The sequence below is a fragment of the Ursus arctos genome, unplaced genomic scaffold (genome assembly GCF_023065955.2).
Source record: "Ursus arctos isolate Adak ecotype North America unplaced genomic scaffold, UrsArc2.0 scaffold_21, whole genome shotgun sequence".
In the NCBI taxonomy this organism is placed as follows: domain Eukaryota; kingdom Metazoa; phylum Chordata; class Mammalia; order Carnivora; family Ursidae; genus Ursus; species Ursus arctos.
This window is the reverse complement of record NW_026622886.1, coordinates 38,721,659-39,813,516: the sequence shown is the minus strand read 5'-3', so window position 1 is coordinate 39,813,516 and position 1,091,858 is coordinate 38,721,659. Positions and strand designations below refer to the sequence as shown.

The window sequence follows — 1,091,858 nt, the reverse complement described above, 5'->3', positions numbered from 1 at the left end:
ATCTTGGGGCACCTGGGTGGCTCAGTTGGTTAAGCATCTGCCTTTGGCTCTGGTCATGATCCAGGAGTCCTGGGTTTGAGTAGTACATCCGGGCTCTCTGCTCAGCGGGGAGTCTGCTTCTCCCTCTCCCTCTGCTGCTTCCTTCTCCACCTTGTGCTCTCTCTCTCATTCTCTCTCTCTCTCAAATAAATAAATAAAATCCTAAAAAAAAAAATCTTAATCTTGGTCCATGCATCTATTTACCAATCAAAATGCCAGTTAAAGCTCACCTCGACTTAGTTTTGTCTGAACTCCCTAAAATAGAGGGAAGCACTCATTTCACACATCCCTCCACACCCCCACCTTTCTGAATGATATTGCAGTGCAGTTGGTGGTTGGCTGTGAACAACCATCACAGACCACAGAACAGACCACGGAACAATCCTTACACTTGGCCATGATTTTCCAGCTTTTACCAAGAATCACCACTGCAAAAAGCCACTTAGTGATATGCATTCTGGGCAGTCCTGCTTGAAAGGCCTGTTGGAGTAGGCGATCAAGACTAAAATCTAAGTTTTCTTTAGTGAGACTTTCCAACACAGCGTAGGCCCTGAGAACCTTAATCCATTTATTTAATCATTTAGCATTGATTATGGGCTATGTGCATTCCTAGGCAGTGAGAATCTAAGGTTGATTAAGATAGGGCACTTGCCTTCAGGTTGCTAAAGAAGACAGACAAGAGAACCAATAATTACAATGCAATATGAATGAAAAGGGCAGTGGGTAAGTGAATACCAGGAGTCTACGAGAAAAGCTGTGCCCCAGATCACTACCCTGAAGCTTCTTTTTTTTTTTTTAAGATTTTATTTATTTATTCGACAGAGATAGAGACAGCCAGCGAGAGAGGGAACACAAGCAGCGGGAGTGGGAGAGGAAGAAGCAGGCTCCCAGCAGAGGAGCCTGATGTGGGGCTCGATCCCATAACACCAGGGTCACGCTCTGAGCCGAAGGCAGGCGCTTAACCGCTGTGCCACCCAGGCACCCCTACCACCCAGGCGCCCCAAAGCTTCTTGTTTACTTATCTCTCCTAAGAGACTATGAAGGCAGCCGCTTCTTTTTGCTATTACACTCCATATATTCCAGATACTTAGCAGTGTCTGCACATAGTAGATACTTCACATTGTACTTCATTGAAACTAAGACACCATTAATTAAGATCATATCACTATTTTATATCCCACCAGAAAGAAAAAAAGATATGCTGCTAATTAAACTACAACAGGCCAAAGATCATTAACAGATTCTGATTTCAGAGATGTTAAAATATGAGGAAAGAGAGAAGAGGGGGAGGGGGGAAGAGGGCTAGGCAAAATGGGTGAAGGGGACGGAGAGATACAGCCCCCAGTTATGGGATGAATAAGTCACAGGAATAAAAGGCACAGCACGAGGAATACAGTCAGTGATACTGTAGTAGTGATGTCATGGGACCGGTGGTCGCTACACTTGCGGGGAGCATAGCATGATGTAGAAACTGGTCAAATAACTAAGCGGTACACCTGAAACCAATGTAACATTGTGTGTCAACTCTACTCAGTGGTTTTTTTTTAATTTGAGGAAGAATGCTCATTTTAGAATGGATTAATAGCAAGTCATCACTGAACTGTTTTTGTTGAATTTCTAGAGGGATTATAGGAGTAACAGAATAAAGGTTTCAGAGTGGATTTTCAAAGATGTAATGTACATTTACAGCATGTTTTTCAGCATTATGCACTGTTGACTCAAACCAGCTTGTCAGAAGAATGACCTCTTGAGTTCTTGGCTACAAGACAGACAAAGCTGTGGGAAAGATCTTTAAAGATCTCTAAGAGTTGTAAGGTCCTAATACTATGAAAGAATGCAAGATCCCATAAAGTTTAAAATATTTAATTATCACACAGAAAAGACATTTACTTGCGTTAGGATCCCATCTAGTTCAAAGGCGTTTAGAGTTAGACACCATCACACACACACACACACACACACACACACACACACAAATCCACTATTGGATTGGACTATGTCCTTCCTCCAATTCATATGTTGAAGTCTTAACCCCCAGTACCTCAGAATTTGAACTTGGAAATAGAGTCATTGCAGATGTAATTAGTTAAGATGAAGTCATAGTGGATGGGGTAGGGAGGGCTCTTACTTCAATACGCCTGGTGTCCTTACTAAAAGGAGAAATTTGGACATAGACAAATACTCAGAGAGAATACAATGTGAACATTGAAGGCAGAGATCAGGATGGTGTTCCACAGGCCAAGGAATGTCACGGATTGCAGCAAGAAGGATTCTCCCTTGGGAGGAACCAACCCTGCCGACATCTTGGTTTTAGACTTTTAGCCTCCAGACCCGGAGACAAGGAGTTTCTGTTGTTTCAGTGACCCAGTGTGTGGTACTTTGTCATGGCAGCTCTAGCCAACTAATAGTCTACGTGTCCTAAGAGCAAAAGAAATGCCACATCCAATCACATGACCAGCCTGGGTGGAAATTGCAGACTTTGTGAGGAGGCAGAATTACACAGTGTGAGTCAGGAGACAAGAAGCCTTTCAACATTTTGAAATCCATGACACAATATCTATAAAAAGACAGTCTGATAGTGAGAAGAATTGGTTGGGATGCCTGCAGCTCCAAGTCTCACATCTGACCCAAATCTCCAATCATTAGAATCGTCTAACAATGAAGGTGGTAATTGCCATTCTTAGGAGCTGGGCAACTATAGTTGGGATGACCACATGCTTGCCAGTCTTTCCATCCCAGGAAGATGAAGAATCTCACATAGAAAGATTAAAGAGAATTAGTATGTTTTATGTTAAGAAAGAATCTGTGTGTATTTGATATTTGCCAGGTATCCTTCCTTCTCTCATAGAACTTACTATCATCCAAGCTGGACAGGTACAGAGTGGATTGTTATATTTTTAGGAATTTTGCAAGCTATTAATAAACAATGTTCCAATCTTTGCAGCTACACAAAAATCTGAAGATGGCTAGTGCTGTTGCAATCATTAGTGCTGAAGCTAAAAGGGGCGTCAGTTTAGCAAATCTAATTGGTGTGAGGGTGAGAAATCACTTAATAGTGGATGACATCTCAGATTTAATGACAATACTTTTATTGGGAAAAACCAGATTGGGATGCAACTCTTTCGGTCAAATCATGGTGCAACTACAACCATAGTTCGGCTACAGATACAAGAGTTTGGCAAAACTGCTGAAAGGCTTTCTGTGAGAATTGATTGACTATATGGAATTTACAATAAAAAGTATTGCATTTTTTTTAAATTTGGAAGTTGTGTGTTATATGTATTTACTATCATTTCCTTTCCCCCACCGCCAGTTGTTACACATTCACCACCGCTGGGGAGAAACCATTAACAAATACTCAAATAATAAGATAAATTCAGGTGGTGGACAAAGCCATGAGTGCATTAAAGCCTAGTGATATGGTGAGAGTGACCGGTGGTTGGGGAAGCTCATGGAGGGTGAATGACTAGAAGTAGCCAGCCCTGTGAAAGCGGGCATATTTAGGATAGAAGGAAGAGCAAGTTCAAAGGCCACATGGGAGGAAAGAATTTGTGTGTTGCTATTACTGCTGTTGTTAACAGCATCTGCACCTGTGACCCCGAATCTGAGGTCTCCACTCATTCCTTTCTTCCCCAAACTATCTGGGAACCACTCAGTGTCACTGTCCATTTGGCCCCATGGAAACACCTGTGATTCCTGGCTTCCTCCATAAACTCTCAGAATTCTGTAGGGTTTAGATAATAATTATACCATACATTCTGTTTTTGTTTCTTTTCTTTGGTGGAATTCTAAGCCATGGAATCTATATTTTTCCATTTTCCCTGCTCCTAAATTAACTTTCTTTTTTTTTAATTTAATTTAATTTATTTATGAGAGAGAAAGAGAGAGAACATAAGCAGGGTGGAGAATCAGAGGAAGAGGGAGAAGCAGGCTTCCCGCTGAGCAGGGTGCCTAATGCGGAACTCGATCCCACGACCCTGGGATTATGACCTAAGCCAAAGGCAGGCGCTTAACTGAGCCACCCAGGCACCCCTAAATTGACTTTCTTATGCAAGTCTAAACTAGACTCCATTTGAAGGCTCAGGTCCATCTCCCCACTTTCTTCAAGTGCCTCATGGCTGGTGGGCTAGTTTAATGATGGGGTTAAGGGCAAACGATTCCTTTTCCCCTCCATCCCAGATTAGCTTTGGAAATTGACAGCTTCTAAAGTAAAAGGAGACAGTTTGGGGCACGTTTTGATTTCCATACCTTTAGTAATCCCCCTGATCTTTTTTTTAATAATAATTTTTTAAATTATATGTTAGTCACCATACAGTACATCCCTGGTTTCCGATGTAATGCTCGATGATTCATTAGTTGCGTATAACACCAAGTGCACCATGCAATACGTGCCCTCCTTACTACCCATCACCAGCCTATCCCATTCCCCCACACCCCTCCCCTCCGAAGCCCTCAGTTTGTTTCTCAGAGTCCATAGTCTCTCATGCTTCATTCCCCCTTCTAGTAATCCCCCTGATCTAGTCATTCCTGGTGCCCCAAATCCAGGGCCTGCCTGGGCTCTGGGGGAAATGTTCAAAGGATGTTCCTTTCTGGGTGTAACAGCACCCGTTTGACTCTGAAATGCCAGGACTCTCATTCATTTCTTAAGGATGGTGCAAATGAGTTGAATGTTTCACACTGTAGACTTTTAACTGGAAAGTTTAAAAAAAAAAGTTTGGAAAAACAGCATTAAACCAAACCATTACAGTGATACATTCCATCAACAGATAAGTGCTTTGGCTGCAGCATGAAATAGCTAATTAGTAATTTAAAAGGTGATGCCTTGCCTTTTTCTGTTTTAGTTGACAAAAAGAGACACTTTCTCCTCCGCAGGCTGAGGGGCTGGCTCTTCTCACTGGCTGTCCTCGGGAGCACTTCCTTTCTCGCCAGGGCATATGTGCAAGCCCCGAGTGTTTAACTTCACGTGTGAAATTATCAACGTCAAGTTGATTGCTGACATTAGAGCCAGCTGCTTCACGCGTCAGCGCAGCTGCCTTATGGCTGAGAACAAAATCTTACCCCTGCTTTTTGTTCCACAAGAAAATGCTGATTGCGAACCAAGGGGCTCAACACATTCATTTTTGCTCCTTTTGCCACCAGCTCAGATTTCTAGAAAATGAAACCTATATTCAGGAATCTGGAAACAAAAGCAAAAATGTACCCCTGTTTCTGAAAAAATGCTCTCTTACTCATGGATCTCAGGATCTGTTTTCTCAATTTTTGGTTGTATGACTCACGGAGTTTTAAGGAACCACCCATGAGGGCCCCATTCACTCGGATAATTAGGTTCCTCCTGTGTTAAAAACAACAGTCCCCACTTCCGAATGGCTGAGGAGTTAATAGCTCGGCACAATCTGAGCAATCCCGTCCTGCTGTGAGGCTTTGCTTTCACCTTCTTCTGGCCTAAAGGAGCCAGAGACTGGGTTATAAAGATGCTTAAAGTGGAACAAAAGAAAAAATGGAGCAGGCCTGGACAAGGCCACCTCAGGGAGGCTGGAGCAGCATGAGACCAAGCCAAGGCACTCCCGCAAGCCCGAAGATGCTTTCATCCTTTTTAGCCAGAGCTCCGACCATCCATTGTTTCTGTAACGTCCTGCATTAAAGCATTTTTGATGCAAACAATATATCTGCCAAATGTGTAATTAAAAAAAAAAAAAAGCTATGTATGTGAGCTGAGCAACAATTTCTTCTTTCTCTTCTCATTGTCCTTCTCTCTCTTCCTTGGTTTTTAAAGACTAAAAAAAAAAAAAGAAAGAAAGAAAAAAAAAAAGAAAAGAAACCCACAAAACCCCTGCATTTTGCCCTGGGAGTGTGGTTTCACCAGTTCTCCCGCTGTTCGAGTCGGTCCCAGCTGTCATTCAAAACCAAGCAACAGGAGTTGGCCATGATTCAAAAGGGAAAAAAAAATGTTTTTTAGGTTATACTTTGACATGTGTTGGATGATTTAGGAAGATCATGGTTCCTTGTCTCGTTTTCTAAGACTTCCTGAGTTCATTTTTTATCCTTTTTTCATCATTTTCTTCTAACAGCCAAAATATCACAGGCTTTTTGCTCTTTTCACAGAGTGTACTCTACCAGTCGGGTAACTGGCCAGTTAAGTTCAAATAAGAAAACAGGAAAACCATTTTTTTTTTAAAGAGAAAACAGAGCTGTTAATATAACGGGATGAAGAGGCTACTAAGGCTGTGGTTCTCAAGCTGGGTGCCAAGGCACCCCCGGCTGCCGCCGCAAACTCATGGCCCCTCACAGGATAGTCGCAAACCTTCAGAGAAGCTCAGCTCTCCTGGGCATCCGTCAGAGGCCACACCGACTGTAGGCTTGAGGTAGCTCACAGCAGCAGCATTCGATGGTGTAGGCTTCCTTCCCATAACGACACATGCTTGTGAGGCCGGGTTCACCGAGCCACTGTGCACCACAGTGCGGAACAGGGAAGGCGGGCCCTGCTGTCCAGTCTGTTCAGATGAATTACTAGGCCCAAGATGGAGCTGCTCCTGCCCAGGTGTCACATCAGCAGACTGAGACCCAGATAACTTTTGTGCCCCTGTGAATTCTCTGCTTGACCAGAAACCCAGTACAGAAGTCCACCCCCACCCCGCCCCCCACCATTCATGGTTTCGCTTTTCAGTTTCAGTTACCCACAGTCAACCTGGGTCCTGAACTAGGAGATCGCTCTTCCTCTGACGTGAGGTCAGAAGGTCAATAGTAGCCTAACGCTCAGTCGCAGTGCTTTTGTCATTCACCTCACCTCCTCTCATCATGTGCGCATCTCATCATCTCATGTCGGCACAAGAAGAGTGAGTACGGTGCAGTCCGATATTTTGAGAGAGACCACATTCACATAACCTTTATTACAGTATATGATTATAATTGTTCTATTTTATTAATACTTATTCTCTCACTGTGCCTGATTTATAAATTAAACTTTATCATAGGCATGGATGTAAAGGGAAAAATGGTATATAGAAGGTTTGGTACTATCCATAGTCTCAGGCATCCACGGGTCTTGGAACGTATCCCCCACGGACAAGGGGGAGACTACTGTATATCCAGTCAGCCAATCCCCAAACGCTAAGCCAACACTGAGATTTACACATGTATTTTTGTTCCTTATTTATTTTCTATTTTTCTGTTCCTTGTTTCTTATTCTTTATCCTGTTTTTTAAAAAATGCATCTTCCTAATCTTTCTCAACACAGGACTCCCATAGCCAATGACCCATCAGAGGTGACACATAAGACCTTGTTTGTCCTGTTCTAAGTCTAATCTCCAGCTTTATGGTCTCAAAGACTCAAAATGTCTCATTCTGTCAAAACAATGACAGCACCTGCGATGAACCCTGTCCTGTGCACACAGACTCATGCTTCCATAATAAGGAGGAGCCACTATGGGAGCTCAACTCCATCTCCAGAACCCCTCACCTACCCCCTAGCTGCCTTGATGGATATACTCCTTGCCCTCCCCTCCCCCCCAACCCCTTCCTCGAAACGTCGTTCCCTGGGAGTTACTGTTTAACTTCCCTTTGCCCAGCACGTCTGATCGCCGCAGGACTCCCTTGACTGGTTTTGGTCTCAGCAACCCTCCATGACGTGGCTCATGGCGTCTGTGCCCTGATTTCTCTGGGGTTTTGGATAGAAGCCCACCCCTACCCCCTTAAGCCACCTCAGGGCCCACCCATCCTGTGATGTTTAATTTTATGTGCCAATTTGGTGGGGCGGAAGGGATATCCAGAGGGCTGGTAAAACACTCTTTCTGGGAGTATCTGTGAGGGTGTTTTCAGAAGAGACTAGCATTTGAAGAGGTAAACTTAGTAAAAGCAGATGACTCTTCCCAATGTGGGCATCATCCAGTCCGTGGAGGGCCCCAAACAGAACAAAAAAAGGTGGAGAAAGGATAAATTAGCTTTTTCTGCTTGAACTGAGACATCCGTCTGCCTTCTGCCCTTGGACATGGGTGCTCCTGGTTCTTGGCTTTTGGACTCAGATGGGAACTTACGCCATTAACTCTCCAATTTGCAGGGCTTTGGACTTAGCCTGAATTATGCTGCCAGCTGTCCTAGTCCTCCAGTTTGCAGACACTCAGGAAAGGACACAATGCTTCTAGGCCCTGCATTGGTCAGGTTCTGTCTGTGTTACATTGTTCAGTTTCAAGAGCCACATTTTAAAACAGGCAACATTATGATAAAGAGTCTCTCCTTGACCAAAATTAGTGAGGCTTCTCTGAGCCTTTTTTTTTTTTTTTTTTTTTTTTTTTTTTTTAAGTAGGCTCCAGGCCCAGCATGGAACCCAGAGTAGAGTCCAGGGCAGGGCTTAAACTCACAACCCTGAGATTAAGACCTGAGCTGAGACCAAGAGTCAGATGCTTAACTGATTAAGCCACCCAGGCACCCTTTTCCTGAGACTTTTTAATGAGGCCTCCACCTTGGCCCCGGTCCTGTCTTTGGCCTACCAGCCACCCAGCCCAGTTGGAGCAAGAACTCTGCTAAGTTCCACTCTTGATGTCTCCTCTCAGCAATTTTCCATCCACTGACTCCTCACTGGGCTAATGGCTCTAAGTCCTGAGACGTCTCTGCTGTTTTTGGAGTTGAGCTGAATCTCTCACTTATTATAATACCTCTATTGCAATGGTCTTGAATAAAGCCTTCCTTACCACTGCAACAAGTGTCAGAAAAATGTTTTCTTTTTTTAAAAAAGATTGTTTATTTATTTGCAAGAGAGAGAGCACACGCATGAGCATGAGCACAAGCAGGGGGAGCAGCAGGCAGAGGGAGAAGCAGACTCCCCTGCTGAGCAGGGAGCCCGATGCGGGACTCGATCCCAAGACCCTAGGGTCATGACCTGAGCAGAAGGCAGACACTTAACCAACTGAGCCACCCAAGCGCCCCTGTACCTTTGACTCTTTTTTTTTTTTTTTTTTAAGATTTCACTTATTTATTTGACAGAGAGAGACAGCCAGCGAGAGAGGGAACACAAGCAGGGGGAGTGGGAGAGGAAGAAGCAGGCTCCCAGCGGAGGAGCCTGATGTGGGGCTCGATCCCAGGACCCTGGGATCACGCCCTGAGCCGAAGGCAGACGCTTAACGACTGAGCCACCCAGGTGCCCCTGTACCTTTGACTCTTTATCCCGAGGCTGATGTTGCCAAGGAGAACATGATTACTTTTGTAAAGCGACAGGCGATGATTTCCTTTTTTTTTTTTTAAGATTTTATTTATTTATTTGACAGAGATAGAGACAGCCAGCGAGAGAGGGAACACAAGCAGGGGGAGTGGGAGAGGAAGAAGCAGGCTCATAGTGGAAGAGCCTGATGCGGGGCTCGATCCCAGAACGCCGGGATCACGCCCTGAGCCGAAGGCAGATGCTTAACGACTGAGCCACCCAGGCGCCCCAACAGGCGATGATTTCTAAGAGCACAGTAACAAATGTGTACCTCCCTTCCTCATCCTGAACGTCCCTCCCTACTGCAGAGCCTGGGATAAACAGGGACTCAGACAGTGTTTGTTGATTTCAATTAGATCTCAGAAAACATTATAGGGTAGTCATTTGTCTTTAAATTCAACAGCAATAAGAATAAAAATAGCTGTTTGCCAACCATCCAGGCATTTTCTGTGCACTGTTTAATGCTCTGAGCAACCCTGCCTGGTAATTACCAGCTCCATTTGACAGAGGAGAAAACAGAACCCCTGAGAGGTACACAGCTGGGCGGTAAGCTCCTCTGTTCCTGGTGCCTTTGTACGTAGATGTGTGCAGAATTTCCCTAAAGAGCAGACTTCAGTTGTACGCAGGAGACTGAAGTTTGGTGCCAGGTCTAGCTGACCATAAAATATATACAGTTTGCACCACTTTTTTCAAGAATGAGGCATTCGTCTGTGTTAATTCCCGCATGGTAAACAGGGAGGGAGGTTTCCTTCTTTAGAAGCTGACTGAATTGGACCCAAAAGAGCAGCATCCGTGCACGGCGTAATAGAGGACAGCTTCTGGGAACAGGGGCTGCTGAATGCTATGTTCACGTACTCAGCACCGTCCGCAGATCGGGCGCTGTTCAGTGTCCTGGGAATACAGCTGCGGGGTCTGTACTTGGGTCCAGATCCTTGGAGCTATAGGCTTTCATTTTTGCGGCTCTGATAAATGTTTTAAAGATTATTTGATGTGCTGCTGGACCCCAGACAAGTCAGTTTGACCTAAACACAGTGAGAAACTCATGATTTCCTTACACTTTGATGGATCATTGAGGTAACATGAAAAAATAAGGAATATGACGATGTTATGCATGATGTATCTGGCTTCAATAATTTTTGTAAAAAGTTGGAAAATGATGAGAAGGCAAGTAAACTACATTAAAATTACTTATAATCCTATTGCCAGCCATGACCACCAGTGTCTTACACACACACACACACACACACACGCACCTTTCTTTCTTACAAAACTAGGATCATTGTCTCAACTTTTTTTGTTTTGCTTTTTAAAATAAAATCAGCTCCCCCCTCCCTGACATAGACAAAATCTATGCACATTGTATGGAAACCAGAAAACACAGAAATGCATAATAAGAAAGTACTGCTATTTTGTCAGGGAGTCTAAAAGGACTGTTCTGGAGGACTACCCCTATTTTGTAGGGTTGAGAGGGGAAAGGAGGAATGAAACTCCATTTCTCTCTCTCCTCACAGTACTTAAGACAGGAAATTGTGGGTTTTCACACCCATCTATTCTCCAATTCTCCGCCGACACCAACTGGGTAGCCTATAATTCAAATCAATTCGGCCACTATCTGCCTGGAGATAGTGTCAGACCCCACAGATTAAGGGCTCAGTCCCACAAGACTGCCATCCCTTCATTTTTAAAATATCTTATTTATTTGCCAGAATGAGAGAGAGAGAGAGAGAGAGAGAGAGCACAAGCAGTGAGAGCAGAGGCTCCCGGCTGAGCAGGGAACCCAGTGTGGGACTCGATCCCAGGACCCCGGGATCATGACCTGAGCTGAAGGCAGATGCTTAATGGACTGAGCCACCCAGGCATCCCAAGACTGCCCTCCCTTCAGATGCCAATCCCAAGTAGTGGGTCCCCAGGTTCCCCACAACTCTGTCTGACTTGTCTACAAATCAGAGGTCCCTGTGACTCTCCTGAAGTTCGATAATTTGCTAGTATGGCTCGTAGAACTCAGGGAAACATTTACATATACCAGTTTATTATAAAGGATACAACTTAGGAACAGCCAGACAGAAGAGATTCATAGGATGAGGTGTGCGCGGAGCTCCCAAGCCCTCTCCAGACATGCCACGCTCCCAGCTTGTGGATGCGTTCCCCAACCCACCCGAAGCCCTTCAGTTAGGACTGTTTGGAGGTTTCCTTAGGTAGGCATTATTGATTAAATCATTGGCCATAGTCCCTTCTCCTCTTCTCCCCTCCTTGGAGGTGGCTGTAGGAAGGTAGGACTAAAAGTTCCAACCCTCTAATCACATAGCCAGTTCCTCTGGCGACCAGCCCCCATCCTTTTCAAAAGTCGCCTCATTAACATAAATTCATTTGTGGTTGGAAGGGGCTTGTTAGGAATCACAAAAGATGCTCCTTTCACATTTCCTAACCCAGGGCTATTTCAGGAACTGGGGACAAAAACTAAATATTTTAACAAAAGCTGTTCCTTTCTCCTTTTAGGACTTAGGAAATTACAAGGGTTTGGGGAGTACTGTGCCAGGAACTAGGGAGGAAGACCAAATATACGTTTCTTATTATATGACAATATCACAAGGGCCACTGTTGGGACAGGATGTCTTTCGGGACGTGCAGAGCCGGAGCACCGGGTCAGGGATGACTTCCTTCTGCTCAGGGTGTGTGCAGCTCTGCTCGCTGTGCCAAAGTTGAGATCATCCTCACGCCAGAATGAGGAACCTAGTGGGTGGTACAGACAGGACAAGGCTTATCAACAGAAAAAAGTGGAAAAGCTGGCCTGGAGAAGGAGAGGAGGGATCGACAGTCTTCATAGTGTGGCTTCTGACAAGTGGCCAGACTCCCAAGACACCAGCCCTGGAGTGGACCATGGAGCGGAATCAGACCTCTGCCTCCTGGTAAAGATGCTGTCGGCGGGTGGTTCTCGTACTTGAACTTGCGTTAGAATCACCTGGAGGGATTGTTAAAACACAGGTTGCTGGGCTTCACCCCCAGAGTTTCTAATGCAGTAGGTTGGGGGTGGGCTTGAGAATTTCGATTTCCAAGAAGCTTCCAGGTGATGTCAATGCTGCTGGTCCGGAGACCACACTTTGAAAAGCGCTGTCATAGACCAGAGAAAGAACCCGAAAATTCTAGGTAAGCCCAAGGAGGTGACTATTCAGGATAGCTTGAAACTCACAGAATGCATTTGAAGGTAGGGGCTAAGAAATAAGAAATAACTTCTTCTCCTGGGGTGCTCCATATTTGGAGGCAGATCCTGGCAAAACAAAGCCTGCCTGCCTGCCTTCCTTCCTTTCAGATTTATTTATTTATTTATTTATTTATTTAAGAGAGAGAGAGAGAAAGAGAGAGTGTATGGCAAACGGAGGAGAGAGAGAATCTCAAGCAGACTCCATGCTAAGCTCAGAGGCTGTCGGAGTCTAAATCTCACGACCCTGAGATCATGACCTGAGCTGAAATCAAGAGTCAATGCTTAACCAACTGAGCCACCCAGGTGCCCCTTGACTTGTAGTTCTAATCTGTCCTGAACTTTGCTGTTTTATCATTGTCCCTGTAGAGGCTAGAACTCTTGCAAGAGTGTGGGAATGAGTGTGTGCATATACATATGTTGTTGGGGAAGGGTGGTATAGAAAGCTTTTTCTTAATTCTGCAGTCTTTCTGGCAGAAAAATTTCTTTTTGAATGACAAGAGGGATGGCAACCAGAAAGAAGCAAATGACTTAAATGACTTGGTCAGGAGGGGCGCCTGGGTGGCTCAGTCGTTAAGCGTCTGCCTTCGGCTCAGGGCGTGATCCCGGCGTTATGGGATCGAGCCCCACATCAGGCTTCTCCACTAGGAGCCTGCTTCTTCCTCTCCCACTCCCCCTGCTTGTGTTCCCTCTCTCTCTGGCTGTCTCTCTCTGTCTAATAAATAAATAAATAAATCTTAAAAAAAAATGACTTGGTCAGGAAAGAAAGGACAGGGGAATGAGAAAGTCTGGGGCGAGAAATAGGCCTCAGAGCCCAGATGGACACATATTTAGAATCTTTAAATATTCTAAAAAGATAGATCTGGGTGCCTGGGTGGCTCAGTCGGTTAAGCATCTGCCTGCAGTTCAGGTCATGATCCCAGGGTCCCTGGATCGAGTCCTGCGTCAGGCTCCCTGCTCCGTGGGGAGTTTGCTTCTCCCTGTGCCTCTGTGGCTCTCCTTGCTCATTCTCTCTCTCAAATAAATAAATAAAATCTTTTTTAAAAAAGAGATAAAATTATGACTTTCAGATATGGAGTGAATATATGTTAAAGATTCTATTTAACTCATTCACTGAAGGAATCGGATGTTACAAGTGATTCAAAGAAGAATCCAACAAGCAGACATATTCCTAGATCAGGAATACTGAAATGAATTTGCAAAGAGACGCAGCCCTGGATTTTGTCGTTTCATCACTGGATAGAATTTCTTTGCGTGTCTCTGGACAAAAAGTATTTGTATTACTCTCAATTTTCTAGATCTTACAGAGTTGTAAAATAGCTTAGTCAAAACAAAGTGCACATCCCTATAGAGCCAGAGAGTTTCTGACGGTTCCAGCGTTTTGTTGAAAGAATAGCCAGTGGTGTCTTTTCTTATTTCAAAGTCTTAAATTTTTCCTTCTTGTCTTTCCTTTTCCTTAAAAATGCTTGCAATACCCCATTAAATGAGCATTGTTCTCAAAAATGACTTTGCAGGCCTCAGTTGTAATAGAATTCCCCAATTATATGCTGACAAAGAAGGACAGATTCTTAAGGAATCTGTATCAATGTCCTATTGTTGCTGTAACAAATTATCACACATTTTGTGGCTTAAAATAACATAGATTTACGGGGCGCCTGGGTGGCACAGCGGTTAAGCGTCTGCCTTCGGCTCAGGGCATGATCCCGGCGTTGTGGGATCGAGCCCCACATCAGGCTCCTCCACTATGACCCTGCTTCTTCCTCTCCCACTCCCCCTGCTTGTGTTCCCTCTCGCTGGCTGTCTCTATCTCTGTCGAATAAATAAATAAAATCTTTAAAAAAATAATAATAATAAAAAAAATAACATAGATTTATGATCTTATGGTTCAGAAGTTGAGAAGTCTGAAGCGGATCCTATGAGCAAAATCCAGAGGCTGCATTCCTTCTGGAAGCTCTAGGAGAGGGTGCATTTCGTTGCCTTCTCCAGTGTCTAGAGGCCACCTGCACTCTGCGGCTTGCGGTCCCTTGCTTATCTTCACAACCAGCAGCCTGGCATCTTCAAATCTCTCTCTTTCTGCTTCTGATTTGGCAGAAAGTAGTTAAATAGACAAACATAAAAAAGACTAACAAGCCACCTAACAGAGACTAGATCTCTCTAATCCAATAATCCCTTTACAAAACCACTACATGGTCAGACCATAAACTAAATTCCCAGTCATGCTGTCACCCCTGGGGAAAAACTTATTGGCTGTAAACAATTCAAAACACAAAATGAGCAGAGATCAAATTAAAATGAGAAAACCATGAAGCATGCAGAGTTCTATTGCCGCTTTAAGTTTACCTCTAGAACTCAAGAGAAGATGTGCCTGGATTTACGCTGCAGGTGAGACGCGCCATTTCTGTTGGTGGAGCTAAGCTGGCTGTCAGCTGAGTCTATTGGGCACCTCGTGGAAGGCCTCCAAAACTGCTAAAGGATAATTTTCAAACAAGGTAAAACCTTGATTCTCATTCAGATAGCAAATAAATATGGGTTAAAGATTCCATTTTAACTCATGATTTACTGAGGGAAGCAGGCAGATGTTACAAGCAGCTCAAAGGAGAATCCAAAGAACAGACACATTTAGATGAGAGATATTGAAAAGAATTTCCAAGTGGCTACAAAAGTGACTTTTCCACAGCGGGGAGAGGGTTGTTCCTCCACCAGATAGAATTTACCTACACATCTGTAGTCGAGAATTATTCACCATGCTATCAGCTCACTCGGAGAGAGAGAGAGAGAGAGTATGAAATGGCCGAGCCACATCGTTGGAGGTTCCTTCATTCCACTGAGAGCCTGGCCAGTCATCTCCTCCGCTTATTTCAAAGTCTTAAGCACTTCCTTCCAGTCTCATTGACTCAATTCTTCAACAATAATAGATTTTTACACAATGAGAGGCTGATGTGGTTACGTGTGTAGACTCCAGACTCACGCTGCCTGGACCGGAGCCTGGGGCCCACCATTTTTAGCTGTGTGGCTTTGGGCGAGTGACTCAACTGTCAGCAAACGACAGCCCAAGGGCCAAATCCAGGCTGCTGCCTATTTTCGTACAGCCCTTGAGCTCAGAATGGTTTTCATATTTTTAAATGATTGGGAAAAGAAACCGAAAGAAGAATAGTATTTCCTGACACATGAATATTATAAAATTCGAATTTTGATGAAAAGTTTTATTTGAATACAACCATGTTCGTTTGTTTACATACCGTCTGCTGCTGCTTTCACGCCTCGACAGTCGAGTAGCTGTGATGGAGACCAGATGGCCCACTGAGCCTGAACTATTTACTATCCAGTTCTTTACAGAAAAGGTGGCCCATCTCTGCACGCTCTCCACTAAACGTCTGGAAGTCTTGGTTGGCTTGTCTGCAAAATGAGGATAAAAATGGCACCTATATCGTGGTGAAAATTAATGGAGATATTGCACAGAATGACCTATGATGATGCCTGCGATCCTGTAAACCCTCGAGAGGACTTGGTTAATCAGAGCCCCTCCCCCAGATCGTTTCTATAGATGCGGAGAAGGAACCGTTCCCGCTTTCTTTTGGGCTCACTAAGGTAGGGTGTTTAATAAGCCTAGAGTTGTCCGTAGTCATGCCTATCGCCCTGCCTCCTCCATTAAAGACAACAAGAAACACTAACAGAGGGACAAGAAACACTAACAGAGGGCGCCTGGGTGGCACAGCGGTTAAGCGCCTGCCTTCGGCTCAGGGCGTGATCCCGTTGTTACGGGATCAAGCCCCACATCAGGCTCCTCCGCTATGAGCCTGCTTCTTCCTCTCCCACTCCCCCTGCTTGTGTTCCCTCTCTCGCTGGCTGTCTCTCTCTGTCGAATAAATAAATAAAATTAAAAAAAAAGAAAAAGAAAGAAACACTAACAGAGTTCACAGGTACCGAGCACATTCTGTGCGTCAGGCACTGCCGTGACCCCTTCCACCTCTCGCTCACTCCATCTTTCCGATACCCTACTGCAGGAGGTATGGCTGCCATTTTCCCCAGAGAAGCTGAGACTGACAGCAGTCAAGGAACCTTTTGGGTAGACGGTAGGCCGGGGTTCCAGCCTCTGCAGGCTGACTGAAGAGCCAGTAGCTCGTACAGGGAGGACAGCTACCTGCAACAGAGCGGGGAGGCCAGTTTACTGGAAGAGGCTGGAAGAAAGAAACAGAGCCCTGCCAAGAGCCCTGCCTCCCTTGGCGGCTCATTTTGTTTCCTCTTGTTGGAGCGACGCTAGTGTGAGTTTGCTTTCTGCGGCCAGGGACAGAAATAAGCTGAGGAAACTGCAAGATGAAAATAGCACGGGCCTGTCCCCACCGTAGCTCGCAAGACGCCGAGGGAGAGGGACACGCACGAAGCCCAAAGGGCTAAAGTAAGGGCAGGCTCTCAGCGCTGTGGGGGCCCGGAGGGAGCCTCAAGTCAGGAAACTCTCGCTGCGTACGTTCCGTGTGCCCGGCCCCGCGCGGGGCGCCCTTTGGTCGATGTCTTTACATTTCCAGCAAGATGCAGTAACTCGCATCCTTCGACGTTTGGGCCTTTTCTTTGGGCCGTTTGTGCGTCGGCGGTCAAGTACCCCTGTGGTCGGGTGGGGTCCACGGTCGGGCTGGCTGTGATGTGGCGTTTCTTACGAAGGGTTCCATTGTGATTGCACCATACCACTGAGGCTGCGGTGAGGCCCACAGACGGGCTAGGGAAAGCACTTGTTAAAACATAAAAATGTAATTTTAAAGAAGCCAGGGGTGTCTTTCCACTAATCAAATGACACAGGTGCTTGGATTTTAAACACTAACTTATTAAAAGAGGGCCCCACTTAGAGCTACTGCTTTTCACAAGGCAGGCAGTTCTCAGCCACAATGATCTGTCGTTACACACAAGTAGTTGCACCAACAATTGTCTAACCGTCGGCTGAAAATGAAGGGCAAGCAGCTAATTATTTCTCAGATGTCTGAGGTGGCCTGTCACGAGCTGGCTGGGGCCTAAGCGACTGCAAAACACGAGGGCCCAAGTGACACGGTCTCCTGGGTATGGACTTCAACAGTAACCCCCTTCTCACCTCCGCAAGAACGTGCTTTTCCTCAGACAGGCCCCTTATTTCCCCTGCCAACCTGTCACTTAGGACTAGTCACCGACTTTCTGGGTCTTGTTTCATCCATTCTGACTTCAAGAGTCCTCTTGTCAGCTGTTAGGAAGTGTGTGCTGTTTTTCACTTTATTCTATTTTGAATTCGTTTCTTCCTTTCTCTATCATTTCCCTAGTCCAACTTCTCTCACATGGAGTGAGACTGGGAAAATGTCCTTTTTATGGGAGAGGGGGCCATGGGAGAGAAACCGTATTCTCTGGGTAGGACCAGTCTGTTCAAATCAGGAAGAAAATCCTAATAACAGAGAGATTAATCCTGTAGGGGAAAAAGCAGCGGTCTGAACATCATGTGCGTTCCTGTAGCAGAGTTCACAGAAGGAGAGAGAGAGAGAGCGAGCTGTGTGGGGAAATAGAGTGCACGCACAGTAACGATAAAGCAAGCATTCTAATTTGAGCACTTTGCATTTTCAAGAGCGTCATGTTGGCTGGAAGAAATGGGAGCAGCTCTCAATGAAGTGACTCACTCAGCATATACGCGGAATTCACAGAGATTAGAATTCTGAATTATTACCTCCCCGTCTAGAGCAACCCCCTCCTTTTCTCCTGCCCATCGGCACCACCTCCAAGACAAGGCAACGTCCATGATAAATATCACACGGTGGCACTTTGTGAATGTACTTAACACCACTGAATTGTGTACTTTAAAATGGTAAATGTTATGTTTGGTATAATTTACCACACACACACACACACACACACACACACACCCCAAAAACCACCAAACCATGAAAACCATTCCTGGTTCTTGGCTAAATGTGGCCTGGGGGCTCTGTAGCCTGCCAGCCCTGGGGTGTAACACAGGGAGGTCGGCCAGCTGGGGGCTAGAGTGTGTGAGTCACGTGACGCATGGCCACACCACATAGGGTACTGTGCTTCCCACCACGGGACTGTGCGTATTTGCTTGTCTGGAAATTAAAGTTCCCCTGCACAAACTTCAAGAACTTCAGTTTATCATCCTTCGAGATGTCTCTATATTCTTATCGCTTATCCCCGCATCCTTTCCCCTCAGGCAGAATGTTCTTTTGTAAGACTGACCCCTATGTCTTTTTCTCCTGATTTCTTCTCCTCTCATCCTTCTTCTAGATTCTTGCTCCATTAATCATCCCTTCCTCTCCACTGCTCTTTCTCTCAGCCACACAAAAGAACTTTCTTTCAACCTCGCATGCCCCTCAAGCTACTATTTTATCTCTTTCATTGTCTACACTAAAAATTTCTAGAGAGGAGTTTCCACTAGAGTTACTAAACTAAACTAAACTAAAAAGAGAAATGTCTACCCACTTGTTCCTTAATCTGTTGCAATCTCACTTCCTGTGGGATGAAACATCCTTTTAAAGGTATTTCCTGACTGTGAATTTGATCGGCTCTCATCGGTACCTCCCTTCCCCATCTGACCTTTCTGCTGCATTCAGTGTGTGAAGGGCTCCTTCTCAGTCTCCTTCCTGGGATAGTTTTCCAATCCATCCACATTTACTGAGCCCTTACTTACCACCTGCCAGGCCCCGCGGGGGAGTTGGACATTCTCTCCTCCCTTTCTATATCTCTGAACTTTCTTTCCAAGGTTCCCCTGAGAGTCTGCTGTTCTTGCTCGGTATCCCTTCCCCACGTAATTTAGCTGCTTCCTTGGGATTGAAAGCTGACTCTAGGCTAAGCCCATTCTAAGTGCTTTACATGGATGAACTCATTTCATCCTCAAAACCATCCCATGAAGTAGGTGCTATTAACATCCTATTTTACAGATGGAAAAACTGAGGTACAGAAACATGGTCCAAAGTTCTACAGCTAGGAGGTTGCTGGTAAGGGTTTCAAAGCAAGAAGGCTGAATGTAGGACTTCACCTGTTCCCACGTTACTGCCTCTCCCTCAGCTTCAAATATCCCCTCTACGCTGACTGCCAAATGTAGGGCTCCAGTTTTGATGGAGTTAAATCGAAAAATTTAACAAAAATTGAACATTCATTATTTCCTGGATGGGTCCTCTCTCAGTGTTTGTGGGGACCAGACAAAAGAACGAAATGGAGGCCCACATTCCAAATGTCCAAAATATTTAAAGTTATAAAATGAAGCTAGCAACTGTTACATAAATACATTAGATCATTTTGCTGTGACAGAAAGACCTTTTTAAAAATATTTGAGTATAGTTGGCACAATGTTACATTAGTTTCAGGTGTACAACGTAGTGATTCCCCAACTCTCTGCTACGCTGTGCTCACTCCAAATGCAGCTCCCATCCGTCACCACACAACACCATCGCGATGCCATTGACTCTGTTCCCCACGCTGTACCTTTATTCCCGTGACGTATCCATTCCATTCCTGGAAACCTGCATCTCCCACTTCCCCTTACCCATTTTGCTCATGCCCCAAACCCTCCCCTCTGGCAACCACCAGTTAGTTCTCTGTCTTTAGAGTTCTGATTCTGCTTTTTGTTTATTCATTTGTTTCGTTTCTTAGATTCCACACAGAAGTGAAATCATATGGTAATTGTCTTTCTCTGACTTATTTCACTTAGCATGATACCTTCTAGATCCATCCATATTGTCGCCAATGGCAAGATCTCATCATTTTTATGGCTGAGTAATATTCCATTGTGGATATATAGTACATCTTTATACATTCATCTACTAATGGACGCTTGGGTTGCTTCTATATCTTGGCATTTGTAAATAACGCTGCAATAAACATAGGGGTGGGTGCATATATCTTTTCAAATTAAGGTTTTCATTTTCCTGAGGTAAATATCCAGTAGTTGAATTACTGGGTCTTATAGTATTTCCATTTTTAAGTTTCTGAGGAACTATTTCCCACAGTGGCTGTACCAATTTACAATCCTACCAAGAGTGCATGAAGGTTCCTTTTTCTCCACATCCTCACCAAACACTTGCTATTTCTTGTCTTTTTAATTCTAGTCGTTCTGACAGGTGTAATGTGATATTTTTATTGTGGTTTTGATTTGCATTTCCCTGATGATTAGTGATGTTGAGCATGTGTTTGTTGGCCATCTGGATGTCTTCTTCGGAAAAATGTCTATTCAGCTCCTCTACCCGTTTTTTAATCAAATTATTTGGTTTTTTGGTGTTGAGTTGTATAAGTTCCTTATATATTTTGAATATTAATCCTTTATCAGATATGTCATTTGCAAATATCTTCTCTTATTCAGTAGGTTGTCTTTTTGTTTTGTTGTTGGTTTCCTTTGCTGTGCAATAAATATATCTTCTTAATCTGGGTCAGATTTGAATTCTATGGAGTTCATAATGGAACATGATGCCACTGGATGAGCTGACTCTTAGCCCCTAGCCTCTCTCCTTCTTTTCCACTTCACACTGTAAGGGGCCTTCAGCATGCACGGCCTGTATATCTTAGCTCTGCCAATACCCTCATAAGCATTCGGGTCTAGGAATTTGCACACTGAAAGCACTGGTCACGCTCAGCAGTATTCTCCCAGAGAAGAAGCTTGCATGGGTCCTGGACATAGCCTCAGGGCCTTTGGGGCTGGAATTCTTTGAGGACAAGGATGGTAGGTTCTGAGTAAGCATACTCTCATGGTCCCATGGATTCCCTGGTGCCATATTGGCCCCCTAAAGCAGCATACTTTATTGTAAAGGATCTGACTCCTGTATTTTTTCATTTTCAGTCTTTTAATACAATAAAAAAAATTAAAAACAAAGACATACAAAGTACAAGTCCGATTTTTTATTATTAGATTCATTTATTACCAGATTGTTAGACATACATTTTAATACAAATAAGCAGAACAAAGAGGGGGGAAATTATAAAAATTGAACATATTGTTCTTGAAAGTGTATGTACAGACAATTTAACCCAGTCAGTCCCTACTACCTTCATAACTTTTGGTTGTTACAAGGTCATAACTAAACAAAAATTTATGAATGAAACAAGACTCCATATATTAGATGCCTGTCTGCATCCTTTGAACAGCACCATTTATATCATATGTGACATATGAGCTTGTTTACTAACTGTCCAAGCTGGGTTGAGTCGATGATAACATGCTACTTGTAGGTAACAATGTACATCTAAGTTTTCCAAATGCTTCTTTTTAATAACACTTATAGTAAGGAAACCAGTATTACTGGGGTATTTTGACAGAATGGAAGAAGATTTTCAGAGTAATTTGAGCAAGCCTGGGTTGTTCATTTAGAATTTTTATACAAAATGGAGCAAAATTTGTCTTCAATCCTTTATCAGTAGCCATGTCCAACAACTTATCTTCTGACATCATAATGAAATTTAAATTATCTATGAAAAAAAGGGATTTCAGATCTATGAATTTCCCATTGAGTTCAGCTGACTTTTGTAGCAAAACTTTCTTGACAAAGGAAGGGGTGTGTTGATTTACATTCTGGCACAAGTTCCCGAAACTGGGTAACTAATCCAGAATGTTTTCCAGGCATTGCAGCTGTGCCATCAGAATATAATCCTACATGAAATCCCAGCTCCAGACACATGTATGGACAGCGTGATCCTTTATAGTTTTATACAGTTCACAGTTGTGTTTATTGGCCATGAAGCCGAGAAAAGAAAAGAACTGTTTCTTCCCATCAAGGTCACGTTTAAATCATACCTATGCTAAACGGAGGGCCATGTGAAGAGTATTTGTGTATTCCTCTAGTTTCAGGGTGAAACACTTTGCTAGTTTAATTTTTTTTCTATGAGTTAACCTTCCATCTCATTTGTTCCCAAACATGTCGAACTATGGTTTCACCGGACAAGGGCATTGGAACCACGTTCTTTACCACAGTATCGATCAACATTTCTAAGTCACCTTTTCTGATACAGCCTTGCAATCATGTCTCAGCAGCTCTATAGATGCCTGGGCTTAGTAACCTCAAGTATGATTTTCTGAGAAGCCTGCAAAGCTGCTTCCATGAGAAATAGTTAACATCTGCTTCTGTCAAGTTTTTAATTCATTACTCTCTTCCAAAGAATTCTTTTGATTTTTTTTTTTTTACTTATTTCTTATATTTGGTATGCAAAAGGCACTTAAGTATTTTTTAAGCCACTTCAGTCTTGGTGGATTCATTGCTTCATTAGTTGATACATTTCTACAGATAAGATGCTGCAAATTGAGCTCAGCACCTGAGGGATCGTACTTCTGAGTAAACTACTATGAACTTTTGTCCTTCGTTTCTTCAGAATCACTTCCATTGTTATCATTTGCCTTACTACTACCACCATATTTTGAAACGTGGCTTTTCTTGAAAAAGACGTTGTTTCTTAATCAGTAAATGAGAGTTAAAAAGTAAATGATATGAGGGGGCATCTGGGTGGCTCAGATGGTTAAGCGTCTGCCTTCGGCTCAGGTCATGATCTCCAGGTCCTGGGATCGAGCCCCACATCGGGCTCCCACCTCAGCAGGGAATCTGCTTCTCTCTCTGCTTCTGTCTCTCCCCCTGCTTGTGCTCTCTCTGTCTCTCTCCCTTTCAAATGAATAAATAAAATCTTAAAAAAAAAAACTGCACAAACTTAGTAACCCATTATTTCATTCAGGGATTATTAAAAAAAAAAAGTAAATGATATGAAATTTACTTCCTTACTTTAGCTATTGGGTTAAACTACATGCACTTAACTCTAAAAAAAAACCACGAAACCAAAAAACCAGCTGGTTTGATTAAAAATGAAAATGATAATAAATAATGTTTTAAAAATAAAGAAATGCTTTCATTTATTTATATTTACTTACTGTGAGGTTATAGATGACTAACCTTAAAATAACATGTTGAAAAGAGGTTCCAACACCCAAGATAGTATGCAATCTACACCACATGTGACCCATCACTCAATTCTAGTGAGGGAAAGGATATGTAATTCTCACATCTCTTTGAAAACTCTATCTCCATTTTACAAGTGAGGAAATTCAAGCTTATAGAGGTTAACTAATATGTTCAAGGTTTCAGAACTACATCAAGGACTCAAAACTTGGTCTCACTGGCCCCAAACCCGTGCTGAGTGAGGCCTACAATGTCACTTGCTTGGACTGTTGCAGTAGACTCCGTGTCTTTGGTATCTCCTCTTCCATGCTTCGCTTGGCTAAAAGTGTTTTATTCCTAAAACAGGAGTCAGAATAAATTATCTCCCTTTTAGTAAACCCATACTTTATAAAGTGGAGCATTATATGAAGGCAAGCTCTTATCAAGTGGTCACTGTGATCTGGTAACATTTTCTATGGAAATCGACCATAACTGTCTTCTTTAAAAACAGTAACAGAAACAGTTCATTTTGACCAGCATCTATTTCACTGGTAGATCATCTCAACTTGTAAATAGTTATGGAAAATGCGGTGCATCTGAAATTCAGGGATACAGGAATATAAACATCATTACTTTCTTGCTGTGGTGTGGTCATCATGCATGATAAAATGATATCAGCTCTGTTTCAGCCACATCAATTTGTGCTCTGATCATAATTTTATCTATTTAATTATTACTGAATAAAACATTAAATATTAAGCTATGATATAATGCAGCAGAAACTGGCCAGTTGTTCACCATGTTATTTCTACTTTCCTGCTGAGTCCAGTAGACTCTCTCTCGGGGAGGTGCGACCATGAGGCTGAGTTCTGGCCAAATGGAGGCAGGCAGCAGGAAGACCACTTCTGGGGAGAGCCCATTAACCCTTTCTCAGAGGCCTCCGTGTTCTCTTCCTGCTCCCATCCGCTGGCTAGACACAGAGTTCAGTAGAAGACTCTGGATTTAAGATATTGGGTCCTTGAATGACAGTGTGAAGGAGAACCCAACCCCTCCCCAGCCTCCATTGAACTAGTTTGTGACATGACTGCAAATTAAACTTATATGGAGTAAGCCATAGATTATTTTGGGTCAGAGTAGTAACTAACATACATCAATGATAAGTAGATGAATACAATGAATGGGCACATTAAATATGCAAAACGTGCACTTCCTAATGAAACCGATCTGTGGCAAACAACAGAAAGTTGTTTTTTTGTTTTTTTTTTTTAAAGATTTTATTTATTTATGTGACAGAGAGACAGCCAGCGAGAGAGGGAACACAAGCAGGGGGAGAGGGAGAGGAAGAAGCAGGCTCCCAGCCGAGGAGCCCGATGTGGGACTCGATTCCAGTACACCAGGATCACGCCCTGAGCCGAAGGCAGACGCTTAACGACTGCGCTACCCAGGCGCCCCAACAGAAAGGTTTTATATTCTAAGTAGTCCTGGATTTTTTTAAAATAACAACCCAAAGGGCTTTCCTGTTTGGATTTAATCAGGATCAGGGCTATAAATTTATGTGGCTAAATATCTAGCAGTGTTGACAAAACCGAGTTTCTGGTAATTGATGGTGCATCTGGAAATAAACATTGTTTTTTTCTTCCCCTTTACTTCCACGATTCAATTCCACTAGATGATATACCCTAGTTTAAGTGGTCTGAAGTTGTTCCATTTAACCAGTGTTTTAGTTATTTCTTTTATCTGTGACTGTGTTGTGTCCCTAAAATTATCTGGGCTCAGGGCATGTCCATAAAATCGTGTTTAATTCTATAGTTTCACTAATAGGCTTTAAGTTTCGTTTTTTTGGTCCTTCAAAACTTTTCTTTGTTTTTTTGTTATTAGCATGATTTTATTTGTGAGCAATTAGACCACCCTCAAGACAAGCAGAATTAAATAAAATCACATTTATGTCTTAGGAGAGCCAAAGAAATGCAAGAGTTATACTTTTAGTATAACTAATAATAATAGTGGGAAGAATTAGGTAATGATAGGATACTCAGTCTTTTTGCAAGTTCTGGAAACCTGTATGACCACTATTAATAAGGCTCAGGCTCCATGTGATCCATTAGGATTAAATAAAAAAATCAAGTCCTGTGACCTGGACAGAAGCTTTCTTGGTGCAAAAGGAAACTTTAGCGTGCTAGGGCTGACGTAGTTATTTCCTCATTGGAAAGACTTATGATTAAATATAGAAATGATGAAGTAAACTCCAAGTTATTTATACTTTTATGTTAAATTTAGGGTAATCTATGTATATTTGGTATTTTGAGTACTTGGAGCAGTTAAGAATTTGGTATGTTAAGGTATCTAGCAAATTGTGATTCCAATTTAAAAAAAGTTAACTGGGTTAGTTGATTTAGACCTCAGAGAAATAAGGTAATTTTTCTTGGATTATAAGCAGTAATTGGATAATTAAAAGAATTTAATTTTAACCATTTTTAGAAATTTAATTTAGTAAATTTAAGAATTACGTAAGTGTCTAATAATGTTTGGTAACCAGACAATTAAAGCACAAAAATTAAGTATATTAATACTACAAATGCAATTTTAAATGCTTAAAAGATTATTTAAGCTGTAAAACTCTGTTAGAAGTGATCACTGAACTCTTCCAGATTTGTAAATGCAGTAAGATTATAAGTTGAAGTCTTTTCTTCCTTCCCTCCCACTTTCCCTCCCTCTCTCTCTCTCTCTCTTTTTTTTTTTTTTTTAAAGATTTTATTTATTTATTTGACAGACAGCCAGTGAGAGAAGGAACACAAGCAGGGGGAGTGGGAGAGGAAGAAGCAGGCTTCCAATGGAGCAGGGAACCTGATGCGGGGCTCCATCCCAGGTCCCTGGGATCATGTCCTGAGCTGAAGGCAGACGCTTAACGACTGAGCCACCCAGGCGCCTCTCTCTCTTTCTTTCTTTCTTTCTTTCTTTCTTTCTTTCTTTCTTTCTTTCTTTCTTTCTTTCTTTCTTTCTCTTCCTTCCTTCCTTCCTTCCTTCCTTCCTTCCTTCCTTCCTTCCTTCCTTCCTTCCTTTTGGGGGGTGGGCAGAAGAAGAGGGAGAGAGAGGATCTTAAGCAGGCTCCATGCCCAGTACAGAGCCTAATGCAGGGCTTGATCCCATAACCCTGAGATCATGACCTGAGCCAAAACCAACTGAGCCACCCACACACCCCTGTAAGTTGAAATCTTAAGAACAAATCTTTTAACATTATAATTTAAAATATAAATAAAAACAGAAAAGACCTTGAATAATCTTTTTAGGACATGAAAGTCACATTTGAGAACATCATAAAAATCCCATGATCATTTTTCTTCTTTTTTTCTAGCGTCGAAGCTGTCCTTAGCACCAATATCAACTTTTTCTTTGCCTAGTACTATGCGTTTAAAAAAATACTATGCATTTTTAGATAAAATGCAAAGGTGATCATCTTTAAGTAATAAGTTGTAAAATGTTTTGTAAATTGAAAATAAGATATTAGTCTTTTCCTAAATCTTCCATGTGGTCATTTACTGGCCTTATGGACATTTGTCTATACACACTCAGAAGCCACTGTCTTATACCATAAAGGTAAAGACAGTAGCGATGACCCATATTAAAGCTGCCTACAATCCACTCTTCTGCACAAGTGGAGAAGAACATACATACATGGATAAAGATTCTTTTTAATCTTGGGATCTGTGAGCATGCTTTGTCGTTGACGTAGTGGTTCCTGATATTCTTTATAAACTTATTTGCACGTGACAGATGATAATCTTCCTAATCTGAGCATCCTTGACATTGAAATGCCTGATATAAGGTTTCCAGTGAGTCCATCTGGACAGTAAAGTCCTAACAGAGCTCTGCAAGCTCTTGTGTTTCCTTAGAGATGAGGTGGGGACAGGCTAGGGCTCCCCTCTTCAACCCCAGCAGCTTCCCTGCTACCTCTTTTATATGCTGGGCTTCTGGTTGGATTTGGAGAGCAGTGTCCACAGCTTTGCAGGTTCCGAAGAGCACTGGGCCACGGTGTGCTTTTTCCAGAAGCGGAGACAGCACTCTGTGAGTGGGCACACATCATCCTAAGGATTGGCAAGGCCCAAGAGGAAAACTGTAAATTGCACAATGAGATGGTTGAGGGACCATTGGGCTGTTTTTCTAAAATGGAAAGAGCTTCACAAACACCAGCATGGGGAGTTTACTAGTCCTTGAACTAAACTGCGGGGCAACCACCTTGCTTGTAACTTTATTTGGAAATGGGATCATTCTTGTTTGCTTGGATGATTTAAGACTCTTCCATGCTTCTATTCAGAAACCACTCTCATTTTATTTGGCACTGAGGATGCAGTCCCCCACCATGAACCTGTGGGTCAGTCAAGGTTACGAATGTGGCAGAACAGGTCTTCTCATGCCTTCTTTCCTAAAGCTCAACTACCCTTGGGGTTAAAGAAACAAAAGGGAGCTTTTTAAAATTTAACTACAGACTGGAAAGGACGCAAACTCTTAGCATAATAAGACACTGGCAAGATGCTAGCAGGAGATTTTGTGTTTACTTGTGTTTTTCTATAGTGCAAAAGTTCTGATTGGTTTTTAGATGCTTTATTCTTCACCATAGGTGAAGCCGGAAATGACTGAGAATGACCAATGGCTCAAGCCGGAAGTTGGAGATTAAAGGAGGCAAGACAAGGAGAGGAATAGAAAGGCTTAAGCTTGAGTAAGGGAATGTGTTGGGGGTTTACAAGACATAAAGGAGGGGGTCACAGGGTACTATGTGGCAGTCTGAATCATGTAATCTACCCAGGCCTCTAGGACCATGCCCTGTTCTTGCGGCTAAGAATCCCCAGAATCTCCTTGTCCTTAACTGAAACATAAGCTTTGACCCTTCAGCAAGGAACTGAGTGAACATTCTTTAGGATTTACTGCTTAACATTAAAATGGTATTTTGAAAGAGATTTGAACCATGATCTTAAGATCTGGCAAAAGGTAGGCAGGAGTTCCCTCTCTGAGCTAGATCATACTTCCTTTTTTAAAAGTCACGATGACATGACAGTTCAGGGACACTAAGAGTCCAGCGGAAAGGATTTTACAGTCTTTTATTTTCCCCTTGAGATTCAAGGCTAAGCAATATTCAGATTTTAGCCCCACTGCTTGCAGCCTGAAAATGGGACTTTTCACTTGTGTGAATGGATCTGGGCCTCAAGCTGACACCAACTTCTAAAGTGGCATACTCCAAAGAACTTTCTGTAATGATGGAAATTTTCTATATTTGCATTATCCAATATAGTAGCCACCAGTGGCTAATGTAGAGAAACTGAATTTTTTCTTTTGTTTAACCAATTTAAATGTGAATGGCCTCATGTGGTTAGTAGCTAACATCTAGATATTGGCAATAGACAAAACCGGGCCTACTCACGCATTGCAGATGAGTCCAGTGGGCCTGCTGGGCTTTAGCTCCCAAGGGGGAGGTAGTTTGGCCCAATTCATTATTTTCTGGCAGGGAGTAAATTACAGACCCTTGGTGACAGTCACCGATAATTTTCCTATCTCATTTGAGACACCGAAGGACAAGTTTCAACATATTTCTAATAGAATTGTAAAATAGCAAGCAGGAATAATCTCTAAGAAGACTTTGCAATAGGGAGCCTCTCTCCGGGAAGGGGCATCCAGGAAACATAATGTTCTTCTTAAGGACCAGGACCAAAAGTCCAGTCTCGTAATTCTACCTGCTCTCTATGAGAAGGAAAAATTGTCACGCAGTGATACCAATGTGGGGGAATTTCCTGAGGTCTTCTATCAAAATTTCCCCTCCCTGTAATGATAAGGTAGCTGGTGCTGGAGAAAATAACGTCCTCTGGCCAGTAGACCACTCCATTAGAATCTGGTTATCAGTACAGGACTATGTTTTTTTTTAAGAGATTTTATTTATTTGTTTGTCAGAGAGAGAGAGCATGCACAAGCAGGGGGAGTGGCAGGCAGAGGGAGAAGGAGGCTCCCTGCTGAGCAAGGAGCCCGATGCAGGACTCAATCCCAGGACCCTGGGATCATGACCTGAGCTGAACATAGATGCTTAGCTGACTAAGTCACCAAGGCGTCCCAAGGACTGTAATTTTGAGCACTAATTTATTGGGTCCCTCTTATGTACTGGGTATAAGGATTATCTTTTATAATCCTTACAACAATGAAATAAGTACCATTATTACCCAGTTATATAACCAAGGAAACTGAGGCCTAGAAAGGTTAACTAACTTACCCAAGGTCCAAGTGAGTGGCAGAGCAGGCAGGTAAACCCACGTACGCCTGAGGCCACAGCCCATGCTCGAATCACCTGGTAATAATCACCTTCACGGACTATAAATAGTTGGAAAGCATGGCTTTCTGCTACACTTTTTTCTTTTTAAAAACTTTTAATTTATTTTTAGAAGAGAGAATGAGCATGCATGTGAGAGCAGGAAGTGGGTGGTCGGGGTAGGGGGAGAGAGAGAAACCCAAACAGGCTCCATGCTCAGCACAGAGACCAACACGGGGCTCGATCCCAGGACACTGAGATCATGACCTGAACCGAAATCAAAGAGTTGATTGCCCAAGCAATGGAGCCACCCAGGTGCCCCATGCTACACTTATTTCTTACCATCAATCTATTCATGAACTATTATTTCCTTCCCTTCCTCCTAAGTAAGAGTATAATTGACTGAGATGAGAGTTTGTCCACTTGGTATGCAACAAGCCAATAAAAACTGACACCACGCTTCTGCAGTGAAGAAAGACAGGCGAGTTATTAGTGTGGCGCTACCCAGGAGAACAGGGAGCTGATGCTCAAAAGTCCTGAACTCTCCGCTGGCTTGCAAGGGAGGGTTTTTAAAGGCAAAACTGGGGGCTGGGGTTTCCTGAAAAGGTGGACACCGTTGACTAGAGGCCCATGAGGTCATGCTAGCAGGGGTCTCCTGAGAGGACGGACACCACTGACGGGAGGTTATAAGGCCACGTTAGCAGACACTACTTAAAAACTTTTAGTGCCACGTAGCCTGTCCCCCTCAGGTCTAGTCTATCTCAAGAGACTTGGAATCTGAAAAAATACCTTTTATTTTTTTTTTTTATGTTAGAGATTTCATTAAGTCTTTAAGATAGTGCTGATTAACCCCTTGTAGGCTAGCGCGGTTACATTGCTACGTGTTCCTTTGAATGATAAGCAAGCATTCCCATTTCTGGATATTCCTTGGCCCGTCCAGCCCTGCCTGGGGGTGATACGACCTCTAATGTTTATTCTCTCATCTGAACTGACAAGATGGACTCCGGCTCCAAGAGTCATGGGAAATGGAGCATAAAGCATCTGAAGAGGAAGAACAAGGCAGTATTGAGGATTCAATTCCAGAACGTCTGCCCCTTCTAGACCCACGCTTCCCGCAGTTGGCCACACTTGCTCAGCTTGCTTGCCCGTGTCATCCAGCTTCCCTGACCCTGAAGAAAGCCTCCATTCACTCCGTGCGCACCTGCACCGAGCCGCCAGTGGGAGGCTGCTGTCTGCACCCAGATCCGTGGCTCAGTGTTCTTCTCCTTGGCATCCTCAGTGGCACCTCACTCTGTCAAAGCCCACGTGGCCTTACCATCCGTCTGGGCGTTTGACAGTAAACACACTTTGGGAAACAAATATGTGATCATCATTGTGCTTTCTTTCATTAGCTGTCTTGTGCTGCAGGCACAGTCAGTTGTATAACGGTTGTGTCTAGTGAAAAAAATACGGCCATTGTTTTTTGTCTTTGAGGCGATTATCTGTCTACCTTGATTGTGCCATGCTAGGGAGGGTGTCGTAGGAAAGCAATGCCTTCAAGTCCGGCAGCCCTGGCTCTGGGTGCCGATTTCATCATTTACTCATTCGGAAAGATCCGTTCAGCCCCCGCGGTGGGGGGGGACTTGCTGTAAGTGCTGGGAGAAAGCAGTGAAGAAAACAAGGATCCCTGCCCTCGCGGAGCTTCCACGCGAGTGGAATGAGACAAACGTTAAATAAGATAGATGAGGAAAGCAAATAGTAGGTTAGGTGGTGAGGAGTGCTAAGGACTAACAGAGCAGGGAAAGGTATAGAACATTACAAGTCGCTCGCCAGCACGGAGCCAGGCCGAGAAAATGTCATTTGAGTCAAGACTGGAAGGAGGTGAGGGAATGGACGTGATATATTAGTTGTGTGATAGCAGGTAAAAGTTACCTATATTTCTACATACTTGATTTAAAAAAATTTTTTTTAAGATTTTATTTATTTATTTGAGAGGGAGCGAGCGGGAGAGATCATGAGCAGGGAGGTAGGGGGAAGAGGGAGAAGCAGACTCCCCACTGAGCAGGGAGCCTGATGCGGGACTCAATCCCAGGACCCCGGGATCATGACCTGAGCTGAAGGCAGATACTTAACCAGCTGAACCACCCAGGCACCCCTACATACTTGATTTATTCAACTCTGAAATGGGAATAGAAGCCACCTTGCTGACTTGTTCTAGAGGCCTGGGCCCAGCTGGGAAGAGTGCCGGGCGCAGGCATCACTCTGGAGCATAAAGGACAAGAACTATTATTACCATGTGTGTCATCACCATCGACACCCCGTCGAGGCCAGTATAAATAGCCGCTCGCTGGACCTGGAGATCCGTTATTTATACATTTATTATACCTAAATGACCCCGCTAAGAAAACGCAGGTATCAGTTTAATTCTGAAGACTGAATGAAGTACTCTAGCATTGGGAGAGGGGCATATGGTTTGAATGTTTCTATCAGTCCGTCTTGGCAGGAAACAGAAGGCCCCCTCAAACTGGGTAATTGAAGGAGAGCTTACTGAGAGGATTATTTAAAAGATGAGCAGTGTGTAGGGAAACCACAGGGGTGCTGCGGTGCCTGGAACTAGTAACAATGGACCACAGGCTTGAAGGGATGAGGAGAGTGACTGATTTCCAGAAGCCAGAGAGAGGGAGAGTCACATGGAGAAGTGTGCTTAGCCGGAGCTGTGGCTTTCCATGGAGCGACGCAGCCAGCCTGCAGTGACCCCACAAGGAGGGAGCCAGGGAGTAAAGACGCAAAGGTCACTCTCCACCCTGCCTCCCATTTCCCATCAGGGCCCCCCATTGGCCAAACCCAACTGGCAGTCAAAGGGTGAGAGAGCTGGGGGAGCAGTACATTGGGCCAGGCTCCCGGGAAACAGAGCAGGTGGAGAAAGGTGAAAGGGAGCAAAGGGGCCACAGAAGATATCAGAATAATACTGAAGGGCAAACTAAACATAATGCCCTGGTTCCCCCTGACAGTCCCATAGTCACCATTCTCCATATTGAGGGAAAGCAACCCTAGTTCGTTCCTTCATCGGATGTCCCCTTAACCACATTTGTTGCTTTCCTCTGGGTTCATCTCTTGCCTCTTCTAAAATCTAAGATTTGGTTAGGAGTTTCAGAAGAAAACCAGATTCATTAAAAATAAGGCCCTGTTGTGTATAAAGCTGGAGGTCGCTAACCCATCCAATCTCTACCCAGGGTAGTGCACTGCTGACAAGGACAAAATGCTCAGCTTGTCACTCGCTAGCAGGAAATAAAGGAAAGGGGGGAGGAGTTCCTGACCAAGAGCATAGCAATGTCACAATTTGATTTTTTTTAATGAAGTGTAAGCTGTGACGTTAAGTAGAAAAGAGCCAGATATGAAACCATATGAACGATACAATCCCAACCATGGAAAAATATGTATATGCATGGAAATAAGACTAAAAGGAATAAACTATTTACAATGATTATGTATGGACTGCAGATTATGATTTTTTTCTTGAACTTTTCTGTATTTTTTTCCATGTTTCATCAATGAATACATATTCCTTTTAAAAATAAAAGTGAAACCACTGAAAGTTATTTTTTTACATAAAGGCTATACTACTTATTTCCTATAACTCACAAATCTGTTTAAAACTAAGAATAGTCATAGCTTTTGTTTATGGAAAACTTTAATCCAGCATCAGTTAAAAGACTCACTAAACTGATTATTTTGTTGCTTTTAAGAAAATGATTTTATAGATAATTTCAAAAAAGAGCATACTAAGCAAATTAAATGGTATTTCCTCCAAACTAGTTAATCTTTTTTAAGTTTATTTTTTTTAGTAATCTCTACATCCAAAGTGGGGTTTGAACTCATGACCCCAAGATCAAGAATTATATCTCTTTCCACTGAGCCAGCCAGGCACCCCATACTAGTTTAACCCTAACTCATGCTTATATATAGTACTAATGGTATGCTTTGAGAGCTTCAATTCATGGATATCTAATTCATTCTCACTAACTACTAAAATTCTCAAACTGGAAATACATAACTGTAAAACATTAAGCCAAATATAGTGAATTAATAATCATTTTCTTATATTGCATCAACCACAAAGTAGATCCAGAGAGACTGCTGTTTCCCTTTTTTTTCACTTCACACTAAGACCAGTTCTGTTCAGCTCAGCAAACCCTCCCCCCTTTTTAAAGATTTTATTTATTTGACAGAGCACAGGCAGGGGGAGGGGTAGAGGAAGAGGGAGAAGTAGGATCCCTGCTGAGCAAGGAGCCAGATTCAAGGCTGGATCCCAGGTCCCTGGGATCATGACCTGAGCCAAAGGCAGATGCTTAACCGACTGAGCCACCCAGGCGCCCCCCGCCTCGAATTTTTAAAATATTTTATCCATTTATTAAAGAGAGAGAGAGAGAATGAGAACGCGAGCAGGGGGAGGGGTAGAGAGAGAGGGAGAAGCAGACCCCCTGCCAAGCAGGGAGCCTGACTCAGGGCACAATCTGCGAGATCATGACCAGAGCCGAAGGCAAACGCATAACCGACTGAGCTACCCAGGCGCCCCTCAGCAAACCCTTTTTGAGACATGGCAGGTATGCCTGGCCCTGGATTAGGGTTGGGTATACACAGGAGAGTGAGACACACCTCTGCCCTTAAAGAGAAACACAGCAGTTGAGACAGACATTAAGAAGACGACTTCAGTCTAGTATGGTAACTGCAAATACAGCTAACTGCAAAGGGGGATATAGTTAATAATATTGTAAGAACGTTGTGTGATGACCGATGGTGACTACACTTGTCATGGTGAGCACAGCGTCATGTATGGTGTGGTCAAATCACTGTGTTGTACACCTGAAACTAATATAACACTGTATGTCAACTATACTTCAATAAAATAAATAAAATAAAATAAAATAAAATAATAAAATAAGTAAAAAAATTTTTAAAAAAGCTAAAACAAACAAACAAACAAACAAACAAACAAACTGCAAAGGGCTAGAAGAGCCTAGTTTAGAAGCTTGAAGGAAGAGCTACTCAATTTAAAGCAAAAAACAAAAACCAGGGGTGCCTGGCAGGCTGAGTCAAAAGAGCGTGGGACTCTTGATCTTGGGGTCATGAGTTTGAGTCTCATGTTCGGTGTAGAGATCACTAAAAAAAAATAAAAGGTAAAAATAAAAACTTGAAAAAACAGGGGTGCCTGGCTGGCTCAGTTGGGGGAATGTGCAACTCTTGATCTCGGGGCTGTAAGTTCAAGCCCCCCATTGGGTATAGAGATTACTTTAAAAAAATAAAATCTTAAAAAAAAAAAACTTAAAAAAAAAACAAAACAAAAACGTACTTGCGGCTGAGCTGGCTGACTCTTTGGTAACTGGAACTCTTTGTTTTTGAATTTTTATTGGGCTGATCAGGATGGAGGCCCATGTGACCAGGCTCGTGCGGGAGAGTGACATCTCAACAGCCTTGACCCTGCTCAGCTGCCCACAACCCCCATCGCCCTCTCAAAGATGGCGACAACCGTCTACATGCCATGGACCATCAGCAATGACTCACGGAGGCCAGCTGCCTCCTTCAAGCCAACGCCTCTTATTTGGAGCTGCACTCTGCTGGATTCACGGGACTGCCTTCTTACGGGTTGTCAAGAACTTGCAAGTTGTCTTTGGTAGTGGAATGCAGGAGGTAGACAGTAAAGAATAAAACAATCCTAAAGAATTTGAGTTTCGTTTCGGAAAATGTGGAATGCTCTGGATGGCGAACTGTTTTGCTGCAGGTGATGAGCAAGGGCTGGTGAGTGGGGTGAAGGTGGAGCCGGTGTTCAGGTGGGACTACTGGTTGAGCCAAAAAGCAGACGATGCTGGGGTCTGTTCTATTTGGGTGGTGCCTCTGTTAGACCAGGTATTAGGAATTCTGGCCATTTTCCCTGCAGAGAAGAGGTATGTGTGTCCTCCATAGCTGTGTCAGGGGACAAGGACCTTTTTCATTGTTCTCTTAAAAGTGTTAATGGTTGGGCACTGAGGTATAAATTCTTATCAGAATAGAATGTCATAATTTTTAGCCCAGATATGACTTGCTTTGGGACTTAAATATGACCCAATTTAGATTTAGGACTTGGATCAGATTAGGATGGTCTATTGTGTAGACCTTCCTTTTTCAAATAGTCTCCTGGAAAATTTTGGTGAATTTTTTCTTGTTCCTGTAACCAAATTTTAATCTTCCCAATCCAAACTAATCTCTCTATACCTGTAAATTCTTTAAAAACTTTAATCTTTCATAATTATATGAAGCTTGCTTTCTTTAAGAGGCCTTTCATTATTGCTTGTAATTAGAGCCCCCTCAATATTTTAAAAGCTTCTTTGTCTGGTAAAATGGCAAGTCAGGATTCCAACCCATTAAATCTCTGCCAGGCCGTCCAGCTGTCTCGGCCACTCTTTCAGCTAAAATCCTAAAAGCTGTCTGAGATCTGGAGGAGGTCTGGAACAACTGGGAGGCAAAGCGCCATGGTAATTGGTAGATTGGCCACACTTTCCTCTGGTTTCATTCTGTCACAATTACTCTACCCTGGCTGTTTCAGCCCAAGGCCAATGTTGCTGTTGACTGTCCGACACAAACCACAGTAATGGCTTTTTCTTCCAATTCTCCACCCTGAGTTAATAAGTGAGAAACTTTAGGACCCCTGGGGTATGTTCTCTATTTAAGAGTGAAAATGACTTTTTAAATGCCACCTCTGCTTTGCCCCTCCTCTCCCCCCGATTCCTCTCTCCCTGGAATGAAGATTTAGACCACCAGGACTGCAGTCCTAGTTAAGATAACAATTTGCTACTGATAAGGAACTTAATTAGCAGAAGGGAGAATGTCATAGTCAAGGTAAACGTAAAGCGTGCCAAGCCTCGGAAATGCTTGTGTCATAGCTCATATTTGTAAAAATCCTCTACGGTTTACTCAGCTGTTTTACATGCATAACCATATTTAACGCTTGCACCAATCCTGAGAGGTGGTCGCTGTTCTCTTTACTGGTGAGGAAGTGAAATTGAGCCCTTAAAGCCGGCCAAGGGCAGTCGTTGTCCTGTGAGACCCCGTTCCCTCATGTAGCACGGGCACCGTTCCTGAGGAAGCCGACCCAGCTTCAGCCAAAGAAGAATCAGATCGGTGGAACACGGGATGTGGAAAGCACTGTGCTGGGAAGAGACGGTAGAGCGGCCTGATGGTCCTGGGAACTCTAACAATCGCACCCAAGCCTGTGTCCTCGCAGCTAACAACTGGCGCACTCCTTAACCAGTACCCTCGCAAAGGTGAAGGATGGATGTGTATTCTGCACCTGGCATCAGTAGGAAGCCAGAGAAGGAGCAGTTATCAGCCCCCAGCTCTGACTGGGGTACCGGCGTTAGGCAGAGAACATAGCTAGAGCTGAATCACAGCCTGGTACAGAAGAAACAGAGGGAATAAGGGACCCGACGCTCTCTCCTTCCATCTGATCTTTTGCTGGTGCCTCTCATTGGCTAAGTCCATCCAGAAGTCAGAGAGCCCAGGAACTCAGGGGACGCCATCTCCAGAGGCCAGCCTCCCAGGGCACAAAACAGAGTGGGGGTGAATGAAACACGGACCTGGGGACAGGCAGGGAAAATGGAGACTATATAAGACAGAGGCAGTTTTAAGACTAAGATCATATCATTCCACCCTTGAGGACTGCATTTCCTGGTGGGGACTTGAAAGAGGCATGCAGGACTTTAGGACTCTTTCCTTTCTGCTTCTCACTAATCCCCCTCCTTATCTCAAACAGATGCGTTTGGGGATGGAACGGAAAGGGAGATCCAAGTGTTTATAGTTCAGGAGAAGAAATAACACATGGTGATAATATTGTAGATTGGCATTCAAATCTACCCCACTTTCCTCCCAGCGTGCTTTTTATACTACAAAGTCTAGAAAGCTGGGGGGGAAAAAGGGCAAAAACCACATTTCCCAGATTCTATTGCCACAAGGTTCTGGGTGTGATTTAGGTTCATCTACTTCTATGTACTTGTGGGGAATTCAGCATCTTCTCCTCTGCCCTTCTGCTCACGACCACAGTCACTGAGGTGTTGGGTGTGGGTGTTCAGAGCCGTGAGGTCCAGGGCCCTCATTCTGTGGGAGCAGATGGCGGCCAAGATGGTTTGGTTCTGGGGTTGAGACAGTCACCAGATCATAGGGACTTCCTGATTGTGGTGGTTTCCCAGTTGTGGCAGTGGTGATGTGATTCATGAGCCAATGGCTTTTGAGCACAGAGGCAGCCACAACAGCGCCCTCAGTGGCTTGGCTGTGCTGTAAGGTTCAATCTAGATTCTGTTTCTTTAATCCCAACAATTTGGCAAGTCATCTAATATCCTGCCAAAAATTTCTTCCTGCTTAAGCTACATTCTGCCTTTGCAATTAAGCTTTGATTACTATAGAAACAAGCCTAACTATCTAAAAATGCAAAGTAGAAAGGAGTAAGTACCTGTAGAGATAGAGATTTTAGGTAGCCTGCAAATCTTGGAGGAACTAGATGTTGGGCTTATGTTCTGGAAGATTTGGGAAAAATCCCCTGCGTGGATTCTGAGACCTCGCGACAGTCTCATGTAATGAGTTTTCCTTTTCCAGGGAGGCAGACGGGACTAACAGACACTGTGACTATTGTCTGTTATATTTAAGTCAGCACACAAGTCTGTGTATCCATTCCCAGAGATGGACTACAAGTCAGTAATGAGGAAAGAAAAATACTACATTTACAAATTCCCTGGCAATAAAATGGTCTCTTTAAGCCTCGGAAATCTTACTTGTTTGCTTTTTAAGTTTCTATTAAAAAATTGAAGAAAATTGTGTTTATCAGCATCCTCAATACTACTACAGAAATTCAAAGTCTTTCCTGAGAAAAAGCAAAGGGATGAGGGCATTTTATTTTCTACCTTTGCTCCTGCTATCTGTGGCTGCATGGACAAATTGTACCCAAACTTAGTGACGTAACAGTCATTTAAAAAAATAACAATCATTTTATTACATATCATGATTATATTGGTCATAAATTTGGACCAGCTTTAGCTAGGTGATTTTTCTGTTCCAAATGACACTGACGGAGGTCACTTGGCAATATTCAGTTGGTGGAATGACTCGTCTAGAGGGTCCAAAATGGTGCCTGGCAGGAATGCCTAGAAGGCTGGACTGTCTACAGGAGCACCTATACTTGGTCCCTGCAACATGGTGGTCTCAGAATAGTCATAATTCTTACACAGTGGCTTATGGCGCCAAGAGCAACCTTCCAGTGAATTAGGAGGAAGTCTTGTGGCCTTTTGTGATACAGCCTCAGAAGTCATGCTTCTTCCATACTCTTGCTCAGAGTGGTCACATGGCCACCTAGATCCAAGGGGTGGGAACCTAGATGCCACTCGTAGAGGGCAGGAACATCAAAGAAGTTGCAGCAATGATTTAGAACCATCACACACACTCCCCTCACTCCCCTTTCTTTACCCATGTCTCTAAGAAAGCCCCCGCTGCTAAGTGAGCCATGCCTAGAATGGTTTAGACCCTTGAAGAATCTCACCCTCAAGGACTTGAAGAATGCTTCAAGTATGGGTGGTCCTAGCATTGTACTTAACAGGGAACGATGGTACATTTTTTGTTAGCTTCTTGATGTCTTACAATTTTCATTACACCGAGAGAGGAAGAAACCTCATTTGTGGTAGTCCTTGGGACAGCATGTTGTGAACACAGAAACTTGGACACACAGGGGGGAGTGTAGATCCAGTGATGAGATGAAAGTATGTTCCCAGGATCAAGACCAAAACCCAGGTTCTGTAACTGGAACATAGGTTCACAGCAGATGGAGCATTGACTCTTACTCTGTCACCTGAGTAGGAATCATCTTCATGTCCTCTGGGGTAACTGTGTGGTTGGGATTAGAGCCCAGCCAGGCTAAGCCTGGTGCTGGGTGCTTTGCTTCTGGGTCAGAAAAAGGGGGTGTTCACAAGTTGTTGATCCTTAATAGCCCACACCAGGGAACATATACTTGTTGAGTAGATAACTTTGTGCCAGGCATTGTTGGACCCAGGGCAAATACAGAGAATGAGATATTGTCTTTGCTTTGAGGAACAAAGAGGAGATGAGTAGACAAATAATCAAATTTATTTTGTAATAGTGTAATAGTGTAATTAATAGTGTAAATTAATTAGTGTAATAATAGTGTGATTAAATTAATGTTATAGGGGCACAGAGGAGGGAGTGATCTGTTTTAAAGCCTTTCTTAAGAGGCGAACTTTGAGCTAAGTTTTTTCAGGTTAAGAAAGTAGGAAGAACCTCTTGGATAGAAGAAACATCTATGAACAGTACAGACTATGGTATATGTTATATACAGGGAATAAGTGGGTAGTCCTATGAGACTGAAGGTTTTAGGGAGGGTGGGGTGAGACATCAAGCTAAAAAGAGGATTCAGGCTAGATTGTCAGGGTCTTTGTATTTCAGGCTAAGGAGTTCTGAATTTTCCCATAGGAAAAAGTGAAGGATACCAAAGGGTAGAAAATGTGGCAAGACATGAATGCTGTATTAGCTGTTTTCCATCAGGGAAGCCAAAATTTGTCCCTCAATTCAGAGCTTTGTCATCTGTGTAATTTTGCAAACTTCTATTGGAGCCAGATTTCAACTGGAAATTTTAGACTTTCTTTTGTATTTCTGACCTTGCGTTTTTGAAAAGTTTAAAATTTTACATTGCTGCCATGTTCCATCCAGTTAAGACAAGATTGCCTACCAAAAATAATCTGAAAGCAAATAGTATATACTTTAGTGTCCCTGTCATATCCTTGACCACCAAGTAAAGAACAGGTAAAAGAGACAGAATTCTTTTTGTTCTAGGCAGAAGAATTAAATGGTCAGCTTTATAGGTGTTGATGGATTTTTTTCCCTACATGTGGTATAAACCATCTCCCAGTCATTTAAATCGGCCTCTGAAGCCACACACACGTTTGTGCAGCCAGCAGTGGGAGGGGTGGGAGGCCCCAGGTGACTCAGTCCATCCAGCATCTGGGTTAGGAACGTCTCTCAACCGATGGCAGAGGTGTTGTTGCCATAACAGTTGCTGCCCATGAACTACGAGCAAAGCCCTGCGTGTGGTGTGCGCTGTATGAGGCAATTACAGATCCGCTCTGGGGCTAGTCAACCCTTAAAATGTTGCAGCTTCTTTTTCAACTCACTCAGCATGGATGGCCTTGAGGATTTGTCTGCTAGCTTCTTAGAGGTCTAACTTCTAGTTAGTAGCAATAAGTCTATCTTGGAGTTTAGATCTTCCCAATATTGACCTGAAGCGCTGCACATTTTGAAATTCTTAAGTGGTTCAACCACATGTGTGGCAAGATGGCCAATGGGGGAGAACATGAATTTTCCTTCCCTCACCCCCTTTAAATGAAACTGCCATGCAAATGTAAACAATGGACACTATTTCAACAAGTATTGTTTCTTGTTCTAGCTGGAGCCAATCCAGTTGCCCGGCATAGACCTTCTTTGCTCTGGGAAGCTCTACCTGCTTGGCCCCTTTTAGTAAGGGAGGCCGGATGTTGCTGGGAAGAAGTGGGCAAACTGGTACAAGGGTTGAGGAGATATGAAGGAGAGGGATATGGGCACCAACCCCCTTCCTTAATGTTAATAAAACATCTCTAATAGATTAAACTGGCCCCAGCTCGAGGGCACCGAGCAGGAGAGCACTCGAGTCTGAGGAGAAGCTTCTCGCTGGAAAGAGCAGTTTGGTCTAGGGTTGTTTCCTTCCAGGATTCTCATGTGATGGTTCACCCTGTGGCTGAGGCTGGGGACACTTCTCTCCTAGCCACTCTGTCACTGTGGGTAGCCTTGAGGAAATGACCGAGTTCATGTAAACTGAGAGAGTATGCACTGAGGAGCCGTGATATGGGAGTCCGTCCCACTTCATGCATTCATCGCCCTGCCCCCTTCAAAGAAACCACTACCTGCTATGTCTCCATCATCAAAGCAGAGGCTCTGAGTGGAGTGCTGGACCGCCTCTTTATCTGGGGAGGGGGGTTATTTATCAGCACTCTTATAGACATCTTTATTACTTGTATTCTTAAACACTTCTCTACATGCATTGCAGAATGTCCATCACTCTGGAGCACCGCCCCCCCTTCTTATTCCAGAAACGTTAGTAACAGCCACAAATAATGTGCTATTTCCAGCGCACCAAGCAGATTTTCTGTGAGGCAACAGGACAAATATTAGATTGAATAACCTCCTGGAGCTTTTGGCTTATAAAGGAACAACTCTGCAGTGATAGAAATCACTCTTGAAATAGGTGAGGCTTTGAGTTATTAATTTGAATAGTAAAAGAGTATATTCTTATTCTGTACTCTGATGGCAACAGCAAGATGCATCTGTTATAATATAAACCTAACATACTTAAAAACAAACCATGACAAACATTATAGGATTCAAATGAAAAGAAATAAGATAATTGGAGTACAGATTATGAAACTCCATGTTCTTGAGGGTGGGGATTTGAACAAGGGGTAAGAATGGATCCTTTCTAAGATGTTGAATCCTTTGACTTCAGGCAGTTGTGCTGATGGTTCTGTTCTCTAAGGGATGTATATTTTTATGCATTATCCTTCACCTCAGACTAATCAGTGTTCTTCGCTCATTGGTGGGCCAAGAGGAGTGAAACAGATTTCAATGGTAATTAGTGAAAAGAATGAGTACTAGGATGATTACCTCATACACTCATCACATTCATGGAGATCAAAGTGTCTAAACGGATCTCAAATATTCATTCAAGCCTTAATCCCAACTGAGATGCTCAAAGCCACTTCTCTTTCTTCATGTAGGTGAAAGGATATCTACTAATAGGAAGAACTAGTGTTTATTTAGCTTATTTAATAAACTAGTGTTTATTGACTATGTGTCAAGCACTATGCTAAGGACTTTTCATTGACTATCTCACTGAGTACTCTGTTAGACTCTATTTTGTAGATTTGAGAAGAAAGGCGCCTAATGGATTGTTGCCAATATTTTTTAAAAGTGAAACAATGATAAAAAATCGACATGTCTCTTGAATTATAGAAAGATCTTTATATAGGCAACAAATTGTTAAAATGGAACTGCTTCAGACTCATTTTTTGGCTAAGGACCCAAGATGACAGGTTTCAAATACTCCTCCATTTTGAAGTGAGACTCCAGACTACCTATGTAGGACTTGCAAAGGAGCTGCCCACAGTTGGGTATAACAGTGTTGAAGTGGTCAGAAACCTGGAGATTAAAAGGAGGATTCTTTAAGAGAGAGGATATAAGTGTCCCACAGCTCCCCCATGTCCCTCATAGGGAGGTATTGAGAGTGATTCTTTGTTATGTCAGGGCTAGAGAGAAGGGCTTCAAGGGGAGATTGATGCTTGGGGTGCATGATGGACCATAGTCTGATTCACACCTGATGACCAGGCTCACCCAAGTAGCTCACCTGGAAGTAGGATGGGGACTGTGGTGTGAAAGTAACTATATTCCCAGGACAGAGGGTCCTAGTGGATAGAGAGGGAGACCCCAGGAGCTGTTATCTTAAATTCTGCCTAAGAAGACCACATGAATTGCTGAGGAGACCTTAGCAGACACATGCTGAAGGTCTACAGCCCCACGGTCTCAGGCTGAGGAAGTCCATGTGGCCAGCTGGCAAGTATAGTGCCCACATCTAGAAAGCATCGGGCAGAGATCCGTGGTGATTGGGGTGGAGGTGGATCTCTGAAGAACCCATAAATGTACCTACAACAGAGCTAGCTTTACATACCATTCAAAGCCAGAGAAAACCAGCATCAGATGGGTGCAAGTCCAATCTTTCCTGACCCCATCCCCTACTCCTGCCCCGGATGGGTCAGAAGCCGCAGTTGATTTATGGGCAGATGGAGTATGAAAGCAGAGAGAAGGGGAGAGGAGGGCCTTTAAACTTAATTGACATGTGAAGGGTTTTGTCCATTGTCTTGTTTTAAGCACACTGAACTAGTGGTAGTAAATTACAGAGACTGTTTTTGATAGAAATGATGGAAGATTTCTATTACCTAAGCACGATCAGAGAAATTATGTATCCTGTCCTAGATTTTATCTAAGGTATAGGGAAGAGATAACCCACAGAAAAGGTTTGCAGGAGCAGTATTACTTTTAAAAGTTGGTTCATTAGAGTGAATAAGTCCTCCCGTTTCACCCGACAGTTACACGTATAATACATATTTACAGCTAAAGTCTATAATAGTTTGTTTCTTGCAGGTTGCCAGCAGGAGACATGCCGAGATCTCCTTAGGTGATATGGACTTACTATAACAATACACGTGAAATTAAGGAAGCCTGTGGAACTATCTGAACAGGCATATAGTCCATTAGATCTCCAACACTAGAATGTAGAACAGACTCAAGGAATCGAAACCATGACTTCCAACTGCTTGAGACACAATGGTAGCTCCCGTTGTCCCAGGCATCTTGCCTCGCTCTAAAATGGACCGTGTTGTCACTCCTCTTTTCCCTGTGGGCATCTTACATCTGATAGGCTCAGCTCGTCACCATTCAACATGGAGCACCCCACTGGTGCATCTTGCCATTTCGTAGGCACCCGACCAAACTCCACCACTCAAAAAAGAATCCCTGGTCCAATCATTTGGGACTAGAGTAGAGAATTCTGTGGCACAGACATGGCTGATATATGAAGACAGAACTGAGTGTGCTCCTCTCATGAGATGAGGTCGGTGAGCACAGCAGGCTTCAGGGTCGGCTGGAGTTTTCCACCAAACACCTTCTCTCCTTTGCCAAATTTCCACAAACGATAGCTGGATGGCCAATCAGTTATCCTTCTGGACACACTGCTTCTTGATTTTTTTTTTTTTTTAAGATTTTATTTATTTATTTGACAGAGACAGAGACAGCCAGCGAGAGAGGGAACACAAGCAGGGGGAGTGGGAGAGGAAGAAGCAGGCCCATAGCGGAGGAGCCTGATGTGGGGCTCGATCTCAGAACGCCAGGATCATGCCCTGAGCAGAAGGCAGACGCTTAACCGCTGTGCCACCCAGGCGCCCCCCCTGCTTCTTGATTTTTATGCTCTTGGGTCAGCACTTCTGAGCATGAAATTTATCAGATATTTACTGGGCATCAACTAGATACAAGCCTTTTTTTTTTTTTTTTTTTTTTTTGAGCCAGGGTTGTTGGTTTTTGTGGGGTTTCTTTTGTTTTTGTTTTTTTGTTTTAGATTTTTTAGATTTTTTATGTTCTCCCCTTTCCTTTTTATAAGGTCCTACAATCAAAATTAACAGTAGATGGCTCCAATATTCCTGGTCACATAACTCCAAAAATCTTTTGCTCTATGCATTCAGGCCTGAAGTGTGACTCTCTTTCCCACAACATTTCCTGGGTCTTTTCTGCTACAGAACTCTTCATGGGCCTTCATCTTTGACTTGCCATGTAAAGTTTTGTTTTGTTTTTGTTTTTAATAGGAGGGCTAGGATTTTGTTCCAATTCTCATTAGTCACCCCTGGACTCCAACCTTATATTTTATTGTTTGACGGTTGAATTCTTTTGAATTACTAAAATATTTCCTTTAGTTTTAGCTCTTTCATTTAGTCTGTTATCTATAGGTTGACAGAATTTACATCTTTAGATTCAGGACAGTTATGAGTCTTTCTTACTGAAAAGATCCTTTAAATCTTTCCAGGATAATAATTTATAAAATTCTAATTTGAGACCATTCCTAGTGAACTATCTTCCTTTTTTACATGTTAGTAAATTACATATAAGGAATTGGGAAAGCTATCCAATTCTTTTCAACAAACATTTATAGAGGGCCTTGCACGTGTCAGGCACTCTTGATACATCCCGGGATTCAGTGATATGTCTGTATCATTTCCTTTCTCAAAAACTTTCAGTGATGAACCCATTATCTTAAGAATTAAACATCCCAGCTGGATATTCAAGACCTAGAGTAGGTCTAAAAATCTGGCTGTAAGTCTTTTCTAGATTGTTTTTTCAGCTTTGAGATACAATTAACATATAACATGTAAGTTTAAAATGTACAACACGGGGTGCCTGGGTGGCACAGTGGTTAAGCGTCTGCCTTCGGCTCAGGGCGTGATCTCAGCATTATGGGATCGAGCCCCACATCAGGCTCCTCCGCTGTGAGCCTGCTTCTTCCTCTCCCACTCCCCCTGCTTGTGTTCCCTCTCTCGCTGGCTGTCTCTATCTCTGTCAAATAAATAAATAAAATCTTTAAAAAAATAAAATAAAATAAAATGTACAACACGATAATATGATACTTATGTATCGTGACATGATTCCCACAGTAGGGTTAGTTAATGCCTCTACCATGAGTTTGAGAGACTTCCTCCTCTTCAATTTTTTGGAGGAGTTTGAGAACGACTGGCATTAGTTCTTTAAATGGTTGTAGAATTTACTGGGGAGACCATCTGGTCCTGAGCTTTTCTTTGTTGAGAGTTTTTAGATAATTGCTTCAATCTTCTTACTGGAAGTTGGTCTGTTCAGATTTCCTATTTCTTCATGGTTCAGCCTTGGTAGGTTGTAGGTTTCTAAGAATTTATTCATTTCTTCTGGGTTATCCAATTTCTTGGTGTACAGTTATTCATAGCAGTCTTCTATGATCCTTTGTATTTATGTGGTGTCATTGTCCTGGCTCCTCTCTCATTCCTGACTTTGAGTTTTCTCAAATAGAGCTGAGACTTCTTTTTCATCTACCTTAAGGTTTGTCAATTTTGTTCATCTTTTCAAAATACCAGCTCTTAGTTGCATTGATTTTTTTTCTGTTGTTTTCCTGGTCTCTGTTTCTGCTCTGATCTTTGTTACTTCCTTCCTTCTGCTAACATTTGGGCTTATTTTTTCTAGTACCTTCAGGTATGGTTGTTGGGTTTACTTTTTCTTTTTTTAATGTAACCATTTATTGGTATAAACTTTCCTCTTAGAACTGCTTTTGCCACATCTGGTAAGTTTGGGTGTCCTTGTTTCCATTTTCATTTGTTTCAATGTATTTGTTTTTTCTCTTTTGATTTCTTCTTTGACCCATTCAGAAGTGTGTTGTTTCAACTCCATGCAACTGTGAATTTTCCAGTTTTATTCCTGTTACTTACTTCTCATTTCAAACACTGTCACCAAAACAGATGCTGGGTATGATTTCAATCTAAAATTTCCTAAGACTTACATGATTCATCCCGAAGAATGTTTTGTGTGCGCTTAAGAAGAATGTGTATTCTGCTCCAGTTGGATGGAATGTTCTATATATGTCTGTTCAGTCCATTTGTTCTAAAGTATAGTCAAGTTCAGCATTTTTTTTTTTTTAGCAATTTTCTCTCTGGTCTATCCACTGTTGAAAGTGGAGTATTAAAGTCCCACAATTATTCTATTGTTATTTCTCCCTTCAGATCTGTATTTGCTTAAAATACTTAGGTCCTAATTTAGGGTTCATATATATTTATGATTATTATATCCACTTGATGAATTGACCTCTTTATCATTATATAATGACCCCGTCTTTTGTCAGATTTTGAATTAACACCTGATTTGTCTGGTATAAGTACAGCTACTCCTGTTCTCTTTTGGTTTCTACTTGCAAGGAAGAGCCTATTTGTGTTTGTAAAGTTGAAGCGAGTCTCTTGTAGGAAACACATAGTTGGGTCTTGTGTTCTATCCATTTATCCCTTCTATGCCTCTTGATGGGAAAATTTAGTTTACTTACATTTAGAACAATTATTGATAGGTAAGAACTTACTAATGACATCTGATTGTTTTCTGCCTGTTTTGTAGTGCTCTTGTTCCTTTTCTCTTTCTGCCTTTCTTTGTGCATTGATGGTTTTCTGTAGTAGTATGCTTCGACTCCCTTCTGTTTGTCTTTTGTGTATCTACTGTTACGACAGACAGGCACTTGTAGCAACTCTATCAATGTTCTGCCCAGATCGTTTTGGATCCTTTCTATAGGTCCTGTATACCTTCTGTTGGACTTCTGTGTGTCCTTACTCCTAAAGAGTCTGCAACTGTCACTCACTTTGAGCCCTGCCTTTGGATACTAAAGCTGTTTACCCCCACACACAAACTGTCCAAGTGCCTAGGAGTTTATGTCTCCTTGGGTGGCCACGGAGAGACTGATACGGGTTTACGAAATGGGTTTGTGGAAGACCAACTCTTTGGCTACCAGCTGGGACAAACTCTGAGGTATAAATTACATTTCTGAGCTGCCCTCCTGCAGGACCAGGTAGAAGCTGGGGCTTTACCTGAAATTGCGCTTTTGTTTGCATTCTTCGCCTCCCTGTCATGCTTCTCTTACCCCCATCCTAGCCTCCTCGCGAGAGCGTTTGCTTACTGCATCCCGTACACATGAATCCTCATCTGCTTCTGGGGAGCCTGAACTCAGACTCTGCTATGTGGAAGGCAATAGAAAACAAAATTTAATCATTGCCCCCAAAGATCAAAAACAAGTGGAAAGTCTTGAATATGGACAGTTTGCTTTCCTGGGAAGCTCTTTTTGACTTGTCATCAGAAACATCCAGAGTTCAAAATGCATGTTCTATGTAACTGTATGCAGAAAGAGTGAGGTCTTTGTAAACGTGACATTAACACAGTATCACATTTGTCTCAGCTCCTGGCTTATCCTCACATCCTCAGAAAGGCATTTGTGAATGCCTGTCACGGTGGAGTGCCTATCACCGGTTTGAGTAACATCTGATTCTATTTTCCCAAAGTAGCCACAAAGGCAGTGTTTGAGGAACAAAATGGAGGTGGAAGACATTGGAGATAATTGGCCATCATTTCCTATTTGCCAGTTCCTTGTGTTTGCAGGCTGGGATACGAATAATGCCTAATCACAAAGAAACAGGGAAAGGGGGTTGGGCTGACTACACTCAGAGTTGCAATGTTCTTTGCGAGTCCTCCCTTTTATGTGGCTCCTTGGCGTCTAATACTTACACAGTTGTTGTTGTAAGCACTTGCTTCCCTCCCTTAGGTTGTGAGAATTCTGAGGGGGAATAACATGCATGTTTTGTTCACGGTTGTATTCTAGAGCCTGCCACTATGTTGGGCACTGAGTAGGTGCTCAATAAATATGTACCAACCACACATGGGAGCCCTGAGACCATGAAGCTAGGTCTCTAGAGGTAGACCATGCTGTGTTCAGGACTTCTCAGGACTAAACATAGGTTAAAAGATTTTGGAGTTTAGGCTGTCCCTGCTGTAGGCACAATGGTCACATACCAGAGAAACTGGCTGTTCCAGTTCACTGTTACATCGTTTTTACCCGTTCTTCCAGCTAAGTGTTGGTAAGAAGCCTCATGGAGAACCTCAGACCTATGCAGTCCTGGGGAAGGCTCATTGAGTTAGTCTTAGAGTTTCCTAGTTTAAAAAAGAAAGAAATTTGGTATGATCTGAATTCACTGTTGTGAAAATGATAAGATTTTGAATGGTAAGCTAGTCTAGTAGTCTTATTTTAATAGAAATTCGCCATTGGTCCAGGAGAAGAGAAAGTTCTAGAAGGTTGTTTTTGCCTTTCGTTCATCTTTGTATTCCAAGTGCCTGTAAATAAATTGCATCAAATGTCACTTGAGTTCGATGCCTCTGAGAGACAGACTGTCTTCTTGCCATCCCCATGTCCATGTCTGTGATTCAGCCACTTTACGGTGGGATGGACCAGTAGGACCTGTTTCTTTCTCCAGTACCCAAGGAGGATTCACAGAACCCTGATGGGGGTTGTCAAAAAATAACAATTTCCCCAGGGTTAGGTATTTGGCAAATGATGCCAAGGGCAAAAGAAAACTAGAACGTTTATTTTCATTTATTTGTCACGCCCAAGATCTGTGAAAGGTTGGTGAAAGCTATTATTTTCCATCTTCTCCCTTGCTCCATCTCATACCTTGAAAGTTTAAGCAATCGTTGGCTGCCACGGGGTAATTAGAAGCAGTCTGGTTCCTCTCTTGCCCAGTTTCTCAGATATTGGAAAAGTGGAATGTTGGCTGAAGGGGCAATTGAGCAATATTTTATATTTTGGGTTTTTTTTTTTTTAAGATTTTATTTATTTATTCGACAGAGATAGAGACAGCCAGCGAGAGAGGGAACACAAGCAGGGGGAGTGGGAGAGGAAGAAGCAGGCTCATAGCGGAGGAGCCTGATGTGGGGCTCGATCCCAGAACGCCGGGATCGCGCCCTGAGCCGAAGGCAGCTGCTTAACCGCTGTGCCACCCAGGCGCCCAATATTTTATATTTTGATTTCTTGCTAAAGAGCTGATACATTGTCGAACAGGTTCTATAAGTGAATTCTCTTCTCGGATATCTCTTCCAAATGCCTTAAATGGCACCTCCGTACTTACATAATTTTGTGCCTTTCGGAACCACTGCCCACATTAAACCTCATCCCTTCCTTCACATGCTCATCATTTGCCCAGTAACCTATAGACTAAGGCCCGTATTCCTAAGTCAAATTTTGGAGACAAATCTGCTTTTAGATTAAGTTTTAGTTTTTCAGTCTGTTTCGATTTGGCACCAAAACCACAAAAAAATTTACATGAGCCAATGCTCTAAAAACACTGCCATAAGCTTGTCACTAGAAGCTGCTTTTGGCTCTAAATTACCAAGGGGAAAGAAGCCAAACATAGGTTTCCTGTTGAGGTCCTTGAGCAACATTAGTTTCTGCCAAATGCACATTTTTGGAATTATTATTTTTTTTTTAAAAAAAGCCATCAGCTGGAGAATATTGGGTGTGAGTATCTCAAAACAACTCTAAAAATAACAAAGTTATAAATGAGGTTGTCAGTTACCACAATTCAGCGCTTGATCCAGTAACTATTTATTGAGCACCTACTATCTGCCAGGAATTACCAGCCGATTAAAGACAAATTTAACTTTCAGATGAATTTGAATTTACTGCTGTTTTCCAAACAGTAGAATATTACAGAAGCATAAACAAACATGAGTTTGCAAGATAATCATTTCTTTATATTTCTATTCTGATCATTTTCAAGTTGACTGGTTCTCTTAAGACAAAAAAAGCTTTTGATAAAGGGTTATGCAAAGCCAAGCCTTTCATTAATATTTATATTCTCACATTTCTTCATCAGTAATCACTGAAGTAGATAAAAGATGAAAATAAGAATGTCAGATGACCCAATAAGATACTGATCTCTGCATCATACACACCTTCTGCAGGAAGCTTTACCCAATAGGATGCTGACAGGGAAAGAGCAAGTGGAAATTCTGTAGAGCAGTAGGGTAGGCTCAAGGGTGGGGGCCATCTACGAACTGCATCAATATCTCATTTCATATTCTCAGAAGTATGCCCATCACACGGGCAGGCAGTGCAGTTTTGGATAAGGGGGAGAACGCACACTGGTTCTTATTCCCTCTATGTTGTGGTTCAGAGTCTGGGGTGAAGTGAATAAGCCCTTTCTCTAAAATATCTAAATAAGCATCACAAATGTGCATTGTTGTCATCTCACTTGGGAATCCCGAGTTAATCCAATCTTGTTTTTCCGGCAAGGTTTTTAGAAGCACTAATCAAGTCATTTAAACTAGGTGTGAAAATTTCATAAAAACACCCAAGTATTGGGGTGCCTGGGTGGCTCAGTCAGTTAAGCGTCTGCCTTTGGCTCAGGTCATGATCCCAGGGCCCTGGGATCGAGCCCCGCTTTGGGCTCCCTGCTCAGTGGGGAGTCTGCTTCTCCTTCTGCCTCTGGCCCCCGCTTGTGCTCTCTCTCTCAAAAAAACAAAACCAAAACCAAAAACACCTAAGTATGTTGTTTGTCCACTAAATATTGAGTAGCCATGTATTAAAGTACCGTGTTCGGTGCTGGATTTAATATAGGTGAATAGGACACTGAGTCTGCCTTCTAGAAGCTTGCAGTCCAGTGGGTTGACAAAGCCAGGCAAGTACAATACAAGGCACTAAATAAGTTGGTACAGGGAGAGAGAATTCTATCTGCCTGGGGTAAATGGAAGAAGATTAGTTAATACACAGGAGGTGACTTCTGAGATTGAGCTGATTCTGGAGAGCTGAGTGTTAGTCAGAAACAGTAGGTGAAAGAGAGAGGTAAAGAGCAAAATCAAGAAGTTATAACAAAAAATAAAGACGTGCTTATATAAAACTTGTATCATAAAAATAGTAACAAACAGAATAGGTAACTTTTATAACTATAATATTTTAATGCAAATGATGTAAAAAATAATGTCAGCAGTATTCTATAAAAAGATTTATTTTATTCAAAGATTTTGTTTATTTATTTATTTGAGACAGCATGAGAGAGCATGAGTGGGGGGGAGGGGCAGAGTGAGAGGGAGAAGCAGACTCCCCACTGAGCAGGGAGCCCAACACAGGGCTCGATCAGGACCTGAGCTGAAGGCAGACACTTAACCAACTGAGCCACCTAGCACCCCTACAAAGATTTATTTTAAATTGACTAAAGAATCTTGAGAGCACAATCAGGTAACACCCACTAAAAATGTCTGTATGCTTTGATCCAGAATCTTCACTGCCTGAAATCTAGCCCCATAAGAGAAAAGGTGCATGGGATTATAAATACAATATTTATCACAGTATTGTTCTTAGTGGCAAAAATCTGGAAACAATGTGAATGTCCATCCATAGGGGAAGAGTCAAGTAAGTTACGCCCACTGCTTACACCATGGAATATTAGAAAGCTATTAAAAAGACTGAATTGCAGCTGTACAGTCGACTTAAAGGGATTTCCACCAGAAAATGCTGGGCGAGGTAAGCGTGATGCAGAAAAATACATGCAATATGATCCCATCTTCAAAAGAAAAGGACTGAACCTGTTTAAGATGCATGAGTATAAACGTGTGTATATGGACATATTTATATAAATAGGGTTATATGAGCACTGATAGAACTATGAAAGGATACAGACATGAAACAGCATGGTTCCTTTTAGCGGGTGGCTCATGTGAGAAGAGGGAGAAAGGGTAATCCAAGAAAAAAAAGGGGAAAAAATACAGTAAAAAAATTACATTTATGTATACACGCATGTATACGTACAGTATATGTGTGTCTACCCAGTGTGTTTATATATTTTATATAAATTATATCTTATGATAAGTCATAGATCACTATCTTATGACACCTACACGGAGAAAGAGAGAGAGAGAGAGAGAGATAAAGACAGAATGTCTTTTAAGAAAAAAGTTGTACAAACTGAGGGGTACCCCAGGCAGACTGGGCACCTTGTGTGAGACCACCAGCATATTGGGGGCATTACAAAGAGTTACAACACAGGGTGCAGTTGAGACCCATCTTTTACTTCTTCAGTCCCTGATACTCCTATCACATATCACTATAAATGGAGGTGGGGTGGGTGATCTTTCTTTTCAAGCTGATTGATCTTTCTTAAGAAGTTTAGGGCCCATATCCTGGCATGGTTATTAGCAGGAGGAAAGGTTTCCTTTCCACAGGAAGAAGTTAATCTTCAGGTGTAGATTGTCTGGTTCATTACATCCTGTGACATCACAAACGAAGGAAGCGGGCTGCAGGGGCGGGGGGTGGGGAGCCAGGGGCTGAACAGGCAGTGAGGAGCACCGGGCTCACCTGCCCCCCCCCCTCCACTGCAGACCTGAACCAGATCACATGACCTCTCAAAGCTCCATCCTGCTTGCAAAAGAGAGCAAATACTTTGTGCCTTGGAGGAAGGGCATGCAAACAGCCCAGAAATTCTTACCAAGAACCTTGATACAAGCACGCCAGTGACATGACATACTATCCCGTCCCCTTGCTCCCATCAGCTTCCTGAGTTAAAGTCTTTTTTTTTTTTTTTTTTTTTTTTGTCTTCTTGAGTAATGGAAATACCTTTCATGGGTGTAGAAGTGTTTGTTAAATCAATTCTATTTATTTTCTCCTGAATGTCACACCTACCACTGTTACAGTCATAATTAAATCTAACCACAATTAAACTGTAGACTAACCATTGTCAGCCTGAAAAGTGGGCTGAGAGGCAGGAGAGATTGAACCACTCTGAGCCACCTTGATTTCACAGGGTGAGAGAACCTAAAACTACACCCAGACGAGGGCATAAGAGAAATGGTCTTCAAGAGATGACATTGGACAAAGAAGAGAATAGGGAGTAAGAAGGAAAGATTTGGACAAAGGTATGAAGATAACCCAGAAGCCACTGGAATAATTGAGGATGACCCTTTCCACTAAGTCTACTTTGCTGTTAATGAAAAATAAACAGCCTATTACCAGAGCTCTCGGCCAAGATGGCGGGAGGAGACCGGAAGCTATAATGCAGTGGTTTGGAACATGGTCTCTAAGGCAGGCTGTGCTCTCAGCTCTGCCATGTTCCAGCCAGAAATTCCTTAACTTCTCTGTCCCTCAGTTTCCTCATCTGTAGAATGGAGATGATGAGGATGATGATGGTATTATCTACCACTGCAAGCTGTTCTGAAGATGGAGCGAATGAACAAGCATAACGCATTTCCTACACTGCCAGCACATAGTAGGTGCTCTACACGTGTTAGCCATTATTATTCCCTTTCTTTTAGAAGAGAGAAGTAAGCACCCTACGCTAGGCTCTCTGAATCCTTTTCCCTGAAGTTAGATAAAATATTTAAATATTTGGAACAAGAAGAGAAGGGGGAAAAAAGCACTTAATGTTTGCAAAATGCCTCTAAGAAGTCCCTTCTTGTCCAGGAAGTTTGCTTTTTAGTTATGTAGTGTTTTTTATTAGAGAATAATGTCCCAAACGAGGAAAGAAAATTGGTGTTGCGCCTGCCTTCGAAAAGGAAAGGGGGTATGTTGGGATGGCCCCGGGGACTACCACTTCTGACCCAGGAGAGGTCATGAAAGGGCTCAGAAAATCACCCCTTGGGCTTGGCTCTGATCTGTGGGCAAAATCCTCTTTGTCCTTCTCTTAGTCCAAGTGAACTGAATGGGCTCAGAAGTCCTGGACTGCTCAGACGTTCCAAGTGGCGTCCCGTTGGCACAGAGCTCAGGGACTATCTGAATGTTGTTTAGCTCTGTCTTGAGCAGAAGATGAAGGGTCAAAAAAGCCCCTTCGCCTGGGCTCTGAAACTTCCACTTGCTGGTATCTGACACTCTGTCTCGTCCTGAGCAAAGTAATCGAGGTGAGGCCTAAGTCAAAGCAGGGGGTGAGCTCTAAATTTTGGCAAACCTAACACAAGGCCGACTCTGATAGGTAGAACTGAACATTAACTTTCTGGAGTTAATTAGGCAATGAGTATCAGATTCCTTTAAAATATTTATACTCTTTCGTCCAGCAATTCTATTCCAAGGATGTATCCTGAAGAAAGCGTAGATATGCACATTCTTAAGTATCACTCAAGGACGTTCCTTGCAGTATTGTTTTAATCACAAAACAATTTATATGTCCAAAACCAGGTTTTAAATAAATTAGGATTCATGTGTTTTATGGGCTTTTATGGAGTGTCTAAAAATCAAGATATAGAAGAATGTTTACTGATACAGGAAAACGTTCACAATCTACTTGTAAGTACATTCTGCAGAAAGCCTCTGTGATAGCTCGAGTACTCAAAGCTAACTAACCCCTCCCTGCCCCATGCATTTTAGCCTATAGGAAGGAGCACTTTTAACGCTGAAAAGCATTAGGTGTGGTAGAGGGGACAGAAAAGGGTCAGTTCTGGGGATGCCCGGGTGGCTCAGTCAGGTAAGCATCTGCCTTTGGCTCAGGTCATGATCCCAGTGTCCTGGGATCAAGTCGAGCATCTGGCTCCTTGCTCAGCAGGGAGTCTGGTTCTCCCTCTGCCTGCCGCTCCCCCTGCTTGTGCTCTGACAAATAAGTAAAATGAATGAATGAATGAATGAATGAATGAATGAGAAAAGAAAAGAAAAGAAAAGAAAAGAAAAGAAAAGAAAAAGGGGGGGGGGGGACAGCTCTGGCCCCAGACTGGGTGCTCTCAAATTTCCAGTATTCTCTCCCAGGGTGGACATGATGTAAACAGCACCAACCCCCTCATAGACCACCTGGGATTGCATTTCCATGAGGGAAACAGAATTTTCCGGCATAGTGATCCTACCTCTGGCCAGAGTTCATCCATGCAGTGTCGCCCACATCTCCGCACATGTATTGTCCATACTCCTGCCCGTGTAAAGTAATGCCTACAGGAGCAGAAATAAGTACATATATAAAATATATATATATATACACACACACACGCATATACAAACACCCACATACACACACACACCATATTAATGGTGTTTATCTCTGGGTGGTGGGATTATGAGTAATTTTTATACTCTCCTTTAAGCATTTGTTATGTTTCATATTTCATATAGCAAGCATATATTACTTTTGTAATGGGGGGCGGAGGGTAACCCATTAATTTAAATCTATCGGCTGATCTTAAAGCAAGGTCATTGCCCCAAGAAAAGAAAAGAGTCCTGCTTTTGCTTCTAATCTACAGTGTGACCTTGGGCAAGCCATTCACTTCACCTTCTGAGCCACAATTTCCTTGTTTGTAAAACGAGCCAGTTGAAACAACTAATCCATAAGGTTCCTTCTACCTTTGGCAGTCTCAATCCAACAAGTTTGCTTGTTTGTTGTTAAGGGTGAAGAACAGGTGGTTATGGAAGACCTTGAGAAGCTCAGAGGCTCCCAGGTGTGTAAGTGGAAAAGTGGAAAATCAAATCAAGCAAAATAAAAGGTAGTTGCAGGGCCTGAAATTTCTGTTGTAATTTTTTCTTTAGAACACGCGTTACATTTCTAGGAAAAATCTCTAATTTGCGAGACGGGAGTGACTTACAAGTACTAGCTTTCTACCAAGCAGGCGTGTGTGTTCACTCAAAAGCCCCGTGACGGCTGGTGATTAAACTAAAGGAGATTTTAAATTCACCTGAACTTTGCTGCAATAGGATTCACTTGTCTATCGGGTGAACGTTATGAAGCACATACTTCTGATTTGTTCTGAGGCCTGAAGGGACCCCAGACTGTTCCCTGTCCTCGGAGTCAGCACAGGGCTTTTACAGACCATCCAACCAGGTTCTCTTCTTTAAAATGGCTTTGGCATTTGGCAAGTCTTGTAGAAACAGAACCTCTCCACATAAAGATTTCTCAAGTATTTGGCTGCCAGCACTGTGCTTGCATTAGCAAAAACAATATATATTTTTAAAGATTTTTATTTATTTATTTGTCAGAGAGAGAGAGCACGCGCGAGCACGCGCACAAGCAGGGAGAGCAGCAGGCAGAGGGAGAAGCAGGCTCCCCGCCGAACAAGGAGCCCCACGTGGGACTCGATCCCAGGACCCTGGATCATGACCTGAGCTGAAGGCAGACACTTAATCGACTGAGCCACCCAGGTGTCCCAGCAAAAACAACATTTAAGGGCTTTATAGAAATGTTAAATCTTAAAAAAAAATCTTGTACCAGGTAAAAGAAATTACCAGCCTGAGACGACGCAAGGGAATCCAATGACCTCTGCTGTGAATTTTCCACAGCTATTTTAAACATGACATTTCCTTTTTTTAGTATTTCTAAATGTACTTCACCCTGTCATCATAATGTTCACTAAAAATTTAAAAATCACTCACTACCCCACTACCTCAACCATTTATTTTTCTACATTACTTTCCAGGCCCTCTGTCGGTGTATATAATTTTTATGTAGTTGGTTCAATAACTGACATAATGTTTGGGGGTCCTGCTTTTCACATATCACGTTAGATCTGGGCCTTTTCCCTGATGTTACCTCATAGTTTGCGTAAATATCCATCTATACGGACTACGCTATCCCACCAAGTACATATATACTGTAATTTCTTTTTAACGTGCTTTCTAATGTTCTCCCAGGAGAGCCCAATCGTTGGTGGCTACCTTTGTGATTTACAGGCTCTACAAAAACCCAAAACCTTCATCTTCCGCTAAAATTCACCTAACAGTGATTCGTAATCCTTTGTGTAGAGCCTTCCTTGCCCTTTCTGTAGGGTGAAGATAGTTTGGGGAAGGTCAATATTTGTAATCCCTAACATCTATAGTGCTAACTGGTTTTTATCAGTTTATGTTTCCCCTCCTGACAGAAAGGCTAGGGAAGGAGAGAATGTTGCAGGAAAGAGAAAACGTACCCTAGTGTTCCTTCTAAACACCATTCCCTTGGGACTTGAGGGGCAGCCAGTTTCATTGTCTGCATTTTCGGATGGAGAAGTGGAAATCACTGAGGTTGAATGACTGGCCAAAGACCAAAATGCCAGCCTGTGGAGGAATCGGCCCCCACATTCCCTCCTGTTGGCTCATTGCACTGAAGTGGTCTCCCGTGAGGGCATTTACAGCCATTCATCCCGAGGCACCTCGACTCCCACAGTTGGGTGACCTCCATAAATCAGGCCAAGGAAACTTCCAAGGGCTCAGGCCATGGGCAGTTTCCAGGACAGTACTTTGCTGCTGCTTTCCATCACTACCCTTCCCGTTAAACCAGAGATCTAGGCCGCTCCAAGAGTGAGAAGGCATCTGCCCACTTCCTTGTAGGGGTAGACCTATCCTTCCTCTCACACCCCCTCCCAAGCCCAGCCACTGAGAATAGAATAGTTTGTGACCCTTGGGGGACCTTTTACGAAAGGAAAGTGTGCTTGGCAAGGTAGCGTACTGTAGTGTGACACACACAGGAGCTGGAGTCGGCTCAGTGAGCTTGACTCCAGGTTACTCTCAGGGCCGTAGCTAGCCTGAGCGGTGCCTGGGATCCTATGAGGAAAGCGTGCCTCCTCTTGGTGGGTGCTGCCCAGATGGTTTGTGGCTTGGCAGTAGATCACAGGCTGGATTGCAGCCTCTCTTCATCCCTGGGCTGGGTGCCTTTGTGTGCAGTGATTGACTTACACAACTATATGTGGGTGTCGTATCCATCCTTTACTGTTGGGTGACTTGAGCAAGTTGCTTAGCCTTTCTGAGCCTTGGTTTCCCCATCTATAGAACAGGCAAGATAACAGCATCTTCCTCCAAGTTCCTTAAGTTAAATGAGATACAGCTTGTAAAGCCCCTCACATGGTAGCTCTCTCCTAGGACACAGGCATTCAATAAAATGGCAGCTCTCCTTATTAGCTGTTTAAGTGGTGGCGTGGCTTTAGAAGACAAGAAAAGCCTACCTTTTGCCGTACTCTCCTGAGAAGCCTGATTTGCCTAGCAATGTATTTTGTAAATGGAGGACAATTATGAAAAGGGGTGGTGAGATTCATTACAGATTATTTGTTACTTTAGTGTAAATGTTATTGTTATCATTCCTTCTGGTGCACTGTCTGAAGTAGGCATGTGTGATATGGAACCTCTCATTACATGTTGAGTTCAAGAAAGGGTAATTTATAGTCCACACCCGACGCACCCACGCCTCTGGGACGTACTTGCAATTTTGTTGGATGTCTCGGCCATTGGGACAGTCAACCTCATTCAAGTTATTAGTCAGTGAATTCTTGTTCTACTCTTGTATGGTTGAGTGAGTGATACAAGTGAGTAATTCAGGAGCAAGCACTGAGGAATGTCTAATTTGCATAGGCACAGAAATGAGCCTTCTAGGCTGGGTTTAGAAAGAAAGAAAGAAAGAAAGAAAGAAAGAAAGAAAGAAAGAAAGAAAGAAAGAAAGGGAGGGAGGAAGGAAGGAAGGAAGGAAGAAAGAAAGAAAGAAAGAAGGAAAGAAAGGAAAAAAAAAAAAAAAAGGAGCCTCTGAGTAGTTCTTACGCCAGGCGAAGTCCCAGCATGCTCGGTGGGCGTCTCTGATGTCCACTCTCTAGGACCGCATAGACCGCCGTCCTTTATATAACCATTTTGGTGGGAAGAGGACAATTATAATTTAGTCCTGGGAGCTTTAAAAAAATTTCCTGGGACCCCTGGGTGGCTCAGATGGTTAAGTGTCTGCCTTCGGCTCAGGTCATGATCTTAGGGTCCTGGGATCGAATCCTGCATCCAGCTCCCAGCTCAGTGAGAGGTAGGAGGAGTCTGCTTCTCCCTCTCCCTCTGCCCCTCCCCCTGCTTGTACTTTCTCTGTCTCTCTCTTTCTCAAATGCATAAATAAAATCTTTTTAAAAAATTTCCTGGGGTGCCTGGGTGGCTCAGTCATTAAGCGTCTGCCTTTGACTCAGGGCATGATCCCAGAGTCCTGGGATCAAGCCCCGCATCGGGCTCCCTGCTCTGCTGGGAGCCTGCTTCTTCCTCTCCTGCTCCCCCTGCTTGTGTTCCCTCTCTCGCTGTCTCTCTCTCTGTCAAATAAATAAATAAAATCTTTAAAAAAAAATTTCCTGACAATAAATAGAATAGTGGTGTGTGTATGTATTTACAATCACTGGAGGGCAAGAATGAATTCTCAGCTTAAAAGTGGAACATTTGCCTTTTCTAGATGAACTCTCATCTCTTCCAGGGAGTACATCTTTCATAATTTTAATGTAACTGCGTCAAAAGGAAGTCTGTAATCTGTAAATAACTGTGGCTCTCTTTGCCTGGAGTCTTTCTTTCAACTTTTATCAAGGAATATTTATAATCAAATAATTCCACTGCATTTTCAAACAAGCGACTATAAAAATATCACTCAAGAGCTCATTTCAGATTTTGGGAGGAGCCCATTTCTCTCACAAAACAAAGCAACAGTAACAATTCCACCACTATAAAACCTTAACAGAAAGAAGGCAATTAAAGACGTGGTGACTCAGCGTTAAAGTGATGGAAAATCAGGTTGTTTCCAGTTATTCTGGCCCCTTACTTCCTGTTTCTCAGAACTGAATGCGCTGGGAACAAGTCAGGGGAGGTCGGTGATAGCCTGTATGCGTATGTGTTTGTGGCAGGATGCCCTACCTGGGCCAGGACTATCCAGACCGAGCTGTTTGCAGGCTGCCAACTCCTATATTTTGCAGAGGTGAATGCTTGAAAGCACTTGTTTTTTGAGAAAAAAATTTTATTTGCTTGGGAGAGGCATGAGGGAGGGATAAAGAGGGAGTCATAAAATCCTTCTGTCTCTTTTGGTGCCCTCCCCCGGCCCCCAACACTCACGCAGGTTCCATTGGCCAGAAAGCCTGGTCTGGAGCCAGAAACCCAAGGATGTGGTTTCCAAGCATGGGGGGCTTTAGGAGCCCAGATGACAAGCACAGCACAGGGTTGGGATAGTCTGCCTTCCCGCCTTCACTTGGCTGCAAAAGTCCACACAGCTTTTTCATTCAGACTCAGGGCAGCCTTATACTAAGTGCATTATGCTGAAGAAGTATATGCATTAAAAAGGCGTTACGCTTTTTAATAAGCGTGAAATAAGTCAGACAGAGAAAGGCACATACTGTACGATCTCACTTCTATGTGGAATCTAAAAAAGCCGAACTCATAGAAATGGTGAGTTGAGTGTTGGTTACCAGAGAGGCTGGAGGGGTGAGGGAGATGGGGAGATACTGGTCAGAGCGCGCAAATGTCCAGTTATAAGATGGCTACGTTCTGGTGTTCTAATGTGCAGCACGGTGATTACAGTTAATGATATCGTGTTATATACTTGAAAGTTGCTGAGAGAGTAGATCTGACACGTCTTCTTAAAGAAGAAATGGTAATTACAGGAGCTGATAGAGTATTAGGTAACCCTATGATGGTAATTGTTTTGTAATACCTAAGTGTATCAAATCAACAGGTTGGACACCTTAAACTTACACAGCGTTCTATGCCACTTATAGCTCAGGAGGGCTGGACAAAAGACAAAATAGGGACCCCCGAAAATCAGAATGTAAGTTATCTCATTAAATTGTTCACCTCTGCTTACCTATCAAAACCACTTGGGAAATACTTTCAAATCACAGAGGCTCAAGCTCCCTCCTACTCAATCCGAATTTTGGGGGCATAGAGCTATGTTTAAAATTGTTCTCTAGTGATTTTGATGTGTACCATGATCTCGCGGTTATGAGTTCAAGACCATATTGAGCGTGGCTCCTACTTAAAAAAAAAAAAAAAAAAGTCCCCCACCCCCAACGATTGTAGTTAAACCTCAAGGAGACAGGGGCCAATGCAGAAAGCAGGAAATGCCCTCTAGTGGCCAAAAGAAGCCATCCTCCATTCCGTTGGCCCTGGGACCCGTTGCGGAGTTAGAGAGCCGGAAAAGTGAATGTCTACCATAACCCACATTAGAGTCTACTAATTGTACCAGTATCCTCATGAAACTTAAAGTATAAGATCCGCAAGGGCAGGAACCACCTATTCTTGTCTAGTCCATGACAGTGCCTAGTATATAGTGCTGGGCCATTGAGGTGTAAGGCCTAAAGATAAGGCTCAATATTATACCTTAACATCTGGTAAAATCCGGAGGACTGGAAAGAGCCAAACAGCACGTTCCTTGCCCATTCTGCTCTCAAGGATAAGGTCTCTCAGCCAAACAAATGCACTGGACACAGCTTCAGCTTTTTCCTAAGGAGCAGGAATTAGTTAAATGAGCCAATCCCATCCTCTGACAGGAACCAGGGGGCCCTCGCCCTCTTCTCTCCCTGGGTGCAATCCCTCTGTGGTGTGTGGTGTCCTCCTTCTGGGGCTGTGACTCTATGTGACTAATAAACTGCTCTCAATCTCATCTGTCCAGTGTAGGCTTTGTGTTTGCCCCGCCCGCCCCCCAATATTACGGTGAAAATCCCTCCCTTACCACTAGGGTAAAAAGACATCATCGGAACGTGCGCAGAGGGCGTTCGGTAAATATGTGTTAACTGAATGAGTGATTAAGACCAAACGGCTCTCGACAAGCTTAGGTGTCTCCATTGTATTTATTGTCCATTTGCACAAACTCCCAAAGTGATCGTAGGTGACATAGCTGTAGAATGTTAGGGCTGGAGGAGATTTTAGAAATCTTCAGGATTAACTCTGTCATTTTATTTCTAAAAGACCTATTGCCCAGACAAGCCCATGAATTCCTCAAGGAAAACGACTGTGTTTTACTTATTCTTATATCCCCTCAATGCAGAGCAGAACCGCTGTAAAGTATATGCTTGATAAATAGATTAATGAATTTGCAGAGACGAAGTGAATTTCCCCTGAACACCTGCTAGTTAATGGCACTGCAAGGACTCCATTCCAGGAGTCAATTCAACAGATATTTATCAAATGTCTTCCATGAGATACGATATCTAGCTAGGTGCCCTAGGTATGAAGGTGGGGCTTGAAGCTTGGCTATTAAGATGAAAAAGGTATAGTCCCTGCCCTCAAAGAGCATACGCTCTATAACCGTGCTGTCCAATCTGGTAAACTGCTAGCCATATGTATTTAAATTAAAAATTAAAATTCAGGGGCACCTGGGTGGCTCAGTCAGTTAAGCGTCTCACTCTTGATTTTGGCTCAGGTCATGATTTCGGGGTCATGAGATCCAGCCCTGTGTTGGGCTCCATGCTGAGCATGAAGCCTGCGTAAGATTTTTCTCTCTTTCTCTCTCTTTCCAAAAAAAACCCTAAAATTCAAAAACATTGGTACTACATCAAAATAAAAAGCTTTTGCACCGTGGAAGAAACCACTGACAAAATGAAAAGGCAACCTTCTGAATGGGAGAAGATATTTGCAAATGTATATCTAATAAGGGTTTAATATCCAAAATACATAAACAACTTATACAACTCAACACCAAAACAAGTAATCTGATTAAAAATGGGCAGAGGACCTGAATACACATGTTTCCAAAGAAGACATACAGATGGCCAACAGACACACGAAAAGATGCCCAACATCACTATTCATCAGAGAAATGCAAATCAAAACCACAACGAGACATCACTTATACCTTTCAGAACGGCTAAAAGCAAAGGACAAGAAATGACAAGTGTTGGCGAGGATGTGGAGAAGAAGGATCCTTGTGCACTGTTGGTGGGAATGCCAGTTGGTACAGCCACTGGGGGAAATAGTATGGAAGATTCTCAAAAATGTAAAAATAGGATTACTATATATACGATCCAGTAATCCCACTATTGGGTATTTACCCAAAGAAAATGAAAACATTAATTCAAAAATATATACACACCCCCATGTTTATTGCAGCATTATTTACAATAGTCAAGATATGGAAGCAACCCAAGTGTCCATCAAGAGGTGAATGGATAAAGAAGATGTGTTATTTATCTACAATGAAATATTCCTCAGCCATCAAAAAGAATGAAATGTCGCCATTTGCGACAACATGGATGGGCCTAGAAGATAGAACGCTAAGTGAAATAGGTTAGAGAAAGACAACTATCATATGATTTCACTCATATGATTTTAAGGAATTTAAGGAACAAAGAGACAAAACACAACAACAACAGCAACAAAAAACCCCACAGACTCTTAAACACAGAGACCCGGCGGTTGCCAGAGGGAAGGCAGGCGGGGGATGGGTGAAACAGATAAAGGGGTAAGTACGCTTCTCTTGATGAGCACTGAGAAGTGTAGAGAGTCGAGGCATAATATTATACACCTGAAACTAATACAACACTGTTAATTATACTTCGATTTTAGAAGTTAAGTTGAAAATTCAGTTACCCAGTCACACTAGCTATGTTTCAGGCATTGAATCGCTACATAGTGGCTAGTGGCTGCGGTAGGGGATTGCACAGATACAGGATATTTTGATCATTGCAGAAGTTCTATTGGACAGCGCTACTACTGAAGGAAAGATGGAATGAAACCCGAAACCATACTATGAAGCAGACAATAACAGAGGGACCAATTAATTGCCATGGGGCCAAAGCAAGTGGTTTCAGGATCAGCCCCCTCTAGATTGTAAGTACTCTGAGGACAGGGACTCTGACTCCTAGCACTTGGCCTAATACCTGACCCTAGAAAATGCTTAACCCCGTTTACTGAATGAAAATAAACTACCCGCAGAGGTAGTGTTTCTTTCGTTTAACATTAGAAAAATAAGAAAGTGTGGGGCGCCTGGGTGGCACAGCAGTTAAGCATCTGCCTTCGGCTCAGGGCGTGATCCCGGCGTTATGGAATCGAGCCCCACATCAGGCTCCTCCACTATGAGCCTGCTTCTTCCTCTCCCACTCCCCCTGCTTGTGTTCCCTCTCTCGCTGGCTGTCTCTATCTCTGTCGAATAAATAAAATCTTAAAAAAAAAAAAAAAGAAAAGAAAAATAAGAAAGTGTAGAGAATATCAATGTATCCGCAGCCCGATGCCGTAAAATGTTTATATTTTCTATACCTAATTCAGGTCTTATATTTGTTTTAGGAAACATGCTGCTCTAATTAGTTCAAGCGCTAAGAAGTATTCTATTGTGTTAAATGTGCCACAATTCGTCTATTCTACTTTTGATGGAAACGTGTCCTGCTTCAAATTTCTACAATTAACAATAAGGCCGTAATGAATACTCCTCTAAGTGCTTTTCTTCTGCAAATGTTCAGAGTTTATTCCTAGAAGTAGTGTTGAAGTAGTATTGCTAGGGATTATTCATATCTCAAAATATTCTAAATATGGACAAGTTGATTTCCAAGGGGATTGACCAATTTATATCCCCATCAGCATTGTATGAATGTTCTCATTGTTCCCCATCCTTGTCAACCCTCGGTACCATAGGCTTTTATTCTTTGCCAATCTGATAAGGTGAAATGATGGCGTGTAGTATTTCCTAAGAAGTTAAAAACCTAAGAACAAGGTAAAAAAAAAAAAAATGCCTACCCTGCTATTATCCTGCCATCGGGGTATGAGGAGAACACAGTTATTGGCTTTTTGTGGTGTGATGAGAAAATTGGCACTAGGACCAAAGCAGTGGCTGATTTTTAAGATAAGCAAAGCTATGCAAGAAGAGTATAAGACAGTCTCACCATCCGGTACCTTCTAGCGACTGCTAGGCATCAGGCCAGGAAAGTTTTCAATAGGATTTGGGAATCGGAACATGTTCAGCCTGTTTGCAGTGTGTTATATATTCTCCTGAATACAAACAGAATTTATTCTCTCATGTGTCTTATTAAAAGCATTCCAGGTTCCCTAGCTTTCCACTTCTTTGTCTCAAGCCAACTTCTGATGGACGAAATTACTGGAAAGTGAGGAGCTGTGTAAATGAGGTATCTATTGGTGGGAAATCGTAGCAATCTGAAGGACTGTCAGCTTAACAAGAGGCAAGGTAATGAGTACAGACCGTATCTTGAAATATTTGCTCACGGCTAATTCATGTAGATACTTTAAATGCTTGAAATATTACTATTTCATCTTGTACAGATTTTCCAGTATGATTCTAGCTAATGCCCAAGAAACGAAGATGAACCTGTCTAGAAGGGCTTGAGAGCCTGGGGCGGTGGGAAACACCCATGGCTCCATTTCCCCAAAGTGGTTCTTTGATGGAAAGAAGTATTTCTTAGCAACCTTTCATTATGGCTGGCATACTCATGGGAAATTTGAGATAATGTGGATTCTACTCCCAGAGTTATAACTTCAATTTTCTAAAGTGATGCAAGATCTGAGAACATTTTTCTTGTTTCTTCATGTGAACTACAGAGCTGTGACAGAGAAAGGAGATCAGTTAGACTCTGAGCAGCCAACTCAGATCAGTGGAAATATTTGAGATGAAAGCTCAGATGAACCGACTGTATTCTATTTACTAATCGGAATCCAACACTTGGTTTTCCTTTTCAGAAAGAAAGATTTAGGTTACCTATGGTGTTCTTTCTCAAAACCTATTTGTGGATGGCAGCACTTAGAAAAATTATATCTTCTTAAAATAATTACCTCTGCTCATTCGAAAAAGCAGGCTGTCGATTTCCTCCATGATTTTTAGAAGTTGCAGTGAAAAGGCAGCTCCCACAGTAGAGCAGATGACTATGACAAGCTAATGGACATCTTTCCTCAGGAGGTGGAGAGAAAAATATATTTAAATTATAGTTCCTCTGGAGATGCATGCCATCTAGTTGTTGCAGGTACAAATTAAAGGCTAAAAATGTGATATTCAAGTTAAGAGTTTAGGTTATAGTTAAACTACATGATTCAATTTTTTTTTTTTTTGGCACCACTGGATGATTTTGTTTATCCATTTCATATCCTTATTTCATCATCTGTATAATAAGGAAAAACTGTTCTGAGAGCTAAAGAATTTCATAACTTAACAATCATTTATTAAATTCCTTCGACTGGCCAGGCATTTATCCTGGGTGCCGAGGGTGGCGTGATCAATAAAGCAACTTTCCTGTTCTCTCGGGCTTACATTCTAGTGGGGGAAATGGCCCACGGTAACAAACAAGATTATTGTAATTGCCTCCAAAGAGTGCAGTTTAAAATGGGTAGTCTGGGAAGCAGGTGATAAATGTCTGAGCAGGTGACCTCTGAGTTGAGGTGTGAACAATAAGGAGCAAGTTCTGGGGGGACGGGGGGGGGTTCAGGTAAAGGAAAGAGCAAGATCAAGCCTGAGGCTGGGTCCAGCAGGCCATGCTCAAAGATCAGAAAGCAGGTCAGCATGGCTGGCGTGATGTAAGATGGAGTGACAGAAGCAAGCCAGACCATGGTGAGGAGTTTGGGTTTATTCTCTGTGCCATGGGAAGCTTACGAGAGTGTTTCTGTTTTGAAAAGACCATTCAGGTTACTGTGAGAAGATACATTTCTGGAAGCAAGGAGAAATACCAGGAGGAGACCACTGCAGTCATTCACCACGGACAATGGTGGTTTGGTCTGGGGGTGGCAGTGTCTGGGATGGAGACACGTGGGCAGACTTAGAATATATTTTGGAGGCAGAACTTTCAGGATGCGGTGACAGATTAAATATGAGAAAAATTTAAAAGGGAAACAATGATCACTTGTAGGCTTCTGGATTGATCAGCCAGGGAGTTGGCTGTGACAGTTATTAGCCTATGTATTGTCTTCAGCTGCAAACACTCCCTTCCGTGCTTTGCGATGCCAAGACTGGACCTCTGTAACCTAGCCTTCTGCTTTGCCAGCTGGCTCTGCATTAGCTCCTGCCAGGCCAGTCGTGGTGCTAGAAGGAAACGGAAGGCTGAGGAGGAAAAAGGGATTTGCTCCTCCCACATGCTTCCGGTTTCTGCGCACCTCGTCCCGGTGAAGCTTCTTCCAGGGGCAGCACCTGTTCCCTCTGGCGGCAGCAATTGAATGCAGGTCGTGGTTTTTTCCTCCCTCAGCAGAACTGACTTCATCATGCCCCACGCGGAGAGATGGCAGCACCAGCCGAGCACAGCCCCCTCCTCAGAGGCCAGAGGTTCAGCTCAGCAAGGCACCCCTCCTTTCCTTTTCTAAATATTAATCATTCCCACCTCCTCCCTCTTTCCCCTCAGCCCTAAGGGAAACTGCTGCTTCCTGCGCGCACCATACTTTAGAGGCCTATTTTCACCCTTTCAGTTAGCAGCTTTATACCTGGTTTCAAGCTAACAACTTTATACCTAGTTAACAATTCTCTATTCAAATATCTACTGTGGTTTTTGTCTTCCAGTGTGACTTTGAGGGGTCCTTGGGGTTTCCACTCACAGACATTGGGAAGCCTGGGAAGGAAGAGCTGGAGAGTGAGGGTGAGTGAGGGTCTGAACACTTGGAGATGCCTGCGAGGTGCCCAGCGGAGCTGCTGACATGGCCCGCTGTAGACAATCTGAAGATGAGAAAGAAAGCTCCCATCTGGAGATGTAAATTTGGGAGGCACCAGAAAATAGAAGGTATATAAAGTCACTTAGGGAGAGACTCTAGTTAGAGAAGATGGCCTAAGACCAGCCGTGGGACGCTGTAACACTCTTCAGTGAAAGGAGAAGGTGTGGCCAGGGAACATGAGAAAACGCACAAGGGTGTGGGATCTTCAGAGCCAAAAGAGTTCAGTGTTTTAAGTTTGACGTTCGTCAAAAAAACTAAAAATAGAACTACCACATGATCCAGTCATTCCACTTCTGGGCAGTTATCCAAAGAAGATAAAAACACTAATTTGAAAAAATATGTGTGCGCCCAGGTGCTTCACAGCAGTATTTACAGTAGCCAAGACATGGAAACAGCCTAAGTGTTCACTGATGGGTGAATGGATGAAGAAGATTGTATATACAAAATTTTATATATATAAAATGTTATTACGGCATATAGTATATATATTTTTATATGTTATATGTATCTACATAGATACATAGGCACACAGACACAATGGAACATAATTCGTCAAGAAAGAATGGATGGATATTGAGGCCATTATGCTAAGTGAAATAACTAAAAAAACAAACAAAAAAAACTATATGATCTCACTTATATGAGAAAGCTAAAAACAAAAAACAAAAACACAAAACCAAAAATCCCAAGGTCATAGATACAGAGAACAAATTATTGATTGCCAGAGGTGGGGGGTGATGGGAGGTGGCTGAGGGAGTTACAAGGTACAAATCTCCAGTTATTATAAGTAATGGAGATATAAGGTACAGCATGGGGACTACAGTTAATAATGCTATATTGCATATTTGAAAGTTGCTAAGAGTAAATCTTAAAAGTTCTCATTACAAAAAAAAACTTTTTTTGTAAATATAGTGATGGATGTTAACTAGACATAATGTGGTGATCATTTCATAATATAAGCATCGAATCATTATGTTGTACACCTGAAACTATTATTATATGTCAATTATACCTCAACTTAAAAAAACAAAAGTAATACTTAAAACTCATCACTTCCTAATTAATTTAGTACATTTTACTATTATCTCTGCTCATGAAGTTATGTCTTTTTTATCTGTGTGCTTCTGTGGACTTCTTTCTAACTCCCTATTCTAGGCTGTCACTGTGGTCGCTTGACATAGTCAAGGTGGGAATATTTATACCAGAAATAGGCAAACACGATAATCAGGGCTTGATTTATTGTTTTGTTGATACTCTACTCATGAAAGTTACAGAGAAAATATTAATGCTGATTGAATTTAAAATTGTCTGTAGCTGTTACATGGTAGATGGCACAAAAAATTAAGGAAATATTGTAGCATTTGAAAATTATGATCTGATTCAACAAAGATTCACTCATGTAGCAATGAATTAGTTAAGTTCAGACGCATCTTCATTGTTTCACTTTCATCTTACTCATTAACAAAAATGAAACTATCAACTAATATTCATGTTGAAATACACGTATTCATCAGTTCATGAGTGACTTCTTTCCTGAATCAGATAGAAATCAAGCATTTATTCATAGTCTGATTGTATCAAATTGGAGTTGAATTGCAACCATAGTTTGGCTAAGGACACAAAAGCTTGGCAAAATCAGTGGAAGTATTCTGTGGAAATTAACTGGCTATATGAAAGTTACAATAAAGAATATTGTATATTTACAGTTATTTGTATCAGTAGGATTTCTAATAGATTTATGAACATATATGTACACTACACACACTTCTTTTCCCGAGTCAGTTGTAAATATTTACCAGCACACTACTGTCAAACACATACACATAAGTAACAAAAATTTCATAAAATACTTATATTCACTATACCTGATCCTCTCTGATATTTTATATTCTATTTCATTTTTAAAAATCCACATTGCCACACTCCAAATTAATTTCACCACCATCTGCCAAAGGTTCAAGAACAGCAGTTTGGAAAACTCTGCTTTAGAAGGCTCCAAGTACAGGTACCAAAGTTATTTTTCTTAAGATTTTATTCTTAAGTAATCCCTACACCCAACATGGGGCTCAAACTCACAACTCTAAGATCAAGAGTCACATGTGCTTCTGCCTGAGCCAGCCAGGTGCCCCCCGAATTTACTTTTTGAAGAGATGTTCTCAAGGATGGTGATCAAGTGTCTGGTTTTTGTGGGGTTTTTTTGTTTGTTTATTTTTAGTAATCTCTGAACCCAACTTGTGGCTTGAACTCGCAACCCTGAGATTAGGAGTCTCGTGCTCTTCTGACTGAGCCAGCCAGGTGCTCCTCAACTATCCTTTTTATGTTCAGAGCTTAACAAGAAAAACTCAAGAAATATGAGACAGAAAATTAGACACACACACACACACACACACACACACACACACAAGGCAGAACTAGAAATCTGAAAGCCTGGGCTTTACAATACCCGCTCTGAAGACAAGCCAGGCAGCTTTGTAATGGCACTAAGAGTATATGCCTATATTTCAGCTTTTCAGATGAAAGTTTTTTTCTCTAATGAAAGCCTATTATTCCTTATTAGGAATTATTTATATCCATGGAGGTGAACACTGTGGATAATTTTTTAAATGCTCTTCATCTGCCCAAGTAGGTCAGGGACATTGCTGGGATACTCACTATGTCTGTATTTGGTAAAAGAGAATTCGAAGTTTATAGAAAATGACAGTTGGTATGAGTCCACTTGACCATATTGCTATAAATATCTAAACATGTTAGACATCCATGGGTTATAAAAGGGATAAAGTGAACCAACTTTTCTGCAGTTCACCTACATCAAGTAGACATTCTGTCATTAATGCACATATCGTGCCTCTGCAAGTGGCCTTACCCCTTTTGGAATTTTTGACAAGCCCTTGGGAGAGAATCCAACTCAGCTTCTCACAGCTGCTATGTGGCTTTTGACAACGTCAACAAGAAGGCCCTTTTAGGATTCGTATTGCTGTAACAACAAATAGAGAGCCTCAACAAATGGAGAGGCTGGGTTTGAACTCGGAGGACTCGCTTCTCAAGTTGTCCAGGGTAATGGAACAATGACGACTGAGTAGTGAAGACCCATCCTGAAGGCAGAGAAGACAGACGTTCCTCCAAGTTTTTCCTAAATTCTGCCTAGAAACCTTGATAGGAAACAATGAATCTTAACTTTTTGGGGTGATGGAAATATTTCAAAATCTAATGGAAAACGTAGCCTCTCCAGAAAAAGTCCTTGCCCGATGAAATGTGCCTACAATTTCAGGGCATCCACAGATCCTCCTGAGGCCCACCCTGAGGTTAAGAAGCCCTTCCTTTTATGTTTTTTTAGGATTTTATTTATTTATTTGGGGGGGGTGAGCAGGGGAAAGGGCAGAGGGAGAAGCAGATGCCCTGCTGAGCAGGGAGCCTGATGTGGGGCTTGATCCCAGGACCCCAGGATGATGACCTGAACCAAAGGCAGATGCTTTACTGACTGAACCACCCAGGCGCCCCCAAGAACCTCTTGCTTTTAGATGATAAACTTCAGGGTTTATCAGAAAGGAAGAATGGAAGGAAGAATGGCAAATAAGATAGATATTTCTGATAACATTAAGGACCGCTGGTCAAAGAAAATCTACCTTGTGAGAGCTGCTGATCCTGGATTAGGTCTATCAATGAGCCCTATGCACAGAGATTACAATTCACAGTCAAAAGCGTTGGCTAGGGACAACTGGATATTCTGTGCTGCCTCAGATTATCAAAACTAAGCAGGCTGTCAGTAAGTTAATAATAATGGTAATAATGATCTCTACTCTGACTGGGTTCATTCATAGGCAAAGTTCATTGAAGACTTATGTGAGAGAATTAGCCAAGAGAAAGTTTGCTTTAGAAAGTTTGAAATGCATAAAAATAAATTTGAAATGGATGAAAGACCTAAGTGTGAGACAGGAAAACTTCAATATCCTAGAAGAGAACACAGACAGCAACCCCTTTGACCTCGGTTGCAGCAACTTCTTATTAGACACATTGCCGGAGGCAAGGGAAACAAAAGCAAAAATGAACTACTGGGACTTCATCAAGATAAAAAGCTTCTGCACAGCAAAGGAAACAAAACTAAAAGGCAGTCTATGGAATGGGAGAAGATATTTGCGAATGACTTATCTGATAAAGGGTTAATATCCAAACTCTATGAGGAGCTTATCAAACTCAACACCCAAAAAACAAATAATCCAGTTAAGACATGGACAGAAGACATGAATAGACATTTTTCCAAGGAAGACATCCAGGTGGCTAACAGACACATGAAAAGATGCTCAACATAACTCATCATCAGGGAACAAATCAAAACCATGGTGAGATACCTCACACCTGGCAGAATGGCTAAAATTAACAACACAGGAAATGACAGTTGTTGGCAAGGATGCAGAGAAAGGGGAACCCTCTTCCACTGTTGGTAGGAATGCAAACTGGTGCAGCCACTCTGGAAAACAGTATGGAGGTCCCTCAAAAAGTTAAAAATAGAGCTACCCTATGACCCTGCAATTGCACTACTAGGTATTTACCCAAAGGATACGAAACTACAGACTCAAAAGAGTACAGGCACCCTGATGTTTATAGCAACATTATCAACAATAGCCAAACCATGGAAAGAGCCCAAGAGTCCATTGACTGACAAATGGATAAAGAAGATGTGGTGTAGGTATACAATGGAATATTACTCAGCCATCAAAAAGAACGAAATCTTGCCATTTGCAACAATGTGGATGGAGCTAGAGTGTAGTATGTTAAGCAAAATAAGTCAGTCAGAGGAAAACAAATACCGTATGATTTCACTCCTATGTGGAATTTAGGAAACAAAACAGATGGACATATGGGAAGGAAAGAAAAGGAGCGAGGGAAGCAAACCATAAGGGACTTAATGACAGAACAAACTGAGGGTTGATGGAGGGAGGTGGGTGGGGGATGGGCAAAATGGGAGTTGGGCATTAAGGAGGGCACTTGTTATGATGAGCCCTGGGTGTTATATGTAAGCGATGAATCACTAAATTCTACTCCTGGAAACAATATTACACTATATGTTAACTAACTTGAATTTAAATAAAAATTTGAGGGGTGGGGAACCTAGGTGAATGCAAGAGGCTATGGAATTCTACCCCACGTGTACACATGAAGCAGCACCGGAGCCTTTGAGCATTCTCTCCCTTCATCCCCTGGGTAACCTATCAGGGCACCCAGTCTTTGATAGGGACATGTCCTACATTTAACATAAAATACTAGACAAATACAATTTTGAGACAAAGCCTCAGATTACTGTCTCATAAGCCCCTCCCATATAGAAATAGTGGGAGCTGCCACTGTCAAAAATTTCAAGCTGAACCCTTGACCCTCCACCACTGGCCAGAGACTTATAATGAAGACCGGCCATTCTCAACTACTCCTAATGCCCTCAAAGGACAAGCTGTTAATATGAGGCAAGCCAAAGGCCAACATCCCAGCTTCCAAACTCATTCCAAGAGGAAAGAATTTGCACAGAGTAAAATATTTCTACAGTAGAAACCGTCGAGACCTATCTGGGTGTCTTTGCAAAACTCATTAGGAGTTTTGCACAGGAATCTAAGTTTAACAAGTTTTTCAATTCTGGGACCCCCAGACCTGCTTAATAATCAGTTCACCTCAATTGGGAAAAAAAATTAAAAAGCACAGAAGAGCTTAGGAACAAGAACGCACCTGACAGAAAAGCTACCATTGTTATTCTTTGGTTCTGACCTACTGATGCATGGTGCCTCCCACGGTCTCTGGTTTGCTTGAATGTTTTAACATCAAATAACCATTTGGCACTGGGTGAGCTTGATGTTTTAGAATTGAAGATATTTTAGACTTCTAAATAAGTTGCCCTACTGGTTGTAAACCACAGAGTACAATGTGTGATGGCCATCCATCTTCCCTCTCACTTATTATTTGAAGTGTCATGTTTTGGTTCCAGTCCATGGGTCTCAAGAAGGGTAGGAGCTGTGTGGTAAGTGGATATATCTGGGAAACACAAATGGTATTTGAAAAATAGAAGTCTTTTATCATGAATTCCTATCTGCAAGGCTCTGGAGTAATAGAAAACCCAACTGGACTTCGTGATCTTATAGATGAATTGGCCTTTTACATTTCCAAGCAAATTTACCAGTGAAAATGGACAGTTTATAAACATTTTTAATGATTACCTTATACCTTCTGTCTTTGTGTTTCTTTGTGAATCTTAAAGATCAGTGAATACATTGAAGTACGGACAATAAAAGGGCATTTGGGATTTGCTTTAACACTCTGAAAAGGGAAAATGTGTGTAGTGGATAAATGAAACAAGATCAACAAATCATTAAAGTTAAGGTACATGGGAATTCATCATACCTTTATATTTGTTTGAAACTTCCAAATTAAGGGGTACCTGGGTGGCTCAGTTGGTTAAGGGTCCAACTCTTGATTTCAGCTCAGGTCATGATCTCAGGGTCGTGAGATTGAGCACCCTGCTAGGCTCTCTGCTGGGTGTGGTGCCTGCTTAAGATTCTCTCTCTCTCTCCCTCTCCTCCACCCCCCTTTCTTAAAAAAAAAAAAATTCCAAATTAAAAGAAAAAAAAACCAGTCAGGCATGGAAATTTTCAAGCGGTAAGAATGGACATTAAAATGCTCCTTAAACTAGAAGGCATAGAAGAAGGTCATCTAACCAATCTTGCTGGTGTATTTGGTTAAAATGAAAAAAAAAGATTTCTTTTTTTTTAAAGATTTTATTTATTTATTTGTCAGAGAGAGAGAGAGAGCGAGCAAGCACACAAGCAGGGGGGGGGGCAGCAGGCAGAGGGAGAAGCAGGTTCCCTGCTGAGCAAGGAGCCCAATGCGGGATTTGATCCCAGGACCCTGAGATCCTGACCTGAGTCGAAGGCAGACGTTTAACCGACTGAGCCACCCAGGCATCCCCAGATTGGTATTTCTAATAACATGTTTTAATAAATGAAAATGTCGACATAAATGGCTCTCAAAATTCTACTTATTTGTCAAGTCAAGTGGTAAAATGGAGGCAGGTTAGAGGATGAAGGAAAGAAAAGTGGACTACATAGCATGAGGTGGTCCAATCTAACTCCCATATCAAAAGTGATGTTACAGGAAAGGATGTTAGGAGGTACAACTGATGGAAGAGAAAGATTAGTGAAACTCAGTGAGAAAGTGGGACGGCATCTCAAAGAAAAGACAAAGGAAATGAGAGAGAAGGTAGGGAAGGATGTAGGGTATGGTGACGACAAACCATCAAAAACAGAGAAGAGAAAACTTTCACGTTCTTGTCAAAGAGGTTTCACACAAGCTTCTGCTTGATCTCACAATGTACTGCTCCCATTTCAGAAATTAAAATGATCCGCCACTCTGTGGTGACATCCATGCCTGGGAATGGAGTTCAGCACCTTGTCAACTCATATAAGGAAGACATTATGGAACTGAGGCAAATCCCTCAGAAAGTAGTTCCCTTTTTCATTCTCATGGAGCTTAGATAGAGGGGCTCAAGAAGCTTAGTTACTTAACCTGTGTTGAGAAACAGGATCCAGATGCTTTAGAGATTAATGAAAAGGGCCCACCCTAGGGTTCACAAAGAAAGGCTCAATCTTGCCAGGGCCTGGAAACTCCTATTAGGTGCCCGTCCAGGACAGGATATGGTGCTGAGGAAGGCCCAGAAGACAGGGAACGTGAGGGGAGATGATGTACTTCTGGTTTACTTAGCTATTGTACCACGAAGGATGCTATACACCTATTTCCTTAATGGAGGGCACCGACAGCGAGGAAGCGCCCTGCTGGCCTCCAGGACCCCCTGGTTACCCCCCGCATGATGCATTCTTTTATCCAAGAAACAGGAAGGGAAATGTGGAGGATGCCGTATCTCCAGCCAGGACAGGCTCTGAGCTAACCAACACACCAGTAGAACTCTGTTTTTCTGTCCATGATTTGTCCCCAAGGCATAGTGGGGAATGTGTGCCAAGTGTGCCTACACTTGTATCCCGCACCATCTGCATCCCACATTGCCACACACCAAAATACTCGTCTGTGCCTAGCCCACCCCTCCAGACAACGCTGAAGGGAGAGTCCTATGATTATCTGTTCATATGGTTTCAGCAAACCAAGACATTTAGAAGCAGTATTCAGAAGAAAGTCATGGTGCTAGATAGTATGTTTGAGTACCAGCAAGGAAAAGAAAGGGTTCCAATAGGACTTTCAACGGTCCTGGAGAAATCCTATCAGCCTTTCTGTATGAAGAGAGAAAGTAGACTTTTTAAAAAATTGAAGTATAGGGGCACCTGGGTGGCACAGCGGTTAAGCGTCTGCCTTCGGCTCAGGGCGTGATCCCGGCGTTCCGGGATCGAGCCCCACATCAGGCTCCTCCGCTATGAGCCTGCTTCTTCCTCTCCCACTCCCCCTGCTTGTGTTCCCTCTCTTGCTGGCTGTCTCTATCTCTGTCAAATAAATAAATAAAATCTTTTTTTAAAAAAATTGAAGTATAACTTACATGCAGTAGAAAACACACATTTTTTAAGTGTACAGTTTGATTCCTTTTTCTAGAAGTCTACACCTGTGTAACAACCATTCAGATCTAGATATAGAATATTTTTGTCACACCGTGAGGCTCCCTCATGTCCCCATCAGTCAACAACCCCCAAAAGTCACTATTAATCTGATGTCTATAATCAGTTCTTGAACTTAATATAAATAGAATGAGTATGCAGTGTATACTTATTGTGTTTACTCTTGTTTTCAGCTTCTTTCAAGACTAAATCTGAGCATCAGTGTTGCAGGTGACAGTTCATCCCTTTTTACTGCTGTGTAATATTCCATTATATGACTACACTGACATTTATTCATTCTACTGTGGTTGAACAGATGGATTGTTTACAGTTTGGGGTTAAGAATAAAGCTTCTATAATTATTCTTGTATATGTCTTTTGGTGGATATAGACACTCATTTCTCTTGGCTATAAATACACCTAGGAGTGAACTTCCTGGATTGTAGATAGACTTATACATAATCAGTTTCTCGAAGTTGTGCCATTCTACACTCCCACCCACAATACACGAGAGCCCAATTTCTCCGCATTCTCACCCTTACTTCAAATTGTCAGTGCTTTTAATTTTAGACATTCTACTGGATGTGAAATGACATTTGGTGTAGTTTTTTCTTTTTCTTTTTTGAGAGAGAGAGAGAAAGAGAGTAGGGGAGGCGCAGCAGGAGATGGAGAGAGAATCCCAACCAAGCTCCATGCCCAGCACAGAACCTGACACTAGGCTCAATCTCAGGACACCGAGATCATGACTTGAGACAAAATCAAGAGTCAGAGGCTCAACCAACTGAGCCACCAGGCACCCCTTCGGTGTGGTTTTCATGTGCATTGCCCTGAAGCCTGATGACGTTGAGTATGGATATATTTCTATGTGGGTACAGCAGTTATGCTGGAATCATTTCCAAAGGAGAATTTTAAAAGACCCTTGCAGGGGCACCTGGGTAGGGCAGTCGTTAAAGCGTCTGCCTTTGGCTCAGGGCGTGATCCTGGCGTTCCGGGATCGAGCCCCATATCGGGCTCCTCCGCTGGGAGCCTGCTTCTTCCTCTCCCACTCCCCCTGATGTGTTCCCTCTCTCACTGGCTGTCTCTCTGTCAAATAAATAAATAAATCTTTAAAAAAAAAAATAAATAAAATAAAAGACCCTTGCAAGAAAATGACCATGAAATCAAATACCATCATCCATGTTTACCACCCTTCAGCTTTACTTCTCCTACACTGCCACCTTTCTGTTTTGTTCACTAAATATTTGTCAGTGTCTGGATATTGTGCCAGAGATTTCAATGGACAAGCCAGGAATTTCTCACCTCCCCACTCCCTTCCATAATTCTCCTCGGAGCTGAAACAATATGCAAAAATTAAGGCATTGATGTAATGGATAGGTTGTGGGGATTCTGCCTCCCCAAATCCCCCTTCTATGCAGTTGTGGGTTCCTAAAGTCGATTTTATACCATGTGACCCTGTGCCTTCCACTGGCTTCAACTGACTGGATCAGAGGGGACACCTGATCCAGAAGGAGGCCATTCATTGGTTGGCATGAAGCTAAAAGCTTTTCTATCCTGAGTATTTGCAGTTTGGGGTGTTGAGGTGCTGGTCAGTTTATGCACTGAGAAGCAGAGAAGGCTAGTCTACAGAGAGAGAGAGAGAGAGAGAGAGAGAAATATAAAACTGAGATGTACGAAGTGGAAAAAACCACATGGACCCAAAATAGAGAGAATGCTGCTAAGAGAGTAAACACCGTGGTCCCTGATTTCTGTTTGCATCCCTGTGGGTGCAGCAGACTTCCTGCCTTAGGATCTGTGAGAGATCTTAACATCCATTCAAATGAATTTCCCATTTTTGGTGAAGCTAGTTGGAACACATTCTTGTTAGTTGCCCACAAAAGTCCTAGAGTTCACAGCCAACTCCGGAAAGGAGGCGAACCCCGTGTGGCCTATATGTGTTTGCTGAAGCTCCCTCCATCCACGCTGACCTTGCAGGTGTTTGGATGTGTAATACTAAGGCCAGCAAGTAATGGGAAGAGATCAAAGCTGGATATCTGTAAAAGGAGGAGACCATAAGATCTGCTAAATTTTAGCCACAGCTACCTGTTTCCTTTCCTTACTTTCTTCTCTCATCCTGACCAGCTTTATTTCCTCCTTTACCACCTGTCTTCTTTTATCCCCTTGCTTCAGTCTCTTGCTTCTTGGAAACATGCTGTTTTCAACGCAAGGACAGTCATGAAACAAAAACATTTTGGTTTGGGGATGATGTTCTCTACACCCTGGGGTGCTGTATTTTTGTTTGCTGAGGTATGGGACTGTGGGGCACACAAAAAAACTATTGACTGAAGAAAAACAGTGGCTGGGATAAGAGCTCATAAATTGTGGGGATCAAGGATAAACTGGGCCCTATGTGAGTCCAGCCCCTTTTTTAGAGCTATGTGCATTGCAGCTTGGTAGAGATTTCGCAGACTTGCCAAGCACAAAGAGACAGGAGGAACAAATATGTTTGCTAAATAAAAGGATCTAGTCATTAAAAGAGCAGGAAATGAAAATAAATAGAACAATAACTTCACATGTTCAGAAAAGTGCCCTTTCAAACTATTTAACTAGTTTAATAATCCAGCTGTGACTCAGACATTTAGAAGACATCACAGCTCTGTATATGAATTTTTTATGCAACTGTCCCTCTTGATGTTATAAAATGTAAAAATACCAGATATGAAATTGCTCTGAGAAACAATATGAAAGATAAATGAAGAGATGTCTTCCGAAAAGGTTTGTGATGTGCTCAGAGATAGAGGAGAAAATTTTTTAACAATGGCAAGATGAAAATACAGGGTGATAAACATAAGCAGTATAGCCTGTTTTTCTCACATGTATCATATTTGCTTCCATAATTCACTTTTTTAGAAAGGGGGACAGACGGAGAGAGAGAGAGTGATCTCACAACCCTGAGATCATGACCTGAGCTAAAATCATGCCTTGGACGCTTAACTGACTGAGCCTCCCAGGTGCCTTCATAATTCATTTTTAAATTTCTGCACAGACATTCTGTTTTATGATTAGAACATTCATTTATGCAAGATGTTAAAGGAGGAGAGGGAAAAAAATACCTGTAGGGAAGAGCCTCACAGTTAGTCTGAAAAAAGACTTGGAAAGTTCTAGCACCCATGAAAAGTAGCCTTTCAAAGTTTGGACAAATGAGTACCTATTAAACTATATTGCCTTTTTCAACAAATGGTGCTGGGAAGACTGGACAGCTACATGCAAAAGAATGAAACTGGACCACTTTCTTACACCATACACAAAAATAAACTCAAAGTGGATTAAGGACTTAAATGTGAGACCTGAAGTCACAAAAATCCTAGAAGAGAGCAATGGTAGTAATTTCTCTGACATTGGCCATAACATCATCTTTCTAGATATGTCTCCTGAGGCACGGGAAACAAAAGCAAAAATGAACGATAGGGACTACATCAAAATAAAAAGCTTCTGCACAGTAAAAGAACCAACCAACAGAACTAAAAGACAACCTACTGAATGGGAGAAGGTATTTGCAAACAACATATCCAATAAAGGGTTAGTATCCAAAATATAAAAAGAACTTGTATAAATCAATACCCCTAAAACAATCCAATTAAAAAATGGGCAGAAGAAAGGAACAGACATTTCTCCGAAGACAACAACCAAATGGTCAACAGTCACATGAAAAGATGCTCAACATCACTCATCATCAGGGATACGAATCAAAACTACCATGAGATATCACCTCACACCTGTCAGAATGGCTAAAATCAACTCAAGAAGCAGTAAGTGTTGGCAAGAATGTGGAGAAACAGGAGCCCTTGCGCACTGTTGGTGAGAATGCAAGCTGGCACAGGCACTGTGGAAAACAGTATGGAGGTTCCTCAAAAAATTAAAAATAGAGCTACGCTACACTACTGGATATTTACCCAAAGAATACAAAAACACTAATCTGAATGGATACCTGAACCCCTATATTTACTACAGCATTATTTATAACGGCCAAATTATGGAAGCCTCCCGAGTATCCATCGACAGATGAGTGGATAAGGAAGACGGTGCACACGCGCACACACACACACACACACACACACACACACACACACACTGGAATGTTACTCAGCTATAGAAGAGAATGAACTCTTGCCATTGGCAACAACATAGATGGATCTAGAGAGTATAATGCTAAGTGAAATAAGCCAGTCAGCGACAAATACCATATGATTTCACTCATCTGTATAATTTAAGAAAGAAAACAAATGAACAAAGGAGAAGGGAGACAAACCAAAAAGCAGACTTTTTTTTCCTTTTCCATAAAAAGCAGACTCTTAACTATCGAGAACTGCTGGTCACCAGAGGGTAGGTGGGCGGAGGGATGGGCGAAACAGTTGAAGGAGATGAAGAGTATACTTACCATAGTGAGAACTGAGTACCGTATAGAATTGTTGAATCTTTATATTGTACATCTGAAGCTAATGTAACACTTTATGTTAACTATATTAGAATTAAAATTAAACGTAAAAAAGAATTAGAACACTAAAATATACAAATAATAAAGTACATTCCCTTCGTTTTCCATGACACTCAGTTACTGCCACCTGATCTCGTGGTTTTTGCTGGGAGATTCTATCCCATCTTCCGAAGCGTTATTTTCTTTAAAAATTACAAAATGAAATAAGAGAAAGGCTTTTCTCACATATTCCCTTTAATCCTTAACCTAGCCATGTGTCCTTAAAGTGGCAAAAAGAATTAATAACACTGTAGGGGGTGAAAACCCAGGAGTTAAAAAAAAAAATGATAGTAAGGGGAGGTTTTAGCTACAGGCTGGGCTCTTGCCTGGTGCCCAACATGGGTGCTCTTATCCCAGACAGGACAGAGCCAGACGCTGGGTTAGACAGGCTCTAAGCACAGTGGTCTCCACTGAGATTGCTCCAAAGATACGCCCAAGTATGTGACTTAGGAGGACAAAGCTGAAATTGTGTATGTGAGGCTTAAGCCTTGCATGAGCTCTTGTGATATTTTTCCAAGTAATTTTCAAACTCGAGTTTTTAATATCACCCCTCTTAAATAATGCAGCTAGGTACCCAGTGGGGAAACAGCCTACACAGGGTGATTTGACAAACCTTACTAGGCTTCGCTGGCAGACAAGAATACTGTTGTCCTGCATCTGAACAGCCCTTGCTTCCTCTCTCCCAGAGATCCCGTGTCAGAGTCTCTTCACGGGGAGAGCTAGCAGAGGCCATCGGTTACTACTGATAAGAATTTATTGGACAGGGGCGCCTGGGTGGCACAGCGGTTAAGCGTCTGCCTTCGGCTCAGGGCGTGATCCTGGCATTCTGGGATCGAGCCCCACATCAGGCTCCTCCACTATGAGCCTGCTTCTTCCTCTCCCACTCCCCCTGCTTGTGTTCCCTCTCTCACTGGCTGTCTCTATCTCTGTCGAATAAATAAATAATAAAAAAAATAATTTATTGGACATCCCACGACTTAGCCAGTCTTTATTAGATCTTAGCTTAAATGTCACGTTCTTAGAAAATACATTCCCTGACCCTCTGGATCATGTTGGTGATTGCATTGTTGAAATGATTTGATCATCGACCGTCTCCACCCTCCCACTCGCTAACTGTAAACTCCCAGGACAGCGTTTATTTTCATCTGTGTATTCTCAATATCCAGCACGTAACCTAATCCTTTCTAGCTATTTAATAAATAGCTATTGAGTGAATGGATCAATGAACAAAACATGTACATACTATTTAATAAAATGCAACTCAAGAAATGTTTACTGAATACCTACTATGTGGTAGGCATTGAGCTAAGTCCTGGGAAATCTAACAAATGATCCAGCCCTGGGCTTTGTCCTCAGCAATCTTCTCACCCTCTCACTCTCTGGGAAAGTTCACTCTTTTCCGTGGCTTTAATTACCATTCTCTGTTTGTAAGGGTTACAAAAATCCTATCTCTGATCCCTAAAATGCCTCTCCATATTATAACCACTTTACTAGCCCAAAATGAGATGATAGGGAATGTAACAATTTAGGAAACTCAGTACCTGGAAATAATTCATGCACTCCAGCTATATCCTGGGAGCCTTGGCCTTGGAACTTTGAAGACCAGGATTTAGGGGAAATCTTCCAGCTGCCTGGAGACCAGTTTACGGGACACCTTAAAACCTATAAAATTGGATTGCTAACTAACTTGCCCGCTTCTAGGGCTAATATGAATCTATGGTGGAGCTCTCATTATAACCCGTCTCAGGATTACCCTTCCTCTGCAACAGCGCATCTGTTGAGACTTGATGCTCTAGGAAAACAATGAGCCCTACGTCTTTTGAGGGGGTGGGTAGCAGAATGAAGAGATATTTAAGAAATTGGGGCGCCTGGGTGGTGCAGTCGTTAAGCATCTGCCTTTGGCTCAGGGCGTGATCCCAGCATTCTGGGATCGAGCCCCACATCAGGCTCCTCTGCTAGGAGCCTGCTTCTCCCTCTTCCACTCCCCCTGCTTGTGTTCCCTCTCTCGCTGGCTGTCTCTGTCAAATAAATAAATAAAATCTTAAAAAAAAAAAAGAAATATTAATGTGGCAGTGGTGTGCAGAATGGATGGAAGGGAAGAACCCTGGTCAGGAGGCTGAATGGAAACCATGGTGTGGGTGGCGATGCTAAATAAAATTAGAGATTAAAGGAGAGGACTGATTGCAAAATGTCTTTAAAGTTTTAAACCTGGGCAGTTAGAAGCAGAGACTCAGGAATGAGAGGTTTGGAGGGAGCTGATGACTTTGAGTTTGGACATTGGGAAGTAAGGGTGTAAGACCTGAATATATCTGAACCTCTTCTCTGCCTGAGAAGGCTGGTAAGAACCCCAACTAGGGGCGCCTAAGTGGCTCAGTCAGCTAAGTGTCTGCCTTCAGCTCAGGTCATGATCCCAGGGTTCTGGGATCGAGCCTCACATCAACTCCTTGCTCAGCCGGGGAGCCTGCTTCTCCCTCTGCCTGCCATTCCCCCCTGCTTTTGTGTGTTCTCTCTGACGAATAAATGAATAACCTCTTTAAAAATAAAAAAAAAATAAAAGGTATGGAAATAAATTGGCTTTTTCTTTGATGTACTGCTCAGTGGTCTCCAAAGATATAGAACCAAAAAGATGGATGGCTAAATAGATGAGGATATATTTATTTTAAGCGATTGACTCATACAATGGTGGGCTCTGACAAGTCCAAGGCTAAATGCTCACAAGCTTTCTATGTTGCAGGCTTGAGGTAGAATTTCTTCAGTAAACCTCGGTCTTCCCTCTTTAGGCTTCCAACTCATTAAATTAGACCCACCCACATTATGGGGGATAATCTGCTTTACTTAACGTCTGATTTTATTATTAATTTTTTTAAAGACTTTATTTATGTATCAGAAAGAGAACGCAAGAAGGGGGAGTGGCAGGCAGAGGGAGACGCAGGCTCCCTGCTGAATAAGGAGCCCTATGCAGGACTCAATCCCAGGACCCTGGGATCATGACCTGAGCCAAAGGCTTAACCGACTGAGCCACCCAGGCGTCCCACTTACTGTCTAATTTTAAGCATTAGTCGCATCTAAAAAAAACAAAAAAAACTCCCCCAAAACCCTTCCAGTAACATCTAGACTAGTGTTTGACTAAACAACTAGGCACATAGTCTCACCAAGTTGACATCTAATTATCTATAATGCGGAGTAAGAGCATTCTCACTAACAATCCCTTCAGAAGCTGTGACTTGCCTTCCTGAGCCAAGAATGAAACATTGCCCTTTCCAGTATGCAGAGAAAAACAAAACAACAACAAAAAACAGCCCTCGACAATGTCTAGCCAGCAAAGAGTCACAAAAGGAGAGAGTGGAGGATCTCGAAGATTATTTCTATGGGCCAGTTCCAGTACATCACTTCCTTCCACATCCCATCAGCCATACCTAACTGCAATGGAGCCTGGGAGTGTAGTTCAGCCGTTCTCCGGAAAAATGGGAAATGACTTTATGACCAGTGTCTGCCCCAGAGAGATAGAATCAAGGTTTCTAGCTTCAGAGACTAATTGGATGGGGGTTCTGTTAACCAAGATAAGGTCCACTCTGAAAAGCAGATGTGGGAAAGACCCTGCGCTCTGTTTTCAGCGTGTAGAGGCTGGAAAGCCTGTGAATACCCAGGCAAAGATGTCCCATAGGCAGCCTGAGCTCAGGTCCGGAGTTTGGGAAAGATGTTGGCGTGGGAGATAAAGATTTGAAGAGTCTTTGGCCTCTGGGTATTAGAAACAATAGAGGGAAAAGAGAAGAATGAGGATGAATCTTTAAAAAGACACCTGGGGGGGGGGGGGGAAGAGCTGGTGAATGAGTTTTGAAGTTGAGAAGACAGCAAAGAAGGCAGGCTCCGAAACACTGAGAAGAGAGTTTCAAAAAAGGGAGTGATCCTCAGTGTCAAATGTTATAGAAAAATGAAGAGAATTCAAAAAACGGGCTTGTACTCGGTGATTATATTGTCTTTCACGTTCAAAAATCCTCTCTCAGATTGTTCTCCTTTAGAAAAGGGGATCAACTAGTTACTGGAAGATACTAATATCTGGGTTCAAGGCGGGAGAGTGGGAGAGAATTCACTTCTACTTGAAGCTCTGGATGGTCTCCTGGGGTGGCACAGGGGCTCCCACACAGGTCCCCCTGAAGTACAAAACTAAGCTTCACTGCTCTCCACAGGGGGCGCTCCCTGCCCAGGGTATTATAATGCAAATGCTGTTTGTAGTTTTTTCCAGCTTCTAAAACCAACCTACAGATCATGGAATATTGATCACGGTGACATAAAATGTAATGATAATCAGTCTTAGCAAGAAAAAAAATGGAGGTCCGCTGTGGAAGAGGGTTCAGGCTAAAGCACCTATCACGGTCTTTCAGAACAGGGGTTGAGGGGCACGATCTATGTTGACAGCGAGGGGCATAGGGGGACCGGCAGGTTGAAGGTACAGAATGACCAGTGGCACTTGAGCTGTGCGGGGAGGCAGCGCGCGTGCACGAGGGAGCGCGCGTGCACAAGGGAGCGCGCGTGCACAAGGGCAGCAGGGGAAAGTTAACTTCCTGTTGTGATGGAGGAGGATTTCACAGATGATACTTCAAGTTGATAGATCATAAATAAATGTCCCAAGAGTTTTTGTTTGTTTTTTAAAGATTAGAGAGTGCGCACGAGTGAGTGAGCAGAGGGAGGGGCAGAGATAGAGGCAGAAGATCTCAAGCAGAGATAGAGGCAGAAGATCTCAAGCTCCTCTGAGCGGGGAGCTCTTCCCAGGGCTCCATCCCAGGACCCCGAGATCATGACCTGACCCAAAACCAAGAGTCGGGTGCGCAACTGACTGAGCCACCCCAGAGGCCCCCGTCAGAAGAATTGATCACAGAAGTTCTTAAAAGTTCTTCCCTCTGAAATGTGGGACCAGGAGAAAAAAGTAGTGAGGGTGGCTGCTTCTAGGTCTGTGTTGATTTTTATAAACCATGTATAAAATGTTCAATGTTTTCGTATGTAAAAATAAATCTACTGATATGGGAAGAACTCCAAGTAATATTGTTAAGTTTAAGAAAGTACATCTCAGAGTAATATATTCAATACGATACCATTTTTATAAAAAGGAACATAACAAAATAGTTCCTTATGTTCTGTGGGTACATATGTCTGTATGCAAATACACCGGAAAAAATCTAGGAGGATTTACAAACCGATAGCAATGTTTCCCTCCTGTGGGAGGGCTGGATTGTGTCTAGAGAAGCAGGTGGTCACAGGCAAGGTCTCCAGGCCGACACTGCCCAACCCACTGTGTGCAAAGTCATTGTGAATTTGTTCAGCACTGTGGTCCTGGTCAAGGGATGTTTAACATTACCTGTAATGCTTAGTTTAGGGTTTTGTTTTTGTTTTTGTGTTTTTTTTTTTTTAAACAACAGAAGCATATTACTTTGCAATAAAATTAAACCAAAAAATGATGGCTAATAATGGCTGAGACTCATTAAATGTGTTATGTCTCCCATGGGCATTTTATTTTTATTAGAGGACAAAACCTTAACTCCAAAGAATGCTTCTCTAATAAAGCTGCTCAGAGATCAAGGCAGATTAAAGGGGAAACCATGTGGATCAAGAAGGTTCCCAGGGTTCTTGAAACTGTCCCACTAGTCAATTCTGCAGTGCTTATGGGGGTCAATAAACTGTCCTCATTTCTGATGCTCTTCGTAAATTAAACTGGACAATTCCTCCAGAGCAGGAACACCAGGTTAGCTCATAAATACTGGACTCCTTTACCATTCAAAATACAATAAAACAAATAAAACGGCAAATCCTACACCAGTTCCCTGCACATACCCAGTTACGCTCTCTGGTTATCTTGTCCTGTGCACCATCTTCCTAAGCAGTTTCCTGGGCAGGCTCTCTTGAAGTAAAGCATATTTTTTGGGTAGGAGATGGGGGGAGGTGTGGGTTGGGGGATCTCTGCTGGGAAGAGGAAAGAGAAAAACGTAGTCAACGATTATATTCTGGGTTAGCTCCTTCCATTGAAGCCATAGTCAAGTCAAATGTTGCCAGTTTTTACCATGAAGAATCCGAAATCTCTGGAGAGTTTGTAGGTTTCTTAGATGAATAAAACATTAAAGAAACAAGTTTGTGAGTTTGGATCCTAAGTCACAGTGGTCACGTCAAGATGTAATTCTTAAAATTCCCATTTCCCATTGTTAGCCCCAGTGCAGATTTGCCACGAGCTAGATTCGAAAGAAATGTGTTCTGCAATTCTGTGAAAAGTATACCACCTATTTTGCTGTATTATAAATTAAGGCAGGTCGCTACAACACGGCCTTAAAGACACGGAGCCTTAGGGCACACACCCACAAAATAGAGTTGTACAGGGCTGCTATTTAACATGAACAGCCTTCATTTTACTAAGAGATTGACAGGATCACAGAATATTAGGGCTAGAGGGTATTTCAAGTCTTTTTTTTTTTTTTAAGATCTTATTTGTTTATTTGACACAGAGAGAGAGAGAGAGCGCAAGCAGGGGGAGTGGCAGGCAGAGGGAGAAGCAGGCTTTCTGCTGAGCAGGGAGCCCGATGCGGAACTCGATCCCGGGACCCTGGGATCACGACCCGAGCCGAAGGCAGACACTTAACGACTGAGCCCCCCAGGCGCCCCTACTTCAAGTCTTTTTACAGCTAAGGAAACTGAAGCTCACACTGAGAAACTTGTTCAAGATTACCTCGTAGGTCCCAGGGCACTGAGAGAAGTGACGGTGTGAGGACGGAAAAACTTCCTTCTGTCCTCTTGGGTTTTAGAGTGGGACATAGGGATTAAACCAACATCAGACAGATTAACAGGAGAAAAGCATACAATTCTATTTAATATTTTTTATGCATACATGGGAACCTTCAGAAGGAAAATAAAGACCTAAAGAAGCCATTTGGCCCAAAAGCTTACCTATCTTCCTGCACAAAGGATTATAAATTTGGGGAAAATGACAAGACAAAGAAGCTTAGTCCAGGAGACAGTAAAGTGTGAGACAGTGACTAGGAAACATAGGAGGGAAAACTAATGGGAGATGCAAGTTGTATTCGTAGGTTTGTTTGCACGGGTCCTTTTAGGCATCGCCCCCCAGTCTCCAGTGATAAGAACGTTCTTCCCTTCCTGCTACAGGGAAAGCATCTTTCTCACGGGAAATCTTAGGACCTGCTTTTAGGTAGAAAGGGGGAGGTCAGAGAGCCCGTCCTGCGTCTGTTTCTCTGGCGCCTTCAAGTGCAGAAATAATCAGCACACGGAGGGGCATATCTGGAGGCGGCGGGTGAACCACCCCTTCAATGGCAAACCCTCGCTGATCTCGTCAGTCACACACGCACACGGAGCATTTACTACGTGGTCTATGTGGCTAGACTCTCAAGCAAGCCCACGTGCCCAGGCAGGCACTACGGATTCTTCACCGCACGCTCCTCAGTCTCAGAACACTCTTCCACACGGTAGTCCAGGCATTCGTTGGAAATGAATCTATTTGTGATCCTCAGATGTTGGTACTTCTTTTAAATACTTCTCCTATTTAAAATGCAGTAAAAATTGTCAGACTGGCACCTGAAATGTTCCGAGGCAAGTACCTTCGCTCTAAGCTACGGCACAGATGTAGTTAGTACTTATGGGGCTGGTATCTACCAGATTCGCGATCCGACTGCCAAGTGTGGGCAGGTGGCACCTCTTTATATAACCATCCGAGCAGTTCTAGCTGTTTGTCCTCTTCTCCAGGACCCTGCGGCTCAGTTCGCCAGGGTGAAGGGGTGCCTAAACCCGGGGTCAAAACGGTCTCTCTGAACCCTGACAACAGCAGGTTGTCTGGGTCAGTACAAGGTTCCCTGCTCAGCTTACGGAATCAGGAATCAGGTGAACAGAGGATCGGTGTGGGCAATCAAGCATTAAAGCAGCTTATGGCTCAGACAGAGAGAAGTGGTTGACGAGGAGGCAGGGTAGGAGTGTCCAGAATTAATGACCCCTTTTATGGTGAACTTGATACCAAATGTGGCACTATCCCAATAGTCTGCTTTGTTACCTTGGCTATGGGAATATCCCTGAGGCCTCTTTCAAGCATTGTCTAGCCATTTATGATAGGTCAGTCACTCTTCTGGGCCCTAGAGAACGGTAAGAAAGCCCATGCCCTTGGGAAACCTGTAATCTGAAAAACTGGATATGAATAAATGCATGCAAAAGAGTTGTGGACTGGGAGAGAAGTAACTCTGAAATTAGAGGGCCCTCCACAAAGAAACCACACTGGAGACCAGGGTAGGCTATATAATTTGCAGGGCCCATCACAGATGATCGTTTTCACAGATGAAAATGCTAAGCCCCTTATTTAAAAGTTATTACAAGTGAAATAAATCAAAATACCACATGGTTTCACTTATAAGCAGAATCTAAAAAACAAAACCAAACCCAGACTTCGAGAGAGCAGAGCAGTGGTTGCCAGAGTAGAAGGGGTTGGGGTCGGGGTGATGACGAAAGGAGTCAAGGAGATCAAGAGGTACAAACTTCAACGTTGGGAAGACAGTCAATAATGTTGTATTAATTTTGTATGGGGACAGATAATAGACTTACTGTAATCAGTTCGCAATATGTGCTAATGTTGAATTACTGTATTGTATACTTGAAACTAATATAACACTGTCAATTGTACTTCAATTAAAAAAAAACAAGAATTTCAGGGGCGCCTGGGTGGCACAGCGGTTAAGCGTCTGCCTTCAGCTCAGGGCGGGATCCCGGCGTTATGGGATCGAGCCCCACATCAGGCTCTTCCGCTATGAGCCTGCTTCTTCCTCTCCCACTCCCCCTGCTTGTGTTCCCTCTCTCGCTGGCTGTCTCTATCTCTGTCAAATAAAATCTTAAAAAAAAAAAAACAAGAATTTCAAAACAGCTGCCAGAGAGCATCAAACCAAGCATGGGGCCCTTCTAGGTGCAAGATCCTGTGTAACTACACAAGTTGTATGCTCACGAAATTGGTCCTGTTGGAGATTCTGGTCTCCAGAAAGACAAGGACCAGTCCTGAAAATAGCCAGCTCCATATTTATGGGGGAAAAAAAAAAAACAAAAAACTGATCAGAATAACCCCTGTGCTTTTCCCATACCAAGGAAAACTACTGAAATGGAGCATCATGGTGCCTTGGCATGGGGACACTGCAGGGATTCTGTGGATCTCAATCCTCTTTGTACAGCCCCTGACCTTGGTCAACACGGTCCTCATCTACAGCTCTCTCTGTACAGTAACTCGGATTCACAGACAAGTGGTTCTAAGACACATAATTTTATGTCTGGCTTTGGAGACTTAGCTGAGCAAGGTCTCCGGCAATCCTGGAGCGCAGCCAGACAGCCTGGGGTCCGACAGGGGCGCCCACTTGCAAGGGAAGACATCGGTGTTTAAAAGGCAGTAAATTCTCTTCCTTACACCTGATAGACTGTATAAACGAACACCACCAGCTGATTTTTGAAAATGCATACCTTGGTCCCCTGGGAGACCAAGAGCTGCAAATGTTCAATATGCTAACAGCCCTAATAAGAGTGCTTAAAGAAGTAACCAGCTCTGTGTGCAGGAAGGAACACACGGTGAATGTATACAATTAACACATGTATCAGTAAGTTTAAGAGCTTGGAGTTTGAAAGAAAACAACTTATTTGCTGTTTTAGAGGGAGAAACTCAATACTCCCCCACCCTCTTACTCCACCCCTGTGAGGGGAGTGTTAGATGTAAATGAAAATCCAGGATACAACTGGGCCTTGGTGTGAAGGGGTGGAACTTTGGGTATGATTAACAAAGAGGTTAAAAGCTCAATGGCTAGTCTCTTGGGTTTCTAGCTCTTTTACTTGTTACCACTCTTGGATTTTTTTTTTTTTTCTTTTTTGTGTTCGCAGCTGGTGTGATAAGAGACTTGGAGTAATCATTGCTTGGAAAGGGCCCCTACCCTGGTGAAGACCAAAGGGTGGGTGGTGAAGGCCAGCTCTGCTCCAGTTCCTCCGGAGAAATGCTCTTTCCTTTGGCTCCCCCCCCCCCCCCCCGCCTTTCTCATGGACTTAACATCTAAAGGTCAGGATTCAGGGAGCAGGCCTAGTGGAGAACTAAGCCTGCTTTTGTTCTAGGTCTTTGCCAAAAGTACACAAGGAGACCCTTGATCCGAGTGTGGTTGAGCCCAGCTAACAGGGCTAAAGGGTGTGAGGTCTTCTAGTCCCAAAACAGACATTTGCACAGAAGGCCCCTGCCATCTAGTTCTCTCATGATTCACAGATTTAGCTCTCGTGTGGGGCTAAATCCAAGATTCCAACACTTTGGGACTTAATTAAGTCCAATGAACACTTAATGAGCCTAATATGGGCAAGACACACTCTAAGCATAAACAAATTTGTATCATAGCTTGTAAAGGAACGAGTTTATTTTGACTGGTTTATGACAATTATTAGTTAGTATTGCATATGATGGGCTGTTTTGTATGAAGTTGGTCTCAGTCCTTTAAAAAAGAGCAAAAGTTTTATTTTGGAATTCGGCCAAGACCAGCAGAAGCAAACAGTATGCACCAAGACGAGCCAGCTAAATTGGAGGGGGAGACAACAGGCATTTGAATAAACCGCTGATCAAGGTTCCATTTCTGGCCTTTGCATCCCCTTCCCCCTCAAGACCCTGCCTCCCTTTTCCCAGTGATCTCAGTGATGGCCCGTGGTATGTGCCCAGCCTGCTACCCCTGGAGGTCACAGATCTGTTAAGCATTCTCCTACCATTTGGTCTTCTCCCAGGACCTGACCTCTAACATTAACATCAGACACTTTGAAAGTGTTGTTCTCTTGCCAACAATTACAATGGTCCCCTACACTCTTAACATTGTTACTCACTACCTCCTCTCCTTCCTGGCTTCAACTGAAACTTGGATTTCCCTGGAGAGCTCTGTGTCCTCCGCAGCCTTCCCCAGTGGAGACAGCTCGTCTTCGAGCACACACGCTCTCTCTGATGGCCAAAGGTAGTTTCTTTTGGCTCTAGGCTTCTGCCCCCAGAGTACTGCTCTTTCACATTCTTTCGAAATCCCTTCCTTTAGGGAGAAAAAAATGCTTATCAACCAGCTTCTCAGCTCTATTACGTTCCCATTGTTGTAACAAATTACCACAAACTAAGTGGCATAGAACCTCTCAAAAGAATTCTCTTCCGGCTCTGAACATCATAAGTCCAAAATGGGCTTCCCTGGGCTGGAGGCAAGGGGTGAGCAGGTCTGCATCCCTTGGAGGCTCTAGGGGAAGAGTCTGTTTCCTTGCCTCGTCCAGCTTCTACCAGCCGCGCAGCTCTCGGCCCTGGACCTCTCCTTCTTCAAACTGGCAATAGTGTTGTCACTCGGACCTCTGCTTCCAGGTCATGCATCTCTTTTGCTCCCACTTTTGCCTCCTTTTTCCTGTTTTAAGGGCCTTTGTGATTACACTGATCCTACCTGGATAATCTAGGATAATCTCCCCATTTAAAAATCCTTTTTGTTATGTAAGGTAACCTATTTGTTGGTTTTGGGGATGGGGTCACAGACATAGTTTTCCATCTCTCTCCATCCCTATAGATTTCATCTCCAGAAAGCCCTGTCGTTCCCCCTTACATTAAGGGTTCTGTGGTGCAGAGATCGGTCTTTAACCCTTCCCTTGTCTTCAGTGAGGTCTAGCCTCCATCTCTTGATTCCTTGATCTCTTTTATGCCATTCACCTCACCCCTCTTGTCTCTTTTTGGCAACCCTCGGCTTTGTCATCACTCATATATGTGCCTTTGCAAGCTCTCCTGCTTAGACCCTGGTCTCTTCTCCCCGTGTTCTTCCCACTAAGTGTGCTCTTCGAGCTAGGACCTGCAGTCCCCAAATTCCAATCTATATAAACAGCCTGATCTCTGGTTAATCCTTAAGTGACATGTGTATCAGCAACTCCCTTTCCTTTGCCTCTTTGGCCTCCTTTCACTCCTTCTTAGCAGACTCAGGTCCAGAAAGAATCAGACTCTGAGGGCTTCAGAGTCACGTGGGAGAGCATCCTCGTGCTGCACGGTCTGGTACCCTAGGAGCTTGCTTTGCTGCCATGGCTCCGTGCTTTCCCCTGCTTCTGGGAGCCCCCTCTTGCAGGCTGCATATTGAAAATTCCAAACAGACTTCTCAAACCTCCCACACAACCTGCATATCCCTCACTCTTGGCATAGGTTTTCTCAGGATCCAACAAGAAATTAGAAGCCGCACGAGCCAGAGACTCCTGCATTTGTTGGTCTACATAAAATATATCTCTTCTTGCCTTTCTGTTAGCTTAGAGGGAGAGAGATCCTTCTTCCTCTCGAAGGCCAAGCGCCTCTCCTGCATGCTAAACCCCCTCTCCAACAATATTCTCCTCTTAGGCATCCTTCGGCTCGTTCTTTCCATTCTTCATGAATATGTTCACGTTTTTCTAGTCTAAACATAATCTCTTCACACTCAACTACCCTCAAAGCTACTCGTCAAATCTTTTTTTCCTGCAAAATGGTATGGGGACAAACTGGGACATCACCAGAGCTGAAAAACAAACTTACTCCTGCTGTAGGAAATGAGGAAAAAGAACTTTCAGTGGTGAACTTAGCCACCCCAAGAATGATCCAGAAGTAGGAGGAAACAGGTTCAGGGACTAAACCTTATACAGGATGGTAGTGGTGGGGTCTCTTTGTAAAAACCCAAAATTAGTTCCGCACATACAAGACTTTGGAAGAGACAGGTCAAAGTAATGGGTCCTGAAGGTTAACCCTTGCGAGCCTCAGGGAGTCTGCCCTGCTCAGGTGATGGCGTGGGGACGTTGCGATAACTGAGAATGTTGCCGAGAAAGTAATTGTATCGTGTTCTTTGAGAAGAATACTTCCTAGAAGATAGTGAACATATCATTGCTAACGCTTAAGAAGATTTGGGGGGACAACTGATAACGAAAAAGTTTTCTAAAGCTTTGTCTTTAGCTTTACAGTTGACTTCTTTGTGGCCAGAGATACCGGATTTCCATTTACGCTCATAACATAAAATTCTCTTTTAAAATACATAGCTTTACTATTTTTATGTTAATTATTAGAAATTAAGCTAATAATAGTACAGACCTGTGGGATATGGATATGGCAAATATGGGAGGGGGCTAGTATGAGAATGATCATACTTGGGATCATTCCAAAAGGAATGGCATGGCTTGTAAAGAAAAATCCAGAGAAATAAAATTTGTCCATGTGACTCCATTGCTGCCCAAGGGAGACGGTGCCACAGCCATAAACATAAGCACCTGAACTGTAAGGCAAGTGTCTCCCACGGTGGAGATGGGCACACGATGCAGCCCAGATGATGACACAGTCATATCACAGGTGAACCCTGTTGCTGAGTTAGGCTTCCTGGCAACATTTTGATCATAATTAGCCTTTGCCTACAAGCTATAATTCTCTCATTAGCAAACCACAAACATCTGGCTTGCTTGGTCGTTTATTACTCAGTACCAATTAATCAATCAGCCTTCTGGTTTTTAAACATAAATCCTCATAGGCTTGGGCCCCGGTGCCGGCAAACTCCACTCCTGAGCCTGCCAGACTGAGGTCTAGAGGGAGGTTTGCCCCTGTGCTGTCGCCTGTAGAGCTGTCCAGGTGGCCAGGCTTCTGCTCCCTCAGACCTGCGGATTCCATGCGATCCGCTGTGTGGCTTGTCCATTAGACACGGCCCCATTCGCTCCTCAGCACTTGCAGTCAGCCTCTGCCCCTGTTATTCATGAAGACTGCCCTCAGGAAGTGGATCCATGATCTTCTTATCCCATTTGTGCTTAAATTGAGAGCTCATCTCCACTGACCCCCTTCGGATACCTTTGAGCATTTGATGCTCTCCATCTGGTTTCTTGGCTCTGTCAAATTTTTAAAGTATTTAAAATACGTTTTTTAAGTATTTCCCACCCAGACCCCACTTTTGCTTGCCCCTTAAACATAGAGCTCTCCATGGCCAAGTGCAGAGAGCAGGGTACTAGGTCAGACCACTTGGGTTCAAAAATCACATATCAACTATGTGAATCTGGGCAGATGACGGTCTCGCTCTAAACCTCAGATTATTCATCTGAAAACACAACCATAGTATCTGCTAAGTGGAACTGTTGCCAGCATTCAAGGACATAACCCACATCAAGTGTAGAGCTTGGGTAGGATGAAGACTCCGTTAAGTGACAGCTGTCTTTTTCCCAACCATGCCCGTGGCTTCAGTTACTGTATGAAAGAATCAAATGCATTTTTCCAGCCTAGAGCTCTCCCCTAAGCACGCAATCAGTATTTTAACTGTCAGCTAAAATCTCCAGGCCCCTCAAACTGAGCAGGTCTAAAACAGAACTCATTAACACCATTCCAACCGCCGGGCCCCATCCCCATGAAAGACTTTCACCTATTATCTTATGATTGTATCATGATACACCCAGTCATCCAAGCCAGAAAATTAGGGATAATTGTTACACCTGCCTCTCCCACACATCTCCCCCTTTAATTGGCCCCTACCTTGAGTTCCCTTTCAAATATTGCTCCCTTATCACTCCTCTGCTTACTGTAAGATCAACTCTAGGCCTTTCACATTCTGGTTACAACCAGCCTCCTCACTCCCTCCTCACCACCACACCCTGTCCCTCCCTCCTGCACTAAGGCCTTGGTAAATGCAGTGCTCCCTCTCTCTCGTGTCCTTTTCTCCTCGGAGCCTTCTGTTCCCTCAGCCTAGAATGCCTCTTCTCTTCTGGCAAGCTCCTTCTCAGCTTCAGTGCTCAGCTCAGCTCAAATGTCACCTTCTCTGTGACATTTTCCCTGGACCAGAATGCGGTCAATTTCTTAGGACAGGACTGAATATGGTATTGACACTATCTGTATCTGTCTCATCCACCTGACTGTGAGCTCCCTGAGGACAAACACCTTACTGCTTCCATGACTGCCCTAACGTGGCACCTGTCCTAGCAGGACCAGACAGCAGGCCACACTTAGAAGGCAGCTAGCAGCAGCTACGGGTGGTTGAGCAATCACCATGTTCCACACAGAAGGCTTAGCATTCTACATTTTCTCATTCAACCCACCTCCATGATCATTCCTTGTTCCATCTTCTGTAGATGCCGGGTAGAACTGCATGTCTAGTTGAATTAGTTTGCTCAGGCTGCCTTACCAAAATTCCAGACTGGGTGGAAATTTGTTTTCCTCCATTCTGAAGGCTAGGAGTCCATGATCAAAGTACAGTCAGGGTTGGCTTCTCGTAAGGGCTGTCTTCCTGGCTTGCAAACAGCCACCATCTCCCTGTGTCCTCGCATGGCCTTTCTTCTGTGCACACACAGAGAACTTTTGGTTGTCCCTTCTTCTTAGGAGGACATCAGTTCTATGGGATGAAGTCCCCACCCTTAACATTTGTTACCTCCTTATAGGCCCTACCTCCAAAGACGGTAACATTAGGAGCTAAGACTTCAGCACATGAATTGGGTGTAGGGGGAGGGGGGAAACCCAATTCAGACCATAGCCCGGGTGAAATCTAAGTCATTCCCTACTCATATGCTTCTACCTAAGTAGCCAGATACAGCTGAAGAAAAAACATACAACCATGGCAACTAGTCTTACTTTAAATTTAGGATCTCAAACCTCAGCGGAGCCCATCAGTCAGAGTCTACACACATTCTGAGTCCATCCACTCACCTACTCCCTAAGAGGACTATTTCACATCTTCCCCAGTCCTCAAACTTCCCAACGTGCCCTCCTCTCTCCTTATCCTCCACTCATCACCTTACTTCCTATTTCACTGAGAAAAGCCAACCGTCCATCTCCCTGCCTTTCTCCATCTATTCTCATAAGCCTGCCTTCTCTCCTATAACACTGGGTGAATCACCCTAAATGTACAAGACCAGGAGGCCACATTAAGACCAACCTTTCAATTGTGCATGGGTTCCGTCTCTCTCACCAGCTGTGCAAGAATCCTGATTCCTACATCAATTTCCCCCTTTCTATTGGATGATTTCCTTCAACATAAAATCAACATAGACTTACTATCTCCCAGCTTTACACAAACAACAGCAGCAAACCTCCCTAGAGCCCACCTCTCTGCTGCTTCATTCTGCCTTGTAGAAAATCCCTGGAAGAATGATGAAAAGATTTTGCTGTCTCCCCTTCACTAACCATTATGTCTGGAATCCAGGCCAATGAGGTGGTCATCTCCCCCACTTTACCAAAACCTGCTTGAGGTCACCAATGGTCTCCCAGTTGCCAAACCAAAGAGCAGTTCAGTCCTCATCTCACTCAGCCCACGAGTCGCCATGGACAGAGTTTATCACTCCTCTTCCCTGAAATGCCGTCCCCCTTGATTTCCTGGACAACTTGCTTCTCCCCTCAGCGCCGCTTACTCTCCACTTACTCTCTGCTGGGTTCTCCCCTCTTTCATTTCTCTGTGGATCCTCAGGGCTCAGGCCTTGGATCTCTTTCTTCTCTACAGTCACTCTTTAGGTGCCAGGATCTTGGCTTTACCTGGCATTTTTATCCTAAAGACTCAGCAATTTACATCTCTATCTCAGACCGCTCTCCTAAATTCTTGTATGTCCAATGGACCCCTCCCAACCAACACGTCCAAAATAGAACTCTCAATTTCCCCCCCTTTAAGTGTCCCTCATCCCAACAAGCATCATGACTCAACGTGGTTTTTCAGGCCAAAAACTTTGATGTCTTCTTTGACTCTAACATCCCATATCCAACCTACCAGTAAATCACGAAGCTTCTAACTATGAAATAGATCCAAGAGTTTCTCCTTCCTGCTGCCAAGTTGCTCCTTGCCACTGGGATTTCTGCCGGATTACTCCAACAGCCTTTGCTATAACTCGTCTCCCTGCTCCTCTTCTTGTGTCCCTCCCATCTATTCTACATTCAGTGGCCAGAGTAAGCCTTTATGAAGTAGTCAGATCCAGGCCCCTGGGAGGCTCAGTTGGTTAGATGTCTGACTCAATTTTGGCTCGTGATCTCAGGGTCCTGGGATCAAGCCCTGCTGAGCGTGGGGCCTGTTTGGGATTCTCTCTTTCCCTCTCCTTCTGCCCCTCCCCCTGCTTGCACACACGCACATGCACTCACATACTCTTTAATAAATAAATCTTAAAAAGAAGTAATCAGATCTTGTTACCCTGTTTAACACCATCGGATGGCTCATCACAGTAACACCCAAAGCCCTTACAGGGCTTGGTCGTATAGCTACTGACACTGGCTTTCATCTTTGACCCCACTGTCTGCCATTCTTCCTCCTCTCTTGCTGTGCTTTAAATGTAGAATATGGTCAGGGAGCAAGAAGGTCAAACATATGTCTGCCTCAGGGCCTTTGGGCTTGCTGTTCCTTCCACGAGGGATCATTTTTCCACAGATAGACACCTAGTTTTCTCTCACTTCATTCAGGTCTCTGCTCAGATATCACCTCAGGAAAATTTTCCTTCAACTGCTTCCCTTCAATCTAAATAACACATCCTATCACCGTCTCCTTAACTTGCCTTCTATTTCCTCAAAGCACAGATCTGGGTTTAACATATTACTTTATATCTATTTATATTCTTGATTGTTCTTCATGTTAGAATGTGAGTTCCAGAAAAGCATATGCTGTTGGTTTTGTTCATTGCCATAGTCTAAGCACCTAGAACAGTGTCTCGCACAAAGTGGGGCTTGTATTAATTTGCAAGGGCTGCCTTAACAAAGGATCACAGACTGGGTGGTTTAAACAACAGAAAATGATTATCTCACAGTTCTGAGGGCTTGAAGTCCAAGGTCAAGGTGTCTACAGGGTTGGTTTCTTCTGCAGGGCATGAGGGAGGGATCTGTTGCAGGTCTCTCTTCTTGGCTTGTAGATGGCCATCTTATGTCTCTTCACATTATCTTCCCTGTATGTGTATCTCTGTGTCCAAATTTCCTTTTTATAAGGATACCAGCTGTATTGGATTAGGGCCTACCTAATGATTTCATTTTAACTTGGTTACCTTGTAAAGAACCTACCTCAAAAATAAAGTCACATTATGAAATGATACTGGAAGGGGATGCCTGGGAGGCTCAGTCGGTTAAGTGTCTGCCTTCGGCTCAGGTCATGATCCCAGGGTCCAGTGATCGAGCCCCACATCGGGCTCCTTGCTCTGCAGGTAGCCTGCTTCTCCCTCTGCCTGCTGTTCCCCCTGCTTGTGCTCTCCCTCCGACAAATAAAAATAAAATCTTTAAAAAAAAAAAAGATACTGGGAGTTTGCATTTCAACATATGAATTTTGGTGGGGGGGAAGGGGTGCAGGGTGGACATAATTCAGCACAGATACACTTAGTGGACTTTTGTTGAATTAATGAATGCATGAAGACTGACCAACTGAATAAATGAATCCTCAAAATAATTCTTTATATAATGATAGTAATCCTTGCCTGCCAGTACAACATATAGTTATTTTCCCCAATTTATTGTTCATCTCTTATGTCCCACTAGCGCATGGTTTATTATATGAATCCAATCACTGTCTCAAAAGCATACCAACTGCACATATTCCAAGGCTGATATAACCCATTTGACTGGAGACGGATGAGGTCAGCTTTATCAAGGGGCTCCATGCCGTGTATTGTTGACAGCCAAGAGTCCTTAGACCCCTGCATGAACCAGAGTGAGAAGTGAGTTTTTATCCCGTAGCAGCACAAATATGCAGATTAAAGCATAGAGATGAATGAGAAACAAGTTGGGAAATGTAAAGCCATCATTTGCTTATTAATCCTTAATGCTAATGGTGAAGTCTACCAGATGTGAGCTAAGTTAGAAAATAATCAATACCTTCAACTTTTCCCTGAATATTCCCTCTTTATTAGATTCTAGAATATACACATAAGAAAAAACAAAATGATACATAGTCAGTTAAGATGCTCCTGGGGAAAAGGCGATAATAAGCATAGGAATTAGATATGTACATTAAAGAAGTATCACTCTGCATTTTATGGGACTTTTGATTACAAAGAGTTAAACTTGTAAGTAGACAAGTAGCTAAATACAGGACTCCTGTTTAATGCTCACAGTCTTGCAAAATATCATCTTGCTATGTGAACAGCCCACTGGGAAGGAGAACTTACATAAATGGAGTTCAGTATTGCAGTAAATTAAAATTTAGAGCCGAGCTAATCTGACACATTTAGTATGCAGCAGTACAGTAGTGTTTGAAAATTAAGAGTAAACGGAAAGCGGTTCACTTAGTGATTTTAATTAGCACCTTACAGCCTAATCAAAAATGTCTAGGTTCAGCTGGGAAGGAAGGGAGGCAAAATGTGGCTGAGCAGGCTCGTGCCGGGATCCTTTTTGAACTTGGAATTCCAGGACCCTGATGTCCTCAGCAAAAGACCACTTCCTTGGTCCCGTAGGGACACCCAGGGCCCTCCAGGCAGTGGACACTGGAGTCCGTTCTTTACCTGATGGTCCCTCTGTCTGGAATGCCTCCATTCCTCCCCCAGGTCTCATGCTTCAGGTTTCATCTCAGGTATCACCTAGATGCATGCATTCATTCAACGATCACGATGGCCCCAGGAAGCAGCATTGACATTCAGAATCAGAACTGAAGGTCTAACATATAACCTACTTTTTGCCCTCTACAACCTCTTTCAGTTCTCAGGTCAGGATGGGAACTTGGGGAACAGCAGAATCAACCGGAACAGGAAGGGCTGAGACACAGGTGCAAGAAGTCCAGAATGTAGAGTGTGTTATCTGCAGATTTCAGGGGCAACGGGTGGCCCAAGATGGCAGTGTTGGCCGAGGGGTCCAGGATAGGAGGAAGTCCTGACAGGTGGGCAGAACAGTGAGAGTCTCGGAAATCTACATCACATGTAAATCTTTCTGGAAGACGGTCAGGACACCAGCCTTCGGGAGGGGATGGGAGCCAGAAGTCAAGGCCCAGTCTTGGAGGAACTGGGGTCTCACATTAGAAACCAAGGGGTTTCAGTAATTGGAAATTGGGGTACAAGGTCACTTAAGGTTCCCAGTAAAGACTGACCTGATACTATAGAGCCTGGTCTGAAAACACAGAGCTCCTTAATTCTCCCCCTGATGAAGAGGACCTTCTGCACTTGAGACAAGGTTAAGGCAGCCCTTGTGATAACTGGAGTACTACAAAAGGAGTCATTGGGACTAGACTGTTTGTCCAACCCCTCGTTCTTGTCATCCTGACGAAGGATAGAAGAGGTTTCCAGCTCACAGAGATGCATTGTGTTTGACCTTCCACTTTACATAACATTCTTTTCTTTTATCTCAGTCCTTGCACAGAGTTTAATAATTTACTATGGGAGAGTCCTTGGGACTCACTCAGAAAATAAGCCACCCCAGGAAAGTTGCCTAGATATAGTGAGTTTATTTGGCGGTATTTGGGCTATTTCTCTAGCCACCCCTTTGACTGATGCCTTCAACCCACCACATTCTCTGTTTTAGAGAACCCCAAATTTATAGGAATCCCCAGGAATACACAAAAATCAGGAGTATTTTCTCTAACCTAAAATGGCCTGGCCCATTTCATCCCTCTTGGGATTTTAAGTTTTGCTATTTTATGAAAGTGGAATATGAAGTGGGGTTGTTCGTAGTAACAAAGCAGAAGCCAAACGTCAGAAAATCAAGGACTAAAAAGGGTCAAAGCGATGACTGTTTCAGACAGCTGTACAACAAAGCTAACGCCCATTTTTTGGTGTGATTAAGCTTCAGCTAAAAAGAATATTAGAATTTACAGAAACAAAAAACAAAGATGAGAAGAGGTTTCCTGGGAATGAACCAAGGGGTGGCGGGGGAGGGGCATTCTTAGTCCTTTTTGACACAGCCTCTGGCCTTCAACATGGTATTAGCAGGTCTCCATAAAGTTGTTCAGTGAATAAGGTGGGAGACGAATCTTCATATTTTGGATTCCTGAAGGAAGGAGCCCCATGTAGCTGGGCTTAGGGGTGTTTAGGGGTATTTAGGGATAGAAATGGATCCTGTGCTTCATGCTGCCCCTCGTTTCTTAAGGAGCAGAGACTCTCCAACTCACAGCCCTCCCCCACTCCACAACACACTGACACCACTATTTTTTTTTAATGCCAACCTCTGAGCGCTAGGACATCGCACTAAGCACCTTACAGTAACACATTTAATCCTTTCCACACCCTGTGAAGTACATACCTTTTATAGATGGGGAAATCAAAGCAGAGAGAAGCGAATAGGCCCAAGGTCACAGAGAAGCAAGCCACTGAGCTAGGGACCGATTCCAGACACTTTGGCTCCAGAGGGAAGTGCATAACTGCATTTACTCTTCTTCCTAGTCTATAGTGGATATAGAAAAGGGCCAGAGGGGCGCCTGGGTGGCTCAGCCGTTTAGCGTCTGCCTTTGGCTCAGGGCGTGATCCCGGGGGTCCTGGGATCGAGCCCCACATCGGGCTCCCTGCTCCGCTGGGAGCCTGCTTCTTCCTCTCCACTCCCCCTGTGTGTGTTCCCTCTCTCACTAGCTGTCTCTCTGTCAGATGACTAAATGGCATCTTTAAAAAAAAAAAAAAAAAAGAAAGAAAAGGGCCAGAGACCGCTAGACAAAGCTTAGAGCAGACACTGGGGGAAGTAAGGGAAAGAAGGGAGTGCTTGGTCCTGAATGTAGCTCCCTGCTGACGAATGGGAAGAAAGGAGAACCCACCGACCACTCCCAGGGTCCCCTCTGCTAGTTTCCCACAGCGCTTCCCACTGCTCACCAGCTACACACTGTGCTTGTATGCTCTGCCTGTGGCTCCCCACCCCATGGAAGCACATACACGCATAGATCTCGGTCTGCTCTGCTCCGGAGTGCCTCGAACAGCACCTGGCCCAGAGTAGGTGCTCAGCATTTGTGAAATACCTGCCACCCACCTAATAAGACATCTGGGAGGGTTAAAATCTTCATTTACAACATAGCTCAAAATGGTCTTATGAAGGAGTCAAATATGAAGAGGCAAGAAGAGTCCTTAGGATGTGAGCAAGTGTGAGGTGATCGTTCTTGCTCTTTTCAAAAACAAAAAACAAAAACATCTAAGGAATTGCTCCGTGCTAAAGCTGCACTGAAATCAAGGTGACACCCTTCTTGCCCGGGGAGGGATTAGCCTATGAGTGAGACAAATAAGACTAGACAAAAAGGCACCACAGAAATGAGACAGCAGGAAGCAGGGAGAGGGAGGTTATTGGTTTCAATTTTCTTTTTCTTCTCAGGCTTATCGTTCACTCTTTCCCTCTGCTATTTTTTTTTTTAAATAGCCCTTTTGATCCACTTTGTTAAATCATACACTCAGACTTCTAGTCAAGACTTTAATTGCATAATTTTAGAAGTTTGTTCCAGGCTTAGTTAGAAGTACACTGTGGTGTAACCGCCAGTCATCCCTTGCGAGCTGAACAAGGGAGCCCTGCTTGAAAGCTGCCCTGCATGACGATGAGCAGACGTGACGTTAGCCCAGGCTCTGCGACCTGCTGCGGGAGGCCCTGCTCCCCACAGACAGCCACCTCCAGGCTCCTTCTGTGTGCCTGATTCGGCCCCTCCCGGCAAGGCCGGGGGCTGTCGCCACCTGTCACCTGGTGCCACCCTTGGACGGCGCGGAGCTGCAAGCAGAAAATTCTCTCTGGAGTGGGAGCTGCTGAAGGAGCTGCTGGGATTCTGAAATCTGCCCAAGGACACTTCGGATGGGCACCCTCCAAACACACCCTTACAGACATCACCTGCTGTAGACAAACAGCTACCCCAAGATGGAGAGTCACGCTGAAGAGGGAAGAGATGGCGCCACACTATCTCTATGAAGAGCAAAAAGTAAAGGGAGCTTGCTTGACCGGGTGCCCAGAAGGCAATAAACCCTTTACATCAGCTCACCTATGTATCAATTCGATGCTCACAAAAGCCTATGAGGCAAAGGCTATTATCCTTATCTGTAGAGGAGGAAAACTGAGAGGTTTAAAGACATGTCCAGGGTCACACAGCTAGAAAGCAGCGGTGGGGGGACTCGGACCCAGGCTGCAGAGGAGCTCTTCCCAGCCACAACTCCGCTGTGCCTTCCTGCGTTAAAAGTGCTCCTCGCTTGGGGCACCTGGGTGGCTCAGTCAGTTAAGCATCAGACTCTTGATCTCGGGGTCATGAGTTCAAGTCCCATGTTGGGCTCCATACTGGCCATGGAGCCTACTTAAAAAGAAAAAAAAAATGCACATGGATAAAGAAAACTTACCCAAAAGGGTTCTGAGTGCTTTTAGATTCTCTCAAAACCCCGTAAAAACCCTATGGGGTAACCCCAGTCGAACCCTGAGAGAAACGACAACCAAGCCTAGACTCTAGGGGTTCATCCTATAGGACGCCGAGCCGTACTCCTCAAAATCGTCAAGGTCATGGGAAAGAAGATCAAGAAATGGTCACAAACCAGAGGACACTGGGGAGACAAGACAAAGGAATGTGGAATGGTTTCCTGGATAGATCCTGGAACCCAAGGAGGCTGATGGAAAAACCAAGGACATCCGAATGGAGTCTGGAGTTTCGTGGTAATGTACTAATGTCAGTTTGATACTTGATGAATGTACCATGATAATGCAAAAATGTAAATAGAGGAAACTGGGAGAGGGGTATTCAGGAAGACTTTGCACTATCTTTGCAACTTTTTTGTAAATCTAAAATTACTCAGTTTATTAGGAAAAAGCCCTATCAGGTAGGTCCTAAGGCTAGATTACAGAGAACAGCCACTTAGGTTACCTTGCTCAGTGAAGCAGCTATAGGAGTCGGCCCAGTTGGCCCCTAGGACAGTTTAAAGAGGATTCCATGTGATTCGCTTAATCTCTTAGAATTTGGTATTCTTTAATCCTCAAAATTTTAGCAGCGTTATTACATTTTATAGACCAGGAACTTAATGCTTGGGTAACCGCCCCACAATCTGCCCAGGAAATTAGTAACTTCATCCTCAAAGCAACTATTCCTAGCATCTCCTCAAGTTCTATTTGCTCACTTCACTGACGGAGCCAAGATTTCATGGGTTTTTCCCTGCAAGGGTGAGTACAGCTCCGTGCGGGAAGCTGGAGGCTAGTCTCTCCCGTGCATCACGAACACCAGTTGTCAAATCAAAGCCTATGTACTGTTTGTATTTGTCGTTGAGACAAACAGAAAGCCTATACCTTCAAGTTCCAGGAGGATTTTGTAAAACATGCAGTTGAAGTTAAAAAAGTTTCGTCAGCCCAGTGTTTAGAGAGGGAAAATTCTTTGTAGTTCTGAAGTTTTTGTTTGTTTTTTCTTTAAGATTCTATTTGAGAGAGAGAGAGCACAAGCAGGGGGAGCAGCAGGCAGAGGGAGAAGCAGGCTCCTCACTGAGCAAGGAGCCCGATGTGGGACTGGATCCCAGGACCCCAGGATCATGACCTGAGCCAAAGGCAGATGCTTAACCAACTGAGCCACCCAGGCAACCCTCTTTGTAATTTTTTAAACTCGAGGTGCTTATCAACTTCAGACTTTTTTTTTTTTTTTAAGATTTTTATTTATTCATTTGACAGAGATAGAGACAGCCAGCGAGAGAGGGAACACAGCAGGGGGAGCGGGAGAGGAAGAAGCAGGCTCATAGCGGAAGAGCCTGATGTGGGGATCGATCCCACAACGCCGGGATCCCACCCTGAGCCAAAGGCAGATGCTTAACGACTGAGCCACCCAGGCGCCCCTCAGACTTTTCTTAAACACATTTGTATTCCCTCTATTAGCTGTACACAGAAGCAGCATTCTCAAGGGTCACTTCTTTTGCTCTTCACATTCTAATTTCTACGGAAACTTCAGAGAACGGTTATTTTTTCCCATAGCAGAAAATTGTTCCGCAGCAGCAGTGAGATTTCTTGGCAGTTCAAGTTAAGAGCTACTGTTTACCTGCTCCCACCACCAAGTGAGAGGAACCACCCTTATGCTCTTGGTCAAGAGACCTGGAAGTTTAAGTGTGACCACATGAGGCCATCAAGAGAACAAAGCAGTAACCTTTGACCTTCTCTCCCTCCGTTCTTTGAGTCTGTCCCAGGGCTGGGCCCATAAAACTCATCTTCCCTGCAGCTGCTTACCTGGGGCCAAGGTGAAAGGAGCTGGTCTACTCTGCCACCAGGTGAGCAGCATAAGTGGAGAAGCAGAAATACATCTTAGAGGCTCACTGGGATACACCGAGCCTTCTACTGAAAGATTAGGGCTTTTTTTTTTCTTTGAAAGAAAGGTTATTTTTCAATAGTTCTGATGGTAACACTAGAAGCAGCTAACATGTATAAGACACCTACAAATGTGCCAAGTGTTCGCTAAATGGTTTTATTCAGATCATCTAATTTAATCCCAAGTACTACTATCTCTATTTTACGGGGGAAGAAATAGACAGGGATCTTGAAACTTCATTCCTTAGGGCTCTCTCACGATGGGAGGTGGGGAGGCCAGAGCTGGGAAAAGCAGGAAGCCCAAGGAAGGAGAGGCCAGGCTCCAGGACCCCGAGCGATAACTTAGCCAGAGCACTTCTCTGCTTTCTCTATTCTGCTTTTTAAGCATAAGTGGAAACTGCCCTTTAAAGAAAGAGTTCCAAGATGTGATGGTTAGTTTTATAGGTCAACTTGGCTGGGCTCTAGCTGTTTAATCAAACACTAATCACACACAGGTGTGGCTGTGAAGGGGGTGTGTGTGTGTGTGTGTGTGTGTGTGTGTGTGTGTGTGTGTGTTTAATGTCTATAATCAGTTGACCTCAGGAGATTACCTTCAATAATGTGGGTGGGCCTCATGTAATCAGTTGGAAGGCCTCGAGTGCAAAAACTAAGGTTTCTTGGCAAAGAAATTCTGCTTCAAGACTGTAGCAGATAACTCCCACCTGAGTTTCCAGCCTGTGTGTCCTACAGACTTCGGACTTGCCCACCCCCACAATCACAGGAACCAGTTCCTTAAAATAAATACCACTTTCTCAACACACACACACACACACACACACACACACACACACACACGTGTGTGTATCTGTATCTACTTGTTTCTGTCTCCAGAAAACCCTGACTGGTCCACCCAGCTGAAGTCCTTACAGCCTCGCTATTCCAAGTGAGCTCGGCGAGCCGGCAGCATCGGCCTCAGCTGGGAGCTTGTCAGAAACGCACAGCCTCAGGCCCCACCAGATTTACTCCGTCAGAAACTGCATTTTAATAAGATCGCCAATGAACCGTATGCATGCCACATTCTAGGGCTTACTACAATATAAAGACAGTAAAACAATGCATTGTCCTGAATAAACTCCTCAAACATTTCAGCCCTGAAGGAGACCCACTCTGAACTTCTGAAAAAGAAGAACGCTGGCTTGTCTATTCTGAGCTAGTTACCCCACTAGCTGCTTTGTGTCGACGTCATCGACCGGATGAACTTGCCAGTAAGCCTTCAGGCTACCAAATGGTCATCAGCCCAGAAACAGACCTATTTGCTTCATTTAAAGATACTGTCCTGGCTCTTAATGTATTCCCATTTCTCATCCTCCCCCAAGGAAACCAAGCATTTCTTGATTCCTTTGAATTACTGGGAAAATAAATCCAAGGCTGAGAAAACCCGTTGATACTCATTTTCTTCTAAAAGAAGATGCAAAACTAAAAGACAAAGACATTTTGCAGGCTCAAACCTCAGACGAAGCCCATAGGATTTAATTTAGTTTAGTTTTTTTTTTTTTTTTTTTTGAAAATTCTGCCTGCCTCTTATCAAGCTTTGCACTCAATTACCATGTGCCAGAGAAAAGGAGGAGGTAATTTAACTGCTGCCGGTTAGCCCATTTTTCAGCCCAGGGATCCAACACACCTGACAAGTCCTTTCTGTCATTCTCTGCAGCTGGGTTTTACATTATCAGCAGGCAAACAAGCCGCCACCTGCACTGCATAATATAACTCAGAATTATTTAAATCATTCCCTGCTTCTGCTAGAACTCTTTTCCTAATTCATTTAGTGTTCTAAATGGGCGTGTGGGATGCCATTTCACATGTTAAGAGCCGAAACAAATGACTTAATCTGGTAAGAGACAGTGAACACCTTCATCCTCGGACAGCTCAGCAGCTCTCCATAGAAATTAGAACATTCTTAAAACTCCCTCTGATGGGCATAGGCCATCCTGCCTGCTCTTCTGAGTCCCGCCACCTCTGCTTCTGTGGGTGCCAGGAGACCAGGAGGAAAACCAAGCCTAACCTACGTTGAATGCTGAGCTCCTGTGGGTAAACCCTCTTCTCCCAATAAGTTGGTGGCTGGATAGAAGCTGGAGAATCCCATTTTACATCGTCCGAAACATTGATGGTTCTCAACTGGGGCATATATAGCAGAATTGTACCCGATACTTTCTGAAATCGCAACCGTACCTGGAAATTTTGATTTAACAGACCTAGTCAGGCACAGAAATGTATGGCGGGAAGCTCCCCACAAGTAGTTCTGGTAAGGTCCTCACCTTGGCTGCGTCCCTGACTTTACGTAAGGATGCCACCTTGGCTCCTAAAGGTTCTACATCTAATTCTGATGTGGGGGTGGGGTGGGGAGGTTCCTCCTCAGCAGCAGAATTCTCTGACACCACCTGGGTGTCCTACAATTCGACTCAATTCTGACACTACTTGGAGAGAGTGTCCTATCCCGCAGGTTAGGAGTTCAGTCCTACAAGGTTGTCCCCCTCCCCCCACTTCAGATGCCAGTCGAAAGTCTCGGTTGTTACTTGTACTTCCGACCAACTCATTCTAAGCCGGATTCCCACACCCCCTCTTCATGTTTAATTCACTTGCTAGAGCAGCTCACAGAACTCAGAGAAACATTTTACTTACCACATTACTGGTTTGTTTTGAAAAAATATAACTGGGAAACAGCTGGTGGAAGAGATGCAGAGGGCAAAGAACAGGGAAAGCGCACAGAGCTTGCACGCTCTCAGGCTCCCGCTCTCCTCGGACTTCCACACACGTTCACCAGCCCAGGAATTCTTCACACCCTCATCTTCTGGATTTTTATGGAGGCTTCACAACATAGGTGTGATTGATTGAATCATTGGCCATTGGTGATTGGGGGGTGAGACTGAAAGTTCCAACCCTCCAATCACATGGTTGGTTCTCCTGGCAACCAGCCCCCATCCTTAGGTGCGGGCCAAGTCACTTCATTAACAAAAACCCAGTTCAGGTGGAAGGGGGTTTGTTAGGAATAACAAGACACAATTTTCCCCTGAGGGCTCTGAATCAATTTCGGGTCAAGGGACCAACTACAACACAAGATGCTCCCATTGCTCTTATTGCTTGAGAAATTGCAAGGGCTTTAGGAGCTGTGAGCCAGGAGCCATAGACAAGACCAAATATATATATGAGAAATATATTTTGATGGTCTGGATAACCAAATATATATTTATTATAAATCACAATATCACAGCTACACATTAGAATCATTTGGGGTGGAGACAGCGGATAGTAAAAAATATTAATGACCACATTGTCATTCAGCTCAACTAAATCTGATGCCCTGGGAGTGAGCCCAGCATGTGTATTTTTAAAGCTTCCAGGTGATTCCAGTGTGCAGCCAAGGTTGACAACCACGAGGTCAGGAATTCTTCATATCTCGGCTTCTCAGACTTTAACATGCGAACACTTCACCTGGGGATCTGCATTTCTAGTAAGTTTCCAGGTGATGTTGGTGTTCCTGTCCCATGGGTCAAACATAGAGTACAAAGGCATTTCTGATGGTTGCTCCATAGCCCCAGCATTAATACATTTGAGTTAACTAAGATGGTGAGATAAAATACAGGATACCTACTTTAATTTTTAAAACTTTTTTAAAGATTTTATTTATTTATTTGACAGAGAGAGCACAAGCAGGGGGAGCAGCAGGCAGAGGGGGAGGGAGAAGCAGGCTCCCCACTGAGCAGGGAGCCCATGTTGGGCTTAATCCCAGGGCCCTGGGATCATGACCTGAGCTGAAGGCAGACACTCAACCGACTGAGCCACCCAGACGCCTCGACACCCAGTTTAATTTTAATTTCAGATAAACAAGAAATAATTTTTTAGTATAAAGATGTCCCAGATATTGCATGGAGTATTCTTAAACTAAAAAATTTTCCACTGTGCATCTGAGAGTCACCTTTAATTGGACAGCCTATTTGCTTCGTTTTGTTTTTGCAAAATATGGCAACAGATTTCTTGATTTTTTTCTGTTTTGAAGGCAAAGTGTTAATTAGCCAAGAGTGACAAATGTCAAGAAGCTGATTTTACTCTATGTCCATGGTCCTTTATCTTTTCAGGATGTGGATGCCTGAGAATCTAATGAGTGTTAGGGACCATCTCCCCCAGGAAGAAAGCACACATATGTACATATACTCGGTATTGTGCAAAGAACTTCTGGGGTTTGTGGCACCTGCCTAAAGCCTACTTGTGGACCCTCTAGGGATCCTCAGACCCTCGGTGAGAAAACCCACGTCATCCTCTTGCTCAAAAAATAAAGTTGTACTCAATTGCCTGTGTTTCCCAAAAAGATATCCTGTGGATTACTAGTTCCACAAAATTGTTACAGATTTTGCATGAAAAACATCTTTTACGAAAAATGTTGGAAAGTGCAGAATTAAACTAAGTGAAGCAGGCTTCTTATTTTGGAGGATCTTGCAAATGTTTAATATACTATTGTGTTTTGGGACTCTCCCAAAAGGAGATAGTGTCTAGTATTTCCCAAATTTATATTGTATCTTATTCCTTGCAGGATATTGCCAAGCATTAATATTATACTCATTGGGTAGTGTTGCCTAAATAAACCTGTTTCCTTGTTTCTCTCTTAGTATGAAAAGAATAAATGCTCATTATGAAAAATTTGGTAAGGACAGAAAAATATAATAAGAAAATGTTACTTATAATTCTGTCACCCACAGGTAACCACTGTTAACATTTTAGCCTATTAGTTCCTAACCTATGAAGATTTGTAGTTCAGAAAAGGAAGTTTTCAGGAAGAAAGCAGGTTTTTTTAAATATAAGAAGGTAATCTTGATGAGCTGGGTGAGAGAGGGTGGAGTAGAAAAAGATTTACCTATTCGAATGTCAATGAATAAGTAGGTGGGATCCGGAGATAATTTTCCAACTTAGTGGCTCTTACTGCAGATAAGAGACCATATAATTAGATTTCTAGATATCTATTCCAGTTGCTAAATTTCTGATAAACACACTGCTGAGATCTGGCCCAGTTAGCACAGAAATGGCTCCATAACTTCAGCTTCTAGTCTATTATTATTTCTTGCACTTACCACTTCATTTGATCTTGAAGGCCAACAGTGTGTCTAGTGCAGGCAGCTGAGTGTTTCACTCTAATCACCGAAATATAATTACACTTCCCATCAGTCACAAAGTCATAATGTAATGGAACCAAATGAGAGTCCATCCACCGGAGGCGCAGCAAGCCAAAACCTGACACCGAATGTCTGCGGTGAAGAGAGAGAGAGGATTTATTGGTGGAACACCACCCAGGAGAACAGAGAGCTAATGCTCAAAAATCCCGAACAAGTCAGGGTTTTTAAGCGCAAAATTTGGGGCAGGGGTCTCTTGAGAAGGTGGAAGCCACTGATTAGAAGCCCATGAGGTCAGCCTAGCAGGTGCTCTGCTGCCACTTTGGTCCCTCAGAGGCCTTTTGCATCTCAAGAGACCCGGATTCTGAAAAATATCTTGATTCTTCATGTGAAACCAGCGAGGTTGCATTCCTCCAGGTTCCTTGGCCGGTCCAGCTGTGTCAGGGTGATGTGACCCTTGGTGTTCATTCCTTCCTCTGAACAAGACAGACACCAGCTTCAATAACATGCTTACATTCTTCCATCGTCTATGTAAAGAATAGGTAATACCCTTACAACCCTCCGCAGTTGACATATTACTAAGCGCTTTCACAGGCGAAATATCCCTGGCGTCTACTAGCTCCCCGGGCCTGGGGCAGGGGCCAAGAATGTCGGTGGGTATTATCGCTTCTTTAATTTTTAACAGATGAAGTAGGACTCGTGATTTACTCAAGTCAGCGAGTGGCAGAATTTGAACCCGAGCTAATATCTGGCATCGGCCTTCTGCAGTGTTGCATAGAACAGCCAAGAGAACAAACCATGTGGCACGTGTGAGTGTATGAAGATGTCAGTATCTTTGTTATTGTGGAAGACAGAAGAAAAAAATGTTTTTGAGGTTAGTAAGTATAGACGTTCCTTAAGCCCGGAATTTGTTTTAATAAAGAACCTCGTTAGTTCATCCTCAAGCTCAATCTCATTCTGCTACAATCTGGGACGCGGTGCATGAGTGTTTTCCAAATAATGTGTTCTCAAAACTGTGGGCACAAACTTGAACTAAATTTTGAAACTCTGACTCACAAGATGGTGAGTGGGTGATTTCTGGGTTCTGCAGGAGACACAGCCGAGCAGTCTGACTTGCCGTCCTGTGCCATCAGCCACCACGCTAAGGACACTCTCCAAGTATTCTTCAGAGACAAATCCCAGAGAGATTTTTGTTGTTGTTGTTGTTTGTTTTTTTGTGTGTTTTTTCTGTTTTACCATCTTGAAAGGAACTATCTCCAATGAGCCCAATATTCATTCTGTCATCTAGTCAACAAATCCTTACCGAGCAGCTGCCTAGGGAGCTGGGGCACAGGAGAAAATAAGACAGGATGCCTACACGTAAGGACGTTCTACAGAAAACAGGATAATTTCAGATAATGTGTGCTGTGGAAAAAGATGAAACAGGACAATATGATGAGGTAGGTGACATGAAACAGTGACCATGAGGCTTCTTTCTTTCTCTCTCTCCCTCCCTCTTTCTCTCCTCTCTTTCTTCTTTCTTTCTTTTCTTTCTTTTCTTTTCTTTCTCCCCCCCCTTCCTCCCTCCCTCCCTCCCTTCCTCCCTCCCTCCCTCCCTCCCTCCCTCCCTCCCTCCCTTCCTTCCTTCCTTCCTTCCTTCCTTCCTTCCTTCCTTCCTTCTCTCCAGGAGGCTGCTTTAAATCAGGGTTCAGGAAAGCCCTCCCAGAGGCGGTATTTGAACTGAAGATCTCAAACTTCCGTAACATTAATGGATGTTCTGGTTTGTTTCCAATTAATGCTTAATCCAAACATTTCTACTTCACGCCATTTCATTGCTTTGGTTTAATATTTCCAAATATTTGAAATTTTCTTCTCTTGGCAAGGTTTCTTTGTGAACAGCTCTATATTATTTGATGTTTGAAAGGCAGGTGGGTAGGACTTATTTTTATGAAATCATTCTCTACTCCCCTTTTTCTTAGTATGTCTCTGTCGGCTGCATCACAAACTGACCTTGAAGACATGTTCATTCCTGGTCGTGAGACTTCGGTTGGACGTGTACAGTTTCCTTGCCCGTTGAGAGGGGAGCAGGCACTCAGAGAAGGGCATATTATGTTCCCTCTCTCTGCTCCGACGTACAGTGGGAAAGAGGCTGTCTCCACTCCTCCCCAAAGCATTGTACCACCCTGCATCTCTCTCTTTTTTTAAGTTTTTATTTTAATTCCAGTTAACTAATATACAGTGTAATATTAGTTTCAAGTCTACAACACAATGATTCGACACTTCCATACGACATTCATCACAACAAGTGCACTCCTTAACCCCCATCACCTATTTCACCCCCCTCCCCCCACGGGCCTCCTCTCTGGTAACCCTCTGTTCTCTACAGTGAAGAGTCTGTTTCTTGGTTTGCCTCTCTCTCTTTTTTCCCTTTGCTCAATAAATTCCACATATGCGTGAAATCATCCGGTATTTGTCTTTCTCTGACTTATTTTACTTAGTATAATACTCTCTAGCTCCATCCACATCGTTGCAAAGAGTTCGTACACACACCACGTCTGCTTTATCCATCCATCAGTCGATGGACACTTGGGCTGCTTCCATAATTTGGCTATAGTGTCTTCCAGCAGCCTAGGAGCCAGAGAGCCCAGAGCCCTCAGTAGGGACACCTGGGAAATGCGCAACTTTTGTGTGTTTCTTTTTCCCTTGGGAAGATGGGAAATGTGCATATTACAATCATCTGGGGCCACCCTTTTTGAAATAGAACCATCCCATTGCCACAGACTGTGTGAATGAGGAGGGACGAGGAGGAGCCCGAGAAGGCTTTCAGGTGAACCTCATGAATCCCATGCCACTCGCCCTTCTTAACAGTGCACGAAGGTAGTGCGCCAAATCCCAGTTGTAACTCCTGGGTTGACCGTGATGAATTAATTATCTTTCATTCAAAAGGTAACTCTTGAGTCAGAAGGCTAAACTCAGCAGGAGGGAATGGAAAAATAAATCAAACACGATTTCTACCTTCAAGGGCGCACCGCTGAGCTGGCAAGGCGGTTTGGAAAACAGGTAAGTTATGATGACGTGAGATGAGTGATCATACAGGGTTAGGTTTCACTCAGTATCATATTTCCTTAAAATGCAGTAAGATCTCAGTGAGGATCCAAGGCGATGAGACTACTTAATAAAGGTTGCATTTGAAAGGAATAAAGTGATCTTGAAGGAATAATCTCAGGAATCCTCCACAAATGTTTCTTTTAAGAACGTAGGTGTAGACTTGTCAAAGCTCAGCTTACAGAATGTAGAAACTTCCTTATTGCTAGGCACCGTGAAAGGAGGTGGGGAAATCTTCCAGGCTGAAACCATCCATTGCAGGCCCATATTTTCCACCACAACCCAATCACTAATCCTTTACCAAGTTACATTTGGGGACACTGAAATACAACATTCGAGGTTTTGAAACTCAGTGTTGGGAGCTGAAGCTCGAACTGCTGTGCACCCAGAAGAGGAATGGGGGCCCAGCAACCCCTCCTCACCCCAGGCCAGGCCCTGCTCCACCTGAGTCCTCCTGGTTCAGATGGGCTCAGCCAAGCATGTCCTAGTCACTCCCGTGTGCCCTCTGCCAGAAAACAAGCTTCTGGCTCGAGTGGTGCACCCCCGTTCACCTGGTGCCAGCATTCTGTGCGCTCCCACCCAGCCGGAGAGCTCTCCACAGCCAAACCAACCAGCCGGGGAGCAGCTGGAGGGTCCTAATTAGGCCCAAGACCCAGATCCCCACTCTCCTACCCTTGGCATTGCAAGGACACCTGTGAAGACCAGCAGCAGAGAGCCCTCAAGCCGACTGGTGAAACCGCTGGGTGAAGTATTTGAGGCCGAAGCCCCCAAGTTGAATCTTCCCCCAGAGCCTGTTCTGTCCCTGCAGGCAACTTCACCTTCTGAACTGAACTTGCCTCTGGGCACCCAGTTTTCCCTTAAGGACCGGATGCCCCCCGGGAGCCAGAGTGAGCTCCCCTCCAAGCAGGTATTCTCCAAGGAGGAAGCAGGACAGCCCTCAGAAACCCCTTGGCCAGCTAGGGCTTGGACTAGCCCTTGAAAGACCCTGAGACTCCCTGATCGTCAGGTTCTAAGCGTAATTGCTAGGGAACGAAAGGAAGGGGCCATTCTGGGAACTGGATGACTTTTGAAAACTGGAGGCTGAGTATGGGAGCAGGGCCAGAGCCAGGACTAGGAAAATCAGTACCTCCCGAACTTGGTGGAGAACTAGACTGTGCGTAGCCTCCGCACTGGGTTCACCAGGGGCCTAGAGATGTTGTGTCCTCTCAATCCCTTCTTTCCCTGGGAGACTAGAAGGCTTGATGTCTTTGCCCACCGCCCCCTCACCCCACCTCAAACCACCAACTCAGGGACTGAGCATTTTCTTGGGCTTTCTTTGTGTCTCATGTGTTTCTGGTATATTAAAGAAAGTGATTTTAAATGAAAAAAAAAACCAAAACACAACATATGAACAGACACAAAAAGCCTTGAATTTTATAGGAAAGTTGGCCCTGTAAATTTTAGCATTGACAAGGACCTTAGAAATCATCTTTTTACCAGTCTATTCCTTTTACTGATAACACATCTGAAGCCCAGAGTTGAAGCCACTTGCTCAAGGTCACAGAGCTCGTTAGTAGCCGAGGCAGAAAGCGGGCAGTCTCCTGACTTGTCTAGTGCTACATTGCCAATGGCATCTCTGAGTTAGCTGGAGACGTTTTTGTAGAAGGAAATAGATAACAAAAAATCCTCCTCAGCCCACCCATGTAGTAAGATCTAATAAGTACAAGACTGTTTAAAAAGAGAAAAGTGACAGGCTCAGAGGTGTCATAGGAAGCATTTGGCACCGTGCCCTGTTCACTCACAACCCCTCCCCTCATACACGTTCCATGACCTTTGGCTGCAAGGATGCCCCTCCAGCCTGGGTATTCTTCCAAGGGATAGATGTGCTATTAGTGACCCTCTTAGGGGGTCACGGATAGAGTCCCTATTCTTGGTTGCTTTTTCTACAATTTCTCGGGAAATTGTAAAGGGTCAAGTCAGACCTTGGTAGATGTCACTGCAGAACACGTGCCTCCAAAGGGGAGAGTCTTTGCTTAGGACTTAGTGCACTAATGCATGCGTGTGCACACACACACACACATGCACACACGCATACCCCGTCCTATCCATATGAGCAGGGCCAGTTTCTCACTAATCCCCCTCCTCTAATTGCTCTTGGCTCAGTAGTCCGCGTGGTCCAATCTTGCTCACCAAGGCCAGATTAGCCCCCCCTCACCCCACCTTCCAAAGGAACATCAAGTGTCTCTTTTACATTCCTTCTACTCAGGGTGACATAATCATAAACAATCCTCTGTAAAATATTCCACAGGCTGACATCTGCTTTCCTTTCCGCATCTCCCAGAAGGAGGTGATCATAAACAGAATTTCAAGAAGTTTCTCCGGCAGCTGTTTACACATACCACTTACTCCTCTAGTTCAGTCCTGAGGGTGTTTTCTACTGTCTGTTTATATTTGTGTTACCTAAGAAATAAATCCTCATAATTTAAGAACAAATGAATCATTTGTTGCGAAGTTCTAGGCAGGACATAAATCTCGCCAAATAGATCTTGTTCACTGAGAACTCCCCAAAATGGCTGCAACCTCAACCATTCTGCTCCTACACTCGAGCTACTAGGTAACTGCTTTTTTTTTTCTTCCAAGAGCCCACATTGAAAACAGAAAGAATTCTCTGCCTTTGCTCAACAAAAGGAGTCTTTCCAAGGAAAGTATCTTACAAAAAAATCCAGACAAAGGAAATCTTTTCTAATTATGAAAGGGATTTGTGATTCTGGAGATGAGCCTGCTAGTCGCAGCTACCGCCTGGTCTCAGGACAACAGGAAATGCTGCCCCGCGGGAGGCGATAATGTGAGCTGTTCAGAGCGCAGGGGGGCTGGTTCCTCTTGTCTTGACTGCTGCCTGGCCTGCAGGGCAAGCTCAGCAAGGTGTGGTAAAAACACGGATTCTGGATTCCCACTGATCGGGATCCCAAACCCTGTTGACCAGTGGAGTCTCTGTGAGGAAGTTATTGTTTTCCTGAAGATCAAATGGGGTTACTTATAGTACATTCTCGCTAGGGTCACAGTTAGGATTCACTGAGATGATTCGGGTGGCAGCACTGAAGACTGGTGAAGCCGGTCAGTGAGTTATCCTTGGAGACAAACAAAAGTCATCCCTACGTTATGGAGAGCGGAGCCAGAATGTATGCCCTAGGTGTGCAGAGTGGCAGGGCAGGCTGCCTCACTCATCCACTGGGGCCAAAAATGTTCCTGGCTAAGTTTAAGAGTTGCTCAATTATAGACTTAAAGGGTAATTGAGCATTCTTTGTTTGTCTTGGCAAAATCATGATTTGCAGAATCCTATTTGGCAAGAGGAATGTTCCAAAGTTCTTTTTTTTTTTTTAAAAATTATTTTAATTGCAAAAGTTGCATTACGTGGACAACCTCTAGAGTTCCTTTCAGGTCACAGCATTCTGTCTGAGCATGGAGTACGTGTAGAAAGAGCGTGCTTGGGCATCGGTGCCAGACAGCCCTAGAGGAAGCCCGGGCGCCACCTCTTGCTGCCTGTAAGTTGGTCAAGGTCCGTCATTGCTCCGGAACTCCATTTTTCCCATCTGTATACGCGGGTATAATAATACCTACCTTACAGTATGGTCGTAAGAACGAGGTGAGAACATTATATGTGCAAGTACCTAACATGGTTCTAAGCACATGGCAGATCATGAATAAATGAGAGCACCTCTACCCTTTCTCTCCAAAATCACCCAGCAGGGTGACCCAAGTCTCCGGGAACCTCCCAGAGAGCTCTTCCTTAGGGGCCAAGAGCTGTGGATGAGGTTTGCCATTGGAGCATATGCCCTATGCAGCCTGTTACTTAAGCAGCCCCTTGAGATTTTGTTAGGAGGAAGAAGGATGAGAGAAGTCAATGACAGAAACCTAGGGGCTGGACTTTCGGCACCGCTTAGCTGGCTGCTTTGAGGACATCACCCTACGCTATACCCAGCCAGCCACCTACCCGTTCAACAAATACTGATTGAGCAGCAATTCTGTTAGCATTGCACCTGGGCCTGGCAGACAGCAGTGAAGAATCAGTGCCCTTAAGAGTTCACAGTCCACTGGGAGAGAGACAGACAAAGAAGTAGACAGACAATTCACATCCTGTCCCGTGTCATCAGAAGTACAAAATGCCACGGGCACGGCAAGAACGAGAAGGGGGCTTCCTGAGAGGCTCTTAGCTTGACATTACTTTACATGTATTCAGTGAGGGATAGGGAAAAGTTGATTTTTAAATTGTTTTTTAAAAGAATAATATAATAATGGGGCGTCTGGGTAGCTCAGTTGGTTGAGCGGCTGACTCTTCATTTCGGCGCAGGTTGAGATCTCAGGGTGCTGGTATGGAGCCCCACCCCTGGCTCCGTGCTCAGCAGGGAGTCTGTTTAAGATTCTCTCTCTCTGGGGCGCCTGGGTGGCTCAGTCGGGTAGGCTAAGCGTCTGCCTTCGGCTCAGGTCATGATCCCAGGGTCCTGGGATTGAATCCCACATCCGCTCCCTGCTCAGCGGGGAGTCTGCTTCTCCCTCTGCCTCTGCCCCTCCCCTCCTGTTGGTGCACTCTCTCGTTCACTCACTCTCTCCCTCTCTCTCTCAAAATAAATAAAATCTTAAAAAATAAAAATTAAAAAAATTAAAAAATTAAAGTGTTCCACTCAAAAGTGTTGTTTACTACAGTAGACCCGAAACCGATTTCCATCTCCCCAGGTATGTAGAAGTTGAGTTTCCAGGGCTGTTTTAGCACCCTCCTAGGTGGGCACCCTGGGAAGCTCTGGTTACTAGAGCACATAAGGGGGGTACTTTACCTGGACATAAGGTTTAGGGACGTTTCTCCACCTTGCTGGATGGAAATGTAAAGGATTGGTAGAAACGACTAGATCAACAGTTAGAGGTTGGAATGAGAACAGGCACTATTTCAGGCACAATGAGAGAAGAATCAGAAGTAGGAAAGAGCACGGCATATTTGACTTGGCATTTGGGATTGCCGAGGCATAGAACTGGAGGGGAACTGATAAGGTTTACACCAGAGAAGTCACATAATGCAGGAGACCCTCTGTCCAGGTTTCCTACACTGCAGAATACATTTATGGAAATTAAATAGAGCATGCAAAAGTGCTCGATGGATAGAACTGACAAATTAATGTAGAAACTGAATGTATTAAAACTCTCAGCTTAATTTTCCCCTAATATTCCTGTACAATGCCCCCAATGCACCATATTCTTCATTTATCTTCTTCCTCATTTATCTTGTTCATCATTACTTAATAAAAGAGCAAAACTATTAAACTAAAGAATAAATTAAGTACATTACATCTCCTAATGATTCTTGGAAGAATGGCACTTTCGTGTCCTGTTTGTGACAGGAAAATGTATTTGAGCTCAACTATAACACTAAGTACGGTGCTGGAGAATTATGCTGCGGGAGGAGGCTGCATCTAAACAGGGATTCTAGGGGCGCCTGGGTGGCTCAGTTGGTTAAGTGTCTGCCTTCAGCTCAGGTCATGGATCCCTGGGTCCTGAGATCCAGTTGCCCTGCCCCCACCCTGCTGTGTGCTTGTGTGTGTTTTCTCTCTCAAATAAATAGAATCTTTAAATAAATAAATAAATAAATACAAATAAATAAATAAATAAATAAATAAATACAAACAGGGATTCTAGGTCAGATTGGCTAGAAGGGCAGTTTTTTTAAGCAAGAGTTTGGGGTCCTCCACTTGGAGCACTGGCCCTACAGCGTACCTGGACAGGGTGGGGGAAGGGGGGAGGGAGCTAGAAAGGAGCAAGCCAGGACACAGAGGAGGTCAGAGCGGGCACCCTTCCTGTGACAGAAGATCAAAGACCAAACACCGGCAAAAAGATTCAGTCCAGTTTAGACCTGCCACTCAAGTTTTGAACAGAAACTGGATCCCCAAGCACGGGCCATATGCAGACCTGCAGCAGGAAGCTAGGCACCTGTTGAAAAATCACGCTGAGGATAAGCCAGGTGATTCAAATATCCAAAAGGAAGCAAAGGAAATAAGAACTGGAAATCTCTCCTAGAGAGAAGCAGGTCTCTGGCAGTCCCTGGAGGTAGCTGGGGGACAGAAGATGGCAGAGCAGAAGCACATGGATTATTCAAGAGACCCGGGAGGAAACGGGCTCCACCGGGTACAGCCTCTAATAGCATCACAAGAGTGCTGGCCGGGCCCCACTCCCTGGACCTTTGTAAGAGCACAAGCCGCATGGTCTATACACAGGGGAGACAGTAAACTGTCCCCCCAAGTGCTTGAAAATAAACTTCCCCTCTGAGATGTAAACACATTACACTAACTGCTCAGAGATATGCAGCTCAGAGAGACAAAATGGTTCTGAGGCCAGCACAACGCAAAGAGCAGAGGCAGTTCTTGCCTCTCCCGTGTATGTCACACCAACTACACTTTCATAGATAACAAAGACCCTCAAGCCATCATCTCCCACCGAACGTGCCCTTTCCAGGCTCCGTGGGCCAGCGAACACCGGGAGCTACCACAAGGTGGCACTGCCCGCCACCCAATAGTTCAGTTCATCCATGTCAACCCGGTTCCTCTGAAGATTCCTGAAATCAAGGCCATATTGGGTTGCCTTTTTCCTTATTACATTATAAAAGTAGTCAAAATTGGAATTTGCCATAAAGGAGAGAATGTGCTGGAAAGAAGGCTCAAGTATCTAGTCCCTTCTATAGTTACATTTCCTCTGTAAAATAATAGATGATCATTCTTATTAATAACTTTCCATCTTTGTAAAGTTTCAGTAGTATAAGGCACCATGTCTAACTATAACCAACTGACAAGATCACATACAGTCACTTGCAAGGTCAGACCCTGGATCAGGGCAAGTTCATCACGTAACCATTCCTCTATCTCTTGGCAGATTTCTGGCTTTTCCTATTTGCAGGACTCTATTTTTTAATCACTGTGTGCTTTTCCATTTGGGGTGTTTTCAAAGAACTTAAAACCACATAGATGTACAGAGTGCAGCATTTTCCGACCCTTTGTGTCAGCCCCCGCCCCCAAGGGAACAGGCAGATAGGAGCGTGGCTGTCAAGTCAGTGGGGATCATGGGACTGACGAGGACGGGTGTGGGCAGTGAATCCAAGGGAGTAGGAGCCAAAAGTCAGCATCTGAAAGATCCAAAGCAAACACCAAAGTCAAGGAAAGCAAGAGGATCACAAGATAAAGGCAACATTCGGGAGTGGGACAGGGATGAGTATGAAGAGGAAGCCGTCCAGGAGCTGATGAAGAGGATCTGAGACGATATTCCATTAAGACAGGAGGATTTTTGCACCTTACCTTGGTGAGCCGGCAGGTGTTCGGAGTATGTATCAAGCTGACTTAAAGCTCTTGGGGCAAGACGGACTGTGAAATTCCTGACTGACCACGTTCTCATTGGTTGACTGGGGGAGGGGGAACACTCCGCCAAAGCTGGGCACTAAGAGTCTCTGTTATGGGGCTAGGTTGTGGTCAGAAACTGGCTGATGACTGATCCTTTACTCCTGGGGGCCGGAGGGGCCAGCTGACTTTAATTCATCTAAGTAGATAGCTGCGTGCCCTTCTCCGGTTTCCAGCTGAGTGGAAGATACGGCTGCCAGTATCATCAGGGGCAGGTCAACGTTGAAAGGCTGAACTGAGAAACGATAAAGGGAAATTTGCAGCAGTTGTTGCTTCAGTCCACACAACGCACTCCCTTCCTCCTCTTGGGGTTACAGCACCACCACCTCTTCTGTTGGGGAAATGCTGTCCCTGATTCTAGGGGGTTTTGCCAACCCCAGTCCTCTGCTGAACACCCAGCTGCCCACAAGGGTGGGCACGACCAAGAATGTGCCCATCACAGTAATCATCCCCTGGCCAAATGATTGGCCCAACGAATAGGCATTTGATTCAAGGTAGACCAGAGTCCTTCTCTAGAATTTGTTGGAGTTCAGGGAAGATCTTTTTCTCTTTCCTTAGATGGAAAGCTGTAAGAATGTCACCCCAGAATGGCTGACAGTCCCATCCCCCACTGGATGCCTGGCCAAGGTTCCCCTTCACTGAAGGACTTGCCCCCACTGTGGGGAGTGTTGTTGGCACACAGCTTTGAATGTCAGCCTTCAGGAATTGTCTCAGCTACAGTGAATCTCCTTGCTCAAGGTCACTCCCTTCCCTGGGCAACCTACCTCCAAAGACTGAGTGACCCAGGAGTCACTGAAGCCCCGAGCTGGTGGTGATCGAAAGAAGCAGGGAGTGGTGGGGACTGTGGCAAAATGGAAAACACAGACTTTGTTTGAAGTAGGCAGCCACTCAAGCATAGATGATTGTTATCACATGCAAATGAGGGCTTGTTACTGCCAGATTTTCTGAGTTTTCAGGGAAGTTTTTTTTAATTGGATTTTCATGCACAATATTACATCTTTGCAATATTGGCCAAAAATACAGTGAAGTTCAAACAAAACACATCTGTCGATCACCACCAGCTCGGGGCTTCAGTCATCTATCTTTAGAGAAGTACATAAGTCATGAAATGTTCTTCCTTAAAATATTTTATTCAAAATAATACATGAGCAGGGGTTTTTCAAAATCGTATAAAGAACTTACAACGAAAAGCCGCAATCCCCTACTCCACCTCTCTCAGGTGCCATCCCAAGGAAAAGTTCTGTTTTCCTATATAATACCACTACCTCTTGATTTATCCATTTTAGACATTTTAGGCATTACGCATTTAATTCATATCATGATACATGAAGATTAAAGTCACTTACACTTCACATATTTTTTAGATTCAACCACGGATATCTTCAACTTTCCCCTAGTCATCCGATTTCTTTTTTTTAACACTCGTGAGAGCTGAGTCAGTCAGGATTCCATTAAAAACCAGGCAATTATTTGGCCAGAAGGAATCGAATATAAAGACTTGTTGCATATAAAATTAACTGAAAAACGAACAGTTTCTGAACGTTGACACTGTTGACACTTCAGATGGAATAAGTCTTGGTAGTGTGGGCTGTCCTGGGCCCTGTGGGACGCTTAGCGGGCCCGCCGGCTCTCTGGCCGCTCTTCCCTGGATGCCGGGAGCGCTGCCCCACTTCTGCTGAATCGTGACAACCTAAAATCTCTGCAGACAGTGCGGAACGTACGTCTGCGGGGCGGACTTCCTCCTGCTTGACAACAACTGCCCTAGGGCATCTACTGCCACTACGGATGGAGGAATGAAGAGGTGAAGCTGGAATCATTCAAACGTAAAAATGCAGGCGCTCCTGCGTGGCCCCGTCGGTGAAGCGTCTGCCTTTGGCTCAGGTCAGGATCCCTGGGTCCTGAAATCGAGTCCCACGTCGGGCTCCTGCTCAGTGTGGAGCCTGCTTCTCCCTCTGCCTGCTGCTCCTCCTGCTTGTGCGCGTTCTCTCTCTCTCTGACAAATAAATAAAATCTTTAAAAAAAAGAAAAAACCTTAAAAATGTAGAAAAGGCCGCATTTAAGCCCTCAGACATCTGCTGGTGCTGGCCTCTCTGAGGCGGCATGATGAAGCTGGGTCTGCAGATGTTGAAAAACCTGCCAAAGGGATTCGACTGCTGCCAGAGGAGGGACCTGCTACTGTGGAACAGCGCTGCGGGAGTGAGGCTCTCGGAGCAGGAGGGACAAGGGGAGGACGGGTCACCTTTGTCTTCCAGCCCAGCCCTCTCCCTCCAGCTCCCCTGTAGGCAGAGCCCAGCGGCAAGCCAGCTGGCAAAGCCCAGAGTCAGCTTCACAAGGCTGATCTAGGCCATTTGGAGCTGAAAGACTCTAACTGGCACAAATGTCAAGCTCTCATGTATGATCCCAGGTGATTCTCAAACTTTGAAGTGCTTATGAATCACTGGGAATCTGAGATGAAATTGGAAAAGCAAGCAGGGATAATGGAGGGTCGTGGTAATAAGTCTGAACTTACTCCAAAGGACAACAGAGAACCAATGAAGAGTTTAAGCACGGGAGACAACATACTGGATAATGTTTCCTGATGGCTAATCTTATCCATTGTAAATTGATTCTCTTTTTTAAAAAGATTTATGTAATTATTTAAAAGAGAGAGTGGAGGGGAGGGACAGACGGACAGGAAGAGAGAGAGTCCCAAGAGGACTGTGTGCTGAGCCCTATGTGGGGCTCCATCCCATGACCCCTGAGATCACAACCTGAGCCAAAACCAAGAATTGGATGCCCAACTGGCTGAGCCACCCAGGCACCCCCGTTGTGAACTGATTCTTACTGGCAACAAAAAGAAAACCACAGGTCCAATATGGAATCACTTACGTTAGGCCACATCACCAAACCAGGGCTTACTACCTAACCTAATGGCCCTTTCCACCTCCCCCAGAAATGTGGTCTTAACTGGCCAGTCAGGAATTTTCTGGTCAGCACCAGTAAGGTCACATGGGCCCTCTCTATCCCCCAAAGGAAGTTGAGGTAATCACCTAATAAGACCCTTTTGTCCCCAGAGGAAGGTGACCTCCCCCAAATAACCTGTGTATGACTTCCTTGTCCTGTCTTTAAAAACCATTCCCTTTCTGTAGGCCTTTGGAGCTCCCCTCTGCTTACTAGATGGGATGATGCCTGATTCACAAATCCCTTCATAAAGCCAATTAGATCTTCGAATTTACGCAGTTGAATTTTGCTTTTTAACACTGGTTTTGCTCTCGGTATTACTTGGTTTCCAATCTTGGACATTGCCCTTAAGCCGCATGCTCTAGGACTGTTACCCCATCAGTTAGTAGCTCCCCTCAATGGGCACTTGGAGCTTGCTATACATGCCTTTTTGTCATTGTTGCTATTGTTTCAGTGTCTGTTTCTCCCACTAGATTATTAATGCCTCGACAGGAATTGTGTTTTATTGATTTTTGTTTGCCTGCTGTTTAACATAATAAGTGTTCCTTAAAGCCTTCATGGAAGGATGAACCGGCAAGAAGGCAAGAAGAAATAAAAATATAAGTGTACTTGGAAACCTACACCTCCTAGAAGCATAATGATTTCTCATGTGACAAAGAAATATTTTTAAACTGCAGACCACAATTATACACTTAATAATGTAGAATTAGCAGTAAATGGTAGAACAGGTAAGTGAACCCTCTTTTTAATTATACATGGACATTTCCTAATATCTGTGTAATAAATTACTTGGATTGATGGCAACTCTAGAGGATAAAAGTGGATTTTCTTAAGTGACAAAAATACATAATAATTATGGGAAACTGCCAAAGTCACACTTAATTTAGCTCCTTGAGAGATATGTCCACCAGCGACACTCCGGGGCTCACACAGAAGTAATTCTGGGTTGCAGATTAAGAAGAAAGTGCTCCACTGTTCACTCCCTCAACTCATTCTTTCTGCCTCTTCCTACCTACAGACTCTCAATGTCAGCCTCCCCACTCTGGCGGAAGAGTTGATTTCTCCAGCCTCCCACCTTGACGCCATTCTTGCTTCCATTACTTCCTCACAGCTCAACCATTCTTTTTTTTCTTTCCTTTTTTAAAGACTTTATTTATTTGAGAGAGAGAGACAGCACAAGCAGGGCCAGGGGCAGAGGCAGAGGGAAAAGCAGGCTCTCCACTGAGCAGGGAGCTGGTCCCGGGGCTCGATCCTAGGACCCTGTGATCAGGACTGAGCCAAAGGCAGACGCTCAACCAACTGAGCCACCCCTGTGCCCCCAGCTCAGCCATTCTTAACACCCTCCTGACTTGACCCTAGCACTTCCCTTTCCCCTGCTTCCCACCAGACTGGCCCAGGCTCTGGGTGTCACCCGAACAGGTAACATGGCCAGTAGATTGAGGTGTCATACTGACAAGAGCATAGCTTTGGAGTTAAGTCTACTCGCGTCACATCCTGCCTCTGCCACTTTCTTAGCTCTGTGACTTTTGGAAATTTATTCAACTGTACTAGTTTGCGGTATTCTTTTCTCTAAAGTGGCAATAATGTCTCCCTTATTAGGCTGTTAGGAAAATTAAAATATATGTTACATGTAAAGTACCAAGCATAATGCCTGCTGTCTTAGGTGGGAAACTGGAAACTGGCTCTGAGATGTGCGTGCAGGAGTTTTACTAAGGAATGCCCTTGGGATCAATATGGGGGAGGGAAGAAATAGGAGTGGGCAGAGAAGAAAATTGAACTAGAATGAACGGTAAGCCCTGAGGCTGGGAAAGTCCTTCCGAGTGGCTCTGCTTTGCACCCCATCGGCCAGTTGACATCCCCCAGGGATGTTATGTGACCTCGGATGAGGTGATTGTCCTCAGCTGAGGGCAATTCCCAGACGCTGAAAGCTGTCAACTGCCAACAGCACTCCCAGCAGTTGAGGGAATGAGGCTCAGATCTGAGTCGGGGATCTGGGCCGCACAGCGGAGAAACTGACAAATGGTGCTGTGGTGGAAGACAAAACGTGTGTGGTCTTTGTCTCTCGTTCCTGGCACGGAGCTCGGAGCAGTACAGTTCTTGACATTCCCTGAGCGATAAGATGTCTTTTGTTATTCATAACAAGCCCTTTCATTGCGCCTGAGTTTATGCTTACAAGGTAACTTAGGGTGGGACCCCAAGGTCAACTAGATCGGGCTGGTCACTGGAAAGACCAAATGATTTGAAAATTGCAATTTTGGGCCCACCCCCTCCCCACCCCGGGGAAGAAGATGGGGGTAGAGATTGAGCTCTGTACAAACTTTTGAACGAAGTTGGTGAATATTTTCAAGTGCTGGGAGAAAGGTGTGTCTGCGGAGGTCGCAGAAGCTCTGTGTCCCCACCCCTCACCCCATATGCATCTTTCGCCCACACATCTCTGCCATTGGCTGTCCCTAAGTTGTGACCTTCATAATAAACTGGTAATCATGGATGAAGTGTGTTCCTGGGTTCTGGGAGCCAGTTTAGCGAATGATGGAACCTGAGGAGGGGATCATGAGAATCTCTGATTTATAGCCTGTTGGTCAGATGTACGGGTGGCCCTCAATTTGCAACTGGCTCCTGAAATGGGAATGATCTTGTGGGACTGAGTCCTTACCCTGGGCGGTCTGCTCTAACTCTGAGTAGTCAGTGTCGGAATTGAATTGAACTGTTAGACACGCAGCTACAGTTGGAGACTTGATTGTCAGAAAAGCACCCCAGGTAAATACTTGATAAATGAAGTAGTTCTATAAGTCGAAAGAAAAATAAAATCAGCACTTACACGTAGGGGACAGTCAGTAAACATTTCCTGAAGGAGAGAAGAAGGGCTTGCCCTTTGCACCAAAATCTTGACTACCGCTGTCAGTGGGGCCGCCCAGCTTCGATCGGCCTTTAACTCTACCGGAGTAGGATTCTTTCATAACTTTATGAAAACAGCAAGAGCAAGAACAACTGAACCCTCAAAATGGAATAAGGGCTATATTCTGGCACAGTTTTATGAATATGAGCTAACTTTAAAGTGTGTGTGTGTGTGTGTGTGTGTGTTGTCCGAACTATAAATAACCCCACTCAGGAAGGCATTGGGAGGGGAGCCTGGGGTGGCTCAGTCAGTTGAGCGTCTGCCTTCAGCTCAGGTCATGATCCCAGAGTCCTGGCCTGCTTGTCCCACTGCCCCGCCTCTCGCCCCTCCTCTCTCTGGCTCTCTGTCAAATAAATAAATAAATATCTTAAAAAAAAAAAAAAAAGGAAGGCATGGGTGGGATGGTTAGGTGGGACTGGGCAGGGAGACATCAAGCAAGCCAAGGAGCATAATTAACTCAACTCGACCCCTGCGGTCCGTGGGCCGTGAAAGGAAAACTTGGTCCCTAAGCAGTGCGGATCGTCTTCTGTCTTCAACCAGGTTGAACACCACCTACTCACCCCCTGGGCCTCACTCTCTCCCTGCCAGCTTCTGAATGGCCAACTACAGCAACAAGGGTCTGTGCACACAGAACAGGATTCTCAGTTTCTGCCGGTGACTTCTCAGAGCTCACCCGTCAAGAGCATTGTCGCCCTGAACAGATCTCTAGAGAGCTTTGCATTGCTCCGCTGCGTCTTCCCGCGAAGGCCAGCTGTTGCTGCTAGTGTGCGAACGGCACACCCCTCTCTTGCTTGCCCGTGAGCTCTGCCTCCGCGTTGGGCTGCAGGGACGCTGCAGGATTGACAACCGTCCTGTCCTCTGGCCAGCAGGGTAGAGTTTCCTGGCGGCACAGGGCCTGCAAATGCAACTGTTTGGCCCAGACTAAAACAGCTCCTAGGATCCATTGAATAGGTAACTAACGAGAGATAAGGGAAACGCAGCCCAGTGCCAAGCGCCTGGCTGGGGCTGGCTGTGATGGGCGAGTGGCAGGTCACGCCTGCATTTTTTTGTCTTCCTTCAGCCTCACTGTGAGACTTGAGACTAGGAACGGAGACTGAGAATATTACGGATACACTCGTGTTGGAGTGACTCCCTGGGCGTATCAGAAAGCCTGGGGGCATTCAGACTCCATGTTGGTGAGAAATTCCAGACTGAAAGACTGCCCATGTTATCCAGGCTGAATAAAACACTCATGTCTTTAGGAAAGGATCAATATTCCAAGACAAAGGCTTAACTATTGGAGGTGCTAGGGATGGGGTCTATAGTGTCCGGAAGATAAATTTCAATATAAAATAATCAGGAATATAAAATAGTAATTTCATATATACATAGTATAAAAACATGCTATATTTTATCCATCTCTTTAAAAATTTTTTTATTTTAGAGATTGAGAGAGAGTGGGAGGGTGTGAGCAGAAGGGGGGGACAGGCAGTTTCCCTGCTGAGCGCGGAGCCTGACGCGGGATTTGGTCTCACCACCCTGAAATCAGGACCTGAACAGAAATCAAGAGTCAGACACCCGACCAAGGAGCCACCCATTCGCCCTGATTTTTTTGTTGTTGTTGTTTTGTTTTTTTTAAAGATTTTATTTATTTATTCGACAGAGAGAGAGACAGCCAGCGAGAGAGGGAACACAAGCAGGGGGAGTGGGAGAGGAAGAAGCAGGCTCATAGCAGAGGAGCCTGATGTGGGGCTCGATCCCACAACACCCGGGATCACGCCCTGAGCCGAAGGCAGACGCTTAACCGCTGTGCCACCCAGGCGCCCCCGCCCTGTTTTTATCTATCTTAAATCTCCTACCTAAAAAGTAAGAATAAAATTAAAATCTTCTCATGAGTGTACTTTCCCTCTAGCTGACATTCCAAAAAAACCAAAAAACAAAACCAACACTCCCCAAAAGAACTGTCTACAGGTTGCCTCTGATTCCTTGCCTGCTGTTCTCTCGTATCCGCTCCAATCAGGCCTCACTTTCATCACTCTGATGAGTCAAGGGCACCAACGACCTCTTCCTGGAAATGCTTTCCTCGTTTGGTTTCTAGGGCCCTGAACTCACTTGGTTTTGCTTTTATCTCTCTGGCTTCCCCCTGGTCTCTTGCTGGTCCCATCTTTTCTTCTCCACATCTTACTGTTACGGTGCCCTAGGGCTCCATTATCTCTTCTCCATGCTTTGGCTGTCTCATCTGATCTTGTGGCTTTATTTGCCCTATGACTCCCAATTGTATACCTCCAGCCAGGCTCTCCCCTCAACTCTGGACTTGTATACCCAACTGCCTTCTCATTCCCTACTTGTATGTCTAAGAGATGTCTTTGTTCTGCCCTCCCACTCCAACCCATCTCCCCCACCAAACCCACTCCATCCACAGTCTTCCCCATTTCAAATGATGGTAATTCCATTATTCCTAGTCGTTTAGGCCTCAAAGCTTGTAGTCATCTTTGACTCTCCTTTCTTTCATGCCCCACATCTAATCCATCAGGAAATCCTATTGTATATACTTTGAAAATATATCCAGAATCTGATTGCTTCTTCCTAGCTTCATTACTAACTCCCTGGTCACCATAATTTCCACCCTTAGTTGTTGCTCTTGGCTCCTAACAGGTCATGTTAGGAGCTCAAAATCTTTTAGTGCTGCCTATTTCTCTCTGAATAAAGGCCAGAATACTTTCAGTGACCTACCAAGCCCTATAGGATCTTGCCCAGTTACTACTGATCTCACCTTTTATTTTTCTCCCTCTCACCACTCTATTCCAATTTTTTTTACTGCTCCTTGAACATAGCAAGCATGCCTCTACCACAGGGCCTTTGCACTGGCATTCCTTCTGCCTGGAATGTTCTTCCCCATATTTCTGCATAGCTCACTCCCTCAGCCTTTTTGAGTCTCTTCAAATGACATCTTCTCCATGAGGCTTTCCTTGAGAACCCAGTTTAAAACTGTCATACCACACCCCTACTCTCCCCAGCATTCCCAATCCCCCTGCCCTGCTTTACTTTGTCCTTGTACTCCTTACCACATTCTAACACACTCAGTACCATAAATTATTTACTGTATATTGTCTCCCCTATTTTGTTCACTGAACACCAGGACCTACAGCAGGGTTGGCAAATATTAGGATTTAATCAATATTATTGAATGAATTAGTTATACTAGTTATACAATTATACTTAATTATTAAATTCCAATGCAATTATTTTTACAGAGCCAGTATCTCCATTATTTTTATGGCATAGTTTAAAATTACACACTGTCATTAACAACTACTAATTATTTTCATTAATTCAGCGTCACTTCGCCGAAAATCATATAATCCTCTTCTGTGGATTCCAATGTATCTGTCCTTCCTAAGCATGCACAGGGAAACTATCTGTGCCCAAACGTTGCCCGTATTCTAAATCATAATAACCAGCCTTTGTGGCTCAAACATTGGAACAATACGGCCACACACAGGGTTGCGGGATCAGGTTGCCACGGTAACCCCTACTCCCATCTTCCCTGAGTTTAATTGTTCAATGCGAAAATTGCACACTCTCCCGTTCAGCATGCATCGACTGTGCCAGGCCTTAGCTGGCAGGAAATTAAGTGACAGTGTTCTTATTCACCATAATTACTTGCTAATGATAATTTATATCTAGAAATAGGAGAAAATATAGAGAAAGGTTATTTAGGAGAGCTTTTCAATCCACGTAGGGCTGTTTGGGACTAGCTTTGCATGTTCTGGGGACGTGATAGTTATGTTCCTGGCCCCCAACAGGCACCATCCTGCCCCATCATGTATCTCTACCTTTCAGTTTATTGTGTTCCTATGTGAGATAACCGAACTTGCTTCCTTGGTCTCCAGTCCTCTGGGAGACTCAAACAAAGAAAAATGTTACTGGAGAATATATGGTTGATATAGTTTAAGTTGTGGATAGTAAAGACCTGGTAATTAAGAGGAAAGTGAGCCAACAAAAAAATTCTTCAATTTCTTGATTATTCGGGAAAAGCAAGATAATCGTCATTTTCAAAAATAACAGATCTGTAGTAGGTCAGGTGGTAAAAATCAGTGGCAACTTTTTTTTATATAACCTTTTCCATTTCCAGAAACATAACTGTAATCTCTATAACTAAGTACATTCCCTTAATAATGGAATGAAGTTATCTCATTTTATGGTTTTATCTGTATTTTTCAAATCATAGAGGGCTCCTGGCTCCACACTTAAGCCGTAACCCTGAGCCTTAACAGATCCAGGGCGCCTGAATCAAGCCATGACAGTGGGCATGGGAAGGGGAGGAGTGAAGTCGTGAAGGCATTGATGACATGGAATCGTGTGGAGAGGAGTGAACAGGTTGCTTGTCAGATCTCTGACATGAGCAAGTAGGTAGAATAATGGCTTGGCACTGCCAATCACTGAGTTAAGGCATCCAACCCAGGAAGGCTTTTGCAAGAAGATGGAGGGAGATCCCATGTGGGGCACATGGCCTGCTGGGTGAATATGGCTGGTAGACAGTGCCATGAGCCTGTCGGATGAGAGGCTTGGACCAGAAAAGTGGATTGAGAATGAGCCAGGCAGGCCACAGACGCCAGTCCAATTCCAGAACTTGTGAGAACGATGACTGGGGACTCAACAAAGACTACTTTGTAGTCTATTTTATTTCCAAACAAACTCTGCAAAGGATATATACGTATCGAGGTTATGTGGACATGTGAGTGCACATGGCCCCCTAGGCGGAGTTCTGGTCCCAGCAGTCCCTAGGTGTGAGGAATCTATGGGTCAAGAGAAGCAAAATCATGGGGCTCAGGCTGCTGTCTTTTATTCTATTTTAGGCAAAGCTTGGGGTAGGGGATGGTGAAGAGAGGGGAAAATAGGTCATCTTTCAAGTGTCCAGCTTGTCTCCATATAAGGAATCTCTTGCCGCACCCTAGCAACAGACTTCTGCATCTTATTTCTTGCCATACCACTGGCCTGTTGGAGGTTTCAGTCTATCAGGCCTCCTCCAGGGAGTTATCAGCACATAAATAGTAGCTGAGGCTTTGGGCTTGGAGGAAATCCCAGGAAGGATAGAAAGAGAAAAGAAGGGGCCAGAGATGGAATCCTGGGGAACCCCAACATCTAGGACCAGAGAGAGGAACCATAAAGGAAACAAAGAAGAGTTTTCAGAGAAACAGGAAGAAAAATGGGGAGGGTGGGAGGGAGGAAATGGTGCTCTACAAGTCAAGGGACAAAGGTTTCAGGTAAGGGAGAGTGTTCCACTCTGCCGAATGCTGCAGAGAGCAGTTAAATAGAGCTGGGACCCTGGGAGCTTTATGCATTTTACTGAGCTCCCAGCACTGGCCTGGCAGAGTGTAGAGTTGCTCAATAAATATCCGTTGAATGAATCAGTATCAAAACATTTACAGGTTAGATGATGGTTAGGTTTCTCCCCGGGAAATAAATTTTGTCTCTTCTATTTCCAAGGTGGGTCAGACTGGCCTGAAGGGAGACATGGAGCCAAAGGGAGCCACAATCTGGCATAAGGCTGAAGCTGGATAAAGCAAAGAGGAATGGAGTACACATTCACAAGAGGCCTGCTAGGAAGCCAAGAAGGACCAAAATAAAGCTTCAAGTCCTAGAGACAAGAATGAGAACAACTAGGGGCGCCTGGGTGGCATAGCGGTTAAGCGTCTGCCTTCGGCTCATGGTGTGATCCCAGCGTTATGGGATCGAGCCCCACATCAGGCTCCTCCGCTATGAGCCTGCTTCTTCCTCTCCCACTCCCCCTGCTTTGTGTTCCCCCTCTCGCTGGCTGTCTCTATCTCTGTCAGATAAATAAATAAAATCTTTAAAAAAAAAAAAAAGAATGAGAACAACTGAAGTCTGGGGTTTGCAAAATGACACATGACACAAGTTCAGAGGGAGACATGAAGAGCTCCCATCCCGAGGGCTGAGAGTCTTTGACGGATTCCCAAGGCCAGGTTCCTGAGAATTAAGGGCACCCATGGTGTCCAGACAAATTCCAAAAGGGCCCTTCGAACCCTGAAATCTTATGACCCTAATTAAACAGTACCTGTCTGATCGGAAAATTGGAACGACTATGAGAAAGTGCAAACTTTCATTTCATGAACTGAAACCCCAAATCAGTGAACTGTTGTTATGTTTGTAAGTTCCCTGCTTCAAGAATGTACGTAGCTAAGGGGAAAGAGGGCTTGAGATTAATAATAAACATAATGCCTTATTTAAAGCATATCTTAAGTTTATAATAGCTTCCAAAAATACAGTGTGGAAATATAAGTGTGTTATGTAACCTTCATTTCTAAAACGACTCGGACATGTGATTGATTTAGTATTTAAAATAGTCAGTGGTTCAACATTTCAAAGGTTGATTCTAAACACGTTCACGTGTGGCTGCAGATACTGCCTATCTAGATATAAAAACAGAACTCACTAGAGATTGCCAAGGACACATGAAGAACATCCCACAGTCTGTAAATTAAGGGACAGTTTGTTTTTATCTTTCTATAGGCATTTACTTTCTCATGAAGATGTCCATTTGACTGCGGTCGTTTGGTAAACCTTGTAAATAAAGGAAGAAATTAGCAAAGATATTTGAAATAAAGCTTTTGCCATTGTTTGAAAGGGGACAAAAGTATCGAAACTCATTTTTGTGTAAACAGCTAGGAGTGAGAATTCTAAGTGAATTTTGAAAAGGTAATAAGTAGTATCATTTCCTGAGACCATCTTTGTATCAACTGTATATCTAATGTCGGGGTTTTACAATTTCCAACGGGCTCCAGAAAATGCGCTTCCGAAAAGAAAGATTTTCTCAGTAAGTGTGAATTCTGTCTTTACCAAATGATTTGAAATCAAGGTCGTGAATGAATGAAGGAAACCAAGAAGGATACCCAGGCCAAGTCCTCTAATCGATAGAAACACAACTGTACAAAGAGCCGGTAGGCAATGTCTTCAGTCCCTTGAAATAGCTTTCGCAGTATGCAGTACACCCAGGCAGGGAAGCTTCCCCCTTCACACCGCAGATCTCCTCTCACAAAAAAGCTTTCATACCGAATAAACAACAAAAATGGAGAGTGTCTTTCTTCTGCGGGAGCTCCCGGTGTGTGTGGAAATGTGGCCACCGTTGCTTTCCACCCAGCATGAGATGTCACTTGAGCCTCTGCTGGGCAGACTGCCTCTGGCACTTCTTTCTGAGCCTGCTGCTTCGCAGCTGCCCGAGCCTTTCCCGAGACAGGAACATCTGTATTCCACGCTGCTTGTTGCCCGCTCTGCCGCTTTGTCGGCCCCTGGTGGCTTCGCAGTGTGACCAAGCTCCCATCCGGCTTCCTGAGCAGCTCCGTCAGCCTCCTGGCCACGCCAGAGCCCACGGGAATCGGCAGAAGACAATCACCAGCAGCAAAGCCTGGGACTCAGATGTTCTACGCAAACCTCTAGGTAATGTCCCTCATCATCCGCTCCCACGCTAGACACGACTGAAGAATGGCTGAGTGATGCAGATGCTGTCGTTACTGAGAACGAGACGGGAGAAGCCAGACAGAAGTCCCAGACAGGCACCTTAGTAATAGGAGCTCGTTGGTGTGAAAGGGGACACCTGAGCTTAAAGCCTGTTGGGAGTCTTGGGTCCCCCCTAGACCAGCTAGGTGATCTTGGAAAGGTGTAATTTATTCATCTAAACCGAAGTGCAGCATTGCTGGGAGAGGTCAATGAGGCCCCTAGAACTGAGACGGGATGTGCTTATGTCCCTTTAGACCACCTCCCAGTGGCGTCGTGTGGAGCTGCCCCAATTCCAACATCCCCAGGACCCTTCACTTGTCAAGCCTCTCCTAGCTCCCATTTTTGTTACTGGACTTAGTACCTAAAATATTCATGAGCTAATTCAACATAAGCTTAGTGTTCCTATTATGTTCTGGACTGAGCAAAATGAGTACATTCCCTGCACTCATGGAATTTACAAGTCAAATTAGAGAAACAGACATTAATCAAAAAATGATACTGATGAATGAGTCACACGCTTGGAAAGCGCTATGAAAAAGAAGCGCCATTGGAGAGAATACCAAGGTTTCAAGGAAGGATTTCTCCAGGAAACGATTGCCAGGCAGAGCGCTGAAGGACAAGAAGGAATTAGGTAGATGAAGGGGTGCCTGGGGAGGAGGTGGCAAAGGGTGTGGCATGAAGAACTGAAAGAAGCCAGGATGGTTGGTTGGCTTGGAGACCATGTTTGGGATTTGAGCTCTATCCTGAGGACAATGGGGAATCACTGAAGGGTTATAAGAAGGCTGAGAGCAAAACCAGATCTGCATTTTGAAATGCAGTGCTGTGTGAAGAATATATTGTTCAGATGCAAGAGTAGAAGTGGAGAGATTAGTCTGGATATTGCCATGATCTGGGTAAGAACTGATAATAGCCTGGCCTGGAGCGGTGAAAACCACACACAGGGCTGGATACCGGGGTAAACCTACACGCTGCATCTCTCCCTTCATGGAGCTTCTGGGGAAGACATTAAAGTAGTATTCACAGGGGAAGTGAGTATAATAGAGGGTAGAGAGTTCTAGAAGTGCACTGAGCAGTGGTTCTAGAATACTCTGCTGGTACTCCATCCCCTCCTGGGCCTGGAGCTTGGCTTGAAGACAGCTCTTCCAAGGATAGAGCCTATCCTTGAAACCCAAGTTGGTGGCTCATTGATAAATTAGCTAGTTGCTGACTCATGCCTGGATTTCTGACTCTTTTTGAATTTTATGTTTTTGAAAATGTGGACACCTGCTGAGCATCAAACTGGCTCCAATCTCTGTACCTTGGTTCTCTCTTTTCCAACCCCAGGTCCGGACTAGAACCGGACTAGCACAGAACACCTAAGGTTGCCAGTTAGGACCTCCACTATCAGGAGATGTGACCAGATCAGTATCTCCAGGGCCTGACCCACACCAGTATGGGATTCTGTGCGGAATGCTAAACCTTCTCCGGGTTAGACCCCTACCGAGTCCCACTGGTTCCCAAAATAAAGGAGCAGCTCTCTTCTAGCTATTCTTGATGAGGCACTTTAAAAGCCCTAAGTTCCATTAAAACACAACAACAACAACAACAATAACAACAACAACCACAACAAAACAAAACCTTACTTCGAGCCATGGAAACTTCTGGAGAATAGGGAAATTATACAGGGTCATCTTGAGAGATTAATGACCAGTTTTGCTGAATTATTTTTATCCTGGTGAGAATGTTGTAAAAATTTTGTTAATGTACAGAAAAGCAGAAAAGAGATATTATATTTGAAAAGCACTCATACAAAAATATTTATTGATATGCTTTTCTGAAATAGGTCACTTTCTGAAATGACTGAAACCATTGTGGCTTTCCTTTTAGATTTCAAAGTGTGAAAGAAAAGGAGATCCAGATAAAAATCCTGAGCTCATGAAGCTGAACTATAAGAAAGGCATGAAAACAGAATTTTAGAATGAGTAGTTAATTGTGACTCTTCTACATATAAAATTCCATGCATAATAAAAACAATTGTGCATGTTTAGCTGTGTACTATAGAATGCTAATTTGCATTGATGGTGCATTAACCAATTCAAGCAAACTTAGTAATGACAAGCTTTAAGAGGAAAATAAGAGTCTGGCTCAGTTAGAATAATGATTAATTCGCAACTGCAATTAACACCCCGGAAGGTCTCAATAGAGAAACTAGCTGGATGTGCAGCAGTGACGTCATCAGACTGTTTATGTCTGGGTTGAACTGCCTCAGTGATGTGGGGCACAGGGTACCAAATCTCTATTATTAAAAGAAGAAAAGACAGGTTTTTTGAAACTAGGATTGATGCAATGATTTGTCTTTATAATGTAACTGAATAGATTTTTTTTGGTACAGAACTAGGGTCCCTGCCTCCCCCCTCAAACATACTACCATCTCTCTTCTGATTTCTTTGGGAAACTAACAAAAGACACATGGGGATCCTAAACTATGGCTTCTACTTCTGGCTCTCCCTCCAATCTTCTGTATGATTATAGAGCATTTCATGTAAATAACTTCAATGTCTGAATTCAAATTTGTTTTTTAATTTGTGCTCAAAGGCCAGGAACGTGCAGGTGTTACTGAAATGACTGGTGCGTGACTAACGACTTTTCCACATGAGGCACAAATAAAGGACTGCCCTTTGGTCCTCACAGGGCCCTCCTCTGCAGTCCTCCCCTGGGTGTCAGTAAGGAGAGCCCTTACCAGTCTGATCGCATTCTCTGCCCTCGGCCACATGGCCAGCCACACACTGGATCATCATCTGTCCTCAAGACAGACCACCACGTGGCTGACTGAGTTAAACATTCATAGCAACTAAGCAAGATCACCGCCAGGCAAGGTAATCAATTGTTGGGTAACTAGCTGCCACAGCGGCAGAACCCACTAGTGATCACATTTGGGTTCATTTGTTGAAACTGGCAGCAGTTTCTGGTTTGGGAAGAGGCAGTGTGGGATGTGCAATAAGGGGTTATTATGGAGTCAGCTCAAACTGGGTTGGAATTTTTACTGAGCCTCCTATCAGCTCGATTGCCTTGGACTGTTTCTTAATCTCTTTGACCTTGAATTTCCTTATCTGTAAAATGAAGAGTTAAGAAAGCCTACTTTGTAGACTGTTGCAAATATTCTGGATAACAAACATTAAATTCTATCACAGAGCCTGGCACATAGTAGACACTCAGTAAAGGTAGCGAGTTTCTGAGAACCCTTCAATCCATCCTCCCATAGCTGTCAGGTGATACCTTCCTCAAATACTATTCTTTTTTTTTTTTTTTTTTTTAGATTTTATTTATTTATTTGACAGAGATAGAGACAGCCAGCGAGAGAGGGAACACAAGCAGGGGGAGTGGGAGAGGAAGAAGCAGGCTCATAGCAGAGGAACCTGATGTGGGGCTCGATCCCAGATCGCCGGGATCACGCCCTGAGCCGAAGGCAGACGCTTAACCGCTGTGCCACCCAGGCGCCCCTCAAATACTATTCTTTTTTTGCCTCTTTCTATCGGCCATCTCCTATCCAAACACGTCTTCCCGGTCCACTCGCTCTCAATCAAATGATCCTTGCTTAGTCTTGCCTGGGTTTTCCCTAGCCTGGAAAGTCCTCCTCTTTTGCCGCTGTTGATCCAAATTGTTCCTGTGTTTTTTATTTGTGTTGTTTTGTTCTTTAAACCCAGCCCAAGCCCTAATTCCTTCTTTAGGGGAAGCCTGACTCATTGACTTCCCGCTTTCTTTGGTAATGGTTCCCGTAGGCTGTACTTCACACTAAGTCATACTGGGATTTCTTCTGTGCCAATCTTTTCGCCAACAGATGGTAAGGTCCTTGGTGCAAGGATGGTATTACAAATTATATCTATACCTACCATGGTATTCAGTCTAAAGGTGACCACATACTGGACTCTCACATTTCTCTGTACAGATACAGCATTATCACCTTCATATGATCACCTTGACGAGTAAGTACCTGTAATATTCATGCGTTTGTTGGACCCAGAAAACAACTTTGAATGAAACAGTAGTCAAATCAGTTTTTAAGACTTTTTTTTTTTAAAGATTTTATTTATTTATTAGACAGAGATAGAGACAGCCAGCGAGAGAGGGAACACAGGCAGGGGGAGTGGGAGATAAATCAGTTTTTAAATCTTAGAATTCAATTATAGAATCACAGAAACACCCTTTTCAAGCTGTAAGTGTCCTACAAAGTCACCTCAATCTGACCCTTGTTATTTTACCGTTGAGAAAACTGAGACTCATAGAGATGAAATGACTTGTCCACCACAGCCAGTTCATGTGAAAGCCAAAAGGGCAAGTTGGGTTTCTGACTTCTGGGCAGTGACACAAGAAGGGGACAGTCCCAGGAATGTCTAGCACTGAGGTGTACACACAATTAAGTGGGTACTCGTGATGGTTAATTGAATGTGTCAACTAGACTGGCCCACAGGCTGCCCAGGTATTTGGCTAACTATTATTCTGGGTATGTCTGTGAGGGTGTTTCTGAACGAGATTAATATTTGAATTGGTAGAATGAACAAAGCAACTTGACCTCCTCAATGTGGGTGGGTCTCGTCCAACCTGTTGAAGGCCTAAATAGAACAGAAGGTGGAGTAAGGGAGAATTTATTCTCTGCTTGACTGTCTTCAGGCTGGGATGTTGGTCTTCTGACTTTGGGCTTGAACATGGAATGAAACTTGTACCATCAGCCTCTTGGTTCTCAGGTCTTTGGATTCAGGCTGGAACTGCACCATTGGCTCTCCTGGGTCTTCAGCTTGCCAACCACAATCTTGGGACTTCTTGGCCTCCATAACCACAGGAGCCAATTCCTTATAGTAAATCATATATATAATCTCCTATTTGTTCTGTTTCTCTCTGGAGAACCCAGACTAATACAGTACTTGTAATGAATGTGGGGGGTTTACATTTTCACAGTTCAATAGTGAGGAGGCACCAGACTTGTGAATTGAGTCCTGATTCTGACTCGTGTGTTTTCCACAGAGCCACGTAAGCCATCTGAATCTCTGTCCTCCGGTTGTAAAGTAGAGAAAAGGAAATGGGGCTTGATGTGGCTGCAGGAGAGGCCACAGTGGGGAAAATGGCGGGAGAGGAGAAGCCTGAGAAGCTGCAGCAAGCTAGAGCCACCAGAGTAATGGAGCGGAAAGTTGCCGTCACAGCACTGAGAAGCAATCCACTGAAGAAGAAGCTGCAGACCTCCCAACGTAGCCAACAAAGATGTCCAGGTTTGGATCTGCCATAGGTAGTCACACAACAAAGGAAGCTTAGCCATCAAACTTGGATCAAGGAAGCCTCAAGAAACTATTCCAACTCTTGCCCCAAAAACCCTGTCAGTAGAAGCAGCTTTTACTGAAGATGAGGATAGCAAACCAGAGGAAACGCCTCCAGAAGCAAGGAGGAGGATGAAGAATATTGGAAGGGATACACGAACATCAGCAGGACCAAACTCCTTCAGTAAAGGGAAGCATGGTTTTTCTGAAATCCAGAAGATATGGGAGCGAAATATAAAATCTCATCTTGGAAACGTCCATGACCAAGACAATTAAAAAATATGTTTTGAAAATGGGGTGTAGGGTGAGTGTAAAGTTAAAAGAAACTGTTTCCTTTTTTAAAGAATGGTAGAAGACTCTATCTGGAGCCGCCTTTTTTTTCTTTCCTTTAAGATTGAGTGGCTGGGGCACCTGGGTGCCTCAGTTGGTTAAGCATCTGACTTCAACTCAGGGCATGATCTCAGGGTCCAGAGATCAAGCCCTGCATCAGGCTCTTCGTTCAGTGGGGAGTCTGCTTGTCCCTCTGTCCCTCCCTTTCCCTCTGCCCCTCCCTCTCTCTCTCTGCCCCTCCCCCTGCTCATGCGCTCTCTCAAATAAATAAATAAATAAATAAATAAAATCTTAAAAAAAAAAGATGAGTGGTACACTAATAAATGAGAGTTTGAAATTAAAAAAGAAAAGAAAAAGAAAAATGAGATGGGATTAGACATATATGCCTTGCCCCTCACCAGGTTGGTATCAGGCTCCAAAGAGATAAAGGATATAAAGATATTTTACACATAAAAATTATTATTAAGATGTTTTCAGCTTTTCTGAGTGACTTTTAAAATATCACAGGAAGGCCACACATAAATGCCTTTGGCTTACGAAGCTAGCATCTTTAGGAGAGAACTTAGAAAGCTGGTAGATGGATACTTCACTGAGGAAGGATTTTGTAAAATAAAGCAGCTGTTCCTAATTAAGCGGCAAATACAGATCAGATTTGTGGGGCTAAAAAGTATTCTGGTAGCTTGCTTGTTCCATCTACTTTCCTTCAGCAGGAGCACCTGGAAGCCATTTAAGGCCTTAAAAGACAGAAAGAGAGAGAAGAGAGAGAGAGGAATTTAGAGCCTTTTGTGTATAGTAGACTTCCCTTGTCCTGGAGAGGAATACCCACAAACGCTTCGGACATTTGCCTAAGTGCATAGATAAGCTTTTAGAAAGGGCTGATGGGGGCGCCAGGGTGGCGCAGTCCTTAAGCGTCTGCCTTCGGTTCAGGGCATGGTCCTGGCGTTAAGGGATCGAGCCCCAAGTCAGGCTCCTCCGCTGGGAGCCTGCTTCTTCCTCTCCCACTCCCCCTGCTTGTGTTCCCTCTCTTGCTGGCTGTCTCTCTCTCTGTCAAATAAATAAACAAAATCTTTAAAAAAGAAGAGAGAAAGAAAGAAAGAAAGAAAGGAAGGAAGGAAGGAAGGAAGAAAGAAAGAAAGAAAGAAAGAAAGAAAGAAAGAAAGAAAGAAAAAGAAAGAGCTGATGGTAAGTCTTCTGCTAGGGTTTTCCTTGTTATTTTAAAGAGATAAGATATTTTTATAGCAATTGGTTTTCATTCTAGTTTATGACATTCTAAGGCACCTCCGAAATCTCTAAACCTACTACTTTTTATTTACTTTATGGTGAAAAAATAAGTAGAGGTCACAGAGCATTTTTAGCAAACAGGTAAGACTGAAGGGTCTCAAGGTCAAACAACTCATTTGTTTGATTCCAAGAATACTGAGGCTTTCAGCTCAATATTGACTGAATAACAGTGTGCAATGGAGTGCATACAAAACAGAAACAGCAAGCAATGGAAAGTACCAGACTGAAGTCAAGAGTTTTGGGAAGGACTGAGCTAAGATCTACGACATCTGTGGCTTAGAGAAGTAAAGAGTAAGTGAGGTTCCCTAACTGTCGGTAATCCAGACTCGGCAGGAGAGCAGTTATCTGTGCTCAGAAACTACCAAGTGAGTTCCCAGGAATCAAGTGGCAATAAAGAATGCCATCACCAGAGAAATGGGTGGTGGGTGAGGAATGTCTAGAGCAGTGATTCTCAAATCTGGCTGTACAATGAACCACCTGGGAAGATTTTTTTTTAAATCATGATATCAGTCTATCACCCCCTTAGACTCTAATTTAATTGAGAGTCCAAGCACTGTGTGTGTGTTTGCGTTGTTCTGTTTTAAAGTTTCTCAGTTAATTTTACTGTGTAGCCAGAATCAAGAACCACTGGCCAACGTTAGTAGCAACCCCTAAGAACCAACATGCTTAACCGTCACGGCTACAAGTGTTTAACTGCTGTAACTAGCGTCATCCCTTCTCTAAGCCAATCCCTTTTCCAGACAGTTACTCTAACTAAATAAGTTAATATACAGGTGCTGTTGACTTCACTCTGACCTAAATTAAGTACCATCCTTGCACCTGGGCAAGCAGAGCCCTGAAGCTGAGCCCCACACTTCCTCTTTCTTTGTAGCACCTTCCTCAAAACTTTATAGTCCCCATCCAGTGCATGGGACCCAAGGCTAGAGCAGGATTTGTGTGGATCTGAGTCCCCATTTCTATAATTTGGGGCACTTTCCAACACCATACCCCAAACAGACCCCCAAACAGAGGGGTTGGCCAGGTGCCCCAAAGAGCTCTGGTATCTGTACCTTTGGAATCACCGTGGAAGCCCATGAATAGTTCCAGTTCCAAGAGGACAGAGAATAACCATATGGCCCCACTGGCCAGCAGGCACCTTTTCCCTTGGAATCACGTGAAATTGGGCCACCGAGTGGCGCTGACACACTGATACCAAATGACTCAAATTGGGCCATACACAGAGGAGTGGTCTTGCCCAAGAGAATCTTAACTCATTCCCTTGAAATAAATCCTTGTATCTTCCTGAGTTCCCCTATAGTTTCTCCTTTCCCCAGCTTCCCCCAAAACAAATTCCTTCTGGTACCTCATTCTCTGCAGCGTCTGGATTTCTTGCCTCTAAATCCCAGTGTCCTCATGACGGAGGCACTAATATCAGCTGATGACTATCTTGAATACTAACTGTATACAAAGACCTTCCAGATATTGGTGAATTAAGTCCCATTGATTGTCTGTCTTGAGTCCTACATACCCAGGATTCTGGATTCAGCAGAAACAATTGGCTAATGATATTTCTATACTTCTCTCTCCCCTCCCATCCCTTTTACCTCCTTCTCCCATGTAAGCTGATGTCCCAAATTCAGTCTTGAACACATGTGTCCTGCCCTGGTTCCTGTGTTCAGATGTGCAGGCTTAACTGTGAATCTGCTTCTTCTGGTCCTGGCCTCCAGTCTATACAGATTGTCCCTACCAAAGACCATAATTATGACAGATGCTGTAAAATTCTTGCTAGAGCAGGAAAAAGCATCAGAATATGGACAGTTCTAGATTTTCCAAAGCAGGTAATAAAGGAAAAAATGAAATAACTTTTTTTTTTTGCTGAAATAACATATTTGCTGAAGTTATGGCCCAAGGTAGTGATGATAGCAGGTAACATTTTTTAGTCATTTACTCAAAAATAATTTCTGACACTAAAACAAAAACAAAAACAACAACCTTGGTATTTACTGAGTGCTTACCATATTCCAAGTACAACCCCATGGGTTGGGCATTTTATCATTATCCCTACTTTTCAGATGAGAAGCTAAAGCAAAGAGAGGCTAAATAATTTACCTGAGAATTCCTGAGAATTCCCATTACTGAATAGTCAGGAGTTTGTTATTTTTCTAATCTAAAAAATTCCAAACGGACAGTCAGTAGTAGAGCTGAAGTAGGAGACCCATCTGTCTAACACAGAGCCCTGTCTGTTACTTCCTGATGAGATTTACTTTAAAGATTTATTTATTTATTTGAGAGAGGGAGAGACGGGGCAGAAGGAGACAAAGTCTTAAGCAGGCTCCTCACTGAGTGTGGAGCCCAACGTCGGGCTCTATCTCACGACCCTGAGATCACAACCCTGAGATCATGACCCTGAGATCACGACCTGAGCCCAAACCAAGAGTCAAACACTTAACCGACTGCGCCAACCAGGCGCCCCCTGATCAGTTTTACTTTAAAAAGGCAACTTTTCTAATACTTACACCAAATAAACTGACTATTTGAAGGATGGTGTTTTTTCTACTTAAATATGCAAACCCATAGGGTCAGTGAAAATTCTCAATCAAGAAAGAGTCTAGAGATACATGCAGAAAAACTGAGAATGAATTGTGCATTTAACTAAGAAAATTTCTGATAAACGCTAGTTTTTTATTATTACACAGAGATTTTTAAATATATATTAATAATTTATTTTTATTTTAATATTAAATTCATTTGTGTGTCAGATGTTTTATTTTTCTGGCAACCGATGCCCACTTAAGATGAGGCTCCCAACTACCGTCCTGGCAGGCTTACTTCTGACGAAGAAATTCAAGAATGATATTGAAGCATATTCCCATCTTCCTTCTTCCCTTACACCTACTCCCCCATATTATCCTCCCACTTGAACTTGGAATTAATCAAAATGTATTTAAATTCTAAGATCAAGTAGCAATGGAAAATGTGACTTATTTTTCCAAGTCCGAAAGCCTGACGTTTATCTTTCTACCCGCGGTAGCACATCCGGCCTAAGGCAGACTCCCTCCATCATTTATTTATGTGATTTAAGGATTCCTGAGAATTCCCATTACTGAATAGTCAGGAGTTTATTATTTTTCCAATCTAAAAAATTCCATAGTGGAACATTTAAACAGACTGAGAGAAGAGTTTCACTAAAGAATACTCTGTGGTAGATTTTAGATAATATCATTTGTCTAGTAACATGAATCAGCACAAGAATCACTTTGGACATAATACAGAGAACAAAAAATGAGCTATTTTCTTGATACAAGAACACGGTAGCAACAGGACCATAATCTTCCTATGGTGGTACCTAATGGTTGAGCAAAATATCTAAATAGGTAGGTTAATTATTTCTGAATGAATATGTAATGTTATTATATTATTTTATTATGATGTTTAATAGTATGTTATTTTATTATTTTTGATGTAAATGTAAATTGATTAGTTGATGTTTCAAGAAATCTGGTGGATGTCTTTTTGAAGTAATTTAGATGGACGTATCATTTGAGAAGGATGATTTTATACACTTCTGGGCTCTGGCCAACATTGATAGGCTGACAACAATTGAAATACTACTATGATGTGATTGCTAGCAAGACTTTTCTTGCGCTGAAGGCAAATGCACTCTATGTCTCTTACTGCCCTCTATCGGCTGGAGCAAGACGTGCCTACTTGGGTGGATTTGTTGATTCAGGGGCCTAAGATGTGTTTCTGGTAATGTACGTGCAAGGCACTTCAGGTTACCTTCCAGAAAGGTTTGGTCTTAAGATTTGACACTAAGATTAACTGGCACCTACCATAGAGCGTGGTGGTGTGTGAAAACCGTGGAAACATTTCTAGGGGTGAATCCACAGCAACACCTGCAGATGCGTTGTTTCCTTCCATCAACTCTGATTCTTGCAAATAAGGAGTAGAAGCTAAACTCCACACAAATCTGAGTTCAGAGTTTGGGTTTGTCCCACATCACCATGCTGCTTCACCTTCGTGTAATTAAAGCAGGTGTGAGGTCCTCCTACCACCGCATAATTTCTTCTGCCTACAGCTCCTTCACCTTCCTAGGTCAGAGAAACAACTTTGGGAACTACTCATCTTTCATAGTGGGATACCATAAATACTTTCAACACTGGTAAAACTACAAGTAGGAGATTATATAGATTGTCAAATCAGAAAAATAAGGGGAGTAATAGTTAAAAATGGTTATCTAAGGCTGGAAATGGGGCGAGAAGGGAGATAAGAGTCTTTTACTTTGATTTTAGACTCTCTTATACTGTTTAATTTTTGTACCTGTGTATGTATCAATTTTATAATTACCTTTCTAAACTTTTAAGTCTTTCATAATTAGTGTAGTTCAGAGACACCGAAGAACAATTTCTGTGCCTAGGGAATGGTAAGGTGTTGTGGTTGGTATGTTAGTAGGGTAAGCTAGCTGCTATAATAAATTAATCCCCAAATGTATAATGGCCCAAACACCATAGAAGCTTCTTCTCTCTCTCAGAGCAAGGCAGTTCCAGGTGGGTGAGGTGGGGCTGGAGGAATGGGAGAAGGAGTAGGGAGAGATGGTGCGTTGCACACAGTCATTTAGGGACCCAGAAGGCAGAGGCTCTTTTATCTTCAACATATGGTTTTGAAGGTCGCCTGAGAATCGACATCAAGCCAACAGAAGGGAAAAGAACATGGAAAAGTATGCATGGGAGGATATTTATGGCCGGGCCTGGCAGTGGTACACATTACTTCTGCTCACATTCCATTGGTTGGAACTCAGTCAGTTGGCCACACCTAACTGCAAGGGAGGCTGGGAAATATGGGCCAGCAGAATGCCCAGGAAGAAAAGAATGTGGATTTTTGGGTGATGGATGGCAGTTCTGTCACAAAAGATAACCATATTTACTTCTAGGGTTCCTGCTTCTGGGGACCCACAGCCAAGTCTAATGATACTTGGATAAAAGCCTCCCCCCAAGGAGAGGATGTTGAAGATGGTCTGGGCACATCTCCTTAGCCCACCTCCGATTTCTGCTGAAGTTGAACAGTTATGCTCACTGCCAGTGTCCCACATTGAGTGTCCTATAATTCTCAGCTCTTCTGCCTCTGGGGTTTTTCTGAAGCCAGAAGAGTTCCTTTCTCCCTTGTGCAGAACAGCCCGAAAGTATAGGGGAATTAACATCCTGGGGACAAACCTCAATCAATGACGGACAGAGTAGGTGGATTCTAAGGCACATACTACATGGATTTTCAGAAAGTTTCCCCTGCAGTTGAGCTCCTGTCACTTGGTGGTAACCAGCCCAATAATGAGCCACTTCCTGCCTTTTTCCTCCTGTCCTGTGGCACTCTCTGCTTGCTCCTCATTCCTGCTTCCTCAAGTCACCATCCAAATAAATTAACCGAACTCAAGTCCTGGTCCAAGGCTTCTGCTTTTGGGGAAGAACAACCCAAATTAAGACCGAAGAGTTAAATGCTTCTCCTGGCTTCTCAAGAAAGGGAACTCTAGGAATTTAAGAACCCACCCTGAGGAAGGACTGGGAAAGGATTTGTTCTCTATTTTAGAGTCCTAGGCTAGAATCTGTAGAAGGCATTGCTGGCACAGCTTGGAAGTGTACATGACAGATACGTGGCTCCCCCCAAACACTTGGAAACATTCTCTCACAGAGGGAATTATACACTTGACAGAATAAGGCCCCCTTTGGGACTGCAAGAGCCATAGTCTAGGTGATTTGTTTGCAAGAAACAGAAACTCTTTCAAGGTGGCTTAAGGAAAGAGTTTCATTATGAGAATTCAAGGAACTTCCAAGGAACTCAGTGTGGGAAATACAGTTAGGCCTATAGTAACCAGAAATCATTGAGCAGCTATTCTCTGTCTTTCTCTGTCTTTCTGGGACAGTGTGTTCTCTCGACTCTGTTGTATGTCCACTTCACTCTCTGAAGTTTGGCTTCTGGGCAAGGCTTTTAGTTTCTACTCCTCCATAGCATCATATTTCTTTTTTTTAAAAAAAGATTTATTTATTTATTTGAGAGAAAGAGCGCACGCGCACAGTGTGCAAGAGCAGGGGGAGGGGCAGAGGGAGAGGAAGCGGGAGAGAGAAGCAGACTCCCCACAGAGCACAGAGGCTGACTCAGGGCTCAGTCCCACAACCCTGAGATATAACCTGAGCCAAAACCAAGAGTCAGATGCTCAACCAACTGAGCCACCCAGGTGCCCCCATAGCATCTTATTCCATGTGGCTTTGCATCAAAAAATGCACCAGCCATAGCTCTAGCACTGCATAACCATAATCGAGCACTGCATAACCATAATTATTTATGGTCATAACCTCTGCAGCTGGGGCTTGGTGTACGGGAGGGTTGGAGAGATGGAATTCAAACTAGAAAAAAAAGTTGGCCGTGGCAGGGAAGTTAAGATGGATATAGTTTTGAGGTGGAAACTTTGGAGCAGAGTGACCTCAGCAGAAGGGATCTATTTGCTTCATTAAAAGCCAAACCGAGTTGGAAAGTAAGCTAGAGAAGTTGTGAGTGTAAGTGTCTAAGGTGGAAGGCAATATTAAGGCTAGAGCTGGATAGTGAAAGGAACCAAGGTGAGTTAATAGCACAAGTGTTAGAGAGCTGTGGGACCATGCCAGGAAATGTGTGTATCTACAGCTACAAGTGATAGTATGCCCAAGTATGGCTTGAACAATAAGAATATTTAATTATGTCACATTAGAAACCTGGAGATGGACTGTTCCAGAACTGGATAATAAAGGAGCTGGAAGGTGTCAGGGCTCTGGGTTGGCTTTTCTGTCATTCTCTGGGTATTACTCTAAGACTGCCTTAATATCAAATATGACATGCTCCCACGTGCAAGGCAGAGTTTTTCTTTGAAAGTCTCCCTTTTATCAAGAAGTAACACCTTTACCAGATGTCTACACCATGTCTCTTCAGGTACCATTGCCTAGAATGGGGTCATGTACCTATTCTCTTATCAGTTACTTGCAAAGGAAAGTTTCACAACAGCAGGGACTTTACCTGTTTTATTCATTGTTGCATCTCAGAACTGAGAATATGTTTGGTACATAGTAAGGACTCAATAAATACTTATTGAATGAATGGATCACCATGACTGGCTTGGATCAATCTGCAATTCATCTCCTGGGGCCGGGGCCATAGCACATCTTCCCTGAGCATATTCTGTCCCGTAACTATTTTGGCTTGGACCCCTGTTTCACACCATGCACAAAAATTACTCTAAGATGGATCGTCCAACTAAATGAAAAGGTAAAGCAGTAAAACTTCTAGAAGAAAACGTAGAAAAATATGTTAATAATGACAATGATCTTTTGATCAACTTGACTAAGCTATAGTCCCCACTCATTCAATCAGACACTAATCTAGATATTGGCATTTTATAGATGTGATTTAAGTTCAAAATCAGTTGACTTTAAGTAAGAGAGATATCCTAGATAATGTGAATGAGCCTGATTCAATCAGTGGAAGGCCTTAACCAGGACTCGAAAAGCACGATTATAAAAGAAAAAACTTGAAAAATCGTACTTCATTAAAAAATAAAAAGACAAGTCACACACTGGGAGAAGATATTCAAAACACATATTTCTGACAAAAGACTTACGTTCAGAATATGTAAATAACTCCTACAAACCAATAAGAAAAGAGGGGTGCCTGCGTGGCTCCGTCGGTTAAGCATCCAACTCTTGATTTTGGCTCAGGTCATGATCTCAGGGATGTGAGATGGAGCCCTGTGTTGGGGTCTGCGCAGGGCATGGAGCCTGCTTAAGATTCTCTCTTTTCCTCTGCTCCTCCTCCCCCCCAAAAAAAAGAAAGAAAAAAGAAAAAAAATGAACAACCTAATCAAAAGTGGACATACAACTCGAACAGGTATTTCACAAAATTAGATAAGCAAACATCCAATATGCATATGAAAAAGTGCTCGGCAACATTACTTGCTAGGAAAATGTAAATTTAAAACCATAATGAAATACTACCAGACACCAACCAGAATGACTGGATTAAGAGAACTTACAGTGCCAAATGATGGCAAATACGTGGAAGAACTGAGATTCTTTACATTGCTGATGGGAGCGTAAAATGTTATAACTACTTCCTAAGCCAACTTGACAGTTTCTGCTAAAGCTAAACACTGCCAACCCTATGATAGCAATTCCAGTTCTAGGAATTTACTCAAGAGAAATGAGTACTTATGCCCACAGAACATGCATAAGAATGCCCATCACAGCTTTATTTGTATTAGCCAAAGTGGAAACAACTCAATGCCAATCAACAGAAGAATAAATAAGTCGTGGTATATGCATGAAATAAAATACCACACAGCGATTTAAAAAAGAGAACAGACTACTGGTACATGCAACAACATGAAGAATCTCATAAATATTAAACTGAGTGAAAGAAGCCAAATTTAAGAGAATGCATACTTGTATGTTTCCACTTTTACAAAGTTTAAAAACAGTCAAAACTAGTCAATAATGATAGAACTGAGAATAATGATTACCTCCCCATGGTTTGGGGTACAAACTGGGAAGAAGTAAGAAGGAATCTTTTGAGGTCCTGGGAATTTTCTACATCTTGATCTGTGTGATGGTGACACAAGTGGACATGTGTACAATAATTCATTGAGCTATGCACTTAGGATTGGTGCTTTTGGTGTATACATATTGTCCCTCCATAAAAGTTACAAAAAAAAAAAAAAAGGAAAAGAAAAACCCACTGGGAGTTCTATTCCCAAATTCCCAAGGAACCATTGGGTAAGCAATGAGTACACCCACTCTAGGCGGTCTAAGAACAGAGGTTCCCGCTCGTCCTACAATACCTCAAGTACATTCCCCACTGAGTCGCCAAAAAAGGGGGGTTTTGGGAGCACTCTCTTAGGACATCTATCTGGGAGGCTGGTGGAGTTAGAGTTCTGGGAGCCCAGAATTCTAGTTAATATTCCTCTGATCGTTACTCGGATTGGTGCAGTGGTTTGTAAAAGGAACGCAGAAGGACCAGATAGGATTTCTTCAAATTTAAACCAGTGCCTAAAATTCAATTTCACGAACATTGGAGGAGGCCTGGGTTGTTACTGTCAGAACCAGTAAAGACGATAGATCTGGAGACATAATTATTTATGGTCAGCACAAATACACACAAATCTCAGCTGATAACTGGGAGGCCTCCCTTTCTTCCTGCCAGTCTCATCCTAAGACTACATTGAAATTTATAGTTTCTAGGGTTGCTACCCAGGAACATCTCCTCATGTATTCCATTTGGCTAGAAGGCTTAATTTAAATAAAGCAGCAGGTAAAGACTTTCTGCTATCAAAATTATGCAAAGCCTGTTCTAAATTACTTCCTCCAAAATATAGAGCCATCTGTTTGTTCAACATTCCATTTAAACTTAATGCCTATTTCTTCCTTAAAATCTGTCAGACTGAGGATTTCTGGATTGATACTTTACACAAGATTCAATAGAGTTACAAGCACAAATACTCTACTATTACTTAACAGAAAAAAATCATCAAAAATAATAGGTGAGGGGTGCCTGGGTGGCTCAGTGATTAAGCATCTGCCTTCAGCTCAGGTCATGATCCCAGGGTGCTGGGATTGAGCCCCATGTCAGGCTCCCTGCTCAGCGGGAGGCCTGCTTCTCCCTCTCCCACTCTCCCTGTTTGTGTTCCGTCTCTCGCTGTCTCTCTCTCTGTGTCAAATTAATATATAATATCTGTAAAAAAAAAAAAGTGAAAGGGATTAAGAGTACACTCATTGTGATGAGCACTGAGTAATGTATAGAACTGTCGAATCATTATATTGTACATCTGAAGCTAATATAACACTGTATGTTAATTATACTCGAATAAAAAGTATATATATAATAGATTATTAGTGACCTCAGGTTCTTGAAATTAAATGGCTATGACGTTAAAACTTAAATAAATGAATTACAGAGTTGGTTTTTCCTGTTTGGTTTTAACTTACCTCTTCTCTGCCTTTACTCCTTTACTCTAGGCAAAGCTTCCTGAACACAGTATTTAATTCCTAGTTATTGGTTCTTATACAAAAGGTGCATTTTAACATCTTAGCAAGAGTCAGTATCTGTGTTCAGATAGATCTAGTTCCTGGAAAACCAAAGAACTATATTGAAGGACTAAAGCAGGACTATATTCTCCCCCCTTCCCACACTTTCCTTTTAACTGCTCTTTGAATGATAGAAAACTATTGGGTGGTCCGGCTGCATTCCCTCCGTACTGGAGACATGAACTAGGAATGGCTTTCATGTGCAAAACTGGGCTTGCCATGGGAGCGTCATGCAGTTTTTTTCTATGTCAGTGGTGAGTGATTGGAAAAAGCTTATTTGAAAATTTTCCATGCTAAAAAAAAAAAAGCAAAAAACAAAAAACTTGAAAGACTTCCCTTTATTCACTTATTGAAGGCTCAGAATGGGGTCCTTAAGAAAAATCCTGTCTTGGTTATAGGTACTCCCTTGGTGGACTTTTGAAAGGAGGAGGGTGTGGCAGACTGTATCTTACAAAAATGGCTGCAACAATATTTCTGGCCCCACATGCTCTTCCAAACACTGCCACTTCCCCATCAATGTCTCCTGGAGTCTATTTCTCCCTCCTCTTGAAACTGGGCAGATTTTTGTGCACGCCTCAATGAATAGAATGTTGTAGAAATGACAGTGCATGACTGACCTCCAAGGCTAGGTCCAAAAAAGATAATATGACTTCCATCTGGTTCTCTCTCTCTCTCTCTCCCTCTTCCTGAGCCCCTGTGTAGGAAGTCCAGCTATCCTGAACCCATGCTGTGGGGAAAACATGTGCAGAGACCACATAGAGTTGCTCAAGGAGCCCCTTGTTCCAGCCCCCAGCTGATCAAGTCTTCTTAATGTGGTGCCACATGTATGACTGAGCAGGCTTCAGATGATCCCAGCCCCAGCCACTGTCTATAACTGCATGAGAAAAGCTGAGCAAGAACTGACTAGTTGAGCCCAGTAAACCCTTATAACCATGAAAGATAATAATAATGGCCATTGTTGTTTTAAGCCACTAAGTTTGAAGATAGTTTGCTAGGCAGCAATAGATAACTGGAACAGAGGGTAGCTAGCCATCCATCCTGAAGGTTTTGGTTAGATGCCTCCATTTTTATAAAACGTTGTAAAAAAAAAAATCTCATCTGAGGATGATAGTATGTGTTGCTACTTTAAATGAATGAATAGAGCAAGGACCTTTCAGGCCTTGAGAGAAGATAGAAACTCCAAAGATCTGAGCCCGACCCTTATGAAATGTCTGGTCCAGGGAAGAGATCTCAATGGGGAAGTGTTGAAGGACTTGCAATCCTCTGGCTTTCCTAGATTTTTTTTTTTTTTAATTTAGCTAAAATTTTAGAAGGTTTCAGTCTTAAACCATATCTCCTTGGTCTCCTATAAAATTACTTCTGTGAGTTGCACTATAGGACAAGCCTCAGGTTTTCATGCTATAAGACACAACTTTAAAAAAAGCCAATAGGATTTGCTGTAAGAATATCATTGAGGGGCGCCTGGGTGGCTCAGTCAGTTGGGCATCTGCCTTCGGCTTGGTCATGATCTTGGGGTCCTGGGATGGAGCCTCATGTCAGGCCCCCTACTCAGTGGGGAGTCTATTTCTCCCTCTGCCCCTCCCCCTGCTCATGCACTCTGTCTCTCTCTCTCTCTCAAATAAATAAATAAAATCTTAAAAAAAAAAAAAGAATATCATTGAGGACACCGTTTACTACATCACTCAATGTCCCAGATATAAAGCTTCACACCAGAAATTTATTTTAGAACTAAGTTCCAGAAAAAGCTTGAGAAACTAGAATGTTTTGCCATTGTAGTCAAGAGAATCATTTCTGGCCTTCATTTTTTTCAGCAGAAAACTCAGACCTGAATCTGTGGCTCAGATAATTATGTGGAGCCCTATTGCTTGCATAACTCATTCTACTCCACTGACTCGTCTTTGCCTGATGCATGTTTCTAATGATCCTAGCTTTATTTATTATTTATATTTTCTCTTTGATAGTATGTATTCTTGGAAGCTTTTTCAAATCCTTTGTGGAACAAGACATAATAGAAATAAAGTGAGAAGTAAATGAATATATAAGTAAATTACCCTCCTGAGACATCACCAAATTATAAACCTCCCACAGGTCTGGCTTAATGATTCACGTATTTACTTCACAAATATGGATTAAGCATCGACTATTAGCCAGGCATTGTATTAGGGAGGGTCAGAGGTGAAAAGATTTTTAATTTTTTAGAAGATTTATTTATTTATTTGAAAGAGAGAGAGAGAGAGAAAGAGGGAACGGCAGGGAGAGGGAGGGGCAGAGGGAAAGCACGGAGCCTGACTCAGGGCTCAATCCCAAGATCCTGAGATTATGACCTGAGCCAAAACCGAGAGTTAGTCACTTAACGAAATATGCCACTCAGGTGCCCCGAAAAGATTTTTAAAAAAACCATAGTCCTTGCCCTCAGGGAAGCAAAATGCCTAAGGCATTCAGAAATTTGGGGCCCAGTAGCAGCAGGCAGCAATTTCAAATAGTGACCTCTTTGAGGTTCCATTAGTCATCATAAGGCCAGAGCTCCTAAGCATTTTGGTAAATAAGTCCAGGGGGCTGGGTGGGGTGGGGAAGGGAGGGCTTTGGGAGGGTAGATAATAATTGCATACTCACCTTTAGGTTCCTGGCCAGGAACTTCAAGACACTACCATCTCAAAAACTCCTTCCGGTTTTGGAGAAATGGTTGGCCACGTTTGCCCCTCAGACCCCAATCACCACTTCTACACTAACCGATTCATTTCTCCCCTGTGAGACCAACACTTGTAACTCTGGTTTGTGACTCGACCGCTGATTCTCTGCCACCTACTCAGGTCATCTATCTTAGTTTGTACCAGTTGGGTAAACTTTTCCACCTGTCTCTCAGGACACACCAAGTTCCTCCAACTCTGCAAATTCTTGGCTTCTCCTGCCAAGGATGGCAATAAATCTGATCTGCCTTGTCAACCTTAAACCTTCACTTTCTGACCCCTCATTATTTCTGACAGCACTACGTGAATGCTTCATTTTGGTCTCTGTCCTTTCTTGCCAGCAGGGGGCTCTGTACTCTTGTGTCCGGGAGTCTTCCCACCCCTTGGGATATTTTGCGATCTTTCTCTAAGAGAGCCACCACCCCTCCCAATCCCAACGGTGGCAAATGCGGTTACTAATCCTATTACCCTAGAATCTAGATTCCAAAGAAGATGCTTGATTTGCTAATGCAAATATTTATAAATATTTTATAATTAAACAATAAATCCCTTCTGGCTTCATGAAGCTCCCAGTTCTGGGTACTTAACAATGAAAATAAGCCTGTTTTTCTACAGGCCCTTCTCTATGGAGTTTGAACAAGCTGTAGTACACTGAGCTAAATTTAAATAGGTTAAAATTTGCTTTTTTGAAATATTCATATGCTGTCTTCCATTTATCTAATAACAGATATGTGACCTCAGCTAATTTCCCAGGCAAATTGCTTGTCAAAAAGTGTGAGTGTGGGGCGCCTGGGTGACTTAGTCGGTTAAGCATCTCCTTCGGCTCAGGTCATGATCCCGGGATCCTGGGATCAAGCCCTGCATAGGCTCCCTGATCAGCGGAGAGTCTACTTCTCCCTCTCCCTCTGCTGCTCCCCTTGCTTGTACTCTCTCTCTCTAATCAATTAATTAATTTTTTAAAAAGTGTGAGTGCTCTTCCTAGCAAAGAATCTTCATGACTGCCACTTTTTTCTCAGTGGAATGGAAAATGGAAAAAAGATTCCCCTTCCACATATAAAAAAATCACTTAGGGGTGACTTAAGTAACTGTCTACATCATCGGCCACTGAGCACTCTTTGTGTAATGATTACTTGAAGAGTCAGCTGCAGAATGAAATCACAGTTAGGCGATGATGGCCCCATGACTTCAACACGGAACCTGAAGATTGAAGTCATCCCTCATCAATATGGTACATTTCATCTTGCCCTAGGCCACCATTAACACCATCTATCTTCCCTCCCTCTAAAATTTTGTCAAAGAAATATCTACCTTTAAGAATCATTCACACCAGTTTGGCCGCTGTTTTGAAGGATATGTTTTGAAAAGACATTATTTTACATCCTCCTGTCTATCTGGTTGTGTGTATAAAGTCTTAGAGCAAGACCTCCATGTTGTGCTTCTGCAGAGAATAACTAGGTCTATCTCATAATCAAAGCATATTTTATCCACAACTCACTGCATTTCTTCACCCAGAACACATTCCTTCACAGATGGTTCCACTTTTGCTATTTACCCACACCTTTAAGCACCACGATCACCCCCACCCCACCTCACCACCACACACTCCCCCCACCACCCTCCACCCCATGGCCAACTGGCCAGTACCTGTAGAAGCTGTGAGAGAAGCTTGCAGAAAATCTACCTATCTGCCAAAAGCAACATTTTACTGCTAGTGAACACCAAAGAAATATATTAAGGGGAGGACAGCATCCAGTTACTTTTCTTAGGCAAATACGTCACCTGCTCAGCTAAAACTGAGATGACCAGCACTGGGCTTCCTCCATGTCTTGAAAAACATTGGACACACGGCCGATTCTTATCAGTCAGAATGCTTTGTATTGCAAGTGATGGAAAATGATTTAAACGATTTTAATGATTTGAACAACAAAGGCAAATTAGCTCATAACTCATGTAACTCAGAGGTCCAGAGTGAGGCTGGCTTGAAGAGGCTTGAAACTGCAATGCAAACCATGTCACTAAGGACTGGGTTTCTCTCCATGTCTCCACTCAGTGTTCGCTTCATTCTCTGTCTCTACATCAGGGCCCTAAGGTAGTTCTAGAATCCTCTCATGATAACGAAATGACTGCAACACTTCCAGCACATTCCATCACACTACGCCTTCCAGGCAGATGTAAATAGTTCCTGAAGAATGAGAAGGCTTTCCTAGAAGTCCCAGCAAACATTCCTTGGGTCTCATCAGCTGTGACTAAAATACGTGACGAAACCTGAACAAACAACGTATCTAGAAAATGAGATGAGAGCTGAGGAAAGAAAATAAGATGAGGACTGGATTTGGGGGTAATGGAAACAATGTCCATGAAAGCTTTCTACACATACACATTTACCTTGTCTTCTGTAACTCCCCATACTACTTCACACCAGTGAAAGAAAACTTTGCTCATCTTAAACTGATGCAATTTTTCTGTTTTCAACTCAGGTGACCACTCTCCCTAGGATATCTCATCCGCTGCCAAGGCCTTAAATATCTTCCACATGAGAGTTGTCTCTCAAAGCAGTACCTTTGGGCCAGGAACTTTCTCCTGAATGTTAAAGAGAGATGTTCAACTCAACTGGATATCTACATATGTTTTGCTCAAAATCATTTCAAACTCTTATTTTTTAAAAAAGAATCCTTATCTTTTAGAGATACATACTGAAATAGTTACAGAAGAGATGATCTGACATTTGGGATTTGCTTCCAGGTCATCCAGGGGAGACAGGAGGAAACTCGGGTTGAGCTGAAATAAGAGGAAACAGTAGTTTTGAAGCCAAAGGTGAGTATGCGTGAAATTATTGTACTATTCTTTCTGCTTTTGTGTGTGTGACACTATTCATAAGACACTTTCTAGAGGTACCTCAAATTCAACCTGTTTCTGAACGTTAAGATATTGATTCAGTCACACAAATAGAGATTGAAAATAGTACTGGCTCTACAGGAGAAAGGATATTTCTCTTTCATGTAGAAGTCTGGTATATCATTCCACAGTGTCTGGGGTCCAAGCTCCTTCCATCTCATTGCTCCATTATCCATCTGCACGGTGTTGTTTTGGTTTCCATGGTTCCATGTGGCTCAATGTCATCACATTTTGAGCAGCAAAAAGGGAAAGAGGGGCGCCTGGGTAGCACAGTCGTTAAGCGTCTGCCTTCGGCTCAGGGCGTGATCCCGGTGTTCTGGATCGAGTCCCACATCGGGCTCCTCCACTGGGAGCCTGCTTCTTCCTCTCCCACTCCCCTGCTGTGTTCCCTCTCTCACTGGCTGTCTCTCTGTCACATGAATAAATAAAATCTTCAAGAAAAAAAAAAAGAGAACGAGAAAGAGAGTATGCCACTCCTTTAAGAGTGCAACCCAGATGGGGCACCTTGGTGGCTCAGTCAGTTAAGCCTCCGACTCTTGGTTTTGGCTCAGGTCATGATCTTAGGGCCATGAGATGGACCCCCTCCTTGGTCAGGCTCCGTGCTCAGCGGGGAGTCGCTTCTCTCCCTCTCACTCTGCCCCTCCTCATGCATATGCGCTCGCTCTCTCTCATAAATAAATAAATAAACAAACAAATCTTAAAAAAAAAAAAAAAAGGAGTGCAACCCAGAAGTCACAAACATTACTCCCACTCAGATCCCATTGCCCAGGACTTAATCATATGAATAATTGAGCTGCAAGCAAGGCTGGGAAATATATTGTCTTTCTGGGTAGCCATGTGCCAAGCTAAAGACTTCTAATACTAAGAAAGAAGAAACAAGATATTGAGGGGCAACTAACAGCTTCTGGCCCATTTTTCCCACTGAGTCATCCAAATATCCATGTGCACCCTTCCTCCCATGCATTTATTTCCTCTTCAGGGAAAGAAACCACCAAAGTCCCATCCAGCTTCTGCAACTGGCTCAAAGTTCACAATCTCTGGGTAATTTTCAGTCCTATTTATAATGTCCATATATAATTCATCATGGTCTGGTAGCCTATAAACTAGAAGACAAGAGATCCGCCCTCCAATCTTCCTGTTATAAATTGTAGAGTAGGAATAGGGTAGCCAATATACACATATACTTTAAATCTGTCTGAAAGAAGGAAGACTGGGAAGAAAACAATAGCCTCTAGTTCATAGCAATCATCAAATCCCACAGAGCAATAATTGCAAAGACTTCCTGCCCTGGTAGTGGAGTTAAGTTCCAAGGTTATCCCATCTGGCAGTTGGTATTCTTGTTGCCTGGGGGGGGAGGGGCAGTGGAGACCTCTCTCCTGAATCCTTGTCCCTTCCTCTCCTTAACCCCAGTTTTTGTCCTATGGGAGTTTTGTCTTGTCCATTTGTCTCCACAGCCACATCTGAAGTAGGCTTTGCAAAACGTGCCCTATTTAGGGCTGCTTAGTTTTCAAAAGGGACTTCTGTGTACAGGCATGGAGGCCTTTGTGCAGTAATCAAACAGCCCATGGTTTCTTCTAGACATTTGTTTTAGTCTGAAGACTGATCTTTTATGGAAAAGTCATGGAAATAGACTCTTTCTTAAAGCCTCCAGAAAAGAACCCTGCCCTGCCAACACCCTGATTTTAGGCCAGGCAGACCCATTTCAGACTTCAGACTTCCAAAACTAGAAGATAATAAATTTGTGCTTTTTAAGCCACTAGGTTTGTGGTCATCTGTTATAGCAGCCGTAGGAACTAATACACGAGCCTTCTACCTGTTAACATAGGGAAGCTGTGATTCTGCTGAACTTAAAGAAGGATATGAGCTGGAGGGGCAAGGATATGAGCTGGAGGGGCATGTTGGTGATACCTGACACTTGGTATCCTAACTCTCTGAACACACCCTCTTGGGCCATATGGAGGTATATGCATAAAGCCAGCAGTAACAGTTTCCAACCAGGTATACAGACAGGCCCAGACTGCAGACTCTTCATCAGATCTGTCTTTTTTCTCCACTCTTCTGTCCCTGGCTTTTCAATTCCTGGCACAATTCTCTGACTTCTAATATCTGTCTCTGACCCTCACCTTCAGTCTGAAGATCCAGAATTCTCTTCTGCAGCTCTCTCAGCTCAGCAATCCATATACGTCTGTGTTTGGCATGCTCCCTTGATTCCTATGACATTTACAATTTCAGGCAACCGACCTCCCCCACCAGCCCAGCTGGTCCTTATGACTTAGGTAAGCAGGGATTCAGGGAAGAACAATGTTCTGGGTTAGGGATTAGGGTATCATGTTATAAAAGACTTTGTATCAAACAAATCACAAATTTGACCCATTAAATATTTTTAAAAAAATAAACAACTAGGAAAGCCTGTAACACCTAGAAATTGTAATAAGCTGCTCAAGTCTCATAAAAGAGAAATAAATGTCCTATCTGCATAGATTTCCTAAGAAGACCAACTATACCATGAAGAATATAACGAGCACATTAAATTCAACATTATTAAATCATACATTTGACTTACCCAGGGCAAATATGCTAATTATATACGCATTAATAACTAATTAGACATTCAATTAATGCCTTGCTGATGACTTCCTTGTATTTATAATAACTTTGATGGAAAATCTAGGGGATCTAAATGTTATTAAAAATTAATCTGGAGAGGCATGGAATTGGTGGCCGTGGCCTTTGGGCTGGGACGAACTGCGCTCTCAGTGGAGACCAGGGAGCCAAGCCAGAGCCGTGGCCAGTACAATGGGAGCAGCTGGACTGATCACTGCTGCCACAGGCTTTGCAAACCATTATATTTTGCAAGGCATGAAACATCTGGAGCCTCAAGTAAAACACATTTTTCGAAGTCTACCAAAATCTGTCTTTAGTGGTGGCTATTACAAAGGTGGGTCTGAACCCAAAATGATGAAACAGAAGCAGCATTAATAGTAGGCATAAACCTTATGCCAATAAAGGGGAAATAAGAGATGCTCTTCAACGACTTATGCTTTTATTTTATTTTTTTTTTAAAGATTTTATTTATTTATTCGACAGAGATAGAGACAGCCAGCGAGAGAGGGAACACAAGCAGGGGGAGTGGGAGAGGAAAAAGCAGGCTCCTAGCGGAGGAGCCTGATGTGGGGCTCGATCCCACAACGCCGGGATCACGCCCTGAGCCAAAGGCAGACGCTTAACCACTGTGCCACCCAGGCACCCCAATGACTTATGCTTTTAAATCACCTAGATAGGGTTGGATCTCCTTATCTAGCAGTCAAAATCAATGAAGCTAAAGATTTCCTAGACGGTCAGGCTAAAAAGTGAAGTAATTGTGTGGTGAATTTTAAATTCTTGTTAGTTTATGTATATAAGTGCCAGCTTTTGTAATAAAATGCCTCAAAGCTACACGCTTTAAAAAATTATTCTGAAATATGATTATTGTTGAAGCATCTCTGAGCGAAACTTAATATCATGAACAACTTAAATATTCAACAAGAGAACAATAGCTAAGCTAGTTATGTACAGCCACAAAATATCATTTGATCATTCAAATTTATCTTTAGAAAAATATCTTAGTAATATGAGAAATTGCTTATTTTATAGTAAATGAATAAAGCAAGACGGGAAATGATACACAGTACCACTTCGACTTTGTAAAAATATGCATTGAGAAATAGGGTAAAGTCACACAAAGATATCATATACCCATTAGAGTGATACAAAAGGATATTTGTTGATATAAAAAGACATTTACATTAAATCCTTGGGTGAAAAGGGGGCGCACATCATGACGCCATTTTTTAAAACAAGTGTGTATTTCTACATGCACATCAAAATACCTGGAAAGATATACATGAAATGGTAATAGGATTGTCTCTAGTTATAATGCTAATTTTTACTTTCCCCTTTCTATTTTCAGCATTGTCTACATTCTTCTATAATTATCATACATCAGTTCCCTACAGCATATAAAAAAATACACAGTTACTTCCAGTTAGGGAAAGAAGCAAAGGAAAATACTCAAAGAAAATACCCAATATGTTAATAGTCGTTGCCTCTACACAGTGACTTTTCTTTTACCTTTTTCTATTTTATTCATTCCAACATTACTTTAAAGAAGATATATCACTAGGTACGAATTTCCAGTTACAAGTAAGGACTAAAGACGTAATGTACACGATGACTGTAGTTAACACTGCTGCATGGTATATTTGAATGCTGTTAAGAGAGTAGATCCTAAGAGTTTTTATCACAAGAAACAAATACTTCTTTTCTTTTTTTAGTATTAAATGAGATGGTGGATGCTACCTAAATTTATTGCGGTAATTATTTCACAATATATGTAAGTCTAAGTATGATGCTGTACACCTTAAACTTATACACTGTTGTATGTCAATTATATCTCAATAAAACTGGGAAAAATTAAAAAGAAGATATATTGCTGTCTTTATTTTTATTAATGATTGAGTTCTCTTAAATTTTCTCTTCTGATATTAACATCACTATGCAGCTTTTTTTCAGCTTCTGTTTGCTTGCCACATCTTTTTGTATCCATTTAGTTTTAACCTATGAGTCTTTGGTCAGGTGTGTCTCCTATGCGATGTCAAGATCATTTTGACTCTGATAACCTAGGTCTCCTAATTGATGAGTTTTTTTGATGTATTGTGTCCTGTTGTATTTGGACATAAACTACTATCTTATTTTGTGTTTTCTATTTATACTTCTGTTTTACTTTCTTTTCTCCTTTTCTGGCTCCTGTTAGATGAGCAAAAAATGTCCATCTCCCCACCACCTTTTTGCTCCCTGATGTAAAGGCTATATATTATGTTTCTCTGGTTTGGGAGGCCACCTTTAATTTTTTAAATAACATATTTAACATTTATAACAATTCAATATATTTTTTCTGACAATGTCTGAAGTTATTCAGTAGTTCCTTTTTTTTTTCTTAAGATTTTATTTATTTATTTGAGAGAGACGGCGTGGGAGAGAGCACAAGCAGGGTGAGGGGTAAAGGGAGAAGCAGACTCCCCACTGAGCAGGGAGCCAATGAAGGGCTCAATCCTGGGACTCCAGCATCATGACCTGAGCCAAAGACAGAAGCTTAACCAACTGAGCCACCCAGGTGCCCCTTCAATAGTTCTATCATACTCCAGCACAGAATCTTAGCACAGGCTATATTCAGCATTCCATCTTTATCATGCTGGGTTTTGCCCACATTTATTGTCTCATGGCTGCAATACAATTGCCCAAACTCCATTAGGTATCAAGTTTATATTCAAAACAGAAAAAAGGAGAGGGGGAGAGAGGTTATGTCTATCCTATTTAAGAAAGCAAAAGTTTTCCCATATTCTACTGTGGAAATTTCAACTAAGTTGCATTGGCCAGAACCAAGTCATAATGCTATCCTAGCTGCAAAGGAAGTTAGGAAAACCAAGGCAACAAAGTGTTTGCCAACAGATCGGGATTCTATTCTCACTTTAGGCAAAACTTGAATATGGCTCTTAAAAAGGGAAGAAAATGCATCTCTTCTACCATGATCTGGAGCAAATCACTTTCCTCCATTGTAAAATTAGCACTTTGGATTAGATTATCTATATTGGATATTTGTAGTGATGAAAGTCTGCATCAGGATAATAATAGAAGAATAGAAAGTATTTGAGAAATATTGAAAGGAAGCAGTACCTGGATGACTCAGTCAGTTGGGCATCCGGCTCTTGATTTCAACTCAGGTCATGATCTCAGGGTTATGAAATCAAGCCCCCCGTTGGCTAGTGCTCAGCTCGGAGTCTGCTTAAGGTTTTCTCTCTCCCTCTGCTCCTCCCCCTGGTTGCACTTCTAAATAAATAAATAAATAAATAAATAAATAATAAATAAAATCTTGAAAAAAAATATTTGCAGGAAAGTTCAACAGATCTGAGATTGAATGAACCTAGGCTTTTCAACAATTTGCACTTTTTTCCTTTCTTTTTTTTCCCACCCTACCTAGCTAACACTTACAGCTCAGTTCATTCACTTGTGTATTCAAAGATTTGTGTAGTGGGACCAGCACTGTTTTACCATCAACCTGTTTAGGATTAGGTTTCTTCTTCTGTAGGAAAGAAAGAAAGAAAGAAAGAAAGAAAGAAAGAAAGAAAGAAAGAAAGAAAGAAAGAAAGAAAGAAAGAAAGAGGAAAAGCGGGGGGGGGGACTTGGATTCATAGGTCCCTCTTAGCTCTGAAATTCGTTGACTCTTTTTAACAATTCAACTCAGCCAACATTCATTAAATACCTTATTCAACTAAGGCATTCTTCCAGATGCTATGGGAATAGAAAGATGAGAAAAATGTGTTCCTTGACCTCAAGGAATTCAGAGTGTAAGAGCTGTGATATAAGGGTTTACCATCATTATCATCACTACTACCATCATCATCACCTATGTTCATTTTCTTCAGGCCTGCTTCTTCCAAGGCCAATCTTAACATTGTTGGAGCCTAGCGCAGACTGTAACTTCACCCTAGGTATTTCTGTTCCTGGATCCATGCAACTGGGGTTGTTTCTTGATGAAGGGAGACCGCATATAGAAAAAGGAGTGGCAGAATTAGCTTCATTTTGGGAGGGTCTATGAAAATGAGATGGAGTTAGGGATACAGTAGCTTGCTAGTCAGAACCCAAGCTCCGCAAAAGCTTACCTAGCTAGTGAGATGAAACATTTCCTCTTGACTCAGTGAAGAGGAGACATTTTTAAAAACTAGTTATGCTCACTATTGAACAATTCAATCACTGAATTGGCCATGTGGAAAGCTTAACCAGAGTTGACTAATACATTTTAAATCTCATCACTTTTGAGCTTAATTTAGAACAAGGCTGGTTCTGAAGTAAGCCTGGCCTAGAAAGATGCCTTCTCCTAAGTCCCCGCTCTTCAAAAAGGTGGATTACAGCTCTTTGATACCACGGGTGAACATACATGGGAGGCAACATTTGCTCATTTCTATACTTTCTGTAGTAGATATTCTCCTTTGCTTCTCCAGATCTACTTCCCACTCTTCCCACCCCGCTCTCTGCTCCAGTGGGTGACCTTTATTGGCCATACGAATGGTACCTGCTCCCCTCTGACTTCCAATTGGGTTCAGCCAGTGGGAGGCCCCACCAGGAGATCTAAGGTCAAGGGAGAAGTAATATCAGGATTTATTTTCCAGGATCTCTCCACTGTATGCCTGAAGGCTCCAGCTGATTCAGGCAGCCTTCTTCAACAGCTAAATCTCTCTCTCTCTCTCTCTCTCTCTTTCTCTCTCTCTCGTTTTAGTAATTGTTTGCTCCCTTTATCCCTTCAGGTTTGCCCTGCAGTGCTTCGTCATCCTCTATTAGTTTCTCTTAACCCTGTCCAAACCCCCATAAACGGTTACTCCATTACATTCTACTCCATTTCCCCATTGAGTGTACTGTCTCTTTCCTGCCAGGTTCTGACTGCCACGTATTCCCAGAGATTCCAATGTAATATCTGTACTTCTAAGGATTACCAGCTCCCCCATCTCTCACACTGTACATATACTTTCTAACTTGAGTTGATGCTCATGAAGTGTGTATCTCAGGGGCTGGCGCATAATATTATGTGCTCAATAATTGTTGGCTTCTCTCCATTCCTCTATTTGAGGTAGACAGTATGATCTCTATTTTTTTCAACAGGTCCCATTGAAGTTCAGTAACTCTTGCCCAAAATGGCACAGTTGAGTCTAAAATGACAGAGCTGGGTCTCAAACCAAGATCTGTCACATTACACCTTGCCATGCCACGTCTCACTACATGATAATGGAATCTTATTCACATTTGTATTATTCATTCCTACCTACTACAGTGGCCCCCATGCAGGAGTTGCATTAAAATATTTGTTGGATAGTAGAATGAATAAATTCTGTCATCACTTATACATTTATTTAGTTGCTGTATAAGTTGTATGGAAAAAAGTGGTAAGATTACTAATTTTGAGTCCCATTAGCTCCATAAAGAGCAGTTTTTGAGGTGCCTGGTTGGCTCAGTTGGCTAAGCATCTGGCTCTTGATCTCAGCTCATGTCTTGATCTCAGGGTCCTGAGTTCAAGCCCCAGGTGGGGCTTCACGCTGGGCATGGAGCCTACTTTAAAAAAAAAAAAAGCAGTTTTCAATATTGAAAAATACTTTCACTCATATTAATGTTATTGTATTTTGCTGAAGTCCAGCTCTTCACATGGATTTTATATTCCAATTTCATCTTCGGTGATTTCCAGAAATAAATCATTCAAAACACAAAGATGAATGCATTTTACATAGCACAAAAAAAGACCACTTGTATCAAACAATACACTTTAAAACCATGGTGAGAAATGTCTGTTTTTTTGTTTTTTGGGTTTTTAAAAAAATTTTTTTTATTATATTGTTAGTCACCATACAGTACATCCCTGGTTTCTGATGTAAAGTTCGATGATTCATTAGTGGCGTATAACACCCAGTGCACCATGCAATACGTGCCCTCCTTACTACCCATCACCGGTCTATCCCATTCCCCCACCCCCTCCCCTCTGAAGCCCTCAGTTTGTTTCTCAGAGTCCATAGTCTCTCATGCTTCATTCCCCCTTCTGATTACCCGCCCTTTCTTTATCCCTTTCTTCCCCTACCGATCTTCCTAGTTCTTTTGTTCCATAGATGAGAGAAACCACATGATAATTGTCTTTCTCTGCTTGACTTAGCATTATCTCCTCCAGTGCCGTCCATGTTGCAGCAAATGTTGAGAAATCCAGTGGAAAAAAGACCGTCTCTTCAATAAATGGTGCTGGGAAAACTGGACAGCTACACGCAAAAGAATGAAACTTGACCACTCTCTCACACCATACACAAAGATAAACTCTAAATGGATGAAAGACCTCGATGTGAGACAGGAATCCATCAAAATCCTAGAGGAGAGCATATGCAGCAACCTCTACGACATCAGCCACAGCAACCTTTTTCATGACACATCTCCAAAGGTAAGAGAAAGAAAAGATAAAATGAACTTGTGGGACTTCATCAAGATAAAAAGCTTCTGCACAGCCAAGGAAACAGTCAAAAAAACTAAGAGGCAACCCATGGAATGGGAGAATATATTTGCAAATGATACTACAGATAAAAGACTGGTATCCAAGATCTACAAAGAAATGTCTGTTTTTTAAACACAGTTCACACAAGTGCTGCAAAAAAAAGTTTATGGCAAACTACAGTGTAGCCTTCACATGTTTTTAGTTTTCAATCAGGTTTGTAACTCATTATTATTACAGGTTTCTAAATGTCAAGCTCCATCTTGAGTCCAAGGTATGGCTATACTGCATTAAAAAATCTTAATTTTATGCTTTCTATTTTTTTAAACATTTTACTTTTAATTTTTATTATTTTATTTTATTAGTAGGCTCGATGCCCAGCATGGAGCCCAACACAGGGTCTAAATTCAGGACCCAAGATCAAGACCTGGGCTGAAATCAAGAGTTGGCCACTCAGGGCGCCTGGGTGGCTCAGACGTTAAGCAGCTGCCTTCAGCTCAGGTCATGATCCCAGGGTCCTGGGATCGACCCTGCATTGGGCTCCCTGCTTGGCGGGAAGCCTGCTTCTCCCTCTCACACTCCCCTTGCTTGTGTTCCCTCTCTTGCTGTCTCTCTCTGTCAAATACATAAATAAAATCTTAATTAAAAAAAAAAGAGCTGGCCACTCAACCAACTGAGCCACCCAAGTGCCCCCCCCTTTTCTAAGTAAGCTCTATGCCCAGCGTGAGACTTGAACTCACAACCCCAAGATCAAGAGTCACATGCTCTACCAATTGAGCCAGCCAGGCACCTCTATGCTTTTCTATTTTTAAAAATAAAGTTGAAATTCTGTCTTGATTATAAAGTTAATAAATACATGCTGTAGCAATATTAAAAACACAGAAGTGTATAAATAAGAAACTAAAAATGCTCATAATCCCACTGTTCAAAAATGATATTAACATTTGAACACGTTTCTATGCAGCATTTTGTCTGTATGTAATTGAGATTAACTTTTTTTTGGCCAATAGCTGATAACCCTGGCAGTATGTGCATGACCACGTGCTATACATTTTTTAAAGATTTTATTTACTTATTTGAGAGAGAGAGAGAGAGAGAGAGAGAGAATGAGCAGGGGAGGGGCAGAGTGCAAAGCAGACTCCCCACTGAGCAGGGAGCCCGATGCAGGGCTTGATCCCAGGACTCTGGGATCATGACCTGAGCCGAAAGCAGACACTTAACCAGCTGAGACACCCAGACGCCCTGGCCATATGCTATAAATTTAATGTTGCAGCTCTGGACTTTGAATCTCAAGGGAATGTACAAAAAAAACAACACTTAGAGTTGGTGCGAAGTGACTGCACTTATTCAAAGGTGTGGCAGTCTAGCAATGAGCTGAGCAACCATCAATGGTGGCTCTCAGTAGAGTGACAGCAATGGTCTAGCGGCACCGATGGCAGCACTAGCTTCCTAAGCAGTTTATCTCTGCAGCATGATCCTGACTCTATTTTACCTCCCCTTTGATTTCTGCCTGTTTTCCAAAAGTGGTTCTCAAGCCTTTAGTCAATTTTATGAGTTCACTGATATCCTCACAATACATTTCCTCATTGTTTAGGTCAGTTTGAGTTTTATTTCTTTTACTTGCCGCCAAATGCATTCCAAATGATATATCAGGGTGAATACCACATATACAATGCCAATGATATGCCAGCATTAGACCATTTATCACCTATAAAGCCTGCACTTTTATATGGTACGGTCTAACAGAATTTAGTAACAGGAAGTGCAGTGTTTGAAATGTGGAACTGAGGGCACCTGGCTGGCTCAGTCACAGAGCATGTGACTCTTGATCTCAGGGTCGTGAGTTCAAGCCCCATGTTGGGCATGGAGTACTTAAACAAAAAAATGTGGAACTGACTGACTCAAGGAGAACAGTCAAGGGTATAATGCCCCACTTTTCTGGTGTTGCAATAAGTCTTTCTTATTTAGCCATAGCAATTGGTTTAACTAATTATTTCTGGAGAATGCATATATATTGACTGGGATATGGAAAGATAATAGAGCATGTATTTTTATATTTTTTATAAAAAAACTGAAAAGTTAAGATTAACTAATATTTAATATAGAAATAGTGTCCTTGCTCAATTCATATGTCAAATGATTTCATGTTACTAAGGTATGTGGCAGGCATAAATCTAGGCTTCCTGGGGGCTGATATATTCATATTTTGGGAGCTTTCTTAAAGAAAATGACAAAAAAATAATACAAAATAAGGTATGAAAGCAAATTGTTATTTAGAAAAAGAAAAGAAACACAGGAATTTCAATTTCATGTGATTTTTTTCACTAAAAAAATATATAGCAAGTTGAGGGCACCTGGGTGTCTCAGTCTGTTAAGTATCTGCCTTCAGCTCAGGTCATGATCCTGGGGTCCAGGGATTGAGCCCCATATTAGACTCCCTGCTCAGCAGGGGGTCTGTTTCTCCCTCTGCCCCTCCCTCCCCGCACATACTCTTTCTCTCTCTCCCATGCTCTCTCTCTCTCTCAAATAAATAAACAAAATCTTAAAAAAAGAATATATAGCAAGTTGATAATTTTATACGCCTCATTATGTAGTATATTCCTGCTAGTAGAGAGTTCCACTTTGACTAAGCATTAATGAGAACCAAATCTTTCACTCGTAATTTTGCATGTCTCTTTATACTAATTTTCTGAAGAATAGTATCTGATTCCATACATTTCAAATTTTGTTTCTCCTCCAGTAGCCACATACTTCTATTGCCTAGCATGGTTGGACACACTCAGATCACCATATGACCTCTGGCTTTGCATTTTCATATCGCAGAAGTTGGATGAGTTGGCATAGTGGCAGTAAAAATATTTCTGGAAAGCATTCCTATGTCAGGATGGTTAACAATAACTTATACATAAATATTTTCCATTAAATCCAAACTAAATGTAACCCCTCATTCAACTTCCGCTTAGATGCAAAAATATGGCCGCTGCCTCACCAACCCCCATCCAACACAAAGGGGACAATGTATGACAAAGAGGGAAGTGGCATGGAAAGGAATAGTGGTTTTAGACAAATTATGGAAGGGGCCAAGGAAAGTGAGGGATTTTGAATCATTAACTTTTTTCACTTCCCACATAATTGCTTTTGTTGGGGTTAGTCCTGAGGAAAGAGGGGGAATTTTCTCCCCAACACAGAGGATTCTAAAGGGATTCTTTCATGCAGGCACTTAATACTCTTCACTTGCTGTGTATTATGATGCATGGCAGTTTATGAGAGCCCAGTTACATGGACTTAGACATTTTATTTTCTTGCTTTAACTAAGTTGACCATCACAAAATGCCCAAGAGTTTTAAAAAGAATCCTAAGAAACCATGGTTCAGAGCTAATACTAATAATGAAAATACAAGTGAAAGACAAAAAAGTGTCAGAGCCAACACCTACTCCTAGTATGAATTCTTGTCAGTCCCATAATGAGATGAAAACAAGGATGATGTAATCAGATTTGACAAGAGCAGGACCAAAATTTTAAGACTATTTGAAATATGGATTTATATCCACTAATGATAATATAAGGCCATTATAATAGCCATGTGTTTAAAACATCTTATTTATTGGAGTTTCTGGGTGGCTCAGTCGGTTAAACAACTGACTCTTGATTTTTGCTCAGGTCATGCCCTCAGGGTTGTGAGATCGAGCTCCACATCAGGCTCCATGCTCAGCACCGAGTCGGATTGAGATTCTCCTTCTCCCTCTCCCTCTGCCCCTCCCCCTGCTCGTGCTCTCTATCTCTCTATAAAATAAATAAATAAAATCTTTTAAGAAATCTTGTTTATTTCATCCTTCAAATTATATATTTGTACAGGTGTTCATGGTATAAAAATGTTAATATAAAATGACTTATAAAATAATATTTACATATACATATATTATGGCTGCATGTTTAAAATGTTAGGGGTATTTTTTAAAGTTTGGGGAGCAGGGGCACCTGGGTGGTGCAGTTGGTTGGGTGTCCAACTCTTGGTTTCAACTCAAATGTGATCTCAGGGTAAAGGAATCAAGCCCCATGTTGGGCTTCACACTCAGCACAGAGTCTGCTTGAGATTCTCTCTCCCTCTCCCTCTGCCCCACCCACTTGTGTTCTCTCTCTCAAATAAATACATAAATAAATCTTTTTTAAAAAATTTAAAAATAAAAGTTTGGGAAGCATAGAGCTTAACTATGACCTACAGTACATTAGAACCAAAATCATATTCCTATGGTGATTATGGAATTGACTGACTTGAAGTAAGTCAGAATGATAATATGTGTTAAATATTGATGGATTTGGATTTTCCTTCTCCAGCCATCAGGCTTTTGTCTATGTGTTGTCATCCAACAGGTGGAATGTGTTAGACAAGCTTTGGGGTATCAGCTTAGCTCAGAGCAACTGTCTTTCACTGACAATTTTCCACCCTTTCCTAACTCGCAGAGCAGATTTTGTAAGCTGTGTTTTTACCCGTGACTCCATCTCCTTAGACAAACTTGATTGGACTAAAAGTAGACTCCTAAAAAATTGAGCTAAACAGTTGCTTTCTCTTTAGATTTTGTGATTGGAAACTAAGACAGATAGCCATTTTCCTGAACAGTGCTTGTTTGAACTCTGGAGCTGAGGTTGCCATTGTTGCATAGACATGTGCATAGAAAAGGAGAGAAAGTTCTTCTATATAGAGAGGAAGGACATGTACAGAGAACCTTAGAACAGTATTTACCTGCTTCCAACCTCCTTGTTACTCTTGAATATTTTGATTTTATATCGTTTATATTGTTGGAGTGATGTGATTGTGGGAAGGAGGGGGTCTCAGACAAAGAATGTGGGCAGCCTCTAGAAGATGGAAAAGGCAAATAAATGTATTCACCTCTAGAGCTTCTAGAAGGAATGCAGACCTGCCAACACCTTGATTTTGGCCCAGGGAGATCCATTCTGGACTTCCCATCACTAGAACTATAACACAATGAATTTGTGTTGTTTCAAGCCACTACATTTCTGGTAATACCTTTTTGTTAAATTCCTCTCAAGGCACTCTGGACTTTGAATTCTGTGTAGATTTGAATAATAGAATTTCAAAACTGAGAGGGACCTTTATGGAGGACTTGAGGTAAAGGACTTGTCTAAGGTTACCTAGCTGGTCAGTTGTAAAGTCAGGATAAAAACCCAAATCTCCAATCTTTCATCTATGTACATTAATGTACATAGATGAGGTCTAACAAAAAGGATGGTGTATAGAAGTACTGAATAAGTGTATAGTTTTCACTTGTTGTTTTTATTATTATGCATTTTCTTTTGTAATCTACAATATTTCATTTCTTGAACATTACTAAGTAAGCAGGTAACAACATCTTATTTGTAACAACAACTTATTGTAACAACATCTTATTTTTTTATTATTATTATTTTTTAGAGAGGGTGAGAGAGAAGGAGGGAAAGAGAGAGAGCAAGAATGAGCGCAGGGGTGGGAGGGGCAGAGGGTGAAAGAGAATCTAAAGCAGGCTCCACGTCCAGCCCAATACGGGACTCAATCTCATGACCCTGACACCACGACCTGAGCTGAAATCAAGAGTCCGACACTTAACGAACCCGAGCCACCCAAGCGCTGCTGTAACATTTTAAAATCATTAAAAAGCCAGCCAGGGAGTGAGGAATTACCTGGTCAAGATGTAGAAAGGATAGGCCTATACATTTAGAGTGCTTTTGCATTTCAGATTCAAAAGAAATGGCTGAGAGGTCACCTGGATTAGGGTGATCCTATTTATTAGTGTCCCGAGATGCCCTGCAGAATATAATGAAAATCCTCTATGGAAAAAAAAATTTATCCTAGGACTCACATTATTTCTTCAAGTATTTCAATTATGATGTCCAACACACAAAGACAGTCAGGTAATAAGACAACATGAGTGAGAAACAGCACAAGGAACACAACAAATAGGGGTGCCTCAGTGGCTCAGTCAGACACTCAGTTAAGTGTCCAACTTTTGATTTCGGCTCAGGTCATGATCTTCTGGGTTGTGAGACAGAGCCCTGTGTTGGGCTGGGCATGGAGCCTGCTTAAGATTCTGCCTCCCCTCTGCCCGCCCCGGCCCCCACCGCCTCTCTTCCTCTTTCCAAAAAACAAAACAAAACAAAACAAAACAAAACAAAACAAAACCACAACAGATAACTAAAACAAAGAACCAACAATATACTCAATGGGACCCCAGATATTGGAATTGGCAGAGACCCAGATTGTATACCAACAATGATTACTACAGTCAAAGAGATGAAAGCCAAGACTCACTGTTTTGTCAAGGAATAGAATGCTATAAAAATGAACATAACAGATTTTAAAAAGAATCAAATAGAAATTCTAAAAATTAAAATTACCATAAAAAACCCACCCAAAACCAAAATTAATAGCTAAATAGATAGTTTGACATCATAGGAGAAAGAATTAGTAATCTATTTCTTTCTTTCTTTCTTTCTTTTTCCTTCTTTCTTTCTTTCTTTCTTTCTTTCTTTCTTTCTTTCACATAAGCTCTATACCCCATGTGGGGCTTGAACTCGTGAACCCAAGATCAAGAGTCGCATGCTCTACCCACTGAGCCAGCCAGGCACCCCCATTATTTTTTATTTATTTATTTTTATTTCTATTTGAGAATTAGTCATCTAGAAAATATATCAGAAAAAAAGCTATTCAAAATGAAGCATGAAGACAAAAAAGAGAAGGTAAGAGAAATAGTTTATAGAAAAGATTTAACATACATTTATTGGAGTTATAGAAGGAGAGAAGAAAGAGTGAGGCAGAAGAAATATTTGAAGAGGTAAAGGCTGAGAATTTTTCAGAACTCATGAAAGGCATCAATCAAATATTCAAGAAGCCCAGTGAATCCCAAGCAGCATAAATAAAAAGAAATACACTTCCTAACATACATAGTAACAGAGCAGAAAACCAAAGTCTAAGAGAAAAAAATCTTAAAAACGGCCAGAGGGGTGGAAAAAAAACCTCAATGACCTTCAAAGAAACAGTCACACTGACTGCAGATTTTTCATAGGCAACAGAAGTCAGAACCCTGGAATGATTTTTAAGTGTACTAAAAGAACATAAACTGCTTCTATCATCAAATCTCCCCACTCCTGCCTCCCTCTTTCACTTATAATGACCCTTGTGATTACTTTGGACCTACCAGGAAATAGAGGATAAGCCAAGATCCTTAATTTAATAATACCTGTGAAATCCCTTTTCCAATGTAAAGTAATATAGTCACAGATTTTGGGGATTGGGATATGGCCATCTATGATGGGCCCATCCTGCCTAGAAAATCGGTATTTCCAAGAAGTAGAAAAGGATAGGGCATTTTGCATATCACCTCATTTAAACTACCACCAACCTTCAACCTTGGTAAGGTAAATATTATTACCTCAAGTTTAAAGATTCTGAAATTGAACATGAGAGAGAGGTTAGGTAACTCGACTGAGGTCATCTAGCTGGTAAGCTGACTGACTAGTAATTGGTATCCTCATCACCACATTATTAAAAGACTCCAACTAAGCTTCTGCCAACATACCAACTATAACTGGAATAGTCTTTGGCTTATCGTTGTGTGAAACATTTCTGTATCTTAGCAAACATACTCTAATTTGGTGGGTTTTTAAATGGGTGAAAAAGAAAGAATGGAGTAAGATTTCCAACCGGAGAGATATCTCTGAATAAAAAGCTGGTGGTAAAAGCTTTCTGTATTGATCACGTGATCCCGGTTAAATCACTTAACCTTCTATTTGGCCTCAGTTCCCTCATTTGAAAAATAGATGTTTGGACCTAATGACACCTTTTCCAGTTCCCTTCTCGCTCAGACATTCGATGGTTCTGAGGGAGAAGCCCCTTGCCTCAAGATGCTTTTACCTTGTTGGGTGGGCTCTAGGATGGCTGCGTTCAAGTTAGAGGCGTTTGAACTATTACAGAGAAAAACCAACGGCGATCTAAGGGGGAAAAAACGAAGGTCAACGAACGGGGAAAGGGGGAGATGAAAGGAGACGGTGACAGGAGATAGAGATGCAAACATTAATAGCATGCAAATAACCTAAGTATCTTGCAAATTACTCAACATAACAATCCACGGGAATCCTGCGTTTACTAGGCAAATGAATCTGCGGGTCTCTGAGGACGCAGGGATAAGAACATTGTTTTCGCTCTCAAGGCGCTCACAGAATGCTGGGTTATACTTCGTATTTAATCATGGACATAAAACTTCCACCTCCCTAGAAGCCTTGGCTGTGAGAATTGTAAGAAAAACTGAGAAATGAAAATATTACAAAACGTTTGAGTGTGTCAGACGCAACGTGAAAACACAGTCTCTGGAAACAGCTGGGACGTCCCCCCAAACCCCAGGCCTAACCTAGACACACAAAAGAAGCCGCCTCTGCCAGTAGAGACGCAAGCTTTTTCTCTGCGCCCGCCGAGCGGCCGGGCTGCAGAGGCGACCGCCGCCCCCGGCCGCCCCCGCCTCGTCCCTCGGGCCTCGGAAGTGACGCAGCGCGCCCCGCCCCCGCCGCTAGATCCGCTGCTGCTGCCGCGGCGGGCAGACCTGCAGGAGGCGGCGGCGGCCTCGGCCGAGAGAAGATGGCGGACGGTGTGGACCACATAGACATTTACGCGGATGTGGGCGAAGAGTTCAATCAGGTACGTGAGGGCCTGGGCCCACGCCGCCGAAGCGGGCGGCGCTGCGGTCCGGACGCTGACCCGGGGCCCGCCGCGGGCTGCGAGCCGGCGCGGCTGCAGACCGTGCGCCCTTGCCGCCTGTGGGCCGCGCCGTCCCACCCCGGCGCGGCGCCCCCCTCGCCCCTCGTTCTACCGCGTCGTTTCGCGGGCCGCGGGCGCTACGGCCCGCCGCGGGGCCCGGTGCGCGGACGCGGGCCACCGTGCAGCCGCCGCCGGCCCCTCCCTCGCCGCCACCACCCTCCCCATTGTTGGCGGCGGCCGGCGGGCGCTTCCCGCCGCGCTAGGCCCGGGCGGTGGGGCCGCGTGTGCGCTGCCGGGAGAACGGGCCGCCGCCGCGCCCCCTCCCCCGCCGCCAGGTCGAGGAAGAAGCCCGGCGGGGCGCGCGCCGGCCGCCGCCTCTTCCCCGGCCCTGCAGCTCGGGCTCCGATTCCTCTCGTCGCTCCATTTTGTCTCCCCGGCCGCGCACGGTCGCCTCATGGAAGGCCGCATTCATGGCCCTTTGTATCCCGCGCGCCCAGTTTCCTGGGCTCCTGCTCACGTTTGCGACAGGTTTCGGCGTGGCGCCTTCTTCCTCCTCGCCTCACGCTTTCTGAAGCCTGCTTCGGTGTGGGCACGTTTGCAACAAGTCGTTCGACTTTTGCACCATCGATTGATTGTGTTTAAAAGTCGGTGCGCGGGCCGTGCCTCGGTGGTCGAGGTCTTGCAGTGCTTTTGAGGCCCAGTTGTCCTTGCTTTTGTGATGAAAATACCTGTGAAGATAGATGGCCTGAGCCGAAAGAAAGACTTGGAAGCGTGTTGGTTGGATGGGGGGGGGGGGGGGGGAAGATGGTAGCTCACCGAGAGATAAGAGGAGTGATTAAAATAAAGAACGTTCACCCGAAATTCTTTCAGTATAGTTTAAAGGGTTGTAAGTAAGACCCGGTTTTCAAAAGCAAATGTAAAGTGCCCTCCGAGGGATCTGCTAATTTACGTTTTGAAAGGTTGGAGAAAGTGAGAATGGAAGGTTTTCCGGTATCTCACAAGCCACAGTTGCCTAGAAGAACTAGCCGCGGAGCTGTGATGTCTCATGTTGGACATCCTTGCAAAAGATCTTGTTTGTTACTAGAGTAGTGACGTGTAAGCTCTAAGCCTGTTGTTCGCATCTTTACTGCCTAAGTAACACATTTTAAAAAATTAAATTGTGCCTAACTGTAGTGCACCTAAAAGCTTTATTTTTTATATTCCAGGTCCGTAAGAGAAGCTCGATACAATTTTAGTGGTTAATGTGTTTTTCTTTTTTCCCCCCACTACATTCAGGACTTTATTTCTGACTAGGGGCTCAAGATTTTTTTAAAAAGAGGGAAAGCTAGAAATCCTTAACTGTGCTCCTGGTTTAAGTATTAGAAAAGAAAAATATTTTTCATTTAGCTTTAAATGGTTGCTACTCCGCTAAAGACTGGATGTTGTCATCAAACGTTAAGTTTTAAAATCTTAGTTCTTTTTATTGTGTTTGTATTTTGGATCTGTGATGCCTGAGTTGTGTCAGTGGCAAATTAGAAAATTTATCTTGGGCACTACAATCAGAGTCTAATGCTTTTCAGATCAGTAGACAAAGAACTCTAGGAAATTTCTTTTTATTTATCAAATGGTTATAACATTCCATCCAAAAGAGGGCCATACCCGAGAGTAAAGGAGCAATTAAATGTTCAAGACTGTCTTCAGTAGTTTTTTTTTTTTTAAAACAAGAAAAGACATTTGCTTTGCCTTTTTCCCTATGATAAAAGAAAAATTTGGGTACAGTTTTAGAATTTGAGCTTTCTTCAGGACCTCTTCATGAAAGATGTTTTTTTAGGCTTCCCCATACTTAATTTGGGATGGCCATTTCTCTAATACATATAGCTGGAAGGAGGGATACTTGCTTATCCTTGTGCAGTAACTAGTGCTGACTGAGCAGGAGGTAAGAAGAGATTAAAATTTTGTGGCCCTGACGAGGAACTATTTTATAGGGTTCTCTTAAAAATGTAGCTTTGTGTTTTATCTCTCACATAGTTGTATAATTTTACCAGTAAAATCTTCATACTTTTGAATACATTGATGGGATTAAATAGAGGCTTTGTTTTTGTTATTATTTTGCATATCGTTGGCCTTTGTAATCTGCTTGCTTTGGTAATTCCTGTACAAAATATGGCCACAAAAGGATAATTGGTCGTTTTCAAGGTCCATCCTCTTTTTTAAAATGTTACTGTCATTGAAATATTTTTTTGAAAACTGATCAGAATTAGAAGCAACTACAGAATTAAAACTGACTTAATTTTCACTTTATTGTGAGCTGGTGACCTTATTTGTACTGGTTGCTATAGTAAACTATAACTTTTAACTGTAGTTGAGTGAAGTGTTTTACTAAGTGTAACCAAAGTTGACTGACTTTGGCTTCTAAACTGGTGTAAACCTTCAAAAAAAAGCCTTGTTCTTCACTGTGAGCTGCAGATTTAATTGCATTTGTGTACTTTGAAATTATCTGTAGTCTGTATTTTCCATTTTCTTCTGTTTTAAGTGATACTTTATGAAGCTTTTTTTTTTCAGGTGTGTATTTTGGTTAAGCACGGTATAAAACTATTTCAAAAAGTATGAGACAGTCAGCTGTCTTAGAAGAAACTTTAATTTCAGAATGGGGTGAGAATAAGTTTAGTGAAATTATAGAGTTCTTTCTTCACCAGATGAATTTAAGAATGGAGAATCAAGTTGGAGGGAGAAGGCACAAGGGACTTGGCTGTTCTTCATTGGTGCTCTTTAATTCTTAAAGGTCTTTGGATGTAACCAAATTGAGAACAGTTAGTTGCTCCAGTGGAAGGAGAATTTGAACTACTTCCAAACCTCTACATTACTTGAATTTGGAGTTGAAAAGAAAGCAGTTCTGTTTTAGCCTCTATAGTATGTGTCCAGTTTGAACTGGAATTTGTACTCTAATGTGGTAGTTACTAACCTAATATTTAATAATTACAGACTTTTTAATTTTGACCAACACTAACTAAAAAATTTTCAGACACAGTTGTTCAAAATACATTTCTTGAGTATCTGTTATATGCCATCAAGGAGGGATACAAATTTCAGATAGTCTTTACAATGCACTGTAGTGGGGGTGAAAGACATCTACATAATTATAACATTATGACAGGTCATGTATTATAAAACTCCTTTATGTGTATCTGTAGAATTTTTATTGATGGGGAAAGTCAGAAATTCTAGGAACCTCAGAGAAGTTTACACTGTATACATTGAAGCATGTTTTGCTTGTTTGGAGATCAAAAGCTCTTAATACCGAATTTAGTCATTGATCGGTCTAATATTCGGTTACTGGTTAACAGTGCTGATTCAGTAATTTGACCACTGAGTTTTAAAATGAAAATGTATATAGGTTGTGGCTGGGGAAAAAATTGGTTTAGAAATTAAGGACCTAGACAGTCTCATAAGTCAGCTTGCCTTTATTTCATGGGTCATTATACTTTATATTTAATCATTATGTATCTACTCTAGCCAGTTATCTAGCCGATTTTGGAAAATAAGTTTCTTTTTTTTTTTTTTTAAAGATTTTTTATTTATATATTTGACAGAGATAGAGACAGCCAGCAAGAGAGGGAATACAAGCAGGGGAAGTGGGAGAGGAAGAAGCAGGCTCATAGCAGAGGAGCCTGATGTGGGGCTCGATCCCATAACGCTGGGATCACTCCCTGAGCCGAAGGCAGACGCTTAACCGCTGTGCCACCCAGGCGCCCCTGGAAAATAAGTTTCTTAGGCAAAAGTCAGTGAAACCTTATTTCTGATAAATTTATGTTTAATAGAAAATCCTCTGAGATAAGGCTGTAAGGTTGAGAATGAGATAGGTAGAGATTGATTCAGAAACTTTGGTAGCAATATTTAGGGGAGCTAGAACTCTATCCGCCCAGTTTTATGATTTATGAATGTAGTTTATTCATTCAACTGCCAGTGAATTGTCCACCATTTGTGGTTCATGTGGCAAATTTTGAGTACCAGGTTGGCTTCTTTACCATTAGTTGACCTTTTTACAGGGATTACAAACTAATTTTCAAATGTACTCAAAACTTAAGTAGATAAAAATCAGAAAATGATGTATTTTCTATAAATATAAATATGAATTAGATTATCTTCTGCTGGATTTTGCATGCTAGTATTTTTCTTCCTTGGTATAGAATACATTTTGGAAATATAAAATGAAAACCTCCCCCCTTTATATTTCTCCACATGGAAATGGCATTTAAGTTCCTTTCTCTTTTTTCTTTTACTTACTTCTCCTCCTCCTCCTCCTTTTTTAAACAGAGGGGCTTTGAAACAAGTGGCCCTTGCTGTACCATTACTGGTGCTCTCATATAATGCAGGGACGCTATTATTACAATTTAGAATCACCGAAAGCCCTGTTGGGCTTGTCAGGGAGAATGAAGAGTGTAGTACAGTTATTCCATGGTCAGCCCAGTGATGGTATACAGAATGTATATACAGGACATTTATGATACTAAAATTTTATGGGAAGTGATTAAGGAAAATGTGTCTAAAAATAAGTCCTTGGAGGGAAGAAGAAACATTGCCTTTAAAAGGGAGCTAATAGAGGGGCACCTGGGTGGTGCAGTCGTTAAGCGTCTGCCTTCGGCTCGATGTGATCCCGGCGACCTGGGATCGAGCCCCACATCAGGCTTCTCTGCTAGGAGCCTGCTTCTTCCTCTCCCACTCCCCCTGCTTGTGTTCCCTCTCTTGCTGGTTGTCTCTCTCTGTCAAATAAATAAATAAATAAAATCTTTAGAAAAAAATAAAAGGGAGCTAATAGAATTTTGGTTATTTTACTCTCCATGTTATTTTAAACTGTTTTTTCTAATGTGGCAGTAGCTACTTGTGTATCATGTAGAGCATAAGCTTGAAGTGTAAAAATCTTAAAAGGATGCCTTGCCTTTAGAATGACTGTAGTGATTAAGAATGTAGGGAACAAAAAATATTACCAGATTTTTTTTTAACAAACCTTGAGAATGGTTATTTTATTGGAAGTTATAGGTAATGTGCTGCTCTGTCAGTAGATTAGTTACTATGAAAAGTAGATAGACTGGGCAGCATTTGGCATTTAAAGTATTTAGATAGGCAGTGTTGATTTTTGTTTTTGTTTTTGAGTGCCATTAAAATTTCCTAAAGATAATAATTGAAAAGATTCTTTCCGTAATAGAACTTGACACTGTTGGCCATTTCTCTTTGACAAAGTAGAAGCTGTTTTTTTGTTCAGTGGATGTTCAGAGCTCACCTTCGTATATGACCTATGATACACATTTTGCATAATTTCAGAATATGTGTTTCCCCCCTTTTTAAAATGGGAACAGAAAGTAGATGTGTTCTGTATATTTTTTTTTCCTAATGTGGAGGATAGATGTGATACGCTGAAGCTGAAAAGGAGGATTACTGATACTTCAAGAGTATGTGCTTTGAGTTGCATTTTTAGTAATGGCAGCAAATGTATTCAGATTCATTAATATTTTTTCACCACGTCCAAATGCATACCGTTGGGGCTAGAAATACAGGCTGTGGCCTTGGAACAGAGCGAAGCTAACTAGTCCACATGGATATCAAACCCCAGGACCCTGGTCTCAATTAGCATCATACTTCAACCAATTGGAAGCAGTCCAACTACCAGACAAAATGGCTGATCCTAAATATTGGTAGAATCATATCAATGTGGAAAATTGGTTGGTGTCAACATAGGAATTCGTGGATGGACAAAAATAGTAAGTGATTGTGATTCACCAGGTTAGTGTAGCTGCGATTATGCTTGTAAATTATTGTCTACTTATGTAAACATTTTCCTAGGTTTACAGCTAATGAAAAATCAAATAATGTGTTAACCTGTTTCATGAAAGTGTAAATTTAAATAATCCTTGCATTCTTTTTTACTCTCCCTCAGACCATATATTGTGATTATAGTCTCTGCTGAGGAGGATGGAAACACAACTCCTTTTGAATAATAATAATAATTCCACTTGATGTACAGAACTGGATTGCAAGAGTCTAAAATGCCCACTAACACTTGTGGGAATCTTTTTAGTATTTTAAGGGTATGGAACCACTGCTGCAACCACGCTACCTGAAGCTTCAGCTACACTGAAACTTCATAACAAAACTCATCCTCCTTTTTTCTAATTTTTACTATCACTGCAATTTGAGCATGTTACTTTGTTTAACAAAAACTCAGTTCTAAAAGATTATTTTGATATTGCTGTACAAACAAAATAAAATCAAGGCATAATTTAGTGACTTGTGGTCTTAGTTTCTGCCCATTGCTAGGATGGCTTTGTTCTGTGGCTTAACCTAGAGGTCTTGGATTCTTTATTAGATTAAGTCTTACAGACATTCTACCTCATAACAAAATGTTATGTAAAGATGCTGTTATATAAGTAGTAAATCGGTTGACTCAGTTATGCAGAAGATTACCTGAAGATGACTTTGTAATTTCAGATTCCTTTGGCTATGTGTATAATTGGTATTTCCCCTTTTAGATTTTTTTCTTCTTAAAAAAAATCTTAACCCTGCCGCTCTTCTGGATAACAAAGCAATAGCTAAATTCTCTTGGGGCCTGTAATAACAATATTTTGTTGATCTGTTTATAGTCCTATTACAAATGCTTTCTCTGGGTCATTTCTCTATTCTTGTAATAGTCCTTAAAACTATTAGAACTTTTATCTCCTCCTTAGATGCCATTTATATAACAGTTCATCCTTAATAAATTGTATTAAGAGGATATAACCCATATTGTAGTCTCAAATATTCTATCTCATAAAAATAAAATAGTTCACATTGATTTAGATACTTAGTAATGGAAAGGAAGATAAAAGTGGATTTTCTTCTGATTCTGGCTAGTCAAGCCTGTAGCCCTTACTAGGGGCAGTTTCAGTGGTGTTGAGTGTTCTGCCAAAGTCTGCATTTCATTTTTCTTGTAATTATTTATGGTAGAACCCTCCTTTTTCATTTTTCTGTATACATTTCTGTTTCTTTTTTGTTTTCCTTTTTTCCTTGCTTACCATTTAGGCATGTAAGTGGCATCCACTAGCATTGTTTTAATTCTGCTGATGACACTCAGTGGCATAGCTTTACTAGATCCTTGTTCATATCACTTTTCTCTTGCTAATCCACTAGATATCTCTTGCTTAATTGACTAGAGATCTAAGAAGTCAGGTAAGCATTAACTCTTTGTTGACTGAGAATAATGAAACTATTGCTATATACTAATTTGGATAGTTTTACGCATATTTTATTTGTTTTTTTCCTTGTTCATTTGTTATGACATTTGGAATAATTTATGTACCCACATTTCTTCATTCCTTCCCTTTGGCTTAGCTCACTGCTTTTGTCTAAAACTAATACCTTTCACAGGGTTGGTAAACAAGATCCTGAATACCATAGAAAATAATAGTTGTATTTTTCTGCAGTTAAATATTAAAGATTTATAATGGCTCTGAGTTTTGTTTGTGATATTTTTGTGTCATTTTTTTGAAGCCCATCTGTTTGCATTCATGTATTGTTACTTCTACTCTAAGAGTATTGTACTTCCAAGGAAAATTGTATGTTATTAGTTTATTTTGTCTCCATATCATTCTTTTCCCTGAGGAACATTATTTCCTATATTATAGAATATGTAAGTGGGAAAATAGGATTTATTGTATAGAAATTCACTTTTTAGGTACCATTCAAGAATACATCTATGGCGTAAAGTAAGAGAAGATTTTTACTGACATCTTTGTGGCTTTATCTTCTATCAGATTTTTAAAACAAAATAGTTGAATGAATTTGTATTCAAATCTGTTTAGTGGTAGTCTAACTGTTGTATAATTTAGAGCATTATTTCTGTGTCTCAGGAAGCTGAATATGGTGGGCATGATCAGATAGATTTGTATGATGATGTCATCTCTCCATCTGCAAATAATGGAGATGCGCCAGAAGACCGTGATTACATGGATACTCTCCCACCAACTGTTGGTGATGATGTGGGTAAAGGAGCAGCACCAAATGTTGTCTATACGTATACTGGAAAGAGAATTGCATTGTATATTGGAAATTTAACATGGGTAAGTAAACTTAACATATGAATTAAACTATTGATTGTTGGTTTTGAACTGTTCAAGTAGTTAATTTCTTCCAGTTTTATAAAATAGAAATTTGAAGATTTGTTGTCCTGTATGCTTGCTTATGCAATGAAGAGAGAAATTCAAGTACGTTTAAATAAATTCCAAATCCAGTTTTGAATTTTGTGGTCATTCAGCTTGGTAGAGATTCCAGTTAAATATAATTCAGTTATTTTGAGTTTAAATCACATATTCTTTTTACTTTACTACTTCTACATTTCTGCTATCCTGGTATTACAAAGAAAAATACTCATAAGGTCTGAAACCAGGATTCAGAACTGTAGGAACAAACAGTTTGACCTAGGGTTTTAAAAAGTTTTCGTTATTAAGGCTCCTGGCAGGGTCACTCGGAAGAGTCTGCGACTCTTGATCTTGGGATTGTGAGTTGGAGCCCAGTGTTAGGTGTGGAGATTACTTAAAAATCTTTTTAAAAAGAAGTTTTCATTATCTAACTTATATTAAAAACTTGTTGAATTTCATTTCTGCTTTTAAATTTGAAATCTCATTTATGGAAACACTGCTATATACATTGTACTTTAATTTGGGTTTTTTAATGAGATTGGGAGTTTCATTAACTGGATGTTCAATGTATATTTATGCTCTTATTAGCGTTAAATCTTAAATATTATTGAAATAGTCCTATAGAATCCTTACATCTCTACTTAGAAACATTTAGTATATACATTTGAAAGTTTAAAAATTGTCTAGAAATAAAAATTTGTCATTCTCTTTTCCTTAGTAGCATTTTATTTTAAAATGTTCACATTTAAAAAAAAATTAACGTTATCTCCAACCACTCAATCTGAGCAGTTTTAAAATGTTGGAGACAGTATCAATGTAGTTGTGAGGAGTGTGATTGCTAAATAAGACTTTGAATATTAGCTTGTCATTCATTTACTTTTTTGATCTTGGACAAGCTTTTTTAAATTTCTCCCTTGCACCATGTGTGAAATGGGAAAAATAATAGGACTTACAGGCTTGTTTTAAGAGTTAAATATTTAATGTAAAGTACATGATAGGTACTTGATACATGTTAGTGCTTTTTTTTTTTTTATCTTGTACTCAAACATAAGGTGGAATTTATTTCCCGAAATAATTTCCTTTAAGGAGAGAAGTGATAAGTGATATTGGTTTTATTAAAAATTTAACATCATAGCAGTTTAAAGTTGGGAGAGACCAGAAACTCCTTAAGAGTTAAAAAAAAACAAACAAAAAAACCACTTATCTCCAAGGATATATACCTTCTAATTTCTGTAACTCTTATCAAGGGATAAAGTTAGGTCCTCAGGTGCTTTTATGCCACTTAAAAATTAAAGACTAACTGGCAGTAACTCTGCTTAGATTTGCACTGAGCATTAACTGTCTCTTGGGTTCTGAGTTTACTCTTAAAAACAAGTTAAAACAAGAAAAATCTTGGATATGTTTTGATGGTTAATGAGGGGGTAATGTCTTGCAGTGGACAACAGATGAAGACTTAACTGAAGCAGTTCATTCTTTGGGAGTAAATGATATTTTGGAGATAAAATTTTTTGAAAATCGAGCAAATGGCCAGTCAAAGGGGTAAGAATTTTAATTTCATTTTTTCCCCTAATATGTTAGTAGCTAGTGATTATAATTTTGGGAGTAACTATTCTTAATGCTAACTATACGCATGCTTTATTATCCACATTGGCGGAAGGTTCTTGGGCAGAGATTCCCTTCATTTCACTTATTTCATTTACCCTGTGATCTAACTTACTAAAGTAGTGAAGATGGAAGTATGGATAGATTAGGTCTATTTAATTTTCCTGAGTTTTCTCCATTTGTGGTTGAAATGATTGTTGATAAGACAGTTTGAAGAAGAATTATTATCTTGTGCTTAAGGGGTGGGGAAAGATGGGCAACTGGAGAATAATGTAACATGAATGTTTTGTTTAATTTAACTATTAAATTATATAAATGAGATAGGTTCATTAGAGCAACATTATAAAATACAGGTACCCAGAAATAGGAAAATAAAAATCCACAAACTCACCATCCATAAATGATCACTCTTAAGATTTTAGTGAATATACTTTCAGGTTTTTCCTTAGTGCCCATTCATATATTTAGTGCAAAAAAATTAAAAGAATAGGATTATAAGTCACATGTTTCATAACATGAGTTAAACATACTTATCCATAAATTCACATCTTCTCTAATGTCTTAATTCTTTCCATCATACCTTGTATGCTACAGTAGTTTATTTTACCATTCTTATTTTTGGTTATTTGGGTTTTCAGTCTCTGTTATAAATAATGTTACAGCAGGCATCATTTTATATAAACCTTTAGGTGCGGGGGCGCCTGGGTGGCTCAGTTGTTAAGCGTCTGCCTTGGGCTCCGGGTGTGATCCTGGCGTTATGGGATCGAGCCCCACATCAGGCTCCTCTGTTGTGAGCCTGCTGCTTCCTCTCCCACTCCCCCTGCTTGTGTTCCCTCTTTCACTGGCTGTCTCTCTCTCTGTCAAATAAATAAATAAAATCTTTAAAAAAAAACAAAAACAAAACAACCTTCAGGTGCGGATTTTGGATTTTTTTTTTTTTTAATATTTTATTTATTTATTTGACAGAGAAACAGCCAGAGACAGAGGGAACACAAGCAGGGGGAGTGGGAGAGGAAGAAGCAGGCTCCCAGCAGAGGAGCCCGATGTGGGACTCGATCCCAGAACGCCGGGATCACGCCCTGAGCCGAAGGCAGACGCCTTAACGACTGCGCCACCCAGGCGCCCCGGATTTTTTTTTTTTTTTAAGATTTTATTTATTTATTTGACAGAGATAGAGACAGCCAGCGAGAGAGGGAACACAAGCAGGGGGAGTGGGAGAGGAAGAAGCAGGCTCATAGCAGAGGAGCCTGATGTGGGGCTCGATCCCATAACGCCAGGATCACGCCCTGAGCCGAAGGCAGACGCTTAACTGCTGTGCCACCCAGGCACCCCGGATTTTGGATTTTTTAAAGATAAATTGCTACATGCAAAATGATAAGGAATATGCCTTAGTTTATTCTTGTTTTATATTCAGTGTATTAGTTTTCATTAAGAATATTTTCTAAATAGGGGTGCCTGGGTGGCTCAGTTAATCGTCTGCCTTCAGCTGGGGTCATGATCCCAGGGTCCTGGGATCGAGCCCTGCATCTGGCTCCCTGCTCAGCAGGGAGTCTACTTCTCCCTCTGCCCCTCCCCCCACTGGTGCTCGTGCTCTCTCTCAAATAAATAAAATTTAAAAAAAAAGGGGGGGCGCCTGGGTAGCGCAGTCGTTAAGCCTCTGCCTTCGGCTCAGGGCGTGATCCCGGCGTTCCGGGATCAGTCCCACATCGGGCTCCTCCGCTGGGAGCCTGCTTCTTCTTTTCCCACTCCCCTGCTGTGTTCCCTCTCTCGCTGGCTGTCTCTCTGTCACATGAATAAATAAAATCTTTAAAAAAAATATTTTCTAAATATATGTGGAATCCGACCACTTCTTACGAACTTCACTTCTATTACCTGGTCCTAAGCCACTATTATCTCTTACTTGAACTTTTGTAATAGCTTCCTACCTGGTGTTCTTGCTTTTACCCTAAATCCCCTACAGCTTATGTTACTGCACAATGTAAACGTTGGAAAAAAGTGACATCAGTATTTGCTCAGATCTTCTTCTAATGGTCCCCTATCACTTAGAGTAAAAGCCAGAATCTTACTGTGGCCTCGAAGGCATTATGTGATCTATTCCCCATCACCTGTCTGCCCTTAGATCCTACCATTCTTCGTCTTATGCTGTTTAAGGCACACTTATTTCTGCTGTTCTTCAAACACCTTCCTACTTAGGATTTTTACACTAGTAGTTTCTTATTCTTGGTTGTTTTTTTTCCTCCACATATCCACATGGATCTCTCTCTCTCACTTCATTCAGGACTTAAGAGTTTTCTTTCCTCATCGTCCTATACAAAATATTACCTTCTGCTCCTTTCACTGTGTTTCTTTATTTTTTCTTTATTAAAGTATATTTTACTTATTGGTTCTGTCTCCATTAGATAGTAAGCTCCACTAGAGGAAGGATTTTGTTGTGTTCACTCTTGTGTCCCCAGCCCTGGATTGTGTCTGGCATGTAGGTGGTGGTGGTCAATAAATATTTATTAAATTAATGAATTCATTAAATTGTTTCTAAGTGTTGTGACCGAAGATAATGTTGAGTCACACAGCAGAATTTGTTGACTAGAATAAGGATCTAGTTAAAGGGCCATTTTGAACATTAGGAAGAGAAGGATTCTAAGCTGCTACGAGCCCTTCTGAGAATAATCTAGAATATCCTATAACTGTGTGAAATTTGGTAGCCATTTGTTTTTTTCTCATTTTTTCTTTCCTTCTCTTTTTCTTTTTTTGTTTTCTTTTTTAAATTTATTTTTCTTAATTGAGATATAATTCACATCCATAAAATTAACCTTGTAAAAATGTCCAGTCTGGGATGCCTGGGTGGCTCAGTCAGCTAAGTGTCTGCTTTCGTCTCAGGTCGTGATCCCAGGGTCCTGGGATTGAGTCCTGCATCGGATTCCTTGCTCAGTGGGGAGCCTGCTTCTCCCTCTCCCTGCTGCTCCCCCTGCCTGTGTGCATGCATGCTTTCCCCCCCCCACACACAAATGAATAAATAAAAATCTTTTTAAAAATAAATAAATAAATAATAAAAATGTTCAGTCTGATAGTTTTTAGTGTATTTATTATCACTGTCTAATTCCAGAACATTTCATCACCCCCAGAAGAAATCCCATACCCATTAACAGTTTATCTCTATGAATTTGCTTATTCTGAACATTTCATATAAATAGAATCATACAATATGTGGTCCTTTGTGACTGACTTCTTTCGTTTAATGTAATGTTTCCAAGATTCAGCCATGTTGTAGCATGTATCAGTATTTAATTCTTTTTATGGCTAAATACCATATGGATATACTACGTCTTTAGTCCATCCATCATTTGGTGGAAATTAGGCTTGTTTCCACTTTTGGTATTGTGAATAATGCCCCTTTGAATATTGTACCAGTTTTGTATGAGCACATACTCAATTCTGTTAGGGGGGTGTGTGTGTGTGTATTTATATATACACTCACGTACATACATACACACATACATACACACTCGGGAAATACTGGGTTATATGTTAACTCTGTATTTAACCTTTGAAGGAATTGCCAGACGATTTGTCAAAGTAACCACACCATTTTACATTCCTATCAGCAGTGTATGAAATTTTAATTTCTCCACGTCCTCATCAACACTTTTTATCTTTTTGATTATAGCTATCCTAGTGGATATGAAACAGCATCTCATTGTGGTTTTGATTTACATTGCCCTGATAGTTAATGATGTTGGGCATCTTTTCACAGTGGCATTATTCATAGTAACCAAGAAATGGAAACAACAACCCAGATGTCCATAAACTGATGGATATTTTTTTAAATGTGCTATATCCATATGAAATCCTATTCAGCCATAAAATGCTACAGCATGTGTAAACCTTGAAAGCATTATGCTAAAGTGAAAGAAGCTAATCACAAAGGACCACATATTGTATAATTTCATATATATGAAATGTCCAGAAGAGGCAAATTCATAGAGACAGAATGTGAATTAGTGCTTCCTAGGGTTGAGCCATGGGAGGAAATGGAATGACAGCTAGTGAGTATGGAGTTTCATTTTGAGATGAAAATGCTCTAAAATTGTTTGTGGTGATGGTTGTAAAACTCTGAATATACTAAAAAAACACTGGATTGTACACTTTAAATGAGTGAAGTGTATGGTATGTTGTTACTTTGAAAAAGTTAAAGATGAAAGTATGAACTTGTATAGTTTTAATTTAAGAAATACTTTCATTTGTCTTAGATAAAGGTAAATTCATACCATTTCCTTTTTAGTAACAGTAGCTTTGTTAATCTCTCCTCACCTACCCTCCTCACTCCTTTAAACGTCTTTTAGGTTTGCCCTTGTTGGTGTTGGATCTGAAGCATCCTCAAAAAAGTTAATGGATCTGTTGCCTAAAAGAGAACTTCATGGTCAGAATCCTGTTGTAACTCCATGCAATAAACAGTTCCTGAGTCAATTTGAAATGCAGTCCAGGAAAAGTAAGCAATCCCTCAGAGGCCTTTATTAAAAGATGTGCATTTTAATGAATGTTGCTAGTATTTGTTAGATATTACACTAGAGAAGTCATCTTAATATTTAATTCATTGGAGAGTCCTTTTTAGAAAGTCTATCCTTTGAATTAAATCTGGTTTATGACTGTGGTCCTGTGTACTGAAAACCCATTCCCATTTTTCTCTACATGTCTCAGACCCAGTATTATACAACAGTGTGCAAGTTCTATAGCCCTGCCATTCTTATCCTGTTGTTCCCATCCTAGAGAAAGGAAGAAACTACATTTTAATCCTTAGATTGAAGGAAAGTTATGTGGATGTGTGTGTGGTGGGGGAGAAACCACTGGTAACCAGAAAATACTCGTTGATTTTCTGCTTGGCACCAAGACCTTCCACCACTTGGTAAAGTGAATATAGAAAAGATTTGCCATTACACACTTAATGAATGCTATCACTTAAAGAGATAAGGTGGATGATCATGCAATTAACAAAAATTCAAGTGGTTGTTTTTCTTTTAATGTTCTAGCACTTAAGACTTAACTGAAAATATGATACAAAATTTAAATTATCCATGCTCACTGAAATTCAGATTTCTGTTGGGGGAATTTCAGTCTTGGCTGCTGTAGAGTACTAGTATTTTGAAAGTAACTCATATTTACTCACTGGAAATACATTTAAGTCTGGATATTTTGAAACTCGAGAAGAACTTAACTACATATGAATGTTTCCTAACCAGTACTTCTTCATGTAGTATGGACAGGCCCAGGGCATCTGCAAGTTAGCAAATAGCATACGTGAACTTTGAAATAGAATTGTTTCTAATAGCAGTGGTTACATTTCAGAGGACTATTTTAATAAATGCTATTTATGAGTATTTGGATATTTGCAGCTACACAATCAGGACAAATGTCTGGGGAAGGTAAAGCTGGTCCTCCAGGAGGCAGTTCACGTGCAGCATTTCCACAAGGTGGTAGAGGACGGGGCCGTTTTCCAGGGGCTGTTCCCGGTGGGGACAGATTTCCTGGACCAGCGGGACCAGGAGGGCCACCCCCACCTTTTCCAGGTAAAATTTTTCTTAAATTACCATGGATAAAATGTGTCTACCTTAATACCTCTTTTCCTTTTCTCTCTTTTTCAAGTAATGCATTATTAATGTGACTTACTCTCCTTGTTATGCTATTTTTGGAATCCAGGAAATTTGATCAAGCATCTTGTTAAAGGAACTCGGCCTTTGTTCCTGGAAACTAGGATTCCATGGCATATGGGGCACAGCATAGAGGAAATACCCATTTTTGGCCTAAAAGGTCTTTATTTTTCTCCAAACTTGCTTGACTTATATATAGAATATTTACATCCGTCTTATTTTCTTACCTCTTAAAAAATCCTTTCAAGACCATTTTTCCTTGTTTCACTTTCTAGCTTGGCATCAGAGTAGAATATAAGGTGGGTGATTTCACTGTAAGAAATGTGTGTACGCTGAAAGATGGAAACTATCTCTAAGCATTGTAATCTTTATTAACATTTTTTGTTTCAATAATTTTTCTTAAGCATAAATTGAACTAGCTAAATTTGTAAAGATATACTTCACTTTTGTAGTTGTTAGTGTAGCATTTACCTTATGGGTTTCATTTAAAGAGAAAGAATCTTGGTCTATGAGTTGTGCTTTAAAAGTATCTTGGCATAAAGGTTACAGTACTTTATTGAAGTGTTTTTTCTCTCTCTCTCTCCTCTCTCCTTTATACTATAGCTGGACAGACTCCACCGCGTCCACCCTTAGGTCCTCCAGGCCCACCTGGTCCACCGGGTCCTCCACCTCCTGGTCAGGTTCTGCCTCCTCCTTTAGCTGGGCCTCCTAATCGAGGAGATCGCCCTCCACCACCAGTTCTTTTTCCTGGACAACCTTTTGGGCAGCCTCCATTGGGTCCGCTTCCTCCTGGCCCTCCACCTCCAGTTCCGGGCTACGGCCCCCCTCCTGGTCCACCACCTCCACAACAGGGACCACCTCCACCTCCAGGCCCCTTTCCACCTCGCCCACCTGGTCCTCTTGGGCCACCCCTTACACTTGCTCCTCCTCCGCATCTTCCTGGACCACCTCCAGGTGCCCCACCACCAGCTCCACATGTGAACCCAGCTTTCTTTCCTCCACCGACTAACAGCGGCATGCCTACATCAGATAGTCGGGGTCCACCACCAACAGATCCATATGGCCGACCCCCACCATATGATAGGGGTGACTATGGTCCTCCTGGAAGGTAAGTTAGTATGTATTGATGACAGTAGAGTTGGTGTATTTGATTGGTAAAAGATATTCCACACTCTCATCACTTAAGTTTTTGTTTGCTTTTTTTAAATTATGGCCTTTTCCCCGATATTTCATTTTCTGTATTGTTTTCTCTTGTTAGAAGAGGCAGTATCGTATGGTGAAAGACATACAAAACAGCATTGGGAATAATCTACCTCTGCCACTTAATAAAGCTGCATGATTTAGAGCAAGTCACTAATCCTGGGGGTTCATTTTCATTATTTTTTAAGGTAAAAGAGGTTAAGAAAGATAATTTAAGTGAGCAGATGGGATTCCCTAAGCTACTTTTAAGATTTTAAAATGGATCTCACTTACCATTGGTGATACTACACAGAGCACCAAAGTTTCTTCATTTTAGGAATTAGATCAGTTTCTTATATGGGTACTATTGATTATCTCATGCTGATCAGGAGTCCTGAGTAGCAAATTACCAACTTTTATTTAAAATGGGAACATTCAATAATTTATAAGTGTATTTAGTTAGACAAAGGCTTATAAAACAGTTTTTGTGGAAATTAAAATAATTAATGGTGATCCTTGGAGAAGAGCTGGGTGGAAACACTATTGAAGGTCATTTGAAAGTCATTTAAAAACTATCCATAACTCAAAACATAATTTAGAGAGCTAGGTTTATAATCTCTAGGAACTATTTGAATTTGCCCCCTTTAATTTCTTCCTGAGTTTATATTTTTAAACTATCACTGTTAAACTGCTTTGTATTTCATTTTGTCTGATAATGTCCTGAAGGAATGGATTTGAGAATCTGCCTAATTCCATGCAATTGCACAGGCACATGGCAATAAATTCGATGTTGTAAGCAAAGTCCATTGACCATTATCTATTCGTAGAGGTTGCATGACTGTCAGAAATGCTGTTTGGGGGCACCTGGGTTGGCTCAGTTGGTTAAGTGTCTGCCTTCGGCTCAGGTCATGATTTCAGGGTCCTGGGTTCGAGCCCGAAGTCAGGCTCCCTGCTTAGTTGAGAGCCTGCTTCTCCCTCTCCATCTGCCCCACCCCCACCCACCCCACTTGTGCTTGCTCTATCTCAAGTAAATAAATAAAATCTTTTTTTAAAAATACTTTTTTTAAAGAAAACTATTAGAACTGCTGAAGTATAACTTCTGTTCACTTTAATTCCAATGAGTGAATTCGTATTAAGTGTTCACCTTTAGTATAGAAGAGTGGGTTATGTGACTTGGTTTGACTCTTTAAAATTTGAGTTTCATATCTTTTTCCTAACATAATAGGATTTTTGCAGTATTACGTTTTCAAGAGTGGGTTGATGGTTATTAATGACTAATTTTTAATTGAAGATTAGAGAAAACTCATACATGGGATTTTTTTTTTTTAAGAGGGATAGGATGGGCACAAGTCACAGCATTTAGTTGAAATTATACTTGTATTTTGAACAACTTGTAATTTGCTTAGGATGTTTATAAAGTTTGGGGAATAACAGTAATACCTTGAAAGCATGCAAAAGATAGATTAACTCTTTTCTCTTTTCATTGGGATGAACTGCTACTGCCTCCCTCAACTCAGTGTCCTACGTAGTAACTAGTAACTCAGATGGCAAAAAGCTTTCTTTTTCCTATACTGTACATTGTACAGCTTTTTCTTTTTTTATTGAAATATAGTTGACACACAATGTACATGTATAATTTTTAAAGTTGTCAAGCAGCTTCCGAAAATTTTGGCACTTATTTTTTTCAACAGTTGTTTATACTTACTATCTTTTATTTGCCAGATACTCTTCTGGGGATTCAGGGGCAAACAAGATGGTCTAAGATCTTGTACCCGCCTGAGGTTCTGTTAGTTAATCAGACATTTGTTATCTTGTTGTGAGTTGGGCCTTGTGCCTAGAGGATCCAAACATAAATGTAACCAAATTCCTTAATCATGTAGGGCTGTATTTTTTGTTGCCATCATTTAAAAATATATATAAGTAAAAGATATAATGATATATCACTATCATATATATTCATCAGAACAGTTTATTATTATATCTGTTTTTGTGTGACTCTGAAAAATATTATATTGTAGATATGTAAATACATTATTTCTGGCCTCCAGAAAGACAGGGATTCTAAGTTGCTACTTTATTTCGCCTGAAAGATAGTGGTATAAGAGAATTTTGCTTAGACTAGTTCTCTTTGTAGGATAAATAGTATGCTTCATTCTGGAAAAATAACTACTAGCTCTGAGACACTTGTCAAAAGCAACTAGTATGAATTGTTTTATACTGTTAGGACTAACTTAGAAAATTTGTTGAGTACAATTTAAGATTTATTTTTATTTTATAGGGAAATGGATACTGCAAGAACGCCATTGAGTGAAGCTGAGTTTGAAGAAATCATGAATAGAAATAGGGCAATCTCAAGCAGTGCTATTTCAAGAGCTGTGTCTGATGCCAGTGCTGGTTTGTATATTTCTTCCTGTATTAATATTTCTTATTTATGTTATTAGGAATGACCTAAAACTATGTGCAATCTTGAAGATTGGTCATTTGCATGTAGTACTTAAAGTCATATTCCCAAATCATACCTGTGTTTATTTAAAAGACATCGAAGGAAACTATGCGTCACACTAATGACAAGAGCCATAATTTAAAATTTTTACGTGTAGATTTAAGTTTTAGTCCTTATATTTAATGGCTTAAATTTGATTCTCATATTTTAAATATGATTCTCATATTACTATAGCTGCTTTACACAGCTGTAATAGTAACAAATTGTGCTAATTTCATACACATAATAAAAGCGTTTTCCAAATGGTGAAACACTAAAAAAATTAAGACATCTTCTGTAGTTTAATTTTAGCGGTCTTTTATAAAATGCTTTATTACTCTTAACCCCAAGTGGTTTGGTGGTATTTTGGAAACAATTTATTTGATTTCAGCCCCCTCTCCTTTCCCTCATTAGGTGATTATGGGAGTGCTATTGAGACATTGGTGACTGCAATTTCTTTAATTAAACAATCCAAAGTATCTGCTGATGATCGTTGCAAAGTTCTCATTAGCTCTTTGCAAGATTGCCTTCATGGAATTGAATCCAAGTCTTATGGTTCTGGATCAAGGTAGAACTTTCCTGTCTCATGTCTATTTAAAACGGTTACTTTACAAATAGAAAAAATACTGTGTTTGGGACTTTAAAATAGGACTTTGATTTTACTTGTTACTGTTTATGAAACAGCTAGAGTAACTTTTTTTTCTTTTTTTACATTCAATCAAATGTCAGGTGTTTGCTTGCTTTTAAAACCCTTCAGATGTTTCCAGTTACTCTTAGAATAAGATTGTAAAAATTGAGGCACTGGGTAATACCCGCCTGTCTTTTCAGCCTCGTTGTGTACCTCACCCCTTTCCCACTATTCTCTAGTCATAGTGGTCTCCCTTCTCTTCCCCTTGATACATCAATACTTAATCACCTCACTGGTTTTATACTTGGTATTCCTTCTGCTGGGAGCCCTTTTCCCTGGCTCTTCACATAGCTGGCTTCTTACTCTTCATGCCTCAACTCAATCTAACTTCTAGGAGAGGTCTTCTCCTAGGTTTTTCTGTCATATTTTTCTTTTTATTTCTTCGATAGTACTTAGAATATTCATAGTACTTTCCATAGTCTTTTTTTTTTTAAGATTTTATTTTTTTGAGGGGGAGGTTAGAGGAGGAGGGAAAGAATCCCAAGCAGACTCTGTGCTGAGCACAGAGCCTGACATGGGGCTCAGTCTTGTAACCCTGAGATCATGACCTGAGCTGAAACCAAGAGACCCTTAACCGACTGAGCCAGCCAGGCATCCCTATTTATTATTATTGCACATTTGTTTTCACTAGAACAGATGTTGGAAGATGGAAGGGGCCTTACCTGTCCTCTTCACTACAGTATTTCTAATGACTAAACAGTGTTCGGTACAGAATAGGTGCTAAATAAATATTTCTTTTTTTTATTTTTTATTTATTTTTTTTTTTAAAGATTTTTATTTATTTATTCGACAGAGACAGAGACAGCCAGCGAGAGAGAGAACACAGGCAGGGGGAGCAGGAGAGGAAGAAGCAGGCTCACAGCAGAGGAGCCTGATGTGGGGCTCGATCCCATAACGCCAGGATCACGCCCTGAGCCGGAGGCAGACGCTTTAACCGCTATGCCACCCAGGCGCCCCTAAATAAATATTTCTTTGAACAAGGGAGTTAATGAGTAAATGATCTGTTCTCAGTTTTCTAATTAGGTAATTCCTTTTTTTAGCATTGCAGCTAACCTTGAAATTTTACGTATTTTATTTTAAAGATTTTATTTATTTATTTGAGAGAGAGTGTGTGCGTGCACAAGCATGGGGAGAGACAGGCAGAGGAAGAGGGAGAAGCAGGTTCCCTGCTGAGCAGGGAACCCAATGTGGGACTTGATCCCAGGGCTCTGGAATCATGACCTAAGCTGAAGGCAGACGCTTAACTGACTGAGCCACCCAGGTGCCCCTGGTTTATTTTTGAAGGCAGCTCATGAAACATTTCTTTTTATTGAATAACAATGTGAATTGTATCCCAATATTTTCTAGTGGTCATAAGTGCTGAGTTTTGAACTCTGCTTCTCACCATGTTCCCCAGGTCCCTGTCACACATCCGTGCAGCAAACATATATAAGAAAATTTCTTAGTGGAGTAGGACTTACGATGAATCATATTTGGGATACTTACAAATGTAAAATTGATACTTAGATATAAGTTTAGGTCACCTGTTAATGGGTGGTAATTTTTATGTATTTAAGTCTCATAATTTCATGAATTTTATGTCTAAAAAACTACCTTCTGTACAGTCTTTAGTTTGAAACAGCTTGTCCTTTGAAAATTTTTCTCCTTTACCTTTCTGTTTTTTGTTCAGTAAATATTACATGTCTGTTTTAGGCTATTAGATGTTATAGCAGATACGATGTATTGCCCCAGTGTGTCTGGTTCCCAGTTTGGGGGTGAATATTTTAAAAAATGGGATTTCTGGGGCGCCTGGGTGGCGCAGTCGTTAAGTGTCTGCCTTCGGCTCAGGGCGTGATCCCAGCATTCTGGGATCGAGCCCCACAGCAGGCTCCTCCACTGGGAGCCTGCTTCTTCCTCTCCCACTCGCCCTGCCTGTGTTCCCTCTCTCTCTGGCTGTCTCTCTTTGTCAAATAAATAAATAAAATCTTCAAAAAAAAAAAGGGGGATTTTTATTCATGCTTGTTGGTGAATTGGTAAATCATTATTGGAATTTCAGGATATGCTAAGTCTAAACTAGATTTGTAAAGAAGTTTTTCCTTGGGTACTTTTAAACACTGCTATCCACTTACAGAGAGCATTAATCCAGTAATTTCTTTTAGAAGACGTGAACGATCAAGAGAGAGGGACCATAGTAGATCACGAGAAAAGAGTCGGCGTCATAAATCCCGTAGTAGAGATCGTCATGATGATTATTATAGAGAGAGAAGCAGAGAGCGAGAGAGACACCGGGACCGGGACCGAGATCGGGACCGAGAACGGGACCGAGAACGCGAGTATCGTCATCGTTAGAAGAAGGTGGGTATTCCTTGTTCCTGTTATATTTAGCATATGTGTTATTAACAGTAATTATAACTCCAAGGCTATCGTTTATACAGTATAAACCTACATTTTAAGTGGTCCAACTACTTGTTCTGAATTTAATCTTCTGGAAACATCTGAGACAAATGACAGGTGAGTAATGACAGGTAAAAAAAAATTTTGACCTTTTATCCTTGAATATTGTATTGCTGAGTTAAAACTTTGAGATTGTTAATGGTCTTAAGAAAGCAAGAAAACAATCAAGAGGACTCATGTCTACTTCTAAAATCTAAAAATTGGAATTGTCTTAATTATATAGATAGTTTGTATGTAATTTGAAATATAAAATACAGGAAGTTAATTCATATATATATACGTATATACATACATACATACATACATATATATATGAAATGTGCTTGGACTTTTAAAAGTAAATCGAAAGTTTCTCTCCTTGAACTAACTCCCTAAAACTTTTAAAGAAAATCTAACACTATAATAGCTTATAATACAGGAAGATGGTTTCTCAGCATTGAAAGAGCTTTTGTACTTTAAAAAAATACTCTTTAGAAAAGACACTTTTACTGGCATCTGGTTTTTGTTTTAAAATAAAAGAAACCATATCCTTTAATTTGCGAAGAAGATATGAAACTTAATTAAAATGGATTCAGGGTACTCCATATCTAAGAATTTTAAATTGTATCAAATCATGCATCCCAGGTTAGAATAACCTTGAAATAATTTTCTTTGATGTTTCATTCATAAACCATAATCATTGTGTCTTTTTTTCTGTATTTTAAAACTATTTCTTGTGTACATTTTTCATAAAGCGGGAAGTTGTCTGTTTATACTTCATTTTCACGTGTAATTTTATTTTTATATTTGTGAACAGCATTTATTCATGTGAAAAGTAGGGGGAGGGCACTATGAGGCTTGTGCATGTGACACGAAGGTTATTCTGTAAACAAATAATTTTTCTTTATATGTTGGTGGCATATCCAAATTAAATTAGGCTAAAACAAACCCCTTATAGGTAACTACTCTACACAATTATTTTCCATAATCATGGGAAACACTGAAAATTTAGTCGTGGTAATTGTTAGTATTTAAATTGTCATGGGCAAAACCAAAGACTATCAAGTGTATGTAATTCTGTGACAGAATAGCAGTTTCTTTAACTATAATAGGTATATTTTAGCAAATGAGATCCTTTTTGAATAATACTATTTATAAAATAAACATGTAAGTCTTATTTTTATGGTACATTAGCTATTACATTATTTACAGTTTTATGGGCTATTTGAAGTGAAAGGCGAGTTTTAATACTTTCCTAGCATTTCGAACATGCATCTTAAATTATTTATCAAAACCTTAATTTTAAAATAGTTTTCCATGTATTGTATTTCAGAAGTTAATGTAAATCTCAAAACACCTAGTATGAAGCATAACATCTCTTACTTTAAAACTGAGCTTATTGAAATTAATACTGTTTTTGGATGTAAGGATTAAATGTTGTGTCATGTAAATCTAAACACTAAATTTTAAAGATGTAGTTTTTTCCCCCCCTTGGGTTGAACAAATCTTAATCCCATTTTATGAAAAAATTCTCAGTGTCCATCAGTTGTTTAAGGTGAATGGCCAACTTATTACTTGAATGCTTAACTATATCAGCCATTTCGTTTATAGTAAGGTCAGGTTCTGCACATTATATTTTTATTTAGACTTTGCCAGTTATCTACAAGCTTTTAATTATTGAAGGCATGATAACAAAACTTTCATACATTTTTAATTAATCTTCAAGATTGGATGTGCCCATCAAGGGGCTTCTGAACCAGATTATACCAAAGTTAATTAATGAGTTTTCTTCCTGGTTTTAGTTAAACTAGCATAGTTAGCCAAGTAAACGCCTTGAAAAGTCCATTGTTAATTTTAAATACTTTGAATTAACTAACATTACATTCCAGTAATGGGTACACCTAACTATATCATGGCTTGAGTTTCATTACATTCAGACATTAACTATGAATTCCTAACTTGCAAACTATTGTTGACATTTTTTCTTAATCACTGATGTGTACCATACCAAAATTCCCATGTTTTGTTTGTACATTAATCAGAATTGAGTTGTAATATTGTTATGTGCCTTCATCCAAGCAAAATTTTAACATAAGCATTTCTAGGGCAAAAAATTCTGTTATCCTGGAATATTGTACCTTTGCTATACCAAACAGTATTTGTTGCGGATGTAGATGTGAATTTACAGGGTTGGGAGCTAGGATTAAATATATTCAAGTGAAAAACTTTTAAACAAACAAAAAAAACTATCTGCACATTAACTATTATCGTAATAGGGTCTGTCGACCTTTTTAGAAGTTTTTAAAATATGAGTCCTTTTGAGCTTTCATGTAAATCTTAAATGGACTAAATGGAATACAAGTAACTTGGAAGTTAACATGAATGTCAGTAAGCGTGTATATAAATAAAACAATAATGTAATTTATTATTTAAGTGATGAATGGCTAAAAGGGCAAGTTCTTAATTTAACTGGAATCTTAATGATGTTGGCAAGCTGTTAATGTCTGTCCCATCTTAATTTTTTTTGTGTTTGAACTGTTGGTAATGTTAATTGCATTCTCTCATTTAAAATATGTATTAATTTTTCTAAAAACATCCAGTATCTAAGTTCAAGTAGGTAATATTTTAATGGGAATATCAGTATTGTAAATTTTCAGTATGTAAATACATTGTATTTCATATTCTGTAATTTCTGCCTCTATTCTCAGACCACTCTGAGCAAAACAAAAGTAGTTCAGTGTTTTAAGATTGTACACTTCTTACAGAAATAATTTTACTTTCACAGTTACTTTCTTTTAGATTGCATTCCTCTTATTACTTGTTTGGAACAATGCCACACAACAGATTTCTGTAAATGATTTAGTTTTTCTTTGTGTACAAAGAGTAATGAGTCCAAAATATTTTTTAATATACTCTTTATTCATGCTTTTTCTCTCCCTGAAATATGAGGTTTTACATATTTTCAAATCATTGTCCATTTCTTCGATTAAATTTTTAAGCATCTTGTGTGGAATATGGATTAAATAACTACACTTTGTTGTAAGACTTACCATAGATACCATAATCTTAGGTTGTGGTGTTATTGCACGAGATTTAGTGTGCTTTGCATTCTTTATTTAGTTTATAGTTTTTCGTTAATTTGAGAAAAACAAAAAAAGCCAAAAGAATAAAAAGTTCTTTTTTTATATGCTAAGATTTAGTGTTACTTTGAGGCCAACGTGAAAATTAAGTTCTCTTAATTATCCAATGAATGATACTGGTGGTAATGGTATTTAAAAATTATTTCTGCAACTCTTAGGTCATCTGAGATCTGCCTAGTATTATCCAGCCTTGTGTTTGTGTTTTCCCATATACCCTAACTGCTGTGCTTCATCCCGATATGCTAGTTCTCACTTCTTTTGCTCCAAGTTTCCTTGCTTTTAATATTTGTGAAACCTGACTACACAGCTATCTTAGTTGAAGTGACAGGAGGATAGGAAGTACTCCCTTGAATGGATGTATAGCGTGTTTTTTGCTCACTGTGGTTTAAGAATGGGTTTTGTTTACAAATGATTAATGTTCCCTGTTAAAAGAAAATTCAGTGCCAATGTGAGTCACCTTGCTCTCACCTTCATCTCAGTGTGAAATTTACTACCATTGTTTCAGTTTGTAAATTAGATCACTTTGAATAACTAATGTTTTGAATGAATATTTAGTTAGCATGGTTTTAAAGAAAACCTAATAACCAAAAAAGGGTAAGTGTGCCATATATGCTATCCAAATTTACTAATTTGCCTTCTGTGGTAGGGTATTCTTAATCCTCACAGGAAATTCTAAATCACTTAAATAGCTTATTTTGAAATGTCCATTTTGTGAAATTTGGGGGACAAAGATGAGTTTTCCTTGACTGTGGTGAAGTTTATAGTGAACTGCCTAGAGCATCCATCTTGTATATACATGTTTTATAGTGTAATGAAAGACTTTAGTTAAAATGAGGTAAGGTAAGTACTATGTCCACAGATAGAAAGAAGGAAATACCAAATGTTGTGGTAGTAAGGGAATTTTTGTAAATATCTGCAATAAACAGAATTTTTATGTACAATGTTTTAGTCAATGCAAGAAGGAATTTTGATTTACAAGAGTTGACTTATATTCAGAATCTTCTATTTCTTTTGCCCACTCCATCCTCATTCCTCTCATTAAGGAGAAATTTTCAGAAAAGTGAAGTTTATTTCACTGAGTTAATAGAAGCACATCTCTAAATGTGTATTAGAGTTCTTTCAATTCAATATTCATTTAATTCTTTTAATTCAATATTAATGTGAAAACCTGTGAAAGAGCCATATCAAAAATATATTTGAACCTTACTAGAAAGGTGAATTGGCCATGAGTTTAGAAATACTGATGCTAACGAATTTACTTAAGTTTCTAACAGAAATGCTCATAATTTGAGTTGTTAGAATTGGCTTGATCTTACATTATCTCAAAATACAGGTGCTTCTCTGTATTGAAATTTTACTTAGTGCTTACTTTGTAGACTTCATTAAAGAGCTGTAGATTCCATTTTTCTTAGTTTTTTAACAAGTGTTTACATAGATCTTTTTATAACTGATAGCTAAAACAAGTTAATTGTGTGACTTTGACATTAACATATTCGACTAAATGGTATTCTGAAAACATGAGCATTGAATGTATGTCACTTTTAAGCTTTTTTGATATCTTTGTTTATGTAGATGTCTACCTAGAAATTTGAGAGTATAATATGGGATTGGATTATTGGAAATGGGTTGTATTGCCTTCAAATTTGCTTCCGTTTGAGTTTGTAAAATTTGTATTTCCAAATGATAAATGTAAAGTGTTTAGAAAGAGAAATAAAAACTGTCAGACAACCCCCCAGATTTTATGTCTGTATGGTGAAAATGAGGGACTTCTTAATAGTAAAGATCTATGAAGTATAATCGAGCAAAAGATGAGTGCATTTGTCCTGCAAAAAGATGTGTGTTATAATTTCACAAACAGGATTCTCTGCAGAAAAAGTAGTAAAATTCTCCTTTGGAGTGATGAATAAGAATAAGTTGCAGTGTATGCCATATGTTTTTTGGAAGGATTGGGTATTTTTTGCTCACTGTGACTTTAAATAATTTTTCCCTCTTTAATGACCAGATCTCTCTTTCTCTCTCACATCACAACAAAAAGGTTAAGGAGATAACATACTTTTGCAGTAATATTTATGACTTTCCTAGTAGTGCGTCTTTTCAGGTTAGAACATATTCCTTATCTTTCTTTAATACCAGTTTTTAAAAATACATTGCAAGGAATAACAATAAAACCTATGAAAGCTACCTTTCTAGATTTTTTTCCCATGAAATAATTCCACCTAAAGCTTCATCAACATAAGATAAAGGTACAATAAAAGGTAACATTTGAAGTGGCTTAAGTATCTCACTGAAAAATATTGGCAAATAGAAACTATTTAAAAGAGAAAGTCCAGGATTAAAACATCTAGTTTTTTGGGGGCTCTTTGGGGGGTTTTTTGTTTGTTTTTTTTTTCTTTTGCAGTTGTAAAATTTAGGTTTTTACTGCTAGGCAATGTGAATGCATATATGTATTGATGCTCTTAAGATGCTTACAGCCTAGTTGGGGAGGAAAGGACAAAATATAACATTTTATAGTTGTGACAGAATATGAATTACTCTTAATTACAAAGCAGAAAGTATTTTCCAATTACTTTTATGGCAAGAATATCACTAAATATTGTGCCCTTTACCTCTTACTACATCATCTTATTAAAATGCTCTCTTGGAATTTATATTTTAAATATCTGGTGTTTCAGTGATCACTTACATGCAAGTTAATTGAATGTTTCTTTTGTGAACCTCTACCTGAAGTTTGCATATTTTTGTATTCTTGAAATTTTAGTTTATCAAATTTACTGTTTTTTTTTTCTTTGTGTGAGTTTTCAATGAAATTTATCATTGTAGATTCTATAGCTTGTTTTTGGTTAGCTTATATATTACATTAGTTATTTCAATATAGGTGGAATAGAGTGAAAGTAAAGTAAATGTTTTAAACTTGTATTATGTCTAAAGATTTGTACGTGGATGTCATATTTATTTAAATGTGCATACTGAGCTATATATAAATTTTATTTATAAATTTTGTAACATGAAAGTTTGATTTATAACATTTGCAGAAGTTCCTGTATGCTGTCAAATAAATACAACTAATTTGTAAAATAATTAATTGCATTTTATATTCAGTTCACATTTGTTAATGGGTTCTTTAGAATTGATATGTGGGTGAATGAAAAATATTTACATTAAAACCATTCAAGCATTTTTCCATTTATTTTTGTAGTATGCATACTTTAGAAAATGAGTTATAAATGTTTCCATCATCACAGAAACAGCAGCTGCTATATTTTCATCTCTGTTCCAGTCATTAAATTAATAAGGCAGTAATAACTAAGAAGAATGAAATCAGAATGTCTCGGTTTTAATCAGCACATAAATTGGGAGCATTTCTCCACCATAAAGGCAGCTACTGTTTCAGTCAATGCTTATTGTGTTAGAATACGTAACAGTGAAGTAGATGCACGACTTGTGTATGTATAGTTAAGCCAGCGTTTTTCTGTGTATTATGGGGAATAGCAAAATCTACATCACAAATTTTGACACATTACAGCTGAAGGAAGAGGAACACCTTCCAAGACAAAACAGTCTTCATGGGGGAAAAATGACGCTTGTCCAGCAGTTTGCTTCTTGTGATTGAACTGAACCTGTAAGGATTCATGGATAAAATGAACAGGAATAGATCTGAATAAAGCAAATCTGCATAAATGGTAACCAGTAGCTCTACTTTTATTTTTTATGTTGCTTAACTGTTTTATTTGAAGGAAACCTGTGTGATTTAAAAAGTTAATAGCTTTTGCAACTTTATTACTGGTTATATACATTTGGCCATTATAATGTGCAAGCAATTGGAAAAAAACGTCAAGTAAATGCTTGTTTTTATAGTAGTTTGTTCTTGTTAAAAATGTTCATATGATAATGTCTGTAAACAGCACCACTTTGATTACAATAGATGTAGTGTTGTAATAAACTGTTTAATGGGGCTGATGTGTAAAGCTGTTCAAGTTATTTGATGTTTACACCTCAGGGAAAGTCTTGTGTTCAGCAATATCTAAAGATAATGTTACTATGACATTTATACTGTCCTTTAAAAAAGCATTGCAATAGCGTTTTTGGATATGCACCAATCTAATCTTGGTTCAGTGAATTAAACATACTAATTAAGTGTCTCTTGCCCTTGATTTTGATATTAGAATAGGCGATTACATGGATATTTAATATTTCTATATTCTGCTTTTCTAGCTGTTTTTACCTAGTTAGCTTGTGATTTTGCTGAATGGTATGTAAACTTGTAAAATTTCACAGACATAGCAATTCAGTCAATGTGTTTAGGGGTCAAAAAAAATTTTGTGGTTTTAACATTTTAGTAAAAACCCATACGTTATTTGCTACAGTAATGCAGCTTAATTACAACACAGATGTACTGAAACGCTTAATTGTAAACTGCTAGCATTGAAGAAATATTTTGACAATTCTGATTTGATGCGGCAGTTATTTGCTGTTTTATACTAATAGTGCTTATGGTTTATTTTTGAAGCCATAGGCAGTGTAAATACAGCCGTGCAGCAGACAAATGTGAGTAAGGAGAGCATTAGTTTTATTTTCTGGTTACTATAGATTTTGGAAGGGCGTGATGCTTACTAATATCGAGTTGTATTCTGTATGTGTAATGGGTGACTATAGGTGTACCCTGTCACCACAGTTTAAGGAGTCTTGTGTGTATTCATGCAACCTTTTGATTCATGCTAGAGTGACTTAATCAAAGATTTTTTTCAAATCTGCCATGCATATAGGCCCACATTAAAAGCACTTGGCTAGCATGTGTTCTTAATTGCAAAATTAGCATAGGCAGAGTGTCAACTAGATTAGATACTTTTATAGGAAGGTCATTCCGAATCACTATTTCAGAAATTTGAGTTGAAATCCTAGGCAAGTTAATTTGTTTTTAAGATCTGATTATCTTGGAGCAATCTGGTATATACACATTGGTTTTTTAAAAATATAGCCAAATTTTAGGGCAATGCTTAAAAGTATTTAGGTACCCTGGATATTATGTCATGTGCAACTTGTAGAAACCCTCCAGAGATTTGCACTGCAGTTCTTCACTTTCATTTTGTCCGCTATCATACTAGTTCTCACAGAATTAGCTGTTTCAAAAAGTTATTCATATTATTGCTAGTTTTATTTTAAAACATTTTGTGATTAGACTGTTTGTGCATGGGATCACTGGCGTTTATCAGAACTGTTTGCTCTCAGAAATTTTTCGAGTGTTCTATCTTGTTGAAAATGCAGTTGCCTTTTTAACATTATTTGAGAGTTGTACCAAAATCAGTTTTCTTGTTTTGTGTATAGGTGTTTTGTCATTCCTTAGCTTTTTTATATTTTAATTACAATGCCCTAATGTGAAGAAGTATGGACATAACTATATTACAAGGGAAATTAGTTAATAGTAAGCTTAAAAGGTAAGTAAATGTCCATGAGAATAAGATACTCTCTGACAGTTTTTAAATGGAGTTCTAAAAATCTAACTGCTTGAACTTGAGATGAAACTGGAAATTTTGTACTAATTAAATCATTTATCTTTTCGTTTTTTATCAGTGGAACCCTTTACTTGCTCATTCTATATCACTCTTCTCCCTACGTGGCTGAATTCATTACGTAACTTTTGTTGCAGACAATGTGAGTGTACTAGAGTTGTTTGCTGCTAGTCCATTATTTTTAAGTGTTGTCAGAAGGAAATAACTTTTTGGTTTGACCCATTAATTTTTACAGTCCTCTACCTGATAACACACGAATGTATAGCAGTAAAGGTGAAAATTGTAAGCCTTGTTTTATTCTTCATCTAATGTTATTTGAAAACTCTTTCTTTCTTTTTTTTTTAACATGTAAAAACAATCCAAAGAGAGAAATCATTATATAAACACCAAAAAAAAAAAAAAAAAAACTGAGAGAGAAAGAGAGTTTCAGAGACCTTTTCATTTCTTTTTACTAATAATTGTAGTGGACAAGAAAACAAATTGAGTTTAACGTTAAACCATAGGCTTTTATTAGTGCTATGCGGTCACATTCCTTTCAGCCAGTAGTTACGAATGAGTGATGCAGCACCTCAGTCGTATTGCTTCTGAAGCAACACTTTGAATCGATTGTGCTGCTTTTAGTTAAAGGACATACGTTTTGGAAGGGATATTCCAGTGTAAATTTGGAAGTGTTTATTTTGTCAGTTTTCATAAGCAAGATTTGGAGTAAGTTGCAATGTCTGTTGATCACAGTTTAGCCCATTTAATGGCCCCTTTACCTAGAATATTCTTAAGCAGTTAACTACAATTTGAAGTTCACAGATAACTTATGGATTGTAGCTTAAGGTATTATTTTCATTTAATTCTCCTGTGGAGAATATTGCTTTGTTTTTTACTAGTTTAAGGTCAGTTCTTAAAACAAACACGGGATTTTAATGAATGTTGTATAACATTTTATAGTGAAAGGGGAAAATTGTTGGAGGGGTAAAGACTTTCTCTTTCCCTTATGTATTTAAATGTGCCAATAACCTAAATACATACTGTTTTATACAATGAAATGCTACTATGAGACTTTCTGTTGGAGTGCTCTCAAAATTTTGGTTTTCATACCTGAATGATCATTGCATTTTCTGTATTTTATAAGATGGCTCCAATTTTGTGTTTTAAGCTTTAGCCTGTTATTTTAAGAGGAAGTTTATGTTCTGATTCTTTACTGAGAATACAGTATTGAGAGTCTTAACTGTTTTACAGATAACTGCCTTTTAAATTTTATTCATTAAGTTCATTTGCATCCCATAGCCGTCTGTAAATGTTTCCTGCAGTTGTATGTACTTAAATGCACGCTTATCCATTGTACATAGTAGACATTTTTGTGCTAAAATATATTAAGTGGGATTTTTGTAGCAAAGCATTCTATTTTTCTGTTCTTACTCTGTGTGTGTGTTGTTTTTTTACATTAACCTTCAGTTTAAACACTGGAGTATTTATTTCATTTTTTTAGCAACTTGACTCTTAGAAGCCTTAGACTAATTTTTTAATAAATATTCAACCAAAAATTATAAATTCCTTAAAATGTGGCCTTACATATAGCATTCCTTGTGTTTGTAATGTGAGATTTTTGATTAGAGAAATCAAAAGATTCTGGATTAAAGTTTCATTGTAAGTTGAAATAGAAAATGTGTTAAAATGTCTAGGCTTCTGGGAGGAAGTTCTTATACTCTTCTTTCTCGGCATTAGAAAGAAGCAATATGAATTTTTACAAATATTCAGGCAATTGTATCCAGTTTAGATTGATTTAGGTTTGTCTTAACCAATGTTTCTTTAAAATTTCAGGTTGTTGGCATTCACTCTGAGTATGCAGCTACTGTGGTTTTTGTATGGGACATATAAACACTTGGTTAGGTGTAGACAGATTTTAATGTTTTAAAGACTTCCTGCTATATTAACATATTGTAATAGGAGTCTTAAAATATTAGGTAGAATTTAATTGAAGTCACACAAATCTTGAAATGGTATCAGCGGATAGTAAATACTACAGAAAGTTTTTCATGTGCGAGCATCCTAAAATTTGCCATGGGTGTAAATGTTTTGCATTAATTTCATAATTGGACAGACCCAGCATTTAGTAAAAACATTTCATTTTGAAGATGTGTTCTTTTTGTCACACTGTTACTGCATAACACTTCTCAGCATTCTGTAAGTTAAATTATTTTAAAATACAATGGTGAATTCATGTTTATTTTTTTACTTTGAAAATTGTAGTACTCAGGTGGTATTTAATGGGAAAGGATCCTTGGGGTAAATCATAATGTATTCTAAGGAATGCATCTATAACATTGATGACTTTAGCCTTAAAAAAAGGTCTATTCTTACTCTTTTTCCTCTTCATCCCATGGTATATTAGCAAAGTAGTTTACAGCCTTGTACAGCCTTACAAAGTTGTTTTACAATTTTTAATGGAAAGCCCTTAACAAAAAAATTGTATCATATTACCAGTATCCATGAATTAACTAAATCACGGTTTGTAAATAATTTGTCTAATACCAGAAGGCCAAAGAAAGTCTTAAAATTTTAGCTATTGACTCTGGTGACTTCACAATAAGATTTCTGTGCAAAAGGTAAGGTGATATTTGATCAAATAGACATCTTTTTGGTGTCCATGAGAACTAGACTTCCATATTAGCTTCTATTAAAAAGCTCATTCCATTTTATTAAAATGTTTGTAATTGCAATTTTGTGTTTAATGTTTACTTTGTCTTTTCTTTCTTCAGCATTTAGGTGACTGTTCAGCAGTTTGCTATATGGCCATTGTTGGCCCTAAACTGCACTAGTAACAAGCATGGTATTTATCTTGTATTGAAAATAAAACACAGTTTTGATAATACTTTACAGTTTGTCCTTTTTATTTGGTTTGTAATTTAACCATTGTGTATGGTATGAATAATTCATATCTATTGGCAGTATACAGTATAACAGAAATTGGACTGTTGTCTGTATTTTTCTTTAAGCCAGCCTCCTAGGCAGAGGTTATTTTCTTCTGGATTGAATTGTAATGGTCTTTAAAGCAGATGATACCTAGCTTAAAATTAGGCTTTAGAAACGTAGAACAGTTCTAGGCTGTTTTATTCTCAAACCTAAGGTTCAGAGCACATTATGTTTAGGTTTAGGGGATTATTAACCCTAGTAGACTTGAATCAAATAAAAATGTTTCTAGATTACAGCAAAAATATTTCACCTGCTAGCTTAGAAACAACATAGAATACTTTTAAAACAGTAACAGATTGTGATTTCAATAAGGATTTGTATGCCGGCTCTTACAATCAGGCCCAAGATTTCTCACCTGTAGGCTTCAAAGTATGGCGAAGGTAACAAGTCTATATACAGTAATAACCATTTGAGAAATAATAGTAAATTACTATTCCTAGGATCCCTTTACATGCCTCACTAAAATTGTGGTTCAGGTTTTGTTAGTTTCACTGTTACTCTGTTACATGTTTACATTTTGAAGAAGATTGCATTCATTGATCCACCTTTTGTTGAGTTAATTGAGACTCTTGCAGAGTATTTGAAAGAAATATTATTAGGAACATTTTTTTTTAACCAGATGCCACACAAGACTCCATAGCAGTCAATCAAGGCCTGATTGCATAAAAGATGGACTTCTTTGTTTTTTTAAAGGACTGGTAGACAGAATTTACCCAGTCTCCTAGTTGTATTACCTAACCACTACTATGAAACAAGAAATGTTACTAGAAGTGGGTTCCAATGCTTCTTGTTTCCATCTTGTCACCCTTTTATTTTTCACTAACAGAGCTGTTGGATTTTTGTATCAGTTCTGTCAGCTGCTGTTGTCCATGCCCAATAAAGGATAAATATACATTATCTTAACTTTCAGAAATCTGTATGCAGCTTTATAGGAAAACTTGAGGAAATAGAGTTTACTTCCTTAATGATAACACTGAGACCTGAAGAAGGAATGAGAATTGAAGAGGGCTTTTGTCTCAGGAGAGAGTGTATTAACAGGAATTGGAAGAATGCCAGTTTGGCTGAAGTGGAAGTGAGAAACATTGGCCTGTATGGGTTTCAAGAAAAAGGCAAAAGCCAAGACTGTGGGGCTTGTAAATCACATTAAAGATTGCCCCACGAATGATGTGGAATTGTCGAAGTGTATGAAGTGTTGATTGCTAGCATTTCAAAAAACTTTATGGCTGTAAGTTTAAGTCAGGAAAAGAATAGATAGGGTAAACCAGTGAAACTGTTACAGAAGTCTTCGACTACAGGGAAATAGGATAATAGATGTAGAGAAAAGTTGATTTAGTGAAAGACTTAGGAAGCTAAATGGCAAATACTTCCTGGATGTTTGGGTATGAGGTGAGAAAGGATGGCTTTTAAAGCTTATGTAATGGTATACCATTGCCTGAGTCAGGAAATTTTGGGAAAAAACGTGGAGATAGTATGAATTTTGTGCCTTTGAGATCCAAGAAATAGCAAGTAGTAATTCGTTACATAGTTTTGGAGTTTTGAAGATGTGGGTTAAAGCCATAACTTTGTAGTAACAGAATAGAGAAGAAACCAGTACATGGGGAGGCAGGGGAGGTGAGGAGTCAGGTACAACTTCCAGGTTTTTCATTTGGGAAATGATGCTCATTTGTAAGCATGAGAAGAGATAGCTTTGGAAACTTGGTTTTTTGTTTTGAAGTAAGCTCTATGCCCATCATGGCGCTTGCAGTCATGACCTGGTCATGAAGAGTTGCATACTCTATTGAATGAGCCAGCCAGGTGCCCAGAGAGCAAGTAGCTTTGGATTAGACGAGAAACACTCCTTCCTCAGGAGGGAAAGTGTAGGTAGATAAAAATATATGGACGTTTGTGGGCTGAAGGTAGGTGGTAGTTTAAAGACATATCTAGTGACTTCAAAACAGTTCAGGGCATTGTGGCTTAAGTTTGGGAGAATGAACTGATGTTGATAGGTGTTTTGGGATTTAGTCTAGCTGAAAGTAGGCTCCATTTTTGTGGTGGCATTCCACTTACTAACACATTCAGTCACCCAGAAGTTAGGTAGATCAAGCTCCTGGATGGGGAAGGCATTAATAATTGTCATCACTTTTCTGTTTAAAGGTTGTCAACCCACCTGCAGAATAGTCACCCATGCCCTCTTGATGGTTGGTTATTTTGATGGTGGGGGAGGGGTGCCATCAGCACTTTTTTAAATTGCTGTAGTGCCTATTCTCTTAGTTTCTTAAATCACCCTATAAGATAGTATTCTCCTTTATCAAGTGAGCCAACAGGCTCTGAAGAGTTAGGGGACTACTAGCAGAATGGTGAGTAGAAGTTAAGAATGTGTTTATGATTCCAAATCCGCGTTTTTCACTTACTTGCTAAATGTCATCAAACTGAACCCTCCTCCCCCCATTATAAGTGCTAACTTAAGCTTTATCGATACCTACCTGAACTGTAAGCATTTAGGAACATGTTTTTAAATGTTACAATTCCACAAACACTGAGCATGCCTACTCTGTACAATATACTATGCTGGATACTTCTGTGTTAGACAGGCCTTAGCAACTTAGTGGTATTTTTTTTTTCTAAATATGTGAATACTTGCATGGGTTCTACCTCCATAATTACTATAACTATCAGGTATAAGAGAGAGGAGTATAACATTTGTGGAAATGTTAACACTGTGGAAGATTTGGACGTTGACTAAAAAGTTGGGTTTCACTCCAGTACAGTATAGAAACTTGGATACATACCACTGTGTACCACTTCAGTTTTTTTTAATCCCCCAAACTGCCTAAATCAGTTTACATTATTGCTTCTTTAGATTTCCCCAGGTAGGGGGTGGGTTAGATGGGGAATCACCTTAAGTGAAAATACAAAATGCAAAAAATGTTCCTAACTTACCCCAAGAACATGTTCAATATATTAGAAGGTGATTTGCAGAATGTGAAGACCAGAGCTAATTGTTACTGAATTTAGTGATGGCTGGCTTTTCAGTTGATGGTATATTCATTGTGAACACTTGCCTGTTCAAGTTATTTTTATACAACTTGGAAATTATTCCAGGATTGCTGGCAGCCATTCTACCCCAAATGTGTAAATTTACAGGGCTCTTGGGTAGCTCAGTTGGTTAAGCATCTGACTTTGGCTCAGGTCATGATCTCAGGGTCCTGAGTGGGCTTCTCCTTCTCCCTCTGCCCCTCGCCCCACTTGTGCATGCATGTGTGTGTGTGTGTGTGTGTGTGTCCCTTTCAAATAAAATCTTTAAAAAGATAAAAATGACAAATTGTAATCATAAAGGTAAAAAATGGTTAATTATAGCTGTAATAAAATTTAGAACTCTAAAAAATGTGTAAACTTAAGCTCTTCCATATTTCACATTACTCGTGAACATGCTGTGTGTCTGTGCACACCGGGAGACTGTCTATCTAAAGCTTATAGCAGTCTGTTTTATGTTGTCCCTGACTTTCTAAATGATCTAACATGAAATGGAGGATGGAGATAAGTGGCACAACTTCTCTCATCTCGAGGATACCCGGGCCATAATCTTCCTAAGGTTATTTTTTACCAGTTGCTACCCCTGTTTATGCAAATACTGAAAATGGAACATGCCCTCTTACCAGTTAACGTAAGTAGGCAGGAGTTAAAAATGAAGATTTTTATTTACATTTTATTATTCCCTACATCCTTCTTGCTCTCCTTTGCTATTTTTTCTTACCTAGATTTTTAATTTTGGGGTACTCCGAGGGGCTTGCCTCCCTGCGTGCACTGGTGCACTTTTCCTGTCTCCTGGCTTTAGGTCTTAATATGCTGTCAATTTCTAAGTTTATATTTCCAATTCAGACCTTTTCCCCAAACTGTCTACTAGGCACTTTAAATAGGCACATCAAACAACATGCTGAACTCTTCATCCTCTCTCACTCCCCCGCCATCTGCTAAGCCCACAGTCTTTCTCAATAGCTAACACTCATTTCAGTTGCTTAGATCCAAACTTTGAAATTGCTCTTGACTTTTCAATACCTCACATCCAATACATCAGGAAGTCTTTTTTTTCTGTCAGAAAATACCTAGAATCTGACCACTTACTACTTCCATTGCTTTCATCATTTGTCTGTTAAATTACTGCAGTAGGGGTGCCTGGGTGGCTTAGTTGGTTGAGCTTCTGCCCTTTGGCTCAGGTCATGATCCCAGGGTCCTGGGATTGAGCGCTGTGTTGGGCTCCCTGATCAGCAGGGAGCCTGCTTCTCCCACTCCCTCTGCCCCTCCCTGCTCTCTCAAACTAAAAAAAAAAAAAAAAAAAAAAAAAATCTTTTAAAAAAAATTTTTAAAAATTACTGCAATAATTCCTATAGGTCTCCCCATTTTCTGCTCTTGCCTCCCTACAGTCTTCCCAGCACAACTGTCAGTTTGTGTTTGGGTTTTTTTTTTTTTTTTAATCATATCTCTTCAAAATCCTGCAGTGCCTCCCTATTTCTATCAGGAAAGCTCCAGTGTTTAAAAGGTTTCTCCATGATATGGCCCCATTACCTCTCTGACCACATCTCCCAATACAACTTCCCCCTCCCCACTGATTACATTCCAGCCACTCTGGCCATGTTTTTTTTCAAACAGGCCAGGCATGCTTCTGCCTCTCAGCCTTTGCAGGGGCCATTTCCCCTGCCTAGAATGCTTTGGATATCTGCATGACTGTCATCTTAATGAGGTTTATTTTCACCTTCTATTGAAGAATGGAACCTGCTAACTCCCTTACTCTTGCTTTTTCCCAAGTGCTTATTAACACAATATAGGTTACCCTAACAATGTATGGTCCGTTTGTTGTCAGAATATGCAGGCCCATTAAAACAAGGATTCTGCTTATTTTCTAAGTCCTAAGTTCCTACATCAGCGTGTGCCACATAGAGGTTTAGTAAATGAGTGAATGAGTGTCTTTTAAATTAGCAGCTCTACCACGTTATCTTGTTAGCTTAAGCTTATACAGGTATCCTGTAGTTTTCAGAAGTTGGCATTTACGCCACTTCACTTTTATGAAAGACCTACATTAGTGCCTTCTTTTTGCTAACCAAAGGAAATTCGCAGAGGATTTTTGCTTTTATGGAAGAAGGTAAAAAGTAAAAATAGTGTTAAGCACTTGTTTTACAGCCAGCTGTTACAGAGGCTGTGTGTACCCTGAGCGGTTGAGTGGCACCATCAAGCTCCTTCCCTGGAAACCACTCAGGATCAAACCACCTTGGCTTCAAACTGTGAGCATCTGTGCTTTATCTTGACTTATTTTGTACATCTCTTAGCAAAATGTGTCCTAACGTATTAGAAAAGCCTGAGGTTATTTTTTCAGTCTGGGAATGTTCAAAAAGTTTTCTATATAAATTAATGGTAATTCCTTCACTTTATGCCTTTTTATTACTTTTGGTTAGCAGGGAAACTTGTAATAGTAGTTGTAAAAGCTAATTCAGCAGCATCTTTTAAATGGTAAAACATTTGTTTAAAATGTCGCTTTAACCATTTTTAAATGTATATTTCAGTGGCAGTAAATACATTCACAATGTACAGCCATCACCACTATCCCTTACCAGAACTGTTGTATCATCCTAAGCAAACACTGTACCCATTAAACAATAAGTCCCCATTCCCACTTCACCCCCAGCCCCTCACAACCTCTACTGTACTTTCTGTCTATGAATTTGCCTATTCTAGGTACCTCATAGAAGTGGAGTCATAATACTGTGTGGTCCTGTGTGACTGGTATATTTCACTTAGCATAATGTTTTCAAGGTTCATCCGTGGTGTAACATGTATCAGAATTTCCTTTTAATGGGTGACTAATCCACTGTATGTGTATAGCACCTTTTATCCATTCATCTGTTGATGGCCATTAGGGTTTTTCCACCTTTTGGCTGTGGTGAATAATGCTGCTGTGCACATTCATGTACAAGTATGAGTCCCTTCTTGCAGTTCTTTTGGGTAGATACCTAGGAGTGTAATTGCTGGATCATATGTGGTAATTCTGTTTAAGTTTTTGAGGAACCCCAAAACTTTTCCACAGCAGGTGCATCATTTTGTATTCCTACTAGCAATGTGTAAGAACTTCAGTTTCTGCACATCCTAACAAACACTTATTTTTCATTTTTCTGATGGTAGCCATCTTAATGGGTATGAAGTAATGTGCCATTATCAACTGATTTTTAACGTGACTCATCTTGATTGAGTCTTTCCAAAATATGAAGCTTAGTTTTCACTGAACCAAGTCTATTTACACTCATTTCACTGGTTTATATGATAGAAAGCCACTAAGTCACAGAAAAAACTACTATTGACGTAGTTGAAGAGCAAACACAACTGAATAGTAAACATGTAATTAGTAAGAGCAGGAGTTCTTGGGCACCTGATTGGCTCAGTCAGGAGAACGTGTGACTTGATCTTGGGGTCATGAGTTCGAGCCCTACATTGGGTGTAGAGATTATTTTTTAAAAAATTAAAAAGTTGCTTTTGGACATGTATGTTATATGAATAAGTCTGTTTATAGAAAAAATGTGTAGTTAGGTTATATGGGAGCCACTTGAGTGCTAACACAGTATCAACATTTTCTTATTAAGTGGTCTATAAGCTTTCTACTAAAAACGTGGTCTGTAGTACCAATGTAAGCATCACCTGAGTGGAGAACTTGTTACAAATGCTAAATTGGGGCCTCCATCCCAGACTTAGGGAATTAGAATTTGGTTTTGGACAAGATGCCCAAGTGACTTATGCACAGTAATGATCAACAAATTGGGTTTTTAAACTTTTAATGGCTACCTGGTATTTCAACTTAGTTTTAATCAGTTCTTGTCATTGGGTATTCAGGTTATTTCACTTGATTTTTGACTAGTATGAAAGATACAGCAGTGAATATCCTTGTAAATAAATCTAAAGATCTGTTTTCCAAAAAGTAGTTTCTTAGAGTGCTTGATTCAATGAATACGAACATTTGAGGTTTTTTGACACGTAACATTGCCCTCTGATTTACCTTCATCCCAACTGTATGTGAAAAATCACATTTCTCTACATACTTTTCAATAATGGTTGCTAAATATATCTCTCTCCCCATTTTTGAGGTGAAAACTGGTATCATATTTTTAAATATCTTGTGATTTTTACAATGACTTAATTTAAATGTTTTCATATTTTAAAATATTTTAAACACTTAAAAATATGTTAAAAGGTTAGTATGCTGCCATCTAGTGATAGCTTTATGTAAGAAAAGGGTAAGTCATGATTTAGTAATTCCATTTTATAATTGAGTTCAGTGTATGCATTCAGGCCCAAACTAATGCAACCAATAAAGGGCAGACACAAGAACTGAAAGATCCAAGCCAAGTTCCAATATCCAAGAAAGATCCGAAAGACACTTTTCTAATCCAATATCTCTGGTAAGTCACAGCAGTATGGTCAAACCAGGATGAGGTAATAAAAATAATACCCTGATTTTTCTGATGGTTAATAAAGCCAGTTAATCAGTTAATAAAATCTTTTTTATTTCCATCCTTATACTGAAAATATTTCTGAATTTGCTCAATGCACACAGTAAGTCATTGGAAGGGAAGGGATTTTGTACCTGCAAATTTTGTACTTCTACAGAGACTGTTACTTTAATTAGAGAATATATTTAATGTTTCTTTGAAGAGGTGTATGTAGTATCCTAATGTCATTCCGAACAGAATTCTCATGGTAGGTGTAACAGTGGGCTTAACTTTATTTAATTATATAATACTGTTTTTGTTTTTAACCCTAGGTGAAAGCCTATCTTTTTTAGCATTTGAGTGCCTACTCTCTGCTAAGTATGGAATTCAGGAATGAGCTATAATCCAAGGAATATTTTTTCTGTTTTGGGGAGCCAGACTAGTTTCTATTCAATGAATACTCAAAATTACTGCAATGTGCAAAATACTTTGAGCATACAAAGAAAGAAAGCAGTGTGCTGTCTGGAAGAAAGAATTGATGAGAGTAATATGTGCTGGCCACTCCATGTGTTATTTCATGTAAGTGTCAAAACAGTATTATTGGGGTTCCTCATTTTATAGATGAGGAAACAAATTTAGAAAGATTCAGTAGCAAAGCACTGATCCCCTCTACCATGGAGTCAGAGGAGCCACCCTGGAGAATGTAATAGTGGGTCTTGTTAGTGGTCGTTATTTACAGATGATAGGAGATGATATGAAAGACTGAAGTTAAACTATTAAAATTAATAAGTTAGCAAGCTCTGTGAACACAAAATACAGAAATCAGAAACAAAGTAGCTAGTATTAAATTTAATAAAAGATGTGAGAGCCCTCTTTTGGAGAGTTTTAAACCTTTATTGGAAGACATTAATGTATATCCAAATTAATGGACATACCATGTTCATGAATAAGGGTATTATAAATATGACAGTTCCCCCAAACTGATCTAGCATTAGTACAAATTCAATTAAAATTCCAAGAGGTTTGTTTCTTTTTGCTATTGAGCTTGATAATCTGTTTCTCAACTTTATGTGGAAGTTAAAGGCAAATGATAAACAAGAATGAGACAGGGGAAGGGGCTCTGTCATTCAAAACTTGTATTAAGATAGTAGAGTGTAATAGGTCTTGGTGTAAGAATAGACAAACAGACTATGAAACAAAATAGAGAGGCCAAAACCACATATATGAAAGCTAGATTTATGCTAGACTGGAGATTACTATGGACTATACTGAGAAAAACTAAGATTTTTACCTAATGCTCTACATAAGTACCAGTTCCAGGTGGATTAGATGTGGACTGAATGTGAGAGGCAGTTAGAAATTACAGGAAAATGTAAGAAAATCTAGAAAATAATTTTATGTCTGTGGATTAGAATTTCGTAAGGGAAAGTACAAATCAAAGGGAAAGATTGATACATGTGAATACATTAAGGACTTCTGTTCATTAGAAGATAACCACAAAGACAGTGCAAAGAGAAGCCGCAATCTGGAAGGACTAATATCAAGAATATAAAACACCAGATCTGTAAGAATGACAGAAACCCAACAGAAAAATGGGCCACAGATATGAACTGACATTTCACAGAACATTCCATAAGTATATGAAATGATTTCTAACTTCATTAGTAATCTAAGAAATGCATATTAAAATCACAGGTGCCATTTCATATTTATGAGGTAGGCAAAAAATGTTTAATTGGTTCTAAGTATTGGCTAGGATGTGATGCAATGAAAAATACTGCTGGAAGGGGTGTAAATTGGTACAACCACTTTGGAAACCAGTTTAGCATTACTTTGTAAATGAGCATATATACACTAGGAAAACTTGTATCTCTGCACTAGAAGGCATTTACAAGAATGTTTATAGCAACATTTTTAATAGCAAAAACTGGAAACAGCTCAGGTGTCCACCGACAATAGATTGTTAGGACATTTGTACAATTAAGTACTCTGGCCTAAAAATACAAGAACTCTGGCTGCATGCAGCAATATTAAATGAATCTTAAAATTATGTTTACTGGAAGAAGCAGTCACAGAAGAGTTCTTACAGTGTTTTTCCGTTTCTATAAAGTTCCCAAACAGGCAAAATTGTGAGTGTGAGTATTAGGGAAATGATAGAAAAGTAATACAAGGAAATCATTAACGATATTCAGCATAGTAAAGGAATACAATCAAGGGAATTGTTCCACAGGGGCTCCTAAGGTATATTTATTTCTCGGAATGGTTGCTTTGATTATGTTTTAAGATTTCAAGTAACATCAAAGGAGAGCATAAGGTTTATATTATCAGAAATGAGACCATGACACTAATTTCTCTTGGAACAGCCTTAAAATTCACATGGTACTTCACACAGTACTGGGTAGAGGAAGCCAAGTGTCTGGTCCAGGGTACTGGAGTGGGTGTTGGGAGAAGTGCAATTGTCAGTGATGGTCAGTAACAAGATAAACATTTTGAAACGTTGAGGTGCATATGAGGCTACACAAAAGTGTCTGTATTCATTGTCTTGGATGGGATGCAATGATAAATAAAAGTAATGTACTTAGGGGCACCTGGGTGGCACAGCGGTTAAGCGTCTGCCTTCGGCTCAGGGCGTGATCCTGGCGATCTGGGATCGAGCCCCACATCAGGCTCTTCTGCCATGAGCCTGCTTCTTCCTCTCCCACTCCCCCTGCTTGTGTTCCCTCTCTCGCTGGCTATCTCTATCTCTGTCAAATAAATAAATAAAATCTTTAAAAAAAAAAAAGTAATGTACTTAGAGGTAATCTGAAGAGCCATCCTTTCTCACTGAGCAAAATGTTTAGAATTTTATGCTTTGTAGAGCCACTCTGGTGAGCCTGTATCTCAGCCCAACATTTGCGCTAACTGCTCCCAGATCTTGGAATGGTAACCTCAGTTGGTGTCTGCTTCCTGAAGAAATTGGCTGAGATGGAAGTCATCAAAACCAGAGGCTTCATGGGACAGAATGGGCCCTAGCACAGTATTGGAAGGAACTACCATTAGGTGGCAGGCCAGGCTGGGTTGGGAAACTAGTATCAGGTGGTAGCGAATAGTGTCTTCCAGTACTTGAAAGGTTTAAATACCAATGGGTTCTATGTATTCATTCTTCCAGCAATTACTGAGTTGCCCACTAGATGCCAGACACTGTTGTAGGGCCAAGCTAAAAAAAAATGCCATCATCTCAAAATTAGCGAAGAGATGAGAAGGTAATTTTTCTATGAAGCAGTGGTATATTTTCGTCAGTTTGGAGAGCTCCCAATCTGCTATGATTGAGTTTTTGTTGAATATGATGGAGATAACTTGGGTGAAGATACAGCTCAGGAACTTCACTTTTTAGGCATTTATATGTGTACTTTTCAAGGTTAGCCCCAGAAGAGGTGGTGCTTCAGTATTCAGGAAGTCTTGGAACAAGAATTTATGTGAGGTCAAATATGGTGTCTGAATCAGCACATTGTATGGTTAGCATCTCTCTCTAGTAGGAGTCCTGTGTTCATATAACAAACATGCTGGCCACCGATATAGGTGCTAGAAATGCAGCACTGAATGTAACAGACAACATTCCTCATCTGGAGCTTATTTTTAGTGAGGAAAGATAGGGGTGAAATACACCAGTTGGTGTTAACGTTATTAAGTGAAATAAAACGGTATTTTTATATGGGCTCATCAGGGAAGGCCCTTGTAAAGTGCAGTTTGGACAGGTCTGAAGGTAGGGTGTCAGTCATGTAGATATCAAGACCATGCTAGCAGAGGAAATAAGTGCGAATGCCCTTAAGGGTCAGTGAAGCAGGCTGGTAAAATGAGGAAAGAGAATGGTAGGAAATGGATTTGGGAATGTATTTGGGGAACATGATTGTGCAGGGCTTTATGGGGAATGGTAAAGATTTTAGTTTTTACTCGTGGTGTGACAGGAAACTTGGAAGGGTATGAGCAAAAAGTAATAATCTTACATTTTATCACTGGTAGCGATCTGAAGAACAGGCAGTTGGGAGGAATTGTGTAAGTAGGCCGACCAATTGGAATGATTTTGCATTAGTGTATGTAATTATAGCGGTTTAGATTGGAGTAATGAAGCAGATTTCGAGTATATTTTTAAGGTAGAGCCAATTTCATTTATTGATGGACAAGAAGTGAATGTGAGAGAAAGAAGTCAAGATCTCTCTAAAGTTTCTGACCTAAGAAACAAGATGGAGTTGTCTTCTACTGAGATGAAGAAGACTGGAGAATGGGGTGGGAACAGATATCAAAAGGTTCATGTTGGTTATATGAAGTTTGAGAAAACTTTGAACACTAAGTGGAGATATCAAGTAGTCATTTGGATATACTTACCTGGAATTCAGGGATAATTTCAGGACTGGAGATACAACTGTGGGAGATACCAGTGTCTAAATAGAATTTAAAGCAGTGGGCTCACAGCAATGTCCACAACAGCCAAACTATGGAAAAAGTCCTTATGTCCATCGACAGATGAATGGATAAAGAAGATGTGGTATATGTATATCACACAGCCATCAAAAAAATGAAATCTTGCATTTACGACCACGGGACAGAACTAGAGGGTATTATGCTAAGTGCAATAAGTCAGTCAGAGAGGCAGTTATCATGTGATCTCACTCATGTGGAATTTAAGACACAAAATAGAGGATCATAGGGGAAGAGAGGAAAAAATGAAACAAGACAAAATCAGAGGGAGACAAACCATAAGAGACTTTTAATCTTAGGAAACAAACTAAGGGTTGCTGGAGGGGAGGGGGGTAGGGGATGGGGTGGCTGGGTGATGGACATTGGGGAGGGTAGGTGTTGTGATGAGTACTGTGTATTGTGTAAGACTGATGAATTAGAGACCTGTACCCCTGAAACAATACATTATATGTTAATTAATTGAATTTAAATTTTAAAAAAACAATGAAAAAAATAAAGCAGAGAGAAAATAAAGAGAAGAGGTCAGCAGACTGAACTATAGGGTGCTTTTATGGCTAGAAATAGGGAAAATGGAATGGTGCAATGAGAATACTGAGAGGGGGCAGCCTGTGAGGTGAGAAAGCCAAAAGAAGAACGGGTGGGAAGCGGGGAGAAAAAGGAGAAGCAGAGGAAAGAAGGAACAAACAGGAGGGTGTCTCAAGCCAAGTTTCACAAAAGAGGATGTGAAATGTGTCACCTGCTACTGAGGGGTTCAGTAAGGTGAAGACTAAATCGACCATTTGATTTGACAATCCAGAATTCACTGGTGTCTTTGAATAGTATGATTTAGTGGAGTGGTGAGCATAAAAAGATGAATGGAATTAATTTGGAAGGGAATGGGAGGAGAGAAAGGAGATAGTCTATTTTTTTTTTAATTTTTTTTTGTTTTTTAAAGGAGATAGTCTTTAAAAGAATACTGTGAAGAGCAAATAAATGGGAAAGTAGTTGGGTAGGGATGTTACTACTCGATAGATGTTTGGAGTGTTGCACAAATCAGGTGTCATGGTGATTCGTTCAGAGTGGCCAAGCCCTCTGCACTTGTTTGAAAAGCCTCTTATATATAAACTTGAAGCCCCCAAGAAGTACACAATTTTGCAAAATAGGTATTTTCCAGTGAGCTAGTACTGGTCAGGGAATAGCAGAAGTATCTAAAGTTCTAGAGTTGTGACCGCATTGAGGCTTCCATAGTCCTAACAGTGGAGCTTCCCATTTCTCTCACACGGTAAGCCTGTGTCTCATATGGGATTTGGAGGGCATAATGGACTTTTACCAGAACTTACTGTGCAGCTACTTATAGAGAGCCTTTGTTCCCAATAATGCAAGCACTTAGCAAGGACACCTGCGCACAGTAACTCAGAAGTTTTCCATATAGTCATCACACTTATACTATGGAGAAGTTTATTTGCCTCCATGTATGAAAATACTCCTTGTATATATTTATTCAGGATCCTTTGTAGGTTAGTATGTGGAATAGGAACCCATTCCTTTTGGAGTAATCATGTAGGGAATTCTAGTGACAGAGTTCTCTTGTAAATGTGGAGAATGGTAGGCAGTGAAATCCGTGACAGCTTAGATCCAAAGTTTCCTCCACCTTCTAGACACTGACCAGAGCAACAAGCAGGCAGGAGGGCCAGCCTGCGTATGATTTTCCTGGCACGGCTGTAACAGTACCAGCACTACGACAAATTTATTGGCTCACGGTTCTGGGGACTAGAAGTGCAGAATCAAGATCTTAGGGTCATGCTCCTTCTGAAAACTGTAGGACATTCCTTTCCTCTTCCTACCTTCTGGTAGTTTGCTGGGAGTCTTTGGCATTCCTTGGCTTGTATTTGCATAATTCCAATCTCTGCCTTCGTTATGACATTCTTCCTGTGTGTCTCTGACTTTTCATGACTGTTTATAAGGACACAAGTCATGTTGGATTGGGGCCCACCCTCTAGTATGACTCGGTCTTAACTAATTCCATCTGCAGTGACCCTATTTCTAAGGTCACATTCTGAGCTACTTGGAGTTAGGACCTCAACATATCCTTTTTTTTGGGGGGGGGAGGCTTTCAGAAGGGAACAGACACAATTTGACCTGTAAAACTGGATTATAGACCAAAATCCACAAATGACAAAAGATGTAAGTGGTATTAAAAACAAGTGCGAATGGATACTATTGGAGCAGTGGGGGAGGAGGGATAGAGAGCAGCTTTTAGAAAGAGCCAGCAAGGATATATGGTGTGAAGTATTTGGCATTGCACCAATACAAACATACGAAAGAAAAAAAATGCAAGGAGAGAAGTAAAACTTGGCATCAGACAAAAAAAAAAGTAGCCAGAAAAAATTTTGTGCAGAAGATGAAAATTATAACCAAATTCCAGTACCACCTGTGGATCTAGACAAAAGGAGTCCCTGTTCTGGGTCCCACACTTCAGAGGGACCCACGTATCACAGGCACACAAACATATTAACACACAGGCAGCACTGTCACTTTGACTCCGATGCTCAGTGCCAGCACAGTGCAATTAGTAACTCTAAACTCCTGCTCTTGTGAATAACTGCATTCAGGCCCTAGGGAAATGCTTCTGCACATCTTTTGCCTAATATCTTCAAAAGACAACTGTGTCCAAATACCATGCAGGTTTGTGGGTTGTGCTGCTACTGATATTGCTTCATTGAGCAAGGAGGCTTTGGGTGTCCGAAGTTTGGGGCACAGAAAAGACTAATTGTCACGTTCTTCCTTAGCACAAATGCAAAAGATTCCTGCATAACAAAGCAGTTTCCCACTAAGTGCCAAGCATTGATTTTCTTCTCTTTATGTTCAAAGTGTACCAGAGTGTATATACCTCTGTACAAATTTGGTATACTTTGAGTAAGATTATGTTTAAATTTGTAGTCTTGAAAATTGTTAGTGGAATGCAAATTATGTGAAAATAGGATAACATTATTAATGATTTGCTGAAATAAAGGCAAACAATAAAATTCATGGGATAAGTAATATAACTTATGAAATAATGTGCTTATTTTATGCTGTATGCCAGCATTGCTGGTCCCAAGAGAACAGCTAGACATGTACAGTAATAATTAAATTTAGTTACCTGATATTTACGTTATATGAGTTTCAGTCATATAAAAACCACAGCTTTACACATCTCTTGTTGTTTTGAAGGTATATTTGTTGAGGTAGAAGGGCTGAATGTATTTTATTTCATCGTTTTAAAGTTTAATAACTTTTAAATTTAGACATATGGTTAGGGGCTCCCATTTATATTCTTGCCCCAGACCCTGCAAATGAAAGGAGTCAACCAGTCAAACATTTGCCATGAATTAAAAGCTGCAAACCATGAAGCAGTTACTGCTATGGCAGAAGAAAACAGTGTCAAATACAAAAATATAGATGGCGGGATAACAGAAGATGAAATATGAAATGACAGACTGAGGAAAGAAAAGAAGAAAAACCGTAATAGAAATGAAAATAAAATTGAAAAGGAGCACAGCAAGGTAAGTGGTTTTTTTTTTTTTAAGGTTTAAAAATCATTGCTATTTTAAAATTATGGGGATAGGAGGAAGGCAGGCAAAAAAAAAAAAAAAAAAAACCCTAACATCATTGAAGTTCTAAATAGAAAATCAACATAATTTTCTGAACTGAAGACTCAAATCTCTACATTGAAAAGGCACACTGTGTCCTAGGTTAGTACAAAGAGAGTTCTGTTTCCATTGATGGCAGAATGAATGGCCTAGGCCTACTTTCTCACCTAAAGCAACTGAGAAAGCTGGAGAAATTATGTATGTTTGAAAGCATCAAAAGCAAGCATGCATGAAGAATTGCAGGATTAAAATGTAGGAAAGGAGATATGAGTCTGGCATGTGAGATTCTGAAAAATATTCTAAAATTTCAATTCTGAAAGTAGAGGCCAAGAGGTCTAGAAGCTAAACACAATTTTTGACATGCATGGGGCTAAAGAGACACAAATTAGAGTCGAGGACTGCAAGGAAAAGGTATACACATCAGATTTTCATTTGGGACCCCAGAGAGCTCATCCAGCTTCAAATTCTCTTAATCCCTGTTTGGATTAAAGATACTGCAAGTGAGTCTACCTGCCTAGCAGAAGCAGAAGTGAGTTATCTGGAGGAAGATTAACATCATCCAGAGTTTCAAACTATCTACAGTCCTTCGAATGCAACTCTGGCACTCAATCAAAAATAACCTGATTTACCTATAGAAGACAAGTTACGGACAGAACTTAAGAGAAATGACCGATAATGGAAACAGACCTATAAGGGATCGAATGACCTAAGCCAGGGCCAGCAATATATGGCCCATAGGTCAAATCCTGCCCCCTGCCTGTTTTTGTAGATAAAGGTTTATTGGAACAAACCTACACTCATTCATATATGTATGTTGTGGCTGCTTTTGTACTCTAACAGCATAGTGATAACTACTCTATGGTTCATAAAGCCTAAAGTATTTACCAGAAATATTTACAGAAGTTTGCTAGCCCCCAATCTAAGCTACCTTGATAAGATACCAAAACAACAGGAAATTTAAAAGAAATAGAAAGCAGTTACAGAGATAAATGCAGAATGTAGTAATACTAAACAGAGAATCAAAATCAAAGTCAACAATTGGTACTTTGAAAAGGTAATTAAAAAGCTAAGCCCCCCTAATAGAGATTGAGAAAGAAAAAGTAACCAACCAGCATCAGGAATGAAAAGGGGAAAATTAGGACAAGTTCCGCCGGGCAAAAACCAACTTACCAAAACCGAAACGAGAAAAGTGAGTAGTCCTTTGTCTATTAAAGAAATTGAGGGGCACCTGTGTGGCTTAGTTGATTAAGCGTCCGACTTTTGATTTCGGCTCAGGTCATGATCTTGCGGTTGTGAGATTGAGCTCTACATCGGGCTCCAGGCTCAGCGCAGAGTCTGTGTGTTTCTCCCTCTGCTCTTCCCCCCTCGCACTCTCTCTTTGTCTCTCTCAAATAAATAAATAACATCTTTTAAGAAAAAAAGAAATTGAATTCCATAATTCCCACAAAGAAACCACCAGATGAATTCTTCCAAACATTTAAGGAAGAAATGACACCAATTACACAAAACCTTCCAGAGAATAGAACAGGGTGTCCTGGTCTCAACTGAGCAGGATGAAAAGGGACTCCATCCATGGTAGCTGGTCTAGTGTGTGGTGCAGAGCCAAGCAGGGTAATGAGGCTGCCCACATGGGGGCAGCCTCACATAGGCTGTTGGAGCCCAGATGCCATTTAGCAGGGTGTCTATACTGAAGGAGTAGCATAGGTGGGGTGTGTGTGTGGTGCAGGGAGGAAGGAAGGCGAGGTTAGAGTCCAAAGTGCCCACATTGTGGAATAGCCTTTTAGAGCATTACAGCCCAAAGTAAATGAGGAAAAAGTTCGTGATGGGCTGCACTTTGGCATGGTGAGTCAGATCCTGAGTAAGGTGAAGAATGCCTATTATGGCCACAGCCTGTACTGTTAGGAAGGCAACCATGTATGGAAGTAACCCAACATGGGGAGTCTGAGGCTAAGCAGGTATGAGGAAGGGCATCTATGCAGGAGTGTGACCTGGTGTAGAGTGGCAGAACCCAAGCAGGGAGAGGAGATATTCTTGTGTATAAGAGGGTAGCAATGAAGATGGGAGATTGGTTACATATGAGGGAACTGAGTAGACAGGAAAAGGGAGATAGAAGACAGGTTTCTCACTGTCTGAGAAGGAAGTTAAAAATATAGAAAGGATGAAAAATAGAATGAACCCTGTGGGGTTTTTTTTGTTTTTGTTGGAGTTTTATGTAAATATATTTCCTACATCTATCCACTCAGAGGGCCTGTAAACAGTGACACTTTAATATCAATGAGGATATCTAGTATCTAGATCTTGACTTCTAAATATCATATCCACCAAAAGGAATTAGGGCTGCTTAGAGAAATGGCTGATTTTGAGGCTGTCAAAGGCAAAGTGAATAATAACAGAGTAGGGGTGCCTGGGTGGCTCAGTTGGTCAAGTGACCAACTTTTGGTTTTAACTCAGGTTATGATCTCAGGGTAGTGAGATCAAGCCCTACGTAGGGCTCTGAACTGAGCGTGGAACCTGCTAAAGATTCTCTCTCTCTCTGCTCCTCCCCACCCCCGCTTGTGCACACATGCATACTCTCTCTTTAAAAAAATAAAATATAATAATAATGTAATACTAATAATAGTAATAACAAAACATCTTGTGCTAGAAAGCAAGGAAGTTCTCAGAAAATGGAAACATACCAAAATGACCCAGAAGCCAGTTAAGATGGGTGCTCCCCTGGCCAAATTGGGAACAATTGGCAACAGAAAAAGTGGTAGGACAGACACATAGACCAATGAAACAGAGTAGAGAGTTTAGAAATAAACCCTCACATATATGGTCAAATGATTTTAGAACACAATGGGGAAAGGACAGTGTATTCAACAAACGGTATTGGGAAAACTGGATATCCACATGCAAAAGAATGAGGTTGGACCCTTACCTTACACCATATACGAAATTTAACTCAAAAAGGGGTTAAAGGCCTAAGGTAAGGCCTAAAACTATAAAATTCCTAGGTGAAAACATAGAAAAATTTGATGGTATTGGATTTGGCAGTGATTTTTTGAATATGAGACCGAAAGCACAGGCAACAAAAGCAGAAATATATTAATGGGACAACATCGAACCTAAAAATATTGGCACATTAAAGAAAACGAGTAAAAGGGCAACCTATAGAATGGGAGACAATTGCAAATCATATATGTAATAAAGGGTTAATATGCAGAATAAATAATTCTAACAAAAGCGCAATTAACCCGATTAAAGCATGGGCAAGGGACCTGAATAGACATTTCTCCAAAGCAGATATGCAAATGGCCAATAAGTAATATGGAAAGATGCTCAACATCACCAGCCATTAGAGAAATGCAAGTCAAAATAACAGTGGGATATCACTTCATACACATTAGGATGGCCACTATCAAAAAATACAAAATACAAATGTTAGTGAAGATGTAGAGAAATTGGAACTCTTGTGCACTGCTGGTGGGAATGTAAAATGGTGCAACCATGATGGAAATCAGCATGGAAGTTCCTCAAAAAACTGAAGATAGAAATACCATACAATCCCTCTTCTGAATATATATCCAAAAGAATTGGAAGAGGAATTTTGAAGAAACATTTGCACACCCATGTTTATTGCAGCAGTATTCACAGTATCAAAGAGGCAGAAGCAGCCCAAAGATCCCTCAACAGATGAATAAAGTGTGGTGCAGATACACGGTGGAGTACTATTCAGCTTTTAAAAAGAAGGAAATCCTGTCACATGATACAACATGGATGAACCTGGAGGACATTGTACTGCATGAAGTAAGTCAGTCACCAAAGGACAAATACTGTATGATTCCACTCACATGAGATATCTAGAGTGATCCCCAGTCACGATCATGATTCCAAATTTCCAGTTACAACTGTGGAAACAGTAGAATTGTGGTTGCCAGGGCTTGGAAGAGAGAAATGGAGAGTTGTTTTTCTGTGGTGTATAGACTTTCAGTTTTTCAGTTTTGCAAGATGAGAAAATTCTAGAGGGGCACCTGGTTGGCTTAGTCAGTAGAGCATGTGAGCCTTGATCTCGGGATCATGAGTTCAAACCCCACATTGGGTGTGGAGCCTACTTTAAAAGGAAGGAAGGAAGGAAGGAAGGAAGGAAGGAAGGAAGGAAGGAAGGAAGGAAGGAAGGAAGGAAGGGAATTCTAGAGATCTGTTACACAACAATGTAAATATAGTTAACTCTACTGAGCTGTACACTTAGTTAATTTTATACTATGTATTTTACTACAATTTTTTAAATTGCAAAAACAGTAAAAGATTTTAACACGTTGTAAAAATAAGAAGAATGAGCCTGTACAGATATAAACAAATAAATTGAAGGGTGAATTGATAAAGAATGGGATATTTGCATAATTTCAAATATCTCCCCACAAATTACTAATTATGAAGGGGAAAATATTATTGTGAAGATGCCTTGTGGGCACCACCATAATCAAATGATCAAGTGGATATTATTAGTAATGGAACAAATGGATACCATGTGCTACCTGATAGGATGCATTGAGAAGAACACAGCCTCGTATCTGTAATATTTCTGCCAAAGACACATAACCTGAATCTAGTCATGAGGAAAAATCAGACAAACCAAAAATGAGAGACATTTCTACAAAATAAGTTACCATTATTCCAAAATTGTCAAGATCATAAAAGTCAAAAAAGGACTAAGGAACTGTTCTAGCCTAAAAGGACTAAAAAAAAAGATGGGACAATAGGAGTCAACATGTGAATGTAAACTGAATTCTTTTGCTCTAAAAGACAGTATTGGGATAATTAGTGAAACTTGAATGAGGACTGAGGATCAGATTAACATATTAGTGTTAATTTTCTGATTTTGGTTGTAGTAATGTAGGAGAATGTCCTTGTTTGTAAGAATACACCAAAGTGATGGACATCAGTTCAGCAATTTATTCTCAAATGATTGAGGGAAAGTTTTTATAATATTCTTTCAACTTTCCTATAGTCTTATAATTATTTAAAAGGAATTTAGTGGTGTATTTGAGCTTTATCAGCTTTTAGAAAAAAACATGTTGCATCTTCTTTATGATTCGGTTTCTCTTTAAATCTTTGAAAATATATTTTGGAGTCCTTAAAATGTTTTTGAGCCCATGTTGCAAAGTTTGAACAGCTTCATCATGGGCAGGTCATCTAGTTGGCAGGTATCTGTAAAATACTTCATCTGTGAGATGAATCTGAAAAGAATACAAATAATAGTTGCGAAATGTTGAATCCAAGTCAGCAAAGACTAGTAGCGAAGAAGCTGTATTTTCTCCAATGAGATTTTAAAAAAATAGCTAGACAGAGCACAATTGTGTGCTTATTCATGTTTTTAAAGAACACTTTGTTCACACCTGTCATTACACCTGTGTTGTTATACAACTGATCACAAATGTCTTTCAACAGTAGGTTCACATCATCCAGAACTTGCTTCACTTTGTTGAATACAGCCACAGCTAGATGGTTAAAAATTAAGCCTGGTCTTCTATCATAACTGTATTATATAACAGTCAGCAGTTGACCAGGGTTGTCATATCTGAAAATCTCCAATAATTGCCTATTAATTCCTGCTAATTTGCTTATTTTTAACCACCTAATTTTATACATACTTTCCCATTGTTAAATTAACTCTTAATAAATTTTTTGGATCCGTGCTAAATTCGCTTTTCTCATTTTAATATTTTCTCAGATGCTCATGGATTAAAAGCAGCAATTATTTTGATGACTTGCATGAAATGTTTGTTATTTAAGAATGCCACTGTTCATTATGAACTCTGAAGGGAAATTCTGTATTTTGCTTTTAAAATCTTAATAGCTGCAACTACTAGCACTTCAGAATAATAATGTTCTTTCTTGTCTGTGTTATAAGGCTTTGGCCTGGTGCATTTTTATTTGATTTATGTGTAAACCAGGGAAACATAAGGAGACATAAGTACAATATAGTGTCCTAGGTTGGATCCTGGAACAGAAAAAGGACATAAGTGGAAAAACTAGAGAGATCTAAATACAGTCTAAATTTAGTTAATAGTAACATACTAATGTTAATGTTAACATCTTACATAACCCCAGTTTGTTTGTCAAAACTAAGATATTAACATTAGGGAAGCCAGGTGATGGACTTCTCTGTTCTATCTTTGCAGCTTTTCTGTAAATATAAAAAATGTTTTAAGGGCACAAAGGCAATGTAGAGAAAGGATAGCTTTTTTATTTTTTAAGATTTTATTTATTTATTTGACAGAGAGAGACAGAGAGGGAACACAAGCAAGGGGAGTTTGAGAGGGAGGAGCAGGCTTCCTGCCATGCAGGGAGCCCAATGCGGGGCTCGATCCCAGGACCATGGGATCACGCCCTGAGCCGAAGGCAGACACTTAACGGCTGAGCCACCCAGGAGCCCTGAAAGGATAGCTTTTTAACAAATGGTGTGTTGGGACAATTAGACATCCATGTGCAAAAAAATTAACTTGAACCCATATATCACACCACATACAAAAAAGAATTCAAAATGGATCACAGACCTAAATGAAAAACCTAAAACCATGAAAGTTTTATTTTTATTATTTTTTAAAGATTTTACTTATTTAAGACCTAGAGAAAGCACAAGCGGGGGAGCCACAGAGGGAGAGGGAGAAGCAGACTCCCTGCTGAGCAAGGAGCCTGATGTCGGGCTGGAACCCAGGACACTGGGATCATGACCTGAGCTGAAGGCAGACGCTTAACTGACTGAGCACCCAGGAACCCCACCGTAAAAGTTTTAGAAAAAAATATAGGAGACACCCTTTGTGACCGGATGTTAGGGAAGGATTTCTTAGAGCACAATCAAGAAAGGAACAAATAGATCAATTGAACTTGAACATAGTTTAAATATTTATGATGCTTTCTAAAATACCCTGCTAAGATAATGAGAAGACTGGGAGAAAATCTTTGCAAAGCATATACATGCTGAAGGGACCCAAGAATCCTTTTGGAGGTGAAGAATATGTTCACTCTCAGCTGTGGTGATGGCCTCATGGGTGTATGCATATGTAAAAACTTACCAAATCATATGCTTTTATTTTTTTATTTTTATTTTTTCAAGATTTTATTTGAGAGAGAGTGAGCACAAGCAGGGGGAAGGGGCAGAGGGAGAGGGAGAAGCAGACTCCCCCCTGAGCAAGGAGTCCAACGCGGAACCTGATCCCAGGACCCTGGTATCATGACCTGACCTGAAGGCAGACACCCAACCGACTGAGGCACCCAGGCGCCCCAAAGAGAGTCTTTTCAACAAATGGTACTGGAGTAACAGGATAGCTCTATGGAAAAAAGTGAACCTCTACTCTCATACCCATAAATCCTGACTCAGAGTACATTCTAAACCTAGATATAAAAGCTAAAACTATAAATCTTCTAGGAGAAAACGTAGAAGAAAATATCTTCAACTTTAGGATAAGCATAGATTTCTTAAATAGGACACAGAAAACACATTAAAAAATTGATCAATTTTTCTTCATAAAAATTAAGAATGTTTGCTATTTGAAAGACACTCTTTTAAAGACAAGGTAAGCTACAGGCTGGGTGAAAGATTCACACACAATACATATATCCGGTAAACGGGTATTATCAAGAATTCTTCAAAAACTAATCAAAAGTAACTACCCCAATTTTAAAGCAGGCAAAAGATTTGAACTTGGCACTTCCCAAAAGAAGATATATGAATGACAATACCTGAAAAGATGTCTATCATTATTTGTTATTAAAGAAATACAAATTAAAACCACAATGTGATACTGTAATATAGACACTAAAAAGGCTAAAATTGTGAAGTCTGACAATGTGAAATGTTACAGAGTTGGAACCGCTGTTGGGTGTGTAAAATGGGACAGCCACTGTGGAAAACAGTTTAGCTCTCTGCTTTAACCATATACACCTATGCACCAGCAGTTCTCCTCCTAGAGGAATGAAAATAATATCTACACAAAGACTTGAACACAATATTTGTAGCAGATTTATTCATAATAACTAAAAAAATTGGGGCGCCTGGGTGGCGCAGTCAAGTGTCTGCCTTCGGCTCAGGGCGTGATCCCAGTGTTTTGGGATCGAGCCCCACATCAGGCTTCTCCACTAGGAGCCTGCTTCTTCCTCTCCCACTCTCCCTGCTTGTGTTCCCTCTCTCACTGGCTGTCTCTCTCTGTCAAATAAACAAAATCTTAAAAAATAATACTAATAATAACTTAAAAATGGAAACTATTCAAGTGTTCATCAATAGGTGAATGGATTAATTATGGTATAGCCATACAATGAATTACTACTTAGCAATAAAAAGCAATGAACTAATACATTCATCAACATGGACAAATCACAAAAGCATCCTGAAATAAACCAAAGAATCCAGATGTAAGAGTATCTGTAGTATGACTCCACTTCTAGGGAATTCTAGGAAAGAAAAAACTATCCATAGTGACAAAGAACAGGTCAGTGTGGACATGGAGTCAGGGTCAGAAGGTACTGACTAGAAGGGGCAGAGAGAACTCTTTTGGATGATGAAAATGTTTTTATTTTCATTGCAATGATAATCAGGTGTTTACATTTGTCAGTACTCATCAAACTGCATTTAAAATGGGTAAATTTTATTGAATGCAAATTATGTCTTAATATGATTTAGAAAAAAAGAATAGAAAAAAACTACTTTCTCACGTTCCTTTCTCTCTAATTCACTTCAGCCTGGCGTATATCACCTCTACTCCTAAAAATTAATCCGACAAAAGATCACCAATTGCTTCCCAATAGCAAATTCAATTTCTCGCTTTCCAGGACACCACATTATTCTCACTTACATACTTTTCTGCTCAGTCTTTCTCAATCTCTTTTAACAGTTCTTGATAATAATCTGACTGGCTATAAATGGTGTTTCCCAGGGTTCTTACTTAGCTTTTCTTTTGATTTTCTCTGGGTGTTCTCATCTACTCTTAAGAGTTTCAACTCTACCTTATAAGGACCTGCGATGTTCACTTCTATCCCAGAGTTCTCTCTTTCCAGATCCTGATAGAAACCTCTTCTCTTTGAAATTCCACACACTACTCAAATCAACATGTCCAAAATTGAACTCATAATATTTATACCTAAATCCATCCCTCTCTCTTGGCGATGATACCCTATAGCATCTTCATTTATCTAAGTTAGAAAACCGAGAGTGACATCTGCCTTTCTTTCATTTCCCAAAGCCAACTGGAGAGCAAATCTCGTTTAGTTTACCTTCTTCAAGTTTCCAGTATCTCTTTTGATCTTATTTCATCTTATTACCACTTGCCTTAGTTACCAAAGTCTATAAATTGCCCTCCCATGATTACATCCCAGCCCTACCTCTTTTCCAAATCATCCTCCACACTTTAGCCAAGGAAGCACCATACCTGACATGTAGTAAACCCACACAAAAGTTCTTGAGTGAATGAATCATGCAACTTCCTCTTCCATGCTTATTCATGGCAGTAAGGATAATAATAACCTTTAGGGGATCCCGGACAATGAGTGAAAATTATGGACTCTCTCCCTAGAAAAATATACATTATGCACATATAATATTTTGCATTGAGTTTCAAAGTGGTTCCTGAAACTCCTGATGCTCATATAAAATTAGGAACATTATAGGATAAAATGGAAACTCCTTAGCCCAACCCTTCATCATCTGACCCTCTTATATTTCAGTATCTTCTCTGGCTGTGCCCCCTTTTTATCCTATATTCTAGCCACGTAAACTACTGGCATTTCACTAAATGAACTGAACTGTTTAAAGTCTTCGTGTATTTACATTGTGCTGCTTACTTTGCCTGGAATAAAGCAAGATGTTGTTACAAATATTTTGACACTCCTGGGGCGCCTGGGTGGCTCAGTCATTAAGCGTCTGCCTTCGGCTCAGGGCCTGATCCCGGGGTCCAGGGATCGAGCCCCACATTGGGCTCCTCCGCTGAGAAGCCTGCTTCTACCTCTCCCACTCCCCCTGCTTGTGTTCCCTCTCTTGCTGGCTGTCTCTCTGTCAAATAAATAAATAAAATCCTTAAAAAAAATATTTTGACACTCCTGTGCCACAATATTAAAACCTTAGTTTTCATTGCCAATCATTTAATATAACAGGTATCTGTGATATGAGCTATTTTGGGGATGGGAGTGATGAAAGATGGTGTAAGGATCAATACCAATGTGAGGCTCAAAAATGGAATTAGAATGGCTTTTTTTGGTATATTTAAAATAAAAAAGATGTAATGAAATGTTTATGAAAGTGATATGAAAATGTTTAGGCAAATGTATCTAAACTTTTACAGGTGAAAGAGCTATAGAGTTTGACACCAGGGCTAGAAATCACTTAAAAAAAATTTTTTTTTAAGATTTTATTTATTTATTTATTCGACAGAGATAGAGACAGCCAGCGAGAGAGGGAACACAAGCAGGGGGAGTGGGAGAGGAAGAAGCAGGCTCATAGCGGAGGAGCCTGACGTGGGGCTTGATCCCATAACGCCGGGATCATGCCCTGAGCCGAAGGCAGACACTTAACCGCTGTGCCACCCAGGCACCCCTAAAAAATTTTTTAAATGACGAATGATATTGGCAGCATTAGGTACATTTCTGACAGGAAAGAACTTCTATTTTGACATGCATTTTACTAATCTTCTGGTTACCATTGTATTCTGAGAACTGGAAAAAAATTTCCCAGATGGTCTTGTGACTATTTCAAACCTCGTTTTTCATACCCAATTGCTTATGGTGCCAAGTATGGTAGGACATGTTCATTGTAAAATATGACTTCCATCCCTGCACCTTCTTACTGCGATGCCATATGAATTGGCACAGCGGATAACAAGAGGATCTCTGAAAGTCACTTCAAACACCAGATCAACTAGCAGTAATTTAACTGCAGGAAGTGATGGCTGTCCACATAACCCAACTACAAGTATCTCTTGAGCCTGCTTTCCCTTAACAACATCCCAAAAATGTTTATATCCAGATTCCCGCTTCTCCCTCCCCCACACATCACATAAAAGAGGAAGTGAATGGAGGGGAATTTGGAGTGGAAAGAACCAGCAGGATTAACTGTTTGAAGTTACCGTATCTTATTTTTGCAAATTTTACAAAAACATATGACCATGTAAACATATTATTAGGGTCCCTCCTAGGGCCTTATGAAGAGCCCAGGTAAATGAGGGGTCCCAAAGCTTAAACTTCATTAACTTTTAGTAAATCAGCCTATTAATACTGTACATGGTACAAAAGTCAAAAGTGCAAAAAGATAATATAATGTAAAGTTCCTTCCAAATGTGTCCATCAGCTACTAGTTCTCTGTTGGAGGCAAAAAATACATTCAGTTTCCTGAGTCTTCCCTGAAATACTAGGCATGGATAAGCATTTTGTGCTGAATATTTGGTCCCCTCCCCCGCATCTTTTCTTACACAAATATCAACCTGCTATACACAATATTTTGCACCTTACTTTTTTTTTTAAAGACAGTTTTATTGGATATAGTTCACATACCATACAATTTACACATTTAAAGTGTATAATTCAGTGGTTTTTAGTATATTCACGGATAGGTATATCCATCACCAAAGTTGATTTCAGGACATTTTTATCACCTCAAAAAGAAACCAGATACCCTTTAGCTATCACCCATCTATCTGTTAACATCTCTCCCTGCCCATTCCAACACAACCACTAATGTACTTTCTATCTCTCAAAATATTTCTCTGGTCTGGACATTTTATATGAATGGAATCATATAATATGCAGTTCTGTGACTTGCTTCTTTCACTTAGGATGTTTTCAAGGTTCATTCTTGTATCAGTACTGATACTAATCAGCATATGTATCAGAATTTAGTAATTTGTGTCTTCTTGCCCTTTTACTTGGTTAGTCTAGTAGAGGTTTATCAATTTTATTGATCCTTTCAAAGAACCATATTTGGTTTTGGTGATTTTCTCTATTGTGTTCTTGTTTTCAATTTCATTGATTTCTGCTCTAATTTATATATTTTCCCCTATGCTTTTTTTTTTAGGCTTTAATTGTTTTTTCTCTAGTTTCCTAAGGTGGGAGCTTAGATATTTTATTTTAGATTTTCCCTACTAATATATGTACTTAATGCCATAAATTTTTCTCTAAGCACTGTTTTCACTACATTCCATAAATTTTGATAAGCTGTATTTTTTCTTTTTTAAAAAAATTTTTAAAAGACTTTATTTGTCAGAAAGCACTAGAGAGAGAGAGAGTAAAAGCAGCAGGAGCAGCAGGCAGAGGAAAAAGCAGGGTCCCCACTGAGCAGGGAGCCCAATGATGGGGCTCAATCCCAGGACCCTGGGACCATGACCTGATCCAAAGGCAGACGCTTAACCAACTGAGGCACCCAGGTGTCCAGGTTACTCATTTTTTTTGGGTTGTTGTTTTTTTCTTATTGATTCATTAGAACGCTATAAATTAGGAAGATAAGTGCTTTATTTGGGGTGTGAGCAGCAAGTATTTTTCCAGTTTGTCTTTTGTCTTTGTCCATAATGTTTTTGCCATGCAGAAAGTGTATGATCAAATTTATCAATCATTTATTTTAAGGCTTTTGAGTTTCCCCTCAGAAATGTTTTTTATTCTCCCATAATTTATTTTAATCTTTCTTTTATATTTAACTATTTGATCTATCCGTAATTCAGTTTTATTATAAAATGTAAAGTATGGATCCAACTTATTTTTCCAGATGGCTCTTCAGTTGTTAAATGCTGTCTTTCCTCCCATTGATTTGAAATGTCACCTTTACCATATACTAAATTTTCACATGGATATATGTATTTATAAACTTTCTATTATAGTTCTTTGATCTGTATGTCCATTCATATGCCAGTAACATACTGTTTTATTTTTTTTTCAAGATTTTATTTATTTATCTATTTGAGAGAGAGAGACAGAGCATGCACAGGGGGGAGGGGCAGAGGGAGAGGGAGAAGCGACTCCCCGCTGAGCAGGGAGCCCAATGCGGGGCTTGATCGCAGGACCCTGAGATCATGACCTGAGATGAAGGCAAACGCTTAATCGACTGAGCCACCAAGCGCCACTAACATACTGTTTTAATTATTGAAGCTTTAGAATATGTTTTACTATATGATCAGGTTAATTCCCCTTTTTTTAAAAAGATTTCATGGCTGTTATTACTTATTCATTAGGTTAGGTACCTATTGCTGTATAATAGTTTACCCCCAAAACTTAGTGACTTAAATGATAATCAGTTACTAATTTCACCATTTTTATGGGTGAGGACCTTCAGAGCAGCTAAGCTGTGTTCTTCTGGTGCAAGATCTCTCATGAGGGTGTAGTCAAGATGTCAGCTGAGGCTGGAGTCATCTGAAGGCTTAGTGGGGGTTGAAGGATATACTTCCAAGTGGGCTTTGGCAAAAGGCTTCAGTTTTTCACTACATGGACCCCTCCATAGACCTTTTTGAGCATACTCAGTGTTGCAGTTGATTTCCTCCTGAGCAAGTGACATAAAAAGAGAAAGCAAGGAGGAGACCACATAACTTTAATGGCAGTCTCAGAGAGGACACACTGTCACTTCATCATAGTCACTAGAAGTAAGTCTAGCCACGCTCAAGGACAGGAGAGTTAAGCTCCACTTCTTAAAGAATTTGTAGACATATTTTAAAAACCACCATTCATTTTCTGTATGAACCTTAGAATTAGTTTATCTGCTTTCCAAAAAAATGATATTAATGGATATAATATATTAATACAGAAATAATATTGATTAATATTAATATTTTTATTAGAATCTATTTTGATTTGCAGGCAGCAGAACTTTCTTTTATAAAAATAATTCTTTCACAATTTTGCAACATCTGTGTTTTTTTCTTGTCATAAAATAAAATAGGGACGCCTAGGTGGCTCAGTCAGTTAAGTGTCTGACTTCGGCTCAGGTCATGATCTCAGGGTCCTGGGATCAAGCCACATGGTGGACTTTGTGGTCAGCAGGGAGTTTGCTTCTCCCTCGGCCCCTCCCCCGCTCCTGCTTGCACGCTCTCTCTCTCTCAAATAAATAAATAAAATCTTAAAAAAATAAAAAAATAAAAATTAAATAAATACGTAAAACAATATTGAGGTCCAAGCAACCTGCAATACATACAGGGAAAACCTTTAAAGATAAATGCTGTATTTTCATGCCCAGCTTGTTGTTTTCTTTTTCCTAAAATGACAGAATGTCTAGCCCACTTATGGACACCTGACAACCATAAAAGTATATTTCTCACTGGCCTGTTTTGTCCATACCAACTTCTATATTGTTAAAATAATTCTGTTGTGAGATTTTCAATGAAAGGGAAGAGAAGGAAGAGAGTTTTAATTTCAGGAAAATTTAACAGATATAAAACTCTTTTCCGTATATCTTGCAAACCTATTTATCATAAATAAATCACATATATTTTAAAGGTTCATAACAGCTTTTAAAAAAACTGTTTATTTTGAGATAATTATAAATGCATAGAGGCTTGCAAAGGAATATACAGAGGAACCCTGTATGCTCTTCCTCTAGCCTCCTCCAGTGTTCACACTTTGCACAACTGTAGTACAACGCCAAAGCCAAAGCTATTGACACGCATATACTCTATAGAGCTTATTTAAATTTCACCAGTTATACATGTACTTGTGTCTGTGTGTGTGACCCGAAGCTATATTTCACATAGGGGCTTTGGACAGTCACCACCACAACCATGATTTCCAACTGTACCCATCACCACAAGACTCCTTCCTGTCACCAAGTTACAACCACTCCCATCTCTTCCCTATCATCTCAAACCCTTGGCAACCACTATTCTATTCTCCATCTCTGTTATTAGGTTATTTCTCCAACCTTCAATAAGTGAAATCATCTAGTATGTATCCTTTTTAGATTGACTCTTTTCATTTGGCATAATTTCCTTGAAGTTCCTTCAAGCTTCTGTTGTGTGTATCCATAATTTGTTCCTTTTCTGTTGCCGAGTAGTATTCCATAGTGTAGACACACCATCATTTGTTTAACCATTCACCCTATAAAAGAAATTTGGATAGTTCACAGATTCTGCTATTAAGAGTGAAGTTGCTATGAACATTCATGTACAAGTTCTTACATGGAAATAAGACATTTCTCTGGGAAATGAGTGGATTGCTGGGTTGTATGGTAAATCCATTTTTAATTTTGATAGGAATTGTTGGGCTATATTCCAGAATGGGTGTTATATTTCACATTCCCACAAGCACTGTATGAGTGATGGAGTTTCTCTATATCCTTTTCAGCATTTACTGTTATTACTATTTTTGAGTTTTGCCATTCTTTTTTTTTTTAAGATTTTATTTATTTATTTATTTGAGAGACAGAGAGAGAGCACAAGCAGGGGTGGGCATGGGAGCAGAGACAGAGGCAGAGAAAGAAGCAGGCTCCCCACTGAGCAGGGAGCCGATGCTGGCTTGATCCCAGGACCCTGGGATCATGCCTGAGCTGAAGGCAGACGCTTAACCGACTGAGCCACCCAGGCGCCCCAAGTTTTGCCATTCTTATATGTATATAATCATATCTCATTGTAGTTTTAATGTGTATTTCTCTAAACAATTAGAGAAAATTGATTGAAAAAAAAGATTGAAAAATCTTTTCATGTGTTTATTTGCCAGCCATACGTATATCCTCCTTGATGAAATGTCTGTGAATGTTTTTTCTGTGTCAATGTCCAGTTTTCTAATTGGATTATTTTTTTTATGTTGAATTTTGAAGGTTTTTTATATATAAGGCTTTTGTGTGATCTGCAAATTAAGCGATCTGCAAATATTTTCTCTCAGTATCTCATTTGTCTTTTCTGCAAATATTTTCTCTCAGTATCTCATTTGTCTTTTCATTCTTTTAATGGGCTCTTTGGGAGAGGAAAAGGTTTTTGATGAGGTCCAGTTTATCTATTTTTCCCCTTATGGATTGTGCTTTTGGTGTCAAGTCTAAGAACTCTCTACCTAGCCCTAGTTCTCAAAGATTTTCTTGTATATTCTTTTCTACGAGTTTCACAGTTTTACATTTAAGTTTGTGATCCAGGGCACCTGGGTGGCACAGCGGTTAAGCGTCTGCCTTCGGCTCAGGGCGTGATCCCGGCGTTGTGGGATTGAGCCCCACATCAGTCTCCTCTGCTATGAGCCTGCTTCTTCCTCTCCCACTCCCCCTGCTTGTGTTCCCTCTCTCGCTGGCTGTCTCTATCTCTGTCAAATAAATAAATAAAATCTTTTAAAAAAAAATGATACTCTTGTTTAAAAAAAAAGTTTGTGATCCATTTTGAGCGTATTTTTGCATAAGGTGTGAGGTTTAGGTTGTGTTCTTTTTAAAATTTATTTATTTATTTATTTAGGCTAATGGACGTCCGTCCGATTACTCCAGCACCATTTACTGAAAAGGCCATGCCTCCTCTGTTGAATTGCTTTTGCTCCTTTGTCAAAAATTAAGTCAGCATATTTGTTTCTGTTTCTGGGTTCTCTGTTCTGTTATTGATCTGTGTGTCTGTCTCTTTTTCAATATCATACCAATCTTGGTAACTATGATCAATTTTTAACAGCTGTGTTTTCAGCTGGCATCTTCTTATTTTTTTTCTCAAAAATTTCTAAAATCACCTAATAAATAGATGCCATGAAGGTAACAACTCTTCTCTGATTTCTCTCATTCTTATTCTAGTATCAGGTTGAATCAACTGTGATAAAAATCTTTTCATCTTATTTGCATCTGTTTGGATTTGTGATTTATTCACATAGTCAGGAGAGTGTTATGTGTAAATGCTATGGCATGTGATATATTCAAAGTCTGGAATTTTTCTCAAAAGGCTATTAAATTCATAGAATCATGAGATCAGACATCTAAGCACTTAGAATAGTCTTTAATGCTGTAAGTGCTCAGTTTATATCAGTTTGATTGTTCTGGTTACTTTATAATAACTTATTTTTATTGTTTATAGAAGAGAGAGAACTGGAGGGGGGAAGAGAAGGAGCTGTCATTTCTTGACTGTTTAAACTTTACTGTAATCTTCCTAGTATGATTTCAACAAAGCTACAAAGTAAACATTAGTACTTTCAGTATATACAGGAGGAGATTGGGCTTCATAGAGGATGAATAACTGACCAGGATCATAGAGATGGGTGCAGCTTCTTAATCTTTCTTTTGGAGAGGTTACTTGGGCAAATATGTATGAGGCACCTGGTGCCAAGGTTATATCACTCACAGAAACTGTGGGCTCTGTTGGTGATAATTCAGCCATGGCTAACCTCTTCATGGTAAGGTGAGGTTGAAAAGAAAGACTATTTATCGAGTACCTGGGTTTCATAATTCGATATCCTGAATGCTGTCCTGTCTTAGCACCTTGGTAAAGCACCTTTGACATTGAGTGGTGCCTTACCAATTAAGGCTTTACTTGGTTACTTTAACAGAAAATTATGTTCTGTCTTCTATAAACATCTTTTTCTTTGATGTTCAAGGAATCCAAGGACACTTATTCACTTTAGAGTATCTATCCTATTTACCCCTACTTCATCCTGAAGTTGGACAACCCAGACAACTCAAGAAAATAACCTGTTCATCATAGCAGTTGCTAAGCCTTAGTCCTTCTGGAGGGGAGGCTAACAGACTGTCCCTTTCATCAGTATGGAGACCAGTTGTTGCTGAAACATGTGAGCAGCTCAGTCAAGGGGAACAGATTTTCTGCTTGTCTTCTCTATTGCTGGGATGCTGATGCATAGTGACCTGTGATTGACATCCTATGGGACTTCAAACTAGGACTCCCTTTCTTCCAGCTCCAGGATAGGGATGTCTGTCCCTCAACAATTTGACCCCTAACAGACTACTCTTATTCCCTGCTCTTGCCCTCCCACCTCCATCATGGTCTAGAAGGGCTTCTTCTTAGTAGGGCTCTAAGCCTTACTCAGGCCAGATGCATCAATTGTGGCTATGACAGAGAGAAACAAAGTCCTGGATCACCCAAAGAAAAAAAGTGAATCATCTTTCAGAAGCTGCTGAGGTGAGAGGGGGGTTGACAAAGGAGGGACTATGAAAGGGAGAGACAAGCACTCATAAAGCCTATACTAATATGCCAAAAACTGGGATGGTGTATTAATCATGTTTTATTTTTTGGATTTTATGATGGTTTGACATCTTGGGGGCCTTGCTGGGTGGGGAAACACTGCCCCTCCCAGAGATAGCTAATTCCTAGTGATAGTAAATTGCTTGCCTGGGAACACTACCTTTCATATGCAGACCTACTAAATCCAACTCCCATACTCTCAATTCCCCCATTTACACGCCAAGCCAGCATTTCTCCTGCCCTAAATCACCCCAGGGCCAAGTACCAAACAACCACAGAATACTGCATAGCCCAGAGCCCACTGAAATTATTCAAACTAGTCAATCCAAGCTGTTTACCTTTCCTCATTCCTTCCTTGCTGTGGAGAGCACAATAAAGACTCTAAGTCATGCTCTCCCCCTCACTCCTTCAGCCTCCTGACCAGGTGCTTAACCACTGTGGCCCTGCATGCTGTCATATGCCCCTCGTCTTGGGAACTGAGTAACAAAATCCTTTCTTCCTTCCTTCCTTCCTTCTTTCCTTCCTTCCTTCCTTCTTCTCGCTCTCTCTCTTTCTTTCTTTTTTAAGATTTTATTTATTTGAGAGAGAGAGTGAGTGAGAGAGAGAGAGCATGAGCAGGAGGAGGGCCAGAGGGAGAGGGAGAAGCAGACTCCCTGCTGAGCAGGGCTCGATTCCCAGGACCCTGAGATCATGACCTGAGCTGAAGGCAGATACTTAACTGACTGAGCCACCCAGGTGCCCCAACAATAAAATCTTTCAATGACATTAGCCTCTCTGTATCATCATTCAGTCACCTCCATAAATTAAAATCCCACAGATACGATCAAGACAGATAGGAACTTTTCATATATGATCCCACTGAACTCTCACATCTCCCAGGAAACTGAGGCTCAGTGAAATGAAGACCCTTCACAAGATTCCACAGTTTTAGTACAGAGCCAGAAGTTAAACTCAGGATTTTCTGACTTCACAGCCCATGCTTTTAAAACTCTAACCTGACCCAGAGTCCCCCTTGACCCCATATATACCTTCTTAGTCTTTACCCTGGAAAGACTGGAAATAAAGTTTCTGGGTTATAATTCAGCTAGGCTCTAGACTGAATTGTGTTTCTCCCAAATTCATATGTTGAAGTCTTACCCCTCAATGTGACTGTAATAGGAGATGGGGCCTTGAAGGAGGTGACTGAGGTTAAATGAGGTCCTAAGGGTACAGTTCTGGTCCGATTAAACTGGTACCTTTACAAGAAGGGGAAGAGACACCAGAACTCTCTCTGCCATGTGAGAATTCATCCATCTGCAAACCAGAAAGAGAGCTCTCACCAGAACCTGACTGCTGGCACACCGATCTTGGACTTCCAGCCTCCAGAACTTTGAGGAAATAAATTCCTTTTGTTTTGGAGCCACCCAATGTACAGTATTTTGTTATGGCAGCTGAACCAAGACAGCCCCAACCTTAGTTTTTTACCTTGGGAAATTTCTTCTCTTAACCTTAGTTACCCATTTAGACATAAAGTATAAATTTATTTGTAAAGCCACAATTCTCAAATTACTAAGAACACATCTCAGTTCTGCTTCTGATTTAGTTGTAAGACAGTCACAAAAGACTGTCAATCTCATGTTAACAAGCCAGACAGTTTTTATAAATGCTTTAGAGAGCTGAAGACACAGGGAACATAGAAAAGAAACACAAAGAAACTCTGAAACTGATGAGTCCTTCCTAGGAGAGAAGAGACCTAGAGCTGCTCTCATCAGTGGAGCAATAGCAGGAAAAAGAACCTGCCATAGGTGGGTGTCAGTAGGAATTGGCTAAGTTTTAGTCACTATATAATGGCCACATATGGGCTACCCTGACTGATCAAAATTCCAGGGACACCCAGCCAAGAGCAAGTCTGCATCCACCCAGTTCACTCTTTCTTATGGGTCTTTATTCAGGGGCAGCAGGCAGAAAGTTGGGAGGAGAGAAGGAAAGCTCAAAGAGGTCCTCCACTGAGGCATACAGAGTCTCCTGCCAGTTCAAAAGTAGCTACTTTCTGAAGTCAAGAGGAACAGCTCATGAGGCTGGCAAGAAGTCCACCAGAGGTACTCCAGTGTCCAGCTATGAAGATCTGAAGATGGGTCAGGAGTCCTTGCAAGCAATCCACACTTCCAACTACCAAAGTCTGAAAACTCAGCAGGCAGGCTGGGACAAACCCCCCTGGGCATTCTGGACCTCTATGGACAGAAGGGCAGCTGCCCTCCAAAGGCCAGAGGATGGGCAGCAAGACTGAAGGAGATGTCTAAGCACAGAAGAAGGAAGCTAGACTGGAGAACAAAGAAATCTCCCGAGCAACCCAGTAACTGGCAAGGAGATAACCCCATAGTTCTAAAAACTGATGATGTGGTTATGAAGCCCAGGTGGTTCTTTGGGATCTTGTTAGCTTTCAGATCCCAGGTTCTGCTGAAAAGAAAGTCCTGATCTCACTCTTACAAATTTGAAGCCAGTGGTGAACTGAATCACACTAAAACCATAACACAGCCAGACACAGTTCAACTACAGATCAGATTAATTTCCAATAGCCTGATGGAGAAGAGGAGACACATCTGGAAATAGTCCTTAGTGGCAAACACCACCCAGAAAGAAATCTATTTTCTTTTGAGATTACAGTTTTATCTCTGGTTATTTAGTAAGGGGTGTGTGTGTTTGGGGGTGTGTGTGCAAATGTAAAAAAGAAAATCAGTTTGGGTTCATACATTGTGCCATATCACCATATATAAAAATCATCCCAAAATGGATCATAGACCTAAATGTGAAACCTAAAACTGTCTAGAAGAAAACATAGAAGAAAATCATTGGACCTTAGATACAAGACCAAAAGCGCAATCCATAAAAGAACAAATTGATAAATTAGACTTCATCAGAATTTAAAATTGCTGTTCTTCAAAAGACCATGTTAGGAGACTAAAGGACATGACACAGTTCTCAGGCGTGGAGATAATATTTACAAAGCAAATCTCTAATAAAGGACTTGTATCTAAAGTATATAAAGAATGCTCAAAACTCAGCAGTAAGAAAACAACCCATTTTTAAAAAGGAGCAAAAGATTTCAGCAGACACTACCAAAGAACATGTACCAAAGATAGCAAATGATCACATGAAAACATGTTCTATATCACTAGTCATTAGGGAGATGCAAATTAAAAGCAAATTGAGATGTCATCACATACCTATTAGAATGGCTACAATTAAGAAGACTGACCATACCCTGTGTTGGCAAGCATGTTGGAATTTAAAGTATTAAAGTAGGAATTTAAAGTGTTAAAATCGCTTTGGAAAACAGTTTGGCAGTATCTTTAAAAGTCAAACATAGGGGCACCTGGGTGGCTCAGTCAGTGAAGTGTTGGACTCTTGATTTCAGCTCAGGTCATAATCTCAGGATCCTAGGATCAAGCCCAGCATCAGCCTCCACACTCAGCAGGAAGTCTGCTTGAAGATTCTCTTTCTCTCCCTCTCCCTCTGCCCCTTCCCCTGCTTTCTCTCTCAAATAAAAATAAATACATCTCTAAAAAAACAAAAAAACAAAAACTTAAACATACACCTACCATGTAATCCAGGAGTTTTAATCCTAGGTATTTACCCAAGAGAAAGAAAATATATGTCCATACAAAGACTTGAACAAGAGTGTTCATAACAGCTTTTTTTTTTTTTGTAATAACCAAAAATTGGGAACAACCCAAAAGTCCATCAACAGATGAATGGAATAGCAAATTGTGAAATAGCCATACAATGGAACAGTGCTCAGCAATCAAAATAATGGACTATCAATACATGCAATGGTAAGGATGAATGTCAAAGTAGCTATGTTGACTTAAAGAACCTAGACAACAAAAAACACATACTGTGTGATTCTATTTACCTAAAACTCCAGAAAATGCAAATTTATAGTGATGACAAATCAGTGGTTGTTTAGAAATAGGAAGGTAAGGATGAGGGGAAAGAGATTACAGAGGGGCACAGAGAAGTTTTGGAGGTGATGGATATGTTCACTGTCTTCATGGTGATTGTTTCATGGGTGTATACATATGTCAGAATTCAATTTGGACATTAAATATATGAAGTTTATGTATGTTATACCTCAAAAAAGCTGTTAAAAAAAAAAAGAAACAATGTGAGGGGTCCCTGGGTGGCTCAGTCGGATGCTGTTGATTTCAGCTCAGGTCATGATCTCAGGGTTGTGGGATCAAGCCCCTGTGGGGCTCCACGCTCAGCAAGGAGTCTGCTGCTCTCCTTCTTCCTCCCCCTCTCCCTCTGCCACTCCCCCCACTCTTGCACGCTCTCTCTCTCTCTCAAATAATCTTAAAACAAAACAGAACAAAGCAAAAAAAAAAAAAAAAGAGAGAGAGAGAGAGAGAGAGAGAGAGATACTACTTCCTACCCAGCAGATAGACTACAATGAAAAGTTCTGTTAATACCAAGAGTGTGGAGAATTGGGAACATTAATTACTGCTGGTGGAAGCCTAGTATGCACAACTATGTTTGGGATATTGGCAGAATTTACTAAAGCTAAACAAACACCTGTGCTAGACCCAACAATTTCATTTCTTGGACGATACTCAAGAGAACCAAGTACATACGCCTACCAAAAACATGTACAAGAATGTGCATAGCAACTTTATTCATATTTACAAAAAAATGAAAAAAAATACTCCACCAATAGTAGAATGGACAAATTGTGGTATATTTTTTCCCCACTTTCCTGAACTTAATGAAAAAACAATGATGGTAAATCTTGAGACTATTGTCAATTTTCTAGAATTCTTCCCTCAAAAATGGAACATTTGATTTCCAAACACATGCTAGAGCATACTTGGTTCCCAATCATACTAAGTAGGAGAGAAGCTGAAATCCTGAAAGGTTCATCTTCCAACTCTCCCCTGTCTGTGGTCTGTCTTTGGATCAGCAATGATTGCCTTAACAGCTACTCTGGCTTCGTGAATTTTTGTCTGTAGCTGTTCTATATGCAGCAACTGCAAGATTTGAGCAACTTCATTAAGAACCGCATCTCCTCTGTCAAAACTAAGAATATGTCTAAAGCAAGAGGCAAGCCCTCTTTTGTTTGATTTGCTTTAGCAACTGCATTCTGTGTCAGGTGCTTCTGGATCAAAATGCAAATTGCCTTAAGCATTACCAGGTAATTCTCATGAAGATTAGCTGAAGCCATTACACCAGCCTTGGAACTGGGATTATTTACATCCAAATTGATCAATGGCTCTGCAGTTTTAGCTGCATTGTCAGAATTTTTTGTATTATCAGTTACCAAGTCCTTGTATTTTTCAGCATTAATCTCCATATTCAAGCCTAACAGCTAAACCAAGAAGCCAGTCAATTGCTTCTTGTTGATCTTGAATCTTGGTTCCGATCCAAGATGGCAGAGGAGTAGGAGACCTTAGTTTTGTCTGGTCCTGGGAATTCAGCTAGATAGCTATCAAATCATTCTGAACGCCTGCGAACTCAACCGGAGATCTAAGAAAAGAATAGCTGCAACTCTACAAATAGAAAAGTGACCACTTTCTGCAAGAATGACAAAATGGAAAAACTCACCTCAAAAAAGAGAACAAGAGGCAATACTGACTACCAGGGACCTACTCAGTGTGGACAAGGAAGATGCTGGAACTAGAGTTCAGAATAATGATTATAAAGATACTAGTTGGGCTTGAAAAAAGCACAGAAGACACTAGAGGATCACTTTCTGGAGGAATAAAAGAACTAAAATCGAATCAAGTCAAAATCAAAAAGGCTATTAATGAGATGCAATAAAAAATGGAGGCTCTAACTGCTAGGATAAATGAGGCAGAAGAGAGAATTAGTGATACAGAATCCAAAATGATGGAGAATAAAGAAGCTGAGAAAAAGATAAACAACTACTGGACCATGAGGGGAGGATTCGAGAGATAAGTGATACCATAAAGTGAAACAATATTGGAATAATTGGGATCCCAGAAGAAGAAGGGGGGCGCAGAAGGTATATTGGAGCAAATTAATAGCAGAGAACTTCCCTGATCTGGGGAAGGAAACAGGCATCCAAGTCCAGGAGGACAGAGAACTCCCCTCAAAATCAATAAAAATAGGTCAACACCCCAGCATATAATAGTGAAACTTGCAAATCTTAGAGACAATGATCTTGAATCTTGAATGGATAGTTACATCTCTGAGATACTTTTCTGAGAAGGAGCTAGTCGCTGCTGTGGGTGTTTCTTAAATCACCTCTATCTTCAGTCTCGTAGTGTCTGATTTTCTGGTTTTCAAGCCAAACAATGAAGTTCCTAAATTCTGTTTCATCTTTGCAGTTGAAGCCAGCAGGGTTGTGATAGCCGAGGGCCGTCAGCTGTGTGGGGACATGGTCCCCATGTCTCAGTCTGGTGCCCCGGGCTTGCACGGGGAGAGGAGAGGTGAAGAGGAGCTGGTGAGTGGCAAAAGGACCAAACTGTGGTATATTTATACAAAGTAATATTACACAGAAAAAATGAACTACTGCAACGAAGTGACAACACATGAATGAATCTCAAAGACTTACTGTGAGGTGGAATGAGGTGAGCCACACATGAAGAAAACATACTCCCTGGGGCGCCTGAATGGCTGTCATTAAGCATCTGCCTTTGGCTCAGGGTGTGATCCCAGAGTCCTGGGATCGAGCCCCACATTGGGCTCCCTGCTCCGCCGGGAGCCTGCTTCTTCCTCTCCCACTCCCCCTGCTTGTGTTCCCTCTCTCGCTGGCTGTCTCTCTCTCTGTTAAATAAATAAATAAATAAATAAATAAATAAATCTCTCTGTTAAATAAATAAATAAATAAACAAACAAACAAATAAATAAATAAATAAAATCTTCAAAAAGAGAAAGAAAACATACTCCCTGATTCCATTTTTATGAAGCCCAGAAAAGGACAAACAGTATTACAGATCAAAATCGTGGCTAGCTTTGTGAAGTGTTGATTGGAAAGAGGCATAAGTGAACCTTCTGGGTTGCTGGCTATAATCCTTTAAATTGGTCTCTGTGCTGGCTACACAGAAATAGGTAAAAATGCCTTCAGCTGTACACTTAAAATTTGTGAACTTTGCTAAATGTAAATTATGTATCAATAAAAAGTAAAAACAGCCCCAATAGCAGCAGAACAAGTAAATGAACATTTAAATTCCATGGTTTAAAGAGGGAGAGATTGGTAAGGAGAAAAAAAGATGCATGGAACATAATTTCAAGAAATTAGGCAGTGGTATCTTCATTCAGTGAGAATTTCAAGTCCTAAGTATGTAGTTGTTCTTGCTGTATCTCAGCGATTCTTAATTGGCTCTGACTTCTCTATTTTATTCCAAGAGGTATCATAAAAAAATTCTTAATTGGAATTCCTATTTATTCTTATAAATGATAGAGAAATCAGACTATAATATGAATGTTTTATTTTCCTAAGTTAGGAACTTATAGCTCCAGCCCAAGACCCCTTTACTGAACTGAAAGATCCCAGAATCCAGCTGCCTGCAAGGCACGTCTACTTGGGATCCCAAACACAGCATATTCAAAATTGGACTCATTATCTCCTACCCACCCTATCCTCCTCCAGGTTTATCTGCCATCCTGCATGCCCCATATTCGGTTCACTGGAAACAAAAATATCAAGCTTTTCTGCTCTGCCTTGTATCTTCCATTGAAGCAATCAAAAAATTCTGCTGATTCTGATCCCCTGATATGTCTTATCTGTCTTCTCCTCTTTGTACCTCCTACCTTCTTCTATCTTGGCCTCTTCTTTCTCTTGTAGATAGTAATAGCGGTCTCTCAAAGAATGATTTGCAGTCCACAGTCCCCCTAAGAGTATTAATTGATCAAAACTGAATGGTTTTTTTTCCTTCGTTTTTATGGAATAACGATGCACGCTCACAACCTGAATGATAAAGTAGAGGTATGTACCATTCCACCAAACTTCGGTTTTTAAAAAAATGGCCTTTCATCCTAAAGACTCAGTTCTTTTTCCTCAGGAGAGTGGCCGTGGTATGGTAAGCTAAGTTATGGGATCATTTCTTCCTGTTGCAAAGTGGACCACGATCAAAAAAGTTTGAAGATCATTGTCTTTATTATCGTCTTGCCGTTATTCCTGCCTTTCTTTTTCAGACATGCACACACTATCACTTTAGTCTGTGCTACCAAAAAGTTATTTTTATGCGAAAAATAAAATTGTGTCATTTTTCTTGCTCAGAATATTTCAGAGTATCTACACTACCTTCAGCAATGATCGTTAACATATTTTAGGTATGTTTCCCTTTAAGAGCAAATAATAAATAAAGCTTTTGACTGTCTTCTGAGAAAAACATGCATACTGCTCCCCCTACTTGTGCTCTCTTGCTCTCTGTCAAATAAATAAATAAAATCTTGAAGAAAAAAAAAAAAGAAATTTTCTACCACGAGTCTCCTAATCCATCTGGCCGCCAAACATAATCCTGTTCTTCCTCCAAATCTTATTCAGCTGAAATGCTGTGAAGCCATCACTGTTTCTTCCTCACAGATTTCAGGTCCACTCCACACTCCATCAGTACTTCGTCCAGACCAACATTAAAACAACTATTATAGGAACTCCTGGGGGCTCAGTGAGTTAAGTGTTCGCCTTGGGCTCAGGTCATGATCCCAGGGTCCTGAGACTGAGTCCTGCATCGGGCTCCTTGCTCAGCAGGGAGCCTGCTTCTCCCTCTGCCTGCCACTCCCTCTGCTTGTGCTTGCTCTCTCTCTCTCTCTGACAAATAAATAAATAAAATCTTTTTTAAAAAGCAACTATTATATTGGATTGTAATTGTTGGTTTGCATGTCCTGTAGAAGAAAACAATCAACCTTCTAGCCTCAGCATTAATACAGTGCCCCTTACATAGAAGATATTCAATCAAACCTTATTAGTTATTGAATTAATGGACAAATTATTAAATTTTATAATCAAATGTTACACAGAAACTTCTTACATAATTCAATTACTCATATATAATTTTTTGGCAAGTGAAGCGGAGACTTCTTCCCTTACTAACTTTAAATGAAGTGTTGAATCATACCTTCAAAAATGGTTTACCTACATTGGCATGAGGAATCCTGTGTCTCAAACATATGGTTGTATTTCTAATTTATTCCGGAAGCCTGAGTTAGCCTTCTATTTTAAAAAGTAATTTCCCTCTTTTTTAAATTCTAGCCTTTCTAATTCTTCTCTAATGTTCGAGAAACACATTCTTTTGTAGTTTGTGATTGGCTTTTATTTGTGAGTTTGTATTACTTGCAGGGTTTGTAATGTCAGAAACCTGTTTTAACATGTGGTCAAGAGAAGAGAGTAACACCTTAATTGCAGGTGGAATGCATTTTTTACACAGTGAATTTATCCATTGTGTTGAATGTCTATATTATACATGTAAGTGTGCTTCCCCAGAGGAGAAGCCTTGTAAGGTGAGTAAGCTCTTGAAGAGCTTGTGATGTTGAATATATGGACGATATGATAGTAAACCACAATAAAGTCATAGAAACATGTGATTGACATATGTATGTTACAAACACCGAGTCCTCTGAGTTCAAGGCTGACACGCTCTGGGTGCAGAGTGGGTTGGAGGGGAGAGAATTTGGAGGAGAAGAGACTACTGAGAAAGCCTTGTCAGTAGTTCTGTCATGAAATTTAGGTTCCTAGATGTTGAAACATTTACTCTTTTTTTTTTTTTTCCAGAGAGAAGGAGCGTGCACGCACACATCAGCAAGCAGGTGGAGGGGCAGAGGGAGAAGGAGAGACAATCTCAGGCAGGCTCCACGCTCAACACAGAGCCTGATGTGGGGCTCAGTCTTACGACCCGGAGATCATGACCTGAGCTGAAATGAAGAGTCAGATGCTTAACCGACTGAGCCACCCAGGCACCCCTTACTCATTTTTTAAAACAGGTTAGAGCTTACCATTCTGTATTTTTATAATATTCCTAAATATACTAAGTTATTCTTTAATTGAAAAGAATTTTGAATCAGCAGTCAAAGGAACTATTTTCCAAAATCAATAAATAAGACACTAATATAGCTCTCATCATCTTTTCATTCGTCAGGTCATTGTGAGACCTGTAATAAATGGCACTTTGTTTGTGAGTTCAGTTCCTACCTGACCGAGTTGGAAATAGAATATTTTCATGTCAGCAACCAGCTACCTCACAGAGGTAGTTGACCTGGGGTTGGTAGTGGAGGGATGAAAAGATAGTATGGCTGCATCCAAAACACCTTGGAGTGATGCCAGAAGGGAGAAAGAATCGCATTATCTTCTATTACGTGTATACACATAAATTATTGTTAATTTGTTAAGCATATTATCTTATTTGCTTGCTAAGGGTAGCAACAAAATGTCTGTCAAGAGGTAAGGAAAATACAACCCAAGTATATGATCTCATTCTCCTACTTGCAACAATTTTTTCTCTCCTTCTCCAACGTTTTGTGATTATACAGAGCTAATCTACAGATTGAAATCACTGGTTTCTAGTTCAGTGAAAGAAAATGTAATGGCATTGCCACAAATGAAAAGATCATACAGAATCTTAAACCCAAAGATCATACTCAATAAAGAAATGAAATCAGAATGCTCTTCTGGAAAGAGGAAATCAAAATGGGAACATGTCCATCTCTTTGCAAGTAAGACTACATTTTATCACACATTGGAAAAGTCAGTTCAGTATTTCACCATAATTTCTCAATGTTGAATGCTCAATTATTGTGTAAATTGAGAAAAGATTTTTGTAACTTGACCAAAGTGGGAAGGAAAATATTTGTTTATAATGTGAAACAGGGAAGTGAGATCCAGCCAAAGTTCTAACTGTATTTACGCTGGCAGCTTAAAGATAGCAGAAATAATAGTGTATTCAGAAAGTATTCACAAAGAATCTAAAGCCATCCAGAATTATTCTATTAGTTGTTCACACACCAAGCATATTGATTTTTAAAATAGCCTCTAATTGTTCAGTGGCATCTAAGAAGTGTGAGACCAACCTCTCAGAGATAACTCGTACTTTAAAAATAAATGTATAAAATGGGTGTGCAAAACCATAAATGGGTTTGCAAAACTATATCAGGAACTAAAATTAGACAAGGAATAGACAAAGAATTTATAGCTTTGTCAAGGGATGAGAATTGGGTCTCAATATTTATTTCTTCTCTCTCCACTTCAATTTTTACAAGGTAGTGTGGTACACTGAAAAGGCCATGGAAATGAACTGAGTCTAACTCGGAGCTTTGTCCTTTACCAGCTCTATTTCTCCGGGCAAGTGACTTTGCTTCTCTGGGGCACATGTTTTTTCATCTGTAGAGCAGAAATATTACCTACCTCTACGATCCCTGTAAAAATTATAGATAATGTGTATTTAAAGTGATTTTTCAAACCTCCTAACTATCTCTTGAGCCCCCAGTTGTCTCCACTCCCCACCATTGTCTGCCATCGGTATGACCTGGCCGTTCTCTACCACAATTCCTGAATCCAATCTGGAGTGATTTTTACAAAAGATTTTGATCCTGTTACTCTCCAGTTAAATACTCAAAAACAGTCTCCCCTTGTCTTTGGGATTACGTGCTAAATCTCACTGTCTTTGGTATTAACCACCTGTCTGACCCTGCTCAACCCTCCAGCCTCATTGCTCTTTGCCATAGTTCACCAGACATCCGGGCCCTTCTTTCGGGGTCTGCATAGACGACTGCAGAAACGGCAGGCATGGAGGCAGAGGAGAGAGCGAGCGCGCAGCAAATCCCAGGGATGGCACAATCGCGTCTGTAACTGCAGGTAGAATATATGGCAGACCTTCCGAGGCCAGGCCTGTTTATTAGACTGAGTGATGATGGTTCCATACTCAGTAACTCATGCCTCCGTGCTAGAGCCCGGGAACTAGAGACTCGTGTAGCACAGTATTGGCACTACCGTAGCAATGATTCCTCCGGTGTATGTTAAATATTATTTTCTCTCAGTATGAATCAGTTACCTCACTCAAAACACAGCAACAGCAAGGCCATAGAGTAAATTAGGGGCAAAAGTTAAATGATGTCTAGAGCTTGGATGGTCAGGAGACACCGAAAGAAATTATCTTTCTTATTTGATCTCCTTGCAAAGAGCAGGAGCTTAAATCACGGGGATATTGAGTACTAAAAGAACAGAAATGATCACCAAGCCGTGGGGGAATAAATACACTGGTCTAGATTAGGCAAACCCAAATTATTTACCATTTGCCAGTGACCCATGGATACAGAGGCCAGCAAAATGCCACTTTTGGATTGGGGTCAAGCCCCGCTCCTGAAGCAGGAAATGTTCCCACAGGAAGCCATGCTGACCCGTGTCCAGGCTACTGGACTTGGAAGGAGCAGCTGCTAGGGATGCTGCGTCTGTTGCCCAGGCTGTTATGAAGCTAGATGAAGCCCCGCTAGTTGAGTGAGAAAATACTTCACCTTAACTTTTCAGCATCTGTCCTTGGAGACCTGAGGTGGTGTTCCCACTGCTTCCCTTCCATCTCTCCCACCCCTGCATATTCTCCCAGGAGCCATGCTGCCACAGGAGAGATGAGACTAGGTCCTCTGCACCCCTGGGCCAGACTCCGCAGAGACAGCATCAGCTGAGTAAGGAGGCGAGTACAGCTACTCTGATCATGGTCTCCCAAGGTCTTTACCAGCTTTACGGAAATCGCAGTGTTTCATTGGCAAGCGATTCCTTAACACCCTCTGACAAAACCCATGCCAATGCCTCCCTCCATTAATACAGACAGGTTTTTTTTTTAAGTTTTAATTAATTTATTTAAGTAATCTCTATCCCAATGTGGGACCCAAACTCAAGACCCAGAGATCAAGAGTTGCACATTCTTCCAGGTGAGCCAGCCAGGCACCCTGACACAGTTTTGATTTACTAGTGTCAGTTGCTTTCTGAGGCTAAATCTTTTATTTTTTAACATCTTATTTATTTTTACTTTTTAAAATTTTATTTATTTATTTGAGAGAGAGAGCGAGAGAGCACAAGCAGGGGGAGCAGCAGAGGGACATGGAGAAGCAGCTCCCCACTGAGCAGGGAGCCTGATGTGGGGCTTGATCCCAGGACCCTGGGGTCATGACCTGAGCCAGAGGCAAATGCTTAACCCACTGAGCCACCCAGGCATCCCCTGTGTGTTTATTTATTACTTTGTTAATTGCAAAAGTAACAATTGCTGAAAGAACACTTAGAATATGCAAAAAAAAAAACAAAAAAAACAAAGTAAATAAAAATTCTGAAAAGTTTTCATAAATAACCACTGTAAAAATTTTGGTGTATGTCTTTTAGTTCTTTTTCTCACACAACATATTTTTTAACTTTCATTTTTTTCATCACAAAATATATGTGTTTATTTTTAGAGTAAAATAAAATGTTATAAATTTAATGAAAACTGAATGAAATTAAATTAATTAATTAAATTTAATGAAAAATTGCCCTAATCTTTGCCATCTAATACCCAACACTAGGGTAATCTCTTTTTAACTTCTTTAGCTATTTATTTTTTCTAGTATTTACTGCCATATATCTCAAGAGCATGTTTATTCTACTATTTCTTGATTTTCATAGACATTTTCTATTTATTTCCACCAAGGAAAATAAAGATTTAGCTCTCTCTCAACTCCCCCTTCCCTTGTTTTGTTTTTTAAGATTTATTTATCTACTTATTTGAGAGAGAGAGAGAGAGAGAGGAAGAACACAGAGGGAGAATGAGAGGGAGAAACAGATTCCACCGCTGAGCAGAGAGCCTGACGTGGGGCTCGATCCCAGGACCCTGAAACCAAAGGCAGATGTTTAACTCACTAAGCCACCCAGGCACCCCTCTCCCTTCCTCTGTTCTTTTTCTTTACAAGCATGCACCAACACTTGCAGGTGACTATAATATGATGCTATAATTTGGTTGTGTTTCCATTCTTAACTTTTTGTTTTTCGTAGTGTTAATAATTGCCTTGTTTTTCTATTTGCTTAGTTTTTCATGTACTTGTTCATGTAATAATTCATTACCCAAAGTCTCAGCCAAAGTTTTTAAACTCCCTTCAATAGGTTCAGACATTCCAAGCCATCTCTAAGTGTGGTTTTCCCGCTGGAGTCCACACTCCTGGAGCCATTCATCCTCTTGCTATAATCTGAATTGGCTTCTCTTTAACCAATTGCAAGGTTATCAATGTTGGACAACACTTCTTTTTTCTTGTAATTTCCTTCACTTCTCTCCTATGATAGATCCGTTTCCTAGATCCCACATCTTTTTTCTTATTAGCTCTTTTTAAAATGGACCATGTCCTTCAGGGGCTTCCTGATAAAGGGTGCAGAGAAGTGAAGTTTTATTGTCCTAACACATCTGAGAATGTTTTTTTTTTTTTTTTTCCTTCTCTCACACTGGATGGTTTGACTGCATATAGGACTGTAGGTTGAAGATCACTGCCCTTAAGTTTTAAAATTTTCTCTTTATCTCTGTTTCCAAAATTTCATGAGGATGTGCATTGGTATAAATTTTATTCCATACCATTGTTTCAGGCACTTGGTTGCCTTTTGATGTGGAAATCTGTGTCCTTCAGTTTTTCACATTTATTTTATATATTTTTTTTTATTCTGTGATTCCTTTTAAGAATTCCTATTAAGAATTCCTATTGTTCTCATTTTCTCATCTTTTCTCTCCTGTTTTTCATCTCAGTCTTTTTATTCTATTTCCAGGAATATTTCTCAAATTTATCTCTTGATTTTTCTATTAAGTGTTTTATTAATGTGGTCATATTTTTTAAAATATTTATCTATTTATTTGAGAGAGAGAGTACACATGCATGGGGGGGAAGGGAAGAGGAAGGGGAAGAGAATCCTCAAGCAGACTCCGCACTGAGCACAGAGCCTGACAACAGACTCTATCTCACAACCCCAAGATCATGATCTGTGCCGATATCAAGAGTCGGATGCTTAATCCAGGCGCCCCTATGTGGTCATATTTTTAAATCTCAAGGGCTCCTTTTTTAAAATTCTCTGATTATTTTGTTATTATAGCATCCTTTCTTGTTACATAGATGTGATATTTTCCTTTTTTTTTTTAAGATTTTATTTATTTATTTGTCAGAAAGAGAGAGAGAGCACAAGCAGGGGAGCAGCAGGCAGAGGGAGAAGCATGTTCTCCACTGAGAAAGGAGCCCAATGCGGGACTCAATCCCAGGGTTCTGGGATCATGACCTGAGCCAAAGGCAGATGCTTAACTGGCTGAGCCACCCAGGTGTCCTTAGATGTGATATTTTCTTTTACTTCTCTGAGATATTCGTTATGATTTAGATTTTGTTTTGTTTTGCTCTGTTTCCTCTGAGGTCCTCTTCTCTAAGTGTTTATTTTGATCTTTCACATCAGTGGCTTTCATCAAGTATCTGGCAATCTTTATTTTTTATTTTTATTTTTTTAATTTTTAAGTAATCTCTATACCCAACATGGGGCTCAAACATACAGCTCTGAGATTAAGAGTTGCACACTCTGCTGTCCCAAGTATCTGGCAACCTTTGCTAGTTGTGTATATTTAAGAGTTGAGCATAAAAAGCTGAGTGGAAAATCTGTGAACTTGAGTGGATTTCACCAATGACCATTGGGGAAGACTGGCCATTTCACTGTGGGCCTCAAATATTAGTGTATGTAGGTCCTTTCTCTTGGTTCAGACATTTATCTAAGAAAGGAACTTACAATGAAATCTTGCCATTTGCAACGACATGGATGGAACTAGAGTGTTTCATGTTAAGTGAAATAAGTCAGTCAGACAAAGACAAATACCATATGACTTCACTCATATGTGGAATTTAAGAAACAAAACAGATGGGGGCGCCTGGGTGGTTCAGTCGTTAAGCGGCTGCCTTCGGCTCAGGGTGTGATCCTGGAGTTCTGGGATCGAGCCCCACATCAGGCTCCTCCACTGGGAGCCTGCTTCTTCCTCTCCCTCTGTTGTTGCCCCTGCTTGTGCTCTCTCTCAATCTCTCTGTCAAATAAATAAATAAAATATTTAAAAAAAATAAAACTCATTTTGTTGATATTTTAATGGGATTTGGGGAGGGAGCAAAGATAAACCTGTGTGTTCACCCTTGACTTTTAACAGAGGTCCTATAGTACATTCTTTAGAATATCTTAAACCCTGGCAAATCTTTTTCTTTTAAGGATAATTTTAGTTTTGGGAAATAGTCAAAAAAGCCTGAGAGATCAAACTGTCAGACACATCATAATTATTTTTTTCTTTATCATGGGAAACAACTAGAAAGAATAAATTATGACTATTGTCCATTAGAATCCAACAAAATAACCTGGTATGCATACCATCTTTCCCAAAATGATAAAATGCATATATTGCATCAAATATAACATGTGATACGTACAGAATTTCTGGGGGGAAAAAATCTCTGCTTCCAAATCATGCTTACTTGCTGTTTTATTTTTAAATAACTTGCTCATTAAACCTACTTGAAATGACATAATAGAATTATGATTAGATATTATCATCGCCCATAATATCTGCTCCAGGGGATATAATTAAGGGGATCAAAACACCTCTTTCCTGTGAAGTGGTCACACAATATCATGCTATCTGTTTGGTTCAGGATGTGGTGTAAGCGAATATTTCCATACGCAATCCAACCAAATTGTAACTGTTCAGATGTGTGAAAAGATAAATTAATCTCATGAATGGCAGGTCAAAACTAGCATGGCTAATAATTAGATGTTCTTTAGCATTGACTTGGGAAGAATATAAAGAGAACCAAAGATTACCTCTTTTAACTGGTTTCTCTCTCTTTGGGTCCTGAGAATTTGTCTATTTATTATTAAAGAATCAAAAATAGGTGTAGCCTAAAGAAAGGAGTTATTCTTGATTGTTGAACAAATAACAAGAATCAAGTAGTCACTCAGAGTCAAACTAGTGAATAACATTAGAGCCCAGCAGAAAGGGACCACCCGTGATGAAAAAATAATGGTAATTACAAAATTATGACATTTCGTGTGGCTCAGAACCAGTCTTCATACGCACATACAGAGAAGAACAACTCCTTCTGAGTTCTGCCAGCATAGTTTTTTCAAATGTGCAGAGCATCCCAAGATAACTATTTTTAAAGGTAGCACGTAGTAGGATATATGTGTTTGGGCAATGTAGGGAAGGAAAAAGTATTTTGGTTTTTTCTTTTTAATTTTTTGTTTTTGTAAAACATTCCAGTAGTGTATTAAACAAAAAGTCATTAGAAAGTTGTAAATAACCTCATCAGTTCATTTAGTCCCATGTAATTAATTCTTGCTCTGCTCAATCTTGGGTTAGCAGTTTCAAATGTTTTCACAGAAGAATCAGAATACAGTAATACGCAACTAATGAATCATCAAAATTTACATCAAAAACCAGGGATGTACTGTATGGTGACTAACATAATATAATAAAAAAACATTAAAAAAAAAAGAATACAGTAATAACTCTGTGGCCGACAAAAGACTTAAAATAGTGTGGTTTGGGGTGTCTGGGTGGCTCAGTCAGTTGAGCATCTCATCTTGGTTTCGGCTCAGGTCATGGTCTCAAGGTTGTGAGATGGAGACTCATGTAGGGCTCAGCAGGGAATCTGCTTGAGATTCTCCCTCTCCCTCTGCCCCTCCCCCTGCTCACACGCGTTCTCTCTCTCTCTAAAAATAAATATATAAATCTTTAAGAAAATTTTTAAAAAGATAGTGTGGCTAAAGATCTGATGAGAACTCATTTAAATGCAATTAACAAGGAAATGTGGGGATTTATGTGACATACAACATTTCAAGATGATTAATTGGAATTCTGACGGATAACATAATACCAGGACATATCAGATTTCTAGGAATTTCTTACAATTCCTGGAACACTTATATTAATAACATATACCCATACAAATATAACCCAAGGAAGGTTAAACATGCCTTTCATTTGACAATATTTCTCATGTAATATAACATAGCAGATAAACCTAATTGGTTTAACATTTCTCTATTTGTAATGACAGAGAACAAATCTTTGAGATTTTCCAAGGATCCTTGGGCAAATCTCAGTTAGCTTAAGGTCAAAAAGACTTTACTTAAAATTTGATTTGGGAACGTTGTAAAAAAATGTCAAAAGGTTTGAACACTGATTAAATAAGATGACAGATTACTTGAAACAGTATTTAGTTACTTATCTAACCAAACTGACAATAAAAGATTCTAGAGGCAAATACATCTGAGGAAAAAAAAAGCCTTTTAATATTGAGAAGACTCAGTCTTTTTAAGTAATCAAAGGCCTGATAAAGAACGTGAAGCACGAGCAGTTATCTTAATGAGACACAGAATCCTTGTTTTCCAGGCAAGTTATTTATCTGGTAAAGAAAAATCTTTTACAATAATCCAAGAAAACTTTGTCCTTTTAACAGAGAGAGAAAATTAAATTCCAGTTTTGCATAGACACCCTGATGCTATTAAAGCTCACTTTTAAAACCCTTATAATAAATTCATTCAATTTTCAGCAGGTGGACCACACGAGATAACAATTCCTCCCTTCTGCCCGCCCCCCCACCCCCGCCACTGCCTCTCTCACTCTCTTTTCTTAACTTCCTATGTCCATTTAGGTTTTGTCCTTTCTTTTCTTTTTTTTTTTTCTAGTCTAAAATAACCTTTAAGTAACCTCTAAATTAGGACAAATTACTACTGTTCCCTTGACAAAAATGCATTGTCATACCTCATACCTTTCCCTATCAAGAACACATTTTACTATCCCTGTGTGCTTTGCTTAAAGTTTTTTTTTTCTTTACCCTTATTATTTCTATATGTAGGTTTCACTTATATTCATTGGAATTCTTAACCTTTAGTAAACTCAGTTTCCAATAAAAGCTAAGAAGTAAGCAGTTGTGAACTGTCTGCTACATCCTGACATTGTGAGTAGGTTAGTATATTTATGAATATGCCACTTTGTAATCTCTACACATGCATTTTTATAGCTCAGTTTTTTGATGTGGTAAAAGGAATATGTTATTAACAGACCCAAATATCTTTAGTCTCTCAAAGAACCTAAAAAGTTACAAAAATTTCACATATAACATGTTCTGCCATATTGACATATATTAAGCAAATTTGTTTTTAAAGATTTTATTTATTTATTTGTCAGAGAGAGAGAGAGAACAAGCAGGGGGAGTGGCAGGCAGAGGGAGAAGCAATCTCCCTGCTGAGCAAGGAGCCCGATGTGGGGCTTGATCCCAGGACCCTGAGATCATGACCTGAACCAAAGGCAGACGCTTAACCAACTGAGCCAACCAGGTGTCCCAGCAAATCATTTTTATTGTACGTTTTGTTCTTAGGTTGAATTTACAATTTTATAATCTCAAATATCTAGTAGAGATGATCGTAAGCTAATTTGACCAGCCTTAATTTATGTAAGTACTTATATTTTCTTTAAGCAATTAATAGAACTCTTCCACAAGTTAGTTTTTAGGACTACCATCCAGAGGGAGAAAAACACCACATATTATGTAACATACACCCATTGCCACACATAAACATCCAGACAGATGCAAGCAGAGATCTCGTAGCTTTCACTGAAAAATTTTAGCCACATATCAAGTACAATAATACAAAACTCACTAGCTTATTAAAGAACAGTTAGATCTAAATGGTGTTTCTGGCCGGTGGAACAAGTTAAGGTTACCCACTTAGATAGCTAAAGATTTTACCAATATTTGTGGAGAAAACTTTTAAGATTTTTGTTTGTCTTTAGTAGATAATCTTATAGAGGCTGTGTACTAAATTTTGGGCAAGGAGCCTATAGAAATATGAAGTAGCAGTTTGTTTTTTTAAAAACCTGTCTTTTTCCAGTCTCAGAAGTTGCTTTAGCCAGTTTTCTCCTTGGATACCTGTATTTCAAAGACATGGTAAGATTAATATTGTCAAGGTACTGAGAAAGTATATAAGGTTTATCTAAGAAGGAACTCAGGGGCATATTTGCCTGCTCTCAAAAACTGAGGGTCATTTTATGAAGTTTTCCGTTTTTCATTAAGGGTAGGACAGTCGGATGATTTTTTTTTTCCTGCAGTGCAGGCCAGAAATATGGGAAGGCCTGGACCTCGTGGGATCTGCTCAAATAAATCAAGCCTTCCTGTGCATTTTCTGTGCTTTTGTCAAAGCTATTTCCTGGCTATCAGTATTTTCATGTTTCATACCTGCTTGAGTGCCATTTGCAGTTTTTAATGTTTGCTCTGAGTCTGATCTTTACTTCTTAATCTAGTTAAGGAAGTATAGGGGTTTTCCCCCCATCATACTAGCCAAAGCTTTCTTCTCTATTTCTTTCTTTCCTTCTCCTTCCTTCCTTCCTCTCTTTCTCTTTTTTCTCTTCTTTCTTTTCTTTTCCTTTCTTTCTTTTCTTTCTTTTTTTCTTTCTTTCTCTTTCTTTCTTTCTCTTTCTTTCTTTCTTTCTTTCTTTCCTTTTCTTTCTTTCTTTCTTTCTTTCTTTCTTTCTTTCTTTCTTTCTTTCTTTCCTTCTTTCTTTCTCTTTCTCTCTCTCTCTCTCTCTTTCTCTTTCTCTTTCTCTTTCTCTTTCTCTTTCTTATCTGATCTTCCTGTAGGTACCAATAGGACATTTGTTTAGGATGAGAGCTCTCTTAAAAATCCTTTTAGATATAAAAGTCCGAATCTTTAAAGGTATATCTACTTCAACTGTGACTCTAAACCAATAAGTCTTTTTATGGCTTAAAATCAGTAAGCCTTTTATGGCTTAACCATGGACACAGAGAGAGTGCAAATGATATGACCCTCTCAAGATGCAGAGCCCCTCCCAAGATAGCTTAAGAAAGCAAAGAGCCTCACTGTCACAGGTGGTAAAGAAAGTTCTATCTCCCACAGAGGAGACACTTTAGTGCTACAGATCCATGAATCTGCGTTTCAGCCCCAGCTGAAACCCTAAAAGAGTAGAAAGAAGGCAAATTTTCTCCTCCTGTAGTTTCTGGTGATGAGGATGGGAGAGTGGCGTCTGGAAAACTCTTCTCTCCCTAGAAACTGCAGTTGACGTATGGGGAACTGATGACAGATCAGCAGAAGGTAAGAGACCTTACCATGTCAGTCTCCCAGCTCTCTGACTATAGTGCCCAGACAGAGAAGAGTATAAAAGTTTCTTCTTGTCTCTTCCTTTCCAGATTCATAATGGCAGAAGAATAACATTTGTAAAAACGGGTCTCGAATCGTGACTCTTGTGAATTTAGTTTTGGGTACCTACAGGTTATTGATTCGTCGCCTCCCAGAAATAGTCATGTTTTCCTTTGTCTGTCTTCTATATTGTTTGTCATAAGGATAAAAATCATAAGATGAGACTCTTCATTTGTCTTGTTTCAGGTACTGAGAACCTGGCTTTGTATCTAGTGAGAACATTCTCTCTGGTCTCTGCCACCTGTGCGGGGGAAGGGGAGGAGTGCGTGTTGTCAGGCTTGCACGGGGCAGCAGGCTAGCAGGCTAGGAGGCTGTTGCTGTCTCTATTATCCTTTCCTCATTTGTGCTAGGAAAATTCCTATTCCAGTATCACATTCTGGTAACACAGATTCATGGATCTGTAGAACTAAAGTGTCTCCTCTGTGGGAGATAGAACTTTCTTTACCACCTGTGACAGTGAGGCTCTTTGCTTTCTTAAGCTATCTTGGGAGGGGCTCTGCATCTTGAGAGGGTCATATCGTTTGCACTCTCTCTGTGTCCATGGTTAAGCCATAAAAGGCTTACTGATTTTAAGCCATAAAAAGGCTTATTGGTTTGGAGTCACAATTGAAGTAGAGATACCTTTAAAGATTTGGACTTTTATATCTAAAACAAGAGAGATTAGCAAGAGAAAAGTAAATTTAGGAATGTGGATATCTTATATATATTTGAGAGAAATACAGGGATGAGTAACTCAAAGAGGTAGCCAGAATTTGGGCTTATATACCATCTTAACCAAAGAACAATACATTTTTAGAAGAATGACAAGACAGAGGAAAAGAGTTTTAGGCTTCTTTTTTTTTTTTTTAAGATTTTATTTATTTATTTGACAGAGATAGAGACAGCCAGCGAGAGAGGGAACACAAGCAGGGGGAGTGGGAGAGGAAGAAGCAGGCTCATAGCAGAGGAGCCTGATGTGGGGCTCGATCCCATAACGCCAAGATCACGCCCTGAGCCGAAGGCAGATGCCCAACCGCTGTGCCACCCAGGCGCCCTGACTTTTAGGCTTCTAAGGGCAGCAAACTCTGGGAAGATAAATATTTAGTGGCCACTGGAAGATAATAGCTAGTCAGTAAAATTTGTTATGTGAAGTCCTGTGATGCTGTCTTGGGAGTGATAAGCATGTAGAGTTGTCAGTGATTAACTCCCCGTACAAACCTAGGTGGTTCTGTTTTCAGGTATATAGGGGGAAGGCAGGGAGATTTTTTGGATCTGCTTTTTCTCAGTTGCCTTCAGTTCAAAATAATCCTTGTGCCAAAGGGAAGATTTTCAGGTGGCATATTTTGCTACTGTTCTTTAGGTTTGATTATAAAATTCCCTTGCTTTAAAATGACCCCTTATGCGCCTGGGTAGCGCAGTCGTTAAAGCGTCTGCCTTCGGCTCAGGGCGTGATCCCGGCGTTCCGGGATCGAGTCCCACATCGGGCTCCTCCGCTAGGAGCCTGCTTCTTCCTCTCTCACTCGCCTGCTGTGTTCCCTCTCTCGCTGGCTGTCTCTCTGTCACATAAATAAATAAAATCTTAAAAAAATAAAATAAAATAAAATAAAATAAAATAAAATGACCCCTTATGTTCTAAGATCAAAATGTGAGATAAGGCATTGTCAAAAAGTTAGAAACATTGTTCACATGAGGCTTATTTATAATAGTAAAACACTGATTTATAAGCAAAAAAATGCATAATAGCAACAAAAAGTTTAGAGTGGGATATGGCTGAGCAATATGGTATCATGCTATATACCCACTAAAATGATAGATAACATGTTATGTGCTTTTGGGGAAAGAGTATAGAAAATAATTTTGAATGAAAAAGATGAAGACAACACAGTGAATGCAAAATCAAAAATTGGAGCTCTTTTTCTGTTGTGTAAAATGTTCACGCAGGGTTTTTTTTCTTCTTCTTCTTCTTTTCTTTGTAGTTGCTCAAATTCATAATAAAACAGGAGATAGTTCCTGGTTTGCAAACAGTCCCACTTCCCAATTCTTCCTGAGCCAGTTCTTTAAACAATGCCATTTCATCATTTTCCTGTAGGTTAATTCTTAGGACATCAGAATAGCTCTTTTCAAAAAAAAAAAAAAAAAGCTTTTAAAGTCAGTGAACCAATAAAGAGTTCCTGTTTTTCACATCTCTCAAAGTGTGGAACCCCCAAACCACTAGGAGAAGAAGGAAGTTAAAAGATGTTAAATACTGAGGACAACCCTCCCTGGTCAGCCCAGAGGTCTGGCTTCCCAGTCAACATGAAGGCTCTTCTTCTTCTGGGGCTTCTCCTCCTTTCCATCACCGTCCAGGGCAAGGTCTTTGAAAGGTGTGAACTGGCCAGAACTCTGAAAAGACTTGGGCTGGCTGGCTTTAAAGGTGTCAGCCTGGCAAACTGTAAGTTAACTCTTCTTCCTACTTCCAAATAGTTAGCCAGGTGTGGGATAGGTTGAGGGTGAATAGTAATAAAGAGGCTTTGAATGAATGGACTTCTTTTGTTTCTTTTGAGGGTCTGTATACTTACAATGGTTAAAAATATCAACTTGTTTCTTTAGAATCGGATATGCCAGATGAAGGAATGAGGGCATGGGAGGGCAAAATTCTCTGCCATTCTAAGGAAACCAGGACCATTGCGCTCTTCTGGTGCCGCTAAATTTGTCGGTTGCCTCAGACTCGGTGGCACATGTAGGCTGACTAAAAGGTCTAGCTGAGCATCTGGGATACCTGTCAAGTCCTTGGTGCTTGACGCCAAGCATTTCCTGTTTGGAACTTGGTTTCAAGGATAATGAACCTAGAGCAATGAGTATTTTCTTCGGCCATGACATGAGATTTTTAACAGCAAAGTTTGAAAACCCTATGTTGAACTCTCAGTGCAGGGGCAGTAGCAGCCTATTTCCCCTCGGTGACTGTTTATATAAGGATCCCTGAAATGCAGCTTGTAATAGTGTTTTATTATTCTTACTCAGTATTGTTTATTAACTGTTTTTCACTTTCTTCCACGTAATTCAAGATATGGCCAAGTAAAAGTTACTTTATATTTTGGTTCTTTTTTGTCAATGTGATCACTGTATTTTTCAGGTTGAATTCAAACATTTCCTCCCGATAACTACTTTTGAATGAACGACTGGATGGATGCATGAACTAGTCTTTCCTATTTATATCTCTTGTTTTTCAGATTCTGATTTGATAACAAAATTCATCTTTAGGTAGCTTAAGAAAATTTATTTCTCCCAGAAAATTATTTTTCCTAATAAAAAGCATTTTTCCATCAGTGTGTGTATGTATCTGCTGTTAATTATAAAATCCACTCAACAACTCTGTTGATTTTTCCATTCTAGGCTAAACCTTGCCTGAGGGATGGGAGCAGGGGAAGGGTAATGGCAATGGAAGAAATAGCTATTTTAATATTTTAAAAGTATGTTATCTAGTTCATTAGTATTACAAAATGATTTGCTAACAAAAGGATTCTCACTAAAATGTTAAAATATATTCGGGGGTTCCTAGCTGGCTCAGTCAGTGGAACATGCAACTCTTGATCTCAGGGTTGTAAGTTCAAGCCCCATGTTGGATGTAAGAGATTACCTAAAAAAATAAAATCTTAAATATATATATATATATATATATATATTTTTTTTACAAGGAAAACATACCTTTATATTTAAAAATAAGTCATTAATAAAATAGAATAGCAAAATGGAACTGATTATGGTATGCAAAATACATCATGTGATGTTGATGTTTCTTACTAAAAATAAGTTTTTTTCAGGGGTGTGTTTGGCCAAATGGGAAAGTAGTTATAACACAAGGGCTACAAACTACAATCCCGGAAGCAGAAGCACCGATTATGGGATATTTCAGATCAATAGCCGCTACTGGTGTAATGATGGCAAAACGCCCCGAGCCGTGAACGCCTGTCGCATACCCTGCAGCGGTAAGACAAGATGATGTTTGAGTGATGACACAGGGCTCCTCTGGTCATACTGACACGAGAACAGAGGCTCAGTACAAATGAAAAAGTCTTGAAAGGTTCATCAGGGACCTAGAAAAACTCTATTTCAGTGCCTAGAAACTATGATCCTCCTCTTAATTCCCTAAGAAGTTAAAGAGCTGGTGATATCATAAAAAGTTCATTTTTTCTAATGTACACAAGTTTCTAAAATGATCTACTAATTTATCATAAATGGATGTATTGACGCTTTGTAGAAAACAATGCCATTTCTCTCGCTGCCTTTGGGATGGTTTAGGGATAATTTGGTTCTGTGGCCCTTTTCTAAAAATTGTTTTTACTTTTTATTTTGTAATGTCCTAAGTATATAGAAATTTAGAGACTTTCGTATAATAAATAGCCATATGCTTATGACATACTTTAACAGTTGTTAACACTTTGTCATGTTTACTTTTTTTTATGTGTATGGGTTTTTTTCTTTTTGCTGCATGATTTTAAAGTGAATTAGAAACATGGTGACTTTTCGTTTCTCAACTCTTCAGTTAGCATCTTGGGAAAATACAGTGCTTATATAATTATTGTTATACCTAACAAGTTAATTTGTGGATTTGTTTAATTGGGGTGAAACAAATATTCTATTGAACTTATAGAAAAAATAGAAACAACATGTGGAATCTTTAGTGTATAAAATACTGGAGAAGCATTGTAAAATTGATATTGCTAAATTTTTTAATGTTAAAATTCTTAATAGACAAGAGTAGTCTTAGAATACATTTTGTGGGGCGCCTGGGTAGTGCAGTCGTTAGGTGTCTGCCTTGGGCTCAGGGCGTGATCCTGGCGTTCCGGGATCGAGTCCCACATCGGTCTCCTCTGCTGGGAGCCTGCTTCCTCCTCTCCCACTCCCCCTGCTTGTGTTCCCTCTCTCGCTGGCTGTCTCTCTGTCAAATAAATGAATAAAATCTTAAAAAAAAAAAAAAAGAATACATTTTGTATCCAGATAGTTTATTTTTAATTTATTTTTTAAAAATCTTGTATTATATAATAATATGTGGCCATTGAATAAAAATCCTTACTATCCAGAGATTTATGACCACTGGTAACTTTCGGTATATATTCTTCCACAATATGTATCAATCATGTATATGAATGTAAAGCTATATCAAGCACAAAAGTACGTACATACAAACATGTAAGCAATGTGCATGAAGAAAAATGAAGCCGTATTATATATACTGCTTTACAGCTTGCTCTTTATCACACAAAATTGTTTTTATGTCAACAAATACAGATATGTATTATTTTTAAAGGATGGAAAGAACTCCACAAATAAATGTTCTGTAACTTATTGGTCCAACTCTTACTGGTAGGCACTTAGGTTGTTCAGCTTCTCCCCCTTTGTTAAATGCTATAAAACGTCCTGTGCGTACATCTTTGGGTACATTTTTTATTATTTCTTTAGGATAAAATTTCCAGTAGTAGAACTGCTGATTTAAAAATTGTTAGTCTGTGTTTGGTTTTTTGTTTGTTTGGGTCTTTTTTGTTTTGTTTTGTTTTAACAGTGCCTAGTAAATAGTAAAAAGAGAACCTTCTGTCACATTAGTTAACAATTCCAGAGTTTCCCATGACTTTGGTAAATGAGAAACAGAATGTTTTATTTCATGCCAAATCAGATGGAATGAAGAAAAATTCCCCCCCCAACATGCACAGATAAATGGACTCTTGGAAAATAATCTTAATGTTCTCTCATCCTCCTAAGAGAATAAAGCTCACTAAACCTAAACTTAACATGAAATTTCTATGGAAGCTGTTTTCATTCCTCACCACCTCTTTTTCAGCTTTGCTGACAGATGACATCACTCAAGCTGTAGCATGTGCAAAGAGGGTTGTCAGTGATCCAAATGGCATTCGTGCATGGTACGTTTAAGCATTAAGGTGGGGCGGGTGACTGGGTGGCTCAGTTGGTTGAGCGTCCGACTCTTGGTTTCTCTCAGGTCATGATCTTGGGGTCCTGGGATCGAGCCCTGTGTTGGGCTCTGCACTGGGCATGGAGCCTGCTTAAGATTCTCTCTCTTCCTCTGCCCTTCCTCTCCCCCCACCCCTCTCTCTCTCTTTCAAAAGATTAAATAAATAAATAAATAAATAGGGACAGCTATTTTGCCCTAGTGTTAAGAAAGAAGTGAGAGATTTTCGAAGACCAAAGTATGCTACTGAGAACTGAACACGGCAGCTTTAGACTTACCCTAAGCAATGAGTTTCGTAGAAACAACCTGGTTCATCTGATTTAGAATCTTACTCTTTTCCCCTTCAATTTATTTTAGAGGATTTCTAGAGTTTTTAAGATTTTCAGCATACTACCAGTTCGTTGTCTTATCTTGAAATTGCTTTTGGAGCTAAGTAAATGTGGAAAGCACTGTGCAGTTGCTATTGTGGAATGCATAGATCAACGTTCATGTTCAGGGTCCTGTGCTCTCGTGTGGGTTCCGGGGGGAAGTGACATACTTGGTGTACATAGCTCCATTTAATAAATAGCAATACTTGAATCTATCTGGAGCGTGTCATCCATTTACCAGTAAAACATTCTGTTCTCCCAGAGGATGTGAAGTGTGTCTATTACAATGAAGATATGTTTTAACCTTATCAACGTTTATTTCACTTTTCTCTACAGGGTGGCATGGAGAGCACACTGTGAAAACCGAGATGTCTCTCAATATGTTCGGAATTGTGGAGTGTAACTGGAGTTTTCTTTCTGCAGCTCATTCTATCTCTTTTTCATATTAAGGGAGCAGTAGTTGAGTGAAAGGTCACACGACCATTCTTTCAAACGATAACACTTTTACAGAAGCAGGAACAAAATATGGTCTTTCTTCTAAAAAGCTTCATGTTTACGAATGTATCTATTATTTGATAGCCTGTAACATTTTTCAGTTTGCTAATAGAAATAATGCTGGTAAAAACGTATCTAAAATCTTGCCTATAGGGGGCGCCTGGGTGGCGCAGTCATTAGGCGTCTGCCTTCGGCTCAGGGCGTGATCCCGGCGTTATGGGATCGAGCCCCACATCAGGCTCCTCCGCTGGAAGCCTGCTTCTTCCTCTCCCACTCCCCCCGCTTGTGTTCCCTATCTGGCTGGCTGTCTCTCTGTCAAATAAATAAATAAAATCTTAAAATAAATAAATAAATAAAATAAAATCTTGCCTATCAAATACATCTCCAGGATATTCAGTTCTTAAAGAAATAACTGCAACTTAATCTTTAGTACTCCCCAATAGTTTATAAAAATGTAACAAAAGATTATCTTAAAAACAAACTGATCTTAGGCAAAATCCTAGCTGAATAGGCATCTGTTCAGTCATCTCCAAAAACAGTAAAAAAAGAAAAAAACCAAAAAACAACAAAAACACAAAACAAACCAAAAAAACCACAAAACAAACCAAAACCACTCTCTGTTGGGCAATACAAATTTTAAAGAGGAGCAGAATGCCAAATGGCTAAAAATGAAGAGAGCCCGAATTAAGAATTTTGCTTTTCTAAAGTGTGACCTTTGTTTAAGTATTTTCTCAGAAATGTTGCTTTCATACTGCTTTAAAAATAAATTGACAGTTTATATGTCAATCTATTTTGGCACTTAAAAGAACCCTTCTATGCATCTTTCTGATCATGAAAGAATATAAAGAAGGATTAGATGAGCTGTTGCTGTTCTGCTGTTCTTTGATTTTATTAACTTGCATTCACGCAGTATGACTAAATCTTGAGGCAAATGACTTTGCAAGTGTTGAAATAATTGCTGATTAACCACAGGTGTGAAATTATGCATGTTATAAAAATAATACAAATATTATCATTAAAGGCTTTGCAACTCATAACTTGTCTTTCTTTGTTTAAATCCAGCTAGTGTCTATGAAGAAAAAAATATGTGTATTTGAAAAAGAATTATTCAGTTTGCTAATAGAAATAATGTGGGTGAAAACTTATCTGAAGACTTACCTATCGAATACATCTCTAGTATAAGATGTATCCTATATCTTTACCTGTACCCAAACAGCTGGATATTGCTGGGAAAAAATCCACAAGCATTCTGACAGATCTCACTTTGATAACCACAGATCTTAATGGGCCCTCAGTCTGCATGGCCATCTGAGTCACTTCTCTGCACTCCTTCTGTGTTGGAGTGCCCACTCCCCAAAATGACTTTACTGTTTTACTTCTCTTCCTCTCTCTTCAAAGCCCCAGCACACACATCGAACCACTCACCTTCCACCGTCTCTGTTCTTAATAGATGACCTGACCTCACATTACACTGAGAAAACAGAAGCAAGCTCATACGCAATTCTCCCTCCTTGCCACTGTAACAGAGGTCACACCTTCCCGTGGGCACATCCTTTCTTCCTCCACTCTGGCCAATGCCAGAGTCTCCACATGCAATCTCTGATGGCATCCCTCTCACCACTCCAAGTTAGCGGAGTGTTTCCTGCATCCTGAGTTTCTCTCTCTTTGCTGGATATCCCCTGCCGTTGTACAAAATGTTCTGGTAACCTTGCATCTTACAAAGACACTCCATTACCCCCACACGAGCGTCTAACCACATCACTCTGACTTCTGGGATGAGAGTTCTATACACACTGACTCCATGACCTCACCTCTTGTTCTCCTTTCAAACCTTCTAAACCTGGCTGCTGTCCTCAGTCAGCTGAAACCTCTCCTTCAGGATCCTCCTGAGACTTCTTGGGGCCAATTCTAGTGATCTCTGTTCATCTCCCTTCATCTTTCAGCGGCACTTGACCAAGTGAACCACTTCATACTTCTAGAAAGCTTTTTCTCCCTCAGCTTCTCCTTGATCACATCCCGCCTCATGGATTGCCCCTTCTTAGTCCTTGCCTGGCCTTTCCTCTGCTGTTTAGTTTCTGATTGAGGGTGTGCCCAGAACTCAAGCCTATAGTTATTTGATAGACTACATATTTTACTAATTTATTTGTCTCTTCTTGCTGAAATATAACTTCTAAAATAACAGATTTTTCCCACTTTTTAAAGACATTGAAATAACTCAATTTCCCCAGAATTTACAAGTACAGTACAAAGGCCTTAATTTTTCTAAACAGTTTGAGAGTAAATTGGTGCCCATGTGGCCATGAATCCTTCAGCGTGTGATTCCTACATAATCTTAAAACATCACCCAAATCTGGAAGTTAACATCGATACATTATTACCACCTAACCTTTACATCCCATTCAATTTCATCAATTGTCCCCATAAATTCTTCACAATAGAAAGATCTAATTCGGAATTATGTGTTGTATTTGGTTGCCTTTTTTTTTTTTTTTTAGTTTTCTTCAGTCTATATCATTTCTTCAGTTTTTTTCCTTGCCTTTCACAACTTTAACAATTTTGAAGGCCACAGACCAGTTATGCTGCAAAATGTCTTAAAATTATTTTGATGTTCTCTCGATTAGGTTAGGTTGTGCATCTTTAGCAGAAGTACACAGAAATGATGCTGTGCTCTTCCCATTGTATCTTCTCAGGTGGCACGCAGTTTTGAAATGTTCTGTTACTGATGATGTTTACTTTGGTAATTCGATTAAGTGACCTCCATTGTGAACTATTTGCGAAGGGGTAAGGTACTTTGAGACTGTTCCTTATCAAATTTTCAATTCATGCCTTTATTTATTATATCAATATGGACCCATGGCTTCCTATTTTATTCAAATTATAGTGAATTGCAATCCGTTACTATCATTTCTTTTGATGTTCACATTGTCCGTAATTTGGCTAGTAGAGCGTCTCTGCAAGCTAGCTTCTGTGTCGTTTTGACATGTCCCCATCTTTCCTGAGCACTTTCTTGTTTTCTGGCACAGATGTGCTAAGACTCACCTTGTTCTTTCCCTGCTCCAGCGCTGGAATCAGCCATTTCTCCAAAAAGTACTGATTCCTCATAGTGGACAATGGTACTTGTTTATTTATTTTTATTTTTTATTTTTTTAAAAGATTTTATTTATTTATTTGACAGAGATAGAGACAGCCAGCGAGAGAGGGAACACAAGCAGGGGGAGTGGGAGAGGAAGAAGCAGGCTCATAGCGGAAGAGCCTGATGGGGGCTCAATCCCACAACACCGGGATCACGCCCTGAGCCGAAGGCAGCTTAACCGCTATGCCACCCAGGCGTCCCTGTTTATTTATTTTTAAAGATTTACTTATTTTAGAGAGAGAGAGCAAGAGCGAGTGTGCATGGAGGGGCAGAGGGAGAGGGAGAGAAATCTCCAGCAGACTCCCCACTGAGTGTGGAGCCCGATGCAGGGCTCAATCTCATGACGCTGATCATGGCCTGAGCTGAAATCAAGAGTCCAGTGCTCAACCCAACAGAGCCACCCAGGTGGCCCTGGCAATGGTATTTGAAAAACAAGATCGAGGCACTAGAGTGTCTTTGTCTCCAGGCCCCGCCAGTGGGCAGAACTAGAGGATATATGTATTTACACAATATTGATCACTATATCTATTTATATTGAATTCATAACAGTATCTCCAATTCCAGTCCCACACCAGAGGGTTCATTCTAGTTTTCTCCTTTTCCATGTTATTAACTCCTTCTCTGATAGTAAGAAACCTGCTATCCATTGTCCTTAATAGCTTTATAATGTATCCTTAGTACATGTATGTATTTGATCAATTTGTCTATATGTAACCAATCTCCCAACACTGCCACACCATGGAGTAGACCCTCTCCACTCAGGCTCTGATATCCTTCATTGGCTACCCCTTCCTCCACATCTGCACACCCTCTTAACTGTGTTACATCTCTGACACGTCATACTGGGTCACTGTTCTGATAGGAAGGAGGGCAGAGTTTTTTTACTCTTGTTTATACCTATATTCCAAACAGTTGAAACAATGCCTGGAACATGACATGTGCTCAGTAAACAGTTGATCAAATGACTCTCTTTCTGATTATTTAGTATATTCCTCCATGTTGACCATTCTAGGATTTTTCTTACTCTTTAGGACCACACGATTGCTGTGTAACAGCTTCTGGGATTCCAAGGGTCAGGTCTCAAGACTATGTGACTGTAATGCATAGACCAGCCATGGGAGGGCAGCAGAGGTCCCCAACACAGGTGCAGCCTCAGGCTTCAAGATTCTGGAACCATTCTAATATGATTAAACCCAGAAAAAATATGGGTTTATTCGTATTAGGTCACCCAAAGGTGTATAAAGAATTGGTCAAGGTAGGGGAGAGAGACTTGATGAGTGATGGCTCAGATGCAGAGATGGCATATATCCAGAAAGCACCAGGATAGCTCAACGACACAGGCTGACTGAAGAAACAACCAGAGATTAGCAAAAGTTGGCTGAAGAGGGAAAGCAATGTTTGTTGGAGATTTTGCTTAATGTTTTTGATAACTGCCATTTCTTATTTCTACCTGTTATTTTCATACAGTCAAGTTCCCAAACTAAATTTCTATTCTTATTTGGGAATGGAATAAAAATCAAACTCAATTTGTATGTTACTTAGTTTTACCCCAGGGTATTATTGAAATGCAAAGTGATATTCCAGATGATAACTTAGCTCTTTATGTGGGATTAATTATAACTAAGCCCTGAACACATTTCTTGCACTTTTATTTAGTGGACTCGTTTATTATTTTTTTAAAGATTTGTTTATTTATTTTAGAGAGAGAGAGAACAAGCAGGAGAGGCAGAGGGAGAGGGAGAGAGATTCTCAAGCAGACTCCCCACCAAATGCGGAGCCTGACTTGGGGCTCGATGTGGTGCTTGATCTCACAACCCTGAGATTCTGACGCCAGCCGAAACCAAAAGTCAGGCTTCCAACTAACTGTGCCACCCAGGCGCCCACAGTGGACTCATTTAAAAAATATTTACTTAGAAGTTGTGAAAGGGAATTAATAAAAATTATAATGAGGAGTGATTAATGTCATTCATAGATACAATGTTTTCCAATTAGATGCATGTCTATTATGCAATTATATTTTTTAATCAATTTTAATTTTAATAAGGTTATAAATTCTCAATGTTTACAGAGTCAGATAGTTCCACAAAATTTATGAAAGATGTACGTCCTCATTTCTCCCCTGTCACATGCAACTGCTTTCTACTCTTTTATTTTTTTTATTTATTTTTTTTTTTAAAGATTTTATTTATTTATTTGACAGAGATAGAGACAGCCAGCGAGAGAGGGAACACAAGCAGGGGGAGTGGGAGAGGAAGAAGCAGGCTCCTAGCAGAGAAGCCTGATGTGGGGCTCGATCCCAGAACGCCGGGATCACGCCCTGAGCCGAAGGCAGACGCTCAACCGCTGTGCCACCCAGGCGCCCCTCTACTCTTTTAGTTTAATGTTTTTCATATTTACCTCCATGCTTTTAAGTATTGGGCAAATATTACATTTCCTTGATTTCTCCATCATCCTGGACTATTAGGATATTGACTTTCCATTATAGAAGTTAAGGATTAGGCTCTATTTCCTCCTCCTCTATCTCCATCACACATGGCACCCTTCCCCAGTGCCCATCCTTCCAATATAATTATATATTTTTTGTTAGACCAATACTCAGTATTTACATAACCATAATTATTTTCTTCTCTAATGGAAGATTGTATTTTCCCTAGAACTAATAAATGCTTGACTCTTAAATTTGCTTAGTTTTCTGTGTATCTCGTTGGTTTACCTCCCAAACTCTAGGTCTAATGTTTAAACATTAAGTATTAAGTACTTAAATCTCTCAAGGCTTCAGATGCAGCTAGGATTTTGTCAATTTCATCCTTTTTTAAAAGCTTATTTATTTATTTATTTATTTAAGCTTATTTATTTATTTAAGCAATCTCTACACCCAATGTGGGGCTTGAACTCATGACCCTGAGATCAAGAGTCACATACTCTTCTGGCTGAGCCAGCCAGGTGCCCCAATTTCATCTTTTTAAAGCAGTAATTCCCAAAGATTTCCCACCAGATCTAATTGGGACGGGTTTCTGTCTGCGCCTAAAACATTCCTATCATCCTGGTCTTGCTCTTTCAGCATCATCTTGGGATTCTCTTATCTCCATATTTGATATTTATTGCGTTTTCTGTATTTCATAATTGCCTCATCCTTGATTTATTCCCTCATTCTGGTGGGTCATATCTCCAGAATCTTCCTGAGAAAGGGTACCTGAGAGGTACTTTTTTTGAGACTTAGCCTGCCTGAAATTGTCTTTGTTCTATTTACACACTTGGTTGGTAGTTGGCTGGGCATGGAATATTAAGCTGGAATCAATTCTTTTCAGAATTTTGAAGGTGGTCTACTGAAATGGGACTACCTAGGGAACTGAATCTAAGGAAATCCATTACTCCCTTGGATTACGGTGTTGCTACTGAGCAATCTGAAGCCATTCTGAATTGATAACCTGGAAGGACATATGATCTCCTCTTTATCTCCAGTGTTGTGGAAGTTCCAAATGATGTGCCTTGATGCGGATCTGTTTTCATCTTTGTTCTGGGTGTTTGGTAGGATCTTTCAGCTTAGAACCTCATAACCTTGAGTACAAGAAAATTTTCTTGAATCATTTATCGACTATTTCCTTCCTTCCATTTTCTTCATTCTCTTTGGAATTCCTAGACTGGTCATCTGATGTAGTTGCAGAATGGATTGTGTCCCTCTAAAATTCGTATGTTGAAACCCTAACCTCCAATGTGACAGTATATGAAGATAAAGCCTTTGAAGAGGTAATTAAGGTAATTAAATGAGGTTATAAGGGTGGGGCCCCAATCCAATAGGACTTTATAAGAAGAGGAGGAGACACCAATGATGTGTATGCACAGATAAAAGGCCGTATGAGGACACAGCGAGAAGGTCATCATCTGCAAGATGAGGAGAAAGGCCTCAGGAGAAACCACATCTGATAACAACCTGATCTTAGATTTCTAGCTTCCACATCTGTGAGAACATAAATTTCTAGTGTTTAAGTCCCCCGGCCTGTGGTACTTTGTTATGGCCGCCCTAGCAAACTAATACAGATGTTCTTATGTTTTCTTTCCTCTTTTCCATTTCTTTGGTTTTTGTTCTATTTTCTGGGAGATTTCTTTGATTTTAACATCTGACCTTTTTAAAAATTTTTTTATTTATTATTTATTTTTGAGAGAGAGAGAGAACACGAGCAGGGGGTAGGGGGAGGGGCAGAAGGAGAAGCAGACTCCCTGCTGAGCAGGGAGCCCAAATCCAGACTCAATCCCAAGACCCTGGGGATCATGACCTGAGCCAAAGGCAGATGCTTAACCTACTGAGCCACCCAGGTGCCCTACCATCTGTCCTTTTAATTGATTTTTTTTTCATTTCTACTATCATATTTTACATTTCCAACAGCTCTCTTTTGTTCTCTAAATGTTTTGTGTCATGTTTACTATTTTTTATTTTATCTGAATATAATAATGATAATAGTTTTGTTTTGTTAGTTTTTACTTTACTTCCCTATGTTTCATCTAATCTACCATTTTGTTTATTTTGAATTGTACCTTTCATATTAGAGGCATTTCTCAGTTATTTGGTAATCCTTGGTTATCTACTTAAATGTAGGAGTGGAAAACTAAAAGTTTAATTTGGAGTTTTAGGGGCCTATGTGGATTCGACCATGTGTACTTTGCTGAAGGATGATCAAGCTGGGTTGAGTCAGTTTCATCGGGGATCCTTAGATCTCTTCTCATCGGACTGGTCAGATTCCCCAGAGAAAGTTCTTCCTATTGCCTACTAGGAAACAAAGGCCTGGGTGCCTGGGTGGCTCAGTCGTTAAGCGTCTGCCTTCAGCTCAGGTCATGATCCCAGGGTCCTGGGACTGAGCCCCACACAGGACTCCCTTCTCAGTGGGAAGCCTGCTTCTCCCTCTCCCACTCCCCCTGCTTGTGTTCCCTCTCTTGCTGTGTCTCTCTCTGTCAAATAAATAAAATCTTAAAAAAAAAAAAAAGAAAAGAAAAGAAAAAGAAAAAAAGAAAACAAAGGCCTTGTTGCCAGCATTTTAAAAGTTAAGTAAGGGACAGAGGTCTTAGCACCTGGCGAGCATATGTTTCGTTAATCTACCTATTTTCTGTATGGTATTCCTCCTTCAACTCTATCTAGTGTTCTCCAAAACAGAGATCATGTTTTTCCTCTTTTATTCCTTGGTGGTAAATAACAGGTAATTGCTTGATTATATTAATATTTCTTTTTTAAAGATTAATTTATTTATTTTAGAGAGAGGGAGAGAGAGAGAGCACGAGTGGGAGGGAGAGAGGGAGAGAGAATCTCCTCTCAAGCAGACTCCATGCTGAGCATGGAGACCCAAGTGGGGCTTGACCTCAAGACCTTGAGATTGTGACCTGAGCCAACACCAAGAGCCTGAGGCTTGACCAACTGTGCCACCCAGGAAACAGACTCTCAACCAGTCTTTGTTAGCTTCTCTCTTCCATCTCCTTCACCTTATGTCCAGAGATTCCCCACAAACACAAATTCTTGAGACTTGGTGGGGGGGCTATTAGCTCTCAGGACTGCTCTATACCACCATTTGTATTCCAGATTTCAAATTTTGTTTTGCCTTCCCTCCCATTCTTCCTACTTTTTTTCTTTTTTACCCCCATTTTCTTTTCCTTAAAGGTGTGTGCCTTTCTGAAAATCTCTTTACTTGCTTTAAAGGAGTTTCAGGAGGAGGCAAAAGATATGTATTCAATCCATTATCTTTCCACAAAAGTTCCCAATATGTTTTATGTATTTGCTTAATTTTATTTTATTAAATGTATCTTACTTCAAAAATACTTAGAGTAATATTTTAAGCAAAGAATAAAAAATCTCTGAGAAACAGGAGAAAAGCAGAAAGAGGAAATCTGTAGAAATAATTATAAAGAGCGAATTTGGGTTCCAGAGATCACATTCTGAAAGCTGTAATGTGAAAAAGGTGAAATTCGGGTGAGGGTACAGGGGACAAAAAAAACCCCGTGTTGTGATGCGAAGGATTTTGTAGGACAGTGTGCTTTAACAGGTCTCGCTGGTTTCAACTACCTTTGGAAAAATAGCCTCAAGTCTTCTTGAGTTCTCCGTTTTTCATTTATTTACTATTCAACAAACATTGATTATTGGGCACAAGAAAAGTTCACTAGGGCCTAAGAATTCTAAGGTGAATAAGATACAGTTATTGCCTTATGGAGTTCACAAATAATTAATATAGAACATGGTAAGTGTTACAATCCCTTAGGCACTGTGGGAATATAAAGAAAAGCGTGACTAACCACCTGGAAATCAGCTGCTGGAAAACAACAGAGAAACCAAGAGAATGGGCATCACAAAAGGAGGCAGTGGATCGCAGCGTCAAATCCTGCCAGGAAGTCAAAGAGTTAGGGGAAAGCGGTTAATGTATTTACTAATAAAGAAGTCAATAACTCTGGTCAGACAGGTTTCAGTGAGGATTAAATTCAGAAGGTGATGGACTGAGGAGCATATGGTAACAAACAGGAAATACTGAGAGCCTTTTCAAGGTCGACTTTTAAGGATAATACAAAAATAGAGATATGCAGGATTAAAAATGGTTGGTTGGTTTTTTAAGAAAGTTTTTTTTCAAGTTTTTATTTAAATTCCAGCTAGTTAACATACAGTGTAACATCAGTTTCAGGTGTAGAATTTAGTGATTCATCATACATACACATATCATACATACATCATACATACAATAACCAGTGCTCACCACAAGTGCTCTCCCTAATACCCATCAACTATTTAACTCAACTGCTGCCCACCACCCCTCCAGTAACCTTCAGTTTGTTCTCTAGTTAAGACTCTGTTTCCTGGTTTGCCTCTTCCCTCCCCCCCCCATGCTCATCTGTTTTGTTTCTTAAATTCTACCTATGAGTGAAATCAAAGTATTTGTCTTTCTCTGACTAACTTATTTCACTTAGCATAATACTCTCTAGCTCCATCCAAGTCATGGCAAACAGCAAGATTTCATTCTTTTTATGGCTGAGTAATATTCCATTGTGTGTGTATGTACATATATGCCTTTTTTTTTTTTTTAAGATTTATTTATTTGAGAGAGAGAGGGAGCAAGAGTGTGTGTGGCCAAGTGAAAGGAAGAGCACAGGGAGAAGGAGAATGAGAATCCTGAAGCAAACTCCCTGCTGAGCATGGAGCCCATAGAGGGGTTTGATCCAAGGACCCTGAGATCATGACCTGGGCTGAAATCAAGAGCTGGAGGCTTAAAAGACTGAGCCACCCAGGCACCCTTATACCACATCTTCTTTATCCATTTATCCAGTTGATGGACATTTGGGCTCTTTCCATAATTTGGCTATTATTGATAACACTGCTATACACATCATGGTGCGTGTATCCCTTCAAAACCATATTTTTGTATCCTTTGGGTAATACCCAGTAGTGCAATTGCTAGATCTAGGGTAGTTCTATTTTTAACTTTTAGAGGAACCTCCATACTGTTTTTGTTTTTGTTTGTAAAGATTTATTTATTTTAGAGGGGGAAGGAGAAGGAGAGAGGGAGAATCTCTGTCAGACTCCCAGCTGAGCATGGAGCCCAAAACAGGGCTGGATCCCACAACCCTGAGATCATGACCCGAGCCAAAACCAAGAGTCGGATGCTTAACTGACTGAGCCACCCAGGCTTCCCCTCCATACTGTTTTTAATGAGAAAGATTTAAAATTAACTCTTACTATGGGAAAAAGCCAAAGTAGAGGAAAAGCTAAAGATACACAGTGGAGTGGGTATGATTGATGGGGCAAAATCCTTGAAGAAGCAAAGAAGACTGAAGAACTGCTTTTAAACTGAAAGATTCTCTCTTAAACAGAAGAAAAGGGATGGAAGGTACTAGGCAAACCAAAGCTTGTGTTTAGGTCTGCTGGCATGGAGGTTTGTTTTCTCTATGAATTACATGCACAGTCACCCGATATGAGTGAGAGGGTTGATATCCGAGTTGGAGGTTTGAGACTGGGGAAAGTTTAACTAGTGGAGAAAAAGGAGCGAGAACTTCTGGTTAGCATCTAAGACTTCAATTGATTTGACTTAATTCTGTGCTGCGAATCTGCGCAGTTATCGGTGCCACTGAACTGGCAATAGAGGGAAGGTTTGCGTCAAGTTATGGACTTTGGACTACAAACTCTGAATGGAAAAGATAGCAAGGAAAGAAGGAAGGGGGTAAATAAGAAATTAGCCGTTCAAGCCCGGAGGTCTAGATGAAAACAAGGAAAAGCTGTGGGCAGGCGAGTAGATTTGATGAATTTGATTTCAAAATCGTAACTCTTTAACGATGAAAAGGTATTGGCTCCAAAAGCCAACTTCTCGGTTATTCCGTACCCAAGTGATGGGGGGGGGGGGGAGGTCGTCAAGATAACTGGACCACCCCAACTCCAGCGGCTTCCCGCCACCTAGACCCGCCCCGCCGTAGGGCCCCGGCCCGGCGCCTGCGCACTCTGCGCGCCAGCTCCTCGCGCCTGCGCACGGCGCCGCCACCGCTCCTCCTTCCGTTGGGCTCCCCACCGCGCGGGACTAAACGCGCTTCCGGGACGCCGCCCGCTCCGAGGAGTTGGTTGTTCCTCAGCGCCGAGAGCCCCGGAGACTCGCCCTTGCTCAGCCCGAAACCATCCACCTGGGCCCGCGCGGGAGGAGCGGGGCCTCTGAGGGGAGCGGCGACCCCGCCGGCCCCGGTCTCTTTCCCTGGCGGCGGCGGCTTCTTCCGTAGGACAATATGTTCAAGAGAATGGCCGAATTTGGGCCTGACTCCGGCGGGAGAGTGAAGGTCAGTGCCCGGCACGCGCCTCCCCTCCGGGAGTGGCTCTCACGTCCTGGCTCCTCCCCGCGCAGCGTGGGGAGGGCGCGGTTGTTTTCCTTTTCGCGCCCTCTGAGCTCGGGTTTGAACAGTGGTTTCTAGAGGGAGAGCGAGTCAAAGCCGCTGCGGGAAAATCAGTGTTTCTTTTGGCGAAGATTTGACCGCCTCTCCACCCCCTACCCTCCCCGCCAAAAAACAACCGGTGGTGGCCTGGGGGAGAGCTGCACGTTGTTGCCGAGGAAAAAATAGCTACTTTGAGGGCTTGGTACTCATCTTCTGCCAGCCCAGGTCACCGGTAAATTGGGGGTGCCCTCCACATGATTGTGAGGATAATAAGAGCTTCAGATACTCAAGTCCGCCTTTACCTTGCCAAGCGCAGTAGCCAAATATTCAGTCCCTATAGCAGCCTCACAAAAGCTTATCCACCCAGCATGTGCAAGTGCGAGAACTGAAGAAGGGCGGGGGGTTGGGGAAAGAAAAGTTCAGAAAACTTGCGCGAGTTCTTAATGTTCACAAAGCCCCAGAGCTTCGGCCAAGATATTAATCAAGGCATGCAGAGAACATAACACTGGCCCGCACATAATTCAATAAATACTAGTTTTGTTTTTAAAGTTGTTAGCGTAGGGCCTAACGTAATGTTTGACACCAACCTATTTCCCTCTCATTTTCATGCATCCCCTGGTACGTTAGTGTTTAAGGCAGGGCTATCTGGTTCTGGATAAAACACCCATTTTTACCCCTTCTGATTTTAGATATATTGTAGAAAGAAAATTTTTCTTCAAAAAGAAATCACACGCGGGGCGCCCGGTGGCTCAGATGGTTAAGTGGCTGCTTTCCGCTGGGGTCATGATCCCAGGGTCCTGGAATCAAGCCCTACATCGGACTCCCTGCTGAGCAGGGAGCCTCCTCCTTCTCCCACTGCAGCTCCCCCTGCTTGTGCTTGCTCTCTCTGTCAAATAAATAAGTAAAATCTTAAAGAAGTCACGCACGTTTGCACCAATCTACTCTAGCTTTTCATCGAGTCCTTATCTGTGTCATACTGTTTTTACATAATTTTGACTATACGTGTGTACAACTATTATGCACAGTTCTTTAATACCACGTGCAAAGTAGGAGTTCTTGTAAAATTTCAGAAACTACCAAGATTTAATGGAAAGATGTTAGGTAAAATTCATAGTATCAGAAACTTCATCATAAGTATACATTTTACCCAAGCTTTGGGCAAGGCTTTGGACTGATAGGAAAGTACTACCAAAGTGTTAAAACATTAGGTTTTGGAGAACTTAAAACTTCTCTTCTTGTAATCATGTAAGGTTCAAAAAGTTTTAAGTCCAAAGTGATTTGAGGAGATTAGGCTTGTAGTTCTCAAATGCTTTTCCACCAAAAATGCCTGTGAGTTAGTCATGTAAAGCTTTAAAAATTAAGGATTTATTTCTCATTTTTGATGATTGTTAGGTGGTTTTGTAGGCATCTTTTTCCAATTCAGATAAATTTCCTTCAGCTAGAAAGTCTATTGACTGATGAACCCCCTTTGCATCACTGAGGAAATCTGCAATTTCTAGCACCACAGTAATAGCTGCAGGATGTATTAGCCATTCGCCAGGCCAATGCTCCTTACGCTTATTTATTCAGGCCTTGAACCTGATGCCCCATCTATATCGTTGCCACAAGTGTCAAATAGCCTTTATTGTGATTATTTAAATTCTCATACAAACTGCTTGCCTTCTTTTGAACTAACTAGAGGCTAATGGGGATTGGATTTGATTTTCCAGCCAAAATGAAAAGTTTTTCACTTTATTCACTGCTTTTCCTTGCTGCTTAATTGTTGAGTTCATTGGCGCAGCACCTTTAATATGTGGTATATCTTGCTCTTTGACCTTCAGATACATTCCTGCTGTTGAACAATTAGTCTCAAATTTCATGTGCAACATTCAGTTTTCTCCTCACTTGAACTTTTTGTCTCCTTTTCATGATAATCTGGCAACAGTCACCACCTCTATGCATACAAGATGTGATGAGAAACATGTACTTACATCTCAGAACTTAATAATAAATTGAAAAATGTTTGCCCTAATTCTACCTAAAAGCCTCTCCCAGACTGCCTTTAGTATTTGTACTGTGCTTTGGAAAACACTGCTGTAAGCTGATAAATCAGAACATTATTACCATCAGGTGATGGCAGTCAAAATTGGCAGTCTTGATTCCCGAGGCTCACTTTAAAGTTTGTAAATAAAGAGCCTTTTGCCTTTCTTCAAAAAAAAAAAAAACCTCTCAAAGTATTTTACATGATTTAAATAGACATTTTCAAAGTGAGAACATTGTAATTAATCTGGATTTTTAGTTACTTGTGTTAATATGAAGATAATTGATACTGATTTGTTGAGAGAAATCCATGTTATAAGCAATCTCTAGGTGTTTAGATTGCCTGCCGTTCCTTAAAACAAGTTTTCAGAGCTGTTGTTCTGTATATTTGGGTAATGACGCAATATTAATTGGTGTTGAAATTCTTTTTCTTTTAGGGGGTTACTATTGTTAAACCAATAGTTTACGGTAATGTTGCTCGTTATTTTGGAAAGAAAAGAGAAGAGGATGGGCACACCCATCAGTGGACAGTGTATGTAAAACCATATAGAAATGAGGTAGGCACTTGTTTCTCCTATAACTTTTTTGAAGCCACAGTTTGTTTTCGATTGAAGATAAATTGTAGTATTATAGTAACTTTCTGATTATAGAATTGGCCCATTGTAGAAATGTTACCCCCCAAAAGTTGAAAGAATAAAGTGAGAGTTGTCATCACGTAACTGTTAGTAGAAATCAGTTTTCCAGTAATGTTTTCTAACTAAAGTTATGATAACAAGAACGATGCTATAAACAGCACATCTGCCAATCATTATGTCTTAAGTTAGCCTCGTATTTAATCAGGTGTTTCAGGAAGAGTAGTTCATACTTTCTAGGAACAATTTGGTAATACCATCAGAGAAGATGAAAGACAAAAAACTCCTCTGTAATCTGGCTGCTGGTAATTTTGTTTTGCTGCTGAATCTTTAATGCCTGGAATACAGTCAATATATAGTAGGTGTTCAGCAGATATTCCTTGAATGAAATTTGTCGATTTAAAACCGTTTAAAGTTCACATAAAAACTTATATGTGAATGTTTGTAGCACCATTATTCATAATAGCCAAAAAAATGGAAACAACCCAAGTATCTTTCAGCTGATGAATGGATAAGTAAAATGTGGTATATCCATACAATAGAACATTATTAGGCAGTAAAAAGAAATAAAGGACTGATACATGCTACTACCACATGGAATAAATTTAGAAATGTTATGGTAAGTGAAAGAAGCCAAACCAAAAGCCACATATTGGATAATTCCATTGGATGATTCCATTTTTATAAAATGTCCAGAATAGGCAAATCCATAGACACAGAAAATAGATTAGTCGTTGCCAGTGGATGGGTGGAAGAGGGATTTAGGAGTGTGTGGCTAATGGGTATGGAGTTTGTGTGTGATAAAAATATTCTAAAATTGATTGTGGGGATGGTTGTACAACTCTGAAAGTACTAAAGACCATTGAATAGTTACTATAAATGGGTGAACTGTGTGGTGTGTGAATATCTTGATAAAACTGTTACTTAGGAAAAACCAAAACAAAACAAAAAATCTTCAATGACTACCTATTGCTCTCAGGATAAAGTTAAAACTGTCATGTTTTAGGGGCGCCTAGGTGGCTCAGTCAGTAGAGCTTGCAACTCTTGATCTGGGGTTCTGGGTTTGAGCCCCACGTTGGGTATAGAAAATACTTAAAAATAAAATATTTTAAAAAACCAAAAAACGGTTTTAGAAGGCCTGCCATGGTCTTTCCCAGTTCTGTCTCTGCAGCCTTATCCCTTGCTGTGTTTGCCTCATCATTTCCTACCTTCCATCAATACTAGATTACTCTGTTTCCCAAAGGGACACTCTTAAATGTCTTCATTCCTTCCTTCCTACCTACTCCATTTTTATTGTTCCCTTAGGTCTTAGTTTAAGTGTATTTTCTTTGAACTACTCTCTCAATTTCCAAAGATTAAATTAGGTGCCATTCCTACGAATTTGTACCTACTGCCCTCCTAACACAGATTACATTGAAATGCTGATTTTCTTGTCTACTCCCTACCATGAAGACAAGAGTCTATTATTTACCATTGTAGCATCTGGTACCCGGTATTGGTCATTTGTAGGAAAAAAATGAATGAAAGTATTCCCAAAGAGTCTTAAATATGCTTATGAAAAGCTGCCTCAGAAAATGTTGACAATACAATGTTAAGTGATGAATGCAGATGCTCGTACATCATTATGACCCCAATTTAAAAAAATGTCGATAATCACATAGAAAAATTACCTGAAAGCAAATAAAAAGATTAAGAACACTATTGTAGAGTGTGACTGATTCGGTTTTGCATTTTCCTATTTTTCTACAATGAATTTTTTTTGAAAAAGCCACTTTCCCTAGGAGAATCCCTTTTATGTGCCAGAACTCATGAATATGCTCCTGTGGTTCAAAGTAAGATTAGGAAAAGGAGTTGTTTTATATCTGATGGTTTTAAGTTGCTTATTTTAGTTGACCTTAGCTTTATATAATATAATTTTGTTCTTTAAAGTTGTGTAGTTCTTAGATGTGCTTTAGTTTATATGCTTATTTCTATAAAATATATTGGAAATGTACTATTATTTTTATAGAAAATCAAAATCGATTTAGAGCATGGTCTGTGGAGATATGTAAAAATAGGATTTGCAAAACAAGTGAATTAGGAACATGTATATTCCTGTATGTTATGAGTTATGAAAGAATTCAGTTCAGGCCTCCTTTGTTTTAAACCAAACCTAGGTATAATTCACGTTTTTTAGAAAATTATAGATTCCAGTAGGGATTAAGGAGTTATACTTGTCAGGATAAGCACCGGGTGATGTGTGGAATTGTTGAATAACTATATTGTACACCTGAAACTAATCTAATACTGTATGTTACCTATACTGGAATTAAAAGAAAAGAAAAAATTAGATTCCATAAAATTTGAGGCAAAGTATATTTTATAAAATTAGGTACAATGCTCAGTGTATTTTCCTCGTAGTTTTTATATGTAGGTGGCAGAACTTATTAATTCCCCTGTATTTTAGGATATGTCCGCATATGTGAAGAAAATCCAATTTAAATTACATGAAAGCTATGGCAATCCTTTAAGAGGTACAGTACAATTTTTTGATTCATAATATAAAATTTATTTAACAAATTTAAAAGGTGTAGGAGACTGTATCAGTAATTTATAATTTATAATTGTTTTATTTTTTTCTCTTCAGTTGTTACTAAGCCTCCATATGAAATTACTGAAACAGGATGGGGTGAATTTGAAATAATCATCAAAATATTTTTCATTGATCCTAATGAGAGACCTGTGAGTAATGATAATCTTTGCAAACATTGAATAGATTTTTGTATTGTGAAAACGTAACATACGTAATAGTTTGTTATATGTTGACGTTTTTATTCAGATACATTTTATGTAAGCTTATGGCATGGTGTATCTTGCCATGAATTAAGGTTTTTCATTTTTATGGGAAGTGCCTTTCAAAACTTATTTTTCAAGTATAGAAAGAAGGGATATAATGTGAATATTTCTCAGAAAGAAACCATGGAATCATGTGATTACTACAGCAAAGAAGTTTAAAATTCGTTAATATTATTTGGTTATTAGTAATAAACGGGGTGAGTCCATCTGCTGTCTAGAATGAGAGTATCTGCTTTTTATAGTTAACAGCCCTAGCAACGGTCTTTTTGCTTTTTCAAATTGCTGCCAGTACTAGCAGCTTTATTTTATTCATGAATTTTTATTTATAACCACTGATTTTTTCATCTTTTGTTCTCTTCTTATCAGATTGTTGCTTGATAATGTAAAAACTTTCACTTTGATCCCTCAGCAGTTTTGTGAGGTATATGATATTGTCATTTTAGAGGTGAGGATACTAAGGTTCAGAGATCAAGTCCTATGGTCAAAAACACAGTTAACTGTGGCAGAGCTAGTTTTTGAACCCAGGTTATTTGCATTCAGGCCTCACATTCTTTCCGTGACCCTTTCTTTTGACTAAAACTACTCAGCTTGTTTTGTTTGTAAATCCATAGGGTCACGACTCAGTTATGGCTCTCTCATTCCACATGTGTGTCGTTGGTGTTTGACTCCAGTATCAGGTCATCACCATTAATTTTCATCTTGATAGATTCAGTGCATTCCTTTAGCACCAAACATTTACACTTTAATAATCAGATTACATTTTTAAAATTGTATGTGCTTCTAAAGGAGCTATGACCTGGGTCTGTAGTTCAGAAAATTAGTTCCTGGGGCTCCTGGGTGGCGCAGTCGTTAAGCGTCTGCCTTTGGCTCAGGGCGTGATCCCGGCGTTCCGGGATCGAGTCCCACATCAGGCTCCTCCGCTGGGAGCCTGCTTCTTCCTCTCCCATTCCCCCTGCTTGTGTTCCCTCTCTCGCTGGCTGTCTGTCTCTGTCAAATAAATAACTAAAATCTATTAAAAAAAAAAAAAAAAAGAAAAAAAGAAAATTAGTTCCTAGTGGACTGCACCAGAGATAACTGAGTTATTTTTTAAAAATTCAAACTCCAAGGCCCCATCCCCTGGAGAGTCTGATTTAGTAGGTTTGGAGAGGGGCCAGCACCCTTCAAAATCACCCAGGTGATTTTGGTGTGCAGTAAGATTTAGGACCCATAGGTGTAGGCCATACTCGTCTATGTAGGAATTCCTTTAGGCAGTCTTTCAAATAACAGTCTTGTTTGGGCTTGCTGTATCCAGTAGAGAGACTATTGACTTCTGTCATTAAGTGAAACATCCTCTTAAGATCTGGGGTAGTTCTAGTGGTAAGAAAGCTCTAGTTCATGTTAAGCTTCCTTGAACTTTTTACTGATGACTATTCATTCGTTCATTTTCTTTTCTCCTGAAAAACATCTATAGCTCATTTCAGTGTTTTCCATGTGATAAGGTTTTCAGATGTCCTATCATTCTTTTGTCCTTCTAGAACACTCTCAACAGACATTATGTTCTATCTGGCAAGAAATTATTAAATATCCGTTATTTCCCAAGATATTGTTCAAGGGGTGGGATACAAAGATGAGCTACTGCTCCTGTCTTCAATGAAAATAGTCTGTTAGGGAGAATAGAACACAGAAATACAGCAGATGTTGAGAGAGAAGGAAGAGAAATCAGTAATGCTACTAGGGCAGAAACTCTTTTTAACTTTGTAAGATTACTTTGAATTCATTTTTACTTTGAGAATATGTTGCCTTACTATCTCTTTTTCATCTGTCCTATACACCGCTCCCAATTGGAAAATACATCTCTGAAAGAAATCATTATATCATATAACATTGTTATGAGACAACTCTCAAAGTCCACTCTTGAAAAGAATGGTTATTGTACTTCTGCAGTGATTAATTTATTGAATAGGTTCCATATAGATCTACAAAGGTCTGAATTTTATTACCCAAAAACTGTTGTTGTATTCTTTTAGTATAATGAAACCATTATCCATTTTTAATTATTGGCACTTTAAGTCATGAAGTTTTATTTAAGATACAAAAGAAAGATACCGGTAATGTGTGTTTTATTCCTGTTACCTGGTTATAGATTAAAAATATATAGATCAAACCATTATAGATTATCGATCAAACCATTATAAAAGGAATGATTGTTCCTAAAAGTAAAATGCTAAAATTGGGCTTTTATTACTAGGAATATCTTCGTGGCTAGTTTAGGCATTTTCATTGCTCTAAGAATCTTTAAACACCCCTCAAAATTAGAGACATCTGTCTTGACATTTTTCATTGTCTATATCTACATGAATGCCTCTAAATGAATAATAAATTCAAGGAAGGACAGTTTTATGACGCAGTTTTAAATTGTTCTTAAATTACAAAAGTACTATATGCACGTGGTTTAAAAAAGATATTAAAAATTAAAAAAGTCTCCTCTGTCAGTTTCTTCGGGCTACCATAACAAAGCACCACAAACTGCGTAGCTAAAAACAACAGATATTTATTCTCATGGTTCCGGAGGCAGGGTATTGGCCGTGCTGTCTCCAAAACCTCTAGGGAAGGATCCTTTCTTGCATTTTCTAGTTCCTGGTAACCCCAGGTGTTTCTTGGCTTTAGTGGCATAACTAAAATCTTTGCCTCCATTGTCACCTGGCTCCTCTCCCTCCTTGTGTCTGTGTCTCTTATGAGGACACCAGTCATATTGGGTTAGGGCCTTCCCTAGTAACTCCTGTCTTTATTACATCTGCAAAGACCCTATTTCCACATAAGGTCACATTTACTAGTACTGAGGGTTAGGACTTTGACATATGTTTTTGGGGGACACCATTCAACCCATAACATAATCTTTCTCCCACCTCTGGCCCCTTCCCTAGGAAAACTATAATGATTGTTTTCTGTTTTCTAGAAATTACTCCCATGCATCTCATATATTTAAATCTCTAAATTTGGATTTTTCAGTTTTCAATAGCACCTGTCACCACCTCATGTGATAACAGATGATCCGTTTTCTTCATTGTTTCCGGCTTCTTTTTTCATTTCTCTGGAGGAATTTTTTCAGAAAGAATGCCTGAGAAATAAACCTTCAGAGCCATTGCTACTGAAAATATCTTTGTTTTTACCGCATACTTGATTTTTTGGGTAAAAACATCTAAATTTCGCAGGGGGATATGCTCTCTCATCTCTGAGTGATGGGAGAAGGAAGGTTAAAAGGCCCAGCCACCACACAGCATTCTTGATTTCCGCGCTTGCCAGCTTTGGGCTTGGAGCCTCCCTGTCTCCACTAGCTCCAACCTCTGATGCTGTTTTCTGCCTTAAGTTTTCATGTTGTGAATTTCTCTGTATGGTTTATCCACTTGTGTAGTCTCACCTCCTTTCTGTCTACTTGAGAAATTTGTCAAATTATCTGCTTTAAATATGGCATATAATGCATGCTCCTTAGAATTTTTTTTTAAAGATTTTATTTATTTGCTAGAGAGAGAGCGCATGCGAGAGAGAGAGAGAGAGAGAGAGGGAGAAAGAGTACAAGTAGGGGGAGTGGCAGGCAGAGGGAAAAGCAGGTTTCCTGCTGAGCAAGGAGCCCAATACAGGACTTGGTCCCAGGACCCTGGGATCATGACCTGAACCAAAGGCAGACGCTTAACCAACTGAGCCACCCAGGCGTCCCTCCTTAAAATTATTTTAACCAACCTTTTGGAAAATTCTTTGAGGGCTCTGAATTGGTTTCTACAACCAACATCAGCTCTGCTGTTTTATTAGCTAGGTTTTATTTTGCTCGAGTAATCACATATTGTGCTCCAAAGCTTTTCCTTTGATGTCTTATTATACCTGTTTTTATGTATTTTGAGGACATATTGCTTCTACCAAAGTGAATTATCATTAACTTTTGTTTATTCATTATGTTATTTGTGTAATAATATTATAGATCACCAAAGAAAATATCTTGCCTTCACTGAGCATTTTAGTTTTGGTTATTTATTTTGAAAGTGTCAAATCTTTCCTCCCCCTGTAAATTTGTTAACTTTAATCTTCGCAGAATAACTGTCAAAATTAATCTAAGTTTACTTGTGTAAGTAAAAAAGTTCGTATCTTAGTGATTTTCCAGTTTAATTTCTATAGCTGTTATTTTATGTTATTTTTCTACATAGTTACTCTGTAGAGATGTTTTCTAACATCTATACCTCCTCTTTTTAAAACATTCATGTTTAGTAGATGTGGATGGATAATAATACCTAATAGAAAAATAAAAGTACAGAATTTGAGTGGTTTGCCACACAGTAACTTGTAGTTGAAATAAGATCCTGAATTTGGCATGTTAACTAATTCTGCTTTCTAATTCAGTTACAGAAATCATGATGTCTCACGATGATGAAAACCATTGCACAGATGTGACATCTATTTTTATTTCACAGGTAACCCTCTATCATTTATTAAAGCTGTTTCAGTCAGACACCAATGCAATGCTGGGGAAAAAGACAGTGGTTTCAGAGTTCTATGATGAAATGGTAAGAAGATTTTATAATGAGAATTTTAAAAGCATTTTAAGTTGTAGAACTTTGAAGTTATTGGGCTTTTTTTCATTCTGTCCCATTAGATATTTCAAGACCCAACAGCAATGATGCAACAATTATTAACAACATCTCGCCAGCTAACATTAGGAGCCTATAAACATGAAACAGAATGTAAGTGCCATGAGTTCATAATTAATCCTGAAAAATAATGTATTCTGTAATGGTGAAAGCATTATGATTAGTGACTATTAAATTTTTTTCTAAGGATATATAAAGGTAAATTTTTTAGGAGTTACAAAATATATGTATTACTATAGAACCTCAAAGAAGGATTTTTAAATTGTTCACAAAGTAGCCTCTCACATTCTCTGAAATACTGTCTTTTATTCCCTAATTACATTTAAGCATAGCTTTTCATTAATCTTGCTTAACCTGTCAGTCAACCTGTTTACTAGTCTTTGCTAATAAAATCTGTGAAAAACCTCACAGAACATAATTACAGTTAACCCTTGAACAACGCAGGGGTTAAAGGTGCAGACCACCCTCCTCTGCCCTACCGCCGACAGTCAAAAATCTGTATAACTCTTCAATTACCAAACACTTAATAACTAATAGCCTACTGTTGACTGGAAGCCTTATTGATAAAACAGTCAATTAACACATATATTGTATATGATATATATTTTAGTCTGTATAATAAAGTAAGCTAGAGAAAAAGTGTTAGTCATAAGGAAGAGAAAATACATTTACAGTACCGTAGTATTTACTGGAAAAAAAAATCCAAGTATAAGTGGACCCACGCAGTTCAAACCCATGTTGTTCAATGGTCAGCTGTATACTTTTGTGTATAGCAGTCCCCTCTTATCCATGATTGCACGTTTCGAGGTTTCAGTTACTTAGGGTCAGTGGTGGTCCAGAAGCAGGTGATCCTCTTTCTGACACATTGTCAGAAGGTTAGTGGTAGCCTAATGCTGTGTCACAGGGCTTGCATCATTCACCACTTCATTTCACCACTTAGGCATTTTATCATCTCATTTCATCACAAGAAGGGTGAGTACAGTACAATCAGATATTTTGAGAGACCACATTTACATAATTTTTATAACAGTATATTATAATTATTTTATTAGTTATTGTTAATTTCTTACTGTGCCTAATTTATAAATTAAATGTTATCATGGGTCTATATGTATAGGAAAAAGCATAGTGTATATAGAGTTCAGTATTATCGTGGTTTCAGGCATCTACTGGGGGTCTTGGAATGTATTCCCCATGGATAAGGGGGGACTACTGTACCGTGAACTAGCTTATCTCTTTTTGGTTAACCTATGTCATTTTACATAGTTTCAGATCAATGCTGGGGTGGTGAATACTAGAATGACACAATGATAATTGGTCATGTTATATTTTCCCTCTAAGCTGACATGGCGTCAGAATCCCTTACACATCACACTCCATGCAGCTACTGCCAATCATTTGCAGTTGGCACTCAAGATGATACCTGTTTGCCATCCTTGTGTTAACATTTATGTCACCATTCACTCAGTGGTTCTTGGATCTTCCATTCGTTTGCTTACAGTGTATATTGAGTGCCGGTTATATAACAGGCATTGTTCTAGGTTCTGAAGGTAGAGCTGTGTCCAGACCAGACAAAAATCTCTCTTTCTGAAGCTTACACTCTATTGAGAGAAAGGCAGGTATTAAATAAGGAGAACAGTTAAGTGTAAGTTAGTAATTAGGTGATATGGAGAAAAACAGCAGGGAAGGGAACACCTTTGGTGGGAGGAGATGGTTGGAGTTTTAAATTTTAAATATCCAGTCAGAGAATACGTTTATGAAGCATATTAAAAGTTCATGAAACTATACTCATAATAAATTCTTGGAGATTTGCTCAAGCACAGTGATCTAGCTGTTAATAATTGCTTCTACAAGGAAAAATTAAAACAATAGTATGCACTTAATGAGAGCTTATTGTGTACTAGATAAGTGCTTTACATTTCTGAATTTACTGAATTATGGATGTGACAACCCTGGGAGGAAGATACTACTATTAGCCCCATTCTGTGGATCAAGGCCCTAGTGTATAGAGAGACTTGATGACTTGTCTCAAATCACCCAGCAGAGCCAGGATTTAACCTGAAACCAAGCTGTTCTGTCTGTTCTATCAATAAGCTGTTTTATCTCTGTGTAAAAGCCTTACATTCTGTGCTTCTAACCAGTAAGTTATATTGGCTATGCAAAAATAATAATTTCTCTTTGGGTTGATTTACTCTAAATTGAGGCTTAATTGAGAAATTTAAAACAAATTTTTCTTTTATAAGCATTTAATAAATAGGAAGGAGAAAACTGAAACAAGCTAAAAAGTTTTAAAATGTTTTTCCTTATGATCTCATTGCTGATTAGGTCTTCTTCCAAATATATCATGCCCTTTGCAGTCTTATGATTGGTCAGAAAATGAAGTGTAATGACTAAACCAAACAACAAGAATCTATACCTACAGTGAATGCTGTCCTTTTGACAAATAAGTTGGATCAGGTCTTCCTGACTAGTTTTAAAACTACCTGTTAACCATTGTACATGACTCCTTGTTGTTTCCCAAATTTATATGTGCTATTTCCAGGGCCTGTGATGTCTGCTTCATCCATCTAATTCCTTCTCATTCTATAAAACTCCACTCAGATTTTACTGCTGTTAAGAAGCGTCCCTTGATACACACACCCTTTCACGCTGGAATGAATCCAGTCTGCTCTCATTGGTCCCTTTGACACTGTACTGCATTTTTCTTTTTGTCTTATCATCTACCTTACCCCAACATCTCACAAAATGCCTTTCATTCAGTATCTATTTTTTAATTGGTGTGGAGAGAGAGCAAGCAAGGGAATAAAAATTGTTGCTTAGTAAAACAAAGCATTCTAGACAAAGTCTAAAGACAGACAAGCCATGAAAAACTATTGTACTCCTATCACAAATGACTAGTTTCTTTAATATATGAAAGGTTCCTGCACATCAGTAAGAAAGGCCAATAACTAAAAAGCTTCTGCACAGCAAAGGAAAGCAAAACCAAAATGAAAAGGCAACATACTGAATGGGAGAAGACATTTACAAATTATATATCCGATAAAGGGATAATATTCAAAACATATAAAGAACTCCTACAGCTCAGCAAAAAAAGCAAACAATCCAGTTTTAAAATGAGCAAGATCTGAATACATATTTTTCCAAAGAAGACGTACAGATGGCCAACACACACATGAAAAGGTGCTCAGTATCACTAATCTTCAGGGAAATGCAACTTAAAATTACAATGAGATATGACCTCACACCTGTTAGAATGGCTATTTTCTAAAGGACAAGAAATGACAAGTGTTGGCAAGGATGTGGAGAAAGGGAACCCTGATGCAGTGATGTAAATTGGTGCAACTGCTTTGGAAAACAGCATGGAGGTTTCTCAAAAAATTAAAAATAGATCTACCATATATGATCCAGCAGTTCCACTTCTGGGTATTTATCTGAAGAAAACAGAAACACTAACTTGAATATTGAAAAGATATATATACCTCTGTGTTCATTACAGCATTATTTACAATAGCCAAGATACAAAAACAACCTAAGTGTCTGTTGATGAATGAATAAAGAAAATGTGGTATAAATACACAATGGAATATTATTCAGCCGTTAAAGAAAAGGAAATCTTGCCATTTGTGACAACATGGATGGACCTTGAGGGCATTATGCTAAGTGAAGTAAGTCAGAGAAAGACAAATGCCAAATGGATCTTACTAAATATGGAATCTTTAAAAAAAAAAACAAAAAACTGGGATGCCTGGGTGGCTCAGTCGGTTAAGCGTCTGACTGGGTTTTGGCTCAGGTCATGATCTTATGAGACTGAGCACCACATCGGGTGCTGCACTCAGCAGGGAGTCTGCTTCTCTCCCTCTCCCTCTACTGCTCTTGCTCACATGTACATACTCTCTCTAAAATCAATAAATCTTAAAAAAAAAAAAAAGCTCATAGATACAGAGAACAGATTGGTGGTTGTCAGAGGTGGGGTGGGAGGTTGGGGAAATGGCTGAAAGGGTCCAAAGGCACAAACTTCCAGTTATAAATAAGTCATGGGAGTGTAATGTACAGCATGGAGACTATAGTTAGCGATACTGTATTGCATATTTGAAAGTCGCTAAGAGATTTAACAGTCCTCATCACAGGAGAAAAAAAATTTGTAACTATAGTGACAGATATTAGACTTATGTGATGATCATTTTGCAGTATATACAAATGTAGAATTGTTATGTTGTACGCCTGAAACTAATATGTCACTTATACTTCAATTTTTTTAAAAGGCCAATAATGTGATAGAAAAATAGCAAAGGTGGGCACCTGGGTGGCTCAATCGGTTAAGCATCTGCCTTCGGCTCAGGTCATGATCTCAGGGGTCCTGGGATCAAGCCCCACATCTGGCTCTCTGCTCAGTGATTGGTCAGCTTCTCCCTCTCCCTCTGCCCCTGCTCGTGTGCTCTCTCTCTCTCACTCGCTCACTCTTTTGCTCATTATCTCAAATAAGTAAATAAAATCTTTTTTAAAAAGTTGGCAAAGGAAAGACAGACAATCCATAAAAAGGAAGGGAGAAATGTCTCTCCTAAACATAAAAAGATTGGTCAGCCTCGGTAGTAAAAAGAGAAAGACAAATTAAATTTATCCTGGAATACCATTTTTAACCGTTGGGGTAACTGAGATCAAGAAGTTGATACAGTGGGCAAACACATACAACGCTAGTAGGATTGTAAAGTAATAGAACCTTTAAGAGTTACCCAGCATTCCTTCAAAGTTACAAGTACATATATCCCAACAATTGTACTTACAGGAATTTATCCTGCAAGTGTACTGATTATCCCATAAATATACTGAAATAATTTCTCACACCATACACATTATAACGTTGTTTATAAAAGAAAAAATGGAAATACTCAATGTATTATCAAAGGGGACAGATTAATGAGTTATGTATGTCTATTGGGTGAAGTCATCTGCAGCCATTAAAAGAATGAGACAGCTATAGGATACAGAATGGACTTTCAGACGTAATATTAAGTGAAGCAGCAAGATGTAGACCATATGTAGATAGTATGATACCACTTGTTTTGGGGGTGTGAAGAAATCACACTTAGATGTGTGCTCGTCTGTGAACAAAATATTTCTGGAAAGATGCCAAAGAAACCTAAAGCTGATTATCTCCAGGAAGAAACACTGGTTGGTTGAGGACCAGAGGTGGAAGGAGACATTTTTTCATTATCTACATTTTTCAGCCTTTTAGTTTTGTATCATATGTAGGTACTCCTGTTTTCAAAAACAATTTTCTTTTTTCTTTCTTTTTTTTTTTTTTTTTAAGATTTTATTTATTTATTTGACAGAGATAGAGACAGCCAGAGAGAGAGGGAACACAAGCAGGGGGAGTGGGAGAGGAAGAAGCAGGCTCACAGCAGAGGAGCCTGATGTGGGGCTCGATCCCATAACGCCAGGATCACGCCCGGAGCTGAAGGCAGCCGCCTAACCGCTCTGCCACCCAGGCGCCCCTCAAAAACAATTTTCATTAAAAGTGGTGAAAGAAATTACAAAGAAAATTAAGGATTGTTTTGGCAATATAAAATTTTACCTGTATTATAAAATGTATCATAAAAAGAAAGCCACCAGCCATAAACAAAATAAATATTATTGCATGTTTTCATGTGCTAGATGCTTTACATTGATTACTTAATCCTCAGATATTCTCTAAGAAATACAGTTTTAACTGTACCAAATAGAAACCACATTGAGGGAGACTTAGGAGATATCAGCATTTAGCTAATAAGGGGCCAAGATTGTATTTGGACTGAAGTCTTTCTGATTTCGAAGCGTTTTACCCCCACCACCAAACCATGCTGCTTCCAAATGTGATTACCTTATCAAAAGTACAGCTGTGCTTTAATAGTCATCAGCAGCAGTTACCTGAAATGACCACAAGATGGAAATGGTGGACGAAAGTAGGCATTTTTCTTTTGTAAAACATATGTAATGTTATAATATAAATGTAAAACATTATCCAAGTGGGGTATTTAAATAGGTGTGTTCTATTTTGCAGTAATGATATTTTCTTTAGTAATTTGTTATATAACCAGCTAAAATGTTTTAAATATCATTTAATGTTCCTCTGTCATAATGGTAATTAGGATGGCTTTTTGTATTTGACAGTATTCTAGATACTTCATGTACATTAATTCATTTAAAATTTTTGAATGAAGATTTACATATGAACTAAAAATAAAAGTTTACAGATCTGCTTACTAAGATGTTAGGTCCTCTTTACTAGCTGGTCATTAATACCAGTAGGTGTCATTCCACAAACACCAAGAAAATAGAAAAGCTCAACTAATAGCACGTTATCTGCCAGAACTTCTCTAAAACCATTAAGACTAGTTTGGGGGAAAGAACTAGGTTGCAAAATATATTAAAGGAGACAATTGAAACTAGAAGTTAAAAAAATTAAAAAAATTTTTCAAGTAATATGAGGTGTTACAGTCTCATACATCATTATAATGAGAAATGAACACAGAAATAATAAATAACTTAGGGTGGCACAGCTAGTAAATGGTACAGCTGGAATTTAGACCTAGGTGGTCAGTGCTATCTTTTTTAAAAAGATAGGGGTTTGTTTTACCAGTGTGAATTTGTTTATGTAAGTTTTACCTGTACATACATATGCTTAAGAACACTGTATTTAGTTAGCTCTTCGTTTTAGCTGGGTGTCTCTTGGATTGTATGCCACCTTATTTCCAGATTAATATGTGTGTGGAGAGAAAAACAAGGACATTACGTGTAAACATCTTAACTGTGAAATAAAATGTGGGTGGCCAGAATTTCATTCTTAGTTGTAGAAAGCGTCTCAGATTCTCTTGTGAGAGTTTAGACTTTCTCCCAACCTCCCTATGTTTAATGTATCTTAAGTTGTTCATATTTCATCTTGGAGACTGACCTAAGAAAATGCCATATTTATTAGTCTCTGACATACCTTAGGCAGGTGAGAGAAATGAAATAGTTCAATAAAAATATGTTTTCCTTAGTTGCAGAACTTGAAGTGAAAACCAGAGAAAAATTAGAAGCTGCGAAAAAAAAAACAAGCTTTGAAATTGCAGAGCTTAAGGAGAGATTAAAGGCAAGTCGTGAAACTATAAATTGTTTAAAAAATGAAATCAGGAAACTTGAAGAAGATGATCAGACCAAAGATATATAAACAGTTCTAAGAGGACTTGCTAGTAAGCTAGCTGGAAATAAGGTGGACTTTTAAGTGAGAAACGGACCGCAAATGCCCTGGTGTTTCTTAGAGAAACGACACATGTAGGTGTTGACCACAGATTTCCCAGCAATGGGGTCAAAGGATTTGTACTTTTCAAGCAATCTTTAAAGTGAAATATATGTGTGTAATAAGAATGAATGCTGTTTAGGCATTTTATCAACCCATTTTGGGGTAATTCTAATGATGTTAAGCACAATTTTAAAAAAAAATTTGCATTGTATGTATAGCTTATCCTTTTGACAGGCATCACAGTTTCATAATAAAGTATAAGTTGTACAAATTTTGTATTTTCCTGGTAGAATTAGATGGTAAATTAACATGTATATTTAATTTTTTAAGTTCTTACCTGTCCCCATCCTCACTCTTTTGTATCTGTTGTGCCAACTGCCCAATAAGTACTCAATAAATGTAGTTTACAGATCTTGTGTCTGCCTCTTGATGTGTGTTTTACTCGATGATGAAGTGCCGGTATCTCTCTCCTTACAATTAGTTACATTATATTATGATCACACATCTCTTATTGGCACTCATTGTCGCTTAGACATGGCAAAGATCATATTTTAAGTGTTGTTCTGCCTCACTACCACAGTGTCATTCATTTTCACACAGAAAAATACTTAATCCCTCATACATTTTCCAAAGATACATCAGCTATGTATCAGCTTCACATATGGCCCCTAATTTCTCCACTTTCTCCTTAGCCTCCTGTTCAGAGCCACATAGTGAACCCTGTACTTTTGGACTCATCTAATTGGAACATGTAGTAGTACTTAAGGCCACATGGGCTGATCTGTCTAGGCAGCCTAGGGACAACAATAGGTAGGAAAGTATTTTGGAAAACATGTAACAATATTAGTTAATGGCAACCATGCCTATACCTAATGTAAGGATTCTGTATCCTCTTATTTAACTATCTACTCTAGCATTTGATTCTTTGTATCTGCCCGATAGGTTACTTTGAGTATTTACTTTGTTGCTTTATTTTTTAAGTTGTGGCACTTATAAGCATTACGAGGTTGTGCAAAGATCTCTGTGGCCTTAAAATTTCTGCCAGGGCCTATGGGATTGGAAATGGCACTTCTCATTGTGCTAGGCATCATTCATCTTTCCCCTACCTCCTATCCAATGCCCACAGTATAGGGTGGGCTTGGGGATTGACCAGGAAAACTAATGGGGGAAAAAGTCCCTTTCTACTTAAGGGATCCAGACATGGGAGACTATCCCTCCATTATTCTAGTCAGATTAGCCCCCAAGAATGTGTTGGTTCATGGAAGTAGATCTGACTTTAGGCGTAGAAGAGTACAAGAGTCCAAAATAGGTCATTATGGCTCAATCTTGTGCTCCATCAGTTCTCACTTTTGTTTTGACTTTTAAGTACGATCTCTCCAGAGTATGCAGAGAGCTCTTATCACTCAAGACCACCCAATTTAAAAATGGACAAAGGATTGAATGGACATTTCTTGAAGGAAATGCAAATAGCCACCAAGCACGTGAGGAGATGCTTAATACCATTCATAATTAGAAAAATGCAAATCAGAACCACTGTGATACCACTTTTATACCAACCAAGCATCTATAATTGTAAACAAAACAAGACAGAAAAGTTGGTGAGGATGTGGAGAAATCGGAACTCTTCATATATTGCTGATAGGAATGTAAAAAAGTGTAGCCACTTAGGAAAATAGTTTGGCAATTCCTCAAAAAGTTAAGCTTGGTTATGCTTATGATCCAGTAATTCTCTGAGGTGTGTACCCAAGAGAAATGAAAACATGTTCATGTAGAAATGTGTATGTGAATGTTCATGGCAGAATTGTGCATAATGGCCAAAAAAGGAAACAACCCAAATATCCATCAACTGATGAATGAATAAATGAAATGTATGTCCACACGATGGAATATTATTCAGCCAAAAGGAAATAAGTACTGATTCTGCTGCATCATGAGTGAACCTTAAAAACATATGCCAAGTGAAAGAAGTCAGACACAAAAGCCACATACTATATGATTCCATTTGTATGAAATTGCCAGAATGCTCAGATCTGTAAAAACAGAAGGTTGATTAGTTGTTGCCAGGGGATGGGGAGAAGGGGATTTCTATTTGGGGTGATAAAATGTTCTGGAATTAGTGGTGGTGATTGCACACTCTTGTGAATATATAAAAACACTGAATTGTACATTCTAAAAATGGTTTAAATGAACACTATAAGTTTGATCTCAAAATATTTTAAACATTTAAGTGGCAAATTTTGTCTAGATTATACAAACTTTAAAAATATTCTACAAGCTCTTGATTTCTATTTCCTCATTCTTCTCCAAGTGAAAGAGAGTATTTACCAAGGATTAATTCGAGCTAAAGACTAAAAACAAACACAGCTAATGAGGCAGCTCACTTTTTAAAAGAAGATGAAAGCGTAAGTTTCAGTTTTCTAAACAGTGTGGTAGATAGTGTTACTATCCAAATTTTATATATAGGAGACAAAGGGACTATAGCTAGATGTTAAGTCAACCAACAATGTGACTCAGATATTAATAGGCCTTTCTGCCTCTATAAGACTTAATTTTTCTGTTCAAAGCATTAGCATTTTTAATTATTGTTCATGCCTAAATACTTCTCAAATCTCCTTTCTTTGAGTAGTTGGAGTAATTTAAGACAATCAAATAGGAACATCAGGTGGCAAGAATGCAAAGCATTGAGATAAGAATCTGCCTAGCTATTAGTAACATTTAAGAAAATATTGGTGTTAAGCTCGATTGGCTGGAATATTAAAGAATAGATATTTGGAATCTCATGTAGAAGACATTTCAGGTACCTGTTCCTTGCATTATCCCTAATATCTGCAGGTTTTTTGTTGTCTTTTTTTTTCCTAAATAGTAATAGACTTTAAATTCTTGAGATTGAAACCAAAGAAAATGAGATCAGGCAGGTATTAGCTAGCGAGAACATGAGTTAATATTTTTTGGAGTTGGAAAGAACTTTCAAAGTACAATGGGAAACTCAAATAATAAAATTCTGGATCTCAAATGTAATGAGTTTGGGAATCTCTTGGGATTTGCTTTAAAATAATCTGGGGAATGGGAGATTGTAGGGGGAATAGGGCATATAGATGAAACAAGATTGACCCTATATAGATAATTTTTGAAGCTGAGCAATAGGAATTATTATTTCTACTTTTGTATATGCTTGAAATTTTCTGTAATAAAATTTTTTTAACATCAGATAGAAGAAACCATTAAAATTCTACTTTTCTTCTCCCCGAAGTCAAGAACTGATAAAGAATGAGTTATTTTATTTTATTTTATTTTATTTTATTTTTTTAAAGATTTTATTTATTTATTTGACAGAGACAGCCAGCGAGAGAGGGAACACAAGCAGGGGGAGTGGGAGAGGAAGAAGCAGGCTCATAGCGGAGCAGGGATCCCAGAACCCCGGGATCACGCCCTGGGCCGAAGGCAGACGCTTAATGACTGAGCCGCCCAGGAGCCCCAGAATAAGTCATTTTAATCAACAGCACACACTGAGAAGATGGCAAGCTTCCATTTGCATAGTTTACATATTAACTTCTGTGTTCTTTATTTTAATAATTCTAGCAAATTCTTCACTCTTGATTGGATATGATGAAAGTCTGGAAGGAAGAGGGTGCCTGGATGGCTCAGTCAGTTAAGTGTCCGATTTTGTTTCAGGTCATGATCTCAGGGTTGTGATCTCAGGGTTCTGAGATCAAGCCTTGAGAGGGGTTCCGCACTGGGGATGGAGCCTGCTTGAGATTCTCTCTCTCCCTTTCCTTCCCCACCCCCCAAAATGTCTGGAAGGATGGATGGGAGGAAGAAAAGGATACAAAAAGAAGAGAAGGATAGGAAAGAAGAAAGGAAGAAAATCCCCTACAGGGATTTTAAGGAGAGAGTTCCAGATTTCACTCTCAGAAATTTGATTAGCTAGGAATTTGCACTTATACAAGTATCCAGGTGATTTGAGAAACTCATATTGGCACAGCTTAATGTTGGACTACATAAAAGTGCAACACTTCTAAATGGGGGGAATAACAAAAAATTGTCAAAAGGAAAACTAGGTCATGTAACAGGGTCTAATTCCTTAATATAAAAAAATTCTTACAAATCATTAAGACAAACCATTGGCAAAAGGAGCAAATGACAAAAAGAGGTAGTTCACTAAAGAGGATATAGAAATGGCCAAAGTATATGCTCGATATCATCAAATCTTAAGAGTAAACAAATTTAAATAGTAGATATTTCGCATCCATTTAGGATAAAATAAATGTTTCAGATAACTTTTGACAGAAGACACCATCGATGATACCAAAGGATAGACTAAAAACAGGCCATTTGGCAGATGGAGTTGGGTAATTTCTATTTTTTTTAATCTGAAATTCAAATTTTACTAGATGTCCTATATTTTCACTTATTATTTGACAATTCTACGTCTACCTGAGATAGGAACGATTAAAAAAACAAAACAGAACAAGACTGCCCAGTGCTAGCAAGAGAGTGGGGAAACAGCTTTTTCTCCTACACTGGTGGGATTGTAAATTGGTTCAACATTTTGGGAGGACAGTTTGGCAATACCTACTAAACTACTCTGAGTCAGTAATTTTACTTCTAAAATTTACATTTGTTTAATTTTTTATTGATGTGATTCGACTTTGAAGAATATATTGATTAGGAACATTTATTCATATATGCAAGGCATATACAGGGATGTTCACTGTAGCATTGTTTGCAGTATCAAAAAATTGTGAACAAGGTAAATGGCATCAATAGGATGTGCATAAATTATGCTATGATGATAAAATGGATTCCTCTGTGGTTGTCAAAATGAATAAAGCAGATCTAGGGGCGCCTGGCTGGTGCAGTCGGAAGAGCATGCGACTCTTGATCTTGGGGTCATGAGTTTGAGCCCCATGTTGGGGGTAAAGATTACTTAAATTAAAATAAAATGAATAAAGCTCTGTATGCTCTGACATGAAAAAATATCTGGATTATACTTGTTAGTGAGAGGGAAAAAAGCAATTTGCAAAACTTCACGATTTTATTTTTGTAAATAATATGTTAGAGTATGGAGAGAAAAATCACTTGGAGGAGTTTTTACCAATTTTAACAGTAGGAAGAGGAATTATAGGGACTGTCACTATTTACATTATGTATGTGTATGTTTGAATTTTTGCAGTGAGTGCATTTCATTTGAGTGGAAAAGAACAACAAAATAGTTTAAAATTCAATGAACAGGAAAAAGAGATATCTTGATTATCAGAACATTGCCTCCTGTGAGCCAGATCATTATGAAGTATCGTGTGACAGTTCAGAGAAATGAAACATGACTTGTGAATGATTTGAGAAGCTGATGAACTTCAGGAACTTTACTGGAGGGACTCAGGTTAAGATCCTTGCTCTTCAGTGCATCATCCAGTGAGAACTGGGATAAATAACATCATGATCCTGATGTAAAAATAAGTGGTTAAAAGTTTGGGGTTTTATCTGTCTTCTGTCCCAGCCTGTATGCTCTGGTCTGGCTTTTTAATTATTTGTAATTATTTTTAGCTATTTTTTAAATTAATTGGCCACCTAGGTTTCTGTAGCTTTGTGTAATATACCCCATGATATTCCTAACTCCGGGTAGCTTCCCCCTCACCTACCCCAGGCTGTTTACTTTCCCACTTTCACTGGCTACCCAGCCTGGCTTAACTGTTCTCTATCCTTCACTAGGCTTCATTGCTCTTCAGTAATTCCTTAGTCTATCCTTAGTGAATTCATCATTGCTATTTGAAAATTTCCGGTGAACTGAATCACCACTTTTATTCGCTAAGAGTCATAAAGCTGGAAGGGAGTTTAGAGAACATCTAATTCAATTCCCCCATTTGATGAGGGAGTACCGTCTTGCAGGAATTAAATGGCTTTCAAAGTCACACAACCTGTTGGGGCCAGAGGTAGAATTTGAATTCAGCATTTTCTGACTGAGCAATCATGGTACTAGAGAGGTGCAGCTCCATCAAGGCTTAGACAAAATTGTATGAATTGGCAGTCACCTTGGAAACTAACTTTCCAAGAATGAAGGAGGGATGTATTGTTACTGATACAGTCAAATCCCTATTATCAAAACTTTGGTTTATTCTCCTTTCAGCTAATCTGGTCAAATCATCTCAAAATTAATGAGAATTGTCATCCCTACTTGGTTTAATTACATGCATGAATTGAAAGCACAAGTCTATTTACTCTTAGTGTGCACATCAGCAGATGACCTCAGTTCTTACATCATTGAGATCACTGATGCCATTCAAATTGACCCTGTTCACTTCCAGCCAGCCAAAGTTTCTCTTTGTTCTTACCAAATCCTGCTTTCTTTCATCCCCCTAATGTTCTTCCCATCTATAGTTTTGATTCCAGTCTATACTATCTACTACTGCAAATTTATAATTGGGGGAAAATTGCTTCACTCTCCTGAGCCTCAGTTTGTTTTAGTGAATATGAATAAACTGCCCACTTCATAGAATTCTGTTTAAGGGAAAATGAAACAGCGTATGTAAAAACACTTTGAATGGTAGGAATAAAGAATAATAATTCTAGCTAGCTGTTTGTAAAAATTTTCAACAAAATACAAGCTGAATCCAGCAACATATAGAAAGGATTAAGTGATCTCATGATCAAGTGGGCTTTATACCAGGAATACAAGGTTGGTTCAACATGTAAAAAACACTCTGTGTTACAGGCTGTTATGGGTTGAATTGTGTCTCCTCAAAATTCATACGTTGAAGTCCTAACCCAGTACTTCAGAATATGACTGTATTTGGAGATAGGGCCTTTAATGGGATAATAAAGTTAAAATTAGTCATTAGGGTAGGTCTTAGTTCAATATGACCGAGTCCTTATAAAAATACTAGGAAGACCGTATGAAGACATAGGTAGAAGATAGCTATCTACAAGTCATGGAGCGAGGCCTCAGAAGAAACCAACCCTACGGACACTTTCCAATCAGACTTCCAGCATCTAGAATTGTGAGAAAAATTTTGGTTGTTTAAGCCACCCAGCCTACGGCGTTTTGTTGTGACAGCCCTAGCAAACTAATACACCATATTAAAAGAATAAAGGACAATAGCTACATGGTCATCTCAACAGATGCAGAAAAAGCATTTGACAAAATCCAACACCCTCTTATGATAGAAATACTCATCAAACTAGGAATATAAGGGAACTTCCTTAACCTGATAAAGGGCACTTACGTAAACCTCATAGTGACCGTTATACATAATGGATGCTTTTCCCCTAACATCAGGAACACGACAAGGATGTTTGCTTTGACCACATCTATTCAACATCATGCTGGAAATTCTAGCCAAGGCAACTAGGCAAGAAAAAAATAAAAGTCATCCAGACTCTATTTGCAGATAACATGATCTTGTACTTAGAAAAATCCTAAGAAACACACACACACGCAAACTACTAGAGCTAATAAATGGGTCTAGTAGGGTTGCAGGATATAGGGTCAAGATACAAAAGTCAGTTACATTTCTATACACTAGCAATGAACTGAAAATAAAGTTAAAACAATTTTATTTATAACACCATCAAAAAGAATAAAATACTTATGAGTATGACACCTAAAGTTCAAGCAACTAAAGAAAAATAGATAAATTGAACTTCATTATTAAAAACTTTCATGCTTCAAAGATCATTATCAAGAAAGTGAAAAGACAATTCACAGGATGGGAGAAAATATTTGCAAATCATACATCTGAAAAGAGGCTACTATCCAGAACATATGAAGAACTCTTTCAACTCAATAATAAAAAGAACCAATTAAAAATTGGGCAAAAGATTTGAGTTTCTCCATTTCTCCAAATAAGGATTATAAGTGGATAATAAGCACATGAAAAGATGCTCAACATCATTTGTTATTAGGGAAATGCAAATCAGAACCATCACGAGACACCACCTCACTAGGATGACTATTTATAATAAAAGAGACAGACAATAAGTATTTACAAGGATGTGGAGAAATCGAAACTCTCATACATTGCTGGTGAGAATGTAAATCAGTACGGCTGCTGATGAGAATAGCTTGGGAGTTCCTTAAAAAGTTAAACACGGGGGTGCCTGGCTACCTAAGTAGGTGGAACATGCAGCTTCTGATTTCAGGGTCATGAGTCTGAGCCCCACAATGGGGGTAAAGATTGCTTAAATAAAAAAAAAAAAAAAGTTAAACGTAGAGTTACTATGTGACCCAGCAATTCTACTTCTAGGTATATACGTAAGAGAATTGAAAACATGTCCACACAAAAACTTATACATGAATATTTGTAGCAACATTATTCATAATAGCCAAAAGTAGAAACATTCCACATGTCCATCAGCTAATGAATGGATAAATCAGATGTGGTGTGTCAGTACAATGGATTACTTGGCAGTAAAAGTGTATGAAGCGCTATAATATGTTATAATATGAATAGACCTTATAAACATGCTAAATGAAAGATGCCAGACACAAAAGGTCATATATTGTATCATTCCACATATATGAAATGACTAGAATAGACAAATCCATTGAGACAGAAAGTGATTAGGGTTTAGGGGCTCCTGGCTGGTTCAGTCAGTAGAGCATGTGACTTCATTTCAGGATCATAATTTCAAGCCCCACATTTGGCATAGAGCTTACTGTAAAAAAAATTTAGGGGTGCCTGGGTGGCTCAGTCAGTTAAGCGTCTGCCTTCGACTCAGATCATGATCCCAGGGTCCTGGGATGGAGCCCTGCATCGGGCTCTCTGCTTAGCAGGGAGCTTGCGGCTCCCTCTGCCTGCCGCTCTGCCTGCTTGTGCTTTCTCTTCTTCTCTCTCTCTCCCTCTGTCAAATAAATAAATAAATAAAATCTAAAAAAAAAAAAAAATCTTACATTAAAAAAGAAGTGATTAGGGTTTGCCAGGGGGTGGGAGTGGGGAATAACTGGGTACAGGATTTCTTTTTGGGGTGATGAAAATGTTCTGGCACTGGATAACAGTGATGGTTGCACAACCTTGTGAATATACTAAAAAGTCACTGACTTATATACTTTATGGTATGTGAATTACACATACCATATGAGTATGACACCTAAAGTTCAAGCAACTAAAGAAAAATAGATAAATTGAACTTCATTATATAAAAAGTGTTACCATTTACTGAATACTTTATGGCCCCAAACTTAGCTAAAGATAACCCAGTGAATGTATATTATTATCCCCATTTAACGAATAAGAAAACTGAGGTTCAAGGAAATTAAGTGCTTTGCCCAAGGACACGTTCTAGGAAGCACTTGAGCTGAGCAGACTCAAGTCTAACTCCAAAGCCCCAGTCTTAATCACTCCCAGCACCAAGCTGTCCTGATCAAAAATCATTAATATCCCCAATACATATCTGACAATACCCAAATACTTAAGTGTGTGTATATAAACAACACTTCTGTATGCCATATATATGTAGTAATATATATGTAGTATGCATATATGCCTAACATAGTACATATATGTAGTATATAATACATATAATATATAGTAATATAGATATAAGGGGCACCTGGTCGGCTACGTTGGTTAAGCGTTGGACTATTGATTTTGGCTCAGGTCATGATCTTAGAGTTGTGAAATCGAGCCCCACATTGGGCTCCTCACTGGGTGTGGAGCCTGTTTGATTCTCTCTCTCCCTCTCCCTTTGCTCCTCCCCACCCTCTTAAAAAAAAAAAAAAGTTACGGGTGTATTTATAGATATATATTACCAACAAATCAATAAAAACATAAACTCAATAGAAAAATGGGCAAAGAATATGACCAAGTAATTCACAAAAGAAAAAATACAAATGGTGGTCAATAAACATTTGAAAAGATCTGTAAACTCACTAGTTATTGGGGAAATGCAAATTAATACAAGACCATGTCTCATTCATTGTACTGACAAAATTTAAAGATTTCTAATAAACAGCGTCACAGATAGTGAAGGGGAATTGGTACTCATACACTGCTGGTGTGCATTAAGATGAACAGCGATTTAATATTATCTATCGGAATTTTATATTTATCATTTAATCAAATAATTTCACTGCTAGGAAACACTGTCATGTACATGAGGATGTTCATTGCTTGTTTGTAATAGTGAAAAACTGAATCTAAATTAAATGCCTACCAATATGTACACAATTTTATGTAAATTCTTAAAGGTAATTAATAGGAGTTACTTTTGGAAGAAAGTACTGAAATTGGAGTGGATGTTGGGGAGGATGAGCAAAGGGTTAACAAAACCTTTTCCCTTCATGCGTGAGGATCTGACCCTTGGTTTCTCAGGCAACTTGATAAAGATAGAGTGTCCTCCCTGCTGCTAGGCAACATTGCACATGGGAAAAATGATCCCTCTCTGGTAAACGACATCGGGAGTGAGAGAACTATCAGTCCCTGGCCGGAAGTCACATCTTTGGACTGCCTGAGTGCTGTGACTCTAGTAATTGCTGTGTCTCTCATAGAAACCCTAGAAGCTTACCTGTGGTTACAAGAGATACCGGCTCCTGTAGGGAGTGAGGCCTGTAAGCCAAGGCAGCTTCTGTGCTTGCCTGATGAGCACCTTGCTTCCTTAGATCTAAGCTGCATGCTCAGTCGACTGCTGCAAGGACTCCTGGGAGTGTTGGTGGCGATCTTTCTGCCTGTGCTTGGCCTTTGGAGTATCCGAGTGTGGTCTACATCAGCGTTGTGAGTCAAGGTGTCATTGAACCTAACAAGATCTTCCCTGTTAGGCAGAGTCAGAAAGGCTTTCGTGGCAAATTGAAAATAAATTTGTAAGTTAAAAAAATTAGTTTACACACACCCTCCATTTCATCCAGCAGAATCTGCACGCTGTTCCTTAAATATACCCTGCATTCTCCTGCTCATACACCTTCCATCTTCTTCCTTTGTTAAAATGCTTCCTTTCTTCCAGGCCCAAATTTCCCTTTCCTTACTCCCAAGTAAGCTCACTTCCTCTGAACTACCATAGTATCTTGCTTCTGCTCTCTTTTGTGTTGTAGTTCGTCCTGCTGGGAAAAAACTATGATACACTTCTATTACCATCCTTCAGATTTTCTTCACTGTTGGCAAAAGAGGGGGAGTTCATTTTGTTTATCTTGACAATTGTATGTAAAGCATTTGGCATGCCTAGCACATAGGAAGTGGTCAATAAACAGTCACTGGCATTTTAGTATTCTCTGTCACTTAGCTTTTAGTATCTGCACTAGGTCTATTCCACACTGAGGCACAGTTCTAGTTGCAGATCTCGGCTTTTGCTTGACTGAGTATAGCCTGTCCCAGGACTGGGCACACAGTCTTGCCCCGCTGTGTCCCAAGATACCACAAGCACAAATGAGTCGAAAGTGAAAACTGAGTTTGGCCTAAAATGTGCAATTCATGTGGGTCTAAATATGATGACATTGTTCATACTTAAGACTTAAGGAAATTTAGGGGCGCCTGGCTGGCCCACTTGGTGAAGCATGTGACTCTTGATCTCGGGATCGTGAGTTTGAGCCCGATGTTGGGTGTAGAGATTACTACAAAAAATAAATAAACTTTAAAAACATAATAAAAAAACAATAAAAGGGGAGCCTGGGTGGTTCAGTCGGTTGAGCATATGACTCTTGATTTCAGCTCAGGTCATGATCTCAGGGTCGTGGGATCCAGCCCCATGTCGGTCTCCACACTCATTGGGGAGTCGGCTTGAGATTCTTTCCCTCTGCCCCACCCCCAGCTCATGCAGGCTCTCTCTCTCTCTCTCAAATAAATGAATAAATCTTTAAAAATAATAATAATAAGAGAGAAAAAAAGACTTAAGGAAATTTGACAAATTTTTTTGTTGAGTTTGGTGACCTGAGCTAAACTTTTTTTATGTCTCAAAGAGCAACCTAAAGTGCCAGGACTGCCCTGTCCAATCTTTTAGGGTAGGGGTCTGCATACGTTTTCCAAAAGGGCCAGAGAGGTTTTCGGCTTCGTGAGGCTACACGTTGTCACTGCTTCTCACTTCTGCTGTTGTAGCATGAGAGCCGCCGTGCCTGCACAAGTGAGCACTGTGCTCTAATGAAAACGTGTTTAATGACACTGAGATTTGAAGGTCCTGTAATTTCCATATCACAAAATGTTTTCCTTCATTTGAATTTTTTTTAACCATTAAGAATGTAAAGAATCATCCTTAATTCATAGGCCATGCAAACATGGGCTGAGGGCCAGATGCCGCCCCAGAGCCCTAGTCTGCTGATTCTTCTGTTTCCAAGACTAGGAATATACAAGAATCACCAACCCCAAGAGGGAGCTCTAGGATTTGCTCTGAATTCAGAGCAGAACCCTCCGTTTGGGCCTTTGTCAGTGTCCCCGAGCTGACTAGGTTAGTCCAAGTTATCCCATACAAAAGAGCTTTGCAAAAGAACCATGAAGCACAAGGACACTAACTTATTTCTTCTGTTTAATCACACGGAGGCTTGTTAACCTCCCTGTTTCATGAGTGGCTGCGAAAGCATTACATCACTAGGAATTAGTTTCCTAACCTCCTAAATGCATTGCAATTTGGTTTCTTCCTTCACTCTGATGCCCACATCATCTGAGACCTTGGGGTCATATCCAACTGGGCATGTTCAGGGTTTATCTTATCTAACTGAATTGATCACTTTCTTTTCCTTGAAACCTCTTCTCTCTTTCTTCTCTGCATTCCACCTCCATGATTTTTTTTGTCTGTTTGTTTTCTCACCAGTCCTTTGGGCCAATTTTTCTCAGGCTCTTTTAGTGTTCCCTCTTTCCCTCTGTTTATTCTGTAAATATATATATTTTTTATTTTCTAGGGTTCTCTCTTGAACCAAGTTTTTTTTTTCTTACCTACCCATGGCTACAAATATTGTTTTTATGCTAATTGTCCTAAGCCTAGATTTCTAGTCCAAATTCCCATGCTGAACTCTGGACCATACATTCATTTACCTCCTAGAGAATATATTTAGATGCTCTGTGGGCATCTCAATTGAACATGCCCCACACCTAAGTTATTGTCATCTGTTCTGATCTTTTCCCCATCATGAATTCCCTACCTTGGTAGATGGCATCAGTACCTCCAGTTTGCCATATTGTCAACAGTATACAGGATCTCTCCAACCGAGGCTCCTCTAGTGAGAACTACAATCTCTATTCACAGAGGTGAATCATGTGGCCCTTCCCCCTGGCCAAAGATGATTGGATTTGGGTGGATACTTAACCCAATCTGGATCAATCGGATTATCTCCTGGGATTATCCTCAGCCATTAACGAGTGCTTGAACTAGAGCTGGTGCCACTGTGTGCGTGGAGAATAGAAAATTGGTCCACACAGAGAAGGGAGAGTTGAAGAAATGGGTGGAGTAATCTTGCCTCTGCCCCCCCAACTTCCCAGCTGCCTGTGCCTTGCCTGCAGGGTTGCCTGTGTCCTTGAATCACCACCCTCTGATATAAAATAGCTTGCCTCCAAACGTATGTCATAATCAATTACTACATTAAATTTTCTCTATTGAGTTATCTAACATGAATTTTGTGTTCCTGGCTGGACCCTGACTAATGTAAATGTCTTTGCAAATGAGCACAGAGGTTGACATCATTTATCTTAAGAGCTGCTTATGTTTCACTGTACAGATTTCCACCATTTGTTTCAACATTTGGCTATTGATGAAAACTTGGTTCCAAGTTTTTTGCTACTACAGTTAGTGCTGTAATGAATATCTTTGCATATATATGTATTTCTATAGGACAAAGTAAAATTGCCAGAAGTAATATTGCTAGGTCATAAAGGGGAATATGTATTTTTAATTTTAATGATATTCCCAAATTTCTGCCAAAAGTTTGTACCAATTTATACTATCAATAGTTGTGCTTTCGAGTGCATGTTTACCCCGCTGGCCAACTCTTAGCTGATCTCATGGGTGAAAAATATTCCATTGTTTCGATTTGCACTTTGCATTCTGAATGAGAATAACTATCTTTTCATACATTTACTGGCCATTTGCATTTCTTTTTCTGTGAACCGCCATGTAACTGTTTTATTTTCTGCTGTTTTTTCACTAAATATATAATAGGAACTTTATCTAGAACAGTAATAAAAAGCAACATCATTAATAAAGACTGCGTATTATTCCATTCTGACTATACCATAATTATTCTTTTATTATGGGATATTTAGGTTGTTTCCAATATTTTTCTTAACACTTATAAATTCTTAGATAAGGAATTATCAGGACGTAAGGGTATGTGTGTATGCGTGTGTTGTGTTTAAGGCTTTTGATACACACTGCCAGGTTGCCCAATGAAAAGTTCATCCCAGTTTGTGTTCCCACCAGTAGACTATGAGGGTGCCATTTCCCCATACAAAAGCATTCAGCCAAGAGGTAACTTCTGGGGGTGCCTGGGTGGCTCAGTCATTAAGCGTCTGCCTTTGGCTCAGGTCATGATCCCAGGGTCCTGGGATTGAGCCCAGTGTCAGGCTCCCTGCTCGGCGGGAAGCCTGCTTCTCCCTCTCCCACTCCCTCTGCTGCTGTTCCCTCTCCTGCTGTGTCTCTCTCTCTCTGTCAAATAAATAAAATCTTAAAAAAAAAAAAAGAGGTAACTTGTGGAGTTTGTATCATGAACTGCACATGCAAGATGATCGATCCCCTGACCTGCGGCCTGAGTAGTCAGTCTCTAGAATTGCACGTTGAGGCTGCTCAGGTCTCCAGCATGAGCAGTTTCCTTTATCCACCACAGTGGAGTTTAAACTACAGACCAGTCCTTTTCAGTATGTTCTTGTTCATTCCACAACTATTTATTGAGCACGTATTGTGCTGAGAGGCTTTTTCTTGTCCAGGAGGTCTCCCATCAAAAAGGTGAGAGCCATAGTCATACATAATCAGAAATACGACATATTTAGAAAATGCTTGGGTTTTTGGAGAAGGCCCAATCCTAGACTTGTGTTGATTTGGGCAGGGTGCTTCATTTCTCTGAGCTTCAGTTTTCTCTTGCATACAATTGTGATTATGAAATTGATATCAGAGGACTGACTTAAAGGGCCTGAGTGCCTGGTACATGTAGGTGTTAGCATCAGAATTAAACGTGTGGGCTCTGAAGTCGGGCTACATGGATTCAATCGTGGCTCCGTGGCTTACTGGCTTTGTGGCCACAGGCAAATTACATAACTGCTCTGTGCTTTCCTCAATTTAAAGTAGGCACAAACATACTTACCTGATACCGTTATTGAGAAGATCAAATGAGATGATATATGTAATGTACTTAGCATAGTACCTACAACCTAGTGAATGCTCAATTACTATAAGTTATTTTATTTTATTTTTATTTATTTATTTATTTATTTATTTATTTTTTAATAATGATTTTTTATTATATTATGTTAGTCACCATACAGTACATCTCCGGTTTTCGATGTAAGGCTCGATGATTCATTAGTTGTGTATAACACCCAGTGCACCATGCAATATGTGCCCTCCTTACTACCCATCACCGGTCTATCCCATTCCCCCACCCCCCTCCCCTCTGTAGACTATGGACTATGAGAAACAAACTGAGGGTTACTATAAGTTATTTTAAAACAGTTTTATTGAAGTACAACTTACACATAGGCATACTTCTATTGTGCTTCAGTTTATCGCACTTCACAGATACCGCCTTCTTCTAAACTGAAAGTTTAAGACTTTAGTGGGAGGAAGTAACTGCAGATGTGGTGGAAATAGCAAGGGAATTCGGATTAGAAGTGGAACTTGAAGGGGCTCCAGGTGGCTTAGTGAGTCAAGCATGCACCCCTTGATTTCAGCTCAGGTCATGATCTCAGGGTCGTGAGACGGAACCCTGCGTCGGGCTCCACACAAAGTAGGGAGTCTGCTTGAGATTCTCTCTTTCCTTCTCCCTCTCTCCCTCCCCCTCAAATAAAGAAAAAAATCTTAAAAAAAAAAAAAAAGAGAAGAGGAGCCTGAAGATGGGACTGAATTGCTGCAACCTCATGATAAAACTGAACAAGTGGGGAGCTGCTTCGTATGGGTGAGCAAAGAAAGTAGCGTCTTGAGGTGGAAGCTACTCCTGGTGAAGATGCCGTGAAGATTGTTGAAATGACAAGGAACGATATGGATTATTAAATAAACTTGTTGATAGAGCAGAAGCAAGTTTTGAAAGGACTGACTTCAATTTGAAAGAACTTCTGTGGGTAAAATGCTGTCAGAGAGCATCACATGCTAGAGAAATCATTTGTGAAAGGAAAAATCGATTGATGCAGAAGACTTGGTTGTGATCTTATTTGAAGAAATCCCCGCAGCCGCCCCAAACTTCAGCAACCACTACCCTGATCAGTCAGCAGCCATCAACATAGAGGCAAAACACTGCTTGAGCAAAAAGATTATAACTCACTGGAAGCTCAGATGATGGGAAGCATTTTTTAGCAATATTTTAAAATTAAGGTAGGTACATGGGTTTTTTTAGACACAATGCTATTGCACACTTAATAGTCTACAGTATATTATAAACACAACTTTTATATGCACTGAAAAACCAGAAACTTCACTTGACTTGCTTTATTGTGATACTTGCTTTGCTGCAGTGGCGTGGAACCAAACCCACCTTATCTCTAAGGTATGCCTGTAGTGTTACGGGCTAAATTGTGTGCCCTCCCAAATTCCTATGTCAAAGTTCTAACCCCTGGTATCTTAGAATAGAACTGCATTTAGATGGATTGCCTGGGTGGCTCAGTTGGTTAAGCATCTGCCTTTGGCTCAGGTCATGATCCCAGGGTCCTGGGATGGAGCGGGGAGCCTGCTTCTCCCTCTCCCTCTGCCTGCCACTCCCCTTGCTTGTGCTCTCTCTTTCTCTGTCAAATGAATAAATAAAAAATCCTAAAAAAAAAAAAAGAACTGCGTTTAGAGATTAGCTCTTTCAAGTTGTAATTAAATTAAAAAGAGGCCATTAGGGTAAACCCTAATCCAGTGTGACCGGTGTGCTTATAAGCAGAGGACATTTGGACACACACATGGATGGAGGGAAGATGATATGAAGATAAAGGGGGAAGATGACCATCTACAGGCCATGGAGAGAGGCCTGGAACAGACCGTCCCTCACAGCCCTTGAAAGGAACCAACCTTGCCCACAGCTTGATCTCCGATATCCAGCCTCCACAGCTGTGAGACAATGCATTTGTGTTGTTTCAGTCACCCAGTCGGTGGTGCTTTGTTACAGCACCCCTAGCAAACTAAAACACATACCATCAAATTCACCCATTTTCATGTAAAATCTAGTGATTTTTAGTAAATTAACAGAGTTCTGCAATCTAATACAAGAATATTTTCTTCACTCCTAGAAGAAACCTTGCCCCCATTTGCATTCATTTCCCATTCCCACCTTCAGCCCCAGATGACCACTCATTTTCTGTCTGTATGATTTGTCTCTTCTCGTCATACGAATCCTCTCCAACGATTAGGAAATCTTACATGTCAAGAGTCAGCACATTCTATATCCTGATTTTCTCTTTGTTCAAACGTCTTCTATTGAGTTTGCATGTATTGCCCTGTAACTTCTACACAGTCACATTTCTATTATAGTTTATTTGTAATATAAGTAAGACAAAAAATATTCCATGGTACTGCAGAATTGTCGGAATGGGATTGAAATACTCAGTCAAAACGACCAGAGTGATCATAAATGCAGAAATTATTGCTTGTTTTTAGTGGTCAGTAAGGAAAAAAAGACTCTGAGGGAGAGTGCTCTCTCGAGGTGCAGAAGGAGAGAGAGCCCAAGAAGGGTTGCAGTAGAACCGCTAATGAGATCCGCTTCCCATGGTGAGACCTGAGCTGACGGGCTACGCCCCAGAGCTGCTGAGGCCCATCTGGTAACTAATCGGGACATCCCAACAAGACCACACATCCAGGGCCACACCCAGACAGCAGAGCACCCCAACTGCCAAAGACAGTGTCCAGGCTGCACAGAGATGGAGCTCTGTGCAACACCCCTTCTGTTGAAAAGATCCGTTTAGATGCAATCTAGCGAGGGCATTATGTCAAAACTACAAATGGCGAAGTCTTGGCTTTTCCTGGAAGAGTTGGGCCCTCTGCTCACGGTACTAACCCAGAATAACTACAAACTGAAACTATGGATCAGGGTACCTTTAAGTGTATGTGTGACCACTTACTCAAGAATATTTACCAAGTGCCTTCTGAGTGCCAGGTACCTCTCTAAGCCCTTGGGAATCTATCTGTGAGTAAACTAAGATCCCTGTATTGGTGGCGCCAGCATTTGAGAGGAGAAAGCCAACAAATAAACACAAAACATAGTCAGAATAAAGAAGCTAACGGAAGTGTGAAGTCGGAAGGTGTGAAGTTAAGGAATTAAAGCGAGGGAAAGGGGTTGGGAGCACTCGTGGTGAGCATGGACAAGGTTGCGACTTTATTCATTTACTTTTTTTTCCAAGCCACTTTACTGATGTGTGGTTGGCATACAAAAAGCTGTACATACTTAATGTATCGACTTGAAGAGTTTGAAGACCATATACAGCAGTGAAACCATCACCACTCTGTATGCTTTAAATGGATCCGTCACCTCCAAAAGTTTCCTCCTGCCCTCTTTATTTATTATTCTCTTCTTGTGTCATGAAGTTGCAATTTTAAATGGAGTGATTTATGTCGGCCTTATTGAGAAGGTGGCATTAGAGCAAGAAGTACAGGAGGGGGTCGAGTTAGCAATTCTCTCTGGAAAATGTGGTGCAGGCGGAAGGAACAGCCACAGTGTACCCTCTAAAGCAAAAGCAAATACTAGCGTGTTCAAGGAGCACCCAAGAGGCCACCGCAGCTGGAACAGAGTGATCAAGGGAAGAGTAGCAGAAGGTGAGGACTTCAGTTGTTATTCCAAGTGAGATGAGGAAACAGAAGAGCAGTGTGATCGGCATTAAGCTTGGAAAGATCCCTGTGGATGAACCAGAGGGGACCCAAGATAGATGCAGGAGTACATTTCAGAATCCAGATAAAACATGGTGGTTGAGGTCAGGAGCAGTGGACATGCTATATTTGTGCAACTGGAGATTCGTTTATTCAGCAAATAATTCATAGGCACTGTATGTGTGCTGGGATGCTGTGGTGACGAGCCTAGTGACAGTCCCTCCTCCATTACTGTAGCCGATGGTAGTAGTTACTATGGATAGAGGGCTTACTGCAAGTCAGGTTGGCTTTAAGAGGTGGAAAGGTGTTTTCTCAGTGAACCTGGATCTACTTCTAAAACTCAGGTGCCACTCTTGTTCCCATTAAAGGGGAGGAAAGTCAATCCCTGAGAGGGTTAGTGAGTAGCACAACAGGCAAAGACGGAATTCAAGTGCAGTGGGTTGTGTTCCAGAATGCCTCCCTTAAAGATGGCATCCATGACGGAGTTATAATAGAATGATATGGGAGGGAGGGGATGCCTTTGAAGCTGAAGTTTTGTTTTGTTTTTTAAGATTTTATTTATTTATTTGAGAGAGAGCAGAGTGAGAGAACACAAGGGGGGGACAGAGGGAGAAGGAGAAGCAGACTCCCCGCTGAGCAGGGAGCCTGATCAGGGACTCTATCCCAGGACCCTGGGATTATGACCTGAGCTAGAAGCAGGTGCTTAACCAACTGAGCCATCCAGGAGCCCTGAGGCTGAGGTTTAACAGTTTGCCGGGGGGGGGGGGGGGGGGGGGGGAAGGGTGGGTGTAGGCAGAAGAGAAAGCAGGGATGAGAAGGGGAGTGTTCCAGGTACAGGGAAGATCATGTACAAAGACAGATCTAGAAGTGAGAAAGCAGGGCCTTGGAAAGACTGAAAAAAACTCCACCATGTTGTTGGATCCCCAAATGTGTGAGGGGTGGTGATATAGAATGAACCAGAAAAGCAGGGAATGCAACTTTGGGTTAATAGATCTATGGGTCAATAATCTACTAATTGCGTATTCATCTTTTAATATTTTCCTGGGATCTCATGTTGCAAATATATCAATTGGAAGAGAATGGATCTTGGAGTCAGAGAAGCAATGGCAGCCCAAGAAGCAGCTTGCAGTGGGAGGGGTAAAGGCCCCAGGTCTCCATCACCCCCTCTATCTAACCCAAATAAATACACTAAGTAAAGCGATGAGCTAGCTATGCAAACACAGTTTCAAGAAAAGTCCTCTGCCCGCATTTCCATCTAACCCTTTACAGACAAGGCCTCCATTACAGACAAGATTAACTGAACCCTGCTCTACCGTTTATTAGCTTTAACATGAATTATTTCACACTGATAAGCTTCATTTACCTATTCCATAAAATTGACATAATATTACCCTTCTCAGGATTATCATCAGTCTAACTGAGCTCATGCACACAAATTGCATGTTTGACACTTTCTATTCATTTGCAAAGTTCAACTATCTAAATAACAATTCCACATTCTGATAAAGAGTGCATTTTGATTACCCCACAAATTGGATAAATGATTTAGTATTAAGTGATACAGGAATAAATGTTTCGGGGCGCCTGGGTGGCACAGCGATTAAGCGTCTGCCTTCGGCTCAGGGTGTGATCCCGGTGTTATGGGATCGAGCCCCACATCAGGCTCCTCCGCTATGAGCCTGCTTCTTCCTCTCCCACTCCCCTTGCTTGTGTTCCCTCTCTCACTGGCTATCTCTCTCTCTGTCAAATAAATAAATAAAATCTTTAAAAAAAAAAAAAGAATAAATGTTTAAGTTCCACAAACTCCATCCACTTTAGTCCAGAACTTTCTATTTATTTCAAAATAAGATGGGAATTTTTTGGCATATGATGTCTGGAAGTAGGGGAATGCATTTACTTGTCAAACAGAGAATCCTCTGGACTTCAAGGGTAAGAGCTGGTCTGGCCCACTGAGAAGTGCCTTTGAAACCAGACTAATTTGGGATTAACTGGGGTGATGTGGTTGATTTCATCAGTGGCATTAGGAATGAATTTGCACTGCCTTGCACTTAAACGGCTTTCTTTCTCAGGAGAGATGTTGCCATAAATTGTTTTGTGAGACATCAACAACTGGGCAAGGAAGAAAGTCCTCCACAAAATATTGTAGTCATTGGGAGGACAAAACTCTGGGAAATTCACCCAAATTCTTGCGGGATGCAGACAGATGTCTGCAAAGAACATAAGCAGAGCAATTCAAAAGTCATACTATCATGCAGAGTGTGAGCCCACGTGCATATGAAGCAGTATTTTGTCCTCAAAGCCAGGGACCCTCAAACTTGTTTCCCCAGTTGGCCTTTGTACCCCTCTATTAATATATTTTTTAAAGATTTACTTATCCATTTGGGGGGGAGGGGCAGAGGGAGAGGAAGAGAACAACTTTAACAGACTCCACACTGGGCTAGTAGCCTGACGCAGGGCTCAACCCCACGGCCCTGAGATCATGACCTGAGCCAAAACCAAGGATTGGACACTCAATCGACTGTGCCACCCAGGGGCCCCTCTAGTATTTCTAACTTAAGTGGGCAAAAGTCCAGTGTACTCAGTGGTTCCAAATCAATATTTAGTCTCACAAATGTATTTGGAGTTGGTTATGGACCCAGTGACAGTGACAGTTTCAAAGCAAGTATGGATCCAAAATGGGAAAGAAATGTCCCTCATGCTTGGTACATCTATAAAAGCCAAGACTGTCTGTGTGTGGGGACAGGTGGGACAAAAGCATGTGTGCAGGGAGATGACCACATGGGAAATGGACTCTGAGGGGAATTGTGTGTGTGAGGGCAATGCAGGAAGGGAGGGGTGGGAGGAGAACAGAGTAGGGGACTGTCCACGGGGTCCTGGGTGTCTGGGTGTCCAGCTGCCCTTCTTTAAATGTCATATGCATCACAGCCTGAAGGTGGCATCTCTCACTCTGAAGGATTCCTATGAAGATTAAGAAGCCTTGAAATACATTTTTGGAAAGTCAGTTCACATCTGTTTTCTATTTGTCATGTTCTGTCAGCACTTCTGTGAGAACAGAGCCATTACACCAGCCTTGGAAGCCAGAGGCAGTTGGATTCTCCAAGCCTGGCATCTCCCGGGCCCATGGTCCCACCTCAGGTGGCAGAAGAGTAGAAAACACCATCGCATCCCATCTCTGTTTCTGCCGCCCCCGCTAACTCTTACATATACGCTGTGCTTCAAAGAGCAAACGGGTACAAAGAATTCACCCTGATGAGTCAGCTGTTCTCTTGCCCATGAAACAACACAGCAACAAACAACTTAGAGGCTTTTCAGTCCTCTGATGTGTTTAATTTGTTATCTAGCAAGCAATAAAAAGAAATTCTCCTGAGTTTTGTCATATTTACAGTCCTCTAGCTAGGGAACTGGAGTTTGCCCAGGAGGCATGTTGCAAAGCGATTGTCTGGCCCCAGGGAAAGACCCAGAATTCAGTAACACTCCTGTTGGCCTAGTGGTGTTTATCAGAACGGTGAAGATTTCCAAATGGCGCTTATCAGTGTGTGAAGGCACTTATCACAAGTAAGGAAAGACTTCCATTGATTTGGTTCAAAGGGCAGTTCAAGACACACAGTGAGTCACATTCCCTGCCCAGCTCCCTGCAACCCTCCCACCACTGCTGGATCACCTAGGCTGGCTTCACCTGGGTCTGGGTTTAAAATTACAAATCATCTGTGACTGTTCACTTTCCTCTCAAGTTGGTGTGTAATGCTTAATTTTGATTGTAAGAATGCCATTGGTGGGAGATGGATGGTCAGTACCCAGTAGTGTCAGGGCCAAATTTTCAAGATCTCAGCTGAATGTCCTCAAAGCTTCTGAGCAGATGAGAAAGGATGGCCACCTCCTAATGCTTAAAGGCTGCATGGGCAGGTAGGCTAAAACTGCTATGACTGTAAATCCTTTGCTTTACAAGTCTAATTATCAGTGTTCTCTACTAGTAATCCTGTGATGTTTTAGGACTAGCTTTCGAATGAAGAAATATTTAATGTTATTGATCACTATCCATGTGCTGTGTTTCTAGGACTGTTTATTTATTGGTGTTTCTCTTAAAAAAAAAACAGCAGCCATTTGTCATTGTGGAAACAGTGTCAGTGGAAATCAGCAGGACTTAGCTTGATGTGGGCATTTTTGTTGCATGCCTCCCCAGAAATGCTTGAGTTAATATTTTTGCAATTGGAAAAAAAAGCAGTAAAAGCTTTTGAAGCCAGATGTCTCTTTAAAAAACCGCTGATGGGGAATCTTTTCTCATGTAGAGATTTCAATTAAGGTGATCAAATAAAATCAGTCATATTTAAAGTTTCTGACTTTTTTTGTTTATCTCAGTCAAATAAAGCTGTGTATTCTAGTGAAGAAACCAGAGGTCAAAGGCCAAAGGCCAAAGACAGATTCTGGTGATTGTCTTGTATTAGGGAAGCCATTTTAGCAGTGACTTCAGCCTTGGCAGGTGGTGATGCTGTTCAAGTCATGTTCAGAGGATGGAAGAGCTCCAAAATCTAAGTCAGTTTTGGACTGCAGATAATGTGCTTGCAATTTGTAGAAGGCACTTTTTATTAGTTTTCTGATCTGTACCAAATCCTGATTGCCAACTATCTTTGTTAAATGTCAATAATAAATAACTGCTAGTCTAAAACATTCACCTGTCAACAAAGCGATGTATGTTTTGGAGAGCGTCAGCAACCAAGAATTAAAGTGACTTTGGTTGATTTCCCCCCACTTATTTCCCCTGGTAGACTCCATCCTTGTGTGGTAGTTAACTCTTGTTTGTTTGTTTCATACTGAATGAAAACCTACATAATCTAAACACATTTGGGCTAAGCCTTCAACCTGGCTACTTGCCCACTGTCATCATTGCCAGTAAATTTTAAATATAGTTGACTTAATTTTCACTTCAGTCGTTTCTCCTGCCCACCTCTCTGACCTTTCTTCCTTTAGTGCCCAATTCAAGTGTCACATCCTCTGAACCCTCGCTTTCCTATTCTCAGTCACTCCTCCATGAATGAAATCCTCCCTTACTTGCATATTCCTCTACTGCTCACCATACTTTATAGTCACATGTTTATGTGGCATTCTCACCTGTTCCAATGTGAACCCCATCAGGGCAGGGTCTGTGCCTCATCCATCTTTGTATGCCAGCACCTGGCTCCATGTCTGCCATTACAGAAGGCTTGTCTAAATACTTGTTGATTGAAAGGATGCCATGTTCTGGGCACCCTGCTGGGATAAAAGATGGAGCAGGAGTCAGTCCCTTTCCTCAAGGAGCATACAACATAGTGGGCCAGAGAAGACCTGGCCATAAATACAATATAAGATTGTGTGTGACAGGTGGCATTATCAGTGAAATATTTGAGATGGGACTCAAAAGGATGTTGGGAGGACCTTCCAAACAAGATCTGCGAGAGAGCATGAGGTATCTAAGTTGTCTGGTGAATTTCATGTTGTCCAGGTGACATTAAGTAGGTGTCAGGAAATGGTGGGAGGGTAGGTTGGAAACCTTCAGATGGCTCATAAGTTTGGGATTTTCTTCTTCAAATGATAGAGAACTACTAAAAGTCTTTGGTGCACCAAGAATGGTGTGGGAGGGTGGACTGTCATTGCTTTGAGGTTTAAATATGGCTGTGTTGCTGAGAAGAATGTGGACAGGAATCTTGACTAATTATATGTCTCATTCTTTTAGCTACTGAATGTAGAGTAGTAGAAAGACATTACCACAGCATTACCACAGCAGTGCTTTGGAAGGATAGTTTTGCCAGGGTACAAAGAATGAGATCTGGATGAGGGGAAGGAGGTCAGGGAGGCCGGTTGGGAGGCCAGGAGTTTTGAAGGCCTAAAGAAATGCCTCAGAAGTCAAAGGAAAGGAATAAAGTGATTTGCAGACAGGTCACTGTGAGAACTCCATCAGCAGTTAACTAGTCAGGAGGGATCTGTTTTGGTCAGGGGGAGGGGGCAAGAGGCAAGATGATGAATTACATTTCAGATGTATTAAGCCTTGGAAATATCCTCCTGGATGTGCTTCCAGCAGATCATTAGAGATATGTGAAAAGAACATGGGGATGAGAGGAAGAGACATTAGAGGCAGAGAAATTTAGAAGCTCTTCACGTGAAGGGATGGGTGGCAAAAGCCACATGATTCAGTAAGTCCATGGAGGTGAGTAGGGTCTTAGAGAATTCCATGACTAAATCTTAGGAAAAGGTTTCATTTAGGGGGCAGGAGAAAAACAGCCAGCAAAATTCCCCAGTCCTAGGGATATAAGAGAACAGGAAATAGGGGGCTAAGGGAGCCAAGCTGGGTGTGGTTTCTAGAGAGGTTATTGATGCTGAGAGTTCAAGAACAATGAGGATGGAGGAAACACCTACGTATTACATAACTGGAAGATCAGCGGCAAATTTCAAAAGGGCACCTCCAGTTGAAAGACAGGAAGAAAACCAAAAGTCTAGCAGGGAATTGCAAACCCAAATGCTTATAAGGACCAGAGAGGTGACAGAAGTGAGCAAGGAGACTGTGATGATCTGGTGATCGATCACATGCCCCACCCAAAGATAGCAGCCATGCCCAGACCATTGTTGCCACATGGAAAGAATGACCCAGGACAGCCAGGTACCTGACCTTTACAGGGAAGACTGAAATTCTTATTTTTTTTAAAAGATTTTATTTATTTATTTATTTATTTATTTATTTATTTATTTGACAGAGAGAGAGAGACAGTTGGAGAGAGAGGGAACACAGACAGGGGGAGTGTGAGAGGAAGCAGCAGGCTCCCAGTGGAGGAGCCTGATGTGGGGCTCGATCCCATAACACCAGGATCACACCCTGAGCTGAAGGCAGACGCTTAATGACTGAGCCACCCAGGCGCCCCTGAAATTCTTATTTTTAAGTGAAATTTTTCAATTTTAAAGATATGTCAGTCAAATGAAACACATCTATACATTGTATCTGGTAACTGAGTCACCGTTACTAACAACCTCTGCAGGGTTTGAAGACTTTGATGGGAGGAGAGGAATCTTCTAAGCTATAACCAGTCTGCTGGGTGTTTTAGAGACTGGAGTGCTAGCAGGTAACAGAGAGAAGATGGAAGATTCTGGAAAGAGAGGTCCAAGGGAGGAGGTAGAAGTCATGAGATCCATAGGAAAAAGAGAGACCTTTTCCTTTCAAATGAAAGGGATGAAGAGAATAAGAGAGAAGGGTTAAATATTGAGAATGAGACTTGAGGAAAATTAGGGAAGATTAAGGACTTTGAACTTAATGTCATCAGTGGACTCTAAGAAGTAGATGTTGAGTTTGCCTGCTGAGGAAGAGGGAGGTGAGGACTTCACTTGGGCCATAGAAGGATGGGGAATGTAGCAGTAGTCCCCAGGGTTAGTGTACAACAAGTGACAAATCAAACAAATAAAGATGTGGTTGAGGTTGGTAGCATGCATCCATAGTGATTTTACGTTTAATCAGCACTTTTTAAGGGGCTTCTGTATTCTGGGCACCTGGGGATTTCCAGTCAAGTTAAGGAGATAGATGAAGAAGTAAATAATTATCACAAGGCTGTAAATGTCACAGAGGCATGCAAATAGGGTGCTTTTGGGACAAGAAGAGAAACATCCTGGAAGGCTTTCTGAGGAGAGAGGATTTAAGTCTATATTTGAAAAATACGTTGTGATAGAGAATAAACTGTTGGTTACCAGAGGGAAAGTGGGTGTGGGAATGGGGGAAATAGGTGATGGGGACTAAGGAGTGCACTTGTGGTGAGCACTGGGTGATGTATGGAAGTGTTGAATCACTATGTTGGACACCTGAAACTACCATAACACTGTATGTTAACTACACAGGAATTAAAATTAAAACTTAATAAAGGGGCGCCTGGGTGGCACAGCGGTTAAGCGTCTGCCTTCGGCTCAGGGCATGATCCTGGCGTTATGGGATCGAGCCCCACATCAGGCTCCTCCGCTATGAGCCTGCTTCTTCCTCTCCCACTCCCCCAGCTTGTGGTCCCTCTCTCGCTGGCTGTCTCTATCTCTGTCGAATAAATAAATAAAATCTTAAAAAAAAAAAAACTTAATAAAGAAAAAGAAAAAGAAGTTGTAGTCACTGTGAAGGCAGTGGTGGAAATCAGAAGAGACAACACATACAAAACATTAGAGGTAACATCAGGCATGGTGCATTCTGAGAATTTCAGCTAATTCCATGTGTCTGAAACGGAGAGCCCTTGGCAGAGCTGGAAAGGATGAAATTGAAGAGTAAACACAGAGAAATATGAATGGTCATGGAATTTAGACTTGCCCTATAGACAAGGAAAACCCACAGAAAGATTTCAAGCATGACAGTGACATCATCAGTTTGTTAGAACACACTGACTAGAATCGAGAAGATCAAGAAGGAGGCCAATTTTGATGTGCAATTACATACTCAACCACAGAGGATATATCTCGACTGATTTAAGTTAATGATGGCAATCTTAATCTCTTTATCCACTTATTGATCTAGAATTGGGACATGCAGTCCACTTTAGGTTAACAGGGTCTAAAAGGATGTCCATAAGTAGCCTCTTGGAAAGTAGGCTTTGATACGTAGGACTTGAGAGGAAGCTTCTGTTGTCCCTGTTCTTTCTCTCTTTCTGGATGTTGTTCTGTGAAGACTATAATGTTTGGAGCTGTAGCAATTATTTTGAGATTGTGAAGCAGTGAGTCTAAGGATGAAAGCAACAAGTTGAAGATGGCAGAACACAAGATAGACCCTGGGCTCTTGGTGCTGGAGGAGGTCATCAAGAGGATTTGACCACTGGTTGACCCACAAACTGGACCCAAGCAATCAGAGGTTCTTCACCTTCTTCCCTGTCCTTGGAGTATACCTTTCTGCCCACCAATTTCTATAGCCAGAGCCATTTCCAGGGCACAACTTGAGGAAGTAATGTGTTGTAGAGACCATCTGAACTGTGTATGTGAACCCCATTTAGGCCTCTCTATATAAACCTTTAAGATTCTGGTGAGTGGACATAGAGATCTCCTCGTCTTGTGGCTGCCCAAGATGAACCTCATATGTAAGTCCCCCTGCTTATTAGAACTGCCACCTACCAATCTGGAGTGGTCCTCCTCTTTCTTTGATGTCTCCTTGCCCCCATGCATAGGGGCCAGTTTCAGATTTCACCTAGAGAACTCTCAAAGTTGCAAACCAACTATGGTGACACTGTTTTGTTTCCAAAACCACTCTGGGATAACCTGCCTGGAACTTAAGTCAGTAATTGGTGCACCCACAGTTTAAGTCATGATTAGTTGGATATTTTGTTAATTGCCACATTGCCTTATATGTGGACATCACAGTAGAAAGTTTAAGAAGCAAGAGATCCCAAACTGCTAGAGGTAGTCACTCATGTATAGTTCTACTTCTGTGCTCAAAAGATACAATGCATACTGTCGGTTAATCTTCTACATCTCTCACCAGTCTTTACCCTTCCCTTCCACATGTCACACCCAAATTAGACAACGCTACCTTATTCATCCATCCGTGTTCTCATCATTGTAGCTTTACTTGCTGTCTCCTAAAGATAATTCATTTCTTTCATTTAAAGCCCCAGTGTCACATGATGTAATGAGCACTGGGTGTTACTTTTTTTCTTTAAAGATTTTATTTATTTATTTGACAGAGAGAGAGACAGCCAGCGAGAGAGGGAACACAAGCAGGGGGAGTGGGAGTGGGAGAGGAAGAAGTAGGCTCCCAGCAGAGCAGGGAGCCCGATGCAGCGCCGGATCCCAGGACCCTGGGATCATGCCCTGAGCTGAAGGCAAACGTTTAACGACTGAGCCACCCAGGCACCCCGAGCACTGGGTGTTATATACAACTGATGAATCACTGAACTCTACCTCTGAAACTAATAATACACTATATGTTAATTAGTTAAATTTAAATTAAAAAAAATAAAGTCCCAGTGTCGGGGCACCTGGGTGGCACAGTTGGTTAAACATCCAACTCTTGCTTTCAGCTCAGATCATATCTCAGGGTCATGGGATCCATCCCTGCCTAGGGCTCCATGCTCAGGGCAGAGTCTGCTTGAGATTCTCTTTCTCTTTCCCTCTGCCCTGCGCGCGCGCTCTCTCTCTAGAATAAATAAGTAAATTAAAAAAAAAAAAAAAAGAAGTCCTGGAGGAGATAATGCTAAGTGAAATAAGTCAAGCAGAGAAAGACAATTATCATATGGTTTCTCTCATCTATGGAACATAAGAACTAGGAAGATCGGTAGGAGAAGAAAGGGATAAAGAAGGGGGGGGTAATCAGAAGGGGGAATAAAGCATGAGAGACTATGGACTCTGAGAAACAAACTGAGGGCTTCAGAGGGGAGGGGGGTGGGGGAATGGATTAGGCTGGTGATGGGTAGTAAGGAGGGCATGTATTGCATGGTGCACTGGGTGTTATACGCAACTAACGAATCATCGTACTTTACATCAAAAACCAGGGATGTACTGTATGGTGACTAACATCATATAATAAAAAAATATTATTATATTAAAAAAAAAAGTCCTAGTGTCTTGGGACACCTGGATGGCTCAGTGGGTAGAACATGTGACTCTTGATCCAGGGTCATGAGTTTGAGCCCCATGTTGAGTGTGGAGAATACTTAAATAAATTAATTAATTAAAAAAAAATAAAGTCCCAGTGTCTTGCTATTATATTAAACTATAGTTAATTATGACACCAGGGGGGGCACCTGGGTGGCTCAGTCATTAAGCGTCTGCCTTCGGCTCAGGTCATGATCCTAGGGTCCTGGGATCGAGCCCCGCATTGGACTCCCTGCTCCGTGGGAAGCCTGCTTCTCCCTCTGCCTCTCCCCCTGCTTGTGTTCCTCTCTCTGTGTGTCTTTCTCTGTAAAATAAATAAAATCTTAAAAAAAAAATTATGACACCAGGGGTCTTGTTTTCTTTATCTATATGCCCTGGGCACAAAGGCTGGCAAATAGTAGAGGCTCAAAAAAATGTGTTTTAAATGGAACTCTGAGATAGGAGGTTTAAAAAACATTTAAGAGAATATTGGACCTATTTTATATGTTTCCCCAGATTTGCCTTACTGACCTTCAAGCTACTCACTGATAGAGAGCCCTGATGATGTTTACCTCCCCTGCTGTGAGGAACATCTCCGGCGTGGCCTCCATCGCACCCACACAGTAAGAGCTGCCCTGGAACCATGAGTGTCAAGCCAGCTCAACCTGACTCATGGAGCCTCTGACTCCACCTACCACTTCCAGACTCAGAGCCTCACTCAGGCTGTGGCTTCCCCAGTGGCTGCCTACAGAGGTCTTGGGTTACACTGCCCAGGAGTGCAAGGGATTTATCATCCTGTGAGGTCTACTTTGACCAAAGAAAGACAGGAGGTGACGAGGAGCTAGTACATTAACTCTTCTCCCTTCCTCCTTGAAGGACCGTGCTGGGCACCATGATTCCATATGGCGTGAACAAGCAACTCACTGTGTTTCTCATGAAGCCATCACCAGTCCCCTAATGCACCACTTTGTATTTACTATTTCTCCATCCCTGATTGACTTGCTTTCTACTCACTGTTGCTGCTCTGGGATTTTATCTCCTTCTTTCTAGTCATATTAGCATATACCCTTGCCTCAACCATTGTTTTTAGGCTAAGAGAAAGATTCTGTTACTCAGTGTCAGTTTTCTTATTGCATCTTTAAAATATATTGTATATTTGTGGATGCCACCTCAGTTTATATTCTTTCAAACATAGGCAGCCAGGGATGCCAAACAGCACAGGGTTTTTAAAAACTCTTTTTAAGTAAACCATTATCTATGAGAGGCATTTCTTAAAAATCAGTCTGCCCATTTTTTAAACATACCTTTTAAAAAAAAACATCTTATTTATTTATTTGAGAGAGGCAGCATGAGCAGGGGAAGGGGCAGAGGCAGAGGAAGAAGCAGGCTCCCCACTGAGCAAAGAGCCCAATGTGGGGCTCTATCCCAGGACCCTGGGATCATGACCTGAGCCGAAGGCAGAACTAAACTGACTGAGCCACCTAGCACCCTGATTTTTTAAACATTCTTAAAGGAGGGGAAACAAGGTCTGAAGGGCATCAAATTAATGCCTATGATAAGCAAATATTTCATTGTCCTTGATTTTAAACACTGAGTTGTCAGTTTGAGCTTGATAATGACTCCTTTAAAGTGGCATTATTTCTCAAGACATCAAGCTTGTGTTGACAAGTTTCTCGAATGAGAGTTGGAAGAATAATTGAAAAATACGCAATTAACTTTTGCTTAATGTTTGGTTATCTTAATGTCATCTTGTATCAATAAAAGCTACAGCAAGTGATCAGAGTATCTGAGTTATTTTGTTTTGATAAATGTGGAATACTAGATTATTTTTTAGTCATTATTCTGTTTATCACAGACGTTTTTTTGATGCAGTTAAATTTGTTTCATACTGAATACATGGAGGAATTATGTATAATTAATGGATATGTCCTCAGGGGAAAAATGAGGCTTCCATCTCAGTTGCAGCATAATCATCTTGAATTTATGGATGACTCTTAACTGTAGGGGTCTGGAATCATTAGCCAAAGTAAATGAAAAACATAATTTACAATAAAGATATTAACCTACATAATTTTATCTGAGATAACAAAGTCTGAAAATTTTAGCATATTGCTAAGCTACCCAGAACAGAAATACATATACAAAGAAAAAAAGAATAAATATTGGGTCTGCTCTGGGAAGAACCAACAGAGGAATTATACAAGTCAAAAGAGACATATCAAGAAAAATAATGGAATACAATAAATCTGGCAAATATTACATTCTTGATAATTTGAATTTCAAATTATCCAAGCACACATTCTTAAGAATAGAAAAGTCTTCAGAACTCCCACAATTGAGATTGGAAAATAATAGCATTAATACTAAAATATGTACATATTAAACACAGTCAACTCTCAACCATCCACTAATGGATGAGGGTACAGAGGACCTAAAATCAATCAGCAAATGTTTGTTAAGTGCTAACTGTGGTGATTTTGTCTAGAGACCACTGCCTAGATACTTGTAACTATGTTCCCTGATCAAACTGGAAATTGCTAGCATCAACTAGGACCTGCTTTATAATCAAGCTTGCCTAATCGTCAGGCGCTCTGGAGGAGAAAAGATAATAACAGATAGGGAAGGAATGGTAAGAGAGGTAGGATGGTCCAAGGAGGAGAATTTTGTGACCCAAATGTTGCCACCAGCACAAGAAGAATAAGGAAAAGCCTTTGGAATTACTTCGAAGCAATCACTGGTATTCTTAAAAGACCAGTTTCAGACACTCCATCTTCTTGCCTTGATTGAATAATTAGAACTGGGATTAACCTTCAACAACTAGGAAACTGGACAAAATATAGGAAACAACTGTTTTCAGACTTTGGACAACAGGTAGCATGGGACTGTGATCGCTCAAAGAGGGTAGCTCTAAGATGGCCATGGCTTTCTACCTGGAGGCACCTGCCTGGCCACAGAATAGGAAGGTAGATTCCACGTAAAACACAATAGTTTTATTAGGTTGAGGTAACAAAGATCAGAATTTAGGAAGGCTGAAGCTGCTGGAAGTTTGTAGGGCAGAGCTGCAGAGAAGAGGAACTACCTAGAAAAAGAGTTCCAGAAGTCTGTATGGGTATATTTGGAATCTTTGCTGAGTACAGTGAAATTCCACAGTTTAGGTAGAGAGAGGCTGGGGAGCTGTGAACTGAACAGTTCCTGAGCTTACACAGGGCTGGAATTGCTCAAGTTCTCACTAGAGAGGAGTGTCCTCATTGATCACTGGGAGTGTTCTGCAGAAACACTTGAAAAGCCATGCTTTAGTAATGTTACTAAACTACTCCTAGAATAAAGGCGACTTTATGTCCATCCTAAAAAGGCTTAAAAACAAGCCCTCAAAGGACCAAGTACCTTTACTGCCTACCATAACAAAACACAATTTTTAAAGGAAGACAACAAAACCCAAGACACTCAACAATGTAAAACTCACGATGTCCAGCACCCAATAAAAATTTACTAAATGTGCCAAGAAGCAGGAACATGTAACCTATAACTAGAAGAAAAATCACCCAAAAAGGACCCAGAAATGATAAAGATGGATAGAATTAGCAGATAAGAATGTTAAAGCAGCTCTTATAATGATGTTTGACTATTTAAGTGAAAACATGAACAAAGTGGGGCACCTGGGCGGCTCAGTCGGTTAAGCATCTGCCTTCAGCTCAGGTCATGATTCTGGGGTCCTGGGATAGACCCCCATGTCAGGCTCCCTGCTCAGCGGGGAGTCTGCTTCTCTCTCTCTCTCACCCTCTGTGTGCTCTCTCTCTGTCTCTCAAATAAATAAATAAATAAATAAATAAATAAATAAATAAATCTTAAAAAGAAAAGAAAAGAAAAGAAAAGAAAACATGAACAAAATGAGAGAGAAATGGAAGACATTTTCAAAAAGTGCGGTTTCAACAGAGTGGTGGAGAAAGACACCAGACCGAAAAAAGGGAAGGAATGGGGAGCACGACATGGGGCAGAGACGATTTTTTCCAGAGGGATGGCTGCAAAGACAGAAAGGGGCAGCAAGGCCTAGCAAAGGTTTGGATTGCTGTTGTTTTTCCCTAGGAAAAAAATGAGAACCTAAAAATGTAAGCTAAAGACAATTGTTAGAAAGAAGGAATTATGTGAGGCTGATGGTGCTAGGCAGCTTTAGGAAAGAAAACTTTTATCTCTAAAGAGAAGAGGAATGATTTTTCCCTGAGATAATGGAAAGAAGCTGAATGTAAAATGGAGACAGAAAGTTCAAGGGAATTAAACAAGGCCTGAGTAATTAATGGAGTTTCAGTAAACAGGAGGCAAAATCATTTACTAAGAGGCCATGGATTGGGAAATCCAATGAGTAAAAAAATGAGAAGGAGCCTGAATCAGAGAAAATGTAAGCAATGAATAAAAGAACCACAGAGGGGTAGCCCCAAACAGCCCCATTTCCCCAAACACTGTGAATTGAGTGGATGCCAGAATTAGTAAGAAGGAAATAACAAAATGCAAAGGAGGGGGGTTTGAGTTCAAATGTGAAAAGGAAAATGATTTCCCTGTTTATTTTAGTATACTAAATCCCAGTGAAAACTTCCTGGGAGAATGTCGAGGGGGGTTAGAATGGTGAAGAAACTGTGCCCCGGGAAAGAAGAAGAAAATGAGAGGTGGAAAAAAACTGGACGAGTTGGACAAGAGTAGAATGGCTGTAATCTTCAGGCTGCGAAATTTTATTGTTGAAAGTATATTTGTAAGCTTGGGTAATGAAACTAGGCGTAAGTGACATTGGGTTGCAATGCAAACTACAAAGCTGTGTTGCGTGTTGAGGTTAAAGCGTCAGGCCGGGAGTCAGAAGACATGATGTTGTGTCTGGCCTCTGACAGTGACCATCTTTATGGGCTAGTTATCTCATCTCTGAGTCTGTTTCTACATCTGTAAAGTAGGCAAAAGGCCAGTTATGCCTACTCTGGATGAATTTGCACAAATCAAATGAGATTATACACAAAAACACTTTGTTCTCTCTTTAGTGCTATAAAACACAAGACATGTGTAGACCTTTTTTGGGTTACCCACCCAGCTCCCAGTGATTCATCTTTCTCTGGGAGTCACTTTCCCATCCCCCAGTTGGATTAACTACATCACTCCACCCACCTACCCACAATGGATTGGACCAGGTTTGAACAACTGATCCTAGATGGGCCAATCAGATTCTCCTGGGAATTTAGAATTGGGACCAAGTCTATCCAGTTTGAACTGATTATTCGAACAGAAATGTAAACTGTGGAGCAATGGGTTGGTCATCTGCTGCCTGCTGAGGGCGGGGAGATGTGGAGAAAGTCAGTCTAGAGAGAGAATGATGCTGATAGGCAAGGGGGAACTGAGATTAGAGTAAGAGAGAGAGAGGATTAATACTTTGGATGATTGCACAGTTCTGGGTTCTTTCTCTTGCCCTGACTACTTTATGGGTCTGTAAAACACTCCTGTGTCCTAGAAATAAAGTCTTCCTTTTTTTTTTTCTCATAATATGGCTCCTGTGTTTTTCTGTACCTTTCAACTAAAGAATCTTAACTAAAGCAATATAGTGGGTTCAATAGTGTCCATCCACCCCACCCAAAATTCATGTCTACCCAGAACTTCAGAACTTGACCTTATTTGAAAATTGGATCTTTGCAGATGTAGTTAAGATGAGGTTATACTGGATTCAAATGGGTTTTAACCCAGTGACTGGTGTTCTTAGAAGAATAGAAGGGGATGCAAGAGATACACACAGAGAAGGCCATACGAAGATGAAGGAGTTACGCTGATACAGCAAAGGGATGCTTGAGGCCATCAGAAGTTTGAAGAGCCAAGAAAGAGGGATGCCTGAGTGGCTCAGTCGGTTGAGCATCTGCCTTCAGCTCAGGTCATGATCCCAGGGTCCAGGGATCGAGTCCTGCATTGGGCTCCTTGCTCAGTGGGGAGCCTGCTTCTCCTTCTGCCTGCCGCTCCCCCTGCTTGTGCTCCCTGTCTCTCTCTCTCACTCTCTCTTTCTCTCTGACAAATACATAAAGTCCTAAAAAAAAAAAAAAAAAAAGGAGGCAAGGAAGAATTCTTCCTTAGATCCTTCAGAGGGAGCATGGCTCTGATGACATCTTGATTTTGGGCTTCTGGCTTCCCGAACAGTGAGAGAATGAATTTATGTTGTTTTAAGCCATCCAGTTTGTCCTACTTTATCACAGCAGCCCTAGAAAATAAACACAAGGAGCATTATAGGACAGTTTACCTCAAAATTGCTGTTTTCAAACTTTGTTGTCGTGGAAAGGGCTAGACTCTATACCGGGGAGAAACCCCTGAAGCTCTCAAGTGTCTTCTAGGCCCACAGCCCTTTTCTGAGAAATAGGTCCCTTGTGGTTTGTTCTGCATAAAGTTGTTATATTTCTTACCATGTGAAACCACGGCTACTAATCCAGCCACACATCCTTAGAACCAAAGTTTCCTGGCAATGAGCTAGTCAGAAGGAGGCAAGAAGAGTTTGGTGTCAAACTGCCTGATAGGGCTCACTCTGTGTTAGATGGTGACAAATCTACTCAACAGGAAATACAGATACTAACTAAACAAAGAGTAGGCAATATCCCAATCCATGTTGAGCTTTTGTTTCATTTCTCCATGAGCCTATAGATATCCCTGTCTGGGAAGCTCTGTGGCCAAGAATGGCTGCCACTTGGGGCGCCTGCGTGGCTGCCTTCAGCTCAGGTCATGATCCCAGTGTCCTGGGATCGAGCCCCACATCAGGCTCTCTGTTAAGCGGGAAGTCTGCTTCTTCCTCTCCCACTCCTTCTGCTTGTGTTCCCTCTCTTGCTGCCTCTCTCTCTGTCAAATAAATAAATAAAATCTTAAAAAAAAAAGAATGGCTGTCACAAAGCAGAGGACATCCCATGGTGGCCCATGAATCCCAGCAACAAACCCCCATTATCAGGGATCATCTGGGCACACATCCTGTTTCAACTTGTTTTAGTCTGCTCAGGATACCATAATAAAATACTGTAGGCTGGATGGCTTAAACAACAAAAATTTATTTCTAACACTTCTGGAGGCTGGGGAACCTAAGGTCAAGGTGCTGGCCAACTCAATTCTTAATGAGATCTCTCTTTCTGTCTTGCAGATGGCTGCCTGCTTGCTGTGTCCTCTTATGGTCTTTCCTCAGTGGGTGCACAGAGAGAGAGAGATCTCTGTCTCTTCCTCTTCTTATAAAGCCATCAATCGTTTGAGATTAGCTGCAACCTTATGACCTTATTTAATCTTATTAACTCCTAAAAGCCCTATCTCCAAATATAATCACATTGGGGTTTAGGCTTCAACCCTTTTCCCTAACATCTTGTTAGACTCTTTTCAGCAAACAGCTGGCTCATTCATGATTCTAATGCAGGGGTTACATTAGACAATCTTAGATAATTTCTGTCACCTCACCAAGATACAAAATGCTTTTAATTACATGAATGAGGACACACACATATACATATACACACATGAATATATATTTATAGTATTTATATTTATAACTTCCTATTGCCAGATGTTTTACTAAGAGTTTTTTATATATAAACATATATTAATTCATTTCATCCTTACAACAATCCCATGAGGCAGGTAGTGTTATTGTGCTCATTTAACAGTCTAGAAAATCAAGGCACAGAAAGGTTAAATAACTCGTCCAAGCTGGTATGTGCTAATGCTGGGACTCAACCCACGCAATCTGGCTTCAGAGTTCATGAATTAATAAGCCACGGTCCCAGTTACGAGAGACTGCTAGTGTAGTTGTTGGAGCAAAGGAGAAGCAAGAGATATAGATAGGAAGATTGAAATCAGAAAATTATGGGCAACATACTCTTGGGAATGAATCGTCTCTTAGCCTACTAGTCTCTATGGATTTTGATGGCCATGTAGTAACTGACAATCCCAGAGGTAAACACAACTTGCCTTGGAATAAGACTGTATCACCGTATGGCTCCATGTGTTTACTTTATCTGTCTCTGGACATTGGGCAAGCCATCCAGTATTTGTGGAAAGAGATGCAAAATCTTTCTCATCACATGCTGTATGTGCGGAGCAAAGAGCTAGTCGCTCTAAAGTTTTGTCCCCAGGGCAGAAAAGGAAGAAGATTGTGTTCCTTCCCATTGCTCTTACTAATCAAGTGCTCCTGTGTGCTCCAACAAGAAGTTCTTCTTAGTTGGATGAATGGATGTGTAGAGAGGCAAGAGGCCAGGACTTATGGGCTCAAGAATGTGTAAGATTTATTGGAGCTGCTGGTTAGAACACTGCTGTTTTCGTGAACTGGACCAAAATGCTCTCACACCAAGCTTTCACCAATAAAATAAATAGCCTCAGGTGTCTATCGACCTAAGAGGACCTGCCTGTAGTTGATATAATTGCCAAACCACTCACTGGGAACTTGACAGATGAGTCCTTTAGCTTTCAATTCAGGATGAGAATTTGTACCAAAAAAATAAGACTAATCCTTTCTAAAGAGAAATATAAATTCCTATTTTCTTAATCTTTCATTCATTCACTCAACAAATATTTGAGTGCCTATACTATGTGATAAGCACTATTCTTGGAGATTGAAATGGATCGATGAGCAAAACAAAAATTCGTGCCCTTATGGGATTTATATTCTAGTGTGGAGAGATAGGTAATTAGCAATAGACCTAATGAATAAGTAAGTTATATAGTGTATGCTAGGAGACTATCAGTGTTTTAGAAAAAGAACAAAGAGCAGAATAAGAGGGATTGAAACTGTTGGGGGCTGGTTGCAATTTTAAATAGAATAGTCAGGGTAGGCCTTATTGAGAAGGTAACATTTGAGCAAAGACTTGAAGGAGTTGAAAGGATTGGCCAAGTGGACATCTGGGGAAAGAGTGCATCAGACAAAGGAGTGTGCTTGGTATTTTTGAAGAGTATCAGGAAGCCAGGGTGGCTGGAGCTGTGGGGTGGAGTAGGGAGGGAATTGTGGAAGATGGGAGAAGGAACAAGGACCTGTAGACCACTGTAGAGACTTCTACTTTTACACCGTCGGATTTTTATTCTGAATGACATGGGACTCTGTTAGAGAGTTTTTTTTTTTAAGATTTTATTTATTCATTTGACAAAGAGAGAGACAGCCAGTGAGAGAGGGAACACAAGCAGGAGGAGTGGGAGAGAAAGAAGCAGGCTCCCAGCGGAAGAGCCTGACATGGGGCTCGATCCCAGAACTCCAGGATCACGCCCTGAGCCAAAGGCAGACGCTTAACGACTGAGCCACCCAGGCGCCCCCCTATTAGAGGGTTTTCTTTTTTAAAGATTTTATTTATTTATTCAACAGAGATAGAGACAGCCAGCGAGAGAGGGAACACAAGCAGGGGGAGTGGGAGAGGAAGAAGCAGGCTCATAGCAGAGGAACATGATGTGGGGCTCGATCCCATAACGCCGGGATCACGCCCTGAGCCGAAGGCAGACGCTTAACCGCTGTGCCACCCAGGTGCCCCCTATTAGAGGGTTTTGAGCAAAGGAGTGACATGTTCGCTCTTATGTTATAACCAGATCATTTTGACTACTCTGTTGCGAGCTGATCATATGAGAGCAAGAGTGGGAAGGAGGAAACCCTATAGAACACAATTTCATTTGTCAAGAAGAGATAATGCTGGCTGTAATAGTGGGAGTGGTGGGAAGTAGTCAGATTTGGGGTAGCATTTGCGGGTAGAACCAATTAGAGTTGCTGTGGATCAGATATGGTGTGTACGAAAGTAAAAAAAAACAAAACAAAAAAAACCCCAGATGAGTTAGATACCTATGATCATCAAGATGGAGAAGGCTGCAAGTTATTGGATATACAAATCTGGAGGTCGGGGGAAAAGTCTGGGCTGGAGTTATAAATGTGGGAGTTGTTGGCATCCAGACGGTATTTAAAGCCAAAGGCTGAATGAGATCACTAAGGAAGTGAGTGTGGGATAGAGAAGAGGTCTGGGGACTGAGCCTTTGAGCATGCCAACAATAATGAGTTGAGAGAAAAAGAGGACTCAGCAAAGGACATCAAGATGGAGTAATCAGGAAAGGGGGGAATGCAGACGTGATGTTCTTGACCGGGTGAGAAGGGACGCGGTCTGGTATGCAAGTGGAGGGGTTGGCTCTGGACGGGAGCACAGGGAGTTCTTCTGTACTAACCACACATTTTGGCTAACTGAAGACACCTACACAATCTGGTGCTGTCTTTACATGGTAAAGATCATTCTTGGTTAAGGAATTCTTTGATGGTCTTCCCAAAGCTGTTCCCCATTGACCACTTGGTGAACAATAAGTTTCACTAACAGTCAGTGCTTCACAGGTGCTGTCATACAGATCTCAAAGTTGAACACAACATATTTTGTGTCTTTCTGATGAGACGGCACAGCTCAGAGGAGTTAGAGTGATAGCCCAAGGTCCCCATGACCCAGCCAGGACTGTAACCAAGTTCTCGGTGTTCATTTGCAAAGGGCTGCCATAATTAAGTACCACAAACTGAACGGCTTGCCAACAGAAATGTATTGTCTTCCAGTTCTGGAAGCTAGAAGAGAGAAATCAAGATGTTGGCAATGTGGGTTCCTCCTAAGGCTGGGAGAGAGAATCTGTTCCATGCTTCTCTTCCGGCCATCTGGTGATTTGTCAGTAGTCTGGGGCATTCTGACCTCATAGATGCATCACCTTAATCTTTACCTTTATGTTCACATGGTCTTCTCCTTGTGTGCTTATCTCTTTGTGTCTGAATTTGCCCTTTTTATAGACACCAGTCGTCTTGCATTAGAGGCTCACCCTACTCCAGTATTACGTCATCTTAACTAATTATATCTGTAAAGACCATATTTCCAAATAAGGTTCACATTCTGAGATACTGGCAGTTAGGGCTTCAGCGTGTGAATTTGGGGTGGGGTATGGGGGAGACACATTTCTACCTATGACAGTCTTCCAATGTCACATTCCATGCCAGCCTTAATGGTATAGATTAGGCAACTGCAGATAGGTAGGATTGGAATCAGTGGGATTGAAAAGGTCTTCTTCCTTGTGCGTCTCTCTGATGCCAGTCCTGTCATTTGAACCTGATGTCTCCGGTGTGACTCTAATGTGACTGTTTGGACCTGTTTTAGAAAGCAGAACCTTGAAGAAGAAGACCCACTGCCTGGGAAGGTAAAGAGTGAAGGGATTTGCAGGGATAGGTGTTCCTTTAAGGCAGTAGCCATGCTGTTGAATACATGTCTGCCTTTGATTAAAACAACAGCTTCCTCAGGCATGACTCCCAAGCTTCTGATTCTGCAACCCTGGAACCAGGAACCTCTACATTTTAGCTTTAAGATGACTCTGATGCTGCACCTTGACAGATTTCCCTGAAGAGCCAGGGGTTCATGGTGTGAGAGTATTGAGGTTGGAGCCAGACCAGGCCTTGCCATCGAGAAAGTGGGCAGCACTACAGAACCCCCCCATCTCAGAGCTACAAGGGCCAGAAGAGACCATCAAGATCAGCTCTTCCAGTAGAAAACAGAACCCAGAGGTGGTGAAGCCAGAGCATTTTGGGTGCTCTTAAGAGCAGAGAGAGAAGCAAAAACAGGACTTAAATATAATAAGAGGATTACAATGGATAAAATGAAAAGAGAGCAGAGAAATGTGAGGAGCTGCCCTTAAGCCAGTGTCTAGACTAGATAATGTCTCCTTTCTCTTTCTCAGGTCACCGAAGTTGTCATGCTGCAGAGGAGGCCACTTTCCTGCTTCTGAGGTTGGTTTGGGTTCCTGAAACAGGTGCTTACCCACGAGACAAAGCACAGGTCTGTTTTTGTAATGGTTATTTGTTGAGGTCCACTGCTTCTCATGGGCTGTGTTGTCCTCAGCATACAAAGATAAAATAAGAACCCAAGAAAAACACTCTGAGTGTGTGATCGTGTGATGCAAGCCACGGATGGTCTGCAGCTAACTATGTTTAGACTCTGTTAGATAGACTTCCTGAGAACATTCTGAGTAGAATGATGGGTGTCTGCATAATTTTTTTACTCTTCTTTCACCGTCTTGGCCTCACTTAGTGTTTGCAAGAACCCTGGAATACATATTGTCCTCCCTGGACAGATATTTTGAAGATGAAAATATGACATGCCCCTTTTTCTGCTTAAAATCCTTCAGTGATTCTTCACTGTTTACGCATTGCCTCCTTCCTTGGGGAAATATGTTCCAAGTCAATAACCTAAGAGAAAAAAGGGCAATTTGTACAAGGATGTACGTAACAGCTTTATTCATAATATTCAAAACTGAGAACAAAACAAAACGCAATAATAAAGGGCAGGGCTAAGCGAATCCCGCCCTCTCAATACACTGGAATACTCTGTACCTACTTTAAATGATAAGAATCTGGTCTACCCTGAAGCACGAGTTATGTCTCCGTGTCTGTGTCTAAAAGGGGCAAATGTGAAACCAGCTTAAGAAACAGGATACCGAACACCCTGATTTCAACGTAAAAATACGCATGCACAGACTGACAAAGACTGGGCAGTAAATAAAAAGTAATGAAATGTTTGACACTGTATGTGAATCAGATCCACTGTGACATGGGGGTTTGCCGCCTGGGTGGCTCGGTGGTTAAGCGGCTGCCTTTGGCTCAGGTCATAATTCCGGGGGTCCTGCGATGGAGCCCCCCCGCATCCGGCTCCCTGCTCAGTGGGGAGTCTGCTTTTCCCACTCCCCCTGCTTGTGTTCCTTCTCTCACTGTCTCTCTCGCTGTCAAATAATGAATAATTTCAGTGGGGGAAAATAATGCCTTTGGAATTTTCTTCTGAGGACCCCCACATAGGATTTTATACTGTGAAGAGAAAAACAAGACGTGGAACTCAAAACCTGAAGACTTCAATACAAGAGGGCGGGCTAAGGACACGGCAACAGTTTTATTTTTTTATTTTATTTTTAATAATTTTTATTTTGTTATATTAGTCACCATACAGTGCATCCCCAGTTTTTGATGCAACGTTCCATGACTCATTACTTGCATATAACACCCAGTGCACCATGCAATATGTGCCCTCCTTAATACCCATCACCGGCCTATCCCATTCCCCCACCCCCCTCTCCTCTGAATGGCGACAGTTTTATGTTGGGATTGTTCGAGAACATTCCAGTCGGAGCGGGGGCAGGGCGCGGCCGCCCAGGGCGGCTTCACTGCGGTTGCTCAGCGATGCACATGCACCTGGGCTTGGGGTTCCATCAGTGCCTGCTGCTACCACAGCAGCTCCAGGCCGGTGGCAAGTCCCAGAGCAGGGAAAGTACTGCCCTATTAACTGAGAGAAAAACTGGTCAGACTTGATCAAGCAGAACATTAGTGTGTGATGTCAAACTGACCTTCTGTACAGTTTCAAAGAAGCTCCAGGAACAGTGCACCAAGCTCTCTTCTCTTTATTGGTCTTTGCTGCCCCCAAAAGCATAAAAGCATGGCACCAAGGGCTCCCCGTTGATGCACGCAAAGGATGGCAGTACCCCCAAATTCTGTATCTATTCAAATGTGTTCATTAGGTCTCTGGCTAGCTTGCTTTCAAGGTTCTTACCCCACGCTAAGTCTTACCGTATTTGCCTATTGTACCTTTCAGTAAACAATGTTAGCATCACCTGAGTCCTCTTTAGGTTTGTCATTCACTGTGTACAGAGGGGGAGTGAGGGGTTGGTCAGAAAAGATGTTGCTCTTCTGGATTGCCCTTGTAGATCTGGGTCACTCAATCTGGGCTTATCCTGGCTTGATCAGGCCCCGAGAAAAACTGGTCTTGCATCCCAAACTCACGTGAGTCTAATTTGTATCAGAAAATCAATTTAATCATTGACAATGAGAAATATAGCAGCCAAGTGGGGCAATATTTATGTTGGACAGTTTGAAAGTTCTCTTCCCACAAATGAAACCAAACAAAAAGTAGAAGTCTGTTGCTGTGTAAGCATCAGCTACTGGTAGAAGGAAGGGTTCTGAGACAGTTTTATTTACAAACTGATCTACCTAGAATTCCCTGACTTCCTTTCAATGTGTACTCCCTCTAAAGGCCCAGTGCACACCTCACCTGTTCTTTGAAACTTCTTCTACCTCTGGGTTCTTGGGAAAAATTAATCACTTACCCGGTCAGGCTACCATAACTTTCATACCTCTACTATAGCGCCAATCACCTTGTATTCTAGCAATTCTTGATGTGTCTAGCTCCCCTCCTGTTTCCATCACCGGGACAGGGCCTCTCTCATCCACCTTGTTGCTCAGTGCCTAGGACATAACAAGTGCTTAGTTCATGGTTGCTAAATAAATGAGTTATTTCTCCATCTACCCTAATGGCCTTTCTAAATTAGTTTTTATTAAATAGAGGTAGGTAGATATTAAGAGAGAAAGAGAGAGACAGAGAGACAGAGAGATTCCTACTCCCCAACCGTGAGAGACCTGTCCAAACATTATACCGTGGAGAACCCATAAAAGCTAGTCTTAGGCAATACTCAGCGCATTACGTTTTCACCCAGACTGATCTCCTTATCTGATCTTTCTATTACTATTCCCTGGCCTCACCGTAGGCCCTGGTTTACGTATGCCTTAATCTGCCTCTTTATTTTAGTGAATGGTTTGACCCCTTTCACAGGCATTTGATTTGGATTCTCCTAACTCCCCTTTACCCACCTCAAGCCCCAGAAATGCCGAATCAGAATCTGAATTCTAACATGACCCACAAGTGAGTTGTATGCACACCAACGTTGGAGAAGCTCTGCTTTAAATCTTCAGGATGCCTGCTGCTCCTGGCTGCGTGGTTTTCCTTTCTGTCTTGTCCCGTCATTCTTCAGACATCAACATCCATTGTGTTAGTTATCTACGGTTGCATATAAGATCACCTCAACTTATCTGCTTAAAACAATACTTATTATCTTACAGTTTCTGTGCATCAGGAATCTGGGCAAGACTTTTCTTTTTTTTTTTTTTTTTAGGAGAGAGAGAGAGAGCAGGGGATGGGGGAGCAGAGGCAGGCGGAGAGAGAATCTCAAGCAGGCTTCATGCCCAGCGTGGAGCCCAACACAGTGCTCAATCTCACAGCCCTGAGATCGTGACCCGTGTGGAAATCTAGAGTGAGATGCTTAACCGGCTGAGCCACCCAGGCGCCCTTGGGCAAAACTTATCTGGATTCTCTGCTCAGGGACTCTCACAGGGTGCAATGAGGTGTCAGCTGGACTTCCGTCATCTAAGGCTTGGCTGGGGAGGAGTCACTCCAAGCTCACTCATGTGGTTGTTGGTGGGACTCATGTCTTCATGGACTGTCGGATAGAGGCCTTCCTGAGTTCCTTGCCTGGTTGGTCTCTCCACTGGGCGTCTCACAACATGGCAGCTGGCTTCGTATAGAACAAACAGATCAAAAAGCGAGAGGGCAAGTGAGATGGAAGCCAGAGTCTTTTTGCAACCTAATCTCAGAAGTCATAACCCATTATTTTCTGCCTTATTTTATTTGTTAAAAGTAAGTCAGTAAAGGGGCTCCTGGGTGGCTCAGTCAGTTAAGCATCTGCCTTCATCTCAGGTCATGATCTCAGGGTCCTGGGATTGAGCCTGGTGTCAGGCTCTCCCTGCTTGGTGGGGAGTCTGCTTCTACCTCTTCCTGTACCCCTCAGCCCTTCTGGTGCTCTCTCTCTTGCTCTGTACACTCTCTCTCTCTCAAACAAATAAATAAAATCTTAAAAAAAAAAAAAGTCAGTAGGTCCAGTCTGTGGTCAAAAGGAGCGAATTAGACAAAGGTGTGAGTAACGGGAGTGGGGATCTTCAGGGGTTGTCTCAGAGGCTGCTTACTACATCCATGTTCATTTTCATCTAATAACTTGGCTGACTAGTTTCTACTTCAGTTACACATCTGGGTGGTCATATATGGGACCTCAACACCACTTGGAATTTTATAATCTCCAGACTCTCACCCTCTGTGCTTCCTGACTTGACTACAATTTTTCATTCCCTCTACTTGTCCCACATCTTCACTCCTCTTCCACCATCCTTGACAGCAAACATGACTTCCTATCCCTTTCAGCCTTTCTCGTCCTAGTGTGTTAATACTCTTCCAGTCTTACTCAAAGCTCCATACAGGGGGCTTCCTATGAGCAGCTAGTTGTGTATGGCTTTACTAAAAACACAGAAACACCCGCACTCACCTATTTGATTTGTGGGATTGTCCCACTTTCCCTTCCTCCACTTTAGGCAAATCTAGTATTCTCTGCTTTTTCTTCCATTCCCAGATTGATGAGCATGCCTGAAGGAAATCATAAAATCATGCTGGTTTGTTTCACTTATGAATGGATGCTATCTAACTTCATCTGGGTAACACCTCTCTTCACAAATGCATCTCTACAGAATTTACTCAACATCATTTCTGGAACTTTCTCATTCTCCTCAAGTCCCCACACCTACCTTCACTATCCTTGGTCTATCCTTAGCCTTCCTCCGGTGGAAGGCTGTTCCCATTTGGTTGACTCCACTTTAGAATGCTCTCATCTCTTCACTCATTACTTTTTGTTCTGGTCTTAGAGGAATAGGTGCTGGTCTTCCTTTCTGGGTTCAAACTCTTCACATGTCCTTACAATCCATTCTGTCCCACTTCTTGACTTCACTCCATCAGTTCCTCCCTGTCTCTCTGTATTTCCTTCTTCCCTTCAACTTACAAATATGTCCACAGTAAAAGCAACCTTGACTCAGTTACTGCCTCAAGCTATGACTTCATTACTTTATTTCTACCACTAAATTTATTTGTAGTTTAATTATAATATTCAAATATAAAGGAAAGTAAAGGGGTGCTTGGCTGGCTCAGTCAGTAAAGCATGTGACTCTTGATCTCGGGGTTGTAAGTTCAAGCCCCATGTTGGGTGTAGGGATTACTTAAAAATAAAATCTTCAAAAAAAAAAAAAAAAGCAAAAGAAAAGTAGAATACCATAGTAGCTACCAATATACTTGCTCCCAGATTGAACAACTGGCCATTTCCTCTTCATCTTTCTTTTCATGAAGCATTTTAAATTCAGTTATAGACATTATGACATTTCACTCCTAAATACTTTAAAATGCATCTCTTAGAAACAATATCATTATCATAATTAACAAAACTAATAATAATGCCTTCATATTATGTAACAGACCATATTCATATTTTCTCAATGGTTTCAAAAAATATGTTTCACAGTTGTTGTTTTTTTTTCCCAAGCCAGGATTCAAATAAAAACCACGTGTTCCTCAGGTTGCTGTGTGGTTTAATTTTCTTTTGATGTCAACGGTGCTCCCCTTCCTCTTTTTTATGTCATTGAATTGTGAATTGGGCCCACTGTTCTTAGCATTGTCCCACCTTCTGGATTGGTTTGATTGTTTCTTTTTCTTTTTTGGTGTCATTTAACATGTTCATCTACCCCTATATTTCCTGTAAACTGGAGATGAAATATAAAGGCTGATTTCAATTCAAGTTAAACATTTTTGTGAGGAATATTTGTAACTGGTTTTATGTACTTTATATCGCATATCATTTTAGGCACATTACTTCTGATTGTCCACTTTTATTGATGCTAACATTTATTACTGGGTTAAGGAGGCAACAGCCAGATCTCCCCACTGTGAAACTACATTTTTTTTTTCACTTGCAATCAGCAAATAATCCATGGAGTGATATTTTAGTACCATTTTTGGTACCTCTCCAGATTGTAAATATCCTTTATTCTGTAAGAATATCAGTCATGGTTCATTAGACGAAACAGAAGCCAATCTAGATTTTTTTTTTATCAGAGAGGGGTTTAATTCAACTAATAAGGAGCTTCCAAATTCATTGGGAGAGCTTGGAAAGAAGGCGAGGCTAAGCCTCCAGGGGTTGAAATAGACTAAATTTAGTACCTGTGTCCCAAGGCTCATGAAGCCACCGTTGCCATGCTGTCGCTGTATCTCCACATTCTCAAATCTGGGACCTAGAATTTAGCAGAAAAACTCATTGTCTCCATATCCGTGCTGGCCGGAAGCAACAGTCAAAGGAACAGGAAGTTTGCCTGCACCTAATTTCTACCTTCCAGATCTAATGTAAGTGCATTTCATTTTTGGAACCTGCTTCATAACCCGAAAACTAGATATAAAACAGTCTGCATTTTTTTTAAACTTTCCAACCAGCCTCTGCACACCAGAAGCATTAGAATAGTTGTTGATCAAGATAATCCATGACATCTACCACAGTAGGGCAAGGGCAGTAAAAGAGAATATACCTGAGACTTCTAAGGGTCTGTGGCAGGAATAAGAATCCTTCCCCCAGGTTTCCCGCTCTGCAGGCACATTGCAGAATGGAGAAGGTAAAACCCCACAGTTACTACTTCTCCATACACTTTTCATCTCTGAAGATTTTGTTGATATCTCTCATCTACCCTTGCCTCATTTTCCATTCCGTTGTACTTAATGATTATAATTTTTAAATTCTCATTTTTTATTAGAGTTTTGGGAGGAAAAGAAATAGCAACCTTTTCAGACCTACTAAATGATTCTCACACTGTTCCACAGACACGTCTGAGTGATAGGATATTCTCCCATGTCCTTGTGTGGAGAATTTGTGAGATATACCAGCACACCAGAGTGCAGGTATTAATAATTTTAAAAATTCCCCTAAGTAATTCTAATAATCCCTACCAATACCACCATTTTTGTATTACTTACTCATTTCTGTATACCACAATACTCTAGAACTTAATGGCAAGGAACGATAAACATTATCTCACAAACAACAAATATGATCTCACAGTTTCTGGGGGTCAGGAATCTAGTCTTCGTGTTCTTGTTTGGCTATGGTTCACTCATTTTGATCGCTATAAAATTCCCCATTGTTTGCATGTACCAAATTTATGTATTTATTCTTCTATTAATGGACATTTGAATGCCTAGTTTAGGGCTATTATTAACAATGCTGAAATGAAGAATCTCTTACACGTCGTTCATAAAAAGACTTGTCAGCACCATACTTCTTGGGCTTATCTCTAGGACTGGAATTGCTGGGTGAAGGGTATGTGTATTTCCAGTATTTACTAGCTATTTCACATCTCCAAAGTTGTACCAGCAGGTGTGTGAGAGTTACTGACACTCCCCATCCTTGCCAATGCTTGGTATTGGAAGACTTCTAAAATTTTTGACAATCTGATGGTTATGAAACGATATCTCACCTTACTTAATTCACTGATCACTTGAAGTTGGGTCCCTTATGTTTACTGATTATGTGTTTCTTCTGTGAGGTCATTATTCATATCCTCAGTTAATGTTTCAGTTGGTTGTGTTTTGTGGGTTTTTTTTTTTTTTTTTTTGAGAGAGAGAGAGAGAGAGCAGGGGGAGGGGCAGAGGGAGAGGGAGAATCCTAAGCAGGCTCCAAACCCAACACGGAACTCCACGGGGGGGCTCAATCTCATGACCCTGAGATAATGACCCAAGCTGAAATCAAGAGTCAGATCCCCAACTGACTGAGCCACCCAGGCACCCCTCAGTTGGTTGCTTTTATGTTTCCTTGGTCATGTAGGAACACTTTATATATTCTGCATATTCCCCTTTGTTAGTTACAATAATTTCCTCAATAAATATTTATTGAGCACTTAGTGCACTTAGAGGATATAGTAGTGAACAAGACAGACATGAAAAAACTCAGTTCTTGAGACATACATTCTAGTATAGAGAGAGAAGCAATAAACACAATAAATAAGGGATGTTTATATGTATTAGATTTTACATACCCTGTGATAAATGCTATAGGCAGAAATAAAGCAGGAAAGGGAAATAGGGAGTTCTGGGGAAGGGCTACAACTTAAAATAGGGTGGTCAAGGAAGGTTTCACCGAGAGACTGACGTTTGAGTCGAACCTGAGGAAGTTGGGGATCCAGGGCACAGAGATATTTGGTGGACGAGCATCTTAGAACAACAAATGCGAGGGCTCTGCAGCTGGAGCATAAATGGTTTGTGCAGAGAACGGCAAGGAGGCCAGTGGGGCCAAAAGTGAGTCACAAGAGATGAGATTTGAGCAGTAAGGTGGGGAAGGTGTGTGTGCAGAATGTAAAAGATGTTGTAGACCATTACAAGGAGTTGACTTTTACTTTCATTGAGGTGATAAGCCATTTGAGGAAAGGAAAGATTTGAGCAAAGAAGTGACACAACCTGACTTACTGTTTGTTTGTTTGTTTGTTTGTATATTTCAAGATTTTATTTCTTTTAAGTGCTCTACACCCAATGTGTGGCTCAAACTCACAACCCTGAGATCAAGAGTTGCATGCTCTACCAACTGAGCCAGACAGGTGCCCTGACTTACTGGCTTAAAAGGCCCACTGTGGGGTACAAGATCAGAAGTAAAGTGAGTGGCTTTCAAAATAATCCAGGTGGAAGATCATGGACTCAGGCGTTACTGAGGTGGTAAAAAGTGATCAGAAAAAATGAAAAGATAACTTATGAGTAACTGTGACCGAGCTGAGGTTGGGAAGCATTTGTTGGGTAGTTATTGATTAATTTTTGTTTTTCTACTCTAGAAGAACTTTCTCTAGTCATGCTTAGGACCCAAGAGTGTGGATGGAGAAAGCAAAGATAACCAACCCTTTGGTGGGGATTGGTATGGCAAAAACAGTAAACAGGCAAAAATGGTAATAGCATGGGCTAAGGTGGTACCTGTAAAGGTAGCAATAAGTTTTCAGAATCTAGAGTTACTTTGAAAGCAGAACTAACAGGATTTGTTGATAAATTGGGCATGGAATATAAGTAAAAGTGAGAAATCAGGGATGACTTTAGCTTTTGTCTTGTTTTTTAATCCTAGGAGGTTAGAGTTTTTATTAGTTAGTAATGAAAAAACTTCAAGAAGATCAGATTTGGTAGAGAAGATTAGGAGCTCATTTTTGGACCTCTTGAATTTGAGTTCCCTTATAGACATTCAAGTGGAGGTGCCCACTTGGCAACTGGACATATGAACGAAGCGTTCAGGAGAATTTAAAGGGAGTTTTACTAGTCAGCATTGTTGAAGTAACAAATAACCCCCAAATCTCAGTGGATTAGAGTAACATTTATTTCTCGCTCTTGTTATATATGGGTGGCAAATTGATTATGGCTCCACTCTAGGCTGTGAGCCAGCTATGTCCGATCCAAACGTATTTTAATTTGAGCCCTAAGCTGAAGAAACAGCCACTATCTGGCACATGGCACACTCGTGGCAAAGGGCAGAAGCAAGAGAGGCCAAACTAAACAATGCAATCCAATTTAAAGCTTCTCTTTGTATGTGGCATACAACACATTGCCTACATTCTATTCCACTCATTGGCCAAAGAAAGTCACATAGTCCAGCCCTGCAATGAGACAAGGATGTATATTGTGCACTGAGGAGGCATTTCAAGACAAATCCAAAAGTGTGGATGTACAATCTTCATAGAAGGGAGGGAGCAAATTGTTGTAAACCATAGTTCAATCTACCGCAAAGTGAGTACAGACATTGAAGAGAAGAAATCCGAAGACTGAGATATTTCAATGTTCAGAGGTCATGGAGATAAGGAAAAACCAACAAAAGAGCCTGAGAAGGAGCAAATAGTAAGGTAGGGAGAAAACCAGGTTGGAAGTCAGGTAAAAAAAGGGTCTCATGAAGAAAGGGGGGGATCATCTGGGTCACACACATTGCTAATAGGTCAAGCAAGATGAGGACTGATATTGACCAATAAATTTAGCCACATGAAAATCTTTGGTGATCTTGACAAGAGAATTGATGACGCAGTGTAGGGACAAAAACCTGACCAGTGTGGATTCAAGAGTGGGAGGAGAGAAGTTAGAGATAGTGGGTACAAGCAGACTATTCTTTCAAAGATTTTTGCTTAAAGGGGAAGGAAGGAAATGAAGGAGTAACTGGTGGGAAAAGTGAGGTCAGTGGTAGTTTTTTTTTTTTTTTTTAAGATGGGATAAATAAAACCATAGTTTCATGATGATAAGAAGGATCCAGTAGAAAGGGAAAAAGTGATAATGCCAAAGAGAAAGTAGACAATTGGTGTACTGAGATCCCTAGATAGGCTGGAGGGGGTGGGTCTAGTATAGAGTAGAGGACTGGTCTTCATTAGAATTATAGACACAGTCTGTTCATAGCAACAGGTGACAAGACAGAGCAAATGGGCACAACAGCAGGTAGGTGAGTAGATGTGGTGGTGGGAGCAGATGGTAATTCTTTTCTGATCACTTCTGTTTCTCAGGTAAATAAGATGTAAATCATTAGCTGAGAGTGAGAATAGGGAGAAGTTATCAGAGGTTTGAAAATGAGAAGAAAGTATAAGTAGTCTAAGAGAATGGGAGACTGAATGCACTGCGGAACAATAATGATTGGTAGGTAGCAGTAAGGGCCTACTTGAGGTTAGTGATAGCTGTGTGGGTTTTTTGTTCTTTTTTCTCCACCCACAGTCAGCAGCAGAGGTGTGGGTGCAGAGTTAAGTGGAGCATTGGATTTATCCAGATAACAAACAGGCAGAAAGTTAGATTTAACTAGAATTTATCATGTTAAAAAAAAGTAAGAGGGAGAAAGTAGTTTAAGATGTATGCAAGGGGAGGTACATAATGGTTGATCGTGGAATTTAAATTGGATAATAATGGAAGTAGAACATGGCACAGGGTAAGGAACAATAAAATAGTGGAAGACTCAATAGATTATAGGTCCAAATATATTTGACAAATTGTTGGAGTCAGAAATAAGCTTAAAAAGTAGAAGGTCTTGGTCAGAGAGTGTGAGGCTTGATATTGACATTAGGGAGGAGTTGTAGCTATGGGCGATAAAAAGATCTAGAGCAGTACTATTCAATAGAACTTCCTGTGATGGTCGGACTCTTTCGTGTCAACTGTCTAATATGGTTGCCACTCATGGCTACTGATCACTGAAAATGGGCCAACTAGGGAAATGGAATTTAAATTGTATTTAAACTTAGTAAGTTTAAAATTAAAAGCAACATGAAACAAGTAGCTACCAGATTGAGGAGTGCAGTTCTAGACATTTGACCATGTTAGTGAGTGGCTAAGTTGGAAGACAACATTACTGGAGAAGAGAAGGCCAAATACTTAGAGACTAGATTGTTGAAAGACCATATCAGGATATGGATTTTTTTTTTTTTAAGATTTTATTTATTTATTTGACAGAGAGAGAGAGACAGCCAGCGAGAGAGGGAACACAGGCAGGGGGAGTGGGAGAGGAAGAAGCAGGCTCCCAGCAGAGGAGCCTGATGCGGGGCTCTATCCCAGGACCCAGGGATCACGCCCTGAGCCGAAGGCAGATGCTTAACGACTGAGCCACCCAGGCGCCCCAGGAAATGGATATTGAAATCACCAAGAATTATAACAAGAATGGTGTTGGGATGACAGTGAACTGCCAGCTAAAATCTTCAAGGAAAGAGAGGTGTCTCAGGAGAGGAGAATGGGTATAATAAGTGAAGTGAGTGGTATAGTCAGATAACATGTTAATCAAAACAGAGGGTCTTAGGAAGGACGGAGGGAAGGAGAAAAGCTTAATTAGCAATTCAAGGAGGACACTTACCCCTTGTCTACCTCCAGTGGTATAATACAGGCTTTGAAAATATGTTCTTTCCTTGCAAAGAGAAGTTTGTGGATTGTCTTATCACTCATTTATGGTGTCTTTGGTTAAATAAAAGTTTTCCTTCTTAAATTTGGAAAATATATTCACTTTTTTAATGATTCTCGTTTTTAAATCCTAATTAAGAAATCCTCCCCTACCCCAAGGCATGAATATATTATCTTAAATTTTCTTTTAAAAGTGTTATAGGTTTGCTTTTCACATTTAAGTTTTTAATTCCTCTTAAGTTTATTTTTATGTATGATATGAGATAGAAAACAAATTTAATTTTCTCCATATAATCTATTTTCTGAAGTACAACCTCACGAAGTTCACTCTTTTTTACAGTGTTACCACCATCATATTAATTCTGTAATAGCTTTTGAAATTGTAGGTGTATGCTGCTTAGTACTCAGTGTGTGTGTGTGTGTGTGTGTGTGTGTGTGTGTGTGTTTTAATTCTATAATTACTTGCCTATTATTTCTTCAAATACTGTTTTTCCAGCATCCCTCCTTCTTCTGAAACTTGAATGCAGGCTGGAGCCTTTTAATCTGTTTTTCATGTCTCCTAATTAACTGCTTTTTCTTCAGCTAGCTAAGTAGCTAGCTAGCTAGCTCTTTGGCTGTCTGTGCTGTGTTCTAGGTAAATCTCTCAGCACTGTCTTCCAATTCAGTAAAGTCACTCTTCAAATGTATCTAGTCTAGAGCTTAGCTCCTCTGTTAAGTTTGTAATGGCTATAAAAATGTGTAAATTCTAATCATCTTTAGTTGCTTCTTTTTTATATCCAGATGTTTATTTTCTGTATACTCACTTTTTATAAATTATTATTAATATTAATAGAAGTTATTCCTTGACTTGTATTTTTTAACATCCTAAAAACATTTATTTAACAATAATTGTTGGGGGTCCCTGGCTGGTTTAGTCTGTTAAGTGTCTGCCTTAGGTCAGGTCATGATCCCAGAGTCCTGGGATCCAGCGCCATATTGGGCTCCCTGCTCAGCGCGGAGTCTGCTTCTCCCTCTGCCCCTCCTCAGGCTCGTGCTCTGTCTCAAATAAATAAATAAATAAATAAATAAATAAATAAATAAAATCTTTAAAAAAATAATTGTCAGACTGTTCTATACAACTGGAGTGAATCCACATGCCTATTGTTTACTATGTATACTTTTCCCCTAAGCGTTAGTGTTGTTTCATGTGTTTGAGGATTTAGGTTTTCGACTCATTCTGAGTAAGAGGTTTTCTTTTGTTTGTGGTTCGCTTATTTTCTTCTCACACCTCCTGTGCTCATTTCTCCTTATCCAGCAGTTTTGTGGCTCCTTCCACTCAGTCTGTTCCCCCCAATCCAAAATCATGTCCTTGGGCGGCATTTCAGAGTTCCTGCAATAACTCTGGGATATCCAGGATGCTGCAGATCCAGCCATCGAGAGAGTGGCCCACATCTTTGAGTCCCTGGCTGCTGTCTTTGTTCTTACACCTTGTCACGTCTGTAGCTCTCTATAATGCCCTAACGGCAGAAAGAAGGTTGTCATCGGCTTTGTTTTTTTTACCTCTTATCATAAGTGGGTGAACTGTAGATTTGGAAGAGATGGGGTGCATTAAAGTGTCATTTTGACTGGAAATCTGACAGTTTTATAATTTCATTATAAAGAAAATGTGAATATTTAATTGACCTGGAGTTTATATTGATGTACTCTTTTTTTTTTTGAAAATTTTATTTATTTGAAAGAGAGAGAGAAAGAGAGAGCATGAGCAGGGGGAGGGGATGAGAGGCAAAAGGAGAGGGAGAAGCAGACTCCCCACTGAGCAGGAAGCCCCACTCAGGACTTGATCCCAGGACCTCAAGACCACGACCTGAGCGCAAGGCAGACACTTAACCGACTAAGCCACCCAGGTGCCCCGATTTTGATAGTTTTGAAGTAGGGCTCTAACCCTTCCTCCAAATATCTAACCATTTGTCCTCACATCATTTAACACATTATTTATTGAATTGCCAGTTTCTGCACTTGCTATTTTTAAAATAGTCCCCAAGTTTGTCTCCTCCTCCTTCTTCTTTTCTTCTCCTTCTCCTTCTCCTTCTTTTTGTCTTAGTCTTTGTATTCCCATTGTTACTCCCCTAGTTTCAGTCACTGTCATCCTGCTTGACTTTTACCTAGATTGCTGCCATTGCCCCCTAACCCTTGTTGGTCTTCCATTCCTTAGACATGCTGTGGTCGAAATGACCTTTGTGTGACACAAAATTGATCAGGTTACTCCCTGCATGAAACCTTCCACTGACCATCCCACTTCCTCAAGATGGGTCAAGATGGATTTTTACTAAAACCGTTTAATGGGGTTTACCCTTATGTCACCTTGTTTCTGTAGCTTCATCTCTTGCCGTTCACTCTCATCACCCTCATCTCTACTCTCCACCCCTGGCATTTAGCCTCCTGACTATGTCACGGTCTGCCTCCTTTCTAGGCACATGCTATTCTTGGCCTCTGCCCTACCTCATTGCATCTTTGATGACTCACTCATCTATCCAGCAGGTTTTACTACGATGTCACTGCCTCCAATAAGCCTTTTGTGTCCAATAAGCCTTGAGCCCAGATTAGGGGCCTCTCCCATATGAGACTTTCCCTATTACAGTACTACCCGCTCAGAGTTGCAACTGCTTCTTTGCTTCCCTTCTAGACTGTAAGCCAGTTGGAGAAATTTTGTGTTCTACTTCGGCATCCTTCGCATCTAATACATAGTAAATTTCTATAAGTTGTTTGAATTTGATAAAAACTTATCAACTACAGGGGCGCCTGGGTGGTGCAGTCAGTTAAGCGTCTGCCTTCAGCTCGGATCATGATTGCAGGGTCCTGGCATTGAGCCCCGCATCAAGCTCCCTGCTCAGCAGGGAGTCTGCTTCTCCTTCTCCTCCCCGCTCGTTCTCTCTCTCCCTATCTCAGTCTCTCTCTCAAATAAGTAAAATAAAATAAAATAAAAATGTATCAACTGCATGGTATATAGCAGATATAGGAATGAAAAAGAAAACTGGACCGACGAGGTCTCTCCCCTCCTACAGCTTATACTCTACTGAGGGAGACAGGCAATAGAACAAAAAAATAAAAAATAAAAAAACAATTACAACAGGTGTTAGGAAGTATATAAACAGTTGGCTGTGATAGGGAATAATAGAGGATCTTACTTAGGTAGGATGGCCAAGAAATTCTGCTTTGAGGAACTGGCATTTAAGCTAAGAACTAAAGACTGAGAGGGAGGCAATCATGTGAAAAGCTGAAAGTAGAGCATGGCAAGCAGAAGGAAGGGCAAGTGCAAACAAAACAAAACAAAACCTTGAAACAGATAAGAGCTTGGTGTTCTAGGAACTTTGACTGCAGACTTGTAACTGTTGGGATAAAGTGCATGGTATGAAGTCGGAGGCCTTAGGCAGGTAGCCAGATCATGCTGGGTCTTTTTGCCGTAGTCAGACACTTGGATTTGTTCTAACAGGCCGGAAAATCATAGCAGGGTTTTAAGGGTTTGAGGAGGAGAAAGGCATGCTTCAATTACATTTTAAGCGTTCACTCTGGCTGTGTTGATAATGGAACGTAAGGAGATCCCCATGGATGTAGAGGGACTAGTTAGACAGCTTTGCAGCAATCTAGGAGAGGGAGAGTGTCAGCTTAAGCTAGCATGGTCACAAGTAGAGATGGAGACAAGTGAATTAATTCAAGGTATATTTTGGAAGTAGAACAATTTGAAATTGCTGATGGAGAGACTGTGAAGGGTGAGAGAAAGGGAGGGGGCTAGGATAACTCCCAGGCTTCTGACTTCAGTGACTGGGTGACCAGTGTTATTATTTATAGAGATAGGGAGGAATGGCTTGGGGAGAACACAAGGAAATTAAACATTCTGTTTTGACTATGTTAAGTTTGAAATGTTTGTGAGACAGCAAAGTAGAGAAGTCATATTAGCAGTTTGAATATGTTGAATACATTGAATATCTGGAGTTTAGGTGAAAGGTCTAATCTTGACATAGGCTTCAGCATGAAGCCTTAGGAAATGGGTGAGCTCCCCAAAGAACAAAGTCCATGTGGAGAAGAGAAGGTACTAGTTAGACACTAGATCAGTTACCAGAGTGTCTCTTCTCCCTGGCCTTGTCATTGGACTGAGCTAGGAAATTAATGTATGCATATACTTATGCACATAAATATGTATTTACATACACTTGTATACATATATAAAAATACGCATTTACATCCATATTTATTTCTGTGTCTATCTACCTATATTGAAAACCGTGAGTTCACGCTTTCATGTTCCATTCCAATCCAGTACTACGGGGCTCATTCTAGCTTTCCCCCATCACTATTTATACCACTCTTCTCTCACAGTGAGAAACTTGCCTCTCATTATCCTCAAGATTCTACTAACTTGCTTGATCTCCCTGTGTGTAGCTAATCTCCTGACACCTTTAGGCTGCCGCCATGCTAGCGTACCCTCCCTGAGCAGGCCCTGTTCCTCATGAGGCTTTTCTGCCCAGGAAGAAAGTTCATTTTTTTAAATTTAGGTTTTGCATATCTTATTATGTATAGCCTTTGGTATTTTATTTGTTTTGTTGGTGTTTTGAAAAAGCATTTTTAAAGAGATGTATTTTCTGATTATTGCTTATATTTGAAAAGGCTACAATATGTAGTTTCATTTTTCATAATTGCCAGTTTGAAGTGAAAACATTGTTTTTATTTCATTGCTCTTATTGGTTATTAGTAACACTGAACATTTTTCAAATGTTTATTGGCCATTTAAATTTATGTTTTTGTGAATTGTATGGATCCTTTTTCATTCTATGGGAATTTTAGCACTTTTTATTTTTTGGTTTAATTTTTCCCAGGTATTTTATTCTTGATGCAAATACAAATGGGATTGTTTTCTTAATTTCTCTATTACTTCATTATTAATGTATAGAAACACAGCAGATTCCAATTAACTAGTTGTATCCTGCAACTTTACTGAATTCATTTATTAGTTCTGATAGTTTTTTGGTGGAGTCTTCGGGATTTTCTGTGTAGTATCATATCATCTCGAAATAGCGGCAGTTTTACTTCTTCCCTACCAATTTGGAAGCCTTTGATTTCTTTTTCTTGTCTGATTGCTCTGGCCAGGACTTCCAGTACTGTGTTGAATAAAAGTGGTAAGAGTGGACATCCTTGTCTTGTCCTAATCTTAGAGAAAAAGCTTTCAGGTTTCCCCCATTGAGTGTGATATTGGCTGTGGGAGAGTTTTTCTTTTTTTAAATCAGCTTTCCTGAGTTCTTTGTAAATTCAGGAGAATATTAATTCTTTACCTATTGTCACCAATATTTTCCCCAGTTTTTTGTCATTTAAATCTATCTTTTGATTCTTGACATGTGAAATTTTTCTTTTTTTGTAGTTAAATTTACTGTTCTTTAGTGACTCCTCCTCCCCTTAAAGTTTAAAAAGAGACCTCCCCTATGCAGGGATTTAATAAACATACTACCCCCCCTTCTTCTCCTTCCTCCTCCCTTTCCCTCTCCTCTTATTTTCCTCTGTCTCTTCATTCTTTTTCATCAAGTTTTGCCTTAAGGCCAGCTTTAAGATAACAAGCCACTAAGCCAGCCCCAATCACTTTGGTCTCTTGGGGGGGGGGGTCTTTTATACCAAGAAAAACGTGGAACTGGGATGGCTTTCTCTACAACACAGCCGTCTCCCTTTCCCTCCTATATAAGCAGTTCAGTGTTGAGCTCCCTAATAAGTATGTGTATATCTGACAATTCATAAACTGCTGAAGTGAAAGGTAGCCTTTAAATATTCTGTGTATAAATTTAGCCATTTATACAGAGAGAATGAAAAAAAATATGGCCTGATTCTGATCAGATGCTGCTTGTTTCTCCTTACACCATGGGGTTCTGTTCTATGTCATTTCCTTTGAAGTCAGTGGGAGCTCTGTGCAGGACGGCACCGCGAACACCGGGCCCTATACATGGAGGTGAGAACTGCCATTACGATAAACTATTCGGCAGTGTGGTGGAGGGAACATGGGTTCAACACACTTGGTGGCTACCCTGCAGATCCCACTGTCTGTGAGAGCTTTGTTCAACTGGAGCAAACAAGAACTTTTTGAATTTTGACATACAAGGGCTCATTCAGCAGAGCATCCCCTGTTATGAGAGGAAGCACAGTGCTGGGCAGACATTGCAGTTTTTAGCCAGCACACTGAGGGCATTTCTCTCACATTCTCTCCATCTGTAAAGAGACTGTTTTCAAGACCCCAGAATGGTTTTCTATAGATTGGAGAGATGTATAAATATTTTTGTATGTTTGTACTCACGTATAATGAGGGGCAGACTACAGTCCTATCAAAGTAGCCAGGCCTTTTCAATGTGGAAAGAAAGAATTCTCTGCAAATTTTAGCTGAGCGTGTTATTGGCTGAAAAGCAGAGCTTACAATAGAGGCGGTGAGAAAAACTTTGATGTGGAGAATCATGCACATTTGCTTGCTGTCTCAGGAGCGTTATTTTGTTGAGTAGCCCACAGAAACTCTCTTTTTACCCCCTTTCACAATGAGCAATGTACCATTTTTTTAGGAAGCCGAATCAAATGATAGTTTCAGGTTATTGTTCTATAGACATCTGAATGAATAGAAGGCAAAGAACAAATTGCCCAAATCCATGGGTGATTTTTTCCACCCACCCCATCCCCTGACTTTGAAATAGTGATATCCCCTTACTGATTCCTTCATCATATCATTCTGCTCCTCTCTCCAGGCCCTTGCTTCGGCTATAGCATAGAAGGCCCCTCACTTCCAAGGACCCCTCCCAGAGCAGGACACCTGCGTTTTGTATTTGTAACATCTCCTATTGGATAGCATCAGAGTGGAGCAGGCCTCTTTTTATGTACAATTTCAAATACTTTTTCGGAAAACTTCTATCCATTCCTGAATTTAGAATAGCCTTTCTTTCCACAGGCCATCAGGTGGTTATCATGTAGACAACATTTAAATCCCTGGGACCAGAGGAGATCACCAAGGGAGGAAATAAATGTAAATGGGGAAGAAGAGAGAACTGAGTTCTGGAACATTCCAAATTCAGGGGACTGGGGAGAAGAGAAAATATGTCTGGGAGACTACTCCAGAATAGTACACGAGGAACAGCATCATTCTTTGAAACAGTAATTATACTGTAATATAATAAACTATTCTGAATATTGCCTTAATTTATATAAGCTGTCCTTTGCCAATAGCTTCTTAAGTGATCTTCCCACTCTCAGCTTATCCTTTACTCCAATCTTCTCTTTATACCGCTTAGGTTAACCTTGGATGAATTTTAGTTTTTTGTGCCCAGATGAAAAAATGGAAAATTGAGTAAGTAAAAATATATTACATTTACATGATGAAATACAGTGCAGCTGTGATTTTTAATAAGAAAATACTTACAAAATCATGTTGAGTTAAGAAAGAATAATCCCAATTTATACACAAACATGCACGTGTACACACACAAATATAAGACCAGAAAAAAGTGCTATATGTGATCCCAGCGGAAGTGTAACATGTTTCTGGGTGGTGGTTTTCCAAGTGACTTTTATTTTATTTCTTAGGCTTTTCTGTGTTTTGCAAATGCCTCTCATTTAAAAAAAAAACAAAAACAAAAACTCGGGGTGTCTGGGTAGCGCAGTCGTTAAGCAGCTGCCTTCGGCTCAGGGCCTGATTCCAGCGTTCTGGGATCGAGCCCCACATCAGGCTCCTCCGCTGGGAGCCTGCTTCTTCCTCTCCCACTCCCCCTGCTTGTGTTCCCTCTCTCTCTGGCTGTCTCTCTGTCAAATAAACAAATAAAATCTCAAAAAAATAAAAACAAAAACAAGCTGTGTTCTTTTCTTTTTTTTTTTTTAAGCGTACCTTAATTATGTTGCTTCATAGTAGGGAAACCAGCTTTGATTCTTTACTGCCTGAAAAGATAATGCCCACATATCTTAATTTAGTTGTCAGCACCCTTCAGACTACAGGCCCAACCTGCTTACCCAAACTCTTTGTTTTAGCTACAGGGACGTGCTCAAGGTCTTCTGAATGCGCTCTGTGCTTTTCTACTACTACGCCTTTTTGAAAGCTGGGATCCTTTTTATTTCCCTCTTTTCCCTGTAATTTCTACAAATCCTTTAAGACACTACGTAAGTTACACCTCTTACTTGGTCCTAAGGCCACGCGTGAAGGAAGAGGTCTCCAAAGGTAAGAGGTTCTATTATTCATTTAGCGTTTACCACAGCATGTTTGGCACTATTGTGGTTCCTCCTCTATGAGTCCATAACTTCTCTCTCCAACTGGCCTTTTGAGTCTTAGAGGGCAGATTCTGTGACTAGAATTCTTAGTGTCCTCAGACCCCATGTGTCTTATTCACAGTATGTGTGTAATAAACATTTCTGGTAGTTTCGAGTCAGTGTCATTTCAAGTGTATCTATATCTATAGATCTCTATCGCTATCTGTTTGATCTCTCTCTTTACATATATGTTTGTATCTTCTAAGTATGTTGAGCTTATTGAAGGAGTAATAAAATTTCAGCAGTTAATTTACTATAAGGGAAATATTTTAAATACATGTAGTTACAAACTACTGCTTAAGCATTCTTTTTCCTTCACAAAAGGTCATCAATCTTCTCTTCAGGGAGTGTTCTCTTCTTACTGTCTTCTGAAGTATAATGTAGCTTTACTTTACTTCTTTCTTCTCCCTGGTCCCAAATACAGTCTCCACATGTGCACTACCTTTGTGGGTGAAATGCTTCCTGCCTCAGTAAAATCCAGCTTCTAAACGAATTTCTGTTAGTTTAGAGAGCAACTTGAGGATTCTGCACTTGGCACCGTTTGATTTCCTTGGCGTCTCTCCATAGTCACCATTTAGAAAGCTCCTGGTCGGCAGGATTTCTCTCCATCATACACTCTGAGGAGATTAAAAAAGGATTGTATTACGTTGGCTTGAAAATGTGATGGAAAATGAAATTTGCTTTACCAAGAAAGAAAGCTTTTGAAACTCAAATTGTTCTAATAAGGCCCTTACACAGGGATAGTTCTTGGTGGAGTAAATGACAGATATGGGAAAAGTTCCTTCTTATTTGGGTTGCCAGTAAGTAAATAGCACAATGTTTGAAATCACTCACACAAATAAAGCAAGCTGCAAAACAATACGATTATATTTATGTTTTGTAAAATACAGGTATTTATATCCTATAAAAAGCGAGCTTGGATTAAGATCTGAAGAAAGGTCCTAAGCTCTAAAGAGCTTATGGTACATATGAAATAATATCCCTATTATTTGCTTTAAGATTAAAACCATGCTAAAATTAAATAAGCATAAGGAAGTCCCAACAAATTCTGATTTTTAAAAATCTATGCGTTTGTAAAAATGTCAGGTTCTTTAGAAAAAAATTTTGGGGGGTCCTGGTTTGTTGGTGCCTTAAGTACATGCTTTATCTGCCTATTGGGTAATTCTGTTTTGTTTACGTGAATGTAAATGCACAGAGAAAGGTCTGGAAAGGAGAACACCAAATCATTAACAGTGGTTCCACCTGCAGACAAGAGTGGGCTGGGGAATGGGGAGCATTGTACTTTTCCATTTTACTCTATTTTTCCCCCTCATCATCTATACCCAAAATGTGGTCGTTTATTCCATGTACAGTTATTAAAATAAACACACGGGGAAAGTAAAATGCCTCACCTTTTCTTTCTTTCTTTCTTTCTTTCTTTCTTTCTTTCTTTCTTTCTTTCTTTTTTTTTGTCTTTAAAATTTGACTGTAGTTGACACATAATGTTACATTAGTTTCAGGCATACAATGTAGTGATTTGATAGGTCTATACATTATGCCATGCTCACCACAAATGTAGCTCCCATCTGTCACCACACAATGCTCTTCAGTCTGATTTATCTCACTTAGCTTAATACCCTCTGGTTCCATCCATGTTGTAAATGACACAATCTCATTCTTTTTATAGCTGTGTGATATTCCACTATATATAAGTAAACATGTATGTATATATTCCACCACATTTTCCTCTCAATCTTTACTTTGCTATCAAATTTTAATATTAAATGCTTATATTTGATGAATGTTCACATCATCTGGAGGGCAGCTCAGATCATCCTCTAAACTGAGTGTCCTGATTTTTCTTTCATTCAGTAACATGGTTTGACAGCTACCCACTCTTAGTCCTTCTCAGATATCGCTGTTAGTCATTAGCACCATTGCCAGTCAGTGAGCTCTTACGGTCTGCCGGGCACTGCGCACAGCTCTGCATGTACTCACTGGTTGAACTGTCACAACAGTCCTGTGAGGTGGGCATTACTATCACTGTCATTGTATAGTGGAAGGAGTAGAGGCTGGAGAGGTTTCGCTCCCTCGTGCAAGCTGGATCATACAGCTAGCGCGTGATGCAACTGGGACAGGTCTCTGGCAGGCCGACTTCACATTCTGCACAGGGAAGAGGATGGAGGTGGAACCCATCTGTAGCTTAAGATTTTTACTTTATTTCATAGGTGGCATATAGACTTTTGCCTAATTGGGAGGTGAATAAGCATCTGGGTCTGGTTGATGTGTTGGTTGAAAATTACTATTATTATGAGGATGATTATTATAGTATTTAGTAATTATGCAGTGCTTTATACTTCAAAGAACTGTGCTTTATAATCATTTATTAGCTGTGTCTCACAACATCTCTATGCTACAAGATGCACTTATTGTGCGTATCTTGCAAAAAGAGAAATTGAGGCAGAGTAAACTGGGCCACAGCTGCATAAGAAACAAGGAGGGTGGAAACGCGACCTCTTAAGGTCTAGAGACTCACTGAACAGCCGAATCTGGACAACAACAGTTTAATTCTTGAAACCTTTTAAAGGGAAGTGTCAGTTCTAATATTTTTTCTCGATGTTTACTTAAAAATTAAATGTAAGGGACACCTGGGTGGCTCAGTTGGTTAAGTGTCTGCCTTCAGCTCAGGTCATGATCCCAGGGTCCTGGGATCGAGCCCCGCGTTGGGCTCCCTGCTCACTGGGGAACCTGCTTCTCCCTCTCCCTCTCCCTCCGTGTGCACTTTCTCTCTCTCAAATACATAAATAAATAAAAATCTTTTAAAAATTAAATGTAAAATATGCTTAAGATTGATGACCATTTGCTTTTAGATCTTCCATTTTTGAAGATTTTATTTCATTTTTGAACTTTCACTGCATCTATGTCAATGTGACATTTTTGCTTGAATTCAACCTTGTTATCTCCCATTTCGCCACACAGGCACAATTTAACCTCAGATCTTGGTTTCCAGTGTCAATATTATATTGCTTCAAATTGCTTCCATTGTTTTTAAAAGATACCCTTTTGTTTGCCGCGCGCACACAGCTGTTCATGATAACTTGCAATGAAAACAAACTGTGTGGAGGAATTATATTGGAGTTAAAGGAAGTCTTGATTTCTGGCACTTAGTTTTAGATTTACACACTTCAAAACTGAAGATTATAAACATATCAACATGACTTGGGAGAGAGAGAGATGAGAAGGTTCTGTGTGAGTTTATTACAATACCTATTAAAAGCCCGGAAGAGATAGCAAGCACTCTTCCATAAATCTGCTAGTCTCAGTTGAGAGGCAGTCATGGCTCTAGCACATGGGAAAGGCTCAAAAAGTATTAATTTAGTGGTTAAGACCATGTCTGTGGAGACAGATTGCCTGGGTTCTAATCCTGGCTCCATTACTTACTAAACTAGTGATGTTTGTGTCTCTCCAGCTGGGGTGGGGGGTGGGGTGGGGGGGAAAGGCTCATTCTCCATTAAATTAGTTATCATGAAATTTATTCAAGTATTTGCTGTTATTTGTCTTTTTTATTTTCAAGGCTGTTGACAAATAACATTAGCTACAATGCCTTTAAAATATTGGTGGTTATATTTATAATCTGGCATGCTGAGAAATGGTACAACATGGTATCCCACAATTGTCTACCCCAGAGAAACAATTTAAAGTTACCCTAAAATATATTGCGATAAGTAGTTATGAGCCCATGTGACATCTACAATCTTCTATACTTGTTTCTTCAAAACATCCATATGACCCCGCACAACAGTCAGAGGCTCTAAACTCAGGGCCCATCATGAAGATTCCGCACGTGAGTGAGGCTGACTTACTGTACTATCCGAATAAGGAGCTGCTTCTGAGCTAAAGACGCTGACGCCCTGGGGGATGCACAGTTAGTGTGCCAGAGTGTCTAAATTTTCAAGGGATGCCAGAAATTGGGATCTTTACGTGATATTTCTCAATTAAAAATTTTTGACTCAATTTATTTCTTTTCTTTTTTAAATTTTTACGTCTCGATTTATTTCTTAGTACAAAAGTCTGTGGGTCAAACAACACATTTGAGGGCCATTGATTGTCAAATATCGGCCAATTATACTAGCACGTACATACAAGTACACTGTGCTGTTAGTCAAATCAGCACATGGTTTCCAAGCACTTGTGCTAAGGCACGAATAAAAGGTGGGGAAGACAAAATATGACAAAGTCTTTACAAAACTCACAAGTCTAATGGGGAGATGGGCAATAATGTCAGAGAAGAGAGTGAAAAATGCTGTAGCAGAGGGTGGAACCCAGGACTTAAGCCTGGTTGAGTTAAGCATTCGATCAGGCCTAGGTTAAAACAGACAAAAAACAAAGAAGCCTATTATTTGAAAGCTTGGCAAACGGTGGACACCCAAGTAGATGGCTCTTTTGTTTCACAAAACACCTTAATGGATTTTTGGGGTGGGAGCTCTGCATGGACAGGGCCAAGCCTTGCACGGTTTCAGGGGGACCATTCCTATTGTGGCTCGTGCAATTGGCACCCCCTCGAGCACCATTCAGATTGTATTCTTTATGAATGGTACCCCCTGGATTTGTGCAACCTGGTAACTCTGTCAACAAAGATAGGCCTGGAGTCTGGCCTGAGAGGAGGATTGAGCTAAATCCTTCTACATAATAAAGAGGAATTTTAAATCTTTGCCTACTGGGTGGAGGCAGGAGGGTGGAGGGGTGCCTGTAATGGGGAAAAGAAAAGGGTTTGGAGGAAAGATCTCTAGGATGAGGGTGGGCCAGCAATTTGGCAACAATCTGGAGCCTATGAACCTGGTGAGAGATTCCCTGTGATGTTTAAAAGAGACACATAAAACCCTCTGTCATCTTCTTTAACTTCTAGGGACACTGACAAATGAAGTCAAACAACTTTTTCTTTGGCATCAAGTATCGCCTTTGAACCCCTTACGTATGAGTCCGCAGATAACCAGGAAAGATTCGACGCTCAGGCTCACATGGCTCACATTGGTTAAATTTACAATATTGTAATAACTTGCCTTTTAACTGTTTTTCTTCAAAAAGCTCAAAGTGCTTATACTTTTATTTCCTCATTTGTTCTAACATTCCAGTGTGGGAGGGGAAGATTTATGATAACATTATTTATAGATGGAGAAATTGAAATAGAGATTAAGTCGCTTACTCAATGTTGCATAGTTTGGGTGGTGGAGCCCACACTGGAATTCGGTTCTTCAAGCTCCTGCCACGAAGTGGAGAGAGCATGAGTTTTGGAATTAGAGAAATCTTTGTTTGAACAATCCAGATTTCTGCCCTTTCAGTAAGAATGTGGCCTTAAGTCAATTATTTCACCTAGGTCTCAGTTTTTCTCTTCTGTAAAATTAAGACCATAAAACCTCATACTAGTGTAGTGAAGATTAATTTAGAAAATGCATGTAAAGCCCTGCCACAGAGTAGTTCCCAAATAAGATTAGTTCCACCCCTAACCCAGTATTATCTGGTTAAATTTCAGTACAGATTTAAAGTAATCAAAAAAGAATCCTCCATGAATACTCATTTTTTTTTTCTAGCCTCATCTCCCACTGAGAGCAAAACATGAATAAAAATGCTTCTATACATCGTTTAATTCAATGGGAGAACTTTTGCTTCAGTGGGGTTATTCCTGTCGGGGGGAATTAGAAAAAAGAGTTATGTGACAGACAAGATAGTACAGTGCAGTGTTTCTAAAACTTGACTATGTATCAGAGTCACTTACAAGGCCTGTGAAAATACAGATTGCTGGGTCCACCCTGGAGTTTCTGATTCAGGAGGTCTGGAGTAGGGCCTAATAATTTGCATTTGTAACAAGTTTACAGACGATGTTGATGTTGCTAGTCCAGGGAGGACACCTCAGAGAAGCACTAGCATGGTTAAGGGAAATTGGGGGGGTGGGGCCCAGCAGTCTGTGTTCTAACAAGCCCTCTGGGTAATTCTGATGCACTTACCAGTTTGAAAACCACTGGCATAGTGATGAAAAGCATCTGAGGAGACAGACTCAACATTCGAATGCTGACTGCGCCATTTACTAGTTAGATAACTAGTTCGGTGAAAGACCTCCAGCATATCTGAGTCCTGCAGGAGCCTGACAAGGTCAGGATTCCTTCTCACTATCCTTCTAAGCCTCTCCGTGGAAAGAGAAGTTAGTGAGTCCTGCCAATCCAAGCTCTGTTTTTCACTTCTTCACACTGTGAGGCATGGAAGGGTGCTTATTTGGGTATTAGGGAAGTATTTACAAACACTTCTGCAAACACAAAAATAAAATAAACAAGACAGTGCTGTAAATAAAGCCAATGGCAAAGGTATTGTTTACATCTTAAATTCATAATAACGGGTTCTGAACCATTTCCATTTTCCTGCCTTTCTTACTAGAAAATTTTAAAAAACCTTCCTCCCCCACAGTTTTAAGAGATGCTTGTAAATATGTTTTGCAGACACTATGCATGTTAAAAGGATCCCCCCCACCCTTCCTCCCATATCTGGCCTCAGATACAGAATCTGCCTCAGATGTTCAGTGCCTTCCTGATTTTGTGGCTGAGGAATTTCTTCTTCTTCTTCTTCTTCTTCTTCTTCTTCTTCTTCTTCTTCTTCTTCTTCTTCTTCTTCTTCTTCTTCCTCTTCTTCTTCTTCTTCTCCTTCTCCTTCTCCTTCTCCTTCTTCTTTTTTTTTTTCTCCTTTCCCTGCTTGGCATCTGAGCCTGTGAGTCCTCAGGCTGTCCCAGCTCCCAGCGTCACAAATATCCAGGCCGGCCCCATGACATTCTTTGGCTTACCTACCTTCATTTTTCCTATTACAAAACTCTCTACTCTTTATTTCCTTAACTAAGCTTTTCTATCGCCTATTGCTAACCCAGTTTTCCAAACTGCCCCCTTCTAGAGTGATCCACAGGAGGAGAAACCGTTCCTGTTGATGGTGACGTAGAATTGTGGACTTTTATCCAGTCCTACTTGGAACTAGGTACACTGAAGTGTTTATCATGCATGTTCATTTTGAATTCCCACACAATCCAGAGGTGATTATACATATACGGATACACACATATGCAAATAAGGAAACCGAGGCTTAAAGAAGTCAAGCAACTTGCTCAAGGTGAAAAAGTGAAAGTGCATAACAGGATGCAGGCAATAAGATTCCAGAGCCTCCTGGCTCTTGGCTTCTGTTCAAATTCCAAGTAATGCTGAAATATAGGAATATAATTTGCCTCCTGCCCTTAAAGAGCTTAAAAATCTTATTAGGGGTAGATGAGATTTATACACACACCACCAGCTAAAGTCGAGAGCCACGGTTTGTGGTATTGGGTTTGGTATCTTTGACCGGCTTCTTCCGATGCAAGATACAGATAATAACAACAACCCCAAGGGGTTGGGGATGATTGACTGAGTGAAGCATCCGAAGCGCGCGTAATACAGCGCCTGTCGCGTAGTAAGCGTTCAATAAATGTTAACTATCACTATTTTTAAAGGAGGCGGTCTGGAGTGGAGAGAATACTGGAGAGTCGGGAGGCCGGCTGTATACGCTGTATACGCCCTGCACCAAAATTCTCCGATCCTCGGTTTCGTGGTCTGTAAAATTAGGTGGCTAGAGTGGAATAACTGGAAGAGCAGTAAGAGACGTAGCCGTCGCTGGGAAATGCGAGGGGCCTCGGGGCAGAAAGGGTTAGTGACGAGTCTGGGGGCGGCTTTACGGAGCTCAGCGGGAGAGGCCCCGCCCCACCCCGCCCCGCCCCGCCTGGGAGGCCCTGGCAGCTCCAGCCCGCGAGCAGTTCCGGTGCCAAAACTCTTCCCTCCCCCGCTTCCCCGGAAGTGCTTTTCCAAGGTTCGGGCCGGAGAGAGGCCTTGTAGGCACAGCTGCTGAGCCTCGATCGGCTCCGAGTAGGGGCTCCTGCCCGGGTTGGAGCTCGGGGGTCCACAGCCGCCGACCCGCGCCTGCCTCCTCCCAGCGCCCGGGCCGACGGTGAGTGGCCGGGGGAGCACACCCGGACGGCCTCGGGCCGCGTCAGGGCTTGTGCTCTCGGGCCCCCGCTGCCCGCTCAACGCTGCGGGCTCGGCTGTCGGGGTTCGGGGAAGGGGCTTGTCGATCGCCGACGTCCTTACCGACTCCGCCGGGCGGGAAGGAGCGGGCGGCGGGGCCTTGGGGTGGGCGGGGCGGAGCCGGGGAGGGGGTTCCTGGAGCTGTTGTAGCCGTTGGGACTTGAGAGTGGGGATGGGCTGGGCCTCGGTCCATCCGATCTCCTCATTTCTGCTCCCCCAAATCTTCGCGTTGCCTCCCGGATTGGGTTTTCTCTCTTCACCTGGGGCTGGGAACCTGGACGCCGGACTTATTCTTGGGCTCCAGTTCCCGACTTTCGCGTCCTCCGGGTCTGTCCTCGGGTCACTAATTAGCCCGGGTCCCAGGGGTGTCGTCTTCTCAGCCCCAGGGCTGGGCGATGAATGTGTAGATGCCGGGGATCTTTTGCAAAGCTTTTCATCCAGACCCGCCTAGGGGTTGCCCGGGATCGATTTGGAATGCGCTTGGGACCGGTTCTGGATACCTAGGTCAGTGTGGCACCAGCGTGCCTCCCATGATCTTTACTCACTGGAAAGCTTGCTCAAGCTGTTGCTGAAGTCATGTAGAAAAACAGCTTGCTTGAGGAAAATCAGTAGTTAAGATAAGTTCCCTTGTTTTCTTGCAGACTTAAAAAAAGGATGCTGTTCTCTAATACGCACTCCTGATTCTGGTGGCTATCTAAAGTCACAGTTGAATGGCGAGTTCAGTCTGCAGTTATAGCACGAATTGATTACAGAGGGTTGGAGAATTAATTGTACCTCCTCTTCCCCTACGTTTGTATACTTTCATTTTTGGACCTGTCATTTTCCTTAACTTTTAAAGAAAAATTTTTCTCAGTAACTCCTTAGAGGCTCCCTATACTTCACAGTTGTGCTGCAATGCAGAGGTTCACACAAGTGGACCGAGGTGTGTGTGTGTGTGTGTGTGTGTGTGTGTGTGTGTGTGTGAACCTATATTTTGAAATGTTCACCTGGGATAAATTAAGAATTTCTGAGAGAAGAAAGTGATGTAGGTAGTTTTTTTAGTGAACAGATTTCAGGTAGTAAACTGCTGGAAGGTTTGTCGGCGATGAAGGTTTTCTACATTTAGTACTGATTTTTAAATTATGATCACAAGAGAATGTGGTTACTGCAGGTTGTGACTGCGTGCGGGTGACCATTGTTTTGCAGTGTAAAGTATACACAAGCCACCTTTGTGAAACCAATGACACTTAACTGCATTTCTCATCTTGTGCTTATATTAGGACTTATACTGTAGTTTTTTGGGTGCTTATCTCATTCTTTCTCCTCCTACTACTGAAAGGGGAGGTAATATCATGCGTTAGGGAAAATAGACTGAAGCGGTAAGTTCAGTGAGCTCTCCTGTGAAAAAGAAATTTTCAGTGTTGTTGATTTTCAGCAGGCAAAGGGTGGATCAATTTTTTTAAAAATTCTGTTTCTTTTATTCCTTTATTGATTGTGGTCAGAGGGTGGTTGGTTTTTAAAGTCCCTGGAAAAAATTGTGGAGGGAAGATTAGTTGCCCAACTTTTAGATTTAGATAGAAACTGTAGATTCTTAGCCGTTTGAAGTACTTAATTGTTCAGAGCTTATGGTTGGAATTTTGGAATTGAGAAAATCTGCAAAAGGAGTCAAGTTAAATATTATGGATCCATAGTGAGAGTATGAAAGCTAATGTGTTTTGAAGGGAAATATTTCAAGAATTGTAAGAGCAGAAAAAGGTAATCGGGGAGTTACTTAGGCACTGTAAATTTTATTATGTTCAAGTCCATTCAGTAGATACTGAGTATTTGCGTTGCAAATTTTATTGTATTATTCAAGTCAATGGGTACAGAATGTTTGCTATGTTAGGCATCAAGCTATGTTGGGCAACCATGTAGGAACACATATACAGCCATAACCATTAAAATTCATGTTTTGGCAATAATTTTCTAAGGTGTGTCAGAAATCATGAAGAGGTAAATTGTATTGCTTAGGCATATTACATTTTTTTTCTAACTGTAGGTGAGCGTTGTGTGTTTCATGAAAAGCACTGTCAGGCATTACAGGGTACAAAGATTAAGTATTTGGTCTTTAGGAATTTGAAATCTAGAAGGGGATGTAAGATATTTACATAAAAATATGTAAATACTTACTGTGTGAGTGGTTGGGCCTAAAGTTTGGAGTTATATGAAGGGAAAATGGGTTCATTTTTAACTGGAGTAATCAGCTAAAAAGTGGAAAGTGGGGAGGTAAAAAATAACTCTGAAGCTCTTGAGCACTTAGCATCATGGTCTATGCTAGTTGCTTTCCATACATTTCCTAAGCTTCACAACAACATATAAACGTCTTCCTTAGCAAATAAGAGGACAGTGCTCAAATATATTAAGTAGCTGAACCTCAGTTTGAATCCAGGTCTGCCTGGTGCCAAAGCCTGTGCATTTCCAGTCTATCATGCTACCTCTCGATAAACTGGTAGCCTGAGTTTCACATTGCAGAGGGTAAGACTTTTCTACAACAAGAATTTAGGGGTTGGGAGTAGGTGGATGAAAGCTTTTCAGATAAAGGGAGTGATGTAAGCACAAGGCTGGAGGTGGGAAAGTTCATTGTATACACAGAAAAGTTAGTGGACGGATTACTTAGAATATAGGGTTCATTTTTGGAAATAAGAGATGAGGTTTGAAATTTTAAGTGGGTCTGGATTGAGGAGCATGTTTAAATGCTGTATTTAGGAGTTCAACATTTAGGAGGTATTGAGAAACTGCTAGGTCTAATAGTGTAGGATGTGAAGGGATTTGTTGTAGAAAGCCAGCTTTCAATGTAGTATCTGTACTGGGCAAGGACAGTGGCATTGAGATGGGGTGGGTGGAGGAGGGGTTGTTGGGGAAGGTTTGGAGAACCTGGAAGTTGAAAGTTATATTCATTTTAAGTGTGGGTGGTGGTGATGGGGGTACTATTACTAGAAATATAGGCAAGGAGGTGCATAATAAGATCAGTTTTGAAGAGGTTGAGTTTTTTATATACTTGCAAAACGCTGGAATTGCCCAGAGGCTTTTGGAAATGTGGGTTTGTAGTTCATGAGAGAGGTCAGTGCTAGGCATATATTAAACATGGGTGTAGAGAGAGTAATACAAATAGATGTACTAGTTGAATCTGTGTAAAGAGATGAAAGAGCTGAGAGGGAGTTTACAAGGAAAGAAAAAAACGAACCTTTATTTTAGATGGCATCTGTTGAAAACAGAAGGAAAAGATAGTCTGTACTGTATTCTGCTCCCTCTCATTGCAAATTCAGATGGAGTACAAAGAATCTGATCATTGAAAATCCATTTGGGAAATAAAATTTTCTTGCCTTTGCTAGCAAGGATATTATGCTATCATTACCCCCTTTCATGGAGGATGAACTATTTCAGACTCACTTGTTACAGAGTGTTAGGCTTTAGTTACTTAAGAGCTGTTTGGTTTTCTTTTGGGCTTTTGTTGGCAAGTGATACGTGAGGATTTGGAAGCCATCTCTGATAGGTATTCTATTTATTCATATTTATGACTTTCAATTTTGGTTTCAATATCAAGAGCCTTTGAATATTCAAAAATAATTTTTGTCCCTCCTATTCCTCCTGGCTGCTAATAGTGCCTTTCATGGAAAATGGTATTTAATTACATACTTTTCTTCCAACTCTCTTTTATAAGTACTTTTGATTAACACAGGTAGTTTTGTCTTTAATGTTCTGATTATCCTAGAGGGATGGAATGATAAGCTGCCTTTATCCATCATGTAATGATACATCTATAAAAACTATGTATTTTTATTTGGAAACTGAGGACTATAGACTTATGGAGTTTCATGTAGTTTTCTGTTTGATATTTAAATATGGGGAACCTGAGTATTAATGTGTAAAAGATTGTAATAGTTTGCAGAATGAGGCTTAGAGTTGTAACTTTTTGAGGGCAAGTTTATTATTTTTAGACCGAGTTACCAGGGAAGTGTTTATTTCTTTCTTGAGAATTAATACATTCCTTTTGTTTTTGAGAAATATGTTTTTTACTATATCACAGGCTCTTGGGAATGTCCTAAGAGTCCTGTGTCAGTCTTGTTGGAGGCAGGGGGTTTTGTGTGTGCTTTGTCTGGGCTGGTTGGCTTAGTTGCAGTGAGCCTGGTATTAATGAGGCAAAGGTCAGGAGTTCCATTTAGCTTCGGTCTGAGTGATGGCCAGGGAAGTACACCTCTAGCCAGCTGTCTTGGAAATTCCTCGGTTGTCATTGGTCACAAAGGTGACTGGATTAGGGTGGATCTTTATACCACTGAAAGAATATTAGAGGAAACTTAGCATAATGGTTAGTAGTTCTGACTCTGGAATTAGACAGACCTGTGTCAAAATTCTTGGTCTGCGATGTTGGGAGAGTCCCTAAACCTCTCCAAGCCTCTACTTCCTCATTATTGAATAGGTTAATATTTGGTTTGGGCATGTCCTACCGTTGTTTTCTTTTTCCAGCTGGGAGTTAGCTGCTTAGACCTGTGGTTCCCTAGTGCTGGACTATGGAGAGGTGTCAGTCCCTGACAGAGTTTTCACTTGTCTGAAATGAGAATGGGTTAGCTTTTCGTAAAGCTAAATCTGTAGAATTTAAAAGATAATATTTTTTCTAAAATTGTCTTTTACCATTTTTGACGTAAGCATATTAGTTGTTTTATGGTGGTGGTAATTGGTAGTTATTTTCTTTTTAAATGTTCTTGGCAAAATAAAAGTTGGCAACTCTATTCTGGTCCCCCAGTTTTGTTTTTAAGATTATGGTTCTGTGAAATCTGAAAATCTTGGCTTAAACAGAACCAGGGAATTGGGGGAGATTACTCATCCAATATATTATACATAGTCAAATTAGGTTTGGGAGTACATTCTGCCGTTGTATTATCCTATAGGAACTGTATTTTGATTCTCACCACGACTGAATTAATGTTGTCAGATTTTACATTAAGACTTTCAGGGAGCAGTTCAGATTATTTTCAGTTCAAACAAGTTGCTTCAAATTATTTAAGGCTGTATTTCTCAACCAGAGTCCCAAGAGGAAACTGGTGAACTGGGGGGGGGGGGGCTGCCTGGGGGTGCTGCTGAAAGTCATTACTCTGTTGATTAGCCAACAAGATAAATAACTAGCCTTTGACATAGTGAAGTAGTAGAAATTGGCTTTCCTTTTCACCTCTTCTGCAGGGAAGATCTTTGACGCTAGAGCAAGAAAAGCTTTTTTATTTAATAAAGCAAGTAAACCTTGTACAAATATCAGTATTCAAAATGCCTTCTAGAGAAAGAATAGTTCAGCACTTTGCATAATGGGTTATGTAAGTGGAGCCACAGAAGTCCTCCTGGGGACACAAACCAATTATTAGCATAAGCGCTATTGAAATTACATTCAGTTGTCTAGATGAGAAGCATTTGACTCCCTCGTTCACTTAGTGTTGAGAGGCAGATGCAGAAAAGTTAAGGTGCAGACCTGGCCTAAATGACTGTTAAATTAAGGCTTAACATTTGTTTCCTTTTAGTGTTTTTGGTTAGGTAATTTTAAAAATTGGGAGTGCTATAGAAATACTGAATATGTGTTAGAATGCCTAAAGCAAAATTTCAGATTAGGCTGAAAAGCTTAGGCCCTCTGTCTTTCAATTTTAAAGGAAACTGGAGGTTTGCTGCTTTAGGTATTAAGGATGTTATTGTTTTATAGAGTTTCGTTGTATATCATTGTTTCTGGTAAATAAAAGAATCATATAGAATTCATTTATTTTAACAATGCTTACATTTTTCCTCCAGAATATTCCTACTGGCAGAAATGAATGGTATGCTTAGAAGTCTGGAGAGGTAGCCCAAAGTGTCCTGCTATAAGTAGAAATTTCATGATTCCTGTAGGGTTTTATTTTTAAAAATTCACATGAATTTCATGTTTTGCTATTTTATGTAGATGTAAACAGTGTTTTAAAGTCGACTAAAATTGGTGCCCCCAAAAAGGGGCGGTATGTTCTTCCTGTGGATTTTCATATCTCTGTGACATGGCTTGTATTACAGTTCAGTGGCTCTGTGCTTCACCTTTTAATTTTGGCTCATTAAAAAAAAATGCTGTGTTCTGATGGGTTTTGGTGGGACACGGGATAGTGGACAATTATTGACGCTTTTATATGTTCTTAACAAACAGCAAACTGTTTTGAATACCACCAAGGAGCTGTAGTTTCATAGAGATAAAATGCCTTTAAAAGGAGATTTAATCAATTTTAAGATGTTCTTTGTATTTAAGATTATTTATGATCACTATATTTCTAGTGTTATAAAAAATATAGAAGCAGTGTCTAATTGAACTTTCTGTAATGATGGAAATGTTCTGTATCTGTGCTATTCAATATAGTGGCCCTCATTTGGCTACTGAGCACTTAAAATGTGTCCGGGGTTACAGAGGAACTAAATTTGAAATTTTATTTGATTTTAATTAATTTAAATGTGAATAGCCCCACTTGCGGCCAGTGACTGTACTGTATTAGAGATAATGCTGCTATCAGGGGTTAGGAAGACATGGAGAAGGGAGGTTAGAAATCTTCATGCTCAGTTATAGGCAAAATTAGGCCCTTGGTAAGTATTTCTTAAATATTTCTCAAATAATATTTTTATTGTTTCAGTTTTTTAAAAAGATTTATTTACTGAGAGAGAGAGAGAGCGCTAGTGTGCACATGTTGGGGGGAGAGGGAGAGAGAAACTTGAAGCGGACTCCATGCTTGTGCAACCCCAGGTGAGGCTCGATCTCACCACCCTGAGCCAAAACCAAGAGTCAGAGGTTTAACTGACCACTCCATCTAGGTTCCCTTGTTGTTTCAATTTTTAAGACCAAAGTTTGCGAAGTATTCTTGATTTTTAGAGAGTGATCACTAGTCTTGATTTTTTTTTTCTTCTGTGTTGATTTTAAAATTTTACTTTTATTACAGAAGCATACAGTATACAGAATGTACAATTTAAACAATTGTAAAATGAATTACATTGCCAGTATCTTTGAAGTCAATTTATAACCCTTACTACTTGTGTTCTCTGACACACTTCCTGAGAGACCACCATCTAAATTTTGTGTTAATTTTGTGTTAATCATTCCCTTTTCCTTTTAATTTTCATGAATTAAAGGAAATTTTATTTCCCTCTCTCTTCCAGTTTGGAAGTTAAACTTTATGTAGTTTTCCTTTATTTTAGTTTTCCCTAACTCCCAGCAAATTAGATATTATTACTGTTTTCAACACTTGCTTTAATTTGCCTCTGCCTTTACAGTATCTTTGCTCATCATTTTCATTTCCATCTCAGACCTCTTGTTTGGGATCTAAGGTCATTTTCTCTCTGCCTGAAATATATCTTTCAGAATTTTCTTCAGTGAGGGTCTGTTGTTGGAAAACTTCTCATTTGTTTGAAAATGTCTTTATCTCATTCCTGAAGATGGGTTTTTCTGAGTATGCATTTTATGTTAGCAGTATTTTGTTGTTGTTGCTCATTATAGATCTTATTCCATTCTCTTCTGGCTTTTATTGCCGTTGAAAACTCTGTAATCCGTCTAATTGTCATTCTTTTATTATAACTGTATTTAGCATCTGTTTTCCACACTTTCATTTTGATGTTTAGAAGTTGATTTCTTTTTATTCCGTGCTTGGAATTCACTAGGCCATTGAATCCGATGACTGGTGCCTTCAACAATTTTGGAGAACTTCTGGCCATTTTCTCCTCAAATTTTATCTTCCATATTTTTTATCTGGAACTTGTATTTGAAGTAGGTCTTCTTACTCTACCCTCCATGCCTCTTAACCTGTTTTTCATATTTTCCATTTCTTTATCTTTCTGTGTTGTGTTCTGGATAATTAGATCTTTTCTTCCGGTTAGCTAATTCTTGCTTCATCTCTGTTCAACTAGTTTATTGAATTTAAACATTTTTTTCACTTTGTTTTAACTATTATATTCATTTTTATAGTAAAATATACATAAGTATAATTTACCACTTTAAACTACTTGAAAGTGCTCAGTTCAGTGATGCTAAGTGCATTCACTGTCACTGCTGTCCCTCCCCAGAACTTTTTTTTATCATCAGGAACTGAAATCTGTGACCATTAAACAGTAATTTCCCATTGTCTCCTCCACCCAGCCCCTGGCAAGAACTATGTTACATTCTTTTTCTATGAATTTGACTATTCTAGGTACTTCACCTAAGTGGATTATACACTATTTGTCCTTCTGTGTCTGGCTTATTTCACTTAGCAAAATGTCTTCAGGGTTCATTCATGCTGTAGCATGTTCACTGAGTTTTTAAAAATTTTATTTACTATACTTTTTTCATTTTTAGAAGTTTCTGGTAGTTCCTTTTTAAGACTGCTTTATCTTTACTATTTTTTGGTTGTCATACTTTTTCTTGGTTGTGTACTCAAGCTGTCTTTTATTTCTTAAAAACCCATTAAATATACTTATTTTATACTTTGTCTCTGATTATTCCAATATCTGAAGTCTTTGCAGATATGATTCTGCTGTTTGTTTTGCTGTATTAATTTTACAGAGTGATTTTTAATAGTACTTTAAAATTGTATAGGTGAGAGCTTATAAATAAACCCCTGGAGGTTCATTTCCTGTTTTCTTAAATTTTGCTCAAGGTATTACCTGGTTTATTTACTGTATAGTTACTTTTTTCCCCCTTACAACTAATAAATAATCTGTAGGGAGGTATCCTAGTGTTTTATTTTTTCTTGATGAAAAACTAAGTATAGTGATATACCTTACATTTCTATGGGGCCTTCTAGTTTGCCAAGCATTTTTATATTTTATGATTTTATTTGAAAGTTCTGGAAAAAAAGACTCAGAGACATAGCTAATAAGAGGTGGCATTGGAATTCAAACGCTGGTTTTCTTAAGATTCTTTTTACTAGCTATGCTTGCCTTTTAGGTTACAAGATAGACTGTAAACTTAGGCATGGTCTGTGTCTTGTTCGCTGTTACACCGTCAGTACCTTGGACTTTTGAATGAATAAATAACATAGGGGCGCCTGGGTGGCTCAGTCGGTTAAGCGCGTCTGCCTTCGGCTCAGTTCATGACCCCAGGATCCTGGGATCAAACCCCACATCAGGCTCCCTAATTCTCTCTCCCTCCCCACCCCGCCACTCCCCCTGTTTGTGCGCGCTCTCTCTCTCTCTGTCAAATAAATAAATAAAATCTTAAACCCAACAACATAGACATGAGTTGCTGTCTGACAGGTGTTCTATTGTAATCTTGTTATTTATGTATTTTATGTTTATATATACATATAGATATCTATAATGTATAATTACATACATATAATCACTGAGAGCTTAGAGCTTGTGTGGAAGGGGTTTTTGATGCTTTGCATAACTCTAGTTAAGATTTTTCAGATCATGGGGCACCTGGGTGGCTCAATCGTTAAGCCTCTGCCTTCGGCTCAGGGCGTGATCCTGGCATTCTGGGATCGAGCCCCACATCAGGCTCCTCCGCTGGAAGCCTGCTTCCTCTCCCACTCCCCCTGACTGTGTTCCCTCTCTCGCTGGCTGTCTCTCTCTCTGTCAAATAAATAAATAAAATCTTTAAAAAAAAAAAGATCTTTCAGATCAAAGATTTGATGTATTTGCCTATAGCAAAGAAAATTTGGTTTCCTTGAAAACATTAGGTGATGAAGATTAGTGAGGTGGATTTTCTGATGCTAGTTCAATTCTTTTTCTAGTTATTAAACAATTCTTTTAAGACTTAGGTGATTCAGAGGAAATGATTCAGGGTTTTCCTAAGGTCACTTTTTGCATTTGACAAAGTAGGATGAAGTGTTGGTTAATGTAATCTTTTGACCTGGTGAATTGGTAGAAGCTGGGCCCTAGCCAAATTCATGCCTTTTTTCTCTTACCTTTTATTTTCTATCTCCCATTCTTGGTTAAAGCTGGAGGGATGTGGGCATTGAGTCTTGGCTGGAACATGAATTCATTCACTGGCTGACTGAGTCAGTAAATAGCTCTTGGGAAGCCCAGTAGGTATCAAGAACCCTGCTAGGCATTGAGGTTAAAATGGAGGATTAGGATGGATGTGGTTGCTGTCATATAGCACAGACTAGAGGTCATGAACTATTATATCCTTTGTCTGTGTTAGTCATTTATATATTTAAATTGAATATATGTAAGAAAATCATATTTATATCTGTTGGAACTTATCTGGCAAGGGAGAGGATTCTGAGGGCTATTGCTTAATGGAATGTGTAAGTATAGGGTTTGAGATTCAGAACTAGACAGTTAAGCATATTCTGAAAATTGACTGATACTTTCATTTAAATTGAAGCCTTTTATTAAAGCCTGACCTAAGTAAGTTATGGTTCAATCTAAAGACTGCTGTTTGCCTCATATGTGGTTTTGTGCACAGTTAGTATGTAGTAGTGTCTTGAAAGTTCTATATTTCACGGCTCATTTTACATTCCTTTATCTCCCACCCCCTCAAAAAAAAAAAAACGTAATTTATTTGCAAGCACATGTATTTTTTTTTAACAAACTTATTTTGAGGTAGAGACTCATAGGAAGTTGCAAAAATAGTAGTGTCCTATATATTTCTCACTCATTTTCCCCAGTAGTGACATCTACATAGCTGTCATACAATATGAAAACCAGAAAATTGGTATTGGTACATTACTGTTAACTAGACCATATACAGGTCTCACCATTTTTTAAGATCCACATTTCTGTGTATGTGTTATAGTTCTGTACAGTTTTATTCCATGTATAGTTTGGTGTAACCACCGTAATCAAGATTCAGAACTGTTCCATCACCACAGAAGAGTTCCCTAGTGCTTCCTCTACGTATTCACAACACTACCCAACGCTAGTTTTGCCGTTATGAGAGTATTGTGTGAATGATATAATACAGTACGTAATCTTTTGAGGTGCGTATCTTAAAAATATAATTTGTTTTAATTCTAAAAGTAAAATAACATTTCAGAAATGTTAGACGATGGAAAAAACATATTTTGAAACCACTCTTCTAATAGTCACCATTTTGGAGTTTTTTTTACAGCCTTTTTCATATGATATTTTAGATCATATTTTTAGTATATGCTCAATTTTATTTGCTTTTTTAAACTTAATGTTATATTAAATATTTTTTGTTACCATCGTACTTAATTTTCACTATGATAAGAAATGTTGCAGAAAACACCTTTGAGCATATTGATTTCTTCATTTTTTTAGTTATTTCCTTAGGGCAGATTCCCAGATGTGTGATATTGAGCCAAAGGATATGAAGGTTTATTAGTCTTGAAACATTTGGTCAAATTGCTTCTCAAGAGGATAGTATTACTAGTACTGTTTCACTGTATCCTTCTTAGAGTGGATATTAGTGTTACTTCCCTGCCCCCCCAACTTAATAAGGTGAAAAATGTACTTCATTGTTCTAATTTTAGAGTGCAATGCTTTATGTAACATTGTTTTCCTTGAAGAGGAAAATTGATTGTAATGTCAGAATGACATGAACTTTTAAAAATATGATTTTGCTTTTAAGTAATTTAGAAAGCATTTTAATATCTCTGTTAGTGTTCAACCGTTCTGAGGAAGAGGTTGAATCACCAGATCCTTCTCTTTACCTTAACTGTAACCTCCTTAGTTGGCGGGTTTGTTACCTCCAAATGATTGCCAGTTTCTGCATTGCTTCTCTTCAGTCTCTGCCATTATCTCTTAGTTACTATCCTCAGTCTGGATCCTTGACCTTTCCCCTGTCTGTTCCCTCATCAGAGAATGGCTGCTCCCTCCAGTGGTACCATACCGGCACCTCATTCATTTTTCCTATGTTCTTGTCAGCTTTAAGTGCACGGTCATGCAGACATGTTAATGCATTACTGTGATGTTATCCTTATGGTTAAGTATAATCCTGGGGACTCTGTACAGTATTCTGGGGCATTCATTAGTATTAAATGTCTTCACTTTTTTGATGGCCACTACAGAAATTTTATATGGCCAATAACGTATGGGGTGTGTATAGTGTTCATGAATACAAAAAATAATACAAGGAGATTGTACACCTTTTACTTTTCTGTATGTTTTAGAAGACAGCAATATTATATTCTTAGAGCAGTAGACCATAAGGGTAGTAGTAACATAACCCTTAAAGTAGAACAGTTTTTAGTTGAATGTTGCTAAGTGCCATGCACTGTGCAAGTACTTTATTTAGTCTTCACAATTTTCCCATAAATTTTTGGGGTAGCTAGATATGAAGATCTCATTTGCAATGTGGAGTAGATAATTGAGAAAGTTGGCTAGCAGGGAATCAAAGAATGATACATTATTTGTAATGTTAACTTGAATATATACTGCATTCCTTTACCAGTTTCTTTTCCCCCTCTACAGCGTCAATGTTTTTCTTTGTGGTTGGGTCCTTTGATTAGAAATCTGGATTGTCTACGAGTGCCTGGGTGACATAGTCTGTTAAGCATCTGACTCTTGGTTTTGACTCAGGTCGTGATCTTGGGGTCCTGAGATCAAGCCCCATGTTGTGCTCTGCACATTTCTCTATCTCTCTGCCCCCACTTGCTCTCTCTCTTTCTCTAAAATAAATGAATAAATCTTAAAAAAAATCTGGATTGTCTTTTTAGCATAATCTGTACCCAGGAGGCATTATCTATTGGATATCATAACAGTATCCCTTTCCTATGGAAGAGAGAATTTAAGGCATCTTCAGTGTGTTCTAGAAAATCTTTCTATGGCTTTATGCTTTTTTCCTTATTCTTTTAAAGCTGTTTTACATACACCTAATTCCATAATAACTTTTTCAAAAATAATTAGCCTTTGAATCTTTTTGAACTTTACAACATAACTTTCGGAGAAAACGACCCCTTTCACACTCATAATCTGTCAGAAACAGCTGGCTCTTGTTAAGCGTCCAGCTCATTTGGTGAGAGCAGAAGGGTGGGGACATAGTAAGAAAGTGGTCTACTTCGAAGACTCTACCAGGTGCAAGTGGTCAGCCTGTGGTGGGCATCAGGGAGTGATTTATGGAGGGATTGGAGAGCTTTATTTCTGTAAGTTAGGATAAAATAGAGGACTGTTAAAAGAGTTTCTACTGAATTATTGTTCTTACTTGCATTTTATAGGTGAGAAAGCTGAGGCCTCAGAGAGTTGAGTAACATTCCCGAGGTCAGACAGCTAATAAGTGATAGAGTCCAGGATTTGTACCTGAAATACGTATAGATTCAAACATAGCATGTCCTCATATCTGCCATGCAGGTGCTCAGTGCCTTTCAGCTCATCAGATTCAGCCAGTTCCATGAGTACGCTTGAGTGGTCTTCAGGTTATGCTTGGGGTAGTGTTTTTGTAGTTAGTCCACGTCTTGGGTCCTAGTTTTATTTTGCGCTTTAGTATTTCTTTTGTTCTAACTCTGTACAAAATGAGAGCGCATACCCAGGTGAAATTTTGGGTTATAATCATTCGTTTTATTTTATATTGGATGTGTATATGTGAGAAATATGGCTAAAATCTTGCAGTGTTGTAACTGCTGAGGAAATTGTGAAATAAAAAACCGAAAGGGGAAAAATGGAGTGGAGAATACAGACATAAACTTTGCTCTTTTCCTGTTAAGTTTCCTTCATAGTTTGGGATCTGACCAGTCATTTTTATCTATGTCAGTACTTGTTGTTTCATGAAACATGGTTTGAGCCATTAGGATTTAAAGAAAAGGATATTTTCTTGTAATTTATAGGTGTCTTTCTGTGCTCAGCCAGAACACATAAACCTTTTCCTGATAAAAGTTTTGTCAATATTTAGAGTCTGGTATGTATTTTTAGTTTTGCATTTTGCTTTTTTAAACCGTAAACACACACACACACACCCCTAAAATACTCTATTTCCATTGATTTCCAGATGTTAGAATCCAAAAAAGTTTTGCCACAAAATAAAATACATGTATTACATAATAATTCATTGGGTTTTCTATTTTTATCACTACAACCAGGGCTTCTGATCACTATGAGATAATTGGTGTTTCCACATTGAGTTTTAATTCCAGCCCTCCAAAAAGAAATTTAATTATTTTAGTTAGCATAGAAAGCTGTATTTCAGATAGTATATGAGACTATTAGGCTATTTTTATTTTTTTATTTTTATTTTTTATTTATTTTTTTTATTATTAGGCTATTTTTAAAGCTTGAAAATAGATTAAGGAACTCTCAGTTTTACCTTAGGTGGTCCTTGACTCAGGACTGGAACCACTGATATGAATTTAAATGTTCATTTGTGTAGTTGTTAATCCCTGACTTTGATTTGATTATAATTAATATTATGATTAGCAGTACTCTTTTTTTTTTTTTAGCAGTACTCTGAGTGTACCAAGTACCTCAGACACTCTTGAGCATAACAAATAGTTTAGTAATAAATATAGAATAAAAGTGAAAATTGTCAGTTGATAACATTCTTGTCCTATTTCTTTGTAAATGTCAAGGTATATAAACCTCACATAATAATGCTGAGGCACTTTTTACCTCCTGTTTTCTTAGGTATATCTTTATTTTATGAGTTTGTTGTTTGCATTAGTCCGAATATTTGAATCTGGCCAGGGAATGTATGAATTTTTTTATATGCCAGCTAGCATCTTTCATTTACTGCATATATTCTAGACCTCATTAGACTAATTGGTTATGACAACAAACCTTTGTGCTATTTAGTTTGATTTTGTTTTGTTTTGTTTTAAACAGATCATTAAGTCTATAAATTTAGAATGGTACATAGCAGTATAGCTGGGTGCTCAGATGCAAGTCAGTGTTGTTAATAAGAGACCCAATAAAAGGATTTCTTACTTTACAAAAAATAAATGTGATCCTCTCCCTACATATTACCATGTTATATACTCCACCTCGCTTCAAGATTTTTTTTAAAGATTTTATTTATTCATTTGACAGAGAGAGAAAGAGAGACAGCCAGCGAGAGAGGGAACACAAGCAGGGGAAGTGGGAGAGGAAGAGGCAAGTTCCCACCGGAGGAGCCTGATGCGGGGCTTGATCCCAGAACGCTGGGATCACGCCCTGAGCCAAAGGCAGACGCTTAATGACTGAGCCACCCCGGTGCCCTGTCGTTTCAAGATTTTTTTCCCTAGTTTTTCTGATTTTATAATTGAACAGTCAGATTGTAATAAACTTTTGAAACGAAGGAGGAAGAGGGCATCAGATTAGTATTAGCAGCTCTATTATTTGTTCTTTTCATCTAGAAGCAAAACCAAAAATCATTTTAAGTAGCAACATTTAAAAATTAGCTTTAGAGTTTGAACTGTTTCTTTTAATTTCTTGAGTTTTAGTTGAGGGACTGCTGTGTTCGATGTTACTTGGAATTTAAGAGATAAAGAGAAAAATTCCATTAGAAAAATGGTATCTTAAAAGTTTTTTATTTTGCCGTTTGAAACTTACTGTCTATGACTTTGTCCTTCCCCTTCCCCCTGCTTTTTAACTGCCTTTTGGATTCAACGATTTTGGCACCTAGATTCTTTACTAAGTATTTTTGGTGCATGTAGCCATTTGAGATCTAGACCCTAACCAGGAATTCCAGCCAGGTGGCTTTTTTTTTTTTTCCTTTTGGTAAAGCACAGTTTTTAAGAGTGCTGACAGAATTACATTGCATCCAGTTTTATTTCTGTAATGAAGGTTGCTTTGAGTGAGATAAATTCTTCACCCATTTCTTCAGCTGTTATGCTTTGTTTTGAGTGATGCGAAGTTGCTGTAGTTGTACATCTTCCCACTAAGGAGGAGATGAGCCCTCTACTCTGGTACGTTGGTTGTTGGGTAACCTCTAGTAGTGCAGATTCTCGGTCCTAGTCCTAGTTAACATTGCCTGCAGAAGAGGAAGTGGAACTATTTATGCATCAGAGGATCAGGGAGAATTGTCTAAATCCCTTAACAAATTTTTAACTTATTCACTTTTTAAAAAGATTTATTTATTTTAGAGAGAGTGCGAGAGAGAGAGAGAGAGAGAGAGAGAGAGAAAGGGAGCAAGAGAGCAGGAAAGGGACAGAGGAAGAGGGAGAGAATCTCCAGTACTCTTCCCACTGAGTGCAGAGCCCATCACAGGGCTCCAGCTCATGACCCTGGGATCATGACCTGAGCTGAAATCAAGAGAACCAACTGAGCCACCCAGGTGCCTGTTAACTTACTCATTTTTAACAAAAAGGGCAGTATGTGTCCATGGTCCAAAATTTAAAGTTACAAAAGGATTTATTGTGAAAAGCAAGTCTCCTACCTCCCTGTCTTGTAGGTTCCCTCCCTTGAGACAGTTGCTGTTTGTAGCAAGTTTTCTACATTTACAATTGTATCCACTATTTTTATTAGCTGTGTTGTATCGGTTGTGTTGACTATACCATAAGTTCCCTTTCTGGTGGACATTAAGCTTGTTTCCTATCTCTTATAAATAATGTGGTAGTGAGTATTGTATGCATATTTCATTCCTGTGCAAATATATCAGTACTTTAAATTTTAGAAGTGCAAATTCTTTGCCAGTACTATACATATGCATTAACATTTTTGATAGATACTGACAAATTGTTCTTGGTGTATTCGTTTCTAAAGTTAGAATATTAGTTTTGTAAGGCAGTGTTTGCAAATGTATGATCGCTAATTGGTTACGTGTTGTTTATAACTAGATTTATTTTCCTTATTTTTATTAATAAGGTGGTTGCAAATGAATTGCCCACATTGCACAAGCTACTGACATTCACTTGTTTACTTCGTCAAAATGTATTGTTTTAATTACTAGCAGTCATTATAATTTTACTCTTTTACATAGGTAGCCGTATCTTGGAAATGAACTGTTTAAAAAGGGTTTTGGCTAAGGGTTGGGTGTAGGGGAAATTGGGAGTTGAAAAAAGGAATTTGGAATTAGGAGCCTATTCTTCTAATTAGTCATGTGAAAATGGTGTTTAGCTTACTAGGTCAGGCCATAAAAAATGATGTAACCCATTATATCACAATGTATTCAAAACACCCTTTATAATACTGGTGGAAATTCATCCTGCTGCATCCCTACCTTAGGGAGCTGGGTTGTGATTTCCATTACCTGGGGCTGGAGACTAGGGGTTAGATAGGGTGATGCCTGAGGAGCAGAATGCCTGGAGGGGGTAGTGAATGAGTTGGAGGTAAAAGAGTGAGAAAGAGCAATAGAGTGAACTGAAGGCGGTTTATTCCTTCCTTTTGTTGTTTCCTGGCTCTGCTGGGACAGGGTAAGGGAGGGAGCAGGGAGGGAGACAGGATTTTCCTTCCTTTTTCTTCTTAGTAACTTACTTCTTTTATTAGTCCCATTCAGGAGATCCTGATACCTGGGCTTCAGGTGAGTTGAGATGAATTAAGCCTTGATGGAGGTGATGAAGAGGGATGAGGAGTGAAAATGTCTATAAATATCAGAAGGTTTATAGAGGCTGAGGATAGGGAAGTGGAATAGAAAAGATTTCTAGTGATAAGACAAAGAACCATCTGTAAAGCATTTATAGCTCTCTCTTTCTCTTTTTTAATCTTTTATATTTTTTTGGAGGCGAGTGGGTGAGCAGTGTTGAGGGCATTTTAAGCATTGTTTTGGGGGAGAGAATAGTGACATCTTGGCTTCATGTGGATTTTTTTAAAGGGTACTCTAACCATTCTTCCTTGAAGAGGAGACATACACAAAGGCTCTGACTTAAAGAGAATGTTCTGTTAAATCCCGGGTGGTTTAAAGGTATCTGGTCTGGTCTCATTTGTAGTGGTAGCAATAATTCTCTTTCTCTTTGGTTCCCTGGTGGAGAAAAACAGAGTTGACTCTACGGCCGTTGTGCTTCAGACGCGTCTGCGTTTCTCAGCCTGTTCATGAGCGTCAACAAACACTTTGTGCACACTTCTGCCATGGGTTGAATGCGTCTGTTTTCCTTTAATTTAGCTTAAAACTGTAATGGAATTCCTGAGGTTTTGAGAGGAATCGTGTTGGCAAGCTTAGTTTTGAAACTAAAGGCAAATTAAGATACCAAGCAAAACAGGAGACTATTACTTTAGAAAGGGATCTTAAAACTCTGCTGACATTTGCAAACCCAATGTCTTATATTTATATAAGCTTTAGATAGGAACTGCTATTTTTCTAAAATTGTCGGTTTAAAAATAATTGTTACATTTGTGCATTTTAAAAGTTGCTTCTAACACACTTTGGGTATGCTGGAGCTCAGCCTTTTCAGCAAAGTACTCAGACATTTGGGCATCAGCCCTTTTGGTCTTACTCTGTGTCAGACCATTTAAGATAATTAAGATGGATTGTGGATGTTAGGAATTTGATAAGCTTCCATTAAAATCTAATGTGGTTTAAAAAATTGCTTAAAGTGGCCTTCGAGTATGTTAAAATATGCTACCATCATATGAATTATGAAATTTAGCTGAGTATTGCTAAAATGACAAATGATAGCACTTGTCATTTTGATGTTTGTTCTTTAAGTGTACTGTTTCATGCCTTTGGAAGAGATTAGCTGCAGGTACCCTGAAGGATTATACTAATTAAAAATAGGCCTTTCCCTGATTAAATTTTTTTAACTGTCAATTTCTTTTATTGTTCTTTCTTGATGGTAATTAACATGACAGTGTATCATACAACTGACTATGTCTTAGATCTAATGAAATACAGTGACTGCTCAAATGCTATAAAATAGTGACCTAAATGTATCCTAAAATGAGCATATTTATAGAAACAGAGTGATTCCTCACTAGTTTAGGTATAGCAGCCAATAGAAATACCATTGTGAATGCAACAAAGTTACAAGTTTTACACTTTTTGACATGATAGCTAGGAGAAAGAACAGATAACACATTAAAAAAAATAGAAGACAATGTAAAGGGACTCATTTCTTTACACTGGGATTTAGATTACTTAGATTACTCATAAAAGAGTAATTGTTTCCCTGATTAAATTTATTTAATTCTTTTGTGTGCATGCCATTAGTTTTTATTTGTGGCCTCAGTATTTATGTAAATTTTGCTCTTCAACCTATGAGCTTTTTTTGAGTGCTTATTCTGTGTTGAATCTATCTGTATATTCTGTTTTGTTAGCTGTCTCTTACTATTTTTAACTTTCTCCAGTACAAGAGTTATGTTATCATATACTCTTTGGTAGTTCCCACAATGCAATGCAATGAATGACTTGTTGTGGGTAAACACTTAGAACTTGTTTACCTGTTTGGCCTTTTTTTTTTTTTTTTTTAAATCTGGAACGCTTCACGAATTTGCGTGTCATCCTTGCACAGGGGCCATGCTGATCTTCTGTTTATCGTTCCAATTTTAGCATATGTGCTGCCGAAGCGAGCCCTGTATAGCTGTTTAACAGATATTACCCAATGCTTACTTTGTTCTAGAGGCTGAGGATACAAAGGTAAGGACTCTGCCTTCAGTTTGCTTAGACTTTGATAAGAAATTGAGAAAATAAATCAGTTATAGTACCACCTGTCATTCATATTTTGAATTTATGTTTGAGGGGGCCAGAGCTCTACATCTGAGAGAAGTTTTTGTACTCTCTTTCTGAAGAATGGAAGCTAACATTTTTAGGTGTCTAAAGGGTTCTGTGTCAGTTTATCCTCCTAAATCCTTTGGCATAAGGATGATATCCATTTTAAACATGAGGAGACTGTCGTGAACAGGTTATATAATTTGCTGAAGGTCACTTAGCTAATAAGTTGTAGAGTTGACATTCTAACGGTGTTTTTTCATTTATATCAGGATTTCTTAACTCTTAACACTGTGGACATTTGGGGCAGTAATTCTTTGGTGTGAAAGATTGTCCCGTGCATTAAAGGATGTCTAGCAGTACCCCTGGCTCTACCCTGGGCCAGGACTAGGGTGAAGCAAGGAGGCACCTAAGGCACAAAATTTAAGGATTTTCAAAGTGCTTACCTAGCATTTAATTCTCACATACGAGAAAGTTCTCCCACACCAGCCTGCGGCTTCTAGGTTTTGTTTCAGTGTTCTCTGGTAATGATAGGAGAAATAAAACCCCTAAGCATTTAGATGTTCCTTGGGAACTGAAGAATAGTATGAGAGGAGCTTTTTGCATCTTTCATCTCCCATCCTAGAACACATGTTCTTGGGCAAAAGTGACTAATAAGAAATGATGAGCACTGGGTACAGAATTCTTAATAGCACGCCAGATTTGGAATCTTAAATAGTTTTAACTTACATTTAACTTTTTGATAAAGCATTAATATTTGACTTGCGATAATACTGTTTTTCTCCTTTATTTTATATTGGTAGGATTGGGGCTAGCTGATAGTAGCTAACCAGCTTTAGTAGAGCAGACAACTCTTGTTATTACAGGCAACAGAGAGCCATTAAAGGTTGTTGAATGAAAGAGTAATTTAGTAAAGATAACTTTTCAGGAATATTATTCTCACAACTGTATGTATAATGTATTGGGCAGCAACCTTCACAAAGGTCAGTTTAGAGGCTAGGCAAGAGGACATAATGAGAGTCCGAACTAGGATGCTTGAATATCAGGAACGGAGAGATGAGTCTGGATGGGAACATTTTGTAGGATATATTTTTTCTTGATTTTAAAAATACAGTAGATGTATAAAATGCAGAAGAATGTGGACAAGATGGTACCTATTTTTATTTCTGTCATTTAGAAATATAACCACTTTTAATATTCTCAGGCATTCCTTTTTAGTTCTTTTTCATCTTATGTCCATCTGAGTGCACCCCCACCCCAGAGAAGGAGTCTACAAAGTCAGATTCTCTTCTCATAGATTAGGAAGTTTTTAAAGAAAATGGTTTTCTAAGATGATGTAATTTTATTCATATGCAACAGGAACCCAACGTGTGTTTGTGGAATGAATGAATTTAGTAACTGCTGGAATTCAGTGAATAGACAAAGATAACGCCTAGGTTTTGAGATTGTGTGAATAGTGGTAAAGGGGAATTTGGCTAGCTTTTGATGGTGAAGTTGGAAGTGGTGTTGGTAGTGATAGAGTGATCCAGAAGAGAATGGGTTTAATTTGAAGGTATTGAATCAGATGTGCTGGCACAATATCTTAAATGGAAATCTGGAGCTTCTCTGAGTGTTTGCGGTGATCACAGTGAGAAAATGTGGAGGAAGGACTGAGTTTAGAAATAGCCACAGTTCTGGTCAGAACAGTACTTATGACGCATCAGTGTTTTGAGGACCACTCCAAAATGCAATTATTTCCTTACTATTGTTCTTTAAGTGACTCTTTTACTTATATACATTTATTTTAGAGGGGAACATTATATTATAAAAATGGCAAACAAGTGTAACTTGCTTTAAGCAGTTGGCAATGGAAAAATGAAAGTGATCACACCAAATATAATGGTATTAAATTTTAGCTAAATACCATTACCTGTTAAATCCTCTGAGTTTAAGTCTACTCAATAAAAAACCAAAAGAAATGAAAAAACAGTAAGACTTTGTAATTAGAAGGCCCAAGGCCTTGACAAGCTAATAACTTTTTCATGAAACGATTCATTATTATATATGTGTCACCTACTGTGGTATATATCCCATGCTTTGGGAAATGCTGAGCTGTGATAGAGGATGAGGAACCTTCTGTGGAGACGGAGGCAGCTAGTGATCAGACAAATGAGAGGCGGGAGAGAACGATGATGTCCTACAAGTCTTAGGGAGTTTCAAAAAGGTATATGTGATGCTGCTGAAAAATCAAGGAAAGGTTTTTGATAACTTGCGTATCAGGATGTGGTGTTGTCTGTTTAATTAACACCAAGAAGTTTCCGCATTCTGGTGATTTCTCATACATTTGGATTCAGCCAATTCCCATTGGCAAACATGTGGAGATTGATAAAATACTTTTTCGGTGTGTTAGCAAGTTTTATCTGGGGTGTATAAATAGTGAAAAGAAATGTGGAGAAGGAACAAGACAATTATGAGGAAAATATATTCATGGCTTTCAAATAAGTAACTGTTAGAACACTATTTTGGTTATGTTATGCTTATGACAGATTTTAGCAGGACTAGTTACTTCAATAGTAATGATTCAGTAAATGAAATTTTAGATTGAGGCATAAACATGAATTAGGCTGCCATATATGTAGACAAATACATAACACACATACCTACGTGCACACGTGTGCGTGCACACAATTACGGTTTCCCTAAAGAGAAAGAAGGAGCCTCCCCCCCTTTGGAGCCTATTCTGAGGCAATTTGATTGTATATCTTCATAGGAATAGGGGGTAATTTTGAGGAATAGTTATTATGCAGAGTTTTTGTCTCTGAGTCATACTCCAGGGAATGAACCGACACTGGTCACAGATGTGAAGTTCTTTTTACTTTTAGTGGGTTGGTGAAATTAGTGTATTAACACTTTACTTTTATTTTTGTTGTCCTTAAAATGAAAATTTGTTCTTGAACTCTGAATAAGTTTTGGAAGTTCTTTGAGTTCATAATGCTAAAATCATTCTGTGAATTACCCATAATAGTACTTTGTTGTTCTCTGCATTATAAAATTTATTTTCAAGAATATCTAAGTAGAATATGTGCTTTCCACACCTTTTTTCAGGCTGACTTTAGGTGGTCCTGATTTAAGATTAACCTTTTTAGATGTAAAAAAAGAGTTATTTAGGAATTGTAATACTTGAGAAAATTAATTAAATTGATACATAAGATGATTCAGCCTTAGTCCCTTGCCCGCTTTTAAAGAATGAGATGAAATATAAGTAGACAAAATACATAGTGGCAGTTGCCAGGCCCCCAGCCATCCCGAAGTATAGTACTGCATCACTGACCCGCCATTTCTAACAGTGATTCTGTGGGGCAGAAAGATGTTCATGACTCCCAAGCAACCAACCAAGAAATCATTTTTTGGAATGTACCATGTTTAAGTTGGGAAGTGCGGTAGAAGTAATTGATTCTGGCAGAAAAGAAATGTGTTAAAAGAGAGTTGGGTATCTCTTTTGCCATTATATGCCCTGGAAAGTGCCCGAGTCTGAAGTCTGTTTCTAGTGGAAGTATGATTATTACGATATTTCTTTTATATTGTATTAGGGCCTTTATACTTATTTTAAACTTATTTTGAGCAACATTCGGTTTGTTACAACAAAGAAACCAGGTGGAAATGTGATCCACGGTGTACAAATACGCTCTACTGCTCATCTGGAGATTTTTCTCGTTCTGAGTTTCTTCAAGCGTATTAGGATTCTTCAACTCTGGCTCTGCGGAGTGTGGGGTAGTTGTGTAGAAAGAGGCAAAGACTTGAACTGACCCCATCTACTGAAAATAAATTCCTCAGTAGTTTTGTGTTGGGATTTCATTATCATATTATTTACTAAAATGCCATTCTATTATTATTGATATGTTTACCAGGCTGCAAGCATTCTTTAATGGATTGCATCGGTTTAGGCATCAGTGAGAGCATCTGTGAAACAACTATGCATGGAGAAACACCTATCTGTTTTGTATTAAAGGGAAATTATTTATTAAGATGGACTTTGCTGGGTGCAGCATGTCCAATTGATAATGTAGTTATTTCAGTTTCTTATGCTAAGAAACCTCAAATATAACACAATTTACTGTGAATTTTGGTTGTGGACTACTCATTCAGGAAATACTTTCTGCCTGCCTGTGTACCAGGCACTTTTTAAGGTGCTGGGTGTGCAGCAGAGAATAAGAGACATGTCCCTGTTCTGATGGAGCTCTCATTCCACTGCCTGAAACAAGCAGCAAACGAATGAATATGTATGGTCTGGTAATGATAAATATGAAGGAAATGAAAGCAGGGCAGTTTCCAGTTTCCAAGCATGTTCTTCATTATGGTGACCCTTCTTTAGTTTGCAGGCAAATTTATGCTCTGTGTCCGGCCTTCCTGTTGTGGTGTTGCTATTGGTAAAAAGAAACCTGCCGCAGTAGCAGCCTACACCCTTTTCCTCCACGGAGTCCCTGTATTCGTTTTCTGTTGCTGTGTAACAAATTGCCACAAACTCAGTGGCTTAAAACAACACTCATTTATTACTTGTGGTTCTGTATGTCAGAAGTCTGGGTGCAGTGTGGCTGGGTTGTCTACTCAGTGCATCACAAAGCTGAAATCAGGTTGTCCTATGGGCTGAGTTCTTGTATAGAGGATCTTCCAAAGCTTACTTCCAAAGCTCAGCTTGTTAGCAGGACTCACTTTTTCGCAGTTGCGGGACTGAGATCCCATTTCTTTGCTGGTTGTTACGTAGGAGCTGCGCTTAGCTCATTGATACTGCCTGTATTGTTTGCCCTATGGCCCTTTGCATCTTCAAAGCCAGCTATGGAGAATATATCCTCATGTCTAGTGTGTCTCACCTTCCAATCTCCCTGGCTTCTGTCTTATTTCTAGACCTAGATTTAAGGGTTTATGTGGTTAGCTCAGGCCCACCTGGATAATCATTTTCTTAAAGTCAACTTTTTTTTTTAAAGATTTTATTTATTTATTTGACAGAGAGAGAGAGAGAGACAGCCAGCGAGAGAGGGAACACAAGCAGGGGGAGTGGGAGAGGAAGAAGCAGGCTCCCAGCGGAGCAGGGAGCCCGACGCGGGGCTCGATCCCAGGACCCCGGGATCACGCCCTGAACCGAAGGCAGACGCTTAACGACTGAGCCACCCAGGCGCCCCTCTTAAAGTCAGCTTCTTAAAAATCAGCATTATCATGGGAGTGAAATCTATCGTATTCACACGGACAATGCAGGGTATGTACACTGGGAAGCACAGATCTTGGATCTTGAAATTCTCATACCACAGATGGTCCCCATTGCACGGCTGCCAGTAAGTATTGCAGTTGCCACTGCTGTGTGTGAAGAGGACCATCAGCAGCTGTCCTCGGTACGTTAATTAGATATCATGAGTTTCTGCAGTGATAGTAATGGATTTCCCTTGGGCTCCTTAGAGGAGTTTCGTCAGAAGTTGTTAGTCAGAGTGGTGGAGCAGTGTTTCTCCATTTTCCTCCTCAGTGCTAGGAATGAGACAGGGAATGGTGGCTCAGGGGAGAAAGCAGAGTAGAAGGGTAGGTTCTCAAGGCCTACTTCACCCCTGGGGCTTAGAGTTTAGCTGTTTCATAGAAATTAGATCACCAAGGGTTTTTTGCCTCCCAAAAAGGAAAATTGGTATTAGTTAAATATTTTTACAGATTTTTAGAAGATTTTATTTATTTATTTGAGAGAGAGAGAGAGAGAGAGAGTGCATGCAGGGTGGGTCGGGGGAGTGGGATAGAGGGAGAGGGAAAGAGAGAGAATCTCAAGCAGCCTCTGCGCTGAGCAGGGAGTCTGGCATAGGGCTTGATCTCATGACGCTGAGATCATGACCTGAGCCGAAATCAAGAGAGACACTTTAACCTACTGAGCTACCCAGGCGCCCCTTTACAGATTTTTTAAAAGACAGAGCTTTTAAAGGAATTTAAAGCATAGATCTGGGAGACTGAAATGAGAGTTTATTTAGGAAAACTAATGAAACAAAGCATAGTTGATAGAGGACAATAACTTGTCTACTATATTAACAATTGCATCCCATTACAAACTATATTTTTTCAGGTAGAGAAATTTTTTTTTTTTTTTTATAAAAAATACAGTGGTTTATTTTTATTTTTTATTTTTTAATGATTTTTTATTATATTATGTTAGTCACCATACAGTACATCCCCGGTTTCCGATGTACGGCTCGATGATTCATTAGTTGTGTATAACACCCAGTGCACCATGCAATACGTGCCCTCCTTACTACCCATCACCGGTCTATCCCATTCCCCCACCCCCCCAGGTAGAGAAATTATTATAATGTAATAATGTCTTTTATGCTTAATGCATATTAATTTAACTTTAAAAACACACACATAACTTTTCCTTCATCATCAAAGTAGAATCATAGAGTCTGACGTGAGTAAATGGACAACAAGTTCTAATTCCACGCTTCCTAAGTTGGTCACCATTGTGCATCTGGTTGTAGAAATCTTCTAATTCTTAACACGTTTCCACTTTCCATTCCTAAGGAGTACTGCATGTCATATGGTATCTGATATTACCTATGAGGAAATGGAAGCAAAGGAAATGTCAGCCTTCCTTTGCAGTAGACGGTTTCTGGCTTATGTGTTGGAAATATATTTCTGTGGGAACATTTTTCTGCTTTTTAGTGGGGGGAAAGTAGGATTCACTATGTACTAACCTTGGAAAACTAATTCCATAAAATGAGGGATACACATACTATGAATTAATCTGTTTAATAGTAGGGTTTAATGATAAGTGCTAACTAAGATTGTATTCTCATATTAGGGAGAAATTCAGATCTATTGAATCAGTGAACAGTATGTCCCATAAGTTTTGATTTATATTTTAAAATACACAGGTGGTCTTAGTTACAAATAAACAAGAATACCACTTAAAAGACTTGTAGTGGAGCATAAAAGTTTTATTAGACATGGAGCTAAGTTTCTGCCAGTAACTCGACATTTTGAGGACAGATAGTATCCCATTTCCAATTTGAGATTGGGTACAAAAATATCCTAGGGCTGAGAATAGGCATAGTAAATTGTACCAACAAAAACCTTTTGTGTATTTGTAGCGGAGGGAAAGTCTTCATTGAGTATGCTTGGAAAAATGTGATATACGCTCTTTATGCTTTGAGACCTCATATTGTCTGATGATTACTCTGTACCATTAATTTTCAGTGCAAATTCCAAAAAATGTTCCTGCATTTGAATTCCTTGTTTGTTTTCTGTTATTTTTGTCTTCGGTTAATTAGAACCTCCCCTTCTTTTTTTTACTAATTTTTCTCTTCTCTTCACATATTCTTCAATTAATGTTTTTATACTACTTTAACCTAAAATTTTCTCCTAGTGTTCAGTAAAGTTGTCTTCAGATGTCTTTTATTTTCACCCTAACACTGTTTGAGTTGGCTTTTAAGACATGCTTATTTTGCATAAATTTCTCCTCACGGAGAAGAGTCACATCTAGCATTAACACTTCTGGGAATTGTTTCAAAATTTAGTTTATTGTCTTAATGTTAATAAGACTTCCAGAAGTCTGGTTTTTGGTCCTATATTCCAAAGAATATATTTGATTTTGTCGTTTTAATTGGGTTGTGTAACATTCGGTTTGATCCCAGATCCTTCATAAAATTAAAATTAACTTTTAGTCCTCTGTCTAGTTTATCCAGTATTCTAGAATGGTAATGCAAATGTAATTATGCTGATAAATTTGGGAAGTGCCAATATGTATTCTTAGGGGAAATTATTTGAATAAGATATACTACTATTAATAACAAATATATTTAATGCAACTGTTTAATAAATGTTAATACTGTGCTCAGCTATTAGTTAAAACTTTGTGGTGGCAGCAATTAAAAATTGTATGATGTAATTTTTAGTAAGATATGGAAGTTTATGTAGCATTTTTTATAGTTATCAGTGAAATTTAACTAAAGTGAAATGGTGTCTAACTCTGTCCATTAGGGTATATTTTGTTGGTCAAATATTTAACTAGTCTAATACAGATCATTGAAACAGACTAATAATTTAATACATAATAGTCCATATTCTGTGTGTTTGTGTGTGTGCATGGCACATGAACTGATATATTTTCAAAAAACTAAAAATAATAAATTCCTGAAAGACTAAATTAGTAGTACTTTAATGATTGTTACTATTCATTACTGAGTTTGTGAATATGAGTGATAAAATACTAATCTCAGTTTCTGGTTTGTTCTTGATACCCACTACAGTTACTTCCTTATAGATAGGATACAGATAATAAAATGTTAATTTTTTTTTTTTTTTTAAGATTTATTTACTGGAATGGCTCAGTCGGTTAAGCGTCTGCCTTTGGCTCGGGTCATGATCCCAGGGTCCTGGGATCCAGCCCCACATCTGGCTCCTTGCTCAGCAGGGAGCCTGCTTCTGCCTCCTGCCTGCCTCTCTCCCTGCTTGTACTCTTTCTTTCTCTGACAAATAAAATCTTTAAAAAAGAAACTAAACCTTCATTAGCTTCCCTTTAAAAAAAATTTATTTATTTGAGAGAGAGAGAGAGAGAGAATGCGCTCATGCGCAGGAGGGGGTGGGGCTGGCTAGGGCAGAGGGAAAGGGAAAGAAAGTCTTAAGCAGACTTCTCGCTGAGCACAGAGCCTGACCTCACGGGCTGATCTCACGACCCTGATATTACAACTGAAGCCCAAACCAAGGGTCAGATGCTTAACTGACGGTGCCACCTGGATGCCACTAAAATGTTAAATGTTTATCTAAGACAGTTGTGGTCAGGAAGATGTGTACTAAAAATCACACAATATATCCAAAGGTAAGTACAAATAATTCATCCACAGCTACATGTCTGCTTAGTGGAGTAAGAGCATGGATTTTAAGGTCAGGGTACCTGAATTTGAATCCTGACTCCACCACTTAGCTGGGTACTTGGGTAAGTGATTTAATATCTCTGTGCTTCAGTTTCTTCATCTGTAAAATGAGGATACTGGTATCTATGTCATAAGGTTATGAAGACTAAATAAATTGTAAAGTGCTTAGAATAGTGATACACATAATAAGCACTATATAAATGTTGGTTAAATGAGATTTTAAATTACAGTTTACAGAACAATTCATGTGTTTTTGTAGTCATTTACCAGAATCGTAGGATCCTTCAGTCTCTTCATATTGCAGCCTTCAAATGTTTACCAATTCCTAAGGCTTACTGCTACTGCCATCAGCTCCACTTCTCTATTTCTGTTTCTGTATTTCTGTTTCTTTTACTTCTGCTGCTGCTGCTTCTGCTTCATCTCCTTTTTCTGCATCTGTATCATTATCATCATCATCATTAAAGACTCTGCTAAGTTAAGGTAGTTTCCAAGATGAGCCATTGGAGGCTAAGCATGGCAAGTTGAAATGCTAGAAGGAGATCACTCAACTAAGATGTAGTAATGGGGCAGATCTGGGATTAAGACTCTGGTCTCCCACTCCAGGTACAATTGCTTTTTGTATTGTGTCACAGCTGCTTTAAAGGGCTGAAGGTTGGGGCGCCTGGGTGGCGCAGTCGTTAAGCGTCTGCCTTCGGCTCAGGGCGTGATCCCAGCATTCTGGGATCGAGCCCCACATCAGGCTTCTCCTCTAGGAGCCTGCTTCTTCCTCTCCCACTCCCCCTGCTTGTGTTCCCTCTCTCGCTGGCTGTCTCTCTCTGTCAAATAAATAAATAAAAATCTTAAAAAAAAAAAATAAAGGGCTGAAGGTTGTGCTTGGTTATTTTGTGCCTCTATTCAAGACTTCTTTTCCCTGCTCCTTCCAGTCATACATAAAACACACATAAAAATATTGGAAGGAAACTTATACTCTTTGTATACTAAGTGAATGGGATCAGTTAATTCAGTTGTGGCTTTCTGTGGAAGGAGGAGGAAGCACCTGGCTATTGCTCAGGGGTGTGTCAGGTGGGAGTGTAATGGGGAAGCATGAGAATCTTCTTCTTTTGCCTATGGGGAAGCAGAAGGAAGTGAGAGAGAATATAAGGGACTATGACTCCTACCTGCTAGACCAATGAGTATTTTTCAGTTTGTGATGAATGTACTTTTTAAAAGATTTTATTTATTTATTTATTTGAGACAGAGAGAGAGAGAGAAAATCAGCACAAGCGGGGGAAGGAACAGAAAAGGAGGGAGAGGGACAAGCAGACTCTCAGCTCAGTGTGGAGCCTGATCTCACAACCCTGAGGGCATGTCCTGAGCCAAACCAAGAGTCGGGATGATCAACTGACTGAGCCACGCAGGTGCCCCTGTGATGAATAGTAATCTAGTCTGGAATACACTAGTAAGAATGGGTACCATTTGTAGATGTGGAAAAACTAATAAGACCTTATTAACTTAAAGAAAGGAAAAATTTAGGTATAAAAAGTAATATAATTTTTGAGAAAGCTTATAATAAGTTTGTGACTGATAACCATATGGCATAATTTGTGTATTTCATGAATGTGATTATTTTACAGTGCTTCATTTAGGCATATTAAGCATTTTTCTTTTTTAGAGTTTGTTTATTTGTTTGTTTGTTTATTTATTTATTTATTTATTTTTAGTAATCTCTATACCCAGTGTGGGGCTGGAACTCATGACCCCAAAATCAAGAGCTGCATGCTTTATGACTGAGCCAGCCATGTGCCCCTTCTTTGATTTTTTTTTTTTAAAGATTTTATTATTTTTATTTATCCGACAGAGATAGAGACAGCCAGCGAGAGAGGGAACACAAGCAGGGGGAGTGGGAGAGGAAGAAGCAGGCTCATAGCAGAGGAGCCTGATGTGGGGCTCGATCCCAGAACGCCGGGATCACGCCCTGAGCCGAAGGCAGACGCTTAACCGCTGTGCCACCCAGGCGCCCCCCTTCTTTGATTTTTAATCCCTATTTATGTTGCTGTCAGCTTACAACCAAAATAATTTAGATAAAACTTTGAAAAAATTCTGTATATGAATTCTTGAAACCATGACTCTAGCTCCGAAATTTGCTGCCCGAGCATCATCCTCCCTTTCTCTGACCCTTAGAATGGCCTGTCACCTAGAGGACACACTGGAATGGTAGCCTATCTCAATTTATTGGAAAGACCATGTTTCTGGTCCTAAAAGTTTGATGGCCTTAAGTAAGACCTGTTTGGCTAGCATGTATTACACCACACTTACTCAAAAATGGGTGTTGTTTCTTTTTTACAGTGGCTGTAGCATTCTAATGGTTTTGGCCGTTACAGGAGATTGAGGTTGATAAATCAATCCAGTGTAAAATACTTAACATGTAAAGTTGTGTGCAGTATAATGGATAGATTATAGGACTGGGAATCAGGAAATCTCAGCTGTCCTTATATAGTTTTGTTGCTAAACAAAACGTTGTTAGTCTCTTTATGGAAGTGTGATTATAACACTTTTATTCTTCCCTAAATAACGGAGTGAGACTAATCAAAATAATGTGAACATTTATTGATACACAAGATATATGGTTATTGGTTAAGTTCTGTTTTTTCTTCGTGGATAATTTTCCCTCTGTTTACTGCTTCATTTTCCTTTTCCTGGGTCAGTTCTCTTTCAGTTTACTTTTTAAAAATTTTGCATACATTTGCCTTCAGTATTTCATTATGAAAAATTTAAGTATACAGCAAAATCTAGAAAGAGAGGCATTGATCTTTCTCTTCAAGTTTCTTCAAATGTTTTTCTACTTGGGACCCAGTTCAAGGCCTCTTTTCATTTTCAAGGCAACTATTATTTTTCTCTTCTCTAAATTTATAATTATCATTTATATTTCATAGTTTAATACTCAGCAGTTTCACTCTTTGATATTGTTCATGAATTGTTTTCATGTCTTAATCTTGGCAAGCCCCACCACACACACTTCACACCTCTTCTGCATTGCTAAATTTCAAACTCCTTGAGTGCAGGAGTCTTGTCTCTTATGCATCTCTCCCTTTCATGGTTCCTAACATGTGGGCACTCATTGTTAAATACTTAAGTTTTCTTTGGTTGCTGTACCTCTCAGTCTGTTTCTTGTTTCAGTACATGGGTGTTCAATGTAAATAATATACAGTGGACCCCCCTCATCTGCAGGGGATATGTCCGAGGATGCCTGACACCGCAGATAGTACCAAACCCTATTATGCACTATATTTTTTTCCTATACATACATACCTATGATAAAGTTTAATTTATAAAATAGACGCAGTAAGAGATTAATAATAACTAATAAAATAGAACAACTACAACAATATATTGTAATAAAAGTTACGTGAATGTGGTTTCTCTCAGAATATCTTATTGTACTGTCCTCACCCTTTTTGTGATGATGTGAGATGATAAAATGACTACGTGGTGAGATGAAGTAAAGTGAATGACGTAGGCATTGTGACATAGCGTTGTGCTACTATCGATCTTCGGACACTGTGTAAGAAGGGGATCATCTCCTTCTGGACTGCAGTTGGCCGTGGGTAACTGAAACCATGGACAAGAGGAGGGGGATTACTGTATATGATTTTAAGGCTCTTAAGCCCTTGTAGTTGTTTGTATTTGGAAATCTGTTACGTAGTCAGTACATGAAATTGAGCAGTTATATGTTGTAAATCGGCAGAGTCCATTAGTACTACTGGAAAGGGAAACCGAGTCTCACGGTTTTTATCTTTATATGAAGAGAACTTCATTAATTTAAAAAATTAATAGATTCTGATGTAGTTGTTCATGGTTTTAATCTTGTGCTTTGAAGCGTTTTCTTTTTCTGGAATGAGGTTCTTGGTTTTGACTGTGTAAGAAGAAATATGTTAATTAGATTATATTTAGTTGGTGAATTTGTACCCACAAGAATGTGACTTTTAAAAAGTTGCAAGTTGCTACAGTTCTTGCAGATAAGATTGTTTCCTGTTTTCTTTTGCATATTTAGTACTTTGTATATTTTTCCATGAGGTAGCCTTTCAGTTTGGTCATGTGTATTGTTTGACATTCAGACTTAAAGGTAAATTAAACACTACCATCCCTGGTGCTTACAAATGCTAGCCATTGAAAATGTCAAAATTTGGATTTGACCCAAGAGTTACAAATAATATAAGCTTTTGTATAAATATATCCAAATATATATTCTTGGGGGAAAGGAATAAATAAAACACTGTGTTTATGGAGTAGTTTTAAACAGTTAGGCTTTAGAATTGCTACATGCCCAAAGTATTCCTCCAGTGAATTGCATACTGTATCAGCTCATGAATTGTGTTATAAGAAAGGTATTTAGTACACTGGACCTCAGTACTACTGAAAAGTCAGTAGAATTGACAGAAATCAACATAATAGTTTGAAAAAGTGATGTATACTCAATTGAGACAGTTTGAGATCTTTTTAACATGACAGAATCTGCTTTACCTCTTCACTTTTTTTTATTTTTTCTATTTTTATTTAAACATTTAAGTGATATTTGTATATATGTAGTTTTAAAAGTCGAGTAATATTTGAAAGCTTATAAAAACAGCAGTTGTCCTCTCTCCTCTTTTTACCTCTAATTCCCAATCTTTAGAGGCAATTAGTTTCAGTTCTTTTAACTATTTGTTCTGATATTCTAAGTCAGTTCTGCTTTGTGTTGGCTTTTCATTTTAGGTAGTAGTTCATTTTAGTAGTAGTTCATTTAGACTTCTTTCTAAGAAAAATGAGGATTAGTCATTGTAATTAATCTACTGCCTGCAAACATTTACATAAAATTCCTTTTCTGTCATGTTCCTTTTATAGGCTATCGGATTTTTTGGGTAAATTCTTTAGTATTTAAATTATTATGACTATGCAAATATTTTTCCCAGCTGAGTCACAAATTCAGTGGGATTGCGTTTCCTTTATTGTCCAACTTAATTGTTTTTTCAAATAATTATCCGAGTTTGAAATTTTATGTGCTTTGTGCCTATTATTAATCCATTTGCAATTCTCTGACAAATCTAAGAAGCTTTCAATATGGCTGGATATATCAGGCAGTCTCTTTGCCTCATTTTCTTCTTGGAGACTGCCTTCTGTATCCTATGTAGAATGCAGACTTTCACATAATTCTTCCTGTTTTTCAGTAAGGAATTTCGTCTTGCTTTCAGTTGTGGCTTGTGTTCCTGAGATCGGGGTCTCTGCTCCATCCTCCCCAGAGATGCATCTCTAGACTTTCGTCAGGGATGAGGAGAAGATTGGTTTTTGGGAGGAGGCCACTTAAATGAAGTTTCAGTCTGTCATCTCATTTCTAGCCCCATGCTGCGTTTTTGTCTTCATCATGCTTCCAATATCTGAATTTCTCCAGCATGCATCAACTTACTTCTCTTTTTTATTGTGATATGTTAATGATAAAATATACATAACCTAAAATTTTCCATCGTAACCACTTTCAAGTGTATGGTTCAGTGGTATTAAGTACATTCACATTGTTGTGTAATGATCACCACTGTCCATCAGTCTTCAGAATTTTTACATCAGCCCAAACTGAAGCTGTGCCTACCCAACTCTAACTCCCCATGTCGTTTCCCACCGCAGCCCCTAGCAACCGTTCTACTTCCTGTCTTCACCAGCTTGCTTCTCGATGGCTGCTTCTTGGGTTTAGGTTTCAGCTTTCTTGTTCTCGTTAATTTAGTTACCACTTTTCTCCCTTTCTGGCTTCCAGAATATTGTTGGCTTCTCTCATTTGCTGTTGTATCGTTCTCATTTTCTTTATTCTTACGGGTTTTATATTCTAAAAATTCTAACCTTTCAAGGTGAGGTTTTAGGAAGGAGTCAAGGTCATCTTGCTTAACTGAAGATCTGCTCTCCCCCCCTAAATTCCTCGTTTATCATTTTTAAAATTCAGTTTTTAAAATATTTATTAGAGAGCTAGTGAGAGAGAGCATGAGTAGGGGCAGGGGAAAGGGAGAAGCAGACTCCCTGAGGAGTCAGGGAGTGTGATGTGGGGCTCCATCCCAGGACCCCGAGATCATGACCTGAGCTGAAGGCACACGCTTAACTGACTGAGCCACCCGGGCACCCAGTTATTTATTTATTTTTTAAAGCCCAACATGGTACTTAAACTCATGACCCTGAGATCAAGACCTGAGCCGAGATCAAGAGTCAGATGCTTAACCAAGTGAGCCACGTAGGTGCCCCAGTTTTTTTTTTTTTTTTAATTAGGAATTTAGATACAGGTGTGCCAGACAGATAAAGACAGCCTTATAGTTGTATTGTCTCTCAAATTAGGATTTATAGATGTGCTCCTTCATTATCCCTGATTCCTTTTGGGTTGGCTGGTTTTGATTCCTCAGACCTATTACAACCTCCTCTTCCCTCCCTCTAGCATACCCAGGATGGGCCCACTGTGCTAAGACATATTCTCTGCTGCTACAGCAGTTTCATAGCAGTGAGAGCCTGGCACAGAAGTGGGGAGTGATTTTGGGTGATAGACTGTTACCTAGAAATTTCTGTAAAAGTCTGTTATTCAAAGTGTAGTTGAGGTATTTCCTCCTCTGTGCAACTTCTCTGAGTGCCCTTGGCAGAATTAATTTCTCCTTCTGGGCCATGACACCTGTCAATCATTCTAACTACATTGGGTCTGTCTATACTAGATAACTACATTATGTGATCTGTCTCCTTTCTTTCTTAGGCCTAGTGTTTCACAAGGTTTGGAGAGCATTCCCACATTCTCATACAGTTTTTGGCCCACAATAAGTAATAAATAATTATTTACTAAATGAAAATTAATCCACCTGGACTGATTGCATTTCCTGCTTTCTAGCAAGTATATTGTCCTCATGCCCTTTATCACCAGTGTCTACTGAAAGTTATGCCAGAAACTGTTAGGTGCTTTTTGCTTGTTACTGGAGGTCGTTCTGTGTGGTGAAAATGCCTGGGTTCAGATAAATAAGCAAGTTTCTTAAACTATCTGTGGTTTAGTTTTTTTTTAACCTATCAAATAGAGGTAATAGCTACCATGTAATGTTGTGAGAATTAAATGACTACTTCTGCCGGCTAGATCAATGCCTGGCACATTGTTTTATGGTGAAGCCTTTTTTCGTCTTTATGGGAAGATTACCTTCTATAATATCATTAGCATCTGATGATAATAGATGATGATTTTTGATAGAAAATCAAAGTAAAATGACAAATCTAGCTACTATTAAAATATTTAGTTCTTTGTCTTTTGTATATGAACATGTTCTGAAATGATCTCCATGGGCTTAGATAACAGATAATGGCATCTAGATAATAATTTAATCTGGGAGAAGTAGTGTCCTCCATGTGTTATATACCTGTTAAAATTCTGTATTCTTTAAATATAATCTAAGATCCCCAGATTCTTTTCAACAGAAATATATTAGATAACACTGTCAATATTCATGCTCTTTTCTTCCTAAGAAGAGTTTCAGGCAGCTCATTGGTGACTTTCGTTTCTGGCATGCTTGTTGTCTTCTAACATCTCACTTCCGAGACCGTGTGTTGAGGGAAGAGAACCCTCCACCATTCGGTCAGCAGTCACAGAAAACTTGCTTATGCACCTAAGCGTTGTGGATGCAAGCAAGAAGAAGGCATAATTGTTTTTCTCGAGGAACCATCATCCCTTCCTCATTTCGGTAATATGAAGATCAGATGTTCTGGCAGAATGTACTCACACTCTTTGACCCAGAATTCCATTTATAAAGTATTATAAATGGAATAAAAATGTGCACAGAAATTTATGCACAAGGTGTTCATGAAAATATTAATTATCGAAACAGTAAAAAAAGACATGACTTTTGGTACATCCACTATGTTTTCCAGGCTTTCAATTAAAAACATGATATTACTTAAATAATTAACATTGTATTTTAAAACATCTGTTCTGGTCCAATTATGTAGGAGGATGACTAGAGGGTTAGGTCAGTTGTTGAATTCCATGATCCGTTAAGAGGAGTGGTAAAGCGCACAGGTCTGTGTTAAAGTTTGTTGTGAGCATTAAATGAAACACTGTATGTAACCTAAAAAAAAAATACCTCAGTAGATATTTGGGGCTCTTCCTGTTACTGGTTTTCCTTATACTCATTCCCTCCTTAATGGTTTTTCTCTATAATCTTCCTCCAGTCAATCTAAACCAGAAATGGCAGTGTTTTGTTTGGTCTGACAACTCCCATTGCTTTGTGATAACCATCTAGAGGTTTCCGAGGCTTTTGCCAAGCTCTATAGAGCTGTCACCTGTTACCTGTTTGGTCAGTTTTGAAGGAGGGGAAGTAGCAGTGCTGTATATCACCTTGGGTTTGCTCTCCTTGCTTTAAACTTTGTCTCTTTGCACACATAGTCACTTCCTTTTCCCTTCGGGTTTTCAAGTATTTTTTGTTCTTGTACCTTATTTTGATAGGAGTTTGTTAGCTCTCATCTGCCTGCTTTTTAAAGCGTTTTGATTGTTACTGTTGTTGTTTGATAGCATAAATTATTCCTCATTATAGAGTAGTAATCCAGAAATAGCCTTAGGTCCTCTTTAGTCCTGTTTCTTCTAGGCCTCTCATGAAACACAAATAGAGCTAGCTTGTAAGGCTGACTTGAACACGCCTCATTTATTTTATTTTTTTTGAACATGTCTCATTTAAAGAAGAGTTAGGTTCTGTGTGAACTTTTTCTTCTTACTCCCTAACTAGAAAGCTATGTTTAGCTTCAATCAAATGCAAGAACTCTTCTGTAAGGGATTATAGTCTTCTTTCAGGGCAGGTGGATTATAACCAGAAAAATTTTGTCGTTGTTAAATGGCATAAGTTTGAATTTATGTTGTTTAGGTATAATTTATGTAGTAAACTACAATCAATAAATTATAACTGGTGATTAATGAAATATCCCTTAGCACATAGGCAAAAATGATTTCGCTTTATAACACATCTTGAAAGTTATATAGAAATGAGGTTATGGACACTATAAAAAGTATTTACTTTTCTTGATGACTTTTTCTACATTGATAAGTCCAGGGTATTTATAAGGTATCATAAATCAGACCTTTATTTATATTAAAAAGAGTATTAACAGTTGGATTTTGAAATCACTTGCCTTGGTTTTAATATTTTTTTTGTTATTTTTAAATCCAGGAATTAAAACCATATGGTGTTCAATGAGCTTTATTTTGACTCAATTTGAAGGACAGGCTGAAGACGTTTTAATGATATTACTCAGCTAGAAATCAGAAGGTAGGTTCCTTGAGTGAGCTGTCTTTAACTTTTATGGCCTCAGCTGCTTTTGTCCTATAACATAATTTAGGACATCTAATGCATGATTGTCATGAACCCTAAAAATCTGTGGCCTTTTTTCTTCCCCCACAAATCCCTGCCAAAATTCAGTTTTTTTCCTACTGAATTTTTAATGCTTTAGGTATTTATTAGATGTCAGTATGCATTTCCAAATGCTTGATTATTTTTTCTAAATTTTAATCTGAAAAGACTATCAGTTTTTTTTAAAGCTATGTTTGATTTTGTTTAGATTGTTCTTCTAGTCATTAAAGTGTAGTTTTAACTCTATATGGTAACTGGCTCCTGAGAGTCAAAACAAAACAAAACACATAGAGTCCCCCAGTTTCACCCTCCCCACAAACCTTGTATCACATTTATATTGACAAGTAATAAAATTAACATATTTGAGCTTTAACATTCTAAACAGTGGGGAAAGCATTAATGAACTGTAAAGTAGCCCTGCAGAGAAATCTGGCAGAGGAAGAGGAGTGTGTTTTATATATTGAAAAGTCAGCCTGTGGCAATCAGGCACTTACTTGCTCTGCACCGTTTTAACAGAGAATTGAATAGTTTTGTCAAATACAGATATTTTACCGAGTTGTTTGTTAAAAACAAAAGAGGACTATTTAAGGCCTTTTGATAATAATTTTTTTTTTTTTAAATTTTGACCTTAAAATGACCCCAAAAAGGCAGAGGTTGCCCCTTGGTTGTAGAACCTCAAGTGAATAACTCCTGCCGGGAAGAAAGCTGTTGAGAATAGATAAAGGTGGTTTTAGGCGTGTTGGGGTAATTTCTGTTACCCTAGTATAGTCACTCCTTGCGTTTAGTTATTTTCTTGTGTCATTGCTTATTATTGATTGTATTCTTTTGAAATAAATCTAAAATTGATGAGTTTTTTCTCATCTTCTAAATTAGGAGCGATTATCTGAAATGTGTAAGAATAAGATTTCTAAGACCTTACATGATAAATCAGTTGGTTGAAAGTGAACAATACTTTTGTGTCTCCAGAGAGATTTAAAATAGAGTCTCTTTTCCCATGTCGGGGTGGGGCAAGTAAAAATGAATGTTACCCTTACCTGATTTGTCAGTAAGAATTCCTGGTGGCAGTAAAAACCAATTCAAGCATATCGCATATTTTAAAAGGATATGAGTGGAGCTCAGGGGCTCATCAAATTGTTGCTCCAGGGTTAGAGAACCAGTATTCAGGGCTAAGCAGCCAGAAACAATGCCCAAAATCACATTGCACAATGATTCCCATGAGGATGCTGGTAGCATCTAGAGACAGACTGACAGACGCCACAGCCTGCCCCAGTGACACGGCTAGCTCTGGATGACTCTGAATGCTGCCACCTCTGCCCTGGACTTGACCTTGCTGCAATTACTCCACCGTTAATGTGGGAGAGAGTTCCTTTTGGTCTCGATTTCGCCTGCTCACTAGTTGTCCATTTGTGTAGTCTGGGCTGGGCATGTGTATTTGGCAGAACCCATGTCCTACATGTATAGGACACGTGGGAAAGTGTTTAATCTTTCGAAGTCATAAAATTGGGGAGGTGGATTCTCAAATTTTAGATGCGGAAAACTATTTGACCTTCTGAAATCGTAAGTTGGGGAAGTTCCCAAACTACAGGCAAGTTCAGATGCTAGGCAGACAAAAAAAAAAAAAAAAAAAAAAAAAAAGATAAACATTGACTGCATCTGATGTTTTATATGTAGTATGTGTTGAGTCCTCACTGTGATGGTCACCATGCTTAAAGTGTCTCACAAGCCCTATCACAGATCGTCCTCACAGCGATCGACATGAAATAACAGGCCAAGAGAGATCCTACAGTTAGTCAGTTCAGAGCCGAGACACAAACTCAGAGCTATGATTCCAAAGCCTGTGCTTATAACCTCTGTATTAAACTGACTCTTTAAAAAAATCCCCCCAATACATTTATCTCAAAATCTTGTAAATAAACCTTTAGATTGACCACTGAGTTTATTAAAATCTTATATGTGGCATTTATATGTATTTAGGTATTTTAAAAGAAGTTGAAAATCTGTGGCTTTAATTTTCTCTATTTTCAAATGACTGAATAATTTCTTTTTTTTTTTTTTAAAGATTTTATTTATTTATTCGACAGAGATAGAGACAGCCAGCGAGAGAGGGAACACAAGCAGGGGGAGTGGGAGAGGAAGAAGCAGGCTCATAGCAGAGGAGCCTGATGTGGGGCTCGATCCCATCACGCCGGGATCATGCCCTGAGCCGAAGGCAGACGCTTAACCGCTGAGCCACCCAGGCGCCCCCATCAAATGACTGAATAATTTCTAATTCTTTTTCTCGTTTTGTGAATTGTCATTTCTCATTTTGTGACTTTGCCACAGGCTATAGCCTGATACAGTGCTTTCTTCTGGAATATCAGTGCTTGGAAGCCAGTTGCTGAGTGTAAGGGAGACAGATGGACAAGAAGGAGAGGTAGAGTGACCAAGACTGTGGCAGGAAGGGAGAAATATCAGACACACACACACATACACACACACACACCAAGGAGACACAAATACATATGGAAGGAATGCTGGGGGGGGGGGGACATGACACACATGTTACCCTACAAGCAGCATCATTCTTTGTGTCCTTTGTTGTTTGTAATGGCAGCTTGAAACATAGTGGAACTCCCCCTTCTCTGCTTTAGGAAAGTCATTGAGGGCTTTTTTTTTTTTTTTTTAAGTTCGATTCAGTGCTTTCTTTAGAGTAAACAGTGAGTTTTAAGCCTCTGTACCAGTTTCCATTTTAAATTGACTTATGTACTTCTATTTTAAAGCTAAAAAAATATGTGATATCTAGGGGTAATAAACAGGAGCTGTTATTTAACTTGGGATATATCCAACTTGGTTTGGGGGGGAAGAATCATAAAGAGAAACTCCCATAGTTACTATGATGTCAGCCAAGTTGGAGTATTTCTTCATAAACCACAACTCTTGTTAATTATTGCTTTAGCACAAGTCTGTCTGTCCTGCAGATTTTTCTATGCTACCAAAATAGAGCTTTATAATAATGTTATTTTATTCACTTGTGCCTTTGGGACTAAATGGGCAGCTATAATTTTTGTGAAAGTGAGTAGATCAAGTGCCCTTCCACATACATACTCTCGTAGGCAGTCTAAATGTGGGGTGGGTGCTAGAGAAATACATGATGTAAAGGCCCATGAAATTAAAAGTGATTTTCGTCATCTTTACATATTACATTTTTAATGTTGAGTATACTATGTTTCTTGTCCTTACCTCCGTCTGTTCTTTCTTAGGATATAAATTTTAATTTGAGAACTCTTATTTTTCTATGAATTTGTTTTGTCCAATGCCGGCTGTATACAAAGGAGTTTTGTATAAATGCAATTATGTTATTTACTCGACTATTCTACTTTACCCTGAGATTTAAGCCTCTTTTATTAACATTTTTAGTGGGCCAGCAATCCTCAAATGGGCAGTAGTCCTTTTATTAAGCTACCAGGTTGAAAATATGATGTTTTCATATAGATAAGTTTCTTATCTTTATGGACATTAGCTAATGGTGAATTTAATTAGTCATCTTTTAAGAGCTGTCCTGCTGGGCCAGAACGGTGATCCATCCAACCCAGACTGTCCTAAAGAGCAGACTGTCCTAAAGAGCTGCAGCAGGGAAACAGGTTACTTATTGGAATTCTGTCATTCCTAAAGGACACGTAGGCCGTTTCTAATTTCCCTTAACTTAACGTACTGTACTCAGAATTCGTGCATTCTTTTAAACTCTTCAGCATGGCACTCCGTTCTGATTGTGTTATGTATGCATTAAGCTAAAATACTTATTATAGATTTGTTGGGATGGGTAGCTCTGGGGAAAAATACCATTTATAATGTGAACTTCAGTTCTTTCTTTGCTCATAAGCTGTTTCAGTTTCTTCACCTGTAAAATATAAAATGATTTCACAGTTTTTTTCCCCTGCTACTCTCAAAATCTGTTCTGTTATTTCTAATATGGCCAATTTATAAGGCTTGTCTTTCTCACCCTCCTTCCTAGCATTTTCCCCCCTACATGCCATTTAAATATAGAATATTAAGCAAGTTCTTTATGTATCATGAAGGAGGCACAAGTTATGTAGGGCAACTGAATCCCTTTGAATTATCTGATGGCTGTAACTAAAAGTTCTGTGGATTTTTAGGAGAAACGGTATTTAATAGCTGTAGTTCAAAGAAAACAGGTATAGCTTGTATTGGGTGTTTTAGGATATGGGTTTATTGAAGGTCTTTTCATGTGATATGAATTCGGCTTTTTAATTTGCTGGAAACTAGTTGAAGACATTGGTCATTCCTTCTTTCTTTTTGTCTCTTCTACAATACCTATCATGAGAAATTATCTTAAAAGACTTTGGTTGTGGAAAAAAAAGTCTCTAATATATTGCTGAAAAATATTTAGAGCCCACCAGAACTACTAAAGAATGAGGATGGTATTTTCTTCCTAACAGATAAAGGAGGAATTTAGAAAAAAATTATTACTCCTTCTTGGTTGATTTCTATTTTTGAAGATATGGGTTACCGCCTAGAAAAGAAAAGGGCTGAAGTGAGCATTATAAACATTGTTTCCACTTTTGAGGACATTAATGGAGTTGGGTGACAGTTCCTGGGACACATCCTTAATGATGACAGCGTCTTCAAGAAGAAGGTATCAAATACTGAGGTCTTTTGGTATTCAAGTAACTCAGCTTCCTGAAAGAAAGGTAAACCTGCTTTAATATCAAGCCACTCTCCATAGTGACTATTTTATTGTGTATAGTGTTAAAATTCATGAAAAACAATAAAGCCACAGACTCTGATACTTAGATTTGTATAGATCTCCTTGTTATGGATAATGTTGAAAACATAGAAGAAAATTAACTCTGGAAATATTTACCTTGATGTTCTACATAGAATCACATGTTAAGATTTTTCTATTGTTTCTTAGTAAGAAATACATTTTATATCATGGCCAACATGTGCCTAGCATTTTTGTATTCAAAACAAAAGTTTTTAAAAATGATAGTTACTCATGCTGTGTGTGTGAGTGCCAGGGGAAGGAAAGGAAGGAGAGAGAGAAAGAGACAAACATTCACGGTAGGGAGAGATTGTGTGTGTGATAAAGTTTTAAGAAAAAATACTCTGTATGCTGTGTACTTCCATTTTCTTAAAATATAAAACAAAAGTAGCAAATGCTGTAGGTGGTGCCCCCGACATTGACTTCAGAACCATACAGGCCATCCCATTATCTTTATTTAGTCTTAATGATAGGTCTGCACATGAAGTATTTTGTCATTGAGAGAGAAACACTAAAATCCTAAGGGTTTGTTTTTTTTAATAAAAATAAGGTTGTATTATTCATAATTGGTGTTCTGGAAGAGAGTGTGTCCTCCCTTTCATCATTCCTAACCATTAGTGCAATGAATTAAAGTTGAGAGAGATTTTTTTTTGTGTTAATTTATGCTGACAATTCCCAGGACACAATCAAGTATTTAGAAGACCAGCATATGTATTTAGGCCTTTGGAAACTTTAAATCATCAATCTGTTGAATCTCTTCTCTGTAAAGGAGTCCACTCATTTAAATGGTGTGTTTTTTAGTCAGTGGGAATAATTAGTTCCAAGGAATTTTCACCTCCTCCACATGACTAGGGACATCAGTGACGCAAGGGTACCTTTCCTCAGTGATGTGTCCTGATTGTAATTGCCTTTTTATTTTACAATAAGTATGTTACTTTTATTTATTTTATTGTGTCATAGGCAGTAGGTACATCTAATAATCAAATTTACATTTCTGAAAAAATATTTCTACAAAATATTTTCTGATTGATGACTCATTAAACATTAGATTCTGTTCAGTATAAAGAACTGAGGCCAATAAGTGTTATCTCATGGAATCAGGAAGTAAGGTGTTCCACATGAGAGAATTTTCTACAAAAGGAAAATTAGGAATCTTTACTCATTTTGTTGTAAATTTTAAGAAACAAATGGGATACTTTAATGTATGTATTTGTATGTATCTATATGTCAAGAGTGAAAGAAATATTTCAGAACATCCGGAAAAGTACAAAAACTGTTTTGATAAATACCTGTGTACCCCGTCTATTAAATCTTAGTATTTTTTCCCTGACTTCTCTGAGTGTATGAAATAGCCATCAGTGACCTAGAGGTGATACAGGTTAATCATTGTGAAAGAATACTAGTTAGTGAGCTCTGGTGTGACTAGTTTAGTTACTTAGTTCCCTTAGATCTCAATGTAGCATATTTTTCTGATTCATTTCTTAATGCCATAGTTTTCTTATTAATATATAACAGTGAATCTTCCCCCTTTGTTCTCTTATCTAAAGCAGCTTTGGAAGAATGGAACACATTTCTTACATGAGCCACCTGGATTTACATGTTACTCTTACAGGGCGTATGTGGTATTTGTGACTAATAATTTCATTCCAGTTTACGGCAGGTTATAATAGTGAAAAGAAAGAGAGATTTTGCATCCTGGAGCTGTTTCTCTCTGGTTTGGACAAGTTATTTAACCACTCTGTGTGCTTTGTTAATACCTTTCGCATAGAGTTCTGAGAATTAAGTGAGCTAATGTCAATAATTGGCACGCAGAAGTTGCTCAGGAAGGGGGCACCTGGGTGCCTCAGTCGGTTGAGCGTCTGACTCGATTTTGGCTCAGGTCATGATCTCAGGGTAATGAGATCAAGCCCTGCTTAGGGGTGGAGCCTGCTTGAGATTCTCTCTCTTTCTCCCTGTCCCTGCCGCCCCCCCCCTTCTGTGCTCACACGCACTCTCCATCTCTCTCTCTCTCTCAAAAAAAGAGTTGCTCAAGAAAGGTTACTTTTAATATCACAAGCCTTCTTTAAGTGGTTGAACTTGCTGAAGTCTGATTTCTAAATGAGTGGGGGTATTTCTGCACAAAAATACTCAAGACTTCTCTTCACCCCCCTCCCCAAACAAAGCAGATTTTAACGTTAAATTTCATCATCCAACTCTTGGAACCCCTGCTGATTGTTTTCTTGTACTCTTGGTTTATTTTTGTACCTAAGGTCTGATAGGCACATAACAAGTGCTTTGTGAACCTTAAACTAAGTGAAAATAGATTGTTCAGATGAAAGATATGTGGATAAGTCAGTTTTAGGGCACTTCTAGAGATCTCTTGCCAGAACTGGTATCTTTGTTTTGGTCTTCAGAGACTATTAAATGTGATCACTGAGTCATACTTGCTGTTTTCTCTGTCCCCTGGCTATCTCTCTTAAGACTCTGAAGCTTGCCAGCCACAGGATGTTTAAAAGGCAGAGTAGGCTTTAGCCCAGGGGAGTTTGTTTATTTAAAGAAAAATAATTAAGTTCAAACATCCCTACCATGTCGTAGCTAGTCTAGTCATGTTAGAGTTAGTGAGTTCTTTTGATTCTTTCTGGTGGTCATGGTGCTTAAAGGTAACAAATTTGAAAGTAATTTAAACTTTTCCTGGGAACTTTACAATGTAATCCCAAAGAGACGTCCCTAAAGGAGTGGGTGGAAAGGGCCATTTATTTTGCTAGTTGTTGTTTTTTAAAGGGATTTATTTATTTATTTATTTTTAAATATTTTATTTATTTAGTTGAGAGAGAGAACATGAGCAGGGGTAGAAACAGACTCCCCGCTGAGCAGGGAGCCCGATGCTGGGCTCAATCCCAGGACCTTGGGATCATGACCTAAGCTGAAGGCGGACGCCTAACCGACTGAGCCACCCAGGTGCCCCTTTAATGGGACTCTTTTAATTCAAATCATTTACCACTCCTCCCTAGAGTTATGATACAGATGATTTAAAAACAAAACAACAAATAAAAGCGCCCTATGGTGGCTATACCTTCATTAATTCTTTGGAGTTGGGCCTGTAAGAATCTTTTAAAAGGGACAGTATAGTTCTCCAGATGTTTAGACACAAAGATATGGTAATTGGTGACTTTCATATTTTGGATGATTATCATCCCCAAAATATTTCTCCTTACATATTCTCTGCCAGATAAGGAAATCTGAGGCAGATATTTTGGGCTTGCCTAGGGTACAGGACCTATCTGTTGATGAGATAACTTGTAAAAACTGAGTCCTAGAGGAAGTGGAGGAGGAATAAGACAGAGAGATACTTGGTATTCCAGGCAGAGGGAAAGACAAGTCCAGAGGCCCTGAAGTGAGAACGTGCTTGAAGTGTTTAAGGAAAGGAAAGAGGCCAGTGTGGCTGGGATGGAGTGAACAAGGGGGAGAGTGGTAGGAGATGATGTTCAAGAGATGTGGAAGGGAAATATCAGATCATGGTCCTTATGGCCTTTGATAGGGGTTTTGGTTTTTAGAGTAGTGAGATGGACTCAGTTCAAGGGTTTGAGCGGAAACATGACATCTGACTTTCTTTTGAAAAGGACGAATCTGACTGACTTACTGAGGTGAGCAAAGGGAGAAGCTGGGAGATCAGATAGGGAACTATTAGAGTAATGCAGATGAGAACTAAGGTGGCGTGGACCATGGTGGTCAGAGTGGAAGTGTTAAAAGTGGTAACATTATGAATGTCTTTTGAAACTGGAGCTCCCAGGATGAACACTTAATGGGTAGCAGTGGATATTTCTGCACATAGTGTTTGATTGACCCATTTTTAAATGATGTTAAGATTAATTCTTGGGTTCAAATTTTGTCTACTTAATTTATCCATTATAAAGTTTCCCATTAGTCTTTTACCTAATGGTTTTAGCAACCATTGATCATTTTTTAGATCCGTTATTTCATTACATGTTACAAAATGATGATTTTCTAGTTTTATCATTCCTTCTACATTTATAATTTGGAATCCTATAAAAAAGAGCTTTCACTTATTGACTGATTGGTTACTCTAAGGTATTTTTCATATAAGAAAGCCAGGATAAGTGCTTGATTCTTTCCCTTTATCAACTTTTAGAATAATAAGTTAGTGCTATAGCAACCTCTAGAGATGACCATGATTTTTAAAAATATATTTAATGTTTCGGAGCACCTGGGTGGCTCAGTCAGTTTAGCATCTGCCTCTTGGTGTTCTGTTCAGGTCCCGATCTCATGGGTCATGGGATGGAGCCCCACGTTGGGCTCCACGCTCAGTGGAAGTCTGCTTGGATATTCTCTGCCTCTGCCCCTTCCTCTGCTTGCGTGTGCTCTCTTTCTCTCTCTCTCTCTCTCTGAAATAAATAAATTAAATAAATAAATAAATCTTTAAAAGAAAAAAAATTAATGTTTCAATCAGTGGTAGTCGTTACCATTTTTATGTTCAAAATGTCACTATGATTTGATGTTCATTTGACCTTAAAACACGTCTCCAACGTAAAAATTGTAAAACAAGTTCTGAGAAGTCTGACTTCCATCCCTGTCCCTCCCATCCTGCTTTCTCTTTTTTCTATAGCTAACCATTTAAAAATGATTCTGGTTTATCCTTCCAATGCTTTTTTCCTTTTGAAAGAAAAAAACCACCAGTCTATGTTAATATTTGTCGTCCTATCCCCCCCCACTTTTTTTTTTTACAAAAAGAATAGCATTGTGTGGAATAGCATTGTGTGGAAGCTAACTCAGGTATAGCATGGGAAGTAGGGAACTACTGGTCTCCTTGAGGGTTATTCTTGAGACTTGTGAATTTTTTATTCCATGTAAAAGAGTTTCTTATATTCCTAGCATCTCCACAACAAGCAGCTAAAGAACATACATGTTTAAAAAAAACAGCCTACTTGCAACATTTAGCAGTATTTAGCAAAATTATATATGTAGCAATTCCTCTTTCAGAAGTCCCCCCCCCCCAAAAAAAAGAAGTTTTCCCCAAAGATTGCAGTAACAAAATCACAAAGTGATCTATGCCCTTTGTTCTGTTCCTTGAAGGCTGGTACCGTATCTTGTCTTTTAATTATAGGCTTTGTTTACTGGGGAAGAAACAATAACGATGTTGTAATTGGCATTGATATCAATGGTGTATGTGTGGAAGAAATGGCATTTTGAGAATTTGCCATTTTGAAATAGTACCAGGTTAAATATTTCATCAGTTACATCACTCATCAGTTTATTCATTCTTTCGATAAATATTTACTGAGCACTTACTGTGTGGCAGTCACTGTCCTAAGTGCTCAAAAGGTATTAGTAAATAAAGCCAATAAAAATCTCCTCTGGAGCTTCCTTTCTTACAGGTGTTGGGTGGGGGGAGAGACAAACACGCATAATCAGTTAATTTATTGTTTTCGAATGTGGAGTTTTAGGGTTCCTCTCCTACATCTTCCTTTTTTCTTTTTCCAGTCTGTAAATGGCATTCTTAGGAATTGCAAGACCCTGGTGGGTGGAAAGCATTGAGGACTGAAGAATTTATAGCTCTTTATACTCAGTATGTGTAACATAACTGTGTAATTCGGGACCTGTGGGATGATGGCATATATTCCAGCTCTCTCACCTCATCCTCAGCCCTGTTAATGTTTTTTATTAGAAGGTTGCTGAAGAAATTTTTTGATAGTTCCTTTTATAGACACTAAAGTTTAGAAAATTGTCCTTACAGATTTATGTTTTTGTTATAATATATTCTTAATGACTACATCTTTATTTCAGAAATGACCATTAAGAAGTAGATGCCCAGATGCAAAAGTGATGAAACAGTCAATTTGTCATAAAGTAAGATGCAGCTGTGGCTTTTCAACCAGATTAGTAAGTGTGGCCAAAATTTTTTTAAACTTTATATCTACTTTGAAAAACACTTAATAAAAAGTATAGTGGACATTTTCTTAAGTGTCAACTTGTATTTCTGTTTTTACTTTGGATTGTAGTACAAATTAGAGCATGTAGCTCTAGAAAATGTATGTCTGTGTCATACCTTTTTAAGAACCATAAAGGTAATATTATAAAATCATAGCTTTAGAGGAAATATATGAAAAAGAGTCACCATAATACCACTAGCCAAATACAACTACTTTAAAAATGTTTAGATATTTGTTTTCCTTCCCAGTCTCTGTTCTATACATTTTTTAAAAAACATCATTTTTGATCATAGTGTTGTGAAGAGTATGCTTCTTTTATATCTTTTAAAATTAAATTTCTTTCAGATGTTACTCCCTGCGAATAAAAATGTACTCTTCAGTACAGGGTTTCTTATTGGGGTAATGAAAATGTTCTGGAATAATATGGTGGTGATGGTTACACAACTTTGTGACTATAGTAAAAACCACTAATTTTACACTTTAAAAGGGTGAATTTTATGACATATGGATAATACCTAAAAACTACCCTTCAGGATACCAGATTTTGGTAAGAGTAAAATGCAACTGAGTTAGAATATGAAAATGTGCCAAGATATCACCATGTACCTAGAAGAAATGATTTGATAGTCAGTAGAATAAAGTTTTCATAATAATAAAAATAATAAATTTTATAAATATTTTAATAAAAATATCAAAATAACTTTTATTATTAGAGACTTATTGTCTCAAGTTTTGGTAATACCAAATGTCATGGTATTCTGAATGTACTCTATCAGTATTTTGTTAACTTTTTATTTTTAAGAGGCTTCCTGTTTTGAAACTAACATTTCAACTTTTCTACCTGAAATTTTTTTTAGGAACAGAATTGTATCTATTTTTCTCAGAAGAGAATTCCACAAGGTAAGAAATTGTTAATATAGTAATAAAACAAATATAGTCGAATATAGGCTTAATTGCTCTTGATTTTTTTAAATCCCTTTTCCCTGTATTTATTTCACATTTTTTCTTGATTATTACAAGATTATCACAAGTTTGTTAGCTCCTTCTTTGCAAACAAGGTGCATCTCATCTTATTTGAAGTTAAGATTAAAAGAGTGTGATAAAAGTCGTCACCTTTGAAACTCAAATACTGCTTTTCATGGCATCCTTATTGCTAGCATTATTAAGGAACTTATTCCTAACATCCTTAGGATTGGGTTTGTCTGTTTTAGGAAAAAAGTTTTCTTCTTCCCTTGGGGCCCATTGAACTTTTACGTCAGTGAATGACGTGGGGTGGTGGAGGAGTCATAGAAGCTCTAGTAGGGGCTGTAAGTTAAGGGAGATTATTTACCTATGTTTCTACCTATGAAAATTATAGAACTCCTACATTTAGTTTAAAAAGTGGAATGCTTTCTACTAGGTAGATAATAAAATATTTAGTAACATTTAGTATTAAAAAATCCTAAATGATCATCTTTACAATGAATTTTTAATCATCATTGATTTAGATTGTTACACTTTTTAGACTTCTGAAGGATGAAATGTTCAACTGAGTAGGTAGTAAAATCACCTGTTGATGTGCTTATAACCCTATGCCAGGAACTTAAAATCAATTGCTTGGCCTTAAGAAGTTACATTGTTTAAATTTTCTCTGAAACTCTTTGGTACAGGTAGTAGTGATCACTGCAGATGAATTTAATCTGTCAACTGGAAAATGCTTATAAAGTGAATTATTCAGGTCAATAGCTCTTTCTCATTTATTGTCCTTTGTGCTGAGGGGAACATGCACTCTCAAACACATCTTTCCCACCTATTTTTGAATTGCCACAGATTTAATCAGGTCAGTTTTTATCCTGATAACTGAAAACAAAGGGTTAAAATAAAGAGACCCGTTGGCTCATGAGGAGGGAGTGGGGAGCAAAACATTAATAGTTTTCACTTTAAAGTTTCTTGTGAAGCTTTTCCCCTATATTTTTCTCCTATCTCTAGAGGGTTAAGGGAGGGAGTCCTGGAACCTGTGTGTAGCACTATCTGATTCTCCAGGGCACTATTCAAAGGCAGTACTTGAGGAGAAATCCAGATCGTTCTTTTCCTGGACCATTTGTGCTTAAAGTGAAAACAGAAATTTCAGAAGATTTAATCCTAGTGAACTTGATCTGTTGCACCTTTGTCTCTGTTCTTTGGGCAAATGAAGTTTGAATTTTTAAACATTAATACAATTTATGGTACAGTGATGATGGGTCATACTGTTTGGTACCCGTAGGGCTCTCCTGTGAGTGTTCAGTAAATATTTATTTTTATAAAAGCCCAGATCCTTTCATAGCTTTTTTAGAGTAGAAGATAATCAAAACAAGATTATTCATATTTATATAGTATCATCCTCCTACATGTCAGAGGCATTAAAAGGACAATGACAACTTCAATAAAAATTATTGTTAACTGTATACTAGCAAATGGTTGAAATGATAAATTTTATGTTATGTATACTTTACTGCAATTTAAAAAATTGTTTAAATTTTTGAGCAACTCTGTTTACTCTGAAAGAGAATGGTTATGTTTGAAGTATCAATATTTAACCTCAAGTACAGGAGTGTTGAGTTAATCATATTCCTTAGTTTGTGTCATACCCATCATCATTGGTTCATTAAAGGACTGTTTCTCTGTTTTCCTTTATAACTAGTCCCCATATAGGTGACCTTTTAATATATTTGATATATTTGATATGTATCCTTTTATGTCTTATAAAAGGTTTTATTATTTCATGTATTTCAGTTATATATTAGGTCTTAGTCGAATTCTTGTGGTCCCCTTCACCCACCTCTCTCTTTATTTCTAAGATCTGGCTATGCTGATGAGTGTTCATCTAATTTGTCTTGTCTAACTGGTACATTGCATTTTAGGTTATTTATTAAAATGAAGCTATTAATGTAAAATTCCTTAAATGTATAAGATACATTAAGTGAGCATTTAAGAAAAGTCCAATTTGTGTTCATTTTTTTATATTAGAATTCAATCTAAAGAATGGAATTAGATGCTATGGAAATATAAACATCTGTTTCAAAGGCTAAGAGTGTTAGAACAGTCAAAGGAAAGAATTGTGGGACCTACCAAAAACATGTATTTTTCTTCTAGAAACAGTGTGTTAAAATGCTTGGGTCTCAGTGTTAGCCCACAAAAGCTTAATAGTTGAAAGATAACAGTAATATTTTGGAACTTCCCCATTACCTATTACTTACTAGTTTCTACATTGTATTGTATTTGAACATTCATCATATTTTTTCTTTTATTTCTTTGAGGCATAATCATGTTCTGTGAATTCCCATCACTGAATCTAACACAGAGTAAGAATAGTACAAAAGCAGGTTTCTAAGTTTGGGATGCAGAAATACAGTTTTATCTATAGTAGCACATTATCAGGAAAAGCAACTTCTCTTGGATCCCCTAACTAGAAACTACCAGAGAGTGGGAACTTTAGAAGCTCCAGGTCCATGGTGATGGTATGCCTTGCAGCAATGAAGAGGAGAGAGAGAGGACTGCTCCTATGAGAGGATCTGGTGATTCACCAGAGGAATCACCAGATTCCTGACTTTAGGAGGAGGATAATGACGGCTGTGATCAGATCAGGGAAGGGCTTCCAACAGATAGAAAAAGCTAAAGGTACCTTGTGGGGAACAGTTTGTGTGGGAGGAGGAACTTAGGGTCACTTAGTTCTGGGGGTTAGGAAAAAATGTGTTACTGATTCAGTAATGGAATGGAAAAGGGTAAGGGAATTCTTGTTTGCTAAAAGTGAAGCCAGTGTTGAGGCTTGTTTGTTTATTTATTTATATGTGAACACTGACGTATTTGTAATATCTCTGGTGAGAAGACCAGCAACTCTGGAAGTTGTTATTGAGTTAGTATCCCATGCATTGTTGAATACTCCCCATGCTCTTTTTAAAAATAACAGTTCAGAGAATTAGACATCAGATAACATAGTCTCTTTTTCTAGTTTCATTTGTTTCTAAGTATTTTATATGGCATAGTAATTTCATTATTCTCACTTCGTTATCTTAAGAGATGGCATAAGAAAAACAGATAGTATTCTCATTTTACAAATGATGACACTAAAGTGGAGTGAGCCTTAGGATCTTTTTACTAATCTGTGCTGCCACCCTGTCAACTGATACTTTGTTCTATATAGAATTTTTAATTACTAGTTTAAACTTAAAAGAAATGTTTCTAAACTAGAAGAACCTCAGAGCCTAAAAAGTTAAAAAACACACATATACAAACAAAACTATAACCAGTGAATAATTATTGATAATCACTTAACCTTAAGGTTCACTAAAATAGCTTTAATAAATTAATTTGCATTTTGTCCATTACTGTTACATAGAACATTATTTCAAAAATATTTCCAATTTGGGGCACCTGGGTGGCTCCTTCGGTTAAGTGTCTGCCTTCAGCTCAGGTCATGATCTCAGGATCCTGGGATCCAGCCCCACATGGGGATCCCCGCTCAGTGGGGAATATGCTTGTCCCTCTCCCTCTGCCACCTCCCCCCATCGTGCACTTGAGCGCTTTCTCACTTTCTCAAATAAATAAAATCTTAAAAAAAAATTTCCGATTTATAACAAATACCATAAATTTAGTTTTTTTAAAGTTTAGAGTATGCCTGTTTACTTAAGAATTAGGTGTCTAGTTTTGATGGATGGGAGAATTAGAATCGCCGATTTGTGGGAATGGAATAAGCAATTTGATCTCACATATTTCAGAGTATGGTAATCCCTTCCCCCCAAATCATTTGTTTATAGTGTGAAAATCAGGAAAACTGTGTTATAAACCTGTATCTTTTCTCTTGAGTGACTTAATTTGGTTCAGGCCCAGCTTTAGTGGTATAAGTACAGATCAAGTTTGGTTTTGACTAATCCAGTTTTGGCATTATCCTGGGGCATTCTAGGTCTGAACTATCTTTGGATATACTAACCATTTGGTTTCAATACCTCATTGACATTTGATCCTGTGGAAAGATTGTGAGAGATTTCACATGTAGGTGGTGGGATAAAGGAGCACAGATTGACTCATAGTCTATTGAGTAGATTGGAGTTATAGGACTTTGAAGTTTAGCAATGTTATTGTGATTCAAAAATAGGCTATGGTGTTAAAAAGACAGGTCTTCTGACTCTGATTTCTTATTGTATAGTGAGACTTCAAATGTAATTTAAGTAAATTTGAACTTTAAAAAATGTGGATAATTTTATCTTTTTATAAAAGTTTACAGTTATTTCAGATACCTTTTTGTTTCATGTTCCAGTCTTCTTTAGAATTCCATGTGAGCGGCTTTTTTTTTTTTTTAAAGCCACTTGCTTTCAAATTTAAAAAAGAAAAACAAAACCAAAAAACCAAAAACTCAGAATAGGTTGAAACTTGACACAAATTGCTGCCACAGAACAAAAGTGCTGATCAAGTTAAATCAACCCCTGTAATGTGTATTGAAAGGAAAACCTCTCCTCTCTCCCCCAGTTTGAAGAACAAGCATTTTTCCTGCCAAGAAGGGCTGACTTTAAATGGACCAGCTGTCCATATTAGGAGCCTTGGGTTGCTAAGGTGACCATGGCTGTTTGGAGAAGAATGCAGCTGAGAGGGCAAGTTCTTGATGTGTGAGCTGAGGGAAGGAATGTGGTGTGATTGTGCATCATTCCTCCTAATCACATGCTCTCAAAGTGCTGTGTGGGCAGCATGGAGAAACTACAAATCTGAGTGCTAGAGCTCAGTGCCGTGTGGGTAAAATCATTTTGTTTTCATGTGAGCCAGAGGCTTACAGTTTAGACTGAAAACATCTACCTCGTATAAATCTATGTGTGTGTTTTGGGTGAAGGGGAGGGTGTTTGATGGTAGATATATTGGGAATGAATTTATATTGTATGATGGACACATACTTTCGTATTGTAAAAACAAAAATTATCTTGGGATAAATGTTCTTTCCAACTCATCCCTTTCAGTCACATGTGCAGTGTTATTAGTTCCCCAAGTGAATGATGTGTTCCTTCTATATCTTGGACACTTTTAGTTTCAGAATTATTTGAAAGTCCTAAGAATATGTTGTCTATTTGGTCCATTTCTTCCCCCTCCCCCCCAACTTTTTTTTTTATAGTTCTTACTCTTCCCAAGGGAGATCTTATATTAATACATTGTGTTTCTTCCCTGAAGCATCCAAAGATAGGTTTGGCATTTGGTAAAAAAATATGATTCAAGGAACAGTAGGAAGTGTCAAACTAACAAGCCCACTTACCTGAAACACTATTTAGATTTTACCATGGACATCATTGCTAATATTTGAAATGAGATATAGCCACATACATTGATATAGACACTGAATGAACCATGAGGTTTTTTGTTTTTTCCATCCTTGCTAACAAATCCTGACAATAACATGTTGATCTTAAATGACAGCATAAATGTGCAATATCTTTAAGATGTGAAGTCACTGGACATTGGCAGCTCTGTATTACATTAGCACCCTGTTCTTAAACAGATAGGCTACTTTGACACAATTGCTGTTTAATCGATTAATTTATAAAATATGGAGGGAAATTAAAAGATTAAAATAATCTGTTATTGAATTCAGTTGGTTGTTCTCATGGTATACCTTTGGCATTCTCTATCAACTAAATATGGTTTTGCCTTTCACATTTAGTCCTCAGATCTCCTAGTAATTGATTTTTGTGACAGGTATGGGTATGAATTCACTCTCTCTGTATGGATAATTGGTTATCCCAGCACTAGTTATTAAAATTGTTCTTCATTTCTTCCCTGATATGTGAAATTTCCTATGTCATAAATCAAGTATTCATATATAGGTAGTTTTATTTCTGTACTCACTCTTCTGTACGATTGGTCTTTTGTCTACCTTTTTATTTATTTATTTATTTATTTGACAGAGAGAGACAGCCAGAGAGAGAGGGAACACAAGCAGGGAGAATAGGACAGGATGAAGCAGGCTCCCAGCGGAGGAGCCTGATGCGGGGCTCGATCCCATAACGCCGGGATCACGCCCTGAGCCGAAGGCAGACGCTTAACGACTGAGCCACCCAGGCGCCCCATCTTTTGTTTACCTCTGAATCATTACTGTACTATCTTAGATATCTCAGATACTCAGTTTTATTTCTTGTCTTGTTCATCACCTCAAAAAAAATGCTTTCAAATTTCACCATTTAAAATGATACGTGTAATTTAAATGATGGTCTTTACCAAATTAAAGAAGTTTCATTCTGTTCTTACCTGACTAGGACTTTTGTTTATCTCTTCGTTTTAAATCATGAATAGATGTTGAACTATATTGAAAGGCTTTTGTATAACTTCAGCAATGATTAAATTTTTTTCTCCTTTATTTGTTGATGTGGTCAGTTACATTGATTTTCAGATTAGGACACCTAAGCATTGCTGGGATAGACCCAATTTAATCATATATGGATTATCTTTTATGTAAATTATTGGATCCGGTTTGCTTACATTTTGTTTAGGATTTTTACATTAGTGTTCATGAGTCATATTGGCTTTTAATTTTCCATTCTCTTATCATCCTGGTTAGATTTTTAACATCTCTCTTTTCTTAAATGTTAGTTGTGTTAAAATATACCTATCATAAAGTTTACCGTCTTACCCGTTTTTAAGTTTATGGTTTAGTGTAGTGTAAAGTATATTCACATTGGTTGTACAACTGATCTCCAGAACTTTTTCATCTTGCAAAACTGGAACTCTGTATCCGTTAAACACTCTTCATCTACCCCTTTCCATCACCCTGGCAACCAGCATTCTTCCTATTTTTATGAGTTTGACTACTATAGATCCCTCCTAGAAGTGAACTCATACCGTATTTATCTTTTTGTGTCGGCTTTTCATGTAGCATAATGTTGTAGCATGTACCAAAATTTCCTTTTTAAGGCTGAATAATATACCATTGTATGTATAAACATTTTGTTACCCACTCATCTGTTAGTGGACAAGTATGTTACTTCCACCTTCTGGCTATTGTGAATAATGCTGCTGTGAACATATAGGTACAAATATCTCTTCTACACACTTCTTTAAATTCTTTTGGATATAGAACCAGAAGTGGTATTGCTGATAATGTGGTAATTCTATTTTTAATTTTTTGAGGAACTGCAATCCTGTTTTTCATAGCAGCTACACCATTTATGTTCTGACCAGCAGTACAGAAGGGTTCCAGTTTCTCCATACACTTGCCGACACTTATTTTATTTTATTTATTTATTTATTTTTAAGGCTATTGAGAGAAAGAGAGGGTGCGTGTGTGCCCTTACAAATAGGGGGAGGGGCAGAGAGATAGGGAGAGAAACAGATCCCCACTGAGAGCAGAGCCCAATGTGGGGCTTGGGGCTCCATCTCAGGACCCTGAGATCACGACCTGAGCCAAAATCAACGAGTCGGATGCTGAACTGACTGAAGCCACCCAGATGCCCCTATTTTCTGTTTCTTTGATAGTAGCCATCCTAACGGTTGTGAAGTAATATCTCATTGTAGTTTTGATTTGCATTTCCTTAGTAACTAGTGACGTTGAGGATCTTTCCATATAATTGTTGGCCATTTGTGTATTTTCTCTGGAGAAATGTCTGTTCGGGTCCTTTGCCCATTAATCAGGTTATTTGTGTAGTTGTTACTATTGTTGCTGAGTTGTAGGAGTTCTTTATATATTCTGGATATTAGCACCCTTCTCAGATATATGATTTGTAAATATTTTCTCCTCTGTCATAGGTTGCCTTTTCAGGCTGTTAATTGTTTCCTTTGATGCCTAGAAGTTTTTAATTTTGATGTAGTTCAGTTTATCTGTTTTTATTTTTGTTGCCTGTGATTTTGGTGTCATAGCAAAGAAATTATTGTCAAATCCAATGTCATGAATCTTTACTCCTAGTTTTTTTCTAAGAGTATTATACTTTTAGGTCTTATATTTAGGAATTTATTTTGAGTTAATTTTTGTATAAAGTGTAAGGTAAGGGTCCAAGTTCATTCTTTTGCATGTGGATATCTTGTTTTCTCAGCACCATTTGTTGAAACAGTGGTCTTTTCCTCCATTGAATGGTGTTGGCATCCTTTGTCCTGGTTGGATTTTGATATGTATTAGAAAGTGTTTTTCTTTTTTACTGTTCTCTAGAAGAATTTGTTTAAATTTTTTTAATTTGTTTTTCCTCCAGTGTTTGGTGGGATTTACCTGTCAAACTATCTGGGTTTGATTATTTTTTTTTAGTGGAAAGATTTTAAACTGTAAGTGTTTGATTTTTTTTTTTTTAAGATTTATTTAGTTGAGAGAGAGACTGAGATAGCAAGAGAGAGAGAGAGCACAAATGGGAAGGAGAGGGAAAAGTAGCTCTCTATGCCGGGCTCCATCCCAGGATCCTGGGATCATGACCTGAGCCGAAGGCAGAAGTTTGACTGACTGAGCCACCCAGGCACCCCACTGTTTGATTTTTTAATTATTATTTTTCTGTTTAGATTCTCTATTTCTTATTTTTAAATGCTCAGTTGATTTATTTGCCCTTTAAAAAGTGATATATAATTCACATATAAAATTCACCTCTTTAAAGTGTAAAATTCAGTTTTTTTTTAATATTCCCAAAATTGTATACCTATTTCCACTGTCTAATTCTAGAATATTTCATTGTCCTCAGAAGAAGTTCTATACCCATTAGCAGCCACTCTCTATTTTCCCTTACCCCATCCCTGACAACCAGTTATCTACTTTCTCTATAGATTTGCCTGTTCTAGGCATTTCCTATAAATAGAAATATGTAATATGTGGCCTTTTTTGTCTAGGATCTTTCACTCAGTGAAATGTTTTCAAAGTTTATTCACATTTGTAGCCAATATCAGTATATCTTTCCTTTTTTGGCAGAATATTATTACATTGTGTGGCTATACCACATTTTGTTTATGCGTTAATCAGTTGACACACATTCGGATTGTTTCCATTTTTTGTCTATTATGAATACTGCTGTGAATCTCCACATATAAGGTTTGCATGCACAGATTTTTCAGTTACTTTGGCTCTGTGTCTAGGAATAGAATTGCTGGGCTCATATGGTAATGCTATATTTAACCTTTTTAGGATCTCCCAAACTGTTTTCCAAAGCAGTTGCACCATTTTACAGTCCCACGAGCAGTGTGTGAGGGTTCTAGCGTCTCCACATCCTGGCCAGCACTTGCTGTTGTCTGCCTTTTTGCTTATAGCCATCCTAGTGGGTATGAAGTAGAGTCTGTGGTTTTGATGTGCATTTTCCTAGTGACTAGGGATGCTGAGCATCTTTTCATGGACTTACCATTTGTATAATTTCTTTGGAAAAATATTTATTTAGAAATTTTGTCGATTTTAAAATTGAGTTGTCTTTTTATTGTTGAGTTTTAAGAGTTCTGTATATATTCTGGATTTTAGACTCTTCAGATATATGGTTTCCAGATATTTTCTCCAACTCTTTGGATTGTCTTTTCATTTTATTTCATTGTGTCCTTTGAAGCACAGAAGTTTTTTATTTTGATGAAGTCCAGTTTATCTGTTTTCTCTTTTGTTGTTTGTGATTCGGTATCATATCAAAGAAACTTTTGCCTAAAGGTCATAAAGATTCGTGCGCCAAGAGTTTTATGGTGTTTAGCTCTCACATTTAGGTCTTTGATCCATTTTGAGTTAGTTTTTGTATATAGTATAAGGTAGAGGTCCCAGTTTATTACTTTGCACTTGGAAATCCACTTGTCCCAGCACCATGTGTTGAAGAGACTGTTCTTTCCACATCAAATTATCTAGGCTCCCTTTTGAAAATCAGTTGACTATAAATGTACGGATTTATTTCTGGATTCTCAGTTCTCTTTCATTTGATCTATATTTCTCTTCTAGCCAGTACCACACTTGGTGATTTGGTGCTCGATGACGGTAGCTTTATGGTAAGTTTTGAAATTGGAAAGTGTAAGTTTTAAATCTTTTTGATTCATTTTTAATAGATTGTATTTTCTAAACACTTTAAAAAAATCTTTCCAGACTTTTAAATTTATTACCATAAAATTATCCACAGTATCCTTTTATCAGCTTAATCTCTACAACATCTGTAATCATATTTCCTTTTACTTTGTTATTAGTTTTTTTCTTTTTCCCAATTAGTTTTTCCAGAGGTTTATAATTATAATTACTCTTTCAGAGAATGAACTTCTAGCTTATCCTCTTGTTGTAAATATTTTCTGTCCTTTTAGGTCCTGCTATTTATTATTTCTTTCTACTTTCTCAGAACTTGGAGGTTTTTGTTTTTTTCTGTCCTTTTACAAAGACTTTTGAATTGGGGTTTTTAGTGTTTAAAGTTGCCTCTACGTGTCATTTGAGCTGCCTTCCTACAAGTTTTGATATACAGTATTTTTGTTTTTTTTCATTGAAAAAATAGCTCTTATTTGCCTCATGAGTTATGTAAGTGTATATACTTAATTTCAAAATATTTAACTTTGTAAATATAATTTTTGCAATAGTGTTCCAAGTTGATTTCATTATGTTCAGACCCCATAATTTTGTAATTTGTAGAGACTAACTTTAAGACCTAGCATATGGCTAGTTTTCATGAATGTTCCATATGCATTTGGAAATAATGTGAAATCTGTTGTTTAGTGTAGTGCTACATATATGTTCATGAGTTCATGTTAACTGTTCTACTCACATCTTTCATGGTTTGCCTGGGTTTTGTTTGGATTTGGGTTTGGGTTTATTTTGGGACTTTCCTATCTGTTTCTTTGCTGAGAAAGTCATATTAATGCCTCTCACCTGATGGTAGGTTTGGCAGTTTCTCCTCTAGATGTGGTAATTTTTGTTTTATGTATTTTGAGTCTGTGCTATATTAAGTACTTACATTTTGAATTGTTTTTCTGTTAAATCGAACTTTGTCATTATGAAAGGCTGTATCCAAAACTTTTTTGCCTTAAGTTTTGTGATTGTTGTGGTGGGCTGTTTTCTTGGATTCGTGTTTCTATTCTAGCTTTCTTTTGGTTGATAGTGTTTTTCATCCTTTAGCTTTTCATTGGTCCTGTATTTTAGTTTGTGTCTTGTAAACAGGGTATGGTTAAATTGTGTTTTTGTTCTGAATGACAATATTTTTTACTGGAATTGTAGTCACTTGTGATACTGGTAGATTTAGATTTATTTCTGTTTTGTGGTCTATTTGTCCTACTCCCCTTCCATCCTAGTCTTTTAATCTTTTGTGTGGAGTTACGTGTTTGAAGCCTTCATGTAGGCGTGTTTTCTCATTTCAATCCCCCTAACACCTTGTACACATGCACTCTTGTTTGTAAGTTAATATGTTTTTTATTCTTTCAGTGGTTGCTCTAGCTTTTTTAAGAAGTCCTTTCTAAAAGGAAGAGTTTAAATCAGTATCTTTAACCTATTCCTGAATAATGTAATAATTTAAAATGCTCTGATTGTCCTCCTTCCAGAAATCCATAACACCATTGTCTATTATTTTAGTTTTAACATATTTATCTCTTGCATACATAAAAAATTTTAGACAAATTATTGTTTTAGGTAGTTATCTTTGTTTACATTTGTTTACTGTTTTCTTGGCTCATTATCTGAGACCTACCACATGAAATAATTTTTTTCTAACTGAAGTACATCCTTTGGAATTTTTGTTTTAATGAAAGTCTTTTGGTGAAGGTGGACGATGGTTTTGTTGTTTATTTTTTAATCTGAAGATGGCTTTTTTTTTTTAAGATTTTATTTATTTGACAGAGAGAGAGGTAGCGAGAGAGGGAACACAAGCAGGGATAGTGGGAAAGGGAGAAGCAGGCTTCCTGCTGAGCAGGGAGCCCCGATGGCGATGGCGGGGATGGCTGGCGGGGAGGGCGGGGCTCGACCCCAGGACCCTGGGATCATCACCTGAGCCTAAGGCAGACGCTTAACGACTGAGCCACCCAGGCCCCCCAGTCTGAAGATGTCTTTATTTCCTCTGCATTCTCGAGAGATAATTTCACTGTGTCTTGAATTCTAAGTTTTCTCATCACATTGAAGACATTATTTTGGTGTTTTAACTGCCACCGTTGCTGTTGCGAAATAAAATTGCCCTCCCTTTGTAAATAATCTTTTTTTTTTTTTAAAGATTTTATTTATTTATTCGACAGAGATAGAGACAGCCAGCGAGAGAGGGAACACAAGCAGGGGGAGTGGGAGAGGAAGAAGCAGGCTCTCCAGTGGAAGAGCCTGATGTGGGGCTCGATCCCATAACGCCGGGATCACGCCCTGAGCTGAAGGCAGACGCTTAACTGCTGTGCCACCCAGGCGCCCCTGTAAATAATCTTTTATTTGACTGTTTTTTAAACCTTTTCCCCTCCTTTGGTGTTCCTAGTTTTATAGAATGTATTGAAGAATTTTTTTGTTTTTTGGGGTTTTTTTTACTTTATTATTTTATTTTATTATTTGTAATTCTACCTGGGATTCTTTGGGCTTCCTGGATCTGAGGATGTCTTTCAACAATTATGTTAAATTCTTGACCATTATCTCTCTGAATAATGGCCCATTATTTTCTTATTTTCTCCTTCTTTATTTTCTCCTCTTTCCCTTCAGAGGACAGTTTTTCTTCAGAACGTAAATAGTCAGCTTCTTATGTGGACTTCGGCAGAGGTCATGGGGCAGCATAGGTCTAAATTAGGGTGGGGATGTTTGGTCCTTCCATGCATCATGAGAATAATTCGTGACTTTCTTGTTGTGAATGGTACAACTCACACAAGAATATAGCTCTACATACGGTTTGAGAATTGCATAGGCACTGAAAACACTCACTTTGGAAATGTCTCTGATGCCTTTACTATGTTTCCAGTGATGAACTTCTTAATGACCTTGTCCTTTGCAAGCTGTTGGGTGCAGTTAAGTGTAGCAAATAGGCTGTATATGGCTGCAGCCCTTTTTGACACAACCATTGTACCTTCTTTTCATGGTTGTCTTGGAAACAAGGGCTCTGTAACATTGATGACATTTATTAGGCCTTCTTAATCTATTTTCCATGTTTCTTACCCCTTTTCCTCTTTTTCCTTCTCTACAAATTCATTTAAGAGCTGGCTGTAGTTATAAATTCTTACACGAGATTTTTTTTCTTCCTTCTACCGGCACCAAGGTCAAGCAGGCAAGTGTGCTTGTTCTCAGCTTCTGCTAAGTAGGTTTACCGTTCATTCAGCTCTGCTTTGCAGGTGTAGCCTTTTGGATTGTCAGCTACACGCAAAGTTCCTTGATTACATTGCCCATATTGGAGAGTCTCAGGGTACACAACCTGTCTCCAGCTCTGTAGTTTTCAAAGTAGTGTTGTGAGGTAACCTGAAAGTCAAGAGCCACCTTCCAGTACATTTGTACAAATGTACACCTTCTCTGTACATTTGTGCCAAATTAGAAAATTTAAAAATACTGAAGAAATATTTATACAGCATTCTAGATGTAGGCTAGAATGCGTAGATCCAGTCTGCGCATCTAACCTACCATGTTGCCAAAAACGGAAATCCTTGATCCATTTCAAATAAACATACATTTTAGGTAAGATTTATGTAATAAATGTGGCACAGAATTCCCACCAGCAGGCCTCCATTAAAAAAAAAGTTCCTAACTCTAAGTTTGGATAATTCATACATTTTTTTTATGTGTAAGCGAAAATAAAATGTTCAAGGTACACACACACCCACCCACAATTAATTTTCTGATTTGACCAAGTTAAGGTCTGTTTTAAATTGGACGAGATGGGTTTTACTGAACTTGCTTAATATCTGTGGCAGTGGAAAGAGTACTTGCTTCCTTTAGGTGGGGAGCCCTTGTGTGAGTAGCAGTAAGATAGGGAAAAAGGCAAGTGTACCCAGGTGTTCTGAATAACAGTGCAAGAACAGTTGTACCATTCATCTCCCCTTTAGTGCAGATGATTCGTAGTAAGTTAGGGGCAAAATTATAGGCCATCTTTGTCTTACAAATTGATTGTTAAGAAGTTTGTTAGACGTTGGAACAGATGTGTGAGGGCACACCACGACTGCATTTAATATGAAACATTAAAAGAAAAACTTGCTTAGGATTTTGACCCTACTTTGTTTCTTTTGGAAAAAGTGATACTGGTAGCACCTTATTCTTACAGAGGCTTCTTTCTGGGAATACTGCAGCTTCATTTCTCCTTGAGGCCAGGAAGCTAGTCCTTTTCGGCTACCTGGCTCTCCCAAAACAGCCTTAAAGCTTTACTTTTCTGTTGAGAGAAACATCTGAAAAGATTTATCTTCTCTGAAACTATTAATATTGATACCTTTTTTTCTTCTTTTGTTTAACATGGAGAATTATTTTGGTGTTTCTTTTTTTTAAATTTTTTTTATTTTAATGTTTTTTTATTATATTATGTTAGTCACCATACAGTACATCCCCTGGTTTCCGATGTAAAGTTCGATGATTCATTAGTTGCGTATAACACCCAGTGCACCATGCAATACGTGCCCTCCTTACTACCCATCACCAGTCTATCCCATTCCCCCACCTCCCTCCCCTCAGAAGCCCTCAGTTTGTTTCTCAGAGTCCATAGTCTCTCATGCTTCATTCCCCCTTCTGATTACCCCCCTTTCTTTATCCCTTTCTTCCCCTACCGATCTTCCTAGTTCTTATGTTCCATAGATGAGAGAAATCATATGATAATTGTCTTTCTCTGCTTTGGTGTTTCTAATGTTAAACCAACTTTGACGTTGTTTGCTCCTATTTTAAGAAATTTTGCACCAATATTCATGAAGGACATCAGCCTATCATTTTCTTTTGTTGTGCTGTGTTTGGTATCAAGGTTATACAAGTCTTAAAATGAGTCAGAGAGGGTATCTTTATTTTCTGGAATATGTTGTGTAAAATTATTTCTTAAGTGCATGTTTGACAGAATTCATCTGTGAAGCCATCTAGGCCTGGAATTTATGGGAGGATTTTTTGATTTCTGATTGAATATTTTAAGATTTAAGACTATTCATATTTTTGTTTCCTCTTGAATTTGATTAGGCAAGTTAATTTTTTCTAAGAATTTATCTATTTCATCTAAATTCCTTAATTTTTTGGTATGATATTGTTGTAATATTCTCTTATCTTTGAAATACCTAATTTTGAGTGGTTTTCAAACTGTTCTGGGGACCTGTGTGGGTCCCTGAGATCAGATGGTCTGGAAGGTCAAAACTATTTTCATAATAAGGTTTTTTTTTTTTCTTTTCCACTGTGTTGACATTTGCAGTGATGCCGTAAAAGCAATGGTGAATAAAACTGCTAACACCTTAACACAAATTAACGCAGTGGCATCAAACCGATGTATTATATTTTTCACTGCCGTACATTCATAGTTTTTTTAAAATCCAGTTTTATTTAAGAATGTCCTTGATGTGGGGCGCCTGGGTGGCTCAGTCAGTTAAGCCTCTGCCTTCACCTCAGGACATGATCCCTGGGTCCTGGGATCAAGTCCTGCATCAGGTTCACTGCTCAGCCTTTCCCACTGCCCCTCCCCCCTTAAGAAAAAAAAGAATATCCTTTTGCATTAAGCAATAAAAATATTAATTTCTTTTTAAGATGAACTTCTTTTTAATTTCTTTTTAAGATTTTATTTATTTGAGAGAGAGGGTGAGAGGCAGATTACAAGCATGCGGGAGGGGTAGAGGGAGAAGCAGAGTCCCTGCTGAACAGGGAGCCTGATGTAGGACTTGATTCCAGGACTGCAGAATCATGACCTGAGCTGAAGGCAGACGCTTAACCAACTGAGCCACCCAGACGCCCAAAAATACTGATTTCCTTAGATCTTGACTTCGAGTACTCGTCCTGTATACTGGAGCATGATACTCATCTTCAGAAAAAGTACTTGCGCAACCGAGGTGTGAGCTGAACTACTGCTTTTTTCTGTAACAACCTTTTTCTTTCTTGAAAAAACAGGGTAGGCAAACTTTGATTATTTGAACTTATGTATTTGACATTTGTTTTTCTCAGAAATGAACTAAGTGGGCCTAACACTTCAAGAAAAACAGCTGTATTTGTAGCCAATCGTCAAAAAAATAAAATAAAAACTTCTAAGTAAAATTTAGAATTTTGGAAAACTTGTACATTATACTGTGAGCTTGACAGCTTCCCAGATACTCGAAGGCTTTTCTTGCAAAGTGGGTAATGATATTAAAGAATGTTGTATTTTTCTTTTTCTTCATATTGTATTCTGAATTGTGTCAATTTTGAGGAACACCTGCATAACTCAGTGAATCAGTATTTTCCAGATGACCAATGTGTCATGATACTAAATCACATGTGGGTAAAAGATCCATTCAAAGCGCAAGATAAATCAGTGGATTTTAATGTAATAGAATATGAAAAGTTCATTGATACAGTTTTAGAATCCTCTAACCTACAGGAAATGACCATTTGTTGAGTTCAGGTATAGTTTCAAGAATATCAACAGTTACTTGAAATAATTATTAAAATATTCTCTTTCCCAACTATATATCTGTTATGAGTCTAGATTTTCTTCATATGCTTATATACTTTAACCAAAACAGCATATTGCAGAATCAGTCTTAAGAATCTAGCTATCCTCTATAAAGCCAGAAATTACAGATATTTGCAAAAATATAATGTTACTTACCAAGTTTTTTGGAAAATAAGTTTTTTTAAAAAAGTTTTCTTCACATAGATGTTATTTATATTAATGCATCATAAGCTTATCCTTTTAAATAAATCAAATATTTTAAACATTTCTCACATCTAACTTCTGATTTGGTAAATATCCATAGATAATAACCCAGTAAAAGCTCTTTGAAAAAATTCTCAAATAATTTTTAAAAGCATAAAGGGGTCCTGAGACCAAAAAGTTGCTGAACTGCTTGCTGACCTACAGAAATCATAATGACATTTCAGTTGTATTTCTGACATTATGCATTTGTCCCCCTCTCCGTTTTCAAAAAAAGGGGACATGTCCCAATTTTATATTTAAAAAATTTCAGTCTCCTTTATGGTTTTCAGCTTATTTTCAAAAGAAATCTGTAAAATGATGATAAATACATCTATAATTGCATTAAAACTACATAGGTCTAGCACAGTCTATGCATGAAAGTATTTCTATATCTTGTTATGCAAGTTATCCCAAAATAACATAAAATTCAGTTAAAAACAGGCCCTTTTGGAAGCAGTGCCATCCCAGGAGCAAGAGCACACCTGGTTCCTAGATCTTGATTTCTTTTTTTTTTTTTTTTTTTTTAAAGATTTTATTTATTTGACAGAGAGAGACAGCCAGCGAGAGAGGGAACACAAGCAGGGGGAGTGGGAGAGGAAGAAGCAGACTCCCAGGAGAGGAGCCTGACGTGGGGCTCGATCCCAGGATCACGCCCTGAGCCGAAGGCAGACGCTTAACGACTGCGCCACCCAGGCGCCCCTAGATCTTGATATCTAATGCAGTTCTCTATGAAAAGAAACCGGGGCTCCTTGGAGAAATGGCTGATTCAAGGACTGGGGCAAGAAATATGTAAGATCAGCCTAGAGCATCTTGTAGCGCCAGAAAGTAAGAAAGTGCTTAAACTCATAACAATGGGACTATATCAAAGGGACGTAGGAGCCAACGGAAAGAACTCCCAGTGGTCAAAGGTGGAAAAATTTGAGCAAGAAAATAAGTGTAAGGTAGTATTGGACTATAACCCAAAGTATAAAATAAATACCCATGGCTCCATATGGTATAAATAAGTTGTTGAATAAATAAATAAATAATGAAGAGACAAATCTCCTCTGCAAAAGAACTGCAAATAATTTATGTTGATACTCCATCTTCAACAAGGGAGAGCATAACTCCCCACTCCTTGCGTGTGGGCTGTGCATAGTGACTTCCTTTTAAAGAATACACTAATGAAAGGAGATTGGGAGGAGTAACTTTACTCCTGGAGTAAAGTTAAAGTGGAGAAATCTGATAAACACTACCATAGCCAGGTCAGTAGTCATTAGTCATATCGATAGTTTGTTCCAGAGGATATGCTGTGATGAAAATGGCACTTTACCTCCGTGGTCTTCCTCCCCAAAACCCATCACCCCAGTCTAATCATGAGAAAAATAGCAGAGAAGTCGCAGTAAAGGGACATTCTGCAAAATACTTGACCAGTATTCCCCAAAACTGTTAAGGTATCAAAAACAAGGAAATTCTGAGAAACTGTAGCCAACAGGAGCCTAAGGGGACATAACTAAATGTAATATGTTATCCTGAATAGGATCCTGCAACAAAAAAAGCAAATTATGTATAAACTAAGAGGATTTGAATAAAGTATAGATTTTAGTGAATAAGTATATATCTGTATTAGTTTATTAATTGTAGCAAATGTGCCGTACTAACGTAGGATGTTATTAACATGTAACACCAGCTGTGGTGTCAGTCTGTGGGAATTCTGTACTATCACCTCAAGTTTTCTCTAACTCTAAAACTATTTTAAAAATAGTTTATTAAAAAAACCCACTATGTCCTTTAAGTATGTTTTTAAACCCAGAAATCATGTACTTAACAACTTATACTAGATTTTTGCTCATATTCCACTCTTAAATACATATTAGTCCTGGAGGAACCCAAGTTTTTAAAGGTCTAGTAAAAGAGCAATTTGCTTGAGGGTATTACATAATTGATTCTTATAAACAGGCCCAATGTTTATAATGTATTTAATGCCAGCTTTTGGCCTACTCTCAAATGGTAGAAAGTTCTATTTATTGATCTTAAGTCCTTTTTAGTATCATTTGAAATTTTTTATCTTCAAACCAATCAAACTTTTTATTAAAAAATATTGGCCATACCTTTGAATGTATAGTTTGTTACTTAAAAGCCCTTTCTTATTCTTTGATATAATCTTACCACATTTTTTTGGTTAAGATTTATTTCTTTGAGAGAGAGCGTGCCCACGGGCATGCAGGAGCTGGGGGTGGGGAGGCAGAGGTGGAGGGAGAGGGAGAGAATCTCAAGCAGATTCCCTGCTGAGCGTGGAGCCCTGTGTAGGGTTCCATCTCATGACTCTGAGATCATGACCTGAGCCGAAATCAAGAGTCCGTCACCTAACCGAGCTACTCAGAGGCTACTCTCATCTTACCACATTTTTAATTATTTTTTTTATTTGAGTGTAGTTAAGGCATAATGTTACATTAGTTTAATCTTAACACATTTTTAATAATTTAAAGAGAGTACTGGTTTCAAACAGTAATTAATTTCTTTCTTTATTTTTCAGAATAAATTTGCCTTAGGCACTTGAATGGTGATACGGTTATCTTTTTTATTACTAAAGCAAGTGTCACTGGGGCCATATATTAGGAAAATAGCATTTATTGCCCCCAACCCACCTATTTTCTTGCTGGGGGGTGGGGCTGGGGAAGTGTGCTGGATATTTTCCCCTACTAGCACACTTGGTTTTGACGAAATAGACACATTAATTTGTAGCATTTTATTAAAAACTGAAAATGCGCATGCTGACAAACCCAGTCTCGAACAGTTGCAACCCTGTCAACAAGAGGAGCAAAGCCTTACTTCGTCAGCTTTACTTTCGGTTTATTTGTAGATGGAAGAAGAAAAAGAGGAGCTCTTTTGTCCTTTGAATTTTTAAGCAGATTTTTGAGTCACTAGTGTAAAGAAAGAAAGTATTTGAAGAAGCTAATGAATGTTAATAGCGAAATCATTTCAGTAGCCTGTGATATTCCAAACTCATGCTTTCCACTTACATAATCGTATTCCTCTTTTAGCAGAAATAGCTACCAAATAACAAGACCAAAGAAATATCAAATAAGTAGACCAAAGATACTAGTATTGCCATTGCATATGGTAGGTAATTCAGGTGTTATTCAAAGAAAATTCTAATTTATTAGGCATCTTTTAAGGTTAACAATTACAAGAGCTTAGGAAAAGGTTTAGGATCAACACAGTTCCCTGGTGGTCTAGTGGCTAGGAAAAGGTTTAGGATCAGAAATCCAACGTAAATAGTAGTCTCAATCCTAGAAGTCTATTCACCTTCACCTAGGTCTATGCCAAGACTATAGAACTTCAAGGAGTGACCTGACATAGCTTGGTGGAAATAAAACAGCTTGGGCAATGATTTCGAGGCAGCTGAGTTGCCCAGTTAGACTCTTCAGGTATCACACAGTCTTTGAATGAGAAGGAGGACATCTGGTGGCACCTGAGTCTTGTGAGTATACTTGCTCACTCTGATAGCGCCAGGATAACGTTGCTTCTGAGAGAAGTTTTGTGGCACCATATGCTAAGTTTTAAAGCATTTTTCATGAAATAACCGTCAGGGTTCAGACCAACCTAAGTAATTTTGAGCTCTATTTTAAAACGTAATCTTAATAAAAAACTGTTAAGTAACATGCCAATTAGTAAGAATGTACGATTATTTGGTTGTAGTTTTATTGATATGTTTTTATATTGAAGAAATTCAGGGGCAGAATGTGTCAGTAATTACGTTGTAATTGTGAAACATTATCCAGTGCCTTTTATTCATTCAGCTGAAACTTACTGAGCATTTAGTATGTGTCTGGCACTGTGTGGCCACTGGGGATATAGCAGTGAAGGAAACAAAGTCTTTGCCCTCCTATGAAGTTTACATTTTGTGGTGTCTATGGAGGAGAGAAACAGGGAATCCAAAAATAAGTAAGTATGTAGCATGCTAGTTGGTAATAAGTCATTTGAGAATAACATAGCAGTGTAAGGAAAAAAAAAAAGGAAGAAAGGAGGTACCATTGTGGCACAGGGGTTTACCTATTTCATGTAAGGTGCTCAGATAAGTCCTCTCATAAATTGATCTGTGAGTAAAGACCTGAAGTAAGTGAAGGAGCAAGGGTATCTGGAGGAAGACGGTTTCGACAGGACAACAGTTGCAAAGGCCTTGAGGTAGGAGCACGCTTAGTGTCTTCGAAACAGCCCGGAAGCCGGTGTGGCTGGAACAGATGCGGAAGGGGAGAGTTAGTACGCGAGATCAGTAGTGGAGCCAGAAGGGCAGGAAACAATACTAAAATATTTGGGATCTTGTAGGCCAGGCCATTAAAAGTTCTTTAATTTTTTTACTTTTAGGGGAATAGAAGGAGACATGCAAGGTTTTGTCTGGAAAAGTTGTGAACAACTTTGAAATGGGTAAAAAATGATAAGCAGGTTTTTATCTTGCTCATCTATTGGGTTTATCTGTCTCTGATTTTCTTTGAGTTACTTTCTAATTCTGTAATTTGTAGAAGACCGTTAAAAACGTACACAGTTCACATTCATAGTGCAAATGAATTGTGTCCAGCGGAATACAATTGATTATTGCCCTCAGAATTTTGGATCTATTTGTAAATTCACGCCAGAATTCCCAATTTTTTTTTGTGTGTGTGTGGTTCTTGGAGTTTTTCTTTGAACCAGTTGTAACATTTTAATGACTCCCTTATTAATTAATGACTTCAATAATATCTTGGACATATTTATTTTACTTTGTGTATGAGTCATGTCTTTTTACCATTAGAAAAAAATCAGTGACACTTTTTGATAGAATTAATCTGGTTGCTCTGTTGAGGAAAGGAGCAGCCCAAGAGCAAAGGCAGAGATTAATTAGAAGTCTATTGCAAAAATTCAGACATGATGGTAACTTGAACCAGAGAATTAGTGGTAGGAATGGTAAACAGTGGTTGACATTGGGATATATTTTGAAGATAGATCTGAAAGGATTAATAGATTGGAAAGTGAGAGTGAGGGGTCAAGGATGACTACGAGATTTGAGGGTATTAATCATAATAAAATTTAGTGAAGTTAAAGAGATTTTTTCCCCTAAAAATTGGTAAAAAATCCTTTTCCCTTTTAATTATTTTTAGGTTGGCAATTTTTATTTTCTATTCTTAGGTATTTTGTTGGTTTGAGTAAGAAATGTAAAAGCTGGTGACCATAGGCTCTTTTCTCCAGGGGTTAGAGGGCAATATATAATTACTATATTGAAAACATCAGTAGCAACTTGTATCAGTCAGCGTTCTGGCAGGAAACAGGACACTGACAAGTATAATAGAAAATAATTCAATGATGGGATTATTTGCAAAGTGTAGGCAGGTTAAAGGAAACCAGCACGTAATGATGACCAAGCTAGTTAGCAATAGCAGGAAGCTGTTACCACTTCTAGATCTGAAAGGGACAGGGGACCAAATGATTACCTGAACCAGCAGTAGTCATACTTACGGAGGTTGGGGGGGGGGGGTGGTTCCTGATAGGAGCCATCAAAAAAGCTTTAGTGGGGAATGGAGCCACAGCCAACCTGGTCTGGCGGCATTCCGTGCAGGTCAGGCTTCTAGGGAACAGAACAGAGTGAGTGGCTCTGGAGGGTCAAATGGAAAATAGCCAGAATTGCAAATAACTTCTAAACTCTGCCATAAAAACAAGTAAGCAAACAAACAAACTTATGTGCCTGCACTTTAAAAAGACGAAAAGAAAGAATTACTTTTTTAGTAGTAGAAGTTATAAAAACTCAGTTGGGTAGGTTTTAATGACATTAAACGAAACAGGATTATTACAGCTAAAAATCAACCATAAAATTTGGTTGACAGTTAAAAGTTTTGTTTTAATTTTATCTTTTGAAATAATCTCCCCACTCAGCATGGGGCTTGAACTCACAAACTCAAGGTCAAGAGTCATATGCTCCACCCACTGAGACAGCCAGGTGTGCCCCAGAAGTTTTTTTTTCTTTTTTAATTGAGGTAAAATTGATACAGAATGTATTAGTTTCAGGTATTCAACATAATATCACATTTGTATACACCACAGAGTTATCACATGAGTCTGGTTTCCATCTGTCACCATGTTATTGTAGTGTATCATATTGATTGATTTGCATATTTTAACCATCTTTGCATTCTTGGCGTAAATCCTACTTGATCATGATGCGTGATCCTTTTAATGTATTGTTGAATTAGGTTTGCTAATATTTGTTGAGGATTTTTGCATCTATGTTCATTACGGATATTGGCCTGTAACTTCCTTTTTTGGTGGTGTTTTTGGTTTTAGTACATCATAATGCTGGCCTTGTAAATGAGTTTGGAAGCATTCCCTCCTCTTCAGCTTTTTGGAAGAGTTTGGAAGTGATACGTATTAATATCTTTGAATGTTTGGTAGAATTTACCAGTGAAGTCTGGTCCTGTACTTTTGTTTGTTGGGAGGTTTTCCGTTACTAATTCAATCTTCTTACTAGTAATTGGTCTATTCAGATTTTTTAATTTCTTTTTGATTTAGTCTTGGAAGTTGTGTTTCTAAAAATTATCCATTTCTTCTTTGTCCAATTTTTGGATTGTAATTGTTCATAGTAGTCTCTTATGAGCCTTTGTATTTCTGTGGCATCAGTTCTATCTTCTCTTTCAATTCTGATTTGATTTGGGCCTTTCTCTTGGTGAGTCTAGGTAAAGGTTTGTTTATATTTTCATAGAACTAGCTCTTAGTTTCATTGATCTTTTCTATTGTTTTTTTTTAGTCTCACTTATTTCCAATCTGATCTTTATTATTTCCTTCCTTCTGTTAACTTTGAGCTTTGTTCTTTTTTTCCTAGTTCCTTTAAGTATAACAGATTGATATTTCTCTTGTTTCTTGAGGTGGGCCTGGATCGTTGTGAACTTTCTTCTTAGAACTGCTTTTGCTGCATTTCATAGATTTTGGATGTTTGAATTTCCATTTTCATTTGTCTCAAGGTATTTTTTAAATTTTCTCGTTGATATCTTTATTGACCCTTGGTTGTTCAATAGCATGTTGTTTAATTGTCACACATTTGTGATTTTTCCAATTTTCTTCTTAACTGATTTCTGGTTTCATACCGTTATGGTTGAAAAAGATGTTTATTATTTCAGTCCTCTTAAATTTTTAAACAATGTTTTATTATTTGAGAGAGAAAGAGAGAGAGCGTGTACAAGCTGGGGGGAGGGGCAGAGTGAGAGGGGGAGGCAGACTCCCTGCTGAGCAGGGAGCCAGGACCCTGAGATCATGACCTGAGTGAAGGCAGACACTTTAACCCACTGAGGACCCAGGCTCCCCTCAGTCCTCTTAAATTTGTTAAGATTTGTTTTGTGGCCCAAGATATGATTTATCCTGGAGAATGTTCCCTGTGTACTTGAGAAGAATGTGTATTCTGCTGCTTTTGGGTAGAATGTTCTGTATGTTTCTATTAAGTACATCTGTGTCATTAAATAAATGTTTCATTTAAATAAATGTTTCCTTTATTTTCTCTCTGGATGATCTATCTATTGATACAAGTGGGATATTAGAATCCCCTGCTATTATTGTATTGCCATCAATTTCTGTCTTTAGGCCTGTTAATATTTTCTCTCTATATTTAGGTGTTCCTATGCTGGTGCATAAATATTTACAAGTGTTATATTCTCTTGTTGGATTGTTGGACTCTCTTTATTATTATGTAATACCCTTGTCTTTTATTACACTTTTTGTTTCAAGGCCTATTTTGTCTGATAGGAGTATGACTACACCAGCCTTCTTTCCATTTCCGTGTGCACGGAATGTCTTTTTCCATCCCTTCACTTTCAGTCTGTGTGTGTCTTTAGATCTGAAGTGAGTCTCTTGTAGGCAAAGTATAGATGAGTCTTTAAAAAAAATCCATTCAGCCATTCTTTGTTTTATGATGAGAGAATTTAGTTTACTTACATTTATTATTTTATTTTATTTTTTTGTTACTTTAGTCACCATATAGTACATCATTAGTTTTTGATGTCGTGTTCAATGATTCATTATTTGCATATAACACCCACTGCTCATTACAACACGTGCCCTCCTCAATAACCATCACCGGGGCACCCCATCCCCCTCCCCCTGCCCCGAAACCCCAGATTGTTTCCCGGAATCCATAGTTTACTTACATTTAAAATAATTATTGGTAGATATGTATCTATTGCCATTTTATTAATTGTTTTCTGGCTGTTTTTTAGTTCTTCTCTCATCCTTCTGTCTCTTGCTTTCTTCCCTTGTGTTTTGATGCCTTTCTTTAGTGTTGTGTTTAGATTTTTTTTTTCATTATCTTTTGTGGCTGTATTATAATTTTTGCTTTGTAGTTATCATGTGGTTCATACAGAATAGCCTATATATTTAACAGTCTATTTTAAGCTGAGAGCAATCTTAAATTTGAATGCATTCTAAAAACTCTGTAGACTTTTGCTTCTCCCTTACCACATTTTATGTTTTTGACATCATATTTTACATCTTTTTATTTTGTGTATCCCTTAACAAATTATCATAGTTATAATTAATTTTACTACTTTTGTCTTCTAACCTTCATTCTAGCTTGTAAGTGATTAGTCTACCAACTTTACTATATTTTCACCTTTACCAGTGAGATTTTTATTTTGTGTTTTCTTATTGTTATCCTTTTCTTATTCTTTTTAGCTTAAATAAGTCCCATTAACATTCTTGTAAGGTTGGTTTAGCTTTTGCCTGTCTGGAAAACTTGTTATCTCTCCTTCAATTCTGAATGATAACCTTGCTGGGTAGAATATTCTTTGTTGGAACTTTTTTCCTTTCAGCGCTTTGAATATATCATGCCACTTTCTTCTGGCCTGTAGAGTTTTTGCTGAAAATTCAATCTTATGAGGGTTCCCCTTGTAGGTAACAAGTTGTTTTTCTCTTGCTGCTTTTAAGATTCTTTATCTTTAACTTTTGACATTTTAATTATAATGTGTCTTGGTGTGGATCCCTATGGGTTCATCTTATTTGGAACTCTCTGTGCCTCCTTCTCCAGGCTAGGGAGGCTTTCAGCCATTATTTCTTCAAATAAGTTTTCTGCCCCTTTCTCTTTTTCTCTTCTCCTTCTCAGACCTTTATAATATGAATGTTGGTTTGCTTGATTTTTTCTTATTGGTCTCATAAGCTATCCTCACTTTTGATTGATTGATTGATTGCTGCTCTGTTTGGGTAAGTTCCACTACTCTGTCTTCCAGGTTACTGATCCTTTCTTCTACTTCATCTAGTCTGCTGTTGAACCCTTCTAGTGTGTTTTTCAATTCAGTATATTCTCGTGACTTCTGCATGGTACTTTCTTATATTTCTATCTCTTTGTTGAAGTTCTCACTGTGTTCATTCATTCTTCTCCTGCTTGGCGAGCTTCTTTATGACCACTGCTTTGAACTCCTTATCAGGTAAACTGTCTTACTTATCTCTGTTTCATTAAGGTCTTTCCTGGGGTTTTATCTTGTTCTTTCATTTGGAACATATTCCTCCGTTTCCTCATTTTGCTTGTCTTTCTGTATTTGTTTCTGTGTAGTAGGTAAATCACCTATCTCTCCCAGTCTTGAAGGAGTGGCCCTGTGTAGATGATGAACCTAGATGAACCTATTGTTCAGCCTTACTCTAGCTCTTGGTAGTTTCTCAAACCTTTGTGATTGTCTCAGTAGCCTGATTTACTCTCAACAGGTCCCAGTTGATGAGGATGTGCCAAGACCTGCCAGTGTTCCAGAGGGAGTGATCTCAATCAGTACCTGGTTTCAGGCCAGTTGGAAGCCAGATCCTCAGGCTTTAAAAGTGTGCAAATAAATACAGTACTGAGGGACTGTAGTCATAAACCCTGCTGACTTCCAGACCAGCAGATCTGGAGATGTCCCCTGGGCCACAGTTGCAAAAATCAGGGCTTCAGAGAAGTCTGTAAGTTCATTTCTGGGAAGTAACAGTGATCTGTGGTGCAGCCCAGGTGGTGGCTCCCTGCTTACATTCCCTGAGAGCTCCTTTATAACCTCTAAGTGTGTGGCAGACCTGAAGCCTGTACCTCCTGGTACTGAGGGTATGTTTATGTTTGCTGTTTGTTCAGTGCCTTGGGTGTAATAACCTTCCTAGAACTGTCTTTCTTATTTTTATAGTCCTGTGGAGCCCAGAAATGCAAGCCCCTTTGGCTACCAGGGCCAGGTGGTCAAGGGGCATCCCCTGTGTGGACTGTGCTCACCCATGGGCTTTATGAGACTAGCATGCTAGAGAGTGCCAAGGGTAGAACAAGCCTGCAATCTTCATGAGGCAAGGAAAGAACTTTGGGGGTGGGGCATGCCCGTGGCTTTGGCAAGGCTGTGTCTGCATGTGCCTGCCTGCAATGGTAAGGTAGAGGGAGGGTACAAAAATGGCACTTGCTTGTACCTCTCTCCCCAAAGAAACTCCCAACTGGTTCTTGCTCCTCTAGCAGATACTTTAAGATTAGTAAATAAATCTCCTTCACATATATTTCGCTTACCTCTCAAACTGCTGCTTTTGCACTGGATCCAGGGATAATTGAGTCCACACACAAGCCCCTCAAAAGGAGTATCTCAGATCCCCACCGCTCCCCACGTCCCCTGGACATAAACCCTGTTGGTTTCCAGAGCCAGATGTTTTTGGGGACTTGTCTCTCCAGTGTAGGTCCCCAGGGTTGGAGCGCCTGAAGTGGGGCACAGATTTTCACTCCTTGGGGAAAGGCTCCGGACTGTGAGATTACTTCTTGTGGGTGGTTGTGGCGGGGGGGGTGAGGAGGTAGGATAGTTGGTGAGACTGTGTCTCTGCCTCACTTACCTAACTTGATATGGTCCTTCTATCACTTTTGGAGGGAGCTGTTCAGATGGTTAGTTTTCAGTTCTTTTTTAGTGGGAATTTTTTCATATGTAGCTGTAGATTTGGTATGTCCATGGGAGGAAGTTCAGGCTCTTCCTGTGCCACCATCTTGGATGACTTTCTACAAGTTTTTATATCACATTAAATGTTTTACTTTGGACTTACAAGGTTAAAAATGCCTTTCTTGGGGTGCCTGTGTAGCTCAGTCGATTAAGCATCTGACTCGATTTCAGCTTAGGTCATGATCTCTGGGTGGTGAGATTGAGCCCCATGTCAGGCTCTGCACGCAGCAGGGAGTCTGCTTGAGATTCTGTCTCTCCCTCTTCCTCTATCCCTCCTTCCTGCTTACATGCACACACATGCTCTCTCTAAATTAAATAAATCTTTAAAAAAATGCTTTTCTCTCTTTTATGTGTTTTACGTAGAATTCATTGAAAATGATTTTTAAAACTTCGTAGAACCATTACTTTCTATTTCTAAATATTTAAGAGCCTTTTTGTTGTATCTTTCCCTTTGTCCTTTTATTTTTTTATTTTTTATTTTTTTTAAAGATTTTATTTATTCATTTGACACAGAGAGAGAGACAGCCAGCTAGAGAGGGAACACAAGCAGGGGGAGTGGGAGAGGAGGAAGCAGGCTCCCAGAGAGCAGGGAGCCTAATGCGGGGCTTGATCCCAGGGCGCTGGGATCATGACCTGAGGCAAAGGCAGACGCTTAACAACTGAGCCACCCAGGTGCCCCTCCCTTTGTCCTTTTAATGCAGGTGTTTCAGATTTTGTTTAGTCCTTGAAAATTCCTTCATTTGAAGAAAAGAGCAAAGTCATCTCATCAACTTCTTGACCGGTAGTGGAATCTACTGAACATTGCTAGTGACTGGGAACTCATTTCTTTCTAGAAGATGAAGTCTGTTTTATTCTCACAGACTTCTGTGTTTTGGTTTAATTTCTGTTTTAGGAGCAAGTGAAGTCTGTTATTCCATGAAGCAGAAAGAAATTTGATGAAAACTGACTGTTTCTTCTGCTCTGCTTTTCCTTACTGCTAAATATTACTTTCTTCAAACTTCCCGTGGTTTCTGCAGTCTTACCAATGAGACACTGTTTCTTATCCCATCTCACATTGAATCATTCTGTTCCGTAGGCTTTTGTGATAGCACCATCTTTGAGATTTTCTTTTGGGTCCTTGGACAGTGCCTGTCCAGTCTCTTTTCTGGACTTCCCTTCCTCTGCAGTTCCCTTAAATATTAGTGTTTCTGAGTTTCTGTAGGCCTTACTTTTCTTCTCACTGGGCGGTCTCATCTTGTCCCAAGCCTTGCATCCGTAAGTTGACAACCTAGATTTATATCTCCAACTCAGATCTTTTTCCCACCTCCATACCTGTATTTCTGTTTGCCTGTTGCCTATTCCCACTTGGATATCTCACAGGCATCACAATGTGTTTAAAACTCTTCTAAACCTTGTGTCCTTCTGTGTTCCCCAGCCCAGCTCAATGAATATTCATTCCTGGAGCCTTGCTTTTCTTCCCAGTTTAATCAATCATTATTGATTCGAACTTTTATATTTTGCTCTAATCCATCTTTCTCCATTTTCATTGTTCACTACCCTAATTCAGACCCTTCCCCCAGTTGTTACTACTGCAACAGCCTCCAAACCTGTAACAACCATATGAGGTAGGGAGTGGTGGTGTTTTTAACTTACCTGTGAGCAAACGTAGATTCAGAGAGGTTAAATAAGAATTCAGATTTCTGTTGCCCTAAAGCCCATTATATTTTCATTCTGTCATGCTGCCTTGCTGGCATTAATACTGCCTTCTGCTGGGGGGACTTAGGATGCTAAAAATAAAGCCTTTTATTTTAGATTCTGATGTGGTGTATTAAAATATATTAAGACAGCAGAGCTGTTGTAAGCCATTTATCAATTATATGAGAAAGAAAATCTTGCCCTAGCTGCATTCTGCCTCATATTTAGCAGGGTTCATAGTTTCAGAGCATTCACATTTGCGGTTCGCATGTAGAAAATTTTTTTTTTTTTTTTAAAGATTTTATTTATTTATTCGACAGAGAGAGAGACAGCCAGCGAGAGAGGGAACACAAGCAGGGGAAGTGGGAGAGGAAGAAGCAGGCTCATAGCGGAGGAGCCTGATGTGGGGCTCGATCCCATAACGCCGGGATCACACTCTGAGCCGAAGGCAGACGCTCAACCGCTGTGCCACCCAGGCGCCCCTGCATGTAGAAAATTTTTAAGGCTTTGACAAGAATGTTACATGTACCTAATTATATGAGACTAATATTCTTTGTGGCTAACTGTTGAATTAATTAAGTTCACAGATTTCTAAAAAAAAAAAGAGTTAAAGTGATAGCTTTTCAGCCATTACTGGTGAAAAAATATTGGGAGAATGAGACAGAGTAAAACATCTTAGAAATTCTCACTGTTTTCTGTAGACATTTGTTTTCTCTACATTTGCCTTTAAAAAAGAAAAATATTCTCACCATTGCTTTAAAATTATATTTTATCATAAGTTGTGCTCAAAGGGAATATCCCCAGTGATCTTAGCTGTACTTTTGAAGATAGCTCTTCAGAATTATCTTGATCTTGGATGATTGGTATCCTAGTTTAAGATCCAGGTAAAACTGAAGGAAAACAAACCCTGAAACCTTTAGGGAAAGAGTGAATATTGTCTTTGTTAAAGTGGTAGACAGGAAAACTAAAAATTCTAAATTTGGCTTTTAGTAAAATTTTGATTAATTTTTTCACTTCATTTCCCCATATGAATGAAGAAAATAGTTCCCAGCAGTCTGCACTGAAAGATTGTTCTCTAGACAAATATTTATCAAGACTCAGAAGAACACTGGGTTTTGGACACTCTGAAATCCTGTCACTTGATTGTAACTATCTTTTAACATCTGGGAAGGAGCAAAGAAAAGATTTGTAACAAACATCCCTTAGTGTCATTTGTAATGAGTTGATAGTTTTCATTGTATCTTATACTTCATTGATTCTAAGAGACTTTTTCCGATTTTATTAATAGAAATTTAGGTGTATCTTAACAATCAGTGGCATGTCATAGTTCAGTGGGCAACGTTTTTTTCTTAGTGGTGTGTAAAACATCAGCCTTAAACTCAATTGTGCCTTAGCTTTGATGAAAAACAGTGTGTATCTCCATTGATATTCAAAATAATAACAACAGTAATACATTGTTCTTGTGTCCTCCATACCTGAGGATCTTTTTTGGTCGCTTCTATTTTCTCAAACGTAACTATGACAGGAAGTAAGCAAAAAATGCTTCTAATGCTTAAAAGTGCTGTAATAAAACTCATGAAATAAATACCATGCATTTTAACATTAAATATTCCTTTGTCTCTGAGTACAGGGCCATATTTTGCACCCATTCTTAATAGGCTTAGTTATCTGATTATAGAGTCCACAAGGATTCAAGAGTAAAAAAAAAAAGCACATACATGTTTAAGTGAGAGTTCTAGGGCCTGCTGTACTATCAACTGAGAATGAGGGTGACCATATACAAAGAATTAAAAAACTTTTTAAAACAACACAGAACCCGGCACTGACCACATAACACTTGCTAGTGTTAAGTAGGGACAGACAGCCTGATACACGTAAATCAGCCTGATTATAGCTTGGAAGAAACTCTGTCAAAACGCAGTCTGTTTGGTCCCACTGGCACTTCCTCTAAGGGACAAAATATTTTATTTTTTCACTTTTGAGCGGGAAACATTTGTTATTGATTACGTTTCCCCTCCTATTGCTTAATGGAGTTCTAGAACATATTTTGCCCTGAAGGTATCAGAATAATAACTTTTGTGATAACTTTCAGACATCTGAAATAGGATTTGATTGTATAATCCCAGTGGTCTCTAGATCCTCATCATTCTGCAGTGACATTTTTAGGCCTGAGGGCTAAAGGTTGGGCATAGGTTGTGGGAAGGTGCTAGAGAAGGAAAAAGTAGAGGAGAAATACCTAAAGAGCACACCATGGTACTGAAGAATGTTTCTAGAAGCTCTCAGTGGGCAGTTGTGCACCAGATGTCCAACTGCATTGTCAGTATTTATTTTTTAAAGATTTTATTTGTCTAATCTCTGCACCCAGTGTGGGGCTGGAACTCACAACCCTGAGATCAGGAGTCAGATAGCTCCACCAATGGAGCCAGCCAGGCATCTCCAACTGCATTATTTTTGTTTGAAACAAACCCAAGCTATATATCTCCACAAATTCTTAGTATTACGGGAGCCTTTCAGGACATTCCCCTAAGACATGTGAATTCTGAGCATAACTTTGCTGGCTGTGAGCACCTTTAGCCTCAGAGTGGATGTTAAGTTCTGTGTATTGGCAGGTTTCCAGCGTTTACTAATTAGGTTATGCCTACTTAAATACTCCTGGCAATTTCCCTTGGCCACTGCATTCTTCACCCTCTGCCCTAACCTGTTTTGTATGCAGTCTGCCTTTGGGCTCTGCTTAGACATTTATAGCTTTTCTTTCAAAAGAAGTTTTTAATAAAGTATTGATTTGTATATTTAATAATTTATTGTTGATTATAAAAGCAATTCACTATAGAAAATATAAAGAGAAAAATTTGCTTTTCATCCTACCACCAGTGAACAAAAGTTAATATTTTAGTGTGTTTTAGTCTAGTCTTTTTTTTCTGGATTTATGTGTTGTGTGTAGAGGTGGGAGAGAGAAAAATAAGTGTGAATGTTATTTTTTAAAATGAGAAGCCTCTTGTATTTGCTACTGGGCACAAAGAGTAATTTTTAACATAACCTTTTTTTTTTTCCCCAGAACAATTTTAGAATCACAGAAAAGTTGGAAAGATAATACGGAAATTCTCATATGCCCTTTACCTGGCCTTCCCTAATGTTAATCTTATGTAACTATGGTACATACTTCAAAACTAAGAAATTAACACTGGCACAATGCTGTGAACTACAGACTTTATTTGAACTTCCCTAGTTTATCCACTGATGTCCTTTTTCTGTCCCAGAATCCCACCCAGGATACCATATTGCATTTTAAAAGAACAGTTTTGTTCTTTTTTCCCGCTTAACTTCAGACCATGAACATTTTTTTTTTGGTCATTAAGTGTTCTTTAAACAATACTTATTAATGGCCCCATGAGAGCTCATCAAATGGATAGATGTACTCTGATGTAAATATTTCTCGTTAACTTTGTGTGTTGGGTGGCATTTTGTGAGGTTGAGGAGTGTTAGAAAACACACACACACATCAATCATTTTCTTAGTGGTGTACTTGAATCAGGTAATTTGAATGCTAGATTATAACAGTGATTTATAATGCATTGCTCTAAAAGTAGAAAATAATCAAGATTATTTTCCTTAGAGAATATGTTTAAGAGCATTTTAGGTTGAGTTAATGCAGAAACAGATGAGCTGTTCATGAAGCAATTTGTTTTGAGGGTTATTTAGAGTTGCTTGGCGTTTGCCTAACCTTGCTTTAGGCAAATTGTGTGTGTACATTTTATATACACAAATCAGTATTTAGCCTTTTAATATGAGTCTGGTACTAGCATGATACCCACCTGTGTTTGAAAATACAGATTTATGGTATATTCTACCTATGCACTTAAGGATTCAGCTTTGACAATTACCACTTTTTTTTTTTTTTAAAGATATAATTAATTATTCGACAGAGAGAGACGGCCAGCGAGAGAGGGAACACAAGCAGGGGGAGTGGGAGAGGAAGAAGCAGGCTCATAGCGGAGGAGCCTGATGTGGGACTCGATCCCGTAATGCCGGGATCACGCCCTGAGCCGAAGGCAGACGATTAACCGCTGTGCCACCCAGGCGCCCCCTGACAATTACCACTTTATTTCCTTTTCTGATATCCTTCATTAATGTTTATTTAGTTCTAGGTTAAGCATGTAATAGAAAAAGCGAAGATATCTAGAGGTTTTCTTGCATGTCTTGTATTATTTTGTAGATGTTGACAGCTTGATTGATACTTAATAAGTTTCATCCTTGAACATGAAGTTTGAAGTTTAGAGTGGCTTGCATTTAATGTTTGCTGTTTTACAGAATTAAATCAGGTGCTTTTAAAGAACTATTTGGTGTACCCTACTAAGCAAAATACTGTTAAATTCATACTTAGGTTTTACCTCTTACTGTTGCTCTGTTTAGTAAAACCTTATAGGTTAAATATTATGCTAGAGTTCAGTCTGGACTAGTGGACTACTCTTCTATTAGGAGATTTATAAACTAGAGGTTTATTGTGAGGGTTAAGCCATCATTTGTTAATTTGATACGGTTCTATGAATTAATATATAGAAATAACTGAGTTGAAGAATATGAACATGGAATTCTGATATACAGTACTTTCAGAAAATTGAATGCACTATCTCTGTAAGATCAAATATATTCCAATTTTCAGAGCTAGTGATAAATATTTTCTGGAGAATGCCTATACTTTCTTACTGCTGTCTTACAATTATATGTCTTTCTGTGGTGCAGTCTGTGGATTTTTAGTGGAGAGAGCTGTGTGATCTGTTACATAGAACGTTCATCACTTTAATGTTACTGGAGGACGGTATTTGATTTCCTTGTGCATATTTTTATTCACAACATAAAGTACTATATTAAGAGTTTCTTCGAGAGTTCCCAAGGTTGATGATATTTTTTCCTATGATTGAAGGTGCTGGGATTGTTGCCATTGGTACTGATTACATTATCGAGTTAGCTAAGGCAGAGTGACTCATCTGCTGGGTTTGCACATCTGTAGTGTATTTTTATATCTTAGGTCAGAGATTATGGACACTCAGACTTAATTGTACAAATTTCATCACCAGTGTTTCTAGATATAAGTATATTCCAAGGTTATAGATGACTCCGGGATTGAATTATGACAAGTATAATTAAAGGCAAACTGGTGTGTTTTTTTGTTTTAAGATTTTATTTATTTATTTGAGAGAGACAGAGATAGCGACAGAGAGAGAGCATGAGCAGGGAGGAGAGGGAGAAGCAGGCTCCTTGCTGAGCAGGGAACCTGATGTGGGACTCGATCCCAGGACCCTGAGATCATAACCCAAGCTGAAGGCAGACACTTAACTGACTGAGCCACCCAGGCGCCCAAAGTGGTGTTTTATATCATCTTCCATTTTAATTTCTCTTGTTTTATTTTTATCAAGCAATTTTAGTACCATTTTCTGAGTATTTGCTAAGTGCACACATAAAATTATAGGTAGATAAATGGTAAAGATATAGCTATAGATTCTTTCATTTCATTCTTAAAAGTCAAAATGTATGATTGAAAATGACTTTTTCAAAATCAGTGTGAAATATGAGGTTAAAGTGGGTAACTCTTTTAGGTCTAGAAGGATTATCTGACTTTTAGGTCATCATCCTATAATGACACTCACTGTAGGCAGGTAAATGATGTTGGGAGAATGCTTATGTTCATAGGTGGATGCTGTGACTGGTAGGTTAGACTTTGGGCGTCATAGACAGTAAAACACCATTAATTGTATTCTTAGGAATTAGAAGTTCTCCTTGTTATGGACTCTAGATTTTCTGTTTCTATCGGACAGTATTTTGGTAAGACATTAGTGGTATCTTTATAAGTGAGAATGTGAACTATGAAAGTGCAAACTGCTTCATTTAATGGCACGAGCCTGTCTTCCTACCTGTCTCTTAATATTTTCCCATGCACACCCTACATTCCAGCCGTAAGGAATTATTTGCTGCGTCTGGAGCGAGCCATGTCCTTTTATGCTTCTGTGCTTTTGCCTGCATTCTTGATCTGGATTACCTGTGCCCTAGCAAACTCCCCTCAGTCTTTTAGGACTTGACTTAGAGGTTGCCATTCTCAGGAGGCCTTCTGTCACTTGTCTTTCCTTCTGCTGTGAGATGTTCTGATGGCACTGGTCTGTGGGCTTGTAACTCAATCTTGTTTTCATTTTCTTATCTGTCTCCCTCACTAAACAGTAAGTTCCTTGAAGTCAGAGAATATGTGTGTATCTTATTTCTAGCATTTAAGTCAGTGCCTAGCAAAGAGAATTATTGCTTGAATGCTTCAGTGTGAAGATGGAGAAATGAATGAACTCAATTTTTTATTCTTTTATTCTCTCCTTAATATTGATAACTGTTTACAAATTATTGTTACCTTACTAAGTAATTTTTTGCTAGCTTAAGTCAAACAACTATATCTGAAATAAGGAAATGTTACTTTGTTAATATTTTAGATTTATCCACAGGAAAATGAATTGATAACAGTTTAAATATACATAAGTATGCACTTAATTTTTCTTGATCATGCTGGTTTTACTTATCTCTTACAGAGAAAACAGAAATGAGAGGAATCTGGTTTAAATTGCAGTACCAGGAATTTAGATTAGACATAAAGAGTATCCAGAAAATAAAGTACCAGATATTGAAGTGTGTAAGTAATGTCATTGATTTTTTGAAGAGTCTAAAAAGGAGGGTGGTGTGGTTAAATGGTTATGAATTGCAAAGTGGTTCACCAACACAGTCCCTAGTAAAAGAAAAAACCTAAAGGAAGAACAATCTCCTTGTATAGACTTAGAAATATGCAGATACAACCATATTCATGAATAGATACTTAAAAAATGGTTGGGTACTGTTTTCATTTTGTGTGTTTGTGTGTACTTTGAATTGCAAAGTGGTTCACCAACACAGTCCCTAGTAAAAGAAAAAACCTAAAGGAAGAACAATCTCCTTGTATAGACTTAGAAATATGCAGATACAACCATATTCATGAATAGATACTTAAAAAATGGTTGGGTACTGTTTTCATTTTGTGTGTTTGTGTGTACTTCAGTTTTCAGCTAACAAGGAAACTATGTTGCAGGTGTCCCTACTTTTCACAGAATGGCTCTGGTTTTGGTGACTAGCAGAATATACTGAGAAATCTCTCCCCTTAGCTTGTTTTTTGTTAGTTTCTTAACTCTTCCTCAGAATAATATAAAGAATAAAAAATCCTTAGTTAAGTGTTAAGAATAAGCGGGAAACTCGTACATACCAATTACCAGTCAGACCATTGACATAAAGAACAAGGTTTTTGAATGTCATTCTCTTGATTGTTTTAATGTAATTAAATGTGGCAGTTAGCTATGCCCTAAACTGAGAGTTATATTGCTATGCTTCTAACTATAGATATTCTGTCCTGGCTGCATTTGAACAGAACTACTGTAGTATAAGCCAAATTCACCCCCAGTGCTACTGAACTGAAAGAGCAAATATACCTTCCTAAGCACCAAATTTATAATCACACTCATGAATAGAGTTCACTGTTCTCTTTGCTTGTCATTCTGCAAGAATCATATTGGAATAATTTAAGACAGCTTTACTAAATTTATTAATGTAACTCTTGTTATGAGGATAGTGCTTAAGTTTTAGGCTTCTGTGCTTATAGTGCAAAAGGCTCCTTTGTAATACAAGAGACAGGATTTTACCTGCAGTGGTGATATAATAATTCCTTGTCTTTTTAAACACCGTATATTTTTCTAAATGTTTTGATAGCTAGAATTTATTTGGTTTTCACAATAACTCTGTGAAATAGTTATCCTAATCTTATAAATGAGGAAATCTAGGCACAGAAAGGTTGACTGACTGCCATCTAAAACACTGTTTTAAAATAAATTACTTATTATTTCAGTGGCTAGCATTTACTAATTGCTTACTATATACTAGGGACTGGTTTAAGCTTTTTATACATATTGATTAATACGAACTTGGGCTTTGGAGTCAGATTTGGATTTAATTTGGCTCTTCCTCTTATCAGCTGTTGACCTTGGGAAAGCTACCTAACTTCTTCAAGCCTTGGTTTCCTCATCTGGAACACAGAAATAATGGTAGTACCTACCTCCCAGGGCGGTTGTCTAGATTGAGATAATCCAAATGCATTTATGTGTAGTGTACAGTGAAGGCTTTAAAATCAGTTTGCTATAGAAAATATTTAGTATAATTTTTAGCTTCTTGATTATTTTCCTGGTAAAATCATTGTATTCTTCTTGAGTATTGAGTCATAGTTGGTCTGATACACCAAAATGATATACAAAGTAACATCCATGTTACAACAAGATTATAGCTCCATATAGTGTCTGTAGCTACCTCTTTCCTTTCACGACCTCTAAATCACCTTTTGGTTCTAAGCCTTTTGCTGGTGGGAAGAAACCAAAGACAGTTAACAAGTCATGAATAGTCTTTTGTTTCATGGATAGCAGTCATGTTTCAGAGTCAAATGCAGGACACCTTTGGTCCATTGGGTTATATTCATTCCAGGAGTGCTGTTTTATATCAGTTATTTGGAACTCAGAATGTGTTTTTGTATAGGAAGTATCCTTTTGAATGAAGCCCATAAAGTCTTTTAATCCCTGATACAACGGACATGCTGAATATTTGCATTGAAAAACAATAAAAGCAAGTAAAAACTTCATAATACTTTGGCAGTGCTGATAATCAAGGAATTAAAATGACAAAACTGAATATATATTGATACTCAAAATGTATGGTAGAATAGGAAGCATCAGTAATCTTTCCCCACCTAAGCAACAATTGCACTGGCAGAATCTTACATAGCTGTTTTAGTGCTTCCAAGTTACTGAAGTTGTTGAAGACCTGCATGTGCCAGAAGGCTTGGTTATAAATTGCAATTAATTTCAGTCAGTTTTACCTCTTAGCACAGCTACCCATCTTTTCCTCCAGCCCTGCGCAGCTTACACACAGCTTGTGAAAGCCAGGATAGGCAAAAAAGATCCTCTTTTCCAAATGTCAGAGATTTGTGCTTTGGCACTGATTGTTGCTTCTGATCACAGAGGTACACACAAAGAAGCGGGCAACCAACCATTGTTGTTGCGCCTCCGCCATTGTTGCAAGCCCCTCCCCTCCAGTGAAGGTGACTTCTAGGATTTTAAAGGACTAGCACCTTCTTTTGCCCCATTCATTTTTCTTTTTTTCCCTTTTGGGAAACAGACATTACAGACTACAACATTCAAAAACAACTGCCTATACAGGGAAAATTTGAAGGTGACCACACTTGTCCAGAAAAAGGCCCAGAAAAGATCTGAAAAGACAAGAACTCGAGTTCAGATGTCAGGCTGACTGTTGGCACAGAGCCAGTGTACAACAATCAAAAAAATAAAAATAAAAACAATCACAAAAAACAGCAAAGGGGAAAAGGAAAAGGGGAGAATCCGATTTCCAGAATTACCATATTTTTTATTAAAATATCCAGTTTTCAACAATAAAGCCATAAGGCATACAAAGAAATAAGAAAGTATGGTCCATTTAAAGGAAAAAAAAATCAACAGAAATTGCCCCTGAAAAAGTTCTGATGATAGACATGTTACAGAAAGATGAAACAATGGTCTTAAAGATGCTCAGAGAATTAAAGGAAAATGTGGAAAACAGAAAAAATACCAATAAAGAGAAAACAAGAAGAAATCAAATAGAAATTGTGCAGCTGAAAAGTACAGTAACTAAAATGAAAAATTCAGTAGTTTCAAAGGCAGATGTGAGTAGGCAGAGCAAAAAGTCAGCAAATTTGAAAATGGAACAATGGAAATTATTAAGTTTGAGGAATGGAAGGAGAACAGATTGAAGAGAAATGAGCAGAGTCTGAGAGACCTGTGGGACATAGTCAAGTGGAGCGACGTACATATGGGAGTGCGAGAAGGAGATGAGAGAAAGGGGAGGAGAGAATATTTGAAGAAATAAGGGCTGAAAACTTCCCATATTTGATGAAAGACACGAATATAAACATTCAGGGAGCTCTTTGCACTCTAAATAAGATTAACTCAAAGAGACACAACCAAGATGCATTATAATTAAACTTCCTAAAGCCAAAGACAAGGAATCTTTTCTATTTAAGATTTTATTTATTTGAGAGAGAGAGATAGCGAGCGAGCACAAGTGGGGGAGAGCAGAGAGAGAGGGAGAAGCAGGCTCCCCGCTGAGCAGGGAGCCCCATGTGGGGCGCAATCCCAGGATCCTGAGATCATGACCCAAGCTGAAGGCAGATGCTTAACCAACTCAGCCACCCCGGCACACCCCAAAGGCAAGGAATCTTGAAAGCAGCAAGAGAGAAACAAATCATCACATACAAGGTATCGTCAATAAGATTATTAGCAAATTGCTCATTAGAAACTTTGGAGGCCAGGTGGCAGTAGGCTTATATATTCAAAGAGCTAAAAGAAAAAAACTGTCAACCAAGAATTCTGTATCTGGTAAAACTGTCCTTCAAAAGTGATGGGGAAATTAAGACATTCCCAGATAAACAAAAGCTGAGGAAGTTCATTACCACTAGACCTGCCCTGTAAGAAATATGCAAGGGAGTCCTGCAAGGTGAAACCAAAAAGGACACTAGACAGTAACTTGAAGCCATACGGAGAAATGAAGGTCTCACTAAAGATAAATAAAGGGGAGTTATAAAAGCTAGTACTGTTGTAAGAACGATTTGTAACTACACTTTTTGTTTTCTACATGATTAAGAAACTAATATGTTTTAAAGGGGGAAAAAGCTAGTATTGTAATTTTGGCTTGTAATTCTTTTGTTCTCTATATAAGAGACTAATACGGGGTGCCTGGGTGGCTCGGTCAGTTAAGTGTCTGCCTTCAGCTCAGGTCACGATCCCAGGGTCCTGGGATCGAGTCCCACATTGGGTTCCCTGCTCAGCTGGGAGTCTGCTTCTCCCTCTCCCTCTGGTCTCCCCGCCTTCTCTCTCTCTCCTCTCAAATAAATAAAATCTTAAAAAAAAAGAGAGAGACTAATACATTTAAAAGAATGATTAGTTTGTGTATTTGGGCACACAGTGTATAAAGATAGCTTTAGGACATCGGTAACTGAAAGGAGTGGGGATGGAGCTGTAAAGGAGCAGAGGTTTTGTATGTTATTGATGTTAAGCTGGGATAAATTCACGTTGGACCATTATAACATTAGGATGTGAAATCTAATCCCCATGGTAACCACAAAGAAAATAGCTATAGAATATACACACAAAAGAAAATTAGAAAGGAATTTAAACATTTCACTATAAAAAATCAGCTAAACACAATAGAAGACAGCAATATGGGAAATGAGAGACAAAAAAGCGTAAGACATGTAGTAAACAAATAGAAAATGACAGAAGTCCCTCCTTATCAGGTATTACTTTAGTTGTAAACGCATTAAGCTCTCCAGTCAGAAGACAGACTGGCAGAATGGATAAAAATACACGATCCAACTATATGCTCTCTACAAAGAGACTCACTTGAGATCCAAAGACAAATAGATTGAAAGTAAAAAGACGGAAGAATATATTACATGCAGATAGTAACCAATAGAGGGCAGGAGTGACTATACTAATATCAGATAAAATAGACTTTAAATTTAAAAAGGTTATAAGAGGGGTACCTGGGTGGCTCAGTTGGTTAAGTGTCTGCCTTTGGCTTAGGTCACAATCCCAGGGTCCTGGGATTGAGCCCCACAGTCGGGCTCCCTGCTCAGCAGGGAGCCTGCTTCTTCCTCTGCCTGCTGCTCCCCCTACATGTGCTCTCTCTCTCTCTATGTCAAATAATAAAATCTTTAAAAAATAATAAAAAGGTTATAAGAGACAAAGAACAATATTACATATCAATAAAATATTCAACAGAGCAAGAATGTATAACAGTTATAAACACTTATGTACCTAATGACAGACCATCAAAATATACAAAGTAAAAACTGACGAATTGAAGGCAGAAATAGTTTTACAATAGTAGTTGGAGACTTCAGCACCCTACTCACAATAATAGAATATAGGAAAGAAAATAGCATAACCAAGTAGAGCTAACAGACATACAAAACACTACCCAGGGGCGCCTGGGTGGCTCAGTCATTAAGCATCTGCCTTCGGCTCAGGGCGTGATCCCGGGGTCCTGGGATCGAGCCCCACGTCAGGCTCCTCCGCTGGGAGCCTGCTTCTTCCTCTCCCACTCCCCCTGCTTGTGTTCCCTCTCTCGCTGGCTGTCTCTGTCAAATAAATAAATAAATAAAATCTTTAAAACAAAACAAAACAAAACACTGTACCCAACAATAATAGCATCCACATTTTTCTCAAGTGCACATGGGCCATTTTCCAGGATAGATGATATGTTAGGCCAGAAAGTAAGTCTTAGATTTTATTTTAATTTTAATTTTTATTATTTTTTTATACATGAAACTAATATCATACAAAGTATCTTCTCTAACCACAGGAGATTAAGTTAGAAATCAATAACAGGGGCACCTGGGTGGCTCACTTGGTTAAGCATCTGCCTTCGGCTCAGGTCATGATCCTGGAGTCCTAGGATTGAGTCCCACATCGGGCTCTCTGCTCAGTGGGGAGTCTGCTTCCCCCTCTGACCCTCCCCTCTCTGGTGCTATCTCTCACTCTGTCTCTCAAATAAACCAATAAAATCTTTAAAAAAAAATCAATAACAGAAAGAAAACTTGAAAAAAACCACAAAATTCTGGAAATTAACACATTTTTAAACAACCAGTGGACAACACTAGGAAACTTAGATAATGATTAGAGATAAATGAAAATAAAACACAATATGCCAAAACTAATGGGACCCAGAGAAAGCAGTATTAAGGGGGAAATTTACAGCTGTAAATGCTTATTACTTTAAAAAATAAGAAAGACCTCAAATTAACAACCTGACTTTATAACTTAAGGAACTAGAAAAAGAAGAATAAACTAAAACCAAAACTAGCAGAAGGAAGGAAATAAAGTTTAGAGCAGAGATACATGATATAGAGAATAGAAATAAAAAAGTTGATTCTTTAAAAAGATCAACAAAGTTGGCAAATGTTTAGCTAGATAGACTATTTTTTAAAAGGAGGGAAGACTTGAATTACTAAAATAAGAAATGAAAGTGGGGACATCATTACAGATTCTACCAAATTATAAGAGAGTACTGTGCACAGTTGTATACTAACAAATTATATAACTTTGATAAATTGGACAAATTCCTAGAAATAAAACCTACCAAGACTGAATCACAAAAAAAAAAAAAAAAAAAAAAACCAAGAAAGGAAGAAAGAAGGAAAAAGAAAGAAAGAAAGAAAGAAAAATCTGAATAGACCTGTAACTAGTAAGGAGATTGAATCAGTAATCAAAAATATCCTGACTAGAAAAGGACTGATTTCACTGGTGAGTTCTACCAAATAGTTAAGGAATTAGTATCTGCTCTTTTCAAATTTTTCCAAAAATCTGAAGAAAAGGGAACACTCCTTAATTCATTCTATGAGGCCAGCATTACCCTGATGCCAAAGCCAGACAAAAACACTGTAAGAAAAGAAAACTACAGACCAATGTCCTCCCCCCCTTTTTAAAAGATTTTATTTTTAAGTAATCTCTATACCCAACGTTGGGCTCAGTCTTACAGCCCTGAGATCAAGAGCCGCATGCTCCACCAACTGAGCCAGCCAGATGCCCCCCAGTATCTCTTATGAACGTTGATGCAAACATCCTCAACAAAATATCAGCAAACCAAATTCAGCCACATATTTAAAAAATTATATACCATGACAAAGTAGGATTTATTCTTGGAATGCAAGGGTGGTACAACATAGAAAAATCAAGCAATGTAATGTACCACATTCATGAGATGAAGGAAAAAACCCCCACATGATCATCTCATTTAAAAGGTATTTGACAAAATTCAGTATTTTTTCATCGTAGAAACATTAAAAAACAAGGAATAGAAGGAAACTGCCTCAACGTAATAAAAGCCATCTATGAAAAACCTACAGTGATCAGACTCAGTAATGAAAGACTGAGGGGTTTTCCTCTAAGATTGGAACAAAGTGTGGATGCCTACATTCATTACTTTTATTCAACATAGTACTGGAAGTTCTAGCCAGAGTAGTTAGGCAAGAAAGAGGAATAGAAGGCATCCACATTGGAAAGAAAGAAGTAAAATTATCTGTTTGCAGATGATACGATCTTATATGTACTGAAAGATTCCACACACAAAGAATTTTTAGGACGAATAAACGAATTTGACAAAGTAGTAGGACACAAAGGCAAAAATTAGTTATGCTTCTCTACACTAACAATGAACAATCTGAAGGAAAATTACAAAGGCAGTTCCATTTACTAGAACAGTTCCATTAACAAGAATAAAATACTTAGGAATTAAGTTAACCAAGGGGATGAAAGACTTGTACAGTAAAATCTACAAAACATTGCTGAAAGAAATTAAAGAATACATAACTAAATACACCTCATGTTCACGAATTCGAAGATGTAATATTGTTAAAATGTCAGTGCTGTTCAAAGAGATCTGCAAATTCAATGCAACCCCTATCAAAATTCTAATGATTTTTTTCTCAAAAATAGAAAAAAACCCTTCCTAAAATTTGTGTGGAATCTCAAGAGACCCCAAATAGCCAAAGCATCTTTTGAAAAGGAATAGCAAAACTGGATGACTCACACTTCCAGATTTCAAAACTTACTACAGAGCTCCAGTAATCAAAACAATATGGTTTTTGGAATGAAACGGAATAGAATAGATAGAATGGAATAGAATAGAGAATCCAGAAACACACCCTCACATATTTGGTCAACTGAAGTTTGGCAAAAGTGCCAGTACCATTCAGTGGTGAAAGGACAATTTTTTCAACAAATGATTCTGGGGAAACTGGATATCCAGATGCAAAAGAATGAACTTGGACCCTCACCTAATACCACATACAAAAATTAACTCAAAATGGATCACAGACCTAAATATAATTCATAAAACAATACAGTTCTTAGAAGAAAACATTAAACAAAAGCTTCATGACATTGAATTTGGCAGTGCTTTCTTGGATATGACACCAGAAGCATAGGCCACAAAAGTAAAAATAGACAAGTTGGACTTGATGAAAAACAAAAATTTTTGTACATTAAAAAGCACTATTCAACAGACTGCAGATGGCAACCCACAGAATGGGAGAAAATATTTGTGAACCATATATTTGATAAGGGATTAATATCCAGAATATATAGAGAACTTCTAAAAGTCCAAAACAAAAGAACATTCCAACTCAAAAATAGGCCAAGGACTTGAATAGACATTTCTCCAAAGAAGATATATGAATGTTTAATAATAAGCACATGAAAAGATCCCCAAGATCATTATTAGGGCAATGCAAATCAAAACTACATTGAGATACCACCTCACACCCATTGTGATGGCTAATACCAACAAACAAAAACGGAAAACATGTTGGTGAGAATGTGGAGAGACTGGAACTCATGTGCAGTGCTCATGGGAAAGTAAATGCTGCAGCTGCTATGGAAAACAGTATAGCAGTTGCTCAAAAAATAAGAAATAGAATCTCCATGTGGTCAGCAATATCACTTCTGGGTCTGTATTCAGGAGAATTGAAAGCATGGTCCCAAAGAGATTTGTACATTCATGTTCACAGCTGCGTCATTATTCACAATAGCCAAGAGGTGGATAAATGTCCATCAATAGATGAATGGATAAGGAAAATTGTGTGTGTGTGTGTGTGTGTGTGTGTGTATGTATGTGTATAAATGGAATATTGTTCAGCCTTTAAGAGGAAATTCTGACACCTGTTACAACACGGATGAACTTCAAGACATTATGCCTAGTGAAAGAAGGCAGGCACAAAAAGATGAATACTGTATGATCTCATTTATATGAGGTACCCAGAGCAGTCAAACTCATAGAGACAGAAAGTAGAATGGTGGTTGCCAGGATTAGCTGGGAGGGGAAATGAGATGTTTAATGGGTACAGAATTTCCATTTTGTAAGAAGTTCTGGATAGTGGTCACACAACACTATTGAGTATATTTAACATGACTGGACACTTAAACATAGGTAGGATGGTAAGTTTTATGTTATGTGTCTTTTACTCAAAGAAAATTAGGAAAAGAGGAAAAAGTCTAAAGGTGGGACAGAAATTTTCAGAGATTTTGTTGGATGCTTTTTAATATTTTCAAGAGCTGTGTAGGTTGGTACACTGATTATTTAATGTGTTTCATTTCAAAACTTAAGACTTTTCCTTGATTTAGGGTTATGGAAGGATCACCTCTTTTAAGCCTATTTACTATGATTAAACTTATTTCAGGATGGGAGTTGTAAGATACTTATAAATGGAATGAATAAAAAGAGGAAGAGGGAATTTCCTGAGTTCATTGGCTGGCTAACATCTCCCAGAAGAGAGAGAGATGAACAAACAATATGTATTCATATAAGAGAAATGATTTCTGTTGGAATTAGCTAGATAACTTTGCAAGCCAAACACAAAGCGTAATATATATTAAGCTTCTGGAGAAAAGAAGGGTGTGCTGAGGCAGAGGCGGTGGGGTGCTGCTCAATCTAACATGGGGTGCAGCTGCAGCTGATGAGGGGCACAAGCAGACGCCTGGCCAAGCTGCTTATTTTGTATACTGGTTTGAAGTCCAGAGTTGAAAATTCTGTTTGCATGTGGGTTCATGATTTGAAAGTGTTCATTTTGGATATCAATCCTTTAACTCTAGTTAATATGTAGATTAAAATGGGAGTATTCGCAAAACCCCTAATGCCTGATACAATGTAGTTATTCGGTAAACATTAGCGCCCATGTTTGAGTTTGATTTTTTCTGTGTTGTAAAAAGGGAATAGATTGACCAGAAATTTCCTAAAAGTATATTGAAATCTCTTGAAACTCTAGATTGTAATTTATTGCTTATAAGGTATATCATTATCCTGATTGTGTGGCATTCTTGTTCATATCGACCGTTTCCTGATGACTGAGTGCTCTGATTTGGTTCTGGAAGGGTCTTGTAGATTAGAAAGGTACAGTGGGTGGACTCTGAAGAGTCTGTTCTTGGGAGGAGTGGCGGCGAGGTTTAAGGAAAGTGACTGGTGGTGGAGAATTAGTCTGCCACTTGGTGAAATTAGAACTGGAAAGGAACTTCGGAGGTGGTTTAGTCTCACCTCTCATTTTGTGGCTGAGGAGGCTTAAGTATAGAGATACATGATTTGTCCAGTGTGATAGCTATAGTGGAGAAGCCAGAGTCAACAGCTTCTAAAGGTTCTGATATCCAAACATCCTAGAACTTAGACTATAGCATTTTTACTTGACTGTATGAATGATAACCTGTACGTGTCATTTTCATTTTAAAAATAAATCTTATATATTAATCAGATCTTTATACTTTTGAGTTTATTGAAATAGATTAATTGAACTAACAGTGCTACCAAAAGTCTCATAAGGAAAATCATTGTTTTAAAAGAAATAAATTCTTGACTTTTTTCTGTTTCTAGGTTAAGTCAGCAAACAAAGAAAACATGGTATTTTGAAGTATGATTAAACTCCTGATGCTGCAGAAGAGGCTAAGAATATTAATGGCCAGATCTAGGTAAGTTGAGGTTTACCTGAGAAAAGAAAAAACTTCAAATTCACATTATATTCTTTTAAACAAGAGATTTTAGTCAAGCTTTCTTGAATGCAATCATGTTGCCTCCTTGACTTGCTGTCACCTCCAGCGAATAAGGACAAATGGCTTTAATTAAACTAAGGCAGTGTTTACGAATTTAAAATATTTAGCCAACTTTCTGCAGTATCAATCTTCCCAGACCGTAGCTATCTTTTGTTCTTGAATGTACGCTCGGTTACTTTCCTGTGTTGCTTTCTCGAGGGAGCATAGTTATGTTTTTGCCGGGTTATGAATTTGGTTGGGTAAGATGGTGAAATCATATGGTTTCTCATCAAGTGTTTATTAGTGCACATTATTAGGTCTTACACAACTCAGATGTGGTCTCCAAATACTAACCTGGTGGTCGTAAATGCAGAATATCTGGTATCTTGCCTTTCCCCTCGCCTAGGAGTTTGTGGTTCAGGAGGAGGCAGAGATGTGGATGAGACTCCACATTAAAAAGTCTCCTGTGTTGGAGGATTGACCACAGCTTCCCATTGTTCCAGCTGTTTCAGTCTCTTGCTCCTACTAAGCCTGTTCTTCAGCCTTACTGAGGCCTCCTGTTCCTTTTTGCCTCCATTTGCTTCCCCATTTCATCAGGCCTCTTTCTTTACTTCTGTCCTGACCAGACCTGATGATCCATCACTTCAAACCCCCGTTATTGCCAATATCCTTTAATTTCCTTGTGCTCTTACCCTCTGACCCTGGGTCACTTGCACAGTCTGCCCTCTGAACTGCCGAGCGCTGCTGCAGAAACAGCATAGTCTTCCCCTCCAGCTTCTACTGAGCCCTCAGGGCAGCCTGCTTAATCATCCTGCTGCCTTTCTTGGGCAGCCCCTCTGTGAATAATCCTGCCATTCTCCTCAAGTCCCTCATTCTGCAAACTTGCCTTCTATTTCACGAAGGACATTTAGGATGAGAGGTGTTACCTTCTTCAGCTTCTCTACTATGCTTCGTCCATCCTTATTTTCTTCCGTCTCTCCTCAGAGGACAAGGCATTCCTACTTCTAGGGGCAGACTTCTCATTCTGGGTCCTGCAACTCCTCTTCTCCAGTTTCCCCTTCTGTCTTGAGCCATCATATAGCACATTTTTTTCTTTTGGTTTTTTTCCTAAATATTTTAACCTTTCCTGACCTACTGGTCACAAACCCGCATCAGTCTGTGTCATCTGAAAACAAATAACTCAAGCAACATATTTTCTATTCAAACCATGTCTTTCTACACAGAAGCACTCTGCCCTCTCCTTGTTGAACCTGTTCTTGAAACAGCAGTTTCCATTCCCTGGGGGGCTGCTTCCTTATCTTCCATTTCTTCGCTTCGGTTTGGTTTCTGCTTCTAGCAGTCTACTGTGAATGGAACCCTCCTTCTTGACACTTTCTTTTTTCAGCTGATACTATTTTGATTTTTTTTTTTCTCCTTCACTTCTTCCCTCTCCTCCAGTACTTCCACGTGTCCCAGAATTAGAATTGAAATTCCCCAGAATTTCAACTAAAGACCCCTCTTGATACTGTCCTTGGGCAGTATTTTCTGCTTTATGGCTTCAAATACCATGTGTGTATCAATAATTTACCTCCTTCCTCAAATCCATACTCATGTATTTAACTCTGTTGCATATCTCCATTTGGTGGTTCTCTAAAATCTCCACTTAACATGTCTAAAACTGAACTAACCACCACCATTTCTACTTGAAGAGCACCGTGGTGTTTTCTGTCTCAGGTAATGGAACCAGCACCCATCATCGGCCACGCTAGAAAGTGCCTCTTCCTTCCTGTCTGCTTAGCCGACTGCTCCATGCTGCTGACGGGTCTCCCTGAGTATTTTAAAAATTCATCTTTTTTTGTCTTTATTCCTAGTATTGCTGCTCTGGAGTTAGGTCTGTAGCATATTTCATTTTTCAGTATTCTTGAACTGGTTTTTCTTCTCTGAGCTGAACTACCACTTAAATTTATTCTGCAGGTGGATATGTTTAAAATGAAATTCTGAGCACCTCACTTTCCTACTTCAGATTCTTCGCTGGCTTCCCATTATGCGTAGGATAAAATTCATTCTCCTTAGTATGGCATACAAGGCTTTTGGGTCACATATTAGGCTTTTCATTAATTAGTGTTGTACTGAATTGAAACATTCCGTGTGGATAGAGTTTCAAGTAGGTTGCGCCACCGCCCACATGTCCTTGACGACACAGGAGGTGCTGCCTTCATAGGTAGCCCGGGAGGTGGCAAGTAGAAGAATGATTTTCTAGGGCTCCCTGGCTGGCTCAGTCGGGGGAGCGTGTGGCTCTTGATCTCGGGGTTGTGAGTTTGAGCCCCATGTTGGCTATAGAGATTACTTTAAAAAAATTTTAAAAAAATCTTTAAAACAAAACAAAAAAAGAATGATTTTCTACTCCTTTTGAGAAATAGTTTAAAATTATTCCTTTGAAGCCCCACCTTGTGAAGCAGAAGCTACACTGTAGGAATCTCTTAGCTCTTCATGTTCAGGAGCAGGTCAGTGGGGAGGATGGGCGTGTAATTTCAAGAAGACTTGGTTTCTGGCATTTATCCCTCTACTTAAAAAAAATGTTTTTAGTATTCCTTTGCCTCTCTCTCATCCCATAATTTATTAAGTGTTTTCAGGCATTCCTTGTTTTATTGCACTTTGCTTTATTGTGCTTTGCAGATACTGTGATTTTTACAAATTGAAGGTTTGTGGCAACCCTGCTTTGAGCAAGTCTGTCAACGCCATTTTTCCAATAGCATTTGTTCTCTTTGTGTCTCTGTGTCACATTTTGGTAATTCTCACAGTGTTTCAAACTTTTTCATTATTATTTTATTTGTTATGATGAACTGGGATCAGTGATAATGACTCACTGAAAGCTTGGATTGATGGTTAGCGTTTTTAGCAATGACGTACTTTTTCGCTAAGGTACATACATTGTTTTGTGAGACATACTGCTGTTGCACGTGACTAGACTGTGGTATAGCGCGTACGTAGCTTTTATGTGCACTGGGAACCAAAACAGTGATTGACTCACTTTATTGTGACACTTGCTTTTTTGCCGTGGTCTGGAAGCAAACTTACAATATCTCCAAGGTATGCCTGTATTAATTTTTTTAAATTAAACGCTTGCGGACCACGTCAGGACGTGGCTATGTCAGGTGGTACGTTTAGTGCCCTAGAAAATTAAGAAGAGAAGGTTCCTATCTTCAGGGAAATCACAGTGAAGTGAACGTTGAGACAGATAAACATTACAGTAGAATGTGATAAATGCCATGATAGAGTCATGTCCATTTGACTGGGAAGACACTGGATGCCGTCTAGCTTCAAGTTACTTGGAGTCCCAGTTCGCACCTCGTTGTTCAGGACCCTTTATATGGTTTGGCCCCTGCTTATGTTACAGCTGACCCTGTGCTCCAGTCATCTTGGACACCTCACTTTTTTCTGAATGCAGTACCACCTTTCATGATCTTTCATGACCTTTGTCTTTGTATTCTTTGTGCTCTTACCTGTCTCAAGTTTCTATCTTTTGCCCAGTGCACTGTTTCCGTTCACCCTTTGGAGTACCAGCTCAGATGGTGCTTCCTGCCCTGCTAACCCAGAAAGTTATTTGCTCCCTTTTCTGTGTCCGCAGAAGTCTTCTCATATTCTCATATAACATTTAATCATAATGCATTATCTGTTTACATCTCTGTCTTTCCCTTTAGACTCATGACTCTTCAGAAGTACATGCTGTGATTAATCATCTTTATGCCATGTTATTTAGCTGGCATATTACTTAGAGCAAAGTACCAAATATGAGGCTTAATTAACTTTACTACTTTATCACTTCTTTTGGTTTGCGCACTAGTATACTTTTTCATCTGCTTAATACCTGCCAGCATTCTTTACCTTTGTTTAACACAATTCAGTTCATCCAGCTCACAGGAGACTTAGAGCACTGCTGTGTGCTAGGTAACATGTTAGGTGTGGGGAATGCAAAACTGCATAAGGTCTCTTCCTGCTTCGGAAGGAGCTTCGGTAGAGGGGGAATGATGGTTAAGTAAACAGATGGTCTATCACAATTTCTACTAAGTAAGCAACGTGAAGAATGCTATGATACTGGGAAGCCCAGGGTGCCTTGGGAGGTATGTAAGAAGTGTAACTCTCCCAGTTGCTTGGAATCAGAGAAGGCTTCCTGAAGGAACTGTGCAGTTGAATCTTGAGAAGGGAAAGGAGCAGCATGGAAGGATGGTTGCTCTGGGGGAATTGTTAAGTGTGACTTGGGAGGGCTTGAAGCAGAGACAAAGAGGGTTCAGACTAGATCTGTAGCCAGTGACAAGATGGTGAAGAACCTCATTTCATGCTGATAAGCTTCAAATTTTTTCCTAAACATGGTGAAGAGCCCCTGAAGAATTTTAAGCCCGTTTTATCAGATTTATGTTTTTAATTAAAATTTAATAGCTTTTTATGCTTCCTTCCCTCCCCCTTTTCCAAATATTGTCACATTCATTCTGATTCTTCCCCCTTAATTTTTAAGTGATGTTTTGAATTTTTCCATTGTTCATTTGGAGTTTTCTTGAACAGTTAATGTCACCTGTAACCTATTATCTCTAATCTTGTGTGGGAAAGAAGGATTAGACAGACACGCTGTGTCAGTTTTGCCAATACTTTCTACGTTGAGTTACTCCTTGATTGTTGGGTTGTTTTTCTCTCTTAATGAACTAGTCCAAATTTGTTTTTGTGTCTTATTTGCCAATCAACTTTTGCCTGGTGAGGATATACTACAGTGAGTAATAAGAATCAAAATACCTTCCAACCTTGAAGTTCAACATCCCTTTGGAATTTTATTAAAAGAGGGACATGAAATTTCTGATAAACCATTGAGGGTTAATTCCATGAACGACTTTATTTAAATAGTGTTACATATGAGATGAGACCTTAATTGGTTTGTGGTTTTTTTTTTTTTAAGATAATTTAAAAATAGAGCAGACCTTTGCAAATTAAACTGGAAATTTGAGATTTCCATGAAGTCTACCTCACAAAATTATTTTTCTTGTCACTGAGCAAAATTTACCAGCTGAGTGTGTGAAATCTAGCTCAGCCCTGTACCTTCTTGAGCTTAAATTTCCTTATCAAAATAATGCAGGACTTGTGTTAGATGATTTCTGTCTCTTTCTGTTTCATGATTTTTGTATCCTACATTTAATAATTTTTTCCAAATTATCTTTCATGTAGTGCTCACATGGTCTTCTGAAGAAGCCATGGGTAGCTGTTGTAGCTGTCCAGATAAAGACACTGTCCCAGATAACCATCGGAACAAGTTTAAGGTTAGTAAAACTGGTTGAGTTATATCTCTCTGCCTAGTCGGATGTTCTTCTTTTTCTTCACATAATGTATCATACTTTCTCACTTTTATCTCCAGACTCTTCTATTTCTCTTTGTGTCCACTCTGCCTTTTCTTGTTTTAACAAATGATGACGGTATGTTCTTACCGACAGTGTGGAATCCTCTTTTGCTTTCCCTCTGGTCCTCTGTATCCAATTAGAGCCATACAGTTCTAGTAAATTTTTTTTTTAATGCCATTTTATAAGTGCCTCTTCAGTCTGGTCACCACCTCCCAGTCATTGCTTCATGCCTGGGTAACTTCTTAGCTCTGCCTTGAGTCAGTCACCTTTGTGACCCATCCTGCAGTTGACATCATATTAATCTTACTCTTCCATCATTCTAAAACTTCTGGTGTTCTGTTACGTAGAGCGCAGATGCTCCATTTCTTACCTCTCCACAGCCATTTAGTGTCTCTTGTAGTCTGACCTCAGGTTGTTACTCATTGTGGCCTCTGGGTCACACAGACCCAGGTGTGAGTCGAAACCCTGTTGCTTTGTAGCTTTGTGACCTTGGGCAGGTTACGTTATCACTGTGTGTTTGTTCCGGTTTTGTACAGCGGAGAAAATAGTATTACCTGCAGTTTGGGGTTGTTTTGAGGATTAGATGGGAAAAATATGTGGAAAGCGCTCTGCCAGTCCCAGGAATATAGACCGTTTTCTCGAAGTGTTTCCTACTCCTCGTAGTCTCTAGCCATTTTCAGAAACTCAGCAGTGCGAGGCCTCCCCCTTCCGTGAGCTCTGTGCCAGTCTTGTCTTGGTCTCTCTGAAGCATACCTTCTTCGTCTCTGCCACGGCACTGCATCTTCAGCATGTGCCCCACAGCCCCTGACCCATCAGTTCTCTCCTGAGGCCCAGCCGAAGTCCCTCCTCTTCTCGGGTGAAGGCTCCTCCAGCCACCTAGGCCACGTTTCCTGCCTTTTGCAGCCTCTGTCACACCCATTTGTCAATCGCTCATATACAGCGTTGTGTTGTTGACTTCGTGTTTGTATATCCTATATCCTCACTGGGCATGTGAGCGTCTTGTGGGTAGAGCAGGATATTTCACTGCTACATAATCCATGCCCGGCACACACATTGGTTAATGAATGAACTAACAAAGGAACGAATAACTGAACCAATCAGCAGCAGTGCATTTTACTGACAGATTGGTGAATTCGTGTATGACTGTCAAGTGGGAACGTTAGGTTAGCATTAATTGAACTTTCTTTTTTAGGTCATTAATGTGGATGATGATGGGAATGAGTTAGGTTCTGGCATAATGGAACTTACAGACACAGAGCTGATTTTATACACTCGCAAACGTGACTCGGTCAAATGGCACTATCTCTGCCTGCGGCGCTATGGCTATGATTCAAATCTCTTTTCTTTTGAAAGTGGCCGAAGGTGTCAAACTGGACAAGGTAGGTAGAGCCTTTAATTTTTTTCCCCAAACAGTATCACATTTGAAAATTGCTCTTTCAGTTATTCTATTTACAATGTTTAAATAAATACTTTACTTTTTTCCTGATAGAAAAAAAATTTCCCCAACTAAGTGGATTGTTAAGAAAAGAGATAGAGTAGACTGTGTCTTCATTTATCAGGAATTTATTTATTTATTTATTTATTTATTTAAAGATTTTATTTATTTATTTGACAGAGACAGAGACAGCCAGCGAGAGAGGGAACACAAGCAGGGGGAGTGGGAGAGGAAGAAGCAGGCTCCTAGTGGAGGAGCCTGATGTGGGGCTCGATCCCATAACGCCGGGATCACGCCCTGAGCCGAAGGCAGACGCTTAACCGCTGTGCCACCCAGGCGCCCCTATCAGGAATTTATTAAGCACATTCTCTATGTCCAGAATTTTGACTCATATTATTTAAGATTTTCAGTAGATGATTAGCTCCAGTAAATCGACTATGTATCTTTACTGTTATAACCCTTTGGGGGAAGAACCTAAACTTTAGAGTCAAACAGAGCATGGTTTGGTTTTTTTGCTGCCTACTGCTTGAAAGGCCTTGGGCAAGTTACATGATCTTGGTAGAACATCAAATTTCTTCTGTATCGTGGGCAGTGCTAATCACTACTTCACAGAACTGTTGTGATGGTTAAACAAGGTAAGGGTTGTAAACTATCCAGGAAGGGACTGTCAAATAGTAAAGGATCACCTTGGTAATGGCGATTTGGGCGCCCCCTGCTGTTAAAAAGCAGAGGAAAGTAAGTATTCAAATCTTGTTTTTGTCTGCCTTGTTTTGGGCCAGCTCCCTCAGACATAGGAAAATTCCGTGAATTTCCTTTTGGGTTTATGTTTTGAAACAGAATATCATTAATTTATCAGGCATCTATTTAAAAGGCCTTTCTTCCTGTCAGTGCATAGAATGCTTACTTTACAGTTTCGTTCTTGACAGGTGTTCCTGTGTTTTTTTAAAAAAAGCTATAGCTACTGTTTTCCCCTTCTCTTTTATATTTGTAGGAATCTTTGCCTTTAAGTGTGCCCGTGCAGAAGAATTATTTAACATGTTGCAAGAGATTATGCAAAATAATAGTATAAATGTGGTGGAAGAGCCAGTTGTAGAAAGGAATAATCATCAGACAGAATTGGAAGTCCCCAGAACACCTCGAACACCTACAAGTAAGTACCAGTTTTCCCTCTTGTATTTTGAATAGTAGACATTTATAAATTTTGGATTATGGGTATTTAATCTGTAACGCCTTAGAAGTCACCATTGGCTAACATAAGTGTAATAGTAGTCAGGTTTTTTGTTTTACACTGTTAGAGCTTATAATTATAAACGTTTTTAATATTTTAAGTAGGAAAACATTAAAAGTTCTATGTTATCTAAAACGTGAATGGAAAGTTGGGGTGGAAGGAGGGTGTCGTTCGTGCTCTGGTTTCTGTCGTGTCTTACCAGAAACACCTTGCTTAATTTTCTCAGCGCACATTCCATTCTCATTCACTTTTATCTCTCTGTCCTGCCCCGATATCCTGCTTTTCTTCTTAAACCAATAAACAAAAACTCAGCTCCAGGGTTTGCTGCTCAGAATTTACCTAATGGTTATCCCCGCTACCCCTCGTTTGGAGATGCTTCGTCCCATCCCTCAAGCAGACATCCTTCCGTGGGAAGTGCACGCCTGCCGTCAGTGGGTGAAGAATCTACGCACCCTCTGCTTGTGGCGGAGGAGCAAGTAAGCACGTACTGCTGTCTAACAGGCGGATTGACTGTGTGGCCTTAAAGCATTGCTGCACGATACGTGGAAGTTCTAGTCTGAATTTTAGCTTTCACCGTTTGTTGGTGATGTTTGTAGTGAAGAATCAGAGGAGACCGCATGTGTTTTCTAACATATGCCGAATGCATACAGGTGTGGAGGGAAACAGCGTCGCAGTAGCCCGTGGGCTCAGGAGGGGCACATCTGTAGATGAAGACAGGTAGAACTAATGGTCAGTTCCTGTCACAGTAACCTCCGGTGGATTTGGAATTTAAATTCCTTTTGTATCAGTGGACTACTAGCGGGAAGGTAGATTTTATTGTCAGTGTTTTTATGAAGCTATGTAATATTTCTGACTATTCTGTTTTTCGTTTGAGGAATGAAGTATTTGGCTGAACATTGCCTATATATTAATTAGTTATTCTTATCTTTTGTAAACCAAATGGTCATATATCATTAAGAAATTTTTACTGTTTTAAAATCTATATCTCTGTGTTCTTTACATGTTAAATTAATTCTTATTTACCATAGTTATACTTCCTGCAGTTTTTGCATTTTATTTTTGAATTTTTTCAAATTTTATATATAGTCTTCCAAACTTTTTTTTTAAATTTATTTATTTTAGAGAGCGCGCGCATGAGCAGGGGGAGGGGCAGAGGGAGAGGGAGGGAATTCCGAGCAGAACCCCCCCCCACCCGCCTCCCCTCCCAAGCCGGTGCTCAGTGCGAAGATCCCGAGATCCTGACCTGAGCCAAAATCAAGAGTCATTGCTTAAGTGACTAAGCCACCCAGGTGCCCCTAGTCTTCCAAACATTTTATATTGTTCCCGCAAAATACTGTTGACCTTTTCTAAATAGTGATGATTTCTTAGTAGGTAGTATTTATTTTGTATAAGTGCATTTTATAGAACCCTTATTAAATCTAGCAGGGTTTTTAACTCCTTATTTGGTCCCATTGTCTGCAGATCTTGATAAATTTGTCTCTCTCTCTTTTTTAATTCTTGTTATTCCTTATTTCTGAATCATGTTTTAATGCATTGATGAGAATTTCTAAAACAACATCAAAATGGTAATCCCAATTTGTTCCTGATGTTTTTTTAACAGAATGCTTTTCATGTATCAAGTACACTGTTATGTGTTATTTTGGAGTAGTTACTCTGTTTTTGTTTTTTTGGGTTTTTTTTAGATTTTTATTTATTTATTTGAGACAGAGAGGGAGAAGCAGCCTCCCGGCTGAGCAGCAAGCTTAACATGGGACTCAATCCCAGGACCCTGACATCATGACCTGAGCCAAAGGCAGGCGGTTAACTGACTGAACCACCCAGGCGCCCCTAGAGTTAATTATTCTTTTATCAAGTAAAGAAAGTATTTCCACAGTCCTCATCAAGTAAAGAAAGTATTTCCACATTCCTCCCCTCTCCCCCCTTTTTATTGGTGAAAAACTAATACAAAAGCTTTGAAGGAAGAGTATAGGGAGAAAGTTAATCGATAACATTTAACGGATATGGTCAGCCTTTTTTTTTTTTATTCTGTTTTAAGCAAGTTATTTATCCACTCTTCCATTTTGCTTTAGGTACATACCTATGTCAACACTACAGGCGTGCAAGAAGAGCGGAAAAACCGCACAAGTGTGCATGTCCCATTGGAGGCGAGGATTTCAAATGCTGAAAGCAACACACCAAAAGAAGAACCAAGTAGTATTGAAGACAGGGACCCTCAGATTCTTCTTGAACCCGAAGGAGTCAAATTTGTCTTAGGACCAACCCCTGTTCAAAAGCAGTTAATGGAAAAAGAGAAACTGGAGCAACTCGGAAGAGACCAAGTGAGCGGAAGTGGTGCCAATAGCACAGAATGGGACACTGGCTATGACAGTGACGAGCGAAGAGACGCGCCCTCTGTTAACAAACTGGTGTATGAAAACATAAATGGGTTATCTATCCCTAGTGCCTCAGGGGTCAGGAGGGGTCGTCTGACATCCAGCACCTCAGATACCCAGAATATCAACAACTCAGCTCAGAGAAGAACTGCGTTATTAAACTATGAAAATTTACCATCTTTGCCTCCTGTTTGGGAAGCCCGCAAGCTTAGTAGGGATGAAGATGACAATTTAGGACCAAAGACGCCATCTCTAAATGGCTACCATAATAATCTAGACCCAATGCATAACTATGTAAATACGGAGAATGTAACAGTGCCGGCAAGTGCTCACAAGATAGAATATTCGAGGCGTCGGGACTGTACACCGACAGTCTTTAACTTCGATATCAGACGCCCAAGTTTAGAACACAGGCAGCTCAATTACATACAGGTCGACCTGGAAGGCGGCAGTGACTCTGACAACCCTCAGACTCCAAAAACGCCTACCACTCCCCTTCCGCAAACCCCTACCAGGCGTACAGAGCTGTATGCTGTGATAGACATCGAGAGAACTGCTGCTATGTCAAATTTACAGAAAGCACTGCCACGAGATGACGGTACATCGAGGAAGACTAGACATAATAGTACTGACCTGCCCATGTGAGCCCGGAAAGCGGTACCTTGTTTGCACCTTTGTGAAGTTTTAAAAAATGAAGATGCAAGTGCTTCATTTTCATTTCTAAACACTAACTCCTTTTATAGACTGATAAGATTTTTTCTGAATATTTCCTGTGCTTCTTTAACTAAAGGGAATTAATGTAGAGCAGGTACTCATTAAAGAACACTAGTTTCCGTATATACTACTCAGTACTGTGCAGCAGCATTCCCATTTTCACAGTGCCTATTTCAAATGAGAGCTGAAGTGAGTGACATGCTGGGTGATTCTTACCAATATTCTGGACTTACGCATATCATTCATGTCTAAGTCATGGTTGGCATTTAAACCATTTTATAAAGCCTCTTGATAATGTGCATCGCTAACAGATAACTCTAGGCTTTGAAAGTAATATTTGTAGATTCACTATTCATGGTATATGGCCTCCAGCATGTAACATGAGGAATCCTTTATTTCATTAATTGTAGGCTTTTTGACTTGAGCCAAAACATATGTAAAGGAAATAGAAGTACCACACCTCCTTGTATACCAGTCAGTTCCTTTGCCTTCTGCGTTACTAGAAAGAGCCCTGTGCCCGTGAATATGATTTGCTCTTGGTGTATCAAAAGGCAGGAAGGAAACAAGATTTTCTGTTTACTCATCTCATGATGTCATTTGAAGGGCATGCCCGGGTATCTTAATCCGAATTACACTAGACTCAAGAAATCAGCCTCAGGTCACTTTACCCAAACACATTTGGAAATCTGAACCACGATCTCTTGAAAGTTTCTCTCCTCTAGATTATTAACAGTGACATTGTTTTCTGGAGGCATTTGTGCCATTAGGTTGCCATTTACCTTCAGTTTGTTCCTTTGGTATTTGGGATGTCTTATTTTGTTGTTTAGTGTCTTTTTTTCAACTTAAAATGTTTTGAGTTTGTATATAGTTCTGAAATTGGATTATGTGTTCGTTGTTGCTTAGTTTGCATTTTTGTCAAATTGTGGTTTTGAAGGTTCATTTGGAACTTACTGTTATTCTATAACAGGGTTGCCCTTGTCCAGTATTTATTTATATGCTGTTTACTTTTCAAGTTGATAAAAACATTCGCTCAATTTGAAATTTCACTTGTGCCCATAGGTGATCTCTTTAACAGTGAGAAAAAAAGGAAACTTCTTTTAACAGGCAAAGTTCCCTAAAGGTACTGTGTTTTCTCTGTGGGCACTCTCCCCAGCACTTTAGCAGTGATTCCCTCATCACATGGCTGCAACTGTACTTTGCCCACAGTAGTGCTACTCAGCTCTGCTGTCCTTTCACTCATAGCTGGATCGTTGATTACCCCTTGATTTCATTAGAATGTTAGGATTGTCGCCAGCATAGCAGGTACAGTGGAAGTCTTATAGCAATGAGATTGTGTCATAATTTAGGATTTAAAATGAATTGAAGTTTATATAAAACCGAAGAGAGTCCATATGTCTAACTCTTGGAAAATCAAGAATGTTCCAGTTTCTCAGACACTAGAGAAGACAAGAGACAGTGGAGTGGAAAGCGTAGGTTACTGTTTTCTCTAAATCTGAGGAAGTCTGAGGTCATGATTTAGATCTATCTACCAGATGTAACTAAGGTTAATTTAGCATGAAAAGGTTTCAGTCATACAGCACCCAACCTGATCAGTAAATAACCTAATTATAGGACAGTGGATGGATTAGCAGAATAATAGAGTGGGACCATTATAAAGAAAAAAAATTATTAAAGGTGTCTTTGTTATTTTCAGTGCCATTGGTTTATGTGCATAGCAGAATTTTCTTTCTTTTTTTTCCCTGTGAACTTGGTGCTTACTAAAGTGTTCACTGTTCTCTAAAAAGAGAACAGTGGTATAGGTGTGTGGTTTCCATTTTTAATATATTGTTCCATTTATGCTTTCTTCTGAGTGGATTGCTGATCGTGCCAAATCCATGTGATGGTTTTTGTAAGGTGGAGTAAGAGTTATAATGGAAGCAGTACACGTGGTTTTCTCCAAAACGAGCGGTCAGAACAGAACCTCCAAATGAAAGGGCTGACCTGCTGATTCATTTTGGAGGTTGGATACTTTATTTTCTTTCTTTTCCTCATCATTTTCATTTTCCTTCCAGATTCTAATTAGTTTTTATATATTTTAGGTAGCTCCAATATAATCATCGCAGTTTATGCTTTAAATACCGTGTGCTTTAAAAATGAAAATGGGACCAATTTGTCTGCTAAGAATTTGATTTTAGGTACTATGAGTATTAGGAAGATGTATACAACTGGTGTTTATTTCTAGGTGTCTCTGGAAATCACCTGTGCTCCTATTTAATAAAAAGTGATGTAGAACACTACTTGTCCGTTGCAGTAGTCTAGTCATGGGCATTAAGCTCTGTCCTGGAAGAATGTACCTGGTACTAGGTGCATTTTAGAATGAGATATTTTATTGGGATATAATTGTGGCCATATGTTTCAGATTTTCTGAGACAAACCTAATTTTAGATATTCTGTTCCATTGATAGACCATGGGATCCCACTTTTTGGTTTTGGAAATATAATCACTGTTCAGATGCTTTCCCCCCAATAGAGTCCTCTTTTATCCATACAGGTGATGACAGCCTTTCATCCCAGATCAGAGGTTGGAAACTGATGTGGGTATTACCTGTGTTTTTTCTTCATGTGTTTTATTTCCCAGTTTCATCTTCCTTTAAAAATGCAAATATGGTGCCTTCCCTCCCTCCAGGAAGATTGGCAAATAGTTCCTTTTATTTACTGCTGCTGTGGAGTGATGAGATATGCACTTTACTCTTGAAGACTCAGCAAAAAGCTTTTCACTTCCCAGTATATCCGGAATAGATCACATTTGGGACTTATGAAAATTTGCCAAGCAGTCTTTGTTTTTATAGATATTAATGTTGACCCCCACAGTTCAATGTTATCAGTCAAGCTAATGTATGTTTATTCCTCTCCCCTCAAAAAAATCTGTGGCACAACATATAAAAATGTACCTCAGTAATGTTCTATTAAAAATGGGACAGGGGCCTTATGTTTTCATAATTTCCCAATAATGTGCCACCATATTTTTGCCTCAAGGTAAAGGTTTTAACAAGCTAAAAAGTACTTCCCGCTTCCCCCTGTGCTGTTCCTAACCTATAATGCCCAAGTGTTTTGTGCAATGTGTAGTGTGTGTGTGTGTGTGTGTGTGTAAATATATATATATGTATATGTGTATATACATATATATATATATATATATCTATATCTCCTTGGAATAGACATACCATCAGAGACAACATTCAGAAGTAGCTGATGTATTGGCATCTTATTCATATTTCTGATATGTGAGGTATATGGTACTAATTACCTTTTCCCCGATGTTTGCCAAATTTGAATAAAGGCATTGGTACGAAATTACAGAATGTATAGAAAATGTTTTTGGCTTGAAAAACTAACAGATACTTTATGACATACCACAATATACTCTGCCCAAACCAGCACCCTATCTATCCTGTTCTTTACATCCCTATTCCCCATTCCTACTTCCTCATTTTTGGGGCGTATAACACAATTCTTTTGTAGCATCGATAGAATTGCAATTCTATGACAATTGGACAATAATAGCATGGAAACGGACTGGTATTAATAGTACAGTAGTCACCGGTGTGCCACATTTGCATTAGTAAATGCAAAATATACATTTTATAAAGGAAAAATTTTGTGTTATGTTTTATTTTCATTACATTGTATAATACTGTAAGATTATTGTACGTCCTAATTTGCATTATAAATGTTTTTTTCCTACGTAAAGGCATAAATATAGCAACTTTGTATAAAGGTAGCTTGTTAGATTTTTAATTTTTTCTTTTATAAAAAATTGTCTAACAGTGGGACTACCATTGCCAAATTGTATATGAAATAGGAATTTTATCCCCTATGGTTAATTTCTTTTATAAACATTCCATATTTCTCTAATAAAAGACATAAGTGATACTGTACTATGCATAAATTGTATATTAATGCTGTTTCATATCAGCATTTTAAATTTTGGTTTGCATTTTTAATATTGGCAAAATTTACCACTGTTGATTAAAACCTTGTTGTATATGTAACAACACCTTTTGCCCTCTATCCCTTCCCACCCTTTGTTCTCTGTTTCTCCCTATCAGTGCCAACTTCATACATTTTGTAGCATGGCAATAAAATATAACTTTTACACTGAGGCCAAGTGTGGCTTTTTGGAGGACGTGGAGCTGGGAGGATTGCCCTCTAGTCGTTCTTTGCATATGACTTTTTGCCATATAAACCGTATCTCCAGGCATGAGAAGTTATCTCATATATGATGTAAACATGCTTTTAAGGACAAGTGTGAATGTGCTTTTAAGCTTAATTTTTGTCATAACAAATGAGAACTAATTTTTTTATCTTTGGAAAAGTCAGAGTTCTTGGAGTACAATCGAACCTTTATTAACTGGAGTACTTAATAAGCTAATAATTGAATTTAGTTCAACAAGGGCTAAGCAACACATTTTTAAAATCCTTATTTATTGTAGAGTATTAGTATACTGTCCTAAAAATTATATGTAAAATATGGTTTAATCTTAGATGATTTAGGATCTTGCAATGCCTTACTGTTGTCATTCTGGCATAAATTTCCCTAATGAGGTACTCAAGTTGATACTGGAAGCTGAGCTGACTATATATACACTGACCTTAAGCATTCATGAAAAACTGCTTTGTTGAATAAAATCTGATCGGAGTTCTTATGGTTACTTTCCCCTTATTGCCGAAAGTAGATTGCAATAAAACCCCAATAAAAGTTTGGTTGGATACCTATTTAAAGTTTTCCTGTATTTATATTTCATACATTTCTTAAAGCTTTATGATAAGAGGGTTTATTTCTTAGTCTCATATCATTGCCTCCATTTTCAAAGTGATATATAATGAATGGGTTAAAGATCATGTTTCATCAAAGTGAAATGAAATTTTAAGTATTTGACAGACTCCCTCACAGTTTTATCTATGCGGTCATTCAAACTAGTAGTTCTCAGCTTTGGGACTCCAAACCTATTTTTAAGTAAAAAATGCAAAGCTTTCTATTTGGGTACGGCTCAAGATGGAGGTCATTTAAACAATGAAGGGGTAGACAAGACCACATGTGATTGGCTGCTTATTATGTGCCAAACACCATGGAACCCATAGATTGATTGGTTAAGATGTGGCAGAGACCGCATCTTGGGAAATTTGGGCATTTGTTCTCAGAAATTAAAAACTTCTTTGGATTATTTCTGTATTCTTCTTTTGAGTTCCTTTGAAGACAGTAGTTATTCACATGTTATTCTTATTTAATGGATGAGCACAAACTAGTTCCCTGCTACTAATAAAGATAGCAGTCCTTGTGCTCAAAAGGATTTGTAGTTTAGAATAGCTTTACTAATGGGGGCAATGCCCTTCTCCCCCGCCCCCAGAGAACTAAGCCCTGAGGCAAATTGTATATAATAAGTTATTCTGATACCTCTAGAATGGTACTAGCTGTATACCTTAGGAGAATTAACAAAATTGTTACTCCAATTCTTAGTATATGTGGTATGATATAGACACACACACAAAAAAGGGCATCAAACTCGGTCTAAGAATGGAGATCTTCGAGAAAAACCTAGAGGAGGTAATCCCTAAGGTGTTTGATGAGAGTCTTCATAGATTTAGAGGAGGAGAGGAAAGGATGTCTTAGGGAGAAGGAATAAGGTACAAAGGCACAGTTGTATTTAACTATACATAGATCATGATTGTTCAATGGCGGCAAGTGGTTCCATATGACTGGAGCGTAGATTGCAAAGACAGGGTAGGGGATAGAGAAGGAAGAAGAAATGAGAGCACATAGGTGTAGAATACTAAGGGATTTTTGTTTTAATCTAAATGAGGTGAGAATTTGGAGGATTTTAAACGTTGGAGAAACAATAGTTCAAAAGATTATTCTGACATCAACATGGAGGAACACTGGAGGATGTGACATTTTAATGAAGCAGGGAGGCTGAGTTAGGCTCTTATAAAAATGGAAGCAAAACTGGATAAATGCCTTTTCAAAGGCATTGTTGAAAGAGTATTTAGGTTAGTTATTGTTGTGCAACAAACCACCCTAAAACATAGTGGTTTAAAGCAACAAATCCTGTTATTTCTCCCATTGCTGTAGATCAGGGTGGGCAGACTATGGAACCCATCCAAAGTTACAAAGCTAATAAATAGAAGAGCTGAAATCCAAACCCGTGCAGCCTGATAACAGACAACAGACGCTGAGCGTTTAACCCCTTGGGTACAAGGGTGACACCAAAGGAAGTAGGAAAGGAAGAGTCACAAACACATGCAAAGGGGAAAGAACAAATTGCTGAGTCCCCAAATAGGGGGTCTGCTGGGTGTTTCTGGCCTAGCTCCACAGGTGGCAAGGCCTGCCTCCCAGTCCCCATCCAAATGCCCCTGGCTATCTTCCAACTTCACTAAAGCCAAGAAGGGAGGGGGCATTGATTGGTTTCTCCATCACCCAGGGTCTCAATCTTAGGTAAGTCTCAGGCTTGCCGGAGGAGATAATGTTTCCAGGTAAGTGATTTGGCCCACAATGAAAATAGCCCTTTTTAATATTGTGCAGGCATCTGTGCTGCTCATTGTGACTCTTCTCATTCCAGTATGTGATTTGGGATCTACCCATTAAAGTGCATTTCCTGCAAGAAGAGCAAGTTTTCAAAATCTTGGTAGATTTAAAATAATGATTTGTCCAATCTAAACACCCCTTTTCATGATGGACCTTGAGAATAGTGTAAACCAGGGTCAGCAAATTTTTTCTGTAAAGGATCAGATAATAACTATTTTAAGCTTTATGGGCTAGACTGTCACAACCACTCTGCTACTGTATAATTCTGTATCACACTGCACAGTATAAAAATGAATGGGTAGGAGCAGCCGGCTGGCTCAGTTGGAAGAGCATGTGATGCCTAATCTCAGGCTCATGAGTTCAAGCCCCACATTGGGTGTAGAGATTACTAAAAAAAAAACAACAAAAAACAAACTTTAAAAATATATATATTAAACAAAATGGGTATGCTTATGTTCCAACTGAGCTTTATGGACACCAAAATACAAATTCCATATTATTTTAATGTATCACGAAATAGCTGCCTTTTTTTGCCCCAATCATTAAAAAATGTAAAACACATTCTTAACTCTCTAGCCATAAAAAAATAGGTGGGAGGTTGGATTTGGTTCCCTCCCCATAGTTTGTCAACCCCTGAGGTAAAGTAACCCTCTTAAAGTGTATCTGAAGGGTAAAAACAATTAAAAATTGAAAACATCTTCCAATGTTAATAACAATTGCTGGTAAGTCCAAGCACTTGCTACGTGATCAATTACTCAAAAAGGGAGAGAAAAGTATCAGTAGATGATAGAAAACTAATAGATTTTTTTAAAGCACAAACACTTTAACTGTCCTATGCGGACAACTTAAAGAGTTAAGTAGAAAATTGTTTTAATAAACTGAAATATTTGGAATCAATCTTGGTCTCTATCAACACACTATGTAAAAATATATTAGTCATCTCTACTAGTGGAGGGGAAAAGAACGAGTGAAATGTGAGACGTGAAAATGAGCGAACAGGGCAAAGATAAAATGTCTCCATCAGAGTTCACAAGACTTTATCCTGGACAGTCAACGTCCAATCTAAAACAGCTTTTTAAAATTCAACGAAAGGAATGTAAGTCTTCCTCGTAACTCAATAAATAACGTTTAAAATTAAAATAGCAATAAAAATATTTAATAATAAAATGGTAACCCCAACACTCCCACACAAACTGAAAAAGCTGAATGTGCTTGCTTCTGGGGAAGGAAGTGCTGAGGTTGGTGAATTGTTTTTCGTTATTAGTATGTAACACTTTAAGCTGTGTATTATGTGGTATTTTAAGGCACATTTTTAAAGATTAAATTTAAGAAAAATTAAACATGCGAGTAGGAACTCCGTTGCTATAGCAACGCCCGCATCGCGGCGTCCCTTTTGTTCTTCGGGGGTTCCATTCCCAGTTTGCCCGGCTCCACCCAACACGTCAGATCCTTCCCTCCCTGGTCCCGAGCCGGTGGTGCCGCAGAGGGCGGAGCGCGAGTCAAAGCCCCGCCCCTCAGTATGACGAGCTGCATTTCTGACCGCGCTCCTGCACTCAAAACTGGCACCCCCTCCCTTCCCCAGAGGGCGGTGCCAGGCCGGAGCTGCGCGCCTGCCGGGGCTCCGCCCCCTGCAGTAGAGCGTGTGCCGTCATTTCCGGCTTCTCTTCCCTCTGGTCCCGGGCGTGAGCTGAGGGATTAGCTTGTGTGCCGAACTCGTCGGAACCATGGTGAGTCCGGCCCCGTCGACCCTGCCCAAACCCTGTCGCGTCCCGCCGCGCCCTGCCGCGCCCTGCCGCCCGCTGCCCCTTCTGTCTTACCATGGCCGCGGTCTCCTCATGTCTGTCCCCAGAGACCGCAGCACATGGCGCGGGGCGCGGCGTGCGGCCTGCGCCGGGCCCGCCGGCGAAGCCCTCCATACTTAACCGGGAGGTTAGGGCCTCCATGCCAGCGTCTGGTGCTAACTCGGCCTCTACATAGTCTCAGAACCCGAGGCCCGGGGGTCAACCCGAGCGAAGAAATTTCTAGTGCCCCGGGCGGGTCGGTGCGACAGGCCCCGCCCTCCGCCTGGGGGCGGAGCCTGGAGCAGCGGGGCTGGAAGGGGTGGAGGGTGAAGATGGAGGCGATTCGGCCGCGTTGCCTAGTCCGCCTTGACGGTTGTTGCGCGAGTGGCCTGCAACCCTTGCCTGCCTTATCCTTAGAGTCATCTTAAGTCTTGCCATATTTAACAGCTATTCTTTTTGGTGTATAATTTTTACTCGTAGACCACTTGTAGACCCCAAAGGCAAACTCCCCTACACAGGTTGTGTAAGTCCCTCACTCCCCCTAAGTAAATGACCGCTCCGGTGATGGAGATCATTTGTTTGAAAAAGTACGCTATGCTGTAAATTAATTTTCTCTTAAATATGTACATGTATTTCTGGCGGAATGCATCTAGGTATACGTGTTAAATATTGGTATTCAGACTGATCACTGTTCTCTATTTTAGGCGTCCCTTTCCCTCGCACCTGTTAATATCTTCAAGGCTGGAGCTGATGAAGAGAGAGCAGAGACTGCTCGGCTGGTAAGCCTTGTTCTCCCATTCTTTTAAAGATCCAGTTGTACTTTAGGAATTTTAAGACTGTAAAACTGATTTTTACTTTTAATTTCTGATTTTTATTCCAGTCTTCTTTTATTGGTGCCATCGCTATTGGAGACTTGGTAAAGAGCACACTAGGACCTAAGGGCATGGTAAGAAAAACAAGGAATCTTTATGTTTTGATATTGCTTTAGAGCCGTTGTTGGGAATGTAGTTAGCTCACTCTTCTGGGATGCTTTTTAAGCTTTGAAAGTTAACTCTTGTATATGTAAGACCTGGATATGTCCTCCTTTCTAAAAATCAAAACAGTACTCCTACAGCTAAAGCCCTCCTGGATCACCATCCTCAATCCCTTCCCTAGTGACAACCGTAGTTATATTTGGATGTAAGTCTTCCCAATATTTGTTTTTATGTAGATTTATGTGCATTTTATGTATTATGTGTTTTGTTATATATATTTTGTTTTTATTGTAATTATTTGTGTGTATTCTTTCTGAGGGTTGCTTTTTAAAATCCCTTTCAGTGTAGATACTTACATTTTATATTTATTACCGAATTGATGGACACTTTGTTTCCACTGTTTTCTCTATTACAGTGCTGAAACAACCTTGTTAATGTCTCCCTGTTCCCTGTTTTTGGGGGCAGACAACAGGGTTTGCTTATGGAGTATATGCACTGAAAAAATCTGGATGGATACTGCCAAATTGCTATCCAGAGTATTTACACATTAGCAGTATATGAGAGTATGGTTTGACCCATGCATTCTTCCAGATGTATTTATATCCTAACTTAAATCAAATATATTCCTTTTAGGATAAAATTCTGTTAAGCAGTGGACGAGATGCCTCTCTTATGGTAACCAATGATGGTGCAACTATTCTAAAAAACATCGGTGTGGACAATCCAGCAGCTAAAGTTTTAGTTGGTGAGTCTGAAAATAATAAGGTTTCATTAACATTTTGAAACACATTTTTAAATAAGCTTTGTGGACTACTTTCAATTAATGTCCTTTTTAATCATTATCATTATTAAACTATAAGCTTCTGGAGTGCCATGCAATTATTAATAATAAAACATTTCAGATGAGAAGTTCCAGAGAGTTTGTCAGGTGAGGAAACATAGATAAGTGAGATTCAGGTTGGTAGTGGATATATTTAGAGAATTAGGTAAGCTGTGGAGAAGTAATTTAAAATGCATTTATATCAAATATAAATGAGTTACTAACTAGCTTCTTTCTAGATATGTCAAGGGTTCAAGATGATGAAGTTGGTGATGGCACTACTTCTGTTACTGTCTTAGCTGCAGAATTATTAAGGGTAAGAGTATCTGAGCAACCTTAACCTCATTTTTTTTTGTTTTTTTTGCTCTTGTATCAGAATTAGATCCTTTTTATGTGTTTTTTATTGGTGAATGTTTTCCACTGTTTATTAATAGGAAGCAGAATCTTTGATTGCAAAAAAGATTCACCCACAGACCATCATTGCGGGTTGGAGAGAAGCCACAAAGGCGGCAAGACAGGCTCTGTTGAATTCTGCAGTTGATCATGGGTTGGTATACCAAAATAATACTGTTTTAAACATTTAACATTCTTTTCAAAATACGTTCAATGCAGGAAGTCTGGAAAACAGTGAAAAGCATACACAAACATGACCCTATTGCCTTATCCTGCCCGGATAACAAAACAAACCCCCACATTACACTCCAGATGCAGTTGGGTTTCCAGTTTTTCGCATGTAAAAATCCCAGGAAAAAAAGCAAATAGAATCATTGTGTAGTCATTCTAACTTAGTTGATTAATAAGCATATTTCTGGGTGTTGATATTTTCTGCAATAGTTAGTAGAGGGTATGCATTTGGTTATTTGTAGTGTAATTTACCTATGTATAGTTAGAGATCTGTTTTGATAAGTTAGATTTGTAATAATAGTTGTGACAGACTTCTTACTTAGAAAAATGTTTCAAGAAGTATAATTGTTGGGTCCAAATGTATATGTATATTTTAATGCATTTTTATTTAAAAGTAATCCTCTAGAAAACCTTTATTAATTTTCACTCCTAATATCTGTATAGCAATTCCTTTTTATCCATGTTCTTGAAGCTCTTGGTATTCTTTTGTTTACTTGTGTTTCTTTTTGGATGTCTTGCCAGATTGGTGAGGAAAATAGTATCCTTTAATTTTGCATTTCTTGATTAGTGGTGAACTTTAATTCTTTTGCTGTGGCTGAGAGCCCCAGCTACGGTGAAATTATCTGTTGACAAGTATTTGGATAAATTTTGAAAAGAAAAATAGGATTGATGTCTTTGAAGAAGCATTTTAAAAACTGGCATGAGTCTTTTTTTTCTTCTAGTTCTGACGAAGTTAAATTCCGTCAAGATTTAATGAACATTGCGGGAACAACATTATCCTCAAAACTACTTACTCATCACAAAGACCACTTCACTCAGTTAGCTGTAGAAGCTGTTCTCAGACTGAAGGGCTCTGGTAATCTGGAGGCAATTCACGTCATCAAGAAGCTAGGCGGAAGTCTGGCAGATTCCTATTTAGATGAAGGTATGTATATGTTGAATATGGGAAAACAAGCTTTGATCAAATGTGGAGGGTTAAATAGTGAATCCTATTTTTTAGCTGGTCAGGACTTGACACTTTACAAAGCCAGAAAATTTGTCTTTAAGAATACAAATCATTACAACCATTTTTGTCTTTTTAATCCATTCATTATACTTACTGTATGCTTCATTTCACACTATCCCAGCATTTCTTTGATAATCTCTAGGTTTTATTTTATACCTTGAAGTTCTTACAATCTCTAATAAAGAGAAATTGTAGTTTTAGTGAAAGTCAGTTATTCTCAAATGGCACTTTTTCTAGGAAGAGTGTTTGTAAGTCATATTTAATTGGTTGGTGTTGAGGTCATAGTTCTTGGTGTTCTTTTTTTTTTTTTTTAAAGATTTTATTTATTTATTTGATAGAGACAGCCAGCGAGAGAGGGAACACAAGCAGGGGGAGTGGGAGAGGAAGAAGCAGGCTCCTAGCAGAGGAGCCTGATGTGGGGCTCGATCCCAGAAAGCTGGGATCATACCCTGAGCCAAAGGCAGATGCTTAATGACTGCGCCACCCAGGCGCCCCATAGTTCTTGGTGTTCTTAAAAAGTAGTAAGTCTTAGCAACTGCTATTTCCTTAGTAATAGTGTGTTTTGTTCTTAGAGTATGAACTTTTCAAAACATCTACATTGTATTTACAAAATGTCTTATGGTGCGGAATGTGTAAGCATTCTCTTCTATAGAGGAGAAATAGGAACAAGTTGTGCTTTACCAGTGATTTGTACTCCAGGTTTTGCTGTAGTCGTGTTTTTTTTTTTTTTTGGTAAGATTTATTTATTTGAGAGAAGAGAGGAGGAGGAGCACAAGCAGGGGGAAGGGGCAGATGAAGAGGGAGAAGCAGACTCCCCACTGATGTGGGGCTCGATCCCAGGACCCCTAGATCATGACCTGAGCTAAAGGCATACTGAACCACCCAGGCGCCCCATTTGTGTCTGTTTCAAAGGAGTAACAATTCTAAAAATATTCTTTGTTGATTTTATATGCAAGGACTGTGTAGCATTTCTAATAGGGGCTAGTGGTAGGGAAAGATAATGAAAAGAAGGATAGCTACCATTCTTGAATGTTCTGTGCAAGCATACTAATGGGAATTTTACTTAAAATCTTATTTATTCCTCATGATGAACCTAATTCATCTGAATAGGGCAGAAAACCCAAGATGATCATGTCTTAAAAAGGTAAAAGTTATACGTGCATCTAAAAGAAACCTGGAGAGAGAGTTCCAAATCACAGGCCCATTGGCTGGAAACTAGCGCTGTGCCAGTGGTGATAACTCTTGTTTTACAGATGAGTAGCTGAGGTTAATTTGTCCAAGGTTGTACGCATAGCCTGTAAGCAGCATGGGCGTGATGCGGGTTAGGTTTATCTGACTCCATTATACGTGGTTTTTTGTGTGGGGTTTTTTTTTTGTTTTTTTGGTTTTTGTTTTTGTTTTCATTTTATCACCAGCCTCAGTTCTTTAAAAAATTCAGTAATCTCTAGCAATACCTTGTTTTCCTGAATCGTCACAGTTTTTCTGTTGTGTTGGTTTTAAGCTAATGAAAGTGGACTTACTAGCTTTATATTATAATCCACACCTGCATATTTTGTATATATGTGAAACAAGAATAAACACGGTATTTTGAAACTTTTAAGATTTGTGTTGTGCCCTTACATTTCCACTGCTAAATTGATTTTTATGATCACTTGCTTTAGTGGAATGCTTTCTAAGTTCTAGTAGCTTTGTGAATTGGACTTAAATGCATTCTTTGAAAGATAAAGCAGACGTAAAGATTTATCAGTATAGCTTTGAAGTATTTACTACAATACTCTGTGTTGTAGGTTTTCTGTTGGATAAAAAAATTGGAGTAAACCAACCAAAGAGAATTGAAAACGCTAAAATTCTCATTGCAAATACTGGTATGGATACAGACAAAATAAAGGTATGTTAACTACATTTCTTGGAATTCTAATTCAGTTGCACTAAAAAAACCTAGAATATATATGAATGTATTCAAATATGTAATTTTAGCTTATTTTCATAAAAATATGCTGTGGGACTCGAGTAATGAAAGCGATGCTATTTTTATGCTTTCCTTTGTTTTAGATATTTGGTTCCAGGGTAAGAGTTGATTCTACAGCAAAGGTTGCCGAAATAGAACATGCTGAAAAGGAAAAAATGAAGGAGAAAGTTGAACGTATTCTTAAGCATGGGATAAACTGCTTTATTAACAGGTGTGTATGTGCTTTTGCTAACAATATTTGTAATAATCTAATGATATTTGTCTACAAAGACATATGCAAATACTTCATATTGAATTAGTGACTTGTTTAGGAACTGGTGTTTTTTCCAAATACAGTTAGAATTTCACAGCAGGGCATTGGCATCACAATTTTAGTGATGTTTTATGTTAGTATACTTTACTAATAAACCTTTTTATAGTCACAACAGTTCTCTGATCTGCAGTTACATTTTAGTTTTGGCCTATAATGTACATGTATTTGGTGGAGAGCTTCAGTTTCATAATAAACGATGGGACTTTGAAGTAGTAAAAAGCTAGTAGCAATGGAATAAAAAAGAATGAAGAGATGAAAAGTAACAGTTTTAGGGCTTTAATTTGTATGGAAAAGTATGGGTAAACTTTTCCCATGTATTCTTAATTGTTAGTATCTAAAGTGTTTATGGTATCTTTTTTCAAAGGCAGTGGAAAAATTTTTTCAGTAAAACTAGGAAAGGCTCTATAAAAAGTCATGAATCTTACCCACGCCAGTGGCATGAGGCAGCATAAACATGGAATCAGTGTCCAGGTGGCAGACACTCTGGGCTCACAGCTTTCTTCCATTGCTCTCTGGCCAGTGCGTGCCACCTCATAGCAGGGTCTAGAGTGGGAAGCAGAGGAGTCTCGTACTCACCGTGTCCCCCTTTTGCTCCAGAAGCTCAGGCTGAAGTTTTGGCAAGAAGTCCACTATTCCCCTCCAGGATCAGGGGGCCTGAACCCACTGCTTTGAACTGTTTGCTCATTCCCACCTCAGGGCCTTTGTGTCCAATTTTCCCTTAGATGTTTTGGGTTTTTTAAATGGTGAAAATATTTTGACAGACAGTTAATATTTGATGAAAAATCAAATATTTGTGGGGAGGGGCAAAGGGGGAGAAAGGATCCTAAGCAGGCTGCATGCCCAGTGCAGAGCCCAATATGGGGCTTGATCCCACGATCCTGAGATCATGACCTGAGCTGAAATCAAGAGTTGGAGGCTTAACTGAGCGATCCTGGGGTCCCTTATACTGAATTTAAAAAAATACTTGGCCTTTTTTAAAGTTCCAAACTTTTAAACATGTCCTTTTTACTCCTACTAAAAAATAACTTCTGCTAATTTTGGAAAATAGAAAAGTATAAAGAAGAAACAGAATCTGAGGTTTAACTTTCCTGAAATTTATTCTTTCATGAAGCCGACTTGCGTATGTATGTGTGTGTGGTGTTCCAAGTTTCAGTTTTTCACTTAGCTGGGAACACATGCTATAAACTTTTGTAACTTGCCTTTTTTTTTTTTAAACCTAACAGTATAAATTCTTACTTAAAATTAGTTTTCATAATTGGTAAATTGTGATTTACACAAACACTCTTAGTGGACATTGAAGTCATTGGCAGGTTTTGCTGTTCTCTGTAAAAATTTTTATACATACCTTCATTAAAGATTTTTAACATCCGAATTCATTTTCTTGCTGTAGAGCCTCAGGAGTGGAATTAAAGCATGTGAACATTGATACAGTTTTTCATGCATTTCTGGTGCATTGCTGTTCAGAATTATGCTTCAGTTTATCCTATCAATAGCAATATAAAAAATGACCTGTTTGCATTGCTAGCATGGATGCCCTACGTTGTGTAATTTATGAATTACTGTATATGGTATTTCTAATTTGTATTTTGGTAAAAATGGTTCCATGTTTTTTAGTCTGATGTATTTTAGACTTGGGAAATAACAATTTTGAACAACATTTTTATTTTATTTATAGGCAGTTAATTTATAATTATCCTGAACAGCTCTTTGGCGCTGCTGGTGTTATGGCGATTGAACATGCAGATTTTGCAGGTGTGGAACGCCTAGCTCTTGTCACAGGTATGGCGAAAAAGGCATTAATTTCTAACACTAATCACTCTTGGATTTATTGAATGTTAGATATGTAACTTCTGAGAATACAAAGAAATACTTTTAAGGGGCTTAGAACATAAATATTCTGAAATCTGATTGTATAGGTTTAACATCCTTGGATACCAAATTATCTGCCATGTTTGCCATGGGTTATAAATACCTTTTTGTTACGTTGTTTTAAAGATATTACATCTTTTCTCACAAACCCACAGGACTAACGTTCTACCCCTTGTCTGAAGAAACTAAAGCTTAAAAAAGGACTCTTTTAGTTTTATCTAGTTTATTCATTTCTTTCTTCTTTTTTAAAGATTTTATTTATTAGCATGGGGGTAGGGAGTAGCAGAAGCAGACTCCCCACTGAGCAGAGAACCTGACACAGGACTTGATCCCAGGATCCTGACATCATGACCTGAGCCAAAAGCAGATGTTTAACCGACTGAGCCACGCAGGCACCCCTCATTTGTTTATTTCTAGTGCTGAGTAGTCGAATGCTTTGTGCCCTTTGTGGTAGTAAGTTATGATGGTAACCTTTGTTGAACACTTAACTATATGTCAGAGAGTGGGTCAAGTGCTTAAATGTTGTTTTGTTTATTTTTTAAAATTTGTGGAAGTAATGGGGCGCCTGGGTGGCTCAGTCGATTAAGCATCTGCCTTTAGCTCAGGTCATGAACCTGAGTCCTGGGATTGAGCCCCACATCCAGCTCTCTGCTCAGCAGGGTGCCTGCTTCTCCCTCTACCCTCTACCTGCCACTCCTGCTTGTGTGCTTGTGCTCGTGTGCACACTCTGTCTCTCTCCCCCAAGTAAATCTTTTTAAAAAATTGAAGTAATGTTGAAATAAGTGTGAAACAATCCAGCAATGAATAATGAAAAGTTAGTATACTATAATACCCTTTAATAGAGCTATGAGTTTCATAATCCCAGTTGTGTGGAATAAAAATGTGTTTATAATTAAGGTAATGTCTACATCAAAATGACATAGCATGCAGCTTGTTGACTTTTTATTGTAGTAATAGTTTTCAAAGTAACTGCTAAGTAGCCCTTGAAAGACTAAGTTTTGCAGCCTTTATCCTCTAATTTTCAGGCCTTTGAAAATGAATGAATGGGTTGGGAAGTTGGTTTGAGATCTTGCAATGAGAATTAAGGAGAGGGGTTTGAGATAAAAGCCACTAGGAATGTTGAATTCAGTTTTCAAGTGCCATGGGTATTAGAAATAAAAGTATACTAATGTAAAGGGGGTAGAATTGGTTTCATCTCAGAACTTCTTAATCCACTTTTAATATTTTGAGAAGCGTAGTCTTCTGACCTAAAAAGAGACATTTTTCTTTCATTAATTACTTTGAAGTGGGTTTCCTTATTTTAAATGAAGTTCTTTAAGAGCCATTACATACTTGATGCTTAAGGTGATAAAATTTATGGTGTAATTCCTCCTTCAAGGCAACAAAATTAAAGATATGACATAAGAAATGTGAATGATAGCACCTTCGTGGGATAAGTTGATACCATAAGGACTTGATACATGAAATTGCCACATACACTCAGAAGAAAATTCATTGCACCAAGCACAACCCACTGCAAAGTTGACCCCATGGTGCCTTCCATCCTTAACTTATGTGTTGTCAAGATGTGTGAAATTTGTTCTTGTAAATGTCTGGAAATATTTTGTCGGCAAATGTAGATAAGTGAGTGAATTTAGGATAAGTGAAAATTCTCCTAAGTGAAATTAGTCTCATTTGGGGGGTATGGGGTCCCATATATCTGTTGTGCGTCACATCTAGAACACAAAGCAGTCTCAGGCCAATCAAAAGTCAAAAAAAACTTCAGCTATACAGATGAGCATAAATCAGTAGAGTTGGGAAGACAAGAGTACTTCTAATAAATTTTCTGTAAAGCAGATATAAAGTATTGATTATTCAGACTTAGCAGTAAGGAGTAGGAAAAGGGGTTGGTTGATGATGGTAGAGGGAATCTACTTCATTAGAGGAGAGTAAAAAATTAGACAAAAGGCTTTTAAAATGGAAACTGAACTTTTGCAAATAAGAACTAGGGAAGGAAATAGCTGAACCTTTCAGTTTACACCGTGGAAGATGTAGGGAAAATAGGAATAGAAATAAGACACAAGAATAAAATAAATTTGCTTTATGTTTTAAAAGATTTTATTTATTTGAGAGAGGGTGCATGGGAGGAGCTGCAGAGGGGGAGGGAGAGGGTCAAGACGACTCCACGCTGAGTGCCAGCCTGATGCACCACTGGATCCCACGACCCTGAGATCATGACCTGAGCCAAAACCGAGAGTCGGATGCTTAACAGGCTGAGGCACCCAAGTGCCCCAAAATAAATTTACTTTTTTGACACCTCATTAGGTCTGCTCTGGGAAATTCTCAGTATACATTTCCCCTTTTTCTAGGCCTTATAGGGACTTTCTGAGACTTCAGTTATCATGATGATTAGCAGGTATCATGTGCTCCTGTAAGCAGTTTCTAATGTCTACATCTGTTGACATAGAACTAGTCAAATACTTCTCATGTTTTGGGAAATTGGATAATAAGGGTACTGGTCTTGTAGACTAGGTTCAAAAGAGAATCTGGGATTTAAATTCAGACTTAAAAGTAAATGTTAAAAGTCCCAATTTAACTTTTGAGAAATAGTATTACACAGTGTGCACATATAAGTGTAAGACTACTTGGATTTGAATCTCAGCTTCACCCTATATTTGTTTGAGCTATGTAACCTTGAATAAGAAACAGAGTATCTCTTTGCCTCAGTTTAATATTTCTGTATCAGATAGCAACAACCTCTCTCATGAGGGTTGTTGTAAAGATTAGTTTATGTGAAGTGCTTCAGAGTGCTTGGTGTATAGTAAGCAGTCAACTTAATGTTCTCTGTTCCTTAGTTCTTGTTAGAAAACAAATTTTAAACATGTTGTACATTTAATTAACATGTTTATGTTCATAGGTGGTGAAATTGCCTCTACCTTTGACCACCCAGAGCTAGTGAAGCTTGGAAGTTGCAAGCTTATTGAGGAAGTCATGATTGGAGAAGATAAACTCATCCACTTTTCTGGCGTAGCTCTTGGTGAGTGATTATGCAGATCCTGTTTTAGGTTCCTAAATCTTTGATAGGCTCTGTTGAAGTTGAAAGAAATAGTTACTGTATTTACTAGAATATGATGTGTCTTAATTCGTGAGAAGCATGGGTTGCAGGTTAATTTCAGTCTCTTGAGGTCAAACCCAGGTTAACACCTTGCCTTTCTGAACAGTGTATATTCAACGTGATTTTTAGATAACTTAGAACTATTGTGAACATGGATAATTAGCAGAAAGAATGTATAACAGCAGAGGACATGTTAGCTTTTAAAACCAGATAATCATAACCGATATCTACATAAATCATAGAAAGGAAACTCTTATTTTTTGTATTCACTGTGACCTAAGAATATTATTTTTTAACTTTAGGTGAAGCTTGTACCATTGTTCTTCGTGGTGCCACTCAACAGATTTTAGATGAAGCAGAAAGATCTTTGCATGATGCTCTTTGTGTTCTTGCCCAAACTGTGAAAGATACTAGAACAGTTTATGGAGGAGGTAAACGTTTTCAAAATATTGAACATGTTTTATTAAAGTATAGTAATGGTTTTGGCTTTAATGATTTTTAGAAAGTTTATATATAATGCTTTTGCAATTAATTTTAAAATGTTTGATGTGTCCTAAGGGAAATCAGTAATTCATTGTGTTGGGAGATAACATATTTTATTGGAATTTCGTTTTCATCTGCAGGCTGTTCTGAGATGCTGATGGCTCATGCTGTGACACAGCTTGCCAGTAGAACACCAGGCAAAGAAGCTGTTGCAATGGAGTCTTACGCTAAAGCCCTGAGAATGGTAAGTTGATAAAGACATGTGAACTTACACATTTTGTGAGTATTGATGGTTTTTTAAATGCATACGTTTTTCTCTCTCGGACATGTTTGCTAATTTTTGGCTTTAAGAAAAAGAGCTGGTTCACACCACTTAAATTTGATTCTGGAGCATATCTTTTTTATGAGCAGTAATTAAAAGGAACAATTTTACATTGTTTCTAAAGGCGTAATTATAAAAAGCTGTCCTAGTTAGGACTGAGTCAACTTTCTTATAGGAGAATACTTACCATTTGTCTTTTTCACGTTCCAGTTGCCAACCATCATAGCTGATAACGCAGGCTATGACAGTGCAGATCTGGTGGCGCAGCTCCGAGCTGCCCATAGTGAAGGCAATACAACTGCTGGACTGGGTAAGAAAGCGATTGGAATCATGAAGTGATTAAGAGTAATTCTTTACCAAATTCTTTCTTTTTTTAAAGATGAATTCTTAAAAGCATAGAGAAGATTTCTGTGGTGCTTGCCTCAGTAACCATTGTATATCCTAGGAGAATGTAACTTCATATTTTCAAAATTATCAGAACTGTTCTTCCATAAGGGGTATGAAACTATAGTTAGAAGGCTTGTACTTAGTTACAATGTGGTGACTGAAGGATTTAAATATATAAATAGTACTAATATTCTGAAATAAGTACAAACTTTATTAAAATTTTTATAGAATATCAATATTACATCCTAATCTCACAGATATAAGATACTCTTGAGTGCAGATCTTTACATAGATAAGTGGCCAGAAGGATAGATTTAATTCAGATTGAAAAATTTCCCAATGAACTGTCCAGGACATTGCAGGAATAGTTACAGAGGGTAGATAATTGTGTCACTAGAGAAGAGAGAGCTAATGAATAATGATCTGTCAGAAAGTGAAGTAGGATTCTCACAAGAGGAAAAGTAGATGACTTTTGAATTCTCTTCCAGTTCTTAAGAATCCATGGTAATTAGTGATGAACACATTTTCTGTAGTGATTTTATATACGTATGTACACATACACACTACACACACACACACATATGTATGTAATAAAGATAGGTGATTGAGTATTCTGTGTACACTTTCCATTACCTGAGCTAATTGTCCTCCATTAATACAGATGATGAGTAGTTGACCTTTTAATTTTCTAAAATGCTTTCCTTGAGTGTTAGGCTGATGAGAATGCTCTAACTAAATTGAGTAGCTGAGTCTTGTGATCTCATTTTTTATAACAGGATTAATTTTATTTGTTACAAGTCATTAGAGATACTTCGATAATTTCAGTGTTAAAACCATTGTTTATTTAGTAAATACTTTCTTTTTTCAGATATGAAGGAAGGTACCGTTGGAGATATGGCAGTACTGGGTATAACAGAAAGTTTCCAAGTGAAGCGACAAGTTCTTTTGAGTGCAGCCGAAGCAGCAGAGGTGATTCTTCGTGTGGACAACATTATTAAAGCAGCACCAAGGTATCGTAGCACTTTAACAAACATTTTGTAGGAAGCAAAAAATAGATAATTACGTGTATTTGGTAATTGTAGTTGATGGAAAAAGGCATTTCTGCCTAGCTGAAGGTATTATGCACATTATTTAAAATACATAGTCACAACTCTAAGATTTAAGTCAAAAGCTGAGGGGGAGAGAGGTATGGATGACACGGGGGAGCTTTCAGAATTGAAAGGTCACATGAAGAGCCACGCTTGGAAAGGTCAAGAACCCGATTGAATGGGGGTGAGGGCTATAGTGGTAAGAATGAATGTCTTTTTACCAGGCTGAATCCACTCCAGTCATTTTCTGTCGTGGGTACACTTTTTTTATATAAATAATCTTAAGCTCATAGTGTGCAGAGTTCTTACATGTTCCTATTTCAGCAGGTTTTTTGTTCATTTGTTTTGGCTTTTTTTTTTTTTTTTTAAGATTTATTTATTTATTTTAGAGAGCATGAGCACAGGGAGGGGCAGAGGGGGAGAGAAATTCTAGCAGACTCCTTGCTGAGCTCGGAGCTCTATGCAAGGCTTGATCTTAACAATCCTGAGATCATGACCTGAGCCGAAAGCAAGAGTCAGACACTTACCCGACTGTGCCACCCAGGCCCCTCATCATTTTTTCTAAGATGTCAAACTTTCAGAAACTCATTCAAACAAAAAATAGTTAAGTAGCCAGAAAAATCTTAACTTTTGAAGATTCAGTTAATAATTTTAATTTTGTTACTAGTAGTTATTAAAATGTTGGGGGATGGGAGACTATGGTTGCTTGCACCAGGAGATAGAGATAAGGGTGGTGAGAAGGGGTTGATAAAAGATTTTGAAGGTAGAGCCAGCAGAATTTGATTATGGTTTGGATATAAGTTGTGGGGGGAAAGGGAATGAATGATAATCCAAGGTTTTTGTTGGGAGAAAAGAGCTTCTCTTATCTCAGATGCAGAAGACTTTGAGAAGGAGGGTGGGGGTGTCAGAGTTGGACATTCAAGCTTTCCATTGAGAAAGCAGTTAGGTAATTGAAGCTGAAGCAGAGAAGCTTGCTCTGTAATTGTAAATTTAGGAGTTGTCAGCCTACATTTGGTATTTAAAGCCATGAGATTGGTTGTGTCCCCAAGAGAGGGAATGTAGGTAAGGAAGGGAAGGGGTTTCATAGGCACTGGCTGCTTGAGATTCGAGTAATAAGTTTAGAAAGATTTGGAGCGACTGCTAGAGGACACTAAAAAGGAACATGAAGTGTATGGATAAAGGGTAATGATTAAAACTGGGTGATGGATACATGGGGATTCTGTATATAATCTCTGCTTTTCTGTACATTTGAAATTTTCCATAATACTTGAATTTTAAAGGTTGGGGGTGTGGGTGCCACTGAGGTAGGAGGAAAACCCAGGGAATGTGTGTCTCAGAAGCCAAACAAAAGTGTTCAGGGATGGGGAGTGATCAACTGCCACAGTGATACAAATAGGTCAAGTAAGATAAAAACTGAAAATTGACCTTAAAGATTGGATTTAGCAACAGAGGCCGTTGGTATTCTTGACAAGCAGTTTTGTGGAGTGGAGGGGGCAAAAATCTGAAGTAGGTGCGACAGAGACCAGGAACAGAAGAATCGGAGGAAGTGTGTATAAACTGCCTTCTCGGGGAGTCTCTTGTGAATGGAAGCAGAGAAGTGGGATGGGAGTTAGAGGACCTGGGTCTCACTGTTAACAGTGCTGTATGTGGGAGCGATCTTGTAGGGGATGATGGATGCGGAAGAGGGAGCAGCCCACTGAGTAGCTGTGAGAAGGAATGGGAGAATGAGAGGAGGGCTTGGTTTTCGATGAAGCACGGGGAGCACAGGGGAGTTCGTCCCTGGGAACAGGAGGGAAGGAGGAGCACTATCAGGAGATTGCACCTTAAATGGACTGTGTTATGAGGACTTTCTTTGTGCAAAATCCGGTAGCACCCATTTCAGTGGCTTGCTTCTGTAAATGGCAGCTGTCCTCTTATTATTAGAAGGAAAGAGGAGAAAACAGTGATTTGGATGTGGAGAGAAAAGGGGAGTGGTATTTGTACCTACTGTGGTGTAATGGAGGGAGGACTGGGCTGAAAAATCTGAAGATTCTCTGCCCCTGGTAGTAGGGTAGGGTAATGAGGAACGGTCATATTTTGGAATGGAACATTGGTGTGGGAAGGAGAAGTTGAGAGAAAGTTTCTTGGAAACTGTGCCAGCAAAGATGGTTGAGTGTGGTTCTGTTTTCTCCTGTCTTTAAGCAGAAGGATACCAAAAGGAAACCGAGGTCTGTACAGTTTCCTGGTTTGGCAGCAAGATCACATAACCACACCCACCCTCAGGAATCTTTGCAGTGACTTGGCACCCTCAACCACATTTGATACACTAAAATACCTCATTTGATCCGATATCCGTGTTTTAGTGGTTTAAGTGTCTATTGAGTTTAGTAGACGTACTTCGTAATTTATAGTAAGGAAACATGAGTAATTGTGTTTAAATCAACCTTCCTGAAGGACTCTTTGGGACTTTTCTACTTAATCTCCAGGGGACTCGTTTTCCAGATTGGTTGCCCCATGACAGCTGCTGGAGAACTTTTTCTGTGTTGATATCTTTCAGCATCCTTAATCATATTCCCTTAAGCTTCCAGGTTTGGAAGATCGTTCTCTTTATACGGTCTCTTTGGATCTGTACTTGACGCTAGAAGCAGTGCTTACTACATAGGCATTAAGTAAAAAAGTTCTCTAGTACCCCTGCCGTGCCTCCTTGAGGGATTCGTTATTTTCTCACCAGAGAATAAAAGTTTAACGTCTAAGATGTATGTGAAAGGCGCCTTCGACATACTTTAGTGAGTTACCTGACCCTGTCACTAGCCTATCTACTGGCATCGTTTTCATTCATTTAGAATAGTGATCCAGAGATTTTCTTCTAGAGGCCCCAAAGCCTTGTCATTTTACAACTTCTGATTAAGAGTAAACTGTCTTTGTCTTTGACTGATGTAGTAAAATGCCCTAATACATTAGTTGAAAAGAGGAATTAACCTTTTTCTGGAGAATATGTGTTTGTTAAATAGGTTGTTTGGATGAGAAGTTGAGAGTTGCTAAATACTTACAGATCTTCACATTCCGCAGATTTTGTACTGCCTTCTTACTAATACAGTAATTGAGGGATGTTAGTAATGAGGTAGAGAAACATCTTTGTTATAAAGAATTGGCTGTCATGGTTTTGATAAAATTAGGATTTCAGCTGTGTTTGTATTTAATATAAACCTTTGGTTATAATCATGCTTTTCAATTTTACCATTGTGTTTTCTTAAGTGTTTGTTTTGTAATACTTACAGGAAACGTGTCCCTGATCACCACCCCTGTTAAACATTCCTATGTGCTGTCGAGCTCTGGACCAGTTAGTTCATGGCAGAGTTGTGTTTGAAAGACTTCGACCTTTTAAAGAAGACTGTGGAATCGAAGTTTATCTGTGGCTCTTACATCCTTAAGTTTGGACATTTAACTGACCTTCTGTTTTAACATGGGTCTAATTTATTTGCTGTTTCATTTTCCATAAAATTCTGTTGATTTAAAAGTTCATTTCTCATACTGTGCATCAAAATAAAAATTTGAACAATTGTTCTTATCTTAGTGAGTTGTACTTTTTTTTAAATTTAATGGAAGCAAATGATTATATTCTCGGTATGGAGGTTATTAATGCATCATTGTATAAAAGAATGCCTAAGAAATGAGAGAAAGCCTAGCAGTAGGTTGAGTTTTTGCAGGGTATCTCTGATACCTTAATGGAGAAACATTTCATTTCCATAGAGGAGCAAAAGGGTTTTCAAAGAAATGCTGATAAAACAACCTGTTTTCTTGTGTTTGTTCTAAAGTAGGCCCCACGTGGGGCTTGAACCCATGACCCTGAGATCAAGAGTCACATGGCTCTACCAGCTGAGCTGGCCAGGCACCCCCAGACTGTTTTGTTTTTGTCTAAAAAATTGGTCTCAACATTTTAATAATATTAATATTATTAATAGAAGCTATTAAAGCTGGGAAAACTTGTGGTTTTTTGTGGTCCTAGTGTATGTCCTCCCAACATTCACATAAAGAAACTTTTCCTGAGTTTATCAAAGAGAATTGTACTGATTTTTTTCTAAAGTGCTTTATCACATCATAACATCAGTTTTCATCTCCACACCTCAGGTGGAACAGGTGAGCATATCGTGACCAAGAAGACCTACAGAGGTTTCAGTAGAAGTGGGTTTAAACCTCTGTCCTTAGAGTACTAGATAGCCTGGAGTAAGATCTTAAAAGGGTACTTGGGCATGTTTTCTCCAGAGGTCTTGAAAAGACTACACCTGTAAGTATTAATCTAAAAAGAGGTAGAAACATGGGAGCTTCATTGTTATATCCAAGAATACACCCATTCCTCTTTTCCTCTTTGAATTCATATCCTTTGAAGCCCTTACATTGTTGTCATGAACCTAGACTATCTCAGGTTCATGAATTTTAATGTCTTTTCAGTCAGAACTTAAATACCAACCTAGGCCCCACTATTCCTGTAACAGTTTTAGGATGGAGTTTCTTGTAACTCAGAAACAGTAAATGTGGAAGCAACGAGTTTTTCACAAAACTTTTGTGACATGTAAAGAGAGATTTGGAATGTATGTTAATAGTAACCACATGAAAAGTTGTCAAAGTGCTTAGGATATTTAAATCTATTCTAGGTAGCCTTCAGTTTTTCTTTGAAGGATACTATGTATACTCTTTATTCTCCTTTTACTGTCCTCAAGCCAGGATCCATTCTTTGCCTGCTTGGAGGCCACGGGCCCACTTTCCTTGCTGACTGCCTCGCAACTTCCTGTGGTTTAACTCAGGAGGCACCAGCAGGATATGGGGATAGGGAATTGGTATTTTCTTCCTGCTTTTGCTCTTTGTCTCTGGAAATGGCTGCATCCCTGTGAGACCTATCACTACAGTTGCGCTGGTAACCCTTTCTTCATGCCCTTTAGCTCTTACTAGAGTAGGGTAACATTGCTGTTCCCTGTTCATCCAACCTCATGGGTGGTGACTGCTGCTCTTAACACTCCTATCTGGCTGTCTCAGTACTATCTTGATCTCCCCCCACCCCCCGTCTTGTCTAGTAGTAGTTCCTTGGGATTCTCACTCCCTCTGCCCCTCCCACCTGATGCATGCACACACCTGCTCGAGTGCTTGCTCGCTCGCTCAAATCTTTCAAAAAGATTCTTCTCTGATGCATAACTTTTTGGGTTTCAAGGCTTTTAAAATTATGAGTAAAAAAAAGTTACATTGGGTGCTTCATTTCTGCCTTTTTAACTTTCTAATTATGTCAGAATTTCAAGAAAACATCAGAGGGTTATGGAAATGTTAATATGCATTGACATGGTTACTTTATAAAATTGATTGAAATCCTATAGCGAAAACTTTCGGGTAGCAAAATCACTGGTGAACCCTTAACCGTATTGTTTGAGAAATGTTTGTTCTATATTATTTTAAAAGAAAACCACTTGACTAGTGTCAGATGTTCATAATTTGACATTTGATTCAGACCAGTTAGCTCATTAGATGAGAACCCTGTACAGGTCAATTGGTGTCACCCTGTTTTATGGCGTAACCTACAGCAGTATTAGAAAAGGTGGGCCCATTAATCTTGGGAGGAGGAAAACATGGTCAAAAGAAAAAGAGCCATCTTAAGGCTGGCTGTGGATGCAGCTGAGAAGGCAGTTGGCATCGTGTTTCTAGCATCGACTAAGTATAGTTTTGTTTCAAAACGTCAGACATGAGAAAATAAACTATAAATTCTAGCTGTGTAATGGAAATCTGGACTGGTTACTAAAGGAATTAAATATTTGACAGCCTATTAACTGAATGATTAAAGGGATCTGTTGGCAGTCTAATCAGTGGGTTGCAGATATTCTACAGCCTGGAAGGTAGCAATAGAAGAGTGCTGTGATAAACTTTCTTCCTCTGGTTTAGTAAGAAATATTTATAGTAGGAAAACACATGAAAATAGTCTGCTGTGCGGTGTCATTTTAGAACCAAACTTTGCTGGGTAAAGACGGTTTTAGGACAAAAGTAACTTTAAAAGCTGAACACATGAAAGTTTTAGTTAAGATGATACTTTTTGTGTCCTTGCTGGAAAGGTTCAAGAACATAAAGGACCCTATTAAATCACCCACTGACAGCAGTGTCTTTAAGGTTGATGTATTTGTGGGAAGAAGAAAAGGTCACAATTTACATTTGAAACAACGGCCAAAATACATAAGCTATACACTGACGATCAAAAGACCCTATCTACAAAAATTAAATCCGTACAAAGGCTGAGAAGCTATGGCTAGAGGCAGAAGCATCCTATGTATACCACATCCTGCAACTCAGATTTCCAGATGCTTGTTTCAAGTAAACATGTCACCTATTAGCTTTATCCTAATATGGTTCTGAAAATGTTTCCTTCAATGGAAGGGGATTCAGTTCAGCTCTGCTTCGTTAATGTGAATACACAGAGGGGCTCTGCTCTACAGAGGCAGGCAGGATTACAACTAGGCTTGATTTTAATAAGGCCACGTTGCCAACCAGAGGTTCTACCTCCTAGATGACTTCTAGCATTGGAGTAACAGCAGTTGAGAGCAGACCTTGGGTCAAAGCCTTTAGGGAAAACCAGCTAAGTTAGCGTGAACCTCGGTCAAGTGTACGGTGGCAGCTGGGCTCCGCCAGGAGGCATTGTCCATCAGGGGTCTTCTCAGCATTCACTAAGCTGCAGGGAAGAAGCTTCATCTTGAGCCTTTCAACAGCACAGAGTCTCTAAGTCTGACTGACTAGGTGAAATGTCTTTTATAAATGACCCGAATTAGCATTTTCATATCACTTATGGTTATTCTAACACAGTATATCCTGCGAAGGGCTGGAGCCAGGCCACCAGAACTCAGGTGAATTCTTTCATAAATACCTTATTTGAGGAGTTCATGAGCATCATGACCAGCCACTTGTGGAGAGTGGAGAAGGACAAAATGTCCTAGCCCTTCTTGCTCTTCAGTGTTTCAAAATATCTGTTGGAGAAGCTGATTTTCTGTCAGGGAAGTCCTCATTGCTACCAAGAGCACACAGCTTCGCTTTGGGGGAGGTTTTGGCCAGAAATGTTTTCTTCTTGGTGTGATTGAGGCATTTCTTCTCATTACATCAGCCCCCGACTGGCAGAGGGCCCCACATGTCCCAGAGCAGTCCTTTGCACTCTAAAGGAGAGGCCTCCAGAAGATGCTGGAGTTGTGTCCTTGGCCTTGACTGACAACTGAAGCTCTTCAGGAGTTGGGAGGAAGAAGCAGAGACGGCAGGATAGGTCCCTCTCCGTCCTGGCTTTCCTCCTGGGTCAAAGCATAGCGTCTGGCTTTCCTGGGGTCGGGCTCTGGCGTCTCCTCTGCCCATCTTCCCACACGGCGCACACCTTTGGCCACCTTGGGTGCGTTCCTGCAAGGATTATGGTCATAGATGACCAGCTTCAGACTTGACAGATGGGCCAGGCTGGGGAAGTACCGGATGCTGTTCCTGTCCACATCGATCACCTCCAGGAAGGGCATGTGCAGCAGCACAGCGGGGAAGTCCGTCAGCAGGTTGCCCGAGAGCCAGATGGTCCGCAGCTCCCGGAGGCGCTGGAGCTGGCCTGGCAGCAGACGCAGGGCATTGGAGCCGGCGTGCAGCGTCTTCAGGAGCCTCAGCTCGCACACCACATCCGGCAGCTGGGTGAGGCAGTTGGCCTCGACCCACAGGGTCCGGAGATTCTGGAGCAGGCTCAGCTCCCTGGGGAGGTCGCAAAGTTTGTTGTTACCCAGGTAGAGGATGCAGAGCTGTGTCAGCGTACACACCACCTGAGGCAGAGCCCTGAAGTTGTTGAAATCCAGGGCCAGGATCTGCAGCTTCTGGAGCTGCCCCAGCTCGGGAGGCAGGCTGTTGAGGTGGTTGTCGCTCAGGTAGAGCTTGACCAGCTCCCGGAAGGAGCACACGTGCACGGGGAAGCGGCGGAGCTGGCTCCCGCTCAGATCCACCATCTTGTCCGTCGGCATCTCCCGGAGGTCTCTGACCATGTAGCTCTGGCAGCAGTCGGCGGGCACGAAGGCCACCAGGGCCCTGATGGTGTTCCCCATGCAGAGGCCGGAGGCCCCGTGCGCCCCAGCGCGCCGAGCCGCCGACAGGGCGCGCCGGGGGAGGGGGCTGCTGTGGACTGCCCGGAGGCCCCTTGTCTCCCATTATAACCGGGGACCGGCCTGACGAAAGCCAGTCACTTCAACAGGGAAAAGTGCTCACGATAGCAGCTTGAGTGTCGGGTGACAGGCCCGCCGCACAGGGGCTGGGACGCCAGGTCTGATTCACATACTTGCTTTCAGTCACCTAAGCTCCAGTTGCCTTTATCTACATTTTTTGTTTGCTTGTTTCAAGCTGAAAATAGCTTCACTGTTTTTTTCAAATGGTAAAACATTCAGGCATTATATAAATGTGTAACAAGAGAATAGTCCTCTTACCCAGGGATAAATATTATGAATATTTTAATGTATGTCCTCCAGCCTTTTTTGCCACAAGTAACCAATTTATTTTTAAAAATTTACTAATACTGTTTAGGAGTCTTTTATCATAACTATGGACATTTTTGTGTTTGCAGGTATCTACACAATTATTTTAACCACCTGTATTCCATTATATGGAGGCATCGTAAGTGTACACAGGTCTCTAATGTCGGGCACCTGGGTGGCTTACAGTCATCCTCCTACATGCAGTGTGAGCAGTTATCCACGAATTTCCCTAGGACATGTCCTTAGATGTGTTCTTGGGTCAAATATATGCATCTTTTAAAGGCTTTTCCTTGATAGTGTTCCTCCCCACCCCACCACATCTGAACCAGTGTACATATCGTCCCAGGTAATACTTTTCCATAGTTTACAATTTGCCTTTGACAAAAGTCAAGTAGAAAAGCAGAAGAGAGAGAAGAGGAAAGCTGGCCTCTTGAGGCTTAAATAAATGACGTATTTCTCCAGTGTGTCTGTGACAGAGCAGCTCACTGCCAACCTAAGGTTTGTGCTTTTCCTCCACAGTGTCCAGCCGTAGGAAGCAGCTGTCCGGCCAGGACCGGGCCTAGTACTGACCTCGGACAGAGTCTGATTCTGGCCAGTGGAATGTAGGCCGAAGTGATACACGTCTCTTCTAGGCCTGGCTCATTTAAAACAAACCTTGCCTTCCTCCACACTCTCCCCATCTGCTTCCTGGATATCAACACCCAGGGTGACCTTAGAAGCCACCGTGTGGAAGTCACGTGTTGAAGTTGGCAGGGCCTTGGTCATCCTGGATCCCTGAATCAGTGCTAGGAACAGCACACTTCCCCGCCTCCCTGCACACACATTCCCTGCCACGGGTTGGATTTAGATAAATGAGAAATAAACCTCACTTTTGTTAAACCATCCAGATCTGGGAGTGTATCTATTACATTATCTTAATGAATAGAGCATTTGTTAAAAAATGAGGTAAGTCTAAATATACTGATATGCAAAGATATTCAGGATGAATGAACTGGGGAGGGAGGCACGTTTCAGAAGTTTTTTAGAGCCCATCTGTGAAAAAATAGGCATATATTCTTGTGCATGCATAAAAAGATCACTGAGACATAACTGATTATCTCTGGGGAATCTGTGTGAAGGTTTGGGGGTGATAGGAATCCTGACCTTTCCATCTTTCTTCAAGTACCCTCTTGTGCTGTCTGAATATTTTTTTCTTCTTTAAACTATAGACATATATTTTAAACCTATTCCAAAAGAGACAATCCATCAGCCTGCCTGCTATATGGATAGCGTGCCTGGGTTCAGGGGGAGGACTGGCATATTCTTTACCCTCCTCCAGTGCCTTTACCGCTCAATTGCTCCTAAGAGCCTGAGAGAGCAGGAGAAGAGCATTCTACGCGAATGGCTGTTCCAGAGTCTCTGGTGCTGCAGCGTCACTACCCACCTTTCTTCTCAGTCACAGCTCAAGACTGGACGTCCTCGGATTTTCTACACTTTGAATGTCAGAGGCTGTTATCTTGAGCCTTCTCCTTGCTTCCTTGATTTGTACTATAATAACTAGCGTCTCAACAAGTACTGTGCTTTGCCTCTATATTTAGCCTGGCCACTGGTGACCACAGATGGTCATGAAGCCACTGCCCTGTTGCCTGTGGAAATAACAGGAACAATGACTGCTACCTGTTATTATTTGTAACTAATCTGCTAAATACTAAGCACTGTGCCAGGTGCTTTCCATCTACCATCTCTTCTCAGAACACCTGCTAGGTACATTTTTTTAAAAAAAGATAGAGTGTAGCGAGGGGGGAGGGGCAGAGGGAAAGAGAGAGAAGCAGACTCGCCGTTGAGTTCAGAGCCCGATGCAGAGCTCGATCCCAGGACCCTGAGATCACGACCTGAGCTGAAATCAAGAGTTGGACGCTCAACCGACTGAGCCACCCAGGCACTCCTCAGATAAATATTTTTTATCCCCAATTTCCAGATGAGAAAACTGAGGCTCCAAGAGGTTTCATAATAACAGCAAATATTTATCGAGCACCCACTAAATTCTAGATGCAGGAATCCTGTGGCTAACAAGATAGCTAGGACTCTATCTTACAAAGGGTACAATTCTACCAGAGCGAGAGAGCGAGAGTGGTGGGTTCTCTTCCGGGAGTGAAGTTCCCACCAGCTGACAAACTGCCCTCACAGAACTTCCACTCGGCACTTTTTTTTTTTTAAGACTTTATTTATTTATTTGACTGCACAAGCAGGGGGAGCGGCAGGCAGAGGGACAGGGAGAAGCAGGCTCCCCGCTGGGCAGGGAGCCCAACTCAGCGCTTGATCCCAGGACCCTGGGATCAGGACCTGAGCTGAAGGCAGACACTTCACTGACTGAGCCACCCAGGTGCCCCTTCACTTGGCACTTTAATACCAGCCCCTAATATGAGCAGGTAGCTAAGGATAACCACACAGTTGAGAAAGTTCTTTTGTGTGAAAGATGGAGATGGAAATAAGCAGAATAAAAGAAATCAAAAAACAAAAACAATGGAGAGAGCAGAAGAAGATTATAACTAGCCATACTATAGTATTTTCAGACTTTGTCCTGCCGTCACTTTTCACGCCTTTGTATTGGGTTTAAAGGGAATAGAATGTCCCTTGAGAAGCACAGAGGGTCATGGATTAACCATGATTAGTGTATTGACCGACCTCGGTGGTTGTCCCTGGCCAAGGGACAGCCTGCAGATTTGATTGCATTTCATAGGCCCACGGGATGTTTATCACAAAGCCATAGGAAAGACCACATCCTCTATGGCTACAGATGTCTTTGAATATATAAAATGCATCACATGACTCCTGTGACCCCAAAGGGCTCTGTACTGGTTGATCTAAGGGGACAGGGGACAGGTAGGAGATATTCAGGGCTCAGTTCAGCCAAGAACTGCAGTTGGTGAGAAGTCTCTGAAAAGGAGTGTCAGAACAGCGGCCTGAGTGTGAGAGAGCAGCAGTTTAAAGCAGGAGATGGGGGAGACAGGCCTGCTGCTGACAATGACTGGTTCCTGGGAGGTTTCCCAAGTGCTCCGAGCTCAAGCCCCTTCATGGCCTGATCTTGAAGCTTCAGGAGAGGAGCACTGACCACTTCATCTCTGCCTTTCATCTGCTTTTCTATTCACTCTGCCCTTACCAGCCCCCACCTACCCATTTCCCACCTGTTGGTCGCAAGGCCTCCTTGTGACATCAAAGCCCCAACTCAAGACTGGGCAGGGGCTTCTGATTCCTACAGAACGAAGCCCAGACTCCTCAGCGTGGCTTACAGGACCCTATAGGATCTGGTCCTGCCCATCTCTCCAGCCTGTTGGGAGCTTCCTTCCCCTCTGCTGCCTCCTGTGGCTCATCGAATGTTCCACCCGTCCCCGCATCAGGGGGGACACCCCCCCCACCCTCCGTGCAGCCCCTCCGCCTGGGATACCCTCCCCCACCCCCACCCCTCTCCACTCTTCTCATTGGTGCCGCTGTACCGTGCATGTCCTGTCCCGACCCTTCAGACTGGGTTTCACTCCGTCTAGTGATTTTACACGGTGCTGACAGTACTTGCCTGTAAAACTTACTGATTGCCTATCTCCACGATGGGACTATAATCTCCACAAGGGCAGATCTGCGGGGATTGGCTTCCTGTTGCATCTGTCTGTCTCCACCTCCGTGCCTGGCTCTTGGTAGGTCCTCAGCAAGCAGCAATAAACGAGCTGATGCCAACTGGCCGGTGAAGTAGGCCTTGATTTCATACAGAAAATTATTTTTAAGTACTAAAGACAGCACTAAATATAGGAAAGAATACAGATGTGATTTATTATGCCCATCAGTACTGCTGTAGATTTATTATGCCCATCGGTACCTTGTATAAAAAACCTTGAGTTTTACACACACACACACACGCCTGATTGTACTTATAATGTGATATATAAATATATATAAAGTTTTACATTATAAAAGTAATTGTTGGGGCACCTGCGTAGCACAGTCAGTTAAGCATCTGACTCTTGGTTTCGGCCCAGGTGGTGATCTCAGGGTGGTGAGATTGAGCCCCTGCTTTTTCCCTCTCCCTCTGCCCCCCCAAACTAAATAAATAAAATCTTTTAAAAAAAGGTAATTGTTTCATTGAGAAAAGGGGAGTTGTGGTGGATAGTTTCAGATAAAGAATGATAAGCAATAATAAACTTACTTTTCTGACTGGTAAAGTTTTTTTCTTCCCTAAATAAAAACTACTTCTAAGGTCATAGTCTGGGGCACCTGGGTGGCTGTCAGTTAAGCGTCTGCCTTCGTCTCAGGTCATGATCTCTGGATCCTGGGATCAAGCCCTGTGTCAGGCTCCCCGCTCAGCTGGGAGTCTGCCCCTCTCTCTCTCCCTCCTTCTCTCCTCCCTGTTTGTTCTCTCTCTCTCAAATAAATACTAAAATCTTAAGCGCATAGTCCTAAAATCTATATATCTTGTGGTGCCTGGGTGGCTCAGTCAGTTAAGCGTCTGACTCTTGACTTTGGCTCAGGTCACGATCTCAGGGTCGTGAGACTGATCCCCCTTTTGGGCTCCACGCTCAGCATGGAGTCTGCTCGAGATTCTCTCTCCCTTTCCCCCTGCTCACACTCTCTATATAAGTCAAATCAAATCAAATCTGTGTATCTTGGAGTAAGTCCAAGGTTAGGCCTAGGAATAAAGGCTTCTCTTTTCCCATCACCCCCAGCACTACTAGGTCAAGGTCTTCTTACATATATATCACCCAGTGTTGTGGTAATTGTGGGAAATAGAGTGTCTTCCACACTTTTTATTACTAAGTAATACAAAGAACTAAGTCTCAGGGTCTTTGTAGTAGAGTCTTTTCCCTTAGCCCTGAAATGTTCCCTTGAAGCAAAGGGGATGTGTGTGTGTGCGCACGCATGTGTATACATGTGTGCACGTGTATTTATGTGTGTATGTATGTGGCATTTGTGTGTAGTGTGTGCATGTATGTGTATATTTGCATGTGTGCATGTGTGTGTGGTGCGCGCATTTGTGTGTGTGTGTGTCTGGTCATATGCACATGTATCTGTGTGTGTGGCGTGCATGTGTGTGGTACATATGCATGTGTACGGGTGTATGCGTGTGTGTGCAGATGCGCGTGTGTGCATGTGTTTCTGTGTGTGGCCCCTTGAAAATGTTTTCAGGCCAGCTCCTCATCTTCATGTCTCAGCTTAAGGAGCATTTCCTCAAAGAGGGTCCCCTGACCACCCTATTTAAGTGAGACTGTTTCCGCTCTACAGTTTCCCTCCCTTTTAGCTCTTAGTTTGGGTTCGTTTTCTTTATTTCTTAGTTCTCTTGCTCTCCTGCAGGCCTGTGAGGCCAGGGATGTGCCAGTTCTGGTCACTGCTGCACTCTTAGCACAGCGACAGCACCTCAGACAAAGTGGGCATTAATTTATCCCAAAATAAGTGATGAGCCACAGACCAAATTCCCTGCCTTCCCGGAGCATCTGAATGAAGGACGGGCGCATGTATTACTCGCCGTTTGATACGGGAAACTCAAATCCCTAGCAGCCAGTAACGTGACGATGTATGTTGAGCAAACGGATTTTCTCTACCCTTGATTATCACTGAGGTAAAAGGGAGTGAGTTTTGAGAAAGACTCAGGATTTACCCAGAATAGTTGACAAGACTGCACAGCGTTGGAAGAACCCGGAGAGGAGCTGACAGGTGCTTGGTAACCTGGAGGATACACGACGGTCCGCCACCTTCCCGAGGGCAGAGCTGGGGCGGAAGCGCAGAGCTTCCCCGGAAGGAGCCCGGCCCGCTCGGTGCGCAGGTGCGGCGGCGGGTTCCCACCGAGCTCCCGAGACGCTCTGTCAGGTTCCCGAGCTGCTCTCGGTGCGCAACTGCTGGAATCCGGGCCGTGGCCGCTGCTGAGCTGAGCAAAGGAAGCTTCCCAAGTGAGCAGCTCGAAACACGAGCCCTGAAGGAGCTCCTCCTCCTCACCGCGTCGAGGGCCGGCGCCAAGTGACAGGAAGTGGGACAGGCCGCCGCTTCACAGCTTGCAGGTGAGTGGAAGGACCCAGGGCGGGAACGCGGGCCTTGAGGGATTCTGCCTGGCAACCCTGAGGAGCCGGCCATGAGGGGGACACCTCTTCTGAAGCGGGCTTTCTTGAAGGCCTCGGTGACCCTCCGCCCCCCACTGTATGGGGGCGGGATTTGCTAGTGGAGCACAGATCAGGACCTTCTCCTTCCCTGGAGTGTCTCATGGCTCTGGCAGGTTTAATGCAGCCCTGTTAGGAAATCGGTCCTCCCAATTTGTCAGCCTTTGCCCGTGGTTCTTGTCTAGGGGCGATCGTGCCCTTCAAGAGACATGGGCAATGTCTGAAGACATTTGTGTTTGTCACAACTCAGGGTGCTCCTGGCGTCTGGTGGATGGAGGCCAGGGATCCCGCTCAGCATTCTGCAATGCACAGGAGAGCCCCCACAACAAAGAATTGTCTGGCCCCAAATGTCACCGGTGCCGAGGTTGGACACTGTGGGCTGTATCCTAATGCCAGCCAGCTCTCTCCAGGAAGAGCAGCGCTGTATTTGTAAAATGCATGCAGTAGCCAGTAGCCAGTATTTTAGCATCTTGACTAGAATACATTTTTTTTTCAGCCAGGGAAAGATTTTCTTTCAATTGAATAAGATGGAGTAAGATGGTATAGAAAGACCCATTGTATATACTTTCAAGAAATTCCTTGGCATTCTCCATATTCTTAGATCTTTCTGATGAGTAAAGGGCTGATAATGTGAAAGTAGCTTTGGAAATTGGAATTGCTTATAAACTTTATAAAGGACTCATGAACGCTCTTATAACTTGTTGGGATTTTTTTTTTCTTTCTTTTGTTTTTTTGCAGAGTAGGGGTCAGGGGGTGGGTGAATCTTTAATGCATTTTCCAGTAGAAACAATGCTATAAATGGTGGCATCCCAGGTTAATCTACAAGAATTGGCTTAATCCATAGAACAACAGAAGTACGGTGATGATACAGTGGTTGCATTCTTACTGACTTCTGTGTATAAGATGTGGTTTCCATGAGGAAATGGGACTCTGAGTTGCAGCTCAAGCATCAGGCCCAGTAGCCAGAGGGGCTTTCAGAGGATGGTTGATGCTACTGAATTCTGGGGCCACCTGGGGCTGGGCACATTGCTGCCTCCTGCGAACAGGATTCCATGAGCAAGGAAGAAAGGAGAGGTTCGGTGGGAAACCAGCAGTGCCTGCCATGGGCACGCCTCGTGTGTGTGGGTTGGTAGTTTAGTTTGGTGGATCTGGGGTGGAATTGTAGTTCTAGCGTTTCCTGCCTGGATGGCCTTTGAGAGGTCGCTGAATCTCTTTGAAGGTCTTTCTACATTTGTCAAATAGAGATGATAATAATGTCATGGTGAGGATTGAATGACAGTAAATGCCCAGAATGTAGTAGAAGCTTAATACAGTGTCAGCTTTCTCCTTCCCACTGTATGCTTTCTCTCTTATCAATCAATACTTGCTTGGTGCGATGGAATGTCAATATTTGCCCAAGCTCCAGCCACATCATTAAAATTCCTGCTAACTTAGAACCTCCTAGGATGGATGGAGCAACCTCACAACTTTTGCAACCAGTGAGCTCTCAAAAACCTGGTGAGTAGTGGGCAGCCACTGAACCAGGACAGTGAAGCTGATCTTGGAGACTCTGCTGTGCCTTTAGCTCATCAAGGTGTGGAGAGTTAAGGGAACATTGGCACAGCCAGAGGCTGTGACACCGTCTCTCCTTGACTGTCACCTGCCATCCCCCATACACTGCTGAGCTGACACTGGGATGGGACAGATTGAAACTGGGGATGGGCCTGATTGTCAGGATTTCTTTGATCCAAGTGAAGTTCTGCAGGCATCATCTTGGAGAAGCAGGGACTCTGGAGGAGTTTGGGAAAGACCACCAGCCACAAGTTTTTGCTGGGAGCTATCTGTGACACTTCCCTTAGGAAGTGTATTTACATGAGAGAATGACAGAAGAGCAGTTAATGTGATTTACAGGAGTAGATTCTGTGAGTAGACTGGGTGGGGGTCTGGGGACATTAGCTCTGAAGGGCCACAAACTAAACTGAAATCCCCAGAGGCCTAAGGCAAGCTATGTTTTTCTCTTTTTCTCTTGTTGGAGAGTTTCTCCCATCTATGTTTTTGTTTTTGTTTTTATTTTTAAGATTGATTGATTTAATTGTAGAGAGAGGAGAGAGAGAGAGAGAGAGAGAGAGCGAGCATGAGCAGGAGGGGCAGAGGGAGAGAGAGAGAATCTGAAGTAGCTTTCATGATGCTGGCCTTGTTCTCATGACCCTGAGATCACAACCTGAGCCAAAACCAAGAATTGCACGCCTAACCTACTGCGCCACCCAAGCGCCCCTCTCCCATCTACTTTTGGAGGGAGGACTAGCATTCGTTCAATATTGCCCGATCAAAGCTGTCTTTCAGATTGTTGGGCTCCATTCGAATCCTGCCCAGTCAGAGTCACACTGATGGGAGGAGAGGGTGCTATGGGAAAGGCCGCTATTTGGACTCCAGGCATCTGTGTTGGAATGTCTCTAATTGCTGTATGACTGTGGGCAAGTTGTTTAACTTCTTGCCCTCTCCTTTCCCTCATCTGGAGACACGAGGGTTGGACCAGGTAGTCCGTAAAGTCCCATTAAGCTTGGCAGCACAGGCTTCGCACTGCATGACTTCAATGTCCCCACACACACTGTGTCATTCAGCCAAGCAAATGCGGGTTCGTTAGAGTGGGTAAGTGGGGTGGGGACTGTGCTTGAGAAAAACGTTGATATTTTTGTTCTAGTTTAAATTCTTGGACACTAAGTAAAAATCGCAATGACCTTGACCCAGCCTTCCTTTTTTTGTCCCTTTTGCGTATCTTTGCTGTTCCCTTCTCTGAGCCTCAGCTCACTTACCTGTAAAATTGGAGTAGTCACACTCACCACACGGGGTTGTCACGAGATAATGTGCTTAAAGTATCTTGTACACTAGAAGGCACTTGAAAAACGGTTGATATTATTATCCTTTTATTATTAGTGTTATGATTAGCTATTGGGCTGGGATTATTGCAGGGAGTCCTAATGGCCAGCCCTGGGGCTGTTTCTCTCAGTTTCTGGGCCCCAGCTGGCTTCCTGATTCGGTGTTGGGTAGACCCAAAGCCCACTGAGCCAATTCTATACCCCTTTGGTCCACTATGCACTCCCCCAACTCCTCTCCCCATCATGGTGTATTAAAACAGAAATTAATCCTATGGTCTTCCATACAGATGTTTTGTTTCCATACAGCAAAAACAGCTTTGTATTGACCTTGAATGGTATTCTTTGACATGTTGGCAAGATGCTGCTGTTTGAATAGTCTTACAATGTCTGATGTCCCCCTTCCAGGGGCACAAAGCAGTATCACACCAGGTTCCCTCAGCAGGAGGAGGAGCGAGCATTTGATAAATCCTTTCATTAAATGCTTTGGATGGCGGTCCACAAGCTTGCAGAAAATGAGCCCTAAGTCAGGCAAACCAGTGAAAGTGGCTTGATGGTCATTGGCTGTACCTTGGGCAGAGCTCCTTTGTCAGAAGCACAGCCTTGGAATGAATGCCTTTCTCTAAAAATAGGGCAGTTGGAGGTGTGGCTACACCAGCAGATAGTCTTGCCGGCAGCTTCGCGACAGGCCAGCTGATAAAACTTTCTCCTCCCCGTGCCCCAGATGACTCACAGCTGTTCTCCAGACCAAAGAGCCCTGGGGATGCTGGCCCCTAGCCACATGTCAGGTGCTTTTCATCAACCACGACGTGTGAGGCAGGAGTCGGCGTAATCAGCTGGGAAGGCTTGCCAGCCCCCTAGAAAGGATTAAGGAAGGGTTGGCAGCCTGAGCTGGAAGCACATTCCAAAGCCCAGCGATCTTGTTTCACTTTACATGGACAGATTTTTTTTTTCTTTTTTACTTCTATCAAAAATCGGATTTTTCTATCATCAGAAGTTGGGAGATAGTATAGTATGGTGGTTAAAGAGGTGCACTCTGGAGCCAAACTTCCTGGGTTTGAAGCCTCGTTTTTTTTTGTTTGTTTCTTTTGTTTTTTTTTCATTAGTAAACTTTATTTTTTTAAGAGCAGTTTTATGGTCATAGAAAAATTGAACAGAAGGTACAGAGAGTTCCTCCATAACCCTGTCCCCCCACAGGCACAACCTTGCCCACTATGGACATCCCACACGTGGTGGTACACTTGTTAAAATCAGTGAGCTCACATTGACACATCATTAGTACCTTTGCAAAGTCCAGAGTCTGACTGATTCACTGCAGGTGTTGTACAGTCTATGGGTTTGGACAAATGTACAGTGATGCGTCCACTATTGTAGCATCATACAGAATAGTCTCACTGCCCTAAAAACCCTCCGTACTCTGCCTACTCATCTCTCCTTTTCCACTAACAGGGGACCACTAATCTTTTTTTTTTTTTAAATTTATTTATTTATTTTAGAGAGAGATTGTGTGCATGAGCACTGGGAGGGGCAGAGGGAGAGGAGAGAGAGAATCTCAAGCAGACCTCCCGCTGAGCACGGAGCCCAACTCGGGGCTTGATCCCAGGACCCTGAGATCAGGACCTGAGCCGATATCAAGAGTTGGATGCTTAACTGACTGAATCACCCAGGCGCTCCAGGCAGCCACTAGTCTTTTTACTGTCTCCATAGTTTTGTCTTTTCCAGAGTGTCATATAGTTGGAATCATACTCTGTAGCCTGTTCAGATTGGCTTCTCTCACCTCGTAGTATGCCCTTAAATTTCCTCTATGCCTTTTCATGGCTTGATTGCTTATTTCTCTTTAGTATCAATTAATATTCCAGTGTCTGGATGTATCTTAGTTTATCCATTCACCAATTAAAGGACGTCTTGGTTCCTTCCAAGTTTTTGTATTTATTTTTTATTTTTGGCAATTATGAATAGAGTTTTCAACTTCTTTGTGTAAATTCCAAGGAGCATGATTGCTGGATCATATGGGAAGAGAATACTTAGTTTTGTCAAAAACTGCCCAATGGCCTTCCAAAGTGGCTATGCCGTTTTGCTTTCGCACCAGCGGTGAATGAGAACTCCTGTTGCTCCACATCCTTGCCAGTATTTGGTATTGTCAGTGTTCTAGATTCTTGAAACTTTTGATCACCTGAAGCAAGTCACTAAGTCTTGGTTTCCTAGTTTGTGAAATCTGGAAAAGAGCACCTTTATTATTGGGTTGTTGTGAGGATGAAATAAAGCTACCCACATAAGGTGTGGAGGACAGGGCTGGGGTATGTAAACTCTCAATAAGTATTAGCTGTGACTTTTGGATTAGGTCGGATTTCTGTTCTCAAAAGCACTTGAGATGCTTGGGCACAGAATGATGTTTATGTTGGGGGTGGATTGCCTGTAACGAGAGTCAGCCCCGCGCTCTTTCCCACATTGAGGACTGCATGTTTGGTCTCATTCAAATGCTACTACACAGTACATACCCGCCTTGTTCTCCATTTCCAGGTGGGGAAGTTACAGCCCAGAGAGCTTGAGCTGACTCAGCTAAAGTCACCCAGCTAAGAAGCAGAGTCAGACGAGACTTCAACATGAATTCATGGGACAACAAAGTCCAACACTTAGCCCCTTGTGACACTGCCTCCCACCCAACCTGGACTCCCTGCCAACCTGCCTGCACCTTTGGCTTGGAAATTTAAATTTATGGGGTCATAGTCTTTCCAGACCACTCTCTGGTTAAGTCAGAAGTCAGGTCCACATGTGAGTATTAATTGCATCCCAAACTTGACACATCAAAACGATGATGTTGACGTTCAGGTGGACTGTTCTGCTCTTTGAGGGCTCGGCCAGCCTCCAGTGTTGGCCCACGTTTCTGCATGCTTCTCCCCGCCTCTTCATGTGGCCAGCTCCCACTCGCCCTCAGGGCTTGGCTAACACATTATTTAATGCAGTGAGACTTGTGGGTTAGGTGCCCCCTTTTGCTCTTTTAACACCCTGTCTTTTCCTCATCGTAGCTCTTGTCACCCTGTATTATACTGCTATGTCTGGCTCCCCTACTAGGCTGAGCGCCATGAATGCAGAGATGCTAGTGGTCTGGCTCGGTGTTGTATGCCCAGCCCTCAGGACAGCACTGGGCACCTAAGGTGAGATTAGTGGGTATTGGTGGAATGAATGACTGAATGACTGGGCATAAGGGGCTGATGCTGGACTGCAACACTGGGTTTGGTGGTTCTTTTTTTAGGCCCAGTCTGGAACATCAACACTGACATCCCATCTCATGCATTCACCATGGTGTTTGACTTGGGATCACCCAACTTCTAGATCTCTTCTTCCTATTGTAACAGCAAGGCGTGCAGTGAGGAATAACATGGATAGGGGTGTTTTAACACTTAAGTAGACTTTTGGGCAGTAAAGCTCTTCTCCCCAACTCATTCACTCTGCGAGTCCAAAAGGGCTTCATCCATTCTGTGGCCCCTTATATTCTTGGGAGGAGGGGGTCCCAGAATAACCTTCCTGGGGTCTCAACTGGAGATAAATCCGTTAGTACATGGTGGTTTGGCCATATTTATTAAAATGTAAACATATTGCTATATCGGTTGGTAAAGAACTATTGCCCAGAGTCTTCTGAGGATTCTCCCAATGCACCAGCTTCTCTGGCCCCTGTCCCGAGACCCCTTACCTCCCCACAATCCAGGAAATAGGGTGGTAATGCCTGGTATAACAGGAGGCTCCCAAGACCCTGTTTCAGCTCCATGGCTGGTGTCATACTTCTTCAGTCTGAGTTTTTACATAATTTGAGAATTACCCCTGGTAGAGTCCTTCCTGTGTTCTTGGGAAGTGGTCCAGGGAAGAGGGAGAAGGGAGGAGGAGCAGGAGAGGATTCAGGCAGTATGTATAGAACTGGCATTTGTATAGAACTCAGAGGATCTGGGAATTTGGACATTCCAAATAAATGATGAGTGGTCTCCAGCTGCCTTCTGTGCAGACAGTTGCTCTCCATGTTCCTTCAGGAGCCGTCTATCTGGAGAAGGTTTCTAGAACAATAGCCACCATTCATTGAACTTTTACTATGTGCTTGGTACTCAGATAACTGACCTCTCCTAACCACACTGTGGGGAATCTGAACAGTTACCCCAATTTTCCAGACGAGGAAACAGGTCTGAGAATCTCAGCAGTGCTCAGGTTGTGGAGCTGGGAAGTGGCAGAGTTGGGAGTCTGGCCAAAGATGCCATAGTCTGCAGGGACAGCACTGGAGGGGAGTATCTTCATTCTAAGTTAGAGGCACAGAGGCTTCTGGTAAGGAAGAGCCACTTTCCAGGAAACAGTGCAGAAAAGTGAAACAGATTCACGGAGGGGGCTGCCACATGGCCACGTCCCTATGGCGGCCGGAGGGAAACGTGCCAAGAATCCCAGGCCCTGGAGATGGCTGCCTGGGGGCTCCCCCGGCTCAGAGCCTCTGTGCTAACCTCTGCCGGAAGTGTGCCAGGCAGCAGTCCCCAAAGCTCACCCTGGACACCGGCCCTGAGAGCAGTGTCCTTGGCTGACTGGTCTTGTGACCTGTCCTGAGGTTTCCTGGCCACATTCAGTCTCCATAGCAGCCCTGGCTCTCCGGGAAGTGCGTTTGGGCAGGCCGCGATATTATAGAACTGCTGGCAAGGAACTCTAGGTCAGATTCTTCCTGAAGGTCCAAGTAAATTACCTGTTGCTTTGACTAAAACATGTGAAAATTTCATCTAAGAACAGTAAATTCTTGAAGAAAAAAAATCTTTAAGAATCTTCTTCAGTGAAGAATTTATACTAGGCCTTGACTTCAGTTATGAAAATAAATAATGGAAAGGAGGGGAAAAAAAAGATTGAAAGGAAACATGTTGAAACACTAACAGTTGTTTCGATGTGGAACCATGTATTTTTCTTGCCAGTTTTTCCAAAACAAGGTGTTTACTTTTACAAGGAAAAAATACATGTTTAAATTCCCCCTTTCCTTATGTCTGTCTTGAGGCATTTGAAGGGGTTGACCACGAGCAAACCAGCCAACCTCCTCTTGATGACTTTGAGAAAATCATCTAAGTGCCCTGATCAATTTCCTCATTAGTAAAATGGGAAAACAGTAGAATAGTGGGCTTGGTAAGGTTAGGATGAGCATAAACGCGATTATCTGGGTAAAATTTTTATTACCAGTCTGGCTCATGGTAAATGCTCATGATAAGTGGTGGTCATTATGATCACTAATGGGCTCCTGATGTTCTTAGTTACTCGCAGGAGCATCCGTGTTGTTGTGACCAGCAGAGGGCACTCCCGACCCCAGGAGTCCACAGGACGTGGGACACCAGGAGTCCACTCTCGTGCGCCTGTCCTAGGTAGATGGACGTGAGGAGACAGCGCACAAATGCCCCTGCCTTGCTTGCGGATCTCTGAGTTCCCAGCCACAGACTGAGGTAGAAATTCGTGTTAGAGCTGGAAGTGGCTGACTTTCTCTAGCTGTAGTGGAAACTGGTCATGCTGCTCACAGAAATGCACATGTGATGGATGCCGATCTTTCCTGTGGGGCTCCCTTTGGCAAAGAGGCAAGCATTCCCCCTTCGGGACTGGAATCTCCAGGGCATAGTGGGGACAGAGAGCGGCAGGTGAGTGAGTCGGGGCGTTCTACTATCTGGGTTGAGTGGGGTGCAGAGGAGAGGCTGATGGTCTACTGGTTACTGGCCCTAGGAGACCAAGTGGAAAGAGGGCCACACTCTCTGCGAGTTTTGACTCCACTATCTCTCTCCAGCCCTGACCACTCCTCTAATCTCAAGACTTGTCTGATATCCAGTTGTCCATTTGATGTGTCTACTTGGATAGGGTTAAATATATCCCCAAGTTCTTCCTGACTGCTAACAACCACCATCACTACCGACTGCTACAACAGAAACAAAACAAAAGTGAGCCTATACTCTCAAAATGTCATTCATTTACTAAACAAATCTTTCTTGAGCGTCCACCCAGGGGAGGCGTTATGGCGGTGATTCCCCCCATTATGGGGCTATATGGATAGAAGCCAAATGTCTGTAACAAGGAAGTGGACCGTGCTGCTCCACTGTGCACTGGTGGGGAAAAAACGCAAAAATTTGTGAGTATTATGCTTGCTTCTGGGTACGCATTTGAGTAGGGTCATTTTGAAATAATGACACACTTCAGTGGAGAGAGGGAGAGAAGGATGGGGAAGGGATCATGAAATGTAAAGATTATTTGGCAAGGTTTGGTTTCAAGAAAAGTGTGCGTGTGTGCGCACGTGCGTGTGCACGTGCATATGGGCGCGCGTGCGTGTGGGAGGCTTCTGTAGATGCAGCGTAATGGCATCCTTCAAATGTCTGCGGGTGGCCCTCAGTGTGGAGAAGGATGGACAAATTAGGTATGAACCCGGAGGGCGAGTGGGATGGCTGCCAGGAGGCAGCTTTTGGCTCAATGTGGAGAGGGCCATCTACTGAGTGTGATGTTCCAGCACGCAGTGGGTCATCTTAGGAGGGGTGAATTGTCTTTCACCGGAAGGTTCTGGCTGGAAGAATCTTGGCAATGATACTGTAGAGAGAATTCTGTCATGCAGTGGGGTGCTGAACTAGGCGACACCAAAATTTCCTTCCCACCCCGAGTTTCCAGGAACTGGCAGATCAGTGATATGGAGATCCAGTGTGGATGCATTTCTGTAACCAGCCTGGTGCCAGTGGGGTATCAGCAACCTTGGGGGTCTGTTCCCCCAAGTGTCTTGCTGATGAAGGGCCTCTCTATTCCATAATGTCCCATCCATTCAAGAAGAGAGGAGCAGTTGGATCTGAGGGGCCTGCAAGATATGGTGAAAGCTGAAGCTCCCCAGCTCTGCTCAGACCAGTGTGTCAGACTTTTTACTGGGGCAGCCTTTGATCTACTTCCTGATCTACTTCCTCACCCTGACATCCCCAGGCATTGAGCACACACATCTGGAGGGGCTTGTGGAACCACCTCCTTGATCTCAGACAACACGCTCATCTTTATTACATTGTTTTCCCTCCTGATAAGCCTCTTAGCTGCCAATTTCTTAGATTTTTCTCTTTGGTAAGCAACCCATTTAGAAGAGATTTGAAATGTGAACCAAAGTTTTTCGAAACAAATTATGTGTGACTGGGCTGTCCTTAGTTCCAATCTGGTAATGCCCTTGGATCACAGGAGGGGGTGTTTGGCCTGCTGTTCAGAATAAGGAGGAGGCAGGCCACCTAAGGCACTGGGATTACTGAGTGGGCCTGGGAGATTATATGGGATACCCCTCCTCATTTTTGCCTTTCCCCCTTTTCTCCCACACCACCCCATACTTCCATTATTTTCTCCTTTATCATCTTAGACTGGGGACCCCCACCCCTAGTAAGCCGCCTTCCCACCCGAAGCCCTTCCCTACTTTGGAATGCTTTCCTCTGGTTTCACACATTCAAGGCCCTCCCTGGCAGTGGGACTGGGGTGAGGGTGGGGCTGACAGTGCCATCCAGGCAGGGTGTCCTGAGGCTGATGGGGGTGTCCTGCACCCTGTGACCAGGACCTGGTTCCAGGAGGGACTTTCCTGGCCAGTGGATCACTGCTGGGGTGAGTGTAATTTCTTCTGCTGCTTCTGCTTCTTCTGCTTCCTTCTTCTGCTCCTGCTGCTTCTCCTTCTCCTCCTCCTCCTCCTCCTCCTCCTCCTCCTCCTCCTTCTTCTCCTTCTCCTGCTCTTCCTCCTCCTTCTCCTCCTCCCCCCCCCTTCTTCTTTTTTGGCATAAGATTGGGCCTCCAGAAGAGGCACTCTGATTTGGGGTTACTCAAATTGTTTATACAGAGAGGGGCTTTGCACACCCTAGTCATGCCCCTGGTTACTCTCTAGTCCTGTCTGTGTCCCAAACTTCCTCTCCCAGGGGCAATTTCTAGTGCATCTGAGAAGCTTCAGCAGCCCTCAGGGATAAACATCAGGATGACCCTTGGTTTAGGTGGAGGAAACTGGAGGGTCTGACCCGGGGCTTCCCGAAGTTCGACATGCTGATATGCTGCCACCTGGAGGCAGGTCGGGGCTGCACTGTTGGAGAAACACCCCCGTATTGTCCCCCTCCTGGGCCTTTGCCTCTGCAAGTGGAGTTTGCGATACGCTTTTGCCAACTCACTTTAAGGCAGGACATTTAAGAAATTATGTAACTCGATCTTTGATTCAGGAAAGGAGTCCTTTTTATATCTTCAGGGAAAAAATATTAAACATTCTCAAATCTTACTTTTGCTCTAAAGTCAGGCCCACTTCATTAAATAATGGTAAAGACTGTTAACAATTAGGGAGCCATAACTTTCCATCAGGTCCTCTGTTAATTGTTTCATATCCACTACTTCATCTGATTTTTAAAACAACACAGTGAGGAAGATACGGGAATTAATGCCATTTTATAGTTGTTGAAATAGAGGCCAGAGCAGGTCAGGCAACATGACCTAGGTCACACAGCTAGGAAGTGTCTGGGCTTGACTAGAACCTGTCCCCCAGCTCTTACTTACCATCTTATTTAATACCATGAGGATATAATAATGGCAACAAACATTTATTATGTGCTTACTGTATGACACGCAATGTACTAGGAGTTTTGTCTGTATTAATTCATTTAATACTAACAATAACAGGCATTACGATGATCCCCATTTTATCTCCGAGGAAACCAAGTCACAGAAAGATTAAGTAACTTTGCACGAGCAGCAGTGGATCCAGAATTCAAACCCACACCGTCCACGTCCAAAAGTTTACATTCATACCGTTTATGTTCTCTTCTTGACAAAAGGTGATTAGGCCACATTCGAAGTTGAGTTTTCTGAGTGCAACATGAAGTAAAACCAAGAGCTCCCTCCACCCCCTGCGGCCCTGATGCCCTGGGCCCTTCCCTGGGGACTGGCAGAAGCATGCGTGTCCGCTGACACATACATGGGAAGGTGCGAGCCCTGGGTTGTGGGGGCTGGGCAGCTGGGGTGCCCACGTGACCCCCATCTGCTCGCTGGGTTCCCTGGTGGCCCTGAGGGATGGGATTGCATACCAGCAGCTTGCAGGTTCTCCATGTCGCCGCCAACTCCAGACGGCTCTGGATCTTAGCAGTGCTGTTTATAGCAGAATTGAACTGCCTGTTTGGTGGGGTAACAACAGAGTGGGGTTTGCAAAAGCCATGCGTGGGGGTGGCCTCAGGTAACAGAGGTGAGGTAGCTGCAGAGAACCTGGTGGCCGGACCCCAACCCCAAATGTTGACGGGACACAGGGAGAGGGTCCTTTCTACTCTGATGTTGGGCGTCTTACTTTGGTTCTCCATCTCCTCAGGGCCTCCCACAGGCTCTCTGAGTGTCCCTTGAAGTATATTCTGAGGAAAGTGACTCTGGACTTGGTGTGAGCTGAACACAAAGCCAGTTCCTTATGGCTGTTAGAGGTTCCTTCTCAGCCATCCCTTCCCCACACCAACAGGGTTTACCAACTAGGGCTTAGCTGTTTTTTCTCCTACTAGTAAGTAAACCTGCCCTTTTCCTTACGGGGGCGGGGGGTGAACCTGGCTTTTAAAAATTACATATCCTTTTCTCTGCCCTCTCTGCAGAGCTACCCCCTGTTAGTCAGTGTTCCATGCAGCTTGCTTGGGAGCTGACCTCAGACTGAGGTCGATGGCTGGAAATAGCAGGAGGGCTCCAGGCTGCCTCGGCCCATGGCAAGAGACAGCCGGCCGGCTGGCTACTATGAACAGAGGCTAGAGTTTCTCCTGTGGGAATGACACACAAATGACATGCTGTTCCTGGGTTGTTTGGATCTGACATCCCTGCAAGGCCTGCTGCCAATGGGGCCTGGTCAAGCGCGGCCGGATAGTGCCAGAGTCCCTGCGTCTCAAATGATTTGCGCTGTCGGTGAGCCAGGGAGAACATCTCAACTGTACAGCTCACCCAGAGAAGCAGGTCAGAAAGAGGGGAGAATACAGGTTTATCACGTGTGGGCAGCAGCTTGGGGCTGCTGGAGTTTAGAGTAATACATAGAATAATGACCCGCCACCCTTAGCTTTGCATCTTCTTCTTCTTTCCCTCTTTGCACAGATTAGGGATCTCACAGTGGTTGAGGTCTCCATGGAGCTGTGGATGCTTTAGTAAAAGAGCTGCCAACTCAGGATACCCCCCAGGGCCAAATAGGCCACAACGGAGTGAAGAAGGCCCAGGTTGGGGCAGTGGGCAGCGGTGGAGACTGTGGTCAGTCCGAGAATCCTGGACAAGCAAGAACTGTAAGGAACTCAGATCCAGGCCACCGGCCGGGAGTTTTCCTCTGCAGACCCAAGTCATACATCCAACTCTGGCTCGGCCCAGACAGTCCAGCTGTTTCAAGGACTTTTGCCCTTGCACTTTCCCTTCGTTGGGCTTCTGGGATGCCCCTGTATCGATCCTTGCGTAGTGAATGTCTCCCAGCGAGCATACGCAGAGGCAAGACCCTCAATCCAGCACGTAATGAGAACATTGGTAGAGTGGAAATTACCACGGAGAATCTCTTAGGGAGGGACCATGGTGGGCACTTTATTAGGATCTTTCTCGGGAACCCACGTGCCTGGATACTAAAAGTCACTGGAAGCGTTTCAGTGGAACAGCAGACAATGCTCGGCTTGTGTTTAGGAGCCAAACTGTGTGAGGAGGTCTAGTGTTGTGCCTTCACACGCAGGACTCGCTCTCCGCACACTGGAACTGAGCCGATGGGGTGGCATCCCCATCTTCTGTCTCCCACTCCCTCTGAGGCCTGTGTTCCCTGGGGAGGAGGGTGGACGTGAGGAGGTCCTTTTCTTTATACGTGTGTACACGTGCTTCTCCTTCCTTGAATTCATCCAGATCACACGCATTTCCTAGGCTTCTCTCGTTCTCCAGGATACACCTACAGCCATTCCATGTGCACTGAGAAGGAGTTAGTAGTCCTGCTCTGGATCCACAGACTTGTTTCACGCACCCACCCCGGCTTTAACTAAAGACAAAGGACAGTCCTGTCTTATGCCCATGGGTTTAAATTGTTCCCGGTGCAGGAAGGGATTGCGAGGAGATCAGGTTTAGCTGCAAGAAAGGTGTTTATAGAGAAATCGGCTCTAGAGCTGGGCTCTCCCTCAGGGAAATGATGTATTGGCCTCAGAGTTTATGTGCAGACCTGATTTTGAGCCCCAGCTCTGCCAGTTGTCAGCCCTGTGACGTAAGTACGCTATTTCATCTCCTTGAGCCTCAGTTTCCCTATGTGTAGTATGGGCATAGAGACACCTCCCTGTTTATTAAGAGAATCAACTGGGAGAGCGCGCGTATAACACTTAGCATAACGCCTAAAACATGATAGGTATTCAGTCAGTCTTGGCCTCCCGGGGTCCCCACAGACTTTGGAGGCTATGTCAACACAGCTGGCTGAGTAGTTACGGCCATCGACTGCTGATCTGTTGTGTTCTGAATACAGAAATTTCTATTCTCTCCTGGTTGATAGTTTTTTAGATGCAGTGTGGAGTAGTAGAATCAGCAATGAGCCTAGGAGACCTGGGCTGAAATCCAGGATTGAAATTTTAACGGTTGTGTTCCTTTCAGCAAGTTGGTTAGCTTCTCTGTCTCCTTCCGTGTAATGAGGGGGTAATATACTTTTATATACCTCTTAATTTATATACTTCTTAATTCTTTTGGAGGACCGGCCGAAGTGAGGTGCGTTGAACACTGGCACACCCCAAGTACCCGAGAGGTGTTGATTCTCCCTCCCCTCATCCTTTGCCCCTTTTTGTTTCTGCCATTTGTTTCTTTCTGCCACTCTTAATATTCATCATAACTGTCTCTTCCTTCCTCCCGCATTCCTAGAATCTCCAGAAATGTTATTAGAACCTGCATTTGAGAGACCTTAAATCACTTAATCTAACCATTAATTTTAGAGTTGAGCAAAATGAAGTCCAGAGTGTTCAAGTAACTTGACTGAGACCACACAGCTAAGGTTATGGTCACATCTGATTGAGATTTCCAGGTCTCTTAACTTTGGATCTAGATTTAATGTGGATACAGTTTTCTTTCTCTTTCTCTCTAGCATTCATTCATCTAATATTTTTTGGAGACATGTCAGGCAGTGTCGTTAGCAAGGGGGATACCCTGGTTGAACAAGACAGTGATTGGAGCTTACACCCAATGGAAGGGGTATGGCTGCCTCCTAGGACATGTGGCAATATGCACGGTTTGCACTATACCCACGAGGGTGGCACGGTCCCACCTGGCCTCTCCCAGCTAAACCTGGACCTTCTTCCTTGGCAGAGTAGCAGGGGAGCACAGAGCCTCCGAATCGGGGCCAGGAGGAGCAAATGTAATGGTGAAGAGAAGGGAAGGTGTCATTCAGGAACTTGCCTGTGTTCCCACATTCCTTAGTGATGAATGTAATTGAGATTCATTTTTACTGGGGAAAAGTACGACTGATGGTTTGTTTGAAAGTACTTTCTAATCTTGAACAGTGCTTTTTCCTTTGGAGCTTGTGGGGTCCAGTGACCATGTGTCTGAATAACAAGTGTATTGTTAGTATCAAAGATGCTGCCCATTTCAGAAAGCTTTGTTTCCTGAGGAATAAAGGGGAGATGAGATTAGTTCTCATCTGAAACCATCTGCCACCTGTCCCAAGCACGGCAGCTGATTCCTCAGGACTGGGCCGAGGGTGGCCGTGAACACCCAGCATCACCCATCTCTGAGCAAAGCCTGTTTCAGGAGGATGAGGACGACTGTGGAAAGTGGAAAGCCCTAGAGGGTCCCGGGCAGACCTACAGCTGGCCTCCCGCTGTAACCCCCTCCCCCCCTGGATCCCAGGGCTGGATGGCGGTGTGATTGTGGACTCCGCCTCTCGGATTCCATCCTGCCTTCCTTTGACCGTCGCAGGATCCCGAGCTATCCTTGTAACGCAGTCACTGTATCTTCTTCAGTGAGAGCTCCCTGCGTGCCAGGCTCAGCTCTTACAGGTCAGTCTCAGCCTGATGGAAGAGATGGCTTATTTCTAGCGGGTTTTTATGCAGTCGAGTATACTAGGAGTTTACACCCTTCAGGCACCCAGGCAGGGCAAATCACTAGTCAAAATACAACAGGAGGGAATGCATTTTGGAAGCAGTTTGTATTTAGTGGAGAGGAGTTAGAGTTTTATGGAGTTATGACCCAGCTTTCTCTTTTCCCGTTCTACTCCGTCTTTCTCATCTCTCAGATGCTACTTTCCATCATACCAGTGTATCTGCCTTTCAAGAAATACATGGAACTTATAGACTGCTCGCTTAGCAGGAGGCAATAGGGGGAAACTGCCTCAATCTATAGAGGAAGATAAAACTGGATACCTATGTACCACCGTAGGATCATAGGAAAATCTAGGCGAGTAGGAGAGCATCGTGACATAGGGGTGCGGAAGGATTTCTTATCCAAAACTGCAAAAACATAAAACAAAAAACCTTGATGAACTTGATTATGTTATAATTAAGGATTTCTAGTCAACAAATAACAGCACGGACACTTTTAATAAGCACTCGAAGCGTTGAAAAGATTGTTGCAATGTCCAAAACGAACAAGGGTCTACTATTATTCTAGAATGTAAGGAACTCCTGAGAGTCAACAAGAAAAAGATAGAAACCCCATTAAATTAAAGGGCAAAGAGTTTGAAAAGGCAATTCAGAAGAGAAGTCCCAAAAGAATTAAGAAGTATATAAAAGGACGCTTAATGTCATTAGTAAATCAGGTAAATGTCATACAGTGATCAATAATACTTAATTGGCAGGTAAATGTCAATTAAATGACAATTAGGTGTCACTTTACACTTGTTAGACTGGAAAAATTCAAAACCTAGGTGGTGCCAAGCAGGGCAGGGAGGGGGTGGTGGAGAAACCATGTGCTGTGCTTGTAGCTACAGTTCTGGAGCACGTCTGGCAGGAGGGTCTCAGGTTAAGTATATCCAGACTCCCGGACCCTGCAGCGCTGCCCCAGGGTATGCACTCCCTGGGGCCATAAAGGAAGCCTTTGAAGGAGTTTATCGTGGAAGGGATGAAGGCAATAGGGCAGTAGACAGGTGAGCTATAAGACATCTTAGAACATGCCAGAGTTAGAAGCAACAGATGAGAGGTATACAAGGAAGCTTGGGAGGACCTTAAAAACATTGTACTGAGGGAACAAACACACAAACAGATGAGACCTATAATATAAAATCATTTACATAAGTTAACCCTCACACCCAAATACAGGTTGTATAAGAATGTTTATAAAGGGCTTTACATTAAAACAAAGTTCAGAGGGGAGCAGGATTGGGGATGAAAGGAAACAAACATACAAACTGGCTGAACTTCAGGGAGAGGGAGACAGATGATGCGGGAGGCCGAGGGTCCTAACTCCCACCTGCCCAGCTTCAGCTAAATGTCCTCCACTCAGCAGTTGCCTCATGTCTCACAAGTGACTGTGAATAAAAGTCCAGCTGGCGATGTCATCCAAGACCACCAATTCTCTGATGTTATTCTGGGAGCGCTGGGAAATCCACGAGGTTGCTTGGCCGGAGGGGAGGAGGTAGACATCCTACCCACTTTAACAATTCTCTACTAAAAAAACCCTTCTATACAAAATAAAATGCCAAATTATTTCTCTAGAAGATATGGTTTATTTGGTCCTCAGGGAGACATATATAAAGGCTGAAGCTGGATGAGGTCGCTCTCCGTTATCTAGCGGTGTATTGGCACAAGTTCTTATGTAGTATTTGGTAGACTATACTGTCGCCACCCTTTCTGTGAGCCACACTGTCAGGCTAGCAATGGCATTTTGCCACTCTTCCTGGTAAGAGACATCTGAGGAATTCTCTACGGGTGAACCTCGGGGTTCGTTCCCCCTTTTCTGAATTTGACCTATCAGCTCCTTTAGCGTCAGGAAGAAGTGATGACTAGCTTTGCAGCTGGTGCACTGAGTAGGTCAGCCAGTGACTGAGTTCATCTGCTCTTTCCTAGTCCTATTTCTTCCTCATCTCTCTTCATTAGTCTCCTTGATGGTTGTCTCATTTTAACCTTCCTATCGGCCTAAATCAGGGTTCCGAAACTCAGTATTTGGGTCTGGATAGCTGTTGCGGAGGTCTGTCCTGTCCATTGTAGGATGCTTAGTTTAGCAGCAACCCTGGCTTCAACCCACTAGATGCCAGTAGTGCTCCCCAGTTTGACAACCCCAAACATCTCCAGAAAGAAATCACCTCCAGTGGAGAACCACTAGCCTGCACAGAGAAGCCGGGGGACACATCAGCATTTCTGTACACAATCTATTTTATTTTATTTTATTTATTTTTTTCAAAGATTTTATTTATTTATTCGACAGAGATAGAGACAGCCAGCGAGAGAGGGAACACAAGCAGGGGGAGTGGGAGAGGAAGAAGCCGGCTCATAGCAGAAGAGCCTGATGTGGGGCTCGATCCCAGATCGCCAGGATCACGCCCTGAGCCGAAGGCAGACGCTTAACTGCTGTGCCACCCAGGCGCCCCTGTACACAATCTATTTTAGAAATGTTCTTATTTGTTTCAGGATACAAGATGCAGCATTCCCGTTGCTGACTCTGTTCGGTAAATGTTTAAAACCAGAAGCTCCAAGAAGATGGTTCCAGGTAATCCTCTGGCCACATCCACCTGTGGCAAAAAGGTTTGGGCCTATTTCCTGAATTAATTCAGAAACAAAACAACACAGCGCAAAAACGGAATCCTTGGTCGGAGTTAATTGAGTCGTTAGGGCAAATGTGGCTCTTGTGTGGCTGCTTTCCTGGGGAAGTGCTTCTGTTTCCTGTTTGCCTTGGCCACGGACGCATGCTCGGCAGAGGTGTGAAGAGCGGCTGGAAAGAGGTGAATGTTTGCTGGGGTCGCCTCTCTCCAGCTGTGCCAGTGGGTTGGAATCCTTCTCCTGGGTTTTCTAGGATTTGCAATAGGACAAGGCGGGCATTCTCAAATTGGTTCCTTTGACTCAGTGGCCATTTCAGTGGGAACGACTGTCCTAAAAATTAGGGTTCATAGAACTAAGAAAAACAGAGTGCATGTGAAGGGATTGAGGATCTCCGTGAGATAGTTGGCTAAGACGAAATAAGGAAAATCCTTGGTTATTACTGTTAATACTCCCTAGCACTTCGGAAAATGTTTGTTGTGGGTCATGTTCATGATGATTTGATGAGGGCAGGGCAGGTGGAATCAAATTCGAATTTGGCTCTTGCTTAGGAGTTTTTATAGTTGTGGTGCTTATTCAAAAATTACCTGATATAGAACCAGGTTTAGGAAGATTAGATGCCCTAAGATGGTCCTTAAACTTCAAACCAAGTTTGAAGTTTGCTAAATCCTCTCGAATTACAGTGGAAAGAACAGGAGCAATTAATTGTTTCAAGTTCCACATTTTGATTGGGCGGAGGAGGCACTCATCACCATGGTGATGAGGTCTGGGCTATGTATGGTGAGAAGTGAAGGAATGACAAGACACTGGAGAGAAGGAAGATGTGGGAGATGCTGGGAAGCATATGAAAGAAAAAAAAATGAAGCCAAAAGAGAAATAATAAGGTTTCTTGAATGAAAGAGATTAGAATCCTTGAGAATAAAGGGATCTTGACAAGCAAATGGCTAAAGTGGAAAGGGACAAGTCCTTCTTCCTGCAGAATCATGGGGGCATCAAGTCCAGCCCTACCCATCAACAAGACATTGCTGCCTGGGGCTCCCGGCCTTTTTGCATATCCCCCCTCAGCTCCTACAAGGGCCAGTGAGATGGTGCAGAGAAGAGCGCATTTCACAGGTGAGACTATGAGAGTCAGAAGGATGGGGGCTCGTTCAAGTTCATAAAGCTACAGGGGCAGAAGTCAACATGACGGTTTCGTACTCCTCATTCTGTTACATCACATGGCCGCCCGGGCTCAGCAGATTCTCAGAGAGTAGATGTTATGATGAGAAAATTTTAGAAAAATGATTGAGGACCGAATCTATTTTTCTGGAGAAGAAGCTAGAGGGGGAAGACACTGAAAAAGAGTGTATGTGAGTCTTTAAACAAATGGACAATTTTACATTTCTCCATTCCGTTTAAAATGTGTTTTCTATGGCTTAGCTCAACCCAGCTGAAAGTGGATGGCTGGAGTGGCAGAGGTGGTGAGCCATGAAGTACATGGGACAATTAAAGAGGGGGGAGAATTCTTTGTTTTTTGGGGGGCCGGTCATCCCTGAATTCTTGGACAACAGAGAAAAAGTTCACAGCCCTTTACCTTCCATGACCTGTGGACAGGCGTCAGGGCACAGCCAGCTCCAGAGGGCAGAGAGAGAAGGTGCCGGAGGGGGCTCAGCCTCATTGCGCTCTCTGGCTGGAGGAGTGCCTCTAAAGCACAGCAGAGCCTGTTCTGGGAATGGACAAGCCAAAAAGACTAAGCCACCAGGCCAGGTGACCACTCATGCAGGGGGTAGAAGTTTCCAGAGCTCAGGAGAAAATGGGCTAGGCAGGCAATGAAATCAGTCACCAGAGAAGAAATCTCTTCTTTTCTTTCCTTTTCTTTTTCCTTTCCTTTCCTTTCCTTTTCTTTTCTTTTCTTTCTTTTCTTTTCTTTTTTCTTTTTTTTCTTTTCTTCCTTTGCAGCTTTGGTCCATGTTGGGTAAAAACTCATTTTAGAAGAAATAGAGAATTTCTTCTTCTGATCTGGGCAATTGCTAGCTTGAATTTATAGCTGAATTCAATCACATGGGCTCATTGAATGAGTCATTATTCAGCTTCCAGTGCAAGGAGGAAATGGGAGGCCACCTCGGCGTCTGATGAAATATTGAGGAAATTAAATAATGGTGCTTAAGGGATGGATGGAAGCAGAGATGAATGAACACTCTCCTAGTCCAGGAGAGTGGACTCCTAGAATCATACAGTCTGTGTATAATTTATCACCTTGGATTTATGAACAAAAATTGATTATATTTTGAAAGCAGCTAAGTGGAAACTTGTTTGAATTTGAGGAATAGATAAAGCCAAAGAGAAGAGAATAAAGGGACTTAAGTTGAAACAGCCAAAAAAATAACATTAAGAGGCTGGGGGAGGGTTAGTGTTCCTGGCTCTTAGCTGCGTGATATCGGGGATTGATTGCATAGTCCATACTAATGCTTTGGGAATATCGGTCCCTTCCCAGGTGCTAACACTCTTGACCCACGTAGAGAACCGTCAGTGTATAGTATTTCTTCCGATATTATTTCGTTTTAGTCTTTTGAGAAAACCCAGTTAAAGTAAATGTCACTGCTGTCATACAGCTTGGGTGGCCCAGTTAGATGCAGTGTCTTGTAAAAATGTGCTAATTATAACATTGCATGTTGGGAGAAGTTGGGGAGGAGGAAGGGAAGGGCTCTGTCAGAAGAATGGAGAGGACCATGGCTGGGCTCAAAGGGGGAGCTATGCCCTCCTGTCTGCATAAAAGACCAGGTAGGGGCACCCGGGCGGCTTAGTCAGTTGAGCGTCTTGTGAGCCTCATGAGTGGCTCAGGTCAGAGTCTCAGGGTCGTGGGATTGAGCCCCACATTGGGCTCCATGCTGAGTTTGAAGTCTCCTTGAGATTCTCTCCCTCTCCCTCTGCGCCCCCACTCTCTCTCTCAAATAAATAAATAAAATCTTAAAAAAAAAAAAAATACCAGGTAGACTCAGGGAGGACCCAGAGGGCCTTCCAAGGCTGGAGAAGTTCAGGCATGGCTTCCTTGGGGCATCCTCCAGAATTGTGGGCAAATTGCTGGCCAATTCAGGGCCTTACAGGTGGCATGACACAGTGAGGGAGTGCACAGGTTAAGAGGGTGGGCTCTTGAGTCAGGTAAACCTGGGTTTGAATCCAAGCTCTACCACTTTCTGGCTATGTGATTTTAGTTACACTATTATGCTTTTCCAAAAGCTCTGTTTTCTTCATCTTTAAAATGGAGAAAATAGTATATCGACCCATAGGATTCCTGTGAGGATTAGTGAGGTTCCCTGTGAACTTTACACTCTGCTGCCTGGACCCTTGAGCACTCAATCAATGGTAGCAGTTAGGGTTACTTTATTTCTTAAGTCACATGTAGCCAAGCTTCATCATACGACAGAGATAGTGAGAGCAGCACTCCTAAGACATGGCCTTCTCCACACAAAGTCTGAGGCCCCAACCAACTGCTACCCCCAACAACTCCTTGGAGGGAGTTGGTCATCGTCCTGTCCCCATCGTGCCATCCTGGACCCCCTTAACCTCCCAGCTCCAGTATCCTACCTCATGCCAAACAACCTGGCAGACACAGTAACTGGTCCCATGTTGTGACATGATTGGGATTTTTGCTTAAGAGTTTGAGTTAAATACACTCAAGCCTTGTTATTCTTTGGTTCCATAAGCGTTTGGTTATGCAGGTTCCTTGTCCTCTTGGCTTCCAATTTCTCCAGTGTTCAAGACCAGGGGGTGGATACAGAAAGAATGGCAATGGCTGCCATCAGCCCTCCCGCCCCTTCCACTGGGAGGCCCAAGTGTGTCAGGTTGGACTTGGCTGATATCTTTGGTTGCCCTGTGGGAGGTGCTGCTAACGCCTCATAGTTTGGAAACAGTGGCGAAAAGTAAGCAGCAGGGTAGGCAAGAGAAAACAGTACATCCTGAAAGGTGGGACAGAGTAGAAGGGAAAGACAAAAGGATGGAGAATGAAAAGAAAACAAAGAAAAAGAAATTGAAGGGAGATGGTGGTTGTGATGTTGATGAAGCTTAAGAATCAAGAAGTGATAATAGTTCTAGAAAGTGGGAGTGAGACGGTTAGAAACCTTGAAGAGTCAGTATTAGGAAGGAGCTTTTGCGGCACTGTGCGACCCCTCTCCCTTCTCTTTATGATTGAGGAGCCAAAGAAAAGAGAAAAAGTGGGGAGGAGAGCGTCCTTTGTCTCCTGTAGGCGAAACGGGGGGACTATCGTCTACAAAGCCCTTTCCAAATCTAACAATCTCTGAATTATAAGTCACATATATACTATTAAGATTCCTTGTTTGGTTAAGATAGGTCGCTGTGGTCTGTGTGACTTCCATGAAAGTCACCTTGTAATGGATGATGTGAATGTATTGATTTTCTCAGTTCTCAGAAACTCAGGATCATAATGCCCTTCAGTTTTAAGTAGCTTATACAGTATGGTGGCTTTTTAAAAAGTTGACCAGTCCCTAGGTATGTTCTGGAACTAATGCTGAACTTTTGGGAAAGTAAGAGCCTCAGCTAGAACCAGGTCGTTGGCCTTTCTGGTCTTCCTTTGGCTGATTCCTCAGCTTGCTCATTGTTAAAATCTATGATATCTGTTTCCTTGGTGTCCAGGTTTTCCATTAAATACAGCATATCAGGAGAGGCTCGAGAGCCAGCCACAATGTTGATTCCACTGGTCTCTGAGGATGTTTCTGTGTCAAGTAAAAGAACAGGCTCAGGGCTCATGGGATGTGGACTCAGGCCTGCCGGGGAGGGGTGGTTGGACTCCAGGAACCCCGGGAGGCTCCACCTTTTCAGCAACTTGTCATCATTAGGGTCTTCCCCAGAGGCAAATGGGAGGATGTTTCTTTCATCTTTGGCCGAACTAGTCTGGGGACTGGGGTCCCTAGGAGGTGTCCCTTTCTCTGAGGGGAATGGAGTCAATCCCACGGGGACCTCCTGCTGTCCAGTCCTGCTTGGCTCTACCCCAGTAAACTCTGTGCTCTGGATGGAGGCACTGGAGCCATCTGACACGGGCACTGGTGCCTCAGCCGCTGTGATCAGTACCTCGGGGACCTGCGGCAATTTGGTGGGGGAGACCCTCACGCTGGACTGTGGACTCAGGCTCTGCAAAGTGCTCGTCTGGCTGGTCTCCCTGATGGTGGACAGCTCTCCCAGGCTGGAGTACAGCTTACTGCTCTCCTCTGGGGAGCAGGGTTGCTTCTGGGTGGCTGAGGCACGGTGGGGGCTTCTCGAGGGCACATCCAGCAGATCCCTGGCTGGGCTGACATCACCACTTGGGGGAAGGAACATGGAGCTGTCGCTGGCCTGCCTGCCGTAGCTTCTCCTCCGGGGGCTGGAGGGGTGCTCGTGGGCACTCAGGAACCTCTTGACTCTCCTAATCACGGAACGGCGGTGGCCATGCTTCTCATAACCCCACAGCCACTCCTCACCAGGGAAGTCGGACCCGGACAATCTGAAACACATAATGACACAATGCAGGCAGCGCAGCTTCGAGGCCCCGACTCTCTGGGTAGCATCTCAAAGTTAAGGACAGAGTTTGGTATTTTCACATTCCAGATTTTGAAATGGAGGGGATTTTAACTTGAGATAGTCCAGCAGAGGTTCTTGGAACTTTTGGTCACAGAACCTTTTTAAACTCTTAAAAATTACTGAATACCCCGAAGATATTTGTTTATGTGGATTCTAGCTATTGCTATTTACTGTATTAGAAATAACCGAGGAATATAAAAAAAGAAAACCCCACATACAAGAATGTGCAAGCACACATTCCATTAAATGTTAAGTGATGACATCATCACAGAGCATGGAGCCTCTGGAAAATTCCACTGTACACTCAGGAAAGAATGAGACTGAAAAAGATAAATAACATTTTAGTGTTGTTACAAAAATAGTTTTGACCTTAAGGGCTTGGGTCTTGGGGTCTTGGTTTTTGGGGATTCCTAGCGGTTCCCAAACCACACTTTGAAAATAACTAATCTAGAGATTTGGAGATTAAAAAAAAAAAGATACAATGTGTGTTCCTTCCCCCTTATTACAGGTGAACTAAGGCCATGAACTAAGGATCCATAAAATGCCCCAAAACATTGGACCACAGATAAATTCAAGACCATGCAAAACACAACTGACATTCACATTTAAGAACCTCCCATGCATTAATTCACTTAATTATCACATTCATTGTGTGAACTGGTACTATTATGATTCTCACTTTACAGATGAAGAAACTGAGGCCCAGAGAGATTCCTGAAGGCTTTGTAACCAGTGGGGTTAGAACTCAGAAATCTAAGTCCAAAGCCTTTGTTCTTAATTTCTTTTGTATAAAGTCTGCTACATGGGTGTCAGGTGATAAGGTAGAGCTGGGGGCGGGAGGAGTGCAGATTAATGAGTAAGACGGTCCTTGCCCACAGGTGATTTATTACCATCCCTGGTCTGCCCACCTAGGGTTAAGGAAGGAGAAATATGAACTCTGTGGAAAGAGCACATCCATCGAGGAGGGCCTCGAAATGTGGCTGGGCTCCCCAGTGCTGAAGCTTGATTGATTCGATAATGTTGAATTTTCAACATTTGAGACATAAAATAAATAACCCTACCCTTTGAATCATCTCCTTCAAGGCCGAAATAAAATGGATAATTGGGATGACAGTGAGGGCTCTGGGGTAATAAGGCCTAGTCTGGCCTCAGAGTACATGGTGCGTGTATGGTCTTACTGAGGTTCGAAGAAGAGCTACTTAAACCTCGCCCTTAAACTGCAAATGCTCACACGGGCTTTGGGAGCCACCATGCCCAATCCGCCCGGGTCCAGGATTCGTGTGGACATCCATGGGAACAAGATGCCTACACAGTGCCAGGTGCACTTTCTGTGATCCAAAGGACAAAGCTGGAAAAGCACGATATTGATGTAACCTGAAAGGGCAAAGTGAGCAGCAAAAACGTTCCTCCGTGTTTATGAATAAAAGATGGCTGATCGAGATGATTAACTGGGTAAATGTCCCTGGATGGTGTCCGATTACAACCTCGTGCTGTTATTCTAAAGCCCCAGCAGGGCCCTTGGCTACCAGATAGCCTCTGGCCAGCACCCCCGGCTGTGCATGGTCTGATTCTGTTACACGGACTTGAGAAACGCAGACTCATGCCTCCGCGGCCTTGGCCGCCCGGCTTGGTGGATTTCATGAGGTCAGATCTGCAGTCACACTTCAGGACTGCACTCGGTTACGGAGGGCACTGGAGGAGTGACAGTGCGGTCATTCGCTCAGATCGCCACGCTGTGAATCTCAGGTGGAGCTGGCGATCCCCCTTTATAGGGTGAGCCTCTGTCCTCCATTTGGGATCTTGACTTTTTATTTGGGATTTGTCTTCCTTGACTACCTCTAAACCACACAATCCTGAAAGCACGATAACATCTTCCAGGAAACATGGTTGTACTATCAGTACTTCAAAACTTTGTAAATCCTAAGGATGCAATTTTCTAACTATGCACTGGTGTGATGGATGTGTATGTTCGGGGGGGGCAAGAAGAATAAGCCCTATGTCACAAATTAGAGAAAAACAAACCAGTTGCGAAGAACAAACTGCACAAAGGGCAGTGCTCTTGCTCAATCAGTACTGATTCACCAACTGACACCAGGCATGGCTGCCAACGAGACCCCACTGTACCTTCCTGCCTCAGGAGACTGTGGTGTGGACACATGAGATTTATTCATTTTACCCAACTCAATCTATTGAGCACAGGCTATGAATGAATCGGCTGTATAAGTACTGTATCCCATCATTTAAAAGGAGGGAGTAGGTTTGTATATAAATAGCTACATTTGGGGCCAAGTAAGTTTTCGAGCTGACATTTGACATCTAGTAGGAATCGAATGGGCAGAGAAGAGACAGAGTATTCCAAGGGGAAGAAGTGACTTGAGCAAATAACACAGGGGAAACTCTAGGGTGTTTGTAAGGAATGGGAGATACTTGTGTTGTATCAAGCACAGAAGAGTGTCAGGCATACAGCTGAAAAGACAGCCTTGGATTGTGTTGAGGAGTCTCACATACTAGGTGAAGGGATTTGGACTTTACCGCAGAAGCAGCGGGCAGCTCGGGACTCCGCGAATGGAGAGCATAACTAGATCGTGTGCTGTTTGGTAGTAGTGTGCAAGCTGGAAAAGCTACATGGAAAGCAACATTGATGAATGTTGTCATCTAGAAATGCTTTGGATGAGAAACATACATGGGAACTTTCCATGCTGTTAGTCAGAAGGACCCATTAGTGGGTCTTTGGAAGAACACTCAGTGGCCTGTGATTTGGGGGACTGATGTGGTGAAGGAGGCCCTCTGGGTGTTTATGCTATCAAAGAGCAGTAGTGAGACTCCCCTGCATGATGAACCAAATGACCTATCATCCAAATGTTTCCGTGAGAGAACGTTTCACTGCCAGCACGAGATCCCCATCTCCTTTCTCCCAAAGTCATGGTTCCCAATATGATGGCAGAAATCATGGTCTAAGAACAAAATGGTTTAAAACTTAGAGTACACAGAATAGAAAACATTAAAGGTTTTTCATTTCCCAGTTGGGAGGTTTGGATGTACCTTTTAGGTCCTTTTAGACTTTCTTCTCCTCCTTATTTGGTTTTTAAAGTGTACCTTTAGTGAAGGGTTAGTACAATCCTGAGGCCCAAATATAGCACCACTTAAAATGCCTCAAAACAATGATAGCAGAAACATTATATTGCTTTACATTAGAGAAGGTCAGTTGAAAAAGGTCTTACATTCTGGAATTCGCTTGGACTTAGATAGGCAGGTAATTAGAGCTAGGAGGACATTCATGGAAAGTGCCATGCAGCCATTAGTGTCCAGAAGATGGAATTTGAGAATTGCCTCTGAGGTGAGGAAAATGATTTATTTTGGGAGCTTGCAAAGCCAGGATTTCTGCTGCCTGGGCTGACTCTAACCAGCTGTGTGACCTTAGGAGAGCCACTGAACCTTTCTGTGACTCAGTATCATACTTGATATACGAGGACAACAGTACTCTACCTGCCTCACAGGCTGTTTGGGAGTTCAAAAGGAGTAATAGATGTGGAAAAGCTTTGAGGAGTAGATGATATGAAAAGGACTCTGTCAGCGACTGGCAGACTTTCAGAGGTGACTTCCAAGTCATCGTTGACTACTAAGTCATCGTTGACTTCTCGCACCTGGTTGAAGGGTAGCGTCTGCCCGAAGGTTACTCCCTTTTCTCCTCCAAGAGTATATTTTAAAAGTGTCACTACATCTTGGAGCTGCCAACTGACAATGAACACCTTAGAAGGGAAAACTCTAGCAGTCATTTCATGGACGAGGGCACTGAATGTAGGGAGAGGAAGCATGGGGATGGGAGAAACTGCATTCTTCCGGAGAAGGACGATGGGGCTTATCAGGCGGTTTTCGTACCACTTGCAGACATGGCCAAATCCTGTAGTAAACATGGATTGCACAGGGCAAATCATCAGTACAGAAGAATTGAGAATAAGGAAGGTTATGCCAACTGTTGGGCTCTTTTTGAAGGGGTAGAGAAGGGGAGGTGGGGCACCAAGAATAGGTTACGTTAAGCCAGTCAGGCTAGTTGGTGCTAGCCGAGCCTAGGAGGGAGAGCATGCATTATTTCTACAGGTCACACTGGCACCAGGATTGGATGTGTTCTTATTTCAATCTCAGCTGTTAAAAAAGACCAACAAACCACATTTTCACAATATCTGTTGAGCACCGACAACACCATCAGCCCCACAGTCTCCCTTGCCAGTGACAGATATCTGAGGGCATGAGCAGCAGTGATTTAGTTAAGGGCTCTCAAGAAGCTGCTTGAGCTGGTCAGAGTGCCGAAGAACACTTGTCACCTCCTGTTGCCATAATAAGAGGCAGGGGACAGGACTGCTGGAGACGGCGGCGACTTTCAGAATTCTTGGGTTGTGTCTGATATGGCAAGACCGAAACAGCCCTGATGACTTGAGAGATTTAATGCATTTTTTTTGGAGCAAGCTTTTTACAAAGCAACCCCTTTCTCATGTAATGATAGGTAAACATAGAGCTTCAAAAGGTTGAAGGGTAAAAGTGGATGATGCTTGCCTTTTTTTCTCTGGGCCACTTTTTTTTAAAATCATCCCTCCAGGTTTATTGATATATAACTGACATAGAACATTCTGAAGTTTAATGTGTACGATGTGATGATTTGATACACGTGTGTATCGTGGAATGTTTGCCACAATAAGGTTAGCCAACATTGTCACCTCACATGGTTGCCGTTTTTTTTTCTTGTTGTGCCACAATTAAAATGGTATTTTGACAACTTAAATTCAATGAATTTAGGTCATTTTAGCAGAATTTTAATGAGGAATTTAGGAAATTGATATCTAATAGGATGAGTTCTACTTCTCACATCAGATTTATTGTTTTCTAATTGCTGGTGTTACTCGAAGTCAGGCAGCTGCCTCGGAGGGAGCTGATAATTTGCCTGAAAATCTATCAGGGCAGCAGGAGCACGTGCGGAGGACCATTTATTCATGGCAAAGCAAAATGCACTCTTCAAACCCATTGGAGGCGAAGGCTGTTATTTATAACCTTGTGCGCTGCAGAATCTTGTCAAAGCAGTAGCCCAGGATTTGTGAGATGGGAAAGGTAACTCTCATACTGAGCTGGGAGCTGTGGGGCCAAGCACTGTGAGGAAAACCCAGCAGACAGAAAGTTGTATCCACCCAGCAGCGCTCCTCCCAACTCCCTTGCTGGGGGACAGAGTCCAGAAGTGGAGCATCGTAGGAGGTTTGCTTAGCCCAGAGAGGTGCACACAGAGCTGGTGACCCTCCAGCTACCTCTCTCTTGCCTCTCTGCTAGTTTGGACCAAGGACTATGGCAAATCTGGTAAAAGAACAGGCATATGTAGCCTCATGTTACCCTCCGGTTATGCTCACTTGGCCTCTGCTGACTGACTCAAAAATAAATTGTGGCCCAAAGTGGGGTTCACTTACAGTCCCCCACGTTTCCACACTGTTGTATTCTATGAGAGTTTTGCTAGAAAAGGAAATTAAGTCATCTATACCTCTTATATCTTTTAGAAGGTGAAAACTGAGTGCCTAGGGTAAACCCATGTCGGCATATGAAAGAATCCCTGAGAAAGTTCTAAAATTACAAACTTAATGCCATCTCCTTGGGAGGTTCCATCTCTCCTTCCTTTCTGGTACATTAAGTGAAGATCAATGTTCCAAGAATACATTTTTGTTGAAGTTAGTGATTCAGAAATGGAGATATTTTTGGTAGTTTATAACCAAGCATGCAATAGTATATATCAGACTGTATTTTTTTTTGTAAAGCTAAAATATTTGAATATAGTTAGCTAAGAAAGGATTACTGACTAAAACATCCATCTAGAAGTATATTTAACCATAATTTAATAAACTATTTGCTCATTAAATGCATATTTTGGTATATTTCAGCTAGTATCACTAAAAATACTTCTGCTATACTGTGCAATCCTAATGCTTTGTGCACGTTAAGTATATATGTATAATTGCAAAAAGATAATTGTATTATCTCTACATATTCTTAGAACCTTTGGAATAAAGATAGATAAGTAAAAGTCATTCTTTCCGGGTAAGTGGTTACTGTTTAACACTACCAAATAAATCTTAAATAAATCCCTCAGCTCGGAACTAGAAGGAACTCTTACAAACATTTGTATATTTCTCTTCTTTTCTAATGTCCTGAACTGACTTCATAGACCCATTCTCGCTCTAAATGTGAGGAAGTGGTGACATATTTGAATCCTGGCTGAAAGCCCAGTAAAGCAGTGTTCTTTAAATGGCGCTGCAGCCAGCAGTTCAAGGTTCCCAGGCTGAGAGCATGCGTCTACATCAGCAGGACAGTGAGAGCGAGCACAGTCCCACGTGTACACACTTGAGTGACCCATTTTGTAAGCAGCTACAGCCCCTCTTCTCCAGCATTTGGAATCTTTCAGCTGTTATGGATAGATATTTCATCAGGGTTTTTCCAGCGCCTTTAAGGGATTCTTGGTGGTTTTGATTTTCAAGACAGGATTCAAGGGAGTTAGGAGAATTTGGGTCTTTTCATTTCCCTGTGTTCCATTCCTCGGAGACTTATAAATTTGCACTAATGGAAAATCCCAGGTATTTAAAAAACAATAAGGATTTTGGAGAGACTCATGGTGGTATAATGTGAAAAGCATTCTACCTCCAGCTAGCTGTGGTAGGCTAGGCCTGGATCTTATTTTTTGTTTGTTTTAAAAAGAAATTTATTTTCAGCAATGCTGGCATGAGTTTAAGCATTCTAGGTTTGTTGTGGTAAAGCTTGGTTTATTAGACATAAGTGTTTAGTAGTGCCCAAAGAAGACCCTTTTGCATTTCAGGGCTTGGGCCGTGTTTTCTTTTCGTGTGTCTGATGGACAGCTGTTCATATGGCTGCTTGCGTGTGTTCTCTTCGTCTTGGTTAACAGTGTCCCCACGGCAAAGACAATGACAAGATGCCTTAATTAAAACAGCAGATCACTGCCATGTATACTTTAAATATCTTATAATTTTATATGTCAACTATACTTCAATAAAGCTGAAATTAAAAACAAAAAAACCCCTGTTACTTGAAGTACACTATCATTCCTTGCTGCTTTTGCTTATATTGGCTTGGAATTTACCCTGTGCTGAATCCCCTTACTCCTATCTGTGCTAGCTCCTAATTTATTCTTAAAGATGCACATTAGACTCCTCATCTTAAGGAGCTTTGTCTGATTCACTGGGCTGGGTGAGCATTCCTCTATTGCTGTGTTTACCACATTGTATTATAAACTGTCTCTTCATTATGTCTGTGAGCTTAAGAGGTATTTATTTGGTTTTGGTTTTGGTTTTCTGCCTCTGCCTAGCATTTGGTATAGAAGCTACCACATACCAGGCCCTGAAAGCATATTTTGCCTGGAATAATTGGATGAGTTCATTGCATATGTGAAGATACAAGGAAAAACATGATATTTTAAATTTGTACTTAACATAAAAAACGGGGGAAAAACTTACTTTATTTCACTAATGTACATTTGGTAAATGTGTAGAAAATAGGGCAATATTTTGAACGTGTTCCTGAATATAGAGAAGAGAGGAATTGTCTCTAAGGAATTTCCTTTTTATGTGGAAATGAGCAGTGTGCCGAGTGTGAATGAAATATGAAACAGAGTAATTTCTCAGGTTGCCCCTGGATAGTACTTTTGCTCAGTTATTGAAGGGCATCGCCTTGATTTTTAGAATTTCTGGGTCATGGGAATTGTGATCATAAGCTTGAAACATTGATATGAAAAAGATAAGGGAACTGGGAACATGCGTCCTCAATAGAATAAGAAAATAAAAAATGTACTCATCCAGGAAAGGATTTTATATGCACATCAAGCAGCAAACACTTGTCTGAAATGTTTGCATCCATACTATTTTGACACCTGGTCTTTATTCTAATGCAAAGGGCTCATTAGCTCAGTCATCATCAATAAAATCATCTGTGCTACAATAATCCTTACTTTTACCTTCCCTTTTCCCTGAGCCTCAGTCAGATGGCTCTATTGATACTGACCTTGTATTTGGTGAGTGAACAATACAATGCTTAGGGAATTATCTTTTGTGATTTCAGAGGACACCTATTGCTTTTGTCAGCCTAGCAAACAATTCACCCTTTCCTGCTAATACCACCCTAATTTTCTTAAGACATTATGTGGTCCATATGGTTGGTTGGGGCTGACCACACCCCTTGGTCCAAAGATGGACACATGAACAAGCCTTGGCTTATTAAAACATCATGTCTTCTTGTTGATAGTGATTGGTTCAAGAATGGGCATGTTAGCCAAGCCCAGCCAATTAATTTGGTACTTTAGTTGTAAGAGTTGGAGAAGAGAGATACTCCTTCCGTAGGATTTGCTCAGAAAATAGGTCATAGGCCTAAAGCTTCTGGCTGCCATCTTGCCATTTTGCCGTCAGGAGGGGAGAGCCTGCCTGAAACCTGAGCCAGTGGAGAGAAAAGTGGGAACAGAAAGACAGGGCAATAGTGAGTCCTGGTGACATTCTTTGAGCCTCTGGAGCCAGCTACACTCAAAGCGAGGCCAGTCTCTAGATGTGACCCAAGAAACCCCTTTTTGCTTATGTTAGCTGGGGTTGGTTTTCCATCACAGGCAACCAGAAACAACTTGTCTAATAGCACAGTCCTGGAAGGAATCAGCAGTGATGGATCAAGAGGGCAGTTCTTTGAATTCTCCAAAAGCCTGCATTCTTGTAGCGACTTTTCCTGGTTGTGAGGCTCCCCTTGAATGGTCCTCATTCATACAGAAAATTAAGATCAAGTGAGCTTTTGCCTAATTTTTCTTTGATCAATTGGTTCTAGAGGAGTCCAGTTAAATGCCTCCCCTGACAGACTCTGGCCTTTGCATGTGCCTGTTCCATCGTGCTAGCAAACAGCCCGTCTTAATTACAGGAATTCTCTCTGACAGCTAAAAACCTTGCTGCATGCTTAGACATCGTATCTCCTAGTTTTCTCTGAAGCATTTTATTTTCTGTCCTTAATTTCCCAGAACTAGCTTAATACAAATAATAGCTTAGACTTGTTTACTCTTTCTATACCTCACTTTGACATCCACAAATGAGAGATTTATACAAGTCAATACTGTCAGTGCTCTATGATTATATCTAGACTGTTTCTATGTTTACAATCTCATTTGATCTTCTCAATAATTGTTTGGGGTAGATATTTACTTTGAGGTCTTGTAAATCCCTAATTCTGAGTTTCTATATTTAGAAATAGGAGAAATACTTTTTTTTCCTTAATACTTTCTAAAGAACATGGACACTTCCATGAGAATGTAAAATTATGACGATTAGGATGAATATGCAGATCAAGATAAAAATCTTAAGACCAAAAAAATATTATTTTAACCATCCTGCAAAAATAACTAAAGGGATAGCAGCACGGGGTATTTGCCTGAGATAAAATATCGAGTTAGTTATAATCAGTTTCACCTGTCTATTTTGACGTTTTTTATCTGGCTACCAAAACACTTACGATTACATATGTGGCTTGCATCATGTTTCTACTGGGCAGTGTTACTCTAGGCACGAGAGGGTTGGCGAATGGAGCCCAACGATGCTAATAGTTTAAACAGCATCACCACAACGATTCCCTGGCCCTATCAAATGTGCTGGTTTCTTTTCTCTACAAATTTGATCTTTAGACACTTTGTATTAATCAGTGATGGGAATGAAGGGAAAGGTTAAAGCCTACTGAGTTTTCCAAAAACAAACTCACAGAACAACATGTTATTTTTCAAAATTGAGAAGGTTTTCAAAAGCCATGAAATTGCCCCTGCAGAATGAATGACAAAACGCTGAGAAGTGGGAACAGCAGTAAATGACTATTCGTGGATCCCGACCAACCAGCTGGTGGGAAGGAATGAGCGCCCCAGGCTGGAGGAAGCCCTGGCCAGGAGAGTCGGGGCTCAGCAGGCCTCTAGAAGCAGAGGCCTACCCTGGAACATGCAACCTTCTCTAACATGTGCTTTGAGGACAACAAGGCAAATCTCCCGGCTCGTAAATCATCTCATTATTTGCCACAACTCCTGAAATTTGACTTTGTCATCTTTTCCTTTGGATCTTGAAAGGCTTTCAGCCTCAGAGGCTCCTTTGGAGGAGGAATGCCACCAACCATTATTTGTCAGGATGAAGAGACATTTGGCCAAGGGTAAAGCCTTGTGGGAATAGGGTTGAAGCTAGATACCCTGATGGTAGGGAAAGAGGGACGCTGAATACTGTGGGGGAGAGGAAAGAAAGTCCTGGGTGGCAACAACAGGACATGAACTCGCCTCACAAATCTGCTGAGAGCTGAGAGCCTCAAAGACTAGCAAACACAGTTTTGCCAAAAGTTATAAGAAAAATCCTGCAGAAGTTTTTGCCTTTTCTACAATTTTTTAGAGGGGTTCTTCTTATTTTTCTAAATTTGTCCACAGACTTCTCTTTAAGTTACTTGGAAACTGTGGCATCTGCTTTCAGCAAGTATACTTAAACTTCCCCCACATTCACACATTTCTCCAAAATCAAATACATTATCAGATTTAATAAAATTATTCAAAAACTGTGCATGATTTACTTCAGGCCTCAGCCCATTTATTTAAAGCTAAGTACACAGGGACAGATTGTTATGTTAAAACCGCAGAACAGAGACTGACTTGTCTATTAAACATAGTTGAATCAAAATCATAGAGAAAACTTTTGATAAAACTTATCTCATTCCTTAAGATTTGCTTGTCTCTGTGTAGTCTAACACAGTGCCTGCGCGTGTATACACTCAATTAGTACTTGTTACAAATACATTTAATTATGACAGTCGATTAAATGACTGTATAATTGAATAATTAAACTACTTTTCAAATTGGAAGGGAAAAAAAGAGGATAGTTTCATAACAATTGGAAAAGTTTTCTGGGGTATAAAAACAAGGTAAAGTGCAAATTACTCCCAAATACACACTCAGGTGTGTACACACGCACCACATTTAAATCAGAAACTAAAGTCTCTTTACTCTAAAATTTTCTTGGGCATATTAATTATATCTGATAATTTGAAAAGGCTACCCTCCTAAGATATTAATAATTGAGAGTTGTCGTGAAAGTAAATTCAAGATCAGGGCATAAAAATATCAGAACAGTGCCCTAGTTATTTTCCAAATATTGATGATTTAAAAAAATGCACTTACCCCATTTCGACCGTTGACCCCAGAAATGAGGGTATGCAGTAGTCAGCAGCTGCCAGTGTATAAGGTGGTCGAGCAGCAGAATCATCCCAGTAAATGTCCTTCTTCATCTTAGGTAAGCTCATGTGCATTTCATCCACGGCTAAAAGAGAGACCTAAAATCATTGTTTTATTGTTAGAGTAATTTGGATGTGAGTTGTATAAAGAAAGAGAGTAAGTTCCAGTTGGTGGATGGGATTTTCAGGAGGATAGAACAGTCTGAAAGAGTAAATATACAAATATCTATTGCTCATATTTGTTGTAACCAGGGCTGCCACACAGTTGTACATGTTGTTTACTGCACAAGAGCCCTTGGCAATGGGGGTTAAGTAGGACTATAAAACTGCCCAGACTTGGTTTATCAAGCCACATGCCCAGAATGGAGCTAGCTACATTTTACCTGGAGGCAGGAGAGACACCTTTTTCTTCTTTGTTCAAAGTTACCATGTTGTCTAATGGCTATCCTGAGAGCAAGCTCATAGTTCCAGATGTTACAGGAAGTTGAAGATTCTCAATATCCCATTCAGTGGATGCCATAAACATACTTGATATCATTTCTTATGGACCCTAATTTTTTGTTTGTTTGTTTGGAAAAGTATATCAGCAAGTTTATACTGCTTGGGGCTATGGTCTCTCTTCTTGACTTTGACACACTGATGCATGAATAAATTATTAATCTTCTGCAAATCCAATTTTTACAAAGAGTGAGTGGCCTAACCATTATACTTCCTCCCTGATAGACTGACAGCGTGATTGCTGGAGGTGGTCACGGAGAGGATGTAACCTCTGTTGACCTGAGAGCTGAACCCAGACAATTAGAGGCCCCTCACCCCCCACCCCTCCCCTGTCACTGGAATGTACACTGTGCTTACTGTTCCCACAGTGCAGCCATTTCAAGGACACAGCCTTGACAGAGGAAAGTGTGGTTGAGACCATCTGGACTGAAAGTGTGGCTGAACCCAGTTAAGGCCTCTATATAAACTTTGAAGATTCTGGCAGGTGGGCTTGGGGATCTACTTGTCTTGTGGCCACCCAAGCCAAGCCTGGTCTGTCAGTCCCCTTGCTTAGTCAACCTGCCACCTACCAATCTGAAGTGGCCTTTCTTCCCTCTCTGTTGGCCCTTCATGTTCAGGCCATTTTGTGAACCAACAGTGATCTATGGTGAAACATTTGAGCGTATTTAGGAGCTGAGTAAGAGCCTGAAGCAAGTAGACAAGTTGAAATTCTTTTCTAGCCTGTGAGGAAGAGAATGGTCTGAGGAGAGTCCTGCTAGAGAGGAAAATTCTCTCATGCTGGTTCTTCATGAAAAACCTCTCTGGCATAATGCTTTGGGGTCAGGGTCCTGCGGTCCATTTGGTTTAGTTCAGGCAGATTTGAGACACAGGTCAGTGTGGCCCACGTGCCCAGTATCCAGCTGTGTGGAAATCTGACAGCAGGCTCCTACATCACATGAATTCGGGAACTCACCTCACACCAGATCATGTCTGGTTGCCATTTTATCTTCTTGCTAACCTCACGTGGGTGGCAACAGAAAACAGATGAAAGAATGGATGAAAATATTACTCTGCAGTAAGATGGAAGAGGCTGTGGGAAGCTAATAAAGAAACTTACCAAAAAAATTGGCTTGATATTCTATTTAAAAGGGACTAAACTTCACAGCAACGGAGACCCAGGACCTGTGAGGTTCTGGAAGGACGTGAGACAACATACTGAAAAGCCAAATCTCTTTCATCTGTGGCTAAAGTTCTGAAGTTCAGGGGCCTGCATTCAGAGTCTGTTCAGATTTGAAACATCACAAGTGATTCATTACTAATGTTTGTACAGGAAAGAGAAGCTCCTCTCACCTGCAGATTTCTGTCAATGCACCAGTTGGTTTCAAAATCATCATCATCTTCTCCAAATGGGTTGATAAGCTGCTCAGCTACCTGCAGTTGAGAATGTAAGAGTAAGTCCATCATGATGTTTGTGAAGATTAAGAACTAAGAAGGCTGACAGTGATGAAGCTGATGCCCTTTGCCACCTTCATAACATGAAGCCCAGAGGGGAGTGGGTCATTCCACAGACACCAATATTTATCCACAAGTGAGACTGCACTCTCAGACCACCAATGAGGCACCTGCATGGGTTTGCTCTCCAGTGGATCTGTCTGTTCAGCTGGGGAAGGTGCAGGCCCTCCCCAGGAGAAGCTGTGTACCATTTAGGAGCCAAATAATTGATGTTCAGGTACAAATCAAGCCAGTGAAAGTTGAAGGAGCACTGACAAGACGCCAGGCACTGTGCTGGGCACCTGCAGGGCTATGTAGCCTGTGATCTTAAGGAATTTACATAGCCCAGGTGATGAGACAAAATGTAACCATGGGGAAGATAAACAGCCAAGAAAGACTTAAAGCACAATTAAAGAAAATAAAACAAGGAGTTTTCACAATTATTGGATATAACAGCTAAATGAATGAGTCAGAGAGCTAGTGAGTCATAAAGCTGAAATTTGTCACACTTTGTTTTACTCTAAAGGATTTGCCTTTACCTGGTATGTCAGCTTTCCCCCTGGGAAAAGTTTAGGTAGCTCCTTAACGCATTTTTTTTCACATATTTTCTAATAGTTGATCAATATGAAATGATCTTATCATGTTTCAGAATTGAAGAGCCTTGATGAGAGATTTATATGCCAAATATGACTCACCTATTTATCTCCTTTTTAAATAATCCCTTTGAGGGGCGCCTGGGCAGCTCAGTTGGTTAAGCATCGACTCTTGGTTTCGTCTCAAGTCATGATCTTGGGATCGTGAGATAGAGCCCCACATGGGGCTCTGCGCTCAGTGTGAAGTCTGCTTGGGATTCTCTCTCCCTTTCCTTCTGCTCCTCCCCCTGCTTGAACTCTCCCTCTCTCCCTCAAATAAATAAATAAATCTTAAAAAAAAATAATCCCTTTGATTTTTATTATCTAGATGTGTGTGTGAGAGAGAGAGAAAGAGAGAGAGAAAAATTTTACATTGGGCATAAATGAGAAAAACAAGTATATAAAATAAAGGCACCATTGATTAGCTGAGTTTCTGTGTTCTCAGACTATTTGGTAGAAAATCTATCTACTTAAGTTTTAGGATTTAAGTCTAACCACTAACCACTTAGAGCACCTCTTCTCAACCTTGGATGAAGCTCCTGGGGAGCTTTAAAGGAACTTGATGCCTGGGTCCCCCCTTCAGAGATTCTGATTTAAGGGGTGTGAGGTTGAGCTGAGCTATCAGTACTGAGTGAAGCTCCAGGAGATGTTAGTGCCTGGCTGGAGCTGAGAACCATCGGCTTGGAGGGGCACAACTCTTATCCTAAGGGACAAAACTGGGCGGGGCCTGTGCCCAGAATCAGCCAGCCTCACAGCAAGATCCATGTCAAAGTCCTTTACTGCAACTTCCAGGGGGCTATCCACCCTTTCTTGCCCAGGGTTTTCCTTAAATGGGCCACTGGATAGGCCCTAAAAATATTTTTGTTACATTCAGAATTTCACTTTTATGGACTCAATCCCTTATATAGTATTAGAGTCTACATTTACCCACCCAAATGATACTTAGGTGTCTGAATTGATTATCTTACTTTCTTAGAAGCTCCATTTCCAGCAAATAACTGAGTAATATACTGTTTATAAGGTTAAGATAGGTTCTTTTACACTTTGAAAAGATTTATAAATGTTAGGATGGGCAAGATAAAACAGCTGCTTAGAAATTGAGATATAATCCATTGGGTGGGAAAACACTTCTTTTAGGGTTGTCTGTCTCTTAAAGGAGATAAGATTGTGTTTTCAGGGGCGCCTGGGTGGCGCAGTCGTTAAGCGTCTGCCTTCGGCTCAGGGCGTGATCCCGGCGTCATGGGATCGAGCCCCACATTAGGCTCCTCTGCTATGAGCCTGCTTCTTCCTTTCCCACTCCCTCTGCTTGTGTTCCCTCTCTTGCGGGCTGTCTCTATCTCTATCTCTGTCAAATAAATAAATAAAATCTTAAAAAAAAAAGATTGTTTTTCATATTTTGCCTTTAAAAGTATTTTATAAAGTAACAGAATGGTAATGTTTTAGAGAGCATTTCGGAAGGTAGGAACTGCTCATGGTTCCATACAGGCTGGTCAAACACCTCACATGAACACCAAGCAAAGAATGAAAAGCTCAGCATAACTCAGGGGACAGAGTTATAGAATGATCGAGCATTTGGGCCAGCCTGGTGATTTTCTGCTTATAAGACTAGAGTCTGCTTTTTTCTCTAATGGGAGACGAGAGCTATTCGTTTGTTTCTCTTGCTCTTTCTCTCTCTTAAATGGGTAAAAATAATTAAGAATCACTGTCACCCGGCTGAAAATATTTTTGCCATTTATAAAGGACACACCTTTACTTCTTGAAATGCCAACATATTTATTTTTCCTGGTTGAGATTCAAACCAATGAAAATAAAGGCACTGGCGGGGAAAATTTTGCCACAGCCGGGAAGGCCGCCTCACTGCACGCAGCGTGTGGCTGGCTGGAAGGTCAAACATTGGGCAATTCGATTTTATTCAAGTCATCTTCAAACTGTCATTAGATTTCAATTAACTTAATGGAGCCATTGCCTTTGTGTGTGTGCACTTCTCTTTTGGAAGTTCACAGAAGAGCTGGAAGACTCAGGCTGGGGTGTTAATGCATGCGTCCACGGTGGGGGGTGGGGGGTGGGGGTGGGGGGGTGGGGGGGAACAAATGCAATTCTGCACTAATGGCAGGACAAGTCCTTCTCACGGCTCTGACCTGTTTTTAATTTCCTGGCAAACTGAATGTCGTCATAAATCCTGATATTTCTGGTTTTGATTCTGATGAATCATTTTCTGAGGCTCAGTTCTGGTTTTGAAAATGGGATGCAGTTAATGTGGGACAGCTAGTGGAATTTCCGAGAGTCACAGTTAACTACGGAGTCTAGCCGAACCAAGATAATAATACAATACTAATGCTTAAGTCTGATACACAAGGCTTCTTATCTACTCCCTTTTTCTGCCTAGTTGCCTATTGTGGCATAAAATTTCAAGGCAGTTACAGTTCTTTAATTACATTACTATAATCCTGATGGGAGCACACAGAGACTTAAAAAATCAGTAGCCATAAAAGAGTATTCTTGTCATCTCTTCGCGTCAGATTGCTGTAATACGGTACTCACCACATCTCTTGAATCCCTACTTTAAAAGTAATAACACCTCTGGGTGATTAAATATTAAATCTCCCTCTGAAGGGCTCATGAACGAGCAACTCAGTAAAGGACCGGTGTGTAGAGTGTAGAACATGACAGGGATTACAGAGCAGGTCTCAAGCACGGAGACTGTGGGCTACCTTGAGCCATCCCGCATAGAAGAAGAACTGGAGGAGAGTGAAGATTGGAATGTAAAGGTCTAAGTCATGCCCCGCGTAGCCTTTGGTGGGATCCAAAAACTGGCGTCCAATCAGGCAGGCGAAGAAGAAGGTGTAGACAGCCAGCGTGACAACCTGCAGTGGAGAGAAGCCTGAGTGAGAGCCCCGCGCCAGGCACCCGCGGCAAGGAGCAAGGAAAAACCACGTGCCAAATGTTTGATACCTGGGTGTAGACGAGTGGAATCCCAACCCAGTCATAGCCAAATAAGAGGCTGCACCAAGAGCGATATCTGTTCATTTCCTAAGCCAGAAACAAATAAAACACAGTTCACTAAAATGATGGGTGTGGCAATAAATATTTCCTGAGATTCATAATGTGGCCATGGCTTTTATGAATATGTTTGTAAAAGGATGAGGCTGACTTTGTAAGGCTGGTAATTGGTTCTGAAGGCGACTCCAAAAGGAAAATTCTGAATATGACAATCAACATCATTCCACGAGGCAAAAAGGACGACTACAGTTGGACATTTAAAAAAATATTAAATCAGGACTTTATAGAACCATCCCCTACTCTGTTGAATCCATAATTTCCAACATGTTTATTGGCCCAAAGTGGTGGTGGAAAGGTGGGGGTTAGTATTTAAATAAGTCATTTCTATCCATTTGGTTAATTTCTGTGGAGGGCAGAATTTTTTTGTTGGTTTCCCTCTTTTGAAAACGTGCTTACTATAGATTTTAGAAAAAAAGAGGTACATCCTGCACCCCCTCCCCCAAATGAGGACTTTACAACACTTATATTGATAGAAAATATCTCGGTTTGGAGCAGGAAGGACTCGAATCCATTGAATATTCCTTTATCATGCATAAGTTATTATATAAGACTGGGAAGAAGAGTTTGTGTTAATTTGGGAGTTATTTTTATATCATTCATTCCTTTTGGCCTAATTCAGGCAGGAGATTGTCATGATACATGTCTATCTAGCCCTTCCATTAATTTGTTTCTCAGATGAACTTGGGGTTATTTCATTTAATGGAAACATCATTTTGTTTCCTGGCATATCTGAAAAGTTGGCTTAACCTCAGGAAATTCCAGTTTGGGGGAACCGACTGGGCAGGTTTATTTTTACTCCAAATTTTATTCTAATATCCTGGAGCCAGGAATGGTAAATATGCCACGTAGGCACCAGGTCATTCAGAACTCGTGGCAGCACAGAGCCTATTACAAAGCCTAATTCTGTTTAGACAGTTTCTAAGCTACCACCACGAATCAATGTGACTTAAAACCTGTGTATTATTCCTGTCCTGCATGTTGAGGGTTCTGATACTAGCCCAGTCTTTCTGGTTCCTTTGGAACCAGAACAAAGCAGACTCGTCCTGGTCTGACCTGTTATATCCAAATCCCTGTTGGTCTCTGATTAGCATCTTATACTGATGGTTTGTGATGTACTTACAGTCATCAATGATTGCAGATCAACACTGTCTCTGATTCTACCTTCCTTTCGGGCTTTAGCTGCAAGATTTCCAAACCAGATGAATGGAACCCAGTATTTCAGATGAGGAGATTTGAGATGGTCAAATAATTTTCTTTCATCTGCTGTCATAAAACCTTTAGCACAAAATAAAAACAGCGCAATTATGCAGAATTAGTTTAGCACTAATACATTACCATAAATATTTTCATGGTTACTACGCGAGCATACAATGGGGGGATATTAAAAATGCATAAAATGAAGGTTCTTGCCTCAAGTAGTTTATATTTGTATTAGACATAAGGAATGTGTATGTGTGAGTGCACACACACATGCGTGTGTGCGTGCACACGCAAGCTATCTAACAATAATGTATAAGGCAAGGCATGTTGGTAATCCCTCGTAGAGATGGCCAGTAGGAAGTAAGTTGACATTAAATGTGGACTAGAACATCTGGGGAAGGTTTCCTCTTTAGGTTCTGGTTTGTTCATCTAAAATTGGGAGTAAGAATACTTAGAAATGTTAGGATTAAAAGAATAAAAGCCGTTAACATATAAAGCACGCTTTTCCTCCTGACCGCTCGCTCCCTTCACAGTCCTGATCAGCCAGGTCCCCTTCTGTGAAGCCTTCCTTGATGCCTGTCTTCTCCCTCCCCTGGGATTTCTCCCCTTCGAAGCTCCCCGACAGTGCTCTCTGTTACCTTATGTTATAGGAATGTCATACATAAAGATTTCTCCTGCCAAGACCCTTTGGAAGGGCAAAGAGCGTGCGATCTTCATAGTGCCCAAAGCATATCTTAAAAGTATAATTTTTTAAATAATTTTTATTTTGTTATATTAGTCACCATACAGTACATCCCCAGTTTTTGATGCAATGTTCCATGATTCATTATTTGCGTATAACACCCAGTGCACCATGCAATATGTGCCCTCCTTACTACCCATCACCGGCCTATCCCAATCCCCCATCCCCCTCCCCTCTGAAGCCCTCAGTTTGTTTCCCAGAGTCCACAGTCTCTCATGGTTCATTCCCCCTTCTGTTTACCCCCTTCTTTCTTAAAATCTTTATTTGTGTGTGTGCGTGTCTATAAAACACAGTTTGCCTGAGCTTGCAGTGATCTCTCTAGCTTCAGTTTTCCTGGGTGTAAAAGAGAAATGATAATATCTCCTTCCCAGGGATGTTGCAGAAATTCCTGAGATGATGAATACATGTCAAGAGGTTAACATAACACTTAGCACATACTTAGCACTCAGTAAGTGCCAAGGCATAATACATTATGAAATTTTAGCTATCTACCCCACCCCCAACCTGCACACCAAGGAAAGAAGAGATTTGAATAAGAAGAGAGGAGAAACAAGGTAGCAGGTTTATTTAATAAACAAACACTTACTGAATATCTACTATGTACCAGGGTTTGTTCATACAAATATGTACTTTATTTTTTATTTATATATATTTTGGGGGGGTTAGGGGCAGAGGGAGAGGGAGACAAAGAATCTCAAGCAGACTCCCCACTACGCATGGAGCCCATTGTAGGGCTGGATCCCACGACTGAGCCACCCAGGCGCCCTAAAGTATGTACTTTAAAAGCTTGCAATTTACACTTGACTTTTTTTTTTTTTAATTTGATTGAGTCATTCAAATGGTACAGAATTCCAGAGGGGCCAAAAGAATATTAATAAGAAAAGTCAGTCTCATTTTCCCAGCCACACAGTTTCCATCTCTGAAGGAATCACTATGACCATTTTCTGTGTATCTTTCCAGAGAAATATCATACATGCTTAATTTTTAAGAACACAAATGGCTTTATACTACATACATATCTGTCATTTGTTTCTATTTTTTGGTTATATCTTGGAGATCTTTTTTTGTTAATATATACAGAGCAGCACTATTGTTTTTAATGGCTGCTTTCTAGTTAATCGTATTTACGAATCTGATTATTCCGCTGTAAGTAATCCCCCTTCCTTACCATGGAGGCTGAGCTTTATTTCCGAGGTGTCAAAGGAGTCAAAGGAGAAGTGAGACGTGCTCATTTTGAGAGTTACTGATTCATAGAGCCTTGGAGATACCTAGAGCTTGGTCAGTGTTTTTGAGAATAAGGGCCACTGATTATGGGTATCTGAGTGACTTGTGACATCTGTCACACATGGGGAGAGGGCTAGGCTCCACCCTCACCTACTAAATCAGATTCAGAAGGGCAGGAGTTCTCAACCCAGGTCTGCACGTTAGAGTCTCACATGGGTACTTCTAGAAAATAACTTGGCTTATCCCCAGAGATTCCGATTCATTTGGTCTAGAGTGAGTCTGGGCGTCAGCATTCATTGAAATCTTCTTGAGTGATTTAACGTTAATTGGGTCCAGGCAGTCGCATGTGTACCAAGCTCTGCCGGAAATTCTGACACACAGCAAGGTTTGAAAATTATTGCCCTGCCGAATGAAGATTCTATTTATTCAGTGTTTGAAGTAAACAGAGTATCAACTACAAAGCCAATATTTACCAACAGGAGACTCCTTTTAGATAATGCTCAGGTTATTTATATTAGTTTAGAAGGGTTCTGCCCGTGCCTGAGGAACCGGACTTTCTCTGGATGTCAGAACAACGAGCCTGATCATTCTCTTCTCGTTTCTCAGGGCATCTCAAAGTTGCTGCCTGATCCAAATACTCTGCTTTTTTTTTTTTTTTTTCTTTTTAAAGACTTGCAGAGCATGATTGAACCTTGTTACAAGAAGTTAATAAACTTCACCTGTCTTGGCTCTGTACTTAAAGATTTGTGGCAGTGGTTCATCCTTTCCCTGGAAACCTATTCTCAGACATTTCATATCAATTGGCTAGTAGTTATATTCTTGGGATTTATACCGCAATTTTCAAAAATTACCCCATTTATGTACTGGCTGCAATCTGTGTCATTTGACCAAAGAATAACTTTACCTCTGCTTATTTTTTATTCAGGAGTATGGATCAATTTGTTCCTGCAAGTTCTTTCTTGGCTTGTTAGCAGAGTGAGGGTTTATTCAGTGCAGACACTAAAGCTAGAGTTAGCTTCTCCCCCAGGTAGCACACCCACCAACCGGAAGGGGACGTGCAGAGCAAGGAAAGCTGGTGATTTTTAATTTTTCAGCCCCGAGGTACAGAGAGTCCTTTGCTAGGCTCCGTGGAAGATGGATGACAGACAGTGATGCGTCCTCCGAGAGTGCCCAGGCATGGTGGTATTTGCTGTTCCCCACAGGGTCACACATCTCATCTAAAGTAACCCCGTCTTTGGAAATCAAGGCATTGGTCGATTACAAGGAAATCTATAAATTGTTGGTCAAATCAATTGAAAAAACTTTTGTTATGAAATGGAATGCTACCTTTATCAGTACCTCAGGCCACTGTAACCGGAGACCAGTGATCTTTTTCAGAATGCTGTCATTACTCTCATCTCTAGGATTGTGTGATCTGCAGATACTGATCTGCCACAGTTTGGTAGCACTGTCAGTTGGGCTGGTCCTCACACGACCCTGTGACCTTGACCTGTCAGTCTCCATGCCATGCTCCCTCGGGCCCTATCCACAACCCTGACATTGCTGTTTTATCTTGCTGTTAACATCTGCCCAGAGCTTCACTCCTCTCTCTTCCTTCTGGCTTTCTGGCCAGTTCAGCTCTGCTCAGCAATTTTCATACTTATCCCAAGAAACCTTAATATTTCAAATCAGAGTAAAACACACACACACACACACACACACACACACACACACACGTTTTTACTTGCAACTTGGATTGTGATTTGATGGAGTAGGACCTCCTACTTTAAGGCAAAATGTTATTGCCCTCAAGCCAAAGGCCTAATTAAGTCCGCTGATAAACAATATTGCAGTCTTTAAAAGATTTTCATCTGCTGTACAGTTGGTCTATTTAGCCTCAGTTGAAGCTGAGGCAGATGTCTTTTGCTTTTAAAGCAGAGTGTGCAAATGAGACTCTATTAGCAGAGGAACTGAAAGCTTGGCATCTCAAAACTTGAAGGCAGAATGGGTTCATTGCCAGTTCTTTCTGAAAGAGAAAGTTGTACATTCAGCATCTGAGCCGCTCTCAGAGAGATGACTTTTTCAGGAAGATTGCAATGTGCCTGGCTCAATTTCATCTCTCTACTGTACTTCCGAAATGAACGATTCAACTATAGCTCTCATTTAAACTCAATGGTAGAGGTTTAGAAATCCTGTCAACTAGAAAAATCAAAGGGAGGTAAGGGGGAGAAAGATGGCATCACATTGTGACAGCTCTGTGCAGGGCAGTATGTCAGACTTTTTTTTTTTTTTTTAAACCATGATCCACAGTAAGATGCATGGGGTTCCCAAACAATGATTGGTTCTTCCAGCTGGTGGGCTCTCTGATATTTTCTGATCGGTTCCGTTCTATTCTATTCCATTCCATTCCATTAAAAATGCTGGTTGAAGCCATTAAAATGACTTAAGAACCCAATAATGAGTTACAACCCACAGTTTGAAAAGCTTGAAATAGGATATGGTTGAGTAAAATCAGTTTCTAGGATAGCAATGCTGACAAGAGACAGAGAACCTTCTCTCTTTTCCTGATATGAGTAAAACATCTCTACTCAGCCATATCCCTGTCCCCTGGTAGCTCACTGCCTTCTACACATGACACACAGGAAATAACACCCCCCAAATCAGTGCTCTTAACCCTCACTTGTCCGGGTGGCCCAGAATTTCATTTGCCCTGAGTGGATAGACCCGAGGTGATTTGCAGGTGAGGTTGGAAGAGTTAATAGAAGTGCTCTATGCTCTGGTACAGTGCTTCCTAAATTCTGCTGCATGTTAGAATGGCCGGGGGCGGGGGGCGGGTGCTTTTAAAATTCCTGATGCCCAAGGTGTTTGATGTATCAAATCCCAATCTCTGGAGGTGGGAGCCAGACATTGGTATTTTTAAAAGATCCTTAGTGATTTCAACTTGCAACAAAATTTAGGAATGTCTACCCTAGTGCACAGAATTGCTATGCCATTTTAGCATCCTCTGCCCAGTTCAAACATCCTGTGGTGCTTCCAGGAGCTCGTCTGAAATGGGGTTCTTGGGTGCTAAGCCCCAGATATTCTGATTCCGCCAGCTTCCCAGGAACGTGCAATTTAAAGTACCTGTGATAAATGAATGTAGTCTATAATCATACTTTGAGAAACATTGAGTGGATGCCTTGATTTAACTTTTAGAACTGTGTGGAATCTTCAAACCTTGACCCACTGAGACTACGCATCCATGGCATTAATTCAAGGAGGGCTAGTTCCTCTGTGTATTTTCTCTCCTGTGTAGAGCAAGTGTGCACAGGTGAGTCAAGTTTCACTCACGGAATAACATTCGGTCTGTTCTGGGCACATCATGTGAGACTATAGGGGTAACTGGCTCAGCCTGTAAAAGTTCAGCCAACAGGGAAAACTGGCACAGCTGTGAATACCACCGTCCCCTTGCTCCTCTCTCTGGAGCGCAGAGTAGCTGAAGATTTTACAAGGATCAAGGAGCCCCGGCGCCATGGAATGCTTCCAAAAGAACTTGAAGAGCAGAACACAGGGCAGAAAGTCAATACTATACAACATCTATTTGATTTTACTTAGTGAGAGAAGATCACAGGTTACATGATCTAAGTATGGCGCTAGCCTCCCAGCCAGTGCATCTAAAGGTAGAACTTGGGTCTCAACAGCCATTTGACAATTGGGAGCTTGCTTAGTTGTGTTAATGTCTGTTAACCATAAGTGCCACTAAAAATCCTGATGGGGTCTCCTCAGGCTCTCTCATAGGAGAAGCTCAAGGAACTTCATGTTAAGATTCTGGGGCTTTAGGAAAACTGAACAGTGCCCTTTCTTCAAATTTTACTGTTTTCTCTCTTTCTCTCTTTTTTTTTTAAAGTAGGCTCCATGCCTCAGCCCAATGTGGGGCTTGAACTCATGACCCTGAGATCGAGACCTGAGCTGAGATCAAGAATCAGATACTTTACTGACTGAGCCACTCAGGCATCCCAAACTTTACTGTTTTCTAATCACTCTTATGGGCTACCAAGCACAGAAGGAAATAATTTTGGAGAAATAGAAAAGCGATGTACAGATATAAAGTTCAGCTGTAAATACATTTGTGTTTGTCTCTAAAAATGATTCATGTGAGCAAAGTTTTGTAGCAATTTTTACTGATCCTTGAGGACAGGGACCATATCTATTCTCGCTTATAGCTGTGCTCCCGTGCTCAGCACAGTGCCTGGCATATCATATACACTCCACAGATCTTTGTTAAATAAGCAAATGCATGACAGATTTAGCAACAGCTTTAGTGACGTTTCTTTTAGAGGAATGCAGATAATTTCCCATTACTTATTTTTGTGCTTCTGGTGAGTAATTTTGAAGAGAAATATTTTTTTCTTCTGATCACTGTGAAACACCAGATAAAATGTTTTGTTTCAGTCTCATTTCATAATGCAAACACCCAATTAAGGCCATCGCTTGAATCAGCGAAGGTCTGGAATTGTACACCTGATTTGACGGGGTGAGTGACATCTTCCAGGGCTGCTGACTGGAATGACTGGAATTTTCCAGGCCAGGTTTGCTGCCAATAGGCAAAATGATAGAGACTCTTCTGTTATAGCTCCTCTGGTAAATAACTGATAACAGACCAGTTTAGGGAATTTTCAGCATAATAGATATTATTTTACACTCTACTGTTATTTCTATTTTCGTGTGAGCAGAAATGAAACCATTCTATTTTTAATTTGAGAAATTTAACCTGTAACATCAAAGCATACGTATTACCCCAATAGCATGCATTTGGTCCTTTTAATATTCCAGAGTACCGTAACTTGACTGTCCAACTTAAAAGCAAGGAAAGTTCAGGGATTAGCAGGTGAATGACCTAGCTCCTCCGGCTCCGGTCAAGAGATTGCCAGATGCTTCAGAAGGAGATGCTGGTCTTTATTCTCCCCACCCTCTCACTCAGTTTCTCCTGGCTGGTCCTGAATCTTTGTGGCAGGGACCCTCCCTGAAGCCAGGCAGAGGTTACAGGGAAACTCCAATCGTCTTAAAACCCATTGTTTTTCAGAATGTGATCCAGGGACCACTTTGCCTCAAAGTGTCCAGGGGCTTGTTAAATCCATTCATTGCTGGACACCACCCCAGATCTACTGAATCCGAATCTCTGGGGGTGGTGTCTCGGGATCTGCGTTTTTGGCAATATTGATCTGTAACAATACCTAACGTACATTAAGGTTTGAGAACACATACTTTTTCTGACAGGCAATTTTATGTAGGAAAGTCACTTGACGGGAAGTAGGTTTTCTTGTGCCTTCAACATTGCCTCCAGCCTTTGCCCCTACACCTCTGGGGCCCCTGGGCTTTACTCACCAGCCCTCTCTGCCCTTCGGTGGAGCAGGTGTCCTGGCTCTGGGCTCAAGGCCTCTGCCAAACATTTTCCGCCATCCCTGAACTTCCTGTTCTTCCCAGAAACGTTGGCACAGGCCAAGGACAGTCAGACAGTGGCGGAGGCATGTATCCAGCCGGGGGAGCTTAGAAACTGACCCCATGTACAGACTGAGTCAGCCCTGTCTGCTGGGGAAAGGAGCAAGGAGTCTGGTGAGTCAGCTGCCAGTCCGCAGAGCGGGTGCCCACTCATGCGGCGAGCCATGGGGAGTCAGGAAGGACCCGGCCTCTGGAGTGGCTCCCCCAGCTTCCAGGCAGTGGTTTGGAACCTTTGCCTCGCTGCCCAGTGCACAAACTTTATGTTCCTGTGGGCACAAGCTGTCCAGCTACCGCCTTTTCTGCTTTTTGTGAGAACACTTGGGTGTGAATGAGAACAGCAGGGACATATTCACTGTGATGTCAGCAGTGGCCCCAGAGGCACCCGCCGGCCTTAGCCCCCTCCTGGCTCCGTCAGTTCTGTCCTTCTTCTGAGGCTCCACACAAACTAACTGAGTAACTGAAGTCAGAATGAGGCTCGTTATGCCCATGCATAAAACCTTCCAAAAAAGCCCCCCAGCACTAATCTTTTTAGAAAATCTCTTTTCAAGGACATTTCAGAAGAGGAGACTGGATACAGCAACCTAATCTGAGACTGTACTCAATATAAAGGCAGAATCATCTCATGGTTTTTAAATGTGTATTCATTAACATATCCCAACACACTATCAGATCGACTAGGAACAACCCAGCACAACAACCAATTTTTATTCAGTGCCTGCCAACAATGATCTCACTTAATCCTCATCCCATGGAGGGCTGGTTTAACAGCTTCTCTCTAAATATGAACACACCAAAGAGAACCATCCTCCCTACAGGATTTGTTCTCAGCATACTGTGTCCAGGAGCCCAGGTAGAATAACTGCATCTATTTTTTTTTTTTTAGATTTTTTTTTTAAAGTAATCTCCGCATCCAATATGGGGCTTGAGCTCACAACCCCGAGATCAAGAGTTGCACCCTCTGCAGACTGAGCCAGCCAGGTGCCCCCATCTCCATCCACTTTGAGGAGTGGGGGAGAGACAACAGAGCCACACTGCCTAGATGAAAACTCACATTGCTGGTTCCTACAGGAATCTACTTTTAGAAAAGATCAGATGATATTAAAATGGTTCTAATAAATATGGTAATTATTATTATGGTATATTTACCTAAAGGCCATGTTACTCTCTGCCACTTAATTTGAAGTTGACTGTCTGCCATTTCCCCTCTTTTGCCCCCCAAGTAAACTTCTTGAGAGCAGTAACTATGTCTTATTCATTTTTACCTCTTAAAACTGTTTGAGGCACATAGTAGGTAATCAATAAATGTTTCTTGAATGAATGAATGAATAAATAAAAGAAAATTTCAGAGGAATTTTGAAGGTTCCCATCTAGGCTGAGAGGCGTCCAAGGAGGGCAAAGCCATTCACGGTACCTGCTTCAACCACGTGGTCCATCGTTGGGAACCTTTTGTACACAGCCGTGCTCACAGAGCGGAAGATGAGCAGAGACGTGAGATTGACGTAGCGCATCAATGTCCTTCTGAGCAGCCGCCCGTGCTCGTCCCTTCCATGAACACTGCTGGAGATGAGGAACATCAGCCTGTCTGGCCAGGGCAGATTCACAAACTGGTTCCACCATCGGTTCACTACCAGAGTAACATAAAACCCTGTAAAATAATAGCAAACTATAAAGCAATTTCTTACAGCAGACATGTTGACCCTGATGCTTTTTAGCAGAATTTCAGCCTTTTTAGGGATTGGGGTGTAAAAGTATGGTTTTATCCATATCTTATGATTTTGCCCTCCAAAAAAAAAAAATAAGTAATTTGTGCCTGGCAATGCCATAGCACCCAGTGAGTGGGTATTAGAGTTCAAATATTGACAGCAAAAATGGACTGTTAGTGAAGAGGAAGCTTGATTGTCCAATAGCAAATGATGACCTCAAACTTGTTTGGTGTTAATTTAGCAAAAGCAGCTCTGAAGGCAAACCTTACGGGTGGTTCTGGTTCTATTGCAAGCAGTGGCTTTTCAGGCATGCCTCTGAGCTTGGAAACACTCCCATGCAGAGTCATCGGTGTCATCCTAACGGAGACAGCTGTGTGGCTGCATTCTGCGTGTGACCTATACTTACCAAGCACAAAGGTTACTGGAATTTGTTCAGCATATCTGTCACAGTAAATTGATAATTTTTCAAAGTAACGTTTTTGGGCTCCTGTAAGTAACAATCTGGAGCAAAAATAAAATGCACAGCCCTTTATGATATTATACTTTTGCACCTGCTTTGCAAGTGATATTCAGTGCAAACAATTAAGCACAAATAATTGTAATTTTTTTAAGGGAGCAATAATGTTCTTTTTCTACCTAAGCTGATGTATCTCAAAAGCTTTTTAATTGCTGAATGGTTCAAGTACCAATGTTTTTAGCACATAAATGTTATTGGCCATTAGACAGTGGGGTTTATTAACTTTTATTTTTAAATACTTTGTATTTCAAGCTTTTGTATGATGAATACATAGAGCACAATACCTCATGAAAGAGTCCAATTTTCAATTATTCATCAGGTATGCTTAAAAAAAAGAGTGTCTTGATGAAGTAAATTATAGTTATTAAGTTAATTACTAAATAATAACCTTAAATTCAGCATCTTGATCTTACTTTCTCCTGAATATGCTACTTAGCACATTCTTGATTATATGTGCTGTACTTCAAGGGATATTATAACTGTTCACTTTAAAGCCTACAATTACTTAAAATACAAAATAACACAGATATGAAGAAGTAAAAATTTTTATTACTATATTTGGTGGGTTTGTAGTTATATAATATAAATACAAAAATTTATATTACAGATCTGACCAAAACTCATTTTCTGGCATTGTTCGACATAAATTCATTTAATGAAACTATTACTGATATTTATATTATAGGGCGGGGATTCAGAGTAAGAAGAAAGTCTCAAGGCAGGTTAATTGTAATGGTCAAGATCTACAAAGAGGAGCAACACAGATGAATTTGCATAAAAGAATGAGAACAGCTGTTCCAAGGGAGGAAGAAATCCCTTGGAAATCCATTATAACATGTGTCAAAGGCCTGTTTGAGTCAGCAGAACTTGGATAGAGGAAGCAGAGGGATAATGAGGTAACAGTGAGCCAACAATCAGTTGCAGATGAAGAGCTAGTGCTGACAGAAGAGCTGGAGTGCAGGGTGGGCTTGGAGTTCCCGCCTTAGCTTTGGAGGAGGTGTCAGAAATTCTGAAGTCAGGAACAGGTTGCACGGGCCTATCAAGGTCATGTCAATGACAAGTCACAGCCAGAACAGTTTCTGACACTCAAATGGAAATGGTCAAAGAGGATTTAAACGTGGAAAGCACAGACCATAACATCAGATGAAGCCAGGTTTGAATCCCAGATTTGCCACTTACAGATTTGGACTTGGAACATATCTTTAAATCTCTCTGAGCCTCAGTTTTCTCATTTATAAATGGGGAGAATAATACCTATGTGTTAGGAATGTTATGAGGCTTAAGGAATATATTGTATATACAACTACTTAACATATGGTGTCATGCTTAATCGGTAATAAAGTGGTTATTATTAATAATTGGCCAAAGGAAAAAATATTCAGCTAATAGCTACACAGAAAGTTTACTAGCTAGAAAGTACTAAATTGGTGATTTTGTCAAGTTCATCCAAAAGTAAAAAGAGATATAATCAAATAAATGAATTCTGGCTTTGGCTTGTGATTGTTGCTGAGTATAATAATTATTGGCTTATAATAGAATTTTAAAACTTAGGATTATTAGTACACATGAGAATGACAGTATGTCTATATTTTTCTACAGGTATGTTTGATTTTCTTGGTAAATCCAGTTTATAGTTCTTGGTACACCTTCAGTCGAGATCAAGCATCTATTTTAACAAGATTTTACAGTTGAACTTTAAAAAAATGAAGAACGACTTGCACAGTTGATCATTGTTATAAATGTAAGCACTTCCTGGTCTTTAGAAAAAATATACGCATACAATTTTATGGGGTATAAATAAGATATTGGAGCAAAAGTTGAGGCCCCATGGAGCATTTCTGGCTACGACGCAGCTGCCCTAAGTGCTATTCTGTCCCAAGCAGTAGTAGCAGCAATAAACTCACATTAGTAAAAATAAACTAATGAGACAATTAATCTGAAACGTCATGTGCCTTCCACCATTTCATATTTTGAAGGATTAGGTGACACAAAAATAAATTGTCCAAATAATATTGTATTTATAAGACACATCTGAAAGATTATTAGAGGTTTGTAAATAAAACTTTCCCTTTACAGATATTTTTGATAGGCAGCAAAATAGCTCTTCCTTGTCTACTTTTGATAATTATCAGCTGGCCAAATTACTATCCCTCTTCTTCAGATGGAGTCCTGCTGCTGCAAAGAAGAAGGTGGGTAAGAGCAATGATAATACAAATTTGTTCATCTGTATGCAGGAAAGAACAAACGGAAGTACATAGAAAGGGTGGAAATACAGCCTCAAAAACCTTTAGCTTTTTTAAGTTTTAACTTCCCCCAGAGTAGAAATGTATGCAATCAATTTGAATAAAAAAAAACTTATAAAGCTTCTTTTTTGTATTACGGATAAAATTTTATTAAGGCTATGATTTTAATCATGAAAGTATTTCTTGGGCATGCTTTTGCTCAAATTTTCTGTCAATCTGACAGGCATAGGTTGTGATGTTATAAAGAATAAACATCTCCCATTGTGACTATAACATGCCCCGAGCTCAGAAGATATAAATAAAATAAATTAGTTTTTACAGGCCTTTATTTGGCTGAGGTATTGGCAGGATTGGCGGGCACCATCCTGGGTAAGATCTTGTCATTCCAGGCAAAAGAAAGGAAAGTCGCCTGATATACACGGACACATTAATCAGCTAGGTGGTTGCTATAAGCTGTCAAATCACAAATTGAAATTGTCAGTGACATAGCTGAGATAGGCACAAATGATTACCTGTGGCCTTTGCCATTCAAAATCATCCCTGAGTGCGGATTTAAGTATCAGTCTTCCCTTCTATACCTCTAGCAACGTTCTGACAGCATGACTAATACCTCGTTGTGACCAGTTACCGTGGGGCTGGCATGAGAGCCACCTGAATATGATAGTCGGCGTCTACTTCACATCCTAAGCTTGGCTAGGTGTGGATTAAAACACCCTGTCCTGAGTTGAAGGCGGCAAGAGAGGATCATGCAAAGGAGGAGGTTACATAATGCAAAAGTCAGCGGCAACCAAAGGCTCAGATTTTTGAGACTGTATTCTTACATGAGATTTGATGGCCATGTGAGACATGCAAAGGAAGGTACCTGTACACCAAACTTATTGCCGTGTAAAAAACAGCAAAGACAATAAATTCCCTGTACAGTAGTTTGTAGATGCTGCCTCTCCACTTGAGGAGTAACCTATGAAATCCAAAAAAAGTCGCATTTGCTACTTTACTGGAGTACGTGACAGTCATCCCGGAAAGCTTTTTTTTCCTAGAAGAGCAAGAAGACAAAACACAAGTAAAAAGCAATGTTTAAGATTGAGCATAAGTCTATGTCCGAAAGAAGCTCAAGCCACTGACCAGCCATCTCCCCATTCTACCTTTCTCTGTTTAAACAATTTGGAATTTGGGGATAAGCACCATCTCCGCGCTGAATCTTTTAGTAGGAAAGGGGAGGAAAGTAGTCTCTGGAAAGAGTGATATTAGAACTTGCCTTCATTTCTAAGTATTATTTTCAGGTTTATGGTCATCACTCAGTAATATTTGAATGAACAAATATGATATGTGAAATATGTCTTGATATATGCCTGTCATGTATTTTCTTAATCCATGGGAAGATTTAGGGTATCAATATGCTCTATTAATTGTCATTTTCAAAAGCACTAGCCAAACTTAACTGTTTGGGTCTTTATTTGATAAAGTACGTAAAGAAGTATTTATTTCAGCCTTAAATTTCCTAAGGGGAACTTACAGCTCTCTTAGAAATCAGGAGGTATTGTTGAAAAGAAGCTTCTCATGGGAATTCAATTCATGGGTCACTTGGTGGCTTTAGTAGGATGTGGATCTCTCTCTAGTGGAGTTCTGAGTGCACGGTGAGCACTCTGTAGACTTCATAAGGTAGGGCCACCGCGATAGGAGGGAAGGTGTGCTTTCCCCATGGAAAAGTCATGCATTAAATACCTAGGGACGTTCACTTTCTGTTTGGAGCTGACCCAAAATGAGGCCATTATTTAGGGCTCTTTCTTCTTGGATCTGTTTCATAGATGTGAGGAGGATAAGAATTGGACCCCAATGCCTACTTCCAGTGAGTTCTCTGGAATTCCATTGCTTTCAACCAGACAGCAAGCATTCAGGTTCTGAGTTGGCCCGAACTAATCTTTGTTTGAAAATCCTGCACCACTACTCTCTAACGTGGAGCATATACAGATAACATGAAACATCTCTGAAATCTTTTTTGCTTCAAAAGGATCTATGAGGAGGGTCCTACAGAGCTACTTAGACAGAAATTATGGAGGTTTTAGGTAAATTGGGCTAGACACAGGAAATAAATCCTCTAGCAGATTTCTTACATGAAGTAGCCTGCAACACACATTTTATCTAAACAAGAAAACTTCCTATCTTTATTCAGAGGTGGGAAAACAATCAAATTCTAATTTGCCTAGTTTCCCTAGAGAAATAAAACTCTGGCACTATATTCACAAACTTAAGCCTTCAACATCACTGATGTTAGTAAAGAAACAGGGGCTTTTTGGTGTAAGTAAGATACGAGAGGCTGGGATTTATGCTGCAAAACCAGTCTCATTTTTCCATCTTTACCTTGTCTATCTGTCTAATGTGAGTACAGCCAAAATTGGGGGAGAGGAGCATAATAAATTAAGGCCACTTCATAATTTGTTCTCACGGGCAGCATCGTTTTAGATAATAGTCCTCAACTTTCTTTAACAGTTCACCCTTCTGTTTCAGCCTTCAGAAAAACTAAGGTCAGATAGAGTAGAGGTCAGAATGAAAATGCATGGGTACTCTTTGCGCACTAACCTATTTCTTGGGTTTGGAGTCTCCGACGGGAAAGAAGATCTTCCAATTTCGGGCTCCCCCTGAAGAGGAGCCTTCAGGTCGGTGTTGCTCGCGGCTTCACGCTTCGCTCAGCTTCACGCTTCGCTCATGCACACTCAGATTTTCTTTCCTTCTCTGGCCACCGAGAAGACCCGGAGTGTGACAAGCCCAGGAGTTAAATGTTTTTCCACTTGTGGAGGCCTGTTTATGCCAGTTTGCCCACTGATGACAGTTATAGCCGGGAACAAACAGAAGCAACAGCTGCTGATGTAGCTTTTTTCTACTCTATAATTATAACTCCACCTGCCGCCCAAAGTACCCCTTTGAATGAGAAGTCGGAGGTGACGTGAAGGAGGTTGGGCCCTTGAAGTCTGTTATTTTCATTTTGATTCTACCCTGGGATCAAGGAAGAAAAACCTATTTTCCCCTAAAGTGTTCTGAAGAAGCTTCACGGGCCAGAAAGGGGAATCGGGACAGTCTGTGTGTGCTTAGGATGAAGAGTGAGTTGTTGTGAGGCTATAAACTGGGGCAGACGAGAAAATAAACAAGATTTTCTCTCGTTTGCGAGGTGTCAAGAATGCTCTTCCATTAAAAGTAAGCATGTGTGTGTTTGTGTGTGTGCGCGCATAGAAGAGCATAGAAAGAGCATAGAAAATTATTATGTGCGATGGCTAAGTGTAGTGGAAAATAAAACACGGATTCATCCTTCCGTGGTCAGCTAGGAACATTTTTTAATAATTCAAAATGGCTTCCAATAGTGTCCTTCTTCAAAGAGGGAGTTCATTGGCATTCTTTAAATAATGAAATAAATAATTTCCAGGTCAATTCAGGGCCTTTGCAACCTTCTAAAGTAATACGTACACCAGGCATTGCAACTTCAGCTTAACTGAAGTGACTATGAAAAACATATATTTTTGTGAGAAAAGAATTAAAAAAGATGCTTATTTTACAATTGAGAAATATACATTGAAAAGATTTTTTTTACAGCATTTTAAGGTTTTATATGCATTTACCTGGTTTCTTTATCAAACTATAAGTACCCTAGAGCAAAGACGGAGCATAGGCATCTGATTTCTTGCCCCATCCCTGTTCATAGTTCCAGAATGAAGCTCTGTGTATAATGGATATTCAATATGCATCTGTTGTTTGATTATCATCTTATCATCACTATGATACTCTGTCAGTACATTTGGGGGAATTTGTGAACATTTTAAAAGCTCATATAAAATGCTGCACATTTTGCATTTGGTTGCCATGAAAAGTGGTTGGATAGAACTGATGGTGCATTTATAAGGGTTTGCAAGACTGATCAATGTTACAGAATTTGAGCAAATCTAAACCCAAGTGCTTGTGAAATAGAAACATGGGAGGTATTTTTTTAAATTCTCACTTTTGTGTCTCCTACTGGATGTGTGGTGGCCCTGAAATGTAGCAGGATTACTAGCAGTCATGACTGTGTAACCGGGGGAGTCGGCCTCCTCTGCGGGGCACTGTTGGCCTGTCTCACTTTTAAACAAGGTTAATAATATTCATCTTTCCCATTGCGCTGTTTTGAGGAATGACTAATTAATGGTTGAGATCACATTCTAAATGCACGTTAGTCAATAAGGATTAGACTAAATGAACAAACTTTCACTATTGAGCTCTGAGTCCGGTGACTATTTCTAACATGTCTCGAAAGATGTCTTTCAGAGATAAACTCATTAAAGCGGACAAGCCACTGTAGCTCATTTCAAAATATCCAACAAACACCAAATTGCACAGTTAACTGTTCATATGACTTTTCGAAGAAAACTTTAAAGTTTCTTTTTAAAAATAGACATTTTTCCAGATTCTGAAAATAACATATGCTTATTAAAAAATAAAAAATAAAACAACATATAAAGAACAGAGTCATACTCTATCATGCTACCCTAGATGAGTGGTAATCATTTGGCATAAAGTTTGTCTTTCTAGATTTTTGTAGAAAATATTTTAACTCCTATAATTAATAGCAAACAATATGATAGACATTTCTCTGTGTGTGTGTGTGTGTATATATATATATATATATATATATATATATATATGAACAAGCAATATATATGTATGTATATATGTGTGTGTGTGTGTGTGTGTGTATATGTGTGTGTGTGTGTGTGTGTGTATACACTATTCCAGTCATATTTTCTTTTGACAGCAAACATCAGGTTATGTAATCCTGACCACTCTGGCTCTCAACAATCCTAATAAACACATTTGTCTTTGATTCCAGTAAAGATCCAGTGACAGGAAAATTCATAAAAAAAGAACAACTGATCACTTCTAAGTGATGAAAATACTGATATTCATCCATAGGTGTCAGGATAAATCACCCGTTGTTTCTCAAGGGCAAACAAGAACAAATTGAGGTAGCCACTGCCAGTTCCTTGAGGAGAACCAGCTATTTAAAAAGCACCACAGCCATTTTAGACTCTTCTATTTATTTTATTTTTTAAAGATTTTATTTATTCAACAGATATAGAGACAGCCAGCGAGAGAGGGAACACAAGCAGGGGGAGTGGGAGAGGAAGAAGCAGGCTCATAGCAGAGGAGCCTGATGTGGGGCTCGATCCCATAATGCCGGGATCACGCCCTGAGCCGAAGGCAGACGCTTAACTGCTGTGCCACCCAGGCGCCCCTAGACTCTTCTATTTATTTTATTGATGTGAGAAACCTTTACCAAATTTCTTTGGAGTGTTTGGTTGAACATGGTCATGTGTGTGCATGCAAAACTTTGCTTTCAAATATTCAAAGACCAGAGTTGTATTTTGAAGAACTGAATTCTGACTCTAAGACTTTTGGATTTTTAAAAATATTTTATTTATTCATTTGAGAGAGAGAGAGCACAAGTGGAAGCAGGGGGAGAGGGAGAAGCAGACTCCCCGCTGAGCAAGGAGCCCAAAGCGGGACTCAATCTCAAGATCCTGGGATCATGACCTGAGCCTAAGGCAGATGCTTAACCGACTAAGCCTCCCAGGTGCCCCACTTTTGGACATTATTAAATGGGGAATAAGGAATCAGCAAACATTTTTGAATAGGAAAAGGGCTTGAAAAAAACCTGTGTTGCAGAAAGGTGAGTCTGTGAGCACAGAGTATGATGGATTTGAGTGGGCAGGGACAATAGGAAGGGAACAAGTTTGGAGTTACTATGGCTGTTCTGGTATGAACTGGGTGGTGGGTGAGTGGAATGCAGGGGAAGGATGGTGAGAGAGAGCCCTGAGGAAAACTACCACCAGAGGCAGAAAAAGTTGCAGGGGCTGGGGGGAGCAAAAGGAGGAGGAGGAAAGATGTGTCTGATAGACTCTCGCTTTGTCCTTTGAACCCGTTTGCTTATGAAGAACAAGAACTGCAGAATATGATTTCAAATTTGTTCAAGTGACACAGTTCTCTGTAGGGCACCATGTGACTTTGATGTTTTATTTGATCCTGCAAATAGGAACATTTTATCAGAAAAAAATGGGTGCAAAGTAAAATCACAAGTAGGAGCTCATGTGCCAATAAAAAGTCAAGTTGTCGAATTATGTATGATCAGCTAATCCTCAGGTTTTCTGTTAATAATTCTGTTAATAATAATTTTTCTGGCACTTACTCATTTTGCTAGATGCTGGATCTCTCTGAAATAGATAACAGTCAGTGCTAAAGCCCAAGAAAAATTCACAGAGTAAACTTTCAATTGAGAACATTCATTCATGCATTTTTTTTTTCCCACAGCAGAGTATCTTGGTTCAGTTGGTCTGAGAACCATGCACTGTGAGTTTTTCCTGACAGATAATTTCTTATTGGCTCAGAGAGACTGTAAGCTTCTTGAGAACTCCTACCTTAGTCTTTCTTGTTTCTCTTTCCCTATTTACTGGTTGCCATGAAGCACGCAATCCCTGCATAGCAAGCAGCTGATTGGGACAAGCCATGTGTCAGGCCGGATGTATGGAGGTTTCTGATACATGTTAGCGACAGAACTCAGCAAAAACCAAACCAAAGCGGGGTTAAGTAATTTTTTTCTTTTTGACTTCAGGGGAGAAATAGAGAACCTCTAGGATTAGAAAGACTATTGAATTTTATTACAGATGAAGCTCTAAGCTCATAAGAGACTGGATATTTGAAGAGTCATCATTACTTTCTTTACACCGAGTAATTGCCAACTCAGCCGAACAGAAATGCATTAGTTCAAATTCTGAAGGTTATCTTTTTCTAATGGAAGGTATAGAAACTTTGTTCTATTTTAGGGATGGAAGCTTAGAGTCAGTGTATCCTGGGCTTTCTAATCAATGATATTTCTTAAATGGATGGTACTGCTTAGCTCAGGTACATTCCTGATCACTAAAGAAAAAAAAAACCCTGCAACATAGAACCAACTAAAAAACAGTTTAGTTTTACATGAAAAACCATGCAAATCCAAGTATATTGTTTATTCCAAACAGCTGAGAAATTCTGTTACTTCACCACCGTTATGGTAGAAGGTGGTCATCTGGAAATTATAGAACTATATGGGCAAAGGGAAGGTATAGGGAAATAGAAAAATTCTAAGCATAAATATTTGGACACCTCTAAGACACCTTTCTGTCTGAGGTAAAACGCATGTGGAAATGAAAAACAGATGTTGGTTCTGGTTCTCTCATATGGTGGGTTGCTGCTTAATGGCTGCTGCTGGAGAGGGTAGTGGGTTTGGAATAAGAGAATGGAGAAACTTCAGTTTGTGCTCCATGTAATTTTGTATTTTTAAAATAACATCCATATTTTCATATTTAATCATATGCAATAAAAAATCTCATTTGATATCTCAGATCTTTCACCCAACTCCAGAATATTCTTCATATTCTCATCAACATCTCAAATCCAACATTCCCCAAACTGAACTCCTGATCTTTTCTCTAAAAAATGCTCCACCTGCAACCTTTCATGTCAGTTGATGAAAATTCCTTCCTTCCAAAAGATAAAAACATTGAAGTCATTCTCAGCTCCTCTTTTTTCATACCACTGTGGTCACCCACAAATCCTCCACCGTCCAAATAGACTCAGAACCTGTCACCTCACTCTCTTCTCTTCCTCTCGTCCTCACATCCCTGTCTCTTCCTCTCCCGCCTCCCGAGAGCCACCATCATCACTCTCCCAGCTTATTCTAGCAGCTTCCTAGCACACCTTCCTGCTTTCCACTTCCTCCCTTCAGGCTTCTGACAAAAAGGCAGAGTGCTCATACTGAAAGGTAAGTCAGGTGAGTGATGTCAGCCCCTCTATGGCTCTCTGTTAAAAGCTCAAGGCCTTAAACAGTCTGCAAGGTTCATGGCTTGCCCCATTTCCTCTCAGGTCTCATTTCCCATTACTGTCCTCTATCCTATGGGTCACATTCGTCTCCTTTCCTTCCTGGAATATATCTGGCATGGTCCCATCTTAAAGCCTTAGGAATGGCTCATTTTGTGCCTGGAATGCCCTTCCTACAGGTATTTGAGGGGTTGTCTCCCTCACTCTTTCAAATCTTTGTTCAAATATTTTCTCAGTGATCTGATAATCTTACTTGAAATTGCATACTGACCCAGCACACCTCTCTCCCCATTGCACTCCTGATCCCCTTTATCCTTTTGCTTTTTATCCATGCCATTTATCTCCTTTAAGTATACCATCTAATTCACACATTTGTTGTGTTTATTGTCTACTCATCCTTACTAAATTGGAAGTTTCACGAGGGCAGGGGACTGTTTTTCTCACTGATGAAAACAAAGTGCGTCCAATGCCTAGTTCAAGAAATATTTATTGAATGAGTACATCTAAAAAGAGACTAGAGAGGTTTCCACTTTTTCTCATGTAAACTTCTGAGAACAGATTCCATTATTTTGTTACTTGCTCTGTATCTAATGCCCAGGAAAGTGTCTGGAATCTAATAGGCACCCAATAAATATTTGTGAAATGAATAAGAGAACATATATTTTTATTCAGATGTTTAGCCTATCCTTTTCATATAAACACTTTTTATAGAATGAAAATGAGGAGTCTCAGTATTTTTCCTGCAGCAGTTTTACAGCACTCCAGAGAGGGAAAGACTGATACCATTTAGGGACCTCTGAGTATTGCGTTCTCTCTGGACTGTGGAATGCTACACCTGCATTGTGTGGTCATCTCTCTTCTGAAGTTTTGTATCCTTAGCTAACTCAGGAATTTAGAGAGTAGGGGTGTGAATGGCCTCTTCCAGGCATCCAGATATCTGTAACTCTGCCTCTTACGCTTTTTTTTTTTTTACTCTGCCCTCAAGGAGATTCAGATGAGGACACCACTGTGTATTAAATAGCAATAAGGAGAGAGGCAGGAATAAATTGATTCCTTCTGCTTCCTGTTGACTACTTCATAGCATCATTTTGTTCCAGGCATGGGACTGAGCACTCACTTTGCTGATGACAAATGCATTGCACACCCATTAAAATAACAGGGTAATGAAAGGATGAATACAGTAAATGTTCTTTAATGATGGTCTAGGTGGTGGTGATATCATTCTTGTGGCACATAAGGTGCCTCGAGGTTCTTGACCTTGCATGCCCTCCTGGGATAGGGGATATGATTCTTGGTGAAGATTAAATTACCAAAGTCCTTTAGTGTAATTTTAATGACTAAATCCCAATAGCAGAGTAATAGTATATGAGGGGTGTAGATATTCTGTTAAAGGGTATTTCAGAGCATATTCTGATATATTTCAGTATTTCTGTGACATAAAAATGGAGGTAAGTTGAGAATTAAGTCTTATTTTCACTCTTTACTACCGTCTACATACCCTGATAATTTTGGGATGACTCACATTCACTCTTATCTGTTTTTCACATAGACTCATGATTAGACTCAATTAAAAGCACAAAAATTAGTTGCATAAAAGCAAACTCATAGAATTCAGCTCATAGATCTCATGGCATCCTATAAAAACATAAATCTTGCCTTTGGGAAAATGAAGTCTGTGTGTGGACAAGGCTACTTTTCCCTTAGCATAGCATTATCTTGTTATAAGAAGACCAAAGAAAAAGGTAAGTTACATACAGTTTCCTTTCCCTCATGGTAAAACTAGGGGGTTGTTTTTTTTCTCTTTGGCTTCCCTTCTGCAAACCCATCTTTAAAAAGTTTAATTTTGTTGTATTTATCATTAGACTATTTAAGAGAACTATTTAGGAGAATCATCTTTGCAAACTTCATTAATATCTAACAAAATTACATATTAACTCACCTTTGACTCAGCAATCCCATTTCCAAAAATCCACCTTGAAGTATGCCTCCAATAATGCAAAAATGTTTATGTACCAAGAAATCAATCGCAGCATTATTTGTTGCTGCAAAATATTGGAAAGAACCTAAATGCCTTTACGTAGGTAAGTGGTGGAACAAACTATGGTAATCCACAAAATGGAGTACTACAGATCTTTATAAATTGATAGGGAGTGACTTCCAGGGTGAGTGCCTATAGCAAATAGGCATGTGGAAAGATATTTGACATCATTAGTCATTAGGAAAATGCACATCAAAATCACAATGAGATACACTTCACACCCACTAGGATAGCTATAATTAAAAAATAAACAAACATGGAAAATAGCACGTGTAGGCAAGGATGAGGAGAAATTGGGACACTTGCACATTGCTGGTAGGAATGTAAAATGGTGCTGGTAGGAATGCTGGTAGGAATGTAAAATGGTGCAGCTGCTATGGAAAACGGTTTGGTGGTTCTTCCAAAAGTTAAATATGAAATTACCCTATGACCCAGCAATTCCACTCCTAGGTTTTTATCCCAAAATATTGAAAATAGATATTCAAACAAATATTTGTACATGAATGTTCATGGCAGCACTATTCACATTAGCCAAAAGGTGGAAACAACCCAACTGTTCATCAACTGATGGACAGATAAACAAAATGTGGTAAATCCATACAATGGAATATTATTTAATTATAAAAAGAAATGAAGTAGTGATACATGCTACAGTGTGGATGAACCTCAAAAACATTATGCTAAGTGAAAGAAGCCAGATCCAAAGGTCACACATATTGTATAGTGCCATTTATATTAAATTTCCAGACTAGGTAAGTCCATGGTGACAGAAAACAGATTAGTCATTGGCAGGGTCTATGGGAAAGGAGAAATGAGAAGTAGCTTCTTAACGGTAATGGGGATTCCTTTTGGGGCAGTGGAACCAAACAGAGCTGGTGGTTGTATGACATGCGAATGTACTAAATACCAGTGAACTGTACACTTTAAAATGGACAGTTCTATAGTCTATGAATTGTACCTTAAAAAGGTACAAAAGAAAGAGTTCCTATGGTAGTGCCTCCTTTCATGAAAGAAAAAGGGGGAGAGAAAATATACAGGTATTTGTTCATTTGTGCAAAAGATATAAAAGGATTAAATCTAATGAAATCGGTTACTCAGGACTGGGTGGGAGCGGGGTGGGAAGAATGAGGAAGTAGGAGTGGGTAGGAGGGTTGGGAGAATGACATTTACCTGATACTCTGTTTTGTAGTTTGGGATGGCTCTGACTCTTAGAACTGTAGTACTGTTTCACATACCCCAAAAATAAAGAATTAAAATTAACCAGGATGTGGGGGGACCCCAATCTGGCATACAAAGAGTAACAAATGGGTGCAAATGTATTACTGATAAATATCATAACCTTTCTAAAGAAGCTGGGGAAGAACCAACTAACTCTGGAAAATAGTATTTAGACTGTATAATGTAAGGCTAAAGACAGAACTGCCTGCAAATATTATACTCTAGTTAGTAAATTTTTTTCCTCAGGGGTATGGGTTAGCAATTCTGAAACACTTTCTATGTATACTAGGATTGAACAAATAAGTAATGAGCTTCTTTGAGAAATGATTGATTCCAGGGAAAATATAAGATGAGTCTGGAATATCTTATGTTGCCAGAAAGTATGGAAGTACTAAAAAATGATGGCATGTGTAAAAATGATACAGGAACCAACTTGAAAGAGTTTCTAATGAAAGCTGGGACAAGTTGAGCTAAAAAATAAATAATGATAGAAATGGATTATAACCCAGAAAGTGAAATAAATATCCCTGAGTCCATGCTGACACAAGTAAATAATTGAATAAGTAAATAAGTAAATGGAGAGACGGAACAGCTCTTCTTTAATTAATATAGAAGGAATGATGAGAATAGAAAATCACCAAAAGGCAAAGACAAGAAGAGTTAATAGACACTAAAAGTAGTGAAGATTAAGAATGTTGAGAAATAGGGTATTTGCATAGTCTCAAAAGTATTTCCTAACAAGATAGTTTTACTTACAAAAGGAATAAGTAGTAACTTTATAGAGATGAAACATGGCCATTACTGTATAGCCAAGCGATCAAAGTCAACTTCACCGTGTTAATAAGTCATTGACATCCGAACCCTTAAGATGAGGCACTGAGAAAGGCACATCCTCACTCCATTGTATTCTTATTTCAAATGCATAACCTCAACTTAATAACAAGAAAACAGACAAATTGAGGGATATTCTACAAAATAATTGACCAGTACTCTTTGAAAGTGTCAAGGTTGTGAGATACAAAGAAAGATTGAGAAAAGGTGACAAACTGGAGGAGACTAAGGAAACATGACAACTGGATCTTGGACCAGAAAAAGGACATGAGTAGGACAACTGGTCAAATTGGATAAGGTCTGAAGACTAGTTAGTAGTATTGTATCAATGCTAACTTCCTAGTTTTGACCATTGTGCTGTGGTTAGGTAAGATGTCAACATTAGGGGAAGCCGGATGAAGGGTATATGGAAACTTTGTACAATTGGTGCAACTTGTCTCTAAGTCTAAAATTCTTCAAAATAATAAATTTTTTAAAAAGTCTTTCTCACTTAAAACCTTTTTGTTTATTTTGCTTGTTTTCACATTTGGCTGAGCCAAGATTTTGAAAATATGGGTAGAGTGACATCATTACTTTCCCTTTCAAAAAAACCAAGGGATTAAGGAAGGAAATTGGGATTATTAAATTAAGTTGCCTCTGATCCCTCTCCCTTCCTAGAGAAAAGATTTAATTGAAATAGGAAAATGGTGAGGTAGGATGTGGGTGAGGGAATCCAGTGGGATGGAATGATCTGGGAAATGTTACCACCCCTCTGCCTGAATGAGAGAGGGGAAGGAGAAGTTGGTGGAACCCAAAGAGGGTAGCTGAATGAAAAGGACACTGGGTGGGATTTGTGGGTGCCTTCAGGGGTAGGACACAACCAACCAAGAGTAACCAAGCAGGGGAGCCAGGTGAATAAAATGGCCCAGTCTTACTCCTCTTATGCCTTCCAAGCTCCTGCCAGGGCCTCAGCTGGCTGTACCCAAACAGAAGCTGGAGGTCAGTTTAAACATATGCACCTTTAGGGACTCAGAGCAGAGTACAGAAGTTTGGAAAGTGGATGTGGAGGAAAAAAGGGAGGGCATCAAGTATTGAGATAGTTTATCTCTCTCATTTTACAGATGAGCAAAACAAGACTTAAAGAGGGGGAAAAATACATTCCATGTCACAATAAAGGGCAGTATGGTACGGCCTTTGGTCTGCAGGTTGAAACACCTGGGTTCAATCTTGGTTTGGCCACTACACTGGGCTTCAGTTTCCATATCTATGAATAAATGAGGTAGACTAAAGCAATGGTTTTCAAATTGGGGTACACATACTCCTGGTATATACCTGAGGGTTTTGAGGAGGTAAAGGGGCATGAAAAGTTTTAAGAATCATTTTTTTAGACCCACAACTTCCTTATATATATATTCTCTCCTAAAATTAATGTGCTTTCCTTTCATAGTTCTACTTGACAAAAGAAAATCATTCTTTTGGCCATCTCAAATATTACTATAATGCATTATTTCAAGTTGTGAAATTTGGGGGGGGCACCAAGCAAAGGGACATTTTGAAAATGCATAGTTTTTGAGGCATATACCTGTGACAACAAACCAGAGAGCTTCCATGAAGAACTATTAAAAGGGACAACGGTTACTCAGGGCAAATGTGCATTCATACATAGTCTTTCTGCGAAGGGTTTTCATCTCACAAATAAACATTTCACATTTCAAAGCTAAGGTTGAAAGCAGGTCTTTGACCATTTAGGAGGAAAGAAGTTTCTAGAGACAAACAAAAAAACCAGACTCTTAACTATAGAGAACAAACTGGTGGTTACCAGAGAGGAGGTGGGGGCAATGGGTGAAATAGGTGACGGGGATTGAGAGTACACTTAGTGTGACGAGCACTGAGTAATGTATAGAATTGTTGAATCACTATATTGTATGCCTGAAACTAATACAACACTGTATGTTAATTATACTGGAATTAAACATTTTTTAAATAAAAGAAATAAAAATTATGTCCAATATACCTCAATAAAGGTGTTAAAAACATTAAAAAAAAATCTAATCTGATCCTGATTCAGATGATGAGCAACTTGAACTCTTCCAGGAACTGGTCATGCCACATACCGGGCTGACTGGCACAACCATAAGTGGTAATATGCAATTGTTTCTACTTCTTACACACATGGTTTTATTATTGTATGGAGCTCTTGCGTCTTCACAGAAAAACCAGTTCATGGTGAGCTTGACAAGACCAGTTGTCACTTCCTTTGAATGCTCTTAAACTCGGACATAGGAAGTGCCATGCTGGGTCCACCTTACGATTTATCTTCCCCTGTTGTCCACTCAAGGAGCAGCAGTGATCTCTGTGATGCCAACTTTAAGGCTAATTTCCAAGTTTCCAGTAGTTGTCGATTATGATTCCACCTTCCGTACATTTCTCTAAACATCCCCTCCAATTCTTGAAAACAGTATTATTATTTGTTAAAATGACAAGATGCTCACTGTAAAAATTCAAACAATTCAGAACAGTAAAAAGGAAGGACAAAACCACCCCAAATTCCACCAATCAACAATAACTGCTAACATTTGATGACAGTCTTTCCAGACACGTTCTATGCCTAGATACACATGCACGTTATTTTCCATAATGAGGCCATCTTATACATGCTGTGTGGTAATCTGCTCTTTCACTGAACAACATGCTGTGATATGTATCTGCACATCACACGTGTTTTGTGGATGTGTTCAACACTCCCTTACTGAAGTCCATTCAGATTGTTTCCGATTTTCCATTTTCAAAAAATGTTGTGACAAACATCCTTGTGCATATTTCTTTTCGTGTTTCTGCAAGTGTCTGCATGAATGGATTGTATTATTTTTAGACTGTAGACACCTTTGAGAATCTAATGAGAGCTATGCACCACCTCCCTTGCAAAATACACATATTCACATACCTCATTTTGACTTCGACTTTTTTGTGTGGTTCAAAGATATGCCCCTCAAAGTTCATCCTTGCTAAGGATCCTTGGCCCCTAAATTAAGAATACCTACTTTAGGGTTAACTCCAAGATGTAAATTTTAATAGCCTTTAAATTTATTTATATTAATTTGTCACTTGTGCAAAGTACTCATATGTCTGTCTCTTTTAATTGGGTCCAACCCTCCAGTCTGTGTCTAACTCTGGAAGTTTTGGTGACATCATAAATAATCAGATTACATAAATTTCCATTGATTGCCACAGGGGCCAATGTGATTTTGAACACAAAACAATGCATTCCATCTTATTTTTTAGGCTTTAAGAAAGTTTCATAAACAAAAAATTTTCATAGGTTAAAAAAATATATTCGAGCGTTTGATTCCTTCATTCAACAAATAAATATTGAGTAACAGCTATGTGTCCATCTTGGTGCTGGGAGCTAGACATACAAAGATGAGTAAGGCTCCAAACCCTTCCTGCAAGGGATTCACTGTCTAGAAGGAAGTCAGGTATATAAACACATCATTGTCAGGTGGGGAGAGATTACAATCTGCTCTTGAAGGGCAGCATTAACACAAAGGTGTGAAATAGCACACACTCAGGGAACTTCAGGGGTTAGTGGTCAGGAGGAGAGAGCCATCCTCTCAGATGTTATTAGCAAACCTTCCCATGGCCCATTGCCCCACCCATCTGAATGCTCTTCCCTCTTCTCTGAACACAATATTAACGTCACTTCTCAGGGAGACTCAATACTGACTTGAAATTCATCTCCAGGATGGCTAAAGTGAATCTAGGAAGCCAGATGGTTCAAGGAATTACTTAGGTTACAACCCGCAACGCAGCTAGGTTGTCACTCATACAGATTTGCCGATATAGATGTCCCAGCTCTTCAATCACTCCAGTAGATGAAAACCAGGAGACCCCACAGGTCAGGTTTACATATAAGTAAACTCAATTAGATAAGTAGTTTGTTTGCTGTCCTGTGGAGTGTGTAAATCTTGTAAACACACAGCAATAGGCTGAGAAGCTTTATTTTTGTGGTGTTTGTTTTTTTTGTTTTTTTGTTTTTTTTCGTTCTTTGCCATGCTTTATACTTCTTGGCTTGGATGTAATAGTTTCAGTGGCCCTAGAAAGAAACCACTTCATTTTTCTCCACCACAGCCCAGAGGTCTCTTCAGTAGCTTGATTTCCTTTTGCAAAGGTGAATCTCACCCATCTGCTGTGGCCTGCATGCCATTTTAGTCCTCATCTCTTTCCCCTCCTCTTGTTTTTTCTGCTGTGTCTTACCTCTTTCTTCACTGACCACCATCTCCTCTTTCTTTAGGGTTCTTACATTTAGATTGCCATTCATTGGTAACTTCTTCTAGGTCTTCACATTTGCAATTCATCCTCTGCTCCCCTCCTTTACCTGCCTTCTTGAGTCAGGCCTGGGGTGCCCAGCACACAGCAGGAGGCCATCCACCAGCTGACGTTATCCCCATATTTGAAAGAGGAGGAAGGAGAGGAGTGTAACCATTTCCCCAGGGTCATATTTGTTAAGAACAGCATTCGTAAAAATATTTTAGTTATATTGACTTCCCCTAGGATTTTGATGTATGGTTGTGTTCAGGATAAAGATTTAAAATTAAAAATGTTTGGGTGTGTGTGCACTTTTCATTCAAAGTGAAAGTATATGTTGATGCACAGAATATGTTTTTAATACATTTATTATTTACAAATATGAGTCACAGGCATCTGAAAGCAAGCCTATTCAAGCCTATTGAGAATAGGGATACGTGGCATTTAAATAGGACAAAGGAGGATGACGGCTTGATCTGTCGGAATCCCTGTCACTGTTCTAGGTCAGTGACTTCTAAGAAAACCGTTTATAAATCTCTGCAATATTTCTCACACATTCAATGGTTTTCTTTGTTTTTGCACATTCAATGTTGACAAAAAAAACCCTTTATGTTAGTGTCTAATGTTACTTAATTTTGTTTTTGATGTAAAATGTAACTTTTTTCCCTTCACATTTTATACTTCGCTGATGTGAAAATATATTGTGTTTTTCAAGCCCGCTTCACACCTATAGCCAGGGATCCTTTTTTAGGTTTAAACAGTATTTATGTTACGTTTTTATAATTGGTATAATTTTTCTGTTTTCTCATCAGTAAATGGGAGATCACGGCAGGGTAGGCATAGAGTCACAGGGTTGTAATAAGTTTAAATGATTTAATACATTTAATGACAGCAACCACTGCCATTACTTGAGTATTTTCTCTGTAGCAGGTATCACTTTGAGTGCTTTGCATGTATTACTACACTTACTCTTCCCTAGAACTCTGTGTGGTAAGTCCTCTTATTACCACCTCCTCCCTGTTTTTTACACACGAGGCACCGGGCATTGGAGTAATGTTACCTGGTTACAATGTGGCAAATGGCAAAGCTGGGCTTCACATTCAGGCAGGTGGGCTTCAGAGCCTGTCCCCTTACCCACTACGCTAGCCTGCCTTTCAGGTAAGCTAGTACCCCGAAGAACCAGCCTGTGGCTAGGTAGGAATTTTTATAAACATTGAAAAGTATAATCCAGAGCGTGAAATGAATGTTTTTATGTTACTAATGCTCGGTGTAGTCTGGCGAGGGCATCTCCAATACTTGACAGCTGCTGCTGTAGTACATTTTCAGGTCCCTTGCTTGCTTGTTTTCTGAATGCCTTTAGACATCTGACTTCAGGTAGGAGCACGTTAGTGGAAAGATCTGAGGTTTAGAATCAGAAGGCATTTGACTCTTCTAGCTGCGTGGTCTCGAGCAAGCTGCATGCCTTGCTGAACTCTGTTCTTCTTATCCGTGAAGATGACAATAACATCTGCTTCAGCTCCTACGACAGGAGGCATGAAATGATTAAATATTCAAGCACAAAGGAAGACGCTCAGGGAAGTGAGACAATGAGTCCCGAATGTGACACACAGTGCCCAGGACTGACAGCGTCGTCTTTGCTGTCTCCCTGGCTCCGAGTTTTGCCAGTTCTTGATGAAGACGGATATTAGTATCAGGATCTCACTGAGTATCACTGTTTTGTTGCTTATATACTTATGTCTTGAATGCTCTCTATAGAAAATTGTATATTATTCTAATTCTATAATCCACATAATAATTCTTAGTGGATCTTTTTGCTATTTTTATCAATACTGAACATACAGAGCTTTTTAACATACAACTACACGTTTCTAATTTGTGACATTAGTAAAAATTCTGGTGTGCAAATGATATAAACAATTTGTGTAATACAAAATACAATTAGTTAGCCATATATGGAAAATAGCTAAGCCTCTCTAGAGATCAAAGAAATGCAAAACAAAAGACATATATCATGTTTCGCATATGAATAAATTCTGTGCTGGCGAGGGTCATATTTATTATTGATGGGTATATAAACTGGATAAAAGCCTGTTGGAAGGCTTTTTATAACATATAACAAGAATCTTAAATATGTTCATGTATTTTAAGATAATTTGTTTCTGGAATCTAGCTTCGAGAAATAACATGAAGCACAGAAAAAGCTTTTAGTATAAGGTATTCATTGTGGCATTATTTATAAGAAGTGGGGAACAACCTAAATGCCCTATAAGCCGCGAATAGTTAAGTGAACAGGATGTTCTTTACATAATGGATTACTGTGCAGTTATTTAATATTACGCTTATAAATACTTTATAATGACATGGAGAAATACATGTAATGTAAGTTAAGTGAAAAGCAAGAATGATATAGAATGAGCCCAACTAAGTGAAAAATAAGTTATAAAAAATACAAATATCTGGAACTAAATATACAGAATGCTAATAATAGTTACTACTGAGGTAATGATTATGAATGATTTGTTTTCCTACTTTTCACTTTTCTATATTTTTCAATTTTTGTTCACAATGAGTGCGTGCTATTTTACAATATTAAAACCCAGAGCAAACGCTGCGTGAGTGAGGATTTCGTTGCTAGACTGGGCAGCAGTATCCGCTCCAGTAGGATTCTTCAACAATGCAGAGTCCTTCCCTGTGCTCACTGTTACCGCTGCTCTCCAGGGGTTTTGTGGGAATTAAATATTCTACTATGGGTAACTGTGGCCAGGATAGATTGCTACCTGGTGAGACACTGCTATAGAAAATTTAAATTTCAAGACCTTACACAGGACATGGGAAAGGCACTGTGAAAGGATTTTTTTTACATTTTCAAAGAAGTCACAAGCGTCCTTAACTAGCTGAATTTCTCAGGCGTTCTATAGCCTGCAACCTCTCAGGCATATTTCTTTCTGTGTGATGTGAGGATATGTTTGTACGGACTGGCACCTTTATCAGAAGCACACCAAGAAAGAAAAAATGAATTTTAATTCACTCAGTTGCTTTTTAAAAAGTTTCACCACTTATCTGGTGGTGAGAAGTAGGGTCCTGGCTTAGCCAGAACAATCCTGGTCTACACCTGTGGTCCTGGCATAATTATTAATTCTGCCCTCGTTTTCTCTCAGAATTGCTCTGCTTCAGAGAATAAGTTACATGGTCACCCTAGCGATTTCAGATATGGGGAGAGGGGAGGAAAGAGTGGCACCATCTGGATGCTGACTCTTGAGTAGTGGGGGTGTGTGGGAGGGACAGTTGGCTCCTGACAGCCAGCCCGCGGGAGAAGGAGCAGCAGCAGCGCTCGAAGGGACAGAAAGTAGCCCACTTGCCAATAAACACTGGCCCACGGGCTGTATCACTTAGTCTAATTAGCTGCATATCTATGACTTGATAGTGATTTTGATTCTGACAGCATTGGCTCTTCTTGAAAGTGGACCAGAAAATCTGTCCGGTTGATTTAAGACACCAAAGGAACACCTGTCCCAGGATTCTTTTCTGTCAGCCTACCCTGGTGCCTGGCATTTCCACCTTTAGAGTTGTAATGAAATGTCAGCAAAATCATTCAAATGATCATCCAGAGAGAACAGTGCAAAAGAACAGGGAAAACAGGACAATTAAGGAATTGGAAGGATCTTTATACCAACTCTGCTCTTCCCAGCAGAATAACCCTGAGCAAAGGACTCTACTGCTCTGAGGTTCAGTCTCTGCAGCAGTAAAAAGAGGGGAATAAACTGGCCCTGCCTATTCCTTGGGGTAGGAGTGTGACCAAAATGATAGTGTATATGAAAATGCTATGCTAACACAAAAGCACTCTGCAAATATGAGGCTATTAGAACCATGAAGTTTTTAAAATAACGTAACACATTAGCTTGAGCTAACAGCATCACTTTGGAATGCAGTGAGCAAGTCCTGGGGGGAAAAACCACAAATTGGGCAAATTTTGATGGGTGGCAGCAGGGAGGAGCAGCCTGGCTGATCATCTGAACCATCTGGAGAGGGTTTTGGGCGGGTGGGGTGGGGAAGATTGGTGGGCTTCATCCCAAGAGCCTGAGATTCAGTTGACTAGACACACAGCCCAGAGGAAGCAGGATGGGGGTGGGGAAGCTGCTAAGCAAGATGCAGAAGGGAGCAGACAGGGCTATAAAGAGAGTGAGGGGGGAAGAAAATAATAGAACTCTGTTGCTTTGACAAGTTTTTTTCAGAGCTAGCCTTGCTAGGAAACTAAGGGCTAAAATTAATTTTTGTAATTTTTGGTTATATTCCCTCCCAACCCACTCCCCCCTCCCAGTTCTAGAATATAAACTCCATGTGGGTGGGGATTTTTGTCCCTTTGCTTCACCGCTGAATCGCAAGCACTTAGAACACTTCCTGGCACATGGTACCAGGATAATAGAAATTGCACAGAGGAGTATTTGCCTGTGTCAAGTGTTTTCCCCACCCGTGGCTGTAATTTAAAGTTGGCTAATTTTGTTGTTGCAGTTCTGAAGCTACTGAAAGGAGGGCTGTCAGACCAGGTTTTGGGTGAGGGCCTTGCTCCAGGCCATGAAATGGTAGCTCTCACTCGTGGTAATTGCTACTTCCACCACCAACCTAAATTCTTTATCGTGGTAATTGCTACTTCCACCACCAACCTAAATTCTTTGTTGTTGACTTGTCACCTTCTGCTGTTACATCTTATTTATGTTCTTCTTCTCAAACACTAGGGCTACCCTACCGAAAACAGAATTCTTTTTAAAGTTGAGTTTAGTTGGTTACAGTAGTCCCCCCTTATCTGCAGGGGAGACATTCCAAAACCCCCAGGGATGCCTGGAATCACAGGTGGTACTCGACCTTATACACACTCTTTTTTCCTATATATACATACTTATGATAAAGTTTAATTTATAAATTAGGTACAGAAGAGATTAAAAATAATAACCTAGTAATTAAATAGAACAAGAATAATATGCGGTAATAAATGTTCTGTGAATGTGGTCTCTCTCTCTCAGAATATCTGATTGTGGTGTACTCACGGTTCTTGTGATGATGTGAGATGATACAATGCCAACACGATGACATGAAGTGAGGTGAAGGATGTCGGCACTGTGATGTAGCCTTACTCTACCAATGACCTTCTGACAACATGTCAGAAGGAAGATCGTCAGTCCAGACCATCATTGACCATGGGTAACTGAAGCCCTGGAAATTGAAATCACAGATAAGGGGAGTTGTCCCTTACAAATAAACTTTATCATAGGTATGTATTCATAGGGAAAAAAACATAGTATATATAGCATTTGGTGTTATCTGTGGTTTTAGGTATCCTCTGGGGATCCTGAACATATCTCTCACGGATAAAGGGGGACTACGGTATAGCTTCAATATTTAGTTTGCTGTGATCTTAGTCTGGGTCCTCTAAGACAAGAGAATCAGAGGCAAGGATGAAAGTGTGGCCATTTTACTTGGAAAATGCTAGCCAAAGATGGTGAGGGTGAAGAAACAATAGAAATTAGGTAAAAATGATGCAAACAATGGCATGTGATGTGTCACCACACTGGCCAGAGTTTCCTAACAGGCCTCACAAAGATATGGCAGGTGCTTGGCAGGTCTGTTGCTTGGTATGCATGACTCCTCTGAAAACGCTGCAAGAAAAAGCCGTCCTTCAGAGTAGTCCTCTGTAAGAAGGTAGTGGGGGCGATTTTTCTGCTGAGATCGCTTCTGTCTCTCATTTCCCATTGGCCAATGTTCACCCCATTGGGAGGGAACTCCTTATATTTTCAGCTCTTGGCAGTCACTCAGGAAGCGAGTTCCCATGCTCCAAGGTGTGGCATTTCATCCAAATCTAGAGACAAGTTGATGTGATAAGGCTTAGTGTGTGGGGAGTAAGGGCTAGGCAGGACCAGGGTTCCCACTTGAATTCCAGGCATTTCAGGGAGTTCAGCAAAGGCAATGATTGTGTTAAGGATACAATAGGGGTGTCAGGGTTGCCTTCAGCAAGAAGAAGCAGTGGAGGAAATCTGAGAAGGTGCACAAAGATTGCATCCAATACACGTGATTTGCAAAATGGAAATTTTGTAAGAACGGAATCGTACATGTTGTTCTAATACTTGTTTTATTTTAAAAAGTCATAGCCAAAAAATATAAATAAATAAAAAGTCATTGTAATTTGTTCACCTGAAATTATCAGCTTTTGTCAATTACGAAGCCATTTTTTGCCATCAGTATGTTGTGATCATTCTTTTAAACAAATGCCTACGATTCAAGACAATGCATATGCCGTAATTTATTTTGCCATTTCCCTTATTGATGGACATTCACGTTGTTCCCAATTTTCCACATTACAGTAATTATCCTTAAGCACCATGTATGAGTCTCTCTGGAGGACATATTTAGGGTGCTAAAAATAATTTGAAAAGAAAGATCTTGTTTAAAATCAGCCACCACACTCGTCTGGAGCTTTACTGATCTGATCCTTGTGACCGCACTAATTATGCCCTATTGCATTTTGCCCAGGGTCAGGCAGTTCTCAGTTTATGTCCCTGACTGCAATCTGCTGGCTTTTCAGTTGGAGGTCTGCAACATCGATACAGCATGCTACCCTCCTGGGAGGCTCCTAACTCAGAGAGATTACTTTCCATTTTTGCATGTGTTCAAAGCCTTTCCATTTGAGCATTTTGTCAGTGAATAAGTGTCTTAAAGAAATAAAGAAATGAAATTCTATGCATTCTGACTTGCCCAGTCTGGGTTTCGCAAGCCCCATCATCTAGGGACATGTAATTAGTCAGGCAATGGCGTCTGGGTGAGAACTTGGACCAGACTGTGCATTCCCTGACCAGGGGTTTGAAGTGTTCATTGATAAGAAAAACACCACATGGCAAATTTTACATATCTTCTATCTCAGGTTTCAGGCATATGTTGGAGGAAAATTCTTTTGCCTTATGTTTTTATCTTGTTAATGCTTTGACATCTTGACAGTTTTGAAGGTAATGACCCCTTATGGGGAACAACAGGGACTCCATCTGCTTTTTCTCTTTTTCAGGCAGCTCATCCCATCAGTCTCCAGCCCACCGCGACAACCTCTGACGATCACTCTGGTATCCGTTCTTACTTATCCTGCAGTGGTTAACTATGGCATTTCTCAAATCTGCAATTTTTCTGACTGTAATAAACCCATCACTGTACTTTAAAAGTCAAATAACCCCCTCAGACAATAGATTTAATTATATTATAGGATACAAAATATTCTTTATTCTAGTGCCCTTTTGATTTCTTTCTCAGAGAATCTTAATAACATGGACCTGTTATAAAACATAAATCAAATTTTACATAAAACTATTTAAAAAATCGATCAGACCAAATAGAAAAGACAAAATTATTAGTGTAACTTAGCCCTTAAAAGTGGTTGACTAGTAATGTTGAGTGAACCAAAGAAAGCTTCTACAATCTTAAAAAAACAAACCTGACCCCTGAATTTAGAACCAAAACAGTATGTTTTTATTTTATATGATGCCATTTAATATTTTAATGCACACATCTTATACCACTTTATTGATTACTTATCATATTAAGCCTGGAGAATTAGTTGATAATTTCAGGTGAACAAATTACAACCACCAGTTTTTAGTTATAATAATTTAATTATGGAATATATTTCGTGATTCTTAGTCATAAAATAATTTCCTAAATTATGGAATATGCCTTCTAGATTCAGGGTTTCTAAGATCAGGAAATACCTACCACCTATCACATTTCTGATCAGCATGAGTTCACACTCTACCAGCTCAGGCTAGAAAGCATGACATTTCCATTTGCTTGTACAGAAGACATTTCTTCTACAATTTCTACGTAGTATGTGTTTTGAAATGTTGAAAACCATTTATTGACCCCCATAATGACCTTTGTGCATCTTCAAGTTTCCAGAGACCCCAGGTTGGTAGCCATTTTCTTAGGCAGCTATTTTCTTATCATTTCCTAGATGGTACTAATGTTGTGAAACTTGTACCCTGCCTAATACTCTTCTTATAGTGGCCTTTAAAAGGCAATTTAATAATTGTTATTTGATTCTGAGTCAGTGGCAGAAAACAACAGAGAATGATGGGAGAGAGAGGGTAGGTACTTACTTCCATAGTTCCTTGTGTGGTGAGTCACCACAGGCTGGTTGCATCTCCTGTCAGAAGGTGACAGCTCCTGTCAGGCAGCGCTCTCCATTCAGCCTTCTTCCTATTCCTGGTTCAAGTAACTTCCTCCTTCCTTAAACAAATAGTTTAATGAGGCCTTTAAGGATGTACATTTGGTTTGTTTCTAGTATTGTATTAAGAACAATGCTGCAGTGAATAACTTCATATATGTCATTTTTCCCTTGATTAGGGATCAAAGGATTATTGGGAGTTGGGGCACTAAACGGAGTAAGTTGGAAAGATAGGAAGTGAGAGGAGAGCAAATAGAATGATAGAATTAAGATCATGAAGTTATTGATAATGACAAGGTCTAGAGCAGGACTACGGGGTGAGTGACTGAGGTATGGTGAGAACAATAGGTTCAACAAACAGGTTGATTGGAGGCGTTCAAAAAACTGAAAGACTATGGTGTTGGAAGGATCACCTACAATATTTATTAAAATCACCAAGAATTAAGACTAAAGAGAGATTACCAGACTGTAGCTAATCTCATTGAGAAACAAGAGCAAATACCTAAGTATCAATGGAGGACAGCAAAAATGAACATTATTAGGTGAACTAATCTGATAGCAAGGGCTTTAAAGCTGGGGAATTTTAGTGAGTGGGATGAGAAAAGTCTGAAAGTGACAACGAGAGCAAAGAGGTGGCCTACCCCACCTGAGGCCCACGTATATGACCGTGGGAGAAAACCAGTCACTATATATGAGACGGTCGCAGGGGAAGCAGTATCCTCAGGGAAGAACAGGTTTCCAGAGCAACGAGGTGAATGAAATGCTCAGAGAAGAAGTTGAGGATACAGGGAATTTGGTTGATGATGCCTGAATTCCAGAGGGTACAACGGAAGGATTTCATTTAACTACACAATGTTCACAAGCAGAACTTCTGCTGTAATTTTGCCAGTTATCTTCTTTTTGCCTGAAGTTCATCTTTTAGTTGTTTTCTTAAGAAAGGCCAATAGGAACAATGGTACCTGGGTTTTTGCATATTAAAAACTCTTTGTTTCTCGTCTTTATACTTGAAAGACAGTTTGGTTAGACTTAAAGTCTTTGTGTCCACTTTCTATATTTAAGTATCTTATATATGTTGCTCCGATGTCTTCTTATAATGTACATTACTATATAGAAATGAAAGACCAGCCTGACAATTTCCCTTTATAAGTTACTTGATTATCTGCAAACTTCCCCAAAGGATTATTTTTTTTCTTTGTAGGCAGCATGGTGAATGTCATTGGTAAAATGTCCTTGGATGATAATACAGTTTTTCAATAGAAGAGTTGTCTTTTAATTGAGCAAAGTTTTCTTCAATCATATCTTTAAATGTTTATTTTCTTCCATTATGGTTTTCTATATCTATTATTTTGTTTCGAATCTTTTTGACTGTCATTTTATTTTGCTTGTTGTTCTCACTTCTTTTCTCTATATTGTTATCTTAAGTTTCTTTTCTCTTACCTTCCTTTTAATTTTGTCTTTATTTCTTTGAAGGTTTTGCTTTTTTCTACTGCCTCTCTTCTGAATTATTCTATCTTGAGGTTTGCCATAATCTTCCTTGAATTCCTGCATTTCTGCTTTATGTTTTTGTTTGTTTTCTTTTCATAGAGGTGATTGACTCATTTATTTGTCTTTTATTTTAAAGGTTTTATTTATGTATGTATTTATTTATTTATTTTAGAGAGAGAGAAAGAGAGTGCACAAGCTGGGGGGAGGGGCAGGAAGGGAAAGAATCTCAAACTGACTTCCCACTGAGCGAGATCCCATGACCTGAGCCGAAATCAAGAGTCAGTCACTTAACCAACTGAGACACCGAGGCACCCCAGGGAAAGATAGCTTTCAAAAAAAATTATGTCATAGTGACATTTTACTGGTAAAGTATGCTTCCCATGTTAAGTTTTACTCCTTTCCCCCCAGATTTTTGTGTATAGTTTCTTTATGTTGGTGCTGTGTACTTCCTTTCTTATTTCTCATCAGCAAATGAAATGTGTTTTCCTGGACTAACGATTTGTAAGAGTTTCCAGTATAGGTGCGAGGAAGCTCATTTTCACTAGGTATGGGCTCTCTTCTCCTGCCACATGAACAGATTGCCTCTGCAAATATGGCTTACCTGTGTGATTTTTAAAATTTATTTTAGGAGGAGAGGGGCAGAGGGAGAGAGAGAATCCTCAAGCAGACTCCTCACTAAGTGCAGGAACCTAATATAGGGCTCAATCCCAGTGTGGCCTGCCCCAGGTTCCACACCCCTTTTTGTAAAACAAAGGATAAAATTTCTTCAGCTCAGGGTCTGTTCCTTACCTGTATGTGTTACACTTTTGCTAGCAGTGTCAGCTGGGTCTTCTTGCTGTTGAGATCCATCCGTATGTTTTTTTTCTGTCTACTTTCTCCCACATAATTCCTACCCAACTTTAGCTGTTTTTGGCAACTCCTATATATGTTTCAGAGTCTGGGTGGTATACTAGTATCCTAGTTTGCAAAAGAAGAAAAAAACAGTTTGTGGATTTGGGGGAGAGGGGTGTAGGTTGTGTTTATAATCCTTGTAGCTCTTACATGACTTCCAAAAGTAGAAAGAGAAAATACTAATATAGCTAGTCATGTTCATACCAAAAGTTCTAATTCCTTAGAATCGTGATATCCACATTTTATGGATAATCAGAAACATCTCTCTAATGATATTCAAAATTAGGGATTTTTAGGATAGCATTGAAAGAGTCCTTCAAAATTAGTCAACTGTTAATAAAATGTGCAATAGCCTACCAAAACTAGGGATGACTCATGTCTCTTGGCTAGGCCTTGCTAAAGTCTCAGAATTATGATATGCTGGAAATTTCAAGACCCCAAGAGACAGACCAATTAAGGGTTTATATTATTCATTTACCCTGTATAAAATACCATGCTAGGCAGTATTCAGATATTTCCATACTACTTCCAGTTTGCCTCAAGGTCAGATTCTACAATGATCTGAATTGTTTGGGTACTGAGCTGGCATTGCTGGCACTGAATTGGGGACAGAAGTCCATTCCTTGCAGCCAAAAGTGCCTGCTTGTCTGGCAAGATTTATTTCACATGGGGATGATGTCAGAGTATTTCTGGTCCTGAAAAATATTTACCTAAAACAGAAACTCACTGATTCATTTTTTTATGACAATGACAATATAGTTAGGTATGTGACCGAACAATTCTTGAGATGTCTGGACTGTATTCAAGCAGCGTACGGTTATTTCTATTCCAAATTGTTGTTACTGAGAGCTGCCATCAGCTTGGAGTGCAGTAGTTTCAGGAAAGAGAGCATGTAGACAGGAATTCAGCACAATTTTGTGATTCATAGGCCACTTCTCAAATTCTAATTAAATTGTGTCTTTTTTGATAGTATAGTTCCTTTTCAGGTCTGTGAAATTAAATTCTTCTTGTCACCAAGCTGCACAGATAGAGGAGTTACTTGGTAATTCAAACACATCTTGAGGTTGGCGTGCCAAAAGCAGCTGCAGTATGGTTCATATTCATCAAAGCATGTGTTTTTGGAAATCTGGACTTTATGCCTACCAAAATAGTACAGCAGCTCCTCAAAATCTATAATTCCATTAAGCCCAGTTGCCACGAGCTCAATTCACATGCCTGGTTTGAGCCTGAGCTCTCATTTCCTGAAACAAAAGCCCTTCCCTTCCCCTACGGTTTCAAGCTCAGTGTATTCAGGTGTTTCATCAGATCAGCAAGAAAGCACAATCTCTCCCCCTGCACGTTGAGTTAAGTTGGGCCTCTGAGAGCCCTTTCAATTCCCCAAAGTCCTTGACCTCAAAACACCTCTTTAACTAGTGCCCATAGTCTAGCCTGAATGCATTAAAACAAACCCAACTGTACACACTGCTCTGTCTTCGTCCAGCCTGCTGGTGGTTAAGGGCACAGGCGTAAAACATACTGACAACCATGACAACCTCCATTCTTACACCAGGAAAAGAATCTCGGGCAGCTCAGGTCACAAACTTCCTGATGAAGGATGTGAGGAACATCAGACCCCTCTTTTGTCTTGAGTTAGGATTGAAGCATTCCCTCCCACCGCACTTCACAGCAGATAGCCCACCTAGACAAAACACCCATGCTTATGCCAAACTTCCCAAATTCCTTGCTGGCAGAGAGAGCCCCTGAAAGCTTTCTGTGTTCTAGCCAGCCAGGGTCAATTAGGTCACCTGCTGCATACCGCTGCTTTATAACATTCCGTTCCATACATTTGGGAGGTGGGTTGTGCATCTTAAATTTAAAATAAAAATAAATACGTTTACTTTGTTAAGTGTGTGTGTATCACAGTGGTTTTCAAACTTTTTTTTTTGTTATCTGGAAATTCACTATGTAAAGGAAATAAAGAACAGCTAGCTGTAGTAAAGGGGGACAGAGAATAAAAATGCATTCCCCTGCCTTAAGGCCTGTATGAAGCCCCTTTCAATGCATAGTCAATGTGTGTGAATAGTGCATAAGTATATGAAAAGGAGATATATTCTTATTCTCTCTCACATCTATTTATATAAATTTATAAACATATATATAATCTACCTTATTAATTATGTTACTTAGGGCTTTTCTATCCTTATTATTTTTTACCACTTGATCTGTTCTGCATGAGAGGTAAATTCATCATGTTTCCTGTTGATTCCTCCTTGAAACTTCTGTAGTTTTTTCTTTATGAATTTAAATGCTATGCAATTTGGTATATAGATATTTATAAGTGTGAGATCTTAATTTTGTATCTCATGCTTTATTGTTAAAACTGTCTATGTCTCATTTAATGCTTTTCCCTTGAATTAAGTTTTGTTTGAGGTAGTTTTGATGTTGGCTTCATTTGCTTAGTATAATTTCTCTCTCCTATTTTCATTCTAAAGCACTTTGCTTTCGTTATCTTATGTATATGGCATATAGTTGGGATTTGATTCGATATTCTGAGAAAAATTTTCAACTAATTGGGAAAATTAATCTTTTTATATTTATCGAAATGAAAGCTATGTTCTACTTTAGTCCACCTCTCATTTTTTTGGTTATACTTTTAGTTTGTATTACTTGTTTAACTTTTTGTCACTATACGGCCTCTATACTCTTTTGTATGCATGTTTTTGAGTTTGGAAAGTATGTATTTCTGTTCCAGTGGGTATCTTAATAACTTTATATCTGTATTTTTAGATACTATTCAAAGCAATAAGCAATATATTTCCTCTACCTCCTCTCCCATTCCCTAATTATATTATTTTTTTTTTTGTAGCGTTCACCTTATTTCTTTTCTCTCTCAACTTCTTTTGGCTGTTTCCTTGCTACATTGTCAGGATCTATAATTTACTCTCTGTTCTATGACCATAATTGTAACACTTGTTTTAGATTTAATTCTACAGTTAAATGAATTCAATGATCACTGCCAGTTGTTTTTTTGTGGGTTTTTTGTTTTGTTTTGTTTGGCTTGGTCCTAAATTCATCTCTTGTTTGGCTGAAGTTAATTCTCTACTCCTGTCCTACAAAAGGCCTCATGAAAACCATATTGCTTACTTGTTCAAAAATATCGTATATTACATTTGTATTTAAATAAGCTTCTCTGGGGGCGCCCAGGTTGCTCAGTCGGTTAAGCATCCAACTCTTGATTTTGGCTCTATGTTTGGTTAAAATTTTCTTTTGCTTAATGGCAGGTTTTAAAATTTTTTATTTTTTATTTTTTTAAATATTATTTAATTGAGAGAGAGAATAAGAGAGTGTGTGAGAGAGAGGAAGGTCAGAGGGAAAAGTAGACCCCTACTGAGTGGGGAGCCTGATGCAGGACTCAAATCTGTGACTCTGGGATCTTGACCTGAGCCAAAGGAAGTCACTTACCTGACGGAGCCACTCAGGCACCCAATGGCAAGTTTTTTAAATGAAAATTTTAATTTGGCATTCCCCCCCCCCCCATTCCCTTCTTTTTTCTTTTGGTATCATTGCATGCTGGTTCCTTTTTGATTGGTTACTCATCTTTGAAGAAGAGGTTTTCCAAGTTTTCTAAGATACGCTATGTGCAGAAAGTTTGTGCTGAGGAGGGGCTTGGATCACGTTCCAGCCTAACAGAAATCCTTATGATACAAAGGTTGTGCATGACTACCTTTAATTTCTCCCTCTAAGAGACTGGCAGTTGCAGGACTGCTCAATTGCACTTTTTTTCCCATCTCGTCTCACCAACAGAATGCTTCCCGCATATATGGTATGCTTGAACATCCCTCTCTCAACTGTGCCTTCCCTCCTTCTCTTTTATAATAAATCAGGTTGACTGGAGGCACTGCTGCCAACCCATAGACTTGATCCCCTTATTTCAAATGCAGGATTGTTGGTTTTGCCCCTAAGGTAAGTCACTTACTTGTGTAAAAGTGTGCTTTGTTGATATTTTCTGACATCTATAGTCATGGACATTTTATCTGATTGGTTAAGCCTGGGTCACATGCTCACCCTTGAAGAGGCAGAATTCGGTTCCACTTGAATCATGTGGACTGAATATGGTGAAAGGGTACTTCTCCAAATAAAATCACTGTGCTGATTTCAAAAAGGTATAATGGATGCTAAACATGAAAGAGAGAGAGAGAGGGAGAAAGAGAGAGGATATTTAATCACTTGTTGCATTAAACAAATTCACCCTTTGAAATATTTCTCCTTTCCTTATTTATTACGGTATTGGCACTCGTTATCTCATAGTAGCTTCCTATCTAATCTTCTTGCCTCCCATTCCCCCTCGAGTACATTCTAGGCATTGCCACCACATTACTCTTCTTAAAGCACCGTTTTCATCATTTCACCCTTCAACCCAAAATCTTTTAGGAACTCTCTTCTGACTCCCAAATGCCACATTCCTCAGTTTGGCATTTATAATCTCCCAGGGTCTGGCTGCCACATATCTATCCAGGTACTATCTACCTGTACTTGTTCCACGTGCCCCTAATCTGCAGGGCTCCCCATCACTGAGCACATTGCGAGCAAATGCCTTTGCTGTATTTTTATGTTCTTCCCCATCACCATTTCTCTCCTCCTAAGTCTGATCTCAGATGATGAGCCAGAGATTGCTAGTTATCTCTAATATCTGTTTTTTTCTTTGGTTATTAAAACTATTGATTTTTTGCTGGGCACATCACTACTCAATAGAAATGACATGTTTCAACATTACTTATAGTTAAGTTCTGACCAATAAGGGGTAAGTGCAGTGACATATACAAGTTCTGCAAGTGTTTTTTTTTTTTAAGACTTATTCATTTATTATAGAGAGACAAAGAGTGAGTGGGGGGAGGGGCAGAGGGAGACAGAATCTTCAAGCAGACTCCTCGGTGAGTGTGGAGTCTGACGCAGGGCTTAATCCCAAGACCTATAAGATCATGACCTGAGCTGAAACCAAGAGTCAGACACTTAACTGACTGAGCCACCCAGGTGCCCCTGCAAGTGTTCTTAAATATTTAAGAGGGATGTGTCCTTTTCTGCCCCTATATCTTTTCTGCTGGCTGGAAATAAGGATGTGATGGTTGAAGCTTGAGCAGCCATTATGGATCATAAGGTAGAAACAGCACGTTCAGGACGGTAAAGCCACATGGTAAAGAGACCCTGTGTCTGCGTTGATCAGAGAGCTACCATACCAGCCCGCAACTGTCTCTACTTATATAAGAGAAATCATTTTATTTTGTGTAAGCTACTGCTATTTTGAGTTTTTAACTTCTATAGAAACCAACCCCTCCATTATACATTGTTTAGGATAATTTTCTGGTAGCTAACGATAGCAATCCCTTCAAAATCTAAGCAGAATGGGGAATTCTTTTAAGAATACAAGGATTTGTCACAGAACCTATGGGTAGGAATGAAGGAAGCCTCAGGAATAGACTGTAATCTGGGACTCTGGGGAAGCCACAAAGTCTTCTCATTGTGTCTCACCCCTCCTTCTCTTCTTACTGCAGATAATTTATGTACCTGGCAGAGCAAAGCTATAAATACATGTTTAATAGATGGCAATTTGGTTGTCTGTGAGATAATATGGACCTGAAGCCAATTACCAAAACTTTTCCTTTATGTATGTAGCTTGTTAAAGTGACTCTTTTGAAGAGAACCATACTTTTTAGAGTCTAAGCTGTTCTGTTAACCTTTTCTCTCAGCCTTCCAAATTTGTGCAGTTGTTTATTCCAACATCAGAAAAAGGGCCTGAAATGCAGAGTTGTCCATAACTGATCTAATAAAAGACACTTCAGAGACAGTTCTGTTTTTGTACAGGAGTTGCAAAAGCAAATTTTTATGGGAATGCAAACACTGGCTCAGAAATAATTATTTTGTTAGATAAGGAAACGATAGATTATTTTTGGTTTATTTTTCCCTGTAACCAGCTTTTTTTTTTCTTTTGTTTTTGTCTTTTGTGTTTTGCATTGTTATTATTTATTGTCTGGGTTCCCGCTTTTACCTAGTTTTTTGCCCTTGAGGATTTCTTATGTTCTTGTCAGCTTATTGAAATGTTTGATGAGATGTTTTATATATTTTACCTAGCACTTTGAGTTGCTTTTGGTGGGACAACCAGTCATTCTCTGGTCTGTCATACTACTGGACATGAAGTCCAGTATGCTTTTTAGAGTTTTAACTTGATTTGTTTGTAAGATATTACCGTGTATTCTGAAGACCTAGGCCCTAACTTTGGTAGCCCAAGTTCCCTATCTTTAAGAGGAAGACTAACTACTCTTCTACCTATGTCCAATTGTTCTCTGTAAAAGACTCATGAGATAATTAGTGTGAAGTCAGTTTGAAACTGGAAAGTACCCTGTAAATTTTCTGGACTTGTAAACAAAAGAGGCAAACAAGCAATAAAAAAATTATAACTAAGGATAACAACCTTAGAATGACTTGTTCAGTTTAAAATTTCTAGATATTTGTAATCATCTCCTTCATTTTCTCGCGTCAGATATGGATAGGAACGTCTTAGGATTCCTTTAAAAAATACGATATTATTTTATATGTTGTCTTTGACATTAATTGCATAATTTACTTCTTAATGAAAGAGAAAGAAGGCAAATTTGAGCACACTACAAAATCTATCATCATGTTTTTAAAGTTTGTGAAGGGTCTGTCCCTTTAATATATGGGTGAGCAATCTAACCTAAGATGCTTACAACATTTTATATACTTTGCAGGCTGAGATTCTGAGTGTCTCACACTTCGTAACATATTTTGGTCTCTGTGCTGCAAAGACAATGAAATGTTATTATAGGTAACCACTCATATTGCTCTTCGCATTCTCAAACTGTGCTCACAGGTTAAGCATGTGAGAGGAAACACCTCTAAGTACATTCCAAAGAGACTCTTGGATGCTAGGTGATTTGCAAATGGACCAGCCTGGGACTCAGGCATAAGGTTACCACTTACTATTTCCTTTAGATGTTCCATGTCTTAACTTCTACATAAAACATATCATAGGGCCTGTCCTCTAAATATTTATTTATTTATTTATTTACTTACTTACTTACTTATTATTTTATTTATTTGACAGAGAGAGAGAGAGAAAAAAAGCACAAGCAGGGAGAGTGGCAAGCAGAGGGAGAGGGAGAAGCAGGCTCCCCACAGAGCAGGGAGCCAGATGCTGGACTCCATCCCAGGACTCTGGGATCATGACCTGAGCTAAAGGCAGAAGCTTAACCAACTGACCACCCAGGTGCCCAACCTCTAAACATTTATATACCAAGACAGTACATCTGCATGTATGTCATTTACTCATTTGCATATATTGAGCCAGTCCTACTACATGTCAGGTTTTATACTTGTTCTCAAGAAGCTCATAGTAATTAGGAAAATAGACAAAACTACAATTATCATTCCATGTGATAAGTGCTAGAAAGAGACAAGGTCCTATGGGAGCACAGTTAAGAGCACCTAACCCATACTGTGATGGGATAGGGTTGGGTGGCAAGCAATAAGGAAGAGCTCACAACAGAATTGATGCTTAGACTGAATAATGAAGGATAAGCAGGAATTAGGTAAAGAAAAGGAGGAGGGTCAGGACTTAAGCAAAAGGAGCATATGTAAACATATGTATGAGAGAGTATGACAAGACTGGAGAACCCAAGTAGTCTGCTGTATGCTGAGTTTATTTATTCTACCTAGTTACTGTTATGCCTGTCTCTCTTGCTATGTTCCAGTTCTTGGGGTGGAGATTGTGTGTAATGGTTTCTTTGTCCCCATGTAAGCACAGAGATGGAGCACAGTAAATGATGGATAATAGTATTCATTCAGGACATGGCATTAATGACAGGGGATAAGGGAGAATAGTTGGGAGTCCATTGATGGAGGAAGGTTATCTAGTGACAGTGAATAGGAAATGGGATAGATTTAAGAATTACTTGGGAATTAGAATGGATAAGACTTGCTATTTTGGCGATGGGGTATAAGAGAGTAAGTAATGACTTTACAGGTTTCTGTTTGGATTATAGGTGCCCAGTAACAGTAATAATGTTATTAATAACAGCTGATATTCATTAGGCAGTCTGCATCATGCAGTACACTGTTCTACATGTATTAGACCATTTAATCTCTCAACGACTCTGTGAAGTAGATATGCTTATTATCCCTACTTACATGAGGCAATTGGAACTATTAGAGATCAACTTGCCCAGAGTCACCCAGCTAGCCACAGCGATTTCAATCCCAGGAATTCTGATTCCTGTAGTCATACACATAATGTACTCTTCTTCACCGCCTCTAACAAATGTGATCAATATTTAGAATGATGGTTCTATTCAATGTCACATAAATTGCATGTCTGCTACTATACATAGAGACACATAAGGTGATCGCCTCTTTTTGATCTGATTTTGGGAGCTCGGTTCTGTATTTTTCACTTTTCCTACCTGGAGAACCTTAAGTGGGGTGGAAGTCTGATTTAAAAAAGTTGACTCAAAAGATGAGAGAAGGCGGGTACAGAAAGGACATTCTCGAATACTCCAGGCGCTGCTCAAATGATGGAATCTGGCTCTATCAGGCTTCCTCTGCTCCCATCCCCAGTCACACACACTACGCGCACACGTTGTAAGATATATATGTACGTCAAGTTTCAGGTTGGTTCTAGCAGTCCTCAACTCACATCGAAGGTTCATTATCCGACTCCTGGACAGTCCGACACGAAGTTAACTCAAGGCCTCCTGTCGAGCCCAGGGAGGCAGGGTCCAGCGAGGCGAGTGCTCTGTTCCCAGGGCAACCGCCCGCGGAGGCACCTGGGGCACGCTCCCCGGCACCTGCGAAGAGTCCCGCCTGGCGCCAGGGGGCGCGGGAGCGCGTCGGCTTCTCCCGCCCCACGCCGGCCCCACGCCAGCCCCACGCCAGCCCCGCCCCTGGCCCCGCCCCGCCCCCGGCCCGCCTTCTCTCCGTCGGGCCAGGCCGCTCCCGGCTCTCTGCCCCGCTCCCCGCGCAGGCGCAGTCCCGCGCTCCCTCGGCGGCTCCCAGCGCAGTTCGCCTACTGCGGCTGAGTGTAGCGGCGTCGGCCGGCCGTCTTCTTTCTCCTCTCGCTGCTTCTGGGCGCGCTCCGTCCAGCGCTAAGAGCGCCCCTGAGCGCGGACAGTGACCGCGGTGATTTCGTCAGGTGAGTGCAGCCGCGGGAGGGAGAGGCCCCAGGCGCGGAGCACCGCCCCCCTCGGCGCTCGCGCGCCCGCCTCCCTCCCGCGAGCCGGCCGGGAGGGGCAGCCGTGGCAGGTGCAGGTGCGGGCGCAGCGCGTGGGGACCCGGCCCAGCAGCCCCGGTCCGGCAAGCGCGCTTCCCCGGCTCCCGGCTCGGCACGCGGGCTTTAGGACCCCTGGAGGAGGCGGCGGCGGCGGGAGGGCTCGGCGCCTCGGGGTGTCTGGGGCCGCTGGGGCGTCGGGCGGCGGCGGCGGCTCCTCCCCCGTCCCCCGGACGCGGGCGCGTTACTCATTAACTGCGCGGTCCCGAGCGCCCGCGGCTGTGAACCCGAATCCCGGTTACCTGTCGGCGGGGCGCGCGCAGCTCGGAGCGGGGGGGGGGGGGGGGCGAGGTTGCGGAGTTGGGGGGTGGTTCTAAGAGAGTTCCCGAACAAGTGTGGAGCCCGGCTCTGCGCGGGACCTGGAGTGGGGTGAAGCAGTAGGCATGGATCTGCGGTCTTAGTAAAGGACAAGCGAGGTTCCATGCCGAGGCGTAGAGGTCACCCTCGGCAGGTTTCGGCGAAACTTGGGGGGCCAGAGCAAGCGCCCGGAGTCGCGCCTTAGGTGGCGGCGCATTTCGGCCAGACTCTTGTTTCGGGGGAGTTGAGACGAGCTGCACCGACGTAATTGTAATTACACTGCCCTTCCAGCGTTGACAACTCTCTCTGACCGCCCGGGGACCAGCAAGCTCTTACGGACTCCAGAAGTGATGATGTTATGTGGAATCCGCATTACGTGAAGAGTTGCTAGTTGTTATGGGATTAAGAAAACAAATCTATAATGGCTAAAGGGTAAGGTCTTGAAAATTCAGAATGCTGAGTTCATACTGATCCCTAAGAAGCAATTTAGTTCGTGGAAATACAGCATATTCCGAGGCTACCTGTTTCACACTCCACGGTGTTTCCCCCTCCAACTCCTTCCTTGAGGAAAAAAAGCCGTGTAATCTTTTGCCGTGGAATGATTACATAATTGGAGGAGACCGATAAGCGAATTAAAACAAAACTTCTATTGTAAATCGATTGAAAGACCCAGTTTCTGTTCATTAACCTCCTTATTTTGTTGTTCATACGGTTTTTTTAAAACGGTGAATGACAGATCAAGGAGGAAAGAGGCAGAATAGATGTGTAGACCGATCATAGTAAATATTTGATACTGTTAAATATTCCACCAGTTTTATGGGGCCTTGTTCTGTTAACATTTGTTATTTATTTACTAGTCCTGTGCATTTTGATGGAACTTTTCTTGTTTGGACAGACATTGAATCCCAACTATGGTTTATGTGATCTAATCCTAAAGCCCTTGTGGAATTTACAGAAGTTAGTTTAGCAGTTCTACAATTTCACTACAATAGTGTATTTCTTATTATATATATTTATAACAGTAAATTTAGATATTAGTCCATATGTTTATTAACCAAAGCGGACACTTGAATGTAACTTCTCCCTATGTGTTTGACAAACAATTCAACTGTGGTATTGAATACCTCTTACCTTTTCCTGGGATGGATATTTGCTGTTTGGCTACTTGTGGGTTTTCTAATTGGATACACTTGTACTTTTTGAATTAGTATAGTTATGCATATGCTCCCTTTAGTATTTTTTTCTTCTAATTTTCTCTAAACCCTCAGTTCCCCACAACACATACACAGATGTCCCACAAATAATTTTTACAATGGAAGATTTCTTAGAAATCTCAATTTTTAATAAGGCAGAGCAAAAACTTGTAGGTGACCGTAGTTTTGCTTGTATTGTAGTTAGTGCACCTTTTTTCTTTCCTGAGCAGGACTGACTGAACCAATTAGTTACCTAGTGATATAAAAAATTATTAATCAGTTTTAAAGTTTTAGCTCCATTACTTACTGCGCATGTGACCTTGAAGTAAACCATTTAACCTCTTGGAGCTTATTTTTTCCATTTGTAAAAGTGGATAGAGTATTAGGGCAAACCACGTGACTGCCAGTTTTCAACTGTTTTTAACATGGTTAAACTAATATGAACATCTTAATGGTGGGATGAGAATTAAATTATATATTCCGTGTGAGATGTGGGGGGTAGGGGAAAGAACAAATATTAGCTTGGTAGTGGGCCATACACTGTGTTGCTCTAGGTACTTTGACCCCTTTGGTCCTCAGGACATTCCTGGGATATAGGTGGTATTACCACATCTTACAGATTAGGAAATTGAGGCTCAGAGAGGTAAAATAACTTGCCTCTGATTACTTAGTTGTCAGTGGTCGTATAGATGATTAATGGCAGAGCCAAGCCAGGATTGAAAACTGAATGTGGCTGCCCGAAGTGGAACTCGTCACACGCTTGCTCCTTCCATTCCTGTCCACATCTTCTGTAGAGGAACTTTGTAATTAAGGAGACAGCAGATGAAAGGTGTTATTGTCATTTGTATTTCTGGTTAAAAGTATCCAGGTTTTCTGGTGATGGTGGTACCGCTCTTGCTACTCTTACTTTTGAGCTTATCGCTTACCACGTGTCAGGTTCTGCTGTAAGCACTATACCAACTCATTTACTCTGACAGTGACTTAGGAGTTAGCTAATGCTTTATCCCATTTTATAGTTGAGAAGATTGAGACACTGAAAGGTTATTAGCTTGCTTTAAGATGGCACAGCTAATTAAGCGACAGGACCAGATGAGAAAAGTCAGGCAGCTGGTCTTTAATGTCCATGCTCTTCACCACGACACTCCCCTGCTTCATGTGTAGGTTATGCTGAATTGTTTTTAATTGAGTTTTTACGAGATACTTAATATTAGTATAATAACTAATTCTTTATGTGTCACCAGAGATTTTTAAATCAAATATTCATTGAGCATCTACTCTGCGAGTCACAGTGGAGGGTTGAAGGAAAGTATTCATGGAGTCTGGAAGGCAGGCCTTATAATCCTTCCTGTATCTTTTATAAGGTTCTCAAAATTTAGAAGGCATGTTTCACATATATGTGTTGTAATTTTAATGCATGCCAAATAAGACAGAGCATTAGAATAGTTGGGAGAGTGGGGAGGAAGGCTGAGTCGTGGATAGAGATACCGTGTGTTGAGGTAATGAGGGAAAGCTTTCAGGATATTCTGAGGGAGTGCACTTTTTCAAGTGTAAAGCTTTGTCTTAGAGTTTTGGTTAAGGTGTAGTTCATTAAAGGATAGTAAGTTGGTTACTAAATTAATTACTTAAACACACTTGGATATTTTAAAAACAAAATATCTGAGTTTTTGAAAACTCCTTGCTAGCTAATTCCTCCTTTACTATTCTCCCTAGCTTTGCCAGGTAGTACTTTTTTTTCCCCCTCTCTTTTATGCTTTCAGAGTACTGAGTACATGCCTGTCTTTTGGTATTTATTAGTCTTGGTATTCATAGTGTATTGTAAATGTTTGTTGACAGTGAGTTCTCTTCCCCTAGTGCCCATGTGCTTTGAAGTCAGGGCATACGTAAGTCATCCTGACCCCCATTTTATAGCTTTAGCACTGGGCCTGGAACCCCGTAGGTACTGGGCTGTGTTTGGTGATGGGTTCAGTGGAAGAATGTTAGGATGTATTGAAATTCATCTAGCAGTAGTAATGGAAATGTGTTCTGAGTAAGAACTGTGGGGACTAATGGAAGGAAGAGAGGGATATACTTCCAGCAGCTAGCATTAACTTGCTATCTCTATTTTTTCCCTTCTGCTTTCCCTTTCAACTTACAACTAAATGAGGTAGTTTCATAAGCTTAAATTCTACCTAGTCATGGTTAGAAAAAAGTGAAAAAGTAATCTTGATTTATCTCAGAATATCGACAAAAGAAAATTAGATAGCTATAGCCGTTAGCTGAGATTACTTAGATCAGAGGAAAAGAATGGAAAATTTTGAAATAGTTCAAGTTTGCGGGGGATTCGTGTCTTGTAGTTAAAAACGTATTTGTAAACATAAGCATTAACGGAAGTCGATAGAATTCTACATATATGAATCGACAGTCTGGTATAAAGAAACTCTGCAAGAATGTGAAGTACCTTAGAAGCTTAAAAGAGCATACAGATGATAGCTTAGAACTAATTAAATAAGTGAATTGTAATTTGATGTGTCTAGATAGCAGTATTGAGTATTTGTTTGGGAGCACCTGGTTGACAGATCAGGGTAAAATATAAAAAAACAACCAAAATAAGTTCAGAAAACAATAAGTAAAAGTGCATTAATTTCCTGCTAGGAAGAGGGTTATATTTGAACTCTATACCTCAGGAAAAAAAACATGCTTTCCCTTTTCTTCCCTTTTCTTGTCAGATAAATAAGGATCTGTTCTGGGGTAAGACAGACCCCTTAGTATCTTGTGATTTTCACTCTTGTGTGTTCCTTCTTAGATTTTTACAGAGAGCACACGTTTGTATTGTGCTTTGCAATCTATGCAACATTTTTACACTGATGGGCAAGCCATTTGATTTTGTCAGATAGAGGCAGGGGAGATAATACCACCCATTATAGATGTTGAAACTGAGGCCCAGAGGAATTAAGTGACTTGTAAAACCTGAACTAGAAAGGTTTTCTGAACCACTTAGATAAAATGCTCAGGATTCCCCAAACTTTTTAAAAACTCAGTTTCTCTAGTCTTGTTATTCTCTCAAGGTACTTAACTGTTTCACCTTTATTTTTGAAACAAAGGAAGCCTGGAATCACTCTATCTACTCTTTCTGCTTTGCTATTCATTCTCTCTAAAGACTCTGACTGTTTATTTATCCAATCAGTATACACCTCAGTGCTTACTGAATGATGACATATATTCTTCTATATGCAAAATAAGGAGACTTACATTATTAAGAAAAAGAAACTTGGAAAACATTTTTTTATATTTCTGTTCTAAGGATTTGTAGTTAAATATAATATTAATAAGCCAGTTGCTAAGTTCTGAGCATTTTCTGAAAATCCTTAAAGAATCTGCAGTGAGTAGCATCTCTGAATATGTCATGTTGTGCATTTGCGTCCTGTAGAATTAGTAAATGGAACTGAATTTGTGGTCTGTTTTAATAAGAGTGGGAAGATTGTGTAGCTTGATTGACCATCTGACTAATTTTTCCTCTCGGTTATTTATTGAATTTACACTTATAGAATGCTTCTTAAAATATAAATCTGATTTTTTTGGTTGTTGTTAATACCAAAATGTTTGGGAAGCCAACTTTAAAATTATAGTGATTGTTAATGAGAAAATGATTGATATATATAAATAACACATACATACTTTTTTGGGTTTTTTTCTTATTTATATAGTATTTGAATTAATTTGAAAGCTGTCAAATGGAGAATTTCAAATAAAATAAGTGGATGCAAAAAGGTGATGAACCTCAAAGTTCCTGTCATTTAGCCCAGGAGTCAGCAAGAAGGGTCAGTCCTGCCACATCTACTTCTCCCCTTCTTGTATTATTTTGAGCCAATTCCAGGCATTGTAAACTTTCATCTGTAAATATTTGTGTTTTTTTTTTTTTTAAAGATTTTATTTATTTATTTGACAGAGATAGAGACAGCCAGCGAGAGAGGGAACACAAGCAGGGGGAGTGGGAGAGGAAGAAGCAGGCTCACAGCGGAGGAGCCTGATGTGGGGCTCGATCCCATAACGCCGGGATCACGCCCTGAGCCGAAGGCAGACGCTTAACCGCTGTGCCACCCAGGCGCCCCTCAGTGTGTTTTTTTAAACAATGAAGGGCAGTTAGTTACAATACTGTTACAGACTTTAAAAAACTAACAATAATTCCTTAGTATCAAATGTCCACAGTTTCACATAAGCATAAGACCACAATAAAAAAAAATCAAGATTCTGTTTATTTTTACTTATATGCTCCCCCCCCCCCGCCAAGTTCTATAAGGCTGAGTAAGTATTTTAAATTCCACATAGCAGGTGAATAGAGGAGGAAATGATGTTAGCAAAGAGAATATAGGAGAAAAGAATAAAACACAAAGCTATAGTGAATGCTCATTTCAGTAGCCGTGTGTTAGAGAAACTTTAGTTTTGCCTTTCTGGAAGTAAGACAAGGGTTCAGAGATTAAACAGTACTCTGTTTAGAATGTTCACTCACTCATAGGTCGTTGAGTGAGACCTGCCCTAGAGAGCCTCTATCTTGACCTACCCTTTATCTGAATCCTGCCTCTACCCCTCCCAGTCAGTTTTCCCTTTGAAGTGATTCTCGGATGTAGTGGAGTCAGATGACAGAATCAGATGCACCAGGGTTAGAATCTTAGCTGTTATTTATTGACCATTTGGCCTGAACAAAATTAATTATTCTCTTTGAGCCTGTTTCTTTTTCTGTAAAAAAAAAAATCCATTCAAAGGGATGCTGTGAGGAATAAGTAGAATAATGTATATTATGTATAAGTGTGTATGTCATACATACAGAACGTGTGTGTATGTATAAATATCGATGACACTATTCTGAATGTTTTTCGTGTGTGTGTATATATGTATGCCTCCATCCCTTCCGGTCTCAAAGTATGACCTTGACATTAGGCGATACCTTTATAACCTCTTGGCTAGACTGTTGCAATAACTCTTAACCAATTGCCTCTAGTCTCTTCTCTCTAAAGTCCTTATTGCCTTGGGAGTCATTTTTTTCTAATGACTACATCACAGTTACCTGCACTTGCTAAAATGCAGATCTGACCATCTCTTCAGGATAAACTACAAGCAGTATTTTCCATGTTAAATGAAGCTTTTAATAATCTGTCACATATTTGCTTCTCCAGCCTGATTTTCTGTCACTGTGTCCTTTGTTAGTTTCATTTGTGCCAAACCGTTTTTCCTGACTGTCCTGTTAAATGCCCTGCCTTGTCCACCTATTGGATTCCTACTCAGCATTTAAAATCTAACATATTTTTCTTCTCCTTGAAACATTTCCTTACCCCCCTCCCTTCTCCCCACAGCCCTCAGGGTAATCATTTAGCGGCTCACAACAGGCTGCGAGCCATCTCTTCAGTCCGTTTTCATAGCTCAGTCCATTTTCATAGCGCCATTCTTAGAACTTGGTGCCAGGATTTGCCCTGAGGAGATGAAGCTGGCGATCATTCTTCCATTCTAAACAGAAGAAACACAATTGGTAAAAAATTTTATTAAATGCACTAATACTGTATATGGATAAAATGTGTTTAATATGTTTTAAATGTTTATGGTTTTTAAGGAAGTGAATTAATTGTTGGAATTTATAACACTTTAATTCATTATACACTGTTGAAATAGCAATCTAATTTTTAATGACAGAAGCTGTTTCTTCCAGAACTCGTGCTAAATTAAGAAGTCATTTGGGAATTAATAAAAGCATCTGGACCTTCCTTCCTGCCTTCCATCCTCCAGCAGTCTGTCAATAAATTGAAAGAGGAAAATAATACATATGTAGACATCTATGTCTGTTATATACAGTGTGTATATATATGCAGTATTATATATAGGTGCTTGCTTTGTTGAGGAAGAACATTTAGAAGAATAGACCTATAATTTTAGCAATATTTTTAAACCAAAATACCATTTTTTTTTTCTCTTTGATGATGATGATAATGTTTGTGCTGAGATAGTGTGACAGAATATTTGGCAAGTATTAGAAGATACCTTAGAGATCATTATACTTAGTATAACTAATTTTAATTGGCCAGTGGCAGCTGTGGTACTAAGCCCTTGATGAGTATTGTCTGACTTAATTCTCAGACAACCTTATGAGTTTGGTACAGTTGTTAGCCCCATTTTTCAGGTGAGAAATTTAGACTTAGAGCTCTGAGGTCACATTGTTAGTAACTGGTCGAACTAGGACTTGAGTCCAGTTCCAGAGTACAAGGTTTCTGGTGAGGTAACAAATACTGGGAATTCTTCCCTTTGGGAAGTCAGACCCTGGTCTTCCCTCTAACATACAGATCCACTCACAACCTTGCAGTCAGGATCTTTAGGTCCAATTCTGTCACTAAGTAGATGAAGATATTTGGGCTTGGAGAAGTTTAATGACCTGCCCAAGTTTGCAGGTATAAGTTAGAGGTTGTTAAAACTAAAACCTTAGCTTTCTTCCTCAGGTACTGGTGTTTCTGCTCTGCTGTGATGCATATAACCTCCTGCCTTGGAAAGGATTTACTTTCCAAAGTGTGTGCTTGGAGGAATTGTAGTAAATACAGAATTAAGATTATTTAATTTGAAGATATTAAATTGATATGGAAAAAGATTAAGATTATGGCTTTAAAGTGTTTTTTTTTTCCCTGTAAGTAAATCCTTTGTTTTTCACTTAAGTAAGTCAAAGGGGATGTGCTTTTTGTGGGAAAATGGATTTTATTTGTTCTTTTGGACTACTAATATAAATTGAGTTTCTTATTTCATTTAAACGATGTACTCATATCCGTAGTATCCAAGTGCTTCAGTTTTTAATTGAAAATATTGTATCAGCAATTCATCTTAATTTCTTGAGTTATCCTAAGGATGCCTTTTATTTTCAATTAGAAAATTCATGTTAATTAGAAAAAAAGAATTTTATGACATGTTATTAGGATTTCTCTAGGCATTCATTAAATGAGTTAATACATTCACATGTATTTTTAGCAACAGTATCTGACACACATAGTTAATTTTCAGTAAATGCTGTTTTTGCTATGATAATACTGACTTCTAGAAAGAGGAAATAACATGAAATACATACGGTGATCAGAAGTAAGTTGTTTTGGTCAGCTTTTCGTTATGATTCAATGTCAGCTTTACTGCTTAGAATTCAGTAATAATAAAGCCAGGTAGGCTGCTTTGGTAATTCACCCATAAGAATTTAACGTGGTCAACTTTTTCACACATTGGTAGTGATCCTTAACAGGTTTAGTTTACGAATTGGGATAATCTCCAAAAGAAATTAATTTTTTTAAATTACTCATTACTTGTTGCAAAGAATACTACTGCTTAAAAATAGCAGCTTATTTTACTCATATAAAAACTTTGAATATGAAATAAATCTTAAAGCTTCCATATATTTTAAAGAGCAAAAGATTTTCAGATGAGTGAGATTGGTGGCTCATTACCAGCTAAGTTACATTTTATGGAAATTGCGTATGCTTGAAAAAAGCACTGAATTTAATCTTAAAATAATCTTTTCAGAAGTGACTTGAATTTAAACAAAGATTAAATGTATCCTCCAGAATGAAAACATTGTTGGTAGAGGCATGGCCCAGAGGTGCTGTCCTAAGTGTTATGTGTGTTTCTTTTCATTCTCATCATGAAATGTAGAAAACCCAGGCATAGGGGACACTTGGGTGGCTCAGTTGGTTAAGCACCTGACTCTTGATTTCAGTTCAGGTCATGGTCTCGTGGTTGTGAGATTGAGCCCTGCATCAGACTCCACGCTGGGTGTGAAGCCTGCGTGGGATTTTTCCATTACCTCTCCCCGGCTCTACCCCTGCTCGAGCTTGCTCTCTCCCTCTCCAAACAAAACAAAACAAAACAACCCAGTCACACATTTCCATATGCGAGAACCGAGGCATAGGTTGACCCATTAATTTGACGGAAGCAGGATTCAGACCTGCCTCTGTTTGAGACTTGCATTTTGTTTTCATTAGTTTTGCTTCAGTTTATAGCATATTTGTATTCTCCATAAATACTTTGCTTTCGTACTTTAGACATGCCCGAAAAGCCCTTCCAAGGGCTTTATCTTTCTCATTAGTTCCTACTTGTACCTGATTCTTTAATGTTACCAGTGTTCAAAATAATGAATTGACTCCCTAGCACCAATCCAAGGGGACCAGTCAGATTTTGATTGTATTTTTAGTATCATCATGAATTCAACGATTTAAAAATATTTTTGTTTCAGTTCTTTACAGATACTATCTTTTTGATGTTCAGACTGTCTTATCTTTGGTTAGTGGGAATCCTTTTGATACCACTCCAGTAGTCTTTGATAGCTTTCTTGCTTCCTGGTATAACAGGATGTTCCAGGGTCTTTTTGTACGTTACTGCCCTTGGCCTGGAAATCAGCTATTTCTCTGAGGAGCCCTTGTTCTTTTTTTGTAGGAAATGGTATTATTACTCTGGGCACAAGGGGTACTTACTCATTGACCCTGAGTTGGTTACCATTGTTATTACCACCTCCGTGGATAAACTTAGGAATTTGTTGTTTTAATGGAAATTTTTTTTTCTGATTGATCCATATTTAGAACTTCAGAGTTTTTACTTCTTTGATTTTATATTTATATTCTCATGCTGAAAATCTTAATTCTGAATGACATTAATATAGTAACTTATTTCCTTAATGTTATAAATAATAGTTTTATAACAGCAGTATTAATAATATGATTACTGAAAATAGTGAAAAACTTCCTTCACATCCTTTTGTGTTTAGAATATATTTGGTAAGTGTATACAATTTTATGTTTTAAAACCACTTGCAATAGCTCTTTTCTGTGTTGTTAAGTTACTGTCTCAATACACAGCTAAGTTTATTTGTTTTATTTTTAGGGATTCTTTTTTAAAATTTAGTATTATCACTTACATGGTTCCAAGCTCAAATTCAAATCTACAAGGCAAGGTCCATTTGGAAAAGTCTAGCTTTCATGCCTGTCTTCTCTTCCTGTTCTCTCCCTGTTCCTGTAGATTCCCTGTTTCTATTAGTTTTCATTAGTTTTTGTTTATCCTTCCACTTCTAAAATATGAGTCTGTATGCGTACTAAGACATCTATATGTCATATATACACATACAATTATATATGTACATGGAAATAAATTTGTATTTCCTCCTTTCTCAGGTAAAAGGTAGCTTCCTGTGCATAGTTATTTATCTTGGTTTTTAATTTGTCAGTATATCCTCACGATCCCTTCATAGCATATGTAGATACTATTCATTTCTTTGTACAGCTGTACAGCGCTCCATTATGAGCATGTACGTTAGCTCATTCAGTCTTTTGCTGTAACAAGACTGTACTCGGTCTTTTGTTAATGTTGCTAGCATTATGCGTGTATCTGTTCTTTCTTATTTTGCCAGTTTATGTTTGGGATAAAGCCCTGAAAGTGGGCATGTTGGTTTAATGAATATGTCATTTTGCCAGATATTGTCAAATTTTCCTCCGTAGGATTTGTACCACTTTTCATTTCCAGAATTGCAAATGCTTTCACATTCTATGATTCAGTGAACTTATAATGTGTAAAGATGTGAATTTAAAGTATATAGGATTGATGAAAGGAAGTATCAAGTAGTTACTGATTAAATGTCAAAGTTTAATGAAAACCTCTTCTACTTGAAAGTGAATTGATTAGTAAACTATATTCAAGTGAAAATGAAATTTTCAGGATTAGATGGTTGGTGTATGCTTGTGTGTATTATGAATAAGGAATGAAAAATATTCTTTTGGATGAAAAATAATGAATTGAGTATTAAACACTTTAAATTCCTTGTCAATATGATGTTTCATTTGGCAAGTGAATATTTTGGGTGAAAAAACAAAAATTAGTTTCATTTTGAGGACTCAAACTGTTTGCTACAACAAAGAAAATGTTGATTGGTTTTGAAATTTGGCAGTTGCAGATTTAATAGTTATAGTTTTCATTGTCCATATATGTCCTTGAAGGTGTGTGACATGTTGTAATTGTGCTTTTGAAAGAGTGTACATATTGGGTCACCTCTCTTCTTTCCCAACTTTACTGCAGCCTTTTTGTTCTCTGTCTTATTTTAAACACTTTTTATTAAGGATATGAAAAAGTAGAATTTTTCAGTTTAATGAATGAAATATTTTGTGTTATGAAGAAATTAGGTGCTACATTGGTGCTTGTGTTTGGGAATTTGGGGAAGTTCTGGGAGGGTGTCACTCATGATTATCACATTTTTATTGTAGGGAGGAAAAAATTGGGAAGAAAAGTTGAGTTCAGATCATAGAAGACTTGATTTTCAGGCTAAGTTTGGACTTTTTTCTGTAGACACTGGAAAATCAAAGCATTTATAAGATTTACATTCTTCACGTGAAAAATGAAAAACACTTCTTAGTTTTAATGTAACCTTTGTGATGTAATTGAGTAGTTATGAAATACTTTTTCCTTATGGAGAAACTGAAGTGTCCATGTTATTGTTAATGGCTGACTATGGTAACAAATGTTTATTGAGGCCATACTGCATGCCAATTACACAGCACACTACTAAGTACTTTATTTGGATTGTCTGTCTTAATCCTTACAGCACCCTGGAGAATGGAGAGAATGTTGTCATTCCCATTCTTACCCCATCATAGGAGAAATTTAAGGGTTAGAGAAAGACAACACATTATCCTAGATCGGATCCTGACCTATAAATAAGACCATTATTGAGACAATCTGTGAAATTTGACTGGGGCCTGTTGATTGGATGGTCATATCGATTAGTGTTAACTTCCTGATTTTGATAGTTTTGTGGTTAGAAAAGAAAATGTCCTTGTACTTAAGATATATATATTGAGATACTGAGCAATAACGGGCAACATGCCTGAAAAACCTATTCTCAGATGGTCCAAAATGTTAACAGTTTCATAATCTGGGTGAAAGGTATATAAAAACTCTGCAACTCTTACCTAAATTTGAGATTATCAGTTGATCCTTGATCAACATGAGTTTTAACTATACGGGTCCACTTATATGTGGATTTTTTGAATAAATACAATACAGTACTGTAAATGTATTTTCCTTATGATTTTCTTAATATTTTCTCTAGCTGTATTGTAAGAATACAAGAATATTATATGTATTACATACATATAATACAAAAATACATGTTAGTTGACTCTTTATGTTATTGGTAAGGTTTCTGGTCAACAGGAGGCTAACAGTAGTTAAGATTTTGGGGAGTCAAAAATTGTACATGGATTTTCAACTGTGTAGGATTTGGTGCCCCAACTGCTGTGTTGTTCAAGTGTCAACTATACAGTGTAATGTATATATTTCATTCCAAGCATGTGCGTATATGTACGTATCTTTACTGCCTCTCTTACTTACTCTAACCAATGTCGTATCATGGAAAAGTTAAAAATATTAAGCAAATTTTTATTTCTTCTTCATTGTACTTTATTTACTCAGTTTAACAGCATTAGCTATAACTTTCAAGGTTATTTCAAGTCAGATTTTTGCCTTTTGCAATATTTATACTCTGAGGTCACTTAATAAATGTTAAATGATTATGGTATTTTTTCCTTTGCTCTTTTAAGTTTATACTTTATAATGGACTGTTAACCATGTTTTATAAGTTATACATCTTAATTTAATTTTAAACGTCACTATCAAAATAACTGCCTGCTTTTTGTTTTAACATAGGTTATCTTATGATGAGGCTTTTGCTATGGCTAATGACCCCTTGGAAGGCTTCCATGAAGTAAACCTTGCTTCACCTACTTCTCCAGACCTTCTTGGTGTGTATGAATCAGGAACTCAAGAGCAGACTACCTCACCAGGTGTCATCTATCGGCCACATCCTTCAGCTCTGTGCTCTGCCCCTATTCAGGCTAATGCCTTAGATGTTTCCGACCTTCCCACACAACCTGTGTATTCATCCCCCAGACGTTTAAATTGTGCAGAAATATCTAGTATCAGGTAGGAGATCATCAAGATCCTTATTTTGGAGTATCATGTTAAACAAATGGACAGTTTGCTTGGTTGTCTTAAGTTTTAATATTTTAGAAAATTTGAATAAGCTTGTCCACAAGGAGGAGCAGTATGTGTTAATGTTCAAGAGCAGGGGTCAGCAAACTTTCTACGTAAAGGGCCAGGTTTTAAGTATTTTAGGCTTTGCCAGCCATACAGCCTCTGTTGCAGCTGTTCAGCTCTGCTGTTAAAGTCTGAAAGTAGCCACAGATGGTACATAAATGAATAAACTCCAATATAACTTTATGTATGGACACTGAATTTTGAGTTTTATATCATTTTCCTGTGCCACAAAATATTATTATTTCGATTTTTTTTAACCCCTTGAGAATGTAAAAATAAATCTTGGCTTATGAGCCTTGCAAAACAGGTAGCAGGCTGGATTTAGTCTGCATTTAGTTTGCTGACCCCTGTTCTAGAGTAGCACTATTAAATAGAACTTTCTGTGATGATGAAAAGGTGATAGTCATTGGCCGCTTGTGGCTGCTAGACTTGAAATGTGTTAGCTTTAGCTTTGACTGATTTTAATTTTTAATTAATAATTAATTTATAAGTTAATTTAATTTTTACATTAATGCTATTAATTAAATATAGTGGCTATCACATTGGATCGTGCAGTTCTAGACCTTTGTGTTTATGCCAGTTCTTTGTGAGCATATGCTGATGTTTTCTGAACTGTCCTTTACAGCATCCATGTTACAGATCCAGCGCCTTGTTCTACCTCTGGAGTCACAGCTGGGATAACAAAATTAACTACGAAAAAGGACAACTGTAATGCAGAGAGGGAGTTTTTACAGGGTGCTACTATAACAGAGGCTTGTGATGGCAGTGACGATATTTTTGGGTTGAGTACTGATAGTCTGTCCCGTTTACGAAGCCCATCTGTTTTGGAAGTCAGAGAAAAGGGCTATGAAAGATTAAAAGAAGAACTTGCAAAAGCTCAGAGGGTAAGCAAAAAAGATGCTATATTCTTCCGTGTTTTGTATTTGAAATTAACATGTATTCATGATGTGGGGCAACTCAAATGAAATCATTGCAGTTCTACATTTACCTTTCCATATGCACAGCCTCAGCTCCTGTTGGGCAGCATCTAGGCATCTGGGAAGTTGGTGGAGTAGTAAAGAAGCTCATCTGAGAGTACTCACTGGAAAAATGAGAATCTGAAACTCTTTTTGTGTTGCCTACATTGCCTGCTCCCTGTCTTAAGTCATCATCAATGCAGATTTCGTGGGTTATGTTCCATGTGTGGGTTTTCCCCTTCTTGTATGTAGTTGACTTTATGGTCCTTCACTTGGAGTCATTTAGGTCCAAGTCATTTTGTTTTGAGGAATTGTTTAGTAATAATTACCTTTGCCATTCAGCTGGGCTTGAATATTTTCTGTACCTTACCTTGGAGAGTTTTCTTTTCTTGGTAATTTGTTGTATTTCCCATTTGGTCATTTTTAAAATTTCTGCTATCTATTCCCAAATTTGTGGCTATGTCTTACTCTTTTTCTGTGACTGTAATTACATTTCAGAGGGAAATTTATAGCACCAAATATTTATAATTAGAAGGAAAAGTCTTAAATCAGCAGTCTAAGCTCTTACTTTAAGAACTCAGGAAAAAATAGCAAAATCAGAGCAAGCAGAAGGAAGGAAGTAATAAAGAGCAGAAATTAATGAAATTGACAATTGGAAAGTCTAGAGAAGATGAATGAAACAAAGTGCTGATTCTTAAAAGAAATCAACAAAATGACACATCTAAGAAGACTGACAAAAAAAGACAAATTATTAATAGCAGTAATGAAACAGGATGTCACTGCAGATGCTGCAGATGTCAGAAATACAGTAAAGGAATAATATGAACTACTATGTAAATTTGACAAGTTAGGTCAGTGGACCAATTCACATTAGAAACTTGATAAGATAGGACATTTTATATGTGTAATTTTTAGCATGTTATGACACTTCACAAACATACATTCCCACCTCTTTGCTACCAGACTTGTGTCTTAAGAGTTTTTTTTTTTTTTTAAGACTTTATTTATTTATTTGACAGAGATAGAGATAGCCAGCGAGAGAGGGGACACAAGCAGGGGGAGTGGGAGAGGAAGAAGCAGGCTCATGCGGAGGAGCCTGATGTGGGGCTCGATCCCATAACGCTGGGATCATGCCCTGAGCCGAAGGCAGACGCTTAACAGCTGTGCCACCCAGGCGCCCCTGTCTCTTAAGAGTTTAACACTGATTTTTGTATCCCTGGTGCTTAGCATAATACAATACAATGCCTGGAATATATGTCTTCTTATTAATGTTCCAGTGAATGGTTGATAACTAAATAGCCATGCAGGTATATTAAAACATTTTTGGTTAAATATATTTTATCAAAGAAAAATCAATAGCCTTTTTTATCTTTTTCCAAAGGGAAGGTGTTGCTGAGAGGTTATTGTATTTGGCTTCTGTCATCTGGATCAGACTCTGTTGTTTTCATATACAGTATTAAGTGAAATTACAGTTTATATAGAGGTAAACTAATGAACATATATATCCGTCATTGAGAATATATTGGTGGTTCCTTATTGATAGATTGCTAATTTCTTAGCTCAGGTTGGAAATTTCTTTTGAAATCTTTAATTTGCTGTATTTAGAGCTCCTTTTGAGGTAATTGAAATAATAATGATGTGAACATATATATATGGTGAATTTTGAAGAGTACAAGATAGTATTAATACTTAGAGCTCAGGCTTGAAAATGCCTCTTGAATATGAAAATATTTCTTGAATTATAGCAACTTGTGAATCAAAATTATGTCTATAGCCGTTCTCTTTATTCTGATTATTCTTTTAAGAGAGACCAGATAGTTACCATTTTTTTATTCTTGTACATTTAACCTATTTTGGTCTTCCTATATAAAGTTAGTTTCTTGCAGGTGATATATGATTAGGTTTTGTTTTTTTTCTCCTTTCTAGTAATCCCTACCTTTTAATTGGTATATTTAGACCATTTACATTTAATGTGTTACCAATATGGTTTTGTTTAAATCTGCCATTGTACTGTTTTGTTTTCTATTTATTCCATCTATTCCTTTTTCTTCTTTTTCCTTTTATGCCTTCTTTTGGATTAATTCCACATTTTTTTTTTTTAATGGTTTCATCTTATGTCCTTTGGCTGATTAGCTATATACCTTTGTTGTACTAATTCAGTGATTGCTTTAGGGTTTATGGTATACGTATTTAACTTATTCCTGTCTATCTTCTGGTAATGTTTTACTACCTCACATATAACGTAAGAACCTTACAAAAGTGTACTTCTATCTGTAGCCTTTGTGCTACAGTTGTAATATATTTCACTTGTTCGTATGTTTAAACTCCACGATGCACTGTTACTGTTTTTTGCTTGAACAATTGATTATCTTTTAAAGAGATTTAGATGATAAGAAAATAATCTTTGTATTTACCCATATAGCTGCCATTTCCATTGCTCTTCATTTCTTCATGTGAATCCTGATTTCCATCTGATAATCATTTTTCTTCTACCAGTAGGACATCATTTAACATTTTTGTTGTGTATGTTTACTGGCGATAAATTATTTTTAGTTGTTATGTACCTGAAAAGGTGTCTTTTCCTCACCTTTGTTTTTGAAAGATATTTTCACTTGGTAAAGAATTTTAGGTTGATAGTTTTTCCTTTTAGTACTTTAAAGATGTTGCTCCAGTGTCTTCTAGCTAGCATTGTTTCTCACAAGAAGTGAGGTGTTATCCTTTGTTCCTCTGCATGTGATGTAAGATTCCTCTTTAGCACTGGCTGTTAGCAGTTTGATTATGGTGTACCTTGGTGTAGTTTTCTTCATGTTCCTTGTGCTTGGGATTGGTTGAGCTTCTTGAATCTGTAGTTTGTTAATTTTCATTGGATTTGGGAAATTTAGGCTATTACTTCTTAAAAAACTTTTACATGCCTCCCCTATCTCTTCTCTCCTTCCAGACTCCTATTACACATTCAGTAGGCTGCTTCAAGTTGTTCCACAGCTCACTGGTGTTCTGTTCATTTATGTTATAATCTTTTTTTTTTCCTCTTTGTGTTTCATTGTGGATAGTTTCTGTTGCTATCTCTTTCTTCAGTGTCACTCCTCCTTTCTTCTGCAAATTTAATCTGTAAATCCTATGCAGTATATTTTTTATCTCAGACATTGTGGTTTTTGTCTCTGAAAGTTTGATTTGGGTCTCTTTAATATTTTTTCGCTCTTTTTAATAACTTCAGTCTTTCCTCTAGCTTCTCAAGACATATGAAATTCAGTTTAGTAAGTGTTTTAATCCTGTCTAATAATGCTTTCATCTTTTTGGGTGATAAGTTGGGCCAAATTGTAGGGCTCACCTAATTTGTTTCCCATATTTGGAGGATCACTGTCTGCTGCCGGGTGCCTAGTGTCTTAAAAATTGTTTTATGTAATTTCTTTCCAGTTTTTTGGTTGTGTCAGATGGGGTTGTAAATATGATCCCTGTTACTTGATTGGGAGTCAGAGTTCTGTTTCTGTTTATATTATTTATTCTGCACCATCCCAGTAACCCTGACACAAAAACATGCACTTATTACACATGCTCCAGTAATTTTGAGCTTCATGAGGATAGAGATTGCAAGTGTTTGTTGCTCAAGCTTACGTTTTGAACACATAATGGGTTCTCAATACATTTTGTTGATTGAATGAATATATATATGTGTGTACAGTGACATTATTGTAGAATAGACACACATATTAGTTAGGGATATGCTAGCTGCTTGTAAGCAACCCCTTAATTTTAGTGACTTAACCTAAAAGAAATTAATTTTTATTTATTGAGCATTCTGCAGCAGATGCACATAGTTGGTATGTGGTTCTTTATGAAATAATTCAGGGATCTGTGTTTCTTCTGTCTTGGATCTTTGTAGTCTTTTCGAATTTTATTGTTATCTGTATCTAACCAATGAGATGAAGGGAAAAGAAAGCTTGAGAAGGCACACCTGTTTCTAAGAAGCCTTGGCTTAGAAGTGACATATAACTTTTGTTCACATTCCATTGGTGCAAACCAGTTTTCTGCTGATACTTAGATGTGTGGTGGCTGGGAAATGTAGTCCCTGGCTGGGCTGTCACTCCCCAGCTACAAATCCATACTGTGTATAGGGGGAATACCCTCGTGATCAAGGTGCAGGGATGCCAGAGGTGATGTAGTTCTTCACTTATTTGGCCTTCCATAGGTCGCTGCTGAAGACCAGTTTTGATGGACTTCTGAGGTGGAAGTTGGTCTTTAGTTTACCTTTATTAAAATGTTGCTTCCTGGACTCTACCCCAGATTCTGCTGAAATAAAATTATTGTTTTGAGGCTTGAGGATATGCATTTTTAATAAACTCCCTTGTTGATTCTTATATTTGCTAAGTGTGATACCTACTGGTATAATGTGTTACTTCCAATTTTTAATTATTTTTCTTTAAAAGAGAATGAAATAACTTGGAAAATAAAAATTTAGTGGAATAGCTTGCAGCCCAGATAAAGTCACTCAGAAACACATACCTGTGTCAAATTCACATTCAGCATGGTCCTACCAACTGTGGCTATGGATGTTCATAAACATGTACTATGTTCTTTCATAAACAGATAAGTTCTCTGTCCTAGTACTGACAGCATTGTACAAGGCCTCATGGGGGCAAAAATAAATTAGATTTGACCCTGTCTTTAGGTGTTTACTAGTTGGGGAGAAAAGACATGTATACATGGTCCTGTTTCACTGATTCTGAATTGTACATTTTTTTCCCATATTAACCATCATGACACTCATCTTTGCCTACTTGTGTGTGAACTTGGTCGTAGTTGTTCATGTTGTGATTAATTCAGTTGAATTATGTGAGTTGGGTTCTGTATTTGTTGGTCTTAATTACTGACTTAAATATCTTCAAAATGACCTCACTATGATAGGACATTGAAACATAAAGGTATATAAAAAAAAATCTCTGTCAGCTTAAAAGAGTTCTTACTATAAATGTAAAATGAAAATTCTAAGTGAAAAAAAAATGTAGTTTCATTGACAGCATTTTTTTTCATTCTTGATAATATAAAATGTTTATTTTAAAGACCAGTCTTAAGTTTGATAGAATATACTTGATCAGAGTCCTGATGTTCTGTGTTTTGAATATCTCTAAATTTTTTTTTCTCCAGTACAACCATTCTAAATTTGTATCTCTTGCCTGAAATACAGCAGTAATCAGTGAACTATTTTTCTTGTCTCTAGCCTTTTTTTTGTATTTTAAACCTCAGCAACCTCGCCATACTTCCAAGTAACAATTTTGAATTGCAAATCTGATTGTTGCTATCCTGTTTAAAATCCTTCAGTGACTTCCCATGGCCCTGATTTCCAAGTCAGTGCTTTTTAGGATGGGGCATACACTTAATTTTCTGGCATTATCTTTTTGTGGTGTTCATCCCTTCTCGTCTTTGGCTACTATAAAACATACTCTTTTATTCCTTCTTCTACATTTGGCAAACTCCTGCTTTTTCTGGTGTGTATACACACTACTATAGCCCTTATCAAATTGCCCTGTGAATCTGTTTAAAGATTTGCTACCCTCAACAGGGTATTTGTGAAAATCATTAACCGGGTCTCACTTTTCTGTGTCTCGAGCACCTAGATGAATGCCTGATGCTAACAAAAAATTAGCATTCAATCAACACAAAGTTAATGTTTGTTGAAGGAATGAATTTTCAATAACTATGTTACAATATAGTATATGTGTATATATACATATATACAGTGTATGTATATGTATACATATAGGATATGTATAGTTATACAATATAAGATTCTGATCATGAAAAGTAGAAATTCTAAAAAATATTCACATGAAATATGATTTTGACTTCATATAGGTAGATTGAGGATAGATCTCAAAGCATAGAGAGAAAGTAGTCAGATGTTTATGGGGAAGAGATTAGACTAGACGGATGGGCTCAGGCTGGGGAGTGAAATGAGTGAATCAGATCAGTTTAACTCTAGCTTTGGAGTATGGATCAAGGGAGAAAACTCTGAAGAGGGAAATTGAACACATGTAGAGGGCTTCTAGAATTAGGGTGAGGTTTATACCACTTTGGTACATGGTAGGGAGCTATTCAAGAATTTTCCCCTCATGAATGACATATGTATTGCTCTAACCGATGGCAGATTTCTCAAGGAGCAGTATCTTACTTGGTTTTGTAGCTTGAGGATTACTGTAGTGACCACCTAGTAGGAAATGTTGAATGAATTGACTTAGTTTTCATATGTAATTACAAAATAGTGAAATTTTGGAGTTTGAAAGAACTTGGCATTAAATTTATGCAGTTATAGATTTATAGATTAACTCTGGGAGAATTGGCATCTTTATGATGTCTTTCTACTCAAGAACATGGTATGTCCTTCTTCCTGTTTGTTTAGGCCTACCTTTGTGTTTCTGTATTTGTCAGTATTTTAAAGTTTTCATTTTGCATTGTGGTCTTCAGCATTGTGAAGATTTTTTGTTTTCAATGGTTTTTGTCCTGTATTCTGTCTAGTCTGATACCAGATTCAGATTCCTATTTTATTTTTATTTGTATTATACTTTTTAGTAGACTTCTGCCCTTTCTTTTAATCTGTCTGAATCACTTTGTTTTAGGTATGTCTCTTATCTAGAGCATAGAGATGGATTTTGCTTTTTTAAGCCAATCTGAAAATCATTTTCTTTTTAATTAGGTGAGTTATATGTATGCATATTTATTGATAAACATGCTCCATTTGGGCTTGTTTCTGTCACATAGCTTTCAGATGTCTACTGTGTGTGTATACAGACTTTTCCTATGTGCTCTGTTTTCTTTGTGTCCTCCTCCTTTTTGGTACCTTGGAAGGTTTGATTTCCATCCTAGTTGTTACCTCTCTTTAATTCAAGATATATATATAGATATCTATATCTTAGCCTTTCTTTAGATACTGCCTTTGTGCCCTCCCATAAGCAATACTAAACTTATCTAGTTACTGTTTTTCTCTTATATCATTTGATTTTAGTCAGACTATTATCTCAGTGTTAATCTCTATGCTCTTAGATACATTTAGGTTTATACTAGTTGAGTTGTGTGCCTCAAGTTACAGCCCTTTACCTCCCATTAATATTTAAGAAATTTGTGAATTTAATGTCATCTTTCTCTTATATTTTGTGTGTGTATTATTTTTATATTCCTAAAGCTTATAACATTTCAATAACTGTTTTGTCAGCTTTATCCCTATTAAAAAAAATAGACTTTATTTTTTAGAGCAATTTTAAATTCACAGTAAAATTTTGAGGGTGGTACAGAGTTCCTATTCACTCTTGTCCCCACACTTGCACAGCCCCTCAACATTATGAACGGTACATTTATTATAATCGATGACCCTAGATTGGCATATCATTATCCCCCAGAGTCCAGAGTTTCTATTAGGATTCCCTTTGTTGTATGTTCTGTTGATTTTGATAAGTGTATAATGACATGTATCAACTGTTGTAGTATTATCCAGAATACTTTCACTGCCCTAAAAATCCTCTATACTCTATTTATTCCTCCCCACCCACTAAATGCTAACAACCATCGATCTTTTTACGGTCTCCGTATTTTTACCTTCTCCAGAATGTCATACAGTTGGAATTATACAGGATGTTGCCTTTTCAGATTGGATTCTTTTATTTAATAATATGCATTTATTTTCCTCCATGTCTTTTCGTGACTTCGTAACTTATTTCCTTTTAATACGGAGTAATATTCCATTATCTGGATGTACCAGAGTTTGTTCATTCACGTGCTGAGGACATTTTGGTTGTTTCCAAGTTTTGGCAATTATGAATGTATAAACATCTGTGTGCAGGTTTTTGTGTAGACATGTTTTCAGCTCCTTTGGGTAAGTACTAAGGAGTGAGATTGCTGAATCATATGGTTAAGAGTATGTTTAGTTTGGTTAGAAAATGGCCAAACTGTCTTTTAAAATAGCTATGCCATTTTGCATTCCCAGGAGCAATGTATGAGAGTACCTATTGCTTCCCATTCTTGTCAGCATTTAGTATTGTCAGTGTTCTGGATTTTGGCAGTTCTAATCGGTGTGTATCATTATTGTTTTAATTTGCATTTACCCAATGACATATAATATGGAGTATCTTTTCATATGCGTATTTGCCTTCTCTATATCCTCTTTGTTGAAGTGTCTGTTCAGATCTTTTGCCCATCTTTCATTCAGGTTATTTGTTTTCTTACTGTTGAGTTTTAAGAATTTATGTATTTTTTATAACAGTCCTTTATCAGATAGGTCTTTTGCAAGTGCTTTCTCCAGTTTGTGGCTTGTCATTTCATTTCCTTGATATGCTCGTCTTTTAGTTGTAGTTCTACAGTGAAATATATTTGCTTCTCAACCCCAGTTCCTTAGTGTTAAAGCTTCTTCAGCTTCTTCTGGATTATGTGAATCTCTGTTCTTGATCCCTGAATCATGCTTATACGAGATGTATTCTCTAAAGTTCTATAGGTTTAGACCAATTCTTGGTCTCTGTCCTTAACACTTGAAGGACACTTTGGCTAGATATAAAACCCTCATTTCACATTTTTTCCTTGAGTATCTTCAAAATGTTATTCTGCTATTTTCTAGCTTTATGCTATTGACATTTAATACCAGTCTGATTGTCTTTACCTTATAAAGGTGACTTGGCTTTGCCTTTAACTTTTTTATTATGGTAGCTTCACAATTTGTGTTTGTTTTCCATGTTTAAATGGATTGGATTTCTCTGAACTGCCAGGAGGAGGCTCCTGTGAAGGAGTAGAATAAACTAAGATAGCTTTCTCAATTTTATGTTCAAGGGCTTTCCCTTCTGTTGTTACTGGCGTTATCTGTGTAACCACTTCTGTCTCTCGGAGGTAAGCCTTGTTCAAGAAGGTTTTCTCCTCTAGCCCAGTGTCTCTGCAAAATTTACAGCGTTTTACATTATGTCTAGAAATAATATTTCTAGACCTAGAAGGAAAATACTTTTATCCTACCTTCTGTGATCTTTTTGCTTTGGAACCTTGCCACCCTCTTTCTTCTTTAATGTCTGAGCCTTCTCTCTCTTAGTCTCCATTATTCCTGTCTTGCAATTTGGTTTCAGATTTCATGAGTTTTTCCCTTGAGGTGGGCTGTGTCCTGGAAGGGTCTCTTTGCTGGATGTTCTGCAGTTCCTGAGAGTTAAGGGCTTTACGGTACTGTTTGCTGCCTCAGGACTGCATATAGGGTTTCATCCTCCACCTGCAACTTGCAGCCTGTTTTTCCTTTTTCTCCATTTGTTCTCGTATTCTCCCAGTTTCCACTAAGGTCAAGTCCTCTCCTTTGGGGTATATGTAATGATTTTTGGGTTTTGAGGCTTCATAGGCTACCTCTAGTCTCTTCCACTTCCTGCTGTCCCTTCCACATAGTTGCTGATTCTGCCATATTGGCAGTGTAGCCACTTCTCTTGTAGCCTATGATTTGTGGGGATTCCCTTACCTAGTGTGGAAGATTTCGTGGTCATTGGGTTCTTTCGATATTTCAGTTGGTGTATTTGGTTTTCAGGAGTTGTCTTTGGGGGATTCAAAAGCTATGCTGCTACCACAATTACAATACAACTAACCCATTATTTTATTAATGTAATTGTGACCAATATATAGGAAGCTTGGATTTTTTAATCCCTAAATTTGAAAGATTAATTTAGGGCAACATACAAAATTGCATCTTAAAGGATTTTTTACACATCTACGTGACTCCTTTTGAGAAGTCATGTATAAATGAGGGTGTGATTTTGTCATTAACATTTTTCTTAGTTTTTAGTGCAAATATGTATCATTTGCCTCTGGTGCAGTACTAAATGGGTATAGTCTCCTAATGGAAACTTTAGACTAATTGCCATATGGTACATAAAGTTATCCATAAGTGAGCAAATTTTAAAGTAAATACGAAAAAAGCCCACTGAGTTTTTATTGAAATGGACAAATGCAGTTAGATTCCTTGCTTGATGGAAATATGTTCAGAGAAAAGGGAAAAAGAATGAAGTCATTTAATTGTTTATTTTCACATGTAATATGTAAGTCATGCTTAATCTTTGGATGTCTCGTGGAAGAAACATGAAAACTTAATATGTGAGTTAGAATTATTTATAATTTTAGATTTGCCTGATTGTCTTCCACATAGAAAGTGCTAAATATTTTCAGTGTGAACATTGTAGGAGGGGACAGTATTAATAATTTGTAATTTTATTAGTAAAGATTATATAGTCTGCTGAATCTAACTTCAAACCATGGAAATTCAAAATAAAATGATCAATTTCTCATAGGAACTGAAGTTAAAAGATGAAGAGTGTGAGAGGCTTTCTAAAGTACGAGATCAACTTGGACAGGAATTGGAGGAGCTCACAGCTAGTCTGTTTGAGGTTGGTCTATTTATGTCTTGGCCAAGAGCAACATCTTGATTTTTTACATATTGATAGAATTGTTTTTTGAGGGAATCTTGGAAAAGATATGCTTAGCTTCACACGTAATTTATAAGTCATCTAAGAAAAATTAATTCTTTAAGAAATGTAGAGTCTGCAACTTAAAAAATGATGGGAAAAGGAAAAGACCCTGTGGGTTACCAGTACCAGGTTGTTTAAAAAACGCCCATGTGGAAAGAAAGGAGGTATATTTTAATTTGGTTTTTATCAAGTGTTTAGGGGCTGCTTTAGGGTAATCTTATGACTCCACAACAAAGAGAACAAGCCCTTGAGGTAGCTATCTGATAGACAATTGTTTGAGGATTGTTAGAAGGCCCATCTACTTGTTAGAAGGCCCACCTGTTTATCTCCAGCTTGCCAACAGGACCACAGTTTCTGCCCAGTTTGAGCAGTCTTTCTCATGAGGGGTGCCATTGACATTATCATTTTGTATTTTTGATGTATTAGTCAGGGTTCTCCAGAGAAATAGAACCGATAAGATATGTATATATACATACAGAGTATACAGAAAGAGACCGATAATAAGGAATGAGGCGATTATGGAGGCTGGCTCTTCCCAAGATCTGCAGGGTGAGTTAGCAGGCTGGAGACCCAGGAGAGCAGATAGTATAATTATAGTCCAAGTCCATATGCTTGAGAACCAGAGAACTGATGGTGCAGTTCTAGTCCCAAGGCTCACAGGCTTAAGACCCGACAAGAGCTGATGTTTCACTTGAAGTTTGAAGGCAGGAAAATTCTTTTGTATTCCATGGGGATCAGCCTTTTTGTTCTATTTAGCCCGTCAGCTAATTGGATGAGGCCGGGCCACATTATGGAGAACAATCTGACTTAGTTAACATACCCATTCAAATGTTAATCTCATCCAGAAACACCTTCATAGAAATACCCAGAATAGTGTTTGACCAAATACCTGGGCATCGGGTAGCCTAGTCAGGTTGGCACATAAAATTAACCAGCGTTCTTGGCTTTGGCCCCGAAATGCTAGTCATACTGCTTGATCATTTTGGCAACTTTTATAAGTTGTAAACCTGGGGGGTGGGGAGAGGACAGCTGGCTCACTCAGTAGAGCATGTGATTCTTGATCTCAGGGTCTTAAATTGAACCCCATGTTGGGGGCAGACATTACTTACAAAAATAAAAATTTTAAAAAAATAATTATTTTTAAATAATTTAATAATTTAAATAATTTATTTTAAATAAAATAATTATTTTTTCTCTAAAAATTTGTTTTTAAAACTTTGTAGTGAAAGATTTTAGAAAATTTTCTTCCCCTTTTGATATTTTTATTTATACAGATCTATTTCAGTTTTAGAGGTATGCATATTTTCTTACATAATTGTAATCCTAATATATTTCGTATTTTTTCTTCAAATAACGTGTTTTCATGTTAATTTACATGGTCATTGTCATGAGAGTCATAACCCACCAACTGCATATTCCACCATTTCTATCATTACAAGTAACATTGTTAACAAGTTACATGTGGGTTTCTTCAGATGTGGGTTTTCTTTGGCCCCTCTGCTCCATGCCCCTTTGCCCTGTCCTCTATCTTTTTTGGGGGTCATTTTCTTTCATGAACATTTAAAAAACTGATTTATTATTATTTTTGTTAGCAAGTCATCAAAGACTAGAGGACAGGAGGTATACAACTTACTACATTTTTGTTTGTAGAAGGGGTAGATAGAAACCTTAGACTTTTTCTTCCAGTATTGTCTGGCCAGAAGAGAATTTTATAATGATATATTGATACTAGATAAGAAAGCAAATATATTAAGCTTCTCACCTGCCTGCCCAAGATTTTAGACCTGCTTCTGTTAGATGAAGTAGGAGGAAAACAAACGGGAGGAAACTTCTCCCTCTCCATAGCAGAATGTGAAGGACCAAAAATGCAGTTTTTGCAATAAATGAAAAGGTATATCTTGAAGTTTTTGGGTCCCTGATCTATCCTTGACCTGACAATGGCTAATAGCCTTGACAGTATATGTGCTTTCTGCGAAAGAAGTTACATTGACAAAAGATGATTTCAGTAATGAAGAAAATTGTATTCAAACCAGTTACTTATGAATTTTGTAAAAAGGTGCTGGAAGTTTTTCTGTGGTCTATTGTGTGTTCGTGATCTCAGTTTCCATTGTCTTATGAAAAGATTTTTTTGCTTGTATTTTAGGTATATGTATATATAGTTTTTTAAGAATTAAGGATTATTTTGAATAAACACAGTGCACAGCTTTGGTAGACTTAGCATGTAAATTCAAATTAGGAGTTTGTTGTGTATGAATAATCTTGAATATAATTACACTTTGTAGCAAAGTTGGGTCTTAAAATTACCAAATATAAGAACTCTAAAATTATATATGTGTGTGTATGTATATATATTTCCAGCTAGTATCTCAGATTTTGCGATAATATAAAAATAAAGTCGGGTGAAAGAATGCTTTACAAAGTTTTTTTTTTTTTTTTTACACTTTGTCAGCCAGTTTTAGTCAATATCTTTGATAATGCCGAGTGTTCTCTTCATAATGCTTCATAATGGCATACAGTGCAAATTACTGTCATTTTATCTGTGAAGACAATGAGGCATAAGAGGTTAAGGAGCACTGCTGGGATTCAAGTTCATAACCCTGACCCTTGCCTTAAGTACTATGAAAATCATAAGCGGTACTTCTGTTTGTCTCGGGCCACAGAAAAGGAGTCCTCACTGAAGCCTCTCCTGTATCCCGCATTCACAAGGAAAATCTTGTGACACTGCCTCTGGGATGTAAGGCAAATCCATCTGCCTTTGTACTGTGATATTGCTAACACCATTTTACAAGCCATCATTCCTTCTTACCTAGACCAATAGACGCCAGACCTTTGTTGAGATCATGTACTCCATGTACCTTTATTATGATGAAAAGAAGTAATATTTATTGAGGGTTACCTATCTATGTGGTAGGCACTGTTTTAAGAGCATATATACTTATAAATTACATATATACACTAAGAACGTGTTACATAAATTATAAAACAACAGTTTTAAAAAGCAAGACAATAATAAACACTTAAGTTTTTTATTGTACAAAAATATTTTAGTCTCACTATAATATGTTGTGTGTATGTGTATATTTAATGAGAGGAGTATGATTGAATATGTTTACCTTGTTTTTGAAAATCTTGTTTTAACAATTTATGATTCAGATGAAGTTTCTAAATTCCTTTTTAAAAATTAGATGTAATGCAGCTGATAACTTACAAATATATGGATCCAAATGGAAGAAGTACATCTTTCCCTGTATGAAACCATTATACTGAATTTTCAGCTTCATTACTGGTTATGTGAAGGTTTCTCCAGAATATCCTCTAGTGAATTTGTCTTCTCTCATAGCAGCACATTGTCTTTGCAAATTAATAAGAAGATCGTTGAGTTTAAACATTATTTTAAAGAAAGAAAGAAGAGAAACACCTTCGTTTGAATCCCTGCTAACCAGATAGGAAGAGAATTCCATTTTCAAAGTCTGTAAGTGTATAGACCTGAACGTTTATATCAGAGGTCTGCAGACTACAGCCTACAGGGCAGAACTAGTCTCTGCCCACTGCAGGGCAGCCTTCTGAGCTAAGATCAGTTTTTACATTTTTAAGTGGTTAGGGGGAAAAAAAAACAAACAACCAAGAGTCTTACTCTGTGACCTGAAAACTGGAATTCAGACTTCAGTGCTGGTAACTACTGAAATGGGCGCATTCACTGTTGATGGGTTGTGTGCGGCTGCTTTCACACCACAGCAGGGACACCACTGCGAGCCCCGACTGCTTCCTGTCTGACGCTGTCCAGAAGGAGTTTGCTGACTCCTGGTGTAGAGGATACTTGTATCATTTTCACCTTTAGAATGACAGAGTGATAGAAAATTTTCAAACTTTTTTGGAACCTACTGTTTGATGTCTTTTGTCAGTTTGCAAAATCCTATGCGCTATCTTTTCAGCTACTGCTTCTGCCTCATTTCCAGCGTGCTCTTCTCTCCTTTGGGGACTGCAGTTACGTGTAGGTTACACCTTTTCACTGTATCTCTCATACCTCCAGGAAAAGTCCCCCCAGATTCCAGCTCTCTTCTCCAGGTTTACATCTTCTCCTGGATCTTGGTTCCTTCGTTCTTCACTATTTTGTTAGCTCTCTAATACTGTCAGACACATTTAAGAAAATTTTTGTCCAGCTTCTCTAATTATTCTCCATGGGCGGTTTGGTCCACGTTGCATTGTCCACTATTAAGGAAAGCAGAGTCCATTTCCAAACATTTAAACAAATAATCTCTCCTTATCATGAGTTACTTTTGCATTTATAGTTAAAAGTCAATCCTGAAGGGTCAGATTAGCTATGTTTGTTATTTTGAAAATATCTGCCAAATAGTGATCTGTTGACAGCCACTTGTCATCACAGAAAAATTTAGCAAATCTGAAACATTTGTTATTTTAAAAGGAAAACCACTTTTACTCATTAAATTGGAAGTTCTTAAGGATTTTGATACAAGATAACCAGCATAATTGTGCATGGAAGATTTTCACAGTGAATCTCATCTCATTATAAAGCATTGATAGTAAAGCACCTCTTATTTGAGGTAATGTGGTCTGTAGACTCATGTTCATGGGCATATAAACAAGCTGTAGTTCGTTACTACTGTAAAAGCAAATGGAAGTGCTGCTGTCAGAATCTGATGTGGAGAATGTTTACTCTTCCACTGAACAGTTGACAGACTTAGTAAAGGTGCCATTGTCAGACATGTATTAAATGTCTTTGAGCTGATTTCCTTCCTTCCAACCAACCAACCAACCAACCAACCTCCCTACCTCCCTCCATTCCTTCTTCCTTTCTTCCTTCATTTCTTCTTTTGCTTCCCTCCTCCCTCCCTCACTTCCCCCTCATAAACTGTAAATTGAAGTTCTAACATATGTGTCCTTAAATCCCAGGGGATTATCTCAAGCACCCTATATATGGTTCTAGTCCATCCTTAATCTTTTATGGGAATATTCCGTACAGCAGAGTAATTTTTTTAAAAATATAAGATCAGTGACTTTCTTCCTTAAAAGATCATAAGGCTTCATATTGCACTTAGAGTAAAATCCAGAATTCTTACTTGGAATTTTATTTGGTTATTAGAATAAACTGAATGTAAGCTCCTTAAGAGAGGGACCTTGTTTCTTTTTCCCAGTACAGCACCTGGAATAGTACCTCACAAAGAGATGTAATGAGTAAATTTTGATGAATAAATATAAGAATTAAATACCTAGAGTTTCATATTTATGGTACTGAAAACTTAAGACCTTATTAAAGGCTAATCTCTGATTTGCCCTTTTAGATTGCTCTGCATAGAGTTGTCAATATCATTTTGTGAATGTTTTTATTGGAAGCTCTAAGGCTTCTCAGCTGTTAGTCCTGTAAACTACAACATTATTGATGTGTTAATATTTTGACTTGTCCCTTCTGTATGTCTTTGCTATGACTGATCATATGAATATATATATTGTGGCCAAATTACAGAAACTTAAGTACAAAGAGGTTGGGTTTGACACATGGGATGTTTATTTTCTTTCCTCTCTTTCAGTCTTTACACAAACATTGATCAGGACGATTGAATTCAACTTGGCTATGTCAGTGATACTAGTACTAAAAGAAAGCACCTATTCCTAATTCCTACCAGTTTACCTATCAGATGACAATTGCTATTTCAAGAGTTGACATTGAATATTTATTTTCAGGTTAAATTTTGGTAGTTTATCTTTGCTGTAGTCATAGACATTTGTTGAAAGATTTTTGAAAACAAAGGCTAAATACTTTGTTTCCAAAATTTGAGATTTTAACTTTTTCAGGAAGCTCATAAGATGGTGAGAGAAGCAAATGTCAAGCAGGCAACAGCAGAAAAACAGCTAAAGGAAGCACAAGGAAAAGTAAGTCTTTGCTGCATTAATAGTAAAAAAATAAAATCAGTGATTACTGTTTTAAAGATACTTAAACATTTATTAGATTTTGTTCCTATTGTAAACTAGGGCTTATTTTAGAAGATGTGGAAACTACAGGAAACTATAAATAGAAAACAGCTACCACACAGATGCAATGAATAGTGAACAGTCGGTGCTCATTTATATTAGAACCAAAGGATTTTTACGTCTTGTGAATCACATGTATTATGGAAAGGATTATATAATCACATTTTAAAGTTAGTATTTTTTGTTAAGTCACTGAGGAAAAAAAAAGCCACCAAACTGTTAATAGATTTTATTATTTTGGGAATGAACCACAACTATTCATAAGCTATTTATATTTTGAAGATTTTGAAAATTCACATGAATTATATGTCAGACATTTTGGTAATTTAAAAAATTTCATTTCACATTGTGAATAAGAGCCAAATCCAAGCCATATAGAAATATTAAACAACTTGGTTTCACTTTCTTTTTATTACTCCACAGCAAATACAAATTAAACTTTTATGTCTTCTTTGAAAGTATTTTGACCAGGTTGCTAGCATTTAGCTGAATCTGTCATAAAACATAGTTAGTATACAGAACTTGTTGATTTCTTTTCAAGATCGATGTCCTTCAAGCTGAAGTAGCTGCATTGAAGACACTTGTCTTGTCCAGTTCTCCAACATCACCTACACAAGAGCCTCTGCCAGGTGGAAAGACACCTTTTAAAAAGGGGCATACAAGAAATAAAAGTACGAGCAGTGCTCTGAGTGGCAGTCATCAGGACCTCAGTGTGATACAGCCAATTGTAAAAGACTGCAAAGAGGTAACTCGTCAAGGACTGTCCCCTCTGACTCTGTTGATACTTATTAATTCTCATCACTGAGGTGTCAGTTATGATTTTTGCCAGCAAAATTTTTAGTGCAAAATATGCAATATTAAGATGGGGGAGGCTTTATCTAGAGCTGGCTGCTTTCAGGGAATCTTCAGTTCCATTCTCTACTTGGCTGACCTTGGAGTTACCTGCTGGAAATTTGGTAAGTTTCTTAATCTTGATATTTCATTTAGGGAGCAAACTGTCATGTGTTGTATAAAGGAGAGTGGGTGGCTTTAATGATCTGACTAGTCAAAATTAATTGGTAAGATGCTCTAACAGAATATGAATATAAGAAATGTGTGAAAATAAGGTGATTTTCTTGAACAATACATTGCTTTTACTTAAATTCTGGGGGAGGTAGAGTTTTATATCGGTAAGAGAATCTTGGAGTTAATTCAGATAATTAAGCAACAAAAAATAGAACTAATGGTTCCTTATAATTTTAAAAGATATGTTGTGAAGGTAATTGAGATACTGTGGAAATATTTTGAGTTTTGAGTAAAAATTGTGTAATTATAAAATATTTTTTCATTCTGTCATTGCATACAATGAGAAAGCATTTCCAAGGGGATTGATCATGGAGCAACCCTTCCCCCTTTTTTTCTGAAAAGCGGTATTTTACATGGTTGTATGCAGATTCATCATCAGTCTTTAAGAAGCTGTATCTGCTCATTTGGTTAAGTTTTTGCATGGAAGCCAGGATTTTATTAAATTGAATAACCAAAGTCGTTACTTACTTTAATTGAATTGCATTTTGGTTGCTTATTAATAAAAGAGATGCTAGTGAGAGAGAAGTTCAATACGTGGCCAAATCTGAATGTGACAGAATCTAAAATCATGTTGGTTAAATATTTCAGAAACTTTTTTTAGTCATAACTTCAATTTCTTTGAATTTAATTAGCATTTTTAGTTGCTTGGTACAAGTTGTATTTTGCTGCGGTTTCTCGGTATGTGTGATTATATAACTTGTTTTCTGTTGTTTACACTAACAAAATTTAAATGTTTTCTCATGGGACATTTTAAACTTTTGTTTTTAATTTATGAGGTCTCATGAAATATGAATAGGCAGCAAACAACTCCAGAATGATAACTTTTCTGCTTTCCAGGTATATCCCATATTCTAATGTTTTGTGAAAACTTATCAAAAAGTTTAATTAGACAAAGGAAACACATAAAGTTGACCTGTGTAAGCCTTAGAAAGAGGTAAAACAGTTGGGAAGAAAGTAAAACATGTCCATGTTTCTGTAGAAAATGAGACAGGCTGTCAGAAACGACATTTGCAATGTAGCCTCTAAAAGCGCTTAAAACATGTCTATACTTGTACTCGTATACATGCATTATGCAGGGCTTCGCCATTGAGTCACTGAGACACGAATTTGAACTTTTACAGGTTTCTTGATCTGTAGCCTTGGGCAAGTTACTTTACCTCTCTAAGCCCTAGTTTTCTTACCGAAAAAAAATGAAGATCGTAATGTGTGTCTTGCACAGCTGTGAGGATTAGGCATCTCTGGAGTGCTTGCCGTACTTCCTGGCGCAGGGTCGGCTCTTAATAGTTTAAATGACTGCCTTTCAACTAGAATCTTTCCGTAGAGTACTGCTTACCTGCTTTGGGGTTTATGTCCACTAAAGGGTAAACTTTACAAAGAAAATGAATTTGGGAATGTAAGTATTATTTATCTGCTATTTTTTTATCCTTTTGCCTTTAGTTTTGATTCAAAGAATTTATGGATTGGGATGAAAAAAATTCACACTGAAGTTGCCATTATATACCTTAAAAGAAAGTCTGTAGGAAAGCTCGGATACACTCAGCCTTTTATTACCGTCATGTAAATCACCTGCATGTCCGATTAAGCTGTCGTGAAGGCCATAGCTAGTCAGTGTGTCATTCATGGTGTGTCCGGCTCTTCTGGATGAGAGTGGCTTAGGGCTGCAGGGGGATGGGGGGCACTGCCGTGAGTGGGCAGCTGGGGGCAGGTGTGGCTGTGTGTGTGTGACAGGTAGGATTGAGCTGAGTAGAGGGCATCCGGAGGGAAGAATACTTGGGGAAATTTTATTAAAAGGAGGAAGGGAAAAGAGGGACAACTGGAAGGGTGAATAGGAAGATGGGTGCCAGCCTGGATTGATAATTCAGATGGTTGCAATGCCAAAATATATCTTAATAAATGTTATGTTTTAAGGTAGTCAATTTAGGAGATTATGTATGTGCTGCTTTTAGTCTTGCTGTTTATACAGTAAACATTTTCGAAGTTCTTTTGAAAATGCCGTCAAGATAATAGCAGAACAAGTAGTGTCATTTTTGACCCAAACTAGGTTTGACAATTTAGTCTCTGTTTATTCAGACACTTTATTTAATTAACTTGGCTCCAAATTACTTTTTGATTATTTTCAGAAAAGACTTCTCATCACTTGTTTTATATTCAGAGCAGTGTGCACATGTGTCTTAAGAGGAGCTCCAACATTTTTGGGGGGTGGGGTGGGGATCAAGGTAGCATCATTGGACACCATAGTAGATCCATTGAGAAGAGCTAGTCAGTCATTTGGAGTTTGGATTTTTTTTTTTAAAAGAAAGTTGGTACCATGTATTGTAACTAATCAAGAATGGTTCAATTCATCGTTTTAAATGAAGAGGATTTCTTTTTCAATAATGTTTAAATCAGGTTTTGGTTTTATAAAGTGATTTTATGTTTGTACCTTTAAAAAGATTATTTTGTGTTTTCTTTTGGTTTGTTTGTCAGGCTGACTTATCTCTGTATAATGAATTCAGATCTTGGAAGGATGATCCCACAATGGATAGATCCTGTCCTTTCTTAGACAAAATTTATCAGGAAGATATCTTTCCATGTTTAACGTTCTCAAAAAGTGAGGTAATTTTTTTTTTTATTTTAAATAGGAATGCACTAGGGTTGTTCCTGTACCTTTTGCTAAATCATGTTGTATATTTTCTCTTAAATGAATAAGTTATAATAACATGTCATGTTTCATCATTTCCCCCATTCCAAACAAAGTCCATGGTCATTTCTTGGCATTGAGTTACTAAACATCTTTGCTCCCTGGAGTAGAGGCTTATTCACTGGGGAGTACGTGTTACACCAGAGTGAAGTAGTAAATGTGCATTGGGGGTGAGGCTTATTTCTTGATTCTTAGTCTGCGGGTCAGTGGAAAGGAAGTTCTCCACACTCCGAGGTGTTTATTGGGTTTATCTGTACATGACAAAAAATCACATTTAGTTTCTTCGTCTTTAAAACAGAAAAAAAAAAAATGGCTTCCTTGCCTCTGTCACAGAGTTAAGGGGATGAAATGAAGTGAATTTTACGTACATACGAAAACTTAAAAAAAAAAAAAATACAAGGTACTATGCAGATGTAAGGTCATAATTTTAATCTGTTCTTACATGTGGAAGGTTTGTCTACAAATATCCTGTCAATCACTGTTTAAGAAATGTAATCCTAAGAGTCTTATGTTAAGTCTGCAGAGGACTTAATTTTAACATGACCTGTAAGGAGAAATTAAGATGGACAGTAAGACACTTTTGATAGGTACATGTTATTCATTATGGCTCTGTGTGTGTTTTGGGGGAGTCCATTCCAGATTAGTAGTCTTGCCAGACTGAAGAAGTTTGCTGGCTTCATCTGTTGTTGGTCAATTACTACCATCTCCAGACATTTAATATTTGGTGATCCAGCTAGTTCTTTTGTAGGTTACTCTTGTGCATGTAAATACAAGTTGAGAAAACATAGCTGTAATTGTGTATATTGCTGTGTTATGAATGACCAGTATTTAAAAATGTGTATTAGTTTAGCAAAATAAAGCATTGGGGTATTCATTTTGCAGTGGCATTAATAATGGATGTAAATTGTGGGTAAGACATGGACAGATTGGAATTAATGCCCTCAGTCCTCCTCTAGATAATGAGAAAAGTTACTTAGCTGTAATTGAATTGCCTTTCGTAACAATATTTGCATTTTACAAGAATTCAAACCAAGATTATGTAGTTTCTTTCTTTTTCATTGGCCTGAGACCAAACTAGTGGAGTTTGGGGAAAGAATAATTTTTAAAAATCCAGTTTACTGTGGAATGCAATTTTAATATTTTTGTGCCAGCATAGCATCTGATACTTTGTTTTTTTGAAGTTGGCTTCAGCTGTTCTGGAGGCTGTGGAAAACAATACTCTGAGCATTGAACCGGTGGGATTACAACCTGTTCGATTCGTGAAAGCTTCTGCAGTCGAATGTGGAGGACCAAAGTACGTTTTCAGAACCATGTCTTGGGGACGACACTGAGTTTTAAAAATTTTATATGTTGTAAATATTTAGTTTTTCTAGTTTTAAATGTGATTAAATATCTTGTTAGTAGTTTGTGCAGCCTGAAGACAAATCCTCAGACAGTGTGAGATATAGCATTTCAAATTTAGCATCAAAAGAGAGCCCTTTTAATTTAAAAAAAATACATATTTTAGACCAGGTATTAGAAACATTTTTTAGACCATATGTTGTGACTCATTAGTTGATCATAAAATCAGTTTTTAGTGGGTCATAAGCAGAATTTTTGTCTATTACACATATACATACAGGTTTTGGTGTAAAATATTTCTTCCTGAGGGTTGCCATTAAAAATCAGTTGGGAAGATAGTGAATTAGACCAGGTCTTATCAAGCATGAAAACAGGGTGCCAGAAAGACTTCTGTAATCCTCCCTTTCATACTATCATATAAAGGATTGTCACTTTGGTTAATAACCGGTTCTGTCTTTCATACATGACAGTTACTTGGTAGTTGTAAACCTTCAGAGGTAAGACTCCCACATTTCATGGCAGGGCAGGCCTTTTATTCCCCAGTCCTAGGAGGAGGAAAGACTGAAACCAGTGGTTCCTAGAACCTTTGGCAAAGCACTTTGTGAAGTGACTTGGAAAGATTTGGAGGAAGGTGCTTAGTTGGTGGTTAAGAACTAGATCTGTATAGGGGACCGGAAGGTCTGAGAAAGCTCCTAGAAAGCAGTAGTTGACTCCTGTCTGGGTCACTGTGAAGGCAGAAGGGAAGAGATGAACTGACAGGTCTGTGAAAGCCTGTTGTAGAATCGTGTCATTCTTCCTGATCACACAGTGTCAGTGTTCAGGTAGCTGTTTGTGGGGAGTGCCTGGTCACGTGTTTGCTCTGTGAGCCAGACGTCCACCACACTCCCTCTGTGCCATGACTGTAGCACAGCGGCCTCTAAGTCTTGGGGAAGGGATTAACATTTCTAAATTCTTCTCTTTCCACAAGCTCCCAAGTATTTTATCCTGATCATCAATGATAGCAGTTTTTGTGCTTTAAGGTTGTGTATACCTTATTTTAAATATAGCATATAGCAGTTTTTATTATAGAATTTTAAATTTCTACTTGCATTATATATAACACGTACATGTGCAAATATCACATGATGACAAATGAGGATGTCAGTTAAAGTGAATTTATATTTTAGTAAAATAATTATATAGATCAGGTTTAGGAAACAGTTTATGTAGTTTAGGAATATCGTGCTTGTAGGAATGGGGTTAGATGCCAAGGTGTTTGGAGTGCATGTTGTGTGGAGAAGCTTCAGGAAGATATTTTCTTCTCTGAAATGTGAAGTTCAGCCCTGGCCAAGGCTCTAGGTGGTGAAGATGTAAATGGCTCATGCTGTGGGAACTTTGAGGAAGCCAAGACCCATCTCGTGGCTGGTGATCAGGGGTGTTCTCAGAGGGAGGGAGATTTGATCTGGGTTTTTGAAGCAGGAATGGAATTTGGGTAAAGAAGAGTACATATGAGTGAAGGTCTGGAAACAAGAAACCATGTGTTCAGAGGATGCCGAGTGTATGGAGGGAAAGATGTGACAAATTTGAAGAGAACTTTGGAGAGGAAGAGATTCAGGTGGAGATGGTAAAAGGAAAGGAGTTAAAGATGGCCGACTAGAAGAATGGGGTGATATTTCGAAGTTAGTGGGAAGGGCTCTGGTTTGGGGAAGAAGACGGCAGGTCTAGATTTAGACATGTTGACATCCCCAAGTGAAAATGGTAGGGAAGGGCTTAAAATCTGGGGACTAGAGCTGCCAAGAGGTGTTGAGGAAGTGTAGCATGTTAACAAAACACTGGCCTTGGAGGTCAGAAGACTCGACATTGAACCTTAGCTCAAATAAGAATGTGTTGGCTGTGACAGTTCAAAGATGGCTTTAGAAATGAGGTAAGAAACACTTTCATTATTTCAGAAGTTGATGCTTAAAACCACGTTAGCAAAGCCCTTTCAAAATTAAGACAAAATACTAGACAAACAGTTATATGTCTGTTTCCAGAAGAGTAGTGTATACATTGATTTTTATAGTTAAATGCTTACTTTTCCTTCTTGTGTAAATTATACTTTTGGAAGTTCCAAGGACCTCCAGTACTTGTCCCATTTTTAAATTTCTTGATCTTCTATCCTTCCTAAGCTAGTAGTTAGTGTTTTAAAAATATTGTTATAGATCATTAAAGGAATTTTCTAAGAAAGGAACAATGAGGCAAGCTTTCTTCAAAAATATGAGAATTCTTCTGTGGTCGGAATGGCCACCTCCAAAATTATCCTATTTATGAAAGTTTTTTTAAAGATTTTATTTATTTTAGAGAATGAGAGAGCGTGTGAGCGGGGAGAGGGAGAAAAAGAGGAGGAGAGAATCTCAAGCAGACTGCACACTGAGCATGGAGCCCGACATTGGGGCTTGATCTCACAACCCTGGGATTGTGACCTGAGCTGAAACCAAGAGTCAGACGATTAACCGACTGAGCCATCCCAGCGCCCCCAAAATGACCCTATTTTAAATACACATTCTCCATTTGTTTTCTTAATATGGAGGCACGTTTGTATCATATTTCTCATAAGTATAACTGAAATTTAATGTTCATGTAACATTTTTCTTCGTTATATAGTTTATGTTATTTAAAATGCTGTCGACCACTTTATCTTCATTACAGCTATACTCATTTTGCCTTGATATCCCTGGTCCTAGCTTAGGAGGGTAACAGGTGGGCTGCTTCAGAGTCTGCCCTGATAGACAAGCCAGCATCACTGGATTGAGCAGTGGAGTGAGAGGTGGCTCATCACTTAACCAACAGTCACTGAATGTCTGGTGTGTACCCAGCACCTGCTTGGTGCCTGGCATTTAAAGAAGAATAAGATATGGTCTCTGCCCCTTAGAGACGTACCGTCTCATTCCAGCCAGAAAGCTGTCATACCAAATCTGAGAGTCTGTAGTAGTTTGCAAATGGAAAGGATGGGATGTCTGAGTATAGTGCACCCCTTATAGAGTCAGTATTTTGTAAGGTGGCTTCTTTGTATTTCTCAGGCCTGCGTGCATCTAGAATAGTGCCGGGTACGTACTAAGTCTCAAATATTTGTTGTCTTAGTGAATATGAAACTTCTACAGAAGTTAGGAGCAAAATGCTTTCAATTTTAAAAAACTAAAATTTTGTCATTGTTTTACAGAAAATGTGCTCTGACTGGCCAGAGTAAGTCCTGTAAACACAGAATTAAATTAGGGGACTCAAGCAACTATTACTATATTTCTCCTTTTTGCAGATACAGGGTAAGTAACTGAGCCATGAATTTTAATAAAGCTCACTTTGATATGAGACATTTGACTGTTTATGACTTTTTTTTCCCTTTCGGCCTAGATCACCTCTGTATGTAACTTTTTTACATACATTCGATATATTCAGCAGGGGCTCGTGAAACAGCAGGATGGTGAGTGTTCTTAATTGGTTGCAAAATACGTACATAAACTTTCAGCAAAAAGTATAGAACATAGTAGTAATGCTCAAACTTTATTATTGGTACATTCATATTGAATCTCTCATAGTTCTAATGTGTGGAGAATTTGGGAACTAATGTTTTTTAAAACGTATTTAACCCTTAAAACCGCCTCATTTTACTCTGATACACGTTTTAAGCAGAATCAGTTATAACTCTTAAGGGGTATATTGATAAACCAGATGGTAAAAGTGAGGGGAGTAAAAAGCTTTTGAAATTACTCCTGAGAAATAAAAATGAGTAAGCTCTAGACATGATCAGATTCATTTTAATTGGTGAAAGCCATGGGGATCTAACAATTAATTTTTTCTGTATTTTGTACTTTCACGTGTGAATTAATAAAGCAGTCATGAGGATAGTTCTGAATGGAATAAAGATTACTGTATTCTGAATCAGCCGAAACATATAGATGATATATCCAAGAAAGCCAACCTCATGCAAGTGTTTTCATATTTTTAATACAGTCTCTCATGATTACTGATGATTCTGTAGCCAAATGTCTTAAACATCAGTAAGGCCCAACAACTCCAAAGCAGTGTTTCTTGGGTACATGTGATTGTTTTAAAACAAACAGCAGATAGTAAGCCAGGGATAAGTCCGTACGCATTTTGTATTTGAAGTTGTAGGAAATTTCCTATTCATATTTTTTGGGGAACTGAAAATATTTTTATATTAAAAACTAGAAGCTTGCTCTTGCAGTCATGTAAACCAGTGAATCTTAATTCTGTGGGAAGGTTAGTCGTGCTGATAAAAACTTAATTTAGCATTTCAAAGCTCTGGTGTGTTGAGAAGAGTCATATTTATTTAGAACCCCATATAATTAGATTTTAATGCCTAAAAGAGTGAGGGTGAAACCTCTCATTAATGTTGAATTTCAAAAGGCTGAGTAGCATAAAGTAGTCTTTAAAGTGTATAATAGTTTTTATGACTTCAATAAAATTGAAATATTTTTGAATACCTGTTGGTGGATAATAGGATTTAAGCCACAGAACAGATGATTTATGTTAAGTTGTCAAGTGTGTTTTTTCTCCTTGTTAAAGTAAGTTTTTGTAGGGAAGGTGAAAGATAATTTCCTTTATGAAAATAGGGAGAAATTGTCATGACTAGTAGTGGGGGTGATGGTGATAAAAGTGGCCTCTTCTCTGGTTTCTGTCACTCTTCCACTTCACAGTACTTGGTACATATCATATAATGTGTGGGTTTGTAGCAAATAAATATTACTAATTTTAAAATATGTGTACTATCTGTGCCTTGTGCCCGAAAGGATTTAGGGCAGCTAAATCTAAAGCAGGGTTTCTCAAGCTTGGTTCTATTAACATTTTGAGCTGGATGAGTCTTTGTCGTGGGGGGTGCGTGTGCTGTCTCGTACGTTGTAGGGTGTTTAGCACCATTGCTAAGCTTTACTCAGTAGATGCTAGTAATGAAAAACGGATCCAGACATTTTCTCAGATGTACCCTTGAGGACAAAATCTCTGCTGGTTGAAAACCGCTGATCGAAATCAGTCTCTATTCTGATGATATGTCAGAGGAAGACTTTTTATCAGAAATATAAAGCCAACTTTTTTCCATTTACAGAGGGGGCTTGCCAAAGTAGAGATAATTGAAATTTACAGATCAGTCTCTACATTTATTTTTATTTCTAATTTGAGCCATATACAAAACCTTTCTCTGTTATTTCTCAAAAAGAATGTTACTAAGTTCTCTGGACTGTCTTTTGTTTTCCTTTTTTTCCTGTTTTACTCTGTGTTAATAAACCGTGGAATGGCCAAGACGTAGCAAACTAGAGCAAGATGATCACTAAGTTAGAAAAATTGAGGATCGAATGTAATTACTTACAACAGCAACACGATTGCCATTTACTCAGGGCACTGAAGCATCTACCTTCTGTTGGGCTATAGTGGTCATTGACGTATCTGACAAACACTTGTGGCAAAACTGGTGAATATTGCTCATTTATTGATTAAACTGGGATGCTCACAAATACATGAAAAAATTTGTGTGAATTAGCAGTAAAATGGCGAGGCATTAGGTACATCATTAGGAAATGCCCAGTTGGCATTTCAGTTAATGTTAAATTTTCAGTGATACAGCTAAAAAATAATTAAGATGATATTTTATAATTTACATGTCTCCTTTTCTATTTGTATAGTTGATCAGATGTTTTGGGAAGTTATGCAGTTGAGAAAAGAGATGTCCTTGGCAAAGCTGGGATATTTCAAAGAGGAACTCTGATGCTCTGCCTGGGACCATGCGTGAACCTCCCTGAATACCTGGAAGATGGCTGAATATTTTTATGGTTACTTGATATTTATTTCCAAGGAGTGGGCCCAAGACTTTTTCCCTCTTTTGCAGATTACACTGAGAAGTACTGTGATTTCTTTTAAATTGACCTATGCTGTGTTTGCTTACTCTTTAGTTGAACACACTGTGAAGAATTACAGGTGTACTAGTGATTGTAATTTATAGTTGCAAAAAAAAAAGCTAAATAAATAAAGAAATACATCAACGTTAGATTGAATATGTTTTTGCTTTCTCTTCTAGCTCTGACATGGCATGTAGGGTAAGCAGAACGTATTGAAAACGTAGTTTTCAAACTGCACAGCAGCCTGTGAGGGGCAAGGAAGAAGGCTAAGCAGACAGGATCGGCTCTGTCCCCCCACAAGAATGGCTCTATTTTTGTCTGTTTTTTAGATTGGACTTCAAAGAAGGATTTTATTTAAAGAAGACAAAAAGAAGAAATCAATCTCTCCATCTAGAGAATGCTACTGTTAGTATTTCTGAAGAAGAGCCTTTCAGCTTTCAGATATTTTCTACCTACATATGCATATTTGTGAAAAAAAAGTAGACTTTCTTCTTTAACTTAAATATTTTTTCTACATGTGTTTAATCACTACATGGTTTTGACTATAGGATGTTAATATAATTGGTTTGGAAATTAGCTTTAAAATTTTTTTTCATATCATAATGCTGTGACGAATATTCTTATGCGTACTTCTTTGCACATTGTTGGGTTGTCTCCTTCGTGTAGACTTGCCTAGAAGTAAAATTGTTGGGTCAAGGTATATGTGTATTTTAAAATATTTGATCTGCTTTGCCAAATTGCTCTCTACAGAAGTTGAACAAATTTATTTTTACAGCAACAGTGTATGAGAGACCTAGTTTTCTGAAGATGGCATTGTTTTCAATCCTGTCTTCAGAGATTGGTCAACCTTACCTGTAGAAGATTCAGTCACCAGGATGGGTGGGAATCTTCAGAGAAAAGGATATTTGAGAATGGTATGGTGTGGTAGAAACCATCACTACCATGCCCAGCTCAGGAATCTGAAATTGAACATGAAAAGAACTTTGAAACTAGAATTTTATGTCCTGATAAATAGTTATTCAAATGTGAAGGCATAATAAATATGTTCTCAGACTTTCAAAACTTCAGAAAATTTTCCACCCAAAAATGCAAATTTAAAACACTTTTGGAGAAAGTAAGTATGAAGAGAAACAAATCCGAGAGATGCTGCAAGAGATATGGGGGAAAAAAGAGATACTTATGGAGTTTGTGGATGACTTTAAAAGAATAAAGGTAAGGCTAAAGAAAATTATATAACAATCTAGAATTAGAATTCTTTAATTAACAGTGGCAGTGGGAGGAGACCAGAGATTGTGAGGGTAATTAAAGTTCCAGTCTTGCTTGTTAGATGGAAGAGAGAGATACCAATTAAATGTGAAGGACCAAAGAAAAAAAGGTCAAGTAGAGAAATGAATAGTGTGATATGGAAATCATATATTTATACACCAAGCATAAGGACGTGGAAGGGTTGAAATAAAAGCCTGGAAAAAGGAAAATACCAAAAGAAAGCTAGTGTAGTTTTACTACTATCTGACAAAACAGGCATTAAAACATAAGCATTATTAGGGATAGAGATGGGTGCTATCTAATGCTAAAATTGAGTTCACCAAGAAGACTTAGTAAGAAAATTAATAATAATAATAATTGAAGAAATATAAAAATACTAGGGCTGACTAATAATACCAAATGTGAAATACATAAGGAACTCCTATAACTCAACATTAAAAAACTAATCTCATTAAAAATGGGCAGAGGTCCTGAATAGACATTTTTCCAAAGACGACATATAGATGCTCAACAGACACATGAGAAGATGCTCAATGTCACTAATCATCAGGGAAATACAAAGCAAAACCACAATGAAATGGTACTTTACACCAGTCAGAATGGCTAGCATCAAAAAGACAAGATACAGTGTTGACAAGGATGTAGAGAAGGGGAACCCTCATGTGCTCTTGGTGGGGATATAAATTGGTGCAGCTGCTATGAAAAATAACAGAATAATTTCACTACTGGGTATTTACCCAAAATAAATGAAAACGCTGCTTCAAAAAGATATATGCACCCTAATACCTCTATGTTTATTGCAGCATTATTTACAATAGCCAAATTACGGAAGCAGCCCTAGTGTCCCATCAATAGATGAATGGATAAAGAGGATGTGATGTGTGCACGTGTGTGCACGCACACACAATGGAATATTAGCCATCAAAAAGAATGAAATCTTGCCATTTGCAACAACATGGATGGAGCCTAGTGGATATTATAAATATGCAGGGTGAAATAAGTGTGAGAAAGACAAATACCATATAATTTCACTTAAATGTGGAATCTAAAAAACGAACGAACAGAAACAAACTCATATACAGAGAATAAACTGGTGGTTGCTAGAGAGGAAGGGAGTGGGCATCAGACAAAATAGGTGAGGGGGATTAAGAGGTACAAAGTTCCAGTTACAGCATAGAGAATATAGTCAATATTATAACTTTGGTGACAGTGACTATACTGTGGTGAGCATTACATAATATATGGAATTGTCCAATTACTATGCTGTACACCTGAAACTAATGTCACTTGTGTTTCAATTAAAAAAAAGTATTGCAAAGGAAATTTTGTAGCTTTAAATATTTTTTTAATTTAAATTCAATTAGCCAATATATAGTACATCATTGGTTTCAGATGTAGTGATCAGTAATTTATCAGTTGCATAATTGGGTGATGTGATAAGCACTGGGTGTTACAGCTTTAAATGTTTACATGTTTTTAAAATGAGCTAAGTGTTCATTTAAGTTACAGGACAAGATAAAAGTAAAGGAAGGAGATAAGAACAGAAATAGAAAACGGATGCAATAGAGGATCAACAAAGTCGTGTGTTGACTGAAAAGATGAACACAATGGACACAAATTTCTGTCACGGAGAAAAAGAGAAAATACACAAATAACCATACCAGGAGTGAAAAAGGGTATGTCAGTATAGATACTGCAGATATTAAACATGAATATTATGAACAACATCCCAATATGTTTGAAAATTTAGACAAAATGGCAAAATTCCTAGAAAATGTATTTTGATTAAAAAGAAATCAGAAGCCTGAGCAGTACTATTACTATTCAAGGAGAGGAGTAGTTAAAAATCTTGTCACAAAACTCTAGGCATAAATGACTTTAACAAACTTTGGGGCGCCTGGGTGGCGCAGTCATTAAGCATCTGCCTTCGGCTCAGGGCGTGATCCCGGTGTTCTGGGATTGAGCCCCACATCGGGCTCTTCCACTAGGAGCCTGCTTCTTCCTCTCCCACTCCCCCTGCTTGTGTTCCCTCTCTCACTGGCTGTCTCTCTGTCAAATAAATAAAATCTTTAAAAAAAAAATGACTTTAACAAACTTTAAAGAACGAATTATATGTATTCTTCTGAGGAATAGAATTACTATGTTTCATACATCAAAAACCAATATAACTTTGATAGTAAAACCAGATTGGGACAGTCAGTATAAGAAAGAAAGATTACAGGTCCATTTTGTCATTGGTAGATATGCAAAAACAGACAATGTAACACACTGACCAAGTGGCATTTATCCCAGGAATGCAAAAATGGTATATTAGAGGGGCATCTGACTGGTCCAGTCAGTAGAGCATGCAATTCTTGATCTCAGGGTCATGAGTTTGAGCCCCACAATGGGTGTAGAGATTACTTAAAAATATTTTTAAATGGTATATTTATAAATCTAATTCACATTTACAGAATAAAAGTGAAAAACCATCTGATCAATAGCTGTAGAAAAACGTTTAGTAATCTTTTCATCTTGATAAAGGATAGCTTAAAAAATCTTACAGTAAACACCATCCTAAGGTGGGAAATGTTAGAAACATTTTCTTTAAAGTCAACAGTGGAACAAAGATGATTACTGTACTCATTTGTATTAAATAAAAATTATATTGTAAATGTTAGTGCAGCAAGATGAGGAAAATAAAGATACAGTGATTGGGAAGGAAAAAATAAAACTCCTTATGGTATGATTGTCTACATAGAAAATAAAGTCTTCCATCAAATTATTAGACATAATTGGAGAGTTTAGTAAGGTGGCTAAATACAGGATCAATATATATTTGTGAATTGTACTTACATACAGCCACAGTTAAAAAATAAGATTTTTAGAAAGACACCAAACAATTGCAAAAAGAATTCTGAAGTACCTTGTAATGAATCTAACCAAAGATGTGTCAGATCTATGGAGAGGAAGTTATAAAACTTTACTAAAGGAAATATTGAAGAGGACTAGAGTGATCTATGTTCATGAGTAGGACATTATTTTTTTTTAAATGAATGTGTAGATTTAGTGCATCTCCAAACCAAATCCCCAAATCTGCTGGAATTGGCAAATTGATCAAATTTATGTGGCGGAGTTAAGGATGAAGAATGACTGAAGCACTTCTGAAGAACAAGAAAGGAAGAAGCGTTCATCCTGCCAGAAGGACTTTTCATGAAGCTGAAGTATTTAAGAAGGAGGGACACAGTGCAGAAATAGAGAAAATGGCCAATGGAGAGAGAGCTCCAAAGTAGATCCACACGTATTTGTAAATCTCATGTTGACAGAGATGACAGGTAGGTCAATGATTGGATTAATCATTAAATGGAGCTGACAAAGACAAAGGAACATATGAAATTGTATCTTTTCCTTACACCATACACACACAAAAACTCTTGTTTAAATGTCCTGAAACTGTAGAACTTCTGATGTAGAAAATACAGTTGAAATTATAGGTGAAATATATTTTGAAAATATAGGTGGATACCTTCCTGATCTGCTTCTAAGAACTTCTTAAACTGAAAGCAAAAGAAACCATAAAAGATAACCATGAAAGTTGCGCTACGTTATAAATTGTTAATTTAGAACTTCTGTCCATCAAAAGGCATGTTAAAGCCAAACTACAAGCTATGAGAAGATATTTGCAAAACTCATAACCAATAATAGATTAGTATCAAGAATATATACAGAAATTCTACAAATCAAAAAAAAACAAAAAACGGGAAATGGCTGGAGCAGGTCCTCCACAGAGTTGGAAGTGCATGCAGGCTAATAAACTATTAAATGGGTCTTCATTTATTAACAGGGGAACAAATCAAGACCACAGTGACAGGTTTAAATTCAACTAGCAAAAATTAAGCCCAATGAAGTCAGAGAATTTCAATAGGATTACTCATAAATTGTTCATGGAAGGGTCAATTGGTATATCTACTGTGAGAAAACATTCATTTGAAAAGTTGGACATTCCCCACAGCCCACCAGCTCAGCTTGTAGGCATATACTCAAGAGAAATACTTGCACGAAGTGCCGCAAAATACGTCTTTAAGAATGTTTTGGAAAAGATCCACATGTCCATCTAACAGGAGGGTAAAGCGTTATGCGCTCACATAGGGGACTATCACGTGGTGGGCAAAGTGAACGAACAGCAGCTACATGCAGCACAGCAGCTGAATAGAACATAGACTGAGTGGAAAAGCAAAATGCTCAGAAGACCGTATGATACTTTTCTCATAAAGTTCAAAAACTAAAACTGAACAGTTGTGTGTGTGTGTGTATAGATATAACAAAACTATTTTTTAAAAATCCAAATAGTGATAAACCCACAGTTCAGGTTAGGGTTACCTCTGGTATGGAGGAGGAAGGAAAAGGGAGAGAACTGGGAGGAGCATATGTATAAGTCATTGTGGATGTTCTAGTCCCTGGGTTGGATGATGGGTTCACTTGTCATGAAGAGTGCGTATATGAATGAGGACGATTGTGCGCAGACCATTGGTGGTGTGTTATGAACCAAGGGTTATGATTAGTCCAATGCTCCTGCATTCACAACCAAAGAGCAGAACAGAACCTGCTGATGAATTGGATTTGGGAGAGAGAGAAGGAGAGAAGTCAGGTCTGAATCCTAGGCTTTTGGCTTGAGCTATTACTGCATTTATTGAGATGGGGAGATCTGGGATAGGTTCAAATTATGTAAGTGTGGAAGAGATACAAGAACTCAGTGTTTGCCACGTTGAGTTTGAGATGCACATTAAGCATCAAAATGGAGATGTTAAGTAGGTATTGATATACAGGTTCAACTTCAACAATAAGGTCAGGCTAGGTGATACATTTGGGAGTAGTTTAGCCCTGGGACCAAATAGGAGCTTTAGGGATACTTTGGAGATGGAGAAGTATGGCACTGGGCCCTATGTAACCATGACAGGGAAACAGCCTGCAAAGAAGACTGACTACAGAGGAGCTAGTAGAAATGGCGAGGCAAAGGAGATGGAATCATTAGTGTGCTGATTAACCTTGGCTCAGGAGAGTATTTCTGGACAGAATTTAATTGCATAGACTACCAATTCTAAAAAAGAAGAAAAGACTCTGATGAATTTCTATAAATAGGTTCAGAGTTGCAGAGAGAGCCTGGCCTGATGGAGAGAAGTTGGATCAGGAGTTGCTCAGGAGAACTGCATTCTCCAGGGGTGGTTCCCAACACTGATTGGTTAGGCAGGTCACCACTCCTCTCTGACCTCCTCAACGAAGGCTAAATTAAGTACTCTCTCTTGTCTCTCCCAGCTCTAGAACAATCCACAACGTTTGGCTCAGCATTTACACTGGAAGAACAAAGGTTTGGTTTCTTTTTTTTTTTTTTTAAGATTTTATTTATTTATTTGACAGCCAGCGAGAGGGGGAACACAAGCAGGGGGAGTGGGAGAGGAAGAAGCAGGCTTCTGGTGGAGCAGGGAGTGCGATGTGGGGCTTGATCCCAGAACCCCGGGAGCACGCCCTGAGCCGAAGGCAGATGCTTAACGACTGAGCCACCCAGGCGCCCTAGCAAAGGTTTGGTTTCTGAGCATTGGGTCTCAGACCTGAAGTGGCAACCACCCACCTATCCACTTAGCAGCACGACCATGTGAATGCTGTGGGTTTTTGTTTCATGCAGCCAGAGTCTTACATGGGTCTGCTCTTACTCAGAAACTTTGTTTTTAAAGGTTTTTCTTTGTTGTGTTTTTCCCTCAGTAATTTTGACAAAATGTTTAAGACAGGTCAAAGCAGTATGAATTTATATTTGTGTCTAACTTCTGTGCTAGAAAAATAGTTCTTTATTTTTTTCATGGAATGCAGTACAATTACCATCTCAACAGACAACTAAGTTTCTTGTCTTTATATAGACACACAAGGGCCCAGCAGTGTCTGTTAATTTTTGTGCAGAACTTCTAGACAGAATTCCTCCTCCTCATTCACACATTTTTGGGTCTTGTGTGTGCCAGGTGCTGCTGTCGGTGCCAAAGATAGAGCAGTGAGCAAGACAGGTGAGGTCAGTCTTGTGGAGCTCGCAGTTCCCTGAGAAATGGACAAAAAGAAATACTAAAAGATAAGTGCTTTAGAGATACTTAAGATGGGGTAATGGGCTAGAAGGGGAATGGATAAGTCCTTCAGACTGGGTGGTCAGGAAAGGCCACATTTTCAGGTTGGGCTCTGACCAGACCCAGGCTTGTGAAGGGAGGCAAGCAGCAAGAGAACTCAAAGCTGGCATACGGCCCCTAAGGAAGAAATGAACTTGAAAAACGGCAGAAAGACTGAGTGTATAGTTGGTGCCAGGGAGTTTGGTAAGAGAAAGCTGGAGAGGGAGGTATGGGTCAGACAATGTAGGTCTTAGTAAGCCACGGTGGGGAATTTGAGGTTTTCTGTGACAGCTTTGGTCACAATTCTAGCTGGCTCTTTCTTAGCTTTTAAATACTGGAATCCCTAGAGTTTTGCCCTGGGCCCCCTTCTCTTTATCTAAATATTCTTTATATCATCTCATCTGGGCCCCTGGCTTTGAAAACCAAGCACCATTTGCATATAACTCTACATCTCCAACTCTGACATCCCTCCCATAACTTCGGGCTCTGGTATCCATTTGCCTGTCAGCCCCTGCGCTTGGATTTCTAATGGGCATCTCAAACCCAACACTGACACTTAGCTCAGTTGCTTACGCAACAGTCTAGGGCTTGTTCTTGGTTTCTGTCACCACCACCTCCAATCCAATCCATCAGCAAGTCACATCAACTCTGCAAAACATACTTTGGGTCTCTCCACTTCCCTCCACGTCCACCACTACCACTCAGTCCAAGCCAGCATCTTTTAAAAACTAAAATAAAACCATTTCAATACCACAAATGAGCAAAGCTGCTGAAATATAGAGAAGAGTAGAACCCCTAACAGCAGCTCTCTAGGAAGTACAAATCCACCTATAATCTAACGGCAAGAGGTGGGACTGTGGTATGAGTACGAGAATTCTGGAGCTGTAGATCTCAGGGACAGAATTGAGAGAGACGAAATCCCCGTCATTACATTTCCAACTTGAACCACAGCACCAGGTGTAACCAGAGCAGCTCAGCCTTTACCTATTTATTGTTGGAGTTCTCTAGGAAACGTCAGTACCCAAACATCTAAACCAAGGCTACCTTAGATCACTGCTCAAGAAATGGATCTCCAGGGGCGCCTGGGTGGCGCAGTCGTTAAAGCATCTGCTTTCGGCTCAGGGCGTGATCCTGGCGTACGGGGATCGAGTCCCACATCAGGCTCCTCCGCTGTGAGCCTGCTTCTTCCTCTCCCACTCCCCCTGCTGTGTTCCCTCTCTCGCTGGCTGTCTCTCTGTCACATAAATAAATAAAATCTTTAAAAAAAAAAAAAAGAAATGGATCTCCACCAGATCTCTGCAAAATGGGGGTGCCCAGTAGAATTAGGAGATACTAGAGACCTAAAGACCATGATCAAGGAAGTATGGGTGGTTATTTGTTATTCTCTGAGAGGGAGAAACCTTAAACCCCCATGGTCACCAGCTGGATTGTGCCTTCAGCTGTGTGTTCTGGACTCATTAATTAACACAGCTATATTTTCCAGGCCTTCCAACAACTTTCTTCTAGATTCTCTTTACCTTCCTCAAACCATGTTGGTTGTTATAGGTTAGCCTCTCACCCGGAGGCTGCAAACTGCAGTCCTGTGGGCTGAATCCCATTTTCACTTATGTGGTATTTGTCCTTGACAATGTTTTGGTTTATTTTTACCTTTGAGTTGTTTCTGAACAAATTAGTTGCATCATTTAAAAACGAGATTTAAAATTAAAATCTGCATTTCTAGCTTCACTTTTAAAATTGGCCTCTTTGACAACACTGAATTCACATTCTTGGAGGAAGTTGAGTGATTGTACCTGCTGGGTAACTCCACCCTTTAGCAGGGCCTGTAGCCGCTGTTTGCTCTATGCCCCACCACCCCTGTCTTCCTGACATCAAGAGTAAAGGGGCACTTGTCAGTTATCAATATGCTTACATGGTTGGTTTTTGCTTATGTTGACCCATTGAACTCACTTATCTGCCTGGCCTGGTAAGTGTTGGAGCTTGGGACCCTACTCTAACCTTTGCTTCTCAGCCCATTACCTGCAGTCTAATTTCTTTCCCTATTATGTTTCCACTCTCTCATTACTCTGCTGCTGAGAACGTGAGGTGTCTGGGTGAACTGTTGGATAGGATCCTCTATCATCATTTGGCAGCGAACACAGCGTGATGACTTAACTTCCAACGGCCTCCAGAAAACGTGGCTGGGAACTTCTCTTGGAGTCTAGATTGAGCCCTGGGCTACATGTTTTCAGCATCTTAATTCATATTGCACCTAAAGGCATATACTTAAAAATACCACTTGACCTCTTCCTTGCTCTGTACATCCAATCAGTAGCCAATTTTGGATTCTATACCATTTTCAGGCTTTATGACTGGTCTAACTTTAGTTACCGCCCTAACCAGCACATTCCAACACAGCTCTCTTTCCAGTTAGATTTAATTACATCGTGCATGACCACTACCTAAATAGCAGTCATCAACAGAGAGTATAAATATGCATGGGATCAGATGCAGCCCAAATCCTTCTTCGGACTATTTGCCACCTTTTCTCTCCATGAAGCACACACCGCCACAGCCATTCCTGCATACACGTACTTGTTGTTTGAGTCTCTTCCAGTTTCAGCTCTCAATGACACCCCCTAGATTAAATAAATCTTTACTTCCTCTGTTCTCTGGAGATGTTTTCTCCCAGCCTTATCAGAGTCTGCCTTGAGTTAAAGTTACTTGCGTTTTTCGCATGCCCTGCATTTAAACCTGGGGAGGGCAAGACCATTATTTACTCATCTTTTTCCTTCCTGCACCCAGCAGAGAGCTTAACCCAAGTTGAACTGGAAAAAAAAAAAATTAGAAAATTTATTTCTTTAAGCAACTTGATGACTTGTCCTTCAAGGTCTGGAGCCCAAGGCGACCTTCAAAGTAAGATTTTAAGCCTCTCTCTCTCTCTCTCTTTTTTTCCAATATAGAATTACCTTGCTTGTTTTCGAGGAACAGTTTATATGTGTGAGGTTTTAGAATACTTATTAGGGAAACTAATGAATCATCGAACTTTACATCAGAAACCAGGGATGTACTGTATGGTGACTAACATAATATAATAAAAAAAAATTAAAAAAAAATACTTATTAGGAAGCATACCACATCACCTATGCTAATTCTAACAATAATGAAGCAATCAGACAAATCCAGAATGTGGGATATTCTATAAGACAATGGGCCTGGATTGTTAAAAAAGTGTCAATGTCATAAAAAGCCAAAGAACTAAAAATGACAAGAGTGTTCTATATCTCTAAAAGACATAACCAAAGGCAATGCACGAACATTCATTAGATTTTTTATTAGAAAACAAAAAGTCGTAAAAGAGATTTTGGGGACAGTGGGGTTAATACTAATGAAATATTAGTATTAATTTTATATTACATTTCTTAGATATAATAATACTGTGATTATGAGGGAGAATGTCCTTATTTGTTAGGAGACATATACAGAATTATTTCTGGGTGAAATGTCAAGATGTCAGCAACTTATTTTCAAACAGCTCAGCCAAGAATGTATATAGCAAGAGAGAAAAAGCAAAAGTGGGGAAATATTTGTAATTAGTAAATCTGGATGAAGAGTAAGTGGGTATTTATTTCATGGTACTATCCTTGCAGCTTTTCTATAGATTAAAAACTTTCAAGATAAAAAGTTGGGGGAAAAGAGAAAAGGAAGGGACTAAAAGAGACAATTTAATTTCCTAATTGTATTCTTAGGCGATTATTAAGTAAATTAATAGTTGAGCAGGAAAGCAAAACTTTTATATTGAAGAGCGAAACCAGCTAATAGTGAACCATATATACTCAGTTGTAAGAGTTACTGAATCAAATACAGTTTTGTTGCTCATTAGAGGGGCTTCTCATACTTTCTATTTTCAAAGAAAATAAAACCTGGAGGAGATAGGTGTGTATCAAAGGAATTTAAGTTTCCACTGTAATTAAATTTGGAAATACTTTACAAATCCTCACTTTTCATTAGCACAAGCCCGTTTAAATTATCTGCTATTCAAAGTGTCTATAAAAATGGTTATATTGATATGCCCCCTTTCTCTAAGTAAAAAACACACACAAACTCTGTATATTTGCCTGGTGATGGCTAAATTGATCTGGTTGATAGAGGGGGAGATATAAATATATTGGTGTAAAAGGACAAATAAGAGATAAGACTATGTATTTATTGCCCATTTATGTAATTACATGTGTCACCAAGGACAAAGGTCCTTAAAACAAAGACGAAAAGCAGAGTAGAAACAGTTCCCTACAGGAAGACGGATGGATTTGTTACCACTTCCCTCTTGATGAATTTTTTTTTTTTCTGCATGGTCACATATCCTGGCTTTATAATCATTTTGAGAACCTAACCATCTTTCTGGACACAATTTGTTGGCAGAATATAGGCTTCGCTCCAATAAAAAGAAAATGAAGATTTTTCAAGGGCATTCATAAGCTTCAAGTCGAGAGGACAGCACTAGCTTCCCGAGCTCTGAGAACACTTGTTCCGGGAGGAAATATTACTAGGACCCCAGGATGGATGTGTTAGGGGAAAATGAGGCCCTGCAGCAGTTCTTCGAAGGTAAGAGGCCAGTTTCCAACATGCACTTCCTGCTTCTGAGAAATGGCTCTGCTTGCGATCACTGTTTCACCTTTTTGGAATTCACGTAAACTTGGCCTTGGAAGAAATGCTATTGTACTAACTGGCCTAAAATTGGAAGTGGAGGTTTATTTGCTCTGTTTGTAGCAAAAATCAATGGTAGTGATTTAAAAAAACACAGGATTTCCATCTTCTAAGCTTGGTTAAAAGAATCACGGGGTCAGCATATCTATGTTCTTAGTGTTTTTCTCTGTCCCACGCTAGGTTATATTTCTTCTAATCCCCTACGTTTCAAAAAGTGCAGGTTTGTCTTGTCTCTAAAGTTACTGAATATAGCACAAGAAAGATGTAAGATTTTATTAAGACAGTTTTTCTCTGAGTATAGTTAAATATAAAACAGCAAAGGAACACCTCCCCCTTCCTATTTTTGTTTTTCACAACACTTTGTGTGTGTGTGTGTGTTTTTAAGATTTTATTTGTTTATTTGAGAGAGAGAGAGCACGAGCCCATGCACGGGGAGGCAGAGGGAAAGGCAGACTCCCCGCTGAGCAGGGAGCCCAAGCGGAACTCGATCCCAGGACCCCAGGATCATGATCTGAACCCAAGGCAGACGCTTAACTGACTGAGCCACCCAGGTGTTCCTCACAACACTTTAAAAATGTGCAACTGAAGAATGATTTGTTTTTGAAGGGACATGCATACTACAAGAATGAGTGCTTTTTCCCCAAGGGAGAGGCATGACATAGGACATGGTTACAACAGATTATCTTCCTTCTAAAAATCTGAGCGGGCAGTAAAGGTTTTCATATTTAGTGGGGCTGATATTCTCATGGTGAGTCTGTTGAGAATGTCAGCAAGGACTCGCCGTTGGAGACTTCAGTGCCGCTTTGGTTCTTCATCAGCCACACTTGGACTTCCACGTGAAGGGAACTGTGACCATAGCTTTTACACATTTCAAAGGTATTTCCCAGGAGGAAGTAGGAGAATTGAGGGCAGACCTGTTTCTTCGCAGAATCCAGAGGGCAGTTCGCAGCATATTGAGAGGTGCTTTTGGCATTCTTGTGACTAGCAGAGTGCCTGACAAATTCCAGATGTTACAAGGTTGAATGGAATTGACCCAACACCAAATAGTACCAAATACAGAGTGATCACACTGAAGAAGTAGTGAGATTCTGGGTCACCATCAGAAGGAATCAATACAATATGGTGGTTCCTGTGGCTTGGATTTTGCCAGAAGTGACAAGAAGAAATGTAAGACGGAATTATCACATTATCTCTGCTGTGATCCATTCCGTTGGATATTTGGTCTCTTGACACTGGCCAAATCAGTGTGTCGACACAGGCACACAAACGGAGCTCGATTGTTATCGCCTGATTTTATATTCTATGCAACTTTCATTCTAGCAGTGGGTAGCAAGCTCAAAGCTACAGTTACATATGCTTTATTTTAGGGAAACCATCGATTCATTTTATAAAAGCATAAAATCTACTTGATTTCCTTCTAGAGCTGGTGAAGCGCTAAAAAGTTAATCTGGTCTCTTCTGGTTTTTGGAAGCTCTGTTATACCTGTAGTATTCCTAGACTCTCACTGTCTTATTTTCAGACATCTCTAGGGATACAGTTTCCACGAGTCTTCTCTGCAACTTGCTAATATCTGATTATTATTTTAATAGTATTTTTCTTAGCTTAAACCAAACTCTGTTTCTCCATATTAAGCCTTTCTTTTCATGAGGGAGCAGTCATTTCTCCTCAGAAATAAAAAAATAGAGGCACTAGCTTAAGTGATTCCCTTGCCCCTGAAAACCACACAGCTTCTTGTCAATTTCTTATTACCTCCACTATTCAGCAAATATTAAACACCTACCATATGCCCAGCCCAACAACCACCTCTTTTAAATGGTAGCTTGTAGGGCTTTGAAGTCTTTCCCTTAGATCTTGGTGATTCCTTTCTCAAATATCCCTTAGAATGAGGACCTCAAAACTAGATATGATATTCTCATGAGGATGGACAGTTGTTGAATGTCATGCTCCTGGTGATGTATCAGTTCTGTTTCGTTTTCTTCTGTTTTAGAGAGGGAGAGAGAGGGAAGAGGCCAAGGGAGAGAGAGAGAAAGAATCTTTTTTTTTTTTTTTTAAGATTTTATTTATTTATTTGACAGAGAGAGACAGCCAGCGAGAGAGGGAGCACAAGGAGGGGGAGTGGGAGAGGAAGAAGCAGGCTCTCAGCAGAGGAGCCTGATGCGGGGCTCGATCCCAGAACGCCGGGATCATGCCCCAAGCCGAAGGCAGACGCCCAACGACTGAGCCACCCAGGTGCCCCGAGGGAGAGAAAGAATCTTAAGCAGATTCCATTGCTGGCACGGAGCCCGACGTGGGGCTGGATCTCACAACTCAGACATCAAGACCTGAGCTGGCCATTTAACCTACTGAGCCAGCCAGGCACCCCTATCAATTCTAATTAAGTGCAATCTTGCATTGAAAAAATCAAGGTCTGAAAAATCAAGAAAAGTTGTGGCAATTTGTTACCTAGCTGAAAGCTATATTTCTCTGTTTCCTCAGACCCTTCATTCTAAGAAACTCAGCCTTAAATGCATTTTTCCTTATGAACATGTTGGATTGGGGTGCCTGGTTGGCTTAGTCAGTAGAGCGTGCTACTCTTGACATCAATGTACTGAGTTTAAGCCACACACTGGGCATAGAGACTACTTAATAAAAAAAATTTTTTTTTAAGTATCTGGATTGGGGCACCTGGGTGGCTCAGTCGGTTAAGCATCTGCCTTCGGCTCCAGTCATGATCCTGGAGTCCCATCCCCGCGGTCGGGCTCCCTGCTCACTGGGGAGTCTGCTTCTCCCTCTCCCTCTGCTTCTCCCTGCTTGTGTTCTCTCTCCCTCACTCTCTCTCTTTTAAATAAATAAAATCTTTAAAAAATAATAGAATTAAAAAGTATCTGGATTGACAGTATCATTTTCAATGAAATAGTCTTGAGTGTCAAAGCTCACGATGATCTTAGTTTAGATTTTAAACTTCAGATATGCCTAAATCTTTATGATGTGCGTCAGGAAAATGCCAAGAACAAAGGGCGGTTTCAGGTAGCTGGCAATTCTAATTCCCAGTCTGCCACTGATGCAATAGGTAGGCCAATTAACTAAGCAGAGGAAGATCGAGTATGCTAGGGATCCCAACACCCTCTGGAAACTGATGCTATGTGACATGTTTGGCTTTTTCAAGAAAGCTGGTACCATTGCAAGAGAAAGGTTATCAGAAGAGAATCGCATTATTTTATTTATAATAACTAAAACTTAGTTGCAAGCTAAATTTCTAATATTGGTGGATTAATTAAATGAATTATGGTTTTTCCATGTAATGGAATATTTTATAACTAAAAATAATGATGATAAGGAAAAATGTTCATTCAATAAAGGAGGAAAGTGGGTTATAAATTGGTATATACTATTAATATGTATATATGTATCAATATATACATATATATAACTTCCCAGAACAAAGTTTGTTAAAACTGATTGAAAACAGTTAGTGTATACACATACATGCTCACACATACACATAGAAACAACTGGATCGATGAGGTTGGGGAATATAAGTGAGGTTCAGTGGGGTGGAGTCCGGAGCCCACGACCAAGAAAGAATTCTTGAGGCGTCTTTGGTGCAGAATTGGTGGTTTATTAAAGCACGGGGACAGAACCTGTGGGCAGAAAGAGCTGCTGCCCCGCGTTGTGAGGGGTGGCTGATTACAGACCATGGGGTTGGGGGAGGAAAGGAAAAAGGGAGGTTGAGAAAATACTTTCATATGTTAAAGAAGATTCACAGGATACCGGAGGCCTTGCCATCGTCAAGTTAAGGTTGTTTTTCCCTCTAGCAAGGCGTTAACATTAAGATGGTTGGGAACTTCCTGGAGGCTGCAGATTATAAGGACATTTAATTGTATTTATGTTCCCTTCCGGAAGCTAGGTTATTGGTAGAAATGCTTCGTTCTTTATAAACTGCTAAGACATTTGTAAACTGAGGGAGACTTACGTCTTGCAGGATTGTGGTATCTATAGGTTAACTATTTCTTTGTCCTTTAGGGCAGCCAGGAGTGCCTGAGGAATGTCACATACATCCCTTTGGGGGGCGGGTTGCAGGGTGTCAGTTTCTGCTCTGTCCTCAGCTTGCCTTCTGTTCCCTCATCATGGATGAATACACTTCAAGTATTAATAGTTGTTCTCTCTTAGTGATAGGAGTATGGGGATTTTCATTTTCCTCTATTATCTAAACGCTTCGTAATTGAAATGTATTATGTTATAATCAGGTTATGTTAAATAGAGGAGAATGAGTTTAATTCAGCAAAACTCTTCCGTTTAAGATCCATATATAAAGAAAAAATTATAAAAGACTTTGATACAGATGAAAAAGATTATGGACATCTTCCCTGGAAAACCATGCCTAGATCACATCCTTCTGGGCTACCAGATTCTGTGGGATTTATACCTTTCATTGTCTTAGAGCTATTTTAAAACTCTCTGCATTGTAGATAACTGATATCCATGTAAATGAGTTTGTCTATAGATATGCAAATGAATTTGCTTTTAGGGGCATCGACAGATCTAGTAAAAGCCAGTTTCGCCTTCACTTGTAAATTCATTCCATGGCACAGATAGATAGATACAGGTGTTGTAGATCTTGGTGGAGATCTGCTCTTTCAGTTCGCCTTGAGCCAGTTGTAACATCTTCCTGCTTCTTTTGTTAATTAGGTACTTAAGGGGTGCCTGAGTGGCTCAGTCAGCCGAGTGTCGGACTCTTGGTTTCAGATCAGGTTGCGATCTTGGGGTTGTAGGATCGAGCCCCACGTCAGGCTCCATGCTCAGCAAGGAATCTGCTTCTCTCTCTCTCCCCTCCCCTTCCTCCCTCCCTCCCTCTCCTCCTCTCCCTCGGCCCCACCCCCTGCTTGCACTCTCTCTCAATAAATACATCTTCTAAAAAAAATTAGGTATTTAAATAAAATCTTTGATGTGCATTCATCTTATATTTGTATGAAAGTCATGATTTTATCTTTAAAAATAGCTATCCTTTAATACTTGAAAAGTTTTAAGTTGGTTAACCTTGGACACTTTATCAGTTTCACCCTAAGTTTGAACCAGATTAATAACAACATTTATCATACATTTACCATGTGCCCAGCACCATGCTATTCACTTTACATTCATTATTTTATTTAATTCTTACAATAACACTGGGTAAAAGGAATAAGCAAATGAAATGCAGTAAATCTCATTCTTCAGTTTCTTTCTTTTTTTTTGAAAGCTGGGACTTCACATTCTTAATGTTTCCTTATGGGTATTTTTTTTTTTTTTGGACTATCTTGATATCAGAGAGCTCATCTGTTATTCCCAGTCTTTTTAGAACATTTTATAAAAACTGATTTGAGGGACGCCTGGGTGGCTCAGTCTGTTAAGCGGCTGCCTTTGGCTCAGGTCTTGCGAATCCCACATCGGGCTCCCCGCTCAGCAGGAGTCTGCTTCTCCCTCTGCCTGCCGCTCCCCCTGCTTGTGCTCTCTCTCTCTCCTTCACTCTCTCTGACAAATAAATAAATAAAATCTTTTTTAAAAAAATTTAAAAAATGATTCTAGAAGAATATTTAATTGTTCATTTTATTTAATCTTTAAAGAGGAAGTTTGCTGAATTGAGAACCTACTTGGCTCTTCTTCTTGGTCATGTCCTGAAGTAGGTTCTCAAACACTTGCTGAAAGCAAAAGAGGAAGAGATTCCTGCCCTGACTGAGTGGAGTGGGAAAAACCACACAGTAAGAGCAGATAACAAGGAGAAGCAGAAGAAAGGCACTGGTCCACTGAAACTCCAGCACACTCATAGAAGTTTGGGGAGCAGGCTGCTTCTAGAACCCGAAGCTGTGGATAGGCAGGAACCACCTGACAGCTTCTGAGATCTAAGAGGAAGAACGGTCCATTCAGGAAGCAGCTGTCAACAAAACTTCCAAATAGTTTCTGCCCCCATCTCTCTGCTATGATTTAAGGTAGCTGTTATTAAATGAGAGTGTAGGGATGCAGGGTAGGCAAAAACATCAGCTGCCCATGAACTGTACAGGGATACCATGGAGAAGCCAAGTGTTTAGGAACATGGGGATAATGCTGAAGGCTCTGGAGCAGTGACTCAAATGCCCAGCCCCCATGGGATGGATCTAGAAAGGCTTCGACGGAAGGTAAGCAGAACTGTTGAGGGGAAGAGAGATGTCGCTTGGCAGAGTGTCTATATGCTTATAGAACAGTGCAAAAGACTATTCTAATCCACAAAGAGTGGTTGAACTCTAGGTTTGGAGAGCCCAGCAAGGTCAAATACAGGAAGAAGGAAAACTTGCCCAGTACGTGGAAAGGTCCAGTGAGTAGAATAAACAGAAGCAGAGCAGACAGAGTGTTTCCAGTTGAACGAAGGCCTCAGATGAATGGTAAATGTGTTAAGTGGTCCTTGCACGTTATTTCTCCAAAAGTGAAACCAACTCTAGCTGGTTGATGACTCTGACCTCCTGTGAGAGGCATCAGAAGCTCCGAGCGGCTACCAGCGGTGTGGGAGGCAGAGGCTGCAGAGCCGGGGCTGGCCCTAGGCAGGGCGGTCTTGTGGGGAAAGGGTATCTTTGGCCTCAGGCCAGGGTCTCAATGCTTTGTTTTTCTTTCACTTTGGGACCACCACTTTCTCACCCTCCCAGCACCCTTATGACCTTTTCTTTCTGTGCCAATAAAACCTGGGCTTGCACAGACGATACAAACAGCAAATGATCTGATGTCACCATACATCTCTCCAGAGTCTTGTGCTCCACGTGCTTTCATAGGACACGGAGATGTTTTGATCAAATGAGTTATAAAGGTTACCATTTCTTTTTTCTTTTTCTTTCTTTTTTCTTTTTTTAAAGATTTTATTTATTTATTTGACAGAGATAGAGACAGCCAGCAAGAAAGGGAACACAAGCAGGGGGAGTGGGAGAGGAAGAAGCAGGCTCATAGCGGAGGAGCCTGACGTGGGGCTCGAGCCCATAATGCCAGGATCACGCCCTGAGCCGAAGGCAGACGCTTAATGACTGCGCCACCCAGGCGCCCCAAAGGTTACCATTTCTAAGCATAGGTTTGGTTGCTCTCTGGTGGTGGAATTTTGGACATCCTGTTGTGTCCTGGCCACGTCCTACGATAATAACTAGCAATTATGACTTTTTTTTATTGAGCGTTTACTATGTGCTGGGTATAGAATTTTCGTTAGGAACATGGATTCTAAGTCAGTCGTCTGCGATGTGAATCCCCCTCTGCCATTTATTGCCTCTAGGGTGATGGAGAAGTCAAACTCCGCAGGTCTTAGTTTCCTTATTTATAAAATGCGGATGACTGTATTATCCCAAAATACGGTTGCAAAGGGCTAAGCCTGGCTAGAGAGCTCAGTTAATGTTAGCGGTCGGTATTCTCGTTGTTGCCTTGTTATCGTTTTCTCTGTGTCGCCTCAAAGCAGCCCTGTGAGGGACCTTTATCCTCCCGTGAGAATCCAGAGTGCCCGAGGCTCACTTGCCTGAGGGCCATCCAGGTAGGAAGTGGTTGCGCATTCACCGCGTGTCCCTGTCCTTTATTTATCAGCCAAAGTGAGGCAGGTGCTGCTCCCGAGGCTAGGGATTCGGTGGTGAATGAGCAGAGTCCTTGTTCAGAAGCAGCTCCTCTTCTGGCTGAGGAAAGAAGACGATAAAGATGTAAGCAAGTTACTATCAGGAGTTCAGAGCGTCCTTAATTATGAGGAAAATTGCACAGCGAAAGGCTGAAGATGGGAGGGAGAGTGGTTACATGAGCTCAGGTAATCAGGAAAGCTTCTGGGGAGGTGATATTCCTGCAAGCCGTCTACAGGGGTAGGATTGCTGGTCCCTGCTATGTCCGTGTGAGGCTTGTGTTCAGTTACTCTAAGTGAGGTCCGTCACTACACTTGTGTGATTTTCTCAGCAACGTGCAGCCACTTCAGTGCGGGCTTGGGGCAGGTGGAGAACTGGATTTTTACACAGTTGAGGTGTTCCCAGGTGAGCCACACAGAGGGAGAGAAGGGAAGAGAGTGACTAGTCATTGCAAGGGAGTAGTAGGTGGCGGGATGGGCCCTGACATCTAAGCTGGGTAAGAAGGGAAGGGGGAGTCGCAGGCGGTAAGGAGGTGTGGAAAAGTGGCAGTAGGGTTCATGAATGGGGGATCCCAGTGGGTGAAATATTAGAGTAAAGGCATAAGTGTCAGAGTGGAAAGAATGAGCTGGTCAGAGAATACAGCACCTGGAAGTGAGACTTCCAGTGATGGTGCGGTTACTGGTTTGATGCCAGGGTTTCGCAGAGCGCCATGACAGGAGAAAAAGTAGTAGGAGGTGAGGAGTTTAAGAAGCTGAGAGGCTGGGAGAGTATCGGCTGGATGTGGAAGCACCCAGCAGTGAGGGCGAGAGTGGTGTTACAGAGAGGAAGAGAGGGAAGCACATGCTGAGTGCTCAGCGAGGCAGGAATAGTGAGTGAGCAGGAGGTTGCTAGGGAGCACTACCGGGAGGGGGCTAGTCATCTGGCGTGCGCTTCTTCAGAAGAAGGGAGGAGGAAAGCTAATCTGAAAATAGCAGAAGGGCAAGGAGAATATCTCCCCTTTCAGCCCCCAGGAACATGTGGGAGAAACTTTATTTGAGATGTATTGTACTTTTTTTGAATAATATTTTTTTATTATATTATGTTAGTCACCATACAGTACATCCCTAGTTTTTGATGTCAAGTTCCATTATTCATTACTTGTATGTAGCACCCAGTGCACCATGCAATATGTGCCCTCCTTACTACCCATCACCAGCCTATCCCATTCCCCCACCCCCTCCCCTCTGAAGCCCACAGTTTGTTTCTCAGAGTCCATAGTCTCTCATGCTTCATTCCCCCTTCTGATTAGCCCCCCTTTCTTTATCCCTTTCTTCCCCTACCGATCTTCCTAGTTCTTATGTTCCATAGATGAGAGAAACCATATGATAATTGTCTTTCTCTGCTTGACTTATTTCACTTAGCATTATCTCCTCCAGTGCCGTCCATGTTGCAGCAAATGTTGAGAAATTGTTCTTTTTGATGGCTGAGTAATATTCCATTGTATATATGGACCACATCTTCTTAATCCAGTCATCTGTTGAAGGGCATCTCGGCTCCTTCCACGATTTAGCTATTGTGGACAATGCTGCTATGAACATTGGGGTACATATGGCCCTTCTCTTCACTATGTATCTTTGGGGTAAATGAGATGTTTTGTACTTTAACCAGTTCTAATTGCTGGACATTTGGGCTTATTCTAGATTTTTACCTGTTATACATATACTGTGATTAAATCCGCCCCCCAACCCTTAGTTATTTACTTTGTATGAATCTCCTCGAAATAGAGTTGCTGGCATATAGATTTTTCAAAAAATTAGTTCTTTGGTTAAGTATTGCCAAATTATCTGCTTGGAAGTTTTTAAAAAATCAGTCTGTGGACTGCTGTCTGATATTAATTTTCATTTTTTGACTAAAAAGATACTCTATGCCTAGAGTCCTTAACCTGGGATAAGATTCAGGGGGACTTGAAGCCTCTGACACTGAGTGGAAATAGGTATTTGTGTAGGGGTTAGGGGAAGGCTCCATACTTTTCATCAGGTGTCCAGTGAGGTCTATGACTCAGAAGCAGTGAGGAACCCCTGCTCTGGTCTTAGGCTGTTGGTGGCTTCTCTCACCTGCTCTTCCTGAAGGAGCCCCAGCCTGGAGCCCCCTGTGATGGAGAGCATGCACTTCGAACTAGGGAGAAGATCCTAGATGGGGGCATGTTTCAACAATCAGAGTCTAGAAACTTACAGGTTCTATTTAAAATGTTGAGATGGGAAAGGGAGATTTGGCGACAGGATTAAAAGCAGTGATGAAAAAAGTTAAGGGTTTCGTCTCTATATTCTGAGTTGTCACCGTATCAGAAAACACTTATACCAAAGTGAACCACAAAGGGAGTGAATTCTTAAAAGTCTGCTCTCAGTTTTACTGGTGGGTATAGAAAAACCACCAGGAAAAGGTGATTATTTCCTTGGCCCTGGGCTTCCTTCTGTCTCCAGGGGCATGCCCGAAGCCCTTGAAGAACGGCTTCCGGGGGCCCAGTCTGCTGGGAGGAAGCTCGTGGCAGTTGAGCAACATCCGTTGATTATTTGTGCCTCGCCTGCTTCTAAAAAGATTCTGGGAATACTTTACATTACAGAACATTTTAAAATAAAGTCAATACAAGGGAATGGAGAGGGTAATAAAACATCCTGGGGGGGTGTTAATAATAGCAGAATTCAGGTATCCGTGGGTCACTGAGGGAAATTAAATCTCTTCTCTCAACTCTATCCCTCCTTCCAGACATTCGCTTCTCTTTCATCACCAAACTCTGAAAAATACCCTCTCTATTCTTCACTTCCTGTTTGCTTTTCAACCCAATTTAGTCAGGCTTCTGCTCTGACTTACTCTTCTGGAATTTCTCCTCATTGCTAGATTGCATTAAAAACCCTTCGGCCCTCATCCTCCTGGCGGTGTCTCTGGGATTTTTCACCATCGCCCCTTGTTCGCTCACGGAAGCTCTCTTCTGTTTGGTCCCTTGGCACCTTCTCTTCTGGTTCTCTTCCAGCCTCTGTGTCCTTTCGGGTGCTTTCAGTAGTTCACCCCCTCCTTGTCTGCCCACGCGTCCTGTTTCAGAAACTGTTATTTGAACACCAAAGCTTACCCTGAATGGGCACTCCCACGGATCAGCATATCCCAAACTCTGTTGCCAAGTTCCAGACCTAGATTTAGAGCTGTTTAAAGTACATACGTATGTGCCGGGGTGTCCCTCGGTTTTCCCAAATCCACACGTTCAAAGTGGAACTCATTAACCTTCTCTCAGATTTCAGTCTTCGCTGCCTCCCGTATGCCCTTTACTCTCCAACAAACCTCCCAAACCAGAAACTGGGGTGTCACTCTTGATGACTCCTTCTATACTCTATGGCGAATCATTTATCAGCTTGTTGCTTCCCCCTCAGAAATGTCTTTCAGCTGCAACCACCCCTTTGTTCAGACATTTCATCTCTCGCAAGAGTCTCCTAACTCCTGTCCCTCTGCTGACCACCTTTCACTTTGCCGTTGCCTCATGTGGATGCCATTGCTTAAATATTTCTGTGGAATCTCCTTTGCCTGAGCTTAGCATAATTGTCCCAAGATAACATTCCAGGTGTCCTTATCGCAGGGGACTCCTCCACACTCATATCTATTACAGGTGGCTTGATAAAAGTGGTTAAGGGCATACTCCAGGGCCAGAGTTCTAATCTTGACCCTGCCCCTTGCTAGCTGTGTGACCTTCGTCAAGTTACTTCATCTCTCAGTGTTTCAGTTGTGTATCTATAAAACTGGAATCCTACGCGTAACTGTCTAACAGGCTTTGGGAAGGCTGGACGACGCAGTATACAAGAGGCTCAGAACAGTCCCTGGAAGACTGTATGTTTGTCATTACTATTATTATCTTCATTATTGTCCGTACTATTATCTATACCCTAGCCTCACAGCTTTTCATGGTTTCTTGAATGCATCCTGCCCTCTCATAACACTGGATCTTTGACTGTGCCCTCTACCCAGAATGCACTTTCCTACTTCTTTCTCCAGCAAACTTCCCTGGGCTAAGTTAGAAGCAAAATTCTCCATGCTTCTCCAGCACTGTGTCCACACCTTTGGATGTGCGCCCTTTACATTAGAGTTCAGTTTCTGTGTTTTACATGTCTGTCTCCCTCAGGGGATAACGCAAGCTGCTCCGTGTGAGGATGCGCCTTTGTCTCGCTCGTCTTTGCAGGCTCACTGTCTTGCATGTTGCAGTTACTTAGAAGATGTTTGTTGAACGTGTGTTAAGTCAGTGAGATTCTTGACCAGAGTTTCTGGTGGGGAAATGGGTGGTGGTTCCATTTGTGCTCATTTTCTCACAGATAATTTAATATCCAGACCAGCTCTGGAGGGGAAGTGTACAGCTCCTCATCGAGGTTTGTTATGTAGATTACTCTTGGGTCTGTGATCTATAGTAGTGATCTTCCTCTAGTGTGGTTACCCCGTTTTCCTTAAAAGGAACTATTAGCGGGAGGGGAATGAAGGTGGTGTGGTGCTCCGCAGAAAACGTGGCAGAGATGCTAACTGGGGACGGAGAGATTCAAAACCCAAGTCCCTTTATGACAGGTTCAGGCTTTAACCTAAACTGGGCCATGAACCGTGAATCAGAATCAATACTCAGAAGTCATCAGGAGACTTTTGGAGTCTAACAGGGGAGTGGACGCTGCAGTCCTGAGCAAAGATAAAGGTCTAAGGGTACCTGGGTGGCTCAGTCAGTGAAGTGTCTGACTCTTGATCTCAGCTCAGGGTCATGAGTTCAAGCCCCATGCTGGGCTTCATGCTTGGTGTGGAGCCCACTTAAAAAAAAAAAAAAAAAGGTCCAGGCACCAGGAGACAGGGTCAGGGTAATGGCCCTGGGGGGGTGTAGGAATGATCTTGGGGATTGCCTGATTACATGTCTTTCCCACATTTTACAGGCCACCACATCACCTCTGGAAATCAGGCACCATTACAAATCCCACACATTAACCCTGAGCTCCTGACTGTAACCCGCATGTGTGGTGATGAGTGCCATGGTGGTTAAAGCACAGGCTTTGCATCTGGATTGCCCTGGGTGCCAATCCCACCTCACCTCTACCATGGACTTAGGATGCAGCCTTGGCAAAGGACCGAGTCTCTCTGAGACCGTGTCCTCATCTCTCAAATGAAGTAGATATTGTTTCATGGGAGAGGAGTGAGAATTAAGTAAGAGGATATATGCAAAGTGCTTTGCATGATGCCTGACCCACAGTTACTGCCCAATGAAGTAATACTATCCGTAACCTATAATTAAGAAAATGTGTATTCTTTAAAGGAGCTCCCTGAAGCACCTGTGATCAGTAAGAAAAGCACTACCATGTAATGAACACTTGACTTTATGGGAGACACTGTGCTAAACCTTTAGCTGTATTAATTCTTAATTTGCACAACATGAACAAGGAGATAATGTTATCAGCACCTTACAGATGAGGAAGAAGAGATTCAGAGGTTTGTGTCTGGCCCGAAGTAGCACAGCGGTTATGTCTGAGAGGTTGGAGTTGGACAGAAGCCTGTCTTTCTCTGGAGGCTTGTGCTCCTCATCACTCTGCCCAGTGTTTTCTAAACAGGTTGCAGGGGAACATCTGTAGATTTAGCTGTGGAACTTCCGGTTCCTGTTCAAATAACCAGGACGTGTGTGTGTGTGTGTGTGTGTGTGTGTGTGTGTGTGTGGCAATTTACCAATTTGCATGTAATTCCATTCCATAGGTGAAATTATTCTGGAGTGAGGTTGGTACATTAGTGCCATCTGGCTTTTTTTTTTTTTTTTTTTGAAGCCCAGCTCCAGTGCCATCAGATGAGGTGTTAGTGGTAAAAAGGCAAGAGTTTATGTTCGTAGAGCGGGCAGCTAGATACCTTAAAGATAAGGCTACAATTAGAATGCAAAGATACAAGAGCACCAACGCCGGCCTGAGGTACTGCTCGGTGCAGCCCAAGCATCTACAGCGGGGATTTAGGCAGCGGGGTTGCTCAGAAGTGAAGTAGAAAATATAAACTCTCCAACTTGGCTTTTTTGGTAACCGGAGTCAGGACAAGAAGTCCAGTGAGATGATACTCTGATGTTTGTTACCCCGATGGCAGCAACATAAGAAACAATTGTCATGTATGCAGTGTGAGGTGATGTGTTCTAAGAAGAACGTGAGATGACTTGGTAGCTGGAAAGACTGTCACTCCCCTAGGGTGAAAGTGAGCAATAGCCTCGAATATTAGGAGCCAAGAAATATGCTTCCTGTGAATTTACAGCTGTGGGCGGTGGCATAGGCCTTGGTGAGCCAAGGCAGACTGGGGTTTGAATCCTGGTTCCTCTGCTTCTTAGTTGTGGGACCTTGGGCCAATTACTTAACATTTTAAAATTTCAGTTTTCCCCATCTGTAAAATGGTGACAATAACATCTACTTCTTAGGGTTATGGAGATAAATGATGAAATAAATGATAGTTATTGATTTTATGTTAACATTTACAAGTGCAAAGGAACCAAGTTGCTTGCTTGCTTGCTTTTGAAACAAGAATGAGTACAAGCCACACACACACACACAGACACACACACACACACACACACATTTATTTTTCAAAGAAACACTGCTGTCTCCAGGGAGTTATTACAACTTTTACATGTTCACATTAATTCCAGAGCCTTTATAATCATAAAATCCATTTATAGCCCTTAGTTGCCAAGCAACATAGGACAAAGTACTGAGTATTTCCTTTTATTGCAAAAGGTTCAGCTTTTCCATATTGGTCTTGAAATCAACATTTTTCAGAAAAGACAGAACCGTGAAAGTACTTTATTTCCAAGGTTTGTGAGCATTCCTTGTTTGGGGGTGGGATCAGAGCTGAAAGGAATATATTGTTATTATTGTCCTGTTCTTGAATAGTCTAAACCATTTTGTGCTAATTTTACAATAAATCTGTAAGAAGGTCTGAAGATGGGAGACTGCAAATTTAGTTTAAGGAGAGAGCTTGCTTCACGTAATCTATATTCTGAGGACGCTCTCACCGTAGGAGAACTAGTTCTTTGATCTGTCAGTGTCTTTCCGGAAAGGCTGGGGTGATATAAAATTCATATGAAGGATGTTATCTGCTGACCTTGGTGACTGCTGACCTCAAACACGTCATTCAACCAGGCATTGACAGGGTTTAGGGAAATTGGCTTTGAGGCACATAACTGAACTAAATTCTCTTCTTCTTTGAAAGGTATTAATGCTTTTAATTATTTTTGTTGTTTTTGCCTGTGGATAATCAGGAGGTAAAGGTCAGAAATCCAAAGAGACTAGAAAGTGTGTATTACTATTTAATATCCTATAAAGTGTTCTAGTCCAACTTGTATTTTTAACAGCTCATAAAAGCATGTATAGAAACAGTTTTTAAAATTTGCATAGTTATTTCTCCATGTGTCTGTATTAAAACAGTACAAAAGCAGATTAGAGTATCTCAACTGGAGTTTTCCTCTCCTGTCCCATATGCATTCTACACATGCGGTGGGATTCTCTAGAGGCGAAGAGTGGAGGCAGTGATCCTCTTTTCTTCCTTCCCTTGTTGGGTTTAGCAAGCTCATTGCTTTGAAACAAATCTCTTAAGTCACAAGATGTTTTATACGCTGGAAGAGGCAGAAAGGCTATCTACAGACTATTTCCTATAAATTTGCCAAGGAAGGAGCTGGTCAAGACTCTTGTGCAAAGAGTAAATGTACATTGGGATGATTTCTGTGCGTAAATATAAAAGCGTAAGATCTAGCTATTAGCGTGACTTGGTTAATTCCAATTGATCGGTAGAAGGGAACTTTAAAATCTATTATCCTTGCATCTCAAGAAGTGTTATGCCTTAAGAAGTATTTGGAGAATTTTCATTTCTTCTTTTTATCTGCAAGGGGATAAGACAAAGACAACAGTCTGCTCCTGGGAGAAGCAGGCTTCTGTGTGAAGATCTGAATTGACCTTTCATGGTAGTCAGGACTGGAAACCGTACTCAGAACTTGGTCCTCCCTTTGCTGGCTATTTATGGAAATGTTGGAAAAAATGGAAATCCATACCCAGCCACCAATTTTGACATTGTCTTATTTTGCCAGTTCATTCCTTACCCATCCTCCAAGTTTTCTTCTCACTCTTCCAGTTGTATTACGCTTGTTGATGGAGTTTGACATTTTACAAACTCTTTTCATTTCTGTCACTCATTAGTCCCTCTTGCAATCCTGAGAGGAAGGCATTTTGCAGACGAAAGAAATGGGGCCTTAAAGAAGTTGAAAGATGTGTTTAAAACCAGCCTGGTAAATGCCAGTGGTGGTGGCAAAACCTTTGTCTTCTTGTTCCAAGTCCAGTGCTCTTTCCCTCTCCATTCCACTTTGCTTTCCCAAAGGAAAAAGCGGTTAACACTTGCCTTGCCTCTTTGGCTTCCATATTCTAGGGTAGATGTCAGACTAATACTTCAGTAAACATAGCCAGCCTTTGGAAAAATCTCCTCCCTTTTGTCCTCCTCTCCTTACCTGTCCCCAGTCACCATGTTAATCTCCCACAAATCGGCCACTGGCTACCTCACTGCATCTACTTTCCAGAACAGGGCCGGCAAGTTCCTATCATTTGGGCCTTCACTTAGCCCCCTGCTTTGATGAAACTGATCTGGCCTGACTTCAAGCGATTGGTTTATTGTTCTGAGTCCTGTGTTTGGGGAGTGGGGATGAGGAGCAAAGAAGGAATAAGAAGGGAAAGAACATTTATTATGCGCTGAGCACTAGTAGTGTTAAAGAAGAAAAAAATTCAGCGATACTTATTAAAGCCTGTTAAGGATGACTTTATTCAAGGGAGGGACCATCAAAACAGATAGAGTGACCACTGGGATGGAATTTTGCAGTGGGGGAGAGAGACTAGGCTCAACTCTGGAATATGCATGGGCAAGTGGGAATGTATAGCCCCGGAGTAGGGTAAGGGGGGATTCTGGCTAGACCAGCCTAACAGGATTCTTGCTAAAAGCAGGCTAGGGTGACCAGACATCACCAAGGCAAGGTGGGGGATGAGGAACCCGATTGGGTATCAAGGGTGATCAGATACGGAGGATGGGAGATTCTGGTTGAACTGGTTTGTCTGGTTAAACTGTCCTGACAAATAGCCAATTGCTAAAATTGGCCAATGCAGACAGAAACATGAAAGTAGGCCTTGTTGAAAAGTTCAGAGGGGCCTGAGTAGAGTTTGATCCAGGAGTGAATCTGTCAGCAGCAGGATTACACATCACATTTAGTCTGTGAGCAATGCTCTAAGGTGGTAAAAACCCATCTCCCCCTCATCCCCCCTCCACCCCAGATAAGGAAACAGGCCCAGAGAAGTTCAGTAGAACTAGAATTTATCTCAAGTTGGCCTGATGGCAGTTCTCCAAATCTCATGCTTTTCCTTGCTTTCACGTTACAGGAGGCTCCCTCCTTCTGGAATACCCTTCTCTGCCCTCTTCCCCTGTTAATTGCTCTTCACTCATGAGGTCTCCACTTTGGCATCATTCCGTCAGGGCTTCTGTGTATTCCGTAGTACTTTGCACTTCACCTCTAAAAGCGGGCCTTGCCTTTTTCTGTGTCTGCCTCCTGTGGACAACCAGAAGGAAGGAACTAGATCTCATTCATTCCTTCAGCCTCAGCAGCCAGGGACTGGTACATAGTAGTCACTCCAACATATTTATCAAATCAGTACATAAAAACCCCAAGCCTGGTCTCCTTCCAAGTGTGCTGGATTTCCCTCCTTTATGTCTCACATCCAAGAAGACATGCATCTCTGTCCCACACTTGGCTGATGACTCAGCCCTCGGTCAGTGCCCTACTGGGCTGTCCCCTCCCTGTCTGCCTGGCCTGGCAGGATAGGAAGGCACTGCTGAGGCAGGACAGGTGCTCCTGAAAGCACAGGGTGGGCAGCTTCCATGACTCATTTTCCTGAATTTGTGCCAGGCAGGGTCCCCCCACTGGGGGCATCGATTTACTATTCAACACTGTACGTTCCAGAGGAACCAAACCACCTGTAAAGCCTATGGGTAGATATCCCATAGGCTTATCGAAGAGAAAGTGGACAAAGCATAAAAGTTTAATCCTCATGTTGAAGGGCTGGGAGGAACCTCGGCTGTAAGTTTCCAAAACTCCTGGAAAACTGGATTCCCAGATTCCCAGAAAGGCCAGAGGATCTTGCTTAATTTATATTGCAAGTCATTAATTTGAAAGGAAAAGAAGTGTGAACTTGATAACTAACTAGTGAGACATTGAAATATTTCCATGAAAACATAGTGCAGTAGACTGACCATTTTCCCCTCCCACTTTAAATCGCATGCAAATTTTTAGATTATTCACTGAGAAGCCATGGAAATTGCCACAAGGGCAGCTCTCCAAAGGTATTGAGCCAATCAGCAATCATTTATTATTTATACTGAGTGGCTCCTGAGTCTGTGAAAAAGCAAATTGGACACATTCATCTGGGAATGTCATAACGTTAATGCTGGAAGATCATAGATCGGCGACATTTTTAAGTTGTATATGGCAGACACCATCAGCTGCCTTCCCAGTTGTGGCCCAGCTACCTTCTTTTCTGCTGGCAGAAGCTTTATCATTCAGACAGAAGAGGAGAGTCCTTGAGCTCAGGAAGGGTAAGCTCTAATATAATTGATTTAAATCAGGTATCACAATCAAGTATCAAGTTCCTCCTCTCTCTCCCCTTGTCCTCATAATTCGGCAGCTGTAACTCTCTCTCTTGCAAACCCTTCCATCATCCTTTTTATAAAGGATAAATTCCTCTCTTCACTGAAGCACCTAACAATTTTAATAATAACTTGACATGTCCTTTACATTTTTTACCAAGAATGTTATTGTTTTTTGTTAGTTTTTGAGTGGTTTGACCCAACCCTACTTTCCTTCATTCTTTTGCATGATTTTGCAGAAAGCAAGGTTATTCAAGAACACATACATAGTGGTATAGTAGAAAGCACCTGAGACCCTGCAAGAACAATTGTGTTATTACAAGTTGAATAAGTTACTTAAGCAGGCTAAGAATATTTGGTCTTCTGAAAAATGGGGGTAATAATAGCACCTATATGATAGAATAAAATTATTGTGAGGATCAAATGAGAATGAAATGTAAAATCCTTGGCACAATGCTGGTACATAAAAAGTGCTCAACAGATTTAGCAAGTATTATTATTATTATTATTATTATTATTATTATTATTATTTTCCATTAACAATCTCTCCTCTGGCTTGACTTGTGATTCTTTCCCACTCTATTGGATCTCACCTGGACACCCTATTTGTCAACATTCCTCTGAATGTGTGGGACCCAGGTCATCAAGGTCAGATCTGTGCATAGAGGAACAGGGACCTCACCACCCTAGTTCTGTACTCAATGATTTTATTAGTATAATTCTACATTCGTTTCTTTGTCTTTCCAATACTTCCCCATGATGGCCCAACTGAAAGACCTTTGTCTGTGTCACCTATTCACTCATAAGCCAAGTTTCCCCATCTCCTGTTTATATGATTTAGAGTCAATGTAGAGCTGAATGCCTAACCTGCTGTCATCTTGTCAGAGTGAGCCAGCTTGAGATTAGGCCTGACTCTTTCAAAACATATTGTTCCCGCTTACTTCCTTCAGGTCATCTGCATACTTGGCCAGTTTGCCTTCTTTATACTTCTAAAAATCACAAATAACATTATTGACAAGGAGGAGAACAGAGCCATTTTATACTGAATTTTAGGATTTCTCCGGGTTAGCATTTTGGGGTATGTTTTTCTCCCAGGTATAAATTCTCCTGATCCTAATGTACTTTCCTTTGCCTTCCTCCATCTTAGCGACAAATACAACCATCCTTGACTGCCTCCCTCAAATCAGATGGAAGCCTCCCCAGGAGTCTCCTTGGGCCTCACTTATCACACTGTGTGGGTGCTGCCTGTTCTTTTTCTGTGCCCCTCCCCTACCTTGAGGGTAAGATCAAGTGTTGCTCACTCTTGTATTCCCGTGGCTAGCCCATATGCACCTCATTAAATATTTATTAAATGCTGAATGAATTAATTAGCAGTTTTGTTAAGCGTCTAGTTGAAGTCAAAAGACACATTTCCATGGAGAGTCTTCTAATCTGCTGGTCGGGAAGTAGAACAGGCAAGGAAATGAAGTTTGTCCATGTGGCTAGTTCTTGGTGGGCACAGACAGGTTCTTTGATGTCCTCTGCTGTTCTTGAGTCCAGCAGCCAAGTTTTTAGTGATCCTTTCTAGAATTTTGCACCTGTGAAATTTCTGGAAAACCTTTGTGGGCGTGGCCATCCTGTTACACAATGTGCTTGAAGTATTTTACTCAAGTTGAATAAAGGTTAATATCCACTTTATCTTTTGATTATCAGGCACATAAATTTCAGGTGATTCATATCATGTTAAAGTCCACAGACAGTCTGTTAATTTGGTCACTGTTTCCAATGGGTTGTGCTCACTGTGGTTTAAAGAGCTGATTAGATTCTTCCTGGATCAACGTAGGACTACCTGTACAAGGAGAACTAGGGAGACTCGCAGGCTTCCAGGTCTTTAGGTGGAGTTCCTCTTGGGAGCAGTGCCCTGCTGCTCCCTTTTGTCTCTGAGCGCAAAAACAGGATGACATGGTACCAGCCAGAGCAGATGAAATCCCCAAGCTCCTTCTCTGGCTCCTCACCCGACTCTCTCATTTTTCTTATCTCAAGGCACCAGCACCACCTCCTACTCAAAAACCACGGCAAAATAGGGACTAGGGAATTGCCTAGATTCCTTCCATTCAGTCCCAGAGTCTAGTAGGCTTCTCCTCTCAAATACCACTCACACCCAGTTGTGTGCTGGTGAATGTTCAAGAACCAACTTTTTGGGGGAAAAAATTCCCAATTTGTAATGTTTGCCAATTTCCATGGTGTAAATCCTCCCTCCATGGCTGATTTCAAGCTGCTCTCATGAAGACACGAAATGTGGAGTTGGGGAGAGATGTGCACAGGCTCATACAAGCTGGCTCCAGGCACTGTGCTTTCTTCCACCTTCCTGCCCCGACCTCCACTGCACTACATCAGAGTCTCATGGCCTTCAAGACGCACGAATCTGTCCCTGCTGGCTATTCTAGCCTCATGGAGCCCTGTTCCTGGAAGCTTTCCTAATACCTTTTTGCTTCTGTTGGGTCATTTAGGTGACCCGTAATGCCCTGTGTACATCTTCATTGTCATATCACAACGCAATGGTATGTGTTTATGTCAGTCTTTCTCATTGGTCTATGAACTTCTTGAGCACAGAAACTGATAGTAACGACAAAGGGTAGTAGTTACTGAGCTGGAGCTATGTTAAGTATCTTAAGTGCATTATCTCATTTAATCTTCACAATAACTGTAAGGTCGATGCTCTTATTATACTCATTTTACAGATAAGGAAAGTGAGGCACAGAGAGGCCAGATAATTCGCCCAAGGTTGCATAGCTGGTTGCACAAATCTAGAGTCAGATTTGAACCCAGGCCTGATTGTAGAACCAAGACCTTTAACTACTAAGGCTTCTTTGTGTGTCTAGCACTTGGCACTCTGCCTGGTCCATAGCAGGTGCCTTTTGCTTGTGTGTTGAGTAGTGAGGGAAGGCTAATATTGGCAGTATCCTTGACTAGTTTCTTTGCTCTATTCTTCTCAGCTTCAGCCTAATCTCCCAACAGCAAGCAGGATGACCTTTCAAAACTATAAACCTCATCATGTTATCCATCTGATGAAAGTGTTTCAATGTCTCCATAACTTTCAAGATGAATTCCTTACCTTGATACCTATGAACCTTCATGATCCGGTGTCTGCCAGTTTCTCTAGATACACCTTCCACTATTCATAATCACATTTATTCATTCAAATTTTATTACTTATCCAACAGATGCAATTTTTGTTGAATAATCAGGTCTAACAAGGTTCCAGGCCTTGTTCTAGGATGTGTACAAAAAGAGGCGGTCTCTCCCCTAGAGAAGCTTAGAGTTCAGTGCAGAGAGACAGACACGCATCACCTAGGGGCTACAGTGGTTGAAACAGAAGTGCATCGAGCTCTCACTGGGGGACACAACAGGCATTGCTCTCAGTCTCATACATGTTCGTCACTTGGCTCTTGCCATACTATTGGCACATTTCCACACAAGTCCACCTGCTGAGTTTTAGAATTCATTTGCACATGCTCTTTTCTGTTCTTAGAATTTTTTCTTAATAATCATATTTATCCTTGAAAATTCCTTCTCAAGTGTCACCTGCAAGGAGTCCTTGCCACCACCACCCCACCCCAGCCAGCCTAATCAAAAGGCCCCATGGTATTCCTATCTGCAGCCGTTCTAACGCTTAATACCATGTACTGCTCTAGCTGATTTTCTTGTCCCTCTCACTGGGTTGTGAGCTCATCTCTGATTTTATTCCTGAACACATAGTGGATACTAAGTAAATGTTGAATAAATGAATGAAACAATTAGTGAAGTAATGAGTGGAAATGTCATCTTTGCTCATCTAACTTTGAATTGTCTGTGGCTCTAAACACCAACATTAGATTTAATATCCAACTTTATTTTCAAGTCAAAATATCCTTCGCAAATGAGAGAAGGGGAATGGTTGGTTTCTCCTCCTCTCCTCTGTCTTCTCTTCTTTTCCTCCTCCTTCTTCTTTGGAATATTTATGAATATTTCTGCTCAAAATTCTCATGAACACTGGTGTATCAGAGGGAAACTCTCTTTATGTTTAAATCCAAAGGGCAACCATTAGGAGATCTTCACTGTTGCTTTTTAGAATCTTTTAAAAACCTAGAGTTATTGTAACAGACTAATTTTGTCATCTTGGCTGTTTTCGGAATACTCTGGGCAGTGATGTTATGTGACAAAAGGTGAGAGTTGATAAAGGAAGAAACGGGACATCTGGTTTGAGGAAGGTGATATGGGAACAGAACCTATCAGATGGTAACAAGAAAGGACTAGTGAGTGGTGGATGGACAGGTGGATGGAGGAAGCAAGGTCCTCGAGCTGTGTACTCTACTCACACCTTTGGGGAGCACTGTTTCCCCAAAGGTATACGTATGTCTATTAGTAGGCCTGTGGATTCAACTTGGGCTTGTCTGTGGTACTCCCTGGTGGACTGATCCTCTAACTATGTGCTTTTTTCTTGTCTGCCCAAGGCCAAGAGCAGCAGGACAGGTTACCATGTGCCAGATGTCCCTGAGCCTAGAGGGGGAGGCAGAGAACTAGGGTGAAGAAGGGCTTTTTTTCTGAGATCGATAAAGGGGGCAGTTCTCTGGCACTCCCAGGAGGCCTGGCAGCTGCTCCTGTTCTGAGCAGGACTGTGACAGCCACGAAAGACAAATGTAGAGCAGGGTGGGATCAAAGCTTGAAACCGGATCTTGCTGACAGGGGGTGGGATGCCCAACAATGCCATCTCTGCAGGTTTGGGTGTAATAAATAAGTGTTTAAGACATTTATAGCTAAGTGATTATTTTTAAAAGCAAGAGATTTATTTTAACAGTCATTTAAGAGTTTCCCTGTGTGTGTAAAGCCTCCTGAAAACAATTTTATCTGACACTATGGATTTATCTTGTTGAGTAATTTCCTTTGAGTCTGGAAGGCACAGATGTGCTTTTGGAGTCCTAGAGAAAGCTGGCTACTCGGGGGGGGGGGGATCATCTCTCCTTGTTCATTAAGGTGTTTGGACATGCCACACGGGGCAGGTCCTGGGAGCTGTGGACCATCTCCTATTTCTGCCTGGGGATGGTGGTGGGGGAGGGGAGGCAATATAAAGCAAGTGATACATTGGTCAGTTCTTAGCATCTGTGGGCCACCTCCAATTTTTGCCTGGGGCAGAGTGTGTGTGTGTGTGTGCGTGTGTGCACACATGTGCACACACACGTGCTGTATAAAGCAGATGGGACACCAGCAGGGGCTTCAGTGGGAAATTAAGCAGATTCTTCCCTCCATCTGTGTCTCTTAGCCATCAGCTTGACCAAAGCCCAAAGAAGTAGTAGAAGCAAGTCATTCTTGTCTGCTGTTGGAGCGTGAGATGGGCGGTGATGGTGGGGAGGGGAATGAGCACCTGCTCAGGAATCAGGGCAGCCTGCTTGGTTTCCTTGCATATCACTTACTAGCTGTGAGACCCTGGGCAAGCTAGTTAACCTGTAAACTGGGGATATTAGTGTCTACCTCCTAGGGCTGTTATGAGGATTAATGAGTCAGGTAAAGTGCCGCTAGTTTGGCTTAGCTCAGAGTAAGAAATCCAAACCACTTCTGAATGCCCCTGGACAATTGGGATGGCATTCAAATTCATTTCCCTTCTTTTCTTATCCTTTTATAGTCCTTTCCCACCAAACAACCAGAATAAATGTCTTCATTTTTTTCTTTTTGTTTGTTTATTCCTTTGGGTTTTTTTAGATTCCACACGTGGTGAAATCATACGGTATTTGTCTTTCTCAGTGTGACTTCTTTCACTTAGCATAATACCCTCTAGGTCCATCCAAGTTGTCGCCAATGGCATGATCACATCCTTTTTTATGGCTGTGTAATATTCCATTATAGATATATACCACATCTTCTTTATCCATTCATCTATTGATGGACACTTAGGTTGCTTCCATATCTTGGATATTGTAAATAATGCTGCAATAAACACCAGGAGGCATATATCTTTTCAAATTAATGTTTTTATATTCCTTAAGTAAATAACCAGTAGTGAAATTGCTGGATCATTTTAATTTTTTGAGGAACCTCCCTACTGTTTGTCAAAGTGGTTGTATGGAGCAAAACTTTTAAAAATGTAAAGCATATCATATCACTTTCCAAAGCCTTCCCATTGCTCTGACCAACCTCTCCTACCCCCTCTCTTGTGCTCCTATGCTTTTCCATCCTGAAATTATTTCTCAAACAGCCCCTGTTCTCTTGCCCTTACTGTTCCCCTCTGCCTGGCATGCTTGGCCCTCAGTCTTTGCATGGCTGGCTCTTTTCTGAGGAAGCCCTCCCAATCAAAAGGATCTCTATCTCCCTGAAGCCTCTTACACCACTCTGTTTCATTTTCATGTGAAAAAATCCTGTTTATTTATTGTTTCTCATATGTCACATCTGTCCTCCGCCATCCCCACCGGTGCCTCCTTTCCTTCCCTGAGAATTCAGGCCCTCTGAAGGAATTTGTCTTTTTTTTTTCCTGTCTGCTGTGTCCCCAGAACCTTGTACAGTGTTTGGCATGTACTTGGTACGTGCTTAATAAGTATTGGTTGAATCAGTGAGAGAATGAATGTGTCTTATCCTGCTCATCTCCATCCTGTCCTTTCTTCAAAGCCTCCCTCAAGACTAAATTGCCACTATGAGGTCAATTCTGACCATCACAACGTTTAAGAATATCTTCCATCCTTTTTGCTCTTAGTTTATGTAACTGAAAAGAGTTGGTGATCTCTCTGCTCTTTCCCTCCTCTTCTCTTTCTTCCTCCCTCTTTTCCATCTATCTCTGGCATCCATCAGTTTTGCTTGTTTGGGAGGTGCTCAAGATTTTTTAAATTTTATTTTAATAAATGAGATAGCAAGCCAAAAGTTAAACATACAGTGGCTCTCCTACAACTAGTGCAGTGATCTGAATGTGAAAGTACCTTGCCCCTGGGAGGGATACAAGGCGCTGCACATGAGGGATATTAGTGTGGGGGGTAGAAAGTTGAGGTGTTATATATTTAGATCGTACCTGGACAAAAACTCCATGAAGTTAATAATTGGTGAATATGAGTGAAGGGCAAAAGTGAGTTCCTTTAAATTCCTGTAGCTTCTCTTTAGGTTTGAAATTATTTCAAAATAAAATGTTAAAAATTCTTTCCTTCTCAAAAAATGTAGAAAGTGAAATTTATCAGTCTTTTGCTTTATAGTTTTTGGCTTTCATGCCATGCTTGGAAAAACCTTTATCCCAAGATCATAAGAATATTAACTCATATTTTCTTTCTATAGTTGTATTTATTTATGTTGAAATCTTTTCTCTATCTGGAATTTAGGTGTGGAAGTAGGAAAATAATCCAGATTTTTTTCCTCATATGTCTAACCAGTTTTCCCCAAGACTTTTATTGAATAATAAATCTTTTTTCACTGGTGTCAAAGGATTTGTTTATTGTGTACTAAAAGTCCTTGTACATTACATGTATATGTGATATTTCTTGATATATCCCAGATATATCCTACATCCTTTGATATGTCCTTGTGTAAATTTCTCAGATTTACCTCCTCCATAATTTTCTGGTGATTTTTGGCTATTTATTTTTCCAGAAGAATTTCAGAACACTAACTTGGGGATTATTTAATTTCAGGTAACACACAAACCAATTCAAAAGGGTTTATTGGGTATACCCAAGAGTTTGTCATGTATTTGGAGTGAAAATCGAACAACCAGGCTTCAGTTAGGACAAAAAAATCAGGAAGGACCTGGGTTAACGGGATGGAAATATTAAACTATCACTCTAGTTCGCCTTAGTTATTACATGACTTAATCTCAACCACTAGCTCTAAAGTCTAGTTCAGATTCTTAGGAGAAATAATAGAATTGGTCACTGATCAACCAATGGATTGGGTCTTCCTGATTTGGGTGCCTGTAGAGGTTGTGTTACAAATATGGCTGCTGGAGACTATTTTCACAAGGAGAAAGTTCTCAGAAAATGAATATATGGGTTTGGCAGATGTTCTAAACAATGTCTAGTAAAAGTTTTTATGATACTGAATCTTTTATTTTTTAAAGATTTTATTTATTTGACAGAGATAGAGACAGCCAGCGAGAGAGGGAACACAAGCAGGGGGAGTGGGAGAGGAAGAAGCAGGCTCATAGCGGAAGAGCCTGATGCGGGGCTCGATCCCAGAACGCCGGGATCACGCCCTGAGCCTAAGGCAGATGCTCAATGACTGAGCCACCCAGGCGCCCCAATGATACTGAATCTTTTAGCCTAAGATCAATGCCTTTCCATTTATTCAAATCTCTTCTTATGACCCCTCATAGAGTTTTTTTAGCTTTTTAAAAAAATATTGTCCCTAAATATTTATTTGGGTATTTTATACTTTTTGTCATTTTGAATAGAATCCTCTTCATTATATTGATTGTAATTGTTGATTGGTTGTTTTTTATATATAAGATATATATAAGATTGGTTGTTTTTATATTTAGTTTTAATCAGCTACTCTTTCGAATTTTCTGATCATTTCTAATTGTTGCCAATTGTTTCTCCTGAGTTTGCTAGGTATAGAGTCATGTTATCTGCAAATAAATATTGTTTTGTCCTCTTGATTAGATATTCCTGTGTTTTATGTTCTTTTATCATTCTTTTAAAATTCTACCATCTTTATTATGATCAGAAAGAAACCAGTAAGTTTATTTTCATTTTTTTAAACCAAGAAAAAGGACAAAAATATTGTGTTACATTTTGGGAAGTCAACAAAAATGTGAAGCGAGGTACTTCTTGATTAACTTAACTGGAAATAATCTGTCCAACTAACAAACCAACCAACCAACCATCCATTCTTCCTTCCATCCAACTATCCATCCAACCATCCATCCATCCATCCATCCATCCATCCATCCATCCATCCGCAAATGGTTATTGCTGCCTTTTTTATACGATACATTCTTGTGGGTACTAGAAGAAGGACATGGTCCCTGCTCTTGAAGACTTTAGGTAGAGAAACAAAGGCAAGCAATTATAATAGTGCATAAGGCAAAGCACAGGCCATTAATGGAAGCACACGCAAAAAAAGGCACCTAAACCAGCCTTAGACAGTTCGGGAAGGTTACTGGAAGAGAGTAACATCTAAAGAGGGTTTTTTTTTTAATTTAAATTCAATTAATTAACATATAATGTATTATTAGTTTCAGAGGTAGAGGTCAGTGATTCATCAGTCTTATATAATACCCAGTGCTCATTAAATCACGACCTAAAGAGATTTCTAAAAGAAATACTTGAATGGAAGAAAGATCACACTCTCAATGAATGTATTGTACTATTTACGTGCTTTAGAATTCTTGGGTGCAGGCATGTCAATGTTTTTAGATGCTAGCCATTCTGAAATCTTCATGAATCTCAAGATTTTTAATTTGCCTTTGCAGCTCAGGGGCCCAGTGACACTCTGGAGAACCCGGTGCTGGATACAAGTCTGCTGGAGGAATTCTTGGGCAATGATTTCGATCTGGGGGTCTTGTAAGTAATGAAAGCACTGCTCTCCATTTGATGTTTTATAAGTTATGGAATAATTAAATGAGCTGGAAAGTGTTTCCTCCTCTTCTACTTTCCAAAAGGGCATGTTGGTATTGTTTCTTCTATTAATCTCCGTCAGTTTTCCTGAGTGAAGTCTGCTGGGCCTAGAATTTTCTTTACAGGAAGGTCCTCCCCTTCCAATTCAGTATCTTTAATAGCCTTGGGGCTATTCAGGTTATCTGTTGGTAGTTATCAGCTTAGACAGTTAATGTCTTCCGGTGAATTTATTCACTTCATCCAAGTTGTCAGATTCACTGGCATAAAGTTGCTCATCGTATTCCCTAATATCACTTTTAATGTCTGTAGAATCTATAGTGATAACCCTTTTGTTCTTAATGTCAATACTTTGTGTCTTTTTATTCTTGGTCCATCTGGCAAGAGGTTTATCAGTTTTCTGAACCCTTTGGGAGATCCAGCTTTTGGCTAAATGTATACTCTTAATTGTTTTCCTGGTTTGTATTTTATTGATTTCTGCTCTTACATTCTGATATTAACATAGCTGCTCCAGCTTTCTTGTATTTTTAATTTACATACAGTAACATTCAATTTTTATCCTGTATATAGTGTTGTGAGTTTTGACAAGTTCATAGACTTGTAGAACCACTATCATGATCAACACAAACAATTGTTCCCTCACCTGAAACACTTCCCTTGTGCTTCCCCTTTGTGGTCAAACAAATCACCCACCTCAGCCCCTGGTACCACCGATCTGTTCTCTGTCCCTATAGTTTTGCTTTTCTTGAATGTCTCATAAATGAAATTTGTGGGATAAAACGTTTTTAGTCTGGCTGCTTTCACTAAGCATAAAGTCTTTGATCAATAGTTCATTTCTTTTTATTGCTGAGAAAGACTCTGTTGAACGTTTATAACTCAGTTTGTTTATCCAATTACCCATTCAAGGACATTGGGATTACTTACAGTTTTTGGCCATTATGAATAGCTTCTATAAATATTAATGCCCAGGTTTTTATGTGATCAAGAGTTTTAATTTCCGAGGGTAATATTTATTTATTTATTCAAATTTTTATTTAAATTCTATTTGGTTAGCATAGAGTGTAATATTGGTTTCAGGAGTAGAATTAAGGGATTCATCACTTACATCACAAGTGTTCCTCATAAGTGCCCTCCTTAATACCCATCACCCATTTAGGCCATCCCCCACCCACTTCCCTCGATCAACCCTCAGCTTATTTTCTATCTTTTAGAGTCTCTCATGGTTTGCATCCCTCTCTCTTTTTGTTCCCCTTCCCATATGTTCATCTGTTTTGTTTCCTAAATCCCACATATGAGTGAAATCATATGGTATTTGTCTTTCTCTGGCTGACTTATTTCACTTAGCATAATATACTCTAGCTCCATCCATATCATTGTAAATGGCAAGATTTCGTTCTTTTTGATGGCTGAGTAATATTACATTATATATATGTATAGTGTGCATATATATAATATAATGTATATATTATATATACATATATATATACACGCACACACACACACACACCACATTTTCTTTATCTACTCATCAGTTGATGGACATTTGGGCTCTTTCCATAGTTTGGCTATTGTTGATAATGCTGCTATAAACATCAGGGTGCATGTATCCCTTCAAATGTTTATTTTTTTTAAAACATTGTTCAATTTCTCTGTTGTATAGTTACTGTTTTTTTTTTTAAAGATTTTATTTATTTATTCGACAGAGAGAGAGACAGCCAGCGAGAGAGGGAACACAAGCAGGGGGAGTGGGAGAGGAAGAAGCAGGCTCCCAGCAGAGGAGCCTGATGCAGGACTCAATCCCAGGACTCTGGGATCACGCCCTGGGCTGAAGCCAGACGCTTAACGACTGAGCCACTCAGGTGCCCCTCAAATGCATATTTTTGTATCCTTTGGGTAAATATCTTGTAGTGCAGTTGCTGGGTCGTAGTGCAGTTCTATTTTTAACTTTTTGAGGAACCTCCATACTCTTTTCCAGAGTGGCTACTCCAGTTTGCATTCCCACCAACAATGTGAGAGGGTTCTCCTTTCTCTGCATCCTCGCCAACATCTGTTGTTTCCTGTGTTGTTAATTTTAGCCATTCTGACAGGTGTGAAGTGGTTTTGATTTGCATTGTGGTTTTGATTTGCATTTCCCTGATGCCCAGTGATGTTGAGCGTCTTTTCATGTGTCTGTTAGCCATCTGGTTGTCTTCTTTGGAAAATGTCTGTTCATGTCTTTTGCCCATTTCTTTCTTTCTTCCTTCCTTCTTTCCTTTCTTTTCTTTCATTCTTTTTTAAAGACTTATTTATTTATTTGAGAGAGAGAGAGAGCATGCACACACATGGGTTGGGGGAGGGGCAGAGGAACAGAATCTTCAAGCAGACTCCCTGGTGAGTGGAAAGCCCAAATGCAGGGCTCAATTCCATGACCCATGAGATCACGACCTGAGCTGAAACCAACAGCCAGAAGCTCAACTGACGGAACCACCCAGGCACCCCTCTTCTGCCCATTTTTTAACTGGATTATTTATTTTTGGGGTGCTGGGTTTGATCAGTTCTTTATAAATTTTGGACACCCACCCTTTATCGAATAATGTCATTTATAAATATACTTCTCCTATTCCATAGGCTGCCTTTTAGTTTTGTTGATTGTTTCCTTCAGTGTGCAGGAGTTTTTTATCTCGATGAAGTCTCAATGGTTCATTTTTGCTTTTGTTTCCCTTGCCTCCTGAGACATGTCTAGTAAGACGTTGCTACAGCTGAGGTCAAAGAGGTTGCTGACTGTGTTCTCGTCAAGGAATTTGATGGTTTCCTGTGTCACATTTAAGTCTTTCATCCATTTTGAATTTATTTTTGTGTATGGTGTAAGAAAGTGATCCAGTTTCATTCTTCTGCATGTTGCTGTCCAGTTTTCCCAACACCATTTGTTGAAGAGACTGTCTTTTTTCCATTGGATATTCTTTCCTGCTTTGTTGAAGATTAGTTGATCGTATAGTTACAGGTCCATTTCTGGGGTTTTCTATTCTGTTTCATTGATCTATGTGTCTGTTTTTGTGACAGTACCATACTGTCTGGAAGATTACAGCTTTGTAATACAGCTTGAAGTCCAGAATCATGATGTCTCCAGCTTTGCTTTTCTTTTTCAGGATTGTTTTGGCTATTCAGGGTCTTTTTTGGTTCCATACAAATTTTAGGATTGTTTTTTCTAGCTCTGTGAAAAATGCTGGTGTTATTTTGATAGGGTTTGCCTTAAATGTGTAGATTGTTTTGGGTAGTATAGACATTTTAACAATGTTTGTTTTTCTAATCCATGAGCATGGAATGTTTTTCCATTTCTTTGTGTTCTCTTCAATTTCTTTCATAAGTGGTCTATAGTTTTGAGAGTACAGATCTTTTACCTCTTTGGTTAGGTTTATTCCTAGGTAACTTATTATTTCTGGTGTGATTGTAAATGGGATCGATTCCTTGATTTCTTTTTCTGCTGCTTCATTATTCATGTGTAGAAATACAACAGATTTCTCTATGTTGATTTTATATCCTGCAACTTTGCTGAATTCATGTATTAGTTCTAGCAATTTTTTGGTGGAGTCTTTCAGGCTTTCTACATAGAGTATCATATCATCTGCAAGTATTGACAGTTTGACTTCTTCCTTGCCGATTTGGATGCCTTTTACTTCTTTCTGTTGTCTGATTGCTGAGGCTAAGACTTCTAGTGCTATGTTAAATAGTAAGAGTGGACATCCTTGTCTTGTTCCTGACCATAGAGGAAAAGCTCTGTTTTTTTCCCCATGAGGATCTGAGGGTAATATTTAGAGCGAAGTCCGCTGGGTGATATTGTAAATATAAGCTTAACTTTATAGCAATTGCCAAATTTTCTAGAACAGCCATACCATTTTCCATTACCACTTGCAGCGTATCAGGCATCCAATTGCTTCTCTTCATTGCCAGTTCTTGCTATTGTCAGTTCAGAAAATTTTTATAATAGCCATTCTATAAATAAAAAGCCATGCTACAGTGGCATCTCATTGTGTTTTAACTTACATTCTCCTATGACTAATGATGTTGGGTATCATTTTGTGTTCTTGCTTGCTATCCATACATTTTTCTTTGGTATAGGGTCTGTTCAAATTTTTTGCCAATTGGAGCTTTCTTACCTTTGAGTTTAGAGAATTGTTCAATATTCTGGATATAAGAACTTTGTTAGATATGTGAATATTTTCTCCCACTCTGTAACTTAAGTTTTCATCCTTTCAGCAGTATCGTTCTCAGAACAAAAGTTTAAAATTTTGATGGTGTCCAACTTATCTGATTTTCCTTCATTAAGGTTCATGCTTTATATCTAAGAAGTATAGATATTGCCTAATCTAAGCTTCCCCAACTTTTCTTCTGTTTTCTTCTAAAAGTTTTAGGGTCTTACACTTCACATTTAGGCTTATGATCCATTTTGAGTTAATTTTTGTATAAAGTTTGAGACATAGGTTGAGATTAATTTCTTTGTGTATGGACATCCAACAATTCCAGATTTATTTGTTGAATAACCTAGAAAGGTTACTAAATTAAATTACTTTTACACTGTAGTAAAAATCAGCTGACCGTATTTGTGTAGACCTGTATCTAGACTCTACACTGTTCCATTGATCTCTGTGCCTATCATTTTGCCAATACTACACTATCTTGATTATTGTGCTTTTATTACCATCTCTGGCCTGAAAACAATCTGCCAGAAGTTGTCTAGTGTCTCTTCTATGTAACTGCTCCTTAAGAGAAGGTACAGCTAATTGTACCAGGGTTCTGTTTAATCATCTGGATCACTTTTATAAGTCGCAGAAAGAACTTTAGCTGTTTGGCGGGGAGAAGTGAACAAAAGTCTCTTCAAAGAACTGTCTTCTTATCTGGGAAGTCTGAAATCTGCCATATGGTCGTAGTTTCCAGGATAACAATGATCCTTCCTATAGGACCAGAATTATCTCCTTATAGGCTATTACTATTGGTTTGCCCAACCAGATTCATTCTCTACCTTTAGGGGTGGTCGGGTGTAATAGAGGTAGAGGAGGGAGTTAATATTGTTGCGCAATTACCAAGTGTTGGGCAATGTTCTTTGCACTTATTATGCGTTCATTTATTTAATTACATATTTGATTTCACACATTTCATTCTCTGAACAAATCTCCCAAATAGATACAATATCATCTATACTTTATAAATATGGAGGTGCAAAGAGAATAAGTAACTCTCCACAGGTCAATAAGCGGCAAGACTGGAATTCAAATGCGCCTGGCTCTACAACACATGACCTTTCTTCTTTATGCAGCTTTTAGATTAATTAGGTCATATTTTGGAGGAATATGAACCTCGGGGAAATATATTCAATGCATCTAAAATTATCTGACAAACGATGTGACTCAGGATGGGTCTGTGCTATAGTTTGCAAAGATTGTCAGAGTCCATGCGCATTGAAGAAAAGTCCGATAATCAGATAACCTGTCACTGCTTGATGAAAACCACTCAGGTGCATGCGGTTAAGTGAGGCTGCATTAACAGTCTGAGCACGGAAACAGCTCCAGTGCATCCACGACCATGGGGCTGTTCAGCGGGTCCGCAGATCATTACATCTGTACAACCTATTCAAATACTCCAATTGTTGACTATTTCTAAATACCTGGCTCTTTTTTGCAATTTAATTGCATTCCTCCTAACAGCCTAGAGATGCAGGTCTTCTCGCTTGGGCTTACAGCTCATAAGTAGCAAAGCTAGGATTCAAACCTAAGTTCATGACCAATCTTGAGTTACTTCCCCTCTACTGTATTGCCTATGAATTATGCTTTTAAAAAAGTCAGTGACAACTCTTTGCCTAAACGATCTAAGAAACCACTAGGCTGCTAAATTGATGAGAACCAGTTTGAATCTAATAGGGAGATTTTCACATCTCAAACATATTAAAAAATGGAATTACTGGCCCTATAAAACAGATGCCCTTAGATGCTTTATGCAAAATTGGTCCCATGAGATGCTGTGGGGGGGAAAAGAAAAGTTCCATGATGAGTAAATAAGCTTATGAGTCATTGGCTTAAACAAAGTTAAATCAACTTTACCGCAGGACTTTTCAGAGCTTTTGTCATGCTAATGTGCAACTGGGGAAGAGAGGCAGTATACAGTGTTTCTCAAATTTATTTGGCCACGGACCCATTTTGGGAGGCAGGTACCCACGCATGAGCATTGGGATATGCCCCTCAGGACTTTCTCATTTTTCTGTGTGAATCTAATTGGTATGTTGAGCTAAGGGCAGCCTGTCAGCACGTGAAAATTTCTGAATATTGCCCTTAACCCTTTGTTTCCTTGTGTGGCAGAGTCCAGGGCAGCTGTCTGCCCAGGAGGAGTGGCTGAAGTCCTCTGGTCTCCCTATAGGTTAGCCGGCCAGTTACCTACTAGGTACACAGGTAAGCTCTGGAGGACACACTAGGAAATGTCTAGGTATGGAGAGCTGCTTGAAGGGAGGGGGCTAGATATTTAGGGGATAGCATAAAACCCCGGAGGTTGCAGGGAAAAAGGACAAGAAGTGTGTGTGTGTGTGTGTGTGTGTGTGTGTCTATAGAAGGAAGACTCCAGAAAAGAGACTAGTGAATCTTAAAACGGACTTTGTTTCCTTCAAAAATGCCCAGAGGTTCACCTGCTTCCTTTCTTTACTCTAAGTGTGTGTCAGGGAGCAGCACTCGCCTGACCTGGGAGCTACAAACGTAGCACTTCAGACCTTCCCCCAGAAAAGCTGACTCAGACTCGCATTTTTAATAGGCTCCCCATGGACTGCACGTGCACATTATAGTTTGAGAAGCCACACAAACATGCCTCCTTCCCCATCACCTCCTACGTTCCAAACCAAATAATTTGGTTTGTTTTGAGTAAGTGTGGTCAGTGGAGGTCATATCATAGTGAGCTTCAGGCTGGCCTTGGGGTCCTACCTGCGGGGTAAGAGGGAACCAGCTGAGGGCCCTGGGGTGACACCTATTCGCAGGTTTGACTGGGGGACTTCGCAGGAGGTGGACCTTAAAGACACATGAGGTCCATGAGGCATCAACTGCGGGTTTTATTTCATTTCATTCAAATGCTTGAGCTTCTTCTGGGTTTTACTTAGGACTTGGCTTATGGCGCTTGGCTGGCAGAATGAGCTAGGAGTCGCCAGCAGCTGCTCGCTCTAGTTCTGCCGCCGTGGAGTGGGGCTGAGAAGCCCTTTACTGCGGTGTTGCGAACGGGGTCAGGTAGCCCGCGTAGCTCTGTGAGAAGAGCTTGTTAAAGGCTGTGTGAGTTCATTGACCAGTTTGACTTCTGGGTTTATATCTAAATGGTGTTTTATATTGCTCTTCTTACTTTTATATATTTTAAGAACTTAATATTATCTTCAGGGAGGATTTAACTTTCTTATATCACATCTGACACCCACTTCTAGCACCAGCCTCCCAATATCAGAAAGGTCTATAAAAATTTTTAGTTAGGTCAGTACCCAGGGCTTACATTATTATCACTATGTGGTCACGTGTAATTTATTATGATTATATTTTGTTTCTTGATCTCGTTGTTTTTCTTGAACCATAGCCTTCTTTTCATGATGTTCTTGGCTTTGAATATAACTATCATTAATTCTCCCCACAAATTCTCTGAAGGGAACTGCAAAATTCCTCTCAGTATTGAAACACACCAGCTCCTTTTCTTCTTAAGAAATTTCTCAAGTGGGGGCGCCTGGGTAGCGCAGTCGTTGAGCATCTGCCTTCGGCTCAGGGCGTGATCCCGGCGTTATGGGATCGAGCCCCACATCAGGCTCCTCTGCTGGGAGCCTGCTTCTTCCTCTCCCACTCCCCCTGCTTGTGTTCTCTCTCTCGCTGGCTGTCTCTGTCAAATAAATAAATAAAATCTTAAAAAAAAAAAAAAGAAAAAAAGTTTCTCAAGTGATCTTTGTCATTACTGACTTTTTTGTTCTATCAATTGATGAGAGAAGGATGTTAAAATCTCCAACTATGATTATACAATTATTTATTTCTCTTTTTAATTCTGTCAATTCTGCTTCATGATTTTGAAGTCCTGTTATTGGATATATAAACAATCATAATTGATATGCCTTCTTAATGAAAGGACTGTTATTATTATGGAATGAGCCTCTTTATTTTTAGTAAGACTCTTTATTTTGAAGTCTATTTTACCTATTATTCAGGAAATCACTTCTGCCTTCTCACACCTTTTTTCTCCATTAGGTTTCAACTTATCTGAGTCTTTATATTTTAAGTGTTTCTTAAAAGCAATGTACAGTTGGTCTTGCTTTTTAAAAATCCTTTCTTACAATCTCTGCCTTTTATTGGAGTTTTTAGTTCATTAATATATCTTGTAATCATTTATAATGTATTTAATCCTGCCATTTTATTGTCTTCTTTTTATCCTTGCTATTTCTTCTTTGTAACTCCTTTTTACTTTATTTTGTATTATTTGAATAATTTTAGAATTCCATTTTATCTATTGACTTTAGCTATACCTCTTTGCATAATTAACTTTTTACAGTCTACTTAGAGTTAATGAATTAATATTGTATCACTTTACGTAAAGTGTAGAAAACTTACACTGTGTAATTCTATTTTATCCCCCACTCCCTTCCTCTGTGCTATGGTTGTCCTAAGTGTTACACCTCCATACATTATAAATGCTATGAGATAATGTCACAATTTTTGCTTTAAAGAGTCCTATGTATTTTAAAGAAATTAAGAAAAAAACCAATTTGCATTCAGATGCATACAATTTTTTATTCTGTACATTCCTTCCTAAAGTTTCAAGTTTCCATCTGATGTCTTTTCCCTTTAGCCTAAATAATGTCTTTAACATTTCTTATTGTGCATGTCTGTTTACGGTTTCACTTAAAATTTTTTTTAAATCTAACAATGTCTTTATTTTGCTTTTATTCTTGGAAGATATCTTCATCAGACATGAAATTCTAGATTGTCAGTTTTGATTTTCACTAGCACTTTAAAGATGTTGTTGCACTGTCTTCTTACTTATGGAGATTTTGATGAAAAGTCATTGGTCATTTGAACCACTATTACCCTGCATGTAATATGCTGTTTTTCTTTGGTTACTTAAGAAAATTTCTCTTTATTTTTGCTGATTTGATTCTGATGACCTGCGTGTGGTTTTCTCTGTATTTATCTTACTTAGGATTTGCTGAGCTGCTTGAACCTATAAATTTATGTCTTTTACTACATTTGGGGAGGTTTTGGTTATTATATCTTTAATTATTTTTCTGTTACATCCTCTCCATTGTTCATTAATCTCTCTTTCTCTCCCACTTTTTTGATTCATTTTTCCCTCTCTGTTCTTTAGACTGCATTATACCTATTGATTTGTCTTCAAATTCTTCTGTTATACCACCCAGTGATTTTTTTCATTTTCTATTTTTATTTTCATTTCTGATTTTTTTCAGTTCTAGAATTTCCATTTAGTTCTTTTTGAGTTTCTATTTTTTTGCTGAGATTTTGTATTTTTTATTCTTTCCAAACACATTATCCTCTACTCCATTAGGCTTAGTTACAACAGTTGTTTTTATAATAGCTGCTGCTAAAGTCTGGATTTATCTGCTAATCCAGTATCTGGATCATCTCTGGGTTGGTGTCCACTAATTGCTCTTTTCCTCAAGGTTAGGCCATATTTTCCTGCTTCTTCATTTGTTGAGTAATCCTTAATTGTATTCTAGACATTGTGAATGTCTGGATTTTTTTTTTTAATTTCTTCTGAAGAGTATATATATACTTCTGTTTTACTAGGCAGTTACTTTCCTTAAACTCAAATTATAAACTCTGTCTCCTGGGTAGTAGCTCAAATTTTAGTTCAGTTTTGTTTGTTTGTTCATTTTGCTCTTTTGTTTTTTGGGGTTTTTTTTTTTTTTTTGAGTTTTTTTTGTTGGACTGTGTGCAGTCAGCCCCATACATTGATGGCTTGGGAATCAGACAGACTCTTGGCAGGGGTTTTTACACAGAATCAGGGGTTCCCCTCTCTGAATCTCTTTTCCCCAAGATTCCCCTTTCACTTTAAGCAGCTGTTTGTCCCAAATTCTGTTCTCTGGTTTTTTTAGGTCAGAAAGTTTGTATGTTTCTATTGGAGTTTTAACTATTCTGTGGTTCTGCCTTCAACTGGTCCTAAGGCCAAAAGCTGTAAACAGGTAACTCACCTTATGCTATTACCTTCATCCAAGTTTCAGTGTCCCCCCAGAATCTTCTTGTTTTTGTCCACTTTCCAGTATTTTTAGGCAGATTTTTTTTTTTAATTTTCCAGAATTCACAGTATGAAAAGGTCATATCTGGTAGGAGCTTACCAGTGATATCAAAAGCAGAAGAGCTCTTCACGGGTTTTTTTTTTTGCATCCCTTCTTTATCTAGTTGTTTGTTCTTTGTCTTTAATGTTAAAGGTTTCTGGAAATGTCTGGCCCTTCATCTTTTGTTCCTGTGTAAGACATTCTGTGTGCAAGCCGTTATTCTCAGGGGATGAGTCTCATCGTAGAGTGATTAAGCAGGGATGGGCCATTTTAGGGGGTGGGGGAGAACTTCAAAATCTTTTTTTTCCCCCTTGAATACATTCCATTTTTCTGGGGAGCAATCTTCCAATTTCTTACTGTAGGAAATCTGCTTGGATGCCTGCAAAGTCAAACTGAGGAAGGGTCTCAGGGTTCAGCATTTAGACTTTTAATGAATCCTTCCACTTTTAGCTCAGTAGCTTTACAGTGTCCCTGGAATCTCTTTCTCCAGAGAGTAAACCTTTCCAACTCCTGTTGGGGTGATGGAGGTGGCTGGCTGGCTGCACAGGTTGGGAAAGCTAATCTAAGCGTCCAACTGTTCCTTAATCAAACTTTCAACTGATTCTTTTGTTTTCAACTTGAGTTCAGAGGTTCCTGGTGATTCCAATGTCTTGGGCTTTTCTGGAGTTGCATTAAAATTGGATCATTTCTTGTTGGCTGTGTCCCTTCTGCCATCTCCAGGCAGTCTTGTTTTTGCTTTTTCCATTCTGTTAATTCAGTTACCATCCATTCTACTTCTGTCTACCACAGTGTTATTAAAATGTGGTCTGTTGTGCACTCTGCACACGCACTCTATGTCCTTTCGTGTTTACGCCTCTTTATTCCTTTACTTTCATTTTTTGGTGGCGTTTTTGGAGGAAGGTGGCATTTTTGGAGGAAGATTTTCTCTTCCTTTTTTTCTAAAGATTGAATAAATTATAAAGGGCCAATTTGAAGAGAAAGCCTAAGTTTTCTAGTAAACAATAAAAACAGGCTTTTCATTGTATGAGGTTAAAATCTTAACCAAGAAAAGCATGATGGCTTGCTTTCCAGCAGGAGAATCAAGTGGAGGGTGGTGGTGCTGATGAATGCCTTAGAATCACGGAGTTTCCCAGAGAAGGAACTTGTAGGTTTTTTGGAACAGAAAATTTCACACTTTTTTAGTGGTGGTACTCATTTTTTCTTAAATGAAATTTTACTTGCACCTCAATATATGAAACAGGAAAAGTTATGATTTCCCCCCCCCCCAGGCATTTAAATTTTTTCTTTTGTAAAACCACTGAGCTCATTCCAAGAGCTTTGGGATTTCCCAGCGTACAGATGGAAAACCGTTGCTTTGGTGGTGACTTTATATAGGGCTTTAGCCCAAACAGTGTGCCCAACCATCTCGCTGGTATAAGTGCTTTGAAAACATTAAGAAGCAACAATACTGTTAATTAAACTGTAATAAACAAATATATACATATATATGGATATGTATATAAACTATAACAGCACGCACTCCGTTTGGGGGCATCATGTTATGGGTTTTATATACAGTAGCTCATTTAATTCTCACAACGATGCTATGAGGAAGGCATGATGGTTATTCCCATATTGTAGGTGAGGAAATGGAGGCCTGGAGAGACTGAAGTCTTGTTCATAGGTACACAGCTAGGAAGCGGAAGAGCTGGGACCCCAAACCCTGTTCCATCTGCCTCAAAGCCCATTTACTTCACACAGGACACTAGGCGTGATCTGGTGGGCTTTGGCCCCGGCGGTGCGCTGTGCATGCAGTACGCAGGGCTGTCTCCCATTTGTGACAATGCTATAATGATGGAACAGGTCACAGTAAAAAGCAATGTGCGTCTCTAATCCTCAGGCAGCAGCAGCTCCCAGATACTCCACCCTCTTCGGCATCAGACTCCTGTTCCCCTCCACAGATCAAAGGTGAGTACACTCTGCCTCCCGCACACCTTGCCCTGCCCCTCTTCTTGGACACTGGGTGGTCAGAGAGAGAGGCCCTTCTCACCGGTGTGTTCCCCCAGGTGCATGCTGCCCAGCCGTGAGACCTGGGGCCGGGAAGACTCCAGCTACTCTTCTCCAGTCTGCAGCTGCTCCCAGGACACTACCTAGATACCGGCCGCAGAGCTCCTGTGAAATGAGCAGCTCTGCCCACAGCCACGGCAGCTTTCTCAACTGCTACCCAGACACCAGTCATCTTACGACCACCCCGGACCAGTGCGTGTCCTCCCATCTGGGAATAAGCCGTCCTTACAATCAGCAGCCTCTGTGCCACAGCCCTGGGTAAAGGGCAAGATATTTAGTTATGAAAGACCTCAGAGCAGCCAGCACCGCCCCTCCCTACCCCGCAGTGCTGGTAAAGACTGAACAGTGGCGTTCTCTCCAGGAGATGGCGGTGTTGAGACATATATCAGATACCGCACAGGCCCCCAGTGCTCTCGGCTTCAGACCATCTTCTAATTAAAAGTCAACTAAACCCAAAGTCCTCATTCAATGGAAAGTTAAAATGTCAGAAATATATGGGGACGTTCTGAGTGATGGAGAAAGCACTGTTTGCTTTTGCAGCCTCAGCTAGAATACGCAAGTAATTTGTGAATGAGCTCTCAGAAAAATACCTATTGATTAAGCATTAATATACTATTTTTTTCCTCTTTTCCTTCCTCTTCTTTTCTCTTTCATCCTACTTCTGAATCTAAAGAATGGCAGAAAGAGTAAAGGTCCTCAAATATTGTGGTAAAATTCCATGTGAAAAAAAAATGTCAGGTGTAAAGTGTATACATATTTTATACACTTCTATTTTATATTTTTATATACTATATTTCAAGTTCATATCTTCTCTGTCAATGAGTCCTCTGCCTTTGGAAATATTGTCCATTTATTTTTCAAGTAGGTGAATCGCAGATCTATTGGAAATTGGAAAACTGCGTTTCAGACTGGTAGGGCTCCTGGAGTAGGAGCTTGTTCTGCCCACTCACGTACAGCCTGGAAGTACTGCGGATCGGTTCGCCTCAAGCAGTCTTAACCGACTGCAATTAGTCTTAAGAAGGCCGAGAGCAGAGACCTGGGAAACTGAATCTGATTTAATGTAATGTGGAGGGCAAAAACTCCTAACCTTCATTTTGGGTTCTTGATTTCAGAGCCTCACTGCCACCAACCAAGAAGAGGAAGTGCACACAGGCGCTGGAGGACTCCAGGGACTGTCACGTGTGGGCCCACCACTCCAGACCAAGTGAGCCAACCGGGGGGCCGGTCACTGCTTTCGCCGTTAAGTCAGGGATTTTAAACAGCCTTGTAGTAGCCCTACAAAATTATTTTCTCTTTCATAGAAGGGCAAGGGTAAGCCCTGGGAGTTTATTTCTTTCCTCTTGATATGTTTCGTGCAGTCTTAGGTGGGGTCATGCAGATGACCTAGGAAGGGATGCCATTCTCTCTCTCTCTCTCTCTCTCTCTCTCTCGCTGGTGGAGATGAAATGCCAGTCCTTTCGATTTTAGGGGCAGCGTGTCTCAGAGGACATAGGTTCCAGGCCGGTGGAAGCTTGCAATGTGGCGGCACGTTCATGGCCTGCTGTCGTGCTATTGCTTTGTCCGTCACAACCCTTCTCAACTCTATTTGCACACAAATAAAATAGGGTCTTGGTAAAATGCAGGTTCTGATTCAGTAAGCGTGAGAGGGGGTCTGAGACTCTGCCCTGCCAACGGCTCCCAGGTGCTCCCAGTGCGGCCGGCCCACGGAAGTTGCTCTGAGCAGCAGGCTTTGGAGGGTTTCTCCAGTGCAGCAGAAAGGCAGAGGGTTGAGCTCCCCTAGCACTCGCTTCAAGTTAGCAGGTTCCAAGCAGATCTTTGAGATTTCGTAAGATCATTTCCGAAGACTTTCAGCAGAATCATATGATGCCCAAGTGGTCAGCCTACCTTATTTTTGGTCTACCTAATGGGTGACAGACACATCATGTTTTGAGCTTAGAGACCCCTTCAAGTTGTGAACAAATTGGGGTTTTGGAGTCTGCAGCCTTGAACTTTCAGAATAAATGCTATGGCACTTACTAGGCAAAAGGACAATGCTCCACGCCTCCTCTATTAGCCGCTGTAAACAATCAGGTGTAGGCACTGTGCCGAGCAGCCCCGATTCAGGGTATATCTCTTTTATTCCCATGCATCAGCTTGGCAGGATGTTCAAGATTTCTGTTTTGGGGCTCCCCTTCCCACTATTGTCCCCAAACTCCAGGGCTTTCTACTGCCCTGAAAGGTGATGTGGGTGGCTTCCTCACCGGCTTGAGTTGCTGCCTTTGTCTTTCTTTGCCACGCTATTAGAGCCAGTCCTCTGTGCTTGCTTGTGGAGCCTGCTGGTCCTTTCAAGGATGTCTGGCCTCAGCTCCAGCATGAGCTGGAGGGTCCTTCAGCCAAGGCCCACATGTGGCTGCCCCCTGGGAGTGCTGTGGTAGAACCACCCTGGGCATCTAGTCCTTGCATGAACCAAACCTCTCACTGCCTCCTTTTCGTTTGCATCGATCCACCCTGGCCAACCACTGCTTGGTTTTTCTTATTCAGTTTTCGTATTGAGACACAAAATGCTAATTAAAGTCTCCTTTCTGGGTAATATAGAGCTCACCATCCAGCCTCCTATGTAAGCGTACTTTAATTTCTTCAAGAACCCTTACATCTAGCCTACAGCTTCTATGTGATTCTCAAACACAAAAGGCTGAGTAAGTTCCTAGCCAGACGAGGGAACCATCTGTTTGCTCTCCCACAGATGCACCGGCCCACTGAGAGAACCAGGCAAGCCACCCAAACCTTCCAGGCGTTTCCTCATCAAACCAGATTGCTGCTCAAATCATCCTGGCCATTTCAGGGTTAAGCTCCATCCTGTAATGATTTTTCTGCTGCCTGTCTCTGGAGAGGACATTGATTTTTCACCACCTCCAGAGAAAATCATGGCAGAGAAACTGAAATGTCTCAACAGATAGGAAACCTTGAATCCCTTGTTTAAGTGCTATTCGAATGAAGGTCACTGAAAAGCTGACTAAAGATAATTGGCTCCAGACGATGGTTCCAGAATGTAAATGAACAGGTTTCCAGGGCTGGGGGGGTGGGGGGAGGGGGCAAAAATCCAAATGCTATGTTTTCATTACAGTTTATATTTTTAGCAGTTTTCTAGTAAAGAAATCACATTTGATGTGGCAGAGGCCAAGGGTTTTTACGAAGGTCCTGGGGAAATGGTACATGGGAGGACGAAGGAGGAGCTTATGCTAGTCTGATTCTTTTTGGACAGGGATTTTGATGGGAGGGGAGGTTCTAAATCACTCAGGAAGGCTTTTCTGGTGACCTTCTCCCGAGCAGCTCATTTTGTCCACGGGTTCCAAGATTCCCATTTATAGGCTCACAATGTGGAATCACTGGGTTGCTGTGGGCAGAGGTCAAATCTTGCTTAGAGAGCAAATAGCTTGTGGGCAGCCTCCTGCTAGCTGTTTCCAGCCCCACATGGCCTCGACCCCACATATGAGAGGGTTCCTGCTTCCATCTGACCTGAACCCCACATGTAAGAGGGTTCATGGACTCATGGTGTGAACCTCAAATATAAAAGGGTTTTTTAGCCCCAGAGTTGTGGCCTTTGGCCCCCAGGGAGGTGCACTGGCTGAGCTCACGCTGTAAAGTCAGAAAAAGTATCTGTCTCATCTCCTCAGCAACTTGGGACTTTCTGAGACTGGCTTTTTTTTTTTTTAAGATTTATTTATTTATTGGGGCGCCTGGGTGGTGCAGTCGTTGAGCGTCTGCCTTCGGCTCAGGGCGTGATCCTGGCGTTCCGGGATCGAGTCCCACATCGGGCTCCTCCGCTGGGAGCCTGCTTCTTCCTCTCCCACTCCCCTGCTGTGTTCCCTCTCTCGCTGGCTGTCTCTCTGTCATATAAATAAATAAAATCTTAAAAAAAAAAAAGATTTATTTATTTATTTGAGAGAAATTGAGAAAGAGAGAGCATGGGGGTGGGGGTTGCACAGAAGGGGAGGGAGAGGGACAAGCAGAAACTGCACTGAGTGGCTGGATCTCAGGACCCTGATGTCACCACCTGAGCTGAAACCAAGAGTCAGACACTTAACTGACTGCGTCACCCAGACTCCCTAAGACTGACTTTTCTTGATTATCAAAGAGAATCATAATTTCTACTTCACCCATTTCTAAGATTTTTTAAAAGTAATGTATAAATGAATGTTCTGAAAGACATTAAAATGCAAGCTATGAATTTTTCCAAAAAGTGGAAACTTGGTCAGTTTGCTGCCTTCACACTTCTATTCCTTTTCTGCTGCATGTTCTCTAGGGACCCTCAGTGTAGCGTGAAGGGAAGAGGATGGCTTGAACCCTGGCTCTCCCACTTAACAGCTGTGACACTGAGCAAGTTATTTCAGATGGTTAAACCCCAATTTCCACATTTGTTAAATGACATTAGGAATCCTGATCTCATAACCTCCTGTAATCAGTTTGGCTGCATGGACTAATGCATATCCTATGACCTAGTAATTCCACCGCTGGGAATATGTCTAGCAGAAATGTGTATGTACACCCACGAGAAGACATGCACGAAATTATCCACAGCAGCATTACTTACAAGAACCACAAACTGAAATAACCCAAACAACTATCCAAAGCAGGATAAATTGTCGCATATTCCTACAGTAATAGAAATGAACAAATGACTGCCATTTGCAACAATGAGTGAATCCCGTAAACATAATGTTGGGCAGAGGAAGCCAACACATAAGAATTCATATCATATAATTCCACTTCTATAAACTCCTCTATAGTATTAGTTTCAGAATAGTGATTTGTTTTTGGGCAGGAGAAAGTAGTAGCTGGAAGAGGGCATGAGGGTAACTTCTGGAGTGCCGGACATGTCCTATTTCTTGGCCCAATGATAGTTACGCAGTATAATTCATTTTATTAGACAGTATCAAAATGTGTACTAATGACTTGTGTATTCTTCTTTATGTATCTTATACTTCAGTAAAGAAAGTTGATTGAAACAAAGGCATCCTTACCTTGAAGAGTTGATGAGAAACTATGTCAAGTGTCTTGGTGTACTTGGGGACAGTGCGTGTGGTACAGAAAGTACACAGGAGAAAGCCTGGGTGGCTCAGTCCATTAAACGTCTGCCTTTGGTTCAGGTCATGATCTCAGGGGCCTGGATCGAGTCCCACATCGGGCTCTCTGCTCAGTGGAGAGTCTGCTTCTCCTCACTCTCCCTCTGTGCTCTCCCTCCCTCTCTCTCTCTCAAATAAATGAATAAATAAAATCTTAAAAAAATAAAAAAAAGAAAGTACACAGGAGTAGTAGATGTTATTATTAGTGTGAATAGTAATAGGTCCCAGTATCGGGCTCAGGCTTGTGCCTCGAATTTCAGTATGGACCTGTGGTCTCTGGGTCTCACCAGCTGATATCCAGCTCCCAGGGAAGCCATGGCTATGTCAGTCCTGTTGGAGTGGTTGCCCCATCCCTTTTCTGCTAAAATGGAAAAAAGCAGGATATGCTGTTATCCTTGACTTTGCTACCATGCATGAGTGGGAAAGGGCCCAAGTTAGCTGATACTCACTCAGGCACTTGGTGTGAGTTATTTCACATCAGAGAGAGTTACCATGGAGGCCAAGAACAGAAGTATTCGATGAGGCTTCTTAGACATAACCGAGTCACCTGAGCTGACACAAGACCATGTGATGAGGACAGTGCCAATGATATAAACAAAACGCTCCATTGTTTAAACCCTTTCTGGGGACAGACACTGTGCTAAGCACTTACAGACCTAACTCGTCGAATCCCTTCACCAACTTCATACAGTTACTCCCATTTTGTAGATGAGGAAACTGAAGCCCCGAGACCAGAAACCGTTTCCCTAGATTGTATAGCTGGTAAGTGCGGAGCTGGGACTCAAGCCCAGGCCCACTGATTCCAAACCCCAAGCTCTTGAATTTCCTTTACCCTCTCTCCACTGGAGGACAGAGGAAGGAGAGCTGGTAGAACTGGTTTCTTCCTTTCTCTGAATTTGGTAAAAGTGGGAGAACCATGGAAGGTGTTTGTTTTGAAAAGTTTTTAGGTCTGATAACTTTTAGAGGAGAGATGGTATGAAGAGGTCCTTGCATTGCTGACCTCCTGTATTCTAAGCTGGGAAATAGTTTTTCATGATTTTGAGAAATCTTTTCAAAATGCTTGTTTACAAATCTGGAACAATCGATGTTTTGTTTAGGTGACGCATAATAGGGTTACCCCAAGGTAAACACATTTTCTTTGACATTTGAGATCAGAGACAACCCAAAGCAGCTCCGTCATTTATTCATTTGAGGAAGTCCTCAGTGGAAGGATAGAGAAAGGAAGTTAGACGAGTGAAAGAAAACCCTGCAGTTTCCACGGTGTGGGCTAAGTGCACGCTCTCCAGGAGCTCAGCTCATATTTCTGTGTTGTTGCTCTCGGCCTGCACCTGATCTTGTGAACACCCACCATTTCCCTTTCACTCTTGATGTCAGGCATGAGTGATAGTCATGGAGTTAAAAGAAAAGAGAAACAGAAAGTGTACCAATAGAATTTACATAAAAATTATCTGAGGTTGAATCATACGGTTTGGAGGCATACTCAAATTAAGACAATTTGCAAGGATTATGCAAAAATAGTAGCTTGCGCATGTGAAATTGCTGTTATTTTAACACAGAACAGTAGCAATTTCATATAGTCAATACTACATACTTACGACATTTTCTGTTACTTTATCTTGGCATTAGCTTCTGAAAGTGCTTTCACTTGCACTATGATATTCTCTCTGCTTGTATAACGTTGCAAGATGGGCAAGACATCTGTTTTAATTTCTATCTTGCAGTTGAGGGAAGTAAGACACTAAGTGAATAAATAGCTCGTCTAAGTTCAGAAAGCTAGTGCCACAAAGAACCTGTAACAGATTAGAATGTGTTCGTTGCAATTAACAAAAACAAAGAAACAAAGGACAAAACCCCCAAAACCCCAAAACCTCAAACTGCCTTAAGCAAAAAACAAGCAAACAAAAAAACCCCTCCACAAAACTGGCTCCTGCCCCCCAAGAGTGTAGAATTGGATCCCAGAACTTAAGTCACACCATCAGGACTGGGTGCCCTTCATCCTCAACTCTGCCTTCTGCTGTGTGGGCTTCATTCCCAGACAGGCCTTGCCTTCATGTCCCAAAATGGTGCCAGCAGCTCTTGGGGATGTATCTCATGGGTTTGAAGCTCATGGGAAAGAGTTGGCATCTTTGAACCAGTGTCTCCTGAAGTGCTGAGATTCACTCTGCTTGGATGGGATTGGGCCATGAGTCAACCTGACCCAATTATTGATGCAAGTAGTAAACACTGTACTTTAACGGATCCAACCTGGGTCCCCGTGTCCTCCTCTGGCTGGGAGTGGACTTCACTGGAACCACATTGACTTGAAGTGGGGAGACGCTAGGCGGGAAATAGGGTAGATGGACACTGAGGGCTTAGTTTCCAACAAGGCTAGCCACATGTCTCCTGCCTCCCAACATTTGTCACTTCCCACATGGTCACTCTTTCTCATACGTGGCCAGTTCATTTGCTCTGTGCAACTGCCTGTGAGTCTAGGAAAATCAGCCTTGGAGGAAGGCTCTAACACACCGATTTCTTTGCAGTGACAAGTAGGAGTTTCAGCAGCGAAGTGCAAGACTACGACAGTGAGGGACAGAACATGACGCCAGTGGACCAGTGTTCTCCTTCTCTGAAGTGGCAGCCATACCAAAGTGTGCCTTGGCACGGTTTATTCAATGGTCATTATGAAAAACTGTAAGTGGCCCAGGGCCTCCTGGTGGTGTACTGAGGAGTGAGGGAAGAAAGGCAGTGATAACTCTCAAGACTAAATCCAAGGATTTGGGCTTTGCTGCCACCTCTGATCAAATAGGGTGGGTCCATGAGGAAGTGTGTCTTACTCCTTATATTTTGCATTCCAACTAATGAATAGTTGGGACACGGGCTTCTGACCTTTTAGAATCTGGATTGTAGTTCTATCTCATTACAGTTGATCCACTAATGATGGAGGGAGAGTGAATCTGAGATCACATACCCAGTTCAAACTACAAACTGGAAAATGGGGATTTCCCAAATCAGTAACATTTAATCCTGCTGTTAATTAAAAATTCCACAGAATACTGTTTCGGTGGCCACATTAAATAGCTAGCTGGTGACATTCCCCCCCCCCCCACAATATCTACATTGTGAATCAGTATTTTCATGCTCATTGTCAACATACATTGCAACTATCCTAGCTGGTCGTGGCTTTGTGTGTAGAGACTGAAAGGAAGCCATACAAACTATCTTTAAACTGGAAAATTGTCATCCTAATCATACGACATTATAGTTTTAAAAAATAAATGTGGGCTTACATATTATTGCTCTTAAACATCCTCAGAGCCTTCTCTTTTTCCTTAGAGCATAATTCGCCTACCTAAGTCTTCTAGAATTTTCAAGATTATAAATGCCTTCTTGAAAAATCTAAAAAATGTTAATGGTTAAAGAATAGGACTTTCAAGTCATAAATATAATATGAAATGAGAAACGTTGATCTGCAAACTTGAGGGCCTTCCATGGTATTTTCCAAATCAAATATTGCTTCTTTAAGAGCAAAACTTCTCTCTAGGACTTCCATGTTGAATGAACTAGAAGGAAGAAATCTTTTCCTTAAAAAAATTTCTAAGGACTTAAACAGACTTTGGGAGTTGGTGTGTTGAATGGGAAGCAGAATGAAGCAAATTACTAATTGTCTCATTGAAATGTCACAACTTCGTGTCTTTGCCACTGTGTACAATTAGAAAAAGAAAGGAAGGGTCCACTGGTCTTGGTTTCGAGTCTTAGCCTTCATTTGGTTGTCTTTTGGGTAGTCCATATGCTATTTTAAATATGAGTACTGAGGTATGAAACCCTTGATCAAGTTTTTGAGACAACTTATTCTTCTTCTTACTTGAGTAGATTTTTTAAGTTTATTTGCACAGCCTATCTAAGCTCCACTGATCTGGAAAAAAAGGAGAACATGGATGGTATCAGCTCAAAACTATAGAGGCAGATTTATTTTGAATGCTTAGACATAATTCATTTTTCTTAAGTGCAAGAAGAAGAAAACATTAATCTACATTAGACTTCAGGTTGTCTTGATTTCACTACTCCTATCACTGAGACAGAAAATCGCTTGTTTCAGATTATTATGTCTAATTTGCCACAAAAATATTGTTTCCTTAAATTACCTAAAAGCAATAAAGTTAGGGGATAGAAGGTTTATTAAAAACTTTTTTTTGAGTGATATTTAAAATCTGTGTTAAAAGAGCTTTTAAAAACCCAGTTTAGTTGACTTTATGTCTAACTTTTGATATCAAAGACAGAGAATCACTATTTTTAGGTAAACAGATTTCTATAACTAGAGATTGGTGTTTAAGATTCAGAATAATCTTCAACCGCATAATTGCTTTTGGTTGATTCAGTTTCTGTTTCTAGCTCTCTTTAAATTTCAGGCTAATGCTTATAGCTGACTGAGCTATAAACCTTACCTCCTTCCTTCAGAGTTTTTTATAGTGAAACATGGAAAATCACAAAAAGGTATTTCCTTTTTTCTCAACCAAGACAGTTCTTATTACCCTCTGCTGTAAAATCTATACAACTCCATTCTTCTAGCCTTTAGATGAGTAAATTAGAAGATTAGTTCTAGAAACGTGAGTCAATATGAAGTTTCCAGGTAGCCTAAGACATGTGGTCTTTATCAAATCCTTCATTCAGTGAATGTTCTTGACTTTGTTGCTGGCGGGCACTATGATTGTGGAGCCTTTGACGAATCAGCTACTTGGAAGTAATCAGTGACCCAGTGATGTGATCCATGGGGAAGGTGCTTAACTTGCAAAGAAAATGAACACTCTTTTCCCAAGAGACTCATTCATATTTTCTGTCTCTGGAATTAGAGGAAAATTTAGAAACTCGGTGTTGTTCCTTCTAATGGCAGCCGTCCCAATTGAGATCCCAGGAAGCACAGAACCACACGGCAGCAGAGCAGTAAGTCCTGCCCTCCTCTGCTTCCGGTCCTGGGAAGGAGCTTCCTTCCTGAGGAAAAACCCACTTTTAGGAATCTTGATGAATTAAAAATCATGTTCCATATCTACAACATGTATGGGAAAAACTCACCAAAAAAGTTTCACCTTCTATATTCTCTTCTCTTACTCAGTAATGTTACACATGTAGGGTGTTTTAGTTTTATTAACATTTAAAGGTATTTAATTAAATGTGATATACAAAGTCTTGATATTGAAAATAATTTGATAGGAAGGGTCTGATTAGCCACCCCACCACTTCTGTTCCCAGCAGAAGTAAACAGCATAATAGCTTTTGAGTGCTGTTACCGGATCAGGAGGATAAAAAGGAAATGACCAAACTCTGGTGAAAATGGGTCTTCAATCAGTATTCTGACTGGCTCTGGTTAATCTGGCTTAAAGCTATTCCTAGTAATTTTGACCAGCCTGCTTTGTTCTTCTAACCACTAGTAGGCTGAATATTCACTCATTTGAGGGACTGTTTGCGTGTGGTGTTGCTGATGACATTTAGGCCTTTTTTTTAAGGGAAGCAAAAGATGAATTTTATCCCAGGTATTTCACAGGTCTGAGTTAATGCAGTACTTCTCAACTTCTAGACTACATCTTTCTGTGGTATGGTGAAGTCAAATTAGAATTCTAGAAAGCACAAAGGGAAAAGAGAGGCTGAGGAGACAGTGCTTCCATTTGTCAAGAACTGTACTTCTTCTCTGTGAGAAGATAAAATGCTGTGAGATAACCATCTGTGTTTCGAAATAGCATTTTTACTTCCTCAGCAAAAATCCACAAAATTGATTAAATATAGCAAAAGTCACTTTCCACAGTATATTTTCTTGAAATGTTTATACTATTAATATTATTAATGGAAGAAAATATGTAGAAAATGTTTGTTAAATTGTTTTCTTGATTCCTCTTTTCATAGACCTGATATAGGCTACCGAGTTGTCACAGACAAAGGATTTAATTTTTCACCAGCAGATGAAGCTTTTGTTTGCCAAAAGAAGAACCATTTTCAGATAACCATCCATATCCAAGTTTGGGGAAGTCCAAAATTTGTCAAAACCCAAATGGGCCTGAAACCAATAGAAATGTTTTACTTGAAAGCTTTTGGGGTTAAGGTAAGTCTTTTACTGAGCTCAATTCAATTAAGCCAACATTTATTAAGTGTTCCATTTATCTATCGCTGCATAACACCCCCCCCCCCAAGCTTAGCAACTTAAATAATGACGATCTCTATTTGGGTCACAAATGTGCTGGTTGGTTAGGGGTTGGCTTTCGCAATTCATGTCTCTTCAGGAGTCATCAGCTGGGGAGACTCAGCTGGGCCTGAATCCAGTTTCCACGATGGCTCATTTATATGTCTGTCAGGCTGGGGCTGGCCACTGGCTGGGAGCTCAAATGAGACTGGCCGGGAGGCCTTGGCTCTTCTTCATGTGGACCTCTCTGTGGGATAGGTTGTGCTTCCTCACAGCATGGTGGATAAGTTCTAAGAATAAATGTTCCAAGACATAGGAAGTGGGAACTGCCAACTTCTTAAGCCTGAAACTGGCTCAGACACTGGTACAGCATCACTTCAAATTACATTTTGATAGTTTTCACTATAAAAATCTTGCACTTCTTTTACTAACTGTAATATTTTATTCTTTTTGCTGCTGGTGCATTTTCATATGCAAGAGATTTGTAGTTTTCACCAACTTCTCAAATAGGTCTCTGACTTAAAAAAGCCAAGGAGCCATTAATCTAGTCAATGTCCCCACTTTTTCAGTTTAACAGAGGGGAGACTGAGTCATGGTAAAGTTAGACAATTCACCCAAGGTAAGTAAATGAGGGAGCTGGGTTTAGAATACAGGTAGGATGACTTCTGAGTGGTCAACAAGGATTTGTAACCTTATTATCTCAGATCCAGCGCTTAGGGGGAGAAGCATCCATTAATTGCGTATTTTATTCCAATTATTAACCTGAGTTTAGGCAGTGAGTCTCCCAAAATGGGGCTTGACGCATGAGGTGCTCTTGCTCCAAACTGAGCTCTTAAACCAAACCAAACCAAAACAAAACAGAAGAAAACACAGATAACAAACAGATAAACAACAACAAAACATATTTTTCTGATTATGGAAATAATATGAATCCATTGTGAAAATTTTGAAATACAATAGACAATTATAAAGAAGAGAGAAAATTCATTCATATTTGGGATCCAGCATTTGGTAGTCTAATTTTTTCTGTTACTAAAATTAATCTCATATTGTTAATAGTATATTATGAAAATAACATATGATATTATTAAAGACCCTATAAAATATCATTTACAAAGAATATATAGCTTCTATTGTATAAATGTACCATATTCCTGCATTATTATAAGTTTCGCTTATTTTCATTTTTTTATTGTTAATCAAACTTCAGTAAACATCCATGTATACCTGTCTCTTCATGAGGATACATTCCAGAAGAATTTATATATCAAAGGCATGAACGTTATTAAAACTCTTGATGTATGTTGCCCGGCTGCTTTTCAGAAAAATTGTCCTTATGCTAATACCCACAAGCCATATATGACAGGACAGATCTCACCACACCCTTGCCACGATTCGTTCAGAGCAAGAAGAGTTTTGTAGCAAGTACTGAAAAAAATGCCATTCTCTGTATTTAATTTATTTTCATTGTTTATTGTTATTCTTATTGGAATGTTAACTCTGTAAGGGCTGGGGTTTCTGTTAATTTTGTCCACGGCTCATCTCGAATGCCTTGAGCAGTGCCTGGTGCATAGCAGGTGCTCAGCAAGTGTCTGTGGAATGAATGAGTAAATGAATGGATGGAGGCTTGTACCCTTTGAGCTGCCTTGCTCCTGTTTTGCTCCTGTTGTTTTAATCATCTACGAGCTCACACCATCTTCACTGCTCACCTGAAGTTTTCTGTTGTCTTGTGTTTTTGTTGTTTAGTTTTACACGTATTCATTTCTTTTCTCACCAATAGCATACTCCTTAAGGTTGGGGCCATTGTCTTATACATCTTTTCGGTGACTTGTTCCTTCTACCCAGTGCCTATCATGATGCCTTGGAAAACTTTTGAAGGACTTGCTTTACTAATGGACATTTTTATTATTAAATGAATGTATGGATTTGGTAACTAATTTACTTTTTCTTGTTCCACACAGGTAGAAGCCACCAATCAAATAATTGCTATTGAGCAATCCCAAGCAGATAGAAGCAAAAAGATTTTCAATCCTGTTAAGTAAGAATTTCTTGTCTGAATTCCTTTGTGAATGTATTGGGAGAAAGACCTGTTGCCTAATTTATATTATTAAAAATGAATCCCACTGACATGTGATTTCACTTATATGTGGAATCTAAAAAACAAAACAAATGAACAAATAAAAGCAGAAACAGACCTATTAATATGGAGAACAAACTGATGGTTGGCAGAGAGGAGGGGTTGAGGCAGGAGTAAAATGGGTGCAGGGGAGTGGGAGGCAGAGGCTTCCAGTTATAGAATGAGTAAGTCACGGGGATGAAAGGTACAGCAGAGGGAATAGAGTCAATGGTATTGTAGTGATGCCGTGCAGTGACAGATGGGAGCTGCGCTTTTGGTGAGCATAGCTTAAGTTGTTGAATCATCATGCTGTACACCTGAAACTACTGTAACATTGTATGTCGACTATGCTTCAATTAAAAAATGTAAATAAAAAATAAAAGGAATCCCATTGCAAAAACTACATCAGTAATATGTTAATATTGTGAATACATGCTTAGCAACAAAAACAAAGTAAGTAAAATGCATTGAATAATTTCAAACAAATTCTTGTAAAAAGTTCCATTTGTAAGTCATCATCATTATTATTATTTTTTAAAGATTTTATTTATTTATTCGACAGAGATAGAGACAGCCAGCGGGAGAGGGACACAAGCAGGGGGAGTAGGAGAGGAAGAAGCAGTCTCCTAGTGGAGGAGCCTGATGTGGGGCTCGATCCCATAACGCTGGGATCACGCCCTGAGCCGAAGGCAGACGCTTAACTGCTGTGCCACCCAGGCGCCCCATCATTATTTTTTTTTTTTAAGATTTATTTATTCATGAGAGAGAGAGAGAGAAAGTGAGTGCAGGGGGGAGGAGCAGAGGGAAAGAGAATTCCAAGCAGATGCTGCACTGTACTCAGAGCTTGATGTGGGGGCTCAATCCCAGGATCCTGAGCCGAAACCAAGAGTCAGACGCTTCACTGACTGTGCCACACAGGGGCCCCAAGTCATCATTATTTTTACAACCATTTATAACACCCTTGCTAACTACCTGGATTCCTTGACATAGATTATGGTTAGACCTTTTTTTTAATTTCATGCTGTGCTTAGAACTCATTTCTTCTTATTTTTTAAAGCTATGTTGATGGACTGCCCGGTGGGTTCCAAAATAGCAGGCAGGACTGGCATTATCCAAAGCAATATGGCAGTCCAAAGGGAGCATTCACCCTGTGGAAGGACTCAGAGTGGGATTTGCTTTTGGACTGTTTGGCTGGGATGTAGTTGAGACATCTCAGTGTTTTGACCCTGAGTCAATCTCATCTGGGCTGGAAAGAAGATCCTACTGCCTGGAGAGACCAGGCAGGAGCGCAGGCTGACGCTCAGGCAGGAGCCACATGTATGAGCAGCACTGAACTTGCCTGGTGCCTCTGGTTCTCCCTTGCCGGGGCGGGCTGGGTGTGGTCTTCCGTGGGAGCCAGGCCAGGAGAAGGCAAAGACGGAAGGGGAGGCAAAGGAATTCATGAGGAACGTAGAGACAGTGCTTGTCAGGAGGCAAGTGCCCTAGCAACAGTGGCAGAGGCCCAAATGAAAAGTCCTTTCTCTCCGTGGTGGAGTTAAAGGAACCCATACGTGGTGTGGGGAGCACACCGCCCTGATGAGTCAGAAACGCTGGGCTTGAGCTTCTGCTAAATGAGCATATCTCACCTTCCGAGAGTTAATTCCCTGGCAGCCATTCCTGCCCGTGTTGTGGAGAGTTTATTAAAAATCAGTGCCTGGAGTAAACTGTCCTCCGCACTGTGATGGGGACGGGGGACCGAACATACCTGGGAATCTCAGAACGAGTTAGAGGTGATCAGAATCCACATTCTCTCACAGTGTCTTGGTATTTCTGCTGTCTGTTTTAGAATCGACCTGCTGGCTGACCAGGTCACCAAAGTTACATTGGGCCGGTTACACTTCAGTGAGACTACAGCGAATAACATGAGGAAGAAGGGCAAACCAAATCCTGACCAAAGGTACTAGCATCTGCGTGCACACCCATCGTGGCCAGCCGGTGCCCTCCGGAGGCCCCTCGGTCCTCTCGGTCCTACCAGCCTGTAAACCAGGCCGCCCATGGCCCCTTTCCCCCTTCTTGGACTCTTGCCATTTATTAACACATCTCATTTTCCCTTAGGCGTCTTTCCTTGTCCATCCTCACCCCCACAGTGCCTGCTCCCCTGTCCAGCTCCAAATCTGCTTGCCTTGATTCCCTCCCTAATTCTCTGGAGTGACCACACGTTTATGCCTCACTGTTGTCCAAAGGCTGAGGACCGTCAGACCGCCCTGCTTGAACCTGTGTGCTCGTCACCAGTATAAAGCCCTGAGTCCTGGAGCTCTGCATCGCATTTTCTGGTTAAAAAAGAAAATGAACTTGCATTAATGATTTAAACCTGTGGTTCTCACAGTGTGGCCCCAGACTCTCAGAGACCATGTTACCTGCACGCTTGTTAGAGGTGCAATTTCTCAGGCCTCACCAAAGACCTGCTGAATCGAAAACTCTGGGGTGGGGCCCAGTAATGTGTATTTTAACAAATCCTCCAGGTGACTTGGATGCACCCTCAAATCTGGGAACACTGGTTTTAGAACGTAAGTGTTGGAGTTGTAAAGACTTGAATTTGAAATTTGATCCTGCCGTATACGCTGGGTGACCTCGAGCATGTAACTTAACCCATGCTGTAAAATGGGAACAACGACTATATCCTTCTCGATTCTAAGTGAGATACTGTAGATGAACGGCTTAGCCCAGCGTATGACACATTTTGAGGACTCAGATGACGGCTAATGTTTGTAATGAAAAGAACAATTATTACTATAACTATTTTACTTTCGATACGGGGGACAACTCTTATTCTCTAAGGATTAGAGACTCTGTGGAGTTACAGAGGAAGGTTTTCACATGCCGTTCTTAAAGCCAAAGCTGCTCTCATAGGGATAGTTTTATTTTGACTTTCAAGAAATGATCTGATCTTAAAAATGCCTCATCAGTGTTACATAGGAAGAAGTAATTGAAGTAACCTTGATGAAAATTGCACTGGGAGTAATTGGAGGCAGGGTCGAGGTCTTTGACTAAAGTCATGAGTGGAGGGTGTACAGGGGAAGAGCAGACGGGGTGGGAGGGATCCAGTGCGGCTGGGCAGGCCCTGCTGGGATAGGGTGCGTGACCTGCGTGGCTCTGGGCAAAGGGACCTCTTGGGTGGCCACCTGCTGTGCATCTGTTTGTGAGCAGTGATGTGAGGAACAGCTCACGAATACCTCAGACACGGCCGAGGGTGGACCCAGAAAAATATTGAGTGAATCGACTGCTCTTTCATTTCACAGGAAGGGCAACTTAGAGGAGACTAGAAAAATCTTTAAATATGCAAACCTATCTAGGTAAATTCACCGTGAAGTGTTGGGTGGTATTTGCTGGCACAAATCGTGTCTCTGTTTCCTGATGTGTTGATCTGCTGTTTCTGAGTTAGGTACTTCATGTTGGTGGTTGGACTGTATGCTGCTCACCAGGACCAGTGCTATCTATTGTCTGCCCACATCTCTGAACGGATCATTGTAAGGGTAAGCTTCAGTTCTTTGACGTTTCTGGATCCCACCTGCTTTTCTCCTCTGAAGGAGAATTTGTATTTTCTTTTCTTTTTTTTTTTTTTTCAATTAAAAAATTTTTTTTTCATTTGCATTTTCAATGGCATGCTGGAAGTCTGCTGTTTCTCAAAGGATGATGATAATAATGGCAGATATTATTATTTTCATTTTCACATAATGGTTCTCAACCAGGAGAACTTATGTTCCTCAAAGGTCATTTGGCAATGTCTGCAAACATTTTTTGGTTGTCACAGTTGGGGGTGCTACCAGCCTCTAGTGGGTCCAGGCCAGGGGTGCTGCTCAGTACCTTCAATGAACGAGATACCCCTGCAGCCGGGATCCCCTTCCAAAATGCCAGTAGTGCTGTAGTTGAGAAACTGGTCCAGGCACTGGGCTGACTAATTTCAGCATGACGTCATTTTACACTGTGTCACACTTCCGTTACCTTCCTCACATGCAGAGGAGGTAGGCTCAGGAGGGCAAGAAACTCATTTCGTCCTGATCGCGGTTTGCGACTGATGGGGCTTGGGCTGCAACCTAGTTTTCTCTGATCCTGAAGCCCACAGGGTGGGGAAAGTAATAAGAAGGCATTTCCTACCCCAAATGTTGGTGACCCAGGGAACATCTGGTCCCCTGCCTACCGCATGGTAACGGTTCGGCACGTTTTGCTGAATGAATGATTGGTCACAGCTGTGGACGGGAATCTTGGCAGCCACAGACACAGAAGACTGCTGGCAGCCGGAGCTGCAGCTGTGTGAGGCCAGGCTGGCCACCGCTGAGAATACCAGCGGCCTAAGGTAACAGGTCACTGCAGGCCTGGCAGCTGGGGAGGGGCTGTGTTGTGCCACAGGGAGGACATGTAAAGTCCAACAGGAAAAATCATTCAGTACAGCAACTTCTGTGGCTGTTACTCTTTGGCCTGGGGACCAGATGTACCTCTTTGGGGAGATGAGTCTTTCCTTTCTTGCATTGGGCTATTCGGAAACAAAGGGCCCTCTGTATAGTTCTTTAAATCAATTAAAAATCATAGGCTACGTGTAAGTGGAAATCCTTAAACTGCATCTCCAAGCTTCAATGGAGGTGAAGGGATGATGGAAATGAGGTAAAACCCCTATGTCCAGATGTCCCAGGTAAAGGCCAGGCTCTGTCCCTGCCGGTTTTTGTGGGACCTGATCTAATCTGTGGCAAGCAAGGCTCCCCTGCAGCGAAGGCCGGTGGGGCCCTCTTCCTTGGTCATGGGCTGAGGGCAGTGGTTCTCCATCCCCCAGCAGGGTTCAGGGCGGTCTTCGACCCCTGGCCTGATGTCATCTGGGATTGCTGTGCTGCACTAACAAATGCGATTTAAAAGTCAAGTCTGGAAGCCTGGGAGGAGTAAAGACAGACGACGCCATTCTTTTCAGAGTTAGCATAGGTTAGATGTTATGGAAGTACTGCTTTGAGCTGGGAAACTCATGCCTGAGTCAGGCAGCCTGCGAGTCACCTGCGTACCTTGAATAATTTACCTGGTGTCTGGTTTCTCCACTTCCTGCTGGAAGCTCTGTCCTCTGGCTGCGGTCAAGTCCACACAGCAACAATACGAGAGAGTGCTACTGTCTAATATTCTATTACCGGGACTCTGTTAATTGGTGCCTCCTTATATCCAGACGCCGTGGTGATTTAATTCATGATCACTTTGAAAGGCTGAGTGTTCCTGCAATTCATATTCGCTATGAATACTAAAAAACATTAGATTACACTTAGTATAGTTTGGATGTCACGTTATTCACTAAATTTTTATTTTAAAAAAAGTGATTATATTCCAGATTTGATTGTTTTCTTCTAGCCATAAATTTTGGTTAAAGAGGATGCCCTACTCTAGAAGTGCTCTGGGTAATACAGGGGTAACCCTGTATTACTGTATTACTGTATTACTCTAGCAACAATGAGAAGAAGGAGAATGGTAAGCAGTGCAAACCACTCTCCTCCCCCAAACTAGAAATATCTTATTGATATTATTTCATTCTAACCCCAAATGCAGAAGTGAAAATGAATGCAGTTTTTGAATCTATTTAACCGTTTAACATTTAAACCAACCAAGAGAAAAAAAACTGAGCTTCAGAAATGGTGATATTGTTCGAATGAGTGAGTTTTTGAAATGTTCACAGAGCACATTTCCTGCGCCTAGGATTCTATGCCTTGGACGTATACCTATGGTTGGACAGAGGGCAGACCAGCCCACATTCTCCAAAACAGCCAGATGTGCTCTCTTAGGCCATAACCTGGGTCTGTTAGTTTTAGCTCGGGAATGAAGGAAGAAAAATTTGACCACTGAGCATGTTATAAGAGCAGACTACGTTATATGGAGAACTGCCAGTTGCACTAAGCAAATTCAGATTCATGTTGAGGCCTGAGAATCATTCTTCCCAAGAACGGAGATTAACGTGAGGGCAAATGTATGAGGCTTAGACTAGATGCGTTTCCGGCCTCCAGGAAGACTTCAGGAGACCTAGCTTGTCAGAATTCTCCTTGGAGAGAGGATGATGGGCAAGACCCAGGAATTGTTCATCTGGGTTGTCAATCAGAACAGCTTTAGAAATATATTATGGTCCTGTCGTGTAAATTGACCAATTTCATGGAAATTAAGGTTTACTCCAAAGACAGATTTATTTCCCAGGTCTTTTGTTTTTGGGAGCATTCTGCCATGGAGTTCCTTCAGATTCTCCTTGTTAATGACTAGGTTTTCATTCAGCTCCACTTTCCTTCTAAAACACATAATTAAACCTGGTTTGGAGTGCTGTGTTGTAAGCAGGAGGGATGATTACTTTTGTCTGCCTTTTCAAACATGCACCGGGGTTTCCTAGTTTGAAAATGAATACATTATTCCAGTTTCTTTTCCAGAAGAATAAAAACACGCACGTCCCCAAGAAATGCCCCCTTACTGCCCTGCAAACTGCACAGTCCTAAGATGAGAAACCTACAAACAGGGGCAGGGAAAGCAAAAGAAATAATGGGGCTGCAAAGGATGGTGAGGCATGGGTATAGAGCCGAGCCATCCCAGGGCCCAGCTCCATTTTTACCAGCTCTCGCCCTTTTCTACAAAACTCCCTTCCTTCCCCCCATACACAACAACACACACACACACACACACACACACCAATCTTCTGGAGTTCAGATGAATTTTTTTTCTTTTAAAGATTTTATTTATGTGACAGAGAGACAGCCAGCGAGAGAGGGAGCACAGCAGGGGGAGTGGGAGAGGAAGAAGCAGGCTCCCAGCAGAGGAGCCCAATGTGGGACTCGATCCCGGAATGCCGGAATGCCGAGATCACGCCCTGAGCCGAAGGCAGACACTTAACGACTGCACTACCCAGGCGCCCCTGGATGAATTTTTATTTACCCAAAGGAATCAGTATGTGGGGCAATGTCCATTTCACCCCGTGGTTGGGATTCAACTTTTGTTAACTCTGGAGGGGGTAACTCGACCAGGAGTGTATGGGACAGAGAATCCCCCAGAAAGTAAAACAAAGATACCTGGATCCTCCCTCCACAGTTTATTTAATAGGTTGAATATACATTTCTAACAAGTTTCCAGGAGAGGCTGCTGACCTTCAGACCACACTTTGAGCTGCACTGATAGGGAGCATTTCTAGTCCCATTTTCCACGAGCCCTCTCAAAAGGAACAAAAATTTGTTATGAACTGTCTTCCTCAACTCAAGCTTTCCTAATATGCTCTTTGGCTGCTGCTTTTCGAAGCTCAAACAATGGTAAAACAAAGAATTTCCAGCTTTCCATTCCAAACTTAGAATGATCTCAAGTTACTATTAACTGCTGTTTCCTGTTCCAAGCACCTGCAGAGGGCGCCATTTATATTTTACTCAGCGAGTGGAGCTTCCTCGCAGAATTGTGCCACTCTGCAGGTCTGTCGCTGAGGAGAGCAGATTAAGTGATTACAGGCCCCTTTTGGAGACATTGCAGGTTTGGTTCCAGACCACCGCAATAAAGCGAGTCAAATGAAGTTTTTGGTTTCCCAGTGCACGTGAAAGTGATGTTTACACTATACTATGGTCTAGTAAGTAACAGCATTATGTCTTAAAAAACAATGTACATACCTTAATCAAAACATATTTTATTGCTAAAAAATGCTAACTATAATCTGAACGTTCAGAGAGTAATGCAATGGTTTAGAGATGGTGGAGGGTTCTGCCTCAATGCTGGCAGGATCGAGGGGGTGGCTGCTGAAGGTTTGGGGTGGCCCCTGCAATTTCTTAAAATAAGACAACAGTGAAGTTTGCCGCATCATTGACGAAGTCTTCTTTTTATGAATGGTTTCTTTATAGCATGAGATGCTGTTTGATAGCATTTTACCCGCAGTAGAACTTCTTGCATAATTGGAGTTAATCCTCTGAAACCCTGATAGTGTTTCATAGACTAAGTTTATGTAATATTCTACGTCCTTGGATGTCACTGCAACAGTCTCCACAGTATCTTTAACAGGAGTGGATTTCATCTCTGGAAACACTTTCTTTGCTCACCCATGAGAAGCAACTCCTCATCCATGAAAGTTAGGTTATGAGATTGCCGCGAGTCAGTCCCATCTTCAGGCTCCACTTCTGATTCTAGTTCTCTTCCTATTTCCACCACATCTGCAGTTTCTTCCCTCTGCTAAAGGCTTGAACCCCTCAAAGTCCTCCATGAGGGCTAGAATCAACTTCTTCCAAATTCCTGCTAATGTGGATATTTCCACCTTTTCCTATGAATCAGGAATGTTCTTAATGACATCTAGAATGGTGAATCCTTTACAGGTTTTCAACTTTCTCCGCCCAGATGCATCAGAGAAATCACTATCTATGGTAGCTATAGCCTTATGAAATATATTTCTTAAATAATAAGCCCTGAAAGTCAAAATGTCTCCTTGATCCATGGGCTGTAGAAGAGATGTTGTGAGCAGGCATGAAAACAACACTAACCTCGTTGTACGTCTCCGTCAGAGCTCTTGGGTGACCAGGTGCATTGTCAATGAGCAGTCATATGTTTTTTGTTTTTTCTTAAGGTGTAGGATACTTTTTTATTTTAAAGATTTATTTAAGAGAGAGAGAGAGCAGGGGGAGGAGGAGCAGAGGGAAAGGGACAGAGAGAATGTCAAGCAGACTCCCTGCTGAGCACAATCTCACGACCCTGAGATCATGACTTGAGACAGAATCAAGAGTCAGAGGCTTAACGGACTGAGCCACCCAGGTGCTCCGAGCAGTCATATTTTGAAAGAAATCTTTTCGGAGTGGTAAGTCTCAAAAGTGGGCTTAAAATATTGAGTAAACCATGTTGTAAACAGATGTGCTGTCGTCTAGGTTTTGTTCCATTTATAAAGCACAGGCAGAATAGATTTAGCATAAATTCCTAAGACCCTGAAGCTTTTCAGAATGGTCAATGTACACTGGCTTCAATGTGGAATCAGCCTGTCCTTTGGAGCTTTGAAGCCAGGCATTGACTTCTCTCTAGGTGTCAAATTTCTAGATGGCCTCTTCTTCCCATAGGAGGCTGTTTCATCTATGTTAAAAATCTGTCCTTTAGGGGTACCTGGGTGGCTCAGTCGGGTAAGCATCCGACTCTTGATTTTTGGCTCAGGTCATGATCTCTCTCTAATAAATAAATACATAAAATCTTTTAAAAATCTGTTGTTTGAACGATCTGGAGCTTTCGGATAACTTGCTGCACCGTCGACATCAGCCCTTGCTGCCTCACCTTGCACCTTTGTGTTATACATATGGCTTCTTTCCTTAAACCTCAGGAACCACCTCTGCTAGCTTCAGATTTCTCTTCTGCAGCTCCCTCACCTGCATGGAAATGAAGAGAGTTAGGGCCTTGCTCTGGATAAGGCTCTGGCTTAAGGAAATGTGGTTGGTTTGATCGTCTATCCAGACCACTCAAACTTTCTCCACAACAGCAATAAGGCTGGGTCACTTTCCTATCACTTGTGTGTTCACTGGAGCAGCACTTTTAATGTCCTTTGCGTTCACAGCCTGGCTATCTGGCACAAGAGGCCCAGCTTTCAGCCTGTCTCAGCTTTCAACATACCTTCCTCCGTAAGCTGAATCATTTCTAGACTTTGATTTAAAGTGAGAAACATGCGTCTCTTCCTTTCACTTCAATACTTAGATGCCTTTGCAAGGTTGTTAATTGGCTTAATTTTAATATTGTTGGTTTCGAGGAATAGTGAGGCCCGAGGAGAGGAAGAGAGGTGGGGAAATGGCTCGTTGGTGGAACCGTGAGAATAACACACAGAACACATATTGATGAAGTTTTGCCGTCTTCTATGGGCATGGCTTGTGGCTCTGCAAATCACGATAGTAACATCAGAGAGCACTGATCACAGATTACCATAACAAATGTAATACTGAAAAAGTTTGAAATATTTCAAGAATTACCAAATCTGTGGCAGAGACATGAAATGAACAGATGCTGTGGCATTAGTCGTGAATGGTGCAGACAGACTTCCTAGATACAGACTTGCTACAAACCTGTAATTTAGAAAAAAAAATGCACTATCTGTGAAGTGCAGTGGAGCAGAGCTCAATAAACAGAGGCATGCCTGTGTAGGTTGGACAGTAGTTGTTATGCACAGCAGTGTGTGAAGGATAATTTGAGACCATTCATCCTCATTTTTGCAAAGTATTCATTTATACGTGATTTCAATAAATTCCCACAGCACTGTGAGATAGGTAAAGAAGTCATTTTATCTTTATTCTTCAAAGAAAAAAAGCTGGTACAGAAAGGTTAAGTGACTGCCCCAAGACCACAGAGCCAGTTTGTGTCATAACACAGATTAAACCGTTCAGGTCTTCCCTAAATATATGGGGCTGTGGGATAAGTAAGAAAAGTATTTTAGAGACTTTAATTCATTTTGGGGTTTGATATCAATGAACCACCCTTGAACGACATGGGAACACAGCTTCATAATTTCAGAAAGAGGTAGTATGTGACGGTTTGCTTTGACCCATTAAGATTGTGGGTTCCAGAGAAGGGAAAAAAGTTTACAGACTTTATAACATTTCCCATTACTGATGAGGAGGACCCCTCCATAGGTCTATATATTTAGAAAATTGCAGATCTGTGGCCCTTTCCAAAATGACTTGGACGTATTTTAGGGATCCGATTTTTCATCTGATGAAAGCTAAGTGAGATTGTTAGAATTGTTCCAAAAAATTAAGTCTACTTATATCTGCTGTTCCAACATGATATCAGGCTTATGATAATAATTATCCCAAAGCTCATTAAGGAAAAAATCCATCACTGTCTATTTTGCTTCCTTGAAGTGGCTCGTTATGTTCAGAATAGAACAAAATGCATCAACCTTTATACGGTATACCTTTGGACTGAGTTGATCGCTCACAGTAAAGGGATTTGAGTCAAAGCCAATTTTCCATTCACGACCAAGGGGGATCTAGGGACCTTGTAGCAAAGTACTTTGTTTAAGTGAAGTCACACAAAATAATGTCCAAAGTTACTACTTTCTATTCGTTTACTGCTTTAATCTATCAAATGTCAATGGTTGAGTCGTGCAGCTCAAATTTCAAACAGGCAAGAACAAAAAAGTTGAAGACACCTAAAAGTCCTTTCACTGAACCCAAGCTAAGAACTAAACTTTGTGGTGTTTTTTAAAAATTATTATTTTAAAATGGGTAGTGCATGCTTATGGTAAAGAAAAATCCAAACGATACCAAGAGTGTGTATGTTGAGCAGTGAATCTCCTTCCCAGCCCATTTTCTACGTCTCCCAGTTCCTGTCCTTGAAGAAACCGTTGTTATTGGTGTCTTGAGTATTCTCCAGAGATGATCCATGCATATCCAGGCCCTGAGTTTGCAGTCTCCTGCATTGCCCAGAAAGGCAGAGGGTGAAGACGTTGCATTAAGGTTGACTTTTTAGATAATCAGGGTCTATACTGTTGGTCTGAATTTGTGACAACTTGCCTCAAACACACAAAAATCGGATTTAGAACAATAGGCCATAATTTTAAAAACAAATTAATTTTGTTGTGAGGATTTGGAGGGATTCAGAGATCCTTACTTAAAGATATTTGGAAATATATTCAGCATCCATAGGAGGTGGGGTGGAGGGAAGGCAGGAGAGTGAAAAATTCTTCAGCAAAGAATTTTATTTAAGAGTAAAATCTCCAGAACTTTGGTCTCATCGTTTCACTTGGATTCTCTTTGAAGACTGCATTTGGCCAGGGTTACTTTTTTAAAAATATAATTTAATTTTTTTTTTGAGAGAGAGAACACGAGCAGGAGGAGGGGCAGAGGGAGAAGGAGAGATAGAGAGAAGCAGACTCCCCGCTGAGCAGGGAACCCGATGTGGGGCTCTATCCCAGGACCCTGGGATCATGATCTAAGCCGAAGGTAGTCGCTTAACCGACTGAGCCACCAGGTGCCCCCAGCCAGGGTTACTTCTAATAGGAAAAGTTAGGATCATTATTTAATCATTAAGGGAAGTGTAAGTCCAGCTCCAGAATTTACTAGCTTTGTGGCCTTGGGCAATTTGTTTATCCTTTCCAAGGCTTCTGGATATCTATAAAATGAGGCTAATAGTACACATCTCATAGAATGGGGGAGTGGACTAGCTCACAACAAATGTAGATGTTGTTATTCTTTCTTCAGTGTCATCTGTGTTTAGGGAATAGTTGAAGTGTATTAAATATATTTGTGCTGTCATTTGCTTGTCAATTGCATATGAAATCATTAAAGTGTTTTAATACTATAAAAGAGCTAGCTAAATACAAAGTATTTTTATGTCTCTGGGCTTTCATAAGCTTAGAATATCTTCTGATGTAAGGTTCTGGTTTTAAATCATTATTCTTATCCCTGAAAAGAAGGTCATTTTGAGTTTCCTTCTTCCTGATATCCACCCAGTGTAACTGACACATTCTGATTTCCAGATAGTTGCAATAGAGCCTGGACGTCCCAAACCATGACATACTAAGCTCCTGCTTGTGGGGAGCAGAGCAGTTAGGGGAGTCTCCTGGCTCAGTGTGGGGCCACAGTTATTTGGATATGTCAGAATGTCCCATCGAACATATGATTCTCAGGTGAAAGGCTTAGATAACATTCTGTCTTCCTTTGCTCTGAGGAATAAAGCAATCATCTATTCCTGCTACTGTAACTTTAATTGTAACATATTTATGTATTTTTTCCAGGCCTCTAACCCTGGGCAGTTTGAAAATGACAGTGATGCATTATGGCAGCGAGGACAAGTTCCAGAATCTATTGTTTGTCATAGTCGAGTAGGAATAAACACAGATGCCCCGGATGAAGCCCTGGTCGTCTGTGGCAACATGAAAGTGATGGGGACGATTATGCATCCCTCTGACAGCCGGGCAAAGCAGAACATCCAGGAGGTGAGCACAGGGCAGGCCTCGGGCACCTGTTCTGACACCCGAGTCAGGTGTGCTGGGCATTCCTGGACGCTGACATGCCTAGCAAAGGGCATCTCTACACGTCTCCTGTTGGTGTGAGACGAACACAGTGCTTAACAATTGTGAGTGTGGGAGCCGAAAGGCATCTCTGCTGAGACTGTAACGTGCTTCCTACTCAGGAGAGCGGACTTACCTGACAGGAGCGGTGGGCAATGACAGCACGGCGCTGGCTTCACAAGCAGGAAGTCTCCAAGTTACTGGCCACGGGCCACCGCCCTTCCTTCCACACACTGTCAGCTGCTGGAACTTGCCTTTTCCTTTGTCATCTCCAGATGTCCATCTCCCTGCTCATCTTCCAGGCACTGTCTCAGTCCAGTTCCTGCCCGTATTTCTCCTGAGCCTCCCAGCCTCTTCCTCCCAGAGACCCTGCCAGCCATTGTCTTCCTCACTCATCGTCTTTCTCTGAGGAGCACTTCGTGGAGCTCCTCCTCCCCCTCTTCCCTCCAACGAGGTTTATCCCATCGCCTAAGGCTCCGGGCCAAGACCTTCTCCTATCTGTGGAGAGATAGTCCCTGGTGGAAACCAGAAATCAGGCCTGGAAATCAGGATGTGTTTCTCCACTTTGGGCTCATCCCAGCAACGTGGCCCTAGATAAGACAACTCCGCCCAAACCCACTGCCTTCATCTGGAAGGTGGAAACGGTGCCTCTCTGCTCGATCCTACCAAGTCTTTTATAGTTTTTAACCCATTGAGATAAGAATCGTCTTGGAAAGTCACAACTGCCATGAAGGCCTAAGAGATTAGGATTAAGATGCTTATCCCTTAGCCAGACCACACTCAGTTCTAGCTCGTCCACCATTTAATTCTCTTTCTCAGTCATTGTTTCTACCATTTCCCCATCTTCTCACTCACACTGCTTCTCCTGTTAGCATGTTTGAGGCTGTGGCAGAATTGTGTTTGAACCTCCTTTCCTCAGTCTTTTTTAGTTAATAGGAGGCATAATCTGTAAATCATTGGCCATTCTTCCAGACTGCATTCCTTTCCCAGTGCAAATGTGCACTGGTTTTTCTGAACCAGCCAAGGAATGTCCTCCTTTGCTGAGTGGATTCCAAAGAATGGTTGTAATTGTAGACTTTTATACTGATTGCAAAGCTGTGGTTCATGTTAGAAGAGCTGTGACCTACTGCCGGATGGGAACTCTTAGGGCTAGAAAGTTCTCACATACATTTCCAGATCCCAGTCCTAGATATTGTGCTTTTGACTTTTAGAGAGAGATAAACTGTCTGCATTTCAGATCACACCAACTCACTCACTCCTTTGCAATTGGCTATACAATTCCTTACCAGATCTTATCTAAATGCAAACGGAAAATGACAAGCTGGGGAGTCCTCTACAGCCCCTCCTGCTACCACCAAGCTACCACCCGGAATTCACTTACCCAAAGTCTCGGGTTGAAGAAAACAGACTGTCTTAAAATAACAAGCTTCCCTAGAACTTCTCAAACCTCTTCTAGGCAGCCTTCTCGGATAAATCAAATATTACCCCAATCCAGGCTCTAAATGTGGAATTCCTGTATCTCCTTCCTGCTTGTGGCAACATAAAGGCCAGAGCTTCATGATTCTGGAAACCACTGGCCCAGGAACCTTGGCACAGACATGTTCTATGTCTCTGCTTATTCTTCTGTGAACCAGGAAAGCTCATATTCAACTCACTTGTGTTTGGCGCGTCTTCTCAGCTCACATACATGAAGCATTCTTTAGCTGTACAAATACATACTATCATTATTCACTTGTATAAGATTATATGTAATTCATTTATTAAATTATTTCATATTAATACATTTGTTCTTAATAGGGTTATCCACATTTATGAAATGTAGGTATCTAGAAATCTTATCCTAGAGGCCACTTTTAGGCACACAGGCTTGAGCAATGAAATGCACAGGGGTCCAGGAGGGCCCCCCTGGCTGAATACAGACAGGTCTATCACGTGACCCTCCTTAAAATACCCATAAGCCCTCACTGAACAATGGGCTACTTGCAACCAGGCACAGTCACCAGGAAAGGGAAGATTCCATACGTTCCCATACCTCTTCCCCTTCCCCCTTCAAATAGGGCCCCCACCCACTGCCTTGGCGCAGACAGCCTCTCCCTCCCTGTGCTGCCCACAGCTCCCTTGTGCTGTATTCAGTAAACGTCTGCCTCCTTTGTTCTGCTTTGGATACATCCTTTCACTGTCCATGCTGCTAGCTTCCACTCAGGTGGGTCACCTCACATTTGGGGGCCCCCATCTGATCGGGAGAGACACCACACTTATCAGTCCTATTCACCATTACGGACAAGAGAGGTGATGGCAATGATGACGGGGCTGACAGATGTGTGAGCTTCATCTTCACCTCCCCCTGACTCAGTTTTTCCAACCTTTAAAAATAGCCGTTCCATTCTGAGAAGTGGACCCCTGGTTGATACAAGCCCAGGACTGGAGGCACTTTCTCATTCTTTAAGGATGCATGGGAACCAGGGTGGCTTCTGGATAGCTGTTGCAAAACATAGCGGCCAAACGCGGTGCCCGGTGCGGTGATTGGGGAAAGTGAATCCACGTTGCTCCCCTGCCCTGCTCTGCGCCTCCTCGCTCAGGGCAACGGAGGTGGTTTTGTGGGGATTAAGCACAGAGCGCTCTGCATAGAGAGCCCTGGTGGGGATCCCTGTGCTCATCCGGACACACATCCAAGACCCAGACGACAAAGCAGAGGTGATTGAAACCTGGGACGTGGAAGGACTGGGAAGATGAGGTCAGCCTAAGTGAGCAGCAGCCTCACTTAGCCAGACGTTGTGTTTACTGACGGGACGACAGACAGACGGTAGAAGGAAATGCAGCCCTTACAATGGAAACCCGGAAACTGGGGTGGAACCAATAGGCTGAAAAACAAAGGAGCATGAAAAACGTCAAGGTCAATGCAAAAAAAGTGAGGAAGTTGAAAGTCGAACGCATCAGTCAAATTCTGTGATGAAGAATGAAAACAAGGCTGCAAAAAATTCAAAAATAAAAGCCAGGAAAGAAATCCGTTAAGACGAAATGCTCAAAGATCGTTTTCCCCAGCCGCATCAGCAGTGTAGTAAAGACGAAAGTGTCGAGCCGCTCCTGATGGGAGACTGGTCGTCTAGGCTGTGGCCAGGTGATGGATAACAACATCTCCCTCCCTGACCAAACCGCAGGCCCAGAGCCAAGAATGCCTTTTCTGTGGTGCAATTCTTGAGGTAATCTTAGAGAAGCCTTGGGCATGAAGCCACAAGACAATGACAGCCATTTGCATCAGGGTCAAAACTTTCCAAAACTGCCATGTGTGAGATAAATCAGACACCTGAATTCAGCTTCTAGCTTCTTGCTCAAGCACATGGATGAGCAAGGTGTGGTGTTAAGTGCTGACCAGTGTTTGCTTCCTGGAGGAGGATTCCGAGAAGGCACAGCCCTTGCTTCCAGGGCTTTCCCTAGGGCTAGGGTGTGTATAGGGAACGTGCAGAACAGGTCGCCGATACTTAGCTTGGGAAAGTGTACAACCCCGCATCAGAAACCAGAAGAGCATTTTCTTACAGAAACATTGTTAGAGAAGGTATTTCGATCCCGAAACCAACCCTCAAAATTTTCTTCAGACAAAAATTTGTCTGAAGTGCCACGATAATAATACTGTGGAACCCAATCACTGTGTCCAGCAATGTCTTCAGGGAAGGTGCGTTAAAGGAGGCGGCTTAGTCATCCCGGCTCATGTTCCCTCTCAGTGGCCTGGACAGCCTGAGCGAGCGCACGGCCTCCTCTGCTTTCTGTTGGGGGCAGACATCCCCCCGTGAGGGTCAGAGAAGGAAGAGGAGCAAAGCAGGCCCAGAACTCCCAAGGGGGACTGGGTAGGGCCTGGCCAGTGCAAGGCCAGTCCAAGCTGGCTCCCGCCTGAGCCCGTCTTCAACTCTGTGAGCGTCAGGGACTGTCCGGCCATTCGCTCCCTTCATCCTCTCATTCCTGCTGCTTTCACTGGAGGGTTTGGGTGCCGTTACATGTCAGGCACACGGCTAGGCACTGCAGAGGTCCTGAGATGAGCTAGCTGTGGGCCTTACCCTCAAAAATAGAACTTTTTAAAAAATTTAAACTCCAAGTAGGAAATACTCACTGAATCGCCAATGCCTGGTATAACACATCCGGCACATAGTAGCTGTTCATTAAATATTTGCTGAATGACTTGTCCCCCTCCCTCCTCCTCTGGCCCTCCCCGCGTGCTCATGCACTCTCTCAAATACATAAATAAAATCTTAAAAAAAATAAATATTTGTTGAATGAATGAAGGAGCTCAGTGTGAGATGTGTGACTGCCCCTTCCCAGCATGGCCTGCAAGGCCCTCCCCGCTCTGGCCTTAATCTTTACAGTCTAGTAGCGCCCACCTCTGCCCCGGTTGTTGCAGACAACATTCAGGGGACTTAATCTCTTGGGGCTCGGCTCATGGTGTTCCTTCTGCCTAACTTCCCTGCCTTGGTCTCACCCTTTCCATCCTTTCTCCCTACCTTGCCTCTTTCCCTAACTCCTACCTCAAATTTACTTTTATTAGATTTATTTATCAAATTATTAATTTATTCAACAAATGTTAGTTGAGCATCAACTACACGCAAGGAATTGTACTAGAAACTGGTAATACGGTGGTGAACCGAAAACCACGGCCTTAAATATGTCTCCGCCCTCATGGGGTCTATATCCTATAGGGAAGACAGGTAATAAAGGTGACACAGCTAGTAGCCTGGTGATAACTTTGATTGGCGCTATGCAGGAAAACAACAGCTCCCGTTAGCACATAAGGCAGAGGGACCCGTCGTAGGACTGGAAATCACCAAGTGCTTCCCTGGTGAAGGGATGCTTATGCTGGGGGAGGAGAAGGTAAGAGTAGGAAGGAAGAGCTTTTGAGGCAGGGAAAATGCCCTGAGCCAAAGGCTGGAAGTGAAAGGAGCAGAATTTGTTTGAGAACCAAAATAAGCCAAGATCTCGGTGGGGCTTCACCATCTCTGGGAAGGCTTCCTTTATGATCCCCTAGGAATATTTTAGAGATCTCCTTGGAGCTACCATAATTCTCTATTCATAATTCCATTATTACTCTGCATTTCTCACATTGTAATATAATCATATGTGGTGAGTCTGCCTTCCTGTTCAGATGACCAACATTTTTTTGATATTCATTCAATAAGTCTAAATTTCAGGAAACTTGGAATGAGTAATCCCATAGAAACAGTATGATACAAGGTCAAGACAATCAGAAAACCTCTCTATTTTTTAATTTTTAAAATTTTCTTTATTTTTATTTTGCTTATTTATTTCTTATTTGAGCGTAATTGACACACAATGTTACATTTGGTTCAGGCTGCAACATAGTGATTCAATAATTCTATATGTCATGCAATGTCCATCACAAGGATAGTCACCATATGATGTTGTTACTACCACTCCATTGACTATATTCCCTACGCTGCACTTTTATTCCCATGACTTCTTCATTCCATGACTGGAAGCCTGTACCTCCCAACCCCCTACACCCATTTTTCCCATTCCACTCCCTCCTCCCCTCTGACAACCATCAGTCTCTTCTCTGTATTTATAGGTTTGACTCTGCTTTTTGTTTGTTTATTCATTTGTTTTATTTTTTAGATTCCACATATAAGTAAAACCATATTGTATTTATCTTTCTCTGACTTATTTCACGTAGCATGATTTTTTCTAGGTCCATCCATGTCGTCACTAATAGCAAGATCTTAGCATTTTTAATGGCTAAGTAATATTCCATTATATGAATATACTACATCTTCTTTATCCATCTGTCTATGATTGAACATTTGGGTTGCTTCCATATCTTGGCTATTGTAAATAATGCTGCAATAAATGTAGGGTGCCTATATTGTTTTGAATTAGTGTTTTCATTTTCTTTGGGTATTCAGTAGTGAAATTATTGGATCATATGGTATTTCTATTTTTAACTTCTTGAGGAAACTCCATATTGTTTTTCACAATGGCTGTACCAATTTACAGTCCCACCAACAGTGCACAAGGATTCCTTTTCCTCCACATTTTCACCAACACTTGTTATTTCTTGTCTTTTTGATTCTAGCCGTTCAGGGATAAGGCGATATCTCAGTGGTTTTGATTTCCATCTCCCTGTTGATTAGTGACATTGGGCATCTTTTCATGTGTCTGTTGGCTATCCAGATGTCTTTGGGAAAATGTCTATTCAGGTCCTCTGCCCATTTTCAATCAGATTATTTGTTTTTTGGTGTTCCTGTACAACTTCTGTATGTATTTTGGATATTAATCCTTTATCAAATATATCATTTACAAATATCTTCTCCCATTTAGTAGGTTGCCTTTTTGTTTTGTTGATGGTTTCCTTTGCTGTGCAAAAGCTTTTTTATTTTGGTGTAGTCCCAATAGTTTATTTTTGCTTTTGTTTCCCTTGCGTTAGGAGACATATCTAGAAAAATGTTGCTATGGTGAATGTCAGAGAAATTACTACCTATGTTCTCTTCTAGGAGCTTAATGGTTTCAGGTTTGACAATTGGTAGAACACAAACTTATAAAGGCAATCATTTTTTAAAGTGCCAACACTTAGTGTAGTAGATGGTATGTTGAAGGTGATTGGTAAATGTTAGTTGAATAAAACAGCAAATGAATGAATTGAACCAAGCTTTTAATAACAGCAGGTATCAAAATAACAGTGAGCTCTAAATTATACTTTACAAGAAGAACTTAAATTTTTCCCATTTAGCCACTTCAGTGTCAAGCCACCACCTTTCACAATCAGCCAAACTAGTGAAGGACAGGGAGCTTTTAATGATATTGGAGGAGATTTCCCACTCACCCAACAGAGTGGGTCAAAGGAGGAGTTGAGGGCCATGTCAGGGGTTTTCATATAACAAGAAAAACGAAGCACTTTTGGTTACTCTAACACATGGATGAATGTCCAAGCAGTATAATTTTAATTGCCAAGAGACTACTGGTTCTGTAATCTTTATATCCTAAAAGAAAATTATATCCTAAAAGAAAAAGGGCTGCCAGCATTTTCCTTATAGAATAAGGTCATTAAAAAAAATAGGTTCTGCTGGTACCCTGAATTCGTTAAAAAGCAAAACAAAAAAACAAAACAAAACAAAAAAAACCACTTCAGGGGCGCCTGGGTGGCACAGCGGTTAAGTGTCTGCCTTCGGCTCAGGGTGTGATCCTGGCGTTCTGGGATCGAGCCCCACATCAGGCTCCTCCGCTATGAGCCTGCTTCTTCCTTTCCCACTCCCCCTGCTTGTGTTCCCTCTCTCGCTGGCTGTCTCTATCTCTGTCGAATAAATAAAGAAAAAATCTTTAAAAAAAAAAAAACCACCTCAAAAGAGAATCCTTTGAGTCAAACACACTTGGCTTTAGGAAAAAATCACTCTATTGTCTATTGTCATTTTGCTGGGACCCGGTGACATTATTTTGAGGAATTTGCAGTGAAAGTTGGAAATACCTTAAGTAACCTGTCAGAGCAGTGAACTCAGAGGAGCATACCGCCCCTGACCAGAGTGGTTGGGGAGAAGCTATCTGCAGGAGAGAGGAGTCTGGATCTTGAAAGACCTAGCAGGTGGGCAGTACAGGCCTGCAACCTGCCACTTAAGGAGATTTTCTCCAGCAAGGTGTCCAAAAGGAATTCAGGGATATAGGATATATCTATTCCTTAAAGGTTGTTACTTGAACTAAGCCTTTTCAATTTGTAAATACAAGGTTGGCCTATATTTATTTGGTGTTTATACTGTATGTTCATTTGGAAGTGATCCCTTGCACTCCTGAATAGCAGTTGTTTCTCTCCTAAGTAATCAGTCTCCATTCTCAGAAGGAGAGTTTGACTCTCAGAGGAGAGAAAAAAAGGCAAGAGTAGTGAACGAGGGAGCTTTCACCCTGCAATTTAGACATAAAAACTCTGTCTCAATTTGTCAGTAAATGGAAGTTACTGATACGGACCATGATGCTTGAGTTTCTCTGAGAAAAAAAAACATAAATTTCTCTTAAAATAGTTTGGGCAAGAGGAAAGAATAGTCCCATTGTCAACATTCCTAATTTCTCTGGGTCCCTTTGAGCATTGATTTAAATAGGAAATATCTCAGTGGCTGAAACCTGCTCTTCTTTAATTAAACTAGGTTGACACAAATGAACAGCTAAGACGAATAGCCCAAATGAGGATCGTGGAATATGACTACAAACCTGAATTCGCATCTTCAATGGGAATAAACACAGCCCATCAAACAGGTATGCCCACAAATTCCCTTTTTAATTTTGTGTTGTCAACTCATGAAAGTGTAATTCCCTCTTTATCTGGAGGTTATGTGCTATGGCATTGGTTTGCTCTGTGAAATCCACAATCACTAGAATGGGAAAGGTTAGAGAAATTTCTGTGTCATTTTTACTCAACACCCCCATCCCTACTCCTGCACCCCACGGTACTGGTGGAATATTTTGAATATGTTGTTTCTTTTCACTGGTGCCGTCTTGCTCATGGGATGAGGGCTCAGGGGCAGATGGCAGCTCCCACTGTAGGAGGGGCAGCACTGGGCAGACCTGGGAGAGGGGAAGGTGGCAGAGTAGGTGGGTCTAGGTCAGAGAAGGGGCAAAGTGGTGTTTATACTCCAATCCAGGAATCCTAAAGACACAGGGACCGTTTAGGTGGCAAATCCTTCTGCAGGAAAAGAGGAGATCAAGCTAATGCTCTGCTCTTACTTCTATATACAGGGATTTTAAGGTGTTTACCCACTCCTCCCAACATTTGGCCCAGAGTCTCAAGGAAAAGTGAAGAAGATGACACCTCTACTTTTAATCCTATAGTGGTTATGGGCTCAAAATTCCTTCTTTGCTTCAAATGTATCCTAGATCAAAGCAAAAGCTGAAAAGGGATAATAAGCATCTATTTGCAAAGATGTCCTGGGGGGCTGTCAGCGGTCCATTTTGATGTAGGCCTGAGAAGATTTTCTCCAGAAAGCTCTTTTCCTGACTAAACGTGTTGGAGTGTTTGTGTCTAGGGATGATTGCCCAGGAGGTACGAGAGATCCTGCCTGGAGCCGTCAGAGAGGTTGGTGACGTCACCTGTGAAAATGGAGAGACGCTGCAGAACTTCCTTATGGTCGATAAGGTAACTACAGGATTGGTCTGCCTCTGGAGCTACAACCCCATAGGGGACCCCTTTTCTGTGGCCTTGCAATGCACTGAAGCATCCAACCAGGAAACAAGAAAGCTTCGCTGAGCTGTGCCGAAATTGGTATCAGCCATGCCACCCCGGGTATAGGTACCAAAAAGAAGCCCCCTAAGGGAAAAAGAAAAAGGAATGTGTAACAGTGACAGTAGAGGTCAGTGGGCCTTCCTGTTGGAGGGAGACCGACCTGGGCAAAGTCCACGTACCAGGCGTGCACCTAAACCAAGGACCTAACGACACGTGAAATAGTGACAACAAACTGTGATAAGATTTGTCTTAAAAAATGGAACTAGAACTCCGGAAAGTGTAATTTCTCACCCAGAATACACTTTAGGTTATCGTGAGAATAGAATGATGAATTTCGTAGGATTGAAGATGGAATGAAGCGTTGGCTTTTCTTTGCGAGCACAGTTTCTCAAGGTTGTATGTTTCACTTCCGCAGCGCGATCTTAAAGGGGTCACTCTTACAAAGATATTCATGAGCCTCATCTTTTTCCCCAAGGGCCTGTCTTAATTCTTTGATATTCAAATCATTCTGTTTTGAAGGAATGTCCCCATCCTTGCGTCCTTGTAGCTGAGCTCCCCTGCGCGTGGTAAAGGGGTCTCAGTCGGCCATTCCCTTGCTTGCTTGGTGTGAGTGACTCCGAGACCGTGTTTATTAATTCTGTGAATCCTGGTCTGTGGCAAGGCCCGCAGACTCGCTCCGCAGCTGACCCGCTGTACATCGCTCTGCTGTATTCGATACTTGTGGGGAAACTGACTGACGCGGGGCTATTACAGTCGTGGGGAGAGATGTCTGAGTGCAGACTAATTTGTAATTTGTCCGTTCACGGGGGCAGTGCTTCTCCACCTTCAAAGCATACACGCATCAGTGGCGGAACTGCCTAAAACACAGACTGGCATTCAGCAGGAACGGGGTGGCACCCAAGAGCCGGCTCGTTTAACCAGCCCCCAGGTCGTGCCGATTTTGCCGGTCTTGCTGGTCAGCAAGCCACACTCGGAGCAGCGAGGTGGAGGGTCCCTTTCTATGTGGGGCCCTTCCTCAGTCTTCTTCCTCTGGGTTCTCGGCAACAAATACTGCCTGGGCTGACGGGGTGTGGATGGGCTGCTCTGTCCTGTGCCGCGGGGGTGGGGCGGCAGAAGCCAGGGACTTCCTCCTGCTTCCCCCACCCGCCTTGGGTCTCCCAACTGGGCTGTCGCTTCCCTTGAGAGGTGTATCATGAGAAATGTATTTTTAGTAATAAAATAATGACGTTTTCAATTATTTACTTAAAATATAAGATAAGAGATACCCCGCGGTATTCATGTAGTAAGGTCACCCTCACTCTCGCCTTTTCAGAAGCTTCTGGGTGAGACAAAAACATGTAGGCGCAGCTGTCTGACTCGGGCACAGCCCTGGGAGTGTGCCCTTAGGCCGTCAAGGTGGGGCCCTTGGGGTTACTCATTTGGTAGCAGCCATGTCACTTCTGGCAGTGGCCCTCCCCTAGAACCCCCAGGAAAGACATGTCTGCGTTTTCTGTGTGGGTTAACAGCTGCCCGGGGCCTTACGATTATCGCTCTCTAGGAAAATAATGAGCTCTCCCCCGGCCCAGTATCTTCCCATTCCCAGCAAAGTTGAATGAGGAGAGTCAGGACTATTAGCAGCAGCGGCTCTGAGGGCGACCCACCCCCTTTGCTCCCCCCGGCGAGGCTACAACCCAAATTCATTCCGAAGAAGGCAAGCCCAGAGCCCTGGGAAAATGAGGGGTGGTATTCCTCGTGGAGGCACCGGTCCGTTTGTCCTCCGAGGAGCAGTCCACACCAAGGCAGCATTCAGTTTGTAAGTAATTACAACTGGCAGGAGTCACTTGAAGAGACAAGCTGTGATTCCCTTAGTAACAGGATCTTGTAGTGATTCAGTCTGTGGAGCCATCACCAAGGCCACACTCACGCACAGAATCTGTAACCCTACGAGCAGGTGAACGTCTCTGTGCTCTGAGGCCTGGCTTTCCACTTCAGCACTTCCGAGGAGAGACTTCAGTTGCTGGTGTAATCCCCAACACTGTGGAATATCCCTCCACTGCGTTATAGTACTTCACAGAATAGCTCTTTTAGCCTTTCTTTCTTTCTTTCTTTCTTTCTTTCTTTCTTTCTTTCTTTCCTTCCTTCCTTCCTTCCTTCCTTCCTTCCTCTTTCTTTTTCTTTCTTTCTTTCTTTTTCTTTCTTTCTTTTCCTTTCTTTTTCTTTTCGTTTCTTTCTTTTCCTCTTTCTTTTCTTCTTTCTTTCTTTCTTTTCTTCTTTCTTTCTCTCTCTTTCTTTCTTTCTTTCTTTCTTTCTTTCTTTCTTTCTTTCTTTCTTTCTTTCTTTCTTTCTTTCTTTCAAGATTTTATTTAGTTGTCAGAGAGAGAGCACAAACAGGGGGAGTGGCAGGCAGAGGGAGAAGCAGGCTCCCTGCTGAGCAAGGAACCTGATGTGGAACTCAATCCCAGGACCCTGAGATCATGACCTGAGCTGAAGGCATTTAACTGATTGAGCCACCCAGGCGTCCTGCTTCTTTATTCTTTCTTATTAAGAACACAGATAATGTGGGGCGCCTGGGTGGCACAGCAGTTAAGCGTCTACCTTCGGCTCAGGGCGTGATCCCGGCGTTCTGGGATCGAGCCCCACATCAGGCTCCTCTGCTATGAGCCTGCTTCTTCCTCTTCCACTCCCCCTGCTTGTGTTCCCTCTCTCACTGGCCGTCTCTATCTCTGTCGAATAAATAAATAAAATCTTAAAAAAAAAAAAACAGATAATGTGACTCCTGTTGTCCCATGCTCTCTGTTAATTGTACAATAAGCAAGATATACAGAGACCCTCTTGCTTTCCTGGCCTCCTACCCATTTGTGTGGGCACCATGTTGGCCTTGATTGCCACATTCAGGACTGCTTGTTATTTATTTTTTTTAAGATTTTATTTTTTTAATTTGGGGGGGGTTGCTGCAGAGGGAGAGGGAGAAGCAGGCTCCCCACTAAGCAGGGAGCCCAATGTGGGGCTCAATCCCAGGACCTTGGGATCAGGGCCTGAGCCATGCACGCGCCTCAGGACTGCTCGTTTTAAGGAATGTCTCTAGGACCTCCTGGCCACACGTGTTATAGCAGTGGGTGGAGATCAGTTTTAGTTACAATGTCTCCCTCTGCACTCCATTTCTCTTCTACCCAATGTCCTTTTGTATAAAGAAATTTTTATTGAAGCTAAAGTGCAAACTAGAAATGCACATGAAAATGTTGAAATGTTGCCCTTCATGACTGCTGTATCTTTTCCAAATGTACTTTTCCAAATGTAACTTTATGCACAACTAAGAAGCAGAATGGCTGGATCTTTACAGACGGTCTATGTGACCAACCATAGCTGGAGACAGGGAGGCTGGCCGAAGAAGGTATACATCATTTTTCTTTCAGAAGATCTGACTATGTAAGATAAACTTCTCTTCTCTGGGGTATTTTGCTTCTTCTCATAAATTCCTCATGATCTGCGTGCCCCGGTGAACGCTCAGTGATGGGAGGTGGTATGAGCGGGCTCCAGGATGGTCCTGAGAGCCAGGGGGCCACGGGAGGGGGACGCCATAGTCTAACCCTGCATGAGACCCTAGGGCTTTGCCCTGCGGCTTCTTCATCTGTCTCTTCACTTGGCAACTCTATTTATTTCTGTGATTATTTGGGAGTAGGTTTTTCTATTTCTCGAGCTTATTATTAGATGTACTTGGTGTAAGAAAAATGTGCCCAACAAATGTCAGAGTGGCCTTGAACGTATTTACAGCTAAGTCTGTATGAAGATGAGGTTCTGTTGTGAGTGACTGGCCTTGTATAATCCGTGTGTGTGTTTTACGAAATGCATGTTATAAGCTCCCCTGCTATACCTTAGTATGTCGTTCCTTTTCGCTCGTTGATTCTCATTGATATTCTTTTTCCTTCGACTGGAAGGAATTGTCAGTTCAAGTAAGTCATGCGAAGATAAGTAAGACAGGGTTCCTGTCTTCAGGCAGCTGACAGTCTAAGCCGGGTGATGAGACAGGACATGAGAACAGAGCTCTGAGTGACAGCGTGACAGGTGCCGTGGGATGCACAGTGCTCCTCTCTGTGGACACCAGGCAGGGCTTGCAGATGGAAAGGAAAGGGGGGACTGAGAGACAAGTGAAAGAAGACAGTGGCAGACCTTGGGGACGGAAGGTGTGGCTGCGGGAGAGGAGCATTGCAGGGGACTTTCCATTTTTCCTTTTTCTCGTGCACAATATCCAATTTGACACCCAGTGCTGCTGTTCTAACGTCGGCCCCCTCTCTTGTCTATTCTCTTCCCTCTTTATTCTTTTTATGCTTCCCAGTTTTCTCCCTAAAACAAAAACAAAACTAAACATCTCTGATCGTACAATCTCCCTTACCCCCTTTGGCTCTTCATTGGCTTATTATCACCCCTCCACCATCTGGATGGAATCTCTTCTCTTTCTAACTCGTTTCCTAATACACCGAGCCCGCCAGGCCCCAGATGCCTTCAGAACAGGACGTCTGTGCTCACGCCGGCACCTTTGGTTTGCTAGCCCCTCTGCCACCAGCTCTGTTCTGTTCTCACGCTCGCCGAGTTTGTTTCTGCCTCAGAGCTGTTGTGTTGAGTGTTCTCTGCCCTGAAGACTCTCCCTTTAGATGATCTTGCCATCTGAATTTCAGTGCCAAGACCCTCCCGATCACCTCATCTAGCACAGTCTCCGCATCACTTGGCTTCACTTTTTTGTAAGATGCAGGGCTACGGAGAGCGTGCGTAGTGCCCTTGCTGTAATTAGAGAGACGGGTCTCCTCTCTCTGCTGCAGACCCCACCCGCCCCCTCAGCCGGACCTCTGCACAGGGCACACACTGCAGACTGCTTCACGGCGATCTGGAGAGTTCTGTCCCAAGCTGGAATGATCTTATTTGCCTATTTATTCTTTACCAGCCTCCCCGGCTCATTGTGTGACCCCAAAATCTTCTATATTTTTCAAAGCTATATCTCCAATACTTTATTTGTGGCTTCAACCCCAGGACTTAGAGCACTATAGGAATTCAACAAATATTGGCTAAATGAATTAATAAATTCTGTGATGTCTTGATCGCTCCTCTCTCTATGTTGGCTCAGGCACCTGAATATACATCTTCTAGGGCATTTGTCACACTGTGTTGTCATTCCCTTTCTATTCCATATCTCTTCCGCTAGACTGTGAGCTTCTCAAGGTCAGAGAATGTGCCTTGTCCATCCTGTGTTGTTTAGCACCGTATCTGTACATTGTGGGTTCTCAGTAAGGATGTGTTTAAGTTAATGGCTGAGTTTCTGAATCTCACTGAAAGGTAGAGAAGTGATTCCATTAAAATAAGGAAGTCTGACAGAAAAGTGGTTTTCTGCTGGGAAAACGAGTTCAATTTTGAGTTTGAGATGTCAGCTGAATATTCAGATGAAAATGTCCAGAGGTGACCGGGTGTGTGGAAGCTGGGAGAGCAGCTGGGGCCCGAGGGGAAGCTGCAGCATGGTGAAGGTATTCATTCATTAGGGAAAGGTTATGGATGCAGGTCACAGATCAGAAACCTGTGGCCAAGTCTGGCCTGAAGACTTTTTTTTTTTCCTCATGGTGTTTTAAAATTTTCAAATTTGTTGCCTATTTTTAAAAATGAGGAGGAGGTCCTCACACAAATTCTGGACTTCTGGTTCCCTCAAACCATTGGATCTGGCGACATGAGGCTGAGGAGTGGCTCCCTTTTAGAAGGACTTCATGGGCCCTCCCATCACTGCTTCCTGTTACCCGCCTGGCCTGGAGGCTTTCAGTTCTTACGGAATGAGAAGCAAGTAGATGAAAAGCTCAGATTCCTGTCAGTTAGGACCAGGAGAGGGAAGGAAAAGGCCTGGGAAGGCCAAGAAGGTTGGGCTAAAGCAGAGTATGGAGTAAGCACAGTGTCAAAAAGTTAAGTGAGCAGAGAGGATGGATATGGACATGAGGAGGAAAGAGATGAGATGAGGAGAAAATGAATGTTAACAAAATGTTGTTGATTTTAATAATTGAGGAATCACCCATAGTGCATGGCAAAGTGGTTAAGCGCATGAATTTCGACATCAGATAAGACTTTTGTCCAAAGCTTGGCTCAGCAAGTTTTGGGGATAATGAGGTCACTTTCACAGCTATCCAGAACAAATTATTTTATTCTTTACAGTTTTCAGTAAAAATGACTTCAGTATGGCAAGTTGAAATTCTACCTTGGTCACTTTTTCCCCCACTGAAACAATTGCTTTTATAAATGATTTTGGTTAATAAAAATTTTCTTAAGACCACCACTTTTAGGTCTATAATATAGTATAACCTAATAAATGGTTAATTGTTAGGAAATTTTTTTCCAGATGTCAGTCAGAGATGCTACCACCTCAGGTGTCTTTGAAATGATTTATGTTTTTTTAATAGAATGACATATACTATTTTTTTATTCAGAACAACTGAGTGGTAAAAAAAATTCTATCAGTTTGAGCTCATATGGTTAGTCCAGAATCTAAATGGAAGCAATTATTTATTTATTGGTTTGTTCGTTTGTTTTTACATTTTTAAATTTAGGTATAGCTGACACACAATGTTACGTTAGTTTCAGGGGTACGACGTAGGGATTCAACACGTTTGTGGGTCGTGCTACACTCAGCACAGGTGTAGTTACCCTCTGTCACCACACAACACTATTACAACGCCACTGACTGTATCTCCTTTATTTCCATATGCCTTCTCCATTCCGTAACTGGGAGCCTGTGCCTCCCACTCCCCTGCACCCCAAATGGGGCTTTTAAATGTCCAGTTGATTTAAAAATCCAGTCTTTTCTCGCCAAGGGAGGTTTCAGAACTCATTTACTGCTTGTGGCGGTAAGTGTCCTGTAGGGGGAAAGCGTTCTCTGTTGCGCTCACAAGATTGATTGGACTCCAAGCTGAATGATTCCTTTAGAGCTAGTATTTTATTAAAACCAACGCTGGCTGTTTTAACAACTGATCACCTGTTCGTAGGCCATCTTCTTCCTTCTTACGAGCTCCTCACACCAGAAGCAGGGAGAAGATCCTCTTGTTTCTGGTAAACGTTTCAAAGAGAAATAGGAAATCTATTGTTCTCTTGGAAAACTTCTTTTTGTAATTATGTCTTCTTTAAAAAAGTTACTGCTCATTTTTTTTTCATGTGTTAAAAGTTCAGAACTAACAGAAGTAAAACCAATGGATCACCAGGGTGGTAATTAGTAAGACTTTACTGTGCACACACAGAAAAGACAGTTTGCAAACTGAAACCAAAACATGGAATAAGGCAGTTGAGGAAGCAGCTTGTAGACAGAGAAAGTAGTGCCTGTTTATTCTTCACTGTGATTGGTTATAATATTAGAATTTCTTAAGTGATTGGAAATGGGTCAGTGGTTACTTCATATCAACCTCGGGAAGCAGTTCAGGTTTTGCTTATGATCTCCATACGCACAAGCAAGAGATGATACAGGTCAAGTTAGTTGTGTAAAATAAGTCAGATTAAGCTTTGTTTATATGACTAAACTAGTTTTGTCTGCTCAGGGAATTTTCAAGGCTGGTCTCCATTTGTTTTTTATTTTAACACATGCATTTAAACAAGACGGTTGGATGGATGGCTGGAGCTAATTGTGGAATTTAAGTGGTAGGTTTATGGGCATTTACTGTACAGTTTTGAAAACTTTTCCATACGCTTGGAAATTTTTGTAATAAAATGTTGGGAAAAGGAGACATTGTTCCAGACACCTAAAACTGCAATTTAAATATTGTGGCCCCAGGTGGTGGCAATACTTTGAAAATCAGGCCTGTTTATTCAAGCCACTGATTTAATACCTGGAATTTTATGCTTTATTTACCAAAGTGTAACTCAGCAGTCTGCTTTTCTGGCTTAGGGATTCTATTATTTTAAAGCCATATCAAGGCCTGGATGAAGATCTAAAGCCGAGTTTATTCAAAGCCCAAATAATTGCCAAGCACATCCATTGGCTAAAGACAGTTTTTCTCCCATTGGCAGTCGTTCTCGTGATGCTCAATTGCAGGCTAGTGTATTCCCATGATTTTATTATAGGGAAAAGTTTTTTTTTTAAAGATTTTATTTCTTTATTTGAAAGAGAGAGAACACGAGCAGGGGGAGAGGGAGGGACAGAAGGAGAGGGAGAAGGGGGAAGCAGACCCCCCACTGAGCAGGAAGCCAGACACGGGGCTCAATCCCAGGAACCCCAGGACCATGACCTGAGCCCAAGGCAGATGCTTAACTGACTGAGCCACCCAGGTGCCCCTCCCATGATTTTATTATATAACATTAGTCCATGCAACATCAGATGCCACGAGGAGAAATTTTCATGTCTGTGACTCTAACTGGGGAAGAAATAACAGCCTATTTCAACTTCTCCAAGCTTTCTTTGCGATCAGGCTGAGTTCCCTTACTAAGTATTGTTGGAGGACAGGGTGAGGGGGCCCAGAGCTTGCACACTGCATTCTTCAAGGCTTATCTAGGGAGCGAGGGTGCACTGAAGGAACTTTTACCCATTTCCCGAGGCAAACCCTCCCAAAGTGGAAAGGACCTGATCAGAGTGGAAACCAGTTTGTTGGCTAGAGTCAAACCAGCTTCCCATCCCCGGCTGCACTGAGGATGTGAAACACTGTTATCTCTTTGTTTAATTCACCCAAATTTCCATGGACATTTCCTAATACGGAAGTGGAATTTGGACCTCAGTCTTTCTGCTTTTCTGAGAGCAGCCTCAAATAAAAGAATAAGCTAGAAGTTTGGCCACTCTCTTCATTTCACTAGAGAACTGTGCTATGGCCTCCCAATGCTGCATGACATGAACAGTCCTTGTAAGAGCATTCACTCGTGTAATACATACTGAGTTCCTGCTCTGTACTGCGAACTGACTGTGGACACGATGTGTCGCTGGGTGTTTATCATATGGGTAAATATGACACCAAGCGGAAGGGAAGTAGGAGGTGGGGGAGACAGGTGGTTCAGGTAGAAGGAGCAGCCTATTCTCTGCTAGCTCCAGAAACTAGAGAAAGCTTGAGATGTTCGACAAAGGGCAAATGGTTCAACGTGACTAGAGCACAGAGTCTATGGTGAAGGAGAAGGCTTAGGTAAGGGACCTGCTCTAAGCTCAGTAATGGCCCTGATTTCATAATGCTTCCTGTTCATGTGTCATATACTTGCCAAACTGCTCCACGTGTCCTTCAGAAAATATGTCATGCTGTCCATTTGTACCTTCACCCCAAAGCAAGTCATAAATGGGTACAAGATTCTTGTGTGATTTGAAGTAGTTCCTATTTTCCCCCCAGAGTCTCGTGAGCAGTTTTTGGTGGCAAGGGGGTTTAATCATTTTTGCATCACAATTGTAAAGGTACATTTCAGCCAAGATAGTGGGTCCCCTTTAACATTGTTAATGATAACTGGACAGAGATGAATAATTAAATTAAGTTCAATTATAAAATAGTTATAAACCAACACTGGGTATTAGATGGGGAAAGCTTTTCAAAATGCCCCAGACTTATGCCCATCTGAGTCCTAATGAATACAAACCTTTACATGGGACCCGGATGTGTGTATTTAAACAAAGTTCCCAGGCATCTGGTTGTATGTTCATGGTTCAAGTGAAGTCACAGACCTTATCACTTGCATAGAAAAGAACACTTTCAGAAAATTCTGGATTATTATTTTTTGAACATATTTATACTGGCGTCAGTATGGTGTGAGAGGACGGAAGTCAGAAGAATTTTAGTCAGAGTCAATCCCTATAACATAATGTCCTAGAAATTTATTTTTTGGTAATTTTCCATTGGATCCATAAAGTCAGGGCCATAATTATAACCAGGAAGGTAGTAGTAAATTTCCTCTCTACCTTTATGTCCTCTTAAATAGGAAAACACATGAATTATCTTCTCGCCTCCTGGATCTACCTGGAAGATGTATGGTGCCAGCAAATTTGAGCTGGAGAAATCAGAGCTGGCTTGTCATCATTATTTACAAGTAACTGGACAATCGCAGCCAGTTGCTCATATCTCATGAGGCAGCATTGAAAGTCCTGTTGGGTAGATATTGCAGAATGCTTGCTTCAGAGGGGACTTAAGTATCTTCCTCCATGGTCTGCTCTCGTTTGGGCTAAATCACAAATTCATGCTTTCAGGCAAGCATCAAAAAAAGAAGAAGAAGCTGGTTGCCAAGAAAAATAAAAAAGAATATTAGTTATAGTAGTGCCCGTGAGGATGGAGAAAAGTGGGTGGATTCAGGAGATTTGGGAAACTGAGCTGATAGCACAGCATGGTGGATTGCCCCTGGGGGAGCAGATGGGGAGGAGTCAGAGATGATGGCTGGGAATCTGTTTGGGACCACTGCTTGGACATAATGACCAGTTATAATTAGAGTGTAAGGCTTTGTACAGCATAAACATAGTGAATGGTCATATGACATTTACTGTGATTTAGAGCCATAGAATGTTATTCTTGTCTTCATGATTTCTGCCTTATTTTTATTAAAACAAATTTAGAAGTAAAGGAATATTTGTCCCACAATTAGAAAATTTTAAAGAGCTTTTGTCTGGAAATTTTCGGTTTTTGTTTTCTGATTTATTTCTTTATTAATATTTTTAATAAAAAATTTCAAATATATGCAAACTTAGAATAATAGTGAAATCCATGTATATACTTCACCCAGATTTGACAGTTTTCAATTTGTGTCCTATCTTATTTTATTCAATTCTCCCACCAACTATCCTTCCTTACAAACTGAATTTGTTGACTTTATTGAGATATAAGATATCAAGAGATAAGATAAACTTCTCTGAGTTTGGCTTTTTTAGTTTCCACATATAAGTGACACCACACAGTCTTTCTGTTTCTCACTTATTTCAATTAGCACAATGCCCTCAATTCCATCCATGTTGTCACAAATGGCAGGATTTCCTTCTTTATTATAGCTGAATAATATCCCATTTGTGTGTGTGTGTGTGTATCCCATTTTCTTTATCCATTCTTCTATCAGTGGATACTTAGATTGTTTCCATATCTTGGCTATTGTGAATATTGCTGCAATGAACAGAGGGGTACAGATATCTCTTAGAGACAGTGATTTAGAGACAGTGATTTCATGTCCTTCAGCCATACACCCAGAAGTTCTGGGGGGATCTCCATGCTGTTTTCCATAGTGCCTGAACCAATGACACCTCTACCAGCAGTGTACAAGGGTGCCCTTTTTCCCATACCCTCACCAACACTTGTTATCTTTTCCCTGCCTTTTTAAAAATAGCCATCCTAACAGGTATGTGATGATATCTCACTGTAGTTTGGGTTTGCATTTCCCTGACGATTAGTGATATGGAGCATCCTTTCATTCCCTTTTGGCCGTTTGTATATCTTCTTTGGAAAAATGTTTATTCATGTCCTCTGCACATTTTAGTTAAATTATTTGTGTTTTGCTATTGAGGTGCGCGAGTTCCTTATATATTTTGAATATTAACCCCTTGTCAGATGTATGGTTTGCAAATATTTTCTTCCATTCTTCAGGTTGCCTTTTACTTTTGTTGATTGTTTCTTTGTCCGTACAAACACTCTTTAGTTTGATGTAGTCCCACTTGTTTATTTTTGCTTTTGTTGCTTGTGCTTTTGGTGTCAGATCCAAAACAATGTTTCCTAAGACTGATGTCAAGAAATTCTTTTCCTATGTTTTCTTCTAGGAATTTTATGGTCTTAGGTCTACATTTAAGTCTTTAACCTATTTAGAGTTAATTTTTGTGAGTGGTATAAGGTAGACATCCAATTTCATACTTTTGCATGTGAATATCCAATTTTCCCAACACTGTTAAAGAAACTATCTTTTTCTCATTAAGTACTCTTGGCTCCCATATCAAATTTTAGTTGACCAGATATGTCTGAGTCTATTTCTGGGCTCTCAATTCTATTCCATTGGTCTATATGTCTATTCTTATGCTAGTACTGTTTTGATCACTATACCTTTATAATATAATTTGAAATCAGGAAGTGTAATGCCTCCAGCATTGTTCTTTCTGGGGGTTACTTTGGATATTGGGGATCTTTTGTGGTTCCATACAAATTTTAGGATTTTTTTTTCTGTTTCTGTGAAAGATGCCATTGGAATTTTGATATGGATTACATTGGATCTATAGATGGCTTTGAAAAGTATGGACATTTTAACAATATTAATTTTTTCTGATCCAAGAACATAGAGTATCTTTCCATGTAGTTGTGTCTTCAGTTTCTTTCATTGATGTCTTGTAATTTTCAATGTGCAGATCTTTCACCTCCTGGATAAATTTATTCCTAAGTATTTATTGTTTTTGATGCTATTGTAAATGGGATTCTTTATTTCTTTTTCAAAGAGTTTATTGTTAGTGTATAAAAATGCACCTAATTTTTGCAGAGTTATTTTGTATCCTGCAACTTTACTAAATTTATTAATTTTAACAGTTTTTGGTGGAATCTTTAGGACTTTCTATGTATAAGATCATATCATCTGCAACAGATACAGTTTTTTTCCTTTCTAATTTGGATAACTTCTATTTCTTTTTCTTGTCTAATTGCTTTGTCTAGGACTTCCAGTATTATGTTGAATAGAAATGGGGGGCCGTGAGCTTCCTTGTCTTGTTCTTGGTCTTAGAGGAAAAACTTTTAGCTTTTCATCATTGAGTGTAATGTTAGGTATGAACTTATCATCTAGGGTTTTTAGTATGTTGAGGTATAGTCCATCTATACTTTGTTGAGAGGTTTTTTCATGAAAAGATACTGAATTTTGTCAAATGCTTTTTCTACATCTATTGAGATGATCATACGATTTTATTAATGTGGTATATCACATTGATTGATTTGCATACGTTGAACCATTTTTGCATCCCAGGAATAAATCTCACTTGATCATGGTGTATAACCCTTTTAATGTATTATTGAGTATCCATGTTTATCAGAGATAATTGCCTGTAATTATCTTTTTTTGTAATGTCTTTATCTGACTTTGGTATCAGGGTAATGCTGGCCTTTTAAAATGAGTTTGGAAGTGTTCCCTCCTCTTCAGTTTTTTGGGAGAGTTTGAAAAGGATTTGTGTTGATTCTTCTTTAAGCATGTGGTAAATTCCCCAGTGAAGCTGTCTGGTCCTGGACTTTGGTTTGTTGGGATGTTTTTGATTATTGATTCAATCTCTTTTTCTTAATTGGCCTGTTAGATTTTCTATTTCTTCATAATTCAGTCTTGGTAGGTTGTATGTTTCTAGGAATATCCATTTCTTCTAACTTATCCAATTTGTTGAAGTATAATTGTTCATAGTAGTTTCTTAGGATCCTTAGTATTTTTGTGGTATCTGTTGTAAAGTCACCTCTCCTTTCTGATTTTAGTTATTTGAGTTTTCCCTCTTTTTGTTCCTTAATCTAGCTAAAGGTTTGTCAATTTTGTTTATCTTTTCAAAAAACTAGCTCTTACTTTTGTTGATCTTTTCCATAGTGTTTCTGGTCTCTATGTCATTTATTTTTGCTCTGATCTTTGTTATTTCTTTCCTTCTACATCTGAGTTTGTTCTTTTTATAGTTCCTTGAGTGTAAAGTTAGGTTGTTTATTTGAGATCTTTCTTTTTCCTTCTTAATGTGGGTGTTTATTGCTATAAAATTCCCTTAGAACTACATTTGCTGGGATACCTGGGTGGCTCAGTCGATTAAGCAGCCTGCCTTTAGCTCAAGTCATGACCCCAGGACCCTGGGATTGAGTCCCACATCGGGCTCCTTGCTCAATGGGGAGTCTGCTTCTCTCTCTGCCTGCCTTTCTCTCTCCCTCTCTCTTTCTCTGACAAATAAATAAATAAAATCTTTAAAGAAAAAAAAGAACTACTTTTGCTATATCCTGTAAGTTATATTATATTGCATTTCCATTTTTATTAGTTTCAAGGTATTTTATTTCCCTTTTGAATTCCTCTTTAACCCACTAGTTTTGCAAGCATATATTGTTTAATTTCCACTACTTGTGAATTTTCAAGTTTTCCTCCTGTTATGAATTTCTAGTTTCATACCATTGTGGTCAGAAAAGATACTTGGTATGATTTTAATCTTCTTAAATTTGTAAGGCTTGTTTTGTGACCTAACATATAATCTAGCCTTGAGAATGTTCTGTATGCATTTGAGAAGACTGTGTATTCTGCTCTGTTAGGTGGGATTTCTGATATGTTGGTTAGGTCCATTTAGTCTACTGCATAGTTCAAATTCAATGTTTCCTTACTGATTTCCTGTCTGGATAAGCTATCCATTATTGAAAGTAGAATACTAAAGTTCCCTACTATTATTATATTGCTTCTAGTTCTTCCTTCAGGTCTGTTAGTATTTGCTTAATTTTAGGTTCTCTGATGTTGGATCTCTCTCTCTTTCTCTCTCGAGAGATAGATATAGAGTATAGAGATATATAATTACAGTGTCATATTCTGATGACTACCCCCCTTTGTCAGCGATGAATTGATTCCTTTATCAGTATATGATCTTCTTTGTCTCTTGTTACAGTTTTTGACTTAAATATTATTTTGTCTGATGTAAGTATAGCTACCCCTGCTCTCTTTGGTTTCCATTTGCATGAAATATCCTTTTCCATTCCTTAAGATATGTGTGTCTTTAAAGCTGGTGTGAATCTTTTGTAGGGAGCAGCATATAGCAACGTTGTTTTTTTTTCTTTTTTAATTCATTCACTCCCTCTATGCCTTTTGATTGGAGATTTTAATCCATTTATATTTTAAGTAATTATTAATAGGTAAGGACTTCCTAATGCCATCTTAGTAATTGTTTTTTGGCTGTTCCCTTGTTCCTTTCTTCCTCTTTTGCTGTGTTCCTTTGTGAACTGATTTTCTGTAATAGTATGCTTTGACTCCCTTCTCTTTATCTTTTGTAGGTTTTTGCTTTGTGGTCACATGAAGCTTACATAAACTATCTTATAGATATAGCTTATTTTAGGCTGATAACAACTGAATTTTGATCATATACAAGAACTCTACCCTTTTACTTCATCTCCATGTTTTATATTTTTGATGTCATAATATACCTCTTTTTATGTGTGTACCATTAACCATTATTGTAGCTGTAGTTATTTTTAGTACTTCTGTCCTTTAACTTTTCTGCTAGAGTAAACGGATTTATATACCATCATAGTACAGTAGTATAGTATCTTGAAATGGACTACATATTTACCTTTACTGGTGTGTTTTATACTGGTATGCGTGTCTTTACACTTCATAAACTAAGCCTTGAGTGTGTAATGTTCAGCTTCTGATTCCTTTCTGAGAGGTTGTTTTACAGTATTTGAAACCCTTAAAGCTTCAGTTGGCATCACGAGAATCTCAAAGACACACAGCCCCGACTTTGATACCCCAACTACAAAACAATCCTTTTCTTTTGGCCTTGAGCTCATCATTTTACAACAGTGGACAGGCCTCTATGAGCCCCAAAGAATTCTGTGGCCTTCAGAACTTGTAAACAGAGAGAGGGCGAGGAGGGGCAGTCACAGGATCAGGATGTGAGTTGATGAGAGCTTGCCAGTGTTTTTGTTGTGGCTGAGAGAGACACACATGTTTCTATGACAACCGAAGTGTGTGGGTGGGAGAAGGCATGGCTGGCACACTCTGGCTGTGGTTGGTTTCCCTTTCTTGCTCTTTCTGGTGCATTGGTGACCTTCTCCAAACAGATAGAAGTAAGTGTTATTGTTTTCAATTTTGTTTGGGAGTTAGGCTAAATAGAATTGTACTGGATAGCTCATGGGGTGTTAAAGCAGAAGTTAACACACAAGAGTTGTCTTCTCGTTCATAGATGAAGATCCTGACTCTCAGAGAGTGGTCCTGTTTGATGCGGGGCCTCACATCTAGTAAGCGGCAGAACTCAGAGAAAATCCCAGCTCTTCGTTCCTTTCTCCTTCACCTGAGCAATTCGATGCACATTTTTACCAGGAAGAACTAGAATCATTTCTTACGAGGATTTAGTGATGTATACACGAATCAACATTCCAAAGCCTGTTCTGACTTTCTCTTTATGAGTTTTAAATATAGTATAATGGCCATACAAAATAAACCTTCAGCTTCCAAACTTGACAACGTCCTTCAGCTCTATTCTGTCTCTTGGATTACAAGGACATATTTCCATTTTATTGCAAATTGAACCCAAGCGGTTTTACTACACAGCCAGCAGTTTAGTGAGATCATTTTAAGTTGCAACCCTCTCTGGTTTTATCTTGAATGAACTCGAGGTTGTGTATGTGGATAATCATTTTCAGTGGTATCTTTCACCTGTCTTCGAATGGACTGTGGACAGTTCCGTGGTGGTCTCACACTGTAGATTTATGCCCTCTGTACTGTTTCATTTCTAGGACCAGATCTTTATGGAAAATGTGGGTGCAGTGAAGCAACTCTGCAAACTAACCAACAACCTTGAAGAAAGGATAGAAGAGTTAGAAATATGGAACAGAAAGCTGGCCAGGTTGAAGCGGCTCAGTAGTTGCAAGTCCTCCGCCAGCGGAGCGAGCTCCATCAGGTACCTCCCCTCCCCAAGCGCCACAGGAGTCGGGAGGAAGGAGAGAACGGGGCCTTTCTGTAACTAGATCCACTGAGATGGTCTTTCTGATGCAGCAGCAACCGTTACTCTCCTGTGATGTGGTCCCTCCTCTCTTTTTAGAATGTTTTGGAACACAATTGCCTTATGTGGTGATTTTCTTATTTTTTCTGTTGCTGCTTGAAAAAGGAAACAAAACATGAAGTATCTGTTTAAGAGCAAGGTGTTATAGGAAATGTTACGTTTTAGCAAAGGATGACTTCTCCTTTAAGGAGGAGAAGTGGTCGTTTCTAAATTTAGAAAACCATGTTTGGTTCTCAGGGAAAAAACTTCTAGGTTGTTTTTTTCATTACTTAAGGAAGCAAATGCACATTACCTGGGGTCTAATTATGAGAAAAAGAGAACTATAAATTTTAATGCATTCATTTATGCTTACTAAGGTTCTTTTCCACAAAAGGAACTCTCAATTGCCTTGACTTTTCCTTTTTAAAATTACCACAGTATCACAACAACAACAACAACAACAAAAAGCCATACTGCTGTGTTAGTGGCAGCCTGGGCTTTTGTCTTATAACTCCTGGAGAGGCATTTGAATAGTAATTAACATTCTCTCTCTCTTTTTTAAAGCAAATTTAGCAGAGCTGTTAGTGCATCTTCTCCAAGAAGGGCTATTCCCAAAAAACCCAACAAGGTAAATAGACTTAAATTTGTAATGAACAGTGATGATGTTTTCTATCACCCTCCCCCAAAAGTCTTTAGAGAAATTGATCAAGAATGCTTTTCTTCATTTATTTGCTGATAGACGCCCTAGTTTGCATCCTTATGCACTTTAGGTATTTTTAAAAAATATTTTATTTATTTATTTGAGAGAAAGAGAGACAGGGTATGAGCAATGGAGAGAGGGAGAGGGAGAGGGAGAAGCGGGGAGAAGAGGGAGAGGGAGATCATGACCTGAGCTGAAGGCAGATGCTTAACTGACTGAGCCACCCAAGCGCCCCAACACTTTAGGCATTTAAATACTACTGCTATAATAGACACTAACTAGTTTTTCAGAAGATGTTTAGAGAAATGAGTACAGAACATGTTCATTTCAGAAATATTATTCTGCCAGTTTTTGTTTATACTGCCCCCCCCCCCAAGTGAAATTCATCAGCCTCCACATGCATATGGCCCGTGGCTGCAAGTTCTGTGTGGATGCCTTAACTGGACCTAATTCCTTATCTGTGGCTTCGGAAGATCCCAGAGGGACTTCCATTAATCCCCAAATCCTTTTTTTCCCTTTGATATTTAGTACTGTTTGTGCAAATGGGGAAATAGGTATTCACTTTCTTTCAAAGGTAAAGTGTAATGGTTGTTTTAATGAATAAAGAGAACTTTTATCAAACAGGGTAACATTTACAGTAAGTGTACAGTAAAAGGTGAAGGTTAATCATTTATTAATTTAAAGTTCACCCTCTCTAAGCAGAGAAGTGTCAGTGAGGGAGAAGCTGCAATATTCCCTTCCTAGCTGCAATTCATAGACAGATAGCCGGGAGACTCAGCTTACTTCCTCTGACCCACCAGTGTTCCGCAGGTGGCCCTTCCCAGGAGAAGATATTCCTGACCTTAATCTATATCCTGTTAAGGGCTGACCTGGGGTGTGGGCTATCTCTGCTCTTGTTACACTGACTGACCTATTCTAAAAGGATTCAGAAAGAGTTTAATATTCTACTAAAAACTGCTAAAAGGTTATGTTGCTGACAAGCTACTTAGTGTACCAATAAACATAAATACATGGATAAATATATATGTAGAAATGTCCTTGCGCAAGTTACTTAATGGCATTGAGAAATAAAGATTTTAATAGTATCTACCTTGCAAAGATTATTGATAGGATTAAATAAGGTGAAGCCCTTAGCCACAGTGCCCAGCAGGTAGCAGTTTGCTCAATAAACACAAACTATTAAAAATATTGTGTAAGAAAGTCGCCCTTTGTACTAACCAGTTTGCAGTGGGATGGAGGGAATGGTACCTACACCCATGGTGACCCTGATGGGTACAATTCGGTCATGTGCAACCTCTGTAGCTCTCACTTTGCACCCAGAGAATCTCTTTATTTTGCAGTTATCTCAGAATAGTAACTAGTCATTCATGAGAACAGGCCCCATGTCTGCCTTCCTCACTCTGCATCCCCAGGGACTGGCATATAGTAGGTACTCAAGAAAAATTTGTTAAATGAATGCATAAATGGAGAGCCCAGTCTGATAATCTTCCCTGAAGGCTCACAATCTAAATTAAAAACATTAAGTGGTTCAATTTCTTGGGTATGTGGGGGGTGGGGGGGACGGGGATTGGGTTGTGGACACAAGATTTATGTAGGTATTAAAGGACACCCATTCAACTCAGAGACCCCTTAGAGTCGCTGTTGCAGGCTTGTGGGAGGCAGGCAAAGGTGAGTAAGACACGGCCCCTTCGCCCAAGGAATTTCTAGGTAGCCAGGGAAGATCAGAGGACAATACAAAGAACAGTTGTATCTGGATGTGGTGAATACCGCAAAGGCTCAGAGGGCTGCAGGAGCGTTATGGGGGCCGGGCCTTCCAGGAGGAGTAAGCTCTGCGCAGGAATAGGAGAGGTTCCAGAGGGAACAGCGTAAGCAAAGATCTGGGAGCTGGCACTGGCTTCCTTGAAGGATTAGGTGAGGGTTGGTTAGGGAGGAGAGTAGAAGATAAGGCTGAAAATACAGGTAGGGCTCGGATATCTTGGACCACCTGTTAAGGAGTTCACTTGGTAAGCGGTGAAAACCTTCTGTGTAAGAACGATAATTTCTAGGTCGTATAGCGTTCTCTTGTTTTATAGCCAGAAAAAGGGCAGCAGCAGAGCATGGTGGTTATGAGCACAGATTCTGGAGCCAAATGTTTGAGGGTTTAAATCCTGGCTCTGTGACTTATTAGCTGTGTGATCTTGCATAAGGAAATTAGCCTTCATTTTTTCCCTTCTCCATAAATTGGGGATGATAACAGTGCCTGCCTCATAGGGTTGTTAAGGATTATCATGAGGGCTAAAGAAATTAGTATATATAAAGCACTCAGAAAAGAATATGGCACATAATAAGTGCTAGATAAGTGTTCACTTCCCCCCCTTTTTCTTTTAATTTAGTAGGCTCCATGTCCAGCAAGAAGCCCAATGCGGGGCTTGAACTCACGATCTTGAGATTGAGACCTGAGTTGAGATCAAGAGTTGGATGCTTAACTGACTGAGCCACCCAAGCACCCCAAGTGTTCACTCCTATTAGCATTTGCAAACCCACTATCTGAGTGGTTCTCATATTTTGGCATGTTATCAGAGTCTTCCAGGGAACTTGATAAAGTACAAGTCATGGGGATGTTTCGCTTCCCCTGTGCTGTCCTTGCAGAAGGTCATGGCTATTTCTCTGAGGTTCGCTATCCCTTTCATGACACCAACCCCTAGGCATCCTCTGTTCCCCAGAGCCTCCGTGATCCTTGGGTCACTGAAACGTGTGTGTGTGGGTGGAGTGTGCTGCTTTTGGGTTGGTGGGCACATTGATGAGCAGAGTGCTGGCTGTGAGCCGTTGGTGGGCCTTACCAGATTGTAAGAAACCTGGCTGGGCCTTGCCTCGACTTCCCTACCACTGCCAATGGTGGCGCTTGTTCCGGAGGCAGATCAAGGCCTCCCAAGTAGCTCTCATCCGATCTAGTGTCCCTCTTCCTTCCTTCTCTTTCTCTACCTCCAAGAGATAGGTGGGTGATCCCCACTGTGTGTTGGTGGTTGGGGTGAGGTGGGTAGGCCTTCAGGCCTTTGAGCAGAATTTTCTAGGGCATTTTGGTTTTTAATAAATTCCAAAGTAATTCTCATGTGGACTTGAATTTGAGAACCACTGCACAATTAGTTGGACCTACCCAATTACTCTGAAATGTTGGCAGGTATTATTTTCTCATTCCTATTTCATTGATGAGGGAAATGCGGATCAATGACATTTAGACGACTTGTTCAGCACCTGACTCCAAGCCTGACTCCAGGTCTTAGGGCATGTCCCCAGACTAGGTCAGAGGATTTGAAGCAAAAGCATGGAGATTGAAAATAATCCAGCAGCTGTGGGGAGTAGGTTGGAGGGGGAAGCTCCTTTCCTGAGACTAGTGCTATTTAATTCCAATCGATTCAACAAATTTCATTGAGTCCCTTCTCTGCCCAGCACATTATTAGACCAGACCGTCCTCTGAACAGTTCCAGTGAGATGAGGAACGGTATAAGCTATTCACTTCCTGTATTCAGAGTGGCTTCCAGCTGCCCTTAGGGTGACTCTGTTATAAGAGCCCTATGGGTTTGTATATTTGTTAAAAACTTACATGGTTAATCCTACCCCAAACCCCAATATAACATTGAGAAACATCTTATTTATTCAGATAACCAGCCCAAGAAATTCAAATAAAGGCCAATTTTAAGCTATTTCTTAACTACCACCATCCTTCATTCTCTTCCAGCCAAAAGCATGATTCCACCCTGTACCCCGAAGGATGAAGCAAACATAACATTCCCTATTGCATTAGCAGAAAAGCTCCCATTTCAGGGGCACCTTATTAAAGTGCACAGAAAACCTCTCCTATCTCTTCAGCCAGATTCACCAGCAATTACACAGCTGTCTCTTCTGTAGTTCTCGGTCCTTTTCCTCATATGCAAGTTTCTATGCCAGTATGTATCAGTCTTAGAGGTTTGCCTCATTGGCTTCCTAGAGACCGGAACTTACTTATTTTTAGATTCCCTATAGTGTTATACATAATAGTGCTTAATGAATATTTGCTGAATGGGTATAAGAATCAATAAGACACAGGCCCAGAGCTGTCCTTAAAAACAGGTAGCAGAATTGAATACCGATGTGGATGATTTAAAGAGTACTTCGTATTTCGTACCATAAAAGTCTTTTCCGTGGTGCGTCATGATGCCTGAAATTCTTCCACTGGAATTTACTCCATCCTGTCTTGAAGACCTTTTGGTTTTCACAAGTGTTGTAGTAAAGGAGATGAACATCTGGGTTCTGACGATATCTTGTCTGATAGGTCCTCTGCTCTCCTAAAACTTCGAGAATAAGCACTAAATGAATGGTACAGACGTGGGTCCTGCAGGACGCCCAGGAAAACAGATGACCATAAGCTGAAGTGTCAAGGAAAGGGAGAGGCTTGAGCGAGGCTTTGGAAGAACTTCATTTTCAGGGGGCAGACAGCAGGGAAATGTAGGCTGAAGAGAGCACTTTGGCCAGCCCACTGGGAGCCACAAAGATCCCTGCTGGGAGTGAGGCCCCAGGGGTCCTTCTCACAATTGGCATCGCTGGTTTATTGGAGCTCCTGACTGAATCTGTTTTACAGGTTTATTTTTCAGGAAAAAACCAGTTGTGTCCTAACTGGGTTTTCCAGACCTTGGTTATAACTCTCATTGCTGTGATGGCATTTTGGTAAGAAAAACTTCAATGTTATGTTATGTCAAGCTCTTTTTTCTTCCCATCTTCTTTCCTTTTCTCACCTATGAACTGGGGACTGACTTATGTACTTTGAAGACAAGGAGCCCTTTACCTGGGCATTGACCTTGGATTTAGCTTAGAGATAAGGGAGCACCCCATACCCCCCCTTTTTTTAAGATTTTATTTATTTATTTGAATGAGAGAGACAGACAGAGTGAGAGAGAGCATGAGCAGGGGGAAGGGGCAGAGGGAGAGGGAGAAGCAGACTCCCGGCTAAGCAGGGAGCCAGACATGGGACTTGATCCCAGGACCCCGAGACCATGACCTGAGCTGAAGGCAGACGCTTAACTGACTGAGTCACCCAGGTGCCCCGAGGGGGCCATTTTTAAACTCTTATTCTGAAGAAAAAAGCATGGGCTTTCTGTTCTTAAATGTGAGATGAAGAATGATTTTTTTTTCAATCAATTGATAATTTTTAGGAGCTCACTATGCTGTGTGTGTGTGTTTCAGTCTTACAAATAATTGTCTGACATTGTTAGTTCTCTTTCCTGTCTACTTGGGGGAAAGGAGTGAGAGGGCAACACTCCTGTTGTTAGGATTCTTCTAGATTCTTCAGTGAAGACTTCACACCAAAGGGACTATGAGATAACCCCAAGATACATAATATATTGAAACTGCAGCCAAATGTACTCAGCAGTGGGGGCAAGCAAACAGTAAGGACAAAGGATTTGCAGCAAGTGATGGGGGACTTGACTGCCCTCCGGCCCCGGCAGGACAGTGGGAGGCATCCCTTACTGGAATGCAGGGCTCTTCCTTGGGGCTCTGGTCTGCAGGCTCCTGCTGCTGGGATGGCCCCTCAGGCTTCAGGCCTTGGTCATCTTACCTATGTCCTCTGGGTCTTCTTGTTCTTTGTCCATTTGCAGGGTCAGTGGGGTATTTATCTATCACTCAAAAAATGCTTTGTGAGTGTGGGAAGGGATGGCCTTTGGGCCTTGTCTCAAGGGAGACATTTGTTCTCAGAGGCAGAGTAAGGGTGGTGCCACGGTGCTGGGAGTTCCTTGATCTACGGAGGACAGTGTGAGTGTCTCTGTACCCTTCTCTCCCCTCAGCATTCCAACTTTTCACTTGCTACTGCCCACGTGTGAGGCATCCCCAAGAATCTGACACCACGACACAGAATTCCCGTTTGAAGCCATTGTCTTTTTCTCACTCTCCTAAGTGAGCTGTCCTCCCCTGGGATTCCCAGCTCAGAAGAGAGCGAGCATCTACTTTAGCAAACATACGGAGTACATTCTCTGGAGATATAGGGTCCCGTGAAAGCCCAGTGGCAAGATTATAGGAAGTCTAATACTGATGTACAGAGACGGCTTTCTAAACATGCTTATCAGAATGATCTTACGAATTCCAGTATTGTTGACCACTAAGATCATAAAGGGGAGGTTACTGGGCTTCTTGTTTCTGGCCTGTGGTGGCAAGAAGGGTCAAAAGCAGAATTTGCCCCCAGAGAAAGGAGATGTCTATTTCATTCTACAGTTCTAGAAGTTCTCTGGGTCATGTGCTAAAGTAGATGCCAGAGACAAATTAGAGCACTTCAATGGATTCTGTCTGAGGGCATCTTTGGGGTTCAGCACCACTTTCCCCAGACAGGGTTGTGCCTGCTGGGCAGTAGCCAGCTGCTGCTGAGAACACTCTGGAAATTTTTTCTTTAGGAGTGGAATTCAAATGTGCGGCACATTTCCTCGTGTGTATTTAATAATAGTAAAGCCACCACCTTTGAAGGGGAACCATATAACGGGGAGTTGAGTCTAGGGAAGCAGGTGTGGAATCAAGCTGGCAGGAAGTCAAGTTAGGTCACTCTGTGTCAGACCCAGCACACAGTGGAACTGTAATGTCATCGGCAGACTCTCTTGTGCGGCTCATGAGAAAGTTCCAGAGACACCCCCGTGAGAAGAGAATGCTAAGTGTTTGGAGGCATGAGCATTGTTGAGAATAGCTTCCCAAGGCTCAGAACCTTTAAGAAAAGCTTCTTTTTGAATATATAAGTTCTGGTCATTGGAGGAAAAAAGACAGAGTCATTATTTGGATGTCACACAGTGTAGAAATGGATGCTACATTGCATTTCTTTTCCTTCCTCCCTCCTCCAATTTGGTATATTGTGCTCTGAAAAGACAGGCAGCCAGAAGATGTTAGAGAAGAAGCTGAAGGGTTTGGCGTCTACAGCTCACTAAACCCACGCGGCCTTTCCTCTCCCGGTGCCACGGTGCGGACGCCCTCCACCAGTGGGATGTGAACTCTGCTCTGACTTTTTCCTGCAAGGAGCAGAGGGCTGCCTCCAGCGATTTACAGCTTCCTCTTGTAATCTTCCACTAGTGGCAGACGCTTCTGGGGCAGCTTGCCAGGCCAGGGGTCTGCTCTCTGGAAAAATCCATCAGTGCGGGAGTACTCCAGAGCCCCTTCGCTCTAGGAAGGCGAGGGCTTTCTCTCAGCAGGGCAGAGAAGCAGAACTGTGCTGGTTTCCATGGTGCTTCTGTGGCCGTGGCCGCACCCCCTCCCATCCGTGTGAGAGTAGATCTCTGGCCAGCTGCTTGTGTGAGATATAGACGAACTCAAATCTGTCACATAATGCTTCCTTCTTATTTTTTTTTAAACAGTGCCTTGACGATAGTCTCCCTTTACATACTTAGCTTAAAAGATCAAAACCAACGTGCCCCAAATCTCCCTCTGAGGTGAGAGTTTTGGTCTTGTTTTCCTTTGGGGAGAAGGGTTCTTGAAGGCCTCCCTCATTAATCATTTTGTTTTCTTCCTCCAGCAATAGCACAAGCTCTCAGGAGCCGGCCCTGCCGCACACAGCCTCCCCCTCAGGTAGGATTTAAGATTTTCACATTCCTCACTCTCAAACCCAGCCCTGTGTTTCCTGTGAATTGTCAACAAAAGAACCAGCCTTTCAGGTTAACCTTGTCGCTTCCGTCCCCTCTGCCCAATGCTCTCCAGCACCGAATACATCCCTGGCAACCACACAGTCCTCCTTCCAAGTACCAGAAATCACTTTCTGTGAGATCCTGCCCTGTCAGGAGACTTACTGCTGTCCCATCTGGGGAAAGAGAAGAGTCCCCTCCAGTCCTGCACGAAGGTGGGCTCAGGAGGAGGAAACCCATCGGAGGCCGTGGGCAGGTAAAGGATGTTCAAAGAGAAGCATCTAGGACTCTGAAACCTGACGTGTTTTTCTTTGCAAATATTTACTTGCCTAACCTGTTAATGGTTCCAGACAATGGTTCTACTTTTCTCTTTGGGGTAGCAAGATCTTCAAAAACACAAGTACGCAAACTTGCAGTCCTCTATAATATTGAATTCCCTGCCCAGGGATGAAATTATGACTGAGTCAAGTGAAAAGATCTCATTTGTCTATTGCCAACAGCGATAGTAATAGTGGAACATGTAAAGTAATCCTGGGTGGTGGGTAGATTTTCTGGCTCATTTGGAACTTATAAAATGATGTCGTATCTGGGCTCTCTGCCCAAACCAAGTAGGGCAAAATGTAAAAGGCTTTGGAACGCTGATGAGTTCAGGGTGAAAATCACCACCACTGTCAGAATATCTGCTTCTTCCTCCTAGGGAGACACACACACATAGACACATAGACACACACACATAGACACACACACACACACGCACACACAGAGAATTTCTTAAGAAGCAGATTGCTCATGGTAAAAAAATTATGGAGACTTGATCAAGGGCTAAAAGTATAATTATCTCTGTAAAACCATATATAATACAACCGAATGTATACTAATTCATTATTGTTTTGGGGAACCTTCTGCAAACCCACAACCAGTATATAGAATAATGATGACAATGATAGCAATACATACCTATTAGCATGGCTTATCTATCAGGATGCTGTGGCAACAACAGCTTCCAAATTACCATGACTCAATGGGACAAAAATTTATTTCTGACTCTCTCTCTCTATGTCAAATGTGGGTCAAAAGAGGGCTCTCACTCATCATATCCTTTAGAACCTACTAATGGAGACTCCCCCTCAGTCCCTATTTCTACAATCTCTGTAGCCGTGGTAGGAGAACATGGCTGTTAAAGGTCCCACCTGGGTGTAGCACGTGTCACTTCTGCTTACACTTTATTGGCCAAAGCAAGTGACTTTGCTCATGTCTCATTTAAAAACAGTTGATAAAATGCAGACCTAATGTATGCCTAGAAGATGAACCAGAATATTTTTGAGCAGTCCAAATGACTGACAAGTATGGTCAGGGGTTGAAGTTGGGGGCAGCAATGTGATTTCTTTTTCCTTTGGATATTATTCCATATCCTAGAGTTGAATAAATAACTTTCACAAATCATCATCCTCACCATCGCCACCGCCGTCATCATCATCATGTAATGAGCTATTACTGTATACAAAAGCACCACCATAAGTAATCTACATGACCAAGCCATTCCATCCTCACAAGCCTAAAAGACAGGCACTATTATCTCCATTCTTTCCAATGCGGGGGCGAGGCGTAGAGAGTTTTTCCCTGCACCTGTAGGAGGCAATGCTCGCGCTGCTTTTCTCATAAAAGCAACTTCAATTGAACTTGGGAACAGACCCCTCACTGTAGGGCAAAGATAAAGCTTCAACGTGAAGAAAGGAATTCGTTTCAGTCAACATATTCTCAGTAGTTTCAAATATGGAAAAGTCCAGTACTGTTAAAAAAAAAAAAATCCCCTCAAACCTTCATCTCTGTGAAAGCACATGGACCCTGTGGCTGGTAAACCCTTTTCCTACCTTGGGAGTCCCCCTGGGGTGTACTCGGTGGCCTTTTCTGAGAGCAGGCCTCATCTCCTCCTCTCTCACCTGTGAGAGACGTGTAACCGTGGATCCTGCCCAGGGAGAGGTCATGGACTGATCAATCTTCATTTCAAAAATGTTCTTGACTCACTCCTGCAGCAACCAGCTCTTCACCTCGAGGGCAGAGCAGCCTTATCAAAGCGGATGAAGGTTTATTGCTCTCCTCTCTGGGACACTGGGTGCCGCATGTCTTACATTGCCATAAGTGTGGGAGACACGGGAGAGACTCCCAGAGAAAGAGGGGCTGCTCCACAGGGCCTGGCTGTGCCCTCCTAGACACGGTTATCAGCTTCTCTGGCTGAAAGTGAAGTCCTGCCTTAGCAGGCTCCCTGATAAAGGGGGAGAGTTGTTCCCTCTTCCCTCTTCCAGTTGGAGAAAGACAGAAAGGATTTACTTTCTCTTAACTGTCCCTTCTAGAAACCTATAAACTTTTGGGGATTTAGAGTTTTATAGAATGTCAGCAGTATACCAGTGGTACCTAATTTTTTGACCTGTAGAATCTACGATTAATTCATTATTCTTTTACAATTATTTGACTGAGAATGTATTTAAGTCTATATTGGTTAGACTTAAGGAGGAAGAATGTTACTATAAACTCAGTTAAGCTTTTCGTCAAATCATTTTTGTTAATCCTGCAGCAATATTTGAAGAATAGTACAAATCCGTGGGAGAGTTGTTACTTTTCAAGTCCACGGACACCACTGACCACTTTATGCAATCACCTGGGGTTCCAAGATCCCTGGGTCAGGAAAACCTCTGACTGATACCAACTCACCCATTTTCCAGCTGATGAAATGGAGACCCAGGACCTTGCTTAAGGTTCTGCAGTAAGTTACTAACAAAGCTGGAATGGGAACTTGAGCCCCCCTTTCCCTGTCCAGGGTTCCTGCCCATCTACCGTTGTGCCTTCTTTATCTGGGCACCGTGTGCACATGCACCAGGGATCAACTCTAGAGGAAGCAGAAAGTATTCCCTCCATGGTTCCAGAAAGCCCCTACAGCATCCCCCTCCCCCAAGTTTGCCTATAGCCATTGAGATGTCCCCGATGTGGGTTATTTCTGAGGGTGTAAAGAAAGCCTCTTCTCTTCTGCTGCTGATCCATCCTTCTGTCCTGGACACTGGGGTTCCTCAATCTGAAAGCAGAGAAAGCCAGGCAAACTCTTTCAACCGGATGTTTCTGAGGCATTGACAACTAATTAAAAATTAAAGAATGGGGATGCCTGGGTGGCTCAGTCAGTTGAGGGTCTGCCTTCAGCCCAGGTCATGATCCCAGCGTTCTGGGATCGGTCCCACATTGGGCTCCCTGCTCAGCAGGGAGTCTGCTTCTCCCTCTGCCTGCTGCTCCTCCTGCTTGTGCTCTCTCTCTGACAAATAAATAGAATCTTTTAAAAAAATTTTTTTAAAAATTTTAAAAAAAGAAGTTCAAGTGTTAAAAAAAAACAAAAACCAAGTTGGAATAAGTCTCTAGGATGAAGAGTAATATCTAGCAGTTTACCAAGTCCCAGAATGCACTTACGAGCTTCTTTCCTAAGGAGTAAGACGACTAGTAAAATAAGGGAAGGGAAATCAGCATTTTTAGGATATGCTGAGCACAAGTCATTATTCTTCTTTTGGGCCCAAGCGGATTGTGTAAACCGTCTTTCAGAAAGGCTATCCCCTCTCCCCACTTAATATAAAAGGTTTGGGTAAAACTAATCAGGAGGTGGAGAGTAGATATTTTGGAATATTGAGCTTCTACTCTGAGGAGCCAACTGAGTGTGATGGATTAGACTTTAATCTATGGAACCAATATAGACTTAAATACACAGAGTTAGATATGAAAAAGTAAAGAGCTTGAGAGGAAAAAAATCTATGGAATTCTACAGAGGTTAAGAATATTGTTGAAGATTTTAAAAATCTCAGGAAACTAAAAGGCATGGGGCTTCATGCTTATTTTGTTTTGGAGATCAGAACTCTGAGAAGAGCAAATGGCAGAAAAAAACTGGCTCCCTGTATTAAAGGACGCAGTCATCAGTTGGTTGGGCTCATTGACTTTTTCTTGGCATGAGTCTGGTTCAATCAGGAAAGAAAAAGGTATCCAAGATGCTGTTTTGGAACTCAGCCATACAGCACAATTTTATAAGTAATGCTATATACACCTTTTACCACAACAGGATGTGCTTTGGTTGGACACCATCTTAAATCTCTCCTCTCCAGAAGTTTCTAATTTAGTTTATTGGGAGATTTTTTCTGCTGATTGCAAAATCTATCTCCAGCTTCACAGTGAAAACTGCTGGGGGTGTATATTAAGTTTATAGTGAATATTACTGGAAGGCATTTATAAAATGAGAGGCTTCTGTTTGACTACAGAAGAATTTACGGTTTTCCAATAACCAGCCTTTCAGAATTGAATAGTCTTGCCTCAGAGAAGTGACAAATTGGAGATGTTTTATAGGAGATTGAAAATTTATTTCCAATCCTGCATTTGAAAAGCGATTTTCATAATTCGAATCTGCAGGATTATCTCTCCTCACCTTTACCTTTTTATTACTGTTCTTAAAAATACTGTTATCCTATCAGATACTAAATCCTATCATAGGATTCTTTGTCTCCAGGAGCCTGAAAACATGCTGCCTTTTTTTTTTTTAAAGATTTTATTAATTCATTCGAGACAGAGAGATACAGAGAGAGAGAGAGAGCATGAGCAGGGGAAGAGGCAGAGGGAGAGGGAGAAGCAGGCTGCCCGCTGAGCCAGGAGCCCAACAGGGGCCAATCCCAGGGTCCTGGGCTCATGACCTGAGCTGAAGCCAGACGCTTAACTATCTGAGCCACCCAGGTGCCCCTGAAAACACGCCTCTGTGGAAGTGAGGCAACTCTGTAATTCTGTTGCCAAAATTTATAATGAGCCCTGTTCCTGCAAATTCAGTGGGAAAGTAGAAAAAAAGGGAAGGGATGAAAACAGACAGGATGGAGAAGTTCTGGTTTCCTCTTCTTTTTATGCCTCATTTGCCTTATAAATTTACAACCTTCTGTGGAAGCAATCATAAGCAAAACTCATAGCAGGTGACATGGGTTTGACAATTATTATTGGAATAGCTAGAATCCAAGAAATCTAGAGGTCTTTTAGACAGCACACATATTTATATCTAAAGGGAAATATATATTCCATTTTCTAGAAAATCCTCATGTGTCAAGATCCATTTCTTTTTAATGAAAAGGATCATGTTAGGCAAGATGCTCAGGAAACCTGCCTCTCCTTCAAATTCTGTCTCACTCCCCTTTGCCAACAGGGTGAAGGAGCTCAGGTTCCCATGTCCATTCCCAGCATCCCTCTGCACCCATCTGGGGCAATTTCCCCTTTGAGTGTGTAAGAGGAAACATTTTTCTAGAGAGTATATGATTGACTCTCCTTCTTTCCCTGCTTCTCTTCCTTCCATCCTCCCACAAATATTTGTTGAGCACCTGCAGAGAGCCCAGGATTGCCTTGCCAGGGCCCATGGCAGGTGCACAAGATGTGTGCAGGCTTCTAGAAGCTCACAGTCAGTTTTGTGGACAGGTAAACAAGCCCATGTGTCCAGTGTAAAAGGTACTAACCAGGGCTGATTTACTTAGGAGGGATGGTGCGTAAGTAACGTGCACTCTCGCGTTTGCTTTCCTGAAATTCCACACAGAAACTTGAATAGAACTTTGTTTTAGATCTTGCCTCTCTTTTGCTTCCCATGAAAGCAGCACACCTTTTATTAACTTATGTCTCTTGTTAAATGAGGTTACTGTCTTTGTGTTTTGCCCCAAACTAAGTTGAAAAATATAAACATTATCTAATGCAAATGAAGGAACACAGTGAACAGTACATATACTTGAGAAAAAACAGGCAAATTAAAAAAGAAGATGGCAAAACCTTCAAAATTCTTTTTAAAGACTTGTTCAGCAACCCACTAAATAATTGCTTTCAGTGTTCACTTTAAGAATATGTTTTTTCCCCCCAGAGCCTTAACAATAATCATCCGAATAGTTACCTTTCCAAAATTGCTTTTAAAATGCCTTTTCGGCTATGACACGGAAAGCCACTCTCCCGCTCTCTTCCCCACAAGCCAACTCCAGCCTGCACCACTGATCTGACGCTTCGGCACCGCCGTCCCAACCTTGGGCTTTAAGCTCTCTTTTTTCCCTGTGTGGATCACATCATGCTAGGAGTTACAGAGCATTCCGAGAATTTTAATAGAGGTTCCCTATTCTGGAGATGTCAAGAAAGGGCACAAATACATACAAGTTAAGTAATAAAACAGAGATGACGTGCTTTTGATGTGGTGACAGATCACTAACTGAGCACCACCTAGGCGTTCCGTAGTAAGGCTGTGACCTCAGGAAGGAGGGGCCATGACCCACAGTGATCTGATCTGCTAGGGCCACCATAACAAAGTACCACAGACTGGGCAACTCAAACAACAGAATTTATTTTCGTACAGTCCTGGAGGCCAGAAGTTCAAAATCAGGGTGTTAGCAGGTCTGGTTTCTTCAGAGGCCTCCCTCCTGGACTCACAGATGGCCACCTTTGCGCTGTGTCCTTACAAGGTCTTTCCTCTCTGCCTGTCCCTGGTGTCTCAAGTGTCCTAATCTCTTCTTATAGGGAGGGACACCAGTCAGATTGAACTAGGGCCCAGCATAACAGCTTCATTTTAACTTAATTGCCTCTTGAAAGGCCCTACCTCCAAATACAGTCATATTCTAAAGGGTTAGGGCTTCCACGCAAGAGTTTGGGGGACACAATTCATCCAAAAACAGATGGCTTTTTGGAGGAAGGTGAGAACATTCTAGATCTGCAAGAAATGGGGTGGGGATTGGATGGGTTGAAAGGTCGGAGAGAGAACGGGTGAGGAAACATTCAACCACAGAGACAAAGGGGCACACACTGGGTTTCTTCTCATCCTGACCAAGCCTTAAATATTGACAGACTTTTCTTCCTCTTCAGAAAACAGAAGCTTGTCATTCCTGGCAAGAAATTCTCTAACCAGCCCTGACTGGGGGAGTGACTGTAAGTTTGCATCTAAGTGACCATCCTTTGGCTTCTGGAGCCCAGCAGAGTAACGACAGGCTGTAAAAGCATTACAGCAGTGAGGAAGGGGACAAAGGCTGCACCCTGCCGTGAACACTCAGGGGTGTTACGTTTTTATAATCAATGCCAGCCCAACCATGGAGGTGTTAGAGATGGCCGCTCACTACTAGATGAGTGGAGGTTGATCTCCATGGATTTTAATAATTTATTTGAACTTCTTACCTTCTTCAATTCTGACAGTACTTTTAGTTTGTTTTCTAAGTTTTTTAAAGCTTTCTTTCTTGGCCTGATTTCATTTCACACTACACCATCCATTTTTCAATAAATGTCAATTTAGTAGGACTCCCAGGGCCCAGAAATTCTTTTGGATGTTATGGGACTGCCTATCGGAACCTGGATTTTTATGAGTTTTCTTAAAATTTACTATAACAACAACCACAAAAGCCTTCTCCTCTTCCCTCCCCTTCTTTTTCCATTTGAATGTAAATGGAACCCATTTATCTAGGAAACTTGTCTTTCACTTGTGGTAATTTGGAGCCCTTGCTGAAGTCTGGTACTCTTCCTCTGCAGAAGAGTTGACTTTCTTTTCTCTATTTATTCTCAATTCAGGGATTGATACAACCATTAGTTCTATTCAGATCATGGAAATCCAGCAAGTAATAGATCATCGGTACTGTGGCGGAGGCCTCCAGTGCAGGTGGGTAAGCCTCCCCGTTCTACCCTGATGGTTTCTGGAATTTACTCAGGGCTCCGGTTTTCTGAGGCTTTTCTGAAAGCTAAAATTACATGGTAAAAATCAGTGTGTGCTTACATCGCTCCTTAAGTGAAAACACATTTGTTACATGGTAGATGAGGAAATCATAAAATGGCGGGTATTAGCAAACGTCAATAACCCACAACTCCAGTGATTCCAGGCTCCTGTTTTCATGTGAGTCCAAAGCAAGATGCTTAGGGGGCAGCTCTGCGGGAGACTCTCCGAGGATGCACAGACCATAGGCACAGGGCTGCTGGTTAATTGTATCGACAAGAAAGACATTGTTACTGATGGCACCAAGTGATGAATGAGCTGACATTTGTACATTTTAATAAGAAGGAATATCATTATTTTAATTGCTAAATAATAAAGCTTATCTTGGCTTTTTCAGTTAGGAGGGAAAAAAATCCAGATATTGCAAAAGTCATCAGCAACCTGTCTATTGTGTGCCGTCAGGTAACGATGCATCTAGAATCGAAGCAGACTACAAGTAGCTTCAGCTAGCACAGTATGCAAGTCGAAGGCATTAAGAATGGGGTCTTCGTTTTCTTTCTCCGATAAACATTTACGGGGTGACTGCGAGGTGAAAGGCAAGGCCCTGTGCTTGGAACTGGTGTCACAAATCCTTGGGATTGTCAGCCGGAGTTCTTCTGCAACCTGATGTCACTTAGACTTCAAGTTGATGACCCTGAGCTTTAAAACTGAGCTGTATGGTGCTTTATGACTTGTTTATGGCTTTGACACTCATTGTCGCGTGGAATTCTCCCCAAATCCCTATGAGGTATAGTTGATCCCCATTCTGCTGTTAAGGAACCCGAGGTTCAGTGGGACAGTCATTAGTGACTGTGCTAGGGTGACATAATGGAGAAGAGTGGGACGATTCGGTATCAAATTCCAGAACTTTGACAAGCTGTTTATTGCCCCTGAGCACCCGTTTCTCATCTGTGAGAGGAGGCGGCTGAGTTGGGTTGCCGAGAAGCATGCAGATGCCAGGAGGCACATGGTGGGAAGTGAATTCCATTTCTCTCAGCTTCTTCCAGTAGAACAAGGCTCTCCTACTCTGGAAAACAGTGTGGAGGTCCCTTAAAAAGTTAAAAATTGAGCTACCCTATGACCCAGCCATTGCACTACTGGGTATTTACCCCAAAGATACAGACGTAGTGAAGAGAAGGGCCATATGCACCCCAATGTTCATAGCAGCGATGTCCACAATAGCTAAATTGTGGAAGGAGCCGAGATGCCCTTCAACAGATGACTGGATTAAGAAGTTGTGGTCCATATATACGATGGAATATTACTCAGCTATCAGAAAGAACGAGTTCTCAACATTTGCTACAACATGGACAGCACTGGAGGAGATAATGCTAAGTGAAATAAGTCAAGCAGAGAAAGACAACTATCATATGATTTCTCTCATCTATGGAACATAAGAACTAGGATGATCGGTAGGGGAAGAAAGGGATAAAGAAAGGGGGGGTAATCAGAAGGGGGAATGAAACATGAGAGACTATGGACTATAAGAAACAAACTGAGGACTTCAGAGGGGAGGAGGGTGGGGGAATGGGATAGACCGGTGATGGGTAGTAAGGAGGGCACGTATTGCATGGTGCACTGGGTGTTATACACAACTAATGAATCATCGAGCCTTACATCGGAAACCGGGGATGTACTGTATGGTGACTAACATAATATAATAAAAAATCATTAAAAAAAAAAATAAATAAAATAAAAATTATTTCCAAAAAAAAAAAAAAAGAACAAGGCTCTCCTGATCCCAGTTTACTTCTGGCATCCCTCATCCTTTTACTTCTGCTTTCTCATTTTTGACAACTTACTTTAGGATTTTTAAAGGGAATCGAAAATGACGAGCTCTTCTTCCAATGTATCTGGTTTTAAGTTGTTTCTCCATATAATTCAAGGTGTGGCCTGGTCATAAGAATTTGTGTTAGATACACTAAGCTTTTCTGCTGGCGTTTTCATTACAGTAGGAATCTCAGGAAGCCCCCCCCCCCCCTTGCCCCAAGTAGCTCCCCTCCATGGGGTGTGGGGGAGGAGCGTCTTGTGGAAGCACTCGGGGCTCTAGTTTCCTCCATCACAGAATGGCGATGAGGGCTATCAGAATGTAGTTGATTCAAGTTCTCAAAGTGCATGGTATTTCCTGCGAAGGTTGCCTGAAAGGGAGTGATTCGGGGTAGAGAAGCTGGTATTCATTATTTTCAGTCCTCCTTTCCAGAGGGATTGTTGGTTTGGGGCTTTGCCTTATTTGTCTCCTGAAATCTCCGTCTCCTTAACGGTGGCCGGAGTCGTTTCCTGTGCACTCGGTTTTATGCATTTGGCCTGGGATTTGGCTTTCCATCATTCCGTCTGTGTGTTCTAACAAGCCATAAATCTTTGTGGTAGAGTTTGTATATTACGACCTAAAAGAAATCACTTTGAAATTTGACAGGTACGTCTCTGAAAAACAGAGAGCCTACTGTGCTAAATTGGATTTTCTGTGTGTGTTATGGAGTAGTTCACAGCTTACATAGTATATAACGAGTAACAAAAGCCTTTCAAAGCCTTTCCTGTGTATTTTGATCTATGGTTTTATTTTTATTTTTTCCATAATTAGCCCTGGAAGTTACAGTTACAATATTCCTGTTAATAAGCACACACCTACGAATGTCAAATTCTCTCTGGAAATCAAGTAAGTGCATAAATGTAGAAAACGATTCTGCTTCTGTCACTCTTTGGATAGCACGTCTGAACTTACTACACAATTTAATCAGTAAGTTAGAGGGTGGGAAGTTACCAGTCCGAGTCAACTGATGCTGGTCGGGTTGAGAGGTGGGCCAGCTGGAGGGAGGAGTCTTCAAAATGAAGGTTGGGGTCTTCCAGCCTCCCTCAGTGGAACGGAAAGACTCTAGGCTTCACACTCACACCTGCAGAATGGGAGTGACCTTGGGTTTGATGCTCACAAGCTGCAGACTACCCCGGACTGTGTCCCTTTGAACTGGGGTGGGAACAAGAGGAATAGCACATCCCCTGGGTGGGGAGCTGCCCATTTTTTGAGCTTCTGGCAGCAGTGGTAATGCAGACACCACCCCCTCCCCAGGGGAGTTCAAGGAGTCAGAGTTTGGAGTTGGGCAGACCAGGGTTCAAATTTTATGTCTGCCACTTACTAATTCTATAACCTTTTGGAGAAACCACTTATCCTCTCTGAGCTGTTTTTATCTATAAAATGAGTTTGAAATAATACCACGAGAAGCAGAGCTGCTGTGGGAATCACTGTTAATAACAGTGAAATTAATAACTACTATTTGCTGAGCACAGAGCATATTCCAGACACTCTCCACTTTAATAGTGGGTCATATAATCCTCACAATAACCCTCCAAGTTTGGTTTTTCTTTTCTAGTTTATATTTTTCAGATGGGAACACTTAGGTTTGGAGAGATCAAACACACTTGTCCCGAAACTCACAGCTAGGAAGCTGTGGAGCTGGGTTTCAAACTCTGCCCATCCTTTAAACCACCACTTTCCTGCCTTCCTGATGAAATGAGAGATGTAAGGACATTGCCCCTTCCTGGCACATAGTAGGTGCTTCATAAATGGTAGCTTTTATCATGACTACCTTTCCTTCAAAACCACAAAGCTCTAATTTAATCTCTTCTTACCAAATAAATAATTACAGTACTTTAAGACTTCGACCCACTTCACTCAAATTATGCAATGAGCTACTCACAGGGAGGATAGATGGTTTTTATTTTGTGTCTCTTGATTGTAGTCTCTCCTTTTCTCCACGCTCCACATTTCCTCTCTTCGTCCCTTTTGTTTCTCCCTCTCCTTCCCTTTCCTCTGTCCTCCGCTCTTCCCCTCTGCTTCCCCAGCTCTGTCGTTCCACCTCCATCCATTTCCGCTTCTTGTCCCTAGCTCGGTTTCACTCAGGCTCCATACTCCTTCTCTCATTAACTTTGTTTCTACAATGAGGTGATGACACTCAAGCCAACTGCTTGCCTTGGAAAGGTTTGTTTCAAGCAGCAAGTATTTCGTGACTCAGAACTCATCACATTTCATGCGGAGCAAGAGCTTAACGTACTGTCTTCTAGTGCTCCCTGCGCAGCCTGGAGTAGCCTCTGCTCACTCATTCCTAGCTTCGATGGAGCGAAGTAAGCTGAAATGGTGTATCCCCTGAAGTGGCAGGAGACCATCGTGAGCCACTGAACCAGGCTTCTTAGTTTAAGAACCATTTTTCTAATATGGGTGATTTAAAAATAACACACATACTCAACTGAGGTTGTAGGTTGTCCCACTTGTGCATAAAGATCATTTCCAAAGACAGATGGACCTCATTCTCTTGATGGTAATTAATGGGCTAACCTCCAGGGGAGAATCATTCTTTCTGGCAGGCCTTCCACTCTGATAGCTGCGACGGTGGGTAAATTCTAACGGGGCTCAGCCCCACATCCCTCCCTGCTTGTTTACCTTGCTGCTTCGAACAGTACGTACTCAGATCAGGGGTTTGTAGAATCTGAAATCCTGGAAACTGCAGGTAGATGCAAATTCAGTTGCCAGTGAAAAGAGAAGGGATAGCTCCAAAGCTGAGTTTGTTTACTTATTTATTTATAAAGATTTTATTTATTTATTTATTTAGAGAGGACGAGAAGGGGAAAGGGCAGAGGGAGGGGGAGAGAGAATCGAGAGAGAAACTCAAGCAGTCTCCTCGCTGAGCACGGAGCCCGATGCAGGGCTTGATCCCACGACCCTGAGATCGCTACGTGGCCAAAACCAAGAGTAGGACGCTTAACTGACTGAGCCACCCAAGCGCCCCCAAAATGATTTAAAGATCTACGGTGATAAGAACTTCTGCTGCTGGAGTGATTTCAGTCATGAGATCGGGTCTTAGAGACTGCCATATGCTGCCTCAGGTTGTTCTGATCGGTTCAGGCTGCCTAACAAGACCACCGTAGACTGAGTGCCTTAACCGACAGTTGCTTTCCACCGTTCCGGAGGTCGGGCAGCCCCATATGGAGGCACGGGCAGATCCGGTGTCTGGTGCGGGTCTGCCTCCTGTTTCATAGAAGGCCGTCTTTTCACTGTGTCTACCTGGCAAAGGAACAAGAGAGCACTCCGAGCACCTTTTAGAAGAGCAGTAATGCCCCTCATGAGGGCTCCACGCTCAAGACCTAGTCACTTCCCATGGGCTCTACCTCCTCACACATCACATTGGGGGTTGGGATTTGAGCATATGAATTTGGGGGAGGGAAACAAGAACATTAAGTGTATCACAAGAAATCCTCTGAGACTTTCTGTAATAAGGACACGTGAATGGGCATATTGGCACTGAGGAGCTTCGTGTAACAAAATGCCTACGTGAAACTGAATGATTTCCAAGTTATGTTTCCATTCGTACCTCTTTTTATCAAGTGTAGCCTAGTGGAGCTGGTAACTGCTTTTCCTTTGCCCTTTCTCTTGAAGCACAACAGAGCCATTGATAGTCTTCCAGTGCCAATTTACCCTTGGAAATATATGTTTCCATGGCAAGATGGGAGCCAAAGGGACACAAAGCCGCCAAGTCTCCCAGGAGATGACACAGGTAACGTATTCCAGCCCCGTTCCCGAAGAAGTGTGTCTAGACTTGTGGCACAGCCTGTGTTCCCTACCGAGAGAGGGATGCCCCGAGCCGCCCGCCTGTGTTCTCCTTGCTGCCTGACCCTAGTCACCGGGCTCCGCGCCGTGTCTTCCACGGGTCCTTCAGAGGCTGCAGACTGTCCTAGCCACTCCTCTCAAGAACTGCTGCCACAGATACCTTTCCTAGTGGAGTCAAAAAAATGCTTTCTCAGACTGTCGTCTCTCCACTGGAGTGCACGGTGTGGTTATGACACGGATCTCTCCTTCCTTGGTTATTTAGGGCTATCAGCACATTTGGAGCCTGCCCGTGGCCCCATTCTTTGACAGCACGTACCACTTCCGTGTAGCGGTGCCGGTAAGCTTGCCTCTGCCTCTGCTTCTGCCTTTTTTTTTTTTTTTTTGTCTTTTTCTTTCCAAGGAGAAAGAAACAGACATTAAATCAATCAATCAGTCAATTTCTTTAACTACTTCTTACATTCATCTTTTCTTTTTTCTTCTGTTCTGACAGGATTTAGCGGACTGCTCAACCGATCCTTATTTTGCTGGGATATTCTTTACGGATTACTTCTTTTACTTCTATCGGCACTGTGTCTAATTTATTCGAGTTTGGTTGAGGACTTTGCCGAAGAAAAATACTCAGAAATATGGTCAACACAAGCATAACCTCTTGCAATTTCTTTTTTCTCTTTGTAAAACATTCACATTTATTGCCATTGGACTTTTTCAGGCTTTTTTATCAAGGTGAAGCCTTTCAGGCTTCCAACAGTTTCGAGCCATCGATGAGGAGAATAAAGTGTTTGCTGCAACTTGAGATGATGTGGTCTTTGATTTTTACCATGACTATGAAGAAAACATTTCTTGAAGTAAACAACACGGTTGGGCTTGAAAATACTGCTTCTGATGTTAAGGAATCTATGAGGTCAAAGAGGCAGGTCTAACTTTACTTTGTCCAATGTTTCTTACTGGAGCTTTTGAGAAAATAAAAAGGCCCATTTTATCCATGTCAACTTGGACCCACCAGACTCTTTGGAGTGTGTGATATGGTCTGTATTAGGGGGACAGATAGGTGGTGTCTGATACCTGAGCTCACGTTTACGCAAACTATTGCTATGTGTTTGTGGGAGAGAGGAGTGGGGGGGGAGGGGGAGAGAGAGAACTATATACACGAGAGTACAGAACGTAGCTTGCTAATGAGCTGGATTTAAGAGAAATAGTTGCAATTATACCCTGTAACGCTGATGGACACGAAGTTTTCTGTGCTCTCTTGTGAAGCACTAACTTGTGACAAGTGTTTTAAGATAACCCAGATAATCTAGGCCTAGAGAGTTGCATTTAATCTTCCAGTTGTCATTGGTTTTTTTTGTTTTGTTTTTCCTCACATTCGAGGTCTTCTCTTACAAGGCATTAGTTCCCGTCTCCAGTTTACAGCTGAGTTAGCTTTTGGATACTTCTGTCTGGCTTATAGCTACATTTGTATGCTTTCCCTACTCAGAATGGCCAGAAATCCTCTAGCTGGAGACTATCAACGGTGTCTTTTATTTTCTGTATTCTGATGTTTTGACATTTGGGGAGCTGGCTGACCCTAGTGGGCCCCTACCTCCTAGGGTTTGACAATTCCTAGAGAGAGTAAACAACGTGCCCATGAGTGCTTTTCAAATACACACTAACCAATCCAGAGTCCACACTGCAACCCCCTCCTGTGCCATGCTCTCACACTCCCCCTGCCCTGACCACATCAGGGCCAGGTACCAGGCAACTAGGCGCAGCCCCTGTGTCCCGGAGCCTGCTGAAATTACTCAGATGAGCCCATCCCCAGCCCGTTCACACTGCCTCACCTGTCCTTTCCCATAGAAACCACACTAAAGGCCCTTGCCCATAGCTCTTCCCTCTTCCTCCGCCTCCTGACTGACCCTGGTGCTTTCCACTGTGCCCCCCCCCCCACATGTGGCATATCCCCTTCTCTTGGGAACTGTAACAAACTGTCTTTTTAGTGGCAATCATTGGCAATTCCTGTAGCTCAAATTTTCTATTAATACACTATATCTTAGGACATGGAGATTTGAGCCCCTCTAGCTGTAGTTTCAGGTGACAAGGCTGCTGAGTGGTGGCCTTCCCTTATCTTGCTGTTGGCCTGGGAGTCAATTAGGAGATAAGAGTATTTGATTTTTTTTTCTTTACCTTGACAGTGATGATCAGTAGTAATAATATATCCTCCTCTTTCTTATTTTCAAATATTACTAAACCTGTGCCACGTGAATGGAAATTAATTGTGAGACCCCATCTATTAAGAAGAGAGATATGGTCCTTGCTCTCCCAGAAGGCATTTTGAAATGAACTCAATGACATAGAGGTAGTTTAGCCCAGTAGGACTGAGACTTCGGATCTAAACAGTCCATGCCTTGAGTTCAATCCTGACTTTATCTGTGTACCTTAGGCAGGATATTTAACTTCTCAAAGCCTCAATTTCCTCTTTTAAGGAAGAGGAGAGTAAGTATTTAGACAGGATTAAATGAGATAAAATATGTCAAGCACAGATAGGCTGTAAATAAATATAAGCTACTATTGTTATAACTGCACGTCACAGTATCATTGCAACGATTACAATGGGATTATAAGGGGTTGAGTCACTGAACACTCCCACGTACATCAGGCACGTTGGTCAACTGTCAAAACCAAACTGCAGATAGAGCATATGCATGTGTGTTACATAATGTTTATATTTTTTTCTATATTTGGAAAATTGCTCTCCCTTTTACTAACAGCATAGCCTTGATAGGAAATTAAATAAGGTAGTTAATTCTTGGGAGGAGGATTTCAGGATTCCTACAATTGCTTGGTTTCAAATTCAGACTTGGTTGTCCTCAGTTGTCCTATCAGTCTGTCCCAGCATGACCTCCGTCTAGAGATTTCATTTTTTAATAGCATCCCAGGTGCTTGGTGTGGGAGAGGCTCCATTAATTTGACTCTTCCACTAGGAAAGGAATCTTGTCAGCAGCAGGGTTACAGAGTTCTTTCTAGCACACAGACCCCATGCTCTTATTCGTGCACTTAGGTTCTGGATAATGGGGGGGGGGTCATATACCTAATGTAGCTCAGTAACATTGCCAAAAGAGGATTTCTTTCAAACAAATCCTGCTTTAAAATTAAATTCTATTACAAAACTGAGAGTCTTTTTTCCCATCACAACAAAACAAAGCAAAACAAAACAATGTCCTACAGGAGACTGCGTTGAAAGTCTTCAGAAAGTAAGGGGTTAACGTAGTGAACAGACCTGTGGCAATCTGTGGCATCCTGGGATCCATTAAGCCTACTAGGAGAATAAACTTTGCTGGAAGATTCTCTTTGTATTGGAAACACTTCCCCAGTTGTGAGATGTCTGCTGTGGACCATGCTGCTTCAGGTCAAAAGATGTTTCCTTGTGCCAGAGAATGGCCTGACTCTCTACTGGAATATCCCCAAATTTAAGTACGGTCTATAAATCTTTCTCCCCAAAGCTCATAACCTCAGTCTGATCATGAGCAAGACATCAGACAAATCCAAACAGTGACATTCTGCGAAATACCTGACCAATGCTCCTTAAAATCTTCAAGGTTATGAAAAACAAGGAAAAGTCTGGGGATCTGTCAAAGCTCCTGGAGGAGCTAAAGAGATGTGGGAACTGAATTTGCCTTGGTACCCTGGATGGGAGCCTGGCACCAAAGAGGGGCAGCAGATAAACACTAAGGACATTTCAGTAAAGTCTGGACTTTCGTTAGTAAAAATGTATCAATGTTGGTTCATTTATTGTGACAGATGTTAATAATAGGGGGAATGAGATGTAGAGTTTATGGGAACTCTGTGTACTAGCTTCACAATTTTTCTATAAATCTAAATCTGCTCTAAAATTTAAAAAATATATTTTAAAAAAGTCAGAAAAGAAGTCTACATAAGAGCTGGGCTAAAATATCACATGTGGCCACCAGCTGCCATTTGTGATAACATAAGTTCAGTCCTAAAAAACAGGTACAATTTAAACTCAGGTCATTTATATGTCAGTTACAGTATATGAAACACAGTAACTACTTTGCCAATTATTTGTCCGATTCTGCATATCAATTTAATTAACTGCCCCCTAACGTCATAGCAAATGCTATTAATATAAAATATAACCACTTTAAAATATAAAGTAATCACATCATCTAAACAAGTAGAATTATGATAATGTTATGGGTTCTAATAAACTCAACAAGATTTTGAAAGTTCTATCAGATTTTTAGACAACGAAATTATAAAAACTCACTTAAAAAATTTGCATGCATGAGATCAACCCTGCGGCCCTTCTCAAACCTCCCCTGGCTGGACTCTCACAACGACCTCGTGATGTTGGCAGTGAGGGGACTTCTATTTCCCCATCCTGCAGGTGAAAGTGAGGCACAAAGAGGTTGAGCAAGGACAAGAGACGAGCCAGGTTTTCTGGTGCTCTTTCACCCCTTTCCCCTATGTGGCCATCTTCGTCAGTGCCGACACCGCACAAGACTTGAGGCCGGGTGGCTCGAACACCGGGCGTGTACTTCTCACAGTGCTGCAGGCTGGACGTCCAGCAGGCTCAGCGTCGGGTGAGGGCTCCATCTTTGTGCTGCACACAGTTGCGTTCTTGCTGTGTGTCTGTGCAGACAGGTGGAGAGACAGAGGAATCAAGCTCTTTGGTGTCTCTTTTTCGAAGGGCACTAATCCCACCATGAGGGTTCTCTCCTCGTCTCCTTATCTAAACCTCATTACCTCCCAAAGGCCCCATCTCCACAGCCTGGAGACCAGGGCTACGACGTAGGAATTCCAAAGGGAGAAGATTCAGTCAGGACCATTACATCACTTACCCTCACGAAATGTTTTCCTTACTTCACAACTCCTTGGAGTTTGCAAGAGACCACCCACTCAGATATGGACCCACCCAAAAGGCATTAACAGGCGAATAGTCTGCTAAGCGATGTTTACACTCACCAGGGTTTGTAAACTGAGAGGATTTATTAGAGGCCATGTAGTTCGGACCCCAGAGCTGAGAGAGGGCAGAGGGACAGAGAGGAGGGGGATCTCCTGTGGCCACCCGGCTCCATCAATACTGCACTGGGGCTCAAGGGCTCACTTAAGAAAGCTAACTACCTCCCGCAGGCCGAGGAACGCTTCGGGAAAATCTTCCCTCGCAAAGCTGAACGTGTTCGGGCTTTCCTGTCTTCAAGGGCACGTGTCATTGATTCGCGTCTGATTCTGAAGAGCCAGATGAGCTCTTACGCAGCATCCGAGGATTCAGAATCTAGTGCGTTCTTCACAGTGGTCGTGGGAAGCTTGCAGCCGTGCAGCCTTCGGGGACCCCCAACTTGTCTGCAGTGCTCCGCATACAACCCCATTGTCCCTTGGCCGGGCTCTGTGAGTGGGGACGGTCTCGGACACGTAACGGGAGGGAAGGATGGGTGCCAAGATCACAGTCTCAACCCTTCCGCGTCTCTACGGCCCCACCCGAGCATAAATGAGCTCACAGTTGAGAAGGACTCCTGATAACACGTCTTTGCCAGAGCTGAGTTCTCAGGCCGTTTTTAGCCGCACCAGTCTGACCTCCTGTTTAACTTCAGAGGGACTGGAAACAGAACCGGGGCCAGAGCCAGGAAACTTGGTTTGGGGCCTGGCTCAACAATTGGCCTTTGGTGTCATCTTGGGTACTTCGCTACCCTGGTTGCAAAATCGGACCCAGGATCGTCCTCCCACATAAGATTTACTGTGAACACTGAATGCCAAATTGACGTGAGCCATCTTGTGAGGCGGGAGGTGCCGCAGGAACACGGCACAGGTGCGTTAAGAAGGGTCCTTGGGGGGGGCGTCTGGGTGGCTCAGTCGTTAAGCATCTGCCTTCGGCTCAGGGCGTGATCCCGGCGTTATGGGATCGAGCCCCACATCAGGCTCCTCCGCTGGGAGCCTGCTTCTTCCTCTCCCACTCCCCCTGCTTGTGTTCCCTCTCTCACTGGCCGTCTCTCTCTGTCAAATAAATAAATAAATAAATAAATAAATAAAATCTTCTAAAAAAAAAAGGGTCCTTGGGAAGACATTATTTTGAACAACTGAATAAGAAGCTGGAAATCCTCACTTCTCTTAACAAGCTTCAGTCCGTTATGCTTAGGGGAAGTGACCTACCTTCCCATCCACCAACTTCTTCCTTTGGAAAACATGTTGCCTAGCACACAGTAGATGCTCAATTAATAAGTATGAAGTGAAAGGTGGGTAAATAAAAAATTTCCTCATATTTGCCAGGGTATATGGCAAGATGGCACAGTAAACCAGATTTGAATTGTTCTCTCTTTCACTGTTATTTTTTATTGCTATTATTTGGAATAATAGGATATTACTCTTCACCAAACACATTTAAATCACCTCTAAATGACTTCCAATAAAAACTAGAAAATCACACGGCCTATTGCACGTTAGAGGAGTTTAGACCCTGATAGTCAGCTCCTGCCTATTATTCATCATTTATATTTATACTGATTTTTCCCATAAAGCACAATTGCATAAGAATCTAAATTAATTGCAGATGAATTATAAAGCACTTAGTGAATGTTTCATATTAGATCCAAACATGGAGCATTACGACAGCAATTAGGCTGCTGAGGTTTTCCCCTGCAGTGAGTCGTGAGACCTCAGGCCTACCATCCTGTACGATTACCGAAAAACATTTCCTTTTAGTGCAGATATTCTTGGCTCTCAAGAGCAGTCTTTGGAATTATCGGCAGTAGAGAAGCTACTCAAGATTACGTGAAGAAGCAAAAGGCTTCATTACTTCAGGAGAGGCCCCTTGACCTCTGGGAAGACACTCCACTGTAGATGATCTTTCACACATTCGCCCCGAGCGCTGGTAACAGTTGGCTCATTCTCGCTCTTTCACTGAGACATGTGGGGAGGACTTTCTATGTCCCAGACTCTAGGGAACAAGAGGAGCAGGACATCATCCCTGACCCTCCTGAGACCCCCCCCCCCCCCCCAAGCCGGTGCACCAGCCAGAGGGCTGCACAGTTAGCCACCCAACGACGGGACGAGCGTCTAACTGGCATGGACGTGGTGCTGGGAGGGGACAGGGCAGGGGCGCTCGGGCTGCTCTCAGGTACATGGGAAAGAGGATGAAGGACGGAAAGCGGGCGGCTTCCGGCAGGAAGAGACATCTGAGCTATCCGGCTCTGAAAGAACGGTATGTGGTTTTTGGTTTTGTCTGTTGTTTCGTTTTTAAACAGAAATTTTTAAAAAGGTCGAGGTTACATACGAATCAATTCTTGATAAGAAAGAATCTGATTTTGAGCGCACCAGGAACTGCCGAGAGAATAATTACCACCCCACCCACCCGAGCCCGCCCTTCTGCCGGCTTTGCTCACAGGAGGGGCACTCCTGTTTCGGAAAGCCACCCCTTCCTTTCCTCCGCTCCGGGAGCCAGCCGTCTGTCCCAGGAGACTCGGGGGAACTGTGGGAAAAGCGCAGCACGCTGGGCGGGGCGCGCGCGACTCAGGGGCCTGGCCCGGAGCCTGCGGGTGCGGCGGCGGCGCCTCAGGACCAGCCTGGCTCCTCCGCAGGTACCGCGCTCCCCGTGGTCGGGCGGGAGAAATATCTGCGCGGGGGCGACGGCCGGCCGGCTGCAGCGTCTGCCCGTTCTAAAGTCGAGTTTTCCCTCCTAAAGAAAATGTACTTCTCATTTTTGTACCTCAGTGCGCACGGTGGGAAGAGCTGGGAGCATCTCTTCGAAGTCCTCCCCGTATGACTTGCCCCTTGTCTTGGCAACAGTCCCCCCGGCTTGCCCCTGGCGAACGGTCGCTGCAGTTCTGTCTCTGCGAAGCCGGCGAGGCTGCCACGCTCTCTCCCGCCACGGAAGCACGTGACCCGGGCGGCGGGAAGGGGGCGCGCACGCCTTCGGCCGAGGTTGGCAGGGGTCACGCTATGCTTCGACTGGGGCTCAGCAGCCCCGGCTGGGCGTTTGGCCGGACCTGGGAGCAAGGCGGTAACCCTGTGGGAGTCGTCCCGCGGGCGGGAGCAGGCCTGGGGCTGCCGGGCGCATTGTTATCGCGGCGTCCGGGCGCAATGGCTGTCGGGAGAGGAGCTCGCGCCGAGCGCCGCGGAGCCGGCACGTGCGGAGGGCAGCTGAGGGACGCGTCGAGCCCGGCTCCGCTGTCCCCGCGGGCTGCGGTGGCCCCTCCGACCGGCGCGGTGAGGGTAGTGCGGGGCAGCAGGGAGCGTGGCAGGGAAGGGAGTCGCCAGCGGCTTCGGGACAGCCGCTTGAGCCCATGGGGGCCCTGGTTTTCTGAGACGCAGACAGGATTCCCGTCTGCATTTCACAGAAGACTCGGGGTTAAGTCGGAGACCCTGCGACTGGTAGGGGACACAGGTGGAACCCGAGAGCCCAGACTTTTCATTCCAGATCCAGCTTGTTTCCTCAGCGCGGCCGCGTCCGCCGTGGATTAGCTGGCCTCCGTTTCTTGAGCATCGCGATCTTATCTAGTTTTCATTTTCAAGGATTTAATCGTCCCACCTCCAGGTTTGAAAGAATCGATCAGTGGTGATCTGGAAAGAGCAGATCAAGGAAGGAAAGCTGAACCACGGATCTCGAGCAGGCAGGGCGAGCGTGAGGACTGTGCTAGAGAACGTTCCCGAGCGGCCGCATCTGGAGAACCGTGGGCCCCGTGCCCGGGGCGCCTGTGGGGGGTTGTGCAGGAGCTGAGGCAGCTGAGAATTTCATTCTTAATTTATAAGTGTGAGTAGCAAATGCCACGACCCCAGGCGCCGTGTGTTGTTATGAAGGCCCCGCGTGGGCCCTCAGTAAGCGTGGGTGGCCGGGTCTCCGATTTATAGCTCAGCTTCCACCGCGAGACTCTTCTATTCTCGCCTTTGTCTCCCATATCCACCCGTCTTGGCGTGGGGCGGAGGGGAGGGAAGGAAAAGCTCATCAGGACAGTCGCAAAATTGTGCTTCTTTGTCCCTGATGTGACCCGCTGTGCAGGACTCACCCCTCCCTCCCCCCCCCAAGTCCTAAGTGTCCCTGAAGGAATGTCATTCATGCACAGCAGGGGTCCTCATCCTCCGTTGTGATGGGACAGGTGCCATTCTCTCTTCTCTTTTGTGGCTCTTTGGGGAGTTGTCTCTGGTCACCGCCACTGCCAAATCCATTGGCTCCCCCACTGATATTGACCAAAGATGCCACAAGCCCGTCAGCCTCTGGCACGCCTGTCCCGAGGGCTCTGCCTGCCACCACAGCCAAGAGGTGCTGGGCCTAGTGATGCCAGTGCTGGTCCTCCATGGACCCTGTGCTAAGGCAGTTCTGTTTTGGCAGCCTCCTCTTCCGAGGAGTCGGCCTTGACTGAATTCATGCCACTTGGATGGGGGATGATCTGAAAGTTGGACTTTACTGTGTTAAAAACACCTCCCAGGAGGCTGCAGTGTTGTCCTAGAACCTAAAACTTGATGCGTATCTCTATCCTTGCTTCCCTTGGTCTGTCATTTAAAAGACCCTGGAGACTTACCCCATAGTCAGACGTGCTTGAATCCTAAGTGAATGTAGATTTTAGAACAAAATGTAAATAAATACATGCACTTTCAGACAGACTTTCTACTGTTATCAAATTGTGCTTTGTATAATCCTACCTCTGAAGCAGAGTCAAACCAACTCCTATCTACCTTTCTAGAGATGCAAATGTTTCCCAGGACCCACACAGCTCCACTTCAGCTCCTGTGCTCCTGGGCGCGGGAGGATCTTGGCGACCAAGTCCTCTCAGGCACTGTGTGCGCCTTACACCAGAGAATTGGTGCTTGGCAGCTAACTTCTCAAAGAGGGTCTCCTGGCCCTTCCAGTAGGCTGGCTTCCATTTTTCCTTTGTGGCAAGAGCAAAACCAAACACACAAAAAATGAGAATAGACTGCTCCTGAGAAGCACATAAACCCAAATGAGAAATTTTCTCTTCCCTGACCCAAAGATCTCTGACCTTTGAAGTTTTAGAACAATGCCCAATTATTTAAGTCTGTATACTAATACTTCTTTAATGTGTTTTAGTTTTTTTATTCATGTCTTAGTCACAGACTTTCTGGAACAGACTGTTTTTTAAACAAACCAAATTTAGGACATCTATTTAAATCACTTTTGAAATGCAAAGAATTTTTTTTTTTTGGTAAATAGTGATTTACAAATGGCACCATTCCATTTCCATTCTGACACTTTGACAGGTTATTAAAATTATGTGTTCATGTGATTAATTTTTTTTAAAAGATTTTTTATTTATTTATTCGACAGAGATAGAGAAAGCCAGCGAGAGAGGGAACACAAGCAGGAGGAGTGGGAGAGGAAGAAGCAGGCTCCCAGCGGAGGAGCCTGATGTGGGGCTCGATCCCATAACGCCGGGATCACGCCCTGAGCCGAAGGCAGACGCTTAACCGCTGTGCCACCCAGGCGCCCCCATGTGATTAATTTTTGACCAGGGGACTGGAAGATGGAGAAAATGGTATGAGTGGTAAAAAGTAGGAACAATGGTGTGTGTGCGTGTGTGTGTGTGTGTGTGTGTGTGTGTGTGTCTATGCACATAATTTGGAGTCAAGCTAGAGTAAGGTAGCAAAATGTTTTCCTCACCCACTCAGGGTTCCTGGCTGGGTCTCAAAATTAAACTGACAAAGGCAGATTAATAGGAGAGAAGCACACAAATTTATATAGTGTAAGTTTTACAGGACACAGGAATCTTCATAAGGAAATGAAGACCCGAAAAAAACAGATAAACCTGAATATTTTTATGCTACGTTTGCTGGGAAGTGGACAGTCATGTAAAAATATGATAGGTCAAAAAGTATGAGGTAAGTGTAGTAAACTGGGGGAAATTGAGCAAGGCCTGTTTGTTCAGATTCTTCTTGGTGGTGTCACTTTATCTTCAGAGATAAGAACACTCCTTTCCTCCAGGTACAGGGAGGACATCTCTCAAATGGGGGTTTTATGACCTGTTGCAGAAGAGAAGAGCTATGGGAAGAGGGTCCACTTTGCTGTTTCTCCAACTCCTTCAGCTTAAAGTATTCAATATGGGGCTCCGGTTCAAGATGGCAACCCACAGTCGGTTGGGAACTCAAAACCTGGGGCTTCTCCCCAAGGAGCAAAGGGTTCATATTCCACATTTGCATCCCATGTTTTAAGATCAGCACCTGAGAGACAAGCCCCCAAAATATCTAGCTTTGAAGACCATCAGGGCACCTATCCACCAGACCCACGGGGCTATGGCAAACTGAGTCTCTTAAAGGGAATGTGTGTCGACTCACCTGATCCAGGGCCAGTGCAGAAGCAGCCCTCTGAAAAGTCCCCTTTTGTGTGAAAGTAGCGCATTTCCTAATTTTAAAGTGTTGGGCTAAGGTGGCAGGGGGCTGCAGGGATACCGTCCAGGGAGAGAAACTGTTGGATGCCACCTTCCTGCTTTCCCTCCATCTTGCTAAAGCCAACAGGTGCCATCTTTTTTTTCCCTTTCCCTTGGGTGCCATTGCTATACTCCACCTAGTGGGGGCCGTCTTCCATGCTCTCCCTCTTCTTTGCTGACGTGGGCAATCACTACCTTTGTAAAAAAATTCACCCTTTACTTTTTCTTCCAACCCCCCCTTTTAAAACCCTTTTTTCAGTGAGTCTTATCTTTGTACTTCCTCTCTGTCTCACTCCAGCCAGTAGGCACCATGTTATGCTCTCCCCGGCCACTCTCAAGTGCCAGTATCTCACAAAGGGGAGCTTCTACGCAAGTCTGGTGCCTTGGTTTTTATGTCTGGTGACCTGGTTTTTGTGGCTGCCACTTAGATGTCCCTTGATTGTTTGGATCCGGAGGCGGGGGTAGGGGCGGCTTGTGTTCCTGGGCCCCAACGGACTGTAACACTTGGAGAGACAGTTCTTGGCAGACTATCACACCTAGGGCACTACATGGACAGCAGACTGAAACACACCCGAGTCTGTCTGAGAAAGAGGCATATTTGCTTTTCTGGGAGCTTTGGTCTGAGGGGCAGGCTTGTGGTTTGGCACACTTACAGGCATCAAAGGGGCTCTTGGTGAACAGAACCTTTGCGCTCTCCTTCTGCCTCGCCCTGGCTCCCCCTGTATGCCGCAGGAAAGGGCTTATACCCTTCTCTGGTGCCCTGATTTTTGTGGCTGCTGCCAGGAGACACCTACCTCTATGCTGCCTAGCTCTGGTGGCCAATGGGGCTACGCTTGCAGGTGGCACAGGACTGTAGCCAATAGAGAAAGAGTTCGCAGTCAAGCTAGTGCCCCTAAGGCACAGCAAGAGACAGCAGACCAAGGAGCTCAATTGTTTTGGAAAGAGGCCTATTTGCTGATCAATTAGCCGCAGCCTGAGGGGCAGGATTCTAATGAAGCACACCTCTAAGGGCTGACTGGGAACCTTTTCTGAGGCCTTGGACGGTGGGCACTACGGTCTTGCTCTCCCTCTGTTGTGCTCCAGAGCGCCAGCGTCTCTTGGAGGGGAGCTTTTATAGGTGTCCGGTACCCCAGTTCTTACGTCCAATGTCCTGGTTTTTGGGGCTGCCACCTAGGAGATCCCCCTTGATCGCCTGGTTCTTCTGGCCCCCGGGGTTGGGGGGGCGTGGGGGCTGGCGGTGGGGGGAGGGCTTGTGTTCCTGGGTCCCAGGGGACTGTAACAATGGGAGAGACGGTTCTTGGCAGGCTACCACCCCAGGGCCCTACACAGCAGACTGAAACACAAACCCAGGCTTTCTGTGAGAGACCTACTTGCTAGTCCTGGAGCTTTAGTTTTAGGAGGAGGTTTCAGGCTCGGCGCACATTTAGAGGCCCCAGAGGCGCTCTCAGGGAATCTAGGCAGAGGGACGCCATTTTGGCGCTCTCCGTCTGCCTGCTACAGCCCACCGATATCTCAGAAACGAGCTTGTATACGGGTCTGGAGCCCCGGGTTTTGTGACTGCTGCCAAGGGGACACCGGACACCTCCAGATCACCGGGCTCTGAGGGCCAACAAGGCTTATGCTTGTGAAAGGTTTACATTTGCATTCTTTAAAAGCCTCAAGGGTCTGACTTCCAATCAGCCTGACTCTAAGGTGCTGATTGAGATTCTCCCCTTTGTGACACTGACTGGTCCTGGCACATCCTCTACTACTGGGAGCTATTAAAAATAAAATTGGCTGCTGGGACAATCACAGAAGTTTGAGAGACAGCTAATAGCGAGGGCAAGGTTGAGTGATACGGCCTATCCCCTATGGGAGGTCACTCTTTCGAGACTAGGTGAGGTGTCTGTTTCATCTAAAGCATAGAAATGGTGGTTGCACGAGTCAGGGGGTTCGGTGCAATGGGTGAAGGGAGTCAAAAGACACAAACTTCCAGTTATGAAATAAATAAGTCATAGAGATGTAACTTATCATGGTGACGGTAGTTAATCATACTGTATTACATATCTGGAAGTTGCTAAGAGTAGATCTTAAACGATCTCATCACAAGAAAAAAAAAACCACGTATGGTGACAGATGTTCACCAGATTCATTGTGATGATCGTAGCTCAGTATATACGAACATTGTGTCATTATGTTGTATACCCGCTACTAATATAACATATGTCAATTATACCTCATAAAAGGGGCACCTGGGTGGCTCCGTTGTTTAAGAATCTCCGTTGTTTAAGAATCTGCCTTTGGCTCAGGTCATGATCTCAGGGTCCTGGGATTGAGCCCCCAGTTTGGGTTCTCCACTCAGCGGGGAGCCTGCTTTTCCCTCTGCCTCCCCACCCCCACTCATGCTCTCTCTCTCTCTAATAAATAAATAAAATCTTTTAAATAAAAAAAAAATTATACCTCAGGAAAAAAAGAAAAGGAAAAAATAAAGTATTCAAGATGCCATATTTGGGGGTAGTGTGTCCTGAACCCCATCACTAGCCAAACATCAAGGGGTCCTTATATTCTATCTATCTAACCCCCAGTGTCTGAACAGGCTTACAATTGTATTTAAGATCTTTTAACAGGAAGCTGATAGAGCATTCAACCCAGTTTAACAGGTATTTGTGAAGTACCTATTATAAGTCTCTCACACTCCATAGGGATCTAATAAGAGACAAATGCATTCAAAGGCACCCTCCCACTCTGACTTGCTTCCTTGAACTGTTGCTCTCAAGGACTCTGAGTGGGAAAGATCAAAATCCACTTCAACTCCACTTTGGCTGCTACTTACATTCAGTCTCATATTTAACTAACTTTCCCAGGGCTGAGACAGTTTTGTGTATGTGGGTTGGCATTTTATCGGTTCTCCCACCTCAAAAATAGCCCAGGATTATATAAGGCAGGGCCTCTCTTGAGTGGTCCTTTCCTGAGCTGGGAGAACGAACCGCTCGCCAGGAATAACCTGTCCCGTCATAGCTGCTCAATTCAGCAGGACCGGGGAAGAAGGGTGGGAGAAACTTTAGGAAGGCCCCGTCCTTTACATTTGACCATGTTGTGTTTCACTGGCCGGATATGAAAGGAAAACAGAGCTCAGATAACAGGCTGTTCAGTGTCCCAGAGCAGGACTTCTCAAACCTTACTGTGCCCACAACTGCCCTCGGGATCCGGATCCTGTCGAATTGCAGGTTCTGATTCGGAAGGTCTGGGGTGGGGGCCTGAGAACTTGCCTTGCTATGAACTCCTCCTGCGTGATGTTGATGCTGTTGGTCTGGGGAACCTCTCTGAATAGCAGGTCTTTGTTTGTCAAGTGTTTTCCTATGTCATCCATTCAGTTTTTTAAAATTTATTTAAATTTAATTAGCCAACATACAGTACATCATTAGTTTTTGATGTTGTGTTCAGTGATTCATTAGTTGTGTATAACACCCACTGCTCATCACATTGTGTGCCCTCCTTAATACCCATCACCCTGTTACCTCATCCCCCACCCCCTCCCTTCTGGAACCCTCAGTTTGTTTCCTGGAGTCCAGAGTCTCTCATGGTTTTTCTCCCTCTCTGATTTCTTCCCATTCAGTTTTCCCTCCCTTCCCCTGTGGTCCTCTGCACTGTTCGTTATATTCCACATATGAGTGAAACCATATGATAATTGGCTTTCTCTGCTTGACTTATTTCACTTAGCGTATTGCCCTCCAGTTCCATCCATGGGGATGTAAATGGTTGGCATTCATCCTTTCTGCACCCCATTCAGTTCTTAGGACAGGCCTGTGAGGTACTTGACACATCCCCATTTTACAGAAGTGGAGGCAGATTCAGTGAGGAAAACAAGCTTGCCTATGGCATGCAACCAGGAGGACCCATACTCAGTCATCTGAATCCGAGGCCTGTGTTTCCGCCCACGGGACTGCGGCTTGTCTGCACACATCAGCCCTCCACCCATGACGGGCCTCACGGAATGACCGACTGCGGCTTTTCTGTTTCAGAGCGTTGGTCCTACAGCACACGGCTGTGTGTCCCTAGTCCTTGACTCTGGTGACATCTGCTCCCGATGGGGCTTGTTAGCATGTTTGGCTGGTGATTCTGTCATCCGATATACTGTCCTTCTCCACTTCATATTTTACCCACAGATGGGTACAAAATTCCTAGCTTCTCATATCTGAATTATAATTATAGGCTGTTCAGTGATGCTTGGAGGCTCAGGTGCTGATGGGTACATAGAGGACTGATCTATGAGAAGTCAAATATAGAGCATTGGAACGAGAGATTAAACATCTTCCTACTGATAAAAACAACAGAACGAGAAGAATAGTATATGCTAGAAGTCAAGGCAGGCATAATGGGTAAACACAGGGGCTGAGGAGTTTTGAATCCAAGTTCTGCCTCTTACCAAATGAGAAAGCTCTCTGTGCTTTGATTTCCTTCTATCTTGAAAGGAGAGATTATGGTTTTTGTGACAACTAAAATATTTAGTTCACAACCGTGCCCGGCACATAGTAAGTGCTCAATAAATGTTAGCACCATTATTACGCATCACCTCAACCTCCTTATTTTTAATATAGAGCCACAGAGGCCCAAAAAGCTTAAGTGGTTTCAATGTTATTAACAAACTAGGATGGAGCTTTTGCTCTGTAGCAGACAGTAACTAGTTGATGCCTAGAGACCTGGCTGATTTCTATTCCATTATGATGTTTGTTGCACTCACTGCCACTCTGGGTTTTCAACAGGTTTTTGATATTCCGAACAGATCCATGGGTGGCCTGGGCAACAGTAATCACCGAACTATCTTCTTTCTCCATTTGTCTTCTTGACCTGGAGGGCCCTGGAGTATGGACTGAACGGCAAGGAGCCCCGAGCTGAGCCACAGGTGCCGTAGAACTGGCTGGCGGGGTCCCTGGTGCGCAGGTCAGGAGCGCTCCCTCAGTCCAGGGCTTGGGATCGCTCTCCCCAGGCACACATTTCCAACCCCACCCGGAGACTGGAGATGGCTGGGTTTAGAATCGGCGTTTACCTGGCTGAAGCGAGTGCTATTGGCATCTCCATCCCGGAGGAAGGTAAGGGATCTGGTTAGCCTGGGCTGTGGGCGGGGGCATCCGTCTGCAGCTGACCCTCCTGCCCCGTTATACAGTTCTCTATTGCAACGCCTTTGTGTCCAGAGAACTCTCTGGCTCAGAGCTTTGGTACTTTTGTTTGGAGCAGCCTTGCCCCAGTCTTCAAGTGTCAGGTAAGGCATCTGGTGTACAACTAAGGGATAAGCAGAAGAAACAAAAATCTTTTCTTACTTGTGTGAAGCCAGATATGTGCAAATACACAATGAAGAAGTACAAACGGCTTCACGGGAGGAACTGTACAAACTCCCAGGGGGCTAGTCCCCATCTTTACAAACCAAGACATGCCTAACATTTCACTATTTTGTTTTCCTCTTCATTCAGAATGCAAATTATTCTCATTGTTGCAATGTAAGGCGTACATTCCCCTAAAAATGATTGCAAATGTTTGTCTCATTGCAAAGTGTTTCAATGTCATCAAATGATCTTCCTTCAACAAGAGCTCCTGTATGTGAAGCCTGTGCGTGCAGAAAACCCAGAAATGTTGAAAATAGACCTTCATAGACAGGCTAGCCCAGGGGAATTCACTGCCCCAGTTACAGTGTTTTTGGATTGCGGAGGATAAAGGGCTCCAAATTGAGGAATGTGCAAGATGGGAGAAGCTGTGATCCCCTGTCTTTACACAGGGAATGAGGAATTAGTCATGCTGACTTCCCTATGCATTGAGTTATGGAAGTGGACAAAATTCAATTTTTTAAATGTTATTTTATCAGAATAATACATGCATGTGATTTCGGGAGTTGAACAGGACCAGTGAGCTCACGGGTGAGGATACAGTTCTCTCTCACACACCAGCAGCAAGGAATTTCTGCTCTTTGTTCTTGAACGAGGCCCACGTTTCTAAAGAATATGCTTAAGCTGCTACCGTTCGTCAATTTAGACATTACAGTAGATGAAGATTTAACTCAACTACCTTCCACTTCATCCTGCAATGTGTTTCCACCAAAATTTTCTAACAATTTATGTTCTGTTTTCATTATTCTAAATGCAAATGTCCTTCATTGCCGAGCTTAGAGGTGTGATTCTATTTTCTGTAAATGTTTTTTGCTGCTGTTTCCTGGGCTCTGTTTCCCACAGCGGTTGGGGCATTTTCTAGCAGGCACTCTTCCCTTACTTCGTGAGGCTGATGACCGCCATTCGCCAGCCTCGTGCTCAGTAGGGTCTCCACTAACGGGGTCTCCTCGGGCAGCGCCTTTATCTAGACTGGCTCCCTTCTGGCTTCTGCCCCCCTGCACCCCTGCACGGAGCTGCTAAACGTGAGGCCCCGCCCCGTCCTGAGATTGCTAAATCGGATTCAGAGATGGCATGCGGAGAGAACGACAGAAAGGCGAGAGGCAATCATGAGTATGGCATCGTCTAGAAAGGGTTTTCTGAGATCTTTAGATGCCGCCGGCTATAAACCCTTACTATAGCGTGGATGTGGATACCAGGTCAGGGATGGCTTTAGAATCACTGTGAGGGTTTTCCGTTCTCTTCATAAATAAGCCACGGACGTCTGGACAGCCTCAACAGCGATTTCATTCTGAAATGGATTACTTGGCTTACGAAACCCGGAATCCCTCACCCTGTGTTTTACCTTCAGGCCCCTTATGCATGTGTCCTCCTCCTCCTCCTCCTTCCTGCATCACGGCGGAGAAGAGACCAGCAGCGGCCTGCGGGTTGCCTCCCAGGCTCTGTGCAGATGCCCTGAGTACCGAGCCGGAGGGACCCAAGCCTGCGCAGCCACACGCACGCATCATGCGCTCACACGTGTCCTCAGAAGCACCGAACACACCGAGACGGACATGTGCGTCCTGATGTCTCTGGGTCTTCATGTAATCCTCTCTGATGCTTTTAAAGCTTTTTTCCCAAGGAGAGAGAGAGAGAAACCAAGAAACAGACACTTTACTATAAAGAACAGACTGATGGTTCCCAGAGGAGAGGTGGATGGAAGGATAGGGGAAGTGGGTGATGGGAATTAAAGCGGAATCATGATGAGGAAACAACAACAACAGGAAAGGCAATCATGACTGGAGGAACCGGCAGGGAAGGGAGGACAGCAAGCTCAAAAACCTTCCCTGTTGCATTTTTGCTTTCAAACCCAGGATACGGAAAAACATATTTATAATAACCAGTGCAAGTTACTGCAGATCATAAGCCAAGGACGTGAAAAGAAAAATGCTGGCAAGTCATTTTAATAAAAACTGAGAATTTCTCTGTTTCAGTTCCTCTGCTAGGGATGGGAATCACTGGAGATTTGTAAAGCGGTTAGTCTTCTCATGGCCACTGGAGACTCCTGAACTTTCTCCCAGGCTCGTCACTGGTATTTAGTCCAGTACACCATGAACTGATACTTTCTTTCTGAAACTTTCAGTTTAAAAGGCATGAATTCCAAGCAGGAAAAGCAAAAATCTAGAAGTACATTCAAATTATGTGTGAAAGGAGAAGAAATGTGTAACTAGTCATCATCATTAATAGATGTAGAGATAGAATTTGGGATCCACAAACCAAATCGGGGTGGTCTACGGAGGATCCAAGGATCAAAACATTGCGAGTGTTTCGCCTTGTTCTTAGGAGAAGCTGTCATTGTAAGCACGGGGTGCATGTAGCAGGTGTATCCGCAAACCCGGAGACGGCTGTCTGAGAAGACCAGCCTGAAGCACAGGCCTTGCTCTTGACTCCCCTTCCTCTGAATCCATGTTTGCCAAGAACATGGCTGATTAGAATCAGGTTTTCCATATAGAATTTCCTATAGGGAACAAATATTTGATCAACTGGCTGAAACATCCCAGTCAGGCCGGCAGCTTTGGTTCTCATTGTAAGTGAACTGGCCTTTGGTTTGTACGACCACTTACTTGAGAGGTGGGTTTGCATGAGACTGACCACCAGAGAGCTGCCATGTTAAGGTGTTCTATCAAAATCAAATTAATTAACCTGCACATTTGTGGGGATCCCCTCACACCCTTTCTGCCTACAGGCCTACTCCGGCCATTTGCAGAGCTCAGGGCAAAAGTACAAATGGAGGACTCAAGGCTGTGTCTTAGTCCCCTCTCCTTCCCCTTGATGGCTCTAGTCTTCACATCAGGAACCACGTGAGCATCCATGAGGACTCCTCAGCTATCAAGTCCAAGTTCTGCCCCAGTCCTGCCTGCCCAATAGCCACTCCTTGGCCATCTCGCAGGCCCAGGGTTGTGCATAGGGCAATGGCTACCTTTGGGAGGACAGACCCAAGACAGAAGTCCAAGCAGGATCTGATACTTGCTACAGGCCATTTGATGGGGGTGCTCTAGGTGTGAGGGGCCAACTTCAGGACAGATATGTCTTCTCGACTTTATGGACTCCTCACTATATGGAGAGGGTTTTGTCAGAGGAAGGGCCTAGCGTGGAGGACCTAGTTGCCCAGTTCTAAGGGAGACAGTGGCCACATGGCCATCCTTTTCCCACTCTGAGTACATTCAAGAGTGACCATATTACCTCATCGGATGACCCCTCTACCTCAGCCCAGCTAAAACTACAATACTTCTAACTAGAATGTAATTTGTCAACTTGTGGCCTACGGGGGATCTGACTCAGACCTGTGGACGCTAAACAAAGCCATATCTTGTTTGAAATCTTCTCTAGAGAATTGGAAGAAACTTTGGGGTTTTCTATTAATATTTACAGTGGTTCCTCAGGCAATTGGACTGAATTCTGAACTATGTAGAAATGCAGTCTGGGGCCACAGCCTCATCTGTCTTAATTACAGGGTCAAGGGCAGAGAGGACTTGACTTATCTGCTCATGGAAGTCCTTAATGTGACTGAACCTGAACGATTTGGCCCAGAAAAATTAGCGCATGCTGTCAGCCAATGACATTCAAAGAGTTTTAAAATAATCAAATCTTCCACAGCTCTGTGCTTGGCTGATGGAAAAGAGATTTTAAAAGGAATGACGTGGAACTTACTCGCTTATAAATATGCTCGGGGGCAGAACTGTTGCAGGAGTGATCTCATGTTGTTCCGTGAGGTTTCACTGCTGTTTCACCAACACTCCATTCGGTCTTGCTAATAGAACAAAGCCACAGAGCTGCATTAAGGGAGGGGCAGAAAGGGATTTTAATCTTCTCAGCCAGCTGGTCTGTCATCTACATTATGGGGGGGGGGGAGGAGGGAGAGAAAAACGTAAAACATAATGGGACACAGAGCAATGTGATGTGATTGCCTGATAGAGGAGGCCTTAAAGGTAAACGGATGGGGAATCCGTCTGTGCAAAGTTCGGGGTGGATGAACAGTTGGCCCTTTCTGAAAATATGGAAATGATTGAGGCCCTGTGGTCAGGAGGAGGACTGGCCTCCTTAGCTGTTCATTTAATTTTATTTCTGGTCAGTCATTCATTGAGCAAATATTGAAGGACCGGCCAAGTGCAAGGCACTGTTGAACAAGAGACCATTTCTAAAGATCCTTTTCCTTCACCTTCTTTCTTAGCATTTCTTCTCCTCTCCATCTTCAACCGCATCCCCCGGGAGGTAGTATCACGTAATAATGATCCACGCAGGCCATGTCACCTTGAGGAAGTCATTTCGCATCTCAGAGCCTCGCATTGGGCATCTGTAAGGCAGGCATAGTAATAGTGCTTGGCTTACACTGGCCGCCTGGCAGACGCTGAGCTCCCACTAAGAGTTCGATATGAATAGTGTTACGGACAAGATAATACTAATCTGCTTCACAGGCTGCTGAAGCTGAGAGCCACCTGTAGGACAAAGTGGCATTAGGCAGAAACGAAACAAGAATAATGTTTCTAACTTCCAGGGTTTTGTATTTCTCGAGCATGAAGGAACCGCCAGCATTAACAGAGCATGTACCATGCTAGGATGGAAGCAAACCCTCTGATCTGTGATATTTGTTGGGGAGGAAAAAAACAGCTTTCATTTACTCTCTTGAGTTCAGTGGCTGAGGCCCTGAAAAACAAATTGATAAGAGACAGATTGGCAGGAGAAAGGGGTTATTTCATATGAATATGGGGGGTCACGCAGAAATGAACTGATAACTCCAAAGAGGCAGTCAGACCGGAAGGCTTCTAGACCATTTTAACGAAGAGTGATAAATGTGGCGATACAACGTGACAAAAGAAAAAGAATTTGAGCTTGTGGGAAGTTAAAATATATGCGGGAAACTAAGGGAAGATAAGAGTTGTTCGTTTTCGTAAGGTTTGTAATGCAGATTCCTCTCGGTGCTCTCACGGGGCTGATAAGAGTCTAGTGTTGTCTCGGGTGATGAAGTCATTCTGCCCGTCCTGGCACTAGAGCGAGGCGCAGGGGGGACACCTGTACAGAAGGAAATTTACACTCTGCTTTGAGGCGGGTGCAGTAGAGGTAGAGAGCTTTGTTCTGTGTCGTTTCTCAATTGCCTTTAGTTCAAAATAATTCTTATGCCAAAGTGGCATATTTTGAGTGGCATATTATTATCCACATCATAGTATTTAATATGCCCTCACACAACACTCCATAAATTGGGTACTCCTGTAATGTTCATTTTATATTTGGGTAAACTGAGGTTTAGAGAGGCAAAGTATTTGCCATGTTTACACAAATGGTAAGTGGTGGAACTGGGAATCAAATCCAGATTTCACGAGTCTAGAACTAGCACCCCTCAGTCCTCAACCTCCCTGAAACTCTGTGGACACAGACGTGGTAGAGATCCTGAAACCGCCAGCATTACAAATAAATTCCAATTCTAACCGTTAGAGGAAGGAGAAAACTGTTGGCTCAGGAGCTGGGCCCTGGACTCTGGTTACTGTTTAAAGGAATTCATCATATAGTGCCAGATGACAGACTTCTTTTATAGTAAGAAGGGAAGCATGTGCTGAAATTCTGAATTAAGCCTCCAAGTCACTTTTAACTGGTTCCGTAGTGACCAGTTATTCCTCTGTCCTTGATTTGCCCCCACTGGAGGTCAGGCACTGTGTCTTTAGCACTTGTCAGAGTCCTTGTGCATTTAAGTGGCTCCCTGTTTGTGGAATAAGAAAATTTTGGTAGATTGGTGCTCCTCTCTGTAGATGAACTAGAAACTGCTATGCAGCCGGAGAAAAACAATGAGGACCATCAAAAATCTTCAGGGTGGACCAATCGGTTTTATCGGGTAACCAATATGTACAAAATGAGCAAGTAGAAACTAGTTGAAGAATTCAGCCATACATAGGTATTTGATATTTTTTTTAACTCAACAAATCTAAATTCACAAAGCCTAACTTCAACTCATCAAACTCAATTCTCAAGCAATTGGTTCTTTTGTTTTGATTGCACATTCATCACAAGTGTTGATGACTTGGTTTGCCTTCCTACTCCAAACCTCCAGAATTCACCGACAGGTCCTTTGGTTTCCCACTGAATGGCTCTACATGTGTTTCCTCTTGGAGGGCTGGGATTTTGAAAGCATTCTGAGTTGGTGAGCCATTGGCAGATTGATTCTTGGTCAAATAGGTTCAGTCCCCACTTACCCATACAGCCATGGAGGCTAACATAGCTTGAGGCTGGAGCAAGTATGAAGGTAGTTCAGATACTGGGGCACAAAAACGTACCAGCAATTGATTTTTAGCTCCATACAAAAACTTCTCTCCTAAGGATAAAGTGTAAGCTCCTTTACACTGGAGCAAGTCTGGTATCGTGGTTAAGAATGCAGTCCTGGAGACCATCTGCCTGCCACGGGACTACTACAGCCATCCTGCTTCCAGGAAGAGAAGGCCTGCCTGAGGGTGAGGTCAACATGGCCAAAAGCAGAGCTTAGAGAGAGTGGGAAACCAGGTCCTGAAGATGCTTCAGGAAATCAAAATACCCCACCCCAAAATATGCTACTTTGGCAAAAGGATTATTTTGAGTTGGAGGAAAATGAGAATCAATGGATGCAGAAAGAAGCCTTCTTGGAGCTTCTACCATCTGACTAAAATCAGAAACTTCAGAGAAATGAGGACTGTCCTGTCCTGCAGAAGTCTTATGGTAACGAAGAAGATAAAAAGTTGGCACCAAGATGGACCTGCACAAACCTGTTTTCCCTGTAAATGTACCTTCCCACAGTTTGCTGCCCTTGGAAGCCTAAAACCTCTTCCTTTCTCTTATCACTTCGGTACAAATTTATTCTTCTCTGTTAAGATGCTATATGAGCCCCAAGTTCTAACCCCAAGTTCTAGCCTCCACTTTGAGTTACTCGCCACTGAGTTTCTCCTACGTACTGCACACTGCACGTTGTTTTTTTCCTGTTAATCTGCTTTTTGTCAGTCTAATTTGTAGGGCTCCAGCCAGAGAGCTTAGGAGGTAGGAGGGTACAGAGATGAATTTTCTTTTCCTTTCCTACGATGCTACTAGGAGCCCTGATCAAGCTGAGCTTGAAGCCACAGCTGTTGCTAGGTTTTTTAGGCATATAAGCCAAAACGTTTCTGTTTTGCCTAAACTGTCTTAAGTGGGTTTTTTCCATCATTCACATTGTTCTCCATCTATCAAATTGTTCCCCAATATCCAAGCCCATTCAAATGCACCTCTCCATGAAGCCTTCCTTATTCTCTGAAGCTATCCCTATTCCCTCCAGGCAGAATGGCATCTGCCTGTCTCTCTCCCCTTCTGTTTCCCTGTAATACTCTAAATGCCCTTACCAATTATGTGTTGGGCCATTAAGTGCCTGGGGACTCTGGAGCTGGATTGCTTAGGTTGTAATCCTGGTTCAAACACCCAGTAGCTGTGTCATGTCTTCCCTAATAGGATATAGGGGGCTCATGACAGATCTTGGCTTGAGCCCTTTTCCTGTTGTGCTACCCATCTTGCTGTCCCGTCCCCTGTGAACAGGGCCTATTTGTGGACCTACCTTAGAATTCATGTGTTACCCCTCTGCCCTCCCTCTCATGAGAAGACTGATATTCCCTTGGCCTACCTACTATGCTCAGACTTCACATCTTTGACCACCCTGCAAATATGTTGGAATCTCAGACTTCCTAAATCTTCTCTATTCTAATGATGCCTGATCAGGATTTTGACATAAACAAACCATCTCAGTGACTGACCCCTTCTCTTTTCTGGATTCTGGAAATGTCTGGTGCTTAAAGACCTATAAAGGTTGGTCCAGTGGTCTATCTTGACTGTAAATATTCATTCTACTGAATTAGGAAGTAAAATCTATTCCCCGGCTACTATAAAATGTAGTTCCAAATCTGTACTGTCTTGCTTTTGCTTTTCTAAGAGGCAGACTGAAGGGTTAACTGTTGACAAAAGCCCTTCATTCAAATGAATAGACTCTGAAGAGTTTGTGAAAAGAATATTAAATCCAGATGTTCTACTAAGATGTTGTCCTTGAGCTAATGGGAAAATAAAAACAATATAATTTAACAGAGCCAAAATGTACATAAACAGAGAGCAGAAAGGATTAAAGGCTTTTAGACAATAGCCTGAGTTATGGTCCCATTTCTTCCACTTAATAAATATATGACCATGGGCAAATCACATAATTTCTCAGTGTTCCCTTCTGCAAAATGGGATTAATAATGAGCTACTCTATGTTACACTGAGCTGGGATGATGATCAAACTGACTGATTATAGTTGCTTTGCTACATACATAAGGTAGTGTTATTATTACTCTTTCCAAGTGATCCAGGGGGTGAAATCTAATTTCTTAGTGGGATTTTTACACAATATTTGGTAATGATTGAAATCCAACATCCTTAAGAAACTCAAGTTTAATTCTTTGTGAAATGGCCATATTTATTGTGTGGGTAAAAAAAAGCAGTGTCTGAACTTAGTCTATTTCTGCTAGTTTCATGTTTAGATTGACAACTGTAATTAGTTAGGAAACAATAATGTAATATAACTACATAATTATAATTCTTATAACAGAAAAATGAAATAGAGCAGAAAAGCAAGTGGGAGTACTGAATCCAGGTTTGGATGTTGGGTCAAAGGTTCTAAAGGTTTATTGTTATATGTTGGGCTTGAACTTACCCCATCCAACTCAGCTTTGGGTTTCTCTGCTTTAACATCATATAGAACTTATTTTCTGACTCCTTACCATGGTGTGAACTTAGATTTTTAGGTGCCATGGACTTTGTCTCCCTAAAAAGTACCCCTTAGCAAGATAGCTGAGGTTTTCCCATCGATAGCCACTATGTTGACATTTGCACTGATGTTGCAAAAGCAATCTGGGTAACAGTGACAGTTCCTTAGCAGTAATCAAGGGAGTGACACCAAACCTTACTAATAATCATTGATTGTATTCTTCTCCACCATTAACTTTCAATCTCGACTCCCTGAATACCTCCACATAGGCAAGGCCTTACACGAGATGGTCACGTGGTATTTCCGGGATGCTGGACCACTGAGGTACTGAGCGCGAGCCTGTCAGGGAAGCCAGGACATCTGGACTTTGGTTTGGGCAACACAGAACTAAGGAGGAACTGGGACAAGCTAGAGATTAGAGGACCTTCTCCTGGTTCTGGGCTCTAAACCAGATTCTGGAGAGATTCAGCCTCCAATAATGTCTAAAATGAACCTCTGCACCAGACAGGTGGGATGGGAGCTTAGGGAAAAAATGAAGTTGATTTAAAGGAAACGAGAAAATGCCAAGGGAATAATCCTGGCATACTCGAGTCTGTGGGCGGAGATGACTATCTGCTACTACGATAATGTGCACTACATTTATATTCTCCCCACTTAGGGGGCAGCTTATTTTATGGAAGATGCGTCATTGAAGTCTATGTCTGTGTGGCATTTCTTTTGTCCTAAAGCCAAGCTGAAGTTTATTATGCTCCGCTGAGCCACTAATGTCTTGCAGGGTGTTTTTAAGGCAATTGATGATACCACAGAAAAAGCAGGATCAGAATTTGGAAAACCTTTGGCATAGTTTTTGGAGAATAGACAAATATGAGAAGAAAGGAATCTAACAGGGAAAAAAGCAATTCACTAAAAGAAGAAGAGTAAATGGGGTAGAGAAATTGAGTTTGAACATGATATTAGCTCCTTAGTCACTGGATCAGAGGACAAACACAAACCAATAATTCCAGTCAACCCCCTGAATTCTTTTTTTTTTTCTAAATAACATTCCTTCTCTCATTTTAAATCTACCCAGATCAGAATTTTCCTTTTGCTCCCAGAATCTGCCCCATCCTAGTGAACCCACTTCATTTATTTCTTCATTTGGAAGATAATTTTTGAATACTTCCTAGTGCCAGCCATTATATATATAAAGAAAACACCACACAGTCTTTACTGTAACAACAAAAACAATCCCAGTGAAATCTATTTCCTTCTCGTTTTAGGCACACAGCTAGATGAAAATGGGCTAAGAGAAGATTAAATAAGTTGCCTAAGGTTACACAGTTAGTAAAGTTGCAGAGGGGGATTTGAACTTAGGGTACAGCCAAGTTCAAATGTAGACCACAGGCTCAAAAACAGACCATTAGCTGACCATTCCCTCTATTTAAATCCCATGCCTATCTGAATTTCAGAAAGGACTTCACTAGAAGGGAAATGCCTAAGGCCTGGCAACCTCCCCCATAGTTTAAGGAAGGCGAGGTGACAGTCTAGGCCAGTAGAATGTGCGTGGAAGGGATGCATACCACTTCCTGGCCTGACCCCTAAAAATCTCTCACAATCCCCAAATGGGCTCTATTTTTCCTCGTCTGTCAGCCAAATGCTAATGAACTAGTAGAAGATTCAGAGGCCATAGGGGCTGAACAAATCACACGATGGAAGAACCTAGGACCCTGAATGACAATGTGAAGTAAATCACTCCCATTGGACCAGGCTTGAGGGCAAAAAAGCTACCCTTATTATTTTCAGCCACTGTGAGAGTTGAGGCTTATTTGTTTCAGGAGTTAGACTACCACAATGAATACATGTGTCCTTAAATAAAGTCCATAGTCCAGTAGGGAAGAGGGGAATATAAAAATATCATACCCCATAATAAATAATTACTTCCCTCAGATACCTCATGGGGTTTGTGAACTCTCTTTAGTATCAGATTCATAGAATTACAGCCCTAAAAGAAGGCATGACAGATCCTCCCAAATGTGATACTGGAAACAGGAATAAAACACACAAATGTTCTAGGGGCCGGGCTTCATATGCACAAGCGTGAGAATATACGAGAAGCAGTCAAATGTGAGATAATAGGGCGGCACAGGAAATGGGTCCAAACTAGAAAATGACATGCCTAGCCCAAAAAGCAATCATATCAACTCCTAAGGACCTTATTGGCTAAATAATAAATGTCTACGGGTGAATCTGCCTGTGGAAACCACAGTTACCATGCGAGAGATTTCACTTAGATGTCTGTAGATGGCCCATCCTAGCTCTGATTGTCAAGAAGTTCTTGGGTGTACAATATTTCTCATCCATTGTCCCTGGGGAATATCATGTCAAGGAAAACCTTCCAGTCCACGATGCTACTGTTTCTGGATCTTCATGCTTTGTTGCTTTGAGACCGAAAAGTTTTGATTTTCAGGAGTCCAAACTATTAACTTAATACATAATTGACAAGATCAGCTACGTAATTTGTGAGTCCTTTTGCAAAATGAAAATGTATGGTCTCCATTCAAAAAGCAGGGGAAAATATGATTAAAGATACTAAAATACCAGGGGCACCTGGGTGGTTCAGTCAGTTAAGCCTCTGATTCTTGATTTCCGCTCAGGTCATGGTCTCAGGGTCGCAAGATGGAGCCCCTAGTGGAGCCCCGTGTCAGGGTCCATGCTCAGTGGGGAGTTCGCGTCTCTCTCTCTCTCCCTCTTCCTCTGCCCCTCCACCCGCTCACGCTCTCGCTCTCTAAAATAAATAAATCTTTAAAAATAAAATAATTGTTAAAAAACAATACTAAAACATTAACCTTTTTCTTTTGTGGGTTCTCTCTTGATCTGTCATGGTGTTTTATTCCGTGTGTATTTAATATTGTTAATTTCATTTAAACTAATCTGATTTAATTTAATTTTGCTATTTAATGTCATGCTCCTTTGGGTACAGGGACGCGCCTGGGGAAATGTGATCTCTGCAGGCACCTCGGGCCCCATTCCTGAGTCACTGTGTAGTACTGCGCCTGATATGTTGGGGACAGGCAAGTCCTCAAAGGCACTGCAGCCTTCCCACCAGGATGCACTTGGCTCCTGGATCAGGTGTGGGTAAGAGGCTTCCCACGGTGGAGTCGTCCACTAAACGCACTTGTGGAGCTGCCCGTCCAGGGTGGAACAGCTGCTGCCATGCCCTTCGGGGAGATGCAGCAGGGCACAGGCACCCAGCTTCAACCTTTCGGCATCCATGCCCAGACCCCGGCCAGAGTCAAAATCCCCCTACCCGGACCACCTACCTTACTTGCCACCCAGAGCACTACAGGTGGGGAGTGGGCAGCCAAGAACCCAGAGAAGCAGGAGGTGCAGAGGTGGTGGGAAGTGGGACCACATGTGAGCAGAGGCTCGAAGTGCCCTGCCCATGCTCCATTGTCCCATCAGATTTCATCTACAAAACACAAATTCAAAGATACAGTCACTAAGAATTTCAAGATGGTGACTACAGAGCCTTAACACCAAGTGTGGAGCCCTTCTGAGTGGGGGGCCCCATGCCACTGCTCTGCTGGAAAACCCATGAAGCCAACTTTAATCAGGGATCATCTACCACCCACTAAGCCCCAGGGATGCAGTTATGATCAAAATAGACCAAATCCCTACCTGATAGAGTTTCCTTTTTAATCAAGTCCTTATTGAAATGCAGATGAGTGTGGGAGGGGTCACACCTCAATGAACAGTTTAATTATAGGGAAGGTTAGCAAATGGTCAGCTCTTGAGCCTTCCATGAAGATTTCAACTTTGCCCCACCCTGGGTTTGGACCCTGCTCCTCCACTTTCACTAGCATGCAATTTACTCAATACATTGGGCAGTTTACTCAACACTCTTTGAGGCAGTTTCATCTGTAAAATGGGAATGATAATAGTATCCATTTCTATAGGCAAAGAGCCTAGGGGACACGTGTTCATGTTCATTATTCCTGTTTTGTAGTAGTGGGAGTGATAGTAGTGCTACCCATTGGCTTGAGCTCAAATGACCTGAAATAAAGTGCATGAAATTGGAGAAATGACAGCAGGGAAAAGGAGACTATTCAGGTGGAGGAAGCATCTATCTCTTTGCAGCTAACTGACCCAACTTTGGGTTATTTTTCCTTATTTAATGCCAGCTGAATTCAATTGTCTCCTTTTTTTCTTCACTAAATTGACTGAATAATTTGTCGCTGTGTGAAAAAGAATCTAACAGAACAGCTTCCCTTTATTTTCGTTAAAGAAAACCTAGGTTTTAAAGTTAAGTGAAGCACAGTTTATTTCTGATTTCTAGAGGCAAGGAAATGATCATGTGTAATGGACTTTTCACTATCCTATGAGTCATGAAATTTGGCATTTATGTTCACTTCTACCACTGGCCTGTTAAGTGCATTCTCTTTAATCTCTGGAGAATTGTAGTGGTAACACTTGTCACATTCCCTACTGAAGTATTTTGAGGATTAGGTCAAATTCTTAAAATACTAGCAATTTAATGAAAGGCATTTGCTTAAAGAGGAGAAAAACCAATGCAGGAGTTGTGTTTCCTGCTTTCAAAAAAGAATCCAGGAATTGTTTGGAATCCAGTTGGATTTCTACACATCGTGACTGTGACCTTCCAGAAAAGCATTCATAAGTCTGGAATTTCCCAGGATGCTTTGCCTGGAATTAGTGTTGAATTACTAGAAAATCAATATGACACGTAGTATCCATTTATGTAGATAGTGATAACACACACACACACACACACACACACACACATTCCTCTCATTGTGGAACTCCAATTCAGGAGAAAAGGGAGTATCCTAACCAGAGATGGAAAGAATTCATTTCACAAGTTGTTCTGTGTAATCATCCCCAGTTGGAAATATAATATGATAAAACACAATTTCTATAGTTTTTATACTCATTCTGAAAATAGATTCTGTATTTTTTCAGGTTTTAAAAATTTTATTTTATTTTTAAAGATTTTATTTATTTGACAGAGAGCATGCAAGAGGAGATTGAGAGAACAAGTGGGGGGAGAGGCAGAGGGAGAAGCAGACTTCCCACTGAGCAGGAAGCCCGACATGGGACTCGATCCCACGACTCTGGGATCATGACCTGAGCCGAAGGCAGCCACTTAACCAACTGAGCCACGCAGGGGCCCTAAGAATTGTATTTTGGATTTATTTTCATTATTCATCATGCTATTCCCTCAAGTCCTGCCTAGTATACCGTTAATATGAACTGCACCTAATCTAAATCATCTCCATTTTTTCCCTCCATCTTCCTTTCTCCTACTCCGTGTGTGTGTGTGATTTCAGCGATTTTCCTCTAACGGAAGTCCGAGCGCCTTTCTGAGAGCGTGGGTGAAGTCTCCACAACTCTGGTCAGGAACCACACCATACTGTGTGTGAGGATTTTCTTCCCTCGGTCTGTATGTTTCCACACTGTCACAAGTCCTTTTTGTGCCTGGCTGAAAGCCCAAGATATCTAGACCATCTTGTAAAATAAATCATTTCCATCTCTGGTAGTACACTCTCTGAAAATCCATGTGCTAAGATGAGATCACAAGGTTAAAAACTCAAAGAGCTGGGGGAAGGGGAGAGAAAGAGAAGGGAGCCTGGGAAGAATGGATAGAAAACATTTGGTTCTTCATCTGGACTGAGTTAATCACTGTACCTTCAACCAGAGCCTCAAGAGACCCAAAGAGAATTCCTGGACTCTCTCAGGAAACAGATTAGTCCATCTGAGTGAAATCTTCCTTGGAAAATAAATTACAGAAAGAAAAAGAGAGAGAGAGAGAGAGAGAGAAGAAGAATGCTTGAGGCTCCCATATGTCTCTTTCAAATGATTTATCCTCTCTCTGGAATACTTGAACATCTTCATGCCTTGGGTTTATTTTGTTTAAAAGAAAATTCAACTGACTATCTGGAACTCAGCGACCTAGATTTGGCCCAGTTTTGGATTCCTTCAGAAATTAAACAGGTAGTAATTATCAGGCACCGTAATAGAATTTTCCTATTTCTTCAAGGGAAAATGAAGAAGTGACTCAGTATCTCCTAATTTAAATTACCTCCAGTGTTAAACAAGGCTTATGAAGTCCACTGATGTTTGTCATAAAGGTTCAGAGTGCCCAGAAGTAAGCTGGCACATTCTGGTGTGTCTGTTTAGGACCAGTTACAATATTTGTGGCCTGCCTTCTACATTAGACAGAAATATCTGGAAGTTCTGTGTGTGTGTGTGTGTGTGTGTGTGTATACAGAAGAACATTTAGATGCCCTGTACTAATAGTTCTGTCCACCCTCGAAGGCCTTTATGGAGCTCCTCATTGCTAACTACTCCTCAGGAGAGGAAAATGGGAGGCCAGGAGATGGGTGAGAAGAGAGGCTAACGTGTGTCTGGAGGCCCACTGGGGGCCAGGCACTGCCTTCGGCACAAAGCACAGAGGCTGAGGATCATTTGATCTCATTTCTACCACTTATTAGATAGGTGAATTCAGTAAGTTATTTAACTCCCTAAGTCCCAGTTTCTTCATCTGTAAAATAGGAAGATTTATGTTATTTATGTTAGATAATCGCTAACATTTTTTTGAGGGCTTTTTGCACCAGGCGCTAAGTGCTTACGTGCACACAGAACCCTATGAAGTAGGTACTAGGGATAGAAGAGAAAATTTAAATAAAGTGCTTAGCAAGTAAGTGTTCAACAAGAGCTACTATCATCATAATAATAGATCTTATTGTTATGTAGTGTCTTAGAGATATAACATATCCCAAACCCCCTATAAAGTTGGTATCATCCTTCCTATTTTTTGCTCCTGAGGAAGCTAAAGGAGGTTAGGTCACTTGTACATGTTTACTTAGCTGCTGAGAGAGAGAGCAGGAGGATTCAAATCCAGGGCCTGATTTTAAACGTGTTCTCTTTTTCCTATACTACAAAATAATTTTTTTTTTCCCAATTCATGCAATAGAAACATTGTCTTCTGCTCCTGGCTACACGATTTCCTACTATTGTTTATGGCTCTGCCTCACAGGTCTGAACTTGCTCCCAACAGCTTTCTTGAGAAGAGGGATCAGCCTTCCAGGACAACTGTGCCTGAGGCCACGGGTGAGGGTATCTGCATAAATAGGTTTAGGCGTTGCTGACGTTATGCACCCAGCTCCAACTCCTTCGGGGGGAGCTCCTGCTACCCCCACGCCACCACCACCACCATCACCTTGCCCTGACTGACCCTTGCTCATCTTCCAAGGCTTAGTTTGAGCATCGTGTTCTTAGGGAGGCCTGCCCTAAGCACTGACCCTCTTTTCATCTAGGCATTCATTTAGCAAATATTTATGAGGGACAACTCGATGTCAGGCACTCTTCTGGAAGCTGGAGTACAGTATTGAAACTCCCTGTCCCTGTGATGCTTCCATTCTTGTTTAAGTAAGGTTTCCCACAGCATTCTGAAATTTGCATTTATAACCTTGGGTGCTTGTGGTTATTTATTTAGATGAATTTAAATCAAGGGACACCTAGGTGGCTCAGTTGTTAAGTGTCTGCCTTCGGCTCAGGTCATGATCCCAGGGTCCTGGGATCGAGTCCCACATCGGGCTCCCTGCTCAATGGGGAGTCCACTTCTCCCTCTGCCTGCCACTCCCCTTGCTTGTGTTCTCTCTGACAAATAAATAAATACATAAATAAAATATTTTTAAAAAAGAATTTAAATCAATACCATTCTTCCCCATTAGTTTCTAAATACAAAAAAGATACCACATGAGACTTTCTCCATTAGTTATGGAGCTTTGCACGTAGTAGGCACTCAATATGTGCTGAATGACTGACTCGCAGTGGGCACATTAATTCATCTTTTTTCCAGGAAGCCTAGCAATGGGCATTCTCGGTACGGATTCTCAGGAGCTCCTCGGGTGCTGTGAGCTCAGGCATCCAGCCTGGGAACAAGACACAAAAGGTCCATAGTCTAAAAGGGAGGGGCTCCATATTGTGAACTACTCCTTGAAAATGATCCCTCCCCTGGGGATGTGGAGACAGAAGAGTTTTCAGACAATGCTAATGCACGTATAGATTGGTACAACCATTCTGGCAAGCAATCATGCAGAGTTTAGTCAAATTAAGCATACACATATCCAGTGTTCCAACAATACAGTTCCTGGGTATATATCCCAGGGATACTCTCACACAGGTCTATGAGAAGACATGTGCAATAACGTTAAGTGCAATATTATTTGTGGGTGTCTGCCCATCGCTGGAAAGCAAATGGGTAACGTGTTGTGGAGATACAGGAGTGGCACCTTATGCAGCAGCCAGGGACAACGAATTAGCTATACATATAGTAATATGGAAGCTAGCAACATACAGCCACACTCACGTTTAGTGGAAAAGCCGGAAAACAGAATGAGATGTTTAACGTAACCATTTAGTAAGTTAAAAATCCCTGAACGCAAAACATTGCATGTTTTGCAAAAATGCTTGCAATTAAAATATGCACACTAAATACATGAAAATGATTGCCTATGATGAAAGGACCATGGGGAGCATGTGTAATAATTCCATTATTACACAAATTAATTTATAAGTCAAATAAAGGAGAGGGCTTGCATGGGCTATTGATGTCACTAAATAGAAGACTCAAAAGCAAACAAACAAAAAATGTTTTTCAGAGCATCTGCCCTGTTTGTGGCACCACTTGCCAAAGATGTCTATCTGTTGTGTCCATTCCTGATGCTACTCGTAGGTCGTATGACTCACAGAGATACTTGGATGTGTTTTGTCTCCTCTTCTGTGACGGCCACCCTTGCTCAGTTTTCACCGTGGAAGCTGCTTGAGGACTCTGAGCTCCCAGTGAATGCTTCTGTCCAGCTTGCAGAGGAATTTGGCACAAAAAGAAGCATCATGGCGGCCGGCTCAGCTGGTTCTGCTCCAGGAAGTCACTGTGTGAATGATCCATCTCTGTCTTGCTCAAGATGCTAAAGCCCAGTCTCCCCGTCATATAGAAATGTTGACATGACCCCGGCTTTTACGTTAGTGCCGCTATGGTTCTTGGGCTGTATCTGGAGTTTCCCGGACACGGACACGTGTCTAATGTTCCTTCGTCCACCCCTAGCACTGTAGTTCCCCATCATGGACAGTGTTGTCTTGTCACAGCCCCCGAATCACTATTTCCAGAACTTTGGTGCTCCAGGCCGCAGAGAAACCGCAGCAGGACGGTGTGCAGTTGGGCCCTCTCTGTATGCACCAGGCAGCCAGGCTTCTCAGAGGGCCGCACTCTCCGGTGTAAAAGCTGTTGGTGAAATAGTCTGAGGGGCACCTAGACCATATTTTGGAAGCTCTACGCCCAGAGACTGAGAGAACAGCCTGGAAAAGCCAGACTGAGGGAAATGTGGGCTGGATAGAACGCAGTACGCCATTGTACTGAACCAGTCTAGCTCGGAACAGAGACAGAGCCCATACGAAGGTGTCAGGAGGGCCCCGTGGCTCCACGCACACATTCCCAAAGGGCCTCAAATTTTGATTTTGGATATTTTGATTTCTGATATTATCTCCAAAGGTGTATACAGCCAGATAGAGTTGGAAGAGGAGGAACTTCGTGATACTACTTTAAATCTGTGGCCAATTACGGGACTGCACTCTACTACTGAACTGTGCTCTCTGCCGCAGGACGGTCTGCATACAATGCAAGTAGACCTTCCCCATGAATCCGATTTGTTAGAGAGAACTATCGAGAATGCTTTTCTTGATGATAAAAGCAGTAATTTGTTAAATGTAAATAGTTCTAATAGACTACAAAGTTTGGAACCCTCTTTAGTTATTTCACCTTTAAAAAACATAACACATGTATGCTAAGAGCTTCAAAAGAAAATGGAAATAACCTGAATACCTCAACTTCTGAGAAGCCTATGGTAGAGAACCCATCACAGCAGATGTCATGAAGAAAAAAGTGGTATTAAAAAAAAAAAAGAAAGAAAGAAAAAGAAAAAAAGGGTATCAGAATTAACTAGAGGGTTAAAACTAAAGGAAGAGGATAACCAGCTCTCACTAGCTAGTTCTTGGAGAATTTTTGTTTATGTAATTTTTTTTCTAATTAAGAAAATAATGCATACTTATTCCTGAAAATTCAGAAAGTACAGAGAAATACAAAGATTAAAATTAAGCTGACACTACTCAAAAATAATTTCTGTAAAAATTGTCCTGTTCAGATTTGTTCTGTGTGCATGCTTACACACACACACACACACACACACACACACACACATGCACACACATGTCCCCCTCCCTAGTAGAATCAGAGGTCACATAGCTTTTTTCCACTTACAAGTCTATAAACATCTCTTTTTCCATGTCTACAAATACAGAGCCATATCATTCTAATTCATGGCTTCATATTTCTCATTGTGTAGATATGCCATAATCATTTAACAAAATTCCTATTGATAAATGCTCAGGTCACTTCAAATTTATCAGTACTGTAAACTCTCTGGTAATTACCAACCTGTTTGTTTATATTAACACATTTATCCAACTATTTCCTTAAGGCAAATTTCCAGGGGCTGGACTTCTAAGACAAAGACTTTTATTTTTATTTTTTTAATTTGTTTTGTATTTAAATTCAATTAATTAACATATAATATATTGTTTCAGGGGTACAGGCCTGTGATTCATCAGTCTTATAATACCCCGTGCTCATTACAACACATACCTTCCCCAATGTCCATCATCCAGTTACCCCATCCCTCCAATCCCCTCCCTTCCAGCAAAGACTTTTTTTAAAAAAGCCTTTTCTATATGTTGCCAATTTTTTCTCCAGGAACGTTCCTTCCTCCATCAAGGTTGCACCAATTTACACTTCCATCCGAAGCTCCCCATCGCTGGGGAGCACTAGACACCATCAGTATCAGTCTTTTTGATCACCAGCACTAGACACCATCAGTATCAGTCTTTTTGATCATTCCCACTGTGACATCTGGTTCTTCTTTGGAAGCCTGGGCTCCATCACCAATAGCTTGACCTTTTCCAAGGTTAAGCAGGCAGGGCACTGTATTATTTAAAGAGCTAAAGATTTGTTCCCAAGGGGACAAATCAACTTTCTCCATAAGCCAGTGAATGTTCATCCTGGTCTTCAAGGTTGAACTAAATTTTCCTTTAAACGTGTGCTTGGATTTCTGAGTTTTACTGGCAAGGATAGATTGGACTTATTTCAAAGCTGAGTAAAATTAATGGCCAACTGAAGGCTCATCTGTGGTCAGGGCTGACCTAAACTGGAAAATCATTGTCAGGACACCACTCAGTTGCACCCAGGTCACCAACCATCTGATTTATCTTAGAACTTAAGGTACACAAAGTTATTTATGTTCTTGAAAATCTGTCTTTTGTTCTTTCATCCTATTTGTTTAAGGCATTTATCATTTTTTTGTTAATGAAACATCTCACTTAGGGCTAGAAATATTAATATGTTTCATCAAGTTTTTTTTACTAAAGTAGTAGTAAGGTAATTACAGAAATTATGACATTTAATTTCCTAGAAATAATTTAACCTTATAATTTGTGCTTTTTTTTCATTTCTGAATATTCTGAACATTACTTCCATAAATACACACACACAAACACACGCAAAACCAAAGTAAATTTTTTTCCTCCAGGAGTCACTGTCTTCTCAAGAATTAATTTTCTGTGCCTTATTTTAAAAATGGTTAAAATAGAGCTCCTAGCTTTGTCCTGCCAGCTCCTGAGATGGAGAAGACACTTGTCAGCTTAGACTTGCCCCATGTCCCTCAAGGGTGGAGCCAGCCCAGGGCTCCACTAATCCTCATGTGACCCAGGTGCCTCTTTTTCAGCTGATTTTTGGCAATAAGTTGCAAGTGCTACTCAACCTATTTGCACATTTTATGGAGTTCCTTTAAAAAGATAAAGTTGTAAATGTGACCTTGACCATCCTAGGGTGAGTCTGCTGGATGGCTTGTAGGGCCCATGAATGGGGGGAAGAAAAGGGAAAGATGGGCTGGCCACAAGCAATGGCTGAAGGAGGATAAATACAGGCGTTGGTGGCGAGCGATCAGGATTATTTCCTGCACACAAGACCCACGATTTCAAACGAGGGTCGCAGAGGCTAAGAGAATAGACGTTTGAATTAGGCAAAAATGAATCCAAATCCTAGCCAGCTCTGCCATGTTACCACTATGTGACCTTGACCATGTTATTTTTCTTTTCTAAGCATTAATAATATAATTTACTTTTGGATCGTTTTAAGGATTAAATGAGCAAATGTATATAAAGCTCTTAAGATAGCACTCAGTGCAAAAACTTCTCAGTAATGAGAATTGTTATTGCTTTTCATTGAGACGTGGGGTCATGTTTCCCAACTTTGGCGCTACTCAATATGTTATACTTCGAGGCAGCGTTGGGCAAACTGTAAGCCCATGGGCCAAATCCAGCCCACTGTCTGATTTTGCACAGCCTGTGAGCTCAGCACGGTTTTTACATTTATAAATGGTTGGAAAAAGATCAAAAGAAGAACAATATTTTGTGACATGTAAAAATGATATGAAATTCAAATTTCAGTGTCCATAAATACAATTCTGTCAGAATACAGCCACAGCAAATGGTTACATACTATCTATGGTTACTGTTGTGCCACAAAGACAGACTTGCATAGTAGCCACAGTGACCAGAAGGCCTGCAAAGCTGACAATACTGACTCTCTGGCCCTTTACAGAACATTTGCCAACCCCTCCTTAGGGAGTAGTTGACCATGGAGCATGTGAGGACTTTGGTCCCTGTGTGGGGCCCAGGAGGGTGTGGCGCTCTGTCCCCTTGCACACGTTTTGGCTCATTCTTGCTAATGGAGCCATTTGATCAGAGCTCTTCCCTGCAACCCAGAAGGACCATCCTTGGCGATGGTGTGCTAGCAAATACTTAACAACAGGCTTTACAGAAGGAAAAGGAGCCCTGATATGTACCACTGGCTGACGTGAATGGTTTCAATAATCATGCCAAGGCTGACTTTAAGCTACCAACGTGTCATCAGCTGGCTAGCAATAAATAAATAAATAAATAAATAAATAAAGATTATTTATTTATTTATTTACTTATTTATTTATTTTTAGAGAAAGAGAGCACACAATGGGGTGGCGCAGAGGGAGAGGGAGAGAAAGTCTTAAGCAGACTGCATGCTGAGCACAGAGCCTGATGTGGGGCTTGATCTCACGACCCTGAGATCATGACCTGAGCTGAAAACAAGAGCCCTTGGCTTAACAGACTGTGCCATCCAGGCGCCGCTGGCTTGCAAAATTTTTAAGACTCTGTTGGTTCTCGTGAGCCATGCCAGCCAGCAATAGCACAACGTTGCCCTTGACCTCCATGGCAGCTGCCGCCTAGAGTTCCGGAGGGTCATGTCTTTACTGCACATGGGGACCTGGATTGGTTACTGAGTAACCAAGAAGGGGGCTTGACTTAGGTTTCTGTGAGGGGCTTATCCCAGAATATATGTGATTCAGAAATACTGATCATCTCTGAGAGATTCGGTACAGAGAAAATTGACACACATGTGAAGAGAGAACGTGCTGTGAGCAAAGTTGGCGAGTAATATGGTAAGAGATCTGGTACATTTGGTTTGATTGGAAGATACCAGGGATGATACAAACCCTACAGATTCGTCTATCTTACCTCCCTCTCCCTGATTCTGGCCTTTTTCTGAGCATGGCTGAAGGAGTGAGCCACAAGGATATCTCAGGAGAGAGCTCCAGCTGAGGGAGAATAGCAAGTGCAAAGGTCCTGGGGTGATTGCCTCTTATTTACTTCCTCCTCTGTTATTTCTGTGGGCCCTGACCCTTCAACTCAGCTTTTACTTTTGGAAAGTATTGGGTTGATTGTTTACACATTGATTAGACATGAGCTTCTAGAGGCTAGAACTCTCTTATTTGTCTTTGTATCCCTAGTGCCTCACACAATGCTAGTTATATAGGGTGCGCAATAAACAGGGCATTTCATACAACACCTGATTAATCTAACTCCCTCTCTATGCCTAGTCTCTGTATTCTTTCCAGCAATTTGTTTAGGGTTTCGGAGAGAGACTCGTATCTCCACAAAACAAACACTTCCACAGTGCCACGAAACCCGTTCTTCACATGGCTCAGGCACAGATGTGGGAGTTAAGACAGAAGCACAGCAAGGGTTATTAAACAAATGTTTGCCCACAAGTGCACAGAGCTGTAGAAGAGGCCTGAGGCTCTCTGGCAGTTTTCCACTTTCAGATCAAGTCAGAAGATGGAGGGTGGAAAAAGACAGACTGCCGTTTCCCCCTATTTGACCAGTGGGTGAAAATTCAAGAAAAGCAACCCTGGCGAAAGAAACCCGTCTGAAGAGTTTTCATTTAGTCCTCTTTCTTCAAGTGCCAATCCGTCTCACACTCATCTTTCTCTCTCTCTCTTTTTAAGATTTTATTTATTTATTTGAGACAGAGCAAGAGTGAGAGAGACACAGAGCACAAGCAGGGGGAGCAGCAGGCAGAGAGAGAAGGGAGCCCAGCTGAGCAGGGAGCCCGACATGGGGCTCCATCCCAGGACCCTGGCATCATGACCCGAGCTGAAGGCAGACGCTTAACCTACTGAGCCACCCAGGCGCCCCCTCATGTTTCTCCCTTGCTCCTGCCCCTCACGTCTTCCCTCTGCCTATCGATTTATCACTTTCTTGTGGTCAGTGACTACAGAGGCAGGCAGCCTGGAGGGTGCGTGATGTGGCATCAGGCCCAGGCTGTTTCCCCTACGAGATCAGGGCTGTGCAGGGCCAGCTATAGTAAGAACTTATTTGGGGCAGGAAATACATTGACTCATAAAGAGTTATTTTTGCATTCCTTGTTTTTCTGATTATAACCATATTCCAAAACATACTTGGATTGGAGCTTTAAAAAGCTTGATGCATAAAAGCCCACAGAGTGTTCTGAGCGCAGGATAATTTTAGTTCAGACCACCGGTCAGGCTAATAAGCAAGGGCACTTTCCACTTTAGGTTCCCATTCCTCCTCAGTTTGAATGGAAGGCAAACTTCTGATTTGCCTGTGGTTTGTGTGCTCACTTATTTTGCTCAGAATACTCTGGAAGGCTTTGCTGGGTGAGGGAGGTGAGCCCTTGGTTAACACAGGCAGGCCACACCAAATCAAAGATTTATTTCGTTGGAGCCAGTTTCCAGTGCTGGCTTCCTCAGGGACTCTTGAATAAGGATCCATACGGGGCCAGGAAATGTGTTTCTTCATCTTCACTTTTCCTAAGTGTGTGTGTGTGTGTGTGTATTTTTAGTGTTGGTATTATAGAGAAAGAGATAAAGAATGACTACAGAGCCATCCAAGCGTTACCTAAAATTCACCACAGTTCAATGTAAATACTATATTTCATCAATTCAATGGCATACGTTTTTTCACATTTTAATATTTTGATTATCAGAATGAGCCTCACAATCTACAATATACCATAGTTTAAGCGGTAGTTACGAGTAATTTTCTTAGTAATACACAGGATTAACGGTGTGTGTGACAATCAATGGCGTCTTAGCCTCAATGGCATACAGACTCTGACTTGGATACTTTGCGCCCGTAGCGAAGGCAGAGCACAGCTGTCGAAGTCCTCAAAGGTCATAGAGTCAAGGTACTGCTCCACGAAAGCCCATTGGTATCATCCTCGGTGTTACTGCTTGAATGTTCTGCTGTGTCTCTCTACATTATCTAGCTCACAGTTACTGAGTTCTTACTACTGTCAGGCAATACTCTGAGCACATCAGATATCCACACTCCAAATTCCAAGAAGAAAATGGTGGGGCACCTGGGGGGCTCAGGTGGTTAAGTGTCTAACTCTTGATTTCAGCTCAGGTCATGATCTCAGGGCGGCGGGATCAAGCCCAGCAACAGGCTCTGGGCTAGGTGTGGAGCCTGCTTGGGGTTCTCTCTCTTGCTCTCTCTCTGCCCCTCCCTCTCTACCTTCCCCCGCTCTAAAAATAAATAAATAAACAAATAAATAAATGGATGTATACATAAATTAATTAAATAAACAGGGAAAATGACATAGAAAGACTTGTTAACCAGGTATAAAGCTGATAATTACTAACTAAAAGAGTAAAAAGAAGTTTCAAGGAGGCAGCAGCTATAGGAAGCAGGTACCACCGCTAGGACTGGGGAAACAAAGGGCAGAGGCTGGGATCATCAAACTTCAGACCCAAATCTCGGGCCTCTGCTGCCGCTGAGGCATCTGAGGGGGGCCCAGAGGTGCTGGAGCAACTGCAAACTGGGTTTCGTTGCTGCGATAGGAGAGAACCGCTCGTGGCTCGCGTGAAGAAGCTTTGAGGAAAATCATGCCATCGGGAACAAGCCCCTTCCTCCTCCCCAGCCAGCCGGCAGAGCCGACGTGTGGTCGCAGCCCCAGCATCACGGAGCAGAATACAGAGGGCTGGTCTGAAGAGAAAAATAGCTAAATATCCGGAGCCTGGCCTTACTTTTACATATGAAGAAATTGAGACACAAAAATACTGGAAGTAGGGAGTACGTTACTCCCAATCACACAAATCTGGAGATAGAAAGCTAGGATCTGAACCCAGAGCCACCTGATTCCAAACTCTGCATGCTTAATGAGTACACAGACGTCCTTCTTAGCTGTCGTCTTCTCTGTGTTTCTTTATCTCCCTCCTTCATTTACTTGGACAACAGTTATTTCTTGAGCATCTACTCTCTGTCAGGCACTGTGCTTGGCTCTGGGGAGAATAGGGGCCAACAAATCAGACACAGGACTTGTCCTCAGGGAGCTGACAGTCTAGCTCGATTTCTGCAGGTAGTATTTTGTTGTTCCTGTGGTGCTCGTTCTCTCTCTTTCTCTTAGTGTCAGAGCGTCTAGTCTGCGAGTGTATATTCCTTTCTTTTTCATAATTTAATATCTGCCCTTCTCTGCCTTGCTGTCTCCATCTCTTCACATTTTTTTAAATCTATTCAGGTCCCTTTTTCTTCTAACGTTATCATGCTTTTTCCTTCCTCATGTTTTTCTTCCTATTAATGGCCGCAATATAGACCCGAGTGGAGGTTCTGTTTGCATTTCCTCTTTTGACAATATTCACAAGCTTTGTTACTAAAATTTTTTAAGGGAATGAGTGAAATAGTGTACAGTTCTCTATCTTGAAACACGGACAAATAAATCTAATCGAGCAGGCTTTTGCTTTTTGGCCTTTTATTTTCTTATGTGGCTAGCTTCTCCAAGGGAATCAGTCATTAAGAGAGTAATGCAATAGATCAAAGAAAACAAAACATTTATAATAGTTTTTACAAGCAGGACTTCCAACCTACCAGTCATGCCAGCAAATTCCTTTCTGTTTAAAGAGTGACCCTGTGTATAGTGGTTAAGCCTGGGGAACCAGACTACCTGGAATCTGGACCACAGGTCTTCCATTTCCTAGCTTCATAACATCAGGCAAGTTACTCAGTCTCTATGCCTTGATTTTCCTACCTGCAAAATGGGGAGGATAATATTAGCACCTACCTCAATGGGTTTTGGGGAGGATTAAGTGAATTAGTATATAAAGACATTCAGAAGAAAGGTGTAATAGATGTAATTAGCTAGCATTATTATTTATAACACAAATTATACCATGGAAATAATGGCCCCTACTCCCACAAGCCTTTTATTCTGTTTCTCTATGTTCTAGAGTACTGTTCTCCTGTACGTTTGAGTTATGAGCTCTTCTTTCTGTGGTTCTGCTCCCGTAAGTATGAGGAAATACATGATGCCAAACAACTACCGAGTTGGTCAGTTCGTTCTGGTTGCATATGACAGAAAACCAACTCAGCTTAACCGACAAGGGTTACATAACTGGGAAGTCTGGGACTAGAACTAGTAGCGATGAGTGGTTTCAGGGCCTCCAATAAGATCATCAGGAGGCTTGCCCCATGTTAGTCTCTCATTGTGGTTTCCATTGGCTTCATTCCCTCCTACTGCAGTCAAGCTTTTGCCAAGTGGTGAAAATGATGTCCTCCAGCAACCCATGCTTTTCATCTTTCCAGTTGTCCTGTGATGTCACACTAAAAGCACTCCTTTATGACAACCTAGAAGCATCTCAGATGGAGGCCTGTCCTCGTGAATCCGAGCTCTCCTGGATAACTCTACGCCTGGGGATTGGGGCAGCCTTGCTCTCTTCTGTTTATTTGGAATGTTAATCCCGGTGTCCTGGCCCAGATAGCATATGTCTCCTTCATCATTTTTTTTCAGGTGGGCTTGGGTGTCATCATATACAGAGGACTCTTGGTGGCTGATCATTCTGACCCAGCATTCCCATGCTTGGCCAGCGTATTAGGTCCTCACCATGACCTGCCCGCACGACACTGGTACTGTGTCTGCCTAAGGATGGATTGCACTTTAAAGATGGCCTTGCATGGCAGCACTGGACAGGAACAAAGTGTAGGGAGGTAATCAATTTTTAGGCATTGGGGCATTTTTTGCCAATTCAAATTTTAGTGTTCTCAAACATCATATTCCATTTCGGCCCACTTCTTCCCTCTCCTCATATCTCATATCTGTCATTTTGCCTTTTTTTTTTTTTTAAATAAACTCTTTTCTAGTTAAGCAGATGCTAGATGGCTGGGGAACATATTTTCCAAAGATCTATTCTAATCTCTGAACCTCTTTAGTTACTGAATTCAGCAATATAAAGAATTTTATGAAATGCCCAAATTTTCTAAAATTGTATAGAGCCTTGCCATGTGCTTAGGTGGTTTCTATCGTTTATTTTAAAAAGTAGTTCTTAAAGGGTTAAGGGTTAGAATATAAGTATCTAGTCACACAGCTCTTAGTTCTCAAAAATATCCAAAAAAGTTAATGACCAGGCCACCACTGTGTTTCTAATCCTAGAGGGCTGCTTGGACTTGGGGGCATGTGACGATTTCCTGTTCTCTGGTGTCCTCGTGCCTTGCTGACACAGCCCGATCCCAAGGTCTGAGCTACAGTCCCGCAGTTCCCCCACCACAGTGCACAGAGCTCTAGCAAAGCAAAGAGGCCGGATTCCTCAGAGTGGGGCTGAGCCCTGAGAAACTGGGTGGAACCCAAGGAGCCTGTCAACCCTCCAGTTTCTGGAGCTCTGAGAGCGGAGGGAGCATGGGTTAGGGACAGCAGCATCTGGTCTCTGAAAGGCTGGAAGCCTTGGCCACCAGAGGCTGGAGTTCCGCAAGGGTCTCTGGCTCCAGGAAGAGGAACTGGGTAGCCAGGACAGCTGCGTGGAGCTCTGAAAAGTTAGGCCTTGCCAAGGGCTTCCTGGTGTGCCGTGCTGGACGTGCAGGCCGAGGCTCCCAGGAGGCCCTCTGCGAAGCTGGCTGAACCTGAGCCGATGGCTGATGCTTCGGCGTCCACCACTACAGTGACCCCTGGAGTTTATTTCCCATGGAGGTGGAGACCGACAGAGGTGGCTTGTACCCAAGGTGTTACCCTTCCCGAAGCCTGGAGGCTGGGGGCTGGCTGTGCAGGAGGAGGACGGAGGGCCAGGAAGCCCTGTCTTCTGAGCCACCTGGGCCGGCCACGCAGGCTGGGGCCGTGTTTACGAAGTGGACGTGAGTGGGGGGAGGGAAGGAGAGCGCCCGGCTCTCTTGTCACTTCTCAGGAGGTCGCAATGGTGCCTGAGGAAAGTCATGTTTCATTTCTGACAAAACTTGGTCGAGGGCCACAAAAGTAATTCATTTTGGGAATCTTTTTGGAAGGGAGAAATACAAAATGTTCTAATTCATCTGCTTTAAAATTAAAAGCAGGGACCATGAGTGTCCAGGAAAAACAACAATAAAAAACACATATAGCAGTTCCCCACCTATTAAACTTTGGACAGGGATGACATGTCAAAATAAAAAAACAATTTAAACGTTCTAAAACTTTTTTTTAAAAGATTTTATTTATTTATTCGACAGAGATAGAGACAGCCAGCGAGAGAGGTAACACAAGCAGGGGGAGTGGGAGAGGAAGAAGCAGGCTCATAGCAGAGGAGCCTGATGTGGGGCTCGATCCCATAACGCCGGGATCACGCCCTGAGCCGAAGGCAGACGCTTAACCGCTGTGCCACCCAGGCGCCCCCCGTTCTATAACATTTTTGTTTTAATGTTTACAAACAGCTATTTCTCTGCCTGAGTATCTGGAGTGCTCTGGAGTACCTGAATCATCTTTTGGTGAACTGGCATCGCCCTTATTGACATCATTTACAGGAAATATTTTCAGACTCGGATTTTTGCTAATTTTCTTTCCCTCATCTCTGTCGGTCTTTCACTTACTGCTGCCATGAATGTTCTCTTCTAGAAGCAGACTACATTCCCTCTTTTTTTGTGTTTCAGTTTTTTTGTTGCTACTATAGGTGGGAAACTAGATGTGCTTATTAGAGTTCTATCTAAAATAAAAGGTTAAGCAAACCATAAGAGAGTCTTGATAAGGAACAAATTGAAGGTTGCTGGAGGGAGGGGAGGGGAAGGGCTAGGTGGGTGATGGGTATTAAAGAGGGCACTTGTTATGATGAGCACCGGGTGTTATATGTAAGTGACAAATCACTAAATGCTACTCCTGAAACCAATATCACACTATATGTTAATTAACTAGAATTTAAAGAAAATTTTGGCAAATAAATAAATGAAATAAAATAAAGGGTTAGGCAGGATGGCCCCTGTAGTCCTCAGACACTGACTTTTAGATATAGGCACAGAGACACATATACATACACATGGATATGCTTTTTCTTTAAAAATGAAATTTAGATTAATCCATTACATATTTATGCACCTCTTTCTGTATGCCAGACACTGGGTTGGACACTGGAGGTCAAAAGGAAATATCTTTGACTCAGTATCTTTCCTTAAGACAGACACCCACAGCTGCCCCTGACAAAATAATCAAATGTTATACGCGAGTGCCAAAGAAGTACCAGCAGACTATCAAGGAAGGGCCTTCGCCAGATCTGAGCCTCTGGGGAGGGCCTCATGGAGGAGTATTCCTCAGATTGAGTCTCAAAAGGTTATAGGGCCTAGAAGCCCTTCTTATTTTCCCTCCCCTGCTAGGGCAATTTAATTTAAAATTTTATAATGTGGTTTTCTCCCTTTTGCCCCTAAATTAGTTGAAGGCTGTAGGTCTTAAATTAAAAGCAAGCTAATGTATTTTTAATATAACGATAGTTTGAGTTTAGGTGCAAATGCCATGTTTAAAAACTAAGAGTGTAATTGGCATTTAATGAGGCAGAAGGAAGTCATGGCCCTTACAGAGAATGGTTAATGAGTAAGGGGCAGGGTTCTCATATTGAAGAAACCCACCAAATCCTTAAAAATGACATTGTCAAATGTCAGTTCCTTTTTCCTCCAGCCTGGTTGTTCCAATTCTTTCCTTGATTCAGTGATCCACTCAATATGCATACAATTACATTCAATTAAAAACAAAACAAACTGAAATCAATCCAGTCATATCATGCCCTCATTTTTAAATTGCCAAAAGATAACAATCGAATATTCATAGAAGAATTACAAGTAATCCACAGGTATATTAGAAGTAATCAGTATTACTGATAATGAAAAATGCTTTTCCTAAGAACAAGGGTATTTTCCTTAATCATAAAGGGTATGATAAATTCAGGAAATTCAATGTTGATTTAATACTATTATCTACAATACATTCTGTGTTTAGTTTTGCCAGTAGTCCCAGTAACATTTTTAGAGCATCCTTTCCGCTCTGACCCGGTATCACTCATGACATTTAGTTGTCATGTGTCTTTAGCCTCCTTTCATCTGGAACATGTCCTCAGATTTTGTCTTTCATGACATTGATATTTTTTAAGAGTATATCTCAATTGTTTTGAAGGATGTCCTTCAGTTTGGTTTGTTTTCTTTTGATTCGATTCAAGTTCTCGGTTTTTGTTTTTGTTTTTTTAAGATTTTATTCACTTATTTGACAGAGAGAGAGCACAAGCAGGTCCCACAGGCAGAGGAGGGAGAGGGAGAAGCAGACTTCCTGATGAGCAGAGAGCCTGATGCAGGGCTTGATCCCAGGACTCCGGGATCAAGGCAAATGCTTAACTGATTGAGCCACTCAGGCGCCCTTCAAGTTTTCATTTTTTACAGGAATGGGTTTTTTTGTATTTTTTTGAAGGTGAAAATCCGTGTCATTTATCTTCATCCAACACCATGGGCTCTGGAGCCCCATGAGACTCAGTTTGAAATCCCGCCTCTGTCGTTTTTGTCATCTTGGGCAGGTTACATACCTCAGCCCAGCATCTATGTTCTCATTGGTAAAAAGGATATAAATGATACCTATGCCTGAAGGCTATATAAAGATTAAGAGATTTAACGAATTTGAAGAACCTGATTCAATGCTTAACCCCTAAAAAGAGCTTCATCATTTTTATTTTAAATATCAAATGACCACACAATAGACCATTATTGCAAAAATTGAGCGGCTTTGAAGAATTGTTTTGGGCAATGGTAGCGTTTTGAGGTAGTGCACTCACTTTATATGGGAGGCTAGTCATGACGCCATCAGCTAATCCCTTCCTGAGAATCTTCTATTTATCTTAGCAGACAGATCCCCGGGGCTCTTCCCAATACACAGTCTCAAGCTGATACGCACAAGGCCCTAGTGAAGATATTGATAGATTCCAGATAGGCAGAGAGTGGCTAAATGAGGTGACCTTGTCATTCAAAAGGAATGAAGGTATTGGGAATATTCTGGTGGAGTACTTGAATGTGTGCAACTTTGCTTTTAATTGATTATGCATGAGGCCTTGATGGAAATCTTTTTAAATAATAAGAACAAAAATAGACATAGTAAGAAAAGGTATATAAATAGTCATAAAAAACAGAAAAACTATCTGTAAAAAAATATCATTCACCACCCATTTTAATTTAAGATGCCTATGCCCTATGTGCCAGAAATTCCACTGCTAGGAGACATATAAGAAATCAGAATTAAGCCAAATGTTTATCAATGTATGAATGGACAAGCAAATTGAAGTTTATCCAACAAATAAATACCATCACGTCATTAAAACGTTGACTAAAGAAACTTTTTGCAAAAAATATCCAAAGTATAAATGCATTCATGTAAACTTTAAAAACGTAACCAGTGCCATACATATTTATTGGACCACATAAATCGAGCAAGAGAATAAAAAATATAAGCAGAGGGAAACACAGCAACTTGAGAAGAATAGTGATCTCTGGCAAGAAGTCAGGGTAATAGAATTAGGGAGAAGTATAAGGGCTTACAACTCCACATGTAGTCTTTATTTCCTTATTTTTTTTTTTAAAGAAATGAAGTAAATAGGCCAACATGTTTAACAATCACTGAATCTATGTGGTCTGAATAAAGATATTTTCTATACTGGCTCTTTACTGCTCCAAATGCTTCATAATAAAATAGAAAACTTGAGGGGAACAAAAAAAGTCTTTCTCTTCAAATGTAAGACTGTCCTCCTCCCAGTACCAGGGTCCTGGAATCTGTCCATATATTTCACTCAGCTGAGCTGTTGCTGCAATGTGGGAAGCACTGCTATTTATATGTGTCTGGCTTCTTGGTAGGTTTATTTATGCCTGGACCATCTCTTCTCACTCACCCACTGTAACCCTCCAAAAGCTGGAAGCAGAATGGTTTTGCACACAAAGAACTGGCTCTTTCAGAGCAGGTCCCCTTTTTGCCTCCAGAACTAACACCATCTTGCTCATAGTTGGAGTTCAATAAAGATTTGCTGGATGAGTGAGTTCAAGCCAACTTGCATTGAGCTCTGCTATGGCAGGCTCAGGCTGAGCGCTGCCCTCATGGAGTTTACAGACAAGAATGGAGATAGAGGCAGGGACCTCAATGCACGGGACAAGAGGATGACCTAGAACAGCCAGGGCACAGCCCAAGTTATTAATTTTGACCAAGATGGCAGGAGAAGGGTAGACTATGATTAAATTTCCCCACATATTGGTGTCTTTCTCTGGGGTGAGAGATGGCTTGCCCTGGAGGCTTGGTTAAAATATGAATCTCTTACCCAGAGGGAGTAACTCATCAAGCCATCACCCTCCATCACCACATGGACAGGCTCACTTTATCAGACTGGCCCCAAGACTTAGGTAGACCAAGAAAAGTCAGACTAGTAGCGCCAAAGATTGGCTTCTGAGACAAGGGTAAAGTCTGGATATTCAAACTGGGAAGCTGGGAAGAATGGTTAGGGGGCAGGCTTTGGGAGGTCCTAACCACTGGTGTCCATGAGGACACCAAGTAGGAAAAATGATGGAAAGGAATAAAGTAGACAATAACAAGAAGGTGGGACAATGCCACAGGTGTAGGGCACAGTGCAGGGAAGACAAGTGTTGGCTGGTTTGCCCATCAGAGCTTATACAACCTGATCCTGTAAAAAGGCCTCAATATTTTATAGGGTAAATTCTTTGTAAATGCCCACACACTGCCTGGAAGAGTTGTTGGTAGCACCCATCATTCTTTCTGGAGCAGGTTAGGAGGACCCTACCCAGGGCTCCCACAAAACCTCTTTGTATTGCTATCCTTCTACTTTCAACACTATATAGTATTTATCTCTTTATGTGTCTGCTTGTCCAGCCCCCTGAGAGCAGAAAGACCCTCCCTTATGCAGTTTCATCTATGCTGTGTGGAGTAGATGGTACAACGCTTATAAGATTAGTTCAGTGGAATCAAGCTGATAATAGGCTGGAGACTCCTGCTTTCTATTTGCTACACTCTGGCTCACTGGTTTTCTTTTTTCTGTTTTGTTTTGCTGTGTTAGGTACATAAGCAATACTTGAAAGCATTTTCCTTGTAGAAATTCGAGAAAAAGTATACAGAGTAAAAGGCACAAGTCTACATGCATTTCCCCGACTCCCTTCCATACTCCCACTCTCTTCCCCAAAGGCTGTCACTGTTATCATCTGGGTTTGTAGTTCCTCAGAAGTTCTCGATGCATTTCTCTATGCATTTGCAAAGATATACATACATGAAGAAATGTGCCATTTTGTTTGTGATACTGCATTTTGTTTTTATCGCATAACAGTGTTTGAGGCATTTCGTGTCAGGGTGTATAACCTATTGAATTCTTTTTAACTGCTACAGAGCAATCCAAAGAGACTAGGTAAGAGACTAGGATTGGTTTAAATGAGAAGGAACATATCACAAGATATTAGCCAGTTCGCAGAATTTATGGGAGGGCAGGAGAACTAGAGCCTGAAGCCATGTAACCAGGAATGGCCAGCCTCACTATATATACGAGTGTTCGCAGGGTGTAGTGAAGACCCCATTGCCACCACTTTCCGGTCCCTGTGGTTACTCAGGGCTGGACTTCCAGAGCTCCTCCAATGCCACACAGAAGGACCCAGATGCCTCTACCCCACACTTGCTAGAAAATTGTTCCCCCACCCCGCAAAGAACGTCCTCTTCTGTCACCAACATGGTCACATTTCTATCCTCAAGGGGACCGGGGAATAGAGTGATCTTTAAGAGAAGATCAAATTTTGGGTTGTCAAAATGAGCCATGAAACTATAGTGGTATATGTTAGCAATAAAGAGTTAACCATTGCATAGAAAAATAGATCTCATGCACAAGAGCAACAAAAACTGGGAAATATGTAGGAACAAACCACGTAATTTAATTAGAATCCTGTCTTCCGGTATCCAGGTCCCATACGGAAGCAGAGGGGGTAAAGTCACTGACCACAGTTTGTCCTCCTTTGTTATCATGCCAGGGAAGGTGGAACATAAGTTCATGTGAGCACCTCTCACAGGCACTAAAACTTGTTGAGAGAATCATAATTAAAATGACAGAGGAGGGGCGCCTGGGTGGCACAGCGGTTAAGCGTCTGCCTTCGGCTCAGGGCGTGATCCTGGCGTTGTGGGATCGAGCCCCACATCAGGCTCTTCTGCTATGAGCCTGCTTCTTCTTCTCCCACTCCCCCTGCTTGTGTTCCCTCTCTCACTGGCTGTCTCTCCCTCTGTCGAATAAATAAATAAAATCTTTTAAAAAAATAAAATAAAATAAAATAAAATGACAGAAGTACTCTGGAATTAATTGAATGCTCACTTTTATGGAGGATATACTACAACACAGAGCTTATTTTACTGTCTAACTACTCATGCTGATTATCCCTCTACTAACCTCCACCCCATTTACACACACACACACACACACACACACACGCACACACACATACACACGGGGGTGGGAGGGGGAGACAGACTGGCATATGGCTCTTACAGTATGAAACCATGAATAAAAGCTCAATTTTAGGAAGCACTTTAATAACTTCCAATTACCATAATACATTTCCAGTGATCATATTTCCTGAACCCTAACTCAAATGCATGCTTTCAGAAACAAAAATTTGAGGACTTTCTCTTGGTTTCATTGGTCTTCCTCTTGCATAGCCCTGAGTTCAGTAATTTAGTGACAATTACTTGTATTGAGAGTATTTTGCTGTGATATACATACTTTTGAGTGATGTTCACTTAAAGAACACCTGTTCCAAGTTGGGTGTGGAACTTGGACAATTCCTTTGTTAAATGTTAAAAATTACACATACCAAGCACAAAGAGAGAATTGAGTGAGGTAATATATAAGAAAACATTTGCGGGGAGAGGGAACTGAGCTGTCCATGTGCAAACTTTCTCTTTAGTCTGAGCTCCTGGAGGTCTGGAGAGAACAGTTTTGTTACTATTGTATCGGGTGCTCGTGCCATTGCCTCGCCCAGAGCCTGGTGCAGAAGCAAAGCTGAGCAGTAGCGCCCACAGCAGACAGCAGCCAGTTCTCAAACGCTCACTTTCTTTTGTGGCACTGTGCTAGGTATATGCACTCTATCACTTTAAACCTCAAAAATTCTTTTGTGTTGATATTATAACCTGCATTTTATAAGTTTAAAAATAATTTATTTATTAAATTAAAATTCTAAACACACAGAGAACCTCTCGCTACAAACTCCTCCAAAGAGAGTCTCTTTCTACTGGTGCCTAGGATTACCCACCTGGAAATTGCTTCGGTGGACCTGGAGCTTTGTTTGTCGCCTTTGCAGATGCAAATGCTTTGGGAAGGGAAGGGGCCTCAGTGCAAGCGGGTTTATCAGATCTGCTGGGAGCCACGTTTGACAAGAAGGGCAGAGACAGTAGAGACTGAAGAGGCCCTTGAAGTGGGGGAGAGAAATTGCCTCTAAGGAATTCTGGGGGATTGATGGATAAAGAAATGGATTCATTTCTCAGAGTTCCTTAATCAAATAACCAAGCCCACAGGGAGAAACAAAATGGGAGAGTGAGAAGGGGGCCTGGAAAGCAAGCCAGATGTTGAGACGCCCTGTGGCATAGAGACAGGAAGCCACCCATACATGGACAGAGACACACAGACAGCTACAGTGCAAGCCTAGAAACACACTGCACGCGTACAATTGCCCTGCATGCATACGATTCTATCTCTGAGACACAGGCCCTGCAGAGCAACCCATCAGTCTACCCATCAGTCTACAGATCAGAGGCCGCATTCCCTCAACCTGTTCGGGACTTAGGCCTTCATTTCCTGCTTGCAGACAAATATTTTCCTCTCCTCCCATTCCTACTATCTTCCCACCATCTGTCCCATAGCCAGCCTGAAAACAGGATGGAGGTAGTAGGTCAAGTCCTACATAGGAGTTTTATTTATTTTATTTATTTATTTTATTTATTACTCATGCACTAGCCCCCCGCAGGCCCACTGATCTGCCTAATGAGGGAAGCACAGTTAAAACAAGTTCTCACATGAGTAACAGATGAGCAGGCAAGTCACCTTGCTCAACACTTTGCTCAAGAGTCCAACCGGATGGGAGGCGTTTCTCTTGGACCCAAGCTTCCCATGCAAAAGGCCTCCATTTCCTGTTAAGGTTACACATTCAGTCTGAAGGCACCACTGTCAGATCTGAAGGGGAAGGGAATGCTCATCACACACTTTAAACTGGGACGACTACATCATGGGCATTAATTTAAAAAAAAATAAAATCTAGAACTTTCTCGTGAAGACCACAGTCACACTGTTCCTTTTTATGATGTTAAAAGCTTTAATTTGTTAAATGTAAACCGTAAACAATATGCCATAGTATTAAAAATCTCGTTTGGGCATTTTTCATTTTTTTTATACTGAGAGCCTCTGAGAAGCCCAACACCATACTTTGGCTAACTTCACTGTCCACTTTAAAGTTAGGAAAGCAGAAAGGCTGTCCATTTGTTTGTTTACTATTGCTATCATTTAATTTTTTACATCTCTTCTTTTTTCAAGTTCTACAATTATTTCATTATTTTTCTTTTCCCACCTACAGCTGTCCCAGGCCATTTTCATATCCCACCTAGTCCAGGCGTTTTCTTCGTTGTTAGCCAGAATACATGTATTTAACTGACTTTCTAATACTTCTCCAAGTCTTTTTGAGGCTTGGAGTGCTTCAGGGGTCTTTAGGCTCTGACCCTACAGACAGTCTAGCGTTCCTCTCCTCTCCCTCCTTTTTGCAGCCCTACCAGCCTTCCTCCTTTAGAGCCTAGAGCCTACGTGTTGATGAGAATGTTACTGAACTCTAATTTTGCTGCTTGCTGTGCCGGTTGAATAATTTCACAATGCCCAAAAGCAGAAGTTCTGTCCAATATTTCGAAGCCATTACATCACTCTTCCAGGAGGAGTAAGTTGAATAAGTTAATTAGCAGCAGCTGTTGCTGAAGGGAGTGTGGGCACAAACATCCTCTCTGGAAGGGCAGTTCAGGCGCCCCCAGAGGAGGAAGGACTGGGAAGGGGAGTTGGAACCCCAGGCTGCCTATGAAGTGAGGATGGAGGGGGAGAAAGCCTAACTGTCTCAGAAAGATTTGCAGGATGACTATAAAGCTAAATACCGATGTGTCTAATTAGCTGCTGAAGACAAGCTAGACTAGATGGGATAGATGAAAATGGCCTGGGGCAGCCCTTGGTGGGAGAAGGTAAGTAAGACAATATTTGAAGGTCTTGAAAGAAGAGATGTTACAAGTTAAATAAGAGCAGTACACAAACAAGTGGTATTTCTTGCTATCCTAATTATAAAGACGACAATGGAGTTAGCCAAAGTATGTGGGGCTTCTCAGAGAAGCTCTTTGTACAAAAAGAGTGAAATAATGCCAAAACAGGATTGCAAAAGGTGTAGTGTATTATAATTGTAGACATTTAACAAATGCAAACATAAACAGGATGACTACCTGTACAAAAGAAGATTAAAGAGGAAACAGAGTCTCACAACACAATACCGCAAACGTCTAGGATATAATTGAAATCACCTGTCATACAAAGAACCAGGAAAACCTCAACTTTAATGAGAAAAGACAAATCGACAATTGCCAAAAAGAAGATGAGACAGACCTTGGAGTTATCGGACAGGATTTTAAAACAACCATCATAAAAATATCTTAACAAGCACTTGTGAACATATTTGAAACAAATTTAAAAAAAAGAAAATCTCAGAAAAGAATAACATAACAAAGAATTAAATGGAACTTTAGAACTAAGAAACACAATAGCTGGGTGGCGGGAGTGTGTGTAAATAAAACTAATATAGCAAGCCTATTATTTCACTGGGGATGTGGAGAGTTCATGAATATACAAAATACTAAGAGATAACAGGGAAATAAGATATAGCAAAATATTCAAAGAATTACAAGGAAATGCTTTGGCTAGTACAAAGCTTGGATAAAATAGGTTAGTTCCTAGGAAAATACAAGTTACCCAAGTTTTCTCTTGAAAAGAGATAGAAACTGGGGCACTTGGGTGACTCAGTCGGTTAAGATGGACTCTTGATTTCAGCTCAGGTTGTGATCTCAGGGTCTTGAGATTGAATCCTGTGTGGGGCTCTGTGCTCAGTGGGGGAGTCTGCTTAAGATTCTCTCACTCCCTCTCCATCTGCCCCTACCCTCCACCCTGGGCTCACACACTCTCTATCAAAAAAAAAAAAAAAAAAAAGGAGATAGAAGCTGACCAATAAAAATTGGTCTTAGAAAAAAAAAGTTGGCAATTGTTTCAGATCCAAAAAAAAATCTCAGATATCAAGAAAAAATGGACAATTAGCTTCAGAATGTTCTATAGGTGAATTGTTTTTAACTTTCAAGGAACAGATGCCACTTTAAGATCTACATCATTTTAACTATTCCAGAATATAAGGAATGCTATAAATAATTCCAAACTTTTGGGGTGCCTGGCTGTCTCAGTCAGTAGAACATGCGACTCTTGATCTCGGGGTGTGAATTCAAGCCTCACATTGGGAATAGAGCTTACTTGAAAAAAATTAATAAATAAATACTTCCAAACGTTTTACTGTGGTAAAAAAAACATAACATAAAATTCATCATATTTAAGTACACACACACTGTTGTGCAATCATCACCACCATCCATCTCCAGAACTTGTTCATCTTCTCAAACTGAAGCTGTACGCATTAAACAGTAACTTCTTATTATCACACCCCACCCTCCCAACCCCTCCCAGCCCCCATATACACACCCCTTGCCACTGGTAATCACTATTCTACTTTCTGTCTCTATGAATTTGACTATTCTGGATACTTCATATAAGTGGAATCACACAATATTTGTTTTTTTTATGTGTGGCTTATTCACTTAGCATAATGTCTTTGAAGTTCGTCCTCATTGTAGTATATGCCAGAACTTCATTCCTTCTTAAGGCTGAACAATATTCCACTGTATGTACTACCATGTTTTGTTTATCCATTCATCCATCAGTGGACATTTGGGTTGCTTCCACCTTTTGACTCCTGTGAGTAATCCTGCTATGAACACTGATGTGCAAATATGCATCTGAGTCCCTACTTTCGATTCTTTTAAGTATATACCCTTCAAATTAGTTTTTAATATATTTTAAAGTGACCTTCATGCAAAATATCTGAAGAATTCCTATGGAAGCTGGAGCAACACAGAGTGGCCACAATCAAACTTATACACCATTATTGTTCTGGAAGTCTCAGCCAAGGCATATGGGCCAAAAAAGAAAAGAAGTATAAATAAAGAAAAAGAAGAAGTTGGCAAAATTGTTCATATGTGTGATGTTAACTGTATAACTGAAAAACCTCAAATGTATTCAACTGAAATTATTACAGAAAAAAATAGATTTTCCATATAGGTAAATGATAATAGAATATGTAATGAAGAAAAGTAAGCTGTGGACAATACTGGGGAGAAAACTTGAAGTATACTTAAGAAGGGGATGATTTACAGGATAACAGGTAGAATTATTGACTGATGATGGTACTAACTCCCACTTTAGGACTTCTGCCAGTCTTGAGTAGGCGGTGAGCTGCGCTCCTAGAGCACTGCTCAGCTACCCTCTACCAGTGCAGAAACTATGGCACCAAAGTTATTTACAAGTCCATCTCCTCCAATGGTCTGGGAACTCCATGGATAGGGATGGAATCATATTAGTATTTGAATTGCCTGAATCCAAGAGTTTCAAACTGATTGATGGGCCAGATTTGCTTACCAAATGTGTTTTATTTGGCCTGCCCACTTTTTTAAAATTAAAATTTCTTTGGGTAAGGTATGCATTCTGCATTTCACCATGGGCTTGATCACTCTCTATTCAGCCTTTTATAGCCTGATTCAGCCTTTTATATTATCAGCCTTATCTATATAGGAATTTTATTTCTCCACCACTGCATGAATCTAGTGCATTCTTTCCTATACAGTATACATGTTCAAAAAATGTTTTATGCATTAATTAATCACTGTTTTCAAATAGAATTGCTCACAGACTAATTCTGCTACTCAAATATGTAAATTAGACTTGGAGTTCTGGAAGGAATTATTTCCAAATCAGATTTTTTTTTTTGCATTACCAAAAATTATGTAATTTTTGTTTTTATGTGGTCTTTTCCAAGTTACATTTGTGGGGACCAAATACCAAACTAAATGGACTACAACACAATCTTAGTCCTATTCCCTCTGGGCTTTAGTAACTCTTTTTTTGAATTTCATTTATATAATATAATAATAATAATAATAATAATTTATAATATAAATAACTTTAACATGATTGAAGTCTCATCCAAATCTTCACACGTATATATATTTGTTCATATAGTTGCCCTTTGGTCAAAATCTGATATAAGAAGTTAATTGTGAGATTGCTAAACTCAAGAGGATGTAGCAATTTGTCTTTTTTGGAAACCTTTCCATCTCCTCTGGCCAGAGAAAATCACCCCCTCTGCTGAGTTCCCAACGCAATCCGCATATATCTTTACACAGCTTATATTATACTATCATTATATTCTATGCCAGTGTTCTCCATAATGACCTTTTTCTTTTTTTACCTCCTAGTATCTAACATAGTGCTTGACACCAAATAAACAAACGATATCTGTTCAATGAATGGAGGAAGGAATTAAATGGGTGAAGGAAAAAATCTTTTAGACACGAGAAAAAAAGGTGCTGGTGTTTTTTCCATTTTATGATCTGGTCATGCAGCATATCTGTAAGGGCTGGGATTACCTAGATGTTTGTTATAGGAAAAAGTTTGTCACACTGAAAAGGTGATGGAGTCATAAACCCTCTTAACAAACATGAGATTTAAAAAAGCTGGTGGATCTGAGTCCTGTTTGGATTAATAGCAGCGAGTCTGCTATTATTTTAGAAATATGTTACTGCCACACAAGTGCATTGAGGCGAATGTCTTCATTAAACTGAACCCTCTGGGAATTTATCATAGTGAAAACAGCTTCAGATGTTCCCTATGTTACTAATGAAAATAGTCACTGTTAGCTTTGACAGTACCCACTCAATAAGGCTATAAGAACATGCTAGCAAATATGAAGTTCACTCTCCTTTGCTGGGAATAATGTATGCTAGCTTTACAGATGATGTGGGTATTGGGTTTCAAATGCAGTGAGACAGGAAAAACCAAGCCATATCAAAATTGCTCTTGAATCCCTTAAACCACCCATGATTTGGGGTAAATAATCCTCTACTCATTGTGTGTGTGTGTGTGTGTGTGTGTGTGTGTGTGTGTACACATATATACACATATAGTAACAAACATGCTGGGATTTGGGGGGATAACATTTCTTTTCCTTTACTGACTTCAGAGCCAATTAAAATACAAACATTACCTTATTATTGAACTGATATTTGAAAACACAGGTGTATGGTTACAATGGACTCCCTAATATATTCTCCTAAGTTAGACACACCTAGTCAGAAGCAGGATGGACAACTTACCCCACAGAGATAAGCCCCTAAATATGAGGCTGAGAAAAGATTAATGCAGCATGCCTCTTGTGGCCAGGCTGGCTGCAAATAAGGAGATACTAGAACGTGAGAAGCTGAGCATGCTCAGTTCCTACTCATAAATTCAGTCACATCATTTTCCTCCTAAGGGAAGGGATAAGTAAGAAGTGAGAAGAGAGGCCAGGAGTATTTCTCTAGGGAATGTTCTCCAAATGGGAAAATTAGGCCAGGAGAGAGTTGTTTAAACCCTTAATAGCACAGTATATAACTGCCCAGATGGATTCTTTTTAAAAATTAAATAACCAGGGCACCTGGGTGGCTCAGTCGGTTAAGCACCTGCTTTCGGCTCAGGTCATGATCGCAGGGTCCTGGGATCGAGTTCTATGTCAGGCTCCCTGCTCAGTGGGGAGCCTGCTTCTCCCTCTCTCTCTGTAGCTCCTCCTGCTTGTGCTCCCTCTTTCTCTCCCTCTCTCTGTCAAATAAATAAATAAATAATAAAATAAATAAAAATTAAATAATCAAAGCATTTGATGTGTAGACCACTTCAGGAAATTTATTAATATCTTAACTTGCTGATTCTACCCAATCATAGTCATCATTGTTATTACCTACGGACAATTTAATAAGTTCCCCAACTTGTCCTTAATTAATGCTGCTCTCTAGCATTCAATTAATACTTTAAAAATGTCTCACGCAGACATATAATACAATATAGTACTAAAGGAGCTGGAGTTTCCAGATTGAAAAGGCCAACTGAATGCACAGTGCAAGGAGCAAAAAAGGCCACACAGCAATAGGTATCCTTATGAAGAGAGAAAGTTAGAAGACAGCAGAAAAATAACTTAAAATTTCTGATTGAAAATTATTTCTAAGATAGAATTCTATATGTAATGTTTTGTCAAGGTACAAAAAGGCATTTTCAGACAGCAAAGATGCAGTATGTGCCTTCCATGAATCATTTTTCAAGAGGCTAATCAGAGCATGTGCTCCAACAAAAAGAGGAGATAAACTAAAAAATTGGAAAACATGGCATCCAGAACACAGGAATCCCAAATGGAAGAGAACCCATGATGTTAGCTGTGCAGCAGACTTAGAGGGCAGGTACTGCAGACCGGAGCAGAGAAGGAGAACTGGGGTGTGAGAGGGGAATGGAAGATATATTTTCCGGCATGTTTGAGCATTTGAAAAATTATATATTCAAGTATGCAATTAAGGTCCAAAAAAAATAAGCAAAATAATTTGTAAAACATTTATTAACTTTCAGGAAAATCAAAAGTTGTACCCAAACTAACATCCTACTTGACTCAAATGCAAATAATATTTACATTGTCATAATAAGACAAATGCTTACTCTTGGTTAAATTAAAAATTATAGTGTGAGGATAAGAGAAAGAGATGTGGGGAGAAATAGGAAGAGAGTTTAATCTTCATCTCCCATGGTAGGAAGTGAGTAGATAATGTCTAATACCCACAAATCCAAAATGGCAGTAAGCATCCCATTTAGAAATGTCAAAGTAAATATCAAGTTAAGCAGCTGGAAGAGTTCACTGGGATTACTTTGAAAATAAAACAGCTGGAAAAAAATACAGTAAAGGACAACGCTGTGCAGGCCCAACAGAATACTTAACAGAATCATTTAAACTGAGGTCTACCATTGGAGACTCTACCTTCTTGGGACCTTGACACCAGCGCTTCCACGAAGACCTTCAGATGCTGTTCCAGGTGAGGGAATAGGGAACGAGGAACACTGAGCAGACAGGGCTCCAGACTCTTTCCCTACATCAACCAGAGCAATAACCTTTCCATCTCGTTTACCTCTTGGGCTACCATGTAAGATTATATTGGAAGAGAGTCTTACGCTACCTTAACAAACAAATGTCTGAAAATTATTGGCCCAGAAACATGGCACCGGAGGACACTTCCAAAGCAAATACACAAACCAATAAATCACCCAGCTTTTATTGCTGCTTTCCAGAGTGTAGCCTTAGATTGGCTGGGGATACCAGTGAGGAGAAAACACTGTCAGCTTCAGACAATGCTCCTGGCAGGTAGAGGCAATAATAGGCCCAGGATGTGAGGCTCTGGTGAGATAATATACTGGCCCTGAGAGTGATCACCCACAAGGTTTGGAACTCTGGCTCCAGCAACATGGGAAAGTCAGAGCCTTAGGTCCTGGAATACACATTTTAAAAATGCAAAATCTACCCACAAAAGGAGATTAAGCCTCTACTGCATCCAGGTAAAAAACTCATAAATGTAAGGGAAGCTACAGGAAGAAAGAATGATCTTTGAAATCCTAAATCCAAGGGCACTGGGAAATATTTATAACCGTGGTATAAATAAAAGTATTTAAGGAAGTCAAAAGTATAAAAGGCCAATGTATCCATAGAAGTTAAACCAAGACTGAATTAAAAGAGTGTTATTTCAAACTTAAGTTAGAAGACTGGAAATTTCCTGAGATAGTCTCAAGTTCATGTAATTTACTCTTTTTAGCAAAGGTGCTTTATTAGAAGCACAATAACATGACTACTTTTTATGCTTTCATAGGATTTTTATGTAAATAAATTCATAAATTTGGACAAAAATCCTTTTGTCAGACTAAGATTTGGAAGTTGGGGAAAATGTGGTTCTTCAAATTATTTCTTTTAGGGGCCACAGCAGCCAGAACTCAAATAAACAGGAAGCAGTTTTAATATCCTCTGTATACAATAAAGGCAATCCTTTTATCATTAATGCTTTCATGAATGGTTAAGGCTAGTATTGGCAATTTGAGTTGGAGGGTAAGGACAAACGGCAGGTAAAATTGCCAAGGAAGAAAAGTCTGTGCAAAAGAAGCATTTATATGAAGGTGGTCAAAATGTATAAACTTCCAGTTATAAGATAAATAAGCTCTGGGGACGTAACATCCAGCATAATAACTATAGTTAATAACACTGTATTGTATATTTGAAAGTTGCTAAAAGAGTAAATCTTAAAAGTTCTTATCATAAGAAAAAAATTACAACTATGTGTGGTGATGGATGTTAACGAAACTTATTGTGATAATCATTTTGCAATATATACATATACCAACTCTTTATGTTGTACACCTAAAACTTATACAATGTTCTATGCCAATTATATCTCAATAAAAGTGGAAAAAAATTAAAACTAAAACGTACAATCATCACACATTAAATATATGTTGTTACTACACGTTTTTTGAAAGGATTTTCAAAATATTTATAATTTTGAATTTTGCTCAGAATAAATTATTCGGTTTATTCTTGTGCAAACCAAAAAAGAGGATTTATAGAATTCATGTGACAAAGAATAAACTCTATAGCCAGGGGCAATGGTAAATTGTGCAGGGGCAATTTACTATTATTACTATTATTATAGTCTATAATGAAGAGAAATAATAGAAAAGAAAAATACATCAAGAACCTACTGTGTGTCAAGTATTCCATTAAGATCTTTTTATGGATTATTCATCTCATTGAATCTTCACATCTTTATGAAATAGATGCTATTGAACACCAAGTTACTGATGAAAAAGGAATCTGAGACTAAGAATATTTAACTCAGAGATAAAGTAATATATCAAACAAGTAGCAGTCAGAATTCAAACCCAGCCAGTCCGACTCCAAAGCCTGCCTCCTAATTATTGCACTATTAATTTAATCGACAAATGTGTATTGAGTATCTATCACATGTCTGGCCGGTGGGTACTAGAGATATAATAGTATATGAAAGAGACAAAAATCCCTGCCTTCATGGAGCCTACAATATAGAAATAAAAATTAAAAAGATTGATGTTGGAAAGAAAGGCAAAATTATTATTGTAAGTGGGTGATGTAAAGAAAACCTACAAATTTCAAATTCATAATTGTAAGAAGCAAGAACTCGTGGTCATTGAATAGTTTCAAATTAATATGCAAGCCGGGGGTTCCTGGGTGGCTCAGTTGGTTAAGCACCTGACTCTTGATCTCAGCTCAGGTCTTGATCTCAGGGTTGTGAGCTCAAGCCCTGCACTGGGCTCCACACAGGTTGTGGAGCCTACTAAAAAGAATTATATATATATATTTATAAGCCAATTTATTTCCTCCATTCAAGCAGCAATACACTGGAAAAATAGAACACTAACTTCTGTTTATAATAACAAAATTGGTAAACTATTCATGTAAATTATTCATGTAGAATTTTCCAAGGACTTACATAAAGAAAATTTTAAACAAATGAAGTTCATCAAAGAAGAAAAATAAATGGAAAATTTCCTCTAAATTTTCGGTGAATTTTTTCCAAATTCAGATTGAAAAGTAACCTAGTCCCAATAAAAATACTAACAGTAAACTTTTTGTCACATGTCAAAATTGTATAAAACCTCATGTGAAAATGCACAAATTGGCAGAGGCATTCTGAAAAATAAGAGACATGATAGTATGAGCTTCACCAGATAGTAAATATATCATAAAACTACTGTAATGAACCATTTTGGAACTGGTAAATGAATAATAGAAGATTATTAAAACATAATAAAAAATTAAGAAATAGGTCTACAAAAGGAAATTGAATGATAAAAGTAACAATCAAATGAGTAGAAAAAAAGATGGATTAATCAAAAGTCTTGGGGGAGCTGGATAGCTGTTAGAGTTGTGTACTCATATATAACAAACTACCCTAGAACTAGTGGCTAAAACATCACCATTTTATTATACCTTGTGATTCTGGGGGTTAGGAATTTGAATAGGATTTGGCTGGGCGACTATTTTTTTAAAAGATTTTATTTATTTATTTGTCAGAGAGAGAGGGAGAGAGACAGAGCACAAGCAGGGGGAGCAGCAGGCAGAGGGAGAAGAAGGCTCCCCACTGAGCAAGGAGCTCGATGTGGGGCTTGATGCAGGACTCGATCCCAGAACCCTGGGATCGTGACCTGACCTGAAGGCAGGTACTTAACTGACTGAGCCACCCAGGTGTCCTGGCTGGGCGACGATTTCACTGTACATAGCAATGACTATGTCACTTAGTGGTACTCAGCTAGCCACTGAGCCAGTCTAGAGGGTCTGGCACCCTGGCAGAGTTAACTAAAAGACTGGACTCCTCTTGGCTGCTCTCTCTCATGTAGCCTCAGGGCCTTTCCAAACAATTTTTTAGCAGGATGGTCAATCCTCCAATTGTCTTCAGACATTGGACCATAGGCAGCCCAAAACTGTAATCCCTGGGGGAAGCAAAACAAATTAAGTGAGCCCTACAGTTGCCCTGGCTTTCTGCTTGGGTCCCTTTTCTGGGCTGTGGCAAAGGGTGAGTATGCCGAGGTAGAGCACAGTCTTCTTAGTGAGTTGAAAAGAAAAAATTGGAATTGGTGGAGGCTAAAGAAGAATTTATAGAACAGAGTACTGGGAGAAAAAAACAACCTAGAGAACTAGGCTCCATAAATCTGTATAGGGGAACTGTGAGCTCTTAGCTGAACTCCTAAGTTATGTGTAAGCAGACTGAAATTCCACAAGGATGGACAAACACTGGTAGGGCTGTCAGATTTAGTAAATAAAAACAGAGAATGTCCAGTTAAATTTGAATTTCAGAAAATCAACAAATAAGTTTGTAGATGTTCCAAGTATATTTTATCTGGCAACCCTAACTCCTGGAGAAGAAACTGAACAATTACCAGAGCTTGCACTTGGCTGGGAAATGTTCAAGTTCTAATTAACCTAGGTGGAGAGGCAGAGGGGACATCTAGAGAATTAAGTCAAGACTCCAGAACATTCACTCCTTAAGGACAACTACCTTGGAGTATAGGTCAACCTAGACGCTTTCTAACAAAGCTTAGAGAAGCTATATGAGATCACCATGGTAATAACTGCAGATTAAAAAAAGAGAAGAGGCCCGCAGACTGAGCTATGGATCTTCCAGTGTTAAAAAGTCTAGGCAAAAAGATGGAATCAGTGAAGGACAATAAGAAGTTACTAGTGAGGTGTGAAGAAAACCAAGAGTAGGTAGTATCCCAGAAGTTAGGTGAAGGTGCATCAGGGAGAAGAATGAGAATAACTCTGCCAAATGCTCTGGTGACTGACTGAATTTAAGTATGTAAAAGTCATTGGTGAAGTTCATAAGAGCAGGTCCAGTGAAGTCGTGGGGTCAAAAGCCTGACTGCTTTGGGTTATTCACGACAGAAAGGGTAGAAAGGAATTGGAGAAAGCAGGTATAGAAGCCTCTTTTGAGAAATATTGCCGCTAAAGTAACAGAGAAATGGGGACAATAGCTTTAGGAGATGGGACCAAGAAATTTTTTCTTTTTTAATGGGAGAAATATAATGCTATAGGAGAAGGAAAGAAATTCACAGGAGTGATGTCTTTGCATACGTGTGAAGGGGACTGGAGGTGTTGGCCCGAGGTGCATGGAGAGTTCCTCTCTAGTAAGAGGCAGGAAGGCAGTGTATGCATGTGCAGGTCCTACTACAGGGTAGATGGGCAGCAGGGAGCTGAAGAAATTCTCTTATGAGTGCTTCAGTTTTCCTAAGGGAGTAGGAAAGAAGGTGATCATTTGAGGGCAAGGATGGAGGAGGAAGTTTGTTAGGGTCTGAAGAGAGACGAGAAAGTGGAAAGAGTTGTGTAGGAAAGTTTCATGGTGAATGGAGCTGGCAAGTCCAGTGAGATGGCCAGGCAGCATCAGGCGCATTTGATGTTTGTAATTACGAATTTAAAATGGAGATAATAGCAGGGTAGAGCGCTTCCTTTCAACCACAAACTATGAGGAGTAGGTAGAGAGATTCAATCAAGGTTGTGTTTTCCCAAGTTTATGTAAAAGAGAAGCAAAGGAATTGAGGGTACACGCACAAAATGATAATGGTTGTCACAGACTTAAGAGGGGAAGGGATGGAGGCCCAAAGGCGGTGAAGGACAGGGAAAATGTACCAGGATCCACGGCCTAGAAATCCCGATGAGGTCAAAGCATTGTTAAAGTTGAACTTTAGAGGCAGCGAATTGGAATGATGAGAAGTGCGGATATTAAATTCAGATAATAAATAAGTGGCAATTATTGGTAATAATAAGATTCATGATGTGATTGTGGGCATGAGCGGCTGAGGTAGGGTAAAGGACAATATCAGTGGAGGAAAAAACTCTGAGGAACTGATCAGTCAGGCTACTAGAAGAATCATATTTGCTTATAATCAAACTACCAAGAATTTAGACAGATGTGTTGGAGAGAACAACTCTGAGCTGTGAAATTAAGACTTTTGATTTGATCAGTTTCTTTTGACTGATAGCATGACAATATAAGTACTATAGGCCAAGATACTTGATGTGCTGGCAAAGACCCAGCCAAACACATTCTGATAAGATGTTCTCAATTCAGCTGGTCCTCAGAGGGCTTCAGGTTTATGCTGCAGTGAGAAGTAAAGGTTCATTTATCTGAGACTAGCCCCTGGAAGTCCTCCCAGAATGAGGGAGGCTTCCTGCAGGGCGGGACTATTTGGCAAGCATCCTGAGAGAGAACTGAGGTGGAGGAGCAGGCTGGGAGGCCAAGGTTCCATACATTGGAAACTGCAAGACTTGTGCCTGAGCTCCTGTTCACGCCAGGGAGGGTCTGGTATGGCTGTAAACATGAATGCTGAGAAGGCGTGTCAGGCGAAGTCCAAGGCTGGGACTCTAGGCCCTCCTCATACCACAGCTGATGTTGATCTTCCTTGCACGCTGCTTACTAGCCCAGAGTTTAGACTGCAGGCTTGCGAGATCACTTTGCACTGTCTCAGAGAGCAACAGGCAAAGGAGGGGTACACCTGCTCCTCTTCCTGCTTCTGTAAGTTTCTCTGAATAAACTCTATTCAGAGGTCTAGTGTGTGTGGTATGAGGTCATTCTTCCTGTGCGTGCTCTATCAGCAACCATTATCAAACTCCCCTCTTTTCTTGTTCCTACTTTTGTATTTCAAAAACGAAAAGAAAGAAAAAGAGATATATGTTTTTCCCTATCCAATATCATGTATTATAATGAACTGTTTTGTAAGGGTTTGAAGAACCGGACTGGGAAATCCAGTAGAAAAAGGAAACACAAAGCACTTAAGGCATTGTCAGTACCACCCATGGATTACTAGGGCAGGGAGGGCAAGTATAAATTTCCCCCTGCCTCCATCATACTCCGAAGTCATGACAGATGTCAAGGCACGCTGTTCTGTTGATTCATTCCCAGAAGAATTTTTGCACAATACTCCAGACAGCCACTAGGTTAGTTGTAGTTAGCACCAAACAACCTCTCATGTGCCTTCTGTGATAAGGAATGCGCTGATCATCATACTCAAAGAGGATGGATCCTGGGTATCAAACGCTACCTGGGGGCCAGAGCAACATATCTGAAATTTTTATTTAGAACAACAACAACAGGAGCACCTGGCTGGCCCAGTTGGTAGAGCATAGGACTCTTGATCTTGGGGTTGTAAGTTCAAGCCCCACGTTGGGTGGAGAGATTACTTAAAAGGAAAATCTTTAAACAACAACAACAACAAAAACAAATGTTTTGAAGAACTACTGGCTTCCCCAAGTAAATCCATAGATCAATAGGATCTAACACCCTTTTGCTTCTCTTTCATTGCCACCAGTCACAAATTAGAGGTCTTGGGTCAATTACTGTTGATATTTAAAGCTGAATATAATTCATTCCCTAGTTTTGTAATGCTTATTTCCACTCTGAAACTGAGCTATTATGAGATTACCAACAAAAACGGAAATGCTGTAGTGTAGCACAATATTATAGATTTTAAAGTCAAACAGATGTGAACTTGTATCAAATTACTGTCTCTTTGACCTTAAGTAAGTTTCACAATATTCTCAAACCTTAGTTTCCCTTCTACAAAAGGACAAAATAATACTAACAACCTTGAGGGTGATTTTGATCTATCATGAAAGTTTAATATTATTTGTAAAGTAACTAGTATGGATGCTAGAACAGCGATAGTTCCCAATTAATGATCACTATTATTATAAATATGTGAGTTATACTCAACTCACTCTAGGTCATGTGCAATTTTCCTATGCCAAGGGTAGACTTCCCCACTCACTATCGTTAGCCGAGAGAGAGAGAGAGAGAAAATTCAGGCAGCTGCTTCCATGTGGATTTCTGATCATGTGAGTCACTGTTAAAAACCTTGGCTGCCTGACCAAAACTTTAATGGCTTTGCAAGCTGTTCCAGAAATGGGTCATAGGGTTCTTTTTCCTCCCTCTTTTAGTGGGAAAATGGATGGGGCTTTAATCTGTGGATGCTGCAATGTGTTGGCCTTGCTACTTCTTATAAACTTATGACCCTCTCGAAGGAAGCAGCTAGGTTGATTGTAATCACCACTATGCCCCTGTGTACAAGGAGGTGCCATTAAACGGTAAGGATTGTGTCCCTAGCGAATGATCTTAGTTCCAAAATAAAGGACAGCGGTTATCACTGTGTTTTACTCGAAGCCAAAAAACTAAAGCCACGGAGAAAACATCACCACTGCTGGACAGTCTCTCTTGAACCAGAAAAAAAGAGGTAGAAATACCCTAGCTTCTCCCTTTTGCCTACCTTCTAGTCTCCTACCAGTTCGTACTGTTGGCCCTATTCAGTAGAGTCTCCTGACAAGAGAGCCTGAAATAGGCTGCAGGGGTCAGGCCCCTGTGCTACATACCAGGGATAGGGGTAGGGGCAGCAATTAATCTCACAACCAGCAGGAAAACAACCCATAGTTGGTTTTTTCAGTTCCTTAGAAAGGCCAAGCTCTTTCCTATGTCAAGATATCTATATATTGCGTGACTATAACTTTTTCCCCACCACTACTCACCTGGCTGCCTGTTTCTCATTCTTTAGGTCCCAGCTTAAATACCATTTTCTCAAGGAGGTTTTCCCTGATTATCAATCTAGAGTAGGTCTCCCCCATTACTCTTTCTTTAAAATCCTCTCTTCTTACCAACCTTTATAATTATATACATATCTGTGTAATTATCTGTTTAATATCTACCCACTCAGGGGCAAGACATACCTGTTGTGCTTCCTGCTGCATTGCTAGAGTCTAGCACTATGGCTAGCATATAGTCAGCATGCAGTAAAAAAAAAAGAATTGTTACCTATTATTTTTAACAATAATCAAATACTCAGATGGCAGTATCAACCTTTTCTGGAGTTTATGGCAATTTCTTTCCGATGCTACTATTTTATTCCTTCCTAATATTTAGTCAACACAAGTTGTATGTTTCAGTTCCATGAATATTTTTTAAACATTGCCTAGAATACCAAATTTCTACATTGTGAGGCTTCGAAGGCCATTAAGGAAAGTTGATACATCCCTTGAACTGTCAAAACAAAAACTACGTTGGCAAACTTGGAATAAACAGATTCTTTTCATCAAATGATCTGTGACTGAAAAGAGAAAAATGCATATAGGAGAGCGATTTATCATCTGCAAAATTTGTTTATGTTTCACACATTCCTGGTTTGGATCTTTGGATTTTTGCTCTTTAAAACTATTGAATGATACATTTTCCTTGACACTTCCTAGGAGATCTCCATTATTTTTCTTCTACAATGTATTTTTTTCCTCAATAAAATTCAGCTCCCTTTTCTTACTTAGCCTTTTATTCTGCCAGCTTCATGTGAGGTAGAGGAATGCCCCATCTTTTGTAGATCAAATAAACCTGGATTCTACATAAGGAAGGGTTGCTTTGTCTTCAGAGACTTTGTCTCTAAGGTTCCCAGGCTTCGAAACTCCCGGCTTCCTGAACCCATCTGCCGAACTCTCCCCATGTTATCCGATGCAGAAAAAAATGCCTGCCAGCTCAGGAAGTGAGGAGTTGGGAAGCTCAACAGGCTGGTGGGGGGAAGGGGAGCACTAAGGTGACTATCTTGGGGCAAGCAGCATGTATAGGGCTAAAGAGTCCACTTCCAGGTTCTATTTCGCTGTCACTCTAAGATTTAGTCATCAAACATTTATTGAACGCCTACCGTGCATGAGGCACTATGCTAAGGCTAGAGATTCAATTACGAATGAGCCGTGGTTCCTATTCTCAAGGAGTTCACTGCGAAGACAGGCAAGTAGAGAGACAGGCAAGCAACAAAAATGCACCATTCATTGTCAAGTGATGTGACAAAAGTAAACAGAAAACACTGTGGGAAAGGGTCCTTAACCCAATGGTGGACAAGTGTGAAGTGGGGCTGCTACGGCAAAGGCTTCCTGGAGAAAGTGATGCTTGAGCTGAAAAAGGGGTAGGAGTTGCCCCAACAAAGAGTAGAAGAATATTCTAGAAAAAGAGAAACAGTTTGCCCCGCAATCCATAGCAATGTGTTATGGGGGAGTTATAAGTAATTTAAGACCAGGTCCAGGAGAGAGAAGAGAGTGGGAGATGAAGTGAAGAGGTAAGCACAAGACAGGGTGTTGACATCCTTTTCATCAGGTGTGAACCTGTTCTTTATGATCAGGTCCTTCTGGATTAACTCTGGCTAAGAGGAATGGATGACGGACAGTGGAAAGAAGACAGACAACTTGGGTTTGAAACTTGGTCCTGTCACTAGTTTGTGACCCTGGCCAAACTTACTTAGCCTCTTTAACACTCAGTCTGTTTCACCAATGGAATGCAGATAAGAAGCTTTGCTCTAAAGGATTATCGTTATAGTTAAAAATAGTATGATATGCATAGTAACCAGAACATTTCATGCTTTCATGTTAAACCTCAACTATTATAGAATAAACTGCTATAATCAAGAATATCCATGAAAACTTTGAGTCACATAGTTAAGTGAACACGAAGTAGACTCTGGGTTTGTCTCTAGTTGCCAGAGAGCCAGTTAGCCTGCCTGGACTTGTTTGGATACTTTTGTTTAGTCTCTTTGGCTCTTTTCTTTTCATGGTAACGTATGTATTTCACAATTTGGTGTTATTTCACTACCTAATAAATGAGTTGTTTGAAAGTGAATTATTATGTCCTCAGACTAGTTTCATTTTCTTCACGCCACAGAATTTTTGAGGTAAAAGAGGCTGTACGACTCATCTGTGGATGTGGGGGAACAGAAAACCATGTTGGAACAGAAACCGGCTCACAGCAAACATACTAAATATCCGTCAGCAGGGGAGTGGCTAAAGAAACTTGTATCTCTCTGCAGTGAAATACTGTGCAGCCACTAGAAGGAATGAGAGCTCTTTATGTATTAGCACAGCCAGAGCTGCAAGACCCATTGTTAAATGAAAAAACAAGCTGCAAAAAGATATATAGAAAATGACATCATCATTTTTTGTAGAAAGATACACACACATATAAACAATATGATATGCTTTCTATGGTTGTATGCATAGTGTATAAACGCATAGAAAAACTCTGGAAGGATACACACTAACATGCTAAGAGTGCTATATATGGTGACATGAGAAGGTTTGTCCGGGTGGAGCAGGGTGGGGCTGGGGAGGGATGATGGTCTAAGGAGACACGAGTTGTTTCATTTAAATTTTTAAAAAAGTAATGATCTTATTATTTCTATAATTCAAAATGTTTTCAAAAGAGAAATGAAGAAAGAGCAAGAGCTTTGAGGCTGGATGAAACTGACTCAAATCCTGGCTCAGCAGTTTGTTAATTCTATGATTAGGGGGAAGATTTGGCCTTTTTGTCTCAGTTTCTTCATCAACAAAATGTCTTACAGCTTTTTGTAAAGGCTGAAAGTAAAACTCCTGGTACATTACCAGTACTCCCATGTGTTAGTTTTCTTTCCCCTATCCTTAATCCCACAGCCTTTTTCCCCCTCCCCTCCCCTCCCCTCCCCTTCCTCTCCCTTCCCTTCCCTTCCCTTCTTCCTTTCCAGATTAGTCAACCAAATACAAAGTAATGAAGTCACTTCCTCAAGATCACACAGTTGGTTAATGTTAGTTAATAAAAGCAAGGGCTATAACTCAAGTCTCCTATATCATAATAAATCAGCATTAACTCTACTGGGGAGTTGGATAACTATGTGTGATGTAGTTGTTTCTGCTAGTGGTTCCAGTTTTCAGATCCTATGTGCAGATTTGAAATGCAAAGCATCATATTCCAAGCTTGGGCCGCTGTTGGACCAACCAAACCAAGACAGTCCAGACAAGGAGTGCCAGATAAACCTGCAAGATTATTTCTGCCATGTCTCTTTTTTTTTGATTGTGCTAACTATCAAGGAGATTTAGCAGTAAATATCAAGGACATAGGTACAAGGAGAGCATTGGTATCAGGCAAAGAATCAGTTAACAGGAAAGGGAAAAAGGAGCAAAAATGGACATCTGACATTTTTTTTGGCTACCTAGAATTTGGGTAATTCTTCTCATTTGTAAGGCAGAGATTACTACCCACTATATTAGTTAAAAATGACAGATGTTTTCCTAGCTGCCCTTGCAATTAGGGTTCAGTCAGGTGGCTTGGGCTCTAGAAATCAGAAGACCTTCCTTATCAGGGTCCACTTTCCTTAGAACAATAGGGATTAGTTCTAGTCTATGGAGAGTTACCAACTTTTATCACTAAAAGCCCTGAATTTTAATTTCAAATTAAATTAATTTTAACTGTCATAGACTCCAGGTGGGCTTGTGGCTGTTAGTACCCTGCTGAGTCCAAAACAAAGGGGATTTTGTTTCCTGAAGCCTTTGCATAGGACCAAGACATTTTATCAGACTCTATCTAGATGAGGGAGCTATGCAATGGCACTCTATGCAGTTCAATGGTCTGAACCCAGATGGTCCAACCAAGATGAAATCACACTACAGTTGGTTGCACTTCCCACTCCAGGAAAAAGGGTAGATTCCTCGGGAAACTCCAGGAACTGATTCGACCCCCTCCCCCGCCCCCAGTTTATTTTCTGGGAAGAATCAATGACTAAGTGGGTATTTTCATATTCTTCTCCTCCACTTTTGGCCCTTTTTATGCTTTGAAACTGCTAGTGTGCAACGTGCCTCAAGACTGCTTTGTAGAGTAAGGCATGAGAATTTACTTCAATGTCTCCATGGGACTCCAAGTTAGCTTTCCGCATCCTAGTCATTAATAAGCATCCCAACCACTTGTAACACTCTAGAACTGAGTTGCTTCTTTCTATCCTGCAGGGAAAAAAAGACACACAGGTCTCAGATACCTCTGAGGCAACACTTCAGATCCTCTCAGCCACGTCCCACTCTTGTTTCAGCACCAGCAGTTCTATATGGCTTCCTGCTGACAGTGTCTCACCTCAGACTGCACCATGTGCCTCTCATCTTCCACCCCCGGAGGGGTTAATGCCAAGATACAGAATGCCACAGGATTCTGTTTAGGACTCTCATATGTGAATCACTGAAATACAGGGAGTGAATGCCCCATGAGGCAAACATTTGACAAAAGGAGACAGACAGCTAGTAGATAAATTCTCCTTCCTTTCTCCCTCCAGATGGACTTTTTGAGATGCAATTTATATACCTTCCTGGAGGACGATCCTGTGGATTTGAACAAACTAGTCTCACTTGGCAACTACCAACTTGATCATCTTGTCTCATAGTGGGTCCTCTTTTTCTGTTTCATTCCCCTCATCCCTCACACTTGGAAATGTATTCCCTAATCAAGTAGACATACCATAAGATCCTTGCCTCAGGCTCTGCTTTCTGGGTAACCCAGACTAAGACAACACCACAGAATTCATAGACAAAATTATGCCAATTTCATGCTTTTCCTCACTTGGGAATCTTTTCTGGCTCTTTACTCAGTTCTACCCTCAATGTGTGACTTTGCAAGTTACTTAATCTCTTTGAGCTTCATATTATTTAAGATAATATGGAGATAATAATAAATAATGCCTATCTCATGAAGAGTTAGAGGAATTAAAAGAAAAAATGATTGTAATTATTTAGTAAACAGTGCTTGGCACGTAGTCAAAGTTCAGTAACTGTCAGTTGTTAATATTATTATTTTTAAAAATTAGTTTTATTTGCAACATGATGGATGTCTAGAGGAGATGGAAAAAGGAAAAGGAGTTCACTTATAGACACTTTGGGGAGGTTGGAAAGATATGTTCACATGCCTAAGAGCACATGTCGTAACACTATATAATACATCCTCCAGGTTCCATTCCGTTATCCCCCCAAAACTGATTCAGAAATGGAACTGCAACTCCTTCCAGAGCTAGACTTTTGCAGCCATGGTGAAAACGATCATTTTGAGCATTTGAGCATTTTGAAGGGTTTAGTAAGTTTAAACTGAATTCAAACCACAGTGGTCCAAGGTTTTGTTTGACATTTTCATCTGTGGCTTCCTTCTCAAGGGGCCGGCACAGCCAAAGGATGGCCCAGGCTTCTCTCATCTGAAGTTCTGTCCATCAATTCTGAGCTGTGCGTGGGACTCCTGACAGGAGATGGCCTGCCTCTCACATCTTGCAATTCTTTGATCCCAGAGTCTCAATTGTGTTGTTTTTGGCTTTTACTTGCTGATGAAGAGATTTATGTGAATTTAATTTTCTTTAGTCTCTGGCTGCCAAAGATTTTGGTGTTTGTAATTTTCATAGGGAACTATGATCAACTACAACCATTTTTTCCCCCTATGGGTGTAGGCTTTCACGGTAGCAGGAAGTCAGAAATGATTTGTAGGTTACTAAATCTTAGGCTTTGTTTAACATATAATTTTTATGGTCAGCAAGAGTGAATAAGGTCCTAATATTTCAGAACTTCATATAGGAAGTAAGCCAGTATGAAAAATTACACTGTCCACCAACAAAAGCTAGCAATTGCATAATGTATCTTCTCAAAAAACATTATCCTGACCCCTCCTCCCACCTCGTTTTTTTCCCTCCAAGTCTGGAATTCTTGTTAAATGAAGTTTTGGTGCTTGTTTTTCTTTGGTAATGTAGCAGATACAAAATGTACCTCACACCACACACAAATGTACAAAGCAGATGCAGCTTCCTTGAGTACCTCTTAACTGATGTTCTCTCCCGGATGATCCCTTAGCCAGCTAGATAATGGAAAATTAAAAACCCAGTTTTAGTCTGAATATGGAATCTTAGTCTGATCCAATCATTTAAAATCTCTTTAGGTTTTTCAATCTCTGGTCTCTTAACTCCGGTAAATGCTAAATGCTTCAGGGCTCCTTTTGCTCAACTTCAAGATGGCATCTGGATGTGAAGAGTAATATAGGTGTGATTTAGGTGGCAAGATGGGGGTCCTCAAATCTATGCTGGTCTCAGAATCCTCCTGGTCTCTGATGTCCAGTGGCTGGAAGGGATGCTTTCTCAAATGGCATTCACCAAGGGACTACAGGCCCTATTTGTCTGCAAATCTATTCAGCAGCCTTTCCATCCTCTACCCTCTCAGTACTCAAGAGTCTGCTTCTTTGGGGCTAGTAGGTACTTCAGAGTACCTCGGGTAGGGGGAATTAGGAATTTTGCCTTACACTGGCTGTGGTAGACATAAGGATCTCTGCCCAGATCCCCTTTCAAGGAAAGATTTGCTGCCTTGGTAGCTGAGAGAGTGATCAGCAGATGGTCTCTGGCTTACAGCTCCTTCAGGATCTGCTTCAGCTATAGAAAGACATCTTGCCCGAGGCCATGTCCTTCCCAGAGTGACCCTCCACGTTGGACTTCTCCAAGAGGTTGGCAGCCTTCCTATATTATGCCTAGAGAGACCATTAGCCTTGATGTTTCTGGAGGCTTTCTACCTTACTGGATGTTTCTGAAAGTGCTTCTTTCTACCCACTTTCCTGAGGTGCTTTCTGGTGCTCCCAATTCTAAGGAGAAACAGCTGTTACAAGGACCCTGCTACTGACTGCCTTGATCTCCTTTCGCTGTGCTTCTTCCTCTAATCCCTACTTCCTCTATGCCATGTCCTTATTCTAATCTAGACAGAAAGCCAGTGGAGAGAGACTTCAAAGAAGTGTCTTCCTTCCCCAAAGAAAGAAATTTATATTTTAGACATTCAGGTTCAATTCTCTGTATGTTAATAAAGCTAAAAGAAATTTAAAAATCATTTCTTTCTTAGCAAAAGTTGGCTTTTGAGTCTCGTTTCAATCTCACAGAAATAGATAAACAACGATCTCCTTTTCCTGAAGCATTTGAACTCTCTTTTTTATAGGATGAGAAGTTGCCAGTTAACAAGATTTATAAGACATGGAAACATATCTGAATAATATTCAAATGCATATTATACCTATTGTATACAAATAATAAATTAAATACTTACTACTATGCAGCAGTGGTTGTGCTTTGCATGTATTATCTCACTTAATTTTCACAATAACCCTATGGGAAAGTATTATTATCCCAACTTTGAAAATGATAAATGAGGCCCAAGAGGGCTAAACGACTTGCCTGAGTTCACATAATTAATAAGGGTTGAACTGGGACTTGACTTCAGGTCTGACTCCAAACCCCTTGCTCCAACCACTATAATTCTCCATTAGACAAAGCCATGTTTGACTACAAAACATAATTTTGATCACAGACAACTCCCATTTGGTGGTTTAATTTCTATTCACCAAGAAGTTTGAGGACCAGGCTTTGAAGATGAGCTGTGTTTCTCTGCTTCTTCATCTGTAAAGTAGACGTAATGCCACCGTTAACCCACAAGATTGTATGAGGTTTAAATGAGTTCGCATATGACAAGCTTTTGGCACAGTGCTTGGCACATAGGAGGTGTCAGTAATTGTTAGCTTTGCTGTTATGAAAGTCTTGGGATTGCACTGTCTTTATCATCAGGCTGAAGATTTCAAAATGAAATGTAAAAAAAATATGAGTTTTTCATTTTTGACATTCATAAATATTTAAATTGGGTTCTATTGTTTCTTTTCTCCCTTTATCTCCTAGAAATGAACCTCTATTGGACTGTAGGAAGGAAAATCCTGCTGTGAATGTTTAGGGAGAACACAATCACCCTGTCAGAAATAGCATCTATTGCTTTGTTTGTTGTTTTGCTTTATGCTGGAAGAAAGCAGTTGCTTTAATGAAACATTTCCATGAGTTACTGTTGTTGTTGTTATTCTTATAATTACATTACCAATATTTTGCCTTTGCAGAGAGGCAAGGAGGGAGTAGAGGAAAATGTGGGGGCTTTGCAGTCAAACATATCCAAATCTGAATCCAGTTTCTAACTGATCCTTGGAAAGCGATGTAATATTTTGAGTTTCAGCTTTTGTCATTTGTGCCTACCTCCCTGATATAATTGATACCAGATAAAATGATATAATATGCTTCAGATGCCCAATATTAACTGGCACATTACAAGAGTTCAGTGAAAGTTATTTCACTTTCTTACCTCTGCCTTTTAATTGTCCTTTCCCACTGTCTTTACTTTAGAAAGTTGGCCATAAGTGTATGGGGGGGGTAGGATTAGAATTCTTGGAGATCTGCTTATTATATAGTAAATGGTATGGGTTATGTTATAGGCCCCACCTGTTCATTTGTTGATGTCCTATACACCGGAATGTGACCTTATTTGGAAAAAGAGTCGTTGCAAATGTAATTAGTTAAGATGAATTCATACTGGAGTAGGGTGGCCCCTAATTTAATGTGATGAGTGCCCTTATATAAAGGGAAAATCTGGACACAGACATGCACACAGGGAGAGCACTATATGAAGATTAATGCAGAGATTGGGATAATGCTTCTACAAGCCGAGGAATGCCAAAGATTTTCAGCAAACCAACAGAAGCTGGGTGAGAAGCATAGAACAGTTTCTAACAGCCGCCAGGCAGAATCAACCCTGACAACACTTTGATTTTGGACTTTTAGCCTCCAGAACTGAGACAATACATTTCTGTTGTTAAAGCCACCCAGTTTGTCATGCTTGGTTACGGCAGCCCTAGCAACCTAATAAGAAAACAATGAGGACTAGAGCCTTCTCTGAGATGTTTAGCTTAGAGATTTTAAATGTTGTGCTTATTAAACTTTCACTTATCTAAAAAATTAAATTCTTTAATCAAAATCAAGAGAAGTCAACAGTTTATCCAGAGAAGTTATAAAAATGAAGAATGACAGATAAATCCCCCAAGGGATTTCATAGAATACTACTGTAAAAAATTTGAGAGTTCACATTTTTAAATGGCTTCTGATGCAACTTTTACCAATTTTCCATTAAAATGATTAGAAATGATATGGGAAGAAATGTGACAATTACAATAATACTAAAATCGAAGACTCTCAAACTTTTGCCAAAATCTAGTATACATATAAACCACAAGTAGATGTAATTGGATTGCGAATCCATTTTCAAATGGTCTATAAATATATTACTCTCTTAACACTGAGGAAACTGTTGGCCTGAAGGAAAGTGAGAAGACCCTTCATTTCTGTCCATGCCCATCTCCAGGCTATGCTGTTCAGGGTCTTTACCCATAAGAAAAGTGCCCAGCCATAGGGTATGATTTTTGGTATGTCCAGGCTATTATTCACCATTCTCCTGTCCCAATTAGTGTCTAACTTTCCACATCCATTCAGAAAGTGAATTTCTTGAATGTAAGAGTACAAAAAATAGGTGATAGGAATGGCTCATGAACTCAGGAAACACTTTATTTACATTTACCAGTTTATTACAAAGGATACAATTCAGGAACAGTCAAATGAAAGAGATGCTTAGGGCAAGGTGGGGGGATGTGGAGCTTCCAAACTCTCCAGGACACCACCTCCGAGCACCTGAGTGTTAACCAGCCCCAAATTCATCAAACCTCCTTGTTCAAGAGTTGCTATAGAGCTTAATCTCCACCTCTGCTTTCCTCTCCTGCCCTGAAGTCAGGAATGAGGCTGAAATTTCAATCCTCTAATTACTTGGTCTTTCTGGTCACTGGCCTCATCCCGAGACATTTAAGGGACCAGTCCCCGCCACGTCCCCCCAGCCTCAGTCACCTCATTAGCATAAATTCAGGTCTAATGTAAAGAGGCTTGCTATGGATAACAAAAGATATTCCTATCACTCAGGAAATTCCAAGCGTTTTAAGAGCTCTGTGCCAGGAACTGGGACAAAGACCGAATATATTTATTATTATACCACACCCCTCCATAGAGATTTTAACGTTTTGCATTCCCACCAATATTGTATGAGAGTACTCTTTTCTTTTCAGCCTTGCTAAACTTTTAAATTTTTGCCAATCTGACGTTTGGGTATACTATTTCAGTTTCCTTTCAATCTGTATTTTTCTTATTATAAATAAAATTGGACATCTCTTTATCTATTTAAGGGCTATATACATACACACATATACATATAAATTGTTTATATCTCATATCCATTTTTTTCTATAGGAATTTTGGTCTTTTTCTCTTCAATCTTTAAAGTTTTTGATATATTCAAGAAGTTAGTACTTTATCTGTGATATACATTGCAAATATATACTCTCAATTTGTTGTTTGTCCTTTGATTTTGCTGTTGGTGGTTTTTGTTTTTTTTTGTGGGGGAGGGACCATGAAAATGGTTTTTAATTTTCATGTAATCAAATTTATCAATTATTTAAACTGCATCCGAATTCTAAGTCATACTGAGATACTTTTCCCTCCACCTAGACCAGAAAAAAAATCCTTCATGTTTTCTTCTAGCATTGCTAGAAGGTCAATTTTTTAACATTTAGATCTTTGATTCATTTAATGTTTATTTTTGTGTGTGGTATGATGAATTGATCAGATTTTATCTTTAAAAGAATTTTCAAAGATGTGGAGAAATATACCTAGTAATGATTAAAAAAAAAAAAAGGAAGATACAAAACTATGTTCAATATGGTCTCCACATACATACATAGAAAACACATTAGAACAAAATGCACCAAAATGTTACAAATGGTTACATCTGGTTGACAACATTATGGGAAATTTAAAATGTTTTCTTCTAAAATATGCTTCCATATTTTCTATAATAAACATGTCATACTTTAAAACTAGAAAGAAAAGCAGTATGTGGTCTTTAATTTAAATAAATAAATAACACTTGGCCCTGCTAGTTTTTTGGTAGTCTGAAACAGAGATGTAGAAAACACATATTTAGTTGAAGCAGAGGAGAATAGGATCAATATATACTTCCTTCTTTCCTCTTTGCACATCTCTCTGCCTTTCTTCGTGTTTTTCTCTCCCATTTTCTCACTCCCCATGTCTTACGTAGCAGTAAAATACAAGCAGAGAATGAGCAAGTCTTCTGTAGCATATTATTTTATTTCTGCAAAAGCTACTTGGGGTTAATTCTTTCATAAAACACCTCGCAGGTTATGACAAGAACTCAAAGAGACCACAATGCTAATGGATAATGTGAAGCCTCTGGCATACAAATTGCCCCTTCCCCCTCAGCTAACAGTCCTGAAACCAGCAACGGGGTAACCTATTACAAAGCTTTCTGTGCTATCCTAGAGGGTGTAAAATTCCAGGTCCCTTCATTTTAGCAGTTGAATGGTCAGAGGAGAATTATTGCTTCCTTTATTTTATGGCACTAGTGATGTGCATCTTGTCCCCAGGATGTGTAGCTGAAAAATCAATGCCAGATGGCTTAGTAGGAGACAGGACTAATGGTTCTGTGTTGTTCTCAATCTCCCCAAGAGGAAAGCTATGCGGTGGGGGTTCCCAGGAATGTCACATCCAGTGGTTAATAATGACAATTGTTGAGTGTTCATAGTGTGCTGAGGTCTGTTTTACATGCATAGTCCCATGAAATCATCATGGCCATGCCATGAAAGGAAGCCATGCCTATTATGGCATATATACGTACTTCTCACAGGTGCAAATAAATAACTTTCCCTAAATCAGACAGCCTGGAGGTGGCAGAACCAGAGTTTGAACCCATGCCTGTTAAGCTCCAAAGTTAATACTTCAAAGGGTATTCTAAAGCCACTGGTGGAAGTGTTAGTACCAAGGAACAATAGCTTAATATATCTGTTTATCAGTGAAACTTGTGACACATCCAGATGGCATGAGGCCTCCTTGGAAGACATCTTCTAGCAGACTTTCTCAATGCAGGTTCCACAAGAAAATTAAACTCTACCAAAAAATGAGTTGAGTATTATCTTTTCTTCCAAGGATAATGGCACATAACAAATAGTAACATTCTAGTTGCAAAGAAGAGAAGTTAATTCATTACACAAAATGGTGACCTAGGACATTAGGTCTTATTTCTCTCCCCCCCACCCCATCTCTTTCTCTCTTTTCCTCTGTGTGTGTGTGTGTGTGTGTGTGTGTGTGTGTGTGTGTGTCTTTTCCTTTCTTAAGAAAGGTTACAAGGGACAGGGTTGCCTAGCTAACTCAGTCTGAGGGGCACATGACTCTTGATCTTGGGGTCATGGTTTCAAGCCACACATTGGGTGTAGAGATTATTTAAATAAATAAAAACTTAGTTTGCGAGGGTAACAGGCCTATAGTGCAATTATCAGCTGAATTCTCTCCAGTTCCATTAACAATGTCTGAAGGAGGTCTTTTACTCAGGACTTTGTATTGATTGTAAAAGGATAAATGCTATATTGCATATTTTTCCTCCAGTATCAATCTAAGCAATCATTCATAACACAACACTACAAATAATACTTTGGGTGCTTCTGGTATTTGCTCTAATCCTTGTTAAGGGGTAGGTGAATCCTGAGCTGGGAGGACCAAAAGGAGAATCTCCGTCCTTCCCTGTCTAGATCTTCTTTTTTTTATCTTACTCTTCTTTGCTTGGTGACCCTCTTTGGAGTTTCCCACTCCCTACTGGATTGGGATTTACACACTACTATTTATGTTAGTGCAATCGCTTAGAGCTCAAACTCTAATTACAAAATTTTTATCAATACTATTTTATACCTCTAACCAGTGTTGCTTCTAATTTGAAATGATGACATGATAGCACTTGGAGTAGTTTGTTTCACTGGTGTACATTCTTTAAATAACAACCAGAACCTCTTTTTCTCTCTTTCTCTTTCTCACTGTCCTTCAACCTTGCCTCTTTTTTTTTTTTCCAAAGGATATTAACATTCAGGTTCTGTACTAGCTGAAAAATATCTTTCCTTTTGAAACTGATGTTTGCATAACTTATTGAAGCTCATGGTTCTTGGCACATGACAATTTGGTGGCTTCATAATGGCTTTCATTTAAGCAAAACCATCATTGTTAGCTATCAATAATTGTTTGATGTTCCAGAGAATATCCTCATGCTAGATGTTCGATGCCAAAGAACATCTTTTTCCAAACAAAAATGAAATGTTTCAATAATGTTTGCCTTTTTGTGGGAAAGAAAAAAAGCATAACATTCTTGAAATGTTTTGAGGAAATCTGTAGATGTCTTGTAGACTACAGCTTGGACTGAGTGATCTAAATACCAGCAACATTGGTGACAACATGAGAAATGTCACAAGGCGTCCTACATTCTCTTGTTTTTCACTCTTGGATAGCTGATATAGCAGAATGGTGCCAGAATTCCCGAACTGTTTCTTTGATTTACCCTCTCTTAAACCTCCAGTCATGGGGGGATGGTGATTAATAAAAGTAAGGGTGTAGAATCAAGGGACTCAAGCCCAGCTCCTCTATTCCTAGCTAATAATACTACCATGGGGTCCTGGGAAGATAGAGGAAGCCAGGGACCACTTAGCACAGTACCTGCACAAAGACATACTAATAATAATTCTAGTTAACATCATAATTGACATTTACTGAGTGCTTGGTAAGTGCCAGGTATTATATTGGTAACTTCTATGGATTGATTCATTTACTACTTACAACCACCCTATGAAGTAAGTGCTATTATAATGATTTCATTTTATAGGTGAGAAAACTATGGTGAAGAGAGGTTAAATAATTTGTGTAAGGTCACATAGCCCATGTCATGGAGTCTAGATTTGAACTCAGGCAATTTGATTACACTATACTACATTGTTCTGATAAAGAAATGCTAAATATTAGCAAAATGTGATGCTACTTCTGTGATCCTTTCAAGCAGCCTAAAGCACCGGACATTCAAACAAAAATTTCTAACTTAAAGAATTACACTCAGAAGCCTTTTAATGGTGCTAAAGGTTGGGGCTAGGCAGCTACAGGGTATCATCCATAATCACTTGCCACTACCCTTGGGAAGGTAAAGTTTGACAAAAAAAAGTTTCCACCAAGAGCAGCAATGAGTTCATTACCTATGAGATTGGAATTGTGAACTACTTAAATCCCCATTTAAGGACTCTAATACTTCTCCTTCCTCCCAAATGTCTTTCTTCTTAAGATGGCATCTGGTTGCAAAGGACCTTTAACATCCTAATGGTATTGAGTACACAGGCCTATGTTCTATATGTGGCCCTCTATGTTTTAAAATGTACCAGGATTTGTTCTAATCAGGTATGGTAAGATGCACAAACGGAAATGATTGTCATCAAGGAAGAAGTTTATATTCACAGATCCCTAGAAATAAGAGGCATGGCATACCATATGCGGCCAAATGAGGAAGCACCAGGATCAGTCAAGAATCAGAGGGAGCAAGAGGTAAGCATGGGTGAGAGCTTTTATTGTGGTTTTTCAAGAGGAGCTCATGAAAATTTGGTACTGCTAGCCCAATCTCTGTCTCTCTGCCTAACTATACCATGCTGCCATTTGGACTCTACTCAGCAAATGACTGCTATTTGCATGAAGGCATTCTGCAAGATAGCCTCTTTGGTGATTCCACAAGGGCACAAGCTGCCCTCTTTTTGCCATTGCTCTCAAACCCTTTGCTGACCACCTGCATAAGCTTGGGGTTGCATAGAAGTTGCAATTAAAACTTAAAGAATCATCAGTACAAAGGAGAACAGAGAAGAAGGAATGTGCCAGGCAGGATAAACAAAGTAGACAAACCTAGGATTGGCTAGTTTGAATAATTTTGGTGGGTTCTGAGACATAGGAACTGCCCCTACTTGTCTGATACCTGGCCCTGGGATGATTAAGGCAGGGTTATGGTGGCTTGGCCCAGTAAGGAGGTGGTTGAGAATATGGGCTCTGGATTGGTTGATTTGCATTTAAAGATTATGCTCTCAGGTCAGTGTTTGCTATCTCTAGGAGTTATCTAATTCTGAGAGGGATAATCTCTACCTATTAAAGCCCTAAGATATCATAGCATCATAAAATATTATTAATACACTCTAGTCGAAGTGTCTCATCCCATTTGTCTGAGACATTGTCCTTGGTCTTACTAATTCTACTCCTAGAGTGTCTATAACTCACAGCGCCTTGGCCTGATCCAAGCAAGGAAGTTGCTTCGGGGTAAGTCAGCTCTCTCTCTGACTAGGCCTCTCTGTTAGCTGCATAGTTAGGTCCTCTTCCTTCCTACAGGCCTTTCCTCAGATTAACATTTTTGTGGAGACTTTCTTGGATGCTCAATTTTAAGTCCAACCTTTCACATGGATTTCACATCCCTTTTCTCTTTTTATTCTTTTCTTTGATAGCAATCACTATCTAACATGCTATATATTTTACTTACCAATCTTGCTTGTTGACTGTTTTCTTAAATGTAATCTATGAGGGCAAGGATTTTTAAAAATTTATTTTGTTCACTACTGTACTTCTATTGCCTAAGTGGCTGGCACATAGGAAGTACTCAATGAATATTTGTTTAAATGAATGATGTAATTAACTAAAAAGTCCCCAAATTGCCATGTGGAATTGAATGCATAGATAGATAGATAGATAGATATAGATAGATAGATAGATAGATAGATAGATAGATAATGGCCAAATAGATTAACACTGGGAAAGCAAGAATAATTTAACATTAGAAAAATCTTCGAATTAAATCATCACATTTACTGCATTAAGATATTGACAAAGAAATGTCATGTGCTCCTCTCAATAAAGCAGAAAAAAAAAAAACCCTAAAAAAATGTGCATAGAAGGCAATTTCTCCTACCTAATCAAGTAAATCTATCGAAAACTAACAACAAACAGTCTAAATGGTGAAATTTTAGAAGCACTTCAAGTAAGATAAGAAATAAGACAAGGTTGCCTATATTCATTCTACTATTCAACATTGAACTGAAGTTCCTAACCAAAGGAAAAACACAAGATAAAAGAGGTATAAGAATTGGAAAGGAAAAGACCAAATTTTATTTGTAGAATATATAATTATCTTCCCAGAAAATTCAAAAGAAACTTCAGATAATTTGTAAAATTAAGATAATTCAGAAGATTATCAAATCTACGACTGATAGACAATAAAAAATACCATACTAACAATAAAGATTAGAAAATATAATAAAAATGTTTTAATTGGGCAAGGCACTTATGGAGAATATTACATAACTTTGTTAAAGAATATAAAAAAATATAATACAAGAACAAAAATGTAGTTGGGATACATACACTAGATAATGCTGACCTTTGGAAAGGGAAGATAATGGGCCTGGCAGAGAAAATGTAGAGATTTTAATGCTTTACTTAAAAAAGAAAAAATAACTGAAGGGAATACAATTTAATATTTTCATTTTTGTGGCAAATATTTATCATAGATATTTATTACATTTTCTATGTTTTGGCCCCCCCCAAATATAAATAAATGAGAGAGAGATCTCACTAATCTGAAAAAAGAATTTTTTAGAAAGATTTTATTTATTTGACAGAGAGAGAGAGAGCACAAGCAGGCAGAGTGGGAGGCAGAGGGAGAAGCAGACTCCCTGCTGAGCAGGGAGCTGGAAAGCAGGTCCAATCCCGGGACCCTGGGATCATGACCTGAGCCGAAGGCAGACGCTTAACTGACTGAGCCACCCAGGTGTCCTTGAAAAAGGATTTTATAAAACAAAAAAATTAACAAAGATGTCTTTCATTGGTTACCGAATCGATTAGCATCTAGTGTGCTTGGCCATTTATAAATATTTTTAGAGATATTATAATATCTTAAATACCCTATCTTGGGCCTTTTAGACATGATCCACTTCCTGGACTTCAAAAGCATTTGAGACCAGATAGTATAAACTACTGCAATGATTCCTGGGCTTTATTCTAATAGATTTGAAAAGTCTGTTCTCAAGTGGGCTTTTTGCAGAATCTACACCCTCATTTTGAAGCTACAAGTAGAGTATGAATATTCAGTGGCCAAGCAGGACTTGGCATGCTTGGACATGAAGGCAGATCTTCTAACGCTTGCATTTTCTGCCTTCTGCTGACCTGTTTGGCAAGAGCGCTACACCCAAATATTAAAGAAAGCCTTTTACTGGAAGAGATTCAAAATGCAATGGCATAGTGAGGCAGTCTCATGTGTTTTCAGAATCTTGTGTTCTTTCTCCATTCTGAATTATGGGAAATTCTAGTGTGTAGAGAGGTTTTATTTTATCTAATTGTTCCAGGGTTTACACACTGTTCAGAATATAATTTATAAGTTAATTTATATGTTAATGACAACCACCCAAAGGGCAAATTTGATAGACAAATTATTAAATCATTCTGTCTGCATATTCTCTTCTTTTGGACAATTACTTTTTTCCAAATAATACCAGCCAATCAGACAACTATAATTACTTTGTGCTCTGCTAATAGAAGTCTGGTAGAGAGCTAGCAGTTAAAGAAATTCTTATCTGTAGCTACAAAAAAGACGGGTCCTTGGAATGTCTTGTAGACATATGTCATTTAAATAATGAAAAAAATTACTGGGTTTCTTCATCAGGGCAGTATAAACATTTTGACCTAAAATGCAAACATTTTGGTTTATTTTTAATTCACTGATCTACTTTGTAAAAACTCTCAGCATGAAACTGCTTCTGTGCATGTAGAAGTCAGCAAACTCAGATGTGACCACAAAGAAAAAACACTCCAAGCAAGCATCAGATTGGGGAGGGGAATAAACTCAGAGTGTTTCTCCCTAATCCTTTACTAAAGGGTTTAGCCCTGAAACAGAGCCACTGTTTGGCAAAACTATAAGACAGACAAACTGATCTGAATTTGGTGCCCTTCCCCTCTCTTCTCTTCCCTTGTAGTCTTGATTCTCACAGCAGCCAGCATGCCCTTCAGAGTGTGCCATATAGACCTAGGCAACATATCCAGGGCCTCAAAATGTTCTTCCTACCACTTCCCCACATCAAAACCCTATTTCTGCAGGGCTGTGCTCTGAGGCGATAGCTTCAGAATAAAGCAATTCCTTACTAAATTGCTAGTGATGAGGGATGACTCTATATGGGCCTGCCTACAGAGGGCTACTCTATAATAGCTGTCTAGAGGTCCTCTGCCCGCTCTGCCACCTCTCCTGGTATCAGGTCCCTTTAGGGACCCGCAAGGCTTCAGGGTTATGAAGCAAATTCAGGACCAGACCAGAGCTAAGAGCCAGCTTTATCAAAGCTTGTGTGATGGTTACCCTAAGTAATAAACCTAGGTATGGGAGCCCCAAATATTGAGAATTGGGTACATGTTGCTGTCAGAGTTACAAAGGGCCAGCCAAGCCATGTATGTCTAAAGCCACCAATTTCTTTGGTGTCTCTCATCATAAATGATAAAAAGTGGAAAGTGTGAGTATAGTGTTATCCACTTTCAGATCCGAAAGTTGTCTTCCCAGAACAAAAGAAAAAGTACCCAAGAACAAGCCATGCTGACTTTGTCTTCCTGAGTATTTTAGAGGACATGGCAGTAAAAGGATCACAGATAAATTATAATGTTGAAAAATACTTTCTGTGGCTCAGAGCCCTGAGAGCACTCTGAATGTCATAATAATTCTATAAAGTCTGTCAGACATTCAGAGGAGATTATCCTGGGATTTGAGGGAGGGAGACACAGCACAGTAGTAACAGCCGCAAGAAGTCACTCTCCTGCAAATAACATTAGACAAACAATTCCAAAATTTATAAGCATATAACAGTCAGAAAGAGTACTGAAAATATTTTTTAAAGTGGACATTGGAAGGGGCGCCTGGTTAAGCGTCTGCCTTCAGCTCAGGGCATGATCCCGGCGTTATGGGATCAAGCCCCACATCAGGCTCCTCTGCTATGAGCCTGCTTCTTCCTCTCCCACTCCCCCTGCTTGTGTTCCCTCTCTCGCTGGCTGTCTCTATCTCTGTCAAATAAATAAATAAAATCTTTAAAAAAAAATAAAGTGGACATTGGAAGATGAGATGGTTCTTCTTAAAATTTAAAACATGGGGAGGAGGCATCTCCTTAGAATTCGGAATAGAGCCTGGGTAAAGTCTATTTGTGTTTTAGGTTTTTGTGGTGATGGTGGTGGTGGTTGTGTGTGTGTGGGGGGGTGTTTTTTTTCCCTTCAGTTAAAGACTTTAAAGTCTATCTTTGAGAACTAAATCCAAAGTAAATGCAGCAGGAGGATTATTTGGCAAATATACATATGCTTGGAACAAGGATTTTTTTTTTTCTTTTTTTGTCCTTAGAAGTAATTATGTACAAGAAAGAGGACTGACCCGCAAAAGAACATGGTTTTGACCTTACTATTAAAACTATCTGTGGAATATCACAGTTTCTTTCTGTAGTGTGTGTGTTGGGGGCGGGGGGTGGGGGGGAGGTGGGATAAAACTTAATGTACTATAAAGTGAATGGCAATTTTAAAGAGTTTAAAGGACTTTCCCCCCCTCCATTAGAAAGTCACGGTCACCCAATTCCCACTGTAAACTTTCTTTCTGAGATATGAGTAAATAAACATCTAACAGAAATTACCATTAGGTAACAATAGTCTATGTTAGGGAACAATAGTCTATGTTTTCTATTGCACCTTTTGAGAAAAGATGGTATAAGACATGTGGAAGAGAGCTTTAAGTTATCTCAGGGAAATTTTCAAATGGGTAAAATATTGATCTATGTGTCTGCCCCCATGAATTTCTTATCTTAAAAGCATTCTTACTTTATGAAGAAAACTAAGACCGACTAGCTTAACAAAAAAAAAAAAAAAAAGGAATTTACTGCCTCACATAACTGACATATACAGTTGGCTTTAGACATAACCAGATCAAGAAGCTTAAAAATTCTCATTGGGACTTAATCTCTTCATCTATCTGTTTTTCCACCTCATGGCTCTGCTTTTTCTCTTTGTTGGTTTTGCTCTCAGGCAGATTCTCCCCTTGTGATACCAAGATGGCTAAATTGATATCTCTATTTGCATAACAATCCTAAAGGAAAAAAAATTCTAGTTTTCAATAGAATGTCCCTATAAAAGCCCAGTATTGAGTCTCATTAAATCACTATGAAACTATTAAATTCACTACTATATCCATTATGGAGTTATCATATTATATAGTACACACAGAGTAGCTTTTTCATTTAACTAAAGAATTGAGTGTGAGTCCTTGTTCTGTGGTGGCACACAGCTAGCTAATTGTCCATTGATTTGTGGGATTCAGGCATTGTATTTAATAAGGCAACAACATTCATAGACTTGGAAGGAAAAATTTGAATAAGAATGTGCTGACTTTACTTTGAGGCCTTAAGTAGCTTCCTACAAGAAGGTTCTAGTTCAACTTTCAGCTGAACCACGAACAGAGAAACACACACATCTTTGCTCAAAAGGCTTTTTCTGTCTAATATCTAAGATAAATGATAGTCGAGTGATCTGGAGATGTACAGAGGTACAGTATGTTCCAGACTAATGTTCTAGACTAATTTTAGTGCCAGAAGAAGCATGGAGGAATAAACAAACTAGGAAATAATTCTGTAGAAAACCTGATTCTCCAGGACCCTCCTAAATATCTAATGTTTATTTACTTTTTGATGGAGTAAAAAAAAAATATGATTGAGAAGTTGGAAAATATTGTATATAGGACTATGGCTCCCCAGGGATGTCCATATTCTAGTCCCCAGAACCTGTCTATGGCAATACTTTGCAGGTGTGATTAAATTAAGGATCCTGAAATGAGGAGATTATCCTGGATTATACAGGTAGGCCCAACATAGTCACAAGGGTCCTTATAATAGGGTCGAGTAAGAGAAGGAGATATGACAGCAGAAATAGAGGCTGGAGTAATGCAGGGTCATGAGCCAAGGAATGTGGATAGTCTTTAGAAATTGGAAAGGCAAGAAAACAAATTCTTCCCTACAGCTTCTAGTAGGAATGTAGCCTCACCAACCCACTTCAGACTTCTGTCTTACTGAAATGTAAGATAATAAATGTGTGCTATGATAAGGCACCACATTTGTGGTCATTTGTTATAGCAGCAATGGGAAATTAACACAAGACAGAAGCAAATAATGCAAATGGAAAAAGAAAGATAAATAGAAACCTTAGGACAGGGGTACCTGGCTGGCTCAGTCAGAAGAGCATGCAACTCTTTATCTCTGGGTTGTGAATTTGGGTCCCATGTTGGGTGTAGAGATTACTTAAAGAAATAAAACTTAGAAAAAAAAAAAGACATTAAAAAAAGAAACACCAGGATAAACAAAATAAAATAAAAACACATGGAAGACATGCTCTGACTATGAAACAAACTAAAGTGCAGCCACTGGTTAATAAAGATCAAAGGGAGTTAATAAGAGTGTAACAAAGAGTATACATATTCCTTCAAAAAGGCCAGAGGTTATTGCTTTGAATTTGTAATGAAGGGAAATATAATTTGGCACAATAAATTGGCTTGGCACTAAATAAAATTCGCTACCATAATAATATAAAGATTATGTATCGCTTTTCCACCTTTAGAGTTAACTTAGGGTAGAATACTGAAGACTTAGTTGTTGTTTGTAAGACAAAATGCAAATTTCAACATCTTTGACAGTGAAAATTTACAGTTTCATTGACAGAGTATAGGTTACAGAAAGAGAATGAAAAATTAAAAAAAAAAAGATGTGTTCATACCATCATCTTAACATAATGGGGACTTAAAAGAGATTGTTGAAAGTCAATGGAACAAAAAATAGAAATTTATGAATGTATATTATAGCTATAAAGATGTACAGTAGAAGAACTAAAAATAATATAAATATAAAACATATGAAGGAGGAGAGAAGATGGGAATAATGTGAGATGAACTTTCATTTTTCTTTAAGCTATGACTAGTTTTTAACTTATCTCAGGCAGTATTTATTTATCAACGAATACCTTCTGGCTAAGCTAATATCCAGAAGAATTCAGGTCAGAAAGAGTTAAAAGGGGTTAACTGTGATAATAGGATGAAAAGTGAAATCAGAAGGAGCAGAACTTCACTGGTGAATTCTATCATGCATTTAAGGGAAAAAAATGGTAATCTCACACAAACGTAGAAATTAAACAACAAAGGTATACTTTGCTACTCTTTTTATGAGGCCACATTATCCCGATACCAAAATCAGATAGACATTGTAAGAATAAAGAAGTTTTGAAATTTAAATTTGAAATTTAATTTGAAATTAAATATGAAATTAAATCTATCAACATATAAAAAAGTAAATGCATCATGACAATGAGATTTGTTTGAGGAATGCAAGGTTGGTTTAATATTCAAAAGTCAATCAATGTGGTTTACCAAATTAAAGTAAAAAAAGCATATGATCACCATAATAAATGCTGAATAAGCATCTGACAAAATTCAAGAACTGTTGTGATTGAAAAATCATTGGTGATATCTATGGAAAACTTTAATATCATATTTATTAATGAAAGACTGAACACTTTTTCCCTGTAATTAAGAACAAAGTAAGGATGTTCACTTTCACTACCTAATTCAATATAGCCAGTGCAAAACAGGGCAAGAAAAAAGAAATAAACAGCATACAGATTGGAAACAAAAAAATATTTTTGACTTCAAACATGATTGTTTATGTAGAAAATCAAAAATAATCTACAAAAAAACTATTAAAATAAATGTGAGTTTAGCATGGCCATTGGATACTAGGTCAATATACAAAAAATCATTATATATACATGTAACAATCAATTGGAAAATAAAATTAAAAATTAACACTCTGGTGTGTCTGGGTGGCTCAGTCAGTTAAGTGTCTGCCTTCAGCTCTGGTCATGATCTCAGGGCCCTGGGATCAAGTCCCACATCAGGTTCTCTGCTCAGTGGGGAGTCTGCTTCTCCCTCTCTCCCTCCCTTTATGCTCTCCCTCTCTCTCTCAAATAAATAAATAAAATCTTCAAAAAAAATAACATTTCAAATAGCATAAAAACATGAAATATTTAATAATAAATTTAACAAAATATGTATAAGTCTTATACACACTGAAAAGTATAAAACACTAGCAAGAAAAATTAAAGAGAAATCTAAATAGAGAGATAAAATGGACCAGAAAAATTAATACTATTAAGATGTTACTTCTTCCTAAATCAATATACAGGTTCAATACAATTCTATTCAAAATTTCTCCAGTCTTTGGAAGAAGTTAATATGTGGATTCTTAAATGTGTACAGAAATGCAAAGAGCTTGGAAGAGTCAAAACAAATTTTGCAAAGACCAATGATTCAGGACTTACACTACCATTTTATAACACTTCAATAATCAAGACACTGTGATCTGGCATAAAGATAGACATATAAATCAACGACAAAATAGAGATCCTAAGTGGACCCAAACATATAGCTATTTTTTTAAATAAAAGTGCCATTTTTGGAAAAGCCAGTTGCAAGAAAATTGGTAAATGTAGCAGCATTAGGTGAGATATTAAAGACATCATGTGACCACAGAGAGCAGTAGAGGCAGAGAGAGATGCTGCCTGATGAGTTCTTGAGGCCTGATTGAAAAGACTACTTTTCTGTTTGGATGAGGCCCAGCTGTACTTGAAATCCCTTATGCCCTCTTAGCAGACAGAATTAGGTTATGTGTATGAAACCACAGATCTATAATTGTCTCTGTATCTATCCATTTGTGCACATATTAAGCTAATACATAAGATGTCTCCACCTCTAATCCAGTACTGTAAGATTCATTCTAACCTTCTCTTCTTGCTCATCCTGTAACTTCCTCTCCAACCCTGAGAAAGCAGGCTCTTACAGCCACCATCCATTTACTTACTTGTTCAACCCATTTGGTCATTTTTTAATTGGGTTCTTTATTTTATTATTGAATTGTGAGACTTCTTTATTATTGTGGATGTGTGTTTTACTAGGTGTATGTGCTGCAAATATTTTCTCCCAGTTCATGGCTTGCCTTTTCATTTTCTTTCAAAGCTCAAAAGTTTTTCATTTTGATGAGAGTCCAATTTGTTGATTTTTTTTCTTTTATAGTTTGTGTTTTTTGTGTCTTCTCTAAGAAATTTGGGCTTAACCTAATGTCTCAAAGATTGTCTCCTATGTTTTCTTCCAGATGTTTCATAGTTTTAGCTCTTACATTTAGGTCAGTGATCCATTTCAGGTTAATTTTTGTCAACTTCATTCTCACAAAACAACTTTATTTTTGTGTTCATATTTATTTTGTTACATAATACTCAAAGTACATTATTACAGGAACATGTGCAACTATCATAAACAGCTTGGGAAAGCACAACTGAGTCTCAGTAAGTATACTACTCAACTGAGAGAGAAGACATGTAGAGTACACTAGAGAATGACCTCCCTAGTCTTGGATCTTCAGCACTGTGGGCTTCAATGGGTAAGTTTTACTGAAGGAATGGAGAGTTTGGGTTGATCTGTAATGGAGGTTGGGTTAAAAAAAAAAAAACCATCTACCAAATATAAAAAAATGAGTTGGTAGATCAGTTTTATGCATGCCAAACTAGCCCCAAATTAGGTCTTTATTTTTGGATGTCACAATTTAAGAAAAAATGACAAACTAAAATAGTGCTTTATAAACTTTTTCAGAGTTCTATGATTCCATGGCAGTTACCTCAGTAATACTCAAGTGAAAGAAGTTGTTAGTTTGGGTTGTTTTTTTTTTTTTTTTTCTATTTTGCACAGATTTCTATTTTCTTTTCTAGTGGCCCTGTAGCTTAAAAGGAAGGGAGTAAAAGTTGGGAATCGTGACTGAACAGGTACTCTCTTTGAGGAAATTAGTCATTTATGAGTATGCTGGATAATATGTGTGGAAGACAGTGTTGCCTAAGCAATAGCTACTTTCTTTCTCTTCCCTGGAAACAACCCTAACTTTATACCAGTAACTGCCTACCCAATGTAGCAGACACTAACATAGCTACAAGGGGTTGCCAGCGGCAAAGACCCAGTGCTCAGCCCCTATCCTGCTCAATCTCAAACTTTACAGCCCTGAGGCATTTACCTGAGTTATCACTTCTTTGCTTATTTGGCCTTTATAGCAGCCAAAGAAGGTTGACAGGTAAATGAGTAAATGGTGACAAGGTATATGATATCATAGGGAGATACTAATTCACTTAGTTACTTAAGGTTGACTCATGAATTGCCTCACTAGGTTGATACATATTGACATGTCTCAAGGGAGACACTCTCCAGTGTCCTTGGAAGACAGTTTACCATCCCTACTTATTTAGTTTTCCTAAGTCAAATTTCTCTCTCTAAAAGTAAGCTTAGGAAATTGCTTTGCTTACCTTCAAAATATTTCTAATCTTGAATGATGATGTGCTGTTGAAGAAAAACCTTGTTCAATCTGATTTATTTAAATCAGTAGTCTCATTTTATGATTTAGATATACATAATCTTAGAATACAATCATTTTGGTTTACTATTAATTTGGACTATGTTGAGAAAATAATTTTTGCTATTAAAAGAACATGACAAATTTATTCTCTGAATTGTGAGCAGGTAAATTTAATTATTAGTCTCTCTAAATTTCCTTTGAAAATATCCTTTCAAACATCAAATCATAAAAGCCAAGACTGATGTTTTGACTAATCTAAAATGCAATGATTGCTAAGCACATAAAGAACAATTTAAAAGGCTGTTCCAGATAAATTTGAGAAGACATAAAAATGTAACAAAAAGAAAATACTTAACTCAACTCCATCATTGGTAGGCATGGCTGGAACAAGAATCAGCAATAATGCCAAACAAGAAACATGAAAGTCATTTACTGCCAACCATAATTTCACAAAAGTCAAAACTGAGGCTCAGAAAGGCTGAGTGATGAACTTTTGATCATATTTCTTGTCATTGGCAGGAGTCTAAATCCAGGTTTCTTTACTTCCAATCCTGTGTTGTTAATGGTTGTTTTTTCTTAAATTACCTATGGTAGGGCTGATCACATCTGTTATGGATGTCAATGGCCAATCTAATGAATTGGTCAGTCATCATTACTCAGATGATCAAAATGATTAGGAAGGTTGACCTTTCTGTTTCATTCACTTCTGATAGACTTTAACATTGTCATAACCACCCTGGCTTTTCAGCTTGGGAACATAACTGAACATAAGTCCATCAACCTTTCCAGTTTTCCATTTTAATCCCTGGAAAAAATAATTAACAGAGCTTAACATAGTATGTAGGGTTATATAAGTTAGTCAAAGAATGTGAAAATCTCACCGTTGTAAAGCACTTCACAGATGATGAAGTACTTTCATATGTATCACAACTCTACGAGATACAATTCCCACTTTGCAGGTAAGGGATATGAACTATCCAGTTGAGTTGCAGTGCCAGACTAGAAATGAGTTCATCTATATTCAAATCCAATGTTCTTTTGATATTCTACCTTTTGCAAATCACTTAAGAAATTATTTACTTTCTATTACAATGAATTATAATTAACTCATGTCCAGAAAGAAAATGAGTCAAGGCCAAATGTTTTCCTCATCTATTATTATTCTAGTACTTGGAAAATAGGAATGTTTAAACATTTATAGCAGAATGTATTAATTCACAGCAAATATATTCTGAGCATTCACTATGTACTACAAGCTATTAGTTATAAGCGGACAAACCTGTTGCTGGGAGTAATTTGTTAACTGTAAACACTGGTGTCAAGTATTATTTTAAGAGGAAGCTCACAAATTAGTTAGAGTTTATAAATTCCTGGATATCACTAGACAAAGGCCCAAATTAAAGACTCAAAAAATTCTTACTTAAAAGAAATCTTCCCAATCACCTGTTTCAATAACCACCCCCTCAAGATAAGGAAACTTAGAAGGGAGAGATTAACTGACTTGCCAAACATCACTTCACCAGTTAGCGTCAAAGCAAGATAATTGTTTGAGAAAAGGTTAAAGTTTCAGGATACGAAGAGAGGTCTTGAGATTTTTTTGGAACTTTAGCATCCAGGATTTTAACAAGGGTTTGACTTATCAGCAGCAAGTAAATATAAAACAAAAAGAAGCCCCCTAGTTTCTTTTTCAATAATATGGCAATTCCCTGGTCCCTCCTATCTCCTCCCATGCAATTGCAGAAAGATGACTAATGGGATTCATACATAATAGCTATCAGTATTGGAAGGTGCCCGACACAATGATTAGGCAAAATTAGAGCATTTACATTTCAACTTCTTCGTTGTAGTAGTTGTTGTTGTTATTGTTGTTTTACAAAAGTGAAAAATACTGATGGTGTTGATATAGTTCCCAGTAAAGCTCAAGTTATCACTTTCAACTGTTATACCAAGATACTTTGAGCTGGGAATATATAAAAGATGTTTTTTCCTTAGTACATTAGCTGACAAACACAGAACACTCAGTCAAAGAGCATGACTTCGTATAGAATTAATGGAATGTAGATAAATATGTGTGAATGCTTTATCATCAGTACGCTTTATTCATATCAAAGTTTCCTCATAATTCAAAGCAATCTCAACTATCTGTCATTAACTTCCAGTGTAGGAAATGGAGAAATCCATTAATAAGCACCACTTATGAAATGGAAATCTATAGTTTTTTAAATCAGTGAAACATTGTAGGCATAGAACCTAAGTATATGTGATTGTTGTCAAGCAACTGGGTATCTATTCACTTTACTGAGTGGCAAATAACAAAGGAATGCAAACAGATATGAAGTACTGGCCCACTCAACTGCTCTTTAAAATACCTGTCTAGAAATACCCTGCAAAGTGTATACAGGAGGACAAAAGGAGAATGAGACAAAGGAGGAAATCAGATGTCAGCTCTACTTAGCTGTAACACAAGATTGGCCTTTCCTTAGTCTGTCTACTCCGGGCATCAGGGTCCTGGCTACAAATGTTAATTGGGTCCACCAAATTTGAGTATTTCACCTAATTAAAATTTTTGAGGATTTGTTTGCAAAAGCACTAAGTTAAAAGAATGAAATTTCCTCTGTGGAGGTTTAACTAACAGGCATAAATATACAAAGTGAATTATAAATTGAGTAATAGGAATAAATAGTCACAACAAATGACAAATCCCACTTCACTGGGCATCAATAAAGCACAATAAAATTACTAATGTGGGAAGAGTCTTTATCCTCTATGTTAAAGTATACTTTTCAAAAAAAAAAAAAAAAAGGAAAAATCATGACTATAAAATTAACACATGTAAAAGATTTTATTTAACTCATTAACTAATGAGAGAACCAGTAAGATGTTATGACAATTCAAAATGAATTTAAGAAGCTGGGGTATTTATAGGAAATTTAACAAAGCAATGTTGAGATTGCTGGTTTAGATATAAACTGATAATGACCAATGGGCCATAAATCTCTAATGTTTTATTAGAACATAAATCTGTTCTACGGTCTCCACCATCTCAACCTGACAAAGTCTTTAAGTTAACAGAGCAAACTCACAAAGTATGGGCCTTCAATCGACAGTAAGCATTGCAATGAACTATGTACATTCCCTACACAATCCGTGAGTGGCCTTTGCCCCTGTTTATATGAAAAACATGTTGCCCATTGTGTACGTGTGTTTGTGTATGTGTGCATGCACATGCCTTATTTCAAGTTTTGAAGTTTTCGGTAATTTTTCTGGCATGTTCTTTCCTTATTTAGCTTCTTCAGGACCATAATCTAGGTGGGTCCAAACCCACTTGAAATCAGGATATAAATATTCTAATCAAGCAAGAGTTTTTATTTTCTCTGCTTGTTTTATTTAATAGTCAGTCATTAAAAGTACAACTTTTAGGGTGCCTAGGTGGCTCAGTCAGTTAAGCGTCTGCCTTAGACTTAGATCATGATCCTGGGTCCCTGTTCAGCGGGAAGTCTGCTTCTTCCTATTTTTCTCCCTCTCCCTCTGCCCCTCGTCCTACTCATGCTCATGCTCTCTTTCTTTCTCTCACTCACTCTCAAATAAATAAAGTCTTCAAAAAATTTTAAAAAATTAAAGTATAATAACTTTCAAACCCAGCTACATAGATTTCATCAAATATATTTTCTGTTGCTCTAGGTTTTCTGTTTATACCTATTTTGTATAAATAGGTAATTTATATTTTGTATAAATCCATGGAATTAAGGAAATGTTGGAGATGTGCCCATTGTATGTGAATATTCCTTGTTCAAGCTTCCTGAAAAACATCCAAGAGTGCCTTCTGTAATTGTATTTAGGGTAACTCTGGAGATCTCACTAGCTTTAGGTAGAGAGAGAAAATCATATCTTTCAGGCTAACCTCTAACGTGGAAGACTTTCTCTCATTACTCAAAACCCATCTCCTCTGTGGTTATTTCTTGCCTTTTCATTTTATATGTTCCCTTCCCACTCTATTTCTTTGCCTTTCTCCAAGTACAACCTGATAAAATCTGACCACGTTTCTACAATTTTTATGTTTACCTATTTTATAGCCTCTTACACGTATATCATTTAAAAATGGAAAATAAAGTGTTATTAAATGCGCCTGGAACTCAATCTGAAATCACTCCTCATTCCCAAAATGAAAGATTAGCAGAAATTTGAAAAACAGACAATTGAGAGAGTCATCCTTTTACTTAAATTTGTAATTTAATTTCAGGTCATTCCTTTATGATAGTTTTACTAGAAATGGAATTATAGCTTCAAAGGCGATGAACTCTGGAGTCAGACCCAGGATTATGTCCCCCTCTCCCTATTTCCCCTCCTCTTCTGACTGGCTTTGTAACCTTGGTAACTAAGTTTCATTTGTAATGTGGGCATCATATTACAGAGCTGTTAAACAATATATTAAAAAATTTAGCCCAGGCCTGTAGCTCAATAAATGATAGTAACCAAAACCACCACCTCACCCCTACCCCACTTCCTCATGTATTCTATTTATCTATTTATTTTTAAAGATTTTATTTATTTATTTATTTATTTATTTATTTATTTATTTATTTATTTATGAAAGACAGACAGACAGTGAGCAAGAGAGAGAATCTGAAGCAGAGTCCAAGCTGAGCACAGAGCCTGATGTGGGGCTTGATCCCACGACTGCAAGATTATGACCTAAACTGAAACCATGAGTCAGATGCTTAACCCACTGAGCCACCCAGGTGCCCCCATGTATTCTATTCAAATGTCATCTCTTCATAGAGGCCTTCCTTGCCCATCACCTTTACCCCACATACTCCCTGCCAGAGTTCTCCGTTTGTTTCTTTTAAAGCATTTTCACAATTCATGGTTATTTATCTTTTCTGTCTTGTCCATGGGACTGAAAGCATCAACAAGCAGAGGTAATAGATATCTCATTCACTACTGTGTATCCAGAACCTAGCTCAGTGCCTGGTATATAGTTGACATTTAGTAAATATTTGACAGTAAATGAATCTAAGCCCCACATAGGATTTCATCACCCAACATTATAGAACAGGACTTGTCACTAAAAAAATGTGGAAACTCTTCTTTTCCCCTCAGCCTTTGCCACTGTCAGGGAATTGAGAAAAGGATTTCTGTATGCATAAAAGCTACCAATTTTCTTTATGTTATGTGCCAAAGGTATATTATAAGGACATAGGATATTTCTGAATACTGTATAATTAGTGAATATGAAAATGTACAAACGTATTCAACTCAATAACAACAACAACAACAAAACACAACAATATGACTTTAAAATAGGCAGAGGAACTAAACAGACATTTTTCAAAGATATCCAAATGGCCAACAGGTATATAAAAAGATGCTCAACATCACTAAACAGCAGGGAAACGTAAATCAAAAGCACAATGAGGTATCATCTCACACCTATTAGAATGGCTATCATCAAGAAGACAAGAGGTAACAAGTGTTGGTGAGGATGTGGTGAAAAAGGAACACTTGTACACTGCTGGTGGGAATGCAAATGGTTCAACCACTATGGAAAACAATAAAGAATTCCTCAAAAAATTAAAAATAGACCTACCTTTTGATCCAGGAATTCCATTTCTGGGTATATATCCAAAGGAAGTGTAAATAGGATATCAAAGATATATATGCACTCCCATGTTTATTGCAACATTATTCATAATAGTCAAGATATGAAAACAACCTAAGTGGCCATCTATGGATGAACGGATAAAGATGTGTGTGTGTGCATATGTATACATGTGCACATATATACATATGCACATGTATACATATGCACACACACATACATATACATAAAATATTTTATATATATAAAAGAATTTATATTTCATATCATTTATAAATTATATATGTATATATAATCCTGACATTTGCAACAACATAGATGAAACTTGAGTATATTATACTGAGATAAATCAGACAGAAAAAGACAAAAACTGTATGATATTCAGTGGAATCAAAAAAGGCAAACTTATAAAAACAGAGATTAAAATGGTGGTTACCAGGAAGGATTGGGGGATAGGACACATGTTGTTTAAGGGTACAAACTTGCAACGAGTAGTAAATAAGCCCTAGAGATCTAATGCAGAGTAAAGTGAATATGGACAGTAATATTATATTATAATCATCAAACTTGCTAAGAGACTTAGCAAATTATTATAACCATTAAAAAGAAATAATAATTATGTAACATGATAGAGGTGCTAATTATTGCTACAATGGCATATTATATATTAATGTATCAAATTAACATTTTGAACACCTTACATTTACATAATGTTATATGTCAAATATATTTCAATTTTAAAAGAAGTACAAATGTCCATATATACCTAAATATAAATGAAATTGTTTAATTTATAAGCATTCTTAAATGCAAGAGATTTATAAAAGTAGCTCACTCCTTAATCATATACTATGCTTTTCTTCTCAAGGATGATAGACCTAGATGTATAAATTATAGGCATCTATCACTCTCATTTGTCACCCAGCATTTAAATATCTTTTTTCTCTGTATTTCATTGAACACACCCAAGGCTTTAGCAAACTCAAGAAAAAAAAGCATCAATATAGAAAAAATATATATGCTTATAAGAAATGCATGCTATAGTAAATGTCCTGGGTGTGGTGCTGACAGAGTTTAGTTTACCAAAACATACTTAGTCAAATGACAAAATTACTTCATAAGTCTACTAATCTTTTTTTTTTTAAAGATTTTATTTATTTATTAGACAGAGATAGAGACAGCCAGTGAGAGAGGGAACACAAGCAGGGGGAGTGGGAGAGGAAGAAGCAGGCTCATAGCGGAGGAGCCTGATTGGGGCTCGATCCCATAACGCTGGGATCACGCCCTGAGCCGAAGGCAGACGCTTAACCGCTGTGCCACCCAGGCGCCCTTCATAAGTCTACTAATCTGATAACGCCTGCCCTCATTATCTATTCTTATTCAATCTTCTGGGAATTCCAGATCACTTTATCAGAATAAAACTAAATGGACATTCTGTTCTCATCATTTCTATCCTAATGAGAAAGGCTGATTTTATTTCTGCATCTTAATTGTTTCAAGTAGTCAAACTCAGGCCCAAGACTGAGTTTAAGGTCAAAGCCATGGGAAAGACAAACACCTTTAAAACTGAAGGTAAAGTGGCTTAAATAAGGCCTTGAGTTCTGGGTTGAAGGAAAGCACTGAATTCATGATGGAAAACTTCAGAATGAACTCTTCTAACATAAGTATATTAGAGATCAAGTCATAGGAATTCAAACAGATATAGATCTATATGGATCAATTTATCCTTTTATTTTCTACACTGTTTGATTAAACTTCATGAAGGGACTGTGTTTTACAGTGTAGTTTCATTTAGTTATTCTTTGTTTTTAACGTATTTTTCCATTTAAACAATTAAAACAAAGAGCCAAATAGGGAAAAAAGAATGAACATTGTAATATGAAACCATTTCAGGCACAACTTCTGCCTTAAATGATTCCATATAAATTAAAATGACACATGGGACAGATGGTGCAGAAGAAGTTTCACATGGGAATTTTATTTTATTTTATTTATTTAATTTTTTTTTCACATGGGAATTTTAAAACTTAGTGATATGAATTGGTTGAATCTCATGTGCTTCTGTTGATAAAATACCAGAAAGATACAAAACCTTGAAAGTAAACATTAGTCACTATGTGGTCTTGGCCCAAAAAAATTTGAACCTAGAGAATTTCATCTAGCAGATAGAAAAGCAATACCTTCTAAAGTCCATTTAAAATCATTTTGTCTCCTGGTACAGCCACTCTGGAAAACAGTAAGGAAGTTCTTCCAAAAGCTAAAAATAGAACTACCCTATGACCCAGCAATTGCACTACTAGGTATTTATCTAAAGGATACAAAAATACTGATTCAAAGGGGAACATGCACCTCAATGTTTATAGCAGAACTATCAATAATAGCCAAATTATGGCAAAAGCCCAAATGTCCATTGACTGATGAATGGATAAAGAAGATGTGCTATATAGATACAATGGAATATTACTTGGCCATCAAAAAGAATGAAATATTGCCAATAGCAACAATGGGGATGGAGCTAGAGTGTATTATGCTCAGTGAAATAAGTCAGAGAAAGACAAATACCATATGATCTCACTCATATGTGGAATTTAAGAAACAAAACAGATGAGTATAGGGGAAGGGAAGGAAAAATAAAATAAGATAAAAACAGGGAGGGAGGCAAACCATAAGAGACTCTACAGTTAAGAGAACAAACTGGGGGTTACTGGAGGGGCGGTGGGTGGGGGAATGGGCTAAATGGGTGATGGGCATTAAGGAGGGCACTTGTTGTGATGAGCACTGGGTGTTATATGTAAGTGACGAATCACTAAATTCTACTTCTGCAACTGATACTACACTATATGTTAACTAACTTGAATTAAAATAGAATCTTGGAAGAAAAAAATAAATAAAGCCATTTTGTTTCATCAGATTCGACTACATTATGAAAACAAAGAGGCTTTGGTGTGATAGAAAGCTGTAGGTTGAGAGAATCAGAGACCCAGATTCTAGCCATACTTTATTATGCCAAGAAATTGTAACCTCACCTCTTCAGGCCTCAGTTTTTTATCTGTAAATTGAAGGAATTAATGAGATCATACTATAATTAGTATAGCTCTAGATGCCAGCTTTGATGTTCTAGAGGCCAATATTCCCTGTGAACATCATAATGTTCAAACCATCCCACTTACCTTAGTAGAGAAAGCCTTTCATGGATACTTTTCTTCTCATCAGACACTATTTGCAAAAAGGCCTCCTACTGGCTGGGCACCGAGAGCACAAAATACAGACTTTAGTCTAGGCATGCCTTTTCTTTGGTCTCATATGCTGCAGTATCATAGTAGCTTTGAGATCAGATAGACCTGAGCTGAAATGTTGGCTTCACCAGAAACTAGCTTATGGCCATCTTGAGGAAGTCACGCAATGTCTCTGATATTTAGTTTCCTCATCAATAAAATAAGTGTATTAGTAGTATGTTTGTCATAAGGCTTTGTGAGGATTAAATGAGATGACACATAAAAAGCCTTAGGTGTGGTACCTGCCACATGTGTTCAGTTATAATTATTGACTATCTCTTCCTACTTAGACATATAATATGGATTTGTGTAGTTGAGGGGCTTTTGGCTTACATTTGGAGTGAGCAGAGGACGGTACAGTACAGTGAGTTAAAGGGAGTGGGGCTGGGGAGGAGCAAGAGTAAAATACTTTAAAGCTTCAAAAAGAAAATCTGCAGGACAACTATTTTTAAAGTCTATTTGTAAAAAATTAAGAGTTGCTAAGGGAACTCTTGCTCCAAGTAGACTATTAAGCAAATTGGTGACCAAATGCATGTTCAGAATTGGAAAAATTTCCAAACTAGGCTCAGTATATCCCAAATTTGAATTATTTCATTAAAGACCATCTTCTGCAACTGAAAAGATACATACAAAAATATTAATAATGGATACCTCTGGGTGGTAAGAGTATAGGTAATATTTGTTTGCTCCTTTATATATACTTCATTTATTTTTCAAGTTATTATTTTCTAAATAAAGGTATTATTTTGTTATTAGAAGATAAATCATTATAAAACACATAATAACTGGAGAAAAACGATACGGATCTGTTCTTCAAACATCTTAGATTCTCCAGCAACTGTTTAGTATTTGCACTTTTTCCCCTGTTAATAAAGTAATTATTTAACCCTTTTCTGGGTCTCTAGCATCAAAGTCACTGCTTCAAAGACTGTGAAATTCTAAGATGATTTCAATACATCAAGCACTCCCACTGGGACACAGTACAGAGATTCAAGTTAGGAGTGAGGGGGAAAAGCAGGCAGAGGAAACACATTTTTAAAAAATGTTACACACTTACTCTCCTACAAAGATACATACATACCTATAAACACACATAAATACATACATACTCATGCCCACACATACATACACACACTGCCCCATCTCACTTCCTGTTGCTTTTTATACTAGGTAAGGTTTGATTATTGTTAATGATACCCAGCTGTGCCAGTTCCTTGGGCTCTTGGCCCATGTTTTCCTTTCTCTCAGATGTAATTTCTCTTGCATTTAAATAGTCTTTCAAAATGAGGCCATTCTGACAGACCCTGATCTGGCATATGGTTGGCAAATATCCAGTGAATTTAAGATGCTTAGCCAGATAATTCAGATACCACAGATGTAGCCTCTACTTAAATGACCTTAAATGGACTCCAAGGCCTAGAGGCTGAAGGCATGCTAAGAAACCAAATTAGAAGTCATAGTTAATGGGAAAGTGCATTAGCCCCCAACCATTTCACCGAGGAATGGGCAAATGCTCAGAATTACTAAAGACTTCTAAGGAGAGTTAGCCTTATATATTTATTTCTTTTTAGAGTTAAAAGGGAAATTAGAAACCATGCAGTCTGACCACTTCCTTTTCACACATGAAAAAAAAAAAAAAAAGAAAGAAAGAAAGAAAAAACACCAAACCGGAGATGCAAAGTATTTCACAGAGAGCCATCATGTCTCCTCACACCTTGAGTCAGATGTGGGTGTTTGGTTTAAGCAACAGAAGCCTCCTTGGCTAACCTAAGCAAGAAAGAATGTGTTGGAAGACAAGGAAGTTCTCACAGAAGGGAAGCAAAAGCCTGAAGTGGCAAGATGAGAAAGGACAAAAACCAGGAAGCTGTAGTGGTCTCAGGAATAGGAACTGTTCCATTATTTTGACAGAGAGCCTTCATAGAACAAGAGGAGCCAACCATTGTTTTCCCCACATCCTTGAATATTGAAGAGCCAAAGAACCAGGAAGAGTCTGACTCTTGTGTTGTCTGCCCACTCCTCAGCAGGTACCTTGATTTATAGTCTCATCAAGTTTTCACTTAATAGCAGAAAAATAATTCCACAAAAAGAAATTGGAATACTATTATACTATTTCTCAAGGGGTGCCTGGGTGGCTCAGTCTGTTAAGTGTCTGCCCTCATCTCAGGTCATGATCCCAGGGTCCTGGGATCCAGCCCCTCATCATGGGCTTCCTGCTCATCAGGGAGTCTGCTTCTCCCTCTGCCTCCTCCCCACTGTTCTTGCTCTCTTTCAAATAAACAAATAAAATCTTAAAAAAAAAAAAAGATGGAAAAAGGAGTATGAAAGGAGAGGTCAGGAACACCAAAGAAAAACATTGTCTTTTTCACATTTTTGCCTAGTCTGGACCCAACTATAAGGCGTATACAGCTTTGCATTTTTGTTCTACAATCTTTCAGCAAAACATCCTCATCTGCAGAGTTTACTAGGTGGCTGAAGATCAGTTCCTTTCTACAGGGACCTTAGGCACCTGAGCCAATTCTCCTCAATTTATGACTATGAAAAGGGCTTGGAAAAATTCAGTCAGAGGAAAAGAAAACCCTTATCAATGGTGTCCTTTTCCTCGAATAGCTCTTTGAAATAGGAGAAATAAAAATTGATTAATATCTTTCAATTTACCAAGAATAAGGCTTGGTTTCGAAAATTTTTGCACAGTGCCAAAATTTGTAGTAATACTAATGTTCAGGACAGAAATTGTGTAGATTCAGAGTTTTTTATTGTTATATAATCCTAAAGTAATTGGAAACAGGCTCTTTATTTTCTTTTTCTCTCTTTCAAAACCCATATTCAACATATAGTTTCTGGAAGAAGAAAAGCACGAACATTGTTTGACTACCATACATAAATCCTTCTGTCACTCCTCTCCTAGAAAGAACTTTCTCAATAAAACACCTTTCAAGAAATCATTCTCAGGCTTTGCTTCAAGGGAGAACCCAACCTAAGAATATAGGCAGACAAGGGTAATGTATTAATATTCCTAATATATATGTTTGATAGAAGTAATCAGGCCCTGAGCCAGAAATTGAAATTCTGTTCAGAAACGTTTATCCTTATTTCCAATATAGTATGTACTTCCTTCACGATAACTTTTCAACATAAAATGTAACTACAGAATTTGTGTGGCTTCCTAAGCAGAAAAAAAAAAAGAGAGAGAAAAAGAGAGATAATTAAGAAAATTGGATGACTTACTACCAAAAATGCATGGACTAACTCTGAAGCGTGGTTTTTGGAGCTAAACTGAGCTGGGTTTGAATCGAGCTTTAACATTAGTGGCCATGTACTCATTAAAAAAAAGAAGAAGAATACCTTTTTTTGCTGGGGTTTTTGAGAATTAGATTTATTTTAGATAATACTTAGACCCAAAACATTTTGATGACTGGTGGTGTTCTGAAGCCCACTCCCAACGGCTTACAATAGGGGCTTATACCAATTTCTTCCCAGCTCCATGCTCAGTGATATCATATCACATTGATTGCTCAAAATTGGCTACGGTGGGAGTATACATCACAGAAACTGGCAAATGCTAGAAATCAAGACTCCCACTCATCCCAGAGCTGCTTGTTAAACACATACCAGCACATCACTGCCTTCATCTATAATTCTAGCCTAGATATTCCCTTGAGCTGTAGACTCATATTGCCTACTGAAACTCTCCTGAATGCCCCGCAAGAATTTAAAACTAGGGGTGCCTGGCTGGCTCCATCAGAAGAGCATGTGACTCTTGACTCATGGTTGTAAGTTTGAGAGTGATGGTGGGCATACAGATTTCTTGAGTAAATAAAACTTAAAAAAAATTTTTTTAAATAAAACTCAACACTCCATAATTAAATTCATCTCCTCTTCCATCCCTCTATTCATTTCCATTGTTGGAATAACATCTCCCCAGAAATGCAAACTAAATCCAAGTGTTATTCCTTTACATCTCCCTTACCTTTATCCCCACAGCAATCAGTCTAAAAAACAAAAACAAAAACAAAACCTTGCAGTTTTATACTTCCTAACAATTTCTCCAACTGTATCTATTCCCCAACATCAGACTCCTTTTCTTCTTTTGCCTGGAAATTTCAGCAGCCTTCAAATTACCCCCCTTTCAATTCACCCTTCATATCACCTCAGATTAAGCTTTTCAAAAGTCGATCTCACCGCCATTCCTCTGCCTAACAGCCTCCCAGGTTCTATACTGTTTATAGGATAAAATCCAAGCTCCTTAACTTTGACATCAAAGTCCTTTGTCACCTTGCTTTAGTTTATATTTTCAACCTTATCACTTACCATTCCCTACTTTGGAGTTTACATTTCAGTCACTGTCTACTCACAGTATTGTTTCATGCTCTGGGGATGAATTTCCTCCAGTACATAATAATTACCACATGTATTGAGCAACTAAGGTAAACTATTGGTAAACATTCTATTTTTATTTAAAAAAATCAAAAGCTATAATAGTTATTCAAATCTGAAATATGTATTTAATATACCTAGAGTATCTTCCATCATCCCAATAATATCACTATTACAAATTGCAGTAGATTGCAAAACTGGCAATGAATTCTTCCCATCCTTATATACACATCATTTTGCAAAGTGACTTTACAGCTCTGTCCATTAAGTGGTGGAGTCTATTTCTTCAGTCCTTGTAATCAGGCTTCTTGGCCATGTCTCTTGCTCTGGCCAATGAGACATACACACAAGAAGCAAGCAGAGTCTTGAAAGTGCTTATGCATTAAGGCAGCTGTCTTGCTGCTCTTAGGAACCCCATGACCACTACTGTGTGAAAAAGCCTAGATTGATTAGGATAATGAGAAGCTGTGGTCAAGTCAGCCTTGGTGTTCCAGCTGACATCCAACCCACCACTAGACACGTAGTGAGAGCATTCTATATCTTTCAGCCCCATTAAACTACCAACTGACCCTTGCTAAAGTCTGCCCAGGCCAGAAATCCTAGCCAATCCACAAAACCATGCGAAATAGTAGTTATTTTATGTTCCTAAATTTGGGGTGATTTGTTATGAAGTAAAAGTTGATTCCTGAAAAATACTAACTTTTCTCTATAAGAACCACCTTTGTGTTTCACCAAAGCCTAAAGCAGCAGAATATAATTCCTAAAAGTTATTAATGTAGGCCAACTTTCAATAATAAATAACGAATTTGCCTTATATGTAAAATAATGTATAGTTCACTGATGAAATGAAAAAAGGAGTTATACACACATGTAAAGAGTTTTAATCAACAAACTGGCAGTGACAAATACCATACTACTGGTCATCTAACAAATATTTAAGTGGTTATTCTGTACCAGTCACTATGGTAGATTCCTTATATACAAAGATAAATATGTTAATTAATATAAAATATACTTATAAATTAATATGTTAACTACCTCTATAATATAAAGGAGCCTATAACCAACCTAGATGAAATAGACATCTAAATAGGTAGATGATTTTTAAAATAACTACAAATTCTCTCTGACTATAAGAGTAATAATAGTAATATAGAAAAACAAAGATTATCAGGTATTCTACCATCTAAAAGACAATATTAAATTAGTTTAATATTCTTTTTAAGCATTTTCATTCCTTTATGCATTTGTATATTTAAAAATAGGATTATTTATATGTATTTTATAACCTGCTTTTGAAAATTATAGTATTTTGTCAATATCCCCTCATAATATTAAATATTCTATAAAATCATTTTCATGGATGCATTGTATCCATTACATAGATGTATCATATTATTTATTTAATCAATATTTTATTGTTAGATGCTGATTTTTTTTCCAGTTTTTCTTTCTTCTTATTGTTGTTACAATGAACCTGTGTAACTAAATCCATGGCCACATACATGATTATTCATGAGAATTAAATAATGTAATAGACATAAGTTGTTAAGTAAGCACAGAAATAGCAGTAAGAGGAGGAAAAAGTGAATAGAAGCTTGCTAAGCATAGAGGGAGAGAAGTTTGAATGCAAAAATCCTGAAGCAAGATCACAGCATATCTTCAGAGAATGGCAAGAAAAACGTAAGACTTGAGCAGAGATCTCTTAGGGAAGAATAGTGCAGAGGAAGTTGGTAAGTTAATACAAGGATATTATACTAAAAATTTAGATTTTATTCTACAGTTTATGGGCAGCCTTTGAAACTTCTGTCTACAAAAGAATTCTGTGGTGGTAATACGGAAACGTTGTTTTATTTTCTCAGGGATATATTCATAATGACATTTTCCTTTAAAATAGTTACTGTAAAGGATGTGCCGCTTCCTTAAGAGTGACTTTATTATTCCTTAGGGCTAACAAATTTTCTGTGGAAACATCTGTCTGTTAATGGAAGCAACGGAAAAATTGGATTTGAAATCTTTACATGAAACCCTTAAAAAAACACGTCTATTCCTCATATAGAATAGTATGTTTTCATTGTAGCCACGGTCATCTGGGATAGATTCAGTGGTAATTGTGAGAACTTTGATTTATAGCTTAGGCAATAGAGTAACAAGGACAGAAGTGAGAAGTGATGGCTAAATGGATAACCTATAAAACTTATATTTTTAGACAAAGCTTTACCTTGGCAATATTTTTGACCCATATGGGTTAAGTACAAAGTAACTACTGTACAACAGGTTGGAGTGACTGGTTACATTGTCAGTCCAGCCACATACTTTACAATCAGTCATGAAAATAACCAGTATGAACACGGAGGCCATGCTTCAGCTCTAGACAGAGCATGCCCACTAACACAGCCATAGCATATGGGCAACTGTGCTGTTCCAGCCTATATAAGTTCATTGTCTTGATTATACCCAATAATAAACAGAAAATAATGTGATGCTGAATGAAAATACCCTAGCCTAATCCAGGGCACATTGCTGAAAATCACTTTAATGCCGTACTGAATGTTCACCATTGGAAAATTACAAGGTCTTCCAATTACAGTATTCACCATTATCAAACTGCTATTTAATAATTGTTATAACATCAAAGACCAGAGGCAAAGATCAAAGAATAAGAATTATAGATGTCAGCCTGCCCTTTCAAGCCCATCTCAATTTTCTCTAACCTTCTGTCCCTTTGCACATCATATTAAAGTAACTGCAGTGATAAATATCTCCAGCATCTAGATATGGATTGGGGTTTTTTTTTTTTTTGTGGACTTATTTACTTTGTGAAGAAGACTGTGTTGTATGTAGGTCTTATTAATTCTCCTTTATATAAAGTTCTATAGGAACTATAAGGATAAAGAAAAGGTAGCATCCTGCCTTGAAGAGATCTTGACCCCCACCCTTAGACCTTTCTGTCAATCATTCACTCTGGATTCTGCCATCACAAAGGATCCTGCCGTATCTACTAGTCCAGCGTATCTGACCAGGTTGCTCGTCTCTAAAGGTCCTATATGTGTGCATATGAAATTCCTTACTCATAATCTTCACTTCTCAGCACAGATACCACTGAACAAACTTCCTGTTGCTGACCAGAACCAGCACAAATGTTTCCTTTTCTATGACAACTTCATAGGAGAATTCTACTTTTGTACTTCCCACGCCATGTCTGTCTTAGTCAGTTTGGGCTACTTTCACAGAATACCATAGACTTTATGGCTTATAAACAATATAAATTTATTTCTCACAGTTCTGGAGGCTGGTTTTAAGTCCAAAATCAAGGTACTAACAGATTTGGTGTCTTGTGAGAGCCCACTTCCAGATTCATAGATGGCAGTCTTCTCTCTGTGTTTCACCTGATAGAAGAGGTGGAGAGTTTTCTGGGGCCCCTTTTACAAGGACTCCACCCTCATGACCTAATCACCTCCCAAAGGCCCATCTCCTAACACCATTGCACTGGGGGTTAGGATTTCAACATATGACTTGGTGGGAGGATACAAATATTCAGCCCATAACATTGCCATAACAGTTTCAAAAAATATTTGCCTTCCTTAATTGGCTATGAACATTTATCTTTATAATCTTGTTTGGTGCAAGATGGGTACTTAATAAATACTCTTCTGTTTTTTTATACCTTGCCTCCTTTCAAAGAGAATTGAATATGGCTTACAGTGATACATGCAGCACAATGGGACAAAAGAAAAAAAAGTAATTTTAACAGATCAGGTGATGACAGATATGAAAAAAATAATTTATGTTTAGGAATTTGGGAGTGGCACATTATCCCAATTTTAGAATCAATCAAAAAAAAAAAAATAGAATTCCAGAAAGTACCTTCCTGGAAACTTTAACCATGTATTTTATGTGGAATACAAGAAGTCTATTTAAACTTTGAATCACTGGAAGAAATAAAGGAAATGCTTTTTGTTATAAAAGATTACTCTGTGCTTGAGCCACCAGTCTTCATTTTTGCTATTTGCATCTAAGCTTTGACATTTTAATTAAATGGCTATGCCATTGAATTGTGTCTATTATCACCAAAAAATTATTCTCCACATTCACAAAAGGAACCATTGGTCAATACAGGGGCAGCCCTGGCCAGAGTAGGGAAGTAGGCAGGGTTGCTCTGATGTTCCCTTCTCTTCCAAATCAGGGACTTTTCCAGGCCATTGATAAATAAGCACAAATAATTTTTTAGAGACAACTTAAAACAAGAGAAAAATAATGAAAAGCAAGTAACTGAGAAGGGAATGAAAAAAAAGATAAACAAAATTATATGAGAAAAATAAGTCTCAGAGAAGCCACAACAATTAAATATAATATTAAGCATTAAACTTCCTGGTAGCTATGGGAAAAAAGAAAAACATGGGGGGAAGGATGAACAATTAGACAAAATATAAGATCATTAAAATAAACACTTTCAAGGATGCCTGGGTGGCTCAGTCTGTTAAACATCTGCCTTCAGCTCAGGTCAGGATCCCAGGGTCCTGGGATCAAATCCCACATTGGGCTCCTTGCTCAGTGGGGAGCCTGCCTTTCCCTCTGCCTGCTGCTCCCCCTGCTTGTTCGTTCTCTCTCTCTCCCTCTCTCTCTCTCTGTCTTTCTCTCTGTCAAATAAATAAATAAAATCTTAAAAAAAATAAACACTTTCAGAACTCTTGAGAATTTACCTCTTGAGTCTTCATAATATCGATATTTTCTTTAGAAGTAATAAAAACTTCAGAGATGCTTTTCCTTTGGCCATTTACATCAGTCCAATTCTTCATTCATTTTCACACACCTATATTCTCTGAACTTGCGTATCTTTCCACAGGCCATTTCCTTCTGAGTTTCATGCCATTCTCTCTTTATCTTTGTCTAGATTACTCCAAAAGCCTTTCCCCACCCATTTCCCTCCTGGTTGTTCACTGGGGTGCTGAGGTCACTCTCAGTCTCTGTCTCTGTCTGTCTGTCTCTCTTTCTCTCTCACACACACCCCTCTGTTAAGTATCCCTCCTTATGCTATCATGGCACCTCGGGCATACTTTTGTCCTAACACTTACAGATGCTAAATAGAGAAGTAGTTTAAGAATGAACAGGAAAAAGTTAACTATTGCTTGTGGCATTTAGTCTTTATAGTGCTCCTCCCAGTAGCCCTTAGATTCTTTATCTCTACAATGAAGAATGGATCGGGTCTGAGGATCCTTAAACATCTCTTCGAGTCCAATCATTAGACGATAGCTTACTGTTTTGTTTAAAGGTTTCAAGTTCATTAAAGTAGCAGCAAGGAAACTAACAGAAATAACAACATCAAGACAAAAGCAGACACAAACAAAACAACAACCATGACCCATTTCATTTATGGCCACAAGAGAAACAGACATCTGGCCTATCCAACAACAAGATTTTTCATGCTCTTAGATTAAATGAACTATTTAAAGTGCCTAATACCATGCTTATTAGTTCCCTATCTCTTCCTTATTCTCTGCATGATAGGATTGGCTAAAAGTTTAAGTGGAATAGGGATCGCATGAAAGGTATAAAGAAGCCCTATAAATAGGAAAAACACCAGAAAAAGTAAGATTAAAAATTTTTTAAATTACTATTTTACATTTGCACAGCACTTTCTATCTTCTAAAGTACTTTGATATAATTATGTGCTTTTAATTATGAAATATGGATATCTTTTGTTAATTCCTTTAATTTCTGCATTTCCTAAAGAATATTACATTGACTTATTGTCAAAAGATTAGTATATAGATCATATTTTATAAGGAAGTTTATATTAAAGCCTTGGGAATTAATTAACATACTATGCTATGCAACTTTCCAGATGAGAGTTAGTAATGGAAAGCCAAAGGAAAGAGCAGTATGCCATTATTTTCTACTTTGCTAAAAAATATAAAAATAGTTGGATTTTTGAGCTATTTGGACTTAGCTTTAATTTAGTCTCTTAATTCTAGAGTAAATACAGAGTAGAGCAATTACAAAAATAATTTGATTATTAATTTTCATAGTAGCAAACTTTCTCATTTTTCTGTCTTCTTCTTTCACCAAAATAAGCTTTCAGATAAAATATTTTAAAGTACCTTTTCAGCTTTGAAATCTTTTTTTTACAAATACATATTTACAGCAGGCTTGAATTTTTATGTACACAAAAATAGCAGAAATAACCCCATTATCAAATCTCTTCCAGTTGATAACAATAGGTGGCAAAAACAGGAAATACAAAGTCTTTCAAAATACAATTTTAAAAAACTAAAATAAGATATTGCATGTTGGTTTTAGATAACTTTTGGTAGTAAAACTAGAGGCATATTTGTTTAGATTTAAATTGTTCTCTCTTTCACTGAGATTTATTTAATGATACAAAAATGATTAAATCATTTGCCATTTATAGTCTTGAAACACATAATTTTCTATAAATTTCATTAAAGTTCATGCACATTATATTAGAGGAAACAGCAACTTAATTGTAGTTTTAGATGCAATTTATTTATTCGTAAAAGAAACTCAATGAGAATATCTGTCTAAGTCTACCAGAGGTTCAGCAGAATATCAGTATGCTTACTTTCAATGTTGAACAATATAATCAATAATATAATCTATATATACACTATATATATCAATATATACACTATAAAAATATAGTGTAATAAGCTTGAAAAATTTTATTTCACATTCTTTGTTTAGCCTCCAAATACCCTAAGTCATAGCAATAATTTTATCCACAGATAAAATAACGTTTTACAAAATGCAAACATTCATCCTCTCCTTATGTTTTGACCTCAGAACATAGGGAAGATAGAATTCTGCTCAAGGCTGAGATGGGAGCTCTGTGAGTCTTGAAAAAACACTTGAGTACTTCTGGGCTGACACTGACCACTGGGATGAGGAGTTATTCATCTCATCAATCAGAATCTTTTTTTGGGGAAGGAGCTGAATTTTACTAGTAGGTAGGGACACCATGTTAAAGGTCAGTGTTCATGCACAGTATGCTCTCCTAGTCTCTCTTCCACTTCCTGGTTTCATTTGGCCAGTGTGGTAAGAAAGCCAAGGCCTCGTCCTTTTACCCACTTGTGGAAGGAGGCTGGCCTTTCCTCTCTGTTCTTTCAATTACAGTGTGCAATACATTTTAAAATCTTGTTTGGATCTAATATTAAAATTTTATTGCTTAATTTCATTTCCTAAAATAGAATAGTTACCTATTTCTGGCTGAAAAAACAATAAACATTAAAATATGCTCATATAAGCACTGGGTATTATATAAGACTGATGAATCACTGAACCCTACCTCTGAAACTAATAATATATTATATGTTACTTAATTAAATTTAAATTAAAAATAATAATAAAAATAAATAAATAAAATATGCTCATACATTTTGCTTTATTATTTACACGGAGTCAATCTCTATGTAGTAATTGAGCATTAAAAAATCATAAAAATCATTATATCAGAAGACACCACATTATCTACTATTGCTTTAAAAGTCTGCTGGATTATGGAAAAAGCAGATCTATATTTTTTCTAGAACATTAATATTATCTCTTATGCCATAAAATTGCTCAATTCCAGGAAAAATGTAAAATCCTACTTCACTTATAAACACATACTTATTGTATTTTTGGAAAACAAAAATATGCAGTTAACTAAAAATAATGCTATTATTACTTTAACTTCTTACTTTAATCACTGCAAAAAATAGAAAAGTGATTTATTTTTTAGCTTGTTCCACTTCGCCTTTATGAATCCCTTGAAACCGGAAATCACATCTTTCTCATTTTTTATCTCTAGTGCCAATAACAGTGTTAAAAATCAATATTAAGTATTTTCTGGATAGATATGGATGAATGGGACAGATGGAATGGATGGATAGGCTAATGGAGTTGGATAAGCAGATGGATAAAACTGATAGATGAGATAAATAAACGAATGGGTGGAATAAACGAATAGCTGATTAGTTCAAAAGTTTAGGGGTTAGATAAGTCAAGGCACATGAACAGTGCAATGTAAGTGTCAGTTCATTTAACACACATTTACAACTCACCTCCAGATGCCAAATATGTGATGGATGGTCACGCTCACAGTGAAGTAAGGGACAGAGACAGATAAAAGTAATAATATGATAATATAATACAATAAGGACAAGAGCAGAGGTAAATAATAAGTCCCTAGAAGAGAAAGGGCTTTACAAAAAGCACAGTAACTGATCTGGATCTGATGAAGGTGATCTTTACCAGTACGACCTGAAACACTGCATGAGGAAAGCGCACATGCTCTGTATTAGCTCACTGGGAAGAGCTAATAGACTAGATAGACAAAAGTGGTAGAGAAAAAGGAATTCCAGGAAGATGAAAACAGGATGTGCCAAGGTACAGAGATATAAAACTTCATGGTATGGCCAAGAAACTGCAAGTAATTTAATATGACCTGAAATTACAGCAAAATAATACACTGAGTCATTTATTTGGATGCTATCAATTCATTTACCTCTTATGGCATAATACAATATATTTCCAACTTATGCCTCGCACAGCCTGACTTATTATCTTATATTCCTCAACTCTGTATTTTGAAAGGAATATTCTCTTGTGACCCATGCCATTGAAAAGAATAAAAATAAGCTGACTTCTTTATGTATGAACTACAACTCCACGGTCAAGAGCAAAAAGCTTTAACAAAAAGCTTGGAACCGTTGAGATATTTAATGCAGTGAATGACCAGAGCATAATCTCAACAACTGATTGAGTTCAAGAAATACCATTTGTTTCTACTCTAAACTGAGAGCTGTTTTTCTAATAAGCAGGAAGTTGAGTGCCTAGTCTAAAAGGGAACATAAACTTAGGAACAGAAAGAGGGTGGTCAAAAAGGGATATGACACCATGCAGAAAAGCTGGAGTTAAAAATGAAACTGGCTGAGGTATTATATGCTCAGTCTATTATTTGAGAGACTGGTATACTCCGCCTGCTTGGATAAACCACACAAATCCCAGTGGGTCAGCAAATGGATAACTTTCACCACAGTTGATGCTGATGGGAAAATAGAAAAAGGATATTGATTAAATGATACACCAAATAACCATAGAATGGTGGGACTATGAGTAGCAGAGGAAGGGTTTTCAGTAAACACCCATGTCAGAAACTGATTACTCATCAAACTTCATAGATCCCTATGAAACTATCATAGTAACAACAACAACAACAACAACAATAACAACAACAACAACAAAAAGGTGCCTAAAAGGAACTGCAGCAGGCATCCTTCTATAGTTGAAGAATTATTCAGCCTGGATCTGTTCAGTAGCAAAAAGGAACAAATGTAGCCATAACAATGGAAAACCATAAAGACATGTCATAACCAGCGTCTTCATATCCTTCCAAATCTTAGTAATCCAAATTACTGCTTACTGGCGGAAGCAGTAATTAAGGCCAGAGCTACATAGTATGCTAGAACTATGTATGATTCCTTTATTAATGTGAGCGCTAGTATTCTCAATTATATCTTTATAACATCCCAAATCAAATTGTCCCTTTGATTAGTAATGGTAGGTACCTGACACACCAGGAATCAACAGACAATTCGTAGTCAAGATTCTAGTGCTCAGGACACTAGATAGCTATACTTGGTGAGTAGCATAATATATACAAGTTTCCTAAACTGGGAATTTAGAGCATGTGCTAAAAGAAAACGAAAGTTTGGAACAGTGAGAAAGGGCTCTGAATCCATCTGTTCAGGTTTAGCAGTGTCATATATCTGTTAGTTCAGAATAATAAGTTAGGAATACTTTCTCTATAAAAAAGGAGAATTAATCTTTCTGCTGATATACATACTTAAAATAACTTGAATTGATGTACTTGGAAAAAGGTATGAAAGATTAGTATAATGCATTCTGGCACCTTTCAAGAGATCTCTTGAAGGAGCATTCAGTCAGCAACTTCAGGTCAGAGCAAGGTAACATGAAGCCGAAAGGAAAGATCCTAGGAGCCTAGTTAGTTTCTTAATAATCTATTGCTGCAAAACAAACTAAATGGCTCAAAATGACAACCATTTTATTTGCTCATAATTCTGTAGGTCAGAAATTTGAGGTGGGTACAGTCGGGTGGTTCTTCTGCTGATCTCACTCATTCTGCTGATGGTCACTCATTGCATTATGAGGCCATTAGGGATGCATGATCAAAGCTGGCCTGACTCAAAAGTCTGGTAGTTGGTGATGCTTTGACTGGGCCACTGTCTCCATGTAGTTTCTTATTCTTGAGGAGACTGGCTGGGACTTTTTTACATGGATGGCAGTGTCCTAAGAGGACAAGAGCAGAAGCTCTTGAAGTCTACATTCACAAGCCAGACAACGTTACTTCAACTGCATTCTATTGGTAAAGCATGTCACAAGGCCAGCCAGATTCAAGGTTGTGGGGAAAGGATTTTATTTCTTGATGAGGGAAGTAGTAAGGTCACTTTTGTAAAGAAACACTTGTACACAGATGGGAGGAATCATTGCAGATGTCTTTATAAACAATTACTACAGCTAGAAAAAAGCCTTTCTCCTTTACGAGCTGGGACAGAAGTTGAAAAGGCCACAAGAGGCCTCCACACAAGAGGACACCAACTATATTTATAGTGGGACCTTAGAAGCAGACTGGACCACTGAGTATCTAAATAGTAAAAGAGTTGGGGGAAACATTAAGACAAACTCAAGCTCTTTTTATTTACCAAAATACTGGCAATCTTGAAATAGTCTAGGACATCCATATTTGACAATCAGATCATTTCCCAAATATTTACTTTGTTTATCTGAAATGTTTTTCTGCCAGATCTTCAGACTGCTGACCTATTCACATTATTTGAGAAAAGGTTCAAATTTGCCTCCCCAGGAAACCACCCTAATTAAAGTTAACCTCCCTGATTTCATCTTCACATTTTCTCATAGTGATATCATTATCTGAAATTACTTTAATATTTGTGTACTTATTTATGATGTTTCCCACACTAGAATGTGAGCTCCATGAGATTTGAGGTTCTTTTCATTTGTTTAGCATAGTAATATCAGCAACTAATGAGTAGTGCTTGAAAAAGTAGCAAGACGAGGACAAGATTTTGATAATTATTTCTCCACTAAAACCCCAAGTTTGGCCCAAGACTTAATCTCTGCTATAAAGCTCAAAGTAGATAACACCAGATGGTTATCATCTCTGGTCTCAGAGTTTACTAAATTTTCCTTTATAAGTATGCCTGCTTGAAACTTCCCATTTATGTTACAGATTCTAGTCTTTGGAATGCATCTAATTAACCTCAATTTCCTTTATTCATATATATGAGAAAATACTCACCTTGCTTATTTTGTAAATTAAATGAGGTGCCATTTGTAAAGTGCATAATACAGTACCTGATATAGAATAAGTACTCAATAAATGGTAGTTACTATTATTATTATCCATAGTTCACTTGTGAATAATGGCCTGCACATATCTCCAGCCCAATCAATATTCTATTCATTTTTTTGTCTTAAGTTACCAATTCCAGTCTTCTATTTCTGAAGGATTCTCTAACTCCTCAGAAGGTCCTAGAAAAAGTCTGATCATCGATTTTACAATTTTATGATGTCCAAAAAGAAATACAACACCAGAGTCAGAAGAACACGGAGTATCGGCTAAGGTGTTCTTTTATGTGTGGCCACTGATGTTCTTCCCTGCCTAGCTAGCAGTATTTCCAGTTTTCTTCATCTTCTGGTATTCTTTTTTTTTTTTTTAAGATTTTATTTATTTGAGAGAGAGAGAGCATGAGCAGGGTGAGGGGCAGAAGAAAAGGGAGAAGCAGATTCCCCACTGAGCCCATTCCCCCCATTGCAGGGCCTGGAAACATGACCTGAGCCAAAGGCAGACGGTTAACTGCCTAAGCCATCCAAGCACCCCACATCTCTGGTATCTTAGCCATCTCTTTCCCCTTCTCCACAAAGCCCAGGGCCTCCTTCACCGAGGTTTATGTTGCGCATCCAGGTAGTGATCTCCCTGCTTTCTCTATTCCTTACAATGCCATATTACAGCACTGAGTTACTGCTGCTAGTAATGACTTTTTAAAGACCATCCATGCCCTGGACATTTTATTACCTTACTGTTATTAATGTTATTGTAATGATTTCCAGTCACATTTTGTAGTCACAGCATGAAATCCTTTTCATTAAGGTACAATTGCATTAATGTAACAGCTGAACCATTCTGTATATGAAAAGCCTGCTGTGTTTATCCTAGGAGGGTGTTTTCCTTAGAAATAAGAATATTGGTTTGCTCAAATCACAGGCTCCTTCTCATCCTCCTGTTAAAATACTTCCTGTTTATTCTTCTTGATATGTTAGGTACTATCCCACTGGTGAGGACAGCATGTGATTATATTCTTGTCACCTTCCTCACCATTGATTGGTTCCTTCAAAACCCCTACAGCACTATCTTGAACTCATTGGACCATTTCACTGCTTGCACATCTAATAAGAAAGATTTTTCTTTACATTTCTCAACTGTTCTCGAACCATCCCTTTTCTTCTTTATTCGTCCCTCCATAAGGGAACAATTAATGAATTAGGTTCAGTTATGACACTTAGCTGACATAAACAGCTAGTGGTAGGTCTAATGACATAAACCCAGTCTTCTTGATTCTCCACATGGAGCTCAACCTACCACCCTCAGGAAGAGAGATGGGACCTTGTTGGCTATTTCAGAAGAAAGCTCCACCAAACTAAGAAAAATGAGGTCTAGCTGTTACCAAAGTAAACTTTTTTTTTCTCTTGGTGACAAATCTGACATAGGGATTTTTAAGTATATGTAATAATGATTGCACCACGATGATCAATAGGAGATCCCTATCAACTATACCACAGTTTAAATTAAAACACTGAAGAGATTACACGACTTTGGTGCCTTAATGAAAAACATGGTCTGCTTTGAAAACTTGGCATGTTTTATAGACTACAAGATTTATACAAAAGTGGGGCACCTGGGTGGCTCAGTCAGTTAAACACCCGACTCTTAATTTTGACTTAGGTCATCTCAGGGTTGTGAGATCCATCCCCAGGTCACACTCCAGGTGACAAGCCCCAAGCCCTGAATGCTGAGGAGCCCCACAGCCAGGCCCTGCCCTAGGGTGGAGCCTGCTTAGGATTCTCTCTCTCCCTCTGCCCCACTCTACCCTCAAAAAAAAAAAAAAAAAAAAAAGAGTTATATAGAAGAGTTTTTAAAACTCAGGAGTATATTGGGGTGCCTGGGTGGCCCAGTTGGTTAAATGTCTGCCTGTTATCAAGCCCCACCTCTGGTTCCCTGTTCATCAGGGAGTCTCCTTCTCCCTCTGCCCCTCCCCCTATTTATGCTTTCTCTCTCTCAAATAAATAAATAAATAAAATCTTTAAAAAAATAAAATAAAACTCAGTAGTTTGAAAAGCTATGTGACCTGCCTCTCACTGGAATTCTTTTTGGTACAATACAGGAGTAAGAGTTGCATCTAAGTTTCTTTTTAGTTCAGATAAAAAATTATTTTGCCTAATGGCCTTATCTTTTGCAAGAAAAACAACATTTTTAATGATAAGTTCTGAAAAAGAAAAAAAATGAAATTGGGTAGAGACTTATGTAACGGATACAGAAAGATTTCTAAAACAAGTCCATTTGTTCAGTAGAGCATATTATTGGCTTTGCATAGGCCAGGATGTATCTCAATCTGACTTTGGAGACATAGAGAGCTAAATGGAGACATAGAGAGCTACTTTGGAGACAGCAGGAGACATAGTGAGCTAAGTGACTCTCCATTTAAGAGTGGAAGGAACTGAGGTTTTCTTCCCTAGAACAGAGGACAGAAAAGTAAGAAGAGTAAGAAAAGTATAGGAGGCTGACATCAAGTTGAGCTATTTTCTGTTTCTGTGATGTAAGAATCCCTTGCATATTACCACCTTCAGCAAAGTCATCTCTACGTATCTCTGCCTCTGTGAATGTTTCCAGTGGCTACTGGGATGAAAACCAAAATCCACAACTGGGTTAACATGATAGGAAACAGGCAACATGAGCAGAAAGGTGCATGATCTATAAACTAGACTAAGTAAATGGAAGTAGGAGCTCCAAGCCAGAAACGATTATGAGATCACAAGATTTCAGGGAATACACATACATCTTGAGGAAAATTTTGAACAGCTACAATCCACAGGATGATGATGGAAACTCAGTCTCATCCATGTCTTAGGTGGCCCAAGAGAACAAAGATGATATCTGAGTTAACACAAGTTATGTTTGACAATTTCATTAAAGAGAAAATATTAAGTATGGCTTATAGTCTGGATTATTTTTAAATTGAGTTCAAAAATAATAAGATCCACACACATAAGAAAATGTCAGTATAGCATTAACCCACCTTATTTTTTTTATCCTTGAAGTTAAATAGCTCTTGGAAGACATTTAAAGAAAGTATGTCCAAGAAAACTTCACAGTCTTAGGCATTTAGGCATATTAATAGATAATTTTATCAGTTATATTGGAAACTTCACCGTGCCCTGGCAATCCTTTTATGGCAAGTTTATATCGTGCTTGGCAAGTTTATATTTCCACTCCTTACAATTGTTTCCGAATCTTCGCTGCTCTTTTCAAGCCCTTTTTTTGGTTCCCTACTATTCACCCTCATTTTTTGCAGATGATTTCACTTCCTGATTAATAAACTTGAAGCCATCAGATATTATTTCCCTAAACTTTTGCCAATCCCTGCACATATATCTGTATCCACAAAGACCTAATTTAATCTCAGGGGAACCCTCTCACCTTCCAGACCTTGCTGCCTTTGTCTTTCTACTACATACAAACTTTTGTTCTCTAATAGCAACATGTTCTTAGACTACAATCAATTTCTCTTATATAAAAATAAATTCCTTTAACTCATATTCCCTCAAATCCACCCATTATCTATTTTCCCTTCTCATGAGGACTTCAGGTAAGTATAGTCTTTATTTTCTCATGGCACACTTATTCTCTATCCAACAAATATTATCTTTAGCAACCACTATGTCTCAGGCACTCTGCTATGTGCAACAATTACAAAATTGTTCTCCCCTCGCTATTCCACCAAAACTGTACTGGGATATTACTATAGACCTCCTAATTGCCAAATCCAAGGGGTATGTTTCTTGACCTCTCTGAAACATCTGATAATTTTGTTCATTCTTACCTTTTTGAAATTCTTGTAACCTGTGACAGCTCATTCTCCTCTTTTACTTCTTTGACGGTTTCTTTTTTTATATATTCTTAGTGGAAAAAGCTACAGAGAAGGGTAAAGTGAAAATTACTATGGGGGAAAACTATTCTGCCAAATTTTTGCCTAGCAAAAAGTGGTAGGACCCCAACCTATGTGCAGTCTGTTAGGGACACAAACTTGATTCAGCAGACCCATCTATTTTGAGAGCTGGGTCTTCGATGTCTTCACTACACGATTCCCAGCACTTAGAAGAGTTTCCCGCACAGAACGGGCAGTCAATAAATATTTTTTTATAACAGAACTATTGAGAAATAATTCAAAAAACATAAAATTCACCCTTTTATTTTTTTTCTTTTATTTTTTTTTTAATAATGATTTTTTATTATATTATGTTAGTCACCATACAGTACATCCCCGGTTTTCGATGTAAGGCTCGATGAAATTCACCCTTTTAAAGTATACAATTTCTTTTTACTATAGTCACAGAGTTGTGCAACCATCACCATTATATAATTTTATAGCATTTTTATCATCACAAAACCTTCACCCATTAGCAATCCTCTTTCCTCCCTTCAGCCCCTAGAAGCCACTGATCTCTTTTGTGTCTTTATAGATTTGCCTATTCTGGACATTTATATAAATGGAATCATATAATGTGTAGCCTTTTCTTGCCTTGATTTCTTTCACTTAGCATAGTATTTTCAAGTTTCATCCATATTGTAGCCTATATCAGCACTTCATTCCTTTTATGGTTGAATAATATTCAATTATATGAATATATTACATTTTGTTTATCCATTCATCAGGTGAGGGATATTTGGGTTGTTTCCACTTTTTGGCTATCATGAAAATGCTGCTGTGAACAGTCATTTATAAGGTTTTGTGTGAACATATATTCTCCACTCTCATGGGTATATGTCAAGAGGTGGAATTTCTGGGTCATATGGTAACGCTATTTTTAACATTTTGAAGAACTGCCAAACTGTTTTTGCAAAGTGGTTGAGCCATTCTACAATCCCACCAAAGAATAAGAGTTCTAATTCCTCCATATCCTCACTAATGCTTATTATTGCTTGTCATTTTACGTTAGCCATGCTAGTAGGTGTGGTGTCTAATTTTGTTTTAATGTGCATTTCTCAAACAGCTAATGATGTTGAGCATCTTCTCAAGTGCTGATTGACCATTTGTCTGGTCAGTAAATATTTTATAAGTGAATGTAGACAATCACAGACATCCTTGAGTCAGTCTCCCAAGAATGCCATCCAGAGGTATTCAGATAGTTACTAATAGCAATGAATGATCAGCAGAGATAGAGAGTATGTTCTGGATCAAATAATTGCATACTCAACCACCTTAGTTAATGTAGCTGATGTCTATACTTGGTTTGTTTCGTTCAATATTGACATTTGATTTTTAAATTATCAATGATGATCAGTGTCTCTCATTCTGATCCCAAATTCTTTTTTTTTTTTTAAAGATTTTATTTATTTGACAGAGAGAGAGAGAGAGAGAACAAGAAGGGGGAACAGCAGGCCCCCTCAGAGCAGGGAGCACAATGCGGGCTCAATCCCAAAACCCTGGGATCATGACCTGAGCTGAAGACATTTGCTAATCGACTGAGCCACCCAGGTGCTTCTGATCCCAAATTCTTTCAAGCAAATGGAAAGAGAAGGAAAAGTCAAAACATTAGTATTTCAGAAAAATAAATATGGTAGCTTCCAATTACAAATAAAACATGGTTTTGTTTACTAAATGTGTATGAGATTTTGGATTATTTTTTAAATGATCATCTGAGATATATAATATTTTAACGTTAAAATGGATAATCAATTATCCCAAAAATTATTCCCTACACATATTGCTTATTAGCATTTTGGACAGATAAGTCAGGATAGATTAGGACCATGATACCTTCTGAGTCTTGGTTCTCCAAATGATGTAAGCCAGTCATCCTCTCTGACAATGGGTTTTTTTTTTTTTTTCTGTATAACATCTTGACTTTTCCTTCTCTTTCCATTTGCTTGAAAGAAATTTGGGATCAGAGGCGCCTGTCTATTTCTTCTTTTTGTCTGTTAGTATTTGCCTTATATATTTAGGTGCTTTCATGTTGGATACATAAATATTTATAACTCTTATATCTTCTTGTTGGATTCAATCCTCTATCATTATATAATGCCCTTCTTTGTCTCTTATTACAGTCGTTGTTTTAAAGTCTATCTTGTCTATATAATGTAGCTACTCAGCTTTCTCTTGGTTCCATTTGCATATCTTTTTCCATCCCTTTACTTTCAGTCTGTTTGTGTCCTTACATCTCATGTGTGTCCTCGTAGGCTGGACATAAATGGGTATTATTTTTTTGTCTATTCAGCCACTCTATGTCTTTTGATTGGAGAATTTAGTCCACTTACATTTAGGTTATTATCAACAGATATGTGCTTATTGCCATTGTCAATTGTTTATGTAGCTGTTTTTGTAGTTCCTTTCTGTTCCCTTTTTCTCTTGCTCTCTTCCTTTGTAAATTGATGACCTTCCTTAGTGGTATGTTTATATTCCTTTTTCTCTATCTTTTGTGTATTTACTATAGGTTTTTGCTTTGTGATTACTATGAGTCTTATAACAACTTATAACAGTCTATTCTGAGTTGATAACAATTTAAGTTTGAACCTTTTTCTAAAGCTCAACATTTCTACTCTCCACACATACATACACGTTTTATGTTTTTGATTTCACTTCTTTTTATTTTGTGTATCCCTTAACTAATTATTTTGATCATAGTTATTTTTCTTACTTTTGTCTTGTAACCTTTAGACTAGCTTTGTAAGTAATTAATCCACTACCTTTACTGTATGTTTACTTTTCCAGTGGGATTTCTTCTTTTGTATGTGTTCTTGTTACTAATTATCACCTTTTCTTTTCAGCTTAAAGAAGTCCTTTCAATATTTCTTGTAAGACTAATAGAGTGGTGATGAACTCCTTTAGCTTTTGTTTACCTGGAAAACTCTTTATTTCTCCTTCAATTCCGAATGACAACTTTTCTGGGTAGAGTTTTTTGGTTGTAAGTTTTCTTTTCTTCTTTCAGCACTTTGAATATATTGTGTCACTCCCCTGTGGTCTGCAAAGTTTGTGTGAAAAATTTGCTGATAGTCTTATGGGGATACCCTTATACATGGAAAGTTATTTTTCTCTTGTTGCCTTTAATATTTTTTTCCTTGTCCTTAACTTTAGACACTTTAATTATATAGATGGTCTTGACTTACAATAGTTCAACTTACAATGGTGTGAAAGCAATACATGTTTTTACTGAATACACAATATGCATTTACAATGTTGTGAGTCTGTACTTCAATTTTGAGTTTTGATCTTTTCCCAGGCTAGTGATATGCAATATGATACTCTCTCATGATGCCGGGCAGTGACAGTGAACTGTAGCTCTCAGTCAGTCACACAATTGCAAGGATAAAGAACTGATACTCTTACAGCCATTCTGTACCAAACGCAACCTTTCTGTTTTTCATTTTCAGTACAGTATTAAATAAGTGACAAGAGATAGTCAACATTTTATTATAAAACAGGTTTTGTGTTAGATGATTTTGCCCAACTGTAGGCTAATGTAAGTGTTCTGAGCTCACAAGGCAGGCTGGGTTAAACTATGACGTTTGGTAGGTTGGGTGTATTATATACATTTTTGACTTACAATATTTTCAATTTACAATAGTGGGTTTATTGGGATGTAACCCTATCATAAATTGAGGAAGATCTGTAATGTATCTTGGTGTGGGTCTCTTTGAGTTCATCTTTTTTTTTTTTTTTTAAGGAGAGAGAGAGTGTACATGCACGAGTGGACAGGGGTATTGGGGAGGAGGGGCAGAGGGAGAGGGAGAATCTTAGGCAGGCTCCATGCCCAGCACAGAGCCTGACATGGGACTCAGTCTCACGACCCTGAGATCATGACTTGAGCCAAAATCAAGAGTTGGATACTTAACTGACTGAGCCACCCAGTTGCCTCTGAGTTCATCTTATTTAGAACTCTCTGGGCTTCCTGGATCTGGATATCTGCTTTCTTTCCCAAGTTAGGGAAGTTTTCAGCCATTATCTCTTTGAATGAGACTCCTGCTCCTTCTCTCTCTCCTTCTGGGAGCCCTATAATGCAACTACTAATCTGTTCAATGTTGTCCCACAAATCCCTTAAACTATCTTCATTTTTTCATTCTTTTTATTTTTTGCTGCTCTGATTGAGTGAGTTCCACTGCCCTCTTTTCAAGTTGACTGATCCTTTCTTCTGCTTCATTTAGTCTGCTGTTGAACCCCTCTAGTGTATTTTTTTTTTCATTCAGTTATTGTATTCTTCAGGTCTGTGACTTCTTTTTGGTACCTTCTTATATTTTTCATCTTTCTGTTGAAGTTTTCATTGTGTTCATCCATTCTTCTCCGCACCTCAGCAAGCACCTTTATGACCATTCCTTTGAACTCTTTATCAGGTAAATTACTATAATCCTTCCAAAGACCTCAGTGGGTAGGCACAATCTTTATGCTCGCCCTCTGTCATGCTCCAGAGTGTCAGTCTTTTTGAAGGGAGATTTACATGCATTTGGTGCCTGTTTTTTTGCAGCCGATGCCCAAGGGATGCCCCTTTGATTGCCTGGTTTTGGTGAACAGAAGGGTTTGTACCCTTGGGTTGCACAGGATTATAGCAATACATGGACAGTTCTTGGCAGGCTACCACTTCCAAGGCATGGCACAGACAGCAGACTGAGGCACAGTCCCCAGTCTTTCTGTGAAAGATGCCACTTTGCTTGTCCTGGAGCTTTGAACTGGGGTGTAGGCTTCAGGTTTGGCATACATTTAGTGGCCTACACAGCTGCTCTCAAGGAATGTAGGCTGTGGATGCCATCTTGGCACTTTTCCTCTGCCTTCCTCTAGCTTGCCAATATCTCCCAGAAACAAGTTTATACACTCATCCGAAGCCCCAAGTTTTGTGATTGCCACCCAAAGGATACTTCCAGATCACCTGATTCTGGTGGCCAGTGGGACTTATACTTGTGGCCCCTTGGGACTGTATATATTTACATACTTTTAAAAGCTTCTGTCTGAGGGTCTGGCTTTCAGTCAGCCTAAATCTACACACTGAGTTTCTTTCCTTGGTACACTGACAGTTCTTAGAACATCCTCAACTACTAGGAGCTATTAAACATACAATAGGATACTTGGACAAGCACAGATGTTTGAGAGGTGACTAAGAGCTGGGGCAGGGCTGGAACAAAAAATATCACCTCCTACACAAGACCACTTCTTCAAGACTAGAAGTGGTTATTTCATCTACTGTATAGAAACCAACATTGAGAGGCAAGCTACATGAAGAAACAAAGGAATATTTTCCAAATGACTATTTTGTTTCCTAGAAAGAAGATATTTATTTTATTTTCAGTATATAAATTGTACATTTTATGGTTTAGTGTTTTGTTTTCATTTTGAGTTATTCTTTGTAATCTCTACACCTAACTTGGTACCTTCTTATATCAACTCAAACTTATATGTGAGCTCAAACTCACAGCCCCAAGATCAAAAGCCACGTGCTCTACTAACTAACCCAGCCAGTCACCCCACTTCCGTTACTTTTTGGAGGAAAAGGACCATAATATTTTCTATGATTGTATGTTAAAATTCATAATCCAGGGGTGCCTGGGTGGCTCAGTCGTTAAGCGTCTGCCTTCGGCTCAGGGCATGATCCCAGAGTCCTGGGATCGAGCCCCACATCAGGCTCCTCCACTGGGAGCCTGCTTCTTCCTCTCCCACTCCCCCTGCTTGTATTCCCTCTCTCGCTGGCTGTCTCTCTCTCTGTCAAATAAATAAATAAAATATTTTTTTTAAAAAGTTATAATCCAGTCAGAACCACAGCATAGTAAAAAGGCCCAGCTGGGAAAATCTGCACCATTCACTCAGTTAATACCATTCCACTTAATCCCACTTTTGGAATTATGTACGCTGGTAAGTTCAGGCCATTTCCAGGGTGATTAACAAGTTGTGTGTCTGATCTTTTCTTGTAATTAGATTTGGTTGTACATTTTTGTCAGAAATATCACAGAACTGTTATAAATGTGGAAAGTGGTAATTAAAATCAAAACCTGGGCTAGATGTGCTCACGGCTATTAGCACTCTTTGCTTTCAAACATACACAGTGGAAAAGATTACTAGAATGAGTTCTGCTTCCAGTAGTAACAGAGCAGCATACATCAGACTAACCCTACTTCATATTATAAATTTAAAATCTGGACAAAATATTTAAAAAAATAGTTGAAGGCTGTGGGGAACAATGAAAAGGAGACAAAACTAAAGGGACATTGACTTTTCAAATTAGGGAAATGCACTTTGTGGCTTTTTGCCTGAGGGAAATTCCTAGTCTGTGGAGCATGGGGTAGCTAGAAGTCAAGTAGAAAGCTGCAGTATTAGTGGCACAAGGAATCATAAGACAAAGTGTAGAGCTGACACAGTGGCTGGAATGCATAAAAATTCCATCCAAGTCTTTGGGTCCCAGAACTACACTCATGTAACGGGAAACTCTAAAGCACCCAGTAGAAAACAAGAGCAGAAAGGATGAGGGTATTTAGCACATTTCAGCCACTGTCCATCCAAGGGAGACAGAGTTCTGAGTTTGTATCTAGTCAAGTCAACTTCTGCCAAAAAAAACTAACATTTTTCAGTAATAATATTCAGTGTCCCTACAATGTCCAGTACATAATAAAAAATTATTAACATGAAAAGAAATGAAAAAATATGGCCTATAGACATATTGAAAAAATAATCCATAGAGACCAAATGTTGGAATTAGTAGACAAGGATTTAAAAACAGCTATTAAAATTTAGTTATGATTAATTAACTAAAGGGCAGAGTAAGTGGAGGGATAAAAATTATTTTTAGAAGAAGATCCAAATGGAAATTTCTGATCTAGAAAATATAATATCTAAGAAAAAACTCACTGACTAGGATATACGGCAAATTAGAAATGACATAAGATAATTAAATGACATTTTAAGTGCTGAAATAAAATTTCAACCCATATTTCTATATCTAATAACAGTACTCTCCAAAGATGAAGACCAAAAAAGACAATTTTCAGGTAAAACTGACAGAAGAAAAGGTAAGTGAAGTGAAGGAGTCAGTTAACTAACAATAGAAATTACCCAATCTAAACTACAGAAAGGGGGGGAAATGAAGAAAATAAGTAGACCTTAAATAGAACTGTGAGAAAATATCAAGTGATCTAACATACATATAATTGGAGTCATGGAAAGGGAAGGAAAAGAGTGAATAGAGGCAGAACAATATGAAGCTATAACGGGCAAAAATTTCCCAAGAAAGTATGAAGTCCATCATGCCATCAGGTAGGATAAATGCAAAGAGAACCCCAACTACATGCATGATAGCCAAATTGCTGAAAAACAGAATTAAAGAGAAAATCTTAAAGCAGACAAATAAAAAGACATGTAACATATAGCAGAACAATAATACAAGTGATAGATAATTTTTCATAACAAACAATGGCAGGATACAAAATCACTGTACAGAAATATGTTGCATACCTATACACTAATAATGAAGCAGCAGAAAGTGAAATTAACAAACCAATTCCATTTATAACTGCACCAAAAACAATAAAATATCTAGGAATAAACATAACCAAAGAGTTGAAAGACATGTACTCTGAAAACTATAAAACACTGATGAAAGAAATTCAAGACAATACAAAGAAATGCGGAAAGACAGTCATGCTTATGGGTTGGAAGAACAAATATTGTTAAAATGTATATACTACCCAAAGCAATCTACCAATTTAATGCAATCCCTATCAAAATACTAACAGTATTTTTCACAGAACTAAAACCAACAATCCTAAAATTTGTATGGAACCACAAAAGACCTTGAATAGCCAAAGAAATCTTGAAAAAGAAAAACAAAACTAGAGGTATCTCAATTCCGATTTCAAGTTATATTATAAAGCAGTACTAATTAAAATAGTATAGTACTGGCATTAAAATAGACACATGAATTAACAGAATAGATTAGAACCCTAGGAATAAACCCATAATTATATGGTCAATTAATCTTTGACAAAAGAGGATGAATATACAACAGGAAAAAGACAGTCTTTTCAACAAAAGGTGTTGGGAAAATTGGACAATTACAGGCAAAAGAATAAAACTGGACCACTTTCTTTCACCATACACAAAAACAAACTCAAAATGGATTAAAGACCTAAATGTGAGACCTGAAACTATAAAAGTCTTTGAAGAGAACATAGACGGTAACTTCTTTGACATTGGCCATAGCAACATTTTTCTAGATATGTCTCCTGAGGCAAGCAAAATAAAAGCAAAAACAAACTATTGGGACTACATCAAAATAAAAAGTTTCTACACAGCAAAGGAAACAATCGACAACGCTAAAAGGCAACCTACTGAATGAGAGAAGATATTTGCAAATGACATATCCAATAAAGGGTTAGTACCCAAAATACATAAAGTATCCAAAATATATAAAGAACTTCTACAACTTACCACCCCAAAAACAAATAGTCTGATTAAAAAAGTGGGCAGAAGACATGAACAGACATTTCTCCAATGAAGACATCCAAATGGCCAACAGACACATGAAAAGATATTCAACATACCTCATCATCAGGGAAATGAAAATCAAAACTACAATGATACATCATCTCACACCGGTCAGAATGGCTAAAATCAAAAACACAAGAAACAAAACGTGTAGATGAGGATATGGAGAAAAAGGAACCCTCCTGTGCCATTAACAGGAATGCAAAGTAGTACAGCCACTGTGGAAGACAGTATGGAGTTTCCTCAAAAAACTAAAAATAGATCTACTCTACAATCCAGAAATTGCACGACTGGGTATTTACCCCCAAAATACAAAAACACCAATTCAAAGGGATACATGTGCCCCCATGTGTATTGCAGCATTTTTTACAATAGCCAAACTGTCAGAGCAGCCCAAGTGTCCATCGATAGATGAATGAATAAAGATGTGATATAATATACATAATATTATATATAATATATACATTATTCAGCAATAAAAAAGAATAAAATCTTGCCATTTGCAACAACATGGATAGAGCCAGAGAGTATAATGATAAGTGAAATAAGTCAGTTAGAGAAAGACAAATACCATATGATTTCACTCAGGTGGAATTTAAGAAACAAGCAAAGGGGAAAAAAAAAAGAGAGAGAGAGAGAGAAATCAAGAAATAGACTTTTAATTATAGAGAACAAACTATTGGTTACCAGAGGGGAGGGGGGTAGGAGGATGGGTGAAAAAGGTGATGGGGATTAAAGACTACACTTATGACAAAAAAATAAAGTAAAATAAAATAAAATAAAAAGAAACTAGGGAAACCAGAAGTTTCTTCCTTACTGAGTCCCATTTTTCAAGAACACAGGTCATAATATCCCATAATTATTCATTTGTTTTATCCCACATACATACACAGTAGTCTCAGAATACCAATACCAATTAATATTAGTTCAGTTTAAAATGTGCTGTGCCAATTTCCCCCACGTTTTATATGTCTGTGCTACATATTACAATATATTATACAATATAGATTGTTGGGCCACAAAGTCTTTATATATTGGCTCTTCTTTACCTGTCTTTAATATTTGTCATTTTTTTCTAAATTTCTTTCCCTTTTTAATTTCTTCTTCCTTTTCAAAATTTGCATCCTTTTTACTTCTTTTTCTATTAAAGAAGTATTTGATATGTTTATTAATGCTTACATTATCTTTGAGTTATCTTTATTTCTAAAATTATATTTTCTTTTGTTTTTAATTTTGTCTTGAGAGTGTCACCTTATTTCTGATCTTTTCTGATTCTGATTTATGTATTTTTTATGCCTTGCATCATTTTCTTAATGTCTTTTAGCTTGTTTTGAAATAGAGTATTACAGCACTGATCTGATTTTTGTATGTGTTTTTCATGATTCATTGTCTATAAGGAAATTAACTGTTCCTTATTCTTCCTTATGTTACAGTAACTTTGTAAGGGATTTGACTGTGATTCTTTTCTATACAATTTTATATGAATTTAATTTTCTCAAACTATAAGAAGGAGGGTTGTTGCAGATAGCTTGTCTAACTACATAAAGCTCTTTCTTTTTTTTTTTTTCTTAAAGATGTATTTATTTGAGAGAGAGAGAGAGAACACGAGGGGCAGAGGGGGAATAGCAGAGGGAAAGGTAGAAAGGATTCCCAAGCAGACTCCGCATAGAGCCTAGAGCCCAATACGGGGCTCCATCCCAGGACCCCCAGATCACGATCCCAGCCAAAACCAAGAGTCAGACACTTAACCAACTGTGCCACCCAGGTGCCCCTATATAAAGCTCTTTCTGTTGTTTTATCACATAGTGTTTAAAAAAATTAGAGGTTTATTCTAAGATTTTCTGGCTTTCTCCCTCTCCCATTATTTTCTGAATCTTGCCCTTTTTAAGTCTCTGTTGCCACTATTCTTAAAACTTGTTACTCTCAGAAGTTTCTCTTTCAGTGTGTGGCTCAGTATTGCAAGAAAACTCTGGTGAATTAATTTTGAGAATTGGATATAGACTGTTCCAGCAGTCTTTACATCATGCCTTACCATCTACTGGATTGGGCAAAATTCTTCCCAGCTGCAGCTGCTGTTTTCAAATTGATCCACTGTAATTTCCAGGAATACCTGTTGGCTATTCAGGTATTACGTTGTTCCTTAGTTCTGTCACATGCCTTATTGCTTCCCCCAGCTTTCTTCTACCAAGGCAGTGATAACACACAGACCTATAGATACTGGTGTTTTGGGGTTTGGGAGGACATCCATCATCTAGTTCTGTTAAAAATCCTCTCCAAATAGTTTTGCTATCTAGTTGCTTGGCCTACTTTTGCATAAGGATTTGAGAAAATTCTGCTACCTCCTTCCCTGAATTCCTAAAATTTGAATCCTGAATATACTAATTAAGGTACTGAAAGTAGCTGAAATTCACTCATCTCAGTGGAGGTATCCTAACTAAAGTGTTGCTGATAAAACAACAACTATAGTGGTTTTTATAGTTGTCCCTATCATTCTTTTTTTTTTCTTTTTTGTAATTTCAAGTTTTTATTTAAATTCAAGTTAGTTAACATATATGGTAAAATTGGTTTCAGGTGTAGAATTTAGTGATTCATCACTTACATAGAACACCCAGTACTCATCACAAGTGCCCTCCTTAATACCCATTACCCATTTAGCCCATCTTCCACCCACTTCCCTCCAAAAGTTTTTTCCCTATAGTTCTTATTAATTAATGCCCCAGAGCTGTCTTGGTTCTCAATATCCCAATATCCCTCCCCCCTTTTTTTTGGAGAGAGAGAGCGAGAGAGCACACAAGCTGGGGAGAGAGGAGGGGCAGACGGAGAGGGAGAGAAAATCTTAAGCAAATGCCTACCATGGAGGCATGCCTAGCATGGAGCCTGACTTGGGGCTCAATCTCACAATCCTGAGACCATGACCTGAGCTGAAATCAAGAGTTGGACACTTAACCAACTGAGTCACCCAGATGTCCCACAAATACTTTTTTATATAAGTTAGTCAATGTTCTTTTCTTTTGTTTGAAAACAAAACACCCAAACTGCAAAGAAAATGTAAGTCAATAGTGAAATTTTTTGTTTTGTTTTGTTTTTAGTGAGCTTTATGCCCAGTGTGGGGCTTGAACTCACTACCTTGAGATCAAGAATCACATGCCCTACCCACTGAGCCATCCAGGTGCCCCAGTAATAAAACTTTTTTTTTTTAAAGATTTTATTTATTTATTTATTTATTTATTTATTTATTTATTTATTTGGAAGGGGGAGAGGAGAAGAGGAAGAGGGACAAGCAGACTCCACGCTGAGCACAGAGCCCAGTGTGGGGCTTGATCCCATGACCCCGAGATCATGACCTGAGCCAAAATCAAGAGTTGTACACTTAACCGACTGAGCCACCCAGGCACCCCAATAGTGAAACTTTTAATTTCAGCTCTGACATGTAAAGAACTTGGAAGTTTTCACTGCCATTCTTACAACAAGACAAATCTGGACAAACTGAAAAATCAGTGACATTTCTTGGATCCATCTGAGAACTGATGCCTTATTGCAAAACCAATACCCTGAATTCTGGAAAGGCAGGTACCAGAGAAAAAGAGCAATCAAAATCTGCCTACCTGAAGCAGAAACCACTGGAGAAATAAACTGGTAAGTACACTTAAATAGCAATTCTGACAATTTGCTAAAGGTTGTGTTTGGACTAGTATGAGAATGAAAAACCCCTAGGAACTGCGGTCTTGAGGGGCTCCCACACTTTTATGGGTTCTCTGTCCAGAAACCCCACCAAGTGCTCATGGTAAGGATCCCACAAAAATTCATCCTTGGTTTTGGCAATGGGTGAGTGAGGGGTGGGAAAGGTAACAATTGCAAACCACACCCAGAGTCTTCATAAAAAAAAGACTACTCTCCAGGGAAAAAGTTGTTGCCAAAGCACAATTTTGCAAACTTATCCCAGGAGAGGAAAGGGAATTCCTCCTCATTCCAGACCCCTTTTACCTTCCTGTCTTAAAAGAGGGAAAAAACAAACAAAACCCTTACTCACAGGGGGCAAGGCTTTAAGAAAATAGATTGAGAACATTGCAGCCAGAGAGTAGGAATATGGGGTAAAAACTATTCAACTGAAGAAGGAATAGAAATACTTGTGAAGACCACAGTTCCCAAGGCATAAGCCCACTAAGAGTGAGACTCAATTAGATAATCATAAAATGCTCCTCCTCCAACACACTCTACCACCATACCAGTAAAGCTCTAGTATAATAATAAGGGATTGCAGCTGAAAAAATTCTACACCCACTGGTACCTCCTCAGAAGAGAGACCAAAATATAATAGCTCTAGAGAAATGTGAACATTAAACAGTACATCTCCTAGCCAGAGTAACATACAATCTCTCTCTAAAGGCCTGTCTGCCTCAGTTGCAATTACCCAATACAACATATCTGACTTTTAACAAAAAAATTACAAGGCACGCTAAAAGGCAAGTAAAACCACAGTCTGAAAAGACAAAGCAACCATCAGAACCAGACTCAGATATGTCACAGATGTTTGAATTATAAGATAGGAAATTTAAAATATATGTTAGGGACTCTAATGGAAAAAGTAGACAACATGCAAGAACAGATGGGTAACATAAGCAGAAAACTGGGAACTTTCAGAAAGAATCGAAAGAAATGATAAAAATAATTTTAAAATTAAAAAAAAAAAGTGAAGAATGCCTTCAGTGGACTCAACATGGCTGGGGAAAAAATCAGTGAACTCGAAGATAGATCCATAGAAACTTTCCAAACTGAAAAGCAAGGAGTAAAAAAGAATAGAAGAAATGGAACAGAACATGTAAGAACTGAGGAAAATAGCAAAAGGTCTACCATATGTATAATTTTAACACCAGAAGGAGAAGAAAGAGGAAACAGAGCAAGAGAAATATCTGAAGCAGTAATAACCAATAATCTTCCTAAATTAATGACATGCTAAACAACAGATCCAGCAAGCTCATAGAACACCAAACAATAGTGATACAAAAATAAAAAGAAACAAACAACCCCCCCATACCTAGGCATTTCATATTTAAATTTCAGAATACCAAAGACAAAGAGAAAATCTTGAAAGAAGCCAGGGGAAAGAAGACCTTACTTACCGAGGAATTTCAGCAGGCTTCTTATTAGAAACTATGCAAGCAAGAAGAGGGTGGAGTGAAATATTTAAAACACTTAAAGAAAAAAAATCAACTTAGAAGCAATTCTATATCTAGTGAAATTATCCTTCAAAAGTGAAAGAGAAATAAAAATGTCAGTAGTATGGCAATATGGTGGATTAGAGATCTTAAAACCTTCCTGCCACAGGACAGCTAAAACTTTTCTCTAAAATTAAAGATAATTCATTTAAAATTATTTAATGAGTCTGCAACAAAATAATGGAAATCTCCTGAAGACAGGCTTAAGCAAGGAACACAAGATTAGAAACATACTTGAACCCTGAAGTCATCAAATTCTTAGCCAACCATGAGTCAGGGTAGCTTAGAACTATTATGCAGAAGAGTATGTAGGAAGAGTCTTGAGTAGATCAGAGATCATACTGTATAAAGATGGAATCCTGGGAGGCCTATAATTTCAAGGCAAGAATGAAATTTTTGAAAAAAGAAAACTGATCCTGCTGATAATAAAATAGATGATTCTTCTCAGAATTGGCTCTGGGTAGAAGTTTTTTAAAAAAAGTCTCTCCACAATATCATGGCCCTTCACAAGGGTTTGGAGCCTAAATTTGTTCTAATGGAATGTTGAAATTTAAGTGGAATTGGTGTGTTGTGTTTCTAGGCCCCTGGAAAAGAAAACACAAACCCTCCATGGAAGAGCATGCTCTTATGTTAGGCTAGCCCAAATTTCTCCAGATAGAATTCTAAGTATTATTTAATAATAATTTAAAAATCACAAACACAAAAAAAGGCAATCCACCAGAAATGAAAGCAGATAATATACCAGAGAACCAGACACTGAAAAACTTCTTATATTGGAATTATCAGACAAAAATATAAAATAACTATACTTGATATGTTTACAGAAATATAAAAGAGATTGAAATACATGAGCAATAAGAAAAAGACAATAGGAACTAATCAGGAAGATGTGAAAACTAACCATACTGAACTTCTAAAAGTGAAGAATGTAATTAATAAAATTTAAAACTCAACCAAAGGATTAAAAAGCAGATTAGATACAGCTGATTAGAATAAATAATGGGATTACAGAATTGAAAAAATATTCAGATTGCCAGCTCAGAGAGACAAATAGGTGTAAAACACTAAAGAGAGTTTTGTAAACATAAAGTATAAAGTGAGAAGGGCTAATTAGAATTCCTGGAAGAGGTAACTCAAATAAGTAAAAGCAACATATGAAAAAATAAAGGTTAAGAATTTTTTAAAATCGATGAATGACATCGGCCATCACTTTCAGGAAGCCCAATAAATTCCAAGCAGTATAAAATAAAAATTACAAAACCCACATAGATACATAGCGTGAAGTTGCAGGACAACAAAGACAGGAAGAAGATCTTAAAAACAGCTAGAAAGAAAAGATAGATTCCCCACAAGGAAGTTACTCTGGCAGCTGATGTCTTAATAATGATAATGGGAGCTAGAAGATACTGAAATAATATATAATTGAAATGATTTTCTGAGAATGAAAATGAGATATACTATCAAAAAAAACCCACAAAAAAAGCAAAACTGAGAGGATTTACCACTAAAAGACTCACATTGAGAGAACCACCAAAGAAAGTACTTCAAGAAGAAAGTAAGTGATTTCAGTTGGATGTTCTCAGATGCACATCTCAAGAAGGAATGTTGAAACTTTACTTGAAACAGGACACTAGTGATCCTCAGAGCCATGTCCAAAGAAAACTGTTTATTTCTTCCAAGCATGGTTTTAGATTTATATATATTTGATTTTGTCAACTAGTTAAAAAGTGTCTGTCATTAAGAACTTGGAATGCTTGCCAGGCAATATACTTAAAAAACAAAAGAGCGGTTTTCTTAAATGCTAGCTGGGGTGAGTTTTATATTTCTGTAGTCCAAGGTACTCATTTTTGGCTAACAAGTACGTTTCTGGAACAGATTGCTTTGTCTGAATCAGAAAGCAGAGAAAAGAAGCAGTCAGATCAGCAGGAAGAACAAATGTTGCAAATGGAAGAAAACACAGACAGATGGTTGAATCTGTGTTAGATCACACTGAACCATTGCGAAGGCAAGTAAGGACATTAATTGTTCAGAGCACGCACATAGTGAAATGGGGGGAAATTATTCAATATGTGCATGTAGATTTCTTGCTACTCTATACAGAAGGACCACTGATATACATGTATGATCTTGTCCTGGAGGAAATGAAAAGATTTGTCATTTCCCCCCAGAATCCGTCTTAAATTTCACATTTCCAGGGAAATTGCCTTCATTGCACTATTTATCTTTATGGTTGTTTTGTTTGATGGTTTTTCCTTTGGTCCAAAGCTGGGGAATATTAGAAAAATTTGGAAAGATTTGCTTACTAAAAAGTCAGGTTATAAATCCTCATTACTTCAACTGGTGCCAGATGTTCTCTAATTATTGTCATCCAAAATGTGAGAATTTTGCCTATGAAAGACCAAATTGTGAAGAAGGTAGTAGTTTCTCCCACCCACACCCTAAATTAAAAATCAACTTTTCTTCTTTCATCATCTTTTTCCTTTGGAAGATTTGACCTCCAGAGTCAAAATTTCTGTTCTTGGATACATTATCACAGCTGGGTATTAAGAAACCAACATTATCTAACTAATTTACAGTGTAGTGTTTCCAATTGGTATTCCTTCCAGGGTTGGATTTCTAAAAGAATGCCTAATCATAATGAAACACTAATTGGTATACTGTGTGGCAACATGGCTAATTTCTGAACATCAACTATATCAAGGTGGCAAGTCAACTCACTAAAGAAAGAACATATTTTTGGAATAATTTGAAATAACATATTTCTCCATTTGGGGCAAAAATAAAGTTAGATCCCTACCTCAGACCATAGACACACACAGTAAAAAGATTCAAGATTAATTATCATAAAGTTAAAAATGAAACCTAAAACTTCAGAATAAAATACAGTAGGAGAATATGTTTTATTTTTATTTTTTAATTTTAATTTCAGTGTAGTTAACATATAGTTTTTCTTTCTTTTTTTTTTTTTTTAAGATTTTATTTATTTATTTGAGAGAGTGAGTGAGCACAAACAGGGGGGGTGGCAGGCAGAGGGAGAAGCAGACTCCCCAGTGAGCAGGGAGCCCAACACAGGACTCCATCCCAGGACACTGAGATCATGACCTGAACTAAAGGAAGACGCTTAACTGACTGAGCCATCCACGCACCCAACATATAGTGTTATGTTAGCTTCAGGTATACAGTATATTGATTCAACAACTCCATACATAACCCAGTGCTCATCATGACAAGTGTACTCAGTAGAAGAATATTTTTATTACTCTCCATACTAAGCTTTTCTTGGTATGAAACAAGACTGAGTAAATAATTTTTTTAAATATTGAAAATGTGACTACATAAAAATTTTAAATGTCGACACAGTAAAAGATACCATACACAAAGTTAAGATGATAAATGAAAAATGGAGAAAGTATTTGCCACATAAATAATAGGCAAATAAAGCCAGTATAGGTGGTATTTAAGAACACAGGCTCAAGAATGAGCTTGCATAGGTTCAAATACTAGGTATACCACATTCTAGTGTTCTGACCTTAGGCAAATTACTTAACCCTTTTGGGTCTCAAGTTTCTTTGTCTATAAAATGGAGACAATAAAATCTACTTTCTTGGGTTAGCTGAGAGCTATTATTATTACCCATAATATACAAAGGATTAATTAAATCAATTTTTAAAAAGGGTAACCAATCCACTAAATGCTCAACATCAATAAAAACCTATCTACCTTTTGCATTTTATTTTCAGCTACTCCCTGGCACAGTTTCAATATATCAGTCAAATTGTCCTAATCTATATTCCTTATATTTCTTTGCTCCATACTTTACTGTTAGCATTACCTCATTCTAAAATTTCTCCATTTAGTCTCTGCACATGAAAATATTGCCTATATTTTAAATCCCAACACAAATCCTGCCTTCTGTATAGTGTTCCTGATTAGTCAGCCAAAATGATACACTCTCTGAATTTCTAAGGATGCCTTATAACACTAGTTTCCACATATAATCCAACCTTGCTTTGTCCAGTGTAATGTATGTACATGTTTTATCTCCTATAAAAATTTGTAAATTTTCACAGGCTAGCATCAAATGTTCTATTTCTGTATCCTTACAGTGCATAGTAAGTATTCGCTATATAAATGTTTCATTTTTTTGTTTATTTTCCCCATAACATAGATCTACTACAGGGCAATCAGTGAGAAGATATATGGAATTATCACACCCATAATCTGTCCACCTATCCTCTCCCCCAGCCCATCTCCACCCAGCCCATACACATGAAGTAACAAACATTTCACAAACAACACGTAGCTCTTTTATTTATTTACACTTAGCTATAAATACATGAAACATGATCTCAGCTATGTTTTTAAAGGCCACAGTGTGGAGGATAGTTTGAAGGGGGGGTGATGGGTGGAAGAATTAAGGAGACAATTTTGATGAGTCTAGGTGAGAGATGATGGTGATTAGGACAGAATGGTAGCAAAGGAGATCAAGAGAAGGCATCAGATTCCAGATACATTTTGAAGGTAGAAGCAGTAGATTTGCCTACAGACTGAAGATAGCGTGAGAGAAAGAGGTCAAGCATGATGCCAAGTTCTAGGATATCAGCTGTATCACAGATTTCAGAGAATAAGCAGTCCAAATCAGAACAGGAGGATGGAGGGCTGAGGAGCATAGGATTCCAAATGGGATGGACACAAAATCTCATAGCTGGATATTTTGAAAATTATATTAGTAGGCATAAGAGATATAGTGGAGTATGTACGAAAAAATAAGAATAGATATATAGAAAACAAACCAATAAACCAACCAAGCAAGTATTAATCTCAGGAAAAACAATAACTATAAGAAAAAGCATATAAGCATAGATTTAGCTAGGTTTTCTAGGAAACTTTTTATAGTATTCATAATGTAAACACAGACCGATTGATTCAGCAAAAAAAAAAAAATATGACATAACTACTGGAAGGATGAGGGCAGGAGAAAAAGTACAAAGAACTGAATAAATTCTGATTTGCCATAGCAGGAAGTCAATAGATGAATTAGAAAATTGTCAAAACAAGAAATAGTATTATAAGCATATTCAGAGATGGAGGTAAATACAGAGAAAATCACTAAAAATAGTTGAAAATGGAAGCCTATAGGGTAGGGATTCCCAAATTCTAACATGAGTAAGAATCATAGTTTACTAGGTCCCATCCTCAAAGATTCTGATTCAGTAGGTTGGCATGTACTCCATGAATATGCATTTCTAAGATGCTCTTAACAATGTCGCTGGTCCTAGGCCCTAACTTTGAGAACTACCATAGGAAGTAGACTAGGGAATTAGAAGGAGTTAGGCAAAAGACAATTATAACTATTATAATTACTTTTGTACAGTGATTCTCAAACTTGGCTGCTCATTGCAATCACCTGGGGAACCTTGAAAACTAGTGATGCCTAGATCCCATTGGCAGACGTTGTGATATAATTGATCTGAATACAGTCTGGTGTTGATAGTTTTAACAGCTCTCCAGCTAATTTTTTTTAAAGATTTTATTTATTTATTTTTGAAAGAGAGAGAGAGAGAGTGAGCAGGGGGAAGGGCAAAGAGAGAGAGAGAATCTCAAGCAGACTCCACTCTGAGTGTGGAGCCCAACTCGGAGCTTGATCTCACAACCCTGAGATCATGACCTGAGCTGAAATCAAGAGTCTGACATTCAATTGACTGAGCTACCCAGGCACCCATCTCCAAATAACTTTAATGCGTGTCTAAGATGGAGGACTACACTTTTAGTATAATTTTAACTATGTGCATGAATTAATTTTTAATATAAAAGCAATTATCCGTATGGTATGCATGGGAGTGAGAAGAATGCAAAACTAAGAGTCAGAAGATGTGGGATCACATTTGGTATGATCTTCTGCCATAAGTTAGCTGTCTGTTCTTGGGAAAGTCACCTAATCTTTGTGGGTTTTAGTTTCCCCATATGTAAAACTAGGATGCTGGACAAGTTATTCTCAAATGTTCTTTTTCAACTTCATGTTTTTTGGAGTAATAGCTATAATGTTCTATACTATAAAATCTGAAAATTTAAAAAGTATACAGCAATAAAAGTTCTCCATATGATGCTGGTAGTGATTTATCATTAGTTATGAAACTATATCATAAATATTTTCATTTCTTTTTAACTAATATTATTTTTTATATATAATTATCATTTCCCCCAGTTACCTGTTTGTTGTACTCAGTACAATAATCAATTCACCCTGGAAAAGAAAGATGAGAATAGTTGAGATGAATTTATATTTGATGGCAGAGCAGTATATCACTGTCATTTCTCTGAAACATCAGTTGCTAAATTGCATTCAAGAAAATAACAAAATAGCCCATCTTTTGCTTATTGTGAGTTATTTTCCCAATAGTAGTGATGAGCAGATCCTGATCCTTCTACAGGCTGTATACCTTTTCCTACAAGCAGCACCTACTTCTAAGATATCTCTGTTCCTCAGGCACCTGTCTAGCTTAGTCGGTGGATCATGCGACTCTTGATCTCAGAGGCATGAGTTTAAACTCCATGTTGGGAGTAGAGTTTACTTTAAAAAAAGGCATTTTCTCCAGGCTAATTTTAAGGGGGCAATGTGAGGTCATAAATTCAGGCAAAACAAAGTAATTGATTAGAGTGATGGCTAAGGTCCCTAGTGACTCCTTACCCTGATTTTCCTAGAGGCTTAATATATAATTGTGCTGTCAATTCTCAGTCATGAATACTAACAAAGGGAAATTTGGGGAATGAGGATTGATGTAGATAATCCAATCTATTGGATTGACTTTACAATGCATTATATAGAGAGAACTTCCAATGTCTTCATAATTAGGTTTTCTTTAGAATAATTTAAAATCAGTTTTCATTTCTGAGTCAATAAGTCAATAGAGATAATTGTTAATATATATGTAGAGAGCGGAACCTGGTCTGAAACAAAAAATCAGTTGCCCATTATTACAGATGGATTATGAAGAGTAAGTTGTTTGTAAAAGAAAATATATTCATGTGCATATGTGTTTGCCCATGACTTTGACATCCTGCCTTTTGAAGAACTTTTTTGCCCAGATGGAAATCAGAAGTGATAGTGATATACTGCTAAAACAAAAGGTGAATTCTAAAATGAAATGGGGTCAGAGCCATGTGCCATGATTTTGCAGGTAGTTAAAAATGAACTGAGAAGTCACCATCTGGTGGGAGGCATCTCAGGGAAGCAGCCACCGTCTGTTGAGCATAAATAGAATAAAAGCTTGTTGAGCTATTTATTCTTAGATGGTTGTGATCATGTTTTGCTCTTCTGCTGAAATGTACCCATCTTACAATCTCACACTTGTAGGATGGATGCTCTTAGCTAACTCTGGGCTAGTTAATCAATTAATTCACTCTGAGAAATTTTGGGAGACAGTCCCCTCTCTCAATGCCTAAGTTTGCATTATCTCTCCAGGTAAAATATGAATGTGTTATCAGATGTTAGAACTTTCTTGTCCATCCTTCTAGAAACACTAATCAAGAAATTCCAGGTGAGGTAGGAGAGTAGCTCAGCAACAAAAAGAAGAAAAACTGGCAGGCTAGTGGGATGGTGTACATCCCCTGCAATCACAGCATCTATGTGTAAGGGCTAGAAAATATACAACTACTTTTAGAAAGCAGTTTATATGCCAATAGAGATTTCAGCTCTGTTTTCTTACAGAAAAAATATTGCGTATCATTCAAAGTCATTTGAAAGAGATGTAAATATAATATAAAAAAGAAGTAACTTGTACAATAAACAAGAATGCTAACTCATATTTGTAGAGTGTTTTGTAAGTATTTTCACAAAAACGATCTTATTCCTCATAACAGCCCTGTGGGGTAGGTAAATTAAGTAAAAGGCCTATTTTACACATAAAGAAACTGAGATTCAAAGAGGTTAAATGGAGCACCAGCATGGTATATAGCTAGTACATGGAGGGAAGAAAGAACAGTGAAGGTGTTTGAAGTGACTATAACAACTACCATTTATTGAACACTTACTATGTTCCAGTCATTATGTCAATCATTTTAAGGATATCATTTCATTATAAAAACATTATTATTTTTTAAAGTCCAAAGATGAGTATCTACTTAGAAAAGGAAAATGAAAAACTGACTTGCTAAAAAACTCAATTCAGCAAAACAATTTAGGGCAGATGATGATGATAACTGTCATTTGCTGAACAACTAGTATTTGCCAGGCACTGTTCTAAGCACTTAATCTACCCAACGAGACAGATATAATTTATCTCATTTACACACGAAAAAAATATAAGGCACAGAGAGATCGACTTGCCTATGATTACACAGTTGGTTAAATGATAGAACATTCTAGTATATGTCATGAGATACCAGATATCTGGTTAATTGAATTTTTCACTCTTTAAATGATTCTTTAACTATCATGAAAACTCACCTATTGCAGACCTAACAAGATAACTGATATTTTAAATAATTTGTTTCCCACTACTCTTTTTAAGCTTTTCAATGTGAGTTGTATTTCTCTTGCCCTTGGATTAAAGCTCAGGCAGGCCGCCTATATTTTCTGGCCACCCTTAAGTAAAGTCTTATAATCATGTTAGGTCACAAATACAGTCTGAGTGCATTATTATAAATGACCAACAAAAGATAATAACCAAAATGCCAAAATTGTTTTAACATTAAAATCTTTCCGCCTCTCCCAACAAGGGCCTGCTGCAGGCTGGACATAAGCAAGTTGGGAGTAAGAGAACTCCTCCTTTTTCCCCTAGCATATTAACAATGGTTTCTGATTTTCTGTTTCCAACAGGGTTGAAATCGGGATGAGAAAGGGAGAAGATATGAAAAGAATGACAAAAGATATGAAAAGAATGAGACTATTACTGTTGTGAGGTGGCTTTCTGCTCTCTGGGACTGGAAGATGTATAACTGACTTTTTTCACATGGGACATTTTTATTGGCTCTTTGGAAATCTCCAACCCTGTTAAAGGCTTCTCAACTTTAGTGCCCTTGATCTGGGTGAATGGATTTTATTCTGGTAGTTAATTACTCTTTCCCAGCTCCTAGAACCTCACAGCACATCTCCACTTCCCTTCTTCTGAGTTCCTTATTACCCTTCCAAGTGGCAATATTGGATAGAATCTAGTACAGATGCAGTGCTGGCTAAGCCAATTGCTTTTAAAGCTAGCTTTAACATTCACCCCTCATCCCATTTCCCTTTTGCAATGTGACTTTTTCACTCCTCCCATGAAGAAATGGGGTCTATTTTCCTTCCTTTTGAAACTGGGATGATCCTAATAAAATGAGGCAAAACTGATGCTATGTGACTTCCAGGCCTAGAATTTAAGAGAACTTACAGCTTCCATTTTTACACTTTTGAAGTCTGAGTCATCATGTAAATTAGTCCAATTACTCTGCTGGAGAGAGAAGCTCTGCCAGACCCCAGGTAATTCAGTCATGCCATGAGGCACCAGATACAGGAGTGAAGACATTTTAGATTCTCCAGCAACACAGAGTGAAGACACTCCAGTCAACATGACAGAGACAAGGCAGCCCTGAGTCCTGCCCAAATTGCAGATTGTAGGCAAATAAATGACTGCTTCTTGTTGTTAAGCTCCTATATTTTGGGCTGGTGTTTGCATTTTGTTTTGTTTAAGCAGTAATAAATAACTGATACAAAGGTTATCTGATTTATAGTAAGTACTCATGTATTCCTTAATCCAGCAAACTCTGGTAGAGCAGATGGCACTCTTTCAGCCTCCTACTAAAGCTGTTGAAGGACCGTCTTGCTGATTTGCTAAGTAGAGTCAAACAGCAATCTAATAAAGTTAAACATATACTTAACATATTGCCCGCTGAAACCCCACTTCTAGCCCAAGAGAAATGAAGACATGTTCACACAAAGATTCATAGGTAAATTCTTAAAACAGCTTTATTTATAATTGCGAAAGACTGGGGAACAACCCCAAAATAATCATTTGGTGATTAGGACAAATTCATCGGTAAAACTACTGATATAAGCAACAACACAAATGAATCTCAAAAGCAATATGAAAATTGAAAAATGGCAGACACAAAAAGCTATATTCTATATGATTCTATTTATATGACATTCTCAAAAAGACAAAACTATAGGGACAAAAATCAAATCAGTGTTTGTTAGTAGCTGAGAGTATAAGGAAATTGGCTACAAAGGAGCACTACAGAACTTTTGGAGGTAATGACGTGGTGTTATTTATAGGACTATATACATTTTCAGAGTTCATAGGACTGTATACCTAAAAAAGAAAGGTTTTTACTATATGTGTATTTCAATAAAACTGAATTAGCAAATAAAAAGCAAATAAAACTACTTGTGCCCTTCAATCATGGGAAACACATATCAAGCTAGCCAAATGGTCCCATTGAGGCCCCTTTCATTGGACTTAAGTGTCAGGTCCCCTACTCCAATCCCTTTAGATGGTAAATGTTGGTAATTACAGCACAACATAGCTATCTCTAAATTAATCATCATTAAAAATCTTTCAACCTTCCAAAACTCCAAACCTTTTATACTTTTAACATGGGTGAATCATCTAACATATTCTTGGCTATTTCCTTTCAAAATCTGCATCTAGATTATGGTACCCTTTGGAATGGGGCCTCTATTGTATCTTGGTGTGTCCATTGAAACTTTTGATCTATTACTCTTTCACATATATTTATATACATTATTGTAAAGTTACACTACATTGAGAAAAAATATTTGCATATCAAATGGTGGGAAATACTTATTTACCTACATATTTACCATTCGAAATGCTTTTCCTTCTTTCCTAAAGATCTGAATTTCTATCTGTTGTCATTTTCCATCTTCCTAAATAACTTGCTTTTGCATTTCTTGCAGCTCAGGTTTGTTAGCAATGAATTCTCTTGTTTGTTTGTTTGTAAACTGAAAATGTGCTTATTTTGCCTTCATTATTGAAAGATATGTTTGGCTGACTATAGAATTCTGGGTTTCTTCCTGTTCTTTAATTTGTATAACTTCAAATGACTTTGAGTTCAGTAATTCTTTCTTCTGTCATATGAATTCTGTGCTAATCCCATTCAGTGGATATTTTTTGTCATATATTGTGTTTTTTATTTTTTCTTTATATTTTTAATATATATTTTATATATAAAGTATATATTTTATATTATATATTATATAATATATATTATATATATTTTAAATATATATTTAATATATTTTATTTATATTTTTTATTATTGTGAATTTTTATTTTTTTATAGTTTCTATTTTCCTACTGAGATTTCTTATCTTTTCGTATGTTGTAAGCATATTTTTCTTCATACCTTAAGCATAGTTATAACAGCTGTTTTAAAATCTGTGTCTGGTACTTCCAACATCTGTGTTTTCTTAGAGGTCAAGCTCTGATAATTGTCTTCTCTCTTCAAAATTTTTCATGTTTTCTGTTTCTTCATCAAGCAGTTATGGATTATATTTTAGACATTGTGAGTGATATGTTGTAGAGACTCTAGATTCTCTTATAGTTCTCTGAAAAGTGTTCATTGTTTTAATAGACACTTAAAATAGCAGGACACAAGCTACCAACTCTCCTGCAATAGGTGGCAGCTTAAATCTTGGTACTGTTCTTTGGTTTTAATTGGCGTGTTTGAGTCTGCCCCACATAGGCATGATTCAGGGGTCAGCCAGATATTTGGGAAGAGTTTATACAAAAATTGGGAACTCCCCCTTTCTAAAATTCTCCTTTCTTGGATTTCCTCCCTCAGTTTCTAGTGGCTATAGTTGCCCTAAACTCTGTCCTATGGTTCTTTAGTCAGTAAGACTATTGGATTTTTAGCCACCCCATTTGGTGCAGACTGGGGTTATGTCTTCAGTCCAAAAACTCAAGAATGAGAAACTTACCCAGCACTGCTCCCTTCATGCAGTTATTAACTCTACTACACTATTTGCCTGCTTTGGGTCATTATCCAATTCCTTCAGAGAGTTGAAATTGGTCAGGAGTTTATTGTTGTTATCTACAGGAGATTTGATTCAATTGGCACTACTCAGCCATACCACAGCTGGAAAGAATAATTAATGCAGTGTGCGAAATATAAATTCAAATTTTAGAGCCACCACCAAAATATCCATATATATAATCTCTGTACAAAAAATGTTTGAGGGAGGTATTATTTTCCTCATTTTATAAAATAAAAAGATGAGGCTCAAAGAAGTTAAAGAGACTTGCTTTATCAGCCAGGGTCCAGGAAGAAAACAGAATTTAACTCAGTGGTTCTAAATAATAGACTACCTACAAAGAAATGGGTAAAGTTAGGGAAACCAAAAAGGATGCTGAAGCACCCAGAGGTTAGCAGCAAAGGAAAGCTGTTGCTCTTCCTAACACTGAAGGAGCAATGGGAGGAAAAAGTATGACCAGAGTCTCAGGAAAGCTGAAGTCATGTAGGAAGAACTGTCAGGCATGACCCGTAGTTAGAGGAATACTGCCACCACCAACCATGCTTCGCTGAGGCATGGAAGAGGCAAGGAAGAAAACCTAACTTCTCTCCCCTCATACTGTCTACCCTCCTTCCAGGTCCTCCCACTGACTGAATTCAACAAGAAGCCAACTGTAAGAGAGTATAGGAAATAGAGATCACAGGAGAGATCACAGGAGTCAGCCTCCAGGAGGGACACAGAACAGAAAAGGATGGATGGACTTGGCAAACCATAAATAACCAGCACGTTGCCAGATTTAGCAAATAAAAATACAGAATACCCTGTTAAATGTGAATTTCGGATTTTTAAAAGTAATTTTTTAGTGTATGTCCCATGTAATAGAATATACTTACGATTAAAACTTTATTGTTTACTTAAAATTCAAATTTAACTTGCTGTCTTGTCTTTTATGTGGCAACTTAGTCTCGACCAGTAAGAGAAACTTACTTTGAGTCCAAGCCTAAGATCTAACCCCAGTTGTCTTCTATTACCCTACAGTTTTTAAAAAAATATATATTTTCTATGCCTACCTTGTACGAGTGTATCTCCTTCACCAGAGTGTAAGTTCCTTGGGGTGAAAGGCCATGTCTTACTCATCTGTATATCTTACCATTTTTCATCTCTCCCAACCTTACTCCCAGAATTTTACAATGTTTTGTATGTAATAGGTGCTTCATACATTTTTGTTGAGCATGTTGAGCCCTTTATCAATATATTATTGAATTTGCTTTTTCACTGTATATTTATTTAAGATAAATTTCTTCTAAAGTCATGTTGACTTAGATGAAAGTCTTATGTCGGGCCAACTGTGACTGACTGGGTCAACACAGCCTAAACTGAAAAATAAAACAAACCTTTTAAAATGTATTTTGATCTGATATTATCAAAGCTTTGGGGGAGAGGTGGGGGCAAACCCTGTTCTACTATAAAAGACTGAAGAAGACTTCCAAATTTCAGTGAGGTAAGACTACATTCCTGAGAATAAAAATTTATTTTCTCACTGATTTTTAAAAATTATGTTGTTTATTCTGTAATTCTGGAGCAAGTATCAATAGATCAGTTTTCTTAGGATGATTTGCAGGATTCCCATATTTATTATTAATGAGCTTTTGCTCATCATATATATATATACACACACAAATTTGATGCACAATAATTTTTGAGTGGGTAATGGTTGTCAGTTACTTTATTTTACCTCTTTACAAAAATCAAAAATTCTCTTGGGGCACCTGGCTGGGTCAGTCAGTAGAACATGGGACTCTTGATCTTGGGGTCTTGAGTTCAAGCCCCACATTGGACCTAGATATTACTTCAAAAAAAAAATCTCTCTAATGGGATGAGTTTTGCAATAATATTGGAAATCAGCAAACTTCATATATGAAAAATATGAAAAGAACCCTTCAGGGATCCAAGAATTTTGTACTTAGGCATTCAATTTCTATCTGTATTGAGTAAATAAATATATTTTTAATGGGACTAAAATTAACACTGTATATAACTCAGGCCATTATGTGCTAATTCATTGGTCTCAGAAAAGTGATTTTGTAGTCTGTTCTTTAAAATATGAACCGATCTGTCTAAATAATATGTGATAATTGAAACTTCTCAGACCATAATAAAATTCAAATCCATGTCTCAGTGAAAGAAAACCTTGAGTTTGGGTCTATTATTCCATAGGTTTCCACATGACCTTTTCCAGTCATACAAGTACCTAATATTTTTGCATATATGCTAAGCACTAAGTGCTTTACAGTCATCATTTCATTTACTTTTCAAGACAGTAAGTATTATATTATTATAATACTTATAAGGTAAGTATCATATGATTATTTCTGTTCCATAGATGAGGACACTGAGGGATAGAGAGATTATGTAAACTGTCTAAGATCACATGGCTAGTAAGTGTTAGAAGTAACAATCATATTTAAGTCTATCAGACTACTAAGCAAATGTTCTTTTTTTTGCAAGTGTTCTTAATCTTTACACTTCTGATTTCTTAATTTCTTTGATCTTACACCCAGCAGTAAAAAAAAAAAAAAATTACACATGCTCGACTAGACTAATATATTATGAACCAGTTGTGTACAATGTAAAACAGGTGAAGATTGAAATTTTAAGAGAATAAGGAAACATAAATAGAAACAGAAAAAGGAGCAGTTTCATCACATACCCCATGGATCTTCTTGTATGTGCCCTGTGTGCTGCATGTCCATTCTCAAGAATGTTGTTCTAAATTAGATTCTTTAGAAAATGTTTGATTTTTTTTAATGAAAATATTGTTCACAGCCTTTGCCAAATCTAGATTTACTATGTTTGAATTCACAATTTCCTAGAAAAGGCTATTTCAACATGATTTAGCAGGAACAGGGAGATACAGTATGGAGTGAGAATAGTGGCTGAAAGTGATGGCTACAGAGAGAACTGGAGAAGATAAAAGGGATGGAAGAACATTCACAGGCATGCAGATATTAACTAAGTAATCTGTGTTTATATGTAAGATCAGGCAAATTAACATTTTGAAACATAACAGTTTAGAGTCCATTTTATAATAAGAACAAAAAGTAATTATGAATATAAACATTATTTATATAAAATATAAATAATACATATTATATGTGTACATATAATTATATAAAAATAGAAAATAAACCACATTATGACCCAAACCAGCCATTTCTTAAAATTGAAAATATGACTAGAAGTAACACAGGTATATAAATGTTACCCCAAAATCAACCAATACTGAATCTATAATTTACTGTGGATTAATTATACATTACTAGAAAGTGGATTAAGTAAAAGCACATACTTAAACCCAGAAAATCTATCAAAATTGTTTCACAAACATCTGCCTGGATTTCTTGGTCATTCATGTGATCTGGTTTTCATAAGATGATATAAATAAAACTTATGTCTCTGATGAATGAAGACCCATAAGAAAATTATTATATATATCTGAATGAATTTTTTTTAGTTCCTTTCCCTATTAACATTATTTTGGTATTCTTTGACTCTCAAGTATGTTTTCCTTGGTCTTTTTTGAACTGTTCATGTTCAGGGAATACGGCAGAGGAAATGTGGGTGTGGAAATGTTACCCCTAACCACCTTGGGATCTTGAAATTTTCTTTAGCCTTTCTATGCAGACTTTTCCTTTTTAGTCATCCTTAAACTCCAGATTCCTACATTCTGAGGTTCCTTTTCAATTTGAAACCAGAAAATTCAGACCAAAGAAGTACTTGACATCTTTCTGCAGGGGAGATATGTTCCCGTAAACATTACCATTATGCATCTGTAACCGCAGACTTTATGAGAATTTCCTAGGAAATTTGTAATTCATATCAGGTCTCAGGGGGGAAAAAAGGACATATCAGAGGTAAATTTCCTAAGAAATACTAGGTAATATAATCATCTATCTCATTAACTAAAATCTCACCTTCAGTGCCTAACTTCCAACTTCTTATGACAAGGAATAAGCTATGGAATGTCTTTTCTTCAAACCTGTATTTCCTATTCTTATTATATGCTTTCTTCTTCATAAATAAAAAAAAATTTAACCACCACCTTTGAGGTCCTAAGAGATGTAATTCAGTATTTCTGCTCTAAATTTGCACACTCTGTTGCTATAAAATGCCCTTTCTTTGGCATTCTTTGAAAGAAATGAGCCTTTGGAAAAAGTCATTGTTGCCATAGTTTTATTCTTTAACCAAACATTATCTCTTGTGCTAAAGAAGTAGCCATGCATTGACATTCCCAGAACATCACAATAAACATTGTTTTGATCATGAAACTGGACATTGAAAACCACCTTGATTTTAGTAAGCTTCAATTTAATTGGACCTATTGCAACGATTCCAGGCGAAATTGCCTACTGCAAAGCTGTTATTTAGAGAGAGCATATACAACAGAGACATTGCCTCTGCTTTTTCCGATGTTACAGTTACATGACAGATTTTGTAATGCCTAAATTTCTCCTGGGAAGAAAACTCTGTGCCAAGGAAACTAATTGCTTTAATTCTTCAAATCAATGAGGTATAATCTATTAAATTACTGTTAATTAATATATACACAATAGCTCACAATTTTTTTAAAGTTTGTTCTCTGTTCCTTACTACTCCTGCACATTCATATAACATTAAATTTGTGACACAAACATCAAAGTATGTCATTTACAACATAAGAGTGAATGAGATGTAGAACATATATAATTTATCATAATAAGTATAATGCTGTATATACTTATTTACTCATTTTTATTTATATTCTGATTCTTCCCACAAAGGATTTAGATGATTATGTAAAAATTCTGCTATAAAGACTGAGAGCCAACAATAGTAGATGCTAAGCAAAGCTGTGTTTTGCCACGGGTGATTTTATTTGAAAGTTCTACCACATTGCTTTAAAAAAAAAAAAGCAACCTCAATCTACTGAAGAATGGAATGTTAATAGGTAATTTAATCAACAATCTACACTAGGTATTAGATATACAATGAAGATGTGGCTTAGCACAATTTAGTTGCAGGAGATATTTTTCAGATTGACACATTACTAGCTACTTAGAGGGTTAGTTTTGATATCAGCTGGAAATATTAATTGCTACAGGGGCACCTGGGTGGCTCAGTCCGTTAACATCTTACTCTTGATTTTGGCTCAGGTCACGATCTCAGGGTCGTAAGATGGAGCCCCTGCATTGGGCTCTGTGCTGTGCTGGGTGCGGGGCCTGCTTAAGATTCTCTCTCTCCCTCTCCCTCTGCCCCTCTCCCCTTCACGCTTGCGCACGCGCTCTCTCTCTCATAAAGAAAGAAAGAAAGAAAGAAAGAAAGAAAGAAAGAAAGAAAGAAAGAAAGAAAGAACATTAATTGCTACATATTTAATTATGTGAAACAGCATCATGGAGCCAAGTGGAGGCTCTATAGAAAATTTAGCCCCCTCCACCCCGTGCACAATTTTCATCAACCCGTATTCTTCCCAAAGAAACATTCAATCCTTGTAAAAACATTTTTTATTTAAATCTTGCTTTAGCACCTTCTTTCAACCAGCCCAAATCCTTTCTATGTAGAAATTTTGGAGCCACCACTAGCAATCTGCAAAATCATAGGCTAAATATGATGGCCTCACCTCAGTTCAAATCTCTACTTGCTGCCAAATCTGTTTTCAAAGAGCAGTGAAAAGAAGGAAAGCACTTCAAAGTTAAAAAAAAAATTCTGGTAATTTAATTGGAGTGGGAGTGGAGATGCTTATTAAAATATTTGATATAGACAAATATAAAGTCTAAGTAAAGAAAGACATGAACTTAATGTAGATTTAAAATCATCACTAAAATAGATCTAATATTGCATTGTTGGGGTATTTAAACAGCAGCCTGTGTTTGTGGTTTGAGTTGTCTCAGGTTTTGAAATTGTTATGTATGTAAACACCTTTGTTGGAATTCCCCCAGTTTCTCTACTTGGTCCATATTTCTTCTTCTTCTTCTTTTTTGAATCTAAAATAATATTAAGATCATTAGTACCACGTCTTATTTACAAATTTAGTGGAGGTGCTATTATTTATCATGATTCTGTTATTATAATATGAAATATACATTACACGCACCTATAATCCTAAAACCATATCTATGTGTATATATATATACTTTTAATCTAGTTTAACAATTATCCATGTATCCATATGGTCCATATTTCTTCTAATTCTACTTGATCTTCCTGAGAGATTTTTAATATTGTCATAATTTTAACTACGCCTAAATGCTGTTGACTACCAAATCTCAGTGTTTAACAGAAACATCCAATTATCACACACTCGCATCCAACTATCTCTTAAATACAGCACATATAATATTGTTGTTCTATAAATCTGAAGAGTTGTGGCCTTTCTTTGAATTTCTTTATGAGTTAAATCTTTTAGATACACAGAACTGAGTAGGCAAAGGAAAGATGTGGCTTAGGACTCCCTGGATTGGTTCATGAAACGATATAGTGAGGTAAATTAATGCTGACACAGTGCCCTCTGTCAAAATAGCATGCTGGTCTGAGAAAATGACCACAAACAGCATATGTGCCAGTTGGAGAAGAGCAGAGCACTCTAGATGGCTATGTTACATCTGAAATTTTTAAACAACCAGACTTTCAGAATACAGAAGTGGAAAATCTTCTCCTGGGAGATAATCTAAAGTTGTTGCTTTTAAGATCCCAGGAGGCCTGGCTGGTTAATAATGACTACTACTTCATTATAAGGTGAATCAATGTCTTAAAACTGGAGGCTAGATGGATGTTTACTAAAAACCATGCTTCTTTTTCTTATAATTCTGTTCCCTTTTACTTATCATACATCACTTATCATTTCTATAATACTTCGGCAGAACAATTAAACTGCTACTTCCCTATGGCTCAATGAGAATTTGTATATGTTGGTCCTTCAACATTTCTGGGTAAGTCAGCCTTTAATTTAAATATCTCTTGCAATCTTTAATGGATTCTTACTATCATGAAGTAAGGTAGTTCCCACTTATTTGCAGTTTTGCTCTCCAAGGTTTCAGTTACCTTAAGTCCAAAAGCAGATGAACCTCACATATCCCGACATATTCTCATCAATTGTCAGGTCACTAGTAGCCTAATGCTACATCACAATGCCTATGTTATTCACCTCACTTCATTTCATCACATAGGCATTTTATCATCTCACATCATCACAAGAAGGGTGAGTACCGTACAGTAAGATATTTTGACTAAGAGAGATACCAAATTCACATAACATTTATTATAGTATATTTTTATAATTGTTCTTATTATGAGTCATTGTTGTTAATCTCTTACTGTGCCGATTTATAAATTAAATTATCATAGGTATGTATGTATAGGAAAATCATAGTATATGTAGAGTTTGGTACTATTTATGGTTTCAGGCATCTACTGGGGGTCTTGAAGCACATTTCCCATGGATAAGGGGGGGCTTCTGTAAAAGTATCTGTTGAAAAGGGCACCTCAGTTACTCCTTCCAACTGTGCAGGGAGTCTATCTCTGGTCTAATGGCATATGATTTCTGAAAGAATCTTACTACGTTGCAATCACATGTGCTGAATTTCATCATGACATTACTTAAATAGTGGGGAACAGACTACTATATGCTCTGATAAAGACACATGGAGAGAATTCTAACCCTTCAAATTTAAAAAATATGGGAGAATGATAAAAAATTGACCAGCCCTGGCTCTGGTCCCCTGAGACATAAGAATACTCATAGGATTATAAAGGGAGCCTCACCTTGACCACCTGGCCATGGGTTGTAGCTGTGGCCTGGGTGCTCTTTCCTAGACCTAGAAATTAGCAAGGATTTATTAAGGAAAAAAAAATCTGCTTTTTTGCCCTAGATGAAGCAGCAGAGACAAAAGCATAATAGACAACAGAAGGCAGAAATGGCAATTTCCTTCTCTTTCTCTCTCTTTTCCAATTCTTCCTCTTTTGTCTTTAATTTAAATGGGATCCTGAGGATACTACCAAACCTTCACATTGTACTCACAGTCCCTTTTATATGCAATTCACCTCTTGGTTATTTTGCTACCACCTCCAATGACACAGGAAAAATATTTATAGTCCCAATGTAATAACAGAAATCTTTCTACTTAAAGGTTTCAAAATGGAAGATGTATATAATGTAATGTAAAATGTATGTAAGTGCATGGTTGTACCTTATTGTTTGGGGTATTTTTTTTTTCTCTACACCATATTATAATCCTATATCATTTTGTAAGCTGTTATAATTCCCCCTTTCTTTTTTAGTCATTATCATTTTCAGTGACTTTCCTATCCCTAGAATTTCTGGAACTCATTTCCGTTCCAAGCTGTTAGGTTTCTTCCGAAGTGAAGTCCTGCTGTATCTTCCCTGGCATACATGTTTAAACTTGTATTTACTTTATTTTACTTCCCAGCCCTCATTCACATTGACAGTGCCTCCCAGTTTAGGTGACCAAATGGACTTCCTTATCATGTTCTTTGCCTTCATAGAGTCTAGATAAAGAATAAAATGTCCAATAGAATAAACATGACCTTATTCTGACTCCTGTGGCACTCAGCCAGGCATCTTGACACAACAGGCTCATTCTTACTCTTTCTGCTAAAAAGTATTGCCCACATCAGTTGACGCAAGATTTCAAATGATAGTCATCATTTGATATCAAAAAATGTCTCCGGGCCCAACAAAGTAGCAACCTAAATTCCTTTCTTTTGTTTAGCAATTTTAGGAGGAAAAAATTATTTAGTACAGTTGATATAATCCACTTTTAACAAAAGAAAGCGTGGCTTAAAGATTCTAATTCACCTATTGTTTACACATTTTCTCCCAGTGTTTGATATCAGACCTGCAGGATCTTGCTTTTGGCTTTTTGCCTTGCTTTGTTTGGTGTTTTTATGGGCTTTGAAGGTGTGTATCTAATACCTGGACTTGGGGCAGTGTGATATTGTAGAAACCCGTTAGATTAGCAGCTAAAAGACCTGAGTTCTAATCCTAGCTCTGCTATTACAATCTTGGTTAAGTCAATCAAATGTCAAGACTTAAATCTTTTTCATCTGTACAATGAAAGGGTTAGATTTCAATTTATTCCATCCCTACATATTCTGAATCTCTGACTTTGTGTGTATTTAAGAATTCCTTCCTTTGGACTGCTCCTATAAGAAGACTGAACAGAGGCTGACAATGCAATTTGCCTTACAATCCTTTGAAAGGCCCATCTAGCAAAAGCATCTGCAGATCTCTGTCTTCTCTCTCATCTAGTTTTAAATTTCATCTTAAAGAGTTGTCACCATGTGGGACAGCCAGGGAAGAAGAGGTATAATCTTTGGGAGGCCCTGATTAACTAGCATATATATTTCCCCTGGTATGGTACACTCACTATGTCCCTTTGTTAGATATTAATTTCTTCAACTACTGAGGCAACTCTTTGGAATTTGAAGGTGTGAAGGGCAAAATAATAAACATATCTTGCCTAGGTAAAGAACTGTAGACTTTACAAAGGACTTCAATGTCTATCTCAATGAAGTAGCAAGCAGCAAGGAACCGTGGGAGTAAATGGTCACTGACAAATGCCACTTGAAGGAGAATACAAGCTTAATAGCTACTGCATGCCAATAAGCCTATTGATTGAATAAATTTTGGATGATTCTTGCATCCCTATTTGGTATTCTCTCTTCTTTTTTTCTTTTACTCTCCCTTCTACCCACTTAAAACCCTAAAAAGTGCCCAGTACCTTCACCCTGACACTGAACTTTCTAGAACACCCCACCACAGAATTCTGCCTAGACTTGCCCTATCCCAACAGCTATGTATCTGTTGGTCTTTACCAAAACTGTCAAAATATTCCTCATCAGAATGTCCTGAGTCTGGGACAATAATCCATGGTTATGTGTCGATGGATGCTACCCTGCTAGGTAAAATAAGGTAGACTTCATTGGAAGAAAACAAACGAAGTTTATTTTTTAATTTAAATTTTACTTAGTTATCATATAATGCAATATTGATTTCTGAGTAGAATTCAGAGATCCATCACTTACATACAAGAGCCAGCACTCATCACAACAAGTGCACTCCTTAATACCTTTCACTATCTAGTGCATCCCCCCATCCACCTCCCTCCATCAACCCTCAGTTTGTTCTCTATTGTTAAGAGTCTCTTATGGTTTATTTCCCTCTCTCCCTCTTCCTGTATGTTCATTTATTTTCTTTCTTAAATTCCTCATGTGAGTGAGATCATATGGTATTTGTGTTTCTCTGACTGACTTATTTGACTTTGTGTAATACACTCTAGCTCCATCCATGTTGTTGCAAACGGCAAGATTTCGTTCTTTTTGATGGCTGAGTAATATTCCATTATAATATTCCATTATAATCTTCTATTATAAATATTATACCCATATATCATCTTTATCCGTTCATCAGTCGATGAATAGTCTGGCTACTGTTGCTAATGCTGTTATAAACATCAGGGTGCACGTATCACTTTGAATCTGTATTTTTGTTTTTTTTGTTTGTTTTATTTTAAAGATTTTATTTATTCATTTGAGACAGAGAGAGAGAGAGCATGAGCAGGGGCAGAGGCAGAGGGAGAGGGAAGCAGACTCCCCACTGAGCCAGGAGCCCGACGTGGGCTTGATCCCAGGACACGGAGACCATGATCTTAGCCGTGGGCTTGATCCCAGGACACGGAGACCATGATCTTAGCCGAAGACAGACGCCCGATTATCTGAGCCACCTAGGCGTCCCATCGAATCTGTATTTTTGTATACTTTGTATACTTTGAGTAAATACCTAGTAGTGCAACTGCTGGGTCATAGAGTTTTTTAACTTTTTTAACCTTTTAACTATTTTTAACTTTCTGAGAAACCTCCATACTATTCTCCAGAGGAAGAAAATAAAAGGAATTGCTTCATAGGAATTTCAAGGGCTCATGAAGCCATAGTGAGGGAGATACTTTGAGACACTTACAGACCTGTAGCAATCTTTAAATCACACAAGAAAAGCTAAGCCTACCAACAGTATAGCTTTAATATACTGAATAATATATAAATTCATATACTTCTTGCCACAATTTGCCTTCTTATGTTCTATGTTTCAAACTTGTCAAACTAAAGATATATGTTACCTGAATTCAGGTTGATAAATATATTTATGAAAATTATTTATTCTCAATACTGTGATTTACTAGTTTCAAAGATCCTGTCCACTGTTTACATAATGACCTCCCTAATCTTAAATTTTTCTCATTTCACTTTTCTTCTGATTATAAAAGAACATATATTGTAAAAATTTAGAAAACGCAGAAAAGTGTAAATAAACGAAAGGCAGTAATGCAAAGAATCCATTAGCCAGAAAGAACCACTATTAATATCTAGATAGATTTCTTTTCAGTCTTTTTTCCCTAAAAACTAAACAATATTATATATGCCTCAGTTAACCAATATCCTAAAAAAAAAAATATGCTTATCCATCCTATGTATGTAACACAAGCTTATGTAATGATTTTCTTATTTTCTAGGCACTTAAATTATTCCAAATCTTATTATAAGAAACAATGAGAAAAACATGATTATAAAAAAATTATTCCCATCTCTAATTATTGCCATAAAAATTTCTGTAAGTGCAATTACTAGTTAAAATACACATATATTTTTCAAGATACTTGATTGTAGAGTGAAATTATACCAAAGAGTAGAAATAGTGAATATGTGGGTAAGTATAAAAAATAATCAGTTTATATTTTTCTTCTTTCTTCATCTAAAAGACATATGACATTATTTTTTTTCCAAGATTTTTTATTTATTTGAGAGAGAGAGAGAATGCACACAAGCAAGGGGAGGGGCAGAGGGAGAAGGAGAAGCAGACTCCCCACTGAGCAAAGAGCCTGACCTGGGGCTCAATCCCAGGACCCTGAGATCATGACCCCAGCCAAAGGCAGACACCCAACCAACTGAGCCACCCAGGGACCCAAGACATATGACTGTTTAAAGCAAAAAAGTGTAACACCATATTGATGGGTTTATAACAAATATAGATGTAATGTATATGACAAAAATGGCACTAAAAACAAGGGGTAAGTGGAATTATACTATTGCAAGTATTCTATATTTCACCTGGAGTAATTCAATATAGCTTTAAGCAGATTGGGATAAGTTAAAAATGCATTTTTAAAAACCCTACAGAGGGGCGCCTGGGTGACTCAGTCAGTTGAGCATCTGCCATTGGGCTCCCTGCTCAGTGGGGAGACTGTTTCTCCCTCTGCCCTCCACTTGTGCTCTCTCTCATGCACTTTCTCTCTCAAATAAATAAATAAAATCTTAAAAAAAAATAAAAACTCTCAGAAACTAAAAAAGTATTGAAGAGAAAGGTAGTTAGAAAGTCAACAGAGGAATTAAAATGGGATACTAAAAAATATTCAATTAACAAAAAAGAAGGAAATGTGAAACAGAAAAACAAAAAAATCAATAAGATAAATAGAAAATAGCAAAATGGCAGATCTGTGAATAAGTTTAAATATATAATAATATATATAATATATATAATATATATAATAAATATGAAGTATGTTTAATATGCATATTAAATACAAATTTTATTTTTATTAAAACACATATTGTGTTGGCTAATTGAATTTAAATTTTTAAAAAACCACATATTTAAATACACAATAGGGGCCCCTGGTTGGCTCAGTCGGTGCAGCATGTGACACTTGCTCCTGGGGTTATGAGTTTGAGTAATTTAGAACTTACTTAAAAATGAAATCTTAAAAAAAAATAAGAATGGTAAAAAAGCAAATATCAACTATATGCTGTCTACACAAGATGTGCTTTAAATATAGACAAATGGGGGGCGCCTGGGTAGCACAGTCGTTAAGCTTCTGCCTTCGGCTCAGGGCGTGATCCCGGCGTTCCGGGATCGAGTCCCACATCGGGCTCCTCCGCTGGGAGCCTGCTTCTTCCTCTCCCACTCCCCCTGCTTGTGTTCCCTCTCTCTCTGGCTGTCTCTTTGTCACATAAATAAATAAAATCTTTAAAAATAAATAAATAAATATAGACAAATGGATTTAAAGTAAGAAAGATGAAAAAAGATACCCTATGCAAACAGTAAACACAAGAAAGCAGGAGTTTTTGTATTAGTATCAGACAAAATAAACTTCAGGGAAAGGAGTATTACTAGGGACAAAAAGGGATACTTCATAATGATCAAGGATCAATATATTAGGAAAATATGACAATTATGAATATATACGTAGTGTGATGGACAGCGAATTCTCAGTGAAAACTCTGTTCTAGGGCAAGAGGGGCATGAATTTTGGGTAGACAGCTAGCCTCTTCTGCCACAAGGAGGATTGCTTACCCTCTCGGTAAAATAAGATAACACTTTATAGGGTAGTTGTGAGAATTAAATGACTGCCTCTAGTAAGCATTTAATCATGTGGTTGTTGTTGATGTTACTGTTACTTTCACCTTGTGGCATCAAAATATCACTGAGGAAAGGCTCAGGTAAAATAGGCCTTCTTCACAGGGAAAGGAATCCCTGAAGAAGGGCTGAAGCAAATAGAATTCCCGCCCAAGTGTTATTATAGGATCAGAGACGTGACAGTGGGATCCAAGAGAGGAAAAAATGTTACAGATGGTTGTGGTTGAGGGAGGTGGGCAAATGAGAATTTGGATCTGGAAAGAGACTAGAGAGAAAATTTGTATAATGAAAAGATTGTTTGCTTTGTGGTGTGAAATGATGCCTTCTCCTCCATTTGTCAGGAAGACATCAGCAAAATCTACATTACTCACCAGATTGGTTAGGATAAAATTCATCAGAGTAATAGAAACTCCAGAAAGCAATGTCATAAACAAGATAGACATTTCGTTCTCTCTCACATAAAAGGAGACAAGAGAAGGTCCAGGGGTGGTCCAAGAGATGGTCCAGGGGTGGCTCTACACCATAGCAAGATCCCTTCAGTTTTCTGGTGTTTTGCCTTAGGTACAGCCCTTGTCCTCTTGGTCCAACATGAATTTTGGAGCACCAGTCACGACAACTATATTCCAAGCAGCAGTATCAAAGAAGGGAAAGAATATGTATTCGCTCTTTCTCTTTCAAGATTTTCTAGAAATACCACATGATACTTCCTCCTAAAACTCAATGGCCAAGAACTCATCACATAGCCACTCATAGTAGAGCTTTAGGTTAAGAAGTATAGTCTTTAACTGCACCAACAATATGCCCAACTAAAATTCAGAGTTCTCTTACTGAAGAAGGGGACTTATCAATGCTTATAGATTGTATTCATAGGTATGTTATTTGCATATGTTTATGTGTGGAAAAAGACATGCATGATAGATGTGTCTATCGAATACAAAATAAAAGGCTATCAATGGGAGCCAGTTTCACAAGACTTAGACAGGTCATTAAAAAAGTTGTTTCCCTTTTTTCTCATTCAATTTTTGTTCCAGTTCTAAGCTAACAATTATTCCGTGCAAGTTTGTATCTTACTCTTAGCTCTCCAATTAGATTTGGTTTCACTGAAGGTTTGGTAGGCCTACAGGTGCAGTGTAGGGCAGGTGATGAATCAAGAAACAAATTGCATCCAGATAGTACAATGATAAACTTTTTATATGGTAGTGGGTTAGATCAAGTACGACCCTTTACCCAGCCTAATGTTATAAAGGTGTAGAGTTCTCAAACTATTTGATCTGATTGCTCATGGGCTGCCTCAATTACTGAACTTGGACATTTGTGAAGTACAAGAAAGGCAGAAGGGAGCTGCATCCAGTCATTTGTATCCCTAGCGCTGTTTGTTTCATAGTTGAATGGTCAACTGAAGTGAAAGTAGTTTAAACTGAGTCATCATCTCATCATTCTTTGAACTTGGATTGGATTTTATAAGCTGGCTCAGCTCCAAAAGAAAAAGATTATGCTACACATTTTCCAGCAGCTTCCCTGTACTTTCTTTCCTACCGCATTTTGTATCATTAGGCCAGCATGACCCATGTACATATGATCAGACCAAAAAGAGAAGCTGTTAATGCTTCAGCTATGTTCAATGCTCCTATTTAAGGTTATCATTCAGTGTCATCCATCCTTTTATTCAACAAATATTCACTGAGCATTAACGATGTACTAGGCACTGTGCTCAGTGCTAGGAGTATAGCAAAGAACAAGTTCTTAAAGGTCTTATCAGAAATGCCTTTCCTAAAAGTTCCATCCAAAGTAGTTTCCTTCAGCCACCCTGTATTCTCTCCCTCTGCCTTTTGTTTTATTCTTATCAACTTTCAGCAATCTATTTGTCACTTTTTCTTCTTATTCTTAACTCTATGTTCCACAAGGGTCAGAAGATTCCATCTATTCCTTTCACCATGGCATCCACAGTGTCTAGCACAGTGTGATACATAAACCCTTAAATATTTGACTAACATAATGGACCCTCAATTCATATTTGTGGTTTTTCTGATCAAAGGTCAAGAATTTAAAATAAATAAATTCCTTCAAAAAAAGCTTTGAGAAAACTCTCTTTAATAATTGAATCATTCAGTTAGTAAATCAAATCATTTTCCACAATAATTCTAATAACTAGTATGTGTTTTATATAAAACAAGTTGATCTAATCTCCCAAAATAATCCTTATTTTTGTTTGCCAAACACTCTTAGACTGGATTTACCAGCAGGTGGCGCTCCAGAGTAAAGCTGAACATAACTGCTACTACCCACCCTCTCTTACTCAAATCCTCCACCTAAGATTTTTCTTAATTGGTTATAGATTGATTGGTAAGTGGTTATCAATGAGAAAAGTCTTCCATATTTTTATTTCTAATAAATTCTTTACACTCTTATGTGGCATTTAGATAATTCTCGTTGCAGGAGAATCCCTAGACAAACTCAGATGTGACATACAAAAAATTCTAAGGAAAGAGTTAAAAGTAAAAACTTTTGTGTTGCATTCCAACAAAATTCAGACCTGAGGAGAGGTGAAATATAAAAGCAAGATCAAAGGAAAGGAGAAAGAAAATGGTTGTTGTCTCAACTCATTTAGAGATCTGACAAACCTGAATTAAGCGATTGGTAGTCAAGGTTATCAAATTAAAAAGTTCTCCAAAAGAAATTTCACTAAGACTTCCTATTACATCAGATGGTCAGAATATGCAATTTTACACATATCCACTATCATATTAGCTGTTTTATGGAAGTGTGATTGTAAGGTTTTATATGTATGTATATGGGAAGTATCATATATGAGACTTTACGAAGCACTCTAATATACGTTAGCTTATTTCATAATTGCTCTTCACATCAATCCTGTCAAGCATGGCAAATTTTTTTATGTTCATATTAAAGCTGACTCAGAGAGATTAGGTGACTTAAGAGAGGTAATTAGCTAGTAAGTTGCACAACAGGAAAAAGAACACAAAACTTTTGACAACTTTAACGCTCATTTTTCTGTATCATATTAACTTTTCTTTTTATGGATCTAAGATTTCTTCTATAGTATTTAAATTGCAGTCACAGATTCAGCTTTTACATTTTGGAAAGAAATTTTACAGGTTCATAATTAGTATACTAGTTAAAAAATTATGCATTCAGATTTAAGGAAAAACAAAATCTCTCTATTCCCCCTTCAAAAAGTCTCTCAGACTCTGCTTAGAATTTCCATAATAGCCATTCTTCTAGGCTTAAGGTCAGTTATAATACTAATAAGTTATCTGGAGAAAAAAGTAATTTAAACCATTTTCCACCAAAATTTTAGCAAGAATTAGTTTATTACACTATCAACATTAATTACTTAGCAAAAGCCTAGGAAAGTAAGGCAGAAGACTTGGCAATTTTGTTGGAGAGAGTAGAACGTGGTCATTAAAAGATTCTGGAAGAAAACAAGACACCAAAGAGTATACACTGGATGATTCCACTTGTGGAAAATTCAAGAATAGGAAAAGTGAAAGATAATAATAAAAGAATAGGCATGGTGAGAGATAATCAGAGCAGTATTTACCTTTGGAAGATTATCTCTAGGAGGAAGCATACGGGAGCCTTCTGAGCTCAGAATATTCTGATGATTTTTACACAGGTGTATAGCTTATCAAGTCTTAGAACTATATATTTGTGTGTGTGTTTCTCTATATGTAAGTTATATCTTGTTTTAAAAAATAAAATTTTTAAAAAGTGAGCCAGTTCTGAATCGGATAGATCTGACCAACCAAGGGTCTGCCATTTATTAGTTTTAAGATCCTATGTGTTACTTAACTTCTTCAAGCCATAGAAACCTCATCCAGAAAATTGGGATAATAATAATAGCTACCTTATGGGGTTGTTGCTTGGATTAAGAGAGCTGGCATGCTCAGTGTTCAATAAATTTAGTAGTTGTGATTATCATTGTTATTACTACTAATATAAGTAGGAGACAATAAAAAAAAGCCACATTCCACATGTAAGACTAGATTAAGTGGAATATCACAAATGGGCAACCCTGAAAGCCTGGAGACAGAATTAAAGCATGTTGCCTGAAACTTGAGAGATAGTGCCAGAATAATCTGGTAAATTTAGGCTCTTGAAGCCGGGCTACCTGAGTTTGAATCCAGACTCTACCACTTCCTACGTGTGTGACCCTGTCCAAATTCCTTAGCCTCTATATGAAAACTGGTGATATTAATATCTACTTTATATAGTTTTTGCAAAGGAAAGATATTCAGAGAGAGGAGAAAAATAATAACTTTGTTTTAGAACTAGTAATTTAAATACCTGTAGAATATTTACCATTAAGATAAAATAACACCAGTAAGTCTTTCATCTTGGTTGGGTCATTCTCATCATTTATGCCTCTGTTTAAAAATCATATACTAAGATGGGGCACCTGGCTGGCTCAGGTGGTGGAGCATGTGACTCTTGATCTCAGGGTTATGAGTTTGAGCCCCACGTTGGGTGTAGAAATTACTTAAAAATAAAATCTTAAAAATAAATAAATAAATAAATAAATAAATAAATAAATAAATAAATATCATCTACTAAGAGAAGTTTTCCTAACTATTCTATCTAAAGTAGCGTTTTAGTTTCCTAGGGCTGCCATAACAAATTAACACAAATTGGGTGCCTTAAAACAACAGAAGTTTGGGGGAGGTGGGTAGGGGGATAGGATAATTGGGTGACGGGCATTGGGGAGGCCATGTGAACACTGGGTGTTATACACAACTGATGAATTATTGAACTCTACATCTGAAATGAATGATGTACTATATGTTGGCTAAATGAATTAAATAATAATAATAATAATAAAAAACACTGAGAAATTTACTCTCACAGTTCTGGAGTCTAGAAACCTGAAATCAAGGCCCTTGCTCTCTCCCAGGGCTCTAGGGAAGAATCTTTCTTTCCTTGCTTCTTCTAGCTTTTAAGTGGTTGCTGGCAATTTTCGATGTTCTTTGACTTATAATCGCTCCAATATATCTCCTTTATATGGTTTTCTTCCCTGTTTATCTTTGTCTCCATTTTCTCTTTCATAAAGACAGGAGTCATTGGATTAGGAATCCAATATGATTTCATCTTAACTAATCATATCTGCAAAGACCCTATTTCCAATAAAATCACACTCTGAGATTCTGGGTAGACATGAACTTTTGAGGAACACATTTAACCTAATACAAGTAACATTTACTAATAAGACAAAAATAAAGTAGCCAAATATAAAATAACCATTCTTTACTAAAAACACTTATTTTCTTTATAGCACACGTTGAGTTTTTCGCTTCTTTATTATCTGCCTCTACCAACTAGAATCTAAGCTTCCTGAAGGTAGGAATCAAGGTAGTGCCTAGCATTCAGTTGAGGTTCAAAAACATTTGAGACAAATTAGTTGATTTTGACCAGGAGAAAGAAGGAAAGACAATTTAGTATAAAATAAAAAGTTCTTAACTATTGCCTTAGGAACTTTCTTACCACTTTCAAGTCATATTTTTACTGTGATCGGTAGATAACCAAAATAAATCAGTTGACTAACTGAAAAGGTAAGCTGATCGACCAAGTGTTCCAGCCACAACATGGGGGATTTAAATGACATTCTGAGTCCTGGGATTTATAAGCAAGCATTCCTTCAGAGGTCACGGCAATATTGGGAGAGGAACCTGGACAGGGAACAAACAGCCTCTACCTCCCACTTGCACCCTTGCTTCAACCATTCTCATTTATTTAATGTAGTTTTGTTTGGGAAAAAGAAATAGCTTTTTTTTTTTTTTTTTTTTTAGTGTGAAAAAAATCACTGATTCATAGGGAAGCAAACAGTTCATCAGACTGGTTTTTCCCTCTTATTTCATATAATTAGATATTCTCTTTTATTATTATTATTTACATTTAAAACATTTTTTTAAATTCACATATAATGTATTATTTGCTTCAGGAAGTAGATATTCTCTTACAGTGAAAATAATTAATTGCTATTTGGTATTGCCTTCTTGATAATGAGAGCTGATGTATATCGTCACACTTACCTTGGAATGTTTAGCTGAGTTTTAAGAGTAAAGCAATCTTTTAGCTGGTTGATTTTTTTTCTTAACTCGTAAAAACCACTTTCAATCCACATCGCAGATTTGTAAATTCACCCTGATGTTTGAATCCCAACCACTTACACAGTGTTGTATAGCTAAAAGAGCAAGAGTTTAGGAGTCGGATTAAACTGGGCTTGAAATTATCTTAGTATTTCCTATGTGTGATCCTAGGTAAGTAATTTCTTTAATTTCTTATCTGCAAAATGGGGATAATGTACCTACTTCATAAGATTATTATGAAAATTATAGAAACAAATTATGTAAAAGTACCCTGCACATAGCAGTTACCAAATAAATGTTAGTTTCTTTCCCTCGAATAGTATATTCAAAACTTTTTAAAAGGACTTGTCATCACCCTTTTTCTAATTTCAACTTTCTCATGTTGAAAAAAGTTGGTATTCTATTTATTATTTAATAAAGTTAAAAAAATTTAAAAAATAAAGTTAAAATTTTTCTTATATTTTTCTTTCTATATAGGCCTAATTGAAAGTTATCTTAAATCAGTAAGTGGTTAAATGTCTTTCTAAAAACATAATTCAAAGAGATTAATTAATAGATGATTTATATCTCAAAGAATATACATTGCTTATCTTGATTTACACGTGACTTTTTGAAACTAGCATAAATCTAATGAGTGGGCATAATGCCCTATAAACAGATGGATGTGAATGCTCAGGTGCCAAAACTCCAGCCTGGCTACAGTTCATGTAGAATGTTAAAATGGTGACAATTCTTGTAATTGGTCATCTGTTCCTAGTAATAACTAAGTCTATCAGAAATAGAAAACAAATTCTGAAAACACAGAATGTTCATTCAACCTTGAACAGGAATTTATAAATATTTCATATTCAAATATTTTTTTAATATTTTAAGCTCTATCAATGCACATCTGATATAGATAATCTTCTTTTTATGGTTGTAGCTGAAAAAATACCAACATAAGGGGTGCCTGGTTGGCTCAGACAGTAGAGCATGTGGCATTTGATCTTGAGGTCATGAGTTTGAACCCCATGTTGGGTGTAGAGATTTCTTAAAAAAATATATCAACCTAAGTTGTTGGCTTATAAACAGTTTGGCTTTTCTAGTTTCTCCTTTCTAGTTCAAATTTAGCAGAGTAATTCTTAAAATCAATAGGCAGAGGTCCCTAAATTATGTAGTAATTATATTTGCAAAGATATAACAATGAGGATGTTCATTTTAATGGTATTTACAATAGAGGAAAACTGAAAATACTTAAATGATTAACAACAGAAGACTGATTTAATAAATTGCTCTATCTATACAATGGCTAAATTATGCTATATCCAAACTACACTAACAGCCACTAATATTATGTGGTAGAAAATATTTAAATGGAAAATGATCATCACCCTTTACCATGAAAATGTATAACACAAATAATTATACAAATTAATATTTCAATCAATGAAAAACTAAATAGATTTGGGAGCTCTTTATTCTACTTTATTCTATATTCAGAATCTATTTCTCATCACCTCCTCTACTATTACTCTGGTCCGTTAATCTGGACTATTGCTATAGCATCCTGACTGGCCTCCCTGTTTCTGCTTCTTGCCCCACTCAGTCAGACCTTAACAAAATAAATTATGTCCCCGCTCTGCTCCAAATCCTCCAATGGCTTGTTATCTCAGAGTAAAAGTCAAAATTACCAAAGTAACTTACAAAGACTATGTCATTGAAACCTGTACCTTTCTCCACAAGACTCTCTACCCTCACCTCATGACCTCCCTTAGCTTGTTGCTTATTGCACTACCACTTGCTCACTCCTTCCCAGGCTTACTGGTCTTCTTGCTGGACCTTGAATACTCTAGGACTTGGCATTTACAGTTTTCTGTTGCCTGCAATGATCTTCCACCAGATCATTAATGGCTCATATTCTTTCTTTCTCCAGGTTTCCATTTAGTCAACTTTTCAGAGAGGACTTCCTTTCATCCTATTTATTATTTCAACCCTTCCCCTATACACACACACACCCCTACCCTGAACTCCCTATATTCCTTCTCAGCTTTCTCTTTCTTCCTAGTACTTAACCACATCTAACGTAACAAAATTTTGCTTATGTATTAGTGGCTATTGCCTGCCTCACTCTCTCTAGAGTTGATTCCATGAAGCAGCTTTGCTGCCTGAGTTTTGCTAACTGAGGTATCTTCACCTGGCACATAGTAGATTGCTAGAGAGAGGGTAATATGAGAACACATTTCATTCACTGATCCAGTTTCTCAAGGCCAAGAGTAAGTTGTAAAATTCAAGAGAGTGATCTAGGAGGGTTGAAACTTAAGTTTTGTATTTATATAGCCATTATTATCATCATTTTTTTTTTACAAAGAACTGTCACAATGAGAATTTATCTGTTTATCAGTTTCGTCCACTAATCAGGTGGCCAACCTAAAAATCCAAACCAGAAGTCTAAAAAAAAATCAAGTTAGTTTGGCTTTCTTAACTGTTGTAAAGTTTTTAAGAAGAGAAGGGCTATTAAATCTGTTGTTATAGATTAAGTTGAAAGGTTCTTGGTCAAATTCCAGTTTCCACATTATAAGAATATGTAAACTACAAAAGCTTGATTAAGCACATTGCAATTTACCTGCTGTACTTTTTAGGTTCTACAGTTGGAAGCTTGTCTGACAAATGTGAAATGTGTGTGGCTTTTTTCCCTCTAGTTATTTGTCTAGTGATTATTAATAATCAGGCCAATGAAGGAGTTATTTGGCATAACACTAGGGTTCCTATGATAAAGCATAACTTTTTATTAATGAGGTCAACAGAATATTCTACTGAAACTATGATAATTCATAGCTGATACCATTAACTTACAGAAAATAAGGCCTAGGACCGCTTAATAAAATTTCATCCTCTTATTTAATCTGAAAAATAACATTTTTCTTCTCAGAAAGTCTGAACTTATATCTGCTTAGAAAAACAACAAAAATTATGATTTAGCTAATACTGATTTCTGAATTTTTAACATAGCTATACATTTTAATTTGGACTATGGGAAAATAGGCTAATGACAACTCTTACAGTTATATCATCAAATAACTTCCCAAATAAAACCTTAACAAGTGTAAGTATTCTTAAGAGTTCTTGCAGAAGACAAGATTAGAAGTTGTGTTTGTTGCAGTAGACTTCTAGAATTTTCATTAATATATCCTGTACTTAATCAGAGGGCCAGTTTCATGGGCATGCAACCTGTGTAGGAGTATAGGCCTCTATGTTTGGTTGTATAATCAGGCTAACTAACTACCTGATACCCTTTTTAAAGTAAGGATTGTTTGGCTTTAAGAAGATCATATATAGAACAAGTAAATTTCTTTGGAGAATGTGAGTAGGTAGAAGAAAGGCAGACTGAGGAGAAATATGGCAGCAAAAATTTCTGGGAAACTGGAAGTCAGTATGAATTGCTCAATCTGTCTCCACTACCTACGGTTCTAAACTTAAAATTTCACATGAACCTTCAGCTCTGCCCAAAGCTAATGGGTCAATGTTGTCTTTGGTCAGGAAAAACTGAAGGAGCATAGTGGCTATAGATCACATTATTCTGCATTAGGTTAATTGGCTAATAATCCTCCTTCAACTTCCTATAATATTTCTAGTTAAAGTAGTTGGGTCCCTAGGCCTTGATAACTTGTGTAGTACCTGATTTCTCCAAGATGGGGTTTATCTTCTTCCATACCCAATCTATGATAGAATTGGAGTGCTCCTGCAGGAAAGAAAGTACTTATCAGTGATGAGTACCTAAAGTGATTAAAGGGTAGGAGTCAAAGATTAACTTGTTTTTCTAAGGACATCTTAGACACAACAGTTTCTGACATAGGAACTAGCATCAGTAGCTAAGGGCATGTGTAATTGGGTAGAACCAGAGAATGCGTTACCTTAGTTACTCAAAGATTAAGTCTTTCAGACAGCAGAGTTCTCGTGGCTGCTTTTAAAATACAATGCTCCTATTTTAATAGCCAGAATGTTTCTACTGCTATATTTAACATTTATGCAGATTAGGGGAGAAAAATAGAATGCTGCCCTTTCATTTGCTTATCTTTTTGAATCTTTAGACTGTTGATATAAGAGCAAAAACAGGGTGCCTGGCTGGCTTAGTCCATAGAGCATGATCTCAGAATCATGGATTTGAGCCCCACGTTGGGCTTAGAAATTACTTAAAAAAGATAAAAAAAAAAAAAAGAAAAAACATTTTGGTATTAATGTAAAATGAAAACATTTTGGGGCTAAACTCAATACTCTTCGTGACCAACTTTTTGTATCTAAAAGCTGATGATTACCAGTTTGGCTACACAATTTTTCAGGTAATAAAACCCCAAATGCAACAGAGGAAGGAAAAATGGTGGAAAGCTTGACTTCTCTCCTTTCCTAGCTAAGGGAGGCATACTATATAAACACATTTCAAACTCAGAGTACAGTATAACTTTGTACACTATAGTATGTACGTACACACACACACAATACCCACACTTCACTTCTGACACTTCTAGTCATTAAGTGTGTGGGTTTTTTCCTCCACATGAAGCAATTCTCCAATTCTCTGTGGACAGCAGTGGGTGTCCTACAATTCAATTCAATTCTGACAATATCGACAACAGCATCGGATTCCATGGTTTAAAGCCTCAGTCCCACAAAAGTGCTCCCACTTCATATGCCAATCCCAAGCCCAGGTGGTTACCTATGCTTTGAACAACTCACTATAAATTGGAGGTTCCCACAGTCCCTTACTCGGGTTCAATTAATTTGCTAGAGTGGCTCACAGAACTCAGGCAAACAGTTTACTTAATAGATCACCAGTTTATTTTAAAAGATATACAACTCAGGAAGAGCCAGATGGAAGAGATGCCTAGAACAAAGTATGGGGTGGGGCGTGCACCACCCTCCCAGCACTCCCATATATTTACCAACCTGAAAGCCCTCTGAACCCCATTGTTTTGAGTTTTTGTGGAGGCGTCATTACAGTAGACACAATTGATTAAATCATTGGTCATTGGTAATTGAGCCAAGCTCTAGCCCCTCCCCTCTCCCTGGAGGTTAGGGGTGGGGGCAGTGCTGAAAGGTCTAGTCACGGTTCGCCGGGCAGCCAGCCCCCATCCTTACGGGCTTTCCAAAAGTCACCTCATAAACAGAGTCTCAGGTGTGGTTTACAGGGCATTGTTATGAATAACAAGACATCTTTATCTTTCTTACCACTTAGGAAACGCCAAGGGTTTTAGGAACTCTGCCAGGAATGGGGATGGAAACCAAATAAAGACTATTAAAAATCACAATATTTCAGTGGTATAATATTGAGTTATACAAGTTATACTTGCATCAATCAAACAAAAAGTGCCAGTGAAACAGTTTCTTTGTGAAAAATCATTATGTTGACAGATAAGAACTGGATCTTTGTCCTTGGAAAATGTATAGTCTGTTTTTGGGAGCTAAAACAGACAGAAGACAGCATCTACTAAGTAAGTGTTAAATAAATGCTGAGAAAATAAGTTCAGAATAGGAAGGCGAACACTGTAGACTGGGATTGAAAGGAAGAGCTTTAGGAAAAAAAATTAAAATATTTTTAGAAAATCAAACATATTATTTTTATGTTAGTAAAAGAAGTACATAAAATGTTTAAGTTAATGAAACATATGTGACCTTCCAGTGAAAGATAATGGTATCTAAAGTTACAAAAAATTGGGGCACCTAGCTGGCTCAGTCAGTAGGGCATGTGATTCTTAATCTCACGATTGTGAGTTCAAACCCCACACTGGGTGTGGAGTCTCCTTAAAAAAAAAAATTAAAGTCATAAAATGTTGCCTGTTACCCAATACTGATTCAAAAGTACAAACCAATGAAGTGAAATGTAATTTTGTCCTTAAAAAATTAAAACAGAAAGAAATTTGAAAATGGAAGAGAAATAGTTACTATATCTTTATGACTAGTTGTAATTGTCTAGTTACTTTTTTAAAAAGTCATGCTTAGGAACATAAAGATTAGAAGGTTTTACTTTGCAGAAGTAAACAAACATTGAATGTACATTGATGAGGGTTGACTTTAAACAAATTTATAGTAATGTTAGTGAAACCTGGAAAACAGATGGAATGAAGCAAAAATAAAATGAAAGAATCTAAATTATTTTAATTTTATTGAATTAACTCATAAAAGTCTATTTTTCTAATTACTCATACTAAGAAATCATGATGCTTGTTGAGCGTGCATTCAATTTACAGCGTGAAGTCAGTAATCTATCATGTTTTCCAATTTATCTTAAATTATTTTGGATTTCTAACGTAACTTCTAACACCAACACCTATGATCAAGAAAGAAAAGATATAGTATATTTTCTGTGTGGCCTACACATGCCAGTATAAAAAATATATACATTTCTAATCATGCTATTTTTTTAGTGCCTTTTAAAATGGTAATGCTTCGAAAAAAATGGTAGTGCTTCATAATCTCAGATGATAAAAACTGTATCTATCTATAGTGGCTATCATATAAGTAGATAAAAGATAACAGATTTACCCCTTCAAGTAGTTATATATAGTGATAGTATATCATATCCACTCTATTTTTTATAAGCTCAAATAATAATGACTCTTGAGGGGCACCAGGGTGGCTCAGTTCGTTAAGCGTCTGACTCTTGATTTCGGCTCAGGTCATGATCTCAGGGTCTTGAGATTAAGCCCCACATCAGGCTCCATGAGGGGTGTGAAGCAGAAAAGAAATAATGAGCTTTGAAGAAAAGATAGTAACTTCCTTGACAACAAAAGCACAAGTATATGTGTAAGTTGTAGGTATGTGTCAACGAGAGCCGTTTCCTCAGATAGGCACTAGGCTAACTCCCTCACCTCTTCAGGTGTCTGCTCTGGTCTCATCTCATTGAGACTCACCCTGATTAGCCTATTTATGAAGAAACCTATCCTCCTCCTCATATTTATAATCTCCCTTTCTCTGGTCTACTTTTTCTTGTACAGCATAAATCATTTCCTAACACAGTGTATAATTGATTATGTTTATTATTTATCATCTATCTTTTCCTGCTAGAATGTAATCTCCACATAGTCAGAAATCTTCCTCTGTTTTACCTACTGGCATGTGGCAAGAGCCTATAATAAAGCCTGAAATATAGCAATCACTCAATAAAGATCTGTTGAATTAAAATGGAATGAAAGGAATGAGACCAGAAGCAACAAAAAATCAGTTTCTATGAAGAGATAACTATACATAGCAATATGCTACTTTTTGTAAAGACAAGTTAACTGTGTTTCTTGGACGGGGCTGTTGATTTTCTATCTATAGATATGTCTATATCTATCTATCTATCTATCTATCTATCTATCTATCTATCTACTTACCTACCTACCTACCTATCTACCCACCTGTCTTTAAGGGATAGCAAATTCATAGCTAACAGAGCTGACACCAAAATCACTGGTTTATCAAACGAACTTGTGCAACCTCATTTCCTGCAGATCACTTGCTCAAAAGTTACCTTCTTAGGGAAGTCTTCACTGACAACCTTATCTAAAAGAGCACCATACCCCATTGTCACTCTCCAGCCCTTATCTTGTTTTATTTCCCCCATAATTCTTATCATTCCATAATATAATGATAAATATTTGTTTATTGTCTATCTCCAGGAAAACAAGGAACTTATCTACCTTCCTTACTGCTCTATTTCCCTGTGTTTGGATCAGTGCCTGGCACATAGTAAATATTTGTCAGCATGAATGCACTGGGAATTTGCATGCCCTCATCTTGTTCTTCATATGAGAATGATCCAATTGTTTGTCCCCAGATCTGAAGTTGCTAAGCAATCACTTGTATTGTATTAGTCTCTCACTAATAAACAAATAAACAAAGAATAATTCTTCATGCTTCATACCATATTGAGTGAGATGGTTAAAAGATTTGAACAGGTATATATATGCTACATATTATTCCATCAAATATCAATGAATTCACTTCTGAGCTGGAAGATTAAATCTTAAATCATATTAAAGATTTTATTTATTTATTTGAGACAGAGATAGAGAGAGAGGGCAGGAACAGGGGAAAGGGCAGAAGCAGACTCCCTGCTGAGCAGGAAGCCCAATGTGGGGCTTGATCCTAGGATCCCAGGATCATGACCTGAGCTGAAGGCAAACACCTAACTGACTGAGTCACCCAGGTGCCCCTAAATCTAAAATCATATTAAATAAAAGTTTTAGGTTTATTCTTTGCTCTTTTCTGGGCGAAACTATCAATTTTATTGAATTTGAAGTAAACACACTGATCTAAAATTCTGTGAAATTTCGTTTGACTTATAAACTTAAACAAGGCCAGTGTAAAAAGCAAAGAGATAGTTTAGACCCCTTTGCTCTTTAATCCTACTTTTTGGTTTAAAATCTGGGCTGGGTGACAATAGCAGAATTGAATGACATAGCTGCCTGTCTTTGTAATGGATGGCAAATGTAAAAAGGAGCAGGACTTTAAAAACTACATTCTGTAAAGGGTGTTGCGTACTTTGCTGTCTGGACCCCAGAATCTTCACCCAAACTGTCAGTTATGGATACACCTCTAAAATACTTGTAAGGATGTTTCAAATCTCAGAAATGTATAAAGTTCACAAAAGAGATTGATGAAGAATTAGAGAAATCACATTTTTTATAAAACTTAAGCATAATTTTTTTAAAGATTTTATTTACTTATTTGAGAGAGAGAGAGAGAGAGAGAGAGGAAGAGGGAAAAGCAGACTCCCTACTGAGCAGGGAGCCGGAGGGAGGGCTCCATCCCAGGATCATGACCTGAGCTGAAGGCAGATGCCCAACTGACTGAGCCACCCAGGTGCCCCAAGCATAAATGTTTTTAAGTATTTGTCTTCAAATACTTAAAATGCTTCAAACTCTTAAGAGAATAAATAAGAAATGTCCTTCTTATTTTCAATAACTATCCCCAAAAATACTAGGTAGAACTTCCTTTTTTTCAGAGGGGTGGCTCCTTTAGTGATACCATACATATATACCCTATGATTTTCAGCCACTTTATTAAAACTTAACAATCTAAGATTAAAGAATCAGTCTTGTTAACTTGAAAGCTTCAACCTCTAGCTCAATTCAAAACTCTTCTCTCGGGGCGCCTGGGTAGCGCAGTTGTTAAGCATCTGCCTTCGGCTCAGGGCGTGATCCCGGCGTTCCGGGATCGAGTCCCACATCGGGCTCCTCCGCTGGGAGCCTGCTTCTTCCTCTCCCACTCCCCCTGCTTGTGTTCCCTCTCTCGCTGGCTGTCTCTCTGTCACATAAATAAATAAAAAAAGTCTTAAAAAAAAAAAACTCTTCTCTCATTCTTCCACCTACCCACCAACCCCAACACAGGTAAAGCTCTAGTGACTTGGAGGGAGTCGGGGAATATCTGGCTTTCAGACACCTGTTTTTCCTTCCTCTTCTATATATAGTGCCCTTGTTTATGGCAAAGAGAAGGGACAAAGGAAAGGGCAAAGGCTTCCTTACTTGAAAGAAGAAAGGGCAAATGTTTCCTTACTTGACTGGGTAAGAATGCAATCTTCATTGACTGGATATTGGTAACGTCTATGTGACAGTGTCGAAAAGCTGTGTTCCAGCTTACTGGACCACTTTCATTCTTGCTGCAATGGTTCCCTCTTGCTGTAGTCGGCCCTCATACTGACAAAATGGTTTAAGCCTTTCCTGGGATTTGTACCACCCACAGGAAACTTTATTATTCTTGCCACACTAAAGGATGGGCATAGAGCTACTTCCCTGCTGTCCTGCTGGCCTCTCAGTCTATCATGGTTCAAATCCTCTTTCTCCTCCAGCACTCTAGATGAGAAAGTCCTGAGGCTAAGCAAATGTCCAACAGAGAAAAGATATGTGTCTCCCCCCATTTTAGAAATCCAATCTTTAGAAGTGACTCTCTTCAAGCACTCTTCACCCCAACTACATGTTGGGAACAGCTTGTCCATAAACACTTTCTCCAACAGCTATCCTTTCTCTCTCTCTCTTTTTTTTTTTTTTTTTTGACTAAGAGTAGATAGGAGTGGTAGTGGTGGTGATAGGCTGGTTGTGGCACTCAGTTAATACTGTGGGGTTTTTTAAAGTTATTTTAACCTACAATGGGGAACATTGTTGTAATTTATCTATAAATATTCAGCTATAACTATAGTATTGTTGTGATTTTAAATGTCACTCAGTCCTTGCTTAATATATTGGTAAACCTTAGACTTAAGTGGTAAGAGAAATAGTTCTTATTTGGTCCTCTTCAAAACAACTGCAATATCCAGTTCATATCCCATGCCAGTTCCTTATAACAAAGTTGATGGTGGAGAATCCTCAATCTCTGTCTACAGGAATTCAAAATTGAAGCCATTCAAGTATTTTCTTAAATGTAGTTAGATAGTTCATGGTTTTGTGAGGCATTAAGTTTTAAAATCAACTAAGGCACTTTGAGACACATGTATTAGCATGTTAAAAATTCCAACAAATGTTGCATTAATGAAACTTCTTTTACTTGGTTTAACTCAGCATTCCCTATGCTTAATTTACAGTAGAATCCTTTTTTTTTCACAGAGTACTTACCAGTCTCTCATGAAACTAGTCTGAGGAACCCAGTTTGGATCCTCCCTCCCTTTCTTCTTTTTCCTCTTAGTAATTTTTGTGTCCACAAGGAACTACATAAATCTATGCTTCTTCAACTTAAAGTTCTTCAACTTAAAGAAGTCTACTAAGATGTCTGTTATTGGTTCATTCAAAATAGAGGCTTTTTCTCCCTCCTCTGCTACTATAGTAAGAGTTAAAAACAACAACGACAACAACAAAGAAAAAAAGAAAAAGAGAAAAAAGATTCCTTGGCTTTTAGCAGGAAAAACTAGCTTTTGGGATGAGGCTACCAGAAAAGGTCTTCTCTCCTATTTAGAAGTCTTATGTGTTATGATTTCTTTTTATGCTACACTATCAAATATCTCCTTAGTAGCAGCTGCTGAACTTGTAAATGAATAATTGGCTGTTTATTTGGGTTTTGCCATTTAACTATTCTATGCCCACTTCTGTGGGTTATGCTTATGAAGACTGATTTTCTAATTGTAGGCTGTTTCATTAAAAGGAAAAGAGAAGGTACGGAGATAATATTTTTCAAAGATCACCATCATCACCAGTCAAAGGTTTAGCAGATGGCGCAACTTTTAAAATCTAGAAGCTAGCAGGAACTAAACTTACATTGATGAAATACAAGTGTTTTGTGACATATGGTGTATGCCTCTATTCTAAGCAGTCTTTTATTTATTTTTATTTTTTTTTAAGATTTTTATTTTTAAGGAATCTCTCCACCCAACATGGGCAAACTCACAACCTGGAGATTAAGAGTTGCAAGCTCCACCAACTGAGCCAGACAGGCACCTCCCCAGGCAGCCTTAAAACACCTTAACTGACTGATTATAAGTTCTAGCTACTTCATATAGAGTTATATGAAGTAACTTCATACAAAGTTACTTGAAAATTACTGTAAATACTTGATAACTATCTTCTTGTAAACAATGTCTCTAAAAAGTCATCGGCCTTTTAAAAGCCTGTTAGTAATTGTAGAAAGGATATCATCACAGAAACTGAAAGATTAGCTAATATGTTTATTTTGAAAACCCCACTATTTAAAAAATTATTCTTACAGTAGCAAAGTATAACATAATCAGTACTTGGTGCTATGAAATGTAATAATTTAAGAATATGTTTCAATTCCTACCTTACCTACTTTTATTTCTCAACAGAAAACATGTAACAGCCAGCTAGCACATTTATGTCTGTTGTCCTTTTTTAAAATGGCTGTATATATTATCTATCATTTTTTTGCATTTTCCCCTTTCAGATGCTGCCTTAATAATTAGCTTCCCTATTTAAAATTCTTAGATTACATGTAGTATATCACATAAAAATATCATTACAGCAACTACTATTTTATAATTGTTTGCTTCTTTCTACATTATACTAAGATTTACAAAGATCATCTCATAAAAATTTTAACAACCCTGAAAGGCATGGTAATATTTCTAGATACAATTTTCAGGTAAACCAAAACTGAGGCTTGGAGAGGTTAAGCATCTTGTCCAAGGGACCTCAGCTTGCATGTGTTTTAGTAGGATAAAATTCGAGCTCTGAACTATTCTAAAACCCCAAGCTCTTAACCTTTGCTTCTCAAATCCTCGATGATTCAGTAATATATTCTTGAATATTTGTGATTTCTCATCAAAAACCTTAAGTTTTGAAATCTCACTTCAAAAATAATGCAAAAATATAACTATACTTTAGATCACAGGGAAGACCATTATATATACTTTCACCTGATTTGAATGCCAGGTTTCTGTGTTTATAACTGAGTTAGAGCCAAGTTATAAAACTTAAATTGCCCTGGGCTATAATAAAGAATAAAAACAAACAAATGAATGATGCATACATGCCAGATAAAGGTCAAATACTGAGACTGCTTGGTTCTGGAACGAAGATTAAGAAAAAAAAAAAAACGTGGGGCGCCTGGGTGGCAGAGCGGTTAAGCGTCTGCCTTCGGCTCAGGGCGTGATCCTGGCATTATGGGATCGAGCCCCACATCAGGCTCCTCCGCTAGGAGCCTGCTTCTTCCTCTCCCACTCCCCCTGCTTGTGTTCCCTCTCTCACTGGCTGTCTCTATCTCTGTCGAATAAATAAATAAAATCTTTTAAAAAATAAAAAAAATGTAACAGAGAAAACTGGTGGGAAAATTGAATTATCACATAGTAATATAGGTATTCCAAATTAAAACAAATGTGTGCTGTATTAATTTCTAATGACTTGCAGTGATGATTTAGGCTCAGCAAAACAATATTGTTTTTTTTCTGTTACATTAAAATTAATGTTATTAATTTCAAATATTTTAGTTTAATTTCTATTATTTCTGGTTTAAAAGTTAAAAAAGAGCTATCAGCACAGATTTACACCAAGTTTTCTATGTTCATATAGCACATGTTAGGGTAACTTTATAATAAAAGTAAATTATCATATTGGGAATACACAAAAATTCTTTTAAGGTGTTCCTGCATCATTCAAGATTGAGCAACAGTACTATATAATCCGTATGGCTGGCGCATAATAGGAACTCAGTAATTGTTAGTTGAACCAGAATTTTAATTATCTATGCGGGTTCTCCATATTTATTCATTTGTTGATTCAGCCAAACTATCTTAGAGTTTCTTTCTCATAATAAATGCACTGAACCCACAGTGAAGTTTTTAAGTCTGACTTTAATTTAGAAGTGGTTTTATATCTATCTATCTATCTATCTATCTATCTATCTATCTATCTATCTACCTATCTATCTAGTAGGCTCAGCGTGGAGCCCAGTGTGGGGCTTGAGATCAAGACCTGAGCTGTAATCAAGAGTTGAAGGCTCAATTGATTGAGTCACCCAGCTGCCCACCTAACAGTGAATTTTAGTGGTTCTTAAGAGTTTTTCACTAGGGAGGGGCGCCTGGGTGGCACAGCGGTTAAGCGGTTAAGCGTCTGCCTTCGGCTCAGGGCGTGATCCCAGCGTTATGGAATCGAGCCCCACATCAGGCTCCTCCCCTACGAGCCTGCTTCTTCCTCTCCCACTCCCCCTGCTTGTGTTCCCTCTCTAGCTGGCTAACTCTATCTCTGTCAAATAAATAAATAAAATCTTTAAAAAAAAAAAAGAGCTTTTCACTAGGGAGCACTTAGAGAATTTTATGAAATCTGTGGGCTCTTTCCCACTTAAAAAAAAAGTGTGTGTATATATATATATTTATATATATTTATTATATATATAATATATACTTATAGACATACACACACATATACATATAAAATACATACTATTATAAACTACATTTTTTTTTTAAAGAGAGAACAGGCTGTGAAGGTGGAAATAATCTGTATAATCAAATGCAACCTTTCTTAGAGCCTCCATTTCCTCATCTGTACAGTGTGAATACTAACTACCTCATGTTATGCAGCTTAGTGAAATAATGTAATTATGGTGCTTGCAGTTTAGTAGATGCCAAATTAAGTGTAGCTATAATTATTATCAGGCCAATATTGACCTCCTATTTTATCTCTAATTACTGTTTGAGGTTTTCTTGTGCTGATTGGTTTGTTGCAGCTATTTCTAGTTTCTAAGAATCTTATATTCTTCCCACTGGTTACCTTATTTATTTGGTTTTTCCTTGTACGCTACCTATTTTTACAGATAGTAATCCACAAAAGCACTGGAGGGTAATAACATCTTTAATGTTTGGGTCAAAATACTAAGCAGCTTTAATGTTGCTGTGATCCATTGCAAACGTGATGAATAATAAACAGAAATTCAATATAAGGATAAGGATATTTGAAGGGCAAAATATGGCTTACAAATTTAAATTGGAGAAGATCTGCTACATACCTGTGGCATACAAGAAAATGGAGGAAATTATACTACTATACCTACATCACATAGTTTGAGAATTACATGACAATAAAACACAGTATGTGGCACATACCTGAGATTCAATCACATTTGAATAATGAATAATAAACGGATACCAAGTCAGAACAGAACAATATATTCAGATGAGGAAGCATTTATTCTATTATCCTCAAAACCGGTCACATTAAAAGCATCCTTTTATGTTTGTATCTGGAAAACAATTCTACAAGGATACAGAAAATTTACGGAGTTCAGAAAATGCCATGAAAATAATGCAAAACTTTCGAAACACAATTATAGGAGAAATTCTTATATAATAAACCCTAAGGGACTGTCCAAATTCCTTTATTTTCATTGTCATTTTGGTATTTTTAAGTATCAAATATTGCATGAAATGTAGAGGTAACAGGTTGAAGATAAATTTGTGTTTGAGATAGTCACTGTGGACGTCATAATGAGGTCTCACAAAATGCTTAAGTTTGATTCTCTAGTATAAAATGTTTTTATAAATAAACAGTAATATCTGTACAGAATATCTTAATAAGTGATCTTAAAAAGAATACGTACAATGGAACATATCCCCCTCCCAAATTATGGCATTATTAGAGATGCTGGTCATTTACCATCACAATGACTCATTTTAAAGATTTTGTTTAGTTATTTGAGAGAGAGAGAGCATGTATGTGCAAGCACACACACATCGAGGAGCGGTGGGGGGGAGAGAGATAAAGAGACTCCGCACTGAGCACAGAGCCCCATTCGGGGCTCTATCTCATGTACCTGAGATCATGACTCATTTTAGAATGGTAAATGCTTCAAGTACAGTAAGTTCTATTTTTTTTTATGAAAAGATTTTATTTATTTATTTGAGAGAGAGAGGGAGAACACATGAGTAGGGGGAAGGGCAGAAGAAGGAGACTTCTCGCTGAGTGAGGAGCCCAACATGGGGCTCGATCCCAGGACCCCGAGATCATGACCTGAGCCAAAGGCAGATGCTTAACAGACTGAGCCACACAGGCACCCCTGTTCTATTTTTTTCCTGTTTTTTTTTTTTTTAATTTTTAGATCTTATGCTCTATTTTATGAGATTTTAAAAAATATGCACAGAAGCTGAGTTGATGATCCAATAACTTCATTTTCATTAGTTCTACTGAATTTGTCACACACTGGGAAGGTGAGCTAAAGGCTTTATTCCCTTTGTATTTTGAAAGGTTTCAGAGTTGAACACTAGTATATTTAACTTGTTGCTGAGCTCTCCTAAACCCTGGCAACTTAAGGCATCCTGGTGTATGTATTAATTAGTGAACTATTTATTCCTCTTACTGAACAGACTTGTGACAACCATTTTGTTTGAATGAAACTGGTATGGGGGTGCCTGGGTGGCCCGGTCGGTTGAGCAACTGACTCTTGGGTTTGGGCATAGGTTGTGATCTCAGGGTCATGATATGAGGCCTGGCATTGCGGTCTGTGCTCAGCAGGCAGTCTGCTTGAGATTCTCTCTACCTCTCCCCTTGCCCCTCCTGCTCGTTCTCTAAAATAAATCTTTAAATGTAACTGGTATCATAGGTACTCACAGAAAATTTCCAATGCAGTTTTAGAGAACTAAATTAACTGTTCATATTTAACCAGGTAACTGACAGAGAGTTCCCTTATGAAACAAAATGTTTCTCAATTATTAACCAAGTTACTTACTTTTGATTTAAAAAACTACTGTTTCTCATGTATACTGAATGTGTATAATTTTTTGTGCCAGACTTTTGAATGTTTTCAAGCACTGTAACGTGTGATGGATGGTTAGAGGCAATAGTATATTAAGGTTTCTACTTAACCCTTTCAGGAATGAAATATATATTTTTTAAATTTAATTTTTAAGTAATCTCTACACCCAACATGGGGCTTGAACTTACAACCTGGGGATCAAGCGTCACATGTTCCACTGACTGAACCGGCCAGGTGCCCCTGAACTGCACCTCTCTAAAAAAACTTTTCCGGTGTTATGATTTTGCCAGCACTCAGTACTGTGGTGGTCCAGATGTAGGTTTATATACTCATTTTTTGTTTACTTCTTGTACTTTGCAGCATGCTCTACACATTTAGTCCTTAAAGGGTTTCTTTTACAAACTCCGTGGTATAACATTTATTAGCAAGATAGAAAACTGAGCAAGTTTATACCATAGTTTTGTAGAAAAAAAAATCTGCTAAGTTCTCATCCATGAACAATTCGCAGTGTGGGCTGTTTCAAGGAATAAAAATAAAATCCAAAAACAAAAAAGCAATGTAAAAATTTTAGGTTAAACATAAAACAGTTCCTGAGAGCAAGATTACTGAATAGGACGGAATCAGTTGAAGTGGGGGCGGGGGGGCGATTTAGATTGCTTCTCCCAGGACCGAGGTTTTCTTGGGATCTATATATTTCATAGTCTTTATTGTTTCAGTGTCTTCATAATCTTCATTTTCTTTTATACTGAACGTATTTTCACTTCAAGTTCCTCAGTTACAAAACAGGTTAACATTCAGCATTTGAATGGCTATCGCTAAATCCATCACTATTTAAAAAGCACAGATAATTCTTTCATCAACCTATTGTGTGTATGTATATATATTAATTTCATTTCTGCTATCATTTCAGTACTTAATCCCTGTTTCTCTTTTAAACAGATTTCAGTTAATTTTTCACGGCCAGAAAAAATGTATTGGCTCATTACATGTGTTTTATTCATTGAATCTTGAAACTTTTGGGGGAGTTTACTTTTTTAAGTGAAAGCTACTTTATAATTCATACATAGAGTAATTGGCATTATTAAAAAAACAGCTTAACCATGCATTTAAACATTCAACAACTGATGTAGTTGAGTAAGAAAGTAAAAAGTATTTTGTTGATTCTTTTGCATGATGTGGGGAAAAAACGTTTATTGTATAACAGTGATTTGAATGGGAAAAAATTACATCACGTTATTTTTTGTTGAAGATTTATTTATTTGACAGAGAGGTAGAGAAAGAGGGAGAGCACAAGCAGGGGGAGCAGCAGGCAGAGAGAGAGAGAGAAGCGGGCTCCCCACTTAACAGGGAGCCCAACTCGACGTTCGACCCCAGGACCCTGGGATCATGACCTGAGCCAAAGCCAGACACTTAACTGACTGAGCCACCCAGGCGCCCCTATATCACGTTAATTTAGACATGATTTATAAATAATTTAAAGTAATTATCTTTGCAAGATGACAGTGGTGATGTTAGGTGATAAAAGTGGGTAAGATAAAAAATATACTACAAATGATTCTACTTTTTAAAGATTTGTTAGAGAGAGAGAGAGAGAGAGAGAGAGCACGCACACCCGCTTGTACACACAGTGGGGAAGGGCAGAGAGAGAAACTAAACAGACTCTGCGCTAAGCACGGAGCCCAGTGTGGGGCTGTATCCCATGATCCCATGACCCCGAGATCACGACCCGAGCCAAAACCGAGTCAGATGCCCAACCGACTGCGCCATGCAAGTGCCTCTATTTAACTTTTTTTTTTTTTTTCCTTTTTGGTACTGACTAAACCTTGGGAATGGATTGATTAGAAGTGACTTATTAAAAGCCATCTATCAACATTTCTACATTCTGCATTTTAAAACACTCCAAAATCTGCCACCTTATTCTACATAAATTCCACTAGCTTCCTTCTGCTTACCTTACTCTAGTTTCTGGTTCTAGTTTCTGGCCCATGCTCACTTCTGCTTCTAAGCTGGCCCAAATTGTTCTGTGTTCCCCAAAAATTTATACGGTACTAATTCCCAGTAACTCAGAATGTGATTGTATTTTGACAGGAGCTTAAAAAAGGTAATTAATGTTAAATGAAGTCATATGAGTATATCCTAATCCAATATGACTGGTGTTCTTACAAGAAGGGGAAATCTGGAAACAAACTCACATATAGGGAGAATACCATGTAAACTTATGAACAGAGCCATCTACAAGCCAAAGACAGAGGCCCTTGGGGAAAAACCAACTGTCTCAGACTTCTAGCTCCCACAACTGTGAGGAAATGAATTTGTTGTTTAAGCCACGCAGTCTGTGGTACTTTGTATGGTGGCCCTAGCAAATACAATCTGTCTTTGCTCATGTTATTGCCCTCACTGAAAATGTCCCTTCCTTTCATCCACATCTAACCATTCAACATGGAATTTAAACAGCCACTTGGTGAAATTATCCCTGACACACCAGTCCTCTTTTTTTTCCCCCCGATCTAACAGAGAATTAGGCTGTACTACAGATTTTAGCAGTTCCTAGCACATAAAGTAGTTGCAAGGATTTCAGGAGTTAATATAGGTAAAATGCTTACAACAGTGCCTGGCACGTAGTGAATCTTAAGTGTTTGCTACATCGGTTGCTGCTATTACTATATCTTAATTAGAAGGTATAATACACAAGAATTGGTAATTATTTGTGGGGATAGGACAGAAGAATAAAGATCAGGCTCGGCAAATGAGTATGTGATATTATTACCCAAATTATCGACTTGTTTCTATAAAGAGAGAAGTGGCCTTTTAATTAGAATTATACACAATTTTTATTCTATGGAAATTAAAAAACTATTAAATAGAAATAATGAAATAAAAATAGCTGTAAATGAAAATACTTCTGCAAGGCTGAATTAACCCTTTGTGCATATCATGTTAGATCTTTGGGAGACTTACAAATTTTCACAAAACTGGAATTACAGTCGACCCTTGAAGAACACAGGTTTGAACTATATGGGTCCACTTATACATAGATTTTTTTCAACAAATACAGTACAATACTGTAAATGTATTTTCCTTATGATTTTCTTAATATTTTTTCTCTAGTTTGTTATAATACAATACACAAAGCATATAACATACAGCACATGTGTTAACTGACTGTTTATATTATCAGTAAGGCATCTGGTCAATAGTATGCTTCAGTTTTCGACTATGCAGGGGAGGAGGTTAGGCGCCTCATCCCCTGCATTATTCGAGGGTTAAGTCTACATTTTAAATTCTCTCTTCGCATTCAATATATCATGTCAGTGAAATTTTCTTCATTTTTTTTGAAGTTTTATTTAAGTAATCTCTATATCCAACATGGGAGTCTAACTCACGACCCTAAGATCAAGTCAAATACTCTCCAGACTGAGCCACCCAGGTGACCCTCCTCCACATCATCTTTAATGGCTGAATACTGTTCTATGTATGTAGCTTAACTTATTTAACCAATATCCTCATAAACAATGCAATAGTGAATACTCTTGCAATCAAATTGTTACACATATTCTTATTTCCTTGTGATACATTTCTAGAAGAGGAATTGTACGGTCAAATGCACATGCTCAAGGCTTCTGATACATACTGTCGAACTGCACTCTAGAAGTGTGGGGATTTATATTCTCAGACACTTAAGAAGCCCTGTTTCTCTGAATCCTTGCCAGTATTATCAAGACATAATTACTTGTCAAAATAACACCTGAAGACCAAATTAATGTATAACACATTATATCACTCATAAGCCAGACTATTAAACTTTTATATTACTGTTCAAAGCTTAAGATTCTTACCTACATTTTACTTTTATTTTTTCAAGATTTACTCATTTTATTGAGAGAGAGAGTGTGTGTGTGAGTGGGAGGAGGGGTAGGGGGAGAGAAATTCAAGCAGACTCCCCACTGAGCATGGATTCCCAACACAGGGCTCGATCTCACAATCCTGAGATCATGACCTGAACTGAAATCAAGAATTGGACGCCCAACCAAGCCACCTAGGCACTTCTCTTACCTACAGTTTAGATGAAGAATCTGAGGTCCAGTAAGTTACATAATAAATCAGACCGCTACGGAGTGGGAATTTCTGCCCCAGATATGATATTGACCACTCTTATGATCTGTCAGTATGCCTCACCAATTAAGCTGTTTTTCATGTAATGGCCTTATCAATTTCCCAGAAGAAAAGTATACGTCTTCATTAGGTTGGAAGCTAGCATATTCCATTAGTTTAGCCCTATTTTTCCTAGCTGCTTCCTAGCTTAGATTTTACACATAATGTGAAGGAAACTTTTCAAGATATTTAAAAAGAAAAAAAAGATTACCTAATCTTGGATAAGAATCTACTTCATTCATTCATTGGTTTATTTATTAATTGCCTCATTTATTTAACATGACTTACCTAATGTCTACTATGTGTGGAGAATAATGCAGTGAGCAAAACAAATCTACTCCCTGCTCTTGTGGAACTTAAATTTTTAGTAGGATGAAGGGAAACAGATAATAAACAATAAAAATAATGATAAATTACAACTGCTATTAAAAAACAGAGTAAGTGGGAAAAGGAGCTACTTTATGTATGGCGGCCAGAGAAGGCCTGTCAGAGATGATTTCTGAGTTAAGACCTGAAGGATGAGAATGAGTTAGCCATATAGACATAGAGAAAGTACATCCCAGGCAGGAAAAAAAAAAAAAAAAAAGCAAGTGCAAAGGTCCTGAGATGGAGTCCCAGTTAAGATTAAATTCAGTTGAGAACAAAAGACCCTAAATAGTGCCTTTAATAAGATAGAAGTTTACTTTTCCCTCACATCAAAATCTGAAAGTAAAGAGTGTGTAGGACTGGTATGGTGCTCCACAAGGGGCTCAAGGATCCAGGTTTCCACCAGTTTTAGATTTTGCCTAGAGTCCAAACTGACAGAGTTCCAGGCCATCACATCCATATTCCAGGGTTCATGATATTAAGAGGATAAGAAACGAAGGACTGAAAGTGTGCACCAACTGTCTCTTAAGGATGGTATTAAAGGAGTGTCACATGACATATCTGCTTATATCTCACTGGCCAGAACTACCACATGGCTACAGGGAGGTTGGAAAACAGTCTTTATTCTGGACAGTCATGTGTCCATGTCTATTAGTATTAAAAAAATGGAGAAATTTTAGCGACAACTAACAGTCTCTGCTACAGACCAGAAAGAGGTTGGTACATGACAGAAATAGAAAGGAAGCAACCAGAAGGGGAAGAACAGAATGAAGCTGGATTACATATACTTAGAGGCATATTCAGTGTTTTAACACACCATCTTACAAAGTAGAAGAGAATGCTGAAGAGGCAGGAAGGAACTGTTAGGGGTAGGGTAGGAAAGCACATACAGAGGTGTTGTTCCTCCTCGAATTTTCCTGAAGTAAAAAAGAGTGAAGCAGAATATTTAATGAAATGAATAATCGGGCAAAACATTTTCTACCGGCTACATCAGCACCATTCGGAGATTAAATTAATTCACACAACATTTACTAATATGTAAAAATACCTTGCATTCTGTAAACATAACAAAGTCACCTTTCGTTTTATCATATGTTTATTTTTCTTGTTATTTAAGACTGACAGATGCCCTCTGCCCTTCAATGATAAATTTAAAACTGGGTTACAGTGAGTTTTGGAGGAAAAGGTGATTGTATAAAAGAAACCAACAAAAGAAGTAGAAATTTTATTTACTCCAAATGGCTTGTACTTCACACTAAGTTCAATCATTCGAATAGAAAATAAAATAACAGTTCACTTTATGAAACTACACAATTCAAAACACACATGCAATGACTCTTTTTAAGTCCAAAAATTTCGAATAGTAACAAAAAGGGAAGCGTTTACCGATATACAAACGAATAAAGAGATTATTTCAAAGAACGTAAATTTAATTTTGAGTGACAATTGTTTTTCTGAAAAACAGAGACTTCACTCTACTGAGGTTTCCACCAAAGCCACGATAATTTCAAAGGGTCTTGCTCACAGCCCAGCCGGTCACTCAAGCTTAGGTGGGGACTGGGGAGTAGGAGCGAGAGAAAGTGCTACAAATCTAACTTTGCTAGCGCAAGCTCATTCAATAGTGCTTTAAAAACTTGCTCCCCAATAAGCTCCCTCCCACCAAGAAAAAAAAAAAAAAAAAGGAAGGGTGGTGAGAAGAAAATACCAACGGTTTCAGCAGAGGGGAACTCACTTCTCAGGAGGTGATGGTGACGTGCTGCCAGTCCCTGGAAGTGAGTGCACAAGAACCGGAGGTTGCGGGTGCTGAGGGACGAAAAGGGGACAGCGATCAGTTTTGCTCCAGGTGGTGGCAGTCGGGGGTGGGGTAGGTGTGGGGGCCCTTCCAGGCGGACGTGGGAGGGGCGTGGTGTCGGACACGAACACAAACACAAACACGCTCCGCGTCCCCAGGGAGGGCGGGCCGACGCCACCTCACCATTCCCCGCCCCTGGACCCCGCGGCCCGCCACGGACCCAAGGCCCGTGCTCAGCGCAGAGCAACCCGGCCCCAGGGGAACTGTAGCGGCCGCAGAGGCCCTGCTCGTTTTAACGGCTGCGAAGAGGCTACGCGCCTCCCAGTGAGTTGGTGGGAGACATGCTGGAAGCCGCGGAGAAAAAGGTGAGGGAGTGAAGCGCTTCTCCCCACCCCTTCTTGAACGCGCGGGAAGCGGTCTACCCACCCCAACCCTGTCCCGTTGGCAATCGCCGCTCCCACCTTCCGCCGCAGCCTTGAGTGAAGCCGGAACGACGGGGGTCACGGCGGGGGTCAGAGGGTAAAGGTCTTGCTCCCAGCAGCCTCCGCGGTGGATACGTCGCCATCTTGGATCCGCGGGACAAGAAAATTCATGCGGTGAGTTTTTGGCAAATTTTCGGAAGTCTGGCAGCGGGGCGCGCGGCGGGGGCGGCGGATTCGGGGCCCCCTCAAGGCTGGGGAATGCCTCGGGGCCGGTCCGGCCGCGCCCGGGGTCCGCGGGCAGCGTCCTGGCCCGCCGCTTCCCGTTGCTTTTGTCTCGGCTCCAATCGAGAGAGGGAGAGCGGAGCGGGCGGGGAGGGGGGGTGGCGGCGGTGGAGGAGGGAGGGGGTGTGTATGGGGAGGGTGGTGGACGGGACGTAAAGCGTCGCTGTACTTGGGTGGCTGCAGCGGCAGCCCTGGATCCTAGGCCTGGTCCCTTCGGCGGGAGCTGAGGCTTCCCCTAGACTCTGCTCCGCCGGGCTCCCGCCACCGCGGAGGAGCCGCCGCCGCCGCGCTGCTTCCTGGGGAAGAAGAGAAGGCGGCAGCAGCGGTGGCCGAGGAGCCCAGGTCCGCTTTAGACGGGGCTGCCGCGTTCCCAGCAGCTGCCGCGGTCTCTGGCTGTTCACATTTTCTCAGTACACCCACATCACCTGCGATTTGCGTGTGTGTGTGTGTGTGTGTGTGTGTGTGTAATAGATGGCGGGGGGCGGGGGAGACGGACTGGGGACTGGCTAACGGGCCTCAGGAGCCCCCAGGCCCTAGGATGCCAAAGGGTATGGTTGATGGGATGAGGAGGAATGCAGCTGTAATGCTTTCTCTGCCACGGCACCAGGAGTGTGAAGCTTGCGTGGAGTGATAGAGACTGAGACGGGATAGTCCTGGGGCGGCGGAGGAACCTGAGACGCTTCTGTTTGTGAAGTTGCCAGTCCTAGGTTTCTACTTCCGCCGGGGCCTCTCCACCTTGTGCTGTCTTGGGTCTAACTTAAAAAGTTTCACGGAAGAAATGAGTGGGATTGAAAGGTCCTCCTAGTTTTTAGTTGAAGCTGTTGTCAATCTAGGAGAGAAAGCCTCTGACTCTTGTTAACTGTTAGTCCTCAGCGAATGAGGATTCTAGTTTTCTTTTATAAAAGCACTTCCAAAGTTTTAGAATTTGCATTTATTCCAGCCTCTATGGGTATGGTATTACCGCCACAAAGTCTTACATACGGGTACCACCCTCTCGGAACTTCCTTTGAATCCTAAGAGAGGCCTTCACTTTTTAACATCCAGAAGACCAAATACAACACATTCTGTTTCATTTTCATAGAACTCTTGGTCGGAGAATCTTACACCTTTCTTAATCTTCTGGACCTATTCTAGTAATTAAGTACATTGATATCAACACTTACGTTCTTGGCGAAATGGTAGAAAGTACTGAGTTAAAATCTGTTCATGAGGGAGGCTGTACCTGAATTTATTCGAGTTCAGAGTTGAACACATTTCCTGTCATGCTTGGTGTTAGGAATTTCTAGACCTAGAATCGTTAAGTGTAACTTTTGATTTGCCTTTTGAAATAGCGTAAGTGGAAATAAAGTATGGGGTATTGAATAGAAATTTCAAAGTGTCTGTTTACATACTGAGTGTAAGTTGAATTGTTAGTATATTTGATAGCAGTTATTTCTTAAACATCAGTGAGCACATAATCTTTTTCAATTTTGGAAGATAACTTTATCCCAGATTGAAAGGGTTGATTCAGAATCACAGTGGCCTGAAATGGTTAAAATGTCTGCACTGAAATGGTGAGATGTCTACATTCAGATATTTTCATTGAAATACTGCTTAATGGACCAGGATCTTTAGTAAGCCTTGTATGTTGAACTCCTCTTTAGTTTGTAGTTCTTTTGTGATAATAAATCTAAAGAAAAATAACTATATATGTAACAGACAAAACTGTTCCACTTTTTTGATTTTGTAAGGGTCTTAATTTTAAAAAGGTACTTTTCTCATTTTTTCCTAAGGGCAGTGAATTGCAGTGACTTCGGTGCATACTTTGTAATTTAGACAGGAATTGAGAAACTTTCACACTTTTTGCATCCTAATTAATGTTGCATCAATAAAAACAAATTAATGCAAGCAGAACCCCTTTATTCTAAGTATACTGTATAGAGATATCTGTAACCTAATCTGATACTCTTGGGGAATGAGAATTGCCTGTATGCTTAACCAAGCAACAAATACAGCCTTTAAAAAATTTTCACTTTCTGTAATACTTCCGTTTTAAAGTAAATTTATGTGGTGGAAAAATTAGGGCAAAATATAAGAGTGTATTTATATCCCCTTCGTTTGAGAGGTACTTGATCATGAAGATAAAACTCAGAATGATATTCCTCTTCAAGAGAACTAATTACCTGTATTTTTACTTAATAATTTTGGATGTTTAATTTACTTTTTGATTTTTCAGAGATACTTTAACTTAGTTATAACCTGAAATTTCTCTTTGTTCATAAGAAAATAAGTACTTCAGATTTATGAGTAGATTTCATTAGAAGTGCTTCTAACCTAGTTGTTCTGGTTCTTATCTCTTCGGTAGATAATGGTATTGAAGGTACTTGTATCTTAAAAGACTCTTAGCGAATTTTTCACAACCCGTGGGAAGTTATAATTTTGCCCTGTTCAGTGACAAATTTGCTTCATAAGATTTTCTGATACTATAGGAAGTAGAGGCATGCTTCACATCTATATCTATGAAATAATGAGTAGACATTAATAGACTGTAAAAATAAGTTCGTTTTTTGCTCCTTAAAAGCAGTGATAAATAGTATTTTTAAATTATGTTGAAATTTTTAACTTACAAAGTTTGTTCTATTATTACATATTTAAAAGCAAACTTTCTGTGTGTTTACTTGAATAGGCAGTGAGGACAGCTTATGCAAATAGTGATACAGTCTTAGGAAAAGATACTACTAAGTAAGATTTTGTTTGTTACCTAGACCTCTGGTGGATTTTGTAATACAAAGAAGCAAAAGAAACCAAGGTACCAGGTAGGGCAGTTTTACAGACAGAGTTAATCTGAGTTGCACTGTAATTTTTGAATATAATTACATACAATATTGATATCAAGGGATCTAGTGCTGTGATAGGAATCATTCTGGTTGAGGATACAGGTGCTTATTCTGCCTTACTAAGGATAATATCTACCTGTGATACTTAACATTGTGACTTTCACTAGGTATTTTGAAAGAGCTATAAAATTGATGTCTGTTACAGAAAGTCTGTCTTTGAAAAGAAATAGAATGGACATTAGGGTTTTCAGGTTTTAAAATTATAACCTTTACCTTGGTTTTTTTCATTGAACCTCTTCATCTTCAATTTAAATACTATGTATATTTTTTCTTGTTGCTTTAGTTTTTCTGTTTGGCATCCTTTCTTGTAAATTCTTAAAACTCCTCTCTATGACAGGCCATGCTGATATGGCTTGTTCCTTTATTTACTTTGTCTATACTTTAGGGATGACCTGTAAAAAGAATTCCCTATTGTGTTTGTCTAACAGCTTATTCTCTGAGATGCAGATGCACATGTCTTGACATATCATTTGGGGGTATGCTGCATTATGAAATAATAAAATGGTTTATAGTATTTGTTTTTTGGTAACATCTCATAGCTTACATAATATGGAAATATAAAAGAATTTATATAGGAGAAAAAATTTACCTTTTCTGGATACACTTTAATATTTTGTATATGCTTATTTGGGGTCTAAGTCTATTTAGATATAGCTAGATATTTGGGACATATTTGCTACCCGGAAAGTTTTCCTTTTTTTTTTTTTTTGCTTTCATGCATATGTTTTTGTGTGGGTGGGTGGGAGTACTTTTACTACCACTTCTCTATTGTTTGACAAACTTCTTACTCTTCAAAACTCTACTCTGGTGTCACTTTTTAAATGAAACCTTTCCTGAGTCCCCAGATCCTTCTGTTGTACTGCTTTTAGTCTTCAAACTTCTATAATTAAATATGTCATGCTGCATTATAATTTACTGTCCATCCCTATCTGCCAATAACCTCCAGTGACTGTAAGTACCTTCCTACCTAAAAGGTAGGACTTTGTTTTTTTATGTTTACATTTCTAGTACCTTCTATAGTACATAGTACTCAGTAGGTTATCAATAAATACGCAGTAAACTGAACTGGGGCCAGATCGTCTTCTGACTCCATGCTTTCAGAGTGCTGTTTCCCAGTCCATAGACCTGAAACAACAGACTGGAAAAGGGGATGGGAAAAAAGGTCCACCTTGTATTCTTTTGCTTCCTTGAATTTTTTCTTATAATTTTGCATCTAATTAATTACCTAGAGGAAGCTAGAATACCAGCTTCTTAGAGAAATGTATGTAGAGTAAGTGTAGGAAAGGGAAGGATATTAGTATAAAGTGCCTCTGGTGGAGTGTTTAAGTCTGTATTTCTTGCTGTATTTTGTATGGCTAAGGTCACTGGTTGACGGAGATATTTGGTACAGACAGTCCCAGACTTATGACGGTTAATTAATTTTACGATTTTTTGACATTATGACGGTTCAAACGTGGTACTCTTTCAGTAGAAACAGTACTTCAAATTTTGATTTTTTTTTCCCCCTGGGCTAGCAATATGCTGTACAATACTCTCGTGATACTGGGCAGAGGCAGCCATTCAGCTCCTAGTCAGCCATGCTGTCACGAGGGTAAACAACCAATACACCTAAAATCATTCTGTCCCCATACAGCCATTCTGTTTTTCCGTTTCAGTATAATATTCAATAAATAACATGAGATTTTCAATACTTTATTATAAAAGAGGCTTTGTGGCATTTTGTCCAGCTATAAGCTAATGTCCGTGTTCTGAGCACATTTAACTTAGGCTAGGTTAAGCTACCGTCATGTTCAGTAGGTTAGGAATATTAAATGCATTTTCAACATAACAATATTTTCAGTTTATGACGGGTTTATCCGGATATGACCCCATCATAAGTTGAGGAAGATCTGTATTTTTATTTACACAGTAATATATATTTGCCATTGCTTAACCACGAGCTCCTATTGGATTTGGACTTTTGAAGTTAGATTGTTTGTGTTTTTTTTGTTCACCTTTTTACTCCTAATGGTTGAGTGCTTAGTTCTCCAGTTCAAATACCATTCTCCTTATGAAAATTAGTTAAGATGACTTAATATATCTTTATTGGTAGTTTAAAGCCTAAAAAGCCCTGAAACTGATTTTTTTTTTTTTTTTTGCAAGCATGGTGGATAATTCCAACTGAAATTGGTAAAACTAGCCATAGTCTTTATTGGTCTATCTGATTTTCCAACATCCTGCTGCAGAAATGTTAATGTATTTGATTATTGGTGCTGCCTAGGCCACTCTGGGAGCTATTAGGTTATAAATGATATATACACTATTTCATCTTTTTAAAACCTGAAAAATTCAAATTCTGAGAAACATCTGCCCTTTAAGGGTTTGAATTAGAGATTGTACAGCAGTTTTGTGTCCATTTTTTGAGAGGTAGAAATCAGAGTAAATGACGCTTCCTGAATTGCATTTAGTGGAGATGCTAACATTTTACTTAAGTTTTTAGAAATCTTTTTTTATGTTTCATTTGCTTATATATTTGTCAGAGACTTTTTAATGATTGAAGACTAAAGATACAGAAAGAGGGTATATTTTTTAAAAAGATAATTTGATCCAGTACTCAGGACACCAATCCTTTCTCTGCTTTTACTGAATTGAAATGTCTTTCCTTATATGAAAATAGATGAGAACCACATTTAGTAATTTTTTATTTAGCCAAGGAATGATAAAATAAGCAAGAGAAAATTATGTGTCCTGGCAATTTAGGTAACAATGAGTAGACTTGCTTTTTTTTGAACATATCGATATGCCATTTTACCATTTATATGTTTGGATGTTGAAACAACTCCATTTTGTATCAGCATCTTGACAAAATGTAATGATTGATTATGTAGTACAGTGTGTTTGGGAGAGGAACATTTGGTTTTGTGTCATATTTGGCAGGAATGTGTTTTTGTGTTCCTTTTTACATTGTAAATTATGCTTATCCTTCATACAAATTTTGTGTTTAATTTACTGTTGTAAGAGTTTTTAGAGAGTGATATCATAACAGTATTCAATAATTAATGTCATTCAAAAGACCTGATTCCTTTTGCTTAATTTTACTACTTAATATTTTAAAAAAGGGTTTACAGCTTGCAAAGCACTTTCATATGCATCATTTCAATTTTAAGTTTATTTATTTACTTATTTATTTAAAATAATCTCTACACCTAATATGGGGCTTAAACTCACAACCCTGGGATCAAGAGTTGCGTGCTCTTTCAGTTGAGCCAGCCAGGTGCCCCCATTATCTCAACTTTACATGGTTGTCATTTTGATGTTCACTTTTTAAGTAAGTTTATATTTTAACATTAACATAGAGATAGAACAATCAAGCTGCTTTGATTATTATTAAATTTAGTAATTGGTGGGACACCTGGGTGGCTCAGTCGGTTAAGTGTCTGCGTTCAGCTCAGGTCATGATCCCAGGGTCCTGGGATCGAGTCCTGTGTTGGGCTCCTAGCTCAGCGAGGAGCCTGCTTCTCCCTCTGCCTGCCGGAGGCTCCCCCTGCTTGTGCTCACCTGCGTGCGCACTCTCATACTCTTCCTCTCTCTCTCTTTCTCACTCTGACAAATACATAAATATATCTTTTTAAAAAATAAAAGTAAATAAAATTAGTAATTGGGAATTATAAAGACCATTTTATTCTTAGATTGGACTCAGCATCTAATATATTTCTCAATTTAATGCTACGCTAATGCTACTCTATCCTGATCAGATTAAGGAGGTATAAGTGGGAGGTTTTTGTTTTTAATTGGTCATCTTGCAGATTCAGGATAATTAATACAGACTTTTTGAAAGAGAAGTAGCAGGACATTTTTTGTTTGGAGGTTGACTCTGGCAAAATACAAGAGTTCACATTTTTATTTTTTTTTTATTTTATTTATTTATTTTTTTTTTTAAGATTTTATTTATTTATGTGACAGAGAGACAGCCAGCGAGAGAGGGAACACAGCAGGGGGAGTGGGAGAGGAAGAAGCAGGCTCACAGCGGAAGAGCCTGATGTGGGACTCGATCCCGGATCGCCAGGATCACGCCCTGAGCCGAAGGCAGACGCTTTAACGACTGCGCCACCCAGGCGCCCCAAGAGTTCACATTTTTAAATATTGTAAACGTATTTATTAAGAAATGCCAGAACTTTAAATAATACTGTGTTATAATAAGAATAGGTAGTAATATTACATCACATTGATGCCACATTTTATAAACTTATTGCACAGTTACTTTGGAAGGACAGCATGTGCTGAGCAGATATGCCTTGAGCTTTGCCTTGATTTACTAGTGCACAAAATAGTGCTTTAGGGGTGTAGTTTTTATAATATGAGTGAGCATGTCTGGCCTTAGATTAGAAAAAAAGTAGAGCTATAACCTTTCTAATGCCCACTTAGGAGAAATTGTGGATGTATTCATAGACCTGTCAAGCGAACTTTGAGATCCATGGCAGAACTGTTTACCCTGGCCGCAGAGTGCAGTCTCCAAAGTGTTTAAATTTGATGTAAAATGTACGTTGGTATTCTGTGTGTATGTGCGTGTGTGTGTGTGTCACACATCCTAAAATAGATGTATATGTATAAAACAGTTGTAGTTCAGCACTTCAGTGAATCTGACCTCTACCTGCTCTTTAGGTGTTTCAGAGCATAGTTTGAAAACCACTGGACTTGATCGCTGTGGTCACTTCCACCCTAAAATTCTGTGGTTTTAGAAAGTCAAGACTTTTTCGTCTCCTTGCAGATACAGAATTCATAGAATTTACTTGTTTTTGAGTAACATTTGGGTAGAAATTGTTCAAGTTTAAATTTCAGGCTCAAGTGATTGAATGTTAGAATTATAAGTATTTTCACATAAACTCTTTAATAATTTGAGTGTTTATTCTCGTCTAGACATTACTGTAGTGCTGGGTATATATGATGGTGAACAAGAAAAGTCTCTGCCTTCATGGAGCTTACATCTTAGAGAGGGAGACAGAAAATAAACAAGTAAATAATTTCAGATAGTAATTGTGATGAAGAGAATAAAGAAGGATAAGGGTATAGCAATTGATTAGGGATGAAAGAAGGAAACCATTTTAAGTAGGGTGATGAGGGAAGGCCTTTCTCTGGAGGTAGCATTGGAGCAGAAACTGAAGGAAGAGAAAGCCATACAAAAATCTGGGAGAATGGTTTCCCAGACAGAAAGAGGGCCCTGAGATGGGGTTAAATTTTGCATGTGATAACAAGAAATTTCATCAACAGTTACTCAGTGCTTTCAGCATAAATAGGGGTAAATTCTAAAGGGAAAAAGAGATGATTAAGACAATCCTTGTCTTTCAACTGTTGAAAATACTGTGGTGGATCCAGTAATTTATAATAACTTTTATAGAAAGCTCTAGGGAGGAGGGATTATTTTTTACTAAGAGGCCATGATGTTTTCTGTATCAGATAGATTTGGGAGTCTGCCTGTATTAGTGGAAGATTATAAAGGAGAGTAAATTTTAAACTTTTTGTATTCGCATAGAATAATCAAATGCTTTAAGAGTTTTTAGTTTTGCAAAGTTGGTCATAGTAGATTTTCCTTAGAAATTAATTAGTAATGATTTTCATGTTTAATCAGGTTTCCTTGTACGGTTCAGTACACTGCCATGCACTGTTATAGGTGTGACTGAATAATTCTTGAAGTTCACTTTTTGTGGCGTATGCTGTGGATATATCTTAGAGTAGAGCAACCTTGTTTGAGGGAGTTAATGAGTTTTCAAGGAGGAGATATTTGAATTGGGTTTTGGAGGGTGAATTGGAGTTCACTAGGTGGGGGAGGGCACATGATCAGCATTGCATATACACCAAGCCTGAGCTTGGGAGAATCATGTAGGATTTGGAGAATTGTAAAGTAATCTGCTGTAGTTCTAATGGAGTTCTGGGACCTTATGAGAAGTTGGCTGAAGGAATGAACTTGCCATAGTGTGGGACACTTTTTTACATGATGAGGAATAATTAATCAATTTTGTTTTTATTTTTTGTTTTTTATTATTTTTTTTAAAGATTTTATTTATTTATTTGACAGAGATAGAGACAGCCAGCGAGAGAGGGAACACAAGCAGGAGGAGTGGGAGAGGAAGAAGCAGGCTCATAGCGGAGGAGCCTGATGTGGGGCTCGATCCCATAACGCCGGGATCACGCCCTGAGCCGAAGGCAGACGCTTAACTGCTGTGCCACCCAGGCGCCCCTCAATTTTGTTTTTAAGCACTGCTAGTGATAATCAGATTGTGCTGGGGGGTGATTTTTAGATTCCACAGTCAAAATATAATTAAAATCACGAGCTTGATGGTGTGAAATTCTTGAAGGAATATATTTTCTTCATTAGAAAAATTGAGTATTTTATTCATACTGGCAGGATCTTTAATTTATTAAGAACTGTATGACTGAAACTCTTAAGTTTCTATCTTCCAGAGAACTTGTTGTGCATATAAGCCAATATCGGTAGTTAAAAGTTTTACATTAATGGATGAGACTTGTTGCATACATTTTCGGGCAGGCAAAATTTAAATGTTGTTATTTGACATTATTTGCAGTCATGAAATTTAACATTACTTGGATAAATGAGAATAACCCAAAAAATACGAGTTAGTGATAGATTCATTCATAGGAAATGGTACATATACAGGTATCTCCTCCTTTTGAAAAGTTCCCATTATGCCACTTTGCTTTTATGAACTACCTACATTAGTATCTGTTTTCCCTAACTGAAAGAAGAGGATTTTTGCTTTATGAGAAAGGGTGAAAAATGAAAAAAGCATTTAGTTTGTTTTACATTGAGCCTTTCAGTGCGTATTCTGAGCAGCAAGAGGGGCCCTTCCCCGGGAACCACACTCAGCATCAAGCTTCCATAGCTTTGAACTGTGTCTGAGGCCACCTGGCTTTCTCTTGATTTTTTTTTTTTTTTTTGCATTTGTTAGCAAGAAGTGTCCTAAGATATCAGCAAAGCCTGAAAAAGTTTTGGGGGACTCTGGGAATGCTCAGAAATTTTTCCATACGAATTAATGATTATTGCTTCTCTTTATGGCACGGTTTCATAGGAATGCTTTACTTTTGGATGGTGCAGAAACCTGAATTAGGTTACAAATGCTTGTTTTACATTGCTTAGATACGTGTGTATGTGTATGTTCAAAATACTATATGACAGTTACATACTCATTTTACGTTGTTAGCATTATTTGTTAATTCCAAAATGCAAAAAAACCCCTCAAATGTATGTTTTTAAATAGAAAGAATTGATTTGATTCCCTAAGAATGCAGTTTGAGCAAATTAGTACTTTGATAGTATGCAAAAGTTAATGAATTTACCATTATGACTTGGAGCTGCCCAAGTTACCTAATTGTCTATTTAGTTCATTTTTGGCTGAGTAAGATGGAACTGATTATGACTCCTATTAAAGAGAGTTAAATTGTGCTTCAGTTTTACATGATGTCATTAAATTCTCTGGTACTAGCCAATCTGAATGGGAATGACCATTCTACCACTTTTAATTAACTCTCTCACTTATCCTCCCTAAACTTCAGTTTTCTTATTTGAAAAATGTGGATAAATAGATTTGATGTAAAGAATAAAGGCTCTTGTGGAGTTTTTGTTTTGTTTTGTTTTTGTAGTGGGATTGCTACTTAAAGATGAGATTCTGAAGCAAAAGAGAATTAGCCACAGTTTTTCAGAGTGCATTATATGCTCTTTTTGTGTCAAATTTGTAAATGTAAACAAGGAGAATGCAGTTTTGTTCTTAAGATTCTACACATGTTTTTCCTACGAGAAATTTCGTTTAGATGACATTGTGTTAAGGATTTTGTGTGGTACTTTGAGTAACATAAATACATCTTAACATTGCTCTATCTGAAGCTCTTGGCATGGTGTGTGGCATATAATAGGCATTTAGTAATTCCTTTGATAAATGGGTAAATGTAATGGAGAGAGCCTTAGTTTAGGTGTCTACCACTTACATCCTGAGGTATGTCGAGCTATCTGTAGCTAGTTTCTTTTCTTTGCCTCCGTTTTCATATCCTTAAAATGAATAAAATATCTTCAGATGTAGAACATCTGACAATAGAGTTATAGCAGTGTTGGTTTATGTCTCTTTTCCTTTATGCAGAGTAAATATTCCAGAATACTGGAGGAAGTTCAGAGGAAATAATTAGCATAGAAGTTATCATTTGTTTTTTTAAAGTTGAGAAACTCAGGTCATTTATTTACCTTTGAGTATATGCTCATCTTTAACAGAGGGAGATATATTGTTTTGGAAAGACTGCCACACTTGGATTCAGAAAATAGGTTCTAGTCTGGGTTCCATGAATTTATTAGCTCTGTGTTTGGGCAAATCAATTACTATTGAAGAGCCTCAGCTTTTTAGTCATTTATATATTTTAACGTTGCTGATGAGAATTGAGATAATGAAAGCAAGAGCATTTGATTAATTGTAAAGCAGTGGAAAAGTGTTATGGTAATGATTCCTGATTATTAATGGTTGTAATACAACCAATAGTTTTAAGTTGTGTGATTCATTCATTCATTTTATTTTACCTTGTGGTACTGCTGTGTCCATGTGGTTTTCCCTTTATTTTTATGTAATTAAGTATCTGGCTTATTGGACTTTTGGGAGGAGGGAGTGTGGAGAGTGTTCCTCATAGTAGGCCAGTTAATACTTGGATGCTGTTGCATGCTGAAGTCCTGATACTTTCTGTAAGTAAATACAGAAGGAAGTCTACCTCATCTTCATTTCCTCTTCGTTAAGGATGAAAGATGGTAAATGTTCTTTAGGTTATTCCATTGTTTGTAATTGTGTTTGTGTGCTTTCTCTTTATTATTGTTAGTCAGACATACTTTTGTGAACATCACTTTTCCCTACAAGTGAAATTCATTTGTAATTTACAACTAGAGCTTTGAGAGTATCAGTGCAGTAGTTTGAAACTGTTGTATGTTCTTTGTTTATGTAATGTGTATGAATAACTTTTACTGGTTTTTTTTTTCCCTTTTTCTTCCCTTAAATCTGTAAGATCTCTTGGGTACTGAGTCCTTTGAGGCATTAAATACCATATAAGGAAAGCAGTACTAAATAGTTGGAGTAGCAGAGTAAGGAAAGTGAATCATAGAGTAACGAAATTTGGAAAATGATTGTTGTTCATTGAAGGGAAAGGCATTGCTTTTACTGTCATCCTTGTAAAATTGAAATTGACTAGGAGTAACTAGAGAATTCATTTTTCAGAATAGTTTACATTCTAAATTGTATGGTAAAAGGGCTTTTATTTTTAATTGTATATGCCAGTCTTGGGTAAATAGTGTGCTGAAATTTTAAGACATGGCAAAGATAATGTAGGTTTTTTGTTTTTTGTTTTTAAGATTTTATTTGAGAGAGCAAGCAAACGAGAGAGAGCACACAAGCTGGGGGAAAGGCAGAGGAAGAGGGAGAAGCAGACTCCCTGTGCGCAGGTAGCCCAACATGGGGCTCGATCCTGGGACCCTGAGATCATGACCTGAGACGAAGGCAGCTGCTTAACCGACTGAATCACCCAGGCACCCCGAGTTTTGATTTTACAAAATTAAAACTCAGTTTTAACACTATTTCAGAAACAGTTTATCTTTATTTCCGATTTATTAATTGGCTTAGAAAAAGAAGTTAAATTCTTTTGATTTCTAAAATTATTCAAATTAATGTATTGAGAAGTTGAATTTTTTTTAAAAGAGAAGACTTGTTATAGAAATGACTTCCTTATAACTTAACGTATTTTATAACTTTGGATTCTTGAATATAGATATACATTATTATAGTATACTGAGTAAATAATGCTAGTATTTGTTAGTTTTAAATTTTTTATGAAGCAAGTAAAATGGGAGGTCATGCTAAAGGAGTCTGGTAGAAAAGTAATAATAGCAAATACTTATAGAAAAGTGGAAAATAAAGATGAGAAAAAGAAAAAAATAAAAATTAGTTGGCAATCTTGCACAGTAGAGGACTATTAACCTGGGCAGAGATAAGTGTGTGTGTGTGTGTGTGTGTGTGTGTAAAACACTATGGTCTCTTGTATTTCTACTTGATTACTAAAGTAACAGTGTGATGTGGAATATTCAAAAAATACTTTAAAGTATAAAAAGAAATGGAGAAGATCCAGAGACAACCACTGTTCCCATTTTTGTAATAGAGAAATTGGGCTGTAATTACTGTTTTGCAACCTGTATCTTTAAAAACAAATACCCTTAGATCATAAGCATTTTCCACTGTCATTCAGTATTTATCCAAAACATGATTCCTAATGGCCAGAGCATAACTGACTTAATTCCTTTGAGCATCTAATTTTATTTTGATTTTTCATTTTTATGAATGGCACTTTGGTGAACATTTTTGTACCTGAATTCTTGTTTGCTCGTTCGAATATTTCTTTAGAAAATGTTTCTAGGGGCACCTAGGTGGCTCAGTTGGTTAAGCGTCTGACTGTTGATCTCAGCTCAGGTCTTGATCTCAAGGTCATGAGTTCAAGCCCCTTGGTGGGGTACATGCCCAGTGTGGTGCCTACTTAAAAAAAAATGCTTCTATAATTGTTATTTTAAAGTATTGGAGGTAGTTCCAATGCTTATTAAGTAATTGCTATGTTTTTAGTGAAATTACTTTTCAAGCTTCGGTGTTTTCTGTAAAAGAGGCTTAATATTCACACTTAACCTCAGAGGATTGTTAGGAGTGACAGTCTATGTGTAACAGTCAGCACAGCCTATAGCATTCCTCAACTGCCCTTTCATAAATAGGCTCCTTTTCCTATAGCATTTATCATATAGTCGTTATTTGAACAATTTTGTCTCTCATTCTACCACTAGATAGATCATGAGTAAGGATCGAGTCAGCTTTGTTCACTAATATTTATTTGAAACCTTATGTAGGGCCTGACAAATAATTGTTGAATGTATGAAAGGTTATTTTCCAAAGCTTTTAGTGTTTACTTTTTTTCTTACAGCAAGGCTTTGCCAATTTACATTCTCACCAGCTATGTGTGAATTGTCTTTTTTGCTTTATTGTTAATGACACTGAGTATGGTTGTGTTAAAAAAAAAACAAACATATATATATATATGTTTTTTTTTTGGTCCTAAAATTTGAAGGCATAAACTTAGAATTTTAAAAATTTATATTTTTTTGTTTTTCAAAGAGTGGATCGTTTTTATTGTGTAATTTGTGTTTAATGTGTTTTCTGTTCATATCTTTCATTCTCAATAATAATACTAAGAATAAAAATAAGTGTAAAATAATAAAGTGTTATAATCCTGTCTCTGGTACTCTCCCAAGCATCATTTTATATATCCTGGAGGAAAAGCAAATCATATTTAATATCACACACATACGAAGTGAGGTTAACATATAGAAGTTTGATACCAAAATTCACCACAAAAGTGGTTCAAGTCGAATAAACGAATAATGTAAAAGTTAAAGAGATTTTTGCCTAATTTAATTTGCTATATCAGCAGTAAAAATGTAGCTAACACGTTATGTTAAATGACAAAATAAGGTTGTATTTTTACGATTTTCTTAGGCTTATGTTGTCTGGAGGGCTTCAATTTGATATCCCTTGTGAATTTGAAAAGAGCAAGTGGTTTGATAGTGGGGGTTAGACAAAGTAGCATTTAAGTATTAGATATTTTCTGTATGTTACTCATTTATTTAATTTATTTATTTGGCAGTTATGTATTTAACTCCTGTTATGTGCCAGGCACTGTTCTGAGAGAATATAGTATACAAAATAAAAGATAAGACATGGTAGAACGTAGTAGGGGTATGGAGAAAAAGAGACCAGGGGAGTATGAAATATGTATGGGATGCAGATTTAAAGTGGCTGGTCATGGAAGTCCTCTCCTAGAAGGTGACTGAATGAGCCTGTGGTGAGGTGGCAATCCTCTGCATATCCAGGAGAAAGACGTTCCAGGAAGGGACAACAACTAAGACCAAATGCCCTGAGAAAGGATGTCTTATGATTTGATGTTTTAAGATTGAAGAATTGCAAGGAAGTCTGTCTGACTAGTCTGGTGGGAAAGGGGGAGAATGGTAGGTAGGTGCAGAAAAGGTAGGGGACCAGAGGCTAGTCAGGAAAGATTTGTAAGCCATTAAAAGGACTTTGGCCTTAACTCTGAGTACAATGATCTCATATGTACTCTGCACAATTGGTATATAGTTGGTTGAATTCTTTCCATTTTACAGTTAATAAAGGTTCTGTAGGATAGCTTGTAGTTAACTTCTTCAAAGTCATAATAGCTAATGAGTGGCAGAACCAAGATATGAACTTAGGTCTTTGACTTCAAAGTTTATGGCTGTTTCATTACACTGTCATTCTTGTCCTAGCATATTTCTAGGGGCTTTCACTTTCCCCCTTTCCCCCCTTAAACCAGGATTTATAGTGTGGATCCAGGGCGAGTGTCCATGCATGTGTGTGTGACTGGGGAGGGACAAAAAGGCTCAGAAAACAGTTCCCTTGGTGCAAAATATATTCAAATACTTTCTATTATAAAACATGTTTTTAAACATGCTAGTCTTAATACAGTGTATTGATTTCATGGCCCACTGTTGGAGCCCATTGTTTGAAAATCACTGCACAGTTTTCTTTACAATGCCGGAAGTTCCAAATTTATCCCTGGCTCTGAATTATAAGAGTGGCTGCTTTGTTTACTTTAAGAAAAATCCTTATATCTATAGAACTAGCTCTTAGGTTGGGAAGCAACATATTATGCGATCAGATTATAAAAATATATGTATACATTTGAAAGTTCATGTATGATTTTAATTTTTCTTGCAGAAAAACTACCAACTTAGTAAGGAAACTTCAGATGGCTGAATTAAGTCTAAGAGGACAGGGCAATTAAGAACAACAGACTAGGGGCGCCTGAGTGGCTCAGTCGTTGAGCGTCTGCCTTCGGCTCAGGGTGTGATCCCCGCATTCTGGGATCGAGCCCCACATCAGGCTCCTCCGCTATGAGCCTGCTTCTTCCTCTCCCACTCCCCCTGCTTGTGTTGTCTCTCTCTCTGGCTGTCTCTCTCTGTCAAATAAATAAATAAAATCTTTAAAAAAAACAACAACAACAACTAATGCTGCTATTACTACTACTAATTTCTGTGAAACATTTATTATACAGTTTTTTTTTAAGGAATTTAATATGTGACTTAAATATTCTAGGAAGTTTTGGGGTGCCTGGGTGGCACAGCGGTTAAGCGTCTGCCTTCGGCTCAGGGCGTGATCCCGGTGTTATGGGATCGAGCCCCACGTCAGGCTCCTCCGCTATGAGCCTGCTTCTTCCTCTCCTGCTCCCCCTGCTTGTGTTCCCTCTCTCACTGGCTGTCTCTACCTCTGTCAAATAAATAGATAAATAAAATCTTTAAAAATATATATATATTCTAGGAAGTTTTAAAAAATACGAATATCTCCTGTTACCATTCTCTTTCTCAGGGCAAGATCCATGTTCAGTTTGACATCTTTAGGAATGAGTACCATTTTTTTTAAGTGCTTTTATTACCATTCTTATTTTTAAGTCAACTTTTTAAAGGAAATGTACATATAATACAAGGCTCCCATTTAAGTGTCCCTTACAATGAGTTTTGACAAATTTATACACCTGTGTAACAATCACCACAATTCAAATAAAAACATTCTCATCACATTCAAAGTTTATCATTCAGGCAGTCCTCATTTGTGGCCACAGGCAACCCCCCCCCCCCCCCCGATCTGCTTTCTGTCACTATAGATTAGAGTTTTTGTTTTTTTTTTTTAGAGGTTCAAACAAGTGGAATTGTACAATATGCATTCTTTTGTGTCTGACATCTTTTGCTCAGCGTGACATTTTTCATCGGTGGTGTTTTATGTATCAATCATTCATTTTTGGTTAGTATTTTGTTGCACTATTCTAACAGGTGCCCAAAACATGTTTGTTGAATGATTACGTATTTAGCACAGTAATATCCCTCCCTTCACAATTTTGCTGCATTTCTTTTTCTGTCATGGGGATGCTAAAACCTCTTCTAGACTGTGTATGCGTGTCGCTTGACTTAAATTTGTGTATACATTATGTAATGGGATGATTTAATAGTGAAAGCCTTGAATAGTGATTCAAGGCTTAGAGAGCTAAATGACCTTGGCATGAATCCTTGTTTCGCCACCTTATACGTTACAGGCAAGTTACCTAACTTTTCTGAAGTTTAGTTTCCTCTTTTCTAAGGTGAAGGTTATTATAGTTGTTGAAATACTAAAGAAACTGCATGTAAGTATTGTATGTAAAGCAAATGTATTAGACCTTTGTAAAAATAGTAATTAATTTAATGGTGATTTTTGGACAGAGGTGTTTAGTGTCTGCTTTTTGTCTAACAAAACTGTGCCTGCCCATAGAGTTGCAGTTTTATATTTTTTATTAGTAGTCATTAATGGTTTGAAGAAACACATGTTTTTGCTTATTAAAATTTCATCTAGTGAAATTGATTACTTTTAGGTCTTGATTAGTTTACTTTTAGGTCATAAAATTGTAGGTTTTTGCTAATTAAAATTATAATTAAGGATGATTCATAAACTTTTTCACAGGTTGAAAGGCTTGGTGAAATATAAAGATGAAAAAAATAGTGATTTTTAACTCTTTCGTTATTGGCAGATAATAATTTCAAAGAGTAAAATGCTAATGGGGAGAAAGCACCAGGAAACCAACAGTTATTTGAGTCAGATTTTGTAGTAGTTGTTTTCTACATACCATTTATTTATTCAGCAAATTTTAATTTAATGCCTACTAGATATCTAGGACATACCTCACTGTTTGTGGGCTTTTGAAATTAATGCTTTTTTTCTTTTTAATCCCCTATTCAGGCTATTGCCTGGTATTTAAGTATTATATAAATGTTTGTGTATTTGTTGAATGCATTAATATTTTTATTTGGCTTTGGAGCAGAAGCAAATTAACATGTTTTTTAGCAGATTAAATCAGTAATGTGTGCTTGTGACCAGAAGATAGTTTTAACTTAGCTAAATAACTAAAAGGTTATTAAAGTTTATATTTTGACCATAAACATTGATATGGTTTAAGTGACTTCTGATTATGCTTGTATCAAATTAGATTTGACCTTTGGAAAGAAAAAATTAAAATGTTGGAGGAACAGTAGTAGGCTTTGTGCTTGTGTTTGGTATACATAGCAAATTTAGAATAAGGATGGGTGCCTGGCTAGCTCAGTCGGAAGAGCATGTGATTTTTGATCTTGGGGTTGTGAGTTCAAGTTCCACGTTGGGTGTAGAGATTACTTAAGTAAAAACTTAAAAAACCCCAAAATTTAGAGTAGGGATACTAAATTTCGAAGGATATCTTTTAGTAGTTTTTTTTCACTACAAAAATTTACTGTTTGCCAGTATATTACATTTTTTCTTAAATTTTATGGGTTAAGTTTAATTGATTTATTGTCTTATTGATAAGTGGCTAAACCAAACATGCTGTTGTAAGCGCACATTCATTTTGAAAAGTTATTAGATGAAAACGGAAGAAAGGATGGCTCAGTCTGAAAATATATAATGTAGAAGATAAACAAGATAGAACTTAGTAGAAAAAGTACAGTGGGGGTTAAAGGACGTTGTAAATGATAATGTGGGATAGGTAATAAAATGTGCTTTTGAAGATATAAAAAATGTTAAAATAAGATCCTTAAAAACTAGCATTCGGTTTTTAGGCATTCAGATAGACCAGAAACATTTTCTTTTTCTTTTTTTTTTTTTTTTAAGATTTTATTTATTTATTTGACAGAGATAGAGACAGCCAGCGAGAGAGGGAACACAAGCAGGGAGAATGGGAGAGGAAGAAGCAGGCTCATAGCGGAGAATCCTTATGTGGGGCTCGATCCCGGAACGCCGGGATCACGCCCTGAGCTGAAGGCAGACACCCAACCGCTGTGCCACCCAGGCGCCCCGACCAGAAACATTTTCATTTGGGCTTGTGGCTCTTAATCCTGAGTGCCTTAGAACCCAAAGGGTCATTGAAGATAGGGGTGCATTTGTTATTTCATTATTTCAAAAATTGCAAACCTGATGAAAAATTTTAGTTTACTTTGAGACTGAACAGGCAAATTAAAACGAACTGTTCTTGGCTTTTCATGAAAAAACATATCCATTTATGGTAACCGCAGTCATCTGTAGATTAAAATCCCTTGTTGGTAGTTACATATGTTTAATAAAGATAGAAAAACCATTTTATCTAATAAAGTCATAAGTAGGAGAAAAATATTTTTGAGTTTTGTTGAACATGTGAGCCCTCTCTCTATATAAATATATAACTGAAATTATCATCTCATCCTTCCACTGACATATCAGTTGTAATCTCAGAAAAGGTCATGCCTGATTACTTTTATCTGGTACTATACCTTTGCCATTCCTTACTATAGTATCATATTACTCTCTGTCTTGCTTAGCATTTATCACTATCAGAAATCATTTGTGTTAATTATTTGTTAGCTAGATGAAAATTCCATGAGAGCAGGTACTTTGCCTGCCTTATTTTTTACTTAGTATCTTGTCTGTGTATCCACCTAGAACAGTGTTACATTCCCACCTGCTAGGTATGAGGGATCTAGTTTTTCCACTTCTCTCCAACACTTGTTACTGTGTTTTTGTGAATATAGCCATTATCGTGAGTTTGGGCTCATCGTGATTTTTAATTTGGATTTCCCTAATGACTAGTGGAAATGTTTCTCATTATAAAAAAAATCCCATTGGGATTTTGATTGGCATTGTATTAATTGATCGATAAGCTTGGGAAAGTTGACATCTTAATTATATTGGGTTTTCCAGTCCTTAGACGTGGTATATATATCTCCCCATTTATTTAGTTCTTTGATTTTAGTTGTCAGTGATTTTGTTTTTAGTATACAGATCCTGTACCTATTTTGTTAGATTTATAAACATGTATTTCATTTATACTTAAAATCCCATTTTGGAGAAATTATTTGGTGCTGTACTAACTGTTACTAGCATATAGAAAATAGGATTTTTTTCACACATTGATCTTGTTTGTGACCTTGCAAAGCTCACATAGTAGGACCTTTTTTTGCAAATTGCTCTGCATATCTTACTCAGGCAATCCATATCATCTTCAAATAGGGAAGATTTATTTGTCTTTACAATCTATGCCTTTTGTTTCTGTTTTCTTTCATTATCGCACTGCCTGGGTCATCCTTCCCTGATTTGCAGTCTTAAAATATGAAAGAATTCAGTCTTCTACCATTAAGTATAATGATAGATATAAGTTTGTCAAATTAAGGAAGTTCTGTTCTGTTCCTGGTTCACAGAAAGTTTTCATGATGAATGGATGTTGAATTTTGCCAAATAATTTTTCTGTATTAACTGATAGGTTCAGTTGGTTTTTTTGCCTATTGATATGGTAGATTGTATTGATTGACACTCCTTATTAGAGCATTTTTACTGAGTTATCATTTACCATGCATTAACTCACCCATTTAAGATGTGAAATTCAGTGGTTCTTAGTATATTCACAGAGTCTCACAACCATTACCACAGTCTATTTTAGAACATTTTTATCACCCCAGAAAGAAATCTGACATCCTTTTGCAGGCCCTCTCTGTTTCCTTCCAACACCCACCCTCACGCAACCATAGATCAACTTTCTGTCTCTATACATTTGCCTGTCCAGAACATTTTATGTAGATGGAATACTTGCTCTTTCATGACTGCCATCTTTCACTTGGCATAATGTTTTCAAAGATTGTGCAAGTGGAAGCATTTTATTCCTTTTATTGCTGAGGAATATTCCATTGTGTGGATATACCACATTTTATTTATGCATTTATCAGTTGATGGACATTTGGGTTGTTTCTACTCTTTGGCTGTTCTGAATATGCTGCTGAGAATATTTCTGTACAATCGTTTGTGTGGCCATATATTTACATTTCCCTTGGTTACATACATAGTGGAATTGTTTGGTTATATAGTAATATTATTTAACCTCTAGAATTGCCCACTGTTGTCCAGAACAGCATACCATTTTAAATCCCCACAAACAGAATATGAGAGTTTTAATTTCTCCAGATCCTGGCCAACTCTTGTTACTGTTTTATCTGTTTTATTATAGCCATCCTACTGTGTATGATCTCATTGTGGTTTTCATTTATATTATCCTGATGATTAAATGACATTAACATTTTTGAGTGTACGTATTTAGTCACTTGTATATCTTCTTTGGAGAAATATCTAGTCAGATCCAGGTCCTATATCTATTTTTAGTTTATTTGTCTTTTTATTAATGAGTTGTAAGAGTTCTTTGTACATTCTAGGTACAGATTCCTAATTGGATATGCGATTTCCTTTTTTTTTTTTTTCTTTAATTTTATTTATTTGAGAGAGTGAGAGAGCACGCACGAGCTGGGAGGGGAAGGGCAGTGGGAGAGGGAGAAGCAGACTCCCCGCTGAGCAGGGAGCCAGCCCAACGTGGTGCTCGATTGTGGGACCCCGGAATTATGACCCAGCTGAAGGTAGATGCTTAACCGACTGAGCCACCCAGGGGCCCCTGGATATGCGATTTTCAAATATTTTTAATTTGGATGAAATTTAGCTTACTATTTTGTTGCTTATGCTTTTTCTGTCTTGTTTCTATTTTGTTGATCTGTATGTTTATTGTTATGCCAGTATGTCTTGATTACAATATGAAAATTTCAAACCAGTAAGTGTGAATCCTCCAACTTTGCTGTTCTTTATCAAGATTATTTTTATTGGTCTGGGTCCCTTACATTTCCATGTGAATTTTAGGATTACTTTGTCTATTCAGAGAAGCCAGGTGGAACTTTGATAGGGATTGTGTTGAATCAGTAGATCAGTTTGGGGAGTGCTACCTGCCTTTAGATCTATGAACACAGAGTGTCTTCCCATTTATATAGTTCATCTTTTCTTTTCTTTTGGCAGTGTTTTGTAGTTTTCAGAATATTAATTTTGTAGTTTTTTGGTTAAACTTGTAGCTAAGTATTTTATTCTCTTTGATGCTTCATAAATGGAATTGTTTCCTTTCTCTTCTTTTTCTTTTTCTCTTCTCTTTTCCTTTCTTTTCTTTTCTTTCTCCAGGCCCAACATGGGGCTTGAACTCATGGGACCCCAAGGTCAAGAGGAGCATGCTCCGCTAATTGAACTAGCCAGGTGCCCTGAGTTTTCCTAATTTCATTTTTTGATTTTCTGTTGTTAGTATATAGATATGCAGTTTTTTTTGCACATTTGTATCTTGCAACTTTGCTGAACTCTTTTATTAAACTATTATAAAATCTCTTATAATTTAAACTATTATTAAACTGACAAAACATAATCCTTTTTTTTAGTAACTTTTTAAGCTTTTTTAAATATAGAAGATCATAACATCTGCAAATAGTGATAGTTTTACTTCTTCCTTTCTGACCTGAGTACTTTTTATTTCATTTTCTTGCCCAGTTATTCTGTCTTGAACTTTCAGTAAGTACAGTGTTGAATAGAAGTAGCAAGAGTAGACAGCCTTATTGTAGTTTTTTTCCTAGATACCCTTTATCAGTTTGAAGAAGTTCTTTTCTATTTTTAGTTTGTTGAGTGTTAAGTATCATGAAAGGCTGTTGGATTTTTTTCAAATAATTTTTCTGCATCTATTGAGATGACCATGTGATTTTCGTCGTCTAATAATACAGTGTATTGCATCATTTGATATTTGGATGTTGACAAGTTTTGAATTCCTGGGATAAATCCTACGTGGTCATGGTGTATAATTCCTTTTTTGTTTGTTTTGATTTCCTAGTATTCTGTTAGTTTTTTTGTGTGTGTCTTTTTCATAAGAGATATTAATGTGTAGTTTTCATTTCTTGTGATGTCTTTGGTGTTAGTTACCAGGATAAATAATAGCCTTATAGGATGAATTGGGACGTCTTCCAGGTGTTTTTATTTTATGCTTCGGAAGATTTTGTGAAGCATTGTTAATTTTTCTTTCTTTAAATGTTTGGTATAGAATTTACCAGTGAAGCCACCTGCACTGGGGTTTTCTCTGTGGGAAGTTTTATTTATTTATTTTATTTTTATTTTTATTTTTTCTGTGGGAAGTTTTAAAATTACTAATTCAATCCCTTCATTTGTTATAGTTCTGTTCGGATTATCTGTTTTTTTGAGACAGCTTTGGTTGTTTGTGACTTTCTAGGAATATGTCCATTTCATCTAGTTATTTAATTTGTTAGCACACAGTTCATACTACTCCTTTACTGTCCTTTATCTGTAGGGTTTGTATTATTATCCCTTTTTCATTCCTGATTTTAGTACTTTGAGTCATTTTCTTGGACAGTTTAGCTCAAAGTTGATCTTTTTAGAAAATCAACTTTTGAGTCTTTTCGATTTTTCTCTTTTGTCTTTTCTGTATTGCACTTATTCTGAACCCATCTGTATTATTTTCTTTCTTTTGTTTGCTTTTGATTTAGCTTATTTTCTAAAAATTTTTTAAAGTTGGGGTGCCTGGGTGGTTCAGCTGGTTAAGCGTCTGCCTTTAGCTCAGGTCATGATCCCAGAGTCCTGGGCTCAAGCCCCGCGTTGGGCTCCCTGCTCAATGGGGAGTCTGCTTCTCCTTGCCTCCCTGCTTCTGCTCTCTCTTTTTCTCTCTCTTGTGCGCCCTCTCTGTCTCTCTCTCAAATAAATAAATCTTTTAAAAAATTTGTTAAAGTAGAAGGGTAAGTTATTGATTTAACATCTTTTTAAATGTAGATGTTTTATGTCACAACTATAAATTTCCCTTTAACTATTGCTTTCACCGCACTCCATAAATTTTGGTATCTTTTATTTTTGTTTTCATTGTTCCCAAAATATTTTCTAAGTTTCCCTTGTGATTCTGTACCCCCTGTTTATTTAGAAGTATTGTTTAATTTCCACATGTTTGTAAATTTCCCCAGTTTCATTTTGTTATTATTTCTAATGTCATTACATTTTGGTTGAAGAACATATTTTATATTCATAATTTCAGTCTTTTTAAATCTGTTGAGGTTTGTTTTATATCTGGCATATGGTTATCCTGGAGAATGTTCCATTAGTACTTGAGAAGAATGCGTATTTTGCTGTTGTTAGGTGTTCTAGATGTATTTGTTAGGTCCAGTTTTTATATTAGTATTCAAGTGTCTTATTGGCTTGTTGATCTTGCTTCATCTTGCTTCAAATGTTTATAATTACATTTTCTTCATGATTGACCCATTTATGATAGGAAAATATTCTTCTTTATCTCTAAAAATATTTTTGTCTATTTTATATGCTACTAGTTGAGCTATTCCAGAATTCATGTGATTGCTGTTTCATAATAGATTTTTTTTTAAAGATTTTACTTATTTATTTGACAGAGACAGCCAGCGAGAGAGGGAACACAAGCAGGGGGAGTGGGAGAGGAAGAAGCAGGCTCCTAGCGGAGGAGCCTGATGTGGGGCTCGATCCCAGAATGCTGGGATCACGCCCTGAGCCGAAGGCAGACGCTTAAGAACTGCGCCACCCAGGCGCCCCATAATAGATTTTTTTTTAAATGTCTATTGAATGACCCAATATTGAAAGCTAGTATTTACTGAGCACATTTTACTATAGGTAGCACATTATGCTAAGCTTTATATGTGTACTCTTTCATTTAGTTATCCCAGCAGTCATAAAAAGTTATTTCCTCTCCCCTTGTACAGATTCAAGAACTGGGGCCTGAAAAAATGAATAATCTCCCAGAATTTTCCCAGCTAGTCAGTGGAAAAGCCAACATTCAAATACAGGTTTATCAGATTCTGTGGGGTCTTCTGAGGTTCCTAGGAGGGTTACGGACTGCTGGTTTAGTTTAAAGAGAGAGAATAGGTCGTTAGATCACATTATTTTTCCACTTGTCCTCCATTCCACACATTTTGCCTTATGACTGTGGTTCCTACCATGAGCAGTGGAGTTTATTTTTTGGCTCCATTGATGTTGGGTTTGGACATGTGATTTGCTTTGGCCAAAGCAATGTTAGTGAATTGCAAGTGAGCATAGGCTTTATTTTATTTTTTCATTTAAAATAAGTTTTAGGGTTTCTGGGTAGCTCAGTTGGTTAAGCGTCCAGCTCTTGATTTTGGTTCAGGTCATGCATGATCTGAGGGTTGTGAGATCAAGCCTTGTATCAGGCTCCAGGCTCAGTAGGGAGTCTGCTTGAGTTTCTTTCTCCCTCTCCCTCTGCCCTTGCCCCCACCCTGTGTGTATGCACGTGCTCTCTTCCTTCCTCTCTCTCTCAAAAATCTTTTATTTAAATTTAAAAACAAAAACAGTTCACCCACAGAGTGAGCATAGACTTTCAGTGCCTTGGTGGAGGTGAGCTTGTTCTTTGTGCTCTTGCTTTTCCCCACCAGAAGACCATCAGGAAACCACTGATTTGAAGAGAATGAGAGAAAATGGAGTAGCCCTAGTTCAGCCCAGCAGCTTGATGCCAACCTAGCTGAGGTTAGTCTAACAACCCACAAATGCCAAAGCAAGAACTAGTACTTTTGTTATGTCTCTGAATTTTGGGCAATAGCTGATGAATACAGTTAAAGTAATTTTAGAGATGGAAAATATAGTAATATTGCCTTTCACTGAATACTAAGAAAGGGTCTCTGTCTTTTAGATACATAAGAGTAAGAATTTGTTGATGGTAACTATGTTGTCCTAGATTGGTTAATCAGGGAACTCTAGAAAATTTTTTTCCATGATAGCTTAATGAAGAGTTATTTTTGTAGAATCATTTCTTGCAGACTCATGTGGTAAGAGAATGAGCTTGAAGTCTTTTTAAAATCCCTTAAAACCCTGCAAATTTTGTTGACCTGTAATGATAGAAAAGTTTAAAAATTTTTGAAGACACAAATACATAACTTTTATTTTTCTTATAAATAATTCAGTGCTCATCAAGTTAAATGTACTCTTAATCCCCTTTATCTATTTCACCCATTCCTCCACTGGTTTGTTCTCTGTATTTAACAGTCTGGTTATTTTGTTTGTCTCTTTTGCCTTGGTTCATTTGTTTTGTTTCTTAAATTCCACAAGTGAAATCGTATGGTGTTTGTCTTTCTCTGACTGACTTCTTTCACTTAGCATTACACCCTCTAGATCCTCCTTGTTGTTGCTAATGGCAAGATGTTCTTTTTTATAGCCGAATAATATTCCATTGTGTATATATACTATATCTTTATATACTCATCTGTCAATGGACACTTGGGTTGCTTCCATATCGAGTACTGTAAATAATGCTGTAGTAGACATAGGGGTGCCTGTATCCTTTGAATTAGTGTTTTTGTTTTCTTCGGGTAAATACTCAGTAGTAGAATTACTGGATCATATGGTAATTCAGTTTTTAATACTTTGAGGAATGTTCATATTGTTTTCCATAGTGGGTGCACTTGCATTTCCACCAACAGTGCAGGAGAGTTCCTTTTTCACATCCTCTCCAACAGTTACTTTGTTTTTGATCTTAACCATTGTGATAGGTGCAAGGTGATATCTCATTGTTACTTTGATTTGCATTCTCTGACTAGTGATGTTGAGCTTCTGCTCATGTTATTTGTTGGCCATCTGTATGTCTTTGGAAAAAATGATTATTCAGGTTCTCTGCCCATTTTAAATCAGATTATTTGTGGTTTTTTGGTGTTGTATAGGTTTCTTACATATTTTAGATATTAACCCCCATATGCGATACATTATTTGCAAATATCTTCTCCCATTTGGTGGGTTGCCTTTTTGTTTTGTTGATGATTCCCTTTGCTGTGTGACAGCTTTTTATTTTGGTATAGTCCCAGTAGTATAATTCTGCTTTTATTTTCCTTGCCTGAAGAGAGATATCTAGAAAAATGTTTTTAATCATAAGGAAAGAGAACAAGAGAAGAAGAAAGGAACAGAGAAGAGCTACAAAACAATTGTAAAACAAGTAACAACATGGCAATAAGTACATATCTATCAATAATTACTTTAAATGTAAAAGGACTGAATGTTCCAGTCAAAAGATGTTGGATGACTGAATGGATAAAAAAGCAAGATCCATCCATATTTCTGCCTACAGGAGGCTCAGTTCAGACCTAAAGGCACATGCAAATTGAAAGTAAAGAGATGGAGAATCATTTGCTGTGCAAATGGAAGTGAAAGGAAAGCTGGGGTGGCAATACTTCTATCAGACAAAATAGACTTTAAAGCAAAGATTGTAACAAGAGACAGAAAAGGACACTACATAATGATAAAAGGAATGGTCGAACAGGAGGATATAACAGTTGTAAAGATCTGTGCACCCGGCATGGGAATACCTAAATACATAAAGCAAGTATTAAGAGACATAAAGGAAGAAATTGATAGTAATACAATAATAGGGGACTTTATCACCCCAGTTACATCAGTGGATAGATATTCCAGAGAGAAAGTCGACAAGAAAACAGTGGTTTTGAATGACGCCTTAAACCAGATGGACCTAACAGATTTATTCAGTGCATTCCATTCAAAACAGTGGAATATACATTCTTTTCAAGTACCCAGGGAATATTCTCCAGAATAGATCATGTTAGGCCACAAAACATGTCTCAGAGAGTTAAGTAAGATTGAAATCATAACATGCATCTTTTCCAGCCACAATGGTATGAAACTAGAAATCGATCATACAAAAGAACCTGGAGAGAATGCAGATATATGGAGCCTAATTAACATGTTACTACAGAATGAATGGGTCAACCAAAAAATCAAAAAGGAGATCAAAACATAAATAGAGACAAATGAAAATGAAAACAAGATGGCCGGAAATCTTTGGGATGCAGCAAAAGCTATACTAAGGGAATATTATAGTAATACAGGCTACTTGAAGAAACAAGAAAAATATCAAATAAACAACCTAATCTCACAATTAAGGGAGCTGTAAAAAGAACAAAGCCCAAAGCCACTAGAAGGAAGGAAATTGTAAAGATTGGAGCAGAAATAAGTGAAATACAGATGAGGACGTCCACTGTCACCACTTCCATTCAACATAGTACTGAAAGTCCTAGGCAACAGCAGTCAGACAAGAAAAGGGGGGAAAAGGCTATCTAAATTGGTAAGAAAGAAGTAGTACCTTAACTGTCTGCAAATGACATGATATTGTAAATGGAAAACCTTAAAAACTCCACCAGACTGATAAATGATTTCAGTAAAGCTGTAGGACACAAAATTAAAATACAGAAATCTGTTGCAGTTCTATATCCTCATAATGAAGTAGCAAAAAGAGAAATTATGAAAACAGTCCCATTTAAAGTTGCATCAAAAATAATGAAATATCTATGAATAAACTTAACCAAAGATGTGAACGACTTGTATTCTGAAAAGTATAAAAACATTGGTGAAAGAAATTGAAGATGACACAAACAAGATATTTCACACTCATGGATTGGATGAATTGATATTGTTAAAATGTCTGTACAGCTCAAAGCAATCCATAGATTTAGTGTAATCTCTAAAAATGCTAACATTTTTCACAGAACTAGAACAAATAATTCTAAAATTCGTATGAAACCATGAAAGATCCACATAGCTAAAGCAGTCTTGACAGAGAACAAAGCTGGAGGTATCATAATCCCAAATTTCAATACATACTACAAACATGTAGTAATCAAAACAGTATGGTACTGGCACGAAATAGACACATAGATCAGTGGAACAAAATAGAAAGCCCAGAAATAAACCTAGACTTATATGGTCAATTGATCTACAACAGAGGAAGCAAGAATATGTAAGGGAGAAAAGACAGTTTCTTCAGCAAATGTGTTAGGGAAACTGGACAGCTGTGTGCAGAAGAAAAAAACTGGAACACTTTCTTACACCATATACAAAAATAAACTCAGCATATTAAAGGCCTTAATATGAGATCTGAAACCACAAAAGTCCTGGAAGAACATAGGCAGTCATTTCTTTGATATTGGCTGTAGAAGCATTTCATGATATATCTTTCCCACCCTTTTACTTTCAATTTATTTTTATTTTTATTTTTTAATTTATTTAAAGATTTATTTGTTAGAGAGTGTGCACGCACTCAAACTTCTAAACTCTGTTTAAGGACACACACACTGTTGAGCAGGAGGAGGAGCAGAGGGGCTTGGTCTCTCAATGGGGAGATCATGACTTGAGCTGAAACCAAGAGTCAGATGCTTAACCAGCTGAGTCACAAGGTGACCCTCAATTTATTTGCATTTTTAAATGTAAAGTGTGTCTCCTGTAGACAGCATGTAATTTTTTTGTTCTGGTTTGTTGCAGTCTGACACTTCCTTTTGTTGGATTGTTTACTTACATTTAATATTGTTATTGATGTAGTGTAACCTGTGTCTGCCATTTTGCTTTGTTTTCTTGTATGTTTTCATGTTTTTTTAATTTCTCCTTTATGTGTTCTTTGCATCAAGTGTCTCTCCTCCCACTCCACCCATGTAAGCTTTCAGTTCCTTTCAATTTTCACTATGTTCTTTTGTATTTTCTTAATTGATGCACTAGAGCTTACCATATGCATCTTACTGTATCAGGGTCTACTTCAGACTTAACCCTAATTTAATTCCAGTGAAATGTAGAAACCTTATTTCTCTGTACCTTTATTTTCTTTTCTTCTTTTTTGTGCTGTTGTTATACATATTACAGGCATATATTTTACAGACCCAACAATATGTTGTTATTATTATTCCTTCATATGATTTCATGTTATTTAAAGAAACTGAGAGAAGGAGAGCAAGTATATTCCCAGAATAAGCTTTATTTGTTAATTGTTTATTAATATTTGGGTATTTTGTTGAATTTAATTTGCTGATATTTTGGTGGGAATTTTTGCATCTATGTTCAGGAGGAATATTGGTTTTTAAGGTTTTTCTTTTCCTGAATTATCTTTGGTTTTGGTATCTATATAATGTTAGTCTCGTAAAAATGACTTTGAAAGTAATCCGTCATGTTCTCTTTTCTGGAAAATGTTGTCTTGAATTGGTATTGTTTAAATGTTTGGTAGAAGTCAGTGATGAAACTATCTGGGCCTGGAGGATTTTGACTGTGAATTCAGTTTTTTTCCAGTAGATACAATTCATATTGTGTGTTGATTTTGGAGTTTAGAAGTTTGAAATGGAGGCATGAGCAGGGTCATGTTCCTTTTGAAGGCTTTAGAGAAGAAGCCTTCGTTGCCTCTTCTATCTTTTGGTGGTTGTCACCACTCGTTATTCTTTAGCTTATAACTGTATCACCCCAATTTCTGCCTCATCTTCACTTAGGCATTTTTGCTCTCTGTATGTCTCTATGCCTCACTCTCTTTTGTTGTAAAATACCAGTCATCAGATTTGGGCCCACCCAAATCTAGTATGACCTCTTTTTAACTTGATTGCATCTACAAAGGCTTTGTGTCCAATAAGGTTATATTCAGAGCTACCAGGGGTGTTGAATATATCTTAATCAGGTGTACAGTTAACCTACTGCACTGAAAATTTATATTTTCCTACTTGAATTAGAAAATGGAAATCTTGTCACCATGTAGTTTCCTTTCTTCACCCTCCTCTGTGTTGTAGTTGTTACATCCACATGGTTCAAATACCTCTTGAGACAGTGATGTAAGTTTTGCTTTCAATTATTTCGCATACTTTAAAGAATTTAAGAAGAAAAGCATAGTGTATCACAGGGATTGGCAAACTGTTACTGCAGGCCAAATCCAGCTTGCCACCTGCGTCTGTAAATTTTATTGGAATACAGTCACACCAGTTAGTTTATGTATTATCTATGGTTTTTCTTGCTCTACAATTCGGAATCGATTAGTTACAACAGAGACCATTTGGCCTGCAAAGCCTAAGATATTTACTCTCTGGCTGGCCCTTTACAGAAAAAGTTTGCCAACTCCTTGTCTGTTATACATACCTACGTATTTGCCATTTTTGTTGTTCATGAAATTCTGGCTTTGTTTCTCTTTGTCCAAATAAAATTCATTTCTTCAGAGCAGGTATGCTTGTGATGAATTATCTTAGTTTTCTTTCATCTGAAAGTGTATTTATTTCATTTTCATTCTTGAAGGCTACTTTTGTTCCATCCAGAATTCTGGGTTGACACTTCTTGTAGCATTGAGCTAGAGATGAGCAGAGCAACTACCTTCTTTAGGTGGTTCACAGACTCCCTCAGTTGCCACAGTTTCAGCTTTCTTTTCTCTCACACTGATTCCAGCTGTTATTTGATATTTACTGTTGTGCTTATGCTGTTGTAATTCTTATAGATCAGGAAGAAAGTAAAATTTTCAGTCTACCCATTTCTCTCTATAAAGTGGGAAAACAGACTGAGAAGTTCCTGTTTCAGGAAAAGTGGGAGAAACAGCATATGTTAATCATGTTTAATAATGTTTAGAATATTGATGTTCAGAACATTTCTTTGTGTTCAGTATGCAAAAGGGGTCTCACCTATTTGTTTTCTGACTGTTTTTTTCAACATTTGTATTGGCATGTCATGCTGTGGAATTTGTTTTTATTTTTATTTATTTATTTAGATTTTATTTTTAAGTGATCTCTATACCCAACCTTGGGCTCAGACTGGCAACCTTGAGATCAAGAGTCGCATGTTCTTCTGACTGAGCCGGCCGGAAGCCCCTAGAATATATTTTAAAACACTTTTAACACCCCAGTCAGTCATTTTCTTTTTCAAATTAGCTCTTCTTCCTGTGTAATTCATTTCTTTCCTAATAACTTTTTGGCATGTATTTGCAGAGCTGTCTTTGCCGTGTCTTGCTTTCTTATATCCCAGTCACATCAAAGTTGGTTTAGTCTTAGTTTGTGAATCAGAAAACCTAGGTTCTGTTTTCTCTGGCCCTGTCACTAAATAGCTGGGTGACCTTGAAGAAGGCACTTAAGTCCCACCAGGCCACAATTTCTTTGTCTCTGAATTTTAATTAAATACGCTCCTGAGGCTCTTTTCAGTCCTTAAATTCTTTGGCGTTACCTTCTGCAAACAGTCTAATCCATGTTCTGATATTCTAATCTAGGCGTTCTTACCTCTTTTTGGGCCTTGAACTCATTTGCTCTCTGGTGATGGTTGTGGACCCCTTCCCAAAGTAGTATCTTAATCCTGCAAAATTAAATGTATATGCTTATGAGGACTCTAATTACGTATTAGAATGTTTTTAATATCAAATAAATTCAGTAATGCATGTATCAAAGTCTAGTGATGTATGATTTTTTTTTTAAAGATTTTATTTATTAATTTGACATAGACAGCCAGCGAGAGAGGGAACACAAGCAGGGGGAGTGGGAGAGGAAGAAGCAGGCTCATAGCGGAGGAGCCTGATGTGGGGCTCGATCCCATAACGCCGGGATCACGCCCTGAGCCGAAGGCAGAGGCTTAATGACTGCGCCACCCAGGTGCCCCAAGTGATGTATGATTTTTAATCTAATAATGCATAAATGAAAATTTGAGATTTGAAGCAACTAAAATGATAGGAAAATACCTGTAGTATCTAATGGTAACAAAGTCACAGGTGTAAGTAATACTGCTATAGTTTGTTGCTTACTTTATTTATTTATTTAGATATTTATTTATTTATTTGAGAGAGAGAGAGCATGAGCAGGGAGGAGGGGCAGAGGGAGGGAAGCAGCAGGCTTCTCACTGAGCAGGGAGCCCAATGTGGGACTCCATCCCAGGACCCTGGGATCACCACCTGAGAGCTGAAGGCAGACTGTTAAGTGACTGAGCCACCCAGGTGCCCTGTTGCTTATATTTTTAATTAAGGAAATACTAAATTCCAGTCAGAGGTTACTACAATAAAGATGTAATGTTTTTCTTATTCAAGTTCATGCATCCTCTGCGTTTCATCAACAGACTAAGGATTTGTAGAACCCAGGTTAAGAACTGCTCCTATAAGGCCACCAAGACATTTAAGTTATTGTTTATTATGTTAGGTAAACATTAAATGATGTTTGATACATATTAAGTAAATTTCTTAGTGAAGGAATGTTATCAAGATGTGAATATTACTGCCATTTGTAACTTGGTGTTACTTCATTGCATTGTAACTCCGTGGAGAGTAATTTGGAAACATGGTTTCTGACCCCAGGATATTTACAAGTGGAATTTTTATTACAGAAATAAATTCTCTAGTTTTGTATTTCTTATTGCTGTTTCTCACTTTCTCTTTTACTATTACTATTTGTTTACTACCTAGCATATGGTAGAGCTCAGTAATTATTTTTGGAAGGAAGTTAGAAGAGTATGATTATTATTAGTATCAAGGATCTTTGTTTTAATACCTAATAGTTGCTTCAAAATGATGAATTTCTATTTGAAATAACTTACCTAGTTAGTAGTTCTTAACTGGGGATACAAATATCCCTTAGAAATGGCACACTGCTATAGTTATCCTTAATATGACATGATAAAATGAACTTGGCTCTTAAGCAAATAAAGCAAATAAAGCAAATAGTACATTTTGTCTTTATTGCCTGAAAATTTTGAATTGCGGAATTTTGTCAGTGTTGTCAATTCATTTGCAGTAAAACAATACATATTGGGGTAAAGGTTCTTTATAGATTCTGTGTTCTTTTGTGCTGCTTGGCTGGAGTTGAGACTAAATAGGCTCATATTCTTATTTCTTTGACTCTAGATTTTCTCTAATTTTAATTTCTCTCCTGGAAACCTTTGTCCTAAGTTTTTATAGGATTTTTTAGCTATCGTCCCCTCAAAGACAATATTTATTTGTTGTATATTGAATCTATTACACACAGAAATGTGTTTGTGACTGATGTCCTTACAAACTTCCACTTAACTGGCATGTTCTTTTAAACCATTGCTTCAAATTCCTATAGTCCATAGTATTCTGAGCATTTAACAGCTAGTGAACTACTCTCGCTTTCTTTTGTATCTGTCTCCTGTCAGGTTAGTTATATGCTTAAGAATCAGTTTTTATGGCCACGTTAATGTAATTTTTAGGCTAAATATGACCTAAGCTACTGAAATAGAAGTGTAGAAAGAATTGTTTTAATAAAAAACAAGGTGGATACTTTGGAAAGACTTTTACCAAAAGTGCTTTAAAAATTACTAATGGATTAGGTTTAGATAAGTCTAAAGGTTTAGGAAGCTTTTGGTTCAACTAACTAAACAGTAAAGAAAACTAATTTTTTCACCTATTTGGAGGAGTCTTAGTTTTTGTATTGGTTAATGCAGCAGCTATGTGATTAACACCAGGGCCAATTTCTTTCCATCTTTCTGTTTCCAGTTGTTAGAATGTCTTATTCTCCTTGAGCTAGGTCTCATCATGGTTACGAGATGGCTTCAGTAAGTAATTCTAGATGGGGTATTCTGATATGACAACATCCAGGGGAAAAAGAAAGACTGGTTTCTCCCCCTTTCTTAACATCCTACCGTTAGATTTCCCTTCACGTTTCAATGGCCAGAATTTGTTCAAATACCCTTCCATAAATCATTTACTGAGAAGTGGGTAGCATTGTCATATTGGCTTAGACTGATCAGTATTTCCCCCTAACACATATGGAAAAGGTTGAACATGTGAACAACCGTAGCATTCACAAGGGAGAAGGACTGTTAATGGAGTCAACCAGTAGTGCTATATAGTGAGAAAATTACTAAAAAAACTAGAAAATATTTATAAAAATTCAGAAAGATTCTGTTATTTAAGTAGCTCTAAGATTTTGTTCAACTGTAAACTAGATTAAAACTGGAAATCTTAAGACATGCATTATAGATGTGGTTTATATAAAAAGATCATATGATAACCTAATTAGTAATCCTAAACTTAAAGAAAAGGCCTAGTCCTGCATGAAAATATCAAAGGGAATAAATGTACATTATATTTGCAAAGTATGTATTTTTTTGGGTGATATTTGCGGCAGGCAACTTTAAAATTAACCTGTGATTACTGAGCTTGTTTTTATCAGACAAGATGCTTTTTACTGCAGTACTTTTAAGGAAAATGGTGTTTTCATATTAAGCTTAGTAAAAGACTTAGCATATTTTTGTGGCTCATTTAATCAGTAAAGTGTATCTATTACGTGACACCATTTTAAGTACTTAAATGGTAAGCAAAATAGACGGGTTTCTCTGTTCAAGGAGCTTACGTTTTAAGGAGTCCATGTCCATAGACAGTAAACACATGAGAACAAAATTTGCACAGTGAATGTTTAGGGAAGGTCTCTCTGAAGAAAGATATAGGTAAGCAGAGATGTGAGTGTCAAGAAACTGGCATGTGAGAATTTGCGGGAAGATCATTGAAAAGGAACAATAAAAGTAAAGGCCCTAGGATGAGAACTGACTTGGTGTGTTTGAGAGTCACAAAGAAAGCCATACGTTAGAATTTAGACACATGGTAAGATATACCCTCACTTCTTTTCTTACCTATCATTATGATTACTATTTTGCCTATACCCTTAATCTCCTTTTCTTTCTCATGCTTCATTGTATTCACTAGCTTTGGTTAAGTCAACCTCCGCCTGCAGTTGCATGTGGCTGGAGAAGAGCGGAACGACGAATACCAACTATAAGTGGGCTACTTCACAGTATTTCCTCTGATCTCTTCACTCTCCTACTTTCTTAGAACACTGTTTCACACCTTTTCCTCCCTCCTCAAATTTCTAATACTTCTTTTTATATCCTCACTCTTGAGTTGGTGACCTAATTTCTTATTTTATTAAGAAAATGGAAAACAGAAGCAACCAGATGAGAAATTCCATAGTGAAAGCTCTATCCACATACCTGAATCTGTACATTTACTATCTTCACTCTGATATTTCTGATATGTGCTTTTGCCTGTCTAAGGCCAGTATCTCTTACAGATCCCCTCCATACCTGCTCTTCATTCTAGTACTACTCCCTCTATCTTGTGTCATCAGCTTTCCCCTTTATACTGTAAGTTTTCCTGTCTTAATAAAAGGATTCTCTCACATCCAGATTTTCCTTCAGCTATTTCCCATTTCCTCCTCACTTTTATGGCAAAACTCCTTGAAAAGGATGCCTGTATTTTGTTTCCAATTTTTTTTTCTATTCTTTTATGAATCTGATCCAGTCAGTGCTTTTATTTACACCATTCCACCAAAATTATTCTTGTCAGGATTACCCATTGACTTTCATGCTGTTAAACCCAAAGATTAATTTCTGTCTTTTTTTTTTTTTTGGATCAACAGTGTTTGAAACAGTTTGTTATGCTCTTCCTTGTACCACTTTTCCTGGTAAACTTTGAACATACTTACATACCCTCCTTGGTTTTCATCTCCCTCATTGCTGTTCCCTCCTTTTCCTTTGCTTGTTTTGTCTTCATCTGACTCCTAGATATCAAAATGCACTGGTACCTAGGCCAAATTGGTTGGTAAATGGTTCTTAGAGGAAAAATAGAGGGAGACCAATTAGGCAAGAAATAATTGTGGCTTGAACTATGGTGGTGGTGATAGAGATGTAGAAAGTGGATTTCTAAAGGAGTTTATGAATTCTTCATGAAGAATTGTGTAAAGATAAGATGCATTGAATTTATTCATTTCCGTGGCTGAGACAGACAAGAAGATGTCGGTTGACCAGAATAATCTGCCAGCCTTAAAATTAAACAAAAACAGTTTAGCTGTTAGTGCCTATTTTTTCTCTGCTTGGCTTCTGAAATTGTGTTTGAAATGGTATTGTGGGTACTTCGTGATCATGGTCTTTCTGAACTTTGAATCTCCAGCTGAGTAAGGTCTATTACTTTTCTCCCCATTGCTAAATTTCTTCTTTGTAGCAGAAGAATGAGGCTTTTGAGGAGAATTATTATTTGACAGCTAGAGTTTCTTGAAATGGTTTCATGCAAAAAAATAATTTTTCATGAAAATATATGTGAGAAGCAGTAAAGTATAGTGGTTAAGACTTGGATTCGAGTCAAGTGGATATGAACTCAAATTCTGGCCTTGTTACTTCTAGTTACTACTAGTTCTTGACCTTATTCTCAGTTTATTTTCTCATCTGTACAAAGGGGATGGTAATGTTTACCTTACTGAATTATTCTGAGGATTGCAGGAAATTACACAGGTAAGGTATTTAGTGCACAGTGTGTAATACTTGGCAAATGATAGGTAATATTACATTTCTAGGAAGGAATGTTAAGATTGTGGACATATTTTTAAAACCTAAGTACAGGGGTGCCTAGGTGGCTCAGTCAGTTAAGCGTCTGTCTTCGGCTCAGATCATGATCTCAGAGTCTTGGGATGGAGGCCCAGGTCCAGCTCCCTGCCCAGCAGTGGGGGGCGGGGGGGTGCTGCTTGTTCCTCTGCCCCTTCCCCACCCCCTTGTGCTCTGTCTCTCAAATAAATAAATAAATAAAATCTAAAAAAATAATAAAAATAAAACCTCAGTGCAGGTTTCTAGAGCATTCCTATGAAACCTTACCTAAGCGAAACAACGTAAAGCAAAGAAACAATTAACTTTTCCTAGAGATGAAAATCCTCTTTGGATTTTTTTCAGTTAGCAAAAGTAGATACTAATATAGGTCTTTTGTAAAAGCTAAGTGGCATAATGCAAACTTTCAGATAGTGAGGGAACCTGTACTGTGTTAGAAATTTCTTCTAACAAAGAAGTTTTATTGTAATGTTTGCATCTACTTTCTTGTATTAGTGACTTCTGAACTTAATTATGAGTGTATTTCAATGAATTTTTAAAACATTTTAAAAATTAATGTTTAAGGCTTAGCATTATTTCTCAGAGGTAGAAATAAGAGGCAAGGAAAGGGCACATTGGCATGCAAAGGAAATGAATAATGCTCTTAAACTACCTTGAATTTATGGTGTTTGTTTTTTGTCAATACTTACGCTGAGATGAAAACTTTGGAATTTCACTTTCCTGTATAGTCTTAGCCCTGATAGCCTTAACCTTGGCTGTACATTAGAATCATCTGGAGAACTTTAAAAAGCACCTAATGACCAGGTTCCGTTCTTTTCCAATTAATGAAAGTAGGGGCAAGGGAGGAGACATCAGTATTTTTTAAAATATCCCGAGGTGATTTTATTTGCATCCTGTGATAAAAAAACAGTATAAATCCTTTAGCCTATTTCTGTCTTCTATAAATATGCCCATTTCTCTTCCTCTCTGTTAGTGCCCTAGAAAGTCATGTACCAAGCCACTGCAGAGTACCTTTGGCCGTTCCCTTGCCCGTCACACAAAAAACTGTGTACAGTTTGCCTCTTTTGTATAAAAACTAAACTTTGAGGGGTTTGGGAAGTGTTCATGTAGTTAGTGTTCACTGACTGTTATCTTTAAATGGGCAGCTGTAATTATTTTCTGCTCTTTTACTTAAGCTTTATTTAATACTCTTATGAAAACTGGAAAAATAGTTTTGACAGTTAAAAAATATATGTAATTGATTTGTTAGGTTTATGTCAAGGACAGCTTTTTTAAAAAATATTTATTTGAGAGAGAGAGCATGTGTGCATGCTCAGGGGCGGAGGGACAGAGGGAGAGAGAATCTCAGGCAGACTCCATGCTCAGTGAGAAGCCCAACATGGGGCTGTATCCCAGGACCCTGAGATCATGACCTGAGCAGAAATCAAGAGCTGGCTGCTCAACCGACTACGCCACTCAGGTGCCCCTCAAGAGCAACTTTTTAATTACTTTTTATAAGAAGTCACAAAATTTCCCTTTATCACTTGATTATCATTTTTTTTTCAGAGATAATTTGGTAAGCCTAATCAGTTGCTATAAAGTGGGGAGGTCTAAGCAGTGGATATGAACTAGTCAGTTTTGATAATCACATTATCACTAGAATCAGTAGCTTGTACAAATTATTATGAGAAAAAATATCTATTACCTATAAAAATGTTTAGTAGAGTTGCAATTTCCAGATTTCTAGTTCACATGTGGTATTTTTAATTGCTGATATGAAATAACAATGCTTAATGACCTTACAACCATTCTACGAGGCAGAGTAACAAGGGAGTTGTTATATATTTTAAGGCATTTTAATTATAGATTATAACTTTAGCAAGTTCCTTTGTTGAATTAATAGAACTAGTGTGTCCATTCCACAGTAGATTGTGAGGCTAATATGACTTGGTCTTATTTTAGAAGGACTGCTCTGGCAGTAGCTACTTCAGTCCTTGGAAACCTTTGTGGATTTTTAGCTAATTGTAATGAAAGGTTCTAAAACATTCATTAATTTTAATGCTTTCTTTAGCTGTAAACTGGCAGAAAATTAGTAAGTACTAGTAACTTGGCCGTTTACACATAAGATTGGTCAATTAATTCAAACAACAGTTACTTAAATGAAGTTTTATGTATCATAAATCTGGTTTACAAATTTATTTGATCATAGTCATGAGCTAGATTGCATAGATCTTATCTTCCCGTGAAGAAATTGAATCACTCAGAGGTTAAACAACTTGTTTTCAGGTGGCAGGAAGATTAGAAGGCCCTTGATTGTCTTAAATTTGGACTTTAATTTCATTAAAGCCTAAAATAAATTACGAGCTTTGATTCCCAAGCTTGAACTTTTGTCATTTAAATTCAGTGGGACTGTCTTTATTGTATTTCATTTTACTGGGAACTTTTAAGACTGGGTAGTAGAAAATTTCTGTCCTGAGATGCTGGGTGTTTAGATGGTTTACTGATTTTTCTACTAATAGTAAATGCTGTGTATCTGGTGGCCACGATCCTCCTTGGCATGTATGTGAGAGACCTGCACAGAAATTTAGAAGTAGTGCATCAAGAAGGCTACCACTGCAGAAGAACGAAGACACACCAAATTAAGTTACAGAATATGAAATTATGACAACCAGAGAGTAAATTGATTTTAAGAGAATACTGTCAATTTACTTTTATTTTTCTTTGTAAATATAGGCAACTTTTCATTTTACGTGATAATTACAGACCCCATGAAACCTGTATTATGAAAATGTTCAGATAAACTATTTTTAGTTAATGTGGCAATTTTTCCAGACTCAGTTTGGTATGAAACTGAAATTCTTGAGTTTTACTTAACTTCTGTTTCATCTGCCCACGTTTCTTATATGTACCACAGGTCATCAACTAAGGATATTAAAAACATTTATCCATGTGATTGAACCAAAAATTAGTTCAGAAAATAAGTTCATAACATTTTATAACTACAGTCTTCCTATTTACAAGAAGTTTCTTGATGTAGTTCTGGTATTTGAGAAACCCTAATATTTTCAAGATAATGGCTAAGTGCACTTACTTCAGCTTTTATTGAACTCCAGTGAAATTGATCCCATCTGGTAGTCTGTTTTTATTAATAGCCAACTCGGAATATAATGTCCCCTTTAAAAAAAATAAATAAAGCCTGTCTAACTGGTTCAACCGTCTTAACCTGACCAAATTCACATTGTAGTTTAAAAGCTGAGTTGGTAAAGACTGCCAAATTACAGATGTTTTAGATACAATTCCCGAACTCCTTAGGAAACTGTGGCGAGAGAGGAGAAATTGATCAAGCTAATCCTAGAATTCAGATTTTCTGGTTCTTGCTCCATTCAAGGTATACATTTTTATATGATGATGTCACATCTAAAATTTAAAAGAACACGAGAGTAAAGCTAATAACTATTTTCAGTCTCCAATCAAGTATATCCTAGGGATTTTACTCATGATCACTACTTTCTTGTTTTGAGAATTTTTTTTTTCTGAAAGAAAAATTGGGGTTCAGTTATCATTTATTCTAGATATTACATGCTTTATTTTTATTAGGCTCTGATTTAGGGAAACACCTAGAATAAATAGCCTACTTGGTTTTTTTTCCCTCATATTAAGATTTGGTTTATATTTTCCCCTCAGTGGTTCTTGTCAGATATTAAGCTGGTAGCATGACTAACTCTATTTTAAGGGTTTTCAGCACAGAAAAGGGAGGTGTAAAATGTTTATCCTTTTCCATTTATACTGGTGTATTCAATAATTTATTTGAAAAGTATCTTGAGTTTGAGAGAAATTTTTGCACGTGAGTAGACATTAGTGATACATGTGTTACACAGAGTACTGTGCATTCCTGACATTTAATTCTATGACCAGTTTGTTGAAAAGATTAGAGATAAAGTTATTTAACTTAGTTGCAAATATTCAGTAAAATTTGGAGCCTTTTAAAAATAAGGTTTGTTTACATTGTTAAAAAATCTTTTAAATACCCTTTTATCAGACTTATCTTTTAAAATATAATTTTGATATACCAGTTAATCACCTAGCATTTTATCAACTTTTAATCTATTTTCAAGTGACATATACCAGCAAAATGATCGATTCTGTAATGATCTGAACAATTACTTTATTTAAAGTGTTTTAAAATTGAGAACAGACTAATACCAATAGAGATGTTTCTGACTCTAATCCAGTGCTACAAAGTTTATTCTGATAGAAACCTGGTTCCCACCAACCACTGTCTGTTCTACGTGTTTACCTCCGGTATACATGCATAGCAGTTTCAGAATTATTAACCCATAACTCTGTGAGGAATCACTTTACCAACTAGAATACACTATTTATGTAGAGTTTTCTTTTTCCCCTCTTACAGTTAGTAGTCAAAACATCATTCTCTAAAGTTACTTAGGTTACATACCCCCTTTGGTGTGGCTGTATCATACATTTATGATTAGTCTTTTTTGAGGTCTGCCTTTCTAACCTCCTGGTTGAGTTTTTAAAATTTGCACACGTTCAAGTTCATTCTCTATGTTGTGAAGTTCTGTGGATTTTAACACATGTATAGCATTATCTATCCACCACATCAGTGTTATATGGAATAGTTCCATCTCTTTGAAAGTTTCCCTGTATGTCCCCCTTTGTAGTCAGTCACTTCTACCCCTCTCCAATCTGCTGCCAACCACTGATCTATTTTCTGTCTCTGTAGTTTTGCCTTTCCCGAATGTCATATGAATGGAAAGCAAAATACATTTGGTTATTTTTTTGGTTAGCAAAATACATTTAAAATTTGTATTGCATGAATTAATAGCTTGTTCTTTTTTATTGTGGAGTGGAATTTTATTGTATAGATATACTATTTTGTTCATTCATCTGTTGAAAGGACATCTTCATTGGTACAAATGTTCATGAACAGGTTTTCATATGAACATAAATTTTTGGTTCACTTTGGTAAATACCCAGGGGCACAGTTGCTGGGTTGTGTGGTACGTCTGTGTTTAACTTTTTAAGAAACTGCCAAATTCTTCCTAAGTGGCTGTTTTGTCTTTATTTTTGAAAGGTATCTTAGCTGGATTTAGAATTTTTTTTTTTTTTAAGATTTTATTTATTAGAGAGAGAGAGCGCGTGTGAGGGAGAGAGTGAGAGAGCACAAACCAGGGGAGAGGCAGAGGGAGAAGCAGACTCCCCGCTGAGCAGGGAGCCCAGCTGGGGCTTGATCCCAGGACCCTGGGATCATGACCTGAGCCGAAGGCAGATGCTTAACCAACTGAGCCATCCAGTCACCCGTGGATTTAGAATTCTTAGTTGATAGATATTTTTCTTCTATAGTTTAAAAATGTTGATCTACTCTCCCCTGCTTTGCATTGTTTCTAATGAGAAGTTCGCTGTCATTCCTGTTTTTTCTCTCTATATATATACTCTCTCTTCTGTCTGCTTTTAGATTCTCTTTCACTGTTATTCAGCAACTTGACTTTAAAATTGTGAGGGTTTTGTTCTCTTTGGAGGTTGTTGACGTTCTTTAATCTATGAGTATAGTTTTCATCAGATTTAGGAAAAATGTGGCCACTGTTTTCTGTCCTTCTCTTTTACTCTTTCTGGGGCACTAGTACGTTAATGTTAGGCTGCTTGCTATTGCCCTGTAGTTCACTGTCTCGCTTAATAATGTCTCATATTTCATTGTCCCACAGTTCCTTTTATTCTCACTGTGTTTAATTTTGGATTTTTTTTTTGATTGCTAGCTGTATCTTCAGTTCATTAAACTTTTCTTTAAAGTTTAGAAAAGATTGCTGTTAATCTTATCCAGTGCATGTTTAATTACAGATACTGAATTTTTATTTCTAGAAGATCAGTTTGAGCCTTTTAAAATCTTTTTAACTTTCAAATAATTATAAACTCGTAAGAAGATGCAAAAAATAGCACAGAGAAGTCCCATATGCCCATCACATATCTTCCTCCAATGACGTCATCTTACATAACTGTAGTGCATTACTGAAGCAAAAAATTGACACAGTATAACTAGACTACAAGTCAGATTCTACCAGTCTTTGCAGGCTCTCACTTTTTTTGGTATGTCTTTATCATTCTGGTGGTATTTTATCAAACATGTAGAGTCCTATAACCACCACCACAAGCAAGATAACAGAACTTTTCTGTCACCATAAATTCCTCTGTGTTGCTAACTTAGGTCTTTTCCGTGCACTTGCATTTCTGTTACCATATTCATAGTTTTCTTTATCTTCTTGAATGTATGGGGTATATTTACAGTATCTGTTTTAATCTCCTTGTCTACTAATTCTATCACCTGTATCATTGCTTGTCTTTCCACTTATGATAATTCACCTCGTTTAGGGTGTATTTCCTGCTTCTATGCATGACAGGTAATTTTTGATTGGATGCCATTTAATTTTATATTATTTAATGCTGGGAGTATGTTGTATTATTTTAAATATTGTTGGGTTTTGTTTTGGGTTACAGTTACGGCACTTAGAAGTAGCTTCATCTGGGGCACCTGGGTGGCTTTCAGTCAGTTAAGTGTCTGTCTTCAGCTCAGGTCATGATCCCAGGGTCCTGGAATTCAGCCTTGCATCAGGCTCCCTGCTCAGCAGCGGGTCTGCTTCTCCATCTTCCTCTGCCCCTCTCTCCCTCCCCGCCTTGTGCTCGCTCGCTCTCTCTTGCTCTCTTGCTCTACCACAAATAAATAAATCGTTAAAAAAAAAAAAAAGAAGTAGCTTCATCCTTTTGAGGCTTGTTTTAACTTTGTTACTGCTGGTCCAAAACATCCTTAGTCTAAAGCTTATTCGGTTTCATTGTTTGTGCATTTATTAGCTTCTGAACTCTGTTAAAACTGTGTTAAGGGGCGCCTGGGTGGCACAGCGGTTAGGCGTCTGCCTTCGGCTCGGGGCGTGATCCCGGCGTTCTGGGATCGAGCCCCACATCGGGCTCCTCCACTGGGAGCCTGCTTCTTCCTCTCCCACTCCCCCTGCTTGTGTTCCCTCTCTCGCTGGCTGTCTCTGTCTCTGTCAAATAAATAAATAAAATCTTAAAAAAAAAAAAAACCTGTTAAAACTGTCCCTGTGTTAAAACTGTCCTACTCCAGTTGATGGGAACATGAGTTGTGAGGATTGGTCTGACTACTTTTCAGAGGCTTTTTCTCTGTATTCAGTAGTTTTTTCACATGTGTACACAGGTAATTACTCTGCTAAAACCTTGAGGGCAATCTGATTGTCTTCAGATCTTTCAAGTTCTTTCTCTGCAGCTTCCTTCTCTTCGTTTGCCCTGCAAATTCTAGGTGTCTTGGTGTCTCCCCTAGCTCTGGATCTTTAACTCACTGAAACCATTGGGCTTCGATTAGGTTCTGCCTTCCCCCTCCATATGTTTTAGCCTCATACTTCCATAAGCAGTAGGGCTTATTCCTTCATTTGTTCTTTTTTCTGTTGTTTCAGGACACAGATCCTGAGATGATGTCCGTTGTCTGAAAATTATTGTTTTATATATTTTATTTAATTTTCTAGTTATTTAAGGCAGGAGGATAAATACAGCCTTTGTTTTTCCATCTGGGAAGGCATCCTGCCTTATAGAAAATTTCACTGTAGTTTTATAAATACTGGTCTTTTCTGACTTTTGAATATTTAGCACTTTGTAGGAAAACCAATGTATAAACTTCAATGAATGAAGGCAGCTTTAGAAGGCATGTTTTCTCATACTTGCTGCTTTTCACATACTCTTACGTATATACTTACATTCTCTTTCATCTATTGTGTATCCTTTCATTCCCAGTGAGTGTCAGTGCAATCTATTAGTGAACATTTTATTTAATACAAGATAATGGTGAAAAACGTTAGCTCTTTATGGTTACCTGGAAGAAAATAGAGTACCTTTGTTCCTTTTTCCCTTTGTTTATCAAAAGGAGATGATGAGTCTTAGTTATTGATCAATATAGAATATTGATTCATATAATCCTTAGAGCATATAGTGGCTGTTGACAGAAACCCTAAACCATGAAATACTTGAAGTTATCCCAAGAGGGAGAAACAAGAAATGAACAAAAACAAGTTTTTCCTTTGTACTAAAATTCATAGTGTTCCAAAGTTACTACTTTTCGCTGGTAAGTTTACAGATTAAATAATAACTTTTATTTTTTATTAAGTATTATTTAGCATGTAAAGTCCTAATTGTCTTTTTATAACTTTTATAGTTTAGGTTATGCCGACATACATTAAATTACATTGAAAATTGCCTTGCCTGCTTTTAGATTTCTAACATCTTTTGATGAAACTAGCATAATGTGAAGGTAATGCATGCACTTTAATTTAAACATAACTAATTTAATAAGGGAAACATTTTTACCCTGTAAGAAAAAACTGAAGTTTTACATTATTATCCATTGAATTCAGAGTTGCCATGAGTTAAGGCAAGTAGTGTTTTAAATTACTAATTTTATAAAATACTAACATTAAAATGGGGTTACTGTTTTTTATGGGATGCATAATAAAATAGTTTTGCTCTCATTTTATAACAGTCATGAAAATTAAGTTGGAGCTGAATATGTGTCACTTAACTATTCTTGGACATCAGTTCACTTGGTAATTTTATTTTGTGAATAACCTAATTCCTTGAGAGATGATAAAGCTTACATTTATGGCAGTAAATTATACTTAGGTTTAAAAAGTCTTTCTTGGGGTGCCTGGGTGGTTCAGCGTTAAGCGTCTGCCTTCAGCTCAGGTCATAATCCCAGGATCATGATCCCAGGGCCCTGGGATCGAGCCCACATCGGGTGCCCTGCTCATTGGGAAGCCTGCTTCTTCCTCTCACACTCCCCTTGCTTGTGTTCCCTTTCTTGCTGTCTCTGTCTGTCAAATAAATAAATAAAATCTTAAAAAAAAATAAAAATAAAAAGTCTGTTATTTTTGAGAGAGACATACTTGATATCAGTAGTACATATAAATTGGTAATGAACAATTAACATTTTGGCCTAGAGCCAGGCATCTTAAAGTATTTCAGCCAAACATAAAATGTAAGATGGTCAAAATTAAGTAAAAATATAGCACCCACTAACTTTGTGTTTGTGATCAAATATAAAACCAGAGGTGGAATATAGGTTTTCATTAAGTGAGTTCTTTTTAAAAGTTAAATGTAATAATATTAATTTTCAATGATTTATTTTCCTTGAAAACGTTTTCTATCCTTATTAGATTGCTTTTTAGAGGTAATCCGTGTGTGTGTGTGTGTGTGTGTGTGTGTATGTGTGTGTGTGTGTTGGTTGGTTTTAATAAAATTGATTCATACTTACTATGAATTTAAATTAGAGGTTTTTATTATCCTCTCCCAAAGTAAATATAGTATGATGTTAAATAATTGCTCTAAATTTGAATGTAATTTCTAGTGGTTAGCAACTGTTATTCTGTTAGTTTAATAGGTATACTTACTATTTCCCTAGGGTAAACATTTTACTAAAACTTAGATGAGGGACATTGGTCTTGATATGTTATAGGGGCGCCTGGGTGGCACAGCGGTTAAGCGTCTGCCTTCGGCTCAGGGCGTGATCCCGGCGTTCTGGGATAGAGTCCCACATCGGGCTCCTCCACTGTGAGCCTGCTTCTTCCTCTCCCACTCCCCCTGCTTATGTCCCCTCTCTCGCTGGCTGTCTCTATCTCTGTCGAATAAATAAATAAAATCTTAAAAAAAAAAAAAAAAAAGAAAAGATATGTTACAAATTCTTTGTATCACTTTTGAAATTTTTTTAATCTTAAAAAAAAAAGAAAAGATATGTTACAAATTCTTTGTATCACTTTTGAAATTTTTTTTAAGATTTTATTTATTTATTCGACAGAGATAGAGACAGCCAGCGAGAGAGGGAACACAAGCAGGGGGAGTGGGAGAGGAAGAAGCAGGCTCACAGTGGAGGAGCCCAATGTGGGACTCGATCCCAGAACGCCGGGATCACGCCCTGAGCCGAAGGCAGACGCTTAACCGCTGTGCCACCCAGGCGCCCCCACTTTTGAATTTTTGATCTTTCATTTTCAATTTGTATTCTTGAATTAGCATATCTCTGGGGACTATCACCTCTGCTTCATTGATTTTGGGGGGGTACCTGAGGTGCACAGTGCCTCATCATTTTGGAATTATTTATCTGTTCAGGTTAAGAAATGAGCTTCATTATTTTTCTGCTTTAATGTGAAGAAATACATTGTAGTAGAGCATGTACAGAATTGGCGCATTGAAGGACAAAGGCATCCAGAAAGTTGGCATGTGTTGCTCCTCTTCCTTGGAGTAAATTTTAATAGAAAATTGAATTAAGTTCACATCTACTAATCATCCAGAGAATATATGATGTATTCCAGTCTTATGGCATAGGAATAAACCTCATAAACTGAATGAATAACAGCTGTATAAACAAGCATTTGGAGAATGATTTGAAATTACATGACTGAATTTGAATTAATTGGATATTTCTGAGACTAAGAGGAGAATATTTAAAAGAAATATGTCAGTTGAGGGCTAGTTTTTTGGTCCACTTTTTTATTCACCGTAAGTGTCTTCCTTGTGTGTGAGGTCTGGTGGACAGTTTTAATGGGGGAGAGAAGTGGGAGGGAAGAGTTTTTTATATTTAATAATTTCTCAAAGTATCTGCCACTCTAGCCCTCCCTAGGTGGTTAAGAAGAAGATCAGTTATGACATAAAAAAAGTACTTTTTGTTTTCTATGTATCATATTGGATATTTTTGCTACTGTTCATATATTTACATGTTAGTAATTTTGACGGCTTTTGGATAATTCCACTCTAGAGGGAGAACTGGTGGGCGGTCCTTCCTGTGACACGACCCTTGAGTGACAGTTCTATTTGATTGCCTCCAGTACTGTGAGGAAAGGACACGACTCTATGGTGAGGACTGATGGACATACATTATCTGAGAAAAGAAACTACCAGGTAAGATCAGTTTTTTTTTCTTTTTCTCTGTTGTTCTTATAGCTGTATTGAACTGTTTAATGTGTTATATTTAACGGACACCAGCAGATTAGATACACTTCAGTTTGAAAAATTTGGCTTAGAATTTAAAATACATGTGTTGGCTTTGACAGTTGAAATAGTTGGGAACATTTTTCAAAATAAATCATGCTATGATAAATGTATATTCTTTTAATGTCAAAACATTTTTCTGGTGCTTCATGTGTATGTCAAAACGTAGATTATCTGATACACAATTTATGACTCCATGGCTGGGTTCTGAGCTAGTATTCCGTAAAACAAAGTGCTGATTACTTTTATATGTATTATTCCTGGATGACTAAACCTGAACTCTTAGGCTATATTCAGGGTAATAGAACATCACAGAAATGTAGATAAAATTGGTTATAATATAAAAGAAATAGAAATGCGAATGAATCCCAGGGCGTTCAGAGACCCAAATTCTATTGAATTTCTCATTAGCTTGCTAGCCTTATAATGTTAGGTTTTTGTTTTGTCATTTATTAAGTTGGTTAATAATATCCATTCCCTACGTAGCATGTAAGGATGCTGAAAGGATGGTTGAAGTGTAATATTCCTCTCTCTTTCTTAGGTTTTAAAAGAAGGTGAAAGATAGTGATATGAAGTAGTGATTTAAAAAACATTTTTTAAATTCAATTTTTTCAAAAAAAAATCTCCTTTTTTTAAATTTGATACTAAGTTATTACCAAATTATTCAGTGATTCAGAATACAGAAAAGTTCAAAGCTCAAGTAGGAATAAGCTTTAGGCTTTCTGCACTGATACATATTCAGCTTCCCTCAGACCCTTTCACCTGCCAGTTTCATTCCCTCTAGACTGTTGAAGGCAACTAGTATGATAACAGCTTTGATTCACTAACCGTTTATCTGCTAATTATTTATTTTAGTCCAGTTAATCTTTTCTTCCCTCAAATTGGAAAGATAGATAATGGAAAAAATTGTGAATGGGTCTTCATGGTGTTAATAGCAAAGAGCCTTTGATTATTCGATTAAGGTTCTGGTTTGGGCACTGTGCCTAATAAAAATAGTGTCAATTTATCCTCCCTTTCACTTAACTTGATGTCTGAAGTTTCTTGCCAGAGTGTTGTGATTTTAATAAGACATAACTGTGACTATGCAGAATCAGTTCTCCCTGTAACCTTTTCTATTCAGAGTTCTCATAGACTTGACCAGCATGGCCTTTGCTAATTTTCGTACTTGCTATAGCTCCTCTTTCCTTACAACCACTTCCAACTACCTTGACTCATAAGATTTTAATTGGTCACACTACTTGGGCTGTTGTGTCTTTTGATAGGTTTTGCTAAATTATTTTAAGAATATTGTGATTCAAGGCTATGTGGCTTTTCGGTGCTCATAATCAAGTTTGTAAAGTGTAAGTATAGAACTTTCTGTATGATTACATAGTATGGTCAAGTTTCTTCATGGAATCATCTTAATACAGAATTCCAAAATTTACATTTAAGAAAGGAATAAAATGAAATTATATTTTACATATGAAGAGATTTCCTAATTCCTGCTCATCCTACTCTAAAAATATTCTGTTGTTCCAGTTACATTATTTATAAGTAATCTAGCTTCTTTAACTTACTTGAAAAAAATTCGTGGGTAGTGTTTTCCTGGCTGAAAATATTTTCCCCTTTTTTCTTTTGTTGTTACTTAGTGACACTTAATGCATGTTGAAATATCCTTGGAAACAATTGTTTGAATTTCCATTGTAAAATTATTTTATTTTTGAAGCATCTCCTGAAAACTACATGTATAGACATAATTTCCCATCTGATGTTGATCCATATGTTAAAAGCATATGGGAAATTCAAAGGAATATTAAATAGATCACTTATATTTTTGTGGGTTGCACTAAAAGTTTGTATATGCTGAGATGAAAGGATTTGGATTTTTAAAAATTCTGTTTTGAGGAATTTTTTTGTTTTTCATGGGTAAGGTAGGATTTCTTCGTGCGCTCAATTTATCTTTGAGGGCTTTTGTTTTTGTAGGGAACTTGATGTCTTATAGTGATACTTAAGCATCCTGATAATAATAGGCTAATATTCCAGAGTTTAACAAGAAGGATAAAATTTCTCTAATTCTCATTTCCTTATAGACCTGATGGAAGCCTTAGGAACTTAGCGTAAGAATATGCATTCGCTCACCTTTGTGCTAAAAACTACTGCCTTTCAAATGGGTGTTGGTTGAAGTATTGATTTTTTATACTGGTATTTAATTTGTTTCATTTCTTTAATAAATTTAGGCCCAGTTAAGTTTTTGGAGTTTGAATAGAGTAGTTGAGTTTTATTTGCTTAGACTGCTATATTAGGTCAGGTAAGAATTTAATTATTTAAATGATTCATAGCTCATTCTTTTTTGGAAGGATTGTCAGGCTTTTTCCAGGGAATATTTTTGCTAGTATTCTCTTATCTTCCTATTTACACTAATTTACTTCAGCTGTAAGTATGTACAAATCTAACCATGTTAATTACATTAATTACTAATTTAGCTCATCAATGGCTTTACTTCTCTTATATAATAAAACCAAGCTCGTAAACATAATACAATATTTCCACATTTTGACCCCAACGTGCTTTTACCATTCTAGTATCTCTTCTCTGACTCCCTAGTATGAATTTTTTTCGATTAGGAATATAAAGCTGATTTTAATCTCCCACCCATACACTTTTACACTTTTAAGCCTTTGTTTTTAGTTCCTCTTCATGTAATGCCTCACCTTTGTTTACATCATTCAAGAATTAGTTATCAGGGGCGCCTGGGTGGCACAGCGGTTGAGCGTCTGCCTTCGTGATCCCGGTGTTGTGGGATCGAACCCCACATCAGGCTCCTCTGCTAGGAGCCTGCTTCTTCCTCTCCCACTCCCCCTACTTGTGTTCCCTCTTTCGCTGGCTGTCTCTATCTCTGTCAAATAAATAAATAAAATCTTAAAAAAAAAAAAAAAAGAATTAGTTATCAATACTCCCAGAAACTCTTCCCTGATGAGCTCAGTGCTCCTTTTCCTTGCTCTCATACCCTTTGTAATACTTCTAGTTTAGTGCTGACCGTAATACATTGTAGTTACCTGTTTATTTGTCCTTGTCTTACCTGTGCTGTCTAATACTGTATGCATTAGCCATAGTGGCTGTTTAAATTTAAATTCATTTAAATTTAAATTTAAAAATTTAGTTTCTGAGTTGTGTTAGCCGCATTTCAGATTCCTACCAGCTGTCTGCTGTTAACGACTTCCATATCAAACAGTGCAGGTGTAGAACTCTTCTGTCATTGCAGTGTTACTGTATGTTACACAGCTTGTATGTTACAAGCTTCTTGAAAACTGGAGCCATGTTTTTTCTTATTTTGGTAATGCCAATATATGCCAGTGTCAATGCTGATATATAATTACCCATGATTTTGGGTAAACAATAGGTGTTTAATGCATGTTGTTTTAATAAAATTAAAACAAGAAAATAAGTGAAAGGAAGAAATTGTGGAGTGTGCTGGGTAACATACTACTGGTATTTCCAAGATTTTTAAATGTAAGTCCAAGTGGAGCATTTTATAATATGAGGTCATTGATCATGTCATGTTGGTTGGTTCAGGGTTATCTATGTGGATCTAATGCATCCCAGTCCATATGTTCCTGAAGAAATACCTCACAGTCTAAAATGCTGCGTTAATTAACTTTGTGGAATGTATCATGTCATATTACTATGGTGGTGATTGTATAGCCATTTCCTCTTCCCTCCCCCTGTCATTAAATACTTCATTTCCTTTTTATTAATTTTTTAAATCGCAGAAGTTATAGAGGCACATTGCAAAAGCTTTGAAGAATAACGGAAATATAAAATAGAATGTGAAAGTTTACCCTGTTTAGTGTATCATTTTAGATCTTTTCTAGTGACATATAGGTGTAAATGTGATTTGTTGTCTTTGTTTTTAACAAATATGCATTTTCTGCGCTTGCAAGTTGTACTTAATGGGGAAGTTTCTGTGTGCCACCCTTTTTCCCCTGCCTCCTTCCCAGAAGTAATCACTAGCTTGAATTTTGTGTTTCCTTCTTTTTATTTTTATAGTTTTGTTATATGCGTGTTTCAGAATATACAGGTGCATCTTTCCTTTATGTGTTGTGTGGTGATTTTGGGGAAAGTGGTACTGTATATTTCGTTACTTCATATAGGAAAAAAGATAATGAATTTCCAGTCCATGCAGAACGATTTCCCAGATATTGCTAAAAACCTCAATTACCTGACTATTCAAGTATTTTTGCATAAGATAAAGCATTTAAACAAGTTGCCTAATTATTTTAACACATACAAACGCATGAATAGATGTGTTTCCATTCGGTTTGCAAGACAGCTACATAGTACTATATACAAATTACATTTTTATCTTTTGTACTGCAGTAAAAATGTAATGTAAATAAGGAATGAAATGCCTGTTTCTTTTATTCTAAGTTATACCTTACTGAAAATTTATGTCTTTCTGCTGTCAGGATACATCTTACACGTGGTATGTTAGAGTCATAGTTGTAACATTATAGCTTATAACCATTAATGATTGGTTACCTTATAGTATGACTGAAAACAGCACCAACATCAGAGCATCTTAGAATCTGTAATAGGTTAAAGTATGTTAAAGATACATAATATAAAGAATACTTAAAAAAGTGAACAAGAATTTTTTAAAAATGGGTACTTAGCAATTCAAGTTGATCTGGTGCCCAGAGCAGAAAGATGGAGGCTTCATCATTGTTGCTGTTTGGCGTTGGGTTAAGGTGAAATAGCTGAGGAAGGAATTAGTTCAAAATATGTCTGAAACCAATGAACTGGCTCACAGCTTACTCTTCTTTTCCCTTGAAACTCTTACAAACAAATGGCTCTAACCTGTTATCTGTAGCCAGAGATGAAGCAAGGGGATAGAAAAAACTCAAAATGGATGACTGTTCACTTGCAGTTACACGAAGAGGGTGCTCTTACATTTACACTTTTAAATGTGATGCTTCTGCTTATGTCACAATCACATTATCAACAACAGAAGTCCTTTTGACTCCATAACCTAAATATTTTCTTAATAAATTGACATTTATTTGTTATTTTTGGCACCTCTCTTTTTTCTTCTCTGGCCAACCAAGAACGCGAAGTTAATTGAATTCCCAAGGTACTCATTGGTTGGCTCGTTTTTACAGGACTCTAACAATGTTAGCCTTTCTTTGATTGCATTATATTTTCTGATCCTTCTTTTCCTCATGTTCTGAAATCATTAAATAAGATGATTTTTTTTTCCAAAAAGCAAGTTTCACCAAGATACATGGTATATTGTACCCTTAGTATCTTAGTAACTTTTTCACAGTGCCCCTAGGCCAAAAGAAGTAACTAACAGCTCTGTTCAGTAATTAGTTCTAAGCCACTTACAGTAGTAATTAGCATGGTATCTGACAGATACTGCAGTGTTTCCCCAAGATTTAAAATACTGGCAGCATTCCTGTATTCACTGTGGTACTCCTTTTGGGAACTTAGGCCATAGGTTTTTACACAAGAAATACTATGTTCTCTTTCAGAAAAATATTTTCTATAATAAAAAAACATTAAAAAGAAAAAAAAATATTTTCATTTAAGGAGCTTGCCTCAATCATATATATGAAATGTGTTCATCATTAAACAGAAAGTTAAAACATTAGTGCAGATATTTCTGTGAATCAGAAAAAATATAGAAGTAAACAAAGTTATTTTTTAAAATGTACTCAGGCTCTGCTTAGATTCTGGGATGATTGCATCAATGGTGGCAGCTTAGTTTTTTAAATCTTTCTGAATTTCCACATAAAAATAGAACAACCAGGTAGCAAAACCCAAACCCATGAGAACATTTGTAACAGAACTTGGTCATGAGGTATCTCCATGAATCCCCAAATATAAACAGATGAGAACCAAAAAACCTACACTTTTGGGTGCGTGAGAAAGTAGAAAGAAGGATTAGAATGTCTGGCCTGAGAATAGAAGTATTTCAAAGGTGGTGAACAACCAATTTGAAAGTGATTAAGTGTGATTATCCAATTTGAAACTAGGAGAAATTTTGCTCACTATATTAGATCTTGGTAGAGGACCTGTGGCCTGAAGTAACTTGAGCAGTCCTGTCTATGAACTCGAAAGACTGGCCTACCAGTGCTCTTTCCCAGGACCCTACTGAGAAGTTTCTGGGAATGGATTCACAATTGAGCAGTATAGAAGCAACAGAGACAGAGGAAAGAGAACCTCCAGATAAAAATGGTAGAGGAGAACAGAGCCAGAAAAATCTCAGAAAACAAGTCATTGTATTTTTAAACATTGCATGAAAACAACAGAAGAGGGAGCTTTATGAAGTTAGAAAAGTTTTTTGAACCCAGACATATTCTCAAAATTCAGGAAAATTAAATTCACAAAAGGTCTTTCAGGAATATTTTTAGGAGTGCTTTTACTAATTTTGAGTCCCCCTCATCAGTGTTCATATTGATGACATTTGATGTCAAAGTTTTAATTTTTTAGAGAATTTATGGAGGTTGTGTGAAACATTTCCCTGTTGAAATCAAGTAAGTGAAAATATTCGATATCTTTTGAAAGATTTTTTTATCTTTCATATTTAATCTATCTGAAATTGATTTTTGTATACAGTGTTAGGAGTCCAATTTCCATTCCTCGGCATATAGATGATTTTATCAGAATCATGTAGTGATTTTTTTTCTGCCTTCCTCAACTAATTAACAGGACTATTCTATCATAAATCAAGTTACTTTATATTCATGGGTCTGTTTTTAAAATCTCTGTTCTGTTACTTTGATGTGTTTGCCTACACCTGCACTAGTACTGAATTTTAGTTACTGTACCCTTGTGTTAAATCTTCATGTCCGTCTTTCATTATACCTTTGTCTTCCTGAGTGTCTCGACTTTCTTGGCCTTTTGTTCAATGACAAATTTACAATATATATAAAAAAGTATTGAGTTTATAAGTGGAATTTCATTGACTTGGGGAAGAATTGATATGTTTATGGTAGTCTTCCTCTCCTGAATTCATATGTTCTGGTCTTCTGTATTTTCTCTCAGTAAAGTTTTATTATATTTTTAGTAATAGACCCAGATTTATGCATACAGTTTTGGTTTTCTGGTAAATGGTATTTTAAAAATTGTATTTTGTAGGTGTTACTATTATATTGACATACAGTCAACTTTTTAAATTGATTATTGTATCAATGTTGCTAAATTCTTTAAATCTCAAATTTATTTGTAGGTTCTTTGGGGGTTTTCATATAAATAAACATATCTGGAAATTACAGTTTGGATACTTTCATAATTTTTACTTACATTTGTTTTCTGAACTCATTAATACTTCTCAGACATTGTCGAATAGAAGTGTTAATAGAACTCTTTCTCTTGTTACTTGTCCTAAAAGCTTTAAGTTGTCAGCAGTAAATACAATATTTGATGCAGTATCTTTTTTATAGATGTAGTTTATCAGGATAAAGAAATATTTTTTTCCTCTGTAGCACTTTTTTCATTTTTAAGGTTGTTGTCTATGTCCCTTTTCTCTTTGTCAGTCTTGCTAGAGACTTGTCAGTTTTACTAGGAATTTTTAGCTTTAGTTATTTTTATTTTATTTTTTGTTTCATATTCATCATTTTGTATTTGTTCATCAGTCTTTAATTACTTCTTAGGGTTTATTGTAATGTTTTTTAATCTTAAGTGTTTATGATGAGATTTTTCTAGTTATCTTTCTGTTGCTGATTTCTCATGTAATTCCACTGTAGCTATAGAATATGATTAATATGGTACCACCTACTTGTTTACGAACTTGAACAAAATGCATATTGACCATTTGGTGGGTGTATTGGCTGTATTTCTCTTCATTGGATCAGATTTGTTAATCTTGGTGTCTCTTATCTTCTTTACCCACATATTTACCCATTATTATTTACATGTTATCATTATTTATTCCTTTCTTTAGATCATACCCTTTTATTTCTTTAATTATTTTATACATTCGTATGTTTGATGTGTGATAAATCAAACAATTGGAAGTTGCTACAGATCATTCTGATGTCTTTTGTTTCTGCTGATTCTCCCTTATGGTACCTTATTTCCTTGTGTGTGTGTGTTAAGTTACTATTTCATGTTTCCTAGAACTCTGGGAATTTGTTGAATATTAGGTGGAAGGACATTTTTCCCAAGGGGATTTGATTTTCATTTGCTTTTGCTGATGCCTAAGGGACTACCAATCCAGGACCAATTAAAAATAAAATGTTAGCTTAGGTTGCAATCCACATAGGTATTATGAATTCAGGCTGGTTTATGGCTATAGAGTCTCAGAAGAGCTTTCCTGTACCTCTTGCTGCCTAACATCAAAATCATGACATTCAAGTGCCTTCTTTACTAAGAAGTTATCACAGTTATGATGTACCCTTTTAAAAGGTGCTGGTTTATGAGAAGGTCTTTTAACAGGTTTTCTATCTTGGACAGATTCCCCTTTAGGGATATAAACTTGTGGCTTTTCTGTACTCCAGCTTTTACTTTGTTTTGGGGTGCTGAATTTCCTTCTCTCCTTCCTTTCCAACGTCCCAGGCTCAACAATTCATTTAAAAATAAAAATGTAATCACTGTCTTAGTTTTCAGTGATATTTTGTTCACACTGTATCTGCATTTGAGAATAATGCCTGTCATACGCTCAGTAAATATTTGTTGGTTGGCTGAATCAGTATTTCATGGAGCATTTTTTAGTTGGTTTTGAGTGGAGCATTTTGTTTTTTGTTTAGAGTATACCCTAGTACCAGAAATATATATCTTGATCATTTTGTAGGTGTCAGCTGAAATTTCACTTCTTAGGGCAGCATTTCCTGTTTCTATTATATATTCTTATTGTTCATTGTAATTTGAGGGGGGGCTAGTGTTATTTCTGCTTCTTATCATCATCCATAATTGAAAAAATTTGATAGTTTTTTTTCTTTCCTTTCCTTTTCTTCTTTTCTTCTACTTTTGTTTTTTCTTCCCTCCCTTTCTTTCCTGCCTCCTTCACTTCCCTTTCCTTTCTTTTCCTTCCCTTTCTTTATAGTGTCATTTTTCTTCTACTTGAAGAGCTTTTTAAGTTTTTTATTTTATGTGTAATCTAGGCAGAATTATTTAAAGTCATTAAGTTTTTATTTAAGGAATTTCGCATGTTGTGGTTCCTTCCCCTATCAACTTGGTTCCTCCAAAGTTTGAGTCATAATCTTCAATATAGCCTTTTTATTTTATTTTTTTTTATTATTTTTTTTTATTAATAATGATTTTTTATTATATTATGTTAGTCACCATACAGTACATCCCCGGTTTTCGATGTAAGGCTCGATGATTCATTAGTTGCGTATAACACCCAGTGCACCATGCAATATGTGCCCTCCTTACTACCCATCACCGGTCTATCCCATTCCCCCACCCCCCTCCCCTCTGTAGCCCTCAGTTTGTTTCTCATAGTCCATAGTCTCTCATGTTTCCTTCCCCCTTCTGATTACCCCCCCTTTCTTTATCCCTTTCTTCCCCTACTGATCATTCTAGTTCTTATGTTCCATAGATGAGAGAAATCATATGATAGTTGTCTTTCTCTGCTTGACTTATTTCACTAAGCATTATCTCCTCCAGTGCTGTCCATGTTGTAGCAAATGTTGAGAACTCATTCTTTCTGATTGCTGAGTAATATTCCATTGTATATATGGACCACAACTTCTTAATCCAGTCATCTGTTGCAGGGCATCTCGGCTCCTTCCACGATTTAGCTTCAATATAGCCTTTTTAAAAAGAACATTTGCTTAACCCACAATTGTCATGTCCATTTGTCCACAGTTCTTTTAGTTGGGCTTCTTTGATCTCTACTTGAATAGGGACGTACTGATTACATACTTCAAAAATTTCCAACCTGTAATCTTTGGGACCCAGTTTCATCAAGCCATTTATTTTAGGGCCACTTTTAGGGTCAGAATAGCTGGATCTGCCTGGTGGTCAATTTCAGACACCCTGTATATGTGTGTCAGTTGAAATTGTATTCACTCCTAAACTGTTTCACACCCTGGAATAGTACAGATCTTTGGGGTAGACCAATTCCTAAGATTTAAAAAAATGACTATTAGACCTTATATAGTATCTCTGTCAAGTAGTTCTTTTCCTACAGATCTAAGAAATAGTTCTGTGCTTAAAGCAAACCACATATTTACTCCATGAAGTGTTTCCAAGAATGTGAGTCTATAGGATAAAGACCCATCAGGATAGACGTTAACTAAAAAACATTTTTATGTTGCATTCCTGATGGTGATGATTCTTTCACATTTGTATGTCTGCAGAAGTCTTTATTTCATCTTTATTTTTGAAAGTTTTGTTTTTTTTTTGCTTGGTGTGTAATTCAAGATTGACAGGGTTTTCTGATTTTAGTATTTTAAAGGTTTTGCTTTACTGTCTTCTAGCTTCAGTAATTTCTGACAAAAAATCCGTCATTCTTATCTTTAATCCTCTACGTAATGTAACTTTTTCTCTGGCTAGTATTAAGATTTTTTTATCATCGATCCTATATATCTTTTTTTTTTCCTTTAAGATTTTACTTATTTATTTATTTGAGAGCGAGAGCAGGAGTGGCAGGGAGAGGCAAAGAGGGAGGGAGAAGCAGACTCCCTGCTGAGCAGGGAGCCAGATGCGGATGGGATCTTGACCTGAGTTGAAGGCAGATGTTTAACCTGCTGAGCCACCCAAGCACCCCTGGTTTTACACATCTTGAATGATATATCTTGGTATAAGTTTGAGATTTATTGAGCCTCTTGATTTTGTGTTTAGAGTTTTTATCAAATTTGGGAATTTTTTATCCATTATTTCTTTAAATGTTTATTCTATTCCTTTTCTATTTTGGGGATTCACTTGAAGTTGTCCCACAGCTTACTGATGTTTTAAATTCTTTTATTTCCTCTGTTTTATTTTGGTTAGTTTTTATTGCTGTTTTCAGTTTCACTAATTTTTTCTTTATCACGGCAGTTATTCTAACTTCTACAAACAAAATGTAGTTATAATAACTGTTATAGTGTTATTACCTATTAATTCTATCATCTGTGTCCTTTCTGGTCTGTTTATGTTGATCATTGGGTTTTTTCTTCCCCATTATGTGTTTTATTTTACTGCTTCTTTGTATGCCTAGTAACTTTTGTTTGGATGCCAGTCATTGGAAATTTAACCTTTTCAGTGCTGTGTATGTTTTTTGGTTAATATTCTTGAGCTTCCTTGGGGACAGAATTTAGTTACTTAGAAGCTGTTTGAGCCCTTTGAGACTTCTTTTCTTTTTCTTTTACGTTTTTTTTAACACAGAACCCCAGTAGCCTTTAGCCTAGGCTAATTTTTCCCAACTTTGAGACTGTACTCTTCTGAGTACTCTACACAGTGCCCTGTGAATTATATTTTAATACTCTGACTTGTGGGAACAGCCCTGTGTGAGTCCTGGAGAGTGTTCCACTGTGTCTTTTTCCAGCCTCTGGTATTTTTCTTTGTGCATATGTGGAGCAATATTTAGCTGAAGACTCAAGAAGGACCTTGTTCAGATCTCTATAACTCTTTTTCTTGCAGCGCTCTTCCGTCTGGTACTCTAGACTTTTTCTCTAGCTGCCTTGGCCTACCTAGATCTGAGCTACACTTCCTCAATTTGCAGAGATTTCTGAGTTCCACCAGGGCTTCCTCTCTCTGCACTGCAGCACAGAAACTCCTCTAGTGTGTAAGCGAGGGCACTTCTAGGGCTCGCATCAATTCTTTCTCTCTCAGGGGTTATTGTCTTGAACTGCCTTATGTCCTGTGTCTGAAAACCATTGCTTCATGTATTTTGTCCTTTTTTAAAGTTGTTTCAGGTGAGGCAGGAGGGAAGGTTGTTTCTACTCCATCTTGGTTAGAAGTACAATTCGTAAGATTTCATTTTTTTTAATTATATTTTGGTTGAGAAGATAGATGAGAAGTCATTTCTGATAAAGAGAACAAGCTTTTGTGTCAATATTCAGTTAAGGCTTGAATACTTTTTGTTGTGTAAGACTCTATGTGGTTTGTAATACACAGAAATATTAGCCCTGTGTTCAGCACTTAAGGTCATTTGGAAAGACACATAAAAGAGTGCAGGTCAGCAAATATATTACAGTTCATACATGAAGTCTTCATAGCTGTGATTCTCTTTAACCTAAAGCAAACAATTGCATGATTTCCCTTGAATTCCCTTCCTCAAGATTTCCTAGACTCTAATAGACCTGTAAATACGGTAGCCATTTATCTTCTCAGCTGAGGTAATAATTTTACTAGTATTCCTAGTAAAATATGTGTTCTGTAGCATAGAATAGTAAATCATCTCTTTAATATTTAACCTGGCTCAGTAAATTAACAACACCATAGTACATATGCTAATAAAAAAAAGAAAAAGGAAGATATTTTTTCAGAAATAAATAGGAAATGAAGATCTTTCTTATTTAGGGCCAGAAATGTCAAGAGAGACTGCTTGAGACGTTGAAATTTAAACCTATTCTTCTCTAGTGGGGTAAAGGCATTGTAATAAAGCTGAAAGATTATGATTGGTAGAGTAACATTTTTGGGATATTATACTTTACTTTCTACTTGTATTACTTTGGACCAGTTAGGTAAAGTCTTTGACACTCTTCATATTTAAGAGTGAGATCTTTAAATGCTGATTGGTTTCCTTGTAGAAGCATTTCAGTTAACAAATACAGTATAGAAGGTGAAAATAGCAAATCGCCATTAGAGCATCATAGTAATAGATGCTGCAAGCAATATCCGTGTATGACTGCTGTAATTAGTAGGCAGAAATTTAAGGTCAAACAGATACTTGCACACTCTTAAAGAACTTATTTCAAAACCAGTGTTTTAATGGGAAAATAGGAATTTATAGTTGAGAAAACTGGTCGATGTACCAGCTTAATCAAGATCAAGATTAATATCACCTGTAATAAGACATATCATCATCATATACACTTCTGTATATGTCCATGTAGGATGCGCTGGAGAAGGACATATTACCTCTGCAGTGAGGTGGCTTTAAAAGTACGTAACCTCTATCTACTCATGAGAAAACATAAGACCTACTCACGTTGCAGGACATTTTATGGTGTAGTTACATAAGTACAACTAATGACATCAGTGTTGTGAGAGGCAAGGAAAAACAGGTAAAGTCCAAGGTTGGAGAAGACCGAGGAAACATAAAACCAAATGTAATGTGGATCCTGGGATAGAAAAAAGACATTAGTGGAAAAACTGGTGAAAGCTGTATAAAATTGTTTAGTTAATAGCTACTTTCTTAGTTTTGGTACTTGTACTATGGTCATATAAGATGTTGCCACTAGGGGAAAGTGGGGCATATGGGAGCTTGGTACTATTTTTGCAAGTCTAAAATTATTTGCGAATAAGAAGTTTTTAAAACATGGTGACAGTGTTTGTGGACAGAGCTTATTACCATGTAGTTAAATTAGTCTTTTTGTTGGGTAAGTACCTCATTTGGATAGTATGTGACATTCATTTCCCTTGAGCAATTTCAGTTTTCCACAAAAAATATATACTTACAAGAGGAGGACAGAGAGGTGGTTCTTACATTTTCACTGGTGGCATTCTATAAGCAGGTTAAGGAAAGAAAGAGAAGGATTGAACATTTACAGTTACAGATGTAAATCTTCATCCTTCAGTTTTCAGGTCCATGCCTCACCCCTGCACTTTGGCTCAGTACCAAGATTTAGAGCCTATCCATTTGGGTTTTTTTCTGGAGAACAAACCTTTGGTATCTTATTGGAGACACAGGGGTTGGTTATTCTCCTGATAACTGTGATAGGGGAACATCTTTGATTTATCTAGAGCCTGTAGACCCCACCCTTCCATGCCTCAGTTTGAGGTAAAAGTAATCATCTTACAGAGGTTTTGTTATGATTAAGTGAGTTTTTATATATATGTGCATTATGTATATATGTCCCTGTGTAACGTGTATGCATACATACATACACATACACACACACACAGTGCTTTGAGCAGTATTTATCATTCGGTAAACATTCAGTACTTGTTAGTGCTTAATTTGTAGCAGGCCCACTGTGTTAGACTGCTCAGGCAGTGCACTGTTTGGCTAACTCCAAGGAGTGCATATTCCCATGGACTACAGTGCAACCCAGTGGCTCTAAGTAGTATAATTCTTCTAGTGGGATTTTGTGATACAAAAGAGACACGTCTTGCTCTCAAAACAACTTTTAAAAAAAAAGCAATCTAACTTGAGAAAAAAAATTAAGGAAATGGAAAAAGGTTTTTTTTTTTTAATATCCCAGTTCTTATCTAGTGCTTCTCATAGTATGGCACTCTAACCACTGAAGGTTTTTAGCAGTCTATTAGGTATTTTGGAAGTGGTTGTCAATTTCAGTGGGAAAAGGCATAAAACAATTTTATTAAATATGTTTCAGAAATGTAAAGTTTAACATTAATTTTTCAACATAATTCCATTAGTTTTAAAAATAATTGTTGTGTCAGAAAATTTTTGCCCTGTGCTGTAAGCAGTTCATTGGTGTCAAATAACACTCAGGTAATGGCAGTAAGATGAGGACACATTCATGTTATGGGCCTACTCTGTAAGGCAGTGAGTGTTCCAGATCCTAAGGAGACAAAGAGACAAAAAATTCTGTTCTTATGGAGCTGACATTTTAGAACATAGGAAGACAGTAAGCAAAAGAAACAAAATACACTACAAATTATATGTTGATAATGTTGTGGAGAAAAAATTAAAATAAGAAAGGAGATAGAGAGTGCCTAAGGGGTTGGGGAATGGGTGTGTAATTTTCAATATTCAGGGGAGTCCTCACTAATATGATTCTACCTGAAGTTGGGTGGGGTAAGAAGCTATATAGTTACATATCTAGGGGAAGAGCATCCTGGAGGATAGAAGTGCAGAGGCCTGGAGACAGGAGTGGGGAAGTAGTGTGGCAGGAACACAGTAAGAGAAAGGGAAATGGTAGGAGATTTAGAGGTTAAGGGTAACTTAACCAATGCTGTGGAAGCCATTGTAAATGTGTTTTCACCTCTGTTCCCTTTGATTTGTAATGTTCCTTTATTTCTGAGCATCAGATGGATAAAGTAGGTAAGAGTAGAAAAGTGATATCTAGCTCATGGTAGATGCCTACTAAATGCTTATTGAATTAATTTATATGGCACGGTGTTCAGAAGTATTTTAAACATCCTGTGTTGGGGCGCCTGGGTAGCGCAGTCGTTAGGCGGCTGCCTTCGGCTCAGGGCGTGATCCCGGCGTTCCGGGATCGAGTCCCACATTGGGCTCCTCCGCTGGGAGCCTGCTTCTTCTGCTCCCACTCCCCCTGCTTGTGTTCCCTCTCACCGGCTGTCTCTCTGTCACATAAATAAATAAAAAATCTTAAAATAAAATAAAATAAAATAAAGGTCCTGTGTTCCCTTGCTGAAGGAATAGTTTTCATTTTTAACTGCTTCATATAACATAATTTTTCTCATACTCTATATTTAGTTTACAATTTCAGAATATTTGCCACCTTCAGTAATATTTGTTATTGAATAGATGTTATCTTTAAATAACTGAAGGCTTATTCTATTAGCCCTAGTAGTATTCATAATGGAATCTAGTTTTCTCAGAATCAGTAATTCACTTGTATTATAAAACAAAGATTCACATTTTAAGTCCTATTTTTTTATTGATTTCTTTAAAAGTCTTTACATTTTTCTCTTCATCATTTAGTTTCTTCAAGTTATTTTAATTGAGGGTCCTTATTTTTATCAGAGTGGAACATGTTTAAGAAGTTCTGATTTTTTGAATTTATTGAGACTTGTTTTGTGGCCTAATGTATGTGATCTATTCTGGAGAATGTTCCATGTGCATTTGAGAAGAATATGTATTCTGCTGTTTTGGAATGCAATGTTCTCAATCATTTCCTCCCAAGGAATATACTTATACCAAAAGGTATTCCTGGTTTTCAGAAAATTCACTGGTCCACTTTTAGGGATTTAAATACATCCATATAGTCTAGCTGTCATTCTGCTGGTTGATGGTGTTAATCTATATGAGAATCTAAGATTTAATGTTGAGTGCTTAGGAGAACAAGAAAAAGTATACAAGCAGTGGATAGGCAAAGTATTTTAACATGCTGTCTTAGATGGTTTCATGACCGCCAGGTAAGCCCTATCCTTTCATTTTCTGAAAAAGTGTGCAAGTTTATAGAAAGCTTTGCCCCCTGTCCTTTTTTTGATTCATACTTTCAATCAGTCTGAGATGATTCTGGGGTTGGGAATAATGAAGATGTGAACAGGGAGTCATAATGTTGAAACTGGACGTTCAGATCTTTATAGCATGATTTCCTTATTTTTCAAAGAGCAGAAGAATCCCATCGTTTATCATGTTCTGGTTGGACTCCTTTCTTATCGTTTGCTGGAGTTTGAACTTCAGAGCTATGGTGTCAACCCTGCTGTAGTATCTCAGGGGAGCTCCTAGTGTGGGGCTGGTGTCATGGCTCACCCTCCAACCTTTCCTTCTTCACTTCAGCCTCCAGCTCTGAGCTTTCCAATCCCCAGAGTAGCAAATGTTGAAAGAAGTTGCACAGGTAAGTATGTGGTGGGAAAGTCTGGGGAAAAATAGTACTGTCATCAGTATTTTGAGGGTGGATGTTGGGCCATTTACCAGTGAGTCATTTTGTTAGCTTAAAAATACAATGTTTTTGTAAATTATTTTTCTCATAAAACTATCATAAATGATTAAATAGAACAGTCCAGTGTCCTAAGAAATAATTTTACTTTTTTGTTGGTTAGATGTGAAACAGAAAACCTTAACCTGAATAAACCATTAATATGATAATACAAAGGAAGGTTATTAGATTTTTTTTTAGCAACTTCATATTTTTCCACAGTGTACGGCAGAACCAGAAAATTTGTTTTCAGAAAAGAGGCTAAGAAAAAAAGTTGGGGAAGGTGTAAATTCGTAGACTTAAAATTTTGTAACTTGGTCTCAGAATGGGGCAGGATTTAGTTTCCTTCCAGTAGCTTTAGACTTGCTGTTCTTCTGTTTCTTGAGATTTTAGGCAAGTAGCTGTATTTTTAATATTTGCAGGAATAGAAACTTCAAGTATCTTTTTCTCTGAAGTCTAGGCAAGAAGACTGGAACATTTCTACCATCTTAAGGTTTGAGGTTAACATAAAGGAGTGTAGGAACAGTGAAGGCATAATGTCTGCTACAGAAGTTCAGCAAAGATTTGTTGAATGAATAAGGTCACCATATTGTTTGTGTATGTGTGTGTGTGTGTGTGTGAGAGAGAAATTGTAACACTCCATGCATTTTTTCATTGTCTGCATTGTACTGGAAATCATGATCTAACATTACAGATTTTTTTCCCTTAATGTATGGTTATTAGAAATAATTTTGTAGCATTGTAGCCCTAGGTCTGTACTGCTTTGCTTACTAGTACTATCCTTTTAGGCTCTTGCTTCTCAGAAAGCCTTCAGAAATTGTTTCTTTCATTCTCCCACATTGCTCCTGTATAATTCTTATTCAAGTGATTTCTACATTCTTTTGCACATAACAAGACATTCAAAATTATATCCAGGGAAAGGAGACTTAATGTGGCCTATGATTGCTAACATTTCTTTAGAGAAAGTGTGTCACACTCAAAGAGATTGGGACACTGACTGTTTGGCACTTTAGGTCCTGAAAGTATAGAATCCTCAGCAGTTTATCCCCCCTTTTCTTCCCGTAAATTCTAGAGTTGCTTGTTTTTTTGTTTTTGTTCTAAGTTTACTAGGAGCTTTGTAGAAATGCATAGTCCCTTGACAAAGCAGACCATAGATAGTTCTTCTGGATTTCCCTTCCTCCCTTTCTCTTAGACTGATCCTCCCTCTTAAAGTTTAAGATTGGTTTAAGATATTCATTCTCATTCAGAAGTTTCCCTTATGCTTATAGGATTTGTTTTGTATCCTAAACATAAAGATTTTCTATTGTTGTATATCCTTTCACTTGTACATGATAGATTTGTATCCTAAAATTTAAGGGTGAAGTACTGCTTATTTTAATTTTAGGACCTATTTATGTGATTTCTCAACTCTAAACTTACTGCTCTTAAGGCATACCAATGACAGTTGGTTCTTTAGTTGGTATACAGTTGTGTGCTTTCTTCTGTGGATTAGCACGTTTTGAGTTATTAGGGTTTTATTTTAGGATGACGTACTTTTTAAAGCTTACATATTGGTGGTTCGTTCTTGAATCTGTATAAGGCGTATTGATACAGGTGATTTTAAGATTCTGGAAAATCACAAAATCAGTTTCTTCATGTTGAGGTGTTCACAACATATTCTCCCTAGATCAAAATCAAACTGATAGGGGCATTTATAGACTCTTAGTAACACTTTTTAGAGAATTTGTAGATTTTTGGGGTGCATTTTAAGAGATGGTGTACATGGTTTTGGGGACTATCATCTTCTGAGTAAAGCAGCTTCAGGCAACAGATTTTAGTAGATGGTTTTGGATTAGGAAGAGTGATGTGTTCTTTTCTCTGTCTTCGCTTGCCCTCTCCATTTTCTTCTTGGATAAGTGCTACCCTGGTGTTGTTGTTGTTGTTGTTGGCTGAGACCTCTTACAAAATATCTCTGTAACCCCTGGAAGGAACCCTGTGCCAGAATATTTACCTGCTCTCCAAAATAGGAATTATGGATATGTTCATATAGGCCTCTGGTTTTTGGCTGAATCACTTTTTTCCCAGCCAGCGTCGTATGTTCCTGTGCATCTACCTGTTAACTGCCTTTTGAGTATTTATTAAAGCTTTTATTGTTCATTTATTGGGCATTCTGCATTTGCTAAAAGTGAAGTGAATGGCTTTTATTTATTTCTATACTAGTGGTTCAAGTTGATGGATTTAGAAATTCTACCTCTAAAATTTATCTAAACCTTCACTTTTCTTAGATCCATCTTAAGCAGATTCATAAACTATTCATTATGTATTTGTCATATTGTAAATATCAAGCCACAGTATTCTGGAACTGGTAGGACTTCATAAGAAATACGTTTATTATATGAGAAGAGAAAGATCATTTGTTCTTTTTCTAAAGATGTTCAGATATTGAGTTGTTTTTTGAGAAGCTAGATTTTTATTTTTTTCCCAGCATATGTATCCTTTTTTCCTTTACTTAAGCCCATTTCTTTTTTTTATTGTTTTTCAGGAATGAAATAGAATAAGGATTATTTATAATACTTGTGAAACGGGATTGGTAGCTCAGAATCCCGTTACTGAAAAATACTCCTAAAACAAAAATTCCTTGGGTTATAGATATTTCTAGGTTGCCATGTATAATGTTTGATATAGGGATGTTCTGGTTTCACAAAGTTTGGGCAATATCTCAGTGAGATTTGACTTGTCACTTTTCTCTGTAATGGGTAATAATAAAAATACCAGATTATCTTCAGATACTGTGGCTTTTCATGATTGGTTTCACATGTTGATTGACTACATCTTGATAAAGCCGATAAATATTAATGGTAATTACTGTAATTTTTATTAGTTTCTGCTTACTTTGTAGACAACAGATAATTTGTGTGTATATGTATGTGAAGTGTTTGCTGATAGTGAATGTGGATTCTTTATTCAGCAGAGTGAATTAATAAAATTTCCGTTAGGGAAAGTATAAGAAAGGAACAGTTTATTCACCTCTCCTCCAAGGCACCATATGACTTATATTTGGTGCTTTTTATCTTTTATAATGCAAGGTAGGAGCAAATTCTGTTGCTAGAAATGAAAAAAATTCATGACTATCGAAAAGTCTTCATACTTTAAAGTTGTGAAATAGTTGCTTTTTATGGTGGGGCAAATGTATCAGCGTGTTAACAGTAAAACTCCTGGCTCCATTAGAGAGAGAATTCACAAGAAGTTGCTGTTAGGCATTTGTTCTTATTTGAACCCATTTAATGGAGGTATTCTACGCATTTAACACTGCAATGTCTATTTTAGTGGTTTATAATGAAATTTAGAGGTTTTATAATCCTAATTCCTTGAAAGATTAAATTATTTCACTGTATTTAGAAAGTACTTAAAAATATTAGTTGATTTGGGGGCACCTGGGTGGCTCAGTCCTTAAGCATCTGCCTTCGGCTCAGGGCGTGATCCCAGCATTCTAGGATCAAGCCCCGCATCAGGCTCCTCTGCTGGGAGCCTGCTTCTTCCTCTCCCACTCCCCCTGCTTGTGTTCCCTCTCTCGCTGGCTGTCTCTCTCTCTCTCTCTCTCTCTCTCAAATAAGTAAATAAATAAATCTTTAAAAAAAAAATTAGTTGATTTGGAATATGGAAACAGTAATTACTTTTTAATTGGTGTAATAGTGTTCTTTCGTTTAAGCATAATTCTATCCTAAAATTAATGGAACTTTGTCTAAAATAGGTACGATCAGTTTGGTAGTGAGTGGCTTTTGTTTTATGTACCTCTAGTCAGTTCATTCTCATTTTTCTGCCAAAGAGATCTTTTTGACATGCACAAATATTTGATTGTAACATCCTCTACGTCGTTCACTGCAAAATAAGCACCCTCCCCGTTTTGCCCCTTACTCCTTTTCCCATCTTGAGGCTTACGGTTTGGGGAGAATACACACATTAAACTATTAGTTGTATGTTGAGAATCAGTGTACTATAGTGGTTAAAAGGGTGTAACTCTAGCAGATTGCCTGGATTCATATCCCGTCTCTGTCCCTTATCAGATAATGGAACCTTGGGCACATTAGATATATGACCTTGGGCATGTTATCCAACTTCTCCATTTCTCATCTGAAAATGAGGACTACACAGGTAAATACTTAAAGGATTACATAAATCAATACATTTTAAAGCATTTAGAGTATATTGCCTGGCACATAGTAAGTGGTCAATGAAGGTTATTTTTTATTGTATGATTGTAGTTTCGGTGAAGTATTTTCAGTGACTGTAAATCAGGAGCCTTAACTTAGTGTGAAAGTTTCAAACGGAGGAAGAACATTCTAAATAGAGGTATCAGCATATACAAAGGCCCTGAGGTGGGAAAGATCTTGTGTTGGTGTGGCAACAGTTTAGTGGTGGCAGGGGACCTGTGGAGAGAGTTAAGGTCAGAGAGTTTACATAGGACCTTGTGAGCCTTAATATTGTCTTAGGAAGCTTTTGAGGTGTTTCAGTCAGTAGGGCTACAACAATTACATTTTTATTTTAAAAATTCACTTTGGCTGATGTGTAAGAGTAGATTTGAGGGGAATAAGAATGGGTTAATAAAAATCTGTTTGGAGGATATTGGAGATGCTTGTGCTAGGAAAGATATGGATAATGTCAGTATTTAAAGTTAGTCTAGTCAGCTTGAGTTTTAATTGTTGAAGATCATAGAAGTTACAGATGGCATTTTTCAGAGATTAACATGAATAGGAGCAACTGTGAATAACTCAAATTAAGCTGAGGCATAAATTTTGTTTGGGGTTTTGAGATAATTACTGCTACACGATTACATTAAGGTCATGATCTCAGAAATCTTGGTCTGTATCCTCTAGGTAGAAGAAATTAACAAGAGTGAGTCAGTGTAGTGGTTATTAGTATGGCACCATAATAAACTAGATTTTTGTACCTGGTTTTCCTGCCTATACTGTTTCCCTCCTAACCTGGCATTGAAGTCCAGGCCTACTTTCCTTATCACCTATCACCATTCTTCCAGACTTCCTCTGTTTTAGCTATATTGAAAGCCTTGTTTCTCAGGCTTTCTCTCACTTGTGAGCACTTGTGTATGCTGCTGTCTCTTGTGCCACAAGTTTGCTTCCACCTCCCACCCCACACACTTCAACTTTTAAAATTTTTAATCTTTTTCAATCAAGTCTTTGTTCAAACATTAGTTCTTTTATAATAGAATCTTACAATCCGTTTCCCACAAACACAGATACATCCTTATTTGTGTTCCCAAAATACCTGTGCAGATTTTCGTATTGTAATTGTTTATTTACAGATAACATTTCCCAGGTAGACTATGAGCTTGTTTGAGACATTGATCTGTTACTTATTCAGCTTTTGTATTCACTACCATAATTTTTTAAAAAAGATTTTATTTGTTTATTTGAGAGAGAGCATGGGGGGGGCAGAGGGAGAGGGGGAAGCAGGCTCCCTGCTGAGCAGGGAGCCCAATATGGGGCTCCACCCCAGGACCCTGGGACTACCACCTGAGCAGAAGGCAGAAGCTTAACTGAGCCACCTAGGCACCCCACATTATCACGACTTTTGGTGTAATTCATACAGTATTCTCTCGGTAAGTTTGTTGAAATGTGAAAGCCGACCAGTCAGGAGGCTAAAACAAACTAGACCAGAGCTTAAACTAAGATGATGGTAGGAAGAATGGCAAAAACAGATGTGAAAGCCACTTTGAAGAAAGGATAGAACTTGGATGTATAGAACAAAGCAAGAGGAAGTAACTTGGAAAATCAGTTTTAAATATTAACTGATTTAGTTTATTAATTGTGTTTCTCAGGTAGAAATGTATAGGGGTACTTTAAAATTTGCTGCTAGAACCTTGAGTTAAGCCTGGAGGTAGATTTTGAAATCAGCCTGCATTTGTTTGCTATCAGGAAAAGGACCATTCTGCCATGGATGTGTTTCTGTCCCTGGGAATAGGATTCCATGCCTGGGACATTTGCCAGCATTATAGACAATAAATGATTTCAGAGTAAGTTCCTCTCCAGAGGCCTTGCTGAAGGAAATATGTGTAAGATTAAATATCATCCTGCTTTGGATATGATCTGAGTCTATTTTTCACCCTTTCCTATGTGGTTTTTTCTGCATATGTATATACACATATATATTTTCAGGTTTTCATTTATAAAGTGTCCTGGTTTTGTTTCCTTGATAAAGTTCCAGGCTTGCTTCTTACTCCTTCTGTTCTTTGTCATCTATCCCACTTGGGGCTACTTTACTAGTCTTTGATGGTTTAGATCATCTTAAATTTGGGGTTTTGCAAATTCTTTTTTTGTGATTATTCTGATTTACTGCATTTGAGTTTGAAATACTGTGTTTAAATGTTGAGAGTGTCATACCTTAGGAATTCATAGCTAGTCCAAATTAAATTATGAAGAAGTATGTTGGGAAAATCCAGCCAACTTAGTGCTTCCATTCTGCCTGTCACTTTAATCCCCCTCTCTCTACTACTACATTTTGAGACCAACTCTTTTGTGGGGTTTGGGGGGCTTAGGCTGATAGAAAGGAGTAGTGTAAGCTAACCTATGTATATACTTTCTGATTAGAGTTTGTGGAATCAAAGGGAAGATAAAATGTCTTTACTAAATGTTTTAGATCTATGTTCAAAAAAGGCTTAAGAAACTACTTTTAGTGTATACATATGTCATGTATTCTTTCTTGCTAAAAATCTCACTTTTTACTTCTCTTTTGTTAAACATCTGGTATGAAAGTCAAGAGAAAAGGTGGTCAGTTAACAAAGTTGATGTAAGCCCTTGATATGTTTACTTGAAAAAAGCTGACAAATTGTGTATACTAAAGATTCTATGGTATATATAATGTAAAATGTAGTATGATTTAATTTTAATTTTTTAAAAATTTTTATTTACCAAATTGACTAATATATTTGGCATTATAAATATATTTGTATTTACTTATTTATATTATTTATATATTTATGTACATTATGTATAATGTATATAAATATTAAATATTTATATATTTATGTATATATTTAAAGAAGATATGTCTTCTTTAAAATTAACAAAAATTGATTTCTAGATTCCTTTGATTCCTACTTATTCTCTTCCAGGAGATACCCTGACTACCTTACCCTTTGTTGTCATCCATTCATCCATCCATTAGTGTCAGGTCTTTCTCAACATAGATCCTTTTTCCAACCACGTCTCACCACTTCTACCACTACCACTGTAGTCTGAGCTACCGTCCTTTCTCACCGCCTGCTTCCCTTCTTCACACTTGCTTCCTCTTTTGTCCATTCCTTACGGAATAGCTGCAATCGTTAAAAATATATATATGCCAAGTTATGTTACTGAAACTATCCCCAACCCTTTATCCAAAGTCCCTTAGGACCTGCAAGGCACAGCATGATTTGGGACCACCAGTATCTCTGACTTCAGTTTCTCCCATTCTCTCCTAAGTTCCTACTGCTTGAGTCACACCACTGAGGATCTTGATTTTTCCCTCTCTGTTGAGTGTTCTTCCTACAGGTCTTTGCCTAGTTGATTCCCTTACTTCTCTGCTTGAGTGTTATCTTTTAGTTTCATCTTTTGTGGCTATTCTAAAATACTTTTCCTACTCCGTTGCATCATTCTATGTAGATTAAAGCACAGGCCCTTAAAAATAAGCTAGCTTTTATAAGAAATGTACTATGTTGTTCTGTCCTTGTCTTTTCCTTTCCTTTTCCTTTTCATTTTTTCTCCTCTCCTCTCCTCTCCTCTCCTCTCCTCTCCTCTCCTCTCCTCTCCATTCTTTCCTTCTTTCCTTTTTTTGTCCTGGATCAGATAATTCTTTGTTTCATCTTAGTACCCATTCCTGGACTCATGTTGCGTTTGGAGAGCAGAGTATTAACACTCTTACCTTTCTTTTTTTGCTGAAGTCATGTAAGAATAATTAGTATTTTCACTGATAAATAATTTCTCTGTTGAAACACACAAAACAAAAATGAAATTCTGCATAATTGTGTTTTCTCCTTCTCTTCCCTTCTCCCTCCCTCCTTCTCTCTCTCTCTCTCTCTCTCTCTCTCACACACACACATACACACACACACACACACACAGTGAGTGAGGGAAAATCTTGTATTAATGAACAGGGAACATTTCTGCTTTCCTTTGTCTGAGACATTTCATATGTTTAGTTTTTCTTTCAAACATTAAAGCCTCTTAAACAATATTAGCATGAAGCTTTTTATTCTATACAGTTCATTTCAATTTTGGAACTCCACGAGTCTATAATTGGTTTTGATGGTAAATGTTATACAAAAATTGTCAACAAAGAGTTTGCTTTGTGTCCATCGAATTAATTTATGTGTGTATGATTTGATGAGCAGCAACAGTGATATTCTCCTGAAATTTTACTTAATTCTCTAGGTATCATGCCATTTCCCCATGTTTATCCTTTCTTAGAATTAGAATTCAGTAGTAACGGTCCTTTAAAGAGAATTAAATGTCTCCTTAACTTTTTCAAAGTAAACTTTTAAAATCTCATCTGTAAAAGAGTCTTAATTTGCTACTAAAGTGCTTTTTTCCGCTGTTATATTTCTGTAATAAAATTCCCTAAAAAACACTTCTTTTTCCTGTTAAGGACTACTTAGGGGGTTGGTGGATAGGCATGTGGGGATTCTACTCCCTGAAAAACATTCAAAATTACAGAAGAGCGTTTATGAGATTTACCAGGGAGTCTACTACTAAAAAAGATTAAGTATATCCTAACAAAACAATAAACCCTTTAAAAATAACTTTCTGTATTTCACATCTAAGGAGATTAATAGCCCCAAAGCATACAGCAAAACAGTGGCTGAGCTGTCATCAGACTGTTCCTCATATTTAACTCAGTATCTTTTTCTCCGACCTTAAAAGGAAGAATGGTTAAATATTTGAGTTTCTTAAAAATTTAATAGAGACCTTAAGATATAAAGCAATTATTAAATAGTCTGATGCTTTCAAAAAACTTGCATGTCAAATTTGGTCATTAAAGACTGCAGCTTATCAGTTCACCATGTTTACCGATAAACAGTAGTAACTACACTGTCTTATTTTGAAATGAGAAATGAAAGAAATTGTTCATTTCTTATTTATAATTGAAGAAAATACCTTTATTCATAATGAGTGTACAAGACAGATGTCAAATTTGATGTGAGTTTTCCCCCAAAATTTTTGTGAAAAGATATAGTCACCATGTATTCAAGTCTTTCCAAATGTCTTCCATCATGACATTTCACTTTACTTTGGACTACAAAGTACTGTTGTTGGGAGACACATTGACCATAAATAACCTAGTCATTTGAAAGTTTTGGAAACTTTATAAAGAGGTCATCCTAAGGAAAAAAAATTAGCACAGGGCGCCTGCCTGGCTCAGGCTTAGTAGAACATGCGACTCTCGATCTTGGCGTCGTGAGTTTGAGCCTCACATTAGGCGGAGAGATTACCTAAGTAAAAGAAGCATGAAGACCATTATCTAGCATTGCCTTAAAAAAAAAAAAAGAAAAAGAAAGAACGAACGAACTAACATAGATTTAGTAATTATTTGTATTGGTGTGGGCTCAAAATTACTAGTGTTATATTTGGTTAAGACTTAGGTTACATAACAGAAATCATATATTTACACCAAGATGATAAATGAAACATCACTATTATGAGTGGGTGCTTGTGGCTTGAGATGAAGTTTCTAGTTTGCCATTATACGCTGACTCAAAAAGTGCTGTATCTCAATAAACTTAGATTGTAAATGAAGATGATATGCTCTGAAAAACAGCTCATTTACAAAGTAGACATAGGGATGACAAAGATACTAATATTGACGATACCTGTGAAGATTTTGAATAGTTAGATCCAAAGTTAATTTTTAAAACATCTTTCTGTGGGAAAATTGTATTTGAGGTTGCAAATTCTCAAGAAAAAGTGATACTTATTTCTTTAAAGTAAGTGGAATTATTGCATGATAGGCTTTATTACGTTTCTTCTCTTGGCTTTTAGAGCCTGGATGCAAAAATGTAATGCTATATTCTTATAGTTAGATTTATGACTTTTTCACATGCCCCATTAGCCCTTCCTTAGTTGATCTGTTTCTTTATCTTAGCATTGTTTCCTTCATTTTCTGTTTTTCACATAAGAGTTTGGTAGAGCTTGACATTTTCCAAAATATTACTCTTGATAAAAGCAATATTTTTGTTTAGGTGACAAACAGCATGTTTGGTGCTTCAAGAAAGAAGTTTGTAGAGGGGGTCGACAGTGACTACCATGACGAAAACATGTACTACAGCCAGTCTTCTATGTTTCCACATCGGTCAGAAAAAGATGTAAGTTAATCAGTTATATTGTGTTTACTCAGCAGTGTATGTTTGTTTCTTTCTGGTTTCTGAAAATCAGCTTATGAATTGCAGAATACTGTGTTTGGTTCAGTGACTATGTTTTAGGCACAGTGCTAGGCCCTGGGGATACAAAAATGATGAACTTAGATATTAATGGGAGATTAAATGTCCTGTGATTCTGAAGTTGGGATATGGTAATACTGTGGAAGTACTCAAAGACAAGAGGTAAACATGGTATTACTTCTAGATCATCAGTTGTTTTTTTAACTTATTTTTATATTAAAATACGCATACAGAGTAGAAAGTAGATTTGTAAGATTTAAAGATAATAATGGCAAAATTAAATGAAACTTTACCTTTGCTATGTAATCTTCAGGCTGTAATCCTAAGCTTTAGTTAGTAAGAGCATCTCCTCTGTTCAGCTGTTAGGAATGCTACTATAGAAAAATTTTTGAAGAACTATATTCAAAACATGGAAGATGATTATATTATAGAGGTGTGGATTAAGTGCTTTGGAAGGCTAGTAGTTCAGTAATCCCATTTGGAATGAAAGGATTTAACACAGCCAAATCATAATTAGCAAATTGATAAAATATTTTTAAATAAATTGCTATTTTCAAATTTGGTAAGCCTCTATATACTGTAGTAGTCAAACCAGTTGCATTTTTGTACTTTATACCCACCCAGCTTTTTTCTCCTTTCAACCCTTTTTATAAACTTGCTATTCCTAATTTCCCTACCTATATAACAGTTTATTCTAGTTATTAACCTAATGAGATTCTTACTGATGTTTAAAGCATTTATAAAATTCTAAAATATGAACAGGTGCTCTCATTTTTCATTTAAGTTGATCATTAGTAAATCACTTCCTGTGTCTTAGAATTTCACAAGTTGGCTTAATTTATATTTAGGATTTTGGTGAATTTTTTCCCCTCCTATTGTGGTGTTACTCCCCTTTATTTTTATTTGAAAGTCGTGTCATTTTGGCAACAGTGTATCAGCTATGTTATTAAGACTCTTTTCAAAATATGTGGTGACTTTCTTTATAATTAGTGCGCAGTTTAATTGCCTTAAAAAATACAGTAGATGTCCTTGAATAATGTCATCTAGTTAATTTTCTGTTACTTTACTGAGCATCTAGCTATTTTCTCTTGGATGTAAATTATAATTGAATTTGTTTTTATTTAAGTTTCTATGTTTATGTGTTGATCTTTAGTTAAAGAATTTGGGATATCTTCTGGTGGTGTTGCTTGCAAAATATATAAAACTAATCCATGTGTGTATTACTGTGATTGTATAGTGCAAGTTAAGTTTGGGGGAAAAAACGGTAGTAGAATATTACTTACTGATGAAAAGCACTCATTCTGATTAGGAAGATATGAAGCTTTCAAACTGAAATCTTTAATAAAGTATGTACAGAGAATGACAAAGATGTCTGTCTTCTAGAGAGCAGAAATAATATATATCAGAGGTTTTTAGTCAGAATGATTAAATACAATTACATATGTTGGATACCATTTCTGTTTAGTTGTTTGTCACAAAAATAACAGAATGATTTGCTTTACAAAACTTTGACAAGTTAACAAGACATAGAGATTAAGAATTCAGGCTCTAGGGGCGCCTGGGTGGCTCAGTCGTTAAGCGTCTGCCTTTGGCTCAGGGCGTGATCCCGGCGTTCTGGGATCGAGCCCCACATCAGGCTCCTCCGCTATGAGCCTGCTTCTTCCTCTCCCACTCCCCCTGCTTGTGTTCCCTCTCTCGCTGGCTGTCTCTATCTCTGTCAAATAAATAAGTAAAATCTTTAAAAAAAAAAAAAAAAAAAAAAAGAATTCAGGCTCTAAAGCCTTCTCCTTATGTGTGTTTGGATCTTGGCTCTGTTAGCAAGAACTTCTCCAAGCCTCAGCCTTTTCTTCTTTAAACTGGGGATAATAATATAATAGCTACTTATACATTTCTGCTGTTGCTGATACCTTTTTTATAACAAAATAGGGGCATTATTGCAGATTTTAGAAAACATGCATGAGAAGGGAGAAGAAAATTTACCCATAATTTTGCCGGTCAGAAATAATTTACCTAAAATTTTGATTTAATACTTCAGATATTTTTATTTTAAAAATATTATTATGTAAATCTCTGGGACATACACATATTTTCCACTAGAAAGTTTATACCGGTTTTTACTCTTATCAGCTATTACCTTTAAGTCTTTGCAGTACACAAAAGAAGTTTATTGTTTTAAAATACATGAAGACAGGGGTCTTTGGGTGGTCAGTGGGTTAAGCGTCTGACTCTTGATCTTGATTTTGGCTCAGGTCATGATCTCGGGGTCATGAGATCAAGCCCTGTGTGGGGCTCCGTGCTGGGCGTGGAACCTGTTTGAGATTCCCTCTCTCCTTTTCCCCTGCCCTTCCCCCCCTTAAAAAATACATTAAGACATTGTTAAATTTACACACACTCAACGTATTTTCTCCATGTAGTTACTGGCCATTTGTATGTCTTCCTTTGTGGATTACCTATTTTTGTGCCATTTTCTATTTCTCTATTGAGATGGTAAGTCTTGTTTATTTGTTAAGTGTTTTCCATAAATTAATGGTCTCTTGTGCTTTGTTAAAAATATTTCCCCAGTTTTTTTGCTTACAGTTTAGTGAGTGGTTCTTAATGTAAAAATATTTATCATTCTTACTGAATTTGACTCAGCAGTTTTTCTATTTTTGTGGTTTCTGTTTTTGAGACCATACTTTGACTTTTTCCATCTACTTTCTTTAGCATTTTTGTGCTTCATTCTTCAGATATAACTTAGCTGCCTTAGAAATGTATTTTGGTTGGGGTACCTGGGTGGCTCATTTGGTTGGTTAATAATCTGACTCTTGATTTTGTCTTAGGTCATGATCTCAGGGTCATGAAATTGAGCCCTGCATGGGGCTATGTGTTGGGTGTGGAGCCTGTTTAAGATTCTCTCTTTCCCTCTACCCCCCCCCCCCAACGCTCTTTCTCTCTCAATAAAACAAAACAAAACAAAATTGGTTTAAGGTGTGAATATTATGGTGCCCTGATCTCCACCCCTGTACTCTTCCCCCGCCCTCTCATTGAGGTTATCTAATATCTCGTTGTCCCAACACCAGTTATAATTTAGATCACAGGTTAGAAAATTTTTCCATAAAGGACCATATAATAAATATTGTAGGCTTTATTGGCCAAGAGGCTAAGTGAAGTATATTATGTGAGTATATATATAACCATTTAAAAAGTAAACATTCTTAGTTCATGTACCCTACAAATATAAGCAGTATGGTAGATTTGGCCTCTGGGCAGTAGTTGCTCACCCCTGAGTTAGACCATTCATTTAAGGCTAATTGAAATCCTCCCTTAATATATTAATGTTTGTATTCTTGGGCCTGTTTCTAAACTCTTGTTCTGTTTCTCATACTGATTCTATGGCAAAACTACAACGTAGTTGAATTGCTGTAGCTTTATAGACAATTTTCGCATCTTAGGTAAGGTCTTTCACATCTTTTATAAAAATATTTTCGACTATTGCACATTTATGCTGATGATTACCTTCTTTCAGAAGTCTGTGTCTCTCTTATTTCTGTTGTTCTTTATGCTTTTTTAGTAAGTGGGGTTTTATGGTTGCCATTTTTGTTACATTTTTCTGATTGGTTTTTGTTGATATATAGAACAGTTTGCGTGTGTGTTTACTTTATAACCAACTACCTAACAAAACTTTTACCTAGTTTTTGTTGACTAGGAACAAGAACATGAGCTCTGCAGGTCCTGCTATTTGACTTTGTATCTCATTCACGTGATTTACTATCTAGTTGTCTGTGGGCAAGTTACTCAGGCTCTGTGTGTTTCAGTTTTCTCATCTATAAAATAGGAAAAATAGTACATGACTCTTGGGTGTTATAAGGATTGAATAAATAACTGTATGCAAAACTTTTAGAAGACCAGATAGTAAACAGTAAGTAAATTTTGCTACTAATATGAACAATAATAACAGTATTATTCCATTTGATTTTGTTGGGTTTTTTTTATGTAGTTATGTATATCATCTGCAAATAACTATTATTAAAACAGTTGAAGAGAAATGTATTATTGAAGAGAAAGCTTTTAAACATAAGTAACTGGGATAATTTTGTAATTTTTTTCTCTGTGGGAACAGTGAAAAAATAATTTCAAATTATAATTTATGATAAAGAAAAACTGGCCAGTGATTGAGTCAGTCTTTAAGCTACTTATAAACAAAATCCTGATTTACCCTATCCACTAAGTATAAGATTTAACTCTATCATATGCATGATTGTAGAAGTATTTGGGAAGCTGTTCTTTACGTGACTATACTAATTAAATTGCTGAATAGTTCTTTAGGACTACTACTTACTTTCCAAGGCCTTCTATATCAAGAGATAACCTGTATATGTATGTATCCTTCTATAGAATGGTGAATTTGCTATTTGAAGTATACAATTAGTTTTATAAATACTACAGATATGTTATTTAAATATTTTCACAAGATTAAATAAATCATAGGCAGATACAGACTTGATTTCATGTTTATCATAATTATTTTCTTTTGGGGGACATTATAGAAAATTAAAAGCATTCACATAAGATGTTAATAGACAGCTCTTTGGGGACTATATAATTTAAGCAGCGTACAGTTTAAATATATTTGTATTTTAATTGCTAACATTTTCTAGTCCTATGAGTCTGTGCACTTGATGATTCTTAAGCGTAATCATTTTAAAGGCACAAACTCGTGGGAAACCCTTTTCCTTTGGTTTAATACATGCTGTAAAGACATGAAATGTGACACCTTTTCCTTATGTTTACAGAAACTCTTAAAACTGATAAAAATAGACCACTTCCTTGTTTTGACAAACAGCCACCATTCTGAACTCATACCTACTAGCTTTTGTACTTGTTAGCCTACAGCAGTTATGACTGCTAGGATTTCTTTCAGGCCAATTAATAACCAATATTTCATGAAAATCTGTTATAAAGATGCCTTCTTTCACCATTATTGTCATCATCGTAATTAGTATTTAACTACTTTTGGAGTCCTGCTTGGCTGAGTCTCCAGCTCATTGCATTCACATTGCTTTTCTACCTAAAGACGTCGGCACTGTTTTTCTGTTTTGTTTTTCAGTCTTCACATGGTTCTCTCTCTCACTATATCCACATATTTGCTAAAATAACTTCTTTGAGAAGACTTCTCTCTTTTCCTAAGTAGCCTTGCATATACTATCAGCATTACTTCCACTGTATTCTTCTAAATTCTTTCTTGCATTTTCAGTCGTAACACCTCTTTACCTAAAAGTACATACTCATCAATTGTTTATTATCCTCTCTACTCCACTAATTTAAATTTAACAAGGGCAAGTATTTTGCCTGTCTAGTTTACTGATATGTTCTTAGAACCTATATATAATAATGCTTAGGAGATAGATTTCATTGTGATGAGTGGTTTCATTTTTTAAACCATACTGTTTTTAATTTTAAATGTTCTTCAGATTCTGTCCTAGGTTTAGAACTTCTTTCCCTTTGTGGGTTTTTTTTTCTTCCTGTTTGTAGATATGATATAGTCAAAGTTATACTTTGTTATTTTTGTCCTGGATTAGTTAACAGAATGTTAGGAATTATATTATTACCACACCTTTAAGTATTATCATACAATGAATTTTTTAAAGGATATTTAAGAACTTATTTCATTTTTTAATTGCTTTTGTGGTCAGGGAATTTTTATTTAACCAAATCTTCTTGCATTTTGAAGTCATTTGTTATTGAGAAAATACTTTCTTGACTAAACTGATTTTTAATGTCCCAAAATCTGTTTTTGTGATTGAAGGTACGTTTATTGGAGGGAATAATTGAGAAGTGGTCACTATTGGAAAGCACAGGATAATTAATACCTTTATGTTGTTATGGATTGAGGGCAGGACTCAGATTTGCTTATTAAGTTTTCAAATGTATGTATTTTTAAAACAAAAAATTTAAAAACTTTTTTTGGTCATGGATTTCCGAGTTGTATCTAGTAACAGTGGAAATAATTTTTCAAATACAGTTTCTAACTTACTGATTTTCTTAACATTCTATATAATAAACCAAGGATAGATGGGCTTTTGTTGGGTCACAGAAGTAACTCGAATCACATTATTGTGTCTTCTAGTTGCTTCCTGGTTTTTGTTGTTGTTTGAATATAGTTTATATTATAGACTGTTTGAGAAATGAGGAGAAGAGTATAATTGAAATGAAGGTTTTGGACTGGGAACGTAGTAACCTTCTTGTTGGTTCAGTGTTCTACCAGTCGTGTTATATTTAATTCTTTCCTGCCATTTCCCCCATCTACGAATACAACCTCTACTTATTTTACCTGAAATTTGTGATGATGAACTTCTTTCTTTAGCTTAGACAGAAATTAATGTAAATGTAAGGTACTATGCAGTAAATTCCCCAAAGGTTGGATGACCCTCTGCCTGCTGTTAAAGGGCGTCCTGCATTGCGATGAAAATTAGATAATTAGCAGCAGCTGCTACCATTTAGTGAGCACATACTATGCCATATCTTATCTCATTTAATCTTCACTTCAACTCTATGAAGTAGATAGTGTTATTTCCATCTTACAGGAAAGAAACAGAGGCCTGGCTTTCCCATAGGTAAGTGTCAGAACCAGGATTCAAACCTAGATTTTTTTTTTCCTGACTCCAAAGCTGGGCTTATGTTGCCCTCCCTACTGTAATATGTCTCTTGATCTAAAGTTTTTATATTTCTCTAAGAAATTTATCTTTATATTATTAACTTTCAGCATTTAAATAAGTTTTCTGTTGTCTGTTAATTGTAGTTATTGCTGTTCCATGGTACATTTCTTGTGCATTTTCTTTGCCCGCATAAATAGCATTTATATCCCATTCACGTTCCTTCATTGTGTGTTAAATATGTTTTTAGCACAGACATATTTCATGAAGCATGCTTTCAGTGTTTAAAAATACATACCATTTAGGGACTGGTTTTATAAGAAATTATATATTTGCACTTTTGACATTTTGAGGCAGTTGTTTTAACATCTGTTCGCGTAACTGATTAATGCTTATTTTACATGGATGCTTTAAAGGCTATGAACTCTTAAGTTTAATAAATACTTTCATATTCCTATAAAGTACTGTTTACTAACCTTCTTCATGTACTCTCACACATAGAGGAAATGATAGTAGTTATTATGTCACACTTATAAATGGATCACCCTACTGCTCTTGATCCCCAGTGCTTGGCCCAGGGAGCCATGCCCTGTCTACCTTCATGTTGTGCCTCCCTCTCTTAGCTTCCTAGTGCTGAGAGGGTTGATATCTTGGCACACCTGTAACTCCTTGTGGATATATAACCTTTGTGAGAAAGTGGACTAAAATGTCTGTTCTTTGGAGTTATATATTCAGTAAACATAAATTTCTGGGAAAAGTAAAATTTTAAGTGGTCCATTCTAACATGTTCATATTGTGGATCATTCATTCTAAGACACGCAATCATATTTGCCAATCTCTTATATTTGTAGCTTTTGGAAACTGCTCTTTTACTTTCATTCGTAACCTAACAATGATAACAGAATATCATGATTTTCAGTATTTTATATAAACCTTTTACTTTCTGTCACCAACTAAAGCTTTATTATATATTACACATTTTCTTTGATCTTGTTTTTACAATTTGGAAATGAGCCTTTAAGGTGCTTGAGATATTTCCAGTTATGTGGTTAACAGTAATGATGATTGTACCTAACAAAAGAACTTGATCAGGCATAAAATGCACATTCTTTCAGTTTAATTGTTCAGATTATGTACCCTCTGGATTTGAGAAGGAATATTTATAAGGTTTGATGCTTTTTTAGAAAATTTGTTTCTTTATTTTAAATAGTGCTGGTTTTGGGGTAGTGTGTTACTAGCCTTACCTCAGAAGAGTGTTGTGTATCATTAATTTAAAACTACTGTTATATAAAAGTTTTTGTGAATTTTTAAATAATTAGAACAACTCAGAATTTTGACATGAAAATAGCATGAAATGTGTATTATAAAACCTGTCTTGTTTAAATATTTCTCCTTCTGGTTTTTCTAACTTAGTCAATGTTAGCACAATTCACTGGAAGCCAAGGTGGCCTCTGATAGTTCCCTGTCTGGTGATTCTTTACTCTCCTCCTTTTCCCTAAACTGCAGCCATTTCAGTAGGTCATGAAATACTGTTGCTTCTCCCCACAGAAGGCCTCTCTTTTGTAGTCCCACCTCTGCTGTTCTGGTTTAGTATCTTACCATTTCCGTCCAGTTTTGCTATTGGAATTATCTCCCTAAAGCAGAGCCTGATCAGGTCACTTCTTTCCTTAATATTATTTTTTTCTTTTTATTGCCATAGTTGGTAGTCATCTGCCCTTTACATCTGGCCCCAGCGTACTCTTATTTCCCATTCTTCTGTTTCTGCCCAAATGTGCACAGGGGTATATGCCTCATCTCCTTTCACTAATTACCTGTTATGAAATCACTAATGTTTTTTTATTTTGTTTGTATTCTAATCATGTCACTAACTTTTATCATACTTAACACTCACTGCATATTCTCAGCCTGGAATATCCTTCATCAGATGTTACTGCTCTATAAAATATTTGTTACCTCACCTTTGTTTAGAATTATTTTCCTCTTGTGATACTTAAGATGATTTACCACATTGTGCCTTAGAGTATAATTAGGTACATAATTCATTCTCTTTTTCTGTTAGATTATAACCCATTTGATGCCATGGCCCAAGTATTATTTAGTTAAATTGTTTTGGTGGTTGCTTAATATAAGACGGAGAATACCTGAACATGCACTCACATGTACTCATTTTTATTTACTCAGTTTAGGTATCTACTTTGTGTATAGCATTGCCACATACAGTGGCAGTCTCTGTGAGGGAATAAACAACATGTTCCATGAGTATAACATGCCCTCAAAAAACGTGTATTGTATTAGGAAAAAAAGATGCTGATGCAATAAATTGAAAGACAGTCACATCACTCACTGGCAGTATACATTATATACCATGTCTGTGTATTTTTGTAAGTAATTTTGACTTGTCCTTTGGTATTGTGTCATCTCTCCATTTATTATATGATTGTATGTTTGTTAGATTTTTCTACCCATCTTGTATATAAACTATTTGCATATATAAATGTTAGGAAATATTCTTACAAAATACCAAACTTGTCTGTTTAGGTAATTTTATTTTTGACTTTTAATAAACTGAATTTAGAATTTAACTTTTGGAGGCTGACTTTTTGAGATACTGTCTTCATGTTTTTGTTAGCCTAGGTTTTTTTTGTTTTTTAAGTAAAGTAATGATGCTGCTATAGTTTCATATAGAGTAACTTAAAAAAACCTTGTAATCAGAAATTAGTTTTATATGTACATTTTAATTTTATCCAGTTGTGATATTTTCTTAAGAAACATGGAATTTATTATTTAATGTTTATGTTTTTTTGAAGAATGGGAAATGTGGTTTGGCTCTCACATATAATATGTTGTACAGATTCATAAGTGTAAATGCATTGCTTTGTGTACTTTCTTTATGCTCTAATATAATTAATTTGTTTCTAGATGCTGGCATCACCATCTACATCAGGTCAGCTGTCTCAGTTTGGGGCAAGTTTATACGGGCAACAAAGTAAGAATTTTGTATTTATTCTGGGATGCTTTATTTAAGAAAAAAAAATAGCAACAAAATAAAGAACAACCAGTGCTGCCCTTATGGGTCAATTCTAGGAATTAAAAGGAAAGATTTTTAATTTTCAGTATTCCTTATTTCACATAGGAAAGCCTCATTATTTCAGACCTTTTCTAATTCAAAATTTTTTATTATTTGGATATAGGATAGATTGAAAGTTATTTTTACATCTTTTATATCTGTATGTTCCTGTGCAGTACAGCATTTTTGAAGAAGAATTTGCTAAACAAATAAAAAAAAATAGACATCCTCTGTTTTCAGTGAGAGGAAGTTAAACTTTTTTTGTTTGGTCATTTGAGTGGGTTTTGTTTGTGGTTTTTGGCCCTTTTATTAATGAAGGACCATTATTTAACAGTCTGTGAAATGTTCTTTGTTTAGCAAATATTTCTTCTTTTACTTTAGCTCATCTGGATATAGAATATATGTTTTTGACTCACAGTTCAATGCTTTTTCCACATATAAGATTTTATTTCTTTTTAAGTACTGTAATGCTTTAATAGCGCTTAGCACAGTGCCTGGCGCATAGTAAGCGCTCAATAAATGTTTGCTATTATTATCACATAAAATTTTTATAAAACTAAGTTATAAAGTCTTCCTGTTTTTTCCATTAATTTTCCAAACTGTTAAATATAATAAGATCTTATTATTTCTGTTAATGTCAGAGACTGCCGATCTCTCATCTCTGTTAATGAAAGGGGAGTGTTAAAAGGGATGTAAATTCCCATGAAAGATTACAGGACATAGAGTAACTGGAGAAAACAATCTGACGACTGAGTATTTTAACCAGCTTCAAATAAAAATCAGTTATTTGATTTGGAACCCTTTTCTAGTATAATAAAAAAGCAAAGTTTTGATAGGTATCAGAATAGTTTGTCAGACCACTTTATTCTTCAAATTTATTTTGAAGTTAGTAGAAGGAACTTATTTTGTTAGACAAATATAGCTTCCATCTACTTTTTCTTCCTTCCTCTTTTGCTATGGCATGCAATTTTGTTAATACAGAATTAGTAAATAAAATTATTAATTGCTTACAGATATTAAGCAGTTTTCCTCTAGTTAAGTAGAAAACATTTTTAAAAAACTTTATATTGCATTAAAGAGTTATTGCTTATTTATTCACAAATGTTCATTCTAATTGCTGAGGGGATATTATTAGCTAGTTATTTGCTTAATTTATCCTGTGTTTGAGTATGAAACCTACTACTTTCACCTTTCTGGCAACCTTTATCATGAAAATATCTAGTAATTTTAAAGCGGCCCTTTGTTTCTGTAGAGTAACTGCAAAGAACTTACTTTGTTTTCTTTTTAAAGCCCACAATTTATCACAGTAGAAAATAGATATGGAATGGAGAAAAATTATATATGAGAAGCTAAGGTTATTTTATGAAGGAGAATGGCAATTATTTTACAATATAATCAGCTACATGGACTTCTGAAATCTGATGTAATTTTTTAACCTGCAAATGTGAAATTGTAATTGGGCTAAGATATAGAATGGTTTAAGTTTGAAATACAGTTATTTTATTGGTATCAGATATTTATTAGCTTCTTAATTTGTGTAAAATGATGGTGCTGATTATTAGGGATATACAAAGATTAATAAACGAGCAAAGTTTTTTCATTAGGAGAAGTATTTTAAGGTACTCAGTTTATAAAAGAAATCACATATGACAGATATTTCCTGTTGGAATTTAGTATATTAAATGGCTGAATTTCTGTAGCAATTGTGAATCAGCATTTTTAATGTGGCATTGTAGGTATTAGTCTACAGAAAAATTGAACCTTAGGTCAGTTGGAACTGAAATGTCTCAGGTCAGGGTATAGTTATTCCTTTCCAGGGTATAGATCTAGAAAACTACAACTAGTGAAAAAAGACGGGGGCTGGATTCCGAGTCTCTGTCTGTTAGGACCGACCCTAGGGCCAAATAGCTCAATTAGCTGATGAGTAGTCTGAGCATGCACCTTGTCAAAGAGAACACCAACTAATCTGGGGGACTTGAGGGTCTGGGTTTCAGTAGTATAAATTAGAATGATAAAACTTGAGGAGCTAACCGTCATAAAGGATGGAGAGATAGAAGGAATAGCAGGCGGGATAGGTTACTGGTGTTATTCTTATGGCAACAGATTGTAATTGTGCATTAGGCTTGATGTAACTAAATGTTCTTTTGCTTCCCAAGTGTATTGAATACTACCATTACCTCTGTATTCATGGTAAAGTTCAGCAGGAATTCGTACCATTAAAATGGAGGTCTACCATCTGTTTTGTGTTCTTGATGATTACAGAGGTTAGAGATGAAGAAGGAAGAGTACCCTCCAAAACTGAGGGTACTCTCACTGAGATTAAACAAGGGAGGACATCCCCCTTGGAATGGATACAGAGCTGCTAAAACCTACATTTTGCCAGATTCGGGTAGAAGTAATTGTGTAGTTTATAAGGGTACCTAGAAAATGCTGGACTAGTGCCTTGTATGATTACAGGTCCCAGTATAGTCTGATTGTATCCGAGTATGTAACTGACTTTTCATCTAGAAGTTCATGTGAATACAGTCAGTGTACCAAATGATAATTATAGAAGCCATTGAAGGAAATCTTGTATTCAAGTTGCATGATGTTTTCTGCTTATCTTCTTGCAAGTGTGCATAGGATTTTAGGTATACGTTATAGGTTTAAAGACCCCCTCGGCTCCCCGAAGCTGTCTCCTAGATTGGAATTAATAGGGAACCAGGAATTAATCTCTCCTAGATATTCAGTGCATTGAAATTAAGTGGTAATAAAGTTGGAGTGACTTTTACTTTCTTACCAACAGGATTTAGAGTCTTGGAGAATTGGAGAAAAGGGAAACTACTACTTACTGAGTGCTTCGTATATGCCTACTGTCTTATAGGCACGTAGGTTAACTAGCTGTCAGGATGAATCCATGATACATACTTGTATCTGAATTCTCAGAGGACCCAGGCATCTATCTGGGGAAAGAAATAAACTTGTCTTTCTGGGATCTGGACTCCTGACTTGAGAGCAGTGGCATATTCTCATGCTTCAGCAACATTCCTTTGGCTTCGTATTTAAAGAACACTGAGGTGAAGGCTACTTGCACAGGTGGGGTGGTTCAGAAGTGATGCTACTGATAGTACAGTTAGGCCAATGACACATCTTAATAGCTTCAAGAAATTATAGGAATATTTAACAGGTACTTGGATTAATATTCTGGGAGTTCTTGCTCTCGCATGGTATAGTTGGGGAGGTCAAGCGCATGGTATAGTTGGGGAGGTCAAGACATTTATGTATAAAATGTTAAGTAACAGCCTACAGTGTTGATACATAGGTTAAAAGATATCATGTTGAGTGGTATGGACAGACTTAGGGTTTAGAGAGAAAAGGACAGTAAGCTACAGTGGTAAGGAAAAGCTTCAAAAAGGAGATGGGAATTGAGTTTAATAGATTACTTACTGAGTAAGTACCGTGTAATGGCATCATGCTGCGTAGTGCAACTGTGTGGGAGAGGTTCTTTATGCCATCCCTGTACAGTGTACATACTGCTATGATGTTGCCACTTTTATTTATTGCATGTCTTCATTTGCCTTTGTATCCTTAGTATTCGGTACATGACAGGCACTCAAATGTTTATTGAATGCATGATGAGCAAGATATGGTTCCTGCATATAATGTAGTAGATAAGTACACAAGTTATTTTACTACAGAGCAGAGGAAGAAGTACAGAGTTTTCTGGGTATTTCAGAGGTGGGAGTGATCACGTATCTGGGAGAATGATCAGGAAAGGATTTACAGATGAAGTCATGTTTGTCATTGGCCTTGAAGAGACTGGATAAGGTTGTTCCTAGTAGTGGGAGCAACACCCACAGCATGGGGTAGATTTGGGAGTGGTCTAGTTTATCAAGGCAAGGGAAACCTATTTGGCTGTTACAGTGGTTTCATTTAAGAAGTACAGTCTTTACAGTTCTGTGGGATGTATCAAGATCTTTACCACTTTCTGAGGTCAAGAACAGAACTATAGCATACAGTTTTCCCACAGAAAAAAATGATTTTCTGGTGAAAACCATTACTTCATTAGACTGTAATCTTCACTTTCACCTTTAGGATCACCTGTTTACTCTTTTTTTTTTTTTTTTTTTGCATAGGCATGTTTCACATTCTACCCCACCCATTCCACAAAAGCTAATAATTACTGCATATTTACTGTGTGTCAGGTGCTATTTTAAGTATTTTGTATGAATTTACTCATTTAGTCTTCACATCTATCCCAAGAGACGTTAAGGGATTTGCCCAAGGTTTTACAGGCAGTAACTAGTAGAGCCAGGATTATATTACTTAGGAAGCGTAACTATGTTAACATGAGTTGAGAACAAAAGTTTCTTTGAAACCTGGATGCTACATATTACTACTGAATGTCATGACCCTAGAGGGCCATTAGCACATAGTAGAAACAACAAATGTTAAATCCACAGATTTCAAGGGTCTACTGATCGGGGAATTATGGTAGTATTTAGTTAGCTACCTCTACCATGAGTGAAATATTACTCCAAGAGCTAAGAGAATGGCAAATAACGGATCTTATTTTCATGGAGCTTACATTTTAATTGAGAAAGAATAATCATGCAGACAATTAAGTAATATAATTCTAGTAAGTACTATAAAAATTAAGTCAGATTAAGGGGTGAGTAGATGGGATTACTATTTTACATGGAGCAGACAAAGAGGCTATCTCTGAGGAGCTGATATTTGAATGGAAACCTGAATGTTGAGAAAGGGAAATCTTTGGAAAGATCTGAGGGAGAACTCTTTAGGTACAGACAACAGCAAATGCAAAAGTGCTTCCTTATGAAAATGTAAGAAAGAACATAATGTGTTAAAGGAAGAGTGAGAGGGCTAGTATAGTGAACAAAGAAAGTAGAAGGTTAATAGAGTACCAGGTGTCAGATCATGGAGTCTTATAACGATTTGATAAAGAATTTGGATTTATTCTAAGTTTAATGGTAAGGATTTTAAGATACAATTTTATTTTTAAAAGATCACTTTGCTCTGTAGCAAATGAACTGGGTGGAGAGGGACAAATGATAAGAAAGCTGCAGTAGTCCAGACAAGAAAATAGGATGACTTGGACTGGGGGTAGAGGTGTTAAGAAGTGGTCAGATTTGGGATATTTTGGAGATAGAGCTAATATGATTTGGTGATACAGGATGTGAAAAAGAGAGACCCAGGATTTCTAAGGTTTGAGACCTGTATCACTTTGTGAATGGGTGCCATGAATCTATAATGGAAATTTAGGTTGAGGAGGAGTACGAAGTATACACCGGAGCTTCACATGGATGTACCATAGGTGCTAGAGTGCCAGCTGCTGTAAAGATCCAGCCAGCCATTGTCAGGTACTCTCTTCTGGTTCTAACATAACATCAGCTTTTCCCAGTTGAGGATGTTGAAGCCAGTTAACTCCATCCATGTTTCTTTCTTGTCATACAGCCTTAATACCCAAAAGCAAACCCACTCCTCCTCCAGGCATATCACGTCCTCATTTTCATACATCTTGCTGTTTTCAGACTAAACTCTTTCAACATTTTTACCTTCCTGACTCCTCATCACTACCACCAAATATGTAACTAGGTCTCTTTCATTATTTAATTCATGTACTATCTCCTCCAGGAAACATTTTCTGATTCCAAATCCATTTTACTTTTACATCTGAGTTAGTGGTCTCTCCCATATACGTCAAAGCACACTGTACATCTGCTGCGTGTAAATACCTGCGTCATGACTTTTTTAAAAAAAGATATTCTTCTGTATTTCTATAGGATGAGAGAAGGGAATGTATTCTAGGTGGGGAGACAGATATGAATAAAAGTGCAGGGACAGATTTGGAGAGAGGACCAGGGAAAGAAGGAAGATTGTAAGTAAAATATGTGGTATGTATAAAGAGTTTATATTGGGGTAAAATATTAATTCAGCAGAGTTGCATGTCAGTTATATCTCAGTAAAGCTGGGGGCTAAGAAAACAGATTAGAAGAATCTTTTTGGTCCTGACAGAATTTTAAAAGACTAAACTGTGATTGGATATAATATTAATGGGCAGTGGTTCTCAACTCTGGGTTTACCCCTAAAAACACCTGCAGAGTTTTTACTAGCCATGAATTGCCAGGATTCAGACTGAGTGACAGTTTCTGGGCATGGGACCCAGATGTTGGCGTTCCACAGGTGATGTAAAAGTTAGCATCTACTGTAAGAAGTGGAAAGTGATTGGTTGAAAGAAGGATGAAAATAAGAGTTAAGAAATTGGATTGTATTTTTATTCTTCATTGTGATTTTTGGCAAGTAACTTAATTCCTGATGTTCTTTGTAACTTGGATGGATCTCTGGAGACTTTTCTATCTCTCAAATCCTTTAAATTCAGTGAAGGAAAATAGTTAACAAAACAATGTTACAGAGAAGATTAAGCAGCTAAGTGTGGGGGAGATTGGAGGTAAGAAGATGTGAGGGCAGGTTGGAGGTTAGAAGGCGGTTATTCTTCATCAGTGTGGGCAGGACAGTGAGTTCCTAGGGGAAGCTATTTGCTTTGGAAATAAATGGAAGAGGGGGTGCTTTAAGCCCTTTTGCAGCAATTAGGGATTTTCTACCCTTAATAAAGATTTCAGGAGACTTCATTTAAGTATGAGCATTCAAGGATTTGGTTGCTGTGGTTGGATTTTTTTTCTTATAACTTGTATTATTAATATTGTTTGTTTTTAGCAAAAGATTGAATAAAGGAGGCATAAGATATTTAAGGGATGTTCTGTTAATCAGTTTGTGCAGTGGAAATAATTCATGAAAACATTTCTTAGATCATATTCCTTTGGATTTCTGAAAAACGATCTGTTTAGCACCCTGCCAAATTAGAGGTAGGAATCTACTTGGAGTGTGTTCATATATTTCTCCTAATATTGTATTATTCTTTATTAGCAATTTGTTAAATTGAAAGAAAAATTTTATTCAGAACTATAATCTTTTTAGCTACTTTTTAGCTTTTTTTGTTCATTTATTTCTTATTTATAATATTTTTTACCTGTTGTAGTTGTTTTTTGCCAAATTTTTTTATGAGGTTTTTTTTTTCTTGTTTGTTTGTTTGTTTGTTTGTTTGTTTGTTTGTTTTGGCTTGCATGTCTTCTTCTTGGTGTAATGTTTTGGAGAAGATTTTCTGTGATTGTTTCTAAATATATTACTAAAAGAGTAAAGTTCTCTCTCTTTGACCTTACCCAGTTATCATTGACTCAAGTAACTCGAATTTAATGATGTAGTGTATTTTGTTTCCTAAAAATAAATCTTTGTATGTTCCTATCAGTGATATTCTTCATGCTTTAAAAGAATTCAGTTTTTAATTGAATTTGAAATAGCTTGATTATAAAGGTATTCAGAGCTTGATGATCCCAGGTTTTTTTTCTTGATGATCTCTTTTTTTTTTTATACCTACCTAGTTCAACAAAATGCAACTCAGACTGTTTGAATTTATTAGCTGTTTTATGAAATCAAGAGTGTTGAAGGAAAAATAAAAGTAAACACTAATCTTTGAGTTTCTTACTGTCTTCCTCCATTCTCAGCACTATAAATTAACTCATGTGCCAGCCCCTGATTGACTAAATAAATAACCATACCCATTCCTGTTTCTATCTCCAAAAGTTTTTTGCTAATGTTCAGATAATCTCCAGTCTCTAAGATATTTCTGAAGTTACAGATTTTCATGATACAGCATAGAATAATATGTACATGAAGGATTAAAGTAAACAAATCTCAGTGAGTCTTTTGTAAGGTATATTGATGATTAGAAAACAGCCAAAGGGTGCTAGATTTTTATAAAGTGTATGTTTATTTATAATGATAACAGTATAAGAGAGATTGAAAAGGAAAGGGAAAGTAAAATTAGAAGAAAGAAAACTTCAGGTATAGGTAAGAGAGGGAGAAAGAAAATGGAGGGAAGAGACCAAGAGATGGAGGTTTAGAAAAAATTTGAAGAGAAGTAAATATTTTAAAAAAGAAAAAGCAAGAGAAACATAAAATAGGTAAGAGGTGTTACAGATTGGTAGGCACTCTCAAGGGGTGTTCACTTAGTGTTATGTTGGGCTGCCATAGGGCTGCCATGAAGAACACTAGGAGTTAAGAGATCTAAATTCTAGTCTTGGTTCTTTGTGTCACCTTGGAGAAGTCCGTTAACTCATCTGAGGCTCAGATTCCTCATCTGTAAAATGCGAACATTGGACTAGGTGATCTTTAAGGTCCCTTCTGGCTTTAAAATTGTATAATATTTCTTGGTGGTCAGTAATTGTGTGAAGCACATTCCTGTGGTTAATTCGCAGCTATAGTTGACTTTAGGACAGCGTTATTTGGGGAGAAGGGTGTAAACTCCCTGAGGGTAGGAGCCTTTTCTATCTTGTTCACTGCTGTATCCCCAGCAGCTAGCACAGTGCTTGGCACATAGTAGGCACTCAATAAATGTTTACTGAATGTGTGATATGAAAAGTATCACTTTGGTGGTTCGCTGTGGGAGCGCCTAGAGGGCCTTCAGGAAAACTAGAGTGTCTTAAGAGAAGGAAAAGACTGATTTCTTCTGAAGAAGTCTTATATGGCTAATTTTTAATCCCATTTTTCCTTATTTTGTCCCAATTTAGAGAAAGTATCTGCAGCCAGTGGTATATTCATGGTCACAAAACTTGTAGGGACCAGACATACATATGGTGAACTAAACCAACATATAATCTAGGCCAGTTAGTTCCCTTCATGTCATTGAAAGAAATGTAGAACTAACCTCTGGTCCTTATGGAACCTGACTTAAAAGAGTACATATAGTACACAGAATATATAGTAGCTACATTGAGTTGGATTTATGGGCTTCATTCAGTCGAGAAGCAAAGTTAGGCTGTAAGCTGAGTACTGTGGCTGGTAGATTCCAGTGGAAATCTTTGTGGTCCAGTGCTGTCCTTAGGTTAGGTATGACATTGTTATGCCAGAGGTAAATGTTGCAAAGGTACTTGAAGTAAAACATTCAGAACATACATATACTCCACTTTTTTGGAGGTCATGGTTTCAAAATATTCAGGTCCTTGAAATTCTTGCTTCTGGAATTAGACCAAAAACGGAAGAAAAAAGTCACTTTAAATCCCTAGCACTGAAGTAATCTATGTATTCATTAGCTCTTCATCTTAACACTTTTATTTAACTTCCAGTTCAGAATAAGTTTAGTTGACTGATAAGCCATTTCACAGCTGACTAGAAACAGAAAGCACCAAAAAGTGTGGGTCTGCAAATGGAGGCATTCATAGGCAGATATGATAACTGGTGACAGCTGGACATTCTTACTCTGAGGGATGAAAGGGGTAAGGGGGATATCTAAACATCTAGAATATTAGATATCCATGATATTTCTGAATCATTAAGAAATTAATATCTTATATTCATATTAATAAAAGGAAATATGTCATACAATTTTGAAATGTTTATCCCAATTTTTTTTTGTTTTGTATCTGAATGTGAAACTTAAGTAGTCTCTAAAATATACCTATTGGAACACATCCATCCTTTTACATCTGTCCCCAGGAGTACCAGATAAATAGAAGGTCACTGTACTTTGAAAACTTAAATGTTTTAAAGTCTTTTAAATTCTTGTCTCTTATAGTTATATCAGCTTGAGTTTTTTAAGAGTTGCTGACATTTTATGTTGGGTTTGTAAAAATTGTAATGTTGAGAAAAATGTATGTATAAATAGTAGTAGAGATTTCTTAAATGCATTTTAAAGGGATCATATAAAAATTAAAGCTACTTCAGCAAAGTGGGGTTAAATGTCTGTGTGCCTCAGTTTTGACTTAAAACATAAAAACACAAGATTGCAAATTTCTTAAAGCCATATTTGTACAAAATGTTTTCATTGAAACATAAATCATCTAATTTGTTAAAACCATTGGCAGACATAGTTTATTGTAAGATAGAAATATGAACAGAAGATAGAAATATGAAGGCAATATCCATTCATAATAATAAATTTCAGGTTAGAACATTTTTGTTAAAATCAGAGTCCATTTGGAGTGAATTGAATATATCCATTTAAAATTTGCATATTATATTACATGTTAGGTCATTTAAAAATGTTTTAAATTGCCAACTCCAGAAGATGGATAACAATTTCATTCCCGATGGCAATGAATTTCCTTCTTCTGAATTTTTTTAATAGGTGCACTAGGCCTTCCAATGAGGGGGATGAGCAACAATACCCCTCAGTTAAATCGCAGCTTATCACAAGGCACTCAGTTACCGAGCCACGTCACGCCAACAACAGGGGTACCAACAATGTCACTTCACACGCCTCCATCTCCAAGCAGGTATTTATTGATGGACCAGAATATTTCTCAAAATGTATCTTTGTAGAGTAAGCAAGCATTTTAGTTTTTTAATAAGATAACTAATTATTTCATTTTTCTGGTTCAGTGCCGTTCACTAAGGGAAAAAAAGTTAATACCCTATGCTCATTTCATTGCAAATTGATAAGTATAGTGTAAGATGTTTTTATCATGCATCTAGCATACTGGTTGTCAGCTGGGTGGGTATCAAGGGTTAATCATCACCTGGGGAGCTTTTTCAGAAGCCAGCTCTTCCTCAAAAGAGGATGTGCAATTTAAAATCATTCCTCAGATAAGTATGATTATTTTTCCCTCAACACACATTCATTGCTCTAGTGAGTAAAATAAAACAAGACTGATTACATAGATGGTGCATATTAGTATGAAGAAGATAGAATGCCATACCTTTGGAATGAACTTATTTTAAATATATGTGTGAAATACATTTATATTATTTTATATCCTAGTTCACCAATAGTTTTCTCATCTTAAATATCACCTTGTATTAGTTCTGCTATAATTTACCCAATTTCTTGTTGGTTTGTCTGACTTTTCAAAGAGCTAGAATGACCAGATGGAAGAGTTAAATTAATGAAAATTAGTGTAATTTGAAAGTATATTTGAGGTTCTGGGGTTAGGCCAATTGATTATTTACAGAGAATTTTAATGAGTGATTGTAGAGAGCTTATTTAGTATGATGGACTTCTTTTTCAGGGGTATTTTGCCTATGAATCCTAGGAATATGATGAACCACTCCCAGGTTGGTCAGGGCATTGGAATTCCTAGCAGGACAAATAGCATGAGCAGTTCAGGGTTAGGTAGCCCCAACAGAAGCTCGCCAAGCATAATATGTATGCCAAAGCAGCAGCCTTCTCGACAGCCTTTTACTGTGAACAGGTAAGATGTTTATTGATACTGTGTATAATTGTCTTTCTGGGAATTTTCAAATTTGCCTTTTCATATTCAACATTCTGTTCTTGAGTCTTGGCTTCTGTCTCATAAGTTTGTTTCATCATATTTTTATGACCAAAGATTCTCTCTGTTATGTGTTACAACTTTAATCTCTCCAAACTTAAAGACATGTTCTTTTGAAAATCAGTTTGATTTTGGAAAGCACATTAAAGGTTTTTGTTGTTGTTAGAAAAGAATTGTTCTCAAGTTGCCACAAGGCAGATTTTTGTGGACATGTCCTTCGTCTGTTAAGTGAGGCTGGCCACTTATTTGTATAAGAGTTCCAGACTTATGAACAGTACCAGGGGTATGTTTGACTATTACTGCCTTGCTTCACTTATGCTTTGGTTCAGTACCATTTCAACTGAAATTCAGTTCTGTGCTTTGGAGACTTACTGACCAAAGACTTTTTAAAACTACATCTACAATATTCAAAAGTAGTGTCACGTCCTGGGATTTAAAACAAGAAGATGAGCTGCTGTGCTTTGTCATTCCTTCTTGCACTGTCCTTTTGCATATGTTTGCTGTGCAAGTGATAATGGCAATATGAAGACCAGTTGTCTATTTTATTAGGATTTTTAAGCTGTTCAGAAAATTTGTATGAGAGTGATGACTACAGTATAAGGCTTTGTAGCTTGAAAAAATCATGTTTAATTTCGCCAATTTTTTTTAAAATGGGGAACTGTATGAGGAAAAAGGATCTTGATCTATTTGCTATCATCTTACCCATTTAATTCACTTTCTTTTATCTACTGCTTGCAAAATCTGGATTAAAAATAGGTTATTAGCACATTTCCTGTTTGATCTTCATCCCATAAGCTCTAGGTCTTTTATTTAGATTTATGAGTATTTCTCTTAATAATTTTACTGCTCTTAATTTTAAAAATAAATACTGTTTCTAAAGGGTCATCAAAATTCTTATCTACTTGATAGCTTCCTAATCATATACTTCTTGGACTTTATCACATCTTTTCTGGTAGCATTATTCATTGAATGTATATTTAAATTTTTGCCTTTCCATATTTTTCACATTTTAATTGTTTTTTAAAAATACATTGCTTATAAATTGTCAATGAAACATGGGTCTCTGTAACCCTGCTTATTACTATTGATAAGTTGTATTTGTTATAGAATGTTTTCATCCCTTAGTACTTATTCAGTGTTTAAAGGTACCTATATCAACAATTCTAACATGCTAATTAAACAAGTATTTCTAATGGCTTTCCTACTCTTCTCTAGAATATTGTTGTTTCACCAGCTCCACATTTTGTGAAAATATTGTTTGGCCGTAGTTAGTTTTACAAAGTTAGGCAAAAAAAAACAAAAAAACCCCGTCATCTTCAAATAGTTTAACCCTACTCATAACACTGATACACTGTCTTTTATCAGATTATTTGGTGTTAAAGATGCATACACTCATTGTAGAAATTTGCAGTAACAGCTTTTTTTGACATTCTTAATTACTTCTGGCTTTGCTTTCAGTTCAGACTTGTTTCTGTTCTCATGTTTAGCCTTGTGCAGAAAAGGGAGGCATCTGTAACTGTTTACCAAGTACCAGTTGTGCGTTAATTTAGAATGGAGGGTACTATGGAGAGATTTGCTTTTTCTTTTAAGTAGATGAAAGATAAGCAATATTTAGATTAAAATGACGTGTTTTTTTTAGAACACGAAATTCATTTAAAAGGAAAGCACCATTTAATTCAGGTAAATGAAACATGTATTGAGTGCCTGTTTTATCCTCCTGAACACTAAAGGCAGAGGATGCAGAGATGACCATGATATAGACCCTGTCCTTGAGAAATTTAGATTCTAGATGGGGAAGACTCTGTATAAAAGAAGATCTTTTATGGCAAGTGATAGTGGCACACTTTACCAATAGTGGGAGGAAAACAAGTATTCAGGAACAATAGTTACGCCCTAAACTGCATGTTTTTAAGATGTTACTTCTGCCAGTGTATCCAGTAAGTTGGTTCTCCAAGTACCTAAAATAGTACCATTAATCTCTGTTTTCCTCAAGGCTTATGTGTAAATTCTTTACTTTTTGTTTTTTAAATCATCTGTTTAAGACATTTTGGTTCTCACTCATGGAAGGACTTCAGGAGAGTTTTTAAATAAAGGTTAAACTCAGAAAAACAAAATCAGCATCTGTTTTTAAACATACTGTTGTTTTATATGAGGAGATCAAAAGTATACACTTTTGTTTTTCTTCATCTGAAAGTTAGTGTTCTTACCGTATATCTAAAATTATTTTCTATGTACCCAGTATGTCTGGATTTGGAATGAACAGGAATCAGGCATTTGGAATGAATAACTCCTTATCAAGTAACATTTTTAATGGAACAGGTAAGCTTATTCTGGAGGTAGTACCCTATAAAAAATATGGTAGATCTTTGAAATATAAAGCAATTCAACATACTGGTCTTAAAATATTATAGGATTTTTGTGTTAAACTGGTAGAATTTAATTTAGTGAGAATTTGACAGGAATACGGTTTAATTCAGTGAACAGTTGAGAGATATTTAAATACATTTTTTCACTTGACATGGTAATAGCATAGTGTTATAACTTTAGGGCTATTTCCTTAACACCTAGAGAAAGCCTAAACTTTAACTTTGTCTATATTTATGCCTCAGAATCTCTTTTGCTTCAAGAGCTTTTCCTAGCCTCAGTCCTGTCACTATAGTCTAAATTAGGTTGAGTGGTATGGTATTCTGGCTCTAGAGACCCAGATTGAAGAAACCTTTAAAATTATATTGAAGCACTTAACAATTTTTTCTTAATACTTTTAATAATACTAATTTTGGCATTTAACTCTTGGATTTTTTATCCAGTTTTAAGTGTAAATTACATAGAATTCTGATTTTGAATTCCTGCAGTCTGTTGGTTTATTTCTTTTATCAACTGCTTCAGAGAGAAGAGAACAAGAGGCTTTGTTTCTATTCTGCTTCAGGTTTCACCCTCTTCCACCCTTGCCTCCAGACTCTTTCCTGAGAAAAGAAATAAAGGATGTTGTATGGCCATAGGAGCAAAAATGAATGTGATCGTTCAGAGAGAACTATATATAAAGGAAATGGAAGGGAAAGAATGAGCAGTGAAATGGAGCATATGTGGAAGCAGGAGACAGGATTTAGTAATGAAATGTCATTTGTGACTATGAGCTTTTAATTTTTAAGTGTTATTATATGTTTAGCATCATAGATTGATCAAATTAGACTTCAAAATTCCAAATTTTAGCATTTAAAAATTACAGTTTTGTGTTCAAGGTGTTAAAATGCTATGAAGTACCATATTCCCATTGTTTCTGAAATGCACACTTTTTTCATATTATCTCTGAAATCAGGCTATGTATCATAGTTTAATTGGCAAGTTATATTTTTTCCCTAAATGGACCATAAAGTAACAATGTGTCTGACAATACCATCTTATATTCTGAATTATGGTTTCATACACTTCCATATATTTTTAAATTATTTTTAAAATTCAGTTTTAACTAAATTTTAACTAATTTTAGGGAAATTGTTTCCAAGTCTTTACCTAAAAATATAACTTGGGGGTTTATTAACTAATTTTTAGGTTAAAATTATTCTCAGATAACATGGCCATTTTAAATTGCATTTTATAGGACCTAAAGGTGTATGTTAAAAGTTAATATATATTCAGAGTTTATAGTTAATTTATAACTGTATAGCTGTGATTAAATAATTTAAGAAAGATTATTATAACTTGAATCACTGTATAAATTTCTCGTCTTTTTATGTAGTAGTATCTTTCTAAAATTAAAAGTTCATAAACTACAATTGGTTTAGAAATAGTGGGCACGATTTTATCTTTTACTTTTCATAATTTTAAATTGTAACCTGACTTGGAATGTTAATAGAGTATATTGTTTTTCTATCAACAAAGTAATCTTGAGATAATTAGTTTCTGAGATTGTTCTAATTATGGAATTTGGAAAAAATTTAAAATTAACTGAAAGGCCAAATAAATTGAGAATGGTATAAAACATTGAAACATCAGACAAAACAAAGATTAAAGAAAAGCTATAATGCAGGCTAAAACTAAGGTAGAAAATTAAATTCTTCAAAAACTAAGAATATAAGATTATAAGAATAATAGAATAATAAACGTTGAAAAGAAATCAAGGGGATAAAATAGGCAAAGTAGAGCGGCGCCTGGCTGGCTCAGTTGGCAGAGCATGTGACTCTTGATCTTGGGGTTGTGAGTTTGAGCCCCATGTCGGGTGTAGAGATTACTAAAAAATAAAATCTTATTTAAAAAATAAAATAGGCAAAAAAAAAAAAACAAAGTAGAAATGTTGGGTTAAATTTTAATTTTTAAATGGAAGCAAGCTGATTTTTTTCATTTAAAATGAACGATAATTTTATTCATTTAATATATATTTATTGAGCGCCTACTATGTAATAAATAATATAAACTTTCAAACTTTGCATCATATTCCCATGCTTCCCAAACTCTTGCCAGACATGGGAACCCTGCTTATACCCTGTCTATACCACCCTATTTATACTCCCCAAACACAAAACAAACACACACATGTACACACACATTTGTGTATGGGACAAGTAGGTCACAGGACAGAAGTCCTTAGAGTTTCTGCTTCCACTGTCTGTGTTTCAGATATGATTATGGTCATTTGCAAGAGGCACTGTCATTACCATACCTGTGTATAACTAAAGCTCCAAGCATCCAGATACTACCTCGCTTCTGAATATAATGAAAAGAACAGTTATATCACAATAGTCTCTCTTGTTAGCTAACAAGCTATAACTTTAGAGTGCCACCCTTCAAGGGGAAATAATGTACCACCTTATTCCTTATTGTCTGTCTTAAGTCTCTAGGATTTGAGATTTTTATTATGCTGGCTACATGTTGCTTTGCTGTATTATTCATGAAATTCTTTTGTGTGAAATTGGTTCATGTGTTTATTGTACACCTACAAGTACCTAGTAGAGTGCTGTGCATTATTTAGGAAGAAGGTACTGTCATTTCAAATTATATTATGGTTGGTCTTTAATAATCTCTTTAAAATGTTTGTAGAATCTGGGTGCCTGGCTGTCTCAGTCAGTAGAGCATGTGACTCTTGATCTCTGGGGTCGTGAGTTCAAGCCCCATATTGGGCATAGAGCTTATTTAAAATAAAGTATTTGTAGAATCAATAACTAATGTTCTTTCTCATTATTTAGATGGAAGCGAAAATGTGACAGGATTGGACCTTTCAGATTTTCCAGCATTAGCAGACCGAAACAGAAGGGAAGGAAGTGGTAACCCAACTCCATTAATAAACCCCTTGGCTGGAAGAGCTCCTTATGGTAATTAAGCTTTTTAATGATGGCTAATGGAAACTTTCCATTGCACACACACACGCATATACACGTTTATATGCGTGTGCGTGTGTGTACACACACACGTGTATGTTTTCTAATCAGAGTAGTATAATTTGTCAGAGCTGGTATATGCAAAGTGCATTTTCCTCCCAGAATACCATGATAGCAAAGTTAAATGGGAAAACTGTACAGAAACCCCAAAAGGAAATCCTCATTGGTATTCAGAGATTATTTTCTTGTGGCATTTCTGCCTTAGTACACCTTAATGATTATTTGTGGTCTGCCTTTTCTCTTCTTAATTCATCACACATTTTTTAAATCACACAGTCCTACATTCTTAGTGATTAATAATGACCAACCACACATTGAAGGTTTTTTTCTGAGCCAGTTTCTTAATCTCCACACTACTGACATTTGAGTCACATAATTCCTTGTAAATAGGGAGCTGTTTTGTGCATTATAGAATGTTTAGCAATATCCCTGGCCTCTACGTACTTGATGCCGATAGTACCCCCTCCCCATCATTGTGACAACCATAGGTGTCTCCAGACAGTGACAAATGTCCGGTAGGAGAAAAAATTGCCTTCCGTCAAAAACCACTGGCTCATGGGTCATGGATAGTTTATGTAGACTCGTGGTCACAATTAAAACTCTTTCTCAACTGTCTCTAATAAGAGATTTGGCTAAATGAAAAGGGGGGGCATGAAATGTGTGCAATAACAATTTAGACATGAAAATTACGTATAACAGCAATGCAGCCATATTCTTACTATCCATTGCACATAATTGTTTCCTTTTGGAAGAATCTGGTAGATAATAGTAGCAGAAACAATGAACTTAGAGGGATCGGTTCATAACTTTTCTAAGATAACTGTTTTTCCTATTTTCACCCAAGAAGGATTTCTTTGCCTTTCAGAATATGAATTCAAATAATAATATGTTAAAAAGGGAAAAATATATTGTTAATATTCTAGTTTCCAAATTAGTCTTCCAAAAATAGCAAAAAAAAAAATGATCTGCCCTGGAAGTTGAGTACCTAGCTACTTGATTCTCAGTTCAGACTCTAATGTTTTTAACCTTTCCTCATAGGTCCATTTTTTCATCCCTTTAATCATTCCCGTTGCTCTCCTTGGACCAACTCTAGTTTCTCCATATCGTTCTTGAATTGTGGAGCCCCAAACTGGATATTGTTCTCCAATAAGGGCCTGACTAATGCCAAGTATAGTGGGAGGATTACTTCCCAGTTCTTGCATGTTTTACATCTATTACATGGAGTCCAAGAAAATCTGAAATAATATGGAGTTGTTTTATAATTGATTGCAATTTGCTCACTCTGTAAGTCACTTTCAAGTAGAATACTGACATGTTCTTTTAAAATTTATTTTGTTCATTTGTATTTGACAATTAACTGGTGTTTATAATAGCTAGTCAAATATTTAAATCAAGCTTTAAACCAAAAATTTTGATAACTATTACCAATATCAAATTATGTTTTTAAGCATCTATATATGACATTAGATTTAGAATTGTAGGATTACCACTTAACTTCCCTTGTATTATTTTGTATATTGAGTTATTAATCAGTATATAAAAGTTTAGTTCTTCATTGTTATCCTGAATACTAATTTTTTGAAGTGTGCTTTCATAGTGTAATTTAAAAAAAAAAAAAAAACGTTTTGGTACATTATCATGAGGAAAGTTAATTTTTTATAATTTGTAGAAGAATACCATAAATATGAATTGCAATTCTCTGGATTATTTTCATTATATAGTTGGAATGGTAACAAAACCAGCAAATGAGCAATCCCAGGACTTCTCAATACACAACGAAGATTTTCCAGCATTACCTGGTTCCAGCTATAAAGATCCAACATCAAGTAATGATGACAGTAAATCTGTAAGTAACTGAGAATTATATATGTGAGTGATGTAGTTTTTTCCCTTCAGATTTCTCTTGTATTAACAGTTTTATAGACTATATTAAGGACTTACTAAATACTATTACAAAATTGTTTATCTTGAATATCTGTTATAGTCTAACTTCTGAAGAATGTGGAAAACCTTTATAACTTAGAAGATAGCCTATTTTTTTCCTATTTCATATAGGTTTGCAAATTTCTGTTGAACTTCTCAGAGTTAATTTAGACTTTTATTGTAGTCCCTGTCAGCTGGATCCCATGAAGTTTGATATTATAGCCTTCTAAGGAGCTGTGTTTTTCTTGAGTAAGTTTTCTCCTTGAAGAATCTTTATACACATTTTTATTCCTGTGTTGATTCAGCCAACTCAGCTTCCTCTTTCTGACTTAACAAATGTGTTTATTTCTTCCACATTTCACTGAAAATAGCTTTTTTTGTGTGATGGGAATTTGTATATATTGTTAAAATAATTGATAAAGAAGATTATTGGGTAAGAATTAAATATGAATTTTAGAAGTTTATATATTCTAACTTATCCTGGAGGTTTTTATGCTGATATTATAGGCAACATTATATGTTATTTTCTCTTCTAAATTAAATTACTGAAAAGTGAAACTTGAAACAAAGTTCTGAGATTTTTTTTTCTGTGACCGAAGATCTGAGATAAATAAGAGTATTTTCCATATATTTTTTTGTCCTTTAAATACTCAAATGTGTAAAATACAGGATTTATTCATAAACCATGGGACAGTTGTGGAAACAAAAAATTTCAGGTAGAACTTGAAAAAACAGGTAATAATTTACTACTAATTTAAATATAATAAAGAATGAATAGAAAGGTAACTAATATGTGAACTTGAACTTTTTACATTTAACAAGTTTTAATGTCACATTTCATTTTTTTCATGTTAGAATTTGAATACATCTGGCAAGACAACTTCAAGTACAGATGGACCCAAATTCCCTGGAGATAAAAGTTCAACAACACAAAATAATAACCAGCAGAAAAAAGGGATCCAGGTGTTACCTGATGGTGGGACTCTATAAAATATGTCAGAGATACTATAGAATTCATTTCTTTGCTTTTTCCTTAAAGATAAAATTATTATGTTCTTCTTATCCAGGTCGGGTTACTAACATTCCTCAAGGGATGGTGACGGACCAATTTGGAATGATTGGCCTATTAACGTTTATCAGGGCAGCAGAGACAGACCCAGGAATGGTACATCTTGCATTAGGAAGTGACTTAACAACATTAGGCCTCAATCTGAACTCTCCTGAGTAAGTTTTTTTTTTCTTTTCTTCCACATTTATATATAATACCTACTTGCAGATTTCTAGTTTTTAGTTTCAAGTGATCAGATTGTATCACCTGCAGCCACTCATTGTTGCTGTTATGTCTTGACTCTTTTGGTCATTCCCTCTCATGTTAGCTCCTGGATCACTGTCACCTGACAATATCATTCCTCTCTGGCACTTCCAGAATACACATAATATGATCCTTCCAAAATCCTGAAATCTTGGCTGCATTGAGTTTCTCACCTTCAAAAATTTTACCCTCTGCTGTGTCTCAGCTACTTATATATTTAACCATCCCTTTGACTTTGCCATTATCAGTAACTTCGGTTCTCTATAGTTTTATCTGTGCTCCCATGACACTTCCTGTTTTCCATCTTTCTCCCTCTAGTTCTGGCTCCTATAATCATTTGACTCTTGAGATCTTTAATCCATTGGTTCTTCTACCTTTTCACTGTTCTGCAACATCTTTCTCTTCTCGTAAGAAGAACTCACTTCCTTCTTATCCAGTTAAATTATGTGGTCACTCATAATTGTTTATTTATGTATACCCTTGACTGCTTTGCCCCTCTCTTGCTGTTTGTCGTGATTGCATGGCAGAAACTACAACCCTGGTTATATACTCTGACTTCCATTCTTGACCTCTGCTACTGAACCTGGCTAGAAAAAAAACATACAGCTTCACTGCCTGATCTCATTTCACGTTCATGACCAGGAACCTCAAAAGTGGGCCCTTAATTCTGCCACTCATAACTGGCATGCCTGGTCCATTCATTCTTTTGTTCTTCTGTGCAACTATTTCACATTTGTCTCTTCAGACATCTAATTTTTCCTTGTCCTTTACTCTCAGATGAAGACCTTGCTTTTTTTTTTTGTACCCAAGTTTTTATTTAAATTCCAGTTAGTTAACAAACAGTGTAATACTGGTTTCAGGTGTAGACTTAAGACCTTGCGTTTTTATTTCTACTTTACTAAGAAAAATGGAAATAATCAGAGGAGAATGTCAGCATAGTCCTACCCCCAAATCTGTCTATCTACTACCATCTGTACCCACCTTATTCTTGTCTTCCACCCTGTTGCTATAGTTGACCCATGCTTTCTACTTAAGATGTCTCTTGAAAACTCAAGGACATGGCTCTAACAATTTTTTGCACTTTTGTTGGGTCATTTCCATCAGCATACAAATATTGTATTACTTCCTTTATGTTAATAAAATACCTTCTCCTTATCTAACTTCTTCTATGAGTTACTGCCCTTATTTCTTTATTCTTATTTCTTGGAGAGCAAAACTCTTCAAAAAAAGCCATCTTTGCATCTCCCATTTGTCTTCTCCCATTCTCTGTTAAACCCATTTCAGTAAGGTCAGTTAGGATTTTGCCTCACCACTTCACTAAAACTACTCTCATCGAGGTCATCAAATGACCTCTGTGTTACTAAATTCAGTGGTGGTTTGTAGGAACTTATCCTCCTTGACCTGTCAGCAATGTTTGACATAGTAGATTCATTGCTGCATGCTTCTCACTGCTTTTAGCTGCTGCCACCTTGGTTTGAATCTCTCTGCATCCTCTCATGCCTAGATTACTCCATTAGCCAATCACCATGTGTCCCTGATTCTCTCTGTGTCCCTCACAATCATTTCTTTATATAGGAGCCAGGACCATCCTTTTTGAAAAGTTTAATTTCCTGCGTGATGTTCAGTGAGGGTTTGTGGTTTCATTATGATTAAAAACCTAAAATCTGGGGATGCCTTGTTGGCTCAGTTGGTTAAGCGTCTGCCTTCAGCTCGGGTTGTGATCTCAGGGTCCTGGGATCCCGCATCGGGCTCCGTGCTCAGCGGGGAGCCTGCTCCTTTCTTCCTCTGCCTGCTGTTCCCCCCTGTTCATGCCCTTTCTCTCTCTCTCTCTCTGACAGATTTATGTATTTATGGATTTATAAATAAGATTTGTAAGATTTTTATAAGATTTATCTTTAAAAAAACCTAAAATCTTTATAGGCCTATTTATCTCTACAGGCATGTTCTCCTTCCCCCACCTCAACAGCTTCTCCCTTTGTTCACTCTGTTCCACCTTCACTGGCCGCCTTGCTGTACCTCAGACATGTCAGTCACATCCCCACTTTAGTTACTTTAGCAGTTCCCTTTGACCAGAATAGTCTTCTGCCAGATAATTAATATGGCTGACTCCCTCATGTCTTTCAAATCATTGTTCAAATTTGATCTTCTAAATGAGACCTAACCGGACTACTTTATTTAATGCAATTAATCTCCCATCCCTACCCCTCCATGAACATGGAATATTATTTATTATGCACATTATTTTTGTCTGCCTCCCTCTGATCTGTCATCCTCAGAAAATAAGTTTCATGTTGTCAGTTGCCTTTGTTTTATTCACTAATGTGTCCAAAGCACCCAGAACAGTGCCAGGCATATAATGGGCATTCAGTAAATATTTGGTGAATTTGAACTTTTGCTTTTAATAATTACTGGGTTTTTTTCTGGGCATATAAATGGGAAAGTAATTTTACTTGGGGACATGCTATTAATGAATTTAAAGCATTCTGAGTTGAAGTTACATATATATGTGTGAATATATATATATAACTTAATATATACATAGACACACACATATACATAACCTAGTTAACCTTGTTTCATTTTTCTGCTGTGTAAGTCATAGTAAACACGTGAAAAGAAATTAGAAGTAAAGATGCTCATTTTACTTTTGAAGTCATTGTTTTTCCTGATTTCCTGAAATAAAAATCGAAATCTATTTTTTCTACTTTGGACTTCAGAGTGTTTGTGTTTTTTTTTTCCCCCCCTCTTATTCAGAAATCTCTACCCCAAATTTGCATCACCCTGGGCATCTTCACCTTGTCGACCTCAAGACATAGGTAGGAGAATCTGTTTGTGTTCAGACCTTTTAAAAAATATTTTTTAACTGAGAATCAGTTAATAAGGCTTTTTTCATTTTATTATCCAGACTTCCATGTTCCATCTGAGTACTTAACGAACATTCACATTAGGGATAAGGTGAGTGTAGTTTATTATTCTCCTCAGTCAGCATGAATGTATCTATTTTTCAGGCACTGTTTCTCAGTTCAGAAGGTGTAAAGTTTTTTGAAATAATTAGAAGTGGTTTCAGGGGTGTGCTTTCATGTGTCCATTCAATTATATAAAACCGTTTTATTTCTACTTTTGTTTTTCTTAATGTTTTGATGAGATCCTGGGTTATATTTAAAGAATATGTTTTCAAAACAATGGTAGGACTGGTAAAATATTTCTTGGAGTTATTAATAATGGTATAACCATGGTTGATGAGAATAAACTCTTTTGGAAAATTTGATAAATTTCCTTCTGATATTCTCATTTTATGCCCTTATCAATAAAATGTGTATATATATTGTGTGTATATATATATATATACATATATATTTACAAATGTCACAGATACAGTGTTTTCAATGGAACAACATATAAGTATATATTTAAAAACTATGACATTTGGCTTTTTAAAATGTTTTAATTACCTAAAATTCTAGTCTAAAGTAACTATTAACAGATTACAGTTTTAATCTTTTTACTCTAAAAAAGAAAATGGTAAATACTTTGTTTAGGGGAAAGACTAAGTATTCATTTCTGTTAGAAATTGTGTGCCTAGATTTTGGCCTTCAGGAAGGGATATAGTTTATTAAAAATTATATGTTACACATAACGTATCTAAATATGTGTAATATGTATTATATATTTATGTATAAATCTAAAATATTTCATAAATATATAAAATATATATTAAAATGACGGTGTTCTGTGTCTGTACCATGAAGTTGCATGGTCAAATGGATGTTGATTTTGTGGACAGGCAAGTAAAGAGATATTTTTCAATATGTCTTTTAATAATTGAGTAAGTGGAAGACAAGAAGTATGAAATAGAACTAATTTTTTCTGTTTGTGGACTGTGTGATTTTTCTTCCACTTCCACCATAGATAGGGCTTTTTTGCTCCAATTACGTAAGGGTTCCAGAACTTTTTCATAGGGCAATTTAAGAAATACTGATTTAGGAGAATTTGTCACCTTTAAAACTGCTGCTTGAATGGAGAGAAAAATTATATTCCACGATTGTGTAACCGTTAAATAAACATTTAGATACAGAATTAGGTGAAGAGATAAAAGTGTTTTTATTTTGGTGAGCTTTTAAGTAAAGGTTTATCCTAATACAAGATTTCGAGACTGTTAAACTCAATGTTTTATGGTTTGATTGGCAGTTAATGTTTCTGCTTTGTGGAAGGACGTAAGGCAGTCATCTTTTAGTCATCCATTTAAACAAAATAAAGAGCTATCCCTTTATGATTTTTGTATTTACTGTCTGTGGTTTGCTAAAAATACATAACCAACTGATTTGTCAATCACTGTCCAATGTAGCTTCAGCTAACATTTCTTAAAAGTTTTCTGTGTTATATGAGGCACTCTTTAAGGTACATTCATATACAGATACTTTATCAATTTCATTTACATTCTTAGTAACCTTGCAGGTCTCATTTCTGCATTTTATATGGAAGTTTAGAGACATTAAATAACTTGGACATGGTCATATTTGTAAATAATGGAACCAGGTCTTGAATATAAGTCCTGCATCTCTGAACACTGGTTCCACTATTATTACCATGTTGGGTATTAATAAGCCCTCGAGTAAAACAGCATTTGGGCTTGGTTAGAAGTTTTTATATAGCTTCTTATCCTATTAATACATAAAATGGATGTACCAGAAATAATTAAGTGACTTCAGTTATTTAAATGGTAAAACTCTCTTAAAATTATAATTACCTGCGAAATCATGTAATAATGGTTATCTGCTACAAAGAAAAGAGTTTCTGTTTATCTTTTTATTTTTGCTTCAGTGGTAGCAATATGTTAGGATTTTCAAACTTATTTTACACTTCAGAATAATTGATTTTTCTTTTCCAGCTGGCTGCAATAAAACTTGGCCGATATGGAGAAGACCTGCTATTCTATCTCTATTACATGAATGGAGGAGACGTATTACAACTTTTAGCTGCAGTAGAGCTGTATGTTCAAAGTATTTTTAAGCACTTTTGTATTAGAGTGGATCTTGTTTATTCTGAAAGCTTTTCTTTTAAATGATAACTATGGTTTCTGTCTTTTGTTCTTAAAGTGGAAATATTTCCATCAAAAAATAATTTTTTTTTACATTTAGTAAAATAAAGTTAATTTAGATTGAAAGTTTATATTACCATGGTTAATGGTCACTGTATACATAAAAGAATTATTTCAGATTTAAATAATCCTAAATTTGTAAGAAGACAGAATTGGCTTAGGAATTTGGTAAATCTAATTTTTATAAGTATGTGAAGTATAAGATATGGTTCATAACTATGGCATATCTTCTGTGGAACCACATATGTTAATGATAGTGAATTTCATCATTAATGAACATCTGTTGAGTATTATATGGGCAAGGCACTGCATACATCTTGTGTGTTTAGAAGTGTTGATGAAGTCCATATTCATTATCAGAAGCCTGTTGGCCAACTTAAATAAATTAGTGTTAAGAAGTTGGTCTATTGGATGTTTTTTCCTGAGCATTTCTGTTCTTTCCTGATGCTCTAAAAATAAAAATTTTGTGTCATTTCTCATATATCCAATTGGTAATATATTTTGTTACCAGTAGACTATTCTGTTAACCATGTTAACTAGAGTAAATTGTTAATAAAAATTTATGATGTTATGGGGTGCCTGATGGGCTCAGTCCATAGAGCATGTGACTCTTGATCTTGGGGTCATGAGTTCAAACCTCACGTTGGGAGAGAGCTTATAAAAAGAAAATTATAGTGTTAAATGATTGAGAGACCTAATTTTTACAGATTTAAGTATTTTATAATATTCCTAATAACATTTCTAGAAATGGCCTTGGATCAGATACTTAAAAATGTAAAATTCACTGTGTTGATAATAAATTGGTTTTTTTATTTCTCTATTGAGAATTTGTTTTCTCCCATGTTTTCCCTTCATTTTTTGTAACTTAAAAAAATTGTTACCTGTTTCTTTTAATTTATTCATAAGTAAATAAATTCATTTAGTCATTCATCTATCCATTACTGGCAGTTCTGTCTCATATCTTATTTATGTCTAAAAATTATCTCACTGTATTAGTTAGGAGGGTATTTGTTACATGGAGGTTTGTTCCACCAGAGACGTTTACTGATTCTTTTACCTCCTTTGGATGTTACTTCCCCAGTTTACAAGTGATATTAAATTCTTATTGATTCTTGCATGAATTCTAATGGATATCCTTTTAGCTTTTGAGAATTTAGGATCAGTGAGATTTGAATAAAGAATAAACGTAATACATTCACTAAGAATTTTCAACATAGTTACAAAGTTATGTGATTTAAATAGATAAAAAGACTATTTTGTTCCTTATAAAATAATACAAATAGTTGGGGTTTTTGTTTTAATAGATATCTCAATTTCTATTGAATATTAAGAAGAACGAGAAAGGAATGAGTTTCTGGAACACAATGTATCTTTATTTGGTCTGCCTAAGTTTTTATCACGTTGCTCATAGAGCTTTTAAGATCTCGTTATGTTTGCATTAAAAAGTCTCCTCAGTTAAATAAAGATGTGTATATTAATTAACGAGTGTGCTTTCTGGACAAATTAAGGAATTCTTTTCCTATATTTATTTCACTCACATTGTATTTAATAACAAAGTCAGGGCAAAGAAGCATCCATATTTATGTATTTTCTGTATAATTATTTTCTGAGAAAAATTTTACAAAATGTAGAAAATGTTTGATGTGAGCCACAGGAAAAAATTAATTGTTTTTTTCTCTTAAAAATTGAAGTTTTAACCGTGATTGGAGATACCACAAAGAAGAACGAGTATGGATTACCAGGGCACCAGGCATGGAGCCAACAATGAAAACCAATACATATGAGAGGGGAACATATTACTTCTTTGACTGTCTTAACTGGAGGAAAGTAGCTAAGGTATATTTTTTTCCATGTGCAAATGTGTAAATGTATAAATCTAGATTTTAAAAAGAAGTATCCTCTTTTATCTGTTTATATGTACCAATAATGTGCCAGATACTTGCTAAATAAGTTTTTTTTGTCTTCACCTCCTTGGCTTGATTTAAACTCCAGGAGTATCCAGAAACAACTCATTTCACCCATAGTTAGGAAAATGATTGAACTTGGTAAGAAATTTTGTAATTTTTCACAAGCCTTGGTAACAGTTGAAATATTTTTGTGTCTACTCAATTGTAAAATAAAGATCACCCTCTTGCAATCCCACTCATGTATTCTTATATTATTACTTTAAGCAAGTAGGAGATTTTCCTGAAACTGGTATATAAACAGATAATAGGCTTTTTAAAACACTTGCACTCGTTGCAGGAAAGATGCTTGCGTTTTTATTTGCAAGTGATATAACAAAAATTATAAGCATTAACCATGATTATTCCTATGACTAGTATGCTGAATATTGGAGGGAAGAGGGCTATGGAAAAAGTTGGTGGTCATGTTTTGTTTTGCAACTTTTCCTCACAAAAACACCTATTTAACTGTCCCATGTGCAAAATTTTCGTTAGTGCCATAGCATATTTCACATTTGCATGTAGTATCTTATGTATGCATTTAGTCTACCTAGTAGAGAGTATAACCAACGTCTGATTTCATAACTCCCAAGATTTCCCTGAATACGTTTTCCCTTGAGGATTCTTAGGATTAAAAACTAAAGAGTTAGTTTTGTTTGTTCTCAGTAAATTTAAACAGAAGAAAAATATTTCTTGACAATTAGTCCATTGGATGATTCTTTATTTGTTGGTTTGGGCTTTTTTATCCTTTGAGTCAACTTTACTAAATTAATAAGAAAGTAAAAAAACATTTTAACAAGACAGTGTAAAATGCTTACCAGATCTTTATCACAAAAATGTTTTACATCACAAGATGATTTCATATAAAACTTGAAAAAGGAAATAGGAAAAGATGTTCCCAAGTAAAAATACCAGACAAGACACATAAAAGAGGTTAAATCTTTTTTTTTTATTACTTTTGGGTGTTTGTCAGTGATAAATGTCGTTACTTCTCAGACGAAGTCCATAGACCACCAAACTGTATTCGAGTTATTTTAACAATTATAATTAATATGCATATCTTGATTTCAAAAGGTAGATCCATGATCTGACCTTTTAAGTGGAAATAGTTACATTCATTACAAATAGTACAAGAGACACTGTGTATGTTACCTGTTACAAAGTATAGTGTGGGAGAAAGCAATAGCCTTTGTATCATAGATTTGAATTTATCTCCTGTTTCAGCTGTTTATGTTTTGACCATGTGCAAGTTTCTTTTCCATGCCTGCTTCCTTATCTTTTAAATCAAAATCATATTTGCTTCTAGATTGTCATGAGGATTAAATGAGATTTTACATTCACACACACGTACACACACTGAGTACAATGCTTAGCATATATTGGGTATTTGATACATGGAGTAGTTGTAGTTTGTTGCTGTTTTTATCATCGGTGTTCTTAATCTTCTTCAAAGATGGAAAAATTATAACTGTTGGTTAGATCAGGTCAGTGGTTCTCAAACTTTAGCTTGCATCAGAATTACCTGGTAGCGTTACTGAAAACATAAGTTGCTGAGCCATTGTTTCTGATTTAATAAGTCTATGGATGGGGCCTTGAGGATTTGCATTTCTAATGGTTTCCTAAGTGATGCCAGTGATTTTGCTGGTCTTTGTCTGGAGCCATACTTTGAGATCTTCTCAGTCAGTCGATTGTACAGGAAAGAAAAATGTATCTTTGCAGGGGGAAAAGAGTCTGTTAGAAAATAACTGAAGTTTTCTCCTTTCGATTTGAAGCTTTTTGTTCAGTGTCATTGTAAGTTATTCCAAACTTCTGTATGCAAGAAGGATGGCTGTTTGCAGTAGATTGATGTATCTTTTTAGTTAAGTTTTAGTTTAATATATATGACAGATTTTCTTATGTAAAAAAGTCAGTTTCCAGTACTACTTTCACTCCACAAAATTAAATATTCAGAAGCAACTTAAACATTAATAGACCCTTTTACTTTCCCATAAAAAGCAATTCCCCAGTCAGATACATGTCATTGTAAAGAAAAGTGTGTGTGTGTGTGTGTGTGTGTGTGTATAAATACGTAGTGTGCATATATAATTTTGCCCATCTTTATCTGATCTCCTGTACAGTTGAGCTTTGTCTTAACCTTTACCTTTATAATTTTTAGCTCTGAAGTTGGAAAATAAAATTTGAGAAATATCGTTAAACTGTTTCTTTAAGAAATCTCTTTTGAGTAATTGCTGGCCACTGGCACCGACACTTTTCATCAAAATTATTTTCACAATGATAAAAGCAAGCAGAATTATTGGTTTCTATTAAGTATTATACATAGTTCACTTTTGTTATATTAAAATACAGATTCATGAACTTAAAACTTTTAAGTTGTATTTGCAGAATAAACTTTTCACAATGGCTTCTGGTTTTTTATTTGTTTTAAAGATGTTTTCAGTGTTTTCTCAAATTGTTTAGGAATTAAGACATTTAGTTCCATTTATAATGTATTAACAGTTTATCAAACTGCAGAAAAGCCCTTAAAATGTCATGTCCTGACTTAACCTTAAAGTTCCCACCTGTAAAGTGGGTGTGGTTTACTACTCACAGGTAAACATGCATTATCAAATAACTTGAACTCATTGTAAGAAACTTGATGTTGTCATATTGTCGTTGAAAAGTACTGACCTGATCTAGACTCTGGTCAGGTCTCCATCTCACAATGTCTTGTATGAGGTTCTTTCTGTTTTGCAGATTATTTAATATTTTCAGAGATTTGAAGAATTGTTAGTAAGAAATTCAGTGATTTAAATTGGAAGTATTTTTTACCCCTGAAAATTCCATAACTCTGAGTTCTAGGATCCAGCCCATTAAATAAAGTATTTTTTGTATGTCGATGATCCATAAAAATTTTGACACTGTGTTTATTCTCCCCTTTTAAATAATCTTGACTTGTCAGCAGGCTATGTGATCTATCCTTTGTAATTTAGCTAGAATTACTATCTCACTAATTTACAAATAGTGGTCATTCAGATTGTATATATTCTTAATGAGTAGAATTTTTAAAATAATTTCATCCACAGAATTTTCAGGTGATGGAGGCTGCTCTGTGATCAATAGCTTTCTCAAACTAACGACTTAAAAGTTGAAGAATTCTTTCAGCCTGACTTCACCTTGTGGATCCAACACTGAATAGGATTTCTTATGCTTAGAATTTTTTATAATAACATATCCTGACATAAATGTGATTTTTTTGTTGTTAATTTCACTGGTACACATTAGTATTAGTATATCTTTATACTCTAATCAGTAATATGTACTTTTCTTCAAAGTAGTAAAAAAATTATTTCTAATAAGTATATTTAAGGTAGTTTGCAACTTCCTAAAATTGGAGGATTTATCTTAGGTAAGAGAAAGCTGACATTTTTGAGAGTTTGAGAAAATACTCCTGCAGTGTATGCTTCTCTCTCTGATTTGATGAGTGATTACATTAATGCTTTCATAATAATTTCATTTGATTATCTGAATCTAGTACACGTAAATTCAGTTCTGCTTACAGTGACCTTTTGAGAATATGTAGCCTAATTTGATTAATAGAAAAAGACTTTAAAAGTTGTTTTTAAAAAGTACCTAAAACACTCTATAGCCTTTTAAATCATTAAAATGTAATGTTTTGTTCCTAAAGCAAATGAAAAAACTTGGTTTATTAATTCATCCGTCATTAATTACGTACCTGTTAGGAGCATGGCATTATATTCAAAGGAAGTAAGTAGTGGTATTACAAAACAGACCTGTTTTTGTCCCTATCAGTGCATGTGTGCATGGGTGTTGTGTGTGTACATACCAACAAGAGATGTTACCAACAATCAAAGGGAGCAAAGAGATACCAGTATATATTGTAAGACTTACATATTTTAAGAAGAATAAAAATACATAAAAGACCAAAACAAATATATAAGAAAAAGGAAGACAAAATTTGACTTATTTAATTTCTGAATCTCTGATATATGAGTTTTTTTAATGATATTAAAATATTTATTATGCTCCCTAGGTTTAAACTGATCTTTTTCTTTTAATATGAAAGGGGGGAAAGTATGTGCACTGATGAAGTTACTCTAGTTTAAATTCCAGTAATACTGTGTAGTTCACCAATGTACAATGATAAGGACAGGATAACCAAACAAAATTTAATCTATGTAACTTAGTGGGGCCTATGATTTGTTACAGTTACAAATAGACTTTTTACCCTCCAACTACACATATTTTGGAACTAAATTGCCAATTTTAATTTTCTAAAGAGTGATATAACAAGAAGATATTTTCTTCACTCATTTTGATATTCTTCCAGGCAATAAATTGCTTTTTAAAAACTTAGGGGTAGGGAGAGAAAGAGTGGTGCCTACACAGTGCATTGGGGGGCGATGGTGATTCTGGAGTTTGCTAGTTTTAATGATAAGCAAATAACCTATGTGCCTTAGTTACTCTGTCCTATAAAGTGAACCTTTTTAGATCAAAGTCATTACAGTGTCCCTTCTTTAAGAACATTTGTCAGTGAACTGAATTTTTTCAGCATTTCTGCATAAGGGGTGTAATGAAGTAAATTTATTTGGATCTTGTGCTAAAACTATTAAAAATAACGTGTTAACACTAGAAGGTCATGGGCTTTGGTGCTACATAGGTTTGAATCCTAATCCTAGATCTGCCACTTACTGTCTGATTTGGGCAGGTACTTGTGAACCTCATTTCTTCAGGTGCAAAATGAAGATGATAATATTTACAGAAAGATATAATCAGAAAGATTAAAATAAAATTAGCTGTGTCTCTAGTTTTGGCACATACTAGGTTTTCAGTTGTTAATGTAATATTCTTAAATTTTAAATGCTTGGTTTTATATCTCAAAATTTGACCATTATGACCTAGGTTTTCATTTTAATTTAATAATGGGAACATCCATTTTTAGAATCAATTTGAAACAAGATAGGTATGGTAAGATATGTTAACCCATAGTGCTAACTACTTGTTGGCTTTCTTTAATACATAGTATAAATTAAGTTTCATAATGTTTTAAATGGAATTTAGTTTGTGCTTTTATTTAATTCAGATTGTAGAATTAGTGATTTTAGAACCTCTTTTTGGATTTGCAAAGGTATGTTTTTTTTAACATACAAAATTATCTTCTGCATCTCTCTTGATCTTGGGAAGTATCATGAAGAAATTACTTCACTATTCTTAAATTTTAAAACTGTCATGAAGTTAATGTATTTTGAAAGTTTAATTTAAAATGAGCTACGTAGTTTGTGTGTTCAGATGTGCTTCCAGCAAAACCACTGTCTAGTTTTAAGTGGCAGTTTTATCTTTTCAGTGTTTGGGTTTGAAGTGGAAAGTCTGGAGATGTGTGAGTTGTAAGGTTAGAATAACTTTATATGTTTGCTTTTTTTAAAAAAAGTAGGTGTAATAATTACAAATTGGAAAAATTTTTTATTTGAGGAAAAAGTAATTTTTTTGGTTTTTTACGTCATTGGAGGTTGGCTTTATTTAAAATATCCTGCAGCTTTCAGTGCTTTTTATTGACAATACCATAATTCTTGCTCAAACTTCTACTTTTGAGCAAAAAATTGCATAGTTTCAGTGGTTATAAAATAGATATTCATGGGTAGTCTCTGACTTTTACACAGAAAGTCTGTATTTCTACACTTATCAGAAACTGCAGCACATTACTTTTCTTCAAGCTGTATTTTAGAGGGAAAAAAAGACTTGGTACATCTGTGTCTGTGTTCATTCTCATACATGTAGGTATTTTGTTCATCGAGTAAAATATATTTTGACAAAAATCTGAGATCAGAGGGAGAGGAAATCATCTAAATTCTTAAATTTGGTTTTATAGGAGTTTCATCTGGAATATGACAAATTAGAAGAACGGCCTCACCTGCCATCCACCTTCAACTACAACCCTGCTCAGCAAGCCTTCTAAAAAAAGACTTCCCTTTTCTTGGGGTATGGCTGTCTCAGCACAATACTCAACATAACTGCAGAACTGATGTGGCTCAGGCACCCTGGTTTTAATTCCTTGAGGATCTGGCAATTGGCTTATGCAAAGGGTCACCATTTGAGGTCCTGCCTTACTAATTATGTGCTGCCCAACAACTAAATTTGTAATTTGTTTTTCTCTAGTTTGAGCAGGGTCTGAATTTTTTTTCATTTATTTTCTTTTTTTTTTTTTTTTTTTTTTGCCAGCAGACAGACTTGAGTCTGTAAAGACAAGCAAGTACACTGACAGAAGTTTACCATTTAGTTTCTAAAATGTAAAAAAGAAAACCCACAAAAGACTCAACAAAATTAGACCACAAAATTTGCATTGTTCATTGTAGCACTATTGGTAATAAAATAACAAATGTTTGTGCATTTTTATGTGAAGATCCTTCTCGTATTTCATTTGGAAAGATGAGCAAGGTCTGCTTCCTTCATTTTACTTCCCCTTCTGTTTTTGAAAGGCAGTTTCGCCAAGCTTAATGCAAGAATATCTGACTGTTTAGAAGAAAGATATTGCCACAATCTCTGGATGGTTTCCAGGGTTGTGTTATTACTGAGCTTCATCTTTCCAGAATGAGCAAAACACTGTCCAGTCTTTGTTACGATTTTGTAATAAATGTGTACATTTTTTTTAAATTTTTGGACATCACATGAATAAAGGTATGTATGTACGAATGTGTATATATTATATATATGACATCTATTTTGGAAAATGTTTGCCCTGCTGTACCTCATTTTTAGGAGGTGTGCATGGATGCAATATATGAAAATGGGACATTCTGGAACTGCTGGTCAGGGGACTTTGTCGCCCTGTGCACTAAAGGGCCAGATTTTCAGCAGCCAAGGACATCCATACCCAAGTGAATGTGATGGGACTTAAAGAAGTGAACTGAGACAATTCACTCTGGCTGTTTGAACAGCAGCGTTTCATAGGAAGAGAAAAAAAGATCAATCTTGTATTTTCTGACCACATAAAGGCTTCTTCTCTTTGTAATAAAGTAGAAAAGCTCTCCTCACTGCAGTGTTGACTTTGATTTGGAATTGTGAAATTATTTCTTCAACATGAAAAGTAGACCTCCCAAAACCCTCAAGTTTTACAAATATCTAACTGAATGGTGTGACTAAACAATTTAAAATGTAGTCTTTTTTTCAGCTTTTGACAAGTAATTTGATGGAACCGTACATCATTTTACTTGTAGGTTAAAAATGCAGGTGCATTTTTAGTTATTAACCACATCAAAACAAACAATTTTTAAAAATAATTGTGGCTGCATTAGAAATAAAACTTCCTGAACACTCACGGGACCCAATCAAAATAGTTTTGTGAGAAATTTATGAGCCATTTCTTGATAGACCTTTAAGATTTATCATTAAGAAGTAATACACAAATTAAGGTAAGCCAAAAGCAGGGGTCAGGTAGACTTTACCTTCAGTTTGCTGGCCTGGATATTTCACATTTACAAGTTGATGGATTCTTTTCCATCTAAAGGCAAATACTGTATTTAAAAATGTCTGAAGACTGAAGCTACAAACGCTAGAGGTAGAGTAAAAAAGGCAGTGAGTTTTGATTTTCTAAATTTTCATTTTTAACCTATTTTTCTATGAAGAGTGAAAGTTGTTGACATTTACCAAATCATGTTTGAAAATGAAACATTTATGACATTGCTGTGTTTGTGTATCAGGAATATGAAATGACTTAAGATTTACGTTTTTCTATGTATTTTGAGATATGGAGAAACTGACATAAAAATATCAGGATTTTTTAACCTTTCAGATTTAAACCAAAGCATCTCCTCTGTAGGAAGGATGGCACTTACATAATTGTAGTTCTAACTGTTGTGCACAAAACCTTCTCACATATTTGACATAAACCAGAATCAAATCCTAGAAATTGACTTCTTTAAAAAAAAAAATATGTTTTTCTACAATAATTGACTTTGTAAAGTGTAACTTTTCCTACATAACCATGAGAAACCGTTAAAAAGAAAGAAAAGGGAAGGGGATCTTTATTTTTATGAGTACAAACATAACAGTATAAAGTCTCACCATGATCATGATTGGTACTTTTGTGAATGACTCAGAAAAGCAAAATAGCTCATATCAGGTGGTTTGTTGTCTTGACTCTAATTGTTTGTCTTAACGGCCATTTAGAAAGTTTTAAATGCACACTTTTCCAGTTTTTAAGTTCTTTACCCTGAATCATCAAAATGAGAAAACTCTTGCATGTAAACCAATTTTTATAACTTGTTAATATCCGAAATTACCATGCTCTTGACTTCAAATCCAAGTTTTAAAAGTCTATTTGAAATCTTTAAAGTGCTATATTAAACTCTTTAATATAACACACTGTTATATTCTTTGATTTTATAACTTGTGGTTATACATGTACAGAAGTTGACCTGAACTAATATTTCACATTTTCTTTCTTAGTTTTAATTCTGTTAAATTTTCCCTATATAACTAGTGACATAGATATGTACGATGTTAAATAACTTTGTGATTATAATTGGCTCTAGGAGTAAAAAGCTATTTAGTTGCAAAAGAAAGTCCTTTCACCTATTTAGTATCAAATATATATTCTGTGCTTCTTGTGGTGATACTATAATTTATATGATAAAACTCCATTTTCAGGGATTTTTTTCACTGCACAAAATTTTCCTTAGATATAAAAAATTTTTAAGAACTGAAAAGTTTATTTGAATTCTTACAGTAAAATATAAAGCCAACCACTTAACTGGTCTTTTCCTTTTTGCCACTGAACTTGGTACACCGTAGGTGCTTGATAAATACATGTTGATTGAATGGTATAAATTGGTATTTCAATTTGAAAATAAAATGTACAAATTAAAGCATTGGGCTTTGAAATAATTTACAATTTTTTGCTGTAATTTCATTTTCAAAATTCTTTTTTAAAGCATTTTCAATTAACTTTCGAAACTTTCAAATTTTTCCCACTCTACCCTTTCTAGTTGATTCTTCCTCTGAATCCTTCGTTCAGAAACAGATCTTCCATTCTGTTACACCCAGTGCTTGTAAAATATGGGGCATCTGAGCATGCCTGCAAAGAAGGGCACATTTATTTAACTTAGATTTGCTTACTAAATTAGTTTTGCAGAAAGTCACTAAAAATCTAAATGGGCACGTGCATAAAAGGGATGTCCATATTTAATGTTCTCTTAACCATAGTTTGTGTAGTTAAAAGAGACGATCTAGAAATACCTATTCATTGGTTCCATTAAGATAGTCTGTGGATAATAAGCCAGACTTAATGGCTTTTTAAAAAGCTGGGTCCTAACGGAAAGCTCTTTCCTTGCCACTGCCAGTGAATTAGATCATATCATAAATACATGACAGATCTAGGAGATGAAGCAAATAAACACAGTACACGTCAAAATCCGGATCTAAATCTAACCCAGTAATTTTGTGTGTTGAGTTGCATCAAATAGGATACACGAGTCAAGATAATTACTTTCCCACTTGCTAAAAAAGAATAAAGGATGGTGGAATGTAACATGTCTTAAGAGTGGTTCATACGTAGATCATTGTAAATTGTAACTATTGCCAAAAATACCAATGTAATTTTCAGCTACATTAGAAGTATGGTGCTCAGAACAAGGTAGGAAGTCTGCTATATTTTAAGAGCTGCTATGACTGGGGAAGGCAGAAGGAGAAAAGGATGTGGCATGCCTTCTAGCTGCCATGCAATATACTAAGTGTTTTACATGCATTATTGTATCCTGTCTTTTAGCATAGCATCATAAGGTAGGTTTTAGTATCCCCATTTTAAATTACATTTTAAATATCAAAAAAAAAAAGTAGGAAAGTTTAGCATTAGAGAATAAACTCTAGAAACATGGTATCTATCTTCAGGTATCAAGTTCAAGAGTTGTTCATTTGCCGGTCTGAAGAACAGAACTAGGACCAAAAAGAAAGATTTCAGTGCAGTATTAAAACTGAGGTAATTAAGATTATGAAATGAGTTGCTTTGTAAGGCATTAGATTCAACCCCAGAACATAACTAAGGAGAGACTGACTGGACAGTGTTCTGTGCATAAGGTAAGGAGTTGAACTGGATGAACTTTAATGTTCCTGTTCATTGGAAAAGTGTTAAAGTGGGGTAATTACTTTAAACCTAGTTGTGAACCATTAGGTACAACCTAATTGTACCACTAATGAAGAAAAGGCTCAATTAAACTGTGAAAAACCATGAATTACAAAAATGCTTATCGATTTCAAAGATGTCATGCATGAAAAGAACGTGCATCTTAGAGTTGATGAGATGTAGACCATGGAGAAGAGACAATGGACAAGGGGAGACATGACAGCTGTCTTCAAATATAGGAAGGTCTTAAATGAAGAGGGCAAGTCTCAAACCAGAAGATGGAAGTTGGGAGATACATTTTGGTTCTGTGTATCAGTCCCACAGTATTGTTACATGAAGTAAGGATTCCTCAACAAAAATGTTCAAGCAGAAACTGGATGACTATCAATTGCTATTGAGAGGACTGCCTTTTTGAGTAAAACTTTGGATTTGATAACTTCTAGGCCTCTTTTCAGCTCTATAAGATGTTGATACCCTTTTTTGGTCTGAAGTTAAGGAATATGATGTCCTCAGGGCTGAAAGTTAAATGCTCAATACTTAAATGCTAAATGCTGGAAGCATTGACCCTTCTAAAATGTGCTCTTCTGTGAGTCATGGATAAGGTGTTTACTTGTAACTACTGCTATATCTTTGGAGAGATTTAAATAATCAAAAAAATTACAGAAGCAACTCTATTCAACTTTTTTTTTTTTTACTTTAGGAGTAAGAATATGAAACTAGTAAAGCACAACAAATAGTAAATCGTGTATATATTCACTAGATTCATTTACGTGTTCTAATGCTACCTTAAAAGGAGGGACGAGACCATTTTTGCTAAGTTTCAAGGTAAATGTTTAGCCTGAAATCACACATTGCATTAGTGTTCAGTCTCCTGTTTTCTGCTACAGTAGTGATCACAAAAATTAGATGAAGCAGTAATCTGATTTCTTATGTAAAAAGAAAACATCATTAAATTTGATGTATAAAAATCTTAGTTCGGGTTGAGAGAGGTGTGGGAGCTCATCAGACTCAAAGTTAACCCTCTAGTTAGGTAATTTTCAAGCTTAATGTGCGTAAGAATCACCCGAGGAGCATGTTAAAAATGTCAGTTTTAGTTCTCATTTTTAGATATTCTGAACCAAATGTATAGGGAGAGGCCAGGAATCCATTTTACTCTAGTAAATACAGGTCATTTCTGAAGTTAGTGAACTACAGTTTACACTTAAACTATACTTTGCCTACTGTGCAAGTACTAACTAGAATAAAATATTAAAGTTTAGGTGAAATCCAACTAAGTTAATACTGGGATAATGCATTCCTGTGTATCGGGGGCATTCATTTACTTTTTCCTGTATCCAGTGTTCCAGATCAGAAACCACATTATTACAGTAGTACTTGTTAGAGCAGAATACAAGGAAAGCTAAATCCATCCGTGAGTATAAAAAAGCAAGGACTCTTTTTTTTTTTTTTTTCTTTTTAAACCTTTGCTATTTCCTGGGGACATTTTGCCAGACCTTAGGTTTCCGCTTCAGTTTGTATGCATAAAAACTGCTAAGAGTAACTATATGCATTATCAATTCTATGTCCATCAACTGAAAGTTTTTCTTTAGTCATTCTGTTATATAAATACTATGACCTGAAAAAATGTAATGATCTACTTCTTTATTGTAAGAATTCAGTATTCAGTTTAAAAAGCTAATCATTTCCAGATGTTTGCCATACAGTTTTCCCTCAGTTAAACGACTTCTTGAAAATGTCATAAAATTCACAGTTAAGTCGTCTTTGTTGTAATAATTTCCTATCTCTGTTGAAGACCCAACTGACACATGCCAAAATGTTTAGCTAATAAGACCACTTTTTTAAAAAAAATCTTGTTTTTAACTAATCTTTATGCCTAACATAGGGCTTGAACTCACGACCCCAGGATCAAGAGTCACATGCTGTATGGACCGAGCCAGCCAGGCATCCCTAAGACTACTACTATGTAGCAAAACTAGTTTTTCCTTCATCTTCGTTTTCATTTCCGAGGCCTGATAGGCATCTACCATACTACAAATATGTTTTGACATTTTGTTAGAGAAGGTGAAATAAAACAGGCCCTGGGGCGCCTGGGTGACTCAGTCGTTAAGCCTCTGCCTTCGGCTCAGGGCATGATCCCGGCGTTATGGGATCAAGCCCCACATCAGGCTCCTCTGCTGGGAGCCTGCTTCTTCCTCTCCCACTCCCCCTGCTTGTGTTCCCTCTCTTGCTGGCTGTCTCTCTCTGTTAAATAAATAAATAAAATCTTTAAAAAAAACAAAACAAACAAAAAAAACAGGCCCTATTTATACCAAAAGTGGCAGTTCCTTCAAACGATAGTAGAAAATACCAGGTAAAGAAAATAGAATTTTTCACTGTGAATCAGAGGGCTCTACATGTCCTGATGAAAAGTAATATTCCAGTAATTTGCATTTGTATTTGCCTAAGTAATATTTTGACTACATAATTTTTAAAACTTTGAAGAAGTGATGTTTTTCTTCCAAGCCAATCAATTCTCCAGTATATACTGAAAGTAACTTTAGTTACGATACATGAGGTTCCTTTAAACATTTTGGAAGAAATGTACAAATTTCAAGGGTGGTATGATGTCGACAAATGGCTGATTCTGCTTGATTCTTCTTAGGATCAGCGCTATTGGTACTCATTTATAATGAAAAAAATATTTTAAAGAGTAAACACTGATTATCCTTCAAAAATATACAGCTCAATGAGAAGAAATTACATGTGGGAATGCCATAAATAGTTTCATCTTTTGTATAAAAATAAAGATTTGGGGCAGCCAGAATGTTTGGAAGCTACCTCTAAGTCTGTTACATACTGAACATTTATTTTAAGATGTAGTTTTAATTATCATATGTAGCAGTTGCATGAAAACTGGGCTGTCTTTTTAAAAGATTTTATTTTTAATCTCCACAGCAATATGGGGCTCAAACAACCCCAAGATCAAGAGTTACATGCTCTACTAGCCAGCCTGGCACCCCAAAACTGGGCTGTCTTAAAATGTGAGCTGTTAAATATTTTCCCCTCTTAAGAGTCAGACATGTTTGATTTTTTATTTTGAATGTTTAAAGTAATTTATTCAAATGGTTAATATCCTTCAAATATAAAACAAGTTGAATGAAAATATGCCTTTTTTTAAAATGCAAGTCATTTACTCTGCTCAAAAAGTTATTTCCAGATTTCCTTTTCTAATCTGAAGTTCCATATTTTTTTTCAGTTCACTCTAAATGATTTAATATTTGACTATTAAATTAGTTGACTTGCACATCACTATTTGGGATCCAAATTCTGTCTATTTGAGCCAAAATAATTTTCCCAGCTTCTCTCTGCATTGGCAATGACGTTGTTAATTAATGAACAACAAAATCCATCATCCTAGAAGTGTTATAGGTTGGATAGCATGGAAAAGAAAGGTGTAGACTCTTGTTTTAGAGAATATTAAAACTGGATATCCTTTCCAACTTGGAATTTTTTTTGTTGTTGTTGTTAGCATTTTGGGGTAAGAATATGATCATAGTTTCTAAACCAGTATCAAAAGGGAATACTGAAGAAACTGAAGAGTAGCATAAGAAGAAAAAGTCTAGAAGGAACAGGATTATCCCCCATTTGAAGTGGAATCACTCGTTCTTGTTTTTGTTTTTCTAAGTAAGCTCTACATCCAACGTGGGAACTGAATTCAGGACCCTGAGATCAGGAGTCATATGCTCTGTCAACCGAGCCAGCCAGCTGCCCCGGAACTGGAGTTTTTTGTAAAGCAGGTTATCCCACATAAATACCAGAGGGCAAATTGAAAATCTTTACATGGACATTATGGCAAGGCAGATTTCAATTTACAAGAAAATACTACTTCGAAATTTTTTTAAAGATCCAAAGATCAAATGGCCAGTCTTGGGAGTTAATTTTTCATCACTGGAAATGGCCAAGCAAAGGCAAGAAAACTATTAGAAATATTATGCAATTTCCTGCATTAGGAGCAGGATAGGCTCTTCTACCCTAGAACTATTACTTGTTCTAACATCCAGTTGTTCCCTGTGTTTACTCTACTTTGAGTTAGCTTGAATTTCTAACAAGCTTATCTGAAACCTAAATATTACACTTAATTTTTCTCTTCCACATAAAACGATATTACATTTAATCTTTCTCTTACACATAAAACCATACTACTTACATTTGTTATGCATCTAAAAAAGAGCTATTTTCAACACAAGTGATTCAGAGTAAAATTAAGCTGGAGGAACTGGTTAAATCACTAGATCCTCATCCTCTACCCACGTCCCCCTTCATAGGTTTTATAGTAGGGATTTCGATGAAGCCTAACTCTACCTGAATTTGACAATGCACATTTTAAATCCATTTGTATTACCTATTCTTTTTTACTAACTACAGAAGTTTCTTAGAGATGGTATAGTATAGCAGAAAATGGGCCTTGAAATCTGGCACTGTCAATATGTGTGTAGCTTTACTTAATCTCTTCTTCCCTCTTCATCTCGTGGGAAGGTTAAATTAGGGTATTTGTTTATATTAGGTGCTCAGTAGATGTAAGCCCATTTTTCTAAAGATAAATACTGTCTCAGCCACTGAGCTACAAGTTATCTCCGTAATTTGGAATTATTAAAAGACCTTTTGACTTGACTATGTGCTGGTAGATAGTAATAGCTAAGTTTCTGAAGAATAGGACAAGAACAAAGGCAACTTGGAATAAAAATCATAGAATCAAGAATCTTCCAGTCCAGGGGTGCCTGGGTGGCATAGTCAGTTAAGCATCCAACTCTTGTTTTTGGCTCAGGTCATGATCTCAGGGTCATGAGATCAAGCCCTTTGTCAGGCCGCCTCTCCCTTTGCCCCTCCATGCTATGACTCTCTCTAAAATAAATTTTTGAAAAACGTCTAGTCCAACCCTTTCATATAAGGAGGAGGAAACAATGTAAGAACTAGAATTATTTATGTCAAATTATTTAGTATTAAATGTTGGGATTAAAACCTTTTAGCTTCTTGCTTTCTAATTCCAAAGCTGATTTTCCTTTTACTACATATGTGTGTATATTATCTCCCATAGAAGATCACTTCCATTAACATGAAAGGTAACATGTGGTAAGATTTAGGAACTCTAGCCATACTTCCACTACCATATTATGAATTTACTAATATGAAGTGATTGTGCTTTTTGCTTCTCTTTCTCAACTGCAAACATAGAGGCTATATGCAAACAAATCCAGACTTAAAAAAATATTTTTAATAATCATTCTTTACTATTTCAAACAAAATGCAGTCTTTGAGAGCTTCCTTTCCTGCTTAATGTTAAATTAGGTGATACTTAAGAGCCCTCACTCTCTTAGTGTAAGTATAGAAAGTAGTAAGTAGTATAATTATATGCTCACTATAATAGGTAAAGTTTATGCAGGAAAAAAAAATAGAAAAATAGTGACTACCCAGGAAATTTTTTTCGAATTTAAAATTGAGTCTACGATGTAATATTTGCCATGAAGCATGGCAAGAAAGTTAGTTTTTTTATATCCTCAAGTTGGAAATGATTTAGTTCAACTGTAAACATTTTTAAGTCAAGACTAAAGTGGAAACAGTTTTCTATGACAACAAAATTGTCAATTGTGTAAGCTGAATGAAAAGATAAAATTTTCTATATAGTTTTCTTTGTTGGATCACTCATGCTTTCATTCATGTTTATTATCATCTAATTATTCGGGTTACAAATGTCCAAAACCTATCTAGAAAGTGAATTTTAATTAGGTGATGATAATGATATTTTCTCTCCTATGTATTTTATTCAAATGTATAGTAACAGTTTGTCATTGAAAAACTTCACAATGCACCAATTTTTAAAACAGTGTATGGGGTGCCTGGGTGGCTCAGGTGGTTAAGCATCTGCCTTTGGCTCAGATCATGATCCCAGGGTCCTGGGACCAAGCCCTGCATCAGGCTCTCAGCTCAGCGGGGAGTCTGCTTCTCCTTCTCCCTCTGCCATTACCCCTGCTTGTGCTCGCTTGCTCTCGTTCTCTCTCTCTCTGTCAATAAATAAATAAAATCTTTAAAAAAATTAAAATAATTTAAAAAAATAAAATAAAAACCCATTGTATAAACATTTTCCCAACATGCTCTAAATTCCTCTCTATTCCTAGGATACCAAAGCTCTCCTTATGATAATTCTTTTTTGAATCTTTTAATAGAAGATATATACACATAAAATTGTATATTGCAACTTTAACATTAGTCACAGGGCTTCTTGAAGAATACTGGTTAAGAGAACAAATTATAAGTAGCAATGGTTTTAATGTTCTTGCTTAGATAGGTTTTATTTTTCTTTTAAAGAGAACATTAAGGCTTGGCTATGATTCTCCTGAAAACATTGCTGCAGATAATGATGTACACCAAATAAGTCGGTCTGGTTCTGTGTATCACAGTTTTTATCTTAATTCTAATTGGTGGCAAACATGCAAAGAAAGAACTAGCTTTTATTTCTGTGCTGCCTCTGCCCTCCACCGGAAACAAGATGCTAAGTGACTTCAGAGCTTAGCATCTCTGAGATTCCCAAGGGTTTGTGCCACTACCTGAACTTAGAGAGTCCCTGGTGACTGGTTTTCAGAAACTGAGGGGCTTATTAAATGTTAGAAATGGGATATGGCAGCTCCACCTCAAGTCAATGAAACTAATAACAAACACAGTGTTCCATTAAGGATAAAACAGAAATTTATTTAATGTGGGAAGTCTTTTGATAGGTTTGACTTTCAATAAAAAGGATATGAAGATAATGAAAGGGTTTAGAAGAGAAGCAAAGCTAATTTAAAAATAGGAAATAAGGGAGAAAAGTAAATGTTTAAAGAACAGAAGGCTAGATGGCAACTGTTTCTTCAAATACTTTAATTATAAGGAAGAAGAGTGACTAACTGGAGAACACCAGGGAAAAATGGATTTAAAAGCCCTTAAGAATTCAGGTTAAATTAAGACAGAATTTTCTGATACTTGAAGACCATCTTGCTTCAGTTTTGAGGCAGAGGGTTCATTCACAGAACTCTTGGAGCTCTGGAGTCATTGAAAAATTAATGATATTTATGAAATTATCTTCAGGCACCCCAGCCCTGTGTTTTTTGAGCACTAACAGGAGTTAGTTCTGCCTCAAGATTAAGTTTCTCAGCACACCAATGGGGAAAATTGGATCTTGTTATCTGCTCACCACTGCCTCAGATCTTAGACTGGCTTGAGCATTCTTGAAAAGGAAAACGATTATAACCTGCAGTAGGAAAAAGATTCAGGCTGAAGATCTGTGATCTCAGGTTAAGCTGTTTCGACAATTAAACTCATTTGCCTTTCAGGTAATGTAATCACTAACAATTGTCTTTATGCCAAGAGGGGAAAAATAATTCTTAGGTAAGGAAAGAAGGAAATCTCTCTCAAAAGTTGGAAAGTATTTAAGTACAAAGTGTCTTCCTGATTTGGAAGTTTTCCAAACCCTGTATCTTAATTTTTTCAGAAAAACACTTAGGGTCTTCCTGTAATTCAACTTGCTTTGCCCCTTGCTTGGAAATACTGTTACCCACCACATAAAAGAATGGAGTACTTCAAAGTAAAATATCAGAACTGCAGTTAAAAGATAGTACCCGTTAAGTAACATTTGAAATCCAAGAAAGAGAAGCCAAGAATTCCATGATACGGTGTTTACATATTAATAAATATTCTTAAATGAGTATATCCATTTGGGACTTGCAAGTCAAGAAAAAGATATGTTTACATATTTTGCAAAGAAGTGAACATTCTGATTCTTCAAAATGTAGGTCGAAATAGTTCTCAACTTTCATATTATGATAGAAGTGTGGCTTGGAAAAAGATAATCTTAAAAAATGTCATTAAAAGAAGAGAGGCTGAAGGTATGCACAGAGGAGGTGGGGGTGGAGGGAGCAACTGGAAGAATTAAGAGAGCAGGACGCAGCTCTAGAAACGGTACCTGTCCCAAAGCGGGTCTGCACGCTGCTGTCGCCTTGCACAGCGCTCCTGGAAAGCTCATCTACAAATTCCGGGGTGGGCCAAGGGTGGCAAGTTTCCTAAGGAAGGAAAGAGAACAGAAATGATTCTGTTCTCGGGAGTCCGGGAGCCAGGGGGGCCATCCTGATGGGGAAAGTGGTGGCTCTTTCCAGGGCTGCAAACCTCTCCACCTGTTTCCTTCGGTCCCTATTCAATCTGTCCCAGCCTTGGGGCAAA

At 39.3% G+C, this 1,091,858-nt stretch overlaps 12 protein-coding genes, 2 long non-coding RNA genes, 3 other non-coding genes and 2 pseudogenes across 70 annotated transcripts; 11 read left to right on the top strand and 8 right to left on the bottom strand.

Annotated features, from left to right (window-relative positions):
- The first annotated feature begins 114,907 nt into the window (after window positions 1-114,907).
- LOC113255911 (cell division cycle-associated protein 3-like) lies at window positions 114,908-115,594 on the top strand (annotated as a pseudogene).
- A 24,684-nt stretch (window positions 115,595-140,278) lies between these two features.
- Window positions 140,279-161,085, top strand: LOC113256192 (mitochondrial import inner membrane translocase subunit TIM14-like). The gene is given in 6 exon segments (XM_057316350.1): window positions 140,279-140,423; window positions 158,711-158,772; window positions 160,489-160,693; window positions 160,696-160,719; window positions 160,722-160,753; window positions 160,975-161,085. Coding segments are annotated over 6 exon segments (579 nt in total).
- Window positions 161,086-167,498: 6,413 nt separating this feature from the next.
- Window positions 167,499-167,571, bottom strand: TRNAK-CUU (transfer RNA lysine (anticodon CUU)). The gene has a single exon. It is a non-coding gene; the product is annotated as a tRNA-Lys (tRNA).
- Window positions 167,572-175,341: 7,770 nt separating this feature from the next.
- CPSF6 (cleavage and polyadenylation specific factor 6) lies at window positions 175,342-209,186 on the top strand. 4 transcript variants are annotated; one of them, XM_026500063.4, is made up of 11 exons: window positions 175,342-175,467; window positions 183,387-183,596; window positions 185,110-185,213; window positions 189,614-189,759; window positions 190,661-190,834; window positions 190,965-191,075; window positions 191,519-192,023; window positions 194,373-194,488; window positions 194,991-195,144; window positions 197,406-197,598; window positions 204,340-209,186. In XM_026500063.4, the coding sequence occupies exons 1-10, from the start codon at window positions 175,408-175,410 to the stop codon at window positions 197,590-197,592; spliced, it is 1,767 nt and encodes a 588-aa protein (XP_026355848.1). In that variant the 5' UTR covers window positions 175,342-175,407; the 3' UTR covers window positions 197,593-197,598; window positions 204,340-209,186. The 4 variants fall into 4 exon arrangements, with proteins under 4 accessions (XP_026355848.1, XP_026355847.1, XP_026355849.1 ...); XM_026500062.4 differs by having other exon boundaries at window positions 197,403-197,598; XM_026500064.4 differs by lacking the exon at window positions 190,965-191,075 and having other exon boundaries at window positions 197,403-197,598.
- Window positions 209,187-213,726: 4,540 nt separating this feature from the next.
- Window positions 213,727-229,145, top strand: LOC130544470 (uncharacterized). The gene is made up of 2 exons (XR_008960758.1): window positions 213,727-224,714; window positions 228,426-229,145. It is a non-coding gene; the product is annotated as an uncharacterized LOC130544470 (long non-coding RNA).
- An 18,637-nt stretch (window positions 229,146-247,782) lies between these two features.
- Window positions 247,783-250,505, bottom strand: LOC113256290 (RNA transcription, translation and transport factor protein-like; annotated as a pseudogene).
- Window positions 250,506-266,200: 15,695 nt separating this feature from the next.
- LYZ (lysozyme) lies at window positions 266,201-271,870 on the top strand. The gene is made up of 4 exons (XM_026500060.4): window positions 266,201-266,463; window positions 267,833-267,997; window positions 269,848-269,926; window positions 270,678-271,870. The coding sequence occupies exons 1-4, from the start codon at window positions 266,268-266,270 to the stop codon at window positions 270,742-270,744; spliced, it is 507 nt and encodes a 168-aa protein (XP_026355845.2). The 5' UTR covers window positions 266,201-266,267; the 3' UTR covers window positions 270,745-271,870.
- A 10,597-nt stretch (window positions 271,871-282,467) lies between these two features.
- Window positions 282,468-341,536, top strand: YEATS4 (YEATS domain containing 4). 6 transcript variants are annotated; one of them, XM_044384620.3, is made up of 7 exons: window positions 282,468-282,753; window positions 285,303-285,422; window positions 287,944-288,010; window positions 288,124-288,218; window positions 292,772-292,864; window positions 292,954-293,041; window positions 341,343-341,536. In XM_044384620.3, the coding sequence occupies exons 1-7, from the start codon at window positions 282,703-282,705 to the stop codon at window positions 341,519-341,521; spliced, it is 693 nt and encodes a 230-aa protein (XP_044240555.1). In that variant the 5' UTR covers window positions 282,468-282,702; the 3' UTR covers window positions 341,522-341,536. The 6 variants fall into 6 exon arrangements, with proteins under 6 accessions (XP_044240555.1, XP_044240556.1, XP_026355843.1 ...); XM_044384621.3 differs by lacking the exon at window positions 341,343-341,536 and adding an exon at window positions 295,274-295,857 and having other exon boundaries at window positions 282,469-282,753; XM_026500058.4 differs by lacking the exon at window positions 341,343-341,536 and adding an exon at window positions 299,965-300,622 and having other exon boundaries at window positions 282,470-282,753.
- A 27,787-nt stretch (window positions 341,537-369,323) lies between these two features.
- FRS2 (fibroblast growth factor receptor substrate 2) lies at window positions 369,324-481,703 on the top strand. 19 transcript variants are annotated; one of them, XM_057316557.1, is made up of 15 exons: window positions 369,326-369,484; window positions 388,838-388,924; window positions 393,980-394,226; window positions 407,043-407,141; window positions 411,787-411,910; window positions 417,766-417,861; window positions 418,769-418,811; window positions 428,773-428,819; window positions 454,737-454,837; window positions 465,685-465,779; window positions 471,030-471,121; window positions 472,392-472,578; window positions 473,626-473,784; window positions 474,175-474,338; window positions 475,932-481,703. In XM_057316557.1, the coding sequence occupies exons 11-15, from the start codon at window positions 471,056-471,058 to the stop codon at window positions 476,877-476,879; spliced, it is 1,524 nt and encodes a 507-aa protein (XP_057172540.1). In that variant the 5' UTR covers window positions 369,326-369,484; window positions 388,838-388,924; window positions 393,980-394,226; window positions 407,043-407,141; window positions 411,787-411,910; window positions 417,766-417,861; window positions 418,769-418,811; window positions 428,773-428,819; window positions 454,737-454,837; window positions 465,685-465,779; window positions 471,030-471,055; the 3' UTR covers window positions 476,880-481,703. The 19 variants fall into 19 exon arrangements, 16 of the variants coding, with proteins under 16 accessions (XP_057172543.1, XP_057172540.1, XP_044240549.1 ...); XM_044384614.3 differs by lacking the exon at window positions 393,980-394,226; XR_006409742.3 differs by lacking the exons at window positions 388,838-388,924; window positions 393,980-394,226; window positions 407,043-407,141; window positions 411,787-411,910 and having other exon boundaries at window positions 475,932-478,947; window positions 479,479-479,521; window positions 479,614-481,703.
- On the bottom strand, window positions 388,755-388,861 carry LOC113256473 (U6 spliceosomal RNA). Its single transcript, XR_003316684.1, has one exon. It is a non-coding gene; the product is annotated as a U6 spliceosomal RNA (small nuclear RNA).
- Window positions 481,704-485,076: 3,373 nt separating the features above from the next.
- On the top strand, window positions 485,077-501,787 carry CCT2 (chaperonin containing TCP1 subunit 2). Its single transcript, XM_026500052.4, has 16 exons — window positions 485,077-485,237; window positions 485,996-486,070; window positions 486,172-486,237; window positions 486,899-487,010; window positions 487,325-487,401; window positions 487,520-487,632; window positions 488,432-488,634; window positions 490,503-490,603; window positions 490,768-490,895; window positions 492,673-492,776; window positions 495,763-495,882; window positions 496,263-496,391; window positions 496,584-496,687; window positions 496,976-497,075; window positions 498,021-498,162; window positions 501,498-501,787. Exons 1-16 carry the CDS (start codon window positions 485,235-485,237, stop codon window positions 501,526-501,528), a joined length of 1,608 nt encoding a protein of 535 aa, XP_026355837.1. The 5' UTR covers window positions 485,077-485,234; the 3' UTR covers window positions 501,529-501,787.
- Window positions 501,788-504,175: 2,388 nt separating this feature from the next.
- Window positions 504,176-506,404, bottom strand: LRRC10 (leucine rich repeat containing 10). The gene has a single exon (XM_026499626.3). It carries the CDS (start codon window positions 506,298-506,300, stop codon window positions 505,461-505,463), a length of 840 nt encoding a protein of 279 aa, XP_026355411.1. The 5' UTR covers window positions 506,301-506,404; the 3' UTR covers window positions 504,176-505,460.
- A 6,085-nt stretch (window positions 506,405-512,489) lies between these two features.
- Window positions 512,490-645,088, top strand: RAB3IP (RAB3A interacting protein). 6 transcript variants are annotated; one of them, XM_048217889.2, is made up of 12 exons: window positions 512,490-512,740; window positions 531,219-531,297; window positions 616,195-616,470; window positions 617,210-617,468; window positions 627,827-627,922; window positions 633,815-633,892; window positions 634,533-634,736; window positions 637,523-637,651; window positions 638,918-639,030; window positions 642,256-642,355; window positions 642,444-642,513; window positions 644,729-645,088. In XM_048217889.2, the coding sequence occupies exons 3-12, from the start codon at window positions 616,220-616,222 to the stop codon at window positions 644,809-644,811; spliced, it is 1,383 nt and encodes a 460-aa protein (XP_048073846.1). In that variant the 5' UTR covers window positions 512,490-512,740; window positions 531,219-531,297; window positions 616,195-616,219; the 3' UTR covers window positions 644,812-645,088. The 6 variants fall into 6 exon arrangements, with proteins under 6 accessions (XP_048073846.1, XP_048073847.1, XP_026355833.1 ...); XM_048217890.2 differs by lacking the exon at window positions 512,490-512,740 and having other exon boundaries at window positions 531,209-531,297; XM_026500048.4 differs by lacking the exons at window positions 512,490-512,740; window positions 531,219-531,297 and adding an exon at window positions 602,792-602,890.
- BEST3 (bestrophin 3) lies at window positions 534,688-569,734 on the bottom strand. Of its 2 annotated transcripts, XM_026500051.4 has the most exons (10): window positions 569,471-569,734; window positions 567,756-567,926; window positions 564,540-564,634; window positions 563,842-564,075; window positions 554,928-555,082; window positions 553,700-553,777; window positions 553,459-553,611; window positions 549,975-550,055; window positions 548,095-548,246; window positions 534,688-536,817 (listed from the first exon to the last, which is right to left on the bottom strand). In XM_026500051.4, exons 2-10 carry the CDS (start codon window positions 567,905-567,907, stop codon window positions 535,878-535,880), a joined length of 2,040 nt encoding a protein of 679 aa, XP_026355836.1. In that variant the 5' UTR covers window positions 567,908-567,926; window positions 569,471-569,734; the 3' UTR covers window positions 534,688-535,877. The 2 variants fall into 2 exon arrangements, with proteins under 2 accessions (XP_026355836.1, XP_044240546.1); XM_044384611.3 differs by lacking the exon at window positions 564,540-564,634 and having other exon boundaries at window positions 567,715-567,926; window positions 569,471-569,715.
- On the bottom strand, window positions 583,421-602,593 carry LOC113256283 (uncharacterized). 3 transcript variants are annotated; one of them, XR_007189702.2, is made up of 5 exons: window positions 602,163-602,593; window positions 597,754-597,863; window positions 591,266-591,395; window positions 588,179-588,987; window positions 583,421-584,655 (listed from the first exon to the last, which is right to left on the bottom strand). It is a non-coding gene; the product is annotated as an uncharacterized LOC113256283 (long non-coding RNA). The 3 variants fall into 3 exon arrangements; XR_003316635.3 differs by having other exon boundaries at window positions 602,396-602,593; XR_008960730.1 differs by lacking the exon at window positions 588,179-588,987 and having other exon boundaries at window positions 602,396-602,593.
- An 11,061-nt stretch (window positions 645,089-656,149) lies between the features above and the next one.
- Window positions 656,150-771,544, top strand: MYRFL (myelin regulatory factor like). The gene is made up of 25 exons (XM_057316441.1): window positions 656,150-656,910; window positions 684,655-684,745; window positions 696,937-697,004; window positions 697,103-697,295; window positions 698,216-698,307; window positions 704,725-704,875; window positions 708,077-708,272; window positions 710,312-710,388; window positions 712,292-712,402; window positions 713,888-713,978; window positions 723,170-723,370; window positions 731,575-731,683; window positions 732,451-732,560; window positions 748,991-749,154; window positions 749,800-749,863; window positions 754,530-754,615; window positions 757,273-757,347; window positions 757,431-757,483; window positions 757,613-757,792; window positions 764,419-764,481; window positions 765,112-765,199; window positions 767,868-767,942; window positions 770,712-770,829; window positions 771,145-771,219; window positions 771,373-771,544. The coding sequence occupies exons 1-25, from the start codon at window positions 656,865-656,867 to the stop codon at window positions 771,457-771,459; spliced, it is 2,664 nt and encodes an 887-aa protein (XP_057172424.1). The 5' UTR covers window positions 656,150-656,864; the 3' UTR covers window positions 771,460-771,544.
- LOC123001132 (uncharacterized) lies at window positions 771,347-961,888 on the bottom strand. Of its 8 annotated transcripts, none has more exons than XR_008960770.1 (9): window positions 961,545-961,570; window positions 961,059-961,129; window positions 942,317-942,380; window positions 913,356-913,390; window positions 799,657-799,805; window positions 791,290-791,411; window positions 789,856-790,096; window positions 788,945-789,207; window positions 785,594-787,504 (listed from the first exon to the last, which is right to left on the bottom strand). XR_008960770.1 is itself a non-coding variant. In XM_057316448.1 (9 exons), the coding sequence occupies exons 1-8, from the start codon at window positions 961,681-961,683 to the stop codon at window positions 893,324-893,326; spliced, it is 516 nt and encodes a 171-aa protein (XP_057172431.1). In that variant the 5' UTR covers window positions 961,684-961,888; the 3' UTR covers window positions 791,848-791,932; window positions 893,294-893,323. The 8 variants fall into 8 exon arrangements, 4 of the variants coding, with proteins under 4 accessions (XP_057172430.1, XP_057172429.1, XP_057172431.1 ...); XR_008960771.1 differs by lacking the exon at window positions 789,856-790,096 and having other exon boundaries at window positions 785,594-786,490; window positions 787,272-787,504; XM_057316448.1 differs by lacking the exons at window positions 785,594-787,504; window positions 788,945-789,207; window positions 789,856-790,096; ... (1 more) ...; window positions 799,657-799,805; window positions 961,545-961,570 and adding exons at window positions 791,848-791,932; window positions 893,294-893,383; window positions 901,987-902,050; ... (1 more) ...; window positions 926,894-926,946; window positions 961,580-961,888.
- CNOT2 (CCR4-NOT transcription complex subunit 2) lies at window positions 954,127-1,080,546 on the top strand. 13 transcript variants are annotated; one of them, XM_026500035.4, is made up of 17 exons: window positions 961,394-961,714; window positions 1,009,570-1,009,712; window positions 1,026,307-1,026,364; window positions 1,036,656-1,036,778; window positions 1,046,405-1,046,471; window positions 1,056,733-1,056,880; window positions 1,057,613-1,057,795; window positions 1,060,113-1,060,192; window positions 1,063,054-1,063,179; window positions 1,064,967-1,065,091; window positions 1,066,024-1,066,144; window positions 1,066,236-1,066,392; window positions 1,069,235-1,069,296; window positions 1,069,386-1,069,435; window positions 1,071,369-1,071,469; window positions 1,073,270-1,073,414; window positions 1,079,385-1,080,546. In XM_026500035.4, exons 3-17 carry the CDS (start codon window positions 1,026,344-1,026,346, stop codon window positions 1,079,469-1,079,471), a joined length of 1,596 nt encoding a protein of 531 aa, XP_026355820.1. In that variant the 5' UTR covers window positions 961,394-961,714; window positions 1,009,570-1,009,712; window positions 1,026,307-1,026,343; the 3' UTR covers window positions 1,079,472-1,080,546. The 13 variants fall into 13 exon arrangements, with proteins under 13 accessions (XP_026355817.1, XP_048074045.1, XP_057172428.1 ...); XM_044384590.3 differs by lacking the exon at window positions 1,026,307-1,026,364 and adding an exon at window positions 983,787-983,858 and having other exon boundaries at window positions 1,009,640-1,009,712; XM_026500032.4 differs by lacking the exon at window positions 1,026,307-1,026,364 and having other exon boundaries at window positions 954,127-961,714; window positions 1,009,640-1,009,712.
- Window positions 1,019,893-1,020,025, bottom strand: LOC113256494 (small nucleolar RNA SNORA18). The gene has a single exon (XR_003316698.2). It is a non-coding gene; the product is annotated as a small nucleolar RNA SNORA18 (small nucleolar RNA).
- Window positions 1,080,547-1,091,858: the final 11,312 nt, after the last annotated feature.

Excerpts from the sequence above, each read along its gene's own strand:
- FRS2 (XM_057316559.1), top strand. The coding sequence starts at position 471,056 with ATGGGTAGCTGTTGTAGCTGTCCAGATAAAGACACTGTCCCAGATAAC. Across the intron at positions 471,122-472,391 it reads ACCATCGGAACAAGTTTAAG|GTCATTAATGTGGATGATGA; the intron begins GTTAGTAAAACT and ends TTTCTTTTTTAG. Across the intron at positions 474,339-475,931 it reads TGCTTGTGGCGGAGGAGCAA|GTACATACCTATGTCAACAC; the intron begins GTAAGCACGTAC and ends ATTTTGCTTTAG.
- CCT2 (XM_026500052.4), top strand. Across the intron at positions 487,402-487,519 it reads TAGCTGCAGAATTATTAAGG|GAAGCAGAATCTTTGATTGC; the intron begins GTAAGAGTATCT and ends GTTTATTAATAG. Across the intron at positions 498,163-501,497 it reads ATTATTAAAGCAGCACCAAG|GAAACGTGTCCCTGATCACC; the intron begins GTATCGTAGCAC and ends TAATACTTACAG.
- MYRFL (XM_057316441.1), top strand. The coding sequence starts at position 656,865 with ATGGATGTGTTAGGGGAAAATGAGGCCCTGCAGCAGTTCTTCGAAG. Across the intron at positions 656,911-684,654 it reads CCTGCAGCAGTTCTTCGAAG|CTCAGGGGCCCAGTGACACT; the intron begins GTAAGAGGCCAG and ends TTGCCTTTGCAG. Across the intron at positions 708,273-710,311 it reads TGAAAGCTTTTGGGGTTAAG|GTAGAAGCCACCAATCAAAT; the intron begins GTAAGTCTTTTA and ends TGTTCCACACAG.
- LOC123001132 (XM_057316447.1), bottom strand. The coding sequence starts at position 789,182 with ATGAAGACCCAGAGACATCAGGACGCACATGTCCGTCTCGGTGTGTTC. Across the intron at positions 787,505-788,944 it reads CATGCATAAGGGGCCTGAAG|TTGTACACCAGATGCCTTAC; the intron begins GTAAAACACAGG and ends CTTATCCCTTAG. Across the intron at positions 775,509-787,271 it reads ATAGCACTCGCTTCAGCCAG|ACACACAGCAAGAACGCAAC; the intron begins GTAAACGCCGAT and ends CTGTCTGCACAG.
- LRRC10 (XM_026499626.3), bottom strand. The coding sequence starts at position 506,300 with ATGGGGAACACCATCAGGGCCCTGGTGGCCTTCGTGCCCGCCGACTGC.
- RAB3IP (XM_057316280.1), top strand. Across the intron at positions 616,471-617,209 it reads GCAGAAATATCTAGTATCAG|CATCCATGTTACAGATCCAG; the intron begins GTAGGAGATCAT and ends TGTCCTTTACAG. Across the intron at positions 627,923-633,814 it reads TCACAGCTAGTCTGTTTGAG|GAAGCTCATAAGATGGTGAG; the intron begins GTTGGTCTATTT and ends TAACTTTTTCAG.
- YEATS4 (XM_044384620.3), top strand. The coding sequence starts at position 282,703 with ATGTTCAAGAGAATGGCCGAATTTGGGCCTGACTCCGGCGGGAGAGTG. Across the intron at positions 282,754-285,302 it reads ACTCCGGCGGGAGAGTGAAG|GGGGTTACTATTGTTAAACC; the intron begins GTCAGTGCCCGG and ends TTTTTCTTTTAG. Across the intron at positions 293,042-341,342 it reads CTATAAACATGAAACAGAAT|GTCACCGAAGTTGTCATGCT; the intron begins GTAAGTGCCATG and ends TCTCTTTCTCAG.
- CNOT2 (XM_044384590.3), top strand. Across the intron at positions 1,069,297-1,069,385 it reads TTGTCGACCTCAAGACATAG|ACTTCCATGTTCCATCTGAG; the intron begins GTAGGAGAATCT and ends TTTATTATCCAG. Across the intron at positions 1,071,470-1,073,269 it reads CTTTTAGCTGCAGTAGAGCT|TTTTAACCGTGATTGGAGAT; the intron begins GTATGTTCAAAG and ends TAAAAATTGAAG.
- BEST3 (XM_026500051.4), bottom strand. The coding sequence starts at position 567,907 with ATGACTGTCACGTACTCCAGTAAAGTAGCAAATGCGACTTTTTTTGGA. Across the intron at positions 555,083-563,841 it reads GGACCACGTGGTTGAAGCAG|GTTTTATGACAGCAGATGAA; the intron begins GTACCGTGAATG and ends TTTGTGCTAAAG. Across the intron at positions 553,778-554,927 it reads ATCTGCAATCATTGATGACT|GAAATGAACAGATATCGCTC; the intron begins GTAAGTACATCA and ends TTTCTGGCTTAG.
- CPSF6 (XM_026500062.4), top strand. The coding sequence starts at position 175,408 with ATGGCGGACGGTGTGGACCACATAGACATTTACGCGGATGTGGGCGAA. Across the intron at positions 175,468-183,386 it reads TGGGCGAAGAGTTCAATCAG|GAAGCTGAATATGGTGGGCA; the intron begins GTACGTGAGGGC and ends TCTGTGTCTCAG. Across the intron at positions 194,489-194,990 it reads TGTGTCTGATGCCAGTGCTG|GTGATTATGGGAGTGCTATT; the intron begins GTTTGTATATTT and ends TTCCCTCATTAG.
- LYZ (XM_026500060.4), top strand. The coding sequence starts at position 266,268 with ATGTTAAATACTGAGGACAACCCTCCCTGGTCAGCCCAGAGGTCTGGC. Across the intron at positions 266,464-267,832 it reads AGGTGTCAGCCTGGCAAACT|GGGTGTGTTTGGCCAAATGG; the intron begins GTAAGTTAACTC and ends AGTTTTTTTCAG. Across the intron at positions 269,927-270,677 it reads CCAAATGGCATTCGTGCATG|GGTGGCATGGAGAGCACACT; the intron begins GTACGTTTAAGC and ends TTTTCTCTACAG.